Genomic DNA, 1,073,476 nt, shown 5'->3' with positions numbered 1-1,073,476 from the left:
GCTCAGTTACTCGATCAATACCCCAGATGGGCGGAGCATAGCCCCATGGGGCTTGCTGGGTGGATCCTGGTCGGGTGCATGTGGGAGTCTGTCTCTCTGCCTCCCTGCCTCTCAATTAAAAAAACAAAACAACCAAAAAAAAAACCCACTTTGGCTGTATCAGTCTTTCCAGCATCAGTTGACATGTTAGTTTATACCCATATTTTTTTCTAGTCAATAAATATAAATCTTCCACCCATAAAAATGATAATGTGAAGAAGAAAAGGTAGTATGGCTAGACAGTTCCTTTCTAGTTAGGGCTGTATAACATTAAGTTCACTTTACTTAAATTGTTAAGGCATTTTCCAAAACAGTACAAAAATTATCATTCACATTTTATATCCCCAGCTGGATATTTTAGTGGAGCAGTATATCTCAGAAAAATCGAATGCATCTCAAAATATTCTAAGTTCTAATATGTTAGTGAAACATAACTGCTTCAGAGCGTCTAAGAAGCAAAACTGGGACTCGGGACATACAGAACACTCCTGTTTCTATTCACAGTTTTGATACATGGTCTTCATGTTAATTTGGTACTTCATGGCTAGTGTGGCATTATTTTAATAATTTAGAATGATAAGATGTTCATTTAAGATTTAAGTCACTATAACAAGAATCTAAAGAAATTAGAAGTGACCTGTATACTCTCGTATCATTTAATTATAGACCATTTATACTCCATTGTGATGCCAAGGATAGAAGACAGGATTTTTTTTTTTTTTTTTTTTTTTTTGTATTTTTTTCTGAAGCTGGAAACAGGGAGAGACAGTCAGACAGACTCCCGCATGCGCCCGACCGGGATCCACCCGGCACGCCCACCAGGGGCGAGGCTCTGCCCACCAGGGGGCGCCAGGGCATCGCTCTGCCGTGACCAGAGCCACTCTAGCGCCTGGGGCAGAGGCCAAGGAGCCATCCCCAGAGCCCGGGCCATCTTTGCTCCAATGGAGCCTTGGCTACGGGAGGGGAAGAGAGAGACAGAGAGGAAGGCGCAGCGGAGGGGTGGAGAAGCAAATGGGCGCTTCTCCTATGTGCCCTGGCCGGGAATCTAACCCGGGTCCCCCGCACGCCAGGCCGATACTCTACCGCTGAGCCAACCGGCCAGGGCAGGATTATTTTTGATGTTTAACTTTCTTCAAGACTGTCTACTTGATGGCTTAGAATTTTAAAAACTCAGGCTGAGCAGAGCTAACCCTGCAGGTCCCTGCCAGGCAACACAGTCGTGAGCGTAAGGACCATGGGTTTTGGAATCAGGCAGTGCCAAATTCAAAGTCCAGTGTGCTGAGCTGACTTTGGGAAAACACGTGGCTTAATTTCTGTATTCTCATCTGTCAAATGGGCTAGTAGTAAGCGTTCTGTGAGAGATAACTACTGAAGAACCTAGCCGTGGAGCTTAGGCATATAAAATGAAAGGTCAGTCCGTTTGTTTCCAGTATGGCTCTGACTGTGGTGGGAGTGCTCCGTGTCAGCTCTGAAAACCCGTTAGGTCTCAGGTGACTCCTCTAACTGCCGTGCTGCAGGTGTCCCTTTCACGGCACTCTAAGGACTGTCTTCCTTCTTCTCCTACAGACAAGTTTCCTGGTGTTTTCACTCTCTCTTAAACACTTAAAAGTATTCCCTTAACTTGTTTCAGTGAGTCTTCAGGAACCAGGGTATGAAGTGAGAGCGTCGTCAAAACCTGGGAAATGTAAACAGAAAAATAAAAATATTCGTCTGGTAGACGGGCATGACAGCAACAGCAAGGGGCGCTCCCAGTGATGTGAGAGTCTGAGAGCTGAGGCCCGCGCTGTGACTGGGGGGGGGGGGGTGGCCTTGCATCAAGTTGTGCTTGGTTCTGAGGGGTTTGCTCCTTACTTTTACACTAATATAAATATGAAGGTAAAACTATTTTGCATTGTTTGATTTTACAGACATCTTTGTGTAGTAACTTAGGAATTGTGCTAATCCTGCAATAAAAGATATACATTAGTTTGTGGGTCATTTGAAAATTTAGCCTAATACAGACAGTTGCACAGTTTTAAGGCAACGGTGTTTACCAGTTGGACCTGTTCTGGCTGCCCTTACTTGGATGAAAACCTTGATGTATAGATCATGGCTGAACGCAGGCATGGGGAACTCGCTCCCTTCCACTGTGTGTCACTGAGACGGCAGCTCACAGCCTGCAGGGTAGAAAGCTCTGTTCCTCATTTGAAGACCTCAGTCCACCTGGACTTTGACACTTTATGTTAGGGAAGGGGGGGATACTGGTTGAGAATGTTGATCTTGGTGTCAGAAATACCTGAGTTTAAATCCTGACTTTGTTAGTTACTACGTCTCCTTAGGTAAGCCAACTTCTCTAAATCTCAGTTTCCTATTCTGTGAGACAGTGCCATAGTACCCCTGATAGGTTTGTGGATAGGATGCAGGGGAGAGTGTGTGTAACTGAAGAGCTGGCATGGCAGGGAGCTGACGCCTGTATTCTGGTATACACTCATAAATATCTATCAGGTTAGCTGCCTCAAATTCTTTTGCAGAAGGGATGAAGATACAAACATATACTGGACACCGAACAAGATGCTGGATCCTACCTAAAAGGAATTATTGAAAGAAACATACACTGAAAGGTATCATAGGGTCACCTGTGTGAAGTGACACATGGCAGTGTGTAAGGGAACCTAGAGGTTGTCACAGACCAGAAAAGCCCTAGTGGATGACACTCCACTCACCTCTAGATACTTGAAGAACACAGGAACTCTAAGGTGATAAAGCAGCCAAATGGTGGCTGGAGAGGAGCAGGAAGACATGATTGGAGAAAGAAGAACCGGGTTGTGGGCCACATTGGCCTGTACTGTACCGTGGAGGGGCCCAGAGACTTTCAGCCATGCTGGGCAGAGAGAGTGCGAGCAGTGCGCTGGGTGGGAGGGAAGGAGAAGCCTGTGGCGGGTCAGGCCGGAGGGAGGGCAGGCAGCACTGAGGCCGTGTGGTGGTGTGGACAGGAGGGGAGGGTGCTGAGCGATCAGTGTCAGAGGGGTCATCCACAGATGTGGGAATAGCAGTGGAATTGGCAGAAGCTCTCCATCAAGCTTGAGTTACTAAGTAGAGAGAGGACTTCAGGTCCAAGAATGGAGTAAGATATTTAGAAATGTTACTGTTGTAGTTAAAGGTAGGAATGTGTGGTGTTTTGGGGTTTTTGTCACCTTTATTCAAGTAATTAGCAGCAGTTATACTACAAATTATAGTAAATGGTCACAATTCAATAAATACACATCTAGGGTTGAAACTGATGGTTACGGAGTTGTTTTTGATCTTGAATCTCACTTGTGATTCAGTTTTTTTTACATCCTCTCATAACTTGATTTTCCTCATCTACCAATGTATTTGTAGTTTTACTAGACTTTATTATTAGGGAATAGGGCAATCATGTTATCTTCCTTTTTTTTAAGCTGGTTCAGCCACGGTGCTTTTCTGTAGGTATCTGCATATACAGTGAGATATAGAGAAGGTGGCAGTATGTGTGCCATTGTCTCAAACCCATTCTTTGAAGATGTCACATTCATAATTCCATGTGTACCAACAAATCAGTAACCCTTGAGCTAATTCAGGGATAAGTGGGCAGTCAGAAAAGGTCATCGCTTGGCATGTGCAGCTGAGTGTTTATGTTTCCTACGGAACAAAGAAAAGTGTGTGACTTGAATGTATAAAAGCCACTGTTTAGGGCCAGTGCTGGAGGGAAAAATAAAGTTAAATTACTGACACAAGTTAATGATGAGACCTGTATGGTCTCTGGCCTCAGCTCTGTTTTGACTCTTTTTGGACTTGTCTTGATTCAAATAATATTTAGGGCTGCCTCAGTAGGACAGTTGCTCCAATTTTAAGATAGTTTAGAAGGTTTAAAAATGTTTCGGGTCCTTCTTGAATTTTTTTCCTCCAATTTATGTTGCTTATAGCAGTGATTGTCAACCTTTTTACACTTGGGTAACGGTGAAAATAGGAGAACTATTTTGGGGACTGCCAAGGCAGAAATCACCCTGAGCATAAGGAAATTCAACTAAGACCACTGTGTCTGAAAATCTTCATACGACATCAGGGTGGTTAACTCTTTTGCAGGCCAGCACAGAATTTCTGGCGGACCGGTCTGCAGACCAGCAGTTGAAAAACACTGACTTATAGCTTTATGACAAGGGGTTCTTAACCTCAGAACTTACAATATTTGCAACTGGGTAATTCTTTGCTGTGAGGTGTTTGGCAGCGCCCTAGTCTCTTCTCACTAGATGCCAGGAGCATTTCCCCAGTTTTGACAACTAAGAATGTTTCCAGTCAATACTAAATGTCCCCTGGGGAGCAAAACTGCTCCGAGTTGGAAACCACCCCTTTACAGTATTGGGACAAAACTTGTGAGGCAAAGAGAATATACCTCGTTCCACTTGTAGTTGGTAAAAATTAATCCAGCTGTAGCAGCTTTATTTCCAGAATTTTTTCCCCCATCTTAATTAAGATTTGTTTGTCTGAGATGATAATAGCTTTCTGCTTTTTTTCCAAATGGATTTATTGCATTTCATTGAAAAGCTGTTGATTAATTTTACTTAAATTGAAGGGTAAGCCAAACACACCAGTCAGGATTGAATAGTTTGAATACTTTATCACCTCTGTTCCTTTCTCTTTGGGGCAAAGCCTCTGACTTAGTAAGCAGTACTGTATCATTTTGCCAGGTACATTACAGTCCCCATTTAGAAATAGGGCAATTGAGATTTAGAGAGATTAAAGGTCATCAAGCTACTCCATTGCAGTTAGGTAATGAATTCTACCCTGTCTGACTTAGCGTGGTCACTATTCTCTATAATAGAAATTCTCAGCATGTGGTCCATGGACACCCCCATCCCCACCCAAAGGTCTTTTCAGAACTGTTTTCATGGTAATACAAAGCTTTTATTTGCCTTTTTCACTGTGTTGATATTTGCATGGCTGGTACACAGTGATGAGTAAACTGCCGTGCATTCATGGTTAAAAAAAGAAACAAAGAAAGCCAGTTCCTTTTAAGAATATCCTTGAGGAAGCAAAATATAATTCTGTTAAATCTCTGCCCTTGAATAGGTGTCTTAAATACCTGTGTGACAGAATGGGAGGAGCAGAACACACGTGTGCTGCAGGTAGCATCCAGTGGCTAGCTCAGAAAAGCACGTGGAAGAGGAGGTCTGAGCTAACAGGCCTTTTTCCCACGCACCATGGATAAGCGGCGATTGTCAGATGGCTGAAGTGAGCCTATCACTTTAAGGAAGACAACTGACAGTATTTGTTGCCAGTTGATAAAAATGAGAGCTTTCAAACAAAATTTAGAATTTTGGAAGACATAACTGCCACTGCGAGCTTAACAAATGTGACTCTTTTATACTGTGAAGTGAACTGTGTCAGCACGTGGAAGGTCTGCATACCTCAGGGAACCGGTCCTTTCCGAATGGCCAGTGTGGGGTAGTACACAATCCCACAGGGGTAAGAGATTCTTTCAAAGTGCAAAACAGACCAGTAGATTTCCATGTGAGAGTTACAGAAAGTTCACTGATAATAGGATCAGAGCCCACATTGGAACACCAATCTTTACAAAACGAAATTGTCAAATTTCTGGTGTAATGTCAAAAAATATCTACAATTACCTAAGCTTAAGCTTCGAAGGGACCACTAACCTTCCCCTTGCTCACAGGGAAGGCTATCTATTGTATATAACTATATACTATATATGTATTACACACACACACACTCTTTCGCCGAAGGAGTAGTTGGGGGAGGCAGAAAAAGGAAGTTAATGGGTTTAGGGGAGGTTGAAGAGAGGCATATTGTGCGATGATCAAAAAGTGTGTGCCCAGTACTATATTATAAATGTGATATATCATCCACACAAAAGTTACTAAAATGGTACTAATAAGGACACCGACTCAGGGTTGTCAGCCAGCTACTGCTGCAGTTGTTAGAACCCTGGAGCAAGGATTTGAAACCAGTGTCTGTATTTGTAGCTGATTTTCTTCCTAGTAGTACTGTGACACACAAGAGGCACCTAAAAATACTCTGCTACCCCTCCCTCGATCAGAGTTTCAAGGTTCATCACCATGTCAGTAACACATTTCAGGCGTGACGTGACTTCCTTTTAAGAAAGGACCTCTGTCTCACAGTGCCTGGCCTTCAGGTGCCAGGAAGTGTGTGCTAAATGACAGGGTGTCATTTGCCTACACATTTACATGTGATTAACTTTTATAATCCGTGACTGTCCATCGGTGATCCTCCTTCAGTTGCTTTTCTCGCAGGAGAAATAAATAGGAAAACACATTATACGTGATTTCTCCTCTCATAATCCCAGTAGTCTCAGGAATAATAACTCAGCGTCCATTCTGACTGGGAAACGGCATTCAGGTATTCACCAGAAACAATGCCGTTTGTCCCTGCGACTCTTCACTCAGAAGGAAGCACCCTGGATGTGGTCTGTCACTTGCAGAACCTCAGCATCTTCAGAACGTTGGCCACCCACGGTTGCAGACACATTGAGCATTAGCTTTTTCATGCAAAAGAGGTGTAATATGCATCTTTATCGTGTACTTTTTGTCTCCTTCTGCCTTGGTATTTTAAAAATAGCAATTCCATGTGGTTTTCCTTTGAGTTCTAACCAGTTTGTTGTACTGTAGCCCTCTGGCAATACCATAGGGTCATATTTGCAATTGAATACCATTTTGCATTCATGCATTTCTCCCAGTGGTGTTCATTATAGGCCATCAGAGTCCTCATATTTGTGAGACAGAAACTGATTTTTCCCACTGATCTCTGCGGTGTAGTTGGCAGCTTTCCCTGTGCTGCATCTTATCTGATGTAGCCCAGAGCAACTGCCTGAAGGGGTGCCAGAGCCTGACTTAAGTTCCAGAGTCTTCGCTGCACTTCTAGCCACTGTGTGTTCATTTAGTTTTAACTGTCACTTTGTCATCTGCGCTCACAGTTCAGTGGCCTGAATGTATTTTGCAGATGCTCTAATTTTTAAGTGAGAATCTGGGAATGCTGTTCTAGGTTTTAGACTTAATACTACTCTCCACTTACATAATGCTTGTATAAAGCTTTTTATAAAATCTCGAGTTTTCCTGAATGAGAAAGAATGAACATTGATCCATGCAGGAACTGTGTTTGACTTCATACATCTCTCTTTTCACAACACACACACACAGGTGATGTCCTTCCCAGTTTACTCATGAAGAAACTGAGGCTCAGAGTAGTAGATAGCTACTTAAGGTCACACAGCTTTAGGTGGGAGAGCTGGGACCTGAAACAGGCTTCTGATGACCCTCCCCCTACTGCACGACCTCTAGAGGCGGCTGTGACATCCTTTTCACAGGGCTGTTTAGAGCAGGGGTCCCCAAACTATGGCCCGCGGGCCACATGTGGCCCCCTGAGGCCGTTTATCTGGCCCCCGCTGCACTTCCAGAAAGGGCACCTCTTTCATTGGTGGTCAGTGAGAGGAGCATAGTTCCCACTGAAATACTGGTCAGTTTGTTGATTTAAATGTACTTGTTCTTTATTTTAAATATTGTATTTGTTCCCATTTTGTTTTTTTACTTTAAAATAAGATATGTGCAGTGTGCATAGGAATTTGTTCATAGTTTTTTTATGGTCCGGCCCTCCGACGGTCTGAGGGACAGTGAACTGGCTCCGTGTAAAAAGTTTGGGGACCCCTGGTTTAGAGGATAGATGAGATATTAAACCATGAACATGTTTTAAAACTATAAAGTACTACAAATAGTTATTTTTAAAAATTTAAATGCATATATGTAAGTATTACATATGAGCATTAACATTTCAGATCCTTAAATATTGTGCTTATTTTCCATAAACTAAATACATGAACAACTGGTTGGGCCCTAAAAATAGATGTCAGATGACAGAGGCTGGCTGAGCAGGAATAGGAGCATCTTCAGAACTGGGGCCAAGGAAGTCTTTGCTTCCCTAACACACTGCTCCGTCCACAACTCTGACACCTTCCTGCTTCTCTTTGAGACTGGCCCAGAACAGCTCCTCCACGTCAGTCACGGCTTTCCATTCATTGAGGGTGGCTCGTGCCAGACCCACAGCACAGACATTTCAGGTTATTCTGTTCCATCGTAGGCTTTCAGTGTGTATGGAATCAGGGCCTTGTGATGCGGAAGCATCCAGAAACTCTTCCTGACGGTATTCGGAGAACAGTACGAACTCATTCCCAGAACTGGGGTGGTGGGAGCGCTGTCCTGCTGACCAAGCCTCGTAGACGGACGAGGTTGGCAGGGTCCAACCACCTTCGTCTGAGGACAGAACGTAGGGAAAACTTTTGGGTTTAGTGGCCTAGTTTCTTAAAATGACATTTATAAAACAAATTGTCATTCTATAATTAACCTTTTAACTTTTACTCCTAAAACAGAACAACAAAGAAGTCACTTCATAATTTTTAACAGTGTTGATACCCAAAACAATTTCTTCAGTTTACTCTATGAATTTGAGTATATTTGTGATTGAGATTTCATGCGCTGAGTTCTCACTTCACGTCATCCATAGTTTCTGTGACTTTAAGTGAAATGATGTATAACGAAACAATGTTGAACGAGATGACATTATCAGAGGATCTGCCATTACAAAGGACAACAGAGAGACAGCTAACACTCAATCTAAGTGTATTCCTCAACATCATCTCTTTTAGAAAATAGGCAAGTTAAGAAAACTTAGAAAGCAGTTAATGGTATGCTTACGAACCTTCTTATATAGGTGAAAAATAACAGTTTAATATGAATAGTTCCAAAATCACCAGATTACTACCATTCATATGTTTGAAGAACACATAACCAGAGAAGGAATGGGCAGTCTCCAGAAACTCTAGTTATAGAAAGTTACAAAGTTAGACACTTTTATGAGCAACACAGTACAGTTTTGGCTCTAAAGTTAGCGTGTAAGATGAAAATTCCTCAGGAAGATACAACATTGGAAAGTGTTATATGATCTTGTATGAAGTGTTTCATCATTCATTTTTCCTTAAACATTGAAAGAACCACTGTTTTCTCGGTTTATGAATGTCTTTATAAGCAAAATGTTAAGAGTGATGAATATAAGTAAAGAGTGTATGTCTACTGTACAATTCTTACAACTTTTCTGAGAGTTTAAAATTTTTCAAGAATGTTTATCTTTAAACCCTATACCTGTGCTCACTGTGGTGGGCAGGCTGCTAACTGGAAAGTGAGGCCTGGGGGGAGGGCAGAACCCACTGTCCAGCTGTCTCCCCAGGCGGGTCGCCGTCCAGTAGGCGGGCAGACGGTCCTTACACTCGACAGCCTCATGCCTTTTCCAGTTGCCCTGCAAGCCAGACACGGAAGTTACAGGAGGAATGGTTCTGCTAAGTCATAAGACGCCGGGTTCAGCTGGGATGACGCTGGGAAATGAGAGATGTAGGACCAAACTGTCACTGTAAAAGGTTTTGACAAGCGGGGGACATGAGTAGAACTGTACTGAGACATGATGAATGTGTAATATGCCTGCCCGAGATACTAAAATTGAGAAGAAAAAGTTGACGTCTGAAGCAATTATAGGGGTAGGAGGATTGTCTCTTTAACAAGACTCGTACAAATGGTGTTATTATGTGTAAATGATACCTTAATAAAGGTAATTATAAATATAAACAAATCCTAAGCAACTAAACATTGTTGTTTCTAAGTAAAGCACAACTTTTTAGGGGGATATTTGAAAAAAAAAGAAATGACCTCACTCAATTTTGTATCTAAGACTAAACTAATTACTTGATTGAGTACAGTAGGTAGAGGGGACCTGTGAATGCTCTCTGGCACCTGAAGCCTGAGCCCCCTGTGGCCGCGCACTGGGGAGTGAGGAGGGAGGGGATGTATTCGCTGTCGAGAGCTGTGACAGCATGTCCTAACCTGCTTTTTCCTCCTCTAGCCCTGGGATGAGACCCGACGTCAGCTCCCCTCCATCCAGCTCATCCGCAGCAGCGGGACCACCCCCCAAACTCTGCCTCGTGTGCTCTGATGAAGCGTCAGGATGTCACTATGGAGTCTTGACCTGTGGGAGCTGTAAAGTCTTCTTTAAAAGAGCGGTGGAAGGTAGTGTGTGTTTTGAAGAGTTTTATTTTTCCTCTCTTTGGTTCTTCTCAGAGTGGATTTTGACAACATTTCTGTTCTAGGCAAAGCTCATTAAGACTACAAGTCAGAGGAGGGGGGAGTAAAGAGTGGCTCCTAAGTCTTTAAGGGGAAAGAGAGATTTTTAAAAAGCAACATAAAGCAGAACTAGAAAATGTGTAAAGTGAAGCAGGGGAGCTTGGTCAGAAAACAGAAGGAAACTGTAAGAAAGGTGTGTCATGTGACATGATAATACAGGGTGGTGTTAGATTTGGGCAGTCACGTAATCCTCATTGTATTAGAGTCATGGGCTTTAATTCCCAAAATTAGCTGGTTTTAAAGTCACCAACTACATATTTCAGTCTGGCAAAAATAAGTGACAGTGAGAGCTGTGTGTGTATTGGGGTGGGGGAGGGTTGCTTCGGGGCCAGGGCACTGTGCTGAGCAGTATAAATGCAGCAATAGCCCTGAGCCCTGCTCTCTGGGAGGTCACAGTCTACTTGACATGACAAATGAGTTACAAAGGTACAGGGGTTACAGTACCGAGGAGGTTAGAACGAAGGCATTTTAGAGACAGCGATTTCACTACACAAATTAATGTAAACTTTACCTAGTAGACTAGCACAAACTCTTTGAAGGACAAAGTCCTTCCATAGCAAATTATTATTGGAAGTCACTAAAATTTTCTAATATTGCCAGTGAAATCTCTTGCGAAAAACTAGGTAGTTCAGTCATCTGTAAAGCGGTTTGAAGGCAGTGCCGCCTAAGTATTGTTAACCTAAAGATTACTCTGATTATATTAATCTTTTAAAAAGAATATTCACAATATGAGGATGATGATGAGTATTATTTGGCTAGAGCTGTGTTTCATATCCTTAAGAGTTAGATGAGTAATTGTCTCTTGTTTGGATTACTTTTTTAATACATTAGCAAACTATACAGTTACTCATGTTCCCCGCTGAGAGCTGGGGATGCAGGTTTTGACCAGTGTGGTAACTCCCAGCTGCTGAGGACAGTTGTGAGTCCAGCGCACCCCTGCTTAGCGCCGGCCTCTAGCGACACAGGCTTCGCTCAGAGTAGACCCAGAAGGGAGCCTCTTCTGTCCTCAGCCTCCTGCAGTCAGCACTTTCTCACCTGACTAATCATCTCCATGATATAAACGCAGTGACAGTCACATGGTACTGTATACAGAACAAATCATATTGACACATTGGTTTCTGAAAGTGAAATTCAGAATGAGAAGTGGAGCCTTAAGAGACATAATAGGTATTTAAAAAATATTTTTCGTTCTCCATTTTAACTAAAATTGTTCTTTAAAACAGGGTTATAATTCAAATGCCTACAGGGACCAAGTGTGTCATTCCGGCCAAATACAGTGCAGCTGGGGGAAGGAGGGCAGTTACTGAGAGAGCGTGCCAGCCTGCCCCACCTAAAAGCATCCAGATCCAGTTTAAGAAGTAAAAATAAACTAAATATACTTCCCAGATAAAACACCACTGTAAACTATCAATATATGCCCTCTGGTCTTAATCCCTGCTTTAGAATTAAATTCTTATACTTGTTTTTAGGTAAAATTTAATTGAATGTTAGCTCTACTGTTTCCAAATGTTCATCATTTAAACATCTCAGTTAAGCGTGATGGCTAGATTACAGGCTCAGTAAGAAAAGGTTTAAATGTCGTCTGTGTTAAAGTAAATCCTTTACTTGGTTATTACTGTTCTCCTGGGCCCTTCAGCTCTAAAATTCTGCAATCATTTGATAACATATCTAGACATTATGACAATATGTTTTAAAGTAGATAGGTATTTTGGAACACTTTTTAAACTTACAAAGATGTAGCTTGTATGAGTTGGGGTACACTTAGCCCTCCATTTATCACCTGCTAGAAATTAAAAAGTCATCCCCCAACTTGGCAGATAGTAAATATGCAAACATTTAACTAGTTTTAGGAGTTCTGCGGACATTTTACTTATTGTCCATACAACTCAGATCAAGGATAGATCATTTGAAGTTTTTACTCAGTGTTCTGGAAGTTGCTCTTCTGCATACAGAAAGGGACTTTGGGTAGCTGCAGCTCTTTCGACGTATGCTAATGCAGTGATCTATCCCCCAAGTCCCTCTCTTTTCCCTTTGCACAAAGGTCCATGTCGTCTTTGCTGGTGGGTCTTCGTGGAGACAGGTATCACTGCCCTTCCTATAGCGTGTACAAGTACTGCTTTATAGCTGCCACACCGCTCATGAGCAGCTCTGAACTTAGTATTATGATCCATCCTTGGTGGACTAGGAAGCTGAGGCTCGGGGTTCAGCCAGCAGGACTGGGATGGAGAGACAGCTGTCTCTGAAAGGCTCCTAACCTCAGTGTCATGCTGACTCCCCGAGGGAAATATGCTGAAAACCTGTCTCCTGGCAGTTTATAGTCTAGTTCCATTCTGAGATGAAAGTCATTGCAAGGGCATTGTTTAATAGCTGTCATTTACTGAGCGCTCAGGGTGCTAGGCACTGTTGGAAAACCCTCCGTGACTGCCTTAGGGCTTGCACACGCCCAGCCAGCCCGGTGCTAGTTTTCCAGATTCACAGATGGGGAAGCGGGCTCAGGGAGGTCAGAGGACACAGCCGAGTTCGAACAGCCGGGCTTCCCGCACCGCACCTCACCTCACCGTGCACCTCCCTCTGCACATTGTTCCCAAGAGCAGGCCCGAGGGAGGCTCAGGCCGACAGTCACAGGTCACATCTAAAATGTGGACACTTCAGGTAGGGTCTGTAAACTGCAGGAAACCTTAGTCCATGTCTTTGGCTGGGCTACCTACCCACTTCCTGTTCCACCATGATCTCATTCAGGTCTGTGCTTCACTCTATTTATTAATGTTTTTCTAAGATCACTTGTTTTTTAAACTTTATTTTTTAAAAACAACTTTTTTCTTATCCCTACTGTATTATCTGTTGCTGTATAACACATTACCCCAAAATACAGGGATTAAAACAAGGCATTTATTATGTTGCACAGTCTCTGAGAGTGGGGAATTCCAGAGCGGCTTCTTAGCTGCAGTCCTGGGACACTCGGGCTGCAGGCACCTGAAGGACCCGCTTCCGTCCGTCCCCATTGCTTCTGACCAGAAGCCCAGTTCCTCACACCATGAGCCTGTGTATGGCTGCTATCCATGTAACAGCTGGCATCCAAACAGACGATCCACCAGAGATGTGACCAGCGTGGAAACAGTGCCTTTATAACTCAGTCTCAGGTGTGACAGACTGCCACTTGGCCATGTTTTATTGGTCACACGGACTAGTCCTGGTAGAGTATGAGAAGGGCCCACACAGACACTGGGGGGGGGGGGGGAGCATCTTGGAGGCTGGCTGCCACACCTACCACAAATATTATAGAAACCACAATCACTTGCCAAAATAGATTTTAACCACAAAAATAAATACGATGCAAACAGAACAATGTTAAATTCCAGCTTGCTTGAAGGCTTTTCCACTGACGTCTACTCAATCAGAAAGAGGATTTACCAAGGGGTACTAGACAGGAACTCCACACTAAGATGTCACATTATCTTATTAAAGGTATTGACATGGAGTGAATATTAGTGGTTCACGTCCATGCCTTGTTAAATAGTGACCACTCCTCAGTTTATAAATAAGATACAGACTTGCCTACTTCATACAGGTACTAATAACCAGATAGGTAGGATTAATTTTAACTTAATGATGCAGTGCCCCCTGACCCTGTAGTCAGATTCTTAGATGTGCTTAAGACATACCTGGGATAAAGAAATTATTAGCATAATATGCACATTCTGATATTTTTGTTAGATATAAATAAAACATTAGAATTTTTTCTGTTTTTAACAATGAGTAATTTTTCAGTTGTCTTTCAAATAACTGCAGGATAGTGACTTGGTGATATTTTTATGGAGTAGAAAGCTGGGGTTTGTTTTTTTAATTTTTCCACTGATTGGAGAGAGAGAAGCATCAACTTGTTGTTTCACTTAGTTCCATTCAGTTGTGCACTCACTGATTGCTTCTCATACTTGCCCTGACCAGGGGTCAAACCCACAACTTCTGGCATGCTGGGTCGACGCTTTCTCCACAGAACCACCCGGCCAGGGCCTAGAAATTCTTTATGCCTGTGTCAACTATGGATACATCTGTTGTTCCTACTTTTGCTTTAATAGAGGATAGAATTATTGGGTTGATGCTTGCAATTTGTGTTCAAGTAAAGCATCTAGGAAACTTACACAACACAGAAAGGAATGGAAACAGCTGGTACAGACATTAGGCACTGGAGAACAGTTCTGGGACAGGGCCACCGGTCAGCTCTATGGCCTGTCCTCACAAAATTTTGAACCTGATACAGTGAACCATCTACCCAAAATTAATGCTTAAAGAGCACTGACTTATATTAGGAAGAAGTAAATATAGTTTCTTTCCACCAGAGCAAGTCTTAGGTTGTCCTGGGCATAAAGGATCTTTCCTAAGAATCATGACTGACTTTTGAGAAGGCTTACAGTCTTGTGAACACTGTTACCTCTGGTGTAAGATCCACGGACTCTTAATTAGCTCGTGTATTTACTTAGATACTGATCTTGCGTCGGAGAGTCCTTTGTTTTTGGCAGGTCAGCAGATCCTGAAAGTTTTCTTTAACACTGAATAACTAAATTAAAAGAAAATTATAAGGTTGTGCATATGGGCGCAAGTAGTGAGATTCAGTCTTTTACTTCTAAATTGTCCATGAAAATTTTTGCCAGGTAAAAATGCACTTCCACTTGTAATGCTTTATTTAATAATAGGGTACCACATGAGTTTGGACAGTAGTGGTCTTGAGTATTTTGGGGTCAGTGATGAACTGAAACATTCTTATATTCTAAAAACGTGAAATAACAAATCTCTGTAAGATCTGTATACAGTAGTGTAGTTTGCCAAGCCTATGATTCACCTAACTAGGTGATGGCAATCTTAACTTTCCAGGTTAAGTGTTTAGTTAGTGCTTCATTTAAACTTGGGAGGGGGAGGCCTTGGCTGGGTGGCTCAGTGGATAGTGTTATCCCAGCACAGTGAGGTCCACATATGAGAAGCAGCCAATGAGTGCACAACTCAGTGGAACAACAAATTGATGCCCCTCTCTCTCCCTTCCTCTGTTTCTCAAACCAATGAGAAATTTTTAAATAAAATTGGGGAAGGGAGCACATTATTACACATATTTGCATGTAGTGACATAATGTTGAATGGAAGTCATTCTCCCTTTGGGACTCTCAACAATTTGAAAACTAGTTTCCTTTTTCATTAGTCCTCAGTGTTAAGGTCAGAAGTCATGATAGACTAGTATCACAGACATCTTCTGTAACTTACAAAAGAAACTGTTTAAAGCAGTTTATCAAGAAAGAGGTTACAGTTGGTGGGGAGGGCACCGCTGTGCGTGTTGACTGGAGCACTGACCGTGGGGTGTCCACTCAGTGGAAAGGTACACGGCGGTACATTTACAATTGGTGCGCTTTCCTTGGTGCTGCCATGAAGATTTTTAATGAATGGTGTTTAATTTATTGAACAGAATAAGAAAGAGACTTTTTAAAGTTAAGTTTCTTAAGCTGACCTTTCAATCGTGTAATGGCAGCACAAGCAAGTACACTGGACCTTCCTTCATCAGTGCTTTTGCTCCTTGGCTATGTTCCACCTAAAACAAAAACAGGAGTCACTCCACAACAGTATCCTTTAAGACCTGTGTAATTTTAACAAGGCCTTTATTTTCCATACAGGACAGCACAATTATCTCTGTGCTGGAAGAAATGATTGTATCATTGATAAAATCCGAAGGAAAAACTGCCCAGCATGCCGCTACCGAAAATGCCTCCAAGCGGGAATGAACCTGGAAGGTAATGTGCAGACCTGAGAGGGGCTGTCTCCGCATCACATAGAATTTCATTCCACTTCTTAAATAGAAGCAAGCAGATGTAATAGTTTAGGTAGTATAGTATATATGGGCTTGACTAGCATCATTTTATACTAGTGCTCAATAACAGTAGGAATTTATAATGAATATTTCCTATTTTGCTTAAGTTGATTCACCACTCATTACTGAATTCAGTATAGCCAGACTATGTACTAGAAAGGGATATTATATAATAATGATAATTACAAAACTTGAAGCAACATTCCTTCTGCAGATCTGCAGGGGGGTGACACCTCCAGGTGGCCTTGGATAAGTTTTATGTTTTCAAGTAAAGAAACCTGAAACTAGTTACAAGTTTAATTTTCATATCCCTGTTTATGTAACAAGTTGTATAATTAACATTGATCTCATCATTCAAAAACTTTTCCTCTGGAAAGTTTGGAATTCTGCTTTAATTGCAAGTTCCATGAGGGCGATCTAATCACCCCTGTGCTTATTCGTGTTGTGAGGGCAGCACTGGACAGTGCCAGGGCTCACTGTCTCGTTAGGGTGGTGACTCAAGTCACAAAGTGGTATGGTGCCTGGAAAAGGGACAGGACCACAGAGCAAGAGGACAGTCACCGGATGCTGTCCTGAAAGCAGCAAGAGTGAATTTTCCATCTAAAGCAGCTGAGTAGGAATTAGGTGAAATAAGGGCAGAAACACGATCAGATTTGTGTAGTAGGAGACTCCTGTTGTACAGACAGACCAGCTACACAAGTCACAGTGATAGCAGAGGGGCATGGAGCCAGGAGGTTCTTTCCATAGAAGACAGGCGGACTGTTGGAGCAGTCCAGCACACACTGTCTATGTGTTTTTAAATATAAAATACATTTATGGGTGTGACTACATAGTTCTAGTTTGTCAATATATTAAACGTTAGTACATATCATGCAGTTGATAGATTTTTAAAAGCCTCTACAAATTAAGTTCATAGAGTTTTTGGTATATGTGTGGTTTTAGTGTAAAAGCCTCACTTTTCTTTTTAATTATTCCAGGATATATAAAACCTTTTTTTTTATAATTTCATTTTTTAATGGGGTGACATCAATAAATCAGGATACATATATTCAAAGATAACAAGTCCAGGTTATCTTGTCGTTCAATTATGTTGCATACCCATCACCCAAAGTCAGATTGTCCTCTGTCACCTTCTATCTTGTTTTCTTTGTGCCCCTCCCCCTTTCCCTCTCCCATTCCCTCCTCCCCCCCGTAACCACCACACTCTTATCAATGTCTCTTAGTTTCACTTTTATGTCCCACCTACGTATGGAATAATGCAGTTCCTGGTTTTTTCTGATTTACTTATTTCGCTTCGTATCATGTTATCAAGATCCCACCATTTTGCTGTAAATGTTCCGATGTCATCATTTCTTATGGCTGAGTAGTATTCCATAGTGTATATGTGCCACATCTTCTTTATCCAGTCGTCTATTGACGGGCTTTTTGGTTGTTTCCGTGTCCTGGCCACTGTGAACAATGCTGCAATGAACATGGGGCTGCATGTGTCTTTACAAGTCAATGTTTCTGAGTTTTTGGGGTATATACCCAGTAGAGGGATTGCTGGGTCATAAGGTAATTCTATTTTCAGTTTTTTGAGGAACCACCATACTTTCTTCCATAATGGTTGTACTACTTTACATTCCCACCAACAGTGTATGAGGGTTCCTTTTTCTCCACAGCCTCTCCAACATTTGCTATTACCTGTCTTGCTAATTAATAGCTAATCGAACAGGTGTGAGGTGGTATCTCATTGCCGTTTTGATTTGCATTTCTCTAATAGCTAAAGAAGATGAGCATCTTTTCATATATCTGTTGGCCATTTGTATTTCTTCCTGGGAGAAGTGTCTGTTCATATCCTCTTCCCATTTTTTTATTGGCTTGTTTGTTTGTTTGTTGTTGAGTTTTATGAGTTCTTTGTATATTTTGGATATTAGGCCCTTATCTGAGCTGTTGTTTGAAAATATCATTTCCCATTTAGTTGGCTTTCTGTTTATTTTGTTATCAGTTTCTCTTGCTGAGCAAAAACTTCTTAGTCTGATGTAGTCCCATTCATTAATTTTTGCCTTCACTTCTCTTGCCTGTGGAGTCAAATTCATAAAATGCTCTTTAAAACCCAGGTCCATGAGTTGAGTACCTATGTCTTCTTCTATGTACTTAATTGTTTCAGGTCTTATGTTTAGATCTTTGATCCATTTTGAGTTAATTTTTGTACAGGGGGAGAGACTGTAGTCCAGTTTCAGAAATGTTTAGTAGACCATAATACTGAAGAACAATATTGATGAGCCATGTGTTTCATACTTTCTTTTTAATCTTTAGAAATAGTCCTTTGTTCATTGGAGTGCTTCCTCTCAGCCAGGCTGTTTCTTGATAGCCCCAGAGTGACTGCAGCTCTCTCCGTAGATGTGACTTAGTTCCACAAGGGCTGTATTTTGATGCTGTTATCCCACACCAGTAATTCTCAAGATGTGTTCTCAAGCAGCCTTCTTCCCTTCCTGAAGTGCCTAGTATTTGAATACAGATGAGGTTTTAACGGTGATCCCAAATGTTTCGTACGTCATTTTAATCATTCCAAACTACAGCTTTATTTTTGGTATAGTCAGTCAAGTAGAACTTAAAGGCAAGGAGGCTTACAACATTATCAGATTTTGTACCTAATATGTTTAAGCTAACTTTTAAACTAAATAAGATGTCTTTACTTTTATTAATAAAGACGTGGAACTATCACAGACTCATGAACATTTCTGTAGAGATTATATATTGAATGCTAATCTGCCATATGCTCCAAAGAGTCAGAAACTTTACATAAAGAAAAATCTTATTAACTAAATTACTTTAAAATAGTGATTGCTTAATATATTCAGTTAAAAACTCCTTGCTAATATGACATGCAAACAGACTAGTAAATTTTCTTGGTCTAATTGGTACAACACAGTCATTGAGCTTTACTCAGAAGCATCAGTTCTCTCACTTAGGACTACAGATAAACAGTAAGAAATTAAACTAATTATGTACTCTTGAGTCACTGAAGATTTTTAATACCTTCCAGCTTGTTATCCTTCCCTCTTTGTTCTGATGGGGGGAGTGTGAGCACACCTGTTTTAGGCTGTTTAAAGTCAACCTCCATGTACAGGATTGATGTGGGCCCTGCCTATTCGTTCACTTTGTCAACCAAGTCCATCCCCCAATTTTGAGAGCTGGGTTTCATTGAGATATTTTCGGTTAGTTGGTTATTTATTTATTTGTATTTTTCTGAAGTGAGAAGCTAGGAGGCAGAGAGACAGACTCTCACATGCGCCCAGCTGGGATCCACCCAGCATGCCCACCAGGGGGTGATGCTTGGCCCATCTGGGGTGTTGCTCTGTTGCAATCAGAGCCATTCTAGCACCTGAGGCAGCAGCCATGGAGCCAACCTCAGCGCCCGGGCCAACATTGCTCCAATGGAGCCTTGGCTATTGGAAGGAAAGAGAGAGAGAAAGGAGAGGGGGAGGGGTGGAGAAGCAGATGGATGCTTCTCCTGTGTGCTCTGGATGGGAATCGAACCCAAGACTTCTACATGCCGGGCCAACACTACCGCTGAGCCAACCAGCCAGGGCCCGAGATACATTTGGTTATTTAAAGGGTTTCCTTACATATTGGAACTCGTCCTTTTTAAACTTTATCACTCCTGTATTATATTCTGCTAGCTGAAGTGCTGACAGTTCTTACAACAGCATTTAATGGGTGCCAGGAACTGTCCTAAACATTTTACATATTTTACCAGATTTAGTTCTCAACCGTCCTGTGAGGTAGGTACTATTATCTTCATTTTACAGAAGAGGAAGCTAAGGCCCAGGAGATGACTTGTACTAATACCTGAAATTCAACCATGTTGGTTTCAGACTTGCGCTCCTTAAGGCTGGCTCACCATACTGTGTTTCCAGTAGAGCATGGTAAAACAGACTAGCTCTGTCATGGCCCTTTCTCTTTTGAAATGTTAACTGAAGATTTTTAATTTCTCAGTACCACACTCAGCACAGACCATATAAGAAATAGGACCATTCTACTCAGTCAATGATAGGGTTTAACCCTTTCTAACACCAGATATTGGGATATAGTTCCTGCTACAATATCTATCTTCCATAGACTATTTTATCATTTTAGGGACAAGGATTTAATAATTATTTTAAAAGGTGATTAGCATTTCCTCTTCCCTTAGCAAAATGGTTTGTGTCTCTGATTACTGGGGCAGGTCCATTTCTTCCTTCATGTAAATCACACTGCCCTTCCCTGGAGTCCTGAGGACTTACCTGCTCTTTGAGAAAACGTGTGCTGGCTTCAGCAGTATGTGCACTAAAAAGAGTAATTAATTAGTATTTGTCCCTAAACAGCAGAGAATAGGACTATGTTTACTAAAAAAAAAATCTACAGAATCTATGTTGTAATTTGAGGAGACTATTGCAGACTAAGTCAAAGATAAAAGCTAGCTGTAGTTACTTATATATAACATGAAAACAGGTTCCTTTAGGGTTAGTCGTCAATCTAAAGCTTTTAAAAGAGGGAAATTACTCACTAATAAACTATGTGAAGAAATGTAAAATTTTTATCTCCCCAAATGGTTTTAGTCCCAAGTAAAATTCATTATTATAGGTTTTAAAAAAATGGATTTTTCTGCTATTGTATACTATCTCCAGCATATGATCTGCTCTGTCATCTTCTTGTCTTGATAAGAAGGGGACTTTGTGTGAAGGTGTAAACAGGAGAGCTTTCTCTGCTGTGTTACCATAACGTAGATTAGCCCTAAGCCAGAGTTTCTAGTTTGGTATTGGAGTGTTTGTTTCAATTGATAGTAAATGTAATTTGCCTTATATAACCAATGAAAATTTTGACTTTGGAGTGAAAGTGAGACTAATTAATGGAAGAATCGATGAAGATGATTTGTTTAGACTGCTTCAGCATAGTATTAAAAGACAATTTTGTATAAGGTATAACTGTAATAAAGAAGTAACTGGTTTAGTTGTAGCAGAAATTAATACACAAACGGGGTTTCTTGATTCTTTCGGGGAAAAAAGTTTTTTTTCTTATTTCATGTCATTTTATCATAACTGCTAAATAAAGCATTTCTCCTCTTTCAATCTAAATAGTTTCAGTAATTAAAATACCCCTTGAATAACTGTGCCATCGGCACCATCCCATCAGAACTCATTTCTGTGTGTGTTTCTAATACCTACAGCTCGGAAAACAAAGAAAAAGATCAAAGGAATCCAGCAGGCCACTCCAGGAGTCTCCCAAGAAACTCCTGAAAACTCTGCTAACAAAACAGTCGTTCCGGCCACCCTGCCGCAGCTGTCGCCCACGCTGGTCTCCCTGCTGGAGGTCATCGAGCCCGAGGTCCTGTACGCGGGCTACGACAGCACTGTCCCAGACTCGACCTGGCGCATCATGACCACGCTTAACATGCTGGGCGGGCGCCAAGTGATCGCGGCCGTGAAGTGGGCCAAGGCGATCCCAGGTAAGATGTGGGAGAGGAACCAGGCTGTTCCCGTGCGGTCCCTGGCCACGCCCAGAGGGATTGCCTTCTCTCTGGCAACCACTGTTTTTCCTCACACCTTTCCTTCTCCTCAGGATTCAGGAACTTACACCTGGATGACCAAATGACCCTACTGCAGTATTCGTGGATGTTCCTCATGGCGTTTGCCCTGGGATGGAGATCCTACAGACAGACAAGTTCAAACATGCTGTGTTTTGCTCCTGATCTGGTTATGAACGAGTAAGTCATTTGTGAGTCATTTTCCTGCACTCACTGGGTGTTTTAACCAGCTACCCTTCCCTGGTGGACTGTTGTAGTGACCATTCGGGGCTTAACCAGGGCTGCCAGGTGTCTGGAACTGGGCAGACCTGAAACAGCGCTGTCTATCATTGCTCGAGGCCAACAGCGTATCACATGGGGCGTTACTGCTGCTCCAGGACCTATTTGAGGATACGATTTAACAGTGAGCATTGTCTGTAGCAAGTAAAAAGGGACTTTGCAGTGCACTGTTTTCATCACATAACCCTAATCCAGTAAGAAAAAGCGTGATACAAGTCCCCGTCGGTCTCGCTTTTGCCAGGACAGTCACAGGTGAGGACACAGAGGCTGAGGGGTGGGAGTGCAGACCCAGAGGGAAGAGGGGTCTCTGTGTGGCTGGCTCACTCACTGTCTTACTTGGAAAAAACATAGGAACAAAAATACTTCTTTTGATTGGGAGAGAACCAACCAGGCTTTAAGATATTATAAATCGGCTCTTCTTTGGTCTTCTGAGCCCGTGCGTCTGTCTGTGAGCTACTGCAGATGTCTGTTCCCCCTACGCTCACCACGTCTGCTTCCTGACTAGTTTTCTCCTTCGATGTATCTGCCACCACGTCGACTAATTTGTTCTTCCTTAAGCACAGTGTATTCACATCGCATACATCCCTGGAACAGGCATTCTCAGCACTCCCCACTGACCACACAGGACACTTGGTGTGGCTTCTGGCTTTCCAGAACCTGACCTCATTTTCTCTGTTGTTCTCCTTCACATACTCAGATGATCCATTTTTCAAACATACCCTCTGCTCAGTTCTTATCCCCACGTGAGACCCCCCACTCTGTAGCCTAAGCTCCCACTAGTGGTACCATGTCCTGTGCCCACAGCTCATCTCCTTTGTTAGAATACAAATGGAATTCACACACACTCCCACACACATACCTGTGATCTAGCAGAGTCAAAAATGGAGGGGATTTATGTGGGAAAATAAAATAAAAATGGCTTGTGAGCTCTGGGTACTTAGGGTCGACAAAAAAGAAATGAATTCTTAAACCACACTATTAGAATAGTCCCCATTGCACTCTATGAATCAGGCAGCATTAGTAGTTTGTGTTCAGAACTGGGTGCCATAGTAAAACAGTGGCAACTTTAAATGTGTCCAGAGTGGCAAGGAGTTTGGAAATTAACATCAGCTGATGAGAAGGAGACTTCATCATGAGGCCAGCCTGCGCTGGTAAAGCAGACATACTGTTTTAGCTGTCGGTGTGCCAGGCACAAAAACAATGGGTTGAAGTTCTAGAAGAGCATCCCTCTGCGCTGTGTTAAATGGGAGGGCCTCCCTGTGAGGGGGTACACCCCCATTACTGTCAGTGTCTTAGTAGAGGCTGAGTGAGGGAAGCTCCAGGTATTTTAAAGGAAACTCATAGGCATTGTAGAAGCTGCTGCAAGTAGTGGAGTCAGTCTAGATTCAGGACATATTTTCTTTATATGCCTACGAAGTAATTCTAAGACCAGGGGTCTGGCAGGATAAATAGGAAGTACCTAAAGCAGAGAGCTCAGGTGTTCTCTGTTTAGCTAGCTGCATACAAAGCTCGTTTAAAAACCTAGCTGACATATTGAGTTAAAGTTGGTGCTGTTTCTCTATTGATGACACTCGTTTTCCAGCACAGCATCCACTCAGTGTTATATGAGTACTTACCACGTGCCTGACACTATATGAGGAGCTGGAGCTGTAATAGTGAATGAATACAATAGCTAATGCCCATGCTAACATTCTGATGGGGAAACGACATGACCACCATCTGTTTGGAGAGCCATGATATAATAATGTGATGGGAGAGAGGGTATGTGCTGTTGGATTTGGGGAGCACAGAAGACCTGTCTTACTAGCTGGCACTGAACAGAAGCCGCTGTTGGGAAGAGAGGGCGTTCTGGGCAGAGGGAGTGAGTGCAAAGGCTTTGACACACTGGGCACGTGCAAGGTGCTGAGGGACCGTGGGGGCTTAGAGAAGTGGGCAGGGACCACGTCACACAGAATTTTGAAGCAAAGTTTAGATTGTATCCTAGGAGCAGAAAGCCTGTGGAAGGTTTCAAAATGAGGATGACCTGCTGGAGAGAACAAGTACTCATCACACCCCAGATATGTGTTGCCTGTGCTACAGCAGAGAACAGGACAAACAAGGCTCCTCACCTTTCGTGCTTACATGCTAGCTGGGGAGACACAGATAACTGCCAGATAAATACAGTTGAGGTTGTGCTAGAGTTTTTAGTAGAGCGAGGTCTATTTCAGATAGGGTAGCTAATGGCTTCTTGGAGGAGGTGTCATTTGAACTAAGACCTGAAGGACAAGGGACCAAGCCTCATAGAAGCAAGAGGCAAATGATAAATACCTGTAGCTTATCTGAAAACTCAGACATTTAAAATCTCCTAAGTATTTATTTCAGAACCCACCCATGCTTATTTATAGTCACTTTCTAAAAAGCAATTTTAAGTCATTTAATGGGTATTAAAACTGAATGGGGATTTATAGGAAACATCAAATCATCCTTCTCTGTTATAAAATTAATCTAACCCAGGGTTTTTATTTTGGCAACACTTAAATTTAGATATAGTCACAATATAACCTCCTACTGCATGCAGGAGGAGGTACAGAAATGTCTCCTCAGTGTGAAGCTCTGTCGGAGGGACATGGCTCATGTGAACACGGTTCTGAAGCATCTGACTTCACTCTGGGGGGGGGCTCCCCTTTTCTGTCGGCTTACTTTGTTTCCGGACTTCTCTGGGTCTGGGACAGGGAGGTTTGGGTGTCATAAAGTAAACATTCAAGTTCTGACCATCTGTGTAGCTTGTAAGACAGTTTCTCACCATTGTCCTTCGGTCAGAAAGTTGTAGCAAATACTTTATTTTTAAACAGCCAACTAGAACTATGTTTTACCCTATTACACTATAACTTTGCCAAATTACAATGTATTAAAGACTAAAACACCAAGTGACACCTCCCAGAATAGGAATGCTGGATCCCTGTCCGGGCTCGGGAAGGCGCCTCGTTAGTAAGAACAGACTGAGTTTGAAGCGTCATAGAGCTCCTCAGTCATCACTTTGGCAGTTTCCCATTCGTGTCTGATTTATTTTATCATATAAAGAAATAACAGAAAAAATTATTTTTCTCTACTGAAGATGTTCAGATCACTTTCTGTCAAAAAACTATAAAAAAATCTTGAAGCATTTTAAGAACTATAAACTGGGCACAGATTAGACTCTTTGTATCATTTAAAAAGTTAGAAATCTTTATAGATCTACTTGAAAATCATAGCCGGGATGATAATTGTTCAGAATCCTAATTGAGGGTTTACTTGGTACCCTTAGTTAGGAGAATATTCCGTCGCCTAATGTCTGTCAGAGGCAGATTTGGGGTATCCGAAAGCCTAGAGGCGACTTCTGACCCTGTGTCATTATAAACAGTCACCCACTGTTGTCTGTAGAATGGAATGCTGTGACAAAAGTACCTTTGATTTTGAAATGGGTAGGCTCTAAAGCGTGTCATCTCCGTGGCCATACTGAAATGCTGCCATCAAAGTTTGATTTGCATGAGCAAGTGCTAATAAACCCTGTAGGAGTAATAAATTCTAAGCACTTAAACACATGGCATGCAAGATGGAAAAATAATTTCTCCCATGTGAAGTCAGGTTATTCTGTTGCCTGAATCTTCACATACTCTAGACCAAGGGTCTCAAACTCGTGGCCCGCCGAACAATTTTGTGTGGCCCGCAGACTAATCCACGAAGTTCAAAATATTTTGGATAAAATTAAGTAAGCCTAGGGGCCTACTTGTATTTTTCATTTCTCTAGCATCCTAGCTAGATATTAGCTTAGTTAACAGTAGTTGTGATGCGAACTACAGTTTCTGGTCGTTTTGTGACACTGAGTAAACTGCATGTACGATTGTGCTTGTTGTACTGATTTTTTTTTTGTTTTCAACTGCAGTGAGAAAAGTGTTGCGTAACAGTTGCCTTTTGTAGACCTAGTGCGGCCCGCTGAACGGCTGTGATCTTGCTCTGCGGCCCACATGCTGAGTTGAGTTTAAGACCCCTGCTCTAGATCCAGGCACAAGTTTTTTTGTTTTTTGTTTTTCCCAGGCACAAGTTTAAGGAAAGTTTTCTAAAATGCTGATCTGTTGGAAAATAGCATAAATAGTAATAGTGAAGTTATCATTTATGAGTTCATAGTTTTGCAAACTAATACCAGAAACTCTGTCCCTTTTGGGAACGAGCACTCTTTATTTCTGACTGGAACACTGACTTGTCTCTCGCAGGCAGAGAATGACCCTGCCCTTCATGTATGACCAATGTAAGCACATGCTGTACGTCTCCTCGGAGCTGCACAGGCTTCAGGTATCTTACGAAGAGTACCTCTGTATGAAAACCCTACTGCTTCTCTCATCAGGTTTGTAGACACCAGTTCGCTTCTAAAATTCACTTCTAAGTGTGTCAAAAGTGTGAAATGCAGGAGCCTAGAAACAAAGGTTTATTTGTATACATAGCACTAATACTTATACCAAGTCTGCTATTTTCTGCTAGTCAGGTATTCATAAATGTAAAGTTTAGAAAGGCACAGCCAGTTATGCCAAGATCAATCAGACAGACAGGTGTGACAGAGAAACAGAGGTACGGGAGCGCACAGGGGTCTGTGGCTCTGGAATGTGTGTGGACTTCCTCTTTCCCGTAACCTTGGATTATGCCTCCTAGGAGACATGGACAGACAGCCAACAGGAATGCTTTCTGTTTCTCTCCTACACTGTCGCCTCGTCAAAAATGTTATTCATACAGTGAGTACTGTCATGTGTAACATGGTGGGGAAAAGCTCCATCCACCAAAAGGGGTGTTTGGTTCTTGTTAGAGGATTGGCTTGTGGAGCAGAGGGGCCGACTGAGGAACAGACGTATTCTATCTAGAAAATGGCCACAAGAGTTTACAAAACAAGTGTGAAAGTTTAGAAAAACTTACTGGTATATAAACTTTAGTGAGTAGTTTTAGCTAGCAAAGGTACTCTTAGTTAAAACTAGAAACAGCTTTTGAAAAATAGAGATTATGTCTGTATTAATAAAATTATGGTTATTTTGGCATTTGCAAAAATAAGAGTGTGAACCAGTTGGTATTATAAACTTTAGGCCATTTCAATAAAAATTATGTGTCAGGTGTTTATAAGTTGATGGCTGGATACCTTTCTCATATACAAATAAGCAACTTTGGCAATTTAAACAAGTCTTTATTCCATTAGTAACTGTGGTTTCAAAGTTGTCAAATTAGCTGTGGGTGTAGCGCATAACTATTTAAGCTTTTATAATGCTTTCATACTATCTTTGTTCTACAAAAAGTTGTTTTATGTTCATGGATTTAAGGAGTATTAATAATGCTCAATCAAGGCTAGAAAATTTTCTATATCCCATTTAAAAAAACCTAAAGGTAAGCCCTGGCCGGTTGGCTCAGCGGTAGAGCGTCGGCCTAGTGTGCGGAGGACCCGGGTTCGATTCCCGGCCAGGGCACACAGGAGAAGCGCCCATTTGCTTCTCCACCCCTCCGCTGCGCTTTCCCTCTCTGTCTCTCTCTTCCCCTCCTGCAGCCAAGGCTCCATTGGAGCAAAAAATGGCCCGGGCACTGGGGATGGCTCTGTGGCCTCTGCCCCAGGCGCTAGAGTGGCTCTGGTCGCAACATGGCAACGCCCAGGATGGGCAGAGCGTCGCCCCTGGTGGGCGTGCCGGGTGAATCCCGGTCGGGAGCATGCGGGAATCTGTCTGACTGTCTCTCCCTGTTTCCAGCTTCAGAAAAATGGAAAACAAAACAAAACAAAACAAAAAAACCTAAAGGTAAAAATTGCTGGAGACACTTCAGGTTACCGAGGGCAGGACACTTGTTAAAGAAATGAGTGATGTTATTTGAGTAAACAGCTAAAAGTTCTGATCATGATTTTGATTGATAATATCCAGGTATCAGGGAGGGTCAGGTTACTAACCAATCGTATTTGTAAAAAATTATGGTTAGTTTTATATATACTTGACTCACTGAGCTATATTTATTTTTTATTTGTCAATAAAAATTTGAAATAGTATGTATCACTGGTTCTTTTTTAAAAAAGAATCACAAGGATGAAAATACATACCCTAAGATTAATATTTAAACTTCTACTCTGAATAGAACGCTGGAATAGCACCTGAGCCCTCCCTAAAGATGCTGGACTAGAACTAGGTGCAGGCAGGAACCTGAGGAGGTGAGCCGCACTGACGCGAGCTTCCTCTTAGAGGGCACCTGCAGAACCTGGTGAGGTGGTAGACGTAGTAAGTTTAAAGACAGGGTTGAAAATGTAATTGAAATGGAAGAGACAGTGGGTGAATCTAAAAGCAGATTAGACACATTTGAACATTTCGAGTGAAATGAATTCATTTTTAATAATTTATCCAGAATACAATTTTTTAAATGCATGTGTGTGTTACACATGTATGTCAGTGAGCAAGAGGATAGAGGCATGATGGAGGGAGGAGGGGTAAAACGGTGCTTCACAATCGGAATTCTCATGTCCCAATGAACCTAAAAAATAGCATTCATACAGAGGAGCACACTGAGGCCAGTGGCAACAGTACAGCAAATCATTTCATCATCTTAACACATTGGTCACCCATTCACAGTACACCAGGCTGAATGAAGTTCTGGTCTAATGTAACCATCAGAGATCCAAAATGAAAGGTGAAAGCATATGGAAAGGGCTTATACAAGAGGCGATGGATGAAAACTTTCCAAAATTTTCAAAAGACGCCAAACCCTATTTCTATATCCAGGCAGTGCAGTGAATTCCACATAGTATATAATAAAATCCAGCTAACCAAACAGGCAGAAGAAAAAGTATCTTCAAAGTAGAAGCAATTTTACTGAACAATAGCAACTGAAGAAAATGGAATGATGCTTTCAAAATGCTAAAAGAATAAGAAGATGGACTTCAGTTTTAGCTCTAACAAGGAAACAGCTTAGAAGTTGTGACCTATCCTTACAACAAGAAAACACTGATCAAACTGAAAAATCAATGAGTTTTCTTAGATCCTTGAGAGAATTAAGATCACAAGGCAAACCACCACCTCAAAATCTGCAGAAACGGGCAAACACAGAAGCACAGCCACAATCAGCTTACTGGGAACAGCAGCTTCTGGAGCCAGTACGTGGTGGGAACACTGCAGGAATGTTGACTTCTGGAGACCCACTGAGGAGCAGATGGAGTTAAGAACTCCTGGGACCCAGTCTGGGCGGGAGGGGGCTTGTCCCCCTGTACTTTCTGGGGTTTACCTCCTAAAGCCCCACCAGGCTCTCATGGGGAAGATGTGAGAAAGAGCCCCTGGCGTTTCTGCCCACTGAGGGAAGCTGCTGTAACAAAGCGTTAGCAGACCTGGGCAAAAGGCAAACAGGTCGTCGTTCTAGCCCTTCTAACCTTCCTATGTCCTGTAAGAGAGAAGGAAGAAAGGTTCGGAAACACTTCTGAAGTCACAGCCCAGGGGCCAGGCCTACTAAACACAGGTTTAATCATAACTGAATTACAGTGGTGAGAGCTGCAGAACACAGATGTGAGGAAAGACAAGGGTGGGGAATAAAAGCAAGAAAACTCTTGACACCTACACCAAACATTTAACACAGCCTAGGCAGATTAACATAAAACCTCACAATAAAAGTCTACTTTAGTTCTAACATCATTTCCAGCTTATTGAAGACTATTGCAAGGTAGGCTAAAAGGAAAGAAAAATCTAAAGAAACAAGCATTAGAATAAGACATATGGCACAGACGTCGTAATTATCAGATCAGGAATTTGAAATACTTATAAGTAACACTTTAAGGACTAATGGAAAAAGTAAACAACACGTAAGGACAGATGGGCCTGACAAATGTGGTGCAGTGGCTAGAGTGTTTGCCTGGGATGCTGAGGACCCAGGTGTGAAACCCCAAAGTCACCGGCTTGAGCGTGGGCTCATTCAGCTTGAGCGTGGGAATCATTGAAATGATGCCATGGTCACTGGCTTGAGCCCAAGGTCATTGGCTTGAGCAAGGGGTCACTGGATCAACTGGAGCCCCTAACCCCACCTATGAGAAGCAATCAATAAACAACTAAAGTGCCAGAACTACAAGTTGATGCTTCTCATCTCTCTCTATATATATAAAAAAACAAACACAACAACAACACATGGATAATGAATGTAAACAGAGGTGAAAATATGGAAATTTTACAGAATAATTGAAAGAAAATGCTAGAAAGTAAAACTGTAATATGGAGATGAAGAATGCTGTTGATGGGGTCATCAGAAAACTGGACACAGCAAGGAAAGAATCTTTGCGCTTGAAGTCAGTAGGAACTTACCATTCTCAAATGAAGAAAAAAAATGGAACAGAATATTTAAGGATGGTAGGGACAATTATAAAAGGTGTAACATACAAGTAATGGGAATATCAGAAGACAGAAAGCAATGGAAGATATTTTAAATAATAATGGCTAATAATTTTCCAAAATTAAGGACGAAAACCAAAGCATAGATGTAGGAAGCTCAGAAAGCACCAAGAAAGATAAATATAAAAAAACCTAAGTTAGGCCTATTTTACTCAAACTGCAGAAAATCAAAAATTAAAGAGGAAATCCTGGAAGTAGCCAGAAGGGGGTGAAACCAGCTTACCTATGGGGGAACAAGGAAAAGAAATACATTATCAAAAACCATACAAGCAAAAGAAAGTAGTGAAATATTTAGTGTTGAAAGAAAAAAAATTCACCAACTTAGAATTCCATACCCAGTGAAATTATCCTTCAAAAGTGAAGACAAAATAAACACCTTCTCAGACAAACAGAAACTTGAAAGAATTAGATCTGCCTTTCATAAAATGTTAAAAGGAGTTCTTGAGAGGAAAGGAAAATGGATCTACATAAAGAAAGGAAGAGGGTTAGAAAAGAGATAGATGAAGATAAAATGTTTTTATTTGGTCTAACAAGTAACTTTGAACAATAGCAACAGTATATTAGGTGATTACACCATATAGAGAAGTTGAATGTGGCAGCAATGTGAAAACGGACAGGAAGGAGCAACTGGGGATACTCAATTGTAAGGCACCTGCAGTACCTATAGTGTTGTTTGAAAGGAGATGTAGATTGCAGTTGACCTGGAACAACCCAAGTTTGAACTTTGCAGGTTCATTTACATGCAGATACATATTTTTTTTTCAATAAATACAATTGGATCTTAATCTGCATGGGTTTTGCATCCTCAGATTCAACCAAATGTAGAACAAAAACAATAGTTTCACATTCCCAACCACAGCTGGTTGAGTCCATAGATAGGAAGGGCCACCTGTACAGTCAGAAGTTAAACGTGGGGATCTGCACCCCTAACCCCCACATTAAGAGGCTATTGTTGTGAATGTATATGCAAACTGTAGGGAAACCACTAAACACAATTTTAAAAAGTAATTCTTATATACTGAAAGGAGAGAAAATACAGTGATATGAAGTGCTCAGTGAAAACTAAGAAAGAACGAGAAGACTGAAAAGGAAACAAGGGCCGTGAGCAGGTAACTGCCACAAACATGGGAGCACTGATCTACATGTATGGAACAATGCTTTACATTTGAATAGTCTAAATATACCACAGTTTCTTTATCTTAATAAAGGCCAAAAGAAAGTTTGCCACCCCAAATCCCTACTAAAGTAATATTAAAATATGTACTTAGGGTGGCTAAGGGAAAGTCATCCCATCTTTAAGAAGGTAAAAAGAACTAAGAAAGTGGTAAATATGTAGTTACAAATAAACTAACACTGCATAAAGTAACAGTAATGTCTTTGGGGCTTTAAGAAAAGAGAGCTAAAGTACACAATAATTACATGTAAGCAAAATGAGAGTTTGGTAAGTTAAGAACGAGAGTTTAAATTTTAAGGTTGACAACTAGAAACCGAAAATATATACAATGGACCAAACCATTGGAAAACAAAGGATAGCATGTTAAGGAAAAAACAATTCAAAAGAATGCAAGACATCAGAGGAGGACAAACAGGTGGTACAAGTAAATTCAGATACATCAGCAATTTCACAAGAGATCTATCTAAATAGATACTCAGTGACTGAATAAAAGGATACACTATGTATGGTATACCCAGTAATGGCAAACTTTTTTGTAAAGAGCCAGATGGTAATGTTTTTGGCTTTGCATACAGTCTCTGTTATGGCTGCTCAATTTTGCCCCTCGGGGCCTGAACACAGGCATCAGTGATGCTTAAGAAGAAGAGTCATGGTGGTCTTCCAATAAAACATTATTTAAAACACAGGCTTCAGGTGGAGTTGGGCCATAAGCCCTAGTTTGCTGACCACTGCTTTAACCAAAAGAAAGCTGAAGCAGCTACGTTACTATCAAAATAGACTATCAGGCAAAAAATAAGTCCTATATTTAAAGATACTTGTTACATAAAGCATTCTATTCACTAGGAAAACATTTCTAAATATATGGCTTCCAACAACATAAAGCAAAATGTCATGTAACTACGAGGATAATTTGGGATGGATGAAATTCTTTTAAATGTAAATATCAAAGAGCTTCTCCCATAACTACTTTTAGAATTAGGATAACCAGCAGGAAAAAAAAAAATGTATAAATAAGTAGGCACTGTTTTTACAAATTAGCGATAATTAGATGATCTGTAATATAAGTGATGTATAAAAGTAATATAATACATTGCTAATATGGTAGGCCTTATCACGCCTGATTAAGTGGCCTTCATTTTGCATTAATGCTTACATCTTAGAAGTACCATGTTTTGTTTTATGGAATCAAAACATTTTCATATGTGTTCTTTGGTCTAATTCTAATTAAAATCCAGTGAGAATGATATACCACATTAACCAAATAAAGAATAAAGATCATGATATTCTCAATCGATGCAGAAAAAGAACTTGACAAAACTCAACATCTATTTATAATTAAAACTCTCAACAAAACGGATATAAAGGGAACGTACCTCAACATAGTATAGGCCATATATGACAAGTCACAGCTAACATCATCCTCATTGGTGAAAAGCTGAAAGCTTTTTCTCCAGGATCAGGAACAAGGCAAGGACGCCCACCCGCCCTTGCCACTTTCACTCAACATGGTAATGAAGTCCTGGCCAGAGCAGTTACGACAAGAAATGGGATCCTGAGTTGAAAAGGAAGAAGTAAAACTCTCACTCTTTGCAGATCACATGATACTATGTATAGAAAACCCTAAAGATTCCACCAAAAAACTGTTAGAATTGAGAAACAAAATCAGTCAAGTTGTAGGATACAAAATCAATATACAGAATAATCTGTTGTGTTTCTGTACAGTAATGACAACCTAGAAAGTTAAATTCAGAAAAAAAATCCTTTTATAATTGCATAAAAAAGAATAAGATACCTAGGAATAAATTTAACCAACGAGGTAAAAGACCTGTACACTGAAAACTATAAGATGTTGATGAAACAAAATGAAGAAGATGCAAATTTTGGCCTGACCTGTGGTGGTGCAGTAGATAAACTGCTGACCTGGAATGCTGAGGTTACTAGTTCAAAACCCTGAGCTTGCCCCTCTCAAGGCACATACAGAAAGCAACTACTTCAAGTTGATGCTTCCTGACCCTCACCCCCATAAAAACCAATAAATAAAATCTTAAAAATATTTTGTGCTTGTACACTGTAAGAATATTGTTAGAATACTGTATTAATTTATGATCAAGGGGCCAGAAATATACAATGAGGAAAGGACAGGCTTGTGTGTGTGTGTGTGTGTGTGTGTGTGACAGAGACAAAGAGGGACAGATAGGGACAGACAGACAGGAAGGGAGAGAGATGAGAAGCATCAATTCTTCACTGCTGCACCTTAGTTGTTCATTGATTGCTTTCCCATATGTGCCTTGTGGGGGGGGAGGCTACAGCAGACCGAGTTACCCCTTGCTCAAGCCAACGACCTTGGGCTCAAGCTGGTGAGCCTTGCTCGAACCAGATAAGCCCACGCTCAAGCTGGTGACCTCAGGGTTTTGAACCTGGGTCCTCTGTGTCACAGTCCAACGCTTTATCCACTGTGTCCCCACCTGGTCAGGCAGTCTCTTTAATAAATGGTGTTAGGAAAACTGAACAGCCCACATACAAAAGAATGAAACTGGACCACTGTCTTACACTACACACAACAAATCAAAAACTTGAATGTAAGGCCTGAAATGATAAAATTTCTAAAACAAAATATAGGTGGTAAGCTCCTTGATGTTGATTTTGGTGATATTTTTGGATCAGATACCAAAAGCAGAAATAGACAAGTGGGACTACATCAAACTAAAAAGCTTCTGCACAGCAAAGGAAACCATCTACATGATAAAAGGCAATGTACCAAATGGGAGATATTTGCAAATTATTTCTGATAAGGGGTTAATATACAAAATATATGAAGAACTCATACAACTGAACAGCCAGAAAACAATCCAGTTAAAAAACGGACAGAGGATCTGAAATAGACATTTTTCCAAAGATGTACAGATGGCCAACAAGAACATGAGTTAGGAGCTTACTTACCATCACTAACCATCAGGGAAATGCAAATCAAAGCCACAATGAGGTAGCACCGCACACCTATCAGAATGGCGATCATCAAAAAAAGACAATAAGTGTCGAAGATTTGGAAAAAAGGGAATCCTTTTGCACTGTTAGTGAAAATATAAATTGGTACAGCCACTGTGGAAAACAGTAGGAGGCTCCTCAGAAAATTAAAAATAGAACTACCACATGATTCAGCAATTCCATGTCTGTGTATATATCCAATGTAAATGAAAACACTAACTTGAAAAGATATATTTGCCCCTATGTTCATTGCCAAATCATTTCTAATAGCCAAAATATGAAAGCCACATAGGTGTCCATCAGTGGATAAATGGTTAAAGACAATGAGAAAATTTATATTCGGTGGAATATTATGCACCCATAAAAAATGAACTCTGGCTATTTGTGACAACATGGATGGACCTTAGGGGCATTATACTAAGTAAAGCAAATCTGAGAAAGACAAATACCATATGATCTTACTTATATATGAAATCTAAAAACAACAACAAAAGCAAGCTCATGGATACAGAGAACAGAGTGGTAGATGCCAGAATCAGAGGGTGGAAAAATGGGTAAAGTGGGTTAAAAAGTACCAATTCCAGCTATAAAGTAATGACTCATGGGGATATAATGACAGCATGGTGACTGTCATTAATAATAGTGTACTGTATATCTGAAAGTTGCTATGACAATCTTAAAAATTGTCATCACAAGGAAAAAAATTTGTAACAGTGCATGGTGATGGATGTCAGCTAGACTTATTGTGCTCACTTTGCATATAAAGACTTATGTAAGCATGTTGTATACCTGAGACATTTAATGTCATAAGTATAGCTAAAATCTAAAAAATGTTTTTAATTTAATGAGAGAGTTGGAAACAAGTACATTTAATGAAGACTTCTTGTTCCTACATTCACTACTTTTCCTCTGTGCCAGCATCTCCTAAGAGCAGCGGTGAAGTTAAGTTTGGGAAACAGTGTGTTCCCCTTTCTGGAGACTGCATATGTGTAGCCTGAGAAGTCCAAAAGCCCAGAAATCTCTCGCTTTGTATTAAACATTTAGCTTTGTTTCACTCTGGGCCATCAAGTCCTCTTTTCTAGCCGTAACACAGAACCAGAATTTCTAGGAATACACTTTAAGAGATGTGGCACTCTACAAAAGTCATGATTCTCTGTAAGATTAAGTGAAACCGTGATTGACTGTCTGTTCACAGTCTTTACTAGTATCAGTTTTTGAAGAATATAAACTTTGATTTTACAACAGTTTTCTGATCCAAACTTCATAAGGTATTTACTCTTATTTCCGGTTACATGGCGGGGGGGGGGGGGCAGATATCTCCTTCCCAGGAGACAGACAGACAGACACACACACACACACGCTACATAAAAAAGCATATTTCTTTTTAGGTTGGAATAGTATCAACTCAGTATGTTAATATATTAATAAAATGTATTGCAAACTGATTTTAAGGTTCTAATTGACTGCTGATATCACAGATATTCCAAGATGTAATTGGTGGAATGAACACTGTTGTGGAAGCTTTCTGTGTCTGCATTAGAACTAATCTGAAGGGCAGAATGACAGTCGCTGTATTATTTTTTGGTCGCTAAACCCACTTTGTGAACAGAGAGGGAGATGCCATCACCAGCTGCACTGGACAGATGAGAAACACAGTGATTCTGTTAAGGCCTCCAGTTTCCCCTGCCCCATAGTCTCTTGGCTGTGTAGTTCATGAGTTTTTGAAATGCTTATGTTTTAATAGAGTGCATTAAAAACATATTATAGACGATATAAAGTCATGAAGTGTGCTATTAATAATAAATGCCCTACTTGCATATATGAAAAGTTATCACAAGAAAAGTATTTAATTGACTACATCTTAATCTTTTAGTTCCTAAAGACGGCCTGAAGAGCCAAGAGCTATTTGATGAAATTAGAATGACCTACATCAAAGAGCTAGGGAAGGCCATTGTCAAGAGGGAAGGAAACTCCAGTCAGAATTGGCAACGGTTTTATCAACTGACAAAACTCTTGGACTCCATGCATGAGGTAAATTTCAAAAACAAATCCAAATATCAGAAGAATTTTCTGGGATGTAAAGTATGTTCTCAATAGTGTATACACCAAAATTGTTTTCTACTTGTGAATGTTGATGATGGTTTGAACACAAGCTGTGACTTCAGTTCAGCATGCATTTTTCCTAAGGCCAATTATGAAATTCCATTTCATCCAGTCATGTGCTTATAATATCATGATGCTAGCACAGAATTTAACAGCACTGTTTTTTAGTATGTGGAATTCCCTTGTTTTGCATGATAGTCCACTAGATTAGAATATGTCTTTCATGTATTAGAGTACTGCAGTTCATCATGAAACAATCTCATATAATTCTAGATATGATGGAAGGGATTCAAGATGTCTTTGGTATCTGAGTACTCATTTTATTTAACTAAACTTCAGTTGGGAAATTCCAGCAGAGGTTGGTGTATTCTATCTAGGTCAGATGTTAAAAAACGGCCCAATAGCATGAGATATCTCTACTGATAAGTTTTTAAGACTAATCCTTACTATATTTTTTCTTGTAGGTAGTTGAAAATCTCCTTAACTATTGCTTCCAAACATTTTTGGATAAGACCATGAGTATTGAATTCCCAGAGATGTTAGCTGAGATCATCACCAATCAGTTACCAAAATATTCAACTGGAAATATCAAAAAGCTTCTGTTTCATCAAAAGTGACTGCCTTAACGAGGAAAGTTGCCTTAAGGAAAGTTGACTTTATAGCTTTTGTTGTACAAACTACCAATTTGTCCTATAGCAGTTTTGTTGTTTTATTCTTTTTTGTTACGTCTGATTTGTTTTTGTTTTCAATACGCACTACATGTGGTTTATAGAGGGCCAAGACTTGGCAACAGAAGCAGTTGAGCCATCACTTCTCAGTGATGGGAACAGTAGAAAGCAATATTAGTGGGTCCTGGAAATTAGGAACAATGACCCCGGGGTAATCTCCACTGTCAGAGAAGGATGGCACCAAAAACCACCAGTGCCCAAGGTCTGCGTAATAGACTTTCTGCTCGTAGTTTTCACAGTTGGCTGGACAAAATTTTCTAGACTTTCTGTTGGTGTATTTTCCCCTGTATAGTTAGGATAACATTTTTTGATTTATGCATGGAAACCTGAAAAAAGTTTACACGTGTATATCAGAAAAGGGAAGTTGTGCCTTTTATAGCTCTTACTGTCTGGTTTTAACAATTTCCTTTCTATTCGGTGAACTACGCTTGCTCATTTTTTCTTACATAAGTTTTGTATTCATGTTACTGTACAGCTGTTTAAGATGGGCAGCTAGTTCATAGCTTTCCTAAATAAACTCTAAACATTAATCTTCTGTGTGAAAATGGGTTGGTGCTTCTAACCTGATGGCACTTAGCTATCAGAAGACCACAAAAATTGACTCAAATCTCCAGTGTTCTTGTCAAAAAAAGCTCATATTTTGTATATATCTGCTTCAGTGAAGAATTACATAGGTTGTGCAAATTAACCGTCCTAACTGGTATAGAGCACCTAGTCCAGTGACCTGCTGGGTAAACTGTGGATATCATCCACAAAAGACTTGATTTACAAAAATCAAACAAAAAAAAAACTACCAAGAGGCCCTGTTTGTACCTAATGCCCTATCCCTACAATGGTTAGATGGCAAGAAAGTTAGCATACTGTCTTTCAGGACCTTTTGTTGTAGTTTGTGACTTCTTAAAATTATGATCCCAGATAACCAGCTGAACCAAAGCTGAGAGATTTTAATCAGACCAAGTGATTCCTCTCACTAAACTCTACCCAAAAACAAATTTCTAATATGGCAAAAGTGGCTAGACACCCATTTTCACATTCCCATCTGTCACCAATTGGTCTCTCTTTCCTGGGCGTCCAGGGAAGCTCAGCTATTGTTTGTGACTTACAGCTGTGTGTCAGACTTCCATGTTTGCAAAGCGACACGTCCCTCACACCCATGTGCCATCGAGTTTGACAGAAGTCTCGTGAATTGTTCCTCCTCACTGTTAAGAATTATCACTTTAAACAAAATAGAAGCTGTAGTAGCCCTTTCTGTGTGCACCTTAGCAACTTTCTGTAAACGCAAAACTCATATTTACTAAGCCACAAGAAATTTAATTTCTATTCAAGGTGGCCAAATTATTTGTGTAATAGAAAACTGAAAATCTAATATTAAAAATATGGAACTCCTAATATATTTTTATATTTAGTTATAGTTTCAGATATATATCATATTGGTATTCACTAATCTGGGAAGGGAAGGGCTACTGCAGCTTTACATGCAATTTATTAAAATGATTGTAAAATAGCTTGTATAGTGTAAAATAAGAATGATTTTTAGATGAGATTGTTTTATCACGACACGTTATATATTTTTTGTAGGGGTCAGAGAAATGTCGGTGAATAGCCTATATGGTTGATAGTGCAAGCATTCATACAGGCAGCAGTGGTATAAACCCAGCAGGTTTGCTCGAGGGGAGGAGGGAGCTGGAGGCTGGCCCGAGTGCAGTGAGGGCTGCTGAGGCCCCGCCCCTTGGGTCACAGAGGAGCTCCCTCCCCTCTGCCTCCCAGAATGACCACCCTTTTCATTCCAACAGTGAGTCTGGCACTGCAAGTGTAGCTTACCAATTTTCCCCTTGTGCTGAAGTGTGTAAGCAGGAGACAGCCAGGTGGTGCTTACACGCCGACAGGCACCATCTAATAGCAGGGTTACTTTCACATCAGCCTCTCCAACAGTTTAATAAAATCAGAGGCTTCAGAGGTTTGGCAATAATATGCATAGTGGTACCAGCAATATGTAAATAGTGCAGATTCTCATAGGTTGCCAATAATACACTAATTTCTTTCTATCCTACAAGAGATCATTTTCAAACAGAATGAGGACATTTTTGTTTTCTTTGAATGCTTTTTTGAATGTTATGTTATTTTTCAGTATTTTGGAGAAATTATTTAATAAAAAATGTAATAATTTGCTTTTTGAATGCTCTTTAAAAGGGAATGTTCCTTTTGTAATGGTTTAAATTGATCTCAAAAGTATTTTAAGGTGGTTTGTAACCCAGCTGTATGTGAAATTTTTGGTGCCTAAGAATACCGCTTGAATATTATCAATGACAGTGTTAAGTTTCCACAAGAACTTCTGAAAGGTAAATTATTGTTCATCTATAAAACATTGTATGGTTAAAAGCAGAAAGCATATCACATATGAATCAGATTTTAGTACCAGCATCCTCGGCTCTTAAAAAATAGAGGTCAGTGAAAAAAAGATATGTGCGCTTTTGTTCAAACTGACATTCATGAAGCTGGGCATTAAATGGAAGAAGACACTGTGCCCTTTCAGAGTGCGGGGAAGAAGAAAGTTACCTTAATTATGTTGTTCCTCTGAGTATAATTATGGATTTAAGTGGAAAAAGATGGTGTTTCTGAAAGTAGTTTTATTTTCTATGTATGTGGTATCTTGCTATCCCAAACTACTTAAGTTTATAGTAAAGTCAATGACAGCTGGTGACATGCCTGGGTAACTCACAACAAATCCTGAAGAGTGTTTTTGATGACTGGTGGAAAAAGTGACCCTCTCGGTGTTTTAGGTCTGGCTGTGGGATACAGTGCCTCTGCGGAACATGTGCCTAATTGTCCAAAGCTAGGGGAGGGACCCTAAAAGAGCACCTGCCTCGGGGTGGAGGGACAGCTCCCCAGAAGGAGTGCTACCGTGGTGTGGTGCGGGTCTGTGAGCTCATCTGCATAGGATTCATTCTGGATATGCGTGTAAAGGAAAGCCCACCTCACTTCAGGACTGGGGGCAGTCTTATCTATATACCCCATTATCATTGAGTAGGACTTTAGTTCTCTGTTAAATACCCTAAAACTACATCTCCATGGAATGAACAATATTACTGTACTTTGGTCTGTCAAAATTCATGAACTGTGGCAGCCCTCAGCGGGATTTCCCTCATGGTTGGTCATTCAAAAGACTGTAGCTGTAGATGAATGTGTTTTTATGTGCCTGGGTTGAGAGTCAGAAGGGAAAATAAGAGTAAGGAGGACACTTTAACCACTTTGAGTGGAAGTTTTGTCATCTTCTGGACTAGTAGCAGTTGGCCTGGTCCACCACGGATTAGTGACCAGGTTTTGGGGAAAGGAAATGCCTGAGAGAAGGATTTTATTTTCTGATGAAAGGCTGTATGAAATACCCTCCTCAAATAACTTGCTTAACTACATATAGATTCAAGTGTGTCGATATTCTATATTTTGTATATTAAACAAATGCTATATAATGGGGACAAATCTATATTATACTGTGTATGGCATTATTAAGAAGCTTTTTCATTATTTTTTATCACAGTAATTTTAAAATGTGTAAAAATTAAAACCCGTGACTCCTGTTTAAAAATAAAAGTTGTAGTTTTTTATTCATGCTGAATAATAATCTCTAGTAAAAATATGTCTTTTTATCTACGCAGTGAAATGTCAGACTGTAAAATCTTGTGTGGAAATGTTTAACTTTTATTTTTCATTTAAATTTGCTGTTCTGGTATTACCAAACCACACATTTGTACCGAATTGGCAGTAAATGTTAGTTAGCCATTTACAGCAATGCCAAATATGGAGAAACATCATAATAAAAAAATATGCTTTTTCATTATGTGACTCCAAAATGCTTTTGTAGAACTTGTGCAGTCCCAGGTTTCCCACTTTGTTCCCTCTTTCTTGTACTGAAAGTAGAGTTATCACTTCAGATACCTTAAGGTGCTAAAGCGGGCCTTAAATGTCAGGACGGCAACGTTTGCAGGCTAATATGGCATAAATTCAAAGAGTTTAACCCCTGTGCCAGAGACCCCAGATGGTCGTGTGACAATTACTGCAAGGAGGACCGAGGGAAGAACTTACTCCTGAGGCTGCTCCAAGTACAACAATCTATCAGGAAAAATGGCACTTTATGTAAACAGATGTTATCTCATCAAAATTTTTACCTTGTTTTAAAATAAATTCTCCCAGAAAAGGGCATAAATATTTAGTAAATATCATAGCAATGTTGCACAACTATTCTATACAATCTATTCTTTTTTTTTTCTCCCTTAAAACAGTGTGGTCAGGTCAACACCATGAATTGGATGATCTAACAAACTTTCTTATAAACACAGTCTTGTCCATAAGTGAAATCCATCACAAAGATAAAAAGCATTATGGTTTAAAAACCAAATTTGCCTTGTGTACTAAGCATATTTAAAACATACTTACCATGTGATAAACACTGAAGACAGAATGCATAAGAAAAACACCATCACTGCCTGCAGTCACTTAAGAGGATGTGATTGGGCGTGTGTATAACAAGCCTCCTTTGTCAGCGTGGGAGGCACCAGTACGGATGCACATTGTTCCTTACCATCCACTTAAGTATTAGTCTTACATTTGCAGAGCACTTTCACATACATTATACCAGTTAATCCTCACCCAGTGAATGAATGATATGAAAACAAATGAAGAAGACATTACTCCATTTTATTAAAAGAAAAGAGAAGAAACAAACAAGTTCAGAGGTTAAACAACTGGTTCCTACCTGCTAACTCCCACTTTAATTAAAGTTTGAATGGAAAGTCCGTAACGCGGCCATTTACCACACATCAGACATGTCTCCAGTCTACAAGCCTCCCAGAGAACTGCTGTTTTGTTTTTAAATTTTGCTGTTTTACATTTACTGAGTCCTTACTGTGTGCAGCCCTATCAAGTGCTGCTATAAAGTACAGCTGTAGTACTGTTAACCTATTTCCATGAGGAAACTGCAGCACAAAGAATTGAGTAGCAGACCTAACTTGGAAGTGGTTAAGTAGGGCTTTTAAAACAACAACACTGCACCTGGCTCTGAAGTCCATGCTCTTAAGCACTACTGAAAAATTTTTACTAAGAAGCTCCAAACTACATTAAATGAACTTCAACATTTGAGTATCATATGTCAGGATCTCATTTAATCTAATCCCTTTTGCTACCATATTAGTTTTGACTTAGTCATTTAACAATGATAGTTCCTTCTCTTAAAAACCTGTGTCCGGCCCTGGCCAGTTGGTTCAGTGGTAGAGCGTCAGCCTGGCGTGCAGGAGTCCTGGGTTCGATTCCCGGCCAGGGCACACAGGAGAAGCGCCCATCTGCTTCTCCACCCCTCCCCCTCTCCTTCCTCTCTGTCTCTCTCTTCCCCTCCTGCAGCCAAGGCTCCACTGGAGCAAAGTTGGCCCGGGCGCTGAGGATGGTCTATGGCTTCTGCCTCAGGTGCTAGAATGGCTCTGGTTGCAACAGAGCAACGCCCCAGATGGGTAGAGAATCGCCCCCTGGTGGGCATGCCGGGTGGATCCAGGTTGGGTGCATGCGGGAGTCTGACTGCTTCCCAGTTTCCAACTTCAGAAAAATACAAAACAAACAAACAAAAAAAAACCTGTGTCCAATCCCTTGGGGATGTTGATAGTGAAAAACAGGAGCTGCCCAGAGATGACAGTACCCTTCGGTCTGTCAGATACATAATAAGGAACCTGCCTCACCAGTAACCTCAGGAAATTCAACAAACTCATTTCTTCAAGTAATTCGGAGCATACAGGCTACATTCAAACTGAGGAAGAAAGATGTTTATAAATAAAAACTGATAGAAGTCAAAATTTATTCTTAGTTTGGCAGGTAAAGAAAGAACCAGACTTTGGGTGTAGAAAAGAGGTTGAAAATATAGAAGCATTTATACTAGTTGAAGATTATTAGACCTTCAACTAATCTTTCCTACTTGGTAGTAAGTGCCTTTAACAGCATTAATAACTTTATAGCATTTTCTTTGGTGAAAATAACCAGCTCCTCTTGTTATGTCAGGCTTCTGTTTCCTACAATGAAATAATACCTTGCTGGAGAACTATCTTTACTTTATTTGGGTATAGACATGTTAATCTCAAACAAAGAAGTTCGTGTGGACCACATCAGACACCCAAAAAACTTTATTCACTCTATGCAGCCCACCTAATAAGAGACAGTTATAATCTACTCACCTTCTATACCTCATCAGAAATAGTCAATGGAGTAGTACAGTAATGTGTATACAATGTAAATAAGCCATTTACATTCTATAGTATCATTGTTAATGTAGCCCTGTATGAAGTACTGTCTTTGATATACATGGGGTTATGCTAGGTCATCCAAAACATTAGGATTTTTGGTATGATTGCAAGGAATTGAGATAAGAATAAAACTCTTTTCAAGTGGGGGCAGGAAGGAGTGTACATAAAAACCTAACAATAGGCCCTGGCCAGTTGGCTCAGCGGTAGAATGTCAGCCTGGTGTGTGGGGGACCCGGGTTCGATTCCCGGCCAGGGCACAGGAGAAGCGCCCATTTGCTTCTCCACCCCCCTCTCCTTCCTCTCTGTCTCTCTCTTCCCCTCCCGTAGCCAAGGCTCCATTGGAGCAAAGATGGCCCGGGCGCTGGGGATGGCTCCTTGGCCTCTGCCCCAGGTGCTAGATTGGCTCTGGTCGCAGCAGAGCGACGCCCCGGAGGGGCAGAGCATCGCCCCCTGGTGGGCAGAGCGTCGCCCCTGGTGGGCGTGCCGGGTGACTCCCGGTCGGGCGCATGCGGGAGTCTGTCTGACTGTCTCTCCCCGTTTCCAGCTTCAGAAAAATGCAAAAAAAAAACAAAAACAAAAAAACTAACAATATATTCACAGAACACAAGACAACAGGTATTTCAAAAATATGTCTTGACCAGTTTCACGACCCTATAAGTAGCAGGCATGCTAGATGGCCAATTGGAAGGACACTAAGGCAATATTAAAACTTCAGGGTGAGGTTCCTGCCCTCAAGGAATCAAAGATGGCCATCAGTTCCACTCCTCGAGCAATTCCAACGGAATAAAAATGTGCACACGATGGCTTGCCTCCGAATGTTCACAGCAGCCAAGAGGTGTAAACAACCCAATGTCCATCAGCTGATACTGATAAATACATAAAATGTGGCATATTCATACAGTACAATACTATGAACAATAAAACAAGAGATGATGCATACTATAAAGTGGAGAAACCTCGAACAAATTTTACTGTGTTTAAAGAAATCAGACAAAAAAGACTACATATATATATATATATATATATATATTTTTTTTTTTTTTTTGTATTTTTCTGAAGTGAGAGGAGGGGAAGCAGACAGACTCCTGCATGCGCCCGATTGGGATCCACCCAGCATGCCCACTAGGAGGTGGCGCTCTGCCCATCTGGGGCGTTGCTCTGTTGCAACAAAGCCATTCTAGCGCCTGAGGTAGAGGCCATGGAGCCATCCTCAGCGCCCGGGGCCAAGTTTGCTCCAATGGAGCCTTGGCTGTGGGAGGGGAAGAGAGAGATAGAGAGGAAGGAGAAGGGGAAGGGTGGAGAAGCAGATGGGCGCTTCTCCCGTGTGCCCTGGCCGGGAATCGAACCTAGGACTTCCACATGTTAGCCTACGCTCTACCGCTGAGCTTGTTGGCCAGGGCCAAGACTACATATTATTTGATTATACCTATATGAGATGTCTAGAAAAGGCAAATCTATAAAGACAGAAAGCAGACAGGTGGCGGCCCACGGTTGGAGATGTCATTCAGAGTTTAAGTGAAATCAAACATGAGGAAAATTTATGGGGAGGTGGAAATGCTTTCAAGTTGGATTATCATGATGGTCACACACTTGGTAAATTTGATAAAATTCATTAAAGTGTACACTTAAAGTGAGTAAATTTTATGATATGTAAATTATAACAATATGTATATTTTTTAATAAATATGTTTTAAAAATAGGAAGCAGACAAGTATAAAGGCAGGTGCAGCTGTTTTTCAGGAAAGCCTCTGAGAAGATGCTCACATTGTGCTGGGTGTTTGGCAGCTCAGACAAAAGCTTCCTCATTTAACATGAACAGATTGCCCCCTACTATTTCATCAGATAAAGGTTGTACTCGGCCTGAGATACAGCCATATGCAGAGACTGCAAGCATGCCATGGAAGAAAACTCATAGCACGCATGACTGCTCATTTTGAATACATAAGAATGTGTGGCAGGAATGCTAAGTGTTACTGTTAATACCTTAGTAGCTACAACTTTATAATGAGACAGACCTGGGTTCAGGTCTTCTATCAGTTACTAAGTTGGGAAAGTTCTATAGCTGCGTTAGGCACAATTCCACATCTGAATAATGGAACTAATACCAACCTCTTAAAGGAATGAGAGAATTGAAGGAGATAGAAATTATGTAATGTGCTTAGCTCCGTTCCTACCACGCAGGAAATGCTGAAGACATGTTAACTATTTTTCAGATCCTCAGAGAAATTCAGAGAAAAGGGGAATGTCTTCAATGCTCTCTCCAAAAATACAGAAAAGGTCAAGGTAAATGATGAAGACAGATGTGAACACAAGGGCTATATATACAAGTTCCAAACCTCACATGTCCTAATTAATAAAGGTCGTGCATAGGGCCAGGGGAGGCTGTTAGATTGCTGGCCTACATTTTCACTATCTCACATATTCCCGACTCTCAGACCTCAGCAGGGGTGCCCAGAGACGCTGACCTTTCTCCCAGAAAGCATCTTCCATTTCTGTCTAGTACCCAATGCATGAGAAAAGCAGTGCCAAAGCTAGTAAGATCAGGGGAGAAAAGGGAAACTTACAGATTTGATCTAATCTCATACAGAATTTTCCCTGGTCAATAAGAAGACTAACAGAGAAAAGGAACCAGCCTGTTCATCCTGTACCCCACATGGAGAGCTTCACCAGGCTATCCCTGTTACTAATGCTTATAGACATGGATTAAATTTCACCAACTTGGGCTGGCTTTATTTAGTTCAGTGATTCCTTTGAGTCAAGTTCGCTTGTTAACTTTCATTAACTACCATTAATGAGGAAGACCATCTGAGCTGAAGGCCAAAATTATATCTTCAGTACATTCCCAAAAGAATTGAAAACAGGTCCACACCAAAACTTATACAAATATGCAAAGCCTCAAAAAGTGGAAACAAAATGCCCATCAACTAGTAAATGGATAAACAAAACGTATAACCACACAAGGAAATACTATTTGGCAATAAAAAGAAATGCTGTGACATGGATAAAATTTGAAAACAGTATGCTCAAAGAAAGAAGCCAGTCACAAAAGACCACATATTTTATGAATGAACTTACAAAGGGTGGGGCAAAAGTAAGTTTACATTTGTTTGTATGGAAAATAATACAACAGTTAATAAATAATATAAGAGTAAACTCTGTTTCGTGTACTCACAATTACAAACCTACTCTTGCAAATCTATAGAAAAAGAAAGCTGTGCGGTTTCCAGGGGCTGGAGGAGGGGATATTGAAGAGTGCTTGATGGGGTACTGAGCTTCCTTTTGGGGTTAACAGAAATGTCCTAAAATTAAACTGTACTGATGGCTGAACAACTTGAGTACATGAAAGACCTTGGAATTGTACTTTTTAAATGGGTAAGTTTTATGGTATCTGAGTTATAGATCAAAAAAGGATTAAATAGGTCACTTAAATAGCCCTATATCTATTAGTTAAACTGAATTTGTAGTTAAAAACCTTCCCATAAAGAACACTACAGCCCCAGATGGCTTCTCTGGTCACTTCTATGAAACATTTAAGGAAGAAAACAATACTAATTCAACAGAAATTCGTCCTGAAAAAAATGAAGAGGAGGAAATATTTCTGAATCCACTCCTTGAATCCAGCATTACCCTAATACCAAAATTAGACTAATATTACAAGAAAACTACAGATTAATAACTCTCATGAATATACATACAAAAATTGTAAACAAAACTTTGGTAAATAGAATCTAACAATATATTACTAGGATGACATATCGTGACAGTGTGGCCAGCAGTCACGGCCAGGCACGTGCAGGTTCCCATTAGATTCGGACAGACGTACTGAAACTGGAGCCAAACACTGGTGAGCCGTTCCTTTATTCTAGCCTCACAACCGGCCAACGAGTAAAAACACACGGAGGGCACCAAAACTCACTCACACATTCTCCGGATCCACAACCAGGAGAAACTTTTCTGGTTTTTCCTAGAATCAAAGGCCCCCCACCAGCCTCAGTCCCCTCTGGTTCCCCATCTCCTTCTCTCAGCACAAACTCTACAAAACATGGCCTCTCCTTCATCATTAGCATAACAATGTCCCTTCACAAGCAGGCAGGTAATCAGCAGCCTCACCTGGGCAGTGCCATTCACTTGGGTAGAGGCCTTTTTTTATTATTATTTTTTTAAAGAGACCTTAGCTATCTTTTATTTCTTTTTAATTTTTTTTTTTACAGAGACAGAGAGAGAGAGTCAGAGAGAGGGATAGATAGGGACAGACAGATAAGAATGGAGAGAGATGAGAAGCATCAATCATCAGTTTTTCATTGCAACTCCTTAGTTGTTCATTAATTGCTTTCTCATATGTGCCTTGACTGTGGGCCTTCAGCAGACCGAGTAACCGCTTGCTCATGCCAGCGACCTTGGGTCCAAGCTGGTGAGCTTTTTGCTCAAGCCAGATGAGCCCAAGCTCAAGCTGGCAACCTCGGGGTCTCGAACCTGTGTCCTCTGCATCCCAGTTCGGCGCTCTATCCACTGCGCCACCGCCTGGTTAGGCGCAGAGGCCATTTTTAACAGTAAAAGTGAGCAAACCCAAATAACGCAAATTTTACAAACTTGTTTGACCAACAATGACCAAGAGGTTACCCCAGGAATACAGGACTGGGTTCACATTCCAAAGTTAACCAGTGTAGTTCACAATGGTGAAAAACTAAAAGAGCAAGTAGACTTCAAAAAGTTAAACAGAATTACCATATGACCCTGCAATTCCACTCCTAGGTATATACCCCAAAAGAACTGGAAACAGGAACTCAAGCAAATATATAAGAGCCATACTACCCACAACAGCCAAAAGGTGGAAACAGCCCACGTGAACATCAACAGAGGAGTGGATAATTTCATTGTAATAAGTATAAACAATGGAATATTATTCAGCCATCCAAATGAAGCACTAATTTATGCTACAATGTACTGATGAACGTCCAACACATTATAAGTGAAAAAAGCCAGACACAAAAGGTCACGTGATATGATTCTATTTATATAAAATACCTCAAACAGATAAATCTATTGATACTGAAAGTAAACGGGTGGTTGCTAGGGGAACAGGATAATGGAGAGAAATTACTTTTGAGTATAGGTTTTACCTTGAAATTAGGAAAATGTTGGCCTGACCAGGCGGAGGCGCAGTGGATAGAGCGTTGAACTGGGATGCCGAGGACCCAGGTTCGAGACCCCGAGGTCGCCAGCTTGAGCGTGGGCTCATCTGGTTTGAGCAAAAGCCCACCAGCTTGAATCCAAGGCCACTGGCTCGAGCAAGGGGTTACTGGGTCTGCTGAAGGCCCGCGGTCAAGGCACATATGAGAAAGCAATCAATGAACAACTAAGATGTTGCAACGCGCAATGAAAAACTAATGATTGATGCTTCTCATCTCTCTCCATTCCTGTCTGTCCCTGTCTATCCCTCTCTCTAACTCACTCTCTGTCTCTGTAAAAAAAAAAAAAAAAAAAAAAAGTTATATAAAGAAATTAGGAAAATGTTTTGGAATTAAACAGAGATGGTGGTTGCATAACACTGTTAATATACTAAATACCACTGATTTATTTTTAAACGGTTAATTTTATGTTATATTAATTTGACCTTAATAAATCACTATTTTTTAAAGAGCTACTAGAATATGTGAGTTTAGCAAGGTTGCAAGATATAACAGGGGTCAGAAAACCATGATTTATGGCCAAAACCAACTTCCTACCCATTTTAATAAATGTTTTTGAAACACATTAATTTGCATGCTAAGTTGCTTCCACACTGTAATGGCAGAGCTGAGCAGCTCTGACAGACACAGGCAGAATACAAAGCCCCAAATATTTACCATCTGGCCTTTTACAGAAACAGTTTGCTGATACCTGGGATGCCAGATCAATATGCAAAACCTCACTTTGTGTTCATGCACCAGCAACAAACAATGAGAAATTAGTGTTTTAAAACAATGCCATTCACAATAGCTTCAAAAATATGAAATACTTAGAGGTAAAACTAACAAAATATGTGAAAAATCTATACACTGAAAATGACAAAATGCTGCTAAGAAAAGGTAGATTACTTAAATACATGGAGAGAGTATTCTTCATGTGATAAAAACCTTAATATCATCATTAAATTATCAATTCTCCTCAAATTGACCTAAAGAGTCAATGTAATCACAATTAGAATCATGGCAAATTTTGGTAGAAATATACAAGCACATCTAAAATTCATAAATAAATGACAAGGACCTAGAATAACCAAAACATCTATGAAATAAAGGTACAAAGTAGAGAGAGGGCTAACTACCTAATTTCAAAAATTACTAGAAAACTATATTAATTAAAATGACATGGTATTGGCATAAAAGTGTCCACATTTATACGGACACTGATTTTTTACAAAGGGGCACAGGCAACACAATGGAGAAACACCCTTGTCAACCACGTGCTGTTATGTGTGTTAAAATGGTAATGTGTGTGTTAAAAAAAATGAACCTGGATCCATACCTTGCACCATATATAAAAATTCACTCAAAATGGAACATAGACATAAATGTAAAACCTAAAACTATATTAATTTACAGACAAAAGCACAGAAGAAAAATCTGTGTCAAAGATTTCTTAGATGTGTCCCAAAAGCACAATCCATAAAAAACAATTGATAAAGTGAATGTCATCAAAATTTAAAACATCTGCTCTTCAAAAGACACTTTTAAGAAAATAGAAGACACTTCTGGGAATATATCCAATGAAATCCAAAACACTGATTTGAAAAACTATATGCACCCCTATGTTCATTGCAGTGTAATTTACAACAGCCAAGATCTGGAAACAGCTCAAGTGCCCATCAGTAGATGAGTGGAACAAAAACCTGTGGTACACTTATACAATGGAATACTACTCTATCATAATAAATAAATAAATAAATAAATAAATAAATAAATAAATAAATAAGGAAATCTTTCCTTTTGTGACAGCATGGACGAGCCTGGAGATTATTATGCTAAGTAGGATAAATCAGTCAGAGAAAGACAAATATCGTACAATTTCACTTACATGTTGAATATAATGAACAAAACAAGCAAACAAAATAGAAACATTCATACAGAGAACACAATGACAGCTGTATGGGATGGCTGTAGGAGACTGGGTGAAACAGGTGAAGGGATTAAGCAAAAAACAAACTCATAGACACAGACAATAGTATGGTGATTACCAGACAGAGGGGGCCAGGAGCAAGGAGAAGAGGGGAAGGGGAGGCAAAATGGTGATGGAAGGAGACTAGACTTTGCTTGATGAACACATAATACAGATGATGTATTATACAACTGTACACTTGACACATATAATTAACCATTGTAACCCCAATAAATTCAATAAATATATATAAAAGAAAATGAAAAGACAAAGCCCAAGTTGGGATAAAAATCTCTGTAAAGCATAAATTTGCTAAAGAAGTTGTGTCCAGAAACCACATATATATAGTCAAATAATTTTTGATAAAGGGGCCAAGAACACACAATGGAGAAAAGAAAGCCTCTTCAATAAATGGTGCTGGGAAAACTGGAAAGCCACATGCAAAAGAATGAAACTGGACTATAGTTTGTCCCCCTGTACTAAAATTAACTCAAAATGGATCAAAGATCTAAACATAAGACCTGAAATAATTAAGTACATAGAAGAAGACATAGGTACTCAACTCATGGACCTGGGTTTTAAAGAGAATTTTATGAATTTGACTCCAAAGGCAAGAGAAGTGAAGGCAAAAATTAATGAATGGGACTACATCAGACTAAGAAGTTTTTGCTCAGCAAGAGAAACTGATAACAAAATAAACAGAAAGCCAACTAAATGGGAAATGATATTTTCGAACAACAGCTCAGATAAGGGCCTAATATCCAAAATATACAAAGAACTCATAAAACTCAACAACAAACAAACAAACAAGCCAATAAAAAAATGGGAAGAGGACATGAACAGACATTTCTCCCAGGAAGAAATACAAATGGCCAACAGATATATGAAAAGATGCTCATCTTCTTTAGTTATTAGAGAAATGCAAATCAAAACTGCAATGAGATACCACCTCACACCTGTTCGATTAGCTATTATTAACAAGACAGGTAATAGCAAATGTTGGAGAGGCTGTGGAGAAAAAGGAACCCTCATACACTGTTGGTGGGAATGTAAAGTAGTACAACCATTATGGAAGAAAGTATGGTGGTTCCTCAAAAAACTGAAAATAGAACTACCTTATGACCCAGCAATCCCTCTACTGGGTATATACCCCAAAAACTCAGAAACATTGATACGTAAAGACACATGCAGCCCCATGTTCATTGCAGCATTGTTTACAGTGGCCAGGACATGGAAACAACCAAAAAGCCCGTCAATAGATGACTGGATAAAGAAGATGTGGCACATATGCACTATGGAATACTACTCAGCCATAAGAAATAATGACATCGGATCATTTACAGCAAAATGGTGGGATCTTGATAACATGATACGAAGTGAAATAAGTAAATCAGAAAAAACCAGGAACTGCATTATTCCATACATAGGTGGGACATAAAAGTGAAACTAAGAGACATTGATAAGAGTGTGGTGGTTACGGGGGGAGAGGGGAAAGGGATAGGGAAAGGGGGAGGGGGAGGGGCACAAAGAAAACTAGATAGAAGGTGACAGAGGACAATCTGACTTTGGGTGATGGGTATGCAACATAACTGAACGACAAGATAACCTGGATTTGTTATCTTTGAATATATGTATCCTGATTTATTGATGTCGCCCCATTAAAAAAATAAAATTATTGGGGGAAAAAAAAAAGTTGTGTCCAGAATATGTAAAGAACTCTCACGGCTCAACAATAAGAAACCAAAAAATGAGGAGCAAAATACTTGAATAGATGCTTCACAAAAGAAATACAGATGGAAAATCAACATATAAAAACATGACCACCAGTCATTAGGGAAATGCAAAATAAAACCACAATAAGGTAACACTACACACTTATTATTAGACTCCTAAAAATTAAAACATTGACTATCTCAAGTGTTGGTGAGGATGTAGAGGAGCTGGAACTCTTGACACACTGCTGATGGGAATGTACAATAGCACAACCACTATGGAAAAAGTATGGCAGTTTCTTAAACACTCAAATATGCACTTGCCATGTGCTCTAGACATTCAACTTCTGGATACTTACCCAATAGAAAAGGAAATATATATCCATACAATTTGTTCATTTGTACATGAACAGTCATAGCAGCTTTATTTACAAAAGTTAAAAACTAGGCACAATAAAAAAAAAGTCAGTGAATAAAGCAATAAACAAACATAGTCATACGATGGAATGCTGCTCAACAATGTAAATAAGTCAACAACAAATACATGCATTAACATGGATGCATTGCAGAAGTTCTGAGCTAAGTGAAAGAAGTCAGACAAAGTCTTCACACGGCAGGATTCCACTCATATGACATTCTGTCAAGGCAAATACACAGGAACGGAAATCAGATCAGTGGTTGCCAGGCGCTTGGAAGAAGAGGAAGGAAATGACCAGAGGGCAAAGGAGGGACCTTAATGAAGTAATACCTTGGTTGTGGTGTTGGCTATATTTGTTTACATAACCGTATATGTCTATCAAAACTCTGAACTGTACACTAAGTGGGGTGAACTTTACTATATGAAAATTATGCCTCAATAAACCTGAAGTTTAAAAACCAAACAAAAAAACCCCTTCAACTTACAGAATCAGAAATAAGACATAGATTTAAATGACTTATTCTTTAAAAACAGTAGGCACTAGAAAAGAGTTCAAGTAAAGGTTCTCAGATTAGAAATTGTGACCATAACACATGAAAATTCTATTTTCCAGCAAAGCCACCTAGTTTCAAGCCCCTTTAAAAAGTCCTTTTTAAAAGTCCCGCTGACCCTGCTATACAGCCCTTATTAAGCATTTCCTGAATGATAGGAAAAATGGGCCTGTTGGTCTCCCTGACTTGTCTCACTGCACTGCAAACCAGCCACCACACTGCTTTCAACATACTCTTTCTAAACCAAATGTGGCCATGTAGGCCTCCCATTCAAAAGCCTCCAATGCTTCCCCACAGAACAAAATTTAAAAACCCAAGTAAGGCTTTTTTCAAATTAGTCTTAAGTCACCTCTTTAGGCCCACTTTCTCTTCTGCCTTCCCCAACATAAATCTTTAACTCAATATTCAAAACTACACTCTAAAAGTGACATCATCTAGACCACATGAAATGTCCCTTGGTATCTCTTCTGGGCCTCTATACCATCCGGCTCCTACAATTCCATCTATCTGAATTGCCCGTCTCTATTTGGGTTCTTAACACGTGTCATCTTGGAGACACTTTTCTGGGCTCTTCCCGCCTTTGTCACAGCACATGACTCCGATGTTGCAATCTGTTGACTTGTTGGCACTCTCTAAAGCAGGGGTCTCAAACTTGCGGCCCGCCGAACAATTTTGTGCGGCCCGCAGACTAATCCACGAAGTTCAAAATATTTTGGATAAAATTAAGTAAGCCTAGGGGCCTACTTGTATTTTTCATTTCTCTAGCATCCTAGCTAGATATTAGCTTAGTTAACAGCAGTTGTGATGCGAACTACAGTTTCTGGTCGTTTTGTGACACTGAGTAAACTGCATGTACGATTGTGCTTGTTGTACTGATTTTTTTTTGTTTTCAACTGCAGTGAGAAAAGTGTTGCGTAACAGTTGCCTTTTGTAGACCTAGTGCGGCCCGCCGAAGGGGTGTGATCTTGCTCTGCAGCCCACATGCTGAGTTGAGTTTGAGACCCCTGCTCTAAAGTGAGGTCTCCTCAAGGTCAGGGACCATGTCCTGGCTCAGCTGACTCTCAGGGTCCAGCTCTGCTCTGAGGGTGCTGTGGTGGGCCAGGTACTCATAAATGAAGTTGTTACTGAGAATGCTTGTTAAATAAAATTGTCTTTTCATACCACTAAAGCCGTGTGGAAAGAACAACTGTTAAGAACTTTATGAATATATTTTTTACTTGTTAAAACAGCAATCTATATTTAAAAGAGTGTTTAAAAAAAAATCAAGAAGTAAAATCAGAAATCACAGCTATTTATTACCTCTGTGATATTGGGCAATTGTTAGTTTTTTTAATATACATTCTGGATATGTAAGATGAGAATATTAATATCTGTCTTCACAGCAGTAATGTAAACACAATAAGGTAATACATTGTGAAAGTGCTTTTGTGAACTGTAAGGGGCTACATAAATTTTAGCAGTAATAAGGAAAAAAATTACTATGTTTTAGAAGTCAGCAACATGGCAGAAAAGAAAGTCCTGAAACTTCCTTACTTTCACAAACACACTAATTCAGCTATTCATGGACAAATTCTCTACTGATAAATCCTGAAAATATTTTAAAAGATAAACAAAATTGAAAAACCTTTAAGAAAAATGAGAGAAAACTCAAGTACAAAATCAGAAATAAAACAGGAGACATTAAAAAGGTGCCAGAGGCCCTGGCCGGTTGGCTCAGTGGTAGAGCGTCGGCCTGGCGTGCGGAAGTCCAGGGTTCGATTCCCGGCCAGGGCACACAGGAGAAGCGCCCATCTGCTTCTCCACCCCTCCCCCTCTCCTTCCTCTCTCTCTCTTCCCCTCCCACAGCGAGGCTCCATTGGAACAACAATGGCCCGGGTGCTGGGGATGGCTCCTTGGCCTCTGCCCCAGGTGCTAGAGTGGCTCTGGTCGCCACAGAGCAATGCCCCGGAGGGGTGGTGCGTCGCCCCCTGGTGGGCGTGCCAGGTGGATCCCGGTCGGGCGCATGTGGGAGTCTGTCTGACTGTCTCTCCCCGTTTCCAGCTTCAGAAAAATGGGAAAAAAATTATATATATATATATATATATATATATATATATATATATATATATAAAAAGGTGCCAGAGAAATTGAAAAGATCACAAGAGTAATATGAACAATTATATATATATATACGCTAACAAATTGGACAACCTACAATATACTAAATGGATAAATTCCTAGAAACACACAACATACCAAAACCAGATCATAAAGAGATAGAAAGTATGAAGTATGACCAGATCTTTAACCAGTATGGAGATTGAATCAGTAACCAAAAACCTTCCAACAAAGAAAAGCCCAGGGCCAGATAGCTTCAAAAGTGAATTGTACCAAACATTTAAAGAAGAATTAATGTCAATCCTTTTCAAGCTCTTCCAAAATAAATTTCTTATGAAGCCTGCATTACCATAAAACCAAAGCTAAAGACACCAAAAAACAAACAAATGCTACAGGCCAATATCCTTGATGAATATAGATGCAAATATCCTCAACGAACAGTAGAAAACTGAATTCAACAGCACACTAAAAGGATCATACACATATCCTGGGATGCAGGATAATTCAACACATGAAAGACAATAAATGTGATATACCACATTAACAAAATAAAGGATAAAAATCACATAATCCTCTCAATAAATGCAAAAAAGCATTTGATAAACTTCAAACTCCTTTCTTGATAAAAACTCTCAACAAAGTAGGAATGGAAGGAATTCACCCCAACACAATAAAGGCCACATACGAAAAACCCACAGCTAACATCATATTCAGTGATGAAAACTGAAAGCTTTTCCTCTAATGAGGACGACACAAAGACATCCACTCTAGCCATTTCTAGTAAACATAATACTGGAAGTCCTTGCCAGAGCAATTAGGCAAGAAAAAAAAAAAGGCATCCAAATTAAAAAAGAAGACTTAAACCTCTATCTGTAGAAGACATGATCTTATATAGAAAACCCTAAAGACTCTACCAAAAAAAAAGAAAAAAGAAAAAAAACTGAACTTATTCTGCTACTTTGCAAAACAAATTCAGTAAAATTGAAGGATACAAAATCAACATACAAAAATTAGTGTCATTCTGCTTGACCAGACAGTGGCGCAATGGATAGTGCATCAGCCTGGGATGCTGAGGACCCATGTTCAAAACCCCAAGGTCACTAGCTTGAGTGTGGGCTCGTCCGCTTGAGTACAGGGTCGATGTGGGATTATAGACATGGCTCCATGATCGCTTGCTTGACCTCAAAGGTTGCTGGCTAGAAGCCCAAGGTCGCTGACTTGAGCAAGGGGTCACTCACGCTGCTGGTGTCCTGCGGTGAAGGCACATATGAGAAGGCAATCAATGAGCAACTAAGATGCCCTAATGAAGAATTGATGCTTCTCATCTCTCTCCCTTCCTGTCTATTCCTCTCTCTCTCTCTCTCTCTCACTTAAAAAAAAGTCATTTCTACGCACTGACAACAAACTATTCAAGAAAGAAATTATGTTAGCACTTCCATTTACAATATAGTACCAAAAAGAAAGAAACATTTAGGAGTAAATTTAACAAAGGAGATGAAAGACTTGTATGCTGAAAACTACAAAACACTGATGAAAGAAATTAAAAACACAAACAAATGGAAAGACATCCCCTGTTCATAGAGAAGACTTAGTATTATTTAAATGTTCATAAAGTACTACCAAAAGTGACCTACAGATTCAATGCAACACTATCAAAAATAAGTGGATGGAAAGGACAAGAACCATATGATTCCACTCATGTGGGATATAAAACACAAAGCAACAAATAAACAAAACTCATAGACAATATGAAGATTACCAGAGGGGTGGGGAGTGGGGAAAGATGAAAAGGTTAAAGGGGGTCAAATACATGTATGGTGACAGAGGAAGATTAGACTTGGCTGGTAAGCACACAATGCAATATACAGATGATGTATTACAGAATAGCACACTTAAAACTCTTATGTCATTATGCAATGTAACCACAGTAAATTTAATTTTTAAAATTACAATGGCATTTTTTTACAGAAATAGGAAAAAAAACTATTCTAAAATTCAAAGGAAACCACAAAGGACCCCAAATAGCCAAAACAATCTTGAGAAACAACAAAGCTGGAGGCATCACATTGTCTGATCTCAAAATATATCACAAAGGCACAGTAATTAAAATAGCACAAAACTGGCAAAAAGATAGACAATAGAGACCAGCAGAACAGAACAGAGAGCCCAGAAATAAATCTGGGCATACACGGTCAACTGATCAACAAGGGTGTCAAGAAAACTCTGATAAAGGACAGTCCCTTCCACCTGTGACACTGGGAAAACTGGGTATCCGCATGCAAAAGAACGGAGCTGGACTTTTATCTCACACCATATACAAAAATCACCTTGAAATGGACTAAAGACTTAAATATAAACCTGAAACTATAGAACTCTTAGAAGAAAACACAGGGGGAAAATACTTATCATATTGGTCTTGGCAATGATTTCATGGATCTGACACCAAAAGCACAGGCAACAAAAGCAAGTGGGACTGCATGAAACTAAAAAGCTTCTGCGCAGCAAAGGAAACCATCAACAGAGTGAAAGGGAACCTAAGCATGGGAGAAATAATTGTAAACCACACATCGGTAAGGCCCGCAGGGGTCCCCAAACTACTGCCCTCGTGCGGCCGGCCCCCTGAGGCCATTTATCTGGCCCCCACTGCACTTCCAGAAGGGGCACCTCTTTCATTGGTGGTCAGTGAGAGGAGCATAGTTCCCATTGAAATACTGGTCAGTTTGTTGATTTAAATTTACTTGTTCTCTATTTTAAATATTGTATTTGTTCCCGTTTTGTTTTTTTACTTTAAAATAAGATATGCGCAATGTGCATAGGGATTTGTTCATAGTTTTTTTTATAGTCCGGCCCTCCAACGGACTAAGGGACAGTGAACTGGCCCCCTGTGTAAAAAGTTTGGGGACTCCTGGGTAAGGGGTTTATTTCTAAAATACATAAGGACCTGCAACTCAACAACAAAGAAACTAATAACCTGAATTTAAAAATGGGCTAAAGACGTCAACAGACATTGCTCCAAAGAATGCAGTGGCCACAAAAATATAAAGCAATGCTCAGCGTCACTAATCATCAGGGAAACACAAATCAAAACCATGACGGTGGATATTATCAAAAAGTCAAGTGACCAAAAAAAAAAAAAAAAGTCAAGTGACAAGTGTTGGTGAGGATGTGGAGAAACTGAAAACCTTGTAAACTGTTGGGAGGATTGCGAGATGGTGAAGTTGCTGCAGAAAATATTATGAAGGTTCTTCAAAATATTAAAAATATAAGAACCATAGGATCAAGCAATCTCACTTCTGTGTACACATTCAAAAGAATTAGAATCCAGATCTTGGCAAGATGGCTGCACTCCCATACTTGCTGCAGCACTATCTGCAATAACCAAAATGTGGAAACAACTTAGATTTCCATCAAGGGATTAACAGATTTTTAAAATGTGGTATATATAGATACATACAATGGAATATTATTTGAACTTAAAAAAAGAAAATTCTGTAATATGCAACAATATCTGGAGATCATTATAAGAGAAATAAGCCACCATAGAATGATAAATACTACATGATTCCACTTATGATGAGATATCTAAAATAGTCACACATAAAATCAGAGTGGAGGAATAGCTGTCAGGGGCCCAGAGGAGGGGAACTGGTGAGTTGCCAATCAGTGGGCATAAGTCTGTTACGCAGGACCAAGAGGTTTTAGAGATCTGCTGAACAACACTCTGCCTGGTTAACGATACTCCATTGTACATTTAAAAATATTAAGAAATTAGAAAAAAATTACAATTTCTCTGGCTCACAGAGCCCTCCCTAAAGAAAGAGTTTAATGCACAATATAAATAAATTGGAAATGCCTTCAAAGTGATAGCCAGGGTGACTTATAAAGCAAAGAAGAGAGTTTTGCTTTGCATATGTTTAATAATAATACCTTTGCAAATCTGTGTCTAGTAGTTGTTTCAAAAACATTAACAGTCTGGGGCATTAAAAACAGTCCAGGGCAGGGGAATATACTCAAGGGATTAAAATAATTATAACATTTTATCTAAATAATGAGCTTTTTTAGATACAGCTAGAACTTTCAATAAAATCCACCAGAGAGTTGGCAAAAACTCAAGCCATAATTAGAAATTTTCAAAGATTAACCTATAAATTTAAGTAAATAATGCAATAGAATTATTCTAACTGCTGCCTTCATGAAGTAAAAAATAAAAGATTAAGATAAAAATGCTTATTTGGTATTAAAATAGGCCTCTAATCCTGAAAATGTGGCAATATGGTGGTTATACTTTTCTACCAGCAAAACACACTGTGTCAGTATCTCCAAGCAGTGTTACGCATTTTTTAAAAAGAAAAAGTGTTGGCAAGGGGGTGGAAGCACAGGAACCCCATACATTGCTGTTGGGAACATAAAGTGGTGAAGCCAGTGTGTGACCCAGTCCCGCTGAACCTCACAGAGTTAAACACAGAACTGCCATATGTCCCCGCACTTTCACTCCTAGGTATAGATCTAAGAGACCTGAAAAAATATGGTTACATAAAAACTCATACACAAATGTTCATAGCAGCATTATTCACAATAGCTAACAGATGAGAACGACCCACATGTGCATCAATTGATGAATGAATAAAATGTGGTAGATAAACAACAGAACAGTATTCGGCCATAAGAAGGAGCCAACTACTGTTACATGCCACGACATAGATGAACCTTGAAAACATCATGCTCAGTGAAAGGAACCTTCACAAAAGACTACATATTGTGTGATTCCATTTAAAAGACTCATACCATAGGCAAATCCATAGAGACAGAAAGTAGATTAGTCATTGCCAAGGGCTGAGGGAAGGAGGGAAGGAGAGAGAGTGACTGCTAACGGGAACAGCTTCTTTTTCAGGTGATAAAAACGCACTGGAATTAGTGATAATGGTTGCACAACTTACTGAAAATACTAAAATCCACTGAACTGTACACTTTGAAAGAGTAAATTATAGCTCAATTAAAAAATAAGCAGTGTGTCAGAGCAAGGCAACGCATCTGATTAAACAAGATGTAATCTTTGTAACCAGGAGGCCATTAACAGTTTAGCTGTTTCCTACTTAAATACGTTTGACCACAAATTACACAACTTCTTTAGGCCAAGAGTCAAAGATAGGCACTGTAGAATCACAAACAAACCAGAAAGCTGATAGGACACTACGTGTCCTAGACAAAGCTGCCAGGGACGCAGCTGGAAGACTGGATCGGCTGAAACCTCTTCTGGTTGATGAGACCCAGGAATTCACCAAAAGACATACATATATATATGTTTAAGCACAGAGCTGAGAACACAGTTTTCTCAAGCGCTCCTTGCTCTAGCCAGACCCATCTTTTGGCCTTGAGCACCATGGCAAGTCTCAGCCTGACTTTCACCTTGAATACAAATGTTCTCAGAACATTCTAAATTTCCTGACAGAGTGAGGTGTCTTGCAAGAGATTTTGTTCTATGCATACAACATGGGAATAAGGCACTGCAATAAACAGAATCCTAAAAGGACTGTTTCTCCTGCCAGTGTGGGTAGCTGGAAAGAACTCTGTCCCAAGGACAGTGGTTAGTATTACCAGTGATGTTCACTGCCCGGAACAGAGCTGTTGACTTCAGTGGAGGTAAAAGTCTCAATAGTGAGGGCAGACGAGGGGGCACCACCCACAACACTGAAATTCACTGCGAATAGTTCTCAGCACTCCATCTGTAGTATACCTTTACTGTTTAACCTCCGAATCCCCAATTCTAGGACGTTCGCAGGGGCTCTTAAGGTCAGCACACTCAAACGGAGCTCGCAACACAATGCACTTCAGAGCCAAAGCCTTAGTCTGTGTTAATCACCTAGCCCCGGGGCTGAGCACAGTGGTTAGCATCTTATCAGTAATATTTCTTAAGTTAATGTTTGATGAAAACCACAATCTAAAATAATGACGCTAAGTAGTCTGTTCCTCCCACCGCCCCCTTAGGCATCCCGGCAGCTGGGGCGACGGAGAGAAGGGGGAGCGGCCAGGCCGCTTGCTTCTCAAAGGCTCTGGCGCAGGCCACCACTGCCTGCAGGCTCCCAGCACTCGCAGCGACGCCACCCACCGAGGGGGCGGTCAAGGAGGAGAAGGAAGAGGCTGTAAGCAAAACCCACTCCTGCAAAAGTGTAAATGAGGCCAAAAAAGGAAGCAGAAAAGGATAAATATGCAAAGTGCAAACAAAAGGAAAAAAGAGGAGCAAAGGGACAACAGTAGAAAGTGGCTAAGAAACTCAAGATGGCCTGCAGAAAACAAAACACAAGGAGCCTTCAGCCTCTGGGAAGCAGGAGAGAGAGAGAAGCAATGTCTGATTACCCTCCTACAGCATGTCCTCTGAGTGGTCCCTTTTCTACAATCCAGAGAAATATTTTATCAACTATTTTGTAAATGCAAGTTTTTTAATAGCTCTAGAAACATTTTGAAAGAGGGAGTTTCACCTCATCCAAGTTCTTAGGTGTAAATTCTTTTTTGAAGAGGTGACATCACTTGCTGGCTATGTTCTGGTCCCACCAGAAAATGGTGGGATATAGAACACGGGAGGCTTGGATTGTCTTGGGTGTGAGTTTAACATTCCACAGAAGGGGGTCTTTTTCTATCCTGTTGTTGGGCAGATAAAATGTATTATGCTCACTTCGTTAAAAATAGGCGCTGCCCACGTGAGGCCATTGCCCAGGTGATATTAATGTGTGTTGAGAATTGTTGTAGCCTGAGGCTTGGTTTTGGGATTAAGCCTGTCCCACCCTTTTTGGTGTGAGGTGGTACAATCCTATCAATTCTCGGAGAAGTGACTTTGTATTAGAGACTTCCCTATTATGTACATTGGATTAAGGGTTTGGATTTCTACACTATAAAATGGAGGCAGAACGGGACTCGGCCCTTGGTTCCTGGGATGATTAGAGGAGAGAGTAGAGCCAGCAGCAGAAGGAGGCCACGTGGAGTAGGCCAGGAGAAGCAGCCAAGATGGAGTGCTGAGTGAGATGCCAGTTTGTACAGAGTTTGTATCTGGGATAAGGAAGGAGATGGGAACTGAGGAGAATAAGGTTGGTGAGCTAGAAACCTTTGATTCTAGGAAACTCGGATAAGTCAGTGGCTTTGTGAGCACTGAATGTGACTGGGTTTTGGAGCCCAGTGTGTATTTTTACTTGCCCGCCGGGTGCAAGCTAGGATTAAAGACGATGGCCCACCAGTTTGTGGCTCCGCTGTTTCTTTACCGACTGTCCGAATCCAATGCGAACCTGCATGGGCCGGGCTTCTCTGATGGTGGCCCTGGCCGTGCCTCCTGGCTTTACACCTGTAATATAAAACATACTGGGTGGCAATTTGGAGTCAGTCGTTCATTTAAGGTGCCTTGAACATTTTTAATTACTTCTAGTCCCATGTTTTGGGAGAATTGTTTCTTAAAGAAAACCACTCCCTGACTAACTCTCCCTGTCAGAATTTTGTGCACTCTGTAACATCAGTGGTGTGGGAGTCTTTTTCCTAATACCTTTGTTAATGTGCTGGGAAAGATAGAAAATTTGATTATGTAGCACATGCAATATTAAATCCTGAATTAGTGGGACTTTGACATAACAGTGTATCAACATTTGGAGATATGTATTGCTACTTGATATTTTGTTAAGGAAAATTAGCCTCCAAATTTTAAGCTGGAAAGTCACTGGAATAACTGTTTAGAAAACAAACATAACTATATGACTTTTTTGGTTTTGGGTACATAAGTTAAGAATTGTATTCAGATGTCTACAAATTGTGTATAAATGTCTGTACACTTACCCCCAAAATAACCAATAAAATTTCTATTGTGAAGAATTAAAAAAAAGATGATGCTAAGCCACTGTAAAACATAAATTCAATAAAATGTTACCTATCTACCTGATACGTCTACTTTTAAAAGCAGTAAAAAGGAGAGAACTTTTAGAGGGAGTTCTTCAAGCTCCATTCTTATATATTCCCTGGTTATAGTCCCTCTTCCAAGGTTAAATAAGTACGAAAAAACATGATAGAAGCTTGCCATCATTTTGCATCTTGGGCAACATATGGGCTGAACTAAATTAAATACTTTGCCAGGCTGCCCAGCGGAAGAGGCCGATTATTCTCCTGCTCCTGACCCCATGGCAAAGTGGGCAGGATAAAGTCATCAGTCCTCAGGTTCTATGGACAAGCTGGCCAAACGTGTTTACAATGTAAGTCCACTGGGAACAAAACAGTGCCATGTAAACTCAAAAAGAGAGAGCAGAGGATAAACCCTAATTGTTTAGTTAACAGACTATTCCTCTGGTTTGGGGCCACCACCCACTTTTGAAGGCACCACTTGGGCAGCACTGCATAACCCGTGAGAACCGTGCGGTGTGAACAGAGCTCGTTCCCAAATTGATAACCTCCACGTTGTGTGAGCTCCGATAACCAAACCCAGGCGTGGGGGGGGGGGGGGGGTCCTCCGCAAGGAATCGTCATTGCGCATGCTCTCGCGAGGAAGGAATTAATTGACGTAGGTGTCAAACACCTGGCACACAGAGCAAATGCGCCAAAAGGTAAATCCCCTCCCTGACCTCATCACTGCTAGCTGAGAGGAAAAAACGCACACACACACTATTGTAATAACTATGCAGAAGGAGAGACAAGATGGCGCTGGAGTAGGCGAATGTACCAGCATCTACCTCCCAGAACCAATGTGGATTACAAACTAATTTTATGAACTATCAACTGGAAAAACCAACTTTGGACTAAACTAAAAGGACTCTTCAACCCAGGAACGCTGAAGAAGCCACCCAGAGACTGGTAGGAAAAGCGGAAACGTGGAGAGGGCTGCCCAGCTTCTCGGAGCGAACGGCAGCAGGGAGAGACTCGCGTGGTGGGAAGTGAGTTTAGCAGAGGGGAAAGGACCCTGAGCCCCAGGAACACAGCCCCAGCCTGCAGCCCCAGAGCCCAGAAGAAGCATAAGGACAGTATTTAGCTGGAAACAAGTCAGGATACTGTTTGTGAGAGAGTCTGATTTCTCAGACCCAGGATCCCTCTTAAAGGGACCACGCAGAACATCTCTCTCACAAACACTCACCCGGGGCTCCTGGAGACGGAGGGAGAGGGGAGAGAACCACAGTAACAGGAAGAGAGTGCAATCTAGGAGGCATAGGGAGAAACATTTTTGGGAGATAGCCACCCTATTCCCTGGGACGAGTCACTCCCCAAAGCTGAAGTGAATATTTCCCCCGGAAACAGCAATACCAGCAAAGGGAAGCAGGAGAGCAGCCAAACAAGCTCCCCCGTGGCATTCAGAGCAGAGTCGCATAGAAGGAGGGAGCTTTCGGGTCTACGGTAGTGAGTCTTAGGGTCCGAGCTGCAACGCCCCCACCCACACGGCTGAGGGCGCACCGGAGAGCGGGCGGCAGCGGGAGACAAAAGCGCGGTTCTGCTGGCAGGGGCAAAAGCCGGCTGGCCACTAGTGGGCTCAGGTGTGAGCTCAATCTTGCCCGGCTAGGGAGAAGGGGGCGTGCGAAAGCAGCTAAGCTCAGCTGCCGGCAGCCTGTAATCCAGCCTCCGGGAGAAGGGCGGGAAACCCAGAAAGGGTAGAAACCAGTCCCAGAGCAAGGGCAGAGGAGCACATCCCTGCCCCGCCTGTGCAACCCAGGCTTGCGGTCTGACTTGGTAGCAGGCTCCTCCCACGGGGGTGGAGCCAAAAGCCCAGAAGAGGCGGAGTTCCGCTACGAAGCTGAGCTTGGGCACGCAGCCTTTCCTGGTGGTAGAGCCAAGGCTAGCAGCTGTTCCTTGAGTGGGATCATCCTGCAAAGGCAGGGCGAAAGCTCGGAAACAGGCGGAGACCCGCAGCTGAGCAAAGGTGCTCGCCAGTGCCCTCAGGACCGAGCATAACATCACACACGGGGGCGGGGCAAAGGCCAAGGCCACCAACCCTTGTGCACCCGAGAACGTGATCACAGCCACTCTCGTGAAGAGAAAATGTGGAGGCAGAGAAATACAACACAAATAAACCAAGAGAAATCCCCAGAAAAGGTCCTAAGTGAATCAGATATAACCAAATTACCAGATGCAGAGTTTAAAATAACGATTGTTAGGATGCTCAAAGATATTAGAACCACCATAGATGGCCATTACGAAAACCTAAATAAAGAGATAACAAATATAAAAAAGGACATTGAAATAATAAAAAAGAATCAGACAGAAATGACAAATACAATATCTGAAATAAAGAATACAATGGAAGGAATTAAAAGCAGGATGGATGAAGCAGAGAATCGAATCAGTGAGTTAGAGGACACAATAAATAAAGGCATGGAAGCAGAGCAGAAAAAAGAAAAGAGACTCAAAAAGTCTGAGGAAACTCTAAGAGAGCTCTGTGACAACATGAAGAGAAATAACATCCGCATCATAGGGGTTCCTGAAGAAGAAGAGAAAGAACAAGGGATAGAGACTTTGTTCAAACATATTATAGCGGAAAACTTTCCCCAATTACGGCAGGAAAATATTTCACATGTTCAGGAAGCACAGAGAACTCCATTAAGGAGAAACCCAAAGAAACCAACACCAAGACACATCATAATTAAATTACCAAAGCTAAAAGATAAAGAGAAAATATTAAAAGCTGCTAGAGAAAAAAAGACAATCACCTACAAAGGAGCCCCCATAAGGATGACTTCTGACTTCTCAACAGAAACACTTGAGGCCAGAAGGGAATGGCAAGAAATATTCAAAGTAATGCAGAACAAGAACCTACAACCAAGACTACTTTATCCAGCAAGGCTATCATTTAAAATTGAAGGAGAAATAAAAAGCTTTACAGACAAAAAAAAACTAAAGGATTTCACTACAACCAAACCAAGGCTGCAAGAAATGCTAAGGGACCTGTTGTAATCAGATCAAAGGAAAAAAAGAATATAGCAAAAGAGAAAAACAGTTTTAAAGAAAAAAAATGGCAATAAACAATTACATATCAGTAATAACCTTAAATGTTAATGGATTAAATGATCCGATCAAGAGACATAGGGTAGCTGCGTGGATAAGAAAACAGGACCCATACATATGCTGTCTACAAGAGACACACCTTAAATCAAAAGATGCACACAGACTGAAGATAAAAGGATGGAAAAAAATATTTCACGCAAATGGAAATGAAAAAAAAAGCTGGGGTAGCAATACTTATATCAGACAAAATGGACTTTAGAACAAAGACCATAGTTAGAGATAAAGAAGGTCACTACATAATGATAAAGGGAGCAATCCAAAAGGAAGATATAACCATTATAAATATCTACGCACCTAATATTGGAGCACCTAAATATATAAAGCAGACTTTGATAGACTTAAAGGGCGAGATCAACAGCAATACTATAATAGTAGGAGATTTCAATACCCCATTAACATCATTAGATAGGTCCGCAAGAAAGAAAATTAACAAAGAAACGGCAGACTTAAAGGACATATTAGATGAACTCGATTTAATAGATATCTTCAGAACCTTTCACCCTAAAAGAGCAGAATATACATTCTTTTCAAGCGCTCATGGGACATTCTCTAGAATAGACCACATGTTAGGGCACAAAAGCGGGCTCAACAAATTTAAGAAGATTGAAATCATATCGAACACTTTCTCTGATCACAATGGCATTAAACTAGAAATCAACCACAATAGAAAAATTGAAAAACATTCAAACACTTGGAAACTAAATAGCATGTTATTAAACAATGAATGGGTTAACATTGAGATCAAAGAAGAAATTAAAAAATTCCTAGAAACAAATGATAATGAGCATACATCAACTCAAAATTTATGGGACACAGCAAAAGCAGTCCTGAGAGGGAAGTTTATAGCATTACAGGCATATCTCAAGAAGCTAGAAAAAGCTCAAATTAACAACTTAACCCTGCATCTAAAAGAACTAGAAAAAGAACAGCAAGTAAAGCCCAGAGCTAGTAGAAGGAAGGAAATAATAAAGATCAGAGCAGAAATAAGTGACATAGAGGCTAAAGAAACAATACAGAGGATCAATGAAACCAGGAGCTGGTTCTTTGAAAAGGTAAACAAGATCGATGAACCTTTAACAAGACTCACCAAGAAAAAAAGAGAGAGGACTCAAATAAATAAAATTAGAAACGAGAGTGGAGAAATAACAACTGACACAACAGAAATACAAAATATTGTAAGAAAATACTATGAAGAACTGTACGCCAAAAAACTAGACAACCTAGATGAAATGGACAAATTCCTTGAATCATATAATCTTCCAAAAATCAATCTGGAAGAATCAGAAAACCTAAACAGACCAATTACAACAAATGAGATTGAAACAGCTATCAAAAAACTCCCAAAAAAGAAAAGTCCTGGGCCTGATGGCTTCACAAGTGAATTCTACCAAATATTCAAAGAAGAACTAACTCCTATCCTTCTCAAGCTATTTCAAAAAATTCAAGAGGAAGGAAGACTTCCAAACTCCTTTTATGAGGCGAGCATAATTCTGATTCCAAAACCAGGCAAAGACAACACAAAAAAAGAAAATTATAGGCCAATATCCCTGATGAACTTAGATGCAAAAATCCTCAATAAAATATTAGCAAACCGGATCCAGCAATATATGGAAAAAATCATACACCATGTTCAAGTAGGATTTATTCTTGGGAGGCAAGGCTGGTACAATATTCGCAAATCAATCAATGTGATTCATCACATAAACAAAAGAAAGGAGAAAAACCACATGATAATTTCAATAGATGCAGAAAAAGCATTTGATAAAATCCAGCACCCATTCATGATCAAAACTCTCAGCAAAGTGGGAATACAGGGAACATACCTCAACATGATAAAGGCCATCTATGACAAACCCACAGCCAACATAATACTCAATGGGCAAAAATTAAAAGCTATCTCCTTAAGATCAGGAACAAGGCAGGGTTGCCCCCTTTCACCACTCTTATTCAATATAGTTCTGGAAGTCCTTGCCACAGCAATCAGACAAGAAAAAGAAATAAAAGGCATCCAAATTGGAAAAGAAGAAGTAAAACTATCATTATTTGCAGATGACATGATATTGTATATAGAAAACCCTAAAGTTTCAGTCAAAAAACTACTAGACCTGATAAAAGAATTTGGCAAGGTGGCAGGATATAAAATCAATACTCAGAAATCAGAGGCATTTTTATACACTAATAATGAACTGTCAGAAAGAGAAATCAGGGAATCAATCCCCTTTACCATTGCAACCAAAAAAATAAAGTACCTAGGAATAAATCTAACCAAGGAGATTAAAGACTTGTACTCAGAAAATTATAAAACATTGATAAAAGAAATCAGGGAAGATACAAACAAGTGGAGGCATATACTGTGCTCATGGTTAGGAAGAATAAACATCATTAAAATGTCTATATTACCCAAAGCAATTTATAAATTCAATGCAATACCAATGAAAATACCAATGACTTACTTCAAAGACATAGAACACATATTCCAAAAATTTATATGGAACCAAAAAAGAACACGAATAGCCTCAGCAATCCTGAAAAGGAAGAAAAAAGCGGGAGGTATCACACTTCCAGATATCAAGTTATATTATAAGGCCATTGTACTCAAAACAGCATGGTACTGGCATAAGAACAGGCACATAGATCAATGGAACAGAACAGAGAACTCAGAAATAAACCCACAGCTCTATGGACAACTGATATTTGACAAAGGAGGTAAGACAATACAATGGAGTAAAGACAGCCTCTTCAACAAATGGTGTTGGGAAAACTGGACAGCTACCTGTAAAAAAATGAAACTAGACCACCAACTTACACCACTCACAAAAATAAACTCAAAATGGATAAAAGACTTGAATGTAAGCCATGAAACCATAAGCATTTTAGAAGAAAACATAGGCAGTAAGCTCTCTGACATCTCTCGCAGCAATATATTTGCTGATTTGTCTCCACAGGCAAGTGAAATAAAAGACAGGATAAACAAATGGGACTTTATCAAACTAAAAAGCTTCTGCACAGCTAAAGACAATAAGAACAGAATAAAAAGACAAACTACACAATGGGAGAATATATTTGACATAGCGTCTGATAAGGGGTTAATAACCAAAATTTATAAAGAACTTGTAAAACTTAATACCAGGAAGACAAACAATCCAATCCAAAAATGGGCAAAAGAAATGAATAGACATTTCTCCAAAGAGGACACACAGATGGCCAATAGGCATATGAAAAAATGTTCAACATCATTAATGATTAGAGAAATGCAAATTAAAACCACAATGAGATATCACCTCACACCAGTCAGAATGGCGCTCATCAATAAAACAACACAGAATAAGTGCTGGCGAGGATGTGGAGAAAAGGGAACCCTCCTGCACTGCTGGTGGGAATGCAGACTGGTGCAGCCACTGTGGAAAACAGTATGGAGATACCTCAAGAAATTAAAAATCGAACTGCCTTTTGACCCAGCTATACCACTGTTAGGAATATACCCCAAGAACACCATAGCACTGTTTGAAAAGAAGAAATGCACCCCCATGTTTATGGCAGCATTGTTCACAATAACAAAGATTTGGAAACAGCCCAAGTGTCCATCAGAGGATGAGTGGATTAAAAAGCTTTGGTATATATATACTATGGAATACTACTCAGCCATAAGAAATGATGACATAGGATCTTTTACAACAACATGGATGGGCCTTGATAACATTATACTGAGTGAAAGAAGTAAATCAGAAAAAACTAAGAACTATATGTTTCCACACATAGGTGGGACATAAAGATGAGACTCAGAGACATGAACAACAGTGTTGGGGTTACAGGGTGGGGGGAGGAGAGGGAGGGGGTTGGGGGAGGGGAGGGGCACAAAGAGCATGGCTTTTCAGCATTGACCATATTCCCCCCTTAATCTATAGACAGACAGCAAATATTTACGTATGGTGTTCCCACTATAAAGACTGCTGTCTTAGGGACAAATGCTGACAAAGTATTTCAGCAGTTCCTCTTTCTTCAAAGACTTATATGTAAACATAGAGCTCCATGTTTCATAGGATATACTCAAGCTCACTCCAGGCTTCCTGGTGCTTTAGCACAAGGGAATGCCCCCCCCCCTTTTTTTTTTTTGTATTTTTTTTTGTATTTTTTCTTTTATTTATTTATTTTTTGTATATTTCCGAGGATGGGGATGGGGAGGCAAGCAGACAGACTCCTGCATGCGCCTGACTGGGATCCACCTGGCATGCCTACCGGGGGGAATGCTCTGCCCATCTGGGATGTTGCTCTGTTGCAACCGGAGTCATTCTAGCAACTGGGGCGGAGGCCATGGGGCCATCCTTAGTGCCCAGGGTGGATTTGCTCTGGTGGAGCCTTGGCTGTGGGCGGGAGGAGAGGGACCAGGAGGGGGGAGAGGGGGAGGGGTGGAGAGGTAGATGGGTGCTTCTCCTGTGTGCTCTGGCCGGGAATCGAACCCGGGAATCCTGCACACCAGGCCAATGACTCCAACGGGTCTACCATATCATGCTTTTTACTTAAAAAAAAAAAAATTTACATTTCTTTTGAAAGCTGATGAACAGGAGACACCAAATCTACCTTCTTTATTAGATCTAGCTAATAACACTGTTCTGTCTTTTTTCCAAATAGCTCCAGATATATGGAAAAGATTTATATAGGCGGATGGGGATCCTCAAACCCCTCAGCGAGATCTTCTGAGAATGGCTTTTAAGATACCTAGAGGCAGAAAAAGCCCAATAGAGATCAGGGGGAACTACCAGCTTTTAGGATACACCCTTAAAGGCTCCAGCACCCCAAAGGGGTCTCATAGGATGCCATCTGGGTCCTGCTTCAATAGTGGAAAGGAAGGTCATTGAGCTAAAGCCTGCCAGGCTTACACACCTCTGCTGTGAGGAAACAGGGACACTGGAAGGTGGGCTTCCCCCTCGCTCCTCTAAGGGAGGGTTCAGTCTCTTCCAGGCCTGCCCCAGCCACCTATGACCTAACCTTGCCCAGAATGCTGGGGTTTGCCACTGAAGGCTGAAGGTGCCCAGGGCCGTCGACCCCATCTACGACACTGTGGACGAGCCTAGGGTATTTCTTCCAAGAAGCAGGTAAACTGATCTCATTTGCACAAGGGCCACTTAACTATGTTTTGCCTGAATAGTCAGGTTCTTTATTCTTCCCTCAAAGATCTCTGTTGTGGGTGTTGATAGTCCTATTTTCTGCTGCTTTGCTTAATATATAGTGTTTCCTTTATTCCTCCTACCTCAATGCCCCACTCATATTTCAGGCTGGGACCTACTCTTAATTTAGAGCTCTCTTTCCTCCTTTTGCCAACTTGTATTATGAATTTACCTTTGCCACCCAGCTTAGTGTATCCCAAGGTTCTCTTTACCAGGCCACAGTCACAGAGCTCCAGGGAAAAGCAACCTGGTCTCAACTCTCCAGGCAGAGGAGAACAGAAGCTCCATATCCACGCATGCTGCAAATGGCTTTTTCCAGTCTACCTGAATCATTACCAGCTAGAAGCAGCGGTCATTGGGACTTGGACATGAGCTGCAAAGTATAGAATGGTGACAACAATTCCAGTGCCATACGGACTTTTCCTGTGGGGAACTTTCCTGGACTCCTGCTCCCTGTGACAGCTCCTAACAGACTGAACTGTGGTTGGGTTGCATTTTTCAGGGATTTGGCATGGTGAGGGGGCCAACTTGGACTTGGGGAACATGTTAAGGACACTACTCATTTATGGATTCTTGCTGTATTGGCCAAGAGTTTGCTTAAAGGCTTTTAATCACTGTAAAAAAGATAGAGGACTAGATGAAGAAGATGGGGCACATATACACCATGGTATATTATTCAGCTAGGAGAAATGGTGATATTGGATCACTTATAGCGGAATGGTGGAGTCTTGGTAGCATTGTGCGGAGTGAAATAAGCGAATCAGAAAAAAACAGGAACTGTAGGATTCCATACATTAGTGGGACATAAAAGCGAGACTGAGAGGCATGAACAGGAGTGTGGTGGCTATGGGGGGTGGGGGGAGGGAAGGAGGGAGAGGGGGAGGGGAGGGGGAGGGGTACAGAGAGAACTGGATGGAGGGTGGCAGAGGACGATCTCTCTTTGGGTGATGGGTATGCAACATAACTAAATGACAAGATAACCTGGAAATGTTTTCTTTGAATGTATGTACCCTGATTTATTGATGTCACCCCATTAAAATAAAAATTTATTTATATATAAAAAATAAATAAATAAATAAATAAATAAAATAAAATAACTATGCATGGTGTCAGGGGGGTATTTTGTAGATGTGATTAACGCCTGTCATCCCTTAGCTTTGGAGGCAATTATCCTCGACCATCTCAGTGGGCCCGATTCAATCATTTGAAAGGCCTGAAAAGCAGAAATCACGTTTCATTTAAGGAATGGCACCTGTGAAGTGTAGTTTTATAGATTTATCAGGGTGATCACTTCGTAAGTTATATAATGTCTAATCACTGGGTTATACACGTAAACTAATATTGTATGTCACCTGTCATTCAAAGATAAAAAATTAAACTCAACGGTAAAGAAAGAAAAATATGCGCGCGCGCGCGCGCGCGCACACACACACACACACACACACACGAGCGCACTGAAAACACTCCATTAAGGATGCCGAAGGACGCCAAAATAAGTGAAGGTGCGTCCCTGCCCTCTGGCAGCCCGTAGTCAAGCTATAACCGGTGCTGAACGCCTGCCTGGCCAGTTGAGACAGCCGCCCCACGCACCTGTGTAGGCCCCTCAAAAAGTGGATCCCGAGAGCTAGCAACTTGACTAAAATCAGCTTAAGCAATACGTAAGAGAAGAGCTGTACCTCAAAGAGGAAGATGTGGAGGGTGGAAGTCCGTTTCGCAGGACTGGGCTCCACACACAGCCGCCTGCCAACACGGGCAGCTCCCTCGGGCTGCGACATGGCAGCCTGCACGTGGCAGCCCACGAGCGGAAGCGGCGCACAGGCGGGGCCTCCACCCACAAGGCCTTAAGAGCTCTGTACTTGCCTCTCATTGGCCCAAACTGACTTGGCCCACCCACTCCTCAACCAGTCAGCACCAGGGGAGACCTAACTAATGATGATTGACTAAAAGCTTCATTTCCAAGTGGAAGGGATGTTTGAGAATCAGCCACAGTTAAAAGTGAAGACATAGGCCCTGGCCGTCTGGCTCAGTGGTAGAGCGTCGGCCTGGCGTGCGGGAGTCCCGGGTTTGATTTCCAGCCAGGGCACATAGGAGAAGCGCCCATCTGCTTCTCCACCTCCACCCCTCCCGCTCTCCTTCCTCTCTGTCTCTCTCTTCTCCTCCCGCAGCCAAGGCTCCATTGGAGCAAAGTTGGCCCAGGCGCTGAGGATGGCTCTGTGGCCTCTGCCTCAGGCACTAGAATGGCTCTGGTTGTGGCATAGCGTTGCCCCAGATGGGCAGAGCATCGCCCCCTGGTGGGCATGCTGGGTGGATCCCGGTGGGGCACATGTGGGAGTCTGTCTGACTGCCTCCCTGTTTCCAACTTCAGAAAAATACAAAAAAAAAAAAAAAAAGTGAAGACATAGATCAAAGTGAAGTGGGTACCAGGAGTTGGAGGTTGTGTTGACAGAAAATGATTTGACTTTGGGTAATGGGCACACAATGCAATCAATAGTTCAAATGCTGTAGAAATGTGTGCCTGAAACCAATGTACAATGTCACCCCATGAAATTTAATTTCTAAAAAAATAAAAAATTGGCCCTGGCCGGTTGGCTCAGTGGTAGAGCGTCGGCCTAGCGTGCGGAGGACCCGGGTTCGATTCCCGGCCAGGGCACATAGGAGAAGCGCCCATTTGCTTCTCCACCCCTCCGCCGCGCTTTCCTCTCTGTCTCTCTCTTCCCCTCCCGCAGCCAAGGCTCCATTGGAGCAAAGATGGCCCGGGCACTGGGCATGGCTCTGTGGCCTCTGCCTCAGGCGCTAGAGTGGCTCTGGTCGCAATATGGCGACGCCCAGGATGGGCAGAGCATCGCCCCCTGGGGGGCAGAGCACCGCCCCTGGTGGGCGTGCCGGGTGGATCCCCGTCGGGCGCATGCGGGAGTCTGTCTGACTGTCTCTCCCTGTTTCCAGCTTCAGAAAAAATAAAAAAATAAAAAAAAATAAAAAAATAAAAAATTGGATTGGCGGAAGGATAGATAAACAGGATAGAAGGATAGAGAGACTCCAGAAATAGATGCAGACAATAAGTTTTACTTGACTAAAGGTGGTAACTGCAGAGCAGTGGATGGGCCTTGGAATAAATTAAACAACATATTAGAACAATTGTTCATTCTTGTGTTCACTGTTATGTGTCAACTTGGCTAGGCTATAGTCCCCAGTTATAAAAGCATTGTGTAGATGTGATTAAAGTCTATAATCAGCTTTAACTAGAGGAAATGACCCTTGATAATCCCAGTGGGCCTGATTCAGTCATTTGAAAGGCCCGAAAAGCAGAACGAAAGTTTCTCATAAGAAATTCCACCTGTACCTGGGACACTGAGGACCCAGGTTCAAAACCCTGAGGTCACCAGCTTGAGCGTGGGATCATAGACATGACCTCATGGTCTCTGGCTTGAGCCCAAAGGTCACAGGCTTGAAACCCAAGGTCACTGGCCTCAACCCAAGGTTGTAGGCTTGAGCAAGGGATCACTGGTTCAGCTGGAGCCCCCAGTCAAGGCACATATGAGAAATCAATCAATGAACAACTAAGGTGCCACAAATACCAGTTGATGCTTCTTATCTCTCTCCCTTCCTGTCTGTCTGTCCCCCTCTCTCTGTCTCTTTCTTGAGAAAGAAGAAAGAAAGAAAGAAAGAAAGAGAAGAAAGGGGTGGGAAGGGAAGGGAAGGAAATGAAAAGAAAGGAAAGGAAAGGAAAAGAAAAGAAAAGAAAAGAAAAGAAAAGGGAAAGGAAAGGAAAGGAAAAGAAAAGAAAGGAAAAAGAAAGAAATTCCACCTATAGCCTGTAGTTTTGGCTCCTGTCTGAGAGAGTTCTAGTCTAGCCTGCCATTCCTGGTGGCCTGCTCTATAGGTTTCAGATTTGGCTAGCTAGCAGAAAAAGCTTTGTCCACTGAATATTAATTTGCAGCAAGAATGGTTAAGTAAACTACAATACCTCCTTGATATAGAATTATGCAGCTATTAAAAGTATGTTTACAACATGCTTAACAAAATAGAAGTGTTTGTGCTATTATTTGAAATAACAATGCTCAAACTATGTTTTTTAAAAGTGTGTATGGTTTATATAAAGTTCAAAAACAGAACTAATCTAGGATGTTAAAAATTAGATGATGGTTACCCTTGAGAGGGTGTTAGTAATTGAAAGCTGTAAGGTGGGGGATTTCTGGAATGTTGATAATGTTCTATTTTTTTTTTTAATTGATTTTAGTGAGAGAAGAAGGGAGATAGGGAAGGAGAGAGAGTCAAATCAACAACCTCTCAGCTTCCAGACAAAGATCTAACCAACTGAGCTATCTGGACAAGGAAGAAATGCTGGGTTGTTTTTTTATTTCTGAAGTGTGAAGTGAGGAGGCAGAGAGACTCCCACATGTGCCCTACCGGGATCCACCCAGCATACCCACCAGGGAGCGATGCTCTGCCCATCTGGGCCATTGCTCCATTGCAGCTGGAGCCATGCAAGCCGAGGCCATGGCGCCATCCTCAGCACCTGGGCCAACTTTGCTCCAATGGAGCCTTGGCTGCAGGAGGGGAAGGGTGGAGAAGCAGATAGGTGCTTCTCCTGTGTGCCCTAGCGGGGAATCGAACCCGGGACTTCCACACGCCAGGCCGATGTCCTACCACTGAAACAAACAGCCAGGGCTAAAATGTTGTATTTCTTAATTCTGGGTGCTGGTTAAGATGGGTTCAGTTTGTGAAAATTTAGAGCTGATTTGTGTATGTGTGTGTATGTGTATGCATATATATTTTATATAAAGTATATGTTATACTTTAAAAAGTTATGAATAGAAGAAAATATAATGAATGGTGGTCACTACATTGTATGGCCATAGATAATATTTTTGTTTCTTTACTTTTCTTCTCTACTTTCCTAAAATAAGCATGTATTACTTTTATAATGGAAGACAAGTAATTAGCTGATCTTAGTTAATTATCAGTGACAGGAATGCATAATAACTCTTTGGAGCTGAAAGGAAGAACTCAAATGGGCTGCTGTGATCTGGAAGCCATTTTGGGAGTAGGAGGTGGGACCCTCACCTCAGGTGGGAAGAACAGGAGAAAAATGGGAAGAGAGGCGGGAAAGTGGATAGCAAGCCAGAGAAACAATATGAGCCCACCTTGGGAAGCAGGGAGATGATGAACAGTTATTGTGTTAGTGGCTGAGGATCCATTTTCCCTCCTAAAGATTTTTTAATTTATTCATTTTACAGAGAAGAGAGAGAGAGAGACAAGAGGGGGAGGAGCAGGAAGCATCAACTCCCAGATGTGCCTTGACTAGGCAATCCCCAGGTTTCAAACCAGCAACCTCAGTGTTCCAGATCGACACATTATCCATTGCGCCACCACAGGCCAGGCTCCCTCCTTCTAGTAACAACCTCTTAATATTCTTTGGGAGAAAGGACCCCTCTACCATTCTCAGTACAAGTGCTGACCCTGCCTCTGAGCTCTGAGTAGGTAGCTGGTGAATCAGAGTGTTGCCTCCCAACAGATCATAGATGTTCAAGTAACCCGAGCCAGTCTAAGGTAAAACCCAGGAGCTTTGCTGAAAATTTTGGGACAGAGATATGGTCTGATATAATGTCTGCCTGGAGCTACTGGAGGCCACGTTGGCACAGTGAGGGGGAAATCTTCCTGAAAAGGAAAACAAGGCTGAGGTCACAGGCGGAGGGCCAGCTCTCTGACGACATCATGAGCAGCTGGGTACAACCATTTCTGAATGAAAGAGCATTTCCTCATCTTCTTTATTTTTACTTTTATTTTAAATTTAAGCCATTCTGTGTTGGGTTTCTATCACTACCACCAAGAGCAGAGTGGTATGACAGAGCATGCCTCAGTGAGGAGTATATTATCATGATCTTGTCTATAATCACTAGCTCATAATAAAAAGCACAGCAGTTTTTAGTTGGTTTTATTATTTAAAGTCTCTATAGACAAAGCAAGTCCTTATTACTGGCCCCAGGTCGCACTGCTCCCACTGTCGCCTCCTCCCATCTCACTCCCTGCCTTGGCCCCACATACACAGCAGGTGAATAGGAACCACCGATTTTGAACAACACACAGTCTCAGACAAGAGACTGATTCAGTCACGCCATTTGTCAATAGGAATTGAGACTTAAAGAAGGGAAAGCACTTGGCCAAGGTCAGACTTGCGCTGGGCCGGGGAAGCCGAGAGAAGCCGGATGCCTGGGAGCCCGTGGAACAGGACCTACACAAAATAAAACCCTCGGGGGGCTGGGATGTTTCTGTCCCCACCACTTCACACCCACGATCCGCTGGGTGTGGGTAGGGCGGGGAAATTTTTTTTTTTTCAGCCTATTGCTTTTGTGCTCAAGGATTCAGCCACATTAATCATTCTCAAAGACTGGTCTATTTTTATCCAGACAGAGATACCGGCACTTGGACTGGGTCCTTGTCTCCAACACAACCGAACAGCTGGGTTGGAGAAGTAGAAGCCTCACCAAACGCCTGGTGCCTCTTCACACTGGCACACACCATCTTAAGATCACGCGTTCCCGGAAGGGTTTGGGGCTTGCAAAGCGACAGGGACTATTCTGAAGACAGTTTATAGGCGTCTCTGGCTTAGGGGCTCAGCAGCAGTTAGAGGTTCACATGTTCATGAAGGATAAGATTTAGACTTTAGGCCAGGGGTCCCCAAACTACAGCCCGCGGGCCACATGCGGCCCCCTGAGGCCATTTATCCGGCCTCCGCTTCACTTCTGGAAGGGGCACCTCTTTCATTGGTGGTCAATGAAAGGAGCACATTGACCATCTCATTAGCCAAAAGCAGGCCCATAGTTCCCATTGAAATACTGGTCAGTTTCTTGATTTAAATTTACTTTTTATTTTAAATATTGTTTTTGTTCCCGTTTTGTTTTTTTACTTTAAAATAAGATATGTGCAGTGTGCATAGGGATTTGTTCATAGTTTTTTTATAGTCCGGCCCTCCAACGGTCTGAGGGACAGTGAACTGGCCCCCTGTGTAAAAAGTTTGGAGACCCCTGCTTTAGGCCCTCTCCTCCTCTCACAAATTTAGATGACTGTTCTGGAAACAATATAGTCCCCCCTGCCTCTCCCATCCCCCCACGATGTTTCCCCCTTAGTCACCCTGATCCTTGGTTAGTTATAAAACAGAAAGGCTGCTCTCTCCATTCCTGCTCACGCCCTTCATTTTGTCTTGCTGGGTAACGACTGCTGAAATAAGTTACCTTGAACAAGAAGGAAAGGGTGAAGGAAAGAAAGTACCAGATCTCTTTCCTGTTGGGTCATTTGGCCCTGGACAAGTGTTTATAAGCAGGATGCAGTGTCTCAAAGATCTGGATTCAGATCCTGGCTCCATCAGTTACAGGCTTTGTGAGCCTGGGCAATTAATTCTCTGGGCCCCAGTCTTCTCATCTGTGAAACGGACATCATCATAGCAACCTCAGAGGGTGCTAAAGCGAGATGAACACAGGTTCTCCCGTTAGTGCTTATGGACCACAGTCATCAAAGCATCAGCGTTCTAGACAAAGTTCTTTCTCACCTTTCCACACTTGTGCTCTGGCAGCGAAGGCCTGAGGGGCACTCACTTACTGATCACTGCCCTGATCAACAGTCATGCTTGGGCTCAACTCCAGACAGCCTGGGTCCCAGACCTGTACTAATGTCTTTAATGGCTCTGAGCTACACTCAGGTTTACCAGAAATACATAAATTAAGTAATTATGGCTGGCACAAACGAGGGCCGAGAAAGGTCAGGCTGAAGAGCACAGTAGAAAACTGCCTTTCCCAGCTGCTCTGGGCCTGCCTGAGGCTGGGCCAGTGAGCCCTCCTCCACCAAAGGGGGAAGCATTACTGGACCAGACGAGAAAGCAGTTGATTCGTTAGGAGTTGCCCCCAACCCCAGCTGCTTTCTCTCTCTTTTTAACAATAAAGTAGAAGCAAGGTTTTTAAACTCTCCCTCTAGAGAGGAGGCAGGTGATCTAGATCCTGCAGCAAGTGATCTTTTCTTCATCTTGGATGAATCTCCCAAACTATTCCTGGACCAGCAAATTCCCTATATGGTTAGGGCTCTGCGGCGGGAGGAGCCAGCGACCTGTCTTTACAGGAAACTTTCTTCTTCTCCATTCAAGTGTGGAGTGGCTGGTGACAGGAATGGCTTCTGTCCTGCTTTGCTGGTCCTGACAGGACGACCAAGGGACAAAGTCAGCTCAGCAGCTGTTCTTCAGGGGTGGAGCGTTCTTGGGGTGACAGCTTAAATGCTGGCTCCTCCTTGGGGCAGGCTCTGACCCCCCACAGCCTCCCAGCACTCTGAATGTCTCCTTCACAGCTCTCAGCTCCCACTGAGACTCAGGGAGAGGAGAGAGTCTTATAGCAGACTCAGGTGCCTTTTGGTGGCACAGACTAAGGGTGTCATTTCAAAATGGGGCTTCACAAGCGTCAAGTTAAGAAATATCTTCCTCTCTCCTATGGGCTCAAACCCTGGGTTTTAACCTGAAAGGGATCCGTGGTGATAATTGCTCATCTGACAAGCTATCTCCTCTGCTCTGTCTCCCAGCAACTAAGAATAATTTACATAAATATTGAACTCAAACTGCACTCACCTATGAACAAGCAATTCCATGTTTAAGAATCAGTATTACAGTGACTCTTGCATTGAAAGTGTGAAATGATCGAGGACAGTAAAAACTTGTCATAGCAAAAGGGTGGTCATAGCAAAAGGTTGAGAGGAGCTTAAATGTCCATCACCAGGAGACATGTGAAATAAATAATTATAGTCCCGCCTGACCAGGCTGTGGCGCAGTGGATAAAGCGTCGGACTGGGATGTGGAGGACCCAGGTTCGAGACCCCGAGGTCACCAGTTTGAGCGCAGGCTCATCTGGTTTGAGCAAAGCTCACCAGCGTGGACCCAAGGTCGCTGGCTCCAGCAAGGGGTTACTCGGTCTGCTAAAGGCCCACGGTCAAGGCACATATGAGAAAGCAATCAATGAACAACTAAGGTGTCGCAACGAAAAACTGATGATTGATGCTTCTCACCTCTCTTCGTTCCTGTCTGTCTGTCCCTATCTATCCCTCTCTCCGTCTCTGTAAAAAAACAACAACAAAAAACTATAGTCCTGTGTGATGTAGTTGTATGTAGCCATTAAAAAGACTGAGAGAGGCAGGTCTCCATGTATTTACTGATAAAGAAAAATCCCCAGAATATCGAATTTAAAAAAGCAAGATGCAGAATAATGTTTAGTGTGCTACCATTTGTTTAAAAACTAGTATATACGTAAATGCCTGTGTTACATGGGTTGCATTGTGTTGTCCCATAATTCATATGTTGAAGTCCTAACCCCAAGTACCTTAGCATGTGACCTTACTTGGAGACCAGGCAATCAAATTAAAATAAAGTTATTAGGTTGAGCCCTAATTAATATGACTAATGTCCTCCTAGAAAGGGAAATGTGGATACAGACATGCACACACAAAGAATGCTATGTGAACACAAAGGCAGAAATTGGAATGAAGATCCTACAGGCCAAGCAATGCCAAAGGTTGCCAGTAAAGCACCGGAAGCCAGAAGCCAGGCATGGGACAGATTCTCCCTCACAGCCCTCAGGAGACCTTGACCTCAGACTTACAGCCTTCAGCAGCCCTGAGAAACTAATACAACCTCTAACTGTGTGATTTTACACACACACACACACACACACACACACACACACACACACACACCCCAAGCCTGATGATATGGGTTTCCTTCAGGGAAATGAGCTAAAGAACTGAGCTTCCTTTCATACCCTTTTAATTTTGCACTTCCCCCTTTCCCCTCTAAATAAATCATTACATGTACAAACAGATTAAGGTAGCCTTCTGGAGACTACGCTCCTCACCCAGAACACAGCCATATCTTCCCAATCTAACCTAGAGTATCAGCATGCTCCAGCCTCTGGTGCCACATCTGAGCAGCTGTGAGGGGTTGCTTCTGGGAGTCCTGTCTTGACAATGATGCCGAGGCTTCCACTGGGCTCGAGGAGAGTTCATCAATCAATTAGAAAGTCTGCAAGGTGCAGGAGGGGACCCAGGGGCAGGGGCTACAAGCATCTGCCAATCCTGACCTACTCCACTAGTGGCACAGGGCAGGACTTTCAGGTTAGTTTAGGAGTACAGAGGATAGCATGCAAGTAATGTTCATCTTCCTGCAATAGGGAGCCCATTATTCTGGAGATCTGCTAGAGTCTATGGGTCAGGCAGGTGGCTCCAGAACATGTGATATGATGACTCAGCTCATGCCTGAATCTGGGCCAACTGTGTGTGTGAAGAAATCCCTTTTCCTTTCTGGAGTAAACGGGCAGATGGATAGTCACTACATGAGTCACAAAGCCTGAGGTTCCAAATGGCTGTGCAGATGGAGAAAAATGAGATCCCATGCAGGAGGCTCCTATCTCCCCAAACCGTGGGGTCTGACCCCTGCATGTCCTGCACCTGCCGGAATGCACGTGTTCCAAGAGACAGTCTGAACCCCCATGGCAGAGGGGGCATGGAGACTTGGCCCGATCATGGCTACTGCCAGGACCTTGGCCACCTTCCAAAGTAGGAATGATCAGAAACTTGGAACAAAACTCAACATGGAAGAAATTAGAATGAGGGCTTTTAAGTGCCAGGGTCAGTCTAACCCTGCTTCTAAATATCACACAAAACCATGACCACGTGTGGAAATCAACACCTTAGGCGTCAGCATTTTATTCTGTTCACAGTGGTTTTCTACTTAGTGGATCCTCTCTCGGGGTAATAATAGCTAAAGCCCTTTAACAAGATCAGCCCTTTCTCTGATCTCAAAAGGAATTCAATTTCCCCAGCTAGCAAATCCAGAAGACAGGTTTTTGTTGTTGTTGTTGTTTTTTTATGGCAGACATCGCCTCAGAGATCTTCTGAGAAGACAGGGAAATGAGAAAGACAAGTTAAAAAAAAAAGAATACAGGCCCTGGCCGGTTGGCTCAGCGGTAGAGCGTCGGCCTAGCGTGCGGAGGACCCGGGTTCGATTCCCGGCCAGGGCACACAGGAGAAGCGCCCATTTGCTTCTCCACCCCTCCGCCGCACTTTCCTCTCTGTCTCTCTCTTCCCCTCCCGCAGCCAAGGCTCCATTGGAGCAAAGATGGCCCGGGCGCTGGGGATGGCTCTGTGGCCTCTGCCTCAGGCGCTAGAGTGTCTCTGGTCGCAACATGGCGACGCCCAGGATGGGCAGAGCATCGCCCCCTGCTGGGCAGAGCGTCGCCCCTGGTGGGCGTGCCGGGTGGATCCCGGTCGGGCGCATGCGGGAGTCTGTCTGACTGTCTCTCCCCGTTTCCAGCTTCAGAAAAATGAAAAAAAAAAAAAAAAAAAAAAAAAACAAACAAAAAAAAAAAAAAAAAAAAAAGAATACAAATTCAACTGAAAGAACTTTGAGATAAAGGTGAATTTGGAGCCTTAAACTCCACCAGTCTCAGAATCAACATTCTAGGATGAGGCAAGATTGTAAAACTATAGCATAGAGCAGTGCATCTAGCGCACAGTGGTACTCTGTATACAGATGTGTCGTAGACGTCCTTCCCTGAAGACTCCCATGTCCATTGCTGGGAGCACAGACGTGAACAGTGCAGAATCCTTGGTCTGGAAGAACATAAATGTTGACCTAGAAACAACCACACAAAAGACTCGTGAGTTATACTAACAAAGACACAGAAAACATGCCCTGGGAATGTAGAAGAGGGACACAGGGAGAATTCCTTTCCAGAGAAGGTGTCATTAGTGCTGAGTTTGAAGGGTAAGTAGAATTCCTCTAGGTCAAAAATGGAGAAAGGAGAGCCCAGACAGAGGAACTACCTTGTTCAAAGGGCCACCAGTGGAGAAGTCCAAAAACCAGTGAGCAGTCTGGAATACCAGAGGGTGGGCTGGGCAAGATGAGGTGGGAGGGATGGGCTGGGCCTTGCAGGGCAACTCAAGAGTCCACACTCCATCCCTGAGTCACTGGGGAGCCAGCGCATGCTTCAGCACGGTGGGAGAGTAATCGCAACTCCTGAGTCAGAGGTAACTTTCCCCTTCATGTGAAGAGTGAACAAGAGTGGAGGGAGGTGGTGGGAGGGAGATTAGTGAGGAGGCCACTGGAACGGTCCACCTAATAGATCACAAAGCCCGGAATGTCAACGTGTGAGGCCAGGAAGGGAAGTATCAGCTCTGTGAGTGATTTGGGATTTGGAATGAAAGCCCTTCCTTAAAGGTAGGGTTTGGGGGAGGATGATTTTGAGGTTTCTGACTTGTCTGGTGACATCACTCAAAACAGAGGATGAAGAAGGAAGGGGCAAGGTGTTGTTTTGGTCATGGTGAGTCTGATATGCCTGTGGGTCATCTAGCTGGAGATGTACAACAGAAAGGCAAAACTATGGGTGTGGAGCTTGGGAAGGACAAGTCTGATGGAATATCTTTCTTATGACACATCCATGTGAAGCTTCCATTCCGTGGGTTTGGCTGAGGCCAGTTGTGGACAGACTGGTGGGGGAGGTGCTGTTCTGAGATCCTGGGTGGAGTCTAGCAGTCCGAGTAGCAAGGCAGCTTTCCTCCCCGACCTCTGTGTAGGGACCAGAATTTGCACAGGCTCGCGTGTCTGGCAGAAGGTAAAAGTGAAAACTCAATCCACAGCGCTGAGCCTAGCATTGAAATTCCGTCTTCAGCCACAGATATTCCAGGCAAGCTGCTAATGCAGGGAGAATTCCTGCAGAATCACAGGAGTCTCAAGAGCCCCAGGGCTAAGCTAGCAAACGGGAAACTTGAGGAGGGAGAGGAGGCCGCTGCCCTCCCAGGAACCCAGTAGGAACTGGCATCAGGGGACAAACACACGTAAAAGCAGTTGGCTGGCCAGGACAGGTAAAGGAAAATGAGAGAATTTCCCAGCATACTTTAATAGAATTGTTCCGGTTTGAGATAATTTCAGGATAACATCATAATAACGTCATTTTACAACTGAAGTTGTTGTTTTTTTTTTTTAAATATTTTATTTATTGATTTTTAGAGAGAGAGGAGTGAGAGAGAAAGAGAGAAGGGGGAGGAGCAGGAAGCATCAACTCCCATATGTGCCTTGACCAGGCAAGCCCAGGGTTTTGAACTGGCGACCTCAGCATTTCCAGGTCGACGCTTTATCCACTGCACCACCACAGATCAGGCTACAACTGAAGTTGTTTTAGGGCAGTGGTCCCCAACCCCTGGGCCGCGGACCGGTACCGGTCTGTGGGCCATTTGGTACAGGTCCACAGAAAGAATAAATAACTTACATTATTTCCGTTTTATTTATATTTAAGTCTGAATGATGTTTTATTTTTAAAAAATGACCAGATTCCCTCTGTTACATCCATCTAAGACTCACTCTTGACGCTTGTCTCGGTCACATGATACATTTATCCTTCCCACCCTAAAGGCTGGTCCGTGAAGATATTTTCTGACATTAAACCTTTCCGTGGCCCAAAAAAGGTTGAGGACCACTGCTTTAGGGTGCTTGGGCATAAACCTCCTTCATTCACACTAACTTTTTTACTCAACACCATCCCTAAGAGTGTGGTTCTGTATTACAGTTATTATCCCCATTTTATGGATGAGGAAAATTGGGGCAAAAAGCTTAAATGGCCTGCCCCAAATTGTCTATCTGGCAAGTGGTGTATCTGGGATTTGGAAGCAGTCTGCCTGACTCCAGAGGCTGCCTCTTAACCGCAGAGCCACAGGCTCCCTGGCACGTGTGTATAATTGATTTGCTTGATGGCACTCTGTATTGCTAAAAGCACTCTCTTATATTTAATGTCCTCTAAATTGACAGCGATAGGGCGAAGACCAAACCCTTAACTGAAATGGCTTTCCACGCAGTTCTCTGGGGCTGGAAGGCAGCCTCAATATCTGGTACAACAGAGTCCCTCCCACGGGAGCCTAAGGAGCAGTGACACAGTGAACCGCACTGGCCTCCACCTTACAAACGATGCACTTCAGAAAGCCTATGTTTCCTACAAGACCACACGTGGACCCCAATCCCTGGGCCACAGCTGCTGAGGGGAGCTGAAACGTAGTGAATTACAGAGGCAGGTGGAGAGTTACATCTTGTACTGTACAACCAGAACATGTGAATCTTCATGCTAGTCTTCTACTCATTTTCCTTTTGGGTTTTGTACTATTATATTATTGACGTAACAATAGGAACAGCTATCAGTTACTCAGTATATGTAGAATACTCTTTTTTTTTTAAATCTTACTTTCAGACTTACAGAAAAGTTGCTAAAATAATAAAAACTCCCGGGCCGCCACATCTCAAATGATAGCATTTACTATGTTTACACTATCTATCAACCTACAAATCTATTTTCTTCAACCATTTAAATGTTATATATCTGATACCCGGTACCCCTAAATAACAATTTAAAATGTTATAGATCTGATACCCTGTACCCCTAAATATTTCCTAAAAGCTCATGTCTCTCAAAACCATAATGCAATCACCTAAATCACAACATTAACACTGATGTAATACAGTTATCTAACCTATCAACCTTACTCTGATTTTCCCAATTGTCCTATAATGTCCTTTCTAGCCAAAGAAAATCCATGATCATGTGTTACATTCACGTGATGTGTCCCTGCACATCTGGAATGGTTCCTGAATTGTTCTTTCTGTTTCACGGCACTGACATTATTTAAGCAAACTGCCCAGTTTAATTTGTAGAACAACCCTGAGCTTGGTTTGTCTTTCTCGTGGTAAGATTCAAGTTTTGCACTTTTTAGGAATGCCACAAGAAGACATGATGAGTTCTCAGTGCCTCATAGAGGTGTATGCAGGGAAGGATTAATATTGTTGAAATGACCAAACTTGAGTATATTTCTTTCTTAAAGCCTGCCTAAAAATCTTGCCCATCAAAAGACCAGGAATTGCCAAAGCAATGTTGAGAAAGTACAAAGTTGGAGGTATCATGTTCCCTAATTTCAAAATATACTATGAGCTATATATAACACCAAAACAGCATGATACTGGCCCCAAACAGCCACAGAGATCAATGGAACAGAATAGAGAGCCCGGCAATAAACCCACACTTATAAAGTTAACTAATCTATAACAAAGGAGGCAAAAATATACAATAAAGAAATAGTCTCTTCAGCAAATTGTACTGGAAAAATACAAAATTATACCATATATAAAACCGTATACAAAAATAAATTCAAAATAAATTAAAATTTTAAATGTCATACCCGAAACCATAAAAGTCCTAAAAGAAAACATAGGTAATAAACTATTTCACATTAGTCAGAGGAATATCTTTTTGGGTATGGCCCCTTAAGCAAAGGAAACAAAAGCAAAAATAAACAAATGGGACTTCATCAAACTAAAAGCTTCTGCACAGCAAGGAAACCATCAGCAAAACAAAAGGACAACCCACTGAACAGAAAATATTTTCAAATGACATATCTGATAAAGGGTGGATATCTAAAATATATAAAAAACACATATAACTCAAAAACAACAAAAAACAATCCAATCAAAATGGGCAGAGAGCATGAATAGACATTTCTCTAAATAAGACATACAAATGGCCAACAGACATATGAAAAGATGTTCAATATTACTAATCATCAGGGAAATGCAAATCAAAACCACAAGGAGATATTACCTTACGCCAGACAGAAGGACTATTATCAAAAAGTCTACAAATGACATGAGTTGGCGTGGATGTGGAGAAAAGGGAACCCTTATGGACTGTTGGTGGGAATGCAGATTGGTGCAGCCACTATAGGATCTTCAGTATGAAGATTCCTCAAAAAGCTCAAAATATATCTACCATACGACCCAGCAATTCCACTTCTAGGCATTTATCTGAAGAAAACAAAAACATTAATTTGAAAAGATATATGCATTCTATGTTCATTGCAACATTATTTATAATAGCCAAGACATGGAAATGACTTAGGTGTGTCCATTGATAGATGAATGGATAAAAAAGATGGGAGATACTATGTATCAGAATGTCCAGGATGGGGCAAAAGCAGGTTTACAGTCCCAAGTAGTTTCATATAAAAAATAATACAATAATTAATAAACAATAACACAAGAACAAACTCTCAGTTTCATGTACTCACAACTGTGAGCCTACTTTTGCCCCAGCCTGTCTGCCCCATCAGAATATTATGCAGCAATAAAAAAGCATGATATTTTGCCTTTTGCAATAATATAGATGGACCTTGAGGGCATTACACTCAGTGAAATAAGTCAGACAGAGAGAGACAAAAACCATAGTTTCACTTATATGTAGAATCTAGAGAAAAGACAAACAAAAACAGACTTATAGAAACAGAGACCAAAGGGATAGCTGCCGGAGGGGAGGAGTTGGGGGATGGGTGAAAATGGTGAATGGGAAAATAGGAATATTGTGATAAGTTTGCATGACAGAAATTATGAGAAATAGTGGGGAAATCACACTGTGAGGTATAAAAATATTGACTTGCTATAGTGTACACCTGAAATGAATATAATTAATATAATATTGTATACTACTATACTTAAAATTTGAAAATTGTTAAGTGCCTAATAAGCACAAAATAAAATCTTTAAATAATTAAAAGGGAAAAAAAGAAGGGACATGCTGCAGTTAGTCCTACTCAGAGGTATTGTCTACTGCAGCGGTTCTCAACCTGTGGGTCGCGACCCCAGCGGGGTCGCCTAAAGCCATCGGAAAATACACAATGCATATCAGGTATTTACATTCCGAATCATAACTGTAGCAAAATTACAGTTATGAAGTAGCCACCAAAATTATTTTTTGGTTTGGGGTCACCGCAACATGAGGAACTGAATTGCGGGGTCACAGCATTAGAAAGGTTGAGAACCACTGGTCTACTGGGTTTCTCCATTGAAAAGTTACTATTTTACCCCTTGTGATTAATAAGATTCTTGTGAGGAGATTGAGACTATGCAAGCATCCTGTGGATGATTCTCAACTAACTCATATATTATTATGGTTGCCAAATGGTGATATTCTAGTTCAGTTACTCCTTCTACAATTATGTGTTGGCCTTCAGTATAAGGAAGAACTTTCTTGTGTGCCTCACATGGGCATGGGCTCGTGAATTCTTAATTTACTCAGTTTGTTAGAACTCTTTACTATCATTATTTTGTTAATCAAATAGTCCCAGATAGCACCAGGTACCTTAGGTAAGTTATTTCATTTAAATCTCAAACAACTCACTATAGTGGGCATTATGATTATTCTATGTTGCAAACAAAGAAACTGATGCCCAGACAGATTAATTTTCACAACATTTAATTTGTAGAATCTCCAAACTTCTTGTGCCGAACGCTTGAGATATGCAAACATATAATGTATTCCCCCCCTGCCCAAGCTCCTGATGTCCCTGCCATATAGGAATTACCCCCCCACCACCACTTTAAGATGAGAAAATAGGCGCAGAGAGGTTAAGTAACTATTCACCAAGCCTGTGATGAGAAGTCAGAGGCCTCTTTGAAATTCCCTGTTGTTTTCAGCAGACCACAGTACCCCTCTAAGATGATGTTCCTTTTTGCAGAGGGGATACTTAAGCACCTGGTTTTTTTGCCATTCATTCAATTCTATTCAGGACAAAGAAAGAGAAAGGAAAACCATGGCTCTTTTTAATTGACAGCCTATATTTCTAACAGTCTTTGCTTTGGCTAAAAGCTACCCTGTTTCCTTTTCTTTTCTTTTTTTTAAGTGAGAAGAGGGAAGATAGTGAGACGGATTCTCATATGCGCCCAGGGAACCACCTAGCAACCCCATCTTGGGCCAATGCTTGAATCAACCTATTTTTAGTGCCTGAGGCTAATGTGCACAGACCAACCAAGCTATCCTCAGCATCTCAAACCAATTAAATCACTGGCTGAAAGAAGTGAAGAGAGAGAGAAGGGGGAGAAGGAAGAGGAGAGAAGCAGATGGTTACTTCTTGTGTGCCCTGACTGGGAATCCAAACCTGGGATGTCCATACACTGGGCTAACGCTCTATCCACTGAGCCAACTGGCGAGGCCCTCAACTACCCTGATTCTAATCAGCACCATAGCTAGGAAATGGTAGAGATTTAAATCTTGACAGAATCCTTGATGTTCTTGAAAGAGTTCATGGCAAAAGAATAACTGAAAATATAATCTCTCGAAATGAATGTGTTCATTCCAGGATTTAAAGGGAAACTAGTGAGGTCTTTTATCATATTCTCATCACCTTCTAATTTACTGTCTATGTAAATATGGATTTCTCCATTACCATGCCTGTGTTAATCATGGGACAGTGAATAAACTTATTCATGAATTTGTGAGCCAAGGAAAGTTAATAATAACTACATAAACAGAACGAAGAAAATTTCTACGTTTAATTGGAAAGGAAATGTGTATATTAAGGCATCAATGATGTTCAGTTTTGACCTTGAATGACCTCAAAATGAGATTTGAGGACCACTGGCTTTACAATCACCCCAGGCGCCCATTATAAACACAGAGTCTGGGGCCATGTCCCAGACTGACCAAACCTGAATGCTTCAGTTTTCACACACTTCCCAGAGGCTCCTGATGATCACTGACAAGGGAATGGATGTGCTGGGGCCTCTGACCAAGCCTGCTTGCTGTGGGCTCACAAGAATGCTGGCTTTATTCTGGCCACATCAGCCTTTGGGCCACTTGACCTTTGCCTTGTCTTGTACCCACAGCAATCACCAAGGGGAGGGACGTGTAATTTGCCTGTCCCACTGTCCCTGGGAATGAGCCCGCCGGGCTCTCCTCTCCGCCCTCCCACAGGAAGTGAGCAGCAGAGGGAATTCATCATCCCCCAAGTATTCACACGTACAGGATCTGTACATAGTTCTTGGAAGTCCCGGGCAAAGTTCTGAGAAGCTTCTCTGAAAGGGTGGGTGGGGGGAGCCCTACCCCTTTCTAGGCTTTGGTTAAAACCAGTGCAAACAAACAAAAGCCAGCTGCTGATTCACAAAGCCAAGTACTGCCTGTGCTTAGGAAAGCTTCCTTGATCCCCAGCCCACGGTCACTGTGACGTTACTGACTTAACTCCAAGTGGGGTACCTGCAGTCTCTAACTCTACGCCCCTGCCCTCACTGAGGCTGAAACCAGTCTAGGCTGTCAATGCAACCCACTGCAGCTGTCACCTGGCACGTCAGCTCCCAAGCAGACTGAGCAGTGGTGTGCTGGTCAAGATCTAACCGCCAGCTCTTTGGGGAGGGCTGATTTGCAGCACTTGTTGATTTCAGTAGCGTCAATACTCCCAGTACTGCCAGTTTCAAAGTACCAGCAGTCTAACAACTGAGTCAAGATTTCTGTATATTTAGTAATTTTGTGAGCTTTTGTGAGCTTGGATGAGCCCCAGCAAGCCTATCCCTAAGATTCACCAGCTTTAGCTGGGGCTTGTGCAGGGAGAAGTAGAAGCGGGGCACAGCTTGGTAGGCCAGAGGGTGTACCGGGCTGAGCTAGATGATCCTCCCAGGCCTCGGAGAAGAGGAAATCTCTGTTCCTGGCTCTCCAGAGGTCTACCTTCCTCCCTAGCATCTGAGCACAGCAACATGGTGGAAGCTGGAGATTTTTCACAGACCTCAGGATGCTCAAGTTTGCCCTAGAAAGCCATCTGGTAAACTCAATGGAAAATTACTTCAAGGGGGCAGAGGAAGTAGAAAGGAGTCATTTCCTTTTGGCCCTCCTGCACCACCAGTTGTACAGATGTGTTTCAAGGGCAATGGGTGATGTTAACAATAAAAAGAGACTAGCTTAGTCTGTGGATTTAGTGGTCAGCCCAACTCATGCCAGTTTCTAAAGCCAGCCTTCCTAACCCTGGCTGGAGAGGGGGGTGGGCATAAGATGCACACACTGCCCTCTCTCCTGGTGTAAAGAAATCTCAGAGGGATTCCTAGTCCAAAAGCTCCAGCCTGAATAAAAGCCCAGATGTTATAAACCCTGTATCACTATGTGACCTTGGGCCGCTCATTTAGCTGCCAGAACCTCCAGTTTTCCCTTGCCAATTGAGGCCCATCATGGTTCTGTTCTGCAAGGAACAGAAGCTGTTCAAACTGGCCCAAACACAACAAAGTGTCAACTGTAAGAATGTAGGCATCACTTGGGATTCTAGAACAGGGCATCAAGTATATCCAGGCACTCTAGGAAAATATGAAGCTGTTCAGGATCGAGGCAGCTTTTCTCTCTTTTTGTTCCCATTTGGTCTCTTCTTTCTGTACCAATATCGTTCCTCTGAAGACAGGCCTCCTTGAGTGTTTAAACTTGTACCCAGCATAACAGGGCTACCAGTCATAGCTTGACACCATCAGCTGTCATTTCATACATTCATTTCTAAGGGCAATTTTCCTTAGCGTTCAAACTCATCACAGTGAAAATCTGATTGGCCCTATATCATGTGTTTAAGCCAACCCATGAAGAGTCTAGGGACACTGAATTCTGATGGCCTCTAGCTTAGGTGTCTACCCATGTGTAGTCAGTCCTCTTGGCCATGACTGGAGAAGCATGTGGAGAGAAAGCCATGACATGCAGGGTCCGACCACCCTTGGTGCCTCCCAGGACCAGTAAGCTGAACACACTAATGGCTAGGAGACAGATTAATAAACATGTGAGATTGCCAACTCTTCACAAAGTAGTCAAGCAATCCATGTTGTAACACTATTATCACTGATTTTTGAAGACAGTACATTTTATAAAGTCTGTTGTCATTTCATTTCATTGCAACAACCTTAGAAGGTAAGCATCCTTAGATCCATTTTAAAGATGAGGAAACGGATACTCTGAGAAGATAAGTGATTACCCCAAGGTCCCACAGTTGGGAAACAGCAGAACCAGACTTAATGTTAGGTTTTCTGACTCGAAGCCCAGTTTTGTTGTTTGTTTTCCTGGCAAAGGGTCATGGAGACAATCAGGTGGGGGACAGGACCCTGCAGGAATCGCTCTGCAGCTTTATCTAGAGCACAAGACTTCAAGGGTCAGTGAAAGAACTCAACTCAAACTGTTTTGAGCAAAATGAGCATTTATTGGCTTGACAAAAGCTCAGGTGGCATGTCAGGGAGCAGTGCTATTCCTTGTCACTCTCGAAACCGCTTTAAGGAGTCCCAGTTCTCAGGCCGGCTTCCCCTCCCAGGAGAGAGGATGCCCACCAGCACTCCTCGTGGCTTCAAATCCAGAAAGTCTCTCATCACAACAGTGTACAAAATCCAGAAATTAGTTCTCCTGAGACTTCACGGGGTCCCAGGCCTATTCCTGAACCAACCAATCACAGGCTGGGTGACTTGATGGTCTCTCAGGCCTGGCCGGGGTCACGGAGGCACCATGGGAACCAGGGTCTATGTTCGCCCACCCAAAGCCATGGAACCTGAGAGCAGGGAAGATGGCTCCCCAGAGAACTGGGGTGCTGCTGTCAGAAGAAGGGTAGCAGCTGCTAACCAGGCAAAAACAACAGCTATTGCCCTTGGGCGGGAAGAGCAAACAGAGTTTGTGCCCGAGTTAACCCCAGGGGCACCAGTGGGAGACAGCACCTAGCACGGGGGTGTGGACCTAGCAGGTGCCCAATAAATACTAATGATGGAAGAAACGTGCATTCAAATTGCTGTGGGGAGGTGAAGAGCTGGGGCCTCCAGGCAGGGTTGCTAAATGAACACTGGAGGAGAGGGGCTAGGGCCATGGTGGCGGGTGCTGCTGTTGCAGGCCGCAGGAACTTCTTTTTTTTTTCTTTTTTCTTTTTTTTTCTGAAGTTGGAAACGGGGAGGCAGTCAGACAGACTCCCGCATGTGCCCGACCGGAATCCACCAGGCACGCCCACCAGGGGGCGATGCTCTGCCCATCTGGGGCGTCACTCTGTTGTGACCAGAGCCATCCTAGCGCCTGAGGCAGAGGCCATGGAGCCATCCTCAGCGCCCGGGCCATCTTTGCTCCAATGGAGCTTCGGCTGTGGGAGGGGAAGAGAGAGACAGAGAAGAAGGAGAGGGGGAGGGGTGGAGAAGCAGATGGGTGCCTCTCCTGTGTGCCCTGGCCGGGAATCGAACCCGGGTCTCCTGCATGCCAGGCCGACGCTCTACCACTGCGCCAACCAGCCAAGGCCAGGCCACGGGAACTTCTGAAGGCTTTTTGATCAGGGTGGTTCCACGGACAAAATTTGAAAGAGAAAAAAAACTTGAAAAAGTTTCAGTGACATACTTAAAATGGACAAACACAGGTGGATCAATCCTGGAATGCGTTCACTGAAAAAAAAGCATTATCCTTTGTGGGCCAGGAGGACCACTGGGCCTGTGAAGGTTTTCCCAGAAGATCTGGAATCCCTTTATCTCAAAGTCCTTGAGACAAGAAAACTGTGAGAAGATGGCGAGGGGTGAGCGGCAGTCGGTGTCTGAGTCTGACTGGAGACCCAACCCCTCTGGGGCCCCCAACTATGTGGTCCCGCCCAAATGAAGGTGAAGGTCTGAACTTGGTGACACTGGAGTTTCTCAGACTCACATTCGTGGGACAGCTGAACAGGTCTGGGTGCGGCCCCCAGGGTGTGTGAACATCTTTTCCAAATGAGGAGCGCTCTGTGCCATCCAGTTTCCATGCCGTGATGAAGCATGATTTAGTGCCGTTTGGTTACAGCTGACTGGGGTTCCTTTGTGAGAATTCCAGGACGCAGTGTCTCAACACTAGTGTACCCCCAGGATGGGCCAGGTCACCAAGGGACAGCTTGAATCACCTGGGGTTGGAGTCTTATTCAGAGGGCTCTAAATGACACAGTCCCGCCCTATTCTTATGAGGTCCTGTCATAGCCTTTTCTGGTCCCAAATGGAGAACAAATGTTGGAATTTTACAACTAAGCCGTGCTTGCTGAGTTCAGGCTCTGGGGCTTCTCTTTCAGTGAACTCATTCCAGGATTGATCCACCTGTGTTTGTCCATTTTATGTTGCAATTAATATTGCTGCTTGCTCTCTGAAGCAACTTTTCCAAGAGGTATACTATTAACATCTCAATAAGTCCTCAACATAAGGTATGAGGGCCCTCGAATAAAGACAAGTGGCAGACAGAGCTTATGCTAATAAGTCCTTTGAGGGAGGGAGGAGCAGCACCCCCTGCTGTGTCCTGTATACCCTGCCCCTGCTCCAGGACCAAGCCCTGGCTCCGCTTATCTAACTAGGTCCTGTGCCCATTCCTGAGCCAACCAATCACATTGGCTGGGCGGACCTGATGCCCTCACAGGCCAGAGCAGGGCACAGCTGTACCACTGGATCAAGACTTGCTGCCAGCCCACCCAAACCCATGGGACCTGGAGGTAGGAGGGGGGAGCTCCCTGAAGAAAAACCAAATGTTACCAGAAGGGGGACTGGATGCCAAACAGACAAAAACAACAAATGTTCCCCTGGGGCGAGGAAAGTGAAGGGAGTATGAGGGCTGGGCTTCTGAGGCCTTCCCCAGAGTAGGGACAGTATGGGAGTTGAGCGTAAGCTCTGGTGTCAGCCTGCTGGGGTTGAATACATCCTGTTACTTATTAGCTCAGTGACTACAAACAAATTACCCCATCTAATACAGTCCTTGGCTTCCTCATCTGCAGAATGGGTGACAGTGTCTGCTGCATGGGGTTGATTTGTGGATTAAATGAGACTATCCTTGTCCATTAGTACAATGCAAGTGCTGCCTGAGACTCACTTCATTACTCATCTGCCAGGCTGAGACTCACTTCATTACTGTCATCTGCCATGCCGAGTTCAGCACCCCCCCCCCCCACTGTGGGACATCGGGGTGAGTCTCACTGTGGAAGCCGATCTGAGTAGAAGTCAGAGGCTTTCTGTACCATACAACTGCTCGTGTTGAGTTCTCATGCTCTCTTCTCTAGCTCTGACTTATTCAAATCTCACTAAGCTGGAGGGGTGGGGTAAAGAGTCTCTATTTTTGAGCATTAGCACATTAGGCTAGAAACACTGACTCTCCCACAAGAAGACACATGCTCATGGGATTTCCCTGACAATCCCCTAAGAGCCTGAAGGCCTGACCTTGGCAGCTGGATCAGGGTGAGGAGAGGGATCGTTTTCAAATTGTTAAATTTTTAATGATTTGCACATTACATATTTCCAGCCAGCAAAACATGGCTGGGCCCTCTACTGGGCCCTCAAGGATGATGGGACTGGCCAAAGATTGCAGCTGCAGTCCCTGGGGCTGCCGGCAAAACCAGGAATGTCTGCACAGAGCTCCAGAAACAGGGAACTCTTCACCCAAGACGAGTGAGCAAAGGGCTCCTAAGTGGAAAGATTTTAATCAAAACCTTTCCTGCTCTTACTCCAGCCACGGCAAAACCAAAGCTTAGCGTTTACCAGAGATTACGCTTTCTGAAGGGCTCACTGCTGAAAAGGGCATAATGAGGTGGTTGACATGGCTTATGAGGGAGGAGGCTGATGTGGGGGATAGACAAACCAAGTTAAACACGGAAGGAAAAACTTCCAGACAATTAAAATGTGTTTATGCATTTATGTAAAATCATGTCTATATCTATGAATAAATAAATAAAATGCTAGGGGCATGTAGCCTATAGAAGTTGGAACGTGTCACTACTTCCTAGCTTGTGTGACCTCACTGACCCTCAGTTTCCTCATCTATAAAATGAGGCTCATTATAGTACGTCATTCATGTGTTCAAGATTGAGTTGCTACGTGTCAAGTAGTGTCTGGTACCTAGTAAAAAAGTAGTAAGTGTTAGCTGCTATTTGTTGGTCACTGAGAAAAACAGAAGCCTAAAGGCTAAGGTGTGTGTGAGGGGTGAGGGTACACAGTTTACAATTCCCTAGAAGCCCTTAGTTCCTCAAGCTCCAATCACACTGAATTCACCTTGCTCTTGCTCTTCTTCACGCCTGTGGTCCGTGCTCTCCTCATGCCTGGCACACTTTTCTATTTGTGTAAGTGCCAAACTCCTCTCTGTTTTTCAAGAACCACCTCCACTGTCACTTCTGTGGTGATGCTTTCTGTGGTACCACCTCCCCAACAGAAAGGCTCACACTTCCTCAGAGCCCAACACTCCCCGCTAGCACGTGGCAGATGCTGTTTCTTTATTTTATTTTATTTATTTTTTTATTTTATATTTTATTTTATTTATTTTATTTTATTTTATTTTATAAGCTGTTTCTTAAGTACTGGCTTATCACCGAGGCCGACCGTGAGCTGCTGGAGGACAGAGACCGTGTCTTATATATCCGCCCTGGGTTTAGCGTGTCCAGGCACACGGCAAGTGGTCAAGAAGTGCCGGCCAAATGGGAACAAAACGGAAGGCGATTGCTCTGAAAAGATGATGGCCAGTTGTTCTCTGCTCTAAGGAAGAACAGAGGGGAAACGGACTTAAGCTGCATCATGGGAAACTTCAGTTAAACACGAAGAATTCCCTTCATGACAGTGTTAGATACCAGACCAAGTTCCCATGGGACAGTGTGGAATTTCCTTTAAGGGTCCTTTAAAAAAGGAATTTATTTTCATTTTTATTTTGGGGGTGATTCTGATGAGGGCTTGCTTACTTAAAGACAGGTCCCTGATCTGGTGTAAAGTTTATAAAGTGACCCATAAGTAATTCAGGTGGCAGCAAAGGGTCTCTTGGCTCTTGGTCAACCAGTTATGGGAAGGCTTCCTGTGCCAGCGCCAGTGAGGAGGCTGGGAAAGAACGCGGCGGTGTGCGCCTAGCGCGCGGGGTGGGCATCTCCGTCCACCAGCCTGAACCCCCGCATGTGACCAAGTGGAGCTGTCTGCAAGGGTAACAGTCACCGTGGGTTCAAGTGCCCACATCTAAAGACGCCCCATTTCTTTCTTGCAACCGGCACTTTCGAGTAAAACAGGAAAGGAAGGAGTGGAGCTGACAGCGGCGCTTTACCTGACTTCTTCCGCAATGGAGCACGCGCCGTGTGCCAGGTCCTGGGCGGGGCGCTGGGCAGGGATGAGTCAACAAAGCCTAGTCTCTGTCCTCACTGAGCTGTTTGTTGGGAGAAAAACAGGCACCAAACACTCTATGAAACATAATGAATTAATTGTTGGTAGAAAGCACTATGAGGGGGCAGAATGACGTGATGAGGAGAAAAGGTGGGAAGAGAAAGACGGCCACCCTTTCTTGTCATTTGTTCGCCTCAGTTAACACAGGCAAGGCAAAGCAAGGCAAGGGCTGTCCCATTTCTTTGTCACAGATAAAGGTTCAGAAAAGGCAGATAAACGGTAAAAAGAAAAAGAAAAAGGAAAAAAAAATCTGATAACCTACCACAAAATGCCAAGGACATACTACCCGGATTCAAGCAAAAACTTAACTTTAGGGTGGGCACAAGGCCTAGAGGACAAAATGTGACCCGTTCACTACAGAAAGGACCCATGAACTTAAGACTGGACTCATTTGCTGGTTGGACTTGGGAAAGCATATTAGCTACCTGGGTTTTAGCACAGAGGCTGGGACTGGCCTCCTGGGGTCCGTTACACAACAGTACCGGACACAGTGGGAGAGAAGGCGCTAAGTGCTGTGGGGTACAGTGGGTTGACGTTTTGACCATTTCGACCTAAAACCTTCCCGCTTTGGTCTCTGCTGCCTGATGCTGCCTGGGTAACAGAGTGGCATGCTGGAGGAGGAGCCCTGGTCTGGCAGGCCACTCCCTCTCCCACGCCAGGAGCCTCACACGTCCTCAGCGGTCACTCCTGCCTTGGTGAGAGGTTCGCTTGGCTGATGTACAGCCTGAACTCAGGCAATCCGGACTTCCCAGCATAGTTAATTACTTGCAGCTTAGCTTAGTGCTGTTGAAAGCAGGGCAAGCCAAAGACATGGACACATGAGGGTAGGAGAGATATGTATCTGAGTAGAGGTTGAGAAAGATTGAGAAAAGACAGAATTAAAGCTCCGATTTGATTTTCAAGAGTGAACCTGTTTGGGGGTCTGAGAAAATCTTTCACCTACCTAATTTCAAGTGTCAATCAAATCCATTTCTAACCAAGGTGCTTGTATGGCCAATCATTAAGCCAGAACAAACAAGTGAAAAATGCCAAACAAATCACAAGATGTGACACAATCTGAGCTCTGCTCAAGTGGCTGTTAAAAGCAAAATGAAAATGGAAACAAACAAACAAACAAACAAACCCAAAAGCCTTTTCTGTTAAAAAGACATGAATGTCAACATAATTGGGAAGTCTGTTGGAAAGGCCAAGACATAAAAATTTACAAATACATACCATCTATTTCATTCTCCACGTGATGGGCATCAGATACATGGGCCACGTAGAGGTACCCTGTGACCTCACATATGTGTGGGGCTTATAGCCACCCCCCAAAAAACCAGGCCCCAGGGGTGACTCCCTCTCCTGTTTCCCCAGGACAAAGTTCTGGAGTCAGAAGCTTCTCCCTTAATTCTCAGAGCCCTGGCTGCCTCTGCTCTCACTGCAGACACCGGGAGCTAACTGGAATCCTGGGCTCCAGGCTCTCAGAGTGAAGCTGGAAGGGACAGGATGGACGAAGACTGAATAATACGAGCTGGCCTGGGACTCATGTTACAAGTCACTGATTTGCAAACGCGTGGGACGTGCCCAGCTGTGTGGTCAGGCTGCCTGTGTTCTGGCTCTCAGATTATTCCATACCATGTGAATGAAGTTCCAGAGAATGGCTGATTAGAATATCAAATTTAGGAAGAATAAAACAATATGTATCCGCCCCTCCTCAGGTTCACTAGTATTTGACCTCTTCCTAAAAGAAACCGAAGTTCCTCAGAGCACGTCAGAAATCAGCAGGGACTGCAGGAGCCCAGACAGGTGACTTTTGACTGTGGTCTTCGCTGATTTGAAGATATATTAAAATACACATGTCAAAACTTTATCAGAAACTTAAGAAACAGACATACCATCAAATGGAAAAGTCATTTAATTCAAAAATCATACTTCCACTTGTTTTATAGAGATTGTCGCGTAAACCAACCACAGGTAAGGAAGCCAAGTTTCAGAGGCCAGTCAACAGAATCTGTACTTTCTTTATAGACATGCTTATTGACACAAAAGTACATTTTTTTAAAGCTTGAACACCGCAAAACTGTTTCACTAATAATAAGAAAAAAACTCTATTCTAATCACAAATTACTTTTTAATTACAGAATTGGATTCTACACACCAGTCAATATTCAATACTGAACTGAAGTTTAAAACAGTGCATTCTTGATGATTTAAAAAAACATTAAAGTGCCATTTTAAGTACTTTATTGATATTACATCACACAGCACTTTATAATATAATCAAAGGTAGTTCAAATTCTGAATTAAACATGCAAATATTTTCTTCTCCAAAATATGGACAAAATGTCTTTTAGAGTGCTTCTGAACACTAGCCTAGTATTAGCTATTATACATTTATAAGTTTGATCTTTGCTCAACATGACTTTTAATAAGTTAATATGGAATATAGCTGTAGACAGTAACCATTTGATAAATATGGAAAGTTTCAAAATGGCACTTAATTTACATCTCTGATCACTTTGATAGTCAGTCAACAGTCTCTCTTGCTTCTTGAATTCTCAACCTGCAAACCTTCAAGGCTGTCAAGGCTCAGCTGCGGCCAGCTTATGCGGGTTTCTATACGTGTCTGTAATTTTACACATGTCCACGTGCACTGTACATACACATAAACAAACACATACTTGTACATATAGACTTTAGAATTGTCAGATGAAGCACTTCTCACAGTACAAGGCTGACCTGGCATCTGGACACCCAGGGAGGCTGCCTGCAGGTCTGGACCACTCACACTAAGCGGTTGCTAAAGAACGGTGTAGGGCGTCTTCACCGCTCCAGGTAATTCCGACGTTTTGACGATCAATACTGATTCTTACTACACTAGAGAGAATTCTGACGGAACAGAGATTGCTCCCCATGCATGGGTCTAGGACTATGCCGAGCCTTTGCTCTCTAAAGCATTCCACCTTGAAAGATGTTTCCCTCTCACAGTGTCCCATAAAACTTCTGTAAAAATATTACTTGTGAACTTCTTTGTGATAGGGGTTTCCTTCCTCTCTTAAGAACTGTTTGTCCCTCTTTAAAAAGAAAATCCAAAGTTCTTCAGTATGGTTCACCTTTTTCTTTCTCTCTGCTCTTAGCATTACTTTATCTCCAATACTTTTCCCTCCAAGAACACAAGTGCTTCCACTAGAAGACCACATTGCAGCAAGGACTGGCCCTGAATGATGTCTGGGTTTGCTACAGGGTCTCTCTCTCTGCTCTGGGAAGCTGTTTGGTTAGACAAGTACTGTAGATGTCAAAAGGAACAAAAGCTCATCATTACTTGTTGGAGTGTTGTCACAGGCATGCTGTCGGTTTGTGCAAGGCTCACCGCTCTGCTGCTGCTCTCACTGGGGTGCTACCATTAGAGAAGTGGCTCAGCACCCGGCAGACCAGAGTGGTTGCCAAACACATCTGAGCACAAGATACATTTTTTAAACGCCAGCACAGGGTGTGTCAGAGGACACCCAGTGAACTTAACAGAGATGTGGGGCAGGGTTGTCTAGGTAATTGATGACTGGCAAATCTGCCAGAGATGATAGATAACTCCCAAGATAGGATACCTAGGACACTCCTTTTAAAGTCAGATAGCTAAGAGGCTGTTTGGTTTCTTCAGTGCTGGCTACATATTTGGGTAATATGGTTGTTCCCAAGACATTCAGTACCAGGGAAACTGTAGGTGCCAGGATGAGCACTGTTGTATCTGGCAGTGCTGTGTCTGTAATTATGGCTGGTCCAGATTTGACTCTGGAAACAGAAGCCAGAGGATGGAAAGGTACCAACGGACAGTCATGAGTAGGTGACCAAGTTATCATCAGCCGATTGTTTCTGTCTCCCTATCTCTCCATCACAGACATTTCTGGAGTCACTGTGGTCAACTTGTGGTGAGACTGGGGTTGCTGTTTTCAGGAGACGCAAATGCCATTGGGAGGTTTTTCATTTGAGCGAGTAATGGCACACTCAACCGTGGAGTCCTGTCAAACGCCCGAAATGGATTGTCACTAGCATGACTGTCCTGCTAACACCAGTCTACCAATACTTGATTGCTCATTTTCTCTTTGTCTCAAACAAAAACAAAACATACAGACAAAACAAACAAACAAACAAAAAAACAAAAACAAAACAAAACCCCTCAGCAAGAGATTGTGAATTAGAATGATGTGAAGAAGACAGTTTGGTCTAACAGAAGAAAACACATAATGGCTGTCAAAATACTAAAACAGTAACCTAAAATCAGGCTCCAAAGATAGGATACCAAGAAAGGTGGTACCACACAGGGTCTACCCCCTATATGCTTACTTTTGAAAAGAGAAGAGACTATCATCAGTCTTGCGTGAATCAAGAATGTACTTGCCTGGCTCAGGGGCCTGAAACTAGCTGTCTCCTAGTGACTTGGCATTTTGTAGACTTCTGTAAGTACCTGAAGCACTGAGACTGATCTTCATACTCAAAAAAGATTCAGGCTCTGCACACCAAGCAGTTCCCAGGGCCTCACCGAAGAAATGAGCCCCCCTGGGAAAGCTCAGGGATCTTGGTCAACAGTCTTCCACTCTGATACTTAGTTCACTCCCCTAACCTGTCCTAAAGTTCCCTATTCAAGCAGAGCGAGTTGGAGATAGGGGGCAGAGATAGTGAGGAGGGTAAAACCTATTTTTAGTCTCCCACATCCTTCCTATTTGTTGGCTTGTATTCTGAGCAGTTTCGCCAGTTCTGTAGCAAATGGGGAGCCTGGCTGGGGAAGGAAACAGAGCAGCCATCTGTCACAGACCCAGCATGGCCACAGGGACGCTGGGAAGGGATCTACCTAAAAATTCCCATTGGCAGTAGCTCCATTTCCCTCTGGCTTCAAATCAGGCCAAGTGAGGAGGGAGGGACATGCTTCCAAGTGGTCAAGCTGGGCCAATTGTCTACAGGTATGCTTCAGCGAGGGACTCCCCATGCCAGGGCCTGTGCCTTCTGCTCCTCCACGTTAGCTCTAGCTATGGTTCCAGGGGGATGGTGACATATAAAACTGTCACGTGTGCTAAGAGCGTTATGTTGCACTCCTCCTACTTGGAAAGCATAGTGGTAGTGCGCTTGTTGCCTCAGGCCCTGTGGGAAAGGTCCCATGCTGTTCAAAGTCCACAGGGAGTAGGTGCAGCCTGCTCCTATGTTCCTTTTCTTCTGGGGTTTTCAATGACAGCTTTCCTGAGTCCCATCCGGGTCTTGTCTAGTCTTAACCCTTGTTACCTGGTCCCAGCAATAGTGTCTGGATTGCTGCTGGGTGAGCTCCTGGACGACAGCTGTGTAATCCTTCAGCTCATGAACTGAGTCACAGTGACCAACTCCTATTACCATGAAAACCACCTCGAAAGCTCTAACCGCACCATCCCCATTCCTTCTTGGAGTTTTCCCCTCGTTTGGGGCTCCAGGAACTCTGAGATGCGTAGGGAGGCCACGCGCATGGTCAGGAGAAGACACTGTAGCCCACTGAGAACGGACGATCCTAAGAAGTGAGATTTTCTTAGAGCTCGGACACACACAACATTTGCAAACTGGCGTGGCCTCATTCAAAAGGTCCAAGAAGATGTGCAGAAGAGTTATATATAAGGAGTCAGCAATTATCTTATTTCTATCTGTCCTGATATCTTGGGGTACCAAGAAATACACCTGAGAAGAAAAATGAAAAAAAAAAAAACCAACAACAAACCTACAAAAAAAAAACCCTAAGCCCTGGCCCCACCTATTTATATCCTGAGCTCCATCTCACTACTGAGTAGGAGTTCTTGGATTCTTTGTCTGAAAATGCCCTTCCCATCTCCAAATCCAAAGCCCAAGGAATGCTCAAACCCACATCTGGATAAACAAGACTGAACACCATCAGTGTGGTATGCCCCCCAACAAGAGCCAGCAGAGTGCATGCAGAAATATCTTCTCCTTCTTCAAGGCCAGAGAGGGATGACTTTGCCTCTCTTCAACCTCACTTTCTGTCTCTCCCTCTTGCACACACTTGTTCAGCAATCAAAGCTTAAATGTGTGGAGCAACTAGCTTCAAAAATATAAAATATAAAACTTTGCCATATAGTATTTCAAATCACTCTATTTACAAGTTTATCTTAAAAAAAAAAGTAAAAGATACAGTAATTCAACACAATTCAAGTTTTTTCTTTTCTTCTTTAAACTTCCCTAAGGAGGAATTCCAGACGCAGGAAGAACCCTGGAGCGTGGCAAGCCCGGAGCCTGACAGTCCATCCATTCGGAGTTTGTCTGCCCAGAGTCACTCTTGCAAGGACATTCAAACGTGGAAGATTCTGGGGACTCTGTCCTGTGGAGGCCAGGTGAGTCTGCAATGTACAGGCTGAAGAGCCCCACCGAGGGCAGACTTCCAGAGGACCCAGCCCCTTGTGGACCAGGAAGCTGTCTTTTTCAGAGAGCCCATCACACCTTCCACGCCTCAAGCTGGTGGTGTCCTCCTAAATCACAATGGCTTATGATATTCATCTCATGTCTCAAAAGCCTGAGAAACAATTCCCTTTTTTTCTGAGTGGCAGTGAACATACATGTCCTTTTAAACTGTAGGCCACAGGACTAGCCTAGGAATCAGCCTGGAAAACCACCGGGACACCAGTGCTCAGCAGCCCAGGGCACTGCCAGGGGTGGCCAGTGGTGGGCTAGGGCCGGCAAGGGCAGGGGAGAAGACAGGTCAACCGGAGGCCATTGAGGGATGAATGAGTCAGGAGAGGGAGGGTGTCACCCAGCGAGAGGCAGCACATCGCCCTCTAGAAAGCAAACAGCAGTTGCATGGAAGAACAGAAATATTAAGCCTGTATGTAACTTAATCTCAAGAGGTTACTCGAGTTTGCTCCAAATATATCCTGATGCTGCTGAAATAAATCAAAAGGAAACAGTTCCCAGCTGCTATTCTGTCTGCTCTAAGCAGACCACTCTAATTTCTAGATCTTCTGTTTCAAGTTATCAAAAACCATTCAAAAGACTGCCCAAAACGGGGGAGAAAAAATATGCAAAGAGTGTGCATTATTGTTTTGGTTTGGTTTTAGACTAGGTTGGGTTGCCGGAGCTACGAGGTGATGGCAGCCCTGGGTGGCAGAGAAGTTCCCAGCTTGGGGGGAAAAGAACATGGGGTGTGTGTGTTCCCTCGCATGAGAAGACTGGACTGAATTCTGCTGATGCTGGGCCAACAGCTGTTTTAGAGATGGTGAGAGACTGGATCTTATGTAAACAGTGCTGTAAGCCCGTCCATCCTGCATGCAAACCAACAGGCCCAGCTGCCTGTAGCAGTGTGGGTCTCAAGTATGTAGAGGTGGGTAGGGTGCCTACTGTAAACAAAAGCAATGGGCCCAGCCTGGATCTCAGAGCCATTTTCCAGCCTTGCTGCTCTGGAGGACTACTTAGGTCTTACTTCCGTTATTAGAAGGCTGGGCGTTTGGGTGACTGTTGAAACAAAATGAGTGCTCCCCATGCAGGGTGCTGAGTGAGAGAAATGGCTTTGCAAGCCTTTCTCTCAGTTATCAAAATCAAATGGCCTCCCCTGCTGATTTACTTCTGTTTGTTGCAATGTCACTACATGTCAGCTGAGATGATCATGCAGATGGGTGACACCAAAGTTCACAGAAACACTCGTGTTGGCAGGTAGCAGCAGAGTTGGTCACCCTGCATTTCTCAGCGGCAAAGAGAAATGACACTGGACTCAGCAGTTGTCGTGGATACCATGGAAAGCTCAGCAGTTCTGCTGGGGCCCACGGTTAGAGGAACTCCACGTAGTTCTCAGGGATGAGGCCAGTCTTTCCGTTCAGAGTCCCCTCCAACCAGCCAGGCTCCTGAGACGGGTGAACTGCAACAGGAAGGGGGGAGAGAGTGAGAAGAGATGACGTTACAGATCAGGCAGGAGGTGGATGTGTGCTGCGCACGCACATGTGTACGTGTGGAGGAAGTTTGGAGAACGAGTGCAATTGCTCAGTAAGTTACATAATGCTAGGATTTGTTTTAACCAGAGCTTCTGAACCTTTTGTGGAATATAAGCCTTCTGATAAAGGCTATTCTGAACTTTCTTCACAGAAAACAGACACAGACATTAAAAATTCTGCATATGATTTTTTGGGTTTCACAGACTTTCTGAAGGTCCTGGTTTAAACTATAAAGAAGAGACAGATTTTAGGTTAGAGGTCATAATTATGGTGCTCCATCTGGATGTTTATCTATGTATCCATCTGTTCATCCATCCACCCATCCATCATTCCACCCACCCACGTGCCCATCTACCTGACCAATTTTTACTATGACCCAAACGGAGTGCCCACGGGAAGAGTGCTAAGAACTAACCTTTAAAGACAACTAGCTCCTAATCATGTATTTTATTTGTCTTCTAATCCTTACCTTCTGCTTCTAATTTCCTTGTGAATTCCCTCTGTGGATTTTTTTGTCTGGTTTTGTTTTTGTTTTTTGCATTTTATAGGCTTTGAAAAGCCCCCTCTCTCTGTCCTACCCATACCATTTCTTAGCTTTCTTTCCTGTTACCTAGAATTTTTGTCCCTCCTGTGTGCAAGTCTGAAAAACTGTCCTCTTCCTCTATGACAACTTTCAAAATTTTCTGCCCTGTTGGTTTTTCAATATCCAAAGAATATATACCCATTTCTGTTGCAACACAATCCATCTCGATGGAAACTACTGTGGGATTGCAAAGATTATATAAAATCTGGCTGAGTCTGCAAAGTCATCAAAAAAGGAAGGAAGAAAAAAAAGGAATCGTGGGATTTGGAGATGGGGGCTGTTCATGCTGCGAACTGGGAATATACAAATCACTCGTGGGCGAGGCAGGGCATTTGCTATTAATAGGTTGGGAAAACTCCAATTTTCTGAAATTGTTTGGAGAGAATGAATTTTTCCCTATTCCCTTCCTAAGCTAATTAAGTGACTTCCTGCGCTTGTTTTAGAAAAGCATTTCTGCCCCAACGCTACCATATAAATCTAGTTTCAGTCTGTAGGGAAAGAGGCAAGAACGGAAGCACATGGGAAGCAGAAGGACGCACACTGAGGCTTACAGAAGATCACGGCCAACCTTGTCTACATCGTGAATGTTTCTGCAGGAAAAGACAAGGTCAAACATCTGCTAGGTGGCCTTCACAATATGTACATAATTTCACATCACTAAGCTTCAGGAATGAACCAAAAGTAGCAAGGGTGCTTTGTGGATCCACGACGCCCACACAGGAGGGGCTGAGAAAGAAGTGCCTTGGAAGAACACAATTCAACTGAAAAGAAACCTGGCATCTCCCATGACCACGCTCTCCAATCCTGCCCCTAAAATACCTGCACCCTGATATCCCTGCCTCTGTCCCATCCATCCAGCGGACACTGCCAAGACCATTTCAGTTTCTGCATCTATTAAGCCAGGGGTCCCCAAACTATGGCTTGCGGACCGCATGGGGCCCCCTGAGGCCATTTACCCAGCCCCTGCCACACTTCCAGAAGGGGCACCTCTTTCATTGGTGGTCAGTGAGAGGAGCATAGTTCCCATTGAAACACTGGTCAGTTTGTTGATTTAAATTTACTTGTTCTTTATTTTAAATACTGTATTTGTTCCCGTTTTGTTTTTTTACTTTAAAATAAGATATGTGCAGTGTGCATAGGGATTTGTTCATAGTTTTTGTTATAGTCCGGCCCTCCAACGGTCTGAGGGACAGTGAACTGGCCCCCTGTGTAAAAAGTTTGGGGACCCCTGTATTAAGTGGTGGTGATAAAACTCTCTCACTCTCAGTGGGTTCTTGTGAGCCACCATGGAGAAAGCAGCCAACAGTCAGGACACAGTAAATGGTCAGTACAGGTTAGCCAGGAGGGGGCCCTGTGTCATTTGACCAGTCACGTGGACAGGTCAGCAAGAATCTCTCCTGGTGAAACCGGGGTCCTCACATGGTATCAACACCCATCTGAGCTTTGGGAAACATCAAATGCTTAGAACCAAAAACAAACAAATCAAACACAATCCCCAAAATAAAAGACCTGGAAAGAATAACCAACCAATCAAACAAAATAAAAGCCAGGAAGAGACCCCTCCCACTTTGCAGCACAGCTCCTAGCTGAGCTGTCACTCCCCTGGATGCACTGAGTCCGTGTCTTTCAGACATGTCCCCTTTCTGGCCAGCTGTTCAAACACAGCTCAGGTGTTGAGGTGGTAACATCTGCAAATATTAGACATGGAATTTGCAGAGTAAGGGAAGGATCAGAGGTGACAAAAGAGGTCCCCCTAATTAGAAAACAAGATGTGTCCAGGGTGCTACAGGGGACAATATAGCCTTTAAGTTAGATTGCTGACTCACTGGAGTCAGGCTACTAAGGCATGGCACTTACCCGGATGCTTATTAAACTGCAGATTCCTAGGCCCTGTGGCATATCAGTTCAAGCAGAAGGGCAAGGAGTGGGGCCAAGGGATCTACATTTTAACTCATTCCCAGAAAGTTAAGGGTTATGTTTTCTGTGCCAAAATGCCTCTGTAACAAGGGTGGAGATAAGAACTGAAATGCAGGATCTCATTAACTGAGAAAGGAGAGAGGCAGCACCAGATCCCTGCCCCACCCCCAGCTTTCTGTTCTTTTTCCTTTGTTTCTTTGCCTCATACTTCAAGGCTTACTTGAAGCCCCACCTCCTCCATAAATGTGGTCGTGGAGTCCGGCCTATCTGCTCCCTCCTTTCTCAGGCTCCTGGAATGCTCAGAGCACATGCCACATGTTATTCACACATCCCATTAATGCTGCTCAACTGTGTTAAGCTTTGCTTTCCCAACTAGTATTCTATCACTTGACATCCTTCATTCTTCCCCTTTGGTGAATGAAAATAACAGAAGCTAACACCTAGAAATGGTGTAACACCTGGGAAACAGTCATGGGCTCACAGCTTTAGATACATATAGACTCATTTGATGCTAGAGATCCTAGCTTATACTATTAATATCTTTACTTAACAGATAAGAAAATTAAGGTTCAGAGAGGTATATTCATTTGTGCAGGGTCACAGTGGTAGAACCACAATTTGAACCCAGCATGTTTGACTCCAGAGCGCTAGCCCTTTCCTGCTACATTATACTAAACCTCTGTTCAGCCACAGGGTGAGATCCTTTGAGGAGAAGAAACAATTGAACACACACTCATTGGAGGGCCTTTTGCTAAGAGCTTGGGCTGCATCACCTACTTTCATTTTCAGAATGACTATAGAGTTGGTTCTGTTATAATCCTCATTTTACTGATGAGAAACTGAGGCTCAGAGAGGTTAAGCCTCTTGCCCAAAATTACACAGCTGGTAGAAGACGGAGGTGGATCCAAACCCAGGACATCTGATGCCAGAATCTGCGGTCTTCACCGTGACCACTTTCACCTAGCCCAATGGTTTGGACCTCAAAGATGCTCCTAAGTACTTGTTGGGCTGAACTGCGCCAACGTCCAACCTTCTGAATTGCACCCGTGTCCAAAGTGCTATATAAACACACAAGATACTGTAGAGAGAGGCCCGGGCAGCTCTCCAACCCAGCCAGCATATAATAAATATAAGCTGCTGCTGACACAGGCGTGCTTCCTGCCAACCACTTTCTCTCCGCTCTGTCCATATGCACAGCACACGCCCCTGTATACACAACTCATGCTCTCTCCCTCCGCTCACTGTGGACAAGGAGCAAGCATGCGGCTAAGATCTCTCGTGGCCGGCTGCCCCAAGGGGGAAGACGCACTGGCTGGTGGAGGCACAGACCCCCGTGCAGTCTGCATGCACTGACTCGTTTCACAAGCGGTCAATAAGCACCTACCATGTGCCAGACAGTGTGTTAAGTCCTTGTACATAGTACAGAGCAGGCAGACAAAACGCCGCTCTCAGGGAGGGACGAGTTATAATAAACAAGCACATACTTTTGGGTAGAGATGAGGGGAGAGACAGAGACTGGGATAAGGATGTGGGTAGGTGGGTAGGGAGGAGCTCAACAAGCTGAAACCTAAAGGATACAAGTGCAAAGGCCTGATGATGGGAGGAAACTTTGTGTGATTTAAGAACAGTTGTCTGCAATTTTTCTTAAGGTGTCAGAGAGTAAATGTGAGTCTCAACTCAACCCTGCCACTGCTGTGCCAGATGCCGAAAGATAATATGTAAACAAGGAGGCGTGGGTGGCTGTGTCCCAGCAAGGCTTTATTTACAAAAACCAGCGGTGGGCTGGGTTTGATGGGCAGGTCACGGTCTGCTGACCCTACTTGAGGACATGAAGAAGGCCTATGAGGGTGCAGCATACGGAGGGGGTGTAACAGGTGGCCAGACAGGCAGGAGCTAGACTTGAAGGTCCTCGTCAATAATTCCAAGAGCAATGGGAGCCACTGGAGTATTTTAAGCAGGAGAATAACATGATGTGATTTCCATTTTTCAAAGGTCACTCTGGCTGCTATGTAGAGAATGGTTATCTCTAATGTGTAGAGAGGGCAAGAGTGAATGTGACAAGGCCAGTTAGGCAGCTGGCGGAAAAACCTGGTGAGATATGGAGGTGGCCTGAGCTTGGGTTTGGGTTTGGCAGCAGAGAGGGCTGGGGAGGCCAAAGACCCCACAGATGAACCCTCTGTCACTCCACTGCCTGGGCAGCTCACGGCCCCTGGTGGGGACATTCTCTAGCAGTGAAGGAGACCTGAGACAACCCTGCCTTGTACTCACGTTGCACTCTGGGAATGAACGGCCCCAGTCCATCTCACATCTTGATAAAGGTATCCCAAGAACTCAATGTTAGTGAACGCCATGTGAATTTTCCAGGTAGTGCTAATCACATAGCTTAGATGACTAAGTTCCTGAGAACACGAGTTATTTCTCTTTCCAGTTACTGTCTGAGAGGCCTGCTCTTGGTGAAGTGGACAGTTTCCTAGTAGATTGGCAAGAGCCGACACTGGAGTTATTTCTGAGTATTTCACATCCACTCCCTACTGCACAAAGTCCAAACGCTGACTGAGCAGCCACTCCAGATGTGCAGCATGGGCCCCGGCAATCCACAGGCCAGGAGGTTAATTGTTACGAAACACCAGACTTTCCCCTCTTCCTCCTCCTTATTTATAATTCTTGAGCCTGAAAACACACACACTCTAACCCTGTCATTAGGAAACTTTCTTCAAATTGGTCTGAAGATTTCATCTGACAGACACAGAGCATTCAACTTACACAGCCCCTACCTAATGTCTCCAGCAATATACCAACAAGGGACAGAACAAAGAAAGAGCTCTCCCAATCTAACTGTAAATAGCTTTTTCCTTCTCTAATACCTGACCTCCCCAATAGAGGTGAAGGGAAGAGGAAAAGAGGATATGTAGCATTTTCTAGAAATCGGACAAAATTGTTATCCACTAAACCAGTCTTTATGGTGGATTCGTGTTTTTTCAGATCCTTCTTCGACTGTAGCTCAATCAGCACTGAAAGGTGTGTTCTTCTGGGTTTAATTTGTCCTTTTGCTCTTCAGGGAATTTGAAAGGTCACTGGCGTTGACGATTAAAAACAAGCCAGTGTTAATGAACTCTGCCATGACTCCCAGAGACCACAGGAAGGCATGGGTAATGCCCCCGACTCGACTCGTTAAGCCAAACCCCTCTCTGGCTCTCATTCGTCAGCACAGGACTCATGCTGATCACCGTGCTGTGGGGTGGGAGGAGTCATAGAACCTGCAAGGCAGAGCACCCTGCTGGGAAGGAAAGGGCTGGGCAGTTAAAAATACCTAGATACTTTTTTGTTCCTTTTTGTAGTTAGTTACTTAAATTACTTCAAAAAGGAGACTCAAAAACAAAAGGTGGTTATATAAAATGATGCAACCCCTTTAAACAGAATCCTGTATGCAGCCCACTCTGGGCTGTCTGCTGTGGAAACCATGTCATGGTATGGCTGGGCTGTGACTCCCTCACATGGGCCAATTCGAGGGACACTCGCCAATGTCATGGCTTGGACTGCCTCTGGGGGACCATTTTATCTGCAGATCTGTGGGGCCCAAAAGCTCCAGCTGCTCACAGGAGAAGTGGCTGGACTGGCTGGCTGTGTGCTTTGACTTGTAAAGGGCCCAAATGAAAATGGAGCAAACATTTAAGGACAGTGCTTTTGGGGCTCTGAGAACCATCACAGAGGACACAGGCGCAGCAGGCCACAGGCAGTTAGAAGCTCACACCCAGCCCTGCTGGCTTAGGGTCCACTGAGTGTGACCTGGGCAGCCCCATGCCTGGCCCCGATGCTCTGTAACCAGTTTCCCGTTCTTTCTATAGATGCATGACCAGCATTTCTGCCACAACAAATCAACAAATGCAGGGGCTGCACGTACCAAGGCGGCCCCTTGGCGTGTGGTCCCCAGGAGTCCAACTCGGATCTGGCCTGGACCTCGAGGCCCTTACACATAGCCAGGGCCCGGAGAGTCAAGGTGCATCACCTACTGCCCAGTTAAGAGACAGGCTTGGGTCCTATTAGCTGAAAAGGAAAGACTGTCACTATGAACTATGATAGCGTCAGGGTCTTTGTCTAAGATGGATGTAATTAACAAAGATGATAATCACAATAACATATTGAATGCTCAATGCATGTTTGTTTTGTTTTGTTTTTTGTATTTTTTTCTGAAGCAAGAAGCAGGGAGGCAGACAGACAGACTCCCACATGCACCGACCGGGATACACCCGGCATACCCACTAGGGGGTGATGCTCTGCCCATCTGGGGGTGTTGCTCCATTGCAACCAGAGCCACTCTAGCGCCTGAGGCAGAGGCCATGGAGCTATCCTCAGCACCCGGGGCAACTTTGCTCCAATGGAGCCTTGGCTGCCGGAGGGGAAGAGAGAGACAGAGAGGAAGGAGAGGGGGAGGGGTGGAGAAGTAGATAGGCGGCTCTCCTGTGTGCCCTGGCCGGAAATAGAACCCGGGACTTCCACATGCCAGGCTGATGCTCTACCCTGAGCCAACCAGCCAGGGCCCCAGTGAATGTTTTAAACCCATGATGTGCACTATCGCAGTTTTCTCTCACAACCTTCTGTTATCTGCTTGAGGTCACAAAGGAGCAAGTGATCAAGCCAGGACTTGTGCTTTAGCAGCCTGCATCTAGAGTTACATGTCCTCCAGCATGATGTGGGGCCTCAGCTGCTCTGTATTTCTGGGTCTCAGGCAGGTGGTAGGAGGTGTGGTCCAGGCCAGGGTGGGCTGCCAGGCCATGATGGTGAAGCGTTTGGGCAACACACATCCTGCCCAGGAACTGTGCTCCCACCCACCTGAGGTGAAGAAAGGAACCCTGGAAAATGTCCAGTTCCTGAAACCAGGCAGCTGCCTTTGCTTCCTCCTTTGAGCAAAACAGCCCCTTTCAGCCAGGGACCCTGAAAGATCAGCCCCGAAGGAGAACCTCGTCGGGGGAAGACATTCGCAGCTGCAACAGCAGCCTGGGCTTCATCACGGAATCCTGATTTTAATCTCGGGCACATGGTAAATTATGACATCAATTCTCCCTTAAACACATGTTTTTAGAGAGAAAAACAAACGAAAGAAAGAAAATAATGCATTGAGTAAGTACTGGTTCAAAATTCTACAGGGCAGGTGTCCGGAATCCATTTTCACACCAGGACACCTGAGCAGGATGCCTGGCAGAGCTGCAGGTTTGGCTCCGGGGGAGGATGAGCGGGGACAAGGGAGGCTTACCGCCCGGAGCATGCCTGCCATCTCGGAAACTGGCCTCGCCTGCTGCGGACAGTGAATGCCGCTGTGCCCGAGGGGACAGGGGCACAGAACCAGCAGCCTCAACTGCTACCGGAGCTTCTGACCACGTGCAGGGCCCTGTTCTCCATTCCTTCGTCTCCTTCCTGCTGTCCAGCCTGACCCTCAACGCCGCTGCCAGGCGCGGGGCCGCGTCCTACGCTGGCCCAATCACATTTCATGTCCAAATGGTGATGAGACAGCCTCTGTCAGCTGCCGATACTCTTGATAGCGCCTCCCAAAGACCCGCTGCTGCTCTCTCATTTTGAGAAAAGATACACAAACACACACACTCTTTTCCGGCCTTACTCATTCAACAGAGATTTCCCTTAGGTGGAAACTTGGAAAACTCACCATTATCAAAGATCGTCCCTGCGTTGAACGAGAGCTCCGAGTCGTGTTCGGCTTTGCAGGCGTACAAGGCTTTTGCCTTTCGGAAGGGTGTGCTGTGTGAAAACAGGCATTTATTTAGCAGTTTTAAAAACCCTCCCTGAAAACTCCCGATATTTCATCTCCCTCTTCCCCTGCCCTGCAAGCCACCTAGTCCTCTGTGGTGTGCAGAGCCTCACAGGGCAGCCAGATGGCAGGACACGAGGCGGAAAAGTTGCAAAGGTCACCAGAGAAAAACGAGAAACATTCAGAGAAAAGCCATAATGCCCTGAGAAACTGCACTTCTCCTTGTGGGGTCACCGTGAGTCATGTTAAAACCTGGCCTAGGAGTTACACCAGCTGAACAGGGGGAGGGCAGGCTGAGCCCTGTTTTCGGAGCTGGAGTCGTTGGCAGGAGGGAGGCAGGGGCAGGAGACAACCTGCAAGGTGCACGGGAGAACACTCCCAACAGTGCCTGCAGAAAGTTGGCGATGCCCAGAGAGTCAAAAAGGAGAAATTCTAGCAAAGCCAGGTTTCCGCTCCAGGCCACAGCTGACATCAGCTTTCCCAGATGTTACTTACTTCTCACTGGGCCGGAGGGGCAGGATTCCAGAGCCAGAACTCCCTGACCATGGCAGGGCAGGGAATACATAAGCCATGTGTGTACGGTTACCCATGCGTGTGCATAAGCACACGTGTGAACACGTCTGGGGAGGTAAGGAGGCAGAAGGGAGAGGGAACATAATGCATTTTTTTCCCTCTCATGTCCAAGGAGTTCTGACAACTGCTCTCTTTGTGTCTCAGAATCACCCAGGAAGCTTTTTTTTAAAAAAGGCAGATGTCTGGGTTCTACCCTCACTTGCAGATGTCAGTATGGGCATGAGGATTTTTAAAAAGGTCTCCAAGTGACTCCAATGTGCAACTTGGGGTTGAGAACCATTGTACTAGAGCCGGGGTTGGCAAACTCTTTCTGTAAAAGGCCAGACAGTAAATCTTTTAGGCTTTATGAGCCATATGGTCTCCGGTGTAATTACTCAACTCTGGCTTGTAGCATGAAGGCTGCCACAGACAACATGTAAATGAATTAGTGTGGCTGTGTGCCATCAAAACTATACTACAAAAAAACAGGTGCTGGGCCAGATCTGACCCAGGGACCACAGAATGCTAACCGTGTTCCAGAGAGTACACTGTAAAAACTGGGAACTCCTATAACCTTCTATAAATTTTTGCTCTTATATCCAGCTAGTTCCAAATGATCTATGGACTTCTCAAGGGTCTTAAGAAAAACTGCATTTCACAGTCAAAGGTTGGCTCTTTATTTGATAAAAGCAATTTTTTTCTCTCTCCAAGTCATCTGAGAAAGCATACGTAGGGGCTTCACGGCAGAATAACAGAAGAGTAAGTTGTTACTCTGGGTTAGACCACTATTCAAGGTATATGTATTGTTATTTTATCTTCATTTGATTAACGCACAGCCTCAAGGAGGCAGACGTGCTAATCCCCCATGGTGTACCGATTTCTAGTGGCCAAATGAGATTTAGCTGAGGGATGACTGGTGTCAGGTAAATCCATAACCAGAGGCTGGGCGTCTTGGGTCACTCTGAAATGGTTATTTCTTGGAGTCACGAAGTCCAGCTTCCCTTTGGGAAAGAGGAGTTCTGGATGGATGGAAACCTATACTAGGGCCAGGCATCTAGAACTTGCAGTCTGGGCTCTGTGAAAACGGAAGGAAAGAAGGCTAAAAAGGTCTACTGTGCAGAAGATAAGAGTAAACGATTATCCAAAATTTGTTGCGGGGAGGGGGAGTTCATTTTATTGATGTTCTCTCTGGTCTTCTAGTGGCCAAGAGACGGTGGCCAGATGGGAGCAAACTGAGAAATTCAAGGGGGTGGGGGGAGAGGAAGTGGGTCCTCTGGGAATAAAGGAAAAACGAGCCGTCAGAATCCATCAGCTCCAATGGAAAACTGCTCTTCCTGTGTAATTAACATTAAAGTCAGAATAAAGTTCAGAACAGGGCGCCTTCTGTGATCTAACCAAAACAAATCTGTGTATTGACCAGCAAGGACCAAATAGCCAATGTGCAACTCTCCAGGGAGGAAAAAATAATATTTGGGTCTTCCTTTTCTATTCTTTCTTTCTTTCTTTCTTTTTTTTTCTTCTTTTTTTTGAGGGGTTGGGGAGCAGACAGGAGAAGTCACCTAACTGTGAAAAGTGCTAAAACCGCCCAGACCCCAGACTGACAGGTAAGTAGACCTGCCCTGACATGGAAGGTGGAAGAACCTCCACATTCGCCAGGCTCCCTGTCCCTTGAGGGAGCGCAGGGCAGAGCAGGTAAGGAGAGAGCAAAGGAACTGCGCACGCAAATAAAAGGTGAGGGAAAGATCATCTGGGGTCAGGCCCCTCCAGCGGGATTTTCATAGCGGTTACTTATTAACCTCATTAAATAAAGGGAATGGGACGAAACAGGGGCAAGCCAGGGAAATCAACTGGGATATCTGGCAGGAAGAAAGCAGAGGGAATGGTGCCCAAGATTATCATTCAAAAGGAGTAATTTTCCACTAATATCAGGCTTTTGGGAATTGAAAAATGAAGTGACAATAAAATAGTACAATAGAAATAAAAACAAAGGTCAGGAAAGGGCCTTGCTTCTCTCTCATATTAATAGGTGACTGATACTGAGGGGTCTCTTCCTCGCAACCCCTACCCCCCTTAAGGCCATGCACAAAAATGGGAGAGATGACAGAAGGGGTGCTTTTGAAAGGGACCACCTCTGTTCCCTAGAACAAGGGCTGCCAAATAAAATACAAAGTACCTAGTCAAATTTGAATTTCAGATCAATAAGGAATTCTTTTTAGTATAAATATGTCCTAAATATTACAAAAGATATAATAAAAAAAAATTGTGGTTTATCCACAATTCAAATATAACTGGGTATTCTGTTTTTTTATTTTATCTGCTAAATCTGGCAACTCTGTCCAGGGAAGAGTCTTATCTTTTTTAAAAGTCTCTCAGCCTAACATGTCTAGCATCCCATGCCATGGTCCTGCTCAAAAGCCTTGAGCAGTTTGCTTTAGGTAGGATTCCTACCCAAACAGCTCCCGTTGGCACAGAGGCTGTGTTTGTAGGCTTTGGCACTGAATAAGAACATAAAAAATCCCCACCAAGCATCTTTGGTTCTTTGGCTCCCTGTTCTCCGCAGTGCCTCTAGCATTGGACACAAAGAGCCCGGGGTGCCTTTGGCTGCTCCTGTGACAGTGCCCTTCAGACCTCAGCTGGGCCTTCAAGGGCATGAACAAGTTTGGAACCTTTTGCTAGTTCATTTTTAATTTTTGCCTCTGAGCATGGCGTGAGGCCAGGAAAGCACTCAAAGGAGCTTCCCTCAAATGCCCTTGTAAGTCTTGCAAAATGATGACCCGCTCTCCATTGTACGCATGACAGGGAGATGGGGCCAGATAGATTGGCAGGTTGGAACGGCTCAATCATTTAGACACCATTTCCAGGGCCCCTGGTCAAATGCAAGCTGTGGGTTTGGGGCTGGGACCTTTCCTGAAGGGATGCCTGAAAGGAAAGGAAAATGTGAGGGGAATGTTCCTCCAGCACCCTTCCTCCGATGGCAGCGACCGGCATCTTCGTTTCTGAGCTTGAACTAACAAGCACTAAAGTGGCTTTGAAGAGGGGAGAAGTCACTTTCAGAGGAGGCATTAGGTAGAAGTTCATGAGACCATTCATTAGGTGTAATGAAGTACTTATTTTTAGCTGCTCTGCCTAGGAAGGGAAATCTGATGTTCACATTCTGAAAGTAGATTTGGGGGAAGGCCCCACTAGACTTGAATATTAGGTATATGCCCCCACCTCTTGGCTGTCTACTGCAACAGCAGTTATGGGATTTTAGCCTTCTTTCTTGGCAAGTTCTGATGGGCTAGCTCCCTAGTACTGTCCGTATCTGTGCTCACCTTGGCAAATATATCTAGCTCGGTGACAGCCAACGGTAAGCCCTACTCAGTCTTGCATATTTCAAAATGGCATCTTCCTAAAGGGTTGTGGAACAGCATCTTTAAATGGTGCTATCCTAACAATGCCCAGCGAAGGCAGTACTGAGTAACCATGACCCCAAAGAGCAGGCAGACAGATTCTGCTGCCACTGTCCTCTGCCAATCTCAAAAAATTTTGAGAGAGAAAAGGAGGAGCTAAAGAAAACAAAAACAAACCCTGGAAACATGCTGGGAGGTAGAAGGGAGTGGAGGGGTGGAGATAATAGACAGGCAACAGGGCCCCAAAGCTCAGACACACAAAAAAGGGAATACTCAGTGTGGAGAGTAAATTTCAGATTTTTAGCTGAATGATTCTACTACACTCAGTCCCCTAACCCATTCTGTCTAAGGGGCAATGCCTTGAAGATTTTATTCCCAAGTCTCTGTTATGAGTGAGGGAGGCATTTTGGAAGGTGACTCTCTCTAGTCACTGTGGTTTGCCCTGGTTCAGGTCATCAAAGACAATCAGTGATGTAACCAGAACAATCCATGCCATATCTGGTGTCCTAGAAAGTCTCCCAAGCACCAGAATATGTCTAAGAAGTAATTAGGAAATGAACCTGAGTGTTAGGAAAATATGATTTGAATTTTTACCTTATTCCCAGGTTGAAGATAATAGGATATATTGAAAAGTTATCTTATATTTCAGGACAAGGCTAGACAGAAAACCTGAAAGAGCAGGCCTGGCTCTGGGACTGAAAGTTGCAGGAAACTTGAATTTGGGGCCACCCACAGTTTGGCGGAAAGAGTGCTAGTTGAGGGGAAGAAGGCCTGAATTCTGAATTAGCACGAGTTTAGTCATGTGACTGTGTACAAGTCACCTCTCTGTAACTTAGTTTCTCTCTCTATCAGAGGGTCCTGGCGATTTCTCCTCTCATTCTCATATAAGGACAAAATGAAATGATAGATATAAAAATGGATGGAGGAGAATAAAATAACATATACATCTGTATATAAATAGCATAGGGTTTTCTTTATATAAAAGTGAGGCTGAACTTTATAAATTACTTAAGCCACTCTGCAGGACCCACCTCCTAGGAGAAAAAAAAACCAAAACAGCTAGGAGAAAAAGACGAGAAAATACTGCCACGGCCCAAATGCTCATGATGCTTATAACTGGGCTCTACATATTGGTTGTCTGAAGTCAAAGACTAAGTCAGAGACACACATGCTGAGGACCTGTACAGCAGAGAGATTCTGCAGGTCTTAATGAATTTATTATTTTCCTGGATTTAAACAGCTTCTTTTCTCCAAAGAATTCAAGTGCAAAAGATTAAGTCTGGATGTCGTCAAAGCATGGAAAACTATAGCATGGCCATTGGGGGAGGAACTAGGTCAATCCTCAGAAAGAGGTGCTGCCTGTTTCTATGAGAACCAAGAGTTCATGGCGCATTGAGACAGAAGCAGGCTGGGACGCTGACGATTCCTGGGAGTACAAAGAAGGAGGTGGCCATGATCAATTTAAAGAGAAATCACTCCATATCTCAATCCCTTATTCTGTGTTATATTTGTCTCTCTCCCAGTGGTCTGGTCTCAGCAAGTAGGTGTCAGTGCTCATGGCTGATAGCCCAACTCCGCAGATAAATGTTGCCTGATGCTACCTGATAAAAAATGAGGGAAGAAAAGGCCAGGACATGACACTGTTTCCTCTGATATTATCTAATAGCAAAGCACAAAGAACCCCATGATTCAGAGAGCGGGCCAAACAGAAGCCCATTTAGGGGGCACTCTTTCCCCAAACTCTGGATATCATATATTATTAATTCAAACCAAAGGAAGGTCAGGAGGGCATGGAAAGTGACAGGCTGGTTCATGCAAATGGTCCTCCCAGCTTTGGCTCTTAGGCTGGCATCACAGGACGGCAGAGGCTGGCTACCCGCTGCCCCTGCCTGGCCTTGGATAAACAGGACTGGCCTGGTCATCGTCCATGGTTTTACCTGGAGTCTTCATGAACTGCTTCTTCTGGCCTGTCAAAAAGCAAGTGCAGGTTTGGATGGCAGGGAACAAAGTTGACGAGGAGGCTGAACACTGCATGAAGAGAGGACCAAGCCAATGAGAGAACAACGGCAGCAACAGAAAACCAAACAAACCCTGCAAACAGACCTGATGGGGGATGAGTCGCTGGACGTGGATGAGGTGGGCATAGGGCTGGATGGCGCCGAGAACATGGGCCAAGATGGCGAAAGGGGTGAAGTTGGGCTTGGATTCGGGGGGCTGCAAGACATAACAACCAGAAAACTCGTCAGCACAGAGGGAAGCCACAAGGGGAGCGGAGGCGGTTCACAGACAGCCACATGACGGGTAGCTGGAGCAGACTAGGGAAGCACTGAAACCCGGTGTGCTGTCAGTGCTGATCACATTTCTCCAGACCAAACCTCCATTCTTCAACCAATGCCTGTGCTGTAATTCCATGGAGCATGAACGTGTCTCCTTGCCCTGAAGAACAACTGCTTTCCCGGTGACAGGAGCTTCTTCAGTTGTGTCCATTGTGCCTTTGGCCATTGGTGACAAGTGCCCTGAACCCACATACGTGAATTCCCACATCCATATCCTATTACAGGCCTTCGTCTTGGGCAGGGCTGGCTTACAACCAGCCTTCAGTTTCCACTGCTGCATGAGTGTTTTTAAAGTTGGGTCTCAGCAAAAATGATCATTTTTCTGGGCCAAAGGCTATTCAGCCAGAAAACAATTTCCTGTTTACATTTTTAACTAAATGGGCTGAATGTCATTGGAGACCCAGAGAAGTACAGCACTAGAAAATGGCAGCAGTTAGCGGATGGGTCTGGACACACAACTCTGAAGGGAGGGCTTGCAACCATGGGCGGCACGCAGTTCCTCTGAGGTTCGCTTTCCCAGTCCATTCTTTCTCTTTGCACAGATTTTGGACATTCTGATTATTATTGAAAAATGCCAGAGGGGAGACAGTTAAAAAGAAAAGGAAGAATGGAGACCTTAAATCTGTCGTTTTGTTCTTTGATTGGTGGTGATCAAAAATTTGGAGAGGAAAGGTCGAAATTACTCACTAAAATATGGTTTAATTTTAATTGGTCATACTAGCCCTTTGACTTATTTCCACAAATGACACAAACAAACATCTTGCAACTCTGTAAAAGTGCATTAAGTCACAGATATTGCAAACACTAATGACTGAGAAAACAATGTGGGAACCACCCAGGCACATCACCATCTGTAGCCCCTAAGCCTCAGCCAGTGGCTGAACTGTTTGGTTCAAGCACTTTATTGAGGTGAAAATGAAAGCAATCCAATCTAGGGAACAGACTTTCTAAATATAGTGGGATTTAGCAAGAACACATGAATGTCCTACTTAATGGGACCTACTCAATTCAGACATGAGACCCAATTATGACCCTAATTACCTATGGCTGTAACATAAATTGCTATGGTAATATACCTATTGTGACTTCATCAGATAGCCTCAGACTAATTGAATAAAACATTCATTAGGTGCCATGTGTGTATTATATTTCTAGAATACAAATTCCATGAAGCAGGGATTCTTGTCCATTTTGTTTACAGCTACATCTCCAAAGCCTAAAATAGAGCCTGCAGATATTCACTAATTACTAAGTGAATTAATGAATCTTGTTTAATCCACTCAAGGAGTCAAGAAGCATTATGATGATTCCCATTTCACAGATGTGGAAACCTGAGCTAATTTGAGGCTTGCCTGAAGATACCCAGCGTGTAAATGACAAGACTAGCCCCAGACTCCAGCCTCTGGGGAAGCAGGATTTGCTCGGGTCCTTGATGCAGTCCAAGCTTCTTCACAGATCCAGCCATGGAACTAGAAGCCTTCTTAACCACTGACTTATGACTTTCCTTTAGATACCTACCACATTTGCAAGGAAAAATGGGAATGTGGCAACAGACTTTCTATAAGGCTCAACACACTGTAGAACCCAACAAAATCCCCAATCTGGCTTCCAGTCTTAGATTCATCCAGCAAATGGAATCCATATAATAGAAGAGATTAAATTCAAGGAGCATGGTCTTTTCTCTCTTTTTTCCCATTAATATAGCAAAGACTAGTTATAGAGTATAATCAAGACAATAGTGAAATATTACTTAGCATTTGCTAAGGTCTCTAACTTCAAGACCTTAAAACAACTACAGAGCTAAAATCCTCAACAAAATATTAGCAAACCAGATTTTATACATTATAAAATCATACACTGTGATCAAGTGGGATTTATTCTGGGGATGCATAGTTGGCATAATATCTGCAAATCAATAAATATGATACATCACATGATCATATCAATGCAGAAAAAGTATTTAATAAAATTTAGCACACATTTATGATAGAAATTCTCAGAAAAATTGGAATAGAGGGAACATATCTCAACATAATAAAAACCACTTATGGCCCTGTCCGGTTGGCTCAGTGGTAGAGTATCAGCCCAGCGTGTGGAAGTCTGGGGTTTGACTCCCAGCCAGGGCACACAGGAGAAGCGCCCATCTGCTTCTCCACCCCTCCCCCTCTCCTTTCTCTCTCTTTCTTCTCCTCTGTGACCTCTGTCTCAGGCGCTAGAATGGCTCTGATTGCGGTAGAGCAACGCCCCGGATGGGCATGCCGGGTGGATCCTGGTCAGGCACATGCGGGAGTCTGTCTGACTGCCTCCCCGTTTCCAACTTCAGAAAAATACAAAAAAAAAAAAAAAGCTGTGATACATTTACACAGTGGAATACTAGTCAGCCATCTCCCCTCCTATCTCCCTCCTCTCACTTAAAAACAATCAAACAAACAAATGGAACTACATTAACCTCAAAAGTTTTTGCATAGCCAAGAAAATAATCAACAAAATGAAAAGACAGCCTGACCAGGCAGTGGTGCAATGGATAGTGTCGGACTGGACGAAGAGGACCCAGGTTCGAAACCCCAAGGTTGGTGGCTTGAGCATGGGCTCACCTGGTTTTGGTAAGGCCCACCAGCTTGAGCCCAAGGTCACTGGCTCGAGCAAGGGGTCACTCAATTTGCTGTAGCCCTCTGGTCAAGGCACTTATGAGAAAGCAATCAATGAACAACTAAGGTGCCGCAATGAAAAATTGATGCTTCTTATCTCTATCCTTTCCTGTTTGTCCCTATCTGTCCCTCTCTCTGTCTCTGTCACACACACACAAAAAAGATGACTTCTATAACTCAACACCAGAAAAACAAACTATCCAATTAAAAAATGGGCAAAGGACCTTAATTGACACTTCTCCAAATAGGATATGCAGAAGGCCAATAGACACATGAATGAAAAGATGCTCAACCTCCCTAATCATCAGAGAAATGCAAATTAAAACCATTCACACTTGTCAGAATGGCTATCATCAATAAATCATCAAACAAGTGTTGGTGAGGATGTGGAGAAATGAGAACCCTAATGCACTGTTGGTGGGAATGCAAATTGGTTCAGCCACTGTGGGAAGCAGTATGGAGTTTCTTTAAAAAATCAGAAATGAAACTGCCTTTTGGCCCAGTGATTCCACTTCCGGGAAGCCTGAAACACTAATTGAAAGGATACATGCACCCCGTCTTCAATGCAGTGTTATTTACAATAGCCAAGATTTGGAAGTAGCCCAAGTGTCCATTAGTGGATGAGTGGATAAAAAAGCTGTGGTACATTTACACAGTGGAATACTATTCGGCCATAAAACAAAAGATAATCTTACCCTTTGTGACAGCATGGAGGGACCTGGAGAGTATTACGCTAAGTGAAATAAGTCAGAGAAAGACAAGTACCATATGATTTCACTCATATGTGGATTCTAATGAGCAAAATACACTAACAAACAAAATAGAAACAGACTCATAGATAGAGAAGAGACTAACAGCTGTTAGAGGGAGGGAGGGTTGCAGAGCTGGGTGAAAAACGTGAAGGGATTAAGCAAAAAAAAAAAAAAAAAAAGGAAACAAGACAAAAACCCAACTCATAGACAAAGACAATAGTACAGTGATTACCAGAGGGAAAGGGGGGTGGGGGAAGTAGAAGAGAGTGTAAGGAATAAATGGTGACGGAAGAAGACTTGACTTGGAATGGTGAACACAATACAGTCTTCAGATGTAGTATAGACTTGTACACCTGAAACTTATATAATTTTATTAACCAATGTCACCCCAATAAACTCAATAAAAAATAAAACCACCTCCTTTTAAAAAAAAAAAAACAAGGCCCTGGCCGGTTGGCTCAGTGGTAGAGCGTCGGCCTGGCGTGCAGGAGTCCCGGGTTCGATTCCCGGCCAGGGCACACAGGAGAAGCGCCCATCTGCTTCTCCACCCCTCCCCCTCTCCTTCCTCTCTGTCTCTCTCTTCCCCTCCTGCAGCCAAGGCTCCATTGGAGCAAAAGTTTGCCCGGGCGCTGAGGATGGCTCTGTGGCCTCTGTCTCAGGCGCTAGAATGGCTCTGATTGTGGCAGAGCGAAGCCCCAGAGGGGCAGAGCATCGCCCCTTGGTGGGCGTGCCAGGTGGATCCCGGTCGGGCGCATGCAGGAGTCTGTCTGATTGCCTCCCCGTTTCCAACTTCAGAAAAAACAAACAAACCCCAAACAAACAAAAAAACAAAAAACAAAAATAACTGTAATATAAGATAGTAAGACCCATCAGCTGAAGGGTAAGTTACCCTATTTTTAAGTTTAATACCTGCTCCCATTTGACTGTCTCTAGTCCTGGGAGAAAGTATTGCCTCATTTCTACTGTTTTCTTCTGTAGCTGCAGCTGGTAAGAAAGGCTTAACTTTCTCAGTCCTCTTACCACAACCCACCCCACTAGATAATGAATCAACAGGCACCAATGACCTGGTGATGACTTCCAAACGGCAACCCAGCCCGGAACCCAAGTTCTGATCAGGGCCAACTTAAGAGGTTTGTGTGGGGGTGGCCCAGGCCCAGAGGCCTACACTAATCTGTTCCTCTGGTCAGTGGTCAGCACAGGACAATTAAAAATTCCTTAAAACTTTTTTTGAGGATTTTTTTTTTCTTTTTAATGGCTTTTATAAGTAGGAAACACCCCCACTTTCCTATCTCATCTGTATCAAGAATGATGCCTTTAGCTAAAGGCATAGTTGGGATCATAGTCTATGAACACAATGCAGATTCTAATGGTTTTCTCACCTCCTTGGATAGCTAAGTGGTCCTTGGCCAGTCATACATGGCTGAAATTATCTGGGGGGTGCAGCTGGAATGCAGGGTATTCATAAAGATTATAGGAACTTGTTCTTTAATCCCCATGACAATTGTCACAGTATTAACTGTAATTTTAACAACCAAGAGAATTTCATTTGTTTGTGTCTGGTCATAGCAATAACATTTGTTTGCTATAAAATGACCACAATTTAAAATTTATGACCACTATGTTTTCGTCTAACAATAAAATGCATTCTCCACAGAACTTCGATGATTTCTTTAAACTATGGATGGAATTTACGTCTTTTGTTTATTTGTGCTTCAGAGCCACAGCAAGAAAACTCACCATCAACACTACTACTGAACAATTTATAAACCACAATGGTTGGTGCCCGTGGCAGCAGAATGACAGTAAATATGTAAATGTGCCTCCAAGGAACAGAGAGCACACTCTATTTTAGTTCTGATGTTAACTCACAGAACACACAGGTAGGAATTAACGTGAACAGGGATAAGAATGGCCCAAGGCTCTGCGCCTACACTGGCATTATCCTTCCACTCCACAAGCATCTGGCTAGAGGTGACTTAAAACTGACAACGGCACCCCCAAAATGTCCAAAACAAAACAGTCAAACAAAAAATGGTCAGCTTTCCTAATTGGCTCTGAAACCTCTAATATCAAATTCTCAAACTCTTTTCCCACTAATGAGGCCAAAGATAACAGGATAGGAGAAAATAATTTTATAAGCACAATCTCAACAGATGATCCCCAAAGGCCTCCCTGCAGCTCTCAGAGACCAGCTGGGAGGGAGTATTTGAGCTGAACAGCCCAGCACACCTTCTACCCTCAAACTCCTGGGGTTCCACCAGGCCCCCATGTCAAGGCCCAGCTGCAGCAGCGACAGCTTCAACGTTAGCATGGGAGGAATATTTGCTCGTCTGATTTGGATCCAAGTGGAAGGCTTGCTTCGGCTTTAGTTTGCTGGCCCACAGTGTCCTCAAAAGTCCCAGTCAATCCCTTTGACATTCACTGGACAGTGAAGATACAGTGGTTCAGGAAGATAAGGCTCAAAGGCCTGGCAGCATGCTGGGTTGTTGCTGATCGTTCAAGCAATATCATGAGCTTGACACCCTTCTGTGGTGACTGACATGAATGGCGGAACACCTGCTGCACTGGCCAGGGCGGGCCTGCTATACTGTGGACTGCAGGGCAGCCCCACTCTGATCACGGATGTGGCAGACCCTCTCTGGTCTCTACACCACAGCAGTTAGAACCGGAGCTGCTACAACCTGAGCAGTCAGCTGACCTTTAAGAAGAAAGCTAATCTTTTAAAATTCCAATTCTCAGAATTACTGATGGCCTTGCAGAAAACTGAAAAATACCAAAAAGCAACTACTGAAATCATACATAATTTATATCCTGATAATCACTTGGCATATCTCCTCACTTCTAGGGGGGATAAACTACATACAGGGTAGGGAAGCAGAAGATTCCCAAGTGTTTGTATGGAAAATACAATAATTAATAAGTAACAATACAAGAATAAACTGTTTCATATACTCACGACTGTAAATCTACTTGTGCCCCACCCTGTATGTAGTTAGTAGCCTTTTTCACTTAATAAAGAATTTTCTGATATTATTAAATAGCTTTCGATATCACCTTTTTAAAATGGTGACTGGGTATTCTGTTACTGGGTATACCTTAATTCACATAGCCCTTCTCTTATTGTGTGCACTCAGATTACTACCCCCCCCCTTAGCTATTAACTAGTGCTGCGACTCACATCCTTGCTGAGAATCACAGACTGTTTCTCCAATTGTTTCCTTAGCATAAATTCCTGAATGTTAAATTAATGGGTCAAATGCTAGGAGGATTTTTTAAAGGGTCTTGATACATCCTGGCAAATAGCTTTTCAGAAAGGTTTACTGAATTTCATTCCCAATAACAGTGTGTAGGGTGGCCCCTTCCCTCTAACCATGGCCCCGCCAGCATTTAGCATTATCATTTAAAAATAAATAGGATCGGTCATCCAAACAGAGAATCAACAAAGACATAGTGGCCTTAAACAAAACACTAGAGCACCTGGATATGATAGACATCTACAGGACATTTCATCCCAAAGTGACTGAGTATACATTTTTCTCCAGTGTACATGGATCATTCTCAAGAATTGACCATATGTTGGGCCACAAAAACAATATCAGCAAATTCAGAAAAATTGAAGTTGTACCAAGCATATTTTCTGATCATAAAGCCTTGAAACTAGAATTCAACTGCAAAAAAGAGGAAAAAAATACCACAAAAATGTGGAAACTAAACAACATACTTTTAAAAAATGAATGGGTCAAAGAAGAAATAAGTGCAGAGATCAAAAGATATATACAGACTAATGAAAATGACAATACGACATATCAGAATCTATGGGATGCAGCAAAAGCAGTGATAAGAGGGAAGTTCATATCGCTTCAGGCATATATGAACAAACAAGAGAGAACCCAAGTGAACCACTTAACTTCCCACCTTAAGGAACTAGAAAAAGAAGAACAAAGACAACCCAAAACCAGCCGAAGAAAGGAGATAATAAAAATCAGAGCAGAAATAAATGAATTAGAGAACAGAAAAACTATAGAAAAAATTAATAGAACAAGGAGCTGGTTCTTTGAAAAGATCAACAAAATTGACAAACCCTTGGCAAGACTTACCAAGGAAAAAAGAGAAAGAACTCATATAAACAAAATACAAAATGAAAGAGGAGAAATCACCACGGACACCGTAGATATACAAAGAATTATTGTAGAATACTATGAAAAACTTTATGCCACTAAATTTAACAACCTAGAAGAAATGGATAAATTCCTAGAACAATACAACCTTCCTAGACTGAGTCAAGAAGAAGCAGAAAGCCTAAACAGACCTATCAGTAGAGAAGAAATAGAAAAAACCATTAAAAACCTCCCCAAAAATAAAAGTCCAGGCCCTGACGGCTATACCAGCGAATTTTATCAAACATTCAAAGAAGACTTGGTTCCTATTCTACTCAAAATCTTCCAAAAAATTGAAGAAGAAGCAATACTTCCAAACACATTTTATGAGGCTAACATAACCCTCATACCAAAACCAGGCAAGGATGGCACAAAAAAAGAAAACTACAGACCAATATCTCTAATGAATACAGATGCTAAAATACTAAACAAAATACTAGCAAATCGAATACAACAACATATTAAAAAAATAATACATCATGATCAAGTGGGATTCATCCCAGAATCTCAAGGATGGTTCAACATACGTAAAACGGTTAATGTAATACACCATATCAACAAAACAAAGAACAAAAACCACATGATCTTATCAATAGACGCAGAAAAGGCTTTCGATAAAATACAACACAATTTTATGTTTAAGACTCTCAACAAAATGGGTATAGAAGGAAAATATCTCAACATGATAAAGGCCATATATGATAAACCATCAGCTAACATCATATTAAATGGCACTAAACTGAAGGCTTTCCCCCTTAAATCAGGAACAAGACAGGGTTGTCCACTCTCTCCACTCTTATTTAATGTGGTACTAGAGGTTCTAGCCAGAGCAATCAGACAAGACAAAGAAATAAAAGGCATCCATATCGGAAAAGAAGAAGTAAAGGTATCACTTTTTGCAGATGATATGATCCTATACATCGAAAACCCCAAAGAATCCACAAAAAGACTACTAGAAACAATAAGCCAATACAGTAAGGTCGCAGGATACAAAATTAACATACAGAAGTCAATAGCCTTTCTATATGCCAACAATGAAACAACTGAGAACGAACTCAAAAGAATAATCCCCTTCACGATTGCAACAAAAAAAATAAAATACTTAGGAATAAACATAACAAAGAATGTAAAGGACTTATATAATGAAAACTATAAACCATTGTTAAGGGAAATCGAAAAAGATATAATGAGATGGAAGAATATACCTTGTTCTTGGCTAGGAAGAATAAATATAATCAAGATGGCTATATTACCCAAAGCAATATACAAATTTAATGCAATTCCCATCAAAATTCCAATGACATTTTTTTAAAGAAATAGAGCAAAAAATCATCAGATTTATATGGAACTATAAAAAACCCCGAATAGCCAAAGCAATCCTAAAGAAAAAGAATGAAGCTGGGGGCATAACAATACCTGACTTCAAACTCTATTATAGGGCCACGACAATCAAAACAGCATGGTATTGGCAGAAAAATAGACACTCAGACCAATGGAACAGAATAGAAAGTCCAGAAATAAAACCACATATATATAGTCAAATAATTTTTGATAAAGGGGCCAACAACACACAATGGAGAAAAGAAAGCCTCTTCAATAAATGGTGCTGGGAAAACTGGAAAGCCACATGCAAAAGAATGAAACTGGACTACAGTCTCTCCCCCTGTACAAAAATTAACTCAAAATGGATCAAAGATCTAAACATAAGACCTGAAACAATTAAGTACATAGAAGAAGACATAGGTACTCAACTCATGGACCTGGGTTTTAAAGAGCATTTTATGAATTTGACTCCAATGGCAAGAGAAGTGAAGGCAAAAATTAATGAATGGGACTACATCAGACTAAGAAGTTTTTGCTCAGCAAGGGAAACTGATAACAAAATAAACAGAAAGCCAACTAAATGGGAAATGATATTTTCAAACAACAGCTCAGATAAGGGCCTAATATCCAAAATATACAAAGAACTCATAAAACTCAACAACAAACAAACAAACAATCCAATAAAAAAATGGGAAGAGGATATGAATAGACACTTCTCACAGGAAGAAATACAAATGGCCAACAGATATATGAAAAGATGCTCATCTTCTTTAGCTATTAGAGAAATGCAAATCAAAACGGCAATGAGATACCACCTCACACCTGTTCGATTAGCTGTTATTAGCAAGTCAGGTAATAGCAAATGTTGGAGAGGCTGTGGAGAAAAAGGAACCCTCATACACTGTTGGTGGGAATGTAAAGTAGTACAACCATTATGGAAGAAAGTATGGTGGTTCCTCAAAAAACTGAAAATAGAACTACCTTATGACCCAGCAATCCCTCTACTGGGTATATATCCCCAAAACTCAGAAACATTGATACGTAAAGACACTTGCAGCCCCATGTTTATTGCAGCATTGTTCACAGAGGCCAGGACATGGAAACAACCAAAAAGCCCATCAGTAGATGACTGGATAAAGAAGATGTGGCACATATACACTATGGAATACTACTCAGCCATAAGAAATGATGACATCGGAACATTTACAGCAAAATGGTGGGATCTTGATAACATGATACGAAGCGAAATAAGTAAATCAGAAAAAAAAACAGGAACTGTATTATTCCATACGTAGGTGGGACATAATAGTGAAACTAAGAGACATTGATAAGAGTGTGGTGGTTACGGGGGGGGAGGGGGGAATGGGAGAGGGATAGGGGGTGGGAGGGGCACAAAGAAAACAAGATAGAAGGTGACAGAGGACAATCTGACTTTGGGTGGTGGGTATGCAACATAATTGAACGACAAGATAACCTGGACTTGTTATCTTTGAATATATGTATCCTGATTTATTGATGTCACCCCATTAAAAAAATAAAATTATAAAAAAAAAAAAATATTTATTATTTGAAAATTTAAAAAAAAAAAAAAATAAATAGATGAACTTTTTTTTTTTCTAGTTAACAAAGATTACCTTGGATTTTTCTCTTTCCTAGCACTTCCAATGATATAAAAATTAATATAATTCCCTTCCCATGTTCTGTTTCCATCTGGAAGCAATGTCAGTTTTCCAAAGGGCATTTCACCAGGGTAGAGCAGGGAAGGAGACAGACAGACACATCCTGGGGACGTGAGACCCGTGGTCAGATGGTATGGGTGCTACAAGAGAAACTGGCGAGGTGGATGGTTAGCTTAGCGGGCTTGCAAAGACTGAACAGAGTAAGAGGGATCAGTTTCGTAGTCGGAGCCAAAAAATCTTGTGCCATCAGCATACCCTGGAAAAGTCACAAAACCAGCTTTTACGTCTCTCTGCCGGCAGTCAACTGTAATCTGCAGCCCAAATTCCCAGTCATGGACCTCAGATCAGGTCACTAGTCCAGGGGTGACCTTAAAGCTCCCTCAGTCCTACCTGATTGGACCTGGGCCAGGGACGCTGCTGTTAAATCCAAGGAAGACTGCCTGCATTTTTTTTCTTTCCCCTATACTAAAAAGGAAGAGAAAATTCCGTGAAAACCTGTGAAGTTCTATCTAATCTAATCCCAAATTAGTGAATTCTTCTTTGGAACATACCTTTCCATGTTGATTTAAAGTGCCATACAGAAAGAGAAGGAACCTCAAACTTCAGCCAGGGAAACGAGGCCAAAAGAAACAGTGGTAAATCAGCAAGTGACACAAGGACAGATTATTATTTGTTGAAAATCTGAACACATATATTCTTTACATGCGTCCACTGAAGCTTTTAGAACACACAAGCCCTATTCCAGGCCCCAACCTCCTGAGTCTGCGCCTCACAGCTCACCGCGGGGAATCCACATGCACCGAGGAGCACTGTTCTGTCTTCCTTTCTGACTCTTAGGCGTGCACATGATTTACAGATTCTTTCCCCTCATCTAGCATAATTTCACATGCATTTTTATTCAGATAATGACAGAGTCCTGATTTTTATTTTAATGAGAGGAGCTGGTGAAATTCCCACTGAGGCCTTAGCAATTATGTACAATTGCTTTTAAAACAGTTTTTTAAATTATTTGCTTTTAAGATAGTTCGACTAATCTAAGTGCAGCGATTCTGTTTCCCAGCTTGAAAATTTTTCCTGAAGTGTAAGTTTCAGATAAATTTAAAATCAGATGGAGTGTGGTGGGAATGGCAACTAATTCTGTGATTTAAGTAAAATCTAAAATCCAAGAATCAGGCCTCTGAGATTGTTGAGGTTCCCCAAGTCAATTGTTCAAAACTTCTCATGTAGAATAAATAATACCGCCTGACCTGTGGTGGCGCAGTGGATAAAGCGTTGACCTGGAATGCTGAGGTCGCTGGTTCGAAACCCTGGGCTTGCCTGGTCAAGGCACATACGGGAGTTGATGCTTTGTGCTCCTCCCCTCTCTTGCCTCTCTCTCTCTCTCTCTCTCTAAAATGAATAAATAAAAATCTAAAAAATAATGAGAATAAATAATACAGAAATATGAAGGAAAATGGACAAACTCTGAATTAGAGTTAAAGGTGCCTGAACAAGGGTCCCAGTTCAACTGCTCACTGCACAGAAAAAACTTCAAGGGAAAGGACTTGTCAGGTTAAAGGGGGCAAACGTCTCTATCATGCTCCACAATACACCATACCTACTGGGCATAACGTAGTGTTCTTTCCTGTTACACCTAAGTGCAGTCCCTCAATCTTTTTCAATACCACATTTCAGACACATCACAATGGGTTCTTAAAATAAAATGTATGTATTCTCTTTCAACTAAAAAAATCCACAAATTTAAAGTTATTTGTAAGGAAACACTAAAGCATTTTGGAGGCATTAGAAAAAGTCTACATGGTAACATTTGCTATTTCAAAAGATTTGGATGGCTGCTGAGAAATCCCAATGCATCTTTACTATCTTAAACTCACTGCAGTCAACTGCCATTCTCTATATATTGAAGCTATTGCAAAAACAAATTAATTTACTGTAACCTAAAAAGAACAGGAAAGCAACAGCACTACTAGGTTCAAGATTCTCCTGTCCTGAGGCATAAATTAAAGCCACTGTTCTAACACTGGGAATGTTTGAACACCATTCTTAAAATCTGCAAGCAAGGAACTATAACCGCCTCTGGGAATTGAGAATGAGGGCCTGGGTGCACAGGCATGCATTGGACATTCAGTTTTTAATTTTATATTTGTTTATACTGTTAGCATTTTTAAAATCATGTGCCTATATCATTTTATAATAGTGAAAAGAACTCTTCTATAAATGGTGCTGGGATAATTGGATATCTGTGTGGAAAGAATGACACCTGATCCTTTATCTCATATCATACCTAACAAATGATTTCCAGGTGGATTAAAGATCTAAATGTCCAAGGTAAATAACAAAGGTTTTACAGTAGAGTAACTCGGGGAACTTACCCAATAGGGCATCAAAAGCACTTATCATAAAAAAATAATAGTAATACTGATATCCTTAATTACATTAAAATTAAGAACCATTATTTTTCAAAAGATAACATTAAAAGAGAATAAAAGGCAGCTTACCACATGTACATAAACAAAGGGCTCATAACCAGACTACACGATGAAGTCCTACTGATTAGTAAGAAAAACACTGACAACCAAGTGGGAGATGGGCAAGAAACTTGAATAGGAACTTTAGAAAAGCAAACCTGCTGAAATGACGACCTACCTAACATCAACATGCTGAAACTATCAAGTGTTTACATGATGTGGAATGTCTGGAACTCTTGTATTTTGCTAGAGAAGGGATTATATTGCAACATCCCCTTGGGACAACAGTTTGGCATTATCTAGCAAAAGTGATGACACCATTCATCTCTATGACCCAGAATTCCACTTCCAGACATAGAGCACAGTGTGTATGTGTGCATCAAAGACATGTATGAGAATGTGTAGAGCAAATTATTTGTAAAAACAAAAACTGGAGACAACCTAGAAGTTCAACAACATAACTACTGCACCTAACAAATAATTTTAACATTTTAATACAACAGTGCACCCTACTACAATGAAAATAAAGGAACTACAGCTACATTAATTACTTAAAACCACTGAACAAAGACAGATTCAAAATAATAAAACAAAGATTGTCGTCTGGGGATGCATACAGGTGATCCTTATCATCTGCAGATTCTCTGTTTGTGAATTCACCTACTTGATAAAACTTATCTGTAACCCCAGAATCAATATTCATGGTGCATTCCTAGTGTTGGGCAGATAAGAGTTTTTTCTCACCCTTAATGTTAAAGATGGCCGCTACCCTCACATGATACAGATAGTTGCCCTTCTTGCTTGGGAAGGGGCGTGGTTATGCTAATGTGTGTTGGGGGAGGGCTTTCCGAGCCAAAAGGTTTTAAAAGGAGAAGGTAGGAGGCCATTTGAGGAGAGTGGCTACATTCTTGTAGAGAGGAAGAGCTCATGGTGTAGCAGGGCAGGGAAGCCACTTGGAGGCAGCCAAAATGGCGGAATGGGAGAAAGAGAAGCCAGTTAATGGAGGAGAAGGAGATGGAGAACAGAGGTGAGTAAGACTGGTGAGGTGGAAGCCTTTAATTCTAGGAAAACTCAGATGAGTCAGTAGCTTTGTGAGTGCCGAATGTGTGGCGTTGGAAGCCCTGAATGGAAAGAGAAGTGTTTCCCGCTGTGTGTATATTCTTGCCTGCTGGGTGCGAGCTAGTTTTAAAGGAAAATGGACCACCAGTTTTTGACTCAATTGTTTCTCTACAATCTTTCCAAATCAAATGTGAACCTGCGTTGGTCAGGCGGCTTTGATGGTGGCCGCGGTTACTGGTCACATACATAGTCATTTGCAGAAACACACAGAGCAAAGAAGAACTTGAGTCCCTCTTAGTCAACTGATGCACATATTCCCATCTGAGGCCAAACAACGGGATGCTCTGCCTGCTGTTTCAGCTCTCTTGTGTTCCTAAATGCAAGAAAGTTGTGTATGCTATGCCTTATAGCAGGGGTCCCCAAACTTTTCATACAGGGGGCCAGTTCACTGTCCCTCAGACCATTGGAGGGCCGGACTATAAAAAGAACAATGAACAAATCCCTATGCACACTGCACATATCTTATTTTAAAGTAAAAAAACAAAACGGGAACAAATACAATATTTAAAATACAGAACAAGTAAATTTAAATCAACAAACTGACCAGTATTTCAATGGGAACTATGCTCCTCTCACTGACCACCAATGAAAGAGTTGCCCCTTCCGGAAGTGTGGCAGGGGCCAGATAAATGGCCTCAGGGGGCCGCATGCGGCCCGCAGTTTGGGGACCCCTGCCTTAGAGAGAAAACCGTGTTTAATGAGCTTCATTCACACATGACATATAGTGCTGCTGGTGATAACTTCAATGTTAATGACATTAAATGACGTGTCTTTAAACAGAAACACACATAACACAAGATTATATATTGATCAGTTGACAAAAATATTGTGACCAGAGGATCACAGGAACTTAACCCTTTATTTCCCCTAGGAGCAATGATGCAATATTAACTAATTCAGTGTTTGCAGTGACTTCACCTAACAAAACTACTGCACATAACAAATATCTGTATTTAAATAAAATAACTTGATTACTGTGAATGTCAGATTACCTTTGTCGGGGGTTACCTTTGTCAGGGGACGGGGGGAGAAGATTATGACAGAGATGGAGTAAGGAAGAGATGTGAACACTTATGGGGTCTTGGAAAGGCTATACTTCTTAACCTTTTTGGTGGTTATGTGGATGTTTGCTAAATAATTTGTTATTAATTTATTAAATGTAAGCTGTATATTTACATTTTAGGCCTCTTTATCCAACAAAACATATCTGTAAACTTATCTTAAAACTTATGGGTAACAACTATACCAACACATTAACAGCATCCTTTGGGTGAAAAGATTAAACGTTAACTTTTAGTTTTTTGTGTTTTTAAAACATTTTTCACATTTTTTGCAGTTAATAGATTACATTTATAACAAAAAAAAATAGTGTTAATAGAAAAAATAAACACCCAATCATACATATGGCAACTTCTATTCTCTTGAGAACGGGTGCTTAATGGAGGCAAAATGACAGTTTAGTCTTTGTTGCAATAATCTGTGGTTTACATTGCATAATACAGTTGGCAGCTCCCAACTGATTGTACTTTCTCATCTTTTTCAATCAAATACAATCAACAAGTGTTTATTGAGCACCTTCCATATGCAAGAACTAATTTTTTGTCATGCGCCCCTCACTGTGAAATTAGATTGGCTCTTCTAGAGACTATTTTTTATTTTGGCAAAGTTATTATATTAAATCAACAGTGTCTTCCTTTCTCCTGGGCACAGGGAAATTGAGGAGGACGTCTCCAGTGTCACACTCTGAGTTAAGCTGGATAACATGTTAACAACACTGGCTGAAAGTCATTGGCCATCTGGCATACTTTTCTATACGGTCTGCTTTCAGGGGATATTTCCTGTTTGGACTAGAGGGAGGAAAAGGAGGGAAAAGGATTCAATAAGAATCTAAATGGCCACTGCTGAAAACAAAGGTGTATCTAAAATTAGCAGTGGTGGCCCACAATACTTCAGCCTAAAAATAACCCTGGGGAAAGGGGGTTCCTTGAATAAGAACCTAAAACATTTCACTCTGTTTAGAACTCTCAGCAATAGAAAAAAGCGCTCCTGCTAAAGGTAATACCCAGAACAATTAAGTCAAACTCCGCAACCCTACAGAACTTGGTCTGAATACCACGAAAGGCACATAAGGCAGAAAGATAAGGAGAGATGTACTTTGATGAAAAGGCCAATAGTCTCTCACTTCTTCCCATCCCCAAGCAAATAGCTGACTCCCTTCTAATTCTTGTGTTTATTCCATAGTCTAAACATATAAAAAATTGTTTCTGATCTGATTTTGACCTACTCAAATATTTTCTTTACTCCATTTATATCTTCCATGCCTGGCTTTGTTCCATCATGTGACCATGCACAAAATCTATATTCACCCCATGACCACGCTGCCTTCCGCAATGGCTGACTCGGGCCACAATTAAGGAATGCGGCCTCACTAAGCTCATGGTGATTTTCACCTCTTGTTCATTTGGTTCTCAGGAGCTTATTGACTTGACTGGAAAAAAACTTTAAATGATTTTCCAGCAAAGTCACCCTTTCCAGTGGAAAAAAAGAGTTTTAACATCTGTGAATAAAAACACACCAAAGGAAAGTGATTTTTATACTCTCCTCTAGTTCTTATACTCCAAAACCAAACGCCCACTGAGAAGTCAATGAAAATGGACAAAGCCAAATTCTGATCTCATAAAATTAAAATTTCTAGTGTTTTCCAAATCTGAGGTAGATCCAAATTACTTCGGACAATCTTCACATTACTAGGCAAATTTACACTGTAAATAAGGTTTTCAACATAGATGCTTTAACTAATGAGGACCATTTTTCATGACCATTTCAAATTATCATGCATGTCAAGTGCAAATCTGCTCATAAACACTTCAATACTCCCCCCTTGACCCTGCGCCCAAAGTCTATTCATCTAGGCTAACATAAAATTTTCAAGCCTAGTTTGTCTTTTACCATTCCAATCCAGTCTAGTGCACATCATAACTACATGTACCTCCTAAACACACAGCTTAATAAATAGGTGTTGAATGAATAGCAATTTCCTGCTCATAAACTCCCCATTACCTACTGAATGTAAAATACATTTCCTACTCCGGTATAGTAGAATAGTAGTTACAGTTTGTTCCTGCCTACCAATTTTCCCACTCCCCTTTTTCTGGTTCATTTTCAGAAGTTCTTTTCCACTCCAAGTGATATAGGCGGGTCCAGCATCCCACTGATATCCCTGCAGGGGCCGGCACATGATTCAGGCTGGCCACCAAAGACCCCTTCCCCCTGGCCCCAGGGATAGGGTCAAGGATGAAATGGAATGGCTTGCAGCTCATTCACGGGTTCTACTGTATGAATGCTCTTCTTTCTGGATATAAAAACTACACCTAGTGGCTTAGGGCGACCAGAGCTCTTTTCCTTATTACATGGCAAACATCTGTCTGCAAGTCATATTTAAGGAAAAAAAAGAAGAGGAGAAGAGCCAAGTAAAATAATAATTTGGGCTCCTGGACCCAATTGTGCTTGAGGTTAGTTCCACTCTGAGATTTCCCCAAATTGTAAGTTTATAACTTCCACTTTTTCCTCAAGCTAGTTGGGTTTTTGTCATTTGAAGGTCTTTCACAATATGGCCCCAATGTTCTTCTTGTCCACATTACTTGTCTTCCTGTCCTCAGTGCTCCCCAGGTCAGCAAAATTTTTCTTAAAGGGCCACACAGTAAATATTTGCGACTTTCTGGACCAAATGACAAAACTGAGGCTGTTAATGAGCAAATTAAATTTCCTCTAAAAGCCTCAGCGGCTGGGCCCTTTGGGCCATCTGTTATAAAGGAAACCAGAAACCACCTGTCTGTCTGCCTGAGCTCTGCTCTTATCAAGGAAGTTGTAATTACCTCTTTGGTGAAGGATTTGAATCATTACAGTAAATCCCTTATTCAGCACACATTGTATTAGGAAGGCATGCTGACCCTAAAAATGGGTTTTTCCTCCTCTCGGCCTGGAAAGATGCAGTAAAGCCTCAGCTATTTCGAGCCTGGCAGAATGCATGGTCCCTTAGCCTTGTTTGTTGCTGGACGACACATATTTACTAAACAGATGCTTACTGCGCACCTGCTACATGGAGGGGCGGGGGTGGGGGCGATGGGGGCCAGGGGGACACTGGGAACAGAGCAGAGGAAGTGAAGCCAGGCTCTGCTCTCAGGCAGCTTGTGATCGAGCACAGAGAACTGCAGGAGAGGGTGTGAGAGCACAGGCCGTGTGGAGTGAAGAATTTCTTTTTCATCTGCTCCTCGTAAGACTGGCATCTTATAGATGTTTTCTGATGTGTGTATAATATAACAAATAGTAAGGTCAGTATATACTTTATAAATAATAAAAATAGAGACACATATGGAGGTATATGTCCCAAACACTTTTTCTGATGATATTTTGATTATTTTAGTGATCAAAATAGTTTAGAAAACACTGTTGTGTGTGTGTGTATACATAATAGACAACAGACAAGTAAACAACCAAATAAGATCATTGTAGATGGTATAAAGAGCTATGAAGGAAATATAAGTATAAAGAGCTAGGAAGCGGGGCAGTGTGAAGGTAAGTGCTGAACGGGAGAAGTGGGTGGAAATAATCTAGGTTCCGTGGACGTGGACGTGGACTGGCCCTGCTTCCTTCAGGAACAGCAACTGAGCTGACATCTTAACAGAGGAGAGTGCTCGGGCTCATTTTCTCAAATGACAGTGCATCTTTCTTATTTTAACCATTTGCCACTAAAACATAAACCAAGGCCCACTTCTTCTGAAGCTCCTTCACAGTCTTTTTGCTTAATCATTGAGCTTTTTCCTGTAATACCATGTGAACTTAATGGAAAGGATCCTATTCTGAAGGAAAGAACTACCGAAAGGAAATCAGCAATCAATGTTGGTCTGGTGGTAGCAGAATTCCCAGTAGTGGCTGGTGACAGCAAAACATGGTTCTCCTGCAAGACACTGTTTCCTGGTAAAGCTGAAAAGTCATTCTGTTTGGGGACACAAATGTTTGCCTTTCAGTGACATCTCTATGAGCCCTTAAAGAGTATGTTGCTTGTTCCTTTTTGGAAGAAAGGAATTACATAAGCCATAAACAAACAGCCCGAGACTTCACTTCCTCGTGTGAGTTGCCATCTACCCAGATCTCTACAGACCAAGTCCACGGTTAATACCCTAGTTATTACACCTCCTTTCTCTCAATCACTCTGGCATCACTACCTGGGTAACATCTCTGAAGTTCTACTCACTTTTTGTCAGTTTATTTATGTCAATTCCCTAACAAAAGTATCAGTATTACAAGGCCATTCCCCTTCAGTAACCACCAGTCTATGTTTTCAAATACACCCACCTGAAATTAAGGACAAGCTTCTACACAGGGTGTCCCTGTGTAGTTTATAGTGACAAAATGGTATTCAGCACAGACTTAACCTTTCTGTCATTCTCCCAGGAAACTATGGAAAGGGAAGGAGAATCTTCCCAAGGGAAGAATATTGCAAACCACAATTTAGCAAATTAGAAGAATAAAAGGAAATAAGATGTATTTTCCAAAATGAAAAGGCCTCACACCATCAGGTAATTAAAGGAGTCAGGCTGGGTTGGGGCCTAAAAATCTGTATTTTAAAATGCTGTCTCCAGTTCCCCCGCCCCCAGCCCTGTGGTTCTGATGAGCAAGCAGAGACGGAACTACAGCCCTCAGTTCCTGCAGGTTCCACGCCAGCTTTGGAATGTGAACACACCAGGTGCTTAGCAGCAAAACATGTTTGTCATTATTTTGTTCCTTTAAAATTTTTGATTTATTCACATGGATTTTCTTATTTTTGGCTTGGCTAATACATGTAAACTTCTTACTCAATGAATTACTAAACTCTCAGTTGCTAATCTATGATTTGGTCCAAAGAACCAAAGGAGTTCTGAGATCAGAGGGATCAGTTTAAGCTGTGGTAGGCTGGTAAAGTTTCCCTTGTGTTGAAGTGTTCCCATTTCCCATTTTGGGTTTAAAACTGAGGGGGCTGTCGTCACTCTTGCAGCTGGGAGAGGAGAGTCAGAGTTCAGGACTAAAGGAGCCCCCGCTCAGCCCAGACAAGATGCCTCGCCTCTGCAGGAGCAGCTCCCACTGGTTCAGAGTGCTATGACATGCCCGCTCTGGGCCGAGCTGTTTTTGTCACTGACTCGTCCCAGTAACCCTGCAAGAGCTGCCCTGACTTTGCAGAGGGTTCGGTGAAAAGTTGGAAGAACTGAGTAATTTTCTAAGTCAGAAAGTGGTGGTGCTGGGACTGAACCGAGGCAGCCTGACTTCAGGACATGGGCTCTTCTGAACGTCTGTCCCCACTGTTGTCCTCCGGCCTTCCCTCTGTGGCTCCCTAACAAGTGTCCAGCACGCATGCTTCACCTGCCTGGTGGATGGAAGGGGCCAGCCGGGCCTGAGGCAAACAAAGCAAGCTGACTTAAAGGGGATTTGCCTGAATTGTCCTAGAACCTGTTGACATGGTTAAAAACCCTGCTCTAAGATCTCATAAATACACATTAAATAAAGAAAAATGGTTTCGAAACTTCTCAGTACTTTCACGGGCTGTTTTCAGAGAATACCTGCCATATTTGATAAACAGACTCTAAATGAAAACAATATTATTAAGAATAGTGAATTAACAGTTAAGTGTAGAAGTCTGGGTTCAGACAAAGCCCTTTAATATTGGTTTGAATAGTGGTTCTGCTACTTATTGGCTCTTAATTGAGCAACTTAATTTCTGTGTTTCTCATTTTGCTCTACTGCTTAAAATGGGGATGATTAATAACTATACCTCACAAGATTGCTGAGAATTAAAGGGGGCCATACATATATGTACTTAGTATATAAAAGCTTAGTGTACATTAAGTGTTCACTAAATGGTAATTGTTATGATTAGGATATGTTTGACTTGCCATGAAAACAAAATCGTTCCATTTTAAAATGAAAAGTGGCCTCAGGACTTGGTACTTATATATAGCATGCATAAATCCTAAGGCACAGCTCTCAACAAAAGTGAAAATGAAGAGAAAATAGCACCATCAGGTAACCAAAAGGAGAGAGAGAAAAAGTAATAAGCCTCAAGCTCTGGGTTTTCATCCTGGGATAAGTTCCCTCTTAGCACAGCCTTGTTACTTGTGTCTGCACAGCAAAGCCCCCAAAGGAAAACACACAGAGGCAAGTTCACAGACGCTTGGGTTGTGTTACCAGTGGCTGATAGGTCTGCAGGTATCAAATAATCTGTGTCCAAAGCCCAGAATTTCATGTTCAAGTGGAGGTGTCAATACCGAGCTCTGGACTTTAATTAAACCCCAGGCTCTTTTTTCAGGGCAGGCCAACAGGAGAGTCTGTTTGCCCATCAGCTCTCTCAGGGAAAAGGTGGAAGGGTTGATACCGCAGAAAATGGGCCTGAGAAGATGGGAGGACAGGCACTGCCCATCAGCCCACACTCATTGGGGGGTGTCGGAGGTGAGGACCCACATCCGGGGCACTCCTCTGGACAGCTTCCTGAGAAGCCCACACAGAGATGGCAATGAGGGGACAGAATTGGAGGGCGATACTACCATCTAAGCCAGGGGTCCCCAAACTACGGCCCGCGGGCCACATGCGGCCCCCTGAGGCCACTTAACTGGCCCCCGCCACACTTCCGGAAGGGGCACCTCTTTCATTGGTGGTCAGTGAGAGGAGCATAGTTCCCATTGAAATACTGGTCAGTTGGTTGATTTAAATTTACTTGTTCTTTATTTTAAATGTTATATTTGTTCCCGTTTTGTTTTTTTTACTTTAAAATAAGATATGTGCAGTGTGCATAGGGATTTGTTCATAGTTTTTTTATAGTCTGGCCCTCCAATGGTCTGAAGGACAGTGAACTGACCTCCTGTGTAAAAAGTTTGGGGACCCCTGATCTAAGCCATGGGCTTGTCAACATCAAGGATAACATTACACTCTTAAAAGCAGCAACATACAAGGTGCTAGCCAGATAGCTCAGTCTGTTAGAGCACTGGCCGGATAAGCTACGGTTGAGGGTTCGATCTCCGGTCAGGAAACATAAAAGAATAAACCAATGAATGCGTAAATAAGTGGAACAACAAATCAGCGTTTCTCTTTCTCTCTCTCTCTCTCTCAAATAAAAACAAAGCAAACAAACAAAAACAGCATTCTATAGGTTTTAGACAAAGGCTGCCAGGGATGGGGTTGCTCATTCTTATAATATTCTGTGAGGTAAGCGGCAAAGAGCTGCCAGCACTAGGCAGACAAAGTAGGCTGGGCTGGTACCTGGACATCGGGAGGCACGGAATTGCTGAATTTCTTGACGTGACAGGCATGTGGGCCACTGTAGCAGTTTCCCTCCCTTGTTTTCCCTCTAAGCCATGGGCCTGTCAACATCTAATGTCCCCCTATCCTTCCTGTCCTCACCTCTGCCAACAGACTATATACTGGTTCTTTAAATGGGGGCTCCTTTAGAGAGACAGGGAAACTTCCTGCAGGGAATGCAGAGAGCAAGGGCTGTGTGGGCGGGTGGAGCAAGGGTGGGAACCCTTAGAACTCCACCTTGCTCTCCTCTTCTGAAAACCAGGGAAAATGTCACCCCAGAGGGCCCTGTGAGGGCTGCATCAGTGTACAGGAAGGCCTGGGTAGCACCTCTGGCACACAGAGAGTGAGTGCCCTGACATATAGCCAGGTGTTGATACCTACTGACTTGGTAAACTATTAGAGGTAAGGGAAGCAGTAAATAACTAAATAAAACCAGGAAGAAGAATGTCAGGGCTCCAGTTAATCCAGATATTCAAATCCATTTTCTCTCTTCTTCCCTCCCCACCTTTTTATTTTTGGTATAAGAAAAAGAAAAAGAAGGGATGCCCCATAATATATATTTTTTTAATGCATAAGTATTTATTTTTTTAAAATACAGAAATAAAATTCATTGTTTCTAGCTAGAAAGCAATTTGTACTCAATGTAGACAACAAAGAAACAATAATAGGCAAAATCCCAAACTAAACAAAGCCCCCCAAAATTAAAAATAGAACTCCCATATGATCCAGCAATGTCACTATGGGTAGTTACCCAAAGAAAATGAAAACTAACTTGAAACGACAGCTGCCCCCCCATGTTCACTGAAGCATTATTTACTGTGGCCAAGGCATGGGAACAATCTAAGTGTCCATCAACAGGTGAACAGGTACAGAGGATGTGGTGCACACACACACAATGCAACACTGTTCATCCATATCAGTGACTGAAATCTTGCCATTTGCAACAACATGGATGGACCTTGAGAGCATTATGCTAAAGGAAATAAGTCAGACAGAGAAAGATAAATACCCTATGATCTCACTTGTATGTGAAATCTAAAAAAAAAAGAGGAAGAAAGAAAGAAACCTGACCTCATAAATACAGAGAACAGACTGGTGGTTGCCAGAGGTGGAGGGGAGGGGTTTGCGGGAAAAATAGGTGAAGGAGGTCAAAAGGTACAAGCTTTCAGCTATAAAATAAATAAGTCCTGGGAATATAATGTAGAGCAGGGTCCCCAAACTACGGCCCGTGGGCCACATGCGGCCCCCTGAGGCCATTTATCCGGCTCCCACCGCACTTTCAGAAGGGGCACCTCTTTCATTGGTGGTGAGTGAGAGGAGCATAGTTCCCATTGAAATACTGGTCAGTTGGTTGATTTAAATTTACTTGTTCTTTATTTTAAATGTTATATTTGTTCCCGTTTTGTTTTTTTACTTTATAATAAGATATGTGCAGTGTGCATAGGGATTTGTTCATAGTTTTTTTATAGTCCGGCCCTCCAATGGCCTGAGGGACAGTGAACTGACCCCCTGTGTAAAAAGTTTGGGGACCCCTGATGTAGAGCATGGTGACTGTAGTTAATAATACTGTATTATTATTATGTTTATTATTAAGAGACTAGATTTCCAAAAAAATTATCACAACTATGTATGGTGACAGATATTAGCTAGACTGACTGTGGTGATCATTTTTGCAATGAAATTATATACAGATATCAAACCATTAGGTTATATACCCAAAACTAATATGTTAATATGTCCAATTATTGCCCAAGAAAAAACAAAAACCAGACAAAATCAACCATCAATATTCCTGTCCTAAGGCACCACTGTTAACATGCTGGCGACTATTTTAGAACCTTTGTGTATACTTATGCATTTTGTTTTGTGCATTGTGTTAAAATGGTACCATATTTCATATAATTCCATTTTTTTCACAAGTAGTTAATTATGAAAATTCCCATGCCAATAAAATTTATTAGCAACATAATAGTTAATAGTTGCATTATAGTCTATGGCTTTGTGATAATTATCAAATCATCACCATCTCTGGACATTTAAATCCTTTTTTTTGTTATTATAAATAATACTGGGATTTGCATGCACCTGTAATTATTTCCTTATAATATCAAGGCTTCTGAACCTCCATACTGCTTCTAAGCAACATCATGCTGTTTTATAATTATAGCCACAGTGAGGCAATTTGGCTTCACACATGTTCCTTCTACACTCACCCAGTTTGGTCTCTTGAATATATGGATTTTTAAAATAATTTTTAAAATTAATTTTGAAAGAGAGAGAGGAAGGGAGGAGAAAGAGAGAGAGAAACATTGATTTGCTTTCCCACTTACTCATGCATTCGCTGGTTGATTCTTGTATGAGTTCTGACTGGGGATCAAACCCACAACCTTAGCATGTCAGGATGATGCTCTAACCAACTGAGCTACTGGATCAGGACTTGGGTATATGGATTTTGTTGCTTCTGTCAAATGAGCCAATTGTAACTAATTAAGACAAAAAACAAAACAAAACAAAAAAACCAAAACAAAACAGAGCTGCTCTAATCTAGGTTCAAATCATTCCTCCAAAATAAATGGACTGCTCTAAACCTCTGCAGTGTTCAGAACAAGGGGGTTGGTGAGATAAAGGAGGGCAGGTTTGTTCTCTCTTAGCCTCTTCTCTTCAATTGAGAATTACTGGCTTCCTCCAGTCCATCAATCAGCAAGCTGAGTCTGAACACCAAATTACAGCAATGGGATGAATGAGCTTATATATAGTAAGGACACACATGCCCAGCGCAAACACACACAGACACCCCCACCGCACCTCCAGCTGCGATGCCAGACATTGTGGCAGGTAAAATGTCCCTTCCTAACCCTCATGGAATCAAGGGGCAATGTCCCTTATTCTTTCTTCTTCTTCTTCTCTCTCTTTCTCTCTTTAGGGGAAAGAATCTCTCTCTTTTTTAGAGGAAAGAAAAGAATATGCAATAAATTAATTTGGGTTGGAGACTAAAATATTTGTAATGAGCATTTCCACTTCAGCTAATTAAAAAGAGACATTCTTCACCCCCACAATGAGCAGGAAGGGACAGCTGGCATTTTAGAGTTGGCAAATTCCTCCTGAAAGATCAATGTTGTCTCTGTATTTGATAGACTGATCCGGTCTATGGTTTGTTTGTTGAAACTGATCATGTAGTATTCAGACTGTCAGTGTGTGCACATACATGCTGTTTCCCTTTAACCCTTTTCCCTCTGTGGAACTTTCAGAATCTGTATGCCTTACCCCTATTTGAGAGTCAGAATTTCTGACCAGGAGCTCAGGGAACTTCAAAAGATGTGGCTACCAAGGAGACAGAAAGAGGGACAGAACAATCTTCAAGAACTACAGATTATCTGAAATTCTTCTGAAATCAAGAAAATGGAGTCCTTCCCCAAGTTCCTTCTACTATCTCTCCCATCAGAATTTCTGCCTGCTTACAAGGACAACAGATAGGGGCTGGTATTGAATTCTGAGAGGAGCAGGTTCACTCTAAAGTCTCAGGGTTTGCACGGGTATTTGCAGACCTCCACTGGACACCTAGGAGGCGGTGAAGGAAGCCGTGCCCTGGGTATGCCTTTGCCCATGAGAGGCAGTGAGTGGCCCGGGGGAATTTCCACTGTGGATGCAGCTGCTGCTTTCTGGGTAATCATGATATGTGTGGGCAGGGAAGAGCTCAAGAAATGAGTTGTCTTGAGCCAACTCATTCTGCAAGTTGCTCCCCAGCAGATGATGGACTGGGGTGAGTTTTGTAACTGCTCAGGATTAGGCAAACTCCTGGTGGGTTAGTGCCAAAGCCCAGGGCCTTACATCCTCCTCTAATAGTAGTTGAGGTGAGTTAACAGTAGTCAGAGTGAACATTTACCGAAAGCTCATTATAAAGCAGAGCACAGAGTTCTTTGTTCTCATGATTGCCTCAGTCCCCACAAGCCCAGCAGATGAAACCATGTATATTTGGTGTTCTGGAAAAAATCACAAAAAAACCTTCTAGAATGTTCTACTCTTTGCCTGTATCAACCCACCTCCTGCCCCTCATCTCACAAGCACTTGGCCAACCATTCTGTTTATACATGTTTTGTGAGGTTATCTTGCCACCAGAAACAGTCCAAATTCCCCTAAAGGCCTCATCTAGGAAAAGAAATAGGTTTATTTGCCACTTTTAAATTACGTGAGGCATAAGAAGAACAAGTCTAAAACCAAAGTAGCCAACTTGCTGCCAACATGTTGGTTCAGATGGAATCAACAAAACTAGATGACCACAGGCCAGTCAGGGCTCTGAGCAACTGGTAGCATCAACTTGCCAAAGGACCTGTGTTATAAAGGGTCAGATAAACTATAATTCAGCAAGGACCGTACCCTAAAAAATAGTTCTTTGATATGATTGATGGAAGCAGCTACTTTACAGAGAATCTGAATTTGAGAATGAAGGGGCTAAAGATAGTGATGGTTTACTTACAGACGGCCACGGCCAGGCCACCCTACAGAGAGCGCACAAGATTTGTCTCTATTTCTAGGAAACTTCAGGACATTCTGGCCTGACAGATTTAGTGATGAGTAAATTAAAACCCAATTGCTATGGGAACTATTCCCTAGGCCCATTAGCTCAGTAAGGTCCATGAGAATTTATCTTGGGCACCTTCTGTGTTAGTGCAGGTTTCAGATACAGGGATCCTTAGCTCATCAGCAAACCAAGTTGTATTTTCTAAAAATAAAATGGGTTCATTTAATGAATAGCTATGAAGCACCTACCCTGAGCCAGGCCTTGCCCTAGGCTCCAGGAACCCCATGATACACAAGGTAGGGTGGCCTTCCTCTCATGAGGCTTACAGTACCTTGAGAGAGGGACAACAGCAGAGCTAGCAGGAGGAGGAGTTCAGAGGGAAAGTGCTGTGGAGAAAATGAAACGGGTGATGTGGTAGACAGTGAGGAGTGGGGGGTCAGAGGGTCAGGGTAGGCAGGGCATGACAGGATCAGGGAAGAACCTGCTAAGGCAGCAGGGCAGGAACAGGTGTTGCTAAGGCCCTGTGGCAAGAATGAACTTGGATTGTACGCCAACAGAATAAGCATAGGAGCATGGCAGGCAAGGAGGACAGCCATGTGAAGTGAGGTCAGGGAGGTCAGGCAAGGCAAGCAAGGGCCCGGCACGTGCCCAGGACAAAGAGGTTAGACTTCACTCTATCTGCCACTGGAAGGCACTGGAGAGTTTAAGCAATTTCATGAATCTGAAGCACTGCAAAATATCTGATGTATTTATAGAATTAAAAAACAAAATTTTAAAATTAAAATTGAAAAACCCAAAAACCAAAAATACTGAAAATCTCAAAGATAGTGTCACTTCTTAATTGGGTTCCAAAATTCCACTTTTTGCAAAACTAATTGTCCAGAAATCCTTTTCAGTGTATTTTATGTGTTTCTCATTCATGTAAAAAACACGTTTTTGTTAGTAAGTTCCAGGCACTGTACTGGATGCTAAGGAGATGCAATTAAAAAAATCTGGCCCACAGAGAATGAGACAAATGCCCGGGTGGTGACAACACACTGCTATCGCTCTGCCAGGGACAAGTGCTTCCCCAGTGTGCGGGGTACAGCCAGTGGAGGAGGGAGAATCAGGGAAGGCTTTCTGGAAGCAGTGATGTTTAAAAACAGCATCTCATCTTCCAGGAGGTGAGAAGACATGGGGCAAGATCAGGAATTGAAACAAGTTCAGCAGGGCCCAGGCGATGAGTTTAAACAGAGGCAGTGGTATTAAGCAGGGGCGGACCATCCAAGGACTCCCGGTCAATAAAAGGATTCTGGAGTTTACGGTATCCATGGGCCAGTCAAGGACCTTGAAGTGGGGCAGAGGGAATGCCAACAACACCTAGGGCTGCAGTAAAGAGAGTGAGCTGAAGGGGACAGTTAAGGATCAGGAGGACAAGATAGGCAGGGGTTGAGCGAGGGTGGAGGGAGCAGGGACGGAGACAAGTAGCTGATGTGAGACAGGCAGAACTGACACGCCTGGTTCACTGAGGAGAAGTCAGTGATAAATAAAATGGGGATTAAGGGAAGCTGGCAGGTTTCTGGGCACCAGCCGGAGATTGGTGGAATTCATGGAAACAGGAAGCAGAAGGTGAGGAACAGATGTGAGTGCCGGACAGGGAGAGGAAGCAGGCATCCACGACCGTACCTGACACTGGGGCTCGGCAGGCTGGATAGATGGGTCTAGAGCAGTGGTCCCCAACTTTTTTTGGGCCACGGACCAGTTTAATGCCAGAAAATATTTTCACGGACCGGCCTTTAGGGTGGGATGGACAAATGCACAAAATAAAATTGTGTGACCGGTGTAAAAACTGTGGTATTTTTAAATATAATTGTCGAACTTACAAGACAAGCATCAAGAGTGAGTCTTAGATGTAACAGAGGGAATCTGGTCATTTTTAAAAAATAAAACATCATTCAGACTTAAATATGAATAAAACGGAAATAATGTAAGTTATTTATTCTTTCTCTGTGGACCGGTACCAAATGGCCCACGGACCAGTACCAGTCCATGGCCCGGGGGCTGGGGACCACTGGTCTAAAGGACAAACAGAAGATCCAGGATGTGGACAGTCTTTGGCATGCTGCTGGTGATCGGAACCAGAGAGAGGATTATGATCAATCAAAGAATTAAAAAAGATTTAAAACCAGACCCTAAGAAATAAGAACTTAAGGGAAAAGAAGCCTTCAAAGGAGACATAGAAAGAGCAAGAAAACAGGAGTGTGGTGTCACCAAAAACAAGTGAAGCGACGATTTCAAATAGAGGGGCCGTTGACCCTGCCCGATGTTGCCAGAAATCCAGTAAGACGGGGCTGAGAGGGGTCTGAGATTTGACAGGGAAGTGACTGGTGACCTTGGTGAGAGCAGTGCCAGCAGGGCGGCTGGGGATGGAACCCAGGCTGAGTGGAGAGGGAGGAAGGAGGAAGGCCTATATTTAGTCTCAAGAGTAGGATGACTTTCCCCACATTACAAATCAAATGTTGATTTTCCAAACACTGGAAATAACTCCATATTTTCAATTTTTATATTTATTGATTTTAGAGCGACCAAGAGAGGAAGAGAGAGGGAGGGAGGGAGAGAGAGAGAGAGAGGAAGGAAGGGGGAAGGGGGAAAAAGAGGGAGAGAGAATCACTCATTTGTTGTTCCACTTAGTTGTGCATTCATTGGTTGCTCCCATGTGCCCTAACCAAGGATCAAACCCACAACCTTGGCATTTGGGGACAACGTGCTAACCAGCAGAGCTAATCAGCCAGGGCCAATAACTCCATATTTTTTAAATGGGAAATAAAAGGGCAATTTCAGAGCAAATTACCACAGGCAAAAAAAAAAAAAAAGTCAAATCCTAAGATTTATCTTTCCAAATGCCTTCTAGTGTGGCCACCCAATAGCCTGGTGCTAATGATTCTAACTCACTCGCAGTGAGCCTAGCTCCCAGAAACAGGGAGGATTATTCTGGAATACCAGACTACAACCACAGCTCACTGTGTCTGTCTTAAGCAACAAGGACAGCATTCAGGAGAGGCGATCACAGCCAGCAGACCAGAAAGCCAGTTACAAAAAGCAACAGCTCACAAGAAGTCATGAGCTAGTCCAAGAGGCTGCCATGGGTACAGGCAGGGTCCCCCGGCTTTCCTCTCGCTGCCTCTCTTGCTCCTCCACCCAATAACTATAAATATTTAGTAAAAGCCACCTTGACACCAGGAAAGCTCGTGGATGCCAAAGAGAGCTAAGACCCAGCCGTGGCCCTTGAGCTTGCAGTCCAGTGGGGAAAAGCTGGGTACCTACACAGATGGACACCCTGCATTTAGTTAAGTGCAGCGTGCTGGGCGCAGTGGAGTAGAATCACATGATGGAGTTTTCAGGCTGCCACAACACCACGTGTGACCTTGTGCAAGGCCACATGGTCTTTGTGAGCCTCAGTTCCTGGGTAATTGTCAGTGAATGTGAGGCTCTCAGCTCAGTGTCTGGCCCCAAGAGGGCCTGTGATGGGTGTTAAGTACAATGACAGAAATAAGCACTGGCTGTTGAGATAGCAATGAAAAGTGGGACCCGGTACAGGCAAGGGCGAGGGGGTCAGGGAAGGCTTCCTGGGAGCTCACGTGCATCTTCAAAGAGAAAACAGATAGTAACAAGTGCAGGAAGTGGGAGGAAGCACCAGGCAGAGGGAACTGCAATCTCCCATTTTTCTACATTTCACGCAAAGTTGTTAATTTCGTACAATAAATGCCATGCTGTCTTTTCTGGGTGCTGATTCAACAGGAAGAGCACAGGACTAGGAACCAGAAGGTCCAGGCTGGAAAGGCGGCCTCTGAGCAGCTTAAGACTGCCACACAGTCTAGAAGAGGCCACTTGAGCCCTCTCAGCCCCAGCTTCTCTCATTCACAAAATGTAGACACTAGCTGCCTGTACTCGGTCCATATTTATGAAACACTGTACCTATGAATAGCACTGTCGAAGTGCTGAGGAAACACAGTGAACAGGAAATGGACATGGGTTTGAGGTACATAGCAGCTTAGTGCAGGAATCAGAGAAACAAATGGGCAACCATAATACAGTGTGCAAAATGTATTATGATTTGGGGTAATGCAGATTATGAAGATTTGGGGTAATGCAAAAATAAAATATCTATATAAAATGGCTCTGAAAACTGGGAAGCACTATAAACCTATATTTGGTAATATTATTGTTCTTGATAATAGTCCTACCCAGATTCTAAATCTCCCAGGACTTGTGTCAAACTTCTGGTCTGCTGATGGCACCTTGTTCCCAAGGCAGCAATGGGTCAGTGTGTATATCAAATACATGTATATGTCTGCTACATACATGCGGTCACTGACAGGTTCTCTGTGCTCTGGTAATCGACCATGACAGAGTGTCCTGGCACTCATTCAATTAGGCCTGTTTACACTGGGGAGCACTATGGTTGGTGACTTCACATATACTTCATAGATCCAAACCCTATAAGCTTGTGATGCTGCCTGAGATGTCTGAGATGTTAGTTCCTTCATTCACTATGCAGGACGTGGCCAATATCAGCCAGGCACTATTCTGGGAGACCAGGATACAGAGACCAACAAGTTGGTCCCTGGTCTAAAGATGATCAGTTTGGTGACTAAGGCACTAGGACACCCAGAGGTATTATGATGTATATTGTATATAACTAGAGTGACCATATAATTTATTGCCCAAACCAGAACAGAGAAAGAGGGGGACACTACTACAATAACCTGACAGATGAGCGCCAGGATCAAAGCATACTGATACCGTGGCCTGATTCAATGTAACTCACATTTTTGCTTTCCATGAAACTAATTATCCCTTCATGGTTTCTAGTAATATAGAATTTTCTTTGCACATTAGACCCTAAGGCATTTGTGGATTCTGAGAATATGAGCTTAAAATTGCATAAGAATGGTAATCAGATACCTAAGCCTTGTTTTATGGAAGAATTTCACAATAGAGTATTGAGATTTAAGTTTCCAGGTCCTATCTACATTTTTGCCTAATGGCTTGCCACTTAGGTTTATGTTAAAGAGCCATCTAAAGGAATTCCCTCCTTAGGCTCCAAATGAACCTCCTTTCCAAGTGCTTTTTAATATAAACATTTAAAAGCATTCTCCAAGCTACTCTAGGGCTAATCCAAATTAATTTCTCATCTTTAGACTGGCTCATTCTATTCAGTGGTAAAGGACCTATATGCTCATGTGCATGAGCATGGAGGTGATACTCCTGGTAAGATATGAACTAGGGGAAGAACAATGAATGAACATCTTGGAGACATCCATTACGGTGTGTGGACCACGCTATACTGCTGAAGGGCACCCTGCCAAACCTGAGAGTAATCTCCGACATGAAATTCACTTTCCGAGCGATGTACCATTGAACGAACTCCCACCATCCAAGAAGTGAGCTTCTGCTCATGAATCTGAAACTAGATTTGGTAAGCCTCTTATCCATAGTCTGCATGGTAGATGTCTCATTACACAGGTACTATTCATCTTTTTTAGGGGACAAATGCTCAGGCAATCATTGGCTTATAGGAGAAGACCTACACCTCATAAAGACGATTTTGTCTCATTTCCTATGCCATATTTCAGACAAGGAACTTAAAACATCAAGGGAAAAAGTCCAACTTGCTTAAAAACAATTCCTGCCTGACCAGGCAGTGGCGCAGTGGATAGAGCGTCCGACTGGAATGCAGAGGACCCAGGTTCGAGACCCTGAGGTCGCCAGCTCGAGCCCAAGGTCGCTGACTCCAGCAAGGGGTTACTCGGTCTGCTGAAGGCCCGCAGTCAAGGCACGTATGGGAGAGCAATCAATGAACAATTAAGGTGTCGCAATGAGCAACGAAAAACTAATGATTGATGCCTCTCATCTCTCCATTCCTGTCTGTCTGTCCCTGTCTATCCCTCTCTCTGACTCTCTGTCTCTGTAAAAAAACAAACAAACAAAAAAACAATTCCTTAAGCCAGTTCTCTCTCAAATCTAAAAGAAGAATCAGAAAGTAACCCCAGCCTGTTTTTGCAAAAATACAAAAAACTTTCTCCTACCCCTACCAAGTATATCAAACAGTATAAAACTTTTGGGCCAGGTATGTATCCGAAATCTTCTACATTCTGGTGTCCATTATCCTTTACAAGAGGAAGTGTATATTTTTTTCAGCCTTTTCCAGTCAACACTAAAAATTTGGTAAAAATTTTTTTTTCTAAAAAATTTCTGGAAATATATACTTACTTGCAAAAGAAAAATATCATGCTAAGTAAAGGTGTGGCAGGTATCTTTTCTTTATGACCAGATGATATCAAACATTTCCTTCAGCGTCTCCAGTGTACCCGAGTCCTGCAACTTCTGGCACCCCGTAAGCATTTTGTGTACTCTTCCCATGAGCTGCCTTCCATGGTGTTTACCAACCTCCTTTATAGATTCTGCCGACTGCGGGTGTGACCCAAGATGCCTGAATAATTACTGGCTAAAACAGTACTACCACTTAGTCACTTGTGAAGCACTAAAAACTAAGAGTTAGCCCCTATGTCATTTAAAGAGCCTCAAAAAGGCGACAGAACTTTTGGGCTACTTTTACATAGAAAATAAAAAAATAAAAAAATAAAACTTTTCATGAGTGACAGTATTCTGAGCACACAGGTTCTCTGGCATCCTTCTTGTAGCTCCATATCATATCTGAAATGTAGTTAAATCACAAGTTTACACTTAAGCTTGCTTATCTCTGGCAATGGACCTGGACACATATCAAAGAACTTGCCCATGTGTACTTATCAGTCCCTGACAGGTATAAGGCTTAGAAATTCAATATAGGACTTCACTGCTCCCTTGTTTAGAAACTCAGATATATGGTATCAGCAATTATTTGGATGAAGGTTCCAATTTCTTATGATCCTAAGTAATCCTAAATTGCTATAGGTTTCCTGGTTATAAACTACACATTTAAAATATTCTTATGATGAATAATTCACAATCATGGGATAGAGGTAAATGTCTCCATCTATAAATAAAATATAAGAATACCCTTCAATTTCTTTGGGGAATAGGGTGGTGTAAAGCCAGTCGCCACGGCCACTATCACAGCACCCCAGTCCATGCAGGTTCGCATTGGATTCGGACAGTCGGTAAAGAAACAACGGAGCCAAAAACTGGTGGGCCATCATCTTTAATCCTAGCTTGCACCCGGCGGGCAAGTCAAAACACACACTGGGCTCCAAAACCCACTCACATTCAGTGCTCACAAAGCTACTGACTTATCCGAGTTTCCTAGAATCAAAGGTTTCTAGCTCACCAGACTTATTCACCTCTGTTCCCCATCTCCTTCCTTCTCACTGCACAAACTGGCTTCTCACTCAACACTCTGCCATCTTGGCTGCTTCTCCTGGGCTCCTCCACGTGGCCTTACTCTGTCTCCTCTCTGCTGTCTCCTCTAATGATAATCTCAGGAACCAAGAGAGAGCAAGCTCCTGTTCTGCCCTCATTTTATACTGTAGATTCATAACCTTTAATCAAATATACAAAATAGGGGAAGTCTCTAATACAAAGTCACTTATCTGAGGCATAATGGGATTGTACCACCCCACATCAAAAAGGGTGGGAAAGGCTTAATCCCAAAACCAAGCCCCAGGCTACAAGGATCCTGCCTGCCCACAGCCCGCCCCCAACACACATTAATATCACCTGGGTGACGGCTTCCACATGGGCAGCGCCATCTTTAACAAAGTGAGCATAATATATACATTTTATCTGCCCAACAGGTGGGTTATTTTCTTTAACTTTTATATTAATATATTTCTTTGAATGGATTGTTTGGCAGTAGATAAAATTTTCAGACAGTATAAAGAGGTTATCAGTATACAAGGGTAGACAGAACATAAGTCTCCTTTTCCATTGGCCCCTATCCCCTACAGAAGTAACCACTGTTGTTTCTTATATATCTTTCTAGAGATATTACATTGTAAAGCCAGTAGCCACGGCCACTATCACAGCCCCTGGTTCATGCAGGTTCTCATTTGATTCGGACAGTCAGTAGTGAAACAATGGAGCCAAGAACTGGTGGGCCATTAGCTTTAATCCTAGCTTGTACCCAGCGGGCAAGAAATACCCACAATGAGAAAACACTTCTCTTTCCATTCAGGGCTCCCAAAGTCACTGACTTATCCGAGTTTCCTAGAATCAAAGGTTTGTACCTCACCAGCCTTATTCACCTCTGTTCCCCATCTCCTTCTCTCTGCACTAACTGGCTTCTCCTTCAGCACTCCGCCATCTTGGCTGCTTCTCCTGTCCTCCACATGGCCTTTCTTGCTCTCCTCCAGCATGGGCTCCTCTGCCCCACTTTTTAGTATAGAAATCAAAACCTTTAAACCAAAATACAAACAAGGAAGTCTCTGATACAAAGTCACTTATCTAAGGCATAATGGAATTTCTCATGAGAGTGCACCACCCTATATCAAGCAACACTCAAGGGTGTGCGGAAAAGCTTAGTTTTGAAAAGATCTTAGTATTAAAAGGGTGAGAAAGGCTTAGTCTTAAAACTAAGCTTTAGGCTATAATGACCCTGCCTGCTTACAGCCTGTCTCCCACACCTAATGCAAACTATAAGTGAGCAAACATATATATCATATTTACAAACTTATTTGACCAACATACATGAATGTACAAGTGTGTGTGTGTGTGTGATTCCCCCCTCTTCAAAAACAAACAGTAGCAAATTATTCACATCATTTTCAACACTGCTTGCTTTCCTTAATATATCCTGGAGATAGCTCCCACAGAACAGCAAGATTTGTCCCTTCAGTTCTTTCTGGCGGCTACACAGCATTCCACTGTGGAGATGTGCAACAACTTACTCAGCCAGATCCTTACCAATAAACATGTAGGTTGTTTCTGGTTTCTGCTTTTGAATGGGACAGAATCTCAGAGCTGGAATAAGACAGTAGATGAAGTACTGTATAAACACTGACATTTAGACCTACCTACTGCCATCCTTCTTAAAAATAAAAGTGATGTCTAAACAACAACTGGAGTTTATTTGGAAGAAATGGACATTAGCCTTCTTGCTGCCACTCACGGGAAGATAAAACCTCACTCTCCTAGAGCTAATGACTGATCTCTAGAGTTGATGGCAGTTAGGTGTGGCCCACAGGCAGCAGTTGCGTCCTGGGAAGAGGAGCTACTTAGCTTTGCCAGAACCCAATGTATCACGTCGGGTGGACCAGCCTCAGTATCTACGCTGCCTCCCGCAGACAAATTTCTCTGTAGGATAAATCTCTTAGGATAGGGAAGCCTGGGACGGAATACAGGTCAAGGTCATCCCTCCCTTCCCTTCCATGCAGCATGATGCAGAACTCTAATTCTGTTGGGGCTCTAATTCAGGATTTACACAGGCCTTGGACAAAAAAAAAAAAAAAAAAAAAAAAAAATCCACAAACAGTGAGGTGGTGAAAAGCATGTGGAGCTGTATTGCTGGGACTTCAGGCAAGTTCCTTAACCTTTCCATGGCTCAGTTTCTGCTCTGTCAAATGAGGAAAGTGCTCCTACCTCAGAGGATGATTGTGAGTTAAGTAAAATCATGCACATGTAAACTGCAAAGCAAAGCGCCTGCACTTAGTAAGGGCTCAAGAAAACGTTAACTATCATTAATGAAACAATCCAAAGACACTTTTTCTTTCTTTTGAGAAATATCTTGGCCCCCCCACAACTACATCTGTTGTAAATTTGGATGAACTGTCATGCTTTCCTCGAGTGGACAACTGAACTACACATATTTTTCTCTTCTTTGCATGGCTGCTAGGTAGCTCAGTGAAGTTTGATGCAGAGTTACTCTCTTTTCTCAGCCTTAGCTGTTATATTTTAGTCCAGTTTTACTCGACTGTGTATGTATTTTGAGAAAGAGTAGTAAGTCTTGTGTTTTTGTTTTGTGACCAACAATGCTTAGAGAACAGTAGTCACCAGTACCTGGCAGATATAACACCACATTTGCTTGCACTGTACCCAACTGTGCTCTAAACACACATACACCCCCCCCCCCAAGGAATTTGTCAGCACACAAAGACATGAAATTTAAAAATAACAAAAACAGCCTGACCAGGCGGTGGCGCAGTGAATAGAGAGTCGAACTGGGATGCCGAGGACCCAGGTTTGAGACCCCGAGGTCATCAGCTTGAGCGCGGGCTCATCTGGTTTGAGCAAAAGCTCACCAGCTTGGACCCAAGGTCGCTGGCTCGAGCAAGGGGTTACTCAGTCTGCTGAAGGCCCACGGTCAAGGCACATATGAGAAAGCAATCAATGAGCAACTAAGGTGTCACAATGAAAAACTGATGATTGATGCTTCTCATCTCTCTCCGTCCCTGTCTGTCTGTCCCTATCTATCCCTCTGACTCTGTAAAAAAACAAAAAAACAAAACAGAAACAAAAAAATGCCTGCACTTAGTAAAAGCTTGAAAATCTTGAAAATGCCGGCCTCGATTTTGCTGGCAACAGGAGACAAGTGTGTGTCTAATGGTTGCCTGCATAGATTTTAAAATGGATAGGATTCCCAAGCTATAAAGCCATCCTTTAATAAATGCACTGCAGTCAGTTCAGCCCTTAGGGGAATGATCATACCTGGATGCCAAGCAATAAAAGGAAAGAAAGGGGAAAAAATGAAGAAGAAACTCAATTCCAAAACTGCAAACCTAATAGCAACTGGAAGTGCTATCTGTCGATATTGGGATGGTGCCTATGCCAGAGATACAGGCTGGACTTGCAAACATCCTGCTGCTGCTGCTTCAGTTTGGAGAGAAGTGTAGTGACAACCAGATGGTCAGCTTTGGAAGGAAAATTTTCAGTTTTGTTTTTATGGCAGAAATGAGCAAATGTAGGGAAATCACACAAGTATTAAAAAACACCGCTTACCTGAGATTAGAGGGTTATGGAATGCTTGAGGAGAGATTAGCACCTCTCCCAACATACTTGCAGTCTGAAAGAGTTGGCTCTGTAAAGCCGGAAATTTTGGAAGAAAGGAGGAGTGTTATAAAACTGTGTTCCCTCCCTCACCCCTCCTTATGATGGGAGAAAATAGTAACTGCCTCCCAGCAAAGGAAGGGCTGTATCAGTATTATCTCTGAATGCCAGTCAAATCTCAGGATCAAGGTGGCTGGGAATGAGGGACTAGTCCTCAAGATGATGAAAGACTTGTTGGCCTGGGTGCTTTTACAGGCCTCAGTCCAAATACTGGTTCTGCTGCCTCCCCGCTGTGAGCTTAAGCAGGATAATGCGTGTGAAGCCCCTAGCCTCCCAGGCAGTCACTAAACCTTCACCCCACTCTTTTTCTTCCCTGGAATCCCCATTTTCATCCTTTATATTCTCTGTCCTTTGCTATCACTTAGTCCAGCTACTTCCTGCTCTCCTCTCTGTCTTGCTCTCTCTTACACTTTGGCTTGCCTGACCTCTTTTACGAGGTTCTCATTTACTGCTCCCTTTTCTCCCGTGTTCTTCTGAGCTCTCCAAACTTGCCCAGCTTCTGAACTTGAGATATACTAGAGAATGAGAACATGGTAGAGCTATTTCAGTTTCTTTTCTCATCTGTAAATTGGGACTTACAACAGTACTTCATGCACGACGACGATTAAATAAGTAAATCCTTGTAAAGTGCCTGGCATATCATTGCTTAAAGAAAGTTAGAGCTACCATCACCACCACTACCATCATCCCAGGCTTTATGGAGACTTGAATTCCCACAAATACATAGCATAGGGCAAAGGCGATTATAGTTGTGAGCATGCAAAACCCACTTTATTCTTGTATTATTATCTATTAATTATTGTATTATTTTCCTTATGAACAACTGTAAACCTACTTTTTCTCCACTTTGAATTTTCAAACTTTGAGACAAAAACTTGTTCTTAGGACTATGAATCAGGCACCAGACATCAAACTAAGGTGGAATTTTCCAGCAGCTCGATGTGATCCTGGCAGAAGAATCCGTTCTTATCCACACTCATAGCTTTTGGACAACGTCACCACCAGTTGGAGACTTGTGCATAGCTCAGGAGTTGGCTGCGGCTGCTCTGCTGTTTCTGGCAGACCACCAGACGATGCCACCACCCAGCGGCCTGTGCCTGGAGATCTTCCAGAGCTGCCGAGCCGGAAGATAACACCATTTGTGCGTGTTCGTGGCTCTCACAGAAGAGAAGGGGCCAGTCCTTTAAGATTCCTTGTTCTCTGGTTAATCACATTCTAAGATGCCCTCCTTACAACGCTGTCATTGAAACTAATGGAGGCCAAGCCCCAGCACACCACTGTTTGCCATATGTCCACTAATGATCTGTAATAGTCACTGCTAATAAAAGCTTCTTCCCAGAAAGCTGGTTTTTAAAGGAATCAACTGTCCAGAGCTATGTAAAAAGACAGCATTTTCGCTCTGGCCGGTTGGCTCAGCGGTAGAGCGTCGGCCTGGCGTGCAGAAGTCCCGGGTTCGATTCTCGGCTAGGGCACACAGGAGAGGTGCCTATCTGCTTCTCCACCCCTCCCCCTCTCCTTCCTCTCTGTCTCTCTCTTCCCCTCCTGCAGCGAGGCTCCATTGGAGCAAAGATGGCCCGGGCGCTGGGGATGGCTCCTTGGCCTCTGCCCCAGGCGCTAGAGTGGCTCTGGTCGCAACAAAGCGACGCCCCCTGGTGGGCAGAGCGTTGCCCCCTGGTGGGCGTGCCAGGTGGATCCCGGTCGGGCGCATGCAGGAGTTTGTCTGACTGTCTCTCCCCATTTCCAGCTTCAGAAAAATACAAAAAAAAAAAAAAAAAAAAAAGGCATTTTCTTCATGTTTTAAAACTATAAAAAAATGGACTGACCAGGCAGTGGCACAGTGGGTAGAGTGTCGGACTGGGATACAGAGGATCCAGGTTTGAAACCCCTTGAAATCCCGAGCTTGCCAGCTTGAGCATGGCTCACCAGCTTGAACGTGGAGTTGCTGGCATAGTTGCTGGCTTGAGTCCAAAGGTCACTGACTTGAAACCCAAGGATGCTGGCTTGAGCCCAAAGGTCTCTGGCTTGAGCAAGGGGTCACTCACTGTGCTGGAGCCCCCTGGTCAAGGCACATATGAGAACGCAATTAATGAACAACTAAGGTGCTACAAGAAAGAACTGATGCTTCTCATCTCTCTCCCTTTCTGCCTGTCCCTCTCTGTCACACACACAAAAAAAGTGTTATTCTTGATAAAGACAGTCAGTTAACTAATAATAAAATAAGAAAATCTGCAACACCCATTGGGACTCTAAATAGGGACATTTTCAGGAAACATATAAGTAACTATTGGAACAACAGCACAAAAAAGGAGCACTGACTTGCCTCCTGGAGTTTAGTGAAGCCATGAAATCCTTCATTAAAGACCGACAGCAGTAGACATCTCTGGCCTGGGGTTATCTCTCCTCTGTGATCTCCCCTTCTCAATCTCATAGTACATGTGCTCTGCCAAGGATGAGCAGGTGAGTCTAGCCTTGCTCAGCAGAACATCACACACTCCTGACCAATTTGGACCAAGAAGAATTAGGCCTAGACTACTACTCAAACTTTTGGGGAACAGGGGCTCTTGTTTTTCTCTTAAGGTTAGAGTTTTAAGAAAGTTAAGTCCAGCTAGTGGCAACCATCATGCAATCAAAAGGAAATCGCTCATCTAAAAAAAGAGTCAACAAAGAAAAAAACTGAGCTAAGAGACGGAAAGATCTGGGTCCTAAGGGCAAAATCTGAGCACCTGGATCCATCTATGATTGAAGTCAAATGTTCCTGTGCTTCTCAAGTACATAGGTAAACCAGTAAGTTCTATTTCAACTGAGTTAGACGGGCTGAGTTTTCTGTTACTTATAACTAAGAAATCAAACTGGTAAATTTAATCAAGCTGACAAAATAAAGTCTCATATAAAACAACTACCTGTACATTTAAAAGATGTCATATTAGGGACATTTATACTAGTGCCCAGTTTCCAGAAACATGTGAGAATAGTCAGCTCTTATTAGAAACCAGAAAGGTGCTAGACTGAGAGAAAGCCAAATATTCCAAGTAACTAACAGTAACTTCAGCAGTACACAGTGCTTAGCAATATGTCAGCAATAGTTGAATGACTGGGGTACAGTTTATGTAATTCAGTTACGATTTGAGAAAGAGAATAAATGTTACTGATCCAAATAAAAATAAATACAAGGCTTACTCTATTGGGTTTAGCACAGTAACTGAAGGCTAACCATGGCAACTCTAACAAGTAAAAACAAGCAGAATTTTCTGTAAGGCTATATGAATTCTATTTATACTCTGTCCTTATTAAGCCACTATGAATCTGGCCTGTTCCAATTGTCTTTGAGCTATTCTATCCACTCTGAGCTCAGAGGTAGCCCCTTAGAGGTACAGCTAGACTCCAAGGTAAACAGCCTTTCTGAAAGCTGAAGATGTCAGAATTTGCTGAATGCACTGGGTCTTGGGCTATAACACAGACAAGAGGAATTCAGGTTAATTTCAAACCTATTTTGATGGCTTTTTCCAATATAGAACTCAAAGCAAAGAGGATGAAGTAGAATGCTGTAGGGCAGCAGTCCCCAACCTTTTTTGGACCACTGACTGGTTTAATGTCAGAAAATATTTTCACAGACTGGCCACAGGGTGGGATGGATAAATGCGCAAAGTAAAATTATGCGACCAGTGTAAAAACTATGGTATTTTAAAATATAATTGTCGAACTTACGAGACAAGCGTCAAGAGTGAGTCTTAGACGGATGTAACAGAGGGAATCTGGTCATTTTTAAAAAATAAAACATTGTTCAGACTTAAATATAAATAAAACGAAAATAATGTAATTTATTTATTCTTTCTCTGTGGACCAGTACCAAATGGCCCACGAACCGGTACTGGTCCGCGGCGCAGGGGTTGGGGACCACTGTTGTAGGGTCTTCTGTACTTAGAAATTAAAACAACCCTAGTGGAAAAAAACTTGGGCTAAAAATATTTTAAAGTTCCAACTCAGTGGAACTACAAGGGACTTAGTGAGAAATGTAACAACATGAAAAAGGGCATAGAAACCATTAAAAAAAGTCAGAAATGAAAAATATAATATCTGAAAGAAGAATACACTGGAAGGAATAAATAGTAGGTTGGATAAAGCAGAGAATCAAAACAGCAATTTAGAAGACAGGCAGAAAGAAGAACACTCAGTAAAGCAGCAAAAAGAAAAAAATTATTTAAAAAATGAGGACAGTTTAAGGCAGGGGTCCCCAAACTACGGCCCGCAGGCCACATGCGGCCCCCTGAGGCCATTTATCCGGCCCCCGCCACACTTCCGGGAGGGGCACCTCTTTCATTGATGGTCAGTGAGAGGAGCACATTGACCATCTCATTAGACAAAAGCAGGCCCATAGTTCCCATTGAAATACTGGTCAGTTTCTTTTTTTTTTTTTTTTTTGAAACATTTTATTTTATTTATTTTATTTTATTTTTTCATTTTTAGAGAGGAGAGAGGGAGAGAAAGAAAGAGAGGGAGAGAGGAGAGAGAGATAGAGAGAGAGAAGTGGGGAGGAGCTGGAAGCATCAACTCCCATATGTGCCTTGACCAGGCAAGCCCAGGGTTTCGAACCGGCGACCTCAGCATTTCCAGGTCGACGCTTTATCCCCTGCGCCACCACAGGTCAGGCTTGGTCAGTTTCTTGATTTAAATTTACTTGTTCTTTATTTTAAATATTGTATTTGTTCCTGTTTTGTTTTTTTTACTTTAAAATATGTGCAGTGTGCATAGGGATTTGTTCATATTTTTTTTTATAGTCCGGTCCTCCAACGGTCTGCGGGACAGTGAATTGGCCCCCTGTGTAAAAAGTTTGGGGACCCCTGGTTTAAGGGATATTTGGAATAACATAAAGTATAACACCATCCACACCATAAAGTAAAGGAGAAACAAGGGATGGAGAGCAAGGGATGGAGAACTTATTTGAAGAAATAATGACTGAAAACTTCCCTAACCTGGTGAAGGAAAATGACATACAAGTCCAGGAAGCACAGAGTCCCTAACAAGTTGAACCCAAAGAAGCCCACACCAAGACACATCATAATTAAGATGGCAAAGGTTAAAGACAAAGAATCTTAAAAGTAGCAAGAGGAAAGTCAGTTACCTACAAGTAAGTTCCCATAAGACTGTCAGCTGATTATCAACAGAAACATTTCAGGCCCAAATGGACTAGCATGAAATATTCAAAGTGATGAAAAGTAAGGATCTACAACCAAGACTACTTTGCCCATCAAGCCTATCATTTAAAATTGTAGGAGAAATAAAGAGCTTCCAAAACAAGAAAAAGCTAAATGAGTTCATTACCACAAAACTAGTATTACAAGAAATGTTAAAGGGCCTGCTTTAAGAAGAGGAAGAGAAGAAAACAGAGGAACATAGTTAAAAGAGTAAAATGCTGCCTGACCAGGTGGGGGCGCAGTGGATAGAGCATCAGACTGGGACACAGAGGACTCAGGTTTGAAAACCTGAGGTTGCCAGCTTGAGCACAGGCTAATCCAGCTTTAGTGTGGGGTTGCTGGCTTGAGCCCAAGGTTACTGGCTTGAGCTAGGGGTCACTTGCTCTACTGGAGCCCTCTGGTCAAGGCGCATATGAGAAAGCAATCAATGAACAATTAGGGAGTCACAAAGAAGAACTGATGCTTCTCATCTCCCTTCCTGTCTGTCTATCCCTATCTATACCTCTGTCTATCACATACATACAAAAAAAGAGTAAAATGCCAATACATACATATCTACCAATAATCTCTTTATTTAATTAATTAATTTATTTATTTATTTATTTTTCCGAAGCTGGAAATGGGGAGGCAGTCAGACAGACTCCCGCATGCGCCCGACAGGGATCCACCCGGCATGCCCACCAGGGGGCGATGTTCTGCCCCTCTGGGGCGTTGCTCTGTTGCATCCAGAGCCATTCTAGTGCCTGAGGCAGAGGCCACAGAGTCATCCCCAGTGCCCGGGCCATCTTTGCTCCAATGGAGCCTCGGTTGCGGGAGGGGAAGAGAGAGACAGAGAGGAAGGAGAGGGGGAGGGGTGGAGAAGCAGATGGGCACTTCTCCTGTGTGCCCTGGCCGGGAATTGAACCGGGACTCCTGCGCACCAGGCCGATGCTCTACCGCTAAGCCAACTGGCCAGGGCCCAATAATCACTTTAAATATAAATGGCTTAAAGGCTGTAATTCAAAGGAATAGATAAGAACGTAAGAGACATATATATGCTGTCTATAAGAGATCCCACTCAGAATGAAAGATACACACAGACTAAAAGTAAAGAAATGGGAAAAGAAATTTCATGCTAAATGGAAAGGGAAAAAAAAGCTAGGGCAGCAATACTTGTATGTGACAAAACAGACTTTAAAACAAAGGTTTAGTAAGAGACAAAGAAAGATACTTCATAATGATAAAGGGAGCAATCTAACCAGAGGATATAATGATTGTAAAGATTGCACACCCAACAAAGGAACACCTAAATATATAAAGCAATTTTTTTTGAATGAGAAAGACAGAGACAGACAGACAGATGGAAGGGAGAGAGATGAGAAGTTACGGCATCTTAGTTGTTCACTGATTGCTTCTCCTATGTACCTTGACCAGTGGGCTCTAGCCAAGCCAGTAATCCCTTGTTTAAGCCAGTGACCTTGAGCTCGAGCCAGTGACCTTAGGCTTCTAGACAGCAACCATGGGGTCATGTCTATGATCCCACACTCAAGCTGGTGAGCCTGTGATCAAGCTGGATGAGCCCTGCTCAAACTGGCGACCTTGGGGTCCTCAGCATCCCAGGTCAAGGCTATATGTACTGTGCCACCACCTAGTTAGGCTACAGAGCAAATCTTGATGGACATAAAAGGATAGATTGACAGTAATATAGTCATAGTAGGGGATTTTAACACTCCACTTACATCAATGAATAGATCTTCCAGACAAAAAATGAATAAGCAAACAGTGGCCTTAAATGACACACTAATCAAGTGAATTTAATTGATATCTTCAGAAAACTTTACCCAAAAGCAGCAGAATACACTTTCTTTTCAGGTATACATGAAATATTTTCTAGGATAGACCACATGTTAGACAAAACAGGTCTTAATAAATTTAAGATTGAAATCATATCAAGCACCTTCTCTGACCATAGTAGTATGAAACTAGAAATCAATTATACATACACACACACACCTGTAAAACTCACAAAGACATGGAGGTTAAATAACATGTTACTAAACAATGAATGGGTTAACAATGAGATCAAGGAAGAAATCAAAAGATACCTGAAACAAAGGAAAATGAGAACACAACAACCCAAAATCTATGGGACACACAGAAAGGAGTGCTAAGAGGGAAAATGATAGCATTACATCAAGAAATAAGAACAATCTCAAATGAACAACTAACTTCACATGTAAAGAAACTAGCAAAGGAACAATAAACACAGCCCAAAGTCAGTAGAAGGAAATAACGAAGAGCAGAGCAGAAATAAATGAAATAGAATCTAAAAAGACAATACAAAAAAAGATCAATAATACAAAAAAAGAGACCAAGAGCTGGTTCTTTGAAAAGATAAACAATATTGACACCTTTAACGAGAATCATCAAAGAGAGAAAAAGACAGAGACCCCAAATAAATAAAATGAGAAATGAAAGAGAAGTAACAAATGACACCAAAGAAACACAAAGGATTGTAAAAAATAGTATGAACTATATGCCAACAAATAAGACAATCTGAATGAAATGGATAAATTCCTCCTAAAAACATACAATCTTCCAAAACTGAATCTGGAAGAATCAGAAAACCTGAAAAGACCAATTACACCCAATAAAACTGAAGGAGTAATAAATAATAAAAAATAAATAAAACTCCCAGCAAAAAAAAAAAAAAAAAAAAAGAGTCCTGGACCGAATGGCTTCACAGGGGAATTTTACCAAACATTCAAAGAACTAACAGCTATCCTTCTCAAACTATTTCAAAAAATTCAAGAGGAGGAAAGAGTTCCAAACTCATTTTACAAGGTAAGCATTATCCTAATTCCAAAACCAAGTAAAGACATTTTTCCAGGGATACAAGACTGATACAGCCTTTGCAAATCAATAAATGTGATACATCATATAAACAAAACAAAGAATAAAAATCACATGATCATATCAATAGATAGAGGAAAAGCATTTGATAAAATCCAGCACACATTTATGATAAAAATTCTTAGCAAAGTGGGAATGAAAGGCACATACCTCAACACAATAAAGATCATATATGACAAACCTACAGCCAGGAAAAACTCAATGGGCAAAAACTAAAAGCACTACCCTTAATTAACATCAGGAATAAGACAGAGATGTCCACTTTCACCACTCCTATTCAACAAAGTATTGGAAGTCTTAGCCACAGCAATCAGACAAGAAATAAAAGGCATCCAAATTGAAAAGAAAGAAGTGAAACTGTCACTATTTGCTGACAACTTGACACTATACATAGAGAACCATAAAGACTCCACCAAAAATTACAGGACCTAATAAATGAATTCGGAAAAGTAGCAAGATACACAATTGATATTCAGAAATCAGTGGCATTTTTATAGACCAATAATAAACTACCAGAAAGAGAAATTAAGGAAACAACACATTATAAGATTCAGCAGTCAGGGCAAGTTTTCTAATAACCACTGAAGAAATATGAGTGGTAAACTGTATGTGTTTTCCCACTAGAATCCTTACCACGCCAGTTCCCTGAACAGGTGGAAACAAATTAACACACTGATTTAAAAGGGAAAGACCTACCCGCCTCTGTGGAGCGGGTTCATTGGTTCTCACATCACTGATTAGCTGCTGTTCCTGCCCTTTAAACTAAGGAACCCGCGGTGTCCTTGGATTCATCTGTCCTCCGTCCCTCTGATCCCAACAGCATATGGCACAGACCCATGTGTGACTCTCCTCACTCTGTATTGTCATTAAGTGGTTCCCTTTCCTGCCTTGCCCTGACCTTCCAGTCCTGAGTTCTCTGGGGGCTGGGAACTACCGTACCCCCTTTTGTATTTCCAGTCATTCTCACAGAGCCAGGTCCAGTGTAGGTGCTCAGAAAATGATGGACAGGTGAGCATGGCTCATCCAACTTGGTGACTTATATAATGGATTGTCCCAAATCAGGATGCACTGGCATGTAAAAGGAAATGTGATTAGTGATTACATTGGGACAACAGGGTGAAGTTGGACTGAAATTTTACTAGGATGTATGGTCACCTTGGTAATCATTATAAAGCATTATACACAAAACGTGAACTCTGTAATTCTAGAGATCTTTTAGAAGGCAGTAAATACTCCATTTGCCCAAGCTAGTTTAGACCAGTGGTCCCCAAAACGTAGGAGACATAATAGCATTGGAAATGTTTGTAAGTAGCAAGGGCATCAAAATTAACATAAATTCATACTTCCATAATGTAATTCCCTTTTCAATTCTACTTTAGCAACAAATAAAAATAAAAATTAACCAATTAGAGGTTGATATCTATATATATGGTGTACAATCTTTATTTTGACGTGATACTAAAAGAATTCCCCCAAAGTGAAAAACTACAAGTATACAGAAACACTTTTCCTTGGGAGGAAAACTCTGCCCCTTCTTAATATGCAGCGCTTTCCCTTCCCTGTCCCATCCACTGCTGCCGGCTTCCAGCCTGATTCTTGGCCTGGATGTAAACAGGGAGCCTGCACAGAAGTGACCCTCTTTCAAGCCATTCCCTTATACAACCGAGCAGGGCTGTCAGAGGGAGTCAACAGGTCGCCTCTACCCCGCTTTATTCCTTACACTAACAGGGCAGTGAACAAAGTATAAACCCAATTTCTGAAATACTCTGTAACAGGCTGACAGAGCCAATGCTCAGGCATTACATGGAAAGGAGCAAGTAGAAGTGACCCAACGGTCTTGCTAATAAGTGTCTTCTTATACATCCATTAGAGGGGGCCTGTGGTGCATACATATACAGGTTCCACTGGTCAGTGAGCCGTCTTACATTCCACACCAAACTGTTCCCTGCACACCCTCATTGTTTCTAGGAGGGTTCTCAAGCAATCCAAACAGGCTCAAGGTGGGGAACATGCACTTGGGAGGACTGGCTTCCCCAGACCCTGAGAACAAGGGAAAATGAGGCAAGAGTCCAAGCCCTGCTTTAACTGCCCACCTCCTCCTCCACATTTCCCAAAACTTCATTCCCTCTAGAGAGCGCATCCCCATTGCCTTCACTCGCCCCTGGCTCTTGTCTGGCTTTCTCAGCATCGTCTTTCCAGGGGCTCTGTTCCTCTGGTTTCCTCTTCTGACAGGTGGGAAGCAACCATCACACAATTTGATGAGGAAGCACCTGCTGGCTGTCTGCTGGCAATCACGGAGACCACACGCCTCCCCCACTGCTCCCACCTGGAGTGTGGTTCTCACCATTCCGCTACCGTGCATGCCCACGATGCTGGGGCTCTTTGCATCTTCTATCTTCTCATTTCAGGTAGCAGCCCTTTGGCTCCTCCATTTCCTTCTCCTGTTCAGTAGGTGATCCTTCGGCTCCTTCATCTACTCATTTAGTTCAGCCATTCTCTCCTCCCTGCTCTCAGCAGACTCGCCCAGCTGTGCCGCCCAGTTGTACCCATGCCGGCGGGGAACGGGTCTCTGCAAGGAGACGGTCATGGGCTTCCAGCTTTGGCCCCTGCAGGGTCGGGCACACCTGGGACTCTTCCTCAGCGTGGACATCATTCTCAGATTCGACAACGACTTCACCATGTTTGAGGTGTGCCCGTGTAGCACACAGCTGAGCTTCTTTTGTTTCTTGCCTTTTTAAAAAGGTCTTTGCCAAGTCCAGCATATTCCAGGCAAGCTCTACGTTCCCAAACTCTTCCTCTTCGTTTTCTTGAAGGGCCTTGTTTTCCAGAACTGAATCATCTGGTGTTTCTTCAGTCTTGTCATTTTCCTTATCTTCTTCTTCTGAGCCTTCGGTTCCTTCACCCTCTTTCATCTGTTCTTTGCTCTCTCGTGTTCTTTCATTATCAGCTGCCTTCACTTGTCTTTAGGGGACTTCTCAGCAGCCCCCTGGTTACCGTGGTCTCAAACTCACCTGCAGCTGCCAACACTCTTCTACAGACAGCTTAGTTCCTCCTGGTTCAGAAGGAACTGGGCCCTGACCTTTTCTTCTAGTCCTGAGCCATCTTTTCTTTCTGTCCATCCTTCTGTATTCTCTCTGGTTCCACAGGAGTGTGATCTCTGGCAGTTGCCAGCCTACTCACTGCACCACCCTTAGGGGGCACTGTGGCACGCCCGGGCTTCTCAGAGACTTGCGATCCACCTTCTACGGCCTCTGTTGTCACCTCTGGTGACTCTGCAGCCAGAGGTACTCCTTGCCCCGCCATCTGCTCAAGAACAGCTTTTGCCGGGCCATTTTCAGAGGCAGCTACCTGCGCCTTTGGCTGGCCCCCACCCACATCCACTGGCTTGCCTGTTGCATCTACAGGCTCTGCTTCTCCCGCCACCGCAGTGCCTGCTTTTCCAGGTCACAAAAGGCGGCTCCTCTGCAGCCGGCTTCTCCTCGGTGCTCACCGCACTTCTCCCTGCCTCTCCCCACCTCCTCTCTCCGCACTCTTCTTGGATATCAGTTGCTGAAACTGATTTTCCTTCCTCAGCATCTGGTGCTTCAAGGTCTGGATTCCCAGAAGTGGCCTCAGCTCCAATCAGGCCTTTGGGTGCCGCTGCTCCTTTGGCCTCTTCAGTGGTTTCGGCTCACTTGTCTAGAGGAGAGTCCACTGGCCCCGTGTTCCCTCTGCAGGCTCCATTACCTCCCTGTCCTCTCTCCCTCTTCTCCATTCCAGTCTCCTGTTCTCTGTCAATGACAGGCCTTACCAGAGACTCGTCTTCTGTTTTCTTTTTGCTTCTTCTCTTTCTCCCATGACGTCATCAACCTGTTCTCTCCACTCTTCCCTTGCTTCCTCTTCTATGCCATCATCACTTTCTAGTAAAGATTCTCCTGTTTCCTCTCCTTCCTCCTCTCCTACGTACAGGCCGTCCAGGACGTTTCCCAACACACCAGTCTCCATCCTTGCAACCCTAGGAGAGATTTCTCGTAGAAAAAGAAAACTTCTCCACACTCAATCGCCTTCTCACCTCAAAGACTAGCTACTTCCTGGAGTGCACTGACAGCAGCTAGAATACTCCCCCATCAGCAGATGGTTCTGTCCTAAACCCAACAGCTTCTTCGCTTCACCACCCACACAAGGACTCTCCACTTTATCTGCAGAAGTAGGAGCAGGGCATCTTCTTCAACTTTGTCAGCAGAAACCAGCTGCACAGCGATGGCGGCGGTGGCCGTGGACTCTGCGTCCATTGTTTCCCTGAGATGAAGGGCCAGCGCGGGGAACACAGCCTGTGAGAACAAGGAATTTGGGACGCCAGCGCCAGAGACTTACACAGGGACAGAAAATGGCAGATAATATTATGTGGGACACTTGAACCCATTAATCTAACAAATTAAAAAAAAAAATTAAATTGTAAAGGAAAAATAAAATAAAAAGAACAAAAAAATAAAAAAGGTACAAAGGCTTGGCCTTTTTCTTTTTGGAATGCTGTCTGTTACCCAGATGACAGCATGTTAATCTTAACATAAAATGGTACACTCGCCGATCCACCCTGTGCCCTCCCTGGTGCTGGCCGGAGGAAGAAGCTGGAGTTCCAAGGTCAGGCTGTGGAGCTGGGGGCATTTCTCATTCCTAGCACCATCTGGGGCTCCACCAGTGCTGCTGCTGTGGGTCATGCGGGAGCCTCCAGGCCCATGCTGGAGGGCTGAGCTGGGGGTGGTCCTGAACACTGAGGCCACCGGGGAGGGGGGGTGGTCCTCCTCGCCTCCTGGCTGGCTCAGGCTGGCAGCTACTTGAGCAGGGGACAGACTCCTGTTGGAGTCAGGGGAGCATGTGGCTTTGTTTTGATTCTATGGCCATATTTCTGTTGTTGTTTCTAGAATTAAGGATGTTGATCTGATACTGTTGTGTTTTCTTTTTATTATAGAATCCTGTAAATCCTGTAGCTTTATTCCCGGGGCCTCCATTGGGATTATCTGGGAGTCCATGTGCCCCGTGGTGGCTCGCTGTATGGCCTCAGGTCATGTTCCTGACCGGTGTTCACCCATGTATCCCTCAGAACATGTGCCAAGCTTACCCTTTTGCTGGGGTCTGATGTCATTAGTTTTTCTAACAGCGACTGGCATTCCTGGGAGATGTTACTTGGTACAAGGAGTGGTCACTCACTGTCTTCTTTCTCACTTCCCCAATGTTCTCCCCTGGAAGTGGCAATGTCCCCATCACTGTCCAGTAGAGGACGACCCCCCAGGCTCCACACACACACCTTTGGCCCAAAACATGGCTGCAATTGCACAATCTCTGGTGCCATGTACGGTCCAGTGCCACAGTACGTTGTCATATATGCCTTTGTAAACAGTCAGCCGAAGCCATAGTCTTCAACCTTGATGTTCTGCTTACAATCCAGGAGGATGTTCTCAGCCTTGAGGTCTCTGTGCATGATCCCCTGCGTGGCAGTACTGGGCGGCAGATAACAACTGCCGAACATGGGTCCGGCTTCATGCTCGGTCATGGAGCCGCCATTTATTAGATCGTCTCTCAATGTTCCTCCCTCCATGTACAGGAGGGACATAAATCCTTTCTTTTCTGTTTTGATGACCTCATATAGTCTGATAATGTTTGGGTGCTCGAGACAGATCAGGCAAAAAACTTCTTTAAACATGTCAGGGCACCCCTGATCCATCACCTAGATGGATGGCTACCTTCACCCCGTTAAGGTGTGGCGGGCTAATCTGACTTCCGCAGTATCCGCGCGGCCGATCATGTGTAGGATGGTATCATTTCCTATGTGGTACTCCTGCCTGGCACAGTTCACATCTTTGTTTGAAGTCATCATCCAAAGCCAAAATTCAAGAACAATACTTAAGTAAAAAACCAAGTAACCAAAACCAAATGAAGTGTCAGAATCAAGTCCAAAAACTAGTACAAATCCAAATCCTAATCAAAATCCAAGGTCAAAATGTCCAAAATCTAGCCAGATCCAGTCACTGGTCATCAAAGCCTCCTGGGCTATAACGGACAAAGACCTCAGCCCAGCCAACTCTTATATAGGGGTGGTCTGTAATTCCACCACATTGGTGCCTTAGGAGGCCAGGGCACGAAATGGACCAATCAGCACTGGGGATAAATCACATGATTTTCTGCCTTTTGGGGTCTCATCACCCACTTACTCTGGATAAAATATAAAAGGACCCCAATGAACTTTTTGTTTACATGGGATTAAAAGATTGATATTTACTTTATTAGAAACTAAAATCTCTAAGAAGCCAACAAGTTAAAATAAAATGAAAAGTCTGAGTTATTCTCCGGCTCTAGGTCTCAGTTCAAGTCTCACCTGCCTAGAGACCCGCTCATTCCTGCCGGCCTCACCCGCCCATCACCGCCTTCATCTCAGAGCACTGACCACAGCCTGTGTGACTCCTGCGGACCGTCTGCCCTTCCTCAAAGGGAAGGGCATGACTGTAGCAGGCCCTGTGTTCAGCACAGTGACAGGCACGAATAAGCGCTAATATAAATATTTGTTCACTGGATTCATAGGGAAGTTTGGGGAAACAAATAAAATAATGGCCAACCACTTATGGAATCAAAGTGATTCATAAAAAAAAAATCTGTAAAAAATTCATGTTCTGTTCTCACAGCTTTTGGGGCAGATATGAGGACAGAGGAGGGCTGCAGTCCTGTGTGCAGGAACGTGGGTGCTTGGTGAGGCCGAGGGCAGCCCGGCCAGGGAGCCTTGCTGTGAAGATCGGAGACAGCGATTCGTCCTCCAGGACCCGCCAGAGGATGCAGTGGGTGTGGACCTGCAGTGAGGCTGCAAGGTGCTTTTACAGTCTGAGCATCTGTTTCCAGACACAAAGGACTTCTCAGGTGACCTGGAGGAGGCCATCTAGGTAAATCTCTGTTAAGTAACCATCTCTATGGAGAGAATGAACCATCTCTATGGAGAGAAACAATGATGAGGCTTGTTAATTTACATTTGTAACAACACTTTGAAACCCTCGGATGAAAGGATTTCTGTGGAGGTACAGAGGGCGAGGCAGGGTGTGGGGTCAGACTCTCCCCTCCTGTGGAGGCAGAGAGGGAGCAGGCAGGCCTGAGGACATTGGGGGGGGGGGGGGCTCTGGCACTTTATATTCAAACCCAGGCTCGAGAAAGCCCCTGCTGTCAGTAGACCGAGGGTTTAATCACGTGTTTAAGTTATTATTCTAATAACTATTTTCCTTCAACACTTCTCTCCCAAGTCTCATCTTTGTGTAAAGGGAATCTTTGGAAGGATTAGCCTGTGAGGTTTTCCCTCCACAACACTTTAGTTTGTTACTTTTTACCTCACATGTGTAATACTCAGTTCCTCAACTGTCTCTGTTGCTGAGCTAAGACCCAAATGGGGTCATTTCTTCAATTCTAGACGGATGTTTACAAGTTACACTGAGATTGGAATAAGCTCAGGAAGGAGAAAAGAGAGAAATCCAGCAAAAGCTGCCAGTCTATGAGTTAATTATACACATTTATTGAAATTATATTAATAGGTAATAAATACCAATAAAATAGAGCATCTTCTTAGTATAATGATCTCCTTCAGCAAAGTAGAAAACAACTCAAAGTAATACATTTAATGTACAACTGTCAAGGCAAAAGCCAAGCTTAAAAAACAAAACAAAACAAAACAAGCAATCATCTTTTTCAATGTGTTACATCAATTATATACTCCTGTGATTGTGCCCAGATGAGCATGTAGCTTTTCTATGTTTTTCTTGACCTGGCAATTTGCTTAATTTGGGAGAGAAGTGGCAAGATACAATTTCATTACTTGTTCTCAGGAGCAGAAAGGATTTGTTGGCTTTGCTGTGCCTGGCACTTCCTGAAAGGAGACTGAGCCCTTGAAATGAACTAGGATGAGTCCCGGGAGTTGCTTCTTCAGATCTTGATGTTTTCCTTGCATCTCTTTGTGAGTCTCTGACTGCTTTACCTCTGAAATCTCTTCCTCCTCTGCTGCTCAGAGGCCATGCGAAGTTGAGTTCTTTCCAGGTCCGGTCCTGCACGCCGTCAGTGAGCACACACCAGCTCATCTCTGGGTGCTTCCTGGACTGTACTCAAGACTGGTGAGACGAATACTCCACATGGAGCCACAGGGAGGGTGCCCACATCCAGCCGTACGACTCAGGGTTTCTTCCTGTCTTCTCATACACGAACTGTGTGAACGCAGGGGGCCAGTCTACTCACCGGCCACTGAGTGCCCTAGCTCAAATTTCCCCTTTTTGTGCCAAAGTTTTCTCAGCTTTTGAACTGGTTAACTTAAAGAGATACCTATCTATCACTTCACACCTATCCTTCTCAAACTCTTCCAAAAAATTCCAGACGAGGGAAAACTCCCAGGCTCATCTTACAAGACAAACATTATCCCAATTCCAATACCAGATGAAGACATTACAAAGAAGAAAATTACAGATCACTATCCCTGATGACCATAAATACTAAAATCCTCAACAAAATATTAGCAAACTGGATCTAGCACTTCATTAACAGGATCATACACCATAATTAAGTGGGATTTATTCCAGGGAAGCAAAGTTGGTACAATATTCGCTAATCAATAAACGTGATACATCACATAAAGAAAATGCGGAATAAAAACCACATGATCGTATCAACAGATGCAGAATTAGCATCTGATAAGCACCCATTTATGATAAAAACTCTCAGCAAAGTGGGAACAGAGGGAATATATCTCAACACAATAAAGTCCATATATGTCAAATCCACAGCCAACATCAAACTCAATGGGCATAAAACTAAAAACATTTCCTTTAAGATCTGGAACAAGACAGGTATATTGCTTTCACCTTACTCAACATAGTTCTGGAAGTACTAGGCATAACAAGTAGACCAGAAGAAGAAATATAAGGCATCAAATTGGAAAGGGAGAAATAAAATTATTATTATTTGTAGATGACATGATACTGTATATAAAGAATCCTAAAGATTCCTCCAAAAAACTCCTGGAACTGATAAATAATTAAATAAAGTAGCAGCACACAAAATAAATATCCAAGAAATCAGTTGTATTTTTATATACCAATAATGAACTACCAGAAAGGGAAACAAAACAAAACAAATAAAACCCCTAGAAATTAATTTAACAAACGATGTCAAAGATCTGTATCTAGAAAATTACAAGACACTGAAGGGGAAAGTTGAAGAAGGTACAAATGAGTGGAAGTGTATCCTGTGCTTATGGACAGGAAGAATGAACATCATTAAAATGTCCATATTACCCAAAGCAATCTGTCAATTCAACACAGTTCCTATGAAGATATCAAAAGCAATCTGTCAATTCAACACAGTTCCTATCAAGATATCAGTGGTATATTTCACAGAACAAGACCAAATATTCCAAAAATTTATGTAGAAACACAAAAGACCCCAAAGAGCCACAGCAACCTTCAGATAGCCACCAGCAAAGGACAGGGCCCAGAGAAAGCTAGCTCAGTCAGTCAGATTCTCCCACTCCGGAAGTAGGGTTGGGGAGCAGAGAATTAAGTTCTGTGGAATGAAGCTATGAGGTAGCACTGGGGCCTATAGAAGAGGTCATGACAATCTAAAGCTATGGACTCTGAAGCTGTGAGGGGGAAAGCTGCCTGCACAGAATGGTGGGAAAGGATAAGCCAGGTGGGGTAGCATCAGGCAGGGGCAGTTGGACGCCAAGAGGGCAAACACACCCAAGAGCCAGAGTGGTAATGCTCAACTTCATTCTGGGGCTCATTCTTCAAAGTGACCCCGCCTCCCCATAGCTCCAGCTCCTTCCAGCCTTTCCTGGGCTCCTGACCGCATTTCTGTCCCCCACTCTCTCGATCCCAAGGTACCCTCAGGGTGTCCAACCAGCTAGAAACAAGACAGTGTGGCTCCTCTAGCTACTCATAGCTACTCTGGTGCTCAATGCCAGGTGTGTAACAGAGATTGTTCTAGACTAGATGGGGGAAGGGTTGTGTTACTCTGTGACTCAGATATGACTAGATCCCCTTCTCACCCTGTGAGGATCAGCACCTCAATACACGCCCCCAAAGACATTCACATCCTCAGTTATTGTTAAAATAACAGTTTGACGATAATTATGGCAGGTAACTCTTCTGAGCATTTATCATGCACTAGAAGCCATGCTAAATGCTTTACATGAACTACTTCAAGGAAATGTCATAACCACCCTATGAAGTAGGTACTATTATCTACTTAACAGATGAGGCTCACAGATATCAAGTTACCTCATGGCAACAAAGTAATAAACAGCTAAGTTGGGATATGAACTCAGATAAGTCTGTCCCTGAACCTATGCTCTTCACACCGTGATGGACTGAATAATGAAAACCTCATTTTTACCAATGACTCTGTGAAGTTACATGAAAGAGAATTTATATCGTACACCACGTAGGAGAAACTCCATAAAATTTCCTTTTATATAGCTTTCTTCCCCAAAGTTCCTCTCCAACTGACAACTCCCTCATTTCTACACCCTGCCTCCAAAGATCTCAAGCTATAAGCCCCACTCAATGAAACCAAAGCCTGGCCCTTAGGAGTCCTGGTTCCACCCCCAGCTTGGCAGACACAGCCCCATTTCAAAGCTATCACACAGAGCGAAGGCAGCTCCGCGGAGATGCTCGGGGAAGCCGGCTTGAATGGATCCTGTCCTTATCAGAGAAAAGGGGTTATCTTTAGAAGGTGGCAACATAGGTCAGCTCATTTGAGCAGAGACAGCATTTTCTTTCTCTTCCTTTCTATGAATTCTTGCTTTCCTAGATGAATCTGGAATAAAGCTAAGTGTGAGCCTGTGACAGCCCACAAATAAGGTTGTGTCTAAAATCACACTGTTGTCCTGTTTGGGGGGTCCGATGTACTGATTACATATTCATATTCTAGATATGGGTCTTGGATTTTAGCTAAATATTTTGTATATAATGACCGAATTGTTCCCGAGGTGTGCAAAGTTCAGTGGGTTACACAGTTAATTTGTTCACAAGGTGCACCAAAATTAAAGAATATGGCTGGAAGCTGGCTCTGACTGTCAACGGTAGCACTGAGCTTATGGCTAACAGGGCTCCCCATGGCCCAATTCAGAGCAAGAGTATTCAAAGTATCAACTCAACTCAGGTTCTAGTAAGCCTCCCTTAGTATTACCTCGGGAATTGGTTACTGAATTATACCTTGAAAAGAATAAGCTCCTGGAGCTGACATTTCTGAAAGTAGAGGAGGAGCCTGGAGAATCAGCTACATATACAAAGAGTCGTCCCTACACAGAAATTGGGTGTTGCTTGAAAATTTACTAGCAAAATTTTTCTTACCAATGAGAGGCACAGTCCCTTTTCACCTATTTTTCCTGGTTACTCTGATTTAGAGTTTAAAGTACTAATTCTCAGGAACTTTCCTTTTCCATATAAGGCCAGAAAGCAATCTTTCAAGGTATGAATTAAATTTCAACTTAACAGGATATTTTGTGTAGAGTTTTATATTAGAAGCAGTTATAGATTTTTGCCCCAAATATTATTTGGGTGGAAAAAAAAATACTGTTCTAATGGAAAACTGTCCTAATGAGCAATTCTGGTGGTTGTGAGGGTAGGGGGACTTAAAAAATGCAATATATCATCCAAATGATCAAATTCCAACGTTTTATTCCTTTCAATATTTTTTCTTCTCTACATCTTTCTCATAATCCAAATTTTATTTTTTGGCATCTAAAATGTTAGATCCATAGACCTCTGTGGAAACAAATAAACAAACACTTGGGACATTGCAGCATCTTTTCTTTTATAAGCCCAATGCTGGACAGTTGGCAGAGTCTGGGACACAGAAAGTCTGGCTAACAGGATAAAAAAGGTTGGGTCACAAAACTACAATTCCCCCTAACCCCACTCTTAGTAAGCTGAACCAAAGCAGGCACGGAAGTGACAGACTTCTATGTAGATCTAGAAGATGAAGGAGGAAGATTACTGGAAACCCTGCACACACAATGTAAACGGAAAAGACAGTTCATTCAACCATAAATATTTTAAGTCAATGACCAGGCCACTCACTTACTGTTTAACATCTGTCTCGTATTAATAGCAATGCTACCGCCATGTATATACATCTGATTTCCCCCAACTGGGCTATAAAAATTTGAGTGAAAAGTAGTTTTCAGTTTCTTTCCTATGCCTGGAATAGTGTCTTTAACAGTAGGATTTAGTAAGTGTTTGCTAACTGCCGAGGAAGGGACTATCTGTCAGGTTGGCCAATTTTGAACGCTGACATTCGTGACAGCAGCAAATATTCAAAGGGGCACATAACACAAAAATAAGTCTGAGTTCCTTTGAGATTTAAGAAAGGACAGAGCAGTGATCTTCCTGTCTGAAAGGCAGGGGATAGTGACAAATACACATGATTTAAGTAGTGCATCTGAGGTTACCAGAGCAACTGCTAATTATTATTGAGTGACTCTAATGTATCTCCACAAAGGTCAGGAGTTAAGGTTTTTCCATTATATATTCTGCTTTAAAATACGGCTTTTAAAGGAAATGGGTAGATAGCAGATGGAGAATGACAAATGAGATTTAAGAAAGAGTAGTTCTGCAAAAAAAAAAAAAAAAAAAATTTCTTTCTTGCAGTTGCCATTTGGGAGAGTCCTGGGTCTGAGTGGTGTCTGAGATGATCACATTGGCCATGCTGATCACTAACATGGGCATCTTGTGTCTGTTAGGTTAGTGTGTCCAGGATTCCCATGACTCTACTTCTTGACTCTTGGTCTCCTGCCAGTTTATTTTCACTGAGACAACTGCACATTGTTAAGTGCATCTGTGGGATGACCACGGATGCATTTCCTCTAATTTCACTTTCACACAAAGGAGGGTCAACAGAAGAATGGGGAGGAGGATGCACTATGTGTGTGAGAGGGTGGGGGAGCCGTTTCCCCCCCAGAAGAAGCATGGCACTCCTACCATGAGGTCTGTGCTGTAAGGCATGGTATATGGAAGTTAAGAAAGAATACAGGCTTCTGAAACAGAGCTGAAGTCAACACACTTACTTGAAGAAACCTCTCTTGTGCTTCAGCTTTGAGTTTTCCCACTTTCAAGCAGTCTTCTTCAAGTCAAAGTTTTGAAGTTAATGAATGGGGCTTGAATCATCCTTGTCAGCAATGTCTGACGTGACATTATGAAGGTCTTGCCAGTTTCATTCTCCCATTCCATCTGGGATGCCACTATCCTTACATTCTAATCTGCACGTTCCACCTGTTTAAATCTTCTAAGGTTTTGAGTATAGTAGTGAACAAAATAAACTGAACAAGGGTTTTTACCTTGTTCAAAACTTACTTATGATAATTTCTCTCCTATGTCTCTGCTTTAGTTGCTAAAAAACAAAACAACAAACTTCCTTTTAGTGTGTCTAATTCACAACAGTATCACTTCTATTCTTACAAGAGAAGCTGAAAAGGATTATAAAAGTACTAAATTGTTCCTTTTTCATTAGCAGGAAGCAGGTGATCTTCTAAAAGGCAGGGGATAGTGACGAACACAGGTGATTTAAGCAGTCCATCTGAGGTTACCAGGGCAACTGCTAATTATTATTGAGTGACTCTAATACATCTCCACAAAGGTCAGGAGTTAAGGTTTTTCCATTATATATTCTGCTTTAAAATGCAGCTTTTAAAGGAAATTGGCTAGATAGCAGATGGAGAATGACAGATGAAGATCAGGTGAAAAAACTATATATAGTTCCAGAAAAACTGAACTACTTAAATTTCACAATGTCAGTTGAAGAGATGGGGGAGGAGTTCATGAGTGAATAGGTAACTGCTCAATGTAAAAAATGACTTTCCTAAGTTAGGGCTTCCCTAATTAATAAGAAATCTGATTTCAGTCTAGATGCAGGGGCCTAACTGGAACCACTCTACTTAGCTCTCTGAGAGAAATTTCCTCTGCTGTCCCTGAAGTCACCATTTATTAAACTGAACTGGAGCCTGGGACAGACCAGTTTGAAGAGGAGGAGTCATGTGACCATTAAATAATTCAAACAGGCATAATTTTATATATAACACACCAAAAGCAACAGGGTCTTGGAACAGGTCTTACTCTTTAATCAAATATCATCTCTTCTTCGGATCCCTAGCTCCTGAGAATGTAACAAATGTTAAAAATACTCCTCTGCTCATTTTGGCAGCACATATACTAAAAACTAGAATGATGCAGCCTTGCCCTTGAGCAAATATGACACACAAATCCACAAACTGTTCATATTTTTAAAATCAAACCATCATGCTCTATGCCTTAAACTATAATATAGAATGATGTATGTGGGCTATTTTTCAATAAAAATGGGGGGAAAAATAAAAGCACTTTTATAAAAACATTCCTGCTCACAAAGATGCACCTCACAACTTTCAGAAGCGAATAAAAAAATGGTGATTTCAACACTGAGGCAATCTACTTTTTTTTTTTTTTTTGGTTCACTTATTTATTTTGGTTGATGGAAGCATTCCCTATGATCTTATCCATTTCTTTGACAAGGAGAAAATTCTGATATGTCCTATATTAAATTACAGCAGGTAGAGTGTGCAAGAAGAGACAGAAAGGGGTTCATCAGTTAACAACTGTAATGCAAAACCAACAGAAGACTCCTCACAGTCTTTAATGTATGTTGGAATTAAATTAACTTCTAGGTGACTATTTCCAATATTATTTAAAAAGACATAATAACCAAATGCCATGGAAGTCCATGAGGCTCCACTTCTTGTTTACACAGCAGCTTTAAGAAAGCTGCTGTGGAATTCAGGCAATCTACTTTTAATTAAGTTTCCAAACCTGGACAATCAATGCATGCAATGTAAAAAAAAACTCCAACACTCCAGAAGAGCAGTGAGTGGTGTTAAAAGCCAGTGTCCCTCCCACCACTGGCCGCTGTCCCGTCTGACTCCATCAGAGACAATCACAGATTCATTCCCCTGTATCTTCCAAAAAACAAATTACAAACATGTACACACACCTGTATGTCTATATGCCCCTGGATTCTTATATAAGTAGGACCATGCAATACTCAATAATGGTTTTCAGATTCAGCTGTGTATCAAACTCACCCAAGAGGTTTAAGAAACATACCCAAACTCAGATTAATTAATTAATTAATACCCAGATCAATGAACTCGGAGGGGCCAGGGAAGGGGCCTAGGTGCTGGTATTTTTCATGTTAGACTCCCCAGACGATGCCAATAAGCAGTGAGAACCACACTGCATATTACCCTGAATCTTGCTTTTGCCCTTAAAGCACCTTGGAAGGTTGTTGCTCCATACCAGTGAACATATACAGACCTATCTCATTCCTCTGCTGTACCAGGTAGTATTCCACTCTACAATTTATTTAGGCATTCCTTTATGAAGAGTATCCTTCTGGTCCCATTCTCTGGCTTTTCTAAACGGCATAGAAATATAAATCAGTGCTGGATGGCATCCACTCACCATCCTGCCCTTTTCTTGGGGAGCTAAGCAGCCTGGAATCCATCACCAGGGTTTCCTATGCCCTCTGGATTCTGGTTGGGTTCACCAAGGGGAAGCTCTGGCAGGAGGTCAGCAGGAGGAAGGAGAAAGCCAAGGCATTTATTCCCTTGTCTCCCTTTTTGAGAGGTCGCCTCCACCTGGCCGAGTCACTTAACCAAAGGTCTTTTCAAGGTGCCTACTCTATAGAACTCTCTCCCCTCTGGATTCTGGTAAACAGTTTGCACTCAAGTCCCTTCAGCCTAAGGATGGTAGTTAGTTGGGTGCTACCAGTCCTGGTTTACTGTGTTCTCTTATGAGTCTCCTGCCCCTACTCCTTTTCAAGAAACCCTCTTTGAATTATGCTGTTTTCACTGTGTGTATCTTTTTAGGATGCTAATATTGCATCCTTGGATAAACATCTTTGCTTCTATTTCTTTGTGGACAATATCATCTTGGTTTCCTCTGAAGGCATGGCCTCTCCACATAGGACAACACGGTAGTCCTTGCCACAGCTATTTTACCCCTGTTCTCAGCATTTTTGACACCAGCCACAGAATAGCACCATCACCTCCTCAGTTTGGAAGGAGGAGGGGAAGAGAAAGGGAGCCCACTGCTTCTTGGTGCAGGAAGCTGGCAGGCACTGGATGAGAGCCTAATAGAGCGAATGCAGCAAATGACTAAGATCAGAATTTCAGAATAATTCTTTTCAGAAACTGTTCTTCTTTTTGCCATAATAGTAGTCAAATGTGCACAGAGGCCTTGGCTGCACAGTTAGGAAATAGCAGAGTCAAGGCCTCACCACCAGGCCCTCTGGGCTCTTCCTTGCATCAGATGCACAAAGCTTTCTGTACATGACAGAACCCGTCTTGTCCTTCAGACAGCTACTTACAGCCCTAAAGTTATATATAAACTAAATCTCTGTTCTCCTGAAAGATCTCTGCCATAATAATGCCAACCATTATGAGAAATACATCCCCCCTCTTCAAAAGTAGAGTGCTGATTTAGAATAGCATTTCCCGAACTGTGGAAATGCAGCATAACTCATGCCCTTTGGGAGATTCATAATGGACATATTAAAAGCTCAGAGGTCCTCTAGTCACGAATCTGTTGAACTTGATCCAACTCAGTCCCTGCCCTTCCACCCATCCCCACTTCCTGCACCAGTGTGGGGAATGCTGACTCAGAAGTCTCAGATCTCCTGAATGTGTTGCAGATGATCCACCCTATTCAATATCACATACCCAAAGAACTATTTTCCTTGTCGATGCAGAGGTCTTGATCTTCTCATGTTATATACACACTAGGTGCTCATTTAAAAGAAAAAAAATTGGTTTGGCTTGATTAATTGATACATCCACTGCTCTCTTATTTGTGACCAAAAGGCATGCATTTGCAAAGCAACTGGCTGGCTTCCTGGGGAGCTGGAAAGTGCAGCACTGGTGAGCTAACAGTTCCCTCAGAAGCAAACCCATCAGTCCTCAGCCTAATAAGTTGTGACGATTCTCAAAGGCTATGGGAAGGTTGTTCTTAAGCTCCACTACTATCATCACTGCAGGGACAAATCAAGTGCCAGTGATGACACAGGCTTGGCTCTGGGAGCTTTACACTGACATAAATCCTGATTTTATTCTTGTGGAAGTCCAAATGCACTAGGACTATGGTTTTCAGACTTTAGCATGTGTCAGAATCAGGGCTTGTTAAAACACAGACTGCTGGGCTTGGGCCTGAGTATGTGTATCTCTGATAAGCTCCCAAATGATACCATTGACTCCAGGCCCAGGAGCACACACTATGAGAACCATGGCCCTGTGCTGAGACCCTGCCCAGGAAGACCCAATGAAACTGACAGGAAACCCGGCTTGGTTTTCTAGATTCTTCATGCAGAGGAGGTTAAAAAATCAGATCCTGAGGCTGTTTCCAACTAGAAATGAGTTCCTCGCTAAGTAAGCACCTGTGTTCCAGACTGACTAAAAACAGTTTAAAAGGCAGTACTTTAACTCTAATGTGCTGTTAATCTTCCCGATTTAAAATCTGAATCTACCAGTAAGTCTCCCCCCAATTATATACAAATTACACACAGAGATAGAAACCATTTCAAATCTAACCCTAAGTGAGAGAAACAGCATTTCAGAGTTCCTTCCAAGCCCCCGGGAAGGCCTGACAGTGCTGACAGGGCACTGAACGCAGGGCGGCCTGAAGCCTCGTCCCTTCCCCAAGGGTTCTATTAAACATCCCAGATTCAAAATGCCTGACACTTTCCTACACATATACAACGTGGTACCAGAAGGGATTTGAGGGCAGCTAAATTCAGAATGAAATTCATTCATGCACATGTTTAATTTAGCTCCAAGGCTTGCAGCATCTCCTGTATCTCATGACAAATTTTGGAAATGTAGAATATTAGTGAGATGAATTTATAGAAAAAAATACGCAGGCTCTTCAAATGATTTTAGCTTGCAGAGGGGGAAAGAACACAATAATGCGTGGGGAGAAAAACATTTTCGGTCTGTGATTTTCACTGTGCTGGAAAACAAGGATGTGGCTAAGCTCTGCAAGGGTGGCATCCCTGCCTCCTCCCATACCCCCTCTGCTGACAGGCTGCACAGAGAGATCCCAGTGCCACCGGCAGCCCTGGTGCTTGGGAACAAAATCCTGTGGGTCATGAAGTATGAGGGCTGCCTCGAGTGGCTTTAATGTGAAAAATATCTGCTAATGACCAAACACATTTATCCCATAAAAACTGGCTGGGTCACCAGGCAGGAATCCCCACCCTCAAACAAGAGAAGCCAGCGGCGCTCCTGACCGGCGAGGGAGAGCTGGTGGGGGAACCGGAAAAGCTGACAGGAAGCCACTCAGAAAACAAGAATACAGGTCACATAAGTGGCCATCTCTAAAAACGTCAAGGGAACGTGGCTTGGTACTTGGAGAAGCCCCAAGAGCCTTCAGTGTCAAAGGGATGGTTTTAGGCAGGTCCAAGAAACAACCGTGAGTGAGCTGGCTGGAACTACCATGGGGGTTGAGGAGGAACAAGAAAACGCAACTGATTCTTTGTGCAAATGATTATGCCTTCAAGTTATTCCCCAAGGTGGGGAATGCCATCAAGTTTTCAGGGAAAATAGTCTGAAGCGAACTTTTCTGCTTGGAATTGGGCGAGAAACAGAATTCATAATCTAACAGGAAAGATACTCCTCCACAGAAAACTGATTCAACTGAAGAGGAAAGCTTCCACTTTCAAATCCGTGCATGCCAAAGGATGACAAATAAAGATCACTGTAGTAGAATTATAGCTGCCTGCTTGGGTGTAACTCTTTTGGCATAAAATAGCACTTAGATGGTAAAACTACTTTAAAAATATGCCGTGAATTATCACTTGTCTAATGCATATTATTCATTTTGTGATTCATTCGGTCTCAATAAACAACAGCTATGTACAAAGCTAACCAAGGATCCCGTGGGATCTGGAGGTTTCCAGAGTTTTCAGGAACAGGCGTGCCTCTCCCTCCCCCACCCCACCCCCATGGTCTTTGTTTAAGGCGGGGCAGCCCCTGCCGCTATAGAAGTTTCTTCCTTTCACTGATAACTCAAAGATTGGACTGACAGCTCCAGTCTCAGATTCAAGGTGGGAAGTAGTGGGGCTAGGTCAAGACATCCGTCTTCCACACAAAAAAATCCACACCAGGGCTGAGGGAGTAGAAGGAGAGAAAAGAATATTAATAACTGCCATTCATAGTGATAACCATAGAAACAAGATAAAGAATGATCTCATTCATCTTCACACCTTTTTGAGGAGGATATGATCACCCTATTTTCCAGATGAGGAAACGGAGCCAGAAAGAACTAAAGTAACTTGCTTCCTTCCCCTACAAATCCATTCCTCCTTTACTATATACATTAGTTTCCTAGAAGAACATACCATCTGATCTATTAGTCGTTTACCTCCTATCTCCACTAGAATATAAAATCAGTGAGAGAAAATCCAATTGTTTTCTTAATTACTGTATCGTCAGCACTCAGAATAATGCCTGGCATTCTGGTATCTGTTGAATGAATGCTGACTAAGTAAAACATAAGTACAATTTTAGAGGTATCTTAGAAGGCAAGCTTTCCCCAGATTTCAGCTGAGAATAGCTGAATCAAAGTCAGATGGAGCCACCGGTGCTTCAGAGAAACAACCCTGCCTGGAAGCAGCCTTGTTTACCCTCTGAATTCCAGGGACTGTGCTCTCGCCTCTTACTGGCCACTAAGATGGGAGAGGACGGTTGATTCTGGCAGAATTTGAAGGCACTCGGCATGCACACATCTTTTAGGTCACCAGAAATAACTTGGAAATACATGTGTATGTGTGTTAAGCAGAAAGGAAGAGAAAAATCCACTTTATTTATGGGGCTACTGAGCATTGAGTTATTTTTTAGGGGTAGAGACCACTTAGGCAGGGAGAACTCCAAAGTGGGTTCCCCCTTTGCCGTAACCACCTCTGACCTCCTAACCATCTTTCAATCTTTTTTTTTTTTTTTTTTGTATTTTTCTGAAGTTGGAAATGGGGAGGCAGTCAGACAGACTCCCGCATGCGCCCGACTGGGATCCACCCAGCATGCCCACCAGGGGGGGTTGCTCTGTTGCCACCAGAGCCATTCTAGCGCCTGAGGCAGAGGCCATAGAGCCATCCTTAGCGCCCGGGCCAACTTTGCTCCAATGGAGGCTTGGCTGTGGGAGGGGAAGAGAGAAACAGAGAGGAAGGAGAGGGGGAGGGGTGGAGAAGCAGATGGGCGCCTTTCCTGTGTGCCCTGGCCGGGAATTGAACCCGGGACTCCTGCACGCCAGGTCGACGTTCTACCACTGAGCCAACTGGCCAGGGCTCTATCTTTCAATCTTAACAAGCCCTTCCACCCCTACCCCAGTGGTCTAAAGCAAGCATTCATCTAGTCATTTTTAATTTGGGGGAATTACTGCAGTAGCTTGTGTAGTAGAATGGCCCTGAACTTTTGTTTATTTCCTCCTTCGAATTTACTATCTTCCAGAAGGGAGTGGGACGATGTCAACCCTATTATTCATTGTGAGAGGAAAGAGTGAATTTTACTTCTTCAGTCCTTTTTAAGTATCCATCAAACAAGCTCTGCTCTTAGAAACAGGTCAGTCCCATTTTTCCACCACAGGGAGTGAGGGGATGGGCACAGTCAGGGCCAAGGACTGGCACCAGGTAGTTGATGGTGGTGCCAGGATTTCCTAGGGTTTCCTGCTTTCCACGCCAGTGTCTATCTTTCTCATTGCCTCAGCCCTTAGCTATGAGTTTTGTTTTGTTTCTTAACTACTGAGAATCTCATTTATGAGTCATTTTCTTTCAAAGAAGATTCTGAAGACTGAGAGACTAGTCTCCATGCTGCCCCTACTCTACAGTGAGAACCTTCTATACTTTCCTACCTTACGCAGGCAGCCAGCCCCAGCCCAAGGCAGTTAGTTGCCCATGACTCCAAGGTCACAGACTCATAGGCCTTGTGTCAGTTAACTTTCTGAATAAACCAGCCCAAACTCAGTGACTTAAAGCTACCACAATGTATTATTTCTCACAAATCTCTGGGTTGACTGGGCAGCTTTTCTGCTGGTCTTTCCTAGACTCACTCATATAGCTGCAATCCATTGAATGGTGGCTCAGACACTGGGCTCAGCTGGAACAGCTGGGCTTTTCTCTCTTGGAGGCTGGACTGAGCATTCTTACATGGCTACTGGGTTCCAAGAGGATGAGATGGGCAGCTACAAGGCCTTGTGGCCTGGGCTTGAAAGTCACATGTTACTCCATATATTTTTACCCACTCCCTAAGTTTCCTTATTATTAACATCTTTCATTGGTGTGGTCCATTGTTTAAAACCAAGAAACCAATATCGATTCATTATTATTGATTAAATTTCATAGTTTATGATACGAGGATTTGTTCTCTGGGTTCAAAGGGTTTTATGAGTTTTGACAAATGCATAATGTTTTGTATCAACTATCCACAATCTTTTAATTGACTTTACAGGTTTGCCTTTTTCAGAATGTCATGTAGTTGGCATCATGCCATGTTATACTCTTTTTAGAGTGGCTTCTTTCACTTAGTAATATGCATTTAAGGTTCATCCATGTCTTTTCATGATTTGACAGCTCATTTCTTTAATCACTAAATAATATTCCACTGTCTGCATGTACCACAGTATATCTATTCACCTACTGAAGGACATATTGGTTGCTTCCAAGTTTTAGCAATTATGAGTAAAGCTGCTATAAGCATTCGTGGGCAGGTTTCTATGTGGACATAAGTTTTCGACTTATTTGGGTAAACACCTAAGAGTGTGATTGCTAAATTGTGTCATGTGGTAAGTCTATGTTTAGTTTTGTAAGAAACTGCCAAGTTATCTCTCCAAGTGGCTGTTTCATTTTGCATTCTCACCAGCAATGTATGAGAGAGCTCTGGTTTATCCACATCCTCACCAGCATTTAATGTCCGTATTTTGGATTTTAGCTATTCTAATAGGTGTGTAGTGATAGCTCATTGTTTTAATTTGGAACTCCCTAATGATATAAGATGTTGAGCATCTCTTCATATGCTTATTTGCATCTGTATGCCTTCTTTGATGAGGTGTCTAGCTAGTTCTTTTCCCCAGTTTTCAGTTGGGTTGTTTGTTTACTTATTATTGAATTTTAAGAGTGCTATGTATATTTTGAATACTGGTCCTTTATCAGATCTTTTGTTGTTATCAAATCTTTTGTTGTTTAGTCTAGCATGGCTGATGCCTGACTTAGCAGCATTACACCCACACAAAGAAGAGGGCCCTGATCTCCTTGGAGAATTTGCAAAGATTTACCAATGAGATAGCAAAATGCAGTCTCTGAAGTACCAAAGGGTGCTGAGTCACAAACGTGTTTCTTTCACTATGACTGTTACATGGTCATAGTAATCATTCCAGTCATTATGAAAATAATGAAAAACAAATGAATAAAATAAAAAGAACAGTTTTCTGGTGACTAGTTCCCCACCTTATGCCTAGTTAATAGTCTAGCTAATGGTAATCCCACACCCTGATTTTGTTTTTTGTTTCAACTGCCTTATTCAGTGTTCCCATTCAAGGATCTCTGTGCCCTTCAAAGCAAACAATGCTGGAGGCAATGAAAGGGTCCAGACCGGAGGGTGAGACTCACTGGTCTCAGTTGGTTGTAGCTGAGCTCAATCCCCAGAGCACAGTGTGCTGACAGACTTCGCAGAATGAAGTTCCTCAGGAAACGTACTGTGGCTTCAGTTTGCCAGGACTACTCAGCTTGCATCCACTGCCCAGCCAGGCAAATTCCAGGCAGAAACAAAATGGGGAGGCACAAACTGGAGGACAACCTCTCATGGCCCTGCGTGTTAGCAATGGCCGGCGAACCTCCTGCAGAATCCGTGGGCCTCTGCCAGACCCTCGCTCAGGCCCATGCAAACTGGTGTTGGCCAGCACTGGTGCTCCTTCCCCGGCAAGAGGAGCCTCCCCGGAGCTCAAGACTCACAGGTGCCAGTCAGATCCACACTCAGCTTAGACGGACCACAGTCCTGTTGGAAAGACACCACACCCCTAGCTCTGACCCTCCTCCAAAGGAAAACAGATAGAACTGTTCCTGGCTTTACCCTCCCTTCCCTGGGAAAGCACTACACCCCCCACCCCAATCTGTAGCAGGCAGGGAACAGTCCCCTGGAAGACGTAAACCAGATGGAGTCACCATCAGTGTTTTATGGAAAACAATCAATAGACAACTGAAAAATAAAAAGTCTAAGCCCCCTCTTCTAGGACCTGCCTAAAAGATACACCCCCCTTTCTACTTAGCTGCTGAAGCAGCCTCTTTGGACATACTGACTTCCAGCCATAGTGGCTGAAAATGAAGACTAAAAACCACTAGCTGGCACTGTGGCTAAAATCAGAGGATGTTAAACAACCTGGGCTAGAAATTCAACCTTGTTCATGCTGAGCAACAAAGAAAGGCAACTGGTAGCAACTGGTAGGTACAAAAAACCAAAATGGGGAGAAAGCAGGGGTGGGGATAGAATCTCCTTAATGTCTAGGAGCCCCTGAGAAAGCCACAGAACAAGCACATGGGCAAGTCGGCCATGGGGAGCCAGAGAAACTCACTGCCCATAACCTGAACAAGTTAAATTATTTTGAGCTCTTAAGGCACTGGTCCACTTCTTGGTGAACAAACACATTACCATGTAACAAGTAACTCATTTAACTTCCTGACTATCCAAGGCAGGGATTTAAAGTCAAGAGACAGAATGCCAAGATGCGTTCGTTCATGCAACCACAACGTAAGGGGGGGGGGGGCAGGAAAAGGTTCTGAATCCCTGTGCCTCCCCAAGTAAAACAATTGCCCTGAAAGCAATCTGTGGCTGAACCACAGACTATTTTCACTAGAGAAAGGCAGTCATCTCTGCTCTTCCTGAGCCTTATACAACGGCATCCTGAGAGTCCAGCTGTTCTGGTCATGGCCTCACATTCCTTCCGCAAAGGCTCTCATTGACACAATTTATGGGGTGGTCTGAGGAAGCATGCTAAGCAATGTGGGGTGAAACCACAAGGGAGGATTTCTGGCCCTAACAGCGCAGATCTAATTTCCGTGGAGGTTTGGACAAGCAGCCCCCAAACTGCCCGTCTTGGCTATTTGGCTATGGGTGCCCGATACCCAAGAATGAAGCAACAAAGGTTCTTCTCTTATAGTCTCTGGTATGAGACTATAAAACCTCACGCTAAGGTTTGAGGATCTGAAGACTCAAAGGTCTACCAGGGGGTTCTTTTTTTCTGGAACTCAACATTCTCAACATAATCATGGAGAAGGGAAACCGAGGCAACATGAATTAAAGAACAGACTTGGCCAGTCATCTACCGGTAACTGCAGTGTCTGGATGTTTATAAAACTAAACAAAATTGCTTTTCATGCCCAGCAGCCAGCACAGGCAACAGCCATCACCCAAGCCATCTCAGCAGGACGGTAAATCATGGATCACAAAGGCCAAGAAGCGGTAAGTTATGAATAATGATTAATCCATAACAAACTAGCCAAGCTCCAACTTTCAGGAGAAGGTTTAAGTCATGTTCACAGGACAATGCTCCAAGTCAGATGGGCCTGAGAGCAAATTCTGTGCAGAACGGCTGACCAAGCCCTGCTGTGGCAGGCAAGTGGACATCATACTTACAGTGAGTTGGGCCGGGTGGGTTTGAGCACATCCAGGTCTGGATCACTGGAGTTCATGTTGGGCTGTAAGCTGCTGCTAGAATTAAGGATGCTGTTTGCATTTGATGAGACGACAGATTCCAAACTGGAGTTAATGATGCTGTTCCTTTGTTCCTCTAGAAGGAAAAAAAAAAAAAAAGGTCACAAGCCCCATATTAATATAATTCCACAGGATAGTCTGGTTCCTACATATACAAAAATTTACAAATAATGAGATGGGATTCGTATCTCTGGGCCCAGTGAAGCTAAAAATAGGACATAGGCAAGGATAAGAATTACAAGTGGGAAAGGAAGTCAAAGGGTAACAGGTGACTTGAAATTTAGAGCAAAACTACTTCCTCAGATTGATGGGACATAATACCTCTCCTCTCTCCCCTTTCATATGACCAGCTTTTTCCCTAAGAGTAACCCTATCAATAAATTATGTCTTTTTTTGACTGGCAGATGGTCAGAACACAGAGTAGCCTTCAGAGCCCCCTGGTATTCAACCAGATCCTCTTGGTTTTCATCATATTGACCTCTTATTCAAACACGCCTGACCCCAACATTGTCTAAATTTCCCAGGCCACATTCTATAGCATCTCACCATAAAAAGAGTCTACTATTTGACCATCTAGTTCCTTATGACTCTGTAGTGTAAATTTCTGACTGCTCCCTAGACCAGGGGTCCCCAAACTACGGCCCGTGGGCCACATGCGGCTCCCTGAGGCCGTTTATCCGGCCCCCGCCGCACTCCGGAAGGGGCACCTCTTTCATTGGTGGTCAGTGAGAGAGCACAGGATGCATCCTGTGTGCTGTATGTGGTGGCGCCACAAAGCGCAGCGATGCGGGACGCACGTGTCAGGGCTCCGGAAGTGCGTCATATCACTTGTTACGGCTAGCATTGACAAATATGGAACCGGACACTGGCCATCTCATTAGCCAAAAGCAGGCCCATAGTTCCCATTGAAATACTGGTCAGTTTGTTGATTTAAATTTACCTGTTCTTTATTTTAAATATTGTATTTGTTCCTGTTTTGTTTTTTTACTTTAAAATAAGATATGTGCAGTGTGCTTAGGGATTTGTTCATAGTTTTTTTTATAGTCTGGCCCTCCAACGGTCTGAGGGACAGTGAACTGGCCCCCTGTGTAAAAAGTTTGGGGACCCCTGCCCTAGACGTATGTACCCTCTGGATTGCTTTAGCTCTATGTAACTGACATTTAGCTTCAAGTTACGATAGTTCTTTGATAAATAGACATGTAATGGTTAAGAGTAGTTTGAATATGAAAAAACAAGTCTATGGTCCAAGCAGTTATATTAATGCTTGGAAAATATCACCAGGCCTGGAAGGAGAAACCTGAGTTGTCTTCAAGGCTCCACCCCTGACCGGTAGTATGGCCACAGGCAATTTTCATTTGCTCTGTTTCCTGGCTAATGCATCTATACAATGGGGAGAGTGAGCTGTCATGAAGATCAACTGAGATCCTGTGCAAGAATGCAGTTTGTAAATTGCAGAACATTGCTCAGGGAACTTTGTTTCTTCCTGCCTTTAATAACTTGGAACAATGCACTAAAAAAAAACATTTTGGGGATGATTTAGCTAAATGACACAAGGCAGCAATGCTGTAGCAAAACACTGGAAACTTGGAATGTCATTCTTGTCTCACATTCCTCACAGCTATGCCATATTGAAATCAGTGGGTGTTTTGAGCAATCAATTTACTTATCAAGAAATATATTGGCCCTGGCCGGTTGGCTCCACGCTAGAGTGTTGGCCCGGCGTGTGGAAGTCCCAGGTTCAATTCCTGGTCAAGGAACACAGGAAAAGCAACCGTCTGTTTCTCCACGCCTCCTTCCCCCTCTTCCCTCTCTTCTTCTCCTTCTCCTTCTTCTCCTTCTCCTTCTTCTCCTTCTTCTTCTTCTCCTGTAGCCATGGCTGATTAGTTAGAGCAAGTTGGCCCCAGGCACTAAGAATGGTTCCATGGCCTCATCTCAGGCACTAAAATAGCTTGGTTGTCAAGCAATAGAGCAGTGGCCCCAGACGGGCAGAGCATCACCTGGTAGGGGCTTGCCGAGTAGATACCAGTCAGGGCGCGTGCAGGAGTCTGTCTGTCTGCCTCTCTGCCTCTCACAGAGAAGAGAAGAGAAGAGAAGAGAAGAGAAGAGAAGAGAAGAGAAGAGAAGAGAAGAGAAGAGAAGAGAAGAGAAATATATCTGGGTTAATCTTCGCTGTACCTTTTTGAAATGAGCTAGAGGTATACCATATCCCTAAATAGACAGACCAGGCTCACTGAAATGGTAGTTTAGAGGTCGACATTTGAACTCAGGTGTCTTTAGGCAATAAAGGATGATGTCATGATAAAAAATACTTATCTCCTTGCACTAGTCATGTCCGTAAAAATATATTATGCTTATGAAATGATGTTAGAAAGACAGGTAATAGCAAATGTTGGAGAGGCTGTGGAGAAAAAGGAACCCTCATACACTGTTGGTGGGAATGTAAAGTAGTACAACCATTATGGAAGAAAGTATGGTGGTTCCTCAAAAAACTGAAAATAGAACTACCTTATGACCCAGCAATCCCTCTACTGGGTATATACCCCAAAAACTCAGAAACATTGATATGTAAAGACACATGCAGCCCCATGTTCATTGCAGCATTGTTCACAGTGGCCAGGACATGGAAACAACCAAAAAGCCCGTCAAAAGACGACTGGATAAAGAAGATGTGGCACATATACACTATGGAATACTACTCAGCCATAAGAAATGATGACATCGGATCATTTACAGCAAAATGGTGGGATCTTGATAACATTATATGAAGTGAAATAAGTAAATCAGAAAAAAACCAGGAACTGCATTATTTCATACGTAGGTGGGACATAAAAGTGAAACTAAGAGACATTGATAAGAGTGTGGTGGTTACGGGGGGAGGGGGGAAAGGGAGAGGGAAAGGGGGAGGGGGAGGGGCACAAAGAAAACTAGATAGAAGGTGACAGAGGACAATCTGACTTTGGGTGATGGGTATGCAACATAATTGAAAGACAAGATAACCTGGACTTGTTGATCTTTGAATATATGTAACCTGATTTATTGATGTCGCCCCATTAAAAAAATAAAATTATAATTAAAAAAAAAAAGAAATGATGTTAGATTAATTTTCATATTAAATACATACACAGAGACGTGCGCACACCTCCCCAAGACCCTAACAGCTTGATAAATTCTCAATGTTATGTTTTAAAGACCTATAGAAGAGTTAAAAGCTCCATGAGGCTATTGGGAGATTCCTGAACTTTAAGTAGATTTTGAAAAAAAGTAGATTATTAAGTTGATTCGAGAGATTTAGAACTATTCATATTTCAAGAGCTTAAATTTCAAACAATAACAAAGAAAGAGAAACCAAAAGAGTTACACTGAGACAAGGTGTAGGCAGACTAATAGGGCCTGTGAATGGGAACTTGCTACTGGGAAGAAAAACAACTCTAAAATTACATAATTAGGGGATCATCATCAGGAGAATGAATATGCCGCTTACCAGCATGAATCAGCGTAAGCAAAATTTTCCTTTGCACAAAATATTCATATCAAGCTTCCTGGAAGACTGTGAGGAGCATAAGACCACCAGATAAAAAGGGAGAATAAAGATGACACTTTTTTAGGATTTAATGGAGCCATTTTCTCTTTTTATGGGAGGAGAGGTGAATAGTTTTATTAATTCTAGTTTGAGACCAAGTTGTTTTGTGTATGTGTGTGTGGTTTTTTTGTTTTGTTTTGTTTTGTTTGATAGAAACAGAGAGAGAGAGTCAGAGAGAGGGACTGATAGGGACAGACAGGAAGGAGAGAGATGAGAAGCATCAATTCTTCATTGCGGCACTTTAGTTGTTCACTGATTGCTTTCTCATATGTGCCCTGATTGGGGCATGGGGGGGCTTCAGCAGAACAAGTGACCCCTTGCTCAAGCCAGCGACCTTGGGATTCAGGCCAGCGACCATGGGGTCATGTCTATGATCCCACACTCAAGCCAGCAACCCCTTGCTCAAGCTGGCGACCTTGGGGTTTCGAACCTGGGTCCTCCATATCCCAGTCTGACGCTCTATCCACTGTGCCACCTCCTGGTCAGGCGAGACCAAGTTTGAATGAGATAATTCTTTGAATTCATAGGGAATAGAAGAGTATAACGGTAGCTCATATTTCCATTATGATTTTATTTATTTGCTTCTGAGAAGTTTATAATTCTATACATTAAAAACAATAGCCCTAGCTGGATAGAACATTGTCCAGAAGTGCAGAAGTTGCCAGTTCGATCCCTGGTCAGGGCACATACAAGAACAGATTGATGTCCCTCTCTTTCCCTCTCCCCCGGCCCCTGCTTCCTCTCTCCCTAAAATCAATCAATAAATTAAAAAAAAAATTTTTGAACGGTATCTTGTTAAAAGTATATTTATTTTTCTAAAAAATTATTAGGACTTTCGTTTTTACCTTTCTATCCATCTGAAGAAAAGTATCCGAGATGAAGCCTTCTTCAACTATCATTTATTCAATGACTATTTACTGAGCACTTACTGAGTAGCACAGTCCTCAGTTAGCAGATCCCTAAGTTAATTACTTGGCATTTTATTCAGATGCATACTAGTGTATTTATTAACTTGTACATATTTATTTGTCCATATGTTTACCTTCTCTGGTGAACTATAAGCAACCTAAGATTGGACATCTGACAGATAAAACTTTGAAATCACAATAGAAAAAAACACTATAAAAGATGCTTGGCTTTATAAAATACCTTATCGGAATCCTACGGTCATAAAAAGATTTGATTTTGAAAACTAGATTTAGGTAAAAAATTTAAGACCATATCTACTATCACAGTTTTGTGGATAGGGGTTCTCCGTGAGAGGAAGGCTGTAGCAGGTGGAACATGGTATTTGCCTGCAGTAAACCCACAAGGGAGTGAGGACGAGGTGGAAAATGAGAACCTGACCCTCCCTGGACTAGAAGAGTCAATGGAATCAATCAGTTGGCCTCATCCAATCTGAGTTTGAGGACTTATAGTATTCTATTTACCGAGGGACATTAAAATTTCCTTTTTTAAGAAATAAATTCTTTTACAGGTTCTATTTTTACTTATATTTAGATATCTAGAACCTTTCACGTATGTCATAACCTGTAACAAAACAAAACAACAACAACAACAAAAGCAAAAGGTCAGGGAAAGGAGTTCATTGTCCAAGAAGACAACAAAAAATAATTAATCATAAGATTTCACAGTTTTGTGGCCAAGACAGCCAAATAGGCACCTTCTCTACCGGTCTCTTGGATGGGCCCTGTAATAAGGAAAACTGGAAACCTGGCACTCTCTGACTAGAAGAGTACCACAGTTTTGACATAAGAGTTCAGATAATAAGACTGAGAAGCTCCAGCTGGATATTTCTAAGCTGAGATGTTGACAATCAATAGGGGGTGGGGTTGGGCGGGAAGGTGAAGATTATTCCAGAGAAGGAGTGAGTACAATCAACAGCAAATCAACTGTTTTAGTACTTATGGCAAACTCCACGGAGAGCAATTCCAAAGCATTTGGAATGAATTAAGAAATAAAGAGAAAATGACTCAGTAATGTCACTCAAAACAGGAGGATGTCTGTCAGGTGGGCAAATGAGTCCTTGCTCCTTACAGAAAAACATGATGAGAATAGGCAGCCTCAACGACTTATAAAAAAATGAAATAAACCCAATCGTTCACATCCGAGAGAGCTGAATTTCTTTGAGCCACTGATGATTCAAACCAGCGGTACCATCACCCTAAGAAGGTACAAGAAGAACTGATGGCAATTATATTGCTGAAAAAAAAAATTATAGGCTACTGGACTGAAAAAGAACAACAACAACCAGTTATGAGTCAAATCAACATGATCATAGAGAACTATTTAAATGACCAAAAGAGAAAGAATGCCCACAACTCAGGAGTATTCCTACAAGGGCTGGAGTCAGTGTAAACGCCTGCCTTCTTCACACAGGTTTGTCAACAAGTCTTCATATTAGCCACTGAAAGCAAGAGCCCAGAAACAAGGAAATGATCAAATTAATCTTCAAACAACTGTACCCATGCATGGGTAATGAATTGTATGTTTTTATAAACATATGTTCTACAAGGAGTGACAAACTGAATGTGGAGTTGGTCCTTAAAAATACAAAGTACTCGGCCCTGGCCGGTTAGCTCAGTGGTAGAGCGTCGGCCTGGCGTGCAAGGGGTCCCGGGTTCGATTCCCGGCCAGGGCACACAGGAGAAGCACCCATCTGCTTTTCCACCCCTCCCCCTCTCCTTCCTCTCTGTCTCTCTCTTCCCCTCCCGCAGCCAAGGCTCCATTGGAGCAAAGATGGCCTGGGCGCTGAGGATGGCTCCTTGGCCTCTGCCCCAGGTGCTGGAGTGGCTCTGGTCGCAACAGAGTGACGCCCCGGAGGAGCAGAGCATCGCCCCCTGGTGGGCAGAGTGTCGCCCCCCTGGTGGGCATGCCGGGTGGATCCCGGTCGGGCACATGAGGGAGTCTGTCTGACTGTCTCTCCCCGTTTGCAGCTTCGGAAAAATACAAAAACAAAAAATAAACAAAACAAAAACCCAAAGTACTCAAGGCTGGGGCATGTCTGCCCAAGCAGAATACTTCAGGCACCTGTTGCAGTGCCCTGTGAGCTTAGCATCAGCTTGTCTATCCCTGCTGGTCCATGCATAGTTTCTACTAAAGCTTCTTGAATGGTTATAAGCTAAATAATAAATAAGGCAACAATAAACAATTGAAATGTGTTCTCCTAGCACAGAAAAAGGCAGATTTGTGTGACTGAATTTTTCAGGTCCTTACTAATAGGGACCACTAATGTCCTTGAAACCAAAGTCCTGGTTACAGTGGGCAATGTTTTGTTTCTGTTTGTTTTTTTACAAATCAGGAGTGAAAAAACATGAGTATGCAACCAAATCACTGCAACTAAAAAAAGAAAGCCACAGAGTAATTTTGGTGATATTGTACTTGTTCTGGGGGTTGCCATGGAAATCTGGGAGCTCAGCTACTTCACTTTCCATATTTACCAAGTGACTCCCACTCACTCTAACGACAACCCCATCGCCCACCAGAGGCAGGGTCTCTGTTTTCCACAGAACCCAGAGGTGAGGCCAGGAGCGCACACAGAGAGCCACGCTACACTCGTGTCTCAGCGGGCCTGAACACATCTAGCCCACTGAATACACGGAGCTGAAGAATAAATAGGAAACACAGACCCTCGACGTCACTTTGGGGAGGCTTCCCACCATGCACGGATATTTGTCAGAATACAGGGTAGCATCTCATCTTTCCATGACGTCTGAGAGCAGCTGGCAAAAAGAAGAGGGACATTGCCTGTTCTTTAACAGCAGCTCACGATGCGTCACAGAGCCCAAAGGGGGGAACTCTTTCACACACGATCAAACAGGGAGAAAAGGGAGTTGCCAGACAGAGGGAAGTTCTGTGAAAACCCGGAGCTTTATGCAAAAAAAAAAATTAAGGCAAAAGCAAAATACCTAGAGGCTTTGCTGTGCTGTGGTCGGGAGAGAGGTGTACTTTCTCCTGTCTTGTTAAAGTTTTGCAATGAAGTCTGCAATGTATCATCCTGACAAGATAGGACGATAATAGCATGGCAGCTTAATGAATTTTGCAATAAAAAATGATGAGTGCACAGCAATTTTGGAGTTTACCATCTCTGGGAAACACCCAAGTCCACGGGAAGCTTGGAATCAGACTTTCTGAAGCATTTATTTCATTTATTTCCCCTGTAGCTTTTGGTTCTGTAGTAATAGTGGCGTGCCAGGCCGCAATAAAATCTGAGGTGGTCTGATTTCAGGCTGACCCAGCCTCAGTCCCTCTGATAAAAATCTTAAAAAAAAAAACAGTTTGGGCAATGTGTAAGAACACATGAAAATAGTTTGGGCAATGTTTTAAAAAGTAATATTAAAAAGTAGTTTGGGCTGTGACAAGACTATTCAGTGCATTGATAAATGAAAAACTTGGTCAGTCTGTTGTTTTGGCCATAGGACACAGTACATGATGTCACAACTTGTGGCAGGCCATCTTCTGCAGAACCACCACTGATTCTGGTCCTGTGTGGACTGAGTGAGTCATTCCCTCCCCATGGTGCTCATAATAACACTTTTCTTTGCAAAGGGTAAGAATGCCAATAAAACTGGATGTCAAGAGAGAATGGGGACGTCATTGCAGCTGACTTAGAGCTTAAGGGACTGCGGGAATGGGATGTGGAGGCACACTGGGGATTCCTGGCCCTGAAACACAGCAGTCCAGGGAGCAGAGTGATGAGCGTTGAATGGCTACTCTGCTACTCACAACTGCTCCTTCTTTTCTACTTGAGCTGAGACACTGTTCCTTTAATCTGTAGTTCCCCAATATCTGAGGGAGTCTACTATGCAGTCTTTTGCTCAGTGAGCTCAATGAGCTATTACTCATTGGAAAGAAGAAAATTATATATTTACTTATTTTTAATATCATGACTTATTGCAAAATAGGTTTGAGATAGTAACAGAAAGGTACAATTAGGAGATTTTGTTTTTAATAAGGTAAAATTAGTCAATACATAATAAATATACATCCTCTTTGATTTAGAAAGCATAGACAAGCAAACAAATATACTATATGCATTTTGGTGTGTTAATACCCAGTTGGTTTTCTATAACACTGAAATATGTATATATACCTACACACACACACACACACACACACACACATATATTTTTCCTTTTAACAAAGTGGGATAATGTCATACCTAATGTGCTACTTGCTTTGTTCACTTAGTGATACTGCCAGAGGTCTGAGCCCACACTGCTTTTTTTCATTTAATGATCTTAAATTTTTTCCTGCCATTGGTTTTCCACAGCATCATTTTTTAATGGATACATCAACTACGTGGTTTTCAGTCACACATGGTAACCACACATAATTAAGCCAAGAGCCACATTACACCTTACAGCCTGTGTGACAATAGGAATCCATGTGGATAAACATGTCATCTGCCAAGACAAACAGGTGTGTCCAGAGCGCCCAGCATCTGCAGAGACAGCCTGAGAAAAGGCACATGCTGCAGCCCCGCCTGCTTGGAGAGAGGCATTACGTAAGACTTTGACTAGCACAAACTCCCAGTGATTTTTCAGCAAGAGAGACACGCATGAGAAGTATACGAGCTAAATTCTCATCCTCTCACTGGGCTTGTCTGGGAGAGGGCTCAGGATGAATTAACCAAACTAAAAGAATTAATCAGAGCTATAATCCCAGCAGCTAGTTAACATGATCCCTATAAAACGAAGCCCAAGAATCCATTTCCACTCCCATCAACACTGTACAACTCATCTCAGGCTGCTGATGTATTTGCACTCAAGCATCAAACGGGCTCTCGCTGGGGCCAGGGAGACTGCTTAACCTTCCGTCTGGGCCTCTCCTTGGGAATCTGCAGGCTCCAGAGGGGAGATACTTTCTTAGTCAAGGTAAGGTAAAGCTATACCTGTTGATAATCATTGTAATTGTAGCTAATATGTATTAGGTGCTTACTATGTTCTAGGCCCAGTGTCAAGTACAATTCATGCACTGGTTTGCTTAATCATGGTAATTTCCCTCCAAGAAAGTTGTTACTAGTGACAGACTTTCCAGATGAGAAAACTGGAGGTTCAGAAAAGGAAAGTAATGGACTCCAGGTCTCAGACCTGGTAGGTGATCAAGATGGTGTGGAAACAGTGCAGTGGACTGCAGAGTTTCTGCTTTCAATCACCATGCCAGGCTGTCCCAAGTCCCAAAAGACAGTCAAAGAGATGTTTTGGTAATGACAGAAGTCAAGAAACCTTGACGGGTTCCCTCTCTCCCAAGCCAGTGCTTCTTTAACTGTAGCTGGCATCCACTACCAGGGCACTTTTTAAATACGGATGCCTGAGCTGCAGAGCCAAGCCATGATTCAGAATGTACTAGGGAGGAGACAAGCTCCTTACACGGTTTAATGCACAACCACGTCTAAGACCCACCATTCCAACAAAGATATTCCAATGCTTTGCTGCATGTACTAAAAACCTGGGACAACATAAGTGATAAAGGCCACCTTGCAACTTCTTAGAAGAAATCTCAAAGGTACAAAAGACCTGGTTGCTGGGTCCCTCTGATCCTTCTGGCTCTACCTTCTTCAGCTGTCCAGAGAAAGTACAGCTTGTGTGTCAGTCCCTTTCACCTAGATATACCAGTCCGATTCCTGCTGTGTGGTGTATCTGCATGGAAACTCAGAGATTCAACAGTAATCGCCTTTGCTACCATTCATCAGGCAGCACAGTTGAAAAACCTGCATAGTTGGTGCTGAATTTGGAGGGGCAGCTGTTGTGTGGTTGTTGCCTGGCATTATGCATTGAGAACCCCATTCAATGTGGTTCAGCTGCCCCCAAGGCAAGGCTGGAAGCTGGAACAGATGGCTTTTATTGCTTCTGTAACAGTCTAGTAAGGTCTTCGCTTCTGTTGCTCAAGAACCGACAGAGACACCCTCTTGGAGACGAGGAGCCATGGGGAAGGGAGACACCTGGGTACAAACTCCTCCTCTGCCATTGTTCAGCTGTATGACTGCCTCACCTCCCAAGCCTCAGTTTACTTGTGTGTAAAATGTAGAATTAGCAGGCTTCCAGGCACATTATAATCCACTTTTATTTCTATTGTTGTTTTTACTGAATGAGGTTCTAATCTAGCCTAGCCTCAAGGCTCTTAATCAAATGCTTTTCCACACCTGCCCTTCAGCTCTTTGCAGGCAGATCCCTAAACCTGATGAAAGAAAGTTTAAACTTGAGGTTTACAAGTGAAACTGGAAGCAGTTTTCCCTGGGAAATCAGGCTAGCTTTGCAGCAGGGGTCTCCAAACTACAGCCCACGGGCCGGGCCGCATGCAGCCCCCTGAGGCTATTTATCCGGCCCCCACCGCACTTCCGGAAGGAGCACCTCTTTCATTGGTGGTCAGTGAGAGGAGCATAGTTCCCATTGAAATACTGGTCAGCTCGTTGATTTAAATTTAATTGTTCTTTATTTTAAATATTGTATTTGTTCCCGTTTTGTTTTTTTACTTTAAAATAAAATATGTGCAGTGTGCATAGGGATTTGTTCATAGTTTTTTTTATAGTCCGGCCCTCCAGTGGTCTGAGGGACAGTAAACTGGCCCCCTGTGTAAAAAGTTTGGGGACCCCTGCTTTGCAGACTAGGTCACAAAAGCTCACAGAACCCTATCTCTTCTAGAACAATCCCACAAGTTGGAAGTGGAAGAGAGAAAAATGCCTGGTTAATAGTGTAGCTTTGAGTTCAGAATGACTGAATTCAAATCTACTACTTTGTTGCTGTGTGACCTTGAGTATATCATTTCATATAGATGTTATTTTCCTCCAAACGTAAAACGGGTAATTCCTGTGTCATCTCATTGTAAAGATTAAATGAGATATTGCTAGGCATAGCACCTAGCACAGGAAACTAGCTGATAAATTACACAGCCATGTATATTAAACATATGTAAGCAAAAAATCATTTTCTGTGGGAAAATGGTCTCCAAGTTCAATTTGGGGACATGTATTTCCATAGTCCCCTCCTTGGTGCTAGTGACGAGAGCTACCCTCTGCTGCTTACAGAAAGATTCTCTCCCAACTCTTTTTGGTAAGCATTGCAGACTACCCCTCTGTCCTTTGGCCAGGCTATAACTCTTGTTTCCTTTAGCATCTTTCTCAAATTTCCCCCTTTCTGAAAATACTCCTTGGCCAGCGACAGACAACTTGGATATCTACATTGTTTCCTCCTCACTAAAATACAGTGATATCCAGCTGATTTCCATTTGTTGCTAGGATGTTTTCTAAAGCATGACCTTTGTCCTTGCCTACAAAGTTTTCATCCAGAGACTATTCCCATTCCATTCCTAGCCCCTCTTCACCACACGCTGATCATCTATATAGAGCCACATGCTGCCATGCAACTGACCAAGGTCGCAGCACAGAACACGAGAAAGCATCTCGCTCCTCATTCTGGGAAAAGACCATTGTCATCGTGAGACAGCTTTATCTTTATCTTTAGGGAGGAGAAAAGACCACTTGGCGAAGACTCCATTACCACTCACAGATTAAAGCAGAAGAGTCTTATGCAGGTTCTTGGGCACACAGCTGGTCTACCTACCCAGAAGGAAAAACTCCTTCTGGAAAAATAAGACACATCTATGAACATCAACTAGCCTGGCAGGTATTTTCCATAAGCCTGAAGTGCAGATGCATAGACAAGGTGCAGATGCCTATGACCTTGCAAGGTGACCCCCAGGAGCTGCCTCTCCAGGAAGAGGGAAGCAGCTGACAATCTGAGGTCAGAAGTATTGGCACAGAGTCACCTCCGAGAGAAAAGAATGGGCTCCCACTTCTGTACGGAGCAAGGGCACTGCACGGAGGTGGGAGAAAAACACGGGCTGATGATGGACAAGTGGAACCTCTCAAAGGGAAGCATCCAAGTGAACTACTCTGGGAGTTTCAGGCCCGTTAAGAATCTCAAGTAGGGACTAAGGAGAGGGCTGACGAATGAAACACTAAGAAAATATTAAACTGCAAGAACATCAATGAGAAGCATAATTGGATTCAACAGAGATTAGATAAGAAGACACAAGAGGAAATGAGGTTCTGAAAAATATCATACGCCTAGTTTCATGATAGAGGATATATATATATATAATACACACACACGTGTGTGTGTGTGTGCACGTGTGTGTGTGTGTGTGTCTCCATACAAGCATAATCCCTCTAATAAGATACTTGCTCTGTGGCAAGAATCTGAAGAAAAGTAAGGTTACATCACACTCAAACAGGTGTCACAGCATGAAATTGTGCATAGCATGAAACTGTTACATGAACAGTGAGTGTCTACAGTGATATAAACAACCAACTAAACAACATCTGAACTGAAGAAACTTGAGTTTATTTAAGTTACAATGAAGGATCTGGGTCTGTCAAGAATTCAGAGCAAGGTCTGTGGACTCCAAACTGTGGTACACATTCCACAGGCAGAACACAAGATAATTCTGAGGGTGGATGTGGATGAACATTCTTTATCTTAATGATTACATATTTATTTAAATGTATATTAGAAAATAAAACAGTAAGACTATCAAACTCATGTTTTTAGAGATCTTACTGAGTAGAAATAGGCCATATAAAGAAGTAGTTGTTTTAAAAATTAATTTAAAGACATGTATTAAACAAACAACAGTGTATAAGTCATATGTTTGTGGCCCAAAAAATGAAGGTTTATGCAAATAATTTAAGTTTGGGAAGTATGGAGTTAGGTATAGAAAGAAGCTTCACCCTGAAAAACATCATTATTATTGAATACACAATTATTATATATTATGGAATACACATTATGGAAATATCATTTTCTCAATGAATTAGCAGCAGGGTCTTCATGTACACTCTAATTCCAAAGAGTAAACTCAGCAAAGTGCTTTGATAAAGCAGTCTTCTATTTTTGCCCATAGGCCAAAGGGTAGGGAAGGCGAGTAAAGACTTTACTGTGCACTGTCACCTGCTCATACTGATGGGTGTGGCTATGTGACAACCTAGGAGTGGTGAGTGCCACTAGACCCTTCCAGCTCCTGGTCTAGCCTTCCTCACAGCATCAACTCACCAACTCCTGTGGGCTTTCTGAGCCAGCCTGGATATCATTCTAGTTCCCCAGAAAAAAGGGAGGTTTCTGAACCAGATTATTAAAACGTATATGTATCTCCACACATCTACTTTTCAATGGAAATGTTTCTCCTCTGAGAAAGAGGAGAAGCTAAGCACCCCACGAATATTCAAGCAGGTGGCGATTTCAGTCCTGTTTCCAGGGAGCATTTACCGACATTCAGAGGGAAGAGGTATTGCTTCCCCTCTCCCGGCCCCCCCCCCTCCGGGCACTGTGAGGCAGGGCAGCAGCTTGTTCTGCAGCTTAGGCAGGTCTGCTTTCACACCTCCTTAACCTTCATCCCCTGCCTGTGTGATAAAGTTAATCTCGAGCAAATACCTAATTGATTTTTTCCTGATCTCCATCTTCTGTCTCACATGTTCCAAGAGTATGCTTCTACACCTGTTCCGAAGTTGCCTCTGCTTCAGTCTAATCATAAACTTGGCACTATTTTAAGCTTAGAAGAATTTACCGGTACTGTTTGATCTGTCCCAATCTGCACTGTACACGCTTAGAACAAAACAGTAGGTGCCTGTGGCTCTCAGGGAAACCTAAGAAGCATAACACCCCACAGCCCGATGTCATGTTTGTGGCAGATGTGGGTGTGGTCAGGCCTGTTCAAAGCGTGGTCTGTGTGGAGGGGCCCAGGCCATGTGGCCTACACAGAATTACCCAAGCCAGATATTCAAGAGGAATCCAGGCCATCATTTGAAGAAAAGCCAGTCTGGGTACACGGTCAAAGCCCTAAAACTGAACATATCAATTGACCCAGAAATCTTTCCAGGACTTTATGTTAAGGAAATGATCATGCGTATAAACAGATTTAGTGATAAAGATTATAACAGTGGCTTTACTCATAAATGCAGAATGTATGAAACACCCAACTAGTGCTAAATACACCAAAGTGCAGCCATGTTATAGAACATTCTGACATCTTTAAATGCATGATATTCTAGGGATGGGAAAGACTTGTTTTCAGGAGTTATGATAAGGAAGGCCATTACTTCTGAAATGCAAGGGGCTAAGAATCATTTCTATAACAAAGAAAGAGAAAGATGCTAATCCTGATAAGGAGCTTCTTCTCTTCTCTTCAAAGCAAAGTGAGCCATTTTTCCACTTTGTGTCTTTATTGCATTTCACAGACATCAGCAGTAGTAACAGTAATGGTGGGGATGGCAGTCATCACTGTAATAATAATAATAATAATAATAATAATGAAAACTCCCCACAGCACTTAACTGAGCACTTACTCAGCACCAGGCACTGTGTGAAGTGCCTCAATCCTCACAACAATCCCGTGAGGAATTAACTGTAATCCCAGTTTTCTGGAAGAGGAGACTGAGGCCCTGAGAGTTGGAAAGCCCGTCCAGTCACCCACCACAGTGAGCAGCCATGGGGGAACTCTCACCCAGGCCACCGGGTGCTGTGTCTTTCAAACAGCATGAAGGCACATATTTCTGCAAGAGCGGTTATGTGCCAACCTGCCATGATCTAATCACTTGTCTGCTTCCCTTACTCTATTGTGAGCCCCTTGAAGACAGGTTGTATTTTTATACTTCCGGTCCCTGGCAGACATCATGTTAATGTCAGCTGCATGAGTGAACCAGCCTTGGTATCTGCATGTGATTAAACAATAATAATAATAATAGCAGTAGCTCTCATCTGTCAGCCCTTGCCATGCCCAGGCCTTCTGCCAGGTGCTTAATGCGTAACTTACTTTAAACCTCACAGCTTCCCTCTGAGGTAGGTACTATGATCCCACTTTACAGATGAGCACACTGAGGGTGAGAGAAGGTGAAAGGCTTGCCGGTGTGTTCCACTGCACAGAAACCCAGGTCTATAATCTACGCTCTCACTGCAAATGCTAAACCATACCCTGTGATATTTTAGGGCGCAGTAACCTGATCACTGCAAAGAACTCAGAAATCCTGGGGTGAAAAAAAGTTTGGAAAGAATCGTGGTGATTACGCTCTGCTATGTGGAACAGGAGGGTATTACTCTCTAACGAATTCATTAATTAACTTCACAGATTTACTAAGTGTCCACTCCACACCAGGCCCTGGGAGAGGTGGAGCAGAAGGATGAGCAAAACAAGGTCTTGCCCTCACAGAGTCACATCCTAGTGGGGCATGTGACTCACACTAATAAGCATCTAATTACCAACTGAGAAAAGGAAAGGAAACTGGTTCTGTGGGAGCTGCTAACAAGAGAGGGCCCGAAGAAGTGACGCCCGAGCTGGGCCCTTATTGTGTAGCAGGAGGGACAGAGGCTCCGCTGTTTGCCCACAGGGGATCTGGAAAGAGAATCTGACCAGCGAGCAGCCCTGGCCTTTCATTCTCAGCAATGCCGCTTCCTGTCCTATTAGGGTTACACAGCCATGGCACCTGGGAGGGCACAATGCTACACAGTCCTCAAGGACACAAAGGCAGTGGCCCACAGAGAGAGGTCAGAGGTGTGACCCTGAGCAGCCGGGAGGCAGCATGGGATGTCCCTGGAGCACTGCTGTAGCCCTGAGCACAGAACTCACGTTTCTCTGTAGATTGCATGGCGTGGAAGAGCGTCAGGGGCCTCTCGCTGCAGGACGGAGGCTTGGAGTCACCACTCTTCTTCCGGGACAGGTGCAGCTGGGCATTGGTGAGAGGCGCATCAGGCACGGTGTTAAATATCTGCAAGTAAAATGTCATAGAACAGTTACACGCTGCCCTGAACTGGAGAGAAAGCAGAACCAGCACAATTGGAGGCATGGTGATGTCTAAGAATCAGCAAGAAATGGTGCAAAAACCACCAGTGTTTGCTCAGGATTTTATTTTAAAGATCTCTAGGAACTGCATTAAGCATTCTTACTGAGAAGTGGATCCCGGAGTTTGGTAACCACTCACCTCCATTGCTAACCCCTCCTGCTATCCTTCCCCCTGGTCCTCCTGTTCTCCTCTCCAGCGGAAACAGAAGCAACTGTGCTAATCTAAGCCACTGATGATTAACAAGACTTCAAATTTTGTGACCACCTTTGTCCAGATCCAATGACTCAAAATCCTTTTACTTTCCCTCACTGGTTCTCTTTCCCAGTTCTTTTTTCTTTTTTTAAACAGAGACAGAGAGAGAGTCAGAGAAAGGGACAGACAGGAACGGAGAGAGATGAGAAGCATCAATCATCAGTTTCTCGTGACACTGTAGCTGTTGACTGCTTTCTCATATGTGCCTTGACCATGGGCCTTCAGCAGACCGAGCAACCCCTTCCTTGCTCAAGCCAGCGACCTTGGGTTCAAGCTGGTGAGCTTTGCTCAAACCAGATGAGATCGTGCTCAAGCTGGCGACCTCGAGGTCTCGAACCCGGGTCCTCCGCATCCCAGTCCGACGCTCTATCCACTGCGCCACTGCCTGGTCAGCCTCTTTCCCAGTTCTTTTTTTTTTTTTTTTTTAATTAATTAATTAATTTATTTATTCATTTTAGAGAGGAGAGGGAGAGACAGAGAGAGAGAGAGAGAGAGAGAGAGAGAGGAAAGACAGAGAGAGAGAAGGGGGAGGAGCTGGAAGCATCAACTCCCATATGTGCCTTGACCAGGCAAGCCCAGGGTTTTGAACCGGCGACCTCAGCATTTCCAGGTCGACGCTTTATCCACTGCGCCACCACAGGTCAGGCCCTCTTTCCCAGTTCTTAATGGCTGCTTCACAACTTTCTTAGAATGTGACACATGCATTTACATAACACTCCAGAAAGAAGCCCAGTCCCTATCATCTCAGCAGCTCTGTGTCATCTTTGATGCGGAGCACTTTTTCATATTTAAAAGGGGGGGTGGTTTTGGTTTTTTTTATTTCTCTGGCTGATTAAAGTAACATATAAATACTACAGGCAATTTGAAAAAGGCATCAAGAAGAAAACAGAAAAACTCCCAATTCTAGTATTTAGAGGTAACCACTATTAGCCTTTAAGTTTTATTTTCTTATGAACTTTGATGCTTTTATTAAAAAAATAGTCCAAGGTAAAAAAAAAAAAGAGAATAACAGAAAAAAATCATGACAACTCTCACCTTTTTTATAGACATGAGGCCGATTTATTATAACAGATACCACTTATATGGTACTGACCATGATTACAGTAGCCACCGTTCAATGCTGGTTCCCTAGGGACCAGTCCCTGCATGTGTTTTACATGTGGCTCACTCAGTTCTCAGTGACCTTGCACAATAAGTACTGTCCTCACCATTTATAATGAAGAATGAGGCAGAGAGGTGAAGATGCCACAATTGCAGATATAATTACAGATGATCACATAGAAACCCATGTCCTTCAACTTTCTACACTCATCTTCAAATGCATATAATAAATATAATAATAAAAATAAAAACACTGATTCATTCCATCAAAAAAGGTCTGCTGAGCCTCTAGTTTATGCCAGGCACTCTGGGGATAACAAGGCAGGAGGCAAGCACGTCCCCTGCAGTTAGAGAGTTGGAGTCCAGAAGCTGTGATCTACTATTTGCCACTCCAGGCACTGGGCTAAGTGCTTTGTATCAGTTATCTCACAATGTGAAAGAACAGTTTTCCATAATTATGATTCTACTCTTTGTACAGCTTTGTACCCTGTACCTTTTGTTTAATGTTATATTGCAATATTTTCTCCTTCAGTAAAACATCTTCTAACACCGCCATAGATATCAACATTTATTGATCCACTCATCATTGTCTCTTATTCTTTAAAGCTAGCCTCCTTCTCGATTTTTTATTTTCCAAAAATCCTGAGTAACAAAAGGTTGGTGGGGGAAGACCCCTCCCTTCAACTATGGGAGGCCCTGGACACCTCAGTTTTCTTCATGGCTCTCTCTGCTTTATGTATGCATTTAAAAGCAGAAGTCAGAAGCTGATAATATAGGAAGCAAAGTCATAAAATTATAAGAATTTCAGCCAAAACAGCTGTCTCCATGAGTTGGCAGGTCCTTGGGCTCCAACGATGCCAGCCAGTTGGTTTAGTCCATCTGCTCCCAAACACAGCTGTCTGAAAACAGCATTGTCCTATTTTCCCTAGGGGACTGAATTTTCAACAAAATTAACTGAATCACTACATAGCTGAGTTCAACTGGGGGAAGGGGTCAGGGAGAAGGGGACTTAGAGCAAAAACAACAAACATCTCTTGGCTTCCAGAGGACTCAGCATCCCTAAAAATAAGTACCAGTGCTATACATCAGTGGTCCCCAACCTTTTTTGGGCCACGGACTGGTTTAATGTCAGAAAGTATTTTCACGGACTGGCCTTCAGGATGGGACGGATAAATGCACAAAATAAATTTATGCGACTGGCGTAAAAACTGTGGTATTTTAAAATATAATTGTCAAACTTACGATACTTATTGGGCTAAGTTAAAGGAGGAATGAGCATGTCTTCATTATTCAGGCTGTATTTAAATTTGTTATGCTGACAACGTTTCATGTTATTTATTCTTTCTCTGCAGACCGGTACCAAATGGCCCACGGACCAGTACTGGTCCGCGGCCCAGGGGTTGGGGACCACTGCTATACATGATCCCAGTCTCCTTTTGGGGATCTATCTGTAGGTCAAGAAAAGAGAAACTATGGTTGTTGTAAGCTCAAGGACCATAGCCTCTAGGAAGCTCTCTCCCTCTTAACTTTGTTCCCTGAACCACAGCTGCTCCTAGGTGACAACCTGCCTCTGTAGCACTACCAGTACCACTTAAACACTGTTCCTATAGAGGAGTGTTTGCATCTGCCAGGTACTTCACATGCTTATCTTTAAGTCACAGGTCAACTCAACATAATAAGGAGGGTGACCGTTCCACAAGGAGAGATTTTCTGACCTGCCACACAGCTAAGCAGGAGAGGGGTGGAGACAGGAACCCATGGGCTGAAGTCTCCACCTCCTCACAGTTGTTACTTGTTCAGCTCATCTTTTCTAACCAATCTTCACTAGAGGGGCCAGTGCCCCCAAACCCACAGGTCTGGATTTTAACAACTAATGGTGCGTCTTAGAACCCTCCTGCCTCTGGCCTCGTGTACAGCACTTGCAGCAATCCCTACCTAAAAACATTTTGAATGAATCCAGACTAAGTGACAGGCCTCCACCCTGATGCCTGGAGTCCCCCAGGTTGTGTCTCTCTTTTCCTAACGGGTTACTGAGAATGAGAGCCTCGCCAACTACAATGGGAACAAAGAGCATGTTTAATTTCAACTGTCACTAAAAATGTGAGCATTTGCTCTTTTCTAAAAACTGTAGTAAATGCTGGAGAAACAAAGAAGAGTAAGTTGTAAGGACAGACCATGAGATTAGAAAGATGTGTGAAAAATTGTGTTTATACACAGTCGAGCAGGAAGAGGCATGAGCACACATGAGAATTTCATTTCATTGGCTGTTTCGTCTAAGAGGCAAGCTATTTGAGCAAACTGGAATAAATTCTAGAAGATTTTTGCCATGGGGAGTGTTACAGTCCTGAAGACGAGTTCTCGTCACCATGAGGCAGGCCGTAGCTTCTGCAGAGCTCTGATAAGGCCGTTCTCAAGATCAATGGCAATGGTGTACAAGTAAGTGTGCTGCAGGATGCAGTGTCAGACAAGGGACTATCACCACTGTGACGACACATTTTCTAGGGTGCAAGGGGACCTTTGTAAATCAAGCTAAGTCAGAGCAGATGACATGAATTTTCATCAAAGAGTCTGGGAAATCATTCCCCAAATTATTGTTGTTTATTTAACTCAAACTTGAACACATGAAAGTCATTTACAAGCTGTTTATTGCTGGTCACCTTCTGGTCAGGCCGAGTTTTGCCTCTGTTCTAAAAGCTCCAGTTGGAATTCTGATGGGAATCTAAATTAGTCATAATTTTGTTGGGTATTCCAATTTATTTTGTTTGGAAGAGATAATTTCAAGAAAATCAAATACCAGTTTCCTTTATTCTTTTGGGCAGAATCACTGTACAAATGAGCCTACTGAAGGGAGAAGTGGGTGTATGGAGCTCTATCACGTGGCTGAAATAATCTACTCATTTCACAGTGACTTCCCAAATTAACGTGATAAGGGCTGGGTGTGGGGAGGTATTGTTCTATGCCCTAAGTGCTTTGTTAATTCTGCCCAAACTTAATTAATTCTTAGTCAGGAATGCCTTAGAAATAAGTTATTAGGACGACTATATGCCTTCTAAAAGCTACTGGGGAATAAGACTACAAAATACAAACATAACTCTGGGTAACTCTACCAAGTATCCCCAACTTCAAGCTTCCTATACATGGAATTATCAGACTATTAAATACCAAGCCTTCCCAGGAAGCCTTGCAGCAGAGTGGTGAGAGGTGGCTGGGCCTCTGCAGTTAGGACTGTTGGTCGAATAAGTTTGTAAATAAAATATATATATTTGCTCGCTTATAGTTTGCACTGGGTGTGGGGGACAGGCTGTAAGCAGGCAGGGTGTTTATAGCCTAAGGCTTAGTTTTAAGACTAAGCTTTTCCACACAACCTTGACTATTGCATGATAGGGGGTGGTGCACTCTTATGAGGAGTCCCATTTATGCTTCACATAAGTGACTTTGTATCAGAGACTTCCTTGTTTGTATACTGGATTAAAGGTTTTGATTTCTACACTATAAAATGGGGTCGAGGAGCCCATGCTGGAGGAGAGCAGAGAAAGGCCACGTGGAGGAGAGGAGAAGCAGCCAAGATGGCGGAGTGCTGAAGGAGAAGCCAGTTTGTGCAGAGTTTGTGCAGAGAGAAGGAGATGGGGAACAGAGGTGAATAAGGCTGGTGAGGTACAAACCTTTGATTCTAGGAAACTTGGATAAGTCAGTGGCTTTGGGAGCCCTGAATGGAAAGAGAAGTGTTTTCTCATTGTGGGTATTTCTTGCCCGCTGGGTGCAAGCTAGGATTAAAGCTAATGGCCCACCAGTTCTTGGCTCTGTTGTTTCATTACCGTCTGTCTGAATCAAATGCAAACCTGCATGGGCCAGGCAGCTGTGATGGTGGCCATGGCTACTGGCTGTATAAGGACCCAGGCTGAGTCTTGGTTCTGCTTCCTCAGTGGGCAACAACAGCTACACTGATCTCCCCATCACTGCTGTCAGCATCACTGTCACATCACCGCAAAAAATATAGGATAGGAATTTACAGTCATTTATGGGTAGAAAGCAAACAGGCTTTGGAGTCAGACAAGCTTTGGAGCTCTCTGGGCAAGATCCTTAACTGCTCTGAGTCTTAATTCCCTTGTGCAAATGAAGATCTAACATCTGCCCTACAGAGCTATTGAAGTGATAATGCTCTTAAAATGCTTAGCACAGAAGCTGGCAGAAATCAGGCAAGTGGTGGTGGTGGTGGTATAAAAAAATAACCAGGCCCTGGCTGGTTTGCTCAGTAGTAGAGCATCGGCCTGATGTGTGGAAGTCCCAGGTTCGATTCTCGGTCAGGGCACACAGGAGAAGCACCCATCTGCTTCTCCACCCTTTCCCCTCTCCTTTCTCTCTATCTCTTTCTTCCACTCCCACAGCCAAGGCTCCATTGGAGCAAAGTTGGTCCGGGCGCTGAGGATGGCTTCATGGCCTCCGCCTCAGGCACTTGAATGGCTCCAGTTGCAACCAGAGTAATGCCCCAGATGGGTAGAGCATCGCCCCCTAGTGGGCTTGCCAGGTGGACACCAGGTGGGCACATGCGGGAGGCTATCTCTCTGCCTCCCTGATTCTTACTTCAGAAAAATACCAAAAAAATAAATAAATAAATAAAAAACCCACCCCAAAACAAGCCCCTCCCCCAAAACCCACAACAATTTGACTGCTTATCATCTTAAGTTATTTACATGGATCATCTCATCACTTTCCTCACAACAACCCTATAAGAAACTTTGTAGGGACTATCATTACTGGAAGGGACCAATCCAGAGTGGTCTACCTCGGGCCAGCCTGCAGTGTGTATGGGTTCTTGACTTCATGCAGGGAAGATTTCAAAACATCAGTCCAATTGATTTTGAGAGTATGTTTATTAAAGCTGGAGACAGTAAAACAAAGTAAGGACTTAGGTAGAAGAAGCAAGAAGAGAGAGCCTAGGTCAGGCGTGGCCAACAGCTTTTGCCCCCAGGCCAGATTAGAAAGAAAACTTTTTTCACAGGCCAGACAAAATATTAAAATTAAAAAATGTTAAATACAAAAATGATTCGTTTAAGTAAACAAAATTTTATTGTGTAATTTGTTTATGAATAAATGTAAGTAATTTAGTACAACAAATTAACAAAAAAACTAATGTGACGTGTTGAGGCGCTTTGCATCGCCTATTATTTTTTTAATATCTGGCTCTATTCTTGTAGTAGCTATTCTTAACACAGCCTCCAAATGTAAATCATTCAATCTTGATCTTCTTGTACTTTTATTTAGATTCATTAAAGAAAAAGTTTGTTCACAAATATGTTAAGCTGAAGATTACTAAATATTCCTTGGCAAGTTTTTTTAAAATTTTCATATTCTCCATTATTCAATTGCTTATAAAAATTGCACAGATAAGTACAAAAGTTGTAAATCTTTATAATGGAATTTTTTTAAAAAATAAAGAAGTATCACGAATCCATTTGACCAATTATTGGAAGTTAACCCTAGATTAGTCACACGCGGAATTCTTTTCCGCGTATCACTATCTTCTTAAATATCTCGATTTCTAATAATCAAAGATGCTTCCACTTCTGAGTAGCTGAGATTTTAACTTTCATTGTTGTACAGTGGTTAGATATCATAGTTTATGTATAACGACTTAAAAGTACCACTTATTTCATTTCCACAGTGTGTCATGCGAAGAATATTAAAAATTTAATCGCGGGCCGCATAAACTCATTATGCAGGCCGGATCTGGCCCGCGGGCCGTATGTTGCCATGCCTGGCCTAGGTGGTGCTGCTTTGGCTCTAGAAACATCACAGGAAAGACGTAAGGCATGCTGAGTTGGGTGAGTTCACTGAGAAGTACAAGTCCCAGGGAAAGAAGTGATCCAAGACGGGGCTGCTGTCAGCTCACTTAGAAGTCAGAGAAAAGGGGGCTCTGTTGACAGGTTCAGGGAGTAAGCCCAGGAAGAGCTGCCACTGCCCACTGCTCCCTGGTTGTAAGTCCTGTAAAGACCCTTTAAGTTTAGAAAAGAAAAAAAAAAGATGCACACTTTGAGAGGGCGTGGGTGTGCTCCAGAGAGCCCTTGCTGGGTCCTTTGTCTTGAGGTTTTCATTTCTCTCTGTGGGCAGGAATCCTAGGGGAGGGCTCAGAGGAAGGTATTAACAGAATATTCATTAGTTTTCCAGGTGTGTCCTTCAATATGCTGATTCATCAAAATGAGTATCTAGAAGAGTTGGGGTAATTCTGTGGTCACTTTTATCTTTTTTTTTTTTTTTTTTTTTAATATTTCTGAAGCTGGAAACAGGGAGAGACAGTCAGACAGACTCCCGCATGCGCCCGACCGGGATCCACCCGGCACGCCCACCATGGGGCGACGCTCTGCCCACCAGGGGGCGATGCTCTGCCCATCCTGGGCGTCGCCATGTTGCAACCAGAGCCACTCTAGCGCCTGGGGCGGAGGCCACAGAGCCATCCCCAACGCCCGGGCCATCTTTGCTCCAATGGAGCCTTGGCTGCGGGAGGGGAAGAGAGAGACAGAGAGGAAGGCGCGGCGGAGGGGTGGAGAAGCAAATGGGCGCTTCTCCTGTGTTCCCTGGCCGGGAATCGAACCCGGGTCCTCCGCACGCTAGGCCGACGCTCTACCGCTGAGCCAACCGGCCAGGGCCACTTTTATCTTTAAAGAAAGTCATTGAAAAGGGCACTGGACTGAAGTGGGTTTGCCCCTGCCCCTGCAAGATCTGGAATGTGTAAATCATTTGCTCCTAAGAGTCCTTGGTTAGGGAAGATAAGACCTTGTGATTCACTAGGTGGCTGTAAAGTACTCATATCTCAAATTGTCTGGCCTTGTTTAACTATTTTTTGTCTGTTTCCTGACTTTACTTGCCAAGGAATTTTCCTAGCTTCTTACTATTCTGCCTCACTATTATTCTCGCCATCTTGTAGGTGAGGAAACTGACACTCAGTGAGAGGGCCTGATCAGTCCAAGGTCACACAGATGAGCACAGCTGACTAGGACCCAGACAGCTTGACTTTCTGGAACCACTTGTGGTATTTTATACCGATTGTTAATTTGAAAGACAGAAGACAAAACAGACAGATCATAAGTTTTAGTGGATCTGATTTTATCACTTACTAGCTCTGTGAGTTTGAGCAAGTTACATAACTGACATTCAGATGCCTCATCTGTAAAACCCCCAGGACTGTGGTGAGGACTAAAGCACCTAATACAATTTGACGCTCAGTGCTCAAGAGATGTTATTGCATTTGATAAAAAAGTATAAGAAGGAAAATAACTGGAGACTCAACAATGAATTATTTGCAGTCAGGACATGAGGATTTAATTTATATGTGCAAATTTAATTACTGCTCTTTGCAAAACATCGATCGTAACTGCTTACAGCAATGTTAGAATTTGCTGTTCTCTTTCCCTTGTGTTGCCTACAAACTCCACATTTTACTGGCCTCCCCCTCAGGCCCACTCTGACATTGCAGACCACTGACACTGTGGAATATATTCCTCGATATTTCACATATAAATTTTACACCTCTTCCAACCCTATGCGTCACATGCTCCTGCAACTGACAAGGATGAGAACCTTCCTGCAATGTGTGTGGGTACTCTTTTATTATGTGCTGTGATTTGTATGGGAGGAAAATTAGGTCATGATGAAGAGTTCCTGGTCTATAACTCTAAAGTAGTTCTGAGAAAATAAATCAGTGACAGAGGTCTGGAATTAAAATGCAAAATAGAAAGATTTTTATGAGAGAAGACCCTGGGCATTTTCTTGAGACACTAATGTATCAGGGTCCCAAATAATAATGGGCAATAACAAGTACAGGCTTGTTTAATCTGAGGAGTGTCTGTTTTGGGAATGAAAGGCTAGAACAGTGGTAGTCAACCTGGTCCCTACTGCCCACTAGTGGGCGTTCCAGCTTTCATGGTAGGTGGTAGCAGAGCAACCAAAGTATAAATAAAAAGATTTAACTATAGTAAGTTGTTTTATAAAGATTTATTCTGCCAAACTTAGCAAAAATCCAACATAAAATACTTGGTAAGTAATTATTATTATATGCTTTAACTTGCTGTAACTCTGCTTTATAAATTTTATAAAGTAAAGTTACTTCCCTACTTTATAAATCACCATTACTGTGGAACCAGTGGGCGGTTAGAAAATTTTACTACTAACAATACAAAAGTGAGCGGTAGGTATAAAAAGGTTGACTACCCCTGAGCTAGAACTACTGTGCAAGGCCCACACACTATCATCTCTTTCTCACAACAGATGTGGAGGAAGATTATTTAGGGCATGAGAGCCACACGTCTTTCCATTGGAAAGCCAGACCAGTCTTAGCAGGACTCATTTACTGCAACAGTTAAGAAGCCAAAGACAGAGGCTACAGCTACACAGAGGGTTTTTAAGGACAGTTGGAAGTCTGATGTCCTGTTGATATCAGCATTTTGGCAGAGAGATCAACAATTTGGAAAATAGTTTGGGGAGTTTTATTAAAAATCCCTCAAAAGGAATCGGTGCCATTTGGTTACCGGCCTGAATAATCCACGGAATGCTGTGATTGTCCTTATCTCCAGATTCTATTTTCTGTTATCTTTGTTGACAGAGAAGAATAGGGGAAAATATAATAAAACTCCATCCTTATTTGAGTAACACTAAAAGGAGTTTAATAGTTCAAACAATGATCAGTTTACCTAGGGCTTATTGATGGGAACATACATGTTCATATGCACAGCCTTATCATATTCATGAGGACTAACCTGCATAGCACTTGACACTGAAAAGGGGAATCAGAAGTAGGAGAGAAGCATTCCAGCCCAGCATACAAGTAAATCTAGCTTACTTCTAAACCTCATATGGACAGGACCAAAAAGAGCATACTCAGGGACCAATAGAAGGAAAGGTAACAAAAATTAAAAATAAATAAACAAATGAAAAAAAATCATGACCATAAGATACAAGATCGGCTTCCCAAGCAGATAACGTACCAGGGATTATCTCAATGTACTCAAGCATCCAGCACACATCATCATCATATTCATCATCATCATCATCATCATTATTGTTAATTTTGTCTATCAACAGCTGCTTGAAATATCAAGGAAATACAATGGCCAAATACTTGTCAGTTGCCAGAAACTGTTCAAATCAACTGCATTTTATTAATTGATGTACATTTTGTACATAAACTCCAACACTGATGGAACGGATTTCAATACTGCCAACATTTTGGTGAAAGCAGAACAAGGCAGTTTGGTGGGCCCAAATTAACTCTAATCCAGCGGTTCTCAACCTGTGGGTCGGGACCTCGGCGGGGGTCGAATGACCAAAACACAGGGGTCGCCTAAAGCCATCGGAAAATACATATTTATTATACAATACATTTAAAAAAAAACCCCACAGGTTGAGAACCGCTGCTCTAATCCCAACAATTTAATTCAAAGATACTACAATTTTAATGGGAATGCAAGGTTGCTTAGGGCTTGGTCCTTATCCTAGATGTTAAGTGGGGTTTTCCATGGTTGCTAGCTCTTCTCCTTGACATATAAAAGTAAAAGTTAACGTACATTAAAAAGGGCACTGATCTTTGATGATGTCTAAGAATTAACAGCTCAAAGATCAATACTGCCATCTCTTCTAAAGCAAAGGGAAAGACTGGGAAAAGAATCACGACAATGTATTTTGTAAAACATCAATAGGCACTAAGGGGCGCGATACTGATGAAAGCAGGTGGTACACAGGCACGCAGAGACACCCACAGCCTGCTCCATGTGCAGAACCTCTTTGAGTACCGCAGTCAAAAGAAATAGTGGAGACTGTAAGAAAACAAGCAGGTCCAATCCTACTATTATATAGTGAAACTTAAAAAGAAGATATAAGACATATATACGTATTAACCTGATATTTCATGTTTAACAAAAACTATGAAAAGAGACCATTTATTTCCTTGATAGGGTTGTTCTTCCTGGACATTTAAATTTTTTCAGAGTCACTGGCATAAGCTTTAAAAACAAAACAAAACCTTGTAAGAAATAGCAGAATTTCTGGGATCTGGGGTATCTTAGACAAATATAACATTTAGTTTAAAATCCTAACTAGAAGCATATAAATATTGGTAACTTTCACTATAAGCCCAAGTACTGGCCTACTTGATATTTTAAGACAGCGTAATTAGCTGTGAATTGGAGAAAGAAGTCCATATAGAAAGAGAAATTTTAAATAACTGATCATTACCTTTAAAACAAAAATGGAAATAGCCAAAATCTTTTCAATTTAAACTTTCAACTCTAAAACCCGATTCCTGGTAAAAAGCCAGACTCTTAAATCTGTTCTTCTTTAGCTCTCATATAATCCCAGTACAGTTCAGGGTAGGAGTCGCTGATTCGGAAATGATGGTGTGACCTAGTATTTCCCTTTAGAAAATACTTTTAGTTCTGGCCAGGAGAACCATTCGGATCTATCCCTACCCTATAATAAGTAAAGGCTATAGGTCAAAGGTTACATCTTCTCAGTAAAATTTTTTTATACATACCCACAAGTTTACAACAGTATGGTCAACACCACTGTTTTGCTATTTATTTCACAAGTGATTCTGATCTCAAGGATCAGAGTCAATTTGGTTCAGATTCCTAGGATTCTTTCTTTCTAAAATGATGATATAATCATTTTGCCCGTCTACCTGGGAACTTCAGAGCTCCCATCTTTCAGGCTTCCAGGCTCCCATTTCCCTAGATTCCAAGCCCTGTGACAAAGGGGCTAAACCCAGCTGTCTGGCACCATCTCCCACCACTTGCTAACATATAACCCACAGTTCTTTCACAACCATGCCATTTTAATAGACTCACATTGATACGTGTTGATTAATTGATGAATGTTCTTAAGGAAGGCTCATGTCTATTTATCTGTCAGAGTTCATACAAGCAGATTAAATATTTCTCCTCAGTGTGCCACACACTTTTTTCATCTTACTGAATGTCACTTAGCACATTGTTTTATGCTTAGTTATACCTGGATAAAACAGGAGATCCTTGGAGAAAAAGGTTCTATATTACTTATATTTTGCCAATAGTGAATGTTCAATAAGCATTTACGTATTAAATAGAAATGAACTAGAATAGACTTTAATAGCTATTAAAAAAGCAGTCCTAAGTTCAACTCTTCTTCCTCTCCTAACAAGTAGCTTTTTAAACTTTCTGTACTCTAGGCTCACAATTTATAAAGTAGAGCTAAAAGAACTGACTTATACTATTTCTATGAAAAGGAAATGATACAATGGATATAAAGCTGCTTAGCATAATATACTGAGAATAAGTTATCAGTAAAAGCTAGCCATTACTATAATTAATATTATGTCTAGACTATGTACATTAAAAAGATCCCTTACCTTCAATTGAGTCAACAAATCAGGATGTATATAGACTGCATGGAAAAAGAAAAGCCACCATGCACCCCCAAACACAATACTTTATCTTTTGGCTTGTCCCTCTCTGCTTCCACTGACATTAGGATAGCTACTTCCTACAACTGTCCCAAACATGGCTTCCCACGATTTCTGGAGCATCGCTGACAGGGTAAGCATGTGGTTAGCATGCTGCAATCTGACCAGACTGAAGGTCTGCGTGAAACACATCAGCGGGGCTCTGAGGAAGGAGGAACGAGCGCTCTCTGTGCAAACAGCTGCTCAGCAGTGGGTTTTCTGGACACAGAGGATGCTTTCTGGAGGGCGTGTGGGATGTGCCAGGGACAACATAACCGGCACATCCTCATTTCTAACCCTTAGGGCTGAATGTCTCGTGTTAGTCCGTGGTACACAAGGAGGGGAGAGGAAAGAGGAAGGAGGGAAGAAGGCTGGGAGGGAGGGAAAGAGAAAACATCGTATGTTTTAGCCGGTGAAAACATTGAAGCCTTTTTCCTGCTCTTGAAAAAAAAATATTTTATCAAGTAAAAGAACCTGATTTTCTGGCTAGCATGTACCCCCCCAGCCCTCTTTCTAAAAAGGCAGTGGGACTAAGTGACCCTTTGTTCTAGGCTTAGGCCTTAAGCGGCCTTGCAGCTCACGTGTTGGCTTGCTCTCCTGCAAGTCTGGCCTGTGCCGCTGCATGGTGAGAGGCCACCTGGAGGGGAGAGAGCCTGTGTGGAAGAGGGTCAAGATGTCTCAGCCAACAGCTACTGCCGAGGTCCCAGACTGCAGTGAGGCTGTCTTGGATCCTCTAGTCATAGTCAAACGGTCCCAGCTCATTCCATATGGGGCACACATAAGCCCTTCCCAGAACTGTGAGAAAAAGAATCACTGCTGTTCTAAGTCACTACATGATTTGTTATGCAGTAACAGACAACTGAAATAGGCATCTTATTACTTTGTCTCCCCCGTCTCTTCCAATGCCTACACACCTGGGTTTCTATACCCTCTTTCAGTACTGTCCTCTACTGGTTCCTGGGTCCCTCTCAATTTTATTCCAAGGCACAAAGTAAATACCTTATATAAAACATTCTTACCAACATGAGAGACTTTTATGTTAGTAACTGAGCTGGATGCATTAACACCCGTATTAGGAATTGTTTCAAGCAAGAGGGCATCTGTTATCACGTGCTTCTTGTGGGGGAAAGATGATGTTGGAAAGCATTTCTTTCTTTCTTTCTTTCTTTTTTATCTTTTGAGAGAGAGAGAGATGGGAACATCAAGTAGCTCTTATGTGTGCCCCGACCAGGGAATCAAACCAGCAACACCCACGCTCCACGCTCTGGGACGATGCTCCAACCAACAGAGCTATCCAGTCAGGGCTTGGGAAGCATTTCTTCAAGTGAGGTTTCGGGATTTTGGCCAATTTCTAACACTGAAGTTGGAAAATTAGTCACTCCAAGATATTTGTGTATGTGTGTTTCTACAAAGTTATAGCCAAGGGCAAGGGAATGTTCATTAAGTACTGTTACCTATAATCTCAATATTACAGATTTTACAAAACAAGTCTGACAGTATTCATCTGAAGATGTAAAAGTGCTCTGAATTTGATGGCTGAAGTTGAGTTTTACTGGCAGGAAATCCAAAGCACTGTCTCCAGAAAGTCAGGGCCTATGGATGGTGCTCGATGCTAGGGTTCCTGTGAAGTGAACACAGGCTCCCAGAGGAGGCCAGGGCGGCACCTGCTCCTTTTATACCATACCAGGTCTGAAGCTACATTTAAAAAGGTGTCACGTTGCCTTCTTCTAAGTTGTTTTTACCAGAAAGATAATCCTGATGAACATTAAGAATGTTCTCCCCAGGATAATGTACATATACATGCGTTACATATAACTTGGGTCCATCATGAACCCCAGATTAAGGGGGTACACTAGCTCCCTCAGGACTGGAGACATATGCCCCGCTGCAGCCCTCAACCCAGGCATGCTCTCACTCACACTCCTTCATCGGCTCCCACAGAAACACGAACCTCACTGATTCATCCCACTCGCTGGCACAGGCTAACAAAAGACCAGAGTGAAGGGCTGCAGTCCCCTCCCTTGTGCAGCTCCCCGAGCCTGCAGCGGACAGTAACCCAGCGTGCCGCTCACCCAACTGAACAAGTGTTCTCAGCAGCCCTTGCCCACAGGCTTATAGGCCTGGCCATGCATTTCCATTTCATTTCTATATTTTATGCCCAAGGCAGATGGCTGCTAGTTTACACAGTTTCAATATTGTTATTAGCAGTATCCGGTTCTTTTTTCTGTCAGGCTACTTTCAAATATGTTTTTCTTGTTTTAAGGCCCAAGGACACCAAAAATGGTTACAGTTCAAAAGCCATTAGATGCTACCTGCTATAAGCTCAAATATTTTTTTTTTTTTTAGGGACAGGACACATAACCAAATTGTTTATTCCTTAACATTTAATATTATTTTATTTAAGAAAAGGTTAAGTTATAAAATGTTCTATTTTGGGAGTGGGACACGTGACATTCAGGGATGGGCTTCAGCTCTATTTTCAGAGAATTCTGTTGAGATTGCTGAAAACAATGGTTTAAACTTACTAAACCTTACAGTTAGTAAGAGGTAGCAGATCTGAGTCCAAAGTGATGTGTCTTTAAAACCCATATTATTGCCCTGGCCAGTTGGCTCAGTGGTAGAGTGTCGGGCCTGGCATGTGGAAGTCCTGGGTTCGATTCCCAGCCAGGGCACACAGGAGAAGCGCCCATATGCTTCTCCATCCTTCCCCCTCTCCTTCCTGCCAAATTCTACCTGCCAGATTCTTGGTTAAGTTCTTTACACAAATTGCCTTATTTAATCCTCATCACAACCCAATGGAAAGAATGTGGCACACTGGTTATGGCCACCAAACCTGCTTCCCTTTTCTCTGAGCACAGTTAGGTTACTTTCCCAGCCTCCCTTGCAGCTAGATGCAGCCATGTCTGGCCAATGGAATGTAGAAGAAAATAAGGAGAACATCCTCTCAGCTTGGCCCATACAAACTTCCCCAGTCTTCTATGCTGTCTCATTTCCTCCACCAACTGCCTGATTGCAGAGACCTGCAGAGCAGAAGGCAGAGCTACATGCCAGGAGGAACCTGGGGTGCTGAATCACTCACTGTACAATATGTCAAACTCAGAATTCCTACAGTGAACTGTTACGTGAGCAAGAGATCAATTTCTATTGTCTTGGGTCACTTGATAGTTTGGAGTTCTTTGTTATTGCAATTAGACTTGACAGGTACTACAAGTACTTGTTTTATAAGCATAAGAGGTTAAGCAATCTGCTCAAGGTCTGACAGTTAGTAAGAGGTAGCAGATTTGAGTCCAAAATGGTGTGTCTTTAAAAACCATATTATTGCTGGCTCAGCGGTAGAGCACCAGGCCTGGCATGTGGAAGTCCTGGGTTCAATTCCCAGCCAAGGCACACAGGAGAAGTGCCCATCTGCTTCTCCACCCTTCCCCCTCTCCTTCCTCTCTATCTCTCTCTTCCCCTCCTGCAGCCAAAGCTCCATTGGAACAAAGCTGGCCCGGGTGCTGAGGATGGCTCCATGGCCTCCGCCTCAGGCGCTAGAATGGCTCTGGTTGCAACGGAGCAATGCCTCAGATGGGCAGAGCATCGCCCCCAGGTGGGCATGCTGGGTGGATCTCGGTCGGATGCATGCGGGAGTCTGTCTGACTGCCTCCCACTTCTAACTTTTGGGGGGGAGGAAATCAGCAAAGGGCATCTACCAAATGAGATTTACAATAGAACTTTCTTCACTGGATTGTTGTGAGGATAAAAAGACAATATACAGGGTAGGCAACAGAGGGTTAACAGTTCATATGGAAAAATATATAATACAGGAATAAACTCTGTGTTTCGCATACTAACAACTGTAAACCTCTTTTTGTCTCTCCCTGTATATAGAGTATTTAGCACAGTTCCCAGTATTGTATAACACTCTGTAAATGTTCACCTCTGTCACCACCATCACCACCATTATAGCCACAGCTGCCATCAGGAGATGACTGTCATCACTGCTATCACCGCCACTATCAGCAACGTCACCATCTCACAGGTCTCACTAGTGATGTGAACACTAGTCAACCCTGAATGCCACTTCCAACTCTGCCTCCCTCAAGGCAAACTCTTCACTTACAGTGACCAATTATACCTGTTACCTTTTCATGATTTTCGATCAGGATCTCAATGACAATGTTCTGAAATTTGATGTCCATGATGGCTGCTACTGTTTCTTCCTGAGGCCGCAGCAGTGTAGGTCCGAATACCACACCAAGGTTTGCCACTGTCATCAAATTCTGCTTGTGGTTGTTAGCAACACTGGGAGAAAAGAAATGGCACAAATGAAAGAAATACCATACAAACAGACAGCTGACTTCCTTCTACCTCTCCAATTTTCAGACTCCTCATCTAGAAGGAACCAGACCTTGGGAGACCTTTCGATATCCTTGGAGTTCAAAGACAGACTTTTCTATTCATATTTTCATCTACCAAAGCTTTCTTCAGTGTTCAGGCTACTTAGCTATTTCAGGATTTGACACTCCTTATCATTTCCATTTTGCCTAAACCAGCAACCAAAGCATCTGCCTTCCAAAATATGAACTTTTGCACATCCAAATCCCTGTTCTGCAAATCCAGGTAACTGCTAATCCTGCTTAGTTACAACTGCTATACTTGGTTGCTGCTTAAACCACTATGATCAGCAGCATTTTCTCTAGCTCAAATATAAAAACCCTTGACAGTTTTGACACATTTGCAAACATAGGCATAAAATAGACCTAATTTTTAAAATGGGTAGATCTAGAAACTTAAAAAGAAGTCAGGAAACTCAGTACTTTAGGCTCAGAATATTAAAGCCCCATCACATGAAATGTGGAATAAACAGAAATAACAATGCACTACTGTAGATGCATATATATGGCTGTGCTTAAATTGTCATTTATACTCAAAGGCTAAGAACACACAGGGTCAGCAGTAGGTGGGTTTGAGTAATTTGCTAAACACATATGCATATTTTGGGATAAGTAGCTACTCAAAACATATATATGAACTCCATACCAAGGCCACCATGGCTGAGCTGTAAAACTTAATTGTCCATTTGCTGTTCCTGCATATAAAAATATATAAACTACCTATTGATAAAAAATAAGTTAAAAGTTAAGGCCATTCAGTATTGTTAAAAAAACAGTAGGGGTTTCCCTAAATCACCTGTTAGAAGAAGGAAACTATTCATTATGAGAAACTAGAGGGAAATCGGGCAGAGATGTCAGTTTGCACAGACATACCTCCCTAATATTTAGTGCTATTTATAGTGAGTGTTTTTTTTAACACAATTCGGTAAATGCCTGCACTGTTTTGCTTTGTATAGTTCTATTTTGTAAGAGAAAAAACGGTTCTACTGACTTAAATGTTTTTGAAACTGAGCCTTTACTGAAACACTATCTCAAACCAATTTTATCAGCAGATGTGGACTTTGCTATAATAATTTTCTAGGACTGGAAGTAATTTCCTAAAAACTTCCTCCTCTGAAAGGGGGATGGGGGTGGTTGGCTCTATGAAACTTTCACTGTGGAACAGCCCAGTTAGGAAGACAATTTGCTTTTTGACTGCGAAGCAACACCTGCAGCAAGAACTTTGCACTCATCTCCTGGCATGCTTCTGTTCCACATTAGAATATTTTACATTTTCTTGTGTTCTTTTAGTTTTCCATTCTGTCCAGAACTGCATCAAGTTTCTAGTCTGAAAGACTTAATGCAGATGGTTAAGTCCTTACCTGGAGCAAGGGGGAAAGACTTCGGTTCTGTGCCTCAATCAGCAAGTATGCATATTTAAAAGCTACTTTTAACACCATTACTTTCAACATGAGGTCCTGTGAGCAGAAGTGAATTCCATGTCCTTCTATTTCCCCACCCAAATGAGCTAAGTTAGTAAACTTACCCCTCCTGTCACAAAAGTCCCTTGTGCAAAGAATCAACAAGCTATTTATGTATGAAAGCACTTTAAAACTGTAGACCGATAAAAAAAATATATGGTTTGGATGATACTCATTCTTCACCACCATTCTCCTAAGCACTACCTCTGACACAGGCAGCAGCCTCCTAACTAGGCTCCCCGGCTGCAATCTCTAGGTTCAGCTTCATCCTGCCTGCCACTACCAGTTACTGTCAAAAACTCAGCTCTGAACACGTCATTCCTCTGCTGGAAGGTGGAACTCAGTGCTGGACAGAACACAATGGCACAGTGTTCGCAGTGTGTCAAGTGTTTTCCTTTTCCAATGCTTCTATTATTTGGATGTTGGTAATGACAATTCTAAAACCCTTGCTGAGTGCTATCATTTTGAATATAAAGTCCAAACTTATGAAATAATACACCTTTTCCCAAGTGACCTCTGCCACTTCCCAGCTCTGAATGCATGGGCAAGTGACTCAGTATGTTGAAGCCTTGGGTTCCTCTCATTTAAGAACAATTTCTATTGAATTCATTGGGGTGACACTGGTTAATGAGATTATAGAGGTTTCCCTGTACAATTCTATAACACATCATCATCACTATACTGTATTGTGTGTTCACTTCCCCAAGTCAAGTCTCCTTCTATCATCACTTATCCCCTATACCCTCTTTGGCCTCCCTTGTCCATGGGTAGTCACCATACTGTTGCCTGTGTCTATGAGTTGAGTTTTTGTTTAGTTTCTTTCTTTCTTTTTTTTTTTTGCTCAATCCCTTCACCTTTTTCACCCAGCCCCGCAACCACCCTCCCCTCAGACAGCTGCCAGTCTCTTCTCTACCTAGGAATCACTTTCTATTTTGTTGGTTAGTTTATTTTGCTCATAAGGTTCCACATGAGTGAAATCATATGGTCCTTGTCTTTCTCTAACGTATTTCACTTAGCGTAATACTCTCCAGGTACATCCATGTTGTCACAAAGGGTAAGATTGTCATTAGATTTATGGTCGAGTAGTATTCCACTGTGTAAATGTACCACAGCTTTTTTATCCACCCATCTATTGATGGGTACTTGGGCTACTTCCAAATCTTGGCTATTGTAAATAACACTGAAGTGAAAATAAGAGTGCATGTATCCTTTCAAATTAATGTTTCAGGCTTCTTCAGATAGATTCCCAGAAGTGGAATCACTGGTCAGAAGGCAGTTACATTTTTTATGTTTTGAAGACATGCCATACTGTTTTTCACAGTGGCTGCACCAGTTTGCATTCGCACCGACAGTGCACAAGGGTTCCTGTTTCTCCACATCCTCCCCAACACTTGTCTGTTGATTTATTGATGATACCTTTCTGACAAGTGTGAGGTGATAGCTCATTGCGGTTTTAATTTGCATTTCTCTGATGATTAGGGAAGTTGAGCATCTTTTCCATGTCTGTTGGTCATCTGTATGTCCTCTTTGGAGAATTGCCTATTAAGGTCCTTTACCCATTTTTTAATCGAATTGTTTGATTTACTGGCGTTGAGTTATATAAGCTCCTTATAAATTTTGTGTATTGACCCCTTAACAGATGTATCAGGAAATATGTTCCCCCATTCAGTGGGTGTCTTCTCATTGTGTTCATGGTTCCCTTTGCTGTGCAAAACCTTTTTAGTTTATTCATTTATTTTTAGTTATTCATTTATTTTTCTTCTTTTCCTTGCACAAAACGTATCAGGAAAAACAATGCTACGAGAAATGTCTGAGATTTTACTATGTTTTCCTCTAGGACATTTATGGTTTTGAGTTGACCATTCAAGTATTTCATCCATTTTGAGTTTATTCTTGTATATGGTGCAAGAAAGTTGTCCAGTTTCAATTTTATTGCATATATCTTTCAATTTTTTCCAACACCACTTATTATATAGAGTATCTTTACCCTACTGTATGTTTTTGCCATCTGTCAAATATTAATTAACCATACAGGCATGGGTTTATTTCTGGGCTCTTTATTCTGTTTCACTGATCTATATGTCTGTTTTTATGCCAGTACCATTCTGTTATGATTACTATGGCCTTGTAGTACAGTTTGATATCAAGTAGTGTGATTCCTCTAACTTTGTTGTTCTTTTTCAAGATTGCTGTGGCCATTCGGGGACTTTTATGGTTCCATATAAATCTCTGTAATATCTGTTCTACTTCTGTGAAATATGCCATTGGTACCTTGATAGGAATTGCATTGAAATCTAGAGTCCTTTGGGTAGTATGAACATTTTAATGACATTAATTCTTCCCATCCATAAACATGGTATATGCTTCCAGTTATTTGTATCTTCAATTTCTTTCTTTAGTGTCTTATAGTTTCTGAAAATGCCTTTTCCATCCTTGGTTAAATTTATTCCTAGGTATTTTATTTTTTTCTTTTTGATGTAATTGTAAATGGAATTGTTTTCTTAGTTTTCCTTTCTGATAGTTCATTATTAGTGAATAAAAATACAATTGATTTCTGAGTATTTATTTTGTATCCTGCTATTCTACTGAATTTATAATCAGTTCTAGAATTTTTTTGGTGAAATCTTTAGGGTTTTCTAAATACAGTATCATATAATCTGCAAATAATGACAGTTTTACTTTTTCTTTTCTAATTTGGATGCCTTTTACTTCTTCTTGTCTAATTGCTGTGGCTAGGACTTACAGTACTATGTCGAATAAGTGTGGTAAAAGTGAACATTCTTGTTTTGTTCCCAATCTGAAGGGAAACATTCGTAGTTTTTGCCCATTGAGTATGATGTTGGCTGTGGGTTTGTCATCTATGGCCTTCACTATGTTGAAATATGTTCCTTCTATTCCCACTTTACTGAGAGTTTTTATCATATATGCATGCTGGATTTTACAAAATGTTTTCTTTTGCATCTATTGAATATGACCATGTGGTTTTTATCCTTCATTTTGTTTATGTGGTGTATCATGTTTATTGATTTGCAGATATTGTACCAAACTTGCATCCCCAGAGTAAATCATACTTGATCATGGTGTAAGATCTCTTTAATGTACTGTTGAATCCAGTTTGTAAATATTTTGTTGAGGATTTTAGTATTTTTGTTCATCAGGGATACTGGCCTATAATTTTCTTTCTTTGTATTGTCTTTACCTGGTTTTAGAATTAGAATAATGCTGACCTTGTTAACTAAACTTGGCAGTCTTCCCTCCTCTTAAATTTTTTGGAATAGTTTGAGAAGGACAGATGTTAATTCTTTGAATGTTTGGTAAAATTTACTAGTAAAGCCATCCAGTTAGGACTATTGGTTTTTGGGAGTTTTTAAATTATTGCTTCAGTTATCAGTTGTAGTCTGTCTGTCCAGAGTCTCTGATTCTTCCAGTTTCAGTTTGTAAGTTTCTAAAAATGTATCCAGATTGTCTTATTTGGTGGTTGTTCATAATATATAACTTACAATCCTTAGTATTTCTTTGGTGTCATTTGTTACTTCTCCTCTTTCATTTCTCATTTTATTTATTTGGGTACACTCCCCTCCTTTCTTTAATATATTTTTTATTTTTTCCCCTCCTTTTTTTAAAAAATGACTCTAGTTAAAGGTTCGTCAATCTTGTTTATCTTTTCAAAGAAGCAGCTCTTGGTTTCACTGATCTTTTGCTTATATTTTAAAAATCTATTTCATTTATTTCTGCTCTGATCTTCATTATTTCCACTCTTATACTCACTTTGGGCTGTGTTTGTTGTTCTTTTGCTAGTTTCTTTAAGTGTAAAGTTGCATTGTTTATTTGAGCTTTTTCTTGTTTCGTGAGGTAGGGCTCTAATGCTATGAATTTTCCTTTTAGGACTGCTTTCACTTTGTCTCATAGGTTTTGGGTTGTTGTGTTCTCATTTTCATTTGTTTCAAGGCATCTCTTGATTTCTTCCTTGAGCCTATTGTTAACCCATTCATTGTTTAGTAACTTGTCATTTAACCTTCATGTTGTGTGTGCTTTCCAGCTTTGTTTCTTGTGATTGATTTCTAGTTTCATACCATAGTGGTCAGTGAAAATGCTTGATATAATTTCAATCTTCTTAAATTTATTGAGACTTGTTTTGTACCCTAACATGTGGTTTATCTTAGAAAATGTTCCGTGTGCACTTGAGAAGAATGTATAGTCTGTTTCTTTGGGGTGAAATATTCTGAAGATATCAATTAAATCCATCTGACCTAGTGTGTCATTTAAGGCCACCATTTCCTTGTTGATTTTTTGTCTGGAAGATCTATGCATTATGCCAATGGGGTTTTCAAGTCCCCAACCTTGACTGTATTACTGTCAATCTCTCACTTCATGCCCATCATGGTTTACTTTAAAAATTTAGGTGCTGCTATGTTGGATGCATAAATGTTTACAAGGGTTATATCCTCTTGTTGGATTGCTCCCTTTATCATTATGTAGTGCCCTTCTTTGTCTCTTACTATAACTTTTGTTTTAAAGCATATTTTGTCAGATATAAGTATTGCTACCCCAGCTTTTTTTTTTCTTTCCATTTTCCATAAAGTATCTTTTCCATCCCTTTACTTTTAGTCTGTGTGTATCTTTTGTTCTGATGTGGGTCTCTTGTAGACAGTATATATATGAGTTTTGCTTCCTTATCCATTCAGTTATTCTGTGTCTAATTTTGGATTAGAGCATATTATATTGATAGATATGTATTTATTGCCATTTTATTCTATTAACTATCTTCCTCTGCTTTTTCTTCTTCTTCATCTTCGTCCTCTTCCTCTTTTTATTCTTCTTCAAGAAGGCCCTTTAATATTTCTTATAATGTTGGTTAGGTGGTAACAAACCTCTTTAACTTTTTCTTATCTAGGAAGCTCTTTCTCCTTCAATTTTAAATGTCAGACTCACTGGGTAAATTAGTCTTTGTTGTAGATCTTTGCTATTCATCATTTTGAATATTTCTGGCCTAAAATGTTTCTATTGAGAAATCAGCTGATAGTCTTCTGGGAGTTACCTTGTAGGTAACTAACTGTCTTTTACTTTTTGCTTTCAGATTCTCTCTTTGTCTTTAACCTGTGCCTTGGCGTGAGCCTCTCTGAGTTCATCTTGTTTGGAACTCTCCATGCTTCTCGAACTTGTGTGTCTTTTTCCTTCAACGGGTTAGGGAAGTTTTCAGTCATTATTTCTTCAAATAGGTTCTTGATCCCTTTCCCTCTCTCTTCTCTTTCCAGTACCCCTACGATTCAAGTGTTGTAACACTTTATGTTGTCTCTAAGGTCCCTTAACCTAATCATTAAAATTATTTTTTCTTTTTGCTGCTCTGATTGGATGTGTTTTTCTACCTTGCCTTCCAAATTGCTGATTTGATCCTCTGCTTCATCCAACCTACTCTTTATTTCTCCCAGTGCATTCTTCATTTCAGATATTATATTATTCAATTTCTGATTGGTTCTTCTTATTGCTTTCTATGTCCTTTTTCATGCTATTGAGCATTCTTACAACCACTGTTTTGAACTCTGTATCTGATAAATTGCTTGCCTCCATTTCATTGAACATTTTCCTGGAAATTTCTCCTGTTCTTTTATTTGGGCATGTTTCCCCATTTTGGCTGATGCCCCTATGTGTGTTTCTATGTATTAGATAGATCTATGGCTCCCAGTCTTGGTGAGGTGGCCTTATGTATTAGCAGTCCTATAGAGTCCACTGGTGCAATCTCCTTAATCACTTGAGCTGAATGCTCCAGGAATGTCCTTTGAGTGGATATGTTGGCCCTCCTCTTGTAAATGAATCTTGATTGCTACTGGCCTGTTCATATGTGGGATCGACCCTCAAGCTGGCTGACTGTGAAGTTCAACCCTGACCACGGTGTGCAAACTGCTGTGAAGGTGCTGACAATACAGAGTGGAATTTGCCTCAGCAGGGTCTGGTGCCTGCTGAGATCTCCAGTTGGATATACCTATGACGCTTATTGACTCCTGCTCTGATGTTGTCTAAAGCTGGCCACTGGGTGTGTTGTTCTTGGCCTCTTAGGAGAGATTTTGGTGTAAGTCAATGTCCAGCATTGCCTATGACTGGCTCTGGGCAACCTGCTTGGGGTAGTTGATATGGCTTCTTCTGTAAATCCTTGGATATAAGACTTCTCTTATGCTAGTCTTTAGTAGATTATTCAGGATGACTGTTCTATAATATAGTTGTAATTTCAGTCTGGTCCTGGAAGGAGGTGAGTGTAACTTCTAGCTAATCTACCACCATCTTGGACTTCTTAAATTGTGTTATTTTCCTTAAAAATAAAGGAAATGGATGGGTAAATAAAATACTTACTTTGTGAGATTATTGTGTAGATTAAATGTGACAATTAATAGGAAATGTAGTAATTAGTATAATTAACTATCCATTCTTACTTTCTACTTTCCCACCTATCTGCCTTTGTCATTCCTCTGCAGAGAATGTTCTTACTCTTCTTTCTTTGCTTGGCAAACTGGCAATCAGCAAGGCTCAGCTCCAGTGGTTTCCTTCTTTTCGGCAGTCTCTGTCTAGTCTTTCCTCAATCTCCCATTGCTCACTGAAGGCAGAAGTGTTGTCCCTATCTTGTATTTGTTACATGGTATTTATGTCTCTACTGCTGCCTTAGGATAGACACTGTACTTATTTTAAGAGTTACCACCAGCAGTAAGTACAGTGCATGGCCCAGGAGAAGCACAAAAATGTTCACTGAGGTGTGAAAAGATGATGGAAGCTTCTCAGTAGACATAAAACAATTATTCTCAATGCAGTTATTTACTCATAAAACCTCAAATTATTACTGATGATTTGGGGGGGAATATATTTCAACCATCCCAATCTCCCCTTTCAAAGTCCAGAGCTGTGTTCCATTTCTTAGATTTAATTAATAAGCAACAATTACTCAGGTTTGCAAGCCCCAATGCCCAAGGGCATTGGGGAAAAGGTACAGTACTTCTAGATAAGCAAGTCTGAATAAAATGGCCTGAGGCTACCTAACATAATTCATTTCCTTTTTAATGATCTGTTTAATTTTAGAACTTAAAAAATACATTGATCTAAGTCTCACAAAACTTCTGGAAGAAAAAAGCTGCACATTTTATGACTAACTACCATTATCTTTTGGTACAGTAAAGTAATAAATTGATCTGTCACTTGATTATTACTCTCACAACTTGGTACGGCTATGTTCATTACCCCAGACTGAATTATTAATGGCTTGAGCTCTCTATGTATTCCGGAGAGAAGGGCCTGGACCTCAGCCTCTGCCGGCACCAGCCATCCATTACAGCCCGATGAATGTACAGATGTGTGGGCGGCTGGCTGGCAGAGTGCTGAGAAGCCCAGCCCAGCAGAGGCCACGGGACTCATTCATTAGCAAGGTCTATAAAACACGGAGAGCCTGCTTTCGGGGTTGGTAATTGAGCTGCTTGAGTACTTTCTCTCACAATCCATAATGTCATGTTGAGTCTTGACTTAAAATCCACGTGCAAAAGTTTCTTGTGCCTTTCACATTCCACTGAAGGAGACTGACGTGTCTTTCAGGTGTCCAGGTCCACATGATTCCTGTGTGGTGCCTTCTGAGAACACTGCCGACTCTACAGGCTTCCTTTGCAGGCTGCAGAGAAATCGTTTCCATTTTATTTTAACCTGGGGGAGACCCGGTTCCTCTTGTGACCTTTAAGAGTTTGCTGTAGCAGCTGAGAAACAGTGCATCTCCTCAGGAACATGTTTTCAGGGCTGTTGTTAAGGGATTTGCACCCCATGTTCCCTGAAGTTTCCTCATGATTGCAATGAATGAAGAAAAAGCAGGTTCCAAAGAAAATGGCCTCATCAGAAAGAGCCTCTTGCCACCTTAGTTTCAAGGGAAAATGGATAGGAATTCTGGATGGGACAGACACCCTTTGAGAGGCAAATGAAAGTAAGTCACTTCCAGATGAGGATGATGATGGGGAATATTAGGAGGGGATTAGACAGTAGCCCACCCTTCTGGGGCTTGTAATACAGAGACCGCCATGCTATCATAGGTATGGCATCTGTTTTCCTAGCATTTAAATAAGATACAGAGCTCGGTGAGTTCTAAGTAGTATTTTACAACCACAGCCTGGTCCTGATGTACTCCAAGAAAGCATAAGCCTATTGCTGGGTTTACAATTCATTTCAGCTTCAGGCCTGGAGCCTGGAGTGTTTTGTCAAAGCTGTGTCCTGACTCCACTGGACATGGTGTGGAGACAGATTAGCACTATCTGCAATAGTTGTGATGAGCAGAGCAACAGCAGAGCAACCTTATCAGCCATCCTTGATCTGTTTGCTTCAGCTTCCAGTGTCAAATAATAATGATAAGTTAGACTTGTAGGGTATTTTAGAGTTTACAAGGAGCTCTGCAACAATAATTTACATTTATCTGACCTACAAAAAACTCTAGAACAGGAGCTCTCAAACTTTCTTAACAATAATCCATGGTAAGAAATTATTTTCCAATGTAATATATTTTCCCATGCAACATGCATACACACACACACACATACACACACGCACACACACACACACAGTTTCGGGAACACAGAGTGTGATAAATTCTGATCATTTTCTTTTTTTTTTTTAACATACTACATTGATTTCACAACCCACGGATGTGCTATGACCTACAATTTGAAAAGTGCTATTCTAGGTGTATAGAGTACAAAAGTTACCTCCAATTTACAAATATAAGGAGGCAGGGAAGGGCTAAGGAAGACAGCACAGGACAGTAGTTAAAGTCAGATAGAGATTGCGAGCAGGGTTACCACAGTAAGTCAGTCACTTGGTATTTCTCTATACCCACTTTTTCACTTGTAAACCAGAAGCAATAATATTTAGTTCACAAAGTTTTAAGGCTGATTAAGTACCACTAGGTGAATAAATCTCTTGGCATCAAATTAATAAGTGACAGCTGCTATTGTTTATGGTGGGAGTCAATGTGGTGGTGATGATAGTGGTAGAAGTAGCATAGCAGCAAGTGCCAATTTAAAGCCACACTGTTAGTTGGTGATGTCATTAATATCCTGTCCAGGGACCTCTAGTAATCTGATTCTGCCTAGGGCCAGGAGGCCTACTTCCTCCAACTATGTTTCAAGGGTTTCTGTCACCCTACATATCTATACTTCTGTTCTTAATATTCTTTCTTTTCCAAAGTTACAAAATGCTCCAAATCGATACAAAAGTTCAAAACCTATTATTATTTGTCTTCCATCACTTCCTTATAACCATCTCTAGCATAACAGGCTGAGAGCCCCACAAGAAGCTACAGCAAACCCACCACACTCACTCTGCCTTCAGGGGCACTAACTTGCCCCTGGCCTGCCAGCAAGCCCTTCCCTAACCATCCAAAGCCCACCTCCCTGAAAAGCCCAGCTCCAGACACTCCGTTTATACAGGGCTCTCCCCACTAAATGGTTATGTTCACAGTCAATTGCGTGGGGACACTTCTACACCGACTGCTCCCCTTCTAATAACCATGGTCCTGAAACTCGTCCTCGACGCCACACAGGCAGGTCCTGGGTAGGCCCCAGGTTACCAATTCTGAAAGCGGTTGAGTGGGTGGGCACCTAGCTGCAGTCAGTAGCACTCTGCTCTCTACTACCCTCTTGGGGGTAGAGAGCTGTAAGCCCTAGGGTCGAGAGGAATTAGCTGGAAATGCTGCTGCTAGAACTATGCTTTTTTGTGGCTAACCAGGCAAGTTTAATTTCCTGGGTTGTTAACGTGGTTCCTTTAATCAACTTCAAACTCATCCTCAGTATGTAATAGGGAGTGACAGGGGGAATCCCACCACCACTGCCTGCCTGTTTTCTACTAAGTCCGACTGCGTGTGTATGTGTCGCCTGGACGCCATCTGGACTCGGTGAGGCGGGAGCCATCGGGATGGTGCTGAAGTCCCCGCCAAGGAAACCCATCAGTCATGTATACAGCTTTGCTGTGGTGCCCAAGGGCTAGCATCAGAATGCGTTTAAAACAAATTGTACTGTGCACATTTACCAACTACATTCTATGTCCTTCTGGGAGTGGTTAACCAATGAGAAGCCAAACCTGAGGGTCTAAATACCCGAGCGCTTATATAGGATACTTTCACACATGAGCATCTTCAAGAGAACCCTTTGAGGCAGGCAGGGAAGACTGTAACTGCATTTTACAGATGAGGAAACCGGAGTACTGAGAGTTACGTCATTTGTCTGAGGTCACAGGGCTAAAGAAGGGCAGAGTGGGAGGTGGGGGCTGTGGGGGGAAACTGGGCGTGGCTGCAGAGCCCAGACTCTTAATGGTAGCTGCTCCCATGCGACAAAGGGTCAGTTCAGCCGACGGTAAAAGAGGTCTTCATTTTCCTCAGAAAACCCAACCCAACATGAATATACCAACAGTTACATGCTTGAGCTTGTGAGGAAACCAGTAGTGGTTACAACAGAAAAAGAAAGGCTGCTCCTTCATTCACCAAATTACTAAATTGGAAGAAAGAAAGAAACAGAGAGAAGAGAAAGCATTCCTGCCTATGAGAGTGATATTAGACTAAATACCATTTCTTCTCCCTTCTTGCAGTGAAAATGGCTGCAAGCTTGACAAACTCGTGAGCATGATGACATGCTCATCGGATCTGATGACATTCCATTTGTACTTAGCTGGCCCAGCCAGAGAGCTGCTCCTTCATAATGAAAGATGAACACTATCATAGCCAGAGAGAAGAGTGAATTAAAAGGAAAAAGGAGGGGCAGCATGGAAACCATGCCAAAATGGCTTACGTAGCCCTAAACAAAGATATTATGGCCATCAGTGCCTTCATCCCAGCTGCACTGCTTTCATCCAGGGACCTCAAAGCTCTGTGAATAATTACCAATGTCTTCTCTGCCTCTGGTAAAATGTATAAACTGCATTTCAGATGGGTAAACCCACTGCCAAGATGTTACGTATTGCCCAGTGTCATATACATTAACTTAACATCTACCTACAGAGGACCACCAGGCGCTGAAAATTCTTCAGAAAAGGGAGAAGGGATTTGGGTGAATGCAGCAAAGTCAAGATACCTCTTTGCACAAAGCCTGCAGTCCAAAGTGGAGAATGTTCTAAAATCTGAGTATGCAACCAGCAATACTGCCACTCTGGTTCCTCCAACCCAACACACTACCTGTTTAAAAACCACCGAAAGCTTCTGTTTTTAATTTCAACTTAAAAACCCTTGACATGGCCTGCAAGATCCTGCATGATCCAGCTGACCTCTCTAGGCCCTTCTCCACCATGTCTCCCTTTGCTCACTGATTTTCGGGCTACAGGTAAAAGTTTGTGTAAGCCTAGGTGCCTTCCTTCAACATGCTAATTCCCACCACTCCCCCACTTCCCCTGGGGAAGCACTGCACCCCTTCTCTCCTGGATCTCTCTTACTTGTGACCCTCACTCCATCAGAGAGGTTTTTCTAGATGCCCCACCCTAGATCAGTTCCCACTATCATTCTCATTCTTCAATTCTCTGTCCTAGCACTTCTTGAATTACCGTATGTCATTATTCCCGGCACTGTCATTGCTTGCTTTGCCCACATATCACTAGAAGTTCCAAAAGGACAGGGATGACACTAGCCTCCCTCACTGCCCCGTCTCCAGCATCTAGAGCAGACTTTATCCATATCAGAACACGCACATACCTTACCTTCCTCTAAGGGTATCAAGGCTCACTGCACTAAATGCCTAGTTTAAACTTTCATGTAACCTGCTGGTGTCTTAGAGCCTTTGCCAAACTGGGAACAGTGGTTGGGGAATGGTCAGAGCAGCTCACCCCGACACTGACGGCATATAACAAAGCCAGTGGCTCTCCTTGGCCACACTGCTAATCTGGAGGGTATAAAAGCCATAAAATATTCACAGGGTATAATTATCATGATTACATGCATAACCTAATATACATTATATAATATAGTCAAAGCAATAAGATACCAGTCTCCTTCTAATACACTTAAACCTTCAAGGATAGTGCCCCAAATGTCTTTTTTTCTTTTCTTATTATCCCTTTATAAAATCTCTTTATTTCCTACTTGCCTTTGATTATTATTCAGATTGTCATCAATAACAACAGCAACTGACATTCACCAAGCACTCACCATGAGTCAGACATTAAGCACTCCAACTGATTATCTCATTGATCTTTAAAATTACCCTGTGATGTAAGTATCATTTACTATGCCACTGAAGAAGCTAAGGCCCAGAAAATTCAGAAATTTGTCCAGAGTCAAATATTGAATGAGTAGTCGAGCTAAGCCAGGCGGTTTGCCACCTGATTCTACAGCAGCCGTTCTTAAACGCTCTGGTTCAATGCAGTGTGTTTGTGCGTCAACACGTGTGCACACGCAAACACGAGATACTATACAATATATATATCTTGCTGTTTTATCTCAGTTGCCTCTCTTCTTTTCTACATAGGCTAACTGTAAAGAGATCATGAATAAAAGGAGAACCTGATTATTTTTAAAAGGAGTTTTGAAAGCAAACGAGGGTATTAGGGTTATCTCTGTCCACCAACAGTATAAAGCTTTTGTGTTGGGGGAAAACTAATCTGTGTCATGGGAATTATTGGAACCCATATGGAGAAAGCCAGTTTTCATTAACAAGAAGAATTACTCTTTACTGCTGCTGTCCAGTTTTCCTAAATTAGACACAGTCATTTGGAGACTAACACCAAGCCTACCTGAATCCTATTTGTCCTACACTGTCTCAGTTACCTGGTATTTGAACTGTCTTATGCACACAGATAGCACATCCCTTCGACCTAGGGGTAAACTGATGAGCTTTCCCCTCACTGGTCCTGGCGGCTGGCTTAGGCTCTGGGGAAGAACGGAACTCACATACAAAAGAACTGCAGAGAAGCTGACCAAGGAAACATTCTTTCTAAAAAATTACTTATTTCAAATTACATAATAAACCACCGGAAGTCCAATTATCACTTTCAAAACATTTTATAGTTTTTCTCTCTCTCTCTTTTTTTTTTTAGAAAGGCAAGGATTGAGAGACAGGAACATCAAGCTACTCCTATATGTGCCCTGACCAGGGAACAAACTGGGGAATTCCACGCCCTGGGATGATGATCCAGCTGACCAAGCTATCTGCCCAGGGTTTAATTTCTTTTTCATTTTCAGAGAGAGAGAGGGAGGAAGGGAAAGAGGAGAGAGGGAAGGAAGCATTCATTTGTTGTTCTACTCAGGCGTACACTCATTGGTTGCTCCCCATGTGTGCCCTGACCAGTGATCGAACTCGGGATGACTTTCTTAACTGACTGAGCTCGGAGAGAGAAGATGGCAGCGGAGTAGGCGGATGCACAGACACCCAGCTCTCAACACCAAACTGGAATACAAATCAATTTAGAAAAAATCAGCATGAAAAACCAACACTGAACTGCAAGAACAGCTCTCAAAAACCAAGGAGCAAAGAGGAAGCCACAATAATCCTGGTAAGGAGTGCCTGAATCTCCTCTGCTTACAGGAAGGGAAGGAGGGGGGTGAGGCTGAGAGCCCAGAGAGGATTTCACAGAGGAAAAAGAGCAGAAACTACTGCTCACAGCCACTTACCTGGCGACCAGGGAGCAAGGTGGGTTGAAAAGACCAGCTTATCTCCCAAGTGGAAAAGACAGGGAGAGGGACAGACTGTGAGGGGCTAAGGTATGCAAGAAACAAAATAAAAAAGCTGACTCATTCGTGCTGGAGGCGGCCATAGCTGGGGGAGGGACTGAACCTTTCACAAAACAGAGCTGAAGTGCTTCCGGATCAGAGATCTCCGGACATCTATCCAGCTCCAATCAGCACAACAAGACACAGCTGAAAACAAGAAGTGGGGAGGAGGGGCAGTAACTCAGGTCTCCATGGAGATCTGAGATACACCTCCCCCTACTGAAGCTGAGAGAAAAAACCCTGCCCCCAGTGAGATTAGTTGGAGGAAGAGACCTTCATCGTCTCAGGTTACACCCACAGCATTCCTGGATACAGTTTCAAGGAAGCCCCCTGCTGAGATCAGTTAACAAGACTATCACCTGTTAAGAAAACAAACAAATCAAGACTTCAAAGCTGCCCAAATCCGAAAGTGGATTACAAATAATAGCTGATACCAACCCACGAAGACCTAAAAATAACACAACTGAAAACTGGAGGCAGACAACACCAAGCCTAGACTCAATCAACTCTACAAATAAAAAAAAAAAAAGAAGAAGATGAGAAAACAAAGGAGTGCAATCCAAATGAAACCACAAGAGACACTTTCGAGAGATGAACTGAGTGATATGGAAATAATCAAACTTCCAGATGCGGAGTTCAAAATAATGATTGTAAGGATGCTTAGGGATCTTAGAACAACAATGGAGGGGGAGTTTGAAAACCTAAATAAAGAAATAGCAAGTATAAAAAAGAATCAGTTGGAGACGACAAATACAATATCAGAAATAAAGACCACAATGGAAGGAATTAAAAACAGGATAGATAGAGCAGAGGATCGAATCAGCGAGTTAGAAGACAACTGGAATGAAGGCATGAAAGCAGAGAAGAAAAGAGAAAAAAGACTCAAAAAGTCAGAGGAAACTCTTAAGAGAGCTCTGTGACAACATGAAGAGAAATAACATCCGCATCATAGGGGTTCCTGAAGAAGAAGAAAAAGAACAAGGGATAGAGACTTTGTTCAATCATATCATAGCTGAAAACTTCCCTAAATTAATGCAAGAGAAACTCTCACAAATCCAAGAAGCACAGAGGACTCCATTAAAGAGAAACCCAAAGAAACCTACACCAAGACACATCATAATTAAAATACCAAAGCTAAGCGATAAAGAGAAAATATTAAAAGCTGCAAGAGAAAAAAAAGTTATCACCTACAAAGGAGCCCCCATAAGGATGACATCTGACTTCTCAACAGAAACACTTGAGGCCAGAAGGGAATGGCAAGAAATATTCAAAGTAATGCAGAACAAGAACCTACAACCAAGACTACTTTATCCAGCAAGGCTATTGTTTAAAATTGAAGGAGAAATAAAAAGCTTCCCAGACAAAAAACAACTCAAGGAATTCATTACAACCAAACCAATGCTGCAGGAAATATTAAGGGGCCTGGTGTAAACAGATAAAGTGGGAAAAGAATACAGAAAAAAAGAAAAGAAAAAGGAATACACCTTTAAAGAAGAAAATGGCAATAAACAACTACATATCAATAATAACCTTAAATGTAAATGGATTAAATGATCCAATCAAAAGACATAGGGTAGCTGCGTGGATAAGAAAACAGGACCCATACATATGTTGTCTACAAGAGACACACCTTAGAACAAAAGACACACACATATTGAAGGTAAAAGGATGGAAAAAAATGTTTCATGCAAACGGAAATGAAAAAAAAGCTGGGGTAGCAATACTTATATCAGACAAATTGGACTTTAAAACAAAGGATATAATAAGAGATAAAGAAGGCCACTACATAAAGATAAAGGGAGTAATCCAACAGGAAGATATAACTATTATAAATATCTATGCACCTAATATAGGAGCACCCAAATATATAAAACAGACTTTGATGGATTTAAAGGGCGAGATCAACAGCAATACTATAATAGTAGGGGATTTCAATACCCCACTAACATCACTAGATAGATCCTCAAGAAAGAAAATTAACAAAGAAACAGCAGACTTATTGGAAACACTAGATCAACTCGATTTAATAGATATCTTCAGAACCTTTCACCCTAAAGCAGCAGAATATACATTCTTTTCAAGTGCTCATGGTACATTCTCTAGGATAGACCACATGTTAGGGCACAAAAGTGCTCTCAACAAATTTAAGAAGACTGAAATCATATCAAGCACTTTCTCCGATCACAACGGCATGAAACTAGAAATGAATCACAGCAGAAAAGCTCAAAAATTCTCAAACACATGGAAACTAAATAGCAGGGTGTTAAATAATGAATGGATTAAGAATGAGATCAAAGAAGAAATAAAGAAATTCCTAGAAACGAATGACAATGAGCATACAACAACTCAAAATTTATGGGACACAGCGAAAGCAGTGCTGAGAGGGAAGTTCATAGCACTACAGGCACACTTTCAGAAGCTAGAAAAAGCTCAAATACACAACTTAACCCTGCATCTAAAAGAATTAGAAAAAGAACAGCAAGTAAAGCCCAAATGTAGTAGAAGGAAGGAAATAATAAAGATCAGAGCAGAAATAAATGACATAGAGGCTAAAGAAACAATACAGAGGATCAATGAAACTAGGAGCTGGTTCTTTGAAAAGGTAAACAAGATTGATGCACCTTTAAGTAGACTCACCAAGAAAAAGAGAGAGAGGACTCAAATAAATAAAATTAGAAATGAGAGAGGAGAAATAACAACTGACACAACAGAAATACAAAATATTGTAAGAAAATACTATGAAGAACTGTATGCCAAAAAACTAGACAACCTAGATGAAATGGACAAATTCCTTGAAACGTACAATCTTCCAAAAATCAATCTGGAAGAATCAGAAAACTTAAACAGACCAATTACACCAAAGGAGATCGAAACAGTTATCAAAAAACTCCCAACAAAGAAAAGTCCGGGGCCCGATGGCTTCACAACGGAATTCTACCAAATATTCAAAGAAGAACTAACTCCTATCCTTCTCAAACTATTTCAAAAAATTCAAGAGGAAGGAAGACTTCCAAACTCCTTTTATGAGGCGAGCATAATTCTGATTCCAAAACCAGGCAAAGACCACACAAAGAAAGAAAATTATAGGCCAATATCTCTGATGAATATAGATGCTAAAATCCTCAACAAAATATTAGCAAACCGGATCCAACAATATATGGAAAAAATCATACACCATGATGAAGTGGGATTTATTCTGGGGAGGCAAGGCTGGTACAATATTCGTAAATCAATCAATGTGATTCATCACATAAACAAAAAGAAGGAGAAAAACCATATGATAATTTCAATAGATGCAGAAAAAGCATTTGATAAAATCCAGCACCCATTCATGATTAACTGACTGAGCTCACCGGCCAGGACCAAACGTTTTACAGTTTTAAAAGTCCTTTTACAGACTTATTATCAGTGATAATGCTATCACTGATTTATTTATTCTGAAGCTTATGTTATCGAACCTAGAGAGATGCCAGAACATAAACAGAGGAGGTATAAAACTTGCCCCATGTGCATGTCAGCCAGGGGTCACCAAGGCTGCGAATGCATCAGTTCCCGCTGGCGGCAGCACTTTCTTCAACGGTTCAGCCTATCCCCTTTAGGCTAACACTGTCCAAAAAAGCAGGCCACAGAGAAGCTGCCTTAGGACTTTCTACCCAAGGGAGGCGGTACAAGGCATTAGCGCTACAGCAGAGAGGCCAACAGCACAGTATCTAGTTTTCAATGATTGAATATTTGAGTACCCTTTTATGTGTCAGGGACTATTTTAAATTCTGGGGATATAGTAGTTAACAAAGGAGACACCCCAAAATTCTAGCCTTTAGGAAGCTTACATTCTTTTGGGGTAGGACAGACAATAATCAGCAGATCAACAATAAGGTGGAAAGGGAACACTGGGAGATTGTTTGCAGTTTGAGACAGGGTGGTCAGGGAAGGTGTCCCGGAGGCATGTACTAACTACCTGAAGGAGGAAGGAAGCTAGCCACGTTTATCTCTGGAAAGAAAGCTACAGAAGAGCAAACCGCAGATGCAAACGTCTCAGGTAGGTAGGAACATCCACGGCATGCTGGCAACACTAAATGAAAGCCAATGTACCCGTCTAAGCGTGAGCAAGGGGATAAACACTACAAGTCAGACAGGTAATGGAGTTGGGGGCAGCCAATATGGTAGGGCTTTGCAGGCAACTGTAAGAGCTCCATTCTCTATTGAATGAGATGAAAACCTCTGAAGAAGTTCTAATCAGGGGATGACATAATATTAGCTACCCTCTTCTGTAAACTTGGAAAGGTCTCAGCTACTAAGACTTAAATGCTCAATCTCATGGGTTTCTTAACTTTCAAAGAGAGATATAAAAACTTTACAGACTAACTAACACAAAACACACTGACAGAATTCAAGACATGTAAAAACCAAAACATAGTACTGTTCATATTAATTTGAGTACTAGAATGTGCTAGGGACCATGCCTTTACATCTATGTGTGTGTTAAAATGGTAGGTCTCTGACATTGTTCCACATTTTCCCCTTAGTCACCATGCTGACCTCTACTGAGAAGCTTGGCAGAAGAACAGAATGCTTAGCCAAAGCTGAACTGGTGACCCAGACTAACAGCCTCTAGATCAGCGGTTCTCAACCTGTGGGTCGTGACCCCGGCGGGGGTCAATGACCAAAACACAGGGGTTGCCTAAAGCCATCGGAAAATACCGCTGCTCTAGATGGTAGTTACCAGTCACCCACAAACAGCACCATTATCAAATACGTCAAGTAAACATTTAGAGAACCCACTGAACTCCACCATATTCATAATCTTTCATTAGTTAAAATAAATAACAGTGTTCTGAAGCTAGATCCAGAGACTAGTTCCATTTTACAGATGAAAGAAGACGGACAAAAGGAGTTAATCGAGATTAAGGGATTGGCCCTCTGCCACGTGGCTCAGCTCCAACAGAACAGTGGCTCTGAGATGGAGCAGTCGGAGCTCCTCACTTCCCATGACATGCAAGAATCGAGATTCCAAATCCACTGTCAGGATGATGGGAAGTATTACATAAAGGTCACAGATTGACAGAGAAACATACACGTACACATGTACCCGGGTTCTAGGGCTTTCAACCTAGTTCCTCTCATGGAGATTTTTTTTAATAGGGGAAATAACTCATCTGACTGGCATAGTTTTGAAAAGTTGTGTACTTTCATCCTGAAAAGGAAACAGAGAAAATTACATTCCTTATTATGAGTCTGAAACAAATAGGCTGAGATGGGAAAAACTAGCTTTAGCTCAAGGACCAATGTACTGAAATGATTAGAATTTATAAACCTACATGTGCTATCACAGAAATTTTGAATTACTTGTGGATATTCCATTAATAGAAAAAAAGAATTATCTTAAGGTATTCTGCAACATTCATAGCTCTTCATCTAGAAGAGCTGATAGCCCATGGAAAACTTCTGGAGATCAACTGGTACTAACAATGAAAGATGAAATTCCATCTCTCTAACATCCAAGAAGAATTACTTGAATATAACATCAACATTTTATGTTTATATGTCTAGTGCTAAAGAACAGAATTCTTAAAAAGACAACTCTTTTCACAGTCTGTAAAAGTTAGAAAATAAACCTGAGTGGATTACACCTTAATATAGCTCCCTCCTCCTGAAGCTCTATGCCAACATCTGCTAGCCCCTTGCTGTGCTAAATTATCTTCTAAATTTTCAGTGTAAGTTCAAGTCCAAGTGAAAAAATAGCTCATCTTACTTGTTTGTACTTATAAAATAATTGTGTTTATATACAGTGGTGCATGTTAGAAAACACACACCCCCTTCTGTGATAGTATTTATTACTTTAATCACAAAAATAGATTCATCAGGGAATTGTGCCAATACAGTTACTACTTCAATGTATGTAAAGCAAAACCTGATTTATTCTCCTCATAAGAAGCACAGAACTGGGAACTCACTGAATTCTACAATCTCGATAGCAAATTATAAAACAAAGCACAGTGTCAACTAACAGGACCTAGAGGTCCAATGTGAGAAAACCAACGTAACATTAGGCAGAGAACAGCAGATAGTGTCTAGTAAGAGAGACACCAAATGATTGATTAAACAGTGGAGCTAAGATCTGGGCCCCTGATCTCCACTCATCATTCAGGCTCTCAGTGAGAGTCATTCACAAAGCCAAACCCAATACATTTCAATGCAGAAGTCAATGTGTTTCATGACAAAGTTCTGGAAAGGTTCCTTTCAATTGTGCAGACATCAAAACCTGACACTGCAGCTGTGGTCATCTTGCTTTACTGAACTCACTAGGCACGGCGGGTAAAGAATGCTAGCTGAGGGCAGCGTAGAAAGTGAAGAGAAATGTAACGTAGGCTGAAGAAGCACTTCAAGGACACAGTGATGCCTGATTCCCAGTAGGACAGCCATCAATAACCAAGTTTAGCAAACCAGTCTAGAAAGTGTTGAAACAGAGATGAAACAACTTAATGAACATCATCAGATCCTTAAATAGCTCCAAACTCCTCACTCTGGCTCACACGAGCGGACCCTGCCTACCTCTCCATCCTCCTGTCATGCCTCCATTCTCCCTCACTCACAGCTCCGACTACCCTGGCCTTTTTTTACATGTTCCTAAACGTACCACATCTGCTCATAGCCATCAGTGACTCAACAGCCATGAGACGTCATGCCCCCTTCTAGGCACTCAATGCAGCAGTCAAGCAGACTAGCAAGATCCCTGCTTTCACTATGTCGGCATCGCATTCCAGTTGGGAAGACAGATAATGTACAAATACATCAGTAAGATTGCCAGACTGTGAAAGTGGCAAGAAAAAATAAAGCAGAAGCATGTGATAAAAACTGGTAAAGACCATCTTAGGTAAGCCAGGGACCATCTCTACGAAGGAAACATGTGAGCTGAGCCCATTCATCAAAGAGTACAGGCTAGAAGGCTCAAGAGCAGAAGACGGCACATCACTCATGCCAACACATAGGCAATAAGAAATCGTATCTTCAACCACACACATCGGTGATGCCTGCCTGAGCCCTCTTCAGAAGTTACATCCCCAAGGAGCTCACTTTCTTTTCCACAGGAATTCTGAAGTCTGTGTCAATAGTTGTTTAATACAATTGGAAGCCCTGGAATCCTTGCCACCACTCTAAATTCCCACACAACAAGGAGAACGCCCTGTGGCTTCTGGCTGCTCCCCATCCCATCTATCTCCGTGGCCTCAATCCAGTTAGGAAGTGGCTTCTCCTAAAAATGTGTCACTCACTAACAGATCTACTGCTCAGTCTTGCAAACAGAAGGCCACCTTCCAGAAATGGACACAGAAGGAGATAACCACACCACACTCCTGTTGACATGGGCCAGCATTTGGTTGGGTTACAGAGAAAGCTAAGTAGTCATGAAACAAGGTGGGAAACACACAAAAGAGTAGCCCTTTCCAAAGACTGCGTGTTTCAAGAACTTGACGGGAGAAAAATGCAAGGTTCAGGGAGTCCCACTCCTCTACAGATGGTAAGGCTTCAAGGAGTTCACTTTAAAAATGTCAGAAAATCACTTCTACTTGCACTCACCATAATAAGTCTTCTCCCTGAACTTGTTGGTATTCAAAGGCAAAAACTTGTGCTTAAAAACAAACAAATAACAAGTGGCTTCAAGAAATAACTAGTGCATCAATTCTCTACTTTACTGTTTCATAAAACCCTAGTACTACAGCTGAAAGTTCTTCAGACCCTGACCCACTGAAGACAGGATGTGTGCAGTGGTACCTCAGGCATCAGATGAGAGAGCACGTGGCCATGAGCCTGGGGTGTGACTCATGCTGATCAGCCAAGCACAGACAGCATCTTTGGACATGCACACCTATGCAACTCCCACAAGGACCAAAACCCTGCAAGGCTATATTACCTGGCTGCACAGACCCACACCCACACACACCTCGACCGGAGTGCATACCTCTTAAACATATACACACCCACGTATGACTCCCCTACCCCCGCAATACACAGAGGCATGTGCTGAAATTAAATAAAATACACCTATCATCCTTAAGACAGACTCAATAATGTCATCAGATGCCACTTTGGTCCTTAGGGTAGTGGCTATGTCCAAATAGTTACCCTTTATTCTTTCTTTTACTGCTATCGTTAGGAAAAACCCCCCACAAATTTATAATATATCCTTTCTCTTATTTCTTTGTATTATAAGTGAAAAGTGGCAAATGTGGAATAATTGAAAAAGATAAAAAATATCACAAAGAAAATAAAAATCACCTATAATTTCACCAATCAGAAATAACTAAATTTTATCCAATGTCTTAAAGTATACATGTTACATACATCCTGCACATGTGTGTGCACATACCTGGAACCATAATGCATGCCCCCAGTTTTATAAACTACCTTACTAAGAATTTTTCAAATATCCACTGCCAATTCAACAAATATTTATAGTTGTATAGTATTTTACTATATGGATATTCCTTTATTTTAAAAATCCCCTATTACTGAACATTCAGATTGTTTGGAATACTTCATGGTTTCTAATAACACTTAAATGAATGTATATGTACATAAATGCTTTTACATATTTTTATTTCCTTAGAATTCAAGAAAATAAAATTTCTGGATGAAAGACACATCTTTTTATTTTTATTTATTTATTTATTTATTGACAGAGAGTCAGGGAGAGGGAAAGATAGGGTCAGACAGACAGGAAGGGAGAGAGATGAGAAGCATCAGTTCTTCGTTGTGGCTCCTTAGCTGTTCATTGATTGCTTTCTCGTATGTGCCTTGACTGAGGGGATACAGCAGAGTGAGTGACCCCTTGCTCAAGCCAGCAACATTGGGCTCAAGCCAGCAACCTTTAAGTTCAAGCCAGCAACCATGGAATCATGTCTGGGATTCCACGCTCAAGCCAGCAACACCGTGCTCAAGCTGGTAAGCCCGTGCTCAAGCTGGATGAGCCCAAGCTCAAGCCAGTGACCTCGGGGTTTCGAAACTGGGTCCTCTGTGTCCCAGTCTGATGCTTTATCCACTGCGCCACCACCTAGTCATAGATATATGAAAGATATATCTATTTTTAATACCTATTACCAAACTGTCCCCTAGGACAGTGGTCCCAACCCCTGGACCGGGGGCTGGTTGGTACCAGTCCGTGGGCCATTTGGTACCGGTCTACAGAGAAAGAATAAATAACTTACATTATTTCTGTTTTATTTATAATTAAGTTTGAATGATGTTTTCTTTTTAAAAAGTGACCAGATTCCCTCTGTTACATCCATCTAAGACTCACTCCTGACGCTTGTCTCAGTCACGTGATACATTTATCTGTCCCACCCTAAAGGCCGGTCCGTGAAAATATTCTCTGACATTAAACCGGTCCGTGGCCCAAAAAAGGTTGGGGACCACTGCCCTAGGAGACCTATATCATTTACACTCCCACCTAGAATGTTTTAGCTTGCCTGTTTGTCTGAACCCGAAAGTTTTATTATTTTGAAAATTTTAGTAAGTAGTATACAGCACTGTGCCTCTCTCATCTGAGGTGCATTTCTCTGATTAGTAATGATATTGAACTTTTCCCAACTGTTTATTGATCCAATAACTTTATTAAGGGTCTAGACATAAAAATTCATCTCTAGCAGAGCAGATCGAAAGGTAAATAAGACATGCCAGGCAAGGATGACACCTAACTTCTATATTTTTAAAAGTTAATACAGCTTTACATCTATTTAAGTATTCCTATATATTTATAAATCCATACAGCTTTCATGAAATTTAATGGAAAAGAAATATATTACTGAGATATCAGATGCTTCTCTATGAAGCTGGGCATGGCGAATTTCCCTGACTCAGTATTTGGTGCAGGGGTGCAATGGATTCCACTGAGACCCACAAATAAAGACGGCTGGGAGGGAAATGATGATAATATCTCCCTCGTCTGGTTTGTAAGCTTTGTTCATCATCAGTGTATGCCCAGGGCCAGCAGGAAAGGTGCTCAATAAAATTGGCTACAGCTATTTTCAGGTTGAGGACAGAGGACTTAAAAGGATATGAGTTTCAGAATATCAGCCCTTCTGATCTCGGCATTTCCCACCCATCCCAGTGACTGTGGCACTTGAGAAGGAGGCATCACATGAATGTTTGTGGCCGCCACAGGGGCCAACAAAGGATCATGGTACTTTTCTGATCTACTTCACAGGGAGGGAAAGGGGTAAGGACAAAGTGAGGCAAAGAGGTGAAAAACTTTCTGAAAATTATTCAGTGTTGTACAAAGTGGGAAGATGAGGAGGAGAAGGAGAAGAAATTTAACAGAAGCCTCAAAGAGGGAGACCGACGGATACAGGTAGAGAATGTCAGTGCAGCAGGCCTTGCTAAGACATCCAGCTTTCTGCCCTGGCATTCCATTAGCTGTGCACTGAAACCGTTTCCCTGGAGCCCGGTGGGCCATACAAGAGGCACGGACTGTCACTGGACTGCAAAGCTTTGGAGACCAACTTTTAATGGTGGGCGTTGCTTGTTTGGCTCTTATTTATTTTCCGAGAGTTCTTCCTTGTAGGTTTCTCTCCATCTAGAGTGTTCTGCAGCTTCTCTAGGATGTATGTGTACTCCGTTTTCTCTCTCTCCTTCGGGAATCTGCTGTGACTACTGAACTGCCCTTTCAGATCCTTCCACTGGAAGTCCAGCAGGAAGTCAGCGATGAGCAGAACTAAGCACTGTCATGCAATGTTTATTAGGATCAGCACTCTGAGTTGGGAGAGAAAAACAAATCCCTATGAAAGAACTTACTCTAGAAAGTAGTCCAAAAAAGTATACATTTTCTGCATGGTTGGAGACCAATACTGAGCTCTTCGGTGAAGGTGAACTTCTCAAAGTGACAGAGGTGGTGTTTTTAAGAAGACCTAACCAGAAAGATTCATACTCTAATAATTCCCAATCAAGAAGATCAGAGTTTACCAGAGCGGAGCACCAGGCCTGAGATGGGGAAGGAAAGAGGAGAGAGAAGAGGAAGGCTGGCAAGAGCTGGACGGGCCCCGGTCTGCACCAGGAGCAGAGTGGTCTCCCACCAAGCCGCCTGCTGGTTGGACTCTCGGGTAGGGACAGAGAAGGGCAGAGAGGCCGGGTCCGTGTCCTTGACGCCTGGTTCTGCTGTCTCACAGCTCAGTGCCACTCAGAAGCAAAACCACCACCAACCTATCCATCTGTATATGACACACAGCCTCAATTATGAAAAATGGCACTGATCACCAGGAGGAAGGCTGCTGGAGGCCACTGCCGCGCTGGTTACTGCTCCACTCTCCCAGACTCCTGCGCTACCAGTGCCTCTACAGTCCCCCTGGAGCTAGAACCTGTTGCCATGGTAGCTGCTTTCCCCTCTTTTAGAAGGGGCACACTCCAAGCCATTATGAAAATAAAAAGCTTTTCTGTTTCATGATCACCTTCCCTCCAGCTCTGTGTCCTGCCCAGTTAAATGCTGGGTAGTGCAGGAAGCAGAAATTGAAATGTGGGCGTTTCAATGATAGCAATGACGAAGAAATGAATAATCCAGTTCCCAGACAGAGGGGGGCTAAGAAACAACTGTTCAAAGCAACAGCGTGAGTGCGTGTGTGCGTGTGTGTGTGTGTGTGTGTGTGTGTGGGTGGGTTTCTGGTTAGGGAAAGAAAAAAGAGAGAATGAAAAGTAATTAAAGAAAGATTCTCTGAAGGACACCACGCAGGTCTGGTTAGATGTGGAGGAAAGGAAAGGGAGGAAAATCAGTAATGGTGATGGCTGATGAGAAAGAGTCCCCCAAAGGGCTGAGAAAACAGTCCCCTGTTGTTAACAGAAACCAAAGGAGGGAGAACTGTCTGGAGGCTCAACCAGAGACAGGTGTAAGGATCACTCCCCTGGAGGGAAACTAAGGTGGTATAGAAGCCCCAACCCTGTATCATGGTACTTGCTGGTCCCAGCATCGAACAAAATGGAAAATCATGATAAAGAAATAAGGAATGCTATAATAGCAAGATTGGAGTGGTTTTCTGTGTTGTTCCTATCTCTAAAAATGTATCTCCTGCTGCGCTCATCCTCATTCTCACAACTCTGCGGTGACAGCCCACAAGCGAGGTGACTGGCACGTGACTCCCTGCCAGGGAGGCTTCCGAAGTCAGGCACCGTTTCAGACCTCTCTGTAAGTCCACAAAATGGAGATATGTGTATGGATTCACACGCGGAAAACAGAAGTAAAGGAGCAGTTTAGGAAAGTCAAGCCCACACCAAAGATACAGAGATTTCATTTCCTGCCGCAAAAGCCAGTGGAGTCATTAAGGTGACTGCCAAGTAGTGACGGAGTTTTCTGATTCTATGCCCAAAATCTAAAACCTAAAAAAAGAAGGTTGGTCCCCCAAAACTCAGACCACTAGGGGTGATTAGGCCTAAAATTAGAGGTGATAAGTGGAATAAATGATGTCTATATGATCAGCTAGAAAACATCACACCTAGGATATTAGTCTCAAACTGTGTTAGCGAAAGAGAAGTTCAAAGGGAAGAAAATCTCTATCATTCAACTTGCTAGTGTTGTGCCAGGACTCAGGGTGCCAAGGGCAAGGCTAGTATCAGGAAGGTCCTTCACTACCGTCCAATGTCTAATGCAATGTGGGCGGTGGCCGTGTGGCTCTGTTCTTCAAGGAAGCTTCCTTATAGACGTTCTCTTTGTCTAGCGTGTCCACAGCTCCTCTAGGATGTGTATCTGCGGAGGCTTAGTTTGATTTCTCCTCTCAGAAGCTGGTGTGACTACTGGGTCTGATGTTTCATACCTCTCCATTTAACACAACTCTTAGCTTTTGCGCCTCTTCTAATCTTACCTCTTTCCATTCTCTTTAGTCTCATCTCCTAGAACTGCAACTTCTAAACATATTTTGGACCTTCTGCCTTTTATGTCTCTTCAAATATTCTCTACTTCATTATTTCTCTGGACGGCATTCTGGTAATTATCTAAGGTCTATCTTCCTGGTCATTGAGGTTCCCATGAGCTTTGTTCAGTCTGAGTTTTTAATTTTAATGATTTTTAAAATTTTTATAAATTCTATTTGGTTTTTCCACCTGCCTGTTCTTTTTATTGTAATCCCTTATGTTGTTGTTTTTTTTCTCCACAACTTTAAATGCAATTATAGTAAGGTCTCTGTGGAATTTTTCTGTTTTATTATTTGAAGTTCCTGGGTTTTGATATTCCTGTACATTGCTTCCACTGACTCTAGTTGATAGTAGATTATTTCCTGTGTGTTTATAATGTTGAACTTATCTGCAAAGGAGCTTTATTTACAAAAATCCTAGGCACCACAGGTAGAATACATATTCTTTACCCTGTACTCAAGGAGTATCATTGAGTGACATCAGTAGAATATATTTGAATGTGGTCATAAATTTCCTTCCAGATCCCAGGCTTAAATACAACAGTAAATTCCCTACTGTATTCCTGTGCTAGAAAGTGTATAAATTTTAATCTAGTCTTTGTTTTCAGTGAGAGTGAAGCCTGTTAAGGACCCATAATTAAGGTAAGGGTCTCAGTTCTAACTCCTTCCACCCTCAGTGGTTCCCAGGAACCACTCATTTCCATTTCCACATGCTTTTTTAAAACCCAAGTTAACCGACACTTATGACTTTACATTCCTCTATTCTTCAACCCTCCCCTACCTGCCTAGGATGACTATACTGTCAGCAGACCCTTATTAATTAATATTCTAGGGCAGCGGTTCTAGGGAAATGTAACTTTAGCTTGACTTATTATTTACTACTAAGGAGAAATCAGGGGCTGTGAAGCTAGAGAGATTTCAACCTAAGGTGAAATTGATAAGTTTGCAAATTAGTTTTGTCTGGTAGAGATGCAAATAATTTCTGTCCAGAAGAAAAGTTAAACTCAAGAGTTAAGGTTTTACTGCCCTATAGAACATTAACCACTTCTGGACCTAACTTAGTAATGTTATTTTCAGTGTTCTTTCTTTCATTAACTATGTAAACAAGTCTCTTCTATCCTCTTTTGAACCAGCTTTGTATTTCTACTGGTAGGCTCACAAATCTTTGACATGTGCTTATTCTATACTTTTACAAAGTCATATTTAAAACATTTTTTTTAAATGTGCCACTTAACTATTTACTGAGGATCTATCAAATTTAAAGCAATGTGTTAACTTCTACTATTAAATGCAATTCCCATGAGGGAGGGGTTATTCCAATTTCACAGATGAGGAAACTGAGGCTTAGAGAAACTGAGTAATCTGTTCAAACTCACCTAGTAAGAGGGAACAGAGCCATGAATCAAATCCAAGCATCATGCTCTTTCTTCTTCATAATATTCTTTTCCTATAACATCTACTCATTGCTGTTAATATTGCAAGGAATTATTCCTTCCCTTTTCTAGACAAAATGATCCAACTAATGTATATTAAAATTACACTATAGCTTTTGAAGGTAGATAGTTCAAAATGCCATTCTACACTTACTTTATGGTCACCTAGCCCCGCAATGATTACTCCTTGGAACTAGTTTTAAGTCAAACTTGGATATACCATTAAGAGCAAAATAGTTATTCTGAAAATGTAGCAAAATTAAAAAAAATTTTTAATTACCTTATGATATTGTTAAAAGCAGTTCAGAAACTGTATGATTGGAAATAATCAACATAAAAGAACTGACAACAGTTATGTTATCCAAACAAAGATCAAGAAAGTCTACATGGTTTGAACTTTAACATTTAAACTTATGATCAAATATACCAAGCCATTTCTAGAACAAAAAGAGTTTAAAGAGAACTTAAAATGAGAATTTTAAGCTTTGAACTCCGAACTATTTAATTATTCTGGCTACCATATTTTTAAAAAAACTTGAGAAAAAGCCATGAAGAAGCAGGTCTTCTGAACAGCAAAAAATGTATAGAATTCTCAGAAATTATGAATCCAAGTTTGAACTATTTTTTAAAAATTGAAATTCTATAAAAATCAATTTTCAAAAACTTCAAATTTTTGTAATCTTAAAAAAAATATGTCCCATTAAAGGTGTCACCAAATCAAGTAAGTTGAAGATATTTAAACCAAAATATCTGAGATGTTAATAGGCAACATAGGTGCAATTTTCAAGTTAGTTCTGTTTTGATAGAATTTACCAAATTCTTCTCTAGAATCAGGTAAATTTTCTTTAATATACCCACAAGGAAATTTCTTCTAATTCTTACACTGTAGTCTGGTAAAGTCCTTTTAAGAAGTAGCTGGAATGAGCATATTTATTAGAAGGCCACTTTGTGACTTTTATTTTAGCTAGGACAGTGATTATCAAAGGATGGTCCATGGACTCTTGAGAAATCTCCAAGACCTTTTCAGGGGTTCTACAAGATGCCAAAACAAGGGTCAGTGAAACTGCTTGGACCTTAACATTAATCTAGGCAGTGGTACCAAGCTATACCAATAATTATTGGATTTTTCACCACCACAAACTCACAAGTTTAAAAAAATAATAATGAAAATAAAAATAAATAAGCCCAGTTTTCCCTAAAAAATATCCATTACAAAAAGTAAAAATTACTAATTTTATTAAATTCTGACCTTTTAGCATGCTTTTTATATTGGCATGAAATAAGAAATATGCATTAAGTACTTACGCTCTATACCAAAATTGACTTGTGGGACAGCAGTTGTGCAACTATTTTAAGATGCAACTAAATTAACCTCTTCTTTCATGAAACATCTTTTTAACTTGAACAAAGCATGGTTACTCAGGTTTCAGTATTTGGCAGACATTTCTCAAAAATGAACCAAGTGAGTCTGTCACTTCAAAGAAAAAAAAGTATTTATTGCAATGATATAATTCATTCTTTCAAGCAAAAAAGTATAATTTTAGAAAACTCTGGATTTGACACCATGAGCTTGACAAACTTCCAAATTCTTAATGACTTTTTAAAATGAGATTAGTGGTGATAAAAATGTGATTATAGAAAATATTGTATGATGAAATGTCCCACTGGAAGATCTGTATAACTCCTGGAGCGAATATTTTCCAAACAACTAATGTACATTTTCAAAAAACCATTCATGGGTAAAAAAATTCATTCAAAGTGTAAGATGGGCCAATAGGTTTTAATGCAATCTTGGGTGAAAAGTTCACTGATATGATTTCATTTTCTACACTGCAATAAACCTTTAAAAAATGGCCACTTGTTGAGTTTTAGTGTATTAACAAAAAAGGTCCAAGATTACCTAAAAAGGTGATTAAAAAAATTTATTTCTTTTCCAACTACATACATGTTTGTGGCCTGACTTTTCTATTCAAAACCTTCAATAATAAAACATTTGGCAATAAGTTGAATGAAGAAGATATTATCTGGTTACCTTCTACTGAGTCAGACATTAAAGAGATTTATAAAATGTAAAATAATGTCATTTAATGAATTCATAAATATATCTTTAATTTTTTTCAGTTCTAATTTATAATACTGTCAATAGACATAAATATAATCCATATAAACAAAGGCTGTTAGAGCCATCAATAATTTTTATGAGCATAAAGAGGTGCTAAGACTGGAAAGTTTTAGAAATTCTGAACTGAGAACATAGTACCTTGGATGGTATTTCCCCTGGGAGTGACGAAAATGTTTTGGGAATAGAGTTGATGGCTATGTAACATGGTCAATATACTAAACGTACTGAGTTGTATGCTTTAACATTGTTAATTTATGTTCTATAAATTTTAGCTCAATAAAACAACCTTAAGAACATTAGAAACATTATGCTAAGTGAAATAAACCACATAAAAAGATTACATATTATATGATTCCATCTATGTAAAATATTCAGAAAAGGTAAATCTATTGAGACAGAAATTAAAATCATGGTTGCTCAGGGCTAGGAATGGATGAGAATGTGGAGTGACTGAAAATGGACACAAAAAATATTTCTAGGGTGATGCAAATGTCCTATCACTGGTGTGGTAATGGTTGCAGAACTCTGTAAGTTGACTGAAAATCATTGTCGTACATTTAAAATGGGTGAATTTTATATGTAATTTATAACTCAAAAAAGCTGTTACAATATTTACAGAGAGAGAATACAGGGCCCTGGTTGGTTAGCTCAGTCAGTTAGGAGTATTCTCCCAAAAACACAAGGTTGCCCTGGCCGGTTGGCTCAGCGGTAGAGCGTTGGCCTAGCGTGCGGAGAACCTGGGTTCGATTCCCAGCCAGGGCACACAGAAGAAGCGCCCATTTGCTTCTCCACCCCTCCGCCGCGCTTTCCCTCTCTGTCTCTCTTTTCCCCTCCCGCAGCCAAGGCTCCATTGGAGCAAAGATGGCCCGGGCGCTGGGGATGGCTCCTTGGCCTCTGCCCCAGGCGCTGGAGTGGCTCTGGTCGCAACATGGCGACGCCCAGGATGGGCAGAGCATCGGCCCCTGGTGGGTGTGCCGGGTGGATCCCGGTCGGGCACATGCGGGAGTCTGTCTGACTGTCTCTCCCTGTTTCCAGCTTCAGAAAAATGAAAAAAAAACAAACAAAGAAACAAAAAAAAAACCACACAAGGTTGCAGGTTTGATCCCCAGTCAGGTAACACACAGGAAGCAACCAGTGAATGTACAGCTGAATGGAACAACAAATAAATGCTCCCCTTCCCCCTCCTCTCTCTCTCCCTAAAAATTAATCAATCAAAAATAATAATAATAAGCCCTGGCTGGATAGCTTAGTTGGTTAAAGCATCAACCCAGAGCACAGAAGTTGCCAGTTCAATTCTCAGGTCAGGACATATACAATAAATAGCAGCTTGAAGTTCCTGTCTCTCATTCCCTGCCTCTCTCAAAAACAAACAAACAAACAAACAAACAAAGCAGCACTTGGAAACCACAAATCAAAATTCCAGCTGAGCTGGCAGAGTCCCCTTTCACAGAATGAAGACCAAGAGCCATGTACTGTGTACCATGAGACAACCTCAGTTTATAAATTGCCTTATGTTCTTTCTGCCTGACATGACATTTACAACATTTCAGGAGGACCTTTCCTCGAAAATAATAAAGACTAGGACCAAGGTTTTACAGTGTGGCCCAAACCTCTGGGTTTTATAATCTCTATGTCATCTCAGAGCAATAAATTTAACCATGCTGTCACTAGCCCGTTCAACAGTCAACTACTTAACTGCCCATCCTAAGTATATAGTGCATGCTTCACGCTGCATGCTGTCCTGTGATAGGTCCTAGGAACAAAAAGGTAAGCAAAAATCACAGGTGGATCCTGCATTCACAGGGCTTATAATTTAGTGGAAAGATAAATGTTAGTCCAAAAATGGCACCAATTACAGAAACTATACCATTGTGAAGAGTGCTGTAAGAGGGAAAGAAAGATGTACGATGTCAGAAGCATGTAAATAGGGGCTCTTATTATACTGAAGACCAGAGGAGTTCCTGAGGACCAGCAGCCCCAGCTGTACCTGGGAGCTTGTCAGAAATGCCCAATCCCAGGCTCCTCCCAGATCTACTGAAGAAGAATCTACATTTTAACCACTTTCCCAGGTGATTTCTGTTTAAGAAGTATTCACTGTTCTTAAGAATGGGTAGAGCTTAATTAGATGGAGGAGTATTCTGACAGAGGTAACAGGCTAAGAGTCTATGGTCAGAGCAGGGAGTACGTTAGAAATCAAAGAAAGCTACTGAGGCTGGCATGGAGAGAGCGTAGGGAGCAGGGTGCAGGCGATGGTAGGGGCTGGCACATTCTAAATCAGGTCATGAGTGACTAGAGGGGTTAGACGGAACTGTACTCTCCTGAACTCTATCAGGCACACCTTTCTGGCACTAAAACTGCTTTCAAAACACACACAACAGATAGATACTCATCCTTTTATAGTTGAAGGCAAATTCCTTTAATTCCAATGAAAGAATCAAGTTCTTATAGCACAAGTGGTAACAGCTCTGGTTCCCCACAGTCAAACAACAGGGCAGCCTTGCAACACCTTAGTTTGAATGTGTGTAAGAAATCATATTAACTTATTGACGCCGTTGGAGGGCCCTCATTACCGGGAAGGTCTGAACTCTAATGAGGTAGTGACTGTACTCTGGATTCAGCACAATTCTTCAGGCACAGTGTATTTGAGCCCCTTGACAACAAACGTGGGTCACAACGCCACTCTATCTAGTGCTTGGGAACTTAATGACCCAGCAGACGTGACCCAGCAAGTCTGTAAAACAAGCAGACTGCACCATGGGAGCAGCACCAAAAAAGACAGTATCAATAAATATTTGAGGGAGAGAAAGAGAAAGTAGGATCCAAAACTCTACTCTGGCTCCAGGCATTCATGGCTGTCTAAGCATGGGAAGAACCAGTTATACCCAGCAGCCTCTGTATTTACTAAGTAAGTCCTGTGGTATGAAGACCCCAGGGAGGGAGAAGAATCATGATGTGGACTTGGGTTGGAGAAGAGAAATCACATTGGAGGCATTTCAGCAGCAGTAGCCTATAGCTCTAGGTGGGGCAGGAAATATCTTGATTAATACATAGAAGATTGGTTTAACTCCAGCAAATAAACCCAAGGGCAATGTCCAGGGTAAAGAAAACCCAGATTTAGGATTTATGGCTCTTTGAGGTCATTTCTTACTTTCTCACCACTACAGGGATTGAGTGTGTTGACAAATTTGTCAGTATGATCGACAGAATAAAGGTGGAAGCCCAAGTTCATTTCCACCACAGTCCAAATTCTACATAAATGAGAGACAAAGGGTTTGTGTCATTTTAGTAATCTCAGAGGGGACTGGAAGCTTTCTAGTTCTCTGAATGGCTATATCCAGCTACACAATTCTTTTCCCAAATACTGTGGAGAGAAAAATGTTTTTCAACAAAGATATGATCAACTTTCTGATCTTTTACAATCAGTAGAAGCCACATTAGCAGCCACTATATGGAACTTCAAATGGCCAGCTCTGACAATCAGACTAAAATGAAAACAAAGCTTTGTCCTATTTCTTTGTGAAAATCACTGATGAGTAATCTATCAGGCTTAAGAAGTTGAAAGTTTCCTTATATAATAGGAACAGCCCAAATTACTTAAATAGTACAAGAAACCAGTAAAAAAGAAAGATAATCTCAGCAACCAAGATGGTGTCCAACGAGTTTGGATTTCAAGGCATTCTTTTGGTGAAGGAGGTCTGCTTCCTTCTTTGTATCCACAAACCACAGCATGGCTGGAACTCCTCCGCTAACTTTGGGCGCTCACCCTATTCAGCTGAAAGGGGAAAACACTTACTTTAGCGAACAAATGCTTTGGAGCACTCTGGTTCTGCCACTAACCAACCTCAAAGTCTGGGACCAGGACAGCCTGAACAAGACCTGGCCTTCAGTGTTGCCTGTATAGTTATGAAACTCAGACTAATGATTTCACTTAGAAATTTTTCACTGTATGTAATTACATTATTGCCCCTGACACTTCTCCTAAGTGCATCTCCACCTTGGCCTCTCTCTATATATACTCCAACTACAGTACTCACTTCACTCATGCCATTAATCGGGAGCCTCCTCCCTTGCATCCTTTTTGTTTACCCAACTCTTACTAGTCTTTTAGCTCTTATATCATGCCCCCCCACCCTAATTAGGGACAATCCCTGTAGTGCAGGGGTTGGGAACCTATGGCTTGCGAGCCAGATGTGGCTCATGGCTGCATCTGGCTCACAGACAAATTTTTAATAAAAAAAAATAACGTTAAAAATATAAAAAATTCTCATGTATTACAATCCATTCATTTCCCACCACTCATGTTCATGGTTGCGGGTGGCTGGAGCTAATCACAGCTGTCCTCCGGGACAACACCAAATTTTTACTGGATAATGTGTAAGGTACACGGGTCGTTGTATGGCGCTCATGGAATTACATTTTAAAATATGTAGTGTTCATGGTTCTCTCAGCCAAAAAGGTTCCCGACCCCTGCTGTAGTCTCTGGCAGTTTGTAATTACATGAGTATGTGTGACTGGTGAAGGCCTCCCTACTCTCTACCAACAGAGGTTACTCGCTGAGAAGCATCAGTATAGGCAGGCAGAGAGGAAGCAGTGAGGCAGACAATGGGCCTGTCATTAAGGCACTTGTCTTATAACAGAGAGGAAGAAAAACAGGTGAATTGAGTGTTTCAGAGACTGTGACCAAAGTATACACAATGTACAACTTAGGCATGGAGAGGGCAGCAAAGTCTACCTGTGCATAAAACATTTCAGATGGAGATATGGGCATAAGCAAAGGAAGAGAGGTGCACAAGTCTGTGGGCACTGCAAGCAGCTGGTCATTCCCAGAGCATCGGGCCTCTGGCATGGAGTGGAGAGAAGCGAGGCTGGAGGAAAAGCAGTTTCCAGATCAAGCATGCCTTAGTATGCCACGCTGGAGAGTGCAGATTTTGGCTTTAAGTAGGACAGTGAAAAGGGCTGGGCTCCCTTTTGGTTACAAACATGCCTCCTTCCAAATCTGTGGAAATTCAGGTCATCATCCTTCTCCTGCTCTCTTGGCAAATTTCCCACAAGCACTCCATGCACTCTGCTCAAGGGAGCAAAAAGCAGTGAGCAGCTCCTCCATGCATTCTAAATTCACTTCTAGGAGACATCACGAATCAATCAGCACAGGGAGCTGAGAATCCAGCACCCATGGCTGGGCACAGACAGCCAAATCAGTCTCATTCTCATTGTCTTTTCTTTTTCTATTTTAATGATATATAATTTTTTTTTAAATTAACTTTTTAATTTTTAAAAGTGGAATTGAGTGACGGGGAATATTGTGACCATAGTTGGGATCCCAAATCTCCTTGGAAATTAATCTGTCCCCTACAGTCAGGTCATTAAAAACAAGTCTTTTTCAGGCTGTTAAATTTCTACTCAATTACAGTTTCCACTGTACTTTGAATGAATTAAGGTGGACTGGGTTGGTGGCATGCTATAAACAACACGGACAGCCAGACTTCACCCGGATACCTTCAATAAAGCAGAGATGAAAGCACTGGAGGCCTCATCTTGGAGAGCATTTATTTGCTCTAAAATCACGCTATAATTTTACCATGCATAATGACTTAGAATTGGTCCTCTGCAAATGAAGTATCTCAAGGTCTTCTTATGGGAGAGATAAATCCCAAGATACAAGACAGGATAAAAATATACTGAATCTGAGTTAAGAAGCAGAACATATTTGGATAAAACGTCAACCTGGAAATGCTGAGGTCGCTGGTTCGAAACCCTGGGCTTGCCTGGTCAAGGCACATATGGGAGTTGATGCTTCCAGCTCTTCCCCACCTTCTCTCTCTCTCTCTCTCTCTCTCTCTCTCTCTCTCTCCCTCTCCCTCTCCCTCTCTCTCTCTCCCTCTTTCCCTCTCTGTCTCTCTCCCTTTCTCTCTCCTCTCTAAAATAAATAATAATAAAAAAAATTAAAAAAAAAAAGAAGCAGAACATATTTTTCTCAATTCAAGAAATATTTACTGGCCCTGGCCGGTTGGCTCAGTGGTAGAGCATCGGCCTGGTGTGCGGAAGTCCCGGGTTCGATTCCCGGCCAGGGCATACAGGAGAGGCGCCCATCTGCTTCTCCACCCCTCCCCCTCTCCTTCCTCTCTGTCTCTCTCTTCCCCTCCCGCAGCTGAGGCTCCATTGGAGCAAAAGATGGCCCGGGCGCTGGGGATGGCTCCTTGGCCTCTGCCCCAGGTGCTAGAGTGGCTCTGGTCGCGACAGAGCGATGCCCCAGATGGGCAGAGCATCGCCCCCTGGTGGGCGTGCCGGGTGGATCCCGGTCAGGCGCATGCGGGAGTCTGACTGCCTCCCCGTTTCCAGCTTCAGAAAAATACAAAAATACAAATAAAAATAAATAAATAAATAAATATTTACTAAGAGGGAGCCAATAGATTAGATTAGATGCTGGGCATAGTCGGACAAAGAAGACTAGATCTCTAATCCCACAGGGAATATCAGAGTGGAAAGCAGAGAACCGAGACAAAGATAAAACTGGCTACAGTGAAACCAATCAGTGGAGCAGTTACTGGAGTGTGTACTTGAGGGAAAAATGAAGCCAGAATTTTAGAAGTGTTTCTAAATACTTTAAATCACTAGTAATGTAAATGACCCCATTTTGGAAACATTGTAGCCTGTGATTAAGGGTGGTGGTGGGGACACTCTAGCTCTAGAGTTCTCAAGGTACGTTAAGGGCTGTTGAACTGGTAAATATACTCTGCTGAGATCTTAGTAACTACAACTTACGGTGTAGTTCAGAAAAAATGTACATTCAACAGTAATGAACATTTATCTTAAGAAATACAATACCCAAATGAAGGTATGCAACATAAACCTTTTCTCTACATTTTTTAAACTCATCAAAACTTGTTAAGTTCAGTAGGAAAAAAATTAAATAGTAACTCTGGAGAGAACTAAATCACTTAGGCTTTTAGAATTTGAAAAGGAAGCTTGCTTTATGAAATCCAAAAGGAAATGAAATACATCAGAAGGCGAGGTCTGCTTAAAGTGAGCTATATATCACTTCCCACTATTTCGGTTTCAGATCTATAATTAATACTGATATGGAGGTAGAATGTAATGAGGGGGGAAAATAGCCTCTTGATTTAGATAGGAAGAATGGGTACAAATACTGACTTTGCATCTTGGTAGCAGTGTGACTTTAGGCAAGTATATAACCCTTTGAATCTCAGTGTGCTCTATAAACCAAAAACTCCAGTATCTGCTTTTTGGAGATTTTTGTGATGATAGTAGATATCAGATATTGAATGCATCTGACACATAGTCGGTCTTCAACACATGCAAAGAGGCTGTATTATTCAATTCTTTATGTTCATAAATTCTTGAGTATGCATTCTGTTCTCTCTTGACTTTTGAGTATAAAGGATATTTACTTGGAAAAAATGCTAATGGGAACTTCCCTTCCTGGATGGAAAGAGTTGACACAACTCCATGTTATTGTGACAGTCCAGAAAGAATACTCAGTTCATTCACACTGAAGAAATTTCTCCAAACACTTCCAGGGTGACAAAATTATTATCTTGTGGAACTGGAGTTAAGTGTTAAGACTGAAGCAACTGGAGCATTATCACCAAGCTGAGAGCCAGCAACAGACACCAAAACATCAGTCATAAATAGCAAATGAAAACCCAAAATAAAAAGCAGAAAATACAGTATTCCATAAAGCATTAAACATTCCCAGAAAAAGACTCTAAGCCTTACTGGGTTGAAAGCTGCCATTTTTTTTTTTTTTGAGTCCTTAATACATGCTAGAAAACTGTAACATACACTCTTCATGCATCACCTTAAACCTGACAACATGACTATGGTGGAGTTCCCACCATTCTCCCCATTTTATAAATGAGGATACAAAGGCCCAGATGTCAGATAATTACAGGAGCCGCCCCCTACTCTCCGTAGGTGCCTAAGTGTAATTTAAACTCAAGTGGCTTCTACTCTTAAACAATGTGCCATTTCCAAATACATCAATGGAAACCCAATTACAAGGCCATTATCTTAAATAAGACAAGTAATTTGTTCTTCAAACACCAGGCTTTTGTCTTCCAGAGTTTGACTCTGGTTCTTTCTATACGGTGTGAGTTCTAACTAGGACACAACCAGGGCACTAAATGCTGCAGTCCACAGAACTCTGTCCTGGGACTTCTCCTCTATCCACAGATCTGTCCTCAGTGATCTTTTCAGCCTCACATTGATACATACAAAAGAAAAACTACCTATATGCTGGCAGCTCTCAGTAGATCTCTGGCTATGTTCATCCCTGACACCTGTCCATTCCACCACACAGGTACAACAAAACTAGACCTCCCTTTCTTCCCTGTAGAAGGCCAGAAACACAGGAGTAATTCTTGATTCCTCTCTACATGATATCTAGCCCATCAGTTAGTTAATCCTGTTGGCCCCATCTTCAAAGTATATCCCTAATTTGACTATGTCTTCCCACTTCCACCATTACCAACTTAGTGCAGATCTCCAGAGTCTTTTGTCTAGGCTACTGTAACAGATTTTCAGCTGGTCTCCCTGACTCCATTCAGGCTGCTCCATTCAGCTCATTCTCCAGAGAGCAACAGAGGAATCTTACAGAAAACAACAACAAAAATAGATTATGTCACTCAAGCCCTCCAAACTCTCCAGTGGCTTCCTGTTACAATTAGAACAGAATTCAACTTCCTCCCTTGCCCATCTAATCCAAACCCTACCTGGTCTGGCCTCTGCTTAGCTCTCCAAATTCAGCTTGTACCATACTTCATTCAGATAGATGCTTACATGTTACGTTGTCTGACCACCTGAACTAACAGTTCCTTGCCCATTCCCATTATTCTAAATATACAGCCTTCCCTGAGAGCTCTTAAGGCTTCCTAAAATTATCTTTATAATAGATTTAGTCTGTATTTTTATACTATATATCTTTTAAATTCACTGCTATAGTCACAAGACATACTACTGAGTAGGTGCTCAATGAATATTTGTAAATATCTGCCTTTCTCCTCAATTAAAATTTAAGTTCCAGGAGAATAGGAACTTTATCTATCTTGATCACTGCTATATCCCCATACATAGAATAGCACTTGACATTTAACAAGCACCCCAATATTTAAAGACTGAATAAGGGAAAGGATCCTAGCAGTTCTATATGGATCAGGCCAATTCACACCTTACCGGCAATGGAAGAACAAGAACTCCCTTACTGAAATGGCCATCAGGCCTGACCTGTGTTGGCACAGTGGATAAAGCGTCGACCTAGAATGCTGAGGTCACTGGTTCAAAACCCTGGGCTTGCCCAGTCAAGGCATATACAGGAAGCAACTACTATGAGTTGATGCTTCCCACTTCTAGCCCCCCACCACCTTTCTTTCTCTTTCTCCTCTCTCTAAAGATCAATTAAAAAAAGATTTTATTAAAATAAAAAATAAAGCTTTACCAGGCAGTGGCGCAGTGGATAGAGTGTCAGACTGGGATGTGGAGGACCCGGTTCGAGACACCGAGGTCGCCAGCTTGAGTGCGGGCTCATCTGGTTTGAGCAAAGCTCACCAGCTTGAGCCCAAGGTCACTGGCTTGAGCAAGGGGTCACTCCCTCTGCTGTAGCCCCCTGGTCAAGGCACATATGAGAAATCAATCAATGAACAACTAAGGTGTCGCAACAAAGAACTGATGTTTCTCATCTCTCTCCCTTCCTGTCTATCTGTCCCTCTCTCTGACTCTCTCTGCCTCTAACACACACACACACACACACACACACAGACACACACACACACACACACAAAGAAAGAAAAAAGGAAACGGCTATTGGAACTCATTTTGGAGTAGTTCAAAGTGCCCCATTACCAAGAATCAGGTTACACTCCTGGGGCTTCACATTGGAACTGTTCCATCCAGATGTCCTGAAGCTACATGACAGCTGGCTTAATTATTCAAAATGAAAAAAAAAGCACACAAAAAACAAACACGAGGCAATAAAGGCCTAGATTTTGGGCACCAAGACAATTGTGTATCCTATCTTCTACCTGTAGATTCCACCCAGGCCTTGCACAGCCTGCATCAAAGAAGCTCGCACCATCAGATCAATTTATACACAAACTTACCCTGCCGAGGCTCTAGGGGCATAAGTCCAAAGGCAAAAGAGGTGCTCTGTGCATCCCAGTTCTATCCCAAGGAGCCACCTAATGATGCACATACTTGCTCTGTGGCCTGAACAAGGCACATATGCTTAAAAGCACATTCATTTAATCCAGCCTGACAGTGAGAAGGGTTTTGTAGGGGGCCCACAATACCAGGCAGGCTGTACTCTGTCTAGAGGACCCTACAGGGGTTTCCAGTTAAATGTGAAAACCAAATTAGCTGCACAGCACGCTTAACTCTGACATGGCAAACTGAGCTTCCTGGGTGATGTCCCCATCTGCCTTTCTTCCATACTAAGTGCAGAGACGTAGGAGCCTTAACCAGGTAGCAAAGGCTGAAGAGAAGGCCAACAAGCAGAGGTGCTTACAGGCATGAAGGGGTAAATAAGGAGGAGAAAGAGGGTGTGGGAGGTAGGTTTCTCAAAAGGAGGCTGGCTTACCCCAGCTAATTTTTTGTTTGTTTGTTTGTTTATAGGGACAGAGATAGAGTCAGAGAGAGGGATAGATAGGGACAGACACACAGGACCGAAGAGAGATGAGAAGCATCAATCATCAGTTTTTTGTGCGACACCTTAGTTGTTCATTGCTTTCTCATATGTGCCTTGACCGTGGGCCTTCAGCAGACCAAATGACCCCTTGCTCAAGCCAGCAACCTTGGGTCCAAGCTGGTGAGCTTTGCTCAAACCATATGAGTCTGCGCTCAAGCTGGCGACCTCGAGGGTCTCGAACCTGGGTCCTCCGCATCCCAGCCCAACACTCCATCCACTGTGCCACCGCCTGTCAGGCCCAGATAATTTGTTTTGTTGCCCAACTATATAGATCCCTTGTGCCCTCCCATCCCTTTACTCTTCCCAAGTTGACTTAATGCTAAGGAAGGCTAAAATTCTTAGTACTCCCTTTTCCACGGCCATTATTATTATTCTTTCCAATGTGGCTAGAAATGACCTTTAGAGTCCAAGTTTACAGTCTGATATAGAAATAATGTGCAGAACTGGCGATTGGTCCTTGAAACAAAAATGCCATATAAATTTCATTTATTCTGTTACTACTGATTCTCTTATATAGCTCCACCACAACCACCTGTTTCACTAGCCAGCCATGGGCAAAGTTCTTAAGAAGCATGAAGCGCTCAGATGCTGTAAAAGTCTCTAAAGTTGATTTTCCAGTTCCTAAGCCAATCAAACCCACCTCTTCTACTTCGCCACAGTAGTACAAGTCAGCTTTCAACTACTGATATTAATGGGAGGGGGCCAATTTTCAATTATCCATGCTAAGCTACAATAGACACATTCTTGAAAAGTTCTCTCAACCAAAATTCTGAACCTGAAACCCCCTTTTCCCATTGACTGCCATAAAATTCCAGATGTAGTGTGAGATGAAAAACCAGAGACAGACCGAACCAAACTATTCTCTAATATTGTCAGTCACTGTCCATAGCTGAAGGAAGGGGAAGCACTCAGGTTCCCTTCCCTTCTCTTCCTTTTCTTCCTTCCCATTCACAGGAAGGAGTGTAAACATAATAGGTATATATTGGTTCACTTCAAGGTAATGAACCATATGGGAGGGCACCTAGAGACTAACTGGACTTTAGTGGCTGGCAGCATAGGTGAGACGCAACCAGGGGCTTAAGGATATTCTTGGCAACCAGGATTAGAGGAGAGATCTGCTCAGTCTGCACCCCAGAAGACAAAAGCCCACGCCTCAACAGCTAGATCCCCTCCCCTCATTTCTGAGAAGCTGCAGAGCAGTGACAGTTCCTGCCTTAGACCCCTCTGGGTTGACCAGATGACTATGCAGACCCAAAGACAAACCTTTCTCTGCAAAGTCTGCCTTTAGAAAGTCCTCAAACCACTAAGGAATTTCCGATTCACCCTGCAAAGAGACTTCACAAAGACATTGATAGGGCCTTATCATCTTTGCAAGCCAGAAAAGGTGACACTCCACATCCATGGCCACCTATTTAAGGCAGGAGCCCCTGGAGCCTAGGCATCTGCAGCGAGGCCTTATGAGTTGTATCTGCAACTATGTGGCCTCTGGGGTGCCAGGGCGATTTTATGGATACTGTGACACATGTTAGAAGCCTTTACATTTTAGAATAAACAGGACCTGCCAAGACTTCACTGAAGACAGTGTGGGAAGGTCAGGTGCTTGGGTGTTTCTATGTCAAATATCTCCAGATGGTTCAACACATTCATAATTCTATTGAAGGGATTCACCCCTTTGGTTCCTTTTACTTCCATGTTTTCTAAGCCTCAATTCTACCACCTCCCTTTCAGCCTCTATAACCTAGAGTGAATCTTTCACATTTCAGGTTAGAAGGTAACATACCAACTCCCACACACATAATGCAATCAAAGAACTTAGATCACTGCCTGGAACATAAGACATGCCGCATGAAGTATGCTGTGTTTATCTAGAACTATCACCCCAAATAAAAACTATGTCAGGCACAAAAGCCAATTCAGTCATTCTGGAGAATAATTTAGCAATATCTTAAAAAAGAAAAATGAAGCTGCATATATTCCTGCAGTTCCACTGCTAGGTACACATCTTGCAAAAACTCACACATTTGCAAAATAATGTCTACAAGGATGTTCACTGCAGCATTGTTTATAATGGTAAAAAATTAGAAATAACTCTATCAGTAAGGGAAAGGGATAAACAACTTGTGCCATGCTTACACAGCATTTAGAGGAATGAACTAGCATTTATCGCAAAAATATAAAACTGAGTGAAAAACACAAGCTGAAAAGTGAAAGTCCACCCTGATACCATTTGTGGAAATTATAACACATATACAGGGGGTGCTCGGGTTATGACACAGTTCCATTCCTACAACAGTGGCATAACCTGAATTTTGGTGTAAGTCAAAACACACTCTAGCCTAAGTCACTTACCTATCCTAACACAGTTATAAAATCATAATCTGGAACATCAAAACACAACTAAGCCACAGAAAAAGAAAAAAGGCATAAATGTACTGTACAGTACACTGTACTACAGTAACAGAAAAAATAAGTATAAAAAAAAGTACGACACTAACAACGTAAGCCGAAACACTCACGTCTCAATCTTTTTCAGTTTTTATGAGAGTGAGCATTGTTAACGTGAAACATTGTATGTCGAGACAGTCGCAACCCAGAGCACCCCCTTGTACACATATACCAGAGTCTATATTTGAACACAAGAAAATCAATTTTAAAGTATAGAAACACAGTTCAAAAGGATTCACACTAAAATTTATGTTAACTTTCCACTGGAAGGCAAAGGGAATAGGAAGGAGCCAAAAGAGGATTTCAGTGTTAACATGAGAAAGAGAGAACAAATAGGGCAAATGTTAACTGTCATATATCTACACACCTATGTATATATATAATCACGCATGGATACAGTACATGAAAAATTACAGTAAAATGTAAAAAAATATATTCCACATATATATATTCCAAATATGTTTTGTACATTTTGTTTTAATTTTTTTGTTCAAAGAAGAAAGAGAAAAAGAGGGCAAGTTTTGGAAAATCAGAAGGCTTACTTCACATTGTCTTGGTTAACTTTAAAAAGCTCTGAGTGTTGGCCTAGTGTGTGGAAGTCCTGGGCTCAATTCCCAGTCAGGGCATACAGAAGTGCCCATCTGGTTCTGCAGCTCTCCCTCTTTTTTCTCTCTCTGTCTCTCTCTTCTCCCACTTGCTCGGTTGGAGCAAGTTGGCCACGGGCGCTGAGGATGGCTGCATGGCCTCGCCTCAGGTGCTAGAGTAGCTCGGTTGCTGACCAATAGAACAATGCTCCAGATGGGCAGAACATCTCTCGCTAGTGGGCTTGCCGTGTAGATCCAAGTCAGGGAGCATGATAGTCTGTCTCTGCCTCCCTGCCTGTCACTTAATATAAATAAATAGATAGATAGATAGATAGATAGATAGATAAATAGTAAGTACATTAATAACTTTTAGAAATGAATTTTTAATCAATATTCTCTTTAGGATTAGTTCCCAGACTTTAGTGTACATAAAAAATACTTTGGAGCTTATTAAAAAATAGAAGTCCCTACCCTCCCACCCAAGTCCCCCACATAATAATGCAGGATATCTTGAATGGAGCCCAGTGATCTTTTTTTTATGCAAAACAAACAAAAACCCAAAATCCTTAGTTTAGTAGAGTTATGCCTTTTTAAATGTACTGAGAAATACTTTAAAATATAAAACTTTCCTGACAAGGCGGTGGCACAGTGGATAGAGCATAGGACTGGGATGTGGAGGACCCAGGTCCAAGATCCCGAGGTCGCCAGCTTGAGCGCAGGCTCATCTGGTCTGAGCAAGGCTCACCAGCTTGAGCCCAAGGTTGCTGGCTGGAGCAAGGGGTCACTCGGTCTGCTGTAGCCCCCCAGTCAAGGCACATATGAGAAATCAATCAATGAACAACTAAGGAATCACAATAAAGAATTGATGTTTCTCAACTCCCTCCCTTTTTGTCTATTTGTCCCTCTCTCTGACTCTCTCTCTGTCTCTGCCACAAAAATAAATAAATAAATAAATAAATAAATAAATAAATATCTTAAAGCAAATGAAAATTGCAATTTTAATTTCAAGGTTTATTCCCCTTTGCCCAAAAGCAAATAGCTAACAGTGATTCTTCAAAGAAAATTTTATATTTTGATTATGATAAAGTCATTCTACACAATGTTTATTTACATAACTCTATAAAATGTTGATTCTGTAATAGAGCAATAGATTTTATATACAATTTAAATGTTAAAATAATTTTAATACTTGTTAAAATTATGACACATCTTATTCTAGGTAACTATTAACTTTAATGGAACAATTCTAGTGTTACAATTAAAAGTCACCAATGTAGAACAATGCAGCTTTAAGCTATCAAAGCTTTGTTTTCTATTATCTAATGATGACTTCCTTTTTTCCTGCTGTCCCAAGTAGAGTCAGGGCTTCCTCTCAGAGTTCCCACAGCTCCTAATCCCACTGGGCACTGGCAAACAGATCTATGCCGTAGTTTACCTGTGGACATGCCATATTCCCCTCTAGGTTGTGAATTCCCCCTAACTGGGAAGGCATCGTGTTCATCTTCTACACCTGTGTCTAGCACAGCACCGGGCATGCTGTAGGCCCTTGAAAAATACCTCTTGAATGATTTGGCATGTCTCAACAGGTCTTAGCTGAAAGATATCCAATGTAAAAGGAGTCTCTAGAACAAAGTTGGCAGACCTGATCTCTGAAGAACCAGACAGTAAATATTTCAGGCTTTGAGGGCCAAATGGTTTCTCTTGCAACTTCTCAACTAGCCAGTATAACCTGGAGGCTGCCATATATGTAAATATTACATGTGGCTCTGTTCCAATAAAACTTTATGAACACTGAAACTTGAATTTCATGTATCGTGAAATATTATTCTCCCTTTGATTCTTTTCCAACTATTTCAAAATGTAAACAACCACTCTGAGCTTGTGGGCCATATAAAAACCAGCCACAGGGTTCCCTGCTCTAAGCAGATAAGGGCTGAAAGATATGTGGAAAAATCCCAGGATACCAGACAGGCTGGAAAGGTCTATGGTGGATAAAAAGTCAATGGATTCTCACAGTACCTGAAAATAAGACAAGAAGACAATATAGATACAAAAAACAATGCAGTTTTTTATTACTGTTATTTTTCTTTTATTTTGAACAAGTTCTACCATAACTATTAACTAATGGTTAGGGAACTGAGAAAAAAACTGATATAGTCAAAAGCCATTTGTAATATCAGTTGGGAAAAAAAGAAAACTAAACCTTTTAGGTTAAAAGTCTTAGCACCATCTCAGCATTGCTAAAATGTACTCTCCTTTCTCTCTGCTGCCCACTCTCCAGCAGAAATGCAAATGAGCAGAGGAATCGACAAAAAGTGGGGAGCAAAACCAGACAAAGGGATTCTGTCTCAGAAAACCCAAGGATGCTGTCCCGTCCTGTCATACCCAACTCGTGCATAAAATAATAGATGTCCTCGAAGTTAAAAGGGGCTCAGAGTCAGAGTCTGCTCCACTCATTAAAAATAATTACACCTCTTTAAATAGCACACACGGTCATTTTATGAAAATTGAAAAATAAACCAAGAGAAGAATATCCAAGCTTCTAGAGTTAACAACAGTTAAGATGTTGGTGGCTACCCTAGACTGTTTCCCTTAACTGCAGTGTGTACCTGTTTGTGTGTACGTCTGTGCATATGCATGTATATCTGCCTGTGTGCACTCTTTTTAACACAAAAATAATACTCCATATTTTGCAGATGAGGAAACCTAAGGCCTGGTAAACTTGCTCAAGATTGTGCATAAAATGAGTGGGTAAAAACTCAAGATTAGAACCTCTTGTCTAATGAGCCAATGCTCTCTCCTACTACCTCCTAAGAGAAAAAAACAATTAGCATCTTGGGTAAGTTAGTACCTTGTCCATAGTAGGCGCTCAGTACATTAATACATACTGATATGAATGATGCCAACTGGGCCGCTAAAATTCTCCATCTCAGTCCAGCTTTATGGTAGCCAGCTTCATCAGAGTTGCTCCTGATTCTAAACAACACCAAAGAGCATAGGCTTTTCTTCATTTTAATTTTTTAATTTATTGTGTTGGCATGGTTTCAAGTGTCCCACTCAATATAACACCACATCATGCCCCCCAATGCCTCATGCAAAGACTCTTTCTACCCCCAAAGAGCATAGTTCTTAACCGGCTGCCGAGCCCGAAAGCACAGGTGTGCAGAGACACAGCCTCCTTTCACAGTAACTGGTATGTAACTTAGAATTTTTTCTACTGAAAGGACTTCACTTTGGACCACTTTCTTTTGGCTTTATTTAAAAATGCAGCATTTGTGGTCCTAATTAGGAATTCATTTTTGGATTTACCCATTGCCTCAGGGGGGAGAATTAAAAAGAGCTGAAAGCATCAGGAGGATATTTGCCTAAGGTTTGCCTTGTTTCCATTAAGACCAGACTTAATCATGACTAAAACAATTTCTGAGGGGTCTATTCAAGTCAAGAGTCACGACACACTAATAACATGACAAGGAAAGGGTACGCTATGGTTCTGCCAGTGTTCTCTGCTTCATTAACCCTCGTTCTAGGGCTGGGAGGACAACCCAGTGAGACGAGCAACGACTTCGGAAGGGAAACTCACATCTAGGTGGCATGCAAAGCAGTTTATGTGGCAGTTCTCGTGAGAAGGGAAGTGTATAGTTCTTAAAAAAGCAAAATGTCAAGGTTACCTTTCAGTAGAGAGAACAAGAAAACCTGACTAGCCAGCCAGACTAAGCGACATGTTTGAAACGGGAAACCCCCCTTGGCGTGGTGACTTGAGAAAACGTGTTTAAATTGTCCGGTTCTTGGGGTTGACGAAGCAAGCCAGCGCCTTCACTGCATCCAAAGCCCAACTATACAGTACCACCAACACTGTCAGCCTCACCAGAGAAGCAGCTGCATTACCCAGGAGAGGCCATTACAACTCTCTCTACTAGGGATGTTAACCTACAGTGGGGTCACAAATAAACAAAGGTGAACAGAGGTGAGACATTCCAAATGTAGTGCTCCAAAGGGGCTAGTGAGTTCCCTGAATACTGCCCACCCTTTATTTCATTCATTATTCAACAGATGTTTATGGACAGCCTTCTAATAAAGCACTGTTTTCGGTACTAGGAGTATAGCAGCATAGACATAGAAATTTCTGAGCTCACAGAGTTTAACATTTCAGTGAGAAGAATACAAACAAATTAGACAAATATTTAGATTAGATGGTGATTTGTGGTATGGAAAAAAATTAAGCAATGCTAGTGGGTAGAAAGCACAGGTGCTGGAAGTTGCGATCCTCCCACTGGGGAGGGAGGGGGGAGGGGCAAGGAGAGGGCAGAGCAGGTCTGAGCACAGGACTGAGTCCTGGGGCAGAGCAAACAAGACTGAAACGGAGCAGCCAGGGAGGCAGGAGGAAAACCAGGAGAATACGGTGTCCTCGAAGCCAAGTAAAGAAAGCATTTCAAGGATGAGGGAGTGAGAAACTGCTAACCCCTTCAGAATAATAAGGGAAGGAAAGTCAGAAACTGATTTATCAACACCAACATGAGGCATTTATGTTTTTCTGTGGCACAGAGGGTGCAAAAGCCCGAGTGGAGTGGGTTCAAGAAAGGATCCAGAAACAGCAACACAGACAATTATTTGAGACTTTCTGCTGAAAAAAGCACAAGAAATGACATGGTATCTAGAATGGGGATGAAAGATTGAGAGAAGTTTTTTGTTTTACTGACTTTGTTTTTTATTTGTAAATGATCAAAAAATGATAACGTGGTGATGGGAGAGATTCAGCAGAGACAGTTAACACTAGAGGAGAGGGGATGGATGTGTTGGAGCCGAGTCCTCATGGATGCAATTAGGAAATCAGCCCAAGTGCCCCACCCAGCGAAGGGACGGCCCAGAGGCAGGAGCACCGACTGTCCCTCCATCACACCAGGAGGGAAGGCAGAAACATGGGCACAAGTGTGGTACAGGGGTGGAGTACAGGGCTGGAATGGACATGGCTTGTGATGGTCTCCTGAATGCATGTCAATGTTCTCAGCGAAACAGGAAGCAACACCTGAGACAATCATCTAGAAGAGATGAATGTATGGCATAGGGACACAGAGTAGATACATAAGAGCCCTTGAGGCCGCTTTCCACTGTCTGATGATTCAACCCTACTTTCAATTATGTAATTGACCTAGAAGATTTCTAATAAATTTCCTTCTTCTAGATACAAATGGCCAACAGATATATGAAAAGATGCTCAGCTTCATTAGTTATTAGAGAAATGCAAATCAAAACTACAATGAGATACCACCTCACCCCTGTTAGATTAGCTATTATCAACAAGACGGGTAATAGCAAATGTTGGAGAGGCTGCGGAGAAAAGGGAACTCTCATCCACTGTTGGTGGGACTGTAAAGTAGTACAACCATTATGGAGGAAAGTATGGTGGTTCCTCAAAAAACTGCAAATAGAACTACCTTATGACCCAGCAATCCCTCTTCTGGGTATATACTCCAAAACCTCAGAAACATTGATACGTAAAGACACATGTAGCCCCATGTTCATTGCAGCACTGTTCACAGTGGCCAAGACATGGAAACAACCAAAAAGCCCTTCAATAGAAGACTGGATAAAGAAGATGTGGCACATATACACTATGGAATACTACTCAGCCATAGAAATGATGACATCAGATCATTTACAGCAAAATGGTGGGATCTTGATAACATTATACGGAGTGAAATAAGTAAATCAGAAAAAAACAAGAACTACATGATTCCATACATTGGTGGAACATAAAAACGAGACTAAGAGACATGGACAAGAGTGTGGTGGTTACCAGGGGTGGGGGGAGGGAGGACATGGGAGGGAGGGAGGGAGAGAGTTAGGGGGAGGGGGAGGGGCACAGAGAACTAGATAGAGGGTGGCGGAGGACAATCTGACTTTGGGCGAGGGGTATGCAACATAATTTAATGACAAAATAACCTAGACATGTTTTCTTTGAATATATGTACCCTGATTTATTAATGTCATCCCATTACCATTAATAAAAATTTATTTAAAAAAAAATTTCCTTCTTCTTTTTAATAGCCACAGTGGACTTCTGCCGCTAACAACCGAAGTCCACATGTACCAACTCCTTCTGAGGCCTAGTGTTCCCTCATTTTCTCACTCACTTAAGTCTGGCTTTAATGAAACAGTGATCCTATTCTATTAAATCCTATGCACTTCCAAGACTATAGGAAGACCTGCTTGCAACCCACCAACGAGGCAAACATTTTGGGTTCCTCCACCTACTGCACAGAACCGAGAGTAATGACTTACATTTAGAATACCAAATTGGAAACACTGCATCGGTATGCTAAACTGCTTGAAGAAAGTCATTTCTCTATACATGAGAAAGCTAAAAATACTGATCCAAAATTCCAATCCCCTGAATAGTCCTTAAATTGTCTCTTGAATTAAACTACAAAAGTGTCTACCAAGACAGAATGAAGATGAATACACACACAACTTTCCTCAGAGTGTAGATTGATACTTCAACACAGCTGCAGTAACTCAGGGAGGGAAAGCCGCGTGAAGACCGAACAAAGGGGTTAACTGGAGGCACAGAGAACCTTCTTTCACAGAGGATGGCAATGTTTTATCTGGGAATGGCATCTGAGAGGGCAGTCAAACTGAGTAAGAGAGAAGGAAAGACAGCCTCTCCCACAAAGAGAAACATTTTGAAGATCACAAAGATGAGTGGAAATTTCCAGACTGTGCAGGCTAAGATGAGTCTTCATGATATAACGTGTCGTCCCCCTCCAGGAAATTAGGAGTTATTAAACTGCAGCACAGACAGCTGCCTCCGAGATGAAATCAGCCTTGCGACACCAACAAGCAGGGGCGTGAGGGTGAGGAGCTGCTAACTTCCCACAGAGACCAGCCCCGCACAGTCTGTGCTTTCCGACAGGTGCACTGCCCCATGGGGCTCCTGAATCTCGAAGACCCCTGCATATTCACAGGAGAGTGAGAAGCTTGGTGTAAGGTAAGACCTGAAAGCAGAGCTCAGTGGCTCTTTCTCCAAGCTGACCCTGTGCTGGCTCATCCTTTGCTACGAAGGGTGAGATGGATGCTTAGCCCTTTGGGCCAAACACATACAAAATGCCAAGAAAAAAGCAAAGCAAAAATAAACACAAACACACGGAGAAATCTCCCAAGTGGATAAGAGCTGCATGTGCTATGCCTTCAGCATCCAGCCCTAAGGGTTTTGCGTGCCAATAACAGAACTATAAAGAAAGCCCCATCCCGTCAGTAAGAATGATTGCTTTGGTTTAATCATCTGAACAAGTCCCCTGTCTTCCCTCACCTTAAGGCACAGCTCCATGATCCTCCTTCCCTCATCCTCTGAATTCTCAAACAGATTGTAAAAGCTTACATTTATGGAGAGTGTACTACATGCCAGACAACCTTCTAAGATATTTATGTGTATTAGTTAACTTAATCCTCACAATAACTCTAACAACAACTTAACAAAACAGGTGCTATTATTGTCTTTAGGTTTCCCATGAAGAAGAGAATGAGGCTTATATGATACTGCTTTACTGTGGAGTTCTCTGGGGAAGGAAGCAGAGAAGCTAGCCACTGCCGGCTCCAAGGACCAATCCTGGCTCAGCCTACTGAGACCACCTTCTAAGAGGCTGCCTAATGACTGCTATTTAGAAAACCCAGCTTCCACCTCCCAAGGTTTCCCTTCGGAGTTTTTTAAATGCTCCTTTGCTCCCAGGTTGAATATGTGTGGACAGCACTTGGTATCCTGCCGGAGGTCAGCGGCAGGAGTGACGTGGTATGGGCACAAGGCTACAAGCCATCAGGCTGCATGCCCCTCCACGAAGCAAGCTGGAGATGACAAAGCCAGTCACTGCACTCCGTGGTGGCTGAAATAGTGGCCGAGAAGCCAAGAAAAATCTGATGTGCTAATTTAAAAGTTTCTGATACAATTATTCTATCTCCTTTTTCAAAAAAAGGAAACTTAGGCAAAGAGAAGGGAAGTAATTCACACAAGGTTTCAGAAACACAACGAGAGCAAAACCAGGCTGTCTGGCTCCAAAATGTTCTCCCTTAACCACTATGCTCTAGGTCCCTACAGATGAACTGCAAGGACCCAGAAGTCTGCCAGCTGCCCCACCAGCTGTGAAGACCTGGTGGGGGAACCAGTCAGTGAGTATCACAGATAATGTTCACCAATCAACGAAAAGAAAATGTGGCAAGAGAGGGCTTAAAGGTCAGAATCAGAAACTGCTGCTCAGCTAAAAAGAGACACTTAATGAAACCATTCCAAGGACCGATGCATACGAAATCTGGCTCATCAGAGGAGAAATAAATGAAATGGGGACTAAAACACAGTAGAAAAGATCAGTGAAACCGAGAGCTAGTTTTTTGAAAGGACAAACAAAATAGAAACATAGACAAACTTTTAGCTAAACTCACCAAGAAAAAGGTCTTAAACAAAATCAGAAATGAAGAATAAAAAGAAAATAAAAAGGATTCTCTGGCTCTGCTAAGGGTGGGCCAAGAAGAAACTATGTCGCGATCATGTTTGTCAATCCTCTCGCTTTTAGATCCTGAATAAATGGGGGCAGCTGTGCGGAGAGGAGGAGATAGCACCCTCCCCTTCACTCCTCCCAGAACTGAGAGGGAACTCAATGGGTGGCTCCTTGGGTTCAGAAGAGGAAGAGGAGCATCAGAAAACACAAAAGTCATTGAAAAAAGTCAACCCCAACAGAAGTGGAGCAACTCAAAACAAAGGAGATTCAAATCAAAGGAACCCTCAGACTGCGAAGCATGAACAGCTTGAAGTCCCGAGTTTCTGAGGATGGGAAAGGTTTAGTTCATTGACTTCAAAAATTCTGTTGCTTTCTTTCTTTCTTTCTTTTTTTTAAAGCAAAAAAATTTCAATTGAACTTGTATCTTTCCTTCCTCTAACCCTGAGCGTTGGAAGGCCACGGAACAGAGAAATTCCTGGGTGGAGAGTAAGCGAAGGTCTGGCCGCGAGGCTGAATAAAGGTTGAGCTCTGATTTTCTTCCTCTACATTTCCATTAATTTAAAGTGCTCAATTGCCCGTTTGCTCTAAAATATGAGGTTATCCTCTTTGCAGTGTCCCTTTAAAAAGATTTTCCTTTGGCTCTGCCAAAAATAGCTAGAGCAGGTCCTTTGAGAATCCCATTCTTAGTCTTAAAAAAAAAAAAGTACTCTCCTCCCCACCCCATACACACAAACAGGCCTGGTAGCAGTATCCCTTTCTTCCTCCAGAGACCTCCAATCTATCAGAAATAATAAATCTTTCAAGAGGGAAAAAACCCAGCTGGTCAGGGAAGTAATTCTGCCAGCCCACTTCTGCTTATTCATTTGCGCAATCACTGAGCCCCTCTTTGGGGATTAGCGAACAGTCAGGCCAGGGGCTGAAACCCAAATGCCTACACCTCGGCCAGGCAGGCAGGGGGCATGAAAGAAGTGGGCTGGGCAGAGACACAAAGGGGACTGTTTAGGAATTGAAGAAGGCGTGCCCAGGGGAGGGGGTGTGGCCTCTATTCAGTTCCAGCTAATTGTTAGCAAGGGGATCTGAAGTTTTTTCAAGTAAAATTACCCCTATTACAAATGTTGGAAACCTGTCCAACTTTTAAAAACAGCAATAAACAGCAATGTGTGGGACAACAATACAAACAGAACACGTGTGTGCTGCTCTGGCTAGAGGCCCTTGTTCACAACCTCTAGGTAAGAAACAGATAAAAGATGACAGGCTGCCTGTCCCCTGGGAGCTTATGACCCAGTAGGAGTGAGGAGATACACACCTGGTAAAGTGTCCCACAAGGTGGAAAGTGATACTCGCTAAAAGGGAGGAATAAGCAAAGCCTACGGGAGTTCAGGAAAGTGAGAGGACACTGGAGGCTGAAAGGATTCTTGTAGGCAGTGCCATTTGATCTGAGGCTAAAGAATGAGGTAGACTTTGGCAGCAGAGGCTAGAGAGGGACCATTCCAGACAGAGCGAAATGAGCTGCTAAGGGCAGAAAGAGAGAGCAGGAAAGAGGATGTTTGAGAAATGGTCAAGAGACTATCATGCGCCTACCCAACAGATATTCATGAGTGTCCATCGTGTACCATGCAGCAGGGATGCAATGGTGATCAAGAGGGACACAAGATGAAGTTGCAAAGTCTGAAAGGGCCTAATCCAGACCAGGCCTTGGAGGCTATCTTCAGAGCTTTATCTTAAGAGTGATGGGAAAGCTGCCTTTGAAGATTTTATAAGAAGGGGAATCACATGTTGAGATTTGCAGCGTTCCAAGTTCCCCGGCTACAGAGCATGCACTCTGCGGACTGGAAGGGAGCCAGAGCTCCACCAGCCACAGCAAGCCGGGAGGAAGCCTTTGCAAGCAGTCTGAAAAAGAACTGATGACAGCTTGGGCTTGGGGTACTGGTGGAGATAGAGAAAAGTGGATGGATGCAAGAGACAGGAATTCAAATCACCAAAACTATCAGTTCTGGGTAGGAGTGAGTGAGGCAGAAACCGGTGGGCCTGGAGGATATGGCCAGCATGGCTCCGCAGGGGCATGAGGTCCCACCACCAGGAGCCCAGCAGCCAGGCAATTCTGCCCCGGCAGCAGTGGGAGCCCAGTGGTTACTAGAGAGAAGGTTCAGGAGCTAGGTGTATAGCTGAGGGAAGGCTGCCAGAAAAGCTTGCAGGATCTTTCCATCTTAGAAAGCCATCATCTGAAAAGTTATGTTTTCTTTTAAACGTGCTTTGTAAAATTCCACCACTATTTTGTTTGGACTCGTCTTGATGGCAAGGAAATAACTTGCTCTTCTCATGTGTTCAACAGTTCTTCACAAAGCTAAGTCTAATCCTCTAGATTTGGAATGGAGAAAAAAAGAATAATGTTAATGTCAAGTAGCCATGCCAACCTCCTTTAATTTTGACCCTTTCTTAAGAGCTTCTTCAAGGAATGCTAGTTAACCATCAGGGTCCATCCTCCTGAAGCCAAGGCCTAGCAGTGCTTTTCTTTCTAAGCATCTGTACATGAACCCAATTCACTTTGATTCTAGATCACTCCGGAAGCATGAATACACCCTTCTTGATCTGCAGGAATACCTGGAAGTACTCAGACTCCAGTCACAGGAAGGAGAAAACAGCCAAGGCATTTAGGTGTTCAGCTATTGATAACTTGTGACAATGGAGTCTACACAGTATTTTGAGAAAGTCTCACTTGTATGCCAAGCATTTGCCCCACAATATTCCTTGATGGTCCCTTCAATCTACAGAAGTTTGTCCATTTTTGGAAAGTCACAACATGTTCGAGATCATCCAAATAAGCTTTGGACAATTGGGAAATGAAAAGAATAACAAGACACCAGTAAGCAGCAGTGGGATGGAGGTTGATTTTGCCTTCTCTCACCCTTTACTCACCAAGTCTTGGAATGTTAGCACATACTGTACCCACGCCACAGATGTATTCCTCTCCTCTCCCAAACTGGCCTTTTTATTCCTTATGTCTTGATCAAGTTAGCATGCCATCCAAAGATCATTCAATAGACTTAATGCTCTCTAATAAATGTTATTTTACCAAGATTACTGCCAGTAGGCACACCTCTACTTTTATACTGGCACCCACACCTCCCACACGTGGCCCAGGTAAATCCTGTTTGGTGTAAAAAATTCTGTTTGGTGTAAAAAATTCTGTTTGGTCCCATTCCACTTGCTGGTGACGGCTTCAAACCAATGAGATATGATAGGAAGTCTGCTGGAGAACTTCTGGGAAAAGCAGCATAATAGGTCTTAAAAAAAAAAGATTCAAAGAAGAACTAATAATGCCTTTTCTGCCTCTGGACAACCACTAACATGCAAGGATGCAAGCAACATCTTGCGACCCTGAGAAGATCTAGTCACACAGTGGGGCTGGCTGTGAAAGATCTAGTCACACAGTGGGGCTGGCTGTGAGCAGGAGGCCCACAGAAACAAGTACTTCATGAAAACAGAGATTAACCAGCCCTCAGGAAAGATTTTTTTTTTTTTTTTTTTTTTTTACAGAAACAGAGAGAGAGTTAGAGAGAGGGACAGACAAGGACAGACAGGAACAGAGAGAGATGAGAAGCATCAATCATCAGTTTTTCGTTGCGACTCCTTAGTTGTTCATTGATTGCCTTCTCACATGTGCCTTGACCGTGGGGCTACAGCAGAACGAGTAACCTCTTGCTGGAGCCAGCGACCTTGGGTCCAAGCTGGTGAGCTCTGCTCAAACCAGATGAGCCTGTGCTCAAGCTAGCGACCTCGGGGTCTCAAACCTGGGTCCTGCCGCATCCCAGTCCGATGCTCTATCCACTGTGCCACCGCCTGGCCAGGCAAGAAAGATTTTTTGTAATAGGACAATAGAGCTCCTATTTTTTTAAGTTGCTTTGAAGTGAATTTTCTGTTTCTTGCAGCCCAAAGCATCCTAAACAATACAATACCTCTCTGGAGAAGTAAGAAAAGGGCTCTCTGCCTCTTTAACAACACTCTAGCAACAAAGGAAGATTCTTTCAAAAAAGAAAAGAGACTAAGATTTATTTCTCAATACATGTTTTGGGAAAACCAGCCATGAAAAAGGTATTTTTAATAGCCACTTCTGATGTATGGAGAGTCTTTTGAAATCCTCCCACACAGCATAAAAACTGCAATAAAGTTACAATGAGCCACTATGAATGGTATGTGTGAGGATATACAACATACTTGGAGTTATTATAATATGTAAACACCAGGGAACGACCATGAAATTAGTCTTTATTACTCATCTACTTTATTTCCTTCTACAATTATAAGACCGGGAAGTGTTTTCTCCCTCCCTTCTCCCCCTCCTCCCCCACTTGATTAAAACAGACTCACATGATTAGAAGGGAACTCAGAAAACTGAGGCTCAAAGAGGTTGAATGGTCTCCACACAGTTTCACAGTTAGCTGGGGACAATTTTCTTCATTAAATAAAAATGCTTTAGGCTTGATTTTTAAAACAAGTCTTTTGTTGAACATTCAATTTAATGCAAAGTCGAATTGTAAAGACATAGGAAGTCAAAACTGGATTTTTTTAAAAGTAATTTAATTATGAACATAAAATCTCCTGTTTGAACTCACTACTTTGAGCTCATTCTTCCTAATTCTAATAGCTCCTTAATTCCAATCCATTCCTCTCAATACCACTTCTCTCTCCAAGAAAATCCCTACCTATGTCCCATTCTCTAGGCCAGTGGTTCTCAAAAGACTGTTTGCATCCTATTGACCTGGGAAATAAACCAGCAATGCAGATTCCCAGGCACAGTTCAATCTAGTAGGCCGGGGTGGGGTCCAGCAATGTCAATGTAAACAAGCACCCCAGGCCAGTCCAACTGTGCTTTGAGGCACAGGACTCCAGACTGAATACCAGATTCCAGGATCCAAAAAAAACCCACCATCTAATTATCAGAGCAGATTTGAGCTGGAACAGCTATGTGCACAGTTGCCTATAATTTTCATGTTCCCCCTGAGGTCTGAAACAAACCCAAGAGCTCTGTGACTTGGATGTACCCTGGTAATCATATTTGCTTGGAGGTTTGAGGATTTTAATCCCTTCCCCTTTAAGACTTTTTTTTCCCTTCTGAATGCATTTCTTCTTGGGATTAAATCTAAAATGTCTTAATCCTCCTCCTCCACAGCTAAAGGAAACCAATTTTGTAAAGTGTTTCAGAAAGGCGCTTGAAAAAAGACACAATACAAAATGTCTTCCCCTTTGAACCAGTCCCTGTGATGCATGGAGCAAACACAGTAGGTAATGAGAGAAGTAAACACCGGGTTTTCCAGACCAGCCCTGAAACCAAAACTGAGGAAGGAAGCTGACCATTAAGTAAGTGGACCAGAGGAACAATAGCTCAGGCATATCCTAGGGTAAGTCTGAACCTGAGAAAACTGGAATGAAATAGACCAACCCCTTGTCCCAAGTTAACTTTCCCTTACTGCTTTATTTTAAAATAGGACAGTGCTGGAAATGAGCATATAGAGTTTAAGTGGAATCTTAGAACTCCTCTGGCTGCCAAAGAATTTTTTAAGATCTAAATAAATACTCTTTCCTGGATTCAGCAGGGCTCATTTACACCCGTCTTCTCCAAGACATTTTAAATCTAGAGGCTCCAGAGACCAAGAACACAGCATGCAGAGAACTTGAGTCTGTGTTCCATCATCAGCTCTGACAGGCTCACATTACGGGCATGAGAGCTTGTCTATACGTAGATTTCTTACTGCTTAAGTGAAGCAAAAAAATGCCATAAAACCGCATAGAACCTCAAAGAACATCTATGCTAAGACAGAGTATAATGCTCCAGAAATGCTGTAAAATAAAAACTCTAGCAAAAAAATTGGTTTAAATCTCTTAGAAGGCAAAAATCAACGTCACACTTGTAACCTGCATATTCCAGTTGTATGACTCGAAGTTAGGGACAAAGATGGACTGAATTTAATGGGGTTGGGAGAGCAGAGAATGAAACAAGGAGGAGGAAGTGAGCCAACCACTGGGAGATGAACAAGCTAACTGTTCGAAACAGATATTAGGTGCCTCCCCTTAAAGATTCCAAACAATCCTCGGGGTATTTTAAAAATGGGAGAATTCAGTACTGGCTTGGCTGGATCACCATTTATTTACTCTTGGTCCCTCTCGATGCAATTAAAATCTCATCACAACTGCACAGCTTAAAAAGCCCAACTACTCTCAACTGGTTCCTAAAGCCTCTCCTGCAGCTGCTCCCAGCGGGCTTGGAGATCTTCCTAAGACCCAGTGAACAGAAAGCAGTCAAGAGCATCCCCACGCATGCTTGGCTGGAGTATGTACCTGGAACTTTCTCTGTTCTGCAGAAGGCTCTTTATGTCCACAAAGCTTTGCAACTAAGGTCTACACCAGCTTTTCTGTTTAACAAATGCCTGACTGGTTTGTATGGAACAGGCAGCAAACCATCATCTCCAAGCATCTGGAGTTACTTTTTAAAGCCCAGTTCCCATTATGTTAAACACACTTCATCAGGATTTTTTGACATTTTGCGGGCATTCTCCTTACAAACTTGCATGTTCTCTGCTTTGCCCTGTTTCTGAATATGGATAAACTCGGTTCCCAGACCCAACAAACAATTCTCAGGACACTAGCAAGGTATCTGAGGGTATCTGAGAATTCAACTCAATTCTGACCCTATTTACCTGTAGACAGCATCAGATTCCACAGGTTTAGTACTACAAGACCGCCCCCAAAGCCAGTACACACACACACACACACACTCTCCCCCCGCCCCAGAGGCCAGACACAAGCCCAGGTTACCTGTGTATTTGAACAACTGGCCGCTGACTGGAGGTTCCAATGACCCCCTTCAACTCAGAATGCCAATCCCAAATCCAGGATGTCACCACTACTTTTGATCCACTGGCTATATATCAGAAGTTCCCACAACTCCCTTCTTAGGTTCTATTAATTTGCTAGAAAGGCTCATAGAACTCAGAGAAACATGCACTTATTAAATCAGTGGTTTATTTTAAAAAGCTAAACTCAAGAACAATCAGATGGAAGAGAGGCACAGGGCAGAGTAAGTGCGAAGGAGGGCAGAGATCCCACGGCCTCTCCAGGACCGACATTCGCCCAGCACCTCCATGCACTCACAAACCCGACGCTCAACCTCAACCCCATACTCTTGAAATTTTACAGTCTTCTTTACACAGTCAGAATGTTGGCCACCGGCAACTGATTCAAACTCCAGCCTCTCTCCCCTCCCCATAGGTAGTGTGTGGGGTGGGGGGGCAAGACTGAAAGTTCCAACCCTTTCATCACATGGTTGGTTCCACTGGCAACCTGCCTCTATCCTTAGATGCTTTCCAACAGTCACCTAATTAACATAATAAAAGACATCTTTTTCACTGTCAACACTTAAGAAATTCCAAGGCTTCAGGAAGCTGTGAGCCAGGAATCGTGGAGAGACCAAATATATACATATGAGATATAAATTTTGGTCATCTTAATGGCCAAATATATATATTTCTTATTCATTTATTTGATTTTATTTATTCATTTTTAGAGAGAGGAAAGAGATAGAACAGGGGGAGGAGCAGGAAGCATCAACTCCCGTATGTGCCTTGACCAAGCAAATCCAGGATTTTGAACCGGCGACCTCACAAATATATATTTCTTATAAATCACAATACTGCAATGAGTTCTGATATGGCATAGCAAGAAAAACAGTTGATCCTTGACTGCCTAATTGCTTCTCACTAACATGCAAATCAATCTTGTTTCTTCATACTTTGACTTGTGGAAATCTCTATGGCTACACATATACTCTCTCTCCAAAAGGTAATATCAAGTACTTAGTATAAATATGAAAACAAACCAACACAATCTCCCTCAGCAAAATATCAACTTATCCCAAAGAAATGACTTAATGGGATGAACAAGTCTGAGAATGGGCCAAATTTACAACACAGCTGTTCAGTAGAATGTAGGGCTTAGCAATTTAGGTTAACTGTTAGACTCTGTCTTCTCTTATGACCCATTCTCCAATCTAGAACATTCATCAAAGTCAATAGAACGTTAGACCAAACACACATGCAGTAACTGACACAATAAGGGAAGGCAGTGTGGCCATTCAGAAAAGGGTGAAGCAACAGTAAACACACAAATTCCAAACCATTCCAAGGATACAAATATTTCTAGCAGGAAAATCAGGCCCCCACTGAATGCTTTGATTATCTCAGGGGGCAAATGGACATTGGCCAAAAATAATTCCTTTATTCTCTATACTTCTTCAAAGATTTTAATACATGTAACTTTAAAAGTCAATGACATTATAGATAACAGAGAGCCTGCTAGCCATATTTGACAGATAAAGAAATTAGGAATTGAGAGGTTAGTGGTTAGTCCGGAGTTCATTAAGTGACTCATTAAGAACAGAGTCAACTTTAGAATCCAGGCCTTTTTACTTCAAATCCAAGGTCTATAAACCCACAACATATTCATGTTTTCCCTTGATCATCACAAGAACATATAACCCCTAAAAATTCTGCTTGGTATCATGGATGACATACTCCTGTTTGCCCTTGGTCATCGCAAGAACAAAAACCCCCTGAAAACTCTGCCTGGCGTCCTGGTTGCATTGGGCACTGCCCCAGCCCACACTGCAAAGACCATCTGGCATTTGCTGCTGTTGTCCACGGCAGTTAACATTTCACACATATCTTTCCTAAGCCTCTAGCATACCTGATGCAATAGAGGGAGAGGCAAACATGAGCAGAACTGAGACCAGCTTTAGTGCTATGATAAGAACCTTCTAGGGGTGAGAAAAGGGCCAGCAGTCTTAAACCTACTTTGCCAAGTGGTTCATGAGCAGCTGTAACATCTGTCTGTTTTTCTCCGGGAGCCGATGAACAAGGCTGTGGATTTCAGACACCCGAGACTCCTGATTCTCCAGCTCTGCCAAAGTAGAAGGGAGGTAGCATTTGATCAGTGTCACAGCTAAATCAGTTTACAAAACAAAATCAAAGGAAAACAAGGGCCGGGCACTGACAGACTAAGGATTTCTCCAAGGGTTAAGATCCTGTTCTGTGTACTTGTGACTAGAATGACTAGATCTACAAGTGCTTTAAATGATGCTTTCTGTAACAGAGTTCATTTTTTTTTTTTAATCGCTGTCAAAAAAAAAAATCTAGCCAAAACCATGACATGATGAAATGGAGCCAGTCAACTGCATACGCAGAACAAAAACAAACTTGGGAGCAACTGACTCCCTAGAGTGATGGCTTCATTTCAAGGAAAGAAGGAACTTTATGCACTCAGCAAGTGATAAACAAATTGTACGTGAACAACATTGCAAGGGTCTCAAATATCAAAATAACACCTCAAGACAACATCAAAGAAATCAAAGGAAATGTCCAGTTATTTTCAAACCATGTGTGACAGCCAGTCTGGACGAGAAGAAAGAAATGGCACATAGATTATGTGACTCTTTCTGCCAACGTGTAATCTAAACCATGGCCTGTCATGTTCTTTTGGTTGAACTTGGGTGAGTGGCTCCATTTCCCTGGGAAGTTAGAAGGATGGAACTCCACACCTATTTATAGGACTGACGTGAGGTTTAATTAGAGAATGGTTGCTATGGGCTTGGAATTTCCCTGAGAAAGAAATCACATAAACTCTATCCTCACGTCTAGCTTTCTCCCATGCCTTTCTCCTCCCTCTTTGAAGGGGGAAACTATAAGTAGATAAGGCCATCAGAGCATTAGTTGCTGCTATATTAGGTCAGTAGTAGCTGCCAGGGTAGACAAACTCTGAGGGCTTAAAGGAAGCAGGCAGAGGCAGAGGCTATTGGCATTACAGCACAGCGGGGTTTCCTGCCAGACTTACATCTGAGAGAGTATCTCACTGCCCTGCAGGAGGCTTGCCCCACGTAGACAGATCCCAGTACACTTAGGGTGGTTTGCACCTAATCCCTATGTATTTTAATACCAGTAATATGACGCTAGGGATCTGGATGATACAGCTGAAGAATGATCAGAAGCTGGAAATGGAAGCCATGACAGAAAGCAGACTGGGAAGTTACGTAAGTGGTGCAGCATTCAGGGAAACACTTCCATTGCTCAGTTTAGGTAATGTGCAAAGCTTGACTCATTCTACAATGTGCTACTCTAAGGGCTGGGGAAAACCCGAGGAGTTTGAACTCCAATAATCAAAATTAGATAGGCAAACTTGTTCTTCTCTCCTCTCCCCACCCCCAAGAACACACTTGGGAAGTTTCTCTCCTCTACTGTAAATTCAGCGTCCTAGCAAGGCCCTCAGCAGTCCCAATTTGGTTTCATTTTTATTCTGTGGTGAAGTCACGAGTATGTAGTGGGTAGTTTACATGCAGAATAAGAAGGGTTAGATAATATTTCTTTTGGGATACTGACTGTTCTTTGAAATAGAAAAATCTATTCTCTTCCCCTTAAAACTGTGACCAAAAGAAAACTTACTCGCTGCTTTGATGAAACTTCTTTGAAACTGGTACATCATGAGTGGTCCTGGAAGCATTCTGGAATAAAAGGTTATACACTAGTTAGCTTAATAAAAACAATCATATTCTGTCTACATAGCAGCCTGGAGAAGTGTCACACTGTAAGACAAAGACCACAGGCAAACAACAGCAACTCAACTTAGGCCAACTTGGCTTCCCCTTTGAAAGGTCTTCAGATTTTACCTGAAATTTTCATTCTCTCTCCTTTTTAAGAGAAGGTATACAGTTGTTTTGTATTCACGACTAACAAAGTACTGATGCTAAGTCTAGCACAAACCAAGAGATTTCCTTTTCAGTCAGTGACTCACCCATCAACAAGAGCATTTTAAAATATGTGTGAGAAGCAGGCAACTAGCTAAACATTTGCACATACCTGTACTTAAACTCTCATTTTCCCAGCACCTAATCATTACCATCAGTTCATCTGCGAATACTATGAGAGACTTTCAGTAGGTGTTTCTGAGGCAAATTTACTGTCGAATTCTTCCCTAGAATGCCGAAGCTTTAGAACCCCTAACATTAGGCATGAAACAATCTAATTTTACTTGCTATTACAATATTTGAAAATGTTTTATATATACTTACTGTTTATTAGCAAATCACTATCAATGTGCAAAAAGTGCTAAATGCAAACCTCTACAATATGATTTGTGTAAACTACAATGGCAGTATTAAGGGTATGAAATTGAATGAAAAGGCTAAATTGTAAACTTATGGTTTTTCTACTAGTCCAAATAATAAGTTTCTCAACAGGCTCAGATTTTATTTTATTCTCATTGAATCTCCTAATTTACCTGTTGCTCTTCACTTGCATTACATCTTACTCTGACTTCAAGATCCTTCCATAAATTCCCCAACAGCCAAAAACAACCAGCATTACCAATTTATTTTCTGTGGCTTTGCTCCTTTGCTTTTGAGCCAAAGGAATCTTCACAAAACCTGTCCAAATGCTACTCAATCCTATGATGACTGTTGTCCTCCTTAAGGCTAGACCCTCACCTTCCCATGTAAGAACAACAGTGAACGGCTATAAATATGCCTGCCCTTCAAGTCCAGCATAAATTTCTATTTCTGCCTGAAATTGAGATATGGGAAGCTAGTCAATCACCCGCTCCCGTAACAACAGAGGGAGGTGTAGGCAGATAGCAGCCACACCACATACACTATTACAGGAAAACAGTCTCTTCCCCTAAGCCAGGGGTCGGGAACCTATGGCTCATGGGCCAGATGTGGCTGGCTCTTTTGATGGCTGCATCAGCTCGTAGACAAATATTTAATAAAAAAATATGGCCCTGGCCGGTTGGCTTAGCGGTAGAGCGTCGGCCTGGCGTGCGGGGGACCCGGGTTCGATTCCCAGCCAGGGCACATAGGAGAAGCACCCATTTGCTTCTCCCCCCCCCATCCCCTCCTTCCTCTCTGTCTCTCTCTTCCCCTCCCGCAGCCAAGGCTCCATTGGAGCAAAGATGGCCCGGGCGCTGGGGATGGCTCCTTGGCCTCTGCCCCAGGCACTAGAGTGGCTCTGGTTGCAGCAGAGCGACGCCCCGGAGGGGCAAAGCATTGCCCCTGGTGGGCAGAGCATCGCCCCTGGTGGGCGTGCCGGGTGGATCCCGGTCGGGCGCATGCGTGAGTCTGTCTGACTGTCTCTCCCCATTTCCAGCTTCAGAAAAAAAAATAATAATAATAATAAAAAAATAATAACGTTAAAAATATAAAACATTCTCCTGTATTACAATCCATTCATTTCCTACCGCTCATGTTCATGGTTGCGGGTGGCTGGAGCCAATCACAGCTGTCCTCCGGGACAACACCAAATTTTTATTGGATAATGCGTAATGTACATGGGTCGTTGTATGGCTCTCATGGAATCACATTTTAAAATATGTGGCGTTCATGGCTCTCTCAGCCAAAAAGCTTCCCTACGGCTACCCTAAGCAAAGTGAAATTTTCTGATCTAAGCAGAAGGATCCAAAAAAGGAGTTTCATCAAGTTCTGAGTTTTAAGGTTCAATGCCAGCAATATATTCAATCTGCAATGCATAAATCTATCAAACTACATAGGGAATGTAATCATGCATTCACAACAGAATGGGGATGTGATTCCTTGTTTTCTTAATAGAGCATTCAGGGATTTCAGGAAATTCCATATTTTAAGTTCTATTAAAGGCTAATTGTCAGAGCCGCCTCTCATAAAAAACAAAGCTTCCTAAATCATTCATGGTACCACTGCACAATGGCAACCCATCAACTGCGGGTGATTTACAATCGGATTGACCAGCTGAGCTCACTGCACCCTCACATAAGCTGTTTCCACATCTCAAACACCCACCCAACAGCTCTCTGGAGGCTGAAAATAAAGCTGCTTTCTTCCTGATTGCCTGATAACAAGCTGGCACGCTGCCCTGCAAATGGAAAGTCCCTACCTTAGGTAGGTCTTCAAAGCACTAGTGATGGTTTTGATCTCCCATTCTGCGCAGATATCTGTTTCTGTTTCAGAAGCCGTTTTGGGGTCTAAAACGAAGAAAAGACAGTGTGTGAAGCAGAGCAGAAAATACAGCTAAAAAACAAGCGTACATCAAAGCAGTCAGCCTCCCCACTAACCAAAGAAATCCAAATTAAAATAAAATGACACCTATTCTTTAATTTATTAAATTAGAAAAATGTTTTCGAATCCAACTGTCTATTGCTGGCAAGAATGCAGTGAAACTGATCCTCTCATAATCTGCTAGAGGAGGTAGAAATAAATGCAGCAGTTTTGAAAAGCAATTTGGCAATTGGTATTAAGAGTCATAAAAATGTTTATACCCTTTGAACGTCACACGATCTGTCCTTAGGAAATAAGATAAGGCAGGAAAAAAGTTACATACCCCCAAAATGTTTAACTCACACTATTCTTTATAACAGCAGAAAAACATTTTTAAAGGATTATGTTGCTTTTGCGTGATAATGATGGATATCAAGCAATATGGAAAAATGCCTGGATTATCAGGTAATAAAAAAAATCAAGATTTAAAAGTTTATAAGAAATTCATATGAACAAAAACTGAAAGGAAATACTCTGAAATTAAAATAGTGGTTGGGTCAGAATGGTTTTTATATTTTCTAAAATCTGACTTGATTCTATTACATACATACATACATACATACATACATACATATATATTTAATTGCCTTAAGCCCAGAAATGCAATTAAGGCCACCATAATTATATCAGCTCCTAATCATGTCTTTTGTCTCTTCTTCTGTCGATTTTTAAACAAATGTGTATCTTATTTTAAAATAGATAATTCTTCTAGTCTTCCTGAGCTGCATACAGGTGAGAAAAAGAGGCAGAGTTTGGGGATAATGATCTGCTTCACAAACCAGCAGACCTCCACATTCCCGCTGGCGAGGCAGTCAGAAATGGAGACTTTCAATGCATTAGAGCAGGGGTCCCCAAACTACGGCCCTCGGGCCGCATGCGGCCCCCTGAGGCCATTTATCCGGCCCCCACCACACTTCCGGAAGGGGCACCTCTTTCATTGGTGGTCGGTGAGAGGAGCATAGTTCCCATTGAAATACTGGTCAGTTTGTTGATTGAAATTTACTTGTTCTTTATTTTAAATACTGTATTTGTTCTCATTTTGTTTTTTTACTTTAAAATAAGATATGTGCAGTGTGCATAGGGATTTGTTCATAGTTTTTTTTATAGTCTGGCCCTCCAACGGTCTGAGGGACAGTGAACTGGCCCCCTGTGTAAAAAGTTTGGGGACCCCTGCATTAGAGGGAGACTCCAGCTTCCTCATTCTGAAGACCAGCGATTTGCCTCCCAGCTCCCATTCCCTTTTCTTTCTGCGCAGCACCTCATTTCAGCTGGGCTGCTACCCTTTTCTCACAACTACTCCAAGTGCTCAGGTGAGGCTCCACCCTTCCAGGCAGGGAAGGAGATTCAGGATAGACCAATCAAAGTGCAGCATGTCTCTGGACCCCAGGACTGGTTCAGGGATGGCCCAAGACCTAAGTCAGTCGACAGAGTGAACTTGATGCTTTTCTGGGAGATAGAGGAAAGGATATCTGGGGCCTGCACCTGGAAGGTTCTGAAAATGCTCTAAATGCCAACATACAGAGCCTGAGAATGAGTATGAAAGATAAAGCCAGAGATGAGAGAAGCAGAAAAAGTGGGTCTGATAATGTGGTCTGATGCCTTGTATCTCACATGTTGTTTTGTTTTGTTTTTTTGTTTTTTGGGTTGTTTGTTTTTTTTTTGGTGAGAGAGAGACTAGAACAGAGAGGGACAGAAAGGGACAGACAGGAAGGGAGAGATGAGAAGCATCAACTCATAGTTGCAGCACTTTAGTTATTCATTGATTGCTTTCTCATATGTGCCTTGACTGGGGGGCTTCAGCCGGGCCAGTGATCCCTTGCTGAAGCCAGCAACCTTGGCTTCAGGCCAGCGACCTTTGAGCTCAAGCCCAGCAACCATGGGGTCATGTCTATGATCCTACACTCAAGCTGGTGACCCCACAGGCTCAAACTGGTAAGCACGCATTCAAGCCAGATGAGTCCATGCTCAAGCTGGCAGCCACGGGGTTTTGAACCTGGGTCCTCAGAGTCCCAGGCCAACACTCTATTGCACTACCAGCTGGTCAGACTCGCATGACTTTTTAATCATGTGAGCCAATAAATACCCTTTTTTCTTAAGCCAGTTAAAGTCAGGTTTTCTGTTTTTTTATACTCAAAAGAGATCTAAATGATAGAGCAGGCAAACAGAGCACTTGACTGTGCCTTTTTGGACCATCTCTAAGAAGACAGGGCCAACAGCCTTCTATCTGGAAAGAGGAATGAGTCACAGGTGGGCACTAGGAAGGAACCCACTTTTATCCTAGTAGGAGCAGGCCAGACAGTCATGAGTGGCTTAGTCTCTAATCCCCAGGTGAAGGCACAAATCCAGCTGGTACCTACTGACACATATTGGAACACAAGAGAAGAAAGAACCCCAGCTCATAAAATGTTTGGCTCCTAAAGGCAGCACATCTATGTGTCTGCAGGTACCTCTGGGCAGTAATGACGTCTGTCCTGTCACATGAAACAAATAAGGAGTCCAAAGAGCATGATTATAATTCTAGGCCCCACACGATGGTGAACTCCCTCGAGTTCTATCACAGCAAATATCTGAAAAGTGAACAAAGCGTGACTTCTCCAAGAATCCAAAATCCCTGCAGCTTTCGTTCTTTCCCTTGTGTTGTCAGCCCACATTCCCTTAATGGTTTCTTCCTGCGTCAGTGTATGTGCCAAAACACTGCGCTTGGGGTGACCTTTTTCGCTCCCCATGACCAAGACACAGAGAGAGCTGCCGTGCTGCATGGTTCCTGGACGCGAGACAAATGTTACTGTACATTTTTCTGAGGAACAAACTAACTTCTACCCAAGGAGACTGAACATGACACTGAACAAGCAGCAGTTGGCAGGTCTGGGAGCTATGGACTGTTCCACGAACCACATTCAGCAAACTAATGATTAGCTTCCACTTATTCGGGCTCTGTAACCATAGGAATATTGTGTAACATTACAGAGAGGCGAGTCAAATTACAGACCAGCTAAAGGGCTTTTTATAGCCCTGATGAGGCAAGGCTCATAACTTGAGCACGTCCATTTTAATTCATTTAATATCCAAACTAAATTGAAGACAGCCTCCCAAGCTACCTCGTTTTCTGAAAGCACTGCCGATTTCCACACCTCCCTACCTATGTTCCACTCACTCACAGAAGCCTCCTCATCTGAACAAGATGTAGAGATGATGTAAAATTTTCTTTAGAACTCAGAACTTCACTTCCCACCATGTCATTTGATCATTGAAGTACTTGGTAAAACTGACCTAAGCTAGAGGAGCTGTCCATCAAACAAAAAGGCATTCTATCAGTAAAGCAAAATGAGCATATTTGCACCTCAATTTACTCCCACATGAATTTGGAAAAACAGGAGACACAGACTGGAAGCAGTGTTTATAAAGAGCAGTGTTAAAAAGCAGTGTTTATGAAGTGGTCTTAGAAATGTCACACTGAATCCATCCCAAGATCCATCTAGTCCACTGTTGTGTTGCTGACAAAAACACTAGGGACTTTCTGGAGGAATTGATTAGGAAAGTCACCTTGTACTCCTACATTTCCTAATAACACGTCATAATATGTGTAAATTAATTTCTTTTTCTGTAACTGGGAAGGCAATACATGCATGTGATAAAAGAATATATGAGGCCCTGGCCGGCTGACTCAGTGGTAGAGCATTGGCCCGGCGTGTGGAAGTCCCAGGTTCGATTTCCAGCCAGGGCACACAGGAGAAGTGCCCATCTGCTTCTCTACCCTTCTCCCTCTCCTTTCTCTCTATCTCTCTCTTCCCCTCCTGCAGCCAAGGCTCCACTGGAGCAAAAGTTGACCCAGGCACCGAGGATGGCTTCATGGTCTCTGCCTCAGGTGCTAGAATGGCTCTGGTTGCAACAAAGCAACGCCTGAGATGGGTAGAGCATCGCCCCCTGGTGGGCATGCTGGGTGGATACTAGTTGGGTGCATGCAAGAGTCTGTCTCTCTGCCTGCCTGTTTCTCACTTCAGAAAACTACAAATAATAATAATAATAATAATAATAATAATAATAATAATAATATATGCAAGCAGATCTGACCAGTGGTGGCACAGTGGATAGAGCATCAACCTGAGATGCTGAGGTCCCCGGTTCAAAACTCTGAGGTCACCAGCTTGAACATGGGATCATCAACATGATCCCAAAGTGAGCCCAAAGGTCATTGACTTGAACAAGGGGTCACTGGATTGGATGGAGCCTGCCCCATCCCACCCCCATCAAGGCACGTATGAGAAGCAATCAATGAACAACTATAGTGAAGCAACTACAAGTTGATGCTCCTCATCTCTCTCTAAAAAAAAATTTAATAAAAGGATCTATACAAGCAAAACAAATAGATATACATTAAAATGTAAGCCTTTGCTGTGCTAGAGGCAACTGCTAGTATCAGCTCAGTTAATGCACAAGCAAAATAGAAATACATACAGCTTTTTAAAAACACAAGCACATTATACATGTCATTCTGTGCACTGAAATTTTCATTGAACAATATTTTAAAAAACTGTTCCATATTAGCACACAAATATATCTACCTCAGTACTTCACTGCACCATAATTAAATGTCCCATTCATGGGAATTAAGGTGGTTTCCTGGTTTGGCTGTGATAAACAGCAATATTTTTACATGTCTTACCTGTAGAAAAAATTCCACGAAATGTAATTTCTGGGTCAAAAAGTACATATATTTTAAATTTGGAATACATTGCTCACCTGCCTTCAGAGGTTGTACTATTATATTTAAGTATGAGAGTGACCTCCTTCTTCAAATGCTTGATATCACATAATCAAACACTTTGATATTAGCCAAACAGATAGGCTAAAAAACAACAACCAGGTTATCTGATTGTTTTACTTTACTTTTTAAAAAAATTTATTCATTTTAGAGAGGAGAGAGAAAGAGAGAGCAGGAAGTATCAACTCCCATATGTGCCTTGACCAGGCAAGCCCAGAGTTTCCAACCAGCGATCTCAGTGTTCCAGGCCAACACTTTATCTACTGCACCACCACAGGCCGGGCTAATTTACATTTTTTAACGAGAAAGAAGATTGAGAATCATCTCCTATGTTTAAAGTTTACTGAGGTGTATTTGCCCTTTTTAAGTGTACAGCTCTATGATTTTTGATAAATGTAAATAATCATGTAACCATCACCACAATTAAAATAGTAGTTCTATCACCCAAAAAAATCAGCCTGTGCCCCTTTCATAGTCTATCTTCTGCCTTCAACTCCAGCCCCAGCAACCACTTTCACATATGTAGTATTTTTCTATTTTTACTTTTTCCATTGATTTGAGGGAGAGAGAAAGGGAGGGAGGAAGGAGTGAAAGGGGGAGAGGGAGAGAGAAAGAGAGAAGTATCAACTTGTTTTTTCTCTTAGTTGTTCCATCTAGTTGTGTACTCACTGGTTGCCTCCCATACATGCCCTGATCAGGGGTCAAACCTGCAGCCTCTGGCATGTACGTTCGACTCTTTATCCCCTGAGCCATCCTGCGAGAGCCACATACACAGTAGCTGAAGTCCATTCAGGTTGTTTTATGCATCAGTAGTTCAATCCTTTCCTTACTGCATAGTATCCAATTTTATGGATATGCCACAACTTGTTTATACACTAGTTCATGGACATTTATGTTGTTTCCAGTTTTTGGCTGTAATGAATAAAGCAGCTGTAAATATCTGAATGCAAATCTTTGTATGGACTACATTTTCATCTCTTGGATAAATAGCCAGCAGTGTAACTGGGTAAAAATACGTAAGAGTATGTCATTATAGTAAGTATGTTTATCTTTATCAGAGACTGTCAAATTGTTTCCCAAAATAGTTGGCCATTTGTATTCCCAACAGCAATGTCAGAGTTGCTTCGCATCTTCATCAACACATGATATGGTCATGTGTTTAATTTTGAAATTTTAGATATTTTTAGTAGATAATTCACTTTTTTTTTTTGTACTTTTCTGAAGCTGGAAAAGGGGAGACAGTCAGACAGACACCCGCACACGCCCGATTGGGATCCACCCGGCATGCCCACCAGGGGACGATGCTCTGCCCATCCGGGGCGTCACTCTGTCACGACCAGAGCCAATCTAGCGCCTGAGGCAGAGGCCACGGAGCCATCCCCAGTGCCCAGGCCATCTTTGCTCCAATGGAGCCTTGGCTGCAGGAGGGGAAGAGAGAGACAGAGAGGAAGGAGAGGGGGATGGGTGGAGAAGCAGATGGGCGCTTCTCCTGTGTGCCCTGGCCGGGAATCGAACCTGGGACTTCTGCACGCCAGGCCGACGCTCTACCACTGAGCCAACTGGCCAGGGCTAGATAATTCACTTTTTAAATTTGCTTTTCCTTAATCACTAATGAAGTTGGACATCTTTTTATGTGCTTTTTGGCCACTTATCTATTTCCTTTGATGAACTGGTTGTCCAAATCTTTTGTTCACTTTAAAAACTGAGAAGTTGTGTTCTTATTACTGGGTTGCAAGAGTTATTTTTAATATATTGTGGGCCCTGGCCGGTTGGCTCAGTGGTAGAGCGTTGGCCTGGCGTGCAGAAGACCCAGGTTCGATTCCCGGCCAGGGCAGGGCACACAAGAGAAGCGCCCATCTGCTTCTCCACCCATCCCCCTCTCCTTCCTCTCTGTCTCTCTCTTCCCCTCCCACAGCCGAGGCTCCATTGGAGCAAAGATGGCCCGGGCGCTGGGGATGGCTCCTTGGCCTCTGCCTCAGGCGCTAGAGTGGCTCTGGTCGCGGCAGAGCGATGCCCCGGAGGGGCAGAGTGTCGCCCCCTGGTGGGCGTGCCGGGTGGATCCCGGTCGGGCGCATGCGGGAGTCTGACTGTCTCTCCCGTTCCTAGCTTCGGAAAAATACCAAAAAAAAAAAAAGAATATATTGTGGATACAAATGATTTATCAGACACATATTTTGCAAGTATTTTCTCCTAATCTGTAGTTTGTTTTTCCTTTTACTTAATGTCTTTTAAAGAGCAAGAGTTTTTTTTATTTGGATCAAGTTCAGTGTTTCATATTTTTCTATTATGGTTCCCACTCTTGTGTTTCATCCAAGAAATCTTTTCTATCCCAAGGTCACAAAGATTTTTCTCCTATGTTTTCTTCTAGAATTTTTATAATTTTAGCTCTTTGGCTAAGAACATGATCCATTTTGAGTTAATTTTTGTATATAGTTTAAGATAAGAATTGAGGAACATTTTTTTCCCAAATGGATGCCCAACTGTATATGAACCCTTGATTGAAATGACTGTCCATTCCCCATTGTACTTTGATTCCATTATCAAGTATCAATTTAACCATACGTATGTGAGTCCTATTTCTGGTTTCTCTGGTCTGTCCCATTTATCTACATGTCATTCGTAAGGAAATATCATATGGTCTTGCTTTTTCGCATTTAAACAACTGTATTTTGTTTTCTGTCTTTTTCTAAAATCTTCGTGAGCCTTTTGCATTCTCTATCTCCCCTTACATCGTTGGAGAAGCAGTTTATCTAAGTATACTATACTCTATGTAAATAAGAATTTTTTTCATTTCTCTTACAGGCAATTCTTTCAAGACTAGATTTAATACTTAGCAATCTAAAAGTAAATTTGTTTACTCTATCAAATTATTTTCTTATTATAATAGCCACACATCTTAAAAAACTTTAATCACTTCCTATACCAAGTGCTCAAGAATCCTATAGCCACTCTGTTTGGAGATCCAGAACCTCTCACTGTCTCAAGTCCCAGTCTTAGGAGGAGAACCTGACTGAAGATTCAGAATAAGTAAAGGTCGTGACAGTGGGAGGAGCACAGAGGAAGGTGAGTTTCCATCCGAGTTCTCTATCTTCTGAGAACTCCAAACTGTGGTTAGTAGTGACCTTATTAGCTCCCAGAGGGATCAATCTCCATCCAAATAACCTACTGTCTCCCAGTCCTGGCCATCACTTCTCTGCTCCCCTTTACAGGTGGGTAAAATTTGAAGTTCACACTCTGCCTGGTTCTGCTGCTTCTGGGGCTGTTTCCACTCTTACTAGGCAAGCCTCAGGTCTTAGGATTTGTCATGGAGGCTATCTATTACTTTAGAATTTCTTCTTAGAGAAGAAGTCCTCGCTTGCTTTTCTTTTTCTCTGTGAAAGGGTATGGGAATGAAGGGCACAGAAGAAGAAAATATATACACACATTCAAGGTCCCAGAGTTGGAAGAAGGATAGTACATGACTGGATCAGAGATCAGCGGGTGAGGTATGCTACTACAGTTTAATGCCTGAAAGCACTGCAATTTAATCCTTTTCATGTGTTCTCTATAGGCCCAACCTAGCTTTAAACATTAGTTTTAAAAAAGTAAAAAAAATTTACAGAATAAGATAAAAAAAAAAGTAGCAACACTGAATTTGCATTCCTTCACCATCAAGGTGAAATACTAATAAAGATGTGGCAAAAAAGGAAAAAAAAGGGGGACATAAAAGTTTCAACAGCACAGAACATAAGCTCACGGTCAACACTGTGACTACCACCAGATAATATCCATCAGGCAAAGCTTGGACGAAAGCGTGAGCAAAACCCACTTGGGGGAACAATGAGATAAGCTAGGGCCAGCCGCCCACTCTAAAGAACAGCCCAAGCCACTCTGGAGAAAGGCTCCAGGCTGCACAGTCCCCACCCCTCCGCAGCACACACTCTGGGGGAAGCTGCTTTCTGGAGTGGCTAGAATCATCCAGAGATTACAATTCAGGCAGAGAAATTAAACTGGGGACAGTGAAGGGTACCCCTTTATGTTAAGGGAAGTGAATTCAGAGGGAGAAATTCCTAAAAGAAACATGAGAGTGACAAGGGAAGAACCTTAGGACCCTTCAGATTAACCAGGAACAAACTCTGCTTCTCCGAGAACCATGACCAAATAGTAGAACCAGGAGAAATCGATTCAGGTATATAGGTCGATACTAAAGGACAAGATTTAAGAATGCCAGAAAGTTGGATAGAATCATGTACAACAACTATCTGATTTCATAACTACGAAGATTTATAAACTTCTCTGTGTTCAGGTTCGATTAAACAAAAGACAAAAAAAAAAGCTGACAGAAATGCTTGTTGGCATAAAAAATAGAGACAAAAACACTCCTAAAAAATTCAGAAAGCACCTGTTGTTGTTTTGTTGTTGTTGTTGTTTTTTCATTTAATTTATTCATTTTTAGAGAGGGGAGAGAGAGGGAGCGAGCGAGAGAGAGAGAGAGAAGGGGGGAGGAGCTGGAAGCATCAACTCCCATATGTGCCTTGACCAGGCAAGCCTAGGGTTTCGAACCGGCGACCTCAGCATTTCCAGGTCGACGCTTTATCCACTGTGCTACCACAGGTCAGGCAGCACCTGTTTTATATGCTAAATAAAATTCAGAAAAATATGGATGCTGTGAAATAAGACAACAAATAAAAAAAGAAACAGATGGAAATAATAAAGATAACAGCTGAAAGGTAGAAATAAAAAGAGCTAAAAAAGTAGAATTAGTAACAACACTAAAAATTCCAAAATCAAATCTGCATTATAAACAGAAAAAAGAGAAAGCAATCCAAGAGAAATTTAAATGAATGACATGAACATGGGGTATGAGTTTGATAATTTTTGCTAAAATGCAAAAAAATTGGAAGAAAAACATTTAAAAGGTGAAAAATGAAGATAATGTATTTTTTAATTGAGAATTGCATTCAAGAAAAGGTTTTTCTCTAGAAAAACATGTAAAACATCAGATTCCAATATGTGCAAAAGAATGACTATATGGTGATATCTAAAAGTAGTAAAGGAGGGGGAAGAATTTCTCATATGGTTATTGGTCAAATGACTAAGTCTTTGAGGAAAAAGAGAATTATTTCCCATTTTGAAAAAATAAATTCCAGATGGATTTGGGGGGCGGAGGGTGGGTAAGTTTTGCAATCCTGGAACAGAGAGGGTCTTCTAAGGCAGTGGTTTTTGACATTTTTGCATTTGGGAACTGGTGAAAATAGGAGTATTCTTTCAGGGACCTCTGTGGAAGAAATCACCCTGAGCATAAGCAAACTCGACTAAAATAATTGGGTCTATAATCTTCATAAAACATCAGGATGATTGGTTAACACTTTTGCAGACTGGCACAAAATTTCTGGTGGACTGGTGGTTGGAAACATTGTTTTAAGGTATACTCACTCTATCTAGGAAAAAGACTGACTTCATAAAAGACTGGACTTAATAAAAATATAAAGTATTCACAAGATAAAAAAAAACAAAGTACTATAAATAAAGTTTAAGAGAAATAATAATCTGGAATAAAAATACTGGTAACATAGCCTCCATATCTAAACAGGTCTTACAATCCAAAGATGACTACACCAATGGAAATACAGACTGAGAACACAAACAGGCAGTTCAAGAAAGGAGAAATGTAACTCAGGAAGAAACACAGGAAAAATGTCCAAACTCACCTGGATTTACAGAAACACAAAGTTAAATACAAATGAGATCATTTTAAAAACATACTTATAATTTATATGCAAACAAGTAACGGAGATGGCAAGGATGTGAGGTACAGGACACTAGCCTCAGACTTTGCTAACAGCCAGTTTGGGAATATCAATGAAGAGCCTTGAAAACGTGTATACTTTGAACCAGCAAGTAAACATCTTAAAATAAACCAAAGGAAATCATTAAATACGCATGTAAAATTAAAAATAGTAGCAGCTAACATTGATGGACTAACATATGAAGGCTTGGAACTCAGCAACCTACATGCATCTTCGTTTAATTCTCACATTGGGATAGAGGCTGCAGCTATTATTACAGATGACAGGATAGAAGACCACCCAGGTTTAAATAACTTGTGTCAAGTCAAACAGATAGGCAGAGGAACTGCAACTGGTCTTACTCCAAAATGCATGCTCTTAACCTCTGTTATCCTGCGCCTATGGGGATGTTTACCTGAGTACATTCTAGAATGATAAAGAATTGCCATCAGTCTGCATATCTGAGAATAAGGGACTGATTAAAAAGTTATAGTATATCAAAAAAAAAGTTATAGTATATCAACCCAAAATACATGGCCAAAAAGTCACACTCCAGCTGAGCTTGAATAACATAAGAAAATAGACACTCTATATTATGAAAAAAGCCTGTTAAAAAAGCAGTAGATATGCACAGTGTCATTCCAATTTTGAAAACATTTTTAATGTTATATTGTACGATATTGTATTATTATTTTTTTTTTTTGCATTTTTCTGAAGCTGGAAACAGGGAGAGACAGTCAGACAGACTCCTGCATGCGCCCGACCGGGATCCACCCGGCACGCCCACCATGGGGCAATGCTCTGCCCACCAGGGGGCGATGCACTGCCCCTCCGTGGCGTTGCTCTGCCGCAACCAGAGCCACTCTAACGCCTGAGGCAGAGGCCACAGAGCCATCCCCAGCACCCGGGCCATCTTTGCTCCAACGGAGCCTTGGCTGTGGGAGGGGAAGAGAGAGACAGAGAGGAAGGCGCGGCAGAGGGGTGGAGAAGCAAATGGGCGCTTCTCCTGTGTGCCCTAGCCGGGAATCGAACCCGGGTCCTCCGCATGCTAGGCCGACGCTCTACCGCTGAGCCAACCGGCCAGGGCCGATATTGTATTTAAAAGGTGATCGTGGTATGATAAAATGGTCAATAAAGGTTATCTCTGGTCTGCAAGACTGTTAGTTTCTTCTTGGACTTCTCTCTGTATGTCTCCAATTTTTCTACTATGACCACTTATAATCTTTAATTTAAAAAAAAATTATTTAAAATATGTGCTGGAAGCTGGCCCTGCCCAGGTAGCTCAGTTGGTTAGAGCCATCATCCCAATATATTGATCCCCAGTCAGGGCACGTACAAGAATCAGCTGGGGATTGCATACATAAGTGGAACAACAAATCAATGTTACTCTGTCTCTCTCTCCCTTCCTCTCTCTAAATCAATTTTTTAAATCTTAAAATATATACAGGAAGAGAGACATGCATGTACTGAACAAGCATACAGCTGATTTATATTTTTTAAATGTTAAGCTAAAATTTGGAAAGATTTATCTTCACTTAACATTCGGGGGAAAAAAACACCATGTTCTTCCAGTACATACATGGAAGTCACCCTATTTCTAGGAATCTTCAAGCCTTTCCGAGTCCTTTTCATCCTTCAAAGACAAATGATCCCTTACTAGTGTAAAGGGGTCAAGAGTAGTTCGTTATGACACCAGCATGAGGCTTTACTGCATTGCTATGAGAAATTCCAGCAAGCTTTCTTAAGGAATCCTACTCAGTAAAAAGATGTTCTCAAAGCACCAGCTCCTATCTTCCTTCTAAAGTCCCCCAATCTCTTAGGCATGCACACAGTAAACTGAAAGTGATCAGAGGAAGTCGTTGGTTTTACTTAATTTTAACCCATATTTTAAATTAAAAAAAAAGACATTATTCTACTTTTGAGAGGCTCTGACAAATATTCCAAATCTTACACTGTGCCTGGCATGTAACAGGGCATCCAATGAATATAGAATAAAGGAATAGTGAGTGAATGGTTCACAGTTGGCCAGCCATTGCAGGGACAGGTTTGTGAGTCTAGGAACCATATTTATTTTCTACTCTTGGCTAACCCATTCTAGTACCAGTGCCGAAAGCTGATGAAGATGAGAGCATGTTCACAAAAGGGAAGGGAGACGGGTCTGCCTTCAGGTCTGGAGACTCCCTGGCCTAATGGGCGACTCCTCAAATTCCAAACTCCACACTGTTTAATGTAACTGGTAGTGAGAATCACAGACACCATTTTCCACTTGTTTTTAAATTTATTTTTCAATTCCAGTTCACACTCAGTATTGTTTTTGTACTCCACTCTGGATTAGGTCTTGCGCTGTTTCATTTCTCAGCTCTGGTTGAAACTCAGTTTGGATTCTGGTCTATCTGCAGTGTCCTCCTGGCAGAGACAACTGGCCTTGTGACTTTCAGCTGCTAGTTATTAGTTTTTCATGACATTTCTCAGATGTTCATGATCATTTTGTCTGTCCCTAGGAAAACTGAGGAAGAAAACAGGACAAATAGCTCATTCAAGGGCTACAAAGAGAAGTGATAGAAACAAGACCTGTTCATCTCTCTGCTTAGCACAACTGAGCTAAGGTGCCTCTCTTTTAGCAAGCCCATATAAAATGTATTTCTTTTCATTAGTGTCATCTTACAGAAAAATCTGCCGTCTTTGAATTCTCTCAGCCCCTTCTGCTCCCCTGTATCCAGCTGGCTACAAAATCCTGTTGATTCTCTCTCTCCAATCATTTTGAGCCTGTCCTTTTTTCCCCGACCTCAAAGCAGCTATTTGGTTCAGCCCTTGATAGGGCATGCTCTGCCTAGTTTTTTGCAACTGTCTTCTTCCTCCATGTATTTCCATGGTCAAATACACACTCCACATTGCCACAGTGTTTCCTCCTCCAGCTGGCATCAGATGGAATTAACACCAGGGCCGAACATGCTTTTGTTATCACCCTGCAGCCACTTCGGGAAAGCATTCCTCATCATTCTGTTAATAATCCTGCTCAGGCCACAAGGTTCTGTGGACTAACCCCTCCCCACCCTACCCCTCTGCCACCCTCACAGAGGTAGCTCAGGATCACCAGAGTCTGGCACAGGATCCAGCCTTTGATCCATCTGCTTATGTCATGTGATTGGCCTGCGACTGTGAAATGAATCCTGTGAATGGCCCTGGACCAATCAATCAAAGTCCACCCTGGGACCTTCTGCCAAAACTGAAAGAAAGACACTCTTTTCTCAGTGTTGCAAGCAAAAGGACCACTGAGACTGGACTATCTGGGATGTTCCAATGAAGAATCCAGCCAACACCAAGACAAACAGAGGTCACGGGTAATGAAAAGCCAGAGAAATGAGTGGGAAAGGCTCCCACAAATGCAAAGATGTCACCGGAGCCACCAGACCTTTCCACCATCTTGGACTTAACAGTTATGTGAGCAAATAAGTACCTTTTATTATTCCTTTAAACCAGCGGTTCTCAACCTGTGGGTCGCGACTCTGGTGGGGGTCAAACGACCAAAACACAGGGGTCGCGACCCACAGGTTGAGAACTGCTGCTTTAAACTATCCTGAATTGTCTTTTTGACACTTTTGTATGTAACAGTCCTAACACACATGCCATTACTTAGAAACTTTTAATAGTGTCTTACTTTCTACAAAGAAAAACACGCAATTCCTTAGCACAATATGCAAATTCTTCAGCAAAAGGGGTCATTTCAGTTTTTCAGCTTTAACTCTCCTGTCCCAGCTTTGAGTACTTCCAAATTTAAAACAAAATCAATACTGCCTGCTCTAGTCACCACAGACATGATTTTGCCCCCATGTACTACTCATACTTCTTGAATCTTAATTATTCTTCTATTCTCTCCTTCATAACTCAATCTTCCAGATCCAGCTCATATATATTAGGCACCAGGATCATATTTTACGTTACAGCTTTGTATGCCTGCATATCTCGTTCCCACTGGACGTCTTGCAGACAAGGAGTGGTTCTATACTTTCATTTCTAGCACCTCCCAAACTGCTTCAGAGCAGACGTCCACAAATGTGTGCAGCTCTGATCAGAAATGAAAGTCTGAGGGCTGGTATCTGGTAGACTCTTTTTTTTTTTTTTGGTATTTTTCTGAAGCTGGAAACGGAGAGGCAGTCAGACTCCCGCATGCGCCCGACCAGGATCCACCCGGCACGCCCACCAGGGGGCGATGCTCTGCCCATCCGGGGCATCGCTCTGTTGTGACCAGAGCCACTCTAGCGCCTGAGGCAAAGGCCATAGAGCCATCCCCAGCGCCCGGGCCATCTTTGCTCCAATGGAGCCTTGGCTGCGGGAGGGGAAGAGAGAGACAGAGAGGAAGGAGAGCGGGAGGGGTGGAGGTGGAGAAGCAGATGGGCGCCTCTTCTGTATGCCCTGGCCAGGAATCGAACCCGGGACTTCCGCACACCAGGCTGATGCTCTACCACTGAGCCAAACGGCCAGGGCCTGGTAGACTCTTAATTCTTCCTTACATTAGATTTTTTCAAAAGTTAACAGTATCACTATACAACCCAGCAACTGTATTCTTGGGTATTTATCCCACTGAAACAAAATAATGTTCATATAAAAAAAACGGTACACAAATGTTTAAAGCAACTTTATTTGTAATTTCCCCAAACTGGAAACAACTTAGATGTTCTTCATCAAGTGAATGGTTAAACTGTGGTGTAGCTATATAATAAACTAGTATTCAGCAATTTAAAAAACAAAACAAAACACTACTGAAATAAATCTAAAGGGAACTATGCTGATTGAAAAAAAGCCAATCCCAAAAGATTATATATTATATAATTGCATTTATATAATAATCTTGAAATGACAAAACTACAGAAAGGGAGAGCAGATCAGTGGTTGCCAGGAGTTAAGAATGGTAAGAATGGGGGTGGGGTGGCGGGTGTAGCCATGAAAGGGCATCTCAAGAGCCTCCTGTGGAGCTGGAACTGTTCTACACCTCAACTCTGTCAAAATCCTGGTGGGGAAGTGGGTAAAGGTACACAGAAGTTCTCTATGTTACTTCTTACAACTGCAAATGAATCTATAATTATCTCAAAACAAAAACTTATTTTTTAAAAAACTAACCATAGACCAATTCTGAGCCAAAGACAATTCCCAAGGGGCACCTTAAAAATAATGTTTCAATCAAAAGATTTCACTGGGTCTACCAATACAGCAGAAGCAAGGAGCTCTCTCAAAAGGAGGCAGAGAGCTGTTCTCATCAATGTGAGAGAAGAGACTTCTTTATACATGAAAGCTGTTTTCAGAAACTGAAATGGCAAAAGAAACAACAAACACTAAAAGAGAAGTGCCCCTGCCCAGAACACTGAGCAGGGACCCTGAGCAATAGTCTGTCTCTGCAAGTGCACGGCTTCTGTGGGGATGAATAACAGCCACTGATCTGTGAAATCTGATCTGTTTGCCACTTAGCTCCATGTGACTCACTGAGGCTGGCTGCATTCGTATCTAAAAATACAGGAAATCTGCAACCTAGGCAAATTTGGCTCAGTGGCTCCTGGACTTCTGATTCGAACATTGCACATTCAGAGACAGCAGCTTTATGTCAGCCAGCTGCAAGGTAGGTTCGGCTGCTCAAATGAGACGAGGCTGAAATCCAGAAGCAAAGGGAATCAGAAAAATTATCTGCTTATATACATTTTATCTGGGAGTCACATGATACCTTCTGTTTAACAGAGAACAGGAGACCTGAGGTCCTTTGTAGGACAGAAGGATATCCTTCCTCAGGCACTGGGGTGTGCCTCACTAAATGCCTGTCTCCAAAGAGGACAGAGGGAGACAGGAGCTATTGAAGACAGAGTAGGGTGTGGTGGTCACACGAGCAACCTAGCGCACTGGGACTGGCAGGGGCCACATCTACCAACAGCGAGGGTGTGGTCCCTTGGACCTGCCATTTTCTGTTTTGTCCAGTCCCACTCAGTACCTCTCCCAGTAACTCCTGCAGTCATGACAACGGTAAGTGAGGCAGCTTATTTCTGGGAGTTACCTCTTGGAACAGCCTGATTCCTCCCCTATGGTGGTCCGTATTTACGGGCCTGGTGTCTTTTCAGAGGCGCCCTCTCCATGCCCCGGGGCCTGTCTGACAGGGCCAGCGCTGCACTCACCCATCAGGATACTCAGCAACTTCTGCACTCTGGAATTGACCCCCACGATTCGGTAGAGCCCCTGCTCATTGATCCCTGAGAAAAAAAAACAGTGGTGATTTAATTAGAGGTATGTCAAAACACAAGCCAAGCCAACCCAGCCAGAGGCACTGTTCGTTTCCTCAGTCCTTCTGAAAGCCGCGCTAATGAGGGGCCCTGGCTCTCGGCTCTGCTCTTAGTGGAGCAGCGCGAGGAGCACAGCGGCCCGGGGTGTCCGGGCTGCTGCTCACTTCAGCCCTCCTGCGAGTCCAGTCGTCAAGGGAAAGAAACCCCCCCTCTTCCCTGGCCAAAGGCAGCATCTGAAGAGTTTGGAAAGATGCAAAATACATACTTTTAACAGGTGATAGTTAACCAGTTGGTTTTTCCATTTAAAAAGCCAAAAATGACATAACAAAAAAAATTCACACTATAGGAAAGGATAAATACTTCACAATTTATTTTCACATATAGAATAAAAATACTGAAGTGTAAGAACATTTTTAATTTTGGAGAATGTTGGCCAAGACTGAGATATTAGAAAATCCATTCATTATAATACAAATATTTGTTATAAAGAAAAAGAAGAACCACCTCCATTCAACTCAAGGAAATGCACAGTTAGACCAGAAGGTGTTTGTCTTCAAGCACCCAAAGGACCCAAACTAACCCACCTCAGCACTTTGTTCATTCAAGTACAAAGATGAGATCACCACTGTACCATTTATAAAAGGGGACAATTCAGACCAAGCGATATAAAATGACTTTTCTCCTGTTAGTCCTAGGCCTGTCATATTGGACACTTCTTGACTCACTGGTGTCCTGCTTCCTAGCTTATTCCCCTGATGCCTATTTTCCCACCACTAGCCAAAGGGAACTTCTCAAAGTATACATCAGTTCAAACCATCTCTTGTTAAAACTTTCCAGTGGCTTCCCAGTGCATTTAGATCACAATCAAACCCTACTGTGCCTACAAGGCCCCACACGACTGAGCACAGGCTACCTCTGACCATACCATCAACCACTCCGCTCTGCTCCAGCCACACCAGCCTTTCTACTGCTCTAAGCTCAGGCCCCCAATCACAGCCTTTGCACCGGATTTCTGCTACCGGGAACCCTCCTTTCCAGGACTTTTTCATACTCCAGTCTCAGCTTACATGCAACCTCATCAATCTGATGCGTCCCATTAGACTGGACCAACATTACTGGCCAGTACCTGGCCTGTTTTCTTCATAGCATTTAATAACTATCTAAAATTACCTTCCTTACTTGGTTTCTTATCTTTCTCCTGCAACTGCAGTGGAAACTCACAGTACAGTGATTCTATCTCCCTCACCACTATTTCCCCAGCACCCAGATCAGTATGTGATATATCACAGAATGACTAAAACAGGGAGTTATATTCTGTCAGAGCCACTACTAGAAAGCCAAAGCAAAAATTCCTTGAAGCAATCTGGGGAAAGGCTGATTCTGCAGTGTCTTCTACAGGACCTTTACACAAATGAAACTCAGGAATAAAAGCTAGTGGTCTGGAATGAGGGGCCTTTCCAGCTAAAACAGACCTATAAAAGATTGTCATTGTCCTGCACAGTTTACGGATTAGGAGAGCCTGGTCAAAAACTAAGGGATGGGCCCCAAGTTACTCAGTAGCAGAACCACTATTTAGTAATATGGTGGCTTGACGGGCTTGTCCTTTCTGATGTGTTATCTCTTTCTTTTGTCCTGGTGCTTTCCTGGAACTTGACACAACCCCGGACAATTATTCATGAGCCCCAGAGAGCGTGGGAAGTCTGGTCACCTCTGGTCACCACAGATATGTATGTATGTGTACATACATGCACTGCAGCAGGAAAACAGTCACTTCTTTCATGTAGGTATGTAAAAACGACATTTAACTCACACTGTCCTTATGTCTTCTTTATGCTAAATGAAAACTTTTGTAGAAGTTAAATCATCTTCAGAGGCAGAAGCGGGTGACCCTCTCCCTCACTACTTATCACGTCTATTTCCTGGCTTTACATCAGAAAAAGTCATCCTCCTGAGCTACTGGTTTGCATTTATCACGCAGACTCTGTGAAGGGTTTGAAATGATGAGGTTTCTCTCTTTGTTGTGGCTGCTGTAAACTGAGTGACAGACAGGTGGCCCACCTCAGGCAAGCGTGTGGAGTTGCCTGGGGAGCAGAGGAGAGGGGAGTTCTGTTTTGAACTCACTTTTGGCTCCACTTTTATGAGATATAAGAGATGTCTCATTTTTTAAATTTTAAAATGAAAAGCATTTCAAACTGTCTGTTGAAAAATCACCTTAGTTATATCAACTTTCAAAAATTGAGAAACTTCAGTTATGGAAAATAGATAAATCAACGGAAGATGATAACAACAGCAGAGAGCCCCGACAACACAGTGACACCTGTGCAGGACGCCCCTTCTTCCCACCGCCCCCCGGGATGGGTTCTGGGTTCGTCCTCAGCAGGCTGCTTTGTGACCTGCATTGTTCACTTACTATCTATAAGGACAACCTTGGGTGTCAACGTATTTCCACTGCATTTTCGTGACTCAGAGTTTTTTTACTGCATAGATGTACTACTGTTGACTTAACCAATTTCTTAAGACATTTGGTCAGTCTCTTTATTTTTCACCTTAAAAATACCCTTCTATAAAAATCCTTACAACTCAGCCTGGCCCATGTCCTTATTTCCTCAAGGTCCCTTCCCAAAAATATCACCTACTTCTACATTATATTCTCTGGGTATATTTTATATTATCTTTGCAAACTCTTAACTCTTTATTGAAGGAAGGTATAGTAGAAATGATGAAATATTTAACCGTTAGAGTAGTGAGTGTTTTGTTAACCCTTTGAGTGAGGATGTACATCAGGGGTAGTCAACCTTTTTATACCTACCACCCACTTTTGTATCTCTGTTAGTAGTAAAATTTTCTAACCACCCACCGATTCCACAGTAATGATGGTTTATAAAGTAGGGAAGTAACTTTATTTTATAAAATTTATAAAGCAGAGTTACAGCAAATTAAAGCATATAATAATAGTTACTTACCAAGTACTTTATGTCAAATTTTCACTAAGTTTGGCAGAATAAATCTTTATAAAACAACTTACTATAGTTAAATCTATCTTTATATTTATACTTTGGTTGCTCCGCTACCACCCACCATGAAAGCTGGAACGCCCACTAGTGGGTGGTAGGGACCAGGTTGACTACCACTGATGTACATGAACGTTCATACTACTCAAAGGGTTGAAAATGTTGGTACACATTAAAATAACTACACTGAGAAGAATACTATCTGACTGTACACATAGGAGAGGCTTATCAGGTTAATTTATTTCTCCTCCTCTACTCAATGCTTTATATCAGTGGTTCTCAAAGTGTGCGCCAGGGCACACTGGTGCGTCCTAGAAGATTTCCATGTGCGCCCTATGGTATTCCAGAGAAATATGTGCCTGTTGGGGACCAAAAAACCAACCAACAGGGTTTTTGGAGTTTAGATTTTTGGGGGAAAGAGATGTGGGGGAATTGGCTGTAAGCTGACAGTCTGCCCAACACCCCACCTCACTTGCCTGATTAGGTTGTGAAAGACTGTTAAGCTGTGTTGCTGGATTGTTTACACTACCCCCCATGTTCCCTGGAAAGACTGGAGGCAAGTTTCTTCTATCCTTTGTTTGGTGTAAAGTTAAGATGATATGTATGGTGGGGGTTTTCTGCACTCAACACAATTAAGAGTAAAAAGAGAGGAATTCTTCAATGTATTGAGGAGGAAATGAGAGTTTGCCTTTCATTTATATGCCCAAATATTGAAGAAATTGCTAAGACATATCAGGCTCATGTTTCTCATAAACACAAGAATGAAAAAACTAAACACATTCGTGCTGGGACCTGCCGAATTTACTAAATCTTACTAAGAATGTATGTATATAAAGATAACTTTTTTGTCGTTTTTTTAGTCTTTAACCCCTTTTTTTTACAAATTCTAAAAAGCGTAACTCAAAAAATGTAACAAAAATGTTTTTTAATGTCAGAATAAATTTAATTTTGTCGTATTTTGTTTAATTACCATAAAAGCGTGCTTGAAACTTTATATTTTTTTCTTTAATATTGACTTTATTATTATAACATACATTTCTGAGAAATTTGTATATAGTGCGCCTACAATTATTTGTAGGATTTTAAGTGCGCCCGACTTCAAAAGTTTGAGAACCACTGCTTTATACCCTTTATAGATGTCTATATTTCTCAACTGGTAAGAGTTATGGGTCCTGCTTTAAAAGACAGAACTTCTTCCAAACAGATAAAAAGGGCTAGTGGGTTGAGGGGCTGTAGAATAAATGAGACTCACATTTTGGCAATGGTTCAAATCAAACCAAGAGGAAATACAGTTATTGGCTTTCCTAATGGTCACAACAGACCAGTGTACTCAAAGCTCCAAACTGTCACAGCAGAGGAACTGGCTTCATGGCAGCCTCGAAGGAGGGAATGGAGACCACTGGGTTGAAACCACTTTCCTGCTCTCAAAGTGCTGCTCCTATGGACCCAGGAAAGGTCAATGTGTGATAGGCAGGGCCTGACCATAGTGCCACTGCAGGAAACCAGGGTGCTGACCAGTCTTCCTACCTGGACAGTCCCAGCAACAAGCTCCTCAGAGCAAGTTCTTACCTAACCTGGGGTCCATGGACCATAACAGCTCCACTAGAGAATTCAGGGTGTCTGTGCACTTAGGAACAAAATTACATCTTTATTCTAACTCATAACTGAAAATTAAGCATTTCCCTCCCACTATGATATAAGCAACAAATCACAGTAAATTAGCAGTATCTACAGCTTGATCAGAAGTCACAGATGTTTTCATATTTCAATTGTTACAGACATCCTGAAATGTCACTATTGCTGAATTAAGCTAGTTATCACCCCATCACTATAACTTGTTATTAAAGAAACACATATTATTATATTGTAACATATTATTAATCTTAATATTTTAATAATTGAACTTCAGTCACTGATCTCCCATGTATTTGATATGTATGCATTTAAAACTTTCATCAGATCAGCCAAAGATGTCACTGACACCAAATCGGCCGAGAGCCCTTGCTTCAGAGCAACATGACCCATGGAAACACACTAGCAATGGCACTCGGAGCTAATGAGTCACTTAAAATTGGGAAACAGCAGGTAGCAGGTCTCCCCAGATGCCTCCCCAGGAGTGTGGCCTTCACTGAGAAATATGCCATCTGCTGAACTATTTTACCTCTGGTTTCCACGGCGTGGATGCACTTCCTGATTATGTTGAAGCCAATGCTGTCCAACTGCGCAGCTGAAAGAGGAAGAGAAGAGAGTCAAGTTGCTGGCCGTGCAAACCAACCTTAGGACAAGGCACGACCTACCCAGGATGACTCAGTCCCATGCATATCCTTTTCATTTTTCCCAAACTACAGGAATGATTAAAAGTAAATAGCTGGTATTCACTGAGAGCTTACCACATATGGCGTACAGTTCTAAGTGTTTTGTGTCTATTATATCATTTAATTCTCATAGTAATTCTGCAAGATTATCCTCAAAGTACAGCTGAAGAAAATGCAGCAGGCAGTGATGAGCACCTTACCAAAGGAATAATTAGGTATCCTTTAAACTCTTTGTTTAATATCAGGAGCTGAAGGGCTAACTGCTTGTTGGTCTCCTTCAAAATGCATCAATTAAGTGCTCAAAAAATGTTGGATTAAGTGCTGGGAACAGATTATCTCATTTTTTTCTAGCAAGTCCTCTGGGCTGATACTATCATTAGTCCCGTATTACAGGTGAAGAAACTGAGATTTGGCAAAGCTAGATACTGTGAACAAAGTTGCAGGTCTAATAATATGTGGGAGACACACTCCAGAACCCATATGACCTAATTGCCTTAAAGGTGACCCTCAGATAAAGAGAGAAGAAAAATCCTGCTCAGGTTAGTAGGGGGAAAAAAGACCCAGAAGAAAATTATAAAAGCCAAAAATAGAGAAGCTACCCAAGGAAGAAAAACTAGGCAGTAAGTAGAGTCAAATTCTGTGTGGTTCCTCAGCGGGTAGTGATAGCATTCTATCTGCTCCAAAACCCACTGGCGCTCAGGAAAAGAAAAAAAATCAATAACAGCACCTTTTCTCACAGCACAGAACTAACTTCTACCTTGGCACTGGAACTGCAAACCCACCAAGATTCATCTCCACGCTCTGGTTACCCAGTAACAAGATATGTGTGATAATCTTAAAGAGTCGGTTCACCTATGAACTCCTTAGGACATCAGGACAAAATATTCTACAAACAAATGTTCAGATTAGAGAAGGAAATATAGGAAGTAGGAAGGTGAGTATTTATAAATGATTTGTCACCATCCCAGGGCAAGAAATAAATGTGTACAATATGAGAACTGAGCTGAACTTCAATTTATCTTGGATCTAATCCAAATGAAATCCTTCTCCAATTTTTAATGTCTATGAGTAAACTTAGATCCAATGAAGATAAAAATTCTTTTTAAAAAAATCACTAAGAATTCCCCAAATCAAACTAGAAAGAAATGCTAATTTCCCAAAACTTCTCTTCCCAAAGGGAAATAAAAGCTCTTGTTCTTACATGTATACTTAGTGCTTAGTGGTACTTATTATAAATACACTTGGGCTCTAGGATAGTAAGTAAAGTACTATAGAAGGAGGAAAGCACTGGTTTTCTCTCTGGAGACCAACTGCTATACAAAACCATTGCTCTTATTCCCTTACAACTCTAAGGAGCCTACTAACCCGATCCTTTGCTTTTGCCAGTATGACTCAAGTATTTACTTTGCAAATTGTGTTATATTGAACTTTCTGACTGGAAGCTATAAGCCAGACCAAATTATTGTTACAGGCCCTGGCCAAATGGCTCAGCAGTAGAGCATCAACCTGGCATATAGAAGTCCCAGGTCTGATTCCTGGTCAAGGCACACAGAAGAGGCGACCATCTGCTTCTACTCCCCCTCCTTAGCCCCCATTTCTCTCTCTCTCTCTCCTTCTTCCTCAGCCATGGCTCAATTGGTTCCAGCATATCTGCCCCAGGCACTGAGGATGGCTACTTCGAGCCTCTGAGCCTCTGCCTCAGGCACTAAAAATAGCTCGGTTGCAAGCAGTCCCAGATGGGAGCTGCTAGGGTGGATCTCGGTTAGGGTGCACACAGGAGTCTATGTTCTCTACACTCACTTAAAAAAATATATTGTTCCAAATGAAACTCAACTCATGCCACAGATATTTCCCAAACTCAATAATAAATTATAATACACTGGCCAAATACCTATTGTAATCTAAAGAAAGATTTTTTTTAAATAATAGCTTTATTGAGATATAATTCACATATCACAGAGTTTGCCCATTTAAAGCTTACAATTTCTAATCTATTTAAAAAGTTATGAATCAATCACTACTATCTAATTCTATGACATTTTCATTACCCCCCACACAGACTTCATACACATTAGCACTCACTGCCTACTTCCCCCATACGCCTGCCCTGAGAAAGCACAATCTACTGGTGTCTCTGTAGATCTCCTATTCTGGACAGTTTATGTCACTGGATGCATACTAAATACAGTCTTTTGTGTCTTGCTTCTTTCATTTAGTATAATGTTTTCAAGTTTCATTTCTGTTATGACATCAATACTTCATTCTTTCATGATGAAATAATATTTGATTGTCTGGATACACCACATTTCATTTATCCATTCATCAGTTGTTGCCTCCACTCTTGGCTATTATGAATAAATGCTTCTAGGAACACCTGTGTACAAGTTCCTGTGTGAACTTACTTTCATTTCTCTTCAGTATATGACTGGAGTGAAATTGCTGGCTTATGTGGTAACTTTATGTTTCTTTTTTTTTTTTGGAGAAACTGCCAAACTGCTTTCTAAAGCATTGTGCTATTTTATATTTCCACCAGCGATGTAAGAGAGTTCCAATTTCTCCACATCCTTGCCAACATTTGTTATTGTCTTTTTTATTATAGCCATTCTTGTGTGTGTGAGGCAGTATCTAATTGTGGGTTTGATTTGCATTTCCCTGATGACTAAGGATCTTGGGCATCTTTTCACGTGCAGGGGAGGGTTTTCGTTCCATTATAATAGTAGTGAGAATAAAATACTAGAATGTATTTGTCAGAGATGAAATTACTTTTGTTTCCAAATTTTCATAACTGACTCAAAGGTCAGTTGAAGCCTTTTTGTCCTTTTGAGAGGTTCTCAAGAGGATCCTTGCAGTCAAAGAAGTCTGGGAGAGAACTACTATTTTGCCTAGTGCTCTGGGGAGCTGTGAGACCGATTTTAAACTTAGATGTTTTAAGAGTAGATCTGTGAACATAGTATTGATGAACTTCTGTCCAGAACAAAGAATATTTTGCTTCCTTACTGCATGAACACTGAGTAAAGTTTTGGAAAATTGGAAGTAACCTAGTAGATGACAGTGATGAGGCCAGTCACAAGAAGACACATGCTCATAAAGCCATCAGCACTAGTAGCAGAAGTAAGGACAGAGCTAGACAGAACCTCACAGAGGCAAACCAGTCCTTGAACCTTGTCTTGTGGAATGGTAGGAAGCCAGATCCTTTCCTAGGTAAGCAATAGATGATGGAAAATAATACAACAGAACCTTCCAAGTACATCCAAAAAATCTTAAATTCTACTAACCTACATTAACTATAATTACTTCTTTTGGAAAATGGCAAAGCAAAAGTGCCCCCAAAAGCTGAATAAATGGTTTATCCTTTGATTTTTCCCAATATTAGAAGTTCTCCAGGTCTGACCTGGTTGTACAGTGGATAGATAAATCACTGACCTGGAACACTGAGGTTGCTGATTGAAAACCCTGGGCTTGTCTGGTCAAGGCACATATGGGAGTTGATGCTTCCTGCTCCTCCCTCCTTCTCTCTCTCTCTCTCTCTCTCTCTCTCAAAAAAAAAAAAAAAAAAAAAAAAAAAAAAAAAAAAAGAAAGAAAGAAAGAAAAGAAAAGAAAGAACAAAATCCAAAAAAAAGTTCTCCAATTTGTTCTAACCCATCTTATACAGATGTTACACATCAGGCCTTACACATTACATATGTAACAAAGTATTTATTAGTACCTATTCAAATGTATGTAAAGCTTACATATTGCAAAGTTAAATTTAAGAGCTCAAGGTAACTCTGTTAGGTTCTAATGTGTCCACGTTGCATAGTAATGACAAGTATTACAGTTATAAACAGATATAATGGTGTTAAGAAATAGAATTCATATCAAACCACTGTGCCCAACAAGAAATTCATGAAGTACAATTTAACTATCATTGCTAATAAATCTCTAAAGTGGAACTGGTATATATTATAATCATTGCCTGCTGCCCCATGCTTCCCTGCATCTGTCCCTCCATCTGTGTGTCTGTTACACACACACACACACACAGGTTTGACTTCTATTCTCATCAGCTTGAGTTTCCTGCTGATGTCATGATTAGGTTACAAATGATTAACAACTGCTTTATTATTTAACACGTACTGAGTACCACTGATGTGATAGGGACCACAGTGCATACATACATAAGCAGATCATTAGTCCTGATCTCTGGCAAGCAGCTTCCTAATCTAAGTTAATTGAGATCTACTACTCTGAAAATCGAGTTCCCACTAAAAGGTTTAGAACACCATCACCACTGAGCAGTTCACTAATAACAGAAAAGGTCTGACCGGCTGACAGATGGAAGCGGCTCTCCTTAATCCCTTCAAGCAGGTGGTTCAGCCCTTTCACCGAGCCAAGGCTCAGAAAAGGTCAGGGATTTATTTGCAATTTCTGTATCCTTATAATCTCTATACATAATCTCTCATTAAATATCGACCAGGCTTGCACTATTCCCTTAACCTGACTTGCGATGAGTTATTGCAGGAACCGTGACACCTCCACCTGGCACCCACTGTCCTGTGGCAAAGGCTTCTCTTCCTTCCCCAGCCTCAAGGTCAGCTCTGCCCGGGGTTACGCACAGGGCAGCCGAAACAGCTGTCATATAATGAATATTCAGGGAGCTTGCACCAAATACTCAGGTTGACCCGCCAATTTAGAAAGGTGTCATCCTCTTAACTTTCATTTAAACTTTTGCAGCCTTGTTTCTTTGTCTCCTTTTAGAGAAAGGGAAGGGCCAACGTCACACAAACCTATTTTCCCAAGTTGTACGGAGAACCTGAGAACACTGGAGAGGGGGGTTGACGCTCAGTCAACTCGGCGAGTCCTAGGGCAGAAGTGGGAGACGGCTGCCTGGAAGACCACTGGGTTTGTGCTGTCATGCCCACGGTAAGGGCTCTGAGACGGGGGAGGCCGGTTAAATCCAGAAACTGTTTTGCTGTTTAAAGACTCAATGAAATTGTTTTCTTGTCTAAAAGGAGGCTGGTAAGCTGGGAAGACAGAAATGGCTTTGAGCAGAATCATCACTGCCATTGTTCTGCAGCTTCTAGCACCTCGTGTACTTCACCTGAGCTGCTTATCCCAGCTCTCTACAACTTTAAACAAATTAGGTGTGTAGGTGGTAGTCGAGGGTGAGAACTACAATAAAACTATGAGGGCCCTGGCCATTTGGCTCAGTGGTAGAGCATCGGCCTGGCATATGGACATCCTGAGTTTGAATGCCAGTCAGGACACACAGGAGAAGTGACCATCTATCTCCCTCCCTCCCTCCCTCCCTCCCTTCCTTCCATCCATCCATACCAAGAGGTACTACCACCTAGCAGTGCTGCCCCAAGAATGAGTTTTTAAAAAAAGAAAAAACAAAAGCTGTGCAAGCCAAGACATGAAACAGAGGCGACAAACCAAGTTTATTTAGGTTTTCCTGAACACTTTTATGAATCCTCTGCTTGTTTGTCAAGGCATTCACATCTCCGAGTTGTATGTGGTGGCATGAACCATGGGGCTGGCGAGGGAGGTATGGGGGTTCCTCCAAGTCACAGTAACTGGACCATGTAAACAGTCAGACAGGCATGAAGGTGGACGAAGGCCCTAGAAAACAAGGGCATTCTCCCCTAGAGCTTAATGCCATCCATCAGGTCTCACTCCTCAGGTCAGGAGCCCCTTTTCTGACAATCGCTGACCTGCTGTTGTCCTACTGCAATCTTCAGTACTCAGAACACCAAAAGTTAGGCAAGAGGTAGCCTGTTCATCAATTTTGAACAGAGGGACCTTTTCATACTGTATTTTGACTGATGGATGTGCATGGCCTGTGAAAACAATGCTCTGGATACACCCCAAAGTTACAGGCATCCTGGGAATTCTAACAGACCTTCAAGAGACAAATCCTTTTCCAAAAGAGAGGTGTGGATCTACTGAATTAGATGCAACACACAGTAGACTGGATTACCACTTTCCTATGGCTGGTATGCAATAGGTTTTTCCTGGCCTGAAATTTTCCCCCCAGAAAACCTATTTAATTTTCCTTTGATCAAAAAATAAATACAATGAAATGAAACAAAACAAAATAAAATAAAAATACATAAACCCTTCAAGTTTTTTATGGGAGAAATGGAATTGGCTGGAAGTGCTAAAGTTAGCATAAAAATGAGAGAACTGAGAAGTAAAGGACGCTGCTGCCCCATTTTTAATGTGGATGGATATAAGAGATTGTCTAGAATTATTGCGAGTAGGCCACCATTTTATGGACAGCTCTCAGGGCATGTTCTCACCACAGAAATTTGCTCAATTTTCCAACGTGATTTGTTCTTTAGAATCTGGCCTGCCTTGCTCCTTCTGAATTTAATCAATCTCAGCACCGTTAAAAGCCATGAAGAAAAACATCTACACCGAACGAATATGAACTCCACCTGGAGAACAGATTTCCAATTGCCTCACACACTCTGAGGGGCAAACTCCTGGTTATGGGAAACCCCAGAGTTGCTAGGACTTCCTGGCTCTGGTCCCTAGGAAACTGTACTCAGCTCTCAGAAGTTACCAGTGAGGCCCAGGAAAGTTGGCCAACTGGTTCTTAACTGTCCGGGTTTGAATTCTCTACTTTGGGGAGTACCCACCACCAATTTTTAATCCCAGATCAGCACCTCAAGACCCTGTGCTCCATCCAACTCCACTGCCTACTCTGCCTTACACTCTGCTCTCTGACCAGTATGTATTTAAGGAATATGAACTAACTTGAATAATAACTGAGATCACACAGACAGAGTTATGTTTTAGAAAGAGAACAATAAGCTTTCAAGCCAGACAAGCCTGATTTGAATCCCGTTTCTGCTACTCTGGCTGGGTGTGATCTTAGGTAAGGTGCTTCACCTCTCTCAGACTTTCCGTCCTCACCTATATAGCAGGGATAACCCACCTAGGTGTTGCAAGGATCGTATGAAATATATAGCAACTGTGACTTATTTGGTACTCAATAAATGGCCATTTCCAGTATTCCCAATATTAGGATGTTAATACTTCCTAATACTTGAATTGTACTTTCTAGTTGATGAAATACTTTTCATACTCAAATCCATATTATTCTTACAATAATCCCATGGGGTAAATATTGTTACCTTTCTTACTAATAACTTCTTGCTGTGTTTCTATACTAATGAGTATAATGAAGGATAATACTTTACCATTTATAGAATAAATTATAGCTTATTTGATTTTCCCAATATGTCTGTTACTTTCTGATAATGAGAAAAGCCAGGCCCACGATGTTAAGTGGTAACAACCATGATGATAACAGTGGCTAACACTGACTGCGCAGACTGTGCTGCTCTGGGCGAAGCACTTAAAAGCACCCTGTCCTCCTCCTCCTCCTCTCTATTTTGTAGGCAGGAAACCTCCGCTCAGGCAGTTAAGGAACTGCTCGCTGCAAGATGACAGCGTTAGTGAGTGGTGGAACCAGGACTCTAACTCTTGCTGACTTCTTAGCTCATCCTCTTCTACTATCTACTCTTCTGCTGAAGTTTGCAAAACTGGTCAGTAAGGGACTAGAGGCCGGGGGACCACATGCTCTGGATTCTGCACTTTCTACTCCAGCAGCAGTCCTTGAATCCAGTGGACCAGAGAAGTAGGGGAGATGCTTGTTGCCCTGCAGATTCTGGGTGCCTTCCCAGATGTCATGCATCAGTAAGTGTGAAAATCACACTTCAGACGACACTACTGTATACAAAGCAATTAAAATTAAAGTCACTAAGCCCTGGCTGGCTGGCTCAGCAGTACAGCGTCGGCCTGGCGTGTGAAGTCCCGGGTTTGATTCCCGGCCAAGGCACATAGGAGAGGTGCCCTTCTGCTTCTCCACCCGTCACCCTCTCCTTTCTCTCAATCTCTCTCTTCCCCTCCTGCATCCAAGGCTCCATTGGAGCAAAGATGGCCCAGATGGCTCCATGGCCTCTGCCTCAGGTGCTAGAATGGCTCTGGTTGCAGCGGAGCAATGCCCCAGATGGGCAGAGCATCGCCCCCTGTTGGGCATGCCAGGTGGATCCTGGTCAGGTCATGCAGGAGTCTCTCTGTCTGCCTCCCTACTTCTCACTTCCGAAAAATAAAAAAAAATAAAAGAAATTGTCACTAAAGACAAACAGAAATGACTGTTGACTATGAATCAGTTTCCAATACTTATACAACATTGCTCATCTGATAATAACACTTCACCAGTGCTATGTATCTCAATATGTAATGTCGGCTTGTGCCACTGGTAGTATAGCAAATAAGTCCAAGTGGTTCACAAATAATATTTATAATAGTTATACATTTACTTTAATGAATATGGGAAATCTACTGGTTTATCATACATAGCATGATCTATTCTTTTAAAGCTAAATTTAGTTTTAAAATAAAAATAGGAATTGATACAAATAAAAATAATAAATAAGTAATTATACAAGTAGTATATGTAAAAAAAAAATCATAAAGATGATACACAAATAATACAGTTGTGAGTTCCAACTTGTCCCAGACCAGGCACTATGTTCGACCTGGTTGAAAGACATAGTAGATGGGCACTGTACCTCCCAGCAAGACGTGCTGCTCCAATGCAGTCTCCCTGATTCCTGGCTTTCTCAACAGCCCATATCCAATCCACTAGCCAGGGCCACCAGTAACAACTTAAAAACACATCTAGAATCTAACTACTTCTCACCATGTCCATTGCTAATACCTTGATCTGAGCCACCATCACCTTTTGCCTGGACTGCAATAACAATAGCCTTTCAACTATTTCTACTTTTGCCCCCAATAGTTTATTCTTTACCAGTAGCCAAAATCATCTTTTAAAAAATATACATTGGCTCATGGCACTTGCCTGATCACAAATCTCTAGGGACTTATCATGGCACTTAAGACACAATCTTACCTCTTGACCATGGCCACATATGGTCTAGTCCCAGCCTATCTGACCACTGTACCTCTGGCCTCCTCCAATCCAGTCACGATGGTCCTTCCCGATATTTCTAGATCACAGCTAGTTCATTCCCTCCACCTCAGGGCCTTTGCATGTGCTGGTTCCTCTACTAGCAATGCTCATCTGCCAGATCCTGACAAGCTTCCCTCTCCCTCTCTTTGTTCAGGCTTCTCAAATGTTGCCTCCTCAGAGAGGCCTTCTCTGCTCCAGCTGCCCCTCCCCTTCACTCTCTACCCCTTCACTCTTAATTCTTCATTGCACTTCTCTCTACCTGAAAGTATAACTTTTGTTTACCTGCTTACTGCTTGTTGTCGTTTCTCTCAATAGTATGACTCCATGACAGCAGGACCTTTATCTGCCCTGTTCATTACTGTAGTTTCAATAAATATTTCCTGAATGAGGCAACAAATACAATCTACTTTTTCACCAGCTGAGACACCAGAAACCAATAGGTAAAGAAGTCCCCGTACTGCAGAAGCCTCGAATGGTGAACAACTGGCTGAGGACAGTGGTACTTCACAGAGTTCAGGGCCCTGGGGTGAGAAGCACAAGACAGACAGGACTGACATTCAGCCCAGGACCTCTAAGCATGAATGCAGCCAACCAGAATTGTCTTCCCTAGCTTACCACATACACAGGTACCTGTACTCTTTTTCTGCGGACACACACAGAAAAAAATAAGCCAAGAGGGACATAGGGTAAAGAAAGTATAACATGTAGCAGGAAAAGAGATAAAATCCCCGTGAGCCTGGAATGAACCTACCGGCTCTCAGCCTGTGTCAAGGGAGGCACTAGGACAGCTGTAAAGTGTTCCCATTCTTGGCAAGACAAGCCTGAGTGGGAGTGTCTGAGATCTTGCACAGTATAGGTTGAGGGCTGCAGATCAGCTTGTGGGGGGCGGAGTGTGTCCTTGTGGGTTCTTACACCTGCACTTCCCAGTCCACCTTAAAATTCCAAATCAGGACAGCCGTGAAAGAGCAATGCTTAATGCACCCCGTGGTAATGCCAACAAGCTTAATCAGGGCCATTTGTCTCCTGCCCTGGGATCTGGACATCCTGAGAATGAATCACAGTCCAGTGTCCTCAATCCCTTTCTGCCTTGAGGCTTGGGTGGTTGTGCACTGATTTCTCAACCACAAGAGAACATCTCCAGCTTTCTAAAAGTGAGAGTTTAAGATGAGAACCAACTGCCTCTATCTATCTTTTCCTACCTGTTCTCTCACCTTGATCTTCCCTAGGAATGGCTTAGATACTTTTTGGTCACAACAAACTCTGAGGCAGCACAGGGCAGGGAAAGAGAGGACATTCAGAATCAGAGGCCTAACATCTGCACCTGGAGTCACCACTGAGTGGTTGTGTGGGATGGGCATGCTTCACCCGACTCTTCTCATCTGTAAGATCAGGCTTGTGAAAATCAGATAAAGACATGTCTATGAAGACACTACGAGAAGCTCTACAGAGACTGTCCCATGTCAGGACTCTATATCGATAGCCTCTGTTTTGCATAATGTTATTGTTAATAACAGCAGAGGGCAACTTTTAATGATTGCCTAGACTACCAGGTACCACTGAACTAAGGATTTCCATCTTAATCCCATTTGATCTTCTCAGTAAATCAATGATATAGGTACTAACACTATCCTCATTTTAAAGATAACAAAATGAAGGCCTGGTGCAACTCATTTTCCAAGGTCACACACTCAGTAAATTGTGAGCCCGGATTCTCACCCCTTGTGTGTGATAACACTGCAGAGCCCACGCTCCAACCACTATGCAGCACCATCCCCACTGTGGGCAACAGTACGTGATCCCCTCTGCTGAAGCTTGCATACTGAACGTGTCACATTCTCTGAACACTCTGATTAGGGTGGAAGGAAATGGTCTTAAGTAAACACAGGCTTGCATCCAGAATGAAGCCCCATTTTCCTCATTTGTAAATGGGTAAATTAATACTATCTACCTCATTGGGTTCTTAAAAGGATCAAATGACATAATGTATGTCAGACATTGAGCACATGGTCCAATACATAGTCTTTGCTCAAGAAACATTAATCAAAATCCTGCACTTGGTGGCCATGAGGAAATCTTTCAGTTTCTGATCAACAGCCCTTTGTGCTGAGCTTTAGGAATTAAAGATGCAGCCAGGAACCTGCTCACTGTTGCGTGGCTGAAGCCCAAACTGGGGTGGCCAAGGGGTGGCTCACACCTGCCAGGCCATGGCCAGCAGTCAGTACAAAGCCCGTACTGCCAAGGGAAAGGGGACTATTAGGCCACAGCAAAGTCACATATTGGCTGTTGCTCTAAAGTTGGCTGAGAGAGAGGATGGACTTGTTAAGTGTCGTTTAGGACAAGTAAAAAGGCTTCTACTGGTCCAGGAGAGTCCAAAGAGCACCATTGCCAGTCAGATGGTTGGAGAACAGGGTCTCACCAAACAGAATCGCTGGGAACTCCAATAATAAAATCTCTTGAGAAAACAACCTGTTCCTTCTCCTTCTTCCTCTCTCACTAGCCCCAACCCCCCTAGTCAGGGTTATTCTCAGGTTGGGTATTACTGTTCAACTAAATATAATTTGAGCTCAACATGGGCCCCAGCGAGTATGTTATGCACACAAGTCACAACAAAAAGCGAGGTGCAGAAAGTCAGCACTAAGGTGAGCTAATGTTATACCGTCTCGCAAGGCAATGGCTCAGGTGATGAAAGTGGGGGCCACAGAAACCTGCCGTGGCATGGGAGGGAGGGAGGGGAAAGCAGAAAGAAAAAGGGCTGAGGGGCATGCGGGGATATCTGGGAGGGAATGCAGGCAAGGGGGGAGCAAGCGCTGTCTTCTATCGGCTCAGGCCTGGCAGGCGTGGACGGAAAGCTGGAGGGGAAGGTGCACTCAGCTGACTGCCTCGTGGGCCAGCACACAGGAGGCCAGGTTGCCATGCCCATGAATGCCATCCATCCTTCTCAGGTTTAAAAGGGGAAATGTTCTATTTATAAGCCACCGACCAGTGGAGACCTGGCAGCCAGTGGAAGGCTCCAATCCCACAGGGATCCTGGTTACCAGTGGCTGCCTTCCCCTGCCTCTCAGCTGTGGGTGTTTTGAAGGAGAGTGGAAGCAAAAGGAAAAAGAAAATCCTCTTTTTGTATTCACTGCTGCTTTCATGAGACTTTTGGACTTTCAGTAATGGCTGAAGGCTTCAGAACCTTTAAAAATTTACAATGACTCATGCCACCCTGTCAAGCTTCACCCAGCCACCTTCCAGATGGAATCTCTTGTTCTGTTTTACAGACCTGGGGAAGCTAAGGCACAGAGGTGAAGAGAACGTATCAGTCAGAGGCAGGGCCATGGGCACACAGAGCAAAGGTGACGACACCCTCCCTGTCTCCTCTCCTGGTCCTCAATCTTGTCCTCATCCTCATGTAACCAGAAAAGCCTCGGTGAAACACCATCAGGGAGTCTGATCTGAATGACGGCCTAAAAATGACAAGTGCATGTAACAGAAACAACACATAAAGCAGCTTTGGTTGTGCTGCCAAATGCCCGTGGGTGGGCCGCGGGCCATGTTACGGTTCTGCACCTGAGAGGCTCCAGCTCTCCAGGGGCCATGCACAGTGTGTGGCGAGGCTCCCCAGATGGAATATAGAATGGCCCCTCAACTGCAAAGGGCCGGGGCGCTAGGTGTTGGAGGCTGATGATGAAACTCCTTGCAGCCCAATGAGTTGGCCACATTATGACAGGATGGAACAGAGCAAAGATTCCGTGTCTATCAAGGGGGGAGAGGCAGTGGGTGGGAGGAAGGAATGACTGCCATCAGGCAGACTCTGGTTTGCATGTCAGCCCCACTACTAAGTTCTCGACTGTGCTACCTGAACTCTCTAAGTCTGTCTGATCAGGTGTAAATTCGGTTGCGAACAGCATTTGTGCAAACAGCAACCATTCCCATACCACTTTCATGCTTCCTGCCAGGAGCTCCTGCCATCTGAGACTAATTTTTTAAAACTTATCCTTGTATCAAGCTAAGGGTTAACAAACTATAGCCTGTGAGCCAAATTCACCACTGTCTGGTTTGTAAAGTTTTACTAATAAATACCACACTCAATTGTTTCCGTATTGTCTAGGGCTGCTTTCACACTGTAACAGTAGAGCTCTATAGCACTGCAGAGCTAAAAATACTTACTATTGGCCCTTAACTAAAAACATCCACCCCTGTGCTAAACAATAACATGTAGAAAACCAGGCGTTTACATGTACTTGTAGCCTCCCCCCCCCCATCTAAATGGTAATTTAAAGTGTTTGTCTAGTACAGTACATCTAAAAAGATCAGGGTGCCACCAGCAGTGTGCATACCCCACTGAGAGATGCACTCATGATTACCTGAACAAAACTCATCCGGCACCAGCCTGAAAAGGGCCGGCCTGCTGGCAGCGCCTTGGTTCACCCCTGCTCCCCTCAGGAGCAGGTCTGCCAATCAGATGAGCTTTTCCTTCTCGTGTGAGATGGTAGCTCGCATGGCCAGATAATGAGAAGGATAAGAACCAGCAGGAATTAGGCACTTACTGGCTAACATGCCAGATACTGTGCTAAACTTTAATCCTCACAGCAGCTCTCAGTGGTAAGTGTTATTCCTTATCCCCATTTTACAGAAAAGGAAACGGAAGCACAGAGTGGTCCAACTCTGACTGAAGGCTCCACAGCCAGTGTGCTGCCTGCTAATCCACACCATTCACACACTGCCCTCCCCAGAAAGAGCTCTCTCCAATCCACCTGGCAGGCAGGGCCTACCCACAGGAATTATCTGAACTCTGCAGAGACTAAGGTACAAGGATGCTCAGGCTGATGTTACTCATAATGTCAAAAACCTAGAAAGGACATTTAAGTCTAATGATAGCATATAGTTCAATGAATTGGGATATACTTCTATGATAGAATAGTAAACATCCATTACAAATTGTATTTATAAATAATTTTCATAACAGAAAAATGCCTGTAAATTTTTTAAAATGTGATGAAAACAAGTATATTCAGTATAATGCCAATTAAGTCAAAATATATACTGACATTGTAAAAATACATATAAGACACCATTAAAAAGAAGGCAAAAAGAATATCTCTCGGGGTGGTATTATAGATGATTTTCATTGAATTTTTGAGAATCACTACTATATTTTCCTTCATATTCTATAATGACTTCATATTACTTTTATAATAAGTGAAAATCCATGCTAAAGTTACAAACCAGACAGTGGTGAATTTGGCCCACAGGCTATAGTTTGTTAACCCTTAGCTTGATATAAGGATAAGTGTTAAAAATTAGTCTAAGTAAAGTTCAGAGATTCAATGTCCAGATCCTGTATGACTAAATCCTAATTCTAATTTTGCATTTTTTCTCCAATCACTGCTCTTCCCCCATGGCCCATTATGTGAATAACAACTTGGCAAACTACAATTGGTTTTTGAGCATTATACAAACACAAAGGATTCTTGTGAAAGCACTATATTAAAAACAAACTGGAAAGAATGAAAGGACTAAGACTTGGAAGCAAAGAGGAAGTGTTATATTTCCTTTCTTGTGAAGATGGAAGGTGAGAAGTTTCCATTTTTTTAAGTCTTTCTAGCCTAGACAGAAGCCCATTCTGAATAGACTCGCAAAGCAACTGGCTCTGGGCATTTTGTCTGCATCTCAGGTTCATCTGTAGACAGCAGACTGACACACATGCACATATCTGTCTGTTGTCTCCCAGTGGTCTGACTCTCAACAGCAGACTACATACTCCTTAAAAGCAGAGATGGGGCCTGACCTGTGGCGGCGCAGTGGATAAAGCGTCGACCTGGAAATGCTGAGGTCGCCGGTTCGAAACCCTGGGCTTGCCTGGTCAAGGCACATATGGGAGTTGATGCTTCCAGCTCCTCCCCCCCTTCTCTCTCTCTGTCTCTCCTCTCTCTCTCGCCCTCTGTCTCTCCCTCTCCTCTCTAAAATGAATTATGAATTAAAAAGAAACCAAAAAAAAAAAAAAAAAACAGCAGAAATGGGTGTCCTACTTGTGAAGGTCCTTGACCCCTCAGTTCTCAGGTCTCCCAAGATCACAGAGACGCTTAAGAGCTCTGACAGGTTTTAATCAAATGAAGAGCTACAGGAGGCCTGGATTCCTGCAGTGAAATCTAGCAAAAGTTCGGGTCAGAGCAAATAGGAGTATGTACAACAAGAGTGGGAAGCAGAGTTAGTGACTGCAATGGCATCTTGAGAAGCCACGCGGTCAGGGTAGGGCTGGGTCCTGAGTGCATGAGAAGGCATGTCTAGAGCAATGCAGGATATTCCTTTGACTATAATCCGATTAACCTATGGAATTCAAGTTAATATATCAAGGGAAGTGGCATTATGAAATCAAGATTAAGGGATGGAGCCCTCTCTGTGTCAATCTGTCAGCCTTCAGCCTTCAAAAGCTGGGAAACAATGGGACAGCAGCATTTCCGTAAACAAGCTAATCGTTTTAGAGCTAACAGGCAGAGACATTTATTATTTAAAACTTCAAACTTGGAAAAGACCAACTCACACTAGAAAAGCCTACCTTTCCCTTACTCTTGCACTGGATGGGCATATCCTCTCTGACAAGCCCTGGGCTTCCTAACCGTGCCTCAGGTGGGACTACAGGACAGCAGCAGCTGGGGCTGAGAACAGGCTATCTCCTGGCTTCTCCTCCTCCTTCTGACCCAAGGTCATTGCAAAGGAGAATAAACCAATTCTCACAGAGCTCTTGGGGAGTAATCTCACAACTTTAGCCAAAGATACAGCAAGCAGCAGGCCATGTAGACAGGGGAGATAGGCCTGAAGATGGCAAGGGGGACACAGAGGGTGGGAAGAAGGGCTCTTTCCCAATGCAGAGTCCTGTTCTTTGTAATAAGAAAGGGGGCAAATCAGTGACAGGTATCAGCTGTCTAGACTCTAGACTACTGACACTGGTAAGGTCACTCCCTCAGTAAAGAAGCCTAAGGAGCAACAAACCATACTTCCTTCCTCTCTGCTACCCTTACTTCCATCCTTCCTCTTCCCTTCTCTACCAGGTAAGAGTTTGGCCCATGAGAGAAAAGTTGGTGTGATTGATGTGAATTCTGATACTCCAGGAACAAACCCAGGGAAAGATCTGAGGATGGCAGCAGGATCCAGGGGATTGGCAAAAATATCAGAGTGGTTTTTGTTCAGGGATTAGCCAACCCAAGGACCAAGGACCTCTCATCAGAGAACTAAAATTCTAATAAATGACAAAGGTGGTCTGAATAAATGCAAAGACATTCAAAGCTCTTAGAGGAGATAAGTTAATATCAATGAAAGTATCAATGTCCTCCCAAATTCATCAATACCATTCAATGCAATCCCAAATAACAAATTTTAGTGTCTGAGGAAGTTATCACACATATGCCAGAATTCATACAGAAGGATAAAGTGGAGTAACCCTTAAAAAAGGAGAGTAAAGATAGGAGACTTAAGCTACCAAATATTAGGCCTGCCTCAAAGTCATACAAAAACCAGAGAGGTCTGAGCACGAGAAGAAATAGAACTGGGAGACAGAGAGCTGAGACCGGGCTCAGAAATGCAAACCTAATGTACAATAAAGTGGGCATCAGAGCTCAAAGTGGGAGAGAATGGAAAGTTTAGTAGATGTTATTGGGAAAACTGACTCTTCATATGGATAAAAATAAAACTGGGTCTTCATGAAACACCACATATAATGGTAGATATCATACTAGAAACCTAAATGTGAAAGACAAAATCATGAAGCCAATAAAAAAAATAGTACGTATACCTCTTTGTGACAAGGATCTGAAAGGCCTTTTTTAAAACTCAACTTGAAAATCATAAACCAGCCTGACCAGCGGTAGTGCAGTGGCCAGCCTGGGATGCTGACCCAGGTTCAAAACCCCAAGGTCGTTGGCTTGTGTGCAGGCTTATTGGGCTTGAGCATGGGCTCACCAGCTTGAGTGTGGGATCATAGACATGTCCCTATGGTCGCTGGCTTGAGCCCAAAGGTCACTGGCTTGAAGCCCAAGGTTGCTGGCTTGAGGAAGTGATCACTGGCTTGGCTGGAGCCCCCTGGTCAAGGCACATATGAGAAAGCAATCAATGAACAACTAAAAGGATGCCAACTCTGAGATGATGCTTCTCATCTCTTTCCCTTCCTCTCTCTCTCAAATAAAAAAAAAAACAAAAACATAAACCACCAGAATACAAAACAAAACAATGATGAATTTGAATATTAATAACGTTAAGGCTTTATACTTAAGGAAGACTATCACACATAATATTATTAATAGACAGATGATGGGAAGAAATATTTAAAATGTCTAAAACAAGGAATTAATATTGAGAGAATACAGAAGGAACTTTACAAATCATTAAGAAAAAATGGCAACTGCTATATAAAAATGGGCAAAGGACATTAATAGGAAAAAAAACAAAAGAGGAAATCCAGCAAACAGGCATATAAAGAGATGCTCAAAATCATTCATTACCAAAGAAATGCAAAATAAAACAATGAGTCTAACCAAAAAGGTAGAAAGCTAAATAATGGCAAGAGCTGGAGGAATGGAGAAATCCGCATGGCGGGCAGGTGGGACTGTGGACCAACCACTCCGGAGAAGGACTGGAGAGCCAACCCTCAGATTCAGCATATATACCCCTTTAACTGACCAGCAATTCCCCTCATGCATCTAACCCAAAAAAGTTGTCACACAGAGGGATATGTGCAGAGATATTCCTTGGGGTGTCGTTAGTAGTGGTGAGTAACTGGAGGTGTGGTCAGGTGGAGGGCATCCCTGCAGACACAGATACACAGTGTTCTACACCATGGAGTGTACAGCAGACTCCAGAAGTGTACACCATGCTCCAGTAGTAGACAGAGGGATATGAATGGCTCCTGACACCATGCTGAGGGAGCAAAGAAAGAACCTGAACAAAACATATAACCCCTTATGCAACTTAAAAATACAAATAAATAAAAAGATATGCACTGTCCAAGAATGCAGTTTAAAAGTACACATTAGAATGGTGGCCTAGAGGGGAGGAAAAGAATAGAAATTGAAAAAAGAATGAAATAGGAATGAAAATGAATGAGCAGGGTCCTGTGATGATAAAGTGCCACCAATGGGGGAATACATTAATTCAATCCCTCAAATCTGAGATTCAAACAGAGAAAAGGGGCAGGAAAAGGCTTTGCAAGAAATGCAAATATATTATATTTATCTGCTCCCATCCACTCCCAGGCAATTGGATCATTTGGAAAATACCAGCAGTTGACAGACATTTATGGCTCAGTCTTATATCCTATAGGGAGGCACTGTATGCCCTGAGAGAAATTTCAAGATGAAAGCAACCAATTCAGAAGTGCCCCAGAGAAATTTCCTTTTGCTACCTGCCCATTCCAGCTCTGTGATAAAATGCTGACATTCAAATTCCCACCAAAACATTTTCCAGAGAGAGAATGCTAGACCAGTGGTTGGCAAACTGATTAGTCAACAGAGCCAAATATCAACAGTACAATGATTGAAATTTCTTTTGAGAACCAAAATTTTAAAACTTAAACTATATAGGTAGGTACATTCCGTATCGAGGTAGCGCCCACATGTGGTATTTTGTGGAAGAGCCACACTCAAGGGCCCAAGAGCCACATGTGGCTCGTGAGCTGCAGTTTGCCGATTAGGGGGCTAGACAATTGCAGTTTGGATATAAAAGGTACAAGAGCAATGCCCCACTCTTCAATTCATATCAGAATGACTTCTTAACTTTAAAAGAATTTTGATGGTAGTACAAACAGAAAAAGAGTTGCAGGAGAATTGAGACTCTGGGCAAGAGTGTCACCTGTGGCAGAGGAGCCCTAAGGATGGGTGTGGGGGGTGAAGATGCAAATTACTGCTCTCGGAGATACTAAAAATACAACCACTCTGGACTGGAGGGACGGCTAAGGCATTGCATGACAGGAAAAGGGGTCCTAATGCCAGGGGAGGTGGAGGCACCAACCAAGAACACCACTCTGGGTTGGCCACCTTGGAATTCGGTGATCAGAATATGTATCTCAACACCAGACAAAAATAATTTCTATCTAAACTCCTGGAAAAGTGGCCCATATGTTTTAACCAATCTTTTTTCTCTCCTGCTTGCTAAATGAAAGGGCAAATAACTGAAGAATCATTACAGCTCAAAGGAGCCAACTCTCTGCACTCTGAAAAACTGGATGCCGGAAGCAGAATGCGGCAAGTGGCTATGCTTTCCAAAATGGAACTTTCTGTATTCTTCTTTTCCCAGGGATGCAGAATATCCTTGTGGTTAACCGTCCAGTCGTTAGACTTAGCACTAAGATTAAATTGTGTCCTTTGAGTTTACTAGCCTCAATTTCCCAATTTACAAAAGTGGGTCAGAAGCACTTACGTCATAGAGTGTTGCAAGCGTTAAATGAGCTAAAATGCATAAAATATCCTGAAACATAGTAAATGGTCAATAAATGCTATCTATTAATAGCTACTATTATAAAATATATGCTGGCTATAGGCAATGCAAAGTGTAGAGAGGTATTTAAAAAAGAAAGTCAGTCTCTCACAATAATCCACTCTTCATACTGATGAAAACTTGAATGAAAAATGTATTTCCAGACCTTTTCTATCAATATATCTAGACCAGTGATTTTCAACCAGTGTGTCACAAGTATGCTGCAAGAATTTTTAAAACATGCAATAACTATTTAAGTTATTGCCCTAAATAACCTAAAGAGGTAAGAGGCACTGACCTCTTTCCCCTTAGATTGTCAAAAAAATGATAACAGCCAACACAACAACAACTATCTGGTATGAATACCCTACCCTGAACCATAAATATACAGATCATATAATAGAGTTGCATCTTATAGGTCATATTGCATAACAAGGTTGAGTGTGATTGGTTAATTCTTTGGTACCAGAAATCCTTATATACAAGTATAGGCACATAACTTTTAAAAAGTCACTTTGGGCCCTGGCCGGTTGGCTCAGCGGTAGAGCGTCGGCCTGGTGTGCAGGGACCGGGGTTCGATTCCCGGCCAGGGCACATAGGAGAAGCGCCCATTTGCTTCTCCATCCCCCTCCCTCCTTCCTCTCTGTTTCTCTCTTCCCCTCCCGCAGCCAAGGCTCCATTGGAGCAAAGATGGCCCGGGCGCTGGGGATGGCTCCTTGGCCTCTGCCCCAGGCGCTAGAGTGGCTCTGGTCGCGGCACAGCAACGCCCCGGAGGGGCAGAGCGTCGCCCCTGGTGGGCGTGCGGGGTGGATCCCGGTCGGGCGCATGTGGGAGTCTGTCTGACTGTCTCTTCCCGTTTCCGGCTTCAGAAAAAAAAAAAAAAAAAAGTCACTTCGGAGCAAAAAGGATAAGTAATTACTATTTGGGGGGGGGGTAAATCAATAAAAAATTGAACCTATTTTTGTCAGATCAGCAAAAAATATATTTCTAGGGGTGCCACAAAATTTTAGTAATCAGTTTATATGTGCCATGAGATGAAAAAGGTTGAAAACTGCTGATCCAGGTGAAATCAAATAATTTATTTTACTGAATATATTGTTCTATAACATGATTTTTTAAAAATTCAACTAAGAGTACACTGAGTACTGTGTATGTTATATAATGTGTATTATATAATATATATATATATATATATATATATAGATCTCTCTTGTTCTTAAAAGCTACATAGTACCGTATGACAATTTTAATTTCACATTAGACATTTAAACTGTCTCCAATTCTTTGCTATTATTACCAAAGTTCCAGTGAACTCCTTTGAGGCACAAGCATCTTTGAACTCTAGTCTGTTTCTTTGGGACAAATTGGGTCAAAGCATAATCACTTTTTAAAGGCTTTCAATATATATTCCTAAAAGGCCTTACAGAAGGATAGAACTAGCTGACAATGCCTACCGATAGAATCAGGGTCATCTTTCAAATCTATCAGTACTCATCTCCAGCAGAGACAAGCTGGTTCATAAGATCAGTTACAAGGAAATTTCGGGTTGAGGGTCTCTATTCATATGCCTCTCACCCACCCCACCACTGTTACTGGGGCCTTAGAAGTAGTCCCAGGCTGGGGCATGGTATAGCCATCTGTTACTTTGGCCTACTTGGCATTTAGCCTGTTTTGTCCTAACGGGTTCCCTGATTTCTCTCTGGCAAAACTACTCTGCTCCCATTTTATACAGTACCCTTGAAACTGTCAGTCAAGGAGTCCTGTTTTACCCTAGCAGGGCCCAAGCTAGACCACAGTGATGTTATCTTTCCTTGGAATCTGAATTTTCAAAAGAGTGAGGCTAGAACTAAAAAGAGTTGAGTTTTATCATCCTGTAAATATCATGCAAGGGACCCTTTTTCATTGGTTCCTAGGCCTCCAGAGATGCTGAGCCTGGTACTTCAGCTCTTCCTACCTTACTGTGAGTTACCCTACAGCCTGCTGTATTCCTTCTTGATTATTACTGTCTTTGCTATTGTTATTTTAGCCCAAGTTAGCCAGAATTGATTTCAAATGCTCTAAAACAATACCAGCTAACAGGGAAGGGAAAACATGACTTGTTTCCTTGAATATTTACTTGACAAAATTTACCCTTGCTGACACAAAACTGAGGCTCATGGACAGAGATAAGAGTGCAGTGGTTACAAGGGGGAGGGAAAGGAGGAGAGGGAGGAGGTAGGGGGAGGGGAGGGGCATAAAGAAAACCAAATAAAAGGTGACGGAGGACAATTTGACTTTGGATGATGGGTATACAACATAATCAAATGTCAAAATGATCTGGAGATGTTTTCTCTGAATCTATGTACTCTAATTGATCAATATCACTCTGTTAAAATTAATTGTCTGAATTTAAAAAAAAATTACCTTTGTTGAATTAAGGGGGGAAAAAAACCCAAAGGCTGTTCTTAACCTACCAAAAGCCACCATTATAAAACTATGGGTAAATTTTGTTTTTTGGGAAGGGAGGGAGGAAGGGAGGGAAGAAGGGGAAAAACTTCTGTCCCATAATGAATTTCACACACAATACCTTATTCTTTTGTCTACATGGAGAGTCACTGTTTTACTGAGTTTTCTGACAGGACTGGAATTCATGGTAAGGCTACCACTGAACTTTTTTCCAAGTAGATTTTACAAAGCAAATCTGAGGCAAGAGGACAGGATTTCCTTTGTACTCTTATAGCAACCTGGAAGGAATTTGTTTTTCTCCTGTGCACCAAGGAGATAATCAGCACAAACACTCTAGCAGTAGCAGTTTTATTTTAATTCCCTCATCTTTACAGGTGCCCTTGGAAATCATGATTAGCCAGAGTGCTCAGAGCCAACAGCAGGGGGAATGTCCAGTCTATTTTACAGAGGCTGCCTGCCCAGGGTCACTCCCATCAAAGAGGAAGATTATTACAGAGCTTGCTATCTCCACTCTTCCTCCCCAAAGAGGCAACAAAGAACACTAAGCGATCACTAAGGTAGTTATTGCCTCTCAAGTCCTCTGAGCAATACTGTGTAGGAGGCAAAGTCAATTCTGGCATTCTCATAGGACAGGGCTCTTGGGGAGCTGGGTAGTACTGGATTAGGTGACTTTTAGACAGAATTGGAGATATATTCTTAAGACGACCTTGGGTTAACTGAGAGAATGTACATGAAAAAATGTTCTGTAAAGTGTGAAGGGTTATATAATGCAAGGTGTCATTAAAGCCTTGCCAGTGAGGCTCACTGAGTGGCCTGGAGTCAGGGATGTGGTATGTCAGGGTGGAAGCCTCCCAGGCAGCACTGGGGGAAATGGGGCAGACCCAACATGCCCACAGCACCTCCTGGTGGCTCTTTCCTGGAGTGGCAACTTCTCAAAGCCCAGTCCCAACCCAACTATAGAAAATGTTCAAAGACCACACTTACTTCCTTCGCTCTGATTGTCTTTGTTCGAGTTGTAGACCTGAAAAATAAAAATAAACATTTACTATGTGCATTTTATACCACTCTACAGGTTCACCAGAGAAAACCATTACCTTCACCCTTTCCCTAGTTTAAGCTATAAGATGAAAGGTAATTTCTAGTCAGCCTTCAAATATGAATCCCTTCTATAATTTTCTAGTTCCCGGTATTTACTTCAACTGTTCTCAAGTGTGTGTACATCAGAATCATCTGTGGAACTTGGCTGTAAAAAAATGAGAAAATACCATATTCCTTCTTTAAAAAACAAACTATGTGTGTATATAAAGCTATAAAGGAGAACTCAATTTAAATAAGTTAGAAATCATTAAGCATTAACTGTGCAACAGGCAACGTGCTAAGCAATTCACATGAATTATCTCAAATTATCCACAAAACAATTCTGCTGGGTAGGAACTGTTATTATCACTGTTTTACAAATGGAGAATCCAAGATTTAGAGACGTTAACCAAGGCTTCTCACAGTTAGTAAGTGGGAAATTCAGGACAAATACACATTAGCAACCGTTAAGCTTTAACACTGCAGATCAATTCTTTTTACCTTACAGACTTTTGTAAATTTGAATTTTATAAGAAGAGTTTATTACTTTCACAATAGAAGACTTAAATGTCTTATAGAAATCGTAAAAGCAAAAGTGCTCCCCGTAAAACTGACAATGACACATTGCAAGAGTCAGCAAGCTTTTTCTGTAAAGAGCCAAACAGTAAATGGTGCAGGCTTTGCAGGCCAGGAGGCAAAAAAAATCAATGATATTATGTAGGTACTTGTGTACCTACATAACTGTGCAACAGGCAACGTGCTAAGCAATTCACATGAATTATCTCAAATTATCCACAAAACAATTCTGCTGGGTAGGAACTGTTATTCTCCATTTGTTTTACAAATGGAGAATCCAAGATTTAGAGACGTTAACCAAGGCTTCTCACAGTTAGTAAGTGGGAAATTCAGGACAAATACACATTAGCAACCGTTAAGCTTTAACACTGCAGATCAATTCTTTTTACCTTACAGACTTTTGTAAATTTGAATTTTATAAGAAGAGTTTATTACTTTCACAACAAGAAAGAAAGCACACTTCCATAAACGTTTTTGATAAAATTCAAAATATAATAATTTTTTCAAGATACGGGTCTTACATCCCTGGCCAGTAAAAACCCCTTTGAGTCTGTGGCTCTCCTTTCCTGGCTCGGTTCCTGTAAGGGTTAAACAAGCAGTTCTCAGCCAACAGTGGTCATCAGAATTACTTTGAAAATCTTTTTTTTAAGTTATTATGACCAGCTTCACCTTCTGTTTTTCATGCCTATATTCTCATAATCACCAGAGAAATGTAGGCACTATGATATTTTTCTAAAGCAGAGGTTTTATGTTATTAAATAATGTCAGCATATCAGGGGTTGGCAAATTATGGCCCATAGGCCAAATCCAGCTCACCACCTGCTTTTGTACAGCCCATGAGCTAAACCCAATGAACATTTGCAGTTGATTTGATAATAGAAATACTAACTTTAACTTTGAACCTTAAATTTTTTACTTACTCATCTTAGGAGAAGGAGGGGGGAGAGAGAGAGAGAGAGAGAGAGAGAGAGAGAGAGAGAGAGAGAGAAAGGGAGGAGGAGCAGGAAGCATCAACTCCCATATGTGCCCTGACCAGGCAAGCCAAGGGTTTCGAAACGGCGACCTCAGTGTTCCAGGTCAACGCTTTATCCACTGCGCCTCCACAGGTCAGGCTGAACCTTAATTAAGGTGTTATTCTCCCTCTAAAAATATTCCGTTCTTCTGATTAGTTAACGTGTATTTCAAAAGCTTATATTCCTTGGGGCCCTGGCTGGTTGGCTCAGTGGTAGAGTGTCGGCCTGGCATGCAGGAGTCCTGGGTTCGATTCCCAGCCAGGGCACACAAGAGAAGCGCCTATCTGCTTCTCCACCCCGCCCCCTCTCCTTCCTCTGTCTCTCTCTTCCCCTCCCGCAGCCAAGGCTCCATTGGAGCAAAGTTGGCCCGGGTGCTGAGGATGGCTCTATGGCCTCTGCCTCAGGCGCTAGAATGGCTCTGGATGCAACAGAGCGACGCCCCAGATGGGCAGAGCATCGCCCCCTGGTGGGCATGCTGGGTGGATCCCAGTCGGGCGCATGCGGGAGTCTGTCTGACTGCTTCCCCGTTTCCAACTTCAGAAAAATACAAAAAAAAAAAAAAAAGCTTATACTCCTTGGAAAAGATACTCTTTCTGTGCCAAGGGAACATGGTTGCCCGTTCTCCCTCTGCAGCAGCTCTGCCATCAGTACAAGTAGAGAATCTGGACTAGATCATGCTTTGCAAATCAAACTCCACAGCATACACAGGACTGCCAGAGGTTTGGGGAGAAAAGCTAAGGCCCCAAGTATCCAAATGCCCTCCTTCCCTTTGCTTGTATTGGCTTTATTAATGTGACTACCAAAATAGGGGATGCTGGCTTTGAAAAGTTTGAAGACCTCCTAAATGGGTAATATCTAAAGTTACTTGTAATTCATTAATTTGTTTATTCATTCATGTAGTTAACAAGTATTTACTGTGTGCTCATAACAGCCAGGCAATGTTCTAGAGCTAGGGATACAGACGAACACTATAGCTATGATCTCTGCTTCTTGGAACTTGCCTACTAGGGAAGAAAATGAGTAAACAGACACACAGATAAGACATTCAAATACTGGTAAGTACAGTGAAGAAAATAAAGGTCTACTGTGGACCTGAGGTGGGGAATATCTTCTCTGAAGAGGTGACACTTGCATGAGACCTGAATGCTGAGAGAGGACCTTCTCGGGAAGATGTGCGGGCCCAATGCCAACAGCAGGTGCAGGTCTTTGAGTTGGGAAAGGCATGCCCTTTTGGAAGGAGGAAAGCCAGTGTGGTTGGCAATCAGTACAAGGCAGGAGGTAAGGATGGGGTGAAGGGGCAGTGATGTGATCCTATAGGGCTTTGTGACCGTTAGGAAAATGGGTAGCCTCATAATAGCTGGGATCAGTGATCCATGGTGAACGGCATTCACTAACCTTGGAAAGTTGGGTAACAGAAGTACAGAGAGAAAGAACATATTTTGGCAAGTTTTTTTTTTCCAGCCATCTCTTCTATTAAATTCAAATATTCTATCCCAGAGACACTTGCTCCTATTTATAAATAGCAAAATCCAGAAGAAATAGCAAAATACAAGGCTTTTGGCCCTTCTTAATTAGGTTGAGTTTGGATCAAATTACTTTTCTTCCAGGTTTCCTGGGTCTCAGGAGACCTCTGCCAAGAACACCCAAGAATTTCCCAAATTGGAGAGGTGTGATCAATGAGCCAAAGGCACCAGAAATATGAGCCACCTGATCCTCTGAGGCCAGGCCATTAATCTCTGTCTGGTTTGGGTAAATGAGCCAAATAGAATGAATTCTGAAATGAAGTTAATAAACTACGCCCTCCAGGATTACGTGACTATAGGGCCCAACCAAGAAGGCCCAGGGCTTAAGAGCACTCTCATGGTCATAAAGGCCAGATGGTGGCATGGTAAGAGGATACCACAATAAGGTGGAATCTTGTTACCATGAGGAAAGTGAGGAAGGTGGAGAAAGCCTCCATATGCTTCCTCTGCACTAAGAGAACTAAAAGCACTAAGAGAGAATGTCTTATTTTTTAAGGTGAGAAGAGGGGAAATAGACTCCCACATGTACCCCAACCAGGACCCACCCAGAAACCCCTTCAGGGGACGATGCTATAAGTGCCAAGCTATTTTTAGCACCTAAGGCTGATGCATTCCAACAGTGCTATCCTCAGCACCCAAGGCCACACTCAAACCAATCAAGACACTGGCTGTGGGAAGGAAAGGGGAAGAGAAGGAGGAGTGGGAGAAAGAAAGGGAGAGAAGCATATGGTCACTTTTCCTGTATGCCTTGACCGGGAATCAAAGCTGGGATATCCATTCACCAGGCTGATGCTTGATCCACTGAGCCACAAACCAGGGTTGAGAACGTCTTTATTTACTGAGCATTTACCAAGTACCACACAAGATGGCAGCTAATCTTTGAAACCGCCTTATGGGTTACTGGTGTTATTCCCAGTCTACAGATGTGGAACCTGAGGCTCAAGAGGTTACAGTTTTCCAAGGACACAGAGTTGGGAGGCAGTGTACTGAATATCCTGCCTCGACAGAAATATTCCAGCCCTCTTTTATGTTTCTAGGCAGTGGCAAATGCACACAACCACCAAGCCATCCCAGTAGTCTGTGATTCATAAATACCTTCCATACTAGCAGAGGCAAAGCATATACAAGTCACCCTTTAGAAATGGTCAGTCTACACCTGGGAAACTTTCTTCTATAGAAATCATAGTTGCCCAGTAGTCTCAGACTGAAGTTGAAAGGTAAGGGCAATTTCCTGAAATGAAAGGTCTCTGACAGTGGCTTCTGGTTTACAATTAGTAGAGCTATCTCAGATTTATATACTCTCAAGTAAGCGCCTCCAGAACCTTCATCTTGAAAGGACAGAACCCAATTTTCTGCGATCAATTCAAGGGGACGTGAATCACTCAACAATTCTGAATATGGCTCATAGGAAGACTGATCAATTAATAAACTTTCTCAACAACCCAAGAGAAATTAGAGTGTGTCTGTCTTCATTAGCCAGAATACTCCAAGACCTGGCCACACTAAAGTTTTGTAGCCCTGTCTTTATATATTTTATGTAATAATTGTAATAACAATAATAAATCAATGAAAACGATTAAAAAAAACTAGTTATATGTCAGACACCATGCCAAGCACTCTATATGTACTGTCTTGTTTAGTTCTCTGTGGGTCAAATAAGTTTGCAAATATGATGTATATGTTTGCTGGCTTATAGTTTGCACTGGGTGTGGGGGACAGGCTGTAAGCCAGCGAAGTCATTATAGCCTAAGGCTTAGTTTTAAGACTAAGCCTTTCCTGCCCTTTTAATACTAAGATCTTTTCAAGACTAAACATTTCCCCACACCCTAGACTTTTGCATGATGTGGGTGGGGTGGTGCACTCTTATGAAAAATCCCATTTATGTCTCAGGATAAGTAACCTTGTATCAGAGACTTCCTTATTTTGTATATTGGCTTAAAGCAGAGGTCCCCAAACTTTTTACACAGGGGACCAGTTCACTGTCCCTCAGACCATTGGAGGGCCGGACTATAAAAAAAAACTATGAACAAATCCCTATGCACACTGCACATCTTATTTTAAAGTGAAAAAACAGACGGGAACAAATACAATATTTAAAATAAAGAACAAGTAAATTTAAATCAACAAACTGACCAGTATTTCGATGGGAACTATGCTCCTCTCACTGACCACCAATGAAAGAGGTGCCCCTTCCAGAAGTGCGGCAGGGGCCGGATAAATGGCCTCAGGGGGCCACATGCGGCCCGCGGGCCGTAGTTTGCGGACCCCTGGCTTAAAAGTTTTGGTTTCTACATTGTAAAATGGGAGAGACAGGGGGTCCGCTCTCTCTCGGTTCCTGAAATTAGCATTGCATAGGAGAGGCAGTCAAGATGGCGGAGTGCTGAAGGAGAAGCCAGTTTGTACAGAGTTTGTGCAGAAAGAAGGAGATAGGGAACAGGTGAATAAAGCTGGTGAGGTAGAAACCTTTGATTCTAAGAATACTTGGATGTGTCAGTGGCTTTGGGAGCCTTGAATGGAAAGGGAAGTGTTTTCCCACTATGTGTATTTCTCGCCCACCAGGTGCGAGCTAGGATTAAATGTAATGGCCCACCAGTTCTTGGCTCCATTGTTCCATTACCGTCTGTTCAAATCAACTGCGAACCTGCATGGGCCAGGAGGCTGTGATGGTGGCCGTGGCTACTGGCTATATATCCTCATACCATCTAATTATTCCCATCATACAGATGAGAAAACTGAGGCATCAGAGAGGTTAGGTCACTTGCCCAAGGTTAGGTAGCTGAAGAAAGTGGCCAGAATCCAGACAGAAACTCCTATAGTCTGTTTCTAGAGCCCAAGCTCTTAAACATTAATCACATAATAAGGCACTGTGGTGGTGGTGGTGGTGGTGGTGGTGAAAGGGGATGAGACAATCTGGGAAACTAGGAAAGGTGAGTCACTGGAGGAAAAAATATGCCACAAATCAGAGAGACAATGAAACTGGGAATAGCCTTCTGATTCCAGCCTGAAGTGTTCACTACTAACCTATGCAACAAACTGGCACCTAACACAGAAGTAACACTTCATACTCCCTCTGAACCACAGGGCTTGCTCCTGAAGATAAATACCAGGCAGGAAAGTGGGTCTTAGATACAAATCACGGGGCACAGCAATTCTATGAGTCCTCACCCAGCAGCTACAATGGGAGAGCAATTTAATAAATCAAAAGAAGGTGAAGAAAGCCTTCATGTGCTTCCTCTGCACTAAAATGTGATTTTGCAATAAATTCTGTTCACTGCTGAGCCAATTCAATTTATACATCCCTAGAGAATAAAGAGAGACTATAGAATCATTTGGATTCCCAGAATTTTTCTACGGGTAACCATTATGATCATTATTCAGGCCTTACTAAGAAAGCACAGAGAGGGATTTCTTTTAACATCTAAATTAAAGGCATAAATAAAGCAATAATTAGACCCCCCCAAAAAAATTCTCACTTTTTCCCTCTGACACACAGCTGCATTAGTACTTGGCCACCCCACACTTTGGATCAAAATCCACACAAAATAAGGTGTTTGAGAAACAGATTCATAGGCAAATTTATTTAAAACTGCTGCTCCTGTCTAAAGGGCACCTGCACTCATGCCTAACTCGATACCTGCCTGAGGTCTCTTCCACGTGCCCTGGAGCATCTATACACCTCCCACCTCGTTGTTCCCCTGATTTGCCAATGTAGAAGCACACAAAACAAAACTATATGCCAACAACTCAAGATATTGCAGAAGCCAGTTAGTTCTACATCACCAGATATTCTGTCCCTTCTCTCTGTGTGACACAGTGGATCTACGTGCCACTAAGACTTGCCTTTTTGCATTACTTCTCTGTCATTGGTGGCAGATTTGTGGTAATCTGCTGCTTGGGTTCAAAGTCCAGCTCTACAGTTATTAGCTCTACATTCCAGTCACTGAACATCTCGGCCCCGCCACCTGTTACATTAAGAATACTCACAGTCCCTACCTCTCAGGGTTGTTGTGAAAATTCAATGTTTCATGTCTATTATCTTTTAACACAGAGCACAGAATACTAATGCTATGATCCACAGATCCATAAATATTAATTTTTATCACTGTCACTCTCGCCCTCCTTTCTTATCTTCACACTTATCCCCTTTGGGATAATTGGCTAGGCAAGAGAATGCAGCTTGAGGAAGTCAATGACACTGGTCTCATTAGCATTTTAATTTAATCAACTGAAAGTAATTAAGGGACAAAAGGAAAAAAGGCAAACTAAAGTCAACTTACAGCATCTGGTTCTCAATTTTGTTTTGTTTTAAGGGAAGTCAAATAGAAAAGTAACCACCTACCACCACCCATGTTTTTACCACTGATTATGTGCCAGGTACCATACTAAACATTTACATGAATTACTTTATTTCATCCTTAAGCCAATCAGGTACTACCACCGTCTGTACTCCATAGTTTCATGAAGGTAAAGTAACTCCCAAAGTCACAAAGCTAGCAAGTAGCAAAGCTCTCTAGACTAGCGTCTGTACTCACCCACACGTCCCAACCCAGTCCCACCTCTGGGGAAAAAGCAGCTTGGCCATCAACAAAGAACTCAAAAGAAGCTAAGTAGTAATTAAAATGGCAACAATACAGACATTATGTCCAATGAGCGTAACAGTAATTCTACAAACTTCCAATTAATGAAGCATAGCAGTAATTGAAAACCATGGCCAGCTTGTGAGACCTAGGGTACCTAAGAAATGTCTTTCTTAAAAACTATGACCCCAGAGAGTGAGCGGGCCGCGTTGTCAAGGATCATGAAGCAGGCAGATTTCTTAGTAGAACACCACATTCAAATACTCAGCAAACTCTACTAATAGGTTGAGTTTAGGACCATTTAGTAACACCCCTGAGATGTTACTAGTGAAACACCCTTAGTCTGTGGAATGCCATCCAATAGTAGACATAAGTTTTTGAATGGGAGAGACCCTCTCTTCTCGCGGTGGGCTACAGGCCACACTTCGAAAGATTTTGAGAAAGAACTTTCGAATCTTAAGCACGTAGGTATAAAACCAGTCGGAATGGCTTGCAGTAAGTAAGGATGTGTCTCAACTTGAGGGGCCAGAGCTTGGGAACTAGACACTGGTTTCTCCTCCTCCCAAGAGAAACGTGCCTCTCGTCACCACAGCCTGAGAGACAAACTGTGCTTCAGAGATGGACATGCAATGACTGCTGCTGCTTTTCTGTTTCTCACCTAGCAACATTCCCTTTGGCTCGCCTCTCCGCTGCTACTGGTATCGTATTTGCTGTCTTAGGGAGGAGCTCTCGAAAGTGAAGCCAATAAAAATATATCTGATGGCTCTTCCTGATAAACTGTACTTGGACAAATATGAAGACCTTGCACTTGCCTGCAGGATCACACGTAAAGAGGGTTCAGCAATGGCACAGAGCAGGCCATTCAATACGTATTGTTTGCCTCACAGACAGTTTCTGAGTACAGGAATAAAAGACTGAAATTTTTCATAAAAATCCCCATGCTGGAGTTGATGGGGACAATGAATTGGTACATTGACCCGACAGAAAAGGTAAGCCAGATCTATCATTTCCAGATGACTGTATCTCATTTTTCCAAATACCTGGAAAATTCTCTCAGAATCTTTACCGAGAGGAATGGAAATACACAATTCAGAACTTATTATGATAATACAACACATATTTGTCTTAACTCAAGGCTATCAAAATCCCTCACAGCCCTTTGTTTTCTATGGCATACTGCTGAATGTTAGCTCTACTCCCAACAAGTGACAGCAAAAGCTCTTAATAGTTACAGAGGCCAGGTGGTCACCAGGGTGTTCTGAAATAAGACCTAAGGATAAGGTTATTAGACCTCATGGTACTGAGTCTCCCCACCCTATGCTACAGAGTCACCTTAGGATTCAAAGGGTCTCTTGGAAAATGGCCCAGCAAAATGTGACCAAATGGCTATGCTCCCAAAGTCAATTGGATAGTGTCTCTGTCAGCCCCTGAAGCCTTCCTGCATACCAACACGCCAGCATGCCAGTCAATAAAAAATGACTGCTTGCTGTTCAACATGATCATGGCAATGATGCCAGACAGAAAATAAAACTTTCTTTTCCATGAGTTCAGGTACTGCCTGCTGCTTTGTACCTAAGGACAGAACGGGCTTACCTCCTGTATAATTCCTCAGTAATAAATACTGGAGGGAACAAAGTGCTCTGGACACCTGCGACTGCTTCCTGCTCGGCAACCACGTTTCTCTTTCCCGAGGGACACCACCGCCCACCGCGTCCATGCTATGCAGGGTTCCATCTTCAGGTTTGGACATGTGATCCAGACACTGCATCCGACTGAGCATGCGAGTCAGCCCGGGCCAAACAGTCAACCTTACTTGTTTTTAACACTTTTAATTACAACTACTGGAAATGAGGCCTTGTGGTGTTGCTGGGAGAAGAGGATACACATCTGGAACTTTTCTGGCCAACTCGGCCACCATATAGGCAGCGCCCAAGTAAAATAGGTCAGAGGAAAGTGGAGCGAAGACAGCATTTCAATGGCATTGTTCAAGCTCTTTTATCTTAATGCATCTGAGGTTCCTCCCTGCTCTTTCCATGAGTGAACCAATAACATCCTTTAAAAAAAAAAAAAAGTAGCGTTTCTATTGCTTGCAGCCAAGAGTAGTAGCAAATACCAAAAAAAAAAAAAAAAAAAAAAAAAAAAAGCCTAGACAATAAGCTTCATAGGGAACTCCAGAATGAAGAACAAAGAAAAATATGCGACAACGTAGAGCAGGAAAAAAAATAGTATATTCATGTCACCCTTGAGATGGCCCTTTCTTCTGCCTCACATATCCAGTCGGTTCAAAGACTGATCGATTCTATCATTATTATATACCTTGAACCTATTCCTCTTCCCCATGTCTTCTTCTCCTGCCCTAGGTCAGGCTTTTCCTTCTCATCTGGACTTTGACACGGCCTCCCCCAGTCTTGCTGGCTCCACGCTCTCTCTCCCCGCTCCATCTGTCATACACATGGCTTCTGCAGGATGTATTTCTCAAATCCCAGCTCTGGCTGGAGGAGAGGGGCTTCAAGACATCACAACAGCAGTCTACGAACTCTCCCAGGGTTTGAAGACGACTTACTATTCTGAATGGAGATGGAAGTGAAGGGGAAGGGAGGCAGATTTTGGCTGGATAGCATTGACTACCCTTCAGAGCTCCACATGGTCCACTTAGCAGGGAGGATGGCTGGATGTCATTCTGACTCACAGAATAAGCTCCGTTTCATCTAGAGACAGCCCTCAGCATTCCCGGGCTGAGAAAGTCAACTTCATTTGAGCTTTAACTATTGTTAGCTGGCCCTGTCACCTGCACAAGCAGATTCTAGAACAGAGAAACATGAATGGGGGGGGAGGGTAAAGTAGGGTGGTCAGCAAAGTTTGCTGTGGGCCCTGGGGACCCGGCATTCAGGCCTGGTCCTACCTTCTGTGCTTTCAGATGACTATTTAACATTTCTGAGTTTGTTTTCTCATCATAAAGTAGAAACAAATAACAATATTTCATGAAGGCATTGGGAGAATTAGAAATAGTCTAACTGTGTCTGAAAGTGCTCAAAAATGTTACTGCTATTTCCCTACCTCCACAAAAATTGCCTGACATTCTTGATGGCTGCAGACTACCTTAATATCTCCCTTCTTTGCCCTAGCCAGTTGGCTCAGCAAGTAGAGCGTCGGCCCGGCATGTAGAAACCCCAGGTTCAATTCCCAGTCAACGCACACAGGAGAAGTAACCATCTTCCACCCCTTCCCCCTTCTTTCTCTTTCTCTCTCTCCTCCTCTCCCATAGCCATAGCTCAAATGGTTCGAGTAATTTGACCCCAGATGCAGAGGATGGCTCCATGGCCTTGCCTCAAGCATTGAAATGGCTCCATTTGGAGCAACAGAGCAGCGGCCCCAAATGGGCAGAGCAACGCCCCCTAGTGGGCTTGCTAGGTGGATTCTATTTGGGGGCATACGGGACTCTGTCTCTACCTCCCTGCCTCTCACATAATTTAAAAAAAATCTCCCTTCTTTGCGTGCTCACTGCTCTAATAGTCTAATCTATATACTTCAGAATAGAGGTTTTCATTCTTCTTTTTCCATTATTTCTAATCTCCTATTATATCCCTTATGACTAGTTCTTACACTTCTATAGTGCATTTAACAGTGCTGGGCATAGTCAGTGTTCAAGAAATCGCTTCTGATTGAAGGACAAGATGCTCAGGACAGAAGGTACCCATTCTTCTGTCTCAGTCTTTGTCAGTGGGTCAGAGGCTGCCATGGTGACCCTGATGAGTAAATTATTGTTATCCTTACAGGGATGCTTTGACATTATGAGTATTGCTGGCACTTACTGACTTCCCTGTGAGAAATCTCAAATAAAGCTGATATAATTGCAATGGAAAAGGTGAAATAGCTCCTCCTGGAGCTTGTGAGTTGAAGGTTACATCCCGATATCCTGAGCAGGTGTAAGGCCATGTATTTTAACTTGATTCTTTTCCAGTTGAATTCAGCATGAACAAAATGTTTCTGGGGCTACTAACACTGATTGTTGTGGGTGCTCCCCCTCCCCAATAGGACTTTGATTTGTGTGTTATATAAACACTGTTGCCATAGTTATAATTCAGGAAGCTTTGCTGTTTGCCCTCAAGAAAAATTCAACCTCAAATCAGGATAACACTGACTCTATAAACCACAACAGACCATCAGAGGGTAGGATTCGCCAAATTCCTGCAAGCTTCTAGAAGGAACTACTGTATTTTGGGTAACATGCAAGCAACAAGAAGAGGAAATGCTGCAACATCATGCAATTTCCTTGCATTTCATAGTCAGAAACCCTGAAAACCCCTAGAAGCAACCTCCCTGGCTTTCAACCCAAGATAAGAGTTATAGCCAATGTAAACAAATACTGGATGCAAAAGAGGAAAAAGAACTCTAAGTAAAGTACAAGTCAGAAAAGTATTTCAGGAAAGTTCTAAAGGCAACAGAAAGGACACAAGCTGACTCGTTATCAAGTGCACGACAGTTAAGTAGACGGCGTGTGAGCTGACATGTATGTAGGATGTGGCCAGCTCACAGTGCGAGCAGCTTGCTGGCCTTCACATTTCCGGCCTCTCGGGCTGATGTAACAGTAAAAAGTGGCTGTGAACCCACTAGCTCATCAGCATGGTGTTTCCAGGGGAGAGAAAGGACTACCTCCCCATACCCCAGACAAAACCTAAAGTTTGTCTTCCTGTGTTCCTCCCTCTCTCTCTTTCTCTCTCCATGTCTTTAGAAACAGTGACACAGCTCTGTCCGCAGGAGAGAGCCTTGTTCTTTTGTGCTCTGGAAATTGCAAACGAGACATTCCTCAGTACACTGTACATGATCCCAAAATCGAGGCTTGTAAGGCTCTGCTGCCCTGGCAGGGTCCTGCTCAGGAGAGGCGTCCAGAGGGTGAGTTACTACACAAAACCTAGTCCTTTGGAGTTCCAGTCCCGTCTTTCTTCTAGAGAACTTAAGGCATTTATATCAATCTCATGAATCCCCACAGTGCCCCTTTGAGGGGCAGGAGGTAAATTTTCCAACACAGGTGATGTCAATGTACTACAGTTTAAGACAGATGACTCAAAACTGAGTTTCCTCAGATGCAGGTCTTACCCTAACACCAGAAATAATCCTGACACCGACCCACGCATTTGCCGCAAGAGGTCTGAGAATAGTTGCTCCTAGATTTCCTTGCTGTGAGCTGGAGGGTAGGGAATCCAGAGCTCTGTGTTTTCCTACAACCTCCAAGGAACAGAAGGAGGCCTGCAAAATGGACGGGTAGCTTTTAGAAATCTTCTGGTTCTACAGAGGTTAAAAGTTGTTAGGCTGGGCCCTTCCTCATCTCCATGCAGTGTGAAAGAGAGGAAGGAGGTGTATCAAGATTCCCCAGCATTTCTCACACAATAATTGGGGTAAAGGGTAAAGATAAGACCATCAGAGTCCTTAGAAAACAATCATTTTTTCTCTGACCACTGAGCATTCATTCACTCTTCTTTAGGTAACTGCACCCTGCTTCCCTCTGAGGGTTCCCACTCTCCCCCCCAGTCAGTTCACTCCACTTCTGGCTCTGAGTTAGACAGGCAGTATGACTTCACCAGGCCAGCATGAACACTATATCCACTCCCAACGTTTTATAATCAAGATTTCGAAGAGAGAAAAGTTGAAAGAATTGACAGTGAACACCCCCCCCCATTACCTCCATTCTACAATTCTCAACATGTTGCTACATTTGCCTTATCACAGGTCTAGCATCTAGCATCCATCAGTCCAACTTTTTTTTTTCAGAGACAGAGAGAGAAATAGAAGGGACAGATAGACAGGAATAGAGAGAGATAAGAAGTATCAATCATGTTTTTCATTGCAACATCTTAGTTGTTCATTGATTGCTTTCTCATATGTGCCTTGACCACGGACCTTCAGCAGACCGAGTAACCCCTTGCTCCAGCCAGTGACCTTGGGTCCAAGCTGGTGAGCTTTGCTCAAACCAGATGAGCCCGCACTCAAGCTGGCGACCTCGAGGTCTCAAACCTGGGTTCTCTGCATCACAGTCCGATGCTCTATCCACTGCGCCACTGCCTGGTCAAGCAGTCCAACTTATTTTTTGATAAATTTTCAAATAACTTGCAGACATCAGCGTGTTTTATCTAAACACTTCAGTATGCATTTAATTTACTAAAGTGTGCAAGTTGTTTATTAATCTTTTAAAAGTAAAATTTGCATAAAATGAAATGCACAATTTTTAAATGTGCCAATCATGAGTTGTGACCATTTCATACATGTCCGTGTACATCAAAACCCCTATTCATATCAATATAGAAACTTTTCCACCATCTCAGTTCTCTAGGCCTCTTTCCGTCTTAACATACACACACACACACACACACACACACACTCATGCACCACCATCACCATTTTGCTCCCACCTTTAGTTTTACCTGTTCTAGAACATTATTCAAATAGCATCAGACAGTATGTACTCCTTCATGGGTGCTTTCTCTTGCTCAGCATAACCTTTCACATTGTAACATGATTCAGTACTTTTGGTTTTGTTGCTGAATCGTGTCTCACTGTTTGACTATATCTGTGTACTGTTATATTCTGTTCGCTGTTATATACACTGTTGAATGTCTGTTTACTGACTCTCCTATTCATGGATACCTAGACTGTCCCTGTCTTGCAATCATAAATAAAGCTGCTCCAACTGTTTTTATATGTCTTTTTCAAGGCATGTATTTTCATTTCTCTTTTATAAATATCTAGAAGTGGAATTACTGGTGCACAGGGTAGGTTTTATTTTTGTTTGTTACTTCATGAGAAAACTGTCAAGTTCTTTTCCAACGCGGCTGTACCATTTCACATTTCCACCAATATTATGAGAGTTCAGGTTACAAGACATAATTACCAACACGTGATGTTGTCAGCCTTTTAATTATAGCCATTTTGGTGGGTCTGTTGTAGTATCTGATTATGGTTTTAATTTGCATTTCCCTAATTAGTCACGTTGAGTACTTTTTCATGCACTTATTGGACATTTAATTCTTCTGAGAGACGACTCATCAATCAAGTCTTGTGCATCTTTTAATTGAGTTGTTCTTTTTATTACTGAGTTTAATGGGCTCTCTATACCTTCTGGATATAAGTCCTCTGACAGATCTATATTTTGCAAACATTTTCACTTGTGGCTTTGCCTTTAAACATAATGGTGCCTTTTGACAAGCACAAGTTTTTAATTTTAATAAAATCAAAAAATTTTTTGCAGAGCTATTGCTTTCTGTATCCTATTACAAAACTTCTGCTAACCACAGATAGCAAAGATTTTTGTCGTGTGTTTTCTTCTGGAAGCCTTACAGTTTTAGCTTTTATGTTTAAGTTTATGACCCATCTTAAATTAATTCCTCTAGTTCTCCTAGTTTGTAAACATAGTTTACAGGTGCTTCTGAGTCACAGCCCACATTTGAAACTCACTGGTTCAAAATGTAAATTTAAGAACAAGAAGCACTAACCTACCTTGCTCTTCTCTCCCACTCCCTTGAAAGTTGTCATATGGAATCAACTGATATAATCCTCAGGGACCCTTGCAATATTAATAAAACTGATATCTACTCCCTACACTTAGCTGACAGGACATGAGGGTAAGTATGCTGAGCTTCATAAAGATATACATATATATATATATATATATATATATATATATATATACACACACATATATATACACACACACACACACACACACACACATGGGTGGACAAATGTAGGTTTACAGTTGGAATTCAAATAATTAATAAATAGCACAAGAAGAAACTATTTCGTGTACTCACAACTGTAAGTCTACTTTTGCCCACCTCTATATATATGGCCAAGGCTAACGGCATGACTACCTACAAGCTATTATCTGAATGGGCAGGGAGCCCTTGGAGCTGACATATATAGTGGTCTTGACCAGCCACGAATTTTTTGTATGACCATAATCAAACCTCTCCTTCTCTGGATCTGGATCTCCTAATCCATCAAAAGAGGGGCCAACATTTTACTTTGTTTTATTACTTTGGTTTCTTAAAAAAATTATTTCCCTTTTTTTAAAAAAATGGGGGGACCTAAAACAGATTCACTTTAAAAATTCCAGCTTCCCTCACTGCCTAACATTTTAATAAACTACCATAAACATGAAGTCCTTGAGGTACTGACAGGCAGTTTCATGAAGCCACCCTTCTCTTTAAGAGTTTCGTATTACAATGGGAGGGTAGCACCTCTCATTTCTTATCTGCAAGCTGATAAATTGGGATTAACTGACAATTGGTTAAGAATGACTTGTTCTGTCAATTTAGAGGAACAGGGAGTGAGGACTGGAAAGGAAAGGGTTTGGAAGGCTGCTGATCAAAGACCAGCTCAGCTTACTGAACAATGTGTTTTAAAGCTGCCCTAGAAGGAAGGGGTTATTAGTGTTCATATCAGCAGCACAAGGTGCCCAACCCAAGCCTTTCTTGCTTTTTCTCTGGTGAGAGCCAAAGCACACCATACACATAGCCACTAACCTCAGCTATAAGAACAGCCAGCAGCCAACGGTAACTGGGAGGGCTAAGGCTGCTGGGGGTGGGAGAGATTAGGGCATGCCTTACTTTTGACCTGAACTTGAGAACATGACAGATAAACACACAAATCCAAAGGCCTCTTCTAGGCCCTTTCCTCCAGCACCTGATACGGTTGATGACCCTGTGTCCTTTGAATGGTCACCTCTCCTGAACCCTACCCAGCCCTGCTTCAGAGCAACTCTACAGGTTCCTCTGTCCTGTACTAATTTTTTTGAATTTAGAAAATATATATGTAAGTTTATTACATAAATTATATATTAATATAATTATATATGAATATAAAATAATCATAAATATAAAATATACATACACACAGTTGATTCTCATTATTCACAATAGTTATGTCCTTTAAAGTTACCATGAATACTGAGCTGGTAAACACTGAACCACTGGTCCTGAGGGAAATATAGGGTTACAATCCCAGAAGCCTCCAGTCTCAACATTTTCATCAACTGATCAATGCATACCTTGCTTTATGTGTGCTTCTACTTAGACACACCTAATCTAATGTACACTGTTGACTCACTAATGCTTAACTCATGGCTAACAGCAGTGTAACTGATGCCTGAGAAAGCTCACCTCACACGTTTTCTCTAGAAGGCCCAGCACAGCCTTCTTGTGCTTGGGGACACTGGCTAGCACCTCATCTCCAGGCTTGGGAGCATTTTAACAGAAATCACCAACAAAAAGCACAATAATGCACACACATGTGACACTAAGCAGCAAAAGACACATTTACAGTAAGAGAGATAAAACCAGGAGACAGAATGTCACCTAGTTCAACCTCAGCTGAGAACATGTATATGTATTAAGTGACTAAAATTCTTCTTTGCTCTGTGCGTATCCATAAATATACTGCTCACAAAAATGAGGGGCTCAGGGAGCGTGCAGCTACTCCAGTACTTTCAGCCTTCTGTACAGTGCATTTTCACCAACAAAATAAAAGCTGTTTCACATATCACTTGTATAATCGAACAACTTTCTTTGACTTGTTGTTTGCTTTTCTGATGTTCTTGTTTAATAATAAAAAAATCAAATGCTTTATCGTTTCGTATTCATTTTGAAATATCCCCTAATTTTTGTGAGCAGTATAATTGCAAAAGCACAGCCCGACCCGTGGTGGCGCAGTGGATAAAGCGTCGACCTGGAAATGCTGAGGTTGCTGGTTCGAAACCCTGGGCTTGCCTGGTCAAGGCACATATGGGAGTTGATGCTTCCAGCTCCTCCCCCCTTCTCTCTCTCCCTCTCTGTCTCTCTCTCTCCCCTTCTCTCTCCTCTCTATAATGAGTAAAAAAATTAAAAAAAAAAGAAAATTTAATAAAAAATATATATATATTTAAAAAAAAGCACATGTATTGATTTGGAAGAGTTGCAAATAAATTTTAGCAAGTAGGTGGATTCACATATGAAATCCACGAATCAACTGTGCATACATATGTGTATGTATATATATATATGTGCACATACACACATGAGAAATATTCTGAGCTTATATGAAAGTACAAAAAAGCCTGACCTCTGGTGGCACATAGACCTGGAATGCTAACGTTTGCTGGTTCGAAATCCTAGACTTGCCCAGTCAAGATACATATGAGAAGCAACTACTACGAGTTGATGCTCCCCTCTCCTCCCCTCTTTTTCTCTCTCCTCTCTTAAATCAACAATTAAAATCTTTAAAAGCACAAAAAATAAAATAAAAGTACCAAAAAATTATTTAACAGTTACCCAGGAATTCATGATATGCACATTTAACAGATACTAGCAGTTTTCTAAATTGTTTCCAATTGAGATCTCCCTACGGAACTGAACATCCCAGTCCCTTGGCATGACCTCTCTACCTTTCACCGGCTACCCCAAAGACGGTGTGTGTTTCTCCTACACATGTTTTAACACTTCTACTATATATGCATAAACAACATATAATTTTTGTTTTTAAAATGTACATAAATGGCATTATATTAGATATGTATCTTATCTTGCAACTTGCTTTTTCATTTACAATTATGTTGATATTTATCCATATAGACAAATGTAGTTCAAGTTTGTTCATTTTATCCACTATAAAGTATTCCCTTAAATAGATAAGCCAGAGTTTATGCATTTTTATACAGATGAACAATATAGGTTATTCTCAATTTCTCACTATTATAATGCACACTGCAGTGAACAATCTTTTCCTTGTCTCCTTTAGCAAACTACCACCCACAGGCCACACATCCAGTCTGCCTGTGCTTTGTAAATATTTTTGAAAACAGTTATGTTCAATCATTCACATATTGTCCACAGCTGCTTTCATGCACAACAGCAGAGCTGAGGAGTCGTTCCAACAGAGATCATTGTAAGATACTTGAATGCTCAACTTTATTCGTTTTTGGGTGAATTTACCAACTTATACTCCTATTAGCACTATATACTTTAAGAGTTCCATAGCCTGCTCTTTAAAGATGCCCAGAACTGCTTCCTTGGCTCTTTTTCCTTACTGTTCCTCCCTCCCTCCCTCCCTCCCTCCCTCCCTCCCTCCCTCCCTCCCTCCCTCCCTCCCTTCCTTTCTCCCTCACTCTCTCCCTCCTTTCTTCCTTTCATTCATTCCTCCCTCCCTCCCTTCCTCCCTTCCTCCTTCCCTCCCTCCCTCCCTCTTTTCCTTCTTTCCTTCCTTCCTTCCTTCTTCCCTCCTTTCCTCCTTCCCTCCCTTCCTCTCTCCCTCACTCCCTCCCTCCTTTCTTCCTTTCATTCATTCCTCCCTCTCTCTCTTCCTCCCTTCCTTCTTGCTTCCCTCCCTCCCTCCCTCCCTTCCTTTCTTTCTTTTTCTTTCCTTTTTTCTCTTTCTTCTTTAGATTTTATTTATTGATTTGAGAGAGAGAGAAAGGGGAGGGGGAGGAGCCAGAAGCATCAACTTGTAGATTTTCTCGTATGTGCCTTGACCGGGCTAGCTAGGTGTTTAGAACCAGCACCTCAGTGTTTCAGGTCCAAACTTTACCCACTGTGCCACCACAGGCCAGGCTATCATACTCCCTTTCTACATACAAAAGTTTGAAATTTCACCCATTCCCATGGCTTCAACAAATGCCTGTGTGCAGATGGCACTCCACCTCCAAACCTGTAACCCAACCTCCTCCAGCTTTCTGAGAAGCAGACCTTCCTTTTGAACTGCCTCCTGGTCATCTCTCTCTCAGAATTTCCCTGAACCTCAAATCGAGAGTCTGTTCCTCCTACTGCCACCAAGAAGGGTTTCTTGAAACAATGGTAGGGCTAACACCTTAAAACTTGTGAACAAACAGCTAAATTAGGAGTTCTTTTTAATAGGTTGATACAGGGCCATTTAATAGGAAAAGAAAATACACAAACCTATTTCCACATAGTAACTACTCCTTTCTGGTTGTAACACCTCTCTGTGCCCTGTTGCCCACATCTATAAAATGGAGATCATTCCACCTAAATTAAAGATTGGACCATCAGCAGTAAAGCAGCAGGCTCAGTGCCTGGCACATAGTAAATGCTCAGTAAACAGTAGCTAACAACCACTTATTCTCAACAACCTGGATTTAAAATCTTAAGGTCCCATTTCTTCTTTTACTCCCAACTCTAATCAGGTGACAACAACTGATTTTTTTTTTTCAAAATGATTATATTCCCATTCCTTCCTTTTCAGTCCCAAGACCTCTGTTGGGGAGTTCAGCACCTCTTATTTGGATGCCATAAAACAGCTTTAATTCTGCCCGCCCTCTGACAACACATCTTTCATGTGCCCCAGCTTCCAAAGGACATCTGCTCTAAAATTCTTTCTGGTCGCATCATCTCTCACAGCACAATGCCCAAATTTCTATGTGATAAGCTGGCCCCAAATCTCCTATCTTCCCATTTTCTCCTCACAAACGTTGTGCCCCAGATACATGCAACTGGCTGTTTCCTACACCTGCCCCATGCTGTCCTGTCAAAGAATTCTCATTCCCATACTTCTGGCCAAGAAAGCGTGAGATCTTGCCACCTTCCAGCCATCTCTCCTGTGCATGTTCTTCAAAGCCCTACTGACACGTGCCTCCTCTGTGAAGCGGCCTTCAACTCTCTCAGTCTAAAATAATCTCTTCCATTTAAAAAGCACTGTATTTATACCTAACATTCATCACTTCCACTCTGAAGTAACAGCAAGGCGACTGATTTATGCCTGCAGACAACAGAGAGCCTTGTGCATAGATGGCGTTCAATGAATATTTGATGAGTGACGTCATAAACCAAAACTGTCTCAAGTGCTGTCAATGTGCATCCTATACCCAGTTTACATTAACTTAAAAAGTGCCCAGCTAATCACTCAAAGGGGTTATGTAATTAAAAATAAATTTAGGACTTAGAGAGCCCTTCAAATCTGGGAAGAGCAAATTGCATTCTGTCTAGCAGCATTACAGGTATTAAATTGAATCACTTACAATTTTGTTCACATCAAGGTTAAGCAGTCAACAGCAGGGCAAATCACAGAACCCAAAATTCCTAACTCCCAGAAGTATATCAGCCATGAAAAAAGCATGGCAACTCGTGATTTCTTCTATGACAACTAACCTCTATTAATCCTTGTGCTTAAAAATCACTGCTATATTTCTTAAATCATCTTGGAGCATTTCAAATCAGTCCAAAAATAATGGTGATAAGATAATAATTATTTGGAGAGAAAAAGTCCAAGGTAGATCTCCACCTTACACTGTTTTGATGTCAAAACAGATTTCAGTTATTTATCTTAGAAGGGGAATGCATTCAAGCAAAAATAAAATACATAAAGTAGCTCGTGACCTCAATATATAAAGGGCTCTTACAATCAATAGGAAAAAGATAAATTTTTCAATAGAAAAACAAGTGGGGCCCTGGCCGGTTGGCTCAGTGGTAGAGCGTCTGTCTGGCGTGCAGAAGTCCCGGGTTCGATTCCTGGCCAGGGCACACAGGAGAGGTGCCCATCTGTTTCTCCACCCCTCCCCCTCCCCTTCCTCTCTGTCTCTCTCTTCCCCTCCTGCAGCCAAGGCTCCATTGGAGCAAAAGATGGCCTGGGTGCTGGGGATGGCTCCGTGGCGTCTGCCCCAGGTGCTAGAGTAGCTCTGGTTGCAACAGAGCGATGCCCCGAATGGGCAGAGCATCGCCCCCTGGTGGGTGTGCTGGGTGGATCCCGGTCAGGTGCATGTGGGAGTCTGTCTGACTGCCTCCCCGTTTCCAGCTTCGGAAAAATACAAAAAACAAAATAACAAACAAGTGAACAAATGAAAAGCTATTTGCAAAAGGAATACAAGTATTCAATAAACATGGGAAATATTCAATTTCAAAAGAAAACAAAGAAATTCATATTATAACAATGATATTTCTTACCTTTTTAAAAAAATAAGAATTTTTATAAATGGGGATAGTACAGATGTGGGTTCAGGGAAATGGACACTCCCACATATGACTTATAGAAGTATAAACTGGCACATTCTTAACAAAAGGCAAGCTTCAAAAATGAATATGTGTTCACCAAGCCTAGTACTTCCATGAATTTATGCTACGGAAAGAATTACAGATAGCAACCCACAGAGCATATACATAAACTTCTCTGATATTGTATGTAAAGTATTATGTATTTATACATTTTTCTTAGAATGCACACAATTTTCTTAATATCATCAAAGGAATTTGTAGGTTGCCCAAGAACCCCTGGTTGTAGAATAATATTTAGAAACAAGGTGTAACAGACACTGCTAACTGTACAATACCCGTTCTTCTTCCTTAAGAACAGACCTCCTGATTATGGAGAACCAAAATTTCAACCAGCTAAGAACACTACAGTCCCCTCAGGTGGGAATGTGACTCAACAACCATTGAGACACAGCAGATGTATCTGGGGCTTTCCGGGAAACTTGTGTTACACACACACACACACACACACACACACACACACACACACACCGCTCTTCTTCCCTCCTCCCTTTTCTCTGCCTGAACCACAGACATGGCACCAAGCCATGTAACAACCGTCTTACAATCATGAGGTGATGAGGAAGACAAAAGCCTTTACCCTAAGACTGGAGGAGCAGAGAGATGGAAAGAATTAGGTCCCTGAAGACTTCACAGAGCAACTGCATCTGTCCCAGATTGCCTATCATGCATCCTAATGTTGCTAATAGCAAAACGCATGGCTGAAATGTACATGAGAAAAATATAATAAATAAAAATCCTACTTAGAGTACAATATGGGTAAAGTAATCCACTTTGTGTGTGTGTGAGAGAGAGAGAGAAAGAAAGAGAGAACAGAGAGAGAGAGTTGGGGTGGGTGGGGAAGGGGAGAGAGAATATTGAAAATACAAGCAGCAGAAATAAGCTCCTATTTGCTGTGAGTGAGATGACCAATATTCATTTTTGCCCTTATGCTTTCTCCATATTTGAGGATTTTAAAACAACAAAATAAAAGATTATACCTCTGAGCCTAATTCACCATGGAGTAGCAAGGGAAGATCAACTTCAGATATTAAGGACATGCACAACTGTCTCCATGTCAGATGAACTCGGGTAGCAGACAGGTGACCCGTCCCTGTTCCACTCTACCTGCCAACAGGGTGCAGTCCCATGGCAGGAAGTAAGGGGGTGCTAGGCCAAGCTTTCCAGGGCTGTTCTAGGAGGCATAGCAGTCCTGAGAAGCTCTCAGGCCACCTGAACAAAATAGTCATCAATCCCCTGATATAAGGCCTGGATACGGTGCCGTACAAGGGCTAGCACCTTGAACAACCACTTCCAGGTCACATGTATGCAATGCACAGGTGGTCAGACTCAGCGTCTGACTCCCTGGCCACCCGGACAAACCCAGGGTCCCTCCAAAATGTCTGGTCTATCTTCTTCCTAAAAATGTCAGGCTCAACAACACACCACCTTGCAGTCTGGATTCAGGTTAGTGAACTGTAGCCACATTGCGCCTCAGTGTATTCTTTCAGAACCATGCAAAATGAAAGGTATGCAACAAACGGGAGAGGCTGGACACTGGGCACACAGAACAGTGAGGCAGGAATTGGTGGGTACTAGCGGTGAGAGCCTTTCCTTCCTTCTGCTCCCAGATGGACTCCATGGGGCTGCCAGGCCGTACCACGGTATTGCCCGTGCCCTGCTGTCCTGCCCACTCTTCCCTGTTCAGTGAAGTTGAAACACTAGAGACAGAGCCTCCACGTGCCACAGATATTCTCCTGCCCGAGCATGGTCAGCATCCTTTTTCCGGGGATCACAGCCCTGATTGTGCTCTACTATTCTGATTCACACAGCCAAACGAAATGACTGTTCTCATTAAAAATGGGCCGGCGTCTTATTGCCAGCACAAGCATTCCTAAGTGCTCCAACGCCGAGTGTGCCTGGGCTAGCAGCCAGCCATCTGGACTGCTCCAACAGCTTATGTAACTTGCTGGGTTTCCACCTTTGGTTTGGAGGGTGGGGAGGTGTGTGTAAGGCAGGAAATGGAATTAGATCGAACTGTCAATCCATCCTATCTGAACAGCCTGCAAAACATTTGGTCACAGGGCTTTTTTAGCCTTCAAAAGCAATATAAGGTGGGCCAGATCAGGCTAGCTTACATGCAGCAACAGCAAAGAAAGCAGCTTGAGGTCAAATGGATTGGAGAAAAGACTTGTGAGTGTGCTAATACAGAGAAAGCCTCCAAGAGTCCCTTTCCTAAATCATTCTAAGTCAACATATCACAGAGGACAATGCAGGCAGATGCTTAATTGCAATAGACAATGGAAAGATGGGAACTTTTCACTTAGTAACTTCTGAAGTTAAAAATAAAGGGTTTGGGGGAAGGTGCTGAATTAGCTCTGAGCCAGGTTGGGGGTGTGGTGACACCGTGGTGAGTGAAGTACCTTCTCCCCAGCCAAGGACAAAGGCAACTCCAGGTTTTGATAGGCAGCACTGACTAAATGCAGGAGGCAGAAAGAAGCAGGAAGCAATCAGTCCGTTTAAGTAGAAAGCACACAGAAAGATCACTGGATTGAAGATAATTCTGCCCTTTGGAAGAGTAGCTGACCTGCTGCTTGTAATAATAATCATTATCAAGAGCATGCTCAGCCCTTCAAAGACCTTTCCACAAGTTTATGTGCATCCTACCTAATAAAGCCAACTTTATAGATGTAGGAAATCTGACCTCCAGGGTAGCTTATGGCCACCCCACTTCTGGGAGTGGGGAGGCGGGGAAGGTACAAGCACAACTAGAAAAGGCGACTAGAACATTCAAAATATTTTGGGCTTGGGGGTTGTTAATACTTGGTTAGTTTGGCCCAAGGTGCTTCAAGAAAGATGTTAAACAGAGAGAAGCAGAAGAGCAACCATGGGCACAGAGAGTAACCTTCCTATGGGATTATCTCTTGGGATTGGGCTCACAGTGGGGCAGTTTCCCTTAACTCTCACCCAAGTGCCCTCATTGCCCTAAATATAAATAATGCAGCCTGCATGGATGGACCTGGAGTCTATTATGCTAAACGAAATAAGCCAGGCAGAGAAAGAAAAATATCATATGACTTCACTCATATGAGGAATCCAATGAACTATATGAACTGAGGAACGGAAGAGAGGCAGAGAAGGGGTCAAAGAGTCCAGAGGGAAAGGGGAAGAGAGGAGGGGATCAAAGAAAGCAAAGACATTAGGGAAAGTATATACACATAACACAGAGAGATAGAGGGAAGGAGGGAAGGCGGTGGGGGGAGGGGGCAAAGAGGGTATCAAGGAGAACACGGAGGGGGGATATATTAGGGGGTGTACTTGTAACAATGTAAACACAACAAATTAAACCCAATAAAAAATTTTAAAAAATAATAATAATGCAGCCTGAATACAAGTTTGGAGACCCTGCCCAGAATGTTCTTTTCTTTTGATTTTTGTATGGAAAAAATATAAAAATAGTTCAAAAGCCGGCAGTCTGCCCTGCTGATTTCTTCTGTGGGGTCTGCTCAGGCACCTGATCAGTGGCACTACTAGTCCACAAAGGATATATCCATGCTGGCCAAATCCTAAGTGACAGCACCGAGTCAAAGCACTCAGCCTCTGGGTGCACCCTGGTTTCCTGCAGGAGAGCACCTGCATTCTGAGCAGGCTCACTCCAACTGGAGGCACTGACCCAGCCGAGGCAGACCTAAGCCCAGACACCAGCTGGGAACTCAGAATTCAGTGGACTTGAGAGGAGGGGAAGAGAAGAGAAACAATATCAAGCTGAAACTGCCAAGGTAACTGTAGTTTACTAAGGGGGCAGGAAACAGAAGAGAAAATGTCTTCCTTATAAATCTCCATCTTCTTTATTTTTTGTTTAGATTTTACTTATTCACTTTTAGAAAGAAGGGGGGGAGGGGGAGGAGCAGGAAGTATCAATATGTACCTCAACCAGGGAAGCCCAGGGTTTCGAACTGGTGACCTCAGTGTTCCAGGTGGACTCTTTATCCACTGCGCCACCACAGGTCAGACTAAATCCTCATCTTCTTTAAACTAACAGTATTATTTTCATAAATAATCACTACACTATTATGGTACCTAACAAAATTAATAATAATTCTTTAATGCCATCTGACAGGCAGTCCGCTCTGAAATTTCCTCAGTTGCCTCAAAAAGGTCTTGGGGTTATTGGTTGTTCAAATCGGGGTCCAACCCAGGTCCATACATTCCACTTGGTTAAGTGTCTGAAGTCACTTTTGTCTTAAATTGTCTCTTCTCCCTTCTCTTCTACTATAGCCTTGCCTTGGTGGGAAACTTTCATCTACCATGCTTTCCTTCCTTTTTAAAAATCCCAAAGAAATGTGGAAAAGGGTTGAGATTTGAAAAAGTGTACTGGTGAGGCAAGTTTAGCCATCACACCATGCTTTATGCCTTTTTGTATTTTCTCCCCAATTCCAACTCCTACAAAAAGGGACAGCTCCCTTCTTGCCATAGAGCTCCAGTAATACAGATAGTAACAATGCTTATAAAGTGCTGACCATACAGCAAGCACTGTGCCATGTGACTTTGATGAACTATCACATTTAATCGTATACCAAAAACTCTATGATGTCAGTGTTAAAATTATCCCCACCTAACAGATAAAAATCTGGGGGACAAGATTAATTTAAGTGGTGAGGCCTGGATTCAACCCCAGGATTTCCAAAGCCATCATTCTCTCCTGGTGCTCCGATTTTAAGTTTGGATAGCTTAGCTCAACGTTGGGAGTGGCCCACTGGCTAACCCGGGCCAGTCGACAGGACTACAAGTAAACGACAGTGCGCCTTTATCCAAAGGGAACCAAAAATTTCTCAGACATTATCTCATACCTCCTCGTCGCTGAAAGAGAGGTGAAGAAATGGGAAGACAAATTTGGAGCAGCACTGCTGTTGAGGGAAGGGGCACCCATTGACCAGAATGTACCACTGATGACCTTGAGGTCTCAGGCATGTCATTCAGCTCCTCCTCTGAATACGGCGTAGACCTAAGGAGACAAAAACTTGACCCCACTCCACTTAATTAAGAAAGGAAACTTTTAAGACTAAGAGCCTGCAGAGTCTAGGAGTAAAACGGAAAATATTTTTAATATTTCAAAGCCATTGAAAATAAAGTCAGAGTGGTCAAGAGGAACTGGGTCCTCTCCCTGTGTCTCTGTGGGTGAACTCTCAACTGCCCTGCCCATGGAAACCGTTCAAGCTACTGCCCGTGTTTCTTGGCGCGTAGAATTTAATGGAAGGAAAGCAATACTAGTGAAAACAGAAAAATACAAGATACCAGAGGCTCGCTGAGCTGTGCTAACGACATCCACACTGGGGCATCTGTAGCTCACTGCCTTCCTCGGTGAATGTTTGTGGTTAAGGGAGGATAACAGATCTGTCTTTGGGGAGACAAAGTGTGAAATGTTTTCGCTTCCTTTCCCTACCACCTTCCACTTTTTTTCCTAACCAGAAGATGGCTACAGACTTCTGGAGACAGCTGTATCGGACTCTGCCAAGTGGAGAAAGTTCAACACACAAAGGTTGATTCCTTACCCTGGAAATTGCAGGGTTCAGCACAAAGACCTAAGCAAATGTCCACAAAGATCAGCATCACACAGAGAAGAAAAAAACCCACCTGGGCTGACCTGCAGCAGCCTCATGTACTCCAGTCAAGTCAATCCCACAAAACCGCCAACCTTCTTATGTGCTTTTGAAACAAATCAAGAAATCAGAACAGGAGTCTTTGCAAACTCAGGTTAATTGATGACTCTGCAGATCGATAACAATGTGCTGAATCTCTACTTTAGGTTCTCATTATTGGCATAAAAACGCCACAAAATAAAAAGCACAGATGATGAATCAAGCAAAAGCATAATCTTCAGGAAGAACCCACAGCTGATATATTACTTTCATGCAACTTCCTTTACCCATCGCCACCAAGAAAGCACCAAGAAGCTCACTATGTGACCCCTTTCAATTGCATATTCAGTACTGTTACTTCTCAGTTTCTCACTGGAGCCAAGCCCTGGGCTAGCATACGGCTCAAGTCTGGCCTGGCAGTCCCAGTGACTACTTCAGGAAGAGACCTAAGACCTGGCCCAGCCAATACAAAAGTCAGCCCCAGGACTTCACTGGAGCTCTTGGGAAAGAGGCAGGCTCTTCTGTGCTGAGGCTGCTGAGTGAGTAGGGTGTAAACCAGGAGCTGCAGGCTTACAGGGACCTATCTGTGACAGGTCTACCTGAGAGTGATGCTGAACAAAGAAAATCACAAGCCAACAGGGTCAGAATGTAAATTCTCAGGACTTCACACACTATTTAAATTATTGTTATTAAGAGCTGAATTCCACCTACAGGGAACCAGATGTCAGTACAGGATTGTCTTTCCCATCTAGTTCAGTCAGATCTCAGTTTCTGCTTTGGCATGTAAAAGATATCTTTTCCTAGCAAGATATCTTATGAACCTTGCATTTTCCAATATTACAATATTATTAGGAATGCTTTCAGTCCCTGAATAAATTGGATAAATTTATGTTGAATGGACATATTTATTACATATGAATATTACAAGGACTTCATGGAGACCATACATTCTTACATAATAATGGACAGGTCAGATGCCTAGCACTACAAAGGCCTTACCCCGGGGCTACTTTCAGGTCAGCAACAGGAGAGACCAAAGGAGTCTATCCTTTCCTCATCCAAAAGCCCCTGCCTCTTATAAGAGATTAGTGTTCTACACAGACTACTATGACATCAGTTCACTTATTTACTTTACAAACTTACAATTTCCTTAAAGACGGTGCTTTTTAAATACTATTCCTACTACAAAAGGATTTTCAAAAATGCTTTGAAGGAGTAAAGTAGTATTATGAAATCATCACCATATAGTACAGATCTGCAGAACCCTTCATGGAGAAGAAAATAAAAAAGTCCAATGAAGTGAGAAAAACAATTTGGCGACATCATATCTAACTTGGGTGTAAAGTTCTAAAGTGAACATTTAAAGCAAAACCCAGAAAGTGAGAATTTATCTTGAAAAGCTCATAAGCCAGGCTTACAGCATGATGCACTTTGCTCTGTTTAAACCGTACTGTTACTGCCTGTCACTAAGTTCCACAGAGCGGTTCTCCACCACATGGTGGTTCTGTCAGCTGAGCACCAAAGCAGCTGCCTGGGTTCAGAGGCCACACCGCATTAGTGTTGCTTGCAGGATGCTTCTAGCTGAATTCATTTAAGATAAATGTATACCTCCACTTATATTATTATGCTTTCTCAATACTATCCACGTGACCCATAACACAATGACTGCAGTCACCCTTATCCTATAAAATCCTTTATTAATCCCTGGCTGATTGGCTCGGCGGTACAGTGTCAGCCCGGTGTGTGGAAGTCCCAAGTTCAATTCCCAGCCAGGGCACACAGGAGAAGTGCCCATCTGCTTCTCCATCCTTTCCCCCTCTCTTTTCTCTCTATCCTCCCTCTCTTCCCCTCCCATAGCCAAGGCTCCACTGAAGCAAAGTTGGCTTAGGTGCTGAGGATGGCTCCATGGCCTCCGCCTCAAGCGCTAGAATGGCTCTGGTTGCAGCAGAGCAATGCCCCAGGCGGGCAGAGCATCGCCCCCTAGTGAGCATGCCTGGTAGATCTCAGTTAGGTGCATGCGGGAGTCTGTCAGCCTCCCTGCTTCTCACTTCAGAAAAATACAAACAAAAAAAATCCTTTATTAAGCAACATTAGGTACCCAGGATAATAAAGTTTATGCACTGTAGCTAGGAAACATCTAAAGAGCAAAGCCAAGTCAAATTAAAAATATTTATTGAGTAAGTGATTTTGTGTAAGAGAACACAATTATATTAGGATCACCTAATCTGGTGGTTACAGACTGTTAGTAGAGAATCCTTTTTATATTAAAAAAAACCTAAATCATCTCTCAGTCAAATGTATTTATATAACATCAGCACTTTGAAAAGATGAGAGCCAGGCAGGCCTTGGTGAAGCTGGGAGAGAGCCTTCTTTACACCTTAACAACAACAGAATCCTAAAGGTTTCTGAAACATAATTTAAAATCCACTGATCCTAGTGATTATTCCAGAGCCACTTCTTTCTTTACAGCTCTACAATCACAGGCCTAGAGAGGGTAGGCAACTTCTCCAAGGTCACATAGTTTAGTGGCATCACTAGAAGTTACCCAATCTCCCGACATGATCTGACCATTGCCATTACAAAACTGCACCCCCTCCACTACCACCCAGCACACAAATGTGATCTTCTGAAACCATGTGCAAAGAGCTAACGAAGGTTTTAAATGATCAATGTTGGATGTACCAGTCAGGCAAGACCTCTGAAAACAGGGGCGTTTGGAGCTGGATCTTACATAAAAAGCAGACAGGACTGAATTTGACAAAAGCCATCTGGGTGAAATAAAGAGTGCGAGAATGGAGATGTGGGGATGTGCAGGAGGGAGAAGGGTGGTAAGCCAAACTGGAAGGGAGGTCTTGGAGAAGGACACTAACCGGAGTGGGAAGGGATAGAGAGAAAGGAACAACAGGAGAAAGTGTTAGGGATGCTAAGCAGTGGAAGAAAATCTATTTCCAAAAAGATGTACCGCTGTCCCGAAGATCAGCCTGCCAAATACTTTCCTCTGGGCTCACAGGGAGCCAGGGTGTGGGTGGAAGAAAAGCACAGGCAGGGGCCTGTAGTCAGAGGCCTGAACTGGGGGGAGGGGCCCTCTCTGCTTCCTCATCCACAATGAATGACACAGCAACTAGGACTACCAATACTCAATGAGCAGGTGCTTAGAAGAAATACTTTGTCAACATTAAATCAGTATATAAAGTTATTGCCTTTAAAAAAGTAAAGCATTCAGCCATCACTGCATATGAGTTTATTCCCAAGAAAACCAGAGTTAAGAAGGGCTCTTGCCTCCTCAAAGATTAACAAGGAGTTTGTAGGTATCATCCTGCCAAGACTGAGGTGTGGGCAGGAGAAGTCAAGGTAGAGAACCAGAGCTCTCCTGCCTGATGGTTCTGGGTTGTTCCATCTCAGATACTGCAATTAGGGAAATCAAAAAAAGCTCCATGGCTTTCTGGGTCAGAGACCCTGAACTGTCCAGATATTCAGAAAGCAAACCTTGAAGTACAGAGGTAAGAAATGAATGGAACAGGGTAGCAAGGGAATGAGCCACACACCATCTACCAAAAGCAATCAGGGTAAGAATAAAACACATGTAACATTTAACGTATCTGATCAAATAGAAAGTAAGACCATAAATGAACTCTTAAAAACTGCTATAAAAATACAGCAGGTAACGACTAACATGTAAGGGAAGTATTTCATCTAAAATAATCTCTTCAAATTTCAAGTGGAAAGGGGAGGAAAATGAGTGAAAACCAGCAACAAACACAAAGAGCAAAGGAAGATGAAGGAAGCCACGTCACCCCTCTGCGCGCACTCTCCCCACCACACCAAACACCAGAAGAAGAGCCTTTTTGGGGCTGTGTGGCTGACCTACTTTTGAACACCCGTGGAATAAAAAGTAATAGTTGCAAAACATCTGGAAGAAAGGAGAGAAAGAAAAGGAAATGTCCTGTGCGTTAGGGTCTGCATCAGACTTAGCTCCTTAGAAACACATACCGGTTTCCATTAAGGAGTTCAAAGGGGCTTATTTTATTATTTAAATTTCACTTTTATTCATTCTTAACCAATAGGTGTTCCTTTCAGCACTGTTTTATTTTTAAGTCTACTTTTTTTTTGTTCTTTTTGTTGTTGTTGTTGTTGTTGTATTTTTCCAAAGCCAGAAACGGGGAAGGCAGTCAGACAGACTCCCGCATGCGCCCAACCGGGATCCACCCGGCACGCCCACCAGGGGGCGATGCTCTGCCCTTCTGGGGCGTCGCTCTGTTGCGACCAGAGCCACTCTAGCACCTGAGGCAGAGGCCACAGAGCCATCCTCAGCACCCGGCCCACCTTTGCTCCAATGGAGCCCCGGCTGCGGAAGGGGAAGAGAGAGACAGAGAGAAAGGAGAGGGGGAGGGGTGGAGAAGCAGATGCCCTGGCCGGGAATCGAACCCGGGACTCCTGCACGCCAGGCCAACACTCTACCACTGAGCCAACCGGCCAGGGCCTGTTCTTTTTTAAAATTTATTCATTTGGGGGTGGGGGCTGGAGAGAGTAAGAAGAGGAGAGAGCAGGAAGCATCAACTCCCATATGTGCCTTGACCAGGCAAGCCAGGGGTTTCAAATCAGTGACCTCAGCAATCCAGGTAGACGCTTTATCCACTGTGCCACCACAGGTCAGGCTCAGCACTGTTATTTTTAAAGTGAAAGTAATACAGGCATATGGGGTAAACTCAACTATACAGAGAAATAATGAAAATTTAAAGTCCTCTATTCTGCCTCTCAACAGGTTAAATTTTTAAGTATCATCCCTAGAAAATAATTATTTATAGTAAGACCATGTGCACATGCATTACAGACATCCTTTTATTTACACAAATGAGATCACATTACTCCAGAAGCTCTGGATGTTACTACTGCCACAGAGCTTTTCCTATTGGCACAGGCAGGCTTGTATCGTGTAAAACACACACTGTACCGTATTCCCCTGTATGGACACACCATAACAAAATGAACCCCTAATAGTAAGGCAGTTTGAGCAGTTCCTTCTTGTCTATCTATCTATCAATTGTTCAACCAATCGATCTAATCTAATTAGCTTTTCAACTATGTGGCAATCAATATCCTTATCTGCAGGCCTGGCATCATTCACACCTGCTCTGAGGTATAGGGTTTGTTTTTATCCTGCTGTTAACTCAGTTAAATGTATTAAAAGGGTTGGGGAAGTACCACTCTAAAAGAATCCCAGATCAATCCATAGGAATAGTGTAAACCTACTAAAATAACAGTTAAAACAGGATAAAAATTTACTTGGATAACATTTTATTTAAATATAAAGAACTATTGATATTTACCATTTAAAAAAATCATTGTAGAAAAAATAAAAACAATATAACACAAAGTTTTAGAATTAAGCTTTCATGGGAAGGAGGGAGGGAGGGAGGGGGAAGCAAGGAGGGAGGAAGGGAGAAAGGGGGGGGGGAGGGAGGGCAGGAATGACTAAAATGGTAAGTCTTGTAAGTAGTCCCCTACTGTTGTCTCTAAACCTCCCGTTAGCTTTCTCTTCCTCAAATGTCAGAAGAAAGCCTATGGACAGCAGCTGGTCTCTGAGCAAACTACTCTCTTAAAATGGTTTGGCAACAGAGATTGAGAGGGAGCAGGCCTTCCAACAACCAAGGGTTAGTCAGCCAACTGGCCCTTCACTGCCCCTGACTTTTTCTTCTCCATCAAGTGATCTCTCAGCCAGTTATCGCTGCTTAGCACCTTAAACCTCAGGTAGCACAGTCAGGAAATGAAATTAACCTCCTCCTTAATGCTAGCTCCCTCAAAATGCCTTTCTCCCAGACATAAGACAGACATTTGTCTGTCTCAGCTGTCACTTAGCAGAGGCCCTAAAGATTATCCTGGTGCAAATTGAAAGATTTCAGGATATGTCTTCTCTAAGCTTCAGTTTCTTCAAATGCAGACTGGGGATAACAACTGCACTTACCTCAGGGGACCATGAGATAATATATGTGACATTATTAACAGGAAGAATGGTACAAAGTAAATGCTCAAAAGGTGTCAGCAACTATATCATCAGTCTCACTTTAAAAATTGAGCAGGCCCACAAAAAAAAAAAAGCGTTTTAGCTCTGGCTACCAGAAGAAATAGATTTTTGCTTAGAGATATGATTAACCTACTCAAGCTTCTCAGAGTACAGCTAATTAGTTATATACCCCGGGGCCTCCCCAGCCTAGGAGGTAGCAGCTAATCCAGCACTGCAATGAGGCAAAGACACATCTGATGAGAAAGGGGTGAGGAAAGTCTCCATGGACCAGAAGCTAGTATATGGCACTGATTATTGTCACCTTCTAAAATATAGATGCATTCCTTCCTCTATAATTTCATTTTTCATTTTATTTTACCAGGGTTATTCTACCTCATAACTAATCAAGAGTTTGCAGTACAATATCTAACATAGTTCCTTGCAAATGTCAGGTGCTAAAGAGAAACAGTTATAACAAAGGCTATTTTCCTCCTACTTAGAATATGGATCAAATAACACAGACCCATCACACCGAGTATCATTATAATGCACATCTCTGACAAAAATAGTTTGTAAGTCTATATTTCAGCCCTCAAATTCATTTAAATTAAAATTTCAATGTCAACTAAAGAACATATAGAATCTTGAATTTCATCAAAATAGGATTGAAATTTGACCTAACAGAACCATACTTTTAAGTTTCACAAAAGAGAATTTATGTCCTAAAAGATGGCTAACTTGATTGATTGATTGATTCATTCATTCATTCCATACTTAATTAGACACCACAACCTCCAGACAGCCTTTTTTTACAGTGAACAGCACATTCTCTCACATGGCCACTCATAACTCATGGTAACTTCCACCAGTATATTACTATTATAGTGGTCCTTGTTTCCACTTGCTCCCGTCCATTCCCACTTCTGGTAAGAGCACCTCAATTTTCTTTGGGAAGCCAGTCCTCCTCAAATGTCAGTTCAAGAGGTTACCCTGTCCTTACCCACGTGACCCAGATCTGGTTAATCAATATATTCTATCCTCCCCCTTCCTGGCCACAGTGATTGGCTCAGGGATGGGCATGTGACCCAACTCCACAACCTTTATTGAAACTATAGGGGGGAAAATCAGGTCTTCTCATTAGGACTGCTGGCTATAACAACAATGAAAGCTTGGAGCCACCAGGAGTGAATGGCTGGTGAGTCACACATGAGGAAACGCAATCTGCAAGTGAAGCCAACAGAGAGGAAAACAGAAAGAGACAAAGTCTACTCCTGGTATTGTCAGATAGGTGAGCCTATCTGAAAAATTATCTTTTTTAGCCTTGACTCAGATTCTGGTCTTTGAAAATAAACCATGCTTACAAATGCAACTTTGTTCTATTTATTTCTTCACATATTCATCTTCCTCTACTAGATCATAAGTGCTTGAAGGGCAGAAACTATACTTTACTGTCGTCTCTCTATCCCCATAATTAGTAGAAGGCCTGCTCAAGAATGCTCAGTATGTATGGCAGCACTGTACTGTGGGAATTTTCCTACAACCAACTCTCTTATTCAACAAATACTTTATACGCATTCTATTCATTAGTTTAACTTTATCAACAGCAGTCACAAAAGGTACCTTATTAGGACCCGTTTACACACACTAATGGAAAATAAAATGCTTGATTCTTCCTTTTTGCCTACCAAAAAACAATCATTTATTAACATTCTCTATATAGCCCAACCTCAAACATATCAAGAATAATCTTTTTAAGCTACCAAAGTGTCCATAGCAGTGTCACTAAAACACTATCACATGAAAAGAGCAGAATGATTATGGCAGGAAGGCAAGGTAAACAGAGGGGACAGATCCCCTGGATGCAGAGATCCTCAACCTGTACCCCTCATCCATCATTTTACCAACCTCCCAGCCTATATAACACACACCATGAACCACTCTCTTACCTCCATTTCCCCAAGAATGTTACTTCTCTAGCCTTGAAGGTCCTCTGTTCTGTAACAAACTGGGTTCTTGCCTTCCCTTTACGGTGCTCATTAAGCCTTATCCAAGTAGATCTCTTGGTTCTAATTAACGTTTCCCATCCCATCCCATCCCTCTATATAACCCAGTGCCTCAACTGGTCATTGAAATGCATTGGTGTTTGCATTTCAAAGTTCAAAGCATATTCTTCTTCCCTACCTCTTTAACTCAGACTTGGACTTGTGTTCTTAGAAAACCCTCTACCCATCCATCCACCCATCATCTGTCCTTTAGTGAACGACAGTTATAAGCTAAGCATCATGCTGGGTGTCTGACACTGAGAAGTAAGTCACACAATCAGAAGTTAAATTAATACTATACACACCTTCTAGCAACCTTGAAGTTTAATGGCTCTATTAAGATTCAAATTTACTTCACTCCTCTACACAACTGGAGTTGGCTCTGCCTTATTGCCATTTGTTTTTATACATAGAAGTCAATTTTTATTTTTTCTTCTGAATTTTATTCCCAACAAAAATATTATTATATTAAAAGAACATTAAGAATTTTTTAAAAAATCCACTGCTCTAATACCAGTTTTATTTTATTGTGTCTTCTCTGAGTTTTGTACATGCGTGAATTTTTATAGCTGTAACCATAGCCTACATATACTCTCATATATTACTTTTTATTTATTGAGTGAGCATTTTTCTGCATTCAGTAGTTATGGTCCTAATATCAATATAAATGTTTAAAGAGTTGCCATATCATAGTTTACTTACTTATTACTCTATTGGTAAAAACACAAATTAATCCCACTTTAAAAGATAACTCATTCATGAATTTTCTTCTTTTCAAATACGGACTTGTAATGAATTTTTCCAGCAATGGGGTTATCAAATGAAAAGGTGTTTTTCTCCTTAGCCATATGGCTTTTCTAAAGAGTTTTAACAAGTAAATGTGCCTGTAATCAACACTTACTTATCTACCTTAATGGAAGGAAGCAGAATTGAGGATAACCTGTTATTTCTGTTTGCAATTGGGAAGCCAAATATTTACACATAGTTTTACAGAGTATTTATCTTCTTAATTACACTCCGTGTGCCAACCGAAGGCATGTAGATAAAATGAGATCAGGTATGTGAAAGTACTCTGAAATATTAGAAGACTGATCCAAATTTGAACCCTGCTGGGGAGCAGGAGGACGTCACTCGTGGAATTCCATGGAGGCCGAGAGTCCTCCACCCACAGAGAGCCCCGAGAGCGGCCTGTGGAGGGATGCACGCCCTCTCCTACAGGATGCTCTGGACGCAACTGGAACAGTTTTCCTATTTATGACTCTGCTCGGTCCTGACTCCTCACAGAGACAGGGAAATGTGGGTCAATATTTGACTCTCCTGTACTCTTTCTCCTACCATCCCAGCTGTACAGAATAATTGCCATTCTGCACGCTGCAAAGCAAATCACTAAAAACAGTGATTTATCCAAAATGCAAGAGGCGAAGGACTGGGAGAGAGACAATAAAAGTCTTATACTGGAACTGTCTACTGGAGATTAAACTATACCACAAACTTTTAAGAGCCCTTTAAATCACCATCCTCCACCTGTTTAGCTTGCCTGTCCTCACAGTGCACATAAGACCGGCAGAATCACCACGGCCAGATCTTCACAGCATCCTACAGGGTCTGTGTTGCCCCCAGTGTGGAACCTGTGCTCCCAGGCAAGACCTTATTTCAGATGGCTCAGGATCTCACTCTTGAAAAACACTGAGCCACAACTTCAGAATATTCCCTCCCAGAGGCGGATTAAGGTCGGCTGATGCCCCAGGTGCAGAAGAAAATATTGGGCCCCTTACATTAGAAAAAAGTGTCAAGCTGGGGTTTTGTGGGGCCCTTCAGAAGTCAGGGCCCAGGGTGCATGCCTAGTGCGCCCACCTTTAAATCCACCTCTGTTCCCTTCCTAGTCTCTTTTAAATCTTGTGACAGAATTTAAAAGAAGTCTGGACTCGGTGTTAGCATGACCTCAACATTTAACACTTGCTCACATCCTCTTCTTTCTTTTTAATGGAGAGAAAAGCTGGGCGCAAGCTCAGAGGTTTTAGTAATTAAAAGTACTTAGTTAGAACTTACTGGTGTCACTTTATTCTATTTTATTTATTTGTAGGGCTCCTTTATTTAGTAAGTGATGCTGATTTATCTAGTCAGAAATACATTTATTTTTTAAAAGGAAATTTTGTAAATAAAGTGAAACAAATCAAAGACATAGCAAGTAAAGAGAACAACTGTTATGAGAATATGACCAAAATCAAGAAGGTTGTAAAGAAAAAACTGAAATTTGGGCAACTGCAGTGAGCCTATTTATATTTCATACTTGTCATCTTTTGTATGCCTTAATCTCCTCAACAGAACTGTTATACCCTTAAAGGCAAAGAGCTATATTTTAATATTGTATGTCTTATTTCAATTGCCAGGTGTCTTATATTAAAAAAGATAGGCTAGCATTTCTGATTTCTGTCAGTTAAAACAAAAAAATAAAAACTAAACCTTTCAAGTCCATCAAAAATATTCTAATTCCAGGCTCTGGCCAGTGGCTTGGTGGATAGAGCATCAGCCTGGCATATGGACATCCTAGGTTCAATTTCCAGTAGGAGCACACAGCAGAAATGACCATCTGCTTCTCTTTCCCCTCCCTCTCCCTCTTCTCCCCCTCTTCTCCTCCTGCAGCCAGTGGCTTGATTGGTTTGAGCATGGCCTGGGCACTGACGATAGCTCCATTGGAGTAGTACATCAGCCTCAAGAGCTAAAAATAGCTTGGTACTGGAACATCAGCCTGAGACAGGGGTTGCTGGATAGATCCCAGTCAGGATACAACACATATGGGAGTCTGCCTCACTATCTTCCCTCCCTTCCCCTTTAAAAAAAAAAAAAAGTAAATAAATATATATTGCAGGTTTGCTTTATCTTGATTTCTCACTGATCCTTATGTTCATTTAAAAAATCATTATAATCTAACTTTGGTTTATCTTGACTTTTGATTGCTTTTTAATCATTAATGATTTGGAACATTTCAGATTTTAGTTTTCCCCTCTGTTAATTATTTGATGACCTGTAAAGAATATTGTAGATATTGTAATAAAACAGGCAAAGGTGACCTCTTTATAATGCATGATTATGTGGAATCCTTTTGACATTTAAATTACTTTGCCCCCTAACTTATCAGTTTGCAAGTCAGATATTCAGGTATTAAAAGCTAATCTGTAGTTATGTCAAAGGTTGAACCCACACTGTTCTGCTCACAGTTCATCTGGCTTGCCTGTGTGGGTGTTCGTGTTGCTTCTTACCACTCAAGTAGAAGCAATGCTTTGCGCTAAATAGCTTTATCAACTGCAGGCTTTAAAAAAGAAGAAAAAGAAAGAAAAACTGTCACCATTCAGTCTTGTTAGTCAAATGAGGAGCACTTTTGCAGATTTTCTGGCTGGCAGCCCATGAACTGGAAAAAGATGAAGACTATACGATGACCCAACGTCGGTCATGATATACTGCCCAACAATGCAGATTCTCTAGAAACTTGGTATAAAGGGTCTTAGCTTTTATTATTCTCCCCGCCCCCATTCTTTTATATAGTTAAGGGCCCAAAGCAACCCCACTAATACAGTACATTGTGAATTCCTGTTTATTCAAGAACACTTCAGAAGGGAGAGTTGGGTGGGGGAGGGGGGTATTAAAGGATACAAAAAAAGGCAAAACAAATTAAAAAACCCTGAAGGCACAAAGCACAGTTTCACATTTGTCAGGGTAGAATTCACATAGAGTTGCCCATGTGAAAGACAGCTCAGTTAAATTTCAGTAGAGAATGCACTACCCAGCATAATCTGTAGACAGGAAGCACAGAGGGTTTTATTTTGGAAATAATTTCCAAATACTTTTCTACCACTTGCATTTCTCTTCCTTTGCTTGAATCTTTAAAGCAAATTCAGTCTCAATACCAACTACACCAGTATCTCAAAGGGTAAAGGAGATTTTTATTTATTTATTTTTTTGTATTTTTCCGAAGCTGGAAACTGGGAGGCAGTCAGACAGACTCCCGCATGCACCCGACTGGGATCCACCCGGCATGCCCACCAGGGGGCAATGCTCTGCCCATCTTGGGGCATCGCTCTGCCGCAATCAGAGTCATTCTAGCACCGGAGGCAGAGGCCACAGCGCCATCCTCAGTGCCCGGGCCATCTTTGCTCCAATGGAGCCTTGGCTGCAGGAGGGGAAGAGAGAGACAGAGAGGAAGGAGAGGGGGAGGGGTGGAGAAGCAGATGGGTGCTTCTCCTGTGTGCCCTGGCCGGGAATCGAACTCAGGACTCCTGTACGCCAGGCCGATGCTCTACCACTGAGCCAACCGGCCAGGGCCTAAAGGAGATTTTTAACAAAGCCAGAAGTGCTGACGGTTAGGAACACTGGCCAGGCTTCAAAACATGTGTAATTTCTCAGGCAGGATACCAAGAAGTTAGGAAAATTCCTTGGCAAGTGGAATGGGGAAACTGAGACAGATAGTTAAAGGGCCGAGCAAATGAATCATAAGGTCTTATCTTCCCTAACCAAGGACAGTTTGGAGCAAATGGCTCACACATTCCAGATGGTGTGAGGCAGATCCTCCTCATTCTGGACCCTCTTCAGGGACATTCTTTGAAAGTGAAACTGACCAGAGAATGACCCTGACCCCTCTATATGCTCATTTTGACTCATCAGCATATTAAAGGACACACTTGGAAAGCTAATGAATATTCTGTTGAGACTTCCCTTAAAATTCCCTTTAGAAAACATAAAAATTCTTAAGACAGAGGACCCAGTGTGAGCTCTCTTGAGCACGCCCACAGCTTCCCCTTCTTTTCTCAGGTGTGTATCTTTGCGTTCTTTCTCCTAAGTTCTAAGGGTTCCCAGGAGACTTAAAACCAGGGAAGCAGAGGGCAGCACCAGCTTGTCCCAGGCCAACCCCTGAACCTGTCTCAAGTGCCCTTCTTTTGTGTGTTTAACTTCTTTCCTGAGTCCACACAGCCCAGCTGGCTCGCTTCTTCTGCCTCTGTGACTTTCTTTCTAAAGGGCCAAGGCAGCTCACCTAGGTTCCCGCCTGTTGCTGTGATCTTGCTTCTTCTATCTTAAGTCCTTCCTTTGTTTCACTGTACTCTCAAAATCATCTGGATTCATGTTGTGAAATCTTTCCTGCACGAAGTCAAGAACCCACACATTCCAAACCATGCTGGGGCAGACCCGCCTCAGTCCTGGTCCCTTTCTGGTGACAATTGCCACTGGGAAATGAATCTGTCATGATTTTTGTTTAACAGGCATTGAAAACAAAGACAATAAATTTGGGGGGAAATTAACTTACAAGTAGAAAATATATTAGAGTAAGAAAAGTGAACCAAAACATTTCAAATGGGACATTAGAAGACTATCATTTACTTAATTTTGTTTAAGAAAGGCAAGAACTCAGCAAGTTGAGTATTTTCAACACAGACCAGTTCCTTGTGAAACTTGATAACTGAAACTATCAGTGTTAGGGAGGCTAATCTTAGCCCTTACTATGATTAATTATAGGACCTCAGCCTAGTCATTAAGTCATTCTTATTCCAATTACCAAATTGGAATTGGTAATAGGAATACCAATAGGTCAAGTGACAGGCTAAAATTTCCCACTCCCTTTTATACCATGATTTCCCTTTGTGACAGTGGAACATGTAACCTCTCTGAAACTCTTTAACATCCAATAGTAACTGAGTGCCCTGCTCCAAACACCAGGAGACAAAGGTGAATTCAAGGAGTACCACTCTAAAGGCAAGAGACAAATCATAAACAAGTGAACAGAGTAGGCTGGAGAGAAGACACGCAGGATGATATGAAGGAAGGTACCAGAGGTTAGGAAGAGGCAAGATAGTACTGCTATAAACAGGGCAATTATAAAGCTGAGAATGTTCAATTTAGACTGAGGTCAGAAGAAGAAAGTGAGCTATGTGTAAAAGGGCATGTGACAAACAGAAAGAACATTTCAGACAGGCAGAAGGACACGTACAGAGTTCCTAAGGTGGGAAGATGTGCTGGGGAATAAAAAGACAGCCAAGGAGGCTGACCTTTCTGGTCACACCAGACATTTGGGTTTTATTTTAAGTGAATGGGGGTTCTTAAAATGAGCATACAGTATAGGACCTAACTTTTTCTTCTTCCTTTGGGCTCAGTAGTACTATTTGGTGCTGTCATCCATGATGAGGGCAGAGATATTTGAACTAAAATCACTGTGCTTTTATAACCAAACTTGTTTTTTATTCCTCTGCTACCAAAAATCACTCTTCCTTCAAGAAGAAGAAAAAAACAACTCACAGACACAGACAACATAGTGTGGGGATTACAAGAGGGAAAGGGGGTGGAGGAGTTAGTAGAGGGAAAAGGGAGTATAAATGGTGATGGAGGGAGACCTGACTTAGGGTGTGAACATACAATACACAATGTATTATAGAACTGTTTGCTTGAACTATATGATTTTATTGACCAATGGCACCCCAGTACATTCAATAAAAAGTTTTTTTAAAATCACTCTTGCTCTATCACATCGTCCCAGCCGCCTCATTTGGAAACAACTTCAGCTATGACCACTGGCCATGCATGACTCTGCCTTTTTTGTGCAATCAAGTACATGGATTATGTAAGGGCTACTGCTGCCTAGAGGCCATTTCCATCACTCAGCCCCTGGGACACAAAAGCAGATAAAACTCATAGAGTTGCCTTTATTTCAAGGTTCACAAAAACGTCAGAGATAATAGGATGTGTCCAAAATTTGGCCACCGAATAAGTTAGATGTGATAGACAGAATTTTAAAATGGCTTTCCCCAAGAATTCTGTCCAGTGTTGATTCACAAACACTTGTCTAGCATGACTGTGAAGGAGTTTTTTAGATGTAATTCAAGTCCCAGGACAGCTGACCTTAATACGCAGAGGTTACCTGGATAGACCTAATCTCATCGCAGGAGGCCTTTCAAAGCAGAGCTTTTTCAGGCTCGTGGCAAAAGAAAAAGTCAGAGAAATTTGAAGTATAAAAAAGATTCCACATTCTGATGCTGGCTTAAAAATGGAGGAGGCCACATAATGAGAAATGTGGCAGCCGCCTCTCCTTGCTAGAGCAGTCCCCAACTGATGGCAAGCTAGGAATTGTGAACTCGAGTCTGACGAACACAAGAAATTGAATTCTGCCCATCACCAGAACAGTCTGGAAGAGAACCATGAATCCTGACGAGAACACAGCCAGCCCACACTTCGAGTTCAGCCTGAGCAGAGAACCCAAACACAGTGTGTTGAATTTCTGAGTTTCAGAACTAGAGCTAATAACTGGGGGTTGAATCAAGTCACTCAGTTTGTGGTGATGTGTTACACAGCAGTAGAAAATTAATATGCTGGGTGAAGTGGGTGTCCAATTTGCCAGATTAATGACAAAACAAATGAATAAATGAGTTTTGACTATACCATTCTTACAAATGTTCATATGGTAGGAAGGCATAATGAAAAGAGCAAAAAATTAGTAGTCAGCAGCCATGGGTTTCAGTCTTGATTCTGCAAGTAGATACTTGTGAGATTCTGTAGGGAATTCATTTTCACCTTCTGTGAACCTATCTTCTTCTACAAATAAGGAAAATGTTCAAGATGACTGTTAAGGTCTTTTCTAGCTCTGAATGAGATTAATCATTCCTTTATTAATTAGAAAGTAAACTAAAAGCAAATGTACGTTTTTTTCTATATTTAATTTTCACCTTTGCCTGTATATTAGCACATCTGCAGCTCAAGGTCACAACATTTAAGGAAGGTCGCAGAACAACAACCTGCTAATACTGCTTATTTTAAATATATTCAATATATGATAGCTGCATTTATTTTTAGCCCTGGTTATAACAGCACCTCAGAGGCTTTTCAAACTTGCAGTTAACTAGATACTGAGGCATTTTACAGAACTTATTTTTGCATAAAAGCTGAATCGACACAATCCTAAAACTTACTTAAAACATAATCTGGGCATCATATCAGGGGTGGGGAGAGAGAGGGGAGGCGAATGTATATCTAAATATATGACCTGAAACCTGAAAAAATATTCCTTTAATAAAAAAGGACCATACATGCTTGGGGGCCTGAGTCCAAATTTTAAAATCTAGCCTTTGAATTTTTCACTACTCGTTTTTATTTTCAAAGAGCCATTATTACATGCATTGCCGTCTGTTATTTCAAATGGGTTCATGTTATGTTAAAGTTGCAAGTCATTCTTAACTGAAATATTATGAAAAAAGAATCTCTTTAAGAAAGCTAATTGGAGCCTGACCTGTGGTGGCGCAGTGGATAAAGTGTCAACCTGGAACACTGAGGTCGCCAGCTCAAAACCCTGGGCTTGCCTGGTCAAGGCACATATGGGAGGGAGTTGATGCTTCCTGCTCCTCCCCCTGTTCTCTCTATCTCTTCCTCTTCCTCTCTCTCTCATTCTCTAATAAAAATGAATAAACAAAATCTAAAAAAATAAAAGCTAATTGGAGCTTATGCTTCAGTTTAAGTACCTTTCCATATTGAAAATCTGGGCATGTACAAAAGCTAATATGTTAATTCTAGGAGGAACTAGGGATAGAAGAGGAGGGAGGAAGGGAGGGAGGAAGGGAGGGAGGGAGGGGGTTGGGAGGGGGATAAAGAGGTTGGCGCTGTTTTGATAAGCACCAGTTTCCTTAGCAGTTCAGTTGCTAAGTTCTCTGTACTTAAAGCTGAACTTTGAGTTGTCGCTAAGAGTGCCAGAGCACTTTCTATAAAAAGCAGTGCACACTGTAAGGAAAGAAGACATTTCCCAATGCAGGTAATGGCAGAAGGGAATAAGAACAGAATACAAAACAGAATACAAAAATCTAGAACAAGCCAGAACAGAGACTTTTTTTAGTACGGAGGGTCTAGAAATCTGTATCAAAACCCAGTGCCTATCATACATCATTATATGCATGTGTGGGAAAAGCATCTTGATACCTACCATACAATAACTGGTACAAAGAGCAAGTCAATACATGTATCCACAACAGGAGAACCAACACTTTACAGTCAAATGGTGAGATGGAAATCGATCAAGACTTGATCTATTCTGTTCTTATTGTCTTTGGCCGTGCAAAAGTTTTTTAGTTTGATATAGTCCCATTTGTTTATCCTGTCTTTTATTTCCCTTGCCCGTGGAGATAAATCAGCAAATATATCGCTGTGAGAGATATCAGAGAGCTTACTGCCTATGTTTTCTTCTAAGATGCTTATGGTTTCACGCCTTACATTTAAGTCTTTTATCCATTTTGAGTTTATTTTTGTGAATGGTGTAAGTTGGTGGTCTAGTTTCATTTTTTTTGCAGGTAGCTGTCCAATTTTCCCAACACCATTTGTTGAAGAGGCTGTCTTTACTCCATTGTATTTCCTTACCTCCTTTGTCAAATATCAGTTGTCCATAGAGCTGTGGGTTTATTTCTGGGTTCTCTGTTCTGTTCCATTGATCTATGTGCCTATTCTTATGCCAGTACCAGGCTGTTTAAACTACACAATGGGAGAACATATTTGACAGTATGTCTGATAAGGGGTTAATAACCAAAATTTATAAAGAACTTGTAAATCTCAACACCAGAAAGACAAACAATCCAATCAAAAAATGGGCAAAAGAAATGAATAGACACTTCTCCAAAGAGGCCATACAGATGGCCAATAGGCATATGAAAAAATGCTCAACATCATTAATCATTAGAGAAATGCAAATTAAAACCACAATGAGATATCACCTCACACTCGTTAGAATGGCGCTCATCAACAAAACAACACAGAATAAGTGCTGGCGAGGATGTGGAGAAAAGGAAACCCTCCTGCATTGCTGGTGGGAATGCAGACTGGTGCAGCCTCTGTGGAAAACAGTATGGAGATTCCTCAAAAAATTGAAAATCGAACTGCCTTTTGACACAGCCATCCCACTTTTAGGAATATACCCCAAGGATACCATAGAACGGTTCCAGAAGGAGAAATGCACCCCCAAGTTTATAGCAGCATTGTTCACAATAGCGAAGATCTGGAAACAGCCCAAGTGTCCATGAGAGGACGAGTGGATTAAAAAAGCTTTGGTACATATATACTATGGAATACTACTCAGCCATAAGAAATGATGACATCGGATCATTTACAATAACATGGATGGACCTTGATAACATTATATGGAGTAAAATAAATCAGAAAAAAACTAAGAACTATATGAACCAATGCATAGATAGGACATAAAAATGAGACTCAGAGACATGGACAAAAATGTGATGGTAATAGGGAGTGGGGTGGAGGGGTGGGGAAGGGGCGAGGAAGGAGAGGGAGGGAGTGGGGGGAGGGTAGGGGCACAAAGAAAACCAGATAGAAGGTGACGGAGGATGATTTGACTTTGAGTGAGGGGTATGCAGCATAATCAAAGGTCAAAATAATCTGGAGATGTTTTCTCGGAACATATGTACCCTGATTTATCAATGTCACTGCATTAAAATTAATAAAAATAAGATTAAAAAAAGACTTGATCTAAAAAAATGAAATTATAAACAATCAAAATAAAGTTCCTTTAAATAAGACTTGTTCTTGTTTCACCTATGCAAAAAAATCTTAAAGACTATAAAAGTGTTGATAGGAAATATGACCATGCACGTGATTCAAGAAGGTCTCCAATACCACCACTTCCATGGACTTCATAAAATCCCTCAGCCTTTCTATGTATTTATTTTTTATTTACAAATTTGCTTTGCTTTGCTTCTGACCGTTTACCTGCCATTCAGAGAAAGACCAGGACACAGCAAGATGTCCTAAAATAAATGGAACTATTGAGCAAAGAGGACAAATGGTTAAGCTGCAGACAATTTTATTAATGATCTGTCACCAGTTCGTTTTAAAGGAATCATAACTTCTGCTTCTCTTCGGAGATGCAGATAATGAAAACACAGATAAACACGAACCCCTCCCCTCAGAAGTATGCTTAAAAACTATGAATGGCTTCATTATATATAGTGTGGGTTTAAGCATTCTCAACGAATCCTCTGTTGTCTTCAAAAGTCCAAAGTAAAAGAAGCCCTTCAGAAATTGTTCTCAAGACATAACTGGCTAGCAGGATTCCACTCACCACTGCAGCCTGGATTCTGGCATTCCAAGCGAGCAAGGCCAAGTCAGCAGCAAGCTTTATACCAGGGGTAGTCAACCTTTTTATACCTACCACCCACTTCTGTATCTCTGTTAGTAGTAAAATTTTCTAACCACCCACCGGTTCCATAGTAATGGTGATTTATAAAGTAGGGAAGTAACTTTACTTTATAAAATTTATAAAGCAGAGTTATAGCAAGTTAAAGCATATAATAATAATTACTTACCAAGTACTTTATGTCGGATTTTCGCTAAGTTTGGCAGAATAATTCTTTATAAAACAACTTACTATAGTTAAGTCTATCTTTTTATTTAGACTTTGGTTGCTCTGCTACCGCCCATCATGAAAGCTGGAACACCCACTAGTGGGCGGCAGGGACCAGGTTGACTACCACTGGTGTATACCATTCACTCCGAGTGTGCTACGTGCTGCATGGGGACAGCACAAGACATGCCCTGGCCAAAGAGATGGACTACAGAGAGACGGACATCTGGAACCAGTCAATGTCTACAATACTTCCATTTTCCCTATTAGAGGACTAGAAAGCCTTTTTAGTGTTAATAACCAAAACAAGGAGCCTGATTATAAAACACTGCAAGATACCTTCTTCAGGCACTCCCTGGAGAGCTTTCCTAAGTGTCAAACAAAGACACACTATCCTACAATCCTTGATGCCAGAGATTTGTAACCTGGGTGTATTCAAAGGATCCATAAACCCTCATAAATATTATGCCAAAATTTCTTTTCCAGGTACATTCATTTTCTTAGTCTACAATAATCACTGAGTTTTTAAAAGAGTCTCTAATCTCCCCCCGCCCCCCAAAAAGCCCGTTGGCTACAGTTTTCCTCCAGGCCAATCATAAGATATCACTAGGAGTGTATACATACCATATTTCCTTGATTCTACAATACTATTTTCCTGGAAGTAGAATGCATCATATAATCCTTGATATATTTAATAAAACATCGCCTTCTTGCTCCCCAAAAGTGACTTTCTAAAATTGGAATGTACCTTTTTTTAATGCACCTTTTAATCTTAGTTTATATTTAATAAAATGCTCCTTCTTGCTCCCCAAAAGTGATTATTAAATTGATAGTGTGCCTTTGAAATGGTGATATTTAAGCAATATAAGAAGTAGCCCTATATCAAATATATCAGTAAATAAATACGCAAACTTCATGTTCCTAAGCAGACAAACAAAAAAAAAACTAAGATACTTCAATATCCCCATGAGGACAAAGAGTGAGTGTTATCAAAATACCTGAAATACATCTGAGATCATCTTCTATCAGCACCGGCTACTAGTCAACCTTTACTCACTTTTTCTTTTTTTTTTTTTTTTTATAATTTTATTTTTTAATGGGGTGACATCAATAAATCAGGATACATATATTCAAAGATAACAAGTCCAGGTTATCTTCTCGTTCAATTATGTTGCATACCCACCACCCAAAGTCAGATTGTCCTCTGTCACCTTCTATCTTGTTTTCTTTGTGCCCCTCCCACCCCCTATCCTTCTCCCATTCCCTCCTCCCCCCCGTAACCACCACACTCTTATCAATGTCTCTTAGTTTCACTATTATGTCCCACCTACGTATGGAATAATACAGTTCCTGTTTTTTTCTGATTTACTTATTTCGCTTCGTATCATGTTATCAAGATCCCACCATTTTGGTGTAAATGTTCTGATGTCATCATTTCTTATGGCTGAGTAGTATTCCATAGTGTATATGTGCCACATCTTCTTTATCCAGTCATCTATTGATGGGCTTTTTGGTTGTTTCCATGTCCTGGCCACTGTGAACAATGCTGCAATAAACATGGGGCTGCATGTGTCTTTACGTATCAATGTTTCTGAGTTTTGGGGATATATACCCAGTAGAGGGATTGCTGGGTCATAAGGTAGTTCTATTTGCAGTTTTTTGAGGAACCACCATACTTTCTTCCATAATGGTTGTACTACTTTACATTCCCACCAACAGTGTATGAGGGTTCCTTTTTCTCCACAGCCTCTCCAACACTTTACTCACTTTTTCAATGGGTCCCAGTAGACTATGTGCCTGATACCGTGCTACTGGAAAAAGTTACTGGTCTAGGCAGGAGGACCTGGCAAATTCCTCAAAGGGGGCGTGTAGAGATCCCGGTGGAAAACAGGTACTGAACTAACAGGAAACTGAGTATTTTAGGACAGGAAAGAAAAAAAAAAACAGAGAGCTAGAGAGAAAAAAGGGCCTCCAGAGGGTTAGGGTTTAGTGCAGAGGGTAATTCATCAATTCATTAGAAAACATATTTGTAACAAAGAGGAGAGGTAACTTTTGGAATTTTCAATTATAAGAACAAAGGACTTGACCAGAAGCCAAGGGGGTGGATCTAGGCTCAGCCAAGACTCTGATCATAAGAGCAGAGAAAGAAACCATAGCTCTAAACTGGATAAATACTATAATAAGCTTTCAGAAACATCCCATTACGGGGCCTAAAATTCTTCTATTTCATAGGAAAAAAATGGGATTAACAGATCTTGACTACTGTCTAGTGATCTTTAACAATATCCTCCAAAGTCTGGATGTCCTTTCCCAGAGATTAGAACAAGCAGGATTAGAACATGTAATGTTTCCAAATCCCCTGTAGAGGAAAAAAAAAAAAAGAAAAGAAAAGAATAAGAATTATGATCAGATACCATCAGAAATTCACGTCTGAAGAAAACAATTCTAGTGTTGGTGTGGCCCGTCCTAAATGGACCATGACAATGAAGATTCTGCAGGAAGGCATTGCTTGTACCAAACTAAGACAGTTCTGTAGCCTCACACCAAGTGGAGAGTGTCTCCATCTTATAAAAAAAAGAGACCCTAAAACTTTCAGCCAGTCTCTTGTCAATTGCTACTACATACATTCCACCTCATTTAAAAAGAGAATAAAAAAAGTCTTGTCCATGTAACAGGCTTCCTTAATTTTGGCAAGCCCTGAAATATTGAACTAGCATGACACAGTATCCTCCTGTTTCAGAACTTCAAGAACCAGCCCCTTAGAGAGGAAGGAGGTGGTGAAACAAGCAGGTACTTGAAATAAGCTGTTGAAAGCTGCAAAAACCTATGAGAAATGAGGCTCTAAAGCTACGGAACACCGTATATGTATACTTTTGGTGCAGAGACTTTCTCGCATGGAGGTTTTAAAGCCAAAAAAGTTATTCATTGTAGAACAACTAACCACTGCAGTGCACAAGTTTGGAAAAACGTACAAGAGAAAGAAAAAGAAAACTATGGCACAAGGCAGGTTTCTGTTTGCTCTTTAACTCTCTCAACACCCATACAGGAGCTGGTACACAGACTATACTCAATACATTTTCACCGAACTGAACTCCAGAGGCTCAAAATTTTGAAGAGTAGCTTTCATCCTTTCATGTGTCAATGAGGGAGAGTAGCAGTGGGACTCCAGCGAGGAAAATCTGGGATGATGTGGGCTGCTCGTGTTGCCAAGCTAGATCACAGCTCAACTTAAATGCACTTATTGAGGTGAGCTGTTAAAAGCTATATCCTCTCTGTGTCACTGTGGCTGCTACCATCTTCATAAGAACAAACAGACAAGTATAGTAATAGCCAAATGCCAATGGAATTGGGAGGCTAGTAATGACTGAGCTCCATCAAAGCAAAAAGCTGTTTCTGTCTTTAAATAACAGAACAATGATCCATGGACAGAATTAGGATCCATTACATGTGATTTCCCTCACTCCTACTCCCGCTTCCACTAAGGAACCAGCCTGTCCCCTGCTCACAGCCATTCTAAAAATGTCTATAGGGAACATTGAAAGAAAACAAAAAGGCCGCCTCCAGGCAAACACTAAAACAGATTTCAGTACATCTGATTCAGACAACAGAAAAAGACACAAAACAGAAACACATATAAGAGAAAACTCCCTAGTCAGAGCCTCTCTCACTGCCAAATGCTGACAGCAAAGACAGTGTATCCCACCTCTAAAACAGAGACCAAGAAAGGAAACTAATCTGCTCTGATGAGTTGAATAGTGGCCATAAAAATACAGAGTAAGTCCTCCTTTAACATTGACAACAGTTTCTGAAACTTTAAGTAAAACAATATGTGCTAACTAATGTTGACATAGGCTAATAAACAAGAGTTAAGCTCCTACAGCATCTCATTGTTATAACAAAATAATGTTAAGCAAAACAAAGTTTTTTGAGACTCTGCTGCATGTTTATCACCTCAGAACCTGGGAATGTGATCTTATTTGAGAAAAGAGTCCTTGCATAATAATTAAGAAAAAATCATCCTGGATTATCTGGTGGGTCGTAAATCTAATGACAAGTGTCTTTATGAGAGGGAGAGAAGAAGAGACATGGAGAGGAAAAGAAGGCCATGTGAAGCCCCAGGCAGAGCCTGGAATGATGCAGCCACAAGCCAAGGAATGCCCAGAGCAGCAGAGCAGAGGCCGTAAGAGGCAAGGAAGGATTCTGCCTGAGCCAGATGAAGGCAGTGAGCCCCTGCTGATACTTTGATAAAGGACTGCTGGCTCCAGAACTGTGGCAGAGTACATTTCTATTATTGTAAGCCACCTAGTTTGTGATCATTTGTTTCAGCAGCCCTAAAAAATGAATACACCATACCTCCAACTCATGTTCATCTCCAACCCAATGGATGTAGAAAAACTTTCTAAATGAGCAGCTGGAGCAAAGTAGGGACTCCCTAAAGCAGGGCCCTCAAGTACTCCAACTGGTCAGACCTCAACTGGTTGTTTAGTCAAAAGATATAAATTCACATCTCAGAGCTGGAAGGACCCCATTAATACTAATAAAAGAATGACATACCTATCACCCTAACAAATCCCTTTCTCTCTCTCTCTCCAAAGTTTGTCCTCTGCAGAGCTCTTCTGTGAAAGAAAGTAGGATGTATTTATCTCTATGGCAAGCTCAAAACGCAGGCAGACAGTAGACAAATGCACTTAGCAGTGAAGCCTCCCACAGCCCTCTTCAACTCACAAGTGGACCCAAGAGAAACAAATACCATGGCTTTACTCGGTATTAAGAACAGAGAGCCTTCCCCCAAATATTTACTCTCGTGAAATGACCAGGTCCACATAAAATGCCAGGTGGCTGTGGGCCACGGAGCCTTTTGACAAACTAATAAACGCAATGGGCTTCTCTCCTCAGCACAGGCATATACAAACATCTTGCAGAGGGTTCACAGACATCACCATTACCCCCTCCGCAAATCCACCCTTGGATTGCAGAATGAGACCCTTTTCACCAAATCAGTGGAACTTATTCAAGTTTCAGCAACCTCCTCTTCCCTCCTTGCCACTCAAACACGATGTTTACATCTAATTCCTCAGCTAGTATCAATCTTCCTTTGACAGTGTTTAGTACACAGACCAAGTCAACTACATGGTAGTTGGGAGTCCAGAACAATCTACTGAATAGTCTTGAACTCAGTAAGAGTACTAATTTATATACAAACCTATCCATAGAAATAGCCTACATTCCAGGTAAAATTGATCTTAACATCCACAAACTGACCCTAATGGGGCAGTACTGGCCCCATCTACAGAACTGAAGAAGTACAATGCTCAATATGATTAGAGTTTAGGGCCAAATAAACGAGAGTGGCAAAAATCAAAGCTATGGGAACTGGTGAAAGTGATACAGCTCTGGTCCTAAGGCTATTTATAGAAAGGAACATATTAATCACTTGGCCTCTGAGCCCTTTGCAACAAAGACGGGATAGTAGCACACCCTAAATAACCTCATAATCCCATTTGCCAATACATTTCAATTCTCTCTGGAACTGAATGGAAATTAAACTATAAAACCTCAGTAGGACATTTCTATGCTTATTAACATATGCTTGCTTAATGTATCCATATTGACAGAAAGTTAACAAACCTGGCCTGCCAATTTCAGAATCACATTTCCCTTCAATTTTCAGTCCTAAGTTTTTTGGTGGTTGTTTGTTTTTTGGGTATTTTTAGTATTACTATTTTTGCTTTCTTGCTTTATAACCTCTTTCAAGCTCTGCTACCCTAAAAACAAACAAACAAAAAAAATAAAATATATCATACTTGGGCTTTTCTGAATCATTCTAGTCCCACTGACCATAACTAGCTCCAAAGGCAGTCAGCACAGACTCAAGACAGATCTTGAAAATTTCTAGGCAATGATCTAATATACATGCAAGCATACATAAAATCTAAAAATCTCTGAAATTCACTGTCAATTGGACAGCTAATCTTCGGAAAACTGCTGTGAAACAATGTGGTCTCTCTCCTTGAGTCTCTTAAGCAGTACTATTACTTTCCATCTGAAAGCTGAGAAAACAAAGGCTCAGAGTATAAAGGTAAATTCTCAAGGCTTCACAGTAGAATCACGATTCAAGCTCAGGATGGCTGACTCCAAAGCCCATGCATTTAACCCTGTGACTACTACCAACAGTGTGAACTAAGACAGCAGGAACCCATGTGCATACAGAGTGAAACCAATTGTGGAATTATAACAAGTGATACTGCCATCATTTCTGTTGTGCCTCATCACTGCAGGGGTGGGAGTATGTGCTCATACATGTACATACATGCACTTTACAGGCTAAAGTAAAGGACTCATCTCAGGAAAGGGACGGCTGACTAAAATCAGCTCTTACCATCAACTCAGCTTGGCCATAAGGATACCAATCGTCAGTTCTTTTTACAACATGGCAACCTGATTACCAGGAACCACAGCTCTGAGCATAATTATGCATTTTTCATAAACTCAAGGAAAGCCAGCAGGAGGCAGGAAGTAAAAAAAACAAACACACACAAGTACATGTATATACTATCATATATGCATATGTATATACACACATACACATCTTAACCTTATTTTTGAGGCTACAGAAGTATACGATAATTGAAAGATTACAAACTTCTCAATCAATTAGAGATCCTTAGTCTCTAATAAGCCTTCTCACCTGAGACTTGTCTGGTGCAGCACAACGGTTTCAGCCATACACAAACAATCACTAAGAGATGGAGAATATAACCTGAGCAGCATGAAACTAAATGCAGTAAGTTCAAATCTTGTAGCTAAAAAGAGAAATACCTCTCATATAGTCTTTTTCTCGATTCATTCAATCAAACATTATTTATTAAACATGAATTCTCAGTCACTATGTTCAGTGACCTTGACCTGGGGCTGTTCCAGCTGTTGGAGGCGCAGGGAAAAACAGAAAGTCAAACTCCTTGCCTTCATGGATTTCTGTTTAAGAGCGCACCAATGCGTACAGAATCCAAGACAGTCAACAAATGAATCTGACTGTGCATTACATAACAAAACCCAACTGAGTCGCTGCCTCAAAGTTAATTTAATGAGCAATGAGTGCTTGTTTTGTTTCACAGAACTCTACTAAGCACCTTAGGTAGATAATATTAAAGGCAAAAGGATATGATTAATCCCTGCCCTCAGTAAATCATCCTCCTGGGATTACAGCACACAGAGGTATGAATTAAGCAGATAGACTGCCAAAGCAAGGAATCATTATCCATTCAGTTGTCTGGCATAGCCAACAACTGCTAGGAGAAAGATGGCATTCATTTCTGCAAAGGAGCTCCAAGAAAGAAAGTTAAAAAATACTCCAATATATTTCAACACTAGGCCTCGCCTGCCTTGCCCCAAATAAAAAATCCTTGTCAATTTACCCCAAGCATGTTGATGATTTCATTAGTCTGACTGAAATAAAGCTCTTTTTAAACTCATGGGGTAAACAAAACTAATTAGCAATGATTAATTATAAGAGGGCGTCTTTCTAACTTACGTAAGGAATCTCAGCTCAGTTTCTGGTTCCCTTCACTCCCTTGTCCTTTTTGCTTTTAAAAATAAAAAGGTACAATTGGGGTAGTCTGGGCACTGGGTCAAGACCACACAGCACACAGGAGCAATGGCAGCTGGCTGGGGGTGGCCAGGGCCGCACTCCTTCTGCTTGGCCTTTGGCTGTAACCACTAGACCGCATGTCTGCACTATTTTCTGGATGAACAAAAAGAAAGATTTTTAAAACCATACTAGAAAATGGCTTTTGCTTTTAGGGTGTGTTTACTTGTTCTGGTGGGGTTTTTTCTTTTCCCAAAATCATGGGCAGGGTTTTTGGGAACACACCTAAAAAGAATGAGGTCACACTGACATCATGAGCCACACTTGAGCCCAATTTAACAAACCCAAGGATAATTTTTCAAAAATGCTTATCTTGTTCCACACCTCAGAACAAAGAAAACAACCTAATTCATGGACTTCCTAATATTCAAAATGCTTCCAGCTCCTTCTGTTAATATATATTTTTAAATGCTATTTTTGATTCGCCTACTAACAAATATGACCATTTTCTGGCTGTTAGAGTGGAAGAGAAAGCGGCAGCAATGGACGTAAGAGCCAGTTCAATCATTCAATCAAATGAACAAAGTCACTCCAAAAACGCTCTTTCTTTAAGCTTTTCCCACAGAGGAAAAAAAAAACTGAAGCTAATCCAACCATAATCTCCACTCCCATGAATCACTGCCATAGTATCTGAGAAAAGGCCAACAGTAATTGGTGCTGTTTCTAGAGGTGAGAGGTCACACTACGGAATGTCTATTAAGATCACATTATGGCCCTCTAATGTCTTTAAGCCAACAACTATAATATAGACAATAAACACTGTAAATTATGCAAGAAAGAATATATAATGTGCATAGATAGGGTAGAAGTCAGAATGTGCAAAAGGAAGAGATGTATAAAAAAATCTACAAACATGAGATTAAATATATAACAGAGAGCCTTTGGAAGAAGACAGAAAGAAACATAAGTGGTTGATTGTGGAAAGATATGAATTATTAGCTAGGTGGAGGGAGGATATTGACAACAGTCCCCAAATACACCCAAACAGAGATAGGATGTTGTCCTGACAGGGGATTTGAACTATCTGGGCATCTGCTGATGACAATTTCCTTTAATAAGCCAAACCCCTAAGCTGTCCCAGGTTAAATGAAACTAAGGAGATGTGACAGCGAAATGCAATGTGTGATCCTGGATGAGATTCTAAAGCAGGAAAAAAATATATTGGTGGGACAAACAGCAACATCTAAGATCTGTAAAACAGATAATAATACTGTATCAATGTTAATTTCCTGGTTTGAAAATTACACCATAGTTATATAAGATGTTGATATTTGAGGTATCTGGATAAAGGGTAGTCTAGAATTCTTACATTTTTGCAACATTTTAATAAGCCAAAAATGATTTCAAAATGAAAAGTTAAGAAAATAACATATACACACAATAGAGCCTCTAATAAATTCTTGACTTGCAAAAATGCCATCTTCCAGATGGAGGGAACAAAACAGGGGGCTCTGAATTTGGCCTTAATTCTGACTCAAATGAACAACTAACTGGCAACAGAAACCTTCAGAGGTACAGCCTAGTTCATGCCAACTTCTTCAGAGGTTCAAGAGTGGTTAAGCTAGGCCGCAAAGACGAAGAATGACTTCCAGAAAATCTGAGCTTATATGTCGACTGAAGAATACAGGCAGGGGCAGAACAACGACTGCCCTCTGGAAGAAGCAGAGAGGGTGACAGGCGTCTTCTATCTCGGCTCTGAGACGGAACCATGGGCAGGAGGGCTGAAAGGGGCACACCTGTCAGCCAGGTGGAGGGCATGCCTGTCTCAGGGTCCTTGGGCTCAGAGTTCTTGCAGCTGCTAGAAACTGTAGTTCCTGTGACTCCCTGAGAAGCAAGGGGGTGTTTTTACTTGGGAGTTAGAAGGACCTTGGTAGCACCGAGGAAGTCCAACAGCTTGCAGACTTCTGGAAGAGCAGAGAGCTACAGAGGAGCCTCGGTCCCCTGTTCAGACCATGCAGCCCAGGGAACCAGCAAAGCAACGGCACAGCTGGGAGAGGAGTGCCCCTGGATAGACCCCACTACACGTGTGAGAGCAGCGGTGGGTGGCTGGAAAGGAAAAGACGCCAACAGGACGAGTGGAGAAGTCCTGCCAGCCAAGAAAAGAACACTAGAAAAAATTAGGTGTCTACCTCAAGCATCAGAAAGCAGAACTGAGAAAATAATGATGGGTCTGATCCCAGGACCTGAAATTCAAAAAAGGATTAATAATATTACAAATAGCATGAATCATGTATCAGACACCATTCTAAGTACTTACTATATTATTACAAAAAAAGGAGAAATGCAAATAGCTGAGAAACATGAGAAAAGATTTTAAATCTAATTAGTAATATGAGAAATGCAAATGAAAACAAAATACAATTTTTCACCATAGGGTTCAGATTCACAGGCAGACTCACAATATGCAGTGTTGGCAGACGTGGAAAAAATGGGCACCCTCAAAATTGACTGGAGGGAGTATAATTTGATACATTTTTGTGGAGAAAATAATTTGTCGATATCTATTAAAATTTTAAATGTTCATACCATTCAATAGGCAATTCCACTTGTTATGTATCCTAGAAATATGCTCAAATAAATAAACAATAAAGTGCATCGAGGATTTTCATTATATTATTGTTTATAATATGTAACAAAAAGCTAAATGTCAAAGACTATAGTAAAACTATACTATGTCAAAAATTCTACAAAACAGAATTTGTATCTAGAGCTACATGTATAGAAATAAATATATAGAAAAACACACACAAAACAAGATGGAGGTATAATTAGATTCCCAGCAGCTTGGGGCCAGGGTGGGGAAATGGAAAGCAAATTGAGGAGCTTACTATCAGACTTGTCATCAATTCACACTGGGTGATATTACAAAGAGCACTTTCAAATATGGGAAGAACTATTCTTCCAAACCATCATTCCACTCATAGAGGAGCAAGGCCTGCATCATCACACAAGAGATTAGAAATTTCATCCCACACCTTCTCAACCAAACGTACTCCTTCAATCACTTGTTTAATCAAGAGAGGAAAATGCAAGCCTGTGAGGTGGAATGCTGAGCTGAGCTGAGCATACAGCCAGGGGTTTGAACTGCCAGCCTCGGTGTCATAGCGAAGGAGGCGAAAGATCACTTCCTGTTCCTCCACTCATCACCTGAAAGTTCAGACTGACGACTAAATGAAATCACATTTTCCACACTAGTGAAAGCAGTGCCTGCTCTGCACTCTGTGAGTTTGGGCAAGAAAATTTTAAACCAACTCTGCTGAAATGAGCCAAGTAATTTAGACATGGAGTTAGAAACTAGGTAGGCCCCTCTTCTTCAAAAAGACAATAGTAAGAACTAACTTTTAATAAGCACTCCACCATCTCTATCGTGCTGACTATAATACGTGTATGCTGATCCTTACACAACAATCTTATAGGAAGGTATTATTATTACCCCCATCTAGCAGACAAAGAAACATGCTCAGAGAGAGCAGGTAACATTTCAGTGTTAGCCATGAGTGGGGAGGAGGGATTTAAACTCAGGCTGCCTGAGCCCACCTTCCCAACCTCCACAACATTCTGCCTCCTGGAAACTCATCTTAACAGTAATCATTCTTACTTTTCCTTTACATACTCCAACAGCTCATACTTTCACACATCAGGTGCACATCAGATGCAATGCAACTGCCCATTTAGTCTCTGAGTTCTTGAAGAACTTAAGGCATGGGCATAGTAGAGTGAGGGAAGGGCACAGTTTGTTTAGCCTCAAAGCCCACAAAGACTGAAATAGAAGACTTCTTTAAGTGGAGGCAAGCAGAAAGAAAGCACACTGCCTTGTCCTTCCACTAGAAGTGACTTTTCCTTAGTCTCCCATCTTTTCCCTTCTTCCACTGCAATAGCTACAACAGGGTAGGTCCATTTAAAAGTGAGGGTACCTACCATTCAACTACAGCTTCCTACTAATTCAGCAGTGTGTAGGTTGTAGTAAAGTAGCACAGAGCTAGAAGCAAGGAGACCTGGATTATCTACCCAAGATCAATCAATGGCCAGCTGGCCTTTTTAGGCAGCGTTTCCTCTTATATAAACAAGGATGTGAGACTGGCCTAGGTGTGTGTTTCTTTCTGCCCACAGCTAGGGGTTTGAGCCATATGAAATCACCAATGTCTGCCCACTTTTGACCTACAAAGGTGGCAGTTTCATAGTTTCAAACTAATAGGCGGATTTACACACAATCTTTGACACTAAACCATCTATTTCTTATCTTCCTAATTCCACATGATTCTAGCATCTACCAACCTTCTAAACCTTCTCTCTGGCTATCAGAAGAGAATCAAGTACTGAAACACTGGCTCAAAGTAAAGAAATACTTAATTTTACTAAAGAATCCTTGGGATGTGAAGGACTAATACCGCTAAAATCATAAAGTAATAAAAGCAGTTCCAGACAGACACCACTAAACACAGTTAAGGGACTATATGGGAACAGTTTAAAGAGGCTGATCATAGCTATGAGGCTCCAGTTTACCCCATTAGTCCCACTGACTTGCTGAGTCATCTTTCCATAGTGAAGAGAGAATACTTCAGGTTGGGTATGTATGACTTGGCAATGATGGAGGCACTGGTAGGGATTCTAATCTGCTTTTTAGCAAACATGCTTACTAGCAATGTGCAAAGAATAAAAGGCAAGATAAATTTAATTATTAGAAACTGACAAAAGAAACTTGCTATCTCTAAAATTTCTCTCAGTTATAGTATTTATGTGCCTTGAATCAAGGTTTCCATGTCCAATTTAATAGGGAAAATCGTCTATCCCCAAGTCTTCAACAATGGCCACAAAAGATTAAAACAAGAGCTTATGTGGCTGCAATGGAGATTCTATAGCTCGTCAACAAAGATTTAATAAAAAGTGAAGAAAATCTAGCAGAATCATTTCAAAACCCTATGTCATTAAGTAGCTTGGTAACTTGCTGGTTTTTTTATAGTGATAGACTTAGACCTGTATGCCTTGTATTTTATTTCCTTTCTCCACTGCACTGGTTAGGACTCCCAGAACGGTGATAGTAAAAGTTGTAAGAATGTCCTTGCCTTGTTCCATTCTTCGGGGGAAAGCACTCAGTTTTTCACTGTTCAATACAATGGTCATGTAAACTTGTAGAGCTTTCACTCTTGGCCAAGTGTTAAAGAGCAAGCTCTTCAAATATAAAATGTAATAAAAATTAGATATCAGAGTTCAGAGAAACTGTGTCATTTTTGCTTCCCAGTATCTACCCCCTTTCTCATATAGCAATGCTTTGGTTTGCTTTCAGGGGAAGTCAACCTTTCCCCATCATTTATGAAGTTCTGGTGCAATGAGCAAGTGTGTCAGCCAATCAATCCAGCTTTTTCTCAGGTAAGTTTGAATTGAGTTTCCATCATTTGAATTCAAATTCACTACACCAATAAAATCCATAATGCTCATTGCAGGAACGCAATTCCAATTTCTTCCTCCATTATCTACCTATCAATACTCTAAAGACATTCAACCTTTCTTCAGACTAGAATATCACTGAGTGTTATACTATACTTTGTTGAATAATTAGCTAAAAACATTGTAAAAATCAACTGATTTGGGCCCTGGCTGGTTGGCTCAGTGGTAGAGTGTTGCCTCGGCATGTGGATGTCCTAGGTTCAATTCCTGGTCAGGGCACACAAGAGAAGTAACTACCTGCTCCCCCACCCTTCCCCCTCTGCTTTCTCTGTCTCTCTCTCTCTCTCTTTCTCTCTCTCTGTCTGTCTCTCTCTCTCTCTCTGTCTCTCTCTCTCTCTTTCTCCTCCCATAGCCATAGCTCAGTTGGAGCAAGTTGGCCCTAGGTGGCTGAGGATGGCTCCATGGCCTCACGTCAGATACTAAAATAGCTCAATTGCCAATCAAGGCCCTAGATGGGCAGAGCATTGCCCCATAGGGGGGATGCCGGGTGAATCCCAGTCGAGGCACATGAGGGAGCCTGTCTCTCTGCCTCCCTACTTCTCACTTAAGAAAAATAAAAATTAAAATACTGACTCAGGGTTCACTGAGGGTTTTTTTAACCAACCATCCTGAGGTGTTCTTGAACAATGAAAGAACAAAAATTATAGAAACCAAAATTACCCCCCACCACATCCAACACTGAATATTCCATCACAGATCAATTGGGGTTTAACTATAAAAACAAAAGATAGGTGGCACCCTTATCATCTCCCTGAATTAAGGGGAACACTCTGAGACCAGCTAGAAAAAGAGGTCCCTGTTCCCTTACCAAAGCCAAAGCTCCCAAGAGAACAGATTTAACTAATCAAGGAGATCATGATTAAAACTGGAGCTGCTAATTGTCTACTGGGTATATATCACCAGTAATGTTCCCCACAGGCTCTCAGCTGTGGGAGACAAAATTAAGCCTAATACTCCCGCCAATTACACAATCATCATTTGCCTGTATTTATCTCTCTCTTTAGGGAACTAGAAAGCACACAGAGGTATGGTTTTAAATGCAAGCGATATGCTCCTGTGAGAAAATAATTTTGTATTATGTTTAGAAACAGAATTATTACATGTATAAACTTGTTTTAATGTGTACATTCTGGAGTAAGGAGATGCTTCTTTCAACAGCACAGCTTTCCATCTGCAGAGGCCAGATGTTAATCTACAGGAAAACTGAAGTGATTAGTAAGAAGACCAATTATATACAGAGAACAAATACCAAGTGGTGGGGGGAGAGAGGAGAGGAGGCTGAAAATGGGGTGGGTAAAGCAGTTTTAGAACTTCAGCTTATTGGATGCAAAACACAAACAAATAAAAAATGCCAGAAGGAGTGGTTTTTTATCCATTACTAAGAATCATATGCCCTGACAGGATTTTTCTTCCTGGATATTTCCCCCCAACAAGTTGAAAAACAATTCAAGAGAGTCAAAGAAAATATTATAAAAATGAACTGAGGATTCTTTGAGGAAAATTTGACATTTTATCCCTTTTAAAGATGAAAATCAAATATGTCTAGGACTAGACATGGCTTCAAATTCTAGCTTTGGCACCGTGGTGGAGACTTTTAACCTCCCCACCATATTCTTTCTTTTCTTCCTTGAAGTGAGAAGATGCCCTGGGACTCGCTGCATCCAGGGCTGCTATGGACAGCTTAGATTTCCCATCCTCCTTTGCAGACAGATGTGGCCACATAATTATATATGGGCCAATGGAAGTGATATTTGCACCTTCTGGGTCCTGGGTGTTTTCATCTCCATTATCTGATGTGGAAAATGGCAATGACTAGAATAATCTGGGAAGTCATGGTTGAGGATGGCAGAATGACCCTGCCAAGCCTGGAATGCTCTGTAACTTCTGGGCACTGAAGGTAAAATAAACTTCTTTCTTACTTAAGCCACTGAACTTCAAAGCCTCTTTGTTAGCAACATAGTCTATTCTATACCCTACTAATACAGTTACTTATATCTGTACAACTTGGGGCAAGTGATTTAACCTCAGTTTCCTCATCTGTGAAATGGAATTGTAACATTCACTTTGTAAGGTACTAAGAGAAACAAACAGATTAATAGATGTGTCAAATCTGCATGTTACACACAGAAATAAATGCTCATCTAATGGTAGATAACAGCAAAGATGAAGAACTAGCTGAATTGTTTTCAAATGCTTCTGATATCAAATAGCTATTGTGCCCACAAAGCCCTAAAGGTAGAGATGTGTTTCTGCTTTTGAGAGAGTTTTTATCAGTAACAATATATTGAAGGAAAATCAGGAATATCATATTTTAGCCCAGGAGAGAAATAATGCTTAAAGTTTAGCAAACTGGGTCAAAATCTTTAAATAATTCTTTTAAAAATTTTTTTTTATTTATTCATTTTAGAGAGGAGAGAGAGAGAGAAAGAGAGAGAGAGAGAGAAAGGGGGGAGGAGCAGGAAGCATCAGCTCCCATATGTGCCTTGACCCAGTAAGCCCAGGGTTTTGAACTGGCAACCTCAGCATTCCAGGTCGACACTTTATCCACTGCGCTACCACAGGTCAGGCTAAATAATTCTTTAAATTGCACTCTCTGTTGTTAGATGTTATACAAACACCAGTTATTTGTTTATGCTTGGTTGACTGAACTGAGCTCCATATTTGTATAAAAAATAGCTGAGTAGAAAGGTATATTAATCAATACAGATCACGTGACCAGGGGAGGCTGAGAGAGACACACAAATAAACTGGAATCATCTATGTTGGATCCCCAGCTTGACACAGAGAGTTCTACAGTCAATGAAAGCCATGGCCAATTGTCCCTTGCATGTATTTCCATCTCTGGATACTGCTTTTGCAAGTAATAATTACTGTCCCTCTGACAGTGTGAATTCTTTTTCTCTTTTACTGGTGGGACATGGGTAAACCATCCTCTTAGGCAGGCGTCTCCAAACTACGGCCCGCGGGCCACATGTGGCCTCCTGAGGCCATTATCTGGCCCCCTGCCGCACTTCTGGAAGGGGCACCTCTTTCATTGGTGGTCAGTGAGAGGAGCACTGTATGTGGTGGCCCTCCAACAGTCTGAGGGACAGTGAACTGGCCCCCTGTGTAAAAAGTTTGGGGACCCCTGCTAGGATTTCTGCAACTTTGAAATCTGCTGAGCACTGAAGTTGATATCTGTGGCATCAAGATAAGGTGAATACTCTGACTCGAGGGACTTCCCAAGGGTTCTTACGTGGGTTTTACATGTCACAAGATGCAGGAAAACCACAAGATTACATCACCTAGCACAGGCCAGCATCTCTGCAATGGGAGCATGGATCACATGACCAGACTTCATCCCTTCCAGCAACCCTGATAATCAATCCCACTGCACATAAGGAAATGTGGCTCACGATGGCAAAGGGAGGCTGAACCAGAGGGGCTGAGAAGAGATGCTGCATAACTTGGACACATTTTATGATCATTTATCGCATTCAAATAAGACTGAAATAATGCTTTGCATCCTACTTCATGGCAGCATCAATAGATATTCAGTAAACCAAACTGAACTCTGACTCCTCCAGGAGACTGGGGAGTCCCACAACTGCCTCAGTGAGGGGGGGCTTCTGGGACAGTGTCATGCAGAACCTAACCTTAGACAGAGAGGCCGAAGCTCAGGGGCAGCACCCAAACAGAAGCAAGATCTATGTCTACAGACATCATCAGCCCAGGAATAAAAAACAACCTGCTCTGGGACATTCGTTTGGAGACCCCCAGGGCTTTGGAGTACCAGCAACAATCACCATGCTAGGGAAGCAACAAACAACTCAGGACCTTTATTCCTGCTCTACTTCCCTGAATTGTACTTACAGGTTCCCGGCCATCCATGGCTTCCATCCAGAGCCTCCGGTCCTCTTCCGACAGCGCCTGCATGGTGATAACCCCTGGCCTGCGGAGAAAGGAATACACAGATATGGACCCAGGTAGAGAGACCCTGATGAAGGTGAGCCTTAAAGAAACACTCACGACACAGAATGATAGGTCTGCGTGTTTTTCTGCAGAAACAATTCAAACTATCAGATTATCAAAGAAGACTGCAACCCTCAAAAAAGTTAAGAACTGCTTATGTAAATCCTCATCTTTAAAATCTGAGAAAGCCTAAACAGGAGGAAGAGGTGCACTGTGCAAGAACCGAATCGTGCTATGGTCTGAGTCCACAGCACTGCTGAGGACGGCAGAGCAGCATGGCACTGAGACACAGGGGGCTCCGCCAGACCCGAGCACCATCGGCCTGGGCCCCAAGGCACCAGGCCTGGTCATCAACCCACCAATAACCACTGCTGCTGGCTTATTCCCGTGGTTCCAGGGAATTCTAGACCTATTTGAACATATTTTAAATATAACACATGCTTCTATTTTTTTTTTTTTTTTTTTTTTTTTTGTATTTTTCTGAAGCTGGAAACGGGGAGAGACAGTCAGACAGACTCCCGCATGCGCCCGACCGGGATCCACCGGGCACGCCCACCAGGGGGCGACGCTCTGCCCACCAGGGGGCCCCTCTGGGGCATCGCTCATTGCAACCAGAGCCGCTCTAGCGCCTGGGGCAGAGGCCAAGGAGCCATCCCTAGCGCCTGGGCCATCCTTGCTCCAATGGAGCCTCAGCTGCAGGAGGGGAAAAGAGAGACAGAGAGGAAGGAGAGGGGGAAGGGTGGAGAAGCAGATGGGCGCTTCTCCTGTGTGCCCTGGCCAGGAATCGAACCCGGGACTTCCACACGCCAGGCCGACGGTCTACCACTGAGCCAACCGGCCAGGGCCAACACATGCTTCTTTTCATTGATCATCCCTCGATATCTCTTAAGAAAAAAAAGTTTTCAAAGATATAAACATTTAAGTACAGAGGGGTTGGGGATTTGAGTTACACTGGTGTGGGGGTGTAAATGTGTGAGGTTGTGAATGAGTGTGTGTGTGTGTGTGTGTGTGTGTGTGTGTGAGAGAGAGAGAGAGAGAGAGAGAGAGGCAGCAGGGTGGGGGGCAGGGAGTGTATATGGGTGGAAGAGACAGCGCGTTGAGCATGAAAGGCAAGTGATAGTACAGACACTCATTCCCAAGAGGGTAGTCATTCTGACAAAGACCGCAATAGGCACTGGAACCCTGACACAAACAAGAAGATATAACAACTCCTCTCTCTCCACCAGCCCCTGCCAGGGTTCTCCCTCTTCTTCTCAGAAATTCTCCTTTCAGACCCAAGTGCCCATTTCCCACCATCAGCCAACTCAGTATGCAAAACCTATTGGGTGTCTGCACAGTGCTGGCAGCCACCAGTCCACAGAGATGACCCTATCACTTGGGGACATAGTGAATTTATTCTACCATTCCACCTTTCAAAGAGCTGAGCACAAAGTGTTAAGGCTTTAGAACTAAAAGAGTACAAAGCTACTGTCCACTGCAGAACTCGCAATCCTGGACCTGATTTTTGAGTCCTGCTTAAAGTGTTCCTGGACCACTGACTTCAGAATCAGGCATTTCCTTAAAATGGACACTCCTAGCCCAACCCCACCTTACTGAAACTGAATTTCTGGGCAAGGCCTGTGAACTTGGATTTTAACCAACTCCCCAGGTGATCCTGATGTACAGTTAGGTCTGAGGCCCACAGCCATGTGCTGCCCACCCACCCCCACCTTTTCCTTCCTGTTCTCCCTGCCCTGGAGAGCAAAGACACCCTATTCTCTACCCTGGAATCACGTAGACAATGTTCTCCAACATTTCCTGCTAGGTGCTCACCAGCAAACAGTGAGACCACAATAGTGCCTAGCGTACCAAGATCTCAGGGACCTTGCAAATGTCACATTGACTTCATGGCACACAGTGTGAAATTTCTACTCAGGGCCACAAAAAGAAAGTTCAGACAAATGCAGAGGCTGTGAAGGGTGAGCCAGTTGATCTTAGTAACCAGGGAAGTCAACAGGATTTGTTTTCATTTTAAGAAGAAATATCAAAATACTAGTTATTTTCCATAAGTGATAGAGAAGTGAATAAAGTAGATTTAACCCACTTGTTTCTAATCCTAACACACCAAGTTCAGATCATTTTCTCTCAGCATTGTGGAGGTACATCTGGATCACAGTCCTTTCTAGGGGTCTACAAAATAGCCCTTCAAGCTCCAAGTTCTTTTTTCCTTCATTACAATTTAAACCTCTGGTACACAGATCTCTTATGTATGGATTTCCTGGAGCCAAGGTAAATGGGTCAACTTCCCTTATTTTGAAATCAAGCAATAACGTTCCTTCCATGTTTACTCGCCCTGTGGCCCTATTAGCCATCACCCCTTAAAACAAAATAAAAGAAGTAAAACTCTTAATGATTCTACACTTTCCATGTCAGTCCCTGAAAGATAGCACACTTTCATATGTGGTCTCAATTTACTTCATGTTCAAATGTATCAGAGTAGAGAGAGAGAAGAAGAGGGACAGAGAACTACCTAGAAGTGTGTGCTGTGGGACGAGGAAGGAAAAAATATAACACATTGAAAGAGTAATGGAATCAATGATCAAAACTCTTTCTAGTTCTATAAAGAACTGTGATCCTATCAAACACCATAATGAAGTAAGAGCTACAAGAATAAAGCAACACTATGTGCCAGATGCCATGCACTAAGCACTATATATAAATTAATTCATTTAATTTTCATAACGATGTCATGAGATAAGTATATTCTCATTATCCCATTTGGCAGAGGAGAAAAACAAGGCTAAAATGTGTTAAGTACCTTGCCCACAGTTACAGAGCCAGGATCCGAACCCAGCAATATAATGCTTCACCCTTGCACAGAAAGCCACAGCAAATGTGAAGGTGCCACAGTCCCCAGACAACTCACATTGACAACCCAAGTCCTCTGCCACCAAAATGGACTGGGCCCTCCTGCAAGTACCACAGTGAGCCCCTGCACAGGCTCCAAGAGCTCAAACAATAAGGGCTCTGTGAAACCCAGAGTGCTTTGTAACTTGAAGGCCAATCCAAAAATCAAGAATCCAATAGTATCTGATTTGATGATGGCTTATTTTCTATAGCAGTGGTTCTCCACATATTTTTCAGCCTAAGAGATGGAAAGGCAATGATTTTTAAAAAAAAAATTTTAAAAGCACTAATCATAAAGAAAAAATATAGATAAGTTAGACTTCACCAAAATGAAAAATTTCCATTCATCAAATGATACCATTAAGAAAATGAAAAGACTAACTACTGAGTAAGACATTTGTAATTTATATCTCCAATAAAACTCTTACCCAGAATATGTAAAGAATGCCAACAAATAAGTAAGAAAAAAAAAATGAACCCAATTAATAAAATAGATAAAAGACTTGAATAGGCACTTCATAAAAGAGGACAAACGGCCAACACGCATAAAAAATTGGGCCTAACATGATGACTCATCAGAGAAATGCAATGAAAACCACAATGAAATATAACCAACACCCTTCTGAATGGAGCTCATCAAAGACCACCAAAACCAAGCCCTGACAAGAATGTAGAACCACCGGAACTCTCATACATTCTGGTAGAAAACTAAACTGATAAAACCAAACAAAACTAAACAAACACCCACGCAATGACCTAGCAATTCTACCTCTAGATATATACCCAAGAGAAATAAGTGCATACTTCTGTCCGCTTGAATGTGTCCAAAAGACACATTCAAGAACAATCACAGTTTTGTGTAATTATGACCAAATTTGTAAAAACAAGAAGTCAAGGATACATCAATAAGAGAATAAATTGTCTATTTAATCAATAAAACATCATACAACAGTAAAAAAGGACTACTGCTACACACAACAGCGTGACTGAATCTCACAGACAAAACAATGAGGGAAAGAAGCTAGATACGAAAGACTACAAATGGTATAATTCCATTTATATGATGTTCAAACACTGGCAAAAGTCATCTCCTGTGACAGACAGCAGAGCAGCAATTTCATCTTGGGGAAGGGGCAAAGGCAATGAGTGGGGTGTGGACGCAAGGAAACCTGCTGGGGTGACAGAAACTTGATCTGGGAGTTGTAAAGGCAGAAGGCCTGAGGCTGTGAGGGTGGGTGCGGGTGCGTGTGTGTTCATTAAGATACAGACTTCAGGTTTGGGCATCTTACTGTGATTACACTTCAGTAAAAAACTGCTTTGAAATAACTTCAGGCTCCCCAGTTATCCTGACTCCAGTGCTTCCCTGCTGTAATTGATGCTTATTCTTCTTTAAAATGCAGATAAAAAGAGTGCCTGCCTCATGGGGTTGTTGTGGAGATTAAATGGGAGATGTATAAGACATTTCAAAGTGTCAGACACAGAGTAAATGCTCCCCAAAATTAAACATCACAAGGGCAAACAGGGCGGGAAGAAGGGGGAAGCAGATAACAAGGGTGGGATAGGATCAAAATTATGGCGGGAGATGGATGGGTAGGTGTGTATAGTTTAAAAAGGAAAAGAGCCACAGGCACTTCTGATACTAATGGCCCCAACCCCAATGCACTCATCCACAGCCCTGAAAATCACACTCCTACCACAAAGCCAGCTAGGAGGAGGGCTGAAGTGATACACAGGCTCTGACATCACAGCCGTTTCCTTTTTCCTCCTGAGTGAAGCAGCAAGTGCCCTGCTTCCCCCTCCCTTTGGAATTAATGCCTGATAATTGATAAAGACAAAGAAGGAGTCTTTAGCCAATTCTAGAAAATTTGCCAAGGACCTCCCTCTACCCACCAGATAAGAAAAGGGACATAAGACATACAATCCTTTCTAGAGCTCAATCCTAAGATTCTATGTAAAACACAGCACCTCCTTTCCACTCTGCCTCAGCCCTTGGTTAGTGCTCTATCTGGATCAGCTGGAGGATCAGGATCAAGGATCTGCAGTTTTCTCTAAACTGGCCCCGCCTCTCATACTATAAGGGCAATGCAGAAATCAGTTATTCATCTGCCACAGGGCAATCTGCTGCCTACCACCATCTCTCCCCCACTCTGGCCTCTGAAAAAAGCCCACAGAAAGCCATACATCATTTAGCAGAACATCGTGGAGTTGGGATCACTGATGTCAGCTCAGAGCCTTCTCATCAGCCAAGAGCAAGCAGAATCACAACCAGCCCTGACTCCAGGGTTACTCGACAGCTTCCTACTCTAATCATATTCCTGAATCTGAGTCAACAATAGTGATCTCAGTGGCTTGGCAATTTACCCACTTCCTACTGGACAAGGAAATGCTATTACTAACTCCACCCCACTGAAACAAACACACTCAGAATCTAACAGTACTGTTCTTTTTAAATAAACCTCCAAAGAGCTAGGGTTTGCTCATTCATAACTATAAATCTTCAGTTGGCAAGAGTTTGTTCCCAGCTTCTATCCACATTACAGTACACATAAGGGTCAAGTTCAGAGTAAAAAGAGGACTGTGGTACCCACAGAAACACACGTTCTCACAGCCTGTGTTTGAAACCTGTCTCACCATGTTTACATAGGAAGACAGAGGGAGATGATGAAAGCTTGGGGAATGGGCTGCCATCCACAGGTGAAGGAGCCGTGCCCAGTGCCGGAGAAAGGAAGAGGCCCTTTGCTTCTAATGTGCTACTGGGAAACTGATTTCTAACAGGTCCTGGACAGTTACAAGAGTTTGAAGTTCAGTAAGTCTTCATGTACACAAACATATGGCAGATCTTCACCTACACGTAATAGGGCCAAAGTCAGGCAGAACAAACTTGGAGAATGACATCTCATCCATGTCTGTCTAAGAAACTGCAGACTCAAATGTCTAGATAGAGACCAAGCAAAAGAGTGAACCTGGAAAAGAAATTCTTTACTGCCCTGACAAAAATAGGCTTGGTCTCATTTTCATTAAAACTGAACCCTTTTGTTTTTTCATTTGCACTTTTACTTTTTGATAGAGGCATAGGAACAAAGGATTATTTCCCCTGTATGGGAAAAACAACAATGCAAGTTTAAGGCAAAGTGACAGCTGTCACCTGTCATCATGGTGAACAACAGGGCAAGGTGGGAACTAGAGCCAAGTGAAGAGGCCATACCCCACCTAGCAGAGGCATCCATCATTCAGCTCTACACATAGCTGATTCATGGGAAGGCAAGATAAGCATTTTCAGATTTTTCCAATTTTAAGATGTTGCCTCAAACACTACTCAAGTCAAACCAAACATGTCTGCAGACCTCCAGGTTGCAACTTCTGGTGTCTGTCTTTCTCTGCCTCTCTCTACCTGAGCTCCACTCCAGGTTAACATGGCATGTTATAAAGTCATCTCACGCACGAGGGCCAGTAATGACACGCGTCTGTGTTTCTGGTTAACCTCAATGTCAAACATAGCAAAGCATTTCCAGTTCATCAACAAAGGAAGAACTGAGGCTACTTTCCCATTTCTCTCAATGCTCAGGACCCAGTGTTATCATTGGATAAAAAGTTATGAATCTGTACAAATTATGCATGCTCTGAGATAATGAACTATAAGTTCTTGTCCACTACAGATCCTTGTGCACAAGAAAAATATATACTATACCATGAGAACCTGGGTGGGATCCCGGTGAGAGAGACAGCAGTTGCAAATTGGTGGCCCACAAACTGTGGCTAAGATTAAATGAGTATTTATTATGGGCTAAGCACTGTGCTAAGGACTTCACATGCATTATCATTTATTGCTCACAATAAAAGTATGAAGTACTATCACTATACCTCTTTAAAAAAACACTGATATTCAGAAATTATTTGCACCATGTCACACGCTAGTAGGTGGCAAAGCCTGAGCTTGAACCCAGTCTGCCTGACTTGAAAAGCAAAGCCCACACCTTAACCACAATGCTGTACTGCCCCCATGTGCATGCATTATATGTCCTGAGATTCAGGGCCACTAGCTCCTTAGGAGGAAAGAGGCACAACTCCTCCACCTACCTAATCTCTCTCCCTCTCACACGCATGCACACACACATACACACACCCTTAAGAAGATTTTAGAATAGAACCAGGCTTCTAATCAATTATTTAGAAAGGATCTAATCCTAATGAATGAGTGCATCATAACCTATTATAGCCTACAACACTGACCTCTTGGGCAAAGAGGTCCTAAAATAATTAATGCCATAGCAATAATAATGATTTATAGAGTAAATATGGCCAAACATATCAGATAGTTTTCTGTATTTCCATTGTAACAGAGACTGAAGTCACAAAACATCAGCAAGCCCAGACAAAGAAATCTCTGGCACATTACGTTGCCTAGTTCTTAAATGTAACAAATACTAACTTTGAGTACCTATTACATGCCAGCCATAATGCTAGGTACCAGGGACACAGGAGTAAACAAATTTTAATACACTGCACCAGGAGAAAACATTATTAATTGCTGGGATGAGTAAGACTCAGGAAGAATGCAAGCACTTGTTACTACTGTTCATAACAAACAATGAAAAATATTCTAATTCAAGAATTTTATCTCATTTACAAATACTTTTTTTTCAATTATTACTATTCTATCTCATGATAAACACATGTATGCACATAAGTAGAATTTACTGATTAAACTGTCTCCTCTCTTCAGATCTATGTAACAGAAAAATTTTGGCTTAGATTTTTTAAAAATATATTCTATGTAGAAATTGGAAAGCAAATCAAATCAATAAAATCCAAATTTCACTATACGGACTAAAGAACAGAAATATGGTTGACTTATTTCACATCACAGTCCACCACATTCCATTCTTACTTAAACCAGAATCAAACAGCAAATACTCTCTAATAAAAAAATCTCAATGACAAGTTCACACTACATGAATTCTAAAAATTCCGAGAACTTTTCAATCAGATTATTTTACAGACTAGCCAAAAAGTCATCCAGAAAGCAACTTATTTCCCCCTGCTTTCCCCCCACCCAAGTCATGGAAGTCAGAGCAGTATAACACCCTCTGAGGAAGGAAAAAGCCATTTCCTCTCTGAAATGTCATTGGCATTGAGACCCGTGCTGTCATCCAACCAGCAGGAAGGCAAAATCAAATATTATTTCAAACAAGGGTGAGAAGGGGAGGGGAGGGGAAGATGGAAACCAGGAAAAATGGCTTCATCTGTTGCAAAAGATAAAGGCACATTGCACCACAAGGGCCAGTAGGACTGCCTGGTTCTCCGCACACACTGCACAGCCAAAATCACCACGCTCTTTTCTTCACCATCCTCAAATACACTGTCCCTGAGGCCAAGAGCCTGACACTTCAGAGTGCAAGGTAAAATGTGATGTTTACAGAGGCTAGATTAGCTGTGCGTGCTTGCTTGATCCGTCATAAAAGGGTGGGAGGAAGGAATTTCTAGAGAAAGAATGAGTCATTTAGAATACTTTTCCCTTAAGAAGTAATATTCACATGATTATTTCTTCTACAGAAATCTACACACACACACACACACACACACACACACCCCGAATTCTGTCAATGTATAAAGGACAGCTAATTTTCAACTGGACTGCCTCGTAGTTACTAATATATATACAAAACTGCCATCTAGAGGTTGGACACTGAAATGAAGTCTGTTACATAAGATGATTCCTTTTGGGAAAACACAATCTTATATTCACCCAATCTCACAAAGACACAGAAATAAGTGCATGCACACACACCACATACCAAACTGGAAGTAATAGTATTATTTTAACTTCAAAATTAGTATGGTTTCCTTTTTAGATCATAAACTGGAAGGAAGAGCATAAAATTTTTTATCTTGTATACATAGACTTTGAAAATAGTAGTCCACTTAAACATATAAATTTAATACACCTGTATTCACTTTCAGTTTATAAGTGACTGGAAAACATGACTCTGTAGGAAAAGGAACACCATGAGATGGGTGGGGGGGGGAAAGGCTCAGAGATACAACCACCACAGTTAAGATTCACCATAAAAACAATGAAGTCTCAGCATTTAAGAGGGAGAAAAAAAATTAAAGGCACAACCTTTTCCAACACAGGGATGCATCTGGGATAAATATGAATGCACTCCATCTTCAAAACAATCTTGCAAGATAGGTTATGATAAGCCCCATCTTACAGATGTGGTTAAATCACCTGCCCAAACTCACATAGCTGGTAAAGGGCACATCCTAAAGTCAAATTTAGGGCTGCTTTGATCTTTTACCTGCATCATGCAGCCTGCCATAAAAAATACTTGAAACAAAGGTGGTGGCTTATTATATAGTTTGAATAGATTTTTCAGATCTTCCATAAATCTTTCTAGCCTCCACTACCCTTACTTTAACCAACCGTCCATTTTTGGGGGGGTTGGGGGGAGGGTTGTCCTATCTCTATAGTCATGCAGATCATGTGTTGTACTTGAAGTTTTAGTTTAAATAGCATCTAACATGATTAAGCTCCTGTAGTCTCTGTCACAAGAGTTCACCTAAGTTCCAAAGGGAAAATAATGTAACTCAAAAATTGCATTGCCATGAAAAACAAAACTGAACAGCCACATGCACAAAGTACTATATTACAAGCTGTGTAACATGTTATTCTGCCTTAGAACGACAGATAAGACAGGTATTTACCTGAAACAGATATTCAAAAATGAACAGAGGTTTACAAAACATGCCTAATAATACAAATAGTCAACCAACACAAAGAAAAGCTCATAGACTGTGCAAATACATAGGACACGGAGGGAAAGTGAAGACAGAAGTGAGAGTGGGTGTGACGTGCCTTGCTGGCACTGATCCAGAAGAAAGTTGTCTCTACCTATTAGTGAAAAGCTTGTCAAAGGACCTCAGATTTGGTTTGAAAGTAAAATCAGACGATGACTTTTAAGAAAAAAAGTCTAATAGACTCATAGAGCTTCATTAAGCTTTATATCTCCACTGTCAGTAGTTTCTGGCATATAGTTATGTTAAATAAATGAAGGATGGAGGGAAGGAGAGAGGAAATGAACTCAGGGTATTCCAGTCATGTCATCATTCTCTGTAAGAAGAAAAGGGTGAGGGCCCTCCCTCGGTTTGCTACATTTTCCCCATAGTATTTGGTCCTCCACGTTTGCTGGAACACTCAACTCAACATACCATGGCATTTATATTTAGCCTTTAATTGCATAAATGCGTGTGTGCGCATGCACATGCGTGCATGCACATGCATTCTACACTGAAAGGTAAGTTATGCGAAAGCAAGGACTATGCTTGTCTTGGTCCCCATTACAACCCTGACACCTGGTACCCTTATCATCTCTAGTAAGTTGTCCTCTGCTGCCATCTCTGCTGGGGATGGGGCATTTAACACTTCACATAATATCTTCAAATGTATGGACTTCTGTTGGAGACAGCTAGTCTTGGAAAAAATAAAGCATTCCAATTGTTTCCTTCCCCCAAGTAAAACACTGCCCCTCAAGAGGCTACATTGATTCAGTGCATCACAAAGAAGCCTTTTGTTTCTATATTATTTCCCATGTGGCTCAGTGGCCCCTCCTGGAAAATATTTGGGAGAAAACAACTGTGTCTCACTACATCTGTGAGAAATTTCTTAAAAATAAACAAATTCAGGGATGTTGAGATTACTACCACCATGATTCTTCAGCTTAAACAAATATTTTCCCTACATCTGCATATTAATTTCCATAAAACACTGCATTGTGAAGTTAATTATTTAAAGTGACTGAAGATATTAGCAAGTATTAGCAATTCACATACCACTACCACTAATCTACATACTGCTTTTAGATGAAGTCTATTTTTTAAATTTTATTTTTCAATTGCAGTTGACATTTAATCTTATATTTGTTTGTGTGTACAGCATAGTGGTCAGGTAATTATATAATTTACAAAGTGATCCCCCAGATAGATGAAGTCCCTTTTTCACTTAGGAATTTTATCCTACACTCTCACGAAAAGAAACTGACACAGATTCAGGAAAAAAAATTATAAATCTAGTTTTTTATTCAATTAACCAATATAAAATATAAACCTTCAAAAGCCCTTGTCTCTCTATTAGAAGCAACTAGGTCTTGGGAAGGGGTAGACTCTCCCTAATCAGAAAAGTTTTTAAGGTGTCAAAACACCACACTATATACGTAGAAAATAAAAAATACAAGTAATACAAGATAACTATCTACTCACAACCCACTTATGAAGACAAGATTTAGCAGCCTCACTCTGTACCACGACTGAAACTCCTCACTTCATGCCCAAAAAAGAGACAGCAACTTAGAAGAAATTGACTTCCCAACCCACTCCGTCTGTTGAATGTGATACGTTAGCTCTCAGCTTATATAATAATTGGGACGTGAAAAGCTTTTATGAGCATACTAAAGGGGAAAGGTGGTGTGAAGTGTCAACAAGGGTAGAAATCAGATGGAGGAATCACGGTAAGTTTTAATTGCCTAAACAGCAACTCTGCAATCTCTGGGAAAACATCTGAAGAAAACACAGAAAACAATTCAGCTTCAGAAAACATCATGGAGCTTGCATCCCATCTAACGGAGAGTTGCAGTGCGAGGCATATCCTCTTCCAAATAGCCACGCAAACCAACGACAATCTCTCTCTGGGAACTACGCATCTGACCAGCATCAAACAACTGACTCCACTTCCAAACACATTCTCTTAACCTCTTTCCTGGAGGTCAACAATATGAATTCCCTTCAAGACCATGCTTTGAATAGAGAAGAAAGATGTCTAGAAGTGCGTAAAGCATCCTGATTTAAGGTCTGTTTAAAATCAAAACTAAGCAATTTTAGTTTGATGCAAACATTTTGCAATACCTATTGGTTAATGTACCCATCTACACAACCGTTCTCTATTACCATCCCCTCTCATGTCCCAAACACGGTGAAGGACTCGGGCACTTCCTTTGTTTACAAATTATATTTACCATATTTTTTGCTCCATAAGACGTACTTTTCCCCAAAAAAAGTGGAGGGGAAAATGTCCGTGTGTCTTATGGAGCGAAAAATACGGTACTTGTCTGCATTTAGAATCTAGCCTTATAAAATATCAAGTCTGATAAACATGTAGGATGAGCTAATTAATAAATAATAACAACTAATAGTTGCTGAGCATTTACTATTTGCCATCCTGACAAGTATTTTTATATGTATTTTCTTTTTGAATTCTTATGATTCAAGGAGCTAGGTATGATTACCAGCTTCATTTTCCAGATAAGGAAAGCAAGGCCCAGAGCAATTAAGTAACTTGCCCAAAGTCAATAGCTACTAAAGCAAAGTCAAAATTTAGATCCCAGTTGCCTGACTAGAGAGCCAAAGTTGTAATGACTAAACTGCTAAAAAGACATGGTGAGTGTCCACGATCTCCTGATTTAGGCCGAAAGGGCTGCTCTCTGCAGGGGAGCTGGAGCAGCCTTCAGCAGCCGCAGTGCATACAGACCTCACAGCACAAGAAGGCATTCCATACCTGCCCACACACAGAGGTCCACACCCAGGTGGCACTCAGTCTCCGGAACCTCTAGAGCTAGGGCTAAGTGGCCACAGGTAAACATCCCAGGGAGAGTAGAAGTACTGGCTTAACAAAATGGTGTGGCTTTTTTGTTTAATGAAGCAGAGAAATTAAGTGGCATTATATGAGAATCATGCTGGGATTTAAGGGGCTTTGTGCTAGCAGTGCTGATCTGGAACAGACAGCGCAAATAAGCCGAACACGTGGCTTTCATTGAAAGAATTAACCTGTTGCCAAGTAAAGTGTCTCTAAGAATTGGAATGTTGTCAAACTAGCTTAACACCATGAAATGGTACAACTTAATGAGACTATAAATCTCGGAGAACACAACACAGAGCTCTCTCCAAAGACTGTGACTTCACAAGTGGGTTGCTGTCTTCCCTGGGCGCACACACACAGTGGTAGGTTACACGCTGTAACTGTAAGCTGTCCTTTTCTTAATTGAGGATGAACGTCTTGATGAACGTCTTCCACCCTTCCCTTTATGCAATTCCTTTTGAATCAGTTTATTAAATTATAAAAATTAAGCATTTAACTTTTTTTTTAAATCTCAAATTGCTGATACAGTCATGTTCAATAGCCAGTTTTATTTAAACATGTATTCAACCTCTTGAGACATATCACACATTCCTGAGACAAAAAAGTCCTCACGCTAAAATAAAACCAATCAACCAGTGTCTCAGCACTGACCCTAAAAGAGTAGGGAGGCTCGACTGCCTCTTACAAGTCAGCAACAAGCCTGAGGTCTACCCCCAAATGAATACTAGTGGAGGGATGGAGAAGGGAAGCGGGGCCGCGGGGGCCGGAAAGTTTTGACTAGATAGGAAAAAGAAGAAATCCCTATTCAGTAAGATTTGTTCCTAGGAAAAGTGATAGCTACTCACCTGTCTACTGCTTCCACATCAAAACAAAACCTCTTCTCGATAGAGTCTGTTTTCCGCCGTGTGCAGGACTTGAGGGTGACCGACTCGTCTTCCCCCTGTGGGGAACAGACAGACTATCAAAAGGAGGTCAGAATATGGGCTCTGCTCCTCTCCGGGACAATCATGCCATGCCGCAGGAATAGCAGTGGTCATTTCCTCTTTTCAAACCTGAGTGTTAATGGCCACAGGAGGTAAAAGGTTGATCATAAATCTTCTCAGGCAAGAGCCTCATGCAGCGAAAATCTGTCAACCATGTTCTACTTCGAGCCAAATGTCTTTAGCACTGGTAGAACATGACAGTCCAGCATCAACCCATGTTCCATTAATTTCTTGCTGATACTGTTTCAAATAGTCTTAATTTGTAGGTTTGATTCTTGAGTTGAGACAAGATAACCTTTCCTCCCAACTCTGAGCTTCTTGGATCGTGGTTCAACTGTCACTTCCCCAAAGTCGCCCTGGACCAGGTCAAACCCCCTCACACGTTCACATGGCACCAGGGACCTCTCCTTCCCTCAGCACATTGCCCACAGCTGCCAGTCTCCATGGATATGAGCAGTGATTCAAATAACGCCCCTCTCCTCATTAGACTCGAAGCACCTTGAGGAAAGGGGCTGTGTCTGGTTTAGCTTCCTTTCAGGTCCCCAGAGCCTAAACAGGCCCTGGAGCAGAAAAGGTACTCAACAAATGTTTTAACAGATAATTTGAGGTATAACTCATGTGTAATAAACTGCACATGTTTAAAGTATACAATTAATGAGTTTTGATGTCTTTATAACATTCACAAAATCATAACCACAAATAAGTTAATGAATATTTCCATCACCCACAAAAGTTCTCTGCTGTCCCTTGGTAATCCATCCCTCCAGTCAGCAAACACTAAATCTGCTTTCTGTCACTAAAGATAAGTTTGCATTCTACAACTTCATAGAAATGGAATGCTCTTTTACGTCAGACTTTCTTCATTCAGCATAATCCTTTTGCAATTCGTTCACATTGTGCGAATCAAGAGTTTATTTCTTCTTACTGCTGAGAATCACTCCATTAGGCCAATGGAACGAGACACTTTATCATCTAGCACTAATTCCTTCTTTCTGTCCTGTCAGTATTTGGTAAGGTTCCTGTTTCTCCTGCCTCTCCCAATCTTTTCTTTTCCTAAACTAGGGGGGAAATTAGCAAACTTGCGTGGTTTGTTGAAATAATAGGAAATGTGACTGCGTATGGTAAAATTAACCATGCCCTAATAACAGAATAGCACACAAAACACAGAAGACCTCGGAAGAGACCGTTTATATTCACAAGCCTTACATCTATTGTTTTTTACTGAATAGCTAAGATTGAGTTCTCAGATTGAGAACTGCTCCTCCTACAATGTGTAAATGCATGAGTGTGAACGCCCAAACACATGGGATTCTGACCATGTTGATGTCTAACTATTTCAGATTGAAATGACCACAGATTGGCTTCTATTTTGCAAGCTTTCTGGGAAGTGTCCCTGGTAAATGGGCAGGAACAGGGGATCTATAAAATATTGTCAAATATAAAAAAGAAAAAGGTTCTGTTCCAAAGATGACCATACCATATCCAGAAAAAAAAAATCTATAAACATGATCTGTTCAACTACTGAGGGTTTAAAACAGTGGGGAATACAAATAATAATCATTAAAACAAACAAATAAAAAGTTACAACTATAACAAACACTATAGTAAAAAAGGCAGGTTGTGTTACAAAGGCCTAAATTAAGGGGATTTGACCTGGTCAAGAAGCTCTTGGGCTGAGACTTGAAGGACCCGTGAGATGAGACCAGGAGAACAGCACTGGGGATGAAGAGCAGGTACAAAGCCGTGGTCAGTGGCCTTGGATCCCTGAAGGAGCTGAAGGGAAGCTAGTGTGGCTAGAATTGCAGAGCAAGAGGGAAAGGGAAACGGCTCAACGGATGCAAGGGCAAGATCATGTAGGCTGGGGTCTGTATCCTGACAGCAGTGGGAAATCACGACAGGTTTCCAGCAAGGGAAGGGATGAGTCAGCTCTGGGCTGCCACAGACCTCCTGCAGAGAGGTGCCTCAACTCAGGCTAGAGGTGCAAGGAGGCCTAATTCACCGCACACAAGGGCTGGTCTCCAAGGGGATGGATATGAAGCACATCTGCTCACATCTCCTGGCCTGAAGCTAAAAGAAAAGCAGATATTTTAAAGAAACATAATCCCAATGAAAAGGACAGTGAAGAGAGAGAAAGGGTGTAGCAAAAGCATGTCAAGAGGAGAAAATACCCTATAATCTCTGCTAAGTCTATCTCTATCCCCTAGGAAAACTTTGTATAAACACGTATGCAAAGACACCACATGATCCCCCTGTAGAAATTAAGAAGACATCACCTTTAGACAGCATTCTTCATGGTTCTTCTACCCTAAAGCTAAAGAAACAGAGCCATGTCTTGAAGAGCTATTTATTTATATATGTGTTATATATTATTATCAATATTAAAATATATTAATCTATACATTATATGTAACAATATATTATTATTGTTATAGACCTCAAAATCAGGAGATGCAGACCCCAGAATCTGGGAATGAGTCTTGGCTCTATCACTCATTAGTTGTATGGCCTTAGAAATCATCTTCTCTCTCTGAACCTCAATTTTCTTTTGTAAAAGAGGAACGCTGGATTAAACTGGATAATTCAGCACAATAAAAGGATTTAGAAATATGTAAGATGTGATATAAACACAGGAATTATTGCAGTACCAAGCTAAGTTAGCGCTCATTATGTGTCCAGATCTGTCCCCAGAAGCTTACATCCATATAAACCTCCTAACAACCCAACGAGGTGTTTACTCTTGTCTTACTAAAGTCTGGGGAGAACCAAATAGCTACCATAATTGGTCTCTGCCTTTCACTTTTTTTTTTTTTTTTTAAGATTTTATTTATTCATTTTAAGGAGAGGAGACAGAGAGAGAGAGAGAGAGAGAGAGAGAGAGAGAGAAGGAGAGAGGAGAAGAAAGCATCAACTCCCATATGTGCCTTGACCTGGCAAGACCAGGATTTTGAACTGGCGACCTCAGCATTCCAGGTCGACACTTTACCCACTGTGCCACCACAGGTCAGGCCTGCCCTTCACTTTCATGGGTGATAAGAAGTAGAGAAAATGAAACGGAGTTCTTCATTAAAGGTTTAGGAAGGCCCTGGTCGGTTGGCTCAGTGGTAGAGCGTCAGCCTGGCATGCAGGAGTCCCGGGTTCGATTCCCGGCCAGGGCACACAGGAGAAGCGCCCATCTGCTTCTCCACCCATCCCCCTCTCCTTCCTCTCTGTCTCTCTCTTCCCCTCCTGCAGCCAAGGCTCCACTGGAGCAAAGATGGCCCAGGCGCTGAAGATGGCTCCATGGCCTCTGCCTCAGGTGCTAGAATGGCACTGGGTGCAACAGAGCAACACCCCAGATGAGCAGAGTGTCGCCCCCTGGTGGGCATGCCGGGTGGATCCTGGTGGGGCACATGCGGGAGTCTGACTGCCTCCCTGTTTCCAACTTCAGAAAAATAAAAAATAAATAAAAAAAGGTTTAGGAAAGCACAAGATAAAAAGCCCTAGAATGAAGACTGTGTGAGAGAATGCCTTGGTGAAGCTGACCTCTGAAAGGACTCAGAGCTGGGAAAGGATGATGACTCGGTCCAAGGAAGGCAGGCCTACCTCTATATCCATTCATGAAGACCAAGGGATACCTGCTCACACAGATTTTTTAACATTCCTTATAACTCTGTAATTTCTCTATGTTTTGATATTGTCACGTGTCTGTTTTCTTGGGACTATTTAAATGTCAACTCCACCTCTAACAAGAAACATTAAAGGAGCTTTGGCCTTTCTTGCTTTGATACAGAGAGGGAAGTAAAGGTGCTGATAAACTCCTACCATGGGGCCTAAGAAAAAGAAAGCCAGCAAAAAAATGTGCGAGTAAGCCCTGGCCAGTTGGCTCAGTGGTAGAGCGTCGGCCTGGCATGCAGGAGTCCCAGGTTCGATTCCCAGCCAGGGCACACAGGAGAGGCGCCTATCTGTTTCTCCACCCCTCTCCCTCTCCTTCCTCTGTCTCTCTCTCCCCCTCCCACAGCCAAGGCTCCATTGGAGCAAAGTTGGCCCGGGTGCTGAGGATGGCTCTATGGCCTCTGCCTCAGGCACTGGAATGGCTCTGGTTGTAACAGAGTGGCGCCCCAGATGGGCGGAGCATCACCCCCTGATGGGCGTGCCGGATGGATCCTGGTCAGGCGCATGTGGGAGTCTGTCTGACTGCCTCCCCATTTCCAACTTCAGAAAAATAAAAAATAAAAAATGTGTGAGTGGGAGAAAGCAAGGGGGCAGCACGGCAGAATAGCTAACAGTAATGATAACATCATTTAACATTATGGACCGGCAGTCTTGTTTTATTTTTATCTTTTTGATGGGAGACAGAGACAGAAAGAGAGAGAGAAAGAGGGACAGATAGGGACAACCAGGAAGGGAGAGAGATGAGAAACATCAATTCTTTGTTGTGGCACCTTAATTGTTCCTTAATTGCTTTCTCATATGTACCCCGACTGGGGGTCTCCAGCTGAGCCAGTGATCCCTTTCTCAAGCCAGTGACCTTGGGCTCAGTGACCTTTGGACTCAAGCCAGCAACCATGAGGTCATGTATATGATCCCACACTCAAGCTGATGAGTCTGTACTCAAGCTGGAGGAGCCAGCGTTCAAGCTGGTGATCTCAGGGTTTCTAACCTGGGTCCTCTGCATCCCAGGCCAATGCTCTATCCACTGCGCCACCATCTGGGCAGGCCCAAGCAGTCTACTTTCAAAACCAGTGCTCCTGGCCCCTACATTGGAATGCCCACGCATGTGTGAACCCAACATGTTGTACAGAAATGCACCACAGAGAGAATCAGGGTTGGAATACCAAGGGAGGACTAATTTGTCAATAGATCAGACACAGCTGAAAATTACTTAAAGACAGAACCAGGGACATCAGAATAGAGTCCAGAGATTCAAAGAGATAAAAATACAAATATTTTTACTGAAAACATTTAAATATCTTCAGAAGGAGATAACAGAAATAATGGGGAGGTGACAAAATTCAAAGTGATAATCAGTGGGAATTTTCCAAAGCTACTGAAAGACACGATCCTCAAACCCAGAAAGGCCAAAAATTCCCCAGCACAAAAGACATGGGGGGGGGGGGATGCACACAGGAACATGATAATTAAATGTAGAAGACAAGGAAGGAGGAAGAGGAGGATGGAATGTGAGGGGGGATAGGAAGGGCAAGGGGGAGGAAGAGGTGAAAAGAAGAGATATTAAGAGCAGCCAGAGAGAAAAGACAGATCCTAAAAAGAAAACGCATGCAGCACGTGCATCCAGAGGAAAAGAGAACCGTTGAAGAACAGCAAGGAGCCCCCGACAGCAGCGACCCATGGAGCTGATGCAGCTCGACTGACTCTTCCAAAGATGGCCAGAAGAACATCTCCCATCCCATCCACTCTTCATACAGTGTGACTCTGGTACTCCTCCTCCCATTGATGGGCAGGGTCTGCACCCTCTCCCACTGAAATTAGGTGGGCTTAGGCGGGTTTCAAAAAACAGGACAAGATGATAAGGTGATAAGACTTCCCAGGGTAGATCATTAAAAAGCAATGCAGGCTCTGCTTTCGTTGCTGGAATAGTCACTCTTCCAATGTTTAGCTGTCTAGTGGCCACCATACTATGAGGACCCACAGAGACCAGCTAGAGAGGCCCTGAGACTACAGAAAGAGGGACGGAGAGGGAAGATCAGGAGAAAAGAAGAAAGCTATTCTCACTGGCCTTGAGTTGCTCCAAACACTATTCCAAGTATTGTCACCATCTGACAGGAGCTGCATGAAAAACCTGAGCCCAAGCCATCCAACCAAATGCTCACCAAATTCCTGACCCACAGAAACTGTGAGAAATATGAAAATGATTGGTATTGTTTTAAAAGTTGCTAAGTTTTTAGGTGGTCTGTTACACAGCAACATAACTGGAACATCTAAACTGCCAAGTGAGAGGAATGTGAATCAGTGTTACAGGATGAGGTCATCCAAGAACTTCTAGGATAGAAACAAATTTGACACACTTAATGCTGCATATATGTGAAATATAAGAATCTTTCTTAGTTGTATGTCATTGCTAATATAACGTTAAGAGCTAAGAACAACTGTCTTATTTTAATTACTTTTTAGGGTAGTATGCCTCCTGGAACTACTCTAAAAATTAAGAAAATTAGAGTGAAATACTGCAAGTGTTACTTTATACATGTATTACAATTAGTATTTGTTAGCCAAGCAAATCAAGTATGAAATTAAAAAATATTAACTCACCCCCTTTCCTCCTGACTTTTGGTCAAACGGTACCATGGTGATTTGTTTGGAATCCCGCTGATAAGTACAGTAGTGCTTCACCCAAGAAGTTCCAAAGTGACCTGTAAAGTAATATTTCCCATGAAACATCTATATATGTCCCCTGTGTGCCGGGAAGAAACACAACTCGTAACCTCTAATGCTCACCTACCCCAAACGTGTTTCTAGGGGCGATATATTCTCCACGCCAGCTAGACCAGAACAGGCAGAAATATGATCTCACAGGTTGGAAGTGGAACCTACCCAGGGCTTTCCCCAAAGACCAAGGAAGACTGTTTACCACTAAATGCTACATCTAATGAGTCTTAAAATGTTAAGGGAAATAGAGGTTCCCTGGGGAAATTAATTCACTTTCCCATCATCAATCTCCATTTGAAATTTCCTGTCTCTCCCCTGACAGGAGTAAGATGATTGAGGAAAAACACAGAGAGCCTCCTCAAAGTGCCTGTCACCATTCCCATCTGCTCCGATGACTTCATGTTTCCCGGACAGCTGCTCTGCGACTATGTGCGCAGCCATACAGGGATTCTGACCTGCTCCCAAGCTCCTGGTTGCTACTTTAGCAGAACTCAAGAAGATCTGAAAATAGACAAGGAGACACTGGAGATACAGAATGGAAGGAACTGTAAATGCCCATATGTAATCTAAGGAGTCTGTTCCTCAAAAGTATCCCTCAGGAAAGAGGGAGATACCCTAGAGTCAAAGTCTGACTAAGTCTCTCATTTTACCTGGTGTTTGTCAATTACTTTATGTTGAACAACGAAGTGCTATTAGAGGAAGAAGGCATCACTGGCATTATTAGCCTGCAAGGACCTCATTCCATACTAGTCTTAGATGCTTACAGGGATCACATAGCACAAATGGTGAAAAAAATAACATGAATAGATTTAGCAGATACTTAATCATTATTTTTCAGGGTATGACTGCCCACTGCCAGTTTTGGATATTCCTTAGTAAACTATTAAATATGTTAAGTGTCTATACATTTAAACATCAAACAAATGAAAATACCAACCATTCTAATGTATCTTTTGTGGCTTCAAGAAAAAAATCCAGTGATAGCACAATGCAAAAATTCTAAAAGCGCTGATATATTAGACAATTTGAGCATCAAAACAAATAGGGGCCCTGGCCGGTGGCTCAATGAATAGATCATCGACCTGGAGTATAGATATTCTGGGTTCAATTCCTAATCAAGGCACACAGTAGAAGCAACCATCTACTTCTCTCCCCTTCTCTCCCTCTTCCCCTCCCGCAGCCAGTGGCTCAACTGGTTCAAAGGTGGCCCCAGGCTCTGAGGATAGCTCTGTTGGAGCACATCAGCCTCAGGTGCTAAAAATAGCTCAGTATTCAAACATCATTCTCTGATGGGGTTACTGGGTAGATCCCAGTTGGAGCTCATGCAGGAGTCTGCCACACTATCTCCCCTCCTCTCACCTAAACAAACAAACAAATAAGGACCATAATGAATTTAACCTATGAATAGAATGGGAATCCATAAATCCATACTGACAATAGAAAGATAGATGGATGGGTGGGTGGGTGGGTGGGTGGATGGATGGATGGACAATGGACGTATAGTAAGGGAAAAGGAAAGAGAGAAAAGGAGAGGAAGGGAGGAAGGGAGGAAGGGAAGGAGGGAGAGAGGGAGAGAGGGAACTAAATGGCAACTAATAAATGCACAGGGAGTGGCAGAACTGAAAAATCACCATTTTGCAGCCATCACAGTAAAGAACAGTTCAGGAAGGATTTTCCATGGATGCTGACTCTATGGATGGGGGTGGGGGTCACACACAGGATATTTACATGGTCTCAAGGTGTCTCCCCACAGACAGCTAATTGTTACAAGGAAAATAATAGTGACTGTGCAGGGAGGAAACCAAACAGTATCTTGACTGGGTGGGACAAATTAACATCACCACGAGGGGCAGGTGGCTGTCCTGGGCCTCCAGATGTGGTACACAGAGGAGAACAGGACGTTACTTATGTAGGGCATGACCAGGGATGCATAACCTGAACCTAATCTTGAGGAAACATTAGATAAACCCACACTATAGAAAATCATAGGACAGAACTGGCCTGTATTCTTCAAAAATGTCAATGTCACAAAAGACAAAGAGAAGCTGAAGAAGTGTTTCAGACAAAGGACACAAAAGTTGTAGCAACTACGTGCAGTACAAGAACCTGCACTGGAGGAAAAGAAAATGCTTTTAAGGGTGTTCTGGGACAGCTGATGAAAGTGAAATAGTGTCATTTATATTAAATAGCTTACCAATGCTAAATTTCTTGGATATGATAACTATGGTTTAGAAAACACATACTGAAGTAAAAGAGCGTGGTATATGCAACCTATTCTCAAGTGGTTCAGAAAAAATTAAAACTGTGTATCTGTGATTGTGATGTGCACAAACCCAAACACACCCATACAGAGAAAGAATGACATAATTGTGGAAAAATGGTAAAAATTCATGCATTGGAGTAAAAGTCATATTGTTGTTCTTTATATTGATAGTATTCTTGCAACCGTCATTAACTTTTAAATTACTTCAAAATAGTAAGTTGCAAACAGTTTCGGGAAAAAAAAAGCTGTATCCCAATGATATGCTCTGGGCTACTTACTGTGTTAGAGAATCAAAATGTGGTTCCAGTGACAATCAAGACATTAATATGGAAAGAGCACGTGGAGTGTTTGAATAAAATTGTATAATGTAATGTGAGAATGAAAAAAAAATACTGATTTTATATATTTATATATATGCACATGTACATATATATGTGAATAATATTAATAAATTTTTATAAGTAGACATTGAACTATATATTCACAGCCCTAAGAATTTACATTTCAAGTTCACCTAAACTTTTGGGAATAGATCATTTCACTGGGCCAAGAAGGCATCACGTTAGGTACACATGAAACACAGAACTAAAGTATCGATATCTTGTTTTTTACAAACCTCAAGTTCATCCCTATAAGAATAAGGGACACAGGCCTGACCTGTGGTGGCGTAGACCTAAAAATGCTGAGGTCGCTGGTTCAAAACCCTGGGCTTGCCTGGTCAAGGCACATATGGGAGTTGATGCTTCCAGCTCCTCTCCCCCTTCTCTCTCTCTGTCTCTCCTCTCTCTCTCTCTCTCTCTCTGTCTCTCTCTCTTCTCTCTAAAAAAATGAATAAATAAATAAATAATTTACTTGTTCTTTAAAAATAAAAAAAGTATAAGGGACACAAAGCTCTCATCATAACCAATGCTCCAATCTCCAACCCCTCTACTGCCTCTCTGGTCACCAGTGAACAATTTTAAGCCTGTGCAAATTTTGGGGGGAAGGGCAAGACAGACAGGAAGAGAGAGAGATGAGAAGTATCAATTCTTTTTTTTTTTTTTTTTTAATTTTATTTTTTTAATGGGGTGACATCAATAAATCAGGATACATATATTCAAAGATAACAAGTCCAGGGTATCTTGTCGTTCAATTATGATGCATACCCGTCACCCAAAGTCAGATTGTCCTCTGTCACCTTCTATCTTGTTTTCTTTGTGCCCCTCCCCCTCCCCCTTTCCCTCCCCCATTCCCCCCTCCCCCCCGTAACCACCACACTCTTATCAATGTCTCTTAGTTTCACTTTTATGTCCCACCTACGTATGGAATAATGCAGTTCCTGGTTTTTTCTGATTTACTTATTTCGCTTCGTATCATGTTATCAAGATCCCACCATTTTGCTGTAAATGTTCTGATGTCATCATTTCTTATGGCTGAGTAGTATTCCATAGTGTATATGTGCCACATCGAGAAGTATCAATTCTTCATTGCAGCACCTTAGTTGTTTGTTGATTATTTCTCATAAGTGCCTTGACCTGGGGGCTATAGCAGAGCAAGTGACCCCTTGCTCAAGCCAGTGACCTTGGGCTTAAGCCAGCAACCTTTGGGCTCAAGCCATCAACCATGGGGCCATGTCTATGATCCCACACTCAAGCCAGTGACCCCATGCTCAAGCTGGTGAGCCCATGCTCAAGCCAGTGATCTCAGAATTCAAACCTGGGTCTTCAGCATCCCTGGCCAATACTCTATCCACTGCGCCACCACCCAGTCAGGCAAGCCCGTAGATATTTTTCATAATCACTAAATAGAATAATCATTGAAACCAAGTGTTCGAATTCTGCTCCATTGGGAAACTTCCAGGAGTGAAGATACATGTTTGACCCAAAATCAACAGAAGGATATAAAAGCACAAAATCAGCAAACATCTGGGAGGGGTAATGTGTCCAGCTAAGAAAGAAGAGTAGGAGACTAGAAGAACGATCCACTAAAGAAAAACATTTGCTTTCTTTTCTCCCTAGCATCGCATGGGTGAACTAAGCCTGGAAGTGTTACCCTAATAGCACAGCCTCATATATCATGAAGCCTCTACCCAGGCCGAGTGCATGAACTTGAGAGTCATCACTGAAAACATGTCACCAGCGCCTGGCATTTCTTTGCTTGACATCACACCAGCAAAGCAATGATGAATCTTCTTGCCGGCACTGGAAATGAGCTTCTGTGTCTACTTTTATAATAGTAAAGTGTAGGGATGACAGGAGTTGAGGAGAAGAAGAGTCATGATTGCTTGGGACTTGCTGAAACAAATCTCAACTGGAAACAAAATCACTAAATATTAAGTCCACCAAAGGATGTGACTGCTGACAATCAGGTCTGCCAGGCAAGATTTTTCCAAGGCCTCTATGCCAAGGGTATGGTGTTTAAGGCTAACTAAGGGGACAGGCCCTTTAAGAGTCGAGTGACACAAGGAAGAAAAGAACCACCACAGAGACTCAATGCATTCCAGGTTCCCAAGGGAATTCCCAGTTACAAAGAAAACCAAATACATCCCTTGGAGGTAGACAAGACTTGTAGACACTACTTTCTCCTTAGGCAACTGAACTATAAAATTACTCTCATTTACTCAAACCTGTGTGTACTAAACACAAGCCTTGGCCAGGCACTACTGGACACCCCCCTTCACATTCTGGGCAAAAGGCATGAATGTCCCCCAAGCTGCCACAGGTACTCACGCTTCTCCTGAATGTAGAGGTACCCTTCCATGGTGTAGGGACTGATGGTCTTGTGCTCAAGGGGATTCTCCTTCATCTTCTTCATCAGTGATTCCACTTCTGACCTGGTGCCTTCGAAGCGATTTCTTGTCTAGGATAAAAGGAATTATATTCAAATCAAAGAAATAAAACTCTATTCCCACCCCTAACAATTCAGAACATCAGCCAACAGAATCCTTAGATCTAAAATCAGATCACTTAGTGCTCGCTTCAGCAGCACATATACTAAAATCAGATAATTTTGTTCTAAAGTCAGCCATCTAAGAATTAAGCAAATATTGATGAAGTATACTTTGGCCTTAAAGTCCCTCAAACTCTAGGAACCATCAAAATAATGTAAGAAACTTGGAGGAGATGCAAATGCCCAGGCCTTACTCCAAAGGGTGAGATGAGTCCCTCTGGACTCAGAAGTGTGTTTTTGAAACATGCATCCAAGGTGATTCCAATCCACAGGAGGACATGCCCCCAGCTCCCCACAAGACTCAGGGGCTTATTCCTCCTGCTGCAGGCAATGTCGCTGGCTGATGTCTCAGACCGTTCCTTCCTCCAAGGGGAGTTCACTGGCTTCCCAAGGAAGCCTATCCCAACCCAATGACAAGTCTAGGGACAAAAGGGGAAGGGATCAAATGCCTGGTTCCCCTACTTCTGTTCTGGCCACTCTGAAGGTCATCTCAGCTCCAGAGTACCCACGGCATTGACTGAGGCCTCTGTCACAACTGCATCTCAGCTCAACTTCCCCTGCAGGGTACCCACGGCATTGACTGAGGCCTCTGTCACAACTGCATCGCAGCTCAACTTCCCCTGCAGGGGACTCACTCTCTCACAGGTATTTATGCCAACACTGCTCCCTGTAAACCTGCTTCATGTAAATCTCCACTGCAACTGGCCTTCCGAGGAAGCTGCCCAAATGGAAGCCATGGTTTGTGAAACCTTTCAGAGACTCTGCAACTTCCTGTTCTCGAAAGACTCAGAGAACCACGTCGGAGCAAGCTGGAGGCTCTACAAGCCATGCAATGCACCCCACATGGATGCTTGTGGTTTCTTTTCTACACAGGATCATCTAGTGACAAAGACAACATGCAGACTAATGTGGCCCAGACATAATGAAGAAGGGGGCTTGAGCCCCAGTAACTGCTCAGTCAAGAGCCCTAGGAAGGAATCTGAGCACCAAAAGGTCCTGCTGTTTAAAATTCTGGAAAGGAGATTGGGAGTAAAACACACAGACTTGAATTGCCTCTCAACCTTACTAAGAGTGGAACAAGAACACGTTGAGCTGGAGGCCAGCTTGTGGGCACCACACCAACTCCTGAACACCACACTCTCTCTCTTTCTCTCCAAGGTCTCATGTGGCCAGGCAGCTAGATGCTCAGATGGGGACTAGGCAGGCTGGGCTGGGCTGGGCTGGGACTTCCACTGCCAGAGGAAATCCGGACTCTGGTGCTACAGATTTAAAACATAATCAGCAGCAGCACTTCCGAAAACATAAATAGTACTTTGAAATAATGGAGAAGAGGATGAGGTCCTAATCTGGGCCACCAAGACCCTAGAAATGCCTGCCCCCAGCTGCCCTCTGAGCCAAGCAAGACCCATCCTCCTAACCTGCCTTCCAACCCAGATAAGTGACTCTCTGCCACCAGCCCCATTATTTGTTTTTTCCTTTCCTTTGCCAGGGAAAGGAAGTCTGTGCATTTGCCCACTCACGTTCTGTATGCTAATGGTCAGCTGCATCTTGAAGTCACTGAAATCCTTGGCCAGTTCATAACCGTGGTGATAGAAAGTGAAGAGTCCTTGCAAGAACGCCAGTAGCTACAATGAGGTAGAAAGGCAGAATTCACGTAAGTAGGTCAAAGAGGTATATTATGTAGTTGTATCTGAGTTCCCAACCCTGATTTGAAAATCTAGAAAAAAGTAATAATAATGGCTATCACTTACTGAACACTATTTGTATGCAAGGCACTGTAACTTTATATGCACTGTCTCACTGAGTACTCACAACAACCTATTAGCTAAATACTACTGTATCTTCATTTGTATAATGAGGACGTAGATGCAGAGAGGTCAGGTAACTTGCCCCAAAACACACAGTAAGCAGCAGCCAGGATGTGAAACCAGATCTCCTTGACACCAACACCCACACTCTTACCCTGTGAACCTTATCACCTCCTAAGAAATCATTTTGTTAGAAATTGAAGACCAGAGCTCCAAATTGGTCTCCTCCTTAGATGTTTGTAATACCAGGTTGTTGTGCGGAGGAGTACGGTTACACTGATAAGCAACCAGAGAGGGAGAAAGGAAGCTGCTGTGTTCTGAGTCTGAAGTCTTACCGGCAAAATAAAAAAGAAAGTCATCCAGGTCAGACTTCAGATCAAGCATGTCTCTCAGCTTTCCCTAAACTATTCAAATGTAAACACTACGGGTTCCCCTATTAAAATACTCCTACGTTCCCACATTTTCAGGCACACGGGTTTCCCTAAATGCTCATTTGAAGTACCTCGGGCTATAGGTAAACCCATTCATTGTTTAGTCTTGTCTTTAGTGAAGAGTGAAAACATCTGTTCACCAAAATGCTTACAACAGGCCTTCGTATACATAAAACTATTAATGTCCCGGCCTGGGCCCCTGCCAGCAGCCTTCCCTTCTCCAAGCTAAATAAATGTTCCCCCATCCCTTCTCTCAGCCTCGAGGCAAGCCTGCTGTTGTTAGGCTGCCCTGGTCCCTTCCTAAGTTCTACACATCTCGCCTCAGTTCCAAACCTGAACCTGAAAACGGATTATAACCAGAGCTTGAACAGGTTCAGAAGAACCAGAATCTCACCTCCACCACAGGCTCAGTTACTGCATTCAGGGACCATCCCTATCCGAATTTGAACTTCTCAACGCCAACTCACATGTTCTCAGTGGTCCACTCTGACCTCCCTGGCCTGCCTCTACCAGGGTTACATCAGACACAGTTGCTTTAATTTATGTGGTGTTTAGTTTTTCAGTCCCTCAATGAATAATATACCGTTACTTACTAATCATGGCTTCGCTTATTTTCACCTAACTCTCCTTTTCTGAGAGGCAGCCCTAATAATGCGGTTCGGGGAACTCAGTCCACCCACTATGTTCCCACCTTGCTTGTGACAAAAATGGGAAAGCATCATGGTATGTGCAACTCTACTTAAGACCGGAGACCTGTCCTTGGGCTGGGTGACAGGCCCAGTCCAGTTTATCACAGAGCTCTGCACCGGGAAGTCCGACAAAACTCCCACAGCCACTGTCCCCGAACCACCTATCCCCTTCGGTCCTTTTGGGAGGTGGGGGAGCAGGCATTGCTGGGTCCTCTGGCAATGAAAAAGAGAAACAGAAAAACACCTAGTGGCACCATAAATAGATCCTAACCTAAATCAGTGAATGCGCAGTAAGTCACACAGTCACTAAAGACTAGTGAAAACTTCTTCGCTGCAAAGATGATGAAAGCCTTTGGACTTACTCTGCATAGACTACTTTTCTGAGAAGGCTTACACTTTTCCTTCTAGATGGCTCCAGTAATATACACAGGGCTCGTATGCCAAACCTACTGTCAGAATCACAATGAAAACTGCTAGCTCTTCCCTCCCTGCGGCCTTGAGCCTGTGTCCCGTCACTTTTCCAAGGCACTGAGCTGTCCTCTCCTGGAGATAAAGCAGGAGGTAAGCAGCTGATCCTAGGTTGTTCCTCCTCCTAACTCTGATTTATGCTTCACTTAAGTCAGCAAAGCCTCTCTTGCTTAAAGTAATGAAATCTCTCAAACGCCTTGCTGAGATGCTACCTGGGCGCACACAAGCGCTCCAAGGCAGAGCTTCCAATATTTATTTGGTTTTCACTTCCTTTGGTATCATGCCTGAATATCCATTTTCCTAGAGAAAATGATTACTTAGAAACAGCGAGCTCTGACCCACTTTCCCTTCCTTCTCCCCTCGTGGCATCTTTTCTCCCCATCCCCACCCGCTGACATCTCCCCACAAACCATATGAGCCTTTCAACCTGTTACCCAGTGGGAAATGAAAAGTCCACTCCTCAGGGAGCCGGGCCAGGCCAAGAGGACTCCAGAGATGGAAAGATCTGTCTGCCTCAGAGAAATGCTTCTACCCAAACACACAGAGGAAGAGCGTGCTGCAGCCTCACATGGCTCTCAGGGAAGAGCAGTCAGCGTGTCTCCCCAGGCTCCTCCCTGAACAGTCAGGGGCACAAAATCACAGCACAGCCAAGGAAATACCAACCAAAACCTTCCCCACCTCCCTTTGCCTTCTCCATCATTGTTCAGAAATGTCTCTTCCTACTTCCTAGCTGACAACATAGATCTAATTTCTTAAAAAGGAAGGGAGGAAAGGAGGGAGGGAGGGAAAAAAGGAGGGGGGAAGAGAAAAGGAGAGAGAGGGAGAGGGGAGGGAAGGGGGGAGGGGAGGGAAGGGGAGGGGAGGGGAAGGGAGGGGAGGGGAGGGGAGGGGAGGGGGGAGGGGAAAGGGGGAAGGGGGAAGGGGGAGGGGAGAGGGGGAAGTGAAGGGGGAAGGGAAGGGGGAAGTGAAGGGGAAAGGGAAGGGGGAAGGGAAGGGGAAAGGGAAGGGGGAAGGGAAGGGGGAAGGGAAGGGGGAAGGGAAGGGGGAAGGGAAGGGGGAAGGGAAGGGGGAAGGGAAGGGGGAAGGGAAGGGGAAAGGGAAGGGGGAAGGGAAGGGAAGGGGGAAGGGAAGGGAAGGGAAGGGAAGGGAAGGGAAGGGAAGGGAAGGGAAGGGAAGGGAAGGGAAGGGAAGGGAGACAGACAAGGGCAAACACAAAAAGCACCGTTAACACAGAGCATCTACTCACAGGCTCCACGAACTCAAACATCTTTCTCTCCTGCACTTCCTGCACCTTGAAGACATACTCCAGGGATACTTCATAGAAATGCTGCCGGACCAGGTCCACTTGGCTGTCTGCCTATAAATAAGATGGAATTTCATTGAAAAATCAAGTCTCTACACAAGGAGAGCATTTAGCAAGCAGGCCAGTGGAATCTCTAGAGATGGATTTTTAATACAAAATGAAGTGCGTAAAACAGAAATGAGAATAATGATAATAGTCAGCCTAGCACTGAACTTGTGCCAGGCACTGTGTCCATAACTATACATACGTTACCTTATTCAAACCTCATTAAGTCTAGTTATTTAAAATTCACTAAATTCCTAAAAAGAAGGTAGTGTCTTTAATGCTAATTTACAGGAGGAAAATGAAATCTGCTCGCATAAAGAACCCTGAGGCAGCTGGTTCAGGGCAGAGCTGAGACTTCTGTCCTGGTTGATCTGCCTCCAAGACTCTTTAATTTATTTATTTTTATTTATTTATTTATTTTAATTGACCTTCAGAGAGAGGGGAAGGAGGAGAGATTGGGGGAGAGACAAGACACTGATTTTGTTGTTCCACTCATTCATGCTGTCATTGGTTGCCTCTTGTATGTGCCCTGATCGGGGATCAAACCCTCAACCTTGGCATGTTAGGACGACGCTCTAACCGAGCTATCCGGGCAGGGTCCTTCCAGGACTCTTGATGGCTTTGAAGTCCCTAGGCACTCCTGCCTCCCCACACGCCCACACGAACTCCCCTTACCATACCACCCAAAAGCCCTATATACCTCCCTGCTTGGGCTTTTCGCCTGAGACTGCAACTGGGAAAAGGGCCACTCTCAAAGTTGGCCAGGTGCCTCCTGCGGTCAGGCAGAATGAAGGCGCCAGAGGAAAGTCCCCTGCGAGACACAGCAGAGCCCAGCACCAGTCAGAGAGCTGGAGAGCAACAGCTGGGCTGCTGCTGCAGCTCTGTCGTGTTCTAGCTGGTGAACCGGCTCGAGTCACTTCTCCTTTCTGGGTCCCTTTCCCACAGCTGGAGGATGGAGATGAGGCTATCTGCCCTTGCTCTGAGTTATTTCAAAGAGAAAATGAGCCAAAGGAGGCAAACAATTCGAAAACCAGAAAGTGTTCTGTACACCTTGGTTGTTGTTATCACCAGGGGCATCAGAGTAGATGGGCCTCAATCCCTGCTCCTACCCTAAGCCAGCCACGTCATCTCCAGGCAGGTATACTCCTCTGCTAACTGGTCCCCCTGCCTTCAGTCTCCATCCCGGCCCTTCTAATCTAGTCTCTGCCAGCAGCCGGAATACCTTTCCTAAAACCTAAATCAGATGTTCTCATAGCCCAGGGGTCGGGAACCTTTTTGGCTGAGAAAGCCATGAACACCACATATTTTAAAATGTAATTCTGTGAGAGCCACACAACGACCCGTGTATGTTACACATTATCCAATAAAAATTTGGTGTTGTCCCGGAGGACAGCTGTGATTGGCTCCAGCTACCCGCAACCATGAACATGAGCGGTAGGAAATAAATGGACTGTAATATATGAGAATATTTTATATTTGTAACATTTTTTTTAATTAAAGATTTGTCGGCGAGCCAGATGCAGCCATCAAAAGAGCCACATCTGGCTCGTGAGCCATAGGTCCGCGACCCCTGTCATAGCCCCTTCAGTGCCTCTACCATGGTCTCCCAGTGTGACCTACCCACCAGTCCCCCTCACCTCCTCCCACCCCAACCTACTGTTGCGGTGCTCCAGCCACTGGGCTACCTCCTGCCCCTCCACACTCCACACCTCTTTCTTGCCATGCAAGCTTTGCACTTGGTGTTGTTCCTTCTGCCTGAAAACCTCTTCCCCTACATACTCAATTTTTTTAACTTCAGTACACAATAAGAAATACCTTTTGCATTATGACCTAATAAACATACATTTATAATGAAGTGCAGTACACTTCCATATTTTTCATTCTGTCCCAGCCTACTCTACTATTCCATGACCCAGTCATTCAGACTTTATGATGCACCATAATTATGGAACACCGCCCCAGCCCATGCCTCAGCTCACTCCTCCTCATCCTTCGGGTCTCCTTCAAGTGTTACCTCTTCAGAGAGCCTTTATTGACCACATTATCTAAGACAGGTTACCTCAGGGAGTCTCCACTGTCTCTCCCAGCTTATTCCCTTATCGCTATGTAATAATCTCATCTATTCCTCTTTTCCTGTGTATTGACTATTAGAAATGTAAAAACTAAATGGGTATAGAAGGAAAATATCTCAACATGATAAAGGCCATATATGATAAACCATCAGCTAACATCATATTAAATGGCACTAAACTGAAGGCTTTCCCCCTTAAATCAGGAACAAGACAGGGTTGTCCACTCTCTCCACTCTTATTTAATGTGGTACTAGAGGTTCTAGCCAGAGCAATCAGACAAGACAAAGAAATAAAAGGCATCCATATCGGAAAAGAAGAAGTAAAGGTATCACTTTTTGCAGATGATATGATCCTATACATCGAAAACCCCAAAGAATCCACAAAAAGACTACTAGAAACAATAAGCCAATACAGTAAGGTCGCAGGATACAAAATTAACATACAGAAGTCAATAGCCTTTCTATATGCCAACAATGAAACAACAGAGAACGAACTCAAAAGAATAATCCCCTTCACGATTGCAACAAAAAAAATAAAATACTTAGGAATAAACATAACAAAGAATGTAAAGGACTTATATAATGAAAACTATAAACCATTGTTAAGGGAAATCGAAAAAGATATAATGAGATGGAAGAATATACCTTGTTCTTGGCTAGGAAGAATAAATATAATCAAGATGGCTATATTACCCAAAGCAATATACAAATTTAATGCAATTCCCATCAAACTTCCAATGACGTTTTTTAAAGAAATAGAGCAAAAAATCATCAGATTTATATGGAACTATAAAAAACCCCGAATAGCCAAAGCAATCCTAAAGAAAAAGAATGAAACTGGGGGCATTACAATACCTGACTTCAAACTCTATTATAGGGCCACGACAATCAAAACAGCATGGTATTGGCAGAAAAATAGACACCCAGACCAATGGAACAGAATAGAAAGTCCAGAAATAAAACCACATATATATAGTCAAATAATTTTTGATAAAGGGGCCAACAACACACAATGGAGAAAAGAAAGCCTCTTCAATAAATGGTGCTGGGAAAACTGGAAAGCCACATGCAAAAGAATGAAACTGGACTACAGTCTCTCCCCCTGTACAAAAATTAACTCAAAATGGATCAAAGATCTAAACATAAGACCTGAAACAATTAAGTACATAGAAGAAGGCATAGGTACTCAACTCATGGACCTGGGTTTTAAAGAGCATTTTATGAATTTGACTCCACAGGCAAGAGAAGTGAAGGCAAAAATTAATGAATGAGACTACATCAGACTAAGAAGTTTTTGCTCAGCAAGAGAAACTGATAACAAAATAAACAGAAAGCCAACTAAATGGGAAATGATATTTTCAAACAACAGCTCAGATAAGGGCCTAATATCCAAAATATACAAAGAACTCATAAAACTCAACAACAAACAAGCAAACAATCCAATAAAAAAATGGGAAGAGGATATGAATAGACACTTCTCCCAGGAAGAAATACAAATGGCCAACAGATATATGAAAAGATGCTCATCTTCTTTAGCTATTTGAGAAATGCAAATCAAAACGGCAATGAGATACCACCTCACACCTGTTCGATTAGCTGTTATTAGCAAGACAGGTAATAGCAAATGTTGGAGAGGCTGTGGAGAAAAAGGAACCCTCATACACTGTTGGTGGGAATGTAAAGTAGTACAACCATTATGGAAGAAAGTATGGTGGTTCCTCAAAAAACTGAAAATAGAACTACCTTATGACCCAGCAATCCCTCTACTGGGTATATATCCCAAAAACTCAGAAACATTGATACGTAAAGACACATGCAGCCCCATGTTTATTGCAGCATTGTTCACAGTGGCCAAGACATGGAAACAACCAAAAAGCCCATCAATAGATGACTGGATAAAGAAGATGTGGCACATATACACTATGGAATACTACTCAGCCATAAGAAATGATGACATCGGAACATTTACAGCAAAATGGTGGGATCTTGATAACATGATACGAAGCGAAATAAGCAAATCAGAAAAAACCAGGAACTGTATTATTCCATACGTAGGTGGGACATAATAGTGAAACTAAGAGACATTGATAAGAGTGTGGTGGTTACGGGGGGGAGGGGAGAATGGGAGAGGGAAAGAGGGTGGGGAGGGGCACAAAGAAAACAAGATAGAAGGTGACAGAGGACAATCTGACTTTGGGTGGTGGGTATGCAACATAATTGAACGACAAGATAACCTGGACTTGTTATCTTTGAATATATGTATCCTGATTTATTGATGTCACCCCATTAAAAAAATAAAATTATTTAAAAAAAAAAAAAAGAAATGTAAAAACTATACAACAGATATTTGATGAATGAATGGATTGGTGTCTGTGTGGCTATCAGGAACCATCACTCAGAAGAAACACATTAATGGATGTGATTCCAAAGGAAACGGAGGAAGAAATCCCAGGTTTAATGGTATCTGCCTCCTTTCAATGCCTCCACTCATCTGGGCCGTAGACTTCATATCTTAGCCGTAGACTTCATTGCCCCTTGCAATAGAATCGTAAGCCAGGATTCCAACCTACTCAGCAGGCCACTCGAAACAGTTTCCCTGCCTGTTACTCGAGAGACTAAACCTATCACTTTGTCTGAGACCCACCAACCATTCTGGACTTCTTGGAAAACAGACATCCTCCTAGAATATAAGTCCTATGAAGGTAGATCATTCATTTTATCCCCTACAATGCACCCAAAGCCTGAGCAGACTTTTTCACAGTAGTGTGCAACAAATATTTGTTGAAGGAATGAATATTGTCTTTGAAGCAAGCTTCTGAGACACTGAAGAATACACTGATTTTTTTAAAGTCATCCACTAGATGGCAGTGTGGTTCCACATCGCTGCCCTATAGTTTCACCAGAAATATAGGAATGGGCTTCAGTTTATAGGTTTTGGGTTCAGAGTTCTGAAATCAGGGAACAATTCTGGAAAATCAAAGGAAGTAGATTTCACTGAATGTGTACTAAACATGTGTACTAATGTGTACTAATATGTCTAATAATAATCCTAAAAATTCATTTTTTAAATAAATATGAAGAAAATCATCACTAAATAACTGGAAAACTGTAGGCAAATCTCTTGACCTCTACAAGAAACTCAGTTCCTTCCAAGGTAATTTCAACTGAATGATCCAACTGAATGGTCCACCTGAATGATCACAAAGGTCCCTCCCTCTGGCCAGTTCTAGCTGCTTGACACACACTGAAAAACAATGCAGGCAGGCAGGGGAGCACCGTCCCTACCTCCCAAGAGGGAGAGAAAAGCAGAACATGCTGAGTTAGGGTTCAATCCTCACTAACCAGCTCTGGCCAGAGGATGAAATGTGCCAGAGCATCAGTTTCCTCATACATAAAATAAAGAGAACACATCTGTACCTCATAGGTAGCTGTAAGGAGTTGAAAAGATTCATGTAAAATGCTCAACACTGCCTGATACATAAATATGTATTCAATATTGGCCGCTAGTGTTGTTGTTGTTAGTAAAAGTATTATCACTATTGTCTTTATTAAATTATTTAATTCAGTTCAAGTGTAACCAAATAGGCAATGCCTATTTAGAAAGTCTTTGGCTGCAGGCCAAAACTCACAAGAAAGACCTTTAGCCCACTCCTTGCCTTCAAAGTACTTAGAAAGTATGAATGGGCAAAAGACAAGAACAAAAAGGACTGTAACAGAAGCGCATAACGGAAAACCATCCACTAAGATGTATACTGGCAAAGTCCTGCTACAGACTGAATGTCAGTGCCCCTCCCCATCAATCCATATGCTAAAACCTAATTCCCAATGTGACTTATCTGGAGGTAGGGCCTTTGGGGGTGATCAGGTCATAAGAGTGAAGGCCCCATGAACAGGATACTTACTCCCTTATAAAAGAGACCTGGAGAACTCCCTTACTCCTGGCCACATGAAGACACAGCAAGAAGACAGCTGTCTATGAACTAGGAACAGGCCTCACCAGACACCAAATCTACTAGCATCTTAATCTTGGAGTTTCCAACCTCCTGAACAGTGAGAAATAAATTTCTGTTGTTTAAAAGTCACCCAGTCTGTGGTATTCTGTTATGGCAGCCCATACAGACTAAAGGCAGTCAAGTAGAGTCCCACCCAATTTGAGAATAGGGGATGGAGAACAGGCCAGTCACAGGGATAATTCTCTGTATTTGTGTAGCAGCTATAAGCTGCCTTCCCATACATGAAGTAGACAAGACAGGTATTTTATGAGCATTTTACAAAGAAACTATAAGCACGGAGAGATGAGTCCCTGTCCCAGGACACACAAGAAACACACGGCAGAGCAGGCCTTGAAATAAGGCATCTCTTTGCCAGTCAGTGTTCTGGTGCCTCCACAGTGCTACTTAGGGCAAGCTGATATTGTCATGGCCCTAAAAGGAGATGTTGGACTCATCCCAGACCAAGCCAGCAATATCTAGGCACTGAGAGAACAGACTGGGAGAAGAATGCCCGCGCTCTGGGGAATGCCAGGCCTACAGGATAACTGCACTGTGGGCCTCCCAATATCAGTAGGTGCTAGAACAACACACACTTGCTCAACTCTTGAATACCTCATCATATCTAACTGCTTAGAATGGTAGGGCTGGTCAGATCTGGCCATTGTGATCTGCAGCCAAAGACTTTCCTCAAACATAGTTTCCAAACCCTAAATGCCATATGATGCTAAAAGAATGATAACTAAAACAAGAGGACAATAGGACAGAACTACATATTTATCCTGTCTAATCACATATCCTGGGGTATCTTCTAGTGCCCACAGCCCCATGTAGAGCTGTGAACAGCCTTTGTATACCATACAATGAAAAGAATAATTTTGTTAGCTTTCTCTATCATATTATATTTGACAAGATCTACCTGAGTAGCTATGCCACTTTAAAATTCACCTCCTCATGCACTTGCTTCATTTTCCCTACTCAGGCACAAGATCTTCAAAGAAAGGTTATTAGTGTTTTCTACTTTCTTTTCTTTTTTTTATTAAATGAGAGATGGGGACGCAGGGAGGCAGAGACAGACTCCCTCCCACATATGCCCTAACCAGGATCCACCCAGCAAGACTGGTACCAGGTGACGCTCTGCCCATCTGGAACTGCTGCTCTGTTGCTTGGCAACCGAGCTATTTTTAGCACCTGAGGTGAGGCCATGAAACCATCCTTAGTGCCCAGGGTCAACTTTCCCAAACCACTGGAACCATGGCTGTGGGAGGGGAAGAGAGAGAGAGAAAGGAAGAGAGAGAGAGAGAAAGAAGGAGAGTAGGAAGGGTAAAGAAGCAGATGGCCGATTCTCCTATGTGCCCTGACCAGAAATCGAACCCGGGACTTCCATATGCTGGGCCGAAGCTCTACCACTGAGCCAACCAGCCAGGGCCTGTTTTCTACTTTCTATAGTTCACTCTAAGTACTCAATTGCTGCTGGCAGGTTGGCCAAAACTGGTCTGCAAAGTCCACCATAAACACTAGTAGCTGGAGATGTTGCTGAGTCCTCATCATCACTCCAACAACTGGTTTAAATACCCAAGCAAAGAGTCCTGAGAACCACACATTCCTACAGTCCTGGTTGGGAGAGGACTAGACTCTACCATTTCCTCAGTTGTCTTCATTTTTCAACTTTTGACCCTACCATCTTCATATGAACTCTCACTTCACAAAAGCACTGGCATGCTATTTGCAAATATATATATATACACACACACATACACACACACACACACACACACACACACACACACACACACACAGAGGCCCTGACCAGTTGGCTCAGCGGTAGAGCATTGGCCCACTATGTAGAAGTCCTGGGTTCAATTTCCAGCCAGAGCACACAGGAGAAGCACCCATCTGCTTCTCCACCTCTCCTCCTCTTCTTTCTCTCAACCTGTCTCTTCCTCTCCTGCAGCCAAGGCTCCACTGAAGCAAAGTTGGCCCGGGCACTGAGGATGGCTCCGTGGCCTCTGCCTCAGACACTAGAATGGCTCTGGTTGCAATGGAGCAACACCCCAGATGGACAGAGCATCACCACCCCCTAGTGGGCTCGGCGGGTAGATCCCAGCAAGGCGCATGCAGGAGTCTGTCTTTCTGCCTACCTGCTTCTCACTTCAGAAAAATGCAACAAAAAAATAAATAAATAATAAATAAATAAATAAGAATGAGGGCTAACTTGAAAATCATAGCTGTTCTTTACTGTGAATCTGAGGAAGGTCAGCAAATTGTTAAGTAAAATGACATTTGTGTAGCCAAATTTGGAGTTTCACTAGGAAACCGTCTTGTCTCCCAGAAACATAAACTCCCCTGCCACATAAGCCTCCATGAACAAAATAAAAATGGTCACTGCTCCATGGCTGCAAATCTGACTTTTATTTCTAATTGAACTACTCTTAAAAAAGATCCCATGGCCCTGACCGCTTGGCTCAGTGTAGAGCATCAGCCTGGCATGCAGGAGTCCTGGGTTCAATTCCCGGCCAAGGCACAAAGGAGAAGCGCCCATCTGCTTCTCCACCCCTCTCCCTCTCCTTCCTCTCTGTCTCTCTCTTCCCCTCCCGCAGCCGAGGCTCCATTGGAGCAAAGATGGCCCGGGGGCTGAGGATGGCTCTGTGGCCTCTGCCTCAGGCGCTAGAATGGCTCTGGATGCAACAGAGCGATGCACCAGAGGGGCAGAACATCGCCCCCTGGTGGACATGCCAGGTGGATCCTGGTTGGGCACATGTGGGAATCTGTCAGACTGCCTCCCCATTTCTAGCTTCAGAAAAATGGAAAAAAAGAAAAAAAAAGATCCCATGAGGGCCTGACTTGTGGTGGCTCAGTGGGATAAAGCGTCGACCTGGAACACTGAGGTTGCCAGTTCGAAACCTTGGGCTAGCCTGGTCGAGGCACATATGGGAGTTGATGCTTCCTGCTCCTCCCCCTTCTCTCTCTCTCTCAATCTCTCTCTCTCTCTCTCTCTCTCTAAAAATCAATAAATAAAATTTAAAAAATCTAAAAAAAAAAGATCCCATGCAAATCCAAAAAGACTAAGGGCAGGTCAGAGATTTCACTATTTTGCAACAATGTTACCAAACCACAATCCATACCAGAGGCAATAAAGTACTGTATTGCTTAAAAAAAGTTTAAAGACTAATGTCAAGTACTAGTTGAAACAGAGCTTTAAAATTAAAATTAAGGAAGAATGAGCAAAGTATTTCAGATGTTAGTATTTCAAATCATTGATATAAGGTAGAAAATCAAAAGGTGAGGTAATAAGAGTATAGAATCAAAATCGAGGGTGAGAGAAACAGGAAACCATCTCGGTTTGAAAGGAAGAATCACATTCTAGTAAGTGGGACCACCCAACAAGGAGGTGGTGATCCTGACCAGCAACATGCTCCCCTGCCACTCACAGGCTGGACAGCCAGCAAGGTGTCGTGGGTGGGGAGACACAGGCCAATCCGGGCATCCAGTATCTTATCGCACTCCTGACTTCCGAGGCCTCTTCCAAACCTAGGATTTTCTGGCAAAGAGTAACCAGCACTTTATTCAGGATACTAGTAAATTTTCTTACCTCCTGAAGCTGAGATTCTTTCTTTTTGGAAGACAAATTCAAGTGTTTTTCTAAAATGCCACAATACTTCTCTGTCTCCTTGTCATACTTCTTTTTGGCTTCCTGGTAAAAAGAGAAGGAAGAAAGAGTGAAATGTTGCAGGAATAAAAGCATCCTGGGTCAAGATCTTTCTGCTCGTCCCATCGCTCCTCCAGTCCCTCAGAGCACAGCACAGCAGACAACCCAGCTCCTCCTCTTCAATAATGCCCATGAAATCAAGCAACTGCCCATCAGCAGCCTGATGGCTTTTGGTGTCTGTCAGAGAGGCCCCATCACAATGCCAGAGACACGGTCAATACCAGTATTTCACAGAGGCACAGCCAGGGCTTCACCTTCAAAGAATTTCAGTTGTGAAACGGAAATTTCTCGTTTCCAACTACAAGAACATTCAAAGCCAACTGAAGGAAGGAAGTTACCTATGAAGATAACCCCAAAGTAGGAAGATCTAATTACTTCTAGTTTAAATGGGACAAGACTAGACTAACGGAGGTCCAGCTCTAATAGTGTTCAAAAGGTACTTCTGAATATAGAAACCCAAATACCCCTTGATGCAGTAATACCAAATAAGAGCCTTTAAGCTGAGGAATATTCAAAACAAAGACAATGTTATCTTCACTGCAGCATTATTAATCATAGGGAAAAAAAGAGAGAAGAGACAAAGAAGCAGCAACGGTGGTAGTAATATCATTGCCTAAAGTTAGGATTTGGGATAATTCAAGTATAAAACATCCAACACAATAACTGGAAAGGCTAGGCAGTCATATGGAAAACATCTTTTCATATAATGAAAAGTAGTAACAGCATGATATAAACTTGGTAGGTACATCCTATGTAGAATATATATATATCTATATCTACAGACAGGATTAAATAGGAAGATACCTAAATGAAAATACTTGAGTTAAGGCAATGGGATAATGCGTGATTTTTTTGCCTCCATTTGGAAATTTTTTATTGTCCTATATTAATTGCTTTCAAAATGAAAAATAATGTAAAGATCATAATACACATAATAATCTCTGCTGTCCCACCACATCACTGAGTCACTGATGTTCTAATTTAATCTCCTATTTATAGACAAGAAAAATTTACAGCCAGGGAGATTAACTTGTAAAGTCAGAGAGGGAGACAGAGCTGAGATTCGAGTCCAGGACAAGCGGCCCCGAAGCCCTTGTCTCAGCCACACTTGAGACACGCGCTGCCACAGGCATGCATCTCCCTTCTGTATCCCAGTGGGGGTGGCAGGAAAGGGGGCTGGGAGAGGGGCGGCACTAGCCTGCTAATTAGGACCAAATCTACTGGGTGCACCATTCCTGCTTCTTTTTCACTCGTGTGGAGTCCACAGAAAAATTTTCTTCTAGGCCGATTTAAGAAGAAAAATTTTTGCAGCCAGAGAAGGAAACTCAGAGACATCTCTATTCATTTAGCAGATATAACGTGCAACCACTCTGTGTGAGACTCTTGTAGGCACTGAAATACCAGACAGCAGCAGTGCCTGCCCTCACAGTGAGGGTGCTCCAGTGGAGGAGACATAGTCAACCACGACACAAGTAAACAGCATAATGACAGACTGCCACCACCAGTGCTGTGAAGGAGACAGCGTGCCGTCACAGACAGTCCGCAGAGCGGGTACTCAGGAGGGGCCTCACTGGGGAGGGAGGGAGGAGCTAAGACCTGCTGATCATGTGAGGAGCAACGTGGAGGCTTCCAGGGCCGGAGAGCAGTAAATGCTCTGGACAGAACACTCTGAGCCAAATGGCACAAAATCACCAAGAAGCTGTCACCTGAAGCCCCGACAAGCTCCCGCAATGTCAGACAACATTTACCTGGGGAACAGCAAAATTCTAAGCCTCACAAAGTGAACAGAATAATCATTTATCCAATTTTGGCTGACATGTGTCCATTTCTACAAACCTGCATTTTGCATAAAAGACTACTTACATACTAGAAAAATGGAACATGCAGAAGCAGAACATGAAGAAAAGCCCAAGGAGGCATTACTTCTTCAAATTTGAGAGGCACGGGCAAGACAGTTGACTGAAGCAACTCTTTTCCTTTGTAGAAACCAGTGACTTGGAGCTGAGGCTCCTCTTCCCAGCTAATGCTCACTTAGCCACTCCCCCAGCCCTGTCAGCAACCCATAAAGGAGAAGAGCCCTGTGTCAGGACAGTCCAGCTAACCAGAGGTGAGGAAAGGCTGGGAACACGAGTCACTGGAACTCTAGACTTTCTGGCAACTGGAGCCCCCACAGTCCATGTTCAAGAGAACAGCCAAAGTGACAGAGAAAGGGAAGCAGCCTGTCCTGAGCCACATCAGCAAGACCTCTGCGGGAATAACTTTATTAAGATGTACTTAATGTTCTTAAGATGGGAAGGTGGTATTACTCGGTTACTCAAGGACAAGATGGTGTCTACCTCCCAGGGCATCCACTTGGGTAGCTATGTGGATAAAGGACAGTTAGGGTCCTGCATTCCCAGCTTGATATGGAATGATTCTAAACAAGTTCCTGCCCCTCTCCAGGATCCGTTCCCTTATCTGTATACTGATGACTACATGAGATAATTGTTCAGGTTTCCCCTTGCAGCTCAAAGACTATCTCATAAAAGAAGGATAAGGACACCCACCTCCTCATAGGATTGCCAGGACTGAATGAGATAAATCATATACAATGCTTAGCAAAGTGCCAGGCGCATGGGAAGTGCTTAATAAATCTCAGTGACAATGACAGAGATAGTGGTGGTCGCAATGGTGGTGATGGCCATGATGAGGTCCATCACCTAAACCTAGCTTCCTCCTTATCAAGAACACTCTGCTTGTTTGCCACGGCCCATGTCCCGGAAGGTAACCCTGCACAGCACTACCACACTCTGAGAGTACGTGTTTATTTATGTCTCTGCATCTGATGTCCTTCTCCCTAGCCACATCACAAGCATAGCAACCCCATCTGTGCTTCTTGTCAACCATGCACCAGTATTTAGAGCAGGGCCAGGCACACAAAAGGCTCTCACCTGTATTTTCTTAATGAATCAACTATGTATGCAATATAATAACTAACATCAATGACAACACAACAGACACTGTGCTAAGCACTTTATATGAGTTCACTCTTTTCATTTCTTCCTTGTAACAACTCTGATGTAAGTACTATCACGATCTCTGTTTTACAGCCTAGGAACAGCATGGAGAGGTTTGGTAATCTCCCCAGTTCACATGCGGGTGGCAGAAATGAGATGTGGATTCAAGCAGTCTAGCTTTAGTGCCCACACTTAACCACTGCTCGCCAGTGTCTATTCTGCCTTCACTGTGGAGCCCAGCTAGGGCTGCAGGAAAAACAAACTTCCCCAAACCCAGAACTCTAAACACTGGGCCCCGGTTCTACCAGGCTGCAGGGTGGGGCCCTCCTCCTGAGAAACCACACCAGCACAAGACCACCCAGGAGCCCACCTCCCTGGCAGCCGTCACACCCACACTCTAACTTCAGCTTCTTGTAAGTCACAATAGCTTGTTATAGCAACGGCAGCAGCATCAGAGGGGACAGGCGGAGAAAGGGTCATTTTAGCATCTCACAGGCAGAGTTCAGAACCTTGAACTTAGCTGCAAAGGAGCCCTTGTTGGCTCTCAACTATTCTCGAATCTGCTCTATCACCGAGTAGACGGTGTGTTGTCTCTGTTTTCTCTGAAATGCACATAATACTATGATATAAACAGTATGTAGGGGTGGTGGAAAGGAACCTGTATACTGAAAAAAATAAATGACGAGGGAGGGATGAGCAACCATCCCCAATGTCATCACATCATTCTTCAACAGGAGTGACAGAACAGAATATGCGTGAGAGACGGGTGAGCAACCATTTTTCTTCAATGTTTTAATTCTCATATTTCTTACCATCTACAGCCCCCCATCCCACCCACCCAACCAACTTGAAAAAGTATCTGCTCCCATCATTATGATCAATGGTATTAACCCAAAAGGAGCCCCATTCAGACTTCCGCTCCCTTCCATTAACTACGATATCCTTCAAAACAGTGCGAGGGAAGAGGCCGGAATGAGAGGTGCCTGTGTTCAAAGGGAGAAGTGACCATGGGAAAGATGACACAGTAAACATGTCCGCTCTGCCTCTGCCACAGACTCTTCAGAATCTCTGAGCCGCTGCCATGTGTTTTTAGGAGTAGGAGACACAGGCCCCGAGGCCACTGAAGAGAAGCTGTGTATTGGGGTTGCGTCAGTGAGAACTGAGGAAGGAGGCACAGGCACCGAGGCCACTGAAGAGAAGCTGTGTATTGGGGTTGTGTCAGTGAGAACTGAGGAAGGAGGCACAGGCACCGAGGCCACTGAAGAAAATCTGTGCATTGGGGTTGCATCAGTGAGAACTGGGGAGGGAGGCACAGACCCCAAGGCCACTGAAGAGAAGCTGTGCATTGGGGTTGTATCAGTGAGAACTGAGGAGGGACTCTTAGGACATTTTCTCACCCATTCATTACTGGGTTTGCTCTTAGACAAAATCTTAATGGATCAAGACATCCCTTTAAATCAGGGGTCCCCAAACTTTTTACACAGGGGGTCAGTTCACTGTCCCTCAGGCCATTGGAGGGCCGGACTATAAAAAAAAACTATGAACAAATCCCTATGCACACTGCATATCTTATTTTAAAGTAAAAAAACAAAACGGGAACAAATACAATATTTAAAATAAAGAACAAGTAAATTTAAATCAACAAACTGACCAGTATTTCAATGGGAACTATGCTGCTCTCACTGACCACCGGTGCCCCTTCCAGAAGTGCAGTGGGGGCTGGATAAATGGCCTTGGGGGGCCACATGCAGCCCGCAGGCCGTAGTTTGGGGACCTCTGCTTTAAATGACACATTCTTTCCATATAAAACCTATATAATTTTATTAATCACTGTTGCCCCAATTAAGTTCAATAAAAAGCAAATATATAGCCCTGGCCGGTTGGCTCAGTGGTAGAGTGTCGCCTGGCGTGTGGATGTCCCATGTCCCAGGTTCAATTCCCAGTCAGGGCACACAACAGAAGAAGTGACCACCTGCTTCTCCACCCCTCACCTTTCTTTCTCTCTCTTCCCCTCTCTCTCTCTCTCTCTCTCACTTCACCTCCTGCAGCCATGGCTCAAATGGTTTGAGCAACTTGACACTGGGCACTGAGGATGGCTCCATGGCCTCAGGTCAGGTGCCAAAAATAGCTTGGTTGCCAAGCAACAAAGCAGCAGCCCCAGATGGGCAGAACATCGCCCAGTAGGGTGCTTGCCAGGTGGATCCCGGTCAGGGTACATGCCTTTCTGTCTGTCTCCTTGCTTCTCACTTAATGGGGGGGAGGGGGAGCAAATAAATAAATTATACAATCCTTAATCACTGATACAAAACCAGTAATTTCCAATTTCTTTATAAATGTAAACTGTAAAATTTGTAGAAAAGTGATACAGAATTAGAAGAAAAATTTTTGCTGTGGTCCCTCCTTCAAACAATGAATTATCCTGACTGAACTGAACATCATATTAGGGCCTGAACCCTAATTCATCTTCGGAAATCAGATGCACTGGAAAGAGGGGGTCTGAGGGGGCAGGGCCTCACTTCTTACATTTCAGTTACCCTTTCCCCACCTACAGGCGTCTCTCAAGGCCATTTCACAGTGGAGTAAAATCCATCTAAACAGGTAAGTGTGACACCGCCCAAAACCCCCTGCAGGTGGCGCAAGGGACTACGGCTGAAGGACCTAGTTCTGGAAATGCAGGAAGAAAAGCTCAAAGACCCTTTTGCTTTCTTTGATTCCAAAGGAAACATCTTTCCTGCAGGTGGCCTCTAACACTCGACTGAAAGTCAACCCAGCTAGGGCTTCCCAGTGATTTCTCACAGGCAAGGGGACTTGAGAGAATCCACCTCTTAACAATGGGCACAACTAATTTTGCAGTCTTGGAGTAATACACTGGACCCAGCCAAGTTTAGGCTACAGTCCCTCCAAGTCGGTGTTAACAAATGGTGACCTCGGGCTGAAGCAGTCCCACCTTCAGACCTGCACAATGTACAATATATATTTTTAATTATTTGCCAACATTTATTTTTTTTTATTGCAAGACAGAGAGACAGAAAGAGAGAGAGAAGGAGAGAGAGAGGCAGGCAGGCAGGGAAGGAAAGAGAAAGAGAGATGAGAAACATCAATTCGTAGTTGTGGCACTTTAGTTGTTCCTTGATTGCTTTCTCATATGTGCCTTGACCGGGAGACTCCAGCCAAGCCAGTGACCCTTTGCTCCAGCTAATAACATTGGGCTCCAGCCAGTGACCTTGGGCTTCAAGCCAGCAACCCCACACTCAAGCTGGTGAGCCCGCACTCAAGCTGGCAACCTCAGGGTTTCAAACCTGGGTCCTCAACGTCCCAGGTCAAAGCTCTATCCTCTGTGAAACCACTGGTCAGATGCCCAACATTTTTTTAAAACCAGGTAATTTTACATAAAACTCTGACTTTTCAGTTTCTCTGGAAAAATTTAAAGATCTACCAAGAGAGGGCTCAACTGCACACACAGCAAAAGTGAGCTGAGACAGAATGCCCCACCCACAGGGCCCAATTCGTAACCTGTATTCTAGGCTCCAAGTCCTAGAACTCATAATAAATAAGTACAATCCCACGTTGTCCAAGCACACAGCTCTTTATCACAAAGGAGGCATGGTTTGCCCCGGCCAGGAGGCTAAGTGGACAAAGCGTTGACCTGGTGCATCAGAGGTTGCAGGTTCGACCCCTGGTCAGGGCACATACAAGAAGCTAGTAATTAGTATATAATTAAATGAAACAACTACCATATTTCCCCATGTATAAGATGCACTTTAATTATGGAGCCTGAGATTTGAAGAAAAAAAATGTATTACATTAAGTTATTGAACTCAAATTTTATTCATCATAAAATTTATACAACTCCTCAGCACTGTCAAAACTCATCTGTGTCGGGTGATGAATCACTGTCTTCATATATTGCCTCATCCTCAGTTCCATCTATGGCGTTTGAAATGCCACAACCACTGTATAAGACACACCCAGTTTTTAGACCCCAAACTTTTTGAAAATGGTGCTTCTTATACATGGGGAAATATGGTGAGTGAAGTGAGTTGATACTTCTCTCTCTCTCAAATCAATGGGGAAAAAAGCAAAGGAGACATGGTTTCTACCTTTGGATGATTTATGAACCAACACAAAATGATTAGATAGCAAGATACTAGAACGACTGCTCCGGGGTGACCACTCAGGCTATCTTCAGACACTTGTAAAGAACAGATGAGCTGGGCTCCAGGCTCATCCGCCCAAGGTTTTCTGAAGACAGTAGGCTCAGATATTCTGAAGGTGTATATTCCAGACATCCTGCCCTAAAATCCAAGATGAAGGATTGTAAAATTCTCACCTTGGCAGCCCCAATCTGCTCCTTCCGAAACTTCTCTAAGGGTGTGATGAGCACATCACTGGCGTTCTCAATCTGGTGAGGAAAAACAGGGAAGCAGAGTGAAGGAAGACACGAGAGCAGTGTAAGTACAAATGACTCAGAGCCGTTCTGGTACAAAAGGCCTCCCCACGTCTCAACATGAAATCTGAGTAAGCAATATTGCGTATGCAGTAACTGTTCTCAATACTTAAACTGACAGCATGTCAAACCAAAATCTAGTCATCAGTTTAAAACAGGGGTTCCCAAACTATGGCCCGCGGGCCACATGGGGCCCCCAGAGGCCATTTATCCAGCCCCGCCGCACTTCCGGAAGGGGCACCTCTTTCATTGGTGGTCAGTGAGAGGAGCATGGTTCCCATTGAAATACTGGTCAGTTTGTTGATTTAAATTTACTTGTTCTTTATTTTAAATATTGTATTTGTTCCCGTTTTGTTTTTTACTTTAAAATAAGATATGCAGTGTGCATAGGGATTTGTTCATAGTTTTTTTTATAGTCTGGCCTTCCAACGGTCTGAGGGACAGTGAACTGGCCCCCTGTGTAAAAAGTCTGGAGACCCCTGGTTTAAAACATGATATTCTTCCTGGGCATGATTAAAATTGATTCTTTAAAATAAAAAATTAGGACCTCTAAAAATGTAACCAACTCTCTGAAGTGGGGGGAGGGGCTAATGACAAGGTAGATCTAAATTTCAAGCTCTAAGTGACATCTTGTAAGTGTTCATTCACCCAAGTTATATTGAAATAGATTTACTTAAAGCAGATCAACAATGAGCCTAGATTATAAACAAAGAGAAAGCATCTTTGACATCTGGTGGCATGAAAATCTCCCAACCGGATTTTGTGTAGACCTACCTGGACTGGATTATGATCACAACACTTATGTCTACTGACCACTGGATGCCTCTCAATTTCATCTCACAGCCTCACCCCCTCGGGTCCTGCACTCCAACTACATCGTCACCCAAAGGCATCTCAAATGCACCAAACCTGTCCCACTTACAGGCCTTCGCACTCCACTGTTAACTCAGATGCTCTGTCCCCAAACCCTTGTCTGGACGACTTGATTTAATCATTACTTACTGCAATTCAAGTTTTGGCTTCAAGGTCTCCTCTTTAGGAAGGCCTTCTATGACCACTAAAATAATCCAAAGAAACTTCCCACCAGCCCAGTAAGTGTTTTATTCAGAATATGTAAACTAGCTAAAGTTTTCTGGTTTACCACTACACACACACACACACACACACACACACACACACACGCCCACACCCACGCCCACATCAACTTGTAAGTACTCGCTTGTCCACCACTACCCCCAAACCACAGAAGAGTGCTGAAACACTAAAATATTTTTCAATGACTAAATGAATGAATTAATTATTTCTTGATTGGCTGCCAAACAGTTTGACCATGGGCAAAACATTTAACCTCTCTGGGCTCCAAATTTTCTCGTCTAAAAAATAACTGGACTGGATTGTTCCAGCTCTAAGATTCCATGGTCTCTTCTAAAGGAGTACAATATTTTACAGTCTTTCCTATTAAGTCATTCACTGCTTACTCGTAGCTCAACTAATTATTTCAGGAATCTCATTGCAACAAAGCATTATTTTCCTAAAACACACGCATGTACACTGCAGTGAAACTCACGGCGTCAATGCCAGAAGCCATTGATGGACACAGAGAGAACTAACTGGACAAAGTGAGGGACAGAGGTGGCAGATCTCCAAATGGACTGCCCTTAGCCTTTTTCTCAATTTTGAGAACACTCATTTTAGTTGAGAGCAACACTAGAGTGTTGCAATATTGTTTAACTTGTTCGGTTTGTATTGTTATTTGATGTGGCTTAACTGGCTCACTTATTTAAGTCTTTTCCACAAATCAAGCATAAGTCTCTAAAGCTCACAATGGTGTCTGAGCCTGAAAGTCAGGGGTTCCCAGCTTCAGCCTGCACCTTTGGCTCACCTGGGGAGCCTTTAAGCATCTCTATGTCCAGGCCACACTCCAGACCAATTAAATCAGAAATTCTACACTTTGTCCCAGGTATCAGTATGTTTTAAACTCAAGTTGTTCTAAGGGGCATCCATGATTGAGAATCCAACCCTACGAAGGTGCTAAATATATAAAAGCAGTGACTGCTCACCTGGGAATCAGGATGCCCAAGTCCTTGCTCCCGTTCTTCCACTGTTTGCTATCAGACTTCCTAAGACCTCAACTTGCTCATCTGTCAAATGCGGGGCTGCAGAGATGAGGACTAAGGTCCGTCTGGGTCTATGATGCTTTGTGTAATTTCCACTCAGTTATTAGCACTGTGCTAGTATTGGGGACATAGTAGCTCCCTCTCTGCCCTTTAAGACTCATATTTATTATGGGACATGAGCAGGAATTATCAGAACACAACATGCCAAACACAGAATCAAAAGTATTTAGTAGATATTAAGAAAATACAAAGGCTAGCCAATATCCCAGGGCGTCAGGGAAGGTTTCCCAAAGAAGGTGCAGCTCTTGTAAAGCTGAGCTGAATTGATGAGGATGCTGCCACAGGGTGAGGAGGTGGGGAGGGGGCTTGTGATGGCCAGATACTCAGATGCAGACAGCAAAAACTCGATTCACTGGCATTAATAATAAAATTGCAGAGGCAAGCTGAAAAGCATAATCCAGTCATTGTTCCCTCCTGCAGGCCATAGCAATCGGCGGGGCATGGTCGTGATATGCGCACCACGCCACCCACCCCCTGAACACTGACTTGGCCAGGAATCAGACTCCAAAGAATCACTTCCCTTTCTCAGGCAGCAGCATGTGCACAAACACAAGCTTTCGCCTGCCTCCACCCACCAGCAACCCTGCTGCTGCTGCCACCAGCACCACCAGCACCACCCTCCAGGTTCCGGTCCAAGTTACATAATGTCTCGGTAGACACTAGGGTCTAAATTGTGGCCTCTCCCCCTACCCCCTGCCACCGCCAAAATAATTCATGTTTTGAGACCCTAACCCTGGCAAATTAATTAAACAAGGACGCCATCAGATGGAGGTGGCGCTAATGCCTCAGTAACCTCCATCAGCGATCCAAAGCCTAAGCCAGTGAATGCCTCAAGGTTAAGAAATCAAAACCTAAAAACAAGCAATCACAAAAACCAGGCTATCTCAAATAAGGCAATGACTTAAGCAAAGGCCAATTAAATAATTTCCCTGCTTTGCTTCCATATCTTCTGTATAAAAGTCTTTCCTCTTGTACCTGTCGGTTGAGCACTCCTAACTGTTTCCAGGCCTACATCATTTGAATTGATTTTTGCTCAAATAAACATTTTAAATTGTGATATGCTTTATTGTATCTTTTAATACCCAAAATGTGATAGTATTTAAATATGGGCCTTTGGAAGGTAATTCGGTCATGAGGGTGGAGTCCTCTTGACGGGATCAGTGCCCTTATAAGAAGAGCATGAGAGCTTCCTGCCTTTTCTCTGCCATGTGAGGAAACAGTAAGCAGGTAGCCATCTGCAAGCCAGGAAGGCCCTCACCAGGATCCACATCAGCCAGCCCCTTGACCTTGGACTCCCTATTCTCCACAACTGTGAGAAATAAATGTTGTTTAAGCCACCCAGTCACAGTATTCTGGCAGCCTAAGCTGACCAAGACAAGAAATACAGTCTCAAACCATCAACTGTTACAATGAAAAAAGAGGAACGGTTATTACTGGACTCTTCCCCAGACCTCCAGAGCACTACTTCCTAAAAAGAAGCCCTTCCCAGGACAAATCAGCATGCAGCCTGCAGGGGGTTACAAGGCAGGCCTCTCAGTCCTGGAACCTTAGGGATATGAGGGAAGATGCCAAAGAACTTGGGGCTGTGGAATCCCTGCTCTGTTAATACTAAACCACATTAGAATAAATTCTAATGCAAAAAAGATCTTTTAAGCGCCTGAAGATCAGACTTTGATTCTTGAATTTCAGTGCCTCTCTTTGAAGCACTTCCTAGAGCTACCTTCATTTACTAAGGATCCATTTGCTGGGTGCTGCCTATCCAGTGGGCACTATGGTATGTACTTGAAAATTAAAAGTGAAGGCGGGACCGTACCCTCCAAGAACTTCTGGGTAAGTTAAATAAAGTGTGCATGGGGTAGGATTAGGAGAATTGCAGAGCGGGGCACCTTTGTTCCCATTCTGCCAACAAAAAAATCTATGACCCCAAAGAGTTGAATAATTATAAAGCTACACCCAAGGCATGGATATATATATAACAATAAATCTTTTAGGAGGACAATGAAGTCATTCTCAGGTTACCCCAGTACATATATCCTATTTTTACAAAAGACTTTAAACCTTGTAAAGGTGAGAAGATGAGGCTTGCTCAAGAGCTGAAAACACTCAAGCAGCAGAGCCTGGACTGGAACCCAGTTCTGGTAACAAATCCCATGCTCCCTAGATGTGACCACACAGTCTGTCTAGGACCAAGAGTAGCCCAACTGTACTCACCATCCGTATCCGCTCATCTTCCAGATTCCTGAGAACGGTAGCAAACTCCTGCAAAGACCTCGCTGGGAAAGAGAAAGGGGCCATGAGCTGGGAGTTAAGTCATGGGCCTTCAGGAGCCTTTCCGGGTACATCTGACACATTATGGATTGAAGTCCCTGGCACATGCAGAAGCTTAAAGTCAATTGCTTCCAAAGGCTTCCCTTATCTTTGCATCATTAACCATTAAGGATGACCCAGGAATGCATGTTAATTCCACCTGGCATGTTAGCTAGGGAAGGATTTCCTTCAAGAAAATGACTGGCCTGTCCCTGAGAGCACCCAGGCCTGATGAGTTGCTGGCTGGCTCCCAGACCCCGGGCTGGAAGGGGCAGAGTTCCGCTTAAGAGCCGAAGGATTTCCTGCCCAGGATTCGACCTCCTCAACCTTTGTTGTGGGACTGCGTCAGAACCCAACCTTCTCACTGGCACTAGAACTAAACAAACAGTGCTGCTGGCACTGGAAGCCACATCTCTGGCTTCTCCCTGGGTTCCTCCTGAGTCCCCGAGCCACTTATTAATGCAATACAGCTTGCAGCACACTGGTCAGATAGAGATAGTCTCCTTCACTAGCATTATTCCCAAAGGCAACAGGCACGAAGTGCAACTGCCCTGAGGATGTCTGCCCCAGCTGTATAATGTTGGGAAAAACATCCATATATTCAGGATTTACAACAATGATGAGTTTCTACTGTTCCCAGCTGTCTCCCAACTGCCTTTGCTCATCCCCAGATCCTGGTGCACTGCATGGGAACAGGGACTCAATAAGCATTTGATGACTTGAATAATTCAATATAACGTTCTCAATTCTTGCTCACTTCATGGAGTTAACCAAGATGCCCAATGTAAGAAGGAAAAAGTGCAATGACTAGGCCCTGGCAAAGAAAGGAGTCTTGATGTCGCAAATCCTGTGCTCAGCGTTGCCTACAAAACATAGACAGGTGATGGTGAAGAGTGAAGTACCACAATGAGGTGATAATGGCAACCCCACCAGCAGCCTCTTGTTAAGAAACAAAAGGGACAGTGGGGACCACTGAGAGTTAGACACTGAGCTCCTCCCCCCATTTGAAGGCAACAGCAGCTACACAGCTCCAGCCAACTGTTGCCAGGTGGAATATGGGGGCTGCTGATCAGATTCTCCAATTTTCAAAGAAGCTAGAGAACTGAAACTTTAGGATAAATTCAATTTATATGGTAATTCAATTTTTAAAAATGAGTGCCAAAGAAAACATGGCTGCAGGCTGATCTCAGTCCACGAGCTAGCATTTGCAACCTCTGATCTAATTCTTTGCTCATCTACCTGCGTTCTGCTTTTGCTCCGAGTTCTTAGCACGGTGGTTGTGGGGAAGAACAGCACAGAACCAGCCAGGAGCAGAGCACTAAAGAAAGGTGGGACGGAAAGCTCCACTGCAAACCTTGAAGCTTTCTCCTGCAGGTAGAGGGGGGAGAGGCGATCCCAGAGCTCCAAGAAGCCCACAACAGTCCCAAATTCCTGATCCTCACTTAACTCTGCCCCTTTCCACTGCTACTGTGGATTTCTTCATTTATGACACTTAGGTTCTGCCTATCCCCAGAAAAAGGCTCAGCAAGTACACCAGAAGTTGTGATAAGCAGCACGGTTATGACTTACCTATACACATTTCATCATCTGTTTCTGCATCTCCTATGCACTGAAATTTAAATTCATTTAAGGAATCTGCAAATTTCCTCTTCGCTGAAGACAAATCTAGAAAGAAAAACAGTAAGAAACATGAATTACTGAAATAAACTGGCTTTCCTATTTGCTGTACTTTTCAATCCTCCCACTACTATATAGGGCGGCTAGTAGATTTCTTCCTAAGTCCATTTCAAAGCACAAAAGAATATAAATTTTAAATAGTAAATACTTTATCACATGAAACGGTGATCTGCTTTAGAAGTAAGTTGGTTACATTTGCTTTAACAATTCTGGCCCCATTTCTAATTCCTCCAGCTACACCAGCGGTTCTCAACCTGTGGGTCGCGACCCCGGCGGGGGTCGAATGACCAAAACACAGGGGTCGCCTAAAGCCATCAGAAATGTATTGTATAATAAATATGTATTTTCCGATGGCTTTAGGCGACCCCTGTGTTTTGGTCGTTGGACCTCGCCGGGGTCGCGACCCACAGGTTGAGAACCGCTGAGCTACACAGTGAGTCCTGTCCTCTCCATTGCTCACAGGTGGGAGTCCCCTTGCCTAAGGAGGTCAGGAAGAAAGTGTGGCATTAGCACCACAGCCCGGCAGGTCAGCGCTGTCAGTGACCCTGCATGTGGTGAGTTATGCCACCTGCATGTCAGACTCAACAATATCTTCCTCGGCCTAGTCCAATTGATACCACAAATTGCTAGAAGAAAGTGCTGGAAACTGCCCAGCCTGTACGGCTCAGGAGGACCTGGACTTCCTCCTTGGACTCAAGTACACATGAAGTCCAAGTTCTCAGAACACTCTTAGGCAGAGAGGCTGGTCAGCCTGACAGATTTCCGCCTGAACTATTTCCCTGGGTCACCACGGTCCACCACTGCCAGGAGAACAAACCCTTGGCAATGTCTGCGGTTGGGATAACCCCACATATGGTATCTATAAAGAAGGCTCTTGGAGGCCCTTATCAAATTTTTAAAAATAAGCTTTTGTTTAAGTCAGTAATAAATGCCAATGATCCTTCCATGAACCCTCGGCTTCTGTTAAGGGTATAAAATCACCAAGGTACCTTTAAGTGCCCTGACAGACACAGCTGCTCAGTACAAATGTGCTTAACTTAATTCCACGTGCAGCCTTCCTACAGATTAGGCTAATCATTCGAATTACCTTCGTCCATGTTCCCCTCACTGAAGGGGAAATGGCATTATGTTCAAATTCCCAGAGGAGGGAAATATGAGGCATAAACGGCAACAAGGCCTGGCTTTAATAAGATACTGGGAGGGGAGGAATGAGAGAATTCTAGCCTCACAGAACAACATAACCCATTGGAATTACAGCACCCATGGTCCTCAGCACTTCTCGTTTGTAAGTTCCCAGATTTGTCCCTTAAGGTTCGCGGTTAGTGTTTTCCTGTATTTTAATTGTTTCCTCTCCATACACCTGGCAGTGCATCCTGCTCTGTATGTGCTGTTTAATATGGGGGGGGGGGATACAAACCCAACCCCCAATGTTCAGCTCATCAATCTGAGTGTTCATTCCAAACAATGGCTACCACTGGAAAAGCCAGACTGGCCTGTCCCATTCTTGGGTCTGGGGCTCAGGGCACGCCATTGGATACCAGCAGCTCCTGCTACAAGGCTGCCCTCCCAAGGGCTCGGACGACACAGGTCCCCAGCTAGCTACACCAAAAGAGGAAGGCGCTTGGAGTGGAGAAGGAGAATACAACCGCCAATAGTCTCCAGTCTCTCCCTGGTTCAGTCACTTTAATGGAATGGTCCTTTGGCAAAATGTCTAAAGATGTTGGCAGAAGAAATCAGGCATCTCTTAAACCTGGCCAACCCAGGCTGAGGACATCCCTGAGAACACAAATCACTCCCTGGCAAGAAAGAAACAGATGCATCTGAAAGTCAAAACACTGTGCAAAGAAGAACAGAGGAGGCCACAGGCAGGGAGGATGGGGGGAAAAAAAGGAATTATAACTTTTCAGAGTAGAAGACAAAGCTCTCCAAGAGACTCACGATGTGTAGTGCATGGAATGTGGGCATGGTTGTACTCATTTCAGTCAGAATGTCTCCCCGATCAGAACCCACAAAGAAAGCACTAAGCAAAGAACAAGGTTGCTTCTTTACCCGTCTAAAAATCCTCCTGTGCCTCCCCAGTAGGGCAAAAAAGACTCAAGCTGGACCATCTTCCCAACAAAGTGGAAAAAAGATGAAGTGGAAGCCAGGCTTGGGAAAGCTCCCAGCACGCACCTGAAACACTGTGCTGCCAGGGGCAGCTGCCAATGAGGACCGAGGAGTGGCTCACAGCACAACGGGGCCTTTGTGGGGCCTTTTCACAGGGGGACCCATTTAGCCAGGAGCAGAGCCTGTTAGCTTCTGACCAGAAGGTAAGCTGATTTCATTGCCCAGTGGCACACAGCACAGCCCGCCACAGCACAAAACTGAGAAGCGACTGGGCCCCACAAAGCTGATAAAGATGGCAGTCCCCCGATGGAAGATTAGGTAATGAGTACTGGTATGGAGTCAATACTGGGCTGTAGGCCAGCAAGGACAGCTGGGTAGAGTAAAAATCCCAATTATTGGAATCTGAAAAGGAACTCACCATGGGCTTGAATGACTCACCCTTTTCTTTAAAGGTGCAGTGGACACCTGTTGTTTCCACTTCCTGTCTTTGGGACAGCATCTCGAGCTTGCTTTGGAGGACCTCCCTTCTCTACTTGCACTGCATGAGGTTCTGATTATATGCTGATCAAGCCCTTCCCCAGCCCCTGGCCTTCACTCCAACCTCCCTTGGCTCCTGGGTTCAAGTTCTGCTCCACCATTTACCAGACATGTAACTAACCCAGGGTTAGTCCTAAAGTCCCAATCACTTCATCTGACAGCTGTCAGCCCTACCTAACCCATCAGGTTGTCGGGGGATCCAGCCAGACACACTGTATAAATACTCTGTACTGTCAGCTTTAGTTCTAGGCAAGGCTGGGCTCTTGTTCCCTGATACATAAATCTTCCAATAACAGGACCCAGGAAAGGTAATCATCACCACTTGTAATGAGAGCTCAGAGAAATTAAAGGCCTGACATAAAAACACACAGCCTCTACGGAGGGGATCTGTGACTTGATCAAGTCCTCTAAACTGAGGTCCTTGTAGCATGTGGCCACGTCATGCTGCCTCACTCCATTAAGATCAGCCCTGTCTCTGTTACTTGGGACAATGACAAGGACATCAAAAAAAGTGACCCAAAGGTCACTGCTTCTTGTCTACTGCAACCCAAAAGCATCGGTGGCATCTTATGTAGATGATCACCTGGGATGGGCTGCACTCTGGCGCCTTCACTGTGATGTGCACAGGAATCCAACAGGCCCATTCCAGGAAGAGGAAGGGGAGGAGGAGAGGCTGGTACTGGTGCTGGGTACATTCCAAGTGCCATGGCACCCTGCTCATATAACCCCGCTGTTTCATGCGCAGGCACTGAGACACAGCGAAGAGCCAAGCAGAGCCAATGTTTACTGTTGCTAGAAAAGCAGCATGCTGGCCAGCATGGAGAGAACTAAGTCATTGACTGGCAGCTTCTAGGGAGGACAAGGATCTGTTTTACAGAGTTAAGTCCTCTCTGCCTTTGAGCGAGGAGACCAGGTGGGTCAGGACTGGAAGCAGCCAGAAGCCGGGCCTGGAGGCTGCTGCCCAAGCTGTCTGCTCACTGAGGGTCCAGAGGGAAGTGCCCTTCTCGTCCTAGAGACACCGTGCTCAGCCACAGCAGACACTGATCTGCACAGAGCTGAAGAGAGTTTAGGCCAACTTACTCCTTTTGACAGTAAAACAAGGTTTATCATAATTTTTTAAAGTTAGAATCAACCTTAATTTACACAAGTTTTACTACTAATACCCAAAGTTGAGCCATTTCCTCTTTTTACACAAGTTTTACTAATACCCGCAGTCGAGCCATTTCCTCTTTTTGTACGACTTAACATACGTTTGTACACACAAACATACATGCATATGGACACCCACATACTGAAGAACTCCAGGTAACCTTACTGTTATTTTTATTTTCAGTTTATATTTACTGTTTTTCTCTGACCTCCAAAGTTACCAAAATTGTATATAACTACCCTAAAATTTTTTGCTACTCTGTCACATCTCCCTGGACTCAGAAACTGATGAGTTCCTAAAGACCAGCTGGCAAGGTTAGTGCAACAGGATTGGCATCTTGGCTGCTTAAAGCACAAGAATCCTGAAGCCCCCAGGCCTTGCTCTTCTCTCCCTTCTCTGAAGGCCAATTACATGCACCTTCTGTGCCTCTTCATCTTACGTATGAAATGACTCTGGAACAATCCACGAGTGGTTTCGTGTCATGATGTATGAGCACCTAGGACAGGGCTGGATAAAGTGGCACTCAAAGCCTGCTGTCCTGATTTGACACAGGCTGGCTTACAAGCAGAGTGTCTGAGATTCCCCGGATGAAAGGACCATGGTGGGAGCTGAGAGGTGGATACCGGCCCCCAAGAGACTACTATTCTCCCCTATAACCCCATTCCTAGGTAAAGCTCAATATGCTCAAAACCAATCTCTCCTCTCCTACCCTCTCCCAAAGGAACCAACTAAGGACCTCTTCCTATGTTCCCTGCTCAGTCCTCAGCACCACCATTCATCCTGCCACACAAGTCAGTCAGATACCCACGTGTGACAGTGTGGTCCTTCCCCAAGTCTGTATATTTTGCTTCCTAATCTTATCAATTCTGCTCACTCACCCCCAACACTGTCTGCAACCTCTAAACCAACTCCTCATTTGCCTGGGTAACTGTATCTGCCTCCTCTCTGGTCTCCCCACATCTACTTTTGTTCCACTGGTCAGTATCCACCTAGTCATGGCAGCTCCAGCAGTGAATCCTGAAGTGGCTTCCCAGAGCTTAAAGAACAATGAACAAAATCTCCCCCAAGGCCTGAGAGGCCCTGCAGGGCCTGGGTCCCTCACCCCCCTCTCTAGGACCCAGGCACCCTGGCCTCAGTTCCTGGAATGTGCCCCATTCCTACCTGCAGCCCTCAGCATAAAAGTTCCTTCCTCCACAAAACTTTCTATACCTAGGACAAATCCCATACTATTTTCACATCCTGAGTCCTATGCAATTCTTCGCCATAGCAATTTCATATTGTTCAGGTAATTCTTCAAGAATATCTCCCCAACTAGTAAGTTTCATAAGGGTGAGGATCACGTCCCTTCATGCTCATCACTATATCCTCAGAATCCAGGACACAGCCGGCAGAGAACAGGTGGCACAGGAAGAACGAAGGGAGAGAGGAAGTTGGGCACTCCACTAGTTCATTACACTCATCCAAGGTGAACGACTTGATTGTATGCTTGACAAGTGAAAAAAGCAGACTGGATGTATTAGGAGAAACTTTCCAGCTTCCTTAAGTCTGGTTGGAGCTCCACCTCCCGTGGTTCTGTGCACTGAGGAGTGTTCTCACAGAGCTGCCAAGAGAGCCCCAACAAGCGCAGAAGCAACGCTTTCTCTACACCAAGGGACCAGGAGAAATGAGCGACAAGCACGGCAACTGCCGGCCACAGCCACAGGTCCCCTTTCAGCCCCAGCACGTCCCCAGGCCTGGAACACAATTAGATAAAGGAAGAGTTTCCAGAGACCCCTCTTTTCTCTTTCCCTATATCTGGGCAAGCTGACAACACATCCTCTCAAACCTGTGCTCAGGTAGAGGCACATCCCCCACTCACTATCTCCCCAAGTCTACACATGGCATTCTAAACCTAGCTCTATCGCTTAACTGTAAGAAAAGCAAGTGATGCTCCTGTGTTTATGTGCCATTCTACAGCATGAACCCTTTATTATATAAGCAAAAAGAAAGACTGTGTCCGAATCTTAGAACAGAACAAAATTCCCCCATAGCATTCTAGTTTCTGTAACACACAGTCCTACCTGTGGCCACTAGGTGGCAATCAACTGTATCAGAGAACATCTAAGAGAAATTTCAGGGCCAGCCTCTAATGCAGTGTTGAGGACAGATCCTGTCCAGTTGGTAAAGACACCCACCCGACAAGAAAATTTTCCAGTGGGTGTTCAACCAGCCATGGAGGAAGGGACTCTGGTCTTCATGGGGAAAGAACTGCCCCAATACATTCAGAGGATGTGTTTATCTTATCCATTCAAGCAAGAGACATGGAGGAGAAGGGCTGGAAGGATGAAGTCACGACCAACATGTCTCTGACATCATTTCGTATCTGGCTGGAGCAGTCTCAGAAACCCCCTAATCTCACCAGAGGATGCCAGGCCCACCAACCACGGCATGTTATTCAATGTACATTCTGATTATATATCTGCACGGCCACTTCCCTAAAATTCGTTCCTAAATGAAGCCACAGCCAGCACCAACTTTGGAGAATTTGTTTTCCAACCAGAGCACTAAGGCTAATAAAATTTTCAGAGCTGATTTTAAAAATGAAATCATATAAAACAAAGAAAAGTGTGTCACCTCTTTCCAGATAAGACTTCCAATTATATTTACATAGAAACCCCCTTCAAGAATAATACAGGAGCCTGACTGGTGATGGCGCAGTGGATAGGGCATCGATCTGGTAAGCTGAGGTCCCTGGTTCAAACCTTCAGGATCGCCAGATTGAGAATGACACATCCAGCTTGAGTGCAGGCTCAGCAGCAGCTTGACCGCGGGGTCACTGGCTTGAGCATGTGATCACTGACATGATCCATGGTCGCTGACTTGAACAAGGGGTCACTGGCTCAGCTGGAGCGCACCCATTCCTCATCAAGACACATGAAAAGCAATCAGTGAACTAAAGTGACACAATTATGAGTTGATGCTTCTTGTCTTTTCCCTTCCTATATCTTTCTTTCTCCAAAAAAATTAAAATAAAAATATTAAAGAAAAATAATAATGTAGGAGACTCAAACCCACCTTAATATATGTCCAAAATATATTATGCATTAATTTATTAGTACCTAAGTATTTTAAACCATCTCATCCCTACAACCATCCTACTGAGTATTATTACTCCATTTAGCAGGTGGGGAGACAGACTCAGAGAGGTGAAATAACGTTTCACAGTCACAGGACAATGAGTGGTGGTATAAGAAACCCGGTGCCTCTGACTCCGAAGCTCTTAACCACTATACTATGTTGCCTAATTTACTCAAATATTTGAAAATCTGGTATCAGTGTACACAAAGAAATAAAAAGATGGTATATATGCATTGCATATCCTTTAGACTACAATTTAGAAGGGCCTAATCTGTGTATGTAGGTTTATGAATTAAAGTAGAATATGCTAAGGCAATCAGAGTAGGAACAAACAGCTACAGAAGTGCAAGTGGGATATTACTCCAGCTGAGGCCAATGGAGGAGGCCTCCCCGAAAAAAGGAATTGGGAGTGGCATTTAAACTGAACTTCAAGAGTTCAGAACTAAATGGATACGTAGCAATGGGAGAAGGTGCAGGACAGGAGAGACAGGCATAGGAAAATATTCTAGAAGTAAGAACAGAAAGAGCAGAGATGCCAAAGCAAAGTACCTACCTAGAAACAGCAGGAAGTTAAGCTTGATGGACAGGAGGTTAGACTGGGAAGACAGGTTAGAATCAAACCATTGTAGGATTTCAGTACCAAGCAAAAGGATTTGAACTTCGTCCCTAAAGAATGGGAACCAGGTTTCCATATAGGAGAGAGACAAGATAAGCTGAAACACTGATTAAGCCTTTCACTGAATAGCTGGCTCAGAACTTAGTTTGGGACTTCCCATCCCACTTCACTACAGAAATATACAGCAACACAGTCAAGGGCTTGCACCCTGTGGGACGATCAAATAACACCTCTCAACCTTGACACTGGTACACAGTCCTGGTCAGGCAGGAGGGAAGGAAAGTATGAGGGATTCAAAGAACCTCTGCTCCCTACTAAGAACTACAAGTTCGAGTGACGTCACGGAAATGGCACCGTGAGCAGCGCGTCCAACAGCTCTCCCCTAAATCACAACAAATTTATCAACTAGAAACAGAAAAATTTATCCTCGGAGCATTCTGGAGTTCCACACAAACTGATAGCGAAAGGACTGTTATCACTTGAATCTGAGAGACGAGGGTGTGGAGGAAGCTACCGCAGGGGCATTCATTCAAGCAGCGAGGTTGTGCGCCTGTGGTGAGTCAGCCCATACTCGGGAGCCGCGAGCTGCCGCGAGCCGCCGCCGCGAGCCGCGGCCTCGGGCGCGCGCCCGGTCCGGTCCGGTTGCAGAGCGAGCACCGCTAACGTTCCCAGCGGCCCGCGCACTGCGAGTGAGAGTTGCCAGCCACCAGTGCCTGGAGCACCCCATTCGCGCGCATGCCCTGGGCATTCCACACGCCCAGAGCGCCCTACTAGCACGCACACCCAGGGTGCCCCATTATCCTGCGCCTGGTGCGATCCAGCCGCCAGCCGCAGGGCGAGCGGGAGAGGCATCAGGGTGGTCTTCCCTACTTGGGAGATTCTCTCCGTGGGCGGGGCACCTCACCCAACCATTCAAGCTAACAATCAAGCGTTGGCGGAGGGGCGCGCGCAGGCAGCCTAAAATACCTTCGGGAGCACAGCTGCGACCCAATCACTGAAATTAGCTTAACCCATGAAATCTGTGCACCCATGGGTTCTAATTGATAAGATCTCTCTCAGTTCAGCAACCCAAGACAAGAGGCGTGATATTTTTTAGTGCCTCTCGCTAAAGGGGCGGGGGCAACTTCTGATTGATAGAGCCTCCATATTCAGGGATAAACGCTAACAAGAAGGACTTGGCAGATAATAAGGTCTATACTACACTAGTCGCAAGCAGAGACTAGTGCCTCTTCTTCCCAGCAAAAACAGGCTACAAAGTGTGGAAAGCCTGGGTTGAGAGGTCCAACTGAATGATAGGCGCTGAACAGTCACCTTGACAACAATTGACTCCCACCCCCGCCTGATTACACTGGAGGCCCTGACTACCAGAGCCTTTCCCAAAGCCTTGCACTGAGTGGGGATAGAGTGGGGATTTCCCAGCTCTTTGAGCCTCTTACTCTCCAGGCAGAAGCAGTTGCAGCCTTATAGCTGGATCACCAGGCTGCTAATTCAGAAAGGGGGGACTAGGAGAGAGAATCCAGGAAAGCAAACTCTCTCATCGTTGGACCCTGCAAACGCCAACAAGCCTTGACTACCAGCAAGACTAAAGCCAATTATAGGACATTGCCATAGAATCCCATCAACTGCAAATCCCTACCTAAGTGTGACACAGGGGCAGAGCCTGGGGTACAGAGTCACCGACCAGGAAGAGGGAGAGAAAAGAAAAAGGAAGAAGTTAACCTCTCAAAATCAAGAAAAATCCACAGACTTTACAACTTGTTCCACTAATTTTTTGTTGTTGTTGTTGTTTGTTTCTTCTATCTTATTGCCTTTATTTCCTCCACCTCGGTCCTTCTATTCTCTACCCATCTTATGCTTCCCTTTTCTTGAACTACACTACCCATGAGTGTTACATTTTATTTCTCTTCTTCATCCTCACCCTCCTTTAAGGTTATACTCCAAAACACTTAACTCTCACTCTCTCCTCTTTTGTTTTTTTTGTTTGTTTGTTTTGCTTTATTTTGTTTTTTTTTTTTCCTTTTTATTTCTTCCTTTGTTTTTCTCTTTTTCTTATTTTTTCCTTTCTATTCGTTTTTTCTTCTCTCATTGTACTTTCCTCCCATTTAATCCTCAATCACGAACAAATTAGTTAATTTGGGACTCAAGGCTTTTTTTGGCTTTATTTTTCTTATTTGCTTTTGTTTTTATTTTTTTCTTGTTTGTTTATTTTTGTGGCATTTTGGGTCCTCCCAACACAAGGTCTCCATTGTATTTAGTCTTCGCTCCACTTAATACAACAGATTTTTACTTATTATTTTTATTTTTCTCTTCTTTATTATTCTTTTTTGGTCCTTTTTTCTGGATCCCTCTTATCCCTCTCATTATATCTCTTAGTTGACCATCACTTACAAGCAAATCATCTTATGCTTGTCTAAGATTTTCTTCCTTTTTTTTTGTTTTTTTTTTTCATTTAATAGGTCCGACTCCCTTTTTTTTTGCCCCTTGAACTCTTCACCCCAAATCAGGCCCTCCATTATAGGCACGATATTTCCCTGAGGAGGGGAGAGGAGGGAAAGAGAAGAAAGAAAAAAGGGGGAAATAATAAATTATTACTGGTTTTTTTGTGGGGTGTTTTACCTTTTTTTTTTTTTTTTTTACTTTTTACTCTTTATTAATTCTAATTAGTGCTATCAATAAGACCACCCTCAGATGCCGATAAGGAAGAGGAAATCGAATATTATGGATACAAAAGAAAGAGAGGTAACACAAATAGATGTGGAAAAATCTATGGAGAAAAGACTTAACATATTGGAAGCCTTGGAGCTAAATGACAGAGAATTTAAAATAGAAATCTTAAAAATACTCAGAGAGATACAAGAAAACACAGAAAGGCAATATAGGGAGATCAGAAAACAACTCAATAAACACAAAGAATATATTACCAAGGAAATTGAAACTATAAAAACAAATCAAACAGAAATGAAAAACTCAATTCACGAGCTGAAAAACGAGGTAACAAGCTTAGCTAACAGAACAGCCCAGATTGAAGATAGGATTAGTGAAATAGAAGATAAACAACTTGAGGCACAACAGAGAGAAGAAGAAAGAGACTCAAAAATAATAAAAAACGAGAAAGCCCTACAGGAATTGTCTGACTCCATCAGAAAGAATAACATAAGAATAATAGGTATATCAGAGGGAGAAGAGAAAGAAAATGGAATGGAGAATATACTCAAACAAATAATAGACGAGAACTTCCCAAGCCTGTGGAAGGAACTAAAGCCTCAAATTCAAGAAGCAAACAGAACACCGAGTTTTCTTAACCCCAACAAACCCACTCCAAGGCACATCATAATGAAGATGACACAAACCAATGACAAAGAAAAAATTCTCAAGGCAGCCAGGGAAAAGAAGAGTACAACATATAAAGGAAGGCCTATTAGATTATCATCAGATTTCTCAGCAGAAACTCTACAAGCTAGAAGAGAGTGGACCCCAATATTTAAAGCCCTGAAAGAGAGGAACTTTCAGCCAAGAATACTATACCCATCAAAGCTATCCTTCAAGTATGAAGGAGATATAAAAACATTCACAAATACAGAAAAGATGAGAGAATTTATCAACAGAAAGCCCCCACTCCAGGAAATACTAAAGGGGGTTTTCCAACCAGATTCAAAGAACAAAAGAAAACAACACCACAAGTAACAGCTCCACCAAGAACACAATAAAACCAAACTTAAACTGTGACAACAAAGGAAAAAAAGGGGGGAGAGGTTGGAGATTAACAGTAGCAAAGGACGATGAAGTGCAGAAATACTTATGAGATAGGGTACTACAATGAATATGGTAGGTACCCTTTTCATTACTTAATGGTAACCACCCTTAAAAAAACCACCACAAAAACACTTGACTTAAAAAAGGTAGCAACAGAGGAAAGAAGTATGGAACACAAACAAACAAAAACAAATGATAGAAAAACAAAAGAGAAGAATCAAACTAGATACAAAACTAACAGAAAGCAATTTATAAAATGGCAGTAGGGAACCCACAAGTGTCAATAATTACACTAAATGTAAATGGATTAAACTTACCAATAAAAAGACACAGAGTAGCAGAATGGATTAAAAAAGAAAATCCAACTATATGCTGCCTACAAGAAACACATCTAAGCAACAAGGATAAAAACAAATTCAAAGTGAAAGGCTGGAAAACAATACTCCAAGCAAACAACACCCAAAAAAAAAGCAGGTGTAGCAATACTCATATCTAATAATGCTGACTGCAAGACAGAAAAAGTACTCAGAGACAAAAATGGTCATTTCATAATGATTAAGGGGAAGTTGAATCAAGAAGACATAACAATCCTTAATATATATGCACCAAACCAAGGAGCACCAAAATATATAAGACAGCTACTTATTGACCTTAAAACAAAAACTGACAAAAATACAATCATACTTGGTGACCTCAATACACCGCTGACGGCTCTAGATCGGTCATCCAAACAGAGAATCAATAAAGATATAGTGGCCTTAAACGAAATACTAGAACACCTGGATATGATAGACATCTACAGGACACTTCATCCCAAAGCGACAGAGTATACATTTTTCTCTAGTGTACATGGAACATTCTCAAGAATTGACCATATGTTGGGCCACAAAGACAATATCAGCAAATTTAGAAAAATTGAAATTGTACCAAGCATATTTTCTGATCATAAAGCCTTGAAACTAGAATTCAACTGCAAAAAAGAGGGGGAAAAACCCACAAAAATGTGGAAACTAAACAACATACTTCTAAAAAATGAATGGGTCAAAGAAGAAATAAGCGCAGAGATCAAAAGATATATACAGACAAATGAAAATGAAAATAGACATATCAGAATCTCTGGGATGCAGCAAAAGCAGTAATAAGAGGAAAGTTCATATCACTTCAGGCCTATATGAACAAACAAGAGAGAGCCGAAGTAAACCACTTAACTTCACACGTTAAGGAACTGGAAAAAGAAGAACAAAGACAACCCAAAACCAGCCGAAGAAAGGAGATAATAAAAATCAGAGCAGAAATAAATGAAATAGAGAACAGAAAAACTATAGAAAAAATCAATAAAACAAGGAGCTGGTTCTTTGAAAAGATCAACAAAATTGACAAACCCTTAGCAAGACTCACCAAGGAAAAAAGACACAGGACTCAAATAAATAAAATCCAGCCCTGGCCGGTTGGCTCAGCGGTAGAGCGTCGGCCTAGCGTGCGGAGGACCCGGGTTCGATTCCCGGCCGGGGCACACAGGAGAAGCGCTCATTTGCTTCTCCACCCCTCCGCCGCGCTTTCCCTCTCTGTCTCTCTCTTCCCCTTCCGCAGCCAAGGCTCCATTGGAGCAAAGATGGCCCGGGCGCTGGGGATGGTTCTGTGGCCTCTGCCCCAGGCGCTAGAGTGGCTCTGGTCGCAACATGGCGACGCCCAGGATGGGCAAAGCATCGCCCCCTGGTGGGCAGAGCCTCGCCCCTGGTGGGCGTGCCGGGTGGATCCCGGTCGGGCGCATGCGGGAGTCTGTCTGACTGTCTTTCCCTGTTTCCAGCTTCAGGAAAAAAAAAATAAAATAAATAAATAAATAAATAAATAAAATCCAAAATGAAAGAGGAGAGATCACCACAGACATCATAGATATACAAAGAATTATTATAGAATACTATGAAAAATTATATGCCACCAAATACAACAATCTAGAAGAAATGGATAAATTCCTAGAACAATACAACCTTCCTAGACTGAGTCATGAAGAAGCAGAAAGCCTAAACAGACCAATCAGCAGGGAGGAAATTGAAAAAACTATTAAAAACCTACCCAAAAATAAAAGTCCAGGCCCAGATGGTTATACTAGTGAATTCTATCAAACATTCAAAGAAGACTTGGTTCCTATTCTACTCAAAGTCTTCCAAAAAATTGAAGAAGAAGCAATACTTCCAAACACATTTTATGAGGCCAACATAACCCTCATACCAAAACCTGGCAAGGATGGCACAAAGAAAGAAAACTACAGACCAATATCTCTAATGAATACAGATGCTAAAATACTAAACAAAATACTGGCAAACCGAATACAACAACATATTAAAAAAATAATACATCATGATCAAGTGGGATTCATCCCAGAATCTCAAGGATGGTTCAACATACGCAAAACGGTTAACGTAATACACCATATCAACAAAACAAAGAACAAAAACCACATGATCTTATCAATAGATGCAGAAAAGGCTTTTGATAAAATACAACACAATTTTATGTTTAAGACTCTCAACAAAATGGGTATAGAAGGAAAATATCTCAACATAATAAAGGCCATATATGATAAACCATCACCAACATCCTATTAAACGGCATAAAACTGACTTTGCCGTTTGGTGGACTTTCTACCTTAAATCAGGAACAAGACAGGGTTGTCCACTCTCTCCACTCTTATTTAATGTGGTGCTAGAAGTTCTGGCCAGAGCAATCAGACAAGACAAAGAAATAAAAGGCATCCATATCGGAAAAGAAGAAGTAAAGGTATCACTTTTTGCTGATGATATGATCCTATACATCGAAAACCCGAAGGACTCCACAAAAAGATTATTAGAAACAATAAACCAATACAGTAAGGTCGCAGGATACAAAATTAACATACAAAAGTCCATAGCCTTTCTATATGCCAACAATGAAATATTAGAAAACGAACTCAGAAAAATAATCCCCTTCACGATTGCAACAAAAAAAATAAAATACCTAGGAATAAACATAACAAAGAATGTAAAGGACCTATATAATGAAAATTACAAAGCATTGTTAAGGGAAATCGAAAAAGATACAATGAGATGGAAAAATATTCCTTGTTCTTGGATAGGAAGAATAAATATAATCAAAATGGCCATATTACCCAAAGCAATATACAAATTTAATGCAATTCCCATCAAAATCCCTATGAGATTTTTTAAAGAAATGGAACAAAAAATCATCAGATTTATATGGAACTATAAAAAACCCCGAATAGCCAAAACAATCCTAAGGAAAAAGAATGAAGCTGGGGGCATTACAATACCTGAGGAGTAAACGGATGGAAAACGACCCCCCTCCCCACCATCCGGGGCATTGGTCCGAGTGTCACCCTTTCGAAGGTTAATCATCATCATCACATCTTAGCAGTTTCCAGCTTCCAAAACATCTTTTTTTTTTTTTTTTTTTTGGTCACAAAAGGAAAACATAGTTGTGGTAAAAATTCATATCATTCTAAAGGAGAGACGATGAAAACCAAAAGCATTCTCTAACCGAACCCACGTTCCAAGGGCGGTTAACAATTATCGGCTGGGTTCAAGAAGTAAGGTGGCTGCTCCTCCCGGGGTTCAGACTCTTCGAGCTCCGCCGTCTGTTCCCGCAGAGAACGCGTGACTCGTCAGCGAGTGCGGCTAACGTTGCCAGTGTGCGCAGAACGATATTATAGGGCCACGATATTTAAACTATATTATAGGGCCACGATAATCAAAACAGCATGGTATTGGCAGAAAAATAGACACTCAGAACAATGGAACAGAATAGAAAGCCCAGAAATAAAACCACATATATATGGTCAAATAATCTTTGATAAAGGGGCCAACAACACACAATGGAGAAAAGAAAGCCTCTTCAACAAATGGTGTTGGGAAAACTGGAAAGCCACATGCAAAAGAATGAAACTCGACTACAGCCTGTCCCCGTGTACTAAAATTAATTCAAAATGGATCAAAGACCTAAATATAAGACCTGAAACAATAAAGTACATAGACGAAGACATAGGTACTAAAATCATGGACCTGGGTTTTAAAGAACATTTTATGAACTTGACTCCAATGGCAAGAGAAGTGAAGGCAAAGATAAATGAATGGGACTACATCAGAATAAAAAGTTTTTGCTCAGCAAGAGAAACTGATATCAAAATAAACAGACAGCCAACTAAATGGGAAATGATATTTTCAAACAACAGCTCAGATAAGGGCCTAATATCCAAAATTTACAAAGAACTCATAAAACTCAACAACAAACAAACAAACAATCCAATTAAAAAATGGGAAGAAGACATGAACAGACACTTCTCCCAGGAAGAGATACAAATGGCCAACAGATATATGAAAAGATGCTCAGATTCATTAGTTATTAGAGAAATGCAAATCAAAACTACAATGAGATACCACCTCACACCTGTTAGATTAGCTATTATCAACAAGACGGGTAATAGCAAATGTTGGAGAGGCTGTGGAGAAAAAGGAACCCTCATTCACTGTTGGTGGGACTGTAAAGTAGTACAACCATTATGGAGGAAAGTATGGTGGTTCCTCAAAAAACTGAAAATAGAACTACCTTATGACCCAGCAATCCCTCTACTGGGTATATACCCCAAAACCTCAGAAACATTGATACATGAAGACGCATGTAGCCCCATGTTCATTGCAGCACTGTTCACAGTGGCCAAGACATGGAAACAACCAAAAAGCCCTTCAATAGAAGACTGGATAAAGAAGATGTGGCACATATACACTATGGAATACTACTCAGCCATAAGAAATGATGACATCAGATCATTTACAGCAAAATGGTGGGATCTTGATAACATTATAAGGAGTGAAATAAGTAAATCAGAAAAAAACAAGAACTACATGATTCCATACATTGGTGGAACATAAAAATGAGACTAAGAGACATGGACAAGAGTGTGGTGGTTACCAGGAGTGGGGGGAGGGAGGACATGGGAGGGAGGGAGGGAGAGAGTTAGGGGGAGGGGGAGGGGCACAGAGAACTAGATAGAGGGTGATGGAGGACAATCTGACTTTGGGCGAGGGGTATGCAACATAATTTAATGACAAAATAACCTAGACATGTTTTCTTTGAATATATGTACCCTGATTTATTAATGTCATCCCATTACCATTAATAAAAATTTATTAAAAAAAAAAAAAAAAAAGAACTACAAGTTCAAGTCCCATTATGAGTGCTCAGAAGCATCATCACTATATATACATAACTATAAATATATACAAATGATATATACAAAGACATCTGTATTTCAAAAGTACAAATTAGCTTTTCCTCAAAACAACATTAAGACTAAGTGATAGCACTTGGTCATTTATAAATGAAGAAAATAAGGACCAACTTAATAAGCATGTCATATAGTAAGTGCTTAATTAACATTTGCCAATCAATGACCATTATGTTAAGTGCTTTAGTCGTCAGATCTATGACAAACTCAAGTCCCCTGAGGAGCCCAGCCCCAAATATGAATCACTCAGCCCTGACACAAAGCAGAAAATAGAAAATTAAGGTGCTATATTCAGAACATCTACATTTGCATGAAGCACCAAGACCTTGTAAGACAGCAGGTCAGTGCAGGAAAAACTCCCTCAAGGAAAACAGTGATGATTTGTTTAGTTAAAACAAAGAAACCCATTTTGAGAGGATCTAATCAAGTAAAGAAGCAAAAAGAAAGGGTATTTCCAGGCTGGTTAAGGACACACTCAAACAGAGCCAGTCAAGGGCAATTCAGAAGAGGATGAAGTGCATGAACTCTGCAAACCTGGTTTCAAACCCTAACCTGCCAGTTACTAGCTGTAGACCTTGGGCAAATTATTCCACCTTTCCAAGCATTTATGTAACTGTGAGGATAATACACCTCAAAAGGTCATCATGGGAATTAAAAATGGGGAAGAAAAACCCATTGTGGAAGAGCAGAGCACAGGGTGGCCCTCAGGTGCTGATTTTCATTCCTTCTCACAAGCACAGGCAGAGTGGAAGTTTACTCTCTGATTAAAGGAAGAGAATCAAATCTTAATCAGCATAAAAATAAGAAATTTTTGCCTTACTGATTCACCAAACTAATCAAATAGCCCCATTCTTGTGAACTACTAAAAATACATTTGTGTATCTACATATTTAAAACCTCCTTTCACCCCTTGCAAATAAAAGGAAAGACTAAACCCTGGACTAAATAATACTATTTTTTTATTATAATTTTATTTTTTTAATGGGGTGAATCAATAAATCAGGATACATATATTCAAAGATAACATGTCCAGGTTATCTTGTTGTTCAATTATGTTGCATACCCATCACCCAAAGTCAGATTGTCCTGTCACCTTCTATCTAGTTTTCTTTGTGCCCCTCCCCCTCCCCTTTCCCTTTCCCTTTCCCTCTCCCCCCTCCCCCCCCCAACCACCACACTCTTATCAATGTCTCTTAGTCTCACTTTTATGTCCCACCTACGTATGGAATAATGCAGTTCCTGGTTTTTTCTGATTTACTTATTTCGCTTCGTATCATGTTATCAAGATCCCACATTTTGCTGTAAATGTTCCGATGTCATCATTTCTTATGGCTGAGTAGTATTCCATAGTGTATATGTGCCACATCTTCTTTATCCAGTCATCTATTGACGGGCTTTTTGGTTGTTTCCATGTCCTGGCCACTGTGAACAATGCTGCAATGAACATGGGGCTGCATGTGTCTTTATGTATCAATGTTTCTGAGTTTTGGGGGTATATACCCAGTAGAGGGATTGCTGGGTCATAAGGTAGTTCTATTTTCAGTTTTTTGAGGAACCACCATACTTTCTTCCATAATGGTTGTACTACTTTACATTCCCACCAACAGTGTATAAGGGTTCCTTTTTCTCCACAGCCTCTCCAACATTTGCTATTACCTGTCTTGTTAATAATAGCTAATCGAACAGGTGTGAGGTGGTATCTCATTGCAGTTTTGATTTGCATTTCTCTAATAACTAACGAAGATGAGCATCTTTTCATATATCTGTTGGCCATTTGTATTTCTTCCTAGGAGAAGTGTCTGTTCATGTCCTCTTCCCATTTTTTTTATTGGATTGTTTGTTTGTTTGTTGTTGAGTTTTATGAGTTCTTTGTATATTTTGGATATTAGGCCCTTAACTGAGCTGCTGTTTGAAAATATCATTTCCCATTTAGTTGGCTGTCTGTTTATTTTGTTATCAGTTTCTCTTGCTGAGCAAAAACTTCTTAGTCTGATGTCCCATTCATTAATTTTTGCCTTCACTTCTCTTGCCTGTGGAGTTAAATTCATAAAATGCTCTTTAAAACGCAGGTCCATGAGTTGAGTACCTATGTCTTCTTCTATGTACTTAATTGTTTCAGGTCTTATGTTTAGATCTTTGATCCATTTTGAGTTAATTTTAGTACAGGGGGACAAACTGTAGTCCAGTTTCATTCTTTTGCATGTGGCTTTCCAGTTTTCCCAGCACCTAAATAATACTATTTTTTTTAACTGAACTACAACTCAAAGCAGTATGCACTGGTTCTTGAGAAGTTTATTAAATTCAAGTGATGCCTCTTTTCTTTTTCTTTTTCATTTTTATTTATTGGTTGATTTTAAATGTTTTTTTAATTGACTGATTTTTAGCAAGACTGAGAGGAAGGGAGAGAGGGAAGTATTCATTTGTTGTCCCATTTAGTTGTGCGTTCATCGGTTGCTTTCCGTTTATTGATTGATTTTAGAGAGAAAGGAAAAGTGGACAGGAGGGAGGAAAGGGGGAAGGAGGGAGGGAGGGAGAGGGAAAGAGGGTGGAGAGGGAAAGAGGGCGGAAAGAGAAAGGGAAAGAAGAAGAAAGAGAAAGAGGGAGGAAGGAAGAGAGAAAGAGAGAGATCAATTTGTCCCACTTTTTTTTTTTATTCATTTTTAGAGAGGAGAGGGAGAGAGAGAGACAGAGAGGGAGAGAGACAGAGAGAGAGAAGGGGGGAGGAGCTGGAAGTATCAACTCCCATATGTTCCTTGACCAGGCAAGCCCAGGGTTTTGAACCAGCGACCTCAGCATTTCCAGGTCGACACTTTATCCACTGTGCCACCACAGGTCAGGCTGTTGTCCCACTTTTTGATGCATTCATTGGTTGATTCTTGTATGTGCCCTGAGCGGAGATCAAACCCACAACCTTGGGGTATATATTGGGATGACACTCTCATCAACTGAGCTACCTGCCAGGGCTCTCAAGTGATGCTTTATGTTAGGTTCGAGGAGGTGTGCTGTGGCTGCCAGAGTCTAACTCTTGAAGGAGTAGGAATAGGGAAGTGCCGATAGGGTCCCTGTGAGGCTGAGAACAAAGAGATAGGGTCCCTGTGAGACTGAGAACAAAGAGATTAGCACAAAGCTGAGCAAACATCCTGCATTCTATTGGTTAGAGACCCTTATCAGAAGTTTATGTTTGAAATTCGCCAATAAGCTAAACCCTTCCCCTGTTGCTATGTTGCGCACGACCCCCCTAGCAAATAGCTAATTGCCACATCTGCTTCTGTATAATACTTACTCACTTAGGGTATATAAGGACCTAGTTGTAAGAGCTAGGCGCGACTCTTGGTTGTAGCCCCCTGTGGGTACGGTGTCTTCGGACACCTTGAGAGTTCGCCCCTGCGCAGGTTGAACTTGGCCAATAAAGTAAGATCTAACCCTTGGAAATAACATTGGAAAGTCTCCAATGTTTATTCACACGCGTGGTGGATGCAACACTTTGTAAATGCACAGGGGAAAGTGTGGTATCATCAAATCCTCTTTGTCAGTTTCCTGGAAAAGGAAGCTACCCCAAACAAAACTGATAAAAGAATGAGCATGCTAAGGTGACATCCAGATATATGGGATTTACAGGACTCACAGGCCAGAAATGCCTATCTTCCTGAGAAGGTGGTATTTGTGTTTTGCCTCTAAAATAGGCACATTTTAGAAAAAGGAAAAAAGAAGTCGGGGGTATTAAGAGAAAACCATACAAATCAGATCAAAAGGTCTAAAGAGGAAGTGGGTCAGAAGAGGGCTGGGAAGATGAGAAGGGGGTCAAATGGGCCTGCGCTAGAGTGCAGGTTAAGAATGGTGGGCATTCCTCTTGGTCACAATGTACAGCATTACTATTATGCCCAACACCAAGCAGAGGTGCAGATGTGGGGAGGGGTGGTTAAGCTGCCTTGAGCCTCAAGACTTGGCTTTTGCTTCAGGAATGCCCTACCTTCTTAGAGCAGAGTTTCTGAAACTTTAATGTGTACCCAATCACCCAAGGATCTTGTAAAAATGCTGATTCTGCTTCAATAGGCCTGGATGCCAAAGCTTCTACATTACTAACAAGTTTCCAGGGGATGGCAATGCTGTTGGTCCAGTCACGCACACCCTCCGAAGTAAGGATTAGGATTCCCATCCAAGACACTGAGAGCAAAGGTCATGGTGTCTTTACCCATCCAGCACAGCACCTAGAGCAGGGGTCTCAAACTCAACTCAGCATGTGGGCCGCAGAGCAAGATCACAGCCGTTCGGCAGGCCGCACTAGGTCTACAAAAGGCAACTGTTACACAACACTTTTCTCACTGCAGTTGAAAACAACAAAAAAAATCAGTACAACAAGCACAATCGTACATGCAGTTTACTCAGTGTCACAAGACGACCAGAAACTGTAGTTCGCATCACAACTGCTGTTAACTAAGCTAATATCTAGCTAGGAAGCTAGAGAAATGAAAAATACAAGTAGGCCCCTAGGCTTACTTAATTTTATCCAAAATATTTTGAACTTCGTGGATTAGTCTGCGGGCCGCACAAAATTGTTCGGCGGGCCGCGAGTTTGAGATCCCTGACCTAGAGTATAGAGGCCCTGGGTATCTACTGGAAGAAGAGGTTCCCTGAAAGGACTTCTGTTATGGAAGAAATAAAATAGAACCTAGAATAAGAATCAGAAATGGGCTACGTCCTTGCTCACCCACCTACACATGTGAACCCAGGAAAAGGTACTTATTGAAAACCAGGAAGCTGAACCACTTGATCTTTAAGGTTCCTTCTAGCTCTAAAATTCCATCCAAAGTATCTTTCCTGTACCTTTTTTCCCCCAATGGTGAGGTTACATACTGAATATTCCTACAGGAGGCACACCTCTGTTATTCTCAGAGAGCAGTTTCCAAAAATCTAATTGAGAGAACACAGACTCTGTTAGTCTCAGCAAGTAACCATAGCAACTAATACCCTCCAAATAAAATGATCTTCACAATGATATGCTGGCCCAATTAGATTAAGTGGGTGACGTGTACCACCTCAAAATTTATGGTGGTAAACTTAGAGTGAAAGCCAGACCTTGGAAGAGGTTTATAAGCAAAAGAAAGGCCTTGCCGATAAAACGAAGAAGGGACAAGGAGCCAGAAAAACTGAGTAGACGCGGGACTGGAGCAGGTCGGCTGTGGCTGTCCCAGGTCCACACAGACAGGGCCCATGCATCAGACAGAAATCCAGAACATGCTTTAAACAGGTACAGACCTGGGTGCCACCACTTCTTCCAGGGAGTTCCTGAGCAACTGGCATTTCTTTCTCTTTCCGTGCCTTTCTCCATACATATAATGAAAGGAAAGCAAACACTACCGCTTCAGGCAAGACTTCAGGATTTACCAAACTAATAGGAAAGCTTTTCAATGAAAAAAAAAAAAAAGAGAGAGAGAATAGCAAAACAGTAAATTAGGGTTGATGATGGGTTCCCAAGCCAAATTACTGTCTCAACGTGTCACCCAGGTGCAGGACCTTCTGTTCCAAGGTCTTTAGAATTGTGAAAGGAAGAGTTTAGAGTTGGGATTGTGAAAGGAAAACCAGCATCTATAACTTACCTTCTTCCCACACCTACAGGCCTGCCTCCTCCCGCCTCACAATCGTATTTGCTCAGGGGCCCCCAACCTTTTTTGGGTCACAGACCGGTTTAATGTCAGGAAATATTTTCACACCAGCCTTTAGGGTGGGACGGATAAATGTATCACGTGACCGAGACAGCGTCAAGAGTGAGTCTTAGACGGATGTAACAGAGGGAATCTGGTCATTTTTTAAAAATAAAACATCATTCAGACTTAAATGTAAATAAAACAGAAATAATGTAAGTTATTTATTCTTTCTCTGCGGCCCGGTACTGGTACCGGTCCGCGGCCCGGAGGTTGGGGACCACTGCTCTAAACAACTCAAACAAGAACCTCACTTGAAAAGTAGAAAAAGGGAGGCCAAGGCTTGTCATCTCCCTATAACCCCTGAATCTTTTCTAGCAAAAGATAAAAAGAAAAACAACAAATCAAAAACCCAGCTCAAAGGACCAAACTAATTTGCACTCAACTGTTATTAACTCAGAAAGTCACAGACAGCAGAACCTGAAGATAATACAGAAAATCAGATACATCTCTGCTGTTCTCAACAGCAGGTAAGATAATTCTGAGGGTGGCAGGCAAGACAAGGCATGGGGAGTAAGCAGAGGCTTTCCACCGAGCAAATGAGCCGAGAATCGTGGCTGAGTGCTGGGGCTTTGGGAACGAACTCACAGGGTTCAGAATCCCAACTCAGCCTGTACTCACTTCCATCTGCACCAAAATGGAGGGGGAAAATGACATTTGCCTCCAGAGATTTCTGTGAGAAAAAAAAGGTGACCCCTTGGGAAATGCTTAGAATAGGGCCTGGCTGCAGCAAGCACTCAATAAACAATGGGTATTAATAATATATACAGTGGTACCTTGAGATACGAGCAGACCAACATACGAATTTTCTTAAGATACGAGCTGCGACTTGGTCCATATTTTTGTTCGAGATCTGAGCGAAATTCCGAGATACAAGTCGGAATCAACTGGTCGTGCTTCAGCACTTTCTAATGACACTTGTTTGTCACATTTACGTAACATTTTAAAAGGCAGGCAAACATCTTTTTTTTTTTTTTTTGTATTTTTCTGAAACTGGAAACGGGGAGAGACAGTCAGACAGACTCCCGCATGCGCCCGACTGGGATCCACCTGGCACGCCCACCAGGGGGCGACGCTCTGCCCACCAGGGGGCGATGCTCTGCCCCTCCGGGGCGTCGCTCTGCTGCGACCAGAGCCACTCTAGCGCCTGGGGCAGAGGCCAAGGAGCCATCCCCCAGCGCCCGGGCCATCTTTGCTCCAATGGAGCCTTGGCTGCGGGAGGGGAAGAGAGAGACAGAGAGGAAGGAGAGGGGGAAGGGTGGAGAAGCAGATGGGCGCTTCTCCTGTGTGCCCTGGCCGGGAATCGAACCCGGGACCCCTGCACGCCAGGCCGACACTCTACCACTGAGCCAACCGGCCAGGGCCAAAAGCAAACATCTTTGGATAGATTTTTATTCAAAAGTCCTGCAAGTGAAAGTGCCGAAAGTGCAGCCAAAAAGGCAAAAACAGGTGATAATTAAATGAAAAATAAGTAATGTTAAGCTTAGGTTAAGTTTAAAGTTAAGAAAGTACATTTTTTTACAATTGAGTTTTTGTGGTTTCATTTTAAGTAAAGAAAGTGTAGTTTTAGTTTTGTTTAAAGTAAAGAAAATACAGTTTTAGTTTACATTTAGTGGTAAGAAAGTGCAGTTTTAGTTTACATGTCTACAGTGCCTGCATCCCTTTCTCCCTCCCTCCCTCTCCGCCATTCACCTCCGTTAGCCGCACTCGTCTGTCTCCCAGGAAAGAATACAGTACTAAATAACACTGTTTTCCTTTATTTCATATATTTTGTTATGCATTGGTAAAGTATACATGTGTATTTCTTAATTAAAAACATGTCTCTTTTCATAATTTAGGATGGTTTGGGGATGTTTCACAGGGCTGGAACAGATTAAATCTATGGAACGGATTAAATCTATTTCAGTTATTTAAATGGGAAAAATTTGTTTGATATATGAGTTGACTGACTTACAAGCTCGGTTACAGAACGAATTAAACTAGTATCTCAAGGTACCACTGTAGTTGTGCCCAATAATATAATAAATTAAATGTCACAGACACTGATTTATTTCTGTGTAAAGATGAGAGGACAGCCAAGCAACCCGGCCTCCTCCCACCCACCTTAACCCTTTGAGTAGTGAGTTTTTTTCATGCTCGCTGACCCCCGCGAGTGAGGGTTTTTTTTCGAAAAATGAAATTAGTTACAGTTACAGTTTTAACTTAAAATCATGTTTGTTTTGATAACCAATTTATAGAAACAAGAAGAACATACATTTGCCTTTTTTTTAATGTTGCTTTACATATTTTTAAAATAAATCGATGGTACTCTGGATGGTCAGGAGGCATGAGGACGTACTTGAACGTTCGAACTGCTCAAAGGGTTAACCCCCCTCCCACCCTGCTGACCTCCCACCATTTTTATGATCTAATTATGATCTAAATGGAATCAACCTGGTCCCTGGGCACCGCTCAGACACTCCTCCCCACTGATGGCACAGGAAGCAAGGCAGCTGCTCCTCAGCACCAGAATAAATTCAATTAAAAAAGGAAAACCCGCCCTTCTACCCCTGGAATAACATTTACTGAAGAAGAAAAAAAAGTGTCTAGTAATTTTGAGCAGAGCCACACCTCATACATTCTCAGAAATTCACTTTACTTTCTTCTACCCTCTGTGTAATTGTTACCGGACAGGGAACCTGGCCATCCGGTTATGCCTTAGGGCCAGCAGTAATCTGAGAGTTGTTGACTTTTGTGCGGGAAAAATTTCACAACAGGAGTCCAGGTGATTTAGAGAGTATGTTTATTAAAGCTGAGGACAATGAAACAAGGAAGGGCCTAGGAACCACCTAGAATAGAAGGAGCAACTTGAGAGAGCCCAGGCAGGGCTGCCTTGACTCTCTAGAAACCTTCTGGGAAAGAAATGAGTGGAGAAGGGGGGTCTTGGAAAAGAACTCAGGGGGTTAGCCCAGGATGCGCTGCACTGCCCACGGCTCCCTGGTTCCAAGTAAAGGCCCTTAGAGTTGAGGAGATACACCTGTGGGGAAAGAAGAGGGAAGGGAAGGGGAAGGAAGAGGGGGAAGGAATGGAGAAAGTAGGGGGTAATAAAGGGGATGGGGCAGGCATGCTCCTGTTGTGCTGGGTCCTTTGTTTAGAGGGGTTTAAAGACAAGGAGTTTGGGGGAGGATTTCAATAGAATATTCATAGTGGTTAGCCCCAGGGCAAGGGGTCATTAGTCATTGTAGTTGGTCCTAGCATTGCCCACCTGGGCCGGCAGCTAAAATACAACTTGGGCCTAGATGTTATCTCTAGGGAGGTACATTCTGTATCTGGCTGTAAATTGTTCAGCCAGTTTGTCCAGATGTCTCAGTTTTCCCATTCTACTTGCCAAGGAATTTTCCTAGCTTCTAACTAACCTGCCTCATAATGAGCCAGTCCCTGACACATCTCAAGGGAGGCTGTGCTGCTGGGACCAAGCAGGGGCCCAGGAGGGCAACATTCGTCCTCCCCACAGCTTCCTAGCCATTAAGTCCTCCTTACCCAACACTGTCTCCTCCCAAATTTTGGCCGCCAACCAATTAAGAAATCATGTTTCAACTAGCTCCCAGAGTGCCCCCTCACACACACCATCACAGAATTTGAGAGGCTGAAGATTGAGTGTTTCTGAAAATATGGTTGAGCACCACTTGTGACAGATTCTCCCAGGGAGCCCACGCCAGCCACCTGAGGCAGAAGAACGCATGCTGAAGTTTAAGAACTGCTATTCCCAAGACCCTCAGAACACCCAGCACTAAGTACCAACAATGGAACCTCTGTAGATGACAGAGGTAGAACTCCCAAGGAATAGGCCAGAAATTCTCATTCCTAACAAGTTCACAAATGTACAAGCAGGCAATTCATGCTCACAGCAAAAGAAACCTAGGTGACAAGGGGGGGAGGAGGAAACACCACAATTCAACTTAAAACTCAAAAATTCAGAACCCTGAGCCTTTTACCAAAAAACGTCTCAAGCTCTGAAGCCCACACAATCAACTAGAAAGGCAGCTCTGTGTAGGGCCTGATTTGTACAGACTCCACCCATGGCTCCCAGAGCTTATGAATGGTGCTGGTGCTGACTGCCCAAAAACCAACCAGAAGCCAGGCTTCCCAAGGAAGCCACAACTCCTTCAGTACCTGGGGAGCCAAGCAGTTTTAGCCCACAGGCCTGGGCGGGAGCTGCCAATACAGGTGCTTCTCTGACCCTGTAAAGAGAAAGCCTGCCACCGACTCCACTGAAGCTAGGACAAGCCCAGCGGGCCACTGAGAGACAAGGAGTACTGAGGCATAGGCAGGCCATTTCCCAGGCATGCAACACGGGGCCTGCACTCAGAAGAGTCAGATAACTTTAATGTTATCCTGTCACTATCTTGAAATTCTTTAAAACTTTATCTTTGAACTTGTGTTTTGCAAGTGAAGTACAGTGGGGCAGTGGAGCACACATAGATCTACAACAGTGTTATGCATGCCCACCAGGGTGCTTGATGGCTCCAGGTACATATGGTGATTGAAACGCCCCATGAGCACAGGACACTGGAGGACACACAATGTGCAAGAGTTGAGCAAGACTAAAGTGAGTACAACGTAAGTGTGTTAGGTCTACAGTACAAGCTAACACTGATGGCCCGGAGAGGCCACACTTTTCATTTGAACCAGAACTGGTCAAATGCAAAACAAAAAGAAGGCAATTTTGTTTTAAGAAACATGAAGGTCAAGGCACCCTCTCAGAGCCTTTCCTACTCACGTTATTTCTCTGGATAAGCCTTATGCTGGCCATGAAGTCAGAGAACAGCTTAACAATCAAGCAACCCACAGTCCCTCTTCCTTATTCTTCAGTAAGCTGAAAACAGGCTTCTTCAGCTATCTTTTAACTGCGATAAAAACAAGTTAGTTGCTTTGCTCTGTGCAGTGCTTCCACTGTTTTGGTAAGAACAGAATTAACATGCATATGAGCTATGTGATATGACTTGTGTAATTTCAGTGATTCCACGTAAGTTATCTGACCTTATACTTACATTTGAAACTGGCATTGCCGATATAAAGATAAACAATAAAAATCACACTAATACTTTAAAGTTTTAATTTTTCTTTATTTAGAAGATTAAATAGCAAATGAAGAGCATCACAGTGGACAGAGATCGTGAAAGGACAAGAAAAAGCTTCCCACTTGAATACCTTTACATCTCTCTCTTTATGAACAAGGGTCACACAGACTAAGGAGCCAGGCCTGGGCACGGCCACACCTAGGATTTGCCTGCCCACCCCCATTAACTTTCTCCTTTCCTCAAACCAATGTCTTGAGAAAGACCTCATTCCTGCTGCAGCACCGAGGCCAGGCCAGCACCATCTCTGGCCTGGACTCCTAACAGCCTCCCCACTTCCTCCCAGCTCCCCTCTAGACCATTTGTCACTCAGCTACCCAAGATGACCTTTACAAAAAGCAGATCTGATCTTGTCACCGCCCCTTCCATATCCTCCCCAATTATAATTCTTCCCTTTCATATCAAAGTAACAAGTCTGGCCACGGTGCACGGAACCTACTTCATCTGTACACCCCGCTCCCTCCGAGCTCCAGCCCATTGGCAGACTCGGATGCTGGAATGTGCCGGGACTCCTCCAGCCACAAAGACCAGCATGAGGTGTTCTCTCTGCGGGCAGTGTTCTCTGACCCTGTCTACCTAGTTACTGCCCCCTCACCCTACACATTCCCTTGCAGTGTCACTTCTTCAGAGAAGCGACCTCCTCTCACTCCCCCGTGCACAATGGCAAGCTATCACTGCTCCCTAGAATTTCCCTTCCCACCCCTTTACATGATAGGTCATTTTCTCTGATTTTGGTATCTAATGCATACCAGTTCCCAATGTTTTTAAATAAGTAAACGCTAACACAAATAAGAATGTGACTCTGTAAGAGTTCAGGCAGGAGAGTGACAAGTCTGCGATCCTCGTGTTACAGAAAGGGAAAGCGGGGTCACAGGAATGAAGATGACACAGCCATCCCATTATTCACCCCATTACACACACACAACAATGGGGACCCCAGGCGTATGACCTAGCTTTGAGGTCATAAAACCCATATTTCCCACTCACTCCCTGCCTTATTCAACAGTATACCTAGAACATTTTCAAGGTACCACTAATTCTATTTTATCACTTTGCCTACAGGCAAATTATAAAAGAATTTGCATTTGTGTATCTAGACAACAAATCTAGGTCAGAGTTTATAATAATCTGGTGACAAACTGTGTCAATTAGCATCATGCAAATGCAGAAACCATCCTGTCAGTATATCAACTATCACTTGAAACACACACACACAATATATGCACGCTAAAACATACCTTTTGGGGAAGGGTTCTTTATGTGTTTGAAGTTCACCTAAATCATATTACCTCAGACTTACTGAAACAGAAATTCTGGGAATCAAATCTAGAAATCAGATTTGGAAATCAAATTATCAGACTGAAAAGCAAATCTGGAAATCACAGTAAGTTCAAGAATCATTCTTATAGGAAGATACTGTTGAGTAATTTCTGTAAGGACCAGAGAGCTGGAAGAAGCTACTAACACTGGACCTGAGAAAGCAGAGAAACATGACAGAAAAGGAAAGCGCTGTCCTGTAGACCTGGAAAGTCCCTGGTAACACACTGCCAAGAAAGCAGCAGGAACCTATTCCCAGAGAGGAGAGAGCCCATGGAAAAACCCGAGGCCATTGTTGGTTAGGGTCATTAATTATTCTTCTCGTCAGTTTACTCTTATGAACACTTCCTCGCTCAAGGTGCTCCAAGGGCAGTCAATAGGAAACCCTGCTGTCTCCCCTAGATGCAGGAAAAATGGGATGAATGCGGGCCTGGGAACTGCAAGAGCAGGGCCACCTCCTGCAGTCTCACAGCTCCCTCAGGCAGCTGAAAAGATCCTGTACCCAGAAACCCTCACTGAGACTCAAATCCCTGCCACCGCTGGCCCCCCTTCCCACAACCAAGTCTCCCTGCCTCCTGTCAACCCAGAAACCTTAAGGAATGAGAAGACCCATAGGAAGCCTCCCACTCCCAACTTCAACATACCCTCCTGTAGTCAGCTGAATAATGTCCCCAAAATTCATGCCCACCTGGACTGGAACCTCAGAATATGACTCTATTTGGAAACAGGGTCGTTGCAAATAGTTAACATAAGGCAGGGGTCAGGAACCTATGGCTCACGAGCCAGGTGTGGCTCTTTTGATGGCTGCATCTGGCTCACAGACAAATCTTTAATAATAATAAAAAAAATAAAGTTAAAAATATAAAGCATTCTCATGTATTACAATCCATCCATTTCTTACCACTCATGTTCATGGTTGCGGGTGGCTGGAGCCAATCACAGCTGTCCTCCAAAAATTTGGGACAACACCAAATTTTTATTGGATAATGCATAATGTACACGGGTTGTTGTATGACTCTAATGGAATTACATTTTAAAATATGTGGCGTCCATGGCTCTCTCAGCCAAAAAGTTTCCTGACCCCTAACATAAGGTCATGTTGCATTAAAACTAGCCACAAATCCAATGACTAATGTACTTATAAAAAGAGGAGAGGACACAGAGACACAGGGAAGGAAGAAGCAGAAATCAGTGATGTAGCTACAAACCAAGGAACACCAAATATTACCAGGAGCCATAGTATCTGGGAAGAAGCAAGAAAAGACCACTGCCCTAGAGCCTTTAGACAGAGCATGACCCTGTCAAAATCCTGATTTCAGATTTCTGGCCTCCAAACCAATGAAAGAATAAATTTCTGTTGTTTAAAGCCACCTGTCTGCAGTAATTTGTTAAGGCAGACACAGGAAGCTAATACGGTTTTTCCTGAGGTAGCCTGAGCCTTTAGGCCACATTGCTACCAAAACCTAGGGGTTCTGCAACAACACAAAAAGGAAAGCCTGCTCTTCAGAAACTGTAAGTAGGTAGTCTGGTTCTGCCTCCGGGGGAGCACATCTCCCACTGCAGCCACCACAGCTTCCTCCGCAGATCCGCACCCTCACAGGCCTCTTCCACCACTCCCAACACTAGCAGCACCGGGCTCCCTCTAGGGAACCCTCCCAGGGGTAGCTTCACACACACTGCTGGCCCAGACGGCCCCCCACTGTGTGCTCATGCACTGAGATTCCTCCCTCTGAACCCACTATGTGCTCATGCACCTGGATTTCTCCCTCTGAGCACTTCTGACATTTGCTCAGCGTGGGCTGCTCCCAGAGGGCAGAGATCATGTCAGTCCTGTTCTCCATCACAGCCTGCAGCTCACCACAGCTCCATACAGGGGAGCAGCTCAAAAATGCTGCCAGGTACATTAATAAAGGACAAATAGTTAACTGCAGGCACAAACGTCCCTCATTCTTCCTTATTTGCTGTTAGTAATTCTATCTTCTGTATGACTTCTTACAGCTGTGATTACAGTCCTGTTAAAGTGTGCCCCACACTATATAGACTACTCATTTATTCTGTCGTTCATTCAAAACACTACTGAGCACTTATGTGCCCAATATACTAGTCACTGAAGAGGTAAACAAGTAGATAGAGCTGTGCTTTATAGTATTAGAAATGGGAAAGGGAGAGGTGTAAATTGGTCATTAATAACCTCACATCCAAGCTGAAAAACAAGAAGATAATCTTGCTCATGAACCTGTCTCCTGTGCTAAATCATTTCCCACTTTGGGTTCCTAGGGCACAGAATACTGTGTAGTACATAATATGCAGTCAACATGCTAGGTGGCTGGAGGATGAATCGATTAAGGATGGAAGGATGGGAGGATGGGAGGATGGGAGGATGGCAGGGAGGATGAAAAGAAGGACGGGAGAGAGGATGAGAGGATGGGAGGATGGGAGGGAGGATGGGAAGGGAGGATGGAAGAGAGAATGGGAGGATGGCAGGGGAATAGGAGGATGGCAGGGAGGATGGGAGGGAGGATGGGAGGATGGGAGGATAGCAGGGAAGATGAAAGGAAGGATGGGAGAGAGGATGAGAGGATAGGAGGATGGGAGGGAGGGAGGGAGGGAGGGAGGGAGGGAGGGAGGGAGGGAGGGAGGGAGGGAAGGAGGGAGGATGGCAGGGAGGGAGGGAAGATAGGAGGATGGGAGGGAGGGTGGGAGGATGGCAGGGAGGATGAAAGGAAGGATGGGAGAGAGGATGGGAGGATGGGAGGGAGGGAGGGAGGATGGGAGAATGGAAGGATGGAAGGGAAAATGGAAAAATAGAAGGAAGGATGGGAGGATGGAAGGATGAAAGGGAGGATAGGAGGGATGATGGGAGGGACAGTGGGAGGGAAGATGGGAGGATGGATGGGAGAGAGGATGAGAGGATGGGAGGGAGGATGGGAGGATGGATGGGAGAGAGGATGGGACGGAGGATGGGAGGGAGAATGAGAGGATGGGAGGGAGGATGGGAGAGAGGATGGCAGGGAGGATGGCAGGATGGGAGGGAGGATGGGAGGATGGGAGGATGGATGGGAGGATGGAAGGGAGGATGGAAGGGAGGATGGAAGGAGGGTGGGAAGAGGATGGGAAGAGGATGGGAGGAGGATGGGAGGGATGGAGGAGGGTGGGAGGATGGGATGGAAGAAAGTAAAGTGCTTCGTACCTACAGGCACTAATAATGGACAGATAGAAGAATGGATGGATATTGGGAACAAAGCATCTGAGATGAAATGTGCACAAAATACAGCTTAAAAATGCAAAGGCTGCCAAAGCCCTCTTAAATAGTTACCTTTAGAACCACCTCACTTCATTCCAGATGAACCTACTGACTCCTAAAATCTGAAAGAAGCAATAACTGAATAAATCTGATATCTGCCTCTTCTGTAAATATTAAGTAGAAAATTAGCTTCACCAAAACATATATGCTCTCGTACTTCCCACCCCTCCCCTTTCCTTCTAGGATGGGGTTTTAAAAGCCTGTTTTGCCTGTTCTTTTCACACCATGGAGAGTATTTACTGTTCTAAAATGTTGACTCATGCCAAATGCACGCCACACACCGCGACCGGGCTGTGTCATTTTTAATTATTATTTTTGTGAATCTTCCTTTAGTGCCTAAGAGAGACTTTTGTCTGCGGGAATCAAAGCTGACTCTGAAAACTCCTTTGTCATCTATGACTGGGTGGTGGGGTGAGGGGATACAAGCTACAGAGTAACAAAGGGATCCTGGGGTCCTTCTAACAGTATACCCAGTTAAAGCCTCTTCTATGGCAGCCTGTAGAAAAGAATCAGTTTAAAAAGAAAAACACGGCCCTGGCCGGTTGGTAGAGCGTCGGCCTGGCGTGCAGGAGTCCCGGGTTCGATTCCCAGCCAGGGCACACAGGAGAAGCACCCATCTGCTTCCTCTCTGTCTCTCTCTTCCCCTCTCCTTCCTCTCTGTCTCTCTCTTCCCCTCCCGCAGCCAAGGCTCCATTGGAGCAAAGTTGGCCTGGGCGCTGAGGATGGCTCTATGGCCTCTGTCTCAGGCACTAGAATGGCTCTGGTTGCAACAGAGCAACGCCCCCTGGTGGGCATGCTGGGTGGATCCCGGTCGGGCACATGCGGGAGTCTGACTGCCTCCTTGTTTCCAACTTCAGAAAAATACAAGAAAAAAAAAGAAAAACACACCTCACAGAGCCCCAACATAAATGTTGAACCTTCCACAGAAAGGCTGGGTCTCAGGATGACAGAGGAGGTCCTCAAACCCCACATCTTTGGGTCGGGATTGTGCCCTGTTGGGTTTCCTACATTTCTAGGGTCTTCTCAGTCTCAAATCAGTAACCAAGTTATTCAGACTGTGGGAGGCCTTTCTTCCCTTGGATTTCCCTCTGCTGAAAGTAAGATAACTTTGAGTGTCTGAGATCAACTCAGTTTTCTTTGCTCTCAATTCAGCTCCAGCAGTGCCATATATCTATTCTGGCAATAGGTTCATTCATCCCTTAATTCTCCACTGAGCACCTCCCTTTGTGTCAGGGACCATGGAGGCAAAGGGGATGAGAATAATGCACTTAGCAAAACTGATATGCTCCTTACGCTCCTTACCTACAACCTAGTGAAGACAGACATTCAATAAAAACAAACACACTTTCACTATCTATAATTTCAGTGGCAAGAATGTAAAAATGCAGAAGGAGGCTAGAAAGGAATGGTTTGAAGAGGAAGAAAGAAACCCTCCCCCCCACCTGATGAGGGAGCCAGCCACATGCAAGGCCCAGGGGGAAGTGGCTTATCAGTCACAAAGAAATCAAAGACTTGAGACAGTCATTAAGAATTCCTCTAGCCTGACCTGTGGTGGCGCAGTGGATAAAGCCTCAACCTGGAATGCTGAGGTTGCCGGTTCAAAACCCTGGGCTTGCCTGGTCAAGGCACATATGGGAGTTGATGCTTCCTGCTCCTCCCCCTGTTCTCTCTGTCTCTTTCCAATCTCTCTCTCTCTAATAAAAATGGATAAATAAAACCTTTTTTAAAAAAAATAATTCCTCTAATATTGTGGTGATGGCTTCATAGGTGCATATGGATGTCAGAATTTATCAAATTGTACAATTTAACATGTGTAGCCTTTTGTACGTCAATTAAACTGGGGTTTAAAAAAAATTCTCCCATTAATTTGCTACCTACCTATTCTGATGATCTCCAGATGATAAAGGTTCTGTAGCCATAAACTAACAAACACGACCTAGCTACCGCAAACGTACCGCCCTGCCATATGCCTGCTCTTGGTCTGCTCACAGCTTTTTTCATTCACTCAGCAAAGACTTATAAAACACTGACAATGGGCCAGGTACTGTCTGCTTGTTTTCTCCAATGTACGATGAACAAAACCATGCATAACTCAGCTACAGATGCTGCACATTCAAGTGGAAAAGACGGTGCTGTCTACATACTGAGAAGAGCCTGCAGCACTCTCAGGACACAAAGTCAGGGCTATTCTGAAGGAGGTTTAATATCATGATAGACAACAATTCATTTGAAGTTTTATTATCTCTGTGTCCAGCCTCTAGGTGCTTTAAAGGTACAGGTTTCCCTGCTATCTGAAAATACAGCGTTCCTAATGAAGTCTTTCATAAGCCGAAATGGGGTAAAGCGAAGAAGCAATTTTCTTAGGGCACATTTTGCTAACGGATTCACAAAACGAATCGGGGTGAAGCAAAGATGCTCAGACACAGGTCAAAGCCATGGCAGCCGATGCTGAAATGCTGAGTTGGCTCCTGGGAAGGACCAGGGCGGAGCCACTCTCACTGCTCAGGGTGAGTACCGCCTCTATAACAGCTGCTGCCAGACAAATACCGAACAGTATTTTTCACTTTTGGCCATTTTTCATAAAAGCAAAAATCTTTTTCTGACATCTTTCAGTCAGTGAAAACAGATACTAATATAGGTCTCCTATAAAAGCCAAGTGGCATAAAGCTTACTTTCACAAATTGGGGATACCTATATTAAGTCATTTAATTCTCCCAAAGTCCCTCTGAGGTAGGAACTATTGTTTAAATCCATTATACAAATGGGAAAATTACCAGTAAGTGATGAAACCAAGATATAAAACCAGGAGCCTGACTCAAGACCCCACAATTTTAAAATCTAAGCTACAGCATCATAAGGATAAGTTGCCCATCAATTACCCCCAGAAAGCCACTTTATAGTCAAAGTGATTCCTCCAGTCCAAACTTTGCTGAGCAGATTCCCTACTGCCCCCAACACTTCCACCACCTCTGGAGCTTGACAAAGGCAAGTATGAGGAGTGAAGGAGGTCAGAGCTTTCAGAGCAGCAGCCCCTGCAGGACAGACTGATTCAGACAGCTCTCTGTGCCAAAGGAAGGGCTCAAGGTCATGGTACTTCAGTGGGATAATAAAAGACAACAGCTTGAGTCCCTGGCTACAGGCAGAGTGGCACCCAGCACTTTTGGCTGGTAAGCTTTTGTTTTGTGGCTCTTTTAAGACACAAGTAAGACACAAGTTACTAGGTGAGATCATGGTTGTAATGATGACAGCGAGTCCAGGGTAACATAGAGACCTCCTCTGGATCAAAGAACCTTTCCACCATCCCCCGTCCAGGACACTCAACCAGATCGTGTAAAAGCAGTCCAGCTGCTGGCAGGCCACCGGCAGCAAGGAGCCAAAATGTATCAACATGTGAGAATGCATGTGAAAAGCGGATAAAACTCCCTGTGGCTACAAGCCATAGGCATCTGTATGAATAACAGGAACCCTATAATTACAATCATTTATGAAAAAAGAAAATAAAATAAATCTGCTCCAAGGCAGCCTCCATAAAGAAAGCAAACTCTGAATTTCATAAGAGATACAAGGATAGCTTTAAAATCCAGATCCTGCCACACTGACTTTCTTTCCCAAGAAAGTCTTTGACCTTGGCCAACAGACACATTGACAAAGAGGGGTCTGGCATGTCCTCAGAGGACAATGGGGTCCCCTCAACAATAGCCACTAATAACACCTGTGAACATCCCACAATGCCTCCAAGGTTCGATGACTCCCATTTGAGACTTGCCTCCTCCAGACTTCCTCCGGCTGCTCAGAGCCCCGACCTGGTAACTCACCCACCTAAGACTTGATCCCACTGCTTACCTCACTCACAGGATCCTTCTCCCGAACAATTCTCTGCACGGCATTACCCGCCTCTTCACAGAAAACCTATAGAATCCCTCTAGCACAAGTGCTTATCATTACTTCATCAAACTCTGGGAAGAGGAGGTCAACTATATTCTACCGCTAGAGTACAGTTTAATTTCTTTCTGGTCAAAGTGAACCATCTTTCCAAGGTCGGAGCGGGAATGTGTGCCTATGTAGAATGGACCATAGAAATATACAGACCCTAGGAACAATCTGCTATGACTCAAGCAAATTTCCTCAACTGCCTGAACCTCAGTCTGACAAAGAACAGGAGAGGGGATGGGGCTGCTGGAGAGAAGGCTGGGAATCACATCCACATGGGTGATGACTACAGCCAGAAACTAGACAGTTAGCCACAGAGAGAGACAGAACCTCTGGTCTGGGAGATAAAGAAGGTCAGGAACCTTGGGAAGACCCACAGGACAAGGAGGGTGGGCCAGGAAGGGATGCTCAGAAGGGCAAAGGAAGACTGGAGAGCACAATGTCAATGAGGCAAAGGAAGAGTCTCAAGAAAGAAGACTGTAAGAACAATCCCTGGTTTAATTAATCAGGACCTTTGAGAAAGCAGGTTCAGAAGGGAACTGACTACAGGCAGAAGCCAGACTCCAGATCTTTGGTTGTAAAGCACTAGAGGCAGTAAATCCAGAATCTCTCTCAAGCAGCCCAGCTGTGAAAGCAGCAGCAGCAGCACAGGGTGGCACATAAGCAAGGGAAGTACAAAGGGAAGTTTTGTTAGGACTGGCATGTTTCCCTCCTCGTCTTAAAGATAATAAAGACTTCAGCATGTTCGCAAAGAAAAATCTGCCACTAAAACGGGGGGAGACGAACGATGCACTGAGGGTAAGGGTGCTCTGGGTCAAGTATCCAGAGAGGCAGGAGGACTTGCAACGAAGAGGACGAGCATTCAGCGTGCCAGGAGGTCAGCCCTGGAGAGGAGGGCAACCGATGCCCTGTGTCAGGGCAGAGCTCCTTTCTCTCTCCAACCATTCAGCACATGCTATGCAAAAACCACACCTTCCCAAGAGCCATTCATTTTTTTGAAAGAGAAGTCAAATACAAGTATGAGTGCCTTGGGAAGAGAGAGACAAAGGGTTGGCTGAATCCTTCACCTGCCCTGAGGTCTAATGGTTTTTGTGTGTGCGCGCGCGTGTGTCAGGTTGGGGGCAGGGGGAAGAGAATCAGTCACAACCACGGGTGAGGAAACTAGACAAAGAACAGAGTCCATGAAAACTACTTGAACAACCTTAGCTAAAATGAAAAATACCCTGTCGCCTGACCAGGCGGTGGCGCAGTGGATAGAGTGTCAGATTGGGATGAGGAGGACCCAGGTTTGAGACCCCGAGGTCGCCAGCTTGAGCGCAGGTTCATCTGGTTTGAGCAAAGCTCACCAGCTTAAGCCCAAGGTCGCAGGCTTGAGCAAGGGGTTACTCGGTCTGCTGAAGGCCCACGGTCAAGGCACATATGGGAAAGCAATCAAGGAACAACTAAGGTGTCACAACGAAAGACTGATGATTGATGCTTCTCATTTCTCTCTGTTCCTGTCTGTCTGTCCCTATCTATCCCTCTCTCTGACTCTGACTCTGAAAAAAATTTTAAAAAACCCTGTCAATTTTTCAAAACTGCAGGCCTTCATTCCCATCCGTTTGCCTCCTTTCAAAGTACTGTTTGTGGTTTAGAGAAGATAATAAAACCACGTTTCAGACCAAGTTGGAGTTAGGGGTGGAATCACCATGAAACCCAAAACCAGCACAGCAGAAACCATCTGTAAATGATGGTCCGGATCATTACCACCAGTGTTAAACCAACTTAGCACAGAGATAACGGATTGCGCCTGGGATCTCTAACACTCGCATTCATCCACTGACAGCTATTACATTACTTCGTCAGGCCCAGAAACCAAAGAGCAGGAAAGGAAGGACTGCCTGGCCCATAAGTCAGAAACCTACTAGTTAATTCCCACAGGTCTTGGCTGGATTGCATATAGTGAGGGAGCGGGTCCCTGTTTTAAAAGGCTTCCAATTTTGTAACTTACTCTGAAAAAATCCAATATATGAAAACCACACAAAGAAGCATAAATTAGTGCCTGACCTGTGGTGGCGCAGTGGATAAAGCGTCGACCTGGAATGCTGAGGTCGCTGGTTCAAAACCCTGGCATTACCTGGTCAAGGCACATATGGGAGTTGATGCTTCCTGCTCCTCCCCTCTTCTCTCTCTCTCTCTCTCTCTGTCTCTCCTCCTTCTCTCCTCTCTAAAATGAATAAATAAAGTCTTAAAAGAAAAGCATAAATTAGGGCACAGGTGTTCAAAACTAAAGGAATTCTTTGTCTTGCAAAGGACTCGCTGTAGGCAGGATTCCTTCACATAGTGCTCACTTTGGGCATCCACACCATCCTCACAACAGAGAGGCCTGAGAACCACCTTCAGTGAACATTTGACCACACACACACACACACACACACACACACACACACAAGGAAAGATAGGAAGAGAGTAAAGGAAGAAAACATGATTGGTAAAACCACAGGCCCACACACAATATTTACTTCAAATAAGCTTTTACTTGGTTCAAGGTTCTATGGTCTCATATTTAAATGACCCCAGGGAGAGAGATGGCCACCCTGTCCTATAATCTCTTATTACCATCAGAATGCTGACCAATAGCTCAGGGAGTATCTGATTCACAGTTTAGGAAAAACCAAAACTAGTGTCTAGAGTGCCTTACAGTTTAAGTAAGGCAGCAGAGAGGGCTGGCGTTTTACAGCAGAAATAAACAATCCCAGGTCTCACTGTGGGCAGAAATCAACTTCTCCAAATGAAGTTTAAATTCCTTTCCCCCAAGACACTCCCCTTCCCCAAAAAAAGCTTTACCACCTCTCGACACTGCCATTTAGTTGGTCCGAACAACTAGGTATGGAGCCCCTCCCAGGTGGCAGCAGCTTATTGTTCTAGGTCAGAACAAACCCAGCCCAGGCCCCACCCTCCTGGGACTTAGTCCTGCTTCTGCTCTGAATCAAAGGGTTCCTGAGCTCACACACCACCCAGTTCTCATTGGTGAGCCTGTGCCCTTGCTGTTCCCTCCACCCACAATATTTAGCTTCCCCATATCCACTTATCCAAATAGGCTGATCCTTCAAGTGCCCTTCCCTCCATGAAGTCCTCCCTGCTTGCAACATCTCCCTTCACCCACACAAACCAGGGGCCACTTCCTTCCCTTACACCTCTTCATGGCATTCTGTGCCATTTTATGACAGTTATTATGTTACCGCTCTACTCTTTGCTGTATTCACTATGTGATCTAGACCAGGATAGCCTCCCCAAAGCTCTGTTTCTGTGTCTTTAAAACAAGATAAGAATCTAATAATAGTAACAGAAGGAAACATAGCCATCTTATATTGAGGTCTTACTAAATACACCAGAGAAATGCTGTGAAATTTACAAATATTGTCGCATTCAGTCCTCAAAATCCTATCAGGAAGACACTGTTATACCCATTTCACAGATGAGAAAACAGAAGGGCACAGTAATTTGCCAAAGGGCCACAACAGTCAGCAAACAACTGAACTCACATTCTCACTGCGGCAGGCCTACATCCCAGTGCTGTCTAATCACTACTCTACCCTGCCTCCTTTCTTCTGTTTCCTACTTACCGCACAGGGTTATTCTGAGATTATATATGAAAAACCCTCAGCACATTGGGCTGGTGCTGGGTCCCACGGTAAACTCCTTTAAGGGAAAGCCACTGACGTATATCTATGGTTTGATCATATTGATCAACAGAGAATGAATAAAACAAATGAACAAACGAATGAATGAATGAAATGAAAATAAGGACACATGCCAAAATGAGATAAGGAAGTATTTTACAAGTGGTTATTTCACATTCTATATATAGATCCTCACAAGACAGCAGAAAAAAATGTAATCTCTTTTTCTCCCCTATGTCTTTCTAATACAGTCTTCACTCTGGGTACAAAGGGCCAGAGGTGGGGGGGGGGGGTCACAGTAATGGAGTGAGCAGGAATGACACAGCACATTCCAGAAGCAGCAGGCCTAGTTCTGCAGGCCTCACTAGGACAAAATCCCCACTGCAAGGAAACCCCATCCAAACCCTCTTTGCCAGAGCAGAGAGGTCAGAGACCAATCCTCAACAGGACCTGAAACTCTGGGTTACCTGCACCACCCCAAACAGTAGTTTCCTGGGAGCAAAAGGATGGGGATCGAGGTGGCACACCCCTCCTGCCTCCTGTTCTGTGCTTACTCGTCCTTCCCTCATACACACACCCCAGCTCCCACGTGAGTGTGGGCAACAGTCCAGCCGTGTGACCCTGGGCAGGCCGCAGGCCCCTCCAAGCCTTAGTCGTCCCCGCCTGAAAAGTCCAGGTAACACCAGGCCACCTTCAGTGCTAGTGGGAGGAGCGGACTGATAGTCCCAAGAGCCAGCGCCTGACATGTAAGGAGCACTCAGTGTGTGTCCGCTAAAAATGTGGGCCAGCAGTGGGGACACGGAGGGACCTCGCGCTGCGGTGCACTGCCCTTGCCGCCCTTGCCTACCATGCGCGGCTACTTGGCACTGCAACCAGCGCACCCAGTGCAGTTTTACTCGTGTGTACCTGACACGGCCAAGTTCAGTGTGGCACACAAACTACAACTCGTTGACAATGAAGACAAAAATTCAATATGCACTTGGCCTTAGGAGTGGGGAGACCTGTAGATGGGGAGACCAAAAAAGGGAAAATGCAAGCAGGGAAATGGAAGTAAAGAAAGGGACGTCCCCTGACCAGCTGCTGAAAAGCAAAGAGTGGCGCGCTCTGACTCGGGGTTAAGTACAAAAAGGCCCTCCCGGTGAGGATTCAGTGCTAAGTCAATTGAGAAAACAGACCCAAGGATAAGTCCTGTTCCTCAGGCCATCACAACAAATATCAACCAGCCAGAAGGCCAGGCCACCAGGATGCGACATCCACCAGGGCTGACACTAGGTTGCTCAGTTGCATAATAAACAGAGAAGTCTCTTCCTTTTCTAAAAATGCATGTCGGTAGTTCTACACTGAAAAGGACATCTAGAGCACATCACAAAGTCAGCCTTCCTGGCTGCCTGGCCACCAGGAGGAAAAGTACTTCCTTTATCAACAGCAAAGGGTGTGAAGTTACCCTTCACCCAGAGGCTGACTCCCTCTCGAAAACAGCTTGGCATCGAAGAGCTCTGTGACTGAGAGAGGTTGGACCTGCCCCACACCTCTGCCACTTGCTATTCTTATGTACCTTCTCTCAGCCTCAGTTTCCTTGTCTGTAAAGTGTCTGTAACAACAGCCCCACCTACCAAGATTTTTGAAGGGATCAGAAATGGTGACTGCAAAGCACCAAGATTTAGTTCCCAGCACAGAGCAGGCCATGTACATGGTAGCTTTGCTATTCCTGGGATCCCAGAATCTCTGCTGCACCTTCCCCATTGGTCCCCCTCTCATCTCTGAAATCACCCAGCCCAGGAAGACAAACACTGACTCTTCCTGCTCCTCTGGCAGCTCCTGAAGGCCATTCCTGGAGATGGATCTGGGCAGCAATGACAGGGCCAACAAATCAGGAGGCTGCCTGTTCATGAATGGAGCAGGGGAAGAAAAGGAAACAGTGACCCTCCGGTCCTCCTGGAGGGCTCCTCTACCAACCCTGGTCCCAGCCATGGGTCAACAGGAATCAGGAGAGGAAGCTGCAATGGTCTACAAGAGTTTCCTTCTGCAGTTCACACAGACAAGGAGCTTTAGAAGGTTCTGAACCCTCTGAAATTGAATATGATTTTGGGTGAACATGCATTTTCTTGGGAGAATCAGACCACTCATCAGATTCTCAACAAAGTCCGTGACTTTCCCCTAAGGCAGGGGTCCCCAAACTTTTTACACAGGGGGCCAGTTCACTGTCCCTCAGACCGTTGGAGGGCCGGACTATAAAAAAAAACTATGAACAAATCCCTATGCACACTGCACATATCTTATTTTAAAGTAAAAAAACAAAACGGGAACAAATATAACATTTAAAATAAAGAACAAGTAAATTTAAATCAACAAACTGACCAGTATTTCAATGGGAACTATGCTCCTCTCACTGACCACCAATGAAAGAGATGCCCCTTCCGGAAGTGCGGTGGGGGCCGGATAAATGGCCTCAGGGGGCCGCATGTGGCCCGCGGGCCGTAGTTTGGGGACCCCTGCCCTAAGGAAATAAAAAAAAGAGCCTTAAAACCACCGGTTCATTTAGGGCAAACAAGAATGCCTGACAGGCCCTGCCCAGTTGGCTCAGTGGTAGAGAGTTGACCCCACATGTGGAAGTCCTGGGTTTGATTTCCGATCAGGGCACACAGGAGAAGTGACCATCTGCTTTTCCACCACTCCCCCTCTTTCCCCCCCCCCCTTTCTCCCTCCCTCCCCACCCCACCCTCCTCCAGCAGCCATGGCTCAATTGATTCCAGCAAGTTGGCCCTTGGCATTGAGGATGGCTCTGTGGAGCCTCTGCCTCAGGAGTTAAAAATAGCTCAGTTGCAAGCATGGCCCCAAATGGGCAGAGCACTGGCCCCAGACAGGAGTTGCTGTGTGGATCCCAGTTGGGGCACATGCAGGAATCTGTCTCTCTATCTCCCCTCCTCTCACTTAAAAAAAAAAAAAAAGCCTGACAACATAAAACGATCTGTAGTTTTTAGCTCACATGCAATGACACTTACCCAGTGGGTTGTTACCATGTGTTATCCCAATAGTGCTCACAATAGTGGAAGTAGACAGACATCAACCCTAGATAAGGAAACTAGATTCGCAGAGGTTGCCTCTTTCCAAATCCCTTTAAGTAGAAAGTGGCAGAGCCAGGACTCAACCCAGAGAATGTCTCAAGTCAAAGCTCAAGATCCTAATCATTACATTACAGTGTCACCTCCTCTAGGCCAAGCCTCAAACCGTATAAACTAAAGGGGGCTTTAGAAAGTCCTGAACAAATCAAAATAACCTGAAGGGCAACAGGAAAGAGAGGTGGAGAGGACAGAGACTGCTTATAACCTGACAACACTGTTTCTACAACATCCATGCTGCCCATGTCTTCACACACTAAGAAATTTAACACTAAATTTGACACTAAGAAATTTTCCAGACATAAAAGAAGTCATAGGAAGTGTATGTATCAATACCAAAAGTCTCAGTTTCCTTGCTGGAAAAATAGGGATTATAAATTACTACTCTATTCACATCTGACATGTAGCAAGCACTCAGTGAACTATAGGCATAATTGTAATTATTACAATCTGGTGAAACAGCACACCCCATGGATCAAAGGTGCCATCTCTATGTTAATGAACCCACATTGCTTGAGTCAGAGCCCATCTCCTTGCATCCCCGAGTTCCACTTAATGCCAGTGAGAGAGGCCTCACTTCAGTTCCCAGGGGTGATCACACTCTCCTCCCAACTGCATGCTCGGCAAGCCAGAAGCAGCGGCCAGCAGGACTTGGGAGCAAGCTTGGGTCTCAGAGCCAACTACCCGACATCGTCCAAGGTGTCGAGAGGTCTTGGAAACCTCCAGGGTGATCACAGGAGGTAGGGGCTACCCATGGCAAGCTTCTCCTGATGCAGAAAGAAACCTAGAAAATAAGTATAAGAAGTTATCAAAGATGGAGAAGAGCCACCTCTGACCCAGATATAACAACAGATGAAAAAGCCAGATTTTGGTGCCTAAGGTTTGGGAAAACAAAGGTTTTGGGGGACCTCTGACTCATAGCCCCTTCATCTCTATAAGACAGTCATCTAACTGATGTGATTCTCGAAGGAAGATAATTTTCATCAATTTGTCCCACTATTCATAGCCAGAATAGATCATCTCTAGCATAATCTATGAAATCTGCATACAAAAAATTATTAACAATAATAGCTGCCATTTATTAAAGTTATGCTATGCACTAAGCCCTTTACATATATTATCTCATCTAATCCTTAAAATGGAATTTTAAGGAAAGTGCCTTCTCCATTAAAAGATAGGAAACTGGCCTCACAAAGGTGCTACTTATAGCATGCCTGAGGTCACTGGACTGGTAGGTTAACACAGAATTCTAAATCCCATGCTTTTAATATTGCTTTCTACCCATGGGCTCTCTAGACATCATTTTCTCCCAATCCTTCCAGAAACATAAGAACTAACTTATGCCACTCTGTCCTAATCTAAAAGATTTCTTATGCTGGGTATTGAACCCTGGATAAACTATACTAACCCAAGAATCAGCTATGCTCAGAAGCACACAGGACAGGGGCATAAATGACACAAAGTAGGTGTGAGGTGAGGATATTAACAGGTAAGGGAAAAGGGGATGTGACCACAAACCTTCTCTCCCATAGACTGACATACCCAAACATTTCAAGAACAGTTTCAAGAAAAGCCCTTCTCAAAGACAACGAAGTTGTTGAAATGATAGTGGAGTATCCACAGAATAAGGAAAGGTAACCACAGAAGAATACAAAATAGCACTGGGGGGGGAAAAAAAAGCAAACACATAACACCCTACAAGTGTTCTCCATTAGATTTCCTAAAGCAAGTCATGACTCTGGAACTAGCCCATTAACACAAATCAAAATAATCTAAACCAAATGTTCTCATTTAAAGGCCCTTTCCCCCTTGAGGAGCTGTACAACTTTCTGCAAGGGTAAACACACTCTCACACACAGGCCATCTTGCTCCAATGATTACCACCAGGCCTCAAGGTTTGCATGGCTCTGACCAAATCAGCAAAAGCCTGAACCCCAAAACCAAAAGCAGAGAACACAAGAGGTGGGGAGAGAGAGAAACAATGAACATGGGAAAATTTTCAACTAGACCTCCCTCTGGAAAGGAAACACTCTCTCTAGATTTTTGTTCCTAGAAATCATCCCTCAGCAGGACTCAGACACTACTCTACTTCCCTCCGCCCTTTTCCACTGGCCATCTCCTTTGCTCAGCCAGAGGGATCTGTCACTTAGCAACTACTCTCCAACAAAAATATAAAGCCAGGATGAAGTCAGGCTTTTGACATCGTTTGCTCCCTAGCACTCATGGGACAAGCCTCAAGCAGAGCCAAGAAATCAAGTTTCATTAGACCTGGGCTCAGAGCAGGAGCTCTGCTCAGGTGCCCTCACTTGGTGTCACTGAGGATTTGCCCAGGATCACTCCAGCCAAGGCAAAGCGTTCTTATTAAGCTTCAAGGTTACAAGGTCTGAATACAATGCAGAAACCACAGCATCCCCCAGGTCTCATCCAATCTTAATTACAGAGTAAGCATGGTGGTAGTGATGTGTTGGATTTGGTCCAGTACATCTTCCAGTCTAGGCAGCTGGCTCAGCATCATAACTAACACCCTGGTCACCTCTGGAGAGACCTTCCTTGACACCCCACCTAAAGTCACTCCCTCCCCATAACTCATGATTTGATTCTTTCCTGGATGACTTTTGACTTATTTTGTCTGGTTGCTTTCTTTTTTGCCTGCCTCCATGAACATGGAGAGCCTGATTATTATTTTATCCTCAGCTCCCACAGGCTGACACAAAGAAGGAACACAATGAATATTTATTGTATGGATGAGATAGATGGTGAGAAAGAAATCATGTAGAGGCCATTGCAGGTCCTTAAGGGATGAGTGACATATCCTAACATTACTAACTTCCCTAAATTGTTACAGAGCCAGCTTTTCATAAATTTATAAAAATCTCTTACGTCTTTTCCTACTTTCAGTCTCAGGCAAAACAAATTAATTACATGTGTTTACTACCTACTGTGTGTAAGTAGTATTTCTTTTTTTATGTTCCTAAATTTCCTCTATTGAGCCTCTGTTTTGAGGGGGAAGGAAATAAAACCATAAAGTAGATATTGAAGGTGTGGCTAATCCAACTATTATTCTAAGATTTTGTGAACAAGTCCATGCTCACTTAGCCATTCCTTAATTTTGTCTCAGCTTACAAATGCAGTACATACACGGGGACCCCAATATGACAGCTAAGTGAAACACCTGGCATATCTTTTCTGATGATTCCATTGGCCAACTAACTAGGCTCAAATAACATCATAACAACTACTAATTACCCTGGGCTCTCCCCATCTGTCCACTTATAACTATATAAAAGTCTTACCCATTATTTGTTAGTCTGCTGTGTGTCTTTCTGCATAAATCTAAGTTTCATAAGAGAAGAACCGTGTCTGCCTCCAATGTTTTAGGCCCCAATAAACAACCACCAAATGAACTCAAGAGTATTTATTTATGTGCTTTGTGAGGTTGCCCAGGCTTCTGGACTAAAACTAAGGACCAGTTCCCTCCTAAAAGAAAACTATAATCTATAAATTCTTCCTCAATAATGACGTAAGGCTTTGCCAGCCATTTTCCATCATATATTCATGTATCTCTGAGTAAATGCAGTTCAGGTTTCAAAAAAACTATTTAAATTTAGCCTCTTTAACATCTGCATATTCATAAATCACACTAAGTATGAGGATAAAGGGACTCAATAAACTACCTGGGCCCTGAATGAGTCTCTTTAGCAAGAGCAGAATAAACACATATATGGCAGATGATATTTTACATAGATAGCCACACCAATTCAGCCCAACCCACATGTTATTCTTACAATAAATAAGACACAGATAATTCCTCCATCAAGCAATGGGACCTATGTTCCCTTCCCTTGAACTTGATGGACCACTTTACCAAATGACCTTTACCAAAAGAACATGGTGGAAGTGATACTGCATGACTTCAGAGACTAGGTCATAAGAGGCAACGTGACATCTGCCTGGTATGCGCTCTCTCTCCTCCTTCCTCTATCTTCTCTTTCAATGGACATATAACTCTGGAGCCTAGAGCTACCTTGTGGAGGTGAGGCCACCATGCTGGAGTGACCATAAAGAGAGACAACATAAAAAGATAACCAGGTGTTCCCACCCCCAGCTTTCCTAGTCCTCCCAGCCCAGATGCCAGACATGTGAGTGAGCAGAGGATTCTGATGATTCCACCCCTAGACCTCAAGTCACCCCAGCTGATGCCATGTGAAGCAGAAACAAGCTGTCCCTGAAGAGCCCTGTTCACACTAGATAGGTGAATAAAATAAATGTTGTTTTAAAACCACTGAGTTTTGCCCTAGCCAGTTGGCTCAGTGGTAGAGTATCAACCCAGCATGTGGAAGTTCTGGGTTCAATTCCCAGTCATCTCCCGCAGCCATAGCTCAATTGATTTGAGTACATTGGCTCCGGGCACTGAGGATAGCTCCATGGAGTCTCCACCTCAGGCGCTAAAAATAGCTAGGTTACAAGCATCAGCCCAAGATGGGCAGAGCATAGGCCCCAGTTGGGGCACCTGGGAGAATCTATCTCCCCTCCTCTCACTTAAAAAAATAAAAAGAAATTAAAAAGAAGAAAAAAAACCCCACCAAGTTTTGGGGTAGTTTCTTTTTCAGCCACAGTAGTTGGGACAATTCAGCCCAATAAAAAAGTCACCACAATGCCCTATGGAAGAGTAGGTATGGATGGGAGTAGCTTCAGTTCATGTACAGTTGGTGGGACTCTATATACAAAACCCAAAATTTCTGGGTCAAGGAATGTCATAAAAAAAGAAGCAGAAAAAAATACAAACTGCACAATATACAAAGCTTTCCCAAGTCCTCTAGTCTGTAAGCTCTTTGGACTTGAAGAAACTGAGCCGGACTCTTTAGCCAATTGCCACTTTCTCACTTCACTGTCCATTTCACTTGCACAAACAGAGACTGAAAGGAAGAACATTTCCCTTTTGAACAAATTCTTTTACCATCTTGTTCACTCTCCAGAATGACTCACTCCAGAACATTTTTCGTCTTAAGTCAGAATAGGGATTACTTACATGTGTGAGGTCTCACTTTGGTCTGTCTCAGCAGATGACATCCACCAAACATGGAGGAATGTTCTTCTAATGAGAAAAATTCTTTAAATTTCAACATTTACTGAAAGAATAATTCACATGCCTATGTCTACTACCTCACACAGGTTTCAACATTAGGCATATGGTAAGTTTAAATACCCGTTCTTCTACTTGTTAGCTGTCTGACTTTGGGTAAGTTATTTGACTTCTTCGTGCATCAGTTTATTGTATCTATAAAAAGACAATAATAATGTTCAAAGGTGTATTTTGAGAATTATACGAGGTTATTATAGCTAACACTCATAAAGTACATACTACATGCCAGGCACTGTTCTAAGTGCCCAGAGGTGCTCAGACCATACCTGGCACACAGTGGATATTCCGTAAGCATTGGCTGCCATGAGCATCACTATTACTAACATCATTAGATTAGGATTTGTTCCAATGACTAAGCCAAAATGCTTTTGGTATAACACTATAAATATCAAGTCTAATTACAGCATAAGAGCAATGAGGCTCAAATTCATACTCAACTCAAACAAGTCATCTCAAATTCATATAAATGCAAACTTATAAGATGCACAAAAATTACCTGAGGTGTCTGTTAAAAGGAAGATCCCTGGCTATGCCTCCAGAGATTCTGATTTAACAGACTGGGATGGAGTCCAGGAAGTTGATTTCTTAATACTCCCACCCTCCACAGGTGATTCCAGCAAGCGCTGCCCTACAGATGCTGGTGTAACCATCTGGACTTACAAGTTATGAAGCCATAGAAAGAGCATAGGCTAAGAGTCCGAAATTCTGGGTTCTAGTCTCAGTTTTGACCCTAGCTAGTTCTATAGCCATGACACAAGTCATTTGACTTCTCTGGGTCTCAGTTTCCTGGTCTGTAAAATAAAGCTTTCAGACTAGATAATCCCAAAGGTGCCTCCTTCTCCAAAACGGATCATACAATATGACGAGACACAAGTCCCTCAGATCATCTTGTTTTGTGCATTCGTAGCAACTGTACTAACAATTATCATCAATTAAGCTCCTGCTATGTGCCAGACAGTGTCCAAGATGCTTACTTAATTATTTTTAATGTTCTCAACCATCCTGAAGTATAGACAAGACAAGAAAACTAAATCAGAAAGGTTCAATAACCTGCCTGTGGTAACCTAGGCAGTAAGTGGCAGAGCCTTGATTTTATCCCCAATCTACCTGACCCAACTCCTGTGTCCCCACAGCATTATGCCTTTAGCTCTCTCACTACAAAATCCCATTTTCCTTGCATTTCTTTGTTTTTGTTCACTTAAGAGTTAGAGATAACGAAAGTTCCTGCCTAAGCACCTGAGCACCACAAAGTACCAAAGTGCAAGACCAGGGCATCAGGGAAGAGAAGTGGGAACAGAGGAGCTCTGCAACCTACAATGTAAGGTCTTCTGACCATCCCCAAAGTGAAGGTCAAGTGACAACTGAGGGAGACAGATTCCGTGTCCAGGAGATGTCATTAGTATGAGCAACGGCAAGGTAGGTGGTAGAAGAGGAAAGCAGAGAAACCGACACAAAGCACTGAGGTTGGTCAGCAGGAGAGGGAGGAAGAACAGAATTGTGCCAAGATCTCTCCTCCCTTTCTTAATTCCTCTCATGGGAAGAACTGAACTTTCCGACAGAGTATCCTCCGCGAGCTTAAAGATACAATGGGAAAGTTTCTCATGACGTCTCTTCCTTTGTTTTCTCTTGCCAAGTAACTTAAAGAGAACCTAATTCTAGGCCTTCTCGCCTCCAAACTTCATTCATTAATCTCAGAAATTTAAAGGGAAAATGGAGCAGGACAAGGAAGAGAAAGAACATTAACTACAGAAAGTTCCAGATAATAAAACTTTATAGAAAACTGTTTTTGGTTTCCAAATTTGTTCTGAGAGAGATTTAAAGAGTGTCTGAACGACATGTAGCATGGGGTAAGTCGAACAGGAAAAAGCACAGGATTAGGAATCCGAAATTCCTGAGCTCTGAACTCCGCACCCCATGGGATACTAAACAACTGGCCTGGGGCAAGTTCCAGAATCTTACTGCAGTGTCCACATCTGTAAAATGGGGACAATGATACTGACACATCATAGATGTGTTTAAAAAATAAATAATGTATATGAGACGCCCAACAGGATATCTGACCTGAAGGTATTCTAAATGGGAAAGTCTTGCCTTCAAGATGTATCAAAATACCCACTGATAATTAAGTTATGCAAAAACTTTAAAATGAGAAAGAGCATGGAGGGAAAAAAGTCCATATAAGTGAAAAAGGGAGGTAGGAGAATGAATCAGCAATGTCCACTAATACCATAAAACCATGACAATTATATATGTTTCATGCCTAAGAAACTCATTATCATCTAAAGCCCAAAATAAAGGAAAAGAGAAAAGATGGCCTAATAAACACAAGCAGGTCAGAGCATTTAGCTCCCGCCTTACAGATTATACTGAATGCCAACAGTGGGAAGAAGAAAATTTTCTTAATTTAAAGTTATAAATGATTTATAGGACTGGGTCATCACAGAGGAAAAAAGCTGTCGGGCTCTAAGGAAGCCAGCTCCTCTCTTCAGAGGGGAAGAATAAACCTTAGATTCAGTGAGAAGCCAAAACCCCAGAGCGATCATTAATTGAGTGAGGCAGCAACTTGGCACAAACAGTTCAGAGACCCAGTGACTTCACCACACTGTGAAGGGTGCCTGGCCCTGGAATTAAACAACAGAGGAGGGCGGAGCCTGTGGAACAGGGTCAGATATCCTGCCTTTGCTCTCTAATAATCCAAACATCACGTCAAAGAATGCGAAGATTCCATTCCCAGAGAAGAAGAAAGGGCACCAAGGCTCTGGACTCAGACGGCATGGGTTTAAATACTGGCTCTGCTGTCTACTAGCTCTGTGAATTATTTGACTCACTGTGCCTGGTCTGATCTGCAAAACAGGTATAATAACAGAACTAATTTTGGGGGGTTTTGTGAGGATTGTATGAGTTAATACAACTAAAGAAACCTGATCAGAAGTGCTCCATTAAATGAACGCTGTTATGACCTGCCTCATAGTGTTGTTGACGTTCCGTTATTGAGCTTTACTTGTGTACCATATGCTTACCATAAGGTTGCCTAATTTAGTCCCCCAAAGCCCTGTGAATCAATGAATGTAAAGCATGAAGCTTAATGACCTCACTGAACACAGAAAATGTTCAATAAGGAGAGCCCACTCCTTGCTATTATCACTGCCAAATCAAATCCACACACCTGGGAAAGAAACGGTTCAAAGAAAGTACCCACTAGACATTTATTTGGTAATATGCAAATTGGAGATTTCTGAAGAGTCAGAGCTTCATCTTACATCAAACAGCCTTTACATTACTTTGAACATTTCATTTTAATAGCAATTCCAGGACCCAGAAGTTAAATGAATAAGGCCTCCTGAATACTCTCTTACTCTAGGAGTCTATGGCCAGAAGAAAGGAAAAGAGTTCTCTAGACCATAAATCTTACCTTTGATGATTCAAGGTACAAATGTACTTCGAAGAACAACAGTTAGACACCAGAAGTTTTCATGTTGTAAAGATTTTAGCTTTATATCATTTTATGAGCTGACAAGGGCCACTTCAAACAATGAAATTATTTTTAAGATTTTGTAAAGAATAAACTTACTTTAAAAAAAAAGTCAATCCCTAAAAGCACTTCTATTTCTGATCTTATCCTCTTATATCAAATGAAGATAAAATTAACTCCCACCTGCCTCAGCCCACAGTTCACATGTGGACTAGGTGGAACAAAGCCTCGATATTGTAACTAAAATCCTGTATTAACAATAATCTTGGGCCTGATCAGGCGGTGGCACAGTGAATAGAGCATCATACTGAGACGCAGAGGACCCAAGTTTGAAACCCTGGGATCTCCAGCTTGAGCGCAGGCTCACCTGGCTTGAGTGCAGGATCATAGACATGACCCCATCCATGGTCGCTGGCTTGAAGCCCAAGGTCGCTGGCTTAAGCAAGGGGTCACTCACTCTGCTGTAGCCCCCTGGTCAAGGCATATATGAGAAAGCAATCAATGAACTACTAAGGAGCTGCAACAAACAACTGATGCTTCTCATCTCTCTCCCTTCCTGTCTATCTGTCCCTATCTCTCCCTCTCTCTCTCTCTCTCTGTCACAAAAAAACAAACAACAAAACAATAATCTTGGTCTACATAGTAGAAATAGCACTCTTCAGATGCTATTTAATGGCCACAAATCTTTTTTTTTTTATAACAATAAATTTTCATTAATGGTAATGAGATGACATTAATAAATCAGGGTACATATATTCAAAGAAAACATGTCTAGGTTATTTTGTCATTAAATTATGTTGCATACCCCTCGCCCAAAGTCAGATTGTCCTCCGTCACCCTCTATCTAGTTCTCTGTGCCCCTCCCCCTCCCCCTAACTCTCTCCCTCCCTCCCTCCCATGTCCTCCCTCCCCCCCACCCCTGGTAACCACCACACTCTTGTCCGTGTCTCTTAGTCTCGTTTTTATGTTCCACCAATGTATGGAATCATGTAGTTCTTGTTTTTTTCTGATTTACTTATTTCACTCCGAATAATGTTATCCAGATCCCACCATTTTGCTGTAAATGATCTGATGTCATCATTTCTTATGGCTGAGTAGTATTCCATAGTGTATATGTGCCACATCTTCTTTATCCAGTCTTCTATTGAAGGGCTTTTTGGTTGTTTCCATGTCTTGGCCACTGTGAACAGTGCTGCAATGAACATGGGGCTACATGTGTCTTTACGTATCAATGTTTCTGAGTTTTGGGGGTATATACCCAGTAGAGGGATTGCTGGGTCATAAGGTAGTTCTATTTGCAGTTTTTTGAGGACAGCCACAAATCTTTAATGTGAACTCCTCTGCAATGTGACTTTGACACTCCTCCCATCCAGAGGCAGAATACATTTCTCCACTCCACTGAATCTGAGTTTGCCTTGTGGCCCGTTTTGGCCAGGAGAATGTGGCCAAATTGATGCTGTGTGAATTCCACAGCCTAGGCCACAAGAGGGCCTGAGGCTTCCACCTGTGCCCTTTTGAAACAGCATCCAAAGCCTGCCATTCCAAACAGAAACCCACAAAGAAAGACCACATGGGGAGAGGTCCTGGATCCCAGAACGCAGCTGCATGAGTGAGCCCAGGAGAAGCCTAAGGAAGCACCCACCAACCTGCTAAGCTGCAAGAAATAAATACTAATATCATCTTCAATTTCAAAGGTTTGTTATACAGCCATAATAAGGGATATGGGTAGACTAGCTGGGGTTTATTTAATTTAAAAATGATTTTCCAAAACAATTTAATACTTCTCAAACTCAACAACAGGCAAAACTTAGGTTGCTGAAACTCAAGAATAGTGGTTTCCTTAGGAGAGGAGGGGTAAAGATAAGGAAACTTTATGGGATACTGGTAAGTTTTATTTCTTGGCCTGAATAGTGGTTACATGGATGCATTCACTTGGTGATAATTTATCAAGCTATGTGCTCTGAGGGGTGCACTTTTCTGGATATATGCTAAACTTACATTTTAAATAGTTTAAAAGACACTTCTCGGGGCGAAACCTCTTTGAGAAACAGGGGTATGTGGCTAAAGGAAATAAATGATCATGCTCACAATTGTTTGTCCATTGATCAAAATTGCCTCAGAGCCCTGGCCGGTTGGCTCAGTGGTAGAGCGTCGGCCTGGCATGCGGGGGACCCGGGTTCGATTCCCGGCCAGGGCACATAGGAGAGGCACCCATCTGCTTCTCCACCCCCCCCCTCCTTCCTCTCTGTCTCTCTCTTCCCCTCCCGCAGCCAAGGCTCCATTGGAGCAAAGATGGCCCAGGCACTGGGGATGGCTCCTTGGCCTCTGCCCCAGGCGCTAGAGTGGCTCTGGTCCCGGCAGAGCTACGCCCTGGAGGGACAGAGCATCGCCCCCTGGTGGGCGTGCCGGGTGGATCCCGGTCGGGCGCATGCGGGAGTCTGTCTGACTGTCTCTCCCTGTTTCCAGCTTCAGAAAAAAAAAATACAAAAAAACAAAACAAAACAAAAAATTGCCTCAGAGAAGTTTATAATACACACAAATCCAGTTTTACAAATTGAGTGTCACTTGTTATCATCTGAGCATATCTCTTCCTTGTCAAAAGATGACCGGTTTGTGAGTCTAAAGATGGCTATGGAATCCCAGAAAACTGGGTGATGCCTCCGCCAAGATATTTTCAAGAGCTGGTTTAAAATTTTCATGTCATCCAGTAAGTGTCAACCCCTTACAAAATAAAAAGTCCTCAGCACTTCCATGACACAAGTATGTCTCCCATGGCAGATCACACAAACTCAGTAAGGCCACATCTCATCTTCATCCCAGGGGCCCCTGACCCCAGTACCCCAATATAAAAGCCAAGCAGAGTATCACTTGTTCACACAGAAGAGATTCCACAAATGTCTGTGGTTGGTAGGAAGACCCCAAAGCCCTAAACAAGGTTTATGTCCTTTGACTAAGTAATTCCTCTTCAAGGAGTCTGTTCAAAATTAATAATTTTAAATGGAGACAAAGATTTATGCAGGGAATTATCCATCAAGTTCTTTAAAATAGCAAAATAATGAGGAATGGAAATTCTCCAAAATTTAAAGTTAGAAGATTAAATAAGGAAATTGTATTTTATCCATAAAGTAGAAATCGTATGGACATTTTAAATGACATATAAAAAAATAATAGCAGTTCTCTCTTTGTGGTGGAATTATGTGTGTTTCTTCCTATTTCTTTACAATTTCCTGTACTCCTCAAACTTTCCATAAGGTACAGGTATTTTTCACTTATTGCTTTTATAAAAATCGGAAGAAGCCTGACCAGGCGTGGCGCAGTGGATAGGGCGTCAGACTGGGATGCGAAGGACACACATTCGAGACCCCGAGGTCACCAGCTTGAGGGCAGGCTCATCGGGTTTGAGCAAGGCTCACCAGCTTGAGCCGAAGGTCGCTGGCTCGAGCAAGGGGTCACTCGGTCTGCTGTAGCCCTCTGGTCAAGGCACATATGAGAAATCAATCAATGAACAACTAAGGAGCCGCAACAAAGAATTGATGTTTCTCATCTCTCTCTGTTCCTGTCTGTCTGTCCCTATCTGTCCCTCTCTCTGACTCTCTCTGTCTCTGACACACACAAAAAAGTAAAAAACTGGGAAAATGTGTTGAACTGAAGATGATCAACACTATAAGTTATCTTTTAGTATTCATTTATGACTTTATTACTTACATTCCTTGCCTGGAATCATCACTTCAGCTATATACATATCGTGAGTGTATTACTAGACTCAATTTCCATTGAATCACAATAGTGTGTCTTTCCCTCCAGGCTCTGAGCTCTTCACTATCTTTGTAAAGCCACTGTTCAACAGTGGCTTGCTCTTAATGAATGCTCAATATTTTTTTTAAGCAAGATGGGGAGGACAGACAGATAGGAACACAGTGAGAAGCATCAACTCATAGTTGTAGTAGCTTAGTTGTTCATTGATTGCTTTCTGGTATGTGCCTTGATGGAGGGGTGACCCTCTGGCCAAGCCAATGACCCTGACCTTAAAGCCAGAGAGACCTTTGGGCGCAAGCCAGCGACCACCGGATCATGTCTATGATCCCACACTCAAGCCAGTGACCCCACGCTCAAGCTGGTGAGCCCGTGCTCAAGCCAGTGAGCCTGTACTCAAGCCGGCGACCTCAGGTTTTGAACCTGGGTTCTCAGTGTCCCAGGCCAACATTTTATCCATTGTGCCACCGCCTGGTCAGGCTCAATATATTCTGACTAAAAGTTGTTGGATATCAAGTTACAGATAAGAGAATTTACCTAAACTGCATGGCAGCAGGGGCCGTATTTCCCTACATGCCCCAAGCATGGCACACAAAAGACCTAAAATAAGTATCTGCTTTTTATGTTCCTTCGCTCAGGCTGCCATAACAAAATACAACAGACTGTGGTTTAAAGAACAGGTATTTATTTCTCATTGTACTATAGACTGGAAGTCTGAAATCAGGGTGCCCACATGGTTGCGTCCTTGGAAGGACTCTCTTCCTGGCTTGTAGGTGGCCACCTTCTTGCTGTGTGCTCACACACAGGATATGCATATGAGATGGCCTCTTCTTTGTGTATGTGCAAAAGGAGAGAGAAAGTTCTCTGGAGTTTCTTCTTCTAAGGACACCAATCTTAGCTAATTCCACCATTATAACCTCATTTAATCTTAATTACCTTTATATAGGCCCCAATCAAATATAATTGCATTGGAAAAAAAGCTTCAATATATAAATGGGGGGCACATCTCACCAGTGAACCAATGAGGTAACCCCAGAAATAGACTACTACCTATAACCATCAGAACAATGGCCTGAAAAACTTCATGCCTTGTGTCAACTGACGGTGTGCACCAAAGGACAGGTGTGAGCTTTTGGTATGTCTTCAAAATCTGCACAATGGGGAGGCAAGGAAGAATTTGGGCATAGATGTGCTGCTATATCCAAACCTGTGCTTTAGGAGGATTAATCAGGAAGCAGTAAGTCTGGACCCAGACGTACAAACATAGAAAGTGAGAACTACCATTGTCAGAATCCACCATAAGAGCCAGTTGGTGCTCTGGGTGCTGAGAGTAGGAACTAAGCCATCAGTAATAGGGAGATGGGGAAAAGAACAGACACAAAGGGCATCAGCAGGGTCAGACACAGGGGAAATTGTTACCAAATGGACAATGGGAAACTCAGCGATGAAAAAAAGCAGCAAAGACAATGTAAAGGTAACGGGAAGAGGTGGAGAGCTGTACCACCCAAGAGCACGCACGGGATGGGAGGAGACAGTGAATGTGATTTGCAGAAGGAAGGGGAGGGCGGTTTGCATTAGAGATAACATTGAATCTCAGCTGCCAGGAGATATCCAGACAGAGATGCTAGTCAGGCAATTATAAATGGATGCGTGGAACCTCAGGCCAGGAGTCAGGCCAGAGGCGGATTGGATACCTGAACATCATCCATAGAAGTAAGTAAGATGGCTAAGGAAACTTAGCACAGATACTCAGAGACCAAGGTCTTCTCTAGACATCAGAAAGAGGCCAAAGAACACAGGAAAAGAAATGAGAAAAGGCCAGAGAGGCAGGAGGAGAATCAGGGTAACGCAGTACCATGGAAGCCAGAAAAGCAGCATTGCTGGGTAGGACACAATATTAAGTACCAGCAGGAGCAGAGACATCAACGGGCTGAGAAAGAGCATCTGGATCTGGTTCCTATGTGATCGAGGGTCCCAGGAGAGAGGACTTTCAACAAGTTGGGGAGAGCAAAGCAAGGAGCCTTAGAAAGCCAGAAAGAGGGAGAGAAGTCATCGGCTGGGTACCTATGAGTGTACGACGCATCGTGATAGGAATGTTTTGTGGATTATCATCCTTAGACCTCACAAACCCCCGTGTACAAGGTAGGTGCTATAATAATCTGTATTCAGAGCAATTTGTGTATGACTTCATAATGAAAGGAGCATATCCACAAGGTCACATTTGCCTGTCTGAAAAAACAAACTTCTCATACATATTTTGATGTAACTATGGAAATGCGAGAGCAGGCATGTAGGTGGAAACATATTAAGGAAAATGATACAATCAGAGGAGGGTAAAGCATAGAGTGATCTGGCTGGGTGACTGGTCACATGGTCAAAATGTTTGTGATGGCAAATGGATTGAACTCTGAGTAGCTCGATGGCATGTATGTCAGTCAATCAGTCAGTCAGTCTCTGGGTCCCACAGAAACTGCTGGGGGAAAAAACATACAAACCATGCTGGTCTGTTCAATTAGACTTGTACTGTTAGTAACATTTTTGAAGGCTGACGTTTTTTTATCTGCCTGAAGAGCTATGTTAATTAAAAAGTCTGAGTTCTTCAGTAATAGAAAAAAATCAGGAGGCCTTGACTCACAGGTCGTCACAATTATGAAAAAAACAGTGACTGCTTTAACATAATCTAAGAAACATCTCAAACCTGTGGAAATTTAACACAAATGGAAAATTTTGGGGTTTTAGAAATCCTTCACCTCTTTTCTACCCTCTACCATAATTCATTATCACCATAAAATAATTTTTCATCATTGCCATTGTCGCTCTCACTGGCGCTAATTAAAAAATACTTAAATCACTTTGCTCTTCTCAGCCAGATACTTAAACCATATTTGAAAGTAATGAGCTGTTTTATTAGAACTGTTCAAAAAATGCAAGCAATTCTGGGCTTACAAGAAACCTTAATAATTGCATCTTCTTTGGATTGACAAACCCATAAATCTCTGGCTGCTGTGTGACATTTATTGAACATGAATAACATCTCTACATGCTGTGATCCTGAAGGCTGACCAACATTTTAAGGAATGAGTTGACTCCCAGATAGGCTTTAAAGGTTCGCCCTGCACTAATATATCCTAATACCAACTGCCCCTTCCTGCTATACTCATCGGGCCAAAAACATTCACCATTTATCCCTCTCCAAGGTAGCAACAGTATAAAGCCCTGAGCTTGAATGTTGCCTCAGCCACTTCCTACCTGCAGATACTGGGAACAGTGGCTCACACTCTCAATCAGTTTCAACCCCTGCTCAAGGGGAATAAAACCATATCAGAGCCAAGAAATGAAAATGCTAGGCCAATATGGCAGACCTCAAAGGGCTGTGGAGAGACCCAGACACACCTGGGCTCCCACTCTGGATTCACCATTACCTACTTGGTTGGGTGACACTGCGTGAGTTCATCACTCATTTCCTTTAGGTTTTACACTCTTCCTAAGTATCACATCTGATTTTAGCCATACAGCTTTGAAGCTGTGCTTTTTCATTCCACTGTGGTAAACAGCCAAAGAGACATATACCAATTATATCATATCACACCTCACTCCCACAATGGTGATCTAAAGTGCCCTCTCCTCTGCAGATCTGTAGCTTTCTGAAGTTAATAAGGGTGGAAACTGTGACAACCATTTACAGAACCATCCTTTCATCCTGATGTGGGTAGAGAAGGAGGCAGCCCAGCTTCTACTATGATCTGCTGGAGAAAAAACACCATCGGAAGCTGATGTTCATCCTTACTGACAATGGTTTCAAAGAAACCTGATGTGATCCATACATAGGATGACCATATCCATATTCAGTCAGTTTTGAGAAAAGGGGCACTGTTAATAATCATGATGAGACAGCAGGTGTGACCCAGGCAGGACATACGGTCAACCTAATCAGATGCTTTGCAGGGAGGTGAATGGTATACAACCTTCTTTCTCCCTTCTATCAACTTTCAACCAAGAAACTCTAGAGGACAGGAAGGTTAAAGTAATCATAAAGCCTCTTCCCCTCCGTATCATGTCCAGTCTTCCCCTGACTCAACAAAAGCACATATTTAGCCAGCACTTACTACCCTAGATAATCAAAGTATGTCCTTCGCTTGAACACAATGCTAAATTCCAACAACACCCCAATAGTGGTGATCATTAGCATAGAAGCACGTAGGTAACTAAAGCAAAAATGCAATCAAGTTTACTAGCTGCTCTGAGCTAGTGGAGGAATGAGAGGTGCCTGCTGTCTGTCACAATCACCCAGCACACCAGTCCAAGTCTTGGTGGGAGAGGCAAGGACCAGATTTGGGCAAATGCACACAAGAGTCAGGTGTCAGCTCTCCCGAGAGTGCCAGGGTATTGCCAACCCAGAGATAATCTCCCATACAAGAGGTCCTTCTGAAATCAGAACATTCTCCACTCCTGTAGCAATTGTCTATCACAAGTTGCCAGCACATGAAGGCAAAACTTTTCTTCACAAATTATCTCGTATTTTAGTTCCAACTAAAATCAGCAAAGAGAAAACAAACTCAGGTCAAGACAAAAGCCTATGGGAAAAAGAATAATTTATATTTGTTAAGTTCCTTCTCAATGCCTTTCCCTTTTATTTTTATTTATTCATGTTAAAATTAGCCGGGAAAGACCCTAGAGTTTACCACCTATGCGTGGGCTTGAAAGAAACAAAAAGAGCCTGACCAGGCGGTGGCACAGTGGATAGAGTGTTGGACTGGGATGCAGAAGGACCCAGGTTCAAGACCCCTAGGTCGCCAGCTTGAGCACAGGCTCATCTGGCTTGAGCAAAAAGCTCACCAGCTTGGACCCAAGGTCGCTGGCTCCAGCAAGGAATTACTCGGTCTGCTGAGGCCCCCGGTCAAGGCACATATGAGAAAGCAATCAATGAACAACTAAGGTGTCGCAACGAAAAACTGATAATTGATACTTCTCATCTCTCTCCATTCCTGTCTGTCTATCCCTATCTATCCCTCTCTCTGACTCTCTCTCTGTCCCTGAAAAAAAAAAAAAGAAACAAAAAGAGTAAAATAATCTTAATTCAGTCACTCATTGATGCGTATGCTACAAAACTACCAAGAAAAGACTGATTAGAGAAGAACAAGTACACAGGTAAAAGTGGAATAGTATATAATGCAAAAATAACTCTTCCACTGAAATACACTCAAAATTGTTTCCTTAAGAAAAGGTGATGTCAAAGAGCACATTTTCCATATTTAACAGGTTCTTGTCTCCTAAATACCTCCAGCATTTCATGCAACCTGCCAGGTGTTCCCAGGGAGTTCGAGGAGAAGGGCCCTTTAAGGAGGCAATTCTTCCCCATGAATGAACATTATCAAGCAAAAAGAAACTATTCCCCCCTCCCCAGAATATGGTTTGTGTAACTGTCCCCAGAATAAACCACTACTAATCCTATTTCCATCTTTAATAGACTGAGAAAAGCCAAGGGAACAAAGACCAGGAAGAGTGATTGTGAAATAAATTATGGTGATGGAAGGAGGTCATAGCAGAAACTACAACATTCAAGATATAAAAGCAGTACCAGGCAAATCAAGAGCTGGTAACAGCTGACATTTATTGAGCACTTCTATGTACCAGGCATTGTCTAGCATTTATACATGCATTAAGCTAATCTCCCCAACAATTCTGAGGTAAGACCTATTACTACCACCATTTTGGAAATGAGAAATCCAAAGGAGGTTGTAGACTTGGGTCACCCACAGAGTAAGTGGCAGGGCCAGAAATAATGGACTCTCCACATTAACTGAGGAGCCCACACCACTGGTTCTATAGATAGATAGATAAAGATAAGATATAGATATATTGGTCACTCAGCTGGTAAATGGAAAGAACTGAAGCCCCAGGTCTTCCTGACCCTATGGCTCATGCTCTTAACCCACTCTCTATATCAGCAGTTCTCAACCTGTGGGTCGCGACCCCGACGGGGGTCGAACGACCAAAACACAGGGGTCGCCTAAAGCCATCGGAAAATACGTACTTATTATACAATACATTTTAAAATAAAATATGTATTTCTGATGGCTTTAGGCGACCCCTGTGTTTTGGTCGTTCGACCCCCGCCGGGGTCGTGACCCACAGGTTGAGAACCGCTGCTCTATATAGTTACCTGAACACTATCACTGGTCACACTGCCCAATCTCTACCACCCGCTACAAACTCTACTATCGCCATTAATAATAAAGGGTATCATTTATGGAGGGCTTGCAATGCCAGGACAAGAAAGCTTTGGCTTAGAGATGTTAACTCAGAGCCCAACCTAATATGTGGTGGAGCCAGGATTTGAGCTAGGTCCATTGTACTCCCGAGTCTGAGTCTCAATGCCCCTAGCAGAGGCCAAGGTTTAGCAAGACCATGACCACAGGACACAGGACCATACTGCAACCACCCACAGACATCAACTCCAGAGATGGCTGTCACAAAGCCACTGACTTATTCTTTGGGTCTTACCCAGCAATTTCCTGCTTTTTACATCACAGAAAAATAGAATTAAAAACTCAGAAGCTCAGCAGATTAGGAAAAAAAAAACAGCACAAAGGAAGTATAAAGCAGTCAGTGTCAGTGACAACAGGTAAGATGACAACTGGCACACAGAGGTGAAGAAAATGAAAAACTGAAAGTGCAGACTCGAAATTATACAGTACACATCAATGAAGAGCATAATGACAGGCCTGACTCATCAAGAAGAAAATGGGCTTGTTTTTTTAAAAGCAGGGAAATGCTCAACATGTAAGCCAGGTTCCTAATCAAGTATTTAAAATGTTTTCAAGTCTTGGCATTTGAAGCAGTAAAGCAGCAAAGGGGCTGGCTGGAGACAGGCCTGAGGACAGCGGACTGCCCTGGCTTCAGCGCCAAGACCACAGAACACCCAGCTGTGAGGCCAGGGGCCCAAGGAAATCAGCACACCTCAGAGGCCTCCACAAGGGATCAGGCCTCCCTGTCCCTTCCCACCACAATTCAGTAAGACCATGGCACGGTGACAAGACATGTGCCCTGGAGCCTGATGGTGCTGGGGTGAATCCTGACTGTCTCACTGACAACCTGTGTCAGGTGCTCACTGGGATAATCCTGGTGCCTGGCACACAGTAGAATTTCAATAAATGGTTATTCAATGAATGACTAAAACCACGCAACCCTGCACAAATTACTTCTCTCTCTCTCTCTCTCTCTCTCTCTCTCTCTCTCTGAACTTCAATTTCCTGCTCTGCAAAACAGGCATAACAATTTCTACATTATGAAATTGTGGTGAGCATTAAGTGACTTAATTGTGTAAGGTGCCCCATTCAGGGCTTGGATACAGCCTTACCGTGACAACTGTACAGCTAACTTCAGTGATCTGGAAATCTGACCTAGGAAGCATCCCCCATTCCCCTATGATAATGGGTAGAGGAAGCATAAGTTTCTGGGCCTGTCAATACATGATCTGCAATTTGAGCAAATATCTACCCCCTTCTATAACTAATCACCAAATTCAACACAGTCTCCCTGGTCCTTAATAACCTTCTGAGCTAGAAAGATGTTCCAATTTACAAATACACACATGGAACAGAACCATAAATTTCCCTGAGTTAACTAACAAATTGGTAACAAATTCTAGGTATTCTGACTCTGCTTCCTTTTCATCATCTGGGCTCGGCCACTGGAAACCGAATATCCACAGGCATCTGTACATAATTCCTCAAATTCCAGGCCAGCCAACTGCAGGAGGAAAAGCAACATTGTCACAAACAGATTTTAAAGTTGTGTTCTGAGCACTGATTCCATCAAGGACACCTCTGACACTTTCTGGCTCAAGAAGTTTCCTCCTGTCTGCTCTGGAATCTCTGCAGGACAGAAAGGCCTTTTCAGAATACTGGCTTCTAACTACTTCTTGCTTTATCCTCAGTCAGTGTAGCCAATTTAGCTTTTCAAAAGAAAAAAATGCCCTGAATGTCCCAGAAGGAATTTATCATCCTTCTAAGGAATTACAATAGAAAAACAAGAACCCTTTGAACTTTGGGTGGCCTGTGGGCAGGGGAGAGATTATCAATGGAGCCCACACTGCTTGGGTGGTGATGCCCCTGCAGTCTCCAGGAAGAGGCTGTTGAGTAAGACCCCTCCTAAACTGGGTGATGGGGAGGGACCAGCTTTCAGGGCCCCCCGTCTAAGTCTCTATATCGCCATACCCATGTCCACCTCCAGCAGGAGGGGCACTGCCTGAGACTCCCAAGCCCCTCTAGCAGCAGATAGAAGAGTTTCACATGGCCACCTCGTGAGAGAGCTCCCAACCACCTATTCCTCCACAATGCCTCCCTCCGTGGTCAATAACGACAATGGTGATGGTGGTGATGGTGGTGGTGACGGTGGTGGTGGTGGTGATAGTGATGGTAGTGGTGGTGGTGCTGATGGTGGTGGTGGTCATGGTGATGGTGATGGTGATGGTGATGGTGGTGGCAAAGCAGAGCATTACTAATAGAGGGCATGAACTGTGTGCTAGACATTGTTACACTTTATTTCCTGTCTGGAGTAGCAGAAGGCAGAAGACCATCAGCAAATATTTAAATATGCCAGGTTCCTCCCCCAACTCCTAACCGTTATGCTGGAAGCCTGGCCCCTACTGTGGCACTCTTGATGCCCTGTCCTGTTGATAAGGCCTCCTGGGAAATCCTATTACAGGTGACCCTGAACAATATGCTCTGGACTGCACAATCCATTTATATACAGATTTTTTTACCAATAAATATCTGGATGTTTCGAATACAGGTTAGGAGTCAGCAGATGCAGAGGGCAGACTGTATGCACTGATCTACACCATTTTATAGAGGAGAACCGAACATCCATGGATTTTGGTATCTGCATGGGTCTGGGAACCAATCCGCCCTTCAAACAGTGAGGGACAACTAAATTTTGAGAGAGTCAAAAGTTATACGCAGCTCTGGCCAGGTGGCTCGGGGATACAGCGTCATCCCAGCAGGCTGAAGTCATGGGTTCAATCCCCGATCAGGGCACATAGGAGAAGCAACCAATGAGTTCACAACTAAATGGCACAACAGAGAAACAAGTTGATGCTTCTCTCTCTCTCTTCCTTCCTCTCTCTCTCTCTCTTTCTCAAATTAATGGGGGGAAATATTTTAATTAAAAGTTACATGCAGATTTTGACTACACAGGGGTCAGCATCCCTAACCCCGCTTTGTTCAAGGGTCAATTCTATAGCCAATGCATTGTGTTCGGTTCTCTCATTTATTAAATACTCAAGTCCTACAGTGACACAGCTGCTGGGGCCACTTTCTGTGGGTGTCTGGACAGTTAAGCATGGTAACAGCCAGCAGTCTCACCTCCCACCTTTGCTGGCTATGTAATCAGTTTCCTTTTAATCCTGCCGAGCTCCATGCTGCCTGGCACCAGAGGCCAGAAGCTGCACATGGGTAATAATTTAACAAATCACCTGTCTGGCTCTCCTGCCAGGACACCCACCCTGGAGCTTATACAGCTGCTGATGCTAGGGCTACAGCCTTGCAGGATGTCAGCTAAACAGCAGTAACCGGGACCTACAGGTCCACACACTTTCCAGCTCTGTCCTGACAAAGGAAATCAAGGTGAGGAGTTTGATAAGGGGTATCTTTAGGGACTGTGCCTCCTTCACTATACCCAGCTTTCTAGGGACTTTTAAATATCTTGACTTTGCCAAATGAAGGACCAACAGACAGCCCTGCTCAAGATTCAACAATACACTCTCAGGAACCTGGATCGCATGAACAGGCCAGGAAATACCTGTAGGACACAGAAGAGAGGGGAAGCAAACTGCAATAAGCATACACCAAAAATACTGTGAAACCTACACAAACAACAATAATAAAAGTAGTATGAAACTAATTGTGGAGCTTGTCCCACAATATTTGAGTAATGCCCAGCCTAGAACCACAGGAAAGTAAGATAAATGGTCCGCAAACGATTTACATTACTCAATCATCATTTTGTTATTTATCTGGAAATCACTGAAAGATCTTTCTAGGGTTACAAATAAGATGCTCATTTTTATTTAGTTAGTTACTTAGTTAAGTGAGAAGAGGGGAGACAGACAGACTCCCACATGCACCCCGACCAGGGTCCACACAGCAACTCCCATCTGGGGCAGGTGCTCTGCTCATCTAGGGTTGGTGCTCGCAACCAAGCTATTTTTAGTGCCTGACGCAGAGGCTCAAGGGAGCCATCCTCAGTGCCTGAGGCTGACGTGCTCAAACCAATTGAGCCATGGTTATGGAAGAAAGAGAGAGAGAGAGACCAGGAGGAGGATGAGGGGAAAAACATGATCATTTCTCCTGTGTGGCCAGACCATGAATCGAACCCAGGACGTCCACACACTAGGTCAATACTGTACCACTGAGCCAACTGGCCAGAGCTAGATGCCCACTTTTAAAAAGTGAAAATTCTGCTGTGACAGGCCTTAAAAAAAAAAAAAAAATCATTTTGCCCCAATCAGTAGAAGAGAGGCATAACCTAAGGAAACACTGCAATCAGCAGTTAACCATCAGTAAGCTATGAGCTGTCACAACGAATTACTGCTGTTCAGCACTTGTTGACATTCATCCTATGACATTCACATTAAAGCAGAGCATGGATTTTGTAGTATAATCTAAAAAAATGTTTCAAATCAGCCTCTCAAGTCCATGGCTTGGGAAGGTAAACAGGATTTTTTTCCAATCACAATACTTGTCACCAGTGCTTTGAGAGTGTTTTGCCACTAACATTAGATAACAGCAGGGTAACAATTTATTCCAAAAAACAAAGAGAGTGGGGTCTAAGGTCACAGAATGCCTACAACCAGGCTGTAGGATGGACAGTGAGAGACTGGGGTCTCGATCAGCAGTCTGTGGCTTTCATTCTGCAGGAAGAGGAGAGACATGTGGAAGGGGAGCAGTGCACACACACCTAGTGCTGTCCCCACCATGCACTAGGGCAGTCAACACTTTATATCTGCATCTGCTTGTCATTTTAAAGGAGGCGAACAGAAGCCATGGCCCCAACTACCCCGTCATTTTCTGTTGGTCAGTGCCCTAACCTGGCAGAGTTAAATGCTTATATGTTGAGCACAAGCTTCAAAGGCAGATGACCTGCGGTCCATTCCCTGCTCCACCTTCACCAGCTAAATGACACTGACCAAGTTACTTTCTAAGTTTCCTTAGCTGTGAAGTAGAATAGTGATACACCCTGACTTGTAAAGTTGTTGAAGAATTAAATGACAGAATGTATCTAAAGAGCTTAGCACAGTTCCTGCTGCACAGAGAACACTCAATCAATGATTATCAACATCATTAGCTTTTCAATAAATGAGGACTCAGCTGTGAACCACAACAGTAAAGGTGGTTAATCCATCAGTCACTCAGCAAAGTTTTTTTTTTTTTTTTGTATTTTTCCGAAGCTAGAAACCGGGAGAGACAGTCAGACAGACTCCCGCATGCGGGATCCACCCGGCACGCCCACCAGGGGGCGACGCTCCGCCCACCAGGGGGCGATGCTCTGCCCCTCCGGGGCGTCGCTCTGCCACGACCAGAGCCACCCTAGCGCCTGGGGCAGAGGCCAAGGAACCATCCCCAGCGCCCGGGCCATCCTTGCTCCAATGGAGCCTCGGCTGCGGGAGGGGAAGAGAGAGACAGAGAGGGGGAGGGGTGGAGAAGCAAATGGGCGCCTCTCCTGTGTGCCCTGGCCGGGAATCGAACCCGGGACCTCCACACGCCAGGCCAACGCTCCACTACTGAGCCAACCGGCCAGGGCCTCAGCAAAGATTTATTGACTGCTCGCCCCTGTGCCAGTCACCGTGCTAGAGGTTAGACATACAACAATAAATAATGTGGGGCTCAAATTTCAACAACTCCAGTCTGCTGAGTAGACAATCACACAATCAATAAAATATCAAGGTTCCAGATAAGGATCCCTCCCCCTAAAAATGTACACACAACAAAACAGTCCAAATGCCTTGTCATAATTTAGAATGAACTTATGAGTCACAATTATGTATATATACATAAAGGTGTATATATATCAGGTATACAATATATTTGTCCCCACAAAGAAGTTACACTAAGATTCAAGCATGCACTGTTTGGTCAACATATCCAAACAGTTAATGTTCAACAGTAGGCTAAAGTTCAGCACTGACTGTAGGAGTTGCTGGAACAGTATGCACCAAAATGAAGATTGCCTTTAGAGATAGAACAGATTCCAGGGCAGATAGCACCAGAAAACATCACTCACAACACTACAGATGCATGGACATCCAGTGGCTGCATTTACTAACTGCAGTATGAGTTGTGTGGCAAACTAACTCTCTGGGCAAATGGAAGACTATACTGGCCTAGTGTTGACAATTCAATGGAAAGATGAAAAGTGACTCAACTCTGGGAAAGAGGTAAGAAAGAGAAGAAAATGGACCAGCGAAGACTTCTCCAAGATAACCAAAACAAGCTAGGAAATCAATGAAATCATTTCCTTAAAGCCCATAATGATGCTCTTAGAAGAAAGTCCTTATGGGGAATGAAATTGGTTAGCAGATTAATCATTGATCTCCTCCGCCTTTTTATTTCCTTCAAAAGGTCAGGTCATTTGCCACATTCTGGCCAACCTAAAAGCTCATGTGAATTAACAAATATAGGTCACAAATCCCTTTATCTAGATTTGACTCAACTTATAATCAGCTGAGCACCCTGTAAGCAAAGGACAAAGATGAGAAATACCACCATTAGAGACACCCTATTTTCTAAACAAGGTTACAAGAAAATATGGCTTTTCATAAAAATCCCTCCTAACACCGAGTTGGCACTGGAAATAGGCTTACCAGATGAAAAGGGCTACCTAGTGCTTCTCAAACTTTAATGTTCATACAAATCACCTGGGCATATTGCTAAAATGTCAAGTCCAAGTCTGTAGGTACCAGGCAGGGCCCAGGATTTTGCATTTCTAACAAATTTCCAAACAGTGCTGATGCTGCAGGTCCAGGAGCCATTCTTTGAGAAGCAAGGACCTAGAACCACCAGCCATAGTCTGGGGACAAACATCCTCCTTGCAGTGATGCACCTGTTCGGGGTTACAGATGGCTTAGAGAATATAAGGGAAGCCAAGGACTCCCCTACCCAGGAAAATGCCTGGGTGTGCTCACAGGCATGGGCACACATGCACCAAAGTTCAAAGTTTACTACAGGCATCAAAGGAGCCTCTCCACCCTGTAAGGCAGTCTATGGATCTCAAGATGGAACGTCTGCCTTAGCAGCCTGCCAGTTACCGCTGCCAGCACCAAACTAGTTGGGGGTGGAACTGAAGGCTCTATTCCCTTGACTACTCTGGCCCACGGGTGAGCAATTCTCGTCTTTTCCTTTGGTCCAACACAACACAGTTAAGATAAAGGATAATAAATGGATAATTCTAAAAGACTATCAGGAAACTCTAATCTGGCTCTAAGCTCCCCTCAAGGAGTCCTCCTTCTTGGCATGCTGTCTGTCCTAAGTAGAGCAGTGGCTACCTGAATCCCACCACTATGTGGCATTGACTTTCCAGATCACAATTTCTAGTCTAGACTTAGGGACAGAAGGCCAGCCCTCTCTTCCAGCTCTCTCACCTAATTACTATTAAAGTCTAGGTTTCCTCATCTGCAATTAAGAATAGATGCCGCTTCAGTGTTCTGGGGAAGGAAATGCACACAAAATGTGTCTGGCACACTGCAACCGCTTTAAAAATGTTTGTTATTATTATTTATAAACACGAAGAGATTAAGACCCATTCAAAAGATATAAATTTACCACGCAACCTTTTGTCCATAAACTCCAAACACTCTTGACAAAACTGTTTTACCAGTTTGTACAACAGTCCTAAGGACGCTGGGATAGGCGAAGGCCTCTTTCAGCAGCATTCCTCAATTCAAGGCCCAAGAACCATCTGCTTTAGCCACCTAAATACTTCTGAATGTATGGAATGGGTTCCACTGCAACCGATTTATCAAAATTTCTGGGGAAGGTAACTGCATTTTCAATAAATAACCCTGAGAATGTTCCAATGCACACTAAATCTTAAACCAAACTGAAATCCACCCTCCAGGAAAAAAAGTCAAAGTAAATACACTCCAAAGTTTGCCTACAATTTCAAGGGATTCACAAATCTGAGAATTTCCCAGGGCTCTCAGGTAAAAACCCCTAGTCCATCACTCACTATTTCCTAATTATATACCACCTGCATCCCTCTCCAAATCCATACTACTTAAAATTTTTACATAAACTCATTTTTACCGACATATGATATAAAAGGAAATTTTATATGTAATAGTTGTGAAATTGTAGGTTTGATCCTTAGCTATAAATTTTCCAAATGAAATATATAATTATCAATACAAAAAAAAGTTATTGTATCACCTAAAAGCACCTCTCGTGTCACCTGTCTAAAAGAACTCCCCTTCTTTGGGGCACACTGATTAATATAATCCAGAGGATCTTATGAGGCGCTCATGGTCAGTGGTGGGGGGGTTGCCTATTGTGCCAAACCCAGATGACCTCATAGCCTCAGTCTGCACACACCTGGCAGAGCTAGCTAGGGAGCAAAGAGGGCTTTTCCTCCTACTAGAAAGCCAGGAAATATGACACATATGGAAGTGATTGGCCTGTCCCTATGCCTTTGTTGTGACCTGCCTGCTGCCATCAATGAGGGGAGCCATGCCCACCATACCCCAGCCCTGCTTCTTCACCGCATGGACCAGAGGTGGACAGCTGGCCAAGCTGGGCCAACCTGCTTCTTTCCGAGGAATTTTTAATTAGTGCCCAGAGGATCTTGTTCATTGATGCTGGAATGCTGGACAGTCAAACTGAGGAGTTTTACCAAACTGGGCTGGGCGGCCTCTTTCCTGTGTGCACGCTGAAGCCAAAAGCTGGTGGTCTGCGGAGGGGGGTGAGAGGAGACCCCAGCAGCCTGAGAGAAAGTGCACATTGTCTGGTTCCTGACTTCCCAATTCCTACCCTCAGGGTTCATGGGACATCCCGGCACCCCAGCAATGAATTTCTACTCTTGGCTTCAGCTAGTTTGAGAAGGCAGCTGCTCCTTACAACCAAATCACAACTAAACAGGGACTCCTTGTGCTGCAGAGCCCTGGCTCAGAGGACCACAGGATTTGAAGAAAGACCAGGAGCCAGGAGTAAGGGTGAGCACCCTTCCAGACACAGCCCAAGAGAGGGTGGGGCTGGAACCTTTTCGTAAGGACAGGAAAGGGGATTCTAACTGAAGGTCTTCCACCTCACTTCAGGTGAGAGGTGCTGACACAAGGTTACAAGGAGCTCTTCCTTCCTTCCAATGGTGGGAAAGAGTAAGAATGACCACACAGCTCACAATGACTGTGTTAGCACATGAGCTAAGTTCTTTACAAAGATGATCTCATTTATTCTTCCTCAGAGCCCAACCAGGACTCAGAAAAATTAAGTGATTGCCAAGGTAATACAGCTAATAAAGAGAGAATCCAAACTCCAGAATCTGAGCTCTTACCCATCATGCTATGTTGCTTTATGAAATAATATTAAAGGACAGTGTAGAGACCCCAAATAGAGCTAGTGTCTGAGTGACAGCAGAAAGTTCAGTTACCAAATGATCCTCCCTCCAGCAGCCCTACCTCCTGCGCCATCCCTGACCCCAGCCAGCAATACCATACCTATGGGCACAGCACCAAGAAAATAAGGGTGTGCAAAGGCAAGAAGCAGAGAGGAGGTGTGTCACTTGGCTGGCCTGAACGAGGAGGCCCACTGGAGCCTGGCATTGGCCCAGACCACAGGTCAGGCAAGTAGACTGATTTTTTTAAAAAACAGTAATCGGTACATGACACTCTTCTGTGGTGCCACGTGGACAGAAGGATACACTCCCAGACCAGGCGAAGCCTGCCAAGAACCATCTATCAGAACTCCTAACAAATACTGGAAGAGACAACACATTCCTAGGCTTGGGACAGACAGGATGACATACTAAGGGAAAGAAAGCAGAACCTTAATTACAACCCCAGGGCCCATTCTAATGGCCCTATTATTTATATCTCATTCCTAAAACCTGAAGCCCAGAGCAGACAATTAACCTGTCAACGTTCACGAATCAACTACAACTCTGATTCCCCAAGCTCCCAGTAGATTCAAGTCTGGTGATAAATTTTAAACAAGGCACCTGAACTTTTCAATGTCTGTGAGGCTGATTTTCCTATTAAAACAATGCTGATGGATCCCTTTCCACCATCTTTGCAGGAAGAGTGAACAATGTCAATGTTCATCCAAATAATTCTGGATGAGCATTTTGGGAGAGGCACTGAACCAAGCACTGAAGTTGTGCTTATCCATCCACACCATCTCTCAAGAGGTGGGCACTTACTAGATGGCTGCCTGGGATGGAGGATGCAGTGTATGGTCAGGGAATGTGATAACAAAGATGGCTGGCTGAAATGGCAGCCAACCCAAGAGCCAATCCTACCCACAGGCCACCTAAGGTCCCCTTAGCCTTCATCATGTCTACAGCAGGAAAACCCATCTCATGAACCATGGCTTTCAAGGCACCATCCACTTGCGGTCCCTCCCCTATATCCCTGATTATTCTTCACTTGGCTCCCTGCTTCCTACTCCTACCCCCAGATGGAGTGGTCCCCCAAGTTCTACCCAAATCTCTTGCTATAAACTGAGTATTTGTATGTCCCCAAAATTCACCTATTAAAACCCTACTCCCCAATATGATATTAGGAGGTGGGGACTTTAGGAGGTAATTAGGATTAGATGAGCTCATGAAGGTGGGGCCCCCATACTGGGATTAGTGCCCTCCTAAGCCAGGACTGGCTTCCTCTCCACCATGGAAGGATGCCATGTTAGGATACAGTGAAAAATCTGCTACCCAGAAGAGATTTCTCAACAAAACTGATTATGCTGGCACCCTTATCTCAGACTTCCAGCCTCCTGAACTGTGAGAAGTAAGTATCTGCTATTATAAGCCACCCAGTTATAGCATCCGAAAACACCCGTTCTCCCTCCCTAGGCTTTAACAATAACTCTGGGAAGGTGTCACTCACTCCTCTTCCCTTGCCAACTCCACTCCTGCTTTTCCAGCCACCTGCTGACCTTCATCACCTAAATGCTGCGCTGGCACCTCCCTCCTCACACCTCCCTCCCACTTGTTTCTCCACCTGAGTCCCTCATTTCTGGCACAGGGAAGAGAACTAACTTTACTGAACTTCCAACACCTGCCAGGAACCATACTAGGTGCTTTCCACGTTCTGCACCTAAAAGAATTATTAGCCTTGGGTGCCCAAGATATACAATCTTCTCATTATTTGACCTCCACTTAAGTCTTCTTCCTACTCTGAGTTTTGTCTACCTGGCCTTCCCCTTCCCATGTCCATCTTTTCTCCAAGCACACAATCTCAGAGCACAGAGCTGATCACATCATCCCTCTACTCAGGACCTTCAAAGGCACATCCCTTTTCCCTCCGCACTACCCCCAAGTGCCTTGCCTGGCTCTGGAGGAGTGCTAAAACCTGACTCTCACAGACCTTCCAACTCATTGCCCACTGCCTTGTGGCAAGCCTGCTGGACTCCAGCCAAACCACCTGACTCCCATCCCTGAAGCCAGGCTAGATTTCCCAAGCCTCTGCTTACAGTTCTCCCCACCTAAGGGGCCTTTTCTTCCCATTTCTTCAGACCCGACTCCTCTTCCTCCAAGACCCAATGCGGACATGGCATCTCCTATAAGATGCCTTTGCTTATTCCCCATGTGTAATATTCCCCTTCTGTGAACTCTTGCTTCACTTGTGTGCTCTGCCTATGGCACTATTTAATGGGGTTCTTCTCCATGAGACTGAATGTTCCTTCGAAGCTGGGATTGAAGGGGCTTATCTCTGAAGCCTCCACAGTACTTAATATAGCTCTTTTTACCAAAATTATATCCATTCACTCATGCAACATATATGTACTCAGTGTCTATTATGTACAAAGGTGTTACAAGGTGCTTGGTATACAATGGTGAACAAAAAATGACATGATTCCTACCTTCATGAGCTTCCCATCTAGTGAAGAGACAAGCTTTAATCAAACCTTACCCAAATGATCATACAGTTAGCAACAACTCTGTGCTGCAGAAGGAAAGAATCAGGGTCCTATAGAAGAAGAACCGAGGGACAAACAAGGCTGGTCAGAGGAGTGAGTCTGAGATGAGTCTGAGGGGTGAGTGGTGAGAAAGGGAAGTGGCAAAGTGCTCCAGGTCCAGGGAACGAATTGTGCAAAGGCCCCGTGGTAGGTGGGAGCAGCAGGGCAGTGTGACAGGAGAATGCAAAGCAAGTGGGGGAAGGATACAAGAAGGTGACAGGGACAGCTAAATAAATGTATAAATACATAACCCTCATCTGATTAACATATCTTTCTTTTTCTTTTTCTTTTTTTATATTTATTTTTTTTTAGATTTTTTTTTTTTTTTTTTTTGTATTTTTCTGAAGCTGGAAACGGGGAGAGACAGTCAGACAGACTCCCGCATGCGCCCGACTGGGATCCACCCGGCACGCCCACCAGGGGCGATGCTCTGCCCCTCTGGGGCGTCACTCTGCTGCGACCAGAGCCACTCTAGCGCCTGGGGCAGAGGCCAAGGAGCCATCCCCAGCGCCCGGGCCATCTTTGCTCCAATGGAGCCTTGGCTGCGGGAGGGGAAGAGAGAGACAGAGAGGAAGGAGGGGGAAGGGGGTGGAGAAGCAAATGGGCGCTTCTCCTATGTGCCCTGGCTGGGAATCGAACCCAGGTCCCCCGCACGCCAAGCCGACGCTCTACCGCTGAACCAACCGGCCAGGGCCAACATATCTTTCTTTTAATCAATGAAACTAACTAACCTCAGATATGCAGCAAACACCAAATAATTTTTAAAATACTTCTTTCCCATTTGAAAGAAATTTCCTCCTTAAGTGTGAGTGCTATTCTTAAAAAAATAAAAAATTAGCCTGACCAGGTGGTGGCACAGTGAATACAGCATCGGACTGGGATGCGGAGGACCCAGGTTCGAAATCCCGAGGTTTCCAGCTTGAGCGTGGGCTCACCAGCTTGACCACAAGGTTGCTGGCCTGAGCATGGGATCACAGACATGACCCCATGGTCACTGGCTTGAGCTCTAAAGTTGCTGGCTTGAAGCCCAAGGTCGCTGGCTTGAGCAAGGGGTCACTGGCTCTGCTGTAGTCCCCCGGTCAAGGCACATATGAGAAAGCAATCAATGAACAACTAAGGTGCTGCAAGGAAGAATTAATGCTTCTCATCTCTCTCTGTCTGTCTGCCCCTCTCTCTGTCTCTCTGTCACACACACACACACACACACACACAATATATATATATATTAAGGTAAGTTCTCCTAGCTAGAAATGAAAAAGTATGCAAGATTGGAACCTGATAAAAATTCAGTGCTGTTTTGTTCTTAATTAGAGGCTGGAGAGTGGGCTGAGGACACACCCTGTCGATCATCCTGCACTGATAATAAGAGCAGAGGCTAATAACTGTTGAGCATTAACTAAGGGTGTGACATGTATTATCTCATTTTATCTTTACAACATGAGGCGGGTACAAATAACAAATACCATTCCCACTTTACAGGTAAGTCAACTTAAGTTGGGAGATTAATAATTGGCCCAATGTCACAAAGGTGATGGAACAGTAGGGCCAGGATCTGAACCAGGATCTGAACTAGGTCAATGGGACTCCAGAGCCTGTGTAACCACCACAGACTTTGCCTCACAAACTAGCTATACTGTCAGCACTTCTGGAAGCGTATTTATTTCTTACCTCCCCTTGTTGCAATGCCGAAGCTGCTAAACACTGACAATGCAAAAGAGATAAAAATAATCTCTGAAGGAATGCAATGAAGCCTCTGGTGTCAGATCCCTTCCTGTCCCAGGTCTCCCTCAAAACACCCAACTCTTCCTCCAATTTTAATAAAGAAAAGTTTTCCAGTTGGTTGCAATATTTAATATCCTGAGAGAACAGGAATTGGAAACTGATGAATCTTCTCAAGCTACATCTCAGCCAAAGTCAACAGACTCCAAACCCTTCTTCTAGGCAGTCGCTGTTTACAGAACATCTAACAGGAAGAAGAGGGCGGTTTCGGATTACTGGAAAACTCAAGCCATGGTTTTCCCAACTCTCAGCAAAGTTCTGTGTCTTGTCTGAAGGACATTATCACACTTTCCCTGTCAACAAATCCTTCCCCAAACTATCTCTACCCATCTGTCACAAATCCTGTCTGGAAGTAGGCAGAACAGAGGGTAAATGATCAAAGCTTACATACCTGTTGCGAATGAAACTGTGCACCTACTTAAGGCCTGGCTGACCCTCCTGAGGATCAGCCATCCAGTCTAGGTCACCACCAAGAACTCGTTAAACTAGTAATGGCAGCCACCATGGAGTCAATGCCCAAGCCTGAAGCTGATTTGCCTTATAGAACCCCTACTATCCTCAAAAACCCATAATTTAAGTGCATTTTGCAACTACATTCCTGACCCACACTGTTATGAGATGACCGGTGTCCCCCTAAAATGTGTATACTGAAGTCCCAACCCCCGGTATCTGAGAATGTTACTATATTTGGAGAGGGAGCCTTTAAAGAGGTAATTAAGGTAAAAAGAGGTCAAATTGGTGAGCCCTAATCCAGTATCACTGGTGTCCTTATAAGAAGAGATTAGAATTCAGATTGGAAGACCATGTGAAGATACAAGAATACAGCCATCTATAAGCCAAGGAGAGAGGCCTCAGAAAAAACCAAATTGTCAATCTTTTGATCTCAGACATCTAGGTGCTAAAATTGTAAGAAAATAAATTTGTAGTACTGGCCGGATGGCTCAGTTGGTTGGAACATCATCCCAAAGCACAGAGGCTGCTAGTTCGATCCCTGTTCAGGGCACATACAGGAGCAGATTGATGTTCCTGTCTCTCTCTCTCCCCCTTCCTCTCTCTCTAAAATCAATAAACAAACATCAAGAAAGGAGGGAAGGAAGGAAGGAAGGAAGGAAGGAGGGAGGGAGGGAGGGAGGGAGGGAGGGAGGGAGGGAGGGAGGGAGGGAAAAGAGAGAAAGAGAGAGGAAAAGAAAGAAGAAATTTGTGTTGTTTAAGCTATTCAGTCTGTGGTACTTTGTTATGGCAGCTCTAGCAAACTGAAATGCATGCTGTTCAAACTGCTCCAAACTCTAAGTAACTGTCCTGCCACTCTACAGGGAACAGGCAGGCTGGTATCCAGTCAGCCTACACTGTATGCCACTGGGCACAAAAGTCACAATTAGACAAGCCACTGAGTACTCAAGTCAATGAAGACTTTTGCCTTTCAGGGACTACAGACCAAGAACAAAATCTTATGTTTGTGTTGTTAATTATACAATTGATAAGTGGAAGTTTTCTTTTTAGAAATGAGTAAAATTAAAATTCAGTCCAACCTATCCAAAGACAGGTGCCAAGGCCCAACACCAATACTGTTGTAGACCAGCTAAGCTTTTCCTGTAGCAGTAATAAAGAACTGTTAAACAGATCTTTTCAGCACACTGAAGGCCCAGATTTCTGTCCAAACAATCCTCAGACTACAGGAAGAGAGGAGGAGGCATGGGGTGGGGGAACAGAAGAGAGGGGAGCCTTTCTCAGTTAACAAAAGGACAAAGGATCCCTTCCGTAAAACGTCATCCAGAGAATGAGAATGTCAACTCATCACGTAGCAAGGTGATGAGTAAGCTTATTTCAGCAGGTGACCAGGAGTTTTTAGAGTCCTATGATTACAGGAGGAGACTCCAAGCCATGCAAGTTTTCTATAGGTCGTGGGACCTCAAGAATGAGTTATAGGCTAAGAGGTAAAGGGAGAATATTTTGGTTGGGCGCTGCTGAGGCTAAAGAAGGAAGAGAGTGAGCTCAAAGCGTGGTATAATGCTGGGCACCTAAGTATCATAAACAGCATTTTTTTTTTTTTTTTGAGAGAGAGAGAGAGAGAGAGATACAGAAAGGGAGAGAGGGAAGGAAAGAGAGAGAGAAAAGCATCCAACTCTTTGCTCCACTTAATTATGCATTGATTGCTTCTTGAATGTGCCTTGACCAGGGATCAAACTGGCGATTTTGAGCTCAAGCCAAGCCAGTGAACTCTTGCTCAAGTCGGGAACCTTGGGAACATATTGACAGCTCCAAGCTCAAGCTGGCAAACTTGGGTTTCAAACCAGCAACCTCGGCATTCCAGGTTGACACTCTAACCACTGCATCACCACCGGTCAGTCTAAACAGGCATTTAGTAAGCAACCACTGAGCCAGGCACTGTGCTAAGGACTCCATGTATGCCAGCTCACCAAAACCTCACAATAACCATGTGAGGTAGAGCTATTATTATTACTCCAGCTTAACAGCTTAAAATAAGGCCAGAAGAATAGGAACTCAGTGAAAGTATGTTTCTTTTTTCCATTTTGTTGGTTAGTATTTCCCTAGAGCACACAGCATTGGCTGGCACATAGTAGGCTCACAATGTTTACTTATTGAATAAATAAAGAAAGAGAGCCTGACAGGTGGTAGCAGAGTGGATAGTCAACCTGGGATGCTGAGGTCTCAGGTTCAAAACCCTGAGGTTGCCAGCTTGAGCACAGCCTCACCAGCTTGAGCACAGGGTCACTGGCTTGAGCATGGGATCATCGGCATGATTCCATGGTTGCTGGCTTGAACAAGGGGTCACTGGCTCAGCTGGAGCCCCCACGCCCCACCATCAAGGCACGTATGAGAAAGCAATCAATGAACAACTAAAGTGCTTCTCATTTCTCTCCCTTCCTGTCTCTCTCTCTTTCACACACATGGGCACAAAAAAGAAGAAGAAAGAGCTACTTGTCAATGTCAAAAAAGGAACAGGCCCCAAACCTGAACCTATGCTGTTTGCCTCCAGATCCCACCCTCTCAGCTTCTGCTCTGTGATATAGGGTGGAAAACAGTTGCTAAAGCGATAGGAGAAGACAACTCTGGGTGCGTAGACAGCGTGGTCCACAGCACATTTCACAGTGTCTGAGCCTTCTGCTCCACAGCACTGGCAATGTTACTCTGCACCCCGAGTACAAAGCAGTTATTCGAGGGGCCAGTGCCCACAAGTGATTGGAAAACAGGGCAGCACAGAATGCTCCCTTCCCTTATACCTGGGACACTCCCTGAGACCTCACATACAACAGCTTGTGTTGTACCCAGTAACTCACTTTAGTGTTGGAGGGGGATATGTAAGAAAAATTCCTGAAGATTAATTTATCTGAATCTCCAGGAATCTACAAAGAACTTCCCAAAGTATGGTAAGCACACCAATTTGCGGCGTGCAAAATCTTTTTTGGTGGCACATAAATAAACATTAGAGTTGATTGATTGATTTCTATGGTTAAACTGATTCAAGGAAAATTATACTGGTGTATTACTGATAGCCAAGTTATAAAATACTCTTAAAACAAAGATCGTTCTTTCAAAAAGGACAAGCACGTCCATTTAAAGAAAAATATCAGGTAAACAATAGAATAGGTGTTATATCAATGTGACAGAAAATCAATATAGAAGCATGTGAGTGACTGAAGTTTGGGAAATATGGTTTCCTGGAACTTTCTAAGTTCTCTGTGTCATATGTCCCCATTCCTGCAATTCACCCATCCACCCAGATATGCCATAGCTTAAAAATAAGAGAATGTAGAGAATGTTTTCAATTTTTCCATCAAAATCTCTTTATAGATGACTATGCCCAAGAGAGACAGACCAATAGATGGACAGAGATCGAAAGAAACAAAGACTGAGAGTCAGAATGACAGAGAGAGAGAGCAAACACACTGACACAAAAGGCATGTTCATGAAGATATTATGAAGTTAACAACAGGGCTTGACCTGGGGCTAAGTCCTGCCCTCTGCCTGGAGAGAGCTGTAACACAGAGCTCCCTTTGATACTATCCTAAATTCCACACTGATTCTTTCGGCTATTATTTTATGGCATGGTAGCTTAGCTCAGCCCTGTCCAAAGAATTGTACTGAGGTCTCTGGGACCTGTTCCAACAACAACACACAATAAGGCCTTCTCTCTCTGATAAAGCCAGGAACCCCTCCCTCTGTGATCTGCTCCCCTACTCCTCCCAGACAAAAGTAAAGTCCCATTTTGAGAAAAATTCAGCCAGCCAAATGCTGCCTTCTCCTCCTCACCTTCCCCATTGGTGGTGATCAAATTTCAGGTAGGCTGTGGGTCTGAGGGTGTGCTGAGCTCCAGGACAGAACCTAGGGTTGTGGTCAGTTCTAGGGGAGAGAAGAACACACACATAGCTACAGAAGGAAAAGCTGAAAGGGAAGCTATGGTCCCACAACCTGTACCAATCCAACATAAACTATTAAAGCAGGGACTTGTCTTATTCATTTGTATTCCAAGAGCCAAATGCAAACAATGTCTGGTGCTCAGTAGGTACACGGTAAACAGGTATTAAATGAATGGATGAATGAGTTGATGAGTGGATGAATGAGTGAATGAGTGAGTGAATGAATGGATGGATGAATGAGTGAGTGAATGAATGAATGAGTGGGTGGGTGGATGGATAGGTCCTGCAGGGTTGAGAGGATTAAGTGAAAAGGAAGTATAACTAAAACTTTTTTCTTTTTGCTTGAGAACTAGCAACTGTATAAATAGGAAACCCCAAAGAGCTAATTTTCCCTTTTCACAGCCACCCCTAGCAGGTGTTACATTAACAGCAGGACTTTTGACACCTGAGCCATCTAGGCTCATAGCAGAATGCAACAAACCAAAAGCTACCTTGATTTTCTCCAGAACATGCTCAGAAACCCCAGCTTGTATCTTATCTTTAGCATCTAAAACAAGGAAGAGAAGAGCCATTTAGGGAATGATAATGACTTGCACTGACTGATTAGACACCCCCCCCCCCCCCTGTCTGACAAGTTCAAAGTCCTTCACATCCTGGCTTCCAGGAACTCTTACTTAGAGTATATATGTCTATTTTTTCTTTTCTTTTGCCATTTTTCTTTGCTTATCTGTATTTTCTAATCACTCTACATGAACATAGATTACTTGAGGAATAAAGATGTCTAATACAGATTGATAAGACACAAATAAGACCATTCAAAATAGGTACTGAAAGCACATATTTACGGAGTTCCATTTTAAATTCTACATTACAGAATTTAACACTGCCACTCCACGCAACTGCATTCAGCTAAGTCCTTTGAAAAGCAAGCTGTAAATCTGAGATAAAAGTCTAAACTCATGATTTAAAATCAGAATACCCAGCCATGCAACAGGCACTTATAAAAGGGCAACTAACTGACGGGCGAGGTGCCAGAGAATTAGACAAGTAAAAACCACAAGCTTAATAAGAAATGTGCCATATATGGATAAAACATATGTTCTGAGTTCACCCATGGTAAGAAAAAGCTGTTCTGCGTCTCTCCTCCAGTGGCAGAAACTTTTACAGCAGCTGATAGGGGCCTGACTACCATCTGTAATGACAGAAGAGCTTTTTTTTCCTTGTGGGGCTGGTTGGTCCAAAGTGGAGCTCAACTCTGGTCCCAAACAGATGGACCAAGCCCTAAGCAGCTCAACCACCAGCTAAGTGGGGCCTGATTTCTAGATCCAGTCTAGCCAGATCTTGCACAACTCAACCTCTTCATGCTTTGGTGACTCCATTTTACCAAAAGTCAGTAACATCAGTCATATCTCACAGGTTGCTGAGGCTAAAAACTAAGGTATGTGTTAAATTGCATGGAAGGGTGGGGGGACAATTAAGTACCACCGAGCAAAATCTGATACTAGTTAGATGAATGGGATTTTATCACCTCTAACTATGGCTAGATTTAACAAGCGAAAGAGAGAATCAATTGTTGTTTAGTCCAACATTCTCCTAAAATACAACATTCTTATTTTCCATCCACCCTCCAAACCAGGAAATGGCAAAGCATTTGAAGTATGGCCTGTGAGAACTGCATGAAGATAACAGATAATAAGCCCTCAGTTCCCAAGGCAAACCAAGGGGAAGCCAGCTTCACATGACCCAGTAGAACCCTCGGTCCTGGCTGGTGCTCCCACCCTGTCTTCAGCCCCAGAGCCAGGGTTTCAATCTGGGTGTGAACTTGAACATTCTGGGGATGTATCAACAAAAAGGGTGAGAAGGGCAGCCAGGTCAAACACTTCCCAAGGCTGAATCAATAGAGCTGTCTGTAGACAGAGGGGCCACAAATAAAGTGTTCGACACACCAGCGCTGCCTGGCTTCTTCAGAGAGGCCTTGCTGAGCACAGCCCAAGGATCCATCCCCAGCTCCCCTCTCACACACAAGACCTCTGCAATAAACCTGGACCAAAGTGCTGGGCCTCTGCGGATGAGAGCCACGGCAGAAACTGCTGAAGTGAGAGGCTTGGGTTTTTAAGAGAACAATGTTGGGTTTAAATCCTGGCCCCGTCCCTTACAAGCTTTGTGACTCTGACTCTCAGCCAGTGGCAAGTTAAGCGAACAAGTTATTAAACATTCCTGACCCTAAGTTGCTTCACATCAACATCAATGAACCATACCTCTCTAACATAATTGTTGCTAGGGTCAAATTACATCATGCCTGAAAGCACTTAGCACAGTGTTCAGCTCAATGCATCTCACTCTTAATGAATTTCACACATAGCATTATCACTATTGTTATTATTCATTGCAAAAATGGTGTACTTCAGGATCATGTTACTGAAAAATTCCACTCCCTAGCCTCAAGCTAGAGAGAGGCACTCCAGAGAAGTATGAGGGTTCCCTCCACCCTTAGGACCAGGGCTGCTGTTCCGCCCTCAGATCTCATCGCAATACTGTTTCTGCAGAGCCTGCAGCCTCCGCAGAAGATCAAAGGAAAAAAAGAAAAAAGGCCCTGAGTGGTTGGCTCAGCTGATAGAGCTTCTGCCTGGCCTGCAACATCCTGCACACATGGGAAGTGACCATCTGCTTCTCCTCCCCTCCCTCTCCTCTACTCACTCTCTCCCCCTCTCACAGCCAGTGGCTCAGTTGGTCCAAGCATCAGCCTGAACGCTGAGGATAGCTCGGCTGATTTGAGCATTGGCTCCAGATGGGGGTTGCCAAGTAGATTCCAGTCACGGTGCATGTGGGAGTCTGTCTATCTCCCCTACTCTCGCTTTAAAAAAAAAAAGGCACTTACCCTGAACAGAATCAATTATCGGTGTACCCCAAACCTGCATAAGAAACCCAACCTGCACTTGGTTTTCGGGCTTCCTTACACTACACCAAAGCAACCAAAGATGGCATGTGCCCAACAACTGCCTGTATTTACACAGAGTCAGGTGCTTAAATAATGGGGCTACATGCTTGGGATAGTCCCTTCTTGGTTCCACTAATCTTTTATTTTGGTTTCATGCAGGCATCACTCCAGTTGCCCACATTGCACAACTATATAAGAAACTAAGCCTGACCAGGTGGTGGCGCAGTGGATAGAGAGTCGGACTGGGATGCAGAGGACCCGGGTTCGAGACTCTGAGGTTGCCAGCTTGAGTGTGGGCTTATCTGGTTTGAGGAAAAGCCCACCAGCTTGAACCCAAGGTCGCTGGCTCCAGCAAGGGGTTACTAGGTCTGCTGAAGGCCCGCGGTCAAGGCACATATGAGAAAGCAATCAGTGAACAACTAAGGTGTTGCAACACGCAATGAAAAACTAATGATTGATGCTTCTCATCTCTCTCCGTTCCTGTCTGTCTGTCCCTGTCTATCCCTCTCTCTGACTCACTCTCTGTCTCTGTAAAAAAAATAAAAAAAAAATTAAAAAAAAATAAATAAATAAAAATTAAAAAGAAACTAAGAAAGTGGGCAAAACACAAGAGTCACCACGGGCATCAATAGCTTTTCTCCCGAAATCTTCTTTGGAGCAGTGGTTTCCAGATTTGAGAATTTCAACAACCAACTTAAACTAAATACAAAGACACACACACACACAGTTGCAATATCTTATTATGCTGAGTAAGCACAGCCATTTAAAAAAGTATATCAATTATCACTTAATATTAAAAAAAAAAGTCTTGACTATTCCAAAATAGTAAGAAAGATCCACTTGCAGAGACACTTCTCCATGATATAAATTTAGGTTTATGAAAAACGCATTATACTATATTGCCCATATTTTTCTCAGCAAAACCTGTGGGGCTCTGCATTTAAGAACTGATATTCTATGAGGAGGCAGTATTCCTTTCCTGTTAAGGACTATCAGTGCTGGAAGAGTATAAAATATAACCCAATACTTGTATCCAGAAACAACAACAGAAAAAGAAGTGTTCTGTCCACACTGCCAAATACAAAAAGAGAAGCAGAATTAGCCTTCACGGACATCAGGATCTCTAACTCCAGCTGCCCTTCTTAACTTTCCAATTTAAAATCTGTCCAGACCCTGGTCAGTTGGCTCAGCAGTAGAACGTCAGCCCGGTGTGTCCAGGTTCAATTCCCAGTCAGGGCACACAGGAGAAACGACCATCTGTTTTTCCACCCCTCCCTCTCCCTCTTCCCCTCCTGCAGCCATGGTTCAAATGGTTCCAGCAAGTTGGCCCTGGGCACTGAGGAGAATTCCATGGCCTCGCCTCTGGCGCTAAAATAGTTTAGTTGCCGAACAATGAAGTAGCGGCCCCAGATGAACAAAGCATTGCCCAGTGAGGGCTTGCAGGGTGGATCCTGGTCAGGGCACATATGGGAGTCTATCTCTCTGCCTTTCACTTAATAAAAAAATAAAAAATAATAAAATAAAATCTGTCCCGCTCACCTTTCTGGATTCTGGTACTTTACTCCAGGTTACCACTGCTTTTCTGGCTAATCCAAATATTCCCACTTTTTTTTTTAAGCCAGAGAGTCAGAGAGGGACAGACAGGACAGACAGAAAAGGAGAGAGATGAGAAGCATCAACTCATTGTTGCAATAATTTAGTTGCTCATTGATTGCCTTCTCATATGTTCCTTGACCAGGGGGCTTCAACTGAGCCAGTGACTCCTTGCTCAAGCCATCGATCTTTGAGCTCAAGCCAGCAACCACGGTGTCATGTCTATGATCCCACATTCAAGCTGGTGAGCCTGTACTCAAGCTGGATGAGCCCATGTTCAAGCAGGCAAACTCGGGGTTTTGAACATGGGTCCTCAGCATCCCAGTCCGACACTCTATCCACTGCACCACCACCTGGTCAGGCTCATTCCCACATTTAAGCCTTCATGTAAACCAGGGGTCCCCAAACTTTTTACACAGGGGGCCAGTTCACTGTCCCTCAGACCGTTGGAGGGCCAAACTATAAAAAAAAAACTATAAACGGCCCTGGCCCGTTGGCTCAGCGGTAGAGCGTCGGCCTGGCGTGCGGGGGACCAGGGTTTGATTCCCGGCCAGGGCACATAGGAGAAGCGCCTATTTGCTTCTCCACCCCCACCTCCTCCTTCCTCTCTGTCTCTCTCTTCCCCTCCCGCAGCCAAGGCTCCATTGGAGCAAAGATGGCCCGGGCGCTGGGGATGGCTCCTTGGCCTCTGCCCCAGGCGCTAGAGTGGCTCTGGTCGCAGCAGAGCGACGCCCCGGAGGGGCAGAGCATCGCCCCCTGGTGGGCAGAGCGTCGCCCCTGGTGGACGTGCCGGGTGGATCCCGGTCGGGCGCATGTGGGAGTCTGTCTGACTGTCTCTCCCTGTTTCCAGCTTCAGAAAAATACAAAACAAACAAACAAACAAAAAAAAAACTATGAACAAATCCCTATGCACACTGCACATATCTTATTTTAAAGTAAAAAAAAAAACAAAACGGGAATACAATATTTAAAATAAAGAACAAGTAAATTTAAATCAACAAACTGACCAGTATTTCAATGGGAACTATGCTCCTCTCACTGACCACCAATGAAAGAGGTGCCCCTTCCAGAAGTGCGGCGGGGGCCAGATAAATGGCCTCAGGGGGCCGCATGCGGCCTGCGGGCCCGTAGTTTGGGGACCCCTGCTGTAAACCCATCTTTTATGTTCCTTTCTACTCAGGTTAAACACAAATCTACCATAGGACCCTGCAATTTCATTCCTAGTTACCTAAGAGAAAGGAAAACATGCATCCACCCAAACACTCGTATAGAACGTGCATAGTAGAATATACACAACTGCCAAAAACTGAACATGATCCGACTCTCTCTGACCTGGCAAATGAAAAACAAAATGTAGTACATGATGGAACACTTCTTGGCAATAAAAAGGAATGAACTAGTGATACATGCTACAACATGGCTGAACCTAAAACAAAATTATACTAAGTCAAAGAAGCCAGACACAAAAGACCACATTTTGCATATGATTCCATTTCTATGAACTGTCTAGAAAAGACCAGAAGAATTTACTACAAAAAGACTCGAGCAAAATTTTTCATAATGAAACGTTTTCATAAAAAATACTTGCTCAAATATATGCTTAATATGTCTGACAGAATTCAGTGAGTTAGCTACTGAGTGAGTAGGTGAGTGAAGGAGTGAACAAATGAAAACTATTTCCCAGGAGCCTCTATGGTAAGCTCTAACTAGGTCCACATATTTCATTCACTCCAGCCTCAGCAAATTATGTGTAATAGTTATATAACAGTATCACAACTCATTGTTCTGTAACTATTACACATAACATATACAATATATGTAAGTATACACTATATACACATAACATATAAGTATATATGCAATGGCCCTGGCCGGTTGGCTCAGTGGTAGAGCATCAGCCCAGCGTGTGGAAGTCCTAGATTTGATTCCCAGCCAGGGCACACAGAAGAAGTGCCCATCTACTTCTCCACCCTTCCCACTCTCCTTTCTCCTCTCTCTCTCTTCCCCTCCCATAGTCAAGGCTCCATTGGAGCAAAGCTGGCCCAGGAACTGAGGATGGCTCCATGGCCTCCGCCTCAGGCGCTAGAATAGCTGGAATTGCAGTGGAGCAATGCCTCAGAGGGGCCAAGCATCGCCCCCTGGTGGGCATGCCAGGTGGATCCCAGTCGGGCGCATGTGGGAGTCAGTCTGTCTGCCCCCCCCCACTTCTCACTTTGGAAAAATACCAAAAGAAAAAAAAAAGTATATGTGCACTATATACAGATACACATATTTTTGTATGGGAAATAATACAATAATTAATAAATGATAATACAAGAATAAGTAAACTTTTGCATACTCACAACTATCAACCTACTTTTGCCCATATATTTATTTATTTACTTCCTAATTCTTTGGATTAGGCTTAACTATATAGTCAACTGTCATTTCTGTAGGTCAAAAATGGTTGGTAAAATATTGGTAATTTCATGTGATTCAAACTATATATCAATTTTTGATGCAGGAGACAGAACAGAGATGCTTGTCAGACCAACTACATGTGGCTCCAGGCTCCATCCCATATTCTAAGCTTCAACTGCCTCATGTGGAAAATGGAGATAATCACAGAATCTTGCTCACAGAGCTGCTGTGAGAATTACCGTGACAATGCACAGAAAGCACCTACCAGTGTTGAGGCAAAGTCACAAAGAAAGTGCTCAGTAAATTACAGTAGTTGTTGATACCTGCTGGGCCTATCTCTCTATAAACCATTCAATCCTCCGTTGTCAAGGACCATGATATTTCTTTTGTATTCATGTGTTGCCTAGACCTGCAGATAAGAGATGGTCACTGCTGGAGTCCTGCACAGGAAAGGCTTCCAGCTGGCTCCCTGGACCTGAAAATACAGTTGCCCACATGCCACTGGGAGTCCCTGCCTATGGACCCCCAACTCCTCCAAGGTGAACTGCGAACATGGCTGCAGGGTTGTTATAATTCATGACCTCCTCTTCAACACAAGTTCAGCAATATCATGAAGAAGAGGAAGTGTCATCGAAGAGATCTCCTTCTGTCTTATTTCTCAACAAAGATGTTTGGCTGCTATGCAACCAGTGTTTAGTGGATGACAAGGCTATTCGTGAAAGGCCAGGTTTCTGCTAGCAACAACAAAGGACGGAGGAGCTGCAAATAACATCATATCCCTCCATCCTATTCAAAATTCCTCATCGCATTTGAAGTAATCACAAAGGTAGCCAAAGATTCCAAATGGGAACCAACGGGATTAGAGTTGCCAGATCTCACAAATAAAAAGACAAGACAACCAGCTAAACTTAAGGTAAACAACAAATATTTGCGGACTGACCTACACTTCAAAATTTTCGTTGCTTCTCTGAAATTCAAATTTAATGGAGCATCTTATATTTTAACTCTAGATAAAAATCAATACCACAGATAACTATTTTCTTTTCCTAACACAAGACAATGCATTTTCAATTCAATTAACTATTCCTTAACTATAAAAAGCATGTACATGTATATATATAAGTATATGCATATGTGTGTAAATAAAGATAAGGTTCCCTAATTAGTGAAAGTCCATATATGAAGCTGGATTAATGGATCTAAACCAGTCCCCATCTTCTGAGATTGTACCAGCACTGTACTAAGCACTTTATATGCACTATTAGTTCACTGAATCTTCAAAGTAGCCCTGATGAGGTAGGCCCATGTACTATTATCTCTCTCACACACAGCTGCGGAAACTGAGGCTTAAAGAGGGTGGAATCAAACTCAAGTTTGGGCCTCTCAAAATGAACCAAAATATTAAGTCTAGGGGCCGCTTGCCAGAGTCTCAGATTTTGTTCTGCATCTACTCAGGTGTCCTTGAGCTAATTCCAAATGTCCAGTGCCATGGCATATGAATTATATCTCAATAAAGCTGTTAAAAAATGCTTTTCAATGCCTACTTCTTTATCAATAACACTAGGAAATGTAAATCACAAAACCTCTAAAACCACTTCAGTTGGTGAGTATAATTGCTTTTTCTCTCTTCCATTCTTCCGCCAGATCTCAGCAACTTCACCTCTCACGAGCCCTTCTGCTAAAACGAAGGACCAAAAAAAAAATGGTGACCAACTTTAAACGAGTTAAATCTTGTAACAGTCCAGCTCTGTTAAAGAATGCTTTAAAAATAAGACTAAAATTAAAATGAAATTGAAAAATGTCAAATTCAAAATCCTCATTTATATACATCATCACAAATGATAACGGAGCTAGGCTACAATTGAGAAAATTGTAGCCGTTACTGTAAAAAAGAATACTCCCTAGGCATTAGCTGTAAACAAATACCTCATTCATATAGAAGGTACCACAGCACAGTTGTTCTCATCTCAACGCTCACAGTCTCTGGAGCTGCCAGGGAGTTAAGAGGGAACAGATCCTCTTTGATGTTCTTCTTTTCAGTCCGTTTTTATCCACTTTCCACAAGGTTACTGAATCTAACCCACACCCACTCCAGTCTCTCCAGACAGAAGGCAACTTGTTTATATGGCTACTCTTACCAATGCCTGGCATTACAGATGAGCATGAATGGCACAGATTTAATCGATTCATTTTTAAACAATGCAATGTTTCCATGAGAGTTGTGGGCTACTCGAACCACAAGAGTTCAGGACAAGGCATTTTCATCCTTATTCCTCCTAAGGAAAACAGTTGGTTATAGTGGCATTCTTCAGACACAAGAGTAGCCAAAAGCAGGAGGAATTCTCCAGCATATTTGCCTTTGGAAGGCAATATATCTCCTTGGTAACAGTTCTAAAAAAGAAAAGGGGGGAGGGGAAAAGAACCTCTACTAAATCTTACACCTTAGCAGACAGCCTAGAATATATGCCTCTTATTCATGTAAGGTACTATTCCTTTTTCTTAAAGGAGTACTTAGGATTTTGTTTTGTTTTTATCAAAAAGGGGCATCTAATATCTTTCCGAATGGATCCCATGGTTTTCCTCATCTATAAAATGGACCTTGAGAACATTATTCTCAGTGAAATGAATAAATTAGAAAAGGCTAAAAACTATATGATTTCATACATAGGTGGAATATAAAACTGAGACTTGCCCTGCCTGGTTGGCTCAGTGGCAGAGTGCAGCCCAGCATGTGGATATCCCAGATTAAATTCTCAGTCAGGGCACACAGGAGAAGCGAGCATATGCTTCCCTCCCCCTCCCCCTTCTCTCTCTCTCTCTCTCTCCCTCTCTCTCTCCGCTTTCTCTCTCTCTCCTCCTCCTGCAGCCAGGGCTCAACTGGTTCAAGTGCATCAGTCTCTCGGATGGGAGCTGAGCATGGCTCCGTGGAGCCTCCACCTCAGGTGCTAAAAATAGCTCAGTTGCAAGCATGGCCCCAGATGGGCAGAGCATCGGCCACAGACAGGGGTTGCCAGGTGGATTCCAGTCGGTGCGCATGCAAGAGTCTGTCTCTCTATCTCCTCTCCTCTCACTTGGAAAAGAAGGAAAAGAAAGAGAAAGCGACTCATGGACACAGACAAATGTGAAGCAGTTACCAGAGAGAGGGGGTGGGGGGGAGAGGAGTAAAGAATAACAAATATATGGTGATAGAAAATAATTTGACTTTGGGTGATGGGCACACAATACAATCAACAATTTAAATGCTATAGAGATGTTTACCTGAAACCTGTATATTCTTATAGACCAATGTCACCCCATGAAATTTAATTTCTAAATTTTAAAAAAGGCCAAAAAATAATAAAATAAATAAAATAAAATGGAGATATGGTGGTAACAGTGATAACATCACTGCCTTATAAGGTTGTTTTGAGGATTCAGTGAAAGTGTGTACAGGATTTATAGATGGACTGGCACACTCGGTGTCATCAACAGCTATTAGGTGTGATTGGTACTATTTCCCAGTAAAGCACCAGAAACATGGATGTTAACTTGGAGATGACAGGAGGGAGAACTGGATGATATGAAAAACACAATTCAAAAGGACTCCTACAGAAATCCCACAGCTCAAGATCAAAGAAGAGAATCAAAGCTATGCCCAGAAAACTATTTTTAAAAGAAAATATAAAGCAGTCAGCCCTGTGCCCCAACCAACTAAACCACACAGCCACCCGTCATGCAATTAAAGATGCCTCAAGAACAGGAAGTGGCACCTGCAGAGAGCTGACGACTGAACTGTACACACACAGACACACACACTCTGCCCATCAGTGACCTGAAGATCCTCATCAGGGAAGATCAGGACACATATGATGTAAAGGTCTGGATGCTTGCTCAGGCTGGAAAAAAGAATGAGCCTGGCATCCGGCATTGCTTCCATCTCTCTCTGCCACGGCCCCTGCTTTCCTCCCACCCTGAGGCTAAGACCTTGCTGCTCATAGATGCACACATACATCTAGAAGTTTCCAAGCACATGTGAGCACATAAGAACACACTGCTGGGTTTCCAAGAAGAGCCATGGAGAGTCAGGAAATTACTGAACTAACACCACAAGAAGCACGAATAATGGGATTAGAAAAAAGCTTGGACTTCTGAAGGCAGTTTAATGTAAGAAAAGCCCCAAGTAAAGGAGGGGGATGGAAGAAGGGAGGGAAGGAACTCCAATGAGTCATAAAGAGCAGAAATGAGCGAGCTGTGTCTCTATGGCCCTGCCAGCTCTGCACCCCAGCCTTTAAATTGGGTGAATGTATTCATCATTTATCTGCTTAGTCCGAATTTTTTATAGTTAGTTATTCTGCAGTCAGTGCTTTCTGGATCAGAAAGCCAGACAATTGGAAGATAATAAGCATGGCTTCTCTAGAAGCTCACATTCAAGGACAATAGAAGGATAATAAGGTACCACCTTTAAACTTGTCCTGATAGATCAAGACATTTCATTTAGCACGGTGTATCCAGCTACAACAGTCCAATGAATCAAGTAGGTGAATATGCAGCCGTGGAGCCAATTTCAACAGTGCTCCTGTGGCTCAGATCACTTTCTACAGCTCAAAGGACAAATCCTGCTGTGGAATTCATAGGTAATTCCCTCAGCCTCAAAGCATCACTGACAGGACAGCTGAAAGACTGGGGAGCAGGGGAGACATTCCCCGTCACATTACACATTAAGAAGTTTGTCCTGACAACCACTTGTGGAGAGCAATGATGCGCGAGTCACTGAAGATGACTGAGGATACAGTCACAGACTCTGTCTTCATGAAGCTTTAGAATCTAAGCAGACCTTACAGTTTAAATTGTAATAAGTTATGAGAAGGACCCATAACAGAAGACAAATCTACAAGGGTATAAAAAAAAAGGCATTAAAATATGCCTCTAAAAAAAATCCACAGTTGTTACTCCTGATAGTATTCACTACAGTCAAAGTTGTGGCCATAACAGGAAAGGTGACTGAATTTTTGAGGTTTGTTAGGTTTGCTGCAGAATATATTCAGGGTATCTTTCAAGGCATTCCAGTTTGGGAAGGAATAGTGTCACCTAAACAGGGCTGTTCCCAGACCCAAGAAACTTCCCAAAAGCTGCTGGGCTTCAGGAAGACTGCTCAAATGCAGACCGGCACGGCAGTGGGTGAAGAGGCCCATGTTGCAATCCATCCTGAGCAATTATCTTAGCTCAGCCATTTGTCCTACATCCCTAAACTAGTCAATTCCTTCCCATTGGGGTACAGTTTCTGTATTTATAAAATAGCAAAAACAATAGAAAAAGAAGAAGCATGAAGTAGATGAATGCTCAGAGTACATACACATAAACAAACAGCAGTCCCAAAGCCAGCTTTAAGGTAGCATGATTCAGTTCCTACCGGAAACTCTTTGTTCTTCCTCTTCCTCCTACACACTACGAAGTGCACTTTCGCCATCACCACCCTTCCAGGAAGAGGAGTAGCTTTTGAAAAGCAGCTCTTGGGTAATCTACAACTTCCTAAAATGATGCACAGTGCTCCACTTTAGGGAACAATTTAGAGCACACTATTCAGCAATGCCCCAAACAAACGCCTGTTTCCCTGCTGTATACCAGAGAGGCCAGGCAATGGCAGAAGGTCACTAGCCAGGGAAGCCCAGGACAACTTCCAGAGGAAGTAACACTTGAGCTGACATGCAAAGGAGGAATAGTTATGGGAAGGGAGGCAGAGGGGTGCTAGGGGGATATATGAGGGTAGGTCAGAGCCCAGCGAGGGAGGCACATTAGCTCCAAAGTGGCTGGAAAATGCAAAGACGGTACAAGACAGAACTGCAGAGGCAAGTGGGCCAGACCATGACATGGGGGTGCAGTCGGGGGCCACTAAAGAGTTGTAGGCAGTAAGGTGTCAGAACCAGACTTTCATTTTGTGGCTACAGAGTGACCAATGAGTCTCAGTGGTGAATACTAGCTTCCACTAAATGGGAACAAGTATCTGAGATACCAAGAGAAAGACCAGACAAAGAAGGAAAGAAGAGTCAAGTGGATGAAAATTCAGCAGCATCAATATCAACTGGGAGATTGTTAAGAAATTCAGACTCTCAAGCCCCAACTCAGAACCTGTATTTTAACAAGGTCCTCGGACGATCTGGATGCCACATTAAAGCTTGAGAAGCACAGCTCCAAGGCAGAGTGGGTACCAGCCTTTGGAAATCGTTAATCAGACCATTGAAGTCTTACACTTTCAGACCCAGCTTTAAATACAGTCTGCAATGAAGCTGCAAAATTCAAAGGCCTGCCTTATAGTTTAAGTAAAATGAAATCACAGACAAGGCTTGCTATGAAAGAATTCTTCCTACACCAGCCAGGAGAGAAATCATCTACCTGCTCCTTGATCTTGCTATATGTAGCAACTGCACGGGATAACCACAGCTATGATACAAAGAAACATCTTGTATCCATCCCCCTAAATATCCTAAGCAGAATGCAAGTCTCTGCCAAAGCTTCCAGAAGTATCCATGAGTCAGTCACTGTTGAGGGACAGCCTCTCAACACTCAGCACAACTATTCACCTTGCTACCCACTTGAAAAATGGAGCAAAGCCACCTGCAGCATTCATCAATCTTGCAGATCACAATTCTATCTAGTTATAAAAACACTTACTGGCTTAATCACTGCTTTTCTGAGACGCCTAAACAAAGTCCTTTAATCATTATGTGTCCCAGTTTTTTTCCTATCTACAAAACAGGAACCCTAGCATTTATCCCCCCAAGAACGCTTTATGGATTAGGGAAATAATGTTTTCAGTGCTCTTTGAGGCTTGTCTGTGTTCTTTAGTTCATAAAGATTTGATTATGTCACTATGCCACTCAAAAAACTTAGCGGCTTCCCAGTATCCACTAAATGAAGACAGACTCTTCAGTGTGGCACCCGAGCCTTCCTCAAACTAATCCCATTCAATAGATAGATGCTCCAGCCAAACCAGAATAATCACAGTTCCTGAGCAAACTCAGCTTTTCTGCCTCCATACTTCAGTTACTGAGATTCTCAGTGGACTGGAAGCCCACTGCCAACCCCTCCCTAAGTCCACATGCCTTATGTGTTGAGACCTAAACTATGAGTAGGCATTGGCCAAACAAAGGGAGACAGGGAAAGCACAAGGACACCAGGTAGAAAAAACAGAAATACTCAATGGACTGAAGCTGGGAAACCCATCACCCAATGGAGAAACCGAAATGAAACCACAAGGACAGGAGCACAGGGCATAAACACGTAGGCAATGTAAGGCTAAGGGAGTGGGCAGAGGCCAGAGTACACAGGGCTCCGAAAGCTGTACCTAGACATCTGGACTTTATCCTAGAAGAACAAGTAGAAAGGTTTTTCTGTTTGTTTTTGTTTTTTTTTTATTTTTTTATTTTAGAGAGAGAGAGAGACAGAAACACTGACTTGTTGTTTCACTTATTTATGCATTAACTGGGCCCTGGCCAGTTGGCCCAGTGGTAGAACATCGGCCCAGCATGTGGATGTCCTGGGTTCGATTCCCAATCAGGGCACACAGGAGAAGCGCCCATCTGCTTTTCCACCTGTCCCCCTTTAGTTTCTCTTTCTCCCTCTCTCTCTTTCTCTCTCTCTCTTTCTTTTCCCCTCCTACAACCATGGTGCAATTAGAGCGAGTTGGCCTCGGGCATTGATAATGGCATGGAGGCCTCCACTTCAGGCGCTAAGAAGAGCTTGGTTGCTGAGCAACGGAGCAATGCCCCAGATAGTCAGAGCATCACCCCCCTAGTGGGCTTGCCAGGTAGATCCCGGTCAGAGCACATGCAGGAGTCTGTTTCTCTGCCTCCCCTCCTCTCACTGAATTAAAATAAAATTTAAAAAAAGAAACCCATAACTCTGGCATATCAGGACAATGCTGCAACTGAGCTATCAGTCCAGGAGTGAAAAGGTTCTTGAAGGGAACCATATTATAATACTTGAGAACTGTTTTACTAAAGGCAGAAGGTGCCTCCAGTAACTTTTTCTGAATCTCTTACAATCCACTCCACCTGGCCCACCAAGAAATTCAAACTGTTTTCAGTAAATATCTGTGGCAGCTTTAATAGCCATACATCATCTCTTTTAACCAGAGATTATAATCACAGAACCATAGACCTAGTAGAAACTTTAGCAATCATTTATTCTAACCCCTTATTTTAAAGATAAGAAGACGACAGTCCTGAGAGATTAAGTGATTTGCTCAAAGACAGAGGCAATTTGTGGCAGAGCCCGTATTCAAACCCAAGTCCTGTAACTTCTAGGCCAAACAGTATAGGCTGTAGTAAACATTCCAATATAGGAATCAAAGCATTCATTCATTCAACAAATGTTGCTTTGTGTACCAGATGCCATTATAAGCACTGGGCATTTAGAAGTAAATAAAAATAAATATCCTTGCCCTTGTAGAATTTTCATTCTAGTAGAGAGACACAGACCAAAAAAGAAACTATAATAAATAAGTTATACAGTATGTTAGAACAAGAAAAGCAGCACAGAGAAAAGCAGAAGGGAGAAGTAGGGTGGGAGAAGCTCTCAGGGCAGAGAACTCACTAAGAAGTGACAACTGGCCCTGGCCGGTTGGCTCAGCGGTAGAGCGTCGGCCTAGCGTGCGGAGGACCCGGGTTCGATTCCCGACCAGGGCACACAGGAGAAGCGCCCATTTGCTTCTCCACCCCTCCGCCGCGCTTTCCCTCTCTGTCTCTCTCTTCCCCTCCCGCAGCCAAGGCTCCAATGGAGCAAAGATGGCCCGGGCGCTGGGGATGGCTCTGTGGCCTCTGCCTCAGGCGCTAGAGTGGCTCTGGTCGCAACATGGCGACCCCCAGGATGGGCAGAGCATCGCCCCCTGGTGGGCAGAGCGTCGCCCCTGGTGGGCGTGCCGGGTGGATCCCAGTCGGGCGCATGCGGGAGTCTGTCTGACTGTCTCTCCCTGTTTCCAGCTTCAGAAAAATGCAAAAAAAAAAAAAAAAAAAGAAGTGACAACTGAGCCCAGACTTAAGGAAGGTGAGTGCTTGCAGGGCACTGAGGATGTCAGAGGTCATGTGATTCCTACCCACTCCATCATAACTTACCTGCACAAAATGTAGGTAACAGGGCTGAAACTCTGGGCGGATATTCAGCCCTTTTCCTAACTGTCCACATCCATTCACCAAGTTCAAAATACAAAAATCCACAATTCTAACATTCTCTCTGATAAAACAGGGGAAAAAAATCTCCTTCTGGCTTTAATAAGAGGCTTTGATAGGCTGATGAATTGGAATGTAGTAAAAAAGTAGATAAGGAGGGAATTTCAAGCTGGAAACCAAACAAGTACATATTCTGCATTTTGATAATGAACCAAGCCAATTTATTACAGTTACTGCCAAACATGGATTAAAATGTGGGTCACTTCCTGAACACACCAGAAATGAAACTCAGACTGGCACCAAGTTCCCAAAACCTGATGAAGAGTTGGCCAGAACAGATTAAAAGAGAGCATCAAGAGGAAAAATAGGCCCTGGCTGGTGGCTCAGTGGACAGAGTATTGGCCCGGCATATGGACATCCTGGGTTCGATTCACGGTCAGGGCACACAGGAGAAGCAACCATCTGCTTCTCCCCCCCTTCCCTCTCTCCCTTCTCTCCCTCTTCCTGGCCCACAGCCAGGTCTGAGCATGTGCCAGGTGCTGAAGTTAGCTCAGTTGGTCTGACCGTGTCAGCTTCAGGCGCTAAAAATAGCTCTGTACTCAAACATCGGCCCCAATGTGGCTGCCAGGTGGATCCCAGTCAGGGCATCTGCCTCACTATCTCCCCTCCTCTCACCCCCCCCCAAAAGAGGAAGAACAATGGAATTACAAAGTGTCTTAGAGCTTGGCCCCATCTCCCTACTCTCCCCACCCTTCCTATTAGCTCTCTGGCCCCACCAAGCATGCTTTGCAATGGTAAAGGATCAACACCATAATTCCAAAGAGCTGATACTTTCTGAACAATCCTAACAGTAACCTCATGAGATGGGTACTTTTACCAAACTCACTTTACAGATGAGAAAATTGAGGCAACTGAGTCTCTGAGAGGTTAAAATGCCCACATGGTTCACAAGCAACAGAGATAGGACTGGAACCCAGTACTACCCGACCACACAACCCATACTGGAGCTCAGCAAACTGGGGCGCTTGATCTGTTTTTCTATGACCTGTGAGCTAAAAAGGGTTTGTTACATTATTAAAGGGTTGTAAAAGCAAAGACCAAAAAGAAGACTACACAACAGAAGCGCTATGTGGCCCACAGAGCCTAAACTATTTACTACCTGGCCCTTTGCAGAAAGTGTGCAGACCGCAGTGGTTTAAACCACTGCATTAGCATTGCCAGATAGTAAACAAGTACATTTTGTTTCCCAAACCATAAGCATCATTACTGAAGAGAACCAGTCAGGCTCTTTGGGGATGAAGAACCAGTTGTCACAATGGCAGGGTTGTAGGACAGTCAATGGCTGGGGGGTTACAGAGCTCTGCTGCATTACTTAATAGTTCTCACACAATATTTTGCTTTTATTTTATTAAGCTGCCCCAGAAGAAGCAGTCCCTCTCTCCCTCCTACCCATCTGACACCCCACCCCCTGCTCACGAAGCACTTGGCTTTCAAACACTATTTTCAGGCTGTACAGTCTGTCCAATCCGGGTGGTCCCCAACACTTAAAAACTGTCTTTTGTTTCTCCCCCTCCAAATCTGAATTTCCAGGATTACATTATTAAAACATAGCCTGATAGCCCAAATTAGCTTATCCATATGTGGAGAAAAACCATGAGATATTTGGGAGGCACAGCCCTTTCTCTTCCCTGGATGGCCCTCGTTCAAGTTACTCGGCCCAATGTGGAGGAATTTTGTTGCCTTGACCGTCTGGCAGCTACTCCCCCTTCTTCTGTATTTATAGCACCCTAATATTCCTCTGGGAAACCCTCCCTCCTTGACTTTCGGAACATTTATTTCATACGCCGTTGACTCCACTCTGGGCTCTGGCCAGCAAGCTGCAAAGATTATTTCAAGGATGAGCATGTGATTCAACAAAAAACCAATGAGAACGATGATCGGGGCTTCAGTCTGACTGTTGGCCACAAGTCATCTTGCCAACGTGAGGGAAGAAGCCATTTGAGAATGGCACCAGCTTCAAGGAAAGCGGAGTTGAGAGATGCAAGAGACCAGGTCTACTGTGTGACACTGTGTGAGCCATGGGACCAGGCTGGGCCAAACTCAGGACATCCCTGGGCTTTCCAGCACAGACCACAATACATTCCCTGTCTGCTCGAGCAGCTTGGATTGGCTCTTCCCTCCCTTATGAGAGTAAGTGGCCTGTCTGGCATGAACAGAGTGGAAGCACCATGTCTGCAACTGTGCCTTATGAAAATCAACTGAGTGAGGGTGGTGACAAAAGCTGCCTTTACTGTCAACAAAGTTCCTCATCAATACTCTATGTCTGTGCTCAGACCAAAAAGAGCTCACCTCTCTTTTCCCTATCTATGCAGGACAGGGGGCTCTCTGAGGGACACTGGAGCCTTCTAATTTAACACTGAGTTACATGATTAGAGCTGGGACCATGCAGACTGAAACAGTAAGAATTCACAATCAGTATTTCAAATTAAAACACTTTACCTCCTCTCACCCAAAACTAGTATTTCTCTACCACCAAAGGGAAGAGAAAACAGAAAAAAGGCAAGGGAAATATAATAGAGAAAAAGGCAAAGAGAACATCACTGAGCAAGTTCTCCTACTTCTATTATGTCCCAGGTTGCTTGGCAACCAGCCTCAGCCTGGTCATTCCAATGGACAAGCAGAGGAATGAATGTCAGACCTCCAGGTGAACAGCATGTCCTGTTTGTAGCCCCTTGACTCAAGGGCAGGGGGAGTTCCCGCTGTTCTCCAAAGCTGGCAGAAAACAGCCAGCAGAACACCTGCTGTCTTCAGGGGCTCTCCCATTGGGTTTCTGTCTCTCCCATACTAGCCAAAATTTCTCAAACTTTTGCTCTCAATGAACAGTAAACTATGAATGCTTCCCAAAAACAGATTTAAAATACTTTCAAAAACAGAGGCAAAATTCTGACATAGAGAGAACTTTAAGACAGTAGAAATCACCAGAGAGTGAAAGGCATGGCGCACAGTCAAGAAAACACAGGCCGTGTGTTTTAGGTTCAGAGTTCTCTCGAATCCTTCCTGACCCTGCTCACTCCACTGCTACCTCCAAAGATAAAGGCAATGAAAGCACAGCCATGGTGCTCTCTGTCTCTAGGTCATGAACTAATTTCCAACAACTGAGAAGTCAGCAGAGACAGAGATTTCTGCATTTAGAGACACATTTTAGAAGTCACTGTGGTTAGCAGATCCCTGCACGGTCAGTATGCTGCAGGGGCAGAAGGAAAAGAATGTGGGTCAATGAATCTCTAGTGCTTAGATGTCACCAAATAGGACGACGTGTGTGTGTGCCAAGAGAGATATTCCTTCTCTCTCCCTGCCTGCTTCTAAATTAAATACCTGAGAATGATTGGCTTTCCATAGAAACAGAGACCACAGCCCAAGAGGGAGACAGAGACAAGAGATTGATTTTCACTCTTAAACAATATTTAGCAAGAATCTAGTCCTACATTGTAAGAGGCTGTGTGTGAAACACTGTCTTTTGTTGACTGAATTCCTACTGAGACCCATTTGTCCACATGGAACTATCCAAATGAACTGATATTAAATCTTATAAAAAGTCACTACAGGGTTTCAGAAAAATTTTGTACAGAAATTACTACTTAGAGGTATTCACTGGAGGAACAAGAGATGTGGCTCCACCATGGAAACACTGTCAGCAAACAACATATGGGGGCCTGCAATGTGAATACAAGTGGAAGATTTTTCTTCATCCTTTCAGAGGCAAAAAGTCTTCTATAACTGATTATTCGGTTTATCAAGGGTGCCTTCCCATTTGTGGGAAAATTATTAAAATGATTAGTAAAACTTAATACCTTTAAACAGGAGGGTATGGAGGAGAATATGTACTCTACTATTCAAAATCTCTCTTTTCAAAGAAAAAAGCATGAGCAAACAGTCTTATTGATTTCAGGGTCAGCTGTAAGTCCATTTCTTATAGGTTTGAGGATTATGAAAGGAATCAATTCACAGAAGGTTAACTGGTCCAGTCATGGAGATATGGGCCTCCTCTTGGTGCTTATGACACAGATTTAGAAATGTTAGGTTTCTCTTTCCTTTCTTCTGCCTGATAAAGTTAAGATAAAGAAATAGAGACCGAAGAGAAAAGAAGAGTGAGAAAAGGCAAAGGGGTGGGAAGCAAGGAAGAGGCTGGTGACCAGCATCAATCAACTCTTACTTCTGAGTCTGCCTTTGTTTAACTCTTCATTTCTTTTGCTACCCTAATGACAGACTGGATCACCATCAAATCAGGGCAATTGCACCTGATCTGTCCCAGGTGGAATTTTGAAAACAAAGTAAAATCTCAAGAGAACCAACATATACCCTATGTTTCAGGTCAGAAACAGAGGGAGTTGCTTTTAGAACACACAGCAGTCAAGTGGTCACACAGGACTTTTTGAAGTGACATGTGGCATTCAACATGTCCTGGGAAGGTTAGAGGGTAAGAAGTATATAAAAACTAGCCCTGGCCGGTTGGCTCAGTGGTAGAGCGTCGGCCTGGCGTGCAGAAGTCCCGGGTTCGATTCCCAGCCAGGGCACACAGGAGAAGCGCCCATCTGCTTCTCCACCCCTCCCCCTCTCCTTCCTCTCTGTCTCTCTCTTCCCCTCCTGCAGCTGAGGCTCCATTGGAGCAAAGATGGCCCGGGCGCTGGGGATGGCTCCTTGGCCTCTGCCCCAGGCACTAGAGTGGCTCTGGTCGCAACAGAGTGACGCCCCGGAGGGGCAGAGCGTCGCCCCCTGGTGGGCGTGCCGGGTGGATCCCGGTCGGGCGCATGCGGGAGTCTGTCTATCTCTCCCCGTTTCCAGCTTCAGAAAAAAAAAAGTATATAAAAACTATAAAACAGAGTCACAGTAGAGAGGGGGAAATAGATGCTACTTAAGACTGTAGGTCAGGTGGTCAGGAAAGGAGTCTTTGCAGGACCTCTGGCCAAGACATGAAGGATGAGAAGACCCAATGAAGACCTGCAGCAAAGGTGTCCCAAAGGAACAGCGATGGAAAGACCTGTGGCTGGAACGTGCTCAGTGTGTTAGAGGAGCCTGAAACCAGCCAAGTTTAAGCACAGAGTGAGAACAGTCTGAGAGGATACTAAGAAAGCAGGCAGGTCTGACCAGGCGGTGGCGCAATAGACAGAGCATCAGACTGGGATGCGGAGGACCCAGGTTCGAGACCCCGAGGTCACCAGCTTGAGCGCAGGCTCATCTGGTTTGAGCAAAGCTCACCAGCTTGAGCCCAAGGTCGCTGGCTCGAGCAAGGGGTCACTCGGTCTGCTGTAGCCCCTCAGTCAGGCACAGATGAGAAATCAATCAATGAACAACTAAGGTGCCGCAACAAAGAATTGATGCTTCTCATCTCTCTCCCTTCCTGTCAGTCTGTCCCTATCTGTCCCTCTAACTCTGTTACAAAAAAAAGAAAAAAGAAAGAAAGCAGAAGCTTTGTCATACATAAACCATAGTAAGAAGTTAAAATGATCTTCTGAGTGACATGGGAAACCACTGGGAAATTTGGGGCAAGAAAGACATGATAGGGTCTATATTTTTTAAAACATCAGTCTGCCTGCCAATGTAACAAGTGGATTCTATCTCACCAAGATCACTATGGTTCTGGCTGGTCATAATTCCAATGAGTAAAAATGGTCTATGAAAACAGAAGAATACAAAGGGGAAAATATATGATCCAACATAATCTATCTATCAAGAGTTTACAACTTCCAACAACCATGGTCACCAAATGTAGGCCCAGAAAAGGTCATTCAGCTCCGCAGAGGAGCACTCTCTGATCATAATCTTAAGTTGCCTTCACTACCCATCAATCTTATTTTATTTTATTACCATCGTGATGCTATCTAAAAATATCCTATTTACGTGCTTACTTTGCCCACTAAAATATAAGCTCCATGGTAGTGAGACCTTTGTCTTGTTCAGAGCTATGCACCCAATACCTAGAACAATACCTCGTTTATAGCTGGAGTCCACTATTTGTCGACTGGGCTAAAACTAATTTCTAGAAACAACTCTTAATTCAAGGATTTATCTCCAATAAGAAAACCAGAGACTCAGATGCAGAGACAGCACAATATTAGCTATAGAGTAGCACTATCTGCTGCAATTTTGTGCCAGGTGCTTTTCATACACTACATCATTTAAGCCTTAAAATGCTGTCAAGTGAGCACTATATTCCCATTTTATAAATACTCAAACAAGATTTAAGAGACGGAGCTAAGATTATATAGTCAGCAGCATAGCACTGGTTCATAGGACTGGCATTAGACTAAGACGCAAATCCTGGCTGCAATTCTTTTTAGTTGTATGGGCTATTTTCACTTTCTATGCTTCAGTTTTCTAATCTATAAATGGGGAGACTAGTATGTACCATCTAAGACTGTTGAAAAGGTTCAATAAAATAAAGTGTGTAAAACAGTTAATAATAGGTCTGACACACAAACAGTTAAATAGCAGTAAGATATTTTATTACTATTGTGGTTCAAATAAATTCAACATGCTTTCAACACATAAGACTCTTCACTCTGTGGCATTCTGAAAAGACATCTACTCTTTGTCCCTAAGGTTCTGTTCAACTAGCAAGAAAATGAAGGGAACAAGCAAGAGGTGGGAGTTGAATCTTAAAGATATAGAAAGAAATGTAAGAGCAGCCTACGTAAATTTACCTTAAGGAGATAATAATAGTATGTCTATAAGGATTACTACTATAGATTGGTTAATGATCATGAAAAGAGAGAGAGGGAAAAACAACCTAACTGTCCAAAAGTAGCTCATTAGTTCAAAGTCTTGACAGAACACACCTGGAATATTATGTAGCCACTAAAAACAATCTTAGAGGGTGTTAATGATATGGGAAAACTATCATGACCTATTGAATAGAAACGGTATAAAGCCAAAATGAGTACAGTAGTCCCCATTATCTGTGGTTTCAATTTCTGTGGTTTCAATTACTTACAGTAACCATAGTCCAAACATATTAAATGAAAATTCTAAAAATAAGCAAATCATAAATTTAAAATTGTGCAGCATTCTGAGTAGTGTACTGCGTGGGACCTGAATCATCCCTGTGTCCAGAGACTCCCAGCCCAGTGAAAATATAGCAGCTTTCTCAGTTATCAAATTGGTGACGAGAGAGAGAGCACATGAGTGAGCACACTCACATAACTTTTATTACAGTGTTATAATAATTGTTTTATTTTATTATTGGTTGTTGTTACTTTTATTGTGCCTAGCTGATAAATTAAACTTTATCCCAGGTATGTATGTATGTATGTATAGGAAAAAACATAGTATATATAGGGTTCAGGGCTATCCACGGTTTCAGGCATCCACTGAAGGTCTTGGAACATATCACCAGAGGATTAGGGGGACTGCTGTATTTCTAACCAGTACTATTAGTGTAATTTGAATTTCTTTCTTTTATTCATCTATAATTTCTAAATTTCTCTAATGAACATGCATTATCTGTATAATCAGAAAAAAAAAGTTTGTTTTTGGATTGCTTGATCTTTCATTTAATGACTAGCCTACGTGACAAGAAACACTGGGGAATATATGTCTCAGAAGGAGGTAGAGAACATCTTGCAATGTTGCTGTCAATGGTTTTATAAAACAGGGTTGGCAGTTCAAGGGAAGGAGATATAAGTCATCCTATCTCGGTTTCATTTAAATTTGTCCAAAATATAGTCTCTCCAGAGAGTCTAGATGAAACACCTGCAAAGACCCAGATTCCATTCCCAGTTCCCTGACCGATTCTAAATAGGTTTCTAGGTCCCTCACTGGCAGTATAAATACATAATTATAACGGGCGCTGTTCAACTAACCCAGATAGCATGCTCGCATTCATGGCCCCACATTTATCTTCTGGAAATGTAAATCACTGATCTACTTTGGTGAAGACCATTTTAATAGCACACCTACCCCAATAATAAAAATGGGAAACTTGAGGCTTGCATCAGGTTCCCACAGGAGAAGCAGAAAATAAGCACCTAAATGCTACCCATCAAAGCAGCTGACGAGGGAGCAGAACATTCTGTACCCACCCTGGCTCCAGGCATGTCCTTTCACCTCTGAAACATAACACAGGATGTGTGACAGGAAAGGGGACCCAAGACAGTGTTTTTTTGTATAAGATGGGACTGCTCAGAGCTCAGACTTCAAGACAGTTACCTCAAATCTGGGAGTCTTTTTAGCTATCATCCTAAAACTCCGGAAATCAGTTTTAGGTCATCCCCATTTACTAAAGACCTTGTTTTTCCCATAATCAAGAGGTCAGAGATCAGTCACTTCTTTGGCCTTTTGGCAAGGCAAGATGGAGTGGAGGGGGGCAGGGCAGCGAAAGAATGAGAGGGAAAAAAAGAATAGGGAGTGAAGCAGAAGACAGGAAGAGAAAACACAAACAGTAGAGAGTATGTTATCTACATAGACGCGCACAAAGACTTCAGTAAGAAAGGAGGACTTCCATGTTAAGAACTATTCATCCCCAAACTATCGCCATTTCGGCCACGAGAAACTTACTTCTTTATCAATAATTCCAAAAACGGTCAAAGCTGAAACCCTCAAGGTCAACCACTCAAATCAGAATATTACTGGAATATTTTTCCTCTGGAGAAACAAAAGTTCCTCTCTTCTGCTCAAAACAACGTGTCCACCTACTGGAAGTTTGGTTTTTCCTTCTCACTATCACCAGGAAATTACTCTCTCCCAGGCCAGATCAGAATGGAGAGAGACATAAGAAGCCCTAAGCCTGACCAGGTGGTGATGCAGTAGCTAAGAGTGTCAACCTGGGATGCTGAGGACCCAAGTTTGAAATCCTGAGGTCACCAACTTGAGCACAGACTCATCCAGCCTTTTTTGAGGCCAAAAGCAAGGGGTCACTGGCTCGGCTGGAGCCCCCGGGAGAAGGTACATATGAGAAAGCAATCAGTGAACAACTAAGGTGCCACAACTATGAGTTGATGCTTCTCATCTCTCTCCCTTCCTGTCTGTCTCTCATTAGCTCACTAAAAAAAAAAAAAAAAAAAAAAAAAAAAGAGTCCTAAACCAGCCCTGGCTGGTGGCATGTCATTTAGAGTGCCAAGCTTGCTGGTTCGATCCCAGGGTCGCCAGTTTGAGCTCCACTCTTAAACCACAGACCTACATGCACTGAGGCATGAGAGTGAAATAGTCCTGTTGCACTATCTGTTAAAAGGCGAACAGAATGAAGAAAAACTGAGTGCCAGGTCCACACATTCCAGCAATGAAATCGGGGGAGCTGTAAATTCTTTGAAGGCAGCAAAGGAAGAGGAAATGTAGCACAACAAGATGAAGGGACAAAGCAGACAGAAGAGCACCACACTTTGGGCCAAGGATTAAAAGTACTGAGAAAGTGGCTGCTTAGGTCTGGAGGGATGGGAAGGATAGAGAATGACTAAGGAATACAGGGTTTCTTTGGAGGATGATAAGAGTGTTCTAAAATTAATTGAGGAGATGGAAGAAAAATTCTGTGAATATACAAAATGTCACAAATTATACATTAAAAATGAGCTGACTGTGTGGTGTGTGAATTCTTTAAAAGAATCCTAAGGAAGGACCTCTGTGGTCTCACCCACCGTTGCCTAACCCCATACTGGCACATTTGGGGAGCTCAGCAATGGGACTGCTAGAGGTGTCACATTAAGAGACATGAGTCATCCTTTCCCTGCATAATATTTCAAAGGTTTCTCACTGAAGACTACCATCAAAAAACATTTCAATCTTCTGTCTTTAAAAGATTCAGTTCTCCAGATTGGAGGGGGGGGAAGGGAAGGTGAGACCCCAGCATTCAGAACCCAGACTTGTGAAAACAAGTAAATTTTCAGCTATCTTCAGCTGGTGATCATCTTCACGCTTGAACTTGGTGCTGCTCGCAGCACAAAACCCCCAGCCCCGGTGTGCTGTCCTTTCACTGCAGTATGGTGTGAAGCTATGCTGGCCAGAAGAGGGGAAAAGATGAGGAACAAGCCAAAGTCACATCCCAAAAGACAATGAGGCCAAAAGCTCTCAGTTCCCCTCCAATTTTCTATGCAATGGAGCAGAGCTTCCCTGCTGGGGAACTGATTACAAACCTGCTGGCTATGTAAAGAGGAAACAGACTTTCTTTCCAGAGACAGAACCATCTTGCTGCTCTAAACAGAGCTGGCAACATGGTAGCTTGCTGACCTTGCATGCTGAGCTCAGGGAGGCTTGAGTCAGAGGGCCAGGAGACGGTAACAAGCAAAGCTGTCTGAAGTCTCCTAGGCCTGGCCAGCAGACCAGAAGCAGCAGGACAAGGCCAGAACTGCGCGAGGTACAGAGGAGGAGGCACGCATCCCCAGAGCCTGCGTGGCCTCAATATTGCCCCCAGTGGGAGTCGTGAGACTGAAGATCTACTGGCTAAGCATCCCAGGGTAGGATCTGTGTCAAGCACCTCAATGCACTAGTCTAGATACAAACGCCAGAAACCCCTGTCCTCAGAAGGACAGCTCATAGAATTTTTTAAAAAGCAAACAATAGGGGAAAAACAGCACTGGTCTCCTGATAGCCACACCCCGGGGTCCCACCAGCAGCAGGGCTGTGGTCTGCTGTGTCACCAGCCCTCCTCAGATGGCTGAAAAACCAACTAAGATCAGAACCGAGATAAGGAGGAGCTGTTGCCAGAAATGAGTTGCCCAAGGGCACCTTCCAGGCCTGAGCAGGAGATCAGCCCTCTCTGGGTTTGGGGCACCTCACCCTCCAGAGCCATCAGCCCGTCTCTTCTACTCTCCCCAGACACTTCTCCCCTCTAGCCGTGCAACAGCTCAGCCAGCTCATTATGCTTCCTGAATGTTTTTAAAGAAAAAAAATGTGTAACACAACCACAGGCTCTGACCCCTGACAAAAGCTTTAACCCTGACAAGAGTGCCCAAGACTACTGTGGGAAAACATCTGCCCTGTGATTGCCCATGAACACAAAGATTCCTTTCAGGAGCTGCACCAAGCCCCCCCCCCCCCCCCGCCGCCGCCCCCATGCTACAGAAGGGTCCCAGATCACAGGTCAAAGTCATGGAACAATGGATCGCAAGTGTGGAACCACAGGCCAAGATGTTCTGATGTAGGATAGAATCTATTCTCTTTCAAACCATTTCCCCATCATTTCTTGACCTGCCCATAAGGGCTCCTTTCAGATACCTGAGATGTCCCAACATGAGGCTAGCTGGACGAACTATGCATGTCAAGGAGGGGACAAAGGATTACAGACAAGGTTTATGTAGAATCTCTTGGGGCCTATACAGACTTATGTATAGTCTGAGGACCCCCACTCCAGGCAAATCATCTGTAAGGAATGCAGATTTCCAGACCACATCCCAGAGCTCATCCATCGAAATCTCCTTATGGAGAGCCAGGGAAACTACAGTTAAGGGAATTCTGTGTGTGTGTGTGTGTGTGTGTGTGTGTGTCAGAGAGAGGGACAGACAGACAGGAAGGGAGAGAGATGAGAAACATCAATTCTTCCTTGCAGTTCCTTAGTTGTTCATTGATTGATTTCTCATATGTGCCTTGACCAGGGGAGGGATGGGGCTACAACAGACTGAGTGACCCCTTGCTTGAGCCAGCGACCTTGGGTCCAAGCTGGTGAACTTTTGCTCAAACCCGATGAGCCCGCGCTCAAACTGGCGACCTCAGAGTCTCAAACCTGGGTCCTTCGCATCCCAGTCCGACGCTCTATCCACTGTGCCACCGCCTAGTCAGGCAAGGGGAATTCTGTTTTTATTTTATTTATTAATTTTAGAAAGGAGAGAGAGAGAGGAGAGAGAGAGAGAGAGAGAGAGAGAGAGAAGGGAGGAGGAGCAGGAAGCATCAACTCCATATGTGCCTTGACCAGGCAAGCCCAGGGTTTCGAACCGGGTAACCTCAGCCTTTCCAGGTCGACACTTTATCCACTGCGCCACCACAGGTCAGGCAAGGGGAATTCTTATACACAGTCCTGTTTGCGATCCACTATCTTACAACACAGATAATATAGAAATGACAATAATGACATGTTCCAATTATAGGACGCTTACTAATGTATCTGCTTACCCTGCTAAGCACAATACCTACGATTATTTCATGCATTCTTCACAATAATATTATATGGTGGATATTTATCACCCTGTACTTACACTGCTTTCTCCAGTTTCACCTCTGAAGGTCAGATCCAAAAGGCCTTTGGGCAAGCCCTCACTCAAGCAAACTGACCAGGATGAAACACCTGGTCATCAGAGTAAAAGTCTCTCCCACTGTTCTACCCACCCATCTCTTCTACTGAATGCTGATATTCCCCAGGGTCCCCCCGCCCCCCTCTTCTCTCACTCCATGCTGGTGGTTCTTCACTCTTGTTGCATATTAGAATCACCTGGGGAGCTTTTAAAATTCCTCATGCCCAGATTGCAACCAAGACAGATTATACCAGAATCTCCAGAGATGAGTCCCAGGTTCCTCAGGTGACTTCACTAGCAGCGATGGCTGAGAACCACTGCCTGGGCCTTCAACAGCACCTGGTGAGACCCAAACCTAACGAATACCCCCATCTTCTCCAGAGCAGCAGAGTCTGCTTCCCACCGCCTTATATCTTGTGGGAAGATGCCTCCACCTGCATATCTTGTGGGAACAACTCAACCAGGACAGGCTGACTTAGCTCTGTATCCCCCATCCGACACCACGGTTCTCCTGTGGTACAGTTCAGCCATACCCCCAAGACCCAATAGAAACTCTGGAGACACCCAGGCTCCTGCCTGCTCTTTTGACTACATGTTCTCCCCTTCACCCATACCAGCACCTCTCAAAAATGCCATGGAAGCCTGCATTCTCCTCTATAATTTATCAATGTTTGACTGAATATTCAAGTGATGCCATTTAGGCAGATTTTCAACACATTATACTCACTGCCACTCACTTTGTATGCTCCCTGGCACACGGCCACCTACTCCCATATCTGCACCCTCGTCTAAGAAACACAGCCTAACCTTCCCTGCCCCTCCTCCAAAACAGTGGCCAGATGGACCATTCTCTTACACATTTCAGCCTTGGGACAGTATTAAGCTGAGGAAAGCTCAAATCAGTGATAAAATACGGGATTATTTTACATGATACATTGACAAATACTTTTCAATGTAATGATTATTTCAAGGTATTTTAGGAAAAAAATATTACTAACCACATCAAACCTATGGTTTCAGAAAGTTATAAAGTTCCCTTTTGAAGTACAGTAAACATTTTTAAAAAGTATACTTTCAAAGTAAATAAACAGTACTAAATGTGGATAAGAATGAGAGAGGTGGTTAAATGACTTTTGGAACACTGCCTCACTGAGCTCGATAAGCCTTCCCCTGACTTTCCCCAAGTTCTCTGCTCCCTCTTCCACAGACCCTTTCAAACTGCTTGCAAGCATCCCCTTGTACGTACTGTGGACTGCCTCTGCTGCCTGTGAAGATGCTGAACTCCTAGAAGACAAGAACTGTGCCTGCCCCATCCCAGAAACCCCCCACCAGGAGCCTTCCACAACCGCCTGAGCTGCCGCAGGCACCGGTATAGAGAGCACAGGGAACAGGTGGCATAATCCTGTCCTCCACTGGGGGAAGTGAGAGGCAGCCAGAAGGGAGATGTCAGACCAACGCCCTGTTTCCTCTCCACTCCTCAGAAATTCCACTGCCCAGAGCAGCTTCCCTGACAGACACGGTGTGCCTACGGGCCCAAAGTCATGATCTTTAGTCACCAAAGGTAGGAGCTGGACCTCCTTGAACCCCTACCAAACTTCCTGAATAATACACACGCTGCACCAAGATAAAGCTCACCAGCACCCTCACTAGGAACACAAACAAGCTCTCTGGGGCCGTAAGTTCAAGTGATTCCTGGTACACTGTGTCTCATTTTAGAGAACGATTTTGTTGTGGCTTTTAATTCCAGAATTAACAATACACACAGACTGGGGAGTAGGAAATGGAGAAAACTCTAAGCATTGTTTTATTACAGAGGCCACTATGTCATAAACTAAATAATGAGTTTCCTTCCTACTTTAAAATTACAATTTATAAAATTCACTTCATGTAGAACTTTTCAGAAACGCTCTTATGAGAGTTTCATTTAATCGAAATGAAAAATGTACATATCCCTTGGTCCAGTAGTTCCATTTCTAGGAATTCATCCTCCACACCTACTCACTCATGTGCCCATGACAGGTGCCACCAGGATGTTCACAGCAGCATTGCTTGTAATGGCAAGACTGGAAAACATCTAAATGTCTGTTACGAAGACAACTGGTTAAATAAACTATGTTACAGCCATACAGTGGAATACAGCAATGCTAAAACTGAGTTAGCTCTCTATGTACCAATGTAGAATAATATCTAAAATCTATTAAAGCACTGCACACAGCATGCTACCAAAAAAATACATAATATCTTTGCTGTCACATGCATAAATTATGTCTAAAAAATATAAAAGAACTGGTAAAATGTTGCCTCCAGCAGAAGAAGTAGGGATCAGGAGACAGGAGAAATTGAAAGGATACTCACATTTGGATGGAGGGGATACCTTTTGAATTGTATACCATTTACAGTTATTACTTAGATAAACTTTTTAAAAAGAAACATTGGAATGAACTAACGTAAAAATGCCTTTTTAATTTTATTTTACTTGTTCAATTGATAATCATTTTCTACACCTGACCCACAAGTGCAATAATGAAACATGTAGTCAGGAATCTGTTAGGGTTTTAGCTGTATCTGCTTGACAGTCTCAGTGGCACAGAAACCACCTCACGTTCAACTGGATCTGCCTGGAAATCACTTCAAGTGTACCTAAAAAACAGGAGGAGTCAGTTTGTTTTCAAACTGTTCAAATTAGCCTGAAGTCAACTCGAAAGCACATTTGATAGCAAGACCAGATGAACTCTGAAATCCACCTGTGGTGTTTTTACAAACCATGTGAAATGGGGTTTATTTTGGCTTTTCCTTTGTGGCAGCAGCAGGAGCCATAGCGCAGCTACTAGCTTGGCCCAGAGGAGCCAGCTAGTTAATAAGGTTTGGTCCAGAATTCCCAAGACCCTCAAACTTCGTCCATCTGGCAAAGAAAGCACACACGCACACACAGACCACGCTAACCCCAGGAATCTCCTCTTTCTAAATATAGTCGGCCACTGCCCAGTCTCCAGGCTCACCCTCTACAGCATTCTGTGCCTTCCAACCAAGGTGAAATGAGCCAGATGTAAACATGCCATGACAGCTTCTGGCACACACTGACAAGCTGTTGTCCTCACTATTTCCTCTGTTTCTCCATTCTGGGTTTCTAGAAAACATGTGTAAACCCCAGTGACTCTAATTGTAAATCTTCCGCTGGCCACTAATGCTGTTTTCTCACCCTAATAAATGTGATTTCCTTCTCGGTCCCTGGAATTTAAGGTTGAAATATTCCACTAAATATGGGCAAAGTTCCATCTCATCACCCATTTTATCCGTAAGCACCTGAAGTTCAGAAAGACACCAAACACGTCCAAGGACACAGCCAATTAACCGTAATCTCTCTCCCTCTCTGTTTCTCTCTCTCTCTTTCTCCCACACACATGCACACCACCCTTTTTTCCCTCTCCCCTGGTTCCTTTAGAATCCATGTCAGTGCCTAATAAAAGGGCCTGTTCTGTTAAAAATGCTTCCAATTTAAGCAAAAGGTTAAGCTTCAGAAACATAATCCAGTACATTCAAAAGAGCCCCAGACAAATATCAACTGGCTTTAGGAATGGAAAGGACCTCAACAATAGATGTCAAAGAGCTTGTAAAAATTGGAGGTTGGCAACAATTGCACTTGGAGGAATCTTTGAGGAATCTTCAAGGATTCTGGGAATCTTCTAGTCTCTGGAAATACTGGGACACACACACACACACAAAGGTTGGTGTGTAAGTGATCACTGCAGCACTTCGTATAATGGTGAAAAACTATGACAATCCAAACATCCTGCAATAGGTGGCTGGGTATATAAGCTACATTTCCATATGACAGAACTCTGTAGTCATTAAAAAGAACGCACTATGTACATACACTGACAGGAAAGATCTCTAAAACATAGTATTAATTAGAAAAATGAAACAGAATAATTCATTTAGTATAGTCCCATTTAAGAAAAAACAAATAGCCTGACCAGGCGGAGGCGCAGTGGATAGAGCGTCGGACTGGGATGCAGAAGGACCCAGGTTTGAGACCCCGAGGTCGCCAGTTTGAGTGTGGGCTCATCTGGCTTGAGCAAAAAGCTCACCAGCTTGGACCCAAGGTCGCTGGCTCCAGCAAGGGGTTACTCGGTCTGCTGAAGGCCCGCGGTCAAGGCACATATGAGAAAGCAATCAATGAACAACTAAGAAGTCGCAACGCGCAACAAAAAACTAATGATTGATGCTTCTAATCTCTCTCCGTTCCTGTCTGTCTGTCCCTATCTCTGCCTCTGTAAAAAAAAAACAACAAACAAACAAAAAAACAAATATGAACAAAGACAAGGAATAAAACATACCAAACTGTTGACAGTGCTTAACTTAGGAAAGGAGCTTTACTTTGTACACGTCCTCTCTTTGATTTTCCACCCAAAATCTAATTCTCCCCAAGTCTTCTTTATTTCAGAAAATAGCAAAATCATTCACATAATTGCTCCAGCCAAAAACACTTGAATCATTCTTGATTTTTTTCCCTCATAGCCCAAATCTAGTCAAACAGCAAATCCTGTGGGCTCTACTTCCAAAAATACCCAGAATCTGAACACCATCTCCAATGCTGCCACTCTAGCCCAAGGTGTCATTGTCTCTTACTTGACCTATTAAAACAGCCTCCTAATTGGTCTCCTTGCCTCCATCCTTGCCCCACTACACCTCTTCCCCACACAGCAGCCCCAACATCTCCTAAAAACACAAGTAGGACCATGTCACTACCACCTCCCATGGCTGCCCATCACACCTAGAATGAAACCCAGAGTCCTTTCCGGGGCTCAAGACCCCCATAACCTGCCTCCCAAACTTCTTCCCTGTTCATTTGCCATCCCTGTCCTCCAACCACACTGGACCCTTACTGGTCCTCAAACACCTCATGCACTCTCCCTCCTTGTACTTCTGCACTGGGTACTGCTGTCCTAGAAGCCCTTCCTCTAGTCTAGGGCTTAGAGGACATGTTCAGAGCAGAGCTGGACTCCATATTTGTTCATGAAAGCCTTACTTAGATGGCAAAAAATACATCACTTGTAACATACTAGATTATAAATTTAAAACTAGGGTCAGTCAGAAATTTAAATCTAGAAAAACCACTTTGACCTATGGCTTTATATGGGCATTCCTCCCCCTTGACTAACTTTTAAAAATGCAATGGCCTTCCCAGGATAACCAAGTCACCTTCATGAGCTGCATTCCCCAATTGCTCAGTGGTGGTAACAGTTCCTCCCTGACCCATTCTCATTTTGTCAATTCATGGGGTTTGTGATCATTAGCTTACATTGGCCAAAATTCGGACAGCCAGCCTGGGGCCTCTGCCCAGAGGGATGCTGACTGGCCTAACCAGAGCAGAAATCGGAACCTCAGCTTCCTTTGTACCACCTTCCTAAGCCAGGATCCTGAAACTAACCAGTTACATGCGAGGTTAAAGCATCTGGAAGCAAAATGTCCCCAAATGAGGGCAAACAGAATATACTGAATGTGGTTCACTTAGACATCAAAAGTTTTATGAAACAAAGTGGGAAAAACCCAAGATATAAAATTCTGCCCAACAAAAATATCTGAGTAAACATTTCAGCAAAGAAAATGCACCAATAGCCAATAAACCCATAAAAAGATGCTCAACATTATTAGTCATCAGGAAAATGCAAATTAAAACCACTTCACATTCACTAGAATGGCTGCAATCAAAAGAAGAGACAAGAGTAAGTGGGGAAGATGATGGGAAGAAATTGGAACCCTAGCACATTGCTGGTGGAAATTTAAAATGATGCTTCTACTGCACAAAACTGTTTGACAGGTTTTTATTTTTATTTTATCTCTCTCTCTCTCTCTCTCTCTCTCTCTTTTGAGAGAGAGAGAAAGGAGAGAAACATCAACTTTTTGTTGCAACACCATACTTGTTCACTGATTGCTTTTCAAATGTGCCTTGACCTGGGGCTCCAGCCAAGCTATTGACCCCTTGCTCAAGCCAGCACTGTGAGCTCAAGCCAGCGACCATAGGATCATATCAGTGATCCCACACTCAAATTGGCGACCCCTTGCTCAAGCTGGCGAGCCTGTGCTCAAGCCAGCAAGCCAATGCTCAAACCGATGACCTCGGATTTTCAAACCTGGGACAACAGTGTCCCAGGTCAACACTCTATCCACTGTGCCACCAGCAGTCTGGCTGTTTTTTCGTTGTTTTTATTTTAAGTAGACATACATTAACTATATACAACCTAGCAATTCCACTCAGAGTAAGAAATAAGAAAAAATATATATATGTTCACACAAAGACATGCATGTAAATATTCACTATAACATTATGTATAAGAGCAAAAAACTAGAAACACCCAAATGTCCATCAGCTGGTGAATGGCCAAAGCAGGATTTACAAAATGGAATACTCTTCAGCAATAAAAGAAACAAACCATTGATACATGCTATAACATGGATGAATCTAAAAATACTATACTATCCTAAGTGAAAGAATCCAGATGCAAAAGACCATAGAATGATTCCGTTTAGTTTAAATTTTCAAAAAGACAAACCTATAGAGATATTTAGACTGCCTCACTCTTTGAAGTATTCCCTACAAGAATTCCCTGAGGCTAGGCTCAATCCACTGTCCCATTCCTTCATTCTTTTATTCAAACATTATTTAATGAGCACCAACCAACTGCCAGGGGCTCTGCCAGGCCTGAGAGGCTGTGGGAGGCAAAACACTCAGAAAAAGGCTTTCTAGGGTTTTACATTAAGTTAGGTAAGGCAGGCAAAAGTAAGCCAACATATAAGTCAGCAAAATAACCTGAGCTGTCAAATAGATGCCTGAAGAAAACACAACTGGAGGATATGATTAACAACTAACTGACCAGCAGGCTGGGGCAAGAATTCAGCCCGGCAATCCTGGAAGGCCCATCCAAGGACACCTTTGATGGAGAATGAAAGGATGAGAGCAGACAACTGTGCAAAGAAAGGCCTAGAGCTGAGTCTTCCAAGTAGAGGGAAGAGCTAGTGCAAATTCCCTGGGGTAAGAAAGAGTTTGCCCTGTCCAAGGAACAAAAAAGTGACAGTGCTGTTGGGGAGCCTGTGAAAATGATGAGCTATCACTCCTATGGTTCTGTTACATCATACAGCAGAAGGGATTCATCAATTGACTCAGTTCTTCAAAAAGGCAGTTATCCAGGTAGGCCTAATCACAGGAGCCCTTTAAAATGGGGGAGTTTTCCCTGGCCCATGGCAAAAGAGGAAATCAGAGACTCAAGTGAGCATTCAGAAGGACTCAGAGGGCTCCTCCTGGCTTTGAAGATAGAGGGGCCACTTAAAAAGGAATGTGGCTATCTCTTAAGAACAAGAATGACCCCTGCTGACAGCCAGCAAGAGAGTGGGGACCTCAGACTAACCACAAGGAAATGAATCCTGTGGACCACCAAAATGAGTTGGATAGAAGATTCTCCCCCAGAGCCTCCAGTTAAAAGATGACACCATGAATCAGCTTCTTGAGAGCCAGAGCAGAGAACTCAGTCCCTTCACACCTGGATTTCTGACCTGTAGAACCAAGAATAATAAATCCCTGCTGTTTCATATTTCAAAAAAGAAAATAATAAATTAGCAGTTGTCTGAGGTTTGAGGTGAGAATGGAGAGTGCCTTTCTGGGGTGATACAAATGTTCTAAAAAGTATTAGGATAATAATTGCAGAATTCTGTAAAACCACTGAATTGTACACTTAAAACTGATAAAAAATAATTCAATAAAGCTTTTTAAAAAAAATAACCTCCTGAAATTATGGTGAGCTGAAACAAATGACTACTTTGAAAGGAATAACCATAAACAGAATGTTCTTGAGAGACACCCCAGGATAAATCAGTATGTCAACTCAGAGTGTTAGTAATCATTCTGAACGGGAGGGAAGAGATGGAGAGGGAAAAAAATACCATTTTATAAATGTACAGGAGAAAGAATAGTCTTTCTCAATAATAGTTGTTGGTAATTAAAAGTCAACAAGATAATCAACCATAAAAGGAATGAAATTCTGACATAGGCTACAACATATATAAACCTTGAAAACATTAGGTTAAGTGAAATAAACCAGACACAGAAGGACAAATACTGGATTATTCCATTAATATGAGGTACTTTGTCAAATTCATGGAGAAACCAGAATAGATATATACCAGGTAGTATGGGGAGCAAATGATGGGGAATTATTGTTTAAGGGGTATAGAGTTTCAGTTTAGGATGATGAAAAAGTTCTCCAAACAGATAGTATTAATGATCACACAACACTGTAGATGCACTTAATGCCACTGAATTTTACACTTAAAAATAGGTTAAATGGTGAATTTTGTGTTATGTATATTTTACCACAGGTTTTCATTGCGCGTTGCCACACCTTAGTTGTTCATTGATTGCTTTCTCCTATGTGCCTTGACCGTGGGGCTGCAGCAGACCGAGTAACCCCTTGCTGGAGCCAGCTACCTTGGGATCAAGCTGGTGGGCTTTTGCTCAAACCAGATGAGCCCGTGCTCAAGCTGGCGACCTCGGGGTCTCGAACCTGGGTCCTCCGCATCCCAGTCCGACGCTCTACCACTGCGCCACTTACCTGGTCAGGCTTATTTTACCACAGGTTTAAAAAAAAAAAAAACATACTTAGCAATAAAAAAACTCAAGCCACCCAATTAAAAAAATGGGCAAAAAGCCTGACCAAGCGGTGGTGCAGTGGATAGAGCGTTGAACTGGGACACGGAGGACCCAGGTTCAAAACTCCGAGGTCGCCGGCTTGAGCGTGGGCTCATCTGGTTTGAACAAGGCTCACCAGCTTGAGCCCAACGTTGCTGACCTGAGCAAGGGGTCACTCGGTCTGTTGTAGTCCCCCCCCCCCCCCCCCGCCGGTCAAGGCACATATGTGAAAGTAATCAATGAACAACTAAGGTGCTGCAATGAAGAATTGATGATTCTCATCTCTCCCTTCCTGTCTGGCTGTCCCTATCTGTCCCACTCTCTGTCTCTGTCTCTGTCACAAAAAAATAAATAAATAATAAAATAAATAAAAATTTTAAAAAACAGGCAAAAAGTCTGAACAGGCACCTCTTCAATGATGATATATGAATGGCAAATAAGCATATAAAAAGATGCTCAATGTCCTGTTATCAGGAAATTACAGATTTAAAAAACAAAAAGGTACCACTACACGCCTATTAGAATGGCTGAATCTAAAATACAGACACCATCAAATGCAGCTGAGGATGTGCAATAAGAACTCACACTCGTTGATGAGAATGTAAAGTGGCACAGCCACTTTGGAAGACAGTTTGGCAATTTCTTACAAAACTAGACATAATCTTACAACATGATCCAGCAATTATGCTCCATGGTATTTACCCAAATGAGTTGGACACTCATGTCCACACATGAACCTGCAGAGAAATATTTATTTATTCATAATTGCTAAAACTTGGAAGCAATCAAAATGTCCTCCAATAGATGAATGGATGCACTCATGTGGTATATACACACAATGGAAAAGTGGTCAGTGATAAAAGAAATGGGCTAACTAACATATGGAGGAACCTTAAGTGCATACTGCTAAATGAAATAAGCCAGCCTGAAAAGGCTACATACTGTATGATCCCAACTACATGGCATTCTGGAAAAGGTAAAACTAGGGCAACAGTAAAAAGATGAGCAGTTGCCAAGGATGGGGCACAGATGAGTAAGTGAAGAACAGGGGGTTTCAGGGCAGTGAGACTATTCTGTATGATACTGTGATGACCAATACATGTTATTACACACTTGTCCTAAACCACAGAGTATACAACATGAAGAGTGAACCCTAATGTTATCTATGGACTTCAGTTCATGACACTATGTCATCATGGTAATAAATGTACCTCACTACTTCAAGATGTTAATAATAGGAAGAAACAGGTGTGAGGGGCTATATAGGAACCCTCTATACTTTCCACTCAATTGTTCAGGAAGCCTAAAACTGCTCTAAAAATAAAGTCTATTAGTTATTTTTAAAAAAGAGAAGGAGGGGAACTGAAGTCTCAGTCAGTGGATTGAGTACTACAAATTAGATACAATTTATTCAAGCCAGTCAAGAGCAGAATGAAGTGGAAAGATTTTTTTTTTTAAATAAATTTTTTTTAATGGTAATGGGATGACATTAATAAATCAGGGTACATATATTCAAAGAAAACATGTCTAGGTTATTTTGTCATTAAATTATGTTGCATACCCCTCACCCAAAGTCAGATTGTCCTCCACCACCCTCTATCTAGTTCTCTGTGCCCCTCCCCCTCCCCCTAACTCTCTCCCTCCCTCCCTCCCATGTCCTCCCTCCCCCCACCCCTGGTAACCACCACACTCTTGTCCATGTCTCTTAGTTTCGTGTTTATGTTCCACCAATGTATGGAATCATATAGTTCTTGTTTTTTTCTGATTTACTTATTTCACTCCGTATAATGTTATCAAGTTCCCACCATTTTGCTGTAAATGATCTGATGTCATCATTTCTTATGGCTGAGTAGTATTCCATAGTGTATATGTGCCACATCTTCTTTATCCAGTCTTCTATTGAAGGGCTTTTTGGTTGTTTCCATGTCTTGGCCACGGTGAACAGTGTTGCAAGGAACATGGGGCTACATGTGTCTTCACGTATCAATGTTTCTGAGGTTTTGGGGTATATACCCAGTAGAGGGATTGCTGGGTCATAAGGTAGTTCTATTTGCAGTTTTTTGAGGAACCACCATACTTTCCTCCATAATGGTTGTACTACTTTACAGTCCCACCAACAGTGAATGAGGGTTCCTTTTTCTCCACAGCCTCTCCAATATTTGCTATTGCCCGCCTTGTTGATAATAGCTAATCTAACAGGGGTGAGGTGGTATCTCATTGTAGTTTTGATTTGCATTTCTCTAATAACTAATGAATCTGAGCATCTTTTCATATATCTGTTGGCCATTTGTATCTCTTCCTGGGAGAAGTGTCTGTTCATGTCCTCTTCCCATTTTTTTATTGGATTGTTTGTTTGTTTGTTGTTGAGTTTTATGAGTTCTTTGTAAATTTTGGATATTAGGCCCTTATCTGAGCTGTTGTTTGAAAATATCATTTCCCATTTAGTTGGCTGTCTGTTTATTTTGATATCAGTTTCTCTTGCTGAGCAAAAACTTTTTATTCTGATGTAGTCCCATTCATTTATCTTTGCCTTCACTTCTCTTGCCATTGGAGTCAAGTTCATAAAATGTTCTTTAAAACCCAGGTCCATGATTTTAGTATCTATGTCTTCTTCTATGTACTTTATTGTTTCAGGTCTTATATTTAGGTCTTTGATCCATTTTGAATTAATTTTAGTACACGGGGACAGGCTGTAGTCGAGTTTCATTCTTTTGCATGTGACTTTCCAGTTTTCCCAACACCATTTGTTGAAGAGGCTTTCTTTTCTCCATTGTGTGTTGTTGGCCCCTTTATCAAAGATTATTTGACCATATATATGTGGTTTTATTTCTGGGCTTTCTATTCTGTTCCATTGGTCTGAGTGTCTATTTTTCTGCCAATACCATGCTGTTTTGATTATCGCGGCCCTATAATATAGTTTAAAGTCAGGTATTGTAATGCCCCCAGCTTCATTCTTTTTCCTTAGGATTGTTTTGGCTATTCGGGGTTTTATATAGTTCCATATAAATCTGATGATTTTTTGTTCCATTTCTTTAAAAAATCTCATAGGGATTTTGATGGGAATTGCATTAAATTTGTATATTGCTTTGGGTAATATGGCCATTTTGATTATATTTATTCTTCCTATCCAAGAACAAGGAATATTTTTCCATCTCATTGTATCTTTTTCGATTTCCCTTAACAATGCTTTGTAATTTTCATTATATAGGTCCTTTACATTCTTTGTTATGTTTATTCCTAGGTATTTTATTTTTTTTGTTGCAATCGTGAAGGGGATTATTTTTTTGAGTTCGTTTTCTAATATTTCATTGTTGGCATATAGAAAGGCTATGGACTTTTGTATGTTAATTTTGTATCCTGCGACCTTACTGTATTGGTTTATTGTTTCTAATAATCTTTCTGTGGAGTCCTTTGGGTTTTCGATGTATAGGATCATATCATCAGCAAAAAGTGATACCTTTACTTCTTCTTTTCCGATATGGATGCCTTTTATTTCTTTGTCTTGTCTGATTGCTCTGGCCAGAACTTCTAGTACCACGTTAAATAAGAGTGGAGAGAGTAGACAACCCTGTCTTGTTCCTGATTTAAGGTAGAAAGTCCTCAGTTTTATGCCGTTTAATATGATGTTGGCTGATGGTTTATCATATATGGCCTTTATCATGTTGAGATATTTTCCTTCTATACCCATTTTGTTGAGAGTCTTAAATATAAAATTGTGTTGTATTTTATCAAAAGCCTTTTCTGCATCTATTGATAAGATCATGTGGTTTTTGTTCTTTGTTTTGTTGATATGGTGTATTACGTTAACCGTTTTGCATATGTTGAACCATCCTTGAGATTCTGGGATGAATCCCACTTGATCATGATGTATTATTTTTTTAATATGTTGTTGTATTCGGTTTGCAGTATTTTGTTTAGTATTTTAGCATCTGTATTCATTAGAGATATTGGTCTGTAGTTTTCTTTCTTTGTGCCATCCTTGCCAGGTTTTGGTATGAGGGTTATGTTGGCCTCATAAAATGTGTTTGGAAGTATTGCTTCTTCTTCAATTTTTTGGAAGACTTTGAGTAGAATAGGAACCAAGTCTTCTTTGAATGTTTGATAGAATTCATTAGTATAACCGTCTGGGCCTGGACTTTTATTTTTGGGGAGGTTTTTAATAGTTTTTTCTATTTCCTCCCTGCTGATTGGTCTGTTTAGGTTTTCTGCTTCTTCATGACTCAGTCTAGGAAGGTTGTATTGTTCTAGGAATTTATCCATTTCTTCTAGATTGTTGTATTTGGTGGCATATAATTTTTCATAGTATTCTACAATAATTCTTTGTATATCTATGATGTCTGTGGTGATCTCTCCTCTTTCATTTTGGATTTTATTTATTTGAGTCCTGTGCCTTTTTTCCTTGGTGAGTCTTGCCAAGGGTTTGTCAATTTTGTTGATCTTTTCAAAGAACCAGCTCCTTGTTTTATTAATTTTTTCTATAGTTTTTCTGTTCTCTCATTTATTTCTGCTCTGATTTTTATTATCTCCTTTCTTCGGCTGGTTTTGGGTTGTCTTTGTTCTTCTTTTTCTAGTTCCTTAAGGTGTGAAGTTAAGTGGTTTACTTCGGCTCTCTCTTGTTTGTTCATGTAGGCCTGAAGTGATATGAACTTTCCTCTTATTACTGCTTTTGCTGCATCCCAGAGATTCTGATATGTCGTATTTTCATTTGTCTGTATATATCTTTTGATCTCTGCGCTTATTTCTTCTTTGACCCATTCATTTTTTAGAAGTATGTTGTTTAGTTTCCACATTTTTATGGGTTTTTCCCCCTCTTTTTTGCAGTTGAATTCTAGTTTCAAGGCTTTATGATCAGAAAATATGCTTGGTACAATTTCAATTTTTCTAAATTTGCTGATATTGTCTTTGTGGCCCAACATATGGTCAATTCTTGAGAATGTTCCATGTACACTAGAGAAAAATGTATACTCTGTCGCTTTGGGATGAAGTGTCCTGTAGATGTCTATCATATCCAGGTGTTCTAGTATTTCGTTTAAGGCCACTATATCTTTATTGATTCTCTGTTTGGATGACCGATCTAGAGCCGTCAGCGGTGTATTGAGGTCTCCAAGTATGATTGTATTTTTGTTAGTTTTTGTTTTAAGGTCAGTAAGTAGCTGTCTTATATATTTTGGTGCTCCTTGGTTTGGTGCATATATATTAAGGATTGTTATGTCTTCTTGATTCAACTTCCCCTTAATCATTATGAAATGACCATTTTTGTCTCTGAGTACTTTTTCTGTCTTGTAGTCAGCATTATTAGATATGAGTATTGCTACACCTGCTTTTTTTTGGGTGTTGTTTGCTTGGAGTATTGTTTTCCAGCCTTTCACTTTGAATTTGTTTTTATCCTTGTTGCTTAGATGTGTTTCTTGTAGGCAGCATATAGTTGGATTTTCTTTTTTAATCCATTCTGCTACTCTGTGTCTTTTTATTGGTAAGTTTAATCCATTTACATTTAGTGTAGTTATTGACACTTGTGGGTTCCCTACTGCCATTTTATAAATTGCTTTCTGTTAGTTTTGTATCTTGTTTGATTCTTCTCTTTTGTTTTTCTATCATTTGTTTTTGTTTGTTTGTGTTCCATACTTCTTTCCTCTGTTGCTAACTTTCTTAAGTCAAGTGTTTTTGTGGTGGTTTTTTCAAGGGTGGTTACCATTAAGTAATGAAAAGGGTACCTACCATATTCATTGTAGTACCCTATCTTATGAGTATTTCTGCACTTCATCGTCCTTTGCTACTGTTAATCTCCATCCTCTCCCCCCTTTTTTTCCTTTGTTGTCACAGTTTGAGTTTGGTTTTATTGTGTTCTTGGTGGAGCTGTTACTTGTGGTGTTGTTTTCTTTTGTTCTTTGAATTTGGTTGGAAAACCCCCTTTAGTATTTCCTGGAGTGGGGGCTTTCTGCTGATAAATTCTTTCATCTTTTCTGTATTTGTGAATGTTTTTATATCTCCTTCATACTTGAAGGATAGCTTTGATGGGTATAGTATTCTTGGCTGAAAGTTCCTCTCTTTCAGGGCTTTAAATATTGGGGTCCACTCTCTTCTAGCTTGTAGAGTTTCTGCTGAGAAATCTGATGATAATCTAATAGGCCTTCCTTTATATGTTGTACTCTTCTTTTCCCTGGCTGCCTTGAGAATTTTTTCTTTGTCATTGGTTTGTGTCATCTTTATTATGATGTGCCTTGGAGTGGGTTTGTTGGGGTTAAGAAAACTCGGTGTTCTGTTTGCTTCTTGAATTTGAGGCTTTAGTTCTTTCCACAGGCTTGAGAAGTTCTCGTCTATTATTTGTTTGAGTATATTCTCCATTCCATTTTCTTTCTCTTCTCCCGCTGATATACCTATTATTCTTATGTTATTCTTTCTGATGGAGTCAGACAATTCCTGTAGGGCTTTCTCGTTTTTTATTATTTTTAAGTCTCTTTCTTCTTCTCTCTGTTGTGCCTCAAGTTGTTTGTCTTCTATTTCACTAATCCTATCTTCAATCTGGGCTGTTCTGTTAGCTAAGCTTGTTACCTCGTTTTTCAGCTCGTGAATTGAGTTTTTCATTTGTTTGATTTGTTTTTATAGTTTCAATTTCCTTGGTAATATATTCTTTGTGTTCATTGAGTTGTTTTCTGATCTCCCTAAATTGCCTTTCTGTGTTTTCTTGTATATCTCTGAGTATTTTTAAGATTTCTATTTTAAATTCTCTGTCATTTAGCTCCAAGGCTTCCAATATGTTAAGTCTTTTCTACATAGATTTTTCCACATCTATTTGTGTTACCTCTCTTTCTTTTGTATCCATAATATTCGATTTCCTCTTTCTTATTGGCATCTGAGGGTGGTCTTGTTGATAGCACTAATTAGAATTAATAAAGAGTAAAAAGTAAAAAAAAAAAAAAAAAAAGGTAAAACACCCCACAAAAAAAAAAACAGTAATAATTTATTATTTCCCCCTTTTTTCTTTCTTCTCTTTCCCTCCTCTCCCCTCCTCAGGGAAATATCGTGATGACCTGTGAATTATATTATGCTAAATGGAACAAAAACTGCCTATAATGGAGGGCCTGATTTGGGGTGAAGAGTTCAAGGGGCAAAAAAAGGGAGTAGGGACCTACTAAATGCAAAAAAAAAAAAAAGGAAGAAAATCTTAGACAAGCATAAGATGATTTGCTTGTAAGTGATGGTCGACTAAGAGATATAATGAGAGGGATAAGAGGGAACCAGAAAAAAGGAGGAAAAAAAAATAAAGAAGAAAAAAATAAAAATAATAAGTAAAAATCTGTTGTATTAAGTGGAGTGAAGACTAAATACAATGGAGACCTTGGGTTGGGAGGAATGCTAGTGAGTTAAAAAGCAACGTAAAAAGTACCCAAAATGCCACAAAAATAAACAAACAAACAAGAAAAAAACAAAAACAAAAGCGAAAAAAAAAATAAAGCCAAAAAAACCCCTTGAGTCCCAAATTAACTAATTTGTTCGTGATTGAGGATTAAATGGGAGGAAAGTAAAACGAGAAAAGAAAAAACGAATGGAAAGGAAAAAATAAGAAAAAGAGAAAAACAAAGGAAGAAAAAAAAGGAAGAGAAAAAAACAAAATAAAGCAAAACAAAAAACAAAACAAAAGAGGAGAGAGTGAGAGTTAAGTGTTTTGGAGTATAACCTTAAAGGAGGGTGAGGATGAAGAAGAGAAATAAAATGTAACACTCATGGGTAGTGTCGTTCAAGAAAAGGGAAGCATAAGATGGGCAGAGAATAGAAGGACCGAGGCGGAGGAAATAGAAATAATAATAATAAAGGCAATAAGATAGAAGAAACAAACAACAAAAAAAAAAATATTAGTGGAACAAGTTGTAAAGTCTGTGGATTTTTCTTGATTTTGAGAGGTTAACTTCTTCCTTTTTCTTTTCTCTCCCTCTTCCTGGTCGGTGACTCTGTACCCCAGGCTCTGCCCCTGTGTCACACTTAGGTAGGGATTTGCAGTTGATGGGATTCTATGGCAATGTCATATAATTGGCTTTAGTCTTGCTGGTAGTCAAGGCTTGTTGGCGTTTGCAGGGTCCAACGATGAGAGAGTTTGCTTTCCTGGAGTCTCTCTCCTAGTCCCCCCCTTCCTGAATTAGCAGCCTGGTGATCCAGCTATAAGGCTGCAACTGCTTCTGCCTGGGGAGTAAGAGGCTCAAAGAGTTGGGAAATCCCCACTCTATCCCCACTCAGCGCAAGGCTTTGGGAAAGGCTCTGGCAGTCAGAGCCTCCAGTGTAATCAGGCAGGGGTGGGAGTCAATTGTTGTCAAGGTGACTGTTTAGCGCCTAGCATTCAGTTGGACCACTCAACCCAGGCTTTCCACACTTTGTAGCCTGTTTTGGCTGGGAAGAAGAGGCACTAGTCTCTGCTTGCGACTAGTGTAGTATAGATCTTATTATCTGCCAAGTCCCTCTTGTTAGCGTTTATCCCTGAATATGGAGGCTCTATCAATCAGAAGTTGCCCCCGCCCCTTTAGCGAGAGGCACTAAAAAATATCACGCCTCTTGTCTTGCTGAGCTGAGATCTTATCAATTAGAACCCATGGGTGCGCAGATTTCATGGGTTAAGCTAATTTCAGTGATTGGGTCCGCAGCTGTGCTCCCAAAGGTATTTCAGGCTGCCTGAGCGCCCCTCCCCCAACGCTTGATTGTTAGCTTGAATGGCTGGGTGAGGTGCCCCGCCCACGGAGAGAATCTCCCAAGTAGGGAAGACCGCCTTGGCGCCTCTCCTGCTCGCCCCGCTGCTGGCGGCTGGGGCGCACCGGGCCCAGGATAATGGGGCACCCTGGGTGTGCGGGCCAGTAGGGCGCTCTGGGCGCGCGAATGGGGTGCTCCGGACACCGGTGGCTGGGGTCTCTCGCTCGCAGTGCGCGGGCCGCTGGGAACATTAGCGGTGCTCGCTCTGCAACCGGACCGGGGGCGCGCCAGCGGCTGCTCTCCACTCCCGCCCGAGTGTGGGCGGTACTCGCTCTGCAACTGGACTGGGCGCGCACCGGCGGCTGCTCACCGCTCCCGAGTGTGGGCTGACTCACCGCAGGCGCACTCCCTCCGCGGCTCCCGAGTGTGGGCGGTACTCGCTCTGCAACCGGACCGGGCACGCGCCAGCGGCTGCTCGCTGCTCCCGAGCGTGGGCTGACTCACCACCAGCGCACTCCCTCCGCGGCTTGAATGAACGTCCCTGCGGTAGCTTCCTCTACACCCTCGTTTCTCCGATTCAAGTGAAACAGTCCTTTCACTTTCAGTTTGTGTGGAACTCCGAAATGCTCCGAGGATAAATTTTTCTGTTTCTAGTTGATAAATTTGTTGTGATTTTGGGGAGATCTGTCGGACGCGCTGCTCACGGTGCCATTTCCGTGACGTCACTCGAAAGATTTTTTTAATGCCAATATTATATGAAAATTATGTGTTTGGGTTAAATTTGCTCTTGTTTATATTTGTATGAGTAATATTCCAAATGTCAGTATTGCAAACTAATACCATTTACAAATAATTAGGAAATCCTCCCTTTTTTCCCATTTATTTGCAAGGTGTTTAAAGCAAAACAAAGCAAAGGAACTGAGGGAAATGTTTTGCTATTTAACTCCACACCTATTTGTTCCATTAGGACTTTGTGAGTAATATAATTACTCCTAAACAAAGCAGGTTAGCACTGAACATCCTTTGAGAGTACACCATTCAAGAAGGGTTCGTCTCACTATTACAAAAAGCCTGTATCAAAATTCTTTTTATTTATTGACTGATTTTAGAGAGAGGAGACAGAGAGAGGGAGAGCAAGGAAGAGAAGGAGGGGAGAGAAGCAGGAAGCATCAACTCATAGTAGTTGCTTCGTGTATGTGCCCTGACCAGGCAAGCCCAGGGTTTCAAACCAGCGACCTCAGCATTCCAGGTCGACATTTTATCCACTGCACCACCAGAGTGGCCAAGTCCTTAAAAAGTACAAACAGATGACATGTTTAAAGCATTCAACTCTTGATGTCAATTTTTTTACTCCTGTTTTAATGAACAAAGAAGATGAACTACTGATCTTAGCAAATCAGACCCAAGAACAACAGGCTTTTGGCCTCCCTATTCAATACCTTTTTACCCAGTTAAAATATAATCATTTCAGCCACACTGGTGGTGGCACAGTGGATAGAGCTGAGGTCCCAAGTTCCAAACCCCAAGGTTGCTGGCTTGAGTGGAGGCTCATCCAGCTTGAGCACAGGCTCAACAGCTTGAGCTTGGATCATCGACATGATTCCATCCATCGTCGTTGGTTTGAGCAAGAGGTCACTGGCTCAGCTGAAGGCACCTATGAGAAGTAATCAACGAACAACTAAAGTGCCACAACTACCAGTTGATGCTTCTTATCTCTCTCCCTTCCTGTCTGTCTCTGTCTTGCTTAAAAAAATAATCACTTTCAGTCATTGTAAAATAAGTCATGGGGATATAATGTACAGCGTGGTGACTACAGTTAATAATACTGCAGTGAATATTTGAAAGTTGGTAAGAGAGTAAATTTCAGAGTCTCATCACCAGTAAATAAATTTGCAACTATGGTAACAGACTTAACTAGACTTACCATGGTGATCACCTCACAACATATACAAATATCAAATCATTATGTTGCATACCTGAAACTAATATGTCAATTATATCACAATAAAATTTTTAATTAAAAAAATTAATACTATAAAAGAGAAACTCTATTGTTTTACAAAGCCAAGAGATAGTCAGAAACCCTCATTTGCCTCTCCAACCTTCAAAGGTTCTTTAATCCTGTGATGGCGAAACAAAAAACTATAAGCACAATACAAAGTATCAGCTATTCTTTGCTACTCAGGATTCACAGAGTCTAAAAATCAACTGCTGTGGAAAAAAAATCAACTGCTGTGGGGCAGTATTCTCACTTAATATAGCGCCATCTGTATGGTTCTCCTTTCTAAGGTCTAGATCTATTATATAAAGAATATGCATCTTTACTTCCCACGTGTTTACTGAAGCACCAAAGAGGCATGTTCAAGAGAAGGCCCTGTAGTCCACTGCCAGGTTCAAAACCTGGTTGTACCACTTCCCGAGTATGTGACTTTAGACAACTTATCCCAACCATAAAATGCAGAAAAATAAGAGCATTCATCTCACAGGATGGTAACAGGACTAATGAGACAATGTGTGCACTTAGTGTTGAGCTAGGCACTCGATAAGTACTCAATAAACAAGGGCTGCTGGCATTCTTATTAGACTATTTTCTATTAAATTCATTGTGGATGCCTCGGGGATGTGATGTAGGTCAGAGATCTCAGAATTATTAACTGCCAAGAATGCAATGAAAAAGGTGTGTCACCTCCAAAACATCTCATGAATACTATGGGCTCAACTAGAGAAATATAAATACATTCACTACATTTTGTAAAAAAAAAAAAAAATTAAAGTGTCACCCAGAAGCACACCTACCCAAGAGTAAGGCTTGATTCAGTATTACATACCCTGCCCCAACTTGACTAAAAGCCCACTGACAGAAGGTGCTAGATTCTTAGTCTTGTTTTGGTAATCTCTTTTGCATCCATTGAAGTATCATGAACTAGAATGAAGCCATTTCTCTCTCATGGGTTGGAAACAAAGATACAGGTGGGTGTGTCTGGGCCCTGGAACACGGTTCAGTCTTTGGGACCTCATCTCTACTTAAATTCCCCTGAAGGAGAGAGTGCATCTTACAGAATTCCAATCAAGAACTCTGTGCCATCTAAGAGAAAACAACTTAAAATGCACTTCTGATGTCCAGAATGGGCCAATCTACAGAAACAAATTACACTAATGGCTGACCAGGGATTGTGGAGGTGGAATTGGGAAAAAATGGGAAATGACTGCTAACGGGAATAGAGTTTCTTTTAAGAGGGATAAAAATGTTCTCAGATTGATTGTGGTGATGGCTACACAACACTAAATGTACTAAAAATCATTGAATTGGACATTTTAAATGGCTGAACCGTATGGTAAAGTGAATTATATCTCAATAAAGTTGACATTTTAAAATTTGCATTTCTGCATCACCTTAGACCAGGGGTCAGGAACCTATGGCTTGTGAGCCAGATGTGGCTCTTTTGATGGCTGCATCTGGCTCGCAGACAAATCTTTAATAAAAATAATAATGTTAAAAATATAAAACATTCTCATGTATTACAATCCATTCATTTCCTACCGCTCATGTTCATGGTTGTGGGTGGCTGGAGCCAATCACAGCTGTTCTCCGGGACAACACCAAATTTTTATTGGATAAGCGTAATGTACATGGGTCGTTGTATGGCTCTCACGGAATTACATTTTAATATATGTGGCATTCATGGCTCCCTCAGCCAAAAAGGTTCCTGACCCCAGCCTTAGACTATCAGAATAAGGATACCTAACTCTGTCTCAGAGAGTAGAAGTCAAATTTAAAGGGGCATATCCCCAGCAAAAAGTTCATAAACCAAGTGTAAAGATGGAGAGAAACACAGTTCCTGATAACCCTCACCACCCCTCAAACCCAACCACCTGATTCACTTTCATTTCTATGAAATCATGCTTCTTTTGCCATTGACTCCATCAAACAGCCAGACATAAAGTCCAATGTATTCTGCAAGTTTTTCCTGCAAGGCAGAGGGAGGCAGTCAGCCCAGCCACTGAGGCAGGGAGTTAATCTAGCAAGAAGACTAAAATTTTAAGTTGACAGAATGTTATTAGGAATAGCAATGTTTTTTGCTTTTTTTTCCCACTGGCAAAACCATGACTCGACACAAACATTACCAGGACTCTTCTCACCAATAGTTAACACATCCACAACTGTGTAAGTTACCAACAACTAGTATAATGGGAGCAGGGGTCTAACTTCTTACACCCAACCAAAAAATACCCTTCTGCACTTAAGTAATTTTTGTTCCAAGTCTTTTTTTTTTTTTTTTTTTTTTTTTTGTATTTTTCTGAAGCTGGAAACAGGGAGAGACAGTCAGACATACTCCCGCATGCACCCGACTGGGATCCACCTGGCACGCCCACCAGGGGGCGACGCTCTGCCCACCAAGGGGCGATGCTCTGCCGCGACCAGAGCCACTCCAGCGCCTGGGGCAGAGGCCAAGGAGCCATCCCCAGCGCCCGGGCCATCTTTGCTCCAATGGAGCCTCGGCTGCGGGAGGGGAAGAGAGAGACAGAGAGGAAGGAGAGGGGGAGGGGTGGAGAAGCAGATGGGCGCTTCTCCTGTGTGCCCTGGCCGAGAATCGAACCCAGGACTTCTGCACGCCAGGCCAACGCTCTACCACTGAGCCAACCAGCCAGGGCCGCTCCAAGTCTTGATAACCCTGAATGATGGAGGACGATAACAACTACCACTAACTGAGCAGTGCTATGCACCAGGCTCAAGCTAACGTATTTTCTTTATACATACTGTTTCATTTAGATCTCATAGCCACCCTAGGAGGTGAGTGTGGCTATTCCCATCTTACATAGGAGCTCAGACTTAGTGACTTGCCCAGAGTCACTCAGTACATGATGGGGTCAAGATTCAAACCCAGGAAATTCTAAAACTCTTAATTCTATAAATCTGAAACTCATCTTGACCCTTTATTGTCTCTACAGGAAAAAAACAAACAGAACCCTCTTCACCGAGACACTGATTAATCAGGTCAAAGAAAGGGTCCTAAGTGATTAAGTGCCCACAGAAAAGGCCTGAACAAATCACAGAAAAAGTGAAAGTTTCAGAGGCACTACTGCACGTCAAATGAGAACTATTTCCCAAAACAGGATTTTTAAATGCAGATCCCACATTATTTTATTGTTTATCTTCTATGTGTCCAGACCATAAGTTTGGACTCCACAGGGAAAGACTATACGGGGTTCATTTTTATGGAGTCCATGGTGTTTATCAGATTCTCAAGGGACTCAAGAGACCCCTGATCTAGAAAATGGTTTTCTCAGAAACATTGATACGTGAAGACACATGTAGCCCCATGTTCATTGCAGCACTGTTCACAGTGGCCAAGACATGGAAACAACCAAAAAGCCCTTCAATAGAAGACTGGATAAAGAAGATGTGGCACATATACACTATGGAATACTACTCAGCCATAAGAAATGATGACATCAGATCATTTACAGCAAAATGGTGGGATCTTGATAACATTATAAGGAGTGAAATAAGCAAATCAGAAAAAAACAAGAAATACATGATTCCATACATTGGTGGAACATAAAAATGAGACTAAGAGACATGGACAAGAGTGTGGTGGTTACCAAGGGTAGGGGGGGAGGGAGGACATGGGAGGGAGGGAGGGAGAGAGTTAGGGGGAGGGGGAGGGGCACAGAGAACTAGATAGAGGGTGACGGAGGACAATCTGACTTTGGGCGAGGGGTTTGCAACATAATTTGATGACAAAATAACCTAGACATGTTTTCTTTGAATATATGTACCCTGATTTATTAATGTCATCTCATTACCATTAATAAAAATTTATTTAAAAAAAAAAAAATTGTTACTAAAAAAAAAAAAAAAAAAAAAAAAAGAAAATGGTTTTGCTTCAGGATTAAGTGCACGAGCTTTGGAATCAGACAACTTGGGTTTAAGTTTACTTAATTGCTGTGTTGCCTTGTGCAGATTACTGACCTCTCCGTTCTTTAGTTTCCTCACTCATAAAATAGAAGTAGCGATAACAATGATCTAGCAGAACTATGGCAATCCCTGTGGGCTAGTTTTATTGCCTCATATTAACACACAAATAAAACCTAAACTTAAAGATTTGTAAATACTACTTATAAAACAAAGCCATAAAATCTTGCAGCTGAAAGTGACCATAAATCATTTAAACCACTGTTACTTATTTTTGAATTTAATTTATAAACACTAGCTTTACATTTACAGTAGTAGTATCATCCAAAGAAAAACAATACACAAATACTAATAAAGGAATGTACAATGTAGCAAGCACCTAATGATAAACAGAATGCCTGAAGTTTGGGAAACAATGATCTATCAACTTCACCCTCTTTATCTTAAAAGGTCACATGACCTGTTCAAGCAGTAGTTAGTATAAGAAGCGAACAGTTTCCCATCTTTTCTCCAAGCTACAGGGCTGGTCCATTCCATTTAACTTTTTGAGTTGTGCAAACGTTCATGTACATCCTTGTGCCTCCTGACCATCCAGAGTACGATCAATTTAGATTTTTAAAATGTGTAAGGCAACATTAAAAAAAAGGCAAATGTATGTTCTTGTTTCCATAAATTGGTTATTAAACAAACATGATTTTAAGCTAATAAAACTGGAACTAGAGCTAATTTCGTTTTTTGGGAAAAAACAACAACTCACTCTTGCTCACTCTTGGGGGTCGGTGAGCATGAAAAAAATTCACTACTCAAAGGGTTAATCCTATCACTGCATTGTTTCTTCCTATCCAAAGAATTCTTCCCCATATACACAACAAAACTTGTAGCAGACAAATACACTGCTCACAAAATTAGGGAATATTTTATCCCTTCATGTTCATTTTGAAATATCCCCTAATTTTTGTGAACAGTATATATCACCAGTCACACCCATGCACCCTCCTCAGAGTCAAGGCCAAGATACAAAATGCAAGTCCAAAGTCCAGAAAGATTGGTCCATGGGGTCTATTCTGGGCAAGAACTGCATCTCCAGCTCAGACCATGTGGGGGTCCAAAACTAGGGCCTGCTGCTAGTGTGGCTCTGGGCTAGTGATTCCCCTCAAGCCTGTTTTCTCATTTGTGAAAAAAAATAACAGCATATGAGAATTCAAATGAAGCTGTGCCTTGCAGGCCCAGGGGCAGAATGTTCACTGGTACATCCTTGATGCCCAGAGCAATAGTTAATGTTGAAATGTTCACTGAGTAAAGCAGGGGCCCAATTAAAGCAGACCTGAGATTCAATCTAAACTCCTGGGCCCAATCTATAAATAGGTTCCAAACCAGGGGTCAATTATTCCCTGAAACCAGCATGGCCCTGATCATTAACAAAGAATTACATGCTTCAGGTCACAGTCTCCACCCCCTGTGGAACCTCATCAAATCACAATTCTGTTTATTTCACCCAAAAGATTGACACCTGCTGGCCTGGGATTCCATTTTTCTTCCTCTTCATTTTTAGAAACAACAGGCTCACAAAATGATTTCTCAGGCACTAGAGTTCTTTAAGTCTCCTGTAAAGAAGCTTGGGGAAAATTCTCAGGTCCACCCGACCAGGTGGTGGCGCAGTGGAGCGTCGGACTGGGATGCCGAGGACCCAGGTTCAAGACCTCGAGGTCGCCAGTTTGAGCGCGGGCTCATCTGGTTTGAGCAAAGCTTACCAGCTTGGACCCTAGGTCGCTGGCTCGAGCAAGGGGTTACTTGGTCTGCTGAAGGCCCATGGTCAAGGCACATATGAGAAAGCAATCAATGAACAACTAAGGTGTCACAATGAAAAACTGACGATTGATGCTTCTCATCTCTCTCCATTCCTGCCTGTCCTCCATTCCTGCCAGTCTCTCTCTGACTCTCTGTCTCTGTAAAAAAAAAAAGAAAAAAAAAAAGAAAGAAATTTCTCAAGTCCATAATCTGCCAACGCCACCTTTCTTAGCTGAAAGGTATCATCTATTAAGAAACCCATCACAAGGCCTGACCTGTGGTGGCGCAGTGGATAAAACGTCGACCTGGAAATGCTGAGGTCGCCGGTTCAAAACCCTGGGCTTGCCTGGTCAAGGCACATATGGGAGTTGATGCTTCCAGCTCCTCCCCCTTCTCTCTCTGTCTCTCTCTCCTCTCTCTCCCTCTCTCTCTCCTCTCTAAAAATAAATAAAAATAAAATAAAAAGAAAAGAAACCCATCACAGAGACAGGAAAAGTGAAGTCAAAGACAATTCCACTCTTTGCCTTCACATTATTCTTGATTCTCAAAGCTAAAAGATGGCCTGAACTATTTTTAAATAGGTGGACTGAAAAGGCACCAAAAAGGATCTCATAATTCAAGATGCTCCTCCCCAGGGCACTCTTGTTTCGCCTGAAGGAGAAACTCTCGGGCTCCGCAAAAATCAAAGGAAATTCATACACAGAATGCAAATGTCATTTCTCCCCTAGCAAAAGGAAACAAGGAAAAATGGTTGGAGTAAGGTTCCTCAATCCTGAAGAACAAGCTTAAACTTCTTTCTGATCGAGGATGAAAGCTATCCCTTCTCTGACCTTTTAGTTTTCAAGGATAGCAGGAAAGGTAAAAAGAAGAGCAAAAGAAAGGGAGAGGGAGAGTCAGGATATGTTCGTTCTATTTTTAAACCCTCGCCCACGGGTTAGAGTAAAAGGAACGCTCCTATTCTGTAGCCCCACCCCTATCACCTGCTAAACACAGGAATCAGGACCTGCAGACGTACATGGTCCTGATTCTAGATTTGGGGGGTAATTGGTTGCCAATACTCCAAAGAATCCCGGGCTAATCAACCATTTCACCCACCCAGCCTTTCTCCGGTACCATTCGGAAAAGCCGGCGGCCCTGAGCGAGCTGAAGCTGCGCGCAGGGAGCGAAGCAGTCACAGCCGCCTTTTCCCGAGGGTAGGCAGCGCCCCCTGACAGGGCACACTCCGTTCCCTCGCCTGGGCACCCAGGAGTGAGAAACTCTCCCCCCAGGGGAGCCCGAGTCTTGGATGCGATGGGGTTTCCCAACAGGCAGCGGCGCCCCGGACACTCCAGTCCCATTTCCGGAACACCTGTGTGCCTCGCACCTCCACCGGCGGTGCCCCTGGCACCACTCGCGCTCTGACACCTCTGGGCCATCCCAGCACGCAAAAGGCACAGCGACAGGTCTCCTTCCTCATCGGATGGTGGCTGGCTCGCCCATTTTACGTATCCTTCCCGCCTCATTACAAGCATCTAAGCCCATCCCTCAGCGCCCCGGGGAGAGACAGTAGCCGGGGCGCACCAGCGCGGAGCGCCGCCCGACCGCCCCAGGCTCTGTCCCCGGGCTCAGGGCCACTCACTCTTCAGCGCACTGATGAGGGACTTCCCGTCCTTGATGAGCTCCTTGATGAATTTGTTAGTCTTGTCCAGCTCCGCTTCGTGGGACTTGAGCGTCTCTCGGAAGTGCGGGCTGTCCAGGCAGCAGTCGCTGAATTCCAGCGCAGGCAGCCCCATGGTGCCCGAGGCGCCCAGCTGGGGGACGCGCCTCCCCCGGGGCCCCGGCGGCCCACAGCCCCGAGCTCGCACGCGGTGGGACTTCGACTGGAACCCCCGACGGCCGCCGGCTCCACAGGTGTGGCTCCGGCTAGCTCTCTGCGCGGTGTCCGCCTGCGCGCTCGACTCCTGAACCCAGCCGGGACCCGGCTGCTACCGCACGCTATGGAGCGGCAGGCGAGCGGGAAGCGCAGCGACGGACCTGCAGCGGCGCTGGGAAGCAAGCGAGCTGGCGAGCGAGTGCGGCTGCCACCTCCCCGCCTCCCTGGCTTGTTAGCTCTCCAACAGCCTCGAGCGCCCTCTCACAGTAGCCTCAGCCTCCCCACCGGCGTCAGGGCCGCTCGAACCTGCTAGCGATGACCTAATCCCAGGCGGACCAATCAGTGCGCCCGCCTCAGCCCGACCCTCCCGGCCTCCTGAGGACGCCCGGCCCTTCCACGGCCTTGACCCAATCAGCGGGGCCGATGGGTGGAGGAGGGGGAAGGGGGGCATGAGGCAGAGGGCGGGGTTCACTTCACCGCCTAGGGCCGCAGCACAAGCTCCGCCCCACTTCACCCGTGAGGTGTTGCAGACCCGGAGGGTCCGGGGTAGTTGCTGCGGTGCATGGGCCCCGCCACCCTGAATTATGTCCGCTTGCTGCGGTCTGGGTCCAAGCCCGAGATGGTGCATCTGCAGGTCTGAGGAACGAAGGAGCCTAGATTTGCCGACTACGAAAAATCTCGGCATTAGAGCTGCATTTCCCCTCTGCCCGCCCTGCATTGCCAGGCAATCGAGTTTGCATTCGAAACGCAGCATCGGTCCCAGGAGAACCCCGAATGCACCAAGCAACCACGTCGACCCTAGGCATACGCTCCTTTTTCAAGTCAGGCAGAAAATATTTCCATCTCAAAATTACCAGCTCTTCTTGCTTGCAGTATTCCCGCCCCCTACAGTCCGTCCCCATCGCGGCCACTCCTGTTCAAAACCCGCCCACGGCTGCCCCCAACCGAAGGATCTTAATATCCTTATGAGAATTCCAGCCGCCTGTTGTTTTACAGCTCCGCATCTAACGCAATTTTACATAATTACGCCCACTGCCTGTCTTCTTCGCTACACAGTAGCTTCAGGAGGGAAGGGCCACCTCAGTTTTGTGGTGCGCTGCAGCATCCTCAACACCTAGAACAGTGGCTGGCATTTACTGACAGATTTTCAGCGCTTACCACGTGCTTTGTGTGCTACGATGACTGATAAATATTTGTGGAATAAATGAATGGATCCTTTCAGGTGTCCCTCTCCACCTCCCACACCCAATGCCTCGTTCGCCCTGTTGTCCCTGTGTTCCACCATAGAAATCAATTCAGACAGCTCACTCTCTGCACTTGTCAGGCTGGATCCCAGTGTCCAGTGCTGAATTGTGAACTCCTAGAGAATAGGTGCAGTTCTTGAATAAATTATTTGTATGTCCAGGAACTAGCTGCCCTCCTTCTGTTAAGTGTTTCATGTTTGTTTTGTGTTTGATTTTTAAATATCTGTTATGTGCAGGCACTAGGCTAGATGCTAGGAATACAATGATGAATAACAGAATGAACTTGACTGCCACTGGTCGTGGGAGAGAAAGAAGCAACAAGCAACAGCAAAGTGTGTGATAATTTAAGATAGGAGAAGGCCAGGGTGCTTGGGAACATAAAGGGGTTGCAAACTCAGGGGAGCAGAGAAAGCATCTATGCTGAGAAAGTAATTGATTGATTAAATGCATAAATGAATGAATGTGATCTATTTGTTGCTTTTATTTAGACTTGATTGCAGGCATGGGTTTTACCTCAGCTCTGACATGTGTGACCTTGGACAATTATTCTCTCTAAGCCTCAGGCATGTTTAAGTGTAAAATGGGGATAATAGTACCAACCTCACAGGGCTGATGTGAAGATTAAATGACAGGATGCACATAAAATGCTTACTTAAAACAGTGTCTGCACTATAATAGCTATTCTCCAAAAAAATGTTAGCTACAGTAAATGGTAACTAACCATTTTCTTGGAAGATGAATTTTAGTAAATTCCATTTTTATAATCTTTTGCTTCCTCTGGCAGATGTTAGACAAAATTGTTAAAGGGCTGATTTTTCAAATTAATACCGTAAATTGTAAAGGTAGGTGTTCACATGAAGACAGAACTGGAGGTAGACTTACTCCACTGTTCTGGTAAGCCCGGAGGAAATCAAGAGCCTGGGAGTTTCTAGGAAATGGAACACAGATCCAGTTCAGAACTCTAAAAAGAAAGATTTGCTGGTTACTTTGGAGAAATCAGGATCTGACTCTTCAGAGAAGTTTCCCTGCCCTCCCAGTATAAGTAGTTCTCAATCTTAGTCTCCATTGTTATTCTATAGCTTAGACCCCTGATTGTTTTCTTCAGTGCAGGCATACCAGTTTAAAGTTACTTTGTTTACTGACACCCAACACACACACACATGGTCTCCTTCTCCACCACCCCACCACACTCAAATGCAAACTCTCCATTGGCAAGGACGGTGCTGGAACTGTGTGGAACATGACTGTATCCTCAGTGCCTAGAATGGTGCCTCCACATTGTAAATTCTCAGCAACCACCTTGTGGATGGGTAGATGGGTGAATGGGTGAGTGGACGGGTGGATGGGTGAACAGGTAGGTGGGTGGACGGATGGATGAATGAGTAGGAAGGCCTGGCCAATGCTCAGTGCCTCAGGCTTTCCTTAGAAGTGTAGAGAGTGTAGTGATTATGCAGCTGCCACAAGAATAAAAGAGAACTAGGATAATTGTAACCAAAGACCCAGAGTTGAAGTCCTGGACCACATGGACTCAGAATTTCTAGAGAAGGAACAAAGGGAATATATGGTAGTTGGTTGAACTCAGGCCAAAAAAATTTTACACACACAGACACCACAAATAAACATATGGAAATACACTATACACTGGGATAGATTAGAATTTGGTAGGTTGTTTCTTACTTCAGGCACAATAATATTTTTCAGTTGGCCTCTGGGTTACCACCCACCCTCTGCCTCTTGGGTCTTCTTTCTCACGGATCCCTCCTGCTCAGTTTCCTTTGCTGATTCCTTCTCATTTTCCCAACTTCTGAACACTGGGCCATCCCAGATTGGTTCTCAAGCCTCTATTCAAACACATCCCATAGATGACCTCAACCTGTCTCATGGCTGCAAATGCCATCTGCAAATGTTTATCCTAGCTTTGAACTCTATTCTGAACTCCAGATAGGTATACCCCATTTGACTGCTGAACACTCCACCTGTATATCCAAATAGGTATCTCACCCTTAAAAAGGGACCAGACACATGACCCAATCAGAGGCAATGAGATAGAATTATTAAACTTGCTAGAACTAGGCCGAAGGTACTTTCTGTTGAACTTGAAGCTGGATGGAGATACACCAGAAGCTAATGTGAGCCCTGATATCACAGGCAGAGCCTATCTGAGAATGAAGCTAATGCAGAAGAAACAAGAGCTGAGAAATGAAGAAAAAAAAGAGAGAGACCAACTAGTAAAGACATTATTCGAGATCCTAGGCCTGTCCATACCTAAAGCCAGCATATTGCTACACTTTTCAGTTATGAGACCCAATAAATTCCCTTTTTAAACTTTGGTCACATTTTGTTAGCTTTTCTACCACTTGCAACCAAAAAGTTCAGATAAGAGACATAATTCCATCTCTATTTTTTTCTGCTTCATCCACCAATTGGGAATCAACTTTCTAACATATTAACCCTAAGAAAAAAGACACCTACTAAGAAGGGCTTCTGGTGACTAACTGGGCTCAAATTAAAAACAAAACAAGAAAACAGAGCCTACCAGCCATTTCTATAAGGGGACCCTCGCACAAACTGCACTTGAGAGATCTGCACTGAATCTCTTGCCTGCACTGTGTCTGCAACCTGAACCAGGTCTTATAAAGGAGTCCTGACATCCCATTTCAACCAATAGGACTGAGTCTTTCCCATCAATGGAACTGTGCAGCCTCAACCAACCAGATTGGCTCTATTCTGACCAATCAGGATAGTGCCTTTTGGACCAATCAAACTGCAAGGATTTGAAGTTCTTAGAATATTTGCACAGGACAGAACAGTCAGGGACCAAGAACAGGGACTTCTGTCCATATAAACCTCTGGTTCTGAGAGTATACTTTCCCTGAACATTGAAGATTGAAGATTGTCTCCCTGGCTGAGCTGAAACCTTGTCTGTACTCCCTGGAGCAGACCAACACAAACCAAAACAGATTGACACAAAATGGAACAGAGGAGCACAGCACAAAGCAGACAGTCACAGAGCAGAGCAGAGCAAAGCAGACCTTTGAAGAGCAGAGCAGAGATGTCTAGCCAGAGAGGGGCCCAGCCACAGGCCTACATCAGAGCCATGCTCTTCTTGCAGCTATTCTGTATCACAGTTTCACTGTTACACAGCTGTGCTATATCACAACTGAGCTGTTTTGTACTGAATAAAGTTTCCTTTTTCACCACACCCCAAATTAGGGATTCTTCTTGGCCTTGAACTGGTGCCAACAAACACCAGTTGACAAAAGTCATAGTCACTTCTTACTCTAGCTAGCCTATGAATGCAACTCCCTCTATGCTCAGCATTTTCAGGTCAGCCTCTTCTCACCTTCCGTATCAACCTTACTCTCTGTTTCTCCCTTGTACTCTTTCTGTCCTCACCTGAGCTCTAGTCCTCACCTGAACTCAGTGAACTCACAAACTTCTAACTTCCAAGGTCCACTAGGCTCTGTCCTTCACTGCTTCCCATGGACACTTCCTGTTTATTATATTCACCTACAGCGGGCTCTTTCTACCCTGCCGATGTGTTTGTTTTAATAACTAGATGCAGGACTGGATGGAAGCCAATTGTGTCCCTAGGCTTGGAAAACCCAATGCCAAATGGTTGGGCTCTGGCCACCACCCAGCACCACCAGTACACTCTGTTCAAGCTTAAGCCTTCTTCTCCCAACTGTTATACCTGCTGCTGTTTTTGCCGTTCTCCCTCTGATGACAAGTTCAGCCTGATGTTACCTCCAACTCTCATCTCTATCATTGCCACGCCACCCAGGACCTTTGCCATTTCCCCTCAGAGACCTTGGGAATTTCTGTGAAATCATACCTTATTGGTCCAGAGAAGTCTAGCTTCCAAACACGGTTTCACTGCCACCACAATGATGCTCTCCCTCCTCAAGTAAGGTTGTTTCCCCTGTTCCTGCCTCCAAACAGGCAAAGTAAGTCATTCATATCTGCCAAGAGAAGAACACAGTGATCGTCATATTTAAAAAGAGAAGAAGACTTTTCCATCAGCTTTTTCCTGAAACACAGGGAAATATCAGAAGGATGAACACTTATCTGAGTGAAGATAACAACTCAATCCCCTACCTCTCCTTCTGTTGTCTTCCTTTCATTCGAAAAGTATAAATGGAGTCACCTTCTGTGTTCTTGTCAAGCCCCAGAGAATTAAGTATTCAACTCAAATTCAAAATATTGAATTCAGTATTTATTACGTGCCAGGCACTATGCAAGGTAAGGGCATATGAAAGAAAATAAGACTGGCAAGATCCCTCAGAGGTTCAGATCCTTCTCTAGGAAGGGTAGAAAAGAGGCAGCAAAAAAAAAAAAAAAATGAACAAGTAAATGAACAAAACTTCAGGCACTGAGAAGTGCTATCAAGAAAACACCAGGGGATAAGTTGTTTCAGAGTAGAGGAGACTATTTCAAGTACAGTGATCAGAGAATGCTGTCTAGGAAGTAATATCTGAGTTAAAATCCATTAAAGAGAAGGTACCAGCCATGTGAAGATCTTGGAGAGGAGTGTTCCAGATAGAAGGTCAGCATATGCAATGGTCCTAAGCTTGGGGCAAGCTTGATGCATTAGTCAGGGTTGGTAAAATATGGCCCAAGACTAAAACCCAGTCTGCCTCTTTTTGTATAGCTCAAAAGCTGAGAATGATTTTTTCTTATTTAAATGGCTGGGGGGGGGGGGAGAAGAATATTTCATGATGCACAAAAATTATATAAAATTCAAATTTCAGTGACTATAAATAAACTTTTTATTGGCATACAGACATGTTCATTCATTTGTATATTTTCCATGGCTGGTTTCATGCCTCATTGGCAGAGCTGAGGAGTTACAACAGAGACTGTGTGGCCGCTAAAGCCTAAAATATTTACTATCTGGCCCTTTGCATAAAAAGTTTACAGACCCCCATGTTAGAGGAACAGAAAAATATATCTTCCTGGGCTTGAGATAACCTTGGATTATCTCAAAGTAAGTTCTTTATTTTGAATCCTTTTGCCTGCAAATAACAGAAAACCTGTTTCCAGTTGACTTACATAATGTGGAGGATTAAAAATAGCCACAAACTCTTTGATACTTTTCCCATCAAGAGATAGAATCCATGTCATCTCCTCTTGAATATGGTAGGCTTTGAGCCTGTGTTGCCCTTTAGAATATGGCAGACGAGAGTCTGTGCCAGTGCAGACTTGGGCCTGAAAAGAATGGCAGCTTCCGCTTCCTGTCTCTTGGAACACTGTCTCTGGGAGTCTGGCATTCTCTGTGTAAGAAATCAGACTACCTTGGATGGCCATGCTGGAGAGGCCACATGGATATTCTCTGGTTAAGGGTCCTAGCTGAGTCTAGACTTACAGCCATCACCACCAAGATCCCCAATATGTGAAGGAAGCCATCTTGGACTCTTCAGACCAGCTCATTAGCCAGCTGAATACCACTGAAGCAACCTCAGTTGATGTAACAGGAAAATCACCTGGCTGAGCCCTGCTTAGCTTCCTAAACCAAAAAATTGTGAAATATAAGAAAATAGATATATTTTAAGCCACTTCATTTTGGGTTTATTGTTTCTTAGCAATAGACAACCAAAACAAACAACACAAACATTTTATTATCTCAAATTATAAGGATCAGGCTGGTAGCCAGATGGCTGCAGTAATTCCAGGATTCTCATTCAAACCTGATAATATGCAGAGGAGAAAGATTGTTCTTAGAAAAAAGAATATGTAGGCTGATCAGACGTACTTTGGCATTTGGGATAAAATCTCCACCTTTGAATCACTCAGGAAAGGATGGATACCTGATCAAAATAGATGGAAGATATGAAGAAATGAAATAGGTAGAAAGTAGATAATTGGATATTGGATCAGCAACTCACTGTGTTCGAGGTGTCTTCTCATCATCATTCATTTAGACACTCATCCAGTCCAGAATATTTTAGGTTGAACCATATGAATATGCTTTATAAAATAAGTCAAACATTGTCAATAACAATGACTTCAAATTATTACACTTAATATTTATCAAGCCTTTACTACAGGCATGCAGCTAATGTTAGGGCAACTGCAAGTAAATGATGAAGTTTAAGAAGGGAAAGACCAACTTGACCAAGTGGTGGTACAATGGATCGAGCATTGACCTGGGACGCTGAGGACCCAGTTTTGAAACCTCGAGGTCACTGGCTTGAGCACGGGCTCACCAGCTTGAGCATGGGATCATAGACATGACCTCATGATCACTGGCATGAGCCCAAAGATCACTGGCTTAAAGCCTAAGGTTGCTGGCTTGAGCCCAAGGTCACTGGCTTGAAGCCCAAGGTTGCTGGTTTGACCCCAAGGTCACTGGCTTGAGGAAGGGGTCACTGGCTTAGCCCCCCACTCAAGGCATAGATGAGAAAGCAATCAGTGAACACCCAAAAGTACTACAACTATAAGTAGATGTTTCTCATCTCTCTCCCTTCCTGACTTTCTCTCTCGCACACACACACACAAAAAAAAGACAGACCATGATCAGATACATAATCCACAGAACTCTTTGCAGAATTAAAATGGAGAGTCCCTCATTCCAAAGTTATTAAAAATTTATGATGGCAAAGCATTAAACCAAGCATGGAGTCTTTCCATGTACATACAGGACCCCGTGTGAATGCACAGGTACTGGGAAAGAAGAGATGTCCACAAGAGAAGAGGAGGGGACCTAGTTTAAATTGTGAAGGTGGGGGCAGGAAGTCCTCTCTGAAGAGGTAATAGTTAGGAAGGGATCTGAAGGATGGGTAGAAGTAGCCAGGTGAAAAATGGAGGAATGTGGTTCCCCAGCAGACAAACAGCATTCCTCCTTCTCCATGTTCCAAGTTGGGTAAGAACTTAAGGTGGCCTGTCATCAGTTGTGATGAGGCAAAAAAGATAAAGGTAACAGATCCCTTTCCTGTCTGTGCCAGCTCAGGCCTGTTTCCCAACTCTTTTCTGCATTCCAGATCTTAACACTTGGGTAATCTTCCCACATAATCTGATCCTTCCCTTTCAGCATCATAGATGGTCAGGACAGCCCTACAAGTGCCCCAACCCCATTTCTTTCAGTGCTCAACTCCAAGGGCTTCCTAGGTCAACAGCCTAACCCTTCTGATCTACTTGGCCCAGGCTTGTCATAAATAGGAAAGAGTTCTCCCTGATCTTACATCCCCTTAAACCCCAAAACATGAAGATAGCTAACACAAAATGGACTTCAAAAAATTTTATTAATAAACTTGTATCTTCTCCCTAAACTCATTTTGCCCCCATTTTTAGTTCTACAATGTTCTTTTTCTATATTGGATCCTATGGAAACAGTATTGTGGGGTTTCCAAGTTGATTGTAAACGGAATCAGATGAGAAGCTTATTAAAAATACAGATGCATCAGGCCATGCCAAACCCAGCTCTTCTATTTTTAACAAGATCCACAGGTAATTCTGATGCCTCGCCAGGTCTGTGAACTAGTGTTTTCATAAGCTGGGAAGAATAAAGAAAAAAATCCTCATTTGGTGGGTAGAAGTCAGAAAGTTTCATTTCTCGTATTAAATGTGACCCCCCCAGGAGACTATTTTTATTCAGTACCTCACTCTTCCTCATTAGGTAGTGTGGTGATGATTCTTCCATTACATCTCTATCCTAGAAGCACTCTGTAGTATAAAACTCATTGCCTTCCCATAAACTAGTCTCCCTTCTGGTGGCAGTACCCCAGTTGCCTCTAGAAAGTAACCACTTCTCTGCCATTGCTGGTAGGCTTGGTTGGAATATCAGTCAAGGTGCTCTGATGTGCCCTGGCTAACCAATGGACCAAGACCCAAGTTTGGGTAACCCTATTTCCTCTCTCAGAAAATTATTTCTTGCCTGACCAAGCAGTGGTGCAGTGGAAAGAGCGTCACACTGGGATGCGGAGAAGCTACGTTCTAAGCCAGGGGTCCCCAAACTTTTTACACAGGGGGCCAGTTCACTGTCCCTCAGACTGTTGGAGGGCCAGACTATAAAAAAATACTATGAACAAATCCCTATGCATACTGCACATATCTTCTTTTAAAGTAAAACAAAACAAAACAAAACGGGAACAAATACAGTGTGTCCGTAAAGTCATGGTGCACTTTTGACTGGTCACAGGAAAGCAACAAAAGACAATAGAAATGTAAAATCTGGAAAACTCTCCCAGTTTCATACCTATTCAGTGCAGTTCGATGTGGACTCACGCACAGATTTTTTAGGGCTCCTTAGGTAGCTATCCCATATAGCCTCTACAGACTCATCACTGACTGATGGCCTACCAGACGGGGTTTCTCCACCAAACTGCTGGTTTCCTTCAACTGCTTATCCCACCAAGTAATGTTATTCCTATGTGGTGGCGCTTCGTTATAAACACGCTGATATTCACGTTGCACTTTGGTCACGAATTCGAATTTAGTGAGCCATAGAACACACTGAACTTTCCTCTGTACCGTCCACATCTTGACTGGCATGGCCGTGGGCTGCTCCGCTGTATACACGGTGTTATGTCATCATCTGTGTATGCGCACATGCTGCCACATCATCCTACAGAAACTGGGAGGGTTTTCCTTTTATTTGGTGCAGATTTCACATTTCTATCGTCTTTTGTTGCTTTCCTGTGACCAATCAAAAGTGCACCATGACTTTACGGACACACTGTACAATATTTAAAATAAAGAACAAGTAAATTTAAATCAACAAACTGACCAGTATTTCAATGGGAACTATGGGCCTGCTTTTGGCTAATGAGATGGTCAATGTCCGGTTCCATATTTGTCACTGCTAGCTGTAACAAGTGATATGACGCACTTCCGGAGCCGTGAAGCCTGCATCCCACGTCACCGGAAGTAGTGCTGTACGTGAGCAATGCAGCACTCTGTGCTCACTGACCAATGAAAGAGGTGCCCCTTCTGGAAGTGCAGTGAGGGCCAGATAAATGGCCTCAGGGGGCTGCATGCGGCCCGCGGGCCGTAGTTTGAGGACCCCTGTTCTAAGCTCTGAGGTCGCTGGCTTGAGTGTGGGCTCACCAACTTGAGCACGGGGTCGCTGGCTTAAGTGTGGGATCATAGACATGACCCCAAGATTGCTGGCTCAAGCAAGGGGTCTTTGGCTTTGCTGTAGCCACCCCCACCCCCTGACCCCACCCCCATTAAGACACATATGAGAAAGCAATCAATGAACAACTAAGGTGCCACAACAAAGAACTGATGCTTCTCATCACTCTCCCTTCCTGTCTGTCTGTTCCCATCTGTCCCTCTCTCTGACTCTGTCTCTGTCAAAAATAAAAAATAAAATAAAATTATATCTTGAGACAAGTGAAGCAGAGACTGAATATAAATGAACTTGATTTATCTAGTAAGGGTGATCCCAACTTCTGTCTTTTAGTTCCTGCTTCTTGAGCTATCCAGGAGCCTATGTTTTCTGAAAACTGGTTCTCAACTTTTCCTTGGGATTGTGAGCAAACCCATAGCCTTCTAATAAATTCTATCTTTTGCTTAAGTGAGACAGAGTTGGTTCTGTTGCTTGCAATCAAAGAATCCTGAGTTTTAGAATTGTATTCTTTGATTGCATTCTACAAAATAATGATGTCATAGCTTCCATTCCTATAAAGTCATTATGAATGACCACTCTATGGGAAGTCAATAGCTTATTTTAATGACATCTGGGTTCCTGTAGTAACTGAAAATTTCTCAATCGGATAAGAGATTATTCACTGTCCTGACAAAATATCTTACATAGAAACAGGCTTGGGTAAATAATCTTTCTCTAAATGAAGTTCATTGTTCTGGACCTCAGAAAAGAAAAAGACAAAGAAAAAGGAAAAGGGAAAAGAGTTTGAGTTCAGTGTAAACCAGTGGACCCCAACCCCCGGGCCATGGACCGGTACCAGTCCATGGGCCATTTGGTACCAGTCCGCAGAGAAAGAATAAATAACTTACATTATTTCTGTTTTATTTATATTTAAGTCTGAACAATGTTTTATTTTTAAAAAATGACCAGATTCCCTCTGTTACATTCATCTAAGACTCACTCTTGATGCTTGTCTCGGTCATGTGATACATTTATCTGTCCCACTCTAAAGGCCGGTCTGTGAAAATATTTTCTGACATTAAACTGGTTCGTGGCCCAAAAAAGGTTGGGGACCACTGGAATAAACCATCTCCCCTTTAGCTGCATCGCACCCTAAATACACAAATTTAAGAAAAGGCCTGTTCGTTAAGCATTCAAAGGCTGGAAATTATGTCTAAATATGTATTTAGGGGGTGACTATTACAGAGAAAATAGCTTTAATGACTAAACCTTTTCCTCTCAGCAGCCTCTATTTTATTTCTACCTACATCTCATTGTTAGTTATGACTATTTCTTGTCTTTGTTGACATCTTCATTATTATGATTCTAGCTAATAGTTACTAAGCACTTCCTGTGACCCAGGCATGATGCCAGACACTTAACATGTATTACCTTATTTAATCCTTATATTGGCCCTTCAAAGTCAGTTTTATTATCCCCATTATATAGAGGGAAAACTTAGCTCAGTGAGGTTAAGTAAAAGGGCTATGAAGTGATGGAATCAATCACATCATTTGGTGTCTCCATCTGTCCCAAAGTCTTCTTTCTACTGTATGTTCTTGCCTTAAATGGAAAGCACCTGCTTAGTCCAAGGCATCACTGTAAAAGTATCAAGTGTGCCACTGCATCTCAAATAAAATGGCAACTGAACTCACTGCCCATGTCGTGCGCTGTTTCCCTGACTATACTATAAGCTCCTTGAGGGTGAGAACTATGTTTGTCCACCACAGTACCACTACACATGTCTGGCACAGAGGAGGTGCTCAGAAAATGCTTGTGGAGCCAATGACTATCTTGTAGGGTCCTCAGACTTAGGAACCATATTAGGGTTAGGGAAAAGAAGGGTTAGTGTCAAGAAGTCTCCTCCCAGGAAATTAAAATTTCATGTTACCTCTAGAAAATCTAGCCACCTTTGCTTGACATTTAAACAGTATCAGATGGTTCTGATCTTGGGACACTGAGCGGTTCTTTTTCTTCCTAGAAAAGCTATTTCATCTTTTAGGCACAGTCATGCTTTGGCTTGAGTTCATGAGGAGCGGAAGTTTCTAAAAATCACACTTTTCCCAGGACCAGTTAGCTCACAAAATGCTCAAACCCAGCTACCATGCTCTCCACTGAGGGCTGGAAGCATGCTGTTTTATTACTTTTAGAACTGGAACTAATCTTTGGTTTGTGCCTCAGTTCCTCAAATGTGGAGAACAGCCAAATAAGGATATACAAGTCAAAATTTCCTGCAAGTGTACAGGGTTCCCTGAGTAGGGTCTCCTTCATTCACTGCTATCAGTTCAGAGTCTGGCCTCTAGCTTCAAGCAAACCTGAAATCAGGCTTTGGCTGTGCCATGTACCAGCCAAGTGACCATGGGCAGAACACTGTGAGCTCTCAAAGTCTCAACCTGTAGCTAGGAAAATGGAAAAAGGTGATAATATATATAGAATTCTTATCCCAGTGCCAGGCACATGATAGGCATGCAGGAGACCGTAACTTAGTTAGAGATATCTCTGCTGGCTTCACTCACACATTTCATTCAAAACTGTCAAAAAGTCAGGCGTGTATTGGCATTTTGAAGTGACAAGTGTGATCTGAAGTTATCCTTCAACCACATAGATTACTTCCTCAACTTCTTAATTATAAGCAGACTTAACTGGGAATAAGACAATGAAGGTACCTAGCTTATTTATCATGACACTGCTGTCCTGAGCTCTCCCGTGGAAAAGTTTCAAGAAACTAAATCTCATTTTTATGTCCCACAGGCGTGGGGTGGTTATGGGGGGTGGAGGGAGGGGAGGAGGGAGAGGGGGAGGGGGAGGAGGAGGGGTACAAAGAAAACTGGATAGAGGGTGACGGAGGATGATCTCTCTTTGGGTGATGGGTATGCAACAGAACTAAATGACATGATAACCTGGAAATGTTTTCTTTGAATATATGTACCTTGATTTATTGATGTCACCCCATTAAAATAAAAATTTATTTATTAAAAAAAAACCCTAAATCTACCATTATTACAAAGATTATTTTGACCACTTGTTGAGGAAAACCATTTCTATTTCACATACCTTGATAGTCTTAGGGCCCAAACTTTGTTTTTATATTAAGGCTCAAATTTAATACATAGAATAGGTTTTATTTTGAATATAGAGAGCAGATAAAACATGATTGCTTTCTCAAGAGACTCTTAGCAGATGCCCCCCTCATCCTGCCTCATCTTAATTAGCTCATTGGTCAGTCCTCTACGCTTTCAAGCCAGATGATTTCAAAGGTTCAAACACCCATTAGATCATACTGACTACATGAAGGCCCATTTCTACGGGAAAAATCCTACCACTGACAAGAGAACTCTTGCGAAAGTTCAGTGTGGCTACAGGACCTGCCTGAGCTACTAGAATGTGGGCAGTAGCCTATAAGAATCAGATATGATTTTATGTGTCCCCCTCCATCCTGCCAGGAACAGTTGACATTGATCTGGATGCGCAGTGTGAACAAAATAACCTTTTGTTGTTGTAGAACACTGAGATCTTAGGGCTGTTGGTTTCTACAGCGTAACTTCGCCTATCCTGACTTGATAAAACAAAGATATAAATGCAGTTGACATGTATAACAGACATACTCATGGTGCCATCCCTAAATCCTCTCATCATGGTCAACAATTAATTTTTAGAAGCTAGTGGTTTTAGTGGGATGGGAAAATGAATCTCTAAATTACAGTCAAAGTCACAATAGTTGTAACACACTGGTGTCAAGATTCAAAGAGATATTTCTTTGTGCCATCAGGAGAGTGAGAAACAGATTCCTGAACCTGTATTCTCAGCTGGAATTCTCATGTGTTGACAGAAACCCACTGACACCCTGGAGAGAATCCAGAGCAGGCTGTCTCTCCGTCATCCCCAGGCACCTCCCAGGTGAGCTGGATAGCTGGACTGACCTCAAACTGAGAACACTTTAGGCTATATCATCCATCCCAAGTATCCCTCACTCTAAGAAGCCTATGATCTGTTTTTCAAGTCTCCATGGAGGAAAGGGTTCAAGATTGATACAATCTTATACATGTCATCTATAACCAAGCCAGCCTCTCCATGAAGGAATCAGTGGTCTCCCACATTTCTTCCCTAAAAGCTGGAATGGAGGATGTTATTATTTTAATTAAAAAATATATATGATCTAAATCCTACCAGTAATAATGATGATCATTTGCTGAGTGCTTTCTATGTAGCATTATAATAAGCACTTTATGGCTATTGTTTTACTTAATCTTCACAATAACTTGACTAGCTAGGAACTATATCTCCTTTCCTAGAAATTAAAAAATAAACAACAACAACAACAACAAAAAACCTTAGAGCAATCAAATAACTTGCTTAAGATCAGCCAGCCTAGAAGTGCGAGAATTTACACAAACTCAGGAGCTGCTCTCTTAGATAAGAGAACACCTTGTACTCCCTCTCCTGGCCATTCATTGTGTTATGTCTCAATCCCCACACCTAAGGCAAAAAACCCTGGAGTTTTCCTTATCTTCATTTTGTTGCCAGTGGCCTGATTACATCATTTCTGTTCTGGAACCAAAGTTGCCCCAGGAGAATCAGGCCCTCAACACCTGCTAAGGTTCTTTTTGCCTTTGCAGAGAAGAGTCTGAGAAATTAACCTAAGAAAAACAAAACGAAACAAAGTGATCCAAGAGGGGAAAAAAGACCCATAGAAGGAGGGAGGTTACTCTCCACGTGTTGATACGTCTGTGCCACTAACAAGTAGCTGTGGAAGAGAAAAGCGGTTTCTGGGCTTGTTGGAGAGCTTGAGGTGGAAATGGACACTGAGACCAAGCAGTGGGCAGAACCGGAGGCTGCAGCCAGGAAACAAGGACAGGAAACAGGATTTCTTTTTTTCCAAAGTCCAGAACAAAGCTGACCAGAAGTTTGGCAGGAAGAGGGACCACCACCATGTCATACTTTCAGTGGGAAAAGTACTCAGTGCTCCAAACTGAAGATATTTGGGGAGGAACGAGTCATGGAGAAACAGTGACATATAGAATATTCTCTTTTTGCGAACACTCATTTAATATTCTTGCTCAGCATTCTTTTACTATTTGACTGTGGTCCTAGTGCCTTTCCATGGGAAACCAGGAAAGGGCTGGAATACTCTCCACCTTGCTCATTATGGGATGCTCAGCCTGGACAGTTAAGATCTTTTCCGCCTCCCCGTCATTCCCTCTTTCATATATTGCTGGTCTCTCTTCCCGGAATGCCTCTCCATTGTGATTAACATTGGTACTTCTTCGTTTTTTAGGTCTTAGCTTAGATGTCACTTCCTCAAGGGAGTGTCACTGGGATGTTATCCAAAAAACCCTGATATTTCTCAATACCTAAACCGTCACGAGCTAGGCTTGCTTACAGGAACTGAAAGGATTCCTGACTGTTGAAACCACGGCACTGAGTACAAAAGCCAAGGTGCTGTGTGCAAAGGCCAAGGTGCCAAGTGCAAAAACCAACATGGCGGCAGAGCAATGTGTGCAAAAGACTGTGAGCAAAAGGGCTGAGTGCAACGGAAGAACTACTACACATGCCTAAAAGAATTTAATTGCGTCGTGCCACAGCCTATAAGAAAAGAAGACCCCTCCCCAAATGAAGAGAATTTGCCCTCAGAGTATGTGCTCACCTTCCTTCATTCCTTGATCAAAGATAAAGTTTCTGCTCTACTGTATCAAACTTAGTCTCATTTTATTTTTGCAAATGGCACTTAGCAGGAGGACCTTGGTTTAGGTCCCCGACCCAGAAGTATTGGTAGCAGGAACTTTTTTGCTATATTTATTCTGTGGCAGAGATTACCCATTAAGTAATGGATTCATTCTCCCTTCTTGCTTACTAACAGCATTCTGATTTTATTGGTGGTAAAAGTTCCCAGTAAAATATTACATTTCCCAACCTCCTTTGCAACTGGGGTGGCCATTTGACACAGTTCAAGACAATAAGATGTGAGCAGAAGCTGTTAGATTATACTTTCAGAAAATTTCCCTAAAAGGGAGGCCAATTCAATTGACAAGCAAACTATCCCTGTTTGTATTTGGCACTTCTTTTTTGCTTGTGTCTGGACCTCCGTTGTGCTGAATGGTACTCTCGCAGACTTCTCCTGGGCATGCGGTCAGGGACCATACTCTAATAATGGCAGACAGAAGGTTAGAAGGAATGTAAGGCCCTGATGACATTGAAGAGCTGCAATACCAACCCTGGTCTGCTTACTTTTGGACATCTCATCCCCTTTACGGAAGAAACAAACTCCAAATTGTTTAAGCTATTGTTTGTTAGTTTTCAACTACTCCTAACAGAATATCACCTCCAATTGATCATTTTCATACAAATAAATCAGTACTTCCTTGATTTATCTCCAAAAACATATCATCCTCTTCCTCCATAGCACTTATACTTTATTTATTTATTTAGTATTTTTCCAAAGTTAGAAGCTGAGAGGCAGTCAGACTCTTGCATAAGCCCAACCAGGATTCACCCGGCATGCCCACCAGGGGGCGATGCTCGGCCCCTCTGGGGCATTGCTCCATTGTGGCCAGAGCCATTCTAGCACCTTAGGCAGAGGCCATGGAACCATCTTCAGCACCCAGGCCAACTTTGCTCCAATGGAGCCTTGGCTGTGGAAGGGGAAGAGAGAGATAGAGAGAAAGGAGAGGTGGAAGGGTGGAGAAGCAAATGGGTGCTTCTCCTATGTGCCCTGGCCAGGAATTGAACCTGGGACTTCCACATGCCAGGCCAACATTTTACCACTGAGCCGACTAGCTAGGGCCACTTATACTTTATAATCATTTGTTTGCTTGAATAATGGCTTATACTTCTTACTAATCAATAAGCTCCATGAAGTCTGGGTCTAATTCTCCTTTGCTCTCTGCCATATTTCCAGCACCTAGAAATACATACAACTAGTTTTCTGTGGTGACTAATAAATTCCATTGGTAAGTAGCCCCACCAATGGCTGAAAGAACAGTCTGAATGTCAAGTAAGCAAGTAGGAGTCTTTCAAGGGAACTACACTAATATTGGAATTTCTGAAGAGACAAAGTAGAAAATAGATCAATCATCTAGATCAGTGGTTCTCAAAGTATGCACCAGGGCTCTCTGGTACACCCTAGAAGATTTCCAGGTGCGTCTTATGGTATTCCAGAGAAATATGTGCCTGTTGGGGACCAAAAAACCAACAGGGTTTTTGAAGTTTAGATTTTTGGGAGACAGGTATGGGGAATTGGCTGTAAGCTGACAGTCTTCCCAACCCCCCACCTCACTTGCCTGATTAGGTTGCAGAAGGCTGTTAAGCTGTGGTGCTGGATTGTTTATACTACCCCTCATGTTCCCCGAAAAGACTGGAGGCAAGTTTCTTCTATCCTTTGTTTGATGTAAAGTTAAGATGATATGTATGGTGGGGTTTTCTACACTCAACACAATTAAGAATAAAAAGAGAGGAATTCTTTAATGTATTGATGAGGAAATGAGAGTTTGCCTTTCAAATACATGCCCAAATATCGAAGAAATCACTAGGACACATCAGGTTCATGTTTCTCATAAACACAAGAATTAAAAAACATAACACATTCTCACTGGGACCTGCTGAATTTACTAAATCTTACTAAAAATGTATCTATATATATATAAAAAGATAACTTTTTTGTTGGTTTTTCATTTTTTAACCCCTCTTTTTTATGAATTCTAAAAAACATAACTCAAAAAATGTAACATAAAAATGTTTTTTAATGTCAGAATAAATTTCATTTTATCGTATTTATAATATATTTCATTTAATTACCATAAAAGCACTCTTGGACTTTATATTTTTTCTTTAATATTTGACTTAATTATTATAACATATTTCTCAGAAATTTGTATATAGTGCACCAATTATTTGTAGGATTTAAATGCTTCCCAACTTCAAAAAGTTTGAGAATCACTGACTTAATGTATAAAAAACTGGTTTTCCATTTGTGGAAGTGATAGAATAAATAGGTTACAAAAGAAATCAAGTAAAACAAAGGTGATTGATGAATTTAAAAATCATTGAAAAGGCCCTGGCCCAGTGGATAGAGCACTGGCGTGGCATGTGGAAGTTTCAGATTCAATCCCTGGTCAAGGCACATATGAGAAGCAACCACTTACTTGTTTTCCTCTCCCTCTCTGCCATCTCTCTCCCTTCCTCTCTAGCAGCCAGTGGCTGGATTGGTTTGAGTGTCAATCTCAGGCACTGAGGATAGCTTGGTTGATTCAAGCCCCAGCCCTACACTGGGGTTACCAAGTAGATTGTGGTCTGGGCACATGCAGGAGTCTGTCTCTCTATCTCCCCCCGCCTCCCAATTAAAAAAAGTTACTGAAAACAATAACTGTACAGATGGTGCGGCAATATGCAAAGGTAGTGGGGAAATGGCTGAAGTTTGGGAAACACTAATGGGTATTTTACAGGTGGTGAAACTCACACATTACGCTAAGTGTTTCACAGATGTCTATCCTGCACCCAGCACTCTTCAAGAACCTAAGAGACTTAGAAGGCATGAACCCTGCACTGAGGATTTTAGCAGTAGTACCAGCAGTAGTAGCAGTAGGGGTAGCACTAAGAGCAGCAGTAGTATTTGGAGAGATGTTACGCTTACCAGCTCCTTCTGTGCCTTCCTCAGGGAAGCTGCACCAGCCTTCACAAAATACCTGAAACAATGAAGGACTGTGTATGCAGAGAATGAGGGTCAGACTGTCCTGGAAGAGGTTTCAAAAAATGGGTAAGAGATCTTCATGGCAGCATGAGCAAAGACAGAGGGGAGGAACCTGGCCTGCCAGCAGTCAGTCGGAGAACAAGGCTCAGATTCTTCATCCAGTGACCCATTTCCGACTCCACTCAGGCTGCCGGGCTGTTCGAGCAGCTGGCAGCAGGAAGGACGAAGAGGAAGCAAGCTGCAGATGACGCCGCCAGGCTGCCCCCAAAACACGCTGTCCTGAGAGGCTGTCTTATTGTGTAAAACAACATAAAAAAGATATAACATATCCAGATGGCAATTTAGGGATTTTCAGCTTCCTAAACAGAAGTCACATTTTCCTGTACATCCTAATTCTATTGTGTGTGTGTGTGTGTGTGTGTGTGTGTGTGTGTGTGTGTGTGTGTGATGGCCAAATGTCATTAACAGTGGCCAGGTATGTAAATAAAAAACTCATTAGACTAGGACAGGCTTAGCAGCTTCAGCCACTTGAGTTCTGGGAGTGGAGGTGCAGTGAGCAGGAACCATTGCTGGGCTACAGCTAAGTGTCCTATGGCCTCCAGGGACCGTCATATATCTCTAAGCACAAATCTAGACTGACAGCAACATCACATTCAATCAAGGTCTCAGAGCCACAGGCTTTCTATGGGAAAATGCCTGAATGGCTGCCTCAGAAGATAGATAGGTGCTTATTTGCATTAGAAGTTGAATTTGCATGGTGCTTACTTCACTCAAATACAGAGAATAGAACTGTGCTCACAGAACTCCACAGCCTTCTGATTTCAAACAAGGTTAGCCAACTTTAAAAAAAAAATCAACTCTGTCACTCACTCGAGCGTGAAACCTGGGGAAATTTGCTTAGTTTCCCAGAGCTTCTCTTCTTCTGTAAAATAGGGACCACAGAAATAGCTAGCCACTTCATAGGATTATCATAAAAATTAAACGAGGTAAAGTTTTAACTTGATACCTGACACACAGTAGGTGTTTAAATTGTGCAAAGTTATGACTAAGTGTGACTTTCATTTTAGCAATCCTTACTTAGCCTTTACGTCCTTCCTCCTTGCAGAACAGCAAAGAGTACTTACTGTTAAACTAATTACACAAGGAAGCTGTTAGACACTGGGTGGCTCTAACGTCGTAGTGGCCTACCTACCTAAGCAAACCAAGACCTATGACTCAACGTTCCCAAATTGAAACCTAAGGACAACCATTCACAAATAGCCAGCGAGGCTCAAAGCTATAGCCAACCAGACAACTGCCTTTCTTTGCTTCCATACTTGCTCCTCACGACTTCCAGTTTGGTGCGACCTGGCTCGAGTTGATTTCTGCTCAAGTAAACTCTTAAAAATTTGAATATGCCCCAGTTTATGTTTTAACAGCCTGAAGAGAAATTGACACAAAAATGGGGACAAGATTTGAGTAAACTCAACCCTTACAAGAAGACAAAAGAAGAGAGAGGAAGGGGAAGAGAGAGAAGGAATGGACAATGGAAAAAAGAGGAAGAACCCATTTTGAGAACACGCTTCTACGGAAAAACACAAATTAATTTGTGGTGGAGCATAGCATTTAAAATAATTTAGTGGTAAACGAGATATTTTTAATCCCCAATACAAAGGGACATAAGAAAGAGTATAATTAAAACACCCATTGGAAAGGGGAAGAGGCCATAGTGCATTTTCTGGCAAAATCAAAACAGGGACTTTCACAGGTTATAGACATGTCTAACCATGATGCTGTAAACCTGAAACTAATATAATAGTAAATGTCAAATGTAACTTAAAAATTAAAAAACAAGACATTTTTTTAGTCCTGACCGGATAGCTCTGTTGGTTAGAGCATGATCAGGAAGCACAGAGGTTGCCCGTCCAATCCCTGGTCAGGGCACATCCAGGAACAGAGCCATGTTCTTGTCTCCCTCTCTCTCAAATCAATCAATAAAAAAAATTTTAATTATTTAAAAATATTTTTTAAATAAAAAAACTGACACTAATGCAGTCCACTGTGGCAGGATAGGTGCTGCTCTCACCGTCACCAAGGAGCCACAGTCTCCCCTGTGCCACCCCGACATCTCCGTGGTCTCCTGCTTCCATTTTTGCCCCTGCAAATTTTATTTATTTTTTAAAGCTTTATTTAATCATTATAGAGAGAAGAGAGAGAGCAACAGAGAGAGAAGGGGGGGAGGAGCTGGAAGCATCAACTCCCATATGTGCCTTGACCAGGCAAGCCCAGGGATTCGAACTGGTGACCTCAGCGTTCCAGGTCAACGCTTTACCACTGCGCCACCACAGGTCATGTGCCCCTGCAAATTTTAAAAATATAAATCTGATTGTTACCACTTTGCTTCAGATCCTTTCAATGGGACCCTGCCATGGCCTGGAAGGTCATGGTCTGGCCTCCGACCACTGCTCCAGGCTCCTTTTGGACCATCACCGTGCTCATGATTCCAGAACAATCTTCGTTTCCACAAAAGACTATTTCCTCTGCCTGTACCACTTCTGTCCACACTTTTCATGGCTGGAGTCTTGATTAAGACATATAATAAGAACGCTCCCACTCCAATCTCTATTCTCTTCTTTCTTTTCTTTCTTTCTAGCACTTTAACTCTGGGCCAGATCATCTTCTGTATGCACTTACACCTGATTCCTGTCATTAGGATGTGAGCCTCTGGAGAGAGGGACCTGCTCACTAATGACTCTCAGGGACTGGAATGGCCCCTGACAGAGAGAAGAGATTTCTTGAATAAGTAAGTGAATAAATGTGACTTTGGCTCTCTTACAACCCTCCCTCATCTCCATCTTTCTGCTGTAGGGGAGTTTGCGATGAGGAGCTACAACAAGAAGCTGCCTGAAGTCAGCCTGTCCTTCTCTTTTGTGAAGATCTTACCAACTTGAAGAGCAGGTGCTGGGGTGCTCGCCTTTGAGGGCCTTTGACAGGAGAGAAGTTCTTCTCCAGCAGAGGGAGATTGCAGGATAGGTGTGGTGGATTGGTGAGTGATGGGGCCCTGGGGACCCTCCCAGCAATGACTGAGAATGGTGGGGTCCCACTGTAGGACTTCTCTAACTCTAGTTTAAGGATTCTCCACCAGCCTGGCTGAAACTGTCTTAGAACCATACTCCAGCCTGAGACTTTTCCTAACCAATCTCTCTCCCTCTGATCTCCTCAAACAGATAGCAGACCTGCAGAACAGTCAAGAGTCTTCCTACCTAGTCCTGCTCCTTCCTCCTTTCACAAATAAACCTCTTGCACTTTATCACATCTTGCTTGGCATCTGCTTCTCAAAGAACCCAAGCTAGCACAAGAATGGTTGCAGAAAGCAGGCAGAAAGATGGGGCTTGGAAATTGTCTCACTCACTAGCAGGAAGGCAAATGGGACACCATCCTGAATAGGCTGTGGGGCACAGATAGTCCTTGGCACAGGGTGGCAGCCTAATTGCTGAAGTGCCATTGGTGGTGGCCCAGGGAGTATCCTGGTGGTAGGGAACAGCCTGACAGGGGGAAGGAACCACATTGGTGGGTGGGGGTATGGCATCTACCGGAACTGCAGGGTTAGCTGTCCTAAAGCCCTTCCAGGGAGGAGAAACTGAGGGTCATTGACAAACACTTAAACAAACAGTTAAAGGCTAAGTGTGAGAGCCAGAGGGCTTATTTGGTAGTTTACAAAGAGGTCCTTATTTCCCCGCAGTAGAAGAGCTAACATAGCTGAGGAACAGAAGCAGGACTCCATTGTTAGTGTTTCAGAGGTCTGGAGACATTCAAAAGCTCAGCCAAGTCTGGCTGCTATACTAAGGTCAGAGCCCTGAACAAAGTGGAAATGCCTGCTCTATTCTGAAAGACAGTAGAGGGAAGAATAAAGAAGGTGAAGGAAGTGAGAAGGCTGGATAGATATGTTATATGAGAACAGGGACCTTAGGATTCTGTTCCATGAGACAACTTACAGCAGTGGTTTTATTTTCAATGATTCTTCTCTAGAATCTTCATATAACATTAGTGTGGTTAACTCTTTCGTGGACTGGCACAACATTTCTGGTCCACAAACTGGGGATTAAAAACCACTGACTTAGAGGACACATCATTAATTAAGGCCATCAGGACCTTATTAACTTAGCATCACTAAGGAGTTCAGAGCTGGTTCTTCCTTGTAGGCCAGAGAGGTAGTCACAAAGCTGGGCTTGTTAATATTCATGGGGATGCCTCTCCCATTCTCAAGTAATAGAGGCCAGGTGTCCATCATCTCAAGCCAGCTCTGGTGGCTTTTACTATAACAGCTGGCAAATTTGGAGGAGCAGCTAAGGGAGGTTGACTGATAGGGAGCAGTGGAGATTGAGGACAGAGCATGGCATTCCCTGGGAGCATAAAGATGGGCAGATCACAAGGTGATGTTTGATATTTATAATGAAAGGAAGGAAGGAAGGAAGGAAGGAAGGAAGGAAGGAAGGAAGGAAGGAAGGAAGGAAGAGGAAGGAAGGAGAGGGAGGGAGGGAGGGAGGGAGGGAGGAAGGAAGGGAACGGAAAGGAAAGGAAAGGAAAGGAAAGGAAAGGAAAGGAAAGGAAAGGAAAGGAAAGGAAAGAAAGGAAGAGTGGAGGAGAAAGAGACTGAAGGCAATTGTACCAATATGAAGTTATAGACCCCACTCAGTTCCTGGATGAAGTCAATGTTCAGATCCAGAACCTGTTAACTGAAGCAGTAGGTAGATACTTAAGAGAAAGGACTCATCTTAAGAGAAATGCCCTTGGTGTAAGAGCTATTATCATGGAGAAGGTCAAATGGAAACCTCTGAAGCTGCCCCCTCCCTCCTGGCCAGGATTATAAATGATAAGTATTGCATCCTGGAGGGATGGAAAAGATTAGCATCACCACTAGAAATCTAAAGCATGCAGAGGTGGTGGTCCTTCTGTGTTTTCATGTAACGTGCCAATCAGAGCCCTGCGGAGACCAGATGGACGTGGAGAATGACTGCAGCTCAGCCTCGCAGTGGCTGATGCGGCTGCTGGGCTGCATGTGGAGATTAACAAGGTCTAAGGTAGACGGTATGTGGCTCTTTATTCAGTGAAAGTATTTTCCACTTTGAATCGAAAAGAGGATCAGGAATATTTCACATGCTCACCAAACCGACAACACTTCCTTACACTTTGGATTCCATGCTCTTTTAAAACTCTCACTTTCTGTCATAACACAATCTAAAGAGATCCAGACACCTGGACATCCCACAGGACAGTGCACTGGTCTTGTTTATTGACAAAATCAGGCTGATTAGACAGGATGAGCAAGAGGTGGTCAAACTCTGGAATCCTTGGTAAGTTAAGTGCACCCCACAGGGTGGGACATGGATGCTGTGAAGATTCAGGAATCAGTCACAGCCACTATGATGCTTTAAGGTGTCCAGTGGTCAGAGATGTACCAGAATATACCCTCTGAAGTGAAAGAAAAAATTGCTGAAAGACCCAGTGGGAGAATCATGGTGCAGTAACAGGGTTCTAGATCAAGGCTGTGTGGTGTGTAGCACACAAGTATGCACCTTTAGAGAAACAACTCTTTTTTTTTAAGTCCCTCTTCTGTCTTTTTCAAAATTTATTTTTTGAGAGAAAGGGAGAGAGAGAGAGACAGACAGACAGACAGACAGAAACATCGATCTGTTCTTATATGTGCCCTGACCAGGGATCAAACCTGCAATGTTTGCGTATAGGGACAATGTTCCAAACAACACAGATATCTGGCCAGGACAAGAAACAGCTCTTGGTATGTTACTGGGCCCTGGTAGAGACAAAATGCTTGACCATTGGGTACAAAGTGATTGTGTGTCTACGACTGCCTCTGATGAGCTGAGGTCAGTCAGAGTCATAGAGTTGGGTGGGCCCAGCAGCAGTACCTTGTAAATTGGAAATGGTGTATTTGGGATCCAGCTGCAGGGATGGATATCCAGACTCCCTGGTCACCTATCACAGTTGCACATGCTTTTCTTTCCCCAGCTTGCACCCGTGCCATGTAGAGTGTCCTTAAGACCAGTTGAAGAAGGAAGAAGAAGCCCCGGCTTGTTTATAGATAGATTGGCTTGGTTTCTGGATGCAGGGCAAAAGTGGATGGTGGCTGCATTATAGCCACATTCAAGGTGGTCTTAAATGGATGAAATGGAGATAGAACATCTTTCCAGTGGGTGGAGCTGCAAGGGAAACATGTGGTCACACATTTTGTGTGGAGGAAAAATGTGGTCTAAGCCCTGGCTGGATAGCGCAGTTGGTTAGAACATTGTCCTAGAGCACAGAGGTTACTGGTTTCATTGCCATTCAGTGCACAAATAGGGACAGTTCGATGTTCCTGTCTCTCTCTTCTCTCTCTCTCTTCCTATCTCATTAAAATCAATAAATTAAAAAATATATATTTTTTGTATTTTTCTGAAGCTGGAAACGGGGAGGCAGTCAGACAGACTCCTGCATGTGCCCAACGGGGATCCACCCGGCACGCCCACCAGGGGACGATGCTCTGCCCATCCGGAGCGTTGCTCTGTTGCGACCAGAGCCACTCTAGCACCTAAGGCAGAGGCCAAGGAGCCATCCCCAGTGCCCGGGCCATCTTTTGCTCCAATGGAGCCTCGGCTGAGGGAGGGGAAGAGAGAGACAGAGAGGAAGGAGAGGGGGAGAGGGGGAGAGGTGGAGAAACAGATGGGCGCCTCTCCTGTGTGCCCTGGCCGGGAATTGAACCCGGAACTCCTGCACGCCAGGCCAACGCTCTACCACTGAGCCAACCGGCCAGGGCCTTAAAAAATAATTTAATGAAAAAGTAGTTTGGCCTGACCAGGCAATGGCGCAGTGGATAGAGCGTCGGATTGGGACAAGGAGGACCCAGGTTCAAAACCCCGAGATCACCAGCTTGAGTGTGGGTTCATCTGGTTTGAGCAAAGCTCACCAGCTTGAGCCCAAGGTCACTGGCTCGAGCACGGGGTCACTCGGTCTGCTCTAGAACTCCGGTCAAAGCACATATGAGAAAGCAATCAGTGAACAACTAAAGTGCTACAATGAAGAACTGATGCTTCTCATCTCTCTCCCTTCCTGTCTGTCTGTCCCTCTCTCTGTCTTTGTCACAAAAAAAAAAAAAAAAAGAAAAAGGTGGTCTGAGATGATAATAGATAGAAGTTTATAAGCAGAGGCCAGCAGGTCATCTGATTAGGGGCTCAGGAGAAAATTAACTCCTCACTGAAATGGGAAGAAACTTTGGAGTCTGCATGACCTCAAAGGGAATGGACACAGAGTACCAGAACTGCATCGCCTAAAAGGCAGACAAGAATTTTGGATTTTTGGTTGCCACCCTGGCAAGGAAGGATTCTCGAAACCTGAGGGAAGAGGGCAAGTAGGAATGGGTTCCTTATTAGTCTCCTTGGCTGATACCTTCTCATGTTTTGGACCTATGATTGACGAGCAACCTTGGGTTCAGTCGTTGGGCACTTCCATTCCTACCAACCTAACTTCCTAGTGGATCTAATGGATTCTTCTGGCTTAAGATAACATCTACATATATGCTAATGGCTCTCAAATATACATGTCAGTTTGTCAAAATTAAGAATTCTTCTGCTTCAAAGAACATCATCAAGAGAGAAAACAGCAACCCAGAGACTACAGAAAAATACTGTAAATCATATATCAGATGAGGACTTGAATCCAGAATATATAAAGAACTCAACAATAAATAGATAAACCCAATTGAAATAGGCAAAGATTTGAATAGACTTATTTTTAAAAATGATATACAAATGACCAATAAGCACATGAAAAATGCTGAATATCATTAGTCTTTCAGGAAATGCAAAGCAAAAGCACAATGAGATACCACTTCACACCAACTAGGATGGCTACAGACAGACAATAACAAGGGTTACTGAGAATCTGGAGAAACTGGAATCCTCATACATTGCTAGTGGACATGTAAAATGGAGCAGCTACTATAGAAAACAGTTTTGAAGTTCCCCAAATACTAAACACAGAGTTACCCTATAATCCAGCATTCCTAACTATAGACTCACAGGAACTGAAAATGTGTCTTCATACAAACCCTGTACATGAATGTTCATTGCAGCATTATTCATAATATCCAGAAAGTGAAACAATCCAAATATCTATCAACCAATGAATAAACAAACAAACTGTGACATATCCATGCAATGGAATATTATTTGGTCACAAAAAAGGAATGAAGTATTGATACTCATGGAAGAACCCTGAAAACGTTATGCATTATTCTCAATGAAAGAAGCCAGACACCAAAGGCCACATATTGCATAATTTCATTTTTATGAAATGTCCAGAACAGGCAAGGCAAATCTATTATATATATAGAGAAAGATTAGTAGTTGCCAAAGGCTTGAGGGGAGAAAGAGTTGGGGAGAGATTGCTAATGGATGTGGATTTCTTTCTGGAATGATGAAGATGTTCTGAAATTAGTGGTGATGGTTGCACAACCATGTGAATATACTAAAACCCCCAAACTCTACATTTTAGATAAGTGGATTTTATGGTATGTGAATATTACCTCAAGAAAACTATTACTGAAAAAACTCCACAGCCTGACCAGGCAATGGCACAGTGGATAGAGCATTGGACTGGGATGCAGAGGACCCAGGTTCAAAACCCTAAGGTCATCAGCTTGAGCGCAAGCTTATCTGGCTTGAACATGAGCTTGCTGGCTTGGGAATGGGATCATAAACATGACCCTGTGGTCGCTGGCTTGAGCCCAAAAGTTGCTGGCTTGAAGCCCAAGGTCACTGGCTTGAGCAAGAGGTCATCCACTCTGCTGTAGCCCCCCCCCCCCAGGTCAAGGTACATATGAGAAAGCAGTCAATGAACAACTAAGGTGCCACAATGAAGAATCGATGCTTCTCATCTCTCTCCGTTCCTGTCTGTCTGTTCTTATCTGTTTCTCTCTCTGTCTTGCTCTCTCTGTCTCTGTCACACATAAAAAAACTCCCCACAGAACTCAGAAAGATTATATGTTAATAAACCCTGACCTCTCCCCTACCCCCCAGACTGGTATAGCCTACTGGCCATCTGGCATTTCCACTTGGATGCCTTATGGGCATCTTAAACTTAGCATGTCCCAGACTGAACTCCTTGATCTCAGCCACCAGCTTCGCTCCTCCTGTAATCTTCCCCATTTCAGTAAACACCAACCCCATGCTTTCAGTTGCTCAAGGCAAAAAAATTGGAGATGTCCTTGAGTCTTTCTTCTCTTTCTTCACACCGTTTTTCCTCCAAACCATCAATGAATCCTATTCTACATTAAAGGTATTTGCAGAATCTGATTACTTCTCACACTTTCATCTCTATCAATCCAGTCCAAGCCACTATCATCTCTTGCAAGCTTCCTACCCGGTCTCCCCACTTCCACCTTTGTCCCCTTATGGGCTGAATTCTCTTCCCTCCAAATTCATAGGTTGAAGGTCTAACCCCCAGGATCTCAGAATGTGACTGTATTTGGAGAAAGGGCCCTTTAAGGGGTGATTACATTAAAATGAAGTCATTAGTATAGGCCCTAATCCAATCTGACTGGTGTGCTTACAGGCGGAGAACATTTGGACACACAGGGAGACACCAAGGATGCACATGAACAGAGGAGAGACCATGTGGGGACACAAGGAGAAAGCAGCCATACGCTCTCGAAGGAGAGAGGCCTCAGAGGAAACTACGCCCGCTGACATTTTGATTGGACTTCTAGCCTCCAGAACTGTGACAGAATACATTTCTGTTTAAGCCACCCATCTGTGGTATTTAGTGACGGTAGCCTTAGCAAACTAACAAAACACCTCCACAGCCTATTTTCCACACGTAGTTAGGGGGATGTTTTGAACTCATATCTCCTCTTTGCTCAACACTCTCACAGGCTTCTCGTTTCAATCAGAGGATGAGGCATGTCAGGTCCTCATGTCATCTAAGATCCCATTCTCCTCCTGACCTCAGATCCTCCCCAGGGCTGCCATGTTGCACAACTCCCAACAGCATCTGCTCCCTTCTCCACTTTCCCCTCACTGAGCTCAAGCCCCACTGAACTCTTGGAAGTTCCTCAGACACATCAATTGCCCTCGGGCTTCTGCATGGCCTTTACACCTACTGTCCTCTGTGCCTAAAACAATCCTCTCCCCTGACAGCCACATGGCTAACGTCTTCACTCTTCAGGTTGTGGCTCCAGCATCACTCCCTAGCGGATCTCCCTGTTCCTGTACACTGTTTCATTTTTCTCTCAGCACTGAGCATCACCTGACATAGATAGCATCGTTCTATCTTTCATTGGTTTATCTCCCTCAACTGCAAAGTAAGCTCCATGAACATAATTTTGTTCACGTCTCTATCCTCAATGCCTAGGACAGTGCCTGGCACACAGTAGAAGCTCAATGAGTGGTAGGTAGACTTCTTAATAAGGAAAAGCATCATGGAATTGAGGATATTTGGGCTACCTTTAAGATAATCACTTTTTTCTTGCTAAAAAGCTCAGAACCAAGTCAGTGCTGTCTTTAGTAAATAACCAAGGAAATATATGCAAAAAAAATTTTTGCCCAGTTTTGTCTGTTTCCCTTCTGTTATTTTCTCTTTGCTTCTAGTCCTCTGTGAGATATACTGTGTGCATTTTGGTAAGCTGTCTTCATTTTTTGCAATGATGTCGACTATAATGAAAAGAGCTTAAAAACAAAGTTTCTGACCTTTTGGAATGGCCATTTGATCTCTGGTTGTCTTGGGGATGAAGGACACTTTGAGTGTTCCCGGTCCATATCCCTGGGTGGATATAGGTTCCCCTGGTCCCAGGAGTTTCTGGGGGAATTCATCTGAAAACCTACGAACTCTCCCAGGGATCATTGGCTGTAGCAGAGGAAGAACAAAAAGACCCTCTTGAGGGCCTCGAGTCAAGAGTCAAAGCGTAGAGAAAACTGTGCTCTGGGGAGGGAAACACATCATCTCAGCCTAGGAGATGTGGGGCCAAAGCTGAGAGGAGAGTGAGCTTTTAAGTTTGCTTTCCCCTAAAGGGCACGGTTACGATTTCTGCATTAAATGCCTGGGTGCCAGCGAGCGAGGAACAGAGTGGCCATTGTCAGCCGGCTGGGTTCCTAGAGAATGGATTCTGCACCGGCTCCCCAGGGACTCACACTGCTCACGCTGGCCGCCAGAGGAGGGGACACAGGACCCAGGAGGGCGAAGGCTCCGTGGGGCTGGCAGCAGAGCCTGGCCTGAAACACTGCACAGGCACGTGGACGGAGCCCCCCTGCTCCCTTGAGGTCCCACCCTGCAGGCTGAGGCCAGGGCTGGGCATCTGACCACTAGGGTCCCAGTTTCCAACGCCAGGAGGAGAAACAGAGTCACACATGCTTGGAAGCAGCAGCAGCTTCTCCTCTGGGAGGAAGCTGGTGACCAAAACTAGCCCCTTGACCAAAGAACCGGGGAGTGCCAACAGTTTCCAGGTTCTCACACCCTCCCGTGCACCCTCCAAAGCTCTGTCGCGGCCCAGGTGAGGAGCCCTGGTGTTTTTCCATCACATTTACTGGCCTCAGACTCACCGTGGCCTCAGATTACATCACTTTCCTGCTTTCTTTGCTTCTTTGTGTTCTGTTGGCCAACACTGCTTGGTTGTCGAGGGAAGCCTAGTTGAGTCAGGAGAGAAAAATCTAGAGTCCGTAAAACAAAAATTCAAGCTTAATTGTTGTGGAGCAGAGACTTTCCAAGTGTGGCATGTCAGAATTACTAACGCAACCGTTCTCAAACATAAATGTGTTCAAGAATTGCCTAAGGACCTGCAATTAAAGTCACCTGTTAAATATGAAGCCGGTCACACCCTAGGGCTGTCCATTGAGTGAGGAGGGGTGGGGCCAAACTTGCATTTTTAAACCAGTGCCCCAGGTAATTGGATACAGGCCTAAGAAGCTGTTTAAGTATATGGGTGTAGGGGTCTGGCCACATAGTGACTGATCAGAACCAGCAGTCCTGAGTGTGTCCTACTCCACAGAGGAACCCAGCACACAGCTAAATCTGGGACCCACAGCCATAGAAATTATTTCATAAAAAAAAAATTTAGCCAGAGGTTCTCTTTTGAGGTCCATTCCTCAAAGGGATCTCATCAGTGCCTGAAAATCCAGGCACACAGCTGCCAGCACAGAAACCCTAGAGAAAAACTCACAGGTACTCCAGCAGGTGAGGTCTGTGAACAAAGGTGACTATAGAAATGGGAAGCATGGTTGCAGTCATTTCACAGAGCTTTGCTCTCTTTGCCTGGGCCCAATGGGAATCCCTGAGGTCATCTGGAGCTACCCACCCAGCTGGGAGACTGTCCTGCTCCATGTTATTTGGGAGCAAGGGCGGCAGCTGTATCTACCACTCACTGGGAGCTAGCAAGGCTGACAAGCATCCTGAATGCTGCATATTACCAGCAGATGGGCTCCTCCACGCCAGGTGCCAGGTTGCTGCAGCTGCCCAGCAGAGAGCGTTCCATCGGTGGGGCTGTCTGCACCTGCAGGGAGTGAAGTACCCTAAAGGAGTGCTAGAGTTGCCTGCATGCAGACAAACTCTCAGCACCAAATTACTACTGACTCAACTGCAGGATCCTTGATCAGACTTGCCTGTCAGGCAGGCTGCCTCTCAGGGGGACCAGATGGCTTCTTTTGGAGTTTACGATAAAGCTGAAGTCCCATTCAGATGAATAAATGGGACTTATTTCTCAGTCCTCAAAAGACAAGGGGAATCAGGGGCCAGTTTTGCGCTTAAGCTCCGCCCTGATTGCTCCTCCAGTGGTATCAGTGAGGTCACTTACACCATTGCTCTCTTTCATTCATTCAATAAACATTTACCAAATGCCTATAGATATAATAATAATTCACATCGTCTGAGTGATTGCCCTGGGCCAGGCATCTTATGCAATACTAACCAAACTGTATGTGTGAAAGACTCCATCTTCCAGATGAGGAAAATGAGGATCAAAGAAGCAAAGCAGCCTAACCAGGCAGTGGCACAGTAGATAGAGCGTCGGACTGGGAGGCAGAGAACCCAGGTTCGAAATCTCAAGGTTGCCGGCTTGAGTGCAGGCTCATCTGGCTTGAGCGCAGGCTCACCAGCTTGAGCGAGGGGTCGCTGGCTTGAGCGTGGGATCATAGACATGACCCTGTGGTCTCTGGCTTGAGCCCAAAGGTCACTGGCTTGAAGCCCAAGGTCACTGGTTTGAGCCCACGTTCTCTGGCTTGAGCAAAGGGGGTCACTCTCTCTGCTGTAGCCCCCCAGTCAAGGCACATATGAGAAAGTAATCAATGAACAACTTAAGATGCTGCAACAAAGAACTGATGCTTCTCTCTTCCTGTCTGTCTGTCCCTATCTGTCCTTCTCTCTGTCTCTCTCACTGTCTCTGTCTCACATACACCACACACACACACACAGAATAATAATAATAAATAAAAAAGAAACAAAGCAGCCTGCCTATAGACAATAAGAGGTAGAGCAGCCCGCCCGACGGTCAGTCCTTTCCATGCGCCAGGCTATGCCGAGGACCTGCCCTCTTCCTGCCTTTCAGTTGATTCATCTCAGCCACCCCTTCTGCAAATAGACCTTTATTCTCTCCAAGGGGTCCACCCCTCAGCCTATCAACCCCGCCTTCTTGGGCATTGGCCCTTCTTTCTACATATATGCTCTTGGGTAGAGTCAACCTTGCTGTCCCCTGACTCCCCTTGGTGCCTTGTCACCACTCTCCTGATCTTCCCTAGACCCTCTGGTTCCTCCCCTGGTTGCCGTCTTGAATCTTGGTGTTCAGAGTTATTTGACACTTGGCTCCTATGTCATTGCTCTCACATTCACAACTCCATTGTGAACCTCACTGCATGCTGAAGATGCTCTTATCCCAACTTGACATACCATAATAGGTTGACAGTGTACATTTCTCTTTGTCAGCATCCCCTATGAAGACAATTTCATGAAGCTGGACAATGGGTGCCCAACATATGACTGGACAGTGTGGGTTCTCAATAAATATTTGTCAGACAAACTAAAACAGACTCACATGCCTTATATACCAAGGCATGGGCAGCAAAAAAAAAAAAAAAGTGAATCTGATATTTTAACACAAGAAGGTAAACCTCACGAATATCACTCAGGCTTCAAAAAGGGAAAAATATGACTGAGATATGGTAACTGAACTACATAGGAAAGAGTATGACATACAGGTTAAATGCATGGCTCAGGAATCTTCCCACCTGGGTCAGAGTCCTGGCTCCCTCACTTACTAACTGTGTGACCTGTTATCTATAACATGGAGGTATCTAACCTTACTGGGTTGTATGAGTAGTAAATGGTATAATCTGTGTGAAGTGTTTAAAATAGTACCTTGTTAATGTTCAGTGAATGTTATATTTATTTTCTTCATAATAAATGGATTTGATAGAAAAGAGTGAGGAACAGAGAAGAAACAATAGTACTAGTATTTTGAGAATATGATACAAAATCCCAGATTAAAAAAATGCATCTCAGAAGTGACCAACCAGAGGCCAAATTTTAAAGTTTTTAATTAGCTGCCATATTTAAAAAGAAAGACATTTCACATTAAGAAAAAGAAACCCTAGACATCTAAAGCCAACAATACTGAATGCACTTGATTTCTGAAGCTAAGAAAAAGAAACCCGGAGTTCTGACTTCCCCTAGGAAACTGGGAGATTTGGCAGCTCTGGGCTTCTATTTCCCTATGGCAACACCTGTCTGAGTTTCTGAAGTAACTGCCCACTTTCAAGTGAACACACGCTATCCAGCTCACCACAGCTGCCCCACACGACCGCTTCATACCTGGCCTGGGGCACACCATAGGAGTCTGAGTTTGTGACCCCTGCCATAGAGAATACCTTTATAATACCAATATAATATAGATATTCTTAGTGCAGTTCTCCCTCCTCAGGAATCTACTATATATTCCTAGTACTTCCATCATCGATCTCAAACTTTGTCACCTCTTCGGTTGGGATCCATCCAGCCTCACTTCCCATGACTCCCCATTACATCCTCCACCCCCAACAGCCTGCTCGCTCCCCTCACACCCCACCTCGTCCTTGCTATGGGACTGGGATGGCCTTTCCCTTTCTGCTGCCCACCTGAAGCGCCCTCACCTGCCAAGGCTTAGCTCAGTCCTATTGCCCTCATGAACTCCTCCCATACTTCGCAGCCCACAGAGCCATCCCCCTTCCCCAGCTTTCACAGCACGGGGGACGGGAGCAACAATTGTTCACGTGTGCTTGGATGTTCTCAGTCCTTCCCTTGAACAAATCTGTCCTTTTCCACTCAGTTCTCACCTTTCCTCCTGCTGTCTGGGCACCCCGCCCCCCTTTTTTGGAGGATCTATCCCTGAACTTTGGTAATTTAAAACAAAACTGGAATGGGGGTGGGGGGCAATGGGACAAGAAAGGCGGAGGTTGGGAAAGGAAGAGGAAACCAGGCTGAGCGGGAGGGAGAGTGGGAGCGGCCAGAGAGCAGCTGGGTGAGAGAGCTGCAAAGAGCCAGGACAAGAAAGGAATGTCGCCATTGGCACGCTGCCCTCTGCTTCCACGTGTGGTCAGAACCGCACCATTCGGCCCCTTGGTCTTTGGTCCCCTGCGGCCATCCCGCCCTCCACAGTAGACTGGAGGCCCATGAGGGCTGACACCTTACTTCACACTCCTTTATGTCCCTCAGAGCTCAGGGACTGCACAGGTTCATGCAGAGTGACTGACCTCAGTGTCCTCAGGTGTTCTCAGGTAAGTGACCTGGAGATGTTGGGCATCAAGAACGTGGGTGCTTAGGTTTCACCTCTTGGCAGAAGTGTGATGAGATCAGATAGCAATGTGGTTTTGCATCCCGGCCGGTAACCAGGAAGATGCTCTGGACAAGAGGGCACTGGTTCTCAAGCGTGAGCCCGCATGCCCGCCATCTGAAGGCGAGGGGAAGGAGACGATGCTTGTTAACACAGGAATCACTGAGACCCACCCCAGAGGTTCAGATTCAGCTGCTCTGGGATGGGTTCAAGAATCTGCTTTTCTGACAACTTCCTATGAGCTGCTGCTGCTGCTGCTGCTGAATGAGGGTCACACTCCGAGAAACCCCACCCTAGAGTCTAAGGCTGAGGTCTACCCTGAAGCCACATCACTCAGCCACTTTATGGGGGGGAGGGAGTAACAGTCTCCTCCCCACCGTCCTTTACTGTCTAACAGGTGACTCACCGTTCACTGCCTTCACATGAACCGTAGATGCCCATGGTGTAGTGGAGATACCCCCTTGTGGCTGAAATGGAAAATTACCTGAAGGGTAATACACTTTCTCAGCTTTAACAAGGTTTGCAGAACTAATTTAATTGTATCTGCCTGACAAAAGATTCAAGGAAATCTGAGATGCCATCATTCACCAGATCTGGTTCACCTGTAGAAAAAGGGACAAGGGTTCACTCAGGTCAAATGCTTGGCCTAAAGGTGCCTAGAGACTGCATAAATAATTTATTCTCATGGTTTTGGGAGTTTATAGGATGAGAAGTGCTTTTAGAAGATTAATCCAAACTGATTTACTCATGAAATTCTCTGTTGGGGACTATGCCTTTGTAGCATAAGTTAGAACTGAACAATTTCAAAAACCCTGGGAGCTTGAATGACTTCAAACCATGTTTTCCCCCTAACTTTCCTGAAATCAGAAGGCTGGCATTAATTGCAATGCAGTACAAAACCACTATAGCACCCTATTTTGTCATCAGTTGATTTGGTACCAGCGTACAACTCAGCTTTTATTAGGTGTTACAGTAATGTCATAGGATTTGCTGCCACCTATTGCTCCGACCTAGAATGTGCAGGAGTTAGAAACCCACTCAACAGGCTTCTCAAACCTGAGTGCATTAGAAGCATCTGAAGGGCCTTTCAAACACAGGTTTCTGAGCTCTACACCTAGAGGTTCTGATTCAGCAGGACTGGGGCAGGGCCTACGCATTTGCTTTTCTAACAACTTCCTGGGTGATGCTGACGCGGCTGGTGGCGGTGCGCAACTTCAAATAGCATGTGCTGTCCAAGGCACCTGGATAGCATTTGTAGTTCTCCTTGTGTCACACATTTCTAGAGCTTGGCAATTAGTCGGTCCAAAGTTCTAACATCACCAAGAGCTTCTAATTCAGGGTTTCTTAACTTGGGCACTATTGACATTTTTTGACCTGGCAATTCTCTGCGGGGAGGGGGCTGCTGGGCGCCGTCCCACTGTAGGATGTTCAGCAGCATCCCTGGCCTCCACCACTAGGTGCCAGTAGCAACCCTCTTCCCCAGGCCTGGACTATCAAACAGGTCTCAGAAATCACCAGATGGCCCTGGGAGGCAAAACTGCCCCCAGCTGAGAACCGCTGCTCTGAAACGTGGGCAGACTTTCCTCTCCCGTTGTGTAGACTGTGAAGGCATCCTCAAGCATTGCTTTAAACACAGGATACTGACATTCAGGAAAATCCTGGCTCTTTGGATTTAGGTAACAACAGAAAAAAAAAGTACTTACATTTGTTGAATACCTACCATATACAAGGCACTGAACTAACACTTTTAAATTACTTTAATTCTTATAACTACTCTTTTACTGATAAGGAAGCCGAAACTTTGACAGGTTAAATCACTTGTCCAAGGTCATGGTTAATACCTATTGGATCTGGGTGGGGGAAGGGGAGTGTGGGGCTGCCTGTACCAGTGCAAGCCAACAAAAACATAAAGCAAGTCACAAATAGAAGCCATGCGTGTAATTTTACATTTTCTAGACATCACATTAACAAAGTAAAAAAAAAAGATTAATTTCAATATTTAACCCAACATTTATGTTTAAACTGTTATCATTTTAACATGTAATAAGTATTTTAAAAATTGCTGATATAATTTGTGGTTTTATTTTTGTTTTTTTTTTTGTATTTACTCTTTGAAATCTGTGTGTATTTTACACTATAGCACATCTTTTTTCTTTTTTTTCATTTTTCTGAAGCTGGAAACAGGGAGAGACAGTCAGACAGACTCCTGCATGCGCCCGACCGGGATCCATCCGGCTCGCCCACCAGGGGGCGACGCTCTGCCCACCAGGGGGCGATGCTCTGCCCATCCTGGGCGTCGCCATGTTGCGACCCTCCTGGGTGTCGCCATATTGCGACCAGAGCCACTCTAGCGCCTGGGGCAGAGGCCACAGAGCCATCCCCAGCGCCCGGGCCATCTTTTGCTCCAATGGAGCCTTGGCTGCGGGAGGGGAAGAGAGAGACAGAGAGGAAAGCGCGGCGGAGGGGTGGAGAAGCAAATGGGCGCTTCTCCTATGTGCCCTGGCCGGGAATCGAACCCGGGTCCTCCGCACGCTAGGCCGACGCTCTACCGCTGAGCCAACTGGCCAGGGCCACTATAGCACATCTTAATTCCCACTAGCCACATTTCGGGTGCTCAAGAGCCACGCATGCTATGGGCTGCCCTCTGAATAGCACAGGTCTAGACTCTGCCTCTGCCCTTCCAGCCTTTATAGGTGGAACAGCATGTGCCAATTCTACTTCAGTGTCCATCCATTTCTGAATGCATTTCAGCCATTTTTTCAGATGCACATACCTATTCATCTCCACTACAGTCTGTTCTTGGAATATTTCTGCTTATTTCAAAATGAGGTCCAGAGTATTAGAAAATTCATCACATCGTAGACACCTCATCAGAACCATGTCATGAGAACATGTCAGGCTGTTGCCTATTATCTCGTTTTAGTTCCAAGCATTTTTCCAGTGGCTGTTTCTCATAGTCTGTGTTTGTACTCATGTAACAGAGATCATTCATCTTAGTTGGTGCTCATCAATTACAAACATTTAATCCACTCTGTCTCTTGATTTGTCTCCATCATGCTCGTCCTCATTCAAAGACCCTGCCTTTTCTTAGCCCCCCTGTGATGTCTCTCCCTGTAGTTCCTCATGCTGTTCTCATGACATGGTTCTGATTAGGAAACCAATGATTCTCTAGAGAATTTTGCAATAAACCCCTTTGTCTTACCACATTTGTTCATTCAAGCTTTATAAGAATGAAAATCAAGAAAGACTTGAATGCTAAGGTTAATGTATACCAATAAAAAAGTAGAAATGAGAGTTAGTCCTTATAAAATGCTTTCTATGAGCCGTGCACTGTGCTCAGCATTGTCTTATTCATTCTCCTAATAGCCCTAGGAGGTAGGTGCTATGATAATTGCCATTTTTAGAGGTGAGGTGAGGTGAGGAGGCACAAAGAGTTTAAGTTGCCTAAGGTGTCCCAGCTAGCAACTGGCAGAGCTGGGAATAGTATCAAGGTCTGATAATAGAGTCAATCTCGTAACCTCTGTGCTGCATGTCTGAAAGATGATTTGCCCATGTTTGTAAGGATGAGGTTTCATAAATTAGACACCTTCCCCAGGATACCATATGCCTTTTTTTTGATGAGGTAGAAATATATATTTTTTTCTTGGTATTCTAAGAACTACCCCTGAAGTAAGCTGCCCGAACTTCTCAGGATGCGAGGCTCTTGCCTTGAACAGGGGCTGAGATCAAGTCCATTAGGAGCTCTGACCAGCAAACCAGCACGATCACAGCAGATCCCAGAGCCAGGTGAGCAGAGCACAGTGGGTTCAGGAGTGGGTGGGAGTGGGATGGAGAGGCAAGAGCGAAGACAAGCCTCCAGAGGGAGGGGCGGGAGAGAGGGCGGAGTAAAAGGGGGCCAGGCTCAGGGATGGGGGTGGTTTTCAATGCTTTTGCTTTGCAATTGTATTCTGTTAAAGACTTGAGCATGTTGCAATGCTGATGGGGGGAAGTTAAGCCAATTGAAGTCACAGGAGGGCTTGGGGGAGGGGACAGATGCGAATCAGCAGGGGCCCTAAAGAGTCACAACAGGAAAGTACTTGAAGCCCATGCGGGTGGAACATGTTTGTTAGGTTGAATGCCAAAATTGTATACCTGCTTCTCTGTCACCTCCTGCTGCCACTGCCTCATAGTCCACCGCTGTCCAAGTTTCCATGGCCAAGTGGCTTGGGAAATTAAGTGTTTATAGTCAGAAACTTTATCTCTCCACCAGATATAACTTTGTATTCTTTTTCATTGAGGAAATACAAAACACAGGATACCAGAACACATATCCTGGGGCAGCCCCATATGCACATAGCACGGTTTGATGCAAGGGACACTAAGTCTTATCTCTACCTTAAACTGATCTCACCAGCCTGCCCCAGGTCCCTGAAATATCGCACCATTTGGACCACCTTCCTAAAGTGTTCTGTTAAAACATAAACAGGTCAAAACCATCTTGGAAAGAGCAGCCATGTTCACAGCAGCATATCCACAACGGGCAGAAGGTGGAAACAACCAAGTGTCCACAGATGGATAAATGAAGAAACAAAAGGTCGTGTGGGCGGGCACACAATGGAGCATTGTTCAGCCTTAAAAAGGAAGTTCTGACACCTGCTACAGTGTGATGAATCTTGAGGACATTATGCTCAGTAAAACAAGCCAGTCATAAAAATAGAAATACTATCTGATTCCACCCACATGAAGTAGCTAGAGTCCTCAAATTCATAGAGACTGAAAGTAGAATGGTGGTTGCCAAGGGTTGAGAGCAGGGGTATGGGGAGTTATTGTCCAATGGGCACAGAGCTTCAGTTTTGCAAGATGAAAGAGTTTTGGAGATGAATGGTGGTGTTGGTTGCACAACAGCGTGAATGTACTTAATGCCATCGAATGGCATCCCCAAAAATGGTGACAAGGAATTTTTTTTGTGTGTATGTGTGTGTGAGAGAGAGAGAGACAGACAGACAAGGACAGACAGGCTAGAATGAGAAGCATCAATTTTTGGTCACAGCACCTTATTGTTCATTTATTGCTTTCTCATATGTGCCTTGACTAGGAGGCTCCAGCAGAGCAAGTGACCCCTTGCTCAAGCCAGTGACTTTGGGCTTCAAAGCCACTGACCTTTGGGCTCAAGCTGGTGACCTCGGGGTTTCGAACCTAGGTCCTCAGTGTACCAGGACAATGATCTATCCACTGTGCCACCACCTGATCAGGCTGACAGGAAGAAATTTTATGTGTGTCTTACCACAATTAAAAAAAAAAACCAAAACAATAAAAAAAACCAAACCAGGTTATTTAAAAGGGGCTTAGTCACTTGTTGTCATCTATGATTGGTTTGGATCTGCTTTGCTTTGCTGTAAAGCAGGGGTCCCCAAACTTTTTACACAGGGGGCCAGTTCACTGTCCCTCAGACCGTTGGAGGGCCGGACTATAAAGAAAACTATGAACAAATCCCTATGCACACTGCACATATCTTACTTTAAAGTAAAAAAAAACAGAACAGGAACAAATACAATATTTTAAATAAAGAACAAGTAAATTTAAATCAACAAACTGACCAGTATTTCAATGGGAACTATGCTCCTCTCACTGACTACCAATGAAAGAGGTGCCCCTTCCGGAAGTGCAGTGGGGGCCGGATAAATGGCCTCAGGGGGCCGCATTAGGCCCGCAGCCTGTAGTTTGGGGACCCCTGCTATAAAGGAAGCTCAATGGAGAACAGGACATCCAGGAGCTGGGACCGGGAAGAGTGAACGAGAGACATAGTGGTCACAGGACAATACTTCACCAGGCTCCAGGGTGTGCTTTGGGAAAGGCCAGGCCCCAAGGTTCTCATACTGACCTCAGGGTCACCCCCGCAGCCTCCTCAGTGGCAGGAGGAGGATGTGAAGGAAGGAAATTGTCCCTGGACACTTTGGGAGCTGCTTGAGGGAGGAGGGGAGATGGCAGCCTCTGTCCACTTGACACTTTTACTGAGGGCTGCTGACTCGAGGCCCCATCCATGGAGTAATAAGACTACATGCCTATTATGACTAATTAGGCCCCCATGACTCAGCGACACTGGCTTGTTTAGAAAACCTTCCCTAGATCTCTCTTCTCACAAGCTGGTGTAAGAGGGACTCAACTCCTTGTCTCAAAGCCCAGGGCAGGTGTGAGGATGGTGAAGCCACACCCACAGCCAGTGAGGGGCAGGGGAGCTCTCAACCTGGTGCTGGCACCTCCTCCAGGATCAGACCTTGGGAAGGAAATAATTTTGGTCAGAGAAAAGCAGCACTTTAACCTCTCTCATTAATGAAAGGGGCACCATTGTTATACCAGTATGGAAACATTCAAGGAAGAAATACATTTCAATATTTCATTTCCATGAATCACTAGCTTCAGTCCCAAGCTTAACAGATGCTATTTTTATCAAATACTTTCTACTCTGTGACATGCTTTGCCAACTTTCTATTATTAGAAAATCAGGACAGGTCCACATTTGATTTCTCTGCCTTCTGGTTCCACACCATAAATGGGAAGGGTGGTAGTTTAGGCAGGGTTCCCTGTCCTTTCAATGGAATATAATAAGCAAGACGGCCATTTGAAAACTCACCTTGCTACCAAAGCACCAGGAAACGGGCTCTGTCTCCTTTGCAAATGACGTCGAGTCCTGGCTTCACCCCATCCCAGATGGCAGAGATGATGGGACCGGAAAAAATATAGAGGTTTTAGAATATTTACAGCATTGTTCCTCCCCACCCCCACTTCCTGCGAAGGAGGATTTAGTCTTGGCAGGCCAAGTTCTGAAGCCTTTCCGAGCAGAGCACAGGAAAATGTGGGACGGACGGGATTCTGAGTCGTGCAGTGTGGCGGGTGGGATGGCTTTGCGAGCTCGAGCTCGCCGCAGAAAAGGCAGGGCATTACCTACTAAAGCAGACAGATCAGAAGGTGAGGGACCTAAGAGCCAGGGACGGGTTAAACCTGGGGAAATTCCAGAGACAAATTAAAGGGGATTGGAATAGCTGACAAACTGTCATGAGGAAGATTTGGGAGAGGTAATGGGAGATTTTCCAGAAATGTTGTTGGTGGTATGAACGGAATCCATCCTCCCCTCTTGGCATTTTCAAGAGATTTCAGTAAAGACATAAATTGGTTTCAATGTTATTTTTTGTATGAGGGACAGGATTTATTTCGGGCAGCCTGAAGTACTGGAGGCTAAGGTTCCCGAAGAAGAAGAACCAGCCTTCACTTCTCTCTTCCCATCATCATAGACTATAGCCGGATATTTCACACTGGTGTCCTCGGGGCGGGGTTTAAACTGCAGACCTGTCTTGTTTGGTTTGTTGAAAGTAAATTTTTTTAAAGCCACCATTGAAAATTGGAATTTCACATTTAAAAAGCCTACATTTCCTGGAGATGTTTTCTCTGAACATATGTACCCTGATTTATCAATGTCACCCCATTAAAATTAATAATAATAAAATAAAATGTAAAAAAAAAAGTCTACATTTCCTGCTTCTCCTAAAAAAAATATGGGAAAACCTGGCAACACGAGACTCTCATTCTCATCAGGCCAAAATGGGCGCCTGCTCTCTAGTTAACCCCGGGCCCACCACTCACGTAAGGTGTGCATGCGAGCGTACACCTGGCCCACTTCTGGCATCTGCACAGCCTACCATCTGGTAATGGCAGACAAGATAACTAGGGCTTGCTCTCCTGCTGAGGGCAATAAGAAAAGCTAGACAAAAAAAATTAAAATCAGCCTAAAGACATCAGGAAGTTAAAAAGATAATGAAAAATTGCCAAACCAAGATGTGGGAAAAATAGGCATTTAGGTAGGTGAGCCAGACAACGGGGACCTCTTTTCCCCTTGGGACATTTGCTGCTTCTGGAAGGACAGCTAAGAAGCTGAGAGGCCAAGCAGCACCTACATAGCCCTGTGTGCCTCAGTGGACAAAAGCTGGAATCTAGTGCCCACCAAAGGAGATGGGGGCATGTAACTCCCCATTTTAGGCTAGGACCCTGAAGGACTAAACCTTAAGACTGAAGGAATTGGAGATAGACTAGATTTTGTGGGGCCTTGGCCCAGCTTCCAATGAGCTAAATTCTTCAAATTGGATTAGGTGATCGCAGGTTACTAGCATCCCCAGGTACCTAGCAGGAGCAGAGGTTACCATAACACCTCACATTACTTCTACCAAAAATTATTCACATGTAAGTTCAGCACACATGAAGATAACCAGACATAAGGAAGACAACATGAACAAGATCCAGTAGAAACAATTACACAAGAAACAATCCCAGTGAACTCCAGTTATTGGAGTTACTACTCAGACTTTAAAGTAGCTGTGTTGACTGGGTAAAGAAGATAAAAGACAATGTTTAAAAATCTGGCAGAGATCCAAGAAACTTGAAATGAAAAGGACAATGAAGATCTGAAAAATAACTAAATAGAGATTTAGAATTGAAAAACATAGTAACAAAAGTGAAGTGCTGGCTGACCTGTGGTGGCGCAGTAGATAAAGCATCAATCTGGAACGGCGAAGTTGCTGGTTCTAAACCCTGGGCTTGCCTGGTCAAGGCACATATGGAAGTTGATGCTTCCTGCTCTTCCCACCTTCTCTCTCTCTCTCTCCCTCTCTCTTTCCTCTCTCTAAAATGAATAAATAAAAGTCTTAATAAAAAAAATTTTTTAAAGTGAAGTGCTCTGTGGATAGATTTAACAAACAAAAGTGAAGAACTCAGTAGATGGGTTTAACAGAAGATTAGACAGAGTTAAAGATAGAATTGAACTGGGAAGTAGGTGAGACAAAAACAGTAGAATGCAAGGACAAAGGCTGGAAACTACTGCAGAGATAATGTATAGATTAAGATAAAAGAAAGACTGAAGTTTTAGAAAGAGAAGAGAGAGAGAGAGAGAGAGAGAGAGAATAGGGCAGCAGTAATAACTGAGGAGGAAATAGTTGAGAAATTGCCAAACATGACTTAAAACATCAAGCCACAGATTCCAAAAGCCCTTGGAGTTCCAAGGAGAATAAATAAGAAGCCACATCGAGGTACATCATCGTTAAGGTAAATGAAAACCAAGACAAAGAGAAAAATATGTTTAAAAGCTTCCTTCTTTTTTTTTTTAAATAATTTTATTTTTTTAATGGGGTGACATCAATAAATCAGGATACATATATTCAAAGATAACAAGTCCAGGTTATCTTGTCGTTCAACTATGCTGCATACCCATCACCCAAAGTCAGATTGTCCTCTGTCACCCTCTATCTAATTTTCTTTGTGCCCCTCCCCCTCCTCCTTTCCCTCTCCTCCCCCCCCCCCTCCGTAACCACCACACTCTAATCAATGTCTCTTAGTTTCACTTTTATGTCCCACCTACATATGGAATAATGCAGTTCCTGGTTTTTTCTGATTTACTTATTTCACTTCGTATCATGTTATCAAGATCCCACCATTTTGCTGTAAATGATCCGATGTCATCATTTCTTATGGCTGAGTAGTATTCCATAGTGTATATGTGCCACATCTTCTTTATCCAGTCATCTATTGACGGGCTTTTTGGTTGTTTCCATGTCCTGGCCACTGTGAACAATGCTGCAATGAACATGGGGCTGCATGTGTCTTTACGTATCAATGTTTCTGAGTTTTTGGGGTATATACCCAGTAGAGGGATTGCTGAGTCATAAGGTAATTCTATTTTCAGTTTTTTGAGGAACCACCATACTTTCTTCCATAATGGTTGTACTACTTTACGTTCCCACCAACAGTGTATGAGGGTTCCTTTTTCTCCACAGCCTCTCCAACATTTGCTATTACCTGTCTTGTTAATAATAGCTAATCTAACAGGTGTGAGGTGGTATCTCATTGCAGTTTTGATTTGCATTTCTCTAATAAAAAGCTTCCTTCTTGACAGAAATCATGAAGGCCAGAAATTAGTGGAATTTATCTTTAAGGTCTGAAAGAAAATAATCGCCCACTTAGAATTCTTTGTTCAGTGAAAACAGCCTCCAATAATAAAGGTAAATTAAGACATTCAGGATTCTTTACCAGAAAGAAATACTTACAAGGTGTTCTTTAAGCAGAAGGAAAATGATTTAAGAGGATAGATTATAGGTACAGGAAGAAATGAAGAATAATGCAAAGGTTAATTTAAGGAAATCTAAAAGCACTAGACTGTAAAAAAAAACATAACCATGTCCACTGGGGGTAAAAAAAATTAGAACATACAGCAAGTATGTATAAGTCAGGTGGGGGAGATAAATGGAATCAAAATGTTCTAAGGTCCTTGTATTAATACAAAAGAAAAAATACTAATTAACATTAGACTTTGATAAATCCAAGATACACTTTTTAATCTCTAGAATAACTATTAAAGAACAGTAAAAAATGAATATAACTTCTAAGGCTCTAGAGAGAAAAAAAATATTCAACCATTCTAAGAGCAAGCAGAAAAGTATTTAGAATAAAAAAAACAGATCATGTGGGATCAATGAAAACAATAAGGTGACTGATTTAAATCCAAATATATTAGTAATTACATTAAATGCAAATTAACAAAATACTTTAATTAAAAGCCAAATTGGCCTGACTAGGTGGTGGTGCAGTGGATAGACTGTCGGACTGGGATGCAGAGGACCCAGGTTCGAAACCTTGAGAGGTTGCCGGCTTGAGCCCGGGCTCATCTGGCTAGAGCGGGGGCTCACCAGCTTGAGTGCAGAGTCTCTGGCTTTAGATCATAGATGTGACTCCATGTCGCTGGCTTGAGCCCAAAGGTCACTGGCTTGAAGCCCAAAGGTCACTGGCTTCAGCAAGGGGTAATTGGCTTGGCTGGAGACCCCTCCCATCAAGGCATATATGAGAAAGCAATCAATAAACAGCTAAGGTGCTGCAATGAAGAATTGATATTTCTCATCTCTCTCCTTTCTGTCTATCTGTCCCTCTTTTTCTGTCTCTCTCTCTCTAAAAAAAGTATAAAACTGGGTAAAAGAATCTATATATATATAGTATACAGTTTCTGCTGATAAAGTGTTGACCTGAAACACTGAGTTCACTGGTTCAAAACCCTGGGCTTATCTGGTCAAGGCACATATGGGAGTTGATGCTTCTTGCTCCTCTCTCACTTCTCTCTCTCTCTCTTTCTCTCCCCTCTCAAAAATGAATAAATAAAATCTTTAAAAAAAGAATCTATATACAGTTTCTAAGAAACACATCTAAAATTTTAAAATGTTGAAAGTAAATAAATGGTAGAAAATTATATTAATATTGATAATAATGTTAACATCAAAGGGGATTTTAAGGCAAAAAGCATGACTATAGCTAAAGAAGGATACATCGTAATGATAAAAAGTTTAATTGTACACATCTTGTACATATTTTTTAAGGCTGCTTTAGAGATATGAAGCAAAGATCAACAAATACCACAAGCAGAAGTGAGCAAATAAGTAAGGATGTAGATTATGCGAACAAGATTAGCCAACTTGACTTAGTGGACAGATATAGAATATTGGACCCAACAATTATAGAATTCATGTTCCCCAGATTTTTGTGACTCCCCACTTTCTAAGCAAATAATAGGATTGACATTCTCTACCTCATTTAATGGTAGGTGTAGCCATAAAACTTATCTGGCCAATGAAATGTGAGTACTAGAAACTTTCAGGTGCTGGTGTGTTAGTAAACACACTGCCCTTTTCCCTCCTGAAAGCAGAGGGCTGGAGCTCCCTCAGGCTGGGTCCTTAATTGAGAATGACACAGAATAGCTTGCCAGCCAACCTGTCAATGGACGGTTCATGTCAATGAGTAAGAAACAAACCTTTGTTATTTTAAGTCACTGTCACTTGGGGATTATGTGTAACCACAGTATTACTCCTCTATCCTGACTAATACTGGTACAAAAAGAGGAGGACTTTTTTCCAGCCACAGGGTCACAACAGAGGTGACCCTGTTGTAGAAGAGTGATGAGTCCTGGTGAGTTCACTGTGGTTTAGGCTCTAGGGAAGCGAGGTGGAAACAGGGCTGGGGCAGAGAGAGCAGCTCCCAAGGAGCCTGTGAAGATTGGCTAGAGGCAAGTTTGGAAGGACCTTGTATTTCACAATAAGAAACAAAATCGCTCTGGCCAATGGCTCAGTTGGTTAGAGCATCGTCCCAAAGCACAGAAGTTGCAGGTTTGATTCCTGGTCAGGGAACATATAGGAACAGATTGATGTTCCTGTCTTCTCTCTCTCTCTCCCCTTCCTCTCTCCCTAAAATCAATTAACAAAAAAAGAAACAAAGAAACAGATATCATCCAGGAAGTTCAAGGATCTTTAGAAGCGGTGACAGATGAATATTAGTAATAACGAAGAGGATGAACTGGGGAACTCTAATCAGGAGAAAGGAGGAAATTAGGTAGAGAGCTATTCTCAACAAACACATTACAGGGTTTTTTCTGCTCCCTAGAGGTAGCTATTACTAAGAATCTGGAGAAGTTCTCCAGCAATTGCATGTACATGCAAACACACCCATAAGCCAATTATAAAAACACAAGTCATCAATTATAATCTATCTGTTCTTCTAAAATTTTTCCCAATTAATAATGTCTTTTTTGTGTGTGACAGAGACACAGAGAGACAGAGAGAGGGACAGATAGGGAGATAAGAAGCATCAATTCTTTGTTGCAGCACCTTAGCTGTTCATTGATTGCTTTTTCATATGTGTCTTGACTGTGGGCCTTCAGCAGACCAAGTGACCCATTGCTCAAGCCAGCGACCTTGGGCTCAAGCTGGTGAGCCTTGCTCAAACCAAATGAGCCTGCACTCAAGCCGGTGACCTTGGGGCTTCAAACCTGGGTCCTCCACATCCCAGTCTGACGCTCCATCCACTGCGCCACCACCTGGTCAGGCCAATTAATAATTAATAATATCTCTGTGGTTATTTTCATATCATCTCAAAGAGATTTGCCTCTTTCCTTTTTATTGGTGGCTTCGTATATCATTGTATAGCTGCACCATAGTTAAGTAACCATTCCCTTATGAACAGATACTTAGGTTGTTTTCACTATTACAAACACTGTTTTGTAGACCATCTTGTGAATTATATTCATATGTGTTTTTATTATATACATGTTTATTTTAGTTTACTTTGTTTTTATTGAATTTATTGGGGTGACATTGGTTAATAAAGTTATATAGGCTTGAGGTGTACAGTTCTAGAATACATCACCTGTATACTGTATTGTGTGTTCACCACCCCAAAGTTTCCTTCCATCACCATTGATCCCTCCTATACCCTCTCTGACCTCCTCCACCCCCTTTCCCTCATAATCACTATACAGCTGTCTGTGCCTCTGAGTATATTCATACATTTTAATGTCTTCCTTCTACAGATAATAAGACCAGTTTCATCACCATTCAAATGGTAGAAATATTAGGCTGGTAACAGAAACACAACTAGGCAGGCCATTTGAGGTGACCATTTTGATTAGGGTGTGCCCAGTATGGCTGGATTATGCCCAGAATAGTGTCTTAAACTCAGTGGGCACTGAATAAGAATTTGTTGAATGAATGAATGAATCCAGAGCCATTGTAGACACTTTTTGGGCCTGGCTTGCCCTCATCTATAACAGAATTTCTAAACCTAAGCCTTACTGACTTTTAGGGCCAGACACTTCTTTGTTATGGGGCTGTCGTGTACATTGTAAAATGTTTAGCAGCATCCTGGACTTGATCCACTAGGTGTCACTAGTACAATCCCAGCAATAAAAATGTCTCCAGAAATTGCCAAGTGTCCCCTGAGGAAATTACGTTCCTGGTTGAGAACCATTGGTTTATAATATGGGACATGTAAAGGCAAAGGCCTTTTCTAAAACAACTGACCACAGAGGTTGGTCCTATCCCTACCCAGTCCTCCCAACTGACCACAGAGGTTGGTCCTATCCCTACCCAGTCCTCCCAACTGACCACAGAGGTTGGTCCTATCCCTACCCAGTCCTCCCAACTGACCACAAAGGTTGGTCCTATCCCTACCCAGTCCTCCCATATTAAAATGGCCTTTCTTCATGGGTTTTCACATTCCTTTCACAGAGATTCCCGCACACCTTGGTCTTGGTCCGGGTTTCATTCCTCCAGGCCCAACTGACACCTCTCCATCAATTCAGTCAATCCTCATTATATATCGTCAGTTCTCATTATACATTCTCTAGTCACGAAATACCCCTCATTGCAAATAATTATCAAAGTTGTATTCTTATGTTTGAGTAATTATTAAATTAATCTTCTTATTATTAAGCTCCTTGACGTTGTGTCCTTCACTGAACTTCCTAGAGGTAGCCACTGGTAAGTATATGGCATGTAAAGTATTAGTTGTTGTTCACCTTTTTATATCTAGTGCCTGAAACAATGCCAGACACATATTAGGTACTCAGTAGATGTTGGATGGATAGATGGATGGATGGATGGATGGATGGCAGCCTGTTATTAGTTAGCAATATCCAGCTCTAAGATATATCAGTCTTTACCCATTCTTGCTCCCATGGCTTTAAAAGAATTTTGAAAAACAATGTTACCTATATCCACCTTTAAAAGTTGATACATTAAATGTTTATCATTAAGTCCATATGGATTCAAGATAACTTCCAGCATATTGTAAATATAGGAATTTAAAAACTGAGCTGTGACACCATTCTTTAAATGTACCTGTTCATTTGTTATCATTGCCAATATCCTCTACAATTTGCTTTCACAGTACTGTCCCTCAAATTCAAGGAATGGAAGAAAAGAAGTAGTTAAGTAAAAATTCCTTAATTAATTATTAAGGGAGGTTGAATTAAATCAGTGGCAGTCAACCTGGTCCCTACTGCCCCCTAGTGGGTGTTCCAGCTTTCATGGTGGGCAGTAGCTGAGCAACCAAAGTATATATAAAAAGATAGATTTAACTATAATAAGTTGTTTTATAAAGATTTATTCTGCCAAACTTAGCGAAAGTTCGACATAAAGTACTTGCTAAGTAATTATTATTATATGCTTTAACTTGCTGTAACTCTGCTTTATAAATTTTATAAAGTAAAGTTACTTCCCTACTTTATAAATCACCATTACTGTGGAACCAGTGGGCGGTTAGAAAGTTTTACTACCAACAGAGATACAAAAGTGGGCGGTAGGTATAAAAAGGTTGACTACCCCTGAATTAAATTATTAAAGGAAACTTCTGGTTTGGGGATCTGGACCTAGAGATTTTTACATTTGGTGCAATGGCACCTTTGTAAGGTTGGTGAAGAGTGAGGGGTATCCTTTCCAGTGAGGGAAGGGCTGTTATGAATTTGGACACATTATCAGGTAAACCAGTTTGAGCGAAGAGTGTCTATAGAAATTGAGAATCTGGAAATTGATTCTCTAAAACTAATCCTCAGTGTGCCCCTTAGAAAGTCTCGAAGGCGATCATCTTGGGGGTAATCAGCCTGGAGACCTGCAGAGGGCAGTGTTGGACAAGCTGTTGGGCTCTCCGTCAGGTCAGCAGAGAGGACAATTGGCTATGAACGCAGTGTGGAGTTCAGACCGAGCGGTGCAGCCCAGTCCTCTCCCGTGTGTGTTGTTTGCACAGTGAATTATTCTCAGGAAACTGGCTCCAGGGAGGACGGAGACCAGACACTCCATCCTGTACCTAGAATCGCTGCCTGGGGCTGTCAACAGATGACAACCTCACTTATTCTTTCTCCCCTTCTAGAATTGAGTTTGGGGGAGAACATTGAGGACTGAAGTCATAGGACTGAACCAACCATAAGGTTTTTGCTTTTCCTCTTATGAAACGAAAACAACAGTGAAATCGCAATGATTGATTGCTTCAGGAGACAGTGAGCAAAGTGGCCAAAAGTTCCTGCTCTGCAGTCAGACAGATGGTTGGGAAGTCTGTCCTCAGCTAGCTCCCTGTGAAGCCAGCCTCTGCCTTCCTGGATGTCAATCAGAATGAGAGTACCTTCCTCACCGGGCTGCTGTGAGGACAAGTGAGGCGACACAGGGGAAGCGTTCTGCATATACAGGCCATTTAGCAAGAGCTCAATAAATAGCAGTGATGATGTGACGAGGATGATTCCGAATTGGCATCTTGTCAGGCAGGAGTGTTGCAATACTTTCCATTCAGGTCTGAAGAGGAAGAATCGGAGGTGAAAAAAAAGATCAAACTATTTAATAACTGTTTTAAGTTTTACAAGCCAATGAGCTAGAGGCAGAAACAGCCAGAAGAGGAAGGCAGAATCAGTGTGATTCAATGTTAGAGCCTAGCTTCTTGACATCGTGCCTCCCAGGGTTGGGGGTCCCACCCCAATGTTGATAGGAGGGTCTAAAACAATGTATATGTGAGGGCCATATGGATGTGGTCTATATGACGTGTCACCAGCCTCAGACATAGAAGCAATGACTCTGTTCATTACAGCTATCCTCTGTGAAACCTTGAAGAGTAGGAATAAATTAAATGGCTGAAATAAAGTTAGTAATTTGGACTAACTGTTTAGACATCTTAAAAGTAAGGCTCCGAGGAAGACCCCTCCTCTTCTGCCTTAGATGGGGAAAGGTAACAGGGACTAGCTCGGAAAGGCAGGGAGACAACTTGGATGAGATAACTGTCCTTTCACCTGGCAGCTGTCCAGCCCCCAAATAGCTTTTGTGTCCAGTCCAAAAATAAGATCACATGGGAGGGGGAGAAATAACGCAAGTGCTTGTCCTTGGGCTTCCTGTGGGCACACCAGAATCAGCCACACTGACGGGCGCCCCAAGAGGGCAGCCTCACGACCACTCTGCCCCCTCCTCCCCAGGCTCCACGGCTGGGAAAACAACCTGTATCAGGGTGTGTGGTGTGTGGTTGGCCCGCAGCCCTTCTCTCGAGGCTCCCGTGAGCTCCATTCATACCAGCGAGGGAACAGGAAGAGGAGGACAAGCGGATCCAACAGCCTCAACTCTGGGGGGATCCTCCTTTTGGGGAAGGACACTCCCTTCTGATGGAGAAGGGAAACTCCCTCCCTCCTATAGCTGCCTGCCCACAGTGGTCCTGGTAGGACAGTGTGGACGCTGTAGGCTGTTGCAGCTGCGGTGGTCCCAGACGGTGCCCCAGAGCCAAAGCAAAGAGGTGAGTACCTCTGTTTCTCCACGGGGCTCAGGCTGCTCTGGACTCTCTGCCTGGCTTCAGGCTTGTGCGCAGCGTGAACGCTTCTCCCTCACCCCCTTCTTCCTCTTCTCCCTGATCGGAGTCTCTGCAGCAGGCTTCAGCCCATGTGATGGATGCTAGAGTAAATACTGCTGTGCTCCCTTCTCTCATTTGCAGGCCTGTTTGCTCCCAGAAAGAATGGAGCAGGTCTACTTCTTAGCGGGGAAGCAGGAAGTGATTCCTACTAAGTGAATTATCTTTGCTGAGATCCTAGAAGACTTTTCGCAGGAAATCGTTAGGCAAATCCCATTACAGGAGAGTTAATGTTTAGTTTCTAAAAGCCCTGCATGCAGGAGGAAATAAAAGGATGCCAGCGGAGTCTTGGTAATTGGGCCAAAGGGAAAAAAAAACAACAGAAATAGGATATACCGAGCTTCCTTTCCCCTCAGCCCCTTCCCTATCTCTTCCTGACTTCTCAGAGCCCTACCAAATGCACTCAGCAGGTTCAAGAACTCCTTGTTTTTAGTTGAGAACAAGAGTTTGGGAAGAATTGCTCTGTAAGCAGAGTCAGGGCACAAGGAAGAGAGACGTATTTTGCAGACTTGGTTTCTCCTTCTAGCATCCCAGCACTCCCTAACATGTGACATTTACCTGTGCTTATTTAGGACATGTGTAGAGGTCTCCATCATTTGTACACACGGGTCATTATTCCTTGACACACACCACCCCTTGGCTATGGGCTACAAAACCTAATCTAAGGAAGAGCCAACAAAATGTGGTGGGAACAAGACAACTACTTGAATAAGTCAGGATTCTTTTAGTAACAGTGAACTGAAATCCAATTTGTAGGGACATAAGGGGAAAAAAAAAGGAAGTTTTTTCACTCATGTCACTGAAACAACCAGGGCTTTTGTATAGTAAGACCCCACTGCATAGACAACAGCACCTTGAACCTGTCTTTCCCCATTTCTTGGTTTCACTTCCCTGTGTCCTTCTATTCTCAGGAAGACTTGTCTATCATGGTAGCAAGATGGCTGGCAGCCAACTCCAGGCTGATAGACTATGGGCACAGCTACCCTACAACAGTTTTAGCTAGTGTCAGGGTGACATTTTACTGAACCCATGTGGGCCTTATGCCCATCTCTCCCTAGGGCTGTAGTCATCCCCAGCCAAAAACCACATGGACCGTAGGTGAGGAAGGGGTGGGTCCCCACAGATGATCAACAGTCTAGTCCTAGGAGAAAGGGGCTGGATGCAGGCTGACTGAGGTTGTCAGCCTGTGCTGTTCTTTTTGTGATGGTCTAGATTAAAAGTCAAAGTTCCTCTAACACAATTTCTCCTCCTTTTCTCTCTGATAGTCCACCCAAATGTATTAGTGACAGAAGGTTGCACAAGGAGGATAATTATTAGAACAGGTGACTGAAAGATGCCATAGCATGTCATTTCCAGAGACCCGGACAGCATGAAAGACAAACAGAGGGATTGACTCTGGCTCAGTCCCCAGACCAGCCACCATGTCCAGACCCACTAGATGCCCTGTGTTCACGTGGCTCTCCCTGTCCCTGTTTCTGTCTCCCTCTGCTCTGCTGTGGTGAGCCCATCTTGCCTTTTCAGGGTCAGCCTCGGACTGCCGGGAGGCCTTACCCGAACGACCTTTCTGCTGTCTCCCCACTGAACATGAATGGCGCTGACTCTCAGTATCACCTCTGTGCATGTCCTTTATGAACTTCATGTATCCAAGCTTCTCTCCCAAGTTGAAATTTATATTTCAGGGAGAAAATTAAATTTCATACCCCCAGCCCTCTCTGTGGTATCTAACACATAGTAGGTGCCCAATTAAGTGCTTCCAATTAATTGAGCAATAGAAAATCAACTTCACTAAACAGCTTAGAGAGGATGGCTAGATTACTTGAGGGCCTTAATCCCAATTTTAAAAGTAATCTAATAACCATAGCAAATATTGATTGAGTTCTGAATGTATGCTGGAACCCCAAAAGGCATTGTGTCAGGTAATTCTCACAATGACCCTATGGGGCAATTGCTGCTGTCATTCCCATTTAATGGATGGGAAAACTGAGTCTGAGAGGACTGACTTGTTCTAGGTCATACAACTAGTAAGTCGTGACACGGAGTTAGGGCCCAAGCGTGCCTCCCATTTCATTTCCTATTAAAGTAACCATTTACCTGCTTCGCAGTGGGGCTTCCTGCTGCCTGATCTTAAAGAGTAAGAAATAGAAGTGACTGGTCAGGAAACACAAGGAAGCTCAGATATTTTGCACCCCTCTTCTGCCACCTGCACCCCCAGTGCCTCTACAAGGGGGTCCTTATTAGATTGTATACAATGGAGAGGGTCACACCCTACCCAGACCCCAGAGCTAAGAAGAAGATCAGGGGCACAGTGATTGCACAGAAGAAGGTGCCTCGGGGGCTCTGAAGAGAGCAAGCTGATTTTGGATTAAATGAATGTAGTGTTCTTTGGGGAAACAGTGGCTAGAGGGTGGGCTTTAGAAAGTGAGTGCGCCCCCCTGGCTTCCCATCATTAGGCATGGCCCTGACCATTCTTCTGCCCCTAGACCAGGGGGACCAGGCAGGAGGCCTCCCTCAGAGGTGGCTTGCAGGATTAGGAAAGCAACCAAACTCTGATCTCAAAGGAAGCCAAACTCTTGAGAACATGGTCACAATTTTTATACTATCTGTGCCTCTATACCCAGCCACTGGCCTCTTGGCTGATGCAGTCACCCGCGGGGCTGGGGAAGCCCCGGACCCGAGGGCATCCAGTTCTGTGACACACACTAACCTATCCATACGGGCAAGCAGCTTCTCAAGGGAAGAGGCTATTTAATTTATACCAAAACCCCTCACAATATCCCATGAGAGGTGCGAACGCTGGTGTTCTCACACCTGAAGCACCGAGAGATCGAGTCACATCCCAGGTCACCCGGAAGCAGAGGAGAACCCAGAACTGGGGATGGTGGGCCGCTGAGGTTATTTGGATCCAAGTCTGCTTGCTTCTCCGTGATGGTATAATGAAAAAAAAAAAAGAAAACACAAAGAATTAGATAGGCTAAGTAAAATCCTTTGGTTGAATCTTTAAGAGAAAAACCACTGCCAAACTCAAGAGAAATAAAAACAAATTCACACAAAAACTTGTACACAAATGTTTGTAGCAGCATTATTCATGACAGCCAAACAGAGGAAACAGGCCACATGGCCATTAACCGAGGAGTGGATAGATAAAACGTGGCATATCCATGCAATAAAACATTACTCAGCAATAAAAAGGGATGAAGTTCAGATACATGATACAATCCAGATGCACCTCAAAGACATTATGCTTTTTGAGGGACAGAAACCCATACTGTACGATTCCATTTCCACAAAATGGCCAGGACAGACAAATATGTACAGACAGAAAGTAGATGAGTGGTGGCCTGGGTCTGGCTGGAGGGTAGATTGGGGAATGATTGCTAATATGTCTGAGGTTTCTTTTTGGGATGACAAAAATCTCTCTAAAATTAGATAGTGGTGAGGGTTGTGCAGCTTTGTGAATGTACTAAAAGCACTCAACCGTATACTTTAAATGGGTGAACTGCATGGTATATGCATTATATCTCAATAAAGTTCTTTAAAAACCCAAACTGTGGCTAACGAGATAATTAACCCTGTGACAGGGCTTCGCTGAAAGATGTGGTCTCACCCTGTCTGTTCTGATGAGCTTGTGTCTTTACTTACGAAACTGGCCACAGGTCACCCAGATACCTCGGGTGGAAAAAATATAGATTGAAAAAAGATAAGATCCATAGCTTTCCTCATAGAGTCTAAACCAGGAGGAGTTTTTTCTGTCCTCTTTGTGCAGATCATTTACCATTTTATGGGATCCATCTCACTATTCTGTTTTCAGTTCTGGGTTTCCGATCACGTTTCCAAAACACTCCCCATCCTAAGATCATAAAGCTGATTAACGAATGATTTCCGCGAATGCTTTTTTGTCACGCTTTCCTTTACGGCTTCTCTTACTATATTTAAAGCTCTGATTCCTCCAGAATTTAAGCAACAAACTGGGGATCCAGGTTGGGCTTTTTTGTTTGTGTTGCCAAATAGTCGATAATTAGCTGGAGAGTTTTAAATTTGGTATTAAAGTGGATTTGGGGTATTTTGTAACTTCCTGAAATTAAATGTAAAAAAAAAAGAAATGCCTGTGTGTGCATCACACATACACACACACACACACACACACACAGACTACACACAGGGAATAGGGTATCGATCTTGTCAGGCTCTCAAGGAGTTTTTTGTGACTCACAAAAGGCCACTGGGCTCTCTGCATTTCATAACCTGGGGCCCAGGTAAACAAGTTCTGAACATTCTGACGCACTGACACAGAGTCCCAGCCAACGGGACGGTTGTTAAACAACTACAGGGAAGGCCTAAGTGAAGACTCTGGGGCAAAGTTCTCTGTCACATGTTGGGTGAGAGTCACACCGCCTTTCAGTCTGACATCTGACTGAGGCAGGGAACAAGGCGTGGCTCCCACTGGCTCCCCATGGACCTGTAAAACTGTAGGTTTTTAATCATCCACTGAAAAAACCAGTGGAGCTGAAAACCGGGTCCTCCCCTCACAAAAAGTTAGAGGAGGATGACAGTGCAATGAGAATAAATAAATATAAAAGTGGAAGTAAACTGCCACCATGAAGAAGGTGGCAGATCCTACGTGCAGACTCATGCAGCACCCACTGCATGCCAGGCATTGTCTAGACCGGTGGTTCTCAAAGCATGGCCCCTGGACTGCTGGCAGCAGCGTCACTTGAGAACTTTCTAGGCATGCAGATCCCCAGGCCACCTAAGACCTACTGAACTGGGTACTCTGGGGTTAAAGTCCAGCGATCTGTGTTTTAATAAATCATCCAGGTGGTTCTGATGCACATTAAAGTTTGAGAAGCACTGGTTTAGGTTAACCGGGAATATAATGGTAAAAAGACAGATAAAATTCCTGCGTTCTTCATGGAGTTTACATTCTACTGTAGGTGGTAGGGGGAGACAGAAAACACATAAGTAAGCTATTGGCTGAGTACAGTCATTTTTAGGTAGCATGAGGATGTGAGAAGGAAAAGATCTATGTAAAGGATGGTGATGAGGTGCTGATTTAGAACAGATGAACAGGGAGGAGATGGTCTAAAATGAGACCAGAATGGTAAGCAAGAGCCAGCCATGCAAAGAATTAAAGGGCAGAAAATTAATGTATACATTTTAGACAGAGGGAACAGCAAGTACAAAGGCCCTGAGGTAGGGCCATGTTTGGCTTGTATGAGAAGCAGTGTGATTGGAGCACAGTGAACAAGGAGTGAGTACGAAATAGGCTTGGAGAGGCAGGTAGTGGTAGCAAGCTTAGCTTTTGTTCTTAGTGCAAGGGAAAGACACTAGACAGTTTTGAGCAAATAGGGAAATGATCTCTTTACCTTTTTGCAGGATCCCTGTGGAATGAAATGTTGGGGGTAAGTGTAGAAGCAGGGAAATCAGCTAGGAGACATAGCAATAATATAGAAAAGGAATATTAATGCTTGGGTGGACTAGACCAATGTGCAAAGATCTATTATTAAATAGAAAAACAAACATTAATGCAGGACATTGCACATAGTAAATTGTTTTTAAACATATACACATCCAGGAGTCTAAAGACAATGTTCCCGCCTGAAAGGAATCAGAAAAAAGAAGTTAACAGTGTTTATCTTTGGGGGGAAAGGGGTTATTTCTATTCATTGTACGTTTTTATGAGGTGCATGAAGCATTACTTCTATTTAAAGATAAAATATTTTAAAATAAAGATTGAAAAATGAGATAAAGGGAAACATAGAATAAGTGGTGGGTGATCAATATCAGGGAGGAGAAACCCCCCTCTCATGGATATGACCCTTTCCAAGCATCTTCCCCAAAAGTCGATGGAGAGTCGGGCTGACAAAGTGGGGTGAGCTCCTGTTCTTAGATTATATGGGGGACAGGGCAAGGCACCTTCCCACTAGAAAACTGCTGGGCCCTGTTTCTGTCCTGCGGCCCTTCCGCATGGCGATATTTGTGGCTAAGAAGTCTCTTTGGGCAACGAATACAATTTCCTGTGGATGTCTGCCGCATTTCCCTTCACTCTGTTTGTCAAGCCGCTCCCCTTTGTCGCCCAGGCAGCTGGTTCACCATGGGGCCAGCATGCCCTTCATCTAATTGCATGATTGGGCATAAACAGCAGGAAATTCTTCGCTGGAGGGAGAGAGTGGCATGCAACATTTGATTTCTCCTGTCAGCTGATTAGGATTTGTTGTGTCCAATCAAGGTCAAATAAGATTAGAGAGAAAACACAGTGTGTCTGGTGTGCATGTCGCATAACTATATCACTTATGTAAACAGGATGAACAGAGAGGAAATTTTAAAGTAAATATTGAATGTCAGTGTTGAGATTCAAGGACAAGAAGCCAGGGCTTATATGTTTTACCTGGAGAGATGGAAAATTTATTTATTGGGGACGTTTTGTTTATTTTTTATTATTATTATTTTTTATTATTATTATTTTTTTCTTTGTATCTTTCCGAAGCTGGAAAGAGGGAGAGACAGTCAGACAGACTCCCGCATGCGCCCGACCGGGATCCACCCGGCACGTCCACCAGGGGGGCGATGCTCTGCCCACCAGGGGGCGATGCTCTGCCCCTCCGGGGCGTCGCTCTGTTGCGACCAGAGCCACTCTAGCGCCTGAGGCAGAGGCCAAGGATCCATCCCCAGCGTCCGGGCCATCTTTGCTCCAATGGAGCCTCGGCTGCAGGAGGGGAAGAGAGAGACAGAGAGGAAGGAGAGGGGGAGGGGTGGAGAAGCAGATGGGTGCCTCTCCTGTGTGCTCTGGCCGGGAATCGAACCCGGGACCTCTGCATGCCAGGCCAACGCTCTACCACTGAGCCAACCGGCCAGGGCCTATTGGGACGTTTTGAACCCTGCTAATTCTATCATGCCCTGATGCATTTTTCCTGTCAGTGCAGCTAAAAAGTGATCAAGTTTTATGTCTTAATTTTCAGAGGCATTGGGCAGAGAACAATTAAATTCAGGGAAATGCCACATTCTGCCTTTATGGCCCTTCTAACGCTTTTATAAGAGGTTTAGAGCTACTTTCTATAATAGCAACTGTGAAGCTGCTCAGGAGTGAGTTAATCTCTAGGATGTAGAAGGAGAAAACTCTCATCTCTGGCAGCAGCCACAGCATCTCAGAGATAGAGGACTCCGGCCAAGGTCACACCTCTGTGACCTGCCAACCTGGCTTATGATAGGATTATTGTTGGTCCTCCAAATCCGTCATTTTTTTCCTTTCTTGGACCCACCCTCTGCAGTACAAGTCAGCTCACATATAAATAGCCTGACCAGGTGGTGGCGCAGTGGATAGGGCATCGACTGGGATGCAGACCCAGGTTTGAGACCCTGAGGTTGCCAGCTTGAGCATGGGCTCATCTGGCTTGAGTGCAGGCTCACCAGCTTGAGCATGGGACCATAGACATGACCCTATGGTCTCTGGCTTAAGCCCAAAGGTCACTGGCTTGAAACCCAAGGTCACTGGCTTGAACCTAAGGTCGCTGGCTTGAGCAAGGGGTCACTCACTCTGCTGTAGTTCCCCCCTAGTCCCCCACCCCCGTCAAGGTGGAAATGAGAAAGCAATCAATGAACAACTAAGCTGCTGCAATGAAGAACTGATGCTTCTCATCTCTCTCCCTTTCTGTCTGTCCCTATCTGTCTCTGTCCCTCTCTCTGTCTCTGTCACAAAAAAATAAATAAATAAGGTTTTAATCAGGGCAGAAATGTCATTAAAAGTGGTCTGAGGACTTTGAGGGAAGACAGGGTTTCTATTCTATTCTCTGTGCAGGATCGAGCCAACTGTGGATGCTGAATACGTGGCTTCCACAAGTATTATTTCAGTGGACTGTTTCCTGGCCCGGAGCGGGAGTTATCTCGAGGCCAGACTTTTTTTTTTTTTGTATTTTTCTGAAGCTGGAAATGGGGAGAGACAGTCAGACAGACTCCCTCATGCGCCCGACTGGGATCCACCCTGGCATGCCCACCGGGGGGCGACACTCTGCCCACCAGGGGGCGATGCTCTGCCCTTCTGGGGCGTCGCTCTGTTGCGACCAGAGCCACTCTAGCGCCTGGGGCAGAGGCCAAGGAGCCATCCCCAGTGTCCGGGCCATCTTTGCTCCAATGGATCCTTGGCTGCGGGAGGGGAAGAGAGAGACAGAGAGGAAGGAGAGGGGGAGGGGTGGAGAAGCAGATGGGCACTTCTCCTGTGTGCCCTGGCCGGGAATCAAACCTGGGACTTCTGCACGCCAGGCCGATGCTCTACCACTGAGCCGAGGCCAGACTTTTAAACTAGGTAACCTCCAAGTCCCTTCCCACACTGAATAACAGTGAGGCCAGAAAGCAGTAATGTATTTCACAACCCAAAACATCTGAACGTGTATTTGTGGAAGTTAAAATAAATATGGAACCGGAGGGATGTTAAAGTGAAACTTTAAAAAAATTCAGCACTGAGGGGAATTATATTCCAGTAAATTCTTTCAGGAACTGAGGAGTCATTATTTCCCCGCATTTGGACAGTAATATTTCCGAACATCCAACGTGTAGTAAAGACACTCACTGATATCAGTAGCCAGGGGTTATACTTCGCCTAAAAGCTGCGGACTATGTTTCTAACAGCATTTCACAACTGGATATGATGGAGAAATAAAACGGCAATCATGACTTACACTCGCATTGCCAGTTTTCAGGGTGTTTTCGCACACGTTAGCACATTGATTGTCACAAGAATCCTGTCAGCTTGTGGGGAAGATGTGGTTAGGGTATCTCATTAATCTCCACGAGGAGGGAGGAATTCCAAGTCCTGAACAGCTGAGTTGCCCAGGAGCGGGCTGGTTCAAGGGTATTAACCTGAAGTGGGGAGACCTGGTTTCAGTCACAGTGAGGACTTGAACTTGGGGTGCACTGGGTGAGACTCTGAACCACATCGCTGTCCTCAGATTTTTAGGATGTTTCCTCACTTTGATATCTATCGTTCCACGTGGTTAAAACCAGTTAATGTGCATTCGGATGTAGCATAATAATTCTCCAATATTGAGAGGACAATTGTCCGAAATACTTTTATCTATTATTCACAAGGCCCTTAGGAAATAGTGCAGAAACTCAGGAATGACTTATTTTTTAAAGTAAATTGTCAACATCTGACTATGTGCAGTTCATAGAGGTTCCAGTTAATAAAGTTTGGAGAAACAAACTTTTTCTGTACCTTTCAGTCCCTTCTAGGAGAGCTGCCACTCATCTGTTATCAGTTATAGTTGTGTCTCTGGTTCTCTGTGGTTCTCCGAGGCTCACCCCAATGGGGGCACAGGAAAGGGTCCCCGGTGCTCCCTGATGAGTGTGGGGAACAGGCTTCCTTACCCAACTTCCCGGAGGAGGGAGACACCAAAGAGCATGTTTCTAGTTCCAACAGGTCAATCTGTGCCTCTCTACCTGATTCATCAGGTGGGCAGGCTTGTGTGCGTGCATACATGCATGTGCGTGCGCGCACACACACAGAAACACGCACCCCCACCCCCAGGTTTAAATGCCTGCATCATGAACAAGGAGGGACTCTTGATGGAAGCTATTAATCATGTTTCCACTTGGTCTCTGCAAAGACACCTCCTGATCTATTGCCTTTCAGTCCACCTTCAGTCCCTTCCCACGAGCCAAAGGATTGTTGGCACAAGCAGCTTCCTTCCTTTCTTACCCTGTTCCTGGCCAGTGGCACAGAAATGCTGCGCATAGTGCTCTGAAGAAAAATCTCCACCCCTGAAGCTGGGCTCACCTGAGGACCTGCAGAGGGCAGCAGGGGCAGGCTTGACCACTGGTGAGGAATGCTCTCTTTGCAGCCCCTCCCAGCCCTAACCTGGACGGCCATTGCCTTGAGTGACTTTGCTAATACCCTCTGCAAGGCTTGGCTTTGGGAACAGCACAGACAGACCCATAGACACACACACACACACACACACACACACACACACACACACACACACACTCTGTCACACAGACACCTACACCCTGTGTAGGGATGCCAGATGACAGAACAGAAAAGGACTCCTTTTCCTCCGGCAGCCTTCTGCTTCCAGAGAAGTGTCTCTGAGACATGACCTGCTGTTTCCTTGGCAACAGAAGCCTCAAAATAAACAGGATTCTGCTCAGACGGGCTAGTAGTCCATTGGGTTCAGCCATTTGCCCCAAGACAAACCACGCTAAAATAACACCCAGGATAGATGCTGCCACTGTCTGCTGTCTCTGCCTCCTTTCCCTGCTGGCCAACAGCGCTGCGTTCCTGGGCTTGCTGCTACCTGTCCAGAGTGGGGGCACTTAGAGCTCTGTGTTCTTTTCTGTGGGTGAGGTTGGTGTGGGTGGCTGTCTAAAGGCAGGTCCCCTCTGCTGATAAACAAGGCCAGGGAGAGACCTAGAGGCTGACCTCCTCAGCCCCACAGACAGCCTCCCTGCTTCCCACACAGACCTGTGGACTGGTAGCCGGCTCTGTGGCATGGTGTCTGGAGGCGGACCAGCAACCTGGTGTGCATGCCACGGCCCGTCCCCTCTCCCCACACAGAGCTGCAGTCATTGAGAGAGAGAGAGAAAGAGAGAGAGAGAGAGAGAGAGAGAGAGAGAGAGCGAGCGCCGGCTGAGGCTACCAAGGAAGCACTGCAGCGCAGTGACAGTAACAAACACAGCAGAGGACGCCAAGCGGATTCCCTTTCCCTGCGGAGGGAGCGAGGCACAGCGCTCAGCGTGCGCGAGCTCTCAGGTAAGAATCAGGTTTCTGTTCCGGGGAATCAGAGCGGGTTACATCCAGATCTGAGGGTGTATGTGTCTGTATGTGAGTGCATGTGTGTGTGTGTGTGTGTGTCCCCGAATGCAAGTAGAAGGCTATATGGAGAGGGAAGGAAAAAGTTAAGGCAGGAAGATGTTTTAAGCAGACACCACCGCAAGGAGCACCCCTGCAAGTGAGTACCCAGAAGCTCACCTCCAGCGGGGTTTACGCCCCGGGGACTGCTCTCAGGGAGCTGCTGCGGGCACAGGCACTTAGAAATAGTTCAGAGACTGTGAAAAGAATCCGGCACCAGGCTGCCCATTATCTTCATCCCCCTCTGCCAGGCCGCGGAGGGCGGGAGGGGTGGAATGTTCTCATTTACTTCAAGTGCTGGATGCGGCCCTTGCGGTTGGCAGGAGCCGAAAGCTGCGGCCGAACGTATCCAGCGGCTGGCATTCTCCTGCTGGGTCCCACTCATCCTCTTGGGGAGCCTGGAAATTCGTCTGCCTCGGGAAGCTTGACCACTGGGTGAGCGCCTCAGATTTTCATCAACCTTTTCATATACAAGTTGGGCTGAAATGCAGAATTATCTGTCACTGTTTTGATAGGGTGCTATCCTGGTGGCTCCACTGGTCACCTGGATCACTTTTACTTGACCTTCTGATCTTCTTTGAAAATCGCATCCTCATGTGGGTGCCCTTGCAGATAGGCCCTGGCAGAGAAGGGGCAGGAATGGCTCAGTCAGTGGGCACATTCTCAGGCACTGAGGCCAAGCCACACCCACATCGCTATTACATGAGAAAAGTATGCAAGGCTTTCAGACAGGAGCACTTGAAAAATTCAGACCTCTGGGTTCTATGGTGGGAATGTCAGACACTGAATCAAGTACTTGATTTTTCAGAGACCTAGGAGGGCAGGCACCCCCCCTTATCTGACCTCTCGGGTCCAAGAGCCCCCTCTGAGCCTCAGCAGAATGCAGCTCTGTGCTTTCTCTAGCTGTTTAAATTCAGCCCTACTGCTCTGCCTTCCTTTCTGCTTTGGTGACCAGCACTTTCCCTTCCATTCGCTACAGGGTTCTGATTGTCTGTGATTTAGCGTCACAAACACCAGTGGGAGGATGCAAGCATCTGGACAGAGAGCGAGCCAGGCTCTACAGGGGGATGAGCCAGTCCGAGGTGGCAAAGGGCTGAAAAGAAATGGGCCTGGCTTTGTAGAGTGGTGTCTAGCAGAGGACCGGTCAGCTGTCCTCTGGGGCTGTGTGGATGAGTGTGGATTTCGGTTCAGGCTGTGATTCACAGTCACAAATTCCCTTTCCTTTGTTTTCTTTGTGTTGGTCACTGAGGGCTTCCGAGGAAAGTCCCCTTTTGAGATTGTTTATCTGGGAGGCAAAATTACCGACTCTGCTGCTAAGAGCAGCTGGCCAAGCAGGGAGACTTTCTTCTGTTGAGCTTGTCTTTCTTAGCAGGAGTGAATGGATTTACAAATAAAGTACTTAATCAAAGGCAAAGTGAATACACAAAAAAATGAAGGGAGAAAACACCGAGTCTCTTGTACACTCCTTCCCAAATCTGGTGTACACTTACATATATGTGGCTCGCCTGGTTCAAGAAAAGAAGTTAGAGCCTGACCAAGTGGTGGTGCAGTGGGTAGAGCATCAGACTGGGACGCGGAGGACCCAGGTTTGAAGCCCCAAGGTCGCTGGCTTGAGTGTGGCCTCACCTGGTTTGAGCAAGGCTCACAGCTTGAGCCCAAGGTTGCTGGCTTGAGCAAGGGGTCACTTGGTCTACTGTAGCCCACCTTCCCCCAGGTCAAGGCACATATTAGAAAGCAATCAATGAACAACTAAGGTGCTGCAACAAAGAGTTGATGCTTCTCATCTCTCTCCCTTCCTGTCTCTCTGTCCCTCTCTCTGTCTCTCTCTGTCTCTGTCACATACAAAAAAAGGGAAGAAAGAAAAGGATTTAAAGAGGCAGGCCCTGGCCGGTTGGCTCAGTGGTAGAGCATCGGCCTGGCGTGCAGGAGTCCCGGGTTCGATTTCCGGCCAGGGCATACAGGAGAAGCGCCCATCTGCTTCTCCATTCCTCCCCCTCTCCTTCCTCTCTGTCTCTCTCTTCCCCACCCACAGCTGAGGCTCCATTGGAGCAAAATTGGCCCGGGTGCTGAGGATGGCTCCATGGCCTCTGCCTCAGGTGCTAGAATGGCTCTGGATGCAATAGAGCAACGCCCCAGATGGGCAGAGCATCGCCCCCTGGTGGGCATGCCAGGTGGATCGCAGGTGGGTGCATGCGGGAGTCCGTCTGACTGCTTCCCAGTTTCCAACTTCAGAAAAATATAACCCCTCCCTCCAAAAAGCAAAACAAAACAAAACAAAACAAAAAAAAAGAGGCAGAATTCAGTTGATTAAGTGGTTTGACTTTATAGTAGCACCAACCATGATGACCATATTTTTAGTGAGCATGGTGGACAGACATCGATGGGCTCTCATCACACCTAGTGAAGAGACAGACGTCTGGTTCCAGGACAGAGCACTGTTCACTTTGCTGACATGTATTCTGTGGACCCTGCATGAACTATTAAGGATCATGGAGCAGCCAGCCCTGCTGTGCTGGCTTTCTCAGTGAGGGAGCCTGCAGAGTGGAAGGCACACCCCTTCCACCTCATCTAATAGGCATGGCTGCTAATGCAATACTTTTTGGTTTAAGGTACTGGAAAAATAATATGCAGTCATTTGTGCCACAGACATACCCTGGTATAGGTAAGTGTAACACCTATATAAGACACATGAATTGTACGTGAGTGGGTATTTTTCCTTAAGAAAGGATCTGCTAATTAACAGAGGTGTCCCATCTCGAGCTGTGACAGGACCTAGTCCACTCAACCATAGAGAAGCAAGGGGACCTACCTGGGAGGGCAGGTGACAGAGAAAGATCCTGGATTGGCACAATGTCCAACTCAGGTGGGAAGTAAAGGCATCCAAGATGTAGGAACAAGGACAAGCACCCAGGTTGGTGGCCCACAAGGGGAGAAGAGGGAGAGCGGGAATAGTAATTGTTTTTATTCTTAAATTGCACTATTTAAGAAAGGCAACATACCATAGTGGCTAGTGCATAGGTTCTGCAGCCAGACTTCCTGAGGTTCAAATTCAGATTCTACGCTATTAGTTCTGTGACCTATGCCTCAGTTTCGTAATCTGTAAAATGGGATAACAAAGTATAAACTTTGTTGTTGAAAGGATCAAATGAATAATGCTCTTAACACAGTGCCTGGTTTATAATGAGTATGATGTGAGCATTTGCTATTATTATTTACTATGTATTATTATTATTATTGAAAGATGAGTTCTGAAATGGCTGTCCATAAGTCAATTTGTGCCAAAGTCCAAAGTGACACTCTATGAGTGGCCACTAGTGCCACATTGTGGGCAGCATGGAGGTAATTTGCTTTGTGTAGAGTTTTGCTGGTGTCTCTAAATACCAGAAACAGCAGAGCTTCTGTGCCGGTCACCAGTGTTTCTTGTGCCCTTACTATGTGCCAGCACTGTGCTTGGCTTTATGTGTGTGACCGTGTCAAACAACCCTATGGAGCAGGGGGTGTTAGAGCTGCAGAAACTGAGCTTGGTAGGCTGGATTTGCCTACAGTCACAGAGTTACCAAGTGTCAGAGCCAAGCTTCACATCAAGCTATGTTCCTAACTGGTATGCCATCTGTGTTCAGGGGGAATCACTAGAGTTGTCTTAAGAAGCAGGTGCAGTCTGGTGACAGGAATTCAACAGCAGGTGACGTTTGACGATCTAGAAAGTTAGCTAGGATTTGGAAGCTCTGTCAAGAGATTCAGGAGCTCAGCTTGGCCCAGGCAGAATCTCCACCTTGAAGACCGATGGCGTGTGGAACCAGGTCTTCAGCAAGACATGAATGCAGGCCTGGGGGACAGGCAGGCCTCAGTTCTCCCTGAACTGGGCAGTGATGGTGCCCAAGAAGAGAGGAGACGCTGCCTAACAAGAGAAACAGAGGCCCAGAGGGTGCTGGGCCAGGACTCTTAAATCCCTCAGGCCTAAGGTCAGAGGTCATCTTGTTATAACCTCAGTCAAGACTGGTGACGCCTGCTGTGGAGACAGGAAAAATGGACAATCTTGTGTCTGGGTACAGTGAAGTTTACAGTGATATAGAAGACTTGATTTGCCAATACAATCTCTCAAAACAGAATTTTTAAAATGTGACTTATAAAAATGTGTTTTATGCATAGTGGCTGAAGACTACTTCTCTAACTTCACCCAAGGAAGGTACGGGGGGCATGCCCACGTTTGCACCAGGGCCGTGTAGATGTGAGGGTTACTAATGGACAGGACTCATCTCTGCCCCTCCAGGACCTGTGGTCCGATCTCGGGGTCTTCAAACTTTAATGTGCATAAGAATCACAGGGCAGCTTGTTAAAAATTAGGTTTCTGGGTCCTACCCACAGAAGTCCTGATTTAGTGGATTCCTGAGGGGCCCAGGATTCTGTATTTCCTGGGTAGCCCCAGGTGATTCTATGCTTGGTCCACAGGCCACCTCTGTAGATGCCATTTGAAGTTGTTCTAGTTCCCTGTTCTTCGTGACTGTTACTGAGAACACAGAGTCATGTGGCCTGAATCAATGGCAATGAGCCTCTTCTTTGTCATCACCTTTGTCCTGAATTACTGTTTTTCTTGGACTAGACCTCTACTTGTAATAATAACAGTGTCAGCACAGTGACTGCATACTGAGATATGTGGTAGAGCACTAAGCCCTTCACATGTGCTAGTCCCTCATTCAATCTTCGTAAGCATCCCATGAGTTAGGTGCTATCATTCTCCACATTTTACACATGAGGGAAATAGCCCCACTGCTAGTAAGTGGCGGATCTGGGATATGAACTCAGGACCAGCAGATTACCACAGTGCAGACATGTAACTAGTCTCTGAGACTAGTGTTAGTTCTTTGTCCATTCAGCCCTTCTTTCTCACTCTTGGATGTTCCTCTAGTTCACATTTCTAACTTGTCCACCCCATTCCTAGACTCCTATGCAGTTTCTTCAGAAGATGATGTGTCCCGGCACTTCCTACTTTTATCTCATTCCGGATGTCAGAAAGGGTTGATGTGGCCCTGGCTGGTTGGCTCAGTGGATAGAGTGTCAGTCCAGTGTGCAGATGTCCTGGGTTTGCTCCTCAGTCAGGGCACACAGGAGAAGCAACCATCTGCTTCTCTTCTCTTCCCTCTACCCCTTCTCTCTCTCTTCTCCCCTCACAGCCAGTGGCTCAGTTGGCTTGAGCATTGGCCCCAGGTGCTGAGGATAGCTTGGTTGTTTCGAACATTGTTCCCAGATGGGGGTTGCCAGGTGGATCCCGGTTAGGGCGCATGTGGGAGTCTGTCTCTCTACTACCTCTCCTCTCACATAAGAAAATGAAAAACGGTTGTTGGGGCAACAGGCAGCAGAAGGTGGGTGTTACAGATTGAATGGCATACCTCCTCAAATTCATATGTTGAAGTCCAACCCCCATTATCTCAGAATATGAGCTTATTTGGCGATAGAGCGTTACAGAGGTAATCAAGTTTAAATGAGGTCATCAGGGTGGGCCCTCATCCAGGATGACTAGTGTTCTTATGAAAAGGGGAAACTGGGACACAGAGACACTCTTAGAGGGAAGATGACGTGAAGAGACACAGGGAGCAGCTGGATCTACAAGTCAAGGAGAGTGGTCTGGAGCAGATCTCTCCTCTCAGCCCCTCCTGGTTCCCCAGAAGAAACCAACCCTGCCGATATGATTGTCTCACGACCGTGAGACCACAAATTTCTGTTGTGTAAGCGATCAGAATGCAGTACTTGTTATGGCAGGCCTATCAAACCACTACAGTAGGAACCAGATTCCTAAGTTCCCCCTCTAGGCCCTGACTTTGGGGTGATCAAGTTGAAGGCCAATGCATTGTGGCAACATTTCCTTTTCTTTAACTCTCAGTGCTTTTCTGTTGGCTTAAACAGTGTTCTTGGGAGCCACAGGTCGGCCCAAGGCTTAGGAAAGAAGAAGCAATGAATAGAAAGGATAAAGAGGGAGGAGGGAAGGGCAAATATAGGGAAAAGGAAACAGGAGGAGAAAGAGGAGAGTGGGGTCTGGGATACTTGAGGTCCATTAATGACCACTTCAGGCTCATTCAGCTCTTTTGTGGGCACTCCTGTGTGCCAGGGCGCACACTAAACTCTGGGCTGCAACAGGGTCTGGAACCATTGGTCCTGACCTTCATGAAAGTTAGAGGCTAGATGGGGATGCCGACGTCAATCACACAGTCTCTCCTGAGTGGTCCCATGAAAGCATGTGGAGGTGCCGGCCCCAGTCAGGAGGTCTGGAAACACCTTGGTGAGGAGGGGACACTAGGTTGAGATCTGGAGCAGGCATCAACTGGGTGAGGGCAGAGTGTTTCAGGTGGAGGGAAGAGCATGTGCAAGGTCACATGTGTGAGGAAGTGAGGCATCGCCAAGGAAGACAGGTGTGTGTGTGGGAGGGGGGGATTGTCAGAGCCCTAGGGGCAGGTGAAGGCCAGACCATGGTGGCTAGGTTGGCTATTCAGGTTCCTAAGCTGACAGCCAGAGAAAGCCAGAGAAGGAAGCCATCCGAGGTAGGGCAGTGAAGTCTCATTTCAACAAAGGTTATGTTGGCATAGAGAAGCTAATGGCACCAGCAATGGGTCAGCCCCGATGCAAGACATCAGGCTTCTTGAGTTCACAACCCTGGGTTGGCTATGTTGCCTTTAGGGAGTGAAGTTCTAGGCCATTTCCCATAGAGTGTGCTAGCCATGATCTTCCCTTAATCGAGCCTGTTCTAAGTGTTTGTCATGGCCCCATTGGGAAGGGTCTAAAAATAGGGCCAGTGTTCCCCTGTCAACAAGGTTAATCAGAAAGCTTGGTGCCAGGCTAGGCTCAGACTGGGGTTGACCAGGCAGCCCCTTTTTTGGCATCATTTGAAGGACATAGAGAGGCCTAGTGACCAGAACCTCCCCTTTGCTGGCTGTCTCTTGCCTGAAGCTGCAGGAGTGGACCTGCTTCAGGAGGATCATTACTCAGTGGGGCAGTGGGGAATAACAGAGTCAAGTTGTGAAGGCAGGAGGCCCAGGAGGACCCATGAAGGGCACAGGGGTAAAAGTGGGCAGAGACGGGTCTGAAAGGGGGCAGAGAGTGTAGAAAGGGGGAGAAAAAAGGACCTGAAGCTAAATTTTGTTTTATTCAAAATCATGCACAAGATGCAGCAAGGGGGTGGTGGTGTGGGGGCTCCAGCTCGGCGTCCGCAGCTCTCCCCGCTGCCTCTGCTGCCAGACATGCACACACCGTCCCCACCACTGGGAAACTTCCCTTCAATGCCAACCGTTGTTGGCATAATCCATGAATGAAATCCTGGTGTGAAGTTGAACATCTTTGTCGTGTGTCCTGGCTTCTCCCAAAAGAACGCTCTTCCTTTTACTTTGAGCAGGGGTAGTGGGTTGGCTCAGCAAGGGTGAGTTCTTGGGGCAGATGGAGCACATTCTAGAGAAGAGACCTCAGGACAGTGAGAAAGCAGCCGCAGGTCTCTGGGGGAGCAGGACCCCTGACTCCCCCCTCACACCTCCCCACCCCCGCTCCACTGGCCTCTGTCCTGTCCCTCTGCTGTTCCCATCCTTTCCTGCCTCTCGGACTTTGACATTCCCGTCCCCTCTGCCTGCATGGCTTTCTCCCCAGCTCGTTTTACCCTTCAGGCGTCATCTCTTTTCCCAACTCCTCGATGAGGCTTTTCTTCCTGGTTACTTCCTCTGTCACCTATGTCCTTCATGGCACTCACCCCAATCTGTAGTTATCTTGTCAATTAAAAAAAAAAGCAAACCTTGCTATTACCCATTCTCTCCACTAGAATGTAAGCCTCCCGAGGGCAAGACCCTGTCTGCCTTCTTCCCTGCTGAATCCCAGTGCCCAGGACAGAGCTGAACCACATGGTAGGTGCACCATAAATATTGGTGCAATGAATGATGAGTGAATCATTCAATCTTGGCAGAGGAAAAGCCAAGACCAAGGACAGCAGTGGGACCTCCCACCCTCCGTGGCTCCTCATAGCTCTGGAAAGACATGTGACAAGTTTCCATCAAGGGCCTTTGTCCCTGAAGTGGACAGGCAGGCCCCTCACAGTCCCCAGGTCCTCAGGCAATGTGTCGGCTGCTCTGGCTTAGTCCGCATACTCTCATCTCTTCAGAGAACTTGCTTTGGGAGCCTGGAAGAACCCAGCCCAGTTGTATATATTCATGCTGAGAGATGAATAACCTGTTTTCCAAGAGGCCCCCAGGCTGCTTTCTCACCTTCCTGAAAGTCACCTCTCTCCTCCAAAGTGTGGCTGATGGGCATCAGAGGCAAACAAATGATGGCAGGAGCCCAGTAGAGACACTCTGACCCAGCGCGTTCCGGCCCTCGCACCCATGCAGGCCGACGGAGCAGCTTGCCTCCGCCTCCACCTCCGCCTCCACTATCTGATGGGAACAGCAAAGCAGTTGGCATTGATTAATCGATGTGTGCAAAGTGCTGCACAGATGCCTCTGGGGACATAAAGAGCTTCTAGAGAATGAGGCTCCTCTAGTCACTCCTCAGAACCTTCATCAGGACTTAGAAATGACAACTGGGGGAAAGCTGAAAACGAATGTTCCAGAATCACTCCCCGGAGTCTATACAACAAGTCCACAGCCCCCAGGAGAAGGTGTCCCTGGTTCAGGGTCACAGGTGAAGTCGGCCCAGTGATGGGCGGTGTGTACAGGTGTGAAATGTCGCTCCTTAAGCCTCCATTGGATTTTGTTTGGTATTTGAAGGGATTCTGGGGATGTTTGAAGTATTCATGGAGATGCAGTCGGCTTCAGAATAGTTTGGTCCCACAGATAAACTCTCCTCTCCGCTGGCCACACAAAACTTGTCGCCCTTCTCCCAGGATGGTCCTAATGTCTCTTCTGAGGGCTCAGGAGGCAGAAGTTTCGGTCCCTTGGAAAGAGAGCTGAGACGGGAGACCGAGAATTCTCCTGACAGTTACAGTGCTGACCCATCTCTCGAGACCCTGTCATGGTTTCAGGGACAGTTTGTGGTATACAATGGCAAGGCAGTATAGAGACTGAGAGTGTGGACTTTGGGGTAAGACTGGGTTTCAATTCTGGCTTTGATGCTCAATACCTCCTCAGCCCTGGCCAAATTATACAACCTCTCCATTTCTGTAAACTAAGATAACATGGCACCTGATTCCTAGGGGTGTTTCATATTGGTGAATTCTAATAGTGCTTGTAAGTGTTATAATATCGGCATTAGATGTTGCTATCCCATAAAGATGGTTTTAAGAATTGATGAGACAAGACATGTAAAGCACCCAAAATGTTGTAGCACACAATGCCTAGCACGTAGTATTTGCTCAACCAGTATTAATTATTATTGCTACCAAAACTGACAAGCTTTTCAGTCTGGCTAATACTTTTTGGAAGCCTCCAGAAGAATCTATTTGAATTAAAAGAAAAAATGGTCCTGTGACATGAAGGTCACCTGCTGCCCTGTGGTCCCCCTGGTGGTCTTCTTGGTTCTGAGGGACAATTCAGCACCTAAAATTCTCACGTCAGGAACCTAGAACTAACCAAGAAAACAAAAGCCCCCTCAGAGAATTTAAGTGAGGGCAGACACAGGCTCCTTGTGTAGCAGTTTTTAAACTGCAGGTGTTTCCAACTGATGAGTAAAGAAGAGTGAACTTCAGCAGGCTCCGATCCTTTTGCACAATTCACAGAAAGGATTGGGGTTCCCAGCCATCCAAGGGGTGCAGCTCTTCATGGCAAGGACTCCTCGAAAATTCTGCCTCCTGGCTCCTGACCCTGGGTTTTCTATTTAAATCATTTGAAGATTGACTGCAGGGATGAGAGGGATGGCCTGCTCTAGGTTGTCAATTACATGGCTGTTTTGCATTTTGGCTGCCCTGTGCTCTGCCCCTCTTTCCCTGAGTGACCTTCGGTAAGGAACGCATCCTCTTATGCTTTGGTTTCCTTCTCTACAAGAGCTCCTCTAGAGGGTGGTTGTGGAGGTTCATTGAGGGTGCTGTGAAAAGCACCAGCTCTCAGGATACTTGCTTATTTTCTTCCTTTCTTTTGTGGCCGTCCCAACCATCACAGAGCTGTGGCTATGGTGAAAACCAGGTCGTGATCACTGTTCTAGGGGTTTGTGACTATTCCCTTGTACCAGATAACCATGAGCACATCCCTTGGCTTCTGGAGCAGCACAAAGAGCTGCGTGGGAAGGGGTCTAGTTCACAGTCTCAGCAAGGAGATGCTGGGGCCCCCCCACACTCAGCTCTGCCCCCTTCTTGCACCACCAGGGTCAGGCTCAGAATATGGATTGTCAGCCTGCTGCTCGCCTGGGTTGCCCAATGTCTTACTAAGGTCTAAAGGTTGATGGTCTTCCATCAAGGAGGCGGACCCCTTCCTGACCCACTCTGACCCTTCCCAGATGCCTTCCCACCTCCCACTGAGGCCTGAGGGTTTAATACACAGCTGGTTCTGGGTGGATCCAAATACAGGCAGTGCAAGTTGGAGGGAGAGCGTTTCCAAAGCAATGTCCGAGTTGTTCCTAGTGACCCATTGACCTGACCCTCCCTGCCTTGCGCTGCCTCAGAGTCGAGCCAAGCCTTTGGACAGCGGCTACACGTTGGGATGTCTGGCTGGAGCCCTACTGTGGTGGGAGGTTCAGATCTCATGCTGGGATGGGCCCTGGGGAAGGTCAAGGGTAGACTGAGCCAAAGCAGGCTGCACCGCCTCTGTTACCTCCTGACCTTTCCCTCTCCTCCTGACGGCAGGGCAGCCAGACATAGTGGAGGAGGTCCCCGTTTTAGGAATTGGAAAGAACACCTCTTTAAAAACAAAAACCTCTGAATGCAGCTGACATTCATCAGACTCTTGCAGTCCCAAAGACAGTGCTTTCCCATCAGGTTCCTGTCCCTTCCTGGCCAGTCCCACATCCTGTGGGGATGGGCCCTGTGCTAGCCGCTCATGTTTCTCATTATCTCTCCCCCATCCTCTTCAAAGGCTCTCACTCCACCCAAGGGTTTTATTTTTAAACCTGCACCGTAATGCTAGGGCTGAGCAAGACACACTGCCCACAGCATGGGAAACTGGGTTTCCTGGAAATGGAGCCCCCTTTCCGAGCCTGCTATTCCTTCCTTCCTTCCCTCTGTCCCTCCCTCCCTCCCTCCCTCCTTCCCTTTCACATTTATCGGGCACCTTCTCCATGAGGGGCTCTGCCCCGTGAAGACAAAGACAAAGGGACACCGACCACATCTGTCAGTCCCTGCCCTGAAGGAGCTTACCTTCTAACTGGCAGGGGAGTGGGACAGACAGAGTATGCACGTGCACACACGCTCGTGCACACATATACACAGGCATGCATGCAGTAAGCCAACAAAGAAAGAAAGAAAATAAGCAGGAACTGTGATAAGATCTATTCTGCGAAGGAAACAAAACAAGGCAGAAGAACAAGAGAAGCTGTTAGAAATTAGGCAGAGAGAGAAAGGCTCTGTAAGGTGAATGAGGGGTGCCTTACATAAAAACAAGGGTGAAGACTATGTGGAGGGAAGAACACGTGATAAGGCCCTGAAGTGGACAAGAGCTTGTATGTTCTGGAATCCAACAGAGGCCAGGACAACTCAAGCAGAGTGGACAAGGTGGTGGGGTGGGGAAGGGTCAGGATGAGATCACGCACAGCCCAGGAATCTTGAAAAGAGTTTGGGTTTTATTCTGAGTGCAGTGAAAAGCTATTGGGAGGGACATGCAATGCATGACAGTTTAAGACCCTCATTTGGTCTTGAGTGGAAAAGTGACTCTAAGAGGGGCAGGAGGAAGGCAGAGAGATGACTTAGGAGGCCTTGGAGACATGCAGAAAGGAGATGGTGGTGGCCAAGGCGGAGGGAGGCAGTGCCACAACAGGAAATAGACTGGCTCTTTCCAGAATTAGCCCACTACTATACATTTTCCTTCCAAAGAGCTCATATAACAGTCTCCCGCACTCATAAGACAGACTAGGACACCAAAGCCCAAAGTCACAGAGTTGGTCAGTGTAAGCAATAGACATTAGATATCCTATTGCCTATAACTAGCCATGTTTATTCAGTTTCCAAACACAATTAAGTAAGATCTTTGTCCAAAATTGGTTCTCGAGTTTTTTGGAAAGGTGTATAAATATTCCAGTCTCTCTCTGAACCATGGCAGCTCTCTCTGTCCTTTACAGCTTTGGCTGGGATAGGAGGCCAAATGGCTGTGATTGAGCGATCTCACCTCTACGCAGAACCCCAACGTGACTTGCTATGTGTGAATGACCTGAACAGTGGTCCTTGCTCCAAGAGAAATACAACTGTGTTATTGCTCTTTGGGAGAAAAGAGATGAAAAATGAAATGGTACAGCAGTATAGCTGTTCTATACAGAGTAATAATCATAATAGCTATTATTTAAAACATGTTTTTAAAGCATCTAATAAATTTGATAAGAGAATTTTCTTTTTCAAAATACCTGGTAACCACATTTATGCCTTAAAGAGTGTCGGTAATACTGCTTCCCAAGTGATTGTACATCTGAACACTGCAAAATATATAAAATATACTCACACAATTGCACACATTCTTTATATGGAAAATACCACAAACACAACCCTATGCTAGAAAACATTGTTTAAATTAACACTAAAAAGGTCTCAGCAAATAAGATTATCTTGTCACCAACCCCTCCCAGATGCTAATCAACAGATGTATTGAGCTGTACTTAAATTTTAGTTTCAGATTGGGTTATTTAGGACTGAATTTTTTAACAGACTCAATAAATAAAGTCCAGCTACTGGTCTAGGACTTGAGTATGTGAGTGAGATACTTGTTTCATAAAGCCAGCATCCCTAATATTGTCCTTGGAGAGCCCACAGTCACACTTTACATGGCTGCAGCACTAAAACTGCACAGAGGAATTTTGTAGTAAAATATGTATCTGCCTATTTCAAAAATGCCACTTATAATACAATAGCTATTATTTGTCGTGTACTTGGGGGCACTTTACTTGAAGTAAGTTATTTAATCTTCCAAAAAGCTGATGAAGAAGGTACTACTCGTGTGTGTGTGTGTGTGTGTGTGTGTGTGTGTGTGTGTGTGACAGAGACAGGGACAGACAGGAAGGGAGAGAGAAGAGAAGCATCAATTCTTCATTGTGGCACCTTAGTTGTTCATTGATTGCTTTCTCATATGTGCCTTGATCCAGGGGAGGGGGCTACAACAGACCAAGTGACCCCTTGCTCAAGTCAGCAATCTTGGGCTGAAGCTGGTGAGCCTTGCTCAAACCAGATGAGCCCGCGCTCAAGCCAGTGACCTTGGGGTCTTGAACCTGGGTCCTCCGTGTCCCGGTCTGATGCTCTATCCACTGCACCACCGCCTGGTCAGAGAAGAAGTTACCACTCTTAATCCTTTTTACTGATGATAAAGCTATGGCTGAGGGAGAAGTGATGTCCAGGGGGTGAAAGGGCAGAGTCTGGGCTTGGATGCTGGTCAGCCTCCACTGGGGGGACATGCCTGTGTCACCAGGTTGCTGGCTGTCTGCTTTGATGACTACTGTGTTTTTTAAACCATATTAAAAAAATCCCTGAAGGAGATTGTCCAAAATGTCAGCTGTACAGGGATATGAGTACATTTATTTTCTCCTTTGGTTTTATTTTCTTAGTGTTTTGAATATGCAGTACTTGGTACATAGTGGATGTTCAACAACTATTTGTTTAATGAAACTGCTGAGTTAATGAGTATGTGTTCCTTAAAAAGTCATTTTTATATAATTAAGTAATAGTTCAGTATAGGAAATATAAGTAATAACATAAAAAATTTTAAGAAATTTTAGGAAAATGAAAATGTATCCATCATCCAAAGATACTCATTGTTAAAATATGGGTGATATTGGTGTCTTTCCAGTTTTTTTCTCTTGCGTTTATGTCTGTCTGCTACCTATACATGCATATCTGTGTGTATACAAAAAAAAAATGAAATCATGCCATGTTTATAGATTTTAACTTACTTTCTCACTGAGCAATATATCACAGGCAGTCTCTGTTCTAAAAATTCTTCTAAAATCAAAGTTTTAATGGTGGCAGCACATTCTTCTATAATATATTTATGAGTCCTCTGTTATTGGATATTTAGTTTGTAGTCACTATTATTAACCATGCTGCATTGAACATTCTTCTACAAATCACTTATGCACAGCTCTATCACTAGCAAAGAGGAAAGAGCATTATACAGTATACCGAAATACAGAGAGGAGAGAGACACTTAGTTTTAGGGCTCTTTTGGGTAGGCCAACTAGCACATTTCTTGCCATCTATCCTTCAGAATCACTTAAAGTATAAGAGATGTCATTTAAAATAATTTCTATTTTCCCATGTCCTTGTCATTACTCACCTTTCAAGTATATTTTTGGTACAATTTTGCCACAGTGGAAGTAAGTTAAGAAAAATCCCAGTTGTGGCTAAAATATGAATCCTGATTTTATACAATGGGTTTTAAATGCCAATCCTATCCCAAAGCCACTGTGCGGCACCAAGGCTGGGACACATGAGTGATGCCACCTTACCCGCTCCAGCTTTAGTTGAGCCACCAGGTAATTGCAACTACATGAATGACTACAGCAAGACCAGACAAACAACCTCACTGAGCCCAACCCAAACTGCCAACCCACAGAATCATGAGAAATAATAAATTACTGCTGTTTCAGGTCACTAGGCTTTGGGGTAGTGTATTATTTTTTCAGGGCTGCTGTACCACTTTACTATAAACCTGGTGGCCTAAAAGTTATTCTCTCTGGTCTGGAGGTTAGAAGTCCAAAATCAAGGTGTCGACAGGGCCATGCCACCTCTGAAGTCCCTAGGGAAGAATCTTTCCTTGTCTCTTCCACCTTCTGGTGGTTGTTGGCAGACTTTGGTGGTCCTTGGCTTGTGGTGGTATAACATCAATCTCTGTCTCTGTCTTCACGTGGCCTCTCTCTGTGTCTCTTCTTACATAGGCATCAGTGATTAGATTTAGGGTCCAAGTTCATTTTTCTGAACCTCAGTTTCCCCATGTGTAAATGGTACATACCTGAGGATGTAACAAGGTGAACCAGTACAGCTCTGCTGGGCATCTGCTCAGCACAGAACAAATGCTCAGAAAACGGTGATGACTATTTTTACAAAGGTAAAGACTTTCTCACAAGTTCAGTGGTTTGGAAAACTTTCCCAACCTACCCTGCAGGAACCAAGGAAAAGGAATTTAAAAATCACTCAACACATCCTCTGGCTAGACTACCTGTGTGTGTGGTGGAGTCGAAGTCTAAGTAGGCATCCGCAAACTATGGCCCATGGGCCACATGCGGCCCCCTGAGGCCATTTATCTGGCCCCCGCCGCACTTCCTGAAGGGCACCTCTTTCATTGGTGGTCAGTGAGAGGAGCACTGTATGTGGCGGCCCTCCAATGGTCTGAGGGACAGTGAACTGGCCCCCTGTGTAAAAAGTTTGGGGACCCCTGGTAAAGTGTTAAAACACAATTAAGAATTTTTTTCCCTTTCATGCCAAGAACCAGGTTTGTTGGAGTAGAGATACTATATTTAAATGCTGTTGTGCACAGCTACATAAGAAATGTAACCTTTCTTTCCATTTAGCCAGCTGTGTTTTATAACTACCTATCCTAAAATAAAACAAAGCAGGCAAGAAAACCTCCAAAAACAAACAAACCAGGACTGTCTACATCAATCCTAAATTGCTGTGTTTTATATAAAAAAATAGGAAGCATCTAACCCTGAAAATAGACCAGAGAAGGAATTAACCTGACTCATGCATTATACACTGCTAACACAGACTCGCTACTACTAGCACATAGTAGGTGCTCGCTGAACCCTGTTGACTACAATTCTTGAATATATGTTTTCCTTACAAACAGCAAGCTGTTGAGAAATAAATCAGAGTATTCATTTAATCTAAATACTGTCAGAGCCTGTTCAGTGCATCAGAAAAAGATGATGGTTGATTAAATGAACAGATGCTTTTTGCATTTGTAAGTTGAGTGTTGGGAAACGTTTTCCTCCTAATTCATGGCTCTTGAAATATGTTTACGATCTTGGTGGAACTGTTTAGGGATTTTGCTAAACCACCATCATGGGGAGCCCATATGATAAAGTACTTCTGATGGCCAGGCCAGGTTTTCCCATTTTTGAATAACTATGGAAAAAGCTCAGAAAAACCTGAGTGTATGTGTAATAGTGGTCCATCAAACTGGCTCTAGAAATCACAGCTAACACATCTGATTGTGAGGCAACCCAACATTGGGCCAAGGTATTAATTACAGGGAAAACCCCTAAAGCCCAACAACTGTAAGGCTCCCCATAACTTCCAGATGAGTCATTGGAAGTGGCGGAGCCACCGGCATTGGTGGCTCTTAGGTATTTTTTTATTCTTAAGCTTTGCTGGTGTTGGTTGAGTGCCTTCTGTGTGTAAGATCACGCTATGGGAGATTCTAGGATCAAATGAATTCTCTGCTCTCATATTGTCATAAGCGAGTGTAGACAAGCCAACCACTTGGTGAAATCTTAGAAAGAATGAAATAGTTGCTAGGTAAAGCACTGTACTGAAGGCTTGAAGGAAGAAAGGACCTTTCTGACCAGAGAGGTCACGGAAGGCTTTGCAGTAGAGGTAGCATTTGGTGTAGGCCTTGAAAAATAAGGAGAGTTTACTTAGGAGAAATTGGGAGGGAAAAGCCTTTTAGTCTGAGGGAAGAAGCATGAACAAACTAGTGAAGGCCTGGAAGTACTTGGTGTGCAACAGGGAGAGGGAGGGCCCCAGACGACTGAGATGGGCAAGGACACAGGGGCAGGCCAGGCTTTGCAGACCAGATTTGGGCTCACTGAAATGCCCTGCCAAGGACTCTGGGCCTTATCGTCTGGAAAGCAGGAAGCAATGGAAGGTTTCCGATGATGGGAGGGTTGGTGCAGGTCTTTCCCAGTGCTGTGATCCTGTACCTTTGGGGGCCCTGGTTTCCTGCAGCTTCTCTTATGAGACAGCTGGCTGCATTGGGGATCTCTGGGAAGGGGGGTGTCCCCCAGGGTGGCCGCCTCTGTCTACCTGGTCTCTTGCCTGACACTCAGCTCCACATGGGCAGGTGACACTCACTTGGGATGCAGTACACTCCATTGTGAATTCAGCATTCGCCCTGCTGAATGGGCTTCTCCTGGTTATATCTACTCTCTCAGTGAACAGCCGCTGCATTCATCCCTGTCCTCTGCTGAGTACATGCCATTTGCCAAATCCTCTTCATTCTTTGCCCTAAGAGATCTAGACTCATCCTCTCCCTTCTACTCTCATGGCTCTGGTTTAGGGTCTTTTGTCTATTTCACTTTAACAACTAATTACTGAGCACCAGGGACTGCGCTGGGGGTACACTCGCATGGAGGAAGCAGATGGCATCTGCCCCAGGCTAGCTTGAGGTCTAGTAAAGAAGACGTCAGCCCTGGCCAGTTGGCTCAGCGGTAGAGCGTCGGCCTAGCGTGCGGAGGACCCGGGTTCGATTCCCAGCCAGGGCACACAGGAGAAGCGCCCATTTGCTTCTCCACCCCTCCGCCGCGCCTTCCTCTCTGTCTCTCTCTTCCCCTCCCGCAGCCAAGGCTCCACTGGAGCAAAGATGGCCCTGGCACTGGGGATGGCTCTGTGGCCTCTGCCTCAGGCGCTAGAGTGGCTCTGGTCGCAACATGGCGACGCCCAGGATGGGCAGAGCATCGCCCCCTGGTGGGCAGAGCATCGCCCCCTGGTGGGCAGAGCGTCGCCCCATGGTGGGCGTGCCGGGTGGATCCCGGTCGGGCGCATGCGGGAGTCTGTCTGACTGTCTCTCCCTGTTTCCAGCTTCAGAAAAATGCAAAAAAAAAAAAAAAAAAGATGACGTCAGGCGAAGAGTTAAGACTAACGACATTTTCAGACAAATGGAAACACAGAGCACTGTGCCCCTCAACCTCTGTTCTGCTTTTGTGTCCTCCCTCCTCCCAAACCAAGATTTTCCTATAAAATGTTAGCAGGAACATCTTCAAAATTCCCTTCTCCACTGAATCCCCACAGCTTGCAGATAAAAGTCTAACCTCATTGGAATGGCCCCATTCCAGGTCCCTCATGATCTGAGTCTGAACTAGTGTGCACTGACCCTGTGCATCCACACGGCCCCCAGCCGAGCAGTGCCGGTCACGTGTGCTCGGAGAAGACCATGCCTGCCCATGCGCGGGCCTTCACTAACGCTATCCCTTTATCCCACATCCACATGTGTAAAGCCTCTTTGTCCCTGTGGCTGAACTTCAGCAGCTCCCACCAACCCTCCTGGACCTTTTCTTCCCCAACCTTTGTCACCTCCATCACAGCACTTATCACAGTCTGTCTCATTTATGATTTTGCTCCTCACCCTTCATCAAGGACAGGGAGCTTGTCTTATTCACTCCGAATAAGTACAATAATGAAGATTATAGCTAAAACTTTCAGATGCTTTATTTATGCCAGGCACTGTGCTAAGGACTTTTTTTGAGTTGCTTCATTGCATGTTAATGATACATGCATGGGGTGGTCACTACCACTGGCCTCATTCTATCTGTGAAGTCACTGATGCTCAGAGAGGCGAACTGATTCTCTGAACTTCAGAACTGACTTCAGAGCCTGTGCCTTGGACTGCAACCACCCAAAGGGTGACAAGACTGTGTCTTGTCAGGTCCCTTGTCCTTAAAGTCCTTAATAGGGGTGGCTCAATGAAGTGAATGGGGACAGTGAAGCCCAGAGCAGCCTCCTCAAGGTCATACAGCAAATCACAATTGCTGAGAGATGGCAAATGCGGGATGCTTGTTGCTCACTTGTTTTCTTACACATATTAACGAGGATGCAGAGGCCGTTTTCAAAGGGAAGCTACACATTTCAGACTGAGTCAGTGGCCAAGGATTAGATGGAGGCGTGTAGAATCCAGGCTGATTTAATGTGATTTGATCTGGGTGGTGACATGCCTCATTCACACAGCCCTGTTGGACCAGGCAGCCAAAGCAGAAAACTTTCCTTTCGCACATAGCCACTGTCTCTCTGCTTGAGCCCGTGAAGAGCTGTTTAACGAGGGGAACACCCTCTCCCCGCCCCACTGGACTGGACCTGTTCGCTTCCTTAAGGAAGAGGAGTGGTGTGGAGCCCAGGCCTTCCCCGTGGGCCTGCCCTGCTCTGCTCCACACAGACCTGCCTTTGTGAATTCAGTGGGTAGGGCCTCTGTGGCATCCCAAGGAGCTGGGAGAGGGGCCAGAGGGGAGAGTTGGGATGGAAGGTTGGCACAGGGAGAGGGCTGGGTGCCCAAAATGCTGTACCCAGGCAGCCACCACCAGGCCAGCCAGGGTGATTCCTCCATTCCTTTCTGGGCATGAACGAGGCAGGAACTATGCCCAGAGAGCCTGGAGGAGTGGTGCCCCAGGGTCCAAAGCATCAGGCACTTTGACCTTTCAGAGCCCCCTGAAAGAAAACACCTGTAGTGGGGGACATTTGTAGTGGAGAATGCTCACTGCTGCCATCTGATTGCCTCTCCCCATTGGCCTGGGAGGGACTCCAAGGTGGGTGGCCTTTCCTCTCTTTATTTCTTCATTTGGCTGGAGTTTGGCTTGTCTTGCTATCATGTAAGTATCTTTATATGTCACTTTGTCCTCCGTATCCTGGATTAAATGCCACATGCCATTCTCTGAATATGCCAGAGACTATATAGACAGGCGGACAGACAGACTGATAATTAAGTAAAGGGGGGAGGGATCTTGTCTAACACACCGTACTTTCTACCCTCTGATTGAATGGGGTCACACTGTTGCTGCTTTCTTGTCATGAAATCTTATACCCACCCCATCCAGCACATTGCATCATGTCCTTAAGATTTTTAACTGAGCCTGACCAGGCGGTGGCGCAGTGGATAGAGCATCGGACTGGGATGCGGAGGACCTAGGTTCGAGACCCCAAGGTCGCCAGCTTGAGCGTGGACTCATCTGGTTTGAGCAAAGCTCACCAGCTTGGACCCAAGGTTGATGGCTCGAGCAAGGGGCTACTCGGTCTGCTGAAGGCCCACAGTCAAGGCACATATGAGAAAGCGATCAATGAACAACTAAGGCAGGGGTCCCCAAACTACAGCCCGCGGGCCACATGCGGCCCCCTGAGGCCATTTATCCGGCCCCCACCGCACTTCTGGAAGGGCACCTGTTTCATTGGTGGTCAGTGAGAGGAGCATAGTTCCCATTGAAATACTGGTCAGTTTGTTGATTTAAATTTACTTGTTCTTTATTTTAAATATTGTATTCCCGTTTTGTTTTTTTACTTTAAAATAAGATATGTGCAGTGTGCATAGGGATTTGTTCATAGTTTTTTTTATACTCCGGCCCTCCAATGGTCTGAGGGACAGAGAACTGGCCCCCTATGTAAAAAGTTTGGGGACCCCTGATAAGGTGTCACAACGAAAAACTGATGATTGATGTTTCTCATCTCTCTCCGTTCCTGTCTGTCTGTCCCTATCTATTCCTCTCTCTGACTCTCTCTCTGTCTCTGCAAATAAATAAATAAATAAATAAATACAAGATTTTTACCTGAGCAGAAATGAGTGTTGAGAAGCTGCAGAGTCACACGGGTAATCTCGCAGTCTGCTGCGTTACAAACCCAGTGACAAGAGCTAATGCTGCAGCTTCCCCAAGGGGCAGGGCCCAGATGCTGCTCCAGGTCCAACCCCGTGATACCAGACGTTGGGGGCAAGCATGCAAAGTTACAGATTAAAGTTCAGGTTTTGCTGACCCTGGGTTTGATGCAACCTCGGGAAATGCCAAGAGCTCCATCTTTGGTGCTCACAAAATGATGAGAATAATTATCGCTCGAAACTGGGCTTGGCAAAGCCCAATGACCCGTGGGACTCTGCTGCCTCCCCGGGGCAGAAGCTTGTCCGCTGTGCTTGCAGAGTAGGCTATGACTGCTTTCGGGGCCATGGAGGGCTTTGCATGGGGAAGACCCAGGGCTGTCTGAAGATTCGGGACGCAGTGGGTGTGTGAGTCATTAATGTTGTAAACAGAAAGCCTGATGGATTCTGATACACGGGCTTGTTAGGCAGAGATAAGAGGCTCTGAGAAAAACGTGCCATTTGCATCTAGGTCACTGGTGTGTACAGGGGATGCTAGCAAGGACAGAGGCTGAAGGCTAGGTGAAGTGATCAAGGGTGCGAGAGGAGACAGGAAGGTGAAGGGACAGAGAAAAGCCTTGTTGGGGAAGGTCTTGGGTCATTAATTGCTTGAGAAAATCCAGCCAGGGTTTGCAGTGGCCTTTTCCAGGGGAAGCGAGCCAGCCCTCTTTCCAAGGTAAACAGGTCCCGAAGTTATGTGTCCAGAGTCCTGAGGAAGAAAGTGCTGGGCAGATGGAAAGCTAGCTCAGAAAGAAGGATGGCCCTAGTCAGGGAACTCAGTTGGTTAGAGCATCGTCCTAATATGCCAAGGTTGCAAGTTCGATCCCTGGTCAGAGCATATACAAGAATCAATCAATGAATGCATAAATAAATGGAACAACAAATGGCTGTTTCTCCCCTCCCTACCCCCGTTTTCCTCTCTCTCTCTCTCTCAAAAAAAAAAAAAAAAAACCCGAAAAAACTTTTTTAAAAATTAAAAAAAAGGAAGATGGCAGGCAGAGGTAAGGGTGGGGGGATGAGAAAAGGGGAGAGTTCAATGTAAGGCAGTGGAGGAGAGTCCTAGACCCCAAGGCAGAAAGGGGAGAGTTCAGTGTGAGGCGGTGGAGGAGAGTCCTAGACCCCAAGGCAGAAAGGGGAGAGTTCAGTGTGAGGCGGTGGAGGAGAGTCTGAGACCCCAAGGCAGAAAGGGGAGAGTTCAGTGTGAGGCGGTGGAGGAGAGTCCGAGACCCCAAGGCAGAAAGGGGAGAGTTCAGTGTGAGGCGGTGGAGGAGAGTCCGAGACCCCAAGGCAGAAAGGGGGGAGTTCCATGTGAGGCGGTGGAGGAGAGTCCGAGACCCCAAGGCAGAAAGGGGGGAGTTCAGTGTGAGGCGGTGGAGAAGAGTCCGAGACCCCAAGGCAGAAAGGGGGGAGTTCAGTGTGAGGCGGTGGAGGAGAGTCCGAGACCCCAAGGCAGAAAGGGGGGAGTTCAGTGTGAGGCGGTGGAGGAGAGTCCGAGACCCCAAGGCAGAAAGGGGGGAGTTCAGTGTGAGGCGGTGGAGGAGAGTCCTAGACCCCAAGGCAGAAAGGGGGGAGTTCCATGTGAGGCGGTGGAGGAGAGTCCTAGACCCCAAGGCAGAAAGGGGGGAGTTCAGTGTGAGGCGGTGGAGGAGAGTCCTAGACCCCAAGGCAGAAAGGGGGGAGTTCCATGTGAGGCGGTGGAGGAGAGTCCGAGACCCCAAGGCAGAAAGGGGGGAGTTCCATGTGAGGCGGTGGAGGAGAGTCCGAGACCCCAAGGCAGAAAGGGGAGAGTTCAGTGTGAGGCGGTGGAGGAGAGTCCTAGACCCCAAGGCAGAAAGGGGAGAGTTCCATGTGAGGCGTTGGAGAAGAGTCCTAGACCCCAAGGCAGAAAGGGGGGAGTTCCATGTGAGGCGGTGGAGGAGAGTCCGAGACCCCAAGGCAGAAAGGGGGGAGTTCAGTGTGAGGCGGTGGAGGAGAGTCCGAGACCCCAAGGCAGAAAGGGGGGAGTTCAGTGTGAGGCGGTGGAGGAGAGTCCTAGACCCCAAGGCAGAAAGGGAGGAGTTCCATGTGAGGCGGTGGAGGAGAGTCCGAGACCCCAAGGCAGAAAGGGGGGAGTTCAGTGTGAGGCGGTGGAGGAGAGTCCGAGACCCCAAGGCAGAAAGGGGGGAGTTCAGTGTGAGGCGGTGGAGGGGCGTCCTAGACCCCAAGGCAGAAAGGGGAGAGTTCAGTGTGAGGCGGTGGAGGAGAGTCCGAGACCCCAAGGCAGAAAGGGGGGAGTTCCATGTGAGGCGGTGGAGGAGAGTCCTAGACCCCAAGGCAGAAAGGGGGGAGTTCCATGTGAGGCGGTGGAGGAGAGTCCGAGACCCCAAGGCAGAAAGGGGGGAGTTCAGTGTGAGGCGGTGGAGGAGAGTCCGAGACCCCAAGGCAGAAAGGGGGGAGTTCAGTGTGAGGCGGTGGAGGAGAGTCCGAGACCCCAAGGCAGAAAGGGGAGAGTTCAGTGTGAGGCAGTGGAGGAGAGTCCGAGACCCCAAGGCAGATCCTGAGAGCCGGTCTGGGTTCTGAGGTCCCTTCCCTTCGAGAGTCTGAGTCAGACGTTCAGTGAGGTTCCTGAGGTAGCTCAGAAATAATAATAACACTTTTTAGAAAATGTAATCTTGTTCTATGAGGTCATAATATTATTTAATTATTTGATCATCATCATCATGATGTAATGTAATGATTATACAATGCAGCACCATGCTAAGTAAGCAATTTATATAACTTTATCTCATTTATCCTCACAGTAACCCTAGGAGTATAGGTAATATTGTTATCCCCCCTTGCAGAGCAGAGGAAAATGAGGTTCAAAGAAGTGACCTTGCCTAGCCCAGGTCTCATGGTGAGTAATGCTGAACCAAGACTTGCCCTCAAAGGGGGTGATTCCAGAGAAAAGGCCCAGCTAGCCTAGAAAGCAGAAGGAAACCCCAGATGTGAAATGAGCCACAAATCTAGCACAGGAAACAACCTCACAACACCCCAACCGCTACATCTGGATGTCTACTTCCATATTTTATCAAACCTAAGACACCACCAATTGTACAATGTGCCATTATTTTATGTATCACTAAGAAAAGAAATGTTGCACATCCTGGTTTTAGAGATGTTAAAATACCAGAAGAAAACTTCTTTTAAGGTTTGGTGAAATATTTTAAATATTGTGCTTTCTCATTTCCTCCCAACAATAGCCCTTTCTTATCACCTCCACTGTATAGATGAGGACACAGGGTCAGAGCAGCAGAGCCTGTGCCTGTGGTCAGTGACACAGAGCTACAGAGCTGCAGAGCTTGAATCTGTCCTCGGCAGTGTCCTGTGCCAAAATCCCTGTCCTTAACCACATTGACTTTGAAGGAGATGGGACATCTTTGTCACTTGTTCCTTTTAGTGGGCAGACAGCTGGGCAAAGCAGAAACACAATGAAGGCACCTGACCTCCAGAAAAGAGAAAACCTTGCCTTGTTCTTTCACAGTCTCACCTGTGACTGAGCTCACTCTGGGTCTCAAGCTCCCCCTGAACTCTGGGGGTACATCCTCTGGTTACAGAGTTCAGGATGATCCCTTCAGCTCTGCCTATTCATTTTTCTAGTTCATGAGCCTCCTTACTCCAGGGTCTTTCTCTGACCCATGCCTCCCTTTTTCCAAACTCCAGTTGGTGATTTGTGCCAGATTTTGTAACATCATCCTTGACCTTGAACTTGATTCTTCCCACATCTTCCTTGCCTCCTCCCATGTCTTAACTCTTTGGCTTCACCCTGCCTTGTTCAAGAGTCTTCTTGTGTCTTAATCACAACCTAGCCCTGTTTCATATCTCTTTCTCATTAAAGTTTTGTTGTTGTTGTTTTGTTTTTTTAGAATTCTTACATGTTAAAATGAAAATATGGGCAAACAAGGTGGAATGAGGACGTTGTATGTGTGGAAAAGGTCAACTGGACAAGTTTTCTTTTTTTTTTTTTTCATTTTTCTGAAGCTGGAAACAGGGAGAGACAGTCAGACAGACTCCCGCATGCGCCCGACCGGGATCCACCCGGCACGCCCACCAGGGGCGATGATCTGCCCACCAGGGGGCGATGGTCTGCCCATCCTGGGCGTCGCCATGTTGCGACCAGAGCCACTCTAGCGCCTGGGGCAGAGGCCACAGAGCCATCCCCAGCGCCCGGGCCATCCTTGCTCCAATGGAGCCTTGGCTGCGGGAGGGGAAGAGAGAGACAGAGAGGGAAAGCGCGGCGGAGGGGTGGAGAAGCAAATGGGCGCTTCTCCTATGTGCCCTGGCCGGGAATCGAACCCGGGTCCTCCGCACGCTAGGCCGACGCTCTACCACTGAGCCAACCGGCCAGGGCTGGACAAGTTTTCTTGCTTTAATTTTTTACCTCAAGATATTCATCCCCCTCTCGGGGCTCTGTATCTACAAGCTGGCCCCTTGGTTTCCAATGTATGTTATCATTGCATAGCCTCTCGCCCTCTGTCCTGACCTCCTGGCTATCCTTCCCATAGTTTTCCATTGTGAAGAAGACAGTTGTGCTTTAATGAAATCTTCCCCATCTCTAGGAAACACCCTTGCTACCTCCCTGCCCAGCCACTGAGTCACTCTTTCCCTTCACATCTCTTCTCAAAGACTTCCCGACACTTGAGATGAAGGACGGATCTTGGCACCTTCCCCTTTCCCGATATCACTCCCCACTTCAGCAAGAAATGAAAATCACAACTTGGAAATGCCTCTGAACCAGCAACATCATTCTGCGGGAACACACCCATCTTCTTTTCCTCCTGATGACCCTTCTTCTCAGTCATCATCTATCCTGTACAATCTCTTGTCTTTTTCTTTGCACAGCTGTCTCCACTCAGCCTAATTTCCCACAAAGCTCCACTAAGGGGAACATTTCCGCTTTCGGTATATGTAAACCTTTACTGACTGTTTCTTTTTGGTGTTTGGTCAAAGGGCTAAACCTGCTCAGTACAGGGGTCCTTTGCTCTAAGTTTCCCCAGCACAGACATGTCTTCATTCATTTGCTTCATACACAGTGAGGCTACAGCAATATTGCCACTATGTATGGGTCCAGGGAATAAATGACAAGCAAGCATTGCCAGGCTTTAGTGTCCATCTAGGATGGGAGGTCCATGAAGGTGCCCATCCAACAAATATTTTTGAAACCCTACTGTGTGCCAGCCCTGTGTTAAGCATGATGGGTAGAACAATGAACAAAACAAAAATCCCATCTCTCTTGAAATCTACCTTCTAATGGAAATGACTGCTAAAAATAATCATTACATTGGTGTCTACCTACGTAGCCTTGGATTCTAATAAGTGTGTGGGAGAAAATATTAAAATGACTAAAATTTGAATTCATATTTGTCGTGGAAGTGCTAAGAAACTGGGAAGGAGAGAGTCAGAGAATGAGATGAGAACATTTTTAACAGTTTACTTGAGTTATTATTTACATATCATACAATCCACTGATTTGGAATATACAATTCAATGGCCTTTACTAAATTCACAGTTGTACAACTGCTGCCTCTATCTGTTTTCAGGATATTTTCATCACTCTTAAAAAACCCCCACACCCATTAAGCAGTCACCCCTGCTTCCCTCTTCTTCCGAGCCCCTGGCAAACATTAATTCACTTTCTGTCTCTATGGATTTGTCTATTCTGGACATTTCATATAAGTGAATCATACAATAAATAGTATTTTGTGACCAGCTTCTTTCACTGAGCATAATGTTTTCAAGGTTCATCCATGCCATAGCATGTCTTCATTCCTTTTCGTAGCCGAGTAATATTCCATTGTATGGACATACCACATTTTGCCTATCCACTGAAGGACATTTGAGCTATTTCTACCTTTTGGCTATTATAAATACTATTGCTATGAACATTAGTGCACAGGGTTTTGTATGATATGTTTCCATTTCTCTTGGGTATATCCTTAGGAGTGAAATTGTTGGGTCATATAGTAACTCCATGGATAAACATTTGAGGAACTCCCAAATACAGTGTGTCCGTAAAGTCATGGTGCACTTTTGACAGGTCACAGGAAAGCAACAAAAGACGACAGAAATGTGAAATCTGCACCAAATAAAAGGAAAACCCTCCCAGTTTCTGTAGGATGATGTGGCAGCATGTGTGCATGCGCAGATGATGACATAATACCGTGTATACAGCGGAGCAGCCCACGGCCATGCCAGTCGAGATGTGGACAGTACAGAGGCAAGTTCAGTGTGTTCTGTGGCTCTCTAAATTCAAATCCGTGACCAAAGTGCAACGTGAATATCGGTGCGTTTATAACGAAGCACCACCACATAGGAATAACATTACTCGGTGGGATAAGCAGTTGAAGGAAACAGGCAATTTGGTGGAGAAACCCCGTTCTGGTAGGCCATCAGTCAGTGACGAGTCTGTAGAGGCTATACAGGATAGCTACCTAAGGAGCCCTAAAAAATCTGTGCATGAGCCCACATCGAACTGCACTGAATAGTATGAAACTGGGAGAGTTTTCCTTTTCTTTGGTGCAGATTTCACATTTCTATCGTCTTTTGTTGCTTTCCTGTGACTGGTCAAAAGTGCACCATGACTTTACGGACACACTGTACTTTTTCTAAAATGGCTGCACCATTTTACATTACCACCAGCAACCAGAGGACGCTGATTTCCCCATACCCTTGCCAATGCTTGTTATTATCCATCTTTTGATTATAGCCATCCTAGTGGATACAAAATGCTATTTCATTGTGGTTTTGAAATGCATTTTTCTGATGGCTAATGATGCTGAACATCTTTTCCATGTGCAGATGACAACATCTGTATTATGTTTGTGAGGCAGCTATTCACTTATTTCCCGGAGTCTACCTGTCACAGGGGCTCAGTAACAGTTGTTGAATGGACATAACTAGGAATGAAACAAAGAAAAGCGCCATGAAGGGAATGGCTGTATGAAGGAGAATATTCTGCAAATATGAAGCAATATATTTTGATGCCTCCCAGCCCATCCTGCTGCCTTTAAACCATGTTCCATTTGGAGCCTCCATTTCTCGAGGCTGGGTCAGGAGGCCTCTTGCCTGGAGCAGAGAAGGAAAGGGAACACACACAAAGAGAGAGGACAGCTGGCTCAACAGCCAAGATTTGTGGAGAGATTTGCGAAATTGCTTACGCTCGCTCCCCTTTAACATAGCGAGGGCTGGTCTGGCAGACAGACTGGCGCTCCCACCACTGTGTGGGGGCATCTGAGGGCAGGGCACTGCCCTGCAACATGGGGAGTCCCGGAGAACGGAGAGGGTGGGTGGCTGTAATTCGACAGCGAGTGGGTGTAGTTTGTACTTTGGTGTTCCTGCAGCTCCTGCATGAGGCAGATGCTGAGACAAGAGCCAGAGGCCAGTGGGTGACCCTGCAGCGGAGCCAGGGGCAGGCCTGGGTGGGGAGGCAGAGACCCAGAGGGTCCCACAGCCAGCCAGTGCCGGTCAGCCAAGGAGTTGTCCTGGCCCTGACCCAGCCACAAGAGACCAGGACCTCAGCATGAGCCATGAAGGCTGCAGTGGGCAGTCACAGGGCAGGCAAAGGGCTCCACACCAAGACCTCGGGCCCCAGAGGCCTCGAGTGAGGTCCCCACTCCTCCAGTGAGAGGCTGAGTACCCCACTCTTCTCACAGCGACGTGACACTCACAGATGGCAGGGTCTCAGGGGCAGAGCAGGACTTAACAGTCTTGTTCAGTGCTGTCATGGAGGAGACTGAAGCTGCTTGTCAGCTCCCCACCAGGTGAGGGCTTATGGGGAAGCCCTGATTACAGACAAGTGAAGAGCAACTAGTCACACTGTGTAAGAGACCAGGCGCCCTGCCACCTGGGCCTGCCTAGGCTGGGGAGCGCAGCAGGGACTTAGCCTACTGCAGGGATCTAGCCCACCACAGGGCAGTGGGGGCAGGGATCTACCAGGGCAGCATCGGACCTAAGCCTCATAATGTTGCTGCATTTGTGTCCACGTCCAGGGTCTGTTCTGGAGTCAGGGAGCATCTGGGAAAGAGAATCTCTCCCCTTCAAACAGAAACAACAGCTCAGAGTGCATGTCCTTTGTCATCTTTGAATATGATTGTTTTAAAGATGTTTTTGGAGGTGTCTGGATGGGCCAGGCTAAAGAAACGTTTGGGCCCTCGGAGTGTTGCAGGTGCCATACTCACTCCTACAAGCATCGCTGAATCCTCCCAGCAACCCTCTGTTGTTAGTCATGTTTTATAGATAAAGAAACCGAGGGCTTGGTGAGGTTTCCCAGCATCTTCTGTGGGTAAGCGGGTCAACCAGGACAGAGGGAAAGGGAGTGAAGAGAGGTCGGCGTGGGAAGGAAGGGTTTTGCCTGCAACAAACTAGCCCAGGTCTCTGCACCATCTCTTCCCGTAGCTCTCCAATTTACATGTCGCTTCTTCAAGGCATCTTGCCTGACCATTTATTCTGAAGTTGGCTTTACTCTTCATGCTCTGTCTCGGTTCCTTGATACTGAATTTTTCTTTCTTAGTCCTTGACGTCGTGTGTGTGGTCTGTAACGTCTGCGGTACATAGTGGTCCCATTAGGACAGGGACCAGGACTCTCTTTGCAGGAGTATCTCCAAGGCCTGACAGGGGTGGGTGCTCTGTTTGTTGACTGAATGAGTACAGGTTTGCCCTCTGGCCTACGGGCAGCGAAGAATAATGAAGGGTGTTTGAGCAAGAGAGAGACACGATCAGAATTGTGGTTTGGGAGGACAAGGCTGGAGGTGTTGTGGATGAGGTAAGAAGTATGAGCTATAGAGAAAAATTAAAAGTAATTGCCTTGGATAGGGGCCAAGATTTTGTTGGCCTGAGCTGAGACATTGATGGGAGGGAAGGAAAGGAATACAAAAATGTCTGGAATATTTAGGTGGAACCATTAGGAGATGCCTGTGGGCAGTGAGGCAAAGGGAACAAGACTAAGGTCCGCAGTTTGGGCTACGCTGTGACCACTGTCCTGTCAGTAATGGAGGCAGAGGCAGTGGGGGATTTTGGAGATGTGGTTAGAACCAGAGGCAGAAAGGGCTCCCAGGGAGCATGCAAAGAGAGCACCTAGGACAGGTCCCTAAGGGATTCTGGACTTCAAAGTGTGGCTAAAGGAATAGAAGCCAGGCCAGGATACTAAGCAAGGGCAGTTAAAGAGACAGAAGACCGAGAAGCCAGTGCTCCTGTTGAAAACAGGGGAGAACGGTCCAGAATGGAATTAAAAGCAGGCAAGTCCATGAGAGAGAGCCATGGAGACCCTGGTCAGGATGGCTCTGTATCTCCAGCCTTGAGGGAAGGTAGGTACAGGGCGCCAGATCTCCTGGTGGTTAAAGAGAAGCCAGACAGCCGGAGTTCTAAATGAAGTCTCAAATGGTCAATGTCAAATCAAGTCACGGTAACCACAACCAATGGTGGGTCCAGCAAACCATAGAGCCTCCGGCCACATCTGGCTCATAGGCCACAAGTTTATAACCTGGTTTTGTCTGAGATCATGGGCTAGCTTTCCCAAGGACAGGACAGGACCGTTTTGGTGGAAGGAAGATGACAGGGGGCTGGAGACAACTGAGAGATGCTGGAGACAATGGCTTCCTTTGTGATGCTGGGTCAGCCAAGCTGAGAGTAAGGCAGGGACAGGGTGGGGTGTGGTGATTCTACAGGTGGAGGAATTCAGCAAATGTTTTCCTCTGAATTAGAAAAATATCTGAAATGTGTTTTCACCGATTTCATCCCCCTCTTCAAGGGTAATCATATTTTTTGAGGTTTCTACCTACATACACATATATAATTTTTAGAAACATGTGTATATGGATAATTTCATACCCATTGTTCTAGAGCGCCCCCCCCCCCCCCACTCATCTATCTATGTATTCATGTAGCTCTTTTTTATGGCTGTCTGGTGTTTGCTTGGCTGTATAATGTGTTTTATCATTCCATTATTGATGCAACATGGTTTCCAAATCATCTAACTGCAGACAGTGCTGCTGGGAACCTCACACTTTGATCTCCCAGCACGGGTGTGAGCCCTCCCACTGGACAGATTGCTAACATAGGACCTGGCTGGCACAGACCTGTGCACAGTGTGCCGTTTTCTCCAACGGCTCGTTGAATTCGTCGGCTCTTCCCTTGAACCTGGGAACGAAAAATGCATGGAAAGCGTATGTCCAAGGAAGCTTGAAAACTGAAAATGAGGCTTTAAAGTATCTCCACCTGACAAAAACACAGGGTGGGGCAAAAGTGGGTTTACAGTTGTTCATATGGAAAATAATACAGTAATTAATAAATAATAATACAAGAATAAAGTCTGCGTTTTGTGTACTCCCAATTATAAACTGACTTTTGCCCCACCGTGTACAGCTCTTTTTTAAATCAAGATGTAGTGGGAAGGGCCATATTTATAAATAGGTAACTCCTACTCATTGATCTGCAAGATAGGCAACAAATACAAATCGCTAAAGAGAAGAAAAGTTCTACCTCTACCCTTCTTTGGTCATCCATCTTCCAGGCCTCGAGTCAACATTTAAAGAAGATACGAATTCCCGTGAGCCCAATGAAACATGTGAAAAAAAGAGCCATGGTGTGGGAAATTTGTTCACGGATTTCAGGGAGACCAAAGGTTGAAGATCATTAAAAAGATTTTTTTTAACATGATTATCCTCCTGAGATTTGGTATTTAATACATGAGATCGTTCATTTGATCACTCTTTGCCACAGAGGGAGAAAAACCTCTCTAGTTCCTGCAGTGAACGCAGAACCATGCTGTGGAAACAAACAGGAGCTGTAAACAGCCCTCTGCAGGGGTCCTGGATTTCACCGCTGCAGCTGGCACACTTAGCTCAGAGCGCCCTCTTCTGGACCGGGGTTTCACTGCACCAGCTTGGGCCCAGTTCACCAAGGGCAGGACAAGTCTGCTTTTATAGTGTTCAGAAAGCTGCTTCCATTCTAACAGTCAACACATCTTTGAGTTTCTTCCGTCTCCGCCACTGAAACCCCAGACAGTCTTTTTCAATATTTGTGCTATATTTTCAGGTTACACAGAACTCTGTCTCGTCTGTTAAAATGATTCCTTGGTTACTGTTCTTTTTTTATAAATACCCTCCTTAAGTCGCTGGATTCCAGTTAAGTTGGTTAGCAGTCGGGAATACATTCATGATTTCAGGTAAGTGGAAACTAGGTCTAGGAGCCCAAGAAGAGCAAACAGTTCTAGGTGTCATAACCCCCTGCATTTGAACAAAATTTGGTTAAGACTGCAGTTTTCTGTTTCACTCTAGAAATTTAAGTCTGCCTACATTTCCCCTATTCATTTAACAAATACTTGCTGAGTTCCTATGACATGCCAGGGAGTGTGCTAGGAGCAGGATAATAGTAAGGGACAAGTTGAGGATAGTGTCACTTGAATCCATCATGTCTGATAACTAGGTGGTATTTTTATGGCAGAATGCTTGGAAATCTAAGAGCGTCATAACAGGCTACCAGAGCCTTAATAGCATGCTTTCAAATAACCTGTTAATCTATCACGTCCTGCTACTATTAAATTTAACTAGGTTAATCCCTCAATGCAGAAATGGCTTCTTTCTTACTTCTTAAAAGGGGCTATTCAATCCTCCGAGAAACACGCTCATAACCTGTTAGGATAGGAAGGAGGAGGCAAGATGAAAGAAAACAGCCTTTTCCAAATAACTGCCTGTTTTGCTTGGAGCCAGGGTGGGCCGAGCTGAGGCCGGGCCCTGTTTGGATGTGGCAGCCTGCGGTTAACTGGCACCAGCTTCATCAACCCTGCGGGGTGAGCACAAGGCTTGCAGCCCACAGCTCACTCCTCACCTGGCTCATCCTCCAGACAGAAGAGAAGCCCCTTCTCTCCCTCTCTCTCTCATCCAGGTGTGGAAGCCACTTGCCAGAGGGGCACTGGGTCCTGGAAAGGGCCAACCCCAAAGAGGGGGGTGCTTCCTGCAACCAGAGAACCACATTTGCAGAGCTGAAGACAGCAACGCCAGCACGGGGGAACAAGCCAGGCAGGGTCATCCAAGACAGATAAGGGATGACGCAAGGCCAAGGGCTGTGAGGATCCGAGTTCCAACACGGCCTCCAATGAGATCTGCTAGTTATTTATGCTCTCACTGGCTTCTACTAAACTTCAGATGACCCTCGGAGAGGCAGACATCCTTTCTTCCTCACTTCTCTTGGATTTATAACAGTAACACGATGCTTCTGGGAAAATCCTGGATCCTTCTAGTCTGCCATCCCAAGTACAGGTGAACTCAGCTTCAAAAAAAGCTAACTTTTTCTCTAAAATCGCTCCTGATTTGCAAAGGAATAGCTCTGAACGATTGTCTTTTGCAGGCTCATTCCGTCAAAAGTTCTTTCCCCTGTTACATTATTCAATTAAGTCCAGTTCATTCAGCTCAACTCAGCAAATATTTACTGAGCTCAGCCCTGTGTTATTCCTGCCCTCAGGAAATTCACAGACCAAGGGATGAGACAGATGAATAAATAAACCATTTCAGTCGAGGTGGTACGTGCAATGATAGAATCATGTACAAGGTATCACTTTCCAGTCTCTGCTCTCATGGAATATGGGCTGGAAAAAAGAGTCAGATGTTGACTGAAACGTTGGACAAATAAGAGAAGAATTTAAGCTCTGACCAGTGCATGCAGGAGAAGCAGGTGGCACCATTTGAGTTTTAATGGGGCATCTGACCAGGGGGTCCAGTAGGGTATCCCTGAAGAAATTGCAGTTGTGATCTGAAAAATGGGTCTGGGTGAACTAGCTGCATGATGGAGGGAACAGTGGTCCAGGCAGGGGGGAGAGCATGTGCAAAGGACCTGTGGCAGGAGAACACAGAGTATATTCAAGGGACCAAGGCAAAGCTGGGGCCAGAGCATAGGGCTGGAGGGGGAGAGTGGGGTTGCTGGGCCAGAGAGGTCAGTAGGGCCAAATCCCACATAAGGCCTAGTCAGCCATGGCCTTCACTTCTGTGTGCTCATTTCCTGTCTGTGTAAAGGTGACCAGAGCATCATCTACCCTGTAGGAGTGAGTGAATCCCTTTGGCACCGAGGGGCAAGTACTGTATCAGTTTCTATTACTGCTGCAATTACCATCCTCATCATCTCACCAGGATGAGTCTGCGGATGAGGACCATGTTGGCCCAGGTCTGATCTTTCTTTTTAACACTTCACACTAGCTATGTGGGCAAAGTTGCAGGGAGGTCTCAGAGGCCACAGAAATTAGCATCAACTCCTGTAAGAGTAACCAGTGGCTTTCTGGAGACATTCTGAATGAATGACCGGCTGGGCTGCTGACCACAAGGCTCAAAAAACACAACCACCATGAGTTTATCCCATACACCCAGAAAAAAATGAGACAGAGGAAGGAGGACAGTGCCTTCCGAGAGAAGGCTGACTATAAATGGAAAATTACACTGGGAGAAAACAAATCTTATTTGATGGGAACCCATTTTTGACTCTGTCTGGAAATCCAGGGCAGAAGGAAGTGGAGGGGACAGGGAGTGAGCAGGTGCACCCTGGCCATACGGCCTGCCGGGGACTGGTATGCACTGCCCGCAGGACCACGAGGATGGCGAGGGCGACAGCAGCCAGCTGCCAAGGACCTGCACCTGGTGCCAGACACTAGGCAGGCCCAGGTGCTCCCGGGCTGCTTCTGGGCCGGGACAGCCCAGGATGCACATGCTGGCCCGTGGCTGAGATGCGGAGCAGGGAGCTGGTGTAGGAGAAGCCTCAGGGAAGCATGGACGGCAGGGCTGGCCTCCCGGGGCCACTTCTGTTTTCTAAAGGAGGTTGCCGTAGCATTGAATGAGACAGTCTATCTAGGAAGCACTCAACACATGTTAGCTTAGAAACATCAATCAATACTCTCTTCCGCGCAACGCAGAGGCTCCATGACCCTCGGCTTTTAGTTTCAGTTCTACAACCCATCTGCTGTGTGACACAGGGTAGCTTCTGGACATCTCAGTGCCTAATGTTTCTCATTCAAAATGAAGTGTGACCTTACCATTTAAATGACTCCACTTTAAAAATATTAATAATAATTAGGGGTAACATTTGGTGACCTGCTTTCACTGTGTGCCAAACATTGTGAAGAACCTTCCTGGGAGGTTATCGCCCCAATACGCAGACCTGGGGTCAGAATGTCCAGATTCGAATCCCAGACCATTCCCTTCCTGGATCTGTGGCCTTGAGCCATCACTTAACCCCCACAGTTTCTTCATCTGTAAAATGAGGGTGTCCACAGTACCTACATCACAGGGTTCGGGAAGGACTGGAGGAGTTAGCTCAGAAAGAAGCATTTGGTAGTGTACTTGGTACCGGGCTCTTGATAATAAACCTTCATGATGAGCATATTACAAATTCTCCCAGTCTGTACTACCCATAACCCTGTATTACGGCCCTGGAGACTAAGGCTAAAAAAAAAAGGTTACATATCCACACGATGGAATATTATTTAGTGATAAAAATAAATGAGTTCTCAAGCCATGACAAGACTCGGAGAAAACTCACATGTATATTTCTAAACAAAAAAAGACAATCTGAAAAGGCTATGTGCTATATGATTCCACCTGAATGGCATTCTAGAAAAGGCAAAATTATGAAGGCAGCAAAAAGATCAATGGTTTCCAGGGACTTGAGGGAGGGAGGATGAAAAGGTGAGCCCAGAGTTCCAGGGACTGGGGGGAGGGAGGATGAAAAGGTGAGCACAGAGTTCCAGGGACTGGGGGGAGGGAGGATGAAAAGGTGAGCACAGAGTTCCAGGGACTGGGGGAAGGGAGGATGAAAAGGTGAGCACAGAGGATTTTAGGGCCGTGAAACTACTCTGTGTGATACTACAGCGGTGGATATGTGTCATTCTCCATTTTCCTAAACCCTTGGAATGCACAAGACTAAGAGTGAAACCTGATGTAAAGTGTGGATCGGGGGTGATGGTGATGTGTCAGTGTAGGCTCATCCATTGTAACAGATGGATGGCTCTGGTGTGGATGTCAATACGGGGCAGTCTGAGCACGGGTGGGTCAGCGGGCCTAAGGGAAATCTGTATCTTCCTTTCAATTTTGTTGTGAACCTAAAACTGCTCTAAAAAATTTACTAATTTTTTTCTTTAAAAAAAGGTTAAGTAACACAGGCCCTGAGAGGCAGAGCGGGGACTCAGATCTTGCTGTGTATGAACTCAGAAATGCATTAATGCCCCCTCCCCTCAGCTGTAGGGACACATGCAGGTTCCAGGGGGCTGAAGTGGGTTGAAACTCAGGAAGGGAAGTCACCAGACACCTGCAGGTTATCTTGTGTGTTCACTGGTCTATAGGCAACTCCCAGCCAGAGCAGCAGCTTCCTTTCTGCCTCCGCCAGCGCCTCTTGGTACCCCTGGCTCTACCCGAATGAAGGGTGTTTGTGGGCAGGAAGCATGGACCCTGCCGCCCCACAGCTGGCTGCGCCATTAACACACTCACTCCTCAGCGGGGAGAACTCGGCCCATGTGCCCACTAGGAATAAGTGTGTGTGTGTGTTCAGCTATATATTTACACTTTCAAATGTCAGTTCTACTGACTCAGCCTCTCACCCCCCCAAAACATAGGATATTCCCATTTTCCATGTTAATGCATTTCAGAACCTGCATGTTGTATATGTTGATTATATTTTTCCATGAGAAGAATAGAGTGACTGAGGGCTACATATATATTTAAGATCGTTGTCAATAATGGGATATCAGAATAAAATCCAGTTACTATAAACCTGTGTCATAGTTTCAAATAAAGAGGCTATGAGCCAAACTATAAAATTTATGTATTGATTATAAAGGGGTCAAACAATAACCATTGTAAGCTTCATTCTCACCACCACTGTCTTCATTTATTGGCTGCATAAGAAGTTTCACATCCTTCAGATTATGTGCCTTAAGTAACGTAGCCCTCATGGAATTTTTTGGAGGTGGGTTGTATTGCATCATCATTTTGTAGATGAGGAAACTGAAGCTCAGAGAGGTTATATGATTTCCAAAGAGCACACAGCCACTAGATGGTAAACCTCATAGACTTTTTTAATTGCTATGTTCACCTTTGCTGATCTTCTGAGCCTTTTGCACATATTACCTATATAAATCCCCATGGGTTCTCTCTTCCTTCTACTCTAAGCATCATGCCTAGCACACTGCCTGGCAGAAGGGAGCTGTCAATCAATGGTACTCTCCCTTCCTCCCGCTGGACAACCCTCCTCCCACCATCTATCTGTTCCCCTTTCACAGCCAGTGACTCAATTGGTTCAAGCATCAGCCATAGGTGCTGAGGATAGCTCATTGGTCCGAGCATCAGTCAGGGTGCACGTGGGAGTCTGTCTCTTTATCTCTCCTCCTCTCATTTAAAAAAATGTTATAAAAAAAGGGGAACTTCAACCCTCTGTCTAATGTTTTATTTATTTATTTTTTTGTCCATTGATTTAAGAGAGAGAGACAGAGAGAGAGAAGCATCAACTTATTGTTTCATTTAAGTTGTTCTATTTAGTTGTGCCCTCATTGATTGCTTCTTATATGTGCCCTGACCAGGAATCAAACCTGCAAACTCAGCAAGCCAGAATAACACTCTATCCACTGAGCCGCTGGCCAGAACTGCTTTATTTCTTTTGTATTAAAAAAAAATCTAAACCAAATTCGAGAAGATGTTAACATTTGTTTAATATGAGTAGAGTGCTACACAGATGTTTCTTACTATAACTTTTTTGTTTTTCTTAAATAAAAAGAAAGCTGACCCTGACTTCCCTGGTCATCCAGTTTCCTTCCCTGAAGGCCACCTGATACTATTTTATTTGTACCCGCCTAGATCAGTCTATACATTAAAGCATGGGAATCTAATCTGATTCTCCTCAATCCTCTTCAGGACCTGGTCTTATCAATTAAATTCTTTTTTTTTTTTTATAATTTTATTTTTTTAATGGGGTGACATCAATAAATCAGGATACATATATTCAAAGATAACAAATCCAGGTTATCTTGTCGTTCAATTATGTTGCATACCCACCACCCAAAGTCAGATTGTCCTCCGTCACCCTCTATCTTGTTCTCTCTGTGCCCCTCCCCCTCCCCCTTTCCCTCTCCCATTCCCCCTCCCCCCTGTAACCACCACACTCTTATCAATGTCTCTTAGTTTCACTATTATGTCCCACCTACGTATGGAATAATACAGTTCCTGTTTTTTTCTGATTTACTTATTTCGCTTCGTATCATGTTATCAAGATCCCACCATTTTGCTGTAAATGTTTCGATGTCATCATTTCTTATGGCTGAGTAGTATTCCATAGTGTATATGTGCCACATCTTCTTTATCCAGTCATCTATTGATGGGCTTTTTGGTTGTTTCCATGTCCTGGCCACTGTGAACAATGCTGCAATAAACATGGGGCTGCATGTGTCTTTACATATCAATGTTTCTGAGTTTTGGGGATATATACCCAGTAGAGGAATTGCTGGGTCATACGGTAGTTCTATTTTCAGTTTTTTGAGGAACCACCATACTTTCTTCCATAATGGTTGTACTACTTTACATTCCCACCAACAGTGGATGAGGGTTCCTTTTTCTCCACAGCCTCTCCAACATTTGCTATTACCTGACTTGCTAATAACAGCTAATCGAACAGGTGTGAGGTGGTATCTCATTGCCGTTTTGATTTGCATTTCTCTAATAGCTAAAGAAGATGAGCATCTTTTCATATATCTGTTGGCCATTTGTATTTCTTCCTGGGAGAAGTGTCTATTCATATCCTCTTCCCATTTTTTTATTGGATTGTTTGTTTGTTTGTTGTTGAGTTTTATGAGTTCTTTGTATATTTTGGATATTAAGCCCTTATCTGAGCTGTTGTTTGAAAATATCATTTCCCATTTAGTTGGCTTTCTGTTTATTTTGTTATCAGTTTCTCTTGCTGAGCAAAAACTTCTTAGTCTGATGTAGTCCCATTCATTAATTTTTGCCTTCACTTCTCTTGCCATTGGAGTCAAATTCATAAAATGCTCTTTAAAACCCAGGTCCATGAGTTGAGTACCTATGTCTTCTTCTATGTACTTAATTGTTTCAGGTCTTATGTTTAGATCTTTGATCCATTTTGAGTTAATTTTTGTACAGGGAGAGAGACTGTAGTCCAGTTTCATTCTTTTGCATGTGGCTTTCCAGTTTTCCCAGCACCATTTATTGAAGAGGCTTTCTTTTCTCCATTGTGTGTTGTTGGCCCCTTTATCAAAAATTATTTGACTATATATATGTGGTTTTATTTCTGGACTTTCTATTCTGTTCCATTGGTCTGAGTGTCTATTTTTCTGCCAATACCATGCTGTTTTGATTGTCGTGGCCCTATAATAGAGTTTGAAGTCAGGTATTGTTATGCCCCTAGCTTCATTCTTTTTCTTTAGGATTGCTTTGGCTATTCGGGGTTTTTTATAGTTCCATATAAATCTGATGATTTTTTGCTCTATTTCTTTAAAAAACGTCATTGAAAGTTTGATGGGAATTGCATTAAATTTGTATATTGCTTTGGGTAATATAGCCATCTTGATTATATTTATTCTTCCTAGCCAAGAACAAGGTATATTCTTCCATCTCATTATATCTTTTTCAATTTCCCTTAACAATGGTTTATAGTTTTCATTATATAAGTCCTTTACATTCTTTGTTATGTTTATTCCTAAGTATTTTATTTTTTTTGTTGCAATCGTGAAGGGGATTATTCTTTTGAGTTCGTTCTCAGTTGTTTCATTGTTGGCATATAGAAAGGCTATTGACTTCTGTATGTTAATTTTGTATCCTGCGACCTTACTGTATTGGCTTATTGTTTCTAGTAGTCTTTTTGTGGATTCTTTGGGGTTTTCGATGTATAGGATCATATCATCTGCAAAAAGTGATACCTTTACTTCTTCTTTTCCGATATGGATGCCTTTTATTTCTTTGTCTTGTCTGATTGCTCTGGCTAGAACCTCTAGTACCACATTAAATAAGAGTGGAGAGAGTGGACAACCCTGTCTTGTTCCTGATTTAAGGGGGAAAGCCTTCAGTTTAGTGCCATTTAATATGATGTTAGCTGATGGGTTATCATATATGGCCTTTATCATGTTGAGATATTTTCCTTCTATACCCATTTTGTTGAGAGTCTTAAACATAAAATTGTGTTGTATTTTATCGAAAGCCTTTTCTGCATCTATTGATAAGATCATGTGGTTTTTGTTCTTTGTTTTGTTGATATGGTGTATTACATTAACCGTTTTACGTATGTTGAACCATCCTTGAGATTCTGGGATGAATCCCACTTGATCATGATGTATTATTTTTTTAATATGTTGTTGTATTCGATTTGCTAGTATTTTGTTTAGTATTTTAGCATCTGTATTCATTAGAGATATTGGTCTGTAGTTTTCTTTTTTTGTGCCATCCTTGCCTGGTTTTGGTATGAGGGTTATATTGGCCTCATAAAATGTGTTTGGAAGTATTGCTTCTTCTTCAATTTTTTGGAAGACTTTGAGTAGAATAGGAACCAAGTCTTCTTTTAATGTTTGATAAAACTCGCTGGTATAGCCGTCAGGGCCTGGACTTTTATTTTTGGGGAGGTTTTTAATGTTTTTTTCTATTTCTTCTCTACTGATAGGTCTGTTTAGGCTTTCTGCTTCTTCTTGACTCAGTCTAGGAAGGTTGTATTTTTCTAGGAATTTATCCATTTCTTCTAGGTTGTTGAATTTAGTGGCATAAAGTTTTTCATAGTATTCTACAATAATTCTTTGTATATCTATGGTGTCCGTGGTGATTTCTCCTCTTTCATTTTGGATTTTGTTTATATGAGTTCTTTCTCTTTTTTCCTTGGCAAGACTTACCAAGGGTTTGTCAATTTTGTTGATCTTTTCAAAGAACCAGCTCCTTGTTCTATTAATTTTTTCTATAGTTTTTCTGTTCTCTAATTCATTTATTTCTGCTCTGATTTTTATTATCTCCTTTCTTCGGCTGGTTTTGGGTTGTCTTTGTTCTTCTTTTTCTAGTTCCTTAAGGTGAGAAGTTAAGTGGTTCACTTGGGCTCTCTCTTGTTTGTTCATATATGCCTGAAGCGATATGAACTTCTCTCTTATCACTGCTTTTGCTGCATCCCATAGATTCTGATATGTCGTATTGTCATTTTCATTAGTCTGTATATATCTTTTGATCTCTGCACTTATTTCTTCTTTGACCCATTCATTTTTTAAAAGTATGTTGTTTAGTTTCCACATTTTTGTGGGATTTTTTTCCTCTTTTTTGCAGTTGAATTCTAGTTTCAAGGCTTTATGATCAGAAAATATGCTTGGTACAACTTCAATTTTTCTGAATTTGCTGATGTTGTTTTTGTGGCCCAACATATGGTCAATTCTTGAGAATGATCCATGTACACTGGAGAAAAATGTATACTCAGTCACTTTGGGATGAAATGTCCTGTAGATGTCTATCATATCCAGGTGCTCTAGTGTTTTGTTTAAGGCCACTATGTCTTTGTTGATTCTCTGTTTGGATGACCGATCTAGAGCCGTCAGCGGTGTATTGAGGTCTCCAAGTATGATTGTATTTTTGTCAGTTTTTGTTTTAAGATCAATAAGTAGCTGTCTTATATATTTTGGTGCTCCTTGGTTTGGTGCATATATATTAAGAATTGTTATGTCTTCTTGATTCAGTGTCCCCTTAGCCATTATGAAATGGCCATTTTTGTCTCTGAGTACTTTTCCTGTCTTGTAGTCAGCATTATCCGATATGAGTATTGCTACACCTGCTTTTTTTTGGATGTTATTTGCTTGGAGTATTGTTTTCCAGCCTTTCACTTTGAATTTGTTTTTATCCTTGTTACTTAGATGAGTTTCCTGTAGGCAGCATACAGTTGGATTTTCTTTTTTAATCCATTCTGCTACTCTGTGCCTTTTTATTGGTGAGTTTAATCCGTTTACATTTAGTGTAATTATTGATACTTGTGAGTTCCCTATTGCCATTTTATATCTTGCTTTCTGTTAGTTTTGTGTCTTGTTTGATCCTTCTCTTTCGTTTTTCTATCTTTTGTTTTTATTTGGTTGTATTCCATACATCTTTCCTCTGTTGCTATCTTTTTTATCTCATGTGCTTCTGTGGTGGTTTTTTCAATGGTGGTTACCTTTGAGTAATGAAAAGGGTCCCTACCCTGTTCATTGTAGCGAACTATTTTGTGAGTACTTTTGCACTCCATCGTCCTTTGCTACTGTTAATCTCCATCTTCTCCCCCTCTTTCTTTTTGTTGTTGTCACAGTTTAAATTTGGTTTTATTGTGTTCTTCTTGGAGCTTTTACTTGTGGCTCTGTTTTTTTTTTGTTCTTTGTATCTGATTGGAGAACCCCCTTTAGTAATTCCTGGAGTGGGGGTTTTCTGATGATAAATTCCCTCATCTTTTCTGTATCTGTGAATGTTTTTATTTCTCCTTCGTATTTGAAGGATAGCTTTGATGGGTATAGTATTCGTGGCTGAAAGTTCCTCTCTTTCAGGACTTTAAATATTGGGGTCCACTCTCTTCTAGCTTGTAGAGTTTCTGCTGAGAAATCTGATGATAATCTAATGGGCCTTCCTTTATATGTTGTATTCTTCTTTTCCCTGGCTGCCTTGAGAATTTTTTCTTTGCTGTTTGTTTGTGTCAATTTCATTATGATATGCCTTGGAGTAGGTTTGTTGGGGTTAAGAAAACTCGGAGTTCTGTTTGCTTCTTGAACTTGAGGCTTTAGTTCTTTCCACAGGCTTGGGAAGTTCTCATCTATTATTTGTTTGAGTATGTTCTCCATTCCATTTTCTCTCTCTTCTCCCTCTGATATACCTATTATTCTTATGTTATTCTTTTTGATGGAGTCAGATAATTCTTGTAGGGCTATCTCATTTTTTTTAATTTTTGAGTCTCTTACTTCTTCTCTATGTTGTGCCTCAAGTTGCTTGTCTTCTATTTCACTAATCCTCTCTTCTATCTGACATGTTCTGTTAGCTAAGCTTGTTATTTCGTTTTTCAGCTCGTGAATTGAGTTTTTCATCTCTGTTTGATTTGTTTTTATAGTTTCAATTTCCTTGGACATATATTCTTTGTGTTCATTGAGTTGTTTTCTGAGCTCCCTAAATTGCCTTTCTGTGTTTTCTTGTATATCTCGGAGGATTTTTAGTATTTCTATCTTGAATTCTCTGTCATTTAGCTCCAAGGTTTCCAATATATTAAATTTTTTCTCCATAGATTTTTCCTCATCTAGCTGTGTTACCTCTCTTTCTTTTGTATCCATGATATTCGATTTTCTCTTCCTTAATGGCATCTGAGGGTGGTTTTGTTGATAGTATTAATGAGATTTAATAAAGAATAAAAAGTTAAAAAAAATAAAAATAAAAAAAATAAAAAATCGGAAAGAGTTGTTTTTTTAAAAAAAAAATTAATAATGAAATAAAGAAAAATAAAATAAAAATTAAAAAAAAGGAAATTATTCCCCCCCTCCTTTTTTCCTCTCCTCTCCTCTCCCCTCTTTTTTGAGAAAATCTTGTGGTGGACTGTGAATTATAACAAACAATGCCTGTGATGGAGGGCCTGAATTGGGGAAAAGTAATAAAGGGGCAAAAAAAAAAAAAAAAAAAAAAAAAAAGAAAAGAAAAAAAAAAGGAAAGAAAAAAGAAAAAAAAAGAGCGTATGGATCTACAAAAAGCAAATAAGGAAAAATTTGGGTCAAGAATGAAATGATTTGCTTTTAGGTGTTGGTTGTCTAAGAGTTATGATGAGAGGAATAAGAGGAAAACGGAAAAATGGGGGGACAAATTAAAAAATTACTATTGTATTTAGTGGAACAAGAACTAGATAATATGGAGAGCCAGGGATGAGAGCACTGCTAGTGAGTTAAAAAGGTGAAGTAAAAAACCCCCAAAATGCCACAAACATAGGTTTGAGTCCCAGATAAGATAATTTGTTTGTTATTGAGGTTTGAATGAGAGGAGATGTAAAGGAGAAAGGAAGAAACTAATATAGAGGGAGAAAAGAAAGAGAGTGAGAGAAAAAAAGAGGTAACCACTAAGAGAAGAAAAAAGAAAGGAGAGAGAGAGAGAGAGTTAAGGGTTTTGGAGTGCAACCCTCATAGAGAGAAAGGAAGAGAAGAGAAAAGATAATGGGAGATGTAACACTTATGGGTAGTGTAGTTCAAGGAGAGGAGAGAGTAAGACCGGTAGAGAGTTAATCGGCCAAATTGGAGGAGGAAAAAAAAGTATCAAGAATGAAGATAAGAGAAACAAACGAACAAATATAATAAAATGGGATAGGTTATAAAGTCTGCAGATTATTCTTGATTTTGAGAGGTTATCTTCTTGCTTTTTCTTTTCTCTCCCTCTTCCTGGTCGGTGACTCTGTACCCCGGGTTCTGCCCCTTTGGCATGCTCAGGTAGAGGTTTGCAGTTGATAAGTCTCTATGGCAATGTCATGTATTGTGCTTTAGTCTCGTTGGCAGTCGAAGCTCAATAGCATTTATAGGCTCCGACAGTGAGAGAGTCCGTGTAACACAAGCGGGCGCCCACTTCCGGGGCGCTTCTCACTCACTGTCTGCGACCAGGATATCCGGCCAGCAGTCTCACGCTCTGAGTGAAACCCCCAACCGCAGGGAAAAGTTGTAGCGTTGGAATTGAGTCTCACTCCGTCCCCGTGCGCGGCTTTTGCAAGGCGCTGGGGCGGCTCGAGATTCCGCTTTGGCCCACACAAAGGCCCCTGACTCTGCCCCTCTGTGCGATAACACGGGCGTGCACTGCCGAGGCACTCGGAGGAATTGCTCACTCCTTATCTGCGTGCGCAAACCAGGATATGAGGCCGGCCGCGTTTCCCTGAGTGAAAACCTCACCAGCACGGAAAATTTCCACCGTTGGAATTAGTTCTCACTCCCTCCCGTGCGTGGCTTTCCCAGGAAGAAATTCTCGCCCACTAACTGCACACCGACCAGGAGACCGGGTAAAATGGCCGCTCTGCTTTTCTTTCTTTGTTTGGGTTTGGCGCAAGTGTTAGCTTGTATTGCCCGGGTTGCCACAGGATCAGTTTTTCCTCGGCTTGGATCTCCGTGCCACAGCCTGGTTCAGCCGTTTGTGCCGTGGCCTGGATCTATTCACCCCCTTTGCCCGCCTCAGTTTCTATATTCACAGTTACCAGAGAAAGCCGCCCTGTTTAGGTTAGTGAGGAAGGAGGAGCATTTCTTACTCCCTATTTCCTTCGGGCTTTGGTTATATATTTAGTCAATTTTTCACTCAATCATACCTTTGGGTGTATTGCGAAGCATCTGGAAGCTCCAAGTATAGGTTTTTCTGTTTCTGGTTGAAGATCTTGTTGAGTTTTGGGGGAGATTTATCGGTATCGCTTCCTACCCCGCCATTACTCTGACGTCATCCAATTAAATTCTTTTGATCTTCAATCTATCCAGTCCCCTCCCCTGTGGTGGATTTCTTCTTATTGACAAACATCCTCCAGTCTCTCATTTGGGAAAATTCTCCCTTCTCCAATTCTCTCCATTCTTGCTTCCTCAAAACAAGACTCTACTCTTAGTGTGACCACAATCCTTCCTGGAAGGGTTGTGTGGACTCGCTGCCTCCAATTCCTCATCACTGACTCAAGTCTTTTCCTGCCTCCTGGATTCTTCATTCAGCCATCCATCTATGGGAAGAGAACTCGATGATCATTTCTTGAGCTTTATGCTGCTTGACTTTTGTAGAATCTGATACTTTTGGTCACCCCTTTCTTGACCCTGTCTCCTGCTCTGACCTTCATAAGCCTTATTAGTCTGTTTCTTCTTTGACTCAGCTCCCCTCTGTCACACCCATGCTGGGGCTCCCCCACGCCCACCAGTTCTGTCTTCTCCCATTCTCTCCATTGATGACCTCACCAAGCCCCAACCTCAATGAACATTTTAGCAAAGATGCTCATTTCCTCTCGAGTTCTCATTCTGTGGCTTCAGAACCACATTTCCAACTGTCTGAGGGATAAGCCCACGTCAATGTCCTGCAGACAGAGCAAACTCAACCTGCCAAACTCCAAGCATTCCCCCTTTGGGACTGCTCTATTTCTGCTGTGTCATCGCTTCTCAAATTTAATGTGTGTACAAGTCACCTGGGGTATCTTATCAAACTGCAGGTTCTGGTTGGTAAGTCTGGGGTGGAGCCTGAGATTCCACATTTCTATCAAGGGCCTGGGTGATGTCTCTGCTGTCGTCCCAAGGACCCCACTTTGAGTAGCAACATGCTAGAGAGGTTTCCATTCTCTGGGCCATGGGTTCTTAACTCTATCTGCAAATAAGAACCATCTGGGGGTTGTAATAGTTGTAACATGGTTTAAAAATCTGCATATAGTAAAAATAAAAAAATTAAATAAATTACCTCCTTTTTTGTCTGTTTCTAACCCAGACAAATGAAGCAGAATTTCTGGGTGTGAGGATCAGGCACCTGCATTCCATAAGTAACTACAGAGTTTCTGTTGGGCTAGGATTGTGCTAAAGACCGAAGAGATGGTAGTCAATAAGACAAAGCCCTTGTGGGGCTCACAAATGAATGGAAATGGAGGTGATAAAGCAGAAAAATAAACAAATATCGGAGAGGATCTCAGGCTAAGTGCTATAAAGGAAACTTTTGAGTTCTCAGATAGAGAGAAACTGAGAAGGGGCAACTTTAGTTAGGATAGCTAAGGGAAGACCCTTGTGCAGAGGTGACATCTGAGCTGAGTCATGAGCCATGAGGAGGTGGATATGCAAAGGTTTAAGGGAAGAGAAGCATTTCAGGCTGAGGGAACAGTGTTTCCAGCAGAGGGAACAGCAAATGCAAAAATGCTGTGGTAGGTCCTTGCTTACTGAGTTCAAAGAAGAGAAGGAAAGCCAACAGTGTAGATAGACACAACAGGCGAGGGAGGGGAGGTGGGGGGTGGGGCTGCAGAGAGGCCGGAGCCAGATCAGGAACCTGTAGGATACAGTCTTGCTGTGGCTACAGCAACAGGAAACCACTAGAAGGATTTAAGCCAGGGGTCCCCAAACTGCGGCCCCATGGGTCACATGCGGCCCCCTGAGGCCATTTATCCGGCTCCCACTGCACTTCCGGAAGGGGCACCTCTTTCATTGGTGGTCAGTGAGAGGAGCATAGTTCCCATTGAAATACTGGTCAGTTTGTTGATTTAAATTTACTTGTTCTTTATTTTAAATATTGTATTTGTTCCCGTTTTGTTTTTTTACTTTAAAATAAGATATGTGCAGTGTGCATAGGGATTTGTTCATAGTTTTTTTATAGTCTGGCCCTCCAACGGTCTGAGGGACAGTGAACTGGCCCCCTGTGTAAAAAGTTTGGGGACCCCTGATTTAAGCAAACAAGGAAAGACCTGACTTAAGCAATCTGCTATCGGAGGGCAGAGATGGGAACAAGGAGACAGCTGAGAAATGATGGTGGTTTGCAACATAGTGGCAGTAATGGGGAAGATGGAAGAGGTCAGGCTGAGGGTACAGTTTGGAGGTAGAACTTACAGAACTTGCCGATGAACTTAACGGGGCTAAGTGAAGGGGAGAGACAGAATGAGCTCTCCGTTTGGGGGCTGAGGCACTGGGGGAGTTTACTAAGTTATGAAATATTTCAGAAAGAAAAGATGGGGAAGTGGGTAGAAAGGATCAATAGTTCTGTCCGGGGTCATGTTAAGTTTAAGGTAAATATTGAACATCCATGTGGAGATGTTGTGCAGAAAGTATAAGATCTGGCTATTAATGATCTTTCCAGCCTAATCTCCCCCTCCTGTGAACTCATAATATGTAAGCCATCCTTAACTCAAAATATACTGTTTTTTTTCCTCACCTTGAATTTTCCCAGCTCTGTTCCTTGCCCATGTAGTGTTTTCCATCCAGTCTACCTGCCAATCTTGGCCTTTTGAAACTCTCCTCTCCTCATCTACACAAACCATCTCAAGTAACCCCTCCTCCCCAGTATCTCAATTATCAGTGATTGGTGACGCCTGGGAACTCCTACTAAAATGTGATGCCTTGTTAGTAACGTTCATCGTATCTCTCTATGTGTGTTTACCTGCCCTGCTGGGTTGGAAGTTACCAGAGGGCAGGACTGGCATCCTTTCCTTTAAGCATCTCTCCATGATATCCACAAATGTGCCTAGCACATAAAAGTAGCTAAAGAATAGGTACATTAGATGTCTTGAATAAATGAGTGACTAAGACATGTCCTGAGATGAGGACCTGAGATTGACCTAGACACTGGTGATCAAAGGTGGGAGGTTTTCTTAATCCTGTAGGACTGGGGGGTTGCTGGGTCTCTGTGTCATGGGTGTGAAATTATGCAGTACAACGCTAAGAGCCTCGGCAGCTGTACGTCATAATTTTTTTAACTCTCTAAATGGTAATGCATGTAATCTGCTTAAGTATAAGAATATATATATTTAAAATCTGAATTTTATTTATTCTTCACTAAAGAAACCTGTTATTAAAAAAGTATGTTCTTTCCTAAGAAAAATACATTTGTAATCATTGCTACTGCTGTTCCAGGCCCAACTTTGCTAAGACTGGGCTTTGGTCCACTTTACTTTCTGTTAGTACATGTCCTTTATGCTGGGGCGCGGGAGACTGGTGCTGAGCCCTGATTATTTTATGTCCGTGTGCCCGATCTGTCCATGAGGCCTCATTAAAATCGGACTGACTTGTTCCCCGGCATTTTGCTTCATTGTGTGCCAGGTCATGGGTTCTGAAGCGGAGAAGAGACAATGACTGGTCAGTTATTGGGTAGTTGGGTGTTTGCACACCAGCTGACAGACCCCTAGAAAGTGAGAGCACAACAGGATAGAAATGGGAGTAGTGACTTTGGAAGAAGGCTGGGGTGTGACCTCTGCTCAGAAGGGTGTGAGAGGTCAAGGATGACTCCCCTTTGAGTAGTGAGTTTTTTCATGCTCCTCGCTGACCCCCGAGAGTGAGTTATTTTTTTCAAAAAATGAAATTAGTTCCAGTTACAGTTTTATTAACTTAAAATCAAGTTTGTTTGATAATCAATTTATGGAAACAAGAAGAACATACATTTGCCTTTTTTTAAATGTTGCCGTTCACATGTCCAATCGTACTCTGGATGGTCAGGAGGAATGAGATCGTACATGAATGTTTGTACTACTCAAAGGGTTAACAGAGAAACACAGATAGTCCCTGATATACAGTGGTTTAGACTTATGATTTTTTGACTGCTCAAGGGTGTGAAAAGTGATACTCATTCAGTAGAAACCATACTTCGAATTTTTATCTTTTCCCAGGCCAGGGCTATGTGGCACAATGTTGTCCCACACTGTTGGGCATCAGAAGTGAGCACAGCTCCCTGTCAGTCGTGTGATCCTGAGGGTAGCAACTGGTTCTCTGCAGTGTATTCTTTGTGTGTGATGATTCTGCCCCAGTTTAGGCTAATGTAAGCATTCTAAGCACGTTTAAGGTAGGCTAGGCTAAGCTATGATGTTCGGTAGGTTAGGTGCATTGAATACATTTTCCCAATAATATTTTCATCATACAATGAGCTTATCGGGACATAATTCCATTGTTAAGTTGAGGAGCATTTATACAAACAAAGAAAAGAGAAGTAATGGAGGCTGTTGGAGGAAGATGGTAAAAGGACATTATCAATACCAGCACCTATCACCTATTGAATGTTGATTACTTACCAGTCATAGCGATAAGGTCTTTATATAAATTGTCTGATTAATTTCTTTTCCCATGACCTTGTAGTCAACCCTACTATGTAAGCCATTTTGCATTTGAGAAACTTGAGGATCAGAGAGGTTAAGTAACTTACTCAGGCTGACAGAGCCCATAAGCAGAAAAGCTGGGATTCAGACCCAGGTCTGTTGGGTGCCAAAGTCTATGTTCATAACCACCTTTTAATGCACCCTTCTGATACTGATTCAGGGACATTCCCTACCACCCTGCCTGCTGTAGGGTGAGAAACTCAGTGTCTTTCAACACCCCCCCCCCCCCGAAGCGAGGTGCTAGGTGATGAGCTAATTCGGAGCTGTAGTTCAAAAGCCCTGTGAGGATGGGGCTGTCTGCCCAGCGCTGCAGCACTCAGAGCAGAGATGCTCTCATCCTCACCAGGGAATACTCACTTCATTGTGTCGGGCCCCGCCTCAATGTTTTTTTATTGTCTGCTCTTTGCCATGAGTAATGCCACTTTCCATTTTAAGCCAGGAGCCTCAGAAGATGACCATGTCCTAAGCCAGGGTTTAAAGCTAAGTGCTGCCTGGGGGATTACTCACCCACTTCAAGACGTGGCCAACATCACATCCTCCCACTCAAGATGCTGCTGGAATATCTTATTCCTTGCCAAAGCCTAAAGGAAATCTGGTTTCCCCTGGAATCAGACTAGGAATGGTGCCAGGTTATCTAAAAGCTGGCGAGTTAACTGGTCCTCCAAGTGGAACTACTATGGTTGTTCTGGTCCCCTCCTCCATGGTCAAGTTTTATGGCTCATTCATTCATTTAACATCTGCAGAGGGCCTACTGCAGAGTGCTAGGCACTCTGCTCTGTAATGGTTATATTGCAGTGATCTAGATGGCTTTAGGAGGCTAACAGTCTAGGGGAGGATAAGCAGACAACGATAACAAAACATTTTAACCAGTGTATTAAATGTAAGTATAAAGGTCAAGTAGGAACTGGCTAGGTTTCTTAATTATAAACAAACAAAATTGACTTTGACTGATATAATCAGAAAGAGGAAAAGAGAACCTGGGTAGGCCACAGAACCACGGGGAAGACATGGAGGCCTGGCATCACACTGAAGGAATGATCTAGCCAGATCAAGATGTGCACGTGTGCCTGACCAGGCGGTGGCACAGTGGATAGAGCATCAGACTGGGATGCGGAGGACCCAGGTTTGAGACCCCGAGGTCGTCAGCTTGAGTGCGGGCTCATCTAGTTTGAGCAAAGCTCACAAGCTTGGACTCAAGGTCACTGGCTTGAGCAAGGGGTTACTCGGTCTGCTGAAGGCCCACGGTCAAGGCACATATGAGAAAGCAATCAATGAACAACTAAGGTGTCACAATGAAAAACTGATGATTGATGCTTCTCATCTCTCTGTGTTCCTGTCTGTCTGTCCCTATCTATCCCCCTCTCTCTGACTCTCTCTGTCCCAGGGGGGGGGGGGAGATGTGCATGTGTGTGTGCATGTGCGTGTGTGTGTGTGTGTGTTGCGGGGGTGGGTATCCCTCGAATATGAGAGGGGGCTTCAGATGCTGGACTGCCAAAAGGAAATAACCAGGACAGCAGGTAGCAGTAGGGAAGGTGGGGAGAGAAGGCTGTCTCAGAATGACCTAAGATAGTCTGAGTCAGAGAAACCAAAAGGAACAGCTTAAAGAGAGCCCGGACTTACTGAGTCAGGCGGCACCAGGCCCGGCACCAGGTTCACAGGGTTCCCTCAGCAAGAGAGGTTTGCCGCTCAACCTCGAGGCCACTGGGGGGAGACACGGTGTGTGGCAGCAGGTAAGGAGGAACTATGTCTGGCTTTTCCTCTCATTGTCATGTTCTTGAGGCCTTTCTGGAAGGCCACTGCTCTCAGTATGTGCCTTGAGATGGCAGAGCCCAGCTACACCAGAAGAAATGTTCTCTGCAAATAGTTGGAAACAAGGTTTGGGATAAGCCAATGGGATCATGATAATAGCCAACCTTTATTGCTGTGCTTACATGCATAATTTTATTTAATCCTCATAATAAGCCTGTTAGTTTACAGATGAACAAGCGGAGGCACAAAGAATAGAAATGACTTGGCCAAGATCCCATGGTTAGCAAATTGTGAAGCTGGGATGCAAGTGTAGACCTACTTTACTGTAACTGAGAGTCTGAGGACAGAAAACAAGAAATGAGGAGCAGAGAGGAAAAATGGTCATTGTAGAAGGAGAAAACGTTTTTTTCTATGCTAAATTCATAATAAGGAATTGGAAGCCTAATCCCTTGGCTATTACCTCTCTCATGGGTACCATTTTGAATCCTAAGGTCAGCTATTGCTCCCTACTGAGAAAATTTCAAATTTTATCCAAAGTAAAAAAGCCCTATCTTTCCTAGAAGGAGCCTTAAATGAGAAACTTAGTTTTGAGGGTTTTTTTGGGTGTTTTTTTTTTTTAAGTGAGAGGAGGAGAGATAGAGAGACAGAGTCCCACATGCACCATGACTGGGATCCACCTGGCAGCCCCCATTTGGGGACAATGCTCAAATCCACTGAGCTATCCTCAGTGCCTGGGGCCAATGCTCGAACCAGTTGAGCCACTGGCTGTGAGAGAGGAAGAGGGAGAGAAGGGAGAGAGGGAGGGAAGAGAAGCAGATGGTGTTTCTCATGTGCGCCCTAACCGGGGGGATTGAACCCAGGAGGTCTACATGCCAGGCCAATGCTGTATCCACTGAGCCAACTGGCCAGAGCCAGAAACGTTTAGTATTAACTCAGGGCATTGACCCCTAGACTGCAGCAAGTAGTATATGTAGTAGTTTTAATAAATTTGTAAATAAAAAAATTATCTGATTATATAAATAATACATGCTACTTATTAAAAAATTAGGGAAATGGAAAAATATAAAGAAAACAAACATCATTTTAGCCTTACCATTCAATGATGGCTGTTGTCACATTTTGGGGTGTGTGTGCATGTGATCTGGAGTCTCTTTTTCCAATGCATATGTATAGGTATTTTATTTTATATTACTGTTCAAATTCCCTTTATTTCCTTTTGTTATATAACAAGACATGAGTGATAGTGGCCTGGGTGCTTACAAACCCAAAAGAAAGAAGGCTAATTTTTCATGAGGAAATTGAAGTGGGGATGCAGAACTAACCTTCACAGTTCGTTATTTAATACAGAAGGAGTGATGGGGAATTTTTGGCAAAACTGTTACATATAAATCCTCTGAGGGTTAAGTAATGTCATTACTCTTTTGTGGTGCATTATTGGTATTACCTTTTAAAATCATAGTTTTTTTATAAAAAAATTTTTTTGGTCCTGCTGGTTGGCTCAATGGATAGAGCATTGGCCCGGCCTGTGGACGTTCTGGGTTCAATTCTTGGTCAGGGCACACAGGGGAAGCACTCATCTGTTTCTCTTTCCCTCCCTCTCCCTGTCCCTCTTCCCTTTCTTTCCCTCTCCACCTTCTCTCTCTCTTCTTCTATCGCAGCCAGTGGCTTGATTGCTCTAAGCCAGGGGTCCCCAAACTACAGCCCACAGGCCGCATGCGGCCCCCTGAGGCCATTTATCCGGCCCCCGCTGCACTCTTTCATTGGTGGTCAGTGAGAGTACTGTATGTGGTGGTGATGCAAAGCGCAGCGTAGCTCACGTACAGTACTACTTCCGGCGACACGGAACACACGCGTCATGGCTCCGGAAGCGTGTCATATCACTTGTTACGGCTAGCAGTGACAAATATGGAACTGGACATTGACCATCTCATTAGCTAAAAGCAGGCCCATAGTTCCCATTGAAATACTGGTCAGTTTGTTGATTTAAATTTACTTGTTCTTTATTTTAAATATTGTATTTGTTCCCGTTTTGTTTTTTTTACTTTAAAATAAGATATGTTCATAGTTTTTTTTTATAGTCCGGCCCTCCAATGGTCTGAGGGACAGTGAACTGGCCCCCTGTGTAAAATGTTTGGGGACCTCTGTTCTAAGCGTCAGCCTCAGGTGCTAAGGATAGTTTGGTTGAATTGGCCTCAGATGGGGGTTGCCATGTGGATCCTGGAAGGAGCACACACAGGAGTCTGTCTCACCATCTCCCTTCCTCTCACTTAAAAAAAATTTTTTTTCCTACTGATTTAAGAGAGAGAAAGAAAGAGGAAGGAGTGGAGGGGGGAAGAGAGAGAGAAGCATAAACTCATTGTTCCACTTAGTTGTGCACTCATTGATTGCTTCTCATATGGGTCCTGACTAGGGATCCAACCCATAACCTCGGTGGGCAGGAGCAATGCTCTATCCATTGTGCCATGTGGCCAGGTCCTTAAAACCACATTTTAAAATATCTTAAATAATTGTAGTTGTTTTAACTTCATCACTTTCCTCAAAGGAGAATTTTACCACAGTATTCAATTTTGCTAATCAACTAAATGAATGTCTGTAGAGTAGAGCATGATGGGGAATGCAAGTTAGTTTGTTCAAATGAGTGGGCAGATGACATGACCCTCCCCCCCGGGGTATACTGGACATAGTTAGTATATGTGCCTGTTTCTTTAAGGAAGATTTGGTGTTTCATTATTTATTAATGTTTATGGCTGGTAAACATTACCTGAAAAATACATAACATAATGATTAACTTAATCAAGTAATCATTCACTTATTAGGAGAGATTTATTCCACCATCTATCATTTGGATGACATTTAACAAGGTTACAGACAGAAAATAGAAGAGCAGTTGCTAGGACTGAGCACCAAATGGAATGCTGGTTCTGATCCCACTTTCCCTTCTCTGGCCTAGGGGACCCCATCTCTTTCCACATCCCGGTCATAAGGCAGCTCAAAGCCCCATGTCCAACACACACAGCAGTTTGGCTTTCGCTGGAAGGAATGCAGTCTGGCCTTTGCGGTCCCTTCTGAGCGTCTCCTCTCGAAGCCCGTGTGGCTCAGCCAGAGCAAAGCTAGGTCTATTTGGTCACTTCTCTTGTCACCTCTTGGCTACATCCAGTGCCACCCACCCCTTGTCATTTTCCCAACGCATCCAAACAAAGTCCTACCAGTTCAGGAGCCCAGTGTATTCTCTCTGTGTTGCCAAGACATCTGTTTTGTGTTGGGAGTCAGGGGCCGGTCAAGTGCTTGCACAATGCAGCTGAATTTGCTGATGTAAACACAGTTGCTTGCATGTTGAGTTTTCTGACCCTGAAGAGGCCCCAAAGAACTATCCTCAGGCCTCCAGCAGGACTTTACCCCCAGTCTGCAGGGACAAGAAAAATAAACTTGAATTTAATGAATAAGTTACAGCCAAGAGGAAAGCAAAGCACCTGGTTCCGCTCTCTTTTTCCACATCGCCACGTAACCCTTGTCTTCGGGCTGCTCCTTGTCCCGCACTGGGGCGATGTCACTGCCAAGGGCATCCACGTGGTGACCCCGGAAGCCAGGCGGTCACAGCGAAGGCTCAACCTAACATCCTTAGTTCAGAGCTCTTTCTAACTTTGCTTTTTTTGCTTTGTTTTCTCATACTTCTTTAGATTTTATTTTTACTTACAAAAACAGTACATAGTAAGAATCTATTTTAAAAGTTAGTCATCTCCAGTCTCGCTTTCAATTCTACTTTTTAGCTCCAGTATTCCACTCGCAGACATCAAAGTCAATCATCATTCCCATGAACACAGCTCCTCACACTGTTCTCACCTGTGAACATGAGAATGATACTTACGCTGAAGTGCCGCTGCACGAAAGAAATCGTGAGCTATCTCCGATGTACTTAACGAGACACACAAATTAGACTTAATTAGTTATATACTTTTTTTTTTTTTTTCATTTTTCTGAAGCTGGAAACAGGGAGAGACAGTCAGACAGACTCCCGCATGCGCCCGACCGGGATCCACCCGGCACGCCCACCAGGGGGCGACGCTCTGCCCACCAGGGGGCGATGCTCTGCCCATCCTGGGCATCGCCATGTTGCGACCAGAGCCACTCTAGTGCCTGAGGCAGAGGCCACAGAGCCATCCCCAGCCCCCGGGCCATCTTTGCTCCAATGGAGCCTTGGTTGCGGGAGGGGAAGAGAGAGACAGAGAGGAAAGCGCGGCGGAGGGGTGGAGAAGCAAATGGGCGCTTCTCCTGCGTGCCCTGGCCGGGAATCGAACCCGGGTCCTCCGCACGCTAGGCCGACGCTCTACCGCTGAGCCAACCGGCCAGGGCTATACCTTTTATTTTTAAAATTTCATCACATGGTTCATGTGGACCCTATTTCCACCTTCTGTGGCAAGCAATACTGATTTTATATTTTCAGTAGTTATACTTAGTTTCTGCTTGATATGAATTCCCAACTGAACACTGATACGACTTTAAAAATACTAATTTAAATAGTAACCAAAAAACCCATTGTATCTGCGTACATCTAGACTACTCAGGACAAAACATTCTGCATATAGAAAATAAACCCCTTCAAAGAAAGAAAATGACAAAGGAAACAAGATGCCCCAACCAAATCCCAAATCAGGAAACTAACCAATGAGATAGCAGACATCTCAGAACAAACATGGACATCTGTGGTCTAATTTTGGAGGGAGCATGAAAGATGATTTTATAACCACCGACCCCAAAAACCAAATGTCCAGTTAGTCCTTACTGCCTTGTCTCCTTTCTGCACCCCCACAGGTTCCTTCTCTCATTCCACCCCCCCTTACCCGCCCCCTGCATTGAAAAGCCTATAGCATTCAACATTCTCCATAGAACCACACGGGTATGGATCCCCTGCAAGAGTTCTATGCTCCAAAGTTATTGTTCCCGTCCCCCAAATCAAAACTCTTTGAAAAGTAGGTATGTTTCCAAAGTATTAGCCAGAAGTCTTAGTCATTCGATTTAATAAACATCAACAAATATCACTGATATCTACTAAGTGCAAGTGTGTGTCGATGGGGAAAGGGAGTACGTAAGATCCAGTTCTTCCCCTCAGGAGTTGAAAATTTACTAGGGAGGCCAACCAGAGGCTGCAAATCACTGTGATTACAGGAGGAAAGAACAAATTTTGGGTTGGCAAGATCAGGATAGGTTCAGGATGAAGGCAACCCTGGCCCTCTTAGAAGCATTTGTCCTTTAAATAAATTATATTAACTCGCATGCCCCTGACAACTGGTGGATTATTTCAAGTCCCTGGCCTATTCTGGGCTAACAACTAAAAGAAATTTTACCAGCCTGATGTTTCTTCCCTGAAATGCACCAGCTCCTCGTTCATGAAAAGACCATACTGTCTCCTCCAGCTGGTGAGACAGACTTGGAAGCATGTGGCCCTGCACACACCCCAAACCCACCTGCTGAATTCCTGCTTATTTTCAAAGCTGATGCTCAATGTTACTTCCTCAGAGACATCTCCCTGTCTCCTGGTCTACGGGTGCACTCCTGTCTCCTGATCCACTGTCTATGGGTGCACTCCTGTCTCCCGGTCTACTGTCTACGGATACACTCCCTGTCTCCTGATCCACTGTCTACGGGTGCACTCCTGTCTCCTGATCCACTGTCTACGGGTGCACTCCTGTCTCCTGATCCACTGTCTATGGGTGCACCCCCTGTCTCCTGGTCCACTGTCTATGGGTGCACTCCTGTCTCCTGATCCACTGTCTATGGGTGCACTCCCTGTCTCCTGATCCACTGTCTATAGATACACTCCCTGTCTCCTGATCCACTGTCTATAGATACACTCCCTGTCTCCTGATCCACTGTCTATGGGTGCACCCCCTGTCTCCTGATCCACTGTCTATGGGTGCACTCCCTGTCTCCTGATCCACTGTCTATAGATACACTCCCTGTCTCCTGATCCACTGTCTATAGATACACTCCCTGTCTCCTGATCCACTGTCTATAGATACACTCCCTGTCTCCTGATCCACTGTCTATAGATACACTCCCTGTCTCCTGATCCACTGTCTATGGGTGCACCCCCTGTCTCCTGATCCACTGTCTATGGGTGCACCCCCTGTCTCCTGATCCACTGTCTATAGATACACTCCCTGTCTCCTGATCCACTGTCTATAGATACACTCCCTGTCTCCTGATCCACTGTCTATGGATACACTCCCTGTCTCCTGATCCACTGTCTATGGGTGCACCCCCTGTCTCCTGATCCACTGTCTATGGATACACTCCCTGTCTCCTGATCCACTGTCTATAGATACACTCCCTGTCTCCTGATCCACTGTCTATGGGTGCACCCCCTGTCTCCTGATCCACTGTCTATAGATACACTCCCTGTCTCCTGATCCACTGTCTATGGATACACTCCCTGTCTTCTGATGCACTGTCTATGGGTGCACTCCCTGTCTCCTGTTCCACTGTCTATGGGTGCACCCCCTGTCTCCTGATCCACTGTCTATAGATACACTCCCTGTCTCCTGGTCTACTGACTAAGGGTGCATTCCCTGTTTCCTGGTGCACTCTCTTCCTACTGCTACCCCCAATCTGATTTCAACAGAGAGATACAGGAAGGGGCCCTGTTTCAGACTTCCTTTTCCTCTGCTCACCTGTATAAAACTAAAAAATAGATAGTGAAAGCAGGGTTTTTGCTTACTTTGTTTGTTTGCCTCTGTATCCTCAGTGTCCGATAAATCACAGTAGTTAGTAACTATCTGTTGAATGAATTAGTGAATAATAAGAGACTGATTCAACTTCATCTCTTCCCTAGGCTCTTCCTCTCTCTGGTCAGTTTGTTAGTTTTGGGGGTGTGGGTCAATAAATGGCTTTAGAAAATACACAGGATTCATTTCAGATTGACTTAGTCAAAGATACTCATACTCGGGGTCAGTACAGGGACTGGCAAATTGGTATAGGTTCTCAGGCTTTGGCTCCTGGGGCACTTCTAAGTATACAGAGGGCCTTTTCAGCAAAACCAGTGAGCCGTTCAGCCTGGCATGACTGGCATTGCCCTGCCCTCCCGCCTTTCTTTCACCAAATATTTATTAAGCACATATTATGTACCAGGCCTGTGCAGGACACTGGAGGGGGAAAAATAGACACGGGCTCTGCCCTCAAAGAGCCAGGTCAAGGGGAGAAACAGTCCAGCAATACTCCAGTGAAAAACAGAGGGGCAAGGGGACTCGGGCTGGGCGCTGGGCCTGGCCTGGGGCCAGTGGACAGGAAGTCTGTCTGAGTAGATCTGAGGGGAAGTCTAAAGGAGAAATAGGAATATCCCGGGGGCAGGTGCGGGCTGGGTGGCAATGTTGGCAAAGAGAGGTCCAGGCCAAGGGAGAAGCAAGTTCAAAGGCCTGGAGGTGAGAGCAAACCTGGCATATTTGCAAACTGGAAGTTCAATTTTGTTAGCAGCCACTGATGGAGTCAATACTAGGGAAGTCTTTTATTTTATTTATTTATTTATTTATTTATTTTTTAGAGACAGAGAGAGAAGCATCAACTTGTTGCAGCACTGTAGTTGTGCACTGATTGTTTCTCATATGTGCCTTGACCCGGGAGGGGGTGGCTCCAGCTGATCCAGTGACCTTGGGCTTCAAGCCAGCGACCATAGGATCATGTCGATGATCCCCTGCTCAAGCTGATTAGCCTGCACTCAAGCCAGCAACCTCAGGGTTTTAAATCTGGGACCTCAGCATCCCAGGTCAACGCTCTATCCACTGCGCCACCACTGGTCAGGCACCAGGGAAGTCTGGGACCTTCTTACTCAATGTCAAGCCCAGGAGAGCTTGGAGGCGGGTTGGGCCACTGGCTGCACCTCAGGAAATGGCTAGAATATGAGCTCCATGGTGGTACGACTCTGCAGGCTTTGTTCACTGTCTGAGAACCGGGATAGGAAGGAGCATGGATCCTTAATAACCATTTGTTGAGTGAATGAATGAAGAGCTCTGGTGATGGCCTCAGCCATCTCCTCTGGTGTCACCAAGCCCCACCAAACCATAAGGCCAAGAGGCGTATTGTGAGTCTGTTCTTCGCCCCCTGGCCTTGCCCCAGTGTCTGACCTGCCCTCAAACCTCCCAGAGATGACACGGTCTTGCAGGTTTTATAAAGTAAGTAGCATGACTCGGAAATTCAGTTTTTAAGGTCAGACACATGCAGCTGAGGGACAGACGACTTGTCCAGTCATCTGGTGAGTCAGGACAGCATGGAGAGGGGCAGGGACAGAGTCCTTAATGCCTAGCCTGGCCAGCCGGGCAGAGCGGAACTCTGGCTCCATAGCATTGTTTGTTATCTGTTAAGACACATGTGCCTCGCTTTCAATCTGCTACTGAAGATCAGTAAGCCCCACATTCCCAAAGTAGCACTATCTCATCCAGAAATTATTGTTCCTGGCATATCTGGTGCTGGGGTTTTAAAATACAAGTTTAGCTCTTCTCTTGGTATGATGCATTGGCTAAACACTGCCCTCTGTCTCAAAGAAGGCTACTGGGCCAGTTAGTTCAAGATCCCCCCTCCGGATGCTATGAAGAGTGGACACCACATGTGGCCTACGCCCACACCTACCATCCTACCTGAGGTCCTGCTACCTTTTACTTGGACCATTGCATCTAGTTTCCCCACTTCTGCCTCTCCTCCAATACTTCTCCACTCAGCAGCCACAGTGCCATTTTAAAAAGGTAAATCTGACCATGTCTCACCCCAGCCTGCATGGTTCAGTGATTTTCCATAGTCCTATAGAAAAGGCCTATAGGGCTCTGCATGTCACAGCCCTGCCACAGCCCTCTCTCCTCATCCCTGGCGGACTATTTTCAGTTCCCCAAATGAAACATGCTCTTTCTAGGCTCAGGACTTTTGCACATGTTCTTCCTGATAACTTCTTCTCCCTCTTCACTAGGAATATAAATGTCCCTTCCTCCAGGAAGTCTTCTCATCTCCCAGGCTCTATAGGTCAACCTATTATCTGGCTCCCATGGTGCCCTGGACTTTGTTGCTGTAACATTCAATTCACTGGGAATCCCTTTTAGGGTGAGTCTTCCCCACTAGAATGTGAACTTCAGGAGGGCCTTATTGAATCTTTCCTGTTCTCTACTATAGTCCTCATGTCTGGCACATAGTAGGTGCTCATTAAATGTTTCGAGTGAATGAATAAGTACTCAGGTCTTTAAAAAGCTGGGAACAACTTTATTTAAAAAAAAAAGAGGCAGAGAGAAACAGAAACATAATGGAACCTTGTCAAAATTCTGAGCCATCGGACCTTCCTCACCCTAGAGGCCTGAGTTCATCTATTATGGGCTTCTTAATTATGATTAGGTGCCAGTTCATTCTTCAGAACTAGTTTCTAGCTCCGTTTAGAGAAATTTGGGCCTTTCCATCGGGCACCACCATAAGAAGCAAAGCAGAGCCTCGGAGCCGTCCAGAGGAAGTCAAGGCCGTCGAGGTGCCTGCTGGACGCCCGAGCCTCTCATTGCGGAGACAGGAAGCCCTCCTGCTCAGCCTCACACAGCAGAACTGGCGAGGAGGACCTGGGGCCGTCACTCATTCCGCCTCAACCTGTTTTATTCCCCCCCACACCCCAGCAGGGACAAACCATCATTGAGCAAAGGAAATATGAGTAATGGAAAGAAAGAGAAAAAAAAATAAACATATCAAAACGGGCAGTGTCCCCTGGGCCACTGCTTTTAAAGAAAACAAGGAGAGTGGATCTGGAGATATTTCAGTGACTTCGCTAAAAGGAGAAAAATAATCAAACAAGCCCTTCCCTTCCAGGCTGAATTCTTTTCCTCTACTTGGATGTAGAAAGAACGGTTACCCTGGACCACGGTTCTCACACTCTGGTTGCACTGGAATCCCCTGGCAGGCTTGTAGAGGCTGCAGGTGCCAGGCCCAGCCCAGACCCCGTGTTCATAATGCTGACAAACAGTACACAACCTAGATGTTCAGTAACAGGGGATTACTTAACACAGTTCTGCATGTCCCTATACTGATCCTATGCAATTACTACAAATGGAAGTGCAGATTTATGTTTATTAATGGGGGGGGTCCTAATGTATTGAGTAAAGCCAGGTTATAAATGATCAGCTTTTCAAACCACATATATATCATAAAATGAACAATCTGCTCCGGTGATGGCCTAGGCAGTGGGGGGCAATCTGAGAAAAGGATTCTGAGCATGTGCAGATAAACGCTGCAGGGAGGACGACTGAAGGGGGGGCACTTAAGAGCAGATAAAATGTCTTTGCAACATTTTCCCTGAGGAGAGAGGCCCCCCCACAGGAAGAAGGTCAAGTCTGGTCTATTTTTGCAGCAGCATTTCAAGTGGTTAGTGAACTTATTTCCTGTGGTTCACAGGAATTCTGCAGCAGGCTCTCAGGAGGATGTTGGTGATAGGGAACAGGACTTCATGGGTGAGAATCAATAATTATCTCTATATTTGCTTCACATTTTTCTATAAAAATAATCTAGGGGAAAAACACTTGCTTTGGAAGAGCAAAGTTCATTACGGCACAGAGAAGATTGGGATATGAAAGTAAGTCCCTTAGTATGTGGCAGTGTCCTTAGGTGACGATTTTATAAGCTGAAGACAGATTTATTCATTCATTCCCTTCCTTCCTTCATTCAGTCTAGAGACATTTGAGCAAATCCTCTGTGCCAGGCATGGTTTAGGGGCTGGGGAGACGATAGGGACTAAACATGCTGCTGCCTTCAGGGAGCTTCCAGTCTAATGAGGGAGATAGACATCAAACAAGTAGACACATGGATGGGTCTTTACCTAACTGCAAATGATGGGAAGTGTTGCGGGGAAAAAAAACCCCAGGAGGCAACAAAAAGAAGAATAAAGCAGAATGGGGACAGAACCTAGATCAGGAGGTCAGGGTGGACCCCTGAGGAGCTGCTGCTTCCGTAGCCATCTGTAAGGTGAGCAGGGCCACAGGAGGAAAGTGCTAGAGACAGGTGTTGCTGGAAAGTGAACAGTTTGTATGAAGGCAGCCATGTGGAGAAGGCCACGGTGGATCAAGGGTCCCAGAGAGGACAGGAGTGGCTGGAACACAGTGGGCAAAGGGACAGAGTGGCAGGAGCCAATGCCAGGCCACACGGGATCTTGTAGGCCATGGGAAGGGTTTATGAAAATGGAAAGCCACAGAACGTTTTTAAAAAGGGTGTGACTGACCTGATGTGGGTTTTAAAAAGTCCCTCTGGCTTTATGTATAAAAATTATTGGAGGGGACCAAGTACAAAAGAGGGGGCTACTTCAGATGTTAAGATAGCCATCTATGGTGGGCTGCTCTGGGTGTTGACAGTGGATAATAAGTACATGAATTTGATAACCCTCAACTAGAGTCAAAGGGCTCACTTTTGAGAGGTTAGAGAACCAGACTCATTAAAAGGGCTGGGGCTGGCCTGACCAGGCGGTGGCGCAGTGGATAGAGTGGGATGCGGAGGACCCAGGTTAGAGACCCCAAGGTCGCCAGCTTGAGCACGGGCTCATCTGGTTTGAGCAAAGCTCACCAGCTTGAGCCCAAGGTCGCTGGCTTGAGCAAGGGGTTACTTGGTCTGCTGTAGCAATATGAGAAAGCAATCAATGAACAATTATGGTGTCGCAACAAAGAATTGATGTTTCTCATCTCTCTCCCTTCCTGTCTGTCTGTCCCTATCTGTCCCTCTCCCTCTGACTCTGTCTCTGTCACAAAAAGAAAAAAAGAACTGGGGCTGATGTGAGACGGGGGAGTCACTTGCTTCAGGTAGAACATTTACTCAGAAATCAAGATAAATAGTATTTCAATGCAATATATTTTTTAAAAGTCAAATTTCATGCAAGAAAAAAATGACAAATGAAATATCAAATTAAAAAAATAATAATAAAAAGGCTCAGTAACAGTGCTGGGCCAAGCTATACAAGGAGTCTGAGGCAAAAGGAAAAAAATCAATAGTATTGATTCTTTATTCAAAATTTTGATATTTTGTTTCTTTCCTCACGGCTAGCTGATCCACCCCACCTATAAAACAAAGAGACTACCATGTGACCCTAGCTCTGAAAACTGATATTATGGGAAGAAAACTGACGACATACATCACCATAAGCCCCCTGGTGGTATAGATGGTATCTTTTCTCCTTATTCTGGAGTCTCTGAGACAGAAGGTGCATAACAGTTGCTCCATAAATATTCCTGATGATAATGTTAATAGCCAGCATTTATCTGGCTCTTAGTATGTCAGATATTTTGATACAAGCTGTTAATTACAATCTCATTTGGTCCTCACAGCAGTCCTGTGAGGTAGGAACACTGCCACCCTGTTGTACTATGCCTGGCATGTACTTGATTAGCATTTAGTAAATATGGGAAGATGGATCAGGAGACGGGAAAATGAGAGGACAAACGTGGTGGACCTCTCACTAATCCTCATCCACACTCTGTGGATAACCAGTGCTTCCACCCACTTGCCCTGTAAACACAATTCTCGGACAAATGCTATTCACCAAACTTAAAAGGATCAACAGAAAAGGGAAAGTAACCTTAAATAGTAACTTTTCCTATAAGGATTATTTTTAGTAAGTTAGTTGAGTTTTTTTTAACCCAGCACCTTTCTTTGAGAACAGAGTTCTTGAATTCACTCGTTCCCAAGTATTTTTTGAGCAATTACTATGTGTTAGGCACAGATCTACATGCTGACATATAATGTGAGCAAAACAGACCTGATCTGGGTCCTCATGAGGCTTACAGTCCTGTGTGCGCGCGCACGCGTGTGTGATTGTGTGTGTCACGTTTGTGTGTAAGCATGTGTGTACACATTTGTGTGTGTGTGCGCCTGTGTGTGTCATTTCTGTGTGTATGTATGTGTACATATTTGTGTGTACATGTTTGTGTGTGTTGTATATGTGTGTGTGTGTATGTATATGTGATGTACTGGAGTGAGACAGTAACAAGTAAACAAATATAAAATCACAAATGATCATAAATGTTATACAAGAAACACATTTGGGTCTGAGACAGAGCACAAGGAAGTGATGAGAACCCTTCTAGATATGGTGGGTCCGACATAATTAGACCTGGGCAAGCTCGTAGTAGTCATTTGCTAAAAATGCTATGCAAAGTATTATTTTGAAAATCAAGTTGGCCTGGCCTGTGGTGGTGCGGTGGATAAAGCATTGACATAGAACTCTGGGGTCGCCGGTTTGAAACCCTGGGCTTGTCTGGTCAAGGCACATATGAGAGTTGATGCTTTCTGCTCCTCCCCTCCTTCTCTCTCTCTCTCTCTCTCCTCTCTAAAATGAATAAATTTTTAAAAAATCAAGTCAATTAAATCCCTACAGAATGTGAAATTTGAAAACTCCTATGGAGGGCAATTTTGAAAAGCAATACCCACTTATTTATTTATTTCATATGAACAGACCTATAGGAAAGTTAATTACACCATTAAGGGTTCAAGAATACAACACCATTAAAACATTGGGAAATGCTCTGCCTTCTGGACGGACCCATCTAAATGTCGAGAGTTATCGGCTTCCATAGTAGCCCCTTGAATCCAACAGCACCGAGGAGGAGCCAAGGAATGTGGGATCTTTAAAAAGTTGAGAAGAATTATGTGCAAAAACATGGCATCCTTGAAACTTAAGAGAAGACACTCTGACATTTCTCTGTACTTTTCTTGCCTAATCTGTTTTCAAAGGCCAATAACAGAATTCTCCATTTTTCAAACAACCCCACCCATTTGATTTCTAAAAGATGAGAGAGGAGTAGTGAACAGTGGGCGATATAAATGGCTTTGAAAGGTCAGTTAGAAAAAAGAAATAGAAAAGGAGGAAAATCTTGAGGAGTGGAAACCACGCTTTGAGCTACCTGCCAATATGAAAGAGAACACCTGTGAGAGGCCGCATTTGGCCGAGGAGTGACCTGTCACAGTTATCGGTACCCACCTTTCCTTGCGAGTTTTCTGATAAATGCCGTCCTCTGCAAAGTGCACTGTCTTGGAGATGTTAGAACCCAAGGCACATTTATTTTAGTTTAGCTTCTTGGACACATGGTTTCAACCCACCTGCGAACGCTTTCATCCCTTATCAAACCCTGTTCATCTCCGGGAGCCTTCTGTGATGCTCTCTTGCTCGTCTACTTCCTATAAAACCCACCTGGTGCCTGCCAGCAGCGGGCTTGTGTGCGGACCTGTGTGTGAATTCCAGTGGCTGGTCCCAGGACCACGCAAGCTGTCAGGCATGCTGACACAGGGCAAATGGTGCGAGTGGGAGAAGGGTCCCTTTTGGACTTTCTATGTGAGATCAAAGAGAGTTGGCAAGTAAAACAAACCTCTAAAAATAACCAAAGTCCTTAAAAAGAAAGACTGTAAAAGGAAGCAGGGTTTATACTACCCTGATATAGACGCTGCAAAAACTAGTTACTGGAAGGCTGGGCCTGGGGCAGGTGACTGTTTTCTCCCTGCCCTTTGGCCGTGACTGTTGCTGGGCCCCTTTGTAAATCCTGCTTGCTGCGGGATGCCTCTGCTGGCGTGTAGCTCTCCGGGCACAGCCAGGGCCTCTGTGGCCCACTTTCAAGAACCAGAATAGACCCTGACACGTGAAATGAGCTCCATGGAGTTTACATTCCTCTTCCGTATCCAAGCGCCTTAAAACACAACACCGCACGCCGGGACTGCTAAGCATTCTTCCAGAGATGCCTGGATATCATCTGTCTGGCAGAAATGTGAGTTTTGTCTTTTTTATTTAATGTTTTCAGTGAGCCTGGGACCCCCGGAAAGGAGGCGGCCCTGCAGAGGGGTGACACAGTAAACTAATGTCTCAGGACTGAGGATTTTATTCTCGGCTAAACCACAGATTTGCCTTGATAAGCTAGCTGTTCAGCCTTCCTGCGTCCCAGCTCTCGGCTAGAGAGAAAGGGAAAGTGCATAGCTATTCGTGTCATAAAAGGAATAGCAAATACAAATGATTCGAAAGTACTTAATGTAGTGTCTACACAGCAGGCACCCAGAGATACTGGTTTGCTCCAGTGCTTTGCAAAAGGCCAAGTGCTTTTAAAAATGTAAATAATCAATACACAAAAACATAAGCTCTTATTAACAACAATTCCTTCTATTTCTTAGACACTCATTGTATGCAGGCCCTTCTTAGGCCTTACTCTAGTCTCTCTCTCTCCTTTTTTAAAAATTTTTTCCCATTGATTTGAGAGAGAATTAGAGGAAGGGGGAGGGAGAGAGAGAGAAGCATCAATTTGTTTTTCCACTTAGTTGTTCCACTTAGTTGTGTGCTCATTGATTGCTCCTCGTGTGTGCCCTGACCAGGGACTGAACCCATGACCTGAGCATGCCAGGATGATGTTCTGTTCACTGAGCATCCCAGCCAGGGCTGGCCTTTCTCTACTCTTTCCTCATGGTACCATGACCAGACCAGTAGTCTTAACAACTTCCTTTTACAAATGAGGCAGCTGAGGATCAGAGACGTTAAATGATTTGCTGGCCCACGAGCAGTTAACGAAGCAGCAGAAGCCAAAGCCTGGGTCTGTGACGCTCAGGCTGTGTGAACTTGCCTTTCTCACGGTGCATAGGAGGGCCATTCACTGGGAACCCCCCGAAGTGGTCTCTGGCCTGGCCCCAGGGCTTTTATAAGCAAAGGCCAGTGACTCTACTGTGACAAAGGTTAAGACAGACTCACATGACACTGGGCCATTTGGGGGAAGCAGGAGAGTGACAAAATAGAGGCCAATGTACTTCTGTGAAGGAGAACAGTTCTGTGTCAAGGTAGGAACTTGCAAAGACTCCAGTCAATGAAAACAGGTAGCTTCTTTAGTGCCTGACTGGTGGTAGTGCAGTGGATAGAGCATCGACCTGGGACACTGAGGTACCAGGTTAGAAATCCTGAGGTCACCGGCTTGAGCACGGGGTTGCCAGCTTGAGTGTGGGATCATCAACATGATCCCATGGTTGCTGGCTTGAGCCCAAGGTCACTGGCTTGAACAAGGGGTCACTGGCTCAGCTGGAGCCCTCTGGTCAAGGCACATATGAGAAGCAATTGATGAACAATTAAAGTGCTGTAACTATGAGTTGATGCTTCTCATCTCTCTCCCTCCACCCCTCTCACTCACTTGCTAAAAACAAACAAACAAACAAACAAACAAAGAAAAAAACCATTATCTGCTTTAGAACACAGTTAATAGGGCTTTGCAAGTTATAGAGGCTGGTGGGGTAAAAAGAATAGAGAAGCTAAGGATTACGCAGCTCAATGAGCTTTTACTTCTCTTTCCCACATTTCTTGGCAATTTTTTAAAATCATGGATTCTAGACTCAACCCTCCCTTCGGATCTCGGCTCTAACATTCACTTAGTGGTGTGACCTTAGAAAAATTATTTAAATTCTCCAAGCCTCTAGTCTTTAGCTGAAAAATGAGGTATAAAAAAGCAAATTCCTTGGCCCTGACTGAGTGGTTCAGTGGATACAGCTTTGTCCCTGCATGCCGAAGTTGTGGGTTCAATCCCCAGTCAGGGCACATACCAGAAGCAACCAATGAGTGTACAACTAAATGAAACAACTAAGTGGAAAAAGTTAATGCCTCTCTCACTCCCCTCCCCCCCATTTTCTCCTCTCTTTCTCTCTCACCCTTCCCCTCTCTCCCTATCAAATCAATGGAAAAAAAAAAAAAAAAAAGCAAACGCCTTGAGTTCAGTGCAGGACAGCATCCCTGTTCTATTAATTAAACTTTGGAGCACTGAACCAACTAGGGTAAACGACTGAATAGAAAATTTTACTCTATTCCTTTACCTCCCAGCCTAAAGAACAAAGAAAGAAAAAGAAGTAATGCCTACCTAACAGAATTTCTTTGAGGATTAATTAAAATAATGTATGATACACTTAGGACTATACCTGCTACATAGTAAATGTTTGAGAAAAGGTTACTACTTTATTATTTATGGACATATTTTATTATTAATGGCTAAGTCCAAAGCAGGCTATTGGGAAACACAAAGTAGGACAAGCCCTTGGCATTTCCAAAGAGATAACAAATACAAAGTTCAAAAGACTGAGTTTGGAGAAGCCAAATTTTCTGGGTCAGGAGATAAGAAAAAGAAAGAAGATGCAGCAAACAGACCATCATCCTATGAGCTGGAAGTTTAGCAGACTCTGAGAAAGAAATGTCCTCACATTCTTTCTGGGGCTGGTTCTAGAGATTGTAATTTGTACAACAGATTCAGAAGATTTTTGGAGACACGTCAGTAGGAGGTTATGTGAAGGGCTGAGGGCTGCTACAGCCTCTGCAGAATCACTTTGCTTTTGGCTCGAAGCCCCACAGCTTTAAAGCTGCAGTCTGCAGGACGGATATTTCCATTTAAGATGAGTGCACATCCTCAGGATGGCTGGGAGCCTGCAGGATGCTCTGGACTGGGGTGTACCATTAAAGTTCAGACAGAACAGAACAAGCCACCGCACCAGGGTGTGCACCATTTTCCCTCTTGGAGTGGAGGCTGTTTTCTCTAAACACTTAAAAGAATTCCTGACCTCCAATTAAATAACACTCAATTGCGGGAAGTATTTTGGAGATAGATAAGCCAGACTGCAGAGGAAAGATACAGAGTCAAGAGAAGAAATAAAGGGTATTGGAGAAGATCTTTGGGGGAGGGGGGATGTCTGCTCAGATTTTCTACTGTTCGCTAAGGAGCGTGAGAGCTACAGCTGGGATTGAGCTGTTGGGTGATACCACCCCACTTCCTGCCAGCTACACGTGGTCCAGGCTTCTGCCCCTCTTTTCTGAAGCATGGCTTGATGAGTCTGGTATGGCCAGAGTATAAAATCCTTAAAGGCAAAGGCTATGATATTTGCTACAGGTCCAGCATCCCTTATCTGAAAAACCATGTGGCTCAATATATATTAGAATCCACAATTTTGGATATTTTAGAAAGGCAGTATGACACATATATTGTATATTATGAAACAACTCCAGTGGAGTCTAGGACAGTACCCTATAATCAAACACGTCACTAATTCTGCACTGGATTATATAAATATTAACACAAAGTGGAATAAGTAAAGATTTTCATCATAGGATAGTTTGGGTCAGGTTCTGCCACAATTTGAGTTATGAAAGGACTTCCTAGTATTCAGAGGCTTTTGCATTTTATAACTGTGGGTTAGAGATTTCAGGCTTTCCTTCTTCCTTTTCCTTTTCTCTCTCTTTCTTTTCTAAAATTCCAGGGCATCTGCAAGATTCTACCCATGGCAGGCACTGAGCACAAGTTGTTGGCATTCTAGAGTATGGCACCTTGATCTCCCTCAAATAATATTTGATTTGGGAAGCCAGGGGAGTTCATTATCAATGATTTGGGGATTTTTTTAGAATTAGAATGATCTGAAATTAAAGAACAGGCAAGGCCCTGGCTGGTTGGCTCAGTGGCAGAGCGTCAGCCTGGCATGTGGAAGTCTCGAGTTCGATTTCTGGTCAGGGCACACAGGAGAAGTGGCCATCTGCTTCTCCACCCTTCCTCCTGCCCTCTCCCTTCCCTTCCTGCAGCCATGGTTAGAATGGTTCAAGCAGTTTGGCCCCAGGCTCTGAGGATGGCTCCATGACCTCACCTCAGATGATGAAATAGCTCGGTTGCTGAGCAGTGAAGCAGCAGTCCTAGATGGGCAGAGCATCGTCCTGCAGGAGGCTTGCCAGGTAGATCCGGATCGGGGCGTATATGGCAGTCTGTCTCTACCTCCCCACCTCCCAATACTCAATTTAAAAAAAGAGAAAGAACAGGCAAGAAAGACTATTGAACCCTAGGTTCTCTGTCACCTGGGACAGTCAGTAATGCACAAACACCAATGAAATATACCATGAACTGATCACTAGTACATCACAGGCAGCACCCAAGCAAATGAGAAGAGACAATCATTATACCTAAGTGATAATGAACATTTCTAATCTATATATGGAAAATATTTTTCAAATATTTCCAAAACAGTACTCAATGTTTAAAATCAAGTTGGTTCAATCCAAAATTAATGGTACATATTGACAAAAGTAAACAATATGATATCTAGAGGATGGCCACCGAACTAACACCTATTGAATGCTCGTAAGTTTTCCAGTTTCACTACTTTATATGTACGATCACAAAACACAGAGCAACTCTGAGCAGAGCTGCTGTTACAGAATCCCATTCTGCAGATGAGGAAACTGACACACTGTAAGGTCAACTTGCTAGCAAATGTGTGGTCAGGACTCAAACCCAAATTTAATAATAACGTTGATAAACCACCTATTAGAGAAAAGAGAGGAGGTGGGGAAGGAAAGGAAGGATAGAAATGGAGGGGAAAAGCTCTCATTTATAGCATTTGCCAATTTCTGTAATATAAATATTCTCTCCAGGGTGGATTGCAAGCTACTGATGGTTTAACAACTGGCTTGCAAAATTCTTGAATATTTAATAATTGGCTCTACAATCTCCTGCACACCACTATCAAGTCTGTCCCATGGCCACATCCGCAGTTTACTGCCTACTTTAGAAGAGGAGATTTCAGCCCATGGAACAGCACTGGCTTGAGAGCAGCAAGCTGAGCTGCTATCCTGGGCCAGCTGGCCATGGCTGCATTCCTACCTCCGACCTGACACAGATCACTGAGGGTGGAGTGGAGGAAAGAGAGGAAGAACACACTGTCTCCCTGCCTCCAGGCAGACTTTCCTTCACCAGAAGGTGCAGAGTGAGGCCCTGCCAAACCAACACGCCCTGGCAGCAATAACAAAACCTGGAATTCTTCTCCCAGACCACACATACTTTCTCGTGGTCAGACTAAGAAGATAAGAAGGTCAGACTAGAGACCAAAGGGTCTGATGCCTTCTGTTAGATTCTTAATTTCCAGAATACGTCTTCTGAAGAAATAAGGAAGTATCTTCTACAAGATGGGAACCAGGTTTGGGCCTGCTTTTAACCAAGGGCAGGATAGTCTAGCCTCATTTTAGCCCAATTAAAACATATTTAGGCTCTTAGCCTAGTTTCACCATTAATACCTGAAGATTGAATCTCCTGATAAAACGTTTCCACTTGAGCATCCCGAGAAGGAACTGGCCTCATATTCCGTCAACAAATACCCATGATTATGTGCAGGCATTTGCCAAGCGCTGGGTCTAGAAAGAGAAGGCATAGCCCAGGGTCTTAGAGACTAATAAAGAAGACAGTCAAGTAAACATTGTTAAATTATATTCATTCACTCATTCAGCAAATACTTATCAAGTGACTATTAGATGCCAGGTACTTTGCCAGACCATGGTGGGCAAGACATTGATTTATACCATTACCAAGCTGGCAGCCCAGTCATGACATTAATTAAATAATCAAAAGAATGAGTATGTAATTAAAAACTGAAGTAAGAGCTCTGAGGAGACGTGAGATGGTCCTGTGAGAACTGGAGGAACCTGACCCAATTAAGGAAAGTCAGGAAAGGCTTCCTTGAGAATTTGGCAATTGAACTAAGACTCAAAGAAAACGTGTGAGTTAATCCAAAGAGTGGGGTAGTGAGACATGAAAAGGAACAGTGCTCTCGGGAGAGGGAACAGCATGGGTAAAAGTCAGGGGTTGGGAGGGAGGTAGTGGTTTCAAGGAAATGAAAGACTAGTTTGGAGAGAGTTTGGTGGGAGATGGAGGGAGGAAGCCCTGTTGAGACCTTAGAACAATCCCGACAGGTACCAAGCGTGGTGATTATACCCAGCGCATAACCAGAGTCCATGCCCTGTGGCTACAGCAGCGTTAGGAAATCGACTAATCTACACTGGTGTGTGTGGTGCAGAGGGATAGGAGGGAGGTGAGAGCTGGGGTGTGTGTGGGGGGGTGAGAGCTGGCTTTCTGGAGGAGGAAATATCTGAGATAAATTTCTGAAGGGTGAGTATGACTCAACCAGGCCGCAGTAGATGGGGTGGAGGGAAAAGAAAGAATGCGGCAGGGTGGGAGGCTATGGGGGGGCTACAGGAAGAACAGGTCAGTAAGAGAAAAGGCAGCAGGGGCAGATGAGGAGCAGATGAGGAAAGACTCATAGGTCATGATGAGATCTGGGCTTTATTTATCCTGGTGGCAGCAGGGAGCCCACGGACACAGAGAGCTCTAGCAGCAGGTCAGATTCATTGGTCACGAGCCACAGGGTCAGAAGAGGATTAAAAGAGAGCCGTGCTGGAGAAGAGAGACCACTGCTACCTGTCTCAGCAGCCCAGGTGAGAGGTGTTGCATCTGCACTAATGTAGACAGAGCGGGGATGATTTTGGTAAACATTAAAAAGGTACAGTTGAATGGGTTTTTGTCACCAGTGGGATGGGTGGGAGTGGTTTCTACTCTACCCAAAGAATAGTCTGAACAAAATGGTTCTTTTCATGTTGAGTCTTGCCTTATGACTGATGCAAGATCAATTCTTATAAATGCTCCAGAAGTCCTTGAAAGAATGGTACTCACTAATCATTGGGTACAGAGGTCTCCTGTGTTCATTCAATTAAACTTGTTAATTGTGTACTTCAATCTTCTATATCCTTCATATTCTTTTGTTTGCTCTATCATTTGTGACAGAAATGTATTAAAATCTCCCACTATTGTTGTGGATTTGTCAACTTCTCCTGATGTATTTTTCAATTTTTGTTTTCTATATTTTGAGGCTATGTCATTATTACACAAGCTTAGACTTTTTCCTCTTTCTGTTGATTGTTTCACTTGTCGCCATGCAGTGACTCCTTTTATCCTTGATCTTTGGTTTTGCTTTCTTTGTACTTTAGGGGTTTTTTTGTGTTTTTTTTTTAATTTTTCTGAAGCTGGAAATGGGGAGGCAGTCAGACAGACTCCCGCATGCGCCTGACTGGGATCCACCCGGCATGCCCACCAGGGGGTGATGCTCTGCCCATCTGGGGCGTCGCTCTGCTGCAACCAGGGCCATTCTAGCACCTGAGGCAGAGGCCACAGAGCCATCCTTAGTGCCCGGGCCATCTTTGCTCCATGGAGCCTTGGCTGTGGGAGGGGAAGAGAGACAGAGAGGAAGGAGGGGGGGAGGCGTGGAGAAGCAGATAGGCGCTTCTCCTGTGTGCCCTGGCTAGGAATCAAACCCGGGACTCCCGCACACCAGGCCAATGCTCTACCACTGAGCCAGTCGGCTAGGGCCTGGTTAACATTTGAAACTTATTTTTCACCCTTTCACTTTTAACCTTTCTGTGTCATTGTTTTAAATGTGTCTCTTGTAATCAGAGTGTAGATGAATTTTTTTAAAAAATCCAGTAGCTAGTAAATTTAGCCCATTTACATTTATTGTGATTTAAATATATTTGGATTTATTTTTACTACCTATTTTTTTGCATCTTTCTATTTTCAATTTTTCCCTTTTTTTCCGAATTCTTCTGGATAAGTACAGTTTTATTTATTTCATCACATTTCCCTTATCTTTACTAGCTGCTGGTTGGAATTAGTGCATTCTATCTCTTTTCTTTTAGTAGTTGCCTTTAATATTTAATGTGCACTCTGAGTTAACTAGGTCTTGGTTAAATATCTGTAAGGAACAGTTAAGCTTTGAGATAACAGAGAGCAAGGACTTAAAGTGTATTTGGAATCAAAGGTGTTATATATGCTGGATTTGAGGGCACATATCCAGTTATCACTTAATAAATGCCTATACATCTACTTTCAGTGGCTTTATACACTTTGCAAAATATCTCCCTTCGTGGGTATTCTGCACTGTGTAAAGCAGGGGTCAGGAACCTATGGCTTGCAAGCCAGATGTGTCTCTTTTGATGGCTGCATCTGGCTCGCAGACAAATCTTTAATAAAAAATAATAATAATGTTAAAAATATAAAACATTCTCATGTATTACAATCCATTCATTTCCTACCACTCATGTTCATGGTTGCGGGTGGCTGGAGCCAATCACAGCTGTCCTCCAGGACAACACCAAATTTTTATTGGATAATGCATAATGTACACGGGTAGTTGTATGGCTCTCACGGAATTGCATTTTAAAATATGTGGCGTTCATGGCTCTTTCAGCCAAAAAATTTCCCGACCCCTGGTGTAAAAGGTGACAGGGGTTAAAAGCAAACAAACAATCAATGTTTGCCCTCCCTTGATTCTTAGAACCGTAAGTGTTCCTTCTAGCTTAGTCACCAGGGCCAAACTGAGTACAAGTGTCTCCTATATACAGCGGGCTTCACACATGTCACTTCAGTAACTGTGGCTGAGCTGAGGACGGAGCCTGAAATGATGACCTGGGTTCTGTCATACACAGCCATGCTTTACCGCTGTCGCCCGCATCTCTCTGCTGTCTTGGTGGCTTCAGTGATGAGGGGAGGGGTTTTGTCTATTTCTGCCAATGTGAGAGGGAATAAAGAATTCTATTTTCATACCGATTGAAAAAATATTTTAAGCTTTCAATCAAAGCTGACCTAGACCAGATCAGGCTTTGACTAGTTTCACATAACCAGTTACTCACATCTCCTACAAGCCAGGTCATATTTTTCTTCTCTCCAAATAATGCTGTGAACATTTAGCCCACATAACATTTCAGACAACTCGGAGGCAGGCAGGGTGGGGAGTATTAGAGGAAACATCTTGAAAGGAGTGAATGACTCTCCCTGGTTCCCAGAGCCAATTAGTGCCTAGAAGGGGCTGCACAGTGTTGCTCATGGTACCGCAGTGAAGTGACTGTCTATTCCTGGACAAGAGTGTACACTTACCATCCTGCTCATGTGTCAGAGTTCCGGAAGCTATAGCTGACGAAATGTGTCAGCCTTTTAACACAGATGCTCCAAAAGGCCTGGTGTCCTACTCACCTCAGTGTCACTGATATGGCAAGAAAATTTCCAGGTTTTCCCAAAATTTCGCCAGTGCCCCAAATTTCAAAAGGCTGGGCTTAGCACACAACAATGACAAGAAGTGCACTGGGCTTGATCTTTCCCATTTCCCAACATGCACATGTGAAGAGAAAGAGAGAGGGAGGGAGAGAGAGAGAGAGAATCCCCTCCCTTGACAGTTAACGGAAAGATATTAAGCCCTGGCCGGGTTGCTCAGTGGATAGAGTGTTGTCCGAGAGTACACAACTAAGCGGAACCGAGTTAATGCCTCTCACTCCCTCTCTCTTTCTCCTTCCTCATCCTCTCTCTTTCAAATCAATGGGGGGAAAATTTTAAGATAATAACAAGGAGCAAAACTTAATGAATTTCCATTATACTTAATGCCTGATTTCATGTAGTTAATGGATTCATTTATTAAGGCAATTTATGTAGATCCCCAAGGGCTTGCTAAGACTGCTGCCTAAAGGTTTTATCACGTCATAGACTTCCTTTATCCCTGTCCCTTAACAAACACTGGATTGACATGGAACTGTGGACCAACCATGGCTTAAAATATCGGCAAATTGTAATAAAGCAAATAAATAAATAAATAGATAAATAGAAAGATGGATAGATGGATGGATGATGGATGGACCGATAGATGATAGATAGATAGATAGATAGATAGATAGATAGATAAGGACTAAGGACTTTTTATGCCCCTGGGGTTTCCTTGAGCAACACAAGTGGTTTCATTTTTTAAAGTTTCAGCTGATTCATAAATGCCACTTCCACAGTTTATCAATTTCACTCTGACTCCAGGCTTACTTCCAGGAGTCAGCATGTCCCCTTCAGGGTCCAGGTATGGATCTGCACTGAAGGGTGATGGGCGCAATCTGAAATCAGGGCAACCACCCCATTACTGACCCCTTCTTAGGGGAGCAGGCCAACAGCAGAGTTGTGCCCCGGTGTAACCACAGACTGCGCTCTAATCAGGAAGGGGGGGTGCCTGCTGGCCTCTGGCAGAGCTTGTGTAGCTGGGAGAGCCCCTCTGTGACAAGGTCTAGGAATGGGAAAATCAGCACAATTCTTGGCCGAAACTGCTGCTGCAGCTGGGGGTAAAGGGGATGAGTAGAGAGACAGAGAGAGAGAGAGAGAAACAGAGATGGACACAAAGACTAGAGGCTTGCGGATGGGAGAGAAGAATGTGGAAGAAATAGTGAGGGTTTGGGGAAGAAATGCAATCTGCTGTCTCAGGGAAACTCTGCCGTCTTCCCTGTGAACTAGATGTAAATAGAATTAATTTTCTGTCTGTTATTGTGTTATGTGAAAAGAGCTGGACAGAGTTTTATCAGCTGTAAAGAAAATATTTGGGATGGTCTGACTTTAAACAGTTTATATGGTATATGCAAAATTCTCTTTGGTAGGTCCTTGGAGAGACTTCAAACTATGTCTAATAGAAACTGGAGATGGTCTGACCGGCCCTTGTGGCTACAGATTGGTATCTGCAGACACATTAAATGCCTGGAGCAGAGAAAACAAATGGAGGTTTCCAACACGAATCCTAATTCCAAAGTCACCAAGACTGATTACCCAAATTGTTGCCTTCATTTATAGCGGAATTAATTTCTATGGAATGGCTCCAGGAGGTTACTCCAGAGATGGGTGGATGGGGGATGGGATGGTGGGTGGGTGGGTGGGTGGGTGGATGGTGAGTGGAAAGTGCAGGAGGCTGGCCGGCCTTCCGTGACACTCACAGGCTCCTTAACCCCTAGTGATGTGGGTCCCCTGGGGAATGAGGAGGTATCTGGAACCCCACTGCAAGGTGGGCATGGGGGAAGAATTGAGGCTGTGGGTGGTAGTAATTACCTACACCTGGGTCACAGATAAATTAACTTTTGGCCAAAACAACAGATAGTACCAAACCCTATATACTACATTTTCCTATATATCCATACCTGTGATAAAGTTGAATTTATGAATTAGGCACAATAAGAGATGAAGAATAATAACTAATAATAAAACAGAACCCCTATAAGAATATACTGTAATGAAAGTCCGATGAATGGCTTTAGGCCATTGTGAAGTAAAATAAGGGGCCGCCTAACACAAGTACATACTATGTATGATACCACAACAGTCAGTCTGGTAACCCAGACGGCTACTAAGTGACAAACAGGTAGGTAGTGGACACAGTGTGGACATGCTGGATGACAGGAGATTCATGTCTCGGGTGGGACGGAGTGGGACAGTGTGAGAGTTCATCAGGCTACTTGGTTGGCTGCATGATTCAACTTCTGGAATTTGTCATTTAATATGTTCAGACCACGATTGGCCGTGGGTAACTGAGACCATAGCAAGGGACGCCGTGGGGGAGGGGGACTGCAGCATCAGTGAAGTCCCTTAACCTTCTCCTGGCGAGTCAGGGCAAGCGGGGGCTTTGCTTCAAGAGACCCGTCTTGAGACTCAGCTCCACCACTTACTAGCTGTTGACCTTGGACAGACCACTGGACATCTCTAAGTTTTTTGGCTTCATTTAATAAAAATAATAATAATAAAATGGGGATAGTATCAGTGTCTGTCTCACAGGGTTATGGTGAGGATTACATGAATTAACTTTTAGCCCAGAATATGTTAATAGTGGTGATAATGATTCTATTGTAAAGCCACTTGATAACCGATATGTACAATCAGCAGCTACTCACACTTGTGAAGGTCCCACGTGAGTGTCCTAGTCTCTCCGCCTCTGTGTGGTACAGTCCTTGTAGTCACCAGCACGTCATTCTCCTAAATGGTGGGGACAAGTAGGTGCTTTAAAATTCTAGTGTTTATTGGCTTTGCTTTATAATCCTTAGGGGTATAACTGACACATTTTTTACACTAATATATTATAAACTTGTACACAGTGGGGACATACAACATTAGAGGATTATAATATGCAGTCTGGTGGGTTCTGTGCCATCGTGTGTTTCATCAGACGGCAATTAGGATGGAGACGGCCTCTGCACAGGGACACAGCCCTCTCAGTGAGGATGTGTGGAGGGCTGTGGAAGCTGGCGATGGCTGGCACAGACTTCATAATGCCCTGTCTCAAAAAAATTCCCTTGGTGCAGTGTTTGCCCTTTCCAACCCCCACATGACACCCCCACACACCACTCCCCAGTTCCGGTTCTAGCCCCACCAGCAAACCCAGAATTTCCCTTTACCATGTGTGTCCTCCACGTCCCGAGGGCCGGGCTCCCTGACCTATCTCCGCACCTGGGCCTGGCGGTACCCAGTCAAAACAGTGGGAGGGTGGGCGGCAAAACCTCAGTGCCGGCCTCTCGGCTTCTGTGGGTTTCAGCCGGGCCCGGGGTGTTATTTTAGGGCAACTTCGGTATTTAATTTGAGGTGTGTGTGGATCAGAAGGAGGAAACAACGCATTATTTTTTTTTCCCTTGGCCAAATGATTAAATTTAAAGTTCTAAAAAACGTATGGCTTGATCCAAAGCTGTGTCCAGCTGGGAAGTAAGAAATGCCCCGCCATCCCGCCCATGCTGGGACCACCTTCCCTTAGCTGCCAGCCACCGCGCAGGCCCACGACTGTGGTCATCTCCTGGCCAGTCTGTGGTGTCTAACCAACCAGAGCCCTGCACCCCAAGGCTCTCTTTCCCTTCCTGAAAGTGAACATTGCACCTTTGCTGGGAGGACACTCTACAGGTCTGTTCAATCTCTTACAGCCTTGAGAGCACCCTTACCAGTAGCTGCTGAACCATGGCTGAAGGGGACGTCACCACGTTCACAGCCCTGACCGAGAAGTTTAATCTGCCTCCAGGGAATTACAAGAAGCCCAAACTCCTCTACTGCAGCAATGGGGGCCACTTCCTGAGGATCCTTCCAGATGGCACAGTGGATGGGACAAGGGACAAGAGCGACCAGCACAGTAAGCACCCATCTTTCTTGGAGACTTTTACCTTTCTGGTGTCTTCCTTAGTCAAGGGTGGGCAAAGAAAAGATCTCTAAATACTGGGAAAACCTCTTCTCCAAGGTTCTGTTCAGACATGACACTCTCGGGGGGGGGGGGTAATGTAAATGTGGAAAGGGTCTAGAGTTGTTAGGGCCACGGCCTTCCGACAGGGGACTCTGCAGACTTACACAGCAGCTTTGAGATCCAATGTGGTGGCCAGTGTTCAATTGCTGTTTTCTGTAACTAGCGAAGGGTCTGGCGCCCGAGGCTGGTCAGGGTCCTGTTTGCTCCATGAGCAGAAGAGACACATGGGGCAGGGGCAGTAAACCTAGCACAGACAAGGGCTCAGGTTCAAGTTTACTTACTCTCCGGGTTACCTTCCCACTGGGCTTAATTTGTGAGACTCTAGTTCAAGTCGTAGCCTTACACATCATAAATTACGCAGCATTCGCTCTGGAGATCACACAGATGAGGCTGTGGTGACTGAAGGGGTAGAGTCGCTCTCCAGACCATACAGAAACTGGAGAGCTGGAGCAAGTCGAGCCCAATGCTGAATATCTCTTCTGGGCTTTCCTGCAGGCCCAGCTCTTGATGGTTTTGATAAACGGAGTTATATCAATAGCTTTGGAGAAAAGCATCTTTTTAACTATCTAGGACATAAAATGTCTTCCTTCTGCTTTAGTAGTTCTGACATTGATACGTATTGATATTAAAGTCTGGGTCTTACTGTAATGTAGTTGGGAATTCCCTGAGTTATCACTGAGGCATTAGATGTTGTATAGAAGCCAAAAATCATACTTGGTCCCTGTTAAGAGAATCAGAAGGGCCAAACATCAGGAATCAGGAGGAGAGGATGAATGAAATCAGGAGATACAGCGTATAGCACAGGTTGGTAGAAAGTAATGTTCCGTAGGATGGATTTTAAATGGAATGCATATCACTGGCTTTGATGGGATGGTTTATATATCAGGTGATCTTAATTATTCATGGAATATGCAACACACGCAGCAGGATCTAAATACAAATGAGCTCTTTATTGTGCTCACCCTCTGCCCTCAAGTGCACGGGTAGCGAGAAGGGAAGCTGGCACTTACAAACCCACTGGCACTATCCCTGCCTTCCCAGCCACCATGCAGACCCTTGAGGTGAGGAGCAGGAGGGCTGAGGTTGGGGCTTGCCGCTGACGAGCCAGGTACACTGGGCCTGGTTTTGAGAGCCTGTCTTCAAACTGGCCTTCTGCATGCCTGATACTCAATGAAAACAGGCACCAAGAGAGGCAAAAAAAAAAAAAAAAAAAAAGAGACTCCATTTAGTATGTCAACTGTACAGAAGCAGCATTTACTGCAAATAATCCAACCCAGAGTGTCGTCAGTCGTGTCAGGCAAGCCGCACGATTTGTATGATCTGCCCCCTCCCCACACACACCATAAGGGGAACAAACTTTAATTTCTCTAAGGTTTTAAACATTTCTAATAAGTTTTACCAGTTTTCTGAACCCACGGGAATGCTCTCTGGTCCCCAGACTCTCAGGGGAAAAACAATCTTGAAGAAGCATTCCTCAGGGTTAAGCTGGCTCTTGTGGGAAACCTTGAATTCTGGGGTCACACAAGGTAACAATTACAATTTCCAAGTGCTAGAATTTCTGTGCATATGGCGTATGTCGTGACTGTTGTCATTCCATCCTCAACATAGAGACTGCACTCTGGGTAGGTAATGCTGGAACTTCTGCATCGCGATGAGGATTGAGCCGACTCACCTAAGATGCAGCACAGGGGAGCCGTAGGGGTGTGTGTGAGGAGGTCTGCCTGCAAGCAGTGATGGATTAATTATGTGCCAAGGGAACTGGGGCAAGTTACTTGACCTTTCTGGCCTCACTCTTCCCACTTATAAAATAATCACAGTACTTGCCTCACAGGTTTCTTGAGAGGATTAAATGAGATAATGTAGTGAAAATTCTTGGCACAGCCCCTTGGCCGGGAGTAAGCATAAGTTGATTAATATTGGTATTGTTGTCATTGTCATCACCATCAAGATTTATATATGTTCAACCAGCATATGAAAATACAGTATAATACTTAGGGCTTCCCTATAACACTGCCTTCCAGGAAGTGGTCTCACTTCAGGTTTTGATTTGATCACCTCTCTGGAAACATTCAGAGTGTGTGTGTTGGTCTATTTACTTATTCTAGTACTAAGAACAAGGGTAAAGAAGGACAGAAATCAGAGAGAGTGGGGTAAGTGAGCAGAAATCCATCTCTGTACCTGTCACTGCCAGGAGAACTAGATAATCCATATACCTGCAGAGTCAGGGGCCTGAGGTTAAGAGTCAGCAAGCCCAAGTTCATATTCTCATATTCCTGTGTTGCCACTTTCTAACCGAAGCAGCTCTGGACACTTACCATTCTCTCCATTTTGTATCAAGTGCTCTGCAAAAGTAGCTTCAAGGCCCAGCCCCATGACCCTTCCAGTCATCCTCCACTAGCTGGAACTTTAGATGCCTCCAGTATTCCCAGATGTCTTATCTTGTGGAAAATATTTAGACTCACTTTCCCCACCCATAGTATGAGAATCATAACATTGCCATGTGTATTTGACAAGGCTAAAAACGCATAATACGCCGGCAGCCCAGAGGACTCCATGGTTTGAACGCACCCACTGAATGTGGTTCTGTCGCCCTCTTCTGACCAGTGGTGGTACTACCTCAATTATTCTGAATTTCAAGGATTACTCAGAAACATAATCAACCTGGACAGGCATGGAGTGGATGATCCTGATTCCTCGATCATTAATTTGAGCATGATCAGAGATTGTGGTCACAGGTAGAGAGCCACACTCTAAGACTTCCTTTCGGAAGAATTCTTTCTAAAAGCCAATCAAATATTTAAATAAATCTACATAAATCATGCAAGATAGAACTATATGGCGGCCAGCTCTACCATGCAAATAATAATAATAATAATAATAACAACAACAACAACAACTCCTTTCATAGCTTCTCTTTGTCCCCAACCAACAGATCTGCCCTGGGGAAAACTGGGACATTTTCAAAATTTGTCTCTTACCTCCAGAATAAGTTTCCAAGTACCTAACACAAGGTCTCTCCTGGACTGGCACATGCCCACAGCACAGCAGCTGTTCATGCGCAGGCCGTTGTCATGCAGCCCTGGTGGGAATTTCTGGCCTGTAGAGAAGATGTTACGCTTTGCCCCTTTATAGCTCCTATTGCCAGGGTAGGCAGTTACCACTATAGGCTATGAGCACCTGTTCTATGACCTTATAACAAGTGCCAGGCAAACGCAGAATACAAGAGCTGTGGGTTGTGAGAAGGGACACGGGTGCTGGTTGTGAGAAGGTTCATGTTGACTCCTCGGGCTCTCCTTTGGGAGATGGGTGAGTGGAGATGTCACCGCGAGAGGGAGGCCCCAGGAAGAGAAACGGGTGCAGGGACGGACGGCCAGCTCCATGTCAGACACACTTGAGGAGTGCCTATTATGCCAGGGGCTCTCCTTAGAGCTGTGATTCCACATTTATCTGTGTGATGATTTAATGGTTTTCTCTCCACATGGGCTCCCTGCAGACAGGGATTTAGAATGCACAATGCAATTTTTGTGGCTAGCACATTGCCCGGCAGTTGGTATAATGTCCAATAGACATTAATTTGATGAGTGAATGAATTGTATTGGTGCCTGATAAATCTAAATTCAACAATATATTAAGTAAATAACAAGTGAGCACCTGGATGTGCCAGGCTCTGCACTAGACTTTCATTTCTGCCTAGCTACAACCCCATGAGGCTACAAATTATCATCACTTTGTCAACACTGATCCAACAGGACCTGTAACCAGCAAGTAAATGGGGAAGCTCAATACAGAATCTCCAACTTCTTCTTCCAAGACGAAGGCTCTCTCCCACTATAGCCCCTGACATCAATACCATGATGGTGGTTTTACCTCACAAGCTGATTAAATAAACATACTGGATTCACACAATCTGTCGTGTGGGTCAGATGGATGTGGGCACATTTCCCACCACCTCTTACTAGCTCCATGTCACCCTGGGGAAGTTACCTCCCTGCCAAGTGCCTCAGTTTCCTCATTTTAAAAACAATAATGATAAAACCATTAACAAAAAAAAAGAAGACAATCCACTGAATGGGAGAATATATTCTCCAATAATATATCTGATAAGAGGTAAAAATCCAAAATATATAAGAAACTCATGCATCTCAATGACAAAACAAAAATAATCTGATCAAGAAATGGGCAGAGGACATGAAAAGATATTTCTCCAAAGAAGACAAAATGAAATTGACATATGAAAAAATGTTCAATATCATTAACTGTCAGGGAAATGCAAACTAAAGCCACAATAAGATACCGTCTCACACCTGTCAGAATGGCTAGTATCAAAAAGTCAACAAATAACATATGTTAGCAAGGATATGGAGAAAAGAGAATCCTTGTGCACTGTTGGTGGGACTGCAAATTCTTGCCGCCACTATGGAAACAGTATCAATCTCCCACAAAAAAACTAAAGATAGATCTACCATCTGATCCAGCAATTCCACTTCTGAATACTTATCTGAAGAAAAGAAAACACTGATTCAAAAAGATATGTGCACCCCTATGTTCATTGCAGTATTATTTACAATAGCAAAGATATGGAGGCAACCGAGATGTCCGCTGATAGATGAATGGATAAAAAAGATGTGGCATATACAATGGAATATCATGCAGCAATAAGAATGAAATCTTGCCATTTTTGACAACATAGATGGATCTATAAAATACCAAGTGGAATAAGACTGACAGGGGAAGAGAAATACTGTATGGTTTCACTTACATGTGCAATCTAAAAAATAAAACAAAACAAATGAACAGACAAAACAACAACAAAAAAATGGACGACATGAAACAGAGACCAAAGGGATGGTTATCAGATGAGAGGAAGATGGCAGGAAAGGGAACATAATCAATACTATTGCGATATGTTTACACAGTGACAGATGAATACTAGAATTAGTGGGGTGATCACATTGCAAGGTATAAAAATGTCAAATCATTATATTGTACACCTGAAAATAATATAACATTGGATACCAACTACGCTTAAATTAACAAATGTAATTTTTTTTTTAAAGCAAGGATGACAAGGTACCAATCTCATAGAAAAGTAAGAATTTTAAGGGTGATAGTGTTTGTAAAAGTGTGTAACACGCTACCAGGCACACGATAAGTGCTCCAAAATGGTATTCACCATCTCCATCACCATCCCTAAGTGTCCTTGGTCTTCCCCTCAAACCATCTGATCTTTGGAGTCAGTTATGTGAAGTAACTGCTACCTTGCTCAGTAAACTGAGGGCGACTTCACCCCAGTGTCTCTGGGTCTGTCCCAATTTGGCACTCTCGAGGCCTGAATGTTGGTCTCATGTGCCCAGGGGCCCACCCAGCAAGCCCTGCCCTGTCTAACTTCTAGGCAGAGTCAGCTGTCTCCAGTAAGCAAGAGAAAACTCCACATCTGATGTTACCCCTTCTGTTGCAATTTCCCCTTTGGCGAAGGGGAACCATGACTTATTCCTCGATGGGATTCCTAAGGGGGACGATAACTGGAAAATAAGAAGCGCACAAGAGTCCCGAACCTGCAGCCTCCCCCTGCGGCCCACACCCCCTGCCTCCCTGAGCATAGGCGCGGAAGAGGCTGTGCGGGGAGCAGGATTACCGGCACCGCTCGCCACACAGATGGAAATGTTCTGAGCAAAGTGTGTGCCAATCAAATATTTATAAATCAAACCACATCCTAAAGGCACTAGGGGAGTTGGCTGGCCCAAAGAATGCTACTTTGCAGCCCTTTCTAAAGGGCAGACACCTTCTCCTCTGTGGAATCCCGCCCGCCCCTTGTTTCCAGGCAGCCCAGACTTCCTCTCCCCGGTCTGCTGTGACTCGGCCCCTAATGGGAACGGTGCTCCGCTCCCCGCCCGCCTGGGCCCAAAGTCAAGACAGCTTCGCACATGTCCAGTGTGGACAAAGGGGACCTTCCTGCCAGAAGCTAGAGCGCAGGGCAGGTCCCCAGGCAGGAAAGCCTGCCCAGTGGGGTGTTCTCACCTTGGTGAGGAGACACCCTGCCTCTTATCAGGTTATACAGAAAGCATTTTTCTAGATAAACTTTATTTTTTTTAAATATCACACAGTCTGCGGACTTTAACAAAATTTTCCAGGCACCCTTTTCAGACCCCAAAGGGGAAGCAGACGCCTTTACACATTCTAAGAAAAGTCTTTTTCAGATATATATGTATTCCAAACCACTGGAATTTTTTTTTTCCATAAACTCAATTTTTTTTTTCACCGTCTTTCTCTAATGTTTTACGGAGCCTGGCTTGTGGCTACGTTTTAATTATAAATGCCACTGACATAAAACAACCTCACAGAGCTCTGAATGAGGCTGACCTCACTTTGGGTAAACACAGCAAAGGACGGGAAGTCTCGACCCAGAATAAACCGGGCACGTAATCTCTCCTGGCCTCTCTGCGGAGAGCAGAGGGGAAGCCAGCCTGAAGGCCACGGGCGCTACAGAAGCAACACTTTTGTCTCTGCACGTTCGTCCCACTGAATGTACCAGCGGCCATCTTATTTTTAAAAACTCCTAGAGAGGGACAGGAAGAGGGGAGTGAGGATGGCCTGGGGCTCGGGGACGAGGTGTGGTGCCCCAAAGCTCTCTCCTCTTGGCACTGACCTGCTCGTGACACCTTTTCCTATCGGTCCTTGGAAAGGAGGAATCATATCTGGGACTGCAAATCGACTGCTGCTGAGAGCTCATGGGAGACTCGGAAGAGCCGAAGAGGAAACCAGAGACACAGACTTATAGTTGCTCAGAGAAAAGGTAGAACACCTAGTGAGGGGCCAGCACAACCACTCAAAAGCGCTGAGCTCCCCCTTAACATAGGTTCCTCTAAGTAAAGACTGTGAAGGGGTCCAAAGGATGAGCAGGGGACAGGGAGGAGCACGATACACGAGGTGATCCGTTACCTTTCAGTAATTTGACACTTATTTTTGACAAATCGTCCATTCCTAAACTAGCACACCCTAAAGCAGTGCTCTCCAACCTTTTTTGGGCCACGGACCGATTTAATGTCAGAAAATATTTTCATGGACCAGCCTTTAGGGTGGGACAGATAAATGTATCACATGACCGAGACAAGCATCAAGAGTGAGTCTTAGGCCCTGGCCAGTTGGCTCAGCAGTAGAGTGTCAGCCTGGCGTACAGGAGTCCCGGGGTTCAATTCCCGGCCAGGGCACATAGGAGAAGTGCCCATTTGCTTCTCCACCCCTCCGCCGCGCCTTCCTCTCTGTCTCTCTCTTCCCCTCCCGCAGCCAAGGCTCCATTGAAGCAAAGATGGCCCAGGCGCTGAGGATGGCTCTGTGGCCTCTGTCTCAGGTGCTAGAATGGCTCTGGATGCAACAGAGCGACGCCCAGAGGGGCAGAGCATTGCCCCCTGGTGGGCAGAGCATCGCCTCATGGTGGGCGTGCCGGGTGGATCCCGGTCGGGCACATGCGGGAGTCTGTCTGACTGCCTCCCTGTTTCCAGCTCCGGAAAAATGAAAGAAAAAAAAAAGAAGAGTGAGTCTTAGAAGGATGTAACAGAGGGAATCTGGTCATTTTTAAAAAATAAAACATCGTTCAGACTTAAATATAAATAAAACGGAAATAATGTAAGTTATTTATTCTTTCTCTGCGGACCGGTACCAAATGGCCCACGGACTGGTACCAGTCCGTAGTCCAGGGGTTGGGGACCACTGCCCTAAAGCATTCCTAGTAAATGAGCAGGACTCTGGATTCTACTGGGGGACAATATGGTCCCAAATCTACCAACCAAACACTTTCAACCATCTTATAGCATTTAAAATTCTTTTTGTTTACAATGCCTTGTAAATTTGATGCCTCCAAGAAATTTATATCTAACACTAGAATATCTTTCAAAATACTGCTTTCCATTTCCTCTGCTAAGTTAAAAATTGCTGTCCCCTGTTTAGAACTGGGGTGGGGGGCAATAAGGACCCTATGGACTCTGTGATTTATTTTTCAGAAAGTATTCACCCTTTCATGCGTGGGGTGCTTTAGAGCCACTGGCCTCCCTGCTCACCGAGAGCAAGTCCTCACTCCCCTGACGGGATAAAGAGGGGGTGCTCCTCCCTGCTCTGGTGCTAACCTGGGGGAGGTGCTGAAAAAGGGAAGGGAGCAGAAAAGGCGTGGCTCCAGTGGTCTCTCGCCCCTGTCCTGCCTCGCAGCTCTCCTGGTCCCCTGCCTGCCAATAGAAGGCTCACCTGTATGAATACCTGTGTTCAGAACTAGATGGTCCCTGGGGTCAAGCCTAAACTGGGTCACAGAGCATTACACAGGTCATCAGGAGCAAGAAATGAAAGTCTTAGCCACCTCCATGCATCTGCCCATTGACTAAGAACTGGGCTTTAGATGTCAACCACCCCCAAGAAAATACAAAGGAGAATTCTACCAACACCAGCAGCCCCGTTACCCAGAATTAACCAGTGTTACCAGCTGGCTGTTCTTGCCTCAGAATCGTGTTTTTAAAGAAATGAAGGATTAGGATGAGAGGCAATTCCCTAGACCAGTGGTCCCCAACCTTTTTTGGGCCATGGATCGGTTTAATGTCAGAAAATATTTTCACGGACCAGCCTTTAGGGTGGGACAGATAAATGTATCACGTTGGCTGAGACAAGCATCAAGAGTGAGTCTTAGACGGATGTAACAGAGGGAATCTGGTCATTTTTAAAAAATAAAACATTGTTCAGACTTAAGTATAAATAAAACAGAAATAATGTAAGTTATTTATTCTTTCTCTGCAGACCGGTACCAAATGGCCCACGGACCGGTACCAGTCCACAGCCTGGAGATTGGGGACCACTGCCCTAGACTACACCCTTCCCAGTCTCAGTTCTTCTCACCCACCCAGAGAAGCGGCTGTGTGAACATGTTCTGTATCTGGGGTAGTTTTCTATTTTACTCCCTACAGATTCATGAACTATACACATGGCTTTGAGTTTTTTACAGAATTTTCATCAAGGATTTACAGTAAATATTGTTTTGTAATTTGCTCTTTTCACTGAGCATCATTTCCCGCTTCTCCTGAAAAGGAAATATATATGTAAAAGGGGAGAGTGTTTTTGTTGTAGCAAAAACACTCTCCCCTTTTGTACTTTTTTGTTTGCTTTTAGCTAAAAAGAAAAAGAAAAAAGTGGGTTGTTATTGTTGTTTTTTCGCTATTGTGTTGCTTTGTCATTGAGAGAGTCATCTGTACCTGGACCAAGCCCCTGAAGGCAGGGCCCTGGTCTGGCGTTGAACTCAGTTCCCAGCATGCAAGAGGGTTAATGAACGTGTGTTGACTGAATGGCTTTCCCCTTGGCTCTGCGAGGGAGGAGCAGGGCAGCAGCCGGGCTGTGTGGCCAGCCCCTCCCTGCTTCTGAGCCCCTTTCTCATGCTCCCTCCTCTCCACTCTTCCTCGGCAGCAGCTGCAGGAGGATGTAGGCTTGGAAAACTGGAATGAAGTCACACTAGGGAGTTGGACACCTAGTCAGTTACACGAGCGGCTCGGGTTGGGTGTTACTCCTTCCTGCCAGCCCTGCTTGCAGGAGGATATATGTTCAGGAAACTTAGCCAGAAAGAAATCCAGTGAAAATGAGCTATGAAACTTGGACATCCTGGAGAAATAATATTTACAGAGGAAACTCTTGAGACAAACTCTCACCAGTGTAACAACCCCAGTGCTGAGGCTCACGGCTGAGAACGGAGTCATGTGCCAAGCAGCGCTGGCTCCCGCTCCGGGAGGCCTTCACACAGCCAAAAGGGGAGTCTGCGGAGGGCAAAGTCCGCTCGGCTCACCCCCACAGCAAGATGAATGGGACTCTTTAAGGCACAGAACAGAAACGTAGTAGAAAATAAAAATCCTCCTTGGTGATAATGGTGCGTCAATACAGGTTCACCAGTTATAACAAATGCACCACTCTGGGGGGGAATGTTGAGAATGGGGGAGGCTGTGCATTTGGAGAGCTAGGGGTACATGGAAAATCTCTGTACCCTCCCCTCAATTGTGCTGTAAATGTTGCTTTAAAAGAGATAGTCTATTTTAAGAGAACATCTCCTTTGATGACCTAAAAGGATTTGCCCTTTGGGATTTCTGTTGTACCCATAATGGGTTTGACTAAATACCTACATGTAGGAGTGGTAGATGGAAAAAAGTCTCAGGGAATGAACATCACTCCATAGCTCTGGCTACAAAGGAGATCCTGGATGACCATTTGCCATCTTGCATGTCTGACCTTGAACACAAGGGAGTCCAAGAAGGGGAATGTACATGGCTTGATTTGGACCACGGTTTCCCATAGTTGGAGCTCAAGGTGTTGTATGAAAGAGAGGAAAAAGCAGAATACTTGAAAGCTTCCACCTGGGTTCTAGTCCTGGTTTTACCCTCGATTATAAGGATAACATTGGCAGATTGTGCTGTCACAAGCTTCTTTCTTCCTACCTGTCAGATGGAGACACTGCCACCTTCCTGTAGGGAGGGCTGTGAGGAGCAAGGAAGTCCCCTGAGCACAGTAGAGATGACAGTTAGGACAGGACACTTCCCATGTATTGAATCAGTCAATCCTCACAAGAACTCCATGAAGCAGGGACTATCACTATAGATAATAGGGGTAAATAACTTTCACAGTGATCACACAGCTAACACATAGCCAAGCCAGGATTGAAACTCATGCAGTTTGACAATGGAGCCCACGCTGTAATTTTACATTATTTATACCTGGATAGCAACCAGCACGCTCACTGCCTGACACACTGTAGTGCAATAAATGGTTATCCCCTCTCTTTGGTCTCTCTTAAACATACAGTATTAGGCTGTGAAATTGATAGAAAAATGTGTGTGAAAGTTCTCTGAAAACCATAACTGAAAACACAGAGAATTTTTTAAATGCTTTATTGATATAAATTCACATATCATACAATTCATCCATTTAAAGTAAACAATTCAGTGGTTTTTATTCTTATATTCAGAGTTATACAATCATCTCCACAATCAATTTTAGAACATTTTCATCACTCCCAAAAAGAAACCCTACACCTTCTAACCATCCTTCTCCCTTCTCCTCCCCGTTCTCTCCTTGGCCCCTGCCTACCACTAATCTACTTCCTGTCTCCATGGGTTTGTCTACTCTGGACATTTCTTTTACATGGAATCACAAAATATGTGGTCCTTTGTGCCTGGCTCCTTTCACTTAGCATGCATGCAAGGTTCATCCATGCTGTGGTACATCAGTACTCTGTTCCTTCTTATTGCAGAATAACATTCTACCAAAGATGGTATTGTTATCAACTCTGTTTACTTGCTGGAAAAAAATTTAGAGACTGAATTCAGATGCCTCTAAAAAAATTTAGAGACTGAATTCTTATTTTACTGATATGGAGTCTGTGACCTAGAGGTTAAATAGCTTTGCCAAGGTCACATAGAGTGTTGGTGGCAGAGCCCAGCCTTGAGCCTTATACCTCTCAACTTGGTCCCATCTTACTTCACTCCATAAGGCAATGTTGGAAACATAATTCAAAGCTCACAGCTTTTTTACAGATGGACCAGCAGGGTCATTTCTGCAAATATTAGAAAAACATTATTCATTCAACAGATATATACTAACAGTCCTCAAAGGGCAGGGCACTGTGTGAGGTGCTGAAGCCCTAACTGGGAACAGGACAGACAAGATCCCTGTCTTTTTTCCCAAGTGCACATTCTCCTGGGGAGGTAGAAATAAATGAGCAAATAAATGAGTACAATTATATTTTTTATCCCTAAGTGATAAAAAATATAATTGTACTGTGTCTAAAGAGCCATGAAGGAAACAAGCAAGGGGCCAAGAAAGATGATGAAGTGGGGACCAAGGTGACAGTGGCAGGGATGGTGAGGTGGGGTATGGGTCAGGAAAAGTGAAAGGACCTACTATATAGAGTGTCACAGGGTACTTGGGCGGGAATGGACTCTCTGAGGAGGGGTTATTAGGCCTTGGAGGAGGAGGACCAACTTTGTGAGTATCAGGGTGAAGAAGGTGTCAGACATAGGGTAGAGCATGTGCAAAGGTTCTGAAGTGGAAAAGAACTTGTGTGTTGAAGGAGTTGAATGGGTGAAGCAGTGACTGAGTGAGCAAGTGGTGTGATTGGAGGCTAGGATAGAGAGAGCCCATATCCTGATGGAGGCCCTTTGGCCTGTTCTCTCAGATCTAACTGAAGCTAGGAGGACTTGTAGGAAAGGAGATCGGTGGCTTCCATCTTCCTTCCTATGAATTAGATAAACTTCATTTACCATGGGAAGCTAGAGGGGGCCCTGAGTCTCTGCAGCAAAGACTTCCAAGGACAAGAAAGTTGCATCTTCAATAGGGTAATATAACTATTTACCCCACCTTGGAATGAATCAGATGATAAGGAAAACAGAGGGAAATAAGAAAATACAGGTATACTAATAGGGAAGTGGTTAAATGATTGTGATATAGCCACATAATGGCTATATCACATATTTCAACTAGTAAAAGGATAGTGAGGTTAACTCCTTCAGTAATCAAGTGGACAGACCTCCAATTAGTTGTTAAGCCAAAATCAAAAACAAAAACAAACAAAACAACCCAATGTACAGAAATGTGTGTATAGTATTTTACCACTTGTGTAAGAAAAGGGGAAACATACATTGGCTCATATGTACCTAAGATTTCCCTAAAAGGTTACACCTAGAATACATCTAGGAGGGTTTACTTGTCTTTGTCTTCCTGGAGAAGGTGTTCTGGGAGGAAAGACAAGGTCCTCATTAGTCCTATTTATTGCTTTTCCCCATTGTTTGAAAATGGGAGGCCAGCAGAGGTTGGGGAAGACTTTTCCACTTTCTCCTCTTACATTGTTTCCAAATTTAAAACATGGGGATATAATTCTTATACAAAGGAATTAAATTTAAAAAGGAAAATAAAGGAAAAGCAGCAAGGGGTCTAGATGTGCCAACCAAAGCCCCATGCTCTTCCCAGCTCCGCCTGCCCCTTGACAAGGCTGACCCTTAGAGAGGACAGCTCATCCTCCTGTGGAACCCTGGAGTGCTCCATGGTCCCTCATCTAGATTTCACTCCTCATCATAACAATGGTTGTGACTGACAGTCTAGTGACCAAAGAAAATGTCCAGCAAAGTCCAAAATTAATTTTGATTCCCAAATGTGAACCATCAAAACACCATCTCCCGAGCCAGCCTGGGGAGAATGAACAGATGAATAATTATGGAATGGGCGCTGGACTCCAACTAGGCACCAGCAGTGGCCAGTATCCCTCAGTGTAAATGGGGAGAGCATAACTCAGGGTAACACATCATTGCCCTCAACCTCAAGGTGACTTCCTGGGCTGAATAATTACTAATTGTGAAGGGCTGTCCTGTGCATTGTAGGATGTTTTAGCAGCATTCCTGACTTCTACCTGCTAGATGCTAATAAAGTCTGCAGACATGGCCAAATGTCCCCTGAATGACAAAATTTTCCCCCAGGTGAGAACCACTGTCTTGTGTTTCTGCAGTTCCAGGTTAAGCGCCTCGTTCTCCCAGTCGGAAGCTAGAGTATCCCTCTGCCTCTGGTCTGCTGGGCTGCCATGAGGAGGGGGCCTGACTCAATCTGTCCATGAGAAGCTCCCACCCCTAGAAGATGCAGGTTATGAAAAGACACCCCCCAAGGCAGGGTGATAACTGAGGCAGAACACACTCAGGCTGCCCAGTTGCCCACTCTAGAGCCCCCCCCCCCGGGGTCTCTGGGAACAGGAGCTCTGGGAAGTGAATGTGGCTTCCTCCCCTGCTGTTTCCCTCCCGGTGACAAAGAAGGGAGTGAGGCTCCGTGAAAGGGCACCTGGGGTCATTTGGTAACAAACAGGACGGGTAGGCACGCCTGCTTCATCTCTCCTTCTCTCAACAGACAGCTTTCTTTGGAGAGCAAAGAAAAAAGGAACTGTATTTCTATGTTTTGATTAATCTGAGGCTCATCCTTGAGGGCCCTGAAATGAATGAGCAGAATTTTCCGTGGCTAACTGTCCTGGCCACCAGGCCCCGTTGGCAAAGCCCTAGTGTTTATTTACTTTTGCTCGTGTTATTTTGATTTCAGTTCAGTTGCAGCTCAGCGCGGAGAGCGTGGGGGAGGTGTATATAAAGAGCGCCGAGAATGGCCAGTACTTGGCCATGGACTCCGACGGGCTTTTGTACGGCTCGGTAAGTATGAGGCTGACAAGCTTCCAGACTCGGCCAAGGTTTGAGGTTTCCAGAAATCTTGTTACGTTGAGTGATACACACTATAAAGCAACAATTAGTCTCTGTTTGTTATTTTTTCCAGTAGGATTCCCGCCCTCTACCCTGCCTTATTTTAGGCACCAACATAAAAGAGTTTTTTTGCGGTATTCTCTGAAAATACTCAAAACATATTATTGCACAGACATAGAGGAGACATTGATTGAAATTTGGGTAACTCACCAGTCACTCATTTCAGAATACCTAACTCCACTTCATTCATTCATTCCAGGAATGTTTCTTGAGGACCCACCACGTGTTAGAGGTGTGTCCCCTATGCTTTGTATAAGAACAGGAAAGCCCAGCCTGACCAGGTGGTGGTGCAGTGGATAAAGCATCAGACCGGGATGCAGAGGACCTAGGTTCGAAACCCTGTGGTCTCCAGCTTGAGCACAATCTCATCCGGCTTGAGTGTGGGATCATAGACATGACCCCATGGTTGCTGGCTTAAAGCCCAAGGTTGCTGGCTTCAGCCCAAGGTTATTGGCTTGAGCAAGGGGTCACTCACTCTGCTGTAGCCCCCCCCCCAGGTCAAGGTACATATGAGAAAGCAATCAATGAACAACTAAGGTGCCGCAACAAAGAATTGATGTTTCTCATCTCTCTCCTTTCCTGTCTGTTTGTCCCTATGTATCCTTCTTTCTGGCTCTCTCTCTGTATCTGTCAAACAAAACAAAACAAAAACAGGAAACTCCAGATCCTAGTAGTTGACACATCACGTACAAGACTTTGAAGCCAGCCCTTGTACTTTGGAAGGGTCTCCCAAATAAAAAATTTAACAACTCAATTCAATTCTGCCAACATTCATCAAATGCTTCCTGTGTCTAAATACCATTAAGTGCTAACAGGTAAAGATGAATGAACCACAGTCTCGCCCTCGAGAAGCACAAAGGGTTTATTGAGGGGCTACCATCCTCTCTATCTTATACTTAATGCTGTATATAGGTCTGACTCAGTAGATGGTGGTCTTTGGGAGCAAAGAACAGAAATAGAGGTTATGAGATTTTTTTCCCTTACTGGTATCTCTCATAAAAACATCTGACCTGCAAGAGCACTGACACCCATGGCCCCAGGTTTGGAAATTATTTCTGGATTTCAATCTTTTCTCTATATCTTATCAACTGATGATTAAGGCTTAGCTGTAACTCATTGCCCAAGCCAGCCCCCTTTCTTCCCTTTTATTAAGATGTGTGTCTACAGAAAGGCAGCCAGGAGGGAGATTTTAGTCTGGGGCTCCCTTTAGCTTATATCAAATTGTCAAGAGGCAGTGGGCAGAAGAAACCCTCCATGAGGCTCTAAACCTCAGCCGGTCTTTGGGAGGTGAACACGATTCTGTTGTTGTGGGTTTTTTTTTTCATGCCACCCACTAGGGGTCAGGAGATAGGATCATCAGTTCTAGGTCCCCTCTAGCAGGCTGTCTGCGGAAATACAGATTCGGTGGGACAACTTTAAAGGGTTTGGAGTCAGGCAGTAACTGCTATATAGGGAGTAGACTTTTTTCTTAAAAGTTGACCAGTCCATCATTCAGTCTCAGGCTCTCAATGGAATCTTATGCCTCTGCCACTTTGGCAGGCAACTCCCCCACTCCAAGCCGTGTCTAAAGTGAGGCTGGCCTGCGGGAGGCGCTCCATCCACAGCAGCTATGAAACCAACAATCAGTTTACACATCCTTTGCCCTCATTACTTCTTAGGTTATGTGTTATAGTTTTATGGCTTTTCCTTCTTTAAATTAGCTTTGGCATTTATTATAACCTTCTCTGACTTGTATAAAAATATTGGGAGAGAATGCCCCAAATCTGATTTTCTCTAGGTTCTAAATACCCTCTCCTCCTACTACAGTCCTGGCCGTCGCTATAATTCACCTGAAATATTCAGAGGGTGATCTTTATATACTATGTCTCAGACTTTTTATATTTTCCCCATTGATAAAGACAAGTTCTAACATATCTCAGAGCTCTGCCTTGTACTCTTAACCTATTATAGGTATCAATCCATCCTGATAAATATGTGTGTGTGTGTGTGCGTGTGTGTGTGCGTGTGTGTGTGTGGAAAGGATATGAGCCTGGCCTGCTGTGGTGCAGAGGATAGAGGGTCAACCTGAAGTGTTGAGGTTGCCAGTTTGAAACTCCAGGCTTGCCTGGTCAAGGCACATGCAAGAAGCAGCCAATGAACAATTAAAGTGAAGCCGCTAGGAGTTGATACTTCTCACACCACCAATACCTACCTCCTCTTCCTGTAAAATCAATAAACCAAATTTTAACAACAACAAAAGAATAATCGGTTTGAAAAGCTATATACCAACACATTAATTTATTTATCTCTGGGGGTGGTAATGGCTGATTTTATAATATGTGAATGACTTCCGGTATTTTCCAAATTTTCTACACTGGGTATGTGCCACTGATGTAATTGGGGGGAAGCATGATAAATATAAAAAAGAAAAGAATGAAAACAATGGCCATGAATCAACTGTTATTCCCCAGGCCCTGGGCATTGCTCCAAATGCGTAAGGAGAGTTGGAAAGCCTGGCTGGAGGACAGACAGACGCAGCACCTCGATTTGGCCTGCTGACTCAGCCTCTGACTCAGCCATTCTCTGTGTGCCTGCTGCTGTAGTGTAGCGGAGACATCAGGTGGGGGGCGTGGCCGTCCTCAGCTTCATCACAAAACATGGGCCCGATGCCCACTGAAGGGCATCATGGGGCGAGCTCTCCCTACAGGGAGCAAGCAGCCCACACAGGTGCAAAACTGCGACCTCCTCCCACCCCTGACAATGTGTATCAAACACTAATGTCTGGATAAGTTCCTTTGGAGCCATCCGAGTCACTCAATTAAATACGTCTCTGTCCCACCTCGTTCTAAAACGATCCTGTGTGTCACCAGCTGTCACTGCACTAGACTGCAAATGAATAAGCAGCAGCATGCTTCCTGTTACAGTGCTCCTTACTGATCAAAGGGAACTTTACTGAGGGCTTTACACGACCTCATGGGTCAAATGAAATTCCCCACCTCACGGGCAAGCACCTATTATTTGCAAGGTTCCGTGTCTGGGGCAGACAGAAAGCTGATTGGAAACCACCAGAGAGGAACTCACCAACCGTGGGGGATGAAGAGATAACAGAGAGACCACATGACTTGGAATTGGAGTGAAGTCAATATACAGCATAACTATTTTAATATACCTAACCAGTTTATATCCAATATATCAAATATACATTATACTATATATAGATATATTATATCAAATATAATCAATGTATTCTAAAATCCTGACAAGTAGGAAGTTCAAATAAACAGGTTTCTCCTACTCTCTAACAGATGAGTTCCAAGAAAAAAATATTTGTTGGTAGACTTTTTTTAAAAGTACTTTCCCTATTTAATATGTTGTAGCTATCTTTCCAGCTTGAAAAATTTATTGATTTGGTTGTTTTTTAGAGAGAGAGAGAGAGAGGAAAGGAGAGAAGCAGTGATTTTTTGTTCCATTTATTTATGCATTCACCGATTGATTCTTGTATGTGCCCTGACTGGGGATCAAACCTGCAACCTTGGCGTATCGGGATGATGCTCTAACCACCTGAGAAAACTAGCCAGGGCAATAAATTTACAACTGAATTTGATTCCACTGTATGTATGTACTACTATCTACTTAACCAATTACCATTCTGTGCATATTTAGGTTGCTTCCAATTTGTTACCATTATATCCAAAGACCATCCTTGAAAATACAATTTTACCCTTGCTCAACTATCTCCTAAGGGTCTATTCCTAGAAGTGAGATTGCTGGGTCCAAGGCAGTGCCCATCTGAAACTCTGATACATATTGCCAAACTCTCTTCCTAAAGTCTCCACCATTTTATCCCACCAACAGTGAACGAGAGTGCCTGTTTCCTATGCCCTCACCAATGCTAAGACTCGTAAATCTTTTCTCTCTTCGCAGATATCATTGCCGATATATGTTAAATCATATTTTTAATTTGCATTTTTCTGCTAGTGAGAGTGAATGTTTTCATAGGCTCTTTGCCCGTTTTTAAAACAGCAGACATAGCATGCCATTTCGATAGCATCATAAGTCTGCATCCATCTGGCCTTACCTCCTTCTCTCCGTGAGCACGTACATAAAAACGGAAGGAAGGATCTTCACCACCTGTTACCAGTTGCCTATATTTGGGTGGGTAGGTTTTGGGTTGTTTTTTTTCCTCAAGAAAAATTGTAATTTATAAAAAGGACAATTCTTTTTAAAAATATTGAAAGATAAAGCTATTTTCATTTTGGAAAAAAAAATACTTTAAGTCGCAGGATATATTTTAGGTTTAGGGCTCATTTTGTCGTTCCTAACAATGCAGAGGTCAAATCCTGTTATCGTTAGCGAAAATCACCAGGGTGAAAAGTAATATTAGTATAGGTTTTCATTTATTCTTCAAGTCCCAACTTAAAAGCCCCCAACTGCATCACAGTCTGCTTTTCCCTGTTTGGGACCCTTTTCATGGTCATAGGGTGCTGAGGGCAACCAAGGGAAGGGGAGCTTACAACATTAGCAAGTGTATTGTTCCAAGTCCTCCTCACCACCCCCAGAGACAGGCTCCATTATCATTATCATCCCAGTGTTACTGAAGAAGAAACTGTGGCACAACAAGCCTCAATCATCTGCTCAAGGTCACACAGCTGTAAGCCGAGGAACCCGGCTGAAAACCACCCACCCCACTAACAGTGCTACTCTCTTCTGGTTTTATCTTTGTAGCAAACCCCAACTGAGGAGTGCTTGTTCCTGGAGCGGCTGGAGGAAAACCATTACAACACCTACACATCCAAGAAGCACGCGGAGAAGAACTGGTTCGTTGGGCTCAAGAAGAACGGAAGCTGCAAACGGGGTCCTCGGACGCATTATGGCCAGAAAGCGATCCTGTTTCTCCCCCTGCCAGTTTCCTCTGATTAAAGCAGTCTGCCCTGGGTGCTGACCACTCCAGAGGAGCCTGTAGGGGTCCTCCCCGGTTGACCCCAGGTTGTTCCCTTGACCATTGGCTGCGCTAACCCCTGGCCCACAGACCCTGAATTTGTAAGCGATGCACTTCTAAAATGCCCAGTTCATTTTCTTGCAGAGCCCTTTACCCCAGCACAGTTTGGACCAGAGGGGACAAAATTGCTTTGAGGGGCCAATTGGCTGGCTAGTCTGGGTCTGGTTTGGAGGTCCAGCAGCCTCTGGGCACCTGCTACAGGCTGAGCCTCTCAATGCAAAGGTAGGGCCAAAAGAAGTGTGTTCAGGGGACCCACGAGCGGGTCATTAGTGACTGCATACGAGTCCCTCTGCTGAGTAAACCTTGCCCACAATTCCCGCAAACATCTGGCATGATTTCCTTGTGATTCTTCACAAATATTAGCAGAGAGGCATAAGTCTAGGTTAGAGGAAGACAGCCTTCCATGAGTAGAAACAGGGACAAAGATCCTTTCTCAAGAATGGAAGGTATTCAAACGGCAAGGGGAGATCGGATTCTGGTGGACCACTCAGAGGGATGGGATCTCAGTGCAGAATGAACGAGGGCGGGAGGCTCAGGCACAGGAAAGCAGGATAAATGCAGAGCCCCAGAAATCCTTATGATGGCTCGACTTTCTGGAGGTTACCTAGCAACAGGAAGCCCCTGGATGATGTCAGGTGGACAGCATGAGAAGTGGGTTCTCGATAAAAGGGCGTCGGATGGTGGTAAATTCTTCTGGGTCCCAGAAGAGGGTGTGGGAGTAATGAGAAAGAAAGGGGATCACAGGCTGAGGGGTCTTTATCCTCTAGAGAGGATGACTCTACAAGTGAGAAGGAGAGGGAAAGGAACGCCACGAGGTGTGCTTGGCTACCAGAAAGCAGAGGCTTTGGGTGCAGTTTGGCATTTTTAACCAGTTCCCAAGGTGCTGCAGAGGCGGCTGCTGTCCCCCACCATACTTTATGTAGAGGTGCTGAAGGATGTTAGGCAAATGAAGGTGGCTCAACCCTCCCACCCCCACCCTCTCTCTCCTCATCCTTAAAAACACTAGCATTCAGGCAGTGCCGAGGTAGTTATGCCTGTGTTCAGGAGCATGTATTTTAAGGCGCTTTGGCCCATTGCCTATAAAATGCCCACTTAGAAAATAAACAAAAGCATACTTCAAAAATGTTAAACCCTCACAAACAGCTTTTCTCAAGAGACCATTTGTATTACGATTACTTGTATAAATATGCTTCCTGCTTAAAGTAAACTTGACCCAAGTGGCTAGCAAATTAGAAACACCATTCATCTTTGACATATGATACTGTTGCCCTGTAAAGGCCTTTAATAAGCCATTTAAATTTACTGTGAGGCTGTATGTTTTAATCACATTAGAAATATATAGCTCAAAGGCAGTTAAACTGATTAGCATCCAGCCACTGAGAATGGTAATAATAGGAAATAATGTATAAGCTACTCAATTATGTACTACATACACTACACTACATTTACCTGTAAAAGATTTTCCTTTGTTTTCCACTGTGCTGTTAGAAATTTTTCTTTGAAAAGAAAGATTCTTAAGCAAAGAATGTGTGGATAAAAACTGATGAGAGTGTTAGCTCACATTATATGAGGAATTGGAGTGATTATTAATTGAAAAGCAATTCTTAGTTGAACTGTCCTATTGAGGATGGAAGAAAAATGACAGTTTGTGAATGTTGGAAGCAATATGGAGTTAAGGAACTGAACCAAGTTAACAGGATTGTGAATAATACCATCTTGCGTTTTTGTTTCTATAGCAAAATGATTTCATAACTTTTTTTGTTCTTGTAATTTGGATGAGACGACTCTGTTTTATATTAGTAAATCTTTGCAGGCAAGTTGGGGATAGTACAGGGTGGCTTAACATCTCTTTACTACAAAGATTTGGACAGAAAAAGGTACCCAGAGAGGAAATCCAAGATATTTATAATGGTCCATAATTTTTAGCGTATGAATCAAATTCAAGTATAACATTGGCCAAGAAAATGTAAATACCTTTGCTAACAGATGAGACAGAAGTCTGTGGTTTCAGAGACCTAAAGCATTGTAGAAGAGACACTACTGTGACCTCGACACTCTCAGGCCAGTCGTCACTCATGTGTTTGTTTCATGAATATTTATTAAGTGCCTACTGTGTGTCCAGCACTGTCCTGGGTACTGGGGCCCCAGAGGACCTTGTCTGTCTGGTTTGCTGCTGTATTCTCTCCCAGGGCATTGATGTATCATGGAGAATGCCGTGGATTTATTGCTTTCAGTCAAGTAAAGACAGATTTTTGCAGGTTCTTGCTAAATAAACAGCAAATCCCAGAAACCCAGGTTTGGAAAGAATTAGCAACCTGTAGCATATGATAAACCCCATCCAAGTGTCAGAGGATGTGGCTGGGTAAACCTAACATTTTTCATATGCAGAACCATGTCAGCTCACTTTCAAATCAGGAAAAGAGCCTGTCAGATCTGGTAGGAAGGAAGAGGTTAGCAGTGCCCCCACTCCGTGTGGATAGTGCTCCAGTTCCTTGAACATGGAGCAGCCCTGTTGCTCTCTCTCTTCCTTGAGTCAGTCCTGTAGCCATCTGCCTGTCATATGCCTCGCGGGTGGGTTCATTTTCAGGCCAACTGTTATGAGCTGCCTGATATTCTGTACAAAGCATCAGGGGTGTGCATGCTTTTGATTGTTTTCAATGTGCTGATGGAGGTGGTGGTGATCTGTTTCCTTGGAAGGGAGGATAATAAAGTCTCCTATGGCTAACAGTGTGAAATTACAAAAACCGACCAGAGCATCATGTGTTACTGAAGGTCAGGTCCTTGCTTTGCCTTGGCGGTGATGGAGCCCAAGCTCTCAGCCTTGTTGAACATGATGCCTAAACCAACCAAGCTCCAGGGCTGCAAAGCAGACCTCTGATGAGAAGACACCTGTCATTTTACATCACTGTCTCTCGCTCTCTTTCTTTTTGGCACCTAAGTATTAATAAACGTTCCAATATGTAATAATGTCTGAGTTTCTCTGCATCACGGCATCTCATCTTCCTATGGAAGGACCTCCCCCGGCATCCCTGAGGTAGAGCTTTCTTAGCTATACTTAGCTTGTCGCCAGATATGAAACTTTAAAGGCTGAGAGGAAAAGAGAGGGTAGCAACATTCTTCATTTTGTTTGGAAACCTAAGGCATTATTGAGGCTTTCTTAGGAATCTACTAGGAAAATATAGTCAGGAAATTTTCCCCCTAAATAGCCAAGCACCATAACTAACCCAGATGACGATTTATCTTCATAGTATAAATCATGCAAAATTATGTTACTATTGCAGAGTTGACCAGCTGGTGCTTAGGCAAAGGTACTGTGAACTGAAAAAAAATTCAAGGACTTATTACAATTTTAAGTCAATAGTAAGAGGCACAACTCTTGCATTTTAAGAGCTCTGATATGGGCTACGGACTCCCCCATCAGAGTTTCTGAAATTAGCAGACAAAGCAGCATCTCCTTAAGTTTCTGAGAGACTTCTTACTCTTAGGGGAAAGTACACTGTTGCCTAGACATCATAGCAGAATCAGATCACACACATGTATTGTAAATACATACTTGCACATGCACACATACCCATACTCACACAGGCATGTGTACCAATAATAAAATTAATTTGGAATAAAGAAAAAAAATGTTGGGCAGTGTTTGCTCACTCTGCTAATTATATACCACAATTAATCCCTCTGTTTTCTTTTAAAGTTGCCTGGAGCAGTATTTTTCTACCTGTGGGAGCTTGATCCACACTAAGAATGACTCGTTCCATCACAATCCAGCATATACATGCTCTTGTACACACATACAATACAGCTGAAACAAAAAGATGTCACAAAACTATGTACATAAGATGCACTCAGATTTCACTAAAATATGCTGGTCGAGATTGATTTAATTGGGTCACAACATTAATGGGTCACAACCAAAGTTTAAAAACTGGCTCAAAGTAAATATTCTCCTTCCCAAAGACAATGAGACTCAATTAGAATCCTATATGATGACATTAGTGTTTTCAAAGACACAGTTTGTTCTTGAAGAAGCAAGACAAGGGGACATCCTGTTACCCAGAAACCATCTGTTCTAAAGGCTTAGTGAATTCTTTTAACTGGTTTGCTACTAATCATGCAAAATGAGTGCAATGATGCCGATTCCACTGGCACCCACTGCTGCTTCCAATGTGGTCCTCAGAGATTTCTGCTCTGGGGGGCTTTGAACCCCTCTCCTCCTTTGGAATTCTCATCACTTTGGGTCATCCCTCACCCACTCTCACAGTCTTCACTTCATTCCTCCCTTTTTTGCCTTCCAAATTCCTACTTCATAGCCTTTTCTAAGCAAGACATAAAAAGTAGACTGAGCCAGGAAAAAGCTAGGAACCCAGCCCCCATCACTTTCGGGAAATTACCTTCTTTTTTTTTTAATAAATAATTTTTTATTAATTTTAATGGGGTGACATCAATAAATCAGGGTTCTGGAAATTACCTTCTTATCTACCCTCTTACCTATCCCAAAAAAAGAGTTTTTACCATCTGTGACTCAGTCATAAGATAAACGCCATTGCTACTGAAATGCATCTAACAGGGATTTAAAATTCTCAGCTTTGCCAAATCAACTAAAAAAAGTAACTCCATGCCCTAAATGTTTGAGGGGCTTCAGGTAGCTGAGAATTGGCCTCTTGTGGGTGAATGTGACCACAAAGAGAAAAATGTAAATGAAGCCATCACTTTTCCTATCTATCTGAGGGACATCTTGTCTGCCATGGGACAGGCAGGGGAGGGAATCCTAAATACTTCGCACTTCTGGGTTGTCATATTAATGAGTTTGGTAATAATGACATGGCAAACAAAGATGTACCTTCTACTGCACTTTCACAAATTAACAAAAGTTATTTTTAGGAGCACAAGTGCAATGTGGGAATACTTAAGCCCAACCAAACTGGGACTTGTATATGCTCTCCATTACTAGAGATTTGACAACTGTTAAAATGAAAATGCTGGCTATAAAAAGTGGCACCCACTTCCTACTCTGCTCCCCAAACCTGTTCTCCATGCCTGGAAAGAAACTCCTTTTGCCATTGTACATAAAATTTACTCTAAAATCTAGAGAACTCAGAGGCTGAGATGTGGGGATCTGACATCGGGCATGCTAGATCTCAGTGACTCATCTAACATTCTCTCAAGTTCAGGGGGAATTTACTGCACAACTATTGTGATCTTTTTGTAATATTGTACCCACTTTGCAGTTGGCACATGGACCATGACATACAAACCCTGTTAGCTTTCCACCTTCATTATAAAATTTAAAAGAGAAACCAGGTCACACACGGCCGGAAGCTAGAGAGTGGGTTTGCTTTAGAAAATGCATATATTGTAGGACCTAGTTTGGGGGTCTGAGAATGTTTATGATGTGGGGAGGAGGTATTCCCCAAATTGCTTCCCTCTCCCTTAACTTCCCACTGTCACACAGGCTATATTTACACCCTGAGCAGCTAAACATTGGTGTCTGCTTCTACTACATAAACAACGAAACCTCACCGTGTGCTTGAGGTGCTTTGCTATCCGCCTAATGAAGGGTTGGGCATTCCCTGTTTGGAACCGTGTTCAATTTCAGACTGGTTCACATGGCTGCTGGGTTTGAGGATGTAGATGGAGGCAGGCGATTTGTGCCAATCATCACAGAAACACACTGCGCTGTGATTTTCATATTTTGTGTTTTCCTGCAGTAGAGAAAGAAATCCTTTTTAGTCTGACCCAGAGATACATAAAGAACGAGGTGTTAGATTATTTTACTCATCTGCCTTAGCCCAAAACTTTTTCTCCAAAATAAGCTGTAGGAATGTTGTTATATACTAACTTGTTTCATGTGGATTGTAAAAGCAGGACCGTTGATAGCCTGGGAACATCAACTCTGCTAAGAATCCAGCCATTTCCTGTAGAAACAAACAGTAAAATGTATGGTATTTGTAAAATAGAACCCCTGCGTTAGAAACCTTGATCCTGACCTGGAAAATGACACAGGTTTTAGGGTTGGCCAGATTATTTCTGATAATACAGGACAAAATCCCAAATTCAGGACAGTTGTAAAGAAAGGACAGATGAGAGGAAAAATTTGTTTCTACATTCTTGGTGCTACCGGAATCTGTCAATATAATATTTAATTGAAGTGAAGAAGAGAGATGACTTTATAAATTGCTTGAAAATGTGTAACTCCCAAGCAACCTGAACATCTGGGAAGAGTTGAACAGGGCAGAGGACTACCCTGCATAGTCTAGTTCTCATGGATAAACAGCAGCAATAAGATGAAAACTAAGTCTCTTTCCTCAATCCCCCCACTAATTCTCCACTCATTGGTCATTTATAGTGTCTATTATTGTGTCAGTCAGGATCTGATCATCAGGAGATAGAAACTACACCAAAAATGTAAATGGGGAAATTTTAATGGAAATAATTATTAGGTACTAAGCGGGGTAAAAAGATCTCTGAAGAATACTGGAGTGGCAGGTGTAGGGAAGCAGGTATTATCACCAAGCCTGAGGAAAGCAACCAAGGAAGAAACAAACTTGAGAGCTGGTCTCCTCTCCAGGCTGAGATGCAGACTTCACGGGAGATGTGGCGGTAGCCCACAGGATAGTGGAGGATCTCATCTTGATACTTCTGGGAGCTTCCCACTGGAGGACCAGGGCTTTCTGGCAGCCACTTGCTCGAGTTGTGGACCACTAGGTGGCCCACCGGAAGCTGCCCACTGGCCACTGTATCATAGAAACAAGGAGAAAAGCACAAGAACCCCAAAGAAAAGCCCCTTCCTCTTGCAGTGTCCCTCAGGTGCCCTCTACTGACTAACCTGGAGTTGCATCAGCTGGCAAAGGAGGAAAGTTTACAGGGTCCAGCTCCGGTATCACAAAACATGCAAGGAAGAGTGGATTTGGAGCATAGGCAATACATAGATAACTGTCATAACCATGATTTAGATGCTTGGCTAGACACAGTATTAAAAGATTAATAAATGTGGTCCTTTCCTTTAAAAAGCCTATTATCGTAGTGAAGAACATCTCTACATGAAATTCAGGACCAGTTTTGTTTTGTTTTATTTTGTTTTTTGGCTTTGTTTCCTTTTTTAAAAGCTACTGTCTTTCTAAGCCCTCTAAGTGTCTCTGAAAACCATGATGTATATTCAAGTACACATTGTTAAGTCATTCCCTAATTTAAATTAACCCAAATCAATGTAAATTACATATACAGAAGGAGATAACATTGGAGCCAGACTGGCTGAGCTGAAATCCTGGCTCCTCCATTTACTGCTCTTGTAACTTTGAGCAAGTTACTTAATCTATCTATCCTCCATTTCCTCCTCTATAACATAGGAATACAGTCATAACCTCACAGTCTTGTTGGAGCATCAAATCAGATTAAGGCGTGCAAGTATTATTATTATTATTATTATTATTATTATTATTATTTAGTGAGAGAAGGGGAGGCAGAAACAGACTCCTCCATGTGCCCCGATAGGGATCCATCTGGCAAGCTCACTAGGGAGCAATGCTCTGCCCATCATTGGGCACAGCATTGCTCTGTTGCTTAGCAACAGAGCTCATCTTAGCACCTGAGGTAGAGGCCATGGAGCCATCCTCAGTACCTGGGGCCAACTCGCTCCAATCAAGCCATGGCTGCGGGAAGGAAGAGAGAGAGTGAAAAAGAAAAGTGAGAAGGAGAGAGGTGGAGAAGCAGATGGGCACTTCTGTGTGCCCTGGCCGGGAATCAAAGCTGGGACATCCACATGCCAGGGTGATGCTCTACCACTGAGCCAACAAGCCAGAGCTATGCAAATATTCTTAAAACAGTATCTGGCAAATGATAAGAATTAAATAAACATTTGCTATTTTTTATAATAAAATAATTATGCACATTATATAATAATAAGATATGGCTAAAAACAATCTTTTATAGTTTCCATTGAGGTTCCTAATAATCAATTTTATGAATCCATATTTGAAGAGATCTTGTTTCATAGCAGTTCTTTTGAAAGAGATATAAGAATCTTGGTTGACTCCAAGCCTCCATCTGTAAAGCGCAGATTAGGGATATAATGGCCCTACTGTAGTTGGAGCTGGTAGGGCCACATCTGAGCACAGTTTTATCTACTTTAGGCCCATTGGAAGCAAATATATTCACAAAAGGATAGGCTACTAACTATGTAGATATGTTTTCTAATACACAAAGTAAACATGTAACTTTAAAGTGAAACAATGTACACATCTGAATATAATTTGTGTCATACACATACACTACACTTTAGGGAGCAATTTGCACAAAGGATCTCATGGAGAAATGTAAACTTGCAAGTGACAGGTGCTTACAAAAAAAAGTATCCAGTGTCTTCAGAATATATAATAAGGAGATTGAACTTCCTCAAGGGCTTTTCTGAGGAAATGAGCTGATATCTGAAGAAAGAGTAAGAGTTTACTAGGTAAAGTGGTGGAGTACTAGTTGTGAAGAACATTCTGGATAGCGACAGCAACATGTGCTAAGGCCCTATAGTAGGAGAGAACACAATGCCAGTGAGACTCAAGTGTGCAGAGCAAGGGGTGGAGGGCAAGGTGTGAGCTGGGGCCAGACAGCAAGGAGAGGCCAGTGGTGAACGAGAGAAGTTAGGTGGACTCCATTCTCCAACATCTGTAGATAACCAGGTGGAAACTATATATACATATAATCACTCTCTCTCCCCACGCAACTGAATTATTGCACTTTTCTAAACCCTCTGCCAAAGGACACAAATAATCGGTATTCAACATGCATGTTTCTGGCTTGGGGTCAAACCTGAGACTGTGAAATGTATTCCAGACTTGAAACTTTGGGAGCTGAGGTTCTATTTGCTAAATATGTAGATCACTCCCTGCGGCTTTCATTCATTCCATCCAGCAGGTGGAGTATAGGAAAACACTTTTTGTTCCCAACAAACCCCTTATGTCCAAAGGAAAAGCAAGGTTTGCCAGCACAGCCAAGAGTGAGAGACAGAACAAGGAAGCAGGGATTGTGTATTTGAGTCTCATTCATATGGAAAACATGAACTCATTAGCTTCTTATTTCTGTGCTTCCAGGAATTCTGAATTTTGACATTTCTAAGTTTGGGTAGCTATACTATTAATCAGTCCAAAAACAAATGAAGCAGCTTAAAAAGAATCACACAACCAAAAACCACATCCTTCTCAAGATAGGAAAACAGGGAGGCAACTTGGAAACTCTTCAGAAATAGTACCAGACTCAGGGTTTGCAGAGGGATTTGGCTGGCTGAGGATGTCTTAATCTGGGTATGAAATAGATAACATAAACATATTTACACAGATCTAATGATATGTGTAAACCCACGTTACCCTTCAGATCCTGGCTTCTTAAAGTCCTATGATCAAAAAGTGGCCTCCTAGAAAAACAACAACAACAAAAAACAGAGACAGAAAGCGACTGGAAATAGAATAGATTATGTTCAGTATTCTGGATTCTGGATTCCGTAAAAAACATGACTAAGGCCATCTGACAATCGCTCTGAACTGACCTTGTTACAGTTTCTGGAAGGAACAGAGACTTGTCTTCCTGACAATCAAACTAAGAAGATAGTTCATGAATCCCCAAAACAGAAGAAGGCATGTAACCTGACTCCTCGGAATGAAGAAAGAAAAGGGCTCTGTTGAGTCCACAATGAAGCTGGGGAACGTGGTATATAAACAAATTATTAGAATGCAACACAGGTGAGCACTAAAAGAGATTTACGCAGGAGCACAGGTGGGAGGGATGTTTATTTTATTATTCTCCAATCAGAGGAGACGACATGTGTTAGAACACATAAGTTTGGAGAAGAATGTGTGTTTAAAGGATAGTGAGGAGCATAACTAAACAAGGTGAGGCTGGTAAGGTAAGCTCTGGAGAATTTGTGAAGGTTCTTTATGGCAGAACTAAGCTTAAACTCTGCCTTTGGCCAAGAAGAAACCAATGGAGACTTTAACCAAGTAAGTCATAACTCCACATTTATATTAATCTGAGAAAGCTCTGGTTGTAGTGGAAAAGAAGATGGGAAAACCAGTCAGGAGCCCTGGCCAGATGGCTGAGTTGGTTAGAGCTTTGTCATGAAGCAAAGAGATTGCTGGTTTTATCCCCAGTCAGGGCAATGTTCCTGTCTCTCTCTCAACCTTCTTTCCTCTCTCTAAAGTCAATAAAATAAACATTAAAAATAAGTTTATAAATTAAAAGTGGCAGTGAGAAAGAAGAAAAGAAGAAATGCACAGAAAATCACAGCTAAAGGAAGAATTAAAAAAAAAAGAAAGAAAGAAAACCAGTGAGGAGGCTAATGTGAGAGCTTGGTTTTGATATAGTAAGAACCTAATCTGGTGGTGGTGGTGGTGATGTTGGTAGTGATGATGGTGGTGATGATGGTGGTAATGGTGGTGATGGCAGTGAGGGTGATGGTGGTGATGGTGGTGATGATGGTGATAGTGGTGATGATGGTGATGGTGGTAATGATGGTGGTGGTGGTGATGGTAGTGATGGTGATGGTGATGATGGTGATGGTGGTGATAGTGATGATGATGGTAATGGTGATGATGGTGATGGTGGTAATGATGGTGATGGTGGTGATAGTGGTGATGATGGTGGTGGTGATGATGGTAGTGATGGTGATGGTGATGATGGTGATGGTGGTGATAGTGATGATGATGGTAATGGAGATGATGGTGATGGTGGTAATGATGGTGATGGTGGGGGTGATGGTGGTGGTGATGGTGGTGATGGTGATGGTGGTGGTGATGGTGATGGTGATGGTGATGGTGGGGGTGATGGTGGTGGTGATGGTGGTGATGGTAATGGTGGTGGTAGTGGTGGTGTAATTTTCTTAGTGTGGCTACCCCCCAAACAGACCCTGAGACCATGATGAAGGTGTATATTGAAAGGAGCTTCCACAAATACAAATGAGAAGGGAAAGTAAGACAGAAGAAGGGCAAAGAATGGGTGCATCACTGAGCAGGTCACTGCTGTAGACAAGTTGCCTCTGAGGGGTTGTAGAGAAGATATGTCAGAATTGCCCTGACAAGGGAAGTGGGGTTCTTATCCACTGGCACCATCTTTCTCTGGTTAGGGTGTCAACTGAAGGCATTTTTGGGTTCTTCTGTCTCCAGACTATGCAAACCCCTCAAATACACAAGGAAGTCCTTGAGCAGAGAAAAAGAAAGGCAGACCCTTGAGGTGGAAGCAGTCGATTTGTATGGGGACTATCTATCAGGCTGCATGCAGACTCAGAAGTCATGGAAGAAGTGGAATGGAGCAGAGCATGATGACAATGATGCTGGTGACAATACAAGTTGCAGCAGGTAACTTTTAAAAAATGTATTGATTGACTTTAGAGAGACAGAGATAGGAGAGAGAGAGAGAGAGAGAGAGAGAAGCATTCATTGGGTGTTCCACTTAGTTGTGCATTCATTGGTTGCTTCCCATATGTGTCCTGAACTGGGATCAAACCTGCAACATTGGTGTTACAGGATGACACTCTAGCAACATTGGTGTTACAGGATGACGCTCTAGCCGACTGAGCTAACCAGCCAGGGTTGCAGCAGGTAACTTTTACTGAGTGCTTACCATGCACCAGGTATGATGCTAAGCATTTCATTTAAACAAATTATCATAATCTTATTTAAACCCCTAGGAGGTGATGTTCTATTAGTCTTCCCATTTTATAGATGGAGAAACTGAAGTAATGAGAGTTTATGTGATGTGTCTGAAGGCACACAACTAGTAAAGGATGAGCCCACCCTCATGCCGTCTGACTCCAGAGCCCACACCTTCAATCACTACTCTACAGCCTCTGAGAGAATGGCAATGAGCTGGGAAAAAGAAATGTCTGAGAATGATTTAGAATAGTCCAGTCAAGAACTTTCTGCAGTGATAGAATTATCCCTGTACTGTCCAACACAGTAGCCACAAGCCACCTGAGCACTTGGAAATGTGGCTAGTATAAATGAAGAATTGAAGTTTGAATCTTATTTAATTTTAATTAATTTAAATAACCATATATAGCTAGTGTCTACTGCTTGAGACAGTACAAATTTAAGAGGTGAGCTCTAGATGGACAGCTCAGTTGGTAAGAGCATCATCTCGAAGCTCAGAGGTTGCCGGTTCGATCCCCAGTCAGGGCATATACAAGAGCAGATCCATGTTCCTATCTCTCTTTTCCTCTCTAAAATCAATACAATAAACTTTTTTTAAAACCCCACAAATTTAGGCAGTGGAATGCTGTACCCCTCAAAAAGGTAAGGATAACTTAGAACTTTACCAACGTAGTGATGTTATAGGACACTGTGATATCTGTCACAGCCAACTAATTGCAAAGTGTTTAAAATTGTGAAATTAATAAATGTTTAATTTTCATATTTAAAACTTGTTTAATCAAACTAATACAGGTATGTAGTTTTAAAAGTCAGCTAGCAGTAGAAGTTTTTAAATTTTTTTTATTTATTCATTTTAGAAAGGAGAGAGAGAGGGAGAGAGACAGAGAGAGAGAAGGGGGGGAGGAGCAGGAAGCATCAACTCCCATATGTACCTTGACCAGGCAAGCCCAGGGTTTCGAACCGGCGACCTCAGCATTTCCAGGTCGATGCTTTATCCACTGCGCCACCACAGGTCAGGCAGCACTACAAGTTTTATAACAAAAGGCAGCAGTCTCCCTTCCCATCACAGTCCTATCCGCTCTTCAGGGACAACCACTTTCATTTCTCCTAGATATTTCTCCTGATGATTAACTTTGTATTATTTCTAAACAACATATTTCATTTCTTAATTTTTGATATTTCATTTCTTAATTTTTCTTCAATGTTTAACAATATTTGTTGGCTTCATTCTATGGAAGATAAGGATTTCGCTTGTACCCTATTCACCAGCCAGCTATATATGATACATACACAGCCTCCATCCTCTCCCAGGGCCCTTCCCACCCTCCCTATAAAGTACATCACTGGTTAGTTCAGGATTCAATGTTTACATTATAAAATTATATAACTATTAGTTACATATAAGCCGCATGGACGATTGCATGTCTTTTCTTATATAAGTATCTGGTTTTCATTTCCTCCACTTTCACATTATTCATCACTAATTCAGCCCCAAACTTTCTGAGGAATTCTAAAAAGCCTCTCAACACTATCAACCACATTGTTTATCAGTTCACTTTCTCATTGAGATGCTCCTCCTGGAGCCCTCTGATCTGTGAGACTATCGTCAGGGGCTCCTGCAGAGCTCTCATCCTGTGGCTTCCCACCACAAGTTTCTTGGGATTCTTGTCCCTCTCTCCTGTTTTAGATGTGTTGTTCCCGGATGCCATGCATCCTTTTTTTCTTAATTTAGCCTCTACTGCACTTTTTAATATTTCCTCCCATAGCATTTTTTTTATAAATATAATTTACTTTTTAGATGGCCTTTGTGCCAGAAAATGTCTTCATTCTAACTGTACATTTGGTTGACAGTCTAGTTGGATATAGAAGTCTCAGGAAATTATCCTCCCTCAGAAACGTGAAGGCATTGATCTTTGGACTCTTAAGCTCATAGAGCTGATGTGAAGAAGTGTGACACCATTATGGTTCCTGGTTAATTGAATGTTGCCTCTTTTTCTCTCTGACAGTTTTCAATACTGTCTTTGGCTTCCATGTTTGAAATGTTATACTAATGTGCCCTGGTGTGAATCTTTCTATTCATTGTTTTGAATTTGCTGTGGGCTCTTTCAATCTAGAAATGCATGATCCTTAGTTCTAGAAAGTTTTCTGGTAAATTTTTTTGATTAATTATCTCCTTTCCATTTATTTAGTTCATTTTCTCTCTTATCTCTTATGCGTGCGCGCGCGCGCGCACACACACACACACACACACATTCTATTGGTTCTACAGTGTGTCTGCAAAGTCATGGTGCACTTTTGACTGGTCACAGGAAAGCAACAAAAGACGGTAGAAATGAGAAATCTGCACCAAATAAAAGGAAAACTCTCCCAGTTTCATACCTATTCAGTGCAGTTCGATGTAGGCTCACACACAGATTTTTTAGGGCTCCTTAGGTAGCTATCCCGTATAGCCTCTACAGACTCGTCACTGACTGATGGCCTACCAGAATGGGGTTTCTCCAAACTGCCGGTTTCCTTCAACTGCTTATCCCACTGAGTAATGTTATTCCTATGTGGTGGCGCTTTGTTATAAACGCGCCGATATTCACGTTGCACTTTGGTCACAGATTCGAATTTAGCAAGCCACAGAACACACTGAACTTTCCTCTGTACTGTCCACATCTTGACTGGCATGGCCATGGGCTGCTCCGCTGTATACATGGTGTTACATCATCATCTGCGCATGCGCACATGCTGCCACATCATCCTACAGAAACTGGGAGGGTTTTCCTTTTATTTGGTGCAGATTTTACATTTCTATCATCTTTTGTTGCTTTCTTGTGACCGGTCAAAAGTGCACCATGACTTTACGGACACACTATTTCTCTGGAGAACCCTGATTAGTACAATTTGCTAAGTATGAAAATAGTAATGGTTTTATAGAGAAAGCCTCATTTTTTTTAACAATATATGTTAAACTATTTAGGGATAAAATGTCATGATGTATATAATTTACTTTACAATGGTCCAACAAACACATGTACATACACAGATAAAGCAAATATGGCAAAATGTTAACTACAATAGATGCATATGTGTGTATTGTATTTTTCTTTTTACTTTTATGTTCAAAATTTCTAAGAAGAAAAGTTTGAATTAAGTGAGAAAGTGAAAAATCAGAGCAGTAAATGGGAACTGGCAGATTTGGGGTTCATTTCATTTCTCATGGTAATCATGAAAATGCAGTTTTAAAAGCTCCTGGAGGGTGTGGGGGTGCAGAAGACTAAGTCTTGAGTTGGAGTTAAGCAAGAACCATAATTGAGGTTACTGCTGACCAGGATTTTCAAAGAACTATTTACACTTGTCAGTGAAGGGATGGATCAGGGGGAAAGTGTTGACCATTGGCCTAGGACTATGACCATCCTCAGCTCTGTATCACAGAAAGGAATGGCTTCCCTTTAATGCCTGACTTGTGGTAGTACATTGGATCAAGTGTTAACCTGGAGCGATAAGGTCACCAGTTCGAAACCCTGGCTTGCCTGGTAATGGCATACAGGAAGCAACCATGAGTTGATGCTCCTGCTCCCCCCACCCACCCCTTTCTCTCTCTCTCTTAAAAAGAAATTTATAATCGAACCCTGGCCAGGTGGCTCAGTGAATAGAGAATTTTCTGAGCATGCTGAGGTCATGAGTTCAATCTTGTTAGGGCACCTACAAGAAGCATCAATGTGTACACAACTAAATAGAACAACTAAGTGGAACAATGAGTTGACGCTTCTCTTTCTCTCTTTCTCTCCATTTCGCCCTTTCCCTTCCACTTCCCCGTTCAAATCAATGGAAAATTAAGAATTTACAATCAAGAGTCTGTCTTCAACTAGAATTGGGTTATAGGCCCTGGCTGGTTGGCTCAGCGGTAGAGCGTCAGCCTGGCGTGTGGGGGACCCGGGTTCAATTCCCGGCCAGGGCACATAGGAGAAGCACCCATTTGCTTCTCCACCCCCCCTTCCTCTCTGTCTCTCTCTTCCCCTCCCGCAGCCAAGGCTCCATTGGAGCAAAGATGGCCCGGGCGCTGGGGATGGCTCCTTGGCCTCTGCCCCAGGCGCTAGAGTGGCTCTGGTCATGGCAGAGTGACGCCCCGGAGGGGCAGAGCATCGCCCCCTGGTGGGCAGAGCTTCGCCCTGGTGGGCGTGCCGGGTGGATCCCGGTCGGGCGCATGCGGGAGTCTGTCTGACTGTCTCTCCCCGTTTCCAGATTCAGAAAAATACAAAAAAAGAAAAAAAAAGAATTGGGTTATAAATTTATACTACCTTCCCAGCCTAGAAACCTCTACCCTTAAGTAATAAAAGACAATGGTCCATGATATTTTTTGGACACCAAGTAAAAGCAAATAAAAACCTCTCTGAATTTCAAACCCCCAAATGAGGAAGTATGGTTTTTCCATAATTAATGCACTCCTGATCACTGGCTTATAATCCAAAAATTACTGATAAAAAGTTGAATGAGAAAAGTCAGCAGATACAACACGTGGCACCACTGAACACATAAGAACTTCAGGTACTGAAATTATCAAATAGTGACTGGATATATACCATAAAATGAGTATATTTAAAGTAATTAAATACATTTTTTCAAAAATGACTTATAATGTAAGAAATAAAAAGATTATCATGAACACAAGCCACATTTAATTCAGAAAGGAATCAAACAGAACTTCAAATAAAAAATAGAGATATTTAAATTAAAAATCTAATGAGCAGACTACTTCAAAAAATGTCAGAAGAGTGAAGTGTTCATGAAACTCTTCCATAGAAAACAATGACAAAAACAAGGTTTATAAAGTTTTTAAAATTTTCTCATTGATTTTTTTTTTCTGAAGTTGGAAACGGGGAGGCAATCAGACAGACTCCCGCATGCGCCCAACTGGGATCCACCCGGCATGCCCACCAGGGGGTGATGCTCTGCCCATCTGGGGCATTGCTCTGTTGCAACCAGAGCCATTCTAGTGCCTGAGGCAGAGGCCATAGAGCCATCCTCAGCACCCGGACCAACTTTGCTCCAATGGAGCCTTGGCTGCGGGAGGGGAAGAGAGAGACAGAGAAGAAGCAGAGGGGGGAGGGATGGAGAAGCAGATGGGCACTTCTCCTGTGTACCCTGCCTGGAATTGAACCCAGGACTCCGGCACGCCAGGCCGATGCTCTGCCACTGAGCCAACCGGCCAGGGCTTTCCCACTGATTTGAGAGAGAAAAAAGAGAGAGGAGCATCAGTTCCATTTAGTTGTGCATTCGTTGATTGCTTCTCGTATGTGCCATGACTCTGGATGGAACCTACAACTTTGGCATACTGGGATGACACTTTATCCACTGAGCCACTCAGCCAGGGTCAAAAGGTTTCTTTTACAGAATAACTATTTAAAGACCCCGAAGAAGTTCTAAAATTAGACAGAAGCAGAAGGAAAGTTTAATCTCAAAAATCTGCAACAGGAAGGGGTAAAAATTGAGAGTTTATGTTTTCCTGGCCTGAGGCTGATGACCAACTCTTACAGCTATAGCTATAAAAATAATAGCAGTGGAAAACCACAGCCTTACCAGCTAAGGTACCAGATTCAAGGCTGAAAACATATCTAGAAATCTACAGGAAAGGAATTGGCAGCAGAAAACCCAGGGAAGAGTATTAAACTCTGACTATGAACTCTACCCAAATCCTTGGCCAAGAGCTAAATCAGGCATGTGTGGGAGAAGATCCTAACAGCTTGTTGAAAAGTGGGCAGAAACCAGAAAGAAATGTGCTTTTGAATAACATAGCTATGTGTGGCCCTATCTGTAAATTCACTGCCTTTTTTTCTTTTTTTTGAGTGAACTTCCCAACCATGCACATGTCAGATGCCAGAAAGTTGAATCTTAAAAGCTTGAAATGTCAAAGACAGAGCCCCAAACCAACCAAATTCAGGATAGACAAATCTCTAGAAACAAGAAAGTAAAAAGAGAGTGATCTTCATCTCTGCTGAAATCCTTGAGTAATCACCAAGTGACAGAGAAACAGTGAAAACTCCCAGAGGGCCAGGCAAAAAAAAAAAAGTAGCAAAAGGAAACAATAAGGACAGAAAGATTAGCTGCTGCATATCGAAAGGGTGACAAAGTTTGCAAATAGAGTCCAAACAAGTTAATTATCTATTAGAACAACAACAAAACCCAATAAACCTCAGAAGACAATAGCAGAATCTAGAGTGGCCATATATATTATCCACACAGTCCAGTTTTCAACCAGAAACTATTAGATACATAAAGAAACATTAAAGTGCACTCTATACACAGGGGAAAAGGCAGCCAATAGAAACTAACTCTGATTGACTCTAGATGTTGGATTTATCAAAGACTTTAAAGCAGTTATTATAAATATGTTCAGAGAACTAAAGAAAAATATGGTATAATGTTCAATGAACTGCTTGGAAATTTCAATAGATAAATGAAAACACAAAAAATAAAAATTCTAGAGCTGAAAACTACAAAAACTAAAATTTAAAAAGTTCACTAAGTGGCCTCAACTACCTATTGGATATGACAGAAGAATGAATCAGTGAACTTAAAGATAGAGCAATAGAAATGTCTAATCCAAACAGAAAGAATAACAATTGAGGGGGAAATGAGAAGAACCTCAGAAACCTAAGGGAACAATGTCCAAATGTTCAATACACACCTAATTGGAATTTCAGAGGTAGAGGAGAAAGAGAAAGGGCCAGAAAAATATATATGAGGAAATAATTACTAAAAATTTTCCCCCAGCCCTTGCCGGTTGGCTCAGCGGTAAAGCGTCGTCCTGGCGTGCAGGAGTCCTGGGTTCGATTCCCAGCCATGGCACATAGGAGAAGCGCCCATTTGCTTCTCCACCCCCCCCTCCTTCCTCTCTGTCTCTCTCTTCCCCTCCCGCAGCCGAGGCTCCATTGGAGCAAAGATGGCCCGGGCGCTGGGGACGGCTCTGTGGCCTCTGCCTCAGGCGCTAGAATGGCTCTGGATGCAACAGAGCGACACCCCAGAGGGGCAGAACATCGCCCCCTGGTGGGCATGCCAGGTGGATCCCGGTCGGGCGCATGCAGGAGTCTGTCTGACTGCCTCCCAGTTTCCAGCTTCGAAAAATGAAAAAAAAAAAAAAAATTTCCCCCAAAACATAAGAAAACTCTTAGGGGCGATGGAAGTGTTCTGTATTTTAACTGTGATGGTAGTTTCAAGCATGTATACAGTCATCAAAATTCATCTAATGGTATAATACAAATGGGTGTGCTTTATTGTACATCAATTATAGCTCAATAAAGTTGATTAAAATGAAGACAATGGGATATACCCCTTCCTTCCACTAAAAAGAATCCTAATGGATGGGTTAAATATTATGTTGCACATGTCTGAAGGGAGAACATGGGTAAACAGAAAAATTAAGTGAAAGAAATTAACCAGAATATAACATGGTGAGATCAATGAGAGGTCAAGAAACACACACACAGAATAGAAGGAGAGGAGTTGTAATATAAGAGAAGAGTGGCAATGTGGACCAATGAGGTTGGGACAAATTTTCACTGAAAAGTTTTCAGTGTTGGTTAAAGATGTGAATCCTAAAGGGAAGCACATGGAGTCCTATGTAGTATAAATTACACTGTATCCACATCTAGATACACAGCTGTGAGGATGTAGAACACCACAGAGAATGTCTTTAAAACAGCTGAAGGAAAGAGAACAAAAACACTAATTCAAAAAGATATATGTACCCCTGTATTCATTGCAGCATTACTACTAATAGCCAAGACATGGAAGCAACCTGGTTGTAGATGAAGGATAAAGAAGATGTGGTATATACTATGGAATATTACTCAGCAATCAAAAAGAATGAAATCTTGCCACTGTGACAACATGGATGGACCTAGAAAGCATTATGCTAAGTGAAATAAGTCAGACAGAGAAAGACAAATACCGTATGATTTCACTCATACGTGGAATCTAAAAAGCAAAAACAGAAACAGACCCATAGTTACAGAAAACAAGATGGTTGCCAAAGGGGAGAAGTGGGGGGAATTTTAAAAAAAAGGAAAGAGCATTACCTATAAAGTGGCATTTATACTGGCAGCAGACTTTTCAACCCAACAATGGTGGCCAAGAGAGAGTACAGTCTGGTCTTCAAAGCATTGGTAGAAAATAAATGTCACCCCCTCCGTGTTGGTATCTTACAACCAGTTGCCAAGCCATTACTAACAGCACCTTCTGCTTTGAGCCTTCACATTACCTCGTCATTCCCAGTCTATCAAAATATGTCCAGTCTCTTAAACTATTAAGGGATTTTATTTAAAATAAACAGTGTTAATGTGCTGAGGGTGTTAATGACTTCATACTGTAGACTGCCAGTGTTGACCTAAGCCATTTTTATTATAATATTACGTAAATATGCACAAATATATAAAACTCAGTATAAGCTCTGATGCTTTATTTTAATTTTTATTAATTTTAATTTATTGTGTTAACATGGATTCAAGTGTCCCACTCAATGTAGCACCCCCACCCCCCACCCTGGTGTCCCCCATTATACCCCCTTTGCCCTCCTCCCCTTAACTCCCTCCCACTCCCTCCCCCCTTCCCTCTGGGATTTGCTGTCCTGTTATCTGTATCTATATGTTATGTATATATATAATTTCACTAATCCCTTCACCTTCTCTGATCCCATCTCATCAATCCCCTTCCCTCTGACAGCTGTTTTTCTGCTACCTGTGACCCTGCCTCTGCCTCTATTTAAGCTCTGATGCTTATAGTTCTTATGCAACTATTAAACCAAAACAAATTTATAATTATGATTTATTTTAAAAATGTTTTAATTATGCCAATAAGATACAACATATTGAGCCTGACCAGGCGGTGGTGAAGTGGATAGAATGTCAGACTGGGATGTGGAGGACCCAGGTTCGAGACCCCAAGGTCGCCAGCTTAAGCGCGGGCTCATCTAGTTTTAGCAAGGCTCACCAGCTTGAGCCCAAGGTCACTGGCTCAAGCAAGGGGTCACTCGGTCTGCTGTAGCCCCCTGGTCAAGGTACATATGAGAAAGCAATCAATGAACAACTAAGGAACTGCAACGAAGAATTGATGTTTCTCATTTCTCTCCCTTCCTGTTTGTCTGTCCCTCTTTCTGACTCTGTCTCTGCCACACACACACACACACACACAAAAAAAGATATAACATATTGATATAAATGTGGCAGATGATGCTATATTGCTGAGATTAAATTACTGAAATTGTGTTTCATGGCAGAAAGACGTAGCTGGGTGTCTTCTGTTTCACAGAAGGCGGCTCAGACAGATGGGTCTGGAGTCAGACTTCCTGGGTTGAAATCCCACTGTGTGATCTGGGCATGTGACTTAACCTCTTTCAGTCTCCATGCCTGCCCTGGGAAATGAAGACAGTGAGCGCGTACTCACAGGGATTTTGTTGTTGTGAGGACTAAATGCAAGGAAAGTACTTAGCACAGTACTCCAGTACATTAAAAGGGCTTTATACGTTGTTATGATTATTATTGTTGTTGTAATTTGTCCCTTTTGATAAATAAACCTGTTTTAACTTCTATTCCTTTATTTTGAAAGGCTAATGAACTTGATGAGGTACTCATCAAGGATATAATATAAATAAATATAATAAAATATAAATATAATAAAATATTATATAAATATAATATCAAAAAAATCCATTCCATGAAAAAATTGTAATGAACTTGGGACCTACAAAGCTAACTCTCTGCTGCATCTTCACGTGCAGTGAGAAAGGTACCAAACACGTGAAGCTTTTGAATTTAGCAGGCCTGCCTGGCCAAGTGGTGGCACAGTGGCTAGAGCGTTGGACTGGGATGCAGAGGATCCAGGTTTGAAACGCCGAGGTTGCTGGCTTGAGTGTGGGCTCACCAGCTTGAGAGCAGGGTTCCTGGCTTGAGCTTGGGATCATGAATGTGACCCCATGGTCACTGGGTTGAGCCCAAAGGTTGCTGGCTTGAACCCAAGGTCACTAACTTGAACAAAGGGTCACTTGCTCTGCTGTTGCTGTAGCCCCCTAGTGAAGGCACATATGAGAAAGCAATCAACAAAAACTAAGGTGCCCCAACAAAAATTTTGATGCATTTCATCTCTCTCTCTTCCTGCCTGTCTGTCCCTATCTGTCCCTCTCTCTGTCTTTATCACACACACACACACACACAAAATTTAGAATGCCTGTTAATGTGAGCTCTCCTGATGACTCAATTTGCACACCATGTTTTCTCTTCATTTTACCCTGCAATGGGATGTCTATGGCCTTCCCTTGGTCCCAGAGGGAGCATAAACTCCCATGCAAACTTGGGAACTGAAAAAGGTGGCCAGACTGGGTCATGGGGTATCCAGAATAGGTTTAGAGTCGTTTTTGAAGATCCTTCTTGAGAGAGAAACATACACATGCACATGTGCACCACTCTTAGATTTAACAACTTCTTGGAAATAGAGACTTTTAAGCCAAAAAGGGTTACACCAGGGATGCGAATTAAACTTGGTGGCAGGCTGTGGAAGGAGACTGGTAAAGAATAGGGTTTGTTATCCTTTATAGGGGCAAAAGAATACCTATAAGATTTTTTTTAATGCCAGAGGAGGCTTTTTTTTTCTTTTTGCTTTTCTTTTATTTATTCCTTTTTAGAAAGAGAGAGAAGGGAGGAGAAGGAGGAAGGATCAACTCCCATATGTGCCTTGACCAGGCAAGCCCAGGGTTTCAAACCGGCAACCTTGGCATTCTAGCTCGACGCTTTATCCACTGTGCCACCACAGGTCAGGCAGAATGCTTATAAGATTTTTAAAAATCCACTATATATTCCATCTACAAAGAAGGCAAGCTGGTATGTACAGAATAAAACCGTATAAGTTTAGCTTTCATGGGATGGCAATTTATGATAAGAAAGACTGGGCTAAACTATCCCTACAAAGTTTATCAAGAGAAATTTAATAAACAAACTAGCAACACCAAAAAAGAAACTTTCACTGCTTAAAAATACATAATTTTAAAACAACTTTAGTCCCTACTATATCCAAATGCGCTACTTAAAAATAAATCAGAGGTATCTCTTAATTAAGGGAAGTTTCTTAAGTTCTTGGTCACAAAGGTATATCCTTGAAGGAAATCATAATCTAGTCCCCAAATTTTTATAGTTCAGACTCTCTCTATTTCCAATTATTCTAAATGGATGAGGAATGAGCTGGGTGGTCTGAGTCTAGGTAGGTTCAGGCACCGTCTACAAATAAAAGCAGATCCTACAGAGTGAGAAAGTTACTTCTCACTTGATATCTCTGCCCTATCTTTAAATCTTCTCCTGATGGCACAGCAAGCACTGTGGTGAGCCCTGGCTGGAAAGCTCAGTTGATTAGAGCATTGTCTGAAAGCACAGAGGCTGCCAGTTCAATCCCTGGTCAGGGCACATACAAGAACAGATCAAAGTTCCTATCTCTCTCTTTCTCTCTCTCCTGTTCTCTCTCTAAAATCAATAAAATAAAAACATTTTTTAAAAAAGCTTTGTGGTGAAATGTAGCAAAGTCCATATAAAGTAGACCATGTAAATATTTATCAAATAAACATCAAAGACCACTTCCACCCAAGCAAACAAACCATCACACCACAGAGAAAGCTGTACACCCAGAGCTTGCTCCTCATTCAGTCCAGCCCATCAGGAGTCCATTTTCCCTAAACCTGAATTGTGACTGCCTTTCTTCTTCTTTCAGGATACCAAAGAGACTAGTGAACAAACAAGAGGCAGAATTCATCAAGTCTATAAGTACATCAAGTACAAAGAACAAGACTCAGACCGATACCAGATTCTTAAAAAATGGAATTTCCAGACACATATGCCTACCCATCAATTGACTTAAAAAGTAGAGGTGGCGGCCCTGGCTGGTTAGCGCAGTGGTAGAGCGTTGGCCTGGCGTGCAGGGGACCCGGGTTCGATTCCCGGCCAGGGCACATAGGAGAAGCGCCCATTTGCTTCTCCACCCCTCCCCCTCTCCTTCCTCTCTGTCTCTCTCTTCCCCTCCCGCAGCCAAGGCTCCATTGGAGCAAAGATGGCCCGGGCGCTGGGGATGGCTCCTTGGCCTCTGCCCCAGGCGCTAGAGTGGCTCTGGTCGCGGCAGAGCGACGCCCCGGAGGGGCAGAGCATCGCCCCCTGGTGGGCAGAGCGTGGCCCCTGGTGGGCGTGCAGGGTGGATCCCGGTCGGGCGCATGCGGGAGTCTGTCTGACTGTCTCTCCCTGTTTCCAGCTTCAGAAAAATACAAAAAAAAAAAAAAAAAGTAGAGGTGGCAAAAAAACACAAAAATTTGAAAGCAGGGACTCACATATTATATTTGTACACCCTTGTTCACAGCAGTATTATCCACTTTAGCCAAAGGTGGGAACAACCCAAATGAGTGGATAAACACAGTGTGGTGTATGGAGACAACAGACACTTGTTATTCAGCCCTAAAAAGGAACAAAGTACTGACTCATGCTACAACATAGATGAACCCTGAAAACATTGTACTAAGTGAAATAATCCAGACACAAAAAGACAAATATTGTATGAATCCATTCAAAGGAGATATCTGGAATAGCCAAATTTGCAGAGACAGAAAGTAGATTAGAGATTACAAGGGGCTGGAGGGGATGGAGGGTTATTGCTTGATGGCTACCCAGTTTCCGTGTGGCGTGACAAAAACGTTTTGTAAACAGATAGTAGTGAGGGCTGCACAATATTGGGAATGTAATGAGTACCATAGAACTACACACTTAAAATGGTTAAGCTGGCAAATTTTATGTCATACATACTTTACAGCAATTTTTTAAAATGAGGTACTGAGATCATTGGAAACGATCCAAATGTCCTTCAACAGGTGCACAGTTAAACAAATGATGGTACATCCATATGTTGTAATAAAATGGAACAAACTATTGATACATATAATGGCTTAGATTAATCCCAAAGGCATTAATGCTGAGTGAAAGAAGCCAGGCTCCTGAGGTGACATACATGACATTCTCAAAAAGGCAAAACGATAGAGATGGAGAACAGGTCAGTAATTGCAAGGGGCTGGGGTGCAGGGAAGGGTGTGCTTGAACAAAGGCAGCACAGGGAATGGGGGGGGATGCTGAAACTGTTCTGTACCCTGATTGTGATGGTGGTTACATTCATCTATACCTATGTTATAATTCAGAACTAGTCATCAAAATTTTTAAAGTCAATTTAAAAAAAAGTGGGGTAGAAGAAAAAATGTCACAAGGGCCATCGATGCTCTTGTAACCACTGGTCACTGCTTCCTCTCCCAAGCACCCCTGCCTCCTGTTTCCCATGGATTTCTCTACCTCTGAAAATGTCCAAAGATCACAGTCCGGAAGGCATGTTTTGCAAAATGATAACGCAGGGTCTGTATTTCTATTCCTAGGAGGGATGCTTTCCTCTGCACCTCATCCATCCACATATAATCACACTGTCTGTCTTTCCAGCCTTGATGCCTTTCCTGATCAAAACTTTATTCACATGGGAAAAAATCGTGGCTGTGTCCCAGTGATGACGCCCACAGGGTCCTGGGAGTTACAAGAACACTCATCCATCAAAACACAATGAGGGGAACACTCAGAGCGCTTCCTCTGAGGGATAAACTTGGCCACGTCCGCATTCTGCTGATGAAAGTCTCCTAGGCTGTTCAGTAATGACGGCTCCAGGACACCTTCTGGTTTCATGACTATGAGTACCTGGAAGTAGCCAGTCCCACAAGAGTTCAAACCTAAGGCTTCATCTAATAAACATGCAAAAATGCTCTGGGAAAGTCTGGATCCAAACCAATGGTCTGCAGGAGAAAAATGGTAAGCTTTCAGCTGTCTCACGTTTGTTTCCATGGCAATTCATGTCACAGAGGCAGCTGTGGCCTTTGAAAGCCTGTGGAAGCCCCCGGGGATGTTATTTATGGCAGCTACAGACCCTGGATGTGAGCTGGACAATCTTGGGAGAAAGCAGACAGAGATGGACGGCCTGCTTTATCTCACTGTGGACTTCCTCACCTCTCCTTGCTGGCTGGGTGTCACCCGGGGAAAGAGCAGTGTATAAGCAAGCCATTCATCAAGGCTCCTAATTAAAAAGTTGGAAAGCGTAGAACTGGAGCCGGTTTTGCCATTTTCTGACACCTCGTTAGCCTCGTCACTGCTCTTCTGTCCAGGGCAGGAGTGTCAGGAATTACTGCATAGGTTCTGTCCTGAACCCTCAAGTAGAAAAAGAGATAGCAACGTTTAGCCTGAAAAAATAACCCCCCATCTGACCACAAGAGCTGTGCCAGGTCACGAACAAAACAGGAAGGCCGTGATAAGGAGAGGGAGATCAACTTAGACGTCTTCAATTTAGGAAGATTTACCTTTACCCAGAAAGGTATGGGAGGAAAATATGGGAGGAATAGTAAGTACCCTGTTTTTCATGGGCCTTTTTAGGAAAGGGGAAGATGTTACCCAACTTCTTTCTGAAGGAGACAGCCAGGGATGTGAACCATACTGTGTACCAAAAACTGCACATTTTGTGAATTTTGAACCGAGTCCAACTATTCTTTTTTTTTTTTACTCATTGGCAAACTAAACTTCTGTTTTAAATGCATAAATAAACCCTAGGGACGATGTCTGTTTATTTTTCATGACTGGTAAACTAAAATTCTAAAAATATTCACCTAACCAAACCAATATTCCTCTTTTTTTTAAATTAAGTGAGAGGAGGGGAGATAGTAAGACAGACTCCCACATGTGCCCTGACCAGGATCTAGCCAGCAACCCCCATCTGGGGCTGATGCTCAAATCAACTGAGCTATCCTCAGTGCCTAGAATCAGGCCAATGCCCGAACCAATTGAGTCATTGGCTGTGGGAAGGGAAGAGGGAGAGAAGGGCGAGGGGGGAGGGGAGAAGCAGATTGTTGCTTCTCTTGTGTGCCCTGACCTGGAATCGAACCCAGGACATCCATACACAGGACCACTGCTCTATCCACTGAGCCACCAGTCAGGGCCCAAACCAATATTTTGATGTGCTCAAGTCTGTCTCCGGTATCATGGATATGGGAAAAAGATACTTGGCTCTCTTGGAGCAAGGCATCCAACTCCATCTCATTTCTAGTAGAGTTCACTGAAACTTAGGGACATGTCCCAAGTGGTCTCACAAAGGCCAAGGGCAGGATCTAAAACTCTGGATCTTATCTGAATCTCTGATATTCTTTTATTTAAAAAGTTTACTTTTATTCATTTTAGAGAGGGGAGAGAGAGAGAGAGAGAGAGAGAGAGAGAAGGGGGAGGAGCAGTAAGCATCAACTCCCATATGTGCCTTGACCAGGTAAGCCCGGGTTTTAAACTGGCATCCTCAGTGTTCCAGGTCAATGTTTTATCCACTGCACCATCACAGGTCAGGCCCTGAATCTCTGATCTTCTCACTTGCTCACAGGAACCAGAATCCCTTCCTTTGTTGGTTTTCTACAAGAAGGAAGTTACAGCCTGACTTGTGGTGGCGCAGTGGATAAAGCATTGGCCTGGAATGCTGAGGAATGGTTCAAAATCCTGGGCTTGCCCAGTTAAGGCACATATGACAAGCAATCAATGAACAACTAAAGTGAAGCAACTATGAGTTGATACTTCTTGCTCCCCACTCACCCTTCTATAAAATCATAAATAAAATCTTTTTTTTAAAGTTACAGAGCCCATTTTTTCCAATCAAAATAATAAATTAAGAGTCCAAAAGATAAATTCTAATGCTTACCCATTTTCTTTGGCCTAGAGCAAGCTACCAGGCTGTGGCATTGCTGCCAGTCACCTGGATCCCTTCCAAAAGGTTTAATGAGTACTTTGGTCAATCTGCACTGAATGGAAGGGATGCTAAATGTGGCCAGCATAGCAAGGCCAGATATTTATCTCACCTAGTTAGCAATTAATGGTGCATGTGGACAGATTGCTAGACAAGCCTGAACAGTAATATATCCTGGAAACATTGACATCCTAGACACAAAATATCAAAAACTGGTAATTGTAGAACAGACAGAGGGCACGTGAATAAGCCAGACTCTGACCCCTCAGAGAATAAAGGACACAGGCCTGGCCCACAGCCCTGATCATCTTTTGCAATCTCTTTGGCTGGCTTTTTCTCCTCTTCTCTTGCATAAGGGTCTGCTCTTGGCTTCTTCTGTTCTCCTTGGTTTACTACAGCTGTTCTCATGAATTAAAAGAGAGCCTGCTCCCTGATGACTCCCAAACTGCGTCTGTACTTCTGTCTCTGTTGGGGACTGTGGGTCAGTAAGATCAACTGCCCACTGGATATTGCCAGGTGGATGACTGACAATTACCCTGAAAGTCAAGAGTTGTCCCTTTCAGTCCCAAATCTTTTCTCCTTCTACATTCATCCATGAAAATTCTGAGCTCTGAAGCAAAAACTACTCCAAAATGATTCCTGTGATGCTTTCTCAAGTCTCAAAACAAACAGATTTTCAGCAAGGAGAAGGTGGCCGGAGAGTAACCCATCGTATAGATAAGTCTGCTCTTCCTGAGGCTAGATGGGTAGGGGTGGGGAAGAAGGGGGAGGAAGGGTTAGGAAGCAGTTTCTGGGAGACAGATGTGATTCCTTGAAAGGTGGGGAGGTTGGCGAAGCAGTATACTGAGAACTTGAAGAGCTGTCGATATTTTTGCTCATAGGACCTACCCTATTGGTTATAAGGAAAATCACAATATGTATGTGGAATTTGTTTAAATCTTGGGTTATCAGAGCTTTTCTAGCTTCCTTCAGTAAAGTCACCATATGTTTAGATAAGATACAAAATCCTCTAAAGAAAGCAAGAAAAATGTTCCAGAAGGAGTGAATGTTAAAAAATCTGATTCTTGCCCACTCTTCGAGGGCCTTCTGCTGAGCCTGATCTCTCCCTCTATCTGAAGCATGGACAAAAATCTCCTTTCTTTGTTTCCACTTATAACATCTCAAACCAGCCAACAACTTCATAAAGAACATTATAAAACAAACACGCAAACAATAATAAAAAACAAATGTCCTCACATACAGTTTTAGGACTTGAAATTTAAACATAATCTAATCACCAACCTCTTTTTTAACAATTTTCTTCCATTGATTTGAGAGGAGGGGGAAGGAGAGGGAGAGGGAGAGGGAGAGGGAGAGGGAGAGAGAGAGAGAGAGAGAGAGAGAGAGAGAGAGAGAGAGAGAAAGGGAAGCATCAACTTGTTTCACTTAGTTGTTCCATTTAGTTATGTACTCATTGATTGCTTCTTGTTCGTGCCCTGACAGGGGATCAAATCTTCGACCTTGGCACTCCAGGTCAACGCTTTATCCACTAAGTCACTCAACCAGGGTCATCACCAACCTCTTTAAATTTCTTTTTATAAATGAGGAAATTAAGGCTCAGAAAGAGTAAGTGAGGAAGGCCCAAGTCCACAAAACTGTTGTGGCAAAGGCAGAACCCCAACTTGGGGACTTACCTCCCCAACTTACATACTTTTCATTCTTTCAAGCTACCACTCTTTTTTTTTAACTCAGTGAAAGGAGGGGAGGCAAAGAGGAAGACTCCCACATGCACCCCAACTGGGATTTTCCCAGAAGGCCCACGATGGGGTGATGCTCTTCCCATCTGGGGCATTGCTCCATTGATCTGCAACTAAGCTATTTTTAGTGCCTGAAGTGTAGGCCATGGAGCCATCCTCAGGGCCTGGGGCCAACTCACTGGAACTAATTGAGCTATGCTGTGAGAGGGAAAGACAGAGACAGAGAGAGAGAGAGAGAGAGAGAGAGAGAGAGAGAAGGGGGAGAGAAAGACATGGAGAAGCAGATGGTTGCTTCTCCTGTGTGCCCTGACCGAGAATCGAACCTGAGACATCCACACACCAGAGAAACACTCTAGCACTGAGCCAATTGGCCAGGGCTTCAAGCTACTACTCTTAAAGATAAGGCCTTGATTCCTTCCCTTCATACTAAGGTTTCTCTTGGGCTCTCTACTACATAGCTCCCAGCACCACCTTGGTTTTTTAGCTCCTGATATCTTGCTATATCACAGTCAAACTCCAACTCCTCTAACAAACCAACTAATTTTTTCTGTAATCTTTCTATTCAGTTCTGGTTTCCCATCTAAGCAGCATGCCTGGTTTACAGTGGAGTAAACAGGGACTGGCACTCCTGAGTCTCTGTGAATGGCATGATTTGGGTAACTACCTCTATAGGAATCTACAGTGAGTCTCCCAGACAACACAATGAAACACTTTCAAAATTCTCAGGATTCTACTGTCTCAACCGTATGATAACAATTAGAACTGCACATGTATGTGTGTTTATACACACACAAACTCACTCACATAATAAGAATTAGAACCTATATATTGAGGAGGAGGATTCTTGCTGTAATATTCAGCCAAAAATATTAAGAAAAGCACTTGAAGGTCATAGGATTTTATATAGCATGATACAATAACTACATCCTGGGCTGGAAGTCATCATCATGTGTTCCTCGTCCTGATTCTGCTAGCCAGGACTCTGACAGCCTGATCTGCATGCCAACTCAGAAGGTCTGAGGAATTAGCCTAGGTCAGCAGGAATTTTACTTGCCTGGGGCCCCCAAAAACCTCATAAAATAGTAGTTTTCAAGTATCTCTGGCTACATCAGAGGGATGGAGAGGAGAGACAGCCTCCACATTTGTAAAGGATAAATAATGGCTGAGGAGGGACATTATATGATGTATCAAATTCCTTTTCCAGAAGTTTCTCTAGAGATCTAAATTTTCCTTGATTTGATATAAAATGTTTAAGGGGAAGACAAACTTTTTTCTTGAATTTTTGCTTCTGGGTACTTATAATGGGATGGTAAGTGTCTCTTTTCCCTGTTCTACCTTCAGGCAAGGCCTGAATTTGTTTCTTAAAGGTATGAGCATCCAACCCCTCCCACCATCCCTTACCCACCCCCCTTCCCTCTCCCTTAGAGGGGGGCCCCTGCCTTACACCAGAGAAGCAGAAGAAGCCATAGCCAGACTCAAGAGGGTGGCTGAAGGCCTGACCTGCAGTGGCGCAGTCGATAAAGCGTCAACCTGGAACGCTGAGGTCGCCGGTTCAAAACCCTGTGCTTGTCCAGTCAAGGCACATACAGGAGTTGATGCTTCCTGCTCCTCCTTCTTCTCTCTCTCTCTCTCTCTCTCTCTTTCTCTTTCTCTCTACACTCTCTCTCTAAAAATGAATAAATAAAATCTAAAAAAAAAAAAAGAGAGGGTGGCTGAAGATCTTTGGAAGGTCAGGGTTTGGGAGATTTGGCCTATAGCATTGAAACATCTGTGCCCTCTGACGTGCCACACCTTCAACAGGAATGGGGAACTGCTGCTAAGCCGCCAAACCCTGAGAGCCCTCCTCTGGACAAAAACTCATTGAAGGACATCTCTGGGCCTCTTGAGGAGGTATGCCCACCAAATGGCCAAGAAAAGCCATCTGGAAATAGCAATTAATGTCCCAAATACTTCCCAGTTCAATTTACAAGACCTGTATTATTCTGATACCAAAACCAGACAAAGAAACTTAAGAAAACTGCAACCTGACCAGGAGGAGTGTTGGCCTGGGATTCTGAGGACCCATGTTCGAAGCCCTGAGGTTGCCAGCTTGAGCACAGGCTCATCCAGCTTGAGTGTGGGCTCACCAGTTTGAGCACAGGGTCACTGGCTTGAATGTGGGATCATAGACATGACTCCATGGTTACTGGTTTGAGCCTAAAGGTCACTGGCTGAAAGCCCAAGGTCTCTGGCTTGAGCCCAAGGTCACTAGCTTGAGCAAGGGGTTACTGGCTCAGCTGGAGCCCTCTGGTCAAGGCACATTTGAGAAATCAATTGATGGGCCCTGGCTTGTTGGCTCAGTGTTAGAGCATCAGCCTGGTGTATGGACATCCCGGGTTCAATTCCCAGTCAGGGCACACAGAAGAAGCAACCATCTGCCTTTCTACCCCTTCCCTTCTCCCTTCTCTCTCTCTCTCTCTCTCTCTCTCTCTCTCTCTCTCTCTTCTCCTCCTGCAGCCATGGCTTGGTTGGAGCAAGTTGGTCCCCAGCACTGATGATGGCTCCCTTGCCATCACCTCAGGCACTAAAATAGTTTGGTTGCCAAGCAACAGCCACAAATGGGCAAAGCATCACCTGGTAGGGGGCTTACAGGATGGATCTAGGTCAGGACACATGTGGGAGTCTGTCAGTCTGCCTCCCCACTTCTCACTTAAAAAGAGAGAGAGAGAAAGCAATCAATGAACAACTAAGGTACCACAACTATGAGTAGATGCTTCTCATCTCTCTCCCTTCCTGTCTGTCTTTCCTTGTCCCTCTCTTTTGCAAAAAGAAAAAGAAAAAAAAGAAAAAGGAAACTACAGAACATCTCTCATTAGTTTAACTATAAAGATGCATAAGAAAATATAATATTAGCAAATTTAGTGATATGGAAAAAAGGATCAGTCTGGTATGTCCATACAATAGAAAACTACTCAACAATAAAAAGGAACAAACTATTGATATATGTACATGACAACATGAGCGGATCTCAAAAGCATTACAGAAAGCTGAAGAAGCCAGACAAAAGTGTATATGTGTATATGTGAAGAAATATAGATACATAGATACATATAAATATATAGCTACATATAAATATAGATCTATGATTCTCTAGAAAAAAAACAAATCAATTGTATGGGAGAGAAAGTAGATCAGTAATTGCCTGGGGTGGGGAAGATGAGAGGTCAGGGTTGTTTGGTCTGAGGCCAGAGGAAACTCTGGGGTGATGAAATATATATCTTAATTGTGGTGGTGGTCACATGGATGTATAACTATTTCAAAAATTATCATAATGTATACTTAACATAGGTGTTTTTATTACATGCAAACTATAGCTCAATTTTTAAAAAAAATCCACAAAAGCAAATGTATCTAATGAAGACCCTATTCTTTAAGAGGCCACAACATTTGTTGGAATGGACAAGAGAACAATAATTATCAGAGTGAACACTCACAGCACCAAGGATTTCCTGGAAGATCTAAATAAGATAAAACATTAAAGCTTTTAGAAGACTACATTAATATCTTCATCGTCCCGGGGAAGGCAACGGTCTCATACAGGACACAAACTCTCTACCCTAGAGGAACTATTGACCAACTGGACAATATTGATCTGCAAAATTAACACTTCTATTATTAATGAAAAATTACTTCTGTTCACCAAAAGATACTAGTAGTCATGTGAAAGGGCAATTTTGATCTTTTATTCATCGTGAGTTAAAAAAATTTTATTATGGCAAAATATACCTAACATAAAATTTACTTTTTAAATAATTTTTAAGGGTACAATCTAGTGGCCTTAAGTACATTCACACTGTTGTGTACAAACTAACACTCTGTACCCATTAAACAATGGTGACATAGCAGGCTTCTGACTTTCCCTCTTCCCATGGACACACCGAATATAAAGCTACACGTGGATCAGTTTCCTCTGAGAAAAACCCAGAAAATAGTTGAATGAGTCCTACACATTGGGAACTGAAAAAATACCCACACCAGAACAGGTAAGAAAAGCTGAGAAACATTCTCACCATAAACCCACCTCCCATAGAGTAACTTGCAATTAGAAGGGGACTCCATTTCTCCCTGAGGAGCAAAGGGTTTGGATCACACGTCTAGTGCCCCAGCTCTTAAGGCTGTCACCTGAGAGATGGGTCTCCAAATCTGAGAGCCAATGGGGCTTGCATTCATAAGTCCCACAGGACTCTTAACAGAGAATTAGTTGTTAAATGGGCACAAAAGCACTCCCTACAGCTATTAACAACTGCCTCCCCCCCACATACACACACTGCCAGCTCAGCACAGAGGGTTCAAACAAAAATGCTCATCCCCCATTTTATCCTTGGAAGGATTCTCACTGTAGACTTTCCCAGCTGCTGCCTGGGGTTCCGGATTCTAACCAGCCTGCATCTGGGAGCTGACTAGGATTCTCTCCCACAAGCCTGAAAGAGTTGGTGGACCCATCCCCTAATGTCTTTCAATGGCTCCCTCTAGCAGTAAAACTAAGTCTCTAGCTTTTCCCTGTAAGGAGTTTATCCACAAATCTAGCAGGCCACTGGTACAGCTACCATCCAAGGGACTGGCTCCTGAATCACCCTGCACTTGGAACTAATGGGCTCAGCATTCACAAGATCCCTAGGACCTCACAGAACAAAGTTCTGTTTGGGCACACAGGCATTTCCAGCAACTATGCTCTCTGCCTCAATGTAGAGCAAATAAATAAAAGCACCCAGGTACCAATTTCTTCCTAATAGGAGCTAGACCAGAATGTTCTGACTTGTGCAGCTGTTGCCTGAAGGTCAGGCTTCCAATTAGCCTGCACTGGGACTGGAGGGGTAAGCAGTTAGTAGTCCTCTGGCAACCTGAATAGGTGTGTGGGCATTGCCCATGCCTTTGAGATACTGACAAGTCTTGGCACACCCTCACCTACTGGGAACCACTAAAGATAAAGAAATGTCTTGGGCAATCTCAAAGGTTTGAGAGGCAATCAAGAGCTCAGGCTGGACTGATTGATGAGGTTTATCTCTTACACAGGCCAGTCTGTCAAGACTGAAAAAGGTAGCTGTTTTATCTAATGTGCAGAAACCAACACAAAGAGTCAAGGAAAATGAAGAAACAAAGGAATATGTTCCAAATGAAAGATCAAACTAAATTTCTAATGAAATGAAAATATGTGATTTATCTAATTTTTCCAAATAAAGGTTATAAAGATGCTCATGGAGGTCAGGAGAGCAATACATAAGCAAAGTGAGAATTACAAAAGAGATTAAAAAAATATTAAAAAGTACCCAATGGAAGTCATAGATGTAAAGAGCATCATAACTGACCTGAAAATTTCAGTAGGAGTTCAACAGCTGACTAGACAAACTAGAAGATCAGTGAGCTTAAAGACAGAGCAGTGGAAATCATCCAATCAGAAGAGCAAAATAAAAAAAAATGGAAAAAAGTGAAGATAGCTTAAAAGACTTATGACACACCACCAAGTGGATGAATATATGCAATACAAATATTTCAGAAAGAGAAAGGGAGGCAGAAAGTTCATTCAAAGAAATAATGACTGTCTGTTTCTTTTCCCAGGTTAGGGAAGCTTTCTGTCTCTTTTATCTCTCTCCCTTCTTCTCTCTCTAAAATCTATAAATAAAATTTTGTAAAATGTTAGGCAATCATAAAAGCAGCATGGGAAAAGCAAGTTGCTATGTACAAGGAACCCCTATAATATTCTCAGTGTATTTTTCAGAGAAACAGTGCAGCCTAGACGGGAATGAGATAATATATTCAAAGTGCTGAAAGACTAAAACTGCCAACCAAGAATATTCTACTGGCAAAGTTGTCCTTCAGACTTGAAGGAGAGTTTCCCAGACAAACACACACAAAACAAACTAAAGGAATTAATTGCCATTAGACTGGCCTTATGAGAAATGTTAAAGGGATTTCATTGAGATAAAACAAAAGCATGGTAATTAATAACATAAAACATTAAAGCATAAAACTAACTGGCAAAGATAAATATATAATTAAATTCAGAATACCCTGAGTTATAATGGTGGTAAGTAAATCACTTATAACTCTAATATAAAGATTAAAAGAGTAAAATTAAATATCTAAAATAATTATAACTACAATAACTTGTTAACAACTACATAATATAAATTGTGACATCAAAAACAGAAAATGTGGTGGGGAGTATAAAAATGTAGAGCTTTTATATGCATTTAAAGTTGCTATCAGCTTAAAACAGACTATTAATTATAACTATGAGATGTTTTATGTAAGCCTCATGGTAATTACAAAACAAAAAACTATGGTAGATATATAAAAGATAAAAAGAAAGGAATCAAAGCATGCCACTACAGAAAATCATCAAATCACAAAGAAAAGAATAAGAGAGAAAGAAAGGAACTACAAAACAGCAGAAAATAGTGAATTAAATAGTAATAATAAGTCCATGCCTAGCAATAATTACTTTAAGTGTAAATGGACTAAATTCTCCAATGAAAAGACATAGAGTGGCTGAATGGATTTATTTATTATTTGATAACATGTTCAGTGGGACTCCAGGTCTGCCTTGGTTCATATTCTCGAAGGGCAGTCCTCTAGCTTTTCCTTTGAGTTGTTCCTTATCCTTCTGATAAACTCATCTAGTATGTGTTATTTAATGCTTATGATGTAGATATTATTGTTGTCACCTTTTAAAATATCTCCATTGATTTGAGGGGGGAGGGAGAGAGAGAGAGAGAGGGAGAGAAGCATCAACTCATTGTTCTGCTTAGTTGTTTCATTTAGTTGGCCACTCATTGGTTGCTTCTTCTGTGTGCCCTGATCGGGATCAAACCTGTGACATAAGCAGGCCAGGATGATGCTTTCTATCCATTGAACCACCTGCCCAAGGCTGTGGTCACCTTTTTTAGATGACAAAACTGAGGCTTGGCAAGGTTCAGGTTAAGTGACTTGCCCATAGCTGGAATTTGACTTTAAAGTCCCTACTCTTAATCATCTTGCTAGTAGTCTGTCTCCTTGGAAGGGTTCGAGGGTTCTACATATAAGACCTTGTTTAATACTCACAGCTGTGCACTTTATAGTTGGTGAAATGTATGCTCAGAGAGGTTAAATAACTTGCTCAAGGCTATATAAGATATGAGTGGCAGAGTTGGGGCTTGAACTCAGGTCTGCCTGAGAGCAAGACTCTTACCCCTTTCACTACATGGGCCCTCTTGACTGTTTCACTAAAGATAAGCAGCTTCCTCATCTGAAAAGTTGGGATAATACTGAACAGGAGAGTTTGGAGCTTGAAGAAGCGCATCAGCCCCTCACTATTACAGCTTTGAAGTCATTGGTTCCTACCAAGAGAACTCTGTATTTTCTAAAGTGAAGAAAATTATGTTGTTGGTCATTTGATGGAGTTTTCTTCACTCCTTCAAACTTTCTTGACAAGAACTTGTCATTTAAAGAGATATGAGAGCATTTATATAAGGTCTGAGCAATAGATTATATTTTTAAATAATTGTTGTTATGGCTTTGTTGTTGTTGTACTTGCATTCAGTGTTTAAAATGCCAAGCCAATAGCTTCAGAGAGTTAATGTGCCTCCCTAGATGTTTAGTTTCTTACCCAGCAGTGTCCTAGGCACTAAGTAAAGAGGAATGGAAAGTACTGTAAATTTTGAACTATGAATTAGCACAGCATGAAAACATTCCCAGGCCTTTAGGCCTGGGACTCCCAGTGTGAGTGTGTCCTAATACGCTACAACCCTAGAAGAAAGAGCCCAGGCACCATGATTTTAAAAAGAGACTGCCCATCAAAACAGTACACAGTAGACAAGTTTTCATGTATTTTCTTTGGAACACTCCTGTTGGCAGCCGTACCCTTTGGGTTAATGGAATATTCGTGACTCATTAAACAGACTCATTTAGGGAAAGGAGCCACCAGGACTGGGGTGACATGAAGAGCCACTCTTGCTCTCCTGTGGAACATTCTCCAAAAGCCATGCCTTTTTGACGACTCCCAAAGATAACATGTGGACATAATGGTATCAGAATCACGATGAAAGACATTAGAGAAAGCAGCAGGAAAACAAGACGATGAGTTTCAACTGAAAGGAAGTTAAAGGGTGGAGCCTAGAAGCTTGGGGTGAGGGATGTGGCAGTGAGGCCCTAGCTCCCTGTTGACTATGTTCACACTAAGACCTGGCCTTGCCTCCACAGACCTTGCCTGCCCCAGCCTGTTCCTTCCCAGAGCAAGCATGGCCCGTCCTCCAGGACCTTAGTACAGCAGGCTCCAGAGTAGGAAAAAAGCTCAGAACACTGGCGCTCAGAGCCCTGTTACAGAGGCTGTGGCCAGGAATTGTGCCTGTCGACAATTTGCTACGTGACTTCATGCCAAGCCTCTCAATTTGTGTCCCACATCTCTGAAATAAGAACTAGACAATTCCTCACACTATTCCAAAAAATAACTGTAAGTGGCAGTTAAAATCTTTGATGGATGTGTGACTTTGAACAAAGCTGTGTTGGCAGGAAGTTTTGGTTCCGTATAGACTAAATCCCATTACAGTGATGCAACTGCAACAAAAATAATATTCCCAGGACCCACTTATTTCTAGCAATATTTAATACCACATAACTCTAGAACCCCCCAAGAGTCTGATAATCCCTTGGAGCTTTTAAATGTTAAATTTGACTTATTGGTACTGAGAAAAACTCTCTAGTCAAATATTGAATAATTTTCTCTTACACATTTTTCCCATCAGTGACTGATAATTGGATATAGCACTTTGAGCCATTTAATATATATCAAGACCCGCTTCTCTTTTAAATACCAATATGGTCGCTTATTATTTACACGTCATCTCTCTGCTCCTCTGACTCTTACCTTCCCGGCCCCCTATCTTGATACCTGATCCACCCCAAAATGGTATGTCTTGGCTCAAAGACTCTTTAAAAGATCTCTAGGTGACAGATGCTAACTAGATTTATTATGGCGATCACTTCACAATATATACAAATATCAAATCATTATGTTTCACACCTAATATAATACGTCAATTGTACCTCAATTTTAAAACATGAATTTACGGTATGTAAATGATACCTCAATAAAGCTGTTAAAAAAATTTTTTTTTAACTCTCTGACATTCACTTTGGGAAGGAGTGCCTGACTTCTGGGATCCCTCCTTACTCTGGGTTTGGTTTACTGAAAGGCTCTGCTGGAACCAATCAACCCTGTAGGCTATGACAGAACTTTAAGGAGAAGAACAATTCAGGCATGTGTGTGTGAGGACATAAGGAACAGTTTTAAATAATTCAGTCTCACCAATTCTTATATCCATCCCAATACTTCATACAAATACAGCCAATAAAATTTCCCAACTTGAAGTAGAAACAATGAAGTTAACTGAAAAGTGATAAGAAAAGAATTAGGTTTTCCCAAATTCATCAGCTTCCATAAATATTAACACAAACAACTCTGCTCAAGAGAAAACAACCATTTTCCTTCCTACATGGCAGTTTCGCTCCACAGTATTATAAACAAAAAAGACCAGCCAGCCATCCACAAGGAAGGAAGAAAAACCCTGTAGATGTTGCCGTTTCCCTGTTTTGTTTATTCTACCCTAGAAAGAGGGGCATGGAGTCACATAAACTCTTGTACCCTAGGGGCTTAAACTTTTTTTTAATTGCACTTTATGTTAAATAAACAAACTCTCTGAATCACTGCCATTTGTTGGAGAAGAATGTAAATCTGGACTTAATGGGCCTCAGATATCCTTCAGGGCTGTCTGAACATGACCATGAATGGAAAACTACGAAGCCCCAGAAGGTAGTGGTGCTCCTGGCTGTGGATCTGCTCAACTGTAGACATTCTCCTTCCTTTAGAGATGAATTCTGCCCCCTGTCCACCTACAGCTTGAAGGGAATAACTGTAGGACTACTCAACAGGGGCTGGGGGTGGGGGTTCAGGATGACTGTTCACAGAACTTCTGATGTCACCCAGGACATAACAAAAATAAGAAGCAAAAGTTATCAGTTACCAAACTTCCACAAGTACGTCCAAGTATTCCCCGGAACACTTCACTTTGCCCACGTATCCCCACTGTGCCCTCCATCCATATATAGAGCCCATGTGCAGGGGAGTCTTCTAAAAAGATCCCTCCAAAGGCAGAGGTACAGCTTCAGAGGGGATGGACCAAGGTCACCTCATTTGATCACTGTTCTTTACTCTTGTCTGTGGGCTCAGGAGACTCTGGAAAAAGGAAAAGTGGCATGGGTTTTCCTACTTCTACTAGTAGAAAAAGTCCAGGACTCCTTAAAACTGTTAAGGTCATGAAAAACAAGGAAAGGCTGAGCCATTCTCAGACCAGAGGAGCCTAAGGAGACATGTCAGCTGAACATAGTGTGATAGCCTAGATTGGATTCTGGAGTTTAGTTCATAGTAAGGTACCGGTGCCTCTTAGTTTTGACAAATATACCATGGTAATGTAAGATTTAAAAATGAAGGAAACTAGGGTCTGACTGGTGGTGGTGCTGTGGATAGAGGGTTGACCTGGGACACTGAGGTCCCAGATTCGAAACCCCAAGGTTGCTGGCTTAAGTGCTGGCTCACCAGCTTGAGTGCAGGGTCACTGGCTTGAGTGCAGAATCACTGGCTTGAGTGTGGGTCACTGGCTTGAGCATGTGATCATCAACATGATCCCATGGTTGCTGGATGGAGCCCGAAGGTCACTGGCTGGGCTGGAGCCTCCAGTCAAGTCATGTATGAGAAGCAATCAATGAACAACTAAAGTGCTACAACTATGTGTTGATGCTTCTCATCCCTCTCACTTTCTGCCTCTCTCTCTCTCACACACACACACTAAAATAAAATTAAAAAAGAAGAAGAAAATTAGGGTAAGGGGTATACAAAAATTCTCTGTACTTCTTTGTAACTTTTCTTTAAACCTAAAATTACACCAAAATAAAATGTTTTAAAATGTAAATATGAAAAAACTAAAATCCATGATGATGGTGCAGCATAAAAACCTAAGAGCAGAAGGAAGAGCAGACATTTAGCAAGCATTTCTGATACTCTAGGCACTGAGCCAAGCACTTGACTGACAGTAGATAACAAGTCCTCTCAACAAATCTATGACATAAATCCTAGTTTCATTCCCATTTCTTAGATGAGGAAACTGAAGCTTAGCAAGGCTAGATAACTGACCCAGTCACAAAACTGGTACAGGCAGAGGTAGAATTCAAACCTAGAAAAAAACACTCCAAAGACTGTTTCTTACTTGGCATGCATCTACTGTCCCACCTTTTCTTCTCATCATAAGATGGGGAAACATTGACCAGGCGGTGGCGCAGTGGATAGAGTGTTGGACTGGGATGCGGAGGACCCAGGTTTGAGACCCCAAGGTTGCCAGCTTGCAAGGTGTTATTCGGTCTGCTGTAGCCCCCTGGTCAAGGCACATATGAGAAAGCAATCAATGAACAACTAAGGTGTCACAACGAAAAACTAATGATTGATGCTTCTCATCACTCTCCGTTCCTGTCTGTCTGTCCCTATCTATCCCTCTCTCTGACTCTCTCGCTGTCTCTGTAAAAAAAAAAAAAAAAAAAAAGATGGGGAAACACTTGAACAGTAACTCAAAGAGATAAGAGCATCTAATAAATGAGTAAACATACTAGGGCTCTCATTTAGAAAGAGGGAGATGGAAAGATAGGCTCTGTTCCCCTTTGCCCAAGTTATCACAATTTTTATTCATGGTTTAAATTAGAAAATAACTGAACATGGTAAAACCATAAAGAATCTAAAACAAAAATCAGAAACTCTGCCTGAACACCCAACCTCCAGTTTTCATGATCAGAGTAAGAAGGGCTATGTTCAAGGTCCATAAAAATCAGAGTTAATGTCCTAAAAGGACACAGATTTGTTCATCAAATCCTTGAATATTAGAATCCTGATAGCCCTTAGAACAGGGGTCCCCAAACTTTTTACACAGGGGGCCAGTTCACTGTCCCTCAGACCGTTGGAGGGCTGGACTATAAAAAAAAACTATGAACAAATCCCTATGCACACGGCACATATCTTATTTTAAAGTAAAAAACAAAATGGGAACAAATACAATATTTAAAATAAATAACAAGTAAATTTAAATCAACAAACTGACCAGTATTTCAATGGGAACTATGGGAACTATGGGCCTGCTTTTGGCTAATGAGATGGTCAATGTTCGGTTCCATATTTGTCACTGCTAGCTGTAACAAATGATATGACGCACTTCCAGAGGCATGATGCGTGTGTCCCGTGTCACCGGAAGTAGTACTGTATGTGAGTGACCTCGCGCTTTGTGGCGCCACCACATACAGTACTCCAGAAGCACAAGATGCATCCTCTCACTGACCACCAATGAAAGAGGTGACCCTTCTGGAAGTGCGGCGGGGGCCGGATAAATGGCCTCAGGGGGCCGCATGTGGCCCACGGGCCATAGTTTGGGGACCCTTGTCTTAGAATTTTATATGAGTAACTGTGGAAATAAACAAAAGCCATACTCTACCTAGCAGGGAGTGAACTCCAAAAACTCTCTTTTGGGGGGCATTGGCATGAGCAGAAAAGATGAAGAGGGCTAAGAAAAGTTGAAGATAAAGTCTTGGCTGATGAGCACTAGCAGGGTCTTGAGGAAGGCCAGAGAGATTTATGCAGCATCCCAGTGTTTCAAAATTATCATGAAACAGGTCAGCCATGCTTTCCCTGGGAATCAGTATAGTTCACTGAAGAAATAATGAAGTTTCGTATTATTTGGGAATGCTTTCAGCTGCATAAACAAAACAAACAGACAAAACAGAAAACAATGGCAGGATCACCATAAGGACATTTTTCTTTTCTTTTACTTAACAAGAAGTATGAAAGTGGATGATCTCAGGATTCACACAGCAACTCAGCAATTCTGTTAAAGTTGCAGGTCTTTCTTTCCTTCTGCTTGATCAGACCCTGTATAGAGGCATTTTTTGCTTTTTGTTTTTCACTTCATGATCACAGGATAGCTGCCACAGCTCCAGGCATCACATCCTAAGCTGAACAGGCAAATAGGAAGATAAAATCTTTTTCTTCACAAGGGCCTGATGATATGGGGAGAAAATCCATCCCAGTAGCACCAGTTGAAATCTTTCCTCAGGTCTCAATGGCCAAACTAGGTCTGGTTTCTGTTATGAACTGAATGGTGCCTGCCCTGCCCCCTCCCCTTCATATGTTGAAGCCCTAAACCACAGCACCTGAGAATGTCATATTTTGAGACATGGCCTTTGGAAAGACAATTAAATGAAAATGAGGCCATTAGGGTGTGCCACATCCAATCTCACTGGTGTCCTCATAAGAGAAAATTTGAACACAGAGAAAGAGACACCAGGGATATACATGCGCAGAGGAGAGACCATGTGAGGACATAGCAGGAAGGCTGCGAGCCAAAGGAGAGGCCTCAGGAGAAGAAAATCCTGCTGACACCTTGATCTTGGACTTCTCGCCTTTTAACTGTGAGAAATAAATTTCTGTTGTTGCAGCCACCCAGTCTGTGGGATCTGCTTATGGCAGCCCTAGCAAACGAATGCAGTCCCCTAGCTACCCAAGAGTCTGTAAAAAGGAGACTTGGGAAAGGAAATGGGGTGGCCTGCTTGTCTTAGGCCGGGCATTCTCACCCCATACAAAATCAGTGTTCCAGCATGTAAAAGGGCTGGGGGAGAAGCTAGGGTAAACACCTCACAGCATCCACCACAACTCTTGGATAGAAAGAGCTGGATTACAATTCTCCCTCTGCTCCTTGGTACTGAGAATGGGTAAGACACAGAGCTTTAGTTCAGTAAAATTGGGAAAATCATGAATATTCTCCTTCCTACCCCCCAACTCTGAAATTCTAAACCCGAGAGGATGCTTTCCTCAAACAGGCTCTAAGACAAATGAAAAACACGCAATACACACAGCGGGTACTTTCCTAAAATGCAGGGACCTTAAAATATTTCCTGATGTTCTGTTCCAACTGTCAATTATTAAATAGTTTATTTCTTGAAAGAAGCAATTCCACAAATTTGAATCTCCTCTGCTTATGTTTTCAAGGCCTCAGGAAGCCAGGGCACATTATAGCGTTTATAAATGAGCATGCAGATACATATATGCACACATGCCTCCACAAATGAAAGGCCTGACACGTCCCTATTAGATTACAAACTTCCCGAGGGCAAGTGTTGTTCATGATCATTTCTGAGCTCCCATAGGCCACTGCACACACAGAGGCCAGAGTACTTCTTTCCTGAATGAACGGAAAACACAGCCTCGGGAATCCATCTTATGATACATTCATTTCCCAAAGCCTCGTCAAATATTAGCAATTAATTTGTGCTTCTTTCTGGGAGATGGGTCTCAGCATCTTTAAAGTCAGTCAAGGATCAAATTACTTTCTTCTCTAAAGAGCTTTGCAAAGTGGGAAAGCCATCATTACAAAATAAGTGTTCTTCTTATATTAAGAAGTTTCATTTTTTTAAAGTGCCAAGAAAAGATGTACTAGTTAATACACAGTAAGAGAACAACTGATTAGGTGAGTGAGAAATAAAGTTGACCTCTATTGAATGATTTATTCTCCCCCCCCCAGTTTTAATTGGATTAAAGTTTTAAAGATTTTTTAAAAATTGATTTTACAAAGAGAAGGGGGGGGGACAAGAAGATCAACTCACAGTAGCTTCACTTTAGTTGTTCATTGATTGCTTGTCATATGTGCCCTGACAGGGCAAGGAAATTGTTTCGAACTGGTGACCCCAGCATTCCAGGTCGACACTCTACTCACTGCACCACCACAGGCCAGGCTAAAGGTTTAAAAGTAAAAAAATAGAAAACAGGGGTCATTTAAAAACAAACAAACAAACAAAAAAACAAACCTTAGTTTATGGAAGAGTTTCTAAGCATTTCCAGAAGCAAAGAAAGAATAAATTTGCTATTAAAATACAATTTCAAACATTATATGGGAAAACTATCATAAACACCAAATGACGATTGATAAAGTGGGGAACTACTGAAAATATCTATAAAGGAAAAGGTTCTTTTTCCTCTATCTAGAGATCCTCAAATCTGTAAGACACAGGTTAAAACACAACTGGAAAATGGTGACCTTTACATGAGCAGAAAATTCACAGGAAGAAAATGAAAAGAAAAATGGTGAGTTTTGGGGGAACAAGGTTGGAAACTCACTCTTAAGAAAATATTAATTTAAATAATAGAATGTGTTTATTTTTTAAGATTTGCAAAGTTAAAGTTTGATTGTATATGAGAGAGTGACGGTGTGCCCAACCAGGCGTCCGCACACATTCCTTCTGGAGTTTAAAATAGAATAACCTTTTTGAAGGACAATCTGACAACGTTTGTCAAAATTTTAACTTCCCAGCTTATATTTTAAAATGTAGGCTTAGGATGTTTATTGCAGCATTGCTTGCCATACAGCAAAACAACCTAAATATTCATTAATAGCGGACTGATGAAATACATTAGCACAGTCACACAATTGAATACTACATAGTAATATTTTAAATGAGTAAATCTAGATTTATTGGAATGGAAAACACCCAAAATGTACTAAGTGAAAATAGCAAGTTGTAGAACAAGATGTCCAATATGTTCCCACTTGTGTAAAAATATATACATACACTCGTATGCTTGAATTTGCCTGGAACATTTCAGAAAGGATATACGAAATTCTGTTCACTGTGGTTATGTCTGGAAATGATTCTGTTTGAAATTTTTGTGTGTGTATTGCTTTAGTATAAAAAATATATAGTTGAAATACAAAAAGCCCCATGCTGCTTCCTCTGAAATTCCTCAAATGGGGGAAATTAAACTAAAAATGTTAGGACTTCTCACTTCCTCTTAAGAGCTTTTAGAGAGAAAGGGAAATGCCATAAGGAGAGGAATCTCCTGTGTGAATCTTGCCGAGCTCAATTCCAAATGAGAGATTCTGGAAGTCTCTGCATCCCGGTATGGAAGGGGCCAAAGCAACCGAGGAGCCCAGGCCGGACTCCTGCAGTCCACCTCGGGCCTTCTCCTTCACGCTGGATAGGAAAAGCAGCAGGACTCCAGTCCCTAATCTCTTCCTGACTTTGGAATTAAAACCTGCTCAGGAGGGAAGGAGAAGGGGTGGGTGAGGGAAGGCCCCCTGGGAACGACATCAAACAGAATGGAAGCATCTCTGACCTCTGGGTCACAAGCCACTTAGAACAAACGCGGCCCTCTCCCCCAGCCCACCCTGGGCGCCAGCGCTGGAAGCCAATCCTGAGTGATTTAGGAAATCACCCCAGCCCCCCACCCCCTCCCGGGCCGGGGCGTGCAGGAAAGGAGCGATTAAGGGCAAGAGGGAGAAGTGAGGCTTCCTCGCGAATGAGCACATTTGGAAGCGAGGCAGGAAGGGGGCAGGAAGCTGCCCTTATAAAACAATCTGACAATTATGTGTCAGTCTAGGAGAAGGGCTCTGGAAATTATGGGGCTGCCGCCACACTCCCAGGCCCTGCCCCCTGGCGATTTCCCCAGGGCTGCAATGAGCTGCTAGAGGAAATTATATTTGGGGCCAGGTGTTTGTTCCTCCGTGTTTGGGTTCAATTTGGGACTGAGAACTTTGCACTCTCATGCGGGGATGGGGGCGGGGTTAGGGGGTACTCAAATCGCTGTTGTGTTGTAAGCACGGAGGCTGCACTGCTCCCAGCTGGCCTGGCACACTGGCGTTGTTGTCACCACCCTGGCATTTCCCAATGCTCCTGGCCAGGCGCTCACCTGCATTAACTCCCAGCACCCTACAGTGGCTCCTGAGACCTAGAGAACTTCACTGGCTTGCCACAGAGCCAGTGGAGAGGTCAGAATTTGAAACCAGATGTTCTGTCTCCACAGCCCCTAATCCAAAAATCAATTGATAACATTTTATGGAGATTTTTCATAAAAGCAACCAGAACCATTATTACATATACATACCTGGAAGGCAGGGGTTTCTAAGCAGACTCCTACTCAACCACCAGGCTGCCTTCACTTTGTTCATCATTCATGCATTCATTCATTCATTCATCCATTCCTTTATATTTATTAAGTACTGATGGTATAACCAAGAGAAGTAGATACCTTGAAATTACAAGACCCATTCCTGCTTCTGAAGATAGGAGGTCACATTTTACAGACCTAAGAGTTCAAGTACATATTTGCTGCCTTCTCCTGGGCCTTGACATGGCTCTTCTAGGCCCACTCTGGGTTAACGTGGAGCAGACACACACCTTCAAACCCTCAGGGACAGGAAGAGCCTTTCCTCCACACACACATTTGCATAGTCCTGGAAGATTCCAGCTCCCCAGAGCCCCTCACCCCAGTCAGAGGGGAACCTCTTGGAGGTGGTGGGACATTTGTTCAGAAGCCTGTGGACAATCTGACTCTTCCTATTTCACCTAAGAGAGTTTGGCTCTTAGAAGTTCCCCCATGGCACCTGAGAGGAATGGGGGTAGGGAGCTGCAGTCAAATGCCCTGATTCCACCCATCACTAGCTGGGTGACCCTGGGCACCTTTTTGAGCCTCTTCTGTAAAGTGAAGTTGTCATGGAGATTAATGAAACAATCAGTTTTCATTTTGAGCAAGGGTACTTCCCGAACACAGTAAGCAAGTCTTGGCCATGACCCTGAAGGTCTGGGCTGTGTGCTTTGTTAGCCTAAGCCAACCCTGCACTCACAATCTCTCTATTAACAAAACATTCCCAAGGCACCAGAAGTGCTTTACTTCCTCCATAGCTCAATTTCATGATGCCCAAATCACATTCATCTGTATGAAATAAACAATACTTGATAACATGAGTATTTCCTTAGTTGCACATTAATTACTTGCAAACACTGAAGTGGACAACATGCACGTGAACAGGAACAAGGTTTCCAGAGTCCAGATCCCACCCCTGGAACTTAGCAAGTTACTGAACATCTTTGAACCATAATGTCCTATTTGTAAAAATAAGGGGTAATAAAACTAGCTCTGATCCCATCAGGTAACTGTGAGCATCAGATAAAAGAATATAAAACTATTATGTGCCTGGCTTCAGGTAAGGACTAAGTGACAGCTATTAACATTATTTTTTGTGGTGGTTGCATTGAAAATTGAACCAGCAAAACAGACATAAATAATCCTTAACTTATAAAATAAATGAACAATGCCCACGGTCTTCATCATGTAGATGGAGTTAAATAACGCAGAATTTATGCCAATTAGAATAAATGTTTGGATGAAACAGAAACTAGAATGGAATACTGAGTAGAACTGAGAAGGTACCATCACAACATCTCTTAATTTTCTCCAAATTTCATGAGAAACAAATGCCTGGTGAAGCCAGTGATAGAGGTGTCCTAAAGGCTTCAAATTTGCAGTTTTATGTTGATTGGTTCAATAAAAGAACCTGCCAAGACATCTATTTCCAGAGGCTACTTCTTAGAGGAAAGGATTTATCCCCATTCTTTGGGCAACTCCTGTCCTAATATCTGTCATTTCATGAAGAGATCATCAGGCTACAAACACCACATTACCACTCTAGGATTTCTGCCAAATGTGGAGTCCCTTCAGCACTATTGTTGTCTTGTAATTGTTTAAAATAGTAGTATTTTGTGTGCATTTAGTTATTCATTCTCTCTATTCCTTATCTATACTGACTACAAGCTTTTATTTCTTTTCATTCACTCCTACCCTGGTATCCTGCACATAGTAAGTTCTCAAGTGAGTTCTTGCTCCTCAACAAATTGCACTTTGGAATCTCCAATTTTACTCCTTTGATTGGCAAATGGATCAGTGCAGCATTCAAATGAAACATAGAAGGGGCCAGGAGAGGGCAGTGATGGGGCAGAGCTTCCCAGAGAAAGGGAAATGCTGGTTATTATCCTAGATGACTTCAGAACAAACAGAAAACATTTGGATTTAGCCCAGGAGAGGGTGCTACCTACTTCCAAGACAGCCTTGCCAAGAATGCCGGACAGGGACGTCCCCTGAAATGAGACTGGGGTTTGAGCTTCTGAGCAGCCCTTTTACCAGTGCAGGGAGAATGTTCCAATGCCCTGTGTCCTCCTCTGATAAAAGGAACTCTTCTTCTAAATTAAACAGACAACAGGCAGGAAACGACGGAACATGAACATAGCAGCACAGATGAAAAGCTTCTTTTGTTCTAAGTATTTATCCAAGCTGCTCACTGGGCACTGGAGATAACGTGGGAAAAACCCTCAGTCACCACCCTCCTACCAGTGCATACCCATAGGTTATTTTTAAAAGATTCTGAGGAAAGAGGGCAAGTGTTAAATGTAGGGATAGATGGGTAGTTAAAGACCACAAGATAAGCCCTAAGCTGAATAAACCCTAAATTGAGAATTTCTCCAGTCCTTACATAAGGTATCTCTCTGTTTTCAGTGATATTTAAAGCCCCTTCTGTCTTTGTGGTAGAATAACTTTGCTGGAGCCGGGGATCTAGAACACCAGCCTTTATCTTGCTAGTTATGTCCCTGATCCTGCCTCCCCAGGGCTCTCTAGCTTGCTCCTTCATTACTAGAGCGCTCATATGCCCATACCTCAAATAAGAATAAGCACTAACATCTTTGCTGCAATAAGGTGGAACTTTTGCCCAGAATGCAGTTTAAACAATACACAGTATTACACTGAAGCAGATTACTCACCTGCTTCTCTATCTTTTTTTTTTTTTTAAAGAATCAGATGCCATGGTTTCTCTAAACAGAATAAGTGAATAGGAGATGAAGTAGATGTCAAATTGTGGTTCCTGATGGGAACCTGAGTTTAAAAAGCAGCCTTGATACTGTTGATAGGAGTGTAAATGACTATGTACATTTTGAGCATACCATTTCACCTATTCCTATTCTATAAGTTACTCCTACAGATATATTGGTACATATGCACAAAGATACAGGTGCAAGCGGATCTGTTGCAGCCACATTTAGAGTAGTAAAACTCTAGAAACAAATGGCTATTAACAAAAGACTGGTTAAATTAATTATGGTACATCAACTGTACAATGAGATACTATATATTAGAAATTAATGTGTATATGCTATTTGAAAATATGTTGAGAATTATTATTACATTTAAAACCAAAGCATATAACAGTGTGTATAGCATGCTCCCATTTAGGTTATATATGTATATATTTAGACTTTTTTAAAAATTGGGGCTCTTTACACATGGCAAAATTCTTGAAGGTTAGCCTAAAAGCTTTTGACATAGTGACTTTTAGGCAGCAGGACACATTTTCCCTTACATAGTTTTGTACTGTTTGAATTTTTTACATGTATAACTTCTGTTACAATAAAAACCAGAGTAATAAGCACTCCTCTAATTTACCTTTAGAAAGTTTGTTTAGAGTGCAAGTGCTAGAAACACAAAAGTAGAAAACAATGATATTTATGTGTTGGGACCAGTCCTTGTGGCTGAGGGGACATGTGAGCTCAAATCACCTTAGATATGAAAGCATTATTTTCACTTTTTGTTACTCAGGTAGTAAGTGATGCTTTTATGAATGACCTTGACAATTTAGTGCTATCTCTAGGAGTGACTACAGATTCCATGACTTGTTGGCAAGAACAGGCACACTGTTCTCAGCTGAGAACGACATTGTGAGGCACACCCCTGAGCACTCTCATTAGAGGAGACTTGGGCTAGTTCTATCAGCTGTGATGACAAGCAAATGTCAAATAACAGTGCCTTAAATAAAAATTATTTTTTTCTTCCATATGAAAGGCCTTAGAGATGGTCAGGGTGTGATGTGCTGTGTCTTCTACACTCCATCAAGTATGGCTTCACCCTCCTGGTCTAGGATGGAGGTTTCTACATTTTAGGCAGCAGGATGGAAGAAGACATGAAGAAGAAGGGGCAATATGTATGCACATAGTGCCTGTTAAGTGGAGTTTCTAGGAGCTGCCACTAGATACTTTTACCTACTTGCATTGGTCAGAACTCAGTCTTACGGCCTGCATAGCTGCAAGGGAAGCTGGGAAATGGGTCTGAATGCCAACTGGCTATAGGCACAGCTTAAAATTGGGGGTTCTGTGTTATACCGTAGAAGAAGGAGAGGGTAGATACTAGGAGATGACTAGTGGTTTTTGCAACACTGACTTAATTCATTTTCCCTGCCCCAACTACTTTCCAAAGATAAATTTATCATCTCAGCAAATGGTAAAGATAAAGAAAAGCATCCTGGCCTGACCTGTGGTGGCGCAGTGGATAAAGCCTCAACCTGGAATGCTGAGGTTGCCAGTTCAAAACCCTGGGCTTGCCCCATCAAGGCATATATGGGAGTTGAAGCTTCCTGCTCCTCCCCTCTTTGCGTGCTCTCTCTCTCTCTCTCTCTCTCCCCTCTAAAATGAATAAATAAATAAAAATAATTAAAAGAAAAGCATCCTGCTTTGTCATATACTCACTTTCGTGAGTTTAAGAAAACGTTTCAAGAAAAGTTTTACTAATCTTTAACATTAAAAGAATGATGAGACCTCCTAGAATTTCACTCACCTATGTTTCTCCCATCTCTGCCACCAGCTCTAGAATGTTGAATGTGGACAGCAATATAGTAGCCACTGGGGACAGGAACCATGTCATTCCCATAATAATTCTACAATAAGCGTCAGCAGAATACAGAACTGGCCTGTGACGTAATTCAGACACTATTTCCTGTGAATGGGACAATATACACCGGAATAGAATTCTATTTATGCTATGGGAAAAGCCCGTGAGACTTCAGATTTAGGTTCAAGGAAAAAGAAACTCACCAGCTGATTACACTGGATCCCTGGGGACTAAGGATAGAAGTTTAATAGTTTATAAAGGAACTGGGACTTCCGAGCCTCCCAAGATTAGGAAGGACTAAGGCCTGTTTCGGAGCAATCTTGGCAGGCTTTCTAAGCATTCCTACTGGACACCCATCTTTGGAGACAGTGGTTTAATAAGTCTCTGCAAAGAAGAGACCTGAGGCCTTACTGCCCCTGCCATATTTATCACTTACTCCAGGTTCCCAGACACTGATGGCTCTTCACTGGGAGTTAGAATAAGAGTACTTTCATGTGTTCCAGCCTGCAGGTCACCATGTGCAGCATAAAGCCTAATGTTTAGACCTAAAGTTAACCTCCATGGTGTGGTCTTCTATCTCATGAAAAACAAGTCACTTTGTGGTTCTTTGATCAGTAAATAGCATAAAGGTTTAGAGATAAAGAAACAGAACATTAACATGAAAGCAACAGACTAAACAAACCCCTGAAGATGATTCAGAGAGTCAGGAGCTCGGAGGCTCCATGACGGAATTCCCTGGTAACCATGAAGGAGCGTTGCTCCAGATGTGAGGATCTTCATTTCAGCACTGGTTAGGAAGCTTAACACTGGCCCCAACTTTGGCCTCATCTTCCTGGGCCCTTAACTGGTGGGGACTCAGTGGTCATCATGCTAGGAACCCAGCCTCACATGAAATTGCCCACTTGGACTTCCCCCTACAGGTTCTACCAAATGGCTCCATTATAACATGACTCCAGATCAACTCTTGAGTTCTCCCCAAACCTGTGTCTCCCAGCCTTCTCCCTCTAACAAAATGGCCAAGGGATACTGCCAAGTGCTCAGTCTGAAAGCCTCGGAGCCTCCCCTGCTCCCTCCCTCACCTCCTGTCTCCACACCATCCTCAAATGCCATTGGTCCCGCCTGCAAAGCGCATCCAGAATGGACTATTTCATATCACTTTCCCTGGTCCAGGTGACTGTTCCCTCACCTGGATTGCTACAGAGTCTCCTCGTTGGTCTTGCTGCTCCCTTCCCACTAATCCACCTCCCCATTCTCTCTACTTTTGAAAATGAAAGCTGAGTCCAGGCACCCCTTGTTTCCAGACCCTCTGGGGACCTCCCTATTTAACAGAGTCCCAGCCCAAGTCCATACCAGGCCTCCAAGCCCTCTGTGACTTGCCCTGCCTCTCCTACCTCACTGCCTGCACTTTCCCCTGCTCTGCTCCAGCCTGCCTGCCACTCCACAGGAGAGGCGAGAGCTTAAGCTCCAAGCTTAAGTCCAAGCCTCCCTCACTGCTCTTCCTCCAGCTGTCTGCCAGGTCCGCTCCTTCAGTCCCTTCAAGTCGCTCTCGGACGCCCCCCAATCAGAAATCTTCTCTGTCCACCTCTATAGCCTACTTTACTTTTATTCATAATTCTCATCCCCACTTAACAGAGTATGTATTTATTTTATACTGTTTGTCTCTCTCCACTAGAATATAACTTTCATGGATACAGGACTTTTTTCTCCTAAGAACAAAGCAGACAGATAATTTAAAAATAAATGATGTCAGCTCTGGCCGTACAGCTCAGTTGGTTAGAACATCGCTCCCATACATACACAAGGATTGCTGGTTTGATCCCCAGTAAGGGCACATGCAGAAACAGATGGACATTTCTGTCTCTCCCTTTCTCTCTAAAATCAATTAAAAAAATGTTTTCCTTAGTGAGAGAGAAAGAGATACAGACAGACAGACAGGAAGGGACAGAGGTAAGAAGCATCAAATTGTAGTTGTGGCACTCTAGTTGTTCATTGATTGCTTCTCATTAGTGTCTTGACATAGGGGAGGGAGTGCTCCAGTGACCCCTTGCTCAAGCCAGCAAACTTGGACTCAAGCCAGTGAAGGGTTTCAAACCTGGTAACTCAGTGTCCCAAGCCGAGGCTCTATCCACTGCACCATCACCAGTTAGGCAATAAAATAAATTTTAAAATAATAAAAACAGGCCCTGGCCAGTTGGCTCAGTGGCAGAGCGTCAGCCCAGCATGTGGAAGTCCCAGGTCTGATTCTTGGCCAGGGCACACAGGAAAAGCGCTCATCTGCTTCTCCACCCCTCCCCCTCTCCTTCCTCTCTGTCTCTCTCTTCCCCTCCCGCAGCCAAGGCTCCACTGGAGCAAAGTTGGCCCAGAGGTTCTGAGGATGGCTCCATGGCCTCACCTCAGGAACTACAATGGCTCCAGTTGCAACAGAGCAATGCCCCAGATGGGCTGAGCATTGCCCCCTGGTGGGCATGCCAGGTGGATCCCGGTCAGGCACAGGCAGGAGAAGTCTGCCTCCCTGCTTCTCACTTTGGAAAAATACAAAATAATAAAAATAAAAACAAATGATGCCGCACTTTGCCCAGTTAATGGGCGGCGTGAGGCAAAACAAAGGGCCACAAGTACAACAGAAAACCCAGTCACCTATTCAGACATGCATAATGTCGTTTTTCATGACTACCCTGTCATATATATATATATATATATATATATATATATATATATGTTATTTTTATATATATAACTTATTTATATATATATAACTTACTAAAAATCCAAAGAGAAGGTAAGTTTATTTGTTGGATAATGAGGAGGAAAATAATTTATTGAGTACCACTATGTTTCAGGCACTGTTCTAGCTCTGGAGGTGTAGCATGAAGACAGGTAAGCTCCCTGTTCTGTGCAGCTTCTGTTACAACAGAGGGACCATTGAGATACAGATAGAAGTGGGAGAAACTGGGAAGAAGACCATAAGTAAGCACACAGGTAATAAACAAGATAGCTTTAAATAGTTCCTACTAATATGTATTTTCAAGAGATGTTACTGAAAATTACCAACAAAAATATACCTGTTTTGGTCCTGGCTGGGTGCTTAGTTGGTTGGAGCATTGTTTTAATACACCAAGGTCACAGGTTCAATTTCTGGGTAGGGCACATATGAGAATCAACCAATGGGTGCATATGAGTAGAACAGCGTTTCGGTGTTTCTCTCTCCCCCCCCCCCCCTTGCCTGTCCTTCTCCTCTCTCTTTCAAATCAATAAATAGAAGTAAAAATAAATTTTAAAAAATACACTTGCTTTATGTATCATGATTTCCTTATGAGTCTCTTTCCTCACTTTCCTAAATATCCTGCACTATAAATAAAACATATATTTATATTTTACATGTATTAAGCTAATACACCTGCTTTATAATGTCTTTTAATTTTTTTTAATTTATTGATTTTTTTTTTTTTTAGAGAGAGGAAGAGAGAGAGAGACTGATCTGTATGTGCCCTGACCAGGGATTGAACTCCCAACTTTCACTATCAGGACCACATGCTAAGTAACTGAGCTATCCAGCAAGCGCTTATAACTTCTTTTAAATGATGAACTATATTATGTCAACTATAGTACCTCTCGTGTATGGATTTAGCAATTAATACAGTATTTGGACATGAGAAGGTACCTATTGAAAATTAGTTGGTGATTTCCCACAGATCTTCGAAAGTGAATGTCAGTAAATCTCTCTGCCCTATCCTTAAATCTTTGTGGCTATTTCAGTGCACTGCTGGGAAGTTGCATGCTTTTCTTTAGTAGAGTTGGTGAAAATTCCATATGGATTCCTCTGTTCACAAAACTAAATGAAAACCCAGAACCCCTTAAAATAAAAATAGATGTGTTTGGAAACCACAAGGGAAAGGTTACTTATTCTCTGAGCATTGAGCTTTCTGCTCTCCCTGGTGGTGGGACTCTACACTGTCATTCCAATTTCCTATGAACTTGGCAGGACTCGCTGTGCATTTGGAATTGTAATAGTCCGGATTTCAGTTTGGGGAGAAAGGAAGGAGTCACTGCATTCCACCAAAGAGTCCTCCAGCTGAATCTCAAGAAGCCAAAGCTTAAATGTCAATGTTCCCCCAAAGGAAAGTGGTGGCTTCACCTAATGAGTTTCCCTGGTTAACGCTCCATAACCAGTTCTGGCGGGCTCGCTTTTGTTTGTCTTTCTTGGGTAATATTGCTTATTGCAGAAAAGTCTGGTTCTTTTATAAGGTGTTTTTGGTTTTCTTGGTTTTGTTTTTGTGTTTTTGCCATTATTTTTCATACTAGATACCCTGGGCATTTCAGACCAAAAGCTCCTTCCCCACTCCTGCATGCTTCCAGATTTAGAAATGTGGGAACTGCAAGGAAGGTCAACCACCTCTCCCTCACCAGTCCCTTCCACCTCTAATCTACTGTCACAGCCGGGCAAAAGAGCCGGAAACCTGTTGTGGGGAGGGAAACCCTAAGACTGGGGGCGGGGGGCGGAGATGCCCTTAATGAGCTTTGAAGTGGTCCAGGTGAGAGGCTGCTGCGGGAGTGGGAAAATGCAGAAGCCGGCGGTCTGCTGAGCAAGCCCAGAGTCTGTGGCTCCTACTTCCCTTTCCCTCACTTTTGGTTCCAAATAAGTGACTTGCGTGCAAACAGTTACATTCCACAAACAAGCCATTTCCTCTTCCTTGGGGGAAGGCGATGGAGAGGTCTGGGAGGAAGAAACACACACCTCTTTAGAAAACTGGGATTGTGTTAAGGCCTTCGTAGGCTTTTGAGGGTTCCACTCTCTCCCTGCTTGATGCAAATATATTACGAAACACTCACATTCCATGCTAGAGACGTATGTTTCTTTGCCTGGTAAAATTATGGAAGGACTTTTAAATTTTACTTTTAAAATTATTTGGCTCCAAAGAACAATGCTTGGGAAATGAGAAAATCTAACTTCCAAATGGTTTTCAAATTGTATAAAATTTTTAATTAACACCAAACTTACGATTGAGTTGACATGATGTTAGCTCTTGCAGGCATTCCATTAGGCATTTACTAATTTAAATTTTGTGGGTTTCTTTTCATATGTGGAAATATGTATTTTGCTATCCCTCTATAGATCCTATCCATGATTATAAATATACTACATGTGTAGTATTTTTTCTTTTTTTATTTAATTATTTTTTTTAGAGAGAGAGAGGGACTGACAGAAAAGGAGAGAAGTGAGAAGCATCAGCTTGTAGTTGTGGCTCCTAAATTGTTATAGATTGCTTTCTCATATGTGTCTTGACTAGGGGTTCCAGCTGAGCCAATGACCCCTTGCTCAAGCCAGCGACCATTGGGTCATGTCTATAATTCCACACTCAGGCCGGCGACCTCAGGGTTTCGAACATGGGTCCTCAGCATCACAGGCCAACACTCTATCCACTGTGTCACCACTTGGTCAGGCATACTTTTATTTTATTTTAAATATCACGATAGGCCCTTAAAACCCTGTGAGCTCTAAGCCCTGGGCCTACAGAGCTGATTAGATACAGCAGAGTGGGAGGGAAATAGCGCTCCTAAGAAAAGAGATTAATGTAAAAAATTATTCCAAAGCCAGGTTAGCGAATGGATTAAGGTGACCAGGGGTCCAGTTCTGTGAGGCTCCCTTGCTATCCCAGAGGCTCTGCTGGAAGCCCAGGGTTTTACACCCACTCCCCTCCAGTCTTGAAGGAAATGCAATCCCACCACAGACATTTCTATTTCAGACCCACTCTCAGCCCCTGGGACTCTCCTCCAGGCTGTCCTTCCTAAACCACTTGAATCTCATTTCTCCTGCAGCTGATTCTTTTTTTCAAGATGTTAATTTCTGTGGAACCATCTGGATGTTATTAAGAAAGTGTCCCAGGTCCTCTGAGGCAGCTGGCTGCAGCCTCTCGCCTTATTTCCTGTGTCCTGGATGTCTAAGTTGACTTTCATAAGAAATTTGGAATATTAGCTTAAAAAAAGAAACAGTCAATATTTTTTAGGCGTTGAGCTCTTGCAGCTTAATTTCCCCGGCTGGGACTTAGCATTCTGAGTTCCCATCCTTGGCCCCTGCTCTGGGAAAGATGAAGCACGTCTGTTTTAAAAACAGAAGACGCTAATGGTCAGGAGTGAACCAGAAATCCAGTTTCCCCAGCTACCCAGTTAGACTCACAAAACCTTCCTTATGCTGCTGCTGCTGCCGCCCAGCCATTTCCACACCCCTACCCCCGGCTCCAAACTGAGACCCCGATCTCGGTCCAAAAGTAAACACTAGTTAGTTCAACTCCATCAGACTCTTTCCTAGCATCCTTGAGGGAAAACTAATGAGATGAAGAAGAAGAAAAAAAAGAGGCTGGCAGATGACATTGATTCCTTGCTTGAGAAAAGTAACCTGAGTAGGTAGGACAACAGAGGACACAGAATAGCACCTTAGCCCCTTTTCTAACCACCAGCGGGAATAGCTGGGACCAGAACGAGGAAGCTCTCAGTCTACACGCAGGGTTGGGTCTTGCCTTGCCTTGCCATTTGTCTTCCCCAATAGAGGTGTCCATGCTCACCCCCTTCTTCCTTCTTCTTCCTAGCTCTTCACCCCCAACCGACTTGCATCTCATCACCCTCTGGATTTCACCAAGCCAGTTAGCACTAGCTCTCTGGAAAATTTTAAGACCCCCCTCCCCTCCCCCAGCCAATGCTATCAAGTCAGCCAACACAGTGGGGCACCTACTTTACCTGTGAAACTTAAGTACGGAAGGACTTTCCTGGGAGACAGACAGCCTGCTCATCAGTCTCTGATGCTGGTGGGACCAGGAGAAGTTCTGAAGGGAAGCACAGAACTCAATCTCTGGGGAAGACTCACTCAGAAAGGAGGAAGGGCAACACATCAACACTCCTAATGCCTTGTCACACCATCTACAGGAATCTATCATCCCCCCATGGGTGTGTAAAAATCACTCACTAAATGATCTCCTCTCTCCAGTCCTTTTAGTTTGAAAAAATTCAAGCTATAGAAACATTAAAAGAATAATACAACAAACTCCTGGTATATCCTTGATATAGATTACCAATCGTTACAATATTACCACTTTTGCTTTCTTCCAATGCCTTATTTTCTGATTCATTTGAAAGTAAAACGCATTTTAACTCTAAATACTTTATACTTGAACACACCCCTAAATACTTCCTACAAGGTAGAACACACTCCGAGATAGCCATAATATTATTATGGCATCCAGGACGTTTAAAACTGAAGTATTGGCCCTGGCCGGTTGGCTCAGTGGTGGAGTGTCGGCCTGGCGTGCAGAGGTCCCCGGTTCGATTCCTGGCCAGGGCACACAGGAGAAGCGCCCATCTGCTTCTCCACCCCTCCCCCTCCCCTTCCTCTCTGTCTCTCTCTTCCCCTCCCACAGTCAAGGCTCCATTGGAGCAAAGTTTGCCCTGGGGCGCTGAGGATGGCTCTGTGGCCTCTGTCTCAGGCGCTAGAGTGGCTCTGATTGCGGCAGAGCGATGCCCCAGAGGGGCAGAGCATTGCCCCCTGGTGGGCATGCTGGGTGGATCCCAGTCGGGCGCATGCAGGAGTCTGTCTGACTCCATCCCGGTTTCCAACTTCAGAAAAATACAAAAAAAAAACAAAACAACAAAAAAACTGAAGTATTATCTGATAGCTCGCTCATATTCAGATTTCCCCAACTGTGCCAATATCTTCACAGCTTTGTAAATTGAGATATAATCCACATATCATAAAATTCACTCTTAAAGTATATAATTCAGGTTTTTAATATGGTCACAGGGTTGTGTAACCCACCACCACCACCACCACTTAATTCCAGAACATTTTCATCATCCAAAAAGAAAACCAGTCCTGGTTGGCCGTCACTCCCTCCCCCACCCCCCCAGCCATTGGCAACCGGTAGTCTACTTTGTATCCTTATGGATTTGCTTATTCTGAAATTTTCATAGAAATGGAATCACAAAATCCCTGGCCTGTTGCATATGCCTTCTTTCTCTTGGCATAATGCTTTCAAGGTTCATTTGCATTATAGCATGTAGCAGTCCTCCATTCCTTTCTCTAGCTGAATTATACCATATTGTAGGGAAACACCACACTTTGTTTATCCATTTGTCAGTTGATGGACATTGTTGTTTCATAGTTTTTTGTGGTTTTTTTTTTTAAAAAAAAACAGGATCCAATCAAAGACTATACACTGCATTTAATTGTCATGTCTTTAGTTTTCTTTCATCTAAATTCTAAAATATTAATTCTAGAACATTTATACCTTTTTCTTTTTATCTTTTACAACAGGAAAATTTTTGAAGAGTACAGGTTGATTGTCTTGGAGAATGTCCTTGTGGACTTGTCTGATTGTTTCCTATAATTTGATTCAAATTAGATAATTTTGGCAATAGCACCACATGGGTGAGGCTGTATATTTTCTGTCACATCACATCAGAAGCACATAATATTAGTTTGTCTCATAATTGGTGATGCTAAATTTGGTCATTTGATTAGATGATATTTACAGATCTCCCTATAGGAAAGACACACTTTTCTCTTTATATAATTTAAAATAAGTAATATAAGTGATCTTTAAGACTGTATGACTATCTTGTTTCCCAATAGCCCTCAACAGAAGGTTTTAGCTTTCAATGATGATCCTTGCCTCAATTTATTATTACCATGTTGTTACAAAACAGTAATTTTCTGACTTTTCCAACTCTATAATTCTTTCCATAGATGTTGCTGACATTTTTTTTTAAATAAAACCTTTTACTGCTCTAGCCCACCAATAAATATATATATATATAATCAATATATATATTGATTTTAGAGAGAGAAACATCAATTTGTTGTTCCACTTATTTATGCATTCACTGGTTGATTCTTGTATGTGCCCTGACTGGGTAATGAACCCATGACCTTGGCGTATCGGGACAACTGAGCTACCAGGCCAGGGCTAGCCCATCTTTTATTTATTTTCATTTTTTTTAAAAAGTTATTGATTGATTTTTTTTTTGAGAGAGAAAGATAGAAACACTGATCTGTTTCTGTATGTTTCCTGACAAGGAATCAAACTGCCAACCTTTGTGTATCAGGACAACGCTCTAACCAACCAAGCTCTCTGGCCAATGCATAGCCCATCTTTTACATCACAACAATAAACTCATGAATTTATTTTTTTTACTCAGTGTGTTATGATCAACATCACTGTCATTATTGTTATTATTATTATCACTATTATTATTATTATTATTTTAATGCTCAACCAGTCCAAAATTTGAGAAGTGGAAGAGAGTTTAGGCCAGCTCATCAGTCTTTTCAACATGTCCCCATCAGTCTTTAAACACTTCATTACCTGATGACACAATAAAATGCTTCGTATTAACCTTGTATTTTCCCTTCTCTGGAACTTAAATCAGCATTTCTCCAAGGAAACCTGGTTTCTCTTAGTGAGAATTTATACTTATAAACCAAGATTTGGGTGCTAGATGTGCTCATTGAAACCAGGTTGTCTCAAATGTTTTTGCCTAAATGATTCATAGCATTTATTTAAACCACTCATGTGTAACATCTCTTGTGATTTTTAGCTGGGTTTCAGTTAGTTGGCAATGCTACTGTATATTCAGTATGTCCTAAATATTATAGGAGTAACAACTTCCACTTTTTAGTACTCAATGTGTGTGCCAAAGGTCTTGGTGTTTTATATGCAGTAAGACCTTCACTTTATAATAACTCAATGATGTGGGTCTTATTATTTATCCCTACTTACTAAATGAGGTAAATAAGATACAGAGTGGTTGTGTAACCTGTTCAAAGTCACACAGCCAGTACAATAGTCCCTACTTGCCCACAGAGGATATATTCCAGGATCCCCAATGGATATCTGAAACCATGAATAGTACTGAACCCTATATGTACTACCTTTTTTACTGTATACATATATACCTATGATAAAGTTTAATTTGGAAATTAGGCACAGAAAGAGTTTGACACTAACTAATAATAAAGTAGAATAATTATAACAATCTATGATAATAAAAGTTACATAAATGTGTTCTCTCTCTTTCAAAATATCTAAGTACTTATCATGCATTGTGGCCATAACTCTTTTAGCTTTAAGTATGACAACAAACAAGCATTAATTTCTTCTCCTTCTTCATAATTTTCCAAGTAAAAGATTTATTCTTAACATAGATCTTAGCAAAGTCAGCATAAGATTATTTTCTTCCCTTATAGTCAGGAACAATCAGGCCCTGGCCGTTCGGCTCAGTGGTAGAGTGTTGGCCCGAGTGTGGAAGTCCTGGGTTTGATACCCGGCCAGGGCACACAGAAGAAGCACCCATCTGCTTCTCCACCCCTCCCCCTCTCACTTCTCTCTCTCTTCTCCTCCCCTCCTGCAGCCAAGCCTTGATTAGAATGAGTTGACCTGGGCACTGAGGATGGTTCCATGGCCTCAGCCTCAGGCGTTAAAAAATGACTCTGGTTGTAATGGAGCAAGGGCCCCAGATGGACAGAGCATCACCCCTTAGTGGGCTTGTGGGTGGATCCTGGTTGGGGTACATGTGGGAGTCTGTCTCTGCCTCCCCTCCTCTCACTAAAAAAGAAAAAAAAAAGAACATTCACCTTTTCGCTTAAAGGAAGCACTTCATGGCTTCCCTTTGGCATATTCAATTGACAGCATTACTACCCTTGTGCTTTGGGGTCATTATGGAGTAAAGGAAGGGTGACTGGACAGAAGCACTGTGACACCACGACTGTCAGTCTAACGGAGACAACTACTCAGCAACTAACAGAGAGGTGGTGTATTCCGTGTGGATGGAGACTCTGGACAAAGGGAACAGTCAGGACAGGCCAGAATGCACAAAATTTCATCATGCTGCTCAGAACAGTCCACGGTCTAAAAACTTATGAATTGTTTATTTCTGGAATTTTGTAACTTAATATTATCAGACTGCAGGTGATCATGGGTAATGGAAAGGACAGAAAGCGAAACCAAGTAGAAGAGGAGACTCCTATCAGTAGCAGAGCTGGGACTAGACTCCAGGCCCATCTGACTGCAGACTGCTGAACCACTGGGTAACATTATGGCAAGAACAATTGCTGTGAGGAACACATAAGTATGCCTTCAAGCTAGCTAGCCACTCCTGGATATATTGCATCACATTTGTAAAGTAGGTGTGGTCATTGTCATCCCCCCTGAGACATGGTGATTAGTGGGTAAATCCTTTCCCCTTTCCGGGTCTCAGTTATGTCATCTGTAAAAGTGGAACCATGATACTTAGCATGTTTACCATAAAAGGCAGTGTTTTTTTCAACCTTTTTACACTTGGGGATCAGTCAATGTAAATTATTTAGGGGATCATTAAGGCAGAGATCACCCTGAGCATAAGATAAGTGAATTTTTTTAATAATTTTATTTTTAATGGGGCGACATCAATAAATCAGGATACATATATTCAAAGATAAAAACTCCAGGTTATCTTGTCGTTCACTTATGTTGCATACCCATCACCCAAAGTCAGATTGTCCTCTGTCACCTTCTATCTAGTTTTCTTTGTGCCCCTCCGCCTCCCCCTTTCTCTCTCCCTCTCCCCCCTCCCCCCTGTAACCACCACACTCTTATCAATGTCTCTTAGTTTCACTTTTATGTCCCACCTACGTATGGAATAATGCAGTTCCTGGTTTTTTCTGATTTACTTATTTCACTCCGTATAATGTTATCAAGATCCCACCATTTTGCTGTAAATGATCCGATGTCATCATTTCTTATGGCTGAATAGTATTCCATAATGTATATGTGCCACATCTTCTTTATCCAGTCATCTATTGACGGGCTTTTTGGTTGTTTCCATGTCCTGGCCACTGTGAACAATGCTGAAATGAACATGGGGCTGCATGTGTCTTTGCGTATCAATGTTTCTGAGTTTTTGGGGTATATACCCAGTAGAGGGATTGCTGGGTCATAAGGTAATTCTGTTTTCAGTTTTTTGAGGAACCACCATACTTTCTTCCATAATGGTTGTACTACTTTACATTCCCACCAACAGTGAATGAGGGTTCCTTTTTCTCCACAGCCTCTCCAACATTTGCTATTACCTGTCTTGTTAATAATAGCTAATCTAACAGGTGTGAGGTGGTATCTCATTGCAGTTTTGATTTGCATTTCTCTAACAACTAACAAAGATGAGCATCTTTTCATATATCTGTTGGCCATTTGTATTTCTTCCTGGGAGAAGTGTCTGTTCATGTCCTCTTCCCATTTTTTTATTGGATTGTTTGTTTGTTGTTGAGTTTTATGAGTTCTTTGTATATTTTGGATATTAGGCCCTAAGATAAGTGAATTTGATTAAGATCACATGGTTTATAACCTTCATACATCAGGATGGTAAACTCTTTTGTGGACCAGCATGAATTTTCTGGCAGACCAGTCCCCGACTGGTGGTTGAAAAACACTGATAGAAGATGGTAGTAGGGATTGAAGGGTATCAGAAGCAGAAGCCTTTGCCAGCATTATAAAGCTCCCTCTACTACAAGGAAGTGCCTCTGAAGTCAAACTGGGTTTGTGTAAGAATCACCTGGGAGGCCATACCTGGGTGGCTCAATTGGTTAGAGCAATTTGCCAAGGTTGCCAAGGTTTGTGGGTTTGATCTCTGACGAGGGCACATATAAGAACCAACCAATGAATACATAAATAAGTGAAACAACAAATCGATGTTTCTCTCTCTCTCTCCCTCTTTCTCTCTCTCTAAAATCAACTTAAAAAAAAAACACCTCTTTGTGTGTGTGTGTGTGTGTAGAATTTAAAGTGCAGATTGCTAGATCCTGCTTCCAGAGATTCTGACTTAGTGGCCTGCTGTGACGCTCAGGAATCTGAATTTTTTTTTTCCCTGAAGCTGGAAACAGGGAGAGACAGTCAGACAGACTCCCGCATGCGCCGGACCAGGATCCACCGGCATGCCCACCAGGGGGGGCTCTGCCCACCAAGGGGCGATGCTCTGCCCCTCCGGGGCGTCGCTCTGTTGCTACCAGGGCCACTCTAGCGCCTGGGGCAGAGGCCAAGAAGCCATCCCCAGCGCCCGGGCCATCTTTGCTCCAATGGAGCCTCGGCTGCGGCTGTGGGAGGGGAAGAGAGAGACAGAGGAAGGAGAGGGGGAGGGGTGGAGAAGCAGATGGGCGCTTCTCCTGTGTGCCCTGGCCGGGAATCGCACCCGGGACCTCTGGAATCTGAATTTTAACATGCTTCCAAGAGACTGATGTCATGGCTCACAGACCACACTTAGAAAAACTCTCCTGGGGTCCGTATAAAGATGGAGAGAAAAGCAAAGATAAACCATGTTTAGAAACCGCTCCACAGCTTTTCACGTCCATTTCTTGCATCTGAATGCTTTTTCTTCTTTCTTTCTCTCTCCCTTGTCCCTTTACCTAGTCATCCTTGGTTTTAGCTTGAATGTCACTTCCTCAGGTGAGCCTTCTCTGACCCTCTGGACACAGTCAGCTCCTCCTGTTACCTGCTTTCATCTCATCATAGCACACATCGACCTGATAACCATATAGCTTCAGTCTGTAATTAGATCCTTAATGTCTGCCTCTCTTGATAGAGCTTACGCAGGAGAGAGTAGTAACTAGGACCTTCTTGGCATGTCCAGTGTCCCGAAATAGGGGCAATCCATAAACATCCATTAGACAAATGCACAAACAAAGGAACAAAAAGTAATACTAACTTTTATTACTAAACAAAGATAGGCCAGAACGCAGAATTCATAAACAATGAACACAGAATAAAGTTCATTAACAACACAAATAATTGGATACCCCACTTCCCGTTCTCATCATCTTTCCTGAGGTCCTTGCAAAGACAGTTTTCATAAAGGAAATTGCACGTTTAATGACAAATTTGGGGACAATCTGCTCAGAATAGGCAGGAATTCATAATGAAATTATGGCCCTCTGCTCTGGCCTCTCCTCCCACTTCCTTCCCCTTCTGGCTTCAGTTGTCATGTCTCCCTGAAGCAGCAGCGGCCCCTCCTTCCTGCCGCCTGCCAGTCCTCCCTGACCAGGACCCCGCAAGGGACCTGTGGGCTTCAGAGGGAGGGCGCTTCCCCTGGGGCCCTCATTAGTTGCTTGTGTTCCCGAAGTTGTGTGTACTTTCATTTGTGCGTTTATTTTTAGCCTGCACGGGGGCCCATAAAACTGTTTTATAATTTAGCCTCAGACCAAATATGCATCGAATTTCACAACCAGAGTTTATTTTCATGTATTGACAGCAAGGTGGGAGGCTGAGTTGCTTTGTTTTAAATATTTGTTACTGCAAAGTGGCTGCATCCTCTGTCTAGAAACACTGCAAGAATACATGTGAAGAGAACAGGAACTGTTTCTGACTCATGATGGGGTTCAGGACATGCTACCCCAAAATATGGCACCTTGACATAGTGGACATTCTCAGCTGCAGGAGTCTGAGGAATAACAAAAGCAGGAAGGTCACTCTGACCTCCCCCCATTTCCCTAAGGCAGGTCATAAGGCCCTCGCGTGTATTCAGAGGAAACAAGCATCTTCAAGTCAGAGGGACACCAAGGAGAATCTAGACAAGCAAGTTTGCTAAGTGTCCCCCAGTTTACTACACTTAGCTCCTAGTCTCTGTATTTTCCTATTTCTACGTGACTGACCACTGTTTGTCCAACCTAGCATCCAACCACGGTGTTCCAGGTCTTCATTGCCATGTGAAGGCTCCTGTGTCAGCATGTCAAACTCTTTGTAAATTTTTATTTATTGATTTTAGAGATAGAGGGAGGGAGAGAGATACAGACAGACAGACAAAAACATCGATCTGTTCCTGTATGTGCCCTGAATGGGGATCAAACCTGCAACCTTTGCACACCGGGGCGATGCTCTAACTAACAAAGCTATCTAGTCAGGGCATAACATAAAACTTATATTCAATAAATTTATATGCTTTTTTCCTTTTATTTTGCTTTCTCGGTTTAATTTTCAGACCCAGCCAAAGACCTTAAGAGGGTCAAGGAAACCTTTCTTTCTTCTTCGTCTCAAGGTGTCTAGAACTTCATAGCAACTGTGAATGTGAGGTAGCAGCATGATACTAAGGGGACCACCTGGGCACTGAGTTTGTGATGTCTTCCTTCAGGACCCAGTCCCTAGCACACCAGGGCGAGGAAGGTCAAAGACACGGAGCTACTTCAAATCTTCCAGTTTAAGTAAATAAAAGAGGTTCCCAGTGTCTGAAACTTGCTGACCTCCAAAACATTAAGAGAAACACATATAATGATTCTTACAGATCTGGTCAACCTTATTCTCTTGGGAAATTCTCTTCGCTTTTGGCACACCCTAAACTCAGGTCTGAGGAGGGCTGGTGCCACTAGTGACCCAGCAGCAGGGTTTGGTCTTCAAACCAATAAACCTCTTTGCTGGAATCAGAAAGAGGCTCATTGGGCTCAAGTCCGTTCTCTACCACTCACTAGCTGAGCGATGTAACTAACGCATGATATGGCCCCTCTGTGTCTCAGCTTCTTCAACTATAGATGAGAATAACAACACATACTGAGGACAACAGTGGACACATTGCAGAATCATTGTGAAGTCTAAATGGAAAATGTGTGGACATAGCTTAAATGGAAAATGTGTGGACACATTGCAGAATTGTTGTGAGGTCTAAATGGAAAATGTGTGGACATAGCTTAAACTGGAACACAGGAAAGGTTAGCAACTATTATTCAGTATCTGATTCAAAGAGGTTCTCAGCTGTAAGACACATACCGGTATCTATATGATGAGGTCCAGCTGACTTCCCGGTGTGTGTGATCATCCAGTATCTTCTGGGTGGTTTCCAGTTTAAGGAGCTGCCCTCATTGTAAGGCAGGCTTTCCAGTGGTAGAAGCTGACTGCCCACATTCCTGGCTTCCCTTGGAGATAGAGTGCAGGTGTGTGAGTGGCCTTCTCCAATCAGACAGAGCCAGAAAGCCTTCTAGTTACAGGACTAACGTGCAGAACCTATTTTGTGGTAAGGACAGTAGCCCGAACATTTGGTGCTTGGGAACAGCCATGGGAGAAGCTCAGGTATCCTGGGCCCAGTGTCATGGTGTGAGCAGCAATCTGTGACTTGTCACCACCCAGAGATTTTCTAGAACAGTTTGTCAATGTGGCTTGAGTCTTGTCCCTGGCCTCAGTCTGACACTCCTTAGCCCTCTGGAGAACCTGTGAACCACCTAATAGTCTTTAATAAGTTTCCATTTCTGCTTTGGCTAGCCTGAGTGGGTTTGGGAGCTGGCAGCTAAGAACCTGCTCAAGGTCCCTGTCCACTGGGTTGGCTAGCTACCATGGCAACCAACTCCAAGAAATAATCAGAGCTCTTTTAATTCAATGGAAACTTCAATGTAATGCTTAGTATTTGGAGAGACATGAAATACAAACTGGGACTTGGAAATCTTTTTATTAAGGAGATTTTCATCTTCATGGTATTTGTTATAGCTTTGTCTTCTACTTCTAGTGGAATAATAGAGTAGCAGAGTTGGAAGAGGAGCTTTAGGAATGTTCCATTTTGCCCCATCAGTTTCAAGTGAGGAATAGGAGTACCAAAGAGAAAAAGTGACTTCCCCAAGGTCACAGAGCCACCGCTGCCTCGTGTAAAAATCACCAGCTCAGAAGTCAGATACTAGCTCTGCTACTTACTAACTGTGTAATCTGAATCTAGTCACGCAGGCTCTAAGCCAGTTTCTTTGCTCTCCTTATTTGCTAAATGAAGAAAATAACAACCAACATTTTATTGGGTTATTTCAAAGAGTAAGTGAGATAATATATCTTAAATTGAATAGTAACTATTCAATAATTGTTAGCTCATATTATTAACTTATTCTTCAACAAATATTTAACATGATCCACTATGACCGAGGCACTATCTTAAAGATTGTGAATCTAAAAAAGAATTAGACATTCTCACCTCCCAACAAACAAAAATCCAGGACTAGACAGCTTTACTGGTAAATTCTATCAAACAATTAAAGCAGGATTAATACCAATCCTTCTCAAACTCTTCCAAAAAATAGAAGGGGAGGGAACATTTCCAAACTCATTTAATGAGGCCAGCATTACCCTGATATTAGAACCAGACAAAGATGAACAAGAAAAAATAATTTCCCTAAAGACTATAGATGTAAAAATTCTCCACAAAATATTAGCAAACCCACTTCAACAAGACATTAAAAAGTACATACACAGTGATCAAGGGAGACTTACCTCAGGAATGCAAAGATGCAAATCAAAATAAGTAAAACTCATGTGACCATCTCAATGGATGCAGAAGAAATTTAGTATCCATTTATGATAAAAACTCTACAAAGCAGTTATAGAGGAAACAAACCTCAACATAATAAAGGCCACATATGACAAGCCTCCAGCTAACATCACACTCTATGGTGAAAAGATGAAAGACTTTTCCTTTAAGAGCAGGAACAAGACAAGGATGCTCACTCTCACCACTGTTATTCAACTGAGTAATGAAGGTCCTAGCCATAGCAATTAGGCAAGAAAAGGAAATAAGAGGCACTCAAATCAGAAAATAGGAAGGAAAACTGTCACCATTTGCAGATGACATAATATTATTATACATAGACAATCCTAAAGACGGCACCAAAACCTGTTAGAACTAATGAACAAATTCAGTGAAATTGTAAAATACAAAATCAATATACAAGTCTGTTGTATTTCTATAAACTAATAATAAACTATCAGGAAGAGAAATTTTTTTTCCTTTTTTTTTTGTGTGTGTATTTTTCTGAAGCTGGAAACGGGGATAGACAGTCAGACAGACTTCGCATGCGCCTGACCAGGATCCACCCGGCACGCCCACCAGGGGGCGACGCTCTGCCCACCAGGGGGCGATGCTCTGCCCCTCTGGGGCGTCGCTCTGTCGCAACCAGAGCCACTCTAGCACCTGGGGCAGAGGCCAAGGAGCCATCCCCATCGCCCAGGCCATCTTTGCTCCAATGGAGCCTCACTGCGGGAGGGGAAGAGAGAGACAGAGAGGAAGGAGAGGGGGAGGGGTGGAGAAGCAGATGGGCACTTCTCCTGTGTGCCCTGGCCGGGAATCAAACCCGGGACTTCTGCACGCCAGGCCAACGCTCTACCACTGAGCCAACCGGCCAGGGCAGGAAGAGAATTTTTTTAAAAAATTCCATTTTACAATTGCATCTAAAATAAAAAAATACCTAGGAATAAATTTAACCAAGAAAGTGAAAGATCTGTACACTAAAAACTGTAAAACATTAAAGAAATTGAATAAGACTCAAATAATTGGAAAGGCATTCCATGCTCATTAATTGGAAGAATATTGTGAAAATGTTTATAGTACCTAAAGCAATCTACAGATTCAATATAACCCCCAAATTTCCAATGGCATTTTTCATAGAAACAGAACAAATTTGTGTGGGACCACACACACACACACACACACACACACACACACACACACACACAATAACCCAAATAGCCAAAGCATTCTTAGAAAGAACAACAAAGCTGGAGGCATCATGCTAACTGATTTCAAATTATAATATATATTACAAAACTATAGTAATCAAAAGAGTTTGGTATTAGCATAAAACAGACATATAAATTGATGCAATAGGATAGCCCCAAAATAAATGCACATATACATGGCCAATTAATTTAAAAGAACAGAGACAAGAATATACAATGGGGAAAAACAGTCTCTTCAATAAATGGTGTTGGGAAAACTGAAAAGCTACATGTGAAAAAGTGAAACTAGACCACTATCTTACACTATACACAAAAATTAACTCAAAATGGATAAAAGACTTGAATGTAAGATTGAAATCATAAAAGTCCTAGAAAAAAACAGGTGGTAATCTCCTTGCCATCGGTCTTGGCAATGATTTTTTGTATTTAACACCAAAAGCAAAAACAAACAAGTGGGACTACATCAAATGAGAAAGCTTTTGCACAGCCCTGGCCAGTTAGCTTAGTTGGTTACAGTGTCATTCCAATACACCCAAGGTTGCAAGTTCAATCCCGTCAGGGTACACACAAGAATCAACCAATGAATGCATAACTAAGTAGAACAATCTCTCTCTCTCCCTTCCTCTCTCTATAAAAATCAATTAAAATTAAATGCTTTTGCACAACAAAGGAAACCATCAACAAAATGAAAAGACAACCTACCAAATGGGAAAAATATTTGAAAACCACATATCTGATATGGGGTTAATATCTAAAATATATAATGAAGTCATACAACTCAATAAAACAAACAAACAAAAATAATTTAAATGGGCAGACAATCTGAATAGAAAATTTTCCAAAGACATACAGATGGCCAACAGACTAATCATCAGGAAAATTCAAATCAAAACCATAATGAGTTATCACCTCACACCTGGTAGAATAGCTATTATCAAAAAGACAAAAAATAACATGTTGAAAAGGATGTGAAGAAAAGAGAACCCTTGTGTACTGCTCGTGGGAATATAAACTGAGACAGCCACTATGAAAACGGTTTGGAGTTTCCTCAAAAAAATTAAATATAAAACTGCCAATGATCCAATAATTCCACTTCTGGGCATTTATCCAGAGAAAATAAAAACACTAACTCAAAAAGACATATATGCACCCCTATGTTCACTAGAGCATTATTTACAACAGCCAAGATATAAAAGAGGCAGAGGTGGATGAATAAAAAAAATTACACACACACACACACACACACACACACACATGCAGACACAGACACACACATACAATGAAATATTACTCAACCATTAAAAAAGAAGGAGCCGTGGCCCTGGCTAGGTAGCTTAGCTGGTTAGAGCATTGTCCCAATGTGCTGAGGTTGTGGGTCTGATCCCTGGGTAAGGCACATAAGAATTAACCAATGATGGCATAAGTGGAACAACAAATCAATGTTTCTCTCTTTCTCTCTCTCTCCCTTCTTTCCTCTCTAAAAATCAATAAATAAAGTTATTTTAAAAAATCTTGCCATTTGTGGCAATATGGATGAACCTTGAGGGTACTGTGCTAAGTAAAAAAAGTCAACAGAGAAAAACAAATACCCTATGATCTCACGTATATGTGGAATCTATAAAAAAACTAAACAAACCAAAATATAAGCTCATAGCAACAGAGAACAGATTGGTGGTTACCAGAGGCAGAGGGTTAGAGATAGGCAAAACGAGCAAAAGGGGCCAAAAGATACAAACTTCCAGTTATAAAACAAGTAAAAGAGATGTAATTATAGTTAACGATACTATATCGCTCATTTGAAAGTTGCTAATTGCACGTGGAAATATGTCTGCTCCTTTTTGCTTTGGGAGCAGGGATACATTCATTACATGCTACATTAAAAAGGGAGTTCTCAGGGCTGCCAACCTTACAGTAGAGGTTGAGTAGTAGTATATTTCTCCTACAGTGAAAAAAAAAGTTTGCTCAGAGAGTAGATCTTAAAAGTCCTCATCATGAGAAAAGAAAACTTTGTCATTATTTATGATGACTAGATATATTATAGTGATCATTTTTCAATACATACAAATATTGAATCATTGTTGTACACTTGAAACTAATATAATGTTATATGTCAATTATACCTCAATTTAAAATAAGAAAAGGGAATGAGAGGTTGAACAGGGCTGTGAATTTGAGGAAAATGAAGACAGAGAACATCCTTTAGACTTAGCAGTGTAGGGGGGTATCAGCGAATGAGGGTCTGAAGCCCAGGTAGAGTGAGATGAAGAGAAAACTGAAGAAGGAGGTCAAAGTGGCAATTATTGTATAAGTTACACTGTGAATGGAGAATGTTGGTCAAGGAAAGCAGCTTTTTCTTGATGTAATATTGGGAGTGAGAAGAACACGTTTGTCTGTTGAGAAGGAAAATGCCCCTTTCTTTATTGTGTGAGCATAGCTGGATTCAGATAGAGTCTGCCTACTCCTACCCTCCCTTTTCCTTCTCCACATGTCCCTAAAGAGGGAGAGGATCCATTTCACTGTCTTTAATGTAGATAAGGACTGGTTAACTATGTAGTTTATCAATGGGAACAAAATCCCACTGTTACCGATTATCAATAGGCACCTTGTGGTCACTGATTTCAACAGTTCTACATTTAACACCCTGTGGAAAAAAAGTTAACCATTTAAATATGTACAAAACTCCTATATAATAAGAGTATTTTCTCCAGGGTGATACAGTCAGTCAGTCCTTTTAATGATGAGTTACATGGGCTTTTCCTATCATTTCAAGAGGAGCAATAGAGGTTAGTGATAAGAATATAGACTGTGTATCATTCTGACCTAAATCCAAGTGCTGGTTCTACCTCTTCCTAATATCTATTTGAGTAGTATGAACGTTCACGTACATCCTCGTGCCTCCTGACCATCCAGAGTAGGATCAAACAAAGTTTTTATTTTTAAAATGTGCAGACAACATTTAAAAAAGCAAATGTATGTTCTTCTTGTTTCCATAAACTGGTTATCAAACAAACATGATTTTAAGTTAATAAAACTGTAACTGGAACTAATTTCATTTTTTGAAAAAACAAAACAAAACATGCCTGATCTGTGGTGGCGCAGTGGATCAAGCATCAACCTGGAACTCTGAGATCATGGGTCAAAATCCCGGGCTTGCCCCGTCAAGGCACATATGGGAGTTGATGCTTCCTACTCCTCCCCCCTTTCTCTCTCTCTCTCTCTCTCTCTCTCTCTCTCTCTCTCTCTCTGTGTCTCTCCCTCTGTCTCTCTTCTCTAAAATGAATAAATAAATAAATAAATAAATAAATAAACAAACAATCTAAAAAAAAACTCACTTCTGGGGGTCAGTGAGCATGAAAAAAACTCACTACTCAAAGGGTTAAAAATAATAAATACTATCCAAATGTCTTTTTGTCTTCTAGACTTTATTAACACATCTGGCTTTCCATTCTTGTCCTCAGTGATTGCTCGGCACCTATATCTCTGATAATACGTACTTGTAGCCACTTTATAATCGACCTCAGCACTGGAAAGCTGTGTGTGCCGGGCACTGAGCCCTGCACTCAGTATTTGCATTGCAGATGTGAATATAGTCCATACCTCCGAGCGTTTCCGGCCACCAGGGATCACTGAATTGCATAAGCAGGTGTCTGTGCAAAGTCCAAGAGGTTAATAATGAACCACTCCATTTTATCTGTGGCTAGGGAGGTGGACTCTGTGTTGTCAACACCAGGCAAGCACACAGCAAAGCATTTCCCAAGAGAGAGCCAGAAAGATAAGTCAGAGAGAAATGCACCTGTTAGAAAGATTACCCTTTTCCTGGGACTTCCTACTGGTTTTCCAACAACTGGTCATATTTGTCCACATGAGTCACTCTTTTCCCCTGTGCCTTACTTATCTGAGCTAATAGTACTCAGAACAAAGATGAAACTTATAATTCCCCATGAAACCTATTAAAAGACAGGGTTACCTTTCACATCAGACTTCCCATCTACAGTCATGGGGAAAGCTCTGAGAGTGGTAACATTGGGTGCCTAGAAATTATACTGAGAGTCATTTGTTCAAAGATTAGATTATCCATCATTCTCATTCTGGTGTCTGAAAGTTGCTTGAAAACGAAGCAATAGAATCAACGTTTCCTAGTGGTTTGCATATATTTGGAATTCTATCCCAACAGTCAAAAACCATCACAGTATCAAACTAACAGTACACTTTAGAGTGAAAAAGAGAAAACAGGGCCTCTCTTCCAGGTAAAAAAAATAAATATTATAGGTAAGCCTTTGAGTGTTCATCGTTTTAAACCCTGTCCCAGGAAATGGAGCTCCTATATGCTTGCATTAAGAAATGTTCCTTCTCTGGCTTCTTTAACATTCAAAATGAGCAGACGAGCCTTTGTTACCATCAGCAACTCATCCACATTGCCCTCCACACACATACATGCCAGTATGAGAAATCCAATCTTCCTGCTTCTAAAACATGAAAGGCCGCCTCAGCCCTATGGTGCCAAGGAGTCTAGGTATCCCAAGAAAGGGCTTAGATCACAGGCCACCCAGCCCCTCCCCTGGGAAGGGCCTGCTGACAGCAGCAATGGAAACCACCACCAAGGGTGGATACTTGCGGGTGAGTTATTATTATTCTAACTTGACTTCCAGATTGTAACACACCCATCAGGTCTTCAACCAGAGTGAACAGCCTAGATTCTGCAGGAAACAGCAAAATTGCAGAGAGGAGTTAATAGCATGAAATATGCATGAGGGTCAAATTGAGCAAAAAACCGGCATGTCCTCTGGATCTCTAGGCTTTCTGACTCCTAGCATTCATTTTCACCAGCTTAACAAATATTATCTGGCTCCTTTAGGAGAATTAAAGTACCTACAACCATCAGAAAAGACAGAGAATTGAGATTCTTTCCATTTTCATCAGAGTGTGTGTATATGAAATAGAAAAGGCATAATATTTTAAGCTGGGTCCCCTGGAAAAGGTAAAGTATATGGAGAAGGCAAAAATCACACTTCCTGGCATAGAGGGCAGGGTTTCTTTTTTTCTTTTTTCTTTTTTTTTTTTTTACAGGGACAACGAGAGAGTCAGAGAGAGGGATAGACAGACAAGAATGGAGAGAGATGAGAAGCATCAATCATCAGTTTTTTGTGCGACACCTTAGTTGTTCATTGATTGCTTTCTCATATGTGCCTTGACCGTGGGCCTTCAGCAGACCAAGTAACCCCTTGCTCAAGCCAGCGATTTTGGGTCCAAGCTGGTGAGCTTTTTGCTCAAGCCAGATGAGCCCATGCTCAAGCCGGCGGGTCTCCAACCTGGCTCCTCGGCATCCCAGTCCGACGCTCTATCCACTGCGCCACCACCTAGTCAGGCAAGGGCAGGGTTCCTTGATGTGTTCTATAGGCCATCTGCATCAAATGCACCTGTGGCATTTGTTTAAAATACAGATTCCTGGGCTCCCTCCCTCACAGACTCTGATTTAGGGATCTGAAGTGGGTCCTCGGAGTCTGCATTTTCCGTACATTCCCCTAGTGATTCTTAGGTATGCTAGAGCTTGAGAACCACTAGCATCGAGTATGGGAAGAACTATTATAGGGTTGAGCCTCCTGGAATAAAACAAGTAAAATTTCCTTCATTTCAACTTTCACACAGGCCAAGGTTACTGCACAGCACATATTAAGGATACATAGTAAATGTGAGATTATTCAAAACATGGGTCAGGACAACTGACCATCCATATGAAAAAATAAAAACTCAATTATTACCTCACATCATACACAAAACTAATTCTATGTGATTTTTTTTTTTTTTTTTTTGTGGCAGAGACAGAGAGAGTCAGAGGGACAGATAGGGACAGACAGACAGGAAGGGAGAGAGATGAGAAACATAAATTCTTCATTGCGGCACCTTAGTTGTTCATTGATTGCTTTCTCATATATGCCTTGACTGGGAGCTACAGCAGAACGAGTGACCCCTTGTTCGAGCCAGCGACCTTAGGCTCAAGCTGGTGAGCCTTGCTCAAACCAGATGAGCCCTCGCTCAAGCTGGCTCAGGCGACCTCGGGGTCTCTAACCTGGGTCCTCCATATCCTAGTCTGGTGCTCTATCCACTGCACCACCACCTGGTCAGGCTCTATGTGGATATTCTAAATGTGAGAACTCAGCAATCCTTATACCTTTAGAAGAAAAAAAAAAGGAAATTTTATTTTTACTTTACGGTAAGGAAAGATTTTTTGAACAAACTAGATAAAGGTCAAACTACAAAGGGATGACATCAATTTGGCTACATCAAATTTAAAAAATTCTTCATATATAAGACTCAAAATATAAAAGATATACAACCACCTGGGAGAAGATATTGGAAACACTCAGATCTGGTAGAAAATTATTATTCACACTTAATAAAGAACTACAAATCAGTGGGAAATAGATAACCTAATATAGAAATAGACAAAGGATATAGGCAGGCAATTCACTGAAAAGAAAACCAAATTGCCCAATAAACGAATGAAAAGATGCCCATTATTACCAACAATCAGAAAATGTAAACATTTAGAAAATTAATTTATTTTATTTTTTACTTTATTTATTCATTTTTAGAGAGGAGAGAGAGAGGGAGAGAGAGAGACAGAGAGAGAGAAGGGGGGAGGAGCTGGAAGCATCAACTCCCATATGTGCCTTGACCAGGCAAGCCCAGGGTTTTGAACCAGCGACCTCAGCACTTCCAGGTCAACGCTTTATCCACTGCGCCACCACAGGTCAGGCAACATTTAGAAAATTAGATATTATTTTTATATATATATCAGATTGGAAATATAAAATCTGATGTTATTAAGTGTTTGTGAGAATGTTAAGAAATGATAATTCTTATACATTGCTAGTGGTACTGTAAGTTCATTTAATAAGTTTGGTGAGGAATTTCTTAATCTCTAGTTAATTTTAAAATATACATTTCCTTATGACCCCATCAATTCTACTTCTAGATATTTAACAAAGGAAATATCATACATGTGCACAAGGAAATGTATATAAGGATGTTCATTCTGGCATTGTTTATGATTACATGAGAAAAAAATGGAAAATAAGGAGAATATTTTCCTTAAAAGCCAAAATATCCATCAATAGTGTAGTGAATAAACAAACTCTGCTATATTCATATTTGAAGCAGCATTTAAAATGAAGTAGGTCTTTTGGATTAACAGAGATAAATCTGCAAAACATAATAACAAAATAAAATCATATTGCCAAAGGCTGTGTACTGAATAACACGATTTAAAACATTATTAACATACAAATAGCATTATACATTAATACATGAATTACTAGCCATATGAATAGCATAGAGCATGTGTGTGAATGGTGCACATCAAGCTTCAGTTAATGGCTTCTTCTGGGCAAAGAGAGGAAGCACTTTAGCTGTAAGGTTTCATGTCTTAAAAAAATAATGATCTGAAGTAAGTATGACAAAATGTTCACAGGTATTTATCCAAGTGGTAGTATATAGATGTCTTTATATTCTTTGGGTAGGCTAAAATATTTCATAATTACAAAAAAATAAAAACAAAACCCTAATCAACCACAGCAGTGTTACTGTTAGGTTATAACTGGCACCTGTAGTCCACTATAGACCTATGACACATGGAAAGAGGATAGGGAAGGGAGTCTAAGTCACCTGTCTTGTCATAGAAACATGGTGGAACACAGAAATAAAAAGATTTTGATCAGGGCTAACTCCTATAGGATTTGGTTAAAGCATAGTAAGAGAAGTAGTATCTATCTTGGACAGAGAAAAGGAGATGCTGATAACCACACATGTGAAATGTTACATTGAGAACAAGTGTTTTTAGCAGAAGATAATGTGGTTATACTTTTCTTACTAAATAAATCTGTCATGAAAATAATACCAAAGAAACCAGAGGGCCCTGGCCAGTTGGCTCAGTGGATAGTGTCAGCCCGGCCTATGAATGTCCTGGGTTCAATTCCTGCTCAGGGCACACAGCAGAAGAGACCATCTGCTTCTCTTCCCCTCCCTCTCCCCCTTCTCTCTTTCTCCCCCTTTATCAGCCAGTGCCTCCATTGGTCCAAGCATTGGCCCTGGGAGATGAGAATAGCTCAACTGATTCAAGCATCGGCCACAGATGGGGGTTGCTAGGTGGATCCTGGTCAGGGTACATGTAGGAGTCTGTCTCTCTATTTCCTCTCCTCTCACTTAAAAAAAAAAGAAAAGAAGGAAAGAAAGAAAAAGAAAAAAACCAAATTGATGTGCATGCCTCATTAGTGTGAAATCCAGAAATCCTGAGAAAATGCACTTGGTTGGGCCATATACTGTCAAAGAGGTTGGTCTCCATACAACTCATATGCGGAGACCCAGAGGGCTTAATTTTTTAGGCAAAAATTTCCCTTTAAATTTCCCTTTGAAGTCATGGTCAAAGAACTATTAAGTTCATGAGAGTATCTGCTTTTCTAGAAATTTTTGAGAATGAAGAATAGTCCTGCCTGACCAGGCGGTGGCGCAGTGGATAGAGTGTCAAAATGGGATGTGGAGGACCCAGGTTCAAGACCCTGAGGTTGCCTGACCTGTGGTGGCGCAGTGGATAAAGCATCAACCTGGAATGCTGAGGTCGCCAGTTTGAAACCATGCACTTGTCTGGTCAAGACACATATGGGAGTTGATGCTTCCTGCTCCTCCCTCCTTTCTCTCTCTCTCTCTTTCTCACTCTCTCTCTACTCTAAAATGAATAAAATAAAAATAAATAAATTAATTAATTTAAGAAGAAAAAGAAGACCCCGAGGTTGCCAGCTTGAGCACGGGCTCATCTGGTTTGAGCAAAGCTCACCAGCTTGGACCCAAGGTCACTGGCTCAAGCAAGGGGTTACTCGGTCTGCTGTAGCCTCACGGTCATGGCACATATGAAAAAGCAATCAATGAACAACTAAGGTGTCGCAACAAAAAACTGATGATTGATGTTTCCCATCTCTCTCTGCTCCTGTCTGTCCCTATCTTTCTCTCTAACTCTCTCTCTCTCTCTCTCTCTCTCTCTCTCTCTGTAACAACAACAACAACAAAAGTCCTGGCAGAGTGAAATGCTACTTGGGAAAAAGGAATTCAGGATCAGAACCCAGTACATAGTAGATGGGAGGGGTGAGCATTTGTGAAACTTAGAAAACTGCCTTGATAAATAAAGGACAACTTAGGCACCAGGTGAAGAAGCTAGGAAACACAATTCTCTTAGCGAAATTCTATCATCACAGACCATATATACTTTCTCTTTCCTCTTTTACTTCTATTTTTTTATATATACACATTTAAAATATTTTTAATTTATTGATATTAGAGAGAGGAAGTGGGAAGAGAGAGAGAGAGAGAGAGAGAGAGAGAAACATCAATTTGTTATTCTACCCATTTATGCATTCAGTGGTTGATTCTTGTAAGTGCCCTGATTAGGGACTGAACTCACAATGTTGATGTATCAGGACAATGCTCAAACCACCTGAAATACTGGCCAGGGTTTTTTACTTCTATTTTAATCTCCTTTTTCTCTACTTTCCTGTTACCCTCTACTGATGCTTGTGTTAATTTGGTCTTCAGGGTTATTTAATCAAGTTTCTAAAACTGTCTGTAACTTGCTAATGGAGTGATTTGTGCTTTGAAAAGCATTGCAGTCTGAATGGCCTTTCATTTTTGTAAAAGAACTTGTCCTTGTCAACCCAACAGTCCCTCTCTGATGTAGGTATCTGTAGGCCCGCTCCATCCGAAGAAGCTGGGGCCCTCTCCTGTTCCAAGGAATGAGTCTTTACGAGTGTCAAAGCTAAACACAGTAGGGTTCCGCTTGCCAGAGACTGTTTTAGGAATAGAATCATCGTAATCCTGGCCTATAAGACAGGAAAGTCTGCTAAGAAACTCAGTTTGTCTTTAAAAGTGAAGAGAGACAGGGTCATTTCCTTTACTGTTTGTCAAACTGGCTGCATGAGATGCTACCCTTACCTACTGTGGCCATCCTGTGACATGAGGAAGGACAAATGGAGAATGGCAGGCTGGAAAGGTATGGAGGAAACTGAGTCCTTGAGGCTTTCATTAACCAACCCTGGAACAGCCCTGCCTAGGATTTCTTATTAAATGAGCTACTAAAATGTCCTAGATATTTAAGCTACTTTTAATTGTGTTTTTAGTTTCTTACAGTAGAAACTATCCTAACAGCTACCTCCAACCCAAAACAATGGTTACCAGATTCCATTAGAGGAGCTCTTAGCCAAAAGCATCTCCATGGAGATAATCCACATCTTTTAAAATCAGGGTCATTGGGCTGAGAGAAATCCATTACTTGAGGATTTTCTATCTCAATTCTCCTGGGCAGCATTTTAGAAAGCCCACAATTTTGATAAGCATTCATTCACTCAACAAATATCTGAGTACCAGCTACAAGCCAGGAACTATTTTAGAAGTTGGAGATCATAGTGGTGAACAACATCGGCACAGTCACTGTTTTCATGGAGCTTATGTTCGAGGGTTAGGGGCAACATGGTCACTGAGTCAACAAATAAGATGACTTAGATCGTGGTATGTGCCATGCAGGAAAGAACCACAGAATGCCTTGATCAAGAGTGACTGCTGGGGTGTAGGATCATTTCTGGACAAGGAGGTGGCACAGGTCTTTCTGAGGAAGTGACATCTGAGTGCAAACCAGAGAAATAATCAGCACATGGGGGATCTGGGGAGAGGATGTCCCAAGGAGAAGGAAGGACTGTGTTCAAAGACCCTGGGAGGAAATAAGCTTGGGGGCCTTAGGAACAGAAAAAGGGTGTGAATGGCTGGAAAGGCATGAAAGATACAGATCACTGGCACACAAAGTCGAGGTCTGCGGGAACCAGGTCAGGGAGGGCCCTGAGGACCCCTGGCAAGAAGTCTGGATGTTATTCTAAGTGCAAAGGAAAGCCACTAGTGTGTTTGTTAAGTCCTGAAGGGAGGACATGACAACCCATGATCCAATGGCAGACTGCCCTCTGGTTTAAAAACTCAGAAGGCCATTTTCTCTCTTTCACAGCAGGGCAGAGCCCTCAACCCCAGCTCACAGTGCCCCGGGATGCAGCCTGAGCTGAGGGAGCCACAGGAAGGAGGCGGGTGGGTGGCGGGCGTTGGTCCTATCCCAAACTGCCCAATTGGGAGGCTGGCCGGTGTCCGTGAGGGAGACGTGAAACCTGTCATATTAAATAGTCCAAAACAAAAAAATTCCTACTTCTTCAAGTTCACTGCCCTGTTGGAAGTCTCTCAGCAAGCAGCAAAACTTTCTTAAAAAAAAAAAAAAAAAGTAGGTCAAAGCTCTTCTGCCTGGTAGCGAGAGCGCTGGGCAGACTCCAAAAGCGCCTGCTCCGCGCGGAGGTCCCTATTGAGCAATGCGAGTGATGTCAGGACTAAGGGCCTCCGAAAGCCGTACCGTTTCTGAACCTGACCTCACCCGTGGTTTTCCTGGTAACATTTTTAAAACCATTACTTCCTGCCCTGTGCTTTATTTATCCCACATGTTTATTTTCTATACAGTCTATTCTGAAACAGAGCTCTGTGCGAGTTTCCAGGTCACTGCGTTCCATCAGGGCAAACTCAACAGATGTGGGATGAGCTGGAAGATAAAACAGGCCATCGCCACCGCTGTGGAGCACAGGCTGCCACTGCTGAGAGGAGTTCTTGTTCCTGGGCCAGCCAGGGAGCGTCAGTGTCTGTGATCTGCGCACTCAATCTTCCTTCTCCAAAGGAAGGTCTCCCCAAGCCCCATGCCCAGGAGTGTCCCCTGCTAACATGTTCAACATGAGTATGGAGGTCAAAGAGATGTCCACGGTGTCCTGAGAAGCCTGCTTTAATTTCTCTTATTCTTCTGAGGGCACCAGCAATTTCCTTCCATTTAATTGGTTCTTTGGGCCTCCTGGCACGTCCACTGTTGTCACAGCAACGGGACCAGCAACGCTGCTCTCCGAGGTTAATGCACCCCGTGGCCCGGTGCCCACAGGCTGAAGCCTCACTCTCCAACAGCCTGGCCTGCACTGGGCCAGGATGCTGCCTGCGCCCTGCCCCCAGCAGCCTGGCACCGCTGCAAGACGAAATGCCAACCGGAGTTTCAGACAAGATTGATGCCCCTGTTCCTCTACCAGGTCCCAACAAATGAAAAAACAAAACAAAACAAAAAACAAACAAAAAATACACAACTCCCTAGAAAACCAAACCCCAAACCTTTGAACTCAGTTTTGCTAAAACTAAAGTTGATCTTCTGTGCTTCTGAAACCACAAGCAGAAATTTGGTTTTAGCTGTGGGATGTTTTCTGTGCCGTTTCCTCTTCCGCTTAGGAAATTCATTCTTCGGCATCTTGTTTCAGTGGCTCAGTACGACGAGGCTTGCATCTACCACGGTGGTGGTAACGGAAGTAGTATTAACGAAAACTACTGGAATGTAAGCACAGCCAAGAAAACGGTCTTTCCTGTGTTCTTTATTCTTCATTATTATTTGTTATTACTATACCCCCACACCTAGAATAGGGCAGCAGGCACACAGTAGGCCTTCAATACAAATTTGCTAAATTAATAAATAACAATCACTGAGCTCTTGCTTTGTGCCAGACACTGTAGCATTTTCACACACTTGTCTCAGCTTTTATTATTAAATTACTGTGAAGTATATAATAAACCACTTACTTCTTTCTAACTACAAGCAAGGTACTGCCCTAAGCACTTTACATGTTAATTAAATTGATCCTCATGACAACCCTGTGTAGGTTGAGTGGTGGCCCCTAAAACAATATGTCCGTGGCCTAACTCTCAGAACCTATGAATGTGACCTTACTTAAAAAAAGGGTCTTGGCAGATTTAATTAAGTCAAGGATCTTGAGATGAAATCATCTTTAATTACCCAGAGAGGTCCTAAATCCAGTTACAAGTGTCCTTGTGGAAGTCAGAAGAGGAGAAGACACAGAGAAGAGGGGAAAGCCATGTGAAGACAGAGGCAGAGCCTGGACTGACACAGCCACAAGCCACGGAATGCCTGAGGCCACCAGAAGCTATGAGGAAAGGAAGAATTCTCTCCTGGAGACTCTGGAAAGAATGCAGCTCTTTGACACCTTGATTTTGGACTTGTGGTCTTCCAGAACTGTGAAAGAATAAATGTCTGTTGTTTTAAGCCACCAAGTTTGTGATAATTTGTTATAGCAGCCCCAGGAAACTAATACAGATCCTATCTGTTTTCCCAGATTTAGAAATTGAGCACAGAAGATGAAGTGACATGCCCAAATTCACATACAAAGTGGCAGAGCTAGAATTTGAACCCAGACAGTCCGGCATGAAGCCCTTGCTCTTAACCATTTCGCTCATCCCTGAAATATATTTCTTGAACATCTATGTGTTATGTGTGTTACATGCTGGAGATACAGCTATAAAAAAAAGACAAACGTTCCTCATGAAGCTTATGTGGGAACTGAGGTTCAGAGAGAACGAGTCATTTGTCTAGTCATACAGTTGGTGGAGCTGGGATCTGAACCCACGCATCCTGACTCCAGAGCTTGCCCCCTACTCTTCAATAAAGAATGGGAGCCACTGACCTAAGTGCCCTCTGTAGACTATAATTAAAAGATGAAAAGTGGGGAAGTGTGGTGAACTTCAGCAGCTGTCCCCTTTAACTGTGAGCAAAAGTCCCTTGTCAGTAGGGTTCCCTCAGGCTGCCTTGTGACTGGGGAGCCAGCTGACCTACCAGGGGGCAGAGGCAGAAACCCTCTTCTACCTCTGCCATGAGGATGGCCCAGACTCTGGGGAAACAGCATGAGGAGCTGGTTAACATCAGCGTGGGTCCTCCAGACTTCAGGCAGGCTAAGACATTTGACTTAACTCTTTCACACCAGGGTCAGGTCTGCTCCAGGGCTTGCAAGGGAATAATCTGAATTCCACCTGGAGAACGAAATTACTTATTAAGTGAAACCAGACGTTATTCCCAAGGTCCAAGGGTAAAAGCTTTGAGTGGTGCATCTGTGCTTTCAATGAAGCAGAGATGTTGTGTCCGGGACTTCCGACACCTAAAGACAAACACATTTGAGGGGATGAAGGTGCCAGAAGGGGCCGGAAATGTGTTTTAAAATTTTTTTCTTCTTTGGAGAAAAAAAGTGACAAGACAAAACAAAGGTAGGTTAGCCTGAAAAGTGGTCAAAGTGGTCAAGTCTCTTTTTCTGAACTGACCTTAACTAGATCGATTATAAAAGCTAAGAAGGCAAAGGGAACAGAACGGGGGGAATAAAAGAAAGAAAAAGAGAAGGATAGAAAAAGTAGAAAGAGAGATACAAAATAGGGAAATTGATTTATAAAAGGTAAGTCAGAAAAAACTGACGGGCCCTGGCCGGTTAGTTCAGTCAGAGCATTGTCCCAAAATACCAAGGTTGCAAGTTCGATCCCAGGTCAGGGTACATTCAGGAAGCAACCAGTGAATGCACAACAACAAACGAATGTCTGTCTGTCTGTCTGTCTCTCTCCCTTCTCTCTCTCTCTCAAATCAATTAATAATAAAAAAAAAGAACAGAAAAGAAAAATATGAGGATGAAGTGACAAGGGAGACAATAATAGAAGATAAGAGGACTGTCAGAGAGAAAAACTAAAAGCAAGATGGGAAACCAGAGAAAAAGTGGGGAAGAGAGATGCTTATTTTCTGTGTCCATTTTCCAAATGACCCTCCACCTGGGGCTGTGGCCACTCCCTTCCTTTAGCCATTGCTCAGGGGACTATCAGTCCCCCAAAGAGGCAGGAGACTATCAGTTTACAAGAAGAGAGGAAGCAGAGGAAGAGGAAAGAAAGCAGACAAATTACTAAATGAGGAAGCCAATTATCCAGTGCACCATACTTCAAGCTGTCAGTAGGCTGCTATTCCTCAGGCACCTTTAAGCAAGTGGGACTTAGAACTCTAGAGTTTGCTGCCATCTGGCCTCTCCAATAAGATCATCTACACAGATGTCCCCCATCCACATCTCATTGCCAGCATCCTGAATGATATCATTCCAAATCAGGGACCACTATTAAAGCACCACTGGGTCACAGGATCACAAAAACGGAAGAGGCCTCAAGATAAAATGGCCCAGAAGCCATTTGGAGCTGTCAGTGTAAGAAATGTCCAAACCTGTAGAGAATTTTTATGAGTTTATTTGAGCAAAACTAACAACAATTGCCGGGAAGGAAAAACTCAACAAATTGAAAAAATGCTCCAGGAAATGGCAGTTTTAGGACTTATTTCACACATCAGAATCGAAGAGGAAACATAAGGGGGTTACATAAAATCCACTCGTGATAGATGAGTAAGGAGGGAGAAGGCAAAGAGAGAAATCTCTGAGATTGGAGAAATAGTAAAGCGGAGAAATATATACTTCTTTTACATTGGTGGGTACCTGATAGCTAACAATTAACATGATAACAATAACAATGAGGGTTCCACAGTCTGTGCTCCAGTGCAGTGACTGTACCTTGAGGTGTCTGGACAAAGGAAATTACCCTGACATTCCAAAGGTACGTAAGTTGCGTCTTATACATGGGGAAACACGATCTGTTATCCAGATGCAAAAGACAACAGGCAGGCTCAGGTGAGGTGAAGACTGGCCTTTGTCAGGGAAGATACTGGCCTCGGGACATGACTGCCCACCCTGACTCACTTTCAGTTAGAAAGTTTGAAGTTCAGACCATCTTATGTGGTTACTTTAGGTCTCTGAGTTTCTAAGGCCCACCATGCAGGCCTCCCCTAACCTTGTCAGATTTAGTGTGTGGCCTCTTTTTCATCCACAGGGTTCTGACTTGGACAAACTACAGGGCTGACTTGAAGCCTCCTCCTGACTGCTCTGATAGCAGCAAGCCCAAAGCAACAGACAATGCTTCAATCAAGACCTCAAGGATGGTGCTGGGTAAAAGATCTTTTGTGATTGTCAAAAGCTAGTTCGTGGAAGGCGGTTCAGCCTACAAGCAGTTTAATTGACAGAGAATTCTTGAATCTCACACAAAACCCTTTCAAACGTTGAGATGGAACAAGGTAAATACCACCTCATCCAGCCGCACAGGCTGACCTTGACATGTGTGCACAATAGTGGCCCCCATACAATCTGATGTGGGGAGTGAGGGCAGGGGAAGGTCACACAAAGAATCAAGGTGTTCAGGAAAGAACCCTGTTAGTCAGTGGCAGGTTCCACTGTGCAAGAAATACGTGTTACAGAGGAGAGCTGGGGCACAGGGTGAACAGCAGCAGACTGTCACATCACATCTGCACCTGGAGTGTGCAGCCAAACAAATGCCAGCAGCGGAGACTTCCGCCAAGTTTAAATTTATGACACACTGTATTTTCTTGTTACTGGAATCAAGTAATGTGACATGGATGCCTTAAAAGGAAGACAAAGAACTTCAAAGGAAAAAAAAGGTCAGGTGTACCATGATAAGGTTACCTGTGAGACAAAAGATACTGACCTGCCAGTGATTATGACACCCTAAAGTCACTCTGAAAGCAGAAATGGTAACTAGCTGTCCCCTCACCAGCATGCTGCACAATTCTATGAACGCCTCTCCTTGTCCATAGAGAGTGATGATTGGAACCCTGGGAAACATTCACAGCGACTGATACACCCACTCTCATGCCCTACAAGGGAAGACTATGAGTCACACTCACGGTTTCTATAACAACGCTTCTCAATGTGAGGCCTGTGGACGACCTGAGTCAAAATCACCAGGAGGACTTATTGAGAATATACATTGCTGAATTGAAATTTCTAGGGAGTTGGGGCTCAGGAATCTACATTTTTAAAGTAGCTTTTCTGAGGTGTCTTATGCTCTCCAAAGTTGGAAAACCATTCTTCTATTTCATGCTATCTGTGGAATCTCTTCTTTCCTTCTCTCCCTCTGTTTCATTGGTCTGCTTCTTCTTTCTTCCCCACATTTTCCCTCCATCCCTTCCTCTCGCCCTTCTTCCTCCCTCCCTTCCTCTCCCTCCCTCCCTCTCATCGTCCATCCATTGCAACCTCCATAGGAGGCACTATGTTAAATGCTAAAGGGTTATAAACACAGAGCTCACACGGGAAAAGGCTGCATCCAGGAAGCATATTCGCCATCAACGCACTTCACAATCACAAACAGGACCTAGTAGGCACTTTCATAGGCAATCACATTTGGGAAGATGTGTGTCAACACAAACCCATTTACCAAACTTGCCAGTTGGCTCCAGACATTGTCCTTATTTATTTGATGGTGACATACAGAGCATAGCCATCTTCACTACTGACGTGACTAAGAAACTATTTCGCTTAGGTCTGTGCCAAGGGCGTAACTATCTGAATAAGTTAACTGCTGGCAGAGGAGACCTGCCATGGAGGCCAGGGACATCTTCCACACAGGCAGGCATTTCTCCGGAGCCTGCCATTATTCAGCCAAAGGCAGCAACCAGAAGAGTGGTGGAAATGGCTGCAGGGAACTGACCATGGAGAGGGTCATGACAGTTTGGGACATCCTCTCATGACACCAGCATGCTCCAGTGGCTCTGAATTACATTCCAGCCTAAACAGCAGATCCCAACCCCTTACTTCACTCAGGCCATGTAGGCTCAATATTCTTCCGGGTTTGGAACAGACTCTGACACACTTTATCAGTGCCCCAGCAAGCTGAGAAGCACTTTCTCTCCGAAGGGGAACTCATTCCTGACATTTCCCAGTGGTTCTCCATCTTTCTGTGACACCTCAGCCAGCCTCTAGTTACCCATCCTCATTCTGCTCCAACTTTGTGTGACTTCGGAGAGCTTCCCCTATCCTTTCCAGGTTCACGGTCTCTGTCCCTTTCTCTACCGTAGCATCCTTTATCAGTCTCCATCCTCCTTCCCTGCATCTTTTCAACCACCAGAAGCTTCCAAATGAGAACAGAAAAGACTCCTTGTCCAAGTTTTCCATGTATGTTAGTTCTACAAATAAACCGGGGAAAAGATCTCCAAGAATTCTGTGTCAACCATAAAACATACGTGTGAGGAATACTGGTTTCCTCCTAGAAAAAGAAAAAGGAAAAGCAAACATGTAATGCACACTGTGGAAGGTTCAGGAGATGGAATAGCAATGTGGTTTCAGCTCAGCCGATCCAACTTAAACAAGAGTGGAATGGACCAGAAGGAAACCCTGTCCGATACCATTAAAAAATTCCATTGCTTGCTAAGAAACAACTTGCTTCCTGTGAGGTGGGGAGCTGTGCATGCCATCAGTCGATATAGCAAATCCAGCTTGGAAAAGAATCCACCAGTCCTACGGTCAAACACTATTGGATATCTGCCTATTTGGATCTTGGGTGATGCTACTGATCACGCTGGCTTTCAAATTGTGTTCTAGGTCGTGTTCCATGTGTGTCTGTTCCACCACCTCCAGGCCCTGCCTATCAGTTGAGCTATCAGATCAAGAAGAATAACAAACAAACAAAACGCAAAAAGCTTTAAAACCACTAACATAGCACAATACTTTCCATGGGTTTTCAGGTCAAGACAGAAGACAAAAATGGAAAAAGAGAGGAAATCACTCAACCTCAATAATGCTGTCAACCACATCAGGTTGGCCTGAAATCTAGCAACCAATTATGTTGACTCTGGCAGTCATCAAATATTTGAGCCAGAGAAATGCCTTTATCAGGGAGACATATTCAGCTTCTCTCCATTCTCTTTTTTTTTATTTATTTTTTATTTATTTATTTTTACAGAGACAGAGAGTGAGTCAGAGAGAGGGATAGACAGGGACAGACAGACAGGAATGGAGAGAGATGAGAAGCATCAATCATTAGTTTTTCATTGCGCATTGCAACACCTTAGTTGCTCATTGATTGCTTTCTCACATGTGCCTTGACCACGGGCCTTCAGCAGACCAAGCAACCCCTTGCTGGAGCCAGCGACCTTGGGTCCAAGCTGGTGAGCCTCGCTTAAACCAGATGAGCCTGCACTCAAGCTGGCGACCTCGGGGTCTCGAACCTGGGTCCTTCTGCATCCCAGTCCTACGCTCTATCCACTGCGCCACCACCAGGTCAGGCTCTCTCCATTCTCTTGATTTATATAATTTCTCAGAAAATTCTCAGCAGCTGATACACATAATAAGGAAACCCTCCAAACACTGACACTCTGCATTTTTAGCGACTTAGGCTCCATTAGAGACCTCACAGGTCTTGACTGCTGACTCACTTCTAACTGCCTTCGCTGGCCATCTCTGGGACCTGTTGTCAACATCAGTCTTCCATAAATAGCCAATGCACTGGTAGACACCTAAATCTCTTCTAATGAAGTAGACCCAAGAAGCACCCTTAAAACCAGGCTGTACTGTTTTTTGGGGTTTTGGTGGGTTTTTTTTCCAGTAAGAATAAGGGCCTGACCAGGCAGTGGTGCAGTGGATAGAGCATTGGACTGGGATGCTGAGGACCCAGGTTCGAGACTCCGAGGTCACCAGCTTGAGCGCTGGCTCATCTGGTTTGAGCAAAAGCTCACCAGCTTGGACCCAAGGTCGCTGGCTCAAGCAAGGGGTTACTCGGTCTGCTGAAGGCTCACAGTCAAGGCACGTATGAGAGGGCAATCAATGAACAACTAAGTGTTGCAATGTGCAATGAAAAACTAATGATTGATGTTTCTCATCTCTCTGTTCCTGTCTGTCTGTCCCTATCTATCCCTCTCTTTGACTCTCTCTCTCTCTGTCTTTGTAAAAAAAAAAAAAAGAATAAGGAGTGGAGGACAGGTTTAATGAGCACTCTGCCCAATTTATAGAGGGAATTCTGAGTTTTTGGAAAATCTTGTCCACGGTAGGTCTCAGCTTTGAAGCTTCCTAGGAAACAACATAAAAGCATCAGAGGAAGAACAAATTTGGGGCTTGTCACTTGTGGACGGGTGAGGAGAACATCCCTATACATAACTGGAGAGCAAAGGGAAGGGAAAGGAAGGGGAGGGGAGGGGAGGGTAAAGAGAAGAGGAAGAGGAAGGGGGGGTGGAGGGGAAGGGGAAGGGGAAAGGAAAGAGGGAGGGAAAGAGGAAGGGGAAAGGTGCTTCCCACCTATATGGGTCCCAGCTCCCAGGCCCCAACCTCCTCTGTCAGTTTCCTGTCTGGTGATTTCTTCAAAGTAATGTCATCTTCATCATCCTCATCCTCATCTTTGAGCTCTTACTATGTACTTGGCATTATTCTACAAACATTGCTTCATTAATCCTCATGATACACTTACAATGGATACCATCACTATCAGACTTTATAGGTAATAAACCTAGTGCTGCTCAAAAATTTTAAATGATAACTCAGGTCACAGCTAGTAAGTGATAAAGTCAGGATTCAAAGTCATACCTTGAATTCCAGAGCCTGTGTCCTTAACTAGAATAGAGAGAAAGGAGGTGTTAGCTCCATTTACCACATATAAATTGCACTGAAATACGACGGAGAAAAACATATTGAAAGGTTCAAAAACTTGGCCTTCATATGCAGTAAGCTAAACCAGATTCAGTGGTACAGAAAATGTTATTATAATTTTAGGGATTTCAGGATATAAGGCAAGAAATTTGAGTACATAGATTCATTGAATTAAAAAAAACAACCCAACATTGTTTTCTTTAGTGACATAATGCTGGGAAGCCTTCTCTTTGAAGGTTTCTGGGACTGACAGGAATGTGAAAGGCAAATTGAAATATGAGAGACATATTAAAGAATGCCCCTGGCATTCAAAGTTTTGTTTCAGTAAACTGAGTTGTCTAAGAGAAATCTGTCAAAGACGACTAAAGAAGATGGAAATCTCATGATAACATGTCCTTTGGTGTCATCTCTGAGGACTTTTAAGAATCTGTACATGGCCCTGGCTGGGTGGCTCAGTGGATGCAGTGTCGACCCAGACCACCAGAGGTCACAGATTCAACCCCTGGACAGGGTACATAGGAGAAACAATCAGTTATTATACAACTATATGGAACAACTAAATGAAACAACTAGCTGATGCATCTCTCCCTCCTCCTCCTCCTCCTCCTCCTCCTCCTCCTCCTTCTTTTCTCTCTCTCTCTCTCTCTCTCAAATCAATAGAAAAAAGTTTTTTTAAAAAAGAGAATCTAGGCCCTGGCCGGTTGGCTCAGCGGTAGAGCGTCGGCCTGGCATGCGGGGGACCCGGGTTCGATTCCCGGCCAGGGCACATAGGAGAAGCGCCCATTTGCTTCTCCACCCCCCTCTTCCTTCCTCTCTGTCTCTCTCTTCCCCTCCCGCTGTCGGGGCTCCATTGGAGCAAAGATGGCCCCGGGCGCTGGGGATGGCTCCTTGGCCTCTGCCCCAGGCGCTGGAGTGGCTCTGGTCGCGGCAGAGTGATGCCCCGGAGGGGCAGAGCATCGCCCCCTGGTGGGCGGAGCGTCGCCCCTGGTGGGTGTGCCGGGTGGATCCCGGTCAGGCGCATGCGGGAGTCTGTCTGACTGTCTCTCCCCGTTTCCAGCTTCAGAAATAGAAGAAAAAAAAAAGAGAGAGAGAATCTAGCTGGGCCTGACCATGCAGTGGCACAGTGGATACAGCATTGGCCTGGGACACTGAGGACACAGGTTCAAAACCCTGAGGTCGTCGGCTTGAGCATGGGCTCATCGGGCTTGAGCGTGGGATCATAGACATGACCCCCTGGTCGCTGGCTTGAGCTTAAGTTTGCTGGCCTGAGCAAAAGGTCACTGGCTTGGCTGGAGCCCCCTGGTCAAGGCACATATGAGAAAGCAATCAATGAACAACAAAATGCCACAACTATTAGTTGATGCTTCTTATCTCTCTCCCTTCCTGTCTGTCTGTCCCTGTCTGTCCATCTCCCTCTCACTAAAAAAATAAAAATAAATAAAATTTAAAAAATAATAAAATAAAAGGAATCTCACCTGATCTGTGGAGGCGCAGTGGATAGAGCATCAAGCTGGAATGCTGAGGTCGCCAGTTTGAAACCCTGGGCTTGCCCAGTCAGAGCTCATATGTGAAGCAACTACAAGTTGATGCTTCCTGCTCCCCCCACCCACCTTTCCTTTCTCTCTTCTTTCTAAAATCAATCAATTTAAAAAATATTTAATGAATCTATAAATAGTATTGTTAGATGTGATCATAGAAGTTTTCATTAATAGTAAAAAAAATAATTTAAAAAAATCTACATTTAGCCCAGTCTTTCGTGAGACCAGTGGAAGGAAAATATTCCCATTGTCAAAACTGCCTCTTCAGTGCTAAGCTTCTGGATCAGGAGTATGATGTCTAGCACACAGAGATCTGGTAAGAAATGGCAATACATTCATTTGCTATCTATATAAATAGTATCTGAATATTATTTCAGAATGATTTGACTATTACGAGGATGTTAGTGGTGGGATTAACTTGGACCATAAGTAATTTGCAGACCTACTGCTGGGCAGCCTTAAGGCACCAAAATGATTAAGGCAATTGGGTGGACAGTATAGAAAGTCAAAATGCCTTAGGTTGATAAGAGAACACCAGTTTATATAGTCATACACATATACACACTTGTGCAGGCACATCGAGGTCTGCAAGGCTACACACCAAATCAGAAAGCTCAGGTTCTCTGGAGAATATGGAAGAAGGGCCCTGGGATTTGGACTAGTGGTTAAAGGAGACTTCAGTCTTATCTGAAATTTTCTGACATTGTTTATAAGAACAATGTATTTATGTATCACATATATAATTATAAAGAATTTTAAGATGTGTCAATAAATCAGATGGGTCTTTGCTAGCAATGGGACCACTCCCTTTGAACATGCATAAAATAAACAAGATAAAGTAACTCATAATAATATGTCTCCATTCACTTATTCAATCATTATTTCTTGAGGACCTACCACGTGCAAAGCTGTGTTCTATAAACTAGTCTCTCGCCTCAGCACAGAGCCTCCTACTCTAGAGTTTCTTCATTCCCTAAGACTCCCCATAATTCATCTCCTAATACCAAGTTCTTTTCCCCTGGGGCCCCCCAGATACATAAGTTCTGGTTTCCAAACTTTTACCTGAGCCTCAGCCCTCTGAGGGTCATTCTTCCAGGCACTTGGCTCTTCCTCAAGTATTAATATAACCATTAGCCTCTGTCCACTTAACTACATTTACACCAACCCTGATCAGATGGGGAAGATTCCAACATCTACAAAGGTTATGAATGGGGAGGAGTATTCCTCACTACCCACCCCTGCCTAGTCTCATGGCAGGAAAAGAAACACACACCATCTGAAAACCGCTGCTCACCCCCCCAGCTATACACAGAAACAGCGGGCTATAATTTTGAAGTGTGGGATTTTCTGACCTCCTACCCAGACAACCCCAGGTCCTGCTCTGGCTGCAGCTGGACAGAAGTAGATGTTTGACACTAATGAGATTTGGTTCTCATTTCAGCTTTATATCACTTCTGCCAAGGACACTCTCCAGGCCAAGGCTTAGCTTCATTCTTCCTTGATTTTTTAAAAAGGCCTATGGACATTGCACTTGAAGGTCAGTCTCTATTCACTTTCCTTTCTCCAGTCTGTCCCCAAAACCTAAAAAAAAATGTTAAAAGGGAAAAGCCAAATCCTAAACGACCTGGTGGTAGTTTGGCCAGTGGCCAGTTTCTCCAGGAGAGAGAGAGAGAGAATTTGTGGGTAAAGGGTTAAACATTAACACACTTCCCTGGAAGGTCTCTCCTACCCTGTTAATGGAACCCAAGTGCAAACCTTGGCAGGAACTGCACATTAGCTCATGACAGGTGTAGGCTTCATGATGGTTGCTGCTGCATTTCCAGAACAAAACCGGGGACATGGGGACCACTCCACGACACAGTAGGCTGGAACAGATTGCTTTGCAGATAGCTCTTCTGGCTGAAATAATTCCCTGTAACAACTTCCTTGACACGCTGTCAAGATGGCCTGTTTCCAAGGTAATGGCTGATGCATGGGGATATAATAGACATCATCTGTGGTCTTCCAGAATTGCAGTTGCCAGAACAACTCTGCTGCATTCTTCTAATAGAGTCATTCATCCGTTCAGCAATGTTTACTAAATTGGGTCCCCCATTAAACGCCCCCCTGCAGCCTCCAGTTCTTCCTGCATCAGAATATTGTTCACTTTCACTGTAAATCTGGGGTGGCTAATTCAAACATCCATGGGAGCAGCCTGATAATACAAAATGACCAGAGCAGGCTAGTGACAAGCAGAGTCCCTGCCTGTTGAAAGCGAGAGGCTGCTCTCAGCGCCAGCCAGTGGTTTTCACTTCAGAACGCTTTTCCGGAACAGCTCTTTGCAGATCTTGTCTGATGGAAAAGAAGTAGTGTCTCAATACACTGTCAGGATGGTCTGTGTCCTAGGCTGAAGAGTGTCCCCTAAACTTCATGTCTACAGGGAACCTCAGAATGTGATTTTATTAGCAAATAGTCTTTGCAAATGTAATTAGTGAAATACAGATGAGGTCATACTAGATTAGGGTGGGCCCTAAATCCAATGGCTGATGTCTTTATGAGAGACACAGAAACAAACACACACAGAGAAGAAAGCTATGTGAAGACAGAGGCACAAGGGTTGCCAGCAACCAACCCCTAGGAGAGCGACATGGAACCACCTAGCAGAAAATGGAACTCTATTAGATTCACTTGTGTGTGTGTGTGTGTGTGTGTGTGTGTGTGTGTGTGTATGTTGGTTTATTTTTGACTTGCAAAATCGCAAAAAAGTTTCAATGAAAGAATACAAAACCAAATATGCTTGTGGGCCTCTCTGTGCTACATAGTCTCTCATCTGAACTACTAGTGACTCCAAATCTATTCTGGCTCCTTTTAATCCGCTCTTCACACTGTAGCCAGAGGGATCTTTGGAAAACTCACATCAGATGATGTCACCCATCTCCCCGAAATCCCTTCATTATGATCCATTGCTCTTCCGATAAAGACTAAAATCCTTACCAAGACTCGCAAGGCTCTGCAGGCTCTGGCCCCTGCTCCCCCGCTCTCTGCCTTACAACCCGCCTGGCTTCTAGTGCCTAGTCCTTCCTGTGTTATCCTTAACCACAGGACCTTTACACATGCTGATCTCTCCACCTCAAATATCTGCCCTCCCATGCACTTATACACATATCTCCGGGACTCTGAATGCTTGGTTTCCTCTTACTCCAGGTTAAACGATCTCAACAGCCTCTTTACTCTAGTCGCCCCTGGTTTGTGCCTTCATTATGGTAATATTTCACATTTTGCACTGTTCTCTGATGTTTGCATCTGTTTATGTCTTCTGGCCATTGGCCACTCCGCAGGCAGAGATTATATTGTGTTATCACTGCATTGCTGCTGGGGCCTTTGCCATATTTAAGTATTTGCAGCATTCTTTTTTTTTTTTTTCTCTGAAGCTGAAAATGAGGAAAGACAGTCAGACAGACTCCCGCATGCGCCCGACCAGGATCCGCCCGACCAGGATCCACCTGGCACGCCCACCAGGGGCAACGCTCTGCCCACCAGGGGGCGATGCTCTGCCGCGACCAGAGCCACTCTAGCGCCTGGGGCAGAGGCCAAGAAGCCATCCCCAGTGCCCGGGCCATCTTTGCTCCAGTGGAGCCTTGGCTGCGGGAGGGGAAGAAACAGAGAGGAAGGGGTGGGGGGTGGAGAAGCAAATGGGCGCTTCTCCTATGTGCCCTGGCTGGAAATCGAACCTGGGTCCCCCGCAGGCCAGGCCGATGCTCTACCGCTGAGCCAACCGGCCAGGGCCTATTTGCAGCATTCTTAAAGGCATATTTTAAAACTCTGCCTTATAATGATGGTGAGGAGACCTTACAGAGTGGTATGGGTAGAGTATGGACGGCCGTTAAGAGGGGGCGCTCAGGAGTCCGGCTTTGAATTCACTTTGTGCTACTTCTGTGTGATTTTGGACCAGTTGATTCACCTCACTGTGCCTTTAGTCCTTACCTGGAAAAAGAGGAGAGGAGTGAGTGGACGTTCTTTACATTAAGTACTAAAATAATGAGAGCAGCTCGTTTGTTTTGTAAGATGGAGACACTTAAACGTGTTCCAGGGTTGAGAGGAAAGCTTCATGGGACAAGCAACTACTCAAGATGTAAAAAAATAAATAAAAAAAAATTAAGTATAATTGATAAAATCTAGTCCCCCAAAGCAGCAGAAGGGAGAGGAGATAAAAATCAGGGAGGATAGTTTGGGAGAGGGGAGCTCCTTATGAGGAAGCCTTCACTAGAAATGCTGGGTTGTACACTGCACTGATTCCCTTTTTGGGTCAATGCCTTGCTCAGAGAGGTCTAAAGTCAAAAGTTTTTACCAGTTGTTCTCAAAACTGGGGGCTGTTTCCTACTCCCAAAGTCATTTGACCATGTTTGGAGACATTTTTTTTTTTTTTTTTTTCATTTTTCTGAAGCTGGAAACAGGGAGAGACAGTCAGACAGACTCCCGCAATGCGCCCGACGGGGATCCACCCGGCACGCCCACCAGGGGGCGACGCTCTGCCAACCAGGGGGCGATGCTCTGCCCATCCTGGGCGTCGCCATGTTGCGACCAGAGCCACTCTAGCGCCTGGGGCAGAGGCCACAGAGCCATCCCCAGCGCCCGGGCCATCCTTTGCTCCAATGGAGCCTCGGCTGCGGGAGGGGAAGAGAGAGACAGAGAGGAAGGCGTGGCGGAGGGGTGGAGAAGCAAATGGGCGCTTCTCCTATGTGCCCTGGCCGGGAATCGAACCCGGGTCCTCCGCACGCTAGGCCGACGCTCCACCGCTGAGCCAACCGGCCAGGACCTGGAGACATTTTTGATGATTATGATTCGGGTGGGTGGTAGGAGGGGCAGGCGCTACTGGCATCTGGTGGGTAGAAGCCAGAGACACTGCTACTTATCCTACCCCACACAGGACAGCCCTGCCCCCAACAACGAATTCTTCACCCAAGAAGTCAATGATGCTAAAGTCGAGAAACCTTATTCCAGATCAGTAATTTTCAACTGGTATGCTGCAGAATTTTCACGATCTGCAATACCTGACTATCTATCTATCTGGTCAGGGGCACTGACCTCATTTCCCTTAGTTCATCAAATTAAAAATTGACAACAGCCAACACAACTATAGCCAACTGGTGTGAATGAATCAAAATTATACCTTTTTTTTTTTCAGATTGGCAAAAAAATATATTTGTTGGTGTGCCACAGAATTTTAGTAATTAGTTTATGTGTGCCATGAGATGAAAAAGGTTGGAAATCACTGTTCTGAACCATTACATTGCAAAATCTTGGGGTTCTGGACCTATACTCACAGACACACGATAGGCCTGGATGATTTCGTTTCTATGACACTTCAATTAGCTCCTCTTTCCAAAGAAGAGCCTTCAACAATAATCAGCGTGTGTTAAACCTCTGTAGACCGTAAAGTAGCCTGCCCTCATCCAAACTAAGTTTTTCATCTGGTCTGTCCTGGCCCTGAAATTTCCCATTGTGGCCATTGTCCTTCAGAAGGGACAAGAGAGCCTCAAGGAACTCGGAGCTGTTCAGTGCATGCAGGAAATTTGTGGTTAATCACTTCAACCTGCTTTACTTTAACAGAGATTTCTGAGACCTGTTTATTGTTCCGTTGCTTGGCTGCTCTGTAGTTATCTATGACCGAAGTCTTACATTTATTTGTAGAGTAAAAGAAGGTATATTTTTACTCTCACATCCCTTCCAAGTCCCTGGATCAAATTAGTGTGAACTTTCCAAAATAAATTCACCTTTGAGCCGAAGCTAAGAATGGAAAATTTCAACCCAAAAGGATCCCTTATTGGAAAGTTAGAAGCAAAGGAAAATGAGGATTATAATGGATATTTTAGTGTAACTTCAGTACTCAAAGTTACAAAGGACAGAGTATTTGTTATATAAAAGATTCTCTAACAGATTGATGCATGCAGTCCGGATTGACATCCAGTTCCCTTCGCTTCAGACTCAAAAGGAAAAACAACTGGAAATAAATAGAATGGAAAAATCAGCACATGTGGATCTAATTCTATTCCATGTCACTGGTTAAAACCCAAGGAAAGAATATTTTATCAAAATGAGAACAGGGGAACAATCAGCAACAGGAAAGAAGATGGAACTTTCCTCCACAGAAGTAACTTGTTGGACCACGATGCGGTCTAGCAGCATTTGTCCCCAGCTCAAAGCTACCATTTCATGTGGATGGCCACCATGGTTTTTCCTACAGAAAACTATCATCATAGCTCTGGGTGATCTGTAATACAGAGACGTAAGGGCATTTGGAGCTTGTTTTTCCACTTGGTAGTCAATGCGGAAAAGTATTACCCAATCACCTCCCACCCAGGAAAGGTTCAAAATCTGAAACGATTCTGAGAAATCCATTCTTAGCCATTCTGGGACTTGGCCCACAAAAGGCCCAAATAAAACACTGCAATCAATATAGCATGGAACTAGTACATTTAAAGAAACTGCAGAAAAATGAGCTATACTTTAGATAAATTTTTTTCGAGCAGTTTTTAGCAGCAACAGAGCCTTTGCCATCTACCTTCCTGCACCCGAAACATGCACATAGTCTTGGGCCGAATATGAAATATATAAAATGAATAAAAGAGGAATTACTCTCATAAAGCGGGGGTCCCAAAAGCTCAGCCCTATCTCCCTCCAGCCCCAATTCCGGTTTACAGACTGTCTGGATAAATACAGTACATGAAAGAAAGAAGTTTCAGAATAAATTTTTTTATTTTTCAACAGAATGAGTTAGCGTTGTTTATCTCTAGTCTTTATTTGGGCCACGGGAGCACAAACTAACTTCTAAATTGATTTTAACAACTCATATAAACAGTTGTTACTGGGAAGGGTAGTTGGCTTCTGTTTTTACTTTCTATGATTCTTGTTATTTGCATTTTCATCGTTTGCCCATCCCCCTCCCCAAAATTCAGTTTTTACTTTAAAAATACATGTCTTGAAAAAAAATTAGTATTTTACCAAGTTTTCCTTTTTGTCTTTTTGGTTAATACTTCTTTTAGACTGTTTGTATATCAGCAAATGAAAAAGAGTAAAAGGGACAAATTCCCCTTTCCTTTTCCTTCACCTGTAATGTGATTAGACTATAACACATGTCTATGGAGTCAGTCAAATCTATAGACACTATATAGTTTGAAAAGGGTCCCGTGTATTATTGCCTATGCATTTGCATGTATGTAGTCTTCTTTTTTTAAGTATCAACTCATAGTTGCTTCATTTTTTTTTTTAAAAAAAAGACTTTATTTATTTTAGAGAGGAAAGAAGGAGTAGAGAGAGAGAGAGAGAAGGGGGAAGGAGCAGGAAGCATCAGCTCCCATATGTGCCTTGACCAGGCAATCCCAGGGTTTTGAACCAACAACCTCAGCATTCCAGGTTGATGCTTTATCCACTGTGCCACCACAGGTCAGGCTGCATGTATGTAGTCTTTATGAATGTAAAATGCTTGCACTGTGATGCTTATCACCCATTAATGGCCAGGGTTAATTCTGTTGCTTTGGCTGGCTACACAGAGATGCTCGCCCACCCTCATGACCCTGTAGACATACTTTCCAACCCCTCTCATCCAAGGCATGCCCTTCTTCCACGGGCATGTCATTGGCTTAGGCTAATGAAATCATAACATTCATAACCTAAAAGAAATGTGTATATTGGGTAATTCTATTTTTTTAATAAAAGCACATGTTAAAATTCACAAAACCTTCAATTTCTATTTGGAATAAAAAGACTTCTTAAAAATTGTTTTTTCATCAGAAAATGATCCCCCCAAATGCACACTATCCCCAAAACAACAACCACCACCTCAAATCTGTAATCCTGCCAAAGCAGCCTGCATGACATGAGCAGTGAGGTGACAGGAGCTTGCAGAAGCTCACGTTCCCTAAATCAGTCTTACCGTTCCTGTCTAAAAACCACAGGGCAAACCAAAGCGGCTGAAATCGTGGCTTTTTCCTGGCCAGTTCTGAAAAACAATATTCCAGAGGTTATGCATCTTAGGGTCCCCGTTGCCAGTGAGGCTGAAGGCAGAAAGTGCATTTGGATTGGCACACAGTTTGAACTATTTTATGTTAGAGAAAGAAAATTTGAGCAATCCTGGAAGAACTCCATATTCTTGCTTTAAAAATAAAAAAAAATTTTTTTTAAGTTCCTCTTGAAAGTTGCTACTTTGAACAGGAAGAAGGGTTTGGAACACCTGTCCCCTGAGTGAGTTGGGAGAATGTTAATCACTGTCTTTCTCTCCTTTACTTAAAGATTAACTCACATCCCAGGCCCCTGCAGAAGGAAACTGTATACACGTAACTTCTGAGGCTATCAGGAGGGATATTTCTGTAACAGTAGTAGCATGTCGGCCGGATCTAGAAGACACTCAAATCTGGAAATGTACCCCAAGGCAGTGAGAGCCCAAAGGGTCAGCACTGGGCTGACCAGACATTTGATAATTTCATTTGTTTCTTGACTAAAGTTCCCCAGGAAAAAAATCAAACTGAAGAAAAAGAGTGAAAATGAAATAGCCATATACAAGGTCACCTGGAAATTTAGCCAGGGTCTTCTTAGGCAAAGTGACCTTGCACAGACCATCTCAGGTTAAAAATATTATAATCAGTGCAATTTCTGCTGTATATTTATTGTTAAGTGAGAAAAGCAAGGTGTAGGGAAATATACTGCTCACAAAAATTAAGGGATCAGAGAACATAAAGATACTCCAATACTTTCAGCCTTTTGTACAGTGCATTTTTACCAATGAAATAAAAGCTACTTTTGCATCTCATTTGCATAATTGAACAACTTTCTTTGACTTGTCGTTTGCTTTTCTGATATGCTTGTTTAATAAAAAAATATCAAATGTTTCTTTTTTATATAGCTCATATTCAATTTGAAATGTCTCCTAATTTTTGTGAACAGTATAAATTCCTATTGTAATAAAATAAACAATAAATCCCTCAATCCAGGATAAAAATATTTTTTCCATTTGATTTTTTTTTTTTTTTTTTTTGAGCAGAGCTAGGAGTGAAAGTTGCTAATATTCATAGCTGGGAGAAGGGTAAGAGAAGGGAGGGAAAAAGAGGGGTTTTTTTGTTTTGTTTTTTACAGAGACAGAGAGAGTCAGAAGAGAGGGATAGATAGGGACAAACAGGAACGGAGAGATGAGAAGCATCAATCATTAGTTTTTCGTGTGACACCTTAGTTGTTCATTGATTGCTTTCTCATATGTGCCTTCACTGTGGACCTTCAGCAGACCGAGTAACCCCTTGCTCAAGCCAGCGACTTTGGGTCCAAGCTGGTGAGCTTTGCTCAAACCAAATGAGCCCGCACTCAAGCTGGTGACCTCGGGGTCTCGAACCTGGATCCTCCGCATCCTAGTCTGATGTTCTATCCACTGTGCCACCACCTGGTCAGGCGAAAAAAGAGTTTTAAAAAAGAGAGAAACAGGCTGTGTTTGGAAAAATACCCAATATGCATGGCATAATATTATGAAAAATTTTGACTAAAATTTAATGGTTTTATTACAAATGGGTAAAAATTGAATACTTACATAGGTAAGAATTAGAAGGTGACAAATTTATTTGCTTTCAGGATGAAACCATGGATAATTTTCTTAAAGGCATTGTAATAATGCATTTTAGCAATATGGCACATGTAGATTCTCTACCTACAGTTAACACCTGTTATTAACAGTCCGGTTCGATATATAACTTTAGGATAAAAGTGAGTTGCATTTGGAAAGCAGGTCTGAAACACGGTGGAGAGAGGCGGTGGTCTTTGGGACCTAAATGAGTCAGGCACAGCCTGAAGAATTCCGACAGTTTGCACAAATGGGACAAGAAGTGAGACGGGTCCCGTCAATTAATTTCTTCAGGCACCTGGTGGTCTGGAGGCAGGTGACCTCACAGAAGGCTGGAGACCGCCACACCAGAGCACTGAGGTGAAAAGCTAAATCCCAAGTAAATAGGTTCAAATAGGTCCTGAAGTCTGTGAATATGGCAGCAAGAGGCTCGCTTTAGATGGCAGATAGGAAACTGATCAGGAAAAAAAAAAAAAAAACTAAGGAAATAAAATATTAAAAAATGTAAATGTGACGGAAATTATAAACAGCCTAGAGCTCCTCTCCCTTCGGGAACAGCTGTGTCTGCTAATCCCTCGAGGAGTCCTCCCTGCGATCGCCCTTCCTTCCTTCCTCCGTCTCTCTCTAATAGCTCCCTTGTTCCTGCTGGACAAAACTAGCCCTTTGTGGCTGCTCTCAGAACAACATTAAAAACAGGAATAGGGAAATTGTAAACAGGAGGCTTCTGGTCTACAGGCGAAGACACACACACAGGCCTCTGAGGCCTACTTCATGCTAAGCAAAGAAACAGATCTTTGTTGCTAAAGGGATTAGGGCTGCGGGATTTCGGTGGCACTGCTGCGGCATTCAGCTGGCCTGAAGTAGGGGCTTTGTAAAGAGATACCTCCATTAGAGGTCTGCGAGCGGAAATCATTCATACTCTTTATACAATCTGGGTAATGTGATAGTGTTGGACTGTTAAACGCCTCTGGTGAGGCAGGGTCCTATCTCCTTGAATGGAAAATTCTTCAGCAGCTAAATAGATGGTGGTATAATTACCTTCACTGACTTTTCTTTTCTTTTTTCTTTTTTTTTTTTTTTTTGAAGTGAGGGTGGGTGGGATTGTCTTCTACCTTTTAACCCTTAGTAGGAGTAACATGAAAGGATTGCCCAGATTCCCAAGTCAGCTCAGAGATAGTCTTTGAATTCCTAGCGCTGGCATGTTACATCAGCAAAAATGGCCCTCTGAAAGCAATCAATGAACAACTAAGGAGCCGCAATGAAGAATTGATGCTTCTCATCTCTCTCCCTTCCTATCTATCTCTGTCTGTCCCTCCGTCTCTGACTCTGTCTCTCTCACTAAAAAAAAAAAAAAAAAGGCCCGCTGTGTATAATCTGCATATAGTCAACAACCACTCTGTCCCCACATTCACCATAATGATGAAAATTTCTGGAAGTGCCTCATTCCCTGCCTTTGGCCTGGGAAAAAAGGCAAACTTGCCTGGGATGCCCCTAACCTGCCTACCTAACTCTTATCTATTCTAGGCCTGCTTGTGCCAGCCAGTCCTTCCTTGTCTTCCCCTCCCCAAGCTGGGCTGCTATCCTTCCTCTGAGGTCTGTCGTGTCCTGCACACACCTTCCCTGCTGCATTCCTCATGAACTCGGAGACTGTGTGTGTGTGTGTCTGCTACCCCAGTAGACGGTAAGCTCCTTTAGGGCAGTGGTTTATCCACAATGCCAGGTCCCTCGTAGGTGCCTAGAGCTGTGTCCAGGAGGAGACTGAGGTGGCTAGGTTGCCTTGCCTTTATTTATTTATTTATTTTTACAATGGGATTTTTAAACATTGATTTGAGAGAGAGGGAGATAAGGCCAGTGATCTGTTCCTGTGTGTGCTCTAACCAGGCACTGAACTAGCAACCTCTCCACTTCAGTATGAAAGACTAACCAACTGAGCTATCTGGCCAAGGCTAGGCTGCCTTGCCTTTAGATCAGGGGTCCCCAACCTTTTTTGGGCCACGGACCGGTTTAATGTCAGAAAATATTTTCACGGACCGGCCTTTAGGGTGGGACGGATAAATGTATCACGTGACCGAGACAAGCGTCAAGAAGTGAGTCTTAGATGTAACAGAGGGAATCTGGTCATTTTTAAAAAATAAAACATCGTTCAGACTTAAATATAAATAAAACGGAAATAATGTAAGTTATTTATTCTTTCTCTGTGGACCGGTACCAAATGGCCCACGGACCGGTACCGGTCCAGGGCCCCGGGGGTTGGGGACCACTGCTTTAGATCATTCCCTATGGTAGGTAGCTGGGAAGACTGCATCTGCCTATGTGTTTTAATGGCTTATGAGGAATTTTTAAAAATTCATCAGTGAATTCTCCTAGTGAATGCCGGGGTCTTAAGAAACCAAGCCAAACAAAGAAATAGACAGAATCACTGCAGGCAGTTAGGAGAGAAAAATGAGCCCTTCAAAGAAGGTGGCAAGTGGTGTCTTCCCTACCAAAGCCAGCAGTCTTCTGAATGACCTGGCTGGTCCCAATCCTGCCCCCACACTTTTCTTAGTTAGAGAAGTGCCACCAGCAGAATGGAAATGTTCTTTGGGTTCATATTTTGAGTTTCTAGATCTAAATATTAATTATGGTATAATTTGGAAACTGACCAGTTAGAAAACTTCTCAGCTAATTCTAAAAATAAAGTCAGAACCATGGGAAGAAATGCAACATCAGAGCTAACAGGTACTTTTGTCTGGTACGCTCAGACCCTTCGTGGGTGGTTCATACATTCATTTTGGGAGAAAGCACGGCTCCAGGTACTTGTGGGGTTCTGCGATACCCCTGCAAATACGATGGAGGCTTGGCAACAACTGGTGGAAGGCTGGTGGTTTTCTCCACTGATACACTCAGTTCTCTGGGACATGCTTCTATAGAACTGTGGCCTTGGACATCACTAATTGTTGGCTGCTCCTATTGTTCACAATTTTCTCTCTGGATTACCTTTCTCTTCTCGCCATTTGGCAGATGGGACTTTCTGCTCTTACATTATTAACATCACTGTCTGCCAAAGCATTTACTATGGAAGGAAGAAACCAGCAATAAAACTGTGGGCTTTGTCTCTAATTCTGCTGGTTAATCACCCATTCAACCAACAAATGCTGAGCACCTACTATGTGCCAGACACTGCTGACTGAGAGGATGAGCATGACGTGAACTGAAGTGGCAATGAGCACAGTGGCCACCTGCACAGGCTTTCTGAGAACACTGAGGAGCAGGAGGGCTTCCAGGAAGGGCTCTTGAAGGAGTTGAGAACAGCCTACTGGTAGATCCCAGATGGAAAATAAACAAGCATTTGGGACAATTGAGAAAATCTGAATATGTACTACTTCTTAAATATTGTTATTGTGTTGAAGTTAAATTTGGGGGGCATGATAATGGCATTATGGTTCTATCAGAGAGTGTCCTTGATCCTAGGAGGCACGTACTTAACTATTTATGGGTAAGGAGTCATGACATCTATACTATCTATACAGTTTCAGATGATTTGGAAAAAACATGTTTGTGCAAGAGTGTGTATGCATAGGTACATGAGGGTGGGAGGGAGAGAACAAAGGAAAAATGTGAATTAGTAAACCTAGGTGTATGCACATTCATTATACTAGTCTTCTAATTTACCTCATTTTTGAATATTTTCAAAATAAAACACTGAGTAAACAATTTAAAACATATGAAGATATTACAAGGGCTAAGTGCTGGGCTGCAAAAAAAACCAAACAAAGACAGAGCGGAAGGGCTGAAGTAGAGGACTTGGGGACGGTGGCTGGTATGCACTGAATTGCTCCTGGTCCAGCACTGGCACTTGTGTGTATTTGTCAAATGAATAAAGGAGTTAATTAAACAGAACTGTTTATGCAGGGAGCTGCAAGCAGATCAGACTAACATGGCGTAAGGTCTGTGTTAAGGAGTGAGAGCTGATTGGGCAGTGGAGGCAGGGGGCCTGTCATTGAGGCCTTTGTATATTCTACCAAGATCCTAATACTTCACCCTTAGCACAGAACTGGAGGCCAGAGACAAGGTACCAGTCGGGATGCCTCTGGCTTCCTTAAACACAAAGGCCTGACTCTAACAGGCTGAATTTGTCAAGAGACTTATTATCTAACACAGCTGCAAGTTCTGGGATGACAGACAGCAGAGGTGGTAGACTCAGTGGCTCGTCAATGTCACCGCAGACCCAGGTTCCAGCCTCTCTCCACTCTGCCATTCTCTGTGGTTGGCTTTGCCTGCAGGCTGCCCTCCCTCATTTTCAGAAGTTGGCTTCAGCAGTTCCCAGAGTGACACACGAACACAGACAAGATCACAGACAGGAGGGAGCTATCTCTTTTTCGGTCTCTTTCTTAGCAAGAAAAACTTTTCTAGAAGCTTCCCAGAAAACTTTGCCTCCCATTCTATTAGCCCAGACTGGGTCATAAGTTCATTCCAAAATCAATCACTGTCAAGGGAATAAGATGACACATTTGGCTTAGAAGAATAATTTATACACGGTGGGGATCAGCTACTATGAATCATCACTTGAAACACTGGGAGGCTACTGGTCCAGGCAAAAAATGCTCTTAGCCTAAATCACGATGCTGGTGGCAAGAGATGGAGACAGGAAAAGATATTCAAGATTTATTTAGGAAGTTGTATTGGTAGAATTTGGTGGTGGGAAATGTGGAGAAAGGGGAAAGAAAGGACACCCTAGTCCAGTGGTTGGCAAACTCATTAGTCAACAGAGCCAAATATTAACAGTACAATGATTGAAATTTCTTTTGAGAGCCAAATTTTTTACACTTAAACTATATAGGTAGGTACATTGTTATTAACTTAATTAGGGTACGCCTAAGCTGGCCTTTGCTAAAAACTCAAGGGGCCAAAGAGCCGCATGTGGTTCACGAGCCGTGATTTGAGGACCACCACAGTCCATATTTCCAGCTTGGGAGAATGGGTAGAAGGAAGTGCCACTAATTGAGAAAAGGGAAGGGTTGGGGGGAAAGATAGCCTGGCGTATATTCCATTTGAAGTGCTTCTGGGCTTCAAGATAAAGGTGTTGGGCAGTTAGTGGAGTATGAGTCAAACCATTATCCCAGACAGGAGGGCCATACTCAGACACAGTTCTAGGTTGGGCTTTGGTCCATAAAGACATTTTTGAACCAACATCTCATCATTGGAAGATTCCAAATTGGATTACATAATTTTGGCTTCTTTGGGAAAGTTGAAAAATCTGATCCTGAATTCCTACGCATCAACAATTGGCTGGAGCCCAGTAGCAGCCATGTCTCATCCCCTTTAGCTAGAACAAGAGGTTCTCTGGCCTACCACACTCTCTCACAATTTGTTTCATTCATTGACTTTACCTGCCTGGCCCTGAAGGCATTTCCATCTGGTGCGCTGCTCAGGATCTTGGGGGAAGAGGTCTGAGCTGCAGATACATGTCTAGTAGTCAGCGGTATTTAGATGGTGGTCAAAGCCCTGACTGGATGACATTACCCTCTGAGGAAAAAGAATGAGAAGTGGGTCAAGAAAGTAACCCTGGAGCCATCCACTTTTTAGAAATGTTAGAAGAGAAATTAATGAAGGAGAGAAAAGCAGAGAAACTGGAAAGGAACAAGAGAGCTTGAAGTCTCAGGAGCCAAGAAAGAAGAGTGTGGAGTGAGAGGCAGTGCTTGCCTGTGCCAGAGAAATCTAGAGGGGAGGTCCAGATGAGACAGGTTTTGAGGTAGCCACGGAGCCTCACTCCATGGCATGGTGAGGGAAGAGGCAGATGGCAATGGAATGGGCAAAGGGTGAGTGCTAGGTGGATACTGTGCATAGACTGCTCAGGAGAAAGGGAGAACAAAGATTGGATGGAAGCTAGAGAGGCTCTGGGGTCATGGCATGGCCCATTGCAGGATCAGAGAGACTTGGACATCTTAACGGGAAAAAGAGCTGGTGGTGAGAGGGAAGCTGTAGAGGGATGAACAACAGAACCTAGTACAAAAAGAGGTGGTGGGGCAAGGGGACGAAAAGGTCAGGCATAGGTGGCTATTGGCAAAAAGAGAGGTCTCCAAGGCTGGTGAATAGGAGGTGATGATATAAACCTGTAGGCAGATGAGTGTGTCCAGGATTTGAGAGCTACTAATTGACTTTCACAAGGGAGAGCTTAGTAACGCTTTCAAGGGATGCTCCAAGGTGTTCATCCTTTTCAATTGGGTATGAAGGCTGGGATGGGGTGGGAGAATTGGGAATCCTGTCTCCTGACTTACAAGCAGCCATGGTTGTTTTCAAGCCCTTGGAAGCTGAGTTCCTACCAGCAAAAGGAAGTATACACTGGATGGTAGTTCTCCCAGGGAAGCTGGGAGGCACCAACTCTTAGTGGGGAGGGGACACATCACAGTATTACCCTTGTTTAGAGAGCCGATGACAACCACAGCCCCTGGGCTGGTGTGCGTCCTGGTTTGGATGAATGCCTTGCCCCTTCCTCTATGCTTAACTTACCCAACAAGCATGTGTCATAACCAAGATAGCAATAAACACAAGTCCATGCACACAGGCAGGTCTACTGAGGTTACAGCGTGCCACCTGTGATTATAACACCCATTACCCAAAGAAAGCATCCCTTGACCTGATGCTGCACACAATTCTGAAGCCGAAGTAGACTGGTGCCACCTGTACCCAAGGCCTCGGGCTTGCTTCGGAGCAGACATCTGCCAAAGCAATGCTGGTGATGAGGAAGCTGTGCAGGGCATTTTTCTGAGGCAACTTCATCCTACGCAGTGTTCCAGGTCAACACTCCATCCACTGCACCACCCCTGGTCACGCTTAAGTTTCATTTTTATTGAGCACTTACTATGCACAACCACTGAGCTAAGAACAGTATATACAATACTCCATTTAATCTTCACACAAACTTCAGTGTGGTGTGTACTTTACACAGGGTGAAGCTGAGGTTAGGTAACTTACTTAATGTTACTTAGCCAGTAAGTGGGGGAGTTGGGATATAAACCCAGAACTGACCCAAAGGTCCAGGCCTTTTAGCCAAAATATTATTCTAATTCTGCTCAGCCTACAGTGGCTGCTGCAGTGCTGTGCACAGGGCTGGCCCTCACCACATTGGATTGAATTAAATATAACCAGTGCAGAAGAGGCGGCAACCTCAATGGGAATGAAACATGAAATTGGAGAGCAGGTGAGAAGATGCCTCATTCTGGTATGGAAGCTAAAAAGAACCAACATAAGCCTGACCAGGTGGTGGCACAATGGACAGAGCATCAGACTGGGACACAGAGGACCTAGGTTCAAAACCCTGAGGTTGCTGGCTAGACCACAAGCTCATCAGCTTGAGAATGGGGTCATTGGTTTGAGCATGGGATCATAGACATGACTCTATGGTAGCTGACTTGAAGCCCAAGGTCGCTGGCTTGAGCAAGGGGTCACTCACTCTGCTGTAGCCCCCTGGTCAAGGCACATATGAGAGAGCAATCAATGAACAACTAAGGTGCCACAACGAAGAATTGATGCTTCTCATCTCTCTCCCTTCCTGTCTGTCTGTTCCTATCTGTTCTCTCTCTGACTCTGTCAAAAAACAAAACAAAACAAACAAAAAAACAACATAAAACACATGTGCACATTTTTCCTCTGTACCCATGTAAAAGCTGATGGCCATGTGGGTGGCTCATGTGACAAGCACACTTCCTGAAGGCTCCTAGACTGCCTGACAGGAAAAGACGACACTGGTCTCAACTCAGCTAATGGCAGAGAAGGTCTGATCTCAAGAGTTGTCACAGGATTGAGAGGAGGAGGAGCTGCGAGGACAGAGATTTCTGGTGACTCAAAGGGAATTCCGACAAGAGGGAAGTCAACCAGACAGCCCTGCCAGAGTTCACCCAGGAGACCCTGCACACGATGGGCTAGGCAGCGGTCGGCAACTCATTAGCCAACAGAGCCAAATATCAACAGTAGTACAATGATTGACATTTCTTTTGAGAGCCAATTTTTTTTTAATTCATTTTTTAGAGAGGAGAAAGAGAGAGAGAGAGAGAGAGAAAGGGAGAGAGAGAGAGAAAGGGGAGAGGAGCTGGAAGTATCAACTCCCATATGTGCCTTGACCAGACAAGTGCAGGGTTTTGAACCAGCGACCTCAGCATTCTGGGTCAACGCTTTATCCACTGCGCCACCACAGGTCAGGCAAGAACCAAATTTTTTAAACTTAAACTATATAGGTAGATACATTCCTTATCGAAGTAGTGCCCGCACATGGTATTTTGTGGAAGAGCCACGCTTAAGGGGCCAAAGAGCCGCATGTGGCTCTTGAGCTGTGGTTTGCCGACCACTGGTTTGCTCTGTTAAAAGGTAGATGGCAAAGATAAAGCTAAAAGGTCTTATTCGAACGATAAAATACCCCACAAAGCCTGACCAGGTGGTGGCACAGTGGATAGAGCATCGGACTGGGATGCCGAGACCCCAGATTTGAGACCCCAAGGTCGCCAGCTTGAGCACGGGCTCATCTAGTTCGAGCAAGGATCACCAGCTTGGACCTAAGGACGCTGGCTCGAGCAAGAGGTTACTCAGTCTGCTGAAGGCCCACGGTTGGGGCACATATGAGAAAGCAATCAATGAACAACTAAGGTGTCACAACGAAAAACTAATGATTGATGCTTCTCATCTCTCCATTACTGTCTGTCCCTATCTATCCCTCTCTCTGACTCTCTCTCTGTCCTTGTTTTATATATATATATATATATATATATATATATATATATATATATATATCCCACAAAGACTCGCTAGCCCCCTTGCTTTGGTTCATGCTCGCTACGATCAACCCAGTTCCTTGACACTGACCATGTGATTCTCAGAACAATTGTCCCAGATTTTCCCATGGGTTTCTCCATTCCCCCAGCTCCATTGTGAAGTCAGCACTCCAGTGTATGCGCCGGCCTCTGCCATTGGCAGGTGAGCTCCAAGCCTGGTCAGTCTTGGAAGAGTGAATAAGAAGGGTCCCTCGGGTGGTAGGTCTGACAGCAACACCCAGGCTCACATGCTTCTCTGCAGGGGGTCTAGCCCAACCTTTCCAGCCTCAATCAAAGGGTCATGGTCATGACAACTCCTCCATCTCCCAGGTTGTTCTGACACTTAGGCTACAGAATGGCTACATAAATAGATTCGGTGATCTAAGACCATGGGTTTATTTATCACTAAATAACACATCAGTTGTCACAGAGAGATTAAGGCTTTACCCTATTTCTCTTATTTTCTTCTACACTTTTCTTCTACCACAGACACAGCGTGGGGTTTCCAACATCAAACCACCTTTCTCAACTCACAAATATTAACTATGGGCTGAAACGAAAATCATTTGAGCCCTTCGTGCCTGTGTTCTGGCTACTGCTTAGAGATCACAGAAAGACCTTGTGTTATGCTGTGGTTTACTGACTTTCAGTGCCTTCAGGGCTGCCAGCTCATGGTGTTCTTCCAATAGTACCTAACGCTAGGCAGGAAAATGGTCACTCCTCATTTAAAGAAGAGGCAACAGATTCCAGGAGGCTACACAAATGACTCAGGTGGATGGTCCCAGAGCTAGGGGAGTAGAGGCTGGCTTCATACACCCGGGCCTGCTGATTTCATGCCTGGAGTCCTTTCACTGCACTGCACCACCATGAGCTAGCCTGGCCCGGAAAAAGCCAGTATGGGAACCAAACACCAGCGTCTTCATAAGCAAGGTTCACACGCTAGCTCTCCTTATTTACCATGGTGCTTTGTACTCGTTACTTAACTCCAACTTCCTCAGTCATAAAAAATTACATCGCACAATATTGAGTGATTTGGAAATTAATAATAAGCAATGTTTTTTAAACAGTTAACACTTATAACAACTAACAACCTGGGCGCAATCTCTAGGTGGCAGCACCAGCTGGGCTCGTCTCAGGCTGGCTGGGCAGCTTGCCCCCAGACTCAGATAAGGAACTTGGCTTTGTTGTGGTTCAAATTGATCAGGCTCAAGGTGTGTCTGACCTCTGAGCCTTGCCCCCCATCTCCACCCCTTGCCATCCACAAGGCCTCTCAAAATGATCATAGCAGGCCTCACAACTGCCCAGCTGTGTGAGTTATTCATCCTTCCAGACCCTCAGCCTCTTGACTACTCTAATTGCAAACACATTTCTTTAGACAATGGCCCAACACAGGAGACAGAAAAACACTTAAGAGCCCTCAATATTAAGAGGCCTCAGGGTGCTGGGAGCATGGCCCCTTCTGGCCCAAGTACCTGAAAAGACTCTCTACCTAGCTCCTCCCTTCCCCAAAACCAGGAGCAGCTCTCCAGACCCAAATGGGGCTGTCCCCTCATGCACTCCAGGAATCTTTTAATCCACCTTAACCTTACCCAGCGCCTTGGCCTGTCCATGGACCAAGAATAGGCTGCCCTCTTCCTTCCTTCGAAGCATTTTGAAGTTGAGTGGATTTGATAAAATGTGGCAGACCTCTCAGACCCTTCCTCTGAGCCATTCTGACCTTCCATGGTTGTTTCTACTGTGACACAAGATGGGCCCTTCAGAGAAGTCTCGCATGCTGGTCTGCAGGTGGCCACTGCAGAGACAGGTATTTCCAATGACCACTTCCTCAGCTCAGAAAATGACACCTCTCCAGACAGAAGTATCCAGGAGTCATCTTTCATTCCTGTTTTTTCCTCGGCCCCTGCACCCACCGCATTCTACATCCGAAATACATTTCAAATATGTTCACCTCTCTCCATCTCCACCACCTCCTGTCTAGGTCAAGCTACTGTCAACACTCATCTGGACTCCTGATCAGCCTCCTAACTTGTCTACCTACTTCCCCTCTTGGACTCTGGCATATTGCTAGTGATCCTCCAAATCCATTCTCCTCTTTGCAGGGAGCTGGGAATATGGCAAGCCATTCAGAGTCCACATTTCCTAGCCTCCCCTGCAGCTAGGTTGGCCGTCTGACCATTTATTTGCTAGTGAAATGTGAATGGAAATGATTTGGACCCATTCTGTAGCATTTGTTTAAAAGGAAATTGCTTGCCAGGATTTCCCCTCTCCCTTGGCCCCCTGTCTATGGGCTAGAATGCAGACCTGGAGCTGAGCCAGCTCTCACCACACAGGTGAACACAGCAAACAACAAGAGGAAAGGAACCACCAGAGTTCCAGAATCGTCTTGTGGAGTAAAGCTGTCTACCAGGGCTGAATCACCCTGGCTGCTGTGATGAGAAAAGACGGGGACAGCAAGCTTAGAAGCAGAGTGATCAGTGTCAAGGCTATTATAGAACAAAGAATGGAATAGAGATGGCTTTTTTTTTTAATGTGATAGGAGGGGAAATAGACTCTCACATGCACCCCAACCAGGACCCACCCAGCAACCCCTGTTTGGGGTCAATGCTTGAATCAACCAAGCTATCATCAGCACCTGAGGTCGACACTAAGACCAATCGAGCCACTGGCTGTGAGAGAGGAAGAGAGAGAGGGGGGAGAGGGAGGGGAAGAGAAACAGATGGTCGCATCTCGTTTGTGCCCTGGGCAGGGATCAAACCCAGGATGTCCACATGCCAGCCCTATGCTCTATTTACTGAAGCAGCCAGCCAGAGCCGGAATAGAGATGGCTTTGACAAAGGTGGTAGGTAGTGTTGGAAATGTTGAGTAGCATTCAGATTCCAGATGTATTTTGAAAACACAGTTATCTTAATTTCTTGGTAAATTCTACCTGGGGTATGAGAGAAAGAAGTCAAACATGACTGCCAGAGTTTTAGCCTGAGCAACTGGAGGACAGAGTGGCCATGAACTGAGAGAAAGGAACAAGAATTAAATTTTGAAAAGTTGTGATATATGTATACAATGGAACATGACTCAGCCATAAAAAAGGAATGAAATCTTACCATCTGTGACATCATGGATGGATCTAGCGATACTATGCTAAGTGAAATAAGTCACATAGTGTTTTATTTCACTTATATGTGGAATCTAAAGAGCAAAAGAGCCTGACCTGTGGCAGTACAGTAGATAAAGCATCGACCTAGAGTGCTAAAGTCTCTGGTTCGAAACCCCGGGCTTGCCCAGTCAAGGAACATAAGTAACTATGAGTTGATGCTTCCTGTTCCTCCCCCTCTTTCTCTCTCTTGCTCCTCTCTCTAAAAATCAATAATTAGCCTGACCAGGCAGTGGTGCAGTGGATAGAGCATCAAACTGGTATGCAGAGGACCCAGGTTCGAGACCCCAAGGTTGCCAGCTTGAGCACGGCTCATCTGGTTTGAACAAGGCTCACCAGCGTAAGCCCAAGGTTGCTGGCTCAAGCAAGGGGTCACTCAGTCTGTTGTAGCCCCCTGGTCAAGGCACATATAAGAAAGCAATCAATGAACAACTAAGGTGGCACAACGAAGAATTGATGCTTCTCATTTCTCTCCCTTCCTGTCTATCTGTCTCTATCTGTCCCTCTCTCTGTCTCTGTCACACAAAAATAAAATAAAATAAAATAAAATAAAAAGACAAAAGTCAATAAGTAAAATTTAAAAAAAAATTAATAAATAGCAAAAGAAAAGAACAAACAAAATAGAAACAGATTCATAGCTACAGAGAACGGACTAGTAGTTCTCAGAAGGGATGGGCTGGGGGACTGAATGAAAAGGTTGAAGGGATAAAGAACTATAAATTGGTAGTCACAAAATAGTCACAGGGATGTAAAGTACAGCATAGGGAATATAGTCAATAATATTGTTATATTGAATAATTATGTACGGTGTCAAGTGAGTCCTTGGAATAACAGGGAGGGGGGACACTTTGTAAAGTATTGATTGTCTAACCACTCTAATACAGAATAATCTTGAATGCCAACTGTAAATGAAAATAAAATTTTAAGACAAAAGACTTAAATTTGGACGTCAAAAGTAGAAGTTATGAGAGCCTGAACCTGGAGTTAAAACTAACTGGATTTGGGTCCTGACTCTGACACTTAACCGGGTAACCTCCATCAAGCTACTGAAATCCCCTATTCCTCTGTGTTCTCTTCTACAAAACGAGGCCTGATGACCGCTATCTCACAGAGCTGACGTAAGGAGGAAATACATGCCTTCCAGACTTCCTTTTGTGCTGTTTGATTCTTCAAAAAGGCTCGGAACTTTTGAGGTCAGGAAGAAATCTTGCCTCATCTCCCTGCCTGCTTATCCCATCTCAAATAACATTAAGCCCCCAAGATTTTGAAAGGAGAGATGTGGCTGTCTGCTGCGGTTTGGGGACAGCTGTAAGGAAGCTTTCGGAGCAGCTGGTATAGGCATATAACAAGAACATGTTCTTCACCTCAGATTCCTGGTGAAACAAGGCCTGCAGTTAGAAGGGAAAGGTTTTAATTACAAGGCCACCTGTCCAGCCATCTGAAGCCAACCCAGCCTCTGGCTGGCTCCCTATGGGCAGTGGGGCATTCAGGGGAACCACGCTCAGAGCCCCTAATGCCTTTCACATTTCACAGTACTGTATTATCAGGGCGGAAATTAACAGCTTTCAAAAACAGGCCCCCATTTTCTTGTTCCCCTTCCCCATTTGTTATTAAGACGGAGACACACATTGAGGGTTCGGGTCATGAAGAACCTGAATTCCATCCTTCCCTTTTATGGCCTATCCCTTCAGGATAAGGTGGCCCTGAACCCAGATGATCTATGCTCTCCAAAGCTGACTATAACCCACTAATGCCCCCTCCACATGGAGATTAAGTGACTTCTAAATTATTAACTGTCTATCAACTCATTTAGACTGACAAATGTATGAAAAGTAAGCTGGCTATCTTCAAACCTATATAAAGTAGGAATCAAAATTAATGAAAATTTCTTTCAATGTGAAAAAAAAAAGAAATGCTGTTATTTTTTTAAAGGAAATAATTACGTTTAGCAAGGTTAAAGTTTCTAAATAAATAATAGGCAGAAATTAAATAATGCATTAGAGACCTGGCCGGTTAGCTCAGCTGGTTAGAGCGTCATCCCAAAATGCCAAGATTAAAGATTCAATCCCTAGTCAGGGCAAAGACAAAAACAACTAATGGATGCATGGAGGGGTGGAACAACTGATAAATGTTTCTCTCTCTCTCTCTCTCTTCATGCTCTCTCTAAAAATAAATTTTAAAAATCTTTTAAAACAAACAAACAAACAGAGAAATAATCCATTAGCTTGCCATAATAGTGTAAAGGGCATCACCACTACCAACTGGCTATGAGCTCCACGCAGGCAGGGACCATGGGCACCTAGCTCCCCATTGCACCTCAGTTTGTGTCTGGCACATAATGAGTATTCAAACATTTGCCCAGTGGATGAGAAGACTAACGGATGACCTTGTCTCTGCTCACCTCCTTCCCCACCTCCATACACCCCTCATTCTCTATATACCGAGTTCAAGTATGAGGTTTCTCCCGGCCACAGTGCCATGGCATGTGCTGTGCCCTCTGCCTGAAACCCTTGGCCCCACCACACCCTCACCTGCACTGTCTCCTCTGTCTCAGTTTACTCCTACCGCTTTCTCAGATCTCAGCACAGGCATCCCTCCCAAGTCTCTCCATGTCCTTTCCTTTCTTTGTAATTGTACAGTTATAGGTATGATTGTCCCCACAGCACTTGTCCATATCTAAATTTATCCCATTTATTTGAACATGTGTTTAAATAAATAATTATCTGTCTCCTTACAATTCTGTCTCCTTACAATCCTACCAGGGGCCTTGAATGTCTTATCTACAGATATTTCCCAATAATCCCCACAATAGTATATGGCCCCCAGAAAGTCCTCAATCAACAGGTTGAATAAATGGCTGTGTCAGATATCATTATTCTCATTATATAGTTGATTTTGTAAAACTCTTTTTTTATTTTAATTTTATTTTATTTTTTACAGAGACAGAGAGAGAGTCAGAGTGAGGGATAGACAGGGACAGACAGACAGGAACAGAGAGATGAGAAGCATCAATCATTAGTTGTACATTGTGACACCTTAGTTGTTCATTGATTGCTTTCTCATATGTGCCTTGACCATGGGCCTTCAGCAGACCAAGTAACCCCTTGCTCGAGCCAGTGACCTTGGGTCCAAGCTGGTGAGCCTTGTTCAAACCAGATGAGCCCGCACTCAAGCTGGCGACCTCAGGATCTCGAACCTGGGTCTTCCGCATCCCAGTCCGACGCTCTATCCACTGCACCACCACCTGGTCAGGCCATTATATAGTTGATTTTATCCAGTCAACCCCACCACTAGGCTGATTTTTTTCTCTTCCTATTTTAATAATATACATAAAAATATATCTGTTAATATCATGAGATGAAAAACTATGAATAAGACATTAATAATACAGATTCTAAAAAAAAAGTAATCTGTTATTTACTCTCTTGCCTAACAAATGTATATTTAGTGTCTTTTTTAATGCAAAGTACCATTTCAGTTCCCATAGGAAGATATTAGGATGAATTCGAGTTCCCCGTCCTTATGCAGTTTACAAATCATGTAGGAGGATAATATATTGTAATATTAATGGTGAATTTTTCTACAGGTTTCCTTGTACCCAGGGCCTTCACCCTAATCAGTCTACCTGGCCAATCTGTGTTCCTTGCCTCAGTGAAGAGATAAGAAAGCAGGGAGAACATTTTCTTTGGAGCTTCAAAGTCTACACCCTGTTGGAAATGGAGCAGACTCCGGGAATTAACACTTCGGGGGGGAAATACATGATAAAGTAACAGCAAGGCTTCCTGACTCCACATGAGATAAAAGTCTCCCTATCTGACCCTGCAAGCAGGATGGACTCCAAGGGAGAAGGAAACAGCAAAAATTCCAGATAGGTTTGGAAGCTCTGAGTGCACGACTCACTCATGCCTGGGGGAGCATCTGGAGCCCAGACAGGTGGCAAGGCTATGTGACAGATTAAAATGCCAGCAGTGGCCCTGGCCAGTTGGCTCAGTGGTAGAGCATTGGCCCAGCATGTGGATGTTCTGGGTTTGATTCCTGGTCAGGGCACACAAGAAAAGCAACCATCTGCTTCTCTACCCCCCTCCTCCCCTTTCTCTCTCTCTCTCTTCCCCTCTCACAGCCATGACTTGATTGGTTTGAGCACATTGGCCCAGGCGCTGAGGATGGCTCTGTGGAGCCTCCTTCTCAGGGACTAAAAATAGCTCGGTTGCAAGCACAGCCCTAAATGGGCAGAGCATCAGCCCCAGACGGGGTTTGCCAGGTGGATCCCAGTCGAGGCACACTGGGAGTCTGTCTCTCTATCTCCCCTCCTCTCACTTGGAAAAAGAAGAAAAAAAAATGTCAGCAGCAGAGCAGAGTCCCATTGCCCCCACACAGCATGGGGCCAAGAGGGACACCGGTGAAGGAAGGGAAGCCGAGCTGCAGGACCTAAAGAAACCTTGCAGAGGGAAACAGAGGTAAGGTACGGCCAACTACCTGTCCCAGTGACTGCGGGCTGGACAGAATGATGAACATTCTAGTAGAGCCCAGCTGGACAGAAGACATCTGAGGACTAGATCTACCATATCACAGGTGCCTTGGCCCCAGTCCTCTGTAATTTAGACTGTTCCTTGGGGACAAGGGGAGTGTAGTGGGGAATGGGATGGGGAGCATGAAAATGGGGGAGGTCAGAATAGAAACCTCAGTTACACAAAGTGAAACTGACATTTCATGAGTAGCACCTGCTATACAGACTTGAAGAGCTCAGACTAGTGCTAATATAACTATATTAAAGGCAGAGGTCATCACGGGGCCGTGGAAAGAAAGGAGAGCTGTGTAGCTGGACAGCCAAGGAGGCTTCAGGTTGGGGGTGAAACTTAAGCAAGGGTCTTGAGAGCTGGGGCAGAGTTTAGGGAGGTGCAGACATGAAATAGTGAGGCTGGAGGAAAACGTATTTCAGAAATGAAAAAACACAGGCAAAGATGCAGGGGGAAGCTTTGTGTAAACAATAACACAGCTGGCTTGTCTATAGCTCAGGCAGATGTAGGTAAGCACTTAAAATTAGTGATGCAATGGAGTCTTAAAAGATGGGAGTCTGGCTGCCACATGGTAGATAATAGAAGATCACTAAAGGCGACCAAGCAGTAGAACAATATCATCAAAACTGTGCATCACAAACACTGAGGCCTTGGTCAGGTTGCTTGGTTGGTTGGAGCGTTGTCCCAATACACCAAGGTTTCAGGTTCAATCCCCAGTCAAGGGCACATATAAGAATCAGCCAATGAATGCATCAACAAGTGGAGCAACAAATCAATGTTTCTTGCTCTTTCTCTTTCTCTTCCCCTTTCTCTCTGGAATGGTAGCTCTTAAGGGAGGTCAGAGACAGAGTCTAGACTGAGTGTACAACATCTAGGTTGGAAATATGGGCGTGGATCTTAGAAAAAATATAAATATTTGGCATTAGTTGTCAGAGCTGGACGGGCTATTACAGATCCCCATTGCTAGCCTGACTGATGGGGGTGCAGTGGCTAGAGCAGGGGTCAGGAACCTTTTTGGCTGAGAGAGCCATGAACACCACATATTTTAAAATGTAATTCCGTGAGAGCCATACAACAACCTGTGTACATTACACATTATCCAATAAAAATTTGGTGTTGTCCAGGAGGACAGCTGTGATTGGCTCCAGCCACCTGCAACCATGACGTGAGCGGTAGGAAATGAATGGATTGTAATACATGAGAATGTTTTATATTTTTAATGTTATTATTTTTTTATTAAAGATTTATCTGTGAGCCAGATGCAGCCATCAAAAGAGCCACATCTGGCTCGTGAGCCATAGGTTCCCAACCCCTGGGCTAGAGAGTCAGCCTGGGACATGGAAGTTGCTGGTTCAAAACTCCAAGGTCACCAGCTGGCTTGAGCAAGGGGTTGCTGGCTCAGCCTGAAACCCTTGGTCAAGGCATGTATGAGAAGCAATCAATGAACAACTAAAGTGACGCAACTATGAGTTGATACTTCTCTCTCTCCTCCCTCTCTCTCTCTTTAAAAGCAATTAAAGGGGGAAAAGAGACCCCCATTACTCCTCAAAGCTTAAAAGTATATATGTGAAATTCTCCTTAATAAAAATAAATAAACAAATCCCCAAAGTATATCAATCATGGGATCTTCCTAAAGTGCGACCTCTGACTCAGGAGGTTCAAAGTGAGGCCTGGGACTCTGCCTTTCTGACAAGCTCTCAGAGGGTGCTGACACTGCTGGTCCAGGGACCACACTTTAAAGAGCAAACAATTAGATCAATATTTCCCCAAATATAACATGTGTACGTCTGATAGTACATACAGAGATTTTAGGTGAGCCATTAACAGTCTATTTTAAGATCTATACAGATTTTCACTCATAATAGTGATGTGAAGTTTCCTTTAGATGCACACACATATTAAAAAGTTGATTTGAAGAAAATATTAGATAAATAATCGTAGAAGTGGCAGGTATAGGCAACAGAAGTTTGGCAGGTGGCCTGCATTTATTGAAGTCTGGGGAATGCTTAACAGGAAGAATCTGAGGATCCTTGTAGGAAGAGAAACAAATTCCAGTTTAGAATACATACTGGGACCCTGGCTGGATAGCTCTGTTGGTTAAACCATTGCCTCAAATCTCAGAGGTTGCCAGTTAAACCCCCAGTCAGGGCACACAGAGGAACAGATCTATGTTTCTCTCTCTCTCTCTCTCCCATCCTCTCTCTAAAATCAATAAAATAAACATTAAAAAAAAGTACTGTGGATATGAGAGGGAAAAGTCTTGTTTGACAGGCAAGGTGACTAACAGAGAAGGTGACTAACATTTACGAGTATTTCCTGGGCCTGTGAGCCCGGCTCTCCACTGCAGTGTATCAGTTACTCTTCACAACAGCCCTATGAGGTAGGTGTGAGTGTTGTCCTGTTTGTCTCGATGAGGACACTGCAGCTCATAGAGGTTGCCCAAGGTCAAGTAGCTTGTAAGTACCTGAGCTAGGACTTGAACCCAGGTCTGGGGGACTTAGCCTTTCTCTCAGTTATACCACATCCCAATTCAGCTTCTACACAATTCTCCTTCATCCAGTGCTGCTGCTGCTATTTTTCTAGTAAGAAGCTCGTTATAACTTTGTTGCATTTGTGCCAGCAAGAATTGTGTGAATTCAAATTTACTGAATTATATCTTTTTATAGATATTATCGTTCCTATTTTCAACCTAACAAATAAGGGCTTTCTAGGGTCACATAGTCAGGACTCAAAACTTACATCTCCCTGACACCACATTGAAGGCTTTTTTTTTCTGTTTTGTTTTGTTTAAATTCAGTGAGGAGGGGAGGCAGAGAGACAGGCTCCTACGTGTACCCACTGACAGGGATCCACCTGGCAAGCCCACTAGGGGACAATGCTCTGCTCATCTGAGGCTTTGCTCCATTGCTCAGCAACTGAGCTCTTCTTAGCATCTGAGGTGGAGCCCATGGGGCCATCCTCAGAGCACGGAGCCAACTCATTCCAATCAAACCATGGCTGCAGGAGGTAGAAGGTGGGAGGGAGGGAGAGAGAGAGAGAGAGAGAGAGAGAGAGAGAGAGAGAGAGAAGGGGCGGGATGGAGAAGCAAATGGGTGTGACCTGACCAGGAATCAAACCTGAGACATCCACACGCCAGGCTGACACTCTACAACTGAGCCAATGGGCCAGGGCTAAGCTTTTTCAACAAGCCTACCCTAATCCACTTCTCTTGGTGTATGACCATTGTTAATAGAACTTCCACCCCCTGGCTGGTGTGGCTTCCTACCATTTGCCAAGCATATGTCCCCCACCCTCACTCTCTGTCCTGGTGGACACATGACACCGTTTAAATCAATTCAGAGTTTAACCTGTAATCTTGGTGTCAGTTGGTGGCTAATAGCTGCCTTGTATTTTTAATAGGTACACCAGATCTCTAGCAGGTGCAGACAAGCCACAAAGAGACCAGCTTGGAGTCTCTGCATGCTGGAACCATCCCTCAAGTATAAACCGAATGACATGTAGGATCAGGCAAGACCCTTTGTTTTATCAGGAAAGTTACAAAGATTTTTTTGAAAAGACAAACTTTTCTTTTAAATGTTTAAAAAAAAAAAAAGGAAAGGTACTATAAAATGCTTTCATATGAGACTAATCAATTATTCTTCTAAACTAAAATCTATTCATATGGCATTATAACTGAAACCTGAAATACTGTTATTTTGAGAGCAGAAAACATTCTAGAAGGATTTAAGCATCAGAAAAATAACATTTACTCCAGATTCCAGCCCTAATAATCCCCTTTAATTTATGCTAAATATGGCATTTTTAACTGTCACTAGTTTTCTCTTCAAAGAGAACTTCCATCTAGAAGCCAGATTTATTGACTTTCCTTTCTTATCAGTCTGCCCCCTCTCTCTCCCTGTTCCCTGGGATGCTATGCTACTTTCCACACATGCTTTCATCTCCAGTGTTCCATGTGGTACACAGTGACACCAGCACAGATTCTTCCGTTTCCTTCAATCTACACCCCATTCACCCAGATCAACCCATCTTAGTTGGCTAACAAAGTCTGTCCCGTGCCTACAGGCAAGTATTGGGTGCACACACAGAGAGAGTCTGAAGGAGTGAGAGGAATACGGCATCATGAAGGGACTGGTCAGGACACAGAAAAACCCCAGTTCTGCCACAAATCTGCCACTGTCCCTAAGGCCCCTGGCAGAAAAAAGTGCACAGAGAACAAAGCAAGGCAAAACCACCCTTGAGTATTAGCTGGGGTTGGCCTCCTGCTTTGAGCAGAACTCCAGCTAGACTGCTTGGGCTGGGAGCTCCCTACCAAAGCTAGCTAAGCATTAAGTACCCCCCCCCCTTGAATGGTCATTCCTGGGGCCTCCAGCAAGAGCCAGTCATCGTGACACATGGGACAAGAGAGGAACAGGCAAGAAAAATAAGGTGACAGACCTAATGCCTTGAATGGAGTCTGTCACCTCCCCACTCTCTTTCCAGCCAAGAAAGAGAAACAAAGAGTGCACTCAAAGAATAAGAATAAGTAAAGGGATAAATTTAAGAACAAACGATGAAAAAACAGGAAAGAGAGGACAATAAAAGACAGTCAGGCCTTCCCTCAGTGGGCACAGGCCTCAGTCCAGATTGCTCCATAGCACAATCATCTCTTCAAAAAGGACCTCCACCTGCCAACTGTGCTAGCACAGTGGATAGAATATTGACCTGGGATGCTGAGGTCACAGGGTTGAAACCCCAATGTCGCCAGCTGGAGTGCAGGCTCATCAACATGATCTCAGGGTTGCTGGTTGAGCCCAAAGGTCTCTGGCTTGAGCCCAAGGTCGCTGGCTTGAACAGGGGTCATTGGCTTGGTTGGAGCCCTCTGGCCAAGACACGTGGGATAAACAATCAGTGAACAACTAAAAGTGCCATAACTACATGTTGATGCTTCTCATCTCTTTTCCGTCCTGTCTGTATCTCTCTCACAAAAAAAGAAAAAAAAGAAAAAAAAAAGACTTCCATCTAGAAGGACAAATGGGGCAAGAGTAGGCCCCATCTTTTACCCCTCAACTAGCAGCTAAGGAGACAGGAGAGAGAAAGTCCCATGGAGGGAACATGCTTGGACCCTTAGGTTCTGGCCACATGAAGAGTGAGAGAGGCCCATTCTGCTGGCCTGAATGCTCCATACACCTCCCCCGAAGTCCTGCACGCAATCTCAGCCCTCCTCTGCTGTGGTCCTGTCCTGCACGCAATCTCAACCCTCCTCTGCTGTGGTCCTGTCCTGCACGCAATCTCAACCCTCCTCTGCTGTGGTCCTGTCCTGCACGCAATCTCAGCCCTCCTCTGCTGTGGTCCTGTCCTGCACGCAATCTCAGCCCTCCTCTGGTGTGGTCCTGGCGGGGCATCAGGCTTCTCCTTGCTTCCGTGCACAAGGTTCGGCTGGGAAGGCAACAGAAGCTGAGAAGGACCTCAGACTTGTTCTCCTAGAGAGCCATGTGGCATGTCACCTGTGTTTCTAAACCTCATGTTCTCTACTGGTTTTCCCAAAGGGCTAAGAGAACAAAAAGAACCTGGAAGAAGCTCAGTGTCTGCCTTCTGCCTTCCTTCTTCCATGAAATAGTCTTCAAGAAAAACCAAGGCCTTCGATGGTGCTCAGGAGGAGAGAGCAAGCACAGGGGTGAGCACTCACATTCTGGAGTCAATGTGAGGTTCAAACCCCGGCTCTGCCACCTACGAGCTAGCGGCCTCAAGCAAGTTGATCAAGCCATCAGTCTTAGACTCCTCGCCTATAAAACAGGGGGAGCAACAGTAGCAACCTCCTAGATCGGTGTGAAGACCAGATGGATACTTCACATAGAACACTGAGCATAGCTCAGAGTGAACATACGACAACGGCTGGTTGCCACGATGATGAGATCATCACTCCTCCTCCTCCTCTAATCACATTTATTATTATTATTATTATTATTATTATTATTATTATTTCTCCAGCTTTACTCTAGTCAGCACCGCTTCCAGAGCACAGTGGGGTTTCTGCCTCTCTGCGTCCATTCCCTTTGCTTCTCCACAGTTCATGACCAATCTACTAAGGTGAATTCAAAGCCCTTTCTCAGAGGGAGGCAGATTCCAACACAGTGCTTTCCAGGCAATGCTAAAAGACACAGGTGCTATTCACTTCAAAGACCACAAAGTGCTATTAGGCTGATTTCCTCCATAGTTATTCTCATGCAAGGTCCTCACCCCAAAGTTCCCAAGCAGCCCCTCAAACCAGATGTTCAGCTCACTTCTGCCCCTACCATCCTCATGACATTTTATGAATTTCTTTGAGGGGCAAAACATGGATTTGCTAAGCCTTCTTCTAGTTCATTTACTCACACTCCTACCTCCAGTGACTACTCTGGTAGTTGTTACATGGTTTGAAGAAATGCTATAAGCAGAACCGTTAAAAATAGCAACAGAACAGAAATTCATACCTTAAACAAATCATTCCAACAGATGGGACTTAAAGCATTTATTATCCCTCTCTGGTCTGGGACTTTTCAAACACTGCATTTCCAGCAGGCCAGCCTGGGAGCTATTTGATAGTACCTCTCTGACCAATTACCTTCTAATTAAAAGACCTCGGTGTGGGCTGGAGGTAGCAGCTTTGCATATGGACTTTAATTACTGGGCCCTAGTTTTGCCAAGAAAACACAAAGGGCTTTTCTGGCTGAATGCTGAGGCTTAGAATGAACATATGGCCTGTGTGGGAGGGGGGGCAGGTTAAGAGTGTAATCCTAAACAGGAAGTGGAGTATCCACACACCCCCTACCCCCTCCACCAATCTCCTGAAAGTAACTATGTACCAGGGTTATACAAAATCCCTGGTCAGCCCACAGAACAAAGGGCAAGCTAAGTGGGCAGTGAGCTGCGACCACGAACACCTCATTCAACCCCAGAGCCATCTCTGGATTGGAATTCTTTTTTGCCCCTCTGGTCTTTTCTTGTTGGCTTTTGGATCAGAAGCTCAGGACTCTTCATAGATTTCCCTGAGCCCAGAGTAGCCCAGTATTAATTTTTGTCTAAGCAGAATCCATTCCCCTGCCCCTGGTCACACTGTCCCAAACTTCCCAGTGCACAAGGCTCTGTCAGGGAGGGGCATGTGGCCTAGTCGCAACCAACCAGCACAATTTAATCCCTTGGGTCACAGTGTCTAGTTCAAGGACGGGCATTTGACTCAACCCAGTACAATCAGCATGACTTTCAGGATGTGTGTAGGAGTCGTGCTTGGAGAGACACAGTCTCTATCAAGCTGGAGGCTGAAAGGTGATGAGGCTGAGGCTGTGGTGGTCATCTTGCTGCCACAGGGAAAAGCAGATCTGAAAGTGAAGACAAAGCCGGAGAAACAGAACCAAGAGAAAGAGTCAAGTCGGCACACTGTGATAGCATCTGAGGTTCTGGTTCAAGTCATTCCTGAATGAATCCACTCATGACTTTTCAGTACTGTGAACCAATAAATTACTTTTATGCTTAAGTTGGCTTCTGTTAGGCTTTCTGTCCATTTGCAACTGAAATAATCCTATCTCACAGAAATCAGATTGGGAGGCAGAAAGTTAAAATAACAGTCCCACCCAGTAGGGATCCAGCCTGCAAAGAACATACCTGCTATGGCCTCTGTGAAGCCCGAGGGATCTTGGCCCAGAAACAAAGAATTCAAGAGCCAGAAGAGACCTTGTGGACAAAGCATGCTGTTCAACCATCTTTGCTAACTAACTCTTTTCCTAAACAGGTATGTATGTATATATGGAGGCCTACGGAGGAAAGATGTCACAGTAAGCAAGAGTCAAACTTCCCATTGCTATCTCAATGCCTGTATGGCCCTGGTGGGTTGGCTAGAGAGCATCGTCCTGATATGGCAAGGTTGTGGGTTCGATCCACAGTCAAGGCACATACAAAAATCAATCAATGAATGCATAAATAAGTGAAACAACAAATTAATGTTCTCTCTCTCTTCATTTCTCTCTCTAAAATAATCAATCAATAACAAAATGTATGTAGTTGTTACTTAATAAAACCTTTTGAACATTACAGATCCTATAACCAATAACCAATCTCTCAAACATGAAGCTATTGAAATAGTCTTCTCTTTTTTCTATATGACAAATATCTCTTGCACTGAATTCCGTAATGCATTACCTTCACATCCCACAACAATCAGTTTTTCTCCTTCTTTCTCATTTTCTTTGCTTGACACTAGCCTCTCATTTCTTTTTTCTCTTCTCCTTCTTCTCCTTCTCCTCCTTCTCTTTCTCCTTCTTCTTCCTCTTCCTCTTCCTCTTCCTTTTTTCTTTCTCTTTCTTCTTCTTTCTTCTTTTGTGACAGAGATAGAGAGAGAGACAAAGAGAAGGACAGACAGACAGGAAGAAAGAGAGAAGAGAAACATCAATTCTTTGTTGCTGTACTTTAGTCGTTCATTGATTGCTTTCTCATATGTGCCTTGACGGGAGGAGGGGCAGGCACAGCAGCGTGAGTGATCCTTTGCTCAAGCCAGCGACTTTGGGCTTCAAGCCACTGACCTTTGGGCTCAAGCCAGCGACCATGGGGTCATGTCTATGCTCAAGTCAGCAACCCCACACTTAAGCCGAATGAGCCCGTGCTCAAGCTGGTGACCTCAGGGTTTTGAACCTGGGTCCTATGTATTCCAATCCAACACTCTATCCACTGTTCTAGTCAGGCTCTCATTTCTTCTTATTCCCTATTTTGCCCTCTCAGTTGCTCAAAACCTTTTCTTCTTAATTTGCATCTGCATTGCTAGCAGGCACTTAGTAATCTACACATTGCTTATTTCTCCATTCTTTTTTTTTTTAGGGGAGGTTGGGGGGGGGGCAGACAGACAGGAAGGGAGAAAGATGAGAAACATTAACTCATAGTTATGGCACCTTAGTTGTTCATTGGTTACTTTCTCATGTGCCTTGACTGCAGGGCTCCAACAGAGCCAGTGACCTCTTGCTCAAGCCACTGACCTTGGACTCAAGTCAGCGACCTTTGGTCTCAAGCCAGTGTCCATGGGGTCATGTCTATGATCTCATGCTCAAACTGGCAACCCTGAGTTCAAGCTAGCCGGTGAGCCCACAATCAAGCTGGTGACCTCAGGGTTTCAAACTTGGGTCTTCAGTGTCTCAGGCTGATGCTTTATCCAGGCCATTTCTCCATCTTTTAACTTCTGTCTCAAACTACGAGTTATCCTTTACCACTCCCTCACAAGTCTGTTGATTGCATTGAAAACAGCTGCAAATTTTTACATTCTGCCCCCAGAAAATACACACTCACAAGTCAACAGCTGAGTTATCAACATCTTTTTGTTGTTGTTGTTTTTTATAATTTTATTTATTCATTTTTAGAGAGGAGAGAGAGAGGGAGAGAGAGATACAGAGAGAGAGAAGGGGGGAGGAGCTGGAAGCATCAACTCCCATATGTGCCTTGACCAGGCAAGCCCAGGGTTTCAAACCGGCGACCTCAGCATTTCCAGGTCGACGCTTTATCCACTGCGCCACCACAGGTCAGGCCTATCAACATCTTTATGACTGTCAAGAGGTATTTCTTCCTCGGATCAAACCCCACAGCTACCTGAAATATTTCTAAATGGTTCAGGATGAGAGATGAAAAATAAGTCCAATAGTCTATGTACTATACAGAGTGATCAGTTATTTAAACTTCCTGTGACTAAATCCCCCCTATTTCTATGACAGATTAATGCTATTTGCCTGTGTATAATGTTAGCCAAGTTCTGGTAACACACAGATGGAAACCTTCATGTAAGCGTTAAGCAAGGTTATTACTCTCTGGAACCCAGTATGCCATTGGCAGCCCTGAAGAATTACAATTATTATTTTTATATTCCTTTTAGAGCATCTTAGGAACTTACAGTCTTCAGAGGGAAAAAAAAAACTGTGGGATTTTGGATGAGTTTCACAAACTCATTTGCTCTCTAGTCCAAGTGAAACCTTTTATTAGAACTTTGGATGGCGAAGTTGGAAAGTCGACTCAGGATATAAAATCAACAGGTGATAGCTCGAATTTACACGGCCTCCCTTGTGTAAAATCTGCAACTGCTCACATGTGTCATCCGTGTCTTCTTTTACAGAAAGATTTTCTGGGGCAAGATATACTAATAAGGAAGAATTTAAAGACATTTAGTCCTGGCCAGGTAGCTCAGTTGGTTGCAGCATCATCCCAACATGCCAAGGTTGTGGGTTCAATTCCTGGTCAGGGCACATACAATGAATGCATAAATAAGTAAAACAATAAATTAATGTTTCTGTCTCTAAAATCAATAAATAAAACTCTACACACACACACACACATATATATATATACATATAAGTTATTATAAAAAATAAAAACATGTACTATGGATACAAATTCTGGGCTTCCTTTCCTATTACCATTGTTAACTCTATTTAGGTAATTTCCCTAGAAATCTTTCTCTTTAATATCCTGCTTCAAAACTGTCAATCACTAAGGGAACTGGAAATCCACCATTCTCAGACTGACTTCTTCAGCGTGCCGGGGGCACAACTCTGGGCACCATCTCCCATGCCCTCAGCTGCCTCCTTCTTCTTTTCCACCCTCAGCACTGGTTGTCCCTCCACTGCCAGGGGTGTGGAGAGTGGTTTCCTGAGAGGCCACCAAAGAGACAGCTGAGAGAATCCTGGAAGGTAGAGGAGTGAACTCCCGGCGGTTTGAATTTACCAATGGGGAACAGGAGTCAGGCAGGGGGAGAAAAGAGCCGGATTGCCCTATTCCTTCTCCCTCCGGCTATGTTGAGCTGCAGTCCCTCCTTGCCAATGTCCAGAGCAACTCCACACGCAGGCAACCCGCTCGATTCCTCATGGCTTATTTAGACATGGTAGCCAAATCAAAAAATCAGGGTATCCTACTGCTTCTTCTCCACCTCCCCCTCACCTCCGTGGGGTTTCACCTTCCTGGCAGTCTGAGCACTTCTGCCCGTGCCTCTGACACTGCTTTCTGGAGAGCTGGGCTAAGATGTTTTATCTTTTGAATCCAGCATTATTGAAGGTGTGGTTTGCAGACCACCTATGTTGGAATTTTCCTGATAAAAACGCAGATTCCAGGCTCACCCTGGAAACTTGAACTCAGTAGGTCTGGAAGGGTCCTAGGAATTTGCAGTATTAAGTTCTACAGGTGACTCTTAAACACCCTAAAATGTGAGGGTCACAGGTCCAAGTTCCTCCAGTGCCCCTCGACCCCATAACCCTGATTTCTTTGCCTTCCTCCCACACTTTTGCTGAGCCCTGCTGACATTCCCCAGTGCGATCTCTTGCATCTACACTTGTCCTCTTTTCCAATACCACTGCTTGCCCCCAAATCTGGGCTCATCTCCTTCCTCGTGGAATTTAATCAAAGCCTCCTAAATGTTTCTTCCTCATTGACTTCCTCCCAAAACAAGACTAAAATGGAAGCTAAGGCTGCATATTTCATAGTGTGCCTGGACCATTGCAGTACAAAAAGTAGACATGCAAATTTGGTCAGAGAGACACACAGCATCCCTGAGGTTGTAGGCTTCCCATCAGATAGAATCAGACCTGTGCTGGAATTGTGAGCCTGCCTGTTTGCTGTGGTTAATTCTTCCTTCATTGCTACCCTCACCTTGCTGATCATGACCATACACATAGGGAAATCCACGTGGGCAAGAGCCAGCCCATCTATTTCCATGGGATCCCATACCGAATGGAGCGCACGTCACATAATGGATGCTTTACCCAGGCTGGCGGCAGTTGGAGTAACAGGAATATAAAACCCGCTCCTTTTCCTCTGTCTCCCTTTCAACCCTCCCATACCCATGTTACTTGATTACCTCTCCTACCTCAATCAACACTTCCACCACAGCTGAGCACTCTCCTCTGCTCCCTTTGGCATGACTTTGGCCAGAATCAGTTTGACTGCACTTGTGTTCTATTTGTTTTCTTCTCTGTGTCTCTATTCTTTCTGACTTGAGAAACTGAAGTAAAAATGCCCTTCCTTATCATAAGGACACAAAGTAGATTATTTAACTGTGGTAATTATAGCTAATATTTCTTAAGCATGTACCATGAACTAAGCCCTTTCCAAGCATTTCCTTTAGTGCTTTCAACAACCCTAATAGGTAAGTACTATTTTTATCCACCTTTATAGGTAAGAAAACTGAGGCTCGGGAGATGATAACTTGCCTACAGGAAGTGCTAGAGCTTGTCTAATCACAAGGTCTAGGATCTTAAGCATCCTGGTACCTTCTCTCCACACTGTCTGAGGATGCACAGTGACTTTCCCCACTGCAGCTCCCCAATATGAACCTTTCCTGCTAAATAACTGTCCCCAAGTCCCCATGCATGGCTGATGTAAGTTGATACGCTGTGACAGCTGGCTATGAGCCTCATGGTCCTGGTCCTCAATCAACCCTTCGGTTTTTGCCAATCTAACTTTGCAGTTCCTTTTGCCACATGGTTCTGCCACATCAAGCAGACATTTCATTTCTGAATCATACACAATCTTTGTGTCTGGCTTGCTTTACAAGCATCCTTGCCACATCAAGCCAGGAGCTCATTCCCCCCCCCCAATATTTCTTCTACAAACGTCATCCACTCCAGCCCCCCTAAAACCCTGCATCGTACTCTTTCATCCTAGTATCTGAACCAGTACAGAAACATGTCTCAGAGCCATCCCCAGTGACTCACAGTCCCCAAGACAGAACCCCTGTGGGCACTTGACAGTTTCTCCTTTGAAATTGTCTTCTGAAGACTAATTATCCCTCAATCTCCCAGTGAACTATCCTGTCTTCTCAGTAACTCTGTCTTCAGTAACTCAGTAACTCTTGCTTCTGACTTTGTCCTTCTGAGCCCTAAAAACCAGCCAAGATCTGAGCCAAGGGACGAAGCTAATGATTTGACTTTAGCATGCCACTGGTTTCATCAAGGCATAAGGCTAGCCCCTTATTTGTAACAGGCCCAAGTCATCCCAGGATGGTGGTGCTGCTCCTCCTTCTTGGATCCTTAGGTCATGGTAGCTGTCCCCCACCCCAAGCTTAACTTAACTTTTAATTTGAAACTTAGCTTTCCAACTATCTTGCTCTCTCCCCAAGCCTGCACATCTGGAACCATTCACAAAGTGGTGGTTGAAATTTCCACTAATTCAAATGGAATGCTAGGGATGGAGGCCACTGGGAGGCCCTCAGCTTCCCTCTTTTCCCAGGGCAAGTAGTTCTACTCTAAGAAACACATGTGTCAACAAATGTCCTAGATCATGCCCACTGGGGGTACAGCCCTGAACTGGAGGCCCTGAGGTATGTATAGATACCATGGACAATGCTATGGACTGAATTATGGCCCCACAAAATCCATATGTTGACACCCTAACCCCAGTGACTTACTGGACATAGGGTTTTTAGGAGGTATGAAGGTTAAATGAGACCATAAGAATAACACCTAATCCAACAGGACTGTGGCCATATAAGAAGAGGAAGAGTGATTCCCCTCCCTCCTCCTCTTTCCTCCCTTCCCCTCTCTTCTCCATGCGAGGACACAACCAGAAGGCTGCTGCCTGCAAGCCAGGAAGAGAATTCTCACCAGAAACCAACCTTGCTAGCACCTTGATCTTGGACTTCCCAGCCTTTGGACCTGTGAGAGAAATTTCTGTTGTTTAAGTCACACAGCCTGTGGTATTTCATCATGGTAGCCCTGACAAACAAAGGCAGTAATCTCTTACGTAAACTTTCAGCGTGGTTCGCAGGAAAAACCCAGAACCTTGATGCTCCTCACTTGCCCCACCACTCTGCCCAGGAAGGATACCAACATCAGGAAGGGCAGCGAGGAAACTCCGTTCATCTGCCAATAAGCACTTATGGAATAACTATATGTACAATTACAAATAGCTTTCAAACACAATATCATAATATTTGCTTTATAAACACATGGAAGAAAGCTCTGGAAAGATACACAGCAAATGGATAAGGATCACCTCCAGGGTAGAGAACAGGAGTGGGGAGGAGAGAATAGGGGCAAGGAGGGTAGGATGAGGGACTTTTAATGACATAAAATTGTTTTAATGTCTTTGTGCATAAAAAGAGAAATACAAACTTGCAGGAGATTTAGCTGAAGTATCAGGACACAAATCTTGAAGAGTTTCTCTGAATAAGGCCTAGGTATGGGGCACATGGGGAAGTCCATATGACTCAGACATTCAGGTGGTTCAAGGGACTGTAGATAGCACATGCCCCAGGAGAAGAGCCCGAGGGATCAGAGCTCTGGAAGTAGAATCCAATATTCTAGCACTTACAAGGAAGACTAATGTCCCCAACAAGAGAGTACGCCTCATTTGCTGCCAGACAACCAAGACCCGTAAGATCCCAGGTGGTCCTTACAGACCCTGCTCTCCCCAAACATGAAGGAGTCCAGAATAGAAAAGACCTGTTGCAGTGCAGATTGAAAACCAGCAGAGAGTGAAGGTTAAAAGCACAGGCTCTGGCTCCAGGCTGCCTGGGCTCCAAACCTGGCTCCATCACTTAGAGTCAGCTAACTACTCTGTGCTCCAGTGTCCATGACGATGGCCAAAGCACCGACTCTCTGGAAGACACTCAGAGTGGTGCCTGGGCCTAGGAAAGAGGTGGCATGTGAATAAAACTCAGATTGACTTGAAGGTAGCCAAGTGACATCATGTGATTCCACTCACACAAAACTCATTATTCCAGCTCCTAGAGACAAAATAAGTTGTCAACTAGGCTAGCTTAATGACTAGGACAGAAAAGGGTAGAAGCCTTTTTTTTTTTTTTAATTTTTTATTTATTCATTTTAGAGAGGAGAGAGAGAGAGACAGAGAGAGAGGAAAGAGAGACAGGGGGGAGGAGCTGGAAGCATCAACTCCCATATGTGCCTTGACCAGGCAAGCCCAGGGTTTCAAACCGGCGACCTCAGCATTTCCAGGTCGAAGGGGTAGAAGCCTTTTTGTAGCACATGCACCTTCTCCTAGGTATTCAGTCAAACACTGATGTAGGTGCTGCTGTGAAGAGATATTACAGATGAGATTAAAGGCTCTAATCCGCTGCCATCAAAGTAGGAAGATTATCCTCGGTGGCCCAATTGAATCAGGTGAGCCCTTGAAAGGGACTGAGCTTTTCCTAGCAAAAGAGGGGTCCACAACTGCTTTCCCCCCGGGATTTCCCCATCCTGACTGCTGTGGACAACAGCTCCAGCCATGCCCATGAGGTTCCAGCTGGCATGTGACTGTCCTTCTTAAGAGGTTGCCCTATAGATTCGGGGTTCACTTAGCCAACTCTCCACAATTATATGTCAATTCCTTGTAATACATCTATTAAAGTAGGTATCTCCTGGTTTTGCTTCTCTGGTTGAATCCCAACTTCTATTTTTCCACGTCAAGCACCATTAAAGATCAAGGGGCTGAACGTGAGCACCAGTACACAGTCAGTTCTCATTAATCCCAATAGTTCTGGTCCGTAATGCCACAGCGGACACCGAGTTAGCAAATGCTAAACCATCGATCACTTCACTGGTCACAATATTTTCATTAACTGATCAATATATAACCTTGCTTCATGTGTGTTTCTGTTTAAAGACATCTTACTTAATATACATTGCTGATTAACAATGAACTCACAGTCAAGAACTCTGTAACTCATGCCTCCAGGGAGCTTCTCAATACAGTATTTTCTTTTCTTTTTTTTTTACATGTTTATTTTATTGATTCGAGAGAGAGAGAGAGGAAGGGAGAGAGCATGAGATGTTAACAGGAACATCGATCTGTTCCTGCATGTGCCCTGACCAAGGATCAAACCAGCAACCTCTGCACTCAGGACGATGCTCCAACCAACCGAGCTATCTGGCCGGGGCCAGATACAGTATTTTCTCAGGAAGGCACATCACAGCTTCCTGCACTGAGGACACTAGACAGCCGTCCACACTATGCCTGGAAACAGCAAAGTTACCCCTAAAGAAAAAGCACAAAAACTGTAGAAAATGTGGCACAAAACAGACTGAAAATGACACTTGTTTACAGTAGGAGAGCTGAAAAAAGTAGGCAGAACATGGCTTTGTTTCACCAAAGCTGGGAATATGCCCACCATATATATATATGAATCACTTATTATTATATTTTTTTGCCACTCTGAATATGTCCACAAAGGACCACAAAAGCATCACCAGTATTGGTTTGGTGGTTACAAATAAAGTTTAGCTAGTAGGTGAAATGGCAACTACAGAATCTGTGAACCATGAGGACCAACTGTATTTTTTCACTTGTTCTGCTCTCAAAGAAGTTTTTTCCTCCTCTCCCAGGTGTGAATTTCTCCAGTTTGAAACCTCTCTCTTCCACCTCCCCTGTCACTCATGTTCTGTCCTCATCTTCAGCCCTTATGAGCCATGCCGGATGTTCCCTGCTTGTTGCCCTGAGAGAGACAGAAAGAAGATCAGAACCGAGGCAGTGCCATGACCAGGGCCAGAGGAGACGGAACCCGGGTGAAGAGACGGAACCCGGGTGAAGAGATGGGCAGAGAAGACAGGAGAAACCAAAAGAGACTGCCGTTCCTTGCTAAAAGCTGGAGGGCTGAGGGTTTAGGAAGAGGTTGAAGGTGACTCTGCAGTTTCTAATTTCATGAAGCCAGTGAGTACTGAGGAACCATGTTTGAGATTCAGAGTAAAATGATGTAGGTCTCTGAGGGAAGGTAATGAGTTCTATTTGGGACCCATTAAGTCTGAAGTTCCCACAATATCCAGATGGTGTATGTATCAATCAGTGCTCTTTGTAGCAGAGAAAAGAAAGCAACCCTGGCAAATTCAAGCAGATAAGGAAATTACTAAAGGGTATCTGGCAATTCGCAGAATTTCCAGAACAGCCAGAGAACCAAGGTTGGCGCCTCTGTACCCAGGAGCAAGCACAAATTCACTCTGGACCCAGTCCAATAAGGAACCCACTGTTGAACTCCTGGAAACACACTCGGTAGTTCACAGCTCTGACTCAGGCTTTTGCTTCCAGAATATTGCTGTCAGCCCAAGCGCCTGCGTGTGGCTGCCCCGACCATCCTCATGGACATGGATTCTACATAGGCCCTGCTTCCAAACGCCCGTGCTCCAGCAACCAGGCTGAGGAGGAATGGGTGGGATAAGCCTCTGCAACTGGCTGTCTCTGGAGTGAGACACGGGTCCTGCCACACAAGGCAGGAGAGTCCCTACACAGAGGAATAAATCCTCTGATGTGGGGAAGACAAACAGAATAAAAATTTTCGGCTACGCCCTGGCCGGGTGGCTCAGCGGTAGAGCGTCGGCCTGGCGTGCAGGGGACCCGGGTTCGATTCCCGGCCAGGGCACATAGGAGAAGCACCCATTTGCTTCTCCACCCCCCACCCCCTCCTTCCTCTCTGTCTCTCTCTTCCCCTCCCGCAGCCAAGGCTCCATTGGAGCAAGGATGGCCCGGGCGCTGGGGATGGCTCCTTGGCCTCTGCCCCAGGCGCTAGAGTGACTCTGGTCGCGCAGCAAAGCGATGCCCCGGAGGGGCAGAGCATCGCCCCCTGGTGGGCAGAGCTTCGCCCCTGGTGGGCGTGCTGGGTGGATCCCGGTCCGGCGCATGCGGGAGTCTGTCTGACTGTCTCTCCCCGTTTCCAGCTTCAGAAAAATACAAAAAAAAATTTCGGCTACGATTACCCAGGAAAGGTAGAAACAGCAACAGTCATAACAGCTCCCAGTTCTAAGCACTATATGTCAGGCACCACATCAAATGGTTAACATGCATTTCTAGAGTGCAAACTAAACAGAAAAAGAAATATTAAGTGGGTATAGAGCAGAGATCCAGGGAGAGCAGAGCAATTCACTCATGTGGCCAATTACGTGGATTTGCCCAGGACTGGTGGTTTCCTACTAAGCAGGACTTTTGGTGCTAAGACCAACAGGATCTCAGGGCAACCGGGGCAGTTGGTCAGTCTAGTCTGGTTCAACAAACTTGGGTCCAAGCTGTGGCTTATCCACTTGGGAAATGTGACTTAACTTCTTAAAACCTCAGTCTCCCCATTTCTAAAAAGAGTATGACAAAAGCATCTCCCTCATAGAATTGCTGTGGAGGGTTAGAGATGATGTGTATAAAAGTACTTCAGCCCATTGCCAGGTATACATAAAGAGAACATAAAATCATTAGAAATTATTCTTAACTCCTGGAAAACTTGCGTTCGTTCACATTACAACAAATGGTGAACTGTGATTTCAATCCAGGGCTGAAAAACTCCACGCTTACTTCAAATCCCCAAGCATTTACTGCATCCCTCTCTGGAAAGTGGTTGAACCTACAGGAGGATAAGGAAAGGGGACAAACCAGGATTAGCACTACCAGCTTCTTTAATATCTAAGGCAGGCAAAGAGGTAGAGCCAACAAAGAAGAAGAAGAAATAGATCACAGATGGGCACAGATTGTGAAAGTAGGATAATTATAAAATGTCAGGAGTGGCAGATCAGATCCAATATTGCAGAGAAATCAGTAGGTTAGAAAGATTATTTTTGCAATCAGAAAAAAAAAAAGTATAAAAAGAAGAAGTTGAGGGACGTTGGTTTCTGATCCTAATGGAACAGCAGAGACTGACTTATTCCCTGACTTTAGACATTGGCTGACAGAAAGCACAAGATGATGATCCTGAGAGAAGGTAAGTGAATCAGGTAAACCCTGAGAGCATCCTGTCTCACCACTGGGAGAGAGTTTCCAGACCGCAGTGCAAGAGGGATCACGAAGTAGATGGAACAAACCCTAGCAGCCCATACAGGCCTAAAAGTAGTTCATCTTCTAACCAATAAACAGAAAAAGACCTCCTAACACATCATGCATCAGGTAGGTTCTCAGGAGACTATTGCTTCAAAATGGAACCCAAAGTAGCTTAAACCAGATGCCAAATTTTTTCTTAAAGGACCAGATACTAAACATCGCAGGCATGTGGGCCACATGGCCTCTGCCTCAACAACTCAGTTCTGCTATTGGAATCAAAAGCAGGCACAGACAACATGTAAGCCAATAGGTACAACTGTGTTCCAATAAAACTTTATTGCCTGAAACAGGAGGCTGACCTGTGAGCCCTGGTTTGCCAAGCCCTGGCATACAATAAAGCCTGTTTGGGACTCATTCCAACAAAACTGAAAAAGCAAGCCTCAAAAATATCAAACTAATTCCAAGGACCTTAACTGCATCCCAAACAACAAAGCCCAGTAAGATTTATAGGAATGCAAAAATTCTAGCACTCAACAATGTAAAATTCACAATACCTGGAATCCAATAAAAAATTAGTCATCCAAAGAGTGAAAATAAATCCCATAATGAGGAGGGGAGAAATCAAAAGGAACAGACCCAGAAATGTCACAGATGATGGAAACAGCATACAAAAAACATTAAAATCATATTCTAACTATATAAGTTCAAAAAAATTAGAGAAAAGCATGAGCATATCAAGAAAGAAAAAATTACAAGTCTAACTTCTAAAGACAAAACATAGCCTGACCTGTGGTGGTGTAGTGGATAGAGCACTGACTTGGAATGCTGAGGTCTCCAGTTCAAAACCCTGGGCTTGCCCGGTCAAGGCACACACAACAAGCAATCAATAAACAACTAAAGTGAAGCAACTATGACTTGATATTTCTTGTTCTCTCCCCTCCTCTCTCTGTAAAATCAATCAATAAATTTTTTTTAAAAAGTGATAAAAAAAAAAGACAAAACATAAAATGTCTGAGATATAAAACAAACTGAATGAGATCAAGAACAGATTAGTCATTACAGGAAAAAAAGACATGAATGAATTTAAAGACATAGCAATAGAAATCATCCAAAATAAAATGCTGACATAAAAAAAGAAATGAAAAAATGAACAGAGCAGTTGAACAACATAAACCAAGCTAATATACTTGTAACTGTAATCCAAGGGAAAAAAAAAAGCAGAACAAAAGTGAGGAGCATAAAAATTTATTTGAAGAAATGATGGGTGAAATTTTTCCAAATTTGATGAAAGCTATAAACCCACAATGCATTAAGCTCAACAAATCTCAAACAGAAGCACAATAAAGAAAACAACAGCAAAGAATATCATACTTATATTGCTTATAACCAGTGATAAAGAGAAAGTTTTAAATGTTCTTTTTTTTTCAGTATATTTATTTAAATTCATTATAGATGTTGCTCTCAGATAAAAAAAATTTTTTAATTTTTTTTTTATATTGTTGGTCAACATTTATTTATTTTTTTCTTGTCTTTTCGTTCTGTTGCATACCCATCACCCAAAGAGAGATCGTCCTCCGTCACCCTCTATCCAGTTTTCTTTGTACCCCTCTCCCTCCCCTTCCCCCTCTTCCCCCTTCCCTTCCCCACCCCCCCGTAACCACCGCACTCCTGTCCATGTCTCTTAGTCTTGCTTTTATGTCCCACCAATGTATGGAATCCTGCAGTTCTTGTTTTTTTCTGATTCGCGTATTTCACTCCACATAATGTTATCAAGGTTCCACCATTCTGCTGTAAGTGATCCGATGTCATCGTTTCTTCTAGCTGAATAGTATACCATAGAGTATATGTGCCCCATCTTCTTTATCCAGTCTTCTATTTTTTTTACAGTGATTAAAAGCCTTTAAGCAAACTCTTGGCCAATACAGCAAGAATCCATAAGAGTAGTGTCCTTAACATGTTCACCAAGTCCAAATTGGCCCCATCACCATGCGAAATCCCTGAAAAATGCAACCCAACCACAGTTCAGTCTGTTAGGAGCTGTCACAGGGAGCAGGAGTCCAGGAAAAGTCCACAAAGGAAAAGTCGGCATGGCACTGGAATTGTTGTCACCATTCTATACTTTGCAGCTCATGTCCAAGTCCCAATGACCACTGCTTCTAGCTGGTAATGATTCAGGTAGACTGGAAAAGCCATTTGCAGCATGCGTGGATATGGAGCTTCTGTTCTCCTCTGCCTGGAGAGTTGAGACCAGGTTGCTTTTCCCTGGAGCTCTGCGACTGTGGCATGGTAAAGAGAACCTTGGGATACACTAAGCTGGGTGGCAAAGGTAAATTCATAATACAAGTTGGCAAAAGGGGGAAAGAGAGCTCTAAATTAGGAGTAGGTCCCAGCCTGAAATATGAGTGGGACATTGAGGTAGGAGGGATAAAGGAAACACTATATATTAAGCAAAGCAGCAGAAAATAGGACTATCAACACCCACAACAGAGATCTTTGAGGGAAGAATAAAAAACCTGACTATTCAGGCAAAACATAGTTAAGTGGCCCTTGTGCAAATGAGATCAGTTTACCTGCTTCTTGGAAGAAATACCCTAGGCTCCTCCACAATGTCATAGATGGGGCCAACGGCCCTGGGCACCTTCAGCCTTCAGTGGCAAACCCCAGCTTTCTGGGCAAGGTTAGGTCATAGTTAGCTGGAGCAGGGCTGGAAGAGACTGAACCCTCCCTTAGAGGAGCGAGGGGGAAGCCCACCTTCCAGTGTCCCTGTTTCCTCACAGCAGAGGCATGTAAGCCTGGCAGGCTTTAGCTCAATGACCTTCCTTTCCACTATTGAAACAGGACCCAGATGGCATCCTATGAGACCCCTTTGGGGCGTTGGAGCCTTTAAGGGTGTTTCCTACAAGCTGGTAGTTCCCCTGATCTCTATTGGGCTTTTTCTGCCTCTAGGTATCTTAAAAGCCATGCTCAGAAGATCTCACTGAGGGGTTTGAGGATCCCCACCCACCTATATAAATCTTTTCCATATATCTGGAGCTATTTGGAAAAAGACAAAACAGTGTTATTAGCTGGATCTAATAAAGAAGGTAGTAGTTTGCAGGCGAAAAAGATTTGGTGTCTCCTGTTCATCAGCCTTCAAAAGAAATGTAAATTTTTTTTTTTTTAAGTAAAAAGCATGATATGGTAGACCCGTAGGAGTCATTGGCCTGGTGTGCAGGATTCCCGGGTTCAATTCCTGGGCAGAGCACACAGGAGAAGTGCCCATCTACTTCTCCACCCCTCCCCCTCTCCCTCCTCTCCGTCTCTCACTTCCCCTCTTGCAGCCAAGGCTCCACCGGAGCAAAGCCACCCCGCGCACTAAGGATGGCCCCATGGCCTCCGCCCCAGTCGCTAGAATGGCTCTGGTTGTAACAGAGCAACACCCCAGATGGGCAGAGCATTCCCCCCTGATAGGCATGCCAGGTGGATCCCGGTCAGGCGCATGCGGGAGTCTGTCTGACTGCCTCCCCATTTCCATCCTCAGAAAAATACAAAAAATAAATAAAGAAAAAATACAACCAAAAAAAGGGGGGGGGGCATTCCCTTGTGTTAAAGCTCCAGGGAGCATGGAGTGAGCTTGAGTATGTCCTATGAAACATGGAGCTCTATGTTGACTTATAAGTCTTTGAAGAAGGAGGAACTGCTGAAATATCAATAGTTCATCAGCATTTGTCCCTAAGACAGCAGTATTTATAGTGGAAGCACCATAAGTAAATATTTGCTGTCTGTCTATAGATAAAAGAGGGAATATGGCAAACACTGAAAAGCCATGCTCTTTGTGCCCCTCCCCTCCCCCGACCCCCTCCCTCTCCTCCCCCCACCCTGTACCCCCAACACTGTTGTCCATGTCTCTGAGTCTCATCTTTATGTCCCACCTATGTATGGAATCATATAGTTCTTAGTTTTTTCTGATTTAGTTCTTTCGCTCAGTATAATGTTATCAAGGCCCATCCATGTTGTTGTAAAAGATCCTATGTCATCATTTCTTATAGCTGAGTAGTATTCCATAGTATATATATACCAAAGCTTTTTAATCCACTTGTCCTCTGATGGACACTTGGGCTGTTTCCAGATCTTTGCTATTGTGAACAATGCTGCCATAGACATGGGGGTGCATTTCTTCTTTTCAAACAGTGCTATGGTGTTCTTGGGGTATATTCTTAACAGTGGTATAGCTGGGTCAAAAGGCAGTTCGATTTTTAATTTCTTGAGGAATCTCCATACTGTTTTCCACAGTGGCTGCACCAGTCTGCATTCCCACCAGCAGTGCAGGAGGGTCCCCTTTTCTCCACATCCTTGCCAGCACTTATTCTGTGTTGTTTTATTGATGAGCGCCATTCTGACTGGTGTGAGGTGATATCTCATTGTGGTTTTAATTTGCATTTCTCTAATCATTAGTGATGTTGAACATTTTTTCATCTGCCTATTGGCCATCTGTGTGTCCTCTTTGGAGAAGTGTCTATTCATTTCTTTTGCCCATTTTTGGATTGGATTGTTTGTCTTCCTGGTATTAAGTTTTACAAGTTCTTTATAAATTTTGGTTATTAACCCCTTATCAGACGCAATGTCAAATATATTCTCCCATTGTGTAGTTTGTCTTTTTATTCTGTTCTTATTGTCTTTAGCTGTGCAGAAGCTTTTTAGTTTGATAAAGTCCCATTTGTTTATCCTGTCTTTTACTTCACTTGCCTGTGGAGACAAATCAGCAAATATATTGCTGCGAGAGATGTCAGAGAGCTTACTGCCTATGTTTTCTTCTAAGATGCTTATGGTTTCACAGCTTACATTTAAGTCTTTTATCCATTTTGAGTTTATTTTTGTGAGTGGTGTAAGTTGGTGGTCTAGTTTCATTTTTTTGCAGGTAGCTGTCCAATTTTCCCAACACCATTTGTTGAAGAGGCTGTCTTTACTCCATTGTATTTCCCTACCTCCTTTGTCAAATATCAGTTGTCCATAGAACTGTGGGTTTATTTCTGGGTTCTCTTTTCTGTTCCATTGATCTATGTGCCTGTTCTTATGCCAGTACCATGCTGTTTTGAGCACAATGGCCTTATAATATAACTTGATATCAGGAAGTGTGATACCTCCCGCTTTATTCTTCCTTTTCAAGATTGCTGAGGCTATTCGTGTTCTCTTTTGGTTCCATATAAATTTTTGGAATAAGTGTTCTATATCTTTGAAGTAAGTCATTGGTATTTTAATCGGTATTGCATTGAATTTATAAATTGCTTTGGGTAATATAGACATTTTAATGATGTTTATTCTTCCTAACCATGAGCATGGTATATGCCTCCACTTATTCGTATCTTCCCTGATTTCTTTTATCAATGTTTTATAATTTTCTGAGTACAAGTCTTTAATCTCCTTGGTTAGATTTATTCCTAGGTACTTTATTTTTTTGGTTGCAATGGTAAAGGGAATTGATTCCTTGATTTCTCTTTCTAACAGTTCATTATTAGTGTATAAAAATGCCTCTGATTTCTGAGTATTGATTTTATATCCTGCCACCTTGCCAAATTCATTTATCAGATCTAGTAGTTTTTTGACTGAGACTTTAGGGTTTTCTATATACAATATCATATCATCTGCAAATAATGATAGTTTTACTTCTTCTTTTCCAATTTGGATGCCTTTTATTTCTTTTTCTTGTCTGATTGCTGTGGCTAGGACTTCCAGGACTCTGTTGAATAAGAGTGGTGAAAGGGGGCACCCCTGCCTTGTTCCTGATCTTAAGGGGATTTCTTTTAATTTTTGCCCATTGAGTATGATGTTGGCTGTGGGTTTGTCATAGATGGCCTTTATCATGTTGAGGTATGTTCCCTGTATTCCCACTTTGCTGAGAGTTTTGATCATGAATGGGTGCTGGACTTTATCAAATGCTTTTTCTGCATCTATTGAAATTATCATGTGGTTTTTCTCCTTTCTTTTGTTTATGTGATGAATCACATTGATTGATTTACGAATATTGTACCAGCCTTGCCTCCCAAGAATAAATCCCACTTGATCATGGTGTATGATTTTTTTCATATATTGCTGGATCCGGTTTGCTAATATTTTGTTGAGGATTTTTGCATCTAAGTTCATCAGGGATATTGGCCTATAATTTTCTTTTTTTGTGTTGTCTTTGCCTGGTTTTGGAATCAGAATTATGCTCGCCTCATAAAAGGAGTTTGGAAGTCTTCCTTCCTCTTGAATTTTTTGAAATAGCTTGAGAAGGATAGGAGTTAGTTCTTCTTTGAATATTTGGTAGAATTCACTTGTGAAGCCATCAGGCCCAGGACTTTTCTTTTTTGGGAGTTTTTTGATAGCTGTTTCAATCTCATTTGTTGTAATTGGTCTGTTTAGGTTTTCTGATTCTTCCAGATTGATTTTTGGAAGATTATATGATTCAAGGAACTTGTCCACTTCATCTAGGTTGTCTAGTTTTTTGGTGTACAGTTCTTCATAGTATTTTCTTACAATATTTTGCATTTCTGTTGTGTCAGTTGTTATTTCTCTACTCTCATTTCTTTTTTTTTTTTTTTTTTTTTTTTTTTTTTTTTTTCATTTTTCTGAAGCTGGAAACAGGGAGAGACAGTCAGACAGACTCCCGCATGCGCCCGACCGGGATCCACCCGGCACGCCCACCATGGGGCGACGCTCTGCCCACCAGGGGGCGATGCTCTGCCCCTCTGGGGCGTCGCCATGTTGGCGACCAGAGCCACTCTAGCGCCTGAGGCAGAGGCCACAGAGCCATCCCCAGCGCCCGGGCCATCTTTGCTCCAATGGAGCCTTGGCTGCGGGAGGGGAAGAGAGAGACAGAGAGGAAAGCGCGGCGGAGGGGTGGAGAAGCAAATGGGCGCTTCTCCTGTGTGCCCTGGCCGGGAATCGAACCCGGGTCCTCCGCACGCTAGGCCGACGCTCTACCGCTGAGCCAACCGGCCAGGGCCTCTCTACTCTCATTTCTAATTTTATTTATTTGAGTCCTCTCTCTTTTTTTCTTGGTGAGTCTTGTTAAAGGTTCATCGATCTTGTTTACCTTTTCAAAGAACCAGCTCCTGGTTTCATTGATCCTCTGTATTGTTTCTTTAGCCTCTGTGTCATTTATTTCTGCTCTGATCTTTATTATTTCCTTCCTTCTACTAGCTCTGGGCTTTACTTGCTGTTCTTTTTCTAGTTCTTTTAGATGCAGGGTTAAGTTGTTTATTTGAGCTTTTTCTAGCTTCTTGAGGTATGCCTGTAATGCTATAAACTTCCCTCTCAGGACTGCTTTTGCTGTGTCCCATAAATTTTGAGTTGATGTATGCTCATTATCATTTGTTTCTAGGAATTTTTAAATTTCTTCTTTGATCTCAATGTTAACCCATTCATTATTTAATAATGTGCTATTTAGTTTCCAAGTGTTTGAATGTTTTTCAATTTTTCTACTGTGGTTGATTTCTAGTTTAATGCCATTGTGATCAGAGAAAGTGCTTGATATGATTTCAATCTTCTTAAATTTGTTGAGACCGCTTTTGTGCCTTAACATGTGGTCTATTCTAGAGAATGTACCATGAGCGCTTGAAAAGAATGTATATTCTGCTGTTTTAGGGTGAAAGGTTCTGAAGATATCTATTAAATCGAGTTGATCTAATATGTCCTTTAAGTCTGCTGTTTCTTTGTTGATTTTCTTTCTTGAGGATCTATCTAATGATGTTAATGGGGTATTGAAATCCCCTACTATTATAGTATTGCTGTTGATCTCGCCCTTTAAGTCCATCAAAATCTGCTTTATATATTTAGGTGCTCCTATATTAGGTGCGTAGATATTTATAATGGTTATATCTTCCTTTAGGGTTTCTCCCTTTATCGTTATGTAGTGACCTTCTTTATCTCTAACTATGGTCTTGGTTTTAAAGTCCATTTTGTCTGATATAAGTATTGCTACCCCAGCTTTTTTTTCATTTCCATTTGCGTGAAATATTTTTTTCCATCCTTTTATCTTCAGTCTGTGTGCATCTTTTGATTTAAGGTGTGTCTCTTGTAGACAGCATATGTATGGGTCCTGTTTTCTTATCCACACAGCTACCCTATGTCTCTTGATCGGATCATTTAATCCATTAACATTTAAGGTTATTACTGATATGTAATCGTTTATTGTCTTTTTTTTCTTTGAAACTGTATTCCTCTTTTGCTATATTCTTTTTTTCCTTTGATCTGTTTACAACAGGTCCCTTAGCATTTCTTGCAGCCTTGGTTTGGTTGCAGTGAATTCCTTGAGTTTTTTTTTTTTTTGTCTGTAAAGCTTTTTATTTCTCCTTCAATTTTAAATGATAGCCTTGCTGGATAAAGTAGTCTTGGTTGTAAGTTCTTGTTCTGCATTACTTTGAATATTTCTTGCCATTCCCTTCTGGCCTCAAGTGTTTCTGTTGAGAAGTCAGAAGTCATCCTTATGGGGGCTCCTTTGTAGGTGATAGTCTTTTTTTCTCTAGCAGCTTTTAATATTTTCTCTTTATCATTTAGCTTTGGTAATTTAATTATGATGTGTCTTGGTGTTGGTTTCTTTGGGTTTCTCCTTAATGGAGTTCTCTGTGCTTCCTGAACATGTGTAATGTTTTCCTGCCTTAATTGGGGGCAGTTTTCCGCTATAATATGTTTGAACAAAGTCTCTATCCCTTGTTCTTTCTCTTCTTCTTCAGGAACCCCTATGATGCGGATGTTATTTCTCTTCATGTTGTCACAGAGCTCTCTTAGAGTTTCCTCAGACTTTTTGAGTCTCTTTTCTTTTTTCTGCTCTGCTTCCATGCCTTTATTTATTGTGTCCTCTAACTCACTGATTCGATTCTCTGCTTCATCCATCCTGCTTTTAATTCCTTCCATTGTATTCTTTATTTCAGATATTGTATTTGTCATTTCTGACTGATTCTTTTTTATTATTTCAATGTCCTTTTTTATATTTGTTATCTCTTTATTTAGGTTTTCGTAATGGCCATCTATAGTTGTTCTGATATCTTTGAGCATCCTAACAATCGTTATTTTAAACTCTGCATCTGGTAATTTGGCTATATTTGATTCACTTAGGTCCTTTTCTGGGGATTTCTCTTGGTTTATTTGTGTTGTATTTCTCTGCCTCTGCATTTTCTCTTCACAGGAGTGGCTGTGATCACGTGCTCGGGTGCACAAGTGTTGGTGGCCTAGGCCTTTGCCCCACCCCCGTGTGTGACGTTATGCTTGGTCCTGAGGGCACTGGCGAGCACCTTTGCTCAGCTGCGGGTCTCCCCCTGTTTCCGGGCTTTCGTCCTGCCCTTGCAGGAGGAGCCCACTCTAGGAACAGCTGCTAGCCTTGGCTCTACCACCGGCAGGACTGCGTTCCCAAGCTCAGCTCAGTAGCGGAACTCCACCTCTTCTGGGCTTTTGGCTCCACCCTCGCGGGAGGAGCCGGCTACCAAGTCAGACCGCAAGCCTGGGTTGCATGGGCGGGGCAAGGCTGTGCTCCTCTGCCCTTGCTCAGGGGCTGGTCTCCACCCTTTCTGGGGTTCCCACCCTTTTCCCCTGCAGGCTGGATTACAGGCTGCCGGCAGCTGAGCTTGACTGCTTTTGCACGCCTCCTTCTCCCCAGCAGGGCAAGATTGAGCTCACACCTGAGCTGAGTGGTGGCCAGCTAGTTTCTGCCCCTGCCAGCAGAACTGCGCTTTTGTCTCCCACTGCCGCCTGCCCTCCGGTGTGCCCTCAGCCGCGTGGGTGGGGGCGTTGCAGCTCGGACCCTAAGACTCACTACTGTAGACCCAAAAGCTCCCTCCTTCTATGTGACTCTGCTCTGAATGCCGCGGGGGAGCTTGTTTGGCTGCTCTCCTGCTTCCCTTTGCTGGTATTGCTGTTTCTGGGGGAAATATTTACTTCAGCTTTGGGGAGTGACTCGTCCCAGGGGTTACGGTGGCTATCTCCCAAAATGCTTCTCCCTGTGCCTCCTAGATTACACTCTCTTCCTGTTACTCTGGTCCTCTCCTCTCTCCCCCCATCCCCAGGAGCCCCGGGTGGGTGGTTATGAGAGAGATGTTCTGTGCGGTCCCTTTAAGAAAGATCCTGGGTCTGAGAAATCAGACTCTTTCTCAAAAACAGTATCCCGACTTGTTTCAGCTAAATACTGTCCTTACGCCTCTTCTGGCTCTGGGGCTGCAGGCTGGGGCTTTGTTCCTGGAGCTCAGGACCCTTCCCCCTTGGCTAAACTCACTTCTCACCACGCGAGTCTCTCCCTGCTGCCATTCGCTCCGGGGAGCTGGGCAGCCATCTCCGCGTTTCCCCGTTTCCGCTTTTCCTACCAGTCTCTGTGTGGCTTCTTCAGCGTTCCTTGGTTGAAGAGTCCTCTTAGTTTAGTTCAAAGCTGGTTTTTCCAGATGATAGTTCATAAAATTAGTTTGTAATCCACTTTGGTTCTGGGAGGTAAATGTTCGTACGTCCGCCTACTCCAGCGCCATTTTGTCTCTCCCAGTTTTAAATGTTCTAAAGGAAAAAGACAATAAAGATTGATAGCATGGCCCTGGCCAGTTAGCTCAGTGGTAGAGTGCCAGCCCAGCATGTAGAAGTCCCTGGTTCGATTCCTGGCCAGGGCACACAGGAGAAGTGCCCATCTGCTTCTACACCCTCCCCCCCTCTCCTTTCTCTCTGTCTCTCTCTTCCCCTCCTGCTGCCAAGGCTCCCTTGGAGCAAAGTTGGCCTGGATACTGAGGATTACTCCATGGCCTCTACCTCAGGCACTAGAATGGCTCTGGTTGCAATAGAGTAACAACCCAGATGAGCAGAGCATCGCTCCCTGGTGGGCATGCCGGGTGGATCCTGGTCAGGTGCATGCGGGAGTCTATCTCTCTGCCTCCCTGCTTCTCACTTCAGAAAAATACAAAAAACAAACAAACAAAAAGATTGATAGCAGACCATGTCAGAAACAGTGCAAACCAGAAGAGAGTATATCTTTAAAGTGCTGAAAGAAAACAAACCGTTAACTTAGAATTGTATACCCAGCAAACATATTTTTGAAATGCAAAGTAAGTAAAGACATTTTGAACATAGAATCATGCACCAACCACCACCATGAGAAATGTTAAAGGAAGTTTTTCAGGCAGAAGATTAATAATAGCAAATGGAGCCTGACCAGGCGGTGGCGCAGTGGATAGAGCATTGGACTGGGATGCGGAGGACCCAGGTTTGAGACCCTGAGGTCGTCAGCTTGAGTGCAGGCTCATCTGGTTTGAACAAAAGCCCACCAGCTTGAACCCAAGATCGCTGGCTCCTGCAAGGGGTTACTTGGTCTGCTGAAGGCCCACGGTCAAGGCACATATGAGAAAGCAATCAATGAACTAAGGTGTTGCAGCACACAATGAAAAACTAATGATTGATGCTTCTCATCTCTCTCCGTTCCTGTCTGTCCCTGTCTATCCCTCTCTCTGACTCACTCTCTGTCTCTGTAAAAAAAAAAAGAATAGCAAGTGGAAATCTGGGTTAACACAAAGGAACGAAGAGCGTCAGACATGAAAAGTATGTGTAAAAATATAAAGTACTTTTTAAGTCTTAATTTTAAAGTTCTCCTTAAAAGAGAAGTGACTGTTCTAAATGAAAAATAGAAACAATGATTTGATGAGTTCATAGCATATGTAGAAACAAAATGACAACAATAGCACAAAGGAAGGAAGGCGGTGGGAGAAAGGGTAGGAATATACTGTTGTGAGTTTTTTGTGCTAAACATGAAGTAGTATATTACTTGAAGACAGACTGTACTAAATTAAAGATGTAGACTGTAAACCTTATAGACACATCTAAAAAAAAAGAAGGTATAGCTAATTAAACCAATAAAGGAGGATAAAATGGAATCATACTGACTACAAATGAGCATAAATTATCTTTTGGTTGTGTTGGAAATATTTTAAAACTAGATGTGGTGATGGTTGTACAATTCTATAAATTTACTAACAAGCATTGATTTGTATACCTAAAATGGGTAATTTTATGGTATGTAAATCATACCTCAATAAAGTCTCTGAAAAGTGAAATCATAAAAAACACTCAATCCAAAAGAAGCAAAAGATGGAAAAACAACAAAACACAGATGGGACAAATAAAAACAAAATGGAAAGATGGCATATTTATACACATTTCAAAAGTAGAGAAGTCTAAACAGTCTTGATAAATAAAAAAAATTGAAGGATTTACACTATTTGATTTCAAGCATTATTTTTTTTAACTTTTATTGATTTTAACTTATTGTGTTTATATAGATTAAAGTGTCCCCCGAATATATCTCCCCCCCACCTCAGTGTTCCCCTCAACATCCCCCTTGTCCCTTGTCCCCCTTCCCCCCTTCCCCCTTTCCCTTCAGGATTTGCTTTTCTGCTCTCTATAACGCTGTGTTATGTATACATAATTTCACCAATCTCCCTTCTCTGATCCCATCCTCTCATCCCCTTTCCCTCTGGACCCTTTGATCCCACCTCTGCCTCTCTCTATTCTGCTCCTCAGTTCACATTGTTCATTAGATTCCTCAAATGAGTGAGGTCATATGATACTTTTCTTTCTCTGCCTGGCTTATTTCACTTAGCATAATAGTCTTCAGGTCAATTCATGTTGTTGCAAAAAGTAAGATTTTCTTTTTTTTTTCACAGCCATGTAGTATTCCATCGTGTATATGTACCACTGCTTTTTAATCCACTCGTCCACTGACGGACAGGTGGGCTGTTTCCAGATCTTTGCTATTGTAAACAATGCTGCAGTAAACGTGAGGGTGCATTTCTTCTTTTGAATCAGTGATTTGGTATTCTTAGGATATATTCCAAAAAGTGGGATGGCTGGGTCAAAAGGCAGTTCGATTTTTAATTTCTTGAGGAATCTCCATACTGTTTTCTACAGTGGCTGCACCAGTCTGCATTCCCACCAGCAGTGCAGGAGGGTCCCCTTTTCTCCACATCCTCACCAGCACTTATTATGTGTTGTTTTGTTAATGAGCGCCATTCTGATTGGTGTGAGGTGGTATCTCATTGTGGTTTTAATATGCATTTCTCTAATGATAGTGATGTTGAACATTTTTTCATCTGCCTATTGGCATTCTGTATGTCCTCTTTGGAGAAGTGTCTCTTCATTTCTTTTGCCCATTTTTGATTGAATTATTTATCTTCCTGGTGTTGAGTTTTATAAGTTCTTTATAAATTTTGATTTTTTAGCCCCTTATCAGATGTATTGTCGAATATGTTCTCCCATTGTGTGGTTTGTCTTTTTATTTTGTTAATATTGTCTTTAGCTGTGCAAAAGCTTTTTAGTTTGATATAGTCCCATTTGTTCATCCTGTCCTTTATTTCACTTGCCTGTGGAAATAAATTGGCAAATATATTGCTGCAAGAGATGTTGGAGAGCTTACTGCCTATGTTTTCTTCCAAGATGATTATGGTTTCATGACTTACATTTAAGTCTTTTATCCATTTTGAGTTTATTTTTGTGAATGGTGTAAGTTGGTGGTCTAGTTTCATTTTTTTGCAAGTAGCTGTTCAATTTTCCCAATACTATTTGTTAAAGAGACTGTCTTTACTCCATTGTATGCTCTTACCTCCTTTGTCAAATATCAACTGTCCATAAAGGTGTGAGTTTATTTCTTGGTTCTTTGTTTTATTTCATTGATCTATATGCCTGTTCTTATGCCAGTACCAAGTTGTGTTGAGTACAATAGCCTTATAGTATAACTTGATATCAGGAAGTGTGATACTTCCCACTTTATTCTTCTTTTTCAAGATTGCTGAGGCTATTCATGTTCTTTTTTGGTTCCATATAAATTTTTGGAATATTGGTTTTATATCTTTGAAGTATGCCATTGGTATTTTAATAGGAATTGCATTGAATTATAAATTGCTTTGGGTAATATAGACATTTTAATGATGTTTATTCTTCCTATCCATGAACACAGTATATACTTCCACTCATTTGTATCTTCCTTGATTTCTTTTATCAATATTTTATAATTTTCTGAGTACAAGTCTTTAACCTCCTCAGTTAAATTTACTCTTAGGTACTTTTTTGTTGTTGTTGCAATAGTTAAGGGGATTGTTTTCTTAATTTCTCTTTAAGACAGTTTATTGTTGGTATATAAAAATGCCTCTGATTTCTGAATATTAATTTTATATCTAGCCACCTTGCTGAATTCATTTATCAGGTCCAACAGTTTTTTTACTGAAACTTTAGAGTTTTCTATGTACAGTATCATCTCATCAGCAAATAATGATAGTTTTATTTCTTCTTTTCCAATTTGGATGTCTTTTATTTCTTCTTCTTGTCTGATTGCTATGGCTAGGACTTCCAGGACTCTGTTGAATAAGAGTGGTGAAAGGGGGCACCCCTGCCTTGTTCCTGATCTTAAGGGGATTGCTTTTAATTTTTGCCCATTGATTAGGATGTTGGCTGTGGGTTTGTCATAAATGGCCTTTATCATGTTGAAGTATGTTCCCTGTATTCCCACTTTGCTGAGAGTTCAAGCACTATTATTAAGCTACAGTAATCATGACAGTGTGGTATGAGCATAAAGATAGCTACACAAATGAATGAAACAGAATAGAATTCAGAAACTGAAAAGTGTATTTATGGTCAACTGATTTTCATCTAAATTGCCAAGGCAATTTAATGCGGAAAGAACTATCTCTTCACCAAATGGTGCTGAAGCCATTGGATACTCATATGTAAAAACAAACAAACAAAACACCACAAAAAGCTTTAATCAAAGACTTCAATGTAAAAGCTAAAAGTATTAAACTTAAAGAGAAAAACACAGGAGGAACATGTAAGTGAACTTGGGTTAGTCAAAGAATTTTTAAATAGAACACAAACCACAAGAAATATATGTATACATTATATTTCATCAAAATTAAACACTCTTGCTGTTCAAAGGGCACTGTTAAAAAAAAGCAAGCTGCCTACCAATAAAAATATTTCAAAAACATGTATCTGATAAAAGACAGAATGAAGAACTATTACAACTCAGTAAGAAGAAAAAACCTGATAAAAATAAAATGGGCAAAACAAACATTTCATCAAAGAGCAGATATTGATGGCAAATAAGCACAATGGCTAGTACTACTTCTCCACTGAATGGCTAAAATTTAAGACTAACAATATCAAGTGTTAGCAAGGATTGGGGAGCAACTGAAAGTCTCATATCTTGCTGGTGGGGATGCAAAATGGTATAGCCACTTTACAAAACAATTTGGTAGTTTCTTATAAAATTAAACACACACTTATCACATTACTCAGAAATCCCACATTAAAACCCAAGAGAAATCAAAACATATATCTACACAAAGACTTATAAGCCAATTCTCAAAGCAGCTTACCCATAATAGCCAAACACTAGAGACCACTTAAATGTTCATCAACAGGTAGATGAATAAATACATTAGGGTATATCCATATAGTGGATACTACTTAGCCATGAAAATGAACTGCCAATACCAGCAGCATGAATGAATCTCAATAGCACCATGGTAAAAGAAAGAAGCCAGACAGACAAAAAACTGCATTCTGTGTGATTTAATGTATATCAAATTCTAGAAAAGGCAAAACAGTAGTGATAAAAAGCAGGTCAGTGGTTGCAATGGGCCAGGGCAAAGGAAAGGGATCAACTACAGAGGAATGAGGGGTCTTTTTGAGCTGTTAAATGTTTTATATTATGATTAGGGTAGTGGTTATAAGACTTTATACATTTCTTTTAACTCACTGAATTGTACATTTAAAATTGACTTTATTGGATTAAATTATTTCTCAAAAAAGCTAACAAAATAAAGGAAAATACAGTTGACCCTTGAAAGGCATGGGTCCACTTATATAATATGGGTTTTCAACAAATACTGTAAATGTGTTTTCTCTTTCTCACAATTTCCTTTTTTTTTTTAATTCAGTGAGAGGCAGGGAGGCAGAGAGACAGACTCCCACATGCACCCCGACATACCAGCATCCACCCAGAAAGCCTCCTACCAGGTAATGCTTTGACCATCTGAGGTTATTGTTCCATTGCTCGGCAATGGAACTGAGCTATTTTAGTGCCTGAGGTGAAGCCATGGAGCAATCCTCAGTGCCCAGGGCCAACCTGCTTGAACCAATCAAGCCATGGCTGTGGGAGGAGAAAAGAGAAAGGAAGAGAAGCAAAGGAGGAGGGGTGAAGAAGTAGATGGTCACTTCTCTTGTGTGCTCTGACCGGGAATCGAACCCAGGACATCCACATGCCAGGCCAACACTCTACCACTGAGCCAACTGACCAGGGCCCCTCATGATTTTCTTAATAATATTTTCTTTTTCTAGATTGCTTCATTATAAGAATACAGTATATAATACATATAACAAACAAAATACATATTAATTGACAGTTTATGTTATTGGTGAGGTTCCCAGTCAACAGTAGGCTATTAGTAATTAAGTTTTGGGGGAGTCAAAAATTGTTTGTGGCCCTGGCCGGGTTGGCTCAGCGGTAGAGCGTCGGCCTAGCGTGCGGAGGACCCGGGTTCGATTCCCGGCCAGGGCACACAGGAGAAGCGCCCATTTGCTTCTCCACCCCTCCGCCGCGCTTTCCTCTCTGTCTCTCTCTTCCCCTCCCGCAGCCGAGGCTCCATTGGAGCAAAGATGGCCCCGGGCGCTGGGGATGGCTCTGTGGCCTCTGCCCCAGGCGCTACAGTGGCTCTGGTCGCAACATGGCGACGCCCAGGATGGGCAGAGCATCGCCCCCTGGTGGGCAGAGCGTCGCCCCTGGTGGGCGTGCCGGGTGGATCTCGGTTGGGCGCATGCGGGAGTCTGTCTGACTGTCTCTCCCTGTTTCCAGCTTCAGAAAAAAATGAAAAGAAAAAAAAAAAATTGTTTGTGGATTTTCAGCTGCATGGGGGGTCAGCGCCCCTAACCCTCATGCTGCATGGGGGGTCAGCGCCCCTAACCCTCATGTTGTTCAGGATCAACTGTATATCAGAATCAATAATTAAACCAAAGCATGCAGGACACTACATGCTTAGGGGAAATATTTGAACTTCTATATTTAAATCATCTTTTAAACTACTTAATTTGGTTTATATTTTATAGTATCTATATATTTCTACATTAGCATATCTATATAATTTTTAAATGAATAATCATATATTGAGACATAAATTCAATTTTTTTAGCCCTAGCCAGTTGGCTCAGTGGTAGAGCATCGACCCAGCATGTAGAAATTCCAGGTTCGATTCCCAGCCAGGGCACACAGGAGAAATGCCCATCTACTTCTCCAGCCTTCCTCCTCTCCTTTCTCTCTCTCTTTCTCTACCCCTCCCGCAGCCAAGGCTCCATTGGAGCAAAGTTGTCCCGGGCGCTGAGGATGGCTCCATAACCTCAGCCTCAGGCACTAGAATAGCTCCAGTTGCAATGGAGCAATGCCCCAGATGGGCAGAGTATCGCCCCCTGGTGGGCTTGCCGGGTAGATCCCAGTTGGGCACACGCAGGAGTCTGTCTCTCTGCCTCCCTGCTTCTCACTTCAGAAAAATACAAAAAATAAAAATTTAAAAAATACCCTCAATTTTTTTTCATTGATAGAGATGAACCAATTAAAATATCTGGAGGCTAGTAGGTAGTGTCAGGGATGTTGTAGAAGTAGAAACCAGATTGTAATGACTGTTGATAAGTGGAGATAACAAGTAAACTTCTCTTTCAAGGCATGTGGTGAAGAAACACGGTTTAGTTCCATGCATAGTGGAGAATTGAGGGAAGGTGGCTATTTGTAGGATGAGCCATTTTAATATAGGCCCAAAGGAAAGAGTCAGAAAAGATAGAACAATGATATGGTGGCAGAGAGAGAAGGAAATATTGAGGATAAAATACCCAGACTTTGCAGGAAGAGGCAGTGAAGAACAGACAGGGACAGAGACAGTTCATTATGAAGTAGACGTTCTCATTCTTTAGTGCATTTAGCAAGGACATCAGAGCAAGGAAAAAAGACGGGGTAGGGTAGAAGTATTTGGAACAACCAGCATGATTAATCAAATGCAGAACTGACTAAACTCATAACACAAATAAATAAGCAGTTGTGAGGTCTATCATCAAGTTATTTTTATAGTGATGGTACACACCACACAGTTACATTTCCAACCTGACCCTGACATGGTTGACAGTAGCTGGCTGCTTAGACTTGGCCACTGAAGGAAATGTCTCTTCATGCCTACTCTAGCAATAAATGGCCCAGTAAGAGGAAGGTGGTAGGAACTTTTGTGGAAACTGGTGAATTGATATCTGTACCTCTGGGCCTCTTTGTAATTCATCCACCACCCACAGGACCTTGGACCAGCATTCTCACTTTGCCTCAGGCACTAATTTTGGTCCCACTGGTCAGTGCTAACCTGGGTGTGGTGGTTGTGTGGGTAGGGACCACCAGGAAGTGGAGGAAGTGGGTCTGGTGATTCAGGCAGGGGCCCTGCTTCAGCTTGGCCTGACTCACCCAGGACCATGGGAATGGGCATTTTGGGGCTAGTGGCGCCATCTCTGAGCAGCACCAGGGCCTTAAGGGGCATCATTAGTGGTTTCGAATACTTGCCCAGCACTTCTCACAAGGTGGCCTTGGGGTCTACCCACACGCCATCTGAGTAATTATGCCCTATTTACCTTCCTGCAGATCCAGATGAACTGACACTTGACTTCCTGACCTAGCCTGGGTGCTGTCCTGAGTGATACAGCAAGTTGACCTTAAAGACGGTGCTTGTTTCCAATCTCTTCAGCCCTCTTCCCTCACTACTCCGTGTTGGAGGACTCAGTAGGACTTACAGGAAGAGCCTCTGACCACCTTCGTACTGCATTCATCAGCTGCAATGGTCTTCTCCCAAAGAAATCCAGACAGCCTCCATCGCCAGTGTGGGCTTCTCTCGTTTCTCTATCTATTTCCAATAACTCTGCTTTTTTGCTCTAATGAAACAACCCTCTGTCACTTTTCAGTTGATATGGCTCAAGGAGTGCCAACTCTACCTCCAGCCCTAGGCTGGCTATAAACCAGCCCATCTCATTAGAGCATCACAATCTCTCAGCCATAATGCATATGGGACCCAAAAAGAGTCAACAAGATCCAGTTCTGAAAGTTTTGTGGAACACTTAGAAAAGAGGGTTCTCTGCTAAGGCTACTGAGAGCATAAAATATAGGCCCAAATTACTGGCAGCCTTTTTTCTTTTTTAAGATGAAATTATATGAACCTCATGTGCCAAAAACTGCCTTACCTCTCTTTATATATATTATCTCATTTTATTCCCACATTAATCCCATGAGTTGTCATTTCCATTATGAGACAGCACAGTTTAGAGATCAATGGTATTGACTCTGAAACCAGACTACCTGCGTTCAAATTCTGGATCCATCACTTTCTTATTGTATAACAGGTAAGTTATTTAAACTTTCTGTACCTCAGTTTCCTCATATATAAAATGGAGCTAATAATACCATCTACCTCATAGTTGTCTTGAAGATTAGTAAATTTATAGAGGTACGGGCCCTGGCCGGTTGGCTCAGTGGTAGAGCATCGGCCTGGTGTGCAAGGGGTCCCAGGTTCGATTCCTGGCCAGGGCACACAGGAGAAGCGCCCATCTGTTTCTCCACCCCTCCCCCTCTCCTTCCTCTCTGTCTCTCTCTTCCCCTCCCGCAGCGAGGCTCCATTGGAGCAAGGATGGCCCAGGCGCTGGGGATGGCTCCTTGGCCTCTGCCCCAGGCGGTAGGGTGGCTCGGGTCGCAATGGAGCAACGCCCCGGAAGGGCAGAGCATCGCCCCCTGGTGGGCAGAGCGTCACCCCCTGGTGGGCGTGCTGGGTGGATCCCGGTCGGGCGCATGCGGGAGTCTGTCTGTCTCTCCCCATTTCCAGCTTCGGAAAAATACAAAAAAAAAAAAATTTATAGAGGTACAGTACTTTGAAGAACACCAGGTACACAGCAAATGTTCAATAAATTTTAGCTATGACTATCACCATCACCACCATCACCACCATCACCACAAATGTAAAGACAAGGAAACAGGCACAGAGATGTCAAGAAGCATGCCTAGGTTGAACAATTAGTAAGTGATGGACTGGGGACTCAAACCCAGGATGCTTCTGGCTCTAGGCACTGTGTTCTTAACCATAAAATTACACTTCCTATGCTCTAGCACCTTGGGGAAGAGTCTGCTGGAAACAGAGTGCTAATATACACATAGCAGAACTGAGAAATCAAGAGGGTAGAACAGAGTCCTGAGGACATTGTCAGAGCCCCTTGAAATAGCTGTCTTAGTCCATTCAGGCTGCAATAACAAAAATACTACAAACTGGGTGGTATACCAACAGAAATTGACTTCTCATAGCTATGGAGGGTGGAAAGTCCAAGATCAAGGTGCTGGCAGATCCAATACCTGGTGATAGTCTTCTCAGTGTGGAGACACAAACATGAGTCTATTGCAAGTCGGATATCAAACCTATCTTAGGAGTTTTCAATAATATTAATCAGGCCCTGGCCGGGTAGCGTAGTTGGTTACAGTCGTGTTCCAATATGCTGAGGTTGCAGGTTTGATTCCCTGATCCTGGCCCATACAAGAATCAACCAATGAAGGCATAGATAAGTGGAAAATCAATAATGTTAATCAAAAAATTCCTTCTACCTCAATCCACTTTGAGTTGCGTTATCTGTATTTTGCAGTTAAAATCCCTTGCAGACTTATAGCAATTCCAGTCTCACCCTCAAGACTGCCATTGTACTTACTGTATTCTCGTCTGAATGGCCCAAAGAAAAGAGGAAACTCACCCATAGAAGAATCTACTCTAGGGTTACCAAAACATACCTGTTCATTTGTTTATTCATTCATTCATTTGTTCAAGCATCCTCCACATGCCAGGTACTATGTTAGCTGCCAAATCATTATGGGTGGACTGAGCAGAAGGCACTTCTGCATCAAACTATCAATGGTGTGCCCACGAGTTTATCCATTCGGGCCAGCTCCAGCCTCGAGTAGAATCTCAGTTCTCCTCCTATCTGTCAGAACAGAAGTCTCCAAGATCTTAGAATCTATGCCAGAATTTTTCTGAGCTCTGTATAGCCATTGCTACAGAGGGACTCCGGCTTGTCTTTAAATGGAAAAGGTAATGGGGAATTTCTGCACATACTAAATTATTCATCTCCATCGAACCACATAAGCAGCATTCAATCTCCATCTCTGAACACACCAGTCTTCCCAGATCAAAATATTCGATCGAGGTTCAAACAGGAAATGCAGATGCAAATGGCTGGCTTAGAAAGCCAGGATAAAGCCCCCCACCAGCAAGGTGCGTTTGTTTCCATCTTTGCATCAGATGTACACACAGAGAACCCTTGAGGGCTGGGATTACTTTTGATTTTTACATCACAAGCGTCACAGAAAATACACAATGAAAAACCCAACGATTCCTTGGAGAGTTCATTGCTCTCCCCATCTTCTTTGATTCCCCTGCCTCCTCTCCACATCCTTTGAACTTCTAAAAAGACACTTTGAAGGCATGTCATAAAGCAGTTTTTCATTCATGCTCCTCTCTTTGATGATCTTGCTGTTTGTCTGAACTGCAGCGTCCACAGGATGTCGGGCTGGGTGAGCTGAAAGCCAATACTGATGAGGAAGGGCAGGCAAGAGCGAGCCGAACTGTGCTCGTCAATAAGAAAAAAGGGAAAAGGGGGAAAGAGCGAGACCAGAGGGCCCCAAGCAGAATTTCTGATCTCTCTGGATTACCTTACCCTTCAGGGTGGCCACTGGTGAGAAAGGTCAAGGGCACCAGAGTCTGGCGACAATTCATAGCCTGCAAAATCTTGTGTTCGGGTGCTTCGGATCCCTCCTGCTCTGGCCTCTAACACAAGAGCTCCCTGCTCACCCCCAGAGCGCAGCCCAGCTCCCACTTGAAAAGGATTATTGCTTTTGATTTTTCCCAACCTCTCCCATTTTCCCTAGTGAAAGAGTCAGTCATTTTAATGCTAATAAGATACCTTAAGGTGGGGAAAGAAGAGGGAGACAGGGAGATAGATAAGAGGCAGGCCTGCAGACACACCTTTTTCCAATGAGTAAATAGTTGAGCACTAAGACTCTTTATAGAGGACTCTCAAGAACCCTAAAATACTCAGGAACTAGCCAGTAGTCCTAAAAGCGGCAGCCTGGGCTCCCCTGACCTAGGGATGGGTGCCCATGGTGAGGACAGACAAGAGCCTCCCATGAACCCAAGTGTTCTCAGATCCAAAGAGAAAATAAACCACTTCCTTCCATGATGCAGTAAGTCTGATTCATTCTAATAAAGTGGTTGTGAGGATCAGGGGTGGGAGGAAAGCCTTCATCTCGGTATAAATATTAAAACACAGTAGAACCTGTCACTCTGGAGGATTCTAGGGTCTGTGGGGAGTGTGAAGAACTCATTCACAAATGCTTAATGAGTGCCTACTGAGAACTGAGAGAACAGTGAGCAAAACATACAGGGTCTCTGCCCCCATGACGCTAACAGTTTAGCGAGAGGTTAGATGTTAAACAGCTCCACTCATATACATGTAATTATAAAATGGGATACAAGCCTTGAAGGAAAAGTAGGGTGTTATGAGAGCATTTAGCACAGAGACACCATTTAGACACGAAAGACAGACTAGCGATCCAGGAAGGCCCATCTTTAATGTCAGCCCTTAAAAAGGGACTAAGACCTGAAAGGGAGTGGGAGCTAGGCAGACAGAGTAGGCAACCGTATGTTATGCTGATGGGACAGCATTCTACGCAAGAGGAACAGCATATGAGAACATTTGGCCAAAGGGGAGACAGACAGGAGGGGTCAAAAGGGGAAGCAGAGGACCAGTCAGGAGCAAAGATTCAACAAATGAGTGCAAAGCCCCACAACACGCCAGGTGCTGTTGTGAGTACCGGGACACAGCAGTGAGCATGATTCACAAATCCCAGATGGTACCTCGTCAGAAACCAGACTCCAACAGAGGTTGCATGGCCATGTTGAGGGAAAGGGCAGTGCCACTTCACACACAAGAGTTTTCTCATCAGAAGGGTTCACTGCACATGCTCCAAACAGAATGTGAGCAGCTACTCCCATTCCTCCCCGCAGATGTACACAACCAGACCAAGGTCACCGGTGGGAAAGCAGCGGGTGAGGGGCAACCGAATCAGACAAGGAGATCATCTATCCTCTGAACTGTCCTTTCTGGACCACCATGGCAAGGGGTCAGAATGATCTCCAGCTCCCTCATCCGTCTGGAGATGCTTCTGGCACAGAGTATGGTAGTTTACAGCATGGGATTGTGGGTCAAACTGTGTTGGCTTCTTGCCCCAACTCTGCCATTTGCCAACTGGGCCCAGGACTTAACCTCTCCGATCCCATTTCTTAGTCTATGGAGGAAGGTTAATAGGACCCTGACTACGGGGTCGTTTGGAGGATTAAGTCAGGGTACATAAAGTACTTAGCACTCTACACAGCACACAGCAAATGATCATTCAGTATCAGCCACGATGACTATGATGATTGTGATATATCCCACTTCCCTGGCTTGGAGGCGCCCAGCTTAATGTAATTTTCATAAATCACAGAATTACAATTCAACCAATTAAGTGCAATGCACAGCGCTGTTCCCTTTCTTCATGCATTGCCAGGGAAACCAAGGCAGAGTTCAGCATCTAGCCTGGCTTAACCCCAGGACTTCAAAGTCAGGAATGTTCATTTCTGAGAACAGTGAAGCAACCACAGGAAGCATGCTGCAGAAGGAACAACTGGCTGAATTAGTCCCCTGGGAATTACTTGGAAATCTCTTCCGTTCAAAAAGACTTTGTGAATTTTCCATTGCAAATATTTAATATCAAATTGGGTTCTCTCTTCCGCCTTTGTCAGTAGAGTGCTCAAAATAATTTTAATATTAGTTTAAGCCAAGTAAAATTAGGAAGATAAATCTGCAGCATTTCCTTCCCCTTCTCCCTCTGTCTCCCTGCCCACAACACATCCCAAAGCCAAACTGCAAGGATCTGAAGTCTTCCACAGCCCAGCTGCACAGCAGTCAGACGGTCGCTTCTAAAACAAATGACATGGAGCCCTGGCTGGGTAGCTCAGTTGGTGAGAGCATCGTCCCAATACGCCAAGGTTGTGGGTTCAATCCCTGATCAGGGCACATACAAGAAGCAACCAATCAGGGCACATTCAAGCACAACTAAGTGAAACAACAAACTGATGTTTCTTTCGCTCTCCCTTCCTCTTTCTCTCCCTCTCTGTCTAAAATCAATTAATCAATCAATCAATTTTAAAAATAAATAAATAACACAGATAGGATTCAAACATGGCCTTGTTACTTACAAATGTTATAATTTTTTAGGCTAATGACATCTCTTTAAGCCTCAGTTTCCTCTTCCATAAAATAGGGACAGTAAGAGTATTTAGTTCACTGAGTTACTCGGCACACAGGAAAAGTTCCACAGATGGAGATGAGTTGCTGCTATTTTTACTGTCTATTCTGTTCCCACCCTGTGATCTAAGTCATCCAGAGATGACCTGGGTGCAGCTGAGCCAGCAGGCTCTGAGCGGGCACTGGTGAACCGAGGAGAAAAACACCCTGAGCTGGAATGGGGTAAGAGGGCTCGGCGTCCTCCCTGGAGAGCAACAAGCCATGCAGTGTGAAAGAGCTGTGTGAAAGCAAGAGAATCCACCAGGGGCCAAGTCGAACCAGCTGCCACAGAGACGGCAGCCTTCCTCTGGTTCTTATCCTTTCCCATCCTCAGGTCAGACTTGACACCAGGTTGAAGTTCGAGACTTTTATCCCAGGACCACTATAGGGCTCTTTTCCTCCTGCCCTCCCTCCTTCCCACCTGCCGTGAACAATACCAAGTCTCCAATCTCACGGAACTTTCAGTCTAGGGAGCAAGAAAACCGATCATAATGTCACGAACTAGGAAAAATCCTATGAAGGAACTAAACTGGGTGATGAGGTGAAGAGGGTCTGGGGGAAAGGACCTCAAAGAGGACAGTCAAGAAAAGGCTGCCCCAGGAATATAGGGCCCCAAACTGTATTGGTAACAAAAAAGAAAAAGAAAAAGTAGGTTATCTTGCTGATTCTTTATTTTTTAAATCAGTCATTTTATTTATTTATTTATTTTTTATTGATTTCAGAGAGAGAGAAAACTATCTGTTTCTATATGTGCCCAGACTGGGGATTGAACCAGCAGCCCTTACGTATTGGAACGATGCTCCAATCAACAGAGCTAACTGGCCAGGACACTACTTTCAAAGCAAAAAAACAGGCCCAAGGAATAAATGCTTAAGCCAAGTAAAAGGAGAGGTATTAGATTGAGGGTCTAGCCATTTACTCCTCTCTTTCCCCAGCACTAAATCATTATAAGGTTAGTCAGGATGGACCCCAGGCAGGTCTAATTCACCTCCCACAGATGGCCCTACAGCATGACCAGAAGTACAGGTCTCTTTAATTTGTGCCAGAACCACCACTAGACTAGTAATAATCAGAGCAGCAATAATCATTTACCGAGCGGTGTTCCGTGCCAGGCATCAAGCTGGCACTTCCTGTGTGTTCCCTCATTTCATCCTCCCAACAAAAGGGATGATGATACTATCATCACCCTCCCCATTGTACTGATGAGGAGACCTCAGCTGATCCGAGAAGGGACAGGGATGCTGCTATGGGGATACTCTTATCAGTCCCATTTTACAGTTGAAGAAATTAAGATAAAAAGAGGTCAGGTGACCTGTCCAATGCGGTACAGCCCATTATGAATAGAAGGAAGACTTAAACCTGGGCAGACTATGCCAGAGTATATGCATTTAAGGCCTCTAAAGTGTGTGCAGGGAACGGTGAGTCATTGCCTTTCTTTGCAGCAGTCGTTGTAGGAAGAAACCCAAAAGACAGAGTACATTCAATCAATGACTATGAAAGAGACACAGAACAGCCAGATCTGGTACTCCCTCCCCAGAGCTTCAGACTAGTAAAGCCAGAGACAAACACGTTAATAGACAAATAATTCATTACTACGGTGATATGAGCCAAAGAGAAGTTTAGGATATGATGAGCATAAATAAGGGGGAAGACGAGAGAAATTAAAAAAAATTTTTTTTTTAATTTGATTTTAGAGAGAGGGGCATGGACAAGAAGAGAGGGGGAGAAGTGGAGAGACAGAAATAGAGAGGGAGAAAGAAACATCAATTGTTTTACTTATTCATGCATTCTTCGGTTGATTCTTCTATGTGCTCTGACCAGGGATTAAACCCACAACCTGACATATGAGGTCAATGCTCTAACCAACTGAACTACCTGGTCAGGACTTGAGAAATCTTATCTGAGGCAGAAACATTTAAAGGTTAGCTGAGTGAAGACAGGGGACACCAACATGTCAAGGAGCATGACCCTGGGAAGAACATGGCAATTTGAGGAACTGAAAAAAGCAGAGGAACCAGGGTGCATGGGGGAGGGAGGCAGGGGTAGCAGGAGATGGGGTCTGGAGAGGATGGCAGCGGAGAGCGTGGAGGGAGAGATGGAAGGCCAGGTTGTGGGGAGTTCATAGGCCAGACCAGGGATCCTCCACCAAGAGGTCTGGGGAACCCAACGTTGCCATAAGCAAAACCACACTTCAAGTAAGGGGTCTGGAGGAAGCAGGGCGGGTGGTATGAAGACAATGAACCCAATCCAGAAAAAAGGTAATGAATGAGTACCTTGAGGGAGTGGTGGCAGGAAAAGGAATTTAAGAGAGACAGCAGAGCCTGACCAGGTGGTGGCGCAGTGGATACAGTGAGGGACTGGGACTCAGAGGACCCAGGTTCAAAGTCATCGGCTTGAGCACGGGTTCACTAGCTTGAGCCTGGGGTTGCTGGCTTGAGTGTGGGATCATAGACATGACCCCATGGTCGCTGGCTTGAGCCCAAAAGTCACTGGCTTGAGCAAGGGATCACTCGCTCTGCTATAGCCCCCTGGTCAGGACACATATGAGAAAGCAATCAATGAACAACTAAGATGCTGCAATGAAGAACTGATGCTTCTCATCTCTCTCCCTTCCTGTCTGTTTGTCCTTATCTGTCCCTCTCTCTGTCCCGCTCTGTCATAGAAAAAAAAAAGAGAGAGAGAGACAGCAGAGAGCAGTGATACTACAATGCCTAAGACCAAGGGGGAGAGCTGAGCCACACCTGGGGACTGGGAGCACAAGGCTGTTTAATGAGCAGGGAGACCAGGGGGCTATGACATTCAGTTTGAGCACGTTGAAGGCGAGGCCTGCTGGAGTAACAGCCTCTGAGCACTGCGTAGCTTTGCTTTGACAGGCTGGAAGAAACAAATGCCATTCTTCTCAGTTTAGGCAGTGGGAAGCTGAGGCTCAGTGAGGTGAAGGGACGGGCTTTCACACACTCTGCATGGAGCCTCTCTGGGCCGAAGCCCATCTCCCTCCACCACCCTCTGCAGCTACCCTGCAGCTCTTCTGCGTTAAGTCCCTCTCTCACTTACACCCATTTGCTTGCATTCTGCCGTCTGCAGAAATAAACCCTTTCAGATGGCCCGCCCTGCACTGGCCCAGGACTGCTAACACTTAGGCAAGAGTAACCCACAGATAAGCTTTGTTTGACCCATACAGAATGTTTCAAAACACAGGTGTGTTGTTGACATGTAAAAATTTTACATACAAATTCCAAAATCTGGCTTCTCTTACACACCCAAATTATCTGGCCCTAGCTGGATAATTCAGTCAGTGAGAGCATTGTTCCAATATGCCAAGGTTTCAGGTTCAATCCCTGGTCAGGGCACATACAAGGGTCAACCAATGAATGCATAAATAAGTGGACTAACAAATTGATCTCATCCTCTCTCTCTCTTTTCCTCTTTCTAAAATCAATAAATAAAAAATATAATAAGAAAACCCAGATTATCTGGTGACATTCGGTCCACATTCCTACGTGGCAACAACTATCTTGATTTGAAAAGTAGCTGCCCTCTTAAGTAGCCGCGAGCTTTCCAATTCACCATAGCCCCCACCCCAGACATCTAATAACAAAAACAGAAACTAAGATGAGTAACCACCAAGGAAGTCTGTTCCTTTAAAACTGGTAGCTATTGGCCCTGAATGGTTGGCTCCCTGGACAGAGCGTCAGCCTGATGTATGGATATCCTGGGTTTGATCCCCAGTCAGGGCACACAAGAGAAGCAACCATCTGCTTCTCTTCTCTTCCCTCTCCCTCTTCTCTCTCTCTTCCTCTCCTGCTGCCAGTGGCTCAACTGCTTTCAGTGTTGGGCCTAGGCACTGAGGATAGCTGGTTGATTTGATCATCAGGTTGCCGGGTTCATCTCGGTTGAGGCACACATGGGAGTCTGTCTCTCTAACTCCCCTTCTCTCACTTAAAACAAAACAAAACAAAGTGGTAGCTATTTTTCTTTTGGGGACGAAAGGCAATGGTGGAGACCGAGGCTAACTGGAGAGTACAGTCTCAAGAGAGCTCTACCTTCCTAGCATTTGTAGACATGAGAGTCTCTGATCTCTGACTGCAAACTACTGGTATTGTATTCTTATTGGAAGGTAAAGGAGCAGGGCTAGCTGGGTACTAAGGCGTGGATCGCACTTTGGGACTACCCAAGAATAGTCCCTTTCTCCATGCTCCAGACACCATATTTCCACCCAGAGCCTCAGTTATTCACCCATTGCCACACAGATTCTAAGTTTTAATCCAAAAGATTGTTCAGTGGAACACCCCAGAAGAGTATTTGCCCAGCACCATTTGGGAGTAAATACAACCCAAGGGAAATAGGGCACATGCTGAGGCTGGCTCAGGGCTGCAGTGGAACCGGACGTCCTTTCAGAGCAGGGTCCGATCAAAGGAGCCGAGGAGGGCAAACACCTGTTGCAGAGCTACCTCTCCCTGGTTGAGACTGCCTAGGACAGAAAAATGAAATGAACATCTTGCTTCTCTCAAGACAATCCCAATGTGGGGGATGGGGGTCAAGATGTGAAGGTGACAGGGTGGGGAAGATTTCAGGGACATGAAGTGCCTTGTGACCACTCTGAAGGGAAGGAAGTATTTAGATAGTAGCCTACTGTTTAGGACAGGAGGTGCTCAGTATCTCCAAACACTTTTTCTTTTTTTAATTTTTCTATTTTTAAGAGGGGTGGGTAGGGAAAGGAAGAAGGGGTGGGGAGAGAGGTGGAGAAGAAAGGGAGAGGCCATAGGGCAGAGAAAGAGAGAGAGAGAGGGAGAAGCATCAACTTGTTGTGCTACTTAGTTGTTCATTTAGCTGCGCACTCATTGGTTGCTTCTCTTGTGCCCTCACTGGGGATTGAACCCATAATCTTGGAGTGCCAGGACAACACTCTATCCACCGAGCCACCCAGCAGGGCAGCTCTAAACACTTTCTAATGCTCAGTGTTCCAGCTCCTTCTCATTTCCATCTTACTTGATTCTCTGAAGTCCACAGAGAGCATGTCAACAACAGACAGATCAGCTCATGTTCATGGGAGCAATAGCCTTTCCTTCCTTCCAGCCCCCCCGGAGCCACCCACTATGCATTTGCTTCCCAAGCCAGGATCTATAGCTAACTAGGGGTTTTCTAGAGAACCCAGCCACTAAAGGGTTAAGCATAGGGTACACTGGAGTTTTGTGAGAAGCAGCCAAGACCTGCTCCCATACCCTCATAGAGTTTATAGCCACATAGGGGACAGTGATTAAACCATCTCACACATACATGCACACATTATTCAAAACAGAACTGTGTGCTTTGAAGGAGAGAGACAGTCCTGGGCATGCATGTAATAAGGTTGTCAAGCATAGTAACGGTGATCAGGGAAGGGCAGCTTTCCAGGAAAGCAGTTGGCTGGTCGAGGAAGTGGGGCAGGAAAAGCATTCTAGCAGAAGGAACAGCAGTTGCCAGGACCCTAGAGCATAGGGAGCTTGGCACATTCTAGGACCATTAGGCTCCTGCAGCTGAGTAGACTGCAAGGGCTGGGTCCTGCATCCAACACACCTTCCTGCCTGCAGTGCGGCTCTGTGGCTGTTCTAACCATCCCCAGACTCTGGGTCATGCTCCTTCTGCTGTGATGTGCACCGCCCCCCTCCCAGCTCCCAGCAGTTCTCAGCACACAGGAAACACAGGAGAAATGAGTGAAGAATATCAATGAGGAAAGACCTCATGGAGGGCATAGAGGTGAAGGAATTAATGCAAGTCTGTGAATTCAAGACACAAATAATGGTAACTAACTTCAGCGCTGTTAAACCCTGCCAACTGGGATTCTTTCCCCTTAGTCTCTGGTTGGGAAGCTTTGAGCTCATTGCTAAGTGTCTTTGTGGTTCTTCCACACCCAGAGGACCCATTCCCCCAGGCCTCCAGCTGCACAGGTCCTGTCCAGAACAAGTGGGTGTCTCATTGTGCCGCTGTAGTCTCATTTTAAGCTCCAGTTTGGTTCCAGTATAGCTGACTTGCAGGACGTGAAGCAAAGGAGGATGATCCCTGGAAAGGCTGAGCTGTGGAAGGCTGAAGCCCCACCCCAGGGCTAGCAGGGTTTGCCAGACACTAGCCCATGGCCAAATTAGAAGCTGCCTGGGAGGCAACAAGACCATTGGGTTGTTTCAATCACTGACAAACCAAAGACAAGATGAGGAAACAGGACTTGTCCCCGCCAGCCACTCCAGGAAGCCAAGTCTATACCTCAGAAATTACTCTGGTATAATTTCAAATACAACCATAAATCAGAATTATAGTCTGACCTGTGGTGGTGCAGTGGATAAAGCATCAACCTGGAATGCTGAGGTCGCCAGTTCGAAACCCAGGGCGTGCCCAGTCAAGGCACATACAGGAAGCAACTACTACGAGTTGATGCTTCCTGCTCCTCCCCCTGCCATTCTCTAAAAATCAATAAATAGACTCTTTAAAAAATTATTGTAAAATCATCTTTGGTGATCCCTCTACGTTCTAGCAAACAATAGCTTGAATTTTATAATACCCTCTTTAATTTGTGGCAGAGATTTCATTCCAAGCTGGCAACCACCCACGGGGGGGCGGGGCTTGATACAGCAGCTGGTGGCTTTCACAAGAACAGTGTCTGCCTCAGTTCATGATGCGCTTGTATCAGTTCTCCAGGGGCTTCCCGGTGTATCTAAAATGAACTCAAAAAGCTACAGCAGAATCTGGCCCCGAGCAATGGCATCAGCCTCATCCCATACCCCTGCCCCAGGCCCCCATCCGGCTGCCAAATGCCCTCTTGGTTCTTCAACCTGGCCAAACACATCCCGATCCCAGAGCACATGTTACTTCTCTGTAACTTGCTTACCCATCACCAGGCTCTGTGAGCTCCAGAAGGAAAAAGACCACACCTGCCATGATGGCAATGTTCTCCTGTCACCAGCCCAGTGCCTGGCACACAGGTGTGCAACTACTGCTAGCTGCGGAACAAATAATCTGTGTCATCTGCAAAATGACTGTCCTGGACTTCTCAGACATGTCAACTCATGAAATAAAAAACAAATGAGGCTGTGGGAACTATTCTTGATCAGAGGACGTCAGAGACCAGACAACTTAACATATACGTGGCACCTGCGTGGACTGGGTCAGAAATAAGAACTAGTACAAAAGGTGAAGGGGGCCAGAGCTGTGCCTCTGGGCTGTGGGTTTTAAGCTGGTTATTAAGAAATAAAAGACTTGGAAAGAATATTTGACCCTCCCCCTTTCCTGCCCAAGAAATTCAGATGGGAAAACCTGCTTCAAGAAAGAAATCTTAGGTTACTCACCTTAGCCGAATCTGAAGTATGGTCGATAGGGAGGAGCCAGCCAGCAGCCTGATAGCTAGATCCCCTGTGTCACATTGAATCAAGAATTTTAAACTTTTTATTAATTTTGAGAGAGAGAGAGAGAGAGAGAGAGAGAGAGAGGAACATGGATCTGTTCCTGTATGTGCCCTGACCAGGGAGGGACTGAACTGGCAACCTCTGGTTAGAATAATGTTCTAACCAACTGAGCCATCTGGCCAGGGCTGAAGCAAGAATTTACCTGCCATATACATTCCACTCTTTCTTGACTACCTGTATATTGCCTGTCTTCTTTGAAATCCTGTCTCTGTCTTTCCCATTTCTCCTTTATCCAGAATGACATATATATCCAATTTCACCTATCTTTGGAATGTTCATGCTTATGTGAATTCCCAGTATGCACATATTTAAAATTTTTATTTTCTCCTGTTAATCTGTCTATGTTCAGCTTGACCTGTGGTGGCGCAGTGGATAAAAGTGTCAACCTGAAATCCTGGGGTTGCTGGTTTGAAACCTTGGGCTTACCTGGTCAAGGCACATACAGGAGTTGATGCTTCCTGCTCCTCCCCCCTTCTCTCTCTCTCTCCTCTCTAAAATGAATAAAATCTTTTTTAAAAATCTGTCTCATTCGTTTGATTACTAGCTCAGCTAGAAGAATTTAAATGGAAGGATAAGTAACTTTTTTTAGACCCCACAAGGACAAGATTGAGACAATAAGGGGAATTTTAATATTGGACTACACATTATAGTATGGTATCTGATAACATAGTATCATATCTGTTAAATTTTCCAAGTGTGATAACACCAGCATTGGTTGGTAGGAGAATACAAATATACACAATGCAACAGGACTTTAGGAGGGCAATGTCATGGTGTCTGCAACTTACTATCAAATCATTCAGCAAAATAAATACATTGGTATATGTCTACACCCACATATTGCACTGTTCTAGTCATATAATTTTTCTTTAGATTTTAGTTACAAAATAAAAAGTTGGGTGGGGGCAGAATAAAATAATAGATGGGTGGATAAATAAATAAAGTCAGCCCTGGCCAGTTGGTTCAGTGTATTGAGCGTCAGCCCAGCATATGAATGTCCTGGGGTCGATCCCCGGTCAGGGCCCACAGGAGAAGCAACCATCTACTTCTCTTCCCCTTCTCTTCTGCTTCCCCTCCTGTAGCAGTGGCTTGATTGCTTTGGGCCCACTTGGTTGGTCCCAGCGCAGCAGTCTCGTGCACTAAAAATAATCAGTTGATTCAAGCATCGGCCTCAGACAGGGGTTGCTAGGTGGATCCTGATCGGGTCACATGTGGGAGTCTATCTCACTATCTCCTCTCCTCTCATTTAAAAAAGAAAATCAAACAAATAAACAAAAAGTCAGAGTTCAAAGTTCTCTTTCTCTTTCTCATTTTTGGGTGAAGTGATTTATCCAAGATCATATGGATAGTCTCTGGCAGTGTCAAGATTATGACTAAATTATCCAAACTCCTAGACTTTCTGTATTTCCACTGAATAAAACAACACGCTTGGACTTGTGACAGTCTCAAACTGGTACCTTTCAGTGCCCAGAATTGGATTACTAATTGGCTGTGCATCAGTTTTAAAAAAGTCAAAACAATGTTGGATGATTTTAATCTGGAATTCTTGCTTCCAGGCATTTTACTTTGTAGAAAATAGCCTAATTTGCATAGATCTGGCCCAGAGACAATCATTCAAATATCAGCCCTTTCCACCTGTCTCCACCTCCCAATATGATCCCTCTAATAACTATGAGCTGGAGAATTGGGGGAAAGATGGAGATAAGCCTAGCACTAAAGTTTAATTTTCTACTTTAATTAAAAGTCTTAAGTGTAAGCTTTCCTTTTTCTTTTCAATATAGACATTTGGAGCCTCTGTACCTTTGCTTGGTCAAACTCCTATTCATCCTTCAAGTCCCAACCTAGACTCCTCTTCCTTTAGGAAGCTTCTCTGACTTTTCCAAAATAATTTAGGAACCCTTCATCTGGGTTCCCACAGCCCTTCACCTTTCTCTATTAAAAATTAAACCTCATGGGCCCTGGCCAGCTGGTTCAGTGGTAGAGCATTGGCCCAGCATGTGGAAGTCCTGGGTTTGATTCTCCGCCAGGGCGCACAGGAGAAGCGCCCATCTGCTTCTCCACCCCTCTCCCTCTCCTTCCTCTCTGTCTCTCTCTTCCCCTCCCGCAGTCAAGGCTCCATTGGAGCAAAGTTGGCCTGGGTGCTGAGGATGGCTCTGTGGCCTCTGCCTCAGGCGCTAGAATGGCTCTGGATGAAACAGAGCGACACCCCAGAGGGGCCGAGCATCGCCCCCAGGTGGGCATGCCGGGTGGATCCCAGTCAGGTGCATGCGGGAGTCTGTCTCTCTGCCTCCCCGCTACTCACTTTGGAAAAATTAAATTAAATTAAATTAAACCTCATGGCCCTGGCCCAGTAACAGTGGATGAAGTGCTGTCTTGACATGCCAGGGCTGTGGGTTCGACCCCAGGTCAGGGCACGTGCAGGAGTCAGCCAGCGAGTGAATGGATATGCAGAGCAGAGGATCCAAGTTTCGCTCCCTCTCCCTCCATTCCCCTCTCTCTCTAAAAATTAATAAAGGGAATTTTTTTTTAATTAAACCTCCTCAAACTAATTTTTATTGCCTGCATGCTTGTCAGTCTCCATCACTGGATCACACCCTTCAGGAGGCAGGAGCTGGGGTACAAGGGCCAAGCCTGTCCCCAGCTCATAGAGGACACGTGATAATCCACTGAGCTGGACTTCACGGAACGGCTGGCCCAGCCCGCTCCTCCCCAGGCCTCAGCTGCCTGGTGGAGGGCAGGCTGAGGGCAGCGCTCCTGAAGCAGCTCCCGCGAAGCTTTTCTTCTGCCTGTTGTTTCAGGTGTCCTGTATCGCATCCCCTTTGGGACGGGAAGTGTCCTGTGTCACTGTTTTCTCCTCTTGTTCTGATATCAAAGGCTGGACCAGGGAGTTCCTGAGTGAAGATCAGGGGGCTTGGGTCCAGTTACCCACCACCTGCTAGAACAGGGACTTGGCCGCATTGCCAAGTGCGGAACAACACCCGCTTTATTAAATAACAAGAACATAATACATACTTCTCACGCCACCCCGTCATGTCAGCTCAGAGATCAGATTTCAAGTCTCGCCAGGGTGGGACAAGCAGGATGGGCTTCACGGGCAGCAGGAAGGACAGGAGAGTGCAGGATGCAAACTTTTGGGATTCCGTGGATTTGACAGTGGAGTTTTCCACTCATCCTATCCCTTCCCAAGAAGATGCCAAACAGAAGTTGTCCCCTACTGGTCTCCATAACAGAAAGTGCAACTCAGTTTGATGGGAAAACATTCTGTAACAGTCCAGATAACGCAGGTTTGATTCCAGAGCCCCCTCCACTAGCCTGGAGCTGAGTGGGTTATTTAACCTCTCAGAGCCACAGTTCATGCGCTGTGATGGTGACTGGCAGCCTCCTCGAGGGAGAACAGGCTGAAGAAGATAATCCAGATAACCAAGTATGTTGTAAATGTATTATACCTGCTACCGAGTGTTATAAAATTGCAATAGGACTCGGGAAAACCACTCGCCTGGACATATCATCAGTGGGAATCAGGAGGATATGACAGAGCGGGCTTGCCAGGAGTTACAGTCTTGACTGGAAGAAGGTACCTGCTAGAAGTGCACACTGTCCTCAGTCAAGGTTATAAAACTTGCTAGGGGCCAAGTGGACACAGAGTAGGAGCAGATGCGGCATATCTTTTCCTCGTCCCTCTCCACTCCTGGATTCCCAGGTTTTCACAAGCAACTAACATGGTGACAGTCTTCCTCAAGGATCCCATCAAAATTGAGGAGACTGAATTTTTATATGTCACTGTCTTTTAAATAAACACACACAAACACACACACACATACACACACACACAAAAGCATACGTCAGCAATCCAAAAGAATTTACCCTGAAATTCCATGCTTCTGTTTAAGAAAATGTTTGCCAGCTTGGGGATCTCCTGGTCCATGAAGCAAACTCAGCTAGCAGGACATACCACCTAGAGGGCAGTGGGGGGAGCAGAGTCAGCGCCCCAGGTCGCAACAGCCCTGAAAGCCCGTCGCCATGAGCCCTGTTTCCCATGGAGCCTTTCTCCACCACGGCCCGCCCACAGCTCCTTCCAGTTTGTCTCTGTTCCGTCCCTCCTCTCCATACCTACCACTACAGCCTTATTTCCGCCCTCATTATCTCCCACTTGGACTAGAGCCACAGCCTGTTGATAAGTCTTTCTTGCTGTGGCACATTACTGCCCCACCCCCATCTCCAAGTCTACGCTCCACTCTGCTCCTCAGACCTCCCTGCCCAGGATCCTGTAGTGGTCCGTGGCCCATGGGCTCCATCCCACAGTCCCCCAGAAGGCGCATAGCCCCGCCCCACGCTGCAGCTGCAGCTGCCGCCTCCACACTATACTCTCCTCCTTTGTCTTCAAACTGCTAGAAGTGCCCCTCACTCGCCACACTGCTTCCCCCTCCACAGGCTTTGCGAGGTCTTCCTACCTTCTACAAAGCCCTTCCCATCTTCAGTTAACGCTTACTATTCTTCATGACTCACCTAGGTATCACTTCCTCTAGGAGGATCTCACTGAAGGCACAGTTTGAATCAAAGCCCCTTCCTCTGATCCCATGGTCTCCAATCTGACTAGTTAAAACTGGAATTATGCGTTCATGACTTTGACTTCCTGATGAAATGGTACCTTCCTCCAGGTAATGAGCAGGCTCAATCCTGCACCAATCGCTAGCACCTAGCACCATACCTGAACACTGTAGGTGATGACCAGTAAATGTTGGCCAAACTGAAACGAACTCCCATTGCCCAACAGAACCACACGGCATTTCAGCCAAAAGTCCCTCACATCTGAGGAAATAAAGAAACAGCAGGCTTCCAGGTTGATGAAGCCCACACTTGGCCCTGGGAGACCCTGGACATATACTCTCAGACAGTGGTGGGATTCAAATAACTTAACAATTGGTTCTCTGCCCTAATGACCGTTTTAAGCATAAAGAAACAATATACCGAAAGGTAGTTTATTAGTCATGCATTGAATACTTAAATAAGAACAATAAAAGAGGTACACAAAACTAGATTGTGTGATGAGAGTTTTAAAATATTAATGAAAGCCTGACCTGTGGTGGCGCAGTGGATAAAGTGTCAACCTGGAAATGCTGAGGTCGCCTGTTCGAAACCCTGGGCTTGCCTGGTCAAGGCACATATGGGAGTTGATGCTTCCAGCTCCTCCCCCCTTCTCTCTCTCTGTTTCTCTCTCTCCCTCTCTCCTCTCTAAAAATGAATAAATAAAATTTTTTTAAAAGGTGTAAAATATTAATGAAAAATATTAAATAATAACTGACAAAAAACAATAAAACTTATTTAAGATATTTCCATATTGCTTCTTGATTGGCGTCCTCACTTGCAATTTTCTTCACTTTTATCTGAGCATCATTGGCTGTGTGATTCATTCTTTATCATCTTCTCACTTTAGGAGTAGGATCCCATCCCTTGAGAGGTAGGCTGATTAGACTAGTGATTATTGTGTTTGATAGATTAGATGGAATGAACATTACTATGGCCCCTTAGAATACGTATACTATTGCGCAGATAAATATTAAAAAAGAGTAAGGAATGTAAATTTGTGATTTCCACATTGGGCGGCTGCCCAGGCGCCTACCTTACAGAGAACCCTGATTACAAGTGCCATTTTAACAACCAGTTCACTGAACTCAACAAAAAATTAGGTATTGGTTCTGCCGAACCAGTGTGAACCGGCTGAATTCCACCACTGCTCTCAGATGGACAGGACAATCCAAGCATCGCCAGCTCCCCAAGCTGCCTCAGGCCTGGTCGGCTGCTCCAGACAAGCCAGTCCAGGACAGTCTGTCAAAATTATATTTGTACATCTCTGTGGGCCGTGTGCGTATGCCCAGGAATGCACAAAGCCACAGGATAAAAAAGAACAGTCCTAGAGAACTAATTTAATATTTTAATACTTCTTTTAAAAAGCTAATGTTTATAGAGTACTTACTATGTCCGGGATATATGTGTCAGCTCATTTAATCTTCAAAATGGCCCCATGAAGTGGGTACTATTAGTGGCCTCCATTTCAGACGTAGAAACTGAGGCCCAGATACCTGACCTGTGGTGGTGCAATGGGATAAATGTCAACCTGGAATGCTGAGGTCACTGGTTCAAAACCCTGGGTTTACCTGGTCAAGGCACATATGGGAGTTGATGCTTCCTGCTCCTCCCCCTTCTCTCTCTCTCTCTCCTTTGTCTCTAAAAAAACGAATAAATAAAATCTAAAAAAATAAAGAAAGAAAGAAACTGAGGTCCAGAAGGTTAAATAAATTGCCTAAGTTTATCCAAGCAGGGAGTGGTCACAGTGGACTTCAGACTCAAGCATCTCATGGCTCCAAAGTCTGCTATAAACTGTGACACTGCTTTGCTCGAAACCACTTTATAGAAAGAGAGAGAGCTATGTTATGCAGTTAGTTGCACATTTCATACACCTTTTTGAAAATAAAATACAAGACTTCAACATCTGGGCCTTGCTTATCCCTCTCTGAGTTTATCTCTCCACTTCCATCTCTCCACTCCCGCTTCTTCTCAGTTTCAGCAAGGTGCCAAGCTCATTTTTGCCAAGAATCTCCACATATACTGACCCTCTGCTGAGAACATTCCACCAACCCTGCCAGCTCTCCCCTGGGCTGGGTTCTTATCCTTTGCATCTGGGCTCAAGTGTCACCATCTCAGGTCAACCCAGCCCAGCCTGATCACCTTCTCCAGGTCTTCCCGCTTGTTCCCCATCACAGTGCCCCAGCATTCCCTCCATGGCAGGGCTCATGGTGGGCACATGATGACTTTTTTTTTTTTTTTTTTGTATTTTTCTGAAGTTGGAAACAGGGAGGCAGTCAGACTCCTGCATGCGCCCGACTGGGATCCACCCAGCATGCCCACCAGGGGGCAATGCTCGGCCCATCTGGGGCTCCACTCTGTTGCAACCAGAGCCACTCTAGCGCCTGAGGCAAAGGCCATAGAGCCATCCTCAGCGCCCAGGCCAACTTTGCTCCAATGGAGCCTCAGCTGCAGAAGGGGAAGAGAGAGACAGAGAGAAAGGAGAGTGGGAGGGGTGGATAAGCAGATGGGTGCCTCTCCTGTGTGCCCTGGCCAGGACTTAAACCCCAGACTCCTACACAACAGGCCGACGCTCTACCACTGAGCCAACTGGCCAGGGTCTGATGACTTCCTATATCTGTACAGTTTCCCCCACTGCACCAAGAACATTCATGAGGGCAGGGACCTTCCTGGTTTGTTCACCGAGCACTGGCAATGAAGTGTTCAGCAAATGCTTACTGGATGAATGATGAGTTAATGGACTAATTGAATGGCCACCACGGCGGCTGTGCCAAATGGTGCCAGTAGTCGCCACCATCGCTGCCATTCATTTGCAGGTTCCCATTAGATTCAGACAGACGGTAAAGAAGCAGTGGAGCCAAAAACTGGCGGGCCATTCCTTTATTCAAGACTCGCACTGGCTGATGAGCAACACACAGGGAAAACACTTCCCTTTCATTCAGTCAGAGCTCCCAAAGCCACTGACACATTCTCCCGCTCCACAACCAGGAGAATCTTCACTGGTTTCTCCTAGAATCAAAAGCCTCACCAGTCTCAGCAAAGCTCGCAAAAGCCTCTCGCCTCTGGTCTCCATATGCACACCTTCATTCTCTCTGTTCTCACTCTTCTCCTCTCTTTTAAAACTTTTCTGGCCTGACCAGGCGGTGGCGCAGTGGATAGAGCGTCGGACTGGGATGCGGAGGACCCAGGTTCGAGACCCCAAGGTTGCCAGCTTGAGCATGGGCTCATCTGGTTTGAGCAAAAGCTCACCAGCTTGGACCCAAGGTTGCTGGCTCGAGCAAGGGGTTACTCAGTCTGCTGAAGGACCACAGTCAAGGCACATATGAGAAAGCAATCAATGAACAACTAAGGTGTCGCAACGCGCAACGAAAAACTAATGATTAATGCTTCTCATCTCTCTCCATTCCTGTCTGTCCCTGTCTATCCCTCGCTCTGACTCACTCTCCATCTCTGTAAAAAAAACATAAATAAATAAAATAAAATAAATAAAAAAAATTAAAAAAAAAAAAAACTTTTCTGGCATTGCCTGACCTGTGGTAGCACAGTGGATAAAGCGTCAACCTGGAAATGCTGAGGTTGCCGGTTCAAAACCCTGGGTTTGCCTGGTCGAGGCACATATGGGAGTTGATGCTTCCTGCTCCTCCCCCTTCTCTCTGTCTCTGTCTCTGTCTCTCTCTCTCTCCCCCCCCCTCTATAATGAATAAATAAAATCTTAAAAAAAATTTTTTTTTTAATTTAAAAAAATAAAAAATAAATAAAACTTTTCTGGCATGAAAACCTCTCCTCCAGCAAACATTAGCATGACAAGGGCCCTTCCCAGGCAGGAAGGTAATTTGCAATTTCACAGGTCACATACCTGGTGCTGCCCAGGACCATTTTTAACAATAAAAGTGAGCAAACTCAAAAAACACAAATTTTATAAACTCATTTGCTCAATACTAATTAATGAAAGGAAAGAAGGGAGGAATCACTGCCTTAGGCTTTTCAACATATTCACTAAAAGTAGTGGTATTTTGGTGGGAAATTTTTAGACTGCACTTCAGGATTATGAATCTATGTTTTGGGGAAGAGTGACATACAGAGGACTCTCTAACCAATTCATCTCTTCTGGTGGTTTGGGCAGACATGAACTTTGCCTTCTAAAGAGACAGTCCTTGGAGGGGAGCATGGAACTGCCCAGGCCTCCAAGGATGACCTCGCGCAGCCCCAAGCAAGGCTGAACAGGCAAGCATCCCTCCCCATCACTGCCTAAAAGCTTTAGCCCAACTCCACAGGGCCGAAAGGGCCTGGAATCCCAAGAGCAACTCCTGTAGGAATGAGCTCACACAATATTATAACATTACCCTGACATGCGAGAGACAAAACTCTGAGTCTATACCATCAAGCTCAAAGCTGCAGTTCACCGTCCAAAAAAAAAAAAAAAAAAAAAAAGGAGGTCATGGTTCAGAAATCTGGATGCTGCAGCCCCTTGGGCAGGGGAGAAATCAAACCTCAAACAAGCTCACCTTCGCAGGACATAAGGGCACACACCTGAAGCGTTTTGGCTGCCTTAGGAAAATGCTTATGAAAAGCAGCAAAGGAAAAGGGGGTGGGGTCGGGATCATTATTAAAAGACTACCAGAGCCAAAGGGTAGGAAATGTCTCTGCTATTACTCCCAGCAGGTCACCACTGTGGAAGAGAAGAACACCACTTTAAAAGCAACAAACAGGAAGGAAGGGCATGGGGCAGGGGACAGAGAGATGAAAGAGACTGGGTCAAAATATTTTTAAAACAACAAACATCCTTGTTGGAGCAAAAACTGTTCTGTAGGGAGACACCTCATGGCAAGTTCCTCTCCCTTTTAGAGAATTTCTTTTTTACTGGTATGTTCTCTCTCTCTCTCTCTCTCTCTCTCTCTCTCTCTCTGGCAGGGAGTAACGGGTCTTCTCTGCGCCCTTCTTCCTCCTGTTTTCTTTCTGGCTCCCTTACCAGGTTTTCTACACCTTCAGGGTTCCAAGAGCATCCTGAGGATATTTACAAACAGGAAGCCAGGCAAGGAGGGAGCTGACATAGTCATCAGGTGACATAAGGCTGCTGACAAGCTTCCAACTCAGCTTATTGAAGATATAACTGAAAAGCCAGCATTGCATTCAAAGTAGGTCACCTCCAAGTGCTGTGGATGTCAACTGGGAGTTTGCCAAGATGTTACTGGTTTCCCCTGGGAACAAGTGGAGGTCAAGGGGAAGATGAAGACTGGGAAGAGAATTTGCGAGAATAGATAAAGTGGGAGAATAGCAGGGAAGAGCCACCCATGGGCAGGCCGTAGAGATCTGGCTGTCAAGGTCTGAGGAAACCACTTGTGTGGCACATGGGATTCTATTTTCATGCCCACTTCTGTTTGCTTGGTAAGCATTCTCTTCATTAAACTACAAAGCTCCCACAAATCAAGTGTCGGTCCCTAAAAGGGGGGCTGTGTCTATTTAGTTGGTGTCTTTAATTTCACCAAATACCACGTCATACTCAAAGTTGACATTTAATAAGTGCCTGTTGACTATGTGACTGTGAGAAAAACAATACAGTGAATGTGTTGAGTGCATGGGCTCTGGGGTCAAACCATTTCTTGTTAGCCGTGTCCCCTTGAGTAAATTTTGCAAGCTCTTGATGCTTTAAGCTCCTCATTCATAAAATAAAGACAATAGTATTGCCAACTTACTCAGTTCCTGTGAGGGTTGAGTGAGGTCTCTCATAGGAAGCATTGAGTGATGTGCCTGGCACACAGTAAACATTCAATAACTGTGACCTATTATCACAATACTATTTTAATTACTACCATTATTGTCAATAATGACAGGCTACCACCCTCTGGCTTTGGGTCTCCCTGAGAGCCTCAAAATTTGTCTGGGTTCTGCTCTTAACAAGACACCTGAAAAACATGCATCCCGGGAACCCAAGCCACACCTGGCAGATTTAGGATGAATCAGGTAAATAGCATTTAACTGAAACTGTCTCCCTCCTGAATGGCAAGCCACACTGGTTTTCAGCAAGGCATTTTACAACATCTCTCATTTTACTATGGCGGTCAACAATGGAAGGACTTGGGTCAGATGATAAGACAACCAAATGACTGGTGTTGGTCAAATAAGTTTGTAAATATGATATATATAGGTTTGCTTGCTTATTGTTTGCATTGGGTGTGGGGAACAGACTGTAAGTAGGCAGGGTTGTTATACCATAAGGCTTAGTTTTAAGTCTATGCCTTTCCCACCCTAAGTGACTTTGTATCAGAGACTTCCTTGTTTGTATATTGGATTAAAGGCTTTGATTTCTACACTATAAAATGGGGCAGACTGGGACCTTGCTCTCTCTCAGTTCCTGAGATTAGCATTAGGGAGGAGAGCAGAGAAAGGCCACGTGGAGGAGAGGAGAAGCAGCCAAGATGGCGGAGTGCTGAAGGAGAAGCCAGTTTGTGCAGAGTTTGTATAGAGAGAAGGAGATGGGGAACAGAGGTGAATAAGGCTGGTGAGGTAGAAACTTTGATTCTAGGAAACTCAGATGAGTCAGTGACTTTGGGAGCCCTGAATGGAAAGGGAAGTATTTTCCCACTGTGTGTATTTCTTGCCCGCCAGGTGCAAGCTAGGATTAAAGCTAATGGCCCACTAGTTCTTGGTTCCATTGTTTCATTACCATCTGTCCGAATCAAATGCGAACCTGCATGGGCCAGGCAGCTGTGATGGTGGCCCTGGCTACTGGCTTTACAACTGGTAACTGACTGAACATCTATGTGAGCATTTCTCTGACTCTGCCCTCTAGAATATCTGTCTACAGATTATTATTGGGTGCAGTATAGCAGGGCAGGGGAGGGGAATTTAATGGTCAAATATATTCGGAAAACTATGTCTGACAATTTCCTTATAATTATTATTTTTACAAAAGTTTATTCTTAAAGGTACAACAGGCTCTAAGAAAACACTTCATTTTAGCTATAGGTGACAAAAGATGTGATAACAGGAAATCCAGATGTTAAAACAGGAACAGAATTAAGGATCCCATTGCCCCAGGCACATAGAACAGCTCACTTTTTACCAGAGTTCTAACTGCACGGGAGGCCAGGGGCCCATCCCCACGGCCAGGCCATCGCTTTTAGCTCTTCGAGTTTCTTCCACTCCTCTTTCTGCCTCTGCTTGAATGCCTTACCTTCCTCATCCATCTTCTTGGCCTGCTTCTTGGGTCTCTTTAGGGGGCTTCTTTGCGATGGATATGGTGCCTGCCCCCTGTTCACCAGATCCTGCTATTCCCCATATTTTTTACTGTACTCGTAAGCATTGTGAGTCTTCAAGAAAGGATTATAGTATGTAGCAGTATCCAAATATTTTGATTATAGGGTTCCATCAGAATGCACTTTATGAAATACTCATCCAGACCTGGTCAGGTAGCTCAGTTGGTTAGAGCAGTGGTCCCCAACCTTTTTTGGGTCACGGACTGGTTTAATGTCAGAAAATATTTTCACAGACCGGCCTTTAGGGTGGGACGGATAAATGTATCACGTGACCGAGACAAGCGTCAAGAAGTGAGTCTTAGATGTAACAGAGGGAATCTGGTCATTTTTTAAAAATAAAACATCGTTCAGACTTAAATATAAATAAAACGGAAATAATGTAAGTTATTTATTCTTTCTCTGTGGACCGGTACGAAATGGCCCATGGACTGGTACCGGTCCGCGGCCTGGGGTTTGGGGACCACTGGATTAGAGCACCATCCTGATACACCAAGGTTATGGTTTTGTTTTGGGTTTTTTTGGTTTTTTTAAAATAGATTTTATTTACTGATTTTAGAGAGAGGAGAGATAGAGAAAGGGGGGAGGAGCAGGACACATCAACTCAGGAATTGCTTCTCTTATGTGTCTTGACCACACAAGCTCAAGGTTTTAGACCAGTGACCTTAGCATTCCAGGTCAACACTTTATCTGCTGCGCCACCACAGGTCAGCTTGAAAATCTTTTTTTGGCAGTTTTAAATGAAAGTTTGTGGTGATTTCTTTTTATTCTGAACTATTTCTATATTTTAAAATTTTTTGGAAAATGTCGGTTAGTTTTTCATCCCTCTTCTGCAAAGCTCAGACATAATGTCATGAGGTGGGCATCATGGTGAAGAGTATCCCACAGGGCTCGACCCAGCGCAGAGAATCAGAGTCCCAGTAGAAGGAGGAGGCTGTCCATGTTTGGGGACAGCATCGGGCGGGTGTTAGAGCCAAGCTGAGTAAGGAGGGCGTTTACGTGAAGGGGCGTCCCAAAGTGGAGTGTCAAGTCCAGGCCTGGGATGGTAACACATTCTCCGGTTCCACAGCCAGGAGAATCTTTTCCGGTTTTCCCCCCACGAGCTTCATCACCTCTGGTTCCCCATCTGCCAACATGGCTTCTTACTCTCTGCACAAACTGGCTTCTCCTTCAGCACCCTGCCATCCTGGCTGCTTTCTCTGCTCTCACTCTGCAAAAAACCAAGGTTATGGTTTTGATTCTGATCAGGGCACATACAAGAATCAACCAATGAACACATAAATAAGTGAACAACAAATTGATGTTTCTTTCTCTCTCCCTTCCTCTCTCTCTCTCTCTCTCTAAAATAATTAAACAATTGAAAAAAGAGAGAGAAATACCCATCCATATAGTCAAAGGACATGTGATGTCAACTGGCAGGATTGTCTGGGGACAAGCTGTGGCTCTGTCCTTGACTCTGTCTGGCTCAACACTAATTTGCTGACATGTTGGTCAGATTTCAAGGGGACCCTGTGCTGGACAGGGAGGCTGGTAGGGTACATGGTATAATCCGGACAATGGTCTAATAAGGTACTTCGTAGGGATAAATATCAGGTCCTGCATACATGCTCCAAAAACCAATACAAAGCATGCAAGATGGTAGAACAGCTTGGGACTCTGCTGAGTATGAGAAGTGACAACAAGAAGCTGAGCCCTTGGTGAATGGGTCTGAGCTTCCAGATCAAGCCTCACCTAAAGGATTTGTCACCCCCACTGGCCTTGGGCCCTGTTACATATACCAACAAATTTCCTTTAGAAATTAAATCTTCTTTTTTTAAAAAAATCTGCAACATAAACATTCCAAATTGATAGTACTGTCAAGCATACTAAGGTTTCCAAAGAAGATACTGTGCTTTTAGAAAGAACTGAAAAGAGTCTCAGGTCAGATCAAGGAGAGCTGACTCACACTTGCTGGTCAGATGACTCCTGGAGGGTAGCTTGCTCATGGTTCTGAGGGCCGGCCTTAGATGTACACAGACAAACTAGGAAAAACTGGCTGGATGAATAGGATACCTGAAACCATGTCACACAAAGAATTATGGGAAAGAAATTTAAAAAGAGACAAACAAGAGAACCAAGATTAGGGAGGGGGTAAATCCCAAAGAGATTTGTGAGGGACACGACATTCCATGAAGAATCCAATATTCCTTAATCTCCTAGATGGAATGGATAACCTTGAAAAACTGTTGAAAGTTATAAAACTCTCCCCAGAAAAATATACATGCAAACACAATTCTATAGACATTTTCAGGAGATTGCTGTCTCCCCACCACCACCATGGAAGCCTCTCCATAGAAGACCAAAAACAGGCCAAAAGCCGCATCAGGATTAAGCATTATCTGCGTGAGGTCCCACCCCACTGCTGCCTGTGTAATGAACTAGGATCAATGGATGGCTATGACACCATCAGTTCTGTGAGAGACCCACTACCCCACCACACCTGCTCTCTGGAAACCAAGGGCTGCCCGACCAGTAGGAGCTTGCCATCCATGGAAGTATGCAAGCAACTCAGCTGAGCGTTTTCAGGGAAGCTGTAGAGAGGTTTCAACCATGCTCCTGGACTCAATGACCCCAGGCCTTTCAGGACTTTGCTATGTAAAGTGTGGTGTGAGGACCAGTAGAATCATCTGGGAACTTCTTAGAAATGCAGGATCACAGGTGACTCACCTGCAAGTCCGTGTTTAAGATATCGAAGGTTCTCTAAGGGAAGAGAAATAAAATATTCTGGTCCCTCAGCAGCATGAATTCCCCCTTTATCTCCTCAAAGACTGTGGATGGGGGACTAAGGGAGAAGAATGGAATAATTCCCACTTTATTTCTAATCCAGGTCCAGAATGTTTAGAAGGAAAAAGCAATTTAAAATCTATGTCTTCATGATCATCTCCTTTAATAATAATAAAAATAATAACAACAGATTTGACTTATCATGTACTGGCAGGTGAGTACTGCTAACTGCTTTTTTATCCCCTATTTCACTTAATCTTCACAATAACCCTCTAGGGTAGGTACTATCATTTTTTTCTCCCACTGTACAGATTATGATTTCTGAGGCTCAGAAAGGATACATGACTCACTCAAGGTCACACAACTAGTAAACGGGGAAGTTGGGTATTGATACCAAAGTTCAGGTTCTTAACCACTAATCCACACACCTATCTCCTTTAGAGGAAATCTCTTGCTGTTTACTCTTTTCAGGAACTAGTAGAGGTAGTTGGAAGGCTGTCCTGTTCCCACAGAGCTCATCCAAGTTACCCAGGGATGCAGCCAAGCTGCTGGCTGGGTTGCTACAGACACAGGTGCACCAGGGTCTCAGGTCTCAGCCTTCCATTATGTTCTGTTCATTACACAGGAAGACTTACAGGTCATGCTTTCAAATCCTGGCCCCTTCCTCATTATCTGCTCCAGCATCAGAGTTCTCTCAGCCCTATATTGACTTGCTTTATCTCCTGGCTACTGTCCCATCTCCATTAGATCCCAGGTATTTCACCAAAGTACACAGCTATCCAGTTTGGGCTGAACAGAATTGACTTCCATTCCTTCTCTGTAATTTTGGCCATAGTCTGAGAGGATTTGGAAGGTGTCATTGACATGGAATTACAGCTCTTTGTTACAGAATGAATTTCCGGACTATACTGAAGAAGCTAGCATTCCCCCTCACACTTACACAAGCAGCTTTGTTCCCCTTCAAAGTGTCCCTCTAATTGCACCATGCACATTCATTCTGGACTTTGCTGCTTCTCAAGAAGGAACCTTATCAAAGAGAACTCACACTTCCTCTAATATGTTAACCTCTGCAACCTTCATTTGAAAACTAATCGTGGCCTGCACCTTCCATCCTCTACTTATTCCTTTTTCACTTCCTATGGCTATTACACTTTTTGTATGCTTCCATCTTATATGCTCCACCCAGGTCCTTTATGGCAGGAACCACATTTTAGTGATATCTGTTTCACAGCCGTCTAGCACACTGCCTTGCCTTGTATTAGGTGGTCGATGACCACATAATTGATTGGTAACTAATGAATTGCATTTTATGTATTACCATGAACATCTGTTGCCATGTCCAAAGCAAATTCACTCTTTCAGATATTGAACTTATTTAGAGAGAGGACTCAGGGGGCAAAAGCTCTAAGCTTGTTGAGATCCCGAAGCAGATGGTGCTGTGTGAAAAAAACTAAAGCATTCTGGTTCCAGCCTCATAAGAAGTAACAATAAAACTTGCTCCCCTGAGGTCGGACTAAGCCACTAATCCCCCGGTATAGCTGGAAACAAAAAGCTTCTTAAAGTTCAAAGACCCCAACCCACCTGGTTAGACAATAACTAGACCCAAACTTCATTTCTCGATTGCTCTTGGTACCACTTGCTCCAACTCTCAATCCACTTAAAGAGAATTCTGGGAATGTTAAAATAAACTTGCCTGAGAAATGAGCTAGGATTGTGTCTTTTTTTTTTTTTTTTTTTTTTTTTTTTTTTTTTTTTGGTATTTTTCTGAAGCTGGAAACAGGGAGAGACAGTCAGACAGACTCCCGCATGCGCCCGACCGGGATCCACCCGGCACGCCCACCAGGGGCGACGCTCTGTCCACCAGGGGGCGATGCTCTGCCCCTCTGGGGCATCGCTCTGCCGCGACCAGAGCCACTCTAGCGCCTGGGGCAGAGGCCAAGGAGCCATCCCCAGCGCCCGGGCCATCTTTGCTCCAATGGAGCCTTGGCTGCGGGAAGGGAAGAGAGACAGAGAGGAAGGGGGGGGGGTGGAGAAGCAAATGGGCGCTTCTCCTATGTGCTCTGGCCGGGAAGCGAACCCGGGTCACCTGCACGCCAGGCCGACGCTCTACCGCTGAGCCAACCGGCCAAGGCTGTGTCATTTTTTTTACAAAAAAATCCTAATGAAACTATCGAGAAAAAGAAGGGCATTTCCAACAGTAATAGAGGGGAAAAAACAAAGTTTCAGTAAATAATTTATTTTTAACTTATACTAGGTGCCTGGTTCGTTTTTTGAAATCTTATCATATTTTCCCCCTTTCAGCAAGAATAGCTCTTTCTGGTTTATTTTTTATTCAACACTCGGTTTCAGAGATCTGACTACGCTCTGTCTGTACCTGTCCAATCTGCACAGACAGAAACGGATGTGGGCCACTAGGCTTTCTCACACTTGGTTCCCTCAGTAAGCCATTTCTTCTGCTCCAATTATCAACTTTACCATAGACTCTCACAGGGTGGGAGGAGCCCCGGGCCCTAAGGGGAGGAGGACTAGCACAGTAATCAGGCATAGAACCTGGGGCAAGGCAGCGCTCCAAACTCCACACTGAGTATCGGCCCTCTCCACACCACAGTGACCGCACACGGAAAATGCGGTGAAAATACTTCCTATCTTGAGGGAAAAGTGCCTGATACTTTTATAAATATGCATATCCATAACTATTACGGGGCCTGAGCCCCAGGGTTGAAAATGAAAACGTCTTGCATGTACAAGTAGATATAGGAATGGGGTCAAGTGAGTAGGGGTGGAGAGTCAGGACCCAAAGGGATGGTGGCCATGGGGTGACACAGAGACTCAAGGGGCTGGCCTGAGTAGACCTGGGCAGTACCTCAAGGAGATACAGCCCTGTCTCCAGCTCCACTCATCTGTCAAAATAATCCAGCTCTCCAGATTTTGATATGAAATTTCCCAGGGTTTTGTTTTATTTTGTTTTTGTTTTTTTGTTTGTTTGAGAGAAGAAGGAAGAGAGGATGAGAGAGAGAGAGAGAGAGAGAGGGAGGGAGATAGGGAAAGAAAAGCATCAACTCGTTGCTCCACTTAGTTGTGTCATTGCTTGTTTTTCATATGTGCCCTGACCCTGGCTCGAACCTACAACCTCAGGGGTCGAGCCAACTCCTTCAGGATTGAGCCGGCACCCTCAGGATTGAGCCGGCAACCCTGGGATCAAGCAAATGCCCCTGGGATTGGCAACTCTTGAGGTCCAGAGACCCTGGTCTCGAGCCAGTGACCCCATACATGAACCAGCAACCTGGGCTGATGCTCTAACCAATGTACCACAGCCAAGGCTGAAATTTCCCAGTTTTTAAATATTAGCTCAAACAAATTTAGATGCAACAGAGTGCAACAGTTAGGAGCTAGGGCTCCGGAAACAGATCAGCTAGGTTTTAAATCCCAGTTCTGCCATTTACTTGCACGTGACCTTGAACAACTTACTAACCTCTTCATGCCTCATCTGAAAAGCCAGCACCATTTGAGGTAACATTAGTGCCTGTTTCATAGGGCTAGTGTGAAAAATAAAAGATACATATAAATTTTAATATATAATTGGATATATAAATATGTAAAAATTATATTTATATATCCAATTATATATGCAACTTTATAGTATATATAAATATGTAACTTTATAGTATATATAAATATAAATGATTAGAACAGTACTTGGCACATAGCAAAGATTATATAGGTTTTATTTATTTCATTTTGATTGATTGATTTTAGAGAGAGGAGGGAGGGAGGGAGAGGCATTCATGTGTTGTTCCACTTAGTTGTGCATTCATTGGTTGCTTCTCGTGTATGACCTGACCAGTCCAGCAAACTTGGTGTTTCTAGACGATGCTCCCGGTCAGGACCTACCTTTATTACTTTTGCAAATACCATGAAGAACAAATGAAACAAAAATTCTCATAAGAGAGTATCATGAAAAGCCAACTTGGAGGCCTTACTCCTGACTGCTGACCCTTAATGCAGCCATGGGGACACATGCCTTAGCTTCCACCCTTGTGAAGAGTAAGTGAGACGGCCCTCTCTGCTTCCACCCACCAGCCATTCCCAGGGGTTCTGTGCATCTTGACCCAAAGAGCATGCAGGACATTGCTCCTTAGTGGCACATCCATTACCCCTCCTTGTTCATACTCTCTCTCTCCACGGGTGACAGTGGGCTGAGACAGCTCTGCCAGGCTGACAGAGCAGCTCAGGATGCCTTCTCAGAAGCACCGTTAGCCAGAGAGAGAGGTCTGGGTACAAGAAGCCCCCTGGGAACTTGGCCTGGCTTGGGAATTCACGGAGCAGTATTGCAAGGGGGTTTTCCAAGTTCCTCAGCCTGTCCATGCAATTCTCTCATCCCTCCTTACACTGCAAAATATTTTCTCCAGCCCTTCCCACAATTCCAGCTGAGCTAGCAGTGACGTATCTGCTGGCACTTAGCAACAGAAGACTTAATCTTTTTAAAAAGTAGTGGTGGTGGTGGAATCGCAACTGGGAAATAAAGTTATTTCTTCAACTCATACTAACAATCATCCTTTTTCTCATTTGATTTCCTTTCTTTCAGGGACTAGGTTTTCCTTCACAACAGAAACAAGAATCACAAAAGCTAACATTTATTAAGCACCACATTCATTTCAGACCCTCCACATTCAAGCCTCACAACAACACAAGAACACAAACACTACCAGGATCCTAATGTTACAGGTGAAGAAACCTAGCTCACAGCTGTTAAGAATCTCGGCCAAGGTCACAGAGCTGGTAGGTGGTAAAGTCAGAGGTCAGACACAGGTCTGAGACTGCAGAGCCCTTGTGCAGATACACCTGAAAGAAGCAGACCATCCTATTTTGGTCAGGAGGTAAGTGAGCTTCCTAACGAGTTCATGAGGCTAGGAGCAGGAGGAGAAACCCTCAGTCAACACTTGAGCTCTGTACTCGGACACAGCATCCACCCTTCCCAAACTTGAGTTTCCTCCCTACTACACCTCCCCCCAAAAGATATCTGAAGGTAAGAATAAGAGCAAAGTAAAATCAGCTTGCATATTAGGAAGATGCTATATAAATATAAAATGTTAATATTAACCCAAGAATTAATTTTTGGAAATTATCTGAAATTATTTCATAACAAAAGTGAGTTTTACTAGTCAGTTATATTTTTCATCTGCCTGGGTTTGTTTTTAATTACTAAACCAAAATATGCCCATAACAAATTCAAATAATATTCAAGCAATAAATGTTTCTCCATCATGTTCCAACTCCCTGAATGACCATCTTTCCAGATTTTTCTAAGAACATACTGAACATAGTGTCCATATAGACCTATATGGAAGAGTTTTATTACTCAAAATCAGGATCATATTATGTAGTTTTGAAACTTCTCTTTTTATTCAATATTGTATTTATTTACATAACTCCACATCCGGATATATAGAACTCAGTCTTCTTAGCCAACACAAAGAACTGCATTCTATGCATGAGCCGAGGTTTATTTAATCAGTTGCCCATTGAAGAACATTTGGGTTATTACTGTTGTGGTGCTACAACAGACATGCACATTGTAAGAATCTCGAGTTGACAGCACACATCCCAGTGACCTATCAGATGATTACGGTTACAACTCTTGGTATTGTAGCTGAACAGGAGTGTGTCTTCAGTTGAATGAAAGACCCAATTCAGATTTATAACCATCCCAGCAGCTCAAATAACTGGCTTTTCAATAGTATGAACACCGATTCATCAATTCATACTTTCACTCATCCATTCATTCATTCATTTCTTCATTCAACTCCTTGTGCCCTACAAGCTCTATGCTAAGCCCCAAGGATTCAAAAGCACAAAATAAACCCCTAAGCCTCACATTTCCTGCCCTTGAGGAACTGACATGGGCAGACAGACGTACTTACAAGTGAATTCTATATCGTGTAAGAGCTCTGCTAGGTTAAGGTGAAGATGCAACTAATTCTAGAGAAGATGAAGACACCTGAGAAGAAACATATAAGCAGTCCTATTAGCAGGACTTTGACAGGATAATAAAGCTGAAAATAAAGACAGAGCAGCCAAGGCATAATAACTGCAGATGTAAAGCTTCATCATGTAAAGGCCCCTCAGGTATTCAGGGAACTTAGAGCATTCAATGCAGAGAGCACCTACAAGGGAAACGCCAGGAGAGAACCATGGAAAGAGAAATGGAAATTGTCATTGAAGGGTCTTGAATATGAAGACCAGAAATTTGGACTTCAGGTTCTCAGAGGGGAAACACCGCTCTGGGGCACTTTGGGCATACCACAATTTGTGTCTCCATCCATCTGTAAATGGACATGAGTATTGTTTCTGGGTTTTAACTGTTACAAACAAAGCTGCTAGGAATCATTGTGTATTAGTCAGCTTGCTTGCTTGCTTTTCCCTTAAACACCTAGGAGTGGAATAAGTAGATAACATAGGAGGTGTACGTTTAACTCTTTAAGAAACTGCCACACTGTCTTCCAAAGTGGCTGTTCCGTTTAACATTCTCCCTGGCAGTGTATTAGAGTTTCGATGCCCACATCTTTGTCGACACTTGGTATGGTCAGTCTTCCCTATTTCAGCCATTCTCATAGGTACTAGTGGTATCTCATCGTGGTTTTAATTTGCATTACCCTAATGACTAATGCTTTCGAGCAAATTTTCTTGTTTGCTATCCATATATCTTCTTTTTTAAATTTTTATTTATTGATTTCAGCGAGAAGAAGAGAGAGAGAGAAACAGGAACATCAAGCTGTGCTTGTATGCGCCATGATGAGGATCAAACCAGCAATATCCGTGCTTTGAATCGATGCTCTAACTCAGTGGTCCCCAACCCCTGGACCACGGACCAGTATCAGTCCATGGGCCATTTGGTACTAGTCCACAGAGAAAGAATAAACTTACATTATTTCCGCTTTATTTATATTTAAGTCTGAATGATGTTTTATTTTTTTTTAAATGGCCAGATTCCCTCTGTTACATCCGTCTAAGACTCATTCTTGACGCTTATCTCGGTCACGTGATACATTTATCCATTACCCCCCCCCCCAAAGGCCGGTCCGTGAAAATATTTTCTGACATGAAACCGGTCCATGGCCCAAAAAAAGGTTGGGGACCACTGCTCTAACTGACTGGGCCAGGGCTCCCTATATCTTTCTTTAATAAAGTAGCTTTTCACATTATTTTCTCATTTTTAAATTGGGTTTTCTTTCTTTTTTTAATGTTTATTTTATTGATTTGAGAGAGAGAGACAGGAACATCAATATAGTCCTGTATGTGCCCTGACCGTGGATCGAACCAGCAACCTCTGTGCTTTGGAACGATACTTAAAACAACTGAGCTATCTGGCCAGGGCAGTTGTTTGTTTTCTTATTATTCTATTTTAAGAGTTCTTTATATCTAGATACAAGTCCTTTACCAGAAATATGTTTGAAAATATTTTCACCTAGTCTATGGTTTGTCTTTTCATCCTCTTAACAGTTTTTTTTAAAGAGCAAAAGTTTTTAGTATTTTGGGTTTTTAAAATTGATTTTAGAGAGAAGAAGGGCAAAAGAAAAAGAGACAGAAACATATAATCTGTTCCTGTAAGTGCCCTGACTGGGGATCAAACCAGCAACCTCTGTGTATAGGAACAGTGCTCTAACCAACCCAGCTGTCCAGACAGGGTACAAACGTTTTAGTTTTGATGAAGTCCAATTTATCCATTTTTTAGTGAGTTGTGCTCTTAGGGTTATATCTAAACATGACCTAAGCAAAGGTCATGAAGGTTTTTCTCCCATGTTTTCTTCTAGTGTTATAGTTTTAGATTTTTAGATTTAGGTCTATGATCAATCTCCAGGAGGCATTCTGGACATTTGGGAGGGCATTTCTGTTTGCCCCAGGGACTGGGGGATGGTGTTCAACCAGCAATTGTGGGTAGAGGCAGGAAAACCAGAGGTCCTACGATGCACAGAGAACACGTGCACCGGGCCCCACGGGCCTTTCAAACGTCCTGCCAAACATTCATTTGGGCAAATCATTTATAATCACACAAATTAACTGTGCCTGTTTTCTAAGAATGCATAGGAAATGACACACATAATACATAGTAGAGCAGTTACCTAAGGGAAGGAGGAGGAATAGGAAATAATAACTAATATTGCAGGAGAGGCGCCTTGCAGAGACTCATGAGGCTACGCGGTACACTGAAGGATATACTTAACTCGCTGCCTGTCTCTGAGGGCCAGCTACAAAGTAAAGTAACGTTTTAAAAATTCAGCTGCCAGAGGCCCCGCCTGCCCAAAGACTCACTTGAAGTTAAGTACCTAGAAAAGAGAAAGATGCAGATAGCCTCGTATCGTAGAAGGAGATGCAGGCACTGCATCTGCCTCGTTCCTAATATCACCAAGGAGAGCTGGTTCTGCAGTGAGGGTCCTCAGAGGCAGTGTTTAGGTGACTGTAAAACTGCTAAAAGGAAATAAATATGGGGGCTGTCAGGCAGGAAAAGGCAGACAGAAAGAGAGAGGAAACTTGCCTATGCGCAGAAATAAAGTACAAATGTCCAGTCACCACTTTTATTCAACCTTGTACTAGAGTTCAGGCAGGGCAGGAAAGCCAGAAAAAGAAATACAAAGCATAAAAATTGGAAAAGATGTAGAAAAACTATCTTCATTCGTAAGCAACAAGAAAAATCCTAAGGAATCTTCCATAAATATTACTAGTAAGTCAATTCAGTCAAATTACAGAATGGAAGTAAAGAGTTAAAATGTACAATACTCAACTGTATGTCTACCTACCAGCAGTAAGCAATTGAGATTAATTTTTTTTTAGATTTTATTTATTCATTTTTTATTAGAGAGAGAAGATATACATATATATATATATAGAGAGAGAGAGAGAGAGAGAGAGAGAACACAGGAAGGAGCTGGAAGCATCAACTCCCATATGTGCCTTGACCAGGCAAGCCCGGAGTTTTGAACCGGTGACCTCAGCATTCCAGGTTGAAAGATATTAAATTTAAAATAATACCATTTAGGCCTGACCTGTGGTGGCGCAGTGGATAAAGCGTCGACCTGGAATGCTGAGGTAGCCGGTTCAAAACCCTGGGCTTGCCTGGTCAAGGCGCATATGGGAGTTGATGCTTCCTGCTCCTCCCTCCCCCTTCTCTCTCTCTCTCTCTCTCTCTCTCTCTCACTCTCTCTGCTCTCTAAAAATTAATAAAAGTTAAATAAAATAAAATAAAAAAATAGGAGTGACGTCACGGAAATGGCGCCGTGAGCAGCCCGTCCGACAGATCTCCCCAAAATCTCAACAAATTTATCAACTAGAAACAGAAAAATTTATCCTCGGAGCATTCCGGAGTTCCACACACACTGAAAGCAAAAGGACTGTTATCACTTGAATCTGAGAGACGGATCAGAACTGATGGTGGGAAGGAAGCTAACTACCGCACAGACGTTCATTCAAGCCGAGGAGGGAGTACGCCTGTGGTGAGTCAACCCACGCGTGCAACTGCCCGCCCACACTCGGGGAGCGGCCGCCTGGGCGCTGGCGGCCGCCAGCGTGCCCTGAGAAACCACACGGGCGCCCCGTGCCGCGGTCCGGAGAGTCCCCAGCCACCAGCGTGCTCTGAGAGACCGTGCGCGTGCCCCGTGCCCCAGTCTGGGAGGGGCTCCAAGGCTGTGTTCCCCATTCTGGAAATTCTCTCTGTGGGAGGGGCACCTCACCCAGCCATTCAAGCTAACAATCAAGCGTTGGGGGAGGGGCGCGCAGGCAGCCTGAAATACTTTCTGGAGCACAGCTGCGGATCCAATCACTGAAATTAGCTTAACGCACAAAATCTGCACACCCACGGGGCTCTAATTGATAGGATCTCTCTCAGTTCAGCGATCCAAGACAAGAGGCGTGATATTTTTCAGTGCCTCTTGCTAAAGGGGCGGGAGAAACTTCTGATTGACAGAGCCTCCATATTCAGGGATATATGCTAACAAGAGGGACTTGGCAGATATTAAGATCTATACAGCAAGCAGTGACTAGTGCCTCTTCTTCCCAGCCAAAATAGGTTACAAAGTGTGGAAAGCCTGGGTTGAGTGGTCCAACTGAATGCTAGGCGCTGAACAGTCACCTTGACAACAATTGACTCCCAGCCCCACCTGATTACGCTGGAGGCTCTGACTGCCAGAGCCTTACCCAAAGCCTTGCGCTGAGTGGGGATAGAGTGGGGATTTCCCAGCTCTTTGAGCCTCTTACTCCCCAGACAGAAGCAGTGGCAGCCTCATAACTGGATCACCAGGCTGCTAATTCAGGAAGGGGAAACTAGGAGAGAGACTCCAGGAAAGCAAACTCTCTCATTGTTAGACCCTGCAAACGCCAACAAGCCTTGACTACCAGCAAGACTAAAGCCAATTATATGACATTGCCATAGAATCCCATCAACTGCAAATCCCTACCTAAGCGTGACACAGGGGCAGAGCCTGGGGTACCGAGTCACCGACCAGGAAGAGGGAGAGAAAAGAAAAAGGAAGAAGTTAACCCCTCAAAATCAAGAAAAATCCACAGACTTTATAACTTGTTCCACTAATTCTTCGTTGTTGTTGTTTCTTTCTTCTATCTTATTGCCTTTATTATTATTTCTATTTCCTCACTTCGGTCCTTTTATTCTCTGCCCATCTTATGCTTCTCTTTTCTTGAACTACACTACCCATGAGTGTTACATTTTATTTCTTTTCTTCATCCTTACTCTCCTTTAGGGTTACACTCCAAAACCCTTAACTCTCACTTTCTCCACTTTTGTCTTTTTTTCTCTTCCTTTTTTTCTTCCTTCATTTCTCTCTTTTTCTTATTTTTTCCTTTCTATTCATTTCTTCTTTTCTCCTTTTACTTTTCCTCCCATTCAATCTTCAATCACGAACAAATTATTTAATTTGGGACTCAAGGTTTCTTCTGTTTTGTTTTTTTTTGCTTTTGTTTTTGGTTTTCCTTTATTTGTTTGTTTTTGTGACATTTTGGGTACTTTTTACATTGCTTTTTAACTCACCAGCATTCCTCCCAACCCAAGGTCTCCGTTGTAGTTAGTCTTCGCTCCACTTAATACAACAGATTTTTACTTATTTTTATTTTTTTCTTCTTTCCCTACTCCCTTTTTTTTTTTTTTTTTTTTTTTTTTTTTTTTTTTTTCGAGTTTAAATGCGTTTTATTTTTAGACAACCTACATGACATGTTTTTTCTTAAAAACAATGCCTCCGCTCCAAATCAATCAAGGTCAAAATAATGAAGAGCTCAAGATAACATCAGTCCCATTTGTCCTAGTCCTGGTGTGATGAAAAGCAGCAGTCAGTTACGATGACAGGTGATAGATCCAAATTGCCAAATTTGTTAACATTTTTCCATTTCTAAACCATCCTTAAAGAAAATCATATATGGGGTCACACCATCCTCACGGTAGTCCAGTAGAGCAACCATGCCATCTGGATTCATGTTTTCACCAATAAAGAACTGGTAGTTTTTGAAATTGGCAAGGATGTGCTTGATTTGTTCTGCAGCCCCTGTCATAAAAGGCTTTACTCTTTCTGGTCTCTGTTCTTCAAGTTTTCCTTTGATTGATTTCATGTAATCCTTGATGTACTTCTTGTAGGCTTCTTTTGTGAAGCTGGTTTCCTGCAAATGATGGTTCATGACAATATCAACACCCGTGATTACTGTGCTTTCGGTGCCGTCGCCATCGGGGCCTTCAGCGGAGGCATTTCCACCAATAAGTGAGTCATCAATGTTACCCTCTGTCCTACTGACCATCTTCCCCTCTACCTCCAGGCACAGCCCGTCTGCGATCTCCCGGATCTTGTAGATATCGGAGAACATCTCATCATGGCTGATGAGGTCCCGGTAGATGATCATGATTGCGGCTGGAAGGAGACGACGGCGGCGCTGGCTTAGCGGGAGCCCGGAGCTCGGAGCGAGCACGGTGCAGCCGGAGCGGCGCTCGGGGGGAGGGGGGAGCGGGCGGAAAAGCCCTACTCCCTTTTTTGCCCCTTGAACTCTTCACCCCACATCAGGCCCTCCATTATAGGCAGTTTTTGTTCCATTTAGCATAATATAATTCACAGGTCATCACGATATTTCCCTAAGGAGGGGAGAGGAGGGGAAGAGAAGAAAGAAAAAAGGGGGAAATAATAAATTATTACTGTTTTTTTTGTGTGTGGGGGGTGTTTCCCTTTTTTTTTTCTTTTTATTCTTTATTAATTCTAATTAATACTATCAACAAGACCACCCTCAGATGCCAATAAGAAAAAGGAAATAGAATATTATGGATACAAAAGATAGAGAGGTAACACAAATAGATGTGGAAAAATCTATGGAGAAAAGATTTAACATATTGGAAGCCTTGGAGCTAAATGACATAGAATTTAAAATAGAAATCTTAAAAATACTTAGAGATATACAAGAAAACACAGAAAGGCAATTTAGGGAGATCAGAAAACAACTCAACGATCACAAAGAATATATTACCAAGGAAACTGAAACTATAAAAACAAATCAAACAGAAATGAAAAAAACTCAATTCACAAGCTGAAAAACGAGGTAACAAGCTTAGCTAATAGAACAGCCCAGATAGAAGATAGGATTAGTGAAATAGAAGACAAGCAACTTGAGGCACAACAGAGAGAAGAAGAAAGAGACTCAAAAATAATAAAAAACGAGAAAGCCCTACAGGAATTGTCTGACTCCATCAGAAAGAATAACATAAGAATAATAGGTATATCAGAGGGAGAAGAGAAAGAAAATGGAATGGAGAATATACTCAAACAAATAATAGATGAGAACTTCCCAAGCCTGTGGAAAGAACTAAAGCCTCAAATTCAAGAAGCAAACAGAACACCGAGTTTTCTTAACCCCAACAAACCCACTCCAAGGCACATCATAATGAAGATGACACAAACCAATGACAAAGAAAAAATTCTCAAGGCAGCCAGGGAAAAGAAGAGTACAACATATAAAGGAAGGCCTATTAGATTATCATCAGATTTCTCAGCAGAAACTCTACAAGCTAGAAGAGAGTGGACCCCAATATTTAAAGCCCTGAAAGAGAGGAACTTTCAGCCAAGAATACTATACCCATCAAAGCTATCCTTCAAGTACAAAGGAGATATAAAAACATTCACAAATACAGAAAAGATGAGGGAATTTATCATCAGAAAGCCCCCACTCCAGGAAATACTAAAGGGGGTTTTCCAACCAGATTCAAAGAACAAAAGAAAACAAAACCACAAGTAACAGCTCCAAAAAAACAATAAAACCAAACTTAAACTGTGACAACAAAAGAAAAAAAGGGGGGAAAGGATGAAGATTAACAGTAGCAAAGGACGATGAAGCGCAGAAATACTCATAAGATAGGGTACTACAATGAATATGGTAGGTACCCTTTTCATTACTTAATGCTAACCACCCTTGAAAAAACCACCACAAAAACACTTGACTTAAAAAAGGTAGCAGCAGAGGAAAGAAGTATGGAACACAAACAAACAAAAACAAATGACAGAAAAACAAAAGAGAAGAATCAAACTAGATACAAAACTAACAGAAAGCAATTTATAAAATGACAATAGGGAACCCACAAGTGTCAATAATTACACCAAATGTAAATGGATTAAACTTACCAATAAAAAGACACAGAGTAGCAGAATGGATTAAAAAAGAAAATCCAACTGTATGCTGCCTACAAGAAACACATCTAAGCAACAAGGATAAAAACAAATTCAAAGTGAAAGGCTGGAAAACAATACTCCAAGCAAACAACACCCCCAAAAAAGCAGGTGTAGCAATACTCATATCTAATAATGCTGACTACAAGACAGAAAAAGTACTCAGAGACAAAAATGGTCATTTCATAATGATTAAGGGGACACTGAATCAAGAAGACATAACAATCCTTAATATATATGCACCAAACCAAGGAGCACCAAAATATATAAGACAGCTACTTATTGACCTTAAAACAAAAACTGACAAAAATACAATCATACTTGGAGACCTCAATACACCACTGACGACTCTAGATCGGTCATCCAAACAGAGAATCAATAAAGATATAGTGGCCTTAAACGAAATACTAGAACAACTGGATATGATAGACATCTACAGGACACTTCATCCCAAAGCGATAGAGTATACATTTTTCTCTAGTGTACATGGAACATTCTCAAGAATTGACCATATGTTGGGCCACAAAGACAATATCAGCAAATTTAGAAAAATTGAAATTATACCAAGCATATTCTCTGATCATAAAGCCTTGAAACTAGAATTCAACTGTAAAAAAGAGGGGGGAAAACCCACAAAATTGTGGAAACTAAACAACATACTTCTAAAAAATGAATGGGTCAAAGAAGAAATAAGCGCAGAGATCAAAAGATATATACAGACAAATGAAAATGACAATACGATATATCAGAATCTCTGGGATGCAGCAAAAGCAGTAATAAGAGGAAAGTTTATATCACTTCAGGCCTATATGAACAAACAAGAGAGAGCCCAAGTAAACCACTTAACTTCACACCTTAAGGAACTAGAAAAAGAAGAATAAAGACAACTCAAAACCAGCCGAAGAAAGGAGATAATAAAAATCAGAGCAGAAATAAATGAAATAGAGAACAGAAAAACTATAGAAAAATCAGTAAAACAAGGAGCTGGTTCTTTGAAAAGATCAACAAAATTGACAAACCCTTGGCAAGACTCACCAAGGAAAAAAGGCACAGGACTCAAATAAATAAAATCCAAAATGAAAGAGGAGAGATCACCACGGACACTGTAGATATACAAAGAATTATTGTAGAATACTATGAAAAACTATATGCCACCAAATACAACAATCTAGAAGAAATGGATAAATTCCTAGAACAATACAACCTTCCTAGACTGAGTCATGAAGAAGCAGAAAGCCTAAACAGACCAATCAGCAGGGAGGAAATAGAAAAAACTATTAAAAACCTCCCCAAAAATAAAAGTCCAGGCCCAGACGGTTATACTAGTGAATTCTATCAAACATTCAAAGAAGACTTGGTTCCTATTCTACTCAAAGTCTTCCAAAAAATTGAAGAAGCAATACTTCCAAACACATTTTATGAGGCCAACATAACCCTCATACCAAAACCTGGCAAGGATGGCACAAAGAAACAAAACTACAGACCAATATCTCTAATGAATACAGATGCTAAAATACTAAACAAAATACTGGCAAATCAAATACAACAACATATTAAAAAAAATAATACATCATGATCAAGTGGGATTCATCCCAGAATCTCAAGGATGGTTCAACATACGTAAAACGGTTAACGTAATACACCATATCAACAAAACAAAAACCAAAAACCACATGATCTTATCAATAGACGCAGAAAAGGCTTTCGATAAAATACAACACAATTTTATATTTAAGACTCTCAACAAAATGAGTATAGAAGGAAAATATCTCAACATGATAAAGGCCATATATGATAAACCATCAGCCAACATCATATTAAATGGCATAAAACTGAGGACTTTCCACCTTAAATCAGGAACAAGACAGGGTTGTCCACTCTCTCCACTCTTATTTAACGTGGTGCTAGAAGTTCTGGCCAGAGCAATCAGACAAGACAAAGAAATAAAAGGCATCCATATTGGAAAAGAAGAAGTAAAGGTATCACTTTTTGCTGATGATATGATCCTATACATCGAAAACCCGAAGGACTCCACAAAAAGATTACTAGAAACAATAAACCAATACAGTAAGGTCGCAGGATACAAAATTAACATACAAAAGTCCATAGCCTTTCTATATGCCAACAATGAGATATTAGAAAACAAACTCAAAAAAATAATCCCCTTCACGATTGCAACAAAAAAAATAAAATACCTAGGAATAAACATAACAAAGAATGTAAAGGACCTATATAACGAAAACTACAAGGCACTGTTAAGAGAAATAGAAAAAGACACAATGAGATGGAAAAATATTCCTTGTTCTTGGATAGGAAGAATAAATATAATTAAAATGGCCATATTACCCAAAGCAATATATAAATTTAATGCAATTCCCATCAAAATTCCTATGACATTTTTTAAAGAAATGGAACAAAAAATCATCAGATTTATATGGAACTATAAAAAACCCCGAATAGCCAAAGCAATCCTAAAGAAAAAGAATGAAGCTGGGGGCATTACAATACCTGACCTAACTATATTATAGGGCCACGATAATCAAAACAGTATGGTATTGGCAGAAAAATAGACACTCAGACCAATGGAACAGAATAGAAAGCCCAGAAATAAAACCACATATATATGGTCAAATAATCTTTGATAAAGGGGCCAACAACACACAATGGAGAAAAGAAAGCCTCTTCAACAAATGGTGTTGGGAAAACTGGAAAGCCACATGCAAAAGAATGAAACTCGACTACAGCCTGTCCTCATGTACTAAAATTAATTCAAAATGGATCAAAGACCTAAATATAAGACCTGAAACAATAAAGTACATAGAAGAAGACATAGGTACTAAACTCATGGACCTGGGTTTTAAAGAACATTTTATGAACCTGACTCCAATGGCAAGAGAAGTGAAGGCAAAGATAAATGAATGGGACTACATCAGAATAAAAAGTTTTTGCTCAGCAAGAGAAACTGATATCAAAATAAACAGACAGCCAACTAAATGGGAAATGATATTTTCAAACAACAGCTCAGATAAGGGCCAAATATCCAAAATTTACAAAGAACTCATAAAACTCAACAACAAACAAACAATCCAATAAAAAAATGGGAAGAGGACATGAACAGACACTTCTCCCAGGAAGAGATACAAATGGCCAACAGATATATGAAAAGATGCTCAGCTTCATTAGTTATTAGAGAAATGCAAATCAAAACTACAATGAGATACCACCTCACCCCTGTTAGATTAGCTATTATCAACAAGACAAGTAATAGCAAATGTTGGAGAGGCTGTGGAGAAAAGGGAACTCTCATCCACTGTTGGTGGAACTGTAAAGTAGTACAACCATTATGGAGGAAAGTATGGTGGTTCCTCAAAAAACTGCAAATAGAACTACCTTATGACCCAGCAATCCCTCTACTGGGTATATACCCCAAAACCTCAGAAACATTGATACGTGAAGACACATGTAGCCCCATGTTCATTGCAGCACTGTTCACAGTGGCCAAGACATGGAAACAACCAAAAAGCCCTTCAATAGAAGACTGGATAAAGAAGATGTGGCACATATACACTATGGAATACTACTCAGCCATAAGAAATGATGACATCAGATCATTTACAGCAAAATGGTGGGATCTTGATAACATTATACGGAGTGAAATAAGTAAATCAGAAAAAAACAAGAACTACATGATTCCATACATTGGTGGAACATAAAAACGAGACTAAGAGACATGGACAAGAGTGTGGTGGTTACCAGGGGTGGGGGGAGGGAGGACACAGGAGGGAGGGAGGGATAGAGTTAGGGGGAGGGGGAGGGGCACAGAGAAAACTAGATAGAGGGTGACGGAGGACAATCTGACTCTGGGCGAGGGGTATGCAACATAATTTAATGACAAGATAACCTGGACATGTTTTCTTTGAATATATGTACCGTGATTTATTAATGTCATCCCATTAACATTAATAAAAATTTATTTAAAAATTAAAAAATAATAATAATAAATAAAAATAAATTAAAAAATAAAATAAAATAATACCATTTACACCTAATCTGTGGTGGCACAGTGGATGGAGTGTCAACTTGGAATGTTGAGGTCGCCAAGTTTTCTCTCTCTTTATCCTCTCTCTAAAATCAATAAATATATTAATTTTAAAAATAAATAAAAATAGATCCTGGCCGGTTGGCTCAGTGGTAGAGTGTTGGCCCAGCATGTGGATGTCTTGGGTTTGATTCCTGGTCAGGGCACACAGAAGTGCCCATCTGCTTCTCCACCCTTCCCCTCTCCCTTCTCTCTCACTCACACACACACACACTCTCTCTCTCTCTCTCTCCCCTCCTGCAGCCATCACTTGATTGAAGTGAGTTGGCCCCAGGAGCTGAGGATGACTCCATGGCTTCTACCTCAGGCACTAGGAAGAGCTTGATGCTGAGCAATGGAGCAATGCCCCAGATTGGCAGAGCATTGACCCCCCTAGTGGGCTTGCCAGTGGATCCTGGTCGGGGCACATGCAGGAGTCTGTCTCTGCCTCCCCTTCTATCACTGAATAAAAAATAAATAAATGAAATAAAATAAAATACAATAAAATAAAAATAATACCATTTAAAATCAAAAGTTACGCATGGCCTGTACTGAAAACTACAAACCACTGCCAGGAGAGATAAATGAAGCCCTAGCTAAAAGGTGTGTACTGTTCACAGAGTTGAAGCTTCATTATTTTTCAGTTGAATCTCTAAATGGTTCCTCTGTATGAACTTATTAATTCACTTGTTTGTACATTTTAGCATCTCCTATGTATCAGACACTGTTCTTGATGCCAAGGATATAGCGGTAAGATTAAGGTGTAAGCCCTGAAGGGGCAGGGATGTTTATGAAGAAAAAGAGGTAAGGTACAGAAGCAAAATATGTTTGTGGCTTAGCTAAATGGCAGGGAGGAAAAGAATGCAGGTTGAGGGGAGGAAATAAGGAGTGACCCAGGAGAAAGGCATGAAAATTCAGACGGGGTGGAGACACTGCCACAACAGAGGCCTGAGAACTGCATGGAAGGGAGGCTTATCCAGTCAGCCTTTGCTTATCCGCTGTAGATTCCGCAAACAGAGGCTAACAGATACAAACAAGAGTTAAGTGCCTGTATCTCATCAGCATCATAACTAAAGGATGTCATTACTAAAGGATGACCTGCTGTAGGTACCTGAGGGGAAAGTACTCCAGGCAGAATGCATAGCAGAAATTCTTTGAGGTGGGAACAAACCTAGAATGTTCTAGGAACAAGAAGGGCAGTACAGCTGGCTATGAGTGACGGGGGGGGGGGGGGGTAACAGTGGATGAGGTCAGAGAGGCAGCAGATGGTCAGTTCTGATGGGGTTTGGGAGGCCTCTGTAAAGTCTTTGACTTTTATTCTGTGTGACACATACAACTATTAAAGGGTTCTGACCACAGAGTGACATGACATGACCTAATTATACTTTGGAAGGATCCTTCGGGCTGCCCTGCTGAGAACGACAGGGTCAGCTGCAGAAGCACAGTGAAGGACTGATTGCATTAATCTAGGCAAGAGACAATGGTGTCTTGGACCAAGAGAGGTGGTGAGAAGTAAAAAGATTCCAGATATACTCTGTGGGGAGAGTAGGCAGAGTTTGCTAGTGCATCAAATGTGAGGGGACTGGGGGAGATGGTCCAAGATTGACTCTAGGGTATGCAGATTGAATACAATCTGTAATAATTACTTACTGGGCCAGCAAAGACTCGGGTGGGGCGCAAATTTATAGGGAAGAAGTAGACAGATTTCGTTTGGGCCTGGTTAACTTGAAGATGCCGACTGAATATTCCAGTGGGGATATTGAGTGAGTAGTTGGATAGATGAGTCTGACAGTTAGGTCCGAGTTGGAGACAGTAAATTTGAGAGATGGCATTTCAAGCTAGAATTGGGGGTCACCAAGGGAATAGGGTAGAGGTCATCAGAAGGGAGAAGAAGCCTGACCTGTGGTGGCGCAGTGGATAAAGTGGCGACCTGGAATGCTGAGGTCAGCAGTTTGAAACCCTAGGCCTGCCTGGTCAAGGCACATGTGGGAGTTGATGCTTGAAAAAAAAAAAAGAAGAAAGGAGAAGAAGAACAGGAAGGGGGCCTGAGAAGGAGATTCTAGGCAGACAGAAAGAACCAGCGGAGTATGGTGCCCTGGGAGCCAAGACAAAACTATTTCAAGGAGAAGGGAATAATCAGTCGTACAAATTCTGCTGATAAGTCCAATAAGACAGTCTTTGGATTTGACAGAAGAGGCTGAAAAGGTGGCCAGTAGCTGGGCTGTTTGGGGAGCTGTGTGGCACAGAGAAGGGGTACAGGGACCTCACTGCCCCCAGGCGGCTTTCCGCCCTCCTTCTCCAGGTTCTCTGCTCCCTCCGCCCCTCTTGACTGACTTGAGGTCTACTCACCAACTCACCCTCAGCTCCGCTCAGTTCCTCAGTGCAGCCTCCCTCCTGGCCAGGTCCCTCGCTGTCCCCTTCCCAGCATAGCACCAGGAGGAGTTGTCCTTTGGAGTTTGTGACGCTGTGAACAGTGTCTCTGCATGCACTCCAGGGGCAGGAAGCATGTCCTTTCACTGTGGCCTTCCTCCTGCACCAGACCAGGAGGAGGTCAGAGAAGGTGGAGACTCACAGGCCCTCGTGTGATCGGGCACAGCCGTAAAGATGGTGAGGTGAGAAGCACATTGAACTCAGAAGGGGAAATAGGACATTGTAAAGCCAGTAGCCACGGCCACCATCACAGCCGCCTGGCCTGTGCAGGTTTGCATTTGATTCGGACAGACGGTAATGAAACAACAGAGCCAAGAACTGATGGACCATCATCTTTAATCCTAGCTTGCACCCGGTGGGCAAGTAAAAACACACACTGGGCTCCAAAACCCACTCATTCAGTGATCACAAAGCTACTGACTTATCTGAGTTTCCTAGAATCAAAGATTTCTAGCTCACCAGACTTATTCACCTCTGTTCCCCATCTCCTTCTCTCTGCACAAATTCTGCACAAACTGTCTTCTCCCTCAGCACTCCACCATCTTGGCTGCTTCTCCTGGCCTCTTCCATGTGGCCTTCCTCTGCTCTCCTCTCTGCTCTCTCCTCTAGTACTAATCTCAGGAACCAAAAGAGCAAGCTCCTGGTCTGCCCTACTTTATAGTGTAGAAATCAAAACCTTTAATCCAATATACAAACAAGGAAGTCTCTGATACAAAGTCACTTATCTGAGGCATAATGGGATTCCTCATGAGAGTGTACCACCCCACATCAAAAAGGGTGAAAAAGGCTTAGTCCCAAAACCAAGCCCCAGGCTACAAGGATCCTGGCCTGCCCACAGCCCTCCCCCAACACACATTAATATAATCACACCCATCCCAAGCAAGAATATCACCTGGGCAATGGGCTTTCATGTGGGCAGCACCATCTTTAACAAAGTGAGCATAATATATTTTATCTGCCCAACAGATATGGAGTCCCAGGGACGGACAGGAGAAGGTACCATGAGGAAGGAAAATGAAGTCCTTCCTCCAAGGCAATGGGGCCAGACCAAGTAAGGAATCAGAGACCACTCTAAGAGAGTTGGTTACAAGACTCGAGATGGTGGTGGGCTCTAATCTGCCCAGTCTAGAATCCTGTTTTAGGCAGAGAAGACAGCATATATAGACTCTGTGATCAGAGGCTGGGAAGCCTACTCGATCATCACTGCAGTATGACAAAAGGTAGGCTGTCCCAAACATATCAAGGAAAGAGAGGTTTTGTTTTTGGACAGAAATCGATTATCTACCTCTGTAAATTTAAAGCCAGGGGAGAGGGGGGAAAAAAACACACACACACCAAAAAAAAAAAAAAAAAACCAGGGGAGAGTTAGCAGATAAAACCTGCATCCTTAAAGGAAGAATAATAACCTTATAAAGTGCATACCACACTATCCGTTATCTCATTTAATCCTCAGCTCCCTGCCCACCCAATGGCAGACCACTCTCCTATCATCCGATTATTCCCTTCAAAGTATTTCATCATCATCAGTAGTTATCTTGTTTGCATGTTTCTTTATTGCTTATCATTTGCCTTTCCTCATGCAATTTAAGCTCCTCAGGGCAGAAAACTTGTCTGACCTCTGCCACACCCTTCTCCTGGCACACAGTAAGCAGCAAATGTTTATCAAGAGAATGAAGAAGTTTTATACAACTCCTAGCACATACGTACCTGTTCTACAGGTGAGGCTGTTGCTCATCTTTATTTTTTCTCCCTTAGTGTTCATAGCATTTGTGTGTTTGTACTGAGGCAGCTCTATACAATCCTGATGCTTTTCTAGTAGTTGAAAGGCTGGTCTCAGCCCTATTCCTCTCTCCAAAAGCAAAATCTGCCCCTTCCCTGTTTAAAATCCAAGCAGCCACCACCTGACTATTTGAATAAACACATGCTCTCTGTCCCCCTCCCTGCCTCTGCATGAGCTCTTGTTTCTGCAGATGACTTCCCCTTAGGGATGCCCAGCAAACCCACACGACTGTCCTCCTCTGTCAAGTCTTCCATGACCCCTGCGTTAGTTCCCTAGGGCTGCCATAACAAAGCACCACAAACTTGGTGGCTTAAAACAACAGAAACGTGTTCTCTCACAGTTGCAGAGGCTAGACGTTCAAGACAAGATGTTGACAGAGCCATAGTCTCCCTGAAGGATCTAGGGAAGAATCCATTTTCTGCATCTGTCTTAGCTTCTGGGGTTGCCAACAATCCTTGTCAGTCCTTGGCTTATAGTGCCATGCTCCTACCTTCACACCATGTTCTTCTTGTGCCCCTCTCTCTCTTTTTATTTTATTTTAATTTATTTTTGAGAGAGAGCAGAGGGAGTGAGATGAGAATCCTCAACTTGTAGTTACATCACTTTGTTCATTGATTACTTCTCATTCATGCTTTAATGGAAGGCGGTGGGGGGGGGGGGGGGACGAGGGAGGGCTCAAGTTGACCTAGCTTGCTCCCTTGCTCAAGTGAGCAACTTTAAGCTCAAGCCAGCGACCTTGGGATCATGTTGATGATCCTGTGCTCAAGCCGGCAACCTTGGGACCTTGGTGTCTCCGGTCAATGCTCCATCTACTGTACCACCACTGGTCAGCCTCCATTTTTTTTTTTTTTTTTTGTATTTTTCTGAAGCTGGAAACGGGGAGGCAGTCAGACAGACTCCCGCATGTGCCCGACCGGGATCCACCCAGCATGCCCACCAGGGGGCGATGCTCTGCCCCTCCGGGGCGTCGCTCTGTCGCGACCAGAGCCACTCTAGCACCTGGGGCAGAGGCCAAGGAGCCATCCCCAGCGCCTGGGCCATCTTTTGCTCGAATGGAGCCTCAGCTGTGGGAGGGGAAGAGAGACACAGAGAGGAAGGAGAGGGGGAGGGGTAGAGAAGCAGATGGGCGCTTCTCCTGTGTGCCCTGGCCGGGAATCGAACCGGGGACTTCCGCACGCCAGGCCAACGCTCTACCACTGAGCTAACCAGCCAGGGCCACCTCCATTTCTTATTCACCGGTCACCTTGGATTAGGGGCCCACCCTACTCCAGTAAAATTTCATCTTAATTATAGCTACAGTGACAGTATTTCCAAATAAGGTCACATTCTGAGGTAGTGGGAGTTAGGACTGTATCTTTTGGGCGGAAACAATGCATGACACATCCCCACAGAAAGGTCTGGTCCCTCCCCCAGTTGCCCACAGCCTCACTTAGCACGCTTATCACACTGCACTGTAATTACTATTGAGTGATCTCCTACTCCAACAGACCAACAGAGATGACCAATAGGTTTCAACACATGTGCCAACTCAAACCTATAGTTAGTGAAAAAATTCTTGGAGAGATGTCTGTCACAGGCAGAACATGCAGACTAGCTCTGTGTTCTGTAAACTCTTGGAAGTGTGTGAAGCTGCGGGGGATCCTGGGATAATATAAGCTTGTCACAATGCAAACTCTGAGTAAGTATGCTGGGATGAGATCCAGGGTTCTGCATTTCACAGGTTCCCAGAGGCTGTGATGCTGCTGGCCCATGGACCAACCCTGAGGGCAGAGACTAAGTCCTAGTCATATTTGCATTGTACGTTGCAAGGCACAACGTTGGAAGAATGAATGAATGAATGAATAGCAAATGCTGGAATTGACTTTAAAAACAAAGGCAACTGATTTACTGAGATTTCCCTTACTTCATTGCTCTTCAGAAAAACCCACTCTGGCAGGCACCTGACTATCACCTGTTGGCCTGGAATGTTCTCTCTATAGCCCACTTCTGTGTTTAGGAAGGGTAGCTGTTTATCCTTGCATACCAGAGGTCTCCACTGAGGACTGAACTTTGTGGAGCTAAAGGAAGTACGGGTCCCAGGGGGAAGGGAGTTAATCCCCTCTCCTTTCCCTCCTTTCAGGCCGAAGGGGTTCCGGTGAGGAAATACAGTCTTTCTGCATGCCTCAGAGGATGGCAGGGGAAGAGACCCAGCAAGTACTGTGGTTAGGGTGCTGATGCCATCACCAGCCCCTGCCTAACTGGCAGACCAGCTCTTGCAGCTGTTCCAGACTGCCAGCACTCCCATGAATGAATCATCCTGCCCGGGCTCTACCAGGTGCAGCCCCTGGCCTGGGATCCCTTCTCCACCAAAAGTGGCCAGAAGCTTTTAGCAAGCCAGGGCTCAGTCTCAACTGCTCATGAGGTCCTTGCAGGCCACCAAATGCTCTCTCACACCTACACAGGCGTGCACACTAACACACACACAACTGTCAGATGAACTAAGAGTGTCAGCCACATCTGGGATTTCTGCAGTGGGGTGGGTAGGAGTCTGGAACCATCCTCATTTGTACTCCCACGGCTCATTGCAAAAGAGCCAGTAGAAGTTTAGGCACAGCTACTCAGGGGTCAACCAGATTTCTTAAAGAAACAGTAGTGTAGCCTGACCAGGTGGAGGCACAGTGGATAGAGCGTTGGAATGGGATGCAGAGGACCCAGGTTCGAGAGCCCGAGGTTGCCAGCTTGAGCGCGGGCTCATCTGGTTTGAGCAAGGTTTACCAGCTTGAGCCCAAGGTCGCTGGTTCGAGCAAGGGGTCACTCAGTCTGCTATACCCCCCACACACACAATCAAGGCACATATGAGAAATTAATCAATGAACAACTAAGGAGCCACAACAAAGAATTGATGTTTCTCATCTCTCTCCCTTCCTCTCTGTCTGTCCCTATCTGTCCCTCTGACTCTCTCTGTTCCTGTCACAAAAAAACAAAAAACAGGAGTGTTAAACTCCACACGTCAACTTTGCTTGAGCTGACAAGATGTGGCTAGGAAAGCAAGATGGTGGACTTTGTCTGCTTTTTGGGTGACAAAAATGGCTTGGGCTGGCTGCTAAAGCTTGAATGAAGGTGGAAGAGAAGGTAAAGAGAGAGAGTGGGATAAGGGCAAAAACATTTTTTCCTATGGACAAGATTTTAGAAAATAATTATTTCCTGGATCGTCCTTACTTATGGCTTTTTCTCTATCTCTTTACTGAGAGACATGGGGTGGGTGAATGGGAGAAGCGACGGGAGAAGGGACGGGAGAAGGGACGGGAGAGCAGGGAAGTCCAGGAGGCTCAGCTCAGCCCACCACAGCCCAGGTGCGTCCAGGAGGGAGCTGAGCGAATGCAGAGCCAAATGGCTGAAAGTCATCAAACATGGAAACAGCCACTGTTGGAGAGTCTCAAAAGGAATCAAGTAAACAGAAGGTTTTATGGGAGAGTACAGCCTGTAGCCCTGTGTGCTGGTCCAACACAGTAGATAAGCCCCCAGGCTGGTCTGACTGCTCTCCATTAAATGAAGCATTGAGCTGCCCTGGCCAGGTAGCTCAGTTGGTTGGAGCATCGTTCTGATATACCAAGGTTGCAGGTTCAATCCCAGGTCAGGGCACATACAGGAGTCAACCAATGGATGCAAGAGTGGGTGGAACAACAGAAATTGATCTTTCTCTCTCTCTCTCTCTCTCTCTGAAATCAATCAATCAAAAAAAATTTAAGAAAGATAATTTAAATGAAGTGTTGGGCTCAACGCCTACCTTGAGGTCCTCTCTAACACCAGCATTTTCCAGTCTAGGAGAAGGGACACTGGAGAACAGGAAAATGTCTGTGTGTATGTACACATGTGCACACATGTATGCACATATAAACACACACCTGCTTACATTCAGGGCTTCGTCTTGAATTGCAACAAATGAGAAGAGACACTGGGGAGTGTGGGGCTCGGAGGGTAGATCTTAGAATCATGGGAGTTAAGTTGCAGCTCTGAAGCTCACTATAGCTGTGTGACCTCGTGCAAGTGACTTAACCTCTCTGACCTCCATCCCTTACATATAGAATGGAGCTAGTCAACAGTGTTCACTCTCCAAGGCAGCAGATGCCCGAGCCTTCTCCACTTATTTCCTGTATATTTAAACAACTAAGAACTACCAAAAAAAGATAATCAACTGTAATATATTTTGTGTTTATTTTATTTTTTTAAATTAACATTAATAACAAACATGGAACCTGAGCTAACAGAAATACTGACATCAATTTCCCGGTTTTGATAGTATACTACAGTCATGTAAGACACCAGGGGAAACATGGTGAAGGGTACACAGGATTTCTCAGTATTATTTTTGCAACTTCCTCAGAGTCAAACCATTAAAAGTAACAAGTTGTAAAAATTAAGAAACACAAAGATTATTATTACACATATAATCATATTTGACGACAAGGTCAAAAATATAAATTTGAGTTTTTATATAAATGAGAAACCCCTCTCTAATTTGTTCCCCTGCAAGAAACCCTAACTTTAAGAGGATCACTTTAGATAAAATGTATATAGATAGCTCTTAGCACAGCACCAGGAACAGAGCCTCTATGTTTGCTATTTTTTAATATAATAATAATTACCCAAAATGGCCACATAAGAAAATAACATTCCATGTGAGAGACATATGTATCACAATACAGCCATTTTGAATGATGTTCCACATGTAATGTTATTGACATTGAAAGTGGTTCATAATATGTTAAGTGAAAATTCATAATACAGTGTGTCTGTAAAGTCATGGTGCACTTTTGACCGGTCACAGGACAGCAACAAAAGACGATAGAAATGTGAAATCTGCACCAAATAAAAGGAAAACCCTCTCAGTTTCTGTAGGATGATGTGGCAGCATGTGTGCATGCGCAGATGATGACATAATACCGTGTATACAGTGGAGCAGCCCACGGCCATGCCAGTTGGGATGTGGACAGTACAGAGGCAAGTTCAGTGTGTTCTGTGACTCGCTAAATTTGAATCCATGACCAAAGTGCAACGTGAATATTGGCGCATTTATAACGAAGCACCACCACATAGAAATAACATTACTCGGTGGGATAAGCAGTTGAAGGAAACCAGCAGTTTGGTGGAGAAACCCCGTTCTGATAGGCTATCAGTCAGTGACGAGTCTGTAGAGGCTATATGGGATAGCTACCTAAGGAGCCCTAAAAAATCTGTGCGTGAGCCCACATCGAACTGCACTGAACAGGTATGAAACTGGGAGAGTTTTCCTTTTATTTGGTGCAGATTTCATATTTCTATCATCTTTTGTTGCTTTCCTGTGACCAGTCAAAAGTGCACCATGACTTTATGGACACACTGTATTTGGAATCAGTGGAGTACCAATAGGTAAAGCCTGGGCTCCACTGCGCGCCAGCGGTGGGACTCCAGCCTTGGACTCTACTCCTCAGTTTGGAAAATGGGGAGAAGACAGGGATATTAATAGTATCTACTATATATATACATATATATATATATATATATATATATATATATTTTTTTTTTTTTTTTTTTTTTTTTTTTCCTTTACAGGGACAGAGAGAGAGAGAGGAGGGATAGATAGGGACAGACAGACAGGAACGGAGAGAGATGAGAAGCATCAATCATCAGTTTTTCGTTGCAACACCTTAGTTGTTCATTGATTGCTTTCTCATATGTGCCTTGACCATGGGCAGCAGACCGAGTAACCCCTTGCTTGAGCCAGCGACCTTGGGTCTAAGCTGGTGAGCATTTTTTATTTTGCTCAAGCCAGATGAGCCCGCACTCAAGCTGGCGACCTCGGGGTCTCAAACCTGGGTCCTCGGCATCCCAGTCCAACGCTCTATCCACTGCACCACCGCCTGGTCAGGCCGGACACACTGTATATTAAATGAAAAAAAGCAGGTTAATAACCGGTATGGGCCCTGGCTGGTGGGTCCATGGATAGTGTCATCCCCAAACACAGAGGTTGTAGGTTCGATCCCTGGTCAGGACACATATGAGAAGCAACCAATGAGTGCACAACTAAATGGAACAACTAAGTGGAACAATGAGTTGATGCTTCTCTCTCCCTCTCTCTCTCTCTCAAATACCAACGAAAAACATTTTTTAAAATATATTTAAAAATCGGTATAAATATCGGTATAAATAATTTTATCCTATTCTTTTGCAAGTTAGTACACTGAGTAGCTAACAGCATCTGGTTCTGGAACCAGACTGCCTGGGTTCCAATCCCGGCGTGGTTACTCAACGATATGATTTTAGCAAATGACCTAATTCTGGGCTTCAGCCTTGTTATCCATACAATAGATTTAATAATACAACCAAATCATTGGATTGTTGAGGATTAAATGAGTCCATACTTGGAAAGTGCTGGTAAATGATGATATTCAAATGTCAGCTATCAGTGATTAGATGTTATTCTACATTCATACATATTCATTAGGGAAGAGTCTGGCAGAGGCACCAGCACCAAAACTGCAGCAGCGATTCTCCTAAATAAAAGAATTGCAGGCCCTGGCCGGTTGGCTCAGTGGTAGAGCGTCGGCCTGGAGTGCAGGAGTCCCGGGTTCGATTCCCAGCCAGGGCACACAGGAGAAGCGCCCATCTGCTTCTCCACCCCTCCCCCTCTCCTTCCTCTCTGTCTCTCTCTTCCCCTCCCGCAGCCGAGGCTCCATTGGAGCAAAGTTTGCTGGGCACTGAGGATGGCTCTGTGGCCTCTGCCTCAGGCGCTAGGATGGCTCTGGGTGCAACAGAGTGATGCCCCAGAGGGTCAGAGCATCGCTCCCTGGTGGGCATGCCGGGTGGATCCTGGTCGGGTGCATGCAGGAGTCTGTCTGACTGCCTCCCTGTTTCCAGCTTCAGAAAAATGCAAAAAAAAATTATAATAAGTAAATAAAAGGATTGCAGAAGTCTTTCATCTTCTTATTTTTGCTAATAATTTCACAATAACTATAGGTAAAAAAAAAACAGACGAAATATATATTTTTTTAATCTTTTTTTTTTTTGTATTTTTCCGAAGTTAGAAGCCAGGAGGCAGACAGATTCGCACATGCACCTGACCAGAATCCACCTGGCATGCCCACCAGGGGGCAATGCTCTGCCCACCTGCGGCATTGCTTCATTGTGGCCAGAGCCATTCTAGCGCCTGAGGTGGAGGCCATGGAGCCATCCTCAGTTCCCGGGCCAACTTAGCTCCAATGGAGCCTTAGCTGATGGAGGGGAAGAGAGATAAAGAGGAAGGAGAGGGGGAAGGGTGGAGGAGCAGATGGGCGCTTCTCCTATGTGCCCTGACTGGGAATCGAACCCAGGACTTCCACACGCCGGGCCGACATCTCTACCACTGAGCCAACCGGCCAGGGCCAAAAATAGATTTTTTAAAAAATTTAATACATTAATTGTTTCCATGTACTACCTAGGAGAAAACACAGAGAGGAAGTCTCTAACAAAAGCACAAAACAGCAGGTTGTGCCCTCACAGAACAGAAATTTTCTGGACTTCACTAGTGTCTGAGAGTAGCTAACTGGACATTTTCCCCAGCCCACAGCTCTCAAAAAACACTGGATAACACGCCCATGCAAGGCACCAACGTAATGGATAGATATTTTTAACCACACACGTAATGCCATGTTCAAATATACCTCACACACGTATATACATATTACTAAAGAGAAGAGATTATAAATGTAGGTTAAATCTAGTCATGGAAAATAGCTTGGCAAGTGGCAACCGAAGGCACAAAGAAAGTTCTGTGGGTTTCCCGCACTATGGTTCCTATGCGGTTCCCAACCAACAACACTTAAGACGGCATGGACCAGCGCCTTCCTTCCCAGAGTGGCTACCTTCCCACGCTGCCCACCACCTCCCTCATTGGCACGGGCCAGAAGGGGACCTTCTGTGGAAGGTCTCCAACAAGCTAAACGGGCATGCACAAGAGACCAGGGATCCTGCTCCCGCCTCCCCCAACAGCAATCTGGTTGCCCTGGACGCAGGCACTCCTGCCTCACTCCACGGGCACAGCCCCAGGCCAGCCACTGTTGGAGAGCTGCCCCTGGTCCACTCGGCTTCACTACATGAAAATAAAACACCAGCCTGTTTCAGGGGCTGCCCGGCACATTATTGGGAGGAAGCTATTAAAGCTGCCAACATGGGTTACCTCAAGCACTTTCCTTCTCCAATACACCGGGAGTGAGGCACTGCCTTTCCTTTGCTCCCCCACCTTCCATCTTTTTGGAAAAGGCTTTCTGTGTCCCGACTGTGTTTATTGACATCCCGGCTTCTTGGCCGTTCCAGCTGCGCAAGAGCGGTTCTCCCTCCTCGCTATTCAAAGTGGCCCCTGTTCCGACCCACTGCCCATAACATGCACTTCCAGACCACACGGCCCACTGGCTTCTCAAAGTCTGGCTCGGAAACCAAATAAAAAGCTTTTCACTCACACTCCAGTTTATGTGCAGCAGCTCAAAAGCCTTATTTTCATGTCTTACCCGACTCCCACCTGAATAAATTCATTTTAAGTGCCACTTTTCCATTTGTGGATTATGAAGCAGCGAGGAGGTCTGAGGGACAGTCTTGCAGGCCCCATGGGATGCTCCAGGCAGGCAGGGATATAAAGTGACCCATAAGAGACGAAGAAGACAGAGGACAGAGCAATGCCAGCACCTTGACAATCACAGCTGCAGTCTGTCACCTAAGCCACTAAATCAGGGGTCCCCAAACTTTTTACACAGGGGGTCAGTTCACTGTCCCTCAGACCATTGGAGGGCCAGACTATAAAAAAAAAAAAAACTATGAACAAATCCCTATGCACACTGCACATATCTTATTTTAAAGTAAAAAAACAAAACGGGAATACAATATTTAAAATAAAGAACAAGTAAATTTAAATCAACAAACTGACCAGTATTTCAATGGGAACTATGCTCCTCTCACTGACCACCAATGAAAGAAGTGCCCCTTCCGGAAGTGTGGCGGGGACCAGATAAATGCATGCGGCCCACGGGCCATAGTTTGGGGACCCCTGCACTAAATGCAGCCAACCTCCTAGTTTTGTCATAGTTGACAACATGGTCCGCACCATCCTGGCTTCAAATCCCAGCTCAGCAGGTTCTAGGGTGTGTCCCTTTGGTGCGGTAGGCAGCCTTAGAGTTTACGTTCTCACCTGTAAAACGGGCACAACACCTTGGGAGGGGGATATCATAAAGATTGAATGGGATGATGAAATGCACATCGATTCTGTCCTATTTCATAGCCAGGAAACAGACACTAGGAAGGCTCAACAACTATCTCACAGCTGGTTCAGAGATTCAAACCCAGCCTGCCTGACACTGGGCCCCTTTCCACGCCAACATTGCAGGCACCCACTCAATGACTAGCGCTGGACGCTGTAGAAAGAAATCTTATGTTTCCATAGAAAAGTATGGCACACTCTGGGTTATCAAATTCTGGTCCTGTTCATTGTTACTGAGTGATCTTTCATCTCTTAGTAAATTTATTTCTTATTTTTAACTTTGTTACCTATCTATAAATTGGACTGGATCCTGCCACCTTGCACATTTTCTCAGTTCCTCTAGTGTCCAGTTTTTCTCCTACTCTCCGGACGCGGCTTCACTGGGAGTTACAAGCTGACTGCCTGGTTCCTTACTGGAACTCCAGGCTGGTTGCGCTGACCTTGCTCGCCAAGATCTAAACAAGCCCTACAAATCCCTTATCACCACAGCAGGTCCCGACTCCACCTCAGGTAAATGCCTGATTGTTCACACCATTCAGCCAATATCCTCCTACCAAGTCTAACACATGGTTCAGCTGGTCCTTAATGAACAAAATGCAACTGAACGAAAAATAAACTCGTATGGATTAGAGGAAAAGAAGACTGTCTCTTCTGTCCTTGAACAGGAGGGGGTAATGACAAAGACTCTCTCCTTGACCAAACTTTAGTTCGGCTTCTCTGAGCCCTGAGCCTCCTCCTCAGCTAGACCTTGACCTTGGCCTTCTTAACCAGGTCCACATAGCCATGTCTCACCAAGAATCCTGTTAGGTCCATTTAGCAAGACTTTCTCTACCTTTGATGTCCCCCTCTTAGTAATTTCCATCCACTGAGTCCCTCACTCTGCTCCTTGCTGATAAATCCCTACGAGTCCTTTTTGTATTCAGAATTGAGCCCCATCTCTCTCTTCCATTCCAATACCCCTATTGCAATAGTCCTGAATAAAACCTTTCTTATCACTTTTCAAAAGGTTTTATTTATTGATTTTAGAAAGAGGAGGGAGAAAAGAGAGAGAGAAATGAGAGCTGGGAGAGTGGGAAGCATCATCTCAAAGTAGTTGCTTCTTGTGTGTGCCTTGACCAGGCAAGCCCAGGGTTTCAAACCAGCAACCTTAGCATTCCAAGTTGACGCTTTATCCACTGTGCCACCACAGGTTAGGCTTTCTTATCATTTTAACAAGTGTCGGAATAACTCTTTAACAATACTAAGGGTTGCTTAAAGTAGGAGGGCCTCCCCTTCCGGAAAATTCCCCATGTATTTCCCTCTGAGAACCACGCTTTCTCCTGCTCAGCACAAGTAAACCTATCACCATGACTGCACTGGTTTCCCCACCACCACCCTGTGAATCTTAGCCTCTCACAGGCTGGCTGCCGGCCCCCTACCTGCCCTGGCGGCTGCAGGCCCCCAGCTTCCTGATTGTCCATTCACGCAGAGAACACGACTATGAAAATACAGAAACGCACTTCCCATCTGGAAACGACTCAGAGCTAAATATTATGTAGAATGTGATGGTGTTAAGCTACCAGCAAAAAAGTGAGGCTAAGAGCAACAGAGACACAGAGGAGACTGCTAGCAAGAGGGCCAGTGCGTCAGCAAGAGCTAAATTTAGCAACAGAAGCCTCTCACATCATCCTTTCAGGAAAAGGAGCCATAGGAGAAAAAGAAAATATGAACATATTTAAATGAAAGAACCTTTGAGAGAGGAAAACAATCCACATCCTCGCTGACCTGCTGCTACTTCGCAGGAACCAGTGTAGAAAAAGAGTTCTCTTAGGGAGACTGGCCCCAAAGCCGCGGAAGGGCTCCACCTGCCCCTTCCCGGACCCAAGGAACCAAATCGCCTGGTGGAAGGTCCTTTTTGCCCAAGTGACTGCACTGTACAAAGGAAGCTGCACTGGGAAATTCAGATGGTAATTGCTGGGGGCAAGGGGAGCAGGTGGATTCTGAAAAACTGGAAATTCTGGAAAAACCGGTAACGCAGCTTTCAGACAGATTTTGCTTTCTAGTAGAGTGGCTGGTGTAAAAACACTCCTCATCCAGGCACCAGATGCCTAATGGGAGGGTTTGGAGGCCTGGAAGAAGAAACAAAGACAGCCCAGGCAAAGCAACTTAATGCATTTGTGTGGGGCCTCAGTTCAAGCCCGCCCTGCTTGCAGCCAGCTCTGTGGGGTTTCTTGGGCTGAAGATAACTGTCTGCCACAAAGGCAACCGGGAACATTTTAACATACTCAGATACCAAATATTCTTACATGTAGGGAAGAGGGAAGACAGCATCAGAATCACTTACCCCTCCAATCAAGGCTGCTGCCTTGACCTCAACAAAAGATCCATTACTGATACATTTTATCACATTCATAAAAAAATGTATTGGTCCCCACAAAGGACTAACATTTTTTATTATAAACAGGGTCCTTACAAATCAGTAAGAAAAATACAAGCACTCCAATAGGAAAATGAATCAAGGGTATGAAGCATAATTCACAAAAAAAAAACACAAATAACTATCATTTCGGGGGTGAGGAGGATGTCCAGTCGCATTGTGACCAGAAAACAGGCATATTAAAATAAAAGTGAGATAGCTTTTCCTATATATCAGTTGGCAAGTTCCTGACAATCCAGCAATACCCACCAAGGGCCAGATTCAGAAGACCCTCAATCCTTGCCATTGGTGGACAGCGAATTGGCCTGACTTGTTGGGGACAACTTGTGGACATCCCATTTGACCTAATAATTCCACTTTTAAAGCTCTGGCCTACAAAATTATTCAAGGATGTGCACAAAAGTATATTTGTAAGGATTTAACCACAATATTATTTTATAATCCTATAAAACTGGAAATTTTCTATCCAATAAAAGAAACACATCTATGTGGTAGACCATAACAAAAAATCAGGATACAAAAAATATGAAGCTATAGGAAAACATTTATATTATATATTACATGAAAAACACAGATTCTAAAGTTATATACACAGCAGAACCAAATTTTATTTGTAAGCTGTCTCTCTTATATATAAAATATACATAGGCACACAAATAAATATTGGAAGGAAATATACAATATTATCTGTGTTATCTTTGGAAGTAGCATGATCATGGCTAGTTTAATATCCTCATGCTTACTTTCCTGTATTTTCAAAATTCTTAATCAGATAAATGATTCTTTTATATTCAGAGAAACTCTATTGATTTAAAGAAACAAAAAGAAAAGGGTCTTTCCTTCTTTTCAGTATGTACCAGGCATGCCACTAACAACTCCAGCCAAAAGCCTGCCCCAGGTCCCTTGCCTAGCCCACCCTTCAGAAAATTCCTTCCACATCCACATCCCTGACCCCTAAAGAACTCTCAGTCCTTGGGCCGCACTTTTATGCCTTCTCGCGTCCTCTTTTTACCCAAGAAGATCTGTCATCTTCAGATCATACAAAGATGGTCAGGTCAGAACCCAAGTTCTACAACGGACACAGAGGGTCTTGTCTTTCCGGTCCTTGTCCCGCCTTTTCTCTTAAAGTAAGTGATAGAGTGCTGGTGTTTTTCATGAGTGTTTCTGAGACCGTCACCTCCTCTGAGGCACTCACAAACTCTGAGGAAGGCAGGCAGGCAGCACCGTTTCATGAAAAGTTAAATGAGGCTCAGGAATTGACGGCAGGAGCCCAGAGCAGGCTTCTAGTCCTGGGCTCGCTCCAGTCCCACTGCCTGCTGACTCCGGGCTCTCCTCAGCCAGTGAGGAGATGGGCCCCCCAGCCGGGAGGAGATGGGGCCACAGCATACCCAATCCCATTTGGCCAGGAGCATGTCTGTCTGCTCACCTTTCTATCTCCCTCATTTATCCCTGTCTCAGCCCTCTGTCCCTGTTCCCGCTTTCATAATAAAAAAAGGTTCAGGGAAATCAGGAGAACTTCCTTTTACAACTTATTGAGTTAACTGTCTCATCTTTATTATCCTATCAACTCACAGATCAAAAAATTCTCATTTGCAATGGATGAGTCAGAACTTGCTCAGCTGTGATTGATGGAAGCCACCAAAGTTGGCATGGCGTAAGTAGAGGGGAAAATGGAATTGATTTGCACATGTCACTGGGGTACACATATAGCTTCAGGCATGGCTGGATCTGCAGGCTCAAACAACAGGGCTCTATGTATCTGTCCTTTCTTCATTTAGTGAGCAAGATATTCATCATTAGGCTTGCATTTACATTCTGCCGATTCCAGCAAAAATAGGTCATCTTCCCCAAGAGCTCTGGCAGAAAAGTGCCAGGAAGGACTCCACTGGCTAGGATCACCTGCTCTTGCCTAGGGACACAGGGCAAAGGTCAGCCCCACCCCAAGCACACAGGGAAAGGGGTTTTCTCCCTAAGAAGGGAGTGGGAGATGCTGAAAAGGAAATCAACAACAGATTTCCACCTAAACAAATTCTCCCACTTTAAGAACAAATTAGTTTCTTGGCACAGGCATTTACTGGCAGCAGTAAGCAGGAAAGACACTGTAGAGCTGGGGCTACTCTGCCACCCAGGCAAAGTAAATTATTAACTAACATTCACAAGGAATGCCCAAATACTACAATAAAAATCTATATGAGAACGTGATTTTTTAGTCAAGTCTACTTACGTACGATTTACATACAGTAGAACTCACCTTTACTAGTAAAGAGTTCTATGAATTTTAGTAATTGCATGCCATTAGATAATCACTGCCACAATCAAAATACGTAACATTCCCATCAACCTCAAAAATTTCTTTGTGTAAACCCGCCCCTCTATTCCTGGCCCCTGGCAACCACTGATCTGCTTTATAGTCTTATAACTAAATATCATGAAGTTGCATTTCTAGAATATCATGAGGCTATTCAATGTGTTGCCTGTTGCATCTGGCTATCTAAGATATTCAGCCTGACCAGGCTGTGGTACAGTAGAGCGTCAGACTGGGACGCAGAGGACCCAGGTTCGAAACCCCAAGATCACCAGCTTGAGCACGGGCTCATCTGGTTTGAGCAAAGCTCACCAGCTTGGACACAAGGTTGCTGGCTTGAGCAAAGGGTCACTTAGTCGCTATAGCCCCCTGGTCAAGGCACATATGAGAAAGCAATCAATGGCCTGACCAGGCGGTGGCGCAGTGGATAGAGCATCGGACTGGGATGCAGAGGACCCAGGTTTGAGACTCCGAGGTCACTAGCTTGAGTGCGGGCTCATCTGGTTTGAGTAAGGCTCACTAGCTTGAGCCCAAGGTTGCTGGCTCAAGCAAGCCCCCCAGTCAAGGCACATATGAAAAAGCAATCAATGAACAACCAAGGTGTCGCAACAACACAACAACAACAAAAAAACCTGATGATTGATGCTTCTCATCTCTCTCTGTTTCTGTCTGTCCCTATCTATCCCTCACTCCGATCTCTCTCTGTCTCTATAAAAAAAAACAACACCCAAAAACAACAACAAAAAAGAAAGCAATCAATGAACTAAGGTGCCACAATGAAGAATTGATGCTTCTCATCTCTCTCCCTTCCTGTCTGTCTGTCCCTCTCTCTGTCTGTCTCTGTCACACACACATAAAAAAAATAACCACGATGTTTTTGCCTGACCTGTGATGGTGCAGTGCATAAAGCATTGACCTGAAATGCTGAGGTCACCAGTTTGAAACCCCAGGCTTGCCTGGTCAAGGCACATATGGGAGTTGATGCTTCCTGCTCCTCCCTCCTTCTCTCTCTCTCTTTCTCTAAAAATGAATAAAGGCCTGACCTGTGGTGGCGCAGTGGATAAAGCATCGACCTGGAAATGCTGAAGTCGCCGGTTTGAAACTCTGGGCTTGCCTGGTCAAGGCACATATGGGAGTTGATGCTTCCAGCTCCTCCCCCCTTCTCTCTCTCTGTCTCTCCCTCTCCTCTCTAAAAAAATGAATAGATAAAAAATTTAAATAAATAAATAATAAAAATTTAGAAATCTTAAAAAAATAAGATATTCATAAGGTACTCAACATGTATCACTATTTTATATATCAGTTCAACAAATATTTAAGTTCCTCTGAATGCCCAGAAAAAAGGAGTTATATTAGTGAGCAAGGTAGACTCTTGGCACTCTTTTTTTTTTTCAAGTTTATTTATTGATTTTAGAGAGAGAGGAAGAAAGATAGAAACATTGATTTGTTGTTCCACTTATTTATGCATTTATTGGTTGATCGTTGTATGTGCCTTGACTAGGGATTGAACCTGCAACCTTGGCACACTGGGACAATACTCTAACCAACTGAGCTACCTAGTTAGGCTTGGTGCTTTTGTTTTAATGAAAAGAGAAGGAAAATGAATAAATATGTATAAGATGTCAGGAGGTAAGAAATGACATGAAGCAAATAGAACAGGCTAGAGCAGGGGTCTCAAACTCAACTCAGCATGTGGGCCACAGAGCAAGATCACAGCCATTCGGCGGGCCGCACTAGGTCTACAAAAGGCAACTGTTAACGCAACACTTTTCTCACTGCAGTTGAAAACAAAAAAAAATCAGTACAACAAGCACAATCGTACATGCAGTTTACTCAGTGTCACAAAAGACCAGAAACTGTAGTTCACATCACAACTGCTGTTAACTAAGCTAATATCTAGCTAGGATGCTAGAGAAATGAAAAATACAAGTAGGCCCCTAGGCTTACTTAATTTTATCCAAAATATTTTGAACTTCGTGGATTAGTCTGCGGGCTGCACAAAATTGTTCGGCAGGCCGCGAGTTTGAGACCCCTGGGCTAGAAGAAGGAAGAGGAAAAAGTTGTAATAAAGTGATCAAGAAAAAAGCCACTAAGGACTGAGAGGGAGCAAGAGCCATAAGCCTTGCAATTTCCTAGAGGTGGAATACTCAGAGCAGAAGGAACTGTCAGAGCAGAGGGCCAAGGCATAACCAGCCTAACAGAGCTCAGCTCCAGAGTGTTTGAAAAACAGCAGGTTGACCAGAGGCTACAGTGAATACAGCAAGAGTGGGAGAAGGTGAGAGAGGCTGAGAGAGGGTGAGAGAGGATGAGAGAGGGTGAGAGAGGATGGGAGAGGGTGGGAGAGGGGAAGAGAGGTAGGAGAGGGGGAGAGAGGGTGGGAGACAGGGTGGGAGGGGGAGAGAGGGTGGGAGAGAAGGTGGGAGAGGGGAAGAGAGGGTGGGAGAGAAGGTGGGAGAGGGGAAGAGAGGGTGGGAGAGAAGGTGGGAGAGGGGGAGAGAGGGTGGGAGAGGATGGGAGAGGGTAGGAGAGGGTGGGAAAGAGTGGAAGAGGGTGGGAGAGGGTGGGGGAGGGTGAGAGAGGGTGGGAGAGGATGGGAGAGGGTGAGAGAGGGTGGGAGAGGGTGGGAGAGGTTGGGAGGGAAGGCAAGGCCTCACTAACCAAGGCAAGACCTTTGGGTTTCACCCTAATGAGATGGGAAATATCTAATCCAGACACCCATCTCTTTTCTGGCTCAACCTCTGGTCTTCCAGATGTAAGTTCTCACCAGCAATTAAACATGCTCAATTCTTTCTCCTTTTAAACCTTCCCTGGATCTGCACATGCCATTACCTTTCTTTTCACATTCAGCTATCTTAAGTGAGTTATCACATCTCTTCTACATTCCCACCTCCCAATGTCCCAGCAACTTATTGTTATCTGGCAGTCACCAGTACTCTGAGACACAGGGGTCGGGAACCTATGGCTCGCGAGCCAGATGTGGCTCTTTTGATGGCTGCATCTGGCTCGCAGACGAATCTTTAATAAAAAAAAAAAAAGTTAAAAATATAAAACAGCCTGAGCAGGTGGTGGCGCAGTAAGATAGAGCGTTGGACTGGGATGCGGAAGACCCAGGTTCAAGACCCAAGGTCACCAGCTTGAGCGTGGGCTCATCTGGTTTGAGCAAAAGCTCACCAGCTTGGACCCAAGGTTGCTGGCTCGAGCAAGGAGTTACTTGGACTGCTGAAGACCCGTGGTCAAGGCACATGTGAGAAAGCAATCAATGAACAACTAAGGTGTCGCAATGAAAAACTAATGATTGATGCTTCTCATCTCTCTCTCTTCATTCCTGTCTGTCCCTATCTATCCTTCTCTCTGACTCTCTCTATCTCTGAAAAAATATGTGTGTGTGTGTGTGTGTGTGTGTGTGTGTGTATGTTATACATAACATTCTCATGTATTACAATGCATTCATTTCCTACTGCTCATGTTCATGGTTGCGGGTGGCTGGAGCCCATCACAGCTGTCCTCCGGGACAACATCAAATTTTTATTGGATAATGCGTAACATACACGGGTTGTTATGAGGTCAGGAAGTAAACTTCCCTCCTTTTAATCAAGTAGTCAGCTAGCTAATTGCAGAAACCCTTTTGACAAAGAAGATGGCTAAAAGAAAAAAGATGAGGAGTATCATACTTTTCAGCAGGAATAGACAGAGGAATTCGCCTTTGTGGAGAGAGCAGGTTCTGCAGTGTGTCTAATATGCAATAATAAAATTGCATCGATGGCCTGACCTGTGGTGGCACAGTGGATAAAGCATCGACCTGGACTGCTGAGGTCGCCGGTTCGAAACCCTGGGCTTGCCTGGTAAAGGCACATACAGGAGTTGATGCTTCCTGCTCTCCTCCCCCCTTCTCTCTCTCTCTCTCTCTCGCGCGCGCGCTCTCTCTCTCTCTCTCCTCTGAAATGAATAAATAAATAAAAATAATTTTTAAAAAATTGCATCGATGAAATGATCAAATATAAACCGGCACTTCAACACACGCCATACTACATTTGTATTGAATATCCAGCAGGGGACTGCAGGAAGAAAGCATGTCAAGAGCTACTGTGCAGAGTGCAAGCTAGTCAGCAGCGACTCCATGTTTGGACCCAACAAGGTGACTGGAATTCTGCTAGCTTTGCTGGTGCTTTAGCAATTGTGAGAAACGGAAAGCCATTCACAGATGGGGAGTATGCCAAAACATTCATGCTTGATGTTGCCAGTGAACTTTTTGATGACTTTTTGGATAAAGACAAGATAATCAAATGAATAAAAGACATGCCTCTCTTGGCAAGAACTGTTCATGATCGTACATTATCATGACGGCAAATCAAATTGAGGCAACACAAGTGAAGGACATAAATGTAGCACCATTCTTTTCTCTCGCTTTGGATGAGTCAACAGACATAAGACATTTATCCCAGTTCAACACGATTGCAAGATATGCTGTCAGTGACACTCAGTGACACACTACTTGAGGAAAGTCTTGCTGTTTTGCCTATGAAAGAGACAACAAGAGGGGAGGATTTATTCAAGTCTTTCACTGAGTTCGCAAAAGAAAAAGTCTACCGATGGATAATCTTATTTCAGTGTGTACAGATGGTGCTCCGTGCATGGTGGGGAAAAACAGAGGATTCATAGCGCTTCTTCATGAACATAAAAAGAGACCCATCCTAAGTTTTCACTGCATCCTACATCAGGAGGCGCTTTGTGCTCAGATGTGTGGCGAGCAGCTTGGTGAGGTGATGTCACTGGTCATTTGGATGGTCAAATTTATTGTTGCCCAAGCTTTAAATGATCGCCAGTTTAAAACACTGCTGGATGAAGTTGGGAATAATTATCCTGGTCTGTGTCTGCACAGCAGTGTGCGTTGGTTGTCAAGAGGGAAGGTGCTCAGCTGTTTTGCGGCTTGTCTGAGTGAAATTCAGACTTTTCTTGAAATGAAAAACGTCAAGCATCCTGAGTTAGCTAACACTGAGTGGCTCCTGAAGTTCTACTATCTCGTGAACATGACTGAACATCTGATCAGCTCAATGTGAAAATGCAAGGCGTTGGAAATACAGTCTTATCCCTTCAACAAGCAGTGTTTGCATTTGAAAACAAGCTGGAACTCTTCATCGCTGACATTGAAACAGGTCGTTTACTACACTTTGAAAAACTGGGAGAGTTTAAAGATACATGCACAGCAAGTGACCCTGCTCAACATCTTGATCTCTAACAGCTAGTGGGCTTCACATCTAATCTCCTGCAGTCATGCCTGACCTGTGGTGGCACAGTGGATTAAAGCATTGGTCTGGAATGCTGAGGTCACCGGTTCAAAACCCTGGGCTTGCCTGATCAAGGCATATATGGGAGTTGATGCTTCCTGCTCCTCCCTCCTTTCTTTCTTTCTCTCTCTCTCTCTCTCTCTCTCTAACTCTCTCTCCTCTCTAAAATGAATAAATAAATAAAATAAATAAAACAAAAAAACCCACTAAGCTTTAATCTCCTGCAGTCATTCAAAGCACGCTTTGGAGAATTTCATGAGCATATTCATCTGTTTAAGTTCATCACCCATCCACACGAGTGTGCAGTGGACAGCGCCGACCTGAGTTACATCCCCAGTGTCTCCATCAGAGATTTTGAGCTACAAGCTGCTGACCTGAAGGCCTCAGACATGTGGGTGAATAAGTTCAAGTCACTGAATGAAGATTTGGAAAGACTTGCATGACAGCAAGTGGAGTTGGTGAGCAAACACACGTGGGGAGAAATGAAAAAACTTCAACCCGTGGTCCAGCTGATTGTCAAAACTTGGAACGCGCTTCCCATCATATACCACACACCGCAGCATGTGAGTATTGCTGTACTGACAATGTTTGGCTCTATGTATGCATTTGAGCAGTCTTTCTCACATCTAAAGAACTTTATGACCAACCTACGATCATGTTTAACGATGGAAGTCTCAACGCCTGCATGAAGCTTAACCTCACCATGTATCAATCAGACTACAAAGCCATCAAACCATGCAGCACCAGAAGTCGCATTAACAGTAAGAAGTACTTTATTCATCATCAGTTAGCAACAGCAAAACAACGTTATTAAAAAGAATTCAGAGACTTATTGTACTTTAAAAGTGTTGGTCTTACATAAAATGCACACATTTACTTGTATATATTTAGTGTTAAACATATTGTATGGCTCTCACGGAATTACATTTTAAAATATGTGGCATTCATGGCTCTCTCAGCCAAAAAGGTTCCTGACCCCTGCTGTGACACCCCCTGCTGTAATCATCAATGACAATCTTGGTACTCACTTCTCAAAGATAAGTTTCTCTGTCCTCTGAAACTCTCATTCCCTGGCTTTAGTGATACCACATTCTGGCTTCTTCTATTCAAGGCAGCTCCTTTCTCTGTTGGCCCCTTTTCTTATGGACTGGGGTCTGAAGGCTGTGCCCTAGAGTCTCTTCTCACATGGCACCTGCTCACTCGCAGTGGAGTCCAGAGGTTCCACATGTTGAAGAAGCCCGTATCTCTCTCTAGTCCAGACTCCTATCCTGAGTTTTAGACTCTAATGTCTACAGGACAGCTCCACTCTATTTCCTTGAAGTCAATATGTCCAAAATCAGACTTAAATAAAAGTGGACTCTCTCCCCTGCCCCTTGCCTGGCACCACCCTCTGTTTTCTGTATCTGTGGCACATCCTCTAACACATTTCCCAGCCATAAGCTCAAGTCTCTTCTTTGATTCTTCCTTCTCCTTTATATCACCAAATCCTATCAATTCTGCTTTCTAAATTTCCCCTTGATTGCATCATTCCTTTCCCTTCCCCCATTTCAGCTACCACTATCTCTCCCCTTCTAGAAGCTTTCAACAGCCTCCTAGCCCAGGCCGATGTTCATGCCACCTCCTGTCCCCACCCAGCAGTGCCCTCTGCATACCCTGTCCAGCCCTATTTCCCAATGCTCTCTGTCACAGGACATACCTAAAATTTTCTCCATGTATTTCGATCCTCAGCTAGACCATGCCATCCCTTGCCTCCTTGCAGGCTTCTGCACACACCCTCTCCTCTGCCTGGAATGCTCTTTCTACCCTCTTTACTTCCTTACTCCTCAACATGGCTACCTCCTCATCAGCCATGAGAAGCAGTAAGAGTGGTGAAAACAGATTCCACAGTCAGGGTTCCTGGGCTCCAACCCTAGTCCGACCACTTCCCCAGTGTGTGACTTGAACTTTTCCAAGCTTCAATTCCCCCTTCAGAAAAATGGGAATAATAATTGAGGGAATATGACAGGTTGAGTACCCAGTCATTTTCACTTCTTTCTAATTAACAGAACCCCAATTTTTTTTCCAGGGGCCATGGGCTCATTCCAGAGAATATATCCTGACTGGTATTAGTAAATTATAGAGACCCACTTTCTTTTTCCCAGTGATTAATGCTGACCAAAGAAATGTAAGAGGGGATCTGTTAAGGGCTCCTGGAAAATACAGTACTATCCTTAGAACCAAGCAAAACAGGTGGGTCCCATGCCGTAAAGGGTCCCACCCATCACTCACACACACACACACACACACACACACACACACAGGAAAAAGTTAAAGAACACGTACACACCTCCATCCATCACTGGGAGTGACATAGCACAACCCATAACCCTCAACATCCACTTTGATGCTAATACCATTTAGGCTCCAAAGAAACACTTCACATCTCTTGCCCTAGATCTTCAAAAGGTAACTGCATCCAACCGAGAAGGTTTGTGGATTGTAGTGTGGCCACCACTAGAGACTAACTCTGCGGTGGAGTGCAGGGAGGATGTGTGGAGGAGCACTTAGGTAAGAGAGAAGACAGGTGCGCTTGTCAGAGCCTTCCTCTCAGCATAATTTTAACCCCGTCTTGCAAAATGAAGTAAGTATAGGAACTCAGGAGTGCTGAATATCCATTTCCTTCTTTTGTTCCTATTCATGGTTCCACACATTAGTGGAACCATGTTGCACTAATTCACACCAGTTGCACATGGCAGCTAAGGAATATTTTATAAAATTCTATCATATTGCCTATATATGTCATATATACAGTACATGTTACATGTACATGAAATATGACAGGTAGGAAGCATAATGCTAATTCTTTTTTATTATTGATTTAAATTTATTGTGTTTACATAGTATAATGCTAATTCTTTATTTTGGAAATGTAATGGACACTGAGCACTGTAATTGCAGGTACAGGTATTAAATTTTTAAAAACCTAAAACTACAATTTAATTTTCAAATATAAAATGACTTATTCAGCTTTTAATAATTTAGCTTAAACTTTATACTCTAATTTTCAATAAATTATATTTTGCCTTTTACTTTAATAAATCTGAGAATTTTAGAAGAAAAATAGCTTGTAAAAAAAGACAGTTTGAATATTATCTCATTTGAATATTAGTTTTGGTAATTTCGCATACAAGCTAAATGCTCTTATGTTTGCCCTTAAAACCAGCATTGTACCATATAAAGCTAAATGGTAAAATTCATGCTAATAAGTTAACATTTTAATTCTTCTTTACTGAGAACATTAAACAGCAAATTTTAAAAATACTATGAGAAATCAAAGTACAGCAGGTGCTTGTGAACTGTTATATGATGATGACATGCCCTACAAACTTAATTCTTGCCTTTAGCAATTGGCCTCCAATAAAATTGGTTTTGTTGTGCATCTTTTGGCTTAAAGTTACAGAACCCATTGACATCAAGTGGGGACTTACTATAAAAAGTTTCATGTCTTAGTACTTTAAATGATACTTTTCCCCTGCTTTTTGTCAGGTCTTTTTAATTGATTGTAGAGAGATGGGGGGGGGAGAAACATTGATCTGTTCCTGTATGTGCCCTGACCAGGGATCAAACCCTCAACCTTTGCATATTGGGACAATGTTCTAACCAACCGAGCTATCCAGTCATGGTTTTCCCTGCTTTTTGAACAGGGGGCCTCACAAATTATACAGCTGACCATGATGGTAGAGCAGAAAGAAAGAAAGACTCTGAGACCTTCTGTCAGCGGTGACACTGCCGCCCCGTAGGTCCACCAGCCCAAGATTTCTTGTTTAGTCAACAAGAAATGACACTCTGATTAAAGCCACCATTAGCTGGGTTTTCGCTTACTTGTGGCCAAAAGCATTCCTAACTAAGAATGAAATGAGAAACGTTGAGTGATAGCAAATAGCTTGGTTTGGAGCATGTTTCTAATAATGGAGCTGTTGGAGCACAGAAGGGTGCCATGTAGTTCAACATCCCAAAGGCGCACTTTTCAGAGCAAAAAAGAATACGAGCAAAAATGGTGCCAGGACAAAGGGCTGTACGGGGCTACTACACCGGGCTGACTGAGAGCAAACGTTCAAACATGAGCTCTTCTTCATGGATGAACTTAAACCTCCCTTCTCCCAGAAGGTACTGTCAGTTCCCCAAGTCTGTGTGCAGGGCCCATGGCGCCCTTATGCCCCCTGCCAGCACTTCTCATGCTGTGTAGCTCAAGAGCCTCTTGCTAGTCCATTTTCCCCACCAGACTGCAGTTCCAAGAACGTGGGGCCTGTGTCTGTTCCTTTCTCCACTGTGTCCACAGGATGTCACAAATAGCGAGTATTCAATTAATATTTGCTGAAGGAACTAATTGAGTCTACCATGTGAATGCTTGCCTGACCCTGGTGATGCCAGTATGAGTTAAATGCTCTTACATTTGCATTTGGGCTCTGTGGGGGTGGGGCCTGCATTTTATTCATGGATGTGTTCCCAGATTCCTAACTGCAGTCAGTACCCAGGAGGTAATGGTACCCAGGCAGTGTTTGCTGATCTTTCAGCATCCTTTCCAATGGCCAGATCCTGCCCTGGGGATTTCAACAGAGAGAGGGGGAGAACGTAGGGCTCGCCTTGCACCATATCTAGTTACAACATTAAGATCTAGAAATTAAGCCTGACCAGGCAGTGGTGCAGTGGATAGAGCGTCAGGCTGGGATGCCGAGGACCCAGGTTCGAGACCCTGAGGTCGCCAGCTTGAGCGTGGGCTCATCTGGGGTTTTTTTGGTTTTTTTTTTTCATTTTCTTTTCTGAAGCTAGAAACGGGGAGAGACAATCAGACAAACTCCCGCATGCGCCCGAACGGGATCCACCCGGCACGACGCTCTGCCCACCAGGGGGCGATGCTCTGCCCCTCCGGGGCATCACTCAGCCGCTACCAGAGCCACTCTAGTGCCTGGGGCAGAGGCCAAGGAGCCATCCCCAGCGCCCGGATCATCTTTGCTCCAATGGAGCCTTGGCTGCGGGAGGGGAAGAGAGAGACAGAGAGGAAGGGGGGGGGGGGTGGAGAAGCAAATGGGCGCTTCTCCTATGTGCCCTGGCCGGGAATCGAACCCGGGTCCCCCGCACGCCAGGCTGATGCTCTACCACTGAGCCAATCGGCCAGGGCTGCTCATCTGGTTTGAGCAAAGCTCACCAGTTTGGACCCAAGGTCACTGGCTTGAGCAAGGGGTTACTCGGTCTGCTGAAGGCCCACGGTTGGGGCACATATGAGAAAACAATCAATGAACAACTAAGGTGTCACAACGAAAAACTGATGATTGATGCTTCTCATCTCTCCGTTCCTGTCTGCCTGTCCCTATCTATCCCTCTCTCTGACTCTCTCTCTGTCTCTGGAAAAAAAAAAAAAAATCCAGAAATTAAGAGTGAAGAATCAATACAGGAGACTCCATCCTATCGCAGACATACAGGTAAAAGTTAAAGAACATGAGGGCACCTCCCTCACTGGGAGTCGCATAACACAACCCGTAACCTTTAGCATCCACTTTTTTTTTTAATTTTATTTATTCATTTTAGAGAAGAGAGAGAGAGAGAGAGAAAGGGGGGGGGGGAGGAGCAGGAAGCATCAACATCCATATATGCCTTGACCGGGCAGGCCCAGGGTTTTGAACCGGCAACCTCAGAATTCCACGTTGACGCTTTATCCACTATGCCACAACAGGTCAGGCCTTTAGCATCCACTTTGATGACTAACACCATTCAGGCACATGGGTCGTATTTCTCTCCTGTCAAGTGATTTGTAAAATCTGTCTTTCCTGCAGAAGCACGCATGTGTCTCATGGGATGAGGAGAGTCCGATTCCCCACCGTTCTCCAGGTCAACTGGGAACCTGAACTTGCAGCCATTAGGACCTTTTCTCTTCTCTCTCCCCAAGTCAGCTTGTCGCACTTGTCTTATAAATCGATGCTCCAGAATACCCTTCAGAAACAGCTTGCCAGAGCCAGTCAGGGGGCCCAAACGGTCCAGAGAGAGATACTAGTAATCTGTCTCTTGGCCAGACCTGGGAGAGCATACCCCAACACAGGCTCTCCAAGAAGAAAGAGACCACCCCAACACAGGCACCATGAGCCACAAAGGAAGGACACTTTGCAGGGAAACAGGTTGCTCCTTCTCTCCTCCTGCCTGGTCCTTTTCACATGTAATCAGCCCACCCTCTGGGGAGTAGATAAAACAGCAGTGGGTGGGCAGTTTGGCTGCCCACCCTGGCTAACTACTGCCATCCAACACCACTGGCAGAGCCCCCATCCCGGTTCAGGGGAAAGAGAATTGTGCTCTGGACATTTCTCAACAAAGAGCATTAGCTGTGGTCTCGGGCTAACACCATTCTAGCTGTCTAGCTGCCCGCAGCAGTGCCAGGGACATGGCTCTACCAGGGACACTGCCACAGCCAATCAAATAGATCACGGCCCACTCTACATCAGCACTCTTAAGGTCTTCTCTAATGCAGATGATCGGACAGAACAGAAATGAGGGCAAAAATCATGCAAATGCTTGAAGCGCTCCCACAAGGCATCACCAGTTTTCTTTCTCCCACATTGTGCACCCAGGATTTGAGACACACACCTTACCTTTCTCTAATCGGAGAACCTCTTCTCCATCTGTTAGGGCATCTTTTTTCTCTCCCCCCTCGTTAATGCAGATGTCACTGGAGCAGTGATTAAACGTAAAAGGAAATTTGGAGTTAATTACCTTTCTTTGGACTTAGAAGAAGCCTTTGCCACGAAAAGTGGATTCTTCCTGGAACCTTGTGCATTTTTCTCCTTGACCCCTGATACCTTACTTTCCTACTCTTTTGGACTTTTTTCTTTCTTTCTTCAAAAATTAACTTCACTAGAAGGAAAAAAAATGGAACATTTCTGGTTATGGGAAGGGGGAGGGGGAAACAAGCAAATACCGTGAGGGCCCCCCCCCCGCCCATCTGTTCCAAATCTTCCCCTCACAGGATGTAATGTCTAAAAAGCAAGAAAAATATGCCTTCCTCTTCCAACATTCAGCAGGATCTTGCATGCAAAGAGAAGAATGTCTGGTTAGTCTGTGGGTTTTCATCTGCTTTTTAACTTACATGTTGTGGAATTACACTGGCCCCTCAATCCTATTCCCCCCACCCCCCAAAATCCCCAGTGCTATGTGGCCAGGAGGCAGCAGGGTTCACCACCAGTGAGGAACATCCCGGTTTTGGCAGTGAGCTTCCTCCCCTCCACACCACCAACCCCTTTGGCACAAAGGATTAGTTCTAAGCATGGCCAATGACTTCTGCAGATTTCTTAGCACAAGACATGCCAGAGGGATGCCTGGGCCCCAGAGGAAGTGGGGCTGCCCCCCAGGGTAAAAGGAGTGGGCTCAGAATCGCAAACGTCTTATTCTGCGTGCTCATCCCCTGCTTCCAGTCACTTTGCGCACGGATGTACACAAGCAGCCAACTCCTGGACATCTGAACAGGAAGGATGTTTCCCAGTAGCTAGCAACAGCCATAACTAATACCTTCCCAGGACTGGGAGGGTGATATTTATAGGAAGGGCAGCCCGCCAAGCTAGACCAGCTCCAACTTTATTTCAGCCAGCCCTCCTTTCCATCTTCTGTAGTTCTTCAAGTTAAATGAAGAGGCATTCCTCCCTCTATTGCCTGATTTTATGCAAAGACTGAGGCTCTCACTAAAGGGACTGAGAAACCCCAACTGCAAAGATGGAAAAGAATCTGCATGACCTGCTGCTGCTCCTGCAGCATTAACCTCCCTCTCTTCTGTCCCCTATCCACCTCCACCTCCTCTTCCTCGGTCCCTCCAAGCTTGTTCCTCCTTGGCATATGCTGCCTCTTTCTTTATGCCTCCACAACACAGATCCCCTGGTGGTCCTCCAGATGAACAAAGCTCTCTCTTACCCTGAGTCCTAATCTCTCCATCACTCTCTAGTTGCTCCATCCCACACCTGCTTTAATTCACAGCACCTTTCACCACCATCAAAGACTCTCCCCTTGACTGATCTTGAGTCAGGCTCCTCTGAGCTCTCTTTTCAGCTGGGAGGCAGCCTCGGCCTGCCTTCAACAACAAACCTTGCTAAGTCATCATCTACCCTTCGTATCTGATCAGCTCCTCCTCTCCTATCTCTGACGGATAAGTCCTTGGCCTGCCTTCTGCAAGAATCCCTCTACCCCTGATGTCTCTATCCACTGACCCTTCATTCCTTTGGTTATAAACCCCCAGCTGTCATTGCTGTATTCAAAATTGAGCTCAATCTTTTTTCTATTGCAATAGTTTTTTTTTATTATTATTGATTTGAAAGAGAGAGAGAGAGGGGAGGGAGAAGGGGAGGGGGGAGAGAGAAGCATCAACTCATTGTTCCACTTAATTGTGCACTCATTGGTTGCTTCTCATGTGTGCCCTGACCAGGGATTGAACCTGAGACCTTGGCATGCAGGGATGGTGCTCTATCCACTGGACCACCCAGCCAAGGCCACAATAGTCTTAAATAAAGTCTTCCTTACCATTTTAATAGGTGTCAGAATCATTTTTATTACCACCATCTGACATCAGATGCTTTTTTTGTTCATCAGTCTCCTTGCTCTGGACTCTAAGCTCTGTGCGGGCAGGTCTCTGTGTTTGCTCTCCTCCACCTCCCAGCTCCTAGAACGGTTTCTGACACTCATCAAATATTTGTTGAATGAACAAATCTAGCTACTCCCACTGCTCCCTTGATCTCAGCTCACCTGCCAGGCCCTCTGGGAACTCATTCCTGAATCTTCCAAGGCTTGACCCTGTGCTTCACCTAACAGTGGTCATATTGGTCACAATGGATTCTCCGGTCTGTTTACAATGTACTCTTACTTCGTTAATTATATAATATACTAACATACAGAGCAAAGCACAGAAGTCTATCATAAACATCGCCCCCCTTCCCTTCCGTACCTCCACAACACCCCACCTCCAGTCTGTCTTCTCCGTATAGACATCCTTGTACACATCAGTCCGCATGTCTCCACTGTCCCTACCCCACGCCCCACATACGATACATTGCCTGAGCAGGGGCTTAATTTAAAAGGGAGGAAGAGCCTGACCTGTGGTGGCGCAGTGGACAAAGCATCGACCTGGAATGCTGAGGTCCCCAGTTCAAAACCCCAGGCTTGCCCAGTCAGGTCAAGGCACACGTGAGAAGCAACTATGAGTTGATGCTTCCTGCTCCTCCCCAATCCCCACCCCTCTCTCTCCTCTCGCTAAAAAATTAATAAGTAAATTTTTTTTTTTTTTTTTTTACAGAGACAGAGAGAGAGTCAGAGAGAGGGATAGACAGGGACAGACAGACAGGAATGGAGAGATGAGAAGCATCAATCATTAGTTTTTCATTGCGCATTGCAACACCTTAATTGTTCATTGATTGCCTTCTCATACGTGCCTTGACCATGGGCCTTCAGTAGACCCAGTAAACCCTTGCTCGAGCCAGCGACCTTGGGTCCAAGCTGGTGAGCTTTTGCTCAAACCAGATGAGCCCTTGCTCAAGCTGGCGACCTTGGGGTCTCGAACCTCAGTCTTCCGCATCCCAGTTCGATGCTCTATCCACTGTGCCACCATCCAGTCAAGCAATAAGTAAAATCTTTAAGAAAAAAATTTTAAGGGAAGAAGAAATTCCAAGTTGAGCCAAGAGCTAGCTCTATGCTCTCCAAAACCAAGCCCAGCTTTGCATCCATCTTCCTGGCTTTCTCAGCTCACAGGAGGAAAGATGCCTCCTGTCAGCTACCCTGCAAAGGGGGAGAGGGCATCCACAGGGCCAGACACTCTCAGCTCACGTCTCCACTCCCCGCAGACATACAGGGCCAGTACGGGTAGTCAGCCACCTAGAAGCTGTGCCCAGGAGGGCACAGGGTTGATTAGGCCACAGTGGGCCCGGGCCCTAGTGGTGGTGGTGGTGGTGAGGGGGGTCTCAGAGGGGAGGAGAAACTAGTTGTAGAAACCACCCAAGTAGGTTTCCACATAAAAGAAAAGTAAACAGATAAAGGCTCTTCCTCAGCCCTTTGAGCCTCTCAGAGGAGAGCAAGCCTTCAAGTGTTTGTCCAAAAGCTAATCCGATTTAACAATGCTTTGAAAGCCCTGGAAGAGGAAGTGTTGACTACTGCACCCTCTGCCCCCAGCCGAAGGGTGGTCACCTTCCCCTCCCTCAGCCCTCTGTCTGGGGTACTTACTGTACACAGAGACACCCAGACCATCAGGAAGGTACCTGGGGACGAAGCAGGAACCAACCCTGGTCCACGTAGGGCTACTGACTCCTCTTCCCACCAACAAAAGAGGCGTCTTGAGAGCAGAAAACTGACCAGGATTGGAAAGAGTAGACTCCACGCAGCCTTCACCACAAGGCAAGCTCACTCCACTCACGCCTGGCTATTCTGAGGTGCCTTTCAGCTTCCTGGGAGGCACGTCATCACCCTTACCCCGCCCTCACACCACCACAGGTGGGTCTCATTTCTGACAGCCAATAATGCCCTGAAATTCCAGGGGAAATGACTTTCCAAGTGGGTTTGCCAAACAATTAAAGGAAAAGGTTAACCCTCTAGAACACTCCAGATTCTGGGTGCTTGCTCCATTGGACAAGTCTACCAGATCCTGTCACTCACTGCCACCATGTTATGGTGACAAACCATTCCAGAGTTGCTAGGTTAGCCCTGAAGGTATGTCATCCCGGCATGGTTCGTCACCTGCACTGCAATCTCCCCAGCTCCTCTCCCACCACCCCCACAGTTTCAGATGGACACAGATTTTGGGGAAATTGGCTTTCTGGTATTGCTCCTTAATCCTGATGCCCTTGCTGGGTTTTAAAAGGGAGAAAAGTGGTGAATATAGAGCTTGAATTAGTTTCAACCAGAGGCTTTAATTTAAAAAGAGGGAGATACCCCTGGCAGGTGGCACAGCAGATAGACTGTCATCGCAGAGCACCAAGGTCATCGGCTGTATCCCAAAGGCTCCAGCTCCACCTGAGGTCACCGGGTCGAGCCCCAGTCATGGCATGTATGAGGGGAAATCAATGGGTACATAACTAAGTGGAACAATGAGTTGATGCTTCTATCTCTTTCTCTCCCTCTCTTCTCCACCTCTCTCTCTCTCTCTTCCTTTCTCTCAAAAAATAAAATAAAATAAAAAGAGAGAGAAAGATAAGAATAACAGCGAACACTTAGCACTTTCTTTCCTGTATATACAGTATAACCTTGTTTAATTTAATCCTACAAGACAGGTACCACTTCCAAGGTTGGGAAATTGAGGCCCAGGACACAGAAAAAAAGTGGTACAGTTGGGCCTGACCAGTCAGTGGTGCAGTGGATAGAGCGTAGGACTAGGACGCGGAGGACCCAGGTTCGAAACTCTGAGGTCACTGGCTTGAGCACAGGGTCACTGGCTTAAGCATGGGATCATAAACATGACCCTATGGTCACTGGCTTGAGCCCAAGGTCGCTCGCTTTGCTGTAGCCCCCCCCCCTCCCCCGGTCAAGGCACATATGAGAAAGCAATCATGAACAACTAAGGAACTGCAACGAAGAATTGATGCTTTTCATCTCTCTCCCTTCCTGCCTGTCTGTCCTTATCTGTCCCTCTCTCTGTCTCTGTCAAAAACAACAACAACAACAACAAAACCAACATGGTATGGTTGGGATCCCAATCCACGCAGTGACACCACGGCTCAAAGACTTAGAACTGTCTTCTCTTGTGATCCCTGAAGATAGAGTCCTTGTCCTTTTGATCATATGAGGAAAGCAACTTACACTAGACTGAAAAGGCTTAAATTTACATATGTGGAGAAACTCATGAAAGAAAATGGGGTTGTGAGACTATGACCACAGGTTCTCCTATAAATAGGCCCCTAGTTGCCATGCAGAGAGGGCCAGGTTCACGGACAAGTTCCGGCACAACCACCCAGGGGCAGAACCTCGTCACAGTAACCTTCTCACATTGACGCTTCCTGCGTCCATCCTCTCAATGGCTGCCGTATCAATCCATTACCACCCAGATCTGACCGTGTTCCCCAACCTGTCTGATGCCCTCAACAGCTTCACTGCACAATAAAATCCAGGTCCCTTGGCCCGTGTCTCATCCATTGCCCTGGAAATATGTGGAGACCAACGTTACAGGAACCAGCTTGTTAGTAGGCTTGCCTGCGGATTAAATGAGGTAAATTAACAAGATGCTAAGTGTGAGTTCTTTTTCATCACAAACCTTAATAAATGTTCAGGCCCTTTGACTTTATAGTTTCCCTTCTAAGAATTTTCTCCACAGAAATGGGTGTAACTGGCAGTGACAGGGAGACAGAGAGTGACAGTTACACATAAAGATTTTCACACATAGACTTATCTGAAACAAAGAACCAGAATAATTCCCAGGACTAACAATAATCAAATGGTTAACTCAACTTTGATATGTCTGATATATCCATTCAAGTGGATATATGCAATTCAAGTGGACATTCAAGTGGACATTATGCAATCATTAAAATGTATATTTATGAGGAGTTGAAAATAGCATGGCAAATTCTTGGGCTACCATGTTAAGCAAAACAAACAGGAAAGAAAACTACATAAACAGCCCTAGTGAGTCAGCTCAGTTGTACCCACGACAAGGTAGTAGATTCAATCCCCAGTCAAGACACATATGGGAAACAACCAATGAATGCATAACCAAGTGGAACAACAAATGAATGCTTCCCTCTCTCTCTTCCTCTGTCTCTCTAAAATCAATCAACAAAATTTTTTTAAATTATATAGACAGTGTAAAAGGACGGAAAGGAAATGGACAAGATGAAAAAGAACTCATACTTAGCATCTTGTTAACTTACCTCATTTAATCTGCAGGCAAACCTACTAAATTAGGAACTACTTTTATCCTCACTTTACCAATGAGAAAACTGAAAGTCCAAGAGAATAAACTGCCCAGTGATTGCCCACAGCTAATAAGGGGAAAAGAAGGGATTGGAACTCAGCCTGTCCATTTCAGGGTCTGGGCCCCTATCTTCCATACTACACCATACCCACTCTGCTGGCAATGTTTCCCCCTTCTAACTTTTTACTTTTTTATTTTATTTTATCTTTAAATTAAGTAAGAGCAGGGAAGGAAGAGAGACAGACTCCTGCATGCACCCTGACCAGGATCCACTGTGCAAGACCCCTATGGGGAGATGCTCTGCCCATCTGGGTATTGCTCTGTTGCTCAGCAACCAAGCTATTCTTAGCACCTGAGAAGGAGGCCATCAAGCCATCCTCAGCATCCAGGGCCAAATCCCTCTATCCAATCAAGCCATGACTGTGGGAAAAAGTAGAGACAGAGAGACAAAGAAAGAGAGAAGGGAGAGGGGTAGATAAGCAGATGGACACTTCTCCTGTGTGCCCTGACCAGGAATCAAACCCAAGACATCCACACGCCAGGCCAACACTCTACCACTGAGCCAACCAGCCAGGGCTACCTTTTTATTTTCTAAATTGTCTATATTAACCATTATTGCATTGTTAAACTTTTCTATTTCAAAGGTAATACAGGCTTATAACATCTAGTAAGTCTTGATATTACTTTTTAATGTAGAAAACAATAAAGTTAGGACCAAAGCACATTTTAAACCAACAAATCTTCCTTCATCTTAAATTTAAACTTCTCCACAGTTTGGCTCTCTGCTATCCTTTGGGCCACATTTCCCATTACTTCCTTTTTCAGAGTCATTAAGTCACTAAGATTAGTTATTAGGTGACATGCCCAGATCTACATTTTGGAAAGAACACCTCTAGGGGCGGAGAGGAAGGTGGACTGCTAAGGTGGAGGGTGAAGGTGGTGGAAGTGGTGAGGGCCTGCATCATGCTGGCTCCCACGGAGGTGACCTGGCCAATGGCCAGTGCATAACACACATGCAGAAAGGCCACGCCTGCACTGTCCAGGGGAAACAAACTGTCTGAGGAAAAGCACCAACGTTAAACTAAAGAAGAGCAGGCAGACCAGGGCCAGGCTCCGGACAGGATCCCTCCCCATTTCAGGGCCTCCAAGCAGCTCCTCCAAGAGCCCAGGATACAGGGAGGTCTCCAGGGGCCACACCCTGGAGCCCTGAGGAAACAAATGGCAAGGGTGAAAGGACCCCCACCATCCCCACCATGGTTCTGGACCTGGCCTCCCTTGGAGCCATAGTTCGAGGGGAGAGCAGGCCTTTGAGAAAGCAAATTACCGAGAGCGTGGCTGCAGCAGAGGGTAGTGGGACAACATGTAAAACGTTGCAACAAAGATGCTCAAATTTCACTCATTTTTCCCAACACTTGCAAAGTTGTTGGTCTTTCCAAGTAGGGAAGCCACAATGTTGCTGGAGGAAATAAAATGAAAAGGAAGAAACATTCAACAGTGGTTTTCAGCCTCTGTGGTGCCCCAGAGCCACCTGGGAGGAGACGCTGTTTAAATGCAGATTTTTCAGGCCCACCCCCAAACATTCTAATCTCACAGATCCTGCGCAGGCCCAAGAGTCTGCATTTTAATGAGGGTTTCCCCAAGTTACTATTGAAGCCTGTCTGCTAAGAACCCCTTGCTGATGTAAGGATTGACACTTAAGGGACATTTCTGATTATTTCATTTTTTTTTTCAAAGCACACTGCAAAGGGTATACTGTACAGGGAATTCTTAATTAATTTTTGCAAATTTTCTATAAAACAAATTCTTTCAAAATAAAAATTTTAAAATATATATTACAAAAGTAATATATGCCTATGAGGCCCTGGCCGGTTGGCTCAGCGGTAGAGCGTCGGCCTGGCGTGCGAGGGACCCGGGTTCGATTCCCGGCCAGGGCACATAGGAGAAGCGCCCATTTGCTTCTCCACACCCCCCCCTTCCTCTCTGTCTCTCTCTTCCCCTCCCGCAGCCAAGGTTCCATTGGAGCAAAGATGGCCCGGGCGCTGGGGATGGCTCCTTGGCCTCTGCCCCAGGCGCTAGAGTGGCTCTGGTCGCGGCAGAGACACCCTCCCCCACCCCCCACCCCCGGAGGGGCAGAGCATCGCCCCCTGGTGGGCAGAGCGTCGCCCCTGGTGGGCGTGCCAGGTGGATCCCGGTTGGGCGCATGCGGGAGTCTGTCTGACTGTCTCTCCCCGTTTCCAGCTTCAGAAAAATACAAAAAAAAAAAAAAATATATATATATATATATATATATATGCCTATGATAAGATATTTTTAATAGTACCGCATTAGATAAATTGGGAAGTGGACATCCCCATTCACTATCCCTTACCCCTACCAACCACCCCCAGCCACATCCTACTCTCCAAACAATCCACTGTGAACAGTTTGGTATATATTAGCAAACTGGTTCTTTTGTTTTCATTCTTTTAGTAATAACTAATGCCTGCCATAATATGATGAAAATGACAGTCAGAATTGTTGGTTGAAGTGCAAATTAATACAGCACTTCTGAAAAGCAATTTAGCAATGTGTTTCAAAAACCATTAAGACATTTATACTCTTGGACCTACCAACTCCCTGTCTAGGGATCTTAACAACATCACTCTAGCCTGACCCTGCGGTGGCACAGTGAATAAAGCATCAACCTGGAATGCTGAGGTCGCCGGTTCAAAACCCTGGGTTTGCCGGGTCAAGGCACATATGAGAAGCAACTACTATGAGTTAATGCTTCCCGCTGCACCCCCCTCCCTTTTCTCTCTAACTCAATAAATAAAATCTTAAAAAAAAAAAAAAAAGCCTGACCAGGCGATAGCACAGTGAATAGAGCGTCGGACTGGGACACATGGAGGACCCAGATTCGAAATCCCACGGTTGCCAGTTTGAGTGAGGGCTCATCCAGCTTGAGTGGTGGGCTCACCAGCTTGAGCACAGGGTCGCTAGCTTGAGTATGGAATTATAGACATGACCCATGGTCGTTGGCTTGAGCCCAAGGTCACTGGCTTGAGCAAGGGGTCATTTGCTCTGCTGTAGCCCTTCAGTCAAGGCACATATGAAAAAGCAATCGATGAACAACTTAGGAGCTGCGACAAAGAATTGATGCTTCTCATATCTCTTGCTTCCTGCCTGTTTGTCTCTGTTTGTCCCTCTCTCTGTCTCTGTCACTCATACCCCAAGGTAGTGGGTTCAATCTGGTCAGGGCACATACAGGAATCAATCAATAAATACATAAATAAATAGAACAACAAATCTGTATTTCTCTCCCTCTCTCCCTTCCTCTACCTCTCAAATAAATAAATAAATAAATAAATAAATAAATAAATAAATAAATAAATGTTTTAAAGAAAGATAGATGATACTTTTTAAAAAGAATCACTTTCCAGGAATAGTATGCAATTTTAATTTTTTTAATTGTATTGTAGTAAGAACACTTAACATGAAATCTACCCTTTTAACAAATTTTTAAGTGTATAAAACACTTTTGTTGACAATAGGTACAATGTTGTACAGCAGATCTCGAAGGTTATCCATCTTACTTGACTGAAACTTTATGCCCATTGATTAGTAACTTCCCATTACCCCCTCTCCCCCAGCTCCTAACAATCACCATTCCATGCTTTGATTTTATGAATCTGACTACTTTAGATAACTCATATAAGTGGAATTGCATAGTATTGGTCTTCTGTTATTAACTTATTTCATTTAGCATAATATCCTTAAGTTTCATCCATGTTGTCTCATATAGCAGAATTTGCTTTTATTTATTTATTTATTTATTTATTTATTTTTACAGTGACAGAGTCAGAGAGAGGGATAGATAGAGACAGGCAGACAGGAACAAAGATGAGAAGCATCAATCATTAGTTTTTGTTATGACACCTTAGTTGTTCATTGATTGCTTTCTCATATGTGCCTTGACCAGGGGGCTATAGCAGACCAAATAACCCCTTGCTCATGCCAGCGACCTTGGGTCCAAGCTGGTAAGCTTTGTCAAACCAGATGAGCCCATGCTAAGCTGGCAACCTTGGGGTCTCAAACCTGGGTCCTCCACATCTCAGTCTGACGCTCTATCCACTGTGCAACTGCCCAGTCAGGCGAATGTGCTTCTTTTTAAAGGCTGAATAGTATTCCATTGTATGTATGTACCACAGTTTCTTTACCAAGTCATCTGTCAGTGGACATTTAGGTTGTTTCCACATCTTGGCTATTGTAAGTAGCTCTGAACGTAGTTGAAAACAGTGCTGAACACAGGAGTGCTAATAAGTCTTCAAGATCCTAATATCAATTCTTTTGGGTAAATACCCAGATGTGGAATTGCTGAATAATATGGTAATTCTATTTTTATTTTTTTGAGGAACCTCCATACTGTTTTCCATAGCAGCTGCACCATTTTGCCTTCCCACCAACAGTGTGCAAGTGTTCCAATTTCTCCACATCCTTGCCGACACTTGTCTTTTTTCTTTATAATCCCCATCCTGAAAAATGTGAGGTAATATCTCATTCAATTTTATTTGCATCTCTCTGATGAATAGTGACATTGATATTATATATATATATTAATTTCATATATATATTTTTTAATTCATTTTAGACAGGAGATAGAAAGACAGAAGGGGGAGGAGCAGGAAGCATCAACTCCCATATGTGCCTTGACCAGGCAAGCCCAGGATTTCGAACCAGTGACCTCAGCATTCCAGGTCAATGCTTTATCGACTGTGCCACCATAGGTCAGGCATCTGTTAGTTTCTTTGTCCTCTTTGGAGAAATGTCTATTCAAGTCTTAGCCTATTTTTAATCAGGTTATTAGTTTTATATTTACTATTGAGAAGTATGCAATTTAAAATGACATCACAAAGCAACAAGGAAATTAGTCATGATAATGTTAATAAAAAAGGAAAACCGGGTATAAACACTTTACATTCCTCTGATTACCAAGTAGTGTTTTTTTAGATAGATAAAACAAATATATAAACCTAAATTGTAAACAGTATGTTAGGGACATGGTACTTGAGTGAGACTTTTTCTCTCTTATTACTTCCTCTGCTGCATGCTCAGAACTCAGATTCTGCACACAGACAGAGCTGGGTGAGAAACCTGCCTTCCACATTCTGTGTGTTTAACTTTGTGAACTTTGTATAACCTCCTTGAGTCTCAGCTTCCTTACGGAGATAACTGGAGATAAAAATTATCTTCTAAACTTGCTTCAAGAATTTATTTATTTATTTATTTATTTATTTATTTATTTATTTTACAGAGACAGGGAGAGAGTCAGAGAGAGGGATAGATAGGGATAGACAGACAGGAACAGAGAGATGAGAAGCATCAATCATCAGTTTTTCGTTGCGCATTGCGACACCTTAGTTGTTCATTGACTGCTTTCTCATACGTGCCTTGACCGTGGGCCTTCAGCAGACCAAGTAACCCCTTGCTCGAGCCAGCGATCTTGGGCTCAAGCTGGTGAGCTTTTGCTCAAACCAGATGAGCCCTCGCTCAAGCTGGCGACCTTGGGGTCTCGAACCTGGGTCCTCCGCATCCCAGTCCGATGCTCTATCCACTGCGCCACCGCCGGGTCAGGCTTGCTTCAAGAATTAAAATTAGGCTCTGGCCAGTTGGCTCAGTGATAGAGCGTCGGCCTGGCGTGCAAAAGTCCCGGGTTCGATTCCCGGCCAAGGCACACAGGAGAAGCGCCCATCTGCTTCTCCATCCCTCCCCCTCTCCTTCCTCTCTGTCTCCTGCAGCCGAGGTTCCATTGGAGCAGAGATGGCCCGGGCGCTGGGGATGGCTCCTTGGCTTCTGCCCCAGGCGCTGGAGTGGCTCTGGTCTCGGCAGAGCATCGCCCCCTGGTGGGTAGAGCATAGCCCCCTGGTGGGCTTGCCGGGTGGATCCCGGTTGGGCGCATGCGGGAGTCTGACTGTCTCTCCCCGTTTCTAGCTTCGGAAAGGTACAAAAAAAAAAAAAAAAAGAATTAAAATTAAACAAAAAACATGTGGAAACCCTGGGTACTTCCTGACCTGACAGAATAAGTTAACCTTATGCTTATTTTTTTAATATTCTCTGTGATGGGTCGCATTTCACAAATCAATACTTAAACACTGGGATTTTTTAAATGGGGATTAAAATTTTGATAAGCCCTCATGTTCCCGACCAGAGCCTTTCCTAAGCACTGGTTTGGTTTAACTCTAAAAGAGATTTTGTACAAAATGCGTTACATTGACAAGGCTCCGCCCCCCCCCTCAGTGAACTAAAATAATGAAATGGGAATAAGATCTGCAAATTGTAAAGTACCTAAAAATGTAATGCATCATGAGTCCATTTTATGAGATGACTCTGAAGGGACAGTGATTAAACAAAGGCCCAAGTACCTAGTGTGTAAGGTATTTTTCCCCACCAAGAAGGAAGGAAGGGGCCGGAACCACAAACTGTGGAATAACAAAAGGCTTTATTTAGTACAGGGCATCCCACATCCCGCCCGCCCGATGAGGTTCCCTGGCCCCGAGGAAAGATGGAGGCCAGGGAAGTTGCAAGTGGTGACCCATGTGGGAGATATTTAAAGGGTCCCTAGGGTGGTCGAGCTAATATGACGTGGTGAAATCTCACTGGCTGGCAGACGGTCGCTTTTTTCCAAAGGGCTCCTGAGAAGTTTCTTTTGGCGCGCTTGGTTGTGGGCGGTCCTAGCCAAAGTTCGAGGGTCTGATCTTTCCCAATTTCCACCGACCTTACATGGTGTATTTACACGGGATGAATAATGCATAAGCGAACACGTGAAATGCAGAGGGCAGGGGAATGGAGACGGAATGTGAGGGGGTTGTGTGTCAACATCACCATCACTCTCCCAATGTCTAGGCCAAGACTTTGGGGAGGAGGCAAGACTTTGGAAGATAATGAGAATAAGAGTAATTATCTCAGGATGCCTTTCAGCCAACCAGAAGAACAATTCCTTGGACCACCTTCATCTAATTTATGGCAAAGCCTGCCTGTTAGGATTGGCTCCAGTTTTTCCTTTAGAGTTCATCACAAGGGTTACTCTGAGCCCATGATTAAGAGTATGTCTTGTCTTTCTATGGGGCTATTTAGAAATAGAAACTAAATTATTATTAGTTTATTATCAGGACTTTGACGTGTGCTCAAGTTTACTGTTCCTAAAATTCTAAAAGCACTTGTTCAATAAAATCTACAACTATATCTAGTTAAAAGTCAAAAGAACAATCCTCAGCCCTGGCTAGTTGGCTCAGTTGGTTAAGAGCATCATCCCAAAAGGACAAGATTGTGGGTCCGATTCAGGGCACACACAGGAAGCAACCAAATAGTGCATGACTGAGTGGAAATACAAATGAATGCTTCCTTTCCTCCTCCTCTTTCACTCCCTTCCTCTATCTCTCTAAGAATCAATCAATAAATAAAAAATTAAGCCCTAGCCAGATAGCTTGGTTGGTTGGAGCACTGTCCTAGAACTCGGTCTGAGGTTGCTGGTTCGATTCCTTGGTCAGGGCACATACAAGAACAGCTTGATGTTTCTCTCTCTCTCTCTCTCTCTCTCTCTCTCAAAAAAAAATAGAAAAATCCTCTTTATATCTCCCATGTCACACCCCTCCCTGGATACATGCCCTTTGGACTTTTTACAAATATGTGATACATTCACATGCAAACACACACTTTTCTTAATTTTACATCAATAAGATCACACTCTATTTCTCTGTGACTTGAATTTTTTCACTTGATAATAAGTCAAGGGCATCATTCTATACCTGGATACACAGGCATCTGTGTTATAGACCCTGAAGCCAGCAGGCTGAAAGCCCAGCTCTCCATATCATGAAATATGAAAATCACATGGAATAGTGTGTTGAGTAAGGAGTGTATGTGTGTGAGCCATTGTTATTATTTACCTTGTTTTTTTCTTTCATAGCCATCTCGTCGTATTCCATCATTTGTGTTTTTTTAAGTAAGATATATTGTTTTTTTTTCATTTTCTTACTGATTTTAGAGAGAAAAGAAAAAAGAAAGAGTTGTTTTTCCACTTAACTCACACATTCCTTGGTTGATTCTTGTATGTGCCCTGACCAGATCAGACCCGCGACCTTGGTGTATCAGGGCAACGGTCTAACCAAATGAGCTACCCAACCACAGCTAGTATTCCATCATTTGGATAGACCATAATTTATTAAGCCAGTCCCCTGCTGAGAGACACATAGGTGATGTTCTCTTGTTCTGCTGTGAGCATTTTTGAATGTGTCTTTGTATACACGGGCAAGCATCAGGATAATACCCAAGGCATGGGGTGGTTGCATCAAAGGTCATGTTCATTTTTAATGAAAGATGCCTAATTTCCCTCCAAAAGGCTGCACTAATTTGCATCTCTGCCAGCGGGGTACGCCTGCCTGTCTCCAGGTGTCTTCACAACCCAGCTGCCTGGATCCTAGGCATCTTCATCTCTGCATTCTTTGTGTCCCCTAAATGAAACCTCAATCAAAACTAACAACAATGCATTTGTTCAAGTTCTTGGGACACCTAATCCCTTTGTCTTTTCTAAAAGGAATGAGCTGTTTTAGGCTCTGACAGGCCTTCCGTTGCCTGGACACAGCCCCTGGATGAATTTGAAAAACACAAAACCCACTTGCTGTTCCCTAACACCCTCCGGAGCAGCTCAAGGGGGCCCACGTGAGGCCCGGGCCGCTCTGTCCTCTATCACATGCAAAAGAGATTTTCAATAGCAGCCGGTGTTTTCCTGGGGAGAGATCAGAGCCAGCATTTGTGTATAAATATTATCCCGGAACTGGAGGGAGAATGGGCAGGAGGCAGAGGCTGCAACACCCCAGTTGTCTTGTTAATGAAGGCGGGGTGGTGCAGGAGTGAGCACACCATCCTTTCCCTCAGCTCCTTGTAGTAGGGGAAGCACCCCAGGCACCAGCCCACCCATCAGGGCAGCTTTTTTTTTTTTAAGACTTTATTTATTCATTTTAGAGAAGAGAGAGAGAGAGAAAGAAAGAGAGGGAGGAGCAGGAAGCATCAACTCCCATATGTGCCTTGACAGGGCAAGTCCAGGGTTTTGAACCAACGACCTCAGCGAGGGCAGCATGTAATAAACCGTGATGGAAGCTGGTGCAGAGCTTGGCTGGAAATCGCCAGCCAGGCAGAAGACAAACAGGGCAAAGAGGTGTGCTCTGCACACTCTGCACTGCAGACTGGAGCTCTGTCGCCTGCTTTACATGTCTGGCCAAGTGAACACCTGCAGCCACCTGGATCCTCAGACCACTGAACGAGGTGGCCTCTCTGGCCCCATCTCCAAGGCTCTGCGGCAAGGAGTGACTTCTAGCTTTGCTGGCGGACCTCTCAGAATGAATGAAAACTGTGGCAGCCAGGGGTGGGGGGTGTTCTGGCCCATAAGGGGCCTCCCTTAGTTCTTAGGCAGGAATGTCAATAATTCCGAGGGTTGCCCCTGCTAAGCTCCACAAGCCCCAAAGCCATTCATCTTTCAAACTTGTTTTTCAGGCTCACTATTTTATGGCTCAAAACCATTCACCTTTGTTCTTCCAACTGTCTCCTTGCCTCCCACCATTCCCAGGGAGCCAGGTCAGGGAGGGGAGGGGAAGAGGCAGGGAGTCTCTGGAACAGTGAATTCCATGGATCAGAGCAAATTCCAGAGATGAGACCCAGGGACCCTGGTTCATGTCCAGAACAGAGGGAATAACTCAGATCATTATCTCAGGCACTCGGAAGTGAGTTAAGCTTCCCTTCCTCATCAGCTCATATGGTAGGGTCAAAGGAAAGGACAGGAGGCCCAGGGACCCCGGGTCTGGCTGGGTCTGACTAGAGGCAGTGTGTAGGACAAAAACAGGGACTTAGCTCACTGTGCCTCAGTTTCTTCTTCTCTGATAGCCTGGTGCCTCAGTTTCCTCTTCTCTGATAGCCTGGTGCTATTGAGTGTGGGCTATGTGTTCTAGACTCCATGCACACAGTGATAAACAGTCAAACCCTTGCCTTCATGGAGTTTACAGTCCCAGCAAGGTGGACACCAGTACTAGTCTCATGCCTGCCACTGAGGAGCCCATGTATCTGAGGGAATCAACACATCACACAGCTCCTAACCAGGCTGCCTGGCTCCCTGTCAGGGTCACAAATACTGACCACAGCTCACCAGGTGCACAGTGACTCTCACAGAACTGAGGCTTACGGGCCCGAACTTGCATTAGCCCCTTCCAGGGCCCTGGGAGAAATGTGCTCTGGGGTTTCTCTAAGCTTGGCTAAAGTCAAGTCTTAACCACAATTGGACAGAGTACAGGTCTCTCCCCCTCCAGTTTCCCTCTGTTACTCCTGCCCTCCTGTTGTGTGAGGTTAGGGTGGCCTCAGGCATCCTGAGAACGCCCAAGTGGGAGCCAACTTGGTGTGACATTGAGTTTGAGTCTAGTGGGATATATGTGTGGTTCAGTCACTGTTGTGCGTATGTTGAGCTACTGGTAAACCTCCAGTGCAGACACAGCTCCCCGGAGAACCCCACCACCCAGTTCCTGACGCCACGCTAAGCAGCTGGATCACCGCAGGAGCATGTCCTACAATGCCCAACACTGCAGCGTGAGGCAGCGAAGGAGGAGAAAGGTTTAAAATGGACAGAGTCAGCTTGACCAGTGTGGTGCATTGAAGAGAGGGTCAACCCTGGATGCTAAGGATCTCGGTTTGAAACCCTGAGGTTGGAAGCTTGAGCATGGGATCATCAGCATGATCCCAAGGTCACTGACTTGAACCCAAAGATCGCTGGCTTGAAGCCCAAGGTTGCTGGCTTGAGCCCAAGGTCGCTGGTTTGAGCAAGGAGTCACTGGCTCGGCTGAAGCCCCCCCCCCCCCCCCATCAAGACACATATGAGAAGCAATCAGTGAACAACTGAAGTGCCGCAACAAGATGATGCTTCTCATCTCTCTCCCTTCCTGTCTCTGTCTCTCTCTCTCACAGTAAAAAATAAATTAAATAAAATGGACAGTCAGATGCCAGCCTGTGAGAAATGCTTACAATTACTGGGCCTATAAAATTGTAAGTGGAAGATTTACTTCCTCTAGTCAAAATGGAAGCTCTCTTCTGTCAGAAATATACTGGATGCATATAATTATAATGGACCGTAGTTTCTTTTTTCATTTTTGATGGGACTAGTATAAAATAATATTTACCAAAATTCCTCTGTTTCCGAAACATGAACATAGAATAATACTACAACCAGTGTGTGTGTCTGTGAATTTGCTCATTTTCTGCATCTAAGCTGTCAATAATAAAAAAATAAATGTTGATCAACCATGCTAGAAAAAAACTTGAATTTCTTTTATTCTCTCTATTAAGTTATTTTGGAAAACCGTTATCAGAGGAAGAAGTGATCAAAGAGTATGAAGCCAGAAAATGTAGGAATAAAAAGTAGGACAGAGGTATGTCAGGCAGTTAATTAATAAAAATGTTCTGTTGTTCTTCCGGATTTTATAGTGTTTGAGTTCTTTGTTGGCTTTTCAAATGTGTAAATTGCAGTACTTTTCTCTTTCTAAATAAATATTCAGTTACATTCCTAATATTGGATTTATAATTGTGTACTATTTCTCTTAAACACAGCCCTCGAATTGCACAAGCTTTGGGCCTCCATAAACCTTCATTCTTCCCTGCAGCTACCATTTCCTGAGCAGTTATGATGTGCTGGGAATGCCAAAAAATCCCTCTGTATAGATTAGCTCATCTAATTTACCAAGGTAAACAAAAGCTGGGAGCATTTATTCTACACAATACATACAGCTCATTCTGCAGAATTGTAGCAAAGATTCAAAATCTCACAGTAGCCTGGCCGGCTGGCTCAGTGGTAGAGCATCGGCCTGGCGTGCAGGAGTTCCGGGTTTGATTCCTGGCCAGGGCACACAGGAGAAGTGCCCATCTGCTTCTCCACTCCTCCCCCTCTCCTTCCTCTCTGTCTCTCTCTTCCCCTCCCGCAGCCAAGGCTCCATTGGAGTGAAGTTGGCCTGGGCGCTGAGGATGGCTCCATGGCCTCTGCCTCAGGCGCTGGAATGGCTCTGGTTGCAACAGAGCGACACCCCAGATGGGCAGAGCATCGCCCCCTGTTGGGCATGCCAGGTGGATCCCGGTTGGGCACATGCGGGAGTCTGTCTGACTGCCTCCCCGTTTCCAACTTCAGAAAAAAAAAATCGCACAGTGGCCCTGGTTGGGTAGCTCAGTTGGTTAAAGTATAATCCTCATATGTCAAGGTTGTGTGTTTGATCCCCAGTCAGGGCACAAACAAGAATCAACCAATGAATGCATAACTATGTGGAACACCAAAATCGATGTTCTCTCTCTCTCTCTCTCTCTCTCAAATCAATCAATAAATAAAAATTTTTTAAAAATTTAACTTTTCCATTGAGCTGAGAGATGAGAGAAAAAGAAAGAGGAAGGGAGAGAGAGAAGCATCAACTCATTGTTCCACTTAGTTGTGCACTCATTGGTTGCTTCTCATATGTGCCCTGACCAGGTATTGAACTCATGGCTTCAGCATGCTGGTACAACACTCATTCTACTGAGCCACCCATCCAGGGACAATAAATAAAATTTTTTTAAAAATCAGCCTGACCTGTGGTGGTGCAGTGAATAGAGCATCACCTTGGAATGCTGAGGTTGCCAGTTCAAAGCCCCAGGCTTTCTGGTTCAAGGCACACTCGAGAAGCAACAATGAATTGAAGTTCCCACCCCCCACCCCACCTCCCTCACCTTTCTCTCTCACTTTCTCTCTTCCCTCTAAAAATCAAGAAATTATATATATATATATATATATATATATATAGAGAGAGAGAGAGAGAGAGAGAGAGAGAGAGAGAGAGAGAGATGGCCTGACCTGTGGTGACGCAGTGGACAAAGCATCGAGATAGCTGAGTTCACTGATCGCTGGTTCAAATCCCTGGGCTTACCCAGTCAGGACACATACTAGAAGTATTTACTACTATAAGTTGATACTTCTGGCTCCTCCCCTGCCCCCTTTCTGTCTCTCTCTCCTCTCTCTAAAAATTAATAAAATCTTTAAATATATATAAATAATAGTAATAATATATAAATAATAAATATATATAAGGACAGGAAAGTTCTGTCCGTTTCTATCACAACAAGTTTCGACACGTAAGCACATGTTTATTTGGCGCATGTGTGCCTCTCTATTTTTATCACTTAATGTATACATACTGATGTATTGAATAGCAAATTAACTAAAACAAAGTTGATTCACGTTAGTCTTATGTGTGAAGCAATAGTGTACCCATGGCTACTGATAAAGTTCATTTACACCACTGTAATTTTTACGAATTTCAACAAGGAAGAAATGCTACAGAAGCATGTCTGTCACATTCACTATATTCCCCGGACTTAGCACCCTCTGACTATCACTTGTTTTTGTCCTTACAAAATTTTTTGAAGGGCAAAATATTCAAAAATGAAGAAGATATCAAACAAGCACTGGTTCAATTTTTTGCATCAAAAAATAAAACATTTTTCAAAAATGGGATATACAAATTGCCCTCATGCTGGCAAGAAATCATTAATAATAATGGCAATTATATTATTTAATAAAGTTTACTGACGGTAAGAAAAATTTGTATTTTGTTTTATTCCAAAAGCAGACAGAACTTTCCGGTAAACCTTATATATTGATATATATAAAGAATATTATACAGTGCTTGGAGCAGTGTCCTCCACACAGAATAAGAACTACTACTGCAATTTTTTGTGTTTCCTCCCTGAACCCGAGTTTCCTCATATTTAAAGTTGAAGAGGTAAAAAGAGAAATATTAGTCTGTGCACTGAGGACATCAGTAAAGATACACAGTGTTGGTAACCCTCCACAGTGGCTGCCTCTGTGGAGGGGTCCTTGGGGTGGGAGGGAGACACAGCCCTCTTGAACCTTCACATTTTGAACAAGTTAATATGTGAAAACTATTTGGCACAGTGCCTGGCACATGGTAAGAATTCAATACATGTTATTTTATTATTGTCAATTACTTAAATAAATTAGTTTAAAACCAAAGAGGTAGGCCCTGACCCCTAAAGTTCCCTCCATTGCATTTTGAGTTTACAGCTAGTGCTTGACTTACAACCACGATTGGTTCCGACAGACTGAGCGTAACACGATTTGGTCGTAAGTTGAGTAGGCTATATGTACAGTACTGTGAAATGATGTTATAAAAATCTTTAAGTCATATTTTATCATAATTTTCTTTCATTATTGTTATATATCATAATTTTCTTTGTTCATTTTATGCCATTTGTATCATCTCTACACCATTTTGTTTCTTATTTTTACATTCGTCAGGTTTAAGTAAAACACTGCATTACCAGTACAACTGGTTTAATATTTGCAAAGACAATTTCTTCTTGGTAGACATCTTGGGAGGGGTTTGATGAAAAATATCCAAGACACAAAACACAAATTGCTGTACCGAGTCTGGGATAACAGTTGAAATGGCACATGCGGAGATGGTAGTGCTGCCAGAAGCTGGTCTGCACTGTCATACGCCCAGCTGGGCAACGCTTGCACTGCCAGACGCGGAGCAGTCGAGGCTAGAGATTGTGGTCGTAAAGTCGAATGGTCGTAAGTTGTATAGGTCGTAAGTCGATCAATATTTATACTTTAGAAAACAGCTCCTACAATTTACCAGTACCAGAGGCTCTAATGAACTATTTGCATTTAATACGCCCTGCAACTCTATGAAGTAATTAGGACTATTCCCATCCACACTGTGCAAATATGGAAACGGAGGCACAGAGAGGTTAAATAACAAACCCTAGGTCACACAGCCAGGATGGCAAGAACACAATGAACACTCAGGCCAGATGACTCTAAAGACCAAATACAGCTCTGACTGGGTAGCTCAGTTGGTTGGGGCATCATCCCAATATGCCAAGGTTGTGAGTTCAATCTCCGGTTAGGGCACAATCTCCCGTTAGGAATCAACCTATGAGTGCATGATGGGTGGGACAACAGATCAATGTCCCTCTCTCTCTCAAATCAATTTTAAAAAATAAAATAAATAAAGACCAAATACAGAAGAGCCTCCCTGGACCCCCTCCTGGTATGTTTCGTGTCGGTCGCACACTTTTTCACGCTTACTGCACACACCTCCAGTGAGCGTCACGTAGGGCAGGGCCATCACCAGGGAGCCTCGAGTGTAGGAAAGGGAAAGGCTCTTATTGCAGATGTGAAGGCAGCAGCAGGTCTCTACAGGGCCTATGAACCAGCTAGAGATGAGGAGGGAAGGGAGGCAAGGCAGGAAGAGGAAGGAAACAAATATGTAAAACAGCTACTCCACATTGGACAATGGGCTCAGCCATTTCTCCCCTAACCTCCAAAAACTGTGAGGGAGAGTGTCACCCTGATGCCACTTCCCAGCTGAGCAAATGTGCTGCGAGAGCTCACCAAGCTCATGGGAGCTAGGCCTGGGAAACGGGCCCTGGGGCGTACTGCTCTTTGGGAGCAAAGAACAATTCTTGGCTCCCTCTCCTCCCGCTGCCCCTCCACATCTTTCTTGGCTTGTGCGGCCGAAAGCAAATATTTCTATATAGCACAACTCAATTCAGTGGGCGCTTGGAGGCCTCTGTCCTACTGGAAAATCTCGGGATGGGAGGTCTCCTGAATCAGCTTGCCAAAGCAGGGACTCTTCCCTATAGGGGGAGGTGGGTGAGCCCATGAGTTCTGCATGGATGGCCTGGGACTCAGGAGCCCAGCAGCATCTCTTGGGGACACATCTGTTAGAATCTCCAGTCAGTCCAGGAGCACTGACTACAGACCCTCTGAATGCTCGGCACCTCAGTCTCTGTGTGACCTTGAAGGACAGGCCTGACCTTCACTTGCCTGGCATGCAGGAATGAGGTTGTCCACATAAGTGGTTCAGACTGCTGAGGATTTCCAGCAACAGCCACCTAATAAAAGTCTTTCCGTGTCATAGCTGTGTGACCTTGAGTTAGCCACTTGACCTCTTTGATCAGTTTTCTTATCTATAAAACAAAGATTACAAATTAATGAATGTTTCTGTAGAATAAATGATATGGCCCCAGCCTACCCGAGATTTCAGGTACCTTGAAGACAGGGAAGAGTCGGACCCATTGGCATTTTCTTCAATGTGCTTTCATAACACAATGCCTCAGTGTGGGTCATCTAGACCCGGATTCAAATCCTGCCTCTGCCACTAAGTTCCCGTTAGGGAACATTCAAAGCTTGGTCATCACTCCAAACTACACCTCCAGGGTCCCCATGTTACAAAACTCTAGTGTGTGTTCATGAAATGAGGCACACAAGAGACCTGGCTGTTTCAAAGGGGGGTCGTAAGGATTCAAGGCCACAGTGAGTGCAAGGTGGGCTAGCCCAGGCTCGGCTCAGAGTGAGAGCATATAAACAAGAGTCGAGAGCCTGGCCTGTGGTGGCGCAGAGGATAAAGCGTCGACCTGGAACGCTGAGGTCGCTGGCCCTTCTCTCTCTCTCTCTCCCCCCTCTGTCTGAAAATCAACAAAAATAAAATCTAAACAAAAAAAAACACAAGAGCCTAGAAAAGGCATAAATTAAAAGAAGATGCTAATCTAATGGAACAGTGGACTACTCCAAAGCTTAAAGAATTTGCTAATATGCAATGATAATACCACAAGTTTGTGTTTTCGGGACTCACTCCTTTTCTGGTTGTTAAAGAAAGGGTTTTAGGGGCCTTGTTCTTTATTATTGTTGGTTTTTTACCCATTGTGAAATTGCTCCATTAGCAAAGATATATGATTTTTTTTTTTTTTTTTTTTTTGCATTTTTCTGAAGCTGGAAACAGGGAGAGACAATCAGACAGACTCCCACATGCGCCTGACAGGGATCCACCCGGCACGCCCACCATGGGGCGACACTCTGCCCACCAGGGGGCGATGCTCTGCCCATCCTGGGCGTCGCCATGTTGCGACCAGAGCCACTCTAGCGCCTGAGGCAGAGGCCACAGAGCCATCCCCAGCGCCCGGGCCATCTTTGCTCCAATGGAGCCTTGGCTGCGGGAGGGGAAGAGAGAGACAGAGAGGAAAGCGCGGCAGAGGGGTGGAGAAGAAAATGGGCGCTTCTCCTGTGTGCCCTGGCCGGGAATCGAACCTGGGTCCTCCGCACGCTAGGCCGACGCTCTACCACTGAGCCAACCGGCCAGGGCAAGATATATGAATTTTTAACAACACCTCTCCCCAAAGAAAAAGGTCTATTCACAAAATGAGTCTTAATCTTTATTTTGTATTGATAAACTACAAAGCTGATATAAACAATATTTTGGTTGGTTTTTGGTTTTTTTCTTTTAAAATCTGTATTGTCATTCTAAGAACTCAATGCTGTTTGCAAAAGCCCTTTCAAAGGACTCAGGTCTTTCTACTGTGATAGAAAACTGTGCAGTGACCACTGCTTGGGCTCAGAAAGATGTTTCTAGCAACACTGCACCTCTCTGAGCAAAGGCTGAGTGGCCTCTAACTCTTGAAGATCTAAAGGGGGAACTTCAGCCCTGGCCAGGGAGCCCAGCTGGTTAGAACATCATCCCGATACGCCAAGGGCACATAAAAAAATCAACCAATGAACACATAAATAAGTGGAACAACAAATTGATGTTTTTCTCCTTCTCTCTCCCTTCCTCTCTCTCTCAAATCAAACAGCCAATAAAATTTAAAGAAAGAACTTCAGCCACCATCTTCCTCCTGAGCCAACTAGGGAGGTTTTCAGGAAACAAGTTCTGGTTTTCTTTGCCAGCCACTCTTGATTCTTGTATGTGCCCTGACCAGGGACTGAACCCACAACCTCAGCCTGTCAGGACCATGCTCTAACAAACTGAACTACCCAGCCAGAGCCCATCTGTATCTAGTCTGCTTTCACACATACAGGTTTATTTGGGGAGTATATCCAAATCTTAGGAAGATAACTGATCTGGATCAGATGAACCAGAGGGGGAGAAGTAAGCATTAGGTGGATGGAAGAAAAAAGCACCAGGAGTCAGAATGCCAGCACTCAGTTCTTCATCTTGCCACTTCAGAGCTTGGCTTCCCCAAGCCTCAGTTTCCCTATCTGTAAAGTGGGGATAAAACTCCTCTTCTGTGAACCTCAGAAGGATTGATTGTTCCCTGCCACCCTGCCCACACCAATGCACACAGCTGAAATGATGGTCAAGCAGCGCAGGGCTGCAAACTCCATGCCTAACATAAAAACAAGCAAGAGGGCAACAGCTCCGTGCGCTCCCCTCAGCTGCAGCTGCTTCTGCTTCCAACAGCCCAAACCTTCAACCGTCCCATGATGTGTCCCTTTACTGCCACCACTGCTCAGCAGTGCTTAGACAGTGACTTGCCCACAAGTGTCCCAAAGGAGAAAATGGTTACACAACAATGGTGTAACCATTAAAAAATCTTTTTTGTTGTTCTTTTTGTTTTGTTTTGTTTTTTTATTTTTTATTTTTTATTCATTTTAGAAAGGAGAGAGAGAGAGAGAAGGGGGGAGGAGCAGGAAGCATCAACTCCCATATGTGCCTTGACCAGGCAAGCCCAGGGTTTCGAACCGGCGACCTCAGCATTTCTAGGTCGACGCTTTATCCACTGCGCCACCACAGGTCAGGCCATTAAAAAATCTTATGTCCACATCTTAAACAATAATTAGGAGGACTATAGAGAAACATGAGGAAATGGCTATAACATAGTATTGAGTGAAAAATAGTCACAAAGGCCCTGGCTGGGTGGCTAAGTGGATAGTCAGCCCAGCATATGGACATCCTGGGTTCAATTCCCGGTCAGGGCACATGTGAGAAGCGACCATCTGCTTCTCTCCCCCTGCCCTTGTCTCCCTCTTCTCCTCCTATAGCCAGTGGCTTGATTGGTTCGAGCATAGGCCCCTGGAGCTGAGGATAGCTCAGTTGGTCTGAGCATTGGCCTCAGGCGCTAAAAATAACTCAGTTGATTAGAGCATCAGCCCCAGACAGGGGTTGCCAGGTGGATCCTGGCCGGAGCACATGCCAGAGTCTGTCTCACTATCTCCCCTCCTCTCACTTAAAAAAAAAAAAAAAAAAAAAAAAAAGATTGTTATAATATCTTAACAAAATATGCAAACATAATCATTCTTTAGACTAGAATGATACAATTAAATAAGGTTCCTCTAATTGACAATCCTGCCCCTTTTGCTCATGCAGGGAGATGCTGTTCCTATAAGGTCTGCTTTTTAGATAATTTATATAAAAATCAGACAAATATGGAGACTCTGTCGCTTCCCCACACCCCCTGCCCAAGCCCATGGAACTCTTAGCCCATCTGTTACCTGTTTTCTTAACAAAACCTTCTACATCCAATGGGGACAGGGAGTGGCAAGAAAGTAAGGCTGGAGGATAAAGGACAGATTCAGAACTGGAAAACATAAATAATATTTTGGATAACTGTTTAGAGGTGCTCACAGAGCTTCTGTACCTCAGTCTCAGAAACTTTAGACACCTCTCGGCAACTATGAGGTTGTCTAGTAGGGTGTCAGACACCCTCAAGTGCCTCCAGCCTGTGGGTTCCCACTGCCTGTGTTTAGGACCCAGCAGGGCCATTTGCAGCTGGCATGGTATGTTCAATCAGAGGCAGATGACTGGGGTAGATAGATATCAGTGGAGACAGGCTCAATTATTTTCATTATATGGAGTCAACAACAGAGACAGAATGAATAATAGGTCTGAGCCAGAGAAGCAAAGGTCAAGGTGAGGGGGAGAGAGGCAACTGAGTGGGGACCTATTGTCGTTGGCGCTGTGCCCACTGAACCATCATGCCAGGGAGGGTGAGCAAGGATGGGAAGACATTGGATGCTTGTCTGCTTCTGCTCTGTCGGTTCCAGCCTGAACTCTGAGAAGGCTGACTTTGCACCTACTTTGTGGTGAATTCTAAACTCCTTGAATTGAGCCCTGTGTGGTTCAGTTGGTTATAGCATCATCCCACTATGCCAAGGTTGGAGGTTCAATCCCTGACGTGGAACAACAAATTGGTTTCTCTCTCTCTCTCCCAGAGATCAATAAATACAACTTTTAAAAATGAGCAGATGTGCCTGACCTGTGGTGGCGCAGTGGATAAAGCGTCAACCTAGAAACACTGAGGTTGCCGGTTCAAAACCCTGGCTTGCCTGGTCAAGGCATATATGGGAGTTGATGCTTCCTGCTCCTCCCCTTTCTCTCTCTCTCTCTCTTTCTCTCTCTCTCCCCCCCTAAAATGAATAAATAAATAAATAAAAATTAAAAAAAATTAAAAATCCTTAAAAATGAGCAGATGTTGGGCAGATAAAATATATTATGCTCACTTTGTAAAAGATAACGCTGCCCACGTGGAGGCCGTTGCCCAGGTGATATTAATGTGTGTTGGGGGGCAGGCAGGATCGTTGTAGCCTGGGGCTTGGTTTTGGGATTAAGCCTTTCCCACCCCCTTTTGCTGTGGGGCTGTACAATCCAATCATGCCTCAGAGAAGTGACTTTGTAGTAGAGACTTCCCTATTTTGTATATTGGATTATAGGTTTGGATTTCTACACTATAAATAGGGGCAGACATCAATAGATGACTGGATAAAGAAGATGTGGCACATATACACTATGGAATACTACTCAGCCATAAGAAATGATGACATCGGAACATTTACAGCAAAATGGTGGGATCTTGATAACATGATACGAAGCGAAATAAGTAAATCAGAAAAAAACAGGAACTGTATTATTCCATACGTAGGTGGGACATAATAGTGAAACTAAGAGACATTGATAAGAGTGTGGTGGTTACGGGGGGGAGGGGGGAATGGGAGAGGGATAGGGGGTGGGAGGGGCACAAAGAAAACAAGATAGAAGGTGACAGAGGACAATCTGACTTTGGGTGGTGGGTATGCAACATAATTGAACAACAAGATAACCTGGACTTGTTATCTTTGAATATATGTATCCTGATTTATTGATGTCACCCCATTAAAAAAATAAAATTATAAAATAAAAAAAAAATAAAAAAAAAAAATAGGGGCAGAATAGGAGCTTGCTCTCTTGGTTCCTGGGATGATTAGCATGAGAGAGCAGAGGGAGCAGAGCAGAGAGCAGAAAGAGGCCATGTGGCCAGGAGAAGCAGCCAAGATGGCGGAGTGGTGAGTGAGAAGAGCCAGTTTGTGTAGTGTTTGTATCTGGGGTAAGGAAAGAGATGGGGAACTGAGGAGAATAAGGCTGGTGAGCTAGAAACCTTTGATTCTAGGAAACTCGGATAAGTCAGTGGCTTTGTGAGCACTGAATGTGAGTGGGTTTTGGAGCCCAGTGTGTGTTTTTACTTGCCCGCCGGGTGCAAGCTAGAATTAAAGAAAATGGCCTATCAGTTTTTGGCTCCATTGTTTCTTTACCGACTGTCTGAATCCAATGCGAACCTGCCTGGGCCGGGCGGCTGTGATGATAGTGGCCCTGGCCCTGCCCGCTGGCTTTACAGCAGACAATCTTTAAAAAATAAAAACTAAATGCCTCAAGTGGAAAGAGTTCATCAAGACCTCATTTAGCTTGACCAGGCAGTGGCTCAGTGGATAAAGCATTGGCCTGGGGAACTGAGGACCCAGGTTCAAAACTCCGAGGTTGCCAGCTTGAGTGCCGGGTCGCTGGCTTGAGCGTGGGATCATAGCATGACCCCATGGTTGCTGGCTTGAGCCCAAGGTTGCAGGCTTGAGCATGGGGTCACTGGGTCAGCTGTAGCCCCCTGGTCAAGGCACACATAAGAAAGCAATCAATGAACAACTAAGGTGCCACAGCTATGAGTTGATGCTTCTCATCTTTCTCCCTTCTTGTCTGTCCCTGTCTCTCTCCCTTTCTCTCTCTAAGAAAAAAAATAAAAAAGACTTCATTTAAAAAGACCAGTGTGGGGAGGGATGCAGTAACCTGGGGACCCTCTCATGTCCACCTAGCACAACCCCCTTTTCTTGTTGAAAGAGCAGCTCACGTTACGAAGGAACTCCTACTGCCAGGCACTGTGATAAACACTGGACACACACCATCTCATTTCATTTTCCCAACACCCTGTAAGTTAGATTGGTTACTACTCCATCTCGTGACAGGGGGTGACAACCAGTCACCCCAAGACATGCCTCTGTGGTATTTGGATTGTTTTGAGCCAAAGGCAACTGAGACCTTGCAGGCTCCAGAGAAAGTTCTGCGTTCTCCCCTTAACTACTTAGAAAAATTTGAATTGAATAAGGGACCTTGTCCATAATAAGAGGTTATCAGAGATAACCTTTTTTGACCTATCTGTAGGGCAGGGCAAAGTTCTAATTACTGAACATCTGCTCTTCTTACTGTCCTGCCATGACCTTCCTCCCCCTCGAAGCCCTAAGGTAGTCCTTAGTTCACAATGTCCTATATACCTTGTTTTTTAAATGTCTCACATATGGGGGTTCCCATTATTAGGCTAGCTGAAAGAATCTAGAGGATAGAGGAAAGTTTCTTCCTCCTTGTTGGTCAAATAAGTTTTTAAATATGATATATATGTTTGTTTGCCCGCTTATAGTTTGCATTGGGTGTGGGGGAGAGGCTGTAAACTGGCTGGGTAGTTATAGCCTAAGGCTTAGTTTTAAGACTAAGCTTTTACCCACACCCTTGACTGATTGCATGATGTGGGGTGGTGCACTCTCATGAGGAATCCCATTATGCCTCAGGTAAGTGAGTTTGTGTTTTGTTTTTTTTGTTTTTGTTTTTTAAGGTTTTATTTATCCATTTTTATTAGAGAGAGAGAGAGATTGGAAAGAGACAGAGAGAACAGGGGGAGGAGCAGGAAGCATCAACTCCCATATGTGCCTTGACCAGGAAAGCCCAGGGTTTTGAACTGGCAACCTCAGCATTCCAGGTTGAGGCTTTATCCACTGCGCCACCACAGGTCAGGCAGGTAGGTAAGTGAGTTTGTATCAGAGACTTCCTTGTTTGTATATTGGATTAAAGGTTTTGATTTCTACACTATAAAGTGGGGCAAACCAGGGAGCTTGCTCTCTCTTGGTTCCTGAGATTAGCATTAGAGAAGAGAGCAGAGAAAGGAGAGCAGAGAAGGGCCACATGGAGGAGGCCAGGAGTAGCAGCCAAGATGGCAGAGTGCTGAGTGAGAAGCCAGTTTGTGTAGTGTTTGTATCTGAGATAAGGAAGGAGGTGGGGAACTGAGGAGAATAAGACTGGTGAGGTAGAAACCTTTGATTCTAGGAAACTCAGATAAATCAGTAGCTCTGTGAGCACTGAATGAGTGGGTTTTGGAGCCCAGTGTGTGTTTTTACTTGCCTGCTGGGTGCAAGCTAGGATTAAAGGTAATGGCCCACTAGTTCTTGGCTCCATTGTTTCTTTTTTTTTTTTTTAACAGAAGCAGAGATAGACAGGGACAGACAGACAAGAACGGTTGAGAGATGAGAAGCATCAATCATCAGTTTCTCGTTGCGCGTTGCGACTTCTTAGTTGTTCATTGATTGCTTTCTCACATGTGCCTTGACCGCGGGCCTTCAGCGACCTTGGGTCCAAGCTGGTGAGCTCTTTGCTCAAGCTAGATGAGCCCGTGCTCAAGCTGGCGACCTCGGGGTCTCGAACCTGGGTCCTTCCGCATCCCAGTCCGACGCTCTATCCACTGCGCCACCACCTGGTCAGGCTCCATTGTTTCTTTACCAACTGTCCGAATCCAATGCGAACCTGCATGGGCCAGGTGGCTATGATGGTGGCCGTGTCTACTGGCTTTACACTCCTCCACATTACAAATGAGGAATATGAGGCTCAAAGAGGATTACTGTGGCTTGCCCAAGCTGGTAAGTGGGAGAACCACCAAACCCAGATTTGTCTGATGCCAGAGCCCAATTCTCAACCACTATATACTTTCTCTCTTTTCTTCTCCTTTCTGTATCCACTGTTTATACCAAAGGCTTTCTAATACCCTCTCTCTTGCCTCAAATCCGACCCTGAATCTTCGGGGGTGGAGTGGGGGCTATTTAGGATGCTGACCTTGGAAGAGTAAGGCCCCTTAGGTGGAAGAGTTACTGTTTCTGAGACTTCTCAAGAACAGGAAACTTCCCGCTCTGCCTGCAATAAATCCAAGCCTTCCTTCCTTTGTGATTTCACCCCGGGAGCAACACTCCGGGATGACTCATCTCTAGACCGGCAGGAGATCTCCTCTGGAGACTGGAGGTGACCTTGGCCAGGCACTCACATCCTGTGCCTGGTTTCCTGGTTTGTCAAGTGGGCAGCCCGGGCCTCCCTGTCAGGCTTGCTGTGAAATACAAAAGGGGGAACACAAAGCATATCGAAAAATTTTTTTAAAAGACAATGCTACTTCCCACCTACATCCTACATACCAATCCATTATCTAAATCCTCTCCAGTCTTAACTCTGGCTTCAAGAATTCACCAGCACTCCTGCCTTCTTAGGTGATTACTGGAAAAAGGAAATGTGACATGAATAATAACCCTTTTGTGCCATCAGTAATTAGTCACTCCTTCAGCTCCCCATCACCCTGTTATAACCATGTGGTATTAATAACAGCAAATATTCATGGAGCCCTAATTAATCATGCATTTCATATATATATTTTTCCTCATTGAAATCCCTTTAAGTATCTATGACTAGCCCCACTTTACAGATAAGTAAAATAAAGTTCAGACCAGTTGATGACATAAACGTGAAGGTCACACAGCTAGTAGGGGTCAAAGCTCAGATTCCAAATCAGATCTGTCAGTCTCCACTCCCCTACAATGCCACTACAAGGATTCCATTTTATTTTTTTCTTTCTTTGTTTACTCTTCTCTCTCTCTCTCTCTGATTTCATTTTAAAATGACAAGTACTAGCACTTTTTTGCCACCTTCCCACGTAATTTTTCTCCATCGTTCTCAGGCTCTTCAGCGATGAATTCACTGCCCTACCCCTCCTCCACCCAGGTAGACTGTAAATCCTGGTAAGCAGGGATTGGTGGGGGGAGGGTTCTTGTCACTGTTGTGTTCCCCTCGGTGCCTACAACATGCCTGACACAAAGTAGGTACTCAATAAATATTTATCAAACAATGAATTTGGTCAAAAATTCTCATCAGCTATTTCCGACTGCCCTGTCTACTAGATTGTGAATTTCGGCAGCATTTTGGGTACCTCAGTCCCCCCCTCCCCAACCGCCCTCAGGGTCCAGAATGACACTGAGAACATAGTCAAGTATTCCACCAATACTTGGGGACATGATTTAACTCTTTCTATTTTTTGGAATGTGCATTGGGGGCAGTCTGCCTTTTGGGGAATTCACTCTGCTCCCACAACAAAGAGGGTGTTTAGTGGAACACTGAGGAGAGCTGGGAAGCATGGGGAGCTTCCTCGCTGTGGCCCTGGGTTCAGCCCTCCCGTCCTGCTCCAGGATGCCTGTGGACAGGGCTGGTGCAAAGCTTTTTTGCATTTTGTTTGCCGTGTTTCTCTGACTCATCTTCCCTGGGCCGTGGGAAGGGTTCAGTATGTGGCTTCACAAACTCTGCTGAGCAGCAGGCTGAGCAGGCGCTGGGAATGATATGGGGGTGGGGGGATCTAATTAAGCAGAGTAGGTGACAGTGTCAGGAAGAAAAAGCAAGCGAGTGGCAATTTGGATATCTGCCTGCAAATAAAAGAGAGGACTGTCGTTTTCTCCTCTGGCTCCTGTTTGCCCTATAAATCTCAGTTCACTAATCCAAGTGTTTTAATTATCGCTGTATAATACAACATGCTGTGTTGGGCCCATCATGGGGAAATTAAAACGAAGGAGGGGGGAGTGGAGGGATTCAGGCTACCCCATTCTTCCATCTCCCTTGTTTACATTAATCTGAAGGTGTTTTCCCCCTTCTGCTATAAAAACAACATGGGGTTTTCCAGCATCAAACATATTACCTTCTTCCACTCACAGAAAGGAACTTCAGGCCCAGAGCTCTCTCCCCAAAACCATGCAACTCAGGGATCAGGAGTTACCCTGGCCACTGGTGACACTTAATCCCCAAGAAATCAGAACAAGTCATGAATTAAAAACCAAAAGGAGAATCCCTCAGTGGCAAGCGGCATGATGGTTAGGACTAGCACTTGAATTTCACCTCCATTACCTGCTAGCTGTGTGGCCTTGGGCAAATCACTTAACCTCTCTGAGCCTTGGTTTCTTCAAATAAAATACAGCACTAACAGAATCAAATATATAACACAAAGCACTTAGCACAGAGTCTGACACACTGTAAGTGCTATGCAACACACCCTATCTCCTAGCCTTTATCTTTGTCATTCTAACTGCCTAAAGGAAATTTCCAGAAAGCTATGTGGCTCACTCTTCTTTCCCTTCCTTCTCAAATGCCACCCTATCAGTGAGCCTTCCCTTACCACCCTAAAAAAAGTAAAATGCTAGTTATCCTCCTCTCATACACACACAATGATTTCCCCCTTATGTTCGTTGTTTTTATCCATAGCTGGAAGCACTCCTTGACATTTCACAGATAAATGTGTGTGTGTGTGTGTATTTGTTTAAATTTTTTGTCTCCACGTAAACAGTAAACTCCAAGAAGTTTGTTTAGAGCATTGGTCCCCAACCTTTTTTGGGCCACGGACCGGTTTAATGTCAGAAAATATTTTCACTGACCGGCCTTTAGGGTGGGACGGATAAATGTATCACATGACCAAGACAAGCGTCAAGAGTGAATCTTAGACGGATGTAACAGAGGGAATCTGGTCATTTTTAAAAAATAAAACACCCTTCAGACTTAAATATAAATAAAACTGAAATAATGTAAGTTATTTATTCTTTCTCTGTGGACCGGTACTGGTCCGCAGCCCGGGCGTTGGGGACCACTGGTTTAGAGGACTGCTCTATCCCTTGCACCTATATGAAAGTGCCTAGCTTATTGTGGCTGTTTAATAAATATTAACTGAAGGAATAAACAAGCTATTCTGATAATGGCTGAAAGGGCCATCAGAGACCACGTAGGCCAACGTTCTTCACAGGCTAGGAAACTGAGGCCGAGAGACATCAGAGGACGCATCCTCCGGCTCCTGCTTCCTCAGAACTACGTGGTGGTGGAGGGGGGGGGGGGGCGGGCTTGGCTCCTGCTGTTTTGCTTTGCCTCGGGCTAGCCTGCTCAGACCTACAACTCAGCATGCTGGTACCCTGTGCTTCTCATCTGGGGAATGGAAACAATTAAGCAGATAGCTTTCCCTCCCAAGTGCTCAGGACCTGGATGCCCCAGTGACTGGCAATCTATAAAAGCGAAAAGGACAGGTGGAGATACCGCAGCCGCTCTGGAAATCCATCAACAAATGTGCTCACAGTTGAGGAAATGCAGACAGCTGCAGCACAAAGGAGCCAAAATCCACCAGCATGGAGGACCCTCTTGGTTTTCTGCATTGACTGAAGGCAAGCACTGCAGATTCTTGGGCTTCTGGATGACTTCTTGCACAAACTCAGAAGATGCTGGGAGGGGAGATACAAACCCCAGCTCCATCATTCCTAGGTGGATAACCTCTCTGGGTACTAACTTTTCATCTCTTAGGGTCCTTCTTCTAAGAATCAAATGAGAATATACATACACAGCACCTGGCACAGTGCATGGCACTTAGCAGGCACATGATAACATTAACTGTTTTATATGACACTGATGATGTCCAGAGGCAAGCGCAACCCTTTCTGACCACCCCTCATCCCCCCACCCCCAGCCATCTACTTTACTAGCTTAGAATTAAGGTTCTTGAAAAAGAAGGTGGCTATTCAGCCTTAGGAATCCAGTACCAGATAATTTTTTAAAGGATTCCATTTTTCCTTTCAAGTAGAGTCAAGAGAACTCAGACTCCACATCAGGTCCCGCTCCTCTTCCAAGCCTTTCAGAACTCCAAAGATTCCAAAAGAGAAGATTCAAGCCTAAGAATGGTAGCCACTCAGGTTCTTTTTACCCAAAACGTGATATCTGGCCTAGAGTTCCCTGGAGGTGGAGGTGACCAAAAATACAACAAAAATATCCTGCCCTTCATTCACTACCTAATAATCAGATTTAAAGTACTGAAGAGGGACACCAGCAGTAATAAGAATGTGGTGACTCAAGGAGGCCTGTGATTCCATACATTGTGTGAGCTGGTCTGGTACTCCAACCTTTCTGAACCTACTTCCTCATCTGTATAAAGGGAGTAGTGATGCCTACTTCTTGGGGTTGTTATAAGGATTAAATGAAAGAAGACAGCTAAACACAGTGCCTGGCACCTTAGCTGCTGCTTTGAATATTCAAGCCAGGAAGTCCAGTGCAGCCAAGCAGTAATCAGAAACATTAATTGCTCCAAAAGAACACTCTGTACAGCAAAGGCAGCCCTTCCTTAGACCACAGACCAGACTGGACCACTCTGCCACGGGCCGCGGGTTGAGAAGGAATATTAACTCCACCAGAGGCTTCCAGAAATCTAACAAAGCAATGAAGGGAGGTAGAGGGAGAAAGATGTAGAAAGGAACAGGTGAAACTGAGACCCAAGCAGCTCCTGAAAGAGGGGCGCCCAAGTGGAGATAGTAGGGGGTGCTCTTCGTTAAGTAATTGTGGCTTCGATCTTCCCAATGCAAACAGCCACTTTTGATGACTGGGGATTCTGAGTAGGTTTCCCAGGCAGTATGGCTCCATGGTTACAAACAAATTCTAGGGTGAACCAAATCTAGGTAAAGTGTTCTAAAAGCCCCAGGGGGTTCCAGGAGTTGGTGACTTTTGGCTACTGTGTAACCTCCCTGGGCCTCAGTTTCCCCAAGGACATTGCAGCTAATGATTACAGCTTCTGCAGGAAGGTTGTGAAGCTAACGGGGGCAGGCGTGCGCTCAGGCGCTTGCTGAGAATAGCCCGGACGCTTGTGCGCGGGTCCCATTTGCTCCAAGGGGAAAAGGCCGAGTAGGGAGGCGCGCAGGTCCACACAAGCTGGGGCCCTTTCTCCGCTGCAGCCGTTGAAAAAATAATCAGAAGAAAGCAACTGGAACGCGATCGGGGCGCGCGACTCCCTGCCCTCACCCTCCCACCCCCCGCCGCAGGCGCCCGGGAGCCGGCCGGGGCCTGTAGCCTGGCCAGGGAGGCCCGGAGGCCAGGAGCGAGAGCCCCGCGGGAGCGCCGAGGCCCCGCTGCGCCGGGCCGGGCGGGGGCGATGGAGGCGGAAGCGGGGGCGGCCGGAGCGCGGTGGGGATGTTTAAAGGAAATTTACAATCATTTCCTCTCTGTGGTTTGGTGACAAATCAACAACATCCTGTTCTTTTGTGAGGCTCCGGGCGCCTGCGAGGCGGGGGCAGCGCTCTGGCTCTTAAAGGAACACACACTGGTCCTCCTTTCGCCCCCCCCCCCACTCCCCTGAGGCTCCAAAACACACACACGCACACACACAGAGCTTCCCCAAGGAGACACACACAAACAGACACACACACAGCTTCTCCAAGGCGCGCGCGCGCGCGCGTAAGCACACGCACAACTTCCCCAAGGCGCCACCTCCAAGGGTGCGCGCGGCTGGAATGCGGAGGATGCTGTTGGAGCCGCCCTTGGGCCGCGACCCGGATCGCATCGCGTCCCCTCCCCCGCGGCGTCTCCCCACTCCTCCCGCCCGCCCCCCCCGGGGGGGGGGCGGACAGGAGGAGGCGGCGGCGGCGCGCCCCTCTGATGGATGTCGCAGCCCAGGGCCATCTCCGCCAAGGGGGCCGCCAGCGGCTGGAGGAGCGTCCGCCGGACCCTTCCCTCCCAACCCCCAACCTCAGGACAGCACCGCCCTGGCTTCGGACCTCGGGGTAGTTTTTATCTCTTTTCCTGAATCCTCTCCTCTAGAATTTTCCAGACTCCAAATTCTGGATTTATGGTTAAAATGTGGACGTACGCACACGAGGTTTATAAAACGCCAAAGCCAAGAGAGGCTTCCCGAACTGTAGGAGTAATGAGAATCAGATGGCTAGGACCAGAAAAATAAAAAAATACTCAACTGCCCGCATGGGATTTCGTTCATTCAGTCATTTAATGAGCATTTTTTACTAAGTGCTGGTCACCATTCTAGGCCCGGTGCGGCAGGAACAAAACAGACAGGGTCTCTACTCACAAGGGCTTAGATTCAGAAAATGAACAAACGAATAAACAGGATTATTTCACATGCTATAACAGTTATGATAAAAATGGTCTTGTTCTAAAACAGGGGCTTTCTTTAGGGAGACCTCTTGGAGCAGGTGACTATCTGACTTGATACCTGAGGCACAGCCCCGGGAAGAATTGGTTGAAGGGTCCATGGAATATTATCAGAAAAGAGACTGGAAGCCAGGGCACCACACCTGCCCATCCCCAGGACCACCTGAAGGACACCCCTGAGGGCAGATTTGTTTCAGGAGGAAATTGGCAAGTCTAGGAGGTTGGCATCCAGAATAAGAGAGACCTGGGTCCTGCTGAGGCTGTAATGACCAGGGCCAGTCATTTCCCTGTCTAAAATGAGAATGCTGAAAGAAGTTCAGAGATTCTCAACCATAAATGTACATTAGAATTATCCACGAAGGTCTTCAAAACACGGAGCCCTGATCCTACTGGGCATTGGCCTTTTTTTTTTTTAAGGCTCTCTGGGTGAGCTTAGTATGCAGCCAGGGTTAGGAGCTAATGACCTAAATGACCTTTAAGTGTGGGTTTTAAGTGCCATGAGAGTTATTTGGATTCAGGGTATAGTCAGTCACACCATTTTGTGCTTAGCATCTACTGTATCACATACCAAAAATGCTATGTTTATATTTTATTTTATTTAAGTTTTAAAGAAAACCCCTAGCAAATTAGACAGGTACTACCATTACCCCCATTTTATGGATGAGGAAATTGAGGTAGAAGAAGATAGAAAATTTGGTCAAGAGTATACAGCTAATAAGTGGTATGTCTTGAATCCTCTAAGCGGGAATGTCTTTGCAATCAATAGCAAGGAGCAAATTTCTACCTAAAAGAGTTGTCAGTTGGCCTGACCTGTGGTGGCGCAGTGGATAAAGTATCCACCTGGAATGCTGAGGTCGCCGTTTCGAAACCCTGGGCTTGCCCGGTCAAGGCACATATGGGACTTGATGCTTCCTGCTGCTCCCCCCTTTCTTTCTCCTCTCTCTCTGACAAATGAATAAATAAAATCCAAAGAAAAAAAAAAAGAGCTGTCAGTCATATAGAGTAGCTTCCAAGAGAAGAAAATGGAGTGCTTTGGGTCTGGGCCACTCACACATCTTGGATGAAGGCAGGTGATTGCCCCAGACTATACATGCACAGAGTGCAGGTCCCAAATGAAAGAGTGTAACTAAGAAAACAGCCTTTTATATTTCTCTGCATTGATCTTCTTAGTCATTTTCAGAGATGATCCCCATAAAATGTGTGGTTTTGCCTTAACAAGGTAGAAGAACTGTTTGCCAGGGCGAGGAGAGTAGAACTTCCTGTGCATCCCAGCATAGCCAGGATGGAGTGCCCTCCCCTAGGGTATAGGGCCCACCACTGTCCTTTTCACCTTTGACCATCTTCACATTTGAGCAGTTCCTTGACGCAGCATGCAGAGGAAGGCATGGTGAGTGGGAGCTGAAACAGGCTTGCCAGGGAAATAAAAGACCTGTTACAGCAGAGAGTAGAGAAAAAAAGGGGGAAGATGGTCTGTTCTTACAGTGGAATTCTATGGTGCTGTTGAAAAGAAGTGAGCCTGGCCTGTGGGGGTGCAGTGGATAGAGCATTGGCCTGGAACCATTCATAGCCCCACAGCTACCTTCAAAACCCTGGGTTTGCCTGGTCAAGGCACACATGACAAGCAACAAGCAATGAACAACTAAACCGAAGCATCTATGAGTTGATACCCCCCTCAACTTTATGTAAAATCAATAAATAAAATCTTTAAAAAAAGAAGAATAGAGCTACATGGACAGACTAGAAAGATGCCTGTGATATACAAAGTACACAATAGGATCTTCTCACTGATATTTTTGTAAATACCACACACACAGAGAGAAAGAGAAGAAACTGGCAGAACCATCTGGAAGGACAGACTTCAAACTGATACTAATGATGACTGGGCAGATATATGAGCAGGATGAGTGGGGGGACACAGCGTTATGGTGTTTTTGTTCTATTAATTGTATACTTTTACTTTCTCTGTATTAATGCCAACAGTCATGTATTAATTTTTTAAAGATAAAGGTACTTCTATTGATAACAAAAATAAATATACTGCTCACAAAAATTAAGGGATATTTTATTGCTTCATATTCATTTTGAAATATCCCCTAAATTTTGTAAGAAGTATATTAAAGGGAAATATAAAAGCCCACCCTGGGCCCCGGGAACTCTCTCCAGGGTGTAGACTCCTGACAATGACATCTTTGCACATTGTTCCAGCTGGTGTTAATGCCCCCCCCCCCCCCCCCCCCCGTTGCTCTTCAATAGTTGCTTTCTCCTCAGGGTGCCACTCGGAGGACAGTGTCTTACCTGGTCAGCTGTCTCCCCTACAGTCACTGAGTGTCCCACAGAAGATGGGTTTGAGAGCTGCAGGTAAGATATGACAAAGCTCATTTGAGAAGAAAAGATTGCCTAAGGTGCTGCCTGTCCGTAGAGGTGGGGAAAGGGAGCGCCATTGGTGCTCCCAGACTCGGATTGCTCTGTGTCACCTACATCCGTGCTTTTCAGCCGCCAGTCCGCCAGAGATTTTGTGTGGGTCCGCAGAGAGTTAACCACTCTGATGTTGTATGAAGATTATAGGCATTATGTGATCTTACATAGTTGAATTTGCTTAAGCTTAGGGTAATTTCTGCCTTAGCAGTTCCTGAAATAATTCTCCTATTTTCACCAGTCCCTAAGCATAAAAAAGGTGACAACCACGGTCTATACATTGTTCTGGAAGCTGAGAAATGGATCTGACAGACCAAGGCCTGAAGTGAAACAATAGTGCTTTGCAGTCAGAACCTCATTCCAGAAATCCCAAAAGCCAGGGGCATGATTCTTTCTTCATATTATACAGAGTGGGACAAAGGTAGGTTTACAGTTGTGAGTACACAAAACACAGTTTATTCTTGTATTATTACTTATGAATTTTGTACTGTTTTCCATACCAAAAAATGTAAATCTACTTGTGCCCACTCTGTGTACAGAGGTGTCCCCACTAGTGAGGACCAGTGACTCGGCAATGTCATGGCTTACATGATTGGCACAAGGTGAACTGTCATGCTCTAGGGAGGAATTGTTGGCCCGCTCTACACGTCCCCTTGTTTATGTGTCCTTTGATCTCTGTAGTTTATAAACAGCGCAATGTCCTGGTGAAGAACATGAGCTAAGAGGACAGAGAATCCAGGTGGATTTTCAGCTCCACCACCCTCACTCAGCCTCAGTTTCCTCTGCTCTAAAATGAGAATAATAACAGTACTTACCTCATAGGGTTTTTTGGTGACAATTAAATAATACGGGAAAAATCTTGACCCCTTCACCTGACACATAGTTGATGGTAACTGTTGGTTGTATAACGGACACCGAGATCTAAGGCAGTTATTAACTGTACCTTTCAAATGAGTATAAGGTAGGTGACTGAGAATTGTGGCTCACCAGTGTTCACCCACTTACCACCTTACACATCTTAAACAGAAGTCTGAATCTTGGCCTCCAGAATTAGAGGTCTTTCAGAAGACCTGCGTGTCCACGAAAATTCGTGTATGGTTGAGCATTAAAAAATTATCACCCTCTTCTAAAGTTATTCAATAGGACCCTATGCACAAATGCCCTTGTGCTGAAATAGGAATCCTTTCTTTCATTTTTTAACTTCTCCTGCCTTCCTCAGTCTAGTGAGGAGAAAGAAAGTTTATAGGGTAGGAGGCTTAAACTGATGGGCCATTAGCAGCATAACAAAGCAAAAGGAATTTTCCAGGTCACCAGCCAACAACTTTAGAGCAGTATTTCAAATTCACTTGCTTACTGGGAGACAAAGAGGTTGTCTCAAGAAGGGCGGGAAGGGTTTCTCCCATCTGATGAGGAACTGGGGAACACCCTTTTTTATGGCCAGCGAAACCAGTAAACACTGTCACACACGGCTTGGTTTCTGGGCTGATTTTTTATCATTGTACTTGGAACGCAGGTATCAAAAAGAAAACAGCCATCCATCTGCTGAATCCATAAATAAAAGGTTCTCCTTGGCTTCAGATTTAGGGAACACCTGAATCCCTGCTCAGGCTTCGACCATGATTTGCTAAAATATAACATGCCCATAAATTTCTTCTGAGCACGCGCAAACACATACACAAAACTTGTCTTAATCCAGCTGTGGCCCAAGTTCAGCAGGAGAGGAGCTATGGTCATGCTGAGTTTCCCCTACCCCATGCTTACATTTTAAATTTTTATTTCTTGGCAGTCTGGAAGTCATTGGGGAAGGCAGTTTTAGCACTTAATTGGTAAGCAGATCCGTTCTAGTAGAAATGTTCTTCCAGGGATCACTTCTGCTGCTGAGGGAAGAATGACCAGCAGAGTAGTGCTGAAATTTAGTAGCTGGGCCTTATTACCTCCCTACACCACTCTATCTTCTCCCACAGTACATTGTTCCAGAACCATTCATAGCCCATGGCCACCTCCACAGACCTTACATTTCCTTCGATCTCTTGATCCTTGGGGCCCCACCTAGCGCACAAGGCTGCTTATGTAGTACCGTGTTTCCCCAAAAATAAGACAGTGTCTTATATTAATTTTTGCTCCTAAAGACGCGCTAGGTCTTATTTTCAGGGGATGTCTTATTTTTCCATGAACAAGAATTCACTTTTATTGTTGAACAAAATATCAACATTTATTAATATACTGTAGTTGGCCTGTCCTGTGGTGGCGCAGTGGATAAAGCGTTGACCTGGAAATGCTGAGGTCGCCGGTTCAAAACCCTGGGCTTGCCTGGTCAAGGCACATATGGGAGTTGATGCTTCCAGCTCCTCCCCCCTTCTCTCTCTCTGTCTCTCTCTCCTCTCTCTCCCTCTTTGTCTCTCTCTCTCTCCTCTCTAAAAATGAATAAATAAAATAAAAAAAAGTAAATGAATATACTGTAGTCATGGCATCACAAACATCAGCATAACCAGCCAAACTCTGAATTCCATCAGGAATTTCTTGTGACTTTATGTCCATGTACAACAATCTACCCTGTTTCCCCGAAAATAAGACAGTGTCTTATATTAATTTTTGCTCCTAAAGACGCGCTAGGTCTTATTTTCAGGGGAGGCCTTATATTTCTAAGCTTGAAAAAAAAATTGCTCTAGGTCTTATTTTCGGGGAAACAGTAGTTATTCACATTTTTAGGCATTTCCAAACTCTTTAAAACTCAGCAGAATCTTTTTGAAAGGAACGTAAAATATGAAAAATGGATTAAAACTGTTGTTTCTGGTTGAAGCCAAGCACAGTGTTGCTCCAAAGGGACCCCAAGATTCAAAGTTGGGGGGATCACTATTTTGGAACATCATTCTATTATCACTTTTAGTAATTTTGGTAGCATAGTGAAGTCCAATTCCTCACATGCCAATAGAACACTTTTTGATCCAGTCCCTGCCCCCCTGAATCCCAGGAAGTCGTTCCCATGGTGTGTCCTCCCTGGATCGACTCCTCTATTCTGTGGTACCTGTCCTCCACCAGCTTCCTGGGAAGAGACACATGGGAGGAATATATTTTGAGACCTTACATAGCGAAATGTGTCTTTCCTTTATTCTTTTTTCACATTTTAATTGGCAGTTTTGCTAAGTATAAAATTCTAGGTCATAAATCATCCCCTAACAAGCCTAGGCCTCTCCAGTGTCCAGGTCTTTGACCTAGAAATATTCTTTTGCATAGAATGCATATGCCATCCCACCCCTTCCTCTATGTAGCTAACACCTCACTATCCTTGTCGGGGAAATTTCCCTGCCCAGTCATCAGCCCCTCCTATTGGGGTAGATATCCCTCCTTGTTGGTCCCACAACACATGGGACTTACCCCTCAATACACTTATAACACCCGATTATCGTGATCTGCTTGTCTGTGTCCTTTACTAGTTTGTGAGTATGAGGTTAAAAATATAGAGCCACAATGCCATTCAATTAATATTTGTAGAACAGAGGAATGAATTAATGATTGCATTTGTATCTCTCTCTCTCTCTCTTTTTTTTTTTTTTTTTTACAGAGGCAGAGATAGACAGGGACAGACAGACAGGAATGGAGAGAGATGAGAAGCATCAATCATCAGTTTCTCGTTGCGCGTTGCGACTCCTTAGTTGTTCATTGATTGCTTTCTCACATGTGCCTTGACCGTGGGCCTTCAGCAGACCGAGTAATCCCCTGCTGGAGCCAGCGACCTTGGGTCCAAGCTGGTGAGCTCTTTGCTCAAGCCAGATGAGTCGGCGCTCAAGCTGGCGACCTCGGGGTCTCGAACCTGGGTCCTTCCGCATCCCAGTCCGACGCTCTATTCACTGCGCCACCACCTGGTCAGGCTGTATCTCTTTTATTACAAGATAAAATTACTAATAAAATGTTTGACAAATGCCCTTACTAGCTGGTGCATAGTCTGGATTGGAGTGCGGGGTAAAGAGCAGGATTAGTCTGGGGGAAGAAATGTTTCCTTGATACTAGGAGCATAGAAAGAACCTGTATAATTTCTTGTTCAACATAGATCTGCTTTCCATAAGAGCAAGGACCAGGTCAGTCCTATGTATTGCTATGTACCCAGCAACGGGATCATAATGACCACTTAATAAAGAGCTGTTGAATGAATGAACTGGTCCAAAGACCATCCTACACATTATACCACCAAAAAAACTAAGAAAGAAACTGTCCTGTGCCTGGCTGGGCGGTGGCACAGTGGATAGAGCATCGGACTGGGATGCGGAGGACCCAGGTTTGAGACCCCGAGGTCGCCAGCTTGAGCACGGGTTCATCTGATTTGAGCAAAAAAGCTCGCCAGCTTGACTCCAAGGCCGCTGGCTTGAGCAAGGGGTTACTCAGTCTGCTGTAGCCCCTCGGTCAAGGCACATATGAGAAAGCAATCAACGAACAACTAAGGTGCCACAACGAAGAACTGATGCTTCTCATCTCTCCCCCTTCCTGTCTGTCCCTCTCTCTGACACTAAATAAATAAATAAATAAATAAACAAACAAACTGTCCTTAAGCTGTCTTACAGTCTTGGGAAAATGGGTAGTTTAGGATGAAAATTCAATTCATCATCTCTTCCTACCTTACCTCAATAGAAAACCAGAACTCTACTCTCCCCAATTCTCTGTCCCAGACAGAGGCATTCCCTTCTTTGGACACCTGGATGTGAAGCCCCAGAATTATTGGGCTTGGACCCTCTCCTTCAGCCTGTTTCTTTTCCATCATCAAGTACTATTGCCTCCACTTCCTTTATAGCAACTTTCACACTGAGCCTCCTTTTTTTTTCTTCTTTTTTTAGATTTTATTTATTCATTTTAGAGAAGAGAGAGAGAGAAGAGGGGAGGAGCAGGAAGCATCAATTCCCATATGTGCCTCGACCAGGCAAGCCCAGGGTTTCAAACCGGCAAGCTCAGCATTTCAGGTCGACATTTGATCCACTGTGCCACCACAGGTCAGGCCTGAGCCTCCTTTTAAAAAAAAAATTTTTTATTGATTGATTTTAGAGAGACTGAGAGAGGCAGGGAGCAAGAGAGAGAGAAAGAGAGGGAGAGAAAGAAGCATTCATTTGTTGTTCCACTTAGTTGTGCGTTCATTGGCTGCTTCCTGTATGTGCCCTGACTGGAGCTCGAACCCTCAACCGTGGTGTTTCGGGATGACACTCTAACCAACTGAGCCAGAGCCCCAAGCCTCCTTTTTCAGCCCTCTCCTATTGCCCCCATAACCCACCTCTAAGTTTTCACATGGCTCCCCTCCTTCATGTCAAAGTTACTTTGACGCCTCTGTCAGATAATCTCTGAAGCATCCCTTTTCATAGCGTCTCTTCTCTCCCCAAAACACACTCAGAGGCTGTTCATTTCCTTCCACATTAAGTCACAACTTCTCTGCCAGAATTATTGCTAATGCTGTTTTTCCCTCCCTACACACACTAGCTGATCACACGTACACAGCTCACTCTGGTTAGGAAAGATGTTTCACTGTCTCAGAGCAGACTTCTACACAATTTGTACATTCTCTTCTCTGGAATGCTCTCCCCACCCCTCTCTTAATTCAACCCATCATTCCAGACCTGGTTTAAATCTCTCCTCCTCTAAGATGCCTTCACTGACAACTTCAAGCCTTGCTGATCTGCCCAACTTTAAAAGCTAGATAGTATTTCTCATCTTTGCAGCCTAATTAAATCTGGATTGATCCCTTGTATAAGACACTATACAGTCTACCTAGGTTAGTGTGGTTTTTCTCAACTACCCCGGCAGCTTGTTGATGGCAAAGGTGTAAGTGGACCTTGCATGTAAGGGCCATTTAGAGTTCGACACATAATACAGTGTGTCTGTAAAGTCATGGTGCACTTCTGACTGGTCACAGGAAAGCAACAAAAGATGATAGAAATATGAAATCTGCACCAAATAAAAGGAAAACTCTCCCAGTTTCATATCTATTCAGTTCAGTTCAATGTGGGCTCACACACAGACTTTTTAAGGCTCCTTAGGTAGTTATCCCGTATAGCCTCTACAGACGCGTCACTGACTGATGGCCTACCAGAACGGGGTTTCTCCACTAAACTGCTGGTTTCCTTCAACTGCTTATCCCACCGAGTAATGTTATTCCTATGTGGTGGCGCTTAGTTATAAACGCCCCGATATTCACGTTGCACTTTGGTCATGGATTCAAATTTAGCGAGCCACAGAACACACTGAACTTTCCTCTGTGCCATCCACATCTCGACTGGCATGGCCGTGGGCTGCTCCGCTGTATACACGGTGTTATGTCATCATCTGCGCATGTGCACATGCTGCCACACCATCCTACCGAAACTGGGAGGGTTCTCCTTTTATTTGGTGCAGATTTCACATTTCTATTGTCTTTTGTTGCTTTCCTGAGACCTGTCAAAAGTGCACCATGACTTTACGGACACACTGTAGTATCAGGGAGGTGAATAGAGAGCTGCCTTCAGAAACAGACCTGGGTTAATCCCAGTCCTACCAAGTACTGCGGATATTTGGGCAAGTAATTTAGACCCTCTGAGCTTCATATCCATATCTGTAAAACTGGAATAACAGTGCTACCTCATACAGTTGTTGTGAAGATTAAATGAGATAATGCTAAGTATGTAATTTGCACATTGATTTGATACAAGGTAAATATGCAATATATATTAGCTATTGTCATAAAAGACTCCTAATTCCTATTCCTGGAGTTGAATTTTAGCCTTGATTTTGTTTTAAACTTTTTGTCACTGACAGCCTTGTAGACGGTGCTTTCCTCCCACTCTTTACCTTTGTGTCCACGCTTAGCTGGTCAAAGCATATCTCTGCAGGCAGTGGCTAGCGGCTAGTTCCGTCACACAAGGTCATCTTGGTCCCCACTCACCTGGTCATCTCTTCTGTCCTCAGAACTCCTGAGTTCAGTGCCAAATTGTTTGTGAGAGGACCTTTGCTTTGTGAACATTCTTAAGCCTTTCTTCCTTCCACATTTTCTTGATCATTATCAATGTATTATTAAAGCAATACATGCTCATTATTTTGAAAAGAAAGTACAAAGGAGTGTAAAGTGAAGAGCAAAAGTCCCACTCCCCACCCAAACCTCCATTCCTACTCTTTGGAAGTAACAAATTAGCAGTTTCTCATGGGTATGTCCAGACAGCATCCATGGCCCACAAAGAAATGTGTACATACACACACTGCTCTGGGACTCGCCTGATTCACTTAACAAACAGTCTTAAACACCTTTCTATATCTACACCTGATAGGTCCACGACACAGTGTTTACAGGCAACTTAGATTTCTTCTGTAGAGAGCAACTAGCATTTGATTGATTGATTGATTTTACAGAGAGAGGAAAGACAGAGGGGGTGAAGAGAGAAGTATCAACTCACAGTTGTTTCACTTCAGTTTTTCATTGATTGCTTGTCATATGTGCCTTGACCAGGCAGGCTTGGGGTTTCAAACTGGCAATCTCAGCATTCCAAGTCAATGCTTCATCCACTGTGCCATGACAGGCCAGGCTGTAATTTTTTTTTAATATATTTTTTAAATCTTTGGGAGTTTCCCAGTGCTCTAAACTCTTCCCCGCCCTCCCATTGATTTGGGGAGGGAAGGTGCAAGGGAAGAGGGGGAGAGAGAGAGAGAAAGGTATCAACTCATTGTTTCACTTAGTTGTGCACTCATTGGTTGCTTCTCATGTGTGCCCTGACCAGGGATCGAACCCATGATCTTGGTGCACTGGATGATAATCTATCCTGAGCCACATGGCCAGGGCCATAAGCAACTATCATTGATTATATCAGTCCCCCCACAGAGAGGCAAGCAGGTTGCTACTACTAAAACATTGTGATGAATACCCTTGTATATGTATCTCTCTGGACTTCTTAAGTCTTCAGATTAGACAAGACTGGGGGTGATTCATCAAATTTGGTTCTACCTCCCAAGTTCTCCATCTATACACAGCATTCAGTCCCTGGGTTCACTGTCTCACTGGTCAGCAGCCTGAGCACCTTCCTCCTGACCTCAAAATAGAAGAAAGAGATCACTGGGCTGTTTCCTCATGAGCCCGCCCAATAGGAGCTCACAGAATCCAAGTTTCTCCCTTTCTCTGAAAGCAAAAAGGAAATCTTGAGCATTGGGGAGTGGGAAGGCAGAATCCAGCTGTGTTCTCAGGTAGCTCTGAGGAAGCTCCCGAGAAGGAAGGAAACACGTTTTTGGTTCATGAGACACAATCCCAGCTGTTTGCAGTGGAGTCGGGAGGGGTATTGGTTTGACAATAAGGACAGTAGCTGAGACGGGCTTCAGGTGGTGGCTGGGAGGAGGTGAACACACAGGGCTTTCATCAGCAGTGACTCGGCATTATTATCTGAGCCCACATCCGTCCCTTTACACCATGTCCTTTCTCAGGCCAAGGACAGGATGGAATGGCAGGAACTGGGGCTGCTTATCTGAGCTCCGCTTGACTCATGCAGGACCCCAAGCCAGATACTCACTGTACCCTGGAAGAAGCCCCAGGGGCCTGAGGGAAGCGAGAGCTGGGAAAAAGTGCCCCTGGGCTGTGTCCAAGTTGCTTATTATAGCTCTGGGACCCACAGTGAGTTACCAAACCATCCTAAGCTTCAGTTAGCCCATTCTTCTATCCATAAAAAAGCAAAAACAACACCAGCAGTCCCTGTCTTATGCTGTCCTTGAGAGCAGGAGGTACACCAAGTGCTTAACACAGGACATGGCATTACATAAGCAGTCAACGAATCTTTGATATTTGCTTCCCTGATATCTCCCTCTTGCCTAGTACAGTGCCCAATTCAGAGTAGATGCTTAATTAAGACTTTTATTCCAAAGAATGAATGAATGACCTCTTCATTTCTGGAGGACAGACAGGAAAATTGCAAAATGACCCCCAAGGTCTCTCCAACCTCATGTCACCCCAGTCTGTTCTTTAATACTGTGGTAGCACCTGACCTGTGGTGGCACAGTGGAAAGGGTGTTGACCTGGAATGCTGAGGTAGCTGGTTCGAAACCCTGGGCTTGCCTGTGTAAGGCACATATGGGAGTTGATGTTTCCTGCTCCTCCCCCCTTCTCTCTCTCCATCTCTCTCTCCCTCTCTCTCTCTCTTCACTAAAATGAATAAATAAAATCTTAAAAAAAACCCACAACTGTGGTAGCTGAGTGTAATGCGGTTTGGTTTGTCCTTTACTTGGGTTCACTTGGGCTTCTCTCTCCCTCTCTTGCTTCCTAGGAGAAGAGATGCTCTATTTTCCCTCGCTTGTCCTCAGGAGCCAGCTACATAAGACGAATAAGCTTTGGACCAAGGTCCTGGAATACATTCTCCCTTCAGAGTTTCTAAAGAGAAACCAAGCCCCAGGACCGTGGAATATCAAAGGAAGGAGGAAAGGAGATTCATGCGCACAAACCTCCAGAGGTCTAGAATCATTGACTATTTGAAGGTGGTCAGTCCAACCACCTTGCTTCACAGATTAGGAAACTGAGACACTAAACAAAACAGAAAACAAACTCAGTTCTCTTTCTGACTTACCTATTCCTAAAGGCACCAGCCACTTGGTCACTCCTCAAAAATGTGCAGTTATCTTTTATTCTGCCTTTTCTTTCATCCCTCATAGCTAATTAAAGAACTTTCACCTGACCTGTGGTGGTGCAGTCAATAAAGCATCGACCTGGAATACAGAGGTCTCTAATTCAAAATCCCAGGCTTGTCTGGTCATGGCACAAATGGGAAACAACTACCATGAGTTGATGCTTCCCACTTCTAACCTACCCCACACCCTTCTCCTCTCTCTAAAATCAATAAATAAAATCTTTAAAAATAAAAAAAAGCCTGACCTGTGGTGGCGCAGTGGATAAAGCGTCGACCTGGAATGCTGAGGTCGCTGGTTCAAAACCCTGGGCTTGCCTGGTCAAGGCACATATGGGAGTTGATGCTTCCTGCTCCTCCCTTCTCTCTCTCTCTCTCTCTCTCTCTCTCTCTCTCTCTCCTGTCTAAAATGAATAAATAAAGTCTTTAAAAATAAATAAATAAATAAATAAATAAACAAAAACAAAAAATAAAAAAAATAAAAAAAAACCCCAAAAAACTTCCACTGCATTCTAAAATCACTTTCTGCTGTCCAGTGTTTTATTTTTTTACAGAGACAGAGAGAGAGAGTCAGAGAGAGGGATAGACAGGGACAGACAGGAACAAAGAGATGAGAAGCATCAATCATTAGTTTTTTGTTGCACATTGCAACACCTGAGTTGTTCATTGATTGCTTTCTCATATGTGCCTTGACCGTGGGCCTTCAGCAGACCGAGTAACCCTTGCTTGAGCCAGCGAACTTGGGCTCAAGCTGGCGAGCTTTTGCTCAAACCAGATGAGCCCGCACTCAAGCTGGCGACCTCGGGGTCTCAAACCTGGGTCTTCCGCATCCCAGTTCAATGCTCTATCCACTGCGCCACCGCCTGGTCAGGCTGTTGTCCAGTGTTTTAGTTTTATATTGTTTCCCACACATGTACACTCAGATTAAATATTTCAGTACATTTATTTTTTTTAAAGACACATTTATTTATTTATTTTTTTCTGAAGTTGGAAACGGGGAAGCAGTCAGACAGACTACCACATGCGCCCAACCGGGATCCACCCGGCATGCCCACCAGGGGGCGACGCTCTACCCAACTGGGGTGCTGCTCTGTTGCAACCAGAGCCATTCTAGCGCCTTGAGGCAGAGGCCATGGAGTCATCCTCAGCACCTGGGCCAACTTTTTGCTCCAATGAAGCTTTGGCTGCGGGAGGGGAAGAGAGAGACAGAGAGGAAGGAGAGGGGGAGGGGTGGAGAAGCAGATGGGCGCTTCTCCTGTGTGCCCTGGCCCGGAATCAAACCCGGGACTTCTGCTCGCCAGGCCGACACTCTACCACTGAGCCAACTGGCCAGGGCAGTACATTTATATTTAGGTAAAAACTGAATTTTTAGACTTTAGTAGTCTGTTCTGTAAGAAAGGCAGGATAGCAGTGAGGGTAAGGGATATGCTTGTCTCTCACTTGGGTTTGGTTCTTAGTCCATCCTGTAACCTTAGGCAGGTTTCCTGAGCTATAAAATGGAGATATAATGGAGTTTTGCAAAAATTACACGTGGATTTGAATCCAGGATGGTCTGGCATGAAAACTCTTTGTACTATACCATGCTACCTCTTTCTCTAGGAATGTGAAGAAATTGGCTCAGGTTCTGACAGTATGGTGGCCAAAAACCCTGGCTGACCTTCCCACTGAAAACAATTCCAAACATTGAACAACATGTCTAATTTTTTTAAAAATGTTTGCTGACTAGGCAAACAAGTAAGGAGTATACAGAGGGAAAAAAAAAAAAAAAAAAAAAGAAAGAAAGAAAGAAAAAAGAAATGAAATGAGAGCTCTGGAACATAAATGAATGCCCAAGACAGCTTAGATCAGTGGTTTTCAATGTTTTTACACTTAGGGACCAGTGAAAATAGGAGAATTATTTTGGGGCCACTAAGGCAGATATCACCCTCAGCATAAGCAAATTCAACTAAAATCATAATCTTGGGTCTACAATCTTCATACAACATCAGGGTGGTTAACTCTTACAAGCAGGCATGAAATTTCTGGTGGATGGTCTGAAGACTGATGGTTGAAAACCACTGACTTAGTCTGAGGGTATCTGTCAAAACTTGGTGATTTGAAGCTTTCATTTTGATGAATACAAGGAATGAGGAGGACAAGAGATCAAGCTTAAACTCACACAAGTTAAGAAGTCTAATAGAAGCCCCTCCAAAGGGTCTACATAGAGTTACAACCTCTGTGTAAGAATGAATGAGAAATAAATTTATGGCAGTGAAGCAGCATCAAGAAAATTTGTTTGACTAACTTTGATGCCTGATGAGGGAATAAAAAAAATCTTCCTGAGAATTTATTACAAGTCAGCCTTCATATGAACTTACAGACTGAATTCATACTATCTGTACCCTATGTAATCTGAAAAACGTCAAGCAGAAAATTTAAGGGACTCAAGGTAAGAATAAACCCTAGTAAGTGATAAAAGCAAATACAAATCCTCTCTGAAAGGACTGCAATTTCAACCCATGCTTCAAGGAATACCCACAAAGTTGTAAGAAATTGAGCCTAAAGTTTAAAAAAAATCACAAAACACACAGGGAAACAAGGAACCATAAGTGAAAACCAGCAGAAACAAGAGACAGCATAATCAGACCCACAAAAATATGAGATATATTATTATCAGGTACAGAATATGAATGGGTATATTTAATATATTTCAAGAAATAAATGTGAGCTTTAAATCTATGAGCCAGGAGCAAAGGACTATAAAAGGCAATCAAGCCAATTTGAAAAAAAAAATTTAAAACTAGGGTGGATTAAATAGCAGATTAGATACTGTTAAAGGTAGAATTAGTTTATTGGAAGATGGATATGAAGAAATCTAGAAAGTGGTACAAAGATACAAAGAGATAAAGAATATGAAGAATTACATACATAACACTGGAGGATAGCATAAGATGGTCTAATATTTACTTAATTATATTTATAGAAAAAAATAAAGAATAAGGAAGAGGAGGTATCTGTAGAGTCAGGACCAGGACTAGTGTGAGGTGAGTGAGGTGCCTAGAATATTAAAGAGCCAATTCTATATTTGCACAAACAAACTCAAGAATAAGTGTTTCTTTAAATCTAGCCCCTCACTGGCTTCACATTAGTGCTGGTCCTGCTGAGAATTTTTCCAAATTATTAGAAGACGCCAAAGTCTGGGTCCAGGTAACCCAAGATGGATAAAGAAAAATATATTCATATCTATTTCCATCATAGTGAGACTGTTGAGAGCCTGAGACAAATACAGATCAATAACAGGACTGACCACAGACGAGTCAGTGGCCGCAGTGGAAGCCAGAAGGGTATCTTTTTTGTGCTGAGACAAAGTCAATGCCAATCAGAATTTGATTCAAGAATTTAAATATTAGGGTAAAAAGAGTAATTTTCAAATCAACAAAAATTGATCCTTGTATTTCATTGTTTAAGAGGGTAAAAATTATGATTAATTTTGAAATAGCTGAGGGATTCACTAAAACAATAAATTGACAGACAGACTACAATTTCCAAGGCAATCAATGCGGGGGAAAATCGGATGATTAAAAAACACCAGAAGCCTGACCTGTGGTGGCGCAGTGGATAACGCATCGACCTGGAAATGCTGAGGTCGCCGGTTTGAAACCCTGGGCTTGCCTGGTCAAGGCACATATGGGAGTTGATGCTTCCAGCTCCTCCCCGCTTCTCTCTCTCTGTCTCTCTCTCTCTCTCCCTCGCTCTCTCCTCTCTAAAAATGAATAAAGAAAAAAAAAACAAAAAACAACAACACCAGAAAACCCACAATCCATAAGAAGACAAAAAAGTAGAAGGAAAAACCAAAAGGAAAACCAGGGCATGAGGAAGAGGCTGTATATGTGCAGGGGGAGGGTGTATATGGGAGGTATCTGCACCGTCCTCTCAACTTTATTATAAATCTAAAACTGCTTGGAAAAAATAGTTACGCACGCGCGCGCGCGCGCACGTACACACACACACACACACACACACACACACGGGAAATAGCACCAAATAACATAGAAGGAAATCTAACTAAGTAATTTTCAATTCTTTTTTTTCTTTTTTTTCGTTTTTCCGAAGCTGGAAACCGGGAGGCAATCAGACAGACTCCCGCATGCGCCCGACCGGGATCCACCCGGCATGCCCACCAGGAGGCGATGCTTTGCCCCTCTGGGGCATCACTCTGTTGCATCCAGAGCCATTCTAGCGCCTGAGGCAGAGGCCACAGAGCCATCCCCAGCGCCCGGGCCATCTTTGCTCCAATGGAGCCTTGGCTGCGGGAGGGGAAGAGAGAGGCAGAGAGGAAGGAGAGGGGGAGGGGTGGAGAAGCAAATGGGCGCCTCTCCTGTGTGCCCTGGTCGGGAATCGAACCCGGGACTCCTGCACGCTGGGCCGACGCTCTACCGCTGAGCCAACCGGCCAGGGCCTAATTTTCAATTCTTATATAAACTGAAATGCACTGGTCTGCATTGAAAAACAAAGCTTGTCCAACTGGCTAGACAACAAAATCCAGATAATACGCACCTGTTACAAGTAAAACAAAGGAGTTAGGTTAAATTGCTGCTGAAGTTTGCTCCTGCTTGATCCAGTCAAGGTGATTTCTCCATAAAGTCAAACAGAACAAATTCGATCATTTGAGGACACTTTGATAAATGAACTATTTGCAAACGTGGGGAGAGTGTATGGAAACTGCTGGGATAGTGCCACCCCTGAAAATGGGAAAAAACAGCCCTCCGTTATCACCTGTATGACTGAAGGTCCAGGGAAGTCTGGGAAGTTACCAGAACCCATTCTAGTTCCTGACAAAATATTTTCACACTATAGCCAGTGTGACACTCCTTAATACGCACACTCATATACACTCATCCACAGCTTCAAGCCTTTTAGAAGCATCCCATAGTCCTTGAAAAGGATAAAGTTATATATCCTAACAGCCTTCCAAGCCTTTTGTGATCTGTCCCCTCTGCCATCTTGCTAGTTTTTCCTGGGGCCAGAGTCCACATCATTTTCAGCCCTGTAGTCAACAGTGGTTTTCTCTTATAGCCTTGGACTTGTCACACATACCCCTTCCTACCTCAAGACCTTTGCACATGCTGTTTGCTGCCTGAAATACTTTTCATTCTCCTTTGCAAATCCACTTGTCAAAATTCACCCTTCTGGACTGAGCTCAAAGGTCACTTACTAGAGGAACTTCCCCAAAGCCTTGGCCTTCATTATATATCTTCATGGCACTAATACCTCTCCTGCAGAGCCATTGCCATCCCGTGTATAAAGTCAATCAAATCAGAGAACAAGATGTAGACTTAATTAATCAAAGGAAATGCTTCTGGTTCAATTCTCATTGTTGTCATATTCTATATATATTTATGCAATTATTTGATGAATGTATGTCCCACTAGACTGGAAGTTCCCTGAGGGCAAACATGGCACCTCTTTTGCTCAGTGCTGTCGAGTGCCTGGCACCTAGCAGAGACTCAACAAATTTTGATAAACAAAGGAATGAAAACATCCTTACTAAGAGAAGGGCACTTTGCCCAGAAACAAGTGTTCTATACCCTAAGAAGCTTTGCCCAGTTTCATTACTCAACTTGCATTCATTCTTTCACAGATCATTAACATGACATTTCTCTGCATCAGACAGAATTAAAGGCAGATTCCTTCCAAGGCCTTTCCTGAATGTAGAAACACTCTCAGGGCTGTTTATATGGTAAGAACGTGCTGGGAGAGCCTCCAAGCCAGGGCAGTGGATGGCATCTCAGGGAAAACTAGTGGGCACTCAAGGTGAAGGGCAGGGAGCACCTCCCCATTCTTGGCCCATCGGACAGAAAAAGGAAGCAGATGAGCCTTTCCAAGGGCCCTAAATGGCGGCAGGACCACAGCCAATGGCACCCTAGTGACTGAACTCTGGGCATTTTGGCAAAGCGGAGCTGAAGGCGCTGAATTTGCTTGGCTCCAGACAATTGCTAACCACAGAGAAAATCCTCTGTCTTAAAATTTCCATTTGGGAAAGGAACCAAAAGCATTTCCTTTGATTAATAAAATCTACATCCTGTTCTCTGACTTGATTGACTTTACACGTGGAAGGTAATGGCTCTATGCCTTGACTTTCTCATTCTCATTGGGGATGAAAAATTTCAGATTCTTTAAGAGCATCGATAATAACAATAACAGCAGCAGAGGCAACTAACATTTACTGAACATCACTCTATGCCAGATTCTCTGCTAAGTTTTATATAGATTCTTTTCATCTTCATGCAAATTAGCTCATGTTGGTCCCCTGCTTAAAACCCTCCAATGACTTCCACTGATAATAAAATGAAACGCAAATTTACCATGGCCCTCAACGCCCTCTATGACCTGGCCCCTGCCTATTTCTGCTACCTTGTCTGAAACAACCCTTCCCTTCTGTCAGTTAGTTCCAGCAGCATCAAACTTCTTTCTGTAACTCACATACATCAAGCTTGTTGCTACCTCATGACCCTTGTACCAGCTCTCCTTCCTGCCTGGTGTTCTCTCAGATCCATCAATGACTGCCTCCTTCTGGGCATTTGGGTTACAGCTCAGCTATTATCTCCCTGAGTCCTCTGCCACTCTAACCCCTTTGCCTGATCATAACATCCTGTTGTTTTGCCTCCATAGCATGTACCACTATCTGAAATTATCTTTTGTTTGTTTGTTTGTATTATTTCTGAAGCTGGAAATGGGGAGAGACAGTCAGACAGACTCCCGCATGCACCCGGCCGGGATCCACCCGGCACGCCCACCAGGGGGCGACGCTCTGCTGTGACCAGAGCCACTCTAGCGCCTGAGGCAAAGGCCATGGAGCCATCCCCAGCACCCAGGCCATCTTTGCTCCAATGGAGCCTCGGCTGCAGGAGGGGAAGAGAGAGACGGAGAGGAAGGAGAGGGGGAGGGGTGGAGAAGCAGATGGGCGCTTCTCCTGTGTGCCCTGGCCGGGAATCGAACCCGGGACTTCTGCACGCCAGGCCGACGCTCTACCACTGAGCCAACCGGCCAGGACCTGAAATTATCTTAATGATTTGCTTGCTCTGCCATTATCTGTCTCCCCTAACTAGTCTAGGCAGGCAAAGCTTCATCTGTCTTGTTCAATCCCTGGATTCTCAGTGCCCAGAACAGAGCCTAGCACATAGTAGGCATTCTACAAACATTGCTCACGTAAAGGAATGGGTGAGAGAAGAGCTACTATATTTATTTTATAGATGAAGGACCTCAAGCTCCGTGACATTGGGTGACTTGCCCAAGGTCATGGAAGTGGTAGGTAAATAGAGGGTCTGAGTAACACTCAAATCCAGGACTATCCGGCTGCAAGACTTGTCCTCTTAATCACCACACAGTCTAAGATTCACCCCATGAATTGTGTCTTGTGCCCTCCTATTACTACCCATATTCATCCTTTGCATATAACCTGGCCTACGAGTTAGGCAATAAGGAGGCATTGAATAAAGCAGTGCACAGAGTGCAAATTAGTACAACCACGTTGGATAACTGCTTGGAAATACCTACTAAAGCTGAATCAGTCCTCAGTATATATCCACAGGCATACAAACATGTGTTCAACAAAAGCAACGTACAAGAATGTTCACAGAAACAGTATTCTTAAAAGCAAACACTGGAGACGATCTAAATGCCCATAAATAGAATGAATAAATATACCGTAGTCATATAATAGAATAGTATATACAGCAATGAAAAAGAAACAATGACCTGCAACATGAATTAATTTTACACACACACACACAAATATATATATATATTGTGTAATTCCATTTATCGAAAAGATTAAAAAAAATAGGCTACATTAGAGTTGATAGTGATTAGCTTTGTGGCCCTGGCTGGATAGCACAGTTGGTTAGAGCATGATCCTGAAACATCAAGGTTGAGGGTTCAATCACCAGTCAGGGGACATACAAGAATCAACCAATGAATGCATGAATAAGTGGGATAACAAATCTATGTTTCTCTCTCTCTAAAATCAATCAATAAATAAAAAATAATTATTTTAAAGATAGTGATTACCATTGTGCGTAGAGGTAGGGAGGGTATGGTGATGGTTAGGAATGGGAGTAGCATGAGTAACACCTACAAAATGTTGGTAATGTTTTGTTTCTTGACCTAGATACTAGTCCCACAGTTGTATTCACTTTGTGAAAATTCATTGAGTTGTACACTTCTGACTTAGGCACTTTTCTGAGTGTCTTTATGTTGAATCACATGAGATTGCCATCTCTGTACAACCACAAGAAGTGGTTGAATATCAGCAATTTCATGTGGTGCAACTAATGTTATACTTCAATAAAAAGATTACTTAAGAAAAAAGACATCCTGTTCAGTTGAATTGCTCTGCACATAGCTCTGTTAAAAACTGGTTTTGAGAGGAGCCTGTGCCTTCTGAGGGCTCCTGGGCAGGTGGTAAACGGGCTCAGCACAGTTGTGAACTCTTCCCCAGGGCCTGAGGCTGCTGCACTTGGCTGTGTACTCCAGAGTCTGGAGACTGGGCCAGCCCTCGTGTAGTGCAAGTCAGCTGAAGGGGGCCAGAATGTCTTCAAGCAGAGATGAGAGACTCCAGTTTCAGGCCCAAAGTGTCAGTGTTCCTGGAACACACGTTTGTGCCTGCCCTAGTCTATGCCCTCACTGTGCCCTCCTTCCTGGGCATTGGCATGGCTCTTGGTCCTTTAGACTGCCCAAAGAGGCTTTCCCTGAATTCCCTCAAGAGGCCAGCTACCTCCACCAGTTGCTGTCACATCTGTTTACTATATTCCCTTTGTGGATTTGACCAACATCTGAAATGACGTTATTACTTGGGTGTTTACTTTTTATTATCTGCTTCCCTCATTAAACTATGCTGTATCAAGGGATTTCTATAACTTATTTGCTGTTTTATCCTCGGGGCCTGGCATGGTGCCTGGCACCCAGACGGTGCGTAAATATTGGTTGAATAAATGAACGGATGAATGACTGACTAAATGAGGTGGCAGGGAGTCTAGGGGAGAAAAGGTGGCCCAAAGCACACCTGTTAAGTCAGGAAGAAGGATGCAGTCCCCATCCATCTCATGGAGCAGGAAAGCCAAGATTGGGGCTCTGGAAAGTCACTGACTCCTCCAGGGTCCAGATATACCCTTCTCCCTGTGCTTCTCCCAGGGGTCCCTATTCTCATTACCAGGGAATTTCTTTGATTTGCAAGCAAGGACCAAAGGGGCTACTCTGGGACAATTTTTTCTTCTCTTCCTTTTCTATGCCCACACTGCTGCTCTGTCTTTAGCTCCCACATATGAAATGGACAATATGCTTGCAATTTATGTGCATTCGAACTAACACAAATTTGAACTGTGCCGTATAAACAGTGGTGGGATTCAAACAATTTAATAACTGGTTTTCTGCCTTAATGACTGTTTTAAATATAAAAAAAGATATATCAAAGGTAATTTATTATTTCATGCATTTAATACTTAAATAAGAACAATAAAGTAAGTACACAAAACTAGATTATAGCCTGACCAGGTGGTGGCGCAGTGGATAGAGCGTCAGACTGGGATGTGGTGGACCCAGGTTCAAGCCCTGAGGTCGCCAGCTTGAGCACGGGCTCATCTGGTTTGAGCAAAGCTCACCATCTGGGACCCAAGGTCACTGGCTTGAGCAAGGGGTCACTCAGTCTGCTGTAGCCCCACAGTCAAGGCACATATGAGAAAGCAATCAATGAACAACTAAGGTGTCGCAATGAAAAACTAACGATTGATGCTTCTCATTTCTCTCCGTTCCTGTTTGTCTGTTCCTATCTATCCATCTCTCTGACTCTCTCTCTGTAAAAAAAAAAACCCTAAAAAAACAACAAAAACTAGATTATAAGAGTTTTAAAATATTAATGAGAATATATTGAAGAATGTCTGACAAAAAACAATAAAACTGTTATTAAAGGTATTTCCAATGACAACTTGTCGTCCCTGGTTGTTTGGCACTTTTTCTCTTTACCTTATATGTTTCCTGAAGTAACAAATGTGAGGAAATTAAAATGTAGTATTTCATCAAAGGGATAATGAGTTTTATGAAATGAATAAATAAATATTACAAGCATAGTTCCATCCAATTTTTTTCACCTATGGACAGAATGAACACTATTACAGGCACTCAGAATATGTTGTTGTGCAGATGAATGTTAAAAAAGAGCAAAGAATGTATACCTGACCTGTGGTGGCACAGAGGATAAAGGGTTGACCTGGAACGCTGAGGTCACCGATTCGAGGCCCTGGGCTTGCCTGGTCAGGGCATATGTGGGAGTTGATGCTTCCTGCTCCTCCCTCCATCTTTTTTTCTTTCTCTCTCCTCTCTAAAATAAATAAATAAAATCATTTTTTTTAAAAAGAGGAAGGAATGTAAATTTGTGACTTCCACATTGGGCAGCTACCCAAGTGCCCACCTTAGAGAGAACCCTGATTACAAGTGCCATTTTAACAACCAGTTCACTGAACTCAACAAAAAATTGGTATTGGTTCTGCCAAACCAGTGCGAACTGGTTGAATCCTACTACTGCATATAAACATATTCTTAAAAATTTTGAATCTATGTAAACACAAATTAAAATCATAAATTCAAAAAAAAAACAAAAAAAAAACAACTTTGATTCTGGGCCTGACCTGTGGTGGCGCAGTGGATAAAGCTTCGACTGGAACACTGAGGTTGCCGGTTCAAAACCCTGCACTTGTCTGGTCAAGGCACCTATGGGAGTTGATGCTTCCTGCTCCTCCCACCTTTCTCTCTCTCTCTCTCTCTCTCTCTCCTCTCTAGAATGAATGAATAAATAAAAAGAAAAAAATAAATCCACCTTGATTCTGTAGCCAAAGCTGATACAATGCAAATCTGACTTTACATTCACACTGATGAGGAAATCACTCTTGAATTAAGTGAGGTCTTCAGGAGCACTTCTTTTGCATAGCATTCTACTGACTGGTTCATTCAGCAGAATAAAAACAAGGGCCTTGGAGGAAGGATGAAGAAGAGGAAGCTAGTGATCTGTACTATCATAACCCAGTTAAAATCTACAATTTGCCTGCTGCACAGGACAACGAGAGAACCACAAAAATACCTGTGCACCTGGCTCTGAGCTAAGGTACTTGAAAACCATCACGTGTTTGGTGCTTACAACCATCCTTTGAAGCAGATACCATGACTACCCCCTTTACAATGGAAGCTTGAAGAGATTAAGAATTATGCAAAGTCACCAAGTGTTTAACATCCCCTTCCTACACTGATACAAAAGAACCATCATTCAGCATATAGTCAGCATTATATTATACTGCTCCCTGCTACCACTGAAATCCAGACATCATTGGCCCTGGTTAAATTCAACTCTTTGGTGAACCAGATGCCTAGCTACACAGTTGAAAATACCACAAGTTTTGTTCCTGCAAAAAAATACTGTACAAGTTAAAGCAGCAATAACAGCCACAGTATCATTGTTTTACCCATTCATTAATAAAGAAAGCTTTACACTTTAGATTGCTTTTTTCTTTCTGAGGTTCTGATACACCCAGATAAACGGGCTCCTCTTAAAATTCTAACTCATTTTTGCCTCAAAATGGCTGAGTATGTCAAATAATCATCTAAATGTGTACTCAGCACTTACAGTGTGCCAGAAACTGTTCTAAGGGCTTTATGTGCATTATTCCAGTCAAGTTCCTCTCAACCTTTGGTGATAAGTATTACTATTAGTTTTCATATTACAAAGAAGGAAACTGAGGCACATACGATTTGAATAACTTGTCTAAGGCTACAGAGCTTGAAAAGGTAGCGCTGAACCCCAGTAGTCTGTGGTCAGTGTGTACACACTTATCTTTTAAGCTCTCCAGCTTCCAACATTGAAACAGCTGAGCACACTGGGCCAGAAAGCCTAGGGGCTAGTGCCAGAACAGAGGTCTAATCTGGGGTCAGGACCCCCTGGCCATCTTCTAGCAGTTCCCACAAATCCTTCCTGCTCCTGAGCCTTACACCACTGAGCCCAGCCTGGCTGAGCCTGCATTCTGCAGATCTTAGCTACAAAGAGAGAGATTTCTCTAGAGCCCCAGACTGTGCCCCCGTCCTCTGCTCTCTGTACTCTCTAATGTGCCACTCCTGTTAACTGTAAGTAAATCATTCTTTGATCAATTATTTGTTTAATGTCTATCTCCCCTACTTCACATAGACAGTGGTGGATTTCTATGTAGGTGGGGCAAGTAATCTGTTAGGGTTGGGGGGCTTGGCTTTCTGGGCTTTGTACTTGACAGAAGCTGAGAAATATCAATTGAATCAAGAAATGAAGGTGCTACACCTCCACCCTACCCCACCCTACCCCCACTGTGACGTCAGCATTGACTGTGAGCTCCATGAGGGTAACAATAGTGTGTCTCTCTCTTTCATCACTGTAACCTCAACACCTTGGCACTGTGCTTGACACACAGGAAGTACAGAGTAAGTTTTTGTGGAATTAATAAATAATTAAAACAGAGCCTCTGACTTATCTGTAAAGGAGTAATGATAAGACCCACAACATAGCTTTTTAAAGCAGCATTACACCCTGGCCGGTTGGCTCAGTGGTAGAGCATCGGCCTGGCGTGCAGGGGTCCAGGGTTCGATTCCCGGCCAGGGCACACAGGAGAAGCACCCATCTGCTTCTCCACCCCTCCCCCTCTCCTTCCTCTCTGTCTCTCTCTTCCCCTCCCGCAGCAAGGCTCCATTGGAGCAAAGATGGCCCAGACGCTGGGGATGGCTCCTTGGCCTCTGCCTCAGGCACTAGAGTGGCTCTGGTCGCAACAGAGCGACGCCTCAGAGGGGCAGAGCATCGCCCCCTGGTTGGCAGAGCGTCGCCCCCTGGTGGGCGTGCCGGGTGGATCCCGGTCGGGCGCATGCGGGAGTCTGTCTGTCTCTCCCCGTTTCCAGCTTCAGAAAAATACAAAAAAAAAAAAAAAAAGGGCAGCATTACACAAAAAAACATGCTGAGCACAGGTCTGGCACACAGTAAGTACTCCATAAATGTCTGTCATTGAGTTGGAATTCCTGTCTCTCCTCACTCCCACTAACTTAGCTCCCAGGTCAGGCCAGGAGCTTAATAAGAGGGCACAGCCCAGAACTGAACCCACTCTACTTCCCTAGCCAGGATCTAGTGGAGCTGAAGACGTCTACACTGCAGTGGGGTAAAAAGATTGTAATTAGCATGCACAGGAATGCAAGGTTGTTAGGATTTGCCTCTAGCAGAAAAGTTATACCTAGGGAAGAGATGGAGCAGCCTTGGAATGAACAAAGCAAGATGAAGTAGCAAAAATCCCAGCACAGGCTTCCTGGCTGGCCAATCCAAAAGAATGGATGTGGTGCCTTTAATCCAAGGGTCGGGAACCTTTTTGGCTGAGAGAGCCATGAATGCCACATATTTTAAAATGTAATTCCTTGAGAGCCATACAACGACCCCGTGCACATTATGCATTATCCAATAAAAATTTGGTGTTGTCCCAGAGGACAGCTGTGATTGGCTCCAGCCACCCGCAACCATGAACATGAGTGGTAGGAAATGAATGGATTGTAATACATGAGAATGTTTTATATTTTTAACATTATTATTATTTTTATTAAAGATTTGTCAGCGAGCCAGATGCAGCCATCAAAAGAGCCACATCTGGCTTGCGAGCCATAGGTTCCCAACCCCTGCTTTAACCTATTAAGGAAAAATGTTTTGCATTCCCTTCCATTCTGTCCCCTCACCCACTGGGTTTTGGGCTGCTGGAGTGGATAAAAACACAATTCAGAGCGTGTCACGACCCTGCTCCAAACCAGTAAGAGGATAATTTCTGATCCCCTCACTGGGCCAGCTTCAACCCTGCTCATTAAGTGATTGACACAGAGGCCTCTGGTCAGCACCTTCATGTCTCCACACAGAGGCTCCACCCAGGCTCCCTCTGCCTGGCATGTCTTCTCAACCACCCTCAGGCTCACTCCTTTTAAGTGTTCTGGACTCAACTCATAACCACAAGCTCTCCGTCAGAAAGATACTCCATGATGCCCAAATTAAGATTAGGTCCTTTCCCCACTCTCCATATTCCAGGATCCCACTTTCTCCTCCTAGCACTTAACCGCACTTAACCAGCTTCACATCTCTTTCCAAAAGGCTGTGAGCTCCAAGGGTGGGGAGGGCTGCCTATCTCTTACCACTGAGTCCCCATAGTCAAAATAAACAGCAGAACAGAATATATGAATAAATGAATGAATGAATGAGTTTCTCATAACAGTTGCCTCAAATTTCTCTTCTCTTTAGGTCTCAAGTAAGAGCAGAATAGGTCCTTGGTACCCTCCCAGACACTGAATCACACTGCTTAGGCATCCTAGGCTCCTCCCAGCTCAAGACTGGGGGCTCTTCCATCTTCTCACCATCCTGCCAGCCCTGAAGTCTCCTTAGTTCCTCTTTCGTAAAAGCTGAGAAAAAACCAAAAATGGAAAGAACACTGTCTCCTGGCTAATTCCTCTAATAAAGGAAACAGGACCGTGAATCCCTCACCTCCAACCCCCAACATCCTGATTTTCTTCCATAGTTTAGAAAATATTTATTTATTCCCATTCTTTTTAATTGTTTGAGCAAGGCCCATGAATGAGCCCTGGTTGGAAAATTACTGCTCCAACCTTATTTTCTTAACATGCTTCAATGACTTGCAAGAAACAGGTTTTTAGGTTTGTGATGCTGAGAGGGGTGGTAGCAAAGTAGAAAGAACGAGGTTGCAAAGATCTAGAAAATCAGCAATAGGATTTATTAGATTTTCCATTTATCAGGTGCAGGGCCCTTGGACTCAATTTCTATACCTGACAATTGGGAATAATGACACTGAACTTTAATACTATAAAGGGAAGTCCTGTTCAACTGTAAAATACTCTATTATTTTGTAAAATACTCATAGTTTTTTTTCTTGACTTAAGGAAGGTCTTGGCCCCAAAGGATGACTGAGGTTCCCTAGAGGGCCTGCTATACCCTCAGGAGCTGAATAAGTCAATCACACTGTCAAGCTGCGTTTTAGGCTCGGACTCGGTGACCTTGGGTTATGGTCTGGGTTTGCAAAATGTTCCTCTGTTGCCTATCTCCAGAGCCCCAGCCCAGCCCAAGGCCAGACCTCTGGCCTTGGGCTGGGAGCCTGTCATCGGCTCCCCTGACAACAGGCAAGCGCAGTCCTACGGTGGCGTAGTTAGAAAAAGACAACCTCACAACCTACCGGTGAAGCCGGAACACCACCAGCAAGGCAAATCTTACAAGGGATTCAGCCCCCAGCCCAGCTCTATCTTCGCATCAAAGCTACCCCCTACCCCTGACTCTCCGGAGGCTACAGCCTCCTCGGTTCCTGGGCGGAGCTGGGCCTGCTGTGAGGGCTCCCCACCTTCACGAAGTTAGGCCTAATGGCGGGGCCTTTTCTTTTCGCCGGTCAGGGCTGATACGCTCCCCCCACCCCCCATCATTAACTGCAAAGAAAAGATTCCCGGCCATTTCCATTTCCTCTGCGGCTCAAGAGCCCTGTTATTTAATCCCGCGGCCACCCCGGCAGCATCCTCTCAGTGGCCGGCTCCACCCATCCACCTGGCCAATTCTGCGCGGCTCCCGCTTCTCTGGGGGGGAAGCTGGTGGGGGTGGCTGGGGAATGACGCCTACATCAACAAGGGCAGTGGCCTTCGGTAGACCAAGGCTCTCAGGCCCGCGTCCTATGAGACCTGGGAAAGGCACGGGTGTGTGCAGGAGAGCAGCTAGTCAGTGCAGCAAAGGAAAGACGGACGGACGCCGGGGAACTACGGACGTTACTCTAGGGAGAGGGGAAAGGAGTTGTTGCGAGGAGATAGCCAGTTCTCCTCCGCCGAGCCAGCAGCATCGCCCTTGGGGGTATTAGAGGCCTCGGCTCTGTCGCTGTCCACACCCAAGAAGTAGGGGGAGGGGTGGTCTGCACTCAAGGAAGACTCAGCCTCAGGAAAGGAACTAGATTCACTCAGTCACCCCCACCTCGCCCTTCTTTGATATGGACGTTTGACATTTTCTTAATTATTGTTAAATGCAACTTCAAGACCCCTCCCCCGACGCCGATAGTCTAAAGAAATAGAAGGCCCCCAGCAGGGGTCTTTCCCGTTCCCCGCCCCAAGGCTGCTTGCGGCTGATAGAGATCTCTAAATTTCAGTGTGTCTTCCCCGGCCCGGCTCTCGGCCTAGCATCCAGAGGCCGCAGTGCTCCCTCCCCCCAGCGACACTGACGGTTCCTGCCTAGGCCCGCAGTGGCATGAAGGTGGCCTTTACCTCCTCTCGCAGGCTGGGAGGGGGCACAGCCCACGCAGCTGAGCCAGCTGCAGCAGTCGCCGCCGCCCTCCATTCATTAAAAAAGAAAAAAAAGGGCAACAACAACCTCCACCCCTCTTTGTAAAAGAACGACGGCCCCTGGAGGAGCGAGAATCAGCCCCAGCAATCACGGGTTAAGTTCTTTTCCGGCCCCCCATTCATAAAAAAAGAAAGGGGGAAAAAAAAAAAAAAAAGGAGCGCGGCGCATGCGCGCGCGGGGGGTCTCTTGTGCCCACCCATTCATAGAATCGCGAACGGCGCGCGTGCGCACTGGAGCTCCCTTCCCTCCCATTCATAAAAAAGCCATTTTCCCAGGCAGTGGTTGCAACATCGCCGCGGAGGCAGCGAGAGAAGCTGACAGCGCGGAGCTTGCGCTGCTGAGCGCAGGAAGCCGTGCCGGTTCCTTCGGCCGGCGTCTGCGAGTACAGCGGCGTGTGACCGACTCGGGTTAGGGGATTTGCACAGACGTGGAGCAATGCTTGTGACTCTGCGGCTCCTCAAAGTAAGTCCCTGGCCGGTTTTGGGACCCCAAACTGTCCCCCTCTGAGCCGCGACGCGACTACCCCTCAGACTGGGGTAAATGGTGCGCTATTTCTAGGCGCGCCTCAGTGTTCCTTCCCTCTCTCTGCGCCTCCTTGAGTCGCTGCGGTGCGCCGCAGCTCTCAGACGCCCTGGGCTGAGCCGGCACGGCGCCGGGGGTGTTCACAGCCTGGCACCGGCGATTCCAACCCCCGGGCATTGCCAAGCCCGGCTTCCCCGCACTCTGCGACTTAGGAATCCCTGTGCGTGCCCCTGTAGTTTGCCTCTGGCCTGGCCTCTTTTCTCCTGCCACCACCCGCCTCGGCCGCTGGAACTGCGGCTCTGGGCTCCGTAAGGAGCCACCTTTTGAGTCCGGCGGGCGCCCTCGTCCTGGGCGGCTAGCCCACCCGGGCTCGGTGCCCACGGTGCCAGCTCTGCCGTAGATCTCCCCAGCCCTCAGCAGAGGCCTATGCTCGACGTAGGTTTTTCTTCCCTCTTCAGAGTCTTGACGGACTGGCTTTTCCCCCCTTCTGCTTCTCCCCTCGATGTTCAGCGCTGGGCTGGCCCGGGACTGGGCATTTCTGCTCCCTCTCTTTGGCGAAGCTGTCCCTCGCCGTCTGACCTTTGCTCTGCTGCCGCATTTTATGCTGTGCAACAACTGCCTTGCAGTTCCCTTTCCCTTTCCCGGCCTCTGCAGGGCCTGAGGCTCTTCGGCCTCCTCGTGCCTCCCTGTCCCTGGGCACCGAGCTGTGCCAGGCGCCGGGGCCCCCGGGCCGCTCTGGGGCTGTGGTGGGGGCTGAAGGTGCGTTTACATAACGCCAGGCATGTAGGAGCTGGAAGAAGAGGTTGCGTGCGTAGGAGAGATAAGGCTCCCTCTTTCCCTCCTTCCTTCTTGGTGGTACCAGGCTTGACATCACCGAGAAGAGAGAATAGAGACTAGAGACGGTACGTTCTGAAAATTTTGCATCTCCAAGGCCACGGGGGCAGTGAAGGGGGGGGCGAGCGCGGATTTGGCCAGCCAGGGCAGCTGGAGCTTGGCTCCATCACTGGGGCCAGGGCTGTGCCCAGTTCCTCCTCTATGCAGACGATCAAAAAAAGCATTTAGACAGTAGCTGCTCTTGTGCAAGAAGATGGTTTCTCAATTCTCTTTGATTGGGGGCTGGGGGTTGTGGGCAGAAGAGGCGAGAGAGGCGGAAAATGGTTGCATGGCTTGACGGGCTGAGCAATGGACGGGAGAAACCACTGGGCTGAAGGGGCTGGATGATGAAGAAAGGGGAGAGCTGCTGCTGCCTCATTCACCAGCTGTTTGATGGGCATCCATATTGCCAGGCCTGGGTGAGGGCAGGAGGCTGCCTTCTGGCGCAGGAAGGCTTTGGGAGCCCCCCAGAATGGTTAGTGCTGAAAAGAAAGGTGTGGGTTCAGTCAAGTGGCCAGACCCCGTGGAGAACTCCCCATCTTTCCTGTGTCCAAATCAGTGGCGTGATTTGCTCCAGTTTGGGGAGGGGTGGGAGCAAGTGCATGTCTGTCTGGTTAGCTGACCAAGGCTCTCCGATCTTTCTGATGAGCCTCTGGGAGATAGAAAGCTGTAAACTGAAGGCCCAGAGCATTTAGGAAATGCGGGTTTATCAATCTCTTAATAAGTTTGGTCTGGTCTGAGGCCCTACCCAATATTGCACTGGTGATTTCACAATGTTTAGAGTTCTCTGGATCTTCCCACAAATGAAGCATTAATATTTGAAATTTTCAGCTATTTTGCCTGTCGTTTGTGGGTGTGGGGCAGAGTACGGAGGGCTGCAGTTGGCTCTCTTTCTCTCTCTCTCAGCAGAAGGGTGGGAAAGAAGTTGTAGACATGTCTGGCCTGTGTGAAATTGAATTGCCTCTTTCCCAGCCTTTGGGAGGGTCCTCACTTGCTAGCAGGCTCCAGGCGAATCCCTAATGTTAGCAGTGCATACGCTGACCAACTGAGCTGCGTGGCCAGTAGCAGGTAGGGGGCTTTTTTGGTGGCAGATTTCTTGAATGAGGATGAACAAATGTTGGTCAGCTAGGATGAGGAACATTTTAAAGACATCTTTTGGTTATCTTCCTTTTAGATTCTGAACTCAGGATTCATTCCTCTTTTCCTGTTGTGTAAATGATCCCCTCATTCCCACGACCTTGTCCAGATTACCCTGTGAAATGGCAAAGTCTCCTTAAACCTTTGTTTGGGTGGTGAGAAGGAGAAAGGACACAAGAATTGAACAATTCCTGGCTAAAAGTGTGACATCTTCTGGCCCTTAGTTTCAGGTCCCCCACAAGCCATCCACATATGTAGGGCCCTGGTGTTGGTACCAAGGAGGCTTAGAAAGGAGCCCCCTTGCTTTCTTCAGGGAAGTTTGGTGTTCTTAGGGAGTTATGGCAATTAGGGCATTTAACTGGTTCTGAATCCACAGTGCCTGTCATCTGGTCCCTGCTGAAGTAGAAGTTCCCTTGTGAGGAAAACTTGGGGAAGGATTCTTGCACAAACCCCTGGATCTTGTTGAACATTTGGATTTGGGATATATCGAGGCAGTGCTATTAAGGAAGAATGGCAAGAGTGGAGAAGTTTCCATCTCTTGGCCAACATGATCTCTGGCAGAAAGGAAAGAAAGTGTCTCATTGGGATAGATTTTTGCTTTATCAAAAGAGCCAGAGAAAGAAGGTGATAAAGAGCAACATAATGAAAACTGTTTTACTCCTTCCAGACCAAGCTAGGGGCTGGATCAGAGCAGATGGTGGCTAGAAAACCTGCTAAGCTTAGGCCATAGTCTCCCCCTCTGCAGAATGGGGAGGAGGAACTCCTCCCGACGAACCACGGTCAGCTGAGCAGCTAGCAAGTGTACAGGGCTGAGACCCAGCAAATTGTTACAACTGGGCGCCTAGTTGGAGGGACTGGTTGTAAGGGAAACCCTTCCTACACAGGAGGTATGGAGAATTGTATGATGTAAGAGGTGGCATACGTATTCTTGGCTCTCAGGGGTCTGGGGCCACCCTGCAAATCCGGACAGCTGACAAGGCTGGGGATGTATCCGGGACATGTGGCTGGGCTTAAGAAGCTCCACCGTTCAGCTGTGATCACGATTGTTCTTTCCAAGGACAGTCAGTGGAGGAAGCAAGAGCACTTGGGAGGGAGCACAGATGTGCTGGATCTAGTGGAGGAGGGAAGAGGCCCTTCTGGGGCAGGTGGCCATTTGCAGAAGAGTGGTTTCCCTTGCCAGATAGTCTTTCTTTTTCTGGTTGGGGGAAAGGGGAGTCATTTCCTGCCCCATCTCAGGAGTAAGCTAAAATCTGTTCCGATAAGTTCATTTGTTCCTGGAGCGTGGTGAGATAATATGATCTTGGAGTCAGTGAGAGGGGGCCCTCCCCTGGGGGTCTAGGTTTCTGCCTCCCCCCCCATTTTGATGTGGGCCAATTGTTCCAGTGTTAACAGGCTTTTTCTAGCCCCATTCTTCTCTGACTCTTGACTTCTAATCCCTCTTGAAGGGGATCTGAGCAGACAATTATGGGGGTAATACATTGAAGCCGAAATGTGAAGCTAGTTAGAATAGCCCAGAGCCAAAGTACAAGACCTCTCCCATTCCTCCTGGCTTTGGAGCTCAGCTGATTGCTTGTGGAAGAGATGAGGGTTGGGAACTGATAACCGGTAATGGGATAAAATGATGAAAAGCAGCTGTTTTCTTTTGTGATGTCTAACAGATTATGGCCAGAGGTGAACTCTCTAGTGCTGGCGCTGGCGTGGGAGGTAGGGTGAGGAGCAAGGATTCTCAGACAAATCCAGCTGCTTAGTGGGCCATTCTCGACAAAGATGCAGAGATTGTCTTCCTCAGTAGGGCGTAGAGCAGGCAAGGCCCTGGCTTCCCTCCCCCTCCTCTTTAAAGTCTTTTTTGAAGCAATAAGTCATTATTTGGTTGGAACTTAATTAACTAAACTGGGATGTTGTCACAAAGAACCAAGCGAGAGTGGTGGATAGTGGTGGGCGGGCTCTCTGGCAGCCTAGAGACCTTTCTTTCTGAGCTGTGAAAGGGTTAAACAGCCTTCACTGAAAGAACCTGCTGAGACTGAATGGGGCAGTGCAGAAACTGCCCATTCATTCAGAGCCTCTTGCGTTTGTCTCTAACTGACCTGTAAGTTTTCAAAGCACAACTGTCCCTTTTTCCTAATATTTCCCAACTCCTCTCCCCAGGATAAGTCAAGGGGAAGGGGTGGGTGGGCGGTGCTGACATTTAACATGCCGCTTGATTCTTTCCAGCCAGCCTGTACTGAAGGGCTGGATGCTCGGCTCCTCCCCGCAGGTAACATGCAGTGTCAGGCTCACAGACCGATGGCCAAGCTGCAAGTACAAGGGCTGTGTGCTCTGGGCTTTCCAAACTCCTGCTGATTCAGTATTCTAGGACTCAGTATGGGCCAGGGTGCCCCCTCCATGAGCAAGCCCTAGGGAACCCTTAAGTTCAGCTTTACAGGTGGGAGGAGAGAAGATTCTCTCTCCTTCCTGGGTTTCCTCTTAGGGACTCCTTTGTGGTGAGGGACCTAAGTGTGAAACCCATTCAACTTTAAGAAGACTAAAAATGAAAAAACTTAGTAAACTGGGGGAGGGGCAGTGAGGTGACAGATGGTATAGCAAAGAAAACAGAATTGGAAGTAAAGATAGGAAGTGAAGATATAATTGAGCTCTGAGTCTTCTAATGGCAGATTTCAACCCCCCCCCTCCCCCCGCATCTACTTTCCACACTGAAAATTTCCGTCCTTGGGGGCTAGTCTCTTGTCAGCCCTGCCTGGCTTCATTTCCTGGCTGGTGTGGTTAAAAGGCTGCAGATGGCCTGACGTTGTCATTCCCCCAGGGCTGGTGGCATACTGGGGAGACTGGTCGAGTTCGTGGCTGTGGAAATAACTGAGGCTTTCATGCCTTTCCATGAATAACCAGAAGTTATTGTAAGTCAAGGCTGAGGTTGCAACCTCAAGAGCTGCTCTCTGGGTTTGAACCCTTCCCTGGTCACTTGCCAGCTCTGTGACCCTTTGTTCTTTCATTGCTTCCTAAAAAGGGTGTTATCCTCCAAGGTGACAGTGAGGATTAAGTGAGAATATCATTGAGGGCTTAGCACAGAGCCTAACAGCAAGAAATGTTTCATAAATATTAGCTGCTTCCATAATTATTATTTATTATTATTAAAAGGTTGGAGTGGAGTGAAAGTTTCCTTTCCTCATGGTAATCCATAAGACTACCACCTAAAACTCAACAGAGGTGCTTCTCTGGCTAAGTGGAGTGCTGGCTTTGTTTCTCTGTCCACAGTCTTCCAAATTGGCTATCAGTCTTCCAAACAGCCTAAATGAGGTAAAGCCTCCTCTCTCCTATTTATATTATAAATCTCTTCCTTCCTTGCAGGGGAAGCAGAGTACATATTAAACTGCACTTAAGTTCATCAGCGTTGCTTAGACTCTGGAGGGTGGGTGTGTCCCTGGGAGTAGAGATTGATCTTCTAAACCAACTGAGGATTGGGGTGGGTTTTTTTGTTTTGTTTTGTTTTTGAGACTTCATTTAGTTGTGCTGAGGGGTTATCAAACAGGCTGTTCCGGAAGTTGTTTTTCTTTGTCAGCCAAATGAATTTAGGCCTCCTGCGGAGGGTCCTGCTAATGGGGAGGTGAGGCAATGAGGGCTGAGAAGGTTTGAGCAATGCAGCTTTGAGCCAGCAGCTAGTTTTTGCTGAGCTCGTGGCTGGAAAGAATCCTATATCCGAGTTATGATAGGAAAGGTATGTTTTATTATTATTTTTTTAATTAGAAAAAAAATATTTTGGTTTTGTTTTTAAATTTTATTTTTCAATTACAGTTAACATTCAATATTACATTAACTTCATGGGTACAACATTTGAGTGATTAGACATTTCTATACCTTACAAAGTGGTCACACCATACATAGTTATTACAATATTCTTGATCATATTCCCTCTGTTGAACTTTACATCCCCGTGACTATTTTTGTAACTGGCAGTATATATTTTTAAGTCCCCTTCACCTTTTTCACTTTCTCATCTGGCAACTGTTGATTTGTTCCCTGAATCAGAGTTTGTTTTGTTTCTAAGTTTGTTTTGGATTTTTTGTTTCTTCATTTATTTTAAGATTACACATATAAGTGGAATCATATTTGTTTTTTCTGACTTATTTCACTTAACATAATATCTTCTAGGTCCGTCCATGTTGTCACAAACGGTAAGATTTCATTCTTTTTTATAGCTGAGTCATTCCATTGTTCATATGTACCCACATCTTCTTTATCCATTTGTCTATTGTTGGACACTGAGGTTGCTTCCATGTCTTGTCTATTGTAAATAATGCTGCAATGAACATAGGGGTGCATGTATCTTTTTGAATTAGTGTTTTGGATTTTAGGGAAGATACATTTTAGAATATGCCTGCTGGAGCCATCTTGGATGCAGCCTGTCCCAAGGGAGCTGAGTCATGGTAGACCAAGCTCCTGCCCCAATGTCTGGCCTCAACTGCAGGCCCAGATGTTGACAGCTGCCTCTGGAGGGTGATGGGAGCCTTGAATGCCAATATCCCTATTCCCTGTAGGCCCTACTCCCAACCTGGCTTTCTGATGGGACTTTTTCTGGGAATCTGCCTTTTGATTCCACAGACTATTAAAATCCCAAGCATTACTCCTGCCTTTTGCTTCATCCACAAAAAATGGTGGTTTTTAAAGAACTCCGGTAATAGAGTAGGGGAAAGGAGAGTGGGTCATTCTTCTTTTTATTTTTGTATTTTTTTTGTATTTTTCTGAAGTGTGAAGGCAGAGAGACTCCCGCATGCGCCCAATCAGAATCCACCGGCATGCCCACTGGGGGGGTGATGCTCTGCTCATCTGGGGTGTTGCTCCGTTGCAACTGGATCCATTCTAGCACCTGAGGCAGAAGCCATGGAGCCATCCTCAGCGCCTGGGGCCAACTTTGCTACAATGGAGCCTTGGGTGTGGGAGGGGAAGAGAGAGACAAAGGGGAAGGGGAAGGGGAAGGGTAGAGAAGCAGATGGGCGCTTCTTCTGTGTGTCCTTGCTGGGAATCAAACCTGGGACTTCCACACACCGGACCAACACTCTACTGCTGAGCCAACTGGCCAGGGCCTACCCTTCCTTCTTTCCACAGAATGGCAAGTCCAAATCCTGGCCCTAAGACACAAAAGCCCAGTGACATGGGGTGATACTACTGCCTTCAAACCACCACTGACATTTCATTGGCAGGACCCTGAGTTTTCATGATCTGAGTTTCTGGAATAAGGGAATCATGTTGTCTTTGTCCAGGGTGGGTGTTCTGGCGTGGGTGAGTCTTATCCTGCGCCTGTATCAGCATTTTTTATTCTTATGCCGAGTCATACCTTTTCCTCCAGGCAAAGGACGTGGGGCTCCTAACCGTTTGCTGTTGACCCCAAATGCATTTATTCTAGAAGCAAAGCTTTGGAACCCTTGGGAAGGGTAAGTGGGCTGAGGAAGCATTCCCTGAAGTTCCTCCCCATAGACAACCTGATCTTGGGAAAATCTCCTCTCCATAAATGCTATTTGCCATTCCCCTATCTAGCCCTGCCCACAGGAGGCCTCCTGGGTGAACGAGTACTTGGTGGCAGACCTGACATGGGAAAGTCTCTCATCTGAAGAGGATGCTCTTTTCACCTGGAGGCAGGAGGCAGGCACTGCCACTAGGCACATTTTCTCCAAGATGGGGAAAAACTTTGCACAGATATACCAGCATCTTTTCAGTACGTAGGGCGTGGGAGCAAAGTCAAGAGCTCATGCCCTAAGCAATTGGGAAAGACCGGTTGACTGAGCACTGAACCTTGTAGAAGAGGCTTTTTTTTTTTTTTTTTTTTTTTTTGCATTTGGCAGTATAGATGATGTACAGATGAGAATCCTGTGGAGAAGCTCCCTTTATCCCCTTCGTGAACTTTGCATCGAGAGCTAACTTTTCATTTCAGATGGGCTGGAAAGCATCTAAGGAATCCCTTGCTCATCCCTTTAACCATTGCTGATCAAACCGTTGTCTCCGAGTAGGAGACATACAATACTGAGTTTCCCTGAATGCCTTTTTTTTTCTTTTTAATTTCCTCATCGCTCCTTAAATTGAAAAGTATGGATGAGTCACCCGGGCAAGGTGTCATTCTCCCTTGATTGGAAAATTGCGATGGACTATCTCCCAAGTCTGGAGCTGTATGGGGAAGTAGAATCCTATTCACATCCCCTTCTTAGGCATCACCTTTGAGAGAGATGAACCTAATAGTGGAGGTGCAGGGTCTGCTCTCCTAATTAGAACATCATTAGCATCTTGAAAAAGCACTTACTGAAACCTTACCCTCTAATACATTATTCCAGTGGCCTTTTTTCTTTCTTTCAGAAGACGGTATATTACCCTATCTACCTGCACACTCTTGTTTTATCCCCCCATCCCCACCCTTGGTGGAATCTTCCCAGAGTCTACTCTTTCTCTTGGATTCCAAATCATGTCCCCCTGGGCCAAGGTCTTGGCCTTCTGCTGCTATTTCTTTAAATTGATCTCCAGCCGAATTCTGAATGTAAAGGTCAGCAGGCGAGGAAATGGCACTTCTAATAGAAAACAATGTGCACTTTCTAAATTTGAACCAAGCCGTTTCCGCTCTTTGATTTAAGTGACTTCCTGGGGTTCCGTGTCAGGCACTGCAGTTGAATCTCTGGCAGGATTCCAACTTAAAATTGCACTCTCTCGGTGAAATTAGAAACTGATCCAGGGTTGGCTTAGCTATTCTAGTAAATAGCATTTAGGCTGAATGTTCAGCTCAGCACTTGGAAATGGGCGGTGTGAGTGCCCCTCGAGAGGATTTCCCATCCAAGTTGTCAGAAGCTCACCTACCCGTGGGCTTTTAGCCACTGGAGGTCGTTACTCTTAGAAGTGCTGGTAATAAATAAGTTAATGTCCTGGACGTGCAGGCATCAGATACAGCCCTTCCTTTTCTTGTGACTGTCTGAAGTAAAGGCTTTTGTTTATCCAGCTGATAAACTTTATGGGAGCATACAGGGGCTGTCTCTGGCTGCCACATCCTCAGCACAATGCTTGGCATGTAGTGCTTATTGGTGCTCAGGAAATCCAAACTGTTGCTCTCTCAGATGGTGATAAATTACTGAGCACTTGCTGTATGCCAAGCAAGATGTCAGATACTGGATATATATATATTCTCACTTAATACTCACAAGAACCCATTTTACAGTTGATGAAACTAAAACGTAGAGGTTAAAGAACCTCATTCACAGCAACACTGCTAGGTGGAAGGGAGGATTCGAACTTTAATCTGACTCCAGACCTTGTATGTTTATCACTGCTGAGCTATCTATCTTAAATGAGGAGCATATTTCACAGGAATTACAAGAAGGAACTCAGATGGCCCACGCTTGAGTCCTGGTTCTGCTACTGATAGTTTTGTGTGACTTCCGACAAGTTATTTTGAACATTAGTTTTCTGTAACTAGAAAAGGGATTATGATAGAAGGTATATTTTAGGGTTATTGTGAAGAATCAGTGACTTACTATTTGTAGTTCTTATTATGTGCTAAATAAGTATAATTCCTACCACTTGTTATTATTGTTGTTGTCGTTATTAACCATCTAAGCCTTAATGTTGGAGAGTCCACCAAAGGAAAGGAGTTCCCGTTTCACTTGGGCTCCCAAGGACCTGATGGGGGTAGGGGTGTTAACAGGCCAAGTACTGATGCCTGGAATCCATTCTCTCTTCCTTTTCCCCGCCCCCAGGGCCCCTAGAAGACTGTTTCTCAGCGCAGTCCAGGACCTCCAGCCCCATGGAGCCCCCGATCCCACAGAGCGTCCCCTTGACTCCCAGCTCAGTCATGGTCCAGCCCCTTCTTGACAGCCGTATGCCCCACAGCCGGCTCCAACACCCACTCACCATCCTCCCCATCGACCAGATGAAGACCAGCCACGTGGAGAACGACTACATAGACAACCCTGGCCTGGCACCCCCCACCGGCTCTAAGCGGACCCGGGTGGGGGCCCCAGAGCTGGTCCCTATGCCTGCCCGCTGTGACCAGGATGTTACCCACCACTGGATCTCCTTCAGCGGGCGCCCCAGCTCTGTGAGCAGCAGCAGCAGCACATCCTCTGACCAGCGGCTCCTAGACCACATGGCACCACCGCCCGTGGCTGACCAGGCCTCCCCAAGGGCTGTGCGCATCCAGCCCAAGGTGGTCCACTGCAAGCCGCTGGATCTCAAAGGCCCAGCAGTCCCACCAGAGCTGGACAAACACTTCCTGCTGTGCGAGGCTTGTGGGAAGTGTAAGTGCAAGGAGTGCGCATCGCCCCGGACGTTGCCCTCCTGCTGGGTCTGCAACCAGGAGTGCCTCTGCTCCGCCCAGACCCTCGTCAACTATGGCACCTGCATGTGCCTGGTGCAAGGTGTCTTCTACCACTGCACCAACGAGGACGATGAGGGCTCCTGTGCCGACCACCCCTGCTCCTGCTCCCGTTCAAACTGCTGCGCCCGCTGGTCCTTCATGGGCGCGCTCTCCCTGGTGCTGCCCTGCCTGCTCTGCTACCTGCCTGCCACCGGCTGTGTGAAGCTGGCCCAGCGTGGCTACGACCACCTGCGTCGCCCTGGTTGCCGCTGCAAGCACACGAACAGCGTCATCTGCAAAGCAGCCACCGGCGATGCCAAGGCCAGCAGACCCGACAAGCCTTTTTGACACTTCGGGTTGAAGCCTCCCGCGCTCCCCCTGGAAGCAGCTCCCTCTGACACCTGACAAGACTGCAGCGAGGCAGAGGCTCGGCATCACGGCATCCCGAGGCTGACCTTGCCGGTCTGCCCGCCCACCCCAGCTCCTGAAGAAACAGAGACCTCCCCTGCCATCATCACCCACTCTCTTCCCAGGATGAAGAAGCACTTTGGGTTTTTTCAGGGTCCTGGAACTTTGTGCGAAACAGACAGTGGCTGGGACGTGGTGTGGTTTTGGGGGGGATTTTTTGTTTTCAGAAGACGGAACACAGATGTGGCCACATATCCGGAAGTTGCAGCTGCTTGAACGCCTTCCCAGTTCTCCTTCCCTCCCTCCCCCTTTTCCATTCTCTTTGGCTGCCTGGGAGGAACCGTTAACTGAGTGGCCCAGGGACCTTTGAAGAAGACACTTGGAGTCTTGACAGCTATATCTTTTTCTCCTCCCCCTCCCCCACAGTTTGCCCAACATCTTGGGCAAGGTATAGACTGTGACAGTCCCTCTTGTATATACTTGGGAGCCCCTGCGAACAGAGGACGGCCAGCAAGCCCAGGCCTCGTTTCTCACTCTGTCTCCTCGGAGCCACGGATGGACTTAGGAGCCACGACACAGAGCACCTCTCCCTTCCAGCTCCATCACTCTTGGGGGTGTTGCACTCATAGCACCGTCCTCCGGTTCTTACTGAGTCACAGACTCACCTGCCCGCTACTTGTCCCGTGTTCTCTCTGCCCAGATCCTTTCCAGAAACTTCACGGGTTGAGAAGCCCAGGGCGGCAAATGCAAGACCAAATATCATTTTGCCAATGAGTCTGAGGCTGTGGTCTCTGGATCCAGCCATTATGTTTTTATAGAATAATTAAACCAGATGCTAACGGTGTTCTAGAAAAATAATAATGAAACAATTGCTTCCTTTTGGGCCTCCCCCAGGAAGGGCTGATATAAAAAAATCTGGGGGGCGAGCAACCTCAAGGAACATAATCCCCCTCCCCACCAAGAAGAGGATTTTAACAGCAAAGAAGAGAGGCAGCACCTCCCATTGGCAGAGTGACGGTGGAGCCGAGATGGGTGCCGGTTTCTTCTCTTCTGATTCTGCTGCTTGCTGTCATAGCCTTTTATGTACAGTGATGTGTCTGTATCTTTAATGTAAATAGACAGGTGGCGACAAAAAGAGTCTATTTTAGTGTTAGGAAGCCCTGGTGGAGGAGTCAGAAGAATGTGGGTGGGGGAAAGATTCTCCAGGGGCTTCTCGGGGTAGAGCCCTGCTTCTGTGCATGGCCACACCGCCCCCTTCCGACAGCCCCCAAAGACGTAGCAAATCTTTCTCTCAAGGTGCTAAAGAACTCAGAAAGTGCAGCACGTCCAGTGGGTAGGTACTTGTTGCATGCAAACGCTGTAGTATGTCTGGTCCTTCTCCCTAGCTGTTGCGCGGGGGTTTTTGCTTCATGTGGTATTTTGTGTCTCCCTCCCAACCCCGTGAGAGGAAGTGACATGGGTCAGAAAAGCCACCCTAGGGGAAATTGGAGGTGCATTAGATGTAGAGCATTTGTAGCATTTCCAGTTTGTTCTGTAGGAACAGAACTGCCTCCAGGAAGGAGGCAGGAAGGCAGGTCGCTGTGATTGGCATGCACCCAGTGCTTCACGAGAACTTTCTTTTCCCCCTTTGTGAAGACTAATAGTGACATCTTATGATTTAGAATAAGTTAATTGTAACCATAGGTATTTATTGATTGGAGGAAAGGAGGGGAGGGTCTTATTATTTTAGGCTTTATTTATATCACATTTGCTAGCTTGTAAAAGGCAAATTTGAAATCCTGCATCTGTGTTTTCTATGGCTGATTCATGTAGCTGCCCTTGCCACAGTCGTGATGGATGTATGGGTGTTCTTGCACAAATGGACGGAATGGTAGGAAAAAAAAAAAACACGTTCAGCCAACCACTTACACTAATTGAATGTATCAGATGTGTTCTGAAGGGACTGGAGAGGTTTTCCTCAGACTAGGTGTGCAGAGGTTACCCCCAAAGCGAGAGGGCACACATTCACTCTTGGGGAAGCCTCAGAACTTTTCCTGGAGCACCTCCCTCAGATGTCTCATGGGAAACTTGACCCAGTGGCACTTTGGTGATGGTGTTCTACACACCCATTCTGTGGAGAATTACTCACATAAGCTGTGTATACACACACACCTACCCCACCCACCCTCTATCTACATAGACCCTGTTTCTGGCAAACAGCCTCCTGAACCCTGACTTTTTGTGTACATAGTTGTAAACATGGACTTTTCTGGGTTTTGGGCGGGGGGTTTCTTTTTTTTTTTCCTCCCCTGTTTTGGCTTGTTCCTTTTCGTTTGCATTTACCCTGCTCGGTGGATGTCTGCGGAACTCGGGTGTCCTGCGTCTCAGTGAAGGGGAGGGGCGGAGCAGCGTGGGTCCTCCTCCCAGCTCTTGCATAGCCGTCCTTCAGCATGTTTCTACTTGGCTTCTTGGGAGAAAAATCAAACAGGAAAACTGGCGTGCCCGTGGACCAGTCAGGGCTACCGAGGGGCCCAGCTCTCGGTAATATGGCACATTTCTGTGGCTTCTCTGGCTGATTGTGTTTCCTGTCACCACTGGCTTGCAGGGCTGGATGAGTCCTCATCTTGCCCTTTTGTGAAGTGTGCCAGCTGGTTCCCACTCTTGTCCAATCTGGGGGGGGACGACACACAAGTCTGCATCCAGGACACTTGTCCCAGGGGGCCTTGGCTGCCCACCCCCAAGGGTGGGTTTGTGAACGCCTAACACTCCAGCAAGCACCCTGGGAACAGTCAAGGATAGCAGAGCACTCCCAGATAGATGATGAGTGCACAACCAAGGCTCTGACAATCCCTGGCTGGAAGGAGTTGGAGACTAGTCCTTGCTGATAACAGTGAAAGACCTTTATGTGACGCGTCTGGTTCCTTTCAGCTTCTGAAGTCTGCGTGGGTCTCCACTCTACGTCAAGTGGCACTCAGATAATGGCTTGTCCAAGGTTGTTCAACACAAAGTGTTGGTGGGACCAGCACCCAGAATCCGTCACCTTGAAGCTTCATGCTCTCTCATGCTGCCCGTGGAGATGTCCAGTGGGGTGTAGGCAGCACAACTTTGCACTGTACAATTCAGTTCATTAGGGCGTCCCGCAGGCTTCACCAGCCTCTGGTCCATGCCTTCGGTAAGCATTTTCATGGCCTCAGCTTACTGTGACGGTTGATGACAATTCTTGCGCTGCCTTCTTTTTTTTTTTTTTTGCTGTGGGTAACTCCGTGTGGTGTCTTATCTTGCTTTCTCTTCTCACTGCCCCACAGTCTGGTTTCCTGTTACAAACAGGAGAGCTGTTCGAGGTTCCCAGCCCACAGTTCCTTCTTCTCCCTCCTCACTGTAGTCCCTCCTTATCCCACAACAAAAGTTACCACAGAAGGTTCCCTTTGTATAGAATATTTATTTTGAAGTTCTATTTTAATAGTATTTATTTTAGAAAGTCTACTATTGTAAGAGTTCTTCTGTTTGTGAAGAAAAAAAAACAAGTTAAAACTGAATGTACTGATCTAGAAAATATATATAAATATATATTGTTAAATATACACAGGACTGTTGCTTCTCGTGTGTTTGTGTTCACGGTCCCCGCATCTCCCCAGCAAGGCCCCACATTTGCCAAGAATACTCACTGAATGAAAATGTGCACCCGAGCCGTGTAGTAGCAGAAAGGCACAGGGTAAGAGGGCTTCCCTGGCTGGCAGTCCCTTGTCCTGCCTCTAGAATGACTTGAGAAGCAAAGGAGGGCAGTTCTACCTTTTTTTTTTTTTTTTTTTTTAGATTTTATTTATTGATTTGACACCAGCAAGAGAGGAGGGGGTAGGGAGCAAGGAGTATCAACTCATAGTTGCTTCATTCTACTTGTCCATTGGTTGATTGCCTGTCATATGTATGTGCCTTGACCGGGCAAGCCCGGGGCTTCGAACTGGCGACCTCAGCATTCCAGGTTGACACCTTATCCACTACGCCATCACAGGTCAGGCCAAGTTCTACCTTTTTTATTTTTATTTTTTTCTGAAGCTGGAAACGGGGAGGCAGTCAGACAGACTCCTGCATGCGCCCAACCAGGATCCACCTGGCACGCCCACCAGGGGGCAATGCTCTGCCCATCCGGGGTGTTGCTCTGTTGCGACCAGAGCCACTCTAGCACCTGAGGCAGAGGCCATGGAACCATCCCCAGCACCCAGACCATCTTTGCTCCAATGGAGCCTTGGCTGCGGGAGGGGAAGAGAGAGACAGAGGAAGGAGAGGGGGAGGTGTGGAGAAGCAGATGGGCGCTTCTCCTGTGTGCCTGGCCGGGAATCGAACCTGGGACTTCCACACGCCAGGCCGACGCTCTACCACTGAGCCAACCGGCCAGGGCCTAGTTCTACCTTCTTGTGAAACAGATTCCTCCTCTGCCAAGCCCTCCCCCCACACACACGGGCAAGTATTTGTAACAGATGGACAAAATTCACACCAGGAAGTGGAGGTAGGGAAGGACCATCTGCCCTGTGCAGCTAATAAGGATTCTGCAGCTTATGTGCCCTGGTACCCCCCAAAACATTTTCATGCACACACATGCTTTAAGGAGCCCTGGGCAGTTTTCCAATACTCACTAGTTTGGTGGGTATTGCCCGCAACCAGTTCCTTTGACGTCCAAATCCTTCCACCTATTGAATGTCTTGCCTCTGCCCCTCGAATGCACCTTCCACCCTCAAATACACTCAGACTTGTTAGAGGCCCAGCCACTTCTCAGCTTATGTAGCTGAGGGAAGTTTTTCATTACTTTTAATTCCTATGCCAATCACAGTGAAAATTGTACTTTCATTTTGAACATGTGAACACATACATGCTTCCTGTATTCTGAAAAGAAAGGGAACTGAGCAATAAAGATTTTGTTACCAATAAATGGAGGGGGAGATACCTGACAGTGGGAATGGGGCAAGAGGGATGGATGGATGGAGGGCAGGTGATCAGGAGTCCTGGGTTTAAGTTCTTGGTTTCCCTGGGACCACCAATCATGATGTCTTCCAATTCTTTGTGAAAGCCTCGGGTTCCTGTTAGAGACTTCCAAACCCGTTCCAATGATCTCCTGGTCACTGCCCAAGAAGGCACAAAGGATGTTCTTCCTCAGCGTGTCTGCTCTGTACCTTTAAGCATAAAGATCGGCCAGCTGCCTCCTCTGCCAGACCATGTGGCTTATCCTACTCCCACAGGATGGATGCAGGGTAATTAGTGCTCCGATATCTTGCTTTGCTTGCTGACGAGGTAAGTAACTGGCACTTAAAGATGCTTTTCTAATTGGTTTAGTTCCAACTCCAGGTAACCCCTCCTTTTTGAAAGTTGGCTTTACAGCACTTTGTAAGCAGTACCTGTGTTGGCTCACAAAGCAATCCGAAGAGGATTTTAACTTTTATGAAAAAAAGCGAAAACTGAATAGAAAAGAGCGCTCAGCGTCTGTTTTGCAGTGAGTTGATAGAGGCAGCCTACAGTGGCCTCCCTGAGCAGCGACAGTGGCCCCACCAAGCTCCTTCCCCAGGAACGCCACTCAGCATCTCAGCATCAGGGTGCCATCGCTCTGACCCGTGTCTGAGTGTGCTTATTCTCAGTTTGTTTTGTGCATCCGCTGGTGAGATGTGTACTGAAGTGTCAGAAAAGCTGAGAGCTCGTAAGAGCGTTATGCTTGGCACAAAACTGGACATAGGTGTATTGGGTATAATTTGGTAGTTTATATTTTAGGTCTGAGAATGCTCAAAATTTTTTTTCATGTAAATTAATGGTAATTGCTTCTTCACTTGATGCCATTTTGGCAAACAAAAGGATCCATAGGAGTGCTCTGCTTTAGGATAGCAGGGGAAACCTGTGCTATATACAGGCTTTGATTCAGTCCTGGGTGTTCTGATGGGTACATGCTCCTGGCTTTTTACTTTGTTTCCAATGTTTGGAGATTAAAAATAACCAAACCGAAGCAGGGTATTGGGTGCTTAGAGTCTCAACCATGCAGATGCTCTTGGGGAAATGGGAGCTGAATGAACGTGTGCTTTTTTTATTTGTTAGTGTTTGTTTTAAATCTGTATCCAGAGAAAATTCCACATGTGCCTTCCTGTCTTTCCTGTCCTGGCCCTGTTCCTCTCGGTTCCCAGTTATGAAATGGCTTCTGGGTGCTGATAATGGTTAGCCTTTGTTGAACGGTTCTTTTTGCCAGGTACCCAACACGTGTATCAGAATCCTTTAGTCTTGGAGGTGCAGACACTGAGGTTCAGAGTTGTCGCATGCCTAATAATACATGGTTGAGGGGTAGGCAAGAAGAAGGAAGAGTAGAAGGTTTTAGCATCTCAATTTGGGCAAGAAGCATAGGATGTACTGAAAAGACTCCCCAGTGATTAAATGTAAGCATAAGGGGGAAGAAGCAGACCCCAATGCTCTCCACACTCATAACTGCACACCCCCAGGAGGGCACCACAAGCGTGGCACTCATCCCACAAAGAATGGTCTTGGTGTGGGGGGTCCCAAGTTCTAATGGCCAACCACTATAACCTCCTGGCAACTGTGTCATCTGGCCCTGGAGGCCCCAAGCTACTCCTGCAGCTCCCCAGCCGGCCCTTCCATCCTGCTCAACCTGCAACTTGAAATGAGTTCCAACTTTCCAAAGAACATTTGTGAACTAATCAAATGAAGCCAGGCAGACAGCTTCATGCTGGAGGTGTGCGCCAGATGAAAGCCAAGAGGACATTTTTAAGAGCCTTAAGTTTATTCATCGGAACTTTAATAAAACAATATGTCCATGGCCTAGGGCAGGTATAATTTTCATAATTTATGGGTCTCTGAGACAGGAAGAGAGCTCAGGGTTTTATTGTGTTTTGCACGATAAATGGCATTCCAATTGTCTACATGATGTTCTTTAAGGACTCTTGTCTGGCAGGAACACAGGCCTTCTGGAGCCCACCTGGGCCTTGAGGCCCGAGGCAAGGGATAATTATGAATACATCTGTATCTGTTAAGCAGGAGATGATTGAAAAACTCCCTCGCTTCCTTCTGTCATTAGAAGACACTTCCTATGCCGACACCTATATTAACATTTAACTGTTGCAAGGTTTGGAACCCTCCCCGTTCCCTTCCTCTCCCACCTTCTCCCTTAGGTCTGGCCTCTTTCTCTTCCGTACTCCGGTAAACTGACTGGCTGCCTTCCCATTGGGCCTAGGAAGGGAGGAAGTGGTTCTGGACTCCGAACAAAAAAATCCATCCATAAGGCAAGAGAATGGATGGACTTAGAGTGATGCCCTACTTGAAATCAGTAGTTAGAATACCTGCAGTCTTCTAGTAAGCCTTCACAGGCTAACAGAGGTTAAGTGGCCTTATGAAATCCTTACCAAAGCTATTGCTTCTAAGTAAAGACTTTGTATTATCAATCAAATGAGGTTGATAGTACCAGTCTCATTTTGCAGTTGAGAAAACAGGATCTGAGAGGTTAAGTCATTTGCCTAAGGCCACACTGCTGAGTGGTTGACTGGAAGGCCTACACAAAGCCTGTGCACTGCATGCTGAAGTCCTAACTTTCAGACCCAATCCAAATATCATCTCTCTGGGATGCTTTCCTGTGTTCCAGGAAGAGGTTTCCTTCCCACTTGTGCCTCTATAGAAGTCAGTAGATAGATGCTCTTTAAGCAAGATTGCATAGACTAATTGAGATGGAACTTGATCCCGGGTCTAACCACTACACTACGGCACCCTGTATAAAAAATTGAGGCCCCATCCTTAAACTGATCTCAGGTAGGCTGTTCCGTTACCACACAGCTTTGATTTTCACCAGCCTTCCTGATTGTTCTACAATCAAATGAGGCATTGCTTTCCCAGATCTATGGAATCTGTGGGCTGTGGTGGCCAGGGGCAAGAATCTTATAGGGAACAGGGGGTTGGAAGCTGCCCTTGGTAATGTAAAAGTGTGGTCTCCATGAGAGGGTGGGGAGACATATAAGTGAAGGATGAAAGGCATAGACCACCCTCTCTATGCTTCCAAGGCAAAGGCAAGTTCATCTTTGTGCAGGCCTTGGAGTTGATGGGTGGCGCATGGACCAGAGAGCCAAAGCATCCAGGGTGGAAATGCAAGGCAGCAGGAGTAGGGGGCTAGAGACTCCCAAGGAATGCTTCTTCCAGCCCCCCAGGTTACTGCTTGACCAGTTTCTGGGCAATCAGCCAGCCAGCCTGGGATTACTAAGGGTCTGAGATGCTGGGATCTAATTGGATAAGAGAACTAGCATCTATCCAGGTGGGGCCAGTTCCCAGAGTGGGCACAGCTAGAGCCTTGGGGCTCTCTGAGAAGTGACTGCCACTTCTACAGGCCACTCCTCTTAGGGCACTGTAGTGGGAAGCACTGAGCCTTGTGGTCCCCCTGCTCAGTTCCCTGCTCTGCCTCCACTAATGTGAGAGCTTGGGAGAGTCACTGCCCTTCTAACAGCAGTTGGAGATTAGATAATGCCTGTGCACAGCACTGATAAATTCTACTAATATCTGAGAGACGAAAACCTGACTCTCAGGGAAGAGCAAAGAGTAGAACCCAGGTCTCCTCTCCTCTTAGCCTCAGTTTCTTCATCTGCAGCCGGACAGTCTGGAGCATGTGGACACATCACAAACTTTTGGCCCACGTTTTCCGAAACTGTTGGTTGCCATCATTTGAAAAGAGGTTTCTAACCCCAGATCAAAAACTTCTCTTGAAAAATAGAGTTGCCCTCTAGGCCCCATTCCCCACAGCAGCCAATGGCCAGAGCTGCCAGGCAGCTGCCCCTTTCCATGCGGGGCAGGGCTCCTCACTTCCCACACCATCCCCTCCTCTCTATTACCAGCGAGTATTAATCATGAATCACTCATGTCCGTTTTGCAAATATATTTTTAACCTGCCTGGCTCTCTGCTGCTGATACTACTGACTTGTGTCAGGTCTGATTGTCCTTCTCAACCCAGAACATGATATCCCAACTCCATCTAGAGGGCTTCCTAAGGATGCCCACCCTATAGGCATGGCACACAGAACAGGTACCAGAGTCATAATTCCAGAAGGGACATCTGAGGTCATGAAGGCCTGTGGTTCTTTGCCTACGGTTAGTGGGGTTTTGACACTGTAGATAAATCTCTTTTTTTAATTTTTATTTATTTAGTTTAGCGAGAGAGAGGAAGGGAGAGATAGACAGGAACATTGAACTATTCCTGTATGTGCCCTGATTGGGGCTTAAACAGGCAACTTTTGCACCTTGAGACAATGCTCTAACCAACCAAGTTATCCAGACAGGGCTATGGATACATTTTTATGTGTCTGTCTCTGAGAGACAGTTTCCAGACTCTCAGAGGGGTATGTGACTCCTAAAATGTTAAGGACCACTGGTCCGATCCATCCACCTTCATTACACAGGTAGGGCTGTGAGACCCTGAGAGAGGTGGTTTGTTTGTCCAAGGTCACAATGGGTTAGCTGTAAAACTGAAAATAGGAGCCAGGTTTTCTGTCTCTCTGGGAAACTAGTTTTCAAGTGTTTATGAGCTAATCTATAGTGTCTCCTACAAAATAATCCCCCCAAAGTGACCACTGTAATGATGCTATCGATAATCCCCCCACTCAGTCTCACTTCTGTTCTCTCTCTGATCTTTGCTTGGTTCCTTCCTTACAGTCCTGCAACAGGCAGTGATTTGATGACCCATTTACTTGTTCATAGCCTGTCCCCCACTAGAGAATGAGCTCTATGAGGGCATAAAACCCCACCTCTTGTTCATGATTTCAGTGCTGCCTGGCTTTTGTCACTAAGCACATAGAAACTGTCCACTAGGCTAAACCCACACGGTTACTGGGCACGCCTGCACCGTGCCACGCCCACTGCACATGCGGGGATCCTTATTTTGATATACCCCACACCTGTCGGGAGGCTTCCAGCGCAGCATCTGGTGTATGTGTGGCAGTCAATAAATATTTGTTAAGTGTATTAATTAATTAATGATATCCTGAGAGGAGAGTCAAAGAGGAATGGATGAGTGGACTCAGACATTATTTCTCAAAGCTAACCATGTGAGAGGATGTAGCATTTTCACTACATAATTGTAATGATACGAATAATGGGACCAGCTTCTATCTCGTATGGCTGACATACTGAGTATGTATCACATGCCAGGCACAAAGCCAACCTGCTAGTTGCTTTTTACCTGCTAGTTTTTTTAATCCTCACTCTGTGAGTACTTTCATCACCCCCATTTTACAGATGAAGACACCAAGGTTCTAGAATGTGAAGTCATATTCTCAAGGTTGTAGAGGCCTGCCTCCAGAGTCCCCGACCTCCTAACCCATGCTTCCACTGGAAGAGGCATGAGCAGGGTGCCCAGCCAGCCAATCGTGGGGATTGTATGGATGGTGGGCACATGTGAGGAGGCCTGAGGTGGAAGCCCTGGCTGCATCCCTGTAGCATTGCCCACGGGCTGTGAAGGTCTTTGGGCCCAGTAGTTGGCACAACTGAATCTGGCAGATTCTGAGCCTTCAGCTCTCTTCACTCCTTGCCTGTAACAGAACATCCCCAATGAGAAAACAAGGAAACCAGTTTAGTAACTTAGGCCATTTGGTTCTCCTGGCCCTTCCAGAACATGTATGTTTACCAGAAGCATTTATTAAGGGCCAGTACTGAACATTCACCACATAGACCTGGCCAGCATAAGAATTATTATTGATCAGCTTTAGGAAAAAGAATCAAGATAGTACTTAATTTTTTAAAAATATATTAAGTCCTGGCTGAGTAGCAGTAATTGGTTAGAGCATTGTCCCAATAAGCCAAGGTTGCAGGTTTGATCCCTGGTCAGGGCATGTGCAAGAATCAACCAGTGAATGAATTCATAAATTATGTTTCTCTATCTCTTCCCCTTCCTCTCTCTAAAAACCAATCAATCAATAAAATTTAAAAATATTTTTAAAAGTTTATTTTTTTTTAGAAAATAACATGGTTGGCATGAAAAGGAAAACAAGAAAAAATAAAACTCCCCACCATATTCCTAGCTTCAGTTTAACGTTTGATGTAGACCACTCATGCATTTAACAAATAGTGAGCATCTTCTATGTGGCAGGGCCTGTCCTCCCATCTTTAAAACCATACATAGGATCATGTTGCCCAGAGCTGTTCTGCAAAATGCATTTTTCACTCAACAATACACATGGACTTTCCTGTCTCCGTAGCTCCACTTTCTCCTTCTTACTAGCTGCTGTTGCCTGACATTTCATTTGATAGCTTCCCCTCCACCCCCACCTGGGGACATACTCTGTTCTCCTAATTCAGCCGCAAGCCTAACCTGGACCACACCAGACACACCCTCTGGTGGCCCTGCTCAAGGAGGCCAGTGGTCAAAAAACAGGAATGAATGTGTGTGTGTGTGTGTGTGTGTGTGTGTGTGTGTGTGTGTGTGTGTGTTTTGATGGGGACAAGGAAAGGCTGAACACAAGGTAGTCTGATGGGGCTATCACTGGGGGACACAGGAAATTCTTTCCCCCAGAAGACCTGCCAAGTGGCAAGTCTCTGATTTGGGGCAGAATCTTAGATGGTATGGCATTCACCTTAAAGATGACCACAAGAACAAGCAGGAGGGAACAGGAAAGACTCTATTGTCTTTAAGATACACAGCTCCACGGGCTGTCAGCTGCAAGTCTGCACTACTATGGAAGTGTATTCCACAGCGGCTATCATTCATCTATCCAGTCCCTTCTTGTTACTGCCTTTTAAAGCCCTCCAGTTTCTCCCTACCCTTAACTGTGGGCTGAACTTTGTGATTTGCTTCCAAAGACTAGAGCATGGGAGAGGGTAAAACAGCAATTTTACAGTTGAAAAATCTGGCAGACTCCTTGACCAAGAGATCAAGATTAACCTTCACCTGGATAAGTCACAGAGATGTCATATACTCCCTGAAATCATATGGTGAGAAGGGCATGTCACTGCTCCTATCTTCCCCAAAATTCATAGCCTTCATCAACTCATGAGAAAACAGCAGATAGAGCCAAATTGAGGGACACTTGACACAATATCCAACCAGTACTTTTCAAAAGTGTCAAGGCCATGAAAAGTCAAGACTGAAAAATTGCCACATACTAGGAAAGACTGAGGAAACCAAATGCATCATGGTAGAAAAACTGGTGAAATCTGAATAAAGTCTGTGTAGTATTATACCAATGTGAATATCCTAGTTTTGGTAAATGTACCATGGTTATGTAAGATGTTAACATTGAGGGGGTGTAAAGAATATATGGAATCTCTGTACTGTCTTTGGAAGTTTTATGTAAACCTAAAAATTATTTCAAAATAAAAAGGTTTTTAAAATAAATGTTTAAGAGTCTTCCGTTTTCTCCCATTGAACTTAGAATGAAAGTTAAACTTCTTACCAGCATCCACAGATTTTGCCACTTCCCCAACCTTTTCTTGTTGCCCCCACCCCAGCTAAAAAGCACCACCTGCTTCTCTAAGCCCCTACAGGGCCCCTTGCTCCTGCCAAAGGACGATTCTACTCCCTCAAGCATAGCTCACTCCTCTCAGCTCGCAGGTGAAATGTCACCTCTGCAGAAAGGCCTTCCTGGGCTGTCTCTGTTGTCATCCTGGTCTTTTCCTTCACTGTAACTTATTTAATTTGCAGTGATGTACACATTAGCTCATTTATTTATTTACTATCTGTCTTTCTCCCATAAAAAGCAGACCTATTTCCTGCTATTTCTGCAAGGTCTAGACAGTGCCTGACACATTGGTTATCAGTAATTTTTTCTTTTTCTTTCTTTATTTTTTTTTTTTCCCAGAGAAGCAGGGAGAGATTGAGATGGGAACATCGAGCTACTCCTGTATGTTCCCTGACTGGGAACCGAACCGGCAACCTCCACACACTCTGGGAAGATGCTCCAACCAACCAAGTTATTCAGCCAGGGCTTAAAAAAATTGGCTCTGGCCAGTTTGCTCAGTGGTAGAGCATCGGCCCAGCATGTGGAAGTCCTGGATTCGATTCCCGGTCAGGGCTCACAGGAGAAGCAACCATCTGATTCTCCACTCCTCTCCCTCCCTCTCCCTTCTCTCCCTCTCTCTCTTCTCCTTCTGCAGCCATGGCTCAATTGGTTCGAGCAAGCTGGCCCCAGGCACTGAGGATGGCTCCACTGCCTTGCCTCAGGTGCTAAAATATAAAATAACTCAGTTGCTGAGCAACAGAGCAGTGGCCCCAGATGGGCAGAGCATCACCCAGTAGGGGGCACACCAGCTGGATCCCGGTCAGGGTGCATGCAGGAATCTGTCTCTGCTTCCCTGCCTCTCACTTCTCACTTAATAAAAAAATAAAATAAAAATAAATTATTTTTCTTTTTAGAGACAGAGAGGAAGGGAGAGAAGAGGGGAGGGGGAAAGGAAGCATTCATTTATTGTTCCACTCAGTCCTGCTTCCTACGTGTGCCCTGACTGGGGATGGAACCTGCAACCTTGTCTTTTCAGGACAAAACACTCTTTAACTAACTGAGCTAACCAACCAGGGTCAGTCTTTTTTAAAATAAATGAACTCATCCAGCCCTGGCTGGTGGCTCAGTGAATACAGCACTGTCCCAGCATATGGACATCCAGGTTCGATCCCTGGTCAGGGCACACAGGAAAAATAACCATCTGCTTCTCACACCCTCCCTCTCCCCCTTCTCCTCCTGCAGTCAGTGGCTCAGTTGGCCCAAGCGTGTAAGCCTCAGGCTCTAAAAATAGCTTGGTACTCAAGCATGGGCCCAAGACAGGGATTGCCAGGTAGATCCTGGTCAGAGTGCTTTCAGGAGTCTGTATCTCTGTCTCCCCTCCTCTCACCTAAAAAAAGAAAGAAAGAAAAAAACAAACCTATCCCCTATTGATGGACATTGAAGTTGCTTCCAAATTTCTGCACTCGTAGCTAGTGTGGCAGACACCTTGGTTGATACCCATTCACTGTTCCTGTTTGCTGCCTCAAGTTTCTTCCAGGGTTTACCCCTTTGTGTGGGATTCAGGGAAAAGTAAATGTTCTTATAGTTCCAGGGATACACCCTAAGAAGAGTAATCAAATCATGTTAGCCCCTTGCTGGTGACTGGTTCAGGCATGGACTTGAGTGACAGAGATGAACAATGGGATGTGAAGGGAAATCTGCTGGGGGGCTTTTGGGGAAAGTCTCTTTATTCTTACAGTGAGAAACAGGGAAGAAGGAAATACACTGTCATGTGTTGTGACACTGGAATGGTAGCCTTTTTACCATGAAGGGAGCTGGTCTGAGGATAAAGGCCAGAAGCCGCTGGATGGCGAAGAGAAAGGGGGAAAGAAACTGGGTGCTTTGGACATTGTTCAGCTGGCTAATTAGTTGATCCTGAAGTCATTATACCTGGAGAATTCTTTTATATAAGTGAATATATCTGATCATTTAAGCCAGTTTGAGTTGGGTAATTTTGTGATTTACAGTCAAAGGCATCCTTGCTGACAGAGCTGGTACACGTTCCATATTTTTACAAGGCTGGCTTTAGCAATATCACAGGCTAGGGAGGGGTCTTAAGAAGTCCTCTCGACTATAACCTCAACTGCATTAAGTACAAGGAGTCACCGTTTTCAAAGCTTTCTGAGATTTTCCTTGGAGCTAATGCCACAAACTCAAGCCTTAAACGGCCCAGGGACTGTTTTGTAGAGCGCCATGTCCCGCTCGATACATTCAAAGAGTTTGGCTACTATACTGCCCACAGGTAGTGGCTATTTCCACCCCCAGGTAAAGAAATGCAGGAGGACTTCTAATTCTTTTCAAACTGTATCCTATTAGTGTATTTCACATTCCCCCTTTTTCAAGATAGGGGTACCACAGAGCTATGACTCCTACAATATTCCAAAGTAGATCACATGGAATGTTGTCTCTAAAATCAAAACCATGTTTTCCTTGTAATTCCAGGAAGGAGGGGGGAAGTCACATCTTCAATAAGTCCCGAATTAGAAACAGCCTCCCCAACCCACCCCAGCTAAATCTTCACAGCCGGACAAGTCTCTCTTGCGGACTTTCAGACTGGAGCACTGCCAAAAATGTGAGCAAGAATTTGGCCCATTGTTACTTTAAATATCCTGTGTCGCTGGCCATCTAGGAATGTCTAAGTATGGGAATTTTCCTTCTGAGTCTGGGATGTAGATATAAATAACTCGTTTGTTAGATTCTGTCTCCATCCTGCCTCTCCTAGCTTCAGTGGCCATGAATAAGCCAGCCTTGTAAATAATGGTCACCAGCCTGCTTGGTGGGCGAGGCTTGTAGTGTAATGTATTAGGTGCATTGTTTTCCCCTCTTCTAACAAGAACTTCATGCCAGATGAGTTGGAGAGTAGCTATTTCCAAGACTACCCCAAACTTCTCTTGAAAATACCTTCTGAGAGATCATGGCTGAGGTTGACTCATCCAAGCCTTTCCACCCCGTCCCCCATGTTGAAGTTTGAAGAGTTCCAATTTGTGTTAGGTTGAATAAGAAGAGAGTTTTATTCCTGTCCTTCTCACTATTTGCTTCCTAAGAAGGATCTGCTGGAGTTGGCCTTCTGTATGCATCTGTCATGGAAGGACTGGTAGACAGTCCATGGTCGCCTTTCCTTCCAGCTCTAACTTCCCCAGATTTCTTTGGCCTTGGGATTACAACTAAACCAAACAGGCCTGCAGGTGGCACTTATATTGAGACCAAAGGGACTCTCCACTTATCAGGCAGGACTCAGCCAGGCGGAGTGTGCATGCAGGGTGACTGCAGGGTGTGACCTCGCAAGCCCACCCAGCCTCATCTCCACCTCACTTCTCTGTCATGCTACCTAGACACCTTTGGAGTGGTAGACCTAAGATCACCATGTCCTCACCTGATAACAATTGTTTTCTGTCAGACCCATGGACTATAGTATAGAGTGTAAGTTTCAAAGGATCTGAGTTCAACTCCTGCCTGGACCACACACTGGTGGTATAAACACACAAGTAACATAGTCTCCCTAAACCTCCATTTCTTCGTCTGAAGAGTGGGGACAATAATGACCCATCTCATGTGGACCTGTCGGGTCAATGAGAGTCTATGTGTACAGCTTTCACCACAAGGGAAGAACTCAATAAACGAAAGAAGACAGAACAAAGGGAAAGGGAAAACAAAAGGGAAGGAGAAAGACGGAGAAGAAATGGAAATAGAGAAAAAGGGGGCCCTGGCCTGTTGGCTCAGTGGGAGAACATCAGCCGGGCATGTGGAAGTCCCAGGTTTGATTCTCAGGGCACACAGGAGAGGCGACCATTTGTTTCTCCTGCAGTCATGGCTCTAATGGTTTGAGCAAGTTGGCCCCGGGCGCTGAGGATGGCTCCATGGCCTCGTTTCAGGTGCTAAAATAGCTCAGTTGCTGAGCAACAGAGTAGGAGCCCTATATGCGCAGAGCATAAACTGGTAGGGAGCTTGCCGATGGATCCCAGTCAGAGCACATGCAGGAACCTGTCTGTCTGGGACAGATGAGGGTGGGGCCACTAACAGAGCCCAGATCCAGAGAGAGATACAAGAGTGGGATCTCTGGGGTAGTTGGAAAGTCTTAAGGGAAAAAGAAGAACAGAATGATTTCTTCTCCTGGTGGTGGTTTGGGGGAGTTTCTGTAAATCTCCACTGCTGGGAATTGGACAGAATATTCATCTCAGAGCCCCCATTGCCTGATAACTATAACAGAGGTTCCACCACCCCAAAAGGAAAAATAATAACTTGGGGTCCTCTTGCAGAAAGCAGAAATCCCAAAAAGGAACAGATGGAGCTTCTGGCTGGCTCTCACGCAGGACTCTGCTGCTCACCAACATTGACTAAGGCGTAATTAATACACGTCAGGCACAGGCCTGGGTTCTGGGTGCTTACAATGCAGAGTGAAGGAAACAGACAAGAATTACGTAAGAAGTAGACATCCAGGGTGGTTTTAGAGAGGAAATGAGGTGGCCTGGTGGAGGGTGAACCAGGTCCTGTGGTCAGGGAGGCCTCTCTGAGGAAGTGGTGTTTGAGCTGAAACCTACTGAGAAGTCTGAGGTCTAAACCTCGAGTAAAGAAATGGTCTCCTGCCTGACCAGGTGGTGGCGCAGTGGATGGAATGTCAGACTGGGACCCAGGTTCAAAACCCTGAGGTTGCTGGCTTGAAGCCCAGGGTTGCTGGCTTGAGTTCAAGGTTGCTGGTGTGAGCAAGGGGTCACTTGCTCTACTGTGTCCCTCTGGTCGGGGCACATATGGGAGAGCAATCAATGAACAGCTAAGGTGCCACAACAGAGAGTTATGCTTCTCATCTATCTCTCTTCCTGTCTTCCTATATGTTCCTCTCTCTGTCTTTCTCTGTCTCTGTCTCAAAAGAAAAGAAAAGAAAAGGTCTCCTCTACAGGCCCTCCTAGGACCTGGTACGCATGTGCATACTTCTCTAAAGAGAAGTCACAGAAAAATCTGCAGGAACTGTGAAATAAAACATGACTGTAGGGCCAGTAGTCACGGCTGTCACAGCCATTCACATGCAGGTTCTCATTGGATTCGGGCAGACAGTAAAGAAACAGTGGAGCCAAAAAATGGTGGGCCATTCCTTTATTAAAGTCTTGCACTGGCCTATGAGCAAACACACAGGGAAAACACTTCCCTCTTCATTCAGAGCTCACAAAGCCCTGACACATTCTCGGGTTCCACAACCAAGAGAATCTTCTCTGGTTCCTTCTAGAAACAAAGGCCTCAGCAGAGCTCACAAAAGCCCCTCAGCTCTGGTTCCCCATCGGTACACCTTCTCCCTTCTCTGCCAACGTGGCTTTTTCAGCACTCTGCATTCTCTCTGTTCTCCCTGCAAACATGGCTTCTCTCTTCTTTCTCCTCCTCCTCCTCCTCCTCCTCTTTCTTTTTCTTCTTTCTATTCCTCTTCC

General features: G+C 43.4%; 5 protein-coding genes, 1 long non-coding RNA gene, 3 other non-coding genes and 1 pseudogene across 23 annotated transcripts in view; 6 read left to right on the top strand and 4 right to left on the bottom strand.

The window, feature by feature from the left end:
* The window catches only part of NR3C1 (nuclear receptor subfamily 3 group C member 1), a 122,766-nt gene extending 81,644 nt beyond the window's left edge, over positions 1-41,122 (top strand). For 5 of the 6 annotated variants that reach the window (XM_066272859.1, XM_066272860.1, XM_066272863.1 and 2 more), the window contains 7 exons: positions 9,955-10,121; positions 15,887-16,003; positions 21,272-21,550; positions 21,664-21,808; positions 26,137-26,267; positions 36,333-36,490; positions 37,027-41,122. In XM_066272859.1, the coding sequence (XP_066128956.1) occupies positions 9,955-10,121; positions 15,887-16,003; positions 21,272-21,550; positions 21,664-21,808; positions 26,137-26,267; positions 36,333-36,490; positions 37,027-37,179 (1,150 nt within the window). In that variant the 3' untranslated portion in view covers positions 37,180-41,122. The remainder of the gene's footprint in view (positions 1-9,954; positions 10,122-15,886; positions 16,004-21,271; positions 21,551-21,663; positions 21,809-26,136; positions 26,268-36,332; positions 36,491-37,026) is intronic. The other variant, XM_066272862.1, reaches the window with a different exon arrangement.
* A 58,411-nt stretch (positions 41,123-99,533) lies between these two features.
* ARHGAP26 (Rho GTPase activating protein 26) lies at positions 99,534-588,415 on the bottom strand. Of its 2 annotated transcripts, XM_066272835.1 has the most exons (23): positions 587,905-588,415; positions 453,428-453,523; positions 451,763-451,824; positions 447,258-447,329; positions 439,815-439,916; positions 430,061-430,171; positions 426,939-427,043; positions 425,199-425,328; positions 420,111-420,211; positions 413,724-413,818; positions 400,263-400,341; positions 336,483-336,519; positions 313,482-313,547; positions 308,205-308,279; positions 291,359-291,446; positions 288,899-288,957; positions 287,258-287,363; positions 224,348-224,507; positions 207,190-207,328; positions 190,914-191,067; positions 119,888-119,998; positions 113,739-113,830; positions 99,534-105,506 (listed from the first exon to the last, which is right to left on the bottom strand). In XM_066272835.1, exons 1-23 carry the CDS (start codon positions 588,056-588,058, stop codon positions 105,418-105,420), a joined length of 2,283 nt encoding a protein of 760 aa, XP_066128932.1. In that variant the 5' UTR covers positions 588,059-588,415; the 3' UTR covers positions 99,534-105,417. The 2 variants fall into 2 exon arrangements, with proteins under 2 accessions (XP_066128932.1, XP_066128933.1); XM_066272836.1 differs by lacking the exon at positions 119,888-119,998.
* LOC136334020 (nuclear autoantigenic sperm protein pseudogene) lies at positions 167,752-170,487 on the bottom strand (annotated as a pseudogene).
* On the top strand, positions 262,197-262,272 carry TRNAT-GGU (transfer RNA threonine (anticodon GGU)). The gene has a single exon. It is a non-coding gene; the product is annotated as a tRNA-Thr (tRNA).
* A 50,548-nt stretch (positions 588,416-638,963) lies between the features above and the next one.
* LOC136333538 (uncharacterized) lies at positions 638,964-651,334 on the bottom strand. Its single transcript, XR_010731048.1, has 3 exons — positions 651,142-651,334; positions 642,990-643,096; positions 638,964-639,091 (listed from the first exon to the last, which is right to left on the bottom strand). It is a non-coding gene; the product is annotated as an uncharacterized lncRNA (long non-coding RNA).
* Positions 639,674-752,270, top strand: FGF1 (fibroblast growth factor 1). Of its 7 annotated transcripts, XM_066272827.1 has the most exons (6): positions 639,674-640,070; positions 650,728-650,922; positions 651,345-651,456; positions 729,718-729,920; positions 744,114-744,217; positions 749,030-752,270. In XM_066272827.1, exons 4-6 carry the CDS (start codon positions 729,752-729,754, stop codon positions 749,222-749,224), a joined length of 468 nt encoding a protein of 155 aa, XP_066128924.1. In that variant the 5' UTR covers positions 639,674-640,070; positions 650,728-650,922; positions 651,345-651,456; positions 729,718-729,751; the 3' UTR covers positions 749,225-752,270. The 7 variants fall into 7 exon arrangements, with proteins under 7 accessions (XP_066128924.1, XP_066128925.1, XP_066128923.1 ...); XM_066272828.1 differs by lacking the exon at positions 651,345-651,456; XM_066272826.1 differs by lacking the exons at positions 650,728-650,922; positions 651,345-651,456.
* LOC136337102 (small nucleolar RNA SNORA36 family) lies at positions 718,879-719,007 on the top strand. Its single transcript, XR_010731809.1, has one exon. It is a non-coding gene; the product is annotated as a small nucleolar RNA SNORA36 family (small nucleolar RNA).
* Positions 752,271-820,357: 68,087 nt separating the features above from the next.
* LOC136336736 (small nucleolar RNA U109) lies at positions 820,358-820,494 on the top strand. Its single transcript, XR_010731558.1, has one exon. It is a non-coding gene; the product is annotated as a small nucleolar RNA U109 (small nucleolar RNA).
* Positions 820,495-942,824: 122,330 nt separating this feature from the next.
* Positions 942,825-943,656, bottom strand: LOC136333535 (translationally-controlled tumor protein). Its single transcript, XM_066272823.1, has one exon. The coding sequence runs from the start codon at positions 943,527-943,529 to the stop codon at positions 943,011-943,013; it is 519 nt and encodes a 172-aa protein (XP_066128920.1). The 5' UTR covers positions 943,530-943,656; the 3' UTR covers positions 942,825-943,010.
* Positions 943,657-1,044,632: 100,976 nt separating this feature from the next.
* SPRY4 (sprouty RTK signaling antagonist 4) lies at positions 1,044,633-1,059,154 on the top strand. 3 transcript variants are annotated; one of them, XM_066272821.1, is made up of 3 exons: positions 1,044,633-1,044,797; positions 1,052,206-1,052,290; positions 1,054,589-1,059,154. In XM_066272821.1, exon 3 carries the CDS (start codon positions 1,054,636-1,054,638, stop codon positions 1,055,533-1,055,535), a length of 900 nt encoding a protein of 299 aa, XP_066128918.1. In that variant the 5' UTR covers positions 1,044,633-1,044,797; positions 1,052,206-1,052,290; positions 1,054,589-1,054,635; the 3' UTR covers positions 1,055,536-1,059,154. The 3 variants fall into 3 exon arrangements, with proteins under 3 accessions (XP_066128918.1, XP_066128917.1, XP_066128919.1); XM_066272820.1 differs by lacking the exon at positions 1,052,206-1,052,290; XM_066272822.1 differs by lacking the exons at positions 1,044,633-1,044,797; positions 1,052,206-1,052,290 and adding an exon at positions 1,045,650-1,045,759.
* The last annotated feature ends 14,322 nt before the right edge of the window (positions 1,059,155-1,073,476 follow it).

Source organism: Saccopteryx bilineata, chromosome 4 (assembly GCF_036850765.1).
Source record: "Saccopteryx bilineata isolate mSacBil1 chromosome 4, mSacBil1_pri_phased_curated, whole genome shotgun sequence".
NCBI lineage: Eukaryota > Metazoa > Chordata > Mammalia > Chiroptera > Emballonuridae > Saccopteryx > Saccopteryx bilineata.
The sequence above is the reverse complement of the archived record's forward strand: the minus strand, read 5'-3'. Positions and strand labels throughout refer to the sequence as shown.

What these genes read in the sequence shown, in the direction of transcription:
- ARHGAP26 (XM_066272835.1), bottom strand. Translation starts at nt 588,058, where the DNA reads ATGGGGCTGCCTGCGCTGGAATTCAGCGACTGCTGCCTGGACAGCCCG. An exon ending in AGCGACTCATCCCCCATCAG is followed by an intron (nt 113,831 to 119,887) that starts GTCTGTTTGCAG and finishes GTTTTCACACAG; the next exon opens with CACACCCTTCCGAAAGGCAA. An exon ending in AGGGACGATCTTTGATAATG is followed by an intron (nt 105,507 to 113,738) that starts GTGAGTTTTCCA and finishes TTCCTGTTGCAG; the next exon opens with TTCACCCGTCTCAGGAGCCT.
- FGF1 (XM_066272826.1), top strand. Translation starts at nt 729,752, where the DNA reads ATGGCTGAAGGGGACGTCACCACGTTCACAGCCCTGACCGAGAAGTTT. An exon ending in GGACAAGAGCGACCAGCACA is followed by an intron (nt 729,921 to 744,113) that starts GTAAGCACCCAT and finishes TTTTGATTTCAG; the next exon opens with TTCAGTTGCAGCTCAGCGCG. An exon ending in ACGGGCTTTTGTACGGCTCG is followed by an intron (nt 744,218 to 749,029) that starts GTAAGTATGAGG and finishes TTATCTTTGTAG; the next exon opens with CAAACCCCAACTGAGGAGTG.
- LOC136333535 (XM_066272823.1), bottom strand. Translation starts at nt 943,529, where the DNA reads ATGATCATCTACCGGGACCTCATCAGCCATGATGAGATGTTCTCCGAT.
- SPRY4 (XM_066272820.1), top strand. Translation starts at nt 1,054,636, where the DNA reads ATGGAGCCCCCGATCCCACAGAGCGTCCCCTTGACTCCCAGCTCAGTC.